This window comes from Schistocerca serialis, chromosome 1 (assembly GCF_023864345.2).
Source record: "Schistocerca serialis cubense isolate TAMUIC-IGC-003099 chromosome 1, iqSchSeri2.2, whole genome shotgun sequence".
Lineage (NCBI taxonomy): Eukaryota > Metazoa > Arthropoda > Insecta > Orthoptera > Acrididae > Schistocerca > Schistocerca serialis.
Genome location: NC_064638.1, coordinates 398,231,891 through 399,235,796, shown reverse-complemented (window position 1 = coordinate 399,235,796; position 1,003,906 = coordinate 398,231,891). Strand labels below are relative to the sequence as shown.

At 42.9% G+C, this 1,003,906-nt stretch overlaps 1 protein-coding gene and 1 non-coding gene across 4 annotated transcripts; one reads left to right on the top strand and one right to left on the bottom strand.

Annotated features, from left to right (window-relative positions):
* Positions 1 to 111,109: 111,109 nt before the first annotated feature.
* Positions 111,110 to 834,610, bottom strand: LOC126471774 (protein similar). 3 transcript variants are annotated; one of them, XM_050099889.1, is made up of 14 exons: positions 834,424 to 834,610; positions 427,016 to 427,203; positions 408,965 to 409,110; positions 406,868 to 407,050; positions 397,799 to 398,034; positions 392,696 to 392,802; positions 275,935 to 276,082; positions 126,076 to 126,430; positions 122,043 to 122,589; positions 121,661 to 121,935; positions 121,317 to 121,552; positions 120,933 to 121,129; positions 120,543 to 120,838; positions 111,110 to 112,250 (listed from the first exon to the last, which is right to left on the bottom strand). In XM_050099889.1, the coding sequence occupies exons 1-14, from the start codon at positions 834,456 to 834,458 to the stop codon at positions 111,978 to 111,980; spliced, it is 3,222 nt and encodes a 1,073-aa protein (XP_049955846.1). In that variant the 5' UTR covers positions 834,459 to 834,610; the 3' UTR covers positions 111,110 to 111,977. The 3 variants fall into 3 exon arrangements, with proteins under 3 accessions (XP_049955846.1, XP_049955844.1, XP_049955845.1); XM_050099887.1 differs by lacking the exon at positions 834,424 to 834,610 and adding an exon at positions 539,037 to 539,211; XM_050099888.1 differs by lacking the exon at positions 834,424 to 834,610 and adding an exon at positions 458,570 to 458,697.
* On the top strand, positions 302,901 to 302,974 carry Trnat-ugu (transfer RNA threonine (anticodon UGU)). The gene has a single exon. It is a non-coding gene; the product is annotated as a tRNA-Thr (tRNA).
* Positions 834,611 to 1,003,906: the final 169,296 nt, after the last annotated feature.

Here is a 1,003,906-nt window from a genome sequence, read left to right as displayed (position 1 = left end):
ATACAGGCTTCCTGCTTCGTCATAGCTGCGCAAGCATGGTGAGGCCTGTTGTCAAAAACTTTTGGTATGCTGTGTGGTTGTGGTGGTGATGTGTGGATCCATGCAATGTGCTTTGTATTTTGCTGACTAGTTATGGTAACTCCAGAATGTTTGGTGATTCAGTGGGTTCTGACAGGAGGTGTAAAGATTCACCATACAAGACTTATGCTAGTGGTGTCTGTAAGTCACCTTTGAAGGAAGTGCATACACTCAACATCAAAGAAGGAACTGTCTCTCACTATTGTTCCCTACAGCACATTAAAGCTGCCTTGAGGGTGTGATGCCACCACTCTACCAACATATTAATCTGGGGACAGTAGGTGGTGGTGTGAAAGCGTCACACTCCACAAAGTGTGCATCATCCCCTGAAAAGTAATGAGTCATCGATGGCCCTGGTCAGTGGTAATCACATCCCACCAACCACATCTAGAAATCCACAACTTTACCCATGCTAGAGCTGTTGAGTCCATGGTAATGTCTGCCAGTGGTGCTGCTCTACCCAGTGTGTAACATGATCAGCAACCAAGAGAAAATACTCTGCTGGGAAGAATACAATAAATAAATAAATAAAATTAGTTCACCTGGAAATACAATGTCAATTTTGTTCCAGTGACAGCATATGCCACATGGGTGATTATTTGTCTGCTGATGATGGTGTCAGCATCATCTACCAATAGATAGTGCACTGGCATAGTTACCAGAGCAACATCTGTGTCTACACTTTAATAGGGAATGATCACAGACAGAAGGCTCAGTGTGGTACAGATATGTTAAATAAGCAGGAAATCATGTCATGGAGAGATACTCGGGCTTCCTACAACCAACTGAGTGAGTTGAAAGGGGTCAAATTGTGGCATTCCAAGTGGCAAGATAGTCCTTTCAGAGAAATGCCAAACAAGTTGGATGTGCTATGTCAGTTGGACAACAATTCTTGTATCAGGTATAATGTGAACATTCTGACACCGGTAGCAAGGTTCTGGATGTCCATCAGCACTGTACAGCTACCACAGCACAGATAAGAGGGCTTGCGAGCCCAGATGTGTCAACATGAACTGTTGCGAACCAGTTGTTAACAGTGGGGGGCTATGGACATGCATACCTCTAGCCTGACTTTCACTCACACTGCAGCTTGTATGTTCATGGCTCGACTGATGCTATCAAAGGATCACTTGAAAGGTGGAACGGTCTTCAGCAAGGAAACCAGATTCTCCCTGCATGCAAGTGATGATATTTTTCATGTACGATGTTGACCTGGTGAGTGTTGGCTCCTACAGTGCATTCGTCCAAGACATACTGACCCCCCCCCACCCCAGACCCCGTTGTCTGGGGGTGCAATAAGCTGTAACTCTCATTCCCCTTTGGTGTTTCTGGAGGGGATGCTAAATAGCACTCAATACATGCAGAATGTTGTTAGATCCATTCTTTCCCTGTTCTTGGAACAGAAAGATTATGTGTTGTTCCAACAAGATTGTGCTCGCCCACACACTGCTCGTGAAACTCAGCATGCTCTGCAAGATATGCAGCAATGTCCCTGCCCATCACAGTCTCCTGACTTGTCTCCAACTGAGCACGTGTGGGATGTGATGGCATGAGCAGTGACCCATGCGATTTGTCAAACGACTCCTACAGACTACAAGGGAGGATCGGAAAATGTCGCACAATAACTTTTTCTTCCCTGGTATTGCAGCTTAAATGTTGAAATTTCACATCTATATATTTTGAAGTTTGCTCTACAGAAGGCATTTTGTTTTCATGTGCAACTCTAGTGAGAGAAGCCTAAACTATAGAACAAACATGGCATACATCTTACTGTCGTCAGCTTGTGAGTTGGATATTTGTGGCCCAAAGGACATAAACTAGTGAAATTCACAGGGACTTGCATGGCATGTAAGGGGACAACTGTACGGACCGTAGCAATGTCTCCAGGTCATATACATTCTTCTAAGAGGGCTCTGTGAACCTCAGCAATTTGCCATGCACTGAGCAGCCAGTAACAGCTGCAACCCCACAGAATGTCAAAGGTATTGAGGTAGCAATTTGGAATGACTGGCATGTGCAACTGCAAACCTAATCGCAGCAGTTCAATATTTCCTATGGTGTGGTGTAAGATATTGTTCATGAAATGTTGAAATTTCATAAAGTTAGTACTCGCTGGGTGCCTAAGAACCTGACAGGTAACCACAAAGGCTGGTGGATGACGAGCTTGGATCACTTAATGTGTTATACCACAGAAAGGGATAAATTTGTGAATGGAATCATCACTGGTGATGAGACGTGTGCCTACCACTACACACTCAAAACCAAGTAGGCCTCTATGGAGGGGGAACATATTGGTTCCCCAGTACGAATAAAGTTCAGAGTGACTTAGTCGGCTATGAAAGTACTCATGACGGTGTTCTGGAATATGCATGGTGTATTATTGGTGGCCTTTGCTGAACCCGGGACCATTGTGAATGCTGCAGCCTACTTTAAAACTTTCATTAAGCTGCGTCATACCTTTCGTGACAAACACAACAATGTTAATGCTGATGGTGTCAAACTTCTTCATGACGATGGGCTATACACCAACCAAAGGAATTCTGCGTACAGGGCATACTGAAACTGGTTACACGATTTGAGAAATGTACTGTGAATGTTGGTGACTATATAGAAAAGTGAGTATAAGATGTAAGTTCATTTGTGATTTTTTCTTTTGTCTTTTTACTTACTAAACATTTTGGTAATAAAATTATTCATTGTCACTTTTCAATCTTCTCTCATATTTAAACAAGTCAAGCAGGTGTGGCAAAACATATCCCAGGACATTATATGCCAACTGTATGATCGACTGGATGCCAGAGTCACTGCCTGCATTGCCACCCATGGAGGCTACACCACATATTGGAATTGGTGCTCGGCATGGGTCAACACATGATACCTCAGAACTGCTTGTGCTATTGATCTGTAAATGTAACCATTTCATGTACCCCAAATGCACTATTGTAACAGTAAAACAATGGAAAATCCAGGATAGAATGTAACAGTATTAAGAAAAGGGTAGTTGCTACTCACCATAGAGTGGAGATGTGGAGTTGCAGATAGGCACAACAAAAAGACAGTCACAAAATAAGCTTTCGGCCAATGAGGCCTGTGTCAAAAATAGACGATAGACACACACAAACACACACTCATGTAAATGCAACTCACACACACATGACCAGTCTCTGGCATCTGAAGCCAGACAATGACCAGTAGCTCATGATGGGAATGGTGACTGGTTGGGCGTAAGGAGGCTGGGGCGAGGAGGGGGAGGGATAGCAGGACTGGGGTGTGGCACAGTGGAGTGTTGCTGGGGAGTATGCAGGGACGAGGGGGGGAGAGAGTGTAAGGCAGCTGGGTGCACTCAGGAGGTTAGACAGGGAGGAGGGGGGTAGTGGAAAAGGAGAGAAGTAAAAAGACTGGGTGGATTGGTGGAATAGAGGGCTGTGTAGTGCTGGAATGGGAACAGGAGTGGGGCTACATAGATAAGGACAATGACTAACAGAGATTGAGGCCAGAATTGTTACAAGAACATGAGATATATTGCAGGGAGATTTCCCACATGCACAATTCATAAAAGCAGGCGTTGGTGGTAAGGATCCATATGGCATAGGCTGTGAAGCAGTCATTGAAATGAAGAATTCTTGTTGGATGGCATGTCAGTAACAGGGTGGTTCAGTTTTTTCTTGGCCACAGTTTGTTGGTGGCCATTCATATGGACAGACAGCTTGTTGGTTGTCATGCCCACATAGAATGCAGCACAGTGGTAGTACTTTATCTGGTTTCACAGGTAGTCCTGCCTTTGATGGGATAGGTGGTGGTGGAAGGATGTACGGGACAGGTCTTGCATCTAAGTCTATTACAGGGATGTGAACCATGAGGTAAGGGATTGAGAGCAGGGCTTTTGCAGGGATAGATGAGTATATTGCGTAGGTTTGGTGCATGGCAGAATACCACTACGGGAGGGGTGGGATGGCTAGTGGACAGAACATTTGTCATTTCAGGGCACAATGAGAGGTAGTCAGAATCCTAGTGGAGAATGTAATTCAGTGGCTCCAGTTCTGGGTTGTACTGAGTTACAAGGGGAATGCTCCTCTGTGGCTGGACAGTGGGCCTTTGAGAGGTGATGGGTGACTGGAAAGATAAGGCATGGGAGATTTGTTTTTGTGCAAGGTCGGGAGAATAATTACAGTGTGTAAAGGCCTCAGTGACACCCTTGGTGTATTTCGAGAGGGACCACTCATCACTGCAGATGCTATGGCTGTATGGAAGGGACTTCTTGGTAAAGAATGGGTGGCAGCTGTCAAAGTGGAGGTATCGCTGGTTGTTAGTAGGTCTGATATGGACTGAGGTACTGATGTATCCATCTTTGAGGTGGAGGTCAACATCTAGGAAGGTGGCTTGTTGGGTTGATTAGGACCAGGTGAAGCAAATTGGCAGAGAAAATGTTGAGATTCTGGTGGAATGTGGATAGGGTGTCCTCACCCTCGATCCAAATCGCACTGTCATCAGTGAATCTGAACCAGATGAGGGGTTCAGGATTCTGCATTTTTAGGAAGGATTCCTCTATATGGCCCATGAATAGGTTGGCATAGGATAGTGCCATGCAAGTGCCCATAGCCATACCCTGGATTTGTTTGTAGGTAATACCTTCAAAGAAGACGTAATTGTGTGTGAGGATGCAGTTGGCAATGGGTACTAGGAAGGAGGCTGTTGGTTTTGGAATCTGTCAGGCATTGGGAAAGGAAGTGTTCAATCAGTAAGGCCACTGGCATTAGGTATGTTAGTGTAAGGGGAGCAGCATAAATAGTGACTATCAGGCCATCATGTGGTAAAGGAACAGGAACTGTGGAGAGTCAATGGAGGAAATGGTTGGTATCTTTTATATAGGAGGTTAGGTTCCAGATAATAGGCTGAAGGTGTTGGTTTATGAGAGCAGATATTTTCTCAGTGGTGGCACAGTAACTGGCTAGTTGAGTTTATGAAATTAGAAAGCATATTGAAGGCAGGAGTGCAGGGAGTGGTAGGGGTGAGGAGAGAGATGGACTTCAGGAAGAGATTCTAGGATGGGCCTAAGGATTTAAGGATAGACTGGAGATCCTGCTGGACTCCTGGAATGGGGTAACTATGGCAAGGTTTGTAGGTGGATGTATCAGATGGCTGGCAGCATCCTTCTGCCAGGTAATCCTTACGGTTCAAAACAACAGCTGTGGAACCTTTGTCTGCAGGCAGGTTTATAGGGTCAGGATCAGTTTTTAGGTGGTGGACTGTAGGTCTTTCTCTGGATATAAGGTTAGTTTGCATGTTGATGGATTTGGCAAATGATGATGAGGGAAGGTTCACGGTTAAGAAATTCTGGAAAGTTCACAGCGGGTGATTTGGGGCAGTGGGGGTGGATCACGATTGGATGGAGGAGTGAACTGAGTCAGGCAGGGTTCAACATTGTTCTTTGGTTGAGACTGATTGGTAAGATTGGTGGCAAAAAGTGTTTCCACTGTAGGGATCAGGAGAGGGGGAGAAGGCCTTTAACTAGTCCTGATGGCTGAATTTGTGAAGGGGACAAAAATGAGGCCTTTGGACAGGATATTTCTGTGGGATAAGACTTTTGTACAAAAGGTTAATGATTGTGTTTCATGTCTGTTTACGTTCTGGATTCTATGTGGTGGTGGGAGGAAGCTTTGGAGGGTGGGGTAAATGTAGTAGGTCTCTGAGATAGGTTTTTTCCCAAACCCGTACAAAACAAATCTCCTGTGCCTTATCTTTCCAATTATCCACCACCTCCCAAAGTCTCACTGTCTGGCCACAGAGGAGCATTCCACTCATAACATAGTACCCAGCAGAACTGGAGCCACTCAATTACATTCTCTGCCAGGATTACGACTATCTCTCATCACGCCTTGAAATGAGAAATGCCCTGCCCACTATCCTTCCCACCCCTCCCACAGTAGTATTCCGCCATCCACCGAACCTACACAATATACACTATGTGATAAAAAGTAACCAGACATCCCCAAAAACATACGTTTTTCATTTTAGGTGCATTGTGCTGCCACCTACTGCCAGGTACGCCATTTTAGCGACCTCAGTAGTCATTAGACATTGTGTGAGAGCAGAATGGGGCACTCCGCAGAACTCACGGGCTTCGAGCGTGGCCATGTGATTTGGTGTCACTTGTGTCATATGTCTGTATGCATGATTTCCATACTCCTAAACAACCCTAGGTCCACTATTTCTGATGTGATAGTGAAGTGGAAACATGAAGGGACATCTACAGCACAAAAGCATACAGGCCGACTTCATAATGCGTAATAGGCAGACATCTATCCAGACCATCGCAGAGGAATTCCAAACTGCACCAGGATCTGCTGCAAATACTATGACAGTTAGGTGGGAGGTGAAAAAACTTAGATTTCATGGTCGAGTGGGTGCTCATAAGCCACACATCACACTGGTAAATGCCAAACAAAGTCTCTCTTGGTGTAAGGAGCGTGAACACTGGATGATTGTACAATGGAAGAACATTGTATGGAGCTACGAATTATGGTACACAATGTGACTATCTGATGGCAGGGTGTGGTTATGGCGAATGCCTGGTGAACATCATCTGCCAGCGTGTGTAGTGCCAACAGTAAAATTTGGAGGCAGTGGTGCTGTGGTGTGGTCGTGTTTTTCATGGAAGGAACTTGCACCCCTTGTTGTTTCGTGTGCCACTATCACAGCAGAGGCCTACATTGATGTTTTAAGCACCTTCTTGCTTCCCACTGTTGAACAGCAATTTGGGGATTGCGATTACATCTTTCAACACGATCAAGCACCTGTTCATAATGAACAGCCTGTGGCGGAGTGGTTACACTACAATAACATCCCTGTAATGGACTGGCATGCACAGAGTCCTGACCTGAACCCTACAGAACACCTTTGGGATGTTTTGGAACGCTGACTTTGTTTCAGGCCTCACCAACCGACATCAATACCTCTCTCAATGCAGCACTCCGTGAAGAATGGGGTGCCATACCCTAAGAAACGCCGGCCGCTGTGGCTGAGCAGTTCTAAGCGCTTCAGTCCAGAACCACGCTGCTGTGGTCGCAGGTTCGAATCCTGCCTCGGGCATGGATGTGTGTGATTACCTTAGGTTGGTTAGGTTTAAGTAGTCCTAAGTCTGGGGGACTGATGACCTCAGATGTTAAGTCCCACAGTGCATGGAGCCATTTTGAACCCCAAGAAACCTCCCAGAAGCTGATTGAAAGTAAGCGTGCAAGAGTGAAAGGTGTCATCAAGGCTAAGGGTGGGCCAACACCATATTGAATTCCAGCATTACTGATCAAGGGTGCCATGAACTTGTAAGTAATTTTCCGCCAGGTGCCCGGATGCTGTTGATCACATAGTGTACTCGTCCACCCCTGTATGACACCTGTTCCCAACCCCTTACCTCTTGGATCATATCCCTGTAATATTCCCAGATGGAAGACCTGTCCCATACATCCTTCCATCACCGTGTACTCCAGTCTAGTCACAAACATCACATATCCCATCAAAGGCAGTGCTACCTGTGAAACCCATCATGTGATCTACAAGCTTCAACCACTGTGTTGCATTCTATTTGTGCATGACAATGAATAAGCCGTCTATCTGCATGACAACTGGACCACCTTGTTGCTGAGCATGCCACCCAACACGACATTCTCCATTTCTGTGACTCTTCACAGCCTGTGCCATATGTATTCTTCCCACCATCAGCAGCTTTTCTGAATTGCACAGGTGAGAACTCTCCATGCAATATATCGTATGTTCCTGTAACCCTCCTGGCCTCAACCTTCATTACTCATTGTGCTCACCCATCTAGCCCCTTCCCAGTTTTGATTCCAGCACGACACAGCCCTCTATTCCATCAACTCACCCAGTCATTGTACTTCTGTCCTTTTCTGCTAGCCCCCCCACCAAAATCTCCCCTGCCCTCCTCCTAATGTCTTGAGTGCATCTAGCTGCCTTACACTATCTTCACCTCATCCCAGCGCACTCCCCTGCAACACTTCACCGTGCCATATGCCTATCCTGCTATCACTCCCCCTCCCCAGCCTGCCTCCTTCTCACATCCACCCAGTTGCCTCTCCCATAATGGATTACTGGTGCTGCTCATAGTCTGGCTTTAGTGAGTAGCAGCTAACCTTTTTATAATATTACTACATTCCATTCAAGATTTTCTGCTGTTTGATTTTGACTGATGACTTTTCTTCCATACTAACTCAGAGCTGTTTTCCTTTGTTGCTATTTTCTAATGCAATATTATACTCCATGTCTGTCCTTCTTTCTTGTGTTTCTCTTGTCGCCTTACAAACCACACTGCATGCTCTACTTATGAGCCACACCCTATCAGCTGTCTTGGCCATGCACAACAGACAGCTACAAGACCATGCTGCTTGTTGGTGCACCACCTTTATGTCCCACATTACTGCTGCCAATATTACTAATCCTATACCTTCAAATTGATCACTCTCCCATATTTTCGTGTGTTATTTCCCGCAGCTTTGTGGTGCCACATGATCTTGTATCTCATCCTACCAACCCATCCCCACTCCTCCTCCCTTCTATCCCAGCTCGCACATACTAATTTCACCTCATGCCATCACATCTGCTGCCCCCTTCCTTTACACTTATCCACCCTCAGACCTGCAACCCACAGTAAAATATGTTTTTTATTTATATCTTTTCTTGGACTCGTTGTGACTTTCCACCAATTTAAGCGGGTTTTTGCCTTTCAAAATCATCGTATTCCCTCAGATCTCGCAGCTTGTTTCCCCCTACTTCATCTGTTTCTTGATTTTCCCACATATTTGTGTGTAATTTTGTGAACTTTTTTGGATGTAATCCTATGTTATTTGCTAATGGTTTCACACTTTTTTTCCACCAACTCTGTCCATCTACATTAACAGCAGAAAAGCTTTCGTATCCCTTACCAGAATCCAGTCTTACATACCATTCCTGTGTTGTTGCTTGGCTCATATGATCCACCCAATTGGCCCTACCAACAAATTACTCATCTCTGCCAGCCATCCATCCTTCCACAATAACCTCTATCTGTTCAGATTCCACCAATCCTTAGCCCTTACCAACATAGTCCTGCAAAACTAAATCAATCAAGCCCAAGCCTCCTTGCAATACCTTCTCTCCATCCGTAACATTCTCCTGCTATGCAATCTAAAATTTGCTGGAACCCATAACATACATTGAAACCCTTGCCCTGCAGGAACTAGAGCAGCATGCACACCACCACCTCAAAAATCTCTCCACCTTGCTCACTTCCTACTCCTGCCTTGGAGTACCACTGTCCACCACCTCTACAACAACCTCCAAACCTCCCCCTTGTTCCCTCATAGCTGATAAACCCTGTCTCACAGACCTCCTACATTTACCCAACTCTACACATGATCTGGAACCTAAACACACCCAAAACACTGTCATGAACATTTCCTCCAAAACCCTTAGCCTTATAGAAATATCAGTCCTTTCAAAAGGACTCACCTTCTGTACCATTCCCAAATTCAATCATGAGGCTTTGTTAAAGACCTTCCCTCCCTCTTCCAGTCCCTACAGTGAAAACACTGTTTTTGCCACTAACCCTATCAATCAATCAATCTCAACCAAAGACCAATGTTGAACCCTGCCTGACTCAGTTCTCTCCTCCAACCAATCGTGATCCACCCCCACTGCTCCCCCCCCCCCCCCCCAAAAAAAAAAAAATTACTTCCTGTTAATATTCCAGAATATCTTAACCTTGAACCTTGTCTCATCATCACTCTACAAATCCCTCATCCCTCAACATGCAAACTAACCTTACATCCGCAGAAAGAACCACAGTCCACCATCTAAAATCTGATCCTGACCTTATAATGATACGTGCAGACAAAGGATCCACCACTGTAGTTTTGAACTGCAAGGATCACCTGGCAGAAGGACTCCACCAACAGTCAAAAACATCCACCTATAAACCTGGCCGCAGTTACCCCATTCCAGAAATCCTGCAGGATCTCCTGTCTCTCCTTAAATCCTTAGGACCATCCCAGAATCTCTTCCCAAAGTCCATCTCTCTCCTCATCCCTGTCACTCCCCATACTCCTACCTGCTACACGCTTCCTAAAGTCCAAAAACCCAACCGGTTACTGTGCCCCCACTGAGAGAATCTCTGCTGTTATAGTGCAACACCTTCAGCCTATTACCCAGAACCCACCCTCCTACATAAAAGATACCAACCATTTTCTCCACTGACTCTCCACAGTTCCTATTCTTTTACCACATGGTAGCCTGATCATCACTATTTATGCCACCTCCCTTTACACTAACATACCTAATGCCAGTGGCCTTACCACTATTGAACGCTTCCTTTCCCAATGCCTGACAGATTCCAAAACCAGCAGCCTCCTTCCTAGTACCCATGACCAACTACATCCTCACCCACAATTACTTCTCCTTTCAAGGCATTACCTACAAACAATTCCAGGGTATGGCTATGGGCACCTGCATGACACCATCCTACGCTGACCTATTCATGGGCCATGTAAAGGAGTCCTTCCTAAAAACCCAGAATCCTAAACCTCTCACCTGGTTCAGAGTCATTGGTGACATCCTACTCACATTCCTCCAGAATCTTCACTCCTCCCCCATTTGCTTCACCTGGTCCTACTCAACCCAACAAGCCACCTTCCTAGATGTTGACCTCCACCTCCAAGATGGATACATCAGTACCTCTGTCCAAACCTACTAACCACCAGCAATACCACCACTTTGACAGCTGGCCCCTGTTCCTTACCAAGAAGTCCTTTTCATACACCCTAGATACCCATGGCCATAGCATCTGCAGTGATGAGTAGTCCCTCTCAAAATATACTGAGGGTTCACTGAAGCCTTCAAATACTGTAATTATTCTTCCAACCTTGTACAAAAACAAATATCCTGTGCCTTATCTTTCCAGTCTCCCACCACCTCCCGTAGTACCACCATCTGGCCACAGAGGAACATTCCCCTTGTATCTCAGTATCGCACAGAACTGGAGCAACTGAATTACATTCTCCACCAGGGTTTTGATTACTTCTCATTGTGCCCTGAAATGAGATATGTCCTGCCCACTATCCTTCCCACTCCTCCCACAGTGGTATTCCACCATCCACCAAACCTACACACTATACTCATTCATCCTTACACATCCCCTGCTCCCAGCCCCCTATCCTCATGGCTCATATCTCTGTAATAGACCTAGATGCAAGACCTGTCCCATGCATCCTCCAACTGCCACCTTCTTCAGTCCAGTCACAAACATCACCTATCCCATCAAAGGCAGGGCTACCTGTGAAACCAGTCATGTGATCTAAAAGCTAAGCTGCAACCACTGTGCTACATTGTATGTGGGAATGACAACCAACAAGCTGTGTGTCCACATGAATGGCCACCAACAAACTGTGGCCAAGAAACAACTGGACCACCGTGTTGCTGAGCATACTGTCCAACACGATATACTTCATTTTAGTGATTGCTTCACAGCCTGTGCCATATGGCTCCTTCCCACGAGCACCACCTTTTCTGAATTGTGCAAGTGGGGACTCTCCCTGCATTATATCCTACATTCTCATAATCTACTTTTGACAAAGGCCTTGTTGGCCGAAATCTTATTTTGTGACAGTCTTTTTGTTGTGTCTATCTATGACTCAGCATCTCTGCTATATTGTGAGTAGCAACTATTTTTTTCATAATATTGTTGTGACAATAAATATTGTGTGAACTGGAAGCCTGGGGTGTGCTAATTTTTTTCTGGCAGTTTATTTATACGAGTTTGATTGTGGAAGGGGCTGACCAAGTCTAAGTGAAGGTGTTGCAGTCTGCCAGAAGGGATGTAGGATTGGCATGAGATCCTGTTTTGCTCTGCTGATGTACTGCATATGCTTGTATCCACTGTTCACATTTTTTTTCTTTTTTACTTATGGCCACACAAAATTGTCTTTTACCAGTTTCATTAAGGGCCATAGCCCCTGGTGAGACTTTCACTCCAAGCAGTTAAAGACTTGTTTCTGCATAGTTGATGGGACAATTGGTGGTCCCTGCCCCAGAAAATGTTGCACCAAATCTGTTTCTCCAAGATGGGGAGTGAACAATGCTTGAACTTTAGGCTGGTGTTCACATTGTGCAAAAGTTCTTGAATTTGTAGGTCTCATTCCTATGCCACTGCAAGCTTCTCAAAGTCATTGCTTAATCTATGCTTGCAGACAGTGCACTGATTCTGGACAGATAGCCAACCACCATGTTTTCACCTCCCCTGATGTGCTATACATCAGTTGTGAACTGGCTCACATAGTCAACATGTCGAAATCTTCTTGGTGAACAGTCTTTGTCTGGGTTTCCTATTGCTTCTGCTAACAGGCTGTGGTCTGTAAAATAATGAACTGGTTGCCTTCCACTTCAGGCTTAAAGTGGTGCATCACTTCATATACTGCTAACAACTCATGATTGAACACTGACCATTTGCACTGTGAGTGTATGAGCTTTTGTGAAAAAATGTGTATTGGTTGTTGCTTGCTATCCACGAATTGCTGCAGAATTGCACCAAAGGCTGTATCACTTGCATCATCTGTGATGGAGTGAAGAGTGTCCAGTATGGGTTGTGTTAATTTTGTAAGCATAACTTGATGTAACCAAATGCACATTGCATTGCTTTTGCTTGGATCCACTGTAGTAATTGTTTCCCCTGTTTGTTTCTTCCTTTGAAGGCATCAGTGAGTCATACTATAGTGCTGCTGCCTGAGATAAATGACCCCTGTAGAAGTTTGCTGTCATAGAACTCTCCTCTGTTCTTGCTAATTGGAAGGACTAGGTAGTGCTTAAGGAAGTTTGATATGTTCCTGCATGGGACAGACACTTGTCTGATTTACTAGATGGTCTACAAAAAGGTTGTTTTCAGAGCTGGCACTTCTCTTCTTTTATTACCATGCTGTGCTGTCCTAGTGTATTAAAAACTGTGTGGAGGTGTTCCTCTAGTTCATTCAGAAAAGTTGAGAAAACTAGAATGTCAACTTGGTAAGAAACAGAAAATGAAAATTGGAGTAATAACTTGTCAACTAAGTGCTGCCATGTTTGTGCAGCCTTTTATAATCTGCAAGGCATAAACAATAGTGTGTAGCATTTGAGTGGTGTGATTTCAGCCGTTTTGGCATATAGGAATTTGCAAATGTGCTTCCTTGCAGACTTGTTACCCTGAAAATGGTGACACCCACCAACACGGGGGAAAAGTCTTAGGTATTCTGGATTGGATATCTATCTGATATTGTCCACTCATTCAGAGCATGGTAATCCCCATAAAGTCTCTATGAACCATCATTTTTTGGTACTAGATGTGTGGACGAGGCCCACAAACTGTCCGATGGCTACACTATTTCTGCACATAGTAGCTTATCTGTCACAGTCTTAGCCACATGCATTCTATCTGGCACTGCAATTTAAAATGCACTGATGGTCCAGGGTAGTGTGAATACAATGCACAGTATTGCATTTGGCACCCTGATGTTGAGTACCAATTGTTTGATATGAGTGTCATATGACGGGCACTTGCACACTTTGAATGGTGCACTGACTGACCTGAACATTACATGTGAACTGTGGCTGAAGCATGTAGTGCTGTTGCTCTTTGTGTTGTAGTTTCATGAGAGGTGCTTGCTTCTTCAATGAAATTGACACATCCTCGTACAATTTCGTCAGAAGTGGTTTGCCTATGTAATTTTTGTCACAAGATCCAGCACAAGGTGCAAATAATGAAGGAAATCCACTCCTAAGATTGGTTTGCACACATGCACTTAGTCATCAGTCCGAGATCGACCATTAATTTGACTGTTCTAAACTGTTGCACCGGTGTGTCATTAGCTGTCCTATGTCGTGTGCGTGAAGATCCTGCTGTCTGTGATGATACTATGTATATTATCTCCTTTTGTGACCAAGTTCTACTATAGTACATACTCATATAAAATTAACAATCGTAGTAATTAAGTAATAGTGTAAAGTTACTTGCTCTTCTGAGTTGTAATGAACATTGAACTGTGCTGCGACAGGCACTCCATGAGACATTTGTTCTTTGCTATTTATTTCATAGTCAACTTTCAGCATATGGATGTGAGACTGGTCTTGGTTTGGGTGGAGATATATTTGACTCAGTTCTATCGGGAGAGATACTGATTTCTGTATTAAGTTGTACATTAAAGTGTAGCAAAAAAGTGCAGGAAGGTGAATAAAGAATTAAGCCAACATTGTCTATGGATTTATTTGGATGCAAGGCTTTCAAGTCCAATAAATGTCCTCATCACTCCATTGTTCCGGAGACTAAATTTCAGTTCTTTGCTTATTTATTTTACTAGTCATAAATGTTCCAGATCATTGGCAGGCATGATAGACAGCTGCAAATCCAACGGATGAGCCTGCAGTAAAAAACCAATTTTATTTCTCTATGGTACTAACAGAACGACGTCTTCCATATCTGAACACACCTTCTATCGAGTGTAGTCCTCCAGTCGTAACTAATCTGTTTTTTATTCCAGCAACATTCAGAAAATGGTCTGAAATAGGCTTATTTACAATAAAAGTAGTATAGGACATTTTAGTGTGGTGGCTGTGACAGAACTAATGAGAAATACAACTCCTGTAATTAGTACATTATATTCTTTTTAATTTTGTAATGTTTATGATAGTAGATAAAACATTGTATTTTTGTTTCACATAATGTTTCTGATGCTGACAAAGCCATAACGAGTATTGGAATGAGATCTGATTAGCATTACCCAGGTCTATGAAGTATTCCAACACTGAATAAGTGTACACACTCTTGTCTATCTATGCTTAACAGTAACAAGGCTCTTGTTGGGCTTCAAGACAGTCAATAAGTTATGCATCTTTATTCAGTAAATACACTCATGCTCATAAATTAAGGATAATTGCGGAATGTGGTGCCACACAATGTGGCATTACACAAAACTGGCACTAATAGCACAGGCACATAGAGAACACACACAACACTGATCTGTAAGTCCACGGTATTGGTGCTAAGTTGAGAAAACTGCCCCGAAGCACATGTGCTACAAAATGCCACTGTTTCCTGCGTATGTACCCTGCCATCAATATGGGATATGATCACCATGCACAAGTACACAGGCCGCACAATGGGTTGGCATACTCTGGATCAGGTGCTCGAGCAGCTGCTGGGGTATAGTCTCCCATTCATGCACCAGTGCCTGTCGGAGCTCCTGAAGTGTCGTAGGAGTTTGAAGACATGCAGTGATATGTCGACCAAAAGCATCCCAGACATGCTTGATGGGGTTTAGGTCTGGAGAACAGGCAGGCAACTCCATTTGCCTCATATCTTCTGTTTCAAGGTACTCCTCCACAATGGCAGCTCGGTGGGGCCGTGCGTTATCATCCATCAGGAGGAAGGTGGGACCCACTGCACCCCTGAAAAGGCAGACATACTAGTGCAAAATGACTTTCTGATGCACCTGGCCTGTCACAGTTCCTCTGTCAAAGACATGCAGGGATGTACATGCACCAATCATAATCCCACCCCACACCATCAAACCACGACCTCCATACAGGTCCCTTTCAAGGACATTAAGGGGTTGGTATCTGGTTCCTGGTTCACGCCAGATGAAAACCTAGTGAGAATCACTCTTCAGACTATACCTGGACTCGTCCATGAACATAACCTGGGACCACTATTCCAATGACCATATACTGTGTTCTTGACACCAGGCTTTACAGGCTCTCCTGTGACCAGGGGTCAGTGGAATGCACCTTTCAGGTCTCTGGGCGAATAAACCATGTCTGAAACTGAAAGCCTGACTGTGAATCCAGTACTTAACACAGGTGCAAGTATCAGTGCCGTGACATTATCTCTATTCCAAAGAATTAAGGAAATAGTGAATGTACCAACTCTTCCAGCAGCAAACTATCAAATAATAGGTGCTGTTGGAGGACATTTGCAATTTGTGAAATGACACATATAAGTAAAAATAATTCTGGATAATGGAACCACATTTGGTACAGTCAGTTACTCAGTTACTTCAGTAGTTACTTTCATGTTCCAAGGATCATTTAGCATGATAAATCCTCATGATGTGGAATGAGTCATTTTACATTCATATTGCAAATTAATTTGTACATCTATTTGTGCTCTAAACATCTCCATATTTTTTTCCCCCGAAATGAAAACAAGATGTACAGACTGAGTTAGCAGTTCCTACCCACCAGCTTTTACACATTACAAACATAGAAGTTCTTCTATGGAATAGAAGGAATTGTCAAGGAAAAACTTTTTCAATTTGTTTTCAAATTTTATCTTGCTGTCTGTTAGACATTTTTAACACTGGGTAAGTGGTCAAAAATTTTTGTTGCAGCTTTGTGCACCCCTTTCTGTGCTAAAGACAACCTTCATGTTGAGTAATGAATGTCATTTTTTTCTTCTAGTATTGTAATTATGTACATCATTGTTCCTTTTGAACTGTAGTGGATTATTCACAAAAAAAACTTCACGAGGTAATAAATATACTGTGAAGCAATAGTCAGAATGCCCAATTCCTTAAACAGATGTCTACAAGATGATTGTGGGGAGCATCACATATTATTCTTACAGCACATTTTTGGACAATGAAGACCTTCTTTCTTAAAGATGAGTTCCCCAGAACGTTATTCCATACGACATTACTCAATGAAAATAAGCAGAATTTGTCAACTTACTGATTTCTCTCTTCCCAAAATTTGCTGTAATTCTAAGCGAAAATGTGGCTGAACTGAGTTGCTTTAGGAGTTCCAAAATGTTTTTTTTTTCCAATTTAAATTCTCATCAATATGGACACCTAAGAATTTTGAAGTTTCCGCCCTATGTGTTATTTCATCACCATGTGTAACACTTATCACTGGTGCAGTACCCCTACAGGTGCAGAACTGAATATGATGTGTCTTTGTGAAATTCAGGGTGAGACCATTTGCAGAAAACCAGTCAATGATACTTTTGAGAACTTTGTTCACCATTTCTTCCATTTCTGTTTGTATGCTGGGAGTATAGAGTATAGATTTAAGTGTCAGGACGTCGTTTCTGAAAGTATTTGTATGGAGTGTAGCCATGTATGGAAGTGAAACATGGACGATAACTAGTTTGGACAAGAAGAGAATAGAAGCTTTCGAAATGTGGTGCTACAGAAGAATGCTGAAGATATGGTGGGTAGATCACGTAACTAATGAGGAGGTATTGAATAGGATTGGGGAGAAGAGAAGTTTGTGGCACAACTTGACTAGAAGAAGGGATCGGTTGGTAGGACATGTTTTGAGGCATCAAGGGATCACAAATTTAGCATTGGAGGGCAGCATGGAGGGTAAAAATCGTAGAGGGAGACCAAGAGATGAATACACTAAGCAGATTCAGAAGGATGTAGGTTGCAGTAGGTACTGGGAGATGAAGAAGCTTGCACAGGATAGAGTAGCATGGAGAGCTGCATCAAACCAGTCTCAGGACTGAAGACCACAACAACAACAACTGGGAGTGATTGCAATACTCGTGTCATCTGCAAAAAGAACTAATTCTGCTTCTTGTACATTAGACGGTAGATCATTTACATGTATGAGAAACAGTAGTGGACCTAAGATTGAGCCTTGGGGAACCCCACGCATGATTTCTCCCCAGTCAGAATTATGTCCCTGGATTCTGTTGTTTAAATTACTATTAAGTACAACTTTCTGCATTCTTTTGGTTAGATGTGACATGATCCATTGGTTGGCTGTGCCCATAAATGTTCAATTTATCTAGGAGTATACTATGATTCACACAATCAGATTCCGTAGGTAGGTCGCACAAAATACCCACCAGTGCCTAGTTGTGTCAAATTTAGTTCCTGATTGCATGCTAGGGCTTGATTGGCTGCAAGAGGAGGATGCAAACATCGACTTTTTTGCAGGCGAGCCTATACTTTCAAAACGATGGAGTCCTGACCACAGTAAACCTCTTAATGAAGGACTACATCGATGGGAAGTATTGCTGAGGACCAACGATTCAATTGATATGAAGAGCAATGGCAAATACAATGAAACAGCTGCCTGTCAATGCAGAGACCGCACTGATTAGTGAACCGATTTGTGTAACAATCACAGATTCCATGGCCTTGTCAGCCACAGGGCAGATCAGGGTTATGAAGAGAAGCCAGAATAATCAAAGGAGACATCTAACAATGGAAAATCCAGGATGGAATGTAACAATACCAGAGAAGGAAAGTTGCTACTCATCATATAGCAGAAATGCTGACTTGCAATGACGTACGTGTGTGTGTGTGTGTGTGTGTGTGTGTGTGTGTGTGTGTGTGTGTGTATCTACTGCTGACAAGGCCTTAATGGCAGAAAGCTATAATTGTGTTGTGCCTATCACAACTCAGCAACTCCGCTATGTGGTGAGTAGTAACTTTCCTTCTCTTGTACTGTTACATTCTAAAGGATACATCTGTCATTTAAACACCAGACCACACTGCATGTACTGCTATAGTCACTGTCCTATTCGCTGGGCATTAAAATAAGTCATGTACCATGAAATTAAGAGAATGTTTCAATAGGGAATTATAGAACCCTTGAACGTCCTTATTGTAGTCCATTACCAATGTTGCCAAAAGCAGGAGGTAGTGTCCACTTAGTCTTTGATGCCCAAGAAATTAATAAAATTTTGATACCTATGTGAACCAGACCACAAAATACTGGAGAAGTCATACGGAAGTTTTCTGATGTCAGATATCTCACCAGTGTCAATCTGAAATATTCGTACTGGCAGGTATCATTAGATGAGGAATCCAGGAAATATGCAGCATTTATATACTCTGGATGGAGTTATCATTGTATCGTCTTGCCTTTTGTGCTTAATGAAAGCTCCAGTGCATTCATATCTATTCTGAATACACTACTGGTTCCAGAGCTCAATTATTTGGTTACCTTGTTCATGGAAAATTTTTTGATAGTCTCACAAACCTGGGAAGCATACAATACAGGGTTGTATAGAGTATTGGAGGAATTTTATCAGTGTGGTGTAACAGCTAACTGAAGAAGTTGGAGCAATGGTACTCCTGAGAAACCATTTCAAATCATCTCTTTTCTCAGCAGTAATGTATAAATGATCTGATTAGTGCTGCTACACTAGTTACATGAGACGTCATTGGAATTTCTGATTGTCTGTTAAGAATTTTTCTGTTTCTGGGACCAGTACTCAATCCTAGGTACGTGTGAGGTCAGGACATTTGTGTGTGCACGTGCACATGTTAGCCCTCAGAAACATAACTACATCTTATGACCTGCTAGATAATTAGTCTAAGTAAATGTACCCTGTGTACTTCCAGCATAAATCAGTTTGTGATTGTACAATCACTAAAATCTAAAGACATCTGAACCAGTAATAAAGGTGAACCTTCCCTGACATCCATAGACACAGCTATTATGAAAACTTATGTGTGACATTTAGTGAAAAGTTAGCAATAAGAATGGATTTGAAGACTGACTAAAGTCTGTTTTCAATCTCTTGTGCATCATTGGAATTATGAAGTTATAGTTAAGTGCAATGAATTTGAAACATAAACACTGCATGAATGTCACATGATGAATGTTCCTAAGGGCTTGAACTGTCAATAGCCATTGTGGTGTGAGGAAATCATTACCCCTGGAATATGCTTATTAGTGAAAGCTCTAACACTAAATGCTCAGTGACTGCATTAGTGAGTCAACAAGTTTCATGCTTCTATTCTCGTCTCCATTGAACAGTGAATGATGAACACCATATTTTTTTCTGAATGTGAATGAATGGTTAAGCCAGACTAATCAATTTCTTCCAGCCCCATCAACAATAACAATTTTTTTTTCTCTAATCTCATTGTTCCACGTCTGTATCAATCTAAATGTCTGTTGCTGACTGGAATCCATTTGTATCAAATGAGTGTTTCTGGCAATGCGCATTGTAATCCCTCGCATCACTAGTTCCTAACCTGATTCTGTCTGCCCTGCTGTCTACTTGCCACTGTTACTCCAACTGCAACATCTGCAATCACTGCCATGTGCCGATCTACATAACGTCAAGACTGTATGAGCAACCTACGTGTATATCTATCCATGAAGCATGTGTATGTTTCAATAAGTGTTAACAGAGCATAGTTGATAATGACCAAGACAGATAATTCAATGTAATAATGCAATTTAATCTCTACAGAGCTAACTCATTAATAATGAATGAAAGGGTCAACCTTGTTTTTCTTAACACTGATGGACTTGTTGTAGATTATCTACGTATATAAATTTTAAGAACATCTTTCAGTCAAGATTTTCAACTGCAGCATTAATCTAATATTTTAAGTATATGTGCATAGTTTATGTATGATTACATCTGCATTATATTACATACCTTAAAAGAATATACAGTAACACAGTACTTACACAACAGCAACCATGATAGACCCGAGAATTATTGTTCAGTATCCTACAAACATGGCAACTGTATAATCTAGGTTACGAAATTTAATGTAACTTTTTTGTATTATTATTATTATTATTATTATTATTATTATTATTATACTAAATTAGTGAAGATTAATTACTTGAAAGTTATAGGATCAAAAGACTCCCAGATCAGACCTACATTTGAGTCAATAGTGTTGCAGACTGAATATCTAATAATGAGTATTTTTCAACCAAATATGGTTAAAGGACAACAGATAATTCAAATAATCCATGGTTAACTCTAATTGTATGTATATCAGATTGGTCTTGTTTTGGATGAAGATAAGTTTGAGTTCCATCTAGAGAGATATTGAATTTTGTACTAAGTTGTACATTAAAGCATGAAAAACAGTGGTAAGAATTCAAATGAAGAATTATGCCAATTGAAATATACCAGGGCATAAGAATTAATTAGCAAGTACTCATCTTCATTTCTCGGCAACCTCCAGTGATGCTGCAGTAGCTGTAAAAGAATTTGCAAGTTATCTGTTCCACCAGAATTTGCTCAACTTGTTGAGTTCTTGACAGTGTAGCTATAAATTTGGTGGTGCTAAGAGAAATGTCAAGAAATTCAGGTTGACACAATGTCGTTTTTCAGAGTGACTTGTTTATTGCATCATACTGTAACTATATGTATTTTTAACAATTAGTGCCTACATAATCCATTATTAAAAATGGAAAATTTATGGATTACAATCAAAATCTTCCTAGTGTACACAGATTGTCATCATTCCGTTATGCATTAATTTGTTCCTCTCACATTGTAATATGAAGTCTTACATGGCTTTTTCCTTTTTAGATTTGAAATTCGTAAAATCTATTTCATTAATAATTTTTTTTTTATAAAGTTTCTTATATCATGAAGATTATGAACTGGAAAATGTTCCAAACATTTCTGTGAGTGTATGTTCAAATAACAATTAGTAACAGTTGAACCAGTGCAGAGATATATGAGTGCTTGCTAAAGACGGAATGAAATTAGTGACAAAATATGAAACAGCATAATAAATCAAATGAAACTACCAGATAATTCAAATATGGTCACTACAAAATTTATATAAGCCTGCAAATGTGGCAGCCTGACAGTTGAGGTCATCACTTCATGTTACCCCCCCCCCCCCCAAAAAAAAAAAAAAAAAAAAAAAAAAAAAAAAAAAAAAAAAAAAAAAAAAAAAACCACCCTCCCCAGAGTATTGCAGATGAGAATCAGGTATGATACTCTGTCAGAAATAAAACTTCTGCGAGTTTCCGGAAGCCATAGTATAAAATTACCAACCAGCACAACATGTTGACTTCAGTGAACGTGAACTGTGGCAGTGAGGTGAGTGTAGTAAATCAAATATGCTTGAAGCAAAACTTGGCACAAAGATTCAAATTTAAACCGTGTCTGTTTCCACATAATTCAAAAAAGAAATAAGTGAGTCAATTACACAAAATTATAAAGGGAAAATGTATATATTCTTCTTACATGCTTCTCACTGCTTCAGAAAATTCCAGTCCATTTGTGGTAACACCTCCTACCAGTCTCTTCATATTCCTCTGGTGGTCTGACATACACTCTGTATTCAGTAATCTCTGCAAGTACATCCAATTGACTTTGTCACTATTCGTCTCAGCCACACTCACAGCATAGTATACAAAGAAGCAGAACAGCAAAGACGAATTATTACAGAGCAGGAAAGAGTTATACACAGTTGAGGCTCAAATACCCAGATATACTGCTTATATTAAAGTATCAAATTTCATTATCATTATACAAATATTGATTCATAGGCAGTAGCTTTCTAGCAAGATAAGTGTTGCTCAATTCTATCAATAAAGATGCATGACTTCATCAAATGGCATTTATGGATAACATGTACATTCTCAGATGTCACCTCCAAGAAACAATAAAAATTAAAACAGTGAGTAGATAGCAAAATAATCAGTTTGTGTTTTCATTGATATAAGTTGTTTTCAGTTTCTTTGCATGTTTGTATATTGATTGTGACATTATAATTGGTCTCTCTCTCTCTCTCTCTCTCTCTCTGCAAAATAGTCTGCAGCTCAGAAAACATCCAAATATCAAGTAACAATTTCTTTTTTCTTTTTTTTTCAGAAGAAGAAAATGCTGTGAAAGCACACACTTTTGGCAAAATATTCCTCTAATTGATATGTAATTAAATTTTCATATACTGACAAATCAATATGTACAGTGTGCATATTATGTGATTAACAGTTATTAATCCAGTCAGATGTGTCACTACAAGTGACAGCTTACATGCCAATTCTAGTCAGCTAACTCCTTTTCTAATCCATCAAAGTTGCATTACAGGAAGGCAGCACTGTCCTTTACCATAGCTTGTCCAAGGTAACCCTTCTTCTTTCAAATGGCCTTAAATGTATCACTAAATAGCATTCATTGTGTGCATATACATACACATACCCAGCGTGCACAAGTGCGACCCTCCCCCCCCCCCCCCTCCACACACACACACACACACACACACACACACACACATTTCAACACCCATCACCCATAAGTTTTGTAACCAAAAACCTGTCAAAATGCAATAAAAATGAAACTTGGGTATACAAACGCATCTCTTGATAAACAAATTAAGTCGGTTATAAGTTTACAGTGTAGAACTCTTCCATGTGAACGTGTTTGAGACACTTTATTGATAAACTCCAATGCTTCTTCCTAACAGTCTACCAGTCACTCAGCAGCTGGATGGCAAGAACAGCAGAAAGTAATATTGATCATACTTATTGTGCGTCACTAACTTCAGTTTTCGTTTACCAGTAGAATAGAAATCATGTGAAGTAGCATATAAGGCCAAGATGTGTCTATAAAGTGGTTTCAAATGCAATGTTGTTGTTGTTGTTGTTGTTGTTGTGGTCTTCAGTCCTGAGACTGGTTTGATGCAGCTCTCCATGCTACTCTATCCTGTGCAAGTTTCTTCATCTCCCAGTACCTACTGCAGCCTTCATCCTTCTGAATCTGCTTAGTGTATTCATCTCTTGGTCTCCCTCTACGATTTTTACCCTCCATGCTGCCCTCTAGTACCATATTGGTGATCCCTTGATGCCTCAGAACATGTCCTACCAACCGATCCCTTCTTCTAGTCAAGTTGTGCCACAAACTTCTCCTCTCCCCAATTCTATTCAATACCTCCTCATTAGTTATGTGATCTACCCATCTAATCTTCAGCATTCTTCTGTAGCACCACATTTTGAAAGCTTATATTATCTTCTTGTCTAAACTATTTATCGTCCGTGCTTCACTTCCATACATGGCTACACTCCATACAAATACTTTCAGAATGCAATATATGTGCATTATTTCAAAACAGTATCGCTTTCGTTTTTACTCATTACTACTGAACCAAAAAATTATCCACAGAGTGTATGTAAAGTATGTGACATAAATTTGCAGAAATATTCTCATTGTAATATAGTGCCTTGTATCAAAATAATTCTCAGACAGTAATTATTTAAATAAAGTATTTCCCTTATCTCTCACCAATCTAAAGAAATACATCTTCCAGCATCAATAATAGCTCACATGTGTTGTTTCTTTCTTAAGATTGCTAGTACAACTGACTAATTTCAAGTATAAAATTCTGTGTACATAGTCAAATATTCATTTCAAAACAATGCAGCACAGTTTAGTTTTAAACAGTTTTCATACAGTATATAGGTTACTTAGTGTGTACAATCCACTCCTTCAACAAACTCTTCCAATGCCTAGCAAAATGTCTCTCACATATGTAATATTACCTATGACATATTTTTAGTATATAGTTGTGTAGTTGGCAAATGACAAAATATAAATAAGATGAAATTAATAAGGCCTTGCTGTGTTGGTACTGTGAACACCTGAAAGCAAGGGGGAACTACAGCTGTAATTTTTCCCAAGGGCATGCAGCTTTACTGTATGGTTAAATGATGATGGCATCCTCTTGGGTAAAATATTCTGGAGGTAAAACAGTCCCCCTTTTGGATCTCCATGTTGGGACTACTTAAGAGGATGTCATTATCAGGTGAAACAAAACTGTTGTTCTACGGATTGGAGCATGGAATGCCAGATCCCTTAATCAGACAGGTAGGTTAGAAAATTTAAGAAGGGAAATGGATAGGTTAAGGTTAGATATAGTGGGAATTAGTGAAGTTCAGTGGCATGAGAAACAAGACTTCTGGTCAGGTGAATACAGGGTTATAAGTACAAAATCAAATAAGGGCAATGTAGGAGTAGGTTTAATAATGAATAAAAAGAATAGGAATGTAGATAAGCTACTATGAACAGCATAGTGAGTGCATTATTGCAGCCAAGATTGACACAAAGCCCACACCCACCGCAGTAGTACTAGTTTATATACCAACTAGCTCCGCAGACGATGAAGAGATTGAAGAAATGTATGATGCGATAAAAGAAATTATTCAAATAGTTAAGGGAGACGAAAATTTAAGAATCATGGGGGACTGGAATTCGTTAGTAGAAAAAGGAAGAGAAGGAAAAGTAGTAGATGATTATGGACTGGGGGTAAGGAATAAAAGAGGAAGCTCTCTGGTAGAATTTTGCACAGAGCATAACTGAATCATAGCTAACACTTGGTTTAAGAACCATGAAAGAAGGTTGTATACATGGAAGAGTCCTGGAGACACTAGAAGATTTCAGATATATTATATAATGGTAAGACTGAGATGTAGGAACCAGGTCTTAAATTGTAAGATGTTTCCAGAGGCAGATTCATTGGTTATGAACTGTAGATTAAATCTGAATAAACTGCAAAAAGGTAGGAATTTAAGGAGATGGGACCTGATAAATTACAGAAATTTATATGTATTTTATGTTTTTATGCCTCAACAATTTATTCCATACTTTGTAAGTGAACTGTTCCCCTTTATGTGACTATTTGGCTTTGGGTCTCCCTACATTCTGAAAATAGTCTTTACACATTTTAGAGATATTTCTTGGTTGTAACTTTTCTTAATGGGTAAAGTTTGAAGAATTTTGAGAATAGATGAACCATCACAAAAATATAGCTATAACCACCTTTAGATTTTGGTAATTCCACATAGAAATCCACTCCCACTAATTCCAATTGTGTTTTGGTATAACATTTTCCATATAACTTGCACACATTTGATTACGAACTTTTGTTCTTAGAAATCTGTCACAAGTTGCTAAAAGATTTTTAACCATTCTTGTCATGCTATAAAAACATAAATGTTCTTGAATTTTCTGTATACATTTCAGCACTCCACAATGACCACAGCTTTCATGCACATACCAAGTAAGTGTATCCATAAAAGAAAAAGAGTCCTTTTGGACACTTTAAAGTACAATCCCACTTTTTCTTTTCCCTTTGTATCAACTTTTTACTAGTTTCCAATTTGAATCATGATTTTCATTCTGCGTGATCCTTACAAATCTTAATTATCTCCTTCTCATATTTGATACCTCTATGAACATTATTTTGAAATTGTTATCACATTCACCTCCATTTTTCTCATTCTAAACCCCCCACCCCTCCGCCAGTGGTGGTATAGACAGTTCATCAGCAGTTACATTTTCTCACCTTTTACATATCTGATTGTGTAATTAGATTGTTGTGGAAAAGTGCCCATTGTGTGATCTTGATGTTGTATAGTTTGCAGTTCCATATATAGCTCAATGCTTCATAATCTGAATATACAGTGATTTCATGTCCTAATAGATAACTGCTGGATTTAAAAAATGCCCACTGAATAGCCAATAGCTCCTTTTCTGCAAATATATAATATTTTCATGTTTCTGTGAAGTTCTACTTGCAAAAGCTGTTGAACAGTGCTCCACTTTACTATCTACATATTTTTCTTAAAGTAAATGAGTTCTAGAACTACTGTCACTGTTACCACACATTACACAAAAGGATAGATAAATCAGTATAAGATTTACTGACACAAAGTTGTTTCTTTGTCTCCTCACAGGCTTGCAGACAATTTTCATCCCAAATCCAAATACCGTTTTTTTTCAGAAGACTATCCAGATATGATTCATTAAGGGCTTGTATCATTACATATTTTCTGTAGAAATTAGTTAACTGAAATAATTACTTCAACTCTTTTTTATTTCTAGGTTTAAAAAAATTTGCTATGGCCAACATTTTCTCTTCATCAGGCAAAATTCCCTCTTCTGTTACATAGTGTCCTGGAAACTCCGATTTAGTCACTTCAAACTTCACTTTTGTAATTTTAAGCTCATTCACCCTTTGTTTGATTTCTCCCCCACTTCACTTAAGATATTCAAATGTTTCATCCAACTTTTCCAAGTTACAAGTATGTTGCCTACATATACAGTTAGTTTATTTAACAGTTCCTTCCCCAACAGTAGTCCAAACCCCTAATGAATTCAGCCACAGACACATTTAATCCAAAAGGTACTAAAGAATATTGGAAACATCTCCCATCACACAAAAAAGCTGTGTATTTCTTACAATTAGGTACAAGAGAAATTTGATGAAAACTGGAAGTAAGGTAAAGACTTAGACTTGACGTACAGGATATGTTTAAAATTTACTTACAAGTTCATTTATATTCTCTGGATAGTCTGTTTCTCTCTGCAAGTATTTATTTAGCTGTCTGAAATCAAATACAATTCTCACCCATCTCTTTCTTCTGCAACAACTGATGGATTATTGTATTCATTACAGCCCTTTTCTATTATACCACCCCCCACCCCCCACTCTTCGTTTTCTATAGTTCTCTCTCAACATCCCTTCCTTTTGAAATTTGAATATAGTAACATTTTATGAAAAATGGCTCATGTGGTTTCAAGCTCAGGAATAATAAGACAGTCTTGTACAAAGACTAAACCATCAATTTCAAAGTCTAGCCTTACTTGAAACTTTATTATTTTTCTGTGCCTCCCAGTAGCTCCATTAATCTTGACACCAACAACATATAATTCAATAAAATATTTAATATACTTAATTCTGTCTCTCAGTTTCTCAGAAATTCCAGGGATTGGACTGCCAGTGTCTTCCAAATAATTACCTTCCCACTTATCAGTTTTAACAAAGATGTAAGGATATAAGGACTTACCTGTGACTCACCATCATCTCTACCTTCTTTCCCAAATAACAAATTATTTTCTACTTCTTTGCAACTAATGCCACACTCACCTTGATTATTATCAGATTCATTATGAGAAACTGGTCACAAAGCTCCTACAGGAATTTTATGTCCCTCTAAGTTATCCTCATTTCTCTCTTCCCACCAGACTGGGTGTAAAGCATTGCAAATCCCCTCTATTTTCACAACAATATTAACATTGTTATCCATATCTCTGTAGTGATCCCAAGCAACTTTTAAAATCTCATTGTCAATGCAAGTTCTTGTTTGCTATCAGTGCTCCCTGCTTTTCTGACATCCACCTGCAACATCTGGTTCTCTTGTACCATCCTATTATATGCATCACTCCCGAGTGAATCATTGTCCCTACTTACATCATCATCTCCTTTTAGAACATCATCTGTAATCTCCACATAAATCATCACATTACTGAAAGTAATCTCACTTCTCAAATTAACATCATTGCCATTACAACATAATCATAATAACATCACAATATCTCTCAGCATTACTTTTACAAATCACAGAAACACCATCAGTGTCCACAGCCTCACAAATCATAGAATCATTATCAACTTCTACAGCCTCAACACTACAAATAATACTCTCTGTTTTCTCTTTGACACAACATCACCAAACTCACTAGTTTCAACATCAGGACTAACAGATTCATTCATACTTCACATTCCTTCATTACTTATCAGATTATTTATAGCATAAAGATCAAATTTGTCATTAGCATTAACACTTTCATCCCTACATTCTTACTATATCTTGACTATACAAATTATGAAACGCTTCCGCATCCAGTCTACATTCATACGCTTCCTCAGTTTCTAAATCTCTCTTACTGTATAGATCAGTCTTCATTTCTCTCCAATATTTTCTGTCAAAATGTAGTTTTCCCATCTGACAAGCCCCCTCACAATCGAATCTGTGGCATTTTGTATTGAATTCTTTGATCCTATAGTGTTTTGCCCGATTCCAGTGATTTTTCTTGCCGCAAACTGACAGGTACCTGTTGAGGAGCCCTTCAGTTTCCTTGATGATTGGCTCTTTTGTTTTGTCTCAAGTTATGATATTCCCTACTCTTTCTCCCCATGGTCTATTCCTGCCATCTACTTCTCTGTTTTTGTTCATATTTCTGTCACTCCACTGATTATTCCTTCTATTTCCTGCCCCATGATAATCATTTCTGAAGTCATACCCATCTTTCCTCTCATGGTTATCCCAATTATTACTCCGATCCCATCCATTTATTACTCTGATTCCATCCATTTGGTTGATACCTGTTATTCCTAATAAAGTTACTGTCTTGATTTCCATTGCATTCTAAAGCTGTATTAAGTCTGTCCATGTATTTTAGGAATTCCTCTACAGATTGATCCAGTCCATACACAAGCCCTCACACCACTTTACTTGGAAGTCTCCTTCTCAAAGCATCAGTCTGAGTGCATTCATCAAATAGTTTGTTTAAATGGGTTAGTGTCCTAAGTCGTTTTTCACAAAATCTTTTATGCTTCCCGGCCCCTCTCTATAGTTTCACCTATTCAAAAATTCATTCTTTATCTTTCTTGCTCTGTTTCGGACCAAAATTCATTTAAAAAACTCCTTTCAAGTTTTGTCATACAGTATTTCAGTATTAATATTTTGGATTGCCCTTGATAGCCCTTCCCGGTCCAAAAAATTCTTGACAAATTTGATTTTTAGGTTATCAGTCATACCACTTGCAAAGTTGTACCCCATTGCTGTAAAAAATCAGTTGGATGAAATTTACTGTCGCCTGGAAACTGCTTAATTGAGATGTTACCCCACAAGCTAGTACAAATAACTGCTAAAGCTTTTAGCTACGAAATTTTCCTGCAACTCAATAAATTTCGTGTTAATATTGTTCATTTCTCTACTACATGCATCTATATTGATAGTTACAAGTTTTTCTAATTTAATGACTTTGAAGTCTAACTAACTATGATACTCTGTTATTACAATGGTCTTCTAATTTTATGAATTGAAATTCTAAGTCTAGCTTGTTGTTATTTATAGCATCTTTCAACACATCACAACTATCTACTGAGTTAATCTGAACAACTTCAAAATTGTGTTCAGTATGAGCAATCTCCACATTGATTTCTGTTTCAAGAGTACCAGTTTTGGTTTACAAAGACCCAACTTAAGCATCAACCTGCTTCCAGTCTGTTTCTACATCATTTTTAAGCTTTGTGATCTCCTCTTTGTTTTTTGTGGTTCTTGTATTACTATTTTCTAATTGTGTTTTAACACCCTTCATAGTATTGCTTGTTTCAGAAATTTGATAACCTAAGGTACTACTTATAGTATTATCAGTTTTGTCTAGTAACCTTGACAATAATTCTAAAACTCCAATGTCTGAACCTGTAACTTCAGTTTCGTCAAAACCAAGAAACATTGCATAACCACTCACATTCCTACTGCCTCATTATCAAGAATCTGATTCTATGCTATCTCACTGTTTCCTTCAGTTTCACTTTCATTATCAGTGAAGTAGTTGTTTAAACTGGCAACATTGTCTACTACCTGATCCTGATTTTCTACTGGCACAGTGTCTTGGCTACACATACTGATAAACACAATTATAAGCACTCTGAATGAACATTTCAGTCCTCGCATTAAAGTTCTAGCCTTCACATGGAATTTTTAGCACACAGAAAAAAAAGAATAAACAATCAAAGTGCTTATCTCAATTATCCTTGATGATGTAGTTCCATGCCACAATGTCATTTCCTTATTTGTGTCCACTTTTTAGTTACCTTCTCTGTAATCTCCTTTTTTGAATTAACACACATGGTCCATTTCGGAATTCCACACAAGTGCTTTCTTTTAAATTGTCCATTGTATCAGCATCCATTATTGTACAAATCAACTGGAAACTCAAAATTCTGTTAGCAAAACCTCATTAGCAGTGCAACTGTAACCCAGGGATCCTCCACCACAACTGAAATACACCAGGGCGTAACAAATAATTACCAAATACTCATCTTCATTTCTCGGCAGTCCACAATGCTGCAGTAGCTTTAAGGGGTGTTATCTGCTCCACCAAAATTTGCTACAACTTTCTGTGTTCTTGACAGTGTAGCTAAGGATTTGGTAAGGCTAAGAGAAATGTCAAGAAATTTGGGTTGACATAATGTCCTTTTTCAAAATCACATGTTTATTGCAAAGTAACAAAACTGACAGACACCCAAGGCCGATTTGCCACTCCTTATATATATTAGTAACAATTACTGCCTACATCATCCATTATTAGAAACAGAAAACTTATGGATTACAATCAAAATCTTATTAGCGTGGGATTGCTATTGACACTGATGAGCTTCCGGATAGAAGTAACCCACAGTTGCAACTAAGCACTCTTTATTCATGCACAATAACCAGAAAAATAACACAAATTGAGTGAATACAAATTCCACAACAGGATCCAAAGCTTGTGACATTCACCTCATTTGTTGGTTCATAAATAGTCCTCAGTGCTGGCGTACTGCATTGCTATCCTGGCTGAAAAATGAGGGCCAGGGGAGTGGAAGTTCAACACTGGCTACTGGAAATGACTTAGCTGACAGTTGCGCAATTGCATTTCACAGTTCTTTACTTTCACTGTTCGCAAACTCCCAATATTGCACAATCATGTAGCCAGTTCACTATTGGTAAATGTTGAGAAGCCTCATTAATAGGTTGCAGGCAACATCAGCATACTGCTACAATAGTTTACTGTTGAATGTCTATGAGCAGTAAAAACCAAACCACACAGTTCACAGTTCTTGCAGAATAATACAATATGTGTGACACTATTTTTCAAACAAATTAAACAGACATTGTCATTAATTGTTCTAACACACAGCCTATTTGTGTTACACTTATTCCACTTTTAAGTTGCTGCTTTGTTATTAATCTAACCAATTCATGTTTCACATTGGAAAATCAGCCGTGGACTGACTGACTGTCTCAGGACCAAAAATCAGTCCTTTATACACTCCTGGAAATTGAAATAAGAACACCGTGAATTCATTGTCCCAGGAAGGGGAAACTTTATTGACACATTCCTGGGGTCAGATACATCACATGATCACACTGACAGACCCACAGGCACATAGACACAGGCAACAGAGCATGCACGATGTCGGCACTAGTACAGTGTATATCCACCTTTCGCAGCAATGCAGGCTGCTACTCTCCCATAGAGACGATCGTAGAGATGCTGGATGTAGTCCTGTGGAACGGCTTGCCATGCCATTTCCACCTGGCGCCTCAGTTGGACCAGCGTTCGTGCTGGACGTGCAGACCGCGTGAGACGACGCTTCATCTAGTCCCAAACATGCTCAATGGGGGACAGATCTGGAGATCTTGCTGGCCAGGGTAGTTGACTTACACCTTCTAGAGCACGTTGGGTGGCACGGGATACATGCGGACGTGCATTGTCCTGTTGGAACAGCAAGTTCCCTTGCCGGTCTAGGAATGGTAGAACGATGGGTTCGATGACGGTTTGGATGTACCGTGCACTATTCAGTGTCCCCTCGACGATCACCAGTGGTGTACGGCCAGTGTAGGAGATCGCTCCCCACACCATGATGCCGGGTGTTGGCCCTGTGTGCCTCGGTCGTATGGAGTCCTGATTGTGGCGCTCACCTGCACGGCGCCAAACACGCATACGACCATCATTGGCACCAAGGCAGAAGCGACTCTCATCGCTGAAGACGACACGTCTCCATTCATCCCTCCATTCACGCCTGTCGCGACACCACTGGAGGCGGGCTGCACGATGTTGGGGCGTGAGCGGAAGACGGCCTAACGGTGTGCGGGACCATAGCCCAGCTTCATGGAGACGGTTGCGAATGGTCCTCGCCGATACCCCAGGAGCAACAGTGTCCCTAATTTGCTGGGAAGTGGCGGTGCGGTCCCCTACGGCACTGCGTAGGAGCCTACGGTCTTGGCGTGCATCCGTGCGTCGCTGCGGTCCGGTCCCAGGTCGACGGGCACGTGCACCTTCCGCCAACCACTGGCGACAACATCGATGTACTGTGGGGACCTCACGCCCTCACGCCCCACGTGTTGAGTAATTCAGCGGTACGTCCACCCGGCCTCCCGCGTGCCCACTATACACCCTCGCTCAAAGTCCGTCAACTGCACATACGGTTCACGTCCACGCTGTCGCCGCATGCTACCAGTGTTAAAGACTGCGATGGAGCTCCGCATGCCACGGCAAACTGGCTGACACTGACGGCGGCGGTGCACAAATGCTGCGCAGCTAGCGCCATTCGACGGCCAACACCGCGGTTCCTGGTGTGTCCGCTGTGCCGTGCGTGTGATCATTGCTTGTACAGCCCTCTCGCAGTGTCCGGAGCAAGTATGGTGGGTCTGACACACCGGTGTCAATGTGTTCTTTTTTCCATTTCCAGGAGTGTATATCCTCACACTAATAGGCACTGAAACTATACATTATTTGATGTTTAAGTTAGAGAAATTACATTTAAAACATAACTCATTCAATTAACTGAATACATCAAAAAATTCCTTCTACCGCAAAGGTTAGGCCAAATTATTTGTTTAAAAAATTAAATTAACAGATATAGTTATACAAACAATACTTTTGACAAACTTGGTGATTATTTTGGAATTAATTAAGGGCTGGATTTGCTAATATGTTCACAAATAGAGCCAAATAAATACTTTAAGAATCCTAGTAATTCCCCTTCCAAATGTTTATAATTAGAACAGAATTTATATTTATTTATAAGTTACAATAGAATCTAAGTCACGAAACAATTTCTGATTTCACTCTATAATGATCTGTAGAAAAAGGTATTTGCTAGAAATGGTCAAAATAAATTAGAAAATTAATTACATACACAAAACTAAGCATAAAATTAGATCTGGTGCTTGAGGCTGTTGCCAATGGGCATCACTGTGGGGGTCGGGATGGGGGTTTGTCGGGGACGGTCAGCTCGTCCCACGCATCCCCTGATCGGACTACGACTGTGGTTGCCCGGGATACTGCCCGCATTGAGGCTGATCCCTCACCTGTGGTAGAGTGGGAGGTCGTTTCAAGGTGTGGCAGGGGGCGAAAGACATTCCGGAGGGCTGAACGGAAAGCCTCTCCAGTTTGTCTGACGAACCGGTTTCAGGCTCTGTCTCAGGCTGATACTGATCTTCGGCCTGACATGGCTGCTTGTCCTGTTCCAGAGGTTGCCCCTCAGTCTGCAAGATCCGGGCAGTCGCAGAGGGTGGGCTTACTGGTAGTTGGGAGCTCCAACGTCAGGCGCGTAATGGGGCCCCTTAGGGAAATGGCAGCAAGAGAGGGGAAGAAAACCAATGTGCACTCCGTGTGCATACCGGGGGGAGTCATTCCAGATGTGGAAAGGGTCCTTCCGGATGCCATGAAGGGTACAGGGTGCACCCATCTGCAGGTGGTCGCTCATGTCGGCACCAATGATGTGTGTCGCTATGGATCGGAGGAAATCCTCTCTGGCTTCCGGCGGCTATCTGATTTGGTGAAGACTGCCAGTCTCGCTAGCGGGATGAAAGCAGAGCTCACCATCTGCAGCATCGTCGACAGGACTGATTGCGGACCTTTGGTACAGAGCCGAGTGGAGGGTCTGAATCAGAGGCTGAGACGGTTCTGCGACCGTGTGGGCTGCAGATTCCTCGACTTGCGTCATAGGGTGGTGGGGTTTCGGGTTCCGCTGGATAGGTCAGGAGTCCACTACACGCAACAAGCGGCTACACGGGTAGCAGGGGTTGTGTGGCGTGGGCTGGGCGGTTTTTTAGGTTAGATGGCCTTGGGCAAGTACAGAAAGGGCAACAGCCTCAACGGGTGCGGGGCAAAGTCAGGACATGCGGGGACCAAGCAGCAATCGGTATTGTAATTGTCAACTGTCGAAGCTGCGTTGGTAAAGTACCGGAACTTCAAGCGCTGATAGAAAGCACCGAAGCTGAAATCGTTATAGGTACAGAAAGCTGGCTTAAGCCAGAGATAAATTCTGCCGAAATTTTTACAAAGGTACAGACGGTGTTTAGAAAGGATAGATTGCATGCAACCGGTGGTGGAGTGTTCATCGCTGTTAGTAGTAGTTTATCCTGTAGTGAAGTAGAAGTGGATAGTTCCTGTGAATTATTATGGGTGGAGGTTACACTAAACAACCGAACTAGGTTAATAATTGGCTCCTTTTACCGACCTCCCGACTCAGCAGCATTAGTGGCAGAACAACTGAGAGAAAATTTGGAATACATTTCACATAAATTTTCTCAGCATGTTATAGTCTTAGGTGGAGATTTCAATTTACCAGATATAAACTGGGACACTCAGATGTTTAGGACGGGTGGCAGGGACAGAGCATCGAGTGACATTATACTGAGTGCACTATCCGAAAATTACCTCGAGCAATTAAACAGAGAACCGACTCGTGGAGATAACATATTGGACCTACTGATAACAAACAGACCCGAACTTTTCGACTCTGTATGTACAGAACAGGGAATCAGTGATCATAAGGCCGTTGCAGCATCCCTGAATATGGAAGTTAATAGGAATATAAAAAAAGGGAGGAACGTTTATCTGTTTAGCAAGAGTAATAGAAGGCAGATTTCAGACTACCTAACAGATCAAAACGAAAATTTCTGTTCCGACACTGACAATGTTGAGTGTTTATGGCAAAAGTTCAAGGCAATCGTAAAATGCGTTTTAGACAGGTACGTGCCGAGTAAAACTGTGAGGGACGGGAAAAACCCACCGTGGTACAACAACAAAGTTAGGAAACTACTGCGAAAGCAAAGAGAGCTCCACTCCAAGTTTAAACGCAGCCAAAACCTCTCAGACAAACAGAAGCTAAACGATGTCAAAGTTAGCGTAAGGAGGGCTATGCGTGAAGCGTTCATTGAATTCGAAAGTAAAATTCTATGTACCGACTTGACAGAAAATCCTAGGAAGTTCTGGTCTTACGTTAAATCAGTAAGTGGCTCGAAACAGCATATCCAGACACTACGGGATGATGATGGCATTGAAACAGAGGATGACACGCGTAAAGCTGAAATACTAAACACCTTTTTCCAAAGCTGTTTCACAGAGGAAGACCGCACTGCAGTTCCTTCTCTAAATCCTCGCACAAACGAAAAAATGGCTGACATCGAAATAAGTGTCCAAGGAATAGAAAAGCAACTGGAATCACTCAATAGAGGAAAGTCCACTGGACCTGACGGGATACCAATTCGATTCTACACAGAGTACGCGAAAGAACTTGCCCCCCTTCTAACAGCCGTGTACCGCAAGTTTCTAGAGGAACGGAGGGTTCCAAATGATTGGAAAAGAGCACAGATAGTCCCAGTCTTCAAGAAGGGTCGTCGAGCAGATGCGCAAAACTATAGACCAATATCTCTTACGTCGATCTCTTGTAGAATTTTAGAACATGTTTTTTGCTCGCGTATCATGTCATTTCTGGAAACCCAGAATCTACTATGTAGGAATCAACATGGATTCCGGAAACAGCGATCGTGTGAGACCCAACTCGCCTTATTTGTTCATGAGACCCAGAAAATATTAGATACAGGCTCCCAGGTAGATGCTATTTTTCTTGACTTCCGGAAGGCGTTCGATACAGTTCCGCACTGTCGCCTGATAAACAAAGTAAGAGCCTACGGAATATCAGACCAGCTGTGTGGCTGGATTGAAGAGTTTTTAGCAAACAGAACACAGCATGTTGTTATCAATGGAGAGACGTCTACAGACGTTAAAGTAACCTCTGGCGTGCCACAGGGGAGTGTTATGGGACCATTGCTTTTCACAATATATATAAATGACTTAGTAGATAGTGTCGGAAGTTCCATGCGGCTTTTCGCGGATGATGCTGTAGTATACAGAGAAGTTGCTGCATTAGAAAATTGTAGCGAAATACAGGAAGATCTGCAGCGGATAGGCACTTGGTGCAGGGAGTGGCAACTGACCCTTAACATAGACAAATGTAATGTATTGCGAATACATAGAAAGAAGGATCCTTTATTGTATGATTATATGATAGCGGAACAAACACTGGTAGCAGTTACTTCTGTAAAATATCTGGGAGTATGCGTACGGAACGATTTGAAGTGGAATGATCATATAAAACTAATTGTTGGTAAGGCGGGTACCAGGTTGAGATTCATTGGGAGAGTGCTTAGAAAATGTAGTCCATCAACAAAGGAGGTGGCTTACAAAACACTCGTTCGACCTATACTTGAGTATTGCTCATCAGTGTGGGATCCGTACCAGGTCGGGTTGACGGAGGAGATAGAGAAGATCCAAAGAAGAGCGGCGCGTTTCGTCACTGGGTTATTTGGTAACCGTGATAGCGTTACGGAGATGTTTAATAAACTCAAGTGGCAGACTCTGCAAGAGAGGCGCTCTGCATCGCGGTGTAGCTTGCTCGCCAGGTTTCGAGAGGGTGCGTTTCTGGATGAGGTATCGAATATATTGCTTCCCCCTACTTATACTTCCCGAGGAGATCACGAATGTAAAATTAGAGAGATTAGAGCGCGCACGGAGGCTTTCAGACAGTCGTTCTTCCCGCGAACCATACGCGACTGGAACAGGAAAGGGAGGTAATGACAGTGGCACGTAAAGTGCCCTCCGCCACACACTGTTGGGTGGCTTGCGGAGTATCAATGTAGATGTAGATGTAGATGTATTCCTTAAGACTGAGGGCCAACCTCTCTCTTTTATGGAAGTACAGATTATACTCCTGCATGTTAATGGTAATTAGGCAAAAATGAAAATAAAATTAATTTAAGGAGGCAGATAGCAAAACAACAGAGGAAGCAAAGAGATCCCAGATTGCTTTGCCACAAACTCTTCCCATCTGAAGATAGAACATGCTGTATTATATCGTCGTTGGCAATTGGTGGTCACCACAGAGCCCTCCCCGCCCCTCCACCCCCTCCCCCTCCCCTGGGAAGTGCAGAGCACTGGGGAGAGGACGTGAGTGTAGTTGAATAAATGGGTGTTGAGGGCCGCTCAATCACTGTTGGCTGATCGTGCAAGGTAGCGTGACCACCTGTGCCGTGTCTGGTCCAAATGGAAGGCATGGGTAGACCATTTCTCACAGAGTCAAGGAGGTCCATGCAGGGTGGACTAGAGAAGGTATAGACTGCCATCCAGTAAGGAGGACGTACAAGTCACTCTGCTCGTGTAAACTGTGCCAACACAGGAGGCAATGGTGTCGGAGGAGCAGGGACGTTTGTCTTGAGCATCCCATTTGTGCCGAGGGCCACTGTTATTCCAGCTGCATCACCTCATCTGGAGCAGGGCTGTGAACAGGGTGGTTATATGTGAAGTGTGTGTGGCCTTGGATGAAGAGCTCCTCACAGGAGGATGAAGAGTGAGCCATATTGGAGCAGTAAGGAAAGCTCATCCCATGGACACTGAGAAGTGTTGATGGAAAAGCAGATCTTGTCAGTGATAGTTGTAGGTGGCACGAAGGAAGTAGGGTGGAGGGAGGGGGAAATTGTAGCTCAGGAGAAGCCCAAGAGCACAGTGGGGAACAGCATGTGATAGCACTTGCGAGGTTCATGCACAGGCATAGGGGTAGTACGTACTGGTTCGGCCTCATCACACAGTGATAGGGAATGTGACTCAAGAGATTGTGGAGGGACAGATTCCTCAATCATCCAGTCCAGTTTAACCTGCTGAAGTGAAACTGTCTGATGCTGGCTGTTATTGAGGATGTCCATAGAATTAGCCATGTGAACCAATACCTGATGTGAACCAACGAAAGGTAGCTGCAGTGCCACTTTGACAGTGTCATTCCATAACGTAATTCATTTGCATGAGTCCAAGGCCGAGTGTAAGAAAACTGGAGAGGGGGGGGGGGGGGGGGGGGGCACAGGTATGTGGTCATGTGAAGGTATACAAATGGCAGCTCAACAAGAGCAGGGAGATCAAATAGCTTCACTGTTGCAGCACTGTCGATGAACTCAGCTGGGAGGACTAATGTCTCACCATACAGGACTGCAGCAAGTGACACCTGGAGGTCTGCTTTATAAGCTGTGTGGATTCCTAACATGACCCAGGGGAGGGCGTCGAACCATTCACCACTGTGGTACATAAGGGCCGCTTTCAGAGTCCTATGCCAACACTCAATGAGCCTTTTACTCTGAGGATAGTACGCTGTAGTGTAAAATTTATCCACACCACAGAGCAGACAGAGTTTGTTAAATAATAGTGACTCAAACTGTCTAACCTGATTGGTAGTGATGGAAGTAGGGCACTCAAATCTAGCTATCCAAGAAGATACAAATGCTCATGCTACGGACGCTGCCATACTGTGTGCAAGAAAGATCATCTCTACCCACCATGTAATATGGTAGATGATTGACAAGATATACCTGAAACTGTTAGATACAGGTAATGGTCCAATGAGATCTAGGTGCATGTGTCAGAAACAGCCTCTAGGGACATGAAATTTGTATAGCAGAGGCTGCATATGTCTGCCGACTTCACTGTGCTGACATGGCATGTTGGCGCGAGCCCACATACAACAATCCTGCTGCACGTCTGACCACAGAAAGTGTTCCGTGACAAGCCACATTTAGCCTTAGTGTCAGGGTGTTAAAGATTATGCAAAACAGTGAAAACCTGGTGACATAAAACAGCTAGAACAATAGGTCGAGTGACACCCATAGACGTATTGCACCATAATTGCCTGACCAAGCCCTGTAGGTTACAAGAAACTATCTGTAGGGAAGTGGAAGGGACCTGGTGTAGGTTAGCATTTTGATATCATTGTCCTGTAAGTAGGCCAGTTTGTCAAAGTTAATAGGAGATGAAATGGCATTGACACGTGACAGATTTTCAATTCAATTCAATTCAATTTATTAGTGTCCTTGTAGTACATCATCAAAATGACATAGGACTTGTCAATAAACATTACAATTTAAAATACATGTACATGAAAATTTATAATTGAATTTACTTGTCACTTAGACATTACAATTTTAATAGAACTATTAGAACATTAACACAAAAATATACAAGTAGGATAACAACGTACAAAAAAAAAGTTAGTGATTCTCACATCAAAGATTATTTACATTCTTTCATTAACACTGTTTCACACTTTCATAGAAACAGCAAGTATTTAAATGTGAGCAATTACACATATTTATTATGTCAGGGAAATATTAACTGCACTTTTATTGTCAACGATTCATAAACTCTTCAATACTGTAAAAACTATTGCTCAATAACATGTTTTTTAATTCTCTTTTAAATATGTGCAGTTTTGGTATTATTTTTAGTTCTTTGGGGAGAGCACTGTAGAGGATTTTGGGTTGGTATAGTACGCTTTTGTGATACATAGCTGTTTTATGAATTTCTCTGTGGAAATCATTCCTATTCCTTGTTTCGTAGTTGTGAAATTCTCTGTTTAATGTAGAAAATTCCTTGTGTTCTTTTAAGAAACATATGCTTTCATATATGTATGAAGATGGTAGTGTCATGATTTTTAATTCTTTGAAAGCATGCCTACAAGAGTCTCTATATCCTATACCTTTTATTATTCTGACTGCCTTCTTTTGTAGTCTAAATGAGTGTTTTGTTAGACTGATGTTCCCCCAAAACTGTACACTGTATCTTAATAAACTGTGCATGAATGAGAAATAAACACATAACACTGTTTTAATATTACATGAGCTTTTAAGCATTCTAAGTACATAACATCTTTGACTTAATTTTTTGTTCAATGATATTACATGCTTTTCCCATCTTAAGTGTTCATCAAACCATACTCCTAAGAATTTAGTGTATGATGCTTGTTCAATCTTACACTTACCCAGTTCTACTGTAAGGTTAGTTTTTATTTTATTTGTAATATGTTAGAAGTTGATCCACGTTGTTTTTTTGGCATTCACAATGAGTCTGTTTTCATTAAACCATGTGTGTGCTTCGTCTGTTGCTAATGTGACTTTTTCCTGTAAGTCAGCTTCACTATTTGCTTTAACAAACAAACTTGTATCATCAGCAAACAGTACTGCCTCTTCTTCAGATAGTTGACTTGGTAGGTCATTGATAAATATTAAAAACAGTAATGGCCCTAATACAGATCCCTGGGGTACTCCATACAAAACTCTCTCGAATCTTGATGAATATGTCCTATCTGCCTGGCTTATCTCCACCTTCTGATACCTGACCGACAGATATGATTCAAACCATTTGTGGGCAACTCCACGTATCCCATAGGCATATAACTTCCTAAGCAGTAACTTATGGTCGATGACATCAAAGGCCTTTGATAAGTCTAAAAACAATCCACAATTTAATTCCTTTCTGTTTATGGAATTTAGAACAAGTTGCAAAAAATTGAAGATAGCTGTTTCAGTTGATTTATTTTTACGGAAACCATTTTGCGCATTAACCAATATTCTATTCTTAATAATAAATTTGTATAGTCTCCGATACATTATCCTTTCTATTATTTTTGAGAAACCTGACAACATTGATAAAGGCCTAAAGTTTATCACCATTCTTGTAAAGTGGCTTTATAGTTGACATTTTAAGTTTTGATGGAAACACCCCTGTCTTAAAAGATTCATTTAAAATTTCAGTGAGATGCGAGGCTATGTTTCTTGCACTTTGCTTAATGACTTTGTCAGGAATCCCATCACACCCACATGACATTTTATTTTTTAACTTATTTATAGCATTTAGTACCTCTGATTCAGTTACTGGACAAAGGAACATTGTCATGTCATTCATGGGGATTTTTACCTTGCTATTGGAATTGCATTTAATTTTAATTAAATTTATGGCTATATTTGTGAAATGTTCGTTAAATATGTTGGCAATCTAAAGTGGGTCCTTAACAGTTTTACCCCCACTTTTAATGACAAAGCTGTTATCTTTTCTTTTGTGTCTACCTATATTTTTATTTATTACCTCCCAAGTTGACTTCATTTTGTTGTTACCTTTCTCAATATATGTATCATTATCAAGCTTCTTAGCTGCAATTATTACTTTCTTGTACAGGCTTCTATAACATTTCACATGTGCTTTCAGTGCGACATTCTTCCTGGCTGATTTATGTAACTTTCTCAGAGTGTCTTATGACTTTCTAATCCCCTGTGTAACCCATGTTTTGGTTTTATGTTTAGTTTTGACTCTTTTTATAGGAAAGGCTACATCGAAGCAGTATTTGTAGCTTTCAAGGAATGAGTCAAACTTTCTGTTGACATCACCACTTGATTCACTACCCCAATTGTTATTTTCCAGAATGTAATTAAAAATTCTTATCCTGTCATCATTTATAAATCTCCTTTCTCTGTAACTGTTATTGATAACAGGGTCCTTGTAATATGGGACATTTAAACTCAATTTGATACCTTTGTGATCCGAGAAACCAGTGTCAATTACTTCAGTGTTATATTCACACTTGTCCTTGTTTGTAAATAATTGATCTATTTTAGTTTCAGACATATTTCCGCATCTGGTAACTTCATTTACAGTTGCCATCATATTATGACACAAAAACAGATTGCACAGTTGCTGTTGTTTACTACAATCATTCTTAAAGTTAACATTAAAATCACCAAGAACAATTAAATTATGTTTAAGTTCATTAAGTAGTCCCTCAATGTTTTCCATAAAAATGGCAAAGTTGCCCAATGGTGATCGGTATAAACACATAATAGTAATTTTTAATTTGGTTAGCTCACATATACTGTATTCAAAATCTTTTTCTATGCATTTTAGTTTACATTTCATTTCTTTTGATTCTACCCCTGTCCTAACATAAATACATGTCCCACCCCCTTTATGGTTGATTCTACAAAATTTGCTAATCGTTTCAAAATTTGGAATAATTATGCTAGACGCTTGCATTTCTTTTACCCAGTGTTCACTTATGCATAGTATGTTAATGTCTTTTAGATAGTCAGTTAATAGAACTTCTATTTCAGCTAATTTACTTTCTAGTCCTTGCACATTTTGGTATACAAGTTTCATGTAGTGGATTTGCTGCACTATTTACCTTTGTACTTTCTTGTTGTTGACACTGTAAAGATTCTGCCTTTTCTTCTTCTTCAAATTGCAAAGATCCCATAAAAAATAGTCACTGCGCATAGCAGCTCTTCTTATCCTGAGGCTCTTCCTTTGAGATGTCTGCAGAGCAGCTGATGTGTTTCTGGATCTAAGTGAATGGTTCTTGGCTGTTGGTGTGGTTGCAGTCCTAGTTACAAGTGAGCATGAAGCATTAAGTGTGTCGAATGTGCTGACAGTTTCATCCTTGGAGGTTTCAGGTGCACATGAGTTTACACTAGGTTTGTAGGCTTTCTCATCTGAAGAAATTGTTTCCTCTTCAACTCTGCTGGTACCCCATATTCTACCACTCCTTCAGATACTGGTACCGGTATGTTAGGTATCTCTCTCATCTTAGACGTTTCCTTGCAAAATTTCCATTTGCTCAGTTACTGCTATGGTGAGGATACCAGGCAGTTCGTGTTGATCATTGAGATTATTTATTGTTTTCATAATTTGAGCACAGACATACAGTTGTCCTGCTCTATTTAGGAGATCTCCACTGTTTATGAAATGTTGTTTTCTGAAATCTAGCTGGAAAAATGTTGAATTTGGGTAGCACTTTGTTATTTTGTGAAGCAGTCTGTTAGTTTTTTTTAATTCTTCGTTAACACGAGATTTCTTAAAAAAAGTCGTATGGAATGCTGGTTACCATCACATGTACATTTTTGAGCTTTTCGAGCGTCCCTCCTAGCACTCGTCTTGCTGATAATACATCATTGCAGCGGACGTCTACTCCGCCCCCTAGGATTAGAACACAATCATTTTTCTTTATCTTGATACTCAGATTTTCGCAGTTGTTGACGATCTCTTTCAGTGGAGCATCAGGTTTTGTTACGCTAGTAACACTGCATCCTGAGTTATATAGGGTTTCTGCCAGTCTTTTTCTGAGACTGTCGGCAAGTATATGTACAGTAAAAGCATTATTTGTTGTGCTCAAGTCTTCCGAAGTTTTGCAGTGTATTGTACAATATTCTTTCTTTTCACAGTCTCTATGTATTATATTATTAACAGATTTTAACGTTTTGAGCACATTGTGAGCTGAGTTGTTAAGTTTTTGCTCGAGGTTTCTGTTAACAGTTGCTTGTATGTTAGGTGTAACGAACTTTTCGGAGGCTTGTTTACTTTCAGTTCTCACGACACTTACTGCTTCCACTCTCTCTCCGCAAGATTTTATTTCGTCACATATTTCCAGAGCATTGTATCTGTTTTGTACAGCGATCTTTTTAGTTGCTGTTAGTTCATATTTTTTAAAATTTGCACTCGTTTTTGGAAGAATAGATGTGCTGTAGATTTCGGAGTTTGTGTTAAGTGATGATACTCCATAATCAGCCATTACATTTTCTGAGCCATTGATATATTGGATGTCTGTTGTGAACTGACAGATGAGATCCATCTGCCAAAACTTGTTTGGGGGAGGGTCAATGGCAGGATTGCAAACAATATCTCTGAGGGGTTGATGATCCATGAGAACTGTTATGTTCCTTGGAGTTGGGTTGTTTTGCGGAGGAGACCAAACAGCAAAGTCATCAATCTCATTGGATTACAGAAGGATGGGGAAGGAAATCAGCTGTGCCCTTTCAGAGGAACCCTCCCAGCATTTGCCTGGAGCGATTTAGGGAAATCAAGGAAAACCTAAATCAGGATGGCCAGATGCGGGATTGAACCATCATCCTACCGAAAGCGAGTCCAGTGTGCTAACCACTGTGCCACCTTGCTCAGTTATGTTCCTTCCTTTGATGTCTGCACAGAAAAATATTTAACAACCTTGTACTTTGTGAATTTTAAAATTTTCCCGGCGAATTGACTGTTCAAACAAATTTCGGGCTTGCAGCCGATCGTCGTTCAATACTTCGCACGATATTTCAACTGGGCACCTGCCAGTCATCTTCAGGTGAGCCATCGCAGGCTGGCAAAAACATCCTCCATTCTGCAATATATAGCTTACTGTAACTATTCTGCCCATGCGTCGAAAACTTGATAGTTGAACCACACTGCCCGCCGGCAGTGCCCTCGCTGGTGGAATAGCGGAACTCAGTCGCCCTCTGCGTTGCTGTTTGCCATGGCCGTCGATGCACTCTGTCATGTTCGATTTGAGCAAATCGTGGAGATGATGGGATTCCATGCACTGTCCAGCTGGTAGCTGCTGTGACGGTTTAACAGATTTTCTGCCAGTCGTATTTCTACGGATTCTTTAATAATGGACAAAATTATTGTTTTCTCATACTCCATTGAATGTCCAGTAGAAATACAATGTTCAGCAATAGCAGACTTGTTTGGCTGCGAAAGGCGGGTGTAACGTTGATGTTTCGTGCAGCGTTCTTTCACGGTGTGTGTGGTTTGACCTATGTAAGCCATACCACATTCGCACGGTATCTCAGATCTGGGTAGCTTACCTCAAGAACTCGCCCATCTAAAGACAGTATTCGGCGAAAATGGGTATTCCATCCAGCAGATTAACAGGGCACTAACAGTTAAAACTAAGAAGCAGGAAGTGAATAAAGAGGAGAACATGCCGGAACAATCTTTAGCTTTTCTTCCTTTCGTTGGCAACACTTCGTTGACAAGAATCCTCCGAAAATTTCAGGTAAAAGTGGTTTTCCGTCCACCATCGAAGATTGCGTACCTTGTGGGATCAGTTACGGACAATCTGTTACTACGAAAGGCCAGAATTTACAAGATACTGTGTGAATGTGGTATGGCTTACATAGGTCAAACCACATGCACTGTGAAAGGACGCTGCACTGAACATCAACGTTACACCCGCCCTTTGCAGCCAAGCAAGTCCACTATTGCTGAATATTGTATTTCTACTGGACATTCAATGGAGTATGAGAAAACAATGATTTTGTCCACAGCAACGTCTTTCTGGGACTCCATTATTAAAGAATCCATAGAAATACGACTGGCGGAAAATCTGTTAAACCGTGACAGCGGCTACCAGCTGGACAGTGCATGGAATCCCATCATCTCCACGATTTGCTCAAATCAAACACGACAGAGTGTGTTGACGGCCGTGGCAAACAGCAACGCAGAGGGCAACTGAGTTCCACTATTCCACCAGCGAGGGCGCTGCCGGCGGGCAGTGCGGTTCAACTATCAAGTTTTCAACGTATGCGCAGAATAGTTACAGTACACTATATATTGCGGAATGGAGGACGTTTTCGCCAGTCTGCGGCGGCTCACCTGAAGATGACTGGCAGGTGCCCAGTTGAAATATCGTGCGAAGTATTGAAGGACGACCGGCTGCAAGCCCAAAATTTGTTTGAACAACCTTGTACATTGTGAGAAGTTCTCTATAAAAGGGGACTGCTTACATTGAGCCACAGATAGCATTTTCTGAAAAAAATGGACTGGCTGAGTTGTGTCAGCAACATGTTGTTGAAAAACCACACCTGTTGCAAAATGACTTCCGTCCAGTGTTATAGAGATTTGAGCATCTGGCAAGGGCTGGGCAAGTGTGATGTACATCCTAGAACAGTTTTGAGATCCTCAAAAGCTTTCATCATATTGTCAGACCACTATAAGTGGTGATTACCAGAAGTTTGTTTGCCAACTATTGCATATGCAAGGCACAGGCTTGGATAGCTGCTGCCATCAGGAGGCTGCTTCTGTAAGAACTGATGGTCCCCAGAAACCCACAGGGAGTGGTAGACTGTGAAAGCTGTCGATCTGATCTTCTGGGGGACATTGTAGTGCTTCGAGAATTTCCGTGTAAATTCTACAACTACTTGGCCTTCCTCCATCTCGAACCCATGATATTTTAAATAGAAGTGTGAGAGAGATGACAAATCGAACCTACTGTGTATTGCATGTTTGTGTGTGGATGTCTAAAAACAGTCATGAGCTTGTGGACGTGGCAGCTGAACGGCAGTCGACAAGTACCTGCTGTATGATCCATGGAGTTTCAGTGTATGTGTAATTCAAGTATTGATTTCTAAAACAAGACATGTTCATAAATTACAAGTGGTTCTTAAACCAACTCACTTATGGATGTTAATTTAATGCGTTTATAAAGCTCAAAATATGAGTGAAATACGAGAAGACGGAGATATTTACATGTGAAATGCATAATCCAATATATCATTAATTGGTGAAAACATAAACTTTGTATGTTTACTCCACACATTCTATCATCAAAGAGTGTTAGAACATGGTGGTCAGTGAAAAAGAACCCGAAAAAACAGGAATTAGAGATAAAACTGAGAAAAGTGGATGTTGCATGTTGCTGTAGCAACCGAGTATAACAAGACGAGAAAACAGTTATGAGAAACTTGATTTATGCCAGAAATCAAATGAAAAAGAAAATTTGTGAATGCAGCAAAGGAAAAAAAGTAAGGAAGTAATAACATTAAAAGAATGGAAAGAAGACCTTAACATATTAGACTAAGAAGAGATATGATGAGAATAATTCAACTAAGTAGATCAAGTGTGGGAAGTATACAGCTCTCACACACATCGTGGTGACGCCGATGTGGAAACCAACAACTGACACCACCCACACCAGTTGCTGTTCACCGGTGCTGATTCTACATCATCCCGACACTGATGTGGAAGCCAACAACCAACACCACTCGCAACAGTTGCTATTCACTGGTGCTGATTCTACATCGTGCTGACACCAATGCAGAAACCAACAACCGATGGCGTTGGCACCAGTTGCTGGTCACCGGTGCTGATTTCACACCCACTCACCAACACTGCCTAAAACTCTATGCCAGGTGAGTGTAAAACAATAATTGTTTGAGTATAAAGTTGAAGAAAATGTTAAGTAGACTGTATTTGTGAATTTATTACACTTAGAATTATTTTTTTAAATGCTTACTAGATCTAAAATTAGTAAAACCATGGAAAACATACAATTAGTTGGAGAAACTTCAGAACCAGCCATGGCTATGAGAATCAGTAGAGAAATACGAGACTGGACTGAGTTAGCAAATTTAATTAAAGCACAAAGTGCAGCTTCAAATGATCAAATTGCAACTTTAAGTGAAAAACTAGATGCCCAGAGGGCAGATTGAGCAACTTTAAGAAAGGAATTAAGTGAAATTTTAAATTCTAGATTAAATGATCAGAATGAAAATCAGGAAAGAAATAGGTTTGGTACATTCTAGTTTAAATGCTCAAAGTGAAGTTCTAAATGACCAGAGTGAAACCTTGAATAGTCAAGCAACAAATATAGGTTTACTGAAGACTGAATTTTACATGCTAAAAAGTAAAGTTGAAAATCTGAAATTAGATTTAAAGAAAGAATTAACAAGTTCTTTAAACCTTTGTGTAAATCAACTATTCACTGACTTTAGTCAGAAACAGAATGATCAAATCCAAGATTTAACAAAAAGGTTAGAATTTGATATTGAGGGAAAATGTAATAATGTAGAAACCAAAATCAATGAAAAATTAGGATCATTTGAAAATGTATGTAATGTTAAGTTCGATGCTGTAAAGCAGAGATTATATACTCTAAGACAGAGCCTTGATAAGCAAGAGAAGTTGATACCAATTATCCAATTGCAAATTACAGGCGTGAATACACGACTAGATACAGTGGAAGGAAATTTCAGAGAGAAACTAATGAACTCAGACATTATAAATATAAATAGTTTATAGAAACAGGTGGAGGAAATGATGGATCGAAAAGTTACCGAGAGAATAACATCTGGGAATGCATCACCTATGGTTTCTTCCAAATTTACTGACACCAGGAAGAGCATAGATGAACTCTGGAGAGACTTCAGACTTATCTAGGATAGAGTAGAATATAGAATAACTTCACCTAACATGGTATTGACTAGTGAATGGTGATTGTTTTGCAGTGGGGAGACTTTCAAACTAAATTCAACGAGAAGTAATGGTCTGTACTTGCTCAAGTGAAGTTAATATCAGATCCATGGGATCCAGGCAGAGTCATCTATCCCCCAGGGATGTTAACATTCTGAGTTGAGTAAAAATCTCTCAGTGTACATGCCGCGTCAATTCAGGATAAAACTCCAAGCTTTCGACCACTACCTCCATGGCTGTCGTCAGGGCTAAAACTGACTGTCGTGAACTAGTGAGGTTCCCACTTTTATATGCAAAGGACGTCTTCTGATTGGCTGGAATACATCAGCGATATGGCGCGTAGTGAAGTGGTGCCCTCTACTTCCATAGATGTAGTCGCTATCCCGTGTTGCTTGCAGCGCCATCCCTTGAATCAGGAGGTAAAGTGCGAGAGGTTTTTCTCTGCGATTTTTCTTTATCCAGTGCACTCTTCCAAGTGTTGCTAAGTGCATAGCCATTGTCTCTATTAAAGTTATTATCGCTAAGTCTAATTTTGACTGCTTCCGGGATCACAGAGTCCCAGTAATTCGATGCGTGGGCTATTACTCTGGTTTCTTCAAATAAAATCTTATGCTTGTTAAGCAGGCTATGTTCAGCCACCGCTGATTTTTCCAAATATCTGTATTTCAGGTGGCGTTGGTGCTCGATGCAGCGGTCGGCAACAGTTCTTACAGACTGGCCCACGTAATTCTTGCCGCATTCGCAAGGAATAGTATAAATTCCCGGCACTCTTAAGCCGAGACTATCTTTGACTGGTCTCAACATTTCCTTAATTTTCCTAGGTGGTCGGAAAACTGGTTTTATTCCTTGCCTCTTCAGGACTCTGGCTATCTTGCTCGTTGTGGCACCGCAAAAAGGAAGCCGCGCTATGTGTTGGTCTTCTTCTTGTATGTGGCCGGCATCATGTCTTACTTTCTTGGACAATACTGATTTAATATCACCAGCAGAATAACTATTCCTCTTGAAAACAGTCATCAAATGGTTAATCTCGGGACCGAGGTGGTCCTTGTCGGAAATAGTCCTGGCTCTGTGTACTAAAGTATTCAGCATAGCTCTCTTCTGAGACGGATGATGGAAGCTATGGCTATGCAGATATAAGTCTGTATGGGTTGACTTCCTGTACACAGAATGGCCCAGTCGCCCATCCGGCTTTCGCTCTACCAACACATCTAAAAAAGGTAACTTCCCTTCCTTCTCTACCTCCAATGTAAATTTTATGTTTGGATGTACACCATTCAGATGTTCGACGAAGTGCTGCAGCGTGTCGCTGTCGTGTGGCCAGATTAAAAAAGTATTGTCGACGTATCTGTAGAAGTATGATGGGCAGAGGTGAGCCCTGCTCAGGGCTCGTTCTTCAAAGTCCTCCATGAAAAAATTCGCTATTGCTGGTGACAGTGGCGAACCCATGGCTGTTCCATCCGTCATTTCATAATAATTTCCACTGTATAAAAAATAATCAGGACTACGGCGAAACAGGCCGATCAATTTGAGCGGCTTAACCGTGATCAAGGAACTACTGGGTCCAACGGCATTCACCGCACTGTTATCAACTTCTCTGACAAGGAACTTGATGAAGCTACCATCTCGGCTCTCAGTAAAGGATTGAACTTTGCCCCAGCTCCACGTAAGTTACCGGTGGTTGAGATCATTAGTGGAGTGGAACAAGCAGTTCGTCATCTTCCTCAAGAAGCAGCAGATGATGTAAGGCTTGCTACTAGCAGGATTTTAGAGACATCCAAGCCGCTTAAGTCAAACATCAGCAGAGAGGAGAGACATGGACTGAAATTGTTGCAGAAGGATGAAGATCTAGTTGTTTTACCTGCTGACAAGGGGAACTCCACAATAATCTGCAATGCTACAGATTACCACAAGAAAGTTGGATTATTACTGGAGGACAGCACATACCGAATTCTCAGACGGGATCCCACATTGGCGCTCAGCAGGAAGACAAGGGAGCTACTAAAAAACTCTGGCCTCTCCGACGAACTGGTGAAGAACTTACGGCCGAGAGCACCTAAGCCACCAAGACTGTACGGTTTGCCAAAGGTTCATAAGGAGAACGTCCCATTGAGACCGATTGTTAGCGCTATTGGCTCTCCTACGTACAAGCTTGCAAAGCACTTAACTAAATTGTTGGCGCCTATAGTTGGTCACTGCACACATCATATTAAGAATTCAAAAATGTTTGTTGATATCATAAAACAGATGAAGATAGGCCCAAGTGATATCATGGTCAGCCTCGACATGGTTTCTCTGTTCACCAAAGTACCTGTGGATGACACATTACAACTGTTGGCTGCTCATTTCTCCTCAGAAATTTTGAAGTTGTTCCGGCATACCTTGACGACCACTTAGTTTTTTATACAGTGGAAATTATTATGAAATGACGGATGGAACAGCCATGGGTTCGCCACTGTCACCAGCAATAGCGAATTTTTTCATGGAGGACTTTGAAGAACGAGCCCAGAGCAGTACTCACCTCCGCCCATCATACTTCTACAGATACGTCGACGATACTTTTTTAATCTGGCCACACGGCAGCGACACGCTGCAGCAGTTTGTCGAACATCTGAATGGTGTACATCCAAACATAAAATTTACATTGGAGGTAGAGAAGGAAGGGAAGTTACCTTTTTTAGATGTGTTGGTAGAGCGAAAGCTGGATGGACGACTGGGCCATTCTGTGTACAGGAAGTCAACCCATACAGACTTATATCTGCATAGCCATAGCTTCCATCATCCGTCTCAGAAGAGAGCTATGCTGAATACTTTAGTACATAGAGCCAGGACTATTTCCGACAAGGACCACCTCGGTCCCGAGATTAACCATTTGATGACTGTTTTCAAGAGGAATAGTTATTCTGCCGGTGAAGAAAGTAAGACACGATGCCGGCCACATACAAGAAGAGGACCAACACATAGCGTGGCTTCCTTTTTGCGGTGCTACAACGAGCAAGATAGCCAGAGTCCTGAAGAGGCAAGGAATAAAACCAGTTTTCCGACCACCTAGGAAAATTAAGGAAATGTTGAGACCAGTCAAAGATAGTCTTGGCTTAAGAGTGCCAGGAATTTATACTATTCCTTGCGAATGCGGCAAGCATTACGTGGGCCAGTCTGTAAGAACCGTTGCCGACCGCTGTATCGAGCACCAATGCCACCTGAAATACAGTATTTGGAAAAATCAGCGGTGGCTGAACATAGCCTGCTTAACAAGCATAAGATTTTATTTGAAGAAACCAGAGTAATAGCCCATGCATCGAATTACTGGGACTCTGTGAGCCCGGAAGCAGTCAAAATTAGACTTAGCGATAATAACTTTAATAGAGACAATGGCTATGCACTTAGCAACACTTGGAAGAGTGCACTGGATAAAGAAAAATCACAGAGAAAAACTTCTCGCACTTTACCTCCTGATTCAAGGGATGGCGCTGCAAGCAACGCGGAATAGCAACTACATCTATGGAAGTAGAGGCACCACTTCACTATGCGCCATATCGCTGACGTATTCCAGCCAATCAGAAGACGTCCTTTGCATATAAAAGTGGGAACCTCGCTAGTTCACGACAGTCAGTTTTAGCCCTGACGACGGCCATGGAGGTAGTGGTCGAAAGCTTGGAGTTTTATCCTGAATTGACGTCGCAAAAGACTTCGTAGCCAACATTCTGAGTTAATGCACGGAGTGACAACCGTCGGCTCCCGAGTTGTTTTCGGTGTTTCTTCCAAAATAGTTTTCCTGCACCGAGTTCCCTTCAAATCTTAAACTATTCTGTCATCTATTTCTGAATTGTTAAACTATCCTATAATCTGATTACCTAGGAAACTGGATATGGCTATAACCTAAGGACCGGATTAAGAGAATCATGGATAAAAGGTGATCTCTAGATGAAATAAACTGAATAGAATATTATATTTGTGGAAAACATGATATTATGTGACTAATTTAAATAATTATTATACTATAGTGGATACTCTTTCTATTTTGCATAGAATATTTTATAACTTTTATGAGATGTGGTGTAGCCTGGGAGGGTTTATATTAGTTTTGAAAGGGGTGGGTATTGTCGATAAAAGCATGATTTACACCAACAGATAAATCATGACTAACACAAAACGCACACCACATCATACCATTCAAACAACCCTCGCAAACAAGTGTGCCTGATTCTTCATGATTTGCCATTTCAATAGTGTTGCTAAGATTTCCTTCAGGGACCTCAAGAGTGAAGGTGGGAATGTCCATTCTGTAGGAGACAATTTAACACCAAACGTCCTCCAGCTGCTCACTCAAATACTGGTGAGGTAGGGATCCTGAGGAAGGGGTGTGGGAAGGGTTTCCTGTCTTTTGGGCTGTCTTCTTTCTCTTCTTCGATCTTAGCAACCTTATCTATTTTTTTCTTTCTTACTACTCTTTTGAGGACCTATCTATTTTTCCCTCTTCCCATATTCATCTACTTCTATTGCGCAAGTCCTTCCTAGTTTCTGTGGTTTCCAATAACCTACATCTTATAGGCCAAAGAATCAGACTACACAAAAACATGTCCGCATACACGCAAAGAAATATGAATACACAAACAATGAAATTACAGATTAAAAGCAAGTGAGAAACTCCAAGGGTTGTAGGGGAAAAAGATATGTGTACATCTGGAAAGATACACAATTGTTTTTAAAGTGATGGTTGTACATCGTTCCTTTTTTTTTTTTTTTTTTTTTTGGTCGTATCCTGTATATACATACATGTATATAGAGGTATATATAAAGAAAGAATGGCAGCAATAGAGATAGGAGCAGGAGAGCTTGTGAAATAATTATTAAACAGTGATACGCAAGGTTAGAGTTAATCATGATAATCATTTAAGAAAAGTCAGGGTAGCAAACACTCAGATGAAGTGATGAGTCATAGAGTAGTGGGATTTGATCATTATGTATAGACACAGTATCTACAATGAGTCGAATAATATCTGTAGACATAGTATCTACTAATACTATAGAAGTTAAGAAATGGAAGAGGACTCTAGAGTATTAGAGGAGGTATTAAGAAGTGAAAGTGAAGTGTAAAATATATTTTATTTTTACCAGGAAATATTTAATTATAGTGTACATAGAGATGTATACTAGGGCAATGATCCATGAGGCCTACTCATAAAGGATTTGCTAAGGATATAGGGCAGGCGTACCTACATAGAGATAGGACAACCTGTGGCCTGATGGATAGGGATTTTTTATAAAGTGGCATACTTACCAGAACGGAAGGAGAAAGTGCACTCATAGAGTCAACCCACATGTATGGTATAGGTACTGATCCTAGGGGAAAAGGACAGTATCGTGACAGAAGTCACACATTTAATAGGAATTATTCTGATAAGTTTGAATTCTATATACCACTAGCTTTATTATGTTTAGGTAAGTTTACAAGTGTCAAAAGGGAACACTTTTATTTTGCCCAGAGTTCCTCCAGACTACAGACTATGATAAATAATGATACTAATACACACTAAGGAAAAAATATTACAAATAATTAGAATAAAGAATAAAGTACTCAAGTCTCCCGAACACCCGGAATTTGCAATTGGGTAAAGAGCAGAAAAAAGAAAAAACATTGGTCCTCACGATTTTTAGATATTGAAAGAACTAACTCCAACATTGATTGAAATATTCATGTTTTGTAATTAAAGTAAAATGTAAAAAAAAGCAATAGCTAAACAAGAAGAAAAACAGTATTCACGGTTATTAAAAGAACAAGGTATACTGTTGAGAGATGAATTGTCATTCTATGTGATATAAATGGACACAATGATGGTATATATATGGTGTTTCAAAAATGACCGGTATATTTGAAACGGCAATAAAAACTAAACGAGCAGCGATAGAAATACACCGTTTGTTGCAATATGCTTGGGACAACAGTACATTTTCAGGCGGACAAACTTTCAAAATTACAGTAGTTACAATTTTCAACAACAGATGGCGCTGCAAGTGATGTGAAAGATATAGAAGACAACGCAGTCTGTGGGTGCACCATTCTGTACGTCTTTCTGCTGTAAGCGTGTGCTGTTCACAACGTGCAAGTGCGCTGTAGACAACATGGTTTATTCCTTAGAACAGAGGATTTTTCTGGTGTTGGAATTCCACCGCCTAGAACACAGTGTTGTTGCAACAAGACGAAGTTTTCAACGGAGGTTTAATGTAACCAAAGGACCGAAAAGCGATACAATAAAGGATCTGTTCGAAAAATTTCAACGGACTGGGAACGTGACGGATGAACGTGCTGGAAAGGTAGGGCAACCGCGTATGGCAACCACAGAGGGCAACGCGCAGCTAGTGCAGCAGGTGATCCAACAGCGGCCTCGGGTTTCCGTTCGCCGTGTTGCAGCTGCGGTCCAAATGATGCCAACGTCCACGTATCGTCTCATGCGCCAGAGTTTACACCTCTATCCATACAAAATTCAAACGCGGCAACCCCTCAGTGCCACTACCATTGCTGCACGAGAGACATTCGCTAACGATATAGTGCACAGGATTGATGACAGCGATATGCATGTGGGCAGCATTTGGTTTACTGACGAAGCTTATTTTTACCTGGACGGCTTCGTCAATAAACAGAACTGGTGCATATGGGGAACCAAAAAGCCCCATGTTGCAGTCCCATCGTCCCTGCATCCTCAAAAAGTACTGGTCTGGGCCGCCATTTCTTCCAGAGGAATCATTGGCCCATTTTTCAGATCCGAAACGATTACTGCATCACACTATCTGGACATTCTTCATGAATTTGTGGCGGTACAAACTGCCTTAGACGACACTGCGAACACCTCGTGGTTTATGGAAGATGGTGCCCGGCCACATCGCATGGCCGACGTCTTTAATTTCCTGAATGAACATTTCGATGATCGTATGATTGCTTTGGGCTATCCGAAACATACAGGAGGCGGCGTGGATTGGCCTCCCTATTCGCCAGACATGAACCCCTGTGACTTCTTTCTGTGGGGACACTTGAAAGACCAGGTGTACCGCCAGAATCCAGAAACAATTGAACAGCTGAAGCAGTACATCTCATCTGCATGTGAAGCCATTCCACCAGACACGTTGTCAAAGGTTTCGGGTAATTTCATTCAGAGACTATGCCATATTATTGCTACGCATGGTGGATATGTGGAAAATATCGTACTATAGAGTTTCCCAGACCGCAGCGCCATCTGTTGTTGAAAATTGTAACTACTGTAATTTCGAAAGTTTGTCTGCCTGAAAATGTACTGTTGTCCCAAGCATATTGCAACAAACGGTGTATTTCTATCGCTGCTCATTTAGTTTTTATTGCCGTTTCAAATATACCGGTCATTTTTGAAACACCCTGTAAAATATCATGTGTTTGATCTGAGAGAGGAATATGAAGTGCTTCGAGAATTTCCGTATAAATTCTAGAACTACTTGGTCATCCTCCATCTCAACGCATGATATTTTAAATAGAAGTGTGAGAGAGATGAATCCGACCAATTGCGCATTGGATGTTTGTGTGTGCGGGTCTAAAAACAGTCACGTGCAAAATGTAGATGCGGTGGCCGAATGGCAGCCGACAAGTTCCTGCTGTACGATCCATGAAGTGTCAGTGTATGTATAGAGAAGAGCCTGTGCTATTCTTTGCTTGTATATACATACAGTGACTGTGATGATTGTTAAGGACAAATGAAGAAATGAGATTAGACTCTCAAGTAATTCATGTATTGGACTTGCTAGATGCAAGATATTTGCAATTTTCTGGTGGTTATTAAACCAACCCTGTTGTAAATGTATCTTAATAGAGTCTAATGTTTGATGACTTGGTTGACATTGAGTTCGAATATTTATATGAGAAATGGTGAATTTGTTTTTTGTGGAAGTTGGAATATACCATGACTGAACTAAAAGTGTTCTTCGAGTACCAAATTATTTCAAGAGTAGAGAGAGAGTCTGATAAATTCCCTTAACCAGCATTATTCTTCAGAGAAGAAGTTTTTGGAGATTGGCGTGGCTGGCTATCAAGAGAAGAAGATCGGCTGTGCATACTAAGTAAGTCAACCTATGGAAGAGAGGTGGGAAGTTTGCAAACCAGCTCCACATCGCTTCTTGTCATCTAAAGCATTAGAACATATACCCTCACAGGAGACGGTGTACCTGAGAAAAGTAACAGAGATGTGTCGAAGTTGTGATTTATTGTATGAGGGTAAGTCAATTATTGTCCTCAAAGTAGTTATAAAATTTTATTGTAATCAAATAGGAAACCTACAAGAACATTTTTCGGCATAGTCTCTTTGCATATCAACGCACTTGGTCCATCATTGTACAGGATTCCTGATGCCCTCATAAAAGAAGCTTCTTGGCTGAGCTGTGAGCCAGGAATGCACCACTTCTTTCACTGCTTCATCCAAGGCAAATTTATGGCCCCTTAATGCCTGTTTGAGTGGACCAAACAAGTGATAGTCCGAAGGGGCAAGATCGCAACTATATGGAGGATGATCCAGTACTTCAAATTTGAGTTTCTGCAGTGTTTCAGCAGTGTGGGCAGCGGTATGCAGACGGGCATTGTCATACAACAACACAACACCTTTCGACAGCAATCCTCGGCATTTGCTTCGAATCGCAGGCTTTAACCTGGCAGTAAGCATCTCACTATAACATACATTGTTCATTGTTGTGCCCCTTTCCCTATAATGTCCCAGTACTGGACTTGGGGTGTCCCAAAACACCATAAGCATCAGTTTTCCTGCCAACGGTTGGGTCTCAAACTTTTTCTTGCATGGGAAATTTGGATGTTTCCATTCCATACTCTACCATTTACTCTCCAGCTCGTAATAGTGGATCCATGTTTTGTCACCAGTAATGATCCTGTCTAAGAAGTTGTCCCCTTCATTACCACCCATGTCCGACCATCCTGATTTAGGTTTTCTGTGATTTCCCTAAATCGCTCCAGGCAAATGCTGGGATGGTTCATTTGAAAGGGCATGGTCGACTTCCTTCCCTAATCCGATGAGACTGATGACCTCACTGTTTGGTCTCTTCCTCCAAACAACCCAACCCAACCTTCATTACCACATTGATGCAAATGTTTTTTGCAGATGTCCAAGTACATTTGTTTAAGCAAATGTGTGAGTTGTTTTGGGACCCATCTTGCACAAACTTTTTGAATTCCAAGTCTCTTGTGGATAATTTTGTAGGCAGAACCATGACTAATTTGCAGACAATGTGCCACTTTGTCAATAGTTAATCATGTGTCTAAGAGAATCATTTCATGTGAACACTCAATGGTTTCTTCATTTGTGGTGCTAAAAGGTCGTCCGTCTCCTTCATCATGCATAACACTTGTGTGGACCATTTTGGAATTTATCAATCCATTTGTAGACACTCTGTTCCCATACTATACCAAAAGTCCTCGATGAATTTCAGCCCCTGATACACCTTCCGACCACAAAAAATGGATCACTGAATGTTGCTCTTCTTTGGTGCAAATAGACAATGGAGCAGCCATGATTAACAGCTCGGCAGCAATGACAAAACTAACTTAGCAGCTTGAAAACTGCAAAGATATAGTAATAAATAAACAAAGCATGTGTCATCAACGTAAAAAGACAGTGCTACCAAAATAAACAAAAATATAACTAAATTGCAGATAATAATTGACTTACCCTCGTAATTAATTTCAACTCCATTACTTGACACCAAGTCTTGTACCATGGCCAGGTGTAGCTCACATTCCTCATCAGAGGAAGAGAAAATGAGAATCTAGGTATGCATAACAGTAAAAGCAGTTAAAGAGAAGGGAGTTGATGAAACATTGCCAAGTTTGAGGCATGTTTTCAGGGCCATAAGACATTTAACAAAATTCGCAAAGGCTGAAGAGGGTGATCAAGGCTGTTTTGGGTATGTCACTCTTTTCCATTGGTATTTGTAAATATGCCTCGTGGCAGTCCAAAGCACTGAAAATGCATGCTACATTAAATAGTTGGGCAAAGTCCTGAATATGTGGGATAGCATAATTGTCTAATACGGTACATGCATTAAGGTGATGATAGTCACTGCAGAGGCACATTGTGCCATCCTTCTTGCAGGCTAAGTGTATGGGGGAAGATCATTTATTGTCCAATGGTCGAGCAATGCCTGCCAGCAGAAGTTCATCCACTGCAGCCTTACCAAGGCTTATTTTGTGCAGAGGGAGGCAGCATGCTTTATGACACACTAGGGGCCATCTGTTGTGACAATTTTTGTGTCACCCCATTCGTAATAGAGTTCATTTGACCCAATGAACACAGCAAGGGGACATCTCGAGAAGGAGTCGATAGCATGCAGAGTCATTAACCTGATATGCAATCAGTGTGGCCAAAGGCATACATGCTGGACTTATAAGAGGTGCATCATTTCTGTTGAGATACGGTGGCATAGACAGTTGGCATATGAGGTGCTGCACAACCTCAAGTACCTGCTTAGCTGTCGCGATAGTGTGGCTAAGTTCTGCATTCTCAGCATGAAGATTATTGAACACAGAGTGCGCAGATTGGAGTTGAGTGATGAAAGTGGTGAGGCAATTCGCCAGAGAAGAGCACTCAATGAGAGCTTCTTCAGCATCATCGGAGGGCTGGGGGGGGGGGGGGGGGGGGGTAAGGAGAGCTGAGAGAGTGATCATGCAATATGTGTACCCAAAGCAGTGTGCACTAAAGCAGGCAACAGGAGGTCAGCCAACAGACGAAAATAAATCAGGAAATCAGTTCCAAGTACCACGTCTTCAACGTTGGCCATGTGGAAGGACCATATGAATGGTTCACAGGGCATGAGTTTAATAGGTAACAAGACCATGCCATTGACACACAGTGTCAATTTATTGGCTGCTCGAAGGAGAATTTTGGTTGGTGTTATATCAACTACAGTGAATGAGAGTGGAACAACACTGATGTCAGCTCCTTTTTCGAAAAGGAAATGACAAATTACTAAGCCATATCTTATGTAAGATGCAAATAAATGCATTGCTGGAGTTACAGTGTCACATTTTATATGTCTTCAAGCCCCTGCCTTATCTTTGTAATTAAGTCCAATGCTGCTGTAACCATTTAGTTTCCTTTTCTAAAAGCATGCTGTGTATTCTATAAAAGTTTGTCATCCTCAATATAACTCAACATCCGGTATTTCATTACACACTCCATAATATTAGCTAAAAGGGTGATTACTAAAACTGATATAAAACTGTATACCTCACATGGGTCACTATTAGAGTGGTACTGCCCATGCCAGCTTTTGGAATTCTGCAAATGTCAGCTCCTTTTTCGAAAAGGATATAACATACTTTATTGAGTCTGTGACCATGCTTGGCTCAATAATATGCTCTTGTCTTGGTTGCTAAATTCTTTTTATTGGAACTTCTTGTAATGTGTTTTGCTTTACAGCACCCTGTGGTACAAAAAGCTAGCTGTAGAATGGATTGAACAGAATTTTGTAAAGTAACGTTGTTTAGAGTAACTGTGGTGCAGCACAAGATGAATTACATGCCTTATGGATACATAGTGTATAGTCAAAGCTAAACATCTTATTCAACATCAGAGGTCAAACTGGCTCTTTCTGTCCAGTGTGTTATAAAGTAAACATGTTAAGCCATCAGGTAGCTGAAGTGAATGGAATATATCAAATATGATCTCTCAAAAAATTTTAATATGAAATAATTATTCTCTTCCTAAAATACCATAACTGCAGCCCAAATATATTACATTATAAAGCATATCATTACATTACAATAGATATTACTGTTTGTCAAAATGTGTAACTTGAATCACATGATGACAAATTTACAATACAATTTTTTTAAGAATAACCAACACTGCAATTTACATGCATGCAGAAGAAACATATAACTGCAATATTAATACCATTATACCTATTTTATGCGATGGATTAAATGGTGGTTTTTAAATTTTGGTTTGAAGGACAGTATTTCAATTGAGATTTTTACCTCATTGGAACTACTTCATTGCTCTTGTGTAACTTTGACATTGAGCCACCCATAAAGTGATAATGAACAATGATCTCACTGCCATTATTTTCTAATATAGCAGCAATTGCTTAAGGATTTGTTTTATTTGCATGTAATTGTAATGGTGGACGTATGTGTCATAGGGCATTTGTTGTGGACTCCCACCCTTGTAATTACACATCTCACATGGTGCATCATACATAACTGATGATGTTTTTTCATTTTAATTTTTATCAAATCTCTGAGTAGACGTATGTTTCTTCTGTATATGCAACAGTTGCAGGTTTCGTTACTTTAAAAAATTTCATTGCAAATGTAGCATAGTGTGATTCAGGTTACGTATTTTTTGTGCACAATAACGTTGACTGTAAAGTAATAATATGTTTTATAATGTAATTAATATGTTTAGGCTGCAGTTATAATATTTATGAAAGGAAATAAATGTTTCACATTAAAATTACATGGGACATCATATTTGATTCATGTCATTCACTTCAGCCACCAGGTGGGCGAACATGTTTACTTTGTAATGCACTGCACAATGAGAGCCAGTTTGGCCATTGCTGTTGAGTAAGGTGATAAGCTTTGACTACATACTATGTATCCATAAGCTGTGTAATTCAACTTAGGCATCACACAGTTACTCTAAACATTGTTATTTTATAAAAGTCTGTTCCATCCATTCTAATGTCAGTTCTTTACACCACAGATATGATGATGCTGTAAAACAAAACATGTTATAAAGAATAATAAGGAAAAGAATTTAGCAACAAGGCAAGAGTATATTATTGGGTACACATTTGTGAAGTACTTTGGCTATTGGTGTGGATGTGCAAACTCCGAGATAATTTTCTTTAGGACTGTGCAGGACACACCACTGATACTTGCACTCTCTGAAAACTTTTATGAATTCATTATTTTTACAATGTCCTTAGAGAGCACTTCCTTTCAGTTAAATGGTTAAACAGATTACATGGTTTAGGTGAGCTGCAGGATTTAAGACTGAGTCTGTAATTTTACTTACAGTATTTTTCACTATCCTAACAATGTAACTGAACACATCAGAACTACAGGAATTTAAAGTGTAGGTAGGCTTCATACTGTGCTCATATGCCAGAGTCCAATCTGCTTTACATGGTTTATGAGCATCTTTAATGAATGTATCATTGTATTTCTTTTTTTTTTATCCTCCACCCCATTTTTGTAAATTTTCTTGGCTCTTAAGTAGTTACAATAAAGCACATCTTTCTTTGGAAAATTTAATGGTGTCTTCATGCAGTCCCTGAACATTATGACAATAAATTTTAATTTATGTAGTTCAGATGTGCACCATATCTTGCTTTAATAGATTTTTCCCTGATGTGTGATTTGTCAATAGGTTTCTACTTGGGGATTATTAGGATCACGTCATCAGATTTCACACTTAAATTTCAGAACAGACAATGAAATATTACACTGTCCCCCATATCTGCAATCTTCTGCTGCCATTTTATGACAGACAGTGCTGATTTCAGATTGTTTAGCCTGTCTTATTTAATAATCCTTCTATGAATATGTAATATGAGAGCTTGTGCTTGGCTGTAGTTACACTTGCTCATCATACTGAGCTTCATTACTAAAGCACTAAAGCATTGGTTCCGCTGTGCTGATATTATAATTCCAGGTACTGAGGTTAATCATAACAGTGTCTAGATTGGCATCACCCCCTCTTGGGAGCTGATTTCTTATGAATAATCCATAGCTGTTTACTAACGCTTGAGCATGTGCACTGATTTTTGTAACAAGAACAGGAGTGGTATACTTTGTACATGCGTAAAGAATAGTTGTTCTTGTGTCACCAAACTAAACTTGTAGGAGCAAAATCACAGTTTAATCTTAGTTTAATTAAACAACTATAAAATAAACTTATATGATGTGAGCTAAATCACTGTTTAATTAAACAATATTTAAAAAAAAACTTTCATTATGTCACTCTGTTGCTGTGTACAAGTGTTACCCCACAGTAATGGCTGCCTCAAAGGATTAAATGGCACATTTGTTGCTAACTCAGCATATGGGGTATTTTCTTGCACAGATTGTAAATTTTATCTTACCTAGCTCACTGTTTATTTTATACTACTGCTGCTCACTTGGATGTATCACAACACAAGTTATCACTGTATTAGACAAAGCAATAATGAAGGAATAGGTATGGGATCACAATTGTGAAACAACAATGGAACAGTACAAGACAAGTTATTTGCGGTTGGCACACTCTATACAGAGGCACGCCCACTTGAGGGTTAAGCCCATAAAGACCCTCTTTTGTACTTTCACCACATATATGTATGTTGTAGTCACCACACAATGTAGTTTTAGACTTAAATGTAGCAGGAAACTTCTGGTAGAATTTAAATAATTTAGAAATAAAGAAGACCAATCTTCCAATAGCAGAATCATTGAGTCATTGACAGACACACACAGAAGAGAAAGAAATCTTGCTAGCTTTCAGAATAAATTCTTTGTTGGGCTAGACAAAAGATTTCTTCTGAAAGCTAGAACATTTTTCAGAATAAATTCTTTGTCTAACTCAATGAAGTATTTATTCCAAAAGCTAGCAAGTTTTCTACCCTTTTTTGTGTGTGCCTGTCTGATGCAACACTTCTTTTTTCATTGAATAACCATCTTAACTCTCAAATTATTTTAATTTTAGACTTAAGGCATGTTAGATAAGATAAACAATTGTCAAGCTGTGTGATAAAGTTTTCAAAGATATTATTTGGTGAATTGAACACACAGATAACAATGAGATTCATATTTGTTAACACTAGTACAGCCAATTCAAGGCCCCCCCTGTGGGCCTGGGGCTTAGAATAGGCCCAAGATATTCCTGCCTGTTGTAAGAGGTGACTAACAGAAGTTTCACACCTTGACCTTTATGTGATGGTCCTCTGTAGTATTTGACCTCCATTTTTCAAAATTTTCCTGAAGAGCGAACCAACTGGGAAAGAGGCCTTACATGGTGACTCGTCTCCATCGTGTATTGAGATATTTAGGCCACTTTCTGATTGTGGCATTGCAGTCCCGCTCATCCTCCATCTCTTGAGTGAGGAAACCTTCCTGGGTGCATTTTCCTCGACCCACTATGCAGTGTCTTTTTCTGCACCAACGAGGACCATGGAATTCTTTGCACCTCATATCCGGCATGGTAGCCAGTCCGTTGTGGTGGGGCCGCCATGTACCCTGTTGGTTGTAGCCCCCGAACTACACAGGGATCTCTCTGCTGATGCCTGCACCGTTAACTCCCCACGTATGCCAGGGAGTAGATGCCCGTCACGGGTATCAGGACTCCTGACAATGGCCATCCTGCCAGGTGGCCTTTGCTGCAGCTGGGTGGCACCCATGAGGAGGGCCCCTGGTCGGAGGGGATGGCATCAGGGTAGATGACATGTAATGAAACATACCATGCCATCACTTGCTGGTGATTAAACGCCAACAGTCTCTAAGGGTTCCAAGTCTCAGTACAATGCAAGGAAGTATGATCCTAAATCATTCTCCTCCATGGCCACACCATGGGAGGAATGCCAGGTTAAGGATGGCAACAAACCTTATTCGCCCTCGTATGTACGAGAGCTGATGGGTACTCCTTTGTCTCGATGAAGCCTCAGTTTTTTGTAGAGCATTTAGATGACAAGTTTGGGGAGGTGGAGGGCTTGTCCAAAATGTGGTCAGGGTCATTCTTGATAAAAATGGCATCCTCTGCCCAGTCATGGGCATTACTCGCTTGTGACAAGCTGAGGGATGTTTCTGTTACCACCACGCCTCATAAGAGCTTAAATGTGGTCCAGGGTATTATATTCCACAGGGACCTTCTTTTGCAGCCTGATGACGAGGTGTGCACCAACTTACAGCAACGAGGAGTTCATTTCGTCTGGTGTGTGTCCATCCGAGTCTGAGGGATAATCAGGTTGTCACCGATGCCTTGACTTGGCCTTCGAGGGTGACACATTACCCGAGAAAGTCAAGGTGATGGACTACCGCTATGATGTCAAACCATATAGCCCTCCCCCAATGTGGTGCTTTAAGTGCTAGAAGTTCGCCCATACGTCTTCCCACTGTACGTCCAGCATCACATGTTGAGATTGTGGATGTCTATCCCATTCCAATACTCCATGTGCTCCGCCTCCCATCTGTGTCAACTGCGGAGATCGTCATTCTCCTTGCTCACCAGACTGCAGGATTTTACAGCAAGAAAGGAAAATCATGGAATACAAGACCTTGGACCGACTGACCTACACTGAGGCCAAGAGGAAATTTAAGTGCCTACATCCTGTGGCTACAACCTCCTCTTATGCCACCAGTATGAGAAGAGTTGTAGCCCCATCAGTTCCATGAGTTCAAGTCAACTCTCAGAGCCAGAAGACTGCACGTGCCCCCTTGATGGTGGGGGACACTTCCCTCCCTGTTGCTTCCGCACCATCTACCTTGGTAGCACTGTCCCCCAACCATAGGGGACACCAGTCCCCACTTCTCAGCTGGAGAAGCATAAGTCTTCTTCAGCTCCTCTCACTAGGAAGGGGTCCCTTGGGTCATTCACTTCCCAGGTTTCTGCTAGTGGGAAAGATGACACCTGCCAGTGGCTGTAGTGGCCAAAAGCAGCTAGTCATTGGACTTCACCATCATCCACAGTCCCAGAGAATGAATCAGTGAAGCCCTCCCAGCCAGAGAAATCCAAGGCTCAGCAAGAGAAATCGAGAAAGAAGACTCCAAGATCAATGGAGCTGTGGTGACACCCTCACCACGACTGCCCACAAGCTCTGCGTCTGAGAATGAGGTGAAGATTCTGGCGTCTGCTGTGGACCTAGGTCTTGCCAGACCCTCAGACACAATGGATATAGCCTGTTCAGGAAATGAGTCAGTGGCTTCAGGGGACCCTGAGGCATAGACTACCTCACTGAGTGTTTTGTGACGGTTTTTTCCACCACCTGACTGAGCTACAGCAACTGTTACGCTTTACACCTGCTTTCTGCATTGCTGTGGCTGTCAGGATACAGACAACGCAAGAAATAACTATCTGCAATGGATATCTCCCTCCAGATGGTGCAGTACCCCTGAACGTATTGGCTTCACTGATTGATCAACTTCCTAAACCTTTCCTACTTTTGGGAGATTTTAATGCCCATAACCCCTTGTGGGGTAGCACCATGCTTACTAGCCATGGCAAAGATGTCGAAAATTTACTGTCCCAACTCGACCTCTGCCTCTTAAACAGTGGGGCCGCCAGGACTCCTTCCAACTAACCATTGGAGAGCACATGACGACCTGTGTGGTAGTGACTACTTGCCCATCTTCCTGTCACTCCCCTGCATCATACCCACAGACGCCTACCCAGATGGGCTTTAAACAAGGCAGACTGGGTAGCCTTCACCTCTGCTGTCACCCTTGAATCTCCCTCACATGGTGCCATCGATGTTGCGATTGAGCAGGATACTACAATGATAATTTCTGAGACGGAAAACACGATCCCTCGTTCTCTAGGGTGCCCCCGGCGAAAGACAATCCCTTGATGGTCACTAGATGTGACTGAGGCAATTAAAGTGCTTCGCTGAGCTCTACAGCGATATAAGCGGCACCCTTCCCTGGAGCACCTAATAGCCTTTAAGCGGCTCTATACCCATGTTCGCCTTCTTATAAAACGACGGAAACAGGAGTGTTGGCAGAGGTACGTGTCGACCATTGAATGCCGTACTTCACCTTCCCAAGTCTGGACAAAGATCAAACGTCTTTTTGGGTACCAGACTCCAACAGGTGTCCCTGACATAAACATCAATGGCATGCTCTCTACTGATGCAAATGCGATTGCTGAGCACTGCTGAGCACTATGCTCAAGCCTCTGCATGGGAGAACTACACCCAGCCTTTCGCACCCTCAAATGGCAGATGGAAAGGAAAGTCCTCTCGTTCACTACACGCCACAGTGACTCCTGTAATGCCCCATTTACAGAGAGGGAGCTCCTCAGCGCCCTTGCACATTGCCCCAACACAGCTCCTGGCTGGGATTGGATCCACAGTCAGATGGTTAACATCTCTCATCTGACTAAAAGCAATAATCCTAGTCATCTTCAACGGCATCTGGTGTGATGGCATCTTTCCATCACAATGGCAGGAGAGCACCATCATTCCAGTGCTAAAACCCGGTAAAAATCCGCTTGGTGTGGATAGCTATCAGCCTTACCAACGTTCTCTGTAAGCTGCTGGACTGTATGGTGTGTTGGCGGTTGGGTTGGGTCCTGGAGTCACGTGACCTACTGGCTCCAGGTCAGGGCAGCTTCTGCCAGGGTCGCTCCACCACTGATAATCTTGTGTCTCTTGAGTCTACCATCTGAACAGCCTTTTCCAGATGCCAGCATCTGGTTGCCGTCTTTTTTGACTTACATACAGCATACCACATGACCTGGAGACATCATATCCTTGTCACATTGTATGAGTTCGGTCTCAGGGGCCGGATCCTGATTTTTATCCATAACTTCCTGCCACTCCGTACTTTCCGTGTCCAAGTTGATGCCTCCCTTAGTTCCCCCCGCATTCAGGAGAATGGCGTTCCGCAGGGTTCCGTATTGAGTGTATCTCTATTTTTTGTGGCCATCACCGGCCTAGCAGCAGCTGTAGGGCCGTCGGTCTCCCCTTCTCTGTATGCAGATGACTTCTGCATTTTGTATTGCTCCTCCAGTACTGGTGTTGCTGAGTGGCACCTGTTCTGACTCCCTGAGCAGCTTACAAGCTATCAACCCTTGCTACCCTCACCATCCTTTGGTAGTGAACATAAGGTGCAGTCATGGGCTCTAGCCCACTGCTTCCAGTTTTCAGCTGCGAAGTCGTGTGTCATGCACTTCTGTCGGCATCTTACCATTCATCCAGAACCTGAACTTTATCTTAATGACGATCCACTCACTGTAGTGGAGACGTATCGATTCTTAGGACTGGTTTTCGATGCTCAGTTGACTTCGCTACCTCACCTTCGTCAGCTTAAGCAGGAGTACTGGTAGCACCTCAATGCTCTCCACTGCCTGGGCAACACCAACTGGGGTGCAGATAGTACTACACTGCTGCCGTTCTACAGAGCCCTTGTTCAACCCTGCCTTGACTATGGGAGCCTGGTTTACAGCTCAGCGGCGCCCTCAGTGTTGCGTTTCCTTGACCCAGTGCACCACTGTGGCGTTCACCAAGTGGCGGGAGCTTTTGGAACAAGTCCGGTGACCAGTGTCCTGGTGGAGGCCGGAGTCCTTCTATTGCAGATCTGACATGCACATTTACTCTCCAGTTATGTTGCACACATTCATAGTTCTCCTGAGCATCAGAATTACTGTCTCCTTTTCCCACCCGGTGGCAGTTCATCTCCTGCATCAGTGGCCCAGGTCAGGGCTCACATTTGCGGTTCGTGTGCGTCCATTCTCTCCAAACTTGAGTCCTTCCCTTTACCACCTCTACTTGAGGTCGATTCACGTACACCTCCAAGGTGTACACCTTGGCCAAAGTTTTGTCTGGACCTTTTATATGGCCCTAAGATTTCCGTTAACCCCGCCGCTCTCCACTGTCACTTCCTCTCTATTCTTGATGTGTTCCGGGGCTCTGAAGTTGTTTACACCGTTGGCTCGATGGCTGATGGTAATGATGGCTTCACCTATGTCCCCAGAAGCCATATTAAACAGCATTCCTTGCCCACTGGCTGCACTGTATTCACTGCAGAGCTTGTGGCCATATCTCATGCACTTCAGTACATCCGTTCCTGTTCTGGTGAGTCGTTCCTTCTCTGTTCTGACTCCCTGAGCAGCTTACAAGCTATCAACCCTTGCTACCCTCACCATCCTTTGGTAGTGAACATCCAGGAGTCCATCTCTGCCCTGGAATGGTCCAGTCATTCAGGGGTGTTTGTGTGGACCCGAAGACACATCAGAATCCCAGGCAAGAAAGTTGCTGACTGGCTGGGTAAACAGGCTACGCGAAAACCGCTCCTGGAGATGGGCATCTCTGAAACTGACCTGCGTTCTGTCTTACGCCGCTAGGTTTTTTTGGCTTTTGGAGATGGAGTGGCATAACAGTATGCACAACAAACTGTGTGTCATTAATGAGACTGCAATGTGTGGAAGTCTTCCCTGTGGGCTTCCCGCAGGTAATCAGTTGTCCCTTCTCGACTCCTCATTGGCCATATGTAGCTCACACATGATTACCTCCTGAGTCACAAGGACCCACCTCAGTGTTGCTGTGGCTCCCAAATGACAGTCATCCACCTCTTGCTGCACTGCCGAATTTTAGCCGCTCTGCAGCAGACTTTTAACTTTCCCAGCACCCTACCTTCGGTGTTGGGTGACAAGGCCTCAACAGCAGCTTTAGTTTTACGTTTTATTTGTGCGGATGGGTTTTATCATTTTATCTGAGTTTTAGTGCATGTCCTTTGTCCCTCTGTGTCCTACACCCAAGGGCTTTTAGGGTGGAGGTTTTTATGTGTTGCAGAGTGTCTGGCTGCTTCTTTTTTATTCTCATGGTCAGCCAGCCCTGATAATCTGCTTTCTTGTTTTTAATCTCCTCTCCCTGTTTCTTGCATCTCTCTGTGGTTTTCTAGTCCTGTTTTGTCCATTGTAGTGTTTGTTGTCCTGTTGTTCTTCTGGTTCTTCCTTTCTCCTGTTATTGTGCTGTACGTCTTCTTTGTTTTCTTCTTTCCCTTGGGTAATTGATTGTTCTGTTGGGAACAAGGATCTGATGTCTTCGCAGTTTGGTCCCTCCCCCCCCCCCCCCCCCCACACACACACACCTTTTAAAAGGTGTTGTAGGCATCCACAACTTACCTACATCGGAAAGAGCAAGTGATGCAAGAGAACACCTAAAAAGAAAAACAAGAGAGATATAGCATCTCTGCTGTCTTTGTTCCAGTCCTATTTGTAAAGAACATGCAGCAACAATTATTCTTAATTGTCTGTGTGTGTCACAAGATGATGGATCTGGCTTAGAGTAGTAAAACAAAACTGAAGTTAACCTTAGTGACTCATTATGATTATTTCAAAGTGCTGTTACGAGAGATGTGGATGGACCGATAAACTGTGTGCAACCACTGCATATTGAAATATTGTTAGGGTAAGCAAGATACATGTTTCACTCTATGTTTATACATATTTGTAATGTATTGAACAATGGAAAATCCAGCTTAGAATATCAACAATGTTGAGAAAAGGATAGATTGCTATTCACAGTAAAGATGACGCATTGAGTTGCAGATAGGCTCAGCAAAAAGACTGTTACACATATTAGCTTTCAGTCAAAGGCTTCTTCAGCAAAGGAAACTCATACACATTTCCACAAGAAAGCACACCACATGCACGCATGAGTGCTACCACCAGCATGTCTGACTAGTATAAGGTAGTGAAAAGACTGATCTAAATCGGATATCAGAGTAAGTTAACTAAAACCTCATAAAAGAGCTTTCAGGTTTTCACCAAGGAAGGTTTAATTTAGTCCAACATGTTGAGGATGGGTATGTGACTTTCATTGGCTTTCGTTGACCTCACAGCAGCTTATGATACAGTAACCCACAAAAAGCTGGTGTGGAAAGTCTAGTCAGGCATGAAGGATTATTATTTAACACAATGCATTCATTTTTCACCCTACCAAACAAGAAAAGTTGATGGAGGATCCAAAAAATGGTCCCTCTCATTGAAGTGTGTTGTCCTCTATGTTGTATAACATCTACAGACATGACCAATCAATTAGCTTTGGAATTTATTTATGCTGATGATAGAGTGATTGCTGCCTAAGGCAAAACTTTTGTGGAGTTGGAGATAAAGTTGACAAAAATCCTTTATGACCTGGCCAAGTACTATGATGATAACCATCAGAAGCCAAATCCTGTAAAGACATGAGTTTGTGCATTTCATCTAAGAAATAGGGAAGCTAAAGAAAAACTAAACATTACTTGGGCAGGAGGACAACTATTCCACTGTGACACTCTGAAATAGCCTGGAGTAAAGATGGACTGTTCCCTTATCTTCAAAGCCCACTGCAAAGAAATGTAGCTCAAAGTATCTGCACAGAGCACTATCATCTATAAATTTACAAAAACCATCTGGACACTCAACCTTAAGTGCTTCAAAAATCTTTCCTGGTGATATGTTTCTCCATGACAGAATATTCTGCATCAATCTGGCAAAATTCTCTACATGCCAGACAGGTGGATTCAGCTCTGAATGTGATTGGGTGCATTGTGACAGGCTGTATGTTACCAACACCACCCAGTAAATTGCACCAAATTATGGGTAAGCACTAACAAGTATTCACAGGAAAGGAGCTTCAGAAGTGGAGAAGAAGAAAGAGGAAACTGATGTTTAGAGATGAGCTTCAATGACCAAGACCCAAATGAAGAAAGAGTACAAAGTCCATTTTCTGCAACTCACTGAATGGAACTTTGGTGAGGTTATTTGTCTGAGGCACACTGAATGAATGTCAGAGGGAAACCAGCTGGAGACTCAGACCTGCCTCATGTGACATGGAAGACACTGGACAGATTAAGAACTGGGGAGTCATGATGCACTACTTCAGGAAATGGGGCATTCAGAGCGATGATAAAGTTTGTCAGTGTGATGACCTGTAGGACCAATCAAATCTACTAGTCTGCAGGAATATGCTGCATACATAAACTACTAGTGATATGCTGGATACATAAACCACTAGTGATCTTGCTGCAGCTAACAAAACAGCAATCAAAACTGCTGAATACTGGGCTGTACACACAATATGAAGTGAATTATGTTGCTGTTTCTTCCTGTCTGTACTTATGAATTTTTATTGTACATGTTAATTTCATATTTTTGTTGTTATTACTTTCTGTCTTTATTTTATTGATTTTCTGTAATTGATATTTTGTATGTGATTGATCTCAATGTGTTATTAATGCTCTACCAATGTCGTAATAACTTCATGTCTGGGACACACAAAATAAATAAATAAACTTCCGTACTATGCCATGTTTGTGGCACAAATTCTCAAAAATTTCATCCTCACATTATTAAGTCCAACATTCAATACTAGTGGACTTCTTTTGGCCTGATATGTCCTTCTTACCTGTTCTAGTCTGATTTTTATGTCTTTCTTGCTTTGTCCATCATATATTATCTTGCTTTAAAGATAGCACTTCCAACAAGTTGCTGTACAACTTTAGTACAATTTCAGTACTTTCAACATGAGACATCTCAAACTGATCAACTTATTTATATTAAAAGTGGCAGTAGACTTTTAGTTGAAGATGAATTGGTTTCTCTAAACTGAACAGTTACAGAACTTGGACAAACAAATGTAGGTATATGAACAGTATAGGAAAAGATAGATTGCTACTTACCATAAAGAAGACACATTATGTTGCACACAGGCACAATTAGAGATACTTACATAAGGCTTTCAGCCACAGCCTTCATCAGCCAAAGAGAAACACATATAACTCATACACACAAGCAAGCACATGTCACACACAGATGAGCACCACTTCCAGCATCTCGGTCCAGAATGCATCTATCACGTGGCATGCAAGCAGCAATCAAGATGAGATTGGAAAGGGAAGGAAATTGGAATGAACCAGAAATGGGTTCTAGGCACTTCAGTCTGGAACCGCGCAGCAGCTATGGTCAGAGGTTCAAATCCTGCCTCGGGCATGGATGTGTGTTATCTACTTAGGCTAGTTAGGTTTCAGTAGTTTTAAGTTCTAGGAGACTGATGATGTCAGATGATAAGTCCCATAGTGCTCAGAGCCATTTGAACCATTTTTGAACCAGAAATGGGTAAAACAGATGTTGATGCTTGTGAGAGGAGCTGGATAAGAAAAAGACACGTAAAAATACATAAAAATACGTGAAAACATGAAGAAATGCCACAGATATGCAAAAATATGCACAGATACATAAAAATATCCACAAATATGTGCATTTTGACAACTGTTATCCCTTTCATACCAAAATATCCCTCCCATACAGCCTGGCCATCCAGGGATGACATATATACAGTGACAAGAACTCCCTTGCTCAGTATGCTGAGGGTCTCACTAAGGCTTTCACAGACAGTCACTATCCCCCCAGACCTAATCCACAAACAGATCTCCTGTGCCATTTCCCTCTACTCCCCTAATCCTTCCACCACCCCCAGGAACCACCCACAAAGAAGTGTCACCCAGTACCACCCCAAACTAGAACAACTGAACCATATTCTTCATCAGGGCTTTGGTTACCTATGATCATGACCTGAAATGAGTGTCATCCTACACATGATACTTCCCACCTATCCTAAAGTTCCATAACCCATCTCACCTCCACATGTCCTAGTCCAGGGGTAGGCAACCAGAAAGCCTTCACAGTCTACTATTCCATACCAACTTATCAAAGTGATCTACTTTTAAAAATTCAATTGCTACATTTTTAATTTTTGCATACTGGTACTGTAAAACAACTATTTAAAATATAAGTTTTAAATCTTCACTATTTATTTGAAACATAATAATTTCATTTCATAATATTCTCAACTATATTCCTACATTAATAACGCAAGAATTATTTTACATTTAATGTGAAATCTGAGTAGCTGTTTTGTCAACAATGTCCTTGATATTTGGTGTATAACTTGTTACACTTAGTCGAATCCATGAGTCCAGTTGTTAATCAGTCAACCTTGTTCTGTGTTTATTTTTAATTAAGTTCATATCTGAAAACAGTTATTCACACAGGTAGGTAGAAGCAAACAAGGCCTTTATTCTAAGAGCAACAGTAACTGAGATAGGGTATTTCTCCTGAGGAATTAAATGCCAACAGGTTTTGGGTTCTGCAACACTTTTGAGAAACAAATCACTTTTAATGATATTATTTCAAGTTCAAGAGCTGCCCTAACTATGTCAAAAACTTTTGCAATGGAGGAAGATGTATTCAATAGTTCAATGTTAGCCCAAGGGAAAGATACAAACTTGGTTACCACTGAAATTTTTTTGAAGTGTGAAAACCAATCACTGGAATCATCCCTCAAATTGGAGATCATTATTGCATGACATTCACTATTGTAAGGTATTTCACTTTCTTCTATTTGTGTCTTCAGAGTTGGAAAATGTCTTAATTCACCCCTCTTAAGGACCTAGGACCTAGTCCATACCTATGCAACTCCTAATCCCAACCCCTTGCTATATATCCCTGTGGAATAATCAGATGCAAGACCTGCCCAATCCACTCATCCAACACATCCTATTCCAACCCCGTCACAGGCTTACACTACCCCATTAGAGGCCAAGCCACCTGTGAAAACAGCTATGTCATATACCAACCCTGCTGCAAAAACTGCATAGCCTTTTACGTAGGTATGACTACTAACCAGCTGTCCACTAGGATGAATGGCCACTGCCAAACTGTGGCCATAAGAAACATAGACCACTCTGTGGCACAACATGCAGCTGAACATAACATGCTTCATTTCAATGGCTGCTTCACTATCCGAGTCGTCTGGATCCTCCCATCCGCCACTAGATAACATACTGTTTCCACACTGTCCACCCAACAGTTACCCCCCCCCTCCCCCCCCCCCCCCCCCACTTGTCATATTATCTCCTCCCCATTATCATCTCCCACCCACTTTGTTTGCTGCCCTTTGCCAGTGCACTTGCCCATCTTTCCCCACTCCTCTCCATTTTCCCCCCATCTCCCTGCCTCAAACCTCATGGCAATCTGCCAGACAACGTTCATCTCTCCCCTTACCCCTACACTACTATCCCTTCCCTCTCCCCCTTCCCCCCCAACCCTCCCCTCCCCTCCTCCCCCAATTGCTACATGCATCCCATGTGATAGTTGCATTCTGGCCTGAGATGTTGGAAGTGGCAGTCAGTGTGCATAAGATGGCTTACTTTTGTGTATGAATGGTGGGTGTCCATTTTTCTAATGAAGGTTGTGGCCGAAAGCTTTACGTAAGTGTCTTTTAATTGTGCCTGTCTGCAACATAACGTGTCTTCTTTATGGCAAGTAGCAAGCTATCTTGTACTACATTGTTGATATTCCTACCTGGACTTTCCATTGTTTGAAATGTAGATATGAGGAAGGTGACTGTGAGGAAATGTTGGGTAAATGCAAAATACTTCAACTGATCACCAAAAGAAGGAAGTAGAAAATGCTCATGAACCGAGCAATATAAGTCACTCAGGAATGAAATAAATAGATTGTGCAGAGAGGCTAAGAAGAAATGGCTGCAGGAAAAATGTGGAGAAATCGAAAAAGAAATGTCATCAGAAATACTGACTGACAATGCAGAAAAATCAAAACAATTTTTGGTGAACTCAATAGCAAGGGCAGCAACATTAATAGTGCAATGGGAATTCCATTGTTAAGCACGGAAGAGAGAGTTGATGTGTGGAAAGAGGAGAAAGTTGATAAGGAAAGAGTACGCTGAATATCTCTACGAGGGGTAGCAACTTTCTGATGAAGTGATAAATGGAGAAATGGTTGTTGATTTGGAAGACATATGGGATCCATTATTACAGTCAGAGTTTGACAGAGCCCTGAGAGACTTGAAATCAAATAAGGCAGAAGCATAGATAATATTCCTCTGCAATTTCTAAAATCATTGGGGAAATGGCAACCAAATTATTATTTAAGTTGATATATAGAATCTATGAGTCTAGAGACATAAGAATATGAAAAGGATCATTCATGGAATTCTGAAAACAGCAATGGTAGGTAAGTATGAGACTTATCACACAATAAAATAAGAAATCATGCATCCAAGTTGCTTATGCCAATCATGTACAGAAGAATGGTAAGGAAATCAATGATCACTTAGAAGATGATCATTTTTGCTTTATAAAAGGAAGAGGTACAAGGGAAGCAATTCTGATACTCTGCTTGATAATGGAAGGACACAAGTAAATCAAGACATACTGATGGGATTTGTTGTCTCAGGAAAAGTGCTCATTGATATAAAGTGATGCACAGTATTTGAAATTCTTAGAAAAATAGTGTTAGGCATAAGGAAAGATGGGTAATATACAATATGCATAAGAACCAAGAAGGAACAATAAGACTGGAAGACCAAGAACAAAGTGCTCAGATTACAAAAGGCTTAAGACAATGATGCAGTCTCTCCACCCTACTGTTCAATATACACATCAAAGAAGGAATGATGGAAATAAAAAATAGGTTCAGGAATGGGATTAAAATTTGGGGTAAAAGGATATTGATGATAAGAAACAAGATTAGTGGTGAACTTAACATCTGTTAGATGAAGTGGAGGAATTCTGCTACCTTCAAGATAATATATGACAGACAAAGCAAGGAAGACATAAAAAGCAGACTAGAATAGGTAAGAAGAACATATCAGGCCAAAAGAAGTCCACTAGTATTGAATGTAGGAGTTAATAACGTGAGGGTGAAATTTTTGAGAATTTGTGCCACAAACACGGCATAGTATGGAAGTTTATTTATTTATTTTATATGTCCCAGACGTGAATTTGTTACAACATTGGTAGAGCATTAATAACATTTTGAGATTAGTCACATACAAAATATCAATTACAGAAAATTCAATAAAATAAAGACAGAAATTAATAACAACAAAAATATGAAGATTAACATGTACAATAAAAATTTATAAGCACAGACAGGAAGAAACAGCAACATAATTCACTTCATATTGTGTGGACAGCCCAGTATTCAGTAGTTGTGACTGCTGTTTTGTTAGCTGCAGCAAGATCACTAGTAGTTCATGTATCTCGCATGTCCCTGCAGACTAGCAGATTTGGTTTGTCCTACAGGTCATCACACTGACAAACTAGGAGCCCTAGTTCCTGAAGTTGTGCATCATGACACCCCAGTTCTTAATCTGTTCAGTCTCTTCCATGTCATATAACGTGTGTGAGCCTTCACCTGTTTTCCCTCTGACATGCATTCAGTGTGCCTCAGACAAATAACCTCACCAAAGTACCATTCAGTGAGTTGCAGAAAATGGACTTTGTATGAAGCTCTTTCTTCATTTGGGCCTTGGTCACTGAAGCTCATCTCTAAACATCAGTTTCCTCTTCTGAAGCTCCTTTCCTTTGAATACTTGTTAGTGCCTACCCCCTGGTGCAATTTACTGGGGGTGTTGGTAACATACAGCCTGTCACAATGCACCCAATCACATTCAGAGCTGAATACACCTGTCTGTCATGTACAGAATTTTGCCAGATTGATGCAGAATATTCTGCCATGGAGAAACATACCACCAGGGAAGATTTTTGAAGCACTTAAGGTTGAGTGTCCAGATGGTTCTTGTAAATGTATGGATGATGCTGTTCGGTGCTGATACGTTGAGTCCAAGTAACGTTTCGTTTTCGTTTAGCTTCACTATTTCTTAGATGAAATGCACAAACTTGTGTCTTTATAGTATTTGGCTTCAGATGGTTATCGTCATAGTACTTGGCCAGGTCTTCGAGGACTATTGTCAGCTTTATCTCCAACTTCGCAAAGGTTTTGCCTTGGGCAGCAATCACGGTATCATCAGCATAAACAAATGCTTTAATTACAGAGCTGGTTAGTTGGTCATTTGTGTAGATGCTATACATCATTGGGGACAACACATTTCATTGAGGGAGTCCAGTTTTTGAATCCTCCATCAACTTTTACTGTTTGGCATTGTGACAAATCATCTCACATTTTGCAAAAATCGTTGGATGCACTGTCTTAGCAATAATCCTTCATGACTCAGTCCACTTTCCTGACCATCTTTTTGTGAGTGACTGTGTCATAAGCTGCTGTGAGGTCAATGAAAGCCACATGTGTGACTTAACCACTTTCATACCCATCCTGAATGTATAGGACTGTGACTTCCTGGACTTCTGCCATAGGGTTGAGAACTGTAGGGTCACCCTAAATAGGTCAGGTGTGCACTACACATCAGAAGCTGCTACTCAAGTAGCTGACTGTGGGTGGAGTGCACACAAGAGTATTTTTTTAGATCAGGTGACTCTCCATCCAATCCAGATAATGATATTTGTAGAAAACCCAGAAGTATAAGTGTAAGATCAAAAGAAATGCCTCCCTCAGGTGAGAGTATTAAAATCCTAATCGTAAACTTGCAAAGCATTCACAACGAAGGGCCAGAGTTTGAAGCACTCATGGAAAGCAGTGAAGCTCACTTAATACTAGCTACAGAAAGCTGGCTGAAACCTGAAATTGATAGCACTGAAATTCTTGGGGAAAATTTAAGTGTAAATCGAAAGGATAGGCAAATGGGAAATGGAGGCGAAGTATTTGTCACAGTAGACAAAAAACATTAAATACCACAAGATAGACGTTGAACCTTCACGTGAGATTGTTTTGGCAAGTTTCAGTATTAGGTATGGGCATAAAATGATGATTGGATCCTTCTATCGCCCGCCAGATGCACTTCCTGATGTAACCAAAAAATTTAAAGAAAATCTCAGTTCACTTGTACATAAGTTACCCAATCATACTGTAATCGTTGGTGGATAGTTTAATCACCCAACAATTAATTGGGAAAATTACTGTTTTGTTAGCAGTGGGCGTGATGAGACATCCTGTCAAACTTTACTAAAAGCTTTCTCTGAAAACTACCTAGAAGAGTGCTAGGAACCTTACTCATGATGGAAATATATTGTATCTAATGGCAACAAATAGACCTGACCTCTTTAGGATGTCCACATTGAAACCAGTATCAGTGACCATGACACAGATGTGGCGACAATGATTACGAAAGTACAAAGGACAACTAAAACAAACAGAAAGATATATATACGTTCACAGGAGCTCAGTCCGTCAGTTCACCTGATGATGGCGACATGTATGATCGCCGAAATATTGTGCCCGTTGGACACTATAGACCGGCAGCACACCTGTGGATATTTTGACTATGTACCCAGTAGATCAGTTCATAACAGTAGGGAACCTTCATGGTATGCAGTCACTATAAAGAAACTTTTAAAGAAACAGAGCTTACTGCATAATAAGTGTAAAACAAAGGGTGGGGGTATAGACAGAGAGATGCTGAATGACACATGTTTGCCTGTCAAGAGAGCAATGCATTATGTCTTCAATGAATACTTTAGCAGACTATTGTCAAATGACATTTCACAAAATCGAAAGAAATTCTAGTCGTACATAAAGCTTGCTAGTGGCACCACAGTTAGTAAGATGGGAACTGAAATTGAGGGTAGCAAAGCAAAAGCTTATCTCATTTTCAAATGCTTCTTTACAAAGGAAAACACAGGAGATTTGTGCCAGTTTAATTGCAATACTGCTAAAAAGATGAAAGAAATATCTGTTATTATCAGTGGTGTTGAGAAACAGCTGAAATCATCAAAACTGAATAAAGCTCCAGGCTTGGATCGCTGTCAGATTCTATACTGAATTTTCGGATCCCTGTCAGATTCTATACTGAATTTGCTTCTGTTAGCCCCTTTTCTCACTATAATCTACCATAGATCCTTCAAACAAAAAACAATGCCCAGTTCTTGGAAGAAGGCACAGGCCACACCCGTCTACAGGAAGGGTAGTAGAAGTGATCCACAAAATTACCATCCAATATCCTTGACATTGATTTGTTGCAAAATTTTAGAACATATTCTGAGCTCCAACATAATAAGGTACCTTGAACAGAATGACCTGCTCAATGCCAACCAGGATTTGTTTTTGAAAGCACCGATCATGTGAAACCCAACTTGCACTTTTCTCATATGATATACTGAAAACTTTGCATCAAGGTAACCAGGTAGCTGGAGAGGTTCTTAATTTCTAAAAGCACTTGACTCAGTACCACAACTATGCTTCTTGTCAGAAGTATGATTATATGGGGTATAAAGTGAAATTTGTGACTGGATTGAGGACTCTTTTGTAGGGAGGACACAACATGTTATTTTGGATGGGCAGTCATCATCAGATGTAGAAGTAACTTCAAATGTGCCCCAGGGAAGTGTGTCAGGATCCTTACTGTTTATATTAATGGCATTTCAGACAATATTAATAGTAAAATCATGCCTTTCGCAGGTGATGCATTTATCTAAAATAAAGTACTCTCTGAGAGAAGCTGCATGAATATTCAGTCAGATCTTGATACGATTTCAACATGGTACAGAGATTGGCAACTTGCTCTAAATGTTCAGAACTATAAAATTTTGAACTCAAAAAAAAAGTAGTGTTCAATGATTCTAATATCATTGAGTCACTGTTAGAATCGGCCAACTCATACAAATATCTGAGTGTAACACTCTTTATGGATATAAAATTGAATGATCACATAGGTTCAGTCATGGGTAAAGCAATTGGCAGGCTTTGATTTATTTGCAGAGTACTGGAAAAATGCAATTAGTCTACAAAAGAGATTGCTTACAAATCACTTAGGTGACCCATCCTAGAACACTGCTCAAGCGTGTGGGACCTGTACCAAATAGTACTAACAGGGGATATTGAACGTGTACACAAAAGTGCAGCATGAATGCTCACAGGTTTGTTTAATCTGTTGCAGAGTGTCATAGAGATACTGAAGAAACTGAAATGGCAGACTCTTGCATCCCGATAAAGTCTATTAACAAAGTGCCAAGAACTGGCTTTAAATGATAAGTCCAGTGATATACTACAACCCCCTGTGTATCGCTCACACAGGGATCATGAGGATAGGGTTAAAATAATTACTGCATGCACAGAGGCATTCAATCATTCTTCCCATTCTCCATATGTGGATTGAACAGGAAGAAATACTAATAACTAGTACAATGGGACATACCCTCTGCCATGCACCTCACGGTGGCTTGCAGAGTATAAATGTAGATGTAGATGTAGATGTACACATACACTAAATTAAGGATCTGTCCACAGCAAGACATTCCTTGGTGAAAACCAAAATGCTCTTTTATGAGGCTTTTGTTAATTTACTCTGATATCTGATTTAGTATCAGTCTTTCCACTACCTTATACAAATGCCAGAGAAGAGAAACTGGTCAGACCTGCTGGTGGCAACACTCGTGTGTGTAAGGTGTGCTTCTTGTGTGAATGTGTGTGTGTGTGTGTGTGTGTGTGTGTGTGTGTGTTTTCTTTGCTGAAGAAAGCTTTGCCCAAAAGCTATTATGTGTAACAGTCTTTTTGCTGAGCCTATCTGCAACTCCTACCATTTTTGATATCCCAAGATGGATTTTCCATTGTTCAGCGCATCACAAATATGTACAAACAAAGAGTGAAGTATGTATCTTGCTTAACCTAACAATATTTCATTATGCAGTGGTTGCACACAGTTTATCATTCCATCCACATCTCTCGTAACAGCACTTTGAAATAATCATAATAAGTGAGTCACTAAGGATAACTTCAGTTTTGTTTTACTACTCTAAGCCAGATCCATCATCTTGTGACACACACAGACAATTAAGAATAATTGTTGCTGTATGTTCTTTACAAATAGGACTGGAACAAAGACAGCAGTGATGCTATATGTCTCTTGTTTTTCTTTTTAGGTGTTCTCTTGCATCACTTGCTCTTTCCGACGTAGGTAAGTTTTGGATGCCTACAACACCTTTTATTTTCTACTTCAAGTGGTGTGATATTCTTGGATTTAATATATGTTTTATCATACACTCTTTTGAAAGCATCATACTAATTTCTGTAAGGGCCTTTCTCCTTGGTATTAAATCATTTGTATTTATCTTGCATATTATTTGAGCCCTAACTACCCTAATGGTGATGTATCTGTATATGCCAACAGAAATCTTAGTGCAAAGCAAATCGATTTAAAAAACTGTTGTCAGACCTGGACCTTGGATTGGCTGCACTAGTGTTAATAAATATGAATCTCGTTGTTATCTGTGTGCGCAATTCACCAAATAGTAACTTTGAAAACTTTATCACACAGCTTGAGAATTGTTTATCTTATCTAACATGCCTTAAGTCTAAATTTAAATAATTTGGGAGTAAAGGTGATCACTCACAGAAAATGAAGTGTTGTCTCAGACAGGCACACACAAAAAAAGAAAGAAAACTTGCTAGCTTTTGGAATAAATACTTCATTGAGTTAGATAAAGAATTTATTCTGAAGAACTTACTAGCTTTCAGAAGAAATCTTTTGTTTAGCCCAACAAAGAATTTATTGTGAAAGCTAGCAAGATTTCTTTCTCTTCTATGTGTGCCTGTCAATGACTCGACCCTTCTGCTATTCGAAGAGTGGTGTCCTTTATTCCTAAATCTTTCCTACTGCATTTAAGTCTAAAACAACATTGTGTGGTGACTTCAAAGTACAAGAGAGGGTCTTTATGAGCTTAAACCTCAAGTGGGTATGCCTTTGAATAAAGTGTGCCAACAGCAAATAACTTGTCTTGTACTATTCCATTGTTGTTTCACAACTATGAGCCCATACCTGTTCCTTCATTATTGCTTTTTCTAATACAGTGGTAACTGGCATTGTGATACATCCAAGTGAACAGCAGTAGTATAAAATAAACAGCAAGCTAGGTGTGGAAAAAGTTTACGATCTGTGCAGGAAAATGCCCCATATGCTGAGCTAGCAGCACACTCCCACAATGAGGTAGTTGTCTATGAGACAATTAGTAATTGAGTAAGCATTTGGCTGGGTTCTGAAGCAAATGCGCTGTTGAATGCTTTGAGGCAGCCATTACTGTAGGGTAACACTTGTACACGGCAACAGAGTGACATAATGAAAGGTTTTTTTTTTTAGTATTGTTTAATTAAACAGTGATTTAGCTCAAATCATATAAGTTTATTTTATTGTTGTTCAATTAAACTACGATTAAACTGTGATTTTGTTCATACAATTTTAACTTGATGACATAAAAACAACTAGTCTGTACAAGTGTGCAAAGTACGCCACACATGTTCTTGTTACAAAAATCAGTGCACATGCTCAAGCGTTAATAAACATTATGAATTGTTTGTAAAAAAACCAGCTCCCAAGGGGGGGGGGGGGGGGGGGGGGAGGGTGATGTTGATACAGACACTTGGGATTATAATATCAGCACATCTGAACAAATGCTTTAGCGCTTTAGTAGTGAACCTCAATATGAAGAGCAAGTGTAAACTACAGTCAAGCCAATAGCACTCAAATTCCACATTCAGTACAAGAATTATTAAGGAAGTGAGACTAAATGATCTGAAATCAGCACTGTCTTTTGTAAAATGGCAGCAGAAAATTACACATATGGGGCCAGTATCATATGTCATTGTCTGTTCTGAAACTTAAGTATGAAGTTTGATGACATGGTCCCAATAATCGCCAAGAAGAATCCTGCTGGCAAATTACACAGCAGGCAAAAACCTATTAAAACATGATGTGGTACACATCTGAACCACATAAATTAAAATTTGCCATAATGTTGAGAGACTGTATGAAGACTCCTTTAGATCTTCCAACAAAAGATGTGTTTCTTTGTAACCACTTAAGAGCCAAGAAAATTTACAGATATGGATTGGAGGATAGAAAAAAGAAATACAATGACACATTCATGAAAGAGGCTCATAATCCACACAAAGCAGATTGGACTATGGTGGACGAGCACAGGAAGAAGCCTACCTACACTTTAAATTATGTAGTGCTGATATCTTCAGTCAGCACATTAAAATCACAGACTCAGTCTTAGGCCCTACAGCCCACCTAAACAGTGTAATCTGTTGCACTACTAAAAACTAGAAGGAAGTGCTCTCTCAGGACATTTTAAAAATAGGAAATTTGTAAAAGCTTTCAGATGGTGCAGGTATCAGTGGTATGTCCTGCACAGTCCTAAAGAAAGTTATCCTGGAGCTTGCACAACCACTAAAACCAATAGCTGTAGTAATTAACAAATGTTTACCCAATAATATGTTCTTGTCTTGGTTGCTAAAATCTTTTGCTTAATACTCTTTATAACATGTTTTGTTTTACAGCAACATCAGATATGTGGTATAAAGAACTGACATTTGAATGGATGGAATAGACTTTTATAAAATAACAATGTTTAGAGTAACTTTGTGATGCGTAAGTTGAATTACACAGCTTACAGAGAAAGTGTGGCACTGACACTCTGTGATCTTAGCAAGGTATTTGACTGCATTTCGCACAAGATACTGCACAATAAATTGAAGTGTTATGGTGTCGGAGGTGTTGTTCTGGCAACTTTTCAGTCTTATCTGGAAAACCGGGGACAAGTGGTATCAATTCATGGAGCAACATCACAAGAACAATAGCTGGAACATGGAGTACCCAAAGGGTCCGTCATAGGGCCTCTCCTGTTCCTTATTTATGTCAATGGTATGGGTTAAACTACAATATGTTACAGTTTGCTGATGACAACACCCTTTTTGCCAAAGGAATAACTGCTGCAGAATCACTCCAAGAAACAGATGTACTCTTCCAAAACATTAAAGAATGGTTCATCAAAAACGAAATGAAAATGAATGAAGAAAAAACACATCATCTGATATGCACCCTTAACAACATCAGATGTCATGATAATATGGAGGCTGTCAAACTGTTGGGCTTCATGATAGACAGGAAACTAACAATGAATGAACACACAATGTACATGTGCTCCAAGCTTTCCCATATAATATACCTTCTGAGGAGGTTAAAAGGTGTATTGAGTGGCCAATGTCTCATAACAGTATATTATGCCCTATTCCATAGCCACATCAATTATGGCCTACTGCTATGGAGACATTCTGCAGGTTGTAAGGATGTGCTAATTCTACAGAAAAAGCTCTCAGAATAATCACATCAAGCAAAAGACAGGAGCACTGCAGGCCTATATTCAAGCAGTTAGGAATTATGACAGTCTTCAGCCAGTATGTGTTTTTATATCTCATCAGCGTGAAAGAAAACCAAGGAGTCTTCAGCATGAGGCAAGATATACGCAATCACAATAACTGTGACAAGAGGAGCATCGCAATACCCAGGTGTCGTCTGACGGGAATGCAAGACAGCTTTCCAGTGGTTGCCCTAAAGATGTTCAACTCACTGCCTCAAGAAGTGCAATTCCTGCTGCTAGGAACATTCAGAAGGAGAGTAGCACAGGACCTGAAAGAACACCCACTGTACTCCATTGGTGAATTCTTTAATAGTGACCAAAGTGAATGGACAAACAAATATTGTTTCTATTAGGTATAAATGTCTTACTTTTGTGAATATTTTTTTAAATGTATATATGTAATTAATCTTGACGCAGTCTGTCCAGTCATGGCTGTAAACGACACAGATCTAGTAATAAAGTAGTAAGAATAGTAATAAAGTAATATGGATACATAGTATGCAGTCAAAGCTAATCGCCTTACTCAACAGCAATGGCCAAACTGGTTCTCATTGTGTGCCACATTACAAAGCAAACATGTTTGCCCACCTGGTGGCTGAAGTGAATGACATGAATTGAATATGATGTCCCTTGTAATTCTAATGTGAAACATTTATTTCTTTTCATAAATATTATAACTGCAGCCTAAACATATTACATTATAAAATATATTATTACTTTACAGTGATCGTTATTGTGCATCAAAAAATGTGTAATTTGAATCACATTATGCTAGATTTACAATATAATTTTTAAAGTAACCAAACCTGCAACTGTTGCATATGCTGAAAAACATATGACTGCAGTATAAATACTATAAACCATAACTAATGATGTTATACATATAAAGAAGACTGGAACTTTATTTTGAAGGCTGGGAAATATATCCTTTGTATGACATCCTAGGCACAGTATCATAAAAAAAAACAGTAATGACAGTAAACAGTATTGAAAATGATAATACACTATGGACATGGCTGTAGGTATTGTCCAAATTCTAGCTTTCTTGTGTGAACTTTATATCCAGTAAGAATAATATTCTGATGGTAAATTTATATACAATAAAAACATTATTAATATTTGATATGAAAATGTGTAATACATGTGTGCCTACTGCATGGTAGAGGGTTCAATGAACCACCTTCAGGCTGTCTCTCTACTGTTCCACTCTCAAACAGCGCGCAGGGAAAACGAGCACTTAAATTTTTCTGTGCGAGCCATGATTTATTTTATCATGATGATAATTTCTCCCTATGTAGGTGGGTACCAACAGAATTTCACAATCGGAAGAGAAAACTGGTTTTGAATTTTCATGAGAATATCCCGTCGCAACGAAAAATGCTTTTGTTTTAATGATGGCCACTCCAATTCACGTATCATGTCTGTGGCACCATCTCCCCTGTTTTGCAATAATACAAAATGAGCTGCCCTTCTTTGAACTTTTTCAGTATCATCTGTCAGTCCCACCTGATACGGATCGCACACTACACAGCAATACTCCAGGATAGGGCGGACAAGTGTAGTGTAAGCAGTCTCTTTTGTAGATCTGTTGTACCTTCTAAGTGTTCTGTCAATGAACCACAGTCTTTGGTTTGCTCTACCCACAACATTATCTGTGTGATCATTCCAATTTAGGTTATTTGTAATTGTAATTCCTAAGTATTTGGTTGAATTTACAGCCTTAAGTTTTTTGTGTGACTTATTGCATAAGCGAAATTTAGAGGATTTCTTTTAGTACTCATGTGACTAACTGTACACTTTTCTTTATTCAGGGTCAATTGCCACTTTTTGCTGTCCTAGACTTCTCCAGTCCTTTTCCTTCACCCCTATTCCATCCCCTTTAACCCTTCTACCTAAAGAAGGAGCCACTGGCTCTGAAAGCTTAGCTGATTATAACCTTCTTTTATGTGTGTGTTCTGCTGCCATTTGGTGAGTTGATTTTTTATATTCCCAATCATATTATTTTGTCAACACTTGAAATACTGTTATTTATGCCAAAGTTTCAAAACACCATTTAATCCTTCACCCAAAATGGGTATAGTGGTATTAATATTGCAGTTATGCGTTTCTTCTGCATACATGTAAACTGCAGTATTGGTTACTTTTAAAAAATTTATTGTAAATGTAGTGTCATGTGATTCAAGTTACACATTTTTGACACACAGTAACATTTACTGTAATGTAATAATATACTTCATAATTAATATATTTAGGCTGTAATTATGATATTTATGGAAGGGAATAATTATTTCATTTTAAAATTATATGAGGGATCATATTTGATTTATGCCTTTCACTTCGTGTTTACTTTATACGCCCTGCACAGCAATAGCCAGTTTGGCCTCTGAAGCTGAATAAGATTTTTATGTTTGACTAGGTTCTATGTGCCCATAAGGTACATAATTCACCTTATCCTGCACCACAGTTATCCTAAACCTTGTTATTTTACAAAATTCTGTTCCATCTATTCTTATGCTAATTCAGTGTACCACAGACCTAATGGTACTGTAAAGCAAAACAGATTATAAGAAGTTTTAATGAAAAGTATTTAGCAACCAAATTGTTGTTGTGGTCTTCAGTTGAAAGACTGGTTTGATACACCTCTCCATGTTACTATGTCCTGTACAAGCCTCTTCATCTCTGAGTAACTACTGCAATTTACATCCTTCTGAATCTGCCCACGGTATCGTCTCTATACAAATAATTTCAGGAAGGATTTCCTAGAATTTGAATTTATACTCGATGTTAACTAACTTCTCTTCTTCTGAAATTCTTTTCTTGCCACTGCCAATCTACACTTTATATCCTCCCTACTTCAGCCATCATCAGTTATTTTGCTTCCAAAATAGCAAAAGTCATCTACTACTTTAAGTGTCGTATTTCCTAATCTAATTCCCTCAGCATCACCTGACTGAATCTGATTACATTCCATTATCCTCATTTTTCCTTTGTTGATGTTTATCTTATATCCTCCTTTCAAGACACTGTCAATTCCATTAATGTGCTCCTCCAAGTTCTCTGCTGTCTCTGGCAGAGTAACAATGTTGTCGGCAAACCTCAAAGTTTTTATTTCTTCTCCATGGACTTTAATTCCTACTGCAATTTTTTCTTTTATTTACTTTACTGCTTCCTCAGTATACAGATTGAATAACATTTGGGAAAGGCCAAAACCATGTCTTACTCCCTTCTCAACCACTGCTTCCCTTTCGTGCCCCTCAACTCATATAACTGCCATATGGTTTCTGTGCAAATTATAAATAGCCTTTTACTCCCAGTATTTTACTCCTGCCACCTTCAGAATTTGAAAGAAAGTATTCCAGTCAATATTGTCAAAAGCTTCCTGTAAGTCTACAAATGCTATAAATGTAGGTTTATCTTTCCTTAACCTTTCTTCTATGAGAAGTCATAGGGTCAGTATTGCCTCCCATGTTCCTACATTTCTCCGGAATGCCTCGGTGTTCCTACATTTATCCAGAATCCAAGCTGATCTTTCCCAAAATCGGTTTTTACCAGTTTTTCCATTCTTCTGTAAAGGATTCATGTTAGTATTTTGCAACTGTGACTTATTAAACTGATAGTTTGGTAATTTTCACACCTGTCAGCATCTTCTTTCTGTGGAACTGGAATTACTAAGTTGTTCTTGATGTCTGTAGGTATTTCATTTGTCTCACACATCTTTCGCACTTGGTGGAAGAGTTTTGTCATGACTGGCTCTCCCAATGCCATTTGTAGCTCTACAGCATATTGTCTACTCCCGGGGCCTTACTTTGTCTTTCAGTGCTTTGTCAAATTCTTCACACAATATCATATCTCCCTTCTCATCTTCATCTGTGTTCTCTTCCATTTCCATAATATTGGCCTCAAGTACATCTCCCTTCTTTGCTTAGGACTAGTTTATCATCTGCACTCTTGATATTCATACAGCTGCTTCTCTTTTCACCAAAGGCCTCTTTCATTTTCCTGTAGGCAGTATCTATCTCACCCCTAGTGATATATGCTCCTACATCCTTTCATTTGTCCTCTAGCCATTTCTGCTTAGCCATTTTGCACTTCCTGTCAGTCTCATTTTTTAGACATTTGTATTCCGTTTTGCCTGCCTCATTTATTGCATTTTTATATTTTCTCCTTTCATTGATTAAATTCAGTCTCTCTTGTGTTGCCCATGGATTTATACTAACCCTCGTCTTTTTACCTGCTTGGTCCTCTGCTGCCTCTCAAAGCTACACATTCTTCTTCTACAGTATTCCTTTCCCCTGTTGCTGTCAGTCATTCCCTAATGCTTCCTCTGAAACTCTCTACAACCTCTTGTCCTTTCAGTTTATCCACGTCTCATCTCCTTAAATTCCCACCTTCTTGCAGTTTCGTCAGTTTTAATCTGCAGTTCATAACCAATAAATTGTGGTCAGAGTCCACATCTGCCCCTGGAAAAGTCTTACAATTTAAAACGTGGTTCCGAAATCTCTGTCTTACCATTATGTGAGCAATATGAAACTTTCGAGTGCCTCCAGGTCTCTTCCACGTGTACAACCTTCTTTCATGATTCTTAAACCAAGTGTTAGCTATGATTAAATTATGCTCTGTGCACTATTCTACCAGACGGCATCCTCTTTCGTTCCTTTGCCCCAGTCCATATTCACTTACTACTTTTCCCTCACTTCCTTTTCCTACTATCGAATTCCAGTCCATCATGGCTATTTAATTCTCATCTCCCTTAACTATCTGAATAATTTCTCATATCTCACCACTCATTTCCTCAATCTCCTTCTCATCTGTGGAGCTAGTTGGCATATAAGCTTGTTCTACCTTGGTGGGTGTGAGCTTCGTGTCTATCTTGGCTATCGTAGTGTGTTCACCCCGCTGTTCATAATAGCTTACCTGTGTTCCTATTTTGTTATTCATTATTAAACCTACTCTTGCATTACCCTTATTTGATTTTGTATTTATAACCCTGTATTCACCTGACCAGAAGTCCTGTTCCTCCTGCCACCAAACTTCACTAATTCCCATGATATCTAGCTTTAATCTATTCATTTCCCTTTTTAAATTTTCTAACCTATCTGCCTGATTAAGTGATCTGACATTCCACACTCCAATCCATAGACCTCCAGTTTTCATTCCCCTGATAATGACATCCTCCTGAGTCATGCGCACCCGGAGATCTGAATGGAGGACTATTTTACCACTAGAATATTTTGCCCAGGAGGATGCCTTCATCATTTAACCATATAGTAGATCTGCATGCCATTGGGAAAAATTACACCTGATATTTCCCCCTGCTTTCAGCCGTTCGCAGTACCAGCACAGCAATGCCATTTTGGTTGATGTTACAAGGCCAGATCAGTCAATAATGTAGAATGTTGCCCTGCAACTACTGAAAAGGCTGTTGCCTCTCTTTAGGAACCATATGTTTGTCTGGTCTCTCCACAGATATCCCAAAGTTGTGGTAGCACCTATGGTATGGATGGCTATCTATACTGCTGAGGCACGCAAAATTCCCTACCAAGCAAAGTCCATGGCTCATGGGGGGCAGCAACCAAGATGAGAGTATATTATTGAGCCAAACATGGTCACAGACTCAATGAAGGATGTCATATCCAAACTAATGAAATGTTTATCCTTTAGCGTCTTCAAAAACTGTCGTGGACAGTACCAGCCTAATGGTGAACCATGTGAAGTATACAATTTTATACCGGTTTTAGTAATCACAATTTTAGCTAAAGTTATGAAATCTGTAATGAAATAGCAAATGTTAAGTTATGTTGAGGATGACAAACTTTTTAAGGACACACATCCTACTTTTAGAAAAGGAAATTAAATGGTTACAGCAGCACTGGACTTAATTACAAAGATAAGGCAGAAGTTTGATGACAGAGAAAATGTGGAACTGACACTGTAGCTCCAGCATAGCATTTGACTGAGTATTACATAACATATGGCTTAGCAAGATAGTGTTATGGTATCTAAGGTGCTGTTCTGAGAAGCTCTTCAATTTTATCCTGAAAACAAAAGGCAGGTAGTGTCATTCCATGGGGCAGTCTTCCGAGAACAAGAAGTGGAGCATGCCTTATCTCAGGGATCCATCATAGGACCTCTCCTGTTCCTTATCTACGACAATGATGTGGGTTGTAGCAACCATAAGTTAAAATTTACTGATGACATCACATTTTTCCCAAAGTGAAAACTGCTGCACAAACTCTGCTAGCAGAAGATGTGCACTTTGAAAACATCATCTGATGCAGCCTCAGCAATGTCAGCTGCTAGGATAATATGGTGGCTGTCAAACTGCTGGCCTGACAGCATTACCGACTAATGAGCACACTGTGCATGTGTACCAAGCTCTCCTATGGGGTACACATACTGAGGAGGCAAGAGCTTGTGTTAACTGGCCCGTTCCTTATAACAGTGTATTGTGCACTGTGTCATAGCCACATTAATTATGACCTGCTGTTACGGGGTCACTCTACAGGTTGCAAGCAAAAGACTGAAGCACTGCAAGCCTGTATTTGCCTGGCAGAAATTATGACCATTTTCAGTCAGTGTATGTTTTTATGTCTCATTAGTGTGAAAGAAAATCAAGGGGATTTCAGCATGAAGCAAGAAATACATAATTGCGACTCAAAATGAGAGAGACAGAGAAATACCAAGCTGTTGACTGTCTGGAACACAAGACAGTTTTCCAATGGTTGCCCTAAAAATGTTCAACTGACTGCCTCCAGAAGTGAAATGTCTTTCACCATGATTATTCAGAAGGAAAATTTCACAGGACTTGGAACAGCACCTATTACACTCTGTTGGAGAATTTTTCAATAGTGATGGTCAAAATATTGTTTTTATGTGTTTTACACTGAAGAGCCAAAGAAACTGGTACACCTGCCTAATATCGTGGACTCTACTGATGTCTGAAGTGGTGCTGGAGTGTACTGACATCATGAATCCTGCAGGGCTGTCCATAAATCCGTAAGAGTACGAGGGGGTGGAGATCTCTTCTGAACAGCATGTTGCAAGGCAGCCCAGATACGCTCAATAATGTTTGTGCCTGGGGAATTTGGTGGCCAGTGGAAGTGTGCATGTGTAGAATTCTGGGTGTGTGGGGTGTCGTGTTGTCCTGATAGAATTTTCCAAGTCCATTGGAATGCACAATGGACATGAATGGATGCAGGTGATCAGGCAGGAGGATTACGCACATATCTAGACATATCAGGGGTCCCACATCATTCCAACTGCCCCACATCATTACAGAGCCTCCACAAGCTGCTACAGTCCCCTGCTGACATGCAGGGAGCATGGATTCATGAGGTTGTCTCCATACCCTTACATGTCCATCTGCTCCATACAATTTGAAACAAGGCTCGTCTGACCAGGCAACATGTTTCCATTCATCAACAGTCCAATGTCAGTGTTGACGGGTCCATAGCATATAGCATATAGCTTTGTGTCGTGCAGTCATCAAGTGTACATGAGTGGATCTGTGGCTCTGATAGCCTATATCGATGATGTTTCACTGAATGGTTCGCACACCGCACTGAAATCTTCAGCAATTTGTGGAAGAGTTGTGCTTCTGTCATGTTGAACAATTCTCTTCGGTCATCATTCGTCCCATTCTTGAAGAATTCTTTTCCAGCCACAGCGATGTTGAAGATTTGATGTTTTACCGTATTCCTGATATTGGCGGTACACTCATGAAATGATTGTACAGTAAAATCTCCACTTGATTGCTGCCTTCGAGAGGCTGTGTCCCATCGCTCATGTGCCAACTATAAAACCTCGTTCAGACTCACTTAAATCTTGATATCCTGCCATTGTAGGAGCAGTAACTGATCTAACAACTGTGCCAGACAGTTTTTGTCTCATACAGGTGTTGCCGACCACAGCACCATATTCTGCCTGTTTATATCTCTGTATTTGAATACGCATGCCTATACCAGTTTCTTTGGCGCCTCAGTGTATGTGTTCTTGTTGTTCTTTACATGTTATATGAAAAAATGTTGTAAATATCTTTCTTCAGTTATAATATGATAATTAATGTAATTTTGAGGCAGTCTATCCTGTCATGACAGGTAAATGCTGCAGGTCTAGTAATACAGGTGTTCAGCAAGCTGTAAATCATTGTAAGAGGCCAATGTTGGCTTTGAGACAGAATATTCCAATTTCAGATGATGAACAACATCTACACCTCCTTTTGTGAGATTGTAGAATGTAATCACTGCAGGCTTATTCACTTTGCCACAGTCAGTGTCTATACTGATGGTCTAGACTGAAGGACAGGGTAAGCAGCAACCTGCATCTGTTTGCTGACAATGCTATGGTGCACAGGATGGAGTCATCATTGAGTGACTGTAGGAGGATACAAGATGACTTACACAAAATTTCCAGGATAAATAATCTAGTTATGTTTGGACACAACATTAGTAGTGTACTACAGCATAACATTGCAAAGTGATATAAATGGAAGGGTCACATAAAGGAGAGAAGGTGTAGAACACCAGTACTGCCTGAGCGTTTGAGGTATATACCTGGTAGTATTACAGGAAGACATTGAATCAATTCACGCAAGTTCATAGAGATGTTTCATAAACTCAAGTAGAAATCCCTAGAGGGAACAAGTTCTTTTCAAAGAACACTATCAAGAAAATTTAGAGAACTGGAATTTGAACCTGGCTGCAGAATGATTCTATGCTGCCAACATACATTTTGCATGATGTCTATGAAGGCAAGATAAGAGAATTTAGGACTTGTATGAAGCCAGAGAGAGAATTGTTTTTACCTTCTCTGTTTGTGAGTGAAACGGGAAAGGAAATTACTGGTAGTGGTAAAAGGTAACCTCTGCCACACATTATATGGTGGCTTGCCGGTGTACAAAAATTTGGAAGAACAACGCATTATCATACCTAATACAGTGTAGGAAAACTATTGACATTCAAAATAGCGTCCACTTGTCTTGTAATGGATAAATACTGTTCCCATATGGTTTTCAAGGGAATCTCATACCATTCTTCTCATAAAATAGTGGCAAGTTCAGATAACAATGATGGAGGTGGATAGCGATCACACACCCTTCTCTCAAAATCTGACCACAAAGACTCAATATTATTTGGGTAAGGTGATTATGGTGGCCAGGGGAGATACAAGCATTCATCTTCAAGCTCACACAGCCAATCTTGAATGATGTGAGCCTTGTTGTCTTGAAGCACAGCATCATCACTGGGAAACAAACATTGTATAATGCGGTGATCAGCCAAAATGGTAAGATAATCCTTGGCAGAGTACCCATGGGCTCCACAAAATACCATGATCTAGCTGCCCAAATCATCATCCAACCCCCACCACATAAACTTGGCTAGACGTTGGAAACAGTATAAAACCAGTTGGAAACAGTATAAAAGAAGACTCATCTGACCAAATGACATTCTTTCATTGCTCCACAATCCAGGTTTTATGACGTCAGCGTCGCATTTTCCTGTTATGGACACCCTGTTAAGGACATTTGCATCACTGATAAGCAGCTTTGGAATTCCAGCTTTCCCTGCAATTCCCTGCTTGTGGAGCTCTCTGTGTGTTTTGGCACTAACAGGTTTCACAAGTGAGACATTCAGTTCTGCAGCAATTTTGGAGCTGTCATTTCTTTATTTTTTGTCACAGTCCTCTTCAATCAGTGTCACAATCACTCAACACACACTTTCATTCATTTTGCTGCTTAATAGATGATGTTTTTATGCTTTCAATATATGCGGCATAAATCTTGAATATGGTGCCCCTTGGAACACCAAACACTTTGGTTTCCTCGGTTACAGAAGCACCCACTACATGGGTGTCAATAATTTGCCCACATTCAAATTCACTTAGCTCCAACACAATTCACTCGCAACTATACAGGACACTGTCCATATTGTGACTTGGTTGATGATATTTTTACACTTTCCCTATGGGTAGCATAAATCTTCAATCTGGTGCCTGTTGAAATACCAAACACTTTGGCTCCCTTGTTTACAGAGGCACCTATCAAACAAGTGCCAACAGTTTTCCCACATTCAGATTCACTTATCTCCAACTTAATGCACTTGCAGCTACACAGAACACTGTCCTCAGCATGACTGACACTTGCAATTTACTGAGGACAGAGGTGCCATTCATGATGAAATGCAACATCTCAACCTACAGGCTTGGCTAGCATCCACAGTTATGTTCAAGCATGCATTTCTCATGGCATTTGCGTGTATTTTTCCAGCCCCTGTAGATATTATTAGTACATTCTTTTTCTGTTTCTTGTTTGGAACATATGATCAAAGGAGGCAATTGATACTTGATTTTTCTCCATGTGTGAAAATGCTGCTATTTTGTTGCCTGCCCTTTATTGACAGCAGTTCTGGTGGAACTGTTCTCTTATTCCTCTGCAGAGTAACTACTACTATGAATTGATGATAAGTGGACTGTTAGTTAGCGACTGACATAGATGTAAGTTTTCCATCATCACATTTTTGCATGTGTTGCCAAAGAGTTGAATTAGTGGTGGTACCAAATTCCCTGAATCATTGGGTACCTGATATGGACCATCAGGCTGTTTGTCTGTATAGACTTCCATTTTTAGGGAGTAAAAAGTTCTAGCATTACATCGTGCTTATACTTTTATACTGTATTTTGCTGGCTTGCTTGGAATGTTCTGCCTGAATTTACAATTCCACAGAATGCTTCCAACATATCATCTATTCTTGTCAGTGCTCTTGCACTGTCCGCCTCTGGTAGCTGAGTCCTAAGGGACTGGGTCCAATTCCCGGCTGGGTCGGAGATTTTCTCTGCTCAGGGACAGGGTGTCATGTTGTCCTAATCATCATCATTTCATCCCCATCGACACACAACTCACCGAAGTGGTGTCAAATTGGAAGACTTGCACCCGGCGAACGGTCTACCTTACGGGATGCCCTAGTCACACAACATTTCCAATGCTCTCACACTGAAACTCTTCATGCAGACATTCACAAACTGATCAAATGTTTTTATAATTGGTGCCAGGTTATCCATTTCTTTCCACTGTGCCCTTGTAGACTTGTCATCAAATTGTACAGCTTGGAGGCGAATATGGAACCTCTGTTTGCTCCTCAATGCAGTAAAAAAATCTGGTGCAGTCCCATAGTTCATCAGTGTTGAGATGCTCTGACTTTTTCACTTGTGCTAGGTATAAAACACCAAGAAAATCAAATAATTCTTCAAAATCTTTCTCTGCACAGTGTCTAGCACTCCATGAATAATCTGCTGCCATTCTGTCTACTATTAGTTCTTGGTCTGTGTACAATGTGGTCTATTACACTATCTGGAAAAAAGTTTCCAGCAATCCTTATGTGTTTGTGACAATTTTCTTTCTTCCTTACAGCTGGAAGCTGTGTCACAATACTCTGATGACCAATTTTTGATGGAGGGGTTTTATGCTAGACACATTTTGTTTTTCCATCCCTACTGCAATATATATCACAGTCTGCAAAAGTTTCAGAATCACTGTCAAACTGCTCTACTGCTATGTTGATCTCTTCATGCTCAGACCATGAGTCACTATCTTATTCTTATGTAGCTGTGTGTGTGTGTGTGTGTGTGTGTGTGTGTGAGTGCGCAGCTGCTTCTTTCAATATATAAAAACCCAATAAGAATATTTACTTTGCGTATAAAAGAGGTAATATATGCAGAACAATTCCAGGACAAAACCTAGTTGCACTTAACTAACACAAAGAAACAGACTAAAGAGGAGGCCATGCAATGTTACAGGAATGTGTAAGAAACTGTTGTGTAATAATGCTCATGTGAGGAGAAAATCTAACAATATGCGCTGCTTCAAGCAAATCAATTATAGCAGGCTTGAATTGTAATTTGACCAATAAAAGAGACAATGACTACAGGTAGATATCAACGAATACACTGTTGGATCAACACTTCAGTTTTTTAAAAATATTGTTGCGTAGACGAAGATGTAAGTAGATGAATGATGAACACTAACTTCACTTAACGAAGGTTTATTCAGCACTTGCACATACAAGAGCGCAGAGTGAACTGCCTCTGGCCAGAACACATGTGGTATATGTACAGCTACAGAACATTCCAGTACAATGATTCTTGCCATTTGTGGATACTTCTAGAATGTACTCGAACCGAAGACAAAAATTAAAATGTTTCAGTTCAGGTGCGTTTTGAACTCATGACCCTCCATGCAACAATCTAGTATCATAATCACTACACTATGGCGACTGCACTACTTGGCTTCTTCTGCGACATTGCTCCCTCCTGAAGAGAACAGCGTCTCAGTGTTATGTCCCCCTAGTCTAGGAATGAGTCATCAGTCCTGCATACTCCGACTCCCGGTGACTGATGCTCACCGTGGTGGTGATCTTCTTAGAACTTCTTTTGGCACAATGCTCTTCATCACCTTTCCACTTGTTGCCTTTGCTGGTGCTTCGAATTTACCCTGGGTTGCAGGATCCTTGTAGGGCTTCATTCAAAGGACGTGGACCATATCTCTGATCTTTCATCATCTCGTGTCGGGGTCGAAATCTTCAACTTTGTAAGTAACATCAGACAACTGTCTTACAACCTTATAATGTCCAAAGTATCACCTGAAGAGCTTCTCAGAGAGACCAACCTTCCGAACAGGAGTGAAGATCCAGACAAGGTCACCAGGCTGGTAGACAACAGGGTGGTAGCTCGCATCATACCTTCAGTGATCATTTTCTTGATCCTGCAGCGTGCGGAGTCGAGCTAACTGCTGAGCTTCCTCAGCTCTGGTTAACACCTGGCCAATGTAGTCATCATCCATGTTATCAGGATGTAACGGAAACACAGTGTCCATCATCGTTGTCACCTCACACCCGTGCACTAGGAAGAATGGCGTAGATCCTGTGGTGTCTTGTTTGGTGGTGTTGGAGGCAAATGTCACGAAAGGTAGCACCTCATCCCAGTTGCTCTGCTCAACATTGACGTACATTGATAGCATGTCGGCCACAGTCTTATTAAGGCGTTCCGTATGCCTGTTAGTTTGTGAATGGTAAGCAGTCGTCATGTGATGAGTAAGGCTGCACCAACAGTTTATCTCTGTCACAAGATTCAATTGAAAAACTTTTCCTTGATCCATAATTAACGACCTTGGGGCACCATGTTTTAATACAATGTCTTCTATGATGAATTTGGCTACCTCAAATTGGCTGTTTTCACAGCTTTTGCAATGGCAAAGCATGTCAGATAATCAGTGCAAACAATGATCTATCTACTGCCACTAGCAGACATTGGAAGTCATCCGAGGAGGCCAATCCCAACATGCTGGAAAGGCGTTTTGGTTGGTGGAATTGGTATGAGTTGGCCAGGTGGTTTCTAAGGAACTGCCTTTCTCCTCTGGCACTCTCGACAGTGTGACACATAGTGACAGACACTCCTAAATAAACCTGGCCAGAAAAATCTCTTGCGGATCCTATCATATGTCTTAATAAATCCTAAATGTCCGGCCTAAGGTGTCTCATGGAATTTCTGTAGAACATCTAAGCGCATGTGTTTAGGAATCACTGGTAGCCACCTCTTTCCAAACGGATCAAAGTTTTTCTTGCAAAGTAATCCATTAACTACATTAAATTGTCCTTTCGCATCCTCTGACCGACTTAAGGCAAGCATAATTTGAGATGTCTTGGCATCCTTCTTCTGCTCAGCAGAGAGATCCTGAAGTGCAGTGAGACAGTCACTATCTTCATCAAAGTCTTGATGGTCTTGCACAGGGTTTCTTGAGAGACAGTCGGCATCTTGGTGTTTTCTTCCACTTTTGTACACTATGGTAATGTCATATTCTTGAAGACATAGTGCCCACCTGGCGAGTCATCCTGTTGGATCCTTAAGACCTGTCAACCAATAAAGTGAATGATGCTCTGTAACAACTGTGAATGGCCTTCCATAGAGATACTGTCAAAATTTGCACATGGCCTAGATCGCAGCAAGACATTCTCTTTCTGTAGTTGAGTAGTTTCTCTCAGCTTTTGTAAGTGTCCTAGAAGTATAGGCTATAAACTTCTCTTTTCCATCCGAAATCTGCACCAGAACAGCACCGATCCCATACCCACTGGCATCTGTGTGTAGTTCTGTAGGTACTCTCTCATCTACATACCAAGTACAGGGTCACCGTCAGACCTTTTCGCAGCACATCAGAAGAATCTTGTTGAGCACCACCCCAGATGAATTTAGCATCAGCTTTTGACAACTCTTGGAGTAGCCTGGCTTTGATACAAAAGTCTTTGATAAAATGAAGGTAATAAGAACACAATCTGAGGAAGCTTCTCACATCTCTAATACTTTTAGGAATAGGAAATTCTGTTATAGCTCTCACCTTTTCTGGGTCTGGCCACATACCATTTCTTGACACAAGGTGCCCAAGCATTTTGATTTCTTTTGCTCCAAAGAGACACTTTCTTGGATTAAGTTTCAGTCCGGCTTGTTGGAGACACTTAAGAACGGCCCTCAGTCTTTTTATGTGTTCATCAAATGTCTCTGAGATCATTATAATGTCATTTAAATAACAAAGACACATCGTCCACTTCAGGTGACATAGAAGATTATCCATCATTCATTCAAAAGTTGCTGGTGCATTACACAAACCCAACGGCATTACCTTAAACTCATCCAGGCCCACAGGGGTGATAAATGCAGTTTTCTCATGATCAGCCTCATCTACTTCGATTTGCCAGAATCCTGAGTACATGTCCATGATTGAGAAAAACTTAGCCCCCTTCAGATAATCTTGTGTATCATCAATTCATGGAAGAGGGTAAACATCCTTTTTAGTTACCTTATTAAGCTTCCTGTAATCAACACGAAAGTGTCAATTGCCATCCTTCTTCCTGACGAGAACCACTGGTGATGACCATGGGCTCTGCGAAGGATGAATGATGTCATTCTTCATCATTTTCTCTACCTCGTCGCGAATTACTCGACGTTCCATTGCTGACACATGGTATGCTCTTTAGCTTATTGATTGATGGCCTCCAGTGCTAATCCGGTGCTTCACCATCGATTTGTCTAATATGCTCTTCACCTGAGGGTTGAAGCATTCAGAGAACTCTTGAAGAATGCCAAGTAGCTTCTCCTGTTGTTCCTTAGTGAGACCTGGTGATAATCGAGCTATAAGATCTTGTCTCATAGTGGTAGCACTAATTTCGCCCACAGACTCAGCATGGGAGGTTTCTATGACACTCAGCTGTTCTTCAATTAATGGCTCAGCATTTGCTATGCACATGCATCTTGGATGGTTCTCGGCGACAGTTAACTATCCACAATTCACCGAATCTGTTCTGAAATGAGACAACAGAGGCTGGGATGACCAAGTTATTCTTCAGTGGTATGCTTCTCTTACATTCCACTACAAGATCCACGGGTTGATGCATGGCATGACACATGACAGCTACCATTCTAGCGCTGACTGCAGGAATGATCACTTCATCCAGCACACATAGTCTCTACACACTCGGATGTGCATCTTCCTGTCCACAGTATCTCATCTCGTCTAGCATAATCTTTGAGTGACCACAATCTATAATTGCTTGAGAAGCTTTCAAAAAGTCCCATCCGAGAATGACGTCATGACTACACTCTTGTAAGACGATGAATTCTAAGGTCTGTGTATGGCCACTTATACCCACACGAATGACACATCTTCCTGTAGGTTTTACATATTTCCCATGAGCCACCTTCAGCAGAGATGTTTGGTTTTCTGCAACTGGTGATGGTACTTCTCCGAAATGACTGAATATGATGCTCCAGAGTCCACAAGAGCTTTGGCTGGTGAACCATCCATGAGGATATCAACTTAGTTTCCTATCATTTTTGTAGTGATCGACGACAGAGAATTTTTCTCTTCGGCAGCCTCACCTCCAAGGTAGGTCACACCCTTTAGTTTTCCAGGTTGCAGCGGCTAGGTGATCAGCTGGAGCTTCTAAACAGCGATGGAGACCGTGATCGACGTGTTGGGGAACGTCCTCTCCAACGGCTAGCTTGCGGCTAAGGTGACCTACGTCATCCTGCACCCACCTCTTCTTGTTCACCTTCGTCGTCCCGGAGTTGGTGTTGGCTAAGATCGGTCTGCTGTCTTCTGGCACAGGCATCATCAAATATCCACCGCCTTTCTCTACAATAGTGCACCACATGTCTCGGTCATCTGCAGTGGAAACATATTGGTTGGTTATCCTGGGTCCTCCAGACATCAGTCTTCCTTGGTGCCCAAACAGGGTCCTCATGGGGCATTGTAGGAACATAACTTTGCCTGGGTCTGAACTTTTTCACCGTTTTAAACGGAAATGAAGGACGAGAGATTGGGTTCAATGTCTGTTCCACTTCCTCCCTTGTGACCTCTTGAAGCGTCTCAGTTTTTTGCTTGCTGTGCAATCCAAGTGCCTCCTGAACTTCCTTTCTCACTATCTGATGAAGAATACTTGTGAAATTAGTTTATTCCTCCATCAAAGACATTGATACAATGCTTGGAAGCTGTTCAAACTTCTTGCATGTAATTCTCTTTTGATGCATTGTCTTGATATACTGGCACCATTTTATGCTGTCGATACCTCCTTCAGGAGTAGGGCTTGATACATATCCTCAGCAACACCCTTCATTAGTTGTTTCTACCATATCTTCCTCCTTCATTCTAGGATCCACTATTTTGCACAGCTCCAAGACATCTTGAATGTAGGATGCTGTCGTTTCTCCTGGGGGCTGTGCCCTGCACTTTAATTTATCTTCGGCCTTGCACTTCTGTCATCTTGTGTCGCCAAAATACTTGCACAGTTTCACCTGGAATACTTCCCAGCTTGTGAACTTCTCCTTGTTGTTCTCATACCATTGCTTGGCAGTGCCCTCCAAGTAGAAAAATATGTTAGCCAAACACACGGTGTCATCCCATTTGTTAAATTTGGCTATATGCTCATATACCTTCAGCCACTTGTTTGGATCTTGGCCATCATCACCAGAGAACCCGGAAGGATGTCTCATGTGGTGGCACACAGTTCCTGTCATCATGACGTCCTCTTCTTCTTCTGTCTCCGATAGATTGTGATCTGTTGAATATGGCTCGAACTTGGGTTTCTCGCAACGTAAACGGCGGCTCTGTCATGGCCTGATGGGAGCCACCGTGTTGTCGATAATGTGTGGTATCACAAGTTCCAATACCCAGTGCCTCCACCAGGAAAATGTCACGTAGACGAAGGTGTAACTAGATGAATGATGAACACTAACTTCACGTAACGACGGTTTATTCAGCACTTGCACATACAAGAGTGCGGAGCGAACTGCCTCTGGCCAGAACACATACGGTATATATGTACAGCTACAGAACATTCCAGTACAATGATTCTTGCCATCAGTGGATACTTCTAGAATGTACTCGAGCCAAAGATAGAAATTAAAATGTTTCAGTTCAGGTGCGTTTTGAACTCATGACCATCCATGCAACAATCTAGTATCATAACCATTACACTATGGCAACTGCGCTACTCAGCTTCTTCTGCAACAATATATTGAAATATTTCAATAAAATCATAAACATTAGATTTTTTTTTTCAAATGCAAGTGATCACAGGTTAAGGGTTCCTCTTATGATGCTTACTATGTGTTCCACCTCTCTTCCTTTGTTTGCAAACATAGTTCTATGTATTTCTGTAAGTCTATAGCCACATCTCATACTCTTTGAGATTCATTGATAGAGTCCTCAGGAATATTACTCAGCCACAAAAGACATGGTTTACAAAAACCTCATTACGAAGTGTTCATATATTTTGTCATTGCAATGGTCAATGTGTTAGTGTGTGCACTGATGCAAGAGAATTTTTTATATGGTAATTTTGATTGACTTTCACACTTTTCAGTCCAGTTCTAACTGCAGCTTTTTCTACCTAATGCAGTGGGTGATTCACATTCTGTCTCTAGTCACAGTCAATGCCAGAAGTACCCAAATTTTTCCACACGATTTTGAAATATACTTCTTCAAGGTTTTGGGACTGGAGTCAACAACACGGTTACAAGTTTCCCTTTGCACTTTTGCCATGACAAGTATGTGTTTCCCATACACTGCATGGGGAGTTGCTACACTGTAAGTTCGTAAACTCACAAGCCACTTCCTCTATGCAACATGCCAAAGTGTTGTGCAGTCACCTCAAATAAAGTGACACAGAATCCCTTCTTTTACGTATATGATCTGCCAGATGATGTAATAAAATTTGGAAATTTGGTTTTTCATAACATTTGGTCAATTAGTTAAGTTCAAATTATTAATTTTGCTACCTTAATAGGCATTTAGTTCAGTAGCAATGGTAGTGACATTTTGCAGTTAGCTATTGATTCAGATGAAAACTCTACTATTTTGGCTAAAATTTTTATCTGAGACGTTGACAAAGTTTTTTACTTATTTTTTTAAGTAAATTTTGTAGATAAAGTATAAGAACTACATAAGATCCAGAGACTTTTAAGTAAAAAGTTATAAATAGTAATTTAACTATGCTGTGTCACGGTGGAACTTTGTAAAGTAAATACACTAGTCACATGGAATTTTCTCGGAACATCCCTGGTGGGAATAGATGCATTTCAAAATTATTACAGATGCAGCTTTGTGACTAGTACGATACACTACTTCTAGTTTCATTGGGAATGTGATTGTCTGTTCATAAAAAATTACTGAAAGTTATCAGGAACTGTAATTGGATTGCTGTATGTGATTTACAAAAACCTTTTGCCTTTGTCTGGTGGTTTAAAAAATATGCGAGTCACCTAGATCTAAGATGATCGCTCTGTTGAGTGCAATGTGGAACTGATGACTCTTGAATTCAGAGTGCAGAAGCATTCTTGTTCAATGAGAATATCAAATTTCATAAGCAGGCAACCAGTCTCATATTGCCTACATGCTGTTAACAAACAACTATTTATTTGAACCAAAACAGTTACAATAATGTTCCAAATCCACAAGAAATGCTGATAGTGAAATTTCCTGCAATTCTGTAGAAATTTTCCTGACTTATTAATCCTGTCTCATGCATCAACCTTTTAATGACTTAGTATGAAATGAATTTATTTTGATCACAAAAGTTTTGCAGTTTATTCACCAACTAACACAGCTTTTCCCATTGTTGGTATCAAACAAATGTATATATGCTGCAGAGTGACTCCTTTGCACTAATCCATATGTATTATTCTTGTTTAAAATTAATGGAAATCATCTTATTGTTTAAATTCTTTTGTAGTCCATGTTTGCTTCCTAATATACAATGTGTTTCTACATTGAGCAAACACAATTCTTCTTGTTAGAGCCCAAACATGTTTCAGTGAGGTTTCTCCATCTTCAGTGGATTTATTTATTCTTTTCGTATTATATATTGGTGTTCAGCTGTCTGTCTAGTATTCGTAGTATATATATAATTACTGGAGGACAATAATTATCTATGGAAGTAGTAGAAGCTGAAGAAATGAATTAAAATATGTGCCACAGCCAGGACTTCAACCAGGTCTCCTTGCTTACTTGGCGGTATAGCTACACAGCTGCATGGACTACCCTAGTCCAGTGACCTCCCTAACAGAAACTTCATTTCACATTTTCAGATTATTTTCGCCTTCTTAGATCATCACTATTGCCGAGGCACTCCGCTATTGGAATAGCACCCCAGAATTGGACGTAATGGGTAAATCCTGCCTGTTTTTCAGGCGTACGTGATCTATAGATCTGATATAACTAAATTTTCCTGGAGATGTTCGAGTCCCATCTTTATCTTTGATAATGATAGAAGCCGAAGAAATGGATTAAAATTTGTGCCATGACCGGGACTTGAACCAGGGTCTCCTTGCTTACTAGCCGACTCTCACCTGTAGTTGTAAATTTGCATATGGAGTACTTCGGGGAAGAAGCCCTAGTGTCATCTAAATGAAAACCCATGTGTTTTTTCCTCTATGTGGATGATACATTTGTCATGTGGCCCCATGGAAGAGACAAACTCCTTCACATTTGAACTCCATACATCCCAACATCAAAGTTACTATGGAGACCAAAGCAGAAAGAAGATTACCATTCCTGGACATCAGGGTCAAGAGAAAAGCTGATGGCACCCTGAGCCATGGCGTGTAGTAAAAGAAAACGCCCTCTGACCTGTATTTGTATGCAGAGAGTTGCCACTGATCTTCGCAAAGGAATGGGGTACTAAAAGCACTAGTACACAGGGCGTGCACCGTTTCAGCTGCAGAGTGTCTGCTCCAGGAGCTAGAATGCCTCAGACCTGCATTCCAAAAAAATGGGTATCCAGAATCGCAGATTAGGTACGCTCTCTGCCCCACCACAACAGTACAACCTGTGGAGATGGAAGAATCCACAGAGGAAGAAGCAGCCTTTATATGGTACACTGGTGCACTATTACGCGAAATCGGATGCATATTAAAGAACCACTGATTAAAAACTGTCTTTTGCCTGCCCAATAAAACATGAACATTACTAAGAAGTCACAATAAAACACGAGCATTACTAAGAAGTGTCAGAGTTGATCTCAGTTTGCAGAAGGCAGCATATACCAGATTCATTTAAATGTGACACGACATATTGTGCAGACAGTGCGCTCCATCAAAGACCATTGCGAACACCAGAGGCACACTCAACTGATGTATCCCAACAAGTCGGCGGTCGTAGAGCACTGTTTGTCCAAGAATCATGCAATGGAGAATGGCTGTGTCCGGATCTTGGCATAGTCTTCCAAACACTGGGACAGCGTCATTAGAGAGGCCATAGAAATTCAACCAGGGACAACATCATTAACCAAGATTGCCGTTATAATTGTGGCAAGGCTTGGGAACTGGCAACGAGTTTAATTAAGAAGACTCTCAGCCAACAAAATGATCTAGTGACCAGGGGAGTCAGAGAAGTTACTTCAACGCCACCACAAACACCAATGCTAGGGTCTCCGCAATTGCCGACACAAGGCCGAAGACCACAGACAGAGGAGCTATTGGGGGCAGGGAATATTAGTCAGCCACGCACCCTCAAGAACTCAGTTCGTCAGTGCACCTGATGATGGTGACATGTCTAATCGCCAAAATACAGGATGTATCTAAAAGAATCATCCAATTTGGCTTGTCTATATTTCTGAAACTAATAAAAATTTAAAATGAATAATGTTTTTTTTTATGAATGGGAAACAAAGTTATTTTTTAAAATGCCTTTTCATAGGTGTTCAACATGCACCCCTTGAGATGCGCAGCATATGTCAATGGGGTATTCCAATTCTTCCCACACTGCAGCAAGCATGTCTTGAGTTACAGCTTCCATAGTTGCTGTTATGCGACGTCTCAGGTGATTCATTGTTGTTGGTAATAGAGGCACATAAACAGAATGTTTTATAAACCCTCACAAGAAATAATAACTTACAGTCAGGTCTGGAGACCTTGAAGACCAATAACGTAAGGCTGAATCATTTGGTCCAGTGCAACCAACCCATTGTTCAGTAATCCTTTGATTTAAAAATTCTCTCATTTCCAGATGCCAGTGCAGTGGCACCCCATCCTGTTGGTAAATGAAGGCATTCAAATCAGTCTCCAACAGTGGGAAAAGAAAGTTCTCAAGCATGTTCAGATATGTCCTTCCTGTAACAGTGTTCTCGGCAAAGAAAAATGGACCATACACCATTTCCCGTGAAACAGCACAAAACACATTAAAGTTTGGAGAGCCCCTCTCATGTTGTACAACTTCATGTGGTTGTTCCATACCCGATATTCTCACTTTATGATGGTTCACCTTTCCATTTAAATGGAATATTGCCTCTTCATTAAACACTAAGTGTGGAAGGAAACATTCATCATTCGGAACACCAAATGTTGTTGTTTTTCACCTTTATGAAGAGCTTGCAGTAGCTGAATTTTGCATGGCTTCATGTGTAAACATCGACAGCATGAGTCAGATGGACATCGGGGGCACGTTGAGCTGTCAAACTGCATGGTGAACAGGTTTCTGTGAAATTCTTGTGAAACTATGGCAGATGCATTTGACGTCTGTGTCAGACAATTGGGGACGGCCTGGCAATTTGCCTTTACACCAACAACCCATTTCTTGGAATTTTTCATGCCATCATCTAATTCTCTATGCTGTTGGAGGATCCACACAATACCTGGTACAAAAATCATGCTGAACAGTTATTACTGACCTGCACTGTGCAAAATGTAGAACACGAAATGCTTTCTGGTGTCCGGACACCATTTTTACTAGAACTGAAGGGAGCACAAACTGCTGCTACCTAGTGGGAACCATGTAAAACTCGAAGAGTTTGCTCTTTTCAACAGTACATTGTTCACGCACGTACTTCTAATAAGATAATAGTTAGGATTTTTTAAAAATCAGACGGTTCTTTTTGATACACCCTGTATTGTGCTCGTTGGAAGCTATGAACCAGCAGTACACACGTGGACTGTGTTGTTAGGGCAGCAGCAAACAATTTGTCACTGATTGTTTGAAGGGTGGGGGAATGGATTCCTCACAGATTGCCTGGGATTTTTTTGCTATTTTTAATTGCCAGTATCATTTTTATTTATTCTTCATTAAGGCTCTCTGTGATACAGAAAAATTTAATTCACAGTTAGAAAAATCTTTCGGCTTAATGATGCAAAAAGCCTGTAATAAACTGAAGTTGATTTTAAAATCAGTCTAAAATTGTTTCTTCTTGAGAACCATCTCTAGTCCACAGAGCAAAAATTTTCATCCATATTCATGCGCTTATGAAAATGAGTAGCATTTATCAATTACGGGGAAGTAATTTCTTTAAAAAAATCCCCCTATTTTCCACAAATAGCACTGTTAACTTCCCAAAAGCAAAAAAAAAGTAAGTTGTAAGTTTAAAGGCATATCATGGAACATTGCTGCTTCAGTTAAGGAAGACATGACACTGAATGTTGCCAACCTGAAATAATTAACAGAAACAATTGAAAATTCATACCAGGATGATCAGATGAATATTGAAACTCACTCTTCCTGACTAAGGAATCGGTGTGTAAATTGTTGCATCAGCTTACTTATATTTATTAATCCAAAATGCATAATTATCATCCAGTATATTTTCAATAACTGTAATATTTATTTTGTGTTGCTTAAGGCTTTGTGTAATGACTTCAAACTAAATCATTCTGTCTCTCTTGTTGAAATTTTTAGTAACAGGTAGGACAGAAATGTAAACTTTCCCAACAGTAAAATTGCTGAGGCCCTCAGATTTTGCATACAGCATCAGTAGGGCCTTCTTTGGGTTTCCCATCACCATTACACAAGATACTTTATGCCAGATCACATGCAATGCTCTAACCGACTTAGCTAGTCAGGCATGACTCAAAGATTTACTTCCACCAGTATCTCTCCCCTATCTTGCAAACTTCGTAGAAGTTCTACTGCATACTTTATGGAACTAGTGCTCCTAGAAGAAAGAATATTGCGGTGAAATGTCTTACACACAGTACTCTCGAAACAATAAACAATCACCAGAAGATGACAAGGAGGTGTTTTCTTAAAAGTAATACAAATTCCAGCAACGTCATCCAATGCAAAGCCCAAGAGGTTCAGAAATATTCATCCATTTCAAAAGTGAGGTTAGCGTTAAAACAAAGACATATTTTTATAGGTAGTTTAGGAGTAAAGGAAACCAATCTCTAGATAGCAGAAGCATCAGGTCACTGACAAGCACACACAAAAGAGGAAAAAAACTTGCTAGCTTCTGGAATAAATCCATTGTCGCTTCCCCCACCTCCACTCACACACACACTTGCCTCTCTACACTATGCTGGATGGACAGCCTATGGTCTATATTAACTTTGTTTTACGGGTAAAATATTATGTATATTTCCCTAAAGAAGTCCTCATTCCCACAAATTTATTATAACATGTCTACTACATGGGTAGCAAGTAAAATTTTCTACTCTGTAGTCAACATCTTGCATTATTCTTTATGAACCAGCCAACATCAAGGATAACATACATGAGGTCTGTTTAAAAAAATTCCAGAGCATTCATAACTTCATGCCATTGGTGTGCTGGAGCAAAATGTGGTTGGCGTCCCTGCAAATGCCTTTGTTTAATGCATAACTGCTGGAAGTTTCATTGTTGATATCTTTTAGTTATTGTTCAGTGCTGTATTGAGTAGAACGCTGTGTCGAATTTCGAGATGGCAGAGTTAGAGGAGCAACATGTCTGCATTACATTCTGCATGAAACGCATGAAAACTTTTACCGAGACACGCCAAATGATACAGGAAGCCTAAGGTGACGAGTGCTTAAGCTGTACTCAGTGTTATGAATGGTTCACATTGTTTAAAAATGGCTGGACAGTAATTAAAGATGACCCTTGTTCAGGATGCCATTCGCCATCGAGTTTTCTTTGACTTTGAAGGATTAGTTCATCATGAATTTTTGCCACAGGGATAAACTGTTGATCAGTGGTACTATCAGGACATGTTGCAATGCCTGTGAGAAAATGTGAGACGGAAACAGCTTCAAATGTGGTGAGACATTTCACGGCTCTTCCATCATGACAACGCACCCGCACATTCATCCCTGCTGGCAAGTGACTTTTGCACAAAAAACAAAATCACTACGCTGCCTCATAATCTGTACTCTCCAGACATGGTCCTTGCACATTTTTCTTATTCCTAAAGTTTAAAACCCCATTGAAAGGATAAAGATTTGCAACAACCAATGAGATAAAAGAAAATTTGCATATGGCGCTTCATGTGATTGAGCAAAAGGCATACCAAGACTGATTTTGGAAGAGAGTATTTCGACGGAGACCATGCACAACAAGTAAAAAGTAGGTGTAGGAAACTTTTGTGGACAAAGTTCTGGAATTTTTTGAACATACCTCGTACATCTTAAAAACACAAATAAAAGGACAGTTTCAAATAGTAATGCAAGTTTAAAGAATAAAAAACATCCCTGAAAATACATATGTTCTGAGGGATCCTTAGGAGCCTTTAGACACAAGAAGACTTTCAAACAAAAGGTTTCACAAATGTTTCAGTGCTGACCGGGATTAGGAATCAGTGTTCACTCTAACACTGATTTTAAGCTATTTTCATCAGAATTACCAATAATGGTTTGGGCTGTGTAATAATGGTAAATGAAAAAAAGAGTACACACTTATGACCCATAAACGAAGTAATGGTTGAGATAATGAAACACCTTCCAACAGACAAATTGGTCATCATCTGAGATGAAGGCAATGTATTTTTGAATAAGGATACAAATTAGGCAGTACTATACCTGACAAAAGATGCAACCATCATAATGTAGCACTCTGTCTTACTTCTTGACTAACTACAGCTGCAACTCTTAGCTGAACATCAAGGCAAGTGGCGAAGGTATCTAGTTTCTCTGAAACAATACCTCACCAAACTTGACAGCGCACAACAAAAATTAAAGACATTCATTGTGAAGTGTGAGAATACTTATGTTTCTCACTTGATTCATTGCCCTATGCATACCACTATTTCTCAAAGACAAAAATAATTAGAATTACTAAGTTTCCAAGCCCTGAGAAGAGCTCATTTATCTACATCCTGCCGGTCTCAGTTGTAGGCTTTATAGTGTCAGAGCCCTCCTGTCTAGCAGATCAGAAAGAGCACTCTAAGAACTAATGCAGACACGTGCACAACACAGAAAGTGAACACATGTTTATAAGTTGAGTTTCACACTGAGACGTAGCAAACTCAGAGCCTTTCCTTTGGTGGGCAACACTTACTAACTACACAGTTTCAACCTTGCAGTACACACCTACTGCCTTCCAAAGTTCACAGAGACTCTCCCACATACATTTGCTGATCCAGCACACTGTTTAGACAGGCAATGGCTTAACCACTACCTAAGGGTTGTTCTCAGAATGAATATTACACTCTGCAGTAGCATTTATATTGTAATGAAATTTTCTGAAAGATGAAAGGTAATTATAAGTCTGTCTCTTTTCTTCCTTTCTCCCATGTGGACATGCCCAGCATGATATGCAGAAGAACCTTTGTGGATTGTGGCATGCGTGAGAGATAAACTTGCAAATATGAGCTGTGGGGCTGATAGTGGGTCGCACTTGGTGTGCTCAGTCACGTCCTAGACTGGCATTTCGCTTTAAATCAGCCAGGAAATTTCGCAGTAGTGGAAATTCAATTGCAGAGTGAAAGACACATTCTGATAAAAGCTTCATGTGGTTTTTTTTGTGCAACCAAGAAAATGCTGAAATAATATTTCCAATAATCCAAGACACATGGCAGATTTATTCCTTTATCATTGTCAGCACGAAGTTAGTGAATGAGATGTTTATAAATAACATGTAATTGCTAGAAGAAAGAAAATCAAACTAATACCTAAGAATGCTGACAAGAAGCAAGGGACAAAACTGAAGAAACTGATGATTTTGCTTTTACTACATTACCTTCTCTTATCTCTGTTCTCTACATTCCATACAGATACTACTTCTATTTTATACAGTGCTACTCATTCACTTTCATTATGTGTAACCATCAGAGATGACGCAGCTTAATGCGTACACCTAAGCTGAATGCCTATTCTTAGTCATAACTGCATATGTGATACAAATCAATGAAAATAACGAAATGGGTGAAAACTGTTACTTAAAAAACTGGAGATACTTTATTAGTCATATAATGATTATTCATATGAACACAAGAATAAAAATGGCTTATTTACTAAAACAATTCCAAAATAAAATATATCATAAAAACGTATGAAAATTATATAATATTTCAACATTAAAATCATAATTCATCTTGTTTATTTCCCATACACAGCTTAAATGTGCATACACTGAAAGTATATTACATGAAATAATATATTCCCATCTGAAAAAAGAGTTTCTGGAGTTCTCCAAAGTTCAGAAAAATTATAACATTCAAATTTTATAAATCAAGCACTTCTCAATCTTCTGGTGGCAGATCTAAATCTTCCACAACGCAACTGCTTATAAAATTGTCTTTAAAATGTCTGTAGGTATCACCCTGTAATCTAAAATAACATACGAGCATATTTCCTTGTTCATTTCACAATATAGTGCTCTTGGACCCAGATATAAACATCAGTGGGGAAAAATGCACCACTATGATAAATCTTATAAAAAATTCAGGGTCACATCTTACAATTTTGTTGTCAAGGTAATGGCAGTAAAGTTGGTCTATTGTCCTTATCATAGCCCATAATATACCTTCCTTCACCAGCAATCTCCCACAAACACTATGGGTTCAATGGAAAATAAAAAAAAACAGCTCACTTGTCACTTATTTGTACACCCACAATTTCAACAGTTTTTAAAAGTGCTGTATATTTCATGATTTAAAGCAAATACATTTATATTTCTTTTTCAATAAAAGCTTGTCATGTCTACACAAAATACATCCATATTAATCTATGATGATATGAACACAATAGGTTTTTTTTTAATAATAAATACATTCAGGAAGTTCAGAATAAGTTTTAAAAACCTCTCAGAACATGAAGTTGGCATTTGGTGTTTAAGATTTGAAGAACAAGTTTGGATTTTGTACTTCAACAGTTCACCACTATCAAGAACTGATAAATTGTGGAATGTGCTTAATATGTAACAGTTGACTGAAAAAGATAGTCAGCATGCTACCCCATTAAAGCACTGGAAACTTCGAGAGCTGAAAGTAACTCTTGTCCTTGTAACAAACCACCACTTGAACTAACTGGAGCATTAACATCATAGTCTTGTTGACTCAAATCTGCTAAAGATGGTATAGTTGAACTCTCTGGCTCCAAAAGTGAGAAGGAATTTTTGCGGATGCTTGCTTTTCGCTCCTCTGCCACTTTAGTGCCACTGAAAGCTGGCCCAGGGTTTTGAATTTCAAATTTCTTCTGGCCTGTTTTCTTAGTCATTAACTCCTGGAAAAACAGAAATTCACACACATTAGAGTTTGTTCCAGTTGCTAGCTTAAACTGTATCAAAATGTGTACCAACTTCATAATTATTCACTCATTAGCAATAATGTATACAGGGTGTTCCAAAACAGTTATTGAAATTAATACAGGAGGTAGAGAACATCAAAACAAATATATTTCAACAAGGAACATATGGTCTCTGAAATCAACTTGGACTGTAAGGGAACATTTTGTTAGTGGTACTGACAAAAGCTGTTGTGTCGATATCGCTGACTGGTAATGTGTACTGACACTGAAATATCCAGAATTCACATGTATGGGCACAAATGAATCTACAAGGTACTCGGCGTACTGCTCATCAATAGTGATTCAGTGTTAATGCGTGTGCTGGCATTCTAGGTGACAGGTTGAGTGGATCATACTTTCTTCCATTTCACCTCAATGGATGGAGATATCACATCTTCGTGCAACTTGTACTGCCAGAACAGCTGGAGGAGACAAAGAATGTTCTTCCAACATGATGGGGTGCCAGACCATTTCAAGATTGCAGCATCTGAACTATCTTATGGAATTGATGGACTGGGCTAGGTGGCCCTGTGGCCTGGAAACCTAGCCCTCCTGGCCACAAGTGTTTGGATTTCTTCCTCTAGGAGCACATGAAACAGCTGGTGTATAAAATCATTGTAGAAACAGAAGGCCTCATCACTAAAATTGCTGTCACTGCTAGTACAATTGCAGGCTTGCCACGAATCTTTGAAAGGACGTGACACTCAACTGTCCGACAATTTACTGTGGGCATATAGGGCAACAGTTGCGCATTTAAGCAGTTCTGGTGAATGCCACTGCTGTAATTATCATGCTAACTACCTTCTCTGTAAATCATCCCTAGCATCAGAAATTGCTGTCAGGCATTGTTTTAATCTTCTCTGCCTTCTGCGTTCTGAACACCTTGTGTCAAAAACTTAAATGAGCTAAGAAAATATTACTCAGAATGCTAACATTTGGTTAAAAAGGCTGATGTATGCCAATAAGAGTCAAAGGAGTTTCAGTAAGATAAAAATTTACTTTTGATACTGATTCTTTCAGAACTATTACTTCGTCACTGCTAGTTAGAATAAAGTGAAAAGTGTCTAATTACACCAATGCAGTTACATCATCATCAAAATGACGAGCTCAAGAATGAAATACTAATTACATTATGTTACAAAGAGAAACACAAACATGACAATAAATTGCCAACAGTATAGATTTTATTCATCACTGTTTGCTTTCCACTCCAGTCAAATTCTTTTGTCTTATGTGTAATAGACTTCTGAATAACTTAGTACCACCATATTGACTTATCTTTTTCTTTCCACTCCAGTCAAATTCTTTTGTCCTATGTGTAATAGACTTCTGAATAACTTAGTACCACCATATTGACTTATCTTTTTCTTTCTTTCTTTCTTCTGAGGTTACATTAGCAATTGCATGCAATGTGTTTGTCAAGTTTTTTTTTAACTTATAGCAACAACAAATTCTTCGTATACCACTGTTCACATACAATAACAATGCTTAATAATTTTATTGTACAACATTTCAAATATAAGTTACAGTATGTTTCATCTTTTTGCAGCTTTCCTTTGGGTTTGTGTGGGGAATTGAGTCAAATATTAATCAAGTTGATCGAACAAAAAATGAGTGGAAAAATAGTTCACAAGCAACAAATAGGTTAAATTCACTAAGAAGCATAGTTTAAAACAAGATTTTATTTACTCTTTATATTAACTTAATAGAGTGATGCTGATATATAAACTGTTTTTTCAAAGTTTCATTATGTTGGTGGGGAACCATAATAGGGAGAAACTGCTTCTTAATAAATAATTACAAAAAAATCTGGCATATTTCTCAGGAATAGGGACGCATTTCACAAACTGGTTTTTGGAATCTGCATTCTTCTGTCCCTTTTGCATTGTATTTTAATGTCTTTATCGAAGAAGTGTAGTCAAAAAATTCACCAAGCATCTCTCATGTCAAATGTTTAATGTGTCCAATTTTTACTTTTGTTCTGGCCATGACTCGTCAGACAATATGTCTTCATCTTTAATAGGTGGGTCAACACCTTACTGATTTTATGTTTCCAGACATTATTACATACATTATTCTATTCTACAGTCATAGCTTCATTTTATAATTTTACACTCATGAAGCGGTTTAATTATATATATGAAAATTTAAATTACTAAATTAAGGGTACTACAAACTGTTCCTTTTTATTAGTAGGCCAACTAAGATGGCACATATATGTATGAACTCAATAGTTGCCAATCAGTCAGCTTTTGTCTGTATTATTAAGCAAAATAACATGGTCTATGGAGCCCGACAAACAGGTTTATGCTCTTCCCTGGAATGTTGACCCTAACTTAGTGTTTTGTGTTCCCAACTTTTAAACATGCGTGTTCAGTTTGCACAGTAAACCGTAGCTCATAACAATGGCACAAAAGTTGAAATATACCACTACAGCCCAGAAAGAAGGCATGATGTACCTATCCAAAAAATAACAATAATTTACCATACTGCTACTTAAGTATACAGGACTGTGACAAAATATGTAACTATTTTTATATTTATATTACCAATTTATTAGAACTTCTATATAAATTCCTGGATAAAATAACATGTAAAATTACGATAAGACACTCACTCACGTTTAGCTGACTAATGTGTGGTGCATAGAAACAGGCAACAGAAAAGATTATGTGCACTAGCTTTCAAGTGCTTGCTCTTCCTCTAACAAAAGTGTGCACGCACACACACACACACACACACACACACACACACACACACACACACGTAGCCCCAGGAGTATTTTGGTGCCTGTGTGGTTGCATGTGTGAATGTGTATGCTTTTGCTAGAGAAAGAGCAAGAGCTCTTTGCCAGTGTAAATAATCTTTTCTGTTGTGTGTTTCAATGCATTAGACGTCAGTCAGCTACAGATGAGTGAATGCCTTTCCTTAATCTTAAGTGTTATTACAACTCCTGTTATGTATTTAGTTACTATGTGACACCATGTATTGTCAATATTAATTCTGACTTGTTGTGATTTAAATCTTAGCTATCTCTATCTGTATAATTCTCTCAAACTTCCTTGCAACTGTTAAGGCACCCAAGTCATTACCTGTGACTCATGAATGAATGGCGATGAGTTCCTTAGGAAGTAACTGATAAATTTTAATGTATTTGCACAGTTTCCCACTCATGTATTAATGTGGTCAGAGGTATTCCCTATGATAAAACTGATGTTAAAAGCAGGTACAATTCCATGGAAAACATGAGAAATGTCCAAATGTTCCAGACAATGAGGAAAATCTGAAATCATGTAGTAATGCCTCCCACACACCCCTCATCATTTTGAGAATTTTGCTACTGAAACTTTAGTAAATACAATTGGAAAGCTTTGTGAGACTGCTGGCAGCCATATAATTAGTTGTATAACTTTTTTTACTTGTTGAGCACCTGTTTTTGACTTGTAAGTTGCAGAATTTATTTTATGCATTTGGTATGTTACATTATACCTAAGATATAACCCTGCATGTGCAACATCAAAATAAATGACTATATTCAAAAGTTTAGTTCTCAATGAGCATCAAGATCTTAATGCAACTTTCATACTGAGAATTTGCAAACATTGGGTTGGTGTTATAATGAAATAGAATTATTTCAAAGTAATTCATGTGGTGGATAATACAAAACATCTTGAGCAAACTGCCCCAGTTTTGATGTTTGACTATTTACAGGATCAGAACCAGATTGAGAACATTTTTTCCACACTAACAACATATCATTTGAATCCCACCCCCCACCCCCCCCCTCCCCCTCCTCTCTCTCTCTCTCTCTCTCTCTCTCTCTCTCTGCTGTGTACTTTCACCCGAATCAGGTTTCACTACTAATTATGTGTGGATACACCCAGCACTTGGGAGCCCTAAGTGGCAGTTTGTGTCACTGGGCCCTTAAACTGGTTCTGTTCAGGAGACTATATAATTTGAATATTCTAAATCATATCACCAGCGTCTCACATCATAATGCCAACCTCACATCCTTCTGACAGTTTTAGATCTGAAAATACCTTTTCCATGCTGTGCAGTTTATGTATTGGGAGGAAAAAGTGCAGAAGTGCATTGAACAGTACTAAAACTGAAAAGGTTTCTTCAGTATGCAACTGGTTCTATCATATACCTGCATTAATTCAAGAGATACAGGATGAGTAAAGATGAAAGGTACATGCTTTGAGAGGTACTGGTATTAGCGATTCCAAACAAAAAACTTCATATGGTCATATCCCTATTCCAAATGGTTTCTAGGATGAAACACATTTAATATCACATTTATAGGTTTTTTTAGAATACTTGAAAACCCCACCTTCCAGCAAAAATGGGTCACAGTATAAAATTAAACTACATTAAATTTTGTACAAAAAAGGTCCTATTTTTTCTCTAGGACTAATAGTTTGCATGAAGAGAGAGCAATAATACTGTAAATCTTGCATAATGCACATATGCTATAGCTTAGGTAGTTTTTGTAGGCCAATTTGAGGGAGTTCCCTGAATTGATAGCCCACAAGTGTTCTTTATCAAACTGTTCTTCTCAACTTCTACACTACTGTGGTACCTTGTAAATAATGACAATGTCTGAATAGTATAAAAAAATACATAATGATATACATTAAATGTGTTTTATCTTACAAACCATATGTTCATATGAAGTTTTTTTTGTTGAGAATCACTAATACTATCACCCCTCAAAGCAAATAACTTTTCATATGTGTGTACATTCTCAGTACAGTGCAGGTTCCTTGCAACACCTCGTTTGTTCATCTTCCTAATGTACTCTTACAATCCCAAATTCAGGTCTCTCTCTCTCTCTCTCTCTCTCTCTCTCTCTCCCTCTCCCTCTCCCCCCCCCCCCCCCCTCCCTTTTCCTCTTTAATGGTATCCCAAGAATCCTTCATCTACAAATCATTCTGCTAGCAAATTTCAGGTTATCATGGTTTTGGGTAACAGTTAAGTCTTCACTTTATTTGATTTTATTTACAGTAAATATAAGCTTTCTTTCAGTCAAACTCAGACAAGACTGTCTCCTTTAAATTGAAGCTGCATACCTTATTATTATCTATTACTTACCAAAATCTAATCACAACAAAGCATGAGAGGAGAAGGAAGTTTTCTCAGTTGTTCTTTACAGGTCACAAGTTTTTAGGAGCGCAGTAGAGCAAATTTTTCCTCAGTGAATGGATGCTAATTTGGATGTGTGTGCCCTTGACTCATGAGATTATATACTTCGTAAGTTACTGACATCTAACTTTACCATTGAATTCTCAAGGTGTATGCAAGGAACTGTTTTATTTTGTAGCAATATGATTGTTGCAATATATCTTTGTGACAAATTATAACTGTTGATCTGATTTGATCTGTGCCCCCCCCTCCCTCTCCTCCACTGATTTTATTTGTTATTAGAAAAGGACAGGTTGCTGCTCACCATAAAGATAACCCATGCAGACAGGCACAACGAACAGACTGTTGCACATTGTAACTTTCGACCAATGCCTTCTTCAGTAAAGAAGAATATGTAACAGTCTTTTCATTGTGCCTGTCTGCAACTCAATGGGCCATCTTTATGGTGAGCAGCAGCCTATTCTTTTCCTAATATTGTTGATATTCCAATCTTGAGTTTCCATTGTTTTATTTGCTTTCGTATACACATAGCCCCCCCCCCCTTTCCCCAACCTTTAATCAGTCACAAAATGTGAACCACAGAGAAAATCTCGTGAAGCTATGTGAAAATTTCGTGAAGCTTTGTGCAGATGTGTTGTGCAGTCTCTCTCGTATGCCCATCTATTATTTCATGTCGCACTTTCAGTTCCGAGTGCACAGTGAGCATGTAAAGCTGCCTAGAAAATAATGTCTCCCACCAAGTGTGAAGTCCTGCTGAGGGATTCTGTCTGATTTCATACAGCCCACATAATGTAACCGTCATGCTTTTCCCACTTCATGACAATTCTTGGCTGTATACTGCAGGAGCAACGTAGTCACTCCTGTAGCTTTTTCAGTGAGAAATATCTGATCCTCTTCATACATCCCTTACTTGGCTTCCTCTGATTTTCATCTCTTCACTCATGTAAGCTATGAGGACTGTATTTTGGCACAGACAATGCGCTGCAGACCAGTGTAGGGAACTGGAGGAAGTCACAAGTGGCTGCCTACTATGACAACAATATTGGACTGTTGGTGCCATGCTACAACAGATGTCCAAGTTGGAGGGGCAACTACATAGAGAGCCGCTGGAAGGAGTAGGTAAATTTTGCAAACAAAACATTTTTGATTTCCACTGTGGTTTCTATTTCGCATCCAATCAGAAATTGGAAAAAAAAAATATAGCCCTCATATCGACGGGTTTCGTTTTATAACTAGTGAAAAGAAGAAGAAGAAGAACATCACATCAAAAATCAGGAGGGCTAAATTCCAGACATTGTGAAGTTTTTGGAAATGGGTAATTTTATGTGATGATAGAATGATAGATAAAAACATGTACCTCATCCTGCAGGATAATTTTCCTTCAAATGGGAGGACAACATACGCAAAAGAAGTCTCTCAAAGAAAGGAATGGGTGATGGTGGCACAAATGGATAGCAAATCCATTAAATGAAAGGAAAAAGTCACCTTGTTGAATGCTTCTCAGAGGTTTTAATTATGATATGAGTGTTTCAAAAAGAAAACTTTCGAAAGTAAGTAACTAATGTAAGAATGTCACACTATCCCCCCCTCTGCCATGTGACTTTCTAGCCTCTTCCTGCTTTGCATTTGTTCTGCATATTACACATTTTCTATTTGAAAACAAATGTCAGAAAATACAGCGTTGCCAGTGTACTTAACATAACATATTACAAAGATATGTTCCTGTTGCAAATTGGTATGTTGTTACTTGAAAGTGACAACCTTACCATACCTAAATGAATTCACATTGATGCCGCCCCCCCCCCCCCCCCCATCTCTCTCTCCCCCACTTAAAGTTCATTTATAACAATTATTGATTCAAGTGCGAAAAAAAAAAAAACACCTAATACCAACTTTAAAATACAGAAGGAAATAGGGATGAGTGAAAGAAGGGCTAATGTAAAGCTTACAATTACTACAAATTTCTTTATTGTATCACATAATCATTCTTACACTTAGAAATCAATAAAATACGACAGGTCTGCTGGCTGACACTTGTACTGCATACTGTACCTAGGACACATCTTCTCTATAAATGAAGATGAAAATTTTAAAACATTTCTAAGAGAAAGGAACAATACTTACTGTACATTGTTAAAGGCTGCACAAAGTACAGTGTCCTATTTTGTCTATTTAGCTGTCTTGTTGCAATGTACACTTATTAAGTGTGATGTCATTGTTTAAGAGAGGACTGACTGCAATGCAGTAGCCATTTCTGATACGTTTACAGAATTTCTTTTGACACAGATACAAAAATAATGGTTTCCATCTGATGAAGCATGATATATTGTTAATGTATGTTTCTTTTGTATCTATGAGTCTATTAGCAGTAATTCAGATGTTCATGAAACAATATACTACATAGGGAATGTCTCATTACGTCAAAAATGAAGCAGCAACAACCAGCTGTAACGCAACTAGATCAAGCATGTTTTACACATCTGTCACTGCCTCGCAAATTTTACATTCAGATTATTTTCCTTTTATTTGTAATTCTGTGTGCAAGACTAGCACACCAAAGCTAATATTGTCGACTAAACTTTCCCATCAAAATTATGACTTTCCTTTCCATACTGATCTACCATGGGTTGGTAGCAACACAAAGATATGTGAGTCTCTGAAGTGTGATGAAGGTAAACAGAACAGATACGTATATACATTCCATTTCTGCTATATGGCATCTAGCCAACAAATGTTTACGTTTCACAACTGACAATTATAATCCTCATATATACATACCACTGTAAGAATGTTCTCTCCACTGTGCAAGTATGGCAATTGTCCTCATTTAGATCTCACTGGAAGAGTCTATTTACACAAATAAGAAAAGTGCCACTTCAGTTCTCCTGTGGTGAAGAGACAATGAGTGGCAGTATCATGTATAATAGGCAGTGTAGTTGATTACTGTGTGACTGTTCGTAAAAATTAACAACCACACAGTGGAAGTGAAACCCAAAGGAAAGCTCTACTTGCCTAAGAGGGCTTTGTCTGCTTGGATACCAGTCCTGCCCTAGTAGGCCCTAAGCAAATATAGCCAGCACTCACATCACACCCGCTGACCAGAAGATTCATCAGCACACTTTCACCAGGTGGTGGCGGTTTGGAACTTGTCCCCCCTCCATCAGGTATCCAGGCTCCAGGTGCCTGTCGAGGTCTTTTGCCCCCTGCCCCACCACCTGCATCTGAGCGAGCCGAGCCTGATGGTGCTACCCTCTTGCACGGAGGCCTGTCAGGGGCTCTTCTGCTGGTGGTTACTCCATTTGTTTCTTTTAAAGGGTCTGGTGGCCCATTCTGCCTCTGGCGTCGTGGACTTTTAGGCCAGTCACTGTCACTCATACACCCTGTTGGGATAGCATACAAAACAATGTAATTACTTTAAAAAGAAATCGAAAGGACTCTACATATGACTGGTGACAATAGAATACCACTGCTTACCTTTCTTACATGTTGCACTGGACAGCATATTATTTGTGTCAACCAACCCTCCACCATGATCATTGCAGCGACCTATAGTGGTTCTTGCTGATGGTGGTGGTGATGATGAAATCACAGGAGATGATGTACTATCTGAGCATAACAGTTGTGCTAGGTTTGAGCTCAGGTCTGGCTTACTGACAGGTGATAGCAATGACCTGAAAAATAAAGCTCATCATTTCTGTTGTACTCACATGCCACAATAAGGGAATCAACAAACTTAACAATTTATATGCTATACATAAAGTAAAACAACATTTTAAATTACAAAATTCCTTTAAGATGGAGGGATGTCTGAGGAGGAGAGTGGTGCAGGGGAGGGAATAAAAAATGACTTCCTCTCACCAATTGTCTTCAGATGGCGGCTTATCCTGCAGTGGGCCCCACATTAAGTCAGCTGATATGAGCAATGGGAGATCATCTCCCACACCCATTGGTATGTAAGGGGCACGCATTGTAAGATCCTCATCAGCATCAGTGCAAGGTGATCCCATGCCTACAGACATCAGCTGTGTCATATGATCGTCATCGCCGGATAGACTTGGGCTGCACAGGGATGGCATACTGCAACCACCTGGACTCTGTAATGTCAATGCAAATTATTATCATCATACTTCACGGAAGCCGAAGTATCTTAAACTTTGAAATATAATTTGAAATATGTACAGTTGCACCAGGAATATGTTTACCTTTGTAAATGATGAACTACTGAGGTCACTTGGAGATGCTGAAGGAGACAACTCTTCTCTGTATGAGAAGAATGGGTCTCCACTTGTCTTGGAGCCATTGCTTGACTGAGAGTCACTTAGAGAGTTCAAATCATCATTCAAGAGTGGACAATAGTTATCAGATAGCATAATATCATCAAACATGTCTGTGATAAAAGCATTTGTTTCAAGTGGAACACAGACATCTCCAGCTGTTGGGGCCAAGTGAGTAAGGTCTTCAGGCTCATCTTTAAGAACTGCAACAAACATTAAATTGGTTTCAAGACAAACTCTCTTGTGAGAGTCCCCAGTGTCTTACATCTATTAAAAACAAATATGTGAGAAATATAAATATTGTTCTTACTAGTCAACCCCGGCTCCTCGTCTGAAAACATAAGATATCCTTTGTTCATATCTTCAGTTCTTGGAGCAAATATCTTGGATGTTGTAGCTTGCGGTCTAGGCAAATCAGTTGCAGGTGCAGATAGCTTAGGCGGAGACTGCTGATGGATGATGTCTTTGGGAGCTGAAGCAAAGATCTTGCTGGTCACAGCCTGAGGAACATTTTTCACAGGTGTTGCCGGAGCATTAGTTATTATTATTGATGGAGCTTCTTTCACTTGAGGAGTGCTGACAAATGCTTTCTGTGTCACTGTCTGTGACGGTGTATCTCTGATATTTGAAAAGATCTTGCTTGTCACAACTTGCGGTGTCTCTCGAATTATGTTGCTAAATATCTTGCTGGTGACAACCTGTGGTGCCTCCCTTGTCACGTTTGTGAAAACTTTAGCAGTTACTGTCTGGGGCTGTTCCTTTGAACGTACTCTATCAGGTGCAACTCGCAAAGGCTCACTTGGCGGTGGGGCTGTTAACTTGCTACCCACAACCAGTGCTGATTTGTTGGCCACAATCTGAAAATAAACAAACAAATTGTTCTGAAACTACAACATTTACTTAGGTTATCTCATGAAAGAAATGAAATTAAATGAAAATGTTCACAGCAATTAGTACTATTTCATCTTCAAAATCCTCCATGTGAATGCTTTCTAGTGGGTTGCAATATATTCCTAGATTAATAATTTAAAACTTGTTTTTGTCATAATTAATTTTTGCTTGGTAAGTAGAGTCTTTCTTTAAATATTTGTTGATTCAGATTATTAATTACTGTTTAAACATTCTTTCATCAGAATAACAAATCACTGAGAACCAGCTCTGCCCTTCTTCGTGAAGCAGCATCATTGCCAACATGCCATGACAACATCCACAGGTTTTAAAGGAACCATTGTCAATTAACAGTGGATTGAAAGACAATGTCTAAAGAATACAGTCAGAACAGATATGAACTGACTGGTTACATGCATTTGTGTATTTCATAAAGTGAGCGCTTATTACTTGACAAAGAAAACTGTAGGCCCAGTCACAGCAGGAACTAACTTCATCTTTTCAGCTCTAAGTAGTGGCTGTTATTACCTCACAGTGTTAGTCAGACAATGCCCCCTTGAACTGCAAAAATGACTTGCTATCAAAGTCTTTTATTGTAATTGACAGAAATTTAATTTAATGAAAGTGTGAACAGTACTTAGTCCAATTTCTTCTTCAAAATCCTTGAAGTGGATATTTACAGTGGGCTTGAAAATACAGCAAGTTCCCAATAATCTCGATTTGAGGATTATCCTTATATGGCTTGGCTTTTTTTTGAAAAAAAATGAAGCCTGAAGTCTTCTATTATAATTGGATTAAAGTTTTCATTTACAATATAGTATTTGCATATTACTCATGTTTTATCATGTACAGTGAGTCCGCCCCGGTTCTGAGCGGTCAGCATGACGAAATGTCATGCCGAGGGGGCCGGGTTCGATTCCCAGCTGGGTCGGAGATTTTTCTCTGCTCAAGGACTGGGTGTTGTGTTGTCCTAATCATCGTCATCATCTCATCCTCATCGACATGCAAGTCACCGAAGTGGCGTCAACTCAAGAGACTTGCACCAGGTAAACGGTTACCTGACAGGAGGCGCTAGCCATACGACATTTCATTTCACTGAGTCACTGAAATGCACTGATTCGTTAATAGAGTATTCAGGATAGAATTTGTTTGACTAATATTGATGTTTTGACCCTCTGGAAAATGAAAATGCTCAGCAGGAGAAATATGAATCAAAACCAAAAACAGAAAAAAATGAATGGCTGTTTCCCGTAACTGGACTGAATCCAAATTATGTGAAATACAGTGCATTTTCAGCATAATTTCATAAATCACTAGTTAGTTTCCAGAGAGGAACTTTACTTAATCCAGTGGGTTTTCAAATGTGACATGAAACATGTTTTGCAAATAAAGCAAATAGCAATTTCCAGTAAAAACCTTTGTATTTTGGACTATCCATACTTTTAAGTTATCCATGTGGTCTTGGATTTTGCATTTAAGCGAATAACTTGCTATATTCCTAGGGGAATCATATTCAAGTGGAGAAAACAAAATTGGAATTTTGGCGGTTTGTTTTAAGGACATGCATATATGCACTCACTACAGAGAGTATAATGTGATGAGTACAGTTGAGCAATGATTGTTACTGTGCACGTAAGTCTTAAGGGATGCTATCTGAGTTTACATATTATCACTTAGAGATAGTGAGTGGAGCTGTGGATGCTGGAAAATGGAGAACCAAGTGGAGGAATCAGAACATTTCCGACATATTCCTCTGTTTGGGCTCAATATAGGGGTGACAGCAGCGGATGCAGCTAGAAACATTTGTGCCGTGTATTGGGATAATGCTGCTGAACAGAGCAGGGCAAGAAAATGATTTTCTCATTTTATGGAGGATCATTTTGACATTAGTGATTCCACATTCAAGAAGGTCTTCAGGGTTTGATAAACCTCATTTAAATGCATTAATCTACAATATTCACATCATTGTACTCAAGAGTTCGGAAATGTGGTAAACTGTGGTCATTTCAGCATCGTGCGACATTTGCATGCAATAAGGAAGCTTCATAAACTGGCTCTATGGATACTGCGTGCTCTAAGCCAAAATCACAAAAATCAGCAGGTGGCCATATGTGCATCTCTGCTTGCTCCTCATTAACTGACTTATGAACAACGCCGACCATTCCTATCCTGAATTGTTACTGGTGCACCTCGTGGAACAGCAACGGTGTGGTGTGCTACAAATTCCTACCCTGAGGTGTAACTATCATTGCTGACATTTATTGTCAACAACCGAGATGTCTCAGATACACAATCCAACAACACTGACCGGGAAGACTACATGAAGTGATGTTATTCTACATACTGTAGACCTCCGACACGCAAGTCGCCGAAGTGGCGTCAACTAAAAAGACTTGCACCACGTGACCGATCTACCTGACGGGAGGCCCTAGCCACACGACATTTCATTTCACGCTGTACACAGAGGCCTATGAGAAAGATAGGCTGTGGCACATACGTCACAGCATGTGACACTGCAGGTCTTATGAGTGCCAGCAGCCATCTCTAGTGGGGAGTAACTATTTCAGACGAGTTCGATTATCGTTGACTGTGTGAGTAAATGCCTGCAAGTTCTCGACAGCACACAACAAAATTAAGACCTTTAATAGGTTACGTTTTCAATTGCATATCGATTTCCCGTGGGCTCTACACAGAGCCCAGCATTCGCCGAGTGTGACGGACAGTCGACTAGTGCGATGTCACCAGTTTGTCGCAGGGCCCACGTATCTTGTTGCCTCCGGTGCAGACTCACAAAAACATTTTACAGGAGTCGGGTTGGGAAGCCATTCAGCACACATCTTATTCACCTGATCTCGGACCATAAGATTTTCACCTCTTGCACACTCTATCGAACAACCTTCCAGGAAATTCCTTTCCGGATGAAAATGCGCTCTGAAAAAAGACTCGACGAGTTCTTCGCCTCAAAACCACGTGATTTCTACAGTCACTGAATCGAATATATTATTGACGACTAATGTCTCCCTCTAACGTCTCTTACGTGTATCTACTGCGTTTATTACACTTATGCATCAACGTAGTATTACAAAGAAAACCTGTGAATGGTCAGCATGTAGCCATATTTATGTACAAATGTAGAATGACTCATTCCACATCGTTACAATTAATCATACAAATCGTTCACGGAACATAAAAATATCTACTTATGAGACACGAATACTAAAGTCACAGTACTTTTGAATGGGATCCATCTGTACCGGTGATGCAATGACATTCAAAATCAGCAGAACGCTTACGGGCAAACCACAGTCAATCGACTGTTGGACACGATATAAGCTGGCGACAAAAATTCTGCGTCTGAATGTTCACTCCACAGATATTCCCACTCTGTTGTGTCAAGTTCAACTGACACTGCTGACTGATTGGTAGGGGAGTGGGGGTTGGTGGCTGGCGTGTACCTGCGGGGCCTCGAGCACGGCGGGCGCGCTAGCCCGGACTGCGGCGGCGGCGGCCCTCGGCTGGTGGACGGCGGCTGCGGCGGCGGCGGTGGCCGGGGAGGCGGCGGCGGCGGCGGCTGCCGGGGGCAGGTCGGCGAGCGGCAACAGCACCGTCTGCGGCGCGTGGCGCACGGCGGGCGCGGCAGAGAACACCCTGGCCGTCACCGTGCGCGCCGACAACAGCTTGCCCGACACGGTCTGCGCGACGCAAGGCCCGCTCTTCAGCGGCACCGCCACGCCGGCCGGCGCAGCGGCAGCCGGAGGGCCCGCGCACAACTGGCAGCTCGCGTACACCTCATCCCGGTGCTCGATGCCACTGCAACACGCGACGCCCTCATCAGTACTCAGTAAGCGCACAAACACATACACACACACACACACACACAACATGTTAATTTGAAATATTTTTGGTACATTTCCTCGAATTTTCAGCCTTTTTTGCCCTCAGTCGCCTGTTAACAATTCGTTACGTTATTTGTGTCGTCATGAATGCAACGGAAAACACGCGTATTTACGCCAAAGGCGTCGGGTGTTTTCACTGTGAATAGCGTCATCATTTGCGATGATAATTTTTCGTAACAATTTCCTTGCTCTTGAAGTGTAAATGGACAGCTCTTACAACATAAGAATGGGCATTTATCAGAGAGAACGCAGAAGCCTAAAAAAGTGCCTCCTATGACGATTCTTTGCAAATAAGAAGTGCCTAGCTCATACACATATGGTGCTTTGCACAACTGATGATGTAACTAACCAAAATAATTATTTCTTGAACATTTACATAACGACTTCTTTTCTGTTCAGTTTTCACTAACAAGAGATAGTTTGGCATGGGAAAACTGTCATCTTCAAGTAGCCATAAGTGACAGATACAGCATGGAAGTCTGCCGCGGACACGCTCGCGCCAGTTAGTTTGGCAGCCTAAAATGAAAAAAATGCAAAATTTTTAAAAGGTCTGGAATTGTTAAGACATCGAGACAAAGTGTACACTGCACTGCTGAACGGCGAATATGATAGTGAAACAACTATCCTTTTTTGATGAACTGTGTACGTTTTCACTGGCATTCTATAAACCTTGTTGGAAAAAGGAGAAGGTTTTACAGTGATATGACAATTGATATTCTGAGAGAGAGAGAGAGAGAGAGAGAGAGAGAGAGAGAGAGAGAGAGAGAGAATGTGTATGAGGGCCATACTATTGTATGCTTCACCTACACTGCTACGTAAAAATTCTATATCGAGGTGGAAATTTTGCTGAACCAGCAGACTATAGTTCCGTATTTCGCACATTACCAATGTTCTTTATTGAAGAGTTTATCTGCAAAAATTATCAAGGGCTGTATCGTAGAACTCTTTTTATAACCTCTCTCGAATATCTTTATCAAGTATAGCATTTCACTGAACGACAAGTATTAGTACAAGACGAGTATCAAGTGATTAAACACACCGCCGAGTAATCGTCCCTTCGTAAACTATCAGGAAGAATTCTCTGTCTCTAAAAATTTGTCGTAGCAATATTCTTTATTTATTGGCCATACAATGATTGTATTAACGCACAAGTACCAATTGGTAACGCACAGCCGAGTCGGTGATGACCTAATGTTTCCAAAGACTGGACCACGTATTTAACTGACCCAACTCAGTGTAAAATCTAGTAAGCGAACGAGTTCGCAACCTAGTCACTCCATCGTAAAAGAAGTCTCGCTTTGTTGTCAACGAATGTAGAAAATATTGAACGCTTATTGATGTCCGCACACTGCGCAAAACGTTGATGATAAATTTCCATTGGAACTATAAATACATGAGCAAGGCACGAAATTTCAATTGCCTCCCGCGAAATCTGGTGGCCTTGGCAGCGCCGTCCTTCGACAAGAAGATAACGGCAGACCTTCCATATGATCGAAGCAGACGCAGCAACAGAGACATTCCGTAATGTCGAAAGAAAACCATGGAAAACAGAGTCCACGTCCGGTTGTACAGAAATTCAGCAGCCGATTTTTTACTTAAGTAACCAGCGTCTCTCAAACTCATCAGTAACGCCGACATGGAACAATGAAACATCACTCTCACTGTTTACATCGAAGACACAAGAAATGATTCGACGGCTTCCGTAAGACAGCGAAGCAGTTAAAACCACCAAACTCCAGTGAACGGAAAGAGAGACGCACCCTCTGCATCAGTCATGGACACCCTTTGATGAAACATCTTTTAACAACGTAAGAAGCGCCCTGTGCTTTTACAAGGCTCAGCGATATGTCGCACCGTACTCTACACGCACACGCATGACTATGATAACTTTGTTGTCCCCAGAAAGAATCCGGCAGGTTGCGGGAGATCACAAATCACGCTTTTAACGAGAAATCACAGAGCCTGGAAGGGACAACAAGCCACTTTGAGCGATGGTATATGGATGTCAAGAGTTCTTCCCGCCTTCAAATTCTGCAGCGGCCACATTCGCAAATAAAAGATAACGCTGAGCTAGTCGCATCAATTGTGCATTTCAATCGACGTTTCGTGCATTTCTCCCTCGTCTTCGTGTGCAGTAAAACTAGCCGTCAGAACCACAACTAGACCACTCTTTTATACAATGATACTTCCACTAAAGCCTTTCTCTGGCATTAGTTTCCTCTCAGAAGAGTACGCAGCATGTAACTGTAGAGTCTGCGTGTTAAAACATTCACGTATCCTGCCGATGAGGATGGATGTAACCATCGAAGCGTTGAGCAGAAAATACACAACTGACGTGGAGTGGATGGGCACTGAAATTGCTATAGACAACTTTTTTTTTCCTTTTTATATAGTTTCACGTTTCTCGCCGAAGCACTTGTATCCACAGCTGCCGATAACGCACATTCCGCACTGTATAATCCATCGCCAAGTTCAGTTCTGAGATGTTTCTGATTGAGGCATTATCCGTATAGAAACGTATTCTTGCTCTAGAAGCCTTTCGCGGATACGGGTTCGTCGTGTCCACTGATGGCGCGAGGAGCCGTAAGCTGCGCCACTCACCAGGAGTCACGGAAGAAACTACTGCTGCTTGTGCGTGGCGAAGCCTGTTGGGTGACAGCCCGGAACGTTGTGCTCGTGTGTGCACCGGCGAGCGACTGACGCGCGACACGGCGACTGCGCCTGCCCCGAGTCCCCGCCCCCTATTCCTCCCCTCCACCTGCCTCCCAGGGCGTTCACAGTGGAGCAACCAGCTGCCTCTCGCCCCTCAGCTGCTCACTGACCACCGAGTGTTGTCAACGGGACGCTCCGAAGCACTTCCTACCCAGAGCACACACACAACTGCGTCTCCCACACTCGCTTTGCACCTGCCGGGCTGCAGCGCTCACCGCTTCTTAACCAAATGCAGTCTGTGGCTGTGATATCTAGTTATTAAAACCGCATATAAAATGTCATATATACACTGACTTGACAACAGTCAAGGCATGCACATACGCAGCTGGCGGTAGCATCGCGTACACAAGACATAAAAGAGCAGTGTATCGGAGGAGCTTCATTTGTACTCAGCTGATACATGTGAAAAGCTTTGATGTGATTATGGACGCACAACGGAAATTAACAGACTTTGAACGAGGCGTGGTGTTTGGAGCTAGACGCACGGGAGATTCCATTTCGGAAATCGTTAGGGAATACAATTTTCCGAGATCCACAGTGTAAAGAGTGTGCCGAGAACACCACATTTTAGGCATACTTCACACGACGAGCAACACTGGGGCCAACGGCCTTTAATTAACGACCGAGAGCAGCGGCGTTTCTGTACAGTTGTCAGTACTAATAGACAAGCAACACTACGTGAAAATAACTGCAAAAATCAATGTAGGAGGTACGATGAACGTATCCTTCAGTACTGTACGGCGAAATTTGGCGGTAATGGGCTATGCTAGCAGACGACGTCGCCTGCAGCGCCTTACCTGGGCTCGTGACCATATCTGTTCAAGCCTAGACGACTGGAAAACCATGGCTTGGTCAGGTGAGTCCCGACTTCAGTTTGTAAGAGCTGATGGTTTGGTTCGAGTGTCGCACAGATCCCACGAAGCCACGGACCCAAGTTGCCGACAAAGCACAGTGCAAGCAGGTAGTGGCTCCATAACGGTATGGACTGTGTTTACATGCAATGGATTGGGTCCTCTGGTCCGACTGAACCAATGACTGGAAATGGTTATGTTTCGTTACTTGGAGACCATTTGCAGCCATTTATGGACTTCGTATACTCAAACAACGACGCAGTTTTTATGGATGACAATGTGCCATATCACTGGGTGAAAGTTCACGTTAGGTTTGAAGAACATTCTAGACACTTCACTGACGCAATCGAGAGGCCAATTCGTGCACAAAATCCTGTACCTGCAATACTTTCGCAATTATGGACGGCTGTGGAGACAGTACGGCACAATATTTCTGCAGGGTACTTCCAACGATTTGTTCAGTCCATGCAACGGCGAGCTACTGCATTAGGCCGGGCAAAAGGCGGTCTGGCACGATATTAAGGAGGTATCCCATGACTTTTGTCACCTCAGTGTGAACCATGTGAAGTGCAGGGGGGTGGAATGGTCCGTCTTCGTGAATTCGGATCGTCATACCGTGAAATGCAGCTGCTGAAGAACCAAGTGCTTCTGGAGTACTCTGTGCGTGATAGGTGACGTGGTCTGAAGCGAGCCCGTAAATCTGGTACAAGATAACACGACATGACGAATATCCTCAGGGAGGGGGGTAAAGGTTTTTAGGGGTAATCGTGAGTGATGAAACAACATTGGAACACCACTACAGATAAAAGGGAAGTTGGATGGTAACGCCTTGTCGACAACAACGTCACAGGTGACAGGGGACCAACTGGAGATGGGTAGCGTGCAAGAATTGAATACGACCATATTATCCAAGCATTCGCCTGACGTGGTTTCGGGAAACTAAGAAAACCTATTTAGTTACTAGACGTTTGTCCGAGCTCCTTTGCCCCTACTGCCTGCCTCCGCCCCTAAAAAATGTCAGTCGACGTTTCTTGTGCTATAGACCGCATACATTTCTTAACTCTCTTGCCAAACGAAAGCGCCTCCAACGACACACTCGCATCTAATTGTCTTTTCAAGTGAGTTTAGACCACTCTTGGACTTCAGTGACGGTTGCCTACGTTTAATTTTGTAAAATATGCCAACTGTGTTTCGGAGATTTAAGTTGCTCATATAATTACAAATTGTTTATTTATTCAACCAGACGATTATCATAGCTTTTACTCGTACAACTGCCGATTTCGACTGTAGTACACAAACATCTCAAATCCAATGATGCAGCATAAAAAGGCTTGCACCAATGGATATGAAGATGGACTGCGGATTACAGTTGAAATCAGGATGAGTACTACCTGTGCTTATAATCTGCTTAAATAAAACAAAAAAGTACGTTTGAGGCGTTAGGTTAATTTACTACACTCTAAAAGTCATACTGGAATTGTAAACTCTGCCTTTTGCTGGGCGGGGAAATTATTTAATGGTTGTCCACAAGCGTCTAGCCATAGTAGAAATAGGAACCCTGGACTACCGAAGGGACCGATAAATGTCTCTGTTGCGCGGTGCCTGATAGTACTATGTGGGAAGCCAGTCTAATAGATGAATTCTGAAAGCAACTCATTATATCGTCAGTTGGTACTTTCACTGCTATACTGGAAGCTACCGCCGCCATTACTCTCTTTGAAATCGAGAACCTGCCAATTAAATACCGGTCATTACATAAGTACTACGAAAATTAGGCCCCCCTAAGAAAGACAAATAGTGTTATATTATAGGCATCTCAGTATATCCGCCTTGCCTCGGCCGTTTAGTGATCAGACTGTGACACTAGAGATCCATGGTTCAATTCCATTGTGATATTAGAATTTTTTTCATGACGTGATGAGTGCCAAGTTGCACCCTGGTTCAAATTCCACGTTAAATTCGATAAGAGAGTTTTAAGATAGAAAGAAGGCTAGAGCACCGTTGTGGTGGCAGCAGTATTCATTTATTATGGCGCCCTTTACCTGTACATCCTTCCACTGCAAATTACTGTGAAAGCAAGGCAGTGCGTACTTCACATTCTACCACGTATTAGTATTTCTCCTCATTTCATTCTCATACAGAGCGCTGGAAGAATGACTGCTTAAATGCTCTTGTACATTCGGTAATTAGTTTAATCTTTTGTACCTTCGGTAATTAGTCTAATCTTTTCTTCCCGGTCTCTATGGGAACGATACCTAGAGGGTTGAATATCTCTAGAGTCTTCATCTGATATTTAATATTGGTTCTTGAAGCTATGTACGTAGAATTTAGCCTGATAATTGGTGTCTCTCTTCAATCGTACGCCAATTCATGTCGTGCAGTATTTTGGTGACGTTTTCGCGCAAGTCAAACGAACAGTAATTCGTGCTGTCCTCGTTTGTATAAATTCAGTATCCTCCGTTAGTAATATCCGTCATGGTTCCCAAACATTTGATCAATAGCCTAAAATGATACGCACGAGTGTTTTGTAAATAGTCATTTTGTAGACGCCCTGTTTATAATTTTTGGAGCACGCTGGTTTACGAATTTGGAATTAGTTTCCTTTTCGATTTGAGTCTTCTGTTTTTAGAAGGTTGCACTGTTTAATCTCAAACTCTCTATTCCACAGTAATTAAGTGTTAGTGGGGACGTTGTGGAGTGTTTTTCTTAAAGATTTGTTTCCGCAAATAGACGTTGGTCTTCTCATACATCGGAAAAAATATGCCGCTTCAAACATAATCAATCACGGAACCTCTACCACATCCAACAGTGCTCTCGTGGCAAGGAGAATTTTCGAGGACTCATTTTGTACGCGTAGTACGTGCTTGAAAACTTGAGAAACCCTTTCAACATCTGTCTCTTAACTACGAAATCCATTTCTGAATATTACCGACACGAAGAATTATAGTACCGTGATCAGAGTGCAAATTTATACACACACACACACACACACACACACACACACACACACACACACATACACACACCAGGGTACCCATTTTCTGCTGCAACTAGATGCCTGTGTCGTTTTACGCACGATCTTTATTTCGAGTATCGGAAGAGGCCATGGCCCCCTTTAGTAGGAGAATAGCAGAATGCTAAACATGTCAGTGCTTTTCTACGCTCCAGCGCCACAACACACCATGAGTGACGTGACCGATGCTCGAGCTGACATTCAGGTTATGCGGCAGTTCGGCTGCTGGGGGCGGGACAGCCGAGCCGCCCCTCGAGACAGCGGCATCGCGACCGTCGGCGGAAAGATTGATGCTCCGCACACAGCCGTGGGCAGCAACCGGGCTTCTACATCGCACAGCGCCGTCCGGGAAACCTGCTCCAGTCGTTCGGCTTTCGGCACTTCTACGCTTTACAGCCGCGATAAGCATGTCGATTACTCGCTTCTTTTCTGATACTCCGGCATATACTGACAGCAATGGTCTTCTTGTCGTTCGTGATGAGGAACACGTTGCCAGACAGAACCGACCCGATAAATTTTATCTAGTGAAATACGGCAATGCAACTTCGTGGAACTGATAGATGAGCTGGGAAAGGTGTAGGTCTATTCTGGTGCTGATAATGTACCTATCCTCTCCGTCAATATATGTATGGAAAAAACGAACGATCCTGCTACAAAGCCTAGGCATACTGCCTTAGGGGAACGCAGTGAGCGTTTTGTAGATTTTTTTTATTTATTTCAGGTCAGGTCACACAAATGATACCACTACCGCTTTCTACTTACTACCAAAACATCACTGGATGTTCCGAAAACGTTGCACGGTAAAAACTGAACACCTCTTTAACATGGTCCGACAGATGAAATGGAAAAAAAATTTCACATCACGCGTTGGCCGCACTGACCTTTATCGCTTTACGATTATCTGTAATTGTTACAATACAATCACTCCTATAGCTTTAGTTTACAGGGCGTCACACTTTAAGTGGACACACAAAATAATTTCCAAACGGTTCAAGCTGTAGACAGAAGGATTTCGACGAGTGATGTGTCCAAAGGGCCAAGTATTGTTTTCCTCGAGTTTAAACTTTTACTTTCTTAGCTGCGGAGAGACTGCTGTAATTATTTATAATGAAAGCAAAAGGCGAAGGATCTACCTCATTTTGAAGGGAAACAGAACTACTTAGTGATTTTGATTGCCTCTGGGAGCCTTTTAACTGAATACTGTGCCTTTTAGTCTATGAGGAGAATAGTTTCCCAAAAATATACAGCAAATGACTTACGCCCAAGGTCGAAATGTGCCGGCATAGAGCAGTTTCAGCCCTGTTATCCAATATTTACGTCGCAAGATAAGCGAAAAAGTGCTATGGCGGCAGCTTTGGTCAGCACTTGTTGTAAACCGGACTACTTCGCAAAATGTTGCACCTCAAACACTGATATACACTATACTGCTTTTCACAAGAGCTACGGAAAGTGATCAAAAGCTATCCACTGTTGCATTAAAGGCAATGTACAACTGGTGTCTTGTAACTTAATATGACTAAATGTTATGAGCATAAACCACACAAAAAAAACTCGTTACCCCCATTACGTGGTGTAAAATTGCCGGGAACATTATTTCGCAATCGCTAATAGTTTTATGTGTCCCTGGGGTGTACACAATTTCAGTACATATTCAGTAATAGCTACAAAGGCAAAATGTGATAGCCGGCCGGTGTGGCCGTGCGGTTCTAGGCACTACAGTCTGGAGCCGAGCGACCGCTACGGTCGCAGGTTCGAATCCTGCCTCGGGCATGGATATGTGTGATGTCCTTAGGTTAGTTAGGTTTAATTAGTTCTAAGTTCTAGGCGACTGATGACCTCAGAAGTTAAATCGCATAGTGCTCAGAGCCATTTCAACCATTTTTTTACAATGTGATGGTTGTCAACGCTTGGTTCCCTCGTTACACACACACACACACACCTGCACCAGCACCTGCACCTGCACTGCTTGCACGCGTCCTAACGCATTTACAACCTTCGAAGCATTTGCCTCCTGATACGTCATGAAAAAATTGTGTACGTCCTGGCCAGCAGTAATACGGAATTTCCAAGATGTCTGAGACTATATAGTTTCGTGTGTTCAGTCGTCTGGGTACTATACTACTCATAAATGGTCGCTGACCAATAAAATAGTTACCTGTCTACGTTTACGATAAAGGTGTTTTCAGAATTGCTTGTAAGTACCCCGAATTAAAACTAAATACAATTCGAGCTGCAAGAATTTCATTGTCAAACGTTAGGACAGAGGGATATCGTCTCTCTTTCGTTTCAGCATCTACTTTTTTTTTCATAAACTATCACGTTCACAATGAACACTTTGTACACATGAAAACTCTTTAGCATAGCTGAATCGCGGTCCTGGTCGTAAGGTATCATGATAATGTTTAGATCGTCTCAGAAGACATTCGAATTGTTTTTCCGGAGATCGATACCACATCTCCAGGCAGACTAAGACTACGAAATCAATATGGTCCTCGAACTAATCTTCCGATTAATAACTGCTTCGCGTTTTGGGCCCTACGCGTGAAACTGTCCAGTCAGACCTTGGTAAGTAAAATCTTTTATGTGTGACTATTTATATCAATAGCTTTTCGATACGGATCGACCTCATCTTGTTTTGAGATGCACTGCCCGCCGTAAGTGTGAATAATCTGATTGGACGTCGAAGTGGAGCCCTGCGATAGATGGCATTTGTAAAAAATACCTCGTGTGCTTTTCTTATCCTTGTGGAAATCTCTTTAAAACCGAGTCCCGCGCTCTGTTCTTCACTCTCATGTTTCTGAATCAGTGCAAGACAGAGAGACTAACGACATGTGCACTGACCCTCTTCATTCCATCCACTATAAGCACAGTAAGTGAGGTCGTACTAAACATCGCAAACTCACAATTTTTTATAACGAAATTAATTATTAGATGCCTTTCGAGTAACACGCTGCTTGGCGTACATTCGTTACGGTAGATTCGCAATGTATTCGTTTCGAAGAAAGTTTATGTGGAAATTTCCATTCTTATTGTCTTGTACCTGATTTGTGATGCTCATCGTGTACTGGAGTTTGTTTTGCGTATCGCATTCCAATACGCCGCTCTCCGATGGAAACATTTTGTCAACTGGATAACTGGCGAATTTTAACTTGATAACTGTTTGGTGTGAGCGTTATTTCTCTTGCAGGATCTGTACACTAGCTTATTCTTCCTTCTCGGCTCTACCCTGCTATGAAAGTGCAAGAGATATATAAAATAAATCACAGAAACGTCGATAGTGATGTTGCCTTCTCCATTAAATCGAGAGCATTGTTTGACATAATTGCCTTCTGTTGTGAATAATGCCATTTTTGTACCTTCTATTCAGATTTTTTTTAAATCGTGCGACTCTATGATAATCAAGCAGAAGTAAGCTGATTTGAACCCGAACGGTGGTGGAAAAAACATCTTTGCTGCTGACATTTTACGAGTGGTAAATTAGTTACTACAATTCGCTTGGTTCAAATGGCTCTGAGCACTATGGGACTTAACTTCTGAGGTGATCAGTCCCCTAGAACTTAGAACTACTTAAACCTAACTAACCTAAGGACATCACACACATCCATGCCCGAGGCAGGATTCGAACCTGCGACCGTAGCGGTCGCGCGGTTCCGGACTGTAGCAGCTAGAACCGCTCGGCCACTCTGGCCGGCTACAACTCTCTGCCATGTTACATGGGCTAAGGGCGTAATCCAGTGTTAGTGGTGATCCGTCCCTGGGATAAGGAGCTTAATATCGTCGGGCCCCACAAATCTTCTGATAGCTACGGCCAGTGTGCCGGCAACGAGGTTCGTCCTCTCCCTCGAGTTCACCTCCATCTTCTCACGTAACGAGACGCCCACCACACTACATGTGATATCTGTACTAATCACAGATATCTACAATACGGACACGCAACGAGCCATTTCGGGTCGAATGTCCTTGCTAGGGCCTTTACTAAAGCTGCCGTGGATTACAGACAAATGTTCAGCGTACAAAATTACGAACACATCCTACTTTTTGCGGAAACAATAGAAGCTTGCCCTTCCGTAGTCGATGGCTGGAGACTGGAACACGATACATCAGGCCTTTTCGCAGTTGAGAAGTGCCAGTGCCTTCCAGTGTTTCTCGAATATAATCGCAAAAATGAGCTGTATTAAATTTCGCTTCGTCATATCACAACCCACCGATATGACATACTGCCCGCTTTTAGCCGTTACGGCATCTGCAACTAAACCGTGAGGTGTTCAGAAGATTCGCTGTAACAGCACAGATAACGAAAACAGGGATAAGCGCATGAAATTTATGACTGCCAGACGTATTACATCTACACGTTTACTTAGTTCAAATGAGAGTACGACGGATTAATTTCACAGCTCGCTGAATGAGGCTGGCGTAAGGATGTTCTCGGCCGTGGCCTTTTCGTTTGAACCATCTCGTCCCTCAGATGAGACTGTCTTGCGAATTCACACCTTTCGATGACGAGAGAACGGAAAGGAAGACTAGATTATATGTGCAGTCTTTCTGTGTACGATGGCAGCTTTGTTCGCTATGTTTCAGTTTTAACTGACCAGGTACACGAAGAACGAATGGAGAATCAGGCGAGCATTTTCTCTCCAATGTGGAAAACTGGTTTAAGGGGGGTAGGACGTCAAACGGACCGACTTGGAACAGGAGAGGCATCACAGAACATTTTAATTTCTAGTGTCTATGCTTTTACAAATAAATTCATAAAACTTTTTCAGCATCAGCAGGAAGGATTCGGGATTCACACTCATTGCAGTGGAAGTTCGGAAACAAAACAAAATAATTTTTTTTTATTTGTGAAATTTCATCATTTTTTCACTTACTAATGGCTGCATTTGTTGCTATAGGTCCACTTTTCTTCACAAGTTAGAGAGATTCTTCGATGAATTTTGCACATGATACATACCATACTCATAGGTGTATGAAACTCTAGAATTTATTTAATTTATGAAAAAACGAATGAACTCTTATATTTTAAACATCATGATTAGGAAAAACACAAATTTTATAGTTAATTACCTCAATTTTTACCACAGTTTTTAATAGATTTGGAAAATTCTAGAGTTTCATACACCTTTAAGTATGGTTTGTATGCTGTGCACAATTCATCGAAGAATCTCTCTTACTTATGAAGAAAAGTGTACCTATAGCAACAAATACTGCCATTAGTAAGTGAAAAAAAATGATGAAATTTCACATGTAAAAAAAAAAATTATTTCGTTATGTTTTTGAACTTCCACTGCTATGAGTGTTAATTCTGAATCCTTCCTGGTCATGCTGACAAAGTTTTATGAATTTATTTGTAAAAGTATAGCCAGTGGAAGTTAAAATGTCCTGTGGTGCCTCTCCTGCTCCAAGTCGGCCCGTTTGACGTCCAACTCCCCTTAAGTAACTGGTCGGACTGGGCGCTGTACCAGTTCTCTACAAGTACTGATTGCACACGAGCTCACTCAATCTTCGGCACGGAATCCTCTCCCCGAAATAGGTGCTTATCTGGACACGCATATCTATCGAATGCTTAAGCTGTTCTATACTGTGGCAGAGGTACACGATACGGGATATCTATTCTGTGAAATTTGTCGAGTCAGATTCCGCCACGTTTAGGTGTCGTGTCTGCGACGCGAGCCCGTGGCCCTTGGACATAGATCCACCCGTGTTCTACCTCGCCTGCTGAGGCACCGACGACTTGGAGAGTGGTCGTTGTGGAGGCGACGGCCTGCGGCTGCGCTGGATCGGAAGTTGCGTCAGGCTGGTGCGAGTGCTGTGCGTTGCGCGCCAGATTGTCTCAATTGGGGCCTGACACGGGCATAATGCGGCTGCCTCGTTTAGTCCACTTGGCGCGCCGTCGAGCTCGCTCCACGCTTTTCGCTAAGGCCTTTGTATTTCAGATTTGTGCACCTCATCTTCGGAACATTCCTCTACTTTCGACGACGCATCCCCCCCCCCCCCCCCCCCCCCCACCGACCGCCTTTTTGGAGGAGCCTCAGTTTCTTTACAGCTTGAATTCGTTAACAATTTTTAAGGGTTGTTAAATATGACTGGCGAACTGACCTCGTGTAGTGCAAGCGGTTACGAGACTCACTACGAAGCGTTTGAGGGAGACACTTTTATGGCTCATTGTTTCATTTCCAAGAAATACGGCCTGCAGCTGTGTCCTGCGTGACGTAGCCGGTCACGTTTCTGTTTGCTCGGCTTATCGGAGCTACTGATGGCATCCACGCGGAACTCTGCTCTCGCTCTCCGTACGGGTGTGGGAAGAGAGTACGTCTTACACATTTGTTACGTTATATTAAAAGTGTTTCGAACCGCAGGGTTTGCAAGGGGTGTATCAATCCTCGTTCCTTATAAGGCTGCATACTCGGGTTTTTCTTACGTTCAGCGCACGTCATGAGTGAGCGAGTGAGCAACACATCGCGGAGGGAGGGAGGGGGGGGGAGGAGTACCAGAAATTTAGGACAGTCACTGAAGTTCTAGTACCGAAACTGTGTAATAAAAATGGTTCAAATGGCTCTGAGCACTATGGGACTTAACTTCTGAGGTCATCAGTCCCCTAGAACTTAGAACTACTTAAACCTAACTAACCTAAGGACATCACACACATTCATGCCCGAGGCAGGATTCGAACCTGCGACCGTAGCGGTTGCGCGGTTCCAGACTGTAGCGCCTAGAACCGCTCGGCCACCCCGGCCGGCAACTGTGTAATCAGTGGTGTTTTATCTTCCTGTCCAAAAGGTTTCAGAGTTATGTGTGTAATCAACTTTCGTAAACGAGTACCACCGGAACCGCGAAGAAATGCTTATTAAATTCTTCGGAAGCAACTTTGGATCAACAGAGTGGTGACCTCTAACTCAGAGATTCTTACATCCAAAATGAAGCCACTGGTTGGTTGTCTTTTCCGTTTGTTACTGGAATGAAAGTTGAATGACTCATCCCCTTTTGTCAGACCAATGGGTCAATTTCCCTTTTCCACAGAAAAGAAAATTCCGTCAGAGGTTAGGGAGCTCTAGCACAGAGTATAATGTGGCATAACATAAGAATCCTAAGTAGATTTTTCTTGCATCACCCACGGAAAGCAGTGGGGAGAGGGAAAAACTACGACGAGTCTTCAATAAGTAATGCAACACCTTTTTCTCGGCTAATTTCTGTTGATAAAATGCGGAATTCGTTATGGGACATGCTGGAACATTCCCGCTTCAGCTCCTATATTTTCGTGAGTGCGGGGCTACACACAGCCTGCAACGGAGGTGCGTTCCAAGCAGAGAGCTGTCACCGAGTTTCTTTTAACGGATAACCAGAGCATCGCAGATATTCATAGGCGCTTGCAGAACGTCTATCAGGAGACCTGGCAGTGAACAAAAGCACTGTGAGTCGTTGGGCGAGGCGTCTGTCATCATCGCAATAAAGTCGCGCAAACTTGTTCTATCCCCTGTGAGTCGGCCGGCCGCACAGACCTTCCTGCGATGTTGGAATGTGAGGACATTCTCATTCGATGTGATGCGAAAGAACTTCTCCTTCTCCATGACAACATAAGGCTTCACACAAGTCTGCCCGCCCGGGAGGAGATCTCAAAACTTCACTGGACTCTTCTTCCTCTTCCACCCTACGGCCCGGTCTCGCACCTTCCGACTTCCTTTCGTACTCTGCGAGAAGCAGTACGTGGATGATGGGGGAGGTTACTGATGCAGCAGAATGTTGGTTCCGACGTCGACCAGTAGACTGGTACGATACGAGCATACAAGTCCTTCTAGTGAGGTGGCGTAAGGCCGTCGCATTGAATGGAAAAGATGTGGAAAAATAGAGAATTTTGTAGCCAAATGAGTGGAGATATTCCATATTTTATACAGATCATCACTGGTGCACCGAAATATCTGTAACTCCTGTTGTGAGATAATGTATATAGAAGTAAGTGTTAAGCAACTCAGTATGTGAAGCATTGTGATACAGTTCAATCGAAATATAAGCATTCAAGAAAAAATCTGCACCACCTGTGGTGGTAAACTGAACATCTTCAGGCGACCGCCAAGTCTATCTATTACCCTGTCTTTCCAAAGCAGCAGAAAAGAATGTCGGATTTAGGTCCTGAGAAGAAAGCTAACCCGGTGTGTCGTTAATTCCATTCTATGGTTGCCTGCATTCTAATTTCGAGCGACTGGCAGGCGCTGCACCGCCTAATTCTGGATCCTCGTTGGCAGTGATTCTAGAAACGCTTCACCGAGCGAGGTGGCGCAGTGGTAGCACACTGGACTCGCATTCGGAAGGACGACGGTTCAATCCCGCGTCCGGCCATCCTGATTTAGGTTTTCCGTGATTTCCCTAAATCACTCCAGGAAAATGCCGGGATGGTTCCTCTGAAAGGGCACGGCCGACTTCCTTCCCCATCCTTCCCTAATCCGATGAGACCGATGACCACGCTGTCTGATCTCCTTCCACAAACCAACCAACCAACCTAGAAACGCTTCCTTTGCACACCTAATCGCTGTCATCGAAGTTCTGCGTACAGCCGGTTGGGGGAGCTACGCACAAACGTGCTTTCCTATTCTCTCTTAGCAGAGTTGTCAGACAAGTTTGTTACTGTCTATCTATATCAGATATCTTTGATGATTTCGATCAAATAATTGGAAGACAAATCTATGACTGAGGTCAGGTCTATCTTCTCTTCATTGCCAACTTGCTGGCGTACCGCGAATTAAGTTCACCGGGCGAAGCGGTGAAGATGTTGGCCTTGCAGTCCGGGAAGAGCGGGGTACAAACGTCTTATAGTCAGCCAGCTTCTCAAACTAGTTTTATGAAATGCCGGGGTTGTTCCTTCGAAAAGAACACGGCCTGTTTCCCATCTGCGCTTCTGCTCCCCGTCTCTAGTGACCTAGTCGTCGGTGCTACGGTAAACCACATTCCTTCTTCGAATTAACTTTCCGGCAACGAATAATTTAGTTGAAAATTAATGTTATAAAGCCGAAGTCTTTTCTTATACTGCAAATTACTGGTTGGTATCGAAGGGCATTCAAGTCAATAAACAAACATCTTCCGAAGAAATCCTCTATATGCGCTCAGCTAAACAGCTAGAAAAAGAAGTAACGTGAGAGTATGGACAGTCAAAGACACCTATTGTGCTCGGATCTGAAGTACCGATGAAAGTAATTCACCACACTCATTAAATGTTACAACCATACAATGTGTATAGGGCGGGAAGAATACAGATGCAAATTTTCGCACAACGATAAGAGTGTGTGATGCAGTAAAGAACAGAGTTGGCTGTACGCGAGACGGGCACTAGTGGCCCTGGGTGGCAGCTATCTACGTACGTGACGCTACGCTGGGCTACGAGGGCGGCAGCGAACTCACAAGTTGGCCGCCGCCGTGAACACCCCTTGCATTACAAGCAGTGGGGACGGAAGGAGCAGCGCAAACCGTCCACAACTAGGGGTACGAGATACGCGAGCTCAGCGTCGATTTAAGTGCCGAGTAACCGTGACTCTAAAATGTGCTTCCTGAGTGACCGTCACAGCTTTTAAGTGGACTCCGAAGATGTCGATTTTGAGCACGTGCTGGAAACGACAGACGACAGAAAATATGAGGGCGTACGAGGACCAACGTTAATTTTTAGGCGTAAACGCTCGTGTGCGTCGCAACAATTACGTGTGTGCCATGCTGAAGAAGCTTATTGTACTTCTCATGAATTCGTTGCATTCGGAATGCAGTGGCAAAGTAGGAATACATAAAGGAGTTCTGCTTACAGGGATGACTGGATGTTGTGTGACGTCCTTAGGTTGGTTAGGTTTAAGTAGTTCTAAGTTCTAGGGGACTGATGACCATAGATGTTAAGTCCCATAGCGCTCAGAGCCATTTGAACCGAATCTGTTGCTGTTAAAACGGATCAAATGGCTCTGAGCACTATGGGACTTAACATCTATGGTCATCAGTCCCCTAGAACTTAGAACTACTTAAACCTAACTAATCTAAGGACATCACACAACACCCAGTTATCACGAGGCAGAGAAAATCCCTGACCCCGACGGGAATTGAACCCAGGAACCCGGGCGTGGGAAGCGAGAACGGTACCGCACGACCACGAGCTGCGGACTAAAACGGATCAATTTGTTTTTATATCACACTATGGAAATCTGCAACTGGTGTCTGATGGTTAAGAGAGAAGAGGAGTTATGATTATTTTGATAATCTTCTCACAAGTCACAGAAGAAAAGCAAGGGGATTGGAACAATAGCAGTCGTTTCCAGTATGAATTTTTCACTCTGCAGCACAGCGTACACTGATATGAAGCTTCCTAGCACATTAAAACTGTGTACCCGGGATCTCTGCCTTTCGCCGCGCCGGGTAGCCGCGCAGTCAGTGCGCCTTGCCACGGTTCGCGCGGTTCCCGCCGTCGGAGGTTCGAGTCCTCCCTCGGGCATGGGTGTGTGTCTTGTTCTTAGCGTAAGTTAGTTTAAGTTAGATTAAGTAGTGTGTAAGCTTAGGGAAAGATGACCTCAGCAGTTTGGTCCCATAGGATCTTACCACAAATTTCGAATTTCTACCTTTCACGGGCATGTGTTCTACCGACTGAGATGTACCCAAGCACGACTTACGGCCAGTTCTCGCAACATTACTTTCGCCAGTACATTTCCCACTTCCCAAACTTCACAGATGTTCTCCTGCAAAACTCGCACGACTAGCACTCCTCGAAGAAAGTATATTTTCGAGACGTGGCTTAAACACAGACTGGAGAATGTCTCCATAACATGTTTTAATCTGCCAAGAAGTTTCAATAGCAGTCGTTATTTATGCAGGATTTTTAACGTCACGTCGAATTGAGGTGGGAATTCCAGCGCATTTGGAAAATGACGGGGAAGGAAATCGGTCATGGTCTTGATGGAGTCATCGTCTGAAGCTGATTAAGGTAACCTAGGGAAAGGGCTCTTCACATATAGGAAAACAGGTTATGAAAAATGATGCAGGGGTTAGGTAAATACAGAGATATCTCAATGTGTATATCATGGAGAATTCGATGTCACGTCCTACGCAATGTAATGCGGAATATCTGTTACACAAGGAACATGGCTTGGGCATCAAATCCTTCAAAGATACTTCGGGCTACAGGATTCTCCCACAGAAGACATTATAAAAGCATGCGACTGCTACTGGTGGCTACGCTCAACGTGGCATTTTTGACAGTGCGTAACGCAAAGATATATCCTGTAATTTGTCAAGAAAAGATCCCTAGTGCTGTGAGTGAAGGTGTGCACTGGCTAATAAAAATATTTTCATGAGGCTGTAACTATGAGTTTGCTGACTCGTGATGCTACAACCCTTAAACTTTTCTACATGGTTAGTTCACTCTTGAAGTTTCTCTTTATTTTTGTTAGATTCTGGTAGGCGGTATATTTTCCGACATCAAAACCCGCGCAAACGTAGGCTGCCACGTTGGCTGATACGATGCGTCCACAACTGACGGTCTTGCAGATATTAACTGAAAAGTTAACGAGAAACCACGGCACTACGAAAACTGTATGAAGAAAGGACGAGAATGATCTGCAGCAAGGAAGAGCTGTTTTCATGTCATATCCGACAACTCTTACTTTCGCAGCTTTAAGAACTGAGTACTCTTTTTCTTACAAAAGAATAGACCACTTGGAAACAGTCACAAGTAGAAGCGACTGTGGTTAAATGCAAATATTCTCCGAAATTAGTGCGCTGTCTGTATAACATTTATTCACACACGCTTTGAGTTCCGCCAATACCGAAAAGCTTGTTGAGCACGAGTCAATGATCGATAAATCGGTCATCACGTGTTTTATGATGTACCTATATATGGAAAAAAATGTAACAAGAATAGCAAGTTATCATAAAAATTGTCGACTACTTTCAAATTTCTCGGTGTAAACAAACGTCTAAATGAAATTTAGGGAACTTCAAATCTCATTCTCTCGACAATAATGGGTAACTCCAGAACTACCCCAGCATTAGTCTTGAGTAATTTATGATCATCAGCACTAAATAACACAAAGCAGGGACCTGAGCTTCGCTGACAGCGGTCAACATGTAAATCACTGTGCCGCCTCGTTTGATCCAGCTGTCTCGATAACTCGAATCCTTTGGCTAATTACCCGAACGGCAGTGACTGCGAAAGCCACACCTTTTAATGGCAGGTTAAGAGTTTTGTAGACATCAAGCTACGAGGGCTATCCACAAAGTACATTACGTTTTCGTTTGTGTCCGTTAGGGGCGGGGCTAGCGCGGCCATCTTGGTGTCATGGCATTCCGCCGCTCAGTCGGCATCCTGCCGTGCTAGTGAGAGGTTCGTGCTGTACTCCGTTGAGTGACTGTGACAGTTTGAAATGTCAGCGTTAATTGAAAATGCCGCGAAGTGTGAAGTGCATGCTGTAATAAGGTTTCTGACTGCAAAAAACTGTACACCGATAGAAATCTGCCGGCAGTTTTGTGAAGTGTATGGGGACAACATAATCACTGAAGGTGGAGTGCGTCAATGGGTCATAAAATTTAAAAATGGCCGAACTAACGTTCACGACGGAGAGCGAAGTGGAAGACCCAGCATAGTGACTGCCGAACTTGTTGAAAAAGTCGATGCCGCGGTCCGTGAAAACCGTAATTTCACAATAACGGAACACACTATGAGTTTTCCACAAATTTCACGAAGTTTGTTGCACGAAATCATTACCGAAAAGCTTGGTTACCACAGGTTTTGTGCAAGATGGATACCAAAAATCTTGACAGAGATTCACAAAAATCAGCGAATGGCTGCAGCGTTAACGTTTTTGGACGCTTACGAGAAAGATGGCGACTCATTAATCGAGCGCATCGATACTGGTGACGAAACATGGGTTAAGCATGTGAACTGCGAGACAAAATTGCAGTCAATGCAGTGGGGGCACACAAATTCCCCCTAAAAACCCAAGAAATGCATGCAGACAATGTCGGCAAGGAAGGTGTGGCGACTGTCTTTTGGGACAGAAAAGGTGTGATTTTTGCGGATTTCCTGGAAAGAGGCACTACAATAAACTTTCAAAGGTATTGCCAAACTCTGCACAACCTCAGAAGAGCAATACAAAACTAGCGCAGGGAAAAGTTGAGCTCAAAGATCTTGCTGATTCACGACAACGCCCAGGCCCACACGGCAAATGCCACTCGTGAAGTTCTCGAATCTTTTAAGTGGCAGTTGTTTCCTCATCCGCCGTACAGTCCCGACCTGGCACCGAGCGACTTCCACTTATTCCCAGCAATGAAGAAGTGGTTGGCTATGCAGCGTTTTGATGACGACGCACAGCTTCGAGAAGAGGTAACCACGTGGTTGAAGGCGCAGGCGGCCGAATTTTAAGACGAAGGAATTTCCAAGCTCGTCCATCGCTACGATAAGTGCCTTAATTTAAATGGCAACTATGTAGAAAAGTAGTATTTAAGTGTGGCTTTCATCTGTATATAATAAAAAAAAATTCCAATACTTTATTTATTTTTAATTCCAAAACGTAATGTACTTTGTGGATAGCCCTCGTATTAGAGACGAAGCATGGATGAAGATAACGGACTGAATGTAGACGGCGCTCGATGAAACATGCTTTTCCTCACTACCATGAAGTGATTTGCAGCAACCATGGTTAAATAACAGAAAATAGCCGATCAGCACCTACTGGGCACGAGATCTTTACAGGTGCAGGATCTGGACGTAGCAATCGAGAATAAGGAACAACCCTGCTGTATAAAGAAGCGTTTCAGCACGAATTTGAAGCAGTTAAGAGGAACGCTAATTGCTACGGCTGTAACGGCAGCGGATATCAAGACTTCATATTTCGTCAGCAGCGTCTCGCTCCTGCAACAAATAAATAAATATCTACATCATCTATGTTACGCGGCGCCGTCAGTAAACACTCACGACACGTAACTTCTAGTGTATGATCTCCTCGTTACCTTACATTCGATCTGTGTAGACGACGTTAAACTAGTGGAACCCCCTGCACAGCACAAAAGAAATGCATTCTCCCGATCTCATGGCACCGCGAGAAACTTCGAAGTGGGTCGCCGCACCAGGAAGTGAACGAAGGCTTCCCAGCGAAATTCCAATTTGTGTGCTCGGGCCACTACACCGCTGTAGCTGCGAATGAGTCAAACATGGAGTCGGCCGCCGTGTTAGTAGATTTTATTGGAGGGGGACCTCGTGTCAACACCCGGACAAGGCCTTCGCTTGCCACTGGAAATGTTCCACATCCGACGCTGGCGGCAAACGAAGGCGAGCGGCTCTGCGTTACCGAAGTGCCAAACGGCCCGTTGGCTGACGCAGCAGCCAATTAACGAAAGGCGAACGAGCACTAACGTCGGCTGCGGACTCCGGGACCCGACTGCCCCATCAGATGCGCCTCCCAGCTGCTCTGCTATTTACATCGGCCAGCATGTGAGCGTCTATTCTTACCTAACTGCCGCTGCCTTACATAAGGCCTAGTGTGGCCGGCGGCCAAACGCTGTCGGGCGTACTGTACGTACAGGAGTGGCTTTCCTCATACATCGATACTAGGGCTTCATTCCCGAAGCGGCGAGACCGTTCGCTTCGAGGTCAAATAACAGAATTCTTCAGAGGTCCATAACATCATGCAGTAACAAAGCATTTACTTGGTGATGTTTTTCACAAAAAATGTGTCTCAGTTCGGCTATTTTGATAACCCAAACGCGTAAGAAATTGCACGGTGTATGGACTGCAAGGGACGAGTAACGGCAGATGTAAACTATGATGGGGTTCCTGAGTTATGCATTTGTAGGTATGTCGATATGAGCATATTTCACATAAGGCATGGGTTCGAATGCGAATCTCATTATTCGGTGACGTCTTTCACAAAGTATGGCAGATGTAAGCTTACGAGGTGTGTAAGGAAAGTAACAACGCTCATTTTTTTATACACCAAAGTTTTTATTTATTTCAAACAACAATACTGTCCCCTTCAAAGTAGTTCACTTCGGCAGCCTACACCGGCAGAGTCGTCGTTTCCAGTCTTGGTGTTAGTGCTGAAAGGTTTCAACTGGTAGGGCCTTTAACATGTCGGTCTTATTCTTTTGAATGTCCTCCGTAGTCCGAAACTGATATACTTTTCAGACATTTTTCAATTTTAGGAAAAGATAAAAGCCACAAAAAAATGGTCCAAATGGCTCTGAGCACTGTGGGACTTAACAGCGGAAGTCATCAGTCCCCTAGAACTTAGAACTACTTAAACCTAACTAACCTAAGGACATCACACACATCCATGCCCGAGGCAGGATTCGAACCTGCGACCGTAGCAGTCGCATGGTTCCGGACTGAAGCGCCTAGAACCGCTCGGTCTCCACGGCCGGCTAAAAGCCACAAGCACTCATATCGGGTGAATAAGGGGACTGTGGAACAACAGGAATGCCTTTACAGGTTAAAAATTTCGAGATGGAAGTGGCCGGGTGGCATGGGGCGTTGTCATGATGCAGCATTCACTTCTCTGCAATGTACAATCTCACTCAATTCACCCTTTTCCTGAGTCTTTTAGTGCGTAAAACACTTGGTTGACAGTTTGTGCTGGAGGAACAAATTCTCTATGCGCGGTATCCCTACTGTCAAAAAAAGCTAATCAGCATTTTTTTCATCTTTGATTTGCTCATTCAAGCTTTTCTCGGTCGTGGAGATGTCTCAGTCTGTCACTCCACACTTTTCCGCTTTGTCTCAGGATCGTATTCAAAAATCCATGATTCATCTCCTATGATCACATGACTGAACCATTCGTGGTTATTGGCAATCCTTTCGAGAAAATCAACGGACGCGATGTTTCGATTATCCTTCTGCTCTGTTGTGAGATATTTCTGTATCATTTTGGCGCAAATCTTTTCCTTCTGCAAAACTGCGGACAACATTTGGTATACGGTGAAAATGTTTAAGTCTAACAGGTCACCCACCACCCGTAATGTTAAATGTCGGTCTGATCTCACAAGAGCACGAATGTTCGACGTTTTCGTCGGTTTTTGAAGTTGTCCGAGCGAGGTTCATCTTCAACGTGTTCTCAGTCTTCCAAAAATGATTTTCACCAGCAAAAAGCTTGTGCTCTTGATAAGGACTGTTTTTAAACTTTTCAAAGGTCACACGCGCGGGTTCTCCAAGTTTAACACAACACTCGATTGCACGCCATTGCTCTAAATTCCCTGTTCAGTTTTCTTAACGCACAACAAGGACACGACTTCACCGATGACGCTCTCAAAAATCTCGTGATGGCTGTACGGAGCTGAAAACTCGGAGTGAGCATCTGGAAGGAATGAACAGACCTGTCTACACAAGTGCAACAAGACAGCATTGCCAGATCGCTCGCAATTTTGAGGTCTAGGTTAGAAAAAGAAAAAAAAAATATTTGAAAGTAATCATCGTAATTGAGAAGAACATCGTGATTTGACGGAAAATTGAAGAATTTCACGAACAGCTACTGCTAGCTATGTAAATGAAGTCTCAAAAAGTTCATCCCTTCAAGGCGTGATTACCGGTGTGATATTTAATTCTTAAAACGACTTCCTCCAAATTAAGAACTAAATTCGGATCAGTTCGAGAATAGAAAACGTCAGGGAAGGAAATAATGTGTCTATATGATTATGCTTTTGATCAAGAGTTGACAATAAAAAAAATAGGCTAATGTTTTGTGACATGGTTTGTCTAAAAGAAAGAAATAAAACAAATTAGTGAAACATTTGTCGCGCCTTTGAATGATGCTCGAAATCATGTGCTGCAGATAAGGTGCGTCAGATGTTTCTCTAATCTGTTTCATTTCTTTCTTTTAGACAAAACATTTGACCGATTTATTTAAGAAATTTTTAAGATACGAAGTTCCACAACAGCGCACACTCAGCTGCAGAGTAAATGATTCACCCACGATACAGAGTGGGGAATTGGCGCCACTTCCAAACATTAGCATTAAGTAATGGTAGTGCTGTTAAAAACCGAAACAACAGTTTGACTGACCTCTAAATAGCCTTTCTACAATCTTGTAACATGTTTTGAGCATCCTAGATTAAACAACAAATAATAAATCTATCTGACTGGCCCAATTAATGTGATCAGAAAGGAAAACTGTCAATTTGTTCTAGCTAATGAACGCCTTAACGAGGGCAGAAGCGACATAAATAAAGAAGTTTCTCTGCGGGGCTTAAAGTGAAAAGCCGAGTACAATGAAAGGCTACAAGACGGTTCCAGAATTTCTAATGGTTTCTTTAGAAACATGCAAGAAGACGAGCTGTGGAAAAATCCTGTCATCATCAGTTTTGAAAATGATCGGGGATACATCTCTTTTTATCTTTAAAGGATATGAGTAACGTAACCTACTATTATACGTAACGAAGATGTCGATTGGAATCCAGTGATTGTTGAGATCGTCATATAGACCAGGGGTTCGCAGACATTGGTACGCGTACTACTCGTCGTACTCAAGGACATTTCAGGTGTTACGTGTAGAAGTAAATAATACACATACTGATATAAGTAAAATTATTCTCTTACGTTACTTATTTTTAAAGTAAAATGCCAGTGGGAAATCTGTTTGGTAAAAGCAGCAGCTTATAACGTTAAAGCAAATGGATTTACCGCAGAATGTTTATTTCGGACTGTACGCAGGAGACACGAAAATCGGATTCTAACCCCCACACCCTCCCTTGATTTTCGTCAGTGCCTTGGCTGGGAATGGTTAATCTTGTTTTAACCTTGGCGATATTTTGAACGTGTCTTGTCGGTGGTTATTCGAGGTTTCGTGCCCCTTTGCAATTGCTATCAACTTATGCGGTGCACCAATGTGTGGTGATGCAGTAGTCATTAGGCAGTGAACGGTTTATTGTTGTTATTGTCGCTTTGTTGGGCTTTACTTTAAATGGTATGGTATCATCATACGAAGAAAGCTTGCGTCTGGAACCGGAATGTGCGTATTACAACGAGCTAATTCTTGAACACCGTAACTGTGATGCGAAGTTAAGCTTGACTGTGTGCCTTAATGGGTGATTGTGTTTTAAGTTAACCATGAAGTGATTTTTAATCCAGGGAGCTCCCTTTACCTACAAGGAAGCAAAATCAAATTCAACACCTAACCGCAAGTGCGATGAAAGCTACATACAATTTGGCTTTGCGGCAGGGATCGTTAAAAAGTGAGCACGCTACAGTGGTAACGCTAAATTTATAAAAATGCCGAGTGTTACGGAGTGACAAAAAGTATGGGAACCCTTGCTCTACACTGAAGCGACACAATCCACGTGTTTACTCGGTACGTTTATGTATCGTTATGTTAAAAGCAGAATCAGTGCAGGAAGTATTTTCCCGCACAACTGTTTATCGCCGCTGATAATAGTTATCTGCGCTCCGAAACGAAAGACAGGCCTGACATAAGGAAGTTTTGGAGACTACATTTGTGTTAATGTATGCAGTGTCGTGCCGTGTCGTTGGTTGTACCAAGGACTGTGAGCAATGGGATGAGAATGGAGTGAACGAGAGTAAAGGTGCCTTTCTGGTTCAATCTCAGGAGTTCAAATCGAAAATCCAATAAAAAATATCTGCAATTAGTAGTCTAGAGTTTTCAGATCATCGAAAGTTTCACTAGGCGACACTGTCGGTATGATTCGCTGCAGAAACCGCCGACACTGACGCGAGTTTGATTAGGTGGCGAGTGTTCGTGACGAAGCCTACATTTCTGAAACGAGCGAAGAGAGGAGTTCGGCACTGAAAATCCGGAGGTAGTTGAGACAGCGTTATGATACCGGCCAGACAGGGCAAACAGGAGCTATGCAGGCTGAGATGACGTCTGAAACAAACCGATAATGGTGTCACGACCTGCTGGCTCTGATACGCACCGCACGCGATGAAAACAACTCGACGAGAAAACTGGCGTCCGTGTAGTAACCGTTTAGTTTACACGGTGTCTTACGAACTGGCAATAGCAAGGACTATTTGCTTTCTGCTAAATGTTCGATACAGCCCGCTGACCTTCAGCGTCTAGCTGAATTTGAGTAATTGCGTAATCCATAAATCATATTTGCAATACATGTTACGACATGGATCGTGAATCGGATATAAGGCACACATACTGCTTCAAAAATGTATTTATATTATAATATGCCAACACATTCAGAGATTATAAATGTCTGTTCTCAACAACTTCTCTACGGCATATAATTCTGGAAGCCACCATTTTAATCTCCATCTGAAAACACTTTCACTGCCAGTGTGATATTTTACTTCCATGGCTAGATTGCCAAGCGTTTTATAGCTGAGTATTTCGCTACTTCCTGCGACAAAGTTACACAAGACAGGGGAGATATTTTTTCCTCTAGTATTGTATTTGCGAATGCCACTTCTATTTTTGTCAATAAATTTCTTCAGCGAATAAATGTACAGTAAAACCGTAGTTAATACAAGTAATTTGGTATACATTCAATAGCCATTCTCGAATTAGAAATTTTCTCGAGTCAGTTCTCCAATGACGTAGGGTTCAGCACAGATTTAGAGTGAGCAAAGAAGGAAACACAAAAATAATTGAAGAAACGTGAATAGCTCAGGCACATATTCATAATTATGTTAATTCTAACATTTGTTGGTAATCAACTAACTCAACTGATAGCACTGTCCAGTGCTAAGGAAGAAAGGAAACACACAGTTTTCTCACGCGTCATGCTGATATTTGGTATCTCTTCTTCCACTGTGGTTTATTTCTTCTTCGCCTACAGAGTCAGTATTTAGCATTGCGTACTGTTAATACGTTCGTTACTTAGTTAGTTATGAATGTAATAATTACTCGAGCAACGGTAAATTTTTCTCACTCTTCCACATGGCAAACGCGGGAGTTTTTTCTGGCACAGAAACTGTATGCTTTTATTCAAACTGAATTCTATTTGGAGCCCACTAAAAGCCTTAAAACATTCTGTATAGATTGGAAACAGCACTGGTGCTATAATGCTTCCTTGAAGCAACTCAAATACTAACGTACTTTACCGTGAACACTCGTCACATAATACAGCGCTCTTTACCAGTCAATTACACGTTTGCTATGCTACTACTCGTACTGTTTGTTACGCTACTACTCGTACTACTACTACTCCGGACGTTTGTATCTTTCATACCAGGCGACAGTGTGACGCAGTGATGAATGTTTTTAGGAAAATCAGGAATACGGAATGTGTCAGATGTGTGTGAAATTCATTTCAATTCACAAGCTGTCGAACATTTCTGTACCGCTCTCACACTTACAGGGACCAACTGCACAGCCTCTCTTTAGTCTCATCTTTTACGCTATAATAATAACGGGTGGCTCAAAGTCCTGGTGCAGGTCTTTCAACTGCACACCAGTTCGGCGGTTTGTTTGTCCATAACGTGGACGTTCAGTTTACCGTCGAGTCCGAACCACTTACCGTTCCTGGCGACATTCTTTTCCTTCCTTAGGGCGCTTGTGACAACTTTTAGCCTGGATTCTATTTTCCGTCCAGCTAGATTTATGTGGTCATTCCGCTTCAGATCGCGCCAAATATACTTGACGATTGCGACGGATTCCAGTTCAAATGGCTCTGAGCACTATGGGACTCAACTGCTGTGGACATCAGTCCCTAGAACTTAGAACTACTTAAACCTAACTAACCTAAGGACATCACACACACCCATGCCCGAAGCAGGATTCGAACCTGCGACCGTAGCAGCAGCGCGGCTCAGGACTGGAGCGCCTAGAACCGCACAGCCACCGCGGCCGGCACGGATTCCAGTGACATAAGGGTGATCGTGGTGTAATTTACTTATGCCGAGTATCAGTAGCCACTTTATGTACCAAAACTCATGCTCTGGAAAGTCTTTGTAGCTTTAGCAATAATTTTCGAACAACGTGACCATTTATTCAACTGTGTCAAACTATCTGCTAACAATGGACGATTCGTTCAAAGAAGCTTCACTCCGTAGATTCGATGTAACATTTAATTTCGTAATAATATGAATTTCTTGTACAGGTTTAAAATAATAACTGTAAAATATTTTTAAATAATTGAATAAAAACGTGAGAGGTTGAAATGAAGTTCGAATTGTACAGAACAAGTTTAATAAAACACCTCAGCTAGTACCACACTACACAAACATGTTGCCCTCTGGGCCGCATACAGCAGAATGCTCCTCTTTACTGTCAAAGGTCTTTCCTGCACCCACTGCCAGACGTGACACCCGCCGTCTACAGTGACTGCATTTACTACAAGAATGCAATGTAAAATACACGTCTGACCACATTTGTAGCTACTTATTACGTTTAAGTGGAGGCTGTGACCCGTATTGCCTGGGCCATCTGTTGCTCCATCCTTCTTATAAACTAAACGATTTCTCTAATTTTTTGGGAGTAATCGCTGTGTGGAAGATTAACGCTGACTCAAAACTGACAAGGGGGTGACTATAGCCTGCACAGAATAAAATCTCGCAGGAATTTTATCAGGGCGTTGAACATTATTCGTTTTTATCAATGTTTACTTCAATGTCACCCATTTCAGTGTACGTCAGACGGTTAAACTGCCATATCCCTCTATGACCTTCCAGAACGAACGTTTTCTTTAAAACGCAGATTTGAAGATCTCGACTTTCCATTTACCTCCATATATTCACTACAGTTTTAAGAATTCAGCTTAACAGCCTACTTCGGTCACCACTGGCTTCTTGATTGTCCTGTGTCTCTACAGTTTGTTGGTCGATACCTGCAAATTTCCCAGCCTGAACCGTCCCGGCGACATATGGTTAGTACACTCAGGACGGTAACTTAATGCAGCTTCTAAACATGTGTGGTTTGTTGGCACCGATGTAAAATGGGACGTATTTCTATGGGCGCAAGAACATTTGAAAATGGCCATGAGCCGTTAGTGTCACTTGCCACGCCTGGTGTTCCCCCACCGGTGGAATGCAGAACGTAAATAAAAAGGCGTGAGGCCCTCAAATGACATTATGTATACCGTAAAATATCCCCGCAATGTGGATCAGGTCCATCAGCATGGACTGCTGCAGCACCAATTGCCAGACAAGCGTCCACTGCGGCGATGGCAAGTGTTATTTCTGCAGTTCATCAGCCTAAAGCGTCCAACGCACGCTCGATAGGATGTAAGCGCCGGGGGGACAACAGGTCTTTCCAGACGCCTATAATATTTATCGAGTATCTCCCGTACATCGAACAGCCCTAAAAGACTGGAAATGAGCGCACGGCGCTCCTGTCAACAAAAATGGTGTAATAGAATAGCTGCACATGACTACATACCACACAGCTAACATCCTTGAGCATTTTCTCAGCTCAAGCGTTATGACGTTCCCGGGGGCGGGGTGGAAGAAGAAGCGTCTCTCATAGACCAGTACGGATTCAAGATACATTCTAGAGATGGGCCGTTCGCTAACCAACAGATCCAAAGGTATGAACACCAAGATGAATGGAACGAGGGAGGAACGAATTCTAAGGACCGGTCTTTCATAGTTCACTTCGGTCGCGGATTTCTACTTATAGTTCCCGGGAACGCGTAACGGTCGGTCTCGTTCCCGCAACGGCACGTCGGCCGGTCTCGTTCCAGCCTCGGTCGTGTTTCCGTCTGCCTCGGTCTCGATCGCGGCTTTCTACTTATAGTTCCCGGGAACGGGAAAAGGTCGGTCTCGTTCCAGCCTCGGCCCCGTTCCCGTCTGTCTCGGTCTCGGTCTCGCTCGGCCGGATTCGTCCTTCTTCGCATGGCCATTCGTCGCAGTCCCACTGCCGACTGCTCATAGATCGTTCAGTATCGAGTTGTTCGTTTCGTCCGCTGCGCACGCCCATTCTAGATCAGTTTCAAACTTTTTTTTAACTCTGAACCTCTGGTCCTTTTCGTATTCTATTCAGCGTCCATGAGCGGTAATTAAAATGTATTTTATAATTACGTAAATTATATAAAAAAATTACGTGATATGTAATATATACATTTTTAAGGCAACAAAACGGCATCTCAGCTTACTATTTCGATAAATAGCAGAAGTTTCCCAAAAAAGAGCGATCACCAGTGAACTGGTTCCCAAGGATGAACGAGTTTGCCCATCTCTAATACATTTCACGTGAGAAACACAGTTTGCTTTATTCACATGTTATTTCATGCAAATGCTGCAGGTGAACACTTAAATTGCGTTTTCCTAGAGTTCTGAAAGGTGTTCCACACTGCGCCGGGGTTTGGTAATCAATAAAGAAGATAGACCGTACTGAGTATCTTCACAAATATGTGATTGGCTCAATGAATATTTTACCAACACAACCTAGTACATTATACTGGACGGCGAATGTTCTACGGAAACTAAATAACACCAGGAATGTCTCACGAAAGAGTAACAGGACCTCTGATGCTGTCAATACAGGTAAACGACCAGTCAGATAAGATCAGCAGCACTGTAAGATGGGTCCCTGATGGTGTTGTTGTCTACAGGAAAGTACCGTCGTTGAGCGATCGAAAAGGAAAGCAGAAAGACTTGGACAAAATTTCCACTTCGGTAATGCATGTCAGTCTTCTTTAAATGCGCGTAAATACGAGACAAAAGTATCTGACTACAAGATTAACGGTGAATCTCTGGAAGTGGCAACGTCAAAACTGAAGTGGGGAAAAAACAGAAATTAGAATCTACGGCAAGAGACTTAATACTATGAGATTTGCACATAAGATTATACTGTTAGCAAATGATTTTGAAGAATTGCAGACATTAGTATCGAGTCTCGCCTCAGAACATCAGGCAGCGGGACGGAACATAAACTTTTACAAGATAAAAATTATGTCTAATAAGCGGAGCTCCGTAGAAAACTTAGAACTCGAAAACACATTACTGGACACAGAGAATTGCCTACATTGACCGAATTGTAAATATGACGGGACACACATGATTTCGCAACTTCCGACTCATAAAACTAAAGTGGCAAGCGTCTGGAAGATATTCAATACCCTTAGGTTAAATATGGCAGTAACAGTAAAAAAATAGTTTTTTTTTATCAATATGTCCTTCTCGTTTGGATTTAACACCTATGAGACCTGGACACTACATGAATATACAAGACGGAAACTTAGAACCCCGTATAGAGGGATGGAAAGGTTTATGTCGGGTGTTTCTTTTTTAAAAAACGGAGGCAAAAGACACCAGATCAGTTCCCGACGTCAGGGACAACCTGGAGAGAACAACCGATATGGACTGGCAATAAGCCGGCCACTGTGCCAGAAAAAAATATCACCGATGGACAAAGTCGGTACTGGAAATGGAGTCCAAAGACAGAGACAGACTACGAGGAAGACCGCCAGACCGATGGCACAAAGACCTGCGCAGCATAGCTGGATTAAACTGGCTCAATATTGCGTCAGACAATCCTTCATGGAAGAAGTTGCAGACATACTTGAGTTCAGTACTTGAAGAGGCCACCTCATCTGATGACAAAAATGGATGATGATGATAATGATCTAGAAACACGCCACATAATTAAAAAACTGAGGGGTAGTATTAAGTAGTGAAATGAAATGGGACGAACAGGTAGTATCTGTATGTAGTACGTATGGCAAATGAAGTATATACACTGACGTGACAGAAGTCATGTGATAGCGATATGGACATATAAAGCTGGCGGTAGTGTCGCGTTCGCAAGGTATAAAAGAGCACTGTATTCGAAGAGCCGTCATTTGCACTCAGATGAATCATGTGAAGAGGTTTGTGATGTGATTAAGGCCGAACGACGGGAATTCACAGAATCTGAACGAGGCATGATAGCTGGAGCTAAACGCATGACACATTCCATTTCGGAAATCGTTAGGGCACACAATATTTCGAGAACTACAGTGTAAAGTGTGTGCCGAGAATACCAAATTTCAGGCATTACCTCTCACCCCGATATCTCAGTGGTCTTCACTTAACGACCGAGAGCATCGGCGTTTGCACAGAGTTGTCAGTGCCAACAGACAAGCAAAACTGTGAGAAATAACAGCAGAATTCAACGTGGGACGTACGATGAACGTATCCGTTAGAAAAGTCCAGAGAAAATAGGGGTTAAGCGGCTATGGAAGCAGACGACCGACTCGAGTGCCTTCGCTAACAGCACGATATCGCCCACAGTGTCTCTAGAGCCTGGGCTCGTGACCCTATCTGTCTTACTCTATACGACTGGAGAACCACGGCCTGGTCAGATGAGTCCCGACTTCAGTTGGTAAGAGCCGACGGTAGGATTTAAGGCACAGAGACCACGAAACCACGAACCCAAGTTGTCAACAACGCACTGTGCAAGCTGGTGATGGCTCCATAATGGTGTGGGCTGTGTTTACATGAGTGGACTGGGCCATCTTGTCGAGCCGAATCGAACACTGACTGGAGCTGTTTGGACACCATTTGCAGCCGTTTATGGATGTCATGTTCCCAAACAACGATGGATGACAATAAGACATGTCTTCGGGCCACAATTGTTCGTGATTGGTATGAAGAACATTCTGGACAGTTCGAGCGAGTCATTTGGTCACCTAGAACGCCCGACGTGCATCCCATCATACATTTATGAGAAGTAATCGAGAGGTGCGTTCGACCAGAAAATACTGCACCGGCAGCACTTTCGCAATTATGGACGGCCACAGTTTCAGCATGGCACAGTATTTCTGTAGAGGACTTCCAACGCCTTGAAGAGGCCATAACGACTTGTTGAGGCCATGTCACATCGAGTTGCTGCACTACGCCATGCAAAAGGAGGTCCGACACGATATTGGGAGGTATCCCAGATAGCTGGAAAGTGCAGAGTGGAGCGCAGCGCGCGGGGCAGCAGCCAGAGGAGCGGGTTCGGGCCTTGCAGAGGTGACGTGGCTGCGGCTGCGAGACTTCCCGGACCAGACCGGACCGGAGGCGGCGCGGCGGCGCGATAGCGGCCCAGCCCGCCGGCGGAACTGGGGCATTGCACCTGCCGCTGCCGCTGCCGCGCCCGTACGTGCGGCGCGACATGGCGCGGTTCGCGCACGTGAGCCGCCTCACGGCTGCGGCCGCCTGCGGGGCAAAAAACACCCAGCCCTGCTGACTCTGCTCCTCGCCGCTTTCCATTTCTAATGCGGCGCGGACGCGCATTCTCGCTGCCACTACACGATGTCTATCTTGCAAGCTACCCTACACACGCACCGACGCCTACTTAACAAAATATGTTCGTATCGGATATTCAACCTGATTTTCTGGAGGGCTGTTAACTTCGTGACATGAAAATACGGCACACTGTCCTATATGGATCATTTTCTAGAGGCACAAGTACCAACAGACAAAAAAAATGGTTCAAATGGCTCTGAGCAATATGGAACTTAACTTCTGAGGTCATCAGTCCCCTAGAACTTAGAACTACTTAAACCTAACTAACCTAAGGACATCACACACATCCATGCCCGAGGCAGGATTCGAACCTGCGACTGTAGCGGTCGCGCGGTTCCAGACTGTAGCGCCTAGAACCGCTCGGCCACTCCGGCCAGCACACAACATAGTCTTCAGTCATCAATAATATACTCTCCTTCACTATTTTCACTATATATCCTCCTTCACTATTTTCACTGTCAAAACTGGGGTAATTTTTCGATTCCGCGGCTGTAGGAATGACGTTGTTTTGAGCCAAAAAACTCGTCGAGCCATGTTCGCAGCCGGTTTACACCCGAAAAGGAAGTTCTTTTCAGGTTGTTCAATAGAGAATGCAAAGGTGAAAATCTTAGAGCGAAAAATCACTTGAAAAAGGTGGCTGCGGAATAACTGCCCAACCCAAGTCCTGTATCGTGTTTTTTGTGTCTTGCAGAATGCGGGCTGGCGCTATCGTAGAATAGCACCACTTCACGCAGTCTTCCTTACCACTGTTATAGGATTGCGTCTGCAAGACGTCTCAGTTGTTGACAATAAATGTCAGCAGTGATGTTTACAAGTCGGGGAAGCAATTCGTAGTACATCACACCGTCGCGGTTCCACCAGATGCAAAACATCTTTTGTGGATGCGCGCAGGTCCTTGTACCGGGAGGTGCTACTTTGTTTGACCTCAATCATTCCTTTCTTTTCCTTGTGTTAGCTTAAAGACACCGTGTCTCATCACCAGTAGCGATACAGGGTAGGAATGATCGGCGTTGTTCACGAGGCAAATGATGACTAGGAAGCAGAGATCCACATATGGCCGCCCAGTGATTTCTGTGATTTTGGCTTAGAGTATTTGTTACCCATACACTCGATTTTTGCACCTTCCCCATTGCATGCAAATATGGCACGATGGTGGAATGATCCCAGTTCATCACATTTTCCAGTTCCCGAGTACACTGACGTGGATTACTGTGTATTAATGCCTTTAAACAATTTTCATCGAACGTCGAAGCTCTTCCTGAACGTGGAGAGTCACTCATGTGAAAACGATCCTCCTTACACCGAGTAAACCATTTTCTTGCCGTGCCCTGTCCAATGGTATTATCCACACACACACAGCGCAAATGTTTGTGGCTGCCTCCGTTGCTGTCCCCCCTACATTGAAGTCAAACATAAATATGCCGGAAATGTTCCGATTTTTCCACTTGGCGCTCCATTTTCTAGTGTCCACAGCTGCACTCTTTATCTCCAAATGAGAAAATGACACTATGTAAGCTCAAATGGCAACAGTGAACTACAGACAAAAAATTACATTCGATAAATAAACCTATAGCAAGCTGAATACCAACATAAAAAAACACGCTACGAACTTATGTATCAACTTAATACACGCCATGCACAATGATTTTTTGGAGGGGTTGGGAGAAGGTTATGGTTTGATGTGCCAAATCTCTTCACCTCCTACGCTAGTCTCTTTGTGTCAGAGCAGCACTTACATCCAGCATCCTCAATTTCTTTGGTACATATAAGTCATAGGTTACGTTTAAGGGAAATTTTATCTCAGGAAAGGTAAAAATTTTTGTAGGCACATGATACGAGTCTCAGATACGTGAGCAGTGCGTAAGTCATACGCGAGCAGTGCGTAAGTCAGTGTACAGGGTGTTTGGCTCCTTGAGGTACAAATGAAAGGGGCGAGTAGAGGACAACGAAACAAGTAAATAATCCCAATAAACATAGCTCCCGTAACCAATCATCGCAAGTGAGGCGTAAATTACAAAGTGATAAAGTGCCCTCATTTAGTTTTATCATCATTTCGGATACCTTTGTGCTGGTAAACACTGTTTAGACAGCCACGAACATGGTGTAATCGTTTCTTCAGTTCCCTAAGAGTTTCACAATACGCTTCGGAGTTGTTCGACTGATCATGATAGAGGACTTCGAACAGAACAAGCCCATTCAGGTTCCCAAAAGATGGTAGCCATGACTTTACCTGCTGAGAGTACTGTTTTGAACTGCTTCTCCGACGTGGGTGTTGTGCGGTGTCGCTCCATGGATTGCCGTTTTACTTTCAGGTTGCAAGCTTCTAAGCTTCATCATCTGTGACAATGTTTGACAAGAAATTGTCACCATCAGCGTATAATGAGCAAGCGGTTCAACACAGATGATTTTTCTTTCCTCTTTATGCTCTTCAGTTGGGCTTCGAGGAAATCAGCGAGCACAAACTTCTGAATACGCTACCAGGTGGACAAGTGTATCAGCATTGGGTTGCTTGACTATTATACGTCGATCACGTCGAATAAAGCGTGTCCGGACGTTGCAACACTGCAGAAGTCACAAATGTGTGCAGCCGTCTGACATATGAGATTACACATATTTACTTTTCTTTGTTCTGTTGACGACAGACGCTTCGCCCAGTGACTTGCGATGCTTTAATCCACTGCCCGGTGTCTGTACATATTCTGTACACGCCTCTCAATTTCGGTGATGGTGTGGTTTTCCGCCAGAGAAAATTCACAAATGCTTGGGACGCAACTCAGCAGGAGACGCCTTTTTTAAGACCAGTTATAACACTACTAAAGCTACCATTCGCCAGGAGTTACTGGATATACATGAGATGACGCAGGAATGTTTAGGGATGTTGCAAACAAAGTTGCGAAATTTTTTAACCGAAACTGGTCGAGAAAAAATGTTACATTGCTTATTAAACGCACCTTGTTTATAGTTTTTGATAAGGAAAGTATCATTGTCATGACTTAATATCCATACATTTCTGCAACGATGGCACAAGAGACTTTCCTATCCTGACGGTAAAGTGGGGACCTCAAGTCTGGATGCTCATTGCTAAGCGTCAGAACCTCCCCCCCCCCCCCCCCCCAGGCCCTTTTCCCGCGTCTGTCGCCAGACGCAAACCCACACTAGTTACACTTACGAAAGATCATATTCGCATCACGTAAAGGAGGTGCTCCGAGTGCGTGTATACGAACTCAGCAATTCTGTATCCTGTACGAGCACATTTTATTGTGTAAGAAGCCATTCGCTCGTAGATATGCAACACGGATAAAATCTTGTAAGCATTGCATTTCTTCGGAAATTCTCCCTCACTCTTCTGAGAATACCATCTTCTACATACAACAGTTCAGCTCTCCAGGACACAAATCTAAATCAGTGAATAAGCCGGCTGGTCGCACCTTTCCAGCAGGCACACCGTAACACAAACTTATATGCAATACCTCCTCGGGCGCCAAGCCGCTAGTGACGGTTCCATAGCAGCCGCCACAAAAACTGTGAAACACTGGCGTACCGCATACAGCGCGCATTCGTATCTTGTAAGGATTGTGTCGTTACCAGTAATAGGCTTGGTTTCATATGTCACAGAAACTTGAAGAGAATAAAAAGAATTAGAATTTCTGTGTCGTCTTTCCTGCTTTCGTACCACATACAGCACAAATGATTTCAGATATGGAACATCACTATGGCTCAGAATTTTTGATGCGTTGTAGGAAAAAAAAAAGACCTCAAGAGACGGATACACGCGGTCGCGCGACCGTCACCCGTTTTACGAAATACTCCTTCTATCACGGTATGCAGCCAAGTAGCGTTGAGATAACCCCGCAGAGTTCACGCCTATACACAAGCTTGCTTACGTTACAGACATTTTATGTACGCTAAGCCTTAAGTCTTCCCTCGTGATCGTTCATGGTCACTTCTGCGCTCCATAGGCACAAGGCCACGGACAGACCCAATGAGATTGACTGCCGAAACTTACAACAACGGCTGACATGAAAAAAAACTGGTAATAGCAGCTGCATATTTATTCAGCACAAGCAGAATATTCGAAACTTCGGTAGCGCAAATGTGATGTGCATATGACACTGACAAATCTATCAATACTCCGCGAGTTGTTTTTCAAGAATATGGAGTAGACTCCTACGTCGCTGGTTGACGTGCTGCAGACTGCTAGTTCAAATATGATCACCAACAAATGTTTGTTATTTAGAATCAACTTTTCTAGTAGGTTCTAGAAATTTCTTACGTTTGTAATGTTTGGAAATGCTGGAATATTTTATGTTTGTATAAATACCAGAAGATAGTTCTGTTCCATCGCTACGTAGTAAATGTGCTAAGGGTGCAAAGTGTTGTACTTCACCGACGGAGCTGCTTTCGGATCTGGACTTGATTGGGTTACGGCGTGACAAGTGTCTCAATAAGTTCCGTATCTGTGTACTAAAACACGACGCAAAGATCATTAACGTCGTTGGACGCACAAAGACAAACTAATATAAGCTAGAAACAAAACTACATACAGCTACTAACGCTGTGTGCCTATGGCATCACGTTAGGAGAGAGACGACTACCTAGACGTCCACCTCATGAAAGATAGTAACGAAAGAAATTCAATCCATGTTTTTATCAAATGGCTCCCGAATGTGCATAAGCTAATCATGAAAATCATCTGCAGCCGATTAGAGGTATTTAACGTAAATGTCGAGTCACTTTTGCATATCTTAAAATTAAGTGGAAAAGAACCTGTAATTGATGATGAGGTTATATTATTATAAAACTGGTGTTTTGGGGGTGAGAATCTGGGACAGTCACTGCTCCATCGAACTCCTCTTCCGTTAGTAAAACACGTATGAGATCTCGCTCGGAAAGTCTACGTTAATAAATGGAAAACTACCAAAGTTAGCTACCTGCGCGTGATGAAATTCTATTCATGCCAAATATTATGGAGTACTGAAACAAAAATATCGATTGTAGGGACACTGGAAGCTGCTTGGTGGTGTGATAGCCTACTCAGTTAGGGCAAAACCTTACCGTCTGTGTGTGTAATTTTGTGCTCCTTACCACGTCAGTCATTCGCATTCATTCACACAGTCATTTCTTATTTACCATCTACATTCCATTACGAAATAATTTCTTTTAAATGTCAGACTTGCAATTATTCACCTACTCCTAATACGTACGGAATTTGATACGCAAGAAATTTAAATTTAGTATTTTCAAATAAACTATCCGACGTAGATTTAAAGTTTACCACAGCGTGAGAAATATACGTTTTTGTTCTAATGTACTACAATAAAGTTTATCGTTGAATCATTTATACCATCACTGCGGGAAAAGCGCAGTTGGATGACAAAGAACCAAAACACGCAAAGACATAATCAGACGCAAAGAACCGCGAACTCCGTTTCAAAATTTTGCAGCCGTCTAACGGAAACGCTATGTGCTACGGTGAACCATTTTAAAATACTTAAAAACAGTCGACCCATACTTCATACGGGAAACAAACAGGCTGTGAAATAAGAGTACTGCATGCGTTGCGCACGTAAGGACAAAGATTCTGGATAGCACGCAAGCCTTCGACGGTCACCGAAACACGTAAAACCGACCATACGGCAATCTCGTTTGAGTGAGGCAGGGCAGTTTGCAACAGGAAAGTGACAATGGATGGTGTGAGGCAAGACGGCTAGCCTCAGGGGCTATATTTGCCGCTGGCTGCCGTCGCCGACCCAGCATGCCTCAGCGGCCGGCGGCCGGCAGTACACACTGCTACAGCTCAAATCGCAGATGTAAACAGCAAAGAAAAAGATACCATCAGCGTCGCGAATGAAGCTTTAAGGCGGAATCGTATGGTACAGCGTGACGCCAGCCACACCGGAAAGGACAGAACCTCACAAATTCGAGGGAAATATTTTAGTTTACGACCCCAACATGGAGATAGCAGCACTTGCAAAAAAAAAAAAAGAAAAAAAAGGGGAATTTGTTTGCGCATGCGTAGTACGCCACTCATCTAAATTTCAGTCATTTTGGACGCGATGTAGTTGTTTGACATTCGTTTTGGTGAGTCGATGCGAGTGTTTTTGTGAAAACGGACAAAATCGAGTATCGAACTGTCATCAGATTTTTGTTTTTGAAAGGCAATATATCTACACAAATTAAACAGGAGTTGTATGCTGTGTACGGGGAGTCTGCACTACAATTTACCTCCGTGAACTTTTAAGCTCAAAAACGGCTCTGAGCACTATGGGACTTAACATCTGAGGTCATCAGTGCCCTAGACCTTAGAACTACTTACATCCAACTAACCTAAGGACATCACACACATCCATGCCCGAGGCAGGATTCGAACCTTCGACCGTAGCGGTCGCGCGGTTCCAGACTGTAGCGCCTAGAACCGCTCGGCTCAACTTTTAGGCAGCTGAATTTAAATGTGGACGTATAAGCTTGGGTGATGAACGTTCGCGTCGGCCAGAAACTGCAACCATTACCGACAACATTGCTCAAGTTCATCAAATTGTAATAGAGAACCATCGAATTGCGGCGAGAGAGAAAGCAGAGGCTATGAACATCTCCCTCCTTACTCACGAGGACAGGAATTTTCCCTGGAATAAAGAGGCAGCCACATTCGTAAACAACTATTTTGCAAAGAAAGACACTAACTACGAGGGTTGGAACTTAAATACAGACAACTATTTATTCACAACCGATACAAAAGAGTGACGTGTTTGCACGTGTTACTTTTCTTCAAAGTAATCACCAACGTTGTTTAGAACTCGTTCCCAGCGATCTAGAAGGCGTAGTATAGCGTTAGCAGAGCCTGTTCTGTTGATGGTGGGAATGGAGCAGTCTACTGTCTGTCGAATCTCTGGAACAGTTCTGAAGCGAATGCCACGAATTGGTTCCTTCATCTTCGGAATCAAATCAAAGTCACAAGGACTTCAGTCCGGGGAGTTCATGGATGGGACAGTACTTCCCAGTCCCATCGACCGAACAGAGCAGCCGCAGCTTGCCCTGTATGCGCATTCTTACGCCGTATCGTAACACTGGATGAGGCATGGGCCACATCTTATGAGCCAAAACTGAAACGCCAATCCAACGAAAGGCGTCATTATGGGTCGCCGCGAAAGTCGAAAGTGCGTCAGAGCCCCAGTATGGTGATGACGCCCCAGTATGGTGAAAGTTATGGTGATACTCGTGTACAACTGTGATGGTGTTATCCTAACGCATTACGTTCCTCCACGGCAGAATGTCAATACACAGTATTACTGTTCGTTTTTGGAGCATCACCTGCGGCCAGCTTTGCGAAAGAAGTGGCGACACTTTCTGCGCAACCCACCCATCATTTTGCACGATAGTGCGCGGTCGCATACAGCGCAAGCTGTGGCTGCTCTGTTCGGTCGCTGGGACTGGGAAGAACTGTACCATCCACCATACTCCCCGGACTTAAGTGATTCCGAAGATGAAGGAACCACTTCGTGGCATTCGCTTCAGAACTGTTCCAGAGATTCGACAGGCAGTATATCGCTCCATTCGCACCATCAACAAAACAGGTTCTGCTAACGGTATACTACGCCTTCCACATCGCTAGCAACAGGTTCTATACAACGCTGGTGACTACTTTGAAGGACAGTAACATGTGCAAACCTGTAACTCTTTCGTATCGGTTATGAATAAATAGTTGCCACTAGTTAAGTTCCAACCCTCGTATTACTTGGACGTGTTAAAGAGATAGGACCATCGTGGAGAAAAGTGCACAGACTTACAAGAAGACTATTTTGAGCAATAAAAAGAAATTTGAAGAAAAAGTCTTACTTCTTTGTTAAGACTGGAAGTTGTGAGACTACCCTCATACACTATCTCACCAAAAATATCCGGACATCTATTAGAGGACATTAATATGAGCTGTAGCTTTCGTGGCCAATTGTTGACAAACTGCCTGTTGGATTCTGCCTCGAGTTTTTGGACGACTTTCGTCTGATAATTTTTCCAGCCTTTCGCTAGTACGAGTGGCTGGCATTGTCAAAGCTTCACCCGCCATTTTTGGTGGTGGGGAGCCGGTCTGCGGCCACGAACTCGGCTCCGGTCCACCACCAGCAAATGAGGGCGAAGCTTTGACAATGCCAGCCACTCGTGCTGGCGAAACGTCAGAAAAAATCATGAGTCGAATGTCAGCCGAAGAACCCTAGACGGAGGCCAACAGGCAGTTTTTCAATGTGAGATTTGTTCACCCTCCAAGTCGGCGGAGGAATGGCAGCCCATTCCTGTTAAGCCGAAACAAGAGAAGGGTGGGGTCTGGTGCGAAGTCGAAGTTCTGCCTCATTCCAAAGGTGTTCCACTGGCCTCAGATCACGACTCGGAGCAGGAATGTTATTGTTCATAAACCAATGCCTGACTGATGCTACTTTATGACAAGCTGCATTGTCATACTTACAAAACCATCGTCCCGGAATTGTTCCTCCACTGCACGCAGTGAATGAGATTTGCCTGGTCTTGGTTTAGAAGTGGCTGTTCCTTCGCATTTCCACTCCACAGTCACATCACCAACAGCAGACTTGGGCAACTTTAGAACGGTTGGACTGTCCCTATGGATTTGTTGCACAGCTGACATCCAATGACTGGTTCAAGCTGAAGTCACTGAGCTCTGCTGACTGATCCGTTCTGCCGCGCTACTTCTCCACTGACAACACAGCACTCACAGCTTCTTTTTACAATAGCGGTTCCGCATCTCGTGACATCTAGAGATCAGTTCCGCATAACATGGGGTTGTCCGCATAGTTTCGATCAGATTGTAAAATAATTCTGGTCTACTCGAATGTGCGATGTGCATTGCTGCCAAAAGGAATTGACGTCTATAGGCTGAAATCAATAACGTTACCACGTCTCAGGCTATGACAGAGAGTGGCACACATGATTACCGCCGGAGCACGGGCTGCCTGAGAGAGAATACGTCACACAATCAGAATCATGCAGGGAGGAGGTGTCCCGGCCACAGCGGAGCTGACAGCTGCGTGGTCCCCAGGCGGGGGCAAGGCCAAAGCAATCAGCACGTCCCCGTCATCTGATGAACACGCTCTAACTAGCGCAGCGTACGGGGGGACACGAGGGAAGCTATCCGCTTGTTGCAGCACCGCGCGCCGAGGAAGGCATCCAAGAATTCGGGCTGCTGGCTGCTTCGCCGCTGTGCCAGCACAATCCCGTCGATCTAAAAAAGAAAATACTGTGTGTGGCAATCGCGCCATCCTCCTAATATATTTCAAGGCCGACGCGCGGCGCACACACACCCCGCTCTCGGTTGCTTCGCCCACCGTCGCCCGAATGTCCTCGGAACCACAGAGTGCTAACCTGTGCACCATTTGCTGAATTCCGCTCCGCAGCCTCGGTATGTTGTACTGCAGAAATCGTTCACACAAAAAAATCTGCTATTAAATGATACAGGCTGGGTCGTAAGTCATTTGTCACTACCAATCTTTATAAAAACTTTCTAAAGCCAAAGATAGCATTAATGTTTCTTTATATACAAACATCAGGTTTCGACAGACTTTTGGTGCCATTTTCAGGTCTTCAAACATTTCTGTTATAAAATGTGTTAATTTTGAGTTGGACCTCACGCTAAGTTGTCACGTACATAAAATGTAGCACATAGTATAAACGTTTGTCACAAATAAAACATTTAAAATCAGGAAGCATTTCGCGCACATGGCAATGCCCATATACGTAGCGCTCACAGATGATTGTCACGTCATAAAAACAAAGTATACAATAAGATAAACAGTGCCACATCTGTTAACGTTAGCTGGACATGTTCTAATCACTGATGATCCACCTTAGTCAGAGGAGGAGGAGGAGGAGGAGGAGATTACTGTTTAACGTCCCGTCGACAAAGAGGTCATTAGAGACGGAGCACAATCTCGAATTAGGGAAGGATGGGGAAGGAAATCGGCCGTGCCCTTTCTAAGGAACCATCCTGGCATTTGCCTGAAGCGATTTAGGGAAATCACGGAAAACCTAAATCAGGATGGCCGGACGCCGGATTGAGCCGTCGTCCTCCCGAATGCGAGTCCAGTGTGCTCGGTGGTATAAGGTGACTAGCGAAGTATGTCGAAACCGGTTGTTTGTAAATATTAATGCGGTCCTAGCTTCAGAAAGCTTTTGCCAAGTAAAACAGATAGCTCCTTCTAATTTCTCAGCATGAGGAAATTTAATCGTACCAATCCTTTCACTTTGTGTTGCTTAGCGTAGCAGTAGTCAGCAGTACAATGGACTAGAGCGTAGAGCCCAAGAGTCAATCGGCACCATGGGTTTGAGATTACGTGTTTCTTGTTATCCGAAAAACAAAATTAGAAAGTTAACTGCAAGAGAGCGTGTATTTATTTTGCACACATGATGGAAACGTGTCCATAATTACAATGATGTTTGTGGTTTGTTTGTGGTACGTTTCCCAAACATCTATCTCGACAAGTACTCGCAAATTAACTTTAAGATTTAGAAAGACTGGGTCGATAGTGGAGTTTCCTCGATTAGGTACGCCGAAGTCTGTTACTACAGAAGAGAATCTTAATGTTGTCACGCAGCGTTTTGAGCAATCAGCTACTAAATCTCAAAGAAAAGCATTCATGGGGTATGGAAAAGCCTACGAAGCACCCAGAAAAAAGGTGAAATTAAGACATGCAGGCCTTCTTTACTTTTAAGGTGAAAATGAAGATGATCTGGAGAGGCGTATGGTATTCTGCGAGCTGCACACAATCCGAAGAGAAGCCGATCCAAAGTTTTACAAAAGCATTCTTTGGGGCTACGAAGCGATTTTCAAGGTGAATGGCAGAGTTAACAAATTCTACGAATTATCGTGTGGCGATGGAGACGGAATTAAACTCTCCTGACATCAGCGTATAGCCAGAGATTTTCAGCGATTGCCTAATCGGGCCTTCCGCAGCCAGATAAGGAAAATTTGATACGGAGTTACTGCAAGAAACTTTCTAAATGAAAGCTTTGATCTGTGGATTGGCAGAGGGGGAAGAATTGAATAGCTTCCACGATCCTCAGATGTCACACCCATGGATTTCTCAGTCTGGTGTTTACTAAAAAATAAGATTTATTCCGTCAGGATTAGTGGTGCTGAAGGAACGAATACGATCATAATTTGAGTACCTACAGGCTACAGTCCCATAAGATTCGTGACAAAATTTGTAAATCCATGTTGAAAAGGTGCAATGTTTGCCTAGAGCAGTATGGAAACCTCGTTCACTACCTTTTGTACGTTCATTGAAACCTAAATGTATTCCTGTGCCGGTAATAAATTTTTCATTTGTTTAGAACTAATGCACCGCACGTATTTTTGAGAACTGACTGACTGCCCACCCTGCACTTTATTTTACTGTGAGTAGTTTCGACATTGCGTCATCATTTGGCAGACTTCAGCTCAAACTGGTATACGTGTCCACGATTACAATGTACCTAAAACACAGTGTTATACATACATGGTGCATCACAATTAACGGCAAAAATTGACCGTGGTAGAAGTATACGATAGCAGAAGCACAAACTTTTCAGTGAACTTCACAGACGATTCGTCTCAGAGAAATTAGCGAACGTGTGGTTACAAGCTGCCACTGACTTACGGATGAAACACGGCACTAGTTAGAATATATATATCAGAAATGTAAACTCTTCGATGAGGTTTAAATTTAACCCTTGGCCTACTACTCGCATAACAAGTAATAAAATACCACTTCAGTATATTCACTGTTTCACTTTACTGTACATTCATACATGTTAGCCGGCCGCGGTGGCCGAGCGGTTCTAGGCGCTTCAGTCCGGAACCGCGCGACTGCTACGGTCGCAGGTTCGAATCCTGCCTCGGGCATGGATGTGTGTGATGTCCTTAGGTTAGTTAGGTTTAAGTAGTTCTAAGTTCTAGGAGACTGATGATTAGATTACATTAGATTAGATTAGATTAATACTAGTTCCATGGATCATGAATACGATATTTCGTAATGATGTGGAACGAGTCGAATTTTCCAATACATGACATAATTAGGTTAATTTAACAACATACTTAAGTTAATATAACAACTTTATTTTTTTGTGTTTTTTGTTTTTCTTTATTTTTTTTATATTTTTTTTCTTTTTTTTCTTAATTTATATCTAAAAATTCCTCTATGGAGTAGAAGGAGTTGTCATTCAGAAATTCTTTTAATTTCTTCTTAAATACTTGTTGGTTATCTGTCAGACTTTTGATACTATTTGGTAAGTGACCAAAGACTTTAGTGCCAGTATAATTCACCCCTTTCTGTGCCAAAGTTAGATTTAATCTTGAATAGTGAAGATCGTCCTTTCTCCTAGTATTGTAGTTATGCACACTGCTATTACTTTTGAATTGGGTTTGGTTGTTAATAACAAATTTCATAAGAGAGTATATATACTGAGAAGCTACTGTGAATATCCCTAGATCCTTAAATAAATGTCTGCAGGATGATCTTGGGTGGACTCCAGCTATTATTCTGATTACACGCTTTTGTGCAATAAATACTTTATTCCTCAGTGATGAATTACCCCAAAATATGATGCCATATGAAAGCAATGAGTGAAAATAGGCGTAGTAAGCTAATTTACTAAGATGTTTATCACCAAAATTTGCAATGACCCTTATTGCATAAGTAGCTGAACTCAAACGTTTCAGCAGATCATCAATGTGTTTCTTCCAATTTAATCTCTCATCAATGGACATACCTAAAAATTTGGAATATTCTACCTTAGCTATATGCTTCTGATTAAGGTCTATATTTATTAATGGCGTCATACCATTCACTGTACGGAACTGTATGTACTGTGTCTTATCATAATTCAGTGAGAGTCCGTTTACAAGGAACCACTTAGTAATTTTCTGAAAGACAGTACTGACAATTTCATCAGTTAATTCTTGTTTCTCAGGTGTGATTACTATACTTGTATCATCAGCGAAGAGAACTAACTTTGCCTCTACATGAATATAGAATGGCAAGTCATTAATATATAATAAGAACAACAAAGGACCCAAGACTGACCCTTGTGGAACCCCATTCTTGATAGTTCCCCAGTTTGAGGAATGTGCTGATCTTTGCATGTTACGAGAACTACTTATTTCAACTTTCTGCACTCTTCCAGTTAGGTACGAATTAAACCATTTGTGCACTGTCCCACTCATGCCACAATACTTGAGCTTGTCTAGCAGAATTTCATGATTTACACAATCAAAAGCCTTTGAGAGATCACAAAAAATCCCAATGGGTGGTGTTCGGTTATTCAGATCATTCAAAATTTGACTGGTGAAAGCATATATGGCATATATGTTAAGTCCCATAGGGCTCGGAACCATTTGAACATACATGTTAAAGGCGGTACTCCGCGCGTCTTCATCCCATTTAGATGCAATAATGCATTTCACATCTGCAGTGATTTAGGAATTCTTCCAGACACCTTCGGATCACCTGACAGATCTCAGTTACACTACGCAACTGACTGCTCAATTATTCAACCTTACCAACGATAGTGCCGCACACTGTTGGTATTACCCCGAACAGAAATATCCAGAGATTTGAGATCAGGTGATGTTCGAGACCAAGGTACAGGCCGTGCTCGACCTGTCCATATTGGACCAAATTGGCACGTAGACGTCGTCTTACATCAGCAACAAAATGTCCCAGTGCTCCATCATGCATGTACCAGATGCCCCAACCGTAAGCCATGGACGAAATTGGAATTCAATCAGACTGAAAAGTGATCGAAAAATTTACATTTCAAACACTTTTATACTAACTAGGACTACATTCCATTCGTAAGTCCGTAGCAGTTCGTAACCACAAATTCGCAATTATCTCGCATGCGTCTCGTTCGTTTATTGGAACAATTTTGTTCATTCATGTCAGCTTCCGCTATATACACAGAGGTTAGAAAAAATATGGAAAAACCGCGAGAAATGCATGCATGAACACAAATGCAGACGCTAGCCAAGCCTGCAGGTTCCGCAGTTTTTTTTTTTTTTTAACCACGAACGACAGCTGTATAATGTCCTCAGTACAATGCAAGTGTCAGTCATGCTCAGAACAGTGTTTTGTGTAGTTTTGAGGACATTATCTCACAGGCAAGTGACTTCGAACGCGGGCAAATTGTTGGTGCTCGTATGGTGTGTGCTCCCGTAACCAAGGTGACCGAAGTGTTTGGTTTCAGGAGGCGCCGTATCGAAGGTTTGTGCCACATAAAGGGAAAGCAGAAAATTATATACGAAAAATTAGGACTCATGTGGAGGTATATAGGCAGTCGTTTTGCGCTACCCGCGAGTGGAACAGGAAAGAAAATTACTAGGAATGGTTCAGGGCACCCTCTGCCACGCACCGTACGGTGGCTTGCATAGTAGATGTAGTTCATCTGCTAAGTCAAAACGCGGACGAAAATGCTTGTTGAGTAATCGTGATTGAAGAGGACTGTGACGAAAATAAGAGGACGACAGCTACGAAAGTCACTGCAGAACTGAATTTCGCATTCGCGAACATCTTCAGCAAAAGAACACGCAAGGAACACCATAAGCAGGGAATTGCAGGGCGGGCTACGATTCCAAAACCATTCGTATCAACTATGCAAATCCCCATAACAGCAAAACGTGGTGCCGAAGCCATAAAACCCGAACCATGGACCAATGGAAGAATGTCATTTGTCCACATAAGTCTTTTTTCACGCAGTTTCCAACTTCAGGGCGAGAGTGGAACATGACGGGGTTTGGGTGATGATTTGGCCATTATATCATACCATATTTCAAATTCTAAAGGTGGCAGGGGTAAAATACAGGGAGCGAAAGGATATTTACAATTTGTACAGAAACCAGATGGCAGTTATAAAGAGTCGAGGGACATGAAAGGGAAGCAGTGGTTGGGAATGGAGTGAGACAGGGTTGTAGCCTCTCCCCGATGTTATTCAATCTGTATATTGAGCAACCAGTAAAGAAAACAAAAGAAAAATTCGGAGTAGGTATTAAAATCCATGGAGAAGAAATAAAAACTTTGAGGTTCGCCGATGACATTGTAATTCTGTCAGAGACAGCAAAGGACTTGGAAGAGCAGTTGAACGGAATGGACAGTGTCTTGAGAGGAGGATATAAGATGAACATCAACAAAAGCAAAACGAGGATAATGGAATGTAGTCGAATTAAGTCGGGTGATGCTGAGGGAATTAGATTAGGAAATGAAACACTTAAAGTAGTAAAGGAGTTTTGCTATTTGGGGAGCAAAATAACTGATGATGGTCGAAGTAGAGAGGATATAAAATGTAGACTGGCAATGGCAAGGAAAGCGTTTTCTGAAGAAGAGAAATTTGTTAACAATGAGTATAGATTTAAGTGTCAGGAAGTCGTTTCTGAAAGTATTTGTATGGAGTGAGCCATGTATGGAAGTGAAACATGGACGATAAATAGTTTGGACAGGAAGAGAATAGAAGCTTTCGAAATGTGGTGCTATAGAAGAATGCTGAAGATTAGATGGGTAGATCCTATAACTAATGAGGAGGTATTGAATAGAATTGGGGAGAAGAGGAGCTTGTGGCACAACTTGACTAGAAGAAGGGATCGGTTGGTAGGACGTGTTCTGAGACATCGAGGGATCACCAATTTAGTATTGGAGGGCAGCGTGGAGGGTAAAAATCGTAGAGGGAGACCAAGAGATGAATACACAAGGCAGATTCAGAAGGATGTAGGTTGCAGTAAGTACTGGGAGATGAAGAAGCTTGCACAGGATAGAGTAGCATGGAGAGCTGCATCAAACCAGTCTCAGGACTGAAGACCACAACAACAACAACAACAATAATTGACGTACACAGTAAACGTGGTTGTAAAGTTTTTGGTTACGTAAGAAACGTTTTTCATACAACTGTCTGCTGCAGTCACGTAAGAACCAAAGCCCTGAGTTCCTCACGTGGATCGACGCCGGTAAACCGTAAATGGAAATGGTACCACGTACAACCGCAGGAACCCCACTGCCGTGGTAACACGTGAACCTCGGATCGACTTTCGTATCAAATATGTAGAGCCAAGACCTCGTTTCTAGGGCGTAGCTGAAACACGTACTGGAGCAGTCCAAAAAACAAACAGCGTCGCTACAGAGGACACACATCACAGCGTGAAGCATTACACAAATTAGTTTCATACTCACGCTTTGTCGGGTCACCGCCGTTTAGTTAACACGTCGCAGGCTGTTCTGACATGAAACTACACGTATATGATTGGTAGTTTGCTAGCCCCATTCGAGCAAGAAATAGAAAACATCATACAACTGATAAATATTCAGCACTGTTTGCATTCGCCGGAAATTTATCTATAATAACGGTTTTCATATTATACAATTCATTTTCATTCGTACATTGAGCAACAGCTCTCCAAAAAGCAACAGTGAAAATTTTGCTTCCTTAGTCTCTTTCGGTAATTTCTCTTTCTCTCTGGCATCACCGTGTGTTTCTCGGGATCTGCAAGTGATGCGTACTCGAGCATCCTGGCTTTAACATACTTTTTTTGATTTATTTTCTGTCGCTGGACGCTATTCCTGCCGACACAAGGTAAGCCTAAAGATTAGGCAGAAAGAAAATTCGTGTACACGACTGGTCTATGAATCATGCAAAGTTTTTGGGAAGTTTCTGATTTGAAGATACGAGAATTTGTAAGTCAACTGACTAAAAAGGTGTACGTGCCCGCTTAAAAACACGTCGCGCATGCTACCGCTCTAGTTTTTCTCACCTAGTCTCATCAAAGTAATGTATGTTTTTCGGTTGCTTTGTTTTATATCCTTCGAAGCTCTAAGAGTACGTTTACAACTGCCCAAATTTCTTACTCCTACGGAACGACTCCCAACGGCATCAGAGTAACGTACCATCTTTTCGTCTTTTATTTCTATTGCTCTACAACATATTAGTTACGATATTTATACATTTCTCTAATGAACTCAATATACAAACCACACAATATCAATTTAGGTGGTTCAAACGCTTCCCAGCATTCCTTCAGAACAGTGGTTCCTTATTTTTATTGCACTTGACGAAACCTTAAATGAGTTACGACAGCAAAACTACGTTATCCAAACGACTCTGACAGCTCAGAGAAACAGACTCTTGAAAACTAGAAATCATGTTACCATCCTCTTCTGCCAGCCATAGTAATTTTGACGTTGACATAAATAATATTAGTACACACAGACAACGAAAAGGTGCACAAGTACGCATCAGCATAGCTTCTGGCCCTCGAATGAAAACCTCTTGAGTTAGTAGTATGCTCAGAAGGAAGATTGTCGCCGTTGTTTGGGAGAAACTGATGCGTACAATGGTTCCAAAACGGCGAGTATTTAGGATCGGCGACTCGTTTCTAAGGAATGCGCCCCAAATTCGTAGAAGCTATTTTGCGCAGTCTCATAGACATTTGTGCATAAGGCAAGCAATCCACGTTCGCCCTTTGTTCACGTCATATTTTCAACGAAATGCCTGATAACTCGTATGCTACAAATCGTAAACAAAGTCCTCTTTTTTTATTGTTTGGCATTCAGCCGATACACAGGTTACTGTTTAGGTTTAATTTTGACACATGTGGGAAAAATGAATGGAACAGGGAAAACTCATCGAGTTATTTGGAAAAACAGCGAAAACCTATATCAAGATATCCGAACACCAAAGGAAATTATTCTGCTGCAAATAAGTATTGCTGTGTTTACCCGAACAGCCATCTCGCCTCGTCTCAAACGTACTGTCGGTCTCAGCGTGGTCGACAGTTACATCGGGTCCCGCCGTTCCCAAGAATGACAAGCAAGTATGTAGCAACACATAATGGTGTTAACGCAGCGACACAGTTCCGCGAAGAGAAGTTCCTCGAAGACGCTGAACACGGAAATCAGCTCAGGTAGCTATTTCTGTACTGACGTAACGCTAGAGAGATAGATTAGTATCTTTTGTATTGTTTTTACACATTCCAGTGCCATAACATAGTGCTCATTACAGACTGTCGCCGACAGCGGCATATTTAACGTAGTTACTGTTGTCCTTAACAATAAGGTTGTATTACAACAATCTTCGGGGAGCAATGGCATGAAGATGACTGCACAAACGGGCAGATATGCTTTAATAAGGTTAACCTAAAAGATCCGAGCAGAGAATTCCTTCTAAAACATTATTTCTTCTTTGATCGTCAGAATTTCTACGCTAATCTTGCGTTACAGTCAAACTTCTCAGAATGTCCTGAGTGTTCCGCAATCGTGCAACCCCGCCAGGAATCCAGACAGGACCATTATCCTGACTGTCGTTTGGAATGCTATATCCAGAAACAAAGTCTCTCTTACAGTCACGAACTGCTGCGTCAGTTAAAAGAGTGCTGCCTGGATCCAGACGGAGAAAACTATTATAGTTGCTTCTGATCATATTTACGACGAAAAATTGCTTTTATCATTGGGACTGCCGATTTATTTTTATACGAAAAAGATACGCATAACCAATGCTTGCATTTAAGAGCATCAAAAGTTGTGAATATTTGGATAATTTCCTCAGTTGGTCACTTCAAATAATGCAGTTGACTGTGCTCATTTTTCGCGGTTCGTTGACGACATGCACGCGTAATTCAGTAACCTATCTCTGACAGTTCCAAACTCAAATTCAGCATCATCGAAAACTAATACTATCCTAGTCATCAGTGGTGTTCTTGAATCAGTGCGACATAACATGGGTAGCATCTGTCGAGAACCCCAGGATGTAGTATAAAGACTGTGAAATAGTATTTGGTACTGTTCGAAACGACCCTTACCTTGCGTAAAGTATTGCAAAATCATCTACGTCACTAGCCCTGCTCATAAAAAGGTTGAAAGCAACGTGAAGTAGGCCTTGTATCCTATAACGCAATCCCTGTTACGAGAAATAACGATGATTGATGATGATGGTGTTCGTGGTGGTGATGGTAACAACAACAACAACAATAATAATAATGTACTGAGAGACCTGTCCATAGGAAGTGAGCAGTGGCTGGCGTCCTCAAATCAAGTACTCCATTACTATGGCAGATCTCTGCCTATGATTTCCCAATGTAACAGAACACCACTAGTTGGACACATCGTCATTTATAAAAGCTGAGAATCTACTGGAAATACTGAACAATTGGGATTGTCGGCACAGGGCATGAACAGTTTCATACCGAAAGGTGTGGACGGCGCGAAGTGGCGCAGTGGTTAGCACATTGGACTCGCATTCGGGGTGAAGACGGATCAAAACCGCGTCCGTTCATCCTGATTTAGGTTTTCCGTGATTTCTATAAAGTGGTTCAGGCAATTGCCGGGATGGTTCCATTGAAAGGGCCGATTTCCTTCCCCATCCCTGACGTAATTCGAGCATGCGCACCGTCTAATGACATCGATGTCAATGGGACGTTAAACACGATCTTTCTTCTTTTTTTCCCGAGAGGAGTGCAATATCTTAACCAAAGGACCTTAACCAGAGGGTCCGCAGAGTTGTTGCGCTGCTGACTTTAGCACTTCTCGAACACTGTCTTCTCCGACAGTTTAGGAACCAGAATTGTCTCCTAACCACTTAATTACGCAATGTATTATTACGCAGGATGTAAGCTTTCTATTATCAAATTACAAAAATTTAATTAACTTCTGGGAATCATTAATTAATAGAACAGCTCAAATCTGTTGGTCGCATTCGCGTCCAACAATGACAAAGTGCTCTACGAATATGTGCTCGGTTGAAGTCATTATGAGTATGTATTATTACTGACTAGGAACCACCCACTTATAACAGTTCAAGTTTCACGACACTTCTAGAATTTATTATCAGTCACTATGATTTCCAGCTTTTAAACTCGCGATATCATTTCGCCTCTCTCCTCTCAGCAAACTGTTTTACATCCACCTTAATATTTTTCCGGCGACCACGGGCTAGCATCTGTACTCCGTCACCAGACTTTGATACGACTCCACACACTTAACTCACACAATGCCCACTGGCCGCACCAGCCTTGCTCCCAGTTCAAAGAGAACCAAACTCGCAAGAAACGGTACACCGTCCCTGGCTCAGGTCAGTGTTGCGCTTGCAAAGAAGAAACGAATAAAAAATTGCCCACGTATTTTTTATAAAAGCTAATGGGGCAGTTAATTGAATGAGGAAGAAAATCCCTTGGAATCATTTCAAAAAATTTCAAGTTTAAGTTTTCGATGGTCCCCCCTCCCCCTTTAGAACATTTCTCCGCTACGTTCAAGGACAGCGAACAGCGTATGTATGAACGAATGTTTTCTTCTTCTTCAGAATGTTATCTTTGACGTGTCTCTGTTTCTGATAAATGTCGAATGTGGCACGACGAGGAAAAGAATGTGAGATGACGGGCTGTATCTACTGGAGTAGCGGTGGGGGGATTTGAGCAGCAGCGACAAGCCATTTTCACAGCGCGTCGCGTGACTCTAGTGACTTATTAATAGCCGCATACGTGTTGCCGACGCCATCAGCGACCTAAGTGCAGCGCCGGAACTGCCCTCTCGGAATGCAGCTCCGCGCTCACTGATGGAAATTGATTTCGTGCAGCGGGCGACTAACAACGCAGCCAGACAAAAATGGGCCATCGGAGCTGGCGCCGTAGAAAATCGGAAATCAATCTGGCGCCTTGCGTAGGCGCTGCTCCGTGTCTTCGCGTGTAGACCGCACGCTGCCCTTAACTTGGGCAGTTGCTGACGTGGTCCCCGTTCTCCTGCGCTTGCAGCGTAACACGGCTCTCCGCATGAAGGAGAGGAACAAGGGAGGGCAAGCACGGCAGGCGCCTATCACTGTGTGCCTTCCGATAAGGCTCTGTCATCTTCGACACTCTGAAGGAAACCTCCTTGGCTGCAGGTTTTTAGTAACAACAATGTTGCCGTACGTTACCGGTCGGAAAGAATTTCCATTGCGAGATGTGCTACGTAATAGCTGCTTTTGTTTGTTGTCATTATTTACTGCCTAACTAAATTTTACGTGGCACTAACATAATGACAACGGTATAAAAACAAGTTATCGTGAAGTTATCCATGTACTCCGAGAACGTGACCAACTGTTCTGCAGCGCAACAAATCTGCGAATCCTGTGGCTAAGACACTGTGGTACGGTGGTTAAGATACTGTTTCATCATCATATCATCATAAAACCAAGCCTACTTCACTTTGCTCTCAATCTCTTAATGAGCAGGGCTAGTGACGTAGGTGATTTTGCAGTACTTTATGCAAGGTATGGGCCGTTCCGAACATTGTTAAATATTGTATTTCACTGTCTTTTCTACATCCTGAGATTCTGGACCGATTGTTGTCAAGTTTATGTCGCACTGATCCCCGCACACCAACGATGACGGCGATGGTATCAGTTTTAATTTTCCACATTCTACTGACATTGGTGGTCAGATCCTCATTCTTCAAAATTCATCCGTGGCACCCCACCATTAATGTTCCGATCACGTGGGACTGATACATCGATAAAGAGACGCCATATTTTATTTGTATGGTGTGTCCAAGAGTGCACCAAGGGTCTGAGAAGGCGGCAGACGGGAGGGGATGGGGCAGTGGCCCTTATGAAATTCCGCAGTGAATGACTAAACAGTTTTGAGATTTCACAGCAGATGATTCTGGGTACATTTACTACCAATCAGTAGCCATTTCTTCAAACTGATACTGAACTGGCCTATCTGTCAGTGAGACGGGACGGGATCCAAATTTGGTTTGTGAAGATAGTTCTGTCAGTGAGAGCAGTTCTCCCCCCCCCCCCCCCCCCCCCCGACTTCCTTTTCCCACACTATGTATGCATTTGCTAATGGACCAAAGGATGCAGTTTCAGATGCTGGAGACTCTCGATTTTCTCGAAATCTAAAGCAATTTTCCGCCGCTCTTTATTAGCCAATAAATGAAAGCCGTTTGATAAACTGTGTCACACGCTTTTCCTGTTGTTATTATTTCTGAAGAGGATGACTTTTCATCTACAGTTACTTATTTCCATGTTATTTCCTAGATTTCTAACTAGGTTTCTAACAAGCCATCTTCTCTCCAGATTGTATTCTCTCTTCCATCTATACTGTTCACGATTTCTCTACTTTTTCGGCATACGTAGCCTTCTGAATTTCTGCATGTTTTGTTCTTAATTCTCCCTCTATCTTTCCAATGATCATTTTTTTTTCAATTTTTTTAGTCCAAGGTACGATCTTGTTATGCAAGTACTCACTAAGTTTCTTGTCCTTTCCGATGACTTTTCTCACATCATCTCGTTTTATATGTACTCTTTGCCTGCACAGCAACTATCATATTTCCTTGAATCTGCATTCTAGTGGTTCCAATTTATTCAGTATATAAATCATTGTTAAGCATTCTACGCACAAAAAAGTTTTAATCTAGCCACTGTTGCGCAGCTGTAGTGTTCTAATTCTGTAGATACAGATGATGAGGGTGATGATGATGTTTGGTTTGTGCGGCGCTCAACCGCGTGGTCATTAGCGCCCGTGCTAAGTCCCAATTTTTACACAGTCAATTTTTTACACAGTCAATTTTTTACACAGTCCAGTCTAGCCACTGTCACGAATGATGATGATGAAATGATGAGGACAACACAAACACCCCGTCCCCGGGCAGAGAAAATCCCCAACCCAGCAGGGAATCGAACCCAGGACCCTATGATCGCGAGGCAGCAATACTAGCCATTAGACCACGAGCTGCGGACTTTAGATACAGAGATACATTGCTTGAGGAGCCCTTTCTCATTAGGCATAGTCATTATTTATTCTTCTGTTAAATATTTTCTAACACATTTTCCTGCACGATTTTTCAACAATTTCAGTTTTATTAATTCATCAATTTCTGACGGCACGCAATTAGGTTTTTTTTTTTTTTCAAATATTTATCATGAATTTTTTAGAGGATATGATATCAATTGTATTTCAATTGAGGCCTAATAAAGGTTGCTTCCAGCTGCCGTCTATCGTCGAAAGGGCACGTTTAAGGTGTGCAATACAGCTGAAACTCTAACATCTTTAACACACCAAATGAAAAATATTTTGGAAATATGCCCAACAGCAACACGTTATAAAAATATATTGGACTTGCAGTATTACCTTAGAATTTCTTAATCTTGCTGACATACGTAGAGGAAACAACGAACAGCAACTGTCAGATAGTTACTTCCTGGCAGCTTAAAACTGTGTGCCGGACCGAGACTCGAACTCAGGACCTTTGCACATTTGTTGTACCGTCAGTCCAGGGAATGGGCTGCGGCAGCTCTCCGGGCTGTTCTATATTGCGGAAGATTCTTCGCCTCTGCATAGCTACCGCAGCCTATAAGTAACAGTCAAATGAAAACGAGGCAGATGGAAAAAAGTGCTTTACAACGAAAATTCTGCAGCACACTCGAAACAATCTTCGTTACATGTAGGTCTGCCTAAATACAACCACGGTTCTGTAGGTTCGACATGCGCGCATTTGGAGAGATCTTGTACACCTGGATGGGTTCCGTGAGTTAAGATTGGTGCGGAACAGTGTTCGCTGAACGGCAGTTACGGACTCGGCTTGCTCTGTTCCTCCATGAGATGTGGGATGTACCGGTCTACTTCTGGTCAGCTGCAACTTAAATCGGCGACTATCCTAAGAATGTGAGAATGCTCTGTTACTCCCATCCGCATAGGGAAAGATGGGCAATCGTAATCGGATATTAATCCCTATGATCGAGGTGCTAGAAATATGTAGATCACTGTCTGGTGTAATACTTGTGAATTAACAATGAATGGACGTACTGCACAGTCTTATGTCTACATTTGCAATCTAGTATATGGTACTCGCAAAGTAGTGGAGGGATAGATTAGCGATGAAACAGAAACTGGGAAGCATGCTGCCGTGACACTGGTCGGCGTTGAAAAACTGATAAAATTGAAAAACTGATTGTACTATCAACTATGTTGCTTATTACAGTACATCGACAGTGCCTTTTACATCCCACCACATAATGACTGACTGACATCACTTGTCTGAGATGGATAAAGAGTCTTGGTGGAGGGGCAACACCTTCCGGGGATGGCTAGCACCAAGAAGGCATTTCTTCATGAAGGCATTGACCGCCTTGCTTCACAGAGTGATAAATGTATTAACAGTCAAGATGATTACTTTTGAAATAATGAACGGTTTACTTTTTTTTCATTTGACTGCCCCTTATACATCCACATGAAGCTGCTCACTGTAGTCAAGTCTCGGTCCACTTCTACAGACTTTTACCCCTCACACTTTTTTCCATTATCAAATTCTCCTTCATACATCAGGACGTATCCTATCAACTGATACTTCTTTTAGTCATGCTATGCCATAAATTAATTTCCTCCTCAATTCGATGCACTACCTCTTCCTTAATTATCCAATCTACTCATTTAATCGTCACTTTTCTCTAGCACCACATTTCAAAAGTTTTTTTTCTCTTCTGCTCTCAATTGATTACCATCCACGTTTCATTTCCGTAAAAGGTTACAATCAAGACAGCTATACCTTCAGAAAAAAATTCTCATCATTTATATTCAATGTTAATTTCTCTTTTTCAGAAACGCATTTTGGTACTGCTAATCTGCATTTTATACCTACTTCTGCCATCATCAATTATTTTTCTGCCCAAATAACAAACCTCATCTGTGCTTTAACTGTCTCATTTCTCACTGTAAATAATGAAAGGGAAAGATAGATTCCATTGAGCGTAAAAATGACACAACTTACAGACAGACACAGTTAAAAATATACACTTGCACATTATGGCTACAGCATTCTTCAGAAAATAAAGAGAAGCACACATTCATTCACACAAGCAAGCACATCTCAAGCACACATGACCGTCGTCTCAGGCAGCTGCCGGACGTGATGGTTATGTTTGCTTTTCCTTACATTGTTGATATTCCGACGCGGAATTTCCATTGTTTTATTAGTGTAAGTTAGTGTCGCGCTCTACCAAAATTACGGTTCGGTTGTTTTGGTACACTACACAAATGACGTCGTAAATGGTAGGATTATCGGTAGCACTGGTAGGGAAAGACATAAATGCATGTGTAAGAGAGAAACTGTAGCTGACGACTTCTGTTTCTTTGTTTGTTTCTCACGTAATTAGGACACACATGGTTCAGTGTTAGTCCATTGTTTATTATACACCCTTAAGAACATAAATTGCATTTTGTACGTAACAAAAATCAGTTAATCGCATAACGTTTGCACTTTTATGTAGCTACAGGAATTAATTCTGATGCAAAAAGAATTTACATGTACAAGCATGAAAAATGAATGTAATTATCGTTGTCATTTTCCAATCAACAGAAAGTTCATCAACATTATCAAAGACAAGAGTTTCCCGTTATTACTGATTAATGCCAAAGTTTCCGACGAATTACAAAAACATGTTTTATATAATTTCGAGGAAGTATAGAAATGATGTTTAATATATTTTGTTTTGCTTATCATTTTACCATTTTTGAGGGAATTGCGTTTTCTTGTGCTATATGATTTTTTTTCCCGCAACATGCCTCTGTTTCACGTTACACATCAATGTTTTTAAAATAAAGCCTGAATTAAATATTGAAAATTTCAATTTTGCTATAAATACTGTCTATTTTTAAGTAACAGACCCGAGGATAACTATGTAGAACTAAAATGTTCCGTACATTACGCGGCCCTTTATATACCTTCTCTCAGTTTCTAGACTGTTATCCATTTCCGGTTTCTAGTGGAATCTAATAAGACACTGATCGCATACGTAAACAAATCGAGCGATATGAACAACAAACCTAACGTACAGGTAACGCAGGTACGACCTTAACTGACCAAGGCTACTAGGAGAGCTACCGTAGTCTACGCTTACTTGTGATAATCTACAGTAGTCTGCAGTAACTTTACAACTCTACTGTGAATCTTTGAGCAGCGCCTGACTGAATCCGAGCAGGTTCGATTACCTCTGCTTTACTTTAGTTGATTTTCATCTTATAACTTCTTTTCAAGACACTATCAATTCTGTTCAACCTATCTTTCAGGGCCTTCGCGATTTATTACGTCATCGGCAAACCTCAGAAGTTTTATTTCTTGTCCTTGGGCTTTAAGCTTCTTTCCAGATTTCTCTCTGGTTCCCTTACTGCTTCCTGAATTTACGGACTGAACGACATCGGGGACAGACTACAAACCTAACTTCCCTGCTCAATTAACGCCCCCCTTTCAACCCTCTCAGTCTTGCAACTGCAGTCTGGTTTCTATACAAGTTGCAGTTAACGTCCCCTTCCCTTTACTTTATCCTCTTATAATGAGACAACGAACTTCAGTTGTGCTTCACATACCGCACGAAAGTGAAGCTACGTTAGCAAAACAAAATACGAAAGACATGGCAGCAAAGCGTTGATGATTACTCCGCCATTGCAGCACGTGGTTATGCAACATGCGTCATTCAGGAGGTATTGACCAGCAGCGAATGGAGAGTGTAATTCAGGGCAGCAACTGGATGGCGCCAAACACGCTGTTGCAGGCTTCCCTAACAGCACGGCATTCGATTAGCGATGAGCCCTCTCATATACACACTCAATTTGTGTAGCGGTTACGTACCACCTCTTAACACATTAGAGGTACAGTTGAGCAACACCAATTTCCTAAAACTTTCCATGTACAACGCTGAGAAGATGAGTACAATTTCTAGACGTTTTTACTAGTGTGATTCAACACTTAACGAAAGAAAGGTTAAGGTTGTAACACCCCGTCGACGGCGAGATCATGGAAACAAAGCGCAAGCTCTGACTGGGAAAGACATAGGTCGCGCCCTTTCAAAATAATTATCCATGAGTTCGCCTAACGGGGTAATGTATGTAAAATTAGTCAAAAACGTTGGAATTTTTTGCCACCAGATAGTTCTGTAACGTGTAAGAAATATTGTCTCCAATTTTCATAGTTCAATTCGTGTTACAAATGATGTAAAATCCATTTTGTTTCAACCAATGTGCAGTGCCGCGCCGCCTTTTTTATCCGCCTCTGTCCTTCTTTATGATGCTTTATTATTTCCTGCCATCAGAAAAGATATCTGTGGCGTTAAGAAGGCTGTGAGCCCATTTACGATACAATTAATTATAGAAATAAACACATGGTGGAGCTCAAAACCTGAACGAAAGCTTTAATAAACATATTTAGCAGAGACGCCAAAAGTCAACATTTTGCACATCCACTATTGTTAAAATTTCCTCATATGATGCTTGTCTGATGTTCACTGATGGTAACCCTGGAAGAATCGGGACCCTTAAGAGAACAGGAGTTGATGCAGGTTGCTTCACTGAAAACATACTGAAGAAGACTGATGATGTGCGTATTGCTAGTTCTGAAATGTCGGTGAAGAATTTTGACACAAGGGCTTGCCAGAGGAACTGGACGAGAAGAAAAGAGCTACACGAAGACCAACAAGTCCAAATGTATGGTTATGGCCAACATTGAGATACTCGTTTCTGGCATGAATGCTCATAAAATCTTTTTTTCTGGATTGCCTGAAACTTTCATTTTTCAATGTATAAGGAACATCTTCTGCTGAATACCTGCTGATAAAATGGCGAAATCTGCTATTGACTTTGAACATTCTAAAACACAGCTTCATGTGATGCAAAATTTTTCAAAGGCCATTACTCTCAAATTTATTTAAATTTTTGTGAAATAAGAATTGTGGTGTATCATACACATAAATTTAAAAAACATTATTGCGAGGATTCTAAGAATGATTTTTAAAAACTGGTGCACAGATTTATCTAATTAGTAAGAATGAACTTCGATATTTTGAAAGTGATGAGTAAAGTAACCTCTGAGACAAAGTTCCTTATGTGATAGTATGTGTTCTCCAGCAATGTCCTGATCAAATTATTTGATAAAAAATCGGAAAAACATCCAAATTATAGTCAATAATACAATGACAACATATTCAAAGTTTGGTTCAATTATCTCTCAAACAGTAAAAGTTACGTTAGCTTATGTGTATCCTGTATTTTCTCACATGTCATATCCTTAAGCGATTTTGGGAAATCACGGAAAAATCTAGATTTGAATGCCCGGACAGGGATCTGAAACGTCGTCCTTGCGAATAAGACTCCAGCGTGGTAACGCAGGACCACCTCGTGCTGTTTGTGTGGTTCAACAGGAACCTCGGTCAGTTCACACAATGATTCTCCACCATACAAAAGAATACGTCTGTAACTGTACAACGACTTCGTGCAGGCAGTTTACAGTATTTTACACGAACACCAGACACGATAAAAAAAAAAAAAAAAACAAGACTGGGAGGAAAAAGAGGCAAGCAGCAACAACGAAGAGGTTCCGTCATGCAGCGGCAGTTTGTATGTTGGCGCCATAATGGGAACTCCATTCTGGCGCCAATATCGCGATCAACCTCACTCCAGCAAACGGCTGTGCCTTCTTTGAGAATTACATCCGTCATTCACAAACATGGATTCAAGCATAGAAGTGTTACTGGTAACTCACGTGGTACAGCGTTCTCTTCTCATTATTAACTGAGACTTGTTTCTATTAGTTCTGTAGGTGCAACAAGGGAAAGAAAACGCTTGAGTGTTATATAAACCAAACGGTCATTTCGGGAGGTAGAGTCTGTTCGCGAATTACTTCGTGCGAAATATACAGTTCCTTGCTGTTGAGTGTTAACCGCACAGTTAAATATAAGTTATAGCCTTACTCGTTTCCCCTTTTTCCCTTACGTCAAGTAATATTAATTTGAACCCATAATTCTTTTCGGTTTCGGACTTCCAGACGAAAATTCCTATGAAAACACGTTCTATGTTTATGAAACCTCTGTTCTGTTTTCGGCGTGCAATTGTTTATCGCCTAAAAATTATAAACATACAACGATTTATGAAGTTTCTTAAAATTAGCTCTGTAATGAAATGTGCATGTGACTAGGGCCTTCCGTAGGGCAGACCGGTCGCCTAGTGCAAGTCTTATTAGTTGACGCAACTTCGGCAACTTGCGTGACGATGAGGATGAAATGATGATGACACCAGGATGAAATAATGATGAAGAAGACATAACACCCAGACCCCAAGCGGAGAAAATCCCCGATACGGTCGGGAATCGAACCCCAACCCCTCGCATGGCATTCTGCCTCCCACACCACTCAGCTATAATAATAAAACATGATAATAAAGCATGAACCTATTGTCCTTGAACACACTACGCATTTGTACCGTTGATTTATGCATATTAAAAGGGTTATTACACTACCGTAAAAAACTGTTAAAAATACGGAAATAATATTTTGCGTTGTCTCGTATGTGAAAGTAACTGTACGTTACATTTGAGTGAGTTTCTGCATCTACATTTTATACATTTACCACTTTTCAAGTACAACAGAGAAATCATTTGTTCTTCTAAGAAAAATTTGAAAAGATTTCTGAATTTTTATCGTAAAATTATAATCGTGCTGTTGTCACAGCTTACGATGGCTTTCTCCTCTTTCGTGAGTGTTTTTCGTGTTCATATGATGAATTAACTAGATTGTAGTGTTTTAAAAGTTTGGGTGGGAAAAATAAAAGAGAAGACAGTTCCTCGCACAACGTAGAATCTGCTTTGCCATACATTGAACGTAGATAACATCAGTTCACAGACACTATATTACCTTCAAAAGCATGTTCTTGGTTTCGGAAAATGTTATGAAGGGGACTGAAGACAGTGGCGCCAAAAATTTAGAAGTACAGAGTGACTCACTCACAATGGGGAATACACAAACTGTTTCTTCCTGTAGTATGTATCAAACAATATCGAGGTAAAGACGAGAATGACAGTAATAAGTTTCAGTAATGGGAATTAATGCGTCTTCGTTTATTTTCTGTATTATATACATCCATACACTACCTTGCATTAAGTTGAAGAATAAATAAGACTGAGTCTGTATCGCAAACGATTTGAAAAAGAGTAATAGATACATAGAATACTAACTTCAAAATACGCTTGAAGTCGCTATGTTGCATTTGATATTTAGGCTAGCAGTGGAGGCGGGTCTAACTGACTACGCGACGAAGAACACGCTGTGACGCAGAGGAAGCGGTAATATACTTTTGTGTGTAAAAAGCAGGTACATACTTTAGTAATCTGTGGAGAACACCGTGTGCAATCCGATTATGAGCTTTCGTAAGGGAAACGTGTCATACAGGAGCAAGTGCGAATCGGACAAACAGTTCTTCAAAACCAGCCAGTGCCTACAGATCTGAGACGTTCGTGACAGTAGGGTTTGTTACGTATGGGGAAGAAGGAGAGAGACGTGCTTGAGCTATTGCACAGGCATGCACCACCTGAAGACGGAGCCGACAGGAGTGAATCACGCTTCCGGTGTGGTCTGGTTCGTAGAGTTGCATCAGCCGCAAGGTGTCGCAAAAACGAGCCACCGTTGCTCTGTTAGGCACAACCTCCTTCGCAAAACGTGCAAAACCGCGATCGCATACTGACAGCGAGCGAGGTTAACAACCATTCCGAGAGTAGCTGCCTCCCGTCTTTTACTTCACGTAATACTGTAATGGCCGGCCGCTGTGACCGAGCGGTTCTAGGCGCTTCAGACTGGAACCGCGCTTTTGCTACGGTCGCAGGTTCGAATCCTGCCACGGGTATGGATGTGTGTGATGTCCTTAGGTTAGTTAGGTTTAAGTACACTCCTGGAAATAGAAAAAAGAACACATTGACACCGGTGTGTCAGACCCACCATACTTACTCCGGACACTGCGAGAGGGCTGTACAACCAATGATCACACGCACGGCACAGCGGACACACCAGGAACCGCGGTGTTGGCCGTCGAATGGCGCTAGCTGCGCAGCATTTGTGCACCGCCGCCGTCAGTGTCAGCCAGTTTGCCGTGGCATACGGAGCTCCATCGCAGTCTTTAACACTGGTAGCATGCCGCGACAGCGTGGACGTGAACCGTATGTGCAGTTGATGGACTTTGAGCGAGGGCGTATAGTGGGCATGCGGGAGGGCGGGTGGACGTACCGCCGAATTGCTCAACACGTGGGGCGTGAGGTCTCCACAGTACATCGATGTTGTCGCCAGTGGTCGGCGAAAGGTACACGTGCCCGTCGACCTGGGACCGGACCGCAGCGACGCACGGATGCACGCCTGGACCGTAGGATCCTACGCAGTGCCGTAGGGGACCGCACCGCCACTTCCCAGCAAATTAGGGACACTGTTGCTCCTGGGGTATCGGCGAGGACCATTCGCAACCGTCTCCATGAAGTTGGGCTACGGTCTCGCACACCGTTAGGCCGTCTTCCGCTCACGCCCCAACATCGTGCAGCCCGCCTCCAGTGGTGTCGCGACAGGCGTGAATGGAGGGACGAATGGAGACGTGTCGTCTTCAGCGATGAGAGTCGCTTCTGCCTTGGTGCCAATGATGGTCGTATGCGTGTTTGGCGCCGTGCTGGTGAGCGCCACAATCAGGACTGCATACGACCGAGGCACACAGGGCCAACACCCGGCATCATGGTGTGGGGAGCGATCTCCTACACTGGCTGTACACCACTGGTGATCGTCGAGGGGACACTGAATAGTGCACGGTACATCCAAACCGTCATCGAACCCATCGTTCTACCATTCCTAGACCGACAAGGGAACTTGCTGTTCCAACAGGACAATGCACGTCCGCATGTATCCCGTGCCACCCAACGTGCTCTAGAAGGTGTAAGTCAACTACCCTGGCCAGCAAGATCTCCGGATCTGTCCCCCATTGAGCATGTTTGGGACTGGATGAAGCGTCGTCTCACGTGGTCTGCACGTCCAGCACGAACGCTGGTCCAACTGAGGCGCCAGGTGGAAATGGCATGGCAAGCCGTTCCACAGGACTACATCCAGCATCTCTACGATCGTCTCCATGGGAGAACAGCAGCCTGCATTGCTGCGAAAGGTGGATATACACTGTACTAGCGCCGACATTGTGCATGCTCTGTTGCCTGTGTCTATATGCCTGTGGTTCTGTCAGTGTGATCATGTGATGTATCTGGCCCCAGGAATGTGTCAATAAAGTTTCCCCTTCCTGGGACAATGAATTCACGGTGTTCTTATTTCAATTTCCAGGAGTGTAGTTGTAAGTTCTAGGGGACTGCCGACCTCAGATGTTAAGTCCCATAGTGCTTGGAGCCAATACTGTAACACGGCAAACTTAGTTTTAGCGTTGCCATCATCTTGATGCTTTGTACCTTCATTCTGTCAATCATGGACCCGTAATCGTATGACAGCTACCAAATAATAGCAATTATCTGTTTTAAGCACTTAATGAAACCAGATTCACCAGGCAATAAAGGAAACCAAGGTAGAAATTTGAAAACAGAATTAAAGTTCACGAAGAACAAATTAAAACTTTGAGGTTTGCTGATGACCATGCAATTTTGTCTTAGACGGCAAATGGTTGGTTGGTTTGGGGAAGGAGACCAGACAGCGTGGTCATCGGTCTCAACGGATTAGGGAAGGATGGGGAAGGAAGTCGGCCGTGCCCTTTCAGAGGAACCATCCCGTCATTTGCCTGGAGCGATTTAGGGAAATCACGGAAAACCTAAATCAGGATGGCCGTACGCGGGATTGAACCGTCGTCCTCCCGAATGACGGCAAATGGCTTGGAAGTGCAGCTGAACGGAATGAATACTGACTTGAAAAGATGTTATTCGGTCATCAACGTAAGTATAACAATGTTAATGGAATGTAGACGAATTGAATCATATTATACTGAAGAAATCAGATTAGAAAACCAGGCACTCAGTTGTTGTTATTATTATTACTATTATTATTAACAATGATAACAGCCATCGCACTTCGTACGCACAATCAGCTTCAACTTACAGAACCTGGATACTATCAATTGTATAACATTTACATTCTAATACGTAACATACGCACAAGGTACATAGAATATCAGTAAGCTCCAGGAAATGGTATCCGAGATTTATGACTGTTTTAATAAATTAATACATTATATGTGAATATCTCTACAGGCTAACAATCATTTTTGTACATATCGCAACGTCGGATTTCGCTTAACGCTTTAGGAAGTCATTTGTTAGTTAGAAACGAAGAGGACAGCTCGTAATGACGCTGTTGACATCTCCGTAAGTACCGTACGCTCACGGGGATAACGTTATCAACAGTAGCACCTCTAAATGTCACGTGAACATCCGTTTAAAGCAGAGACGACACCTCGTCAGCAGACAACAAAACAGTTTGTCGTTATTACTGTTCTACAAGAAGTAGAACACTGACAGCTCTTCTAAGGAAAAGCAACTGCAAAATCCTGTAATACAGGAAAAATACCCAGTACAGCACTTTTCTTTACAGAATGTGCCAAGAGTAACTTGTGACAAACCGAACTCCCACTTGTATGTGGTCACAGGTAAGCTAGCTGCGTGTGCTACTGCCACACGGAGACGCTGGTCCAGCACAGATGCTGCCAGCTTCATTAGCTGCGTGCGCGCTTAACGACATTAGTGATGGCATGCGAGTCTTCGTTAGTGAGGCCTGTGAAAGCGAGCGTTGAGTAATCACCAATGAACAATACGCTCTCACAGTCAAAGCCGTGCAACAGATTTACACGAGAAGGAACAGGAAAGTGCGCGATTAAATCTCATGGAAATACAAAAACAGTTTCCAGGGCAGAGATCTGGAGATTTTAGCGCTGCTTACTCGACACAAACTTTCATTGAAAGCACTTCGAATATGAAACACGGCCGGAATCGACGCTGGTGCATGGCGGACTGATTTTCGCACGTTTCAGACGAGTTAATAGCAATTAGTTGCCGATACATTACTTCCGCTACGAGATGACAAAATATGCTAGCGAGTGTAATGGGAGATCAGTGCTACATCGCGACCAAGACACGAAGAATGAAGCCTTAATGTATTTTGCGCACAGTTCCATGGCCGAAATGTTGCAGCTCTCCTCTGGTCACCTCGTGAACGGAGAATGCATATTTTCTGGGATTTATTTACTTAATGGAATTCTGTGCTTTTGTTATTTGCACACGTATGATTGTTTGGAACGTACACAACATTCGGCTCCAGACTAATATGTGCACATGACTGTGTGGTATCGACGACGTGTCGCCTGTTTACATGCACACCGTACATCCTAACCATTCGCTCAAACGTGGTGTGAAATCTGTTTATTAGTAACACCAATAAACTTGAAGCGTGCGATGGTATAAAATGAATACCGGGTTTAGAGGTGTGATTATTAATATTTTTTTTCGGAAACACTGCAAATGGCTTTGACTAATTCTCTTCGTTAACCCACAACATTAAAAAAATAAAAAATAAAAATAAAGAAAATGGACATTCCTATCCTTAATGCTGCATGATCGCGTCTAAGAATGACTACAAAACATTTTACGGTCGTTTTTAAAGAGCAAAAATATTATCTGACAGACAAGCAAGAAATTAATTTGTCTTAATTACTTAACTGATGCTATCCTCCGACCATAAGTGCAACAAGTGAGTAGGCATATACAATTCGGAGCCACCTGTTTCACTTACTAACGCAATTTCAAAATAGTTGTCGTCATCTTACGTATTTTCGTTGCCTGTCGTCTGTGAGGTCACCTATTCGAATTCTGGTGGCAGAATAAATTTTTATCATCAGCTTTTGACCAAACTGGAGAGGGCAGGCGATTACGTGATGTTCCTCATCACTCAAGTTCGTGGTTTGGTGATCTTTCCATGTCATTGATGCAAAGTTTCATGGAGTGAGGCATGAGATATTGTAGTCAGTGGTCGTCCGTCGAATGGATATGTTAAGTTCGATGGCCCTCCTCTTTCACCAACAGACACATGACCTGCACACCACATACACATATGTAACAGTAACCAACGTTCCAATTACTTCCAATTACACACATAATATGTCCGTCATACAAGACATCTAAGAGGCACCCAATCAAAGGCGTGTATGCAGCAATGAACCACAAGGAGAGGTATTTCAAACTGCTGCCGTTTGGTAAGACGTTCGAACTCTAATCCGAATTCCATTTTTATTAATGAATCAGGGCTTTCGTTGCTCCTAAATTCTACTTTCCTCTTACGTGGAAGATGAACGAATTTTCAATGAAAATTAGTTACGTTTCACGAAATTTATATAGGGATGACTATTTCAGTCAGCTTAAAGTCACGACGAAATTCTGATGAAACAGTACTTTACTTTTGCAAACTATGTTTTAAATTCTTGAAAACTTGCGTTCTATGTTAGTTTTACAGAATCATAAAGCAATTTTATATAACCTATTAAGTGTTGATTTTCTTCATTTTGGTTGCCGTGCTTTCCGCAGCCACGACAAACGGTCTGAATAAGCGCATCTTACCACACTGGCCGTCATTAGAAGCACAACTTTGCTTTCATTTATTTTCATTTCGGTGCAGTTTTGGTTATGGAGCAATTTTCAAAGCTCATTAAAGTGGCCAAACTTGCGCCAGAGTTCGAGAATTCGCCAATTCACACGTATAATTGTCTATCCGCACGAACGTGCCAGTATTATCTGCTTTCACAGTCGAAGACATGGTTAGTCTATTGCGTACAGCAGTGATCCAGCGCACCACTTAGATCTGTACGGTTTTATCTCACAATCAACGGCCCATAAAACGAGATAATTACATAATACAATATCTCAAGTATATTCTAAACTAGCTTAGCGCCCGCTGTTTCGCTTGCTTAGTCTGTATGGTCTGCATAAGTACAAATTTTCATGTTTTCCACAAATTGCAACAACATCTGAACTTTTCACGCTATGGCCATAGAAATATGCGCTTCTCCGAATGTACTTCCGTCCTACAACGACTCTGGTAGTTGGAGCCAAGATTTTTTGTTAATCATAGCTTTTGCGTTCTTGTGGTAATATTTCCGAAGGAATTTTTATCCCCTAACACACAGTTCTTCATACCTAACCGAGAAGTGAAACACCAATTGTCAAAGAAGTAGCTTTAAAAATGCTTTAGTAGTTCTTTAATAATTATTTATTTCCACAAAAAAACTTTCACCCACTACTTTACCCCCTTAATAGTTGAATTTCCAAAGATGCTGAAGCTTATATTCTTTTATTTTTGACAGAGAAACCAAGGGGCAATTTTCGTAGCTCTATCTTATACACTGCCTTAATAGGAACATAGTTTCAAAAAGCCTTTCATCCCCTATTTCACCAAATTACGAGTGAATATTCGAACAATCCGTTCTTAAAGGATACGTACAGTACAAGATCATACCCTCTACAAATTTTAAGTTTCTATTCTTCGCGGTTTCGGCTGGGCGATGGCGAGTCGGTGAATCAGTCTGACCCTGTTTCACCCCCGTACGGGCTGAAGCTCCAAAAACAGTGAAATATGTAAATTTTCCTGTCTAACCGAGAAGGAAATGCCAATTTTCATAGATTTAGCTTTAAAAACGCTTCAACTGCAACTAAAATCCGCAAAACTGTTAGGTAAGAATATGACACAGAAGAAACATAAGCACCGATTCATCAATGTCATCTGTACGGGTGGAAGAAAGGATAGTCTTTAAATTTTCGTCTCTAACAATGCGGAAGAAGCTGACAGGGGTGAAAAAACCCTTTACCCTGTCGTCAATCGAGGAGGCAGCGACGCAGACAGAGCAGCGGTGGCTACTGCTGAGTGCTCCAGCCGGTGAAATCGGCCGGCTCGCCGCCCCTAGCGTCTAGTGTCCGTACCGCGGCTACTCGCTGTACAACGCCCCCCCCCCCCCCCCCTCCTTCACGAACAAATGGAGCGCTTTCACGCGGCTTTCGCCAGCGCATACCGCCGGCTGCGTGCCGATGTCCGACAAAAGGCCGCCACCTCACTTCATTTGACTTTCCCGCTGACACCGTTCATTACGCCTCCTCTTCAACAAGGCTGCCTAAATCAGTTTCCAGCAAAGGGGAGGAGCGAAAATTTTTTGTGCTCTGCGTCATCTCTGTATTATATCTATTTGCGAGTGGAACAGGAAAGGAAATGACTAGCAGTGGTACAGGGCACCCTCTCCCGTGCACAATACGATGGCTTGCGGTGGGTGTACTTGACGAAGTAAGCCTTTCACTACCACTCGGGCGTACTTAGCCCACGATAGTTTATCAGATTTTCATAAGAGGACTGCGCAAAAACTATGAGACGTGTGGAAAAATGACGCGTAAGTCGACGGAGCATCTCTCCTAGTTTCGATTCGTTATACGCACAGTGGCGTACATGGCGTAAGGGGTGGGCGTGGCACAACATGGACATACATCATTCGTTTCGTATTGTCGCATCGAATTAGTTCGCGTCTGGAAACAGAGAACCCAACGAACAGATTCAGCAAAACGCGCTGCTGTCGCACCTCCCTGGACGGTTCCTGTCAGTGAATTGCAAGCACGTACTTATTGTAGTTTGCTGCCTCACAAACAATGCCCATTATGAGCACCTTTGATGAGAATTCAAAACTTTAAGACATCTCTATTTTTCTGTATGTCTTATAATTTTTACGAAACCGTCTCCTGGAATCCAGGAGGTACTTCAGAATAACCCCGTATGTCCCAATCCTTCCCAAAAGATCAAAGGAAACGGAGGGACGTATCTTTTAAATATTGTTACTTCTGATAAATAAACATACGTTAATGTTCTTCAAGCCCGATAGAAAAATCGTAATCGATAAGCTAGGGCCGAGTTCAAACCACATGAAGACCATCCAGTTCTAGGATTCTGTTGTAAGTAGGCCGGGATGTTTCCTTCGTACAGGGCACCAGTCAGATCTGAACGAGTGCTCCGTCGCCGACGTGACGGTAAATCTCAACCTTCCTTCCTCGCTCCTCTCCTTCCTTTCGTTCTTTTGGGTGTTCGATAGGCAGATCCTGTACAGCGTAGAAAGTGCCTCTCATTATCGGGTTTTCCGACTCCGCGGCACTTGCCAGCTCCGGCGCGTTCTGACTCCTGGTAAGCGTCTCTCACGCTGGCCGGCAGCGCTACGGCACTCCGCCACGCCCGAATTATGCACGCTCTTCAGACGTCGGAAGCCCTTCCAGCCAGAGGGCTCTCAGTCGCGGCCCCTGCTGCTGTAGGAGAGGCCAGGCATCTGCAGGTAATCACAGGGAGATTGCTCTCGTCGTGAATAGCTGCCCACTGCTGTTTCCGGACTACACAGTTTGCATCACGTCACTGTATCTATTACTCACTTCGTTCATCTTCAGTGTAATGCTACCTTTTTTTTATCCTTCTGTGTTATTTTGGCTGGCGTGAAACACCCGCCCTGCTTTGTTTACTCACAGGTATACAAGGAGCTAAATCTACATTTTACCGATATGCTGTGAATCGATTAATGTATTTCACATTTTTCAACAAGCAACATACGGCCCACTATGCCGTCGCAAAAATCTCACCCTTCCCTTGTGCAATGAAAATCTTAGCTTACTAGCTGAGGTATGCTACTGATACTACTTGCAGAATATCATTTATATCTCTACCTGACAAAAAAAAGTGAAACACCCGGAAGACACGGCAGGGTGCCAGTGTAACTTAGTACACGATCACAACATCGTTGGGTATTTACATAATTAGAGTTGCAATTATTTGTAAGTGGAACGGCCACCAGAGTACATTAGTGTTTTTCTTGATTAGTGGTCGTACCTGGCCTGGTAGGTTATATAAGGGGCGTGAACAGCGTCAGATGTTGAGTGACCACTGTGAAGGACATGAAGCTACAGCGTACTCGTGTGAGACAGCATTATCAGCATCTGTGAAAGGAGCTTCACTATGGGCCTCCATTTGGTCGGGTGGTCGAATCGTGCATTATCCGGATTCGTGGGTCATTCAGATGTGACAGCGGCCCGATGTTGAACTGCATGGGAACGTTGGAGTAGGCAAATTAGACAAGGTTCCGACTGACCACATCTGACAACCAAAAGGGAGTATCGCCGTAATGAGCACCGAAGACACCGTAACCCCTCCACGAATGCGCCTGCCACACGAGAACAGGTAACTCCCTCCTTGCAACATTCTGTGTCATCTCACACCACTGGCTGGAAGCTAGTAACACTCTGACTATGGAATTACCGACCCGTGCTGCCGGATAACACTTCGACACAACGGCTGCATTTGTAGATATGTCGTGAGCGGGAAGCATAGACCGCTGATGAGATTGCGGCATCGCATTGCGTTGGCGATGAATTGTGGTTCTCCATTACCCCAGATGACCAGCATCGGCGAGTATTTTATTTATTTATTTCACTAACAGTACAGGGTAACTCACCGCCTTGAAATGTAAGGTGGGTCGGATGCTTCTGAATCCAACAGCAAACACTTCTCAGTATTACTATGTTATTAATGTACAGTTGTTAATGCTTTTTTTAAAAAATAATATAAAGAACGTAATACAAAAATTTATCTAAGGCTACAACGAATTGAGTGCTTCACGTTGGCGAGTATGGCGACGAGGAGGGGAGAGATCCCAGTCTTCCAATATTTTGGAGAGGCACACAGCGTTACTCCTTAGGTCGTGGAGTGGGGCACGGCTGGCTGTGGCTGAGGGAAATCTGACAGCACAACAGTACGCCACGAGCATCCTGAGTCCTGATGTGTTACCTCTCATGCGACAATATCGCGGTGCCATTTTTTCCTCAAGACGATGCTCGTTCACACATGGCACAAGTCTCTCCCGGGGCCTACTAGATACCTAGATCTGTCCTGGATAGAATATGTGTGCGGCCAAATGGACGTGAATTCCATCCCTGTTCCAGTATCCAGGATATTAAACGCCAGTTACAACAGTTGTCGGCCACCTTGCCTCAGCGGAGGATATAACAGCTTTATGACATTTTTCACGATCGAATCAATGCATGCATCCATGATAGAGCGATACAACTTCGTACTGAATTTTTGATCAGTTCAAAATGGTTCAAATGGCTCTGAGCACTATGGGACTTAACATCTGCGGTCATCAGAACTTAGAACTACTTAGAACTTAGAACTATTTAATCTTAACTAAGCTAAGGACATCACACACATCCATACTCGGGGCAGGATTCGAACCTGCGACCGTAGCGGTCGCGCGGTTCCAGACGGAAGCCCCTAGAGCCGCTCGGCCACACCGGCCGACTTGTGATCAGTGAAATAACATCACATGCCCTCTCAACCAATGTAGCTTCACTTCGTTTCCTCCTCCCCTTCTGGATGCCTCAACTTTTTTTGTCAGGTAATGTACTTGGCGCACAATAGGACCTTCCCTATGGACTCAGCTTGAGATCTAACCACGCACAAGGTGTAAGACAATTCACTAATTGCTACACAAGTGGTCATCGACATGACGTTAGGCAGTTTGAATGCTGGTGGTGGAAAAAATTCTTCAAAATCAGTACTTAGACGACAAGGAGATTAGTGAAGATGGCTAACAGTTTCTACCCATCAAATCGTGCACCAACCACCGGGATAGAATTTGAAACGCCAACCACCTCTATCCCTTTCCTCTTCGTCACATTAAGTGAGGGAAAGTGACACTGTTACCGTAATCCGTCTGGTACATGGACATGTTATGAGGGGTTCTGTTCATTTTGAGAGGAGAAGGCGCGTGTTTCACATTCTGCCTTGTTTTCACCCTCGAAATTTAATAAAACAAACAAGAACTCGCCACAGTTACCCGCACAACACATGTATAGTTGGAATATTCCGTTGAGGGATACTATGTCCGTTCTCCGTTACGTCTGACGAACTTCCGCGGAAATGCGTCACAGAGTCCTCTTTCTGAATATAATGACTCGGCAGGCAAGGATTCGGCAAGACTAAACGACAGCGAAGGCATAGTGCGTATCTCCGACTGGCCAGCAAATTGTCTGTACAGAAATGTGCCCTCGCTATCGAGGAGTCTGAGACAGAGGCTAAGACGATATGGAAGATATCGACATCAGATACCTCTTCGGCCAGCTTGAACTGAATTTCTCGTAAATAATTATTACACACTTCGATAGGATAGCGATAATTTCGCTGTTATGCGTAGGACACGGAATATAATGAAACTTATCTATACTTTATTCATGAGTAGTATCTTAAATAAATCAGGATTCAGATGTTCGATTAAAAAAACCAATTAACAGACACACTCTTTAGGCACTCATTACTCCATCTTAGTTTTTAAAATCTATCTATAAAAGAAATACAAAGTTAATTTTCACAAATTTTAAGTAGAATAATACAAGCGTTATATCAAGCAATGTTATCTTAAAAGCTATCTCATGTTTGAAATATTTCCCGTAGACTTCAAAGTTTCGCAACAGATTCTGCATCTCACTTCGCTATTATGTAATTTATCAAAATACTGCAAAGTTTCATTTTTGGTAGGACCCATTCTGACTGCTAATTCAGTAATTCTTGCACCTAAACTGCTTTACACAACTCAACAAAAACAAACTAGTCAGTCGAATCGTGAAAACAAGGGAATACCAAGTGAACGAACTGCGAAAGAAACGTTGCCAAGTTTGACGATGCACCGCAAAAATTTTTGTACAAACTCTCCGCCGCTAGCACACACGCCGCTCGTCGAACTGTTTTTGATGTGTTGGAACTTATTAATGCGGCTAAAAATCTGAGTTAATAAAAATAAAAATGTAATAAATTATTACAAGAATCATCCGATACGATACCTGCTTTAAAGTAATGATACGAGTAAAAGCATCAACTAAAAGTATCGAGTAAAAAAGTATCCGTATTTAGATGGAAGTACTCGACACGAAGAAGTATTAATACTGTCACAGTGTCCCTACTTATGGGACGTTGTGGCCTAAAAATAGATGAGCAAAAGGAAGCAGGGAGGGTGTACTTTTTCTACCTGGCACCAACGTGAATATGTAACTCGTTACACATTCCGAGAAAACATGTGGCATCTTACTGGCGTACTGGAAGCGGCGGATTCCACAGTAGCAAGCAGTCGGCGATGCGTAGCGTACTGCGCGCAAGGCGGTCCCGTCACGCATGGAACACGTGTCGCTGGCAGCGCGTCTGTTCCTGACGCCTCCACCAACGGCGAGTACTGCGTTTGGCAGGAAGTCGCAAACAGCCATGTCAGCATCGCCTCAAGCGCTTCCTTCTGGTTTATTTGTTTTGTATATGGATTTTCGCCACGTGTGTATCTGTCCGTGCGCGACAATGCACGGTACCAACCTGTTCCAAAAAGCCGCGCGTGAAATTCGATTTTTCCTGAGGGGGGGTCATATCTGAGGTTCTATTTGGGTAGCCCTTGGCCTAGCGACCATTTGTATACCTATCGCATGAATGGGTATATTGTAGTTTGCTACAGTGCAGGGTCAAAGTTTTAACACTACGCACTTCCTCCAGCCCAGACAAATTGGGCAAATGGGTTGGCTCCTTTGCTGTAGGTGTGGTCTAGGGTGGACCTTAGGCAGCTTTTTTTGATGGGTGTTCCTGAAAAAAAAAACTACTAAAGTATGACTTTGGTTACCAAAAGTATCTATTGTGAGGATGGCCACTTCTACAATTTATAGTCACGGCAGACTGTCAAAATTTTTACCATGTATTCTCAAGATGATGATCTCGGTGAATTCTGAAACTTTTTTCGATATCATTATTCGTAGCCGAGATGGAGAGGTTCCAAGTTATCGTGGGTATGCGCGTAATATCCGGTCTGAGGTGCAGATGTAGTTTTAACTGAATTAGTGAACACCGGCAAGTGTTCTGGGATTAACACAAGTGTTCTGAGGTCACCAAACGATGTTTTTAATCGCCATTTTCTCACCACTGAAACTTTATGACGCGCTGTTTTTGTACAATGGGCACTTCCCGCCTATGCACACTGTCTTGACCTGGAAGTTATTCGATGGTGTCATTTGGCGGCGCAACCATATTATAAAAAATTATCTTCTCATACGGAATTTCTTGTATTTGCAAATCAAACTTCGATTTTTTTGTATCCTGTAGTTATAGCCTTAAAATATTGTGCATTTTTATGTAAACTAGTGTAAAGTGAACTGGCGTTGGCTGGGAGACGATTCTGCATTAACTTTAAATTACGCGCACTTGTTTGTTGTTTATATGTGTCGAAGTGTTGTTTACTGTTTATATGTGTCAAATATATGAATGCATCGAAGCATATAAATAAACTCAAAACTTAACTAATCTACAGCATTCGTCTTATATCTGCAGGCACATCGAAAGCAGTAAATAGCTACACTGATTTAGTGGACATCTCAAAAGGCTCACAAAAGGAAACAGCAAAAGATACAGTGCCTGAAATATCATTTCTTGAAATAACTTTGTGTGGGCCAAATTCATGTAGCTTCCAACTTGAATACTCACTGCGCAGTTTATAAGCGTGAGGACAAAAGTCGAGGTGTAAAAATCCCGTAAATGATCCATCTCTGTTTGTGCGTTATGCTTAGAGAAGTAAATAAATCATTTGCAACAAGTAGAAACTCTTGAAAACGTGTTGTTTCGAGAGCCAAATGTGTATATATTTCGTGCAATATAGAACACAGACAGCAGTGGGAACAGCTTATTCCAATAAAGGTACAATCTCTCATCAGTAATCTTGACAAAGGTGAAGCAAGTGGGCGAACAACGGCAATTGATCCACAGAGAACAAAAGTCCGCGCGCGTGCCCGCTGTGCATATAAGTGACACATTCACTGCGACTGACCGGGAAAGCAGCTTCTGCCGTGATATCTTGCGTTTAATTTTTCGAAATATTTACAAATCGTGTAACTGAGGCGGGACTGGGGAATGAGCAGGCTATTCACCTAGCTGGATGCGTGAAACCACATAAAAACCACATCCCAGCTGGCCGGCACACCACCCGCGCCGTTAATCCGCTGGGCAGATTCCATCCGGATCCGGTGCACCTCCCCGTCCCGGAAACGACGCTTTAATATGCACGGCTATCCGTGACAACGGCCAGTCGAGAGTGAGACAGCAAAAAGCGTGGGATTCTTTTCATGCTTTTCTAAAAACTATTAGATTTTTTCCCTGGTAAGCCCTATAATGAGGCTCTAACCCGACGTAACCTGTACATAAGAGCTTCATTGGGGAGGGTCACAGTATTATGAGAGAGAATAATCTGCTGCGTGTCTGCGTACGCTCTTTGTTGTGTGTGGTTGTGGGTGACTGGCGCGGTACGCGAGAACAATTCTGAATTTGTGTAACTGGGCGTAGAAAGCGCTCTAAAGCAGCATGCATGACAGACGGTGACCAGAGGATTGTGGCAGGCCTCTCGACTGCAAGCTTGAAGCGAATTGTGTCGTGGTTACTGGCGCAAACATGAATGCGGCACAGACGGGGCATGGCCGAATGTTTGTGACAGCACATGTTTGCGCCACTACTGTGATCAATTGCGCTTGCGCTCAAACCAACGTGTCAAGTGACCTTAAATTGATCATTATACAATAACGATTAACTTACGAGTTTATGAACTGATGAAGATCTAATTGTGACAAATTGTATCAAATGAATTGCGATATTAAACAATGCAACGTTTATCTAGAGTTTCTCTGTGTCCCTGAACTAGTTTCAGAACGTCAGCCTAGTATCACTCCATAAAATTACCGCCTAACACTCATACAAGATCAAGTGAAACATGGTATCAATTCTAGTTAACATGTTCAATATCTGATTTTCTCCGAAGTCCGTATCTCAAAAGCCTCAGAACATTTCTCCTATCTCCCTCACAGTAAACATTTTATGAAAAAGTAATGGTGTGAAATTTACAGCTAAATTAAGTAATGAGGTTGTGTTCCACAGGGTGCATGAGAAATGAAAAATAGTAGGAATACTTAGAGAGGAGGAAGAGAAATTGGTAAAGACACTAGATGAGAAGAGACAGTACAATAAAAGATGCACTAGAAGGAAAGGTGACTGGAAAGACGATCAGAAGCCAAAGAAGATATCACCTAATTACGAACGTCAAAATGTATGCATCTTACTGAGCTACGGAAAAGATGGCGGGAAACAGGACGGACAGAAGAATGCTGAACTTCCAAATGGGCAGAGCATACCACCGCCACCAGCACATGTGATCTGTAAATAATCCAATATTTCAAATGTGAAAACGATTAAGCGGAGAGGTTATTAACTGGAACTGGGCGGGGCACGTAAAGCAATTGTGTAAAACAATGAGGGTCAAACTATGCTGTCACTGAAAACTGTTTGGATCGAATATCTAATACGTTTAAGGACAACCTGCGTATAGATCAGCCTACGATCTTGCTGGGATATTAATTTTTGAAACGTGGTTAGGTGTGGCATTGCAATGGGAGCACTGAGCCCCAATTTACGGCGGCAACTTGGCGGTGAAAGTGCTGGTACACGGCCAGACAGCTGATTTGTTGCTGCGCCCGCGAGCGGTGCGGCCGATCTCTGCCGATAAGCGATTAATTTTGAAACTGCGATCCAGTTACGGCCGATGACGGAAGCGCTCTACGGGAGTAGAAACAGCTCCACTGTGTGTTGCGAGAAACATTTTACCTTGTAGTGTCTGATTTTTATTAATTCAGCCTATGGAGAATACGTACTATGGGGCGCCTTGCTGCAGTATTCGTCCATACTTCTGTCGAGACGTAATATTAAAAGTAAAGTTGTATACCATCATTGGATGAGAGACCCCGAGGGCTAAGATCAGATATCTAACTGGAAATGTTTTCGTCTTTGTGCACAATGGCAGCTTTCCTTCGCAAAGATTGAGTGTTATGTCTAAGTATTTCTGTCAAGAGATCCTTTGCCCCATATCTACAACAGTCCCAAGGAAGCTGCAGAGCTTAACGTCCCCGTCCAACGAACGGAGCATATGCCCTTACTCCATGAGACAGTGCAGAGAGTTTGGAATTTAAATCAGGACACTGCTGCAAAGTCTGATGATCAGGGGCTTTACGCCGCCACCTCTCCTCCCGTCACCGGCCAGAAGCTGGCGGTGAAAATTTCTTCTACCAACACGGGAGTCGACTCTGTGCTTACGGGTCGAGCGCAGACGCACATCCGTGCACTAGTGGCCTCGGCTACGGTGGCGGCTAAAACTTTCAGTGTTTCGCCTTGTGGCGACTTATACTGTGTAGGTGACGGATCAGTACCATTTTTCGCTCTTTATTGATGAAGGCTACAGAGGAGAGACAGGGAACTTCGCTGATCGCACATAGCTTAACGCTACTGAGTAGTACCAAAGCATCGATGACAGTGTTACGGAGAGATAACCATCTGCCTCGCAGTGAGATACTGAAAATTGTAGCAAAATACACAAAGACCCGCAGAGGATCGATGTATGGTGCAGAGACTAGCAGCTGAAACTAAACACAACCAAATGAATGTATTGCGGATGTGTGGAAACATCTGTCACTGGTTATACTACCCGCGGCCGATCAAGGGGAATCATTGGCATGAAAAAAATATCGGGGAGTATTAGTACGGAACGATCACATGAAACTAATCGTAGGATGCACGACTGAGATTCGTTTGAAGAATCCTCAGGAAGCGTAATCCGCCCACAGAGGAAGTAGCTTACATAGGAAGTAGCTTACAAAGCACTCGTTAGACCGATACTTGAATATCTATACCCAACGTGGGACCTTTACGAGGTGGAATTGATAAATAACTAGACAAAATCCAAAGAAGAGCAGTGCAATTCGTAAAGAGTGTTTCACTAAACACGAAATCGGAGATGCTGAGCCAACTGCAGTAGCAGATGCTACAAGCCTAGCGTTGTGCATCGTAGGGTGGTTTCAAAAATGGTTCAAATGGCTCTGAGCACTATGGGACATCTGAGGTCATCAGTCCCCTAGAACTTAGAACTACTTAAACCTAACTCACCTAAGGACATCACACCCATCCATGCCCGAGGCAGGATTCGAATGCTCGACCTTAGCGGCACCGCGGTTCCAGACTGAAGCGCCTAGAACCGCTCGGGTACACCGGCCGGCAGTGTGGTTTCATTTAGAACCTCTGAGAGCATATATTCCCAGACGAGTCAACAATTATACTGCTTTCCCTTCATACATTTCGCGGAAAGACCTTGACGGTAAAATAGATCAGATTTCATACGGGAATTTATCAACAGTCGCTCTTCCCTTGAAATTATTTATTTATTTATCGTATGGTTTTAAGCACAATATTAAATAGAATACAAAATATAATACTTGTAATTTAAAAACAGGCATTTAAATTTTTAATATAGTCAATTGCGGCGTAGTTAGCATCAGGAAATCGTCGAACGTTTCACGATATGTCCTGGTTAAGACATCCACCACATCTAATTGAGAGAAATAACCCTTACACCATTCATGACAGGATCGGGAAAGGAGAGGAGAGGAGAGGAAGTTACGGTGGTAAAAGTACCCTCCGCGACACATCCTAGCCGGCTCTGTGGCCGAGCGGTTCTAGGCGCTTCAGTCCGGAACCGCGCGATTGCTACGGTCGCAGGTTCGAATCCTGCCTCGGGCATGGATGTGTGTGATGTCCTTAGGTTAGTGTTCAGAGCCATTTGAACCTTTTTTTCCTTTTCTTTTTTTGACACATCCTACAGTGGCTCGACGTAATGTGCAACGAATCAATCACACCATGGTCACCGCGGAGGACACAAATGCGGAGACCAGACAATAAATGCAGGCGCTTCCTGCAATTGTCGATAACATGATGTTCTCGTAGTAATGATCGTGTCAGATACGCGCCCAGAACAAACTCTAGCGCAAACAAAACTTCTGAGTTGAGGACGCTTTACTCAGCAGTGGTACCGTCTTCGGCAGCAGGGCAGGCACGCGGAGGCCGTGGAAGCTGACCCACGGGCGTGGCAAGGTGTGACGGCGCGGCGCGCTGGCCAAGGCGGAACGTATCCCCACACGCGCAGCGTCGCCTTACCGCTTCCGGACAACGATCCCGACACGCTCTTCGACGCCGCCCTGCCCTGTCACAGATTGTAGCCGCCTCTGAAAGAGCGCTCTACCAGAAATATCGCTGAGGCGCCCTACAGCGCGACATCCGTGCCACATACATTCCCCGTAACAGAAATCACAAGAAAATCGAAACGTGGCTGCTTCGGAAACGCTGAGCGTCGGGAAAACTTTAAATTCCTCTTTGCATGGATAACATTTATACTGCGGGATAGTTATTAGAGACGAAGCAGATATTAGTACAAAATTTATATTATTACAAATATTTTATTCATGTGTACACACGTACCTAAAACAACTACAACAATCATTTCTGTTGTACAGAACTGAAGATGCCCGAAACAAGGGGGTGAAATATGGCTCGCTGAGAAGCAAAATAAAATTATGTGGCAGAGATTACTACTCAGAATATCTACAAGTGGACAGCATTGGAATACCAACTGAGACAAACTGGACGCAAATGTGATAAATATAAATTTATGTATGCTACCTTGTCTAAAATGAAATACGTGAAACAGGGAGCCGGCCGGTGTCGCCGTGCGGTTCTAGGCGCTTCAGTCTGGAACCGCGTGACCGCTACGGTCGCAGGTTCGAATCCTGCCTCGGGCATGGATGTGTGTGATGTCCTTAGGTTAGTTAGGTTTAAGTAGTTCTAAGTTCTAGGGGACTGATGACCACAGTAGTTAAGTCCCATAGTGCTCAGAGCCATTCGAACAATTTTTTTGAAACAGGGACTGGATGTCACTGCAGGTAATTTCTTACTGGAATTAGTAATTTATTTCTTAAAAAGAAACAAAATTAGCCGTTGATGATATAATAATAATAATAATAATAATGTCGTGTGGCTAGGGCCTCCCGTCGGGAAGACCGTTCGCCTGGTGCAAGTCTTTCGATTTGACGCCACTTCGGCGACTTGCGCATTGATGGGGATGAAATGATGATGATTAGGACAACAACACAACACCCAGTCCCTGAGCGGAGAAAATCTCCGGCCCAGCCGGGAATCGAACCCGGGCCCTTAGGATTGACATTCTGTCGCGCTGACCACTCAGCTACCGGCGGGCGGACTCCGTTGATGATCACTCTTTCATATTCGCAACTTACGTCTTCTACATTTTTGTTCTTTTTTTTCCTTTTTACAGGGTGGTAGGCCTATGCTTACTTATGATAGTGTGGCAATATAATGCTTTTTAGATCCAAATCCTAATCTAATAATCCCGATTTACGTCTTCCGTGATTTCCCTAAGTAGTGAACTGCATCAACTTTTTTTCTTTTTTAGTCTACAGGTGTGATTATTTCCTTTAATCCCCATGTTTTTCCTGCTGTCCAGGCTGTAATCACCTACATAAAACGTATTAATGTCGACGAGACGTTAATACCTACATTCTTTCCAGTAGCAAGAAGCAAGAAATTAAAAAAGACCGCACATATTGTAGCCGGTTATTTTTTAATAATGCGCTCCAGACTGACAGTTTACGTCGTCACGACTAATTTTATAGCAACCTGTAATTTTTTTTATACATAGTGTACTGCTAATAAAACTGAAATTAAAAATAAATACTAAAGGAACGAAAAAATTACAGTGGATCACCTTTCTTTCATTTCTGTACCTACGTGTCTACAAAGACCGGATGTAAAGTGCATTAACAGTTAGAGAGTGATGCAACTGAATAATCTAACAATGTTACAAACATTTCCAATGATAGTGAGTTTCGTCTTTCACAAATGCTAACCTAGAATGTTTCGACTTTCACAACTGCTAACCTAGCAACTGCAGACTGCTCAAGGAACCATCGACACTATCTTGGCCACTGCTGAAAATACGAGCGCTTCACTCTGGATGGTATTAAGAATTCTGTTATTGTAAACTGACATATAATTCTTTGATTTTACGTTAAAACTACCCAAATATGCAACTTAAAAGTATAACAAACATATTAAAATGGTCACATGTCTGCCTGGTAACGTTGTTCCAGTGCGGACGGAGAAGTGACAGAAAACGTTCGTACTCCGACTAAAAGGCGCGCCGAAAACAAGAATGCATTTTTCCGTTTACGTAAGACTGTCTGTTCACTGCTCTGTAATCCTTGAAGCCTTGGCTAGCACAAAAGAAGCGCCACTAAAAATAACGCAAGCGAAAGAAGGCTGCGTTACGTCGCTTCGTCTGCATTTACAGCTCCGACAGCAGAGCTGTATGTAGATCTGCTTAACGGTCATCTGCACGAATTACTTTACTTCCAGTTGATGCACAACATAACAGTGGCACTACAGAAACCCATCACATGCATCAAAGCAATATTAGTAGATTTTCGTCACTGTGAAAATTTTAACACAATATTTAATCATAGTACGAAGAATGTTATAATTGGGATGGAGGTTAGAAAAGTGGTGGCCTGTTTTCACCGACCAAATATGTTCATAAAATCTTGAGAATGTGGTATGTCTCATTGCCAAAGTATCTGTGGACTATTCCTGAAGAAAATGTGCCGTTGATTAATATTACCGTTGTAGTGACTCGTCCACGTCGATAAGATTAGAGGCGCAACACAAGCTGCGTTAGATAAAAACGCAAAAAGAAATCGGGCGTCCTTTTACTAACAGGAATCATCCTTGCACAGCGGGATGTGTCTAGGGAAAACTACAGAAAACTGGAATCAAGATGTACAAGTTGGAGAAAGTCCTTTCCGTGAGAACACAAGTCCAACGTGTTAACCGCTACGGTACGCGTAAGTTACTCACGGAAGAAGCAACAATGCATAACATTAAAATGCTTTTATCAATTGCACATTTCAGAAGTTTATTCCCTGCATCACGACAAGATGGCAGGTGGATAACAACGCTCGCTAAAGTGAGTAGATGTTGACCGAAGAATAACTATTTCGAGGTTTTCCGACGACATAGTGGGCAAAGTGCAGCTAGATGTGAAGCTTGCAATAAACGTCCACTGATCTGTCAGTTTCGGGTATGGTCTAAGAAAGGGAGTGCAGTCCATGTGATGTATGGCAGGGTAAAAGTACGTGCACAAGAAAGAACAGTCAAACTATGTAACGGTTTTAGCATATGGATATAATTTAGACAAAAGGCTTATTACGTAGCGCAAGAGTGATCCAAATAACACGTAAAAAGTGCACATAAATGATGTGATTGCAGATGTAAACACGTATTATTCCTGTCACTCGCAAACACGAGTATGAAAACACTTTATGATCTGTTTCGTAAATATTCGACTGGCAGCTAAAATCGTCTCTAACTTTTAAAAAATCGATAAGAAATATGTAGTGGATATTGGTACTTGCCCTTCACCCAGATGGCGTTTCACCTTACGACAGCCTACGTGAACTCTCCGTTTCTCTACCTTGACGTACGACGCAAGTTCTGCTTATGGCGCTGCACAGGAACAAATAAACACACAGGCAGACTACGATCACCGTACGACGCTCGGGCCCGTTGCAGTTATTTATGACAGGAAGCATCTGTCACAGGAACTACATTATCATCAAAAACAACCTTGTAATACTGTCAAGACACATTGACGACGTTCGCTATTGCACTGACTCTCGTGAAACAACAGTAGGTCTTTCCGTTAGTTGTTACTTCTTTGTAAAAAGTTGAAGAATACCGTCCACATCCCTGTGAGGAGTTATGTTTCATGGAAAAAAGATCGCCTCAGTTGTCCGTGCCGCACTCATCGCACAACACTCTCTTCATTTCACATCAAGCAGAGGCTCTTGATTTACCTGATGAGGATTTTCAGAACCCCGACACTACTGTTTTGAGTGTTCAAAGAACCCTGCAGATGCATCCATGCTTCATCAGAAAAATGAGCGTTCCAGAATCCACCTCTCCAATATGCATGGGCTGCAATAGCCAGTGGTGTGAAGTACTGAATGCAACAACAGTTTTCTCCGATTCTTTCTGCAAGGCCGCTCCTAACTCGTCTAGTTCGACCAAACCCGATACTCTACCTGTGAAGTCCGACGAATTGGTCTGAGCGTATCCGGTGATCAAAGCGTGTCTCCCCGGTACTGGTTTCTGCGTGATAAAACTGATACGTCACATGATACATTGTCCGATAACATCTGCATCTACTTCTACAAGAACGATTGTTGGCAAATTTCCACGTGAACGCGAATCTCTCCAACGTTATGTTCACTGTATTCTCGTGAGATATACGTAGGAGACATCTTGTTGAATCTTAAACAATAAACCATACAGTGATACACTACGCCCTCTTGTAGCAATCTGCCACTGGAGTTCCACGAGCATCTCCGTGTCGCTTACGAGACTAGTAAATGAATCTGTGTCGAAACGCGCTGCTCTTGTTTGCATCGTCTCTATTTCCTCGTTTAATCCCACGAAGTACGGATCGCAGGCTGACTAGCAACACGGGAATGTCGGTCGAACGCTGGTTCTATATGCTACGTCCTCCGTGGGGGAACGACACGTCCTGAAAAGTCTTCCCATGAACGTCAGTCTGGTATTTTCCTTAGCTGCGATTATTTTTATGCGGTCGTTCCACTTTCAGTGGCTTCTCTGTGCCTACTCCCAGATGTTTAATGGATGTGACTGCAATTCTGTAATAATACAATAATGGGGCTTTCTGTTTATTTAGATGAAGTACGTTACGTTTGTTGCTGGTGGGTGTCAACGGCCAATCCTGTGAAGGTCTTCCTCCATTTTCCTACAATCTTCTAGCGTTGAGACATCTCGTTATGTAACAGCATCATCCGCTAGCAGTCTGATGTAACTCCGACGTTATGCACTACGTCATACCGTACGCTCGTATTTTGTTAATTAGGCGACAGTGTGCGAATGTATGGCTCAAATGGCTCTGAGCACCATGGGACTTAACTTCTAAGGTCATCAGTCCCCTAGAACTTAGAACTACTTCAAAAATGGTTCAAATGGCTCTGAGCACTATGGGACTTAACAGCTCAGGTCATCAGTCCCCTAGAACTTAGAACTACTTAAACGTAACTAACCTAAGGACATCACACACATCCATGCCCGAGGCAGGATTCGAACCTGCGACCGTAGCGGTCGCGCGGTTCCAGACTGAAGCACCCAGAACCGCTCGGCCACCAGCGGCCGGCAGGAACTACTCAAACCTAACTAACCCAAGAACATCACACACATCCATGCCCGAGGCAGGATTCGAAACTGCGACCGTAGCGGTCGCACGGTTCCAGACTGTAGTGCCTAGAACCACTCGGCCACCCCGGCTGGCTGTGCGAGTGTACCGAAAGCATTCTGACAGTCGAACAACACGGTATCACACTGGGCGTCTCTATCTATTGCCTTCTGCGTATCGTACACGAAAAGAGCGAGCTGTGTTTCTCATGATTGTTGTTTCCGGAATTCACGTTGATTTCTATAGCGTAGATTTAAGGTCTCCAGAAATGTCTTAATAAGCAAGAACAAAACATGTTCCAAATTTCTACAGCACACTGACGTCAGCGACTTGGCCTACAGTTCTGTGCGCGTGTTCGGTGCCCCATCTTGAAAACGGTAACAACTAGGAATGCTTCGCTTCTCCAGCTGCCGAAGGAGATACTGGTGGCTGTGCATTATTCTGAATTATCAAATATGCAATCTCAAGGATTACGTAGCAGAAGAGTATGGGGCAAACGTATGAAGTGTGTGGCTGCCTACTATCATCCTTTCCTTTCTCTTCGCATCCAGAGTGTAGCCGCACTGTCACCGTGACGCAAGTCGATCTTGAGGAGACAATGGGACAGCGCGGCTGGGCGCGGCGGAGAGAATCTACGCAGGATGAGCGCATGAGGTCGCTCGTCGATTGTCCAATTGAACGTTGTCCGCTCATCAGTCACGTGACGCCGCCACAGCCGTACAATTTCGCAGCTTCAAGAGATCTCCTGCCAGCTCATAAGAACCCGTACGTCTCTGTAGGGGTACTGCGGTCCCGCGTTTACTCGTGGGGGGCACGGATCGGAGCGCAAATACTTTCCGCAACGACGCGCAAGGCATAAATGACGAGAAATTAGCTTAGAGTACTGTTTCAGCCGACACATTTTGATTACTGAAGAACTACGCCGCGTCTTCGCAGCATGCTACCATCATCACGCTTCTGATTTCGGAAAACAAAAAAGCGTTTCACCAGCCATGGACATACGCAACTGCCTCGAAAAAGAGGAAGTAATCTTTGGTACACTGCCACACAGAGAAACTTCAGCAAACGAATAAATCATTGGGGGGCAGTGTGTATTAAACGTATCCTGCGTACAAACCATAGTGAAATACGATGCTAAGGAGAAAATTTTGCATTGTACACATAGGTAGCACTCACATCAAAGAAAATATGTTTCACGCTATGTTAGTAATTATTACACAGTAATGTAAGTCAAATGCCGACATGATCTGCACAGTAATAGACTAGCTGGTGCGAATTTTTAAAATAGAGTCTGATTCTTACCAACTTTCAACAGCTGAAATGTGTGTGTGTACTTCAAACGTGCCGTACTTTTCTTGACGATGCTCCACGAGAAAGACTGAGCGAAATCTGCACCCATAGATGAATATACCATGGAAGTGTACACCACAGAACTTTAAACTTGTACCATGAACATTACTGACGAGAAGGTATTGCAAATTTTAAATGAGGACTTAGCTATGAGAGTCTCTGTGCAAGATGGGTGCAGAATTTGTTGAATACTGATCAAAGGAAATACGAAAAGAAATTCCTCAAAGATGATTGTGTCGATTTAAATATCTAACAGTACTGATTTTCTGCCCTGATCGATCACTCTGATTGAGACGTGGGTCAACCACTTCATGCCAGAAATGAAACAGCAGTGAAAGCAGTACACGGAAGCCAGTTGCTCTACTCCAAAACGGGTGATGTTAACTTCACCTTTCGATATGACTACTGACCGGTGTGGGAAACAAATTACTGTCAAGGAACCGAACCTTGGTGGAAGCTATCTCGGGCTTCAATACGTTACAACATGGAACCAGAGAGGCATTTAGCATTTAAAGTCTTCCTGGTGTTTTGCCCGTATGGCTCTTTCGATCAAAGTCCACAGTTCATTGATACCGCCTGTCGAAGAATACTAATAGGCCAATTGTCTAGTGAGTAGTGTCGCTACAAGAGAGTTTAGCGCGAAACGATTTTTGTTTTATTTCCAAGAAAGTGTCTTCTCAACTACTGTAGTTCTTAGACTTTTCCAGCAAAGGCCGCGCAGATCGTAACCCCGGATTACACCACAGAAAAGATCCCTGAACAACCTTCGAAATTTTCAGTATTTTGGTATAAGGGACAAACAGTCTCTAATGGCTCACTACATAATTATAACACTACAGTTGTGGTTTATTACTTTTGTTACCTCTCTTATCTTTGTTTCTACGTATATATCGTGATAACATGAAAAATCCTATACACTATCAACGTAAGACGTAAAAAACAAAGTAAAGAAAAAAACACTCAGATGCAAAAGTAGCGTGATGTCGCCGTCGCTCCGGAGAAACAGTTCAGCACAGCGCCGTTGTGTTGCTCTTCCATTACATTCAGTGAACCCAACACAAATCATTCGCTCGAACTGTCCAGAATGTTCTTCCAACCAATCGCGAACAGCTGTGGCCCGGTGACAAGGCGATTGTCATCCATGAAAATTTCGTCGTTGTTTGAGATTATGAAGCCTATGAATGGCTGCAAATGGTCACCAAGCAGCTAGACACAAGCGTTTCGAGTCAATGACCCAGTCCATTCCATGTAAACACAGCCCACACTATCACGGAGCCACCACCAGCTTGCATAGAACACTACCATCAGCTCTTACCAACTAAAATTGGGACTCATCTGAAACGGCTATCGTTTTCCAGTTGTCTAGTCAAGCCGATATCGTCACAAGCACAGCAGAGGCGCAGCAGGCTATGTCGTGCTATTAGCAGAGGCACTCGCGTCTTTTGTCTGTTGCCATAGACCTTTAACGCCCAAATTTCGCCGCTCTGCCCTAACGGATACATTCGTCGTAGGTCCCACACTGACGTATGTGGTTATTTCACGGGATGTCGCTTGTCTGTTTGCACTGACAACTCCACGCAATGGCCGCTGCTCTTGGTCGTTAAATGAAGGCCGTCGGCCATTGCGACGTCCGTGGTGAGAGGTAATGCCTGAAATTTGGTATTCTCGGCACGGTCTTGACTCTGTGGATCTCGGAATATTGAATTACCTAACGAATTACGAAATGGAATGCGCCTTGCGTTTAGCTCCAACTACCATTCCGCATTCAGTCTGTTACATTCCTGATGTGCGGCCATAATCACGTCAGAAACCTTTTAGTCACCTGAGCTCCGCAAATGTACTGCCCTTTTATAGCTTGTGCACGCAATACCACCGCCATCTGTATCTGTGCATATCGCTATCCCATGACTTTTGACACCGAGCGAGGTGGCGCAGTGGTTAGCACACTGGACTCGCATTCGGGAGGACGACGGTTCAATCCCGTCTCCGACCATCCTGATTTAGGTTTTCAGGGATTTCCCTAAATCGCTTCAGGCAAATGCCGGGATGGTTCCTTTGAAAGGGCACGGCCGATTTCTTTCCCCATCCTTCCCTCACCCGAGCTTGCGCTCCGTCTCTAATGACCTCGTTGTCGACGGGACGTTAAACACTAATCTCCTCCTCCTCCATGACTTTTGACACCTCAGTGTACAGCTGACACTACCGAAAACTACGGGTCACCCACACCAAAACGCTCCTCTCTCTCAGTTCGACGTAAGTACTAGGGCACAGAACACGCGGGATAAGCGGATGTGCAGGATATGCGACCGAAACTGATTTGTGACTCAAATCACGGTTTCCAGTACTTCCCGTGATGATGAGCAGTTCTCCCGTTCATTAACAAGAGTCAACTCCGCGTCAGTCTCATACGTTTGTCCGTTCCAGTTTTATTTCGCCCATTCAGTGTAACACAATTTAGTCAATTCCCTGAGGGCACAACATATGCTTTTTGCAAAGATTTTACAGCATCGTGAATATAGCTAATTCGAGTTAAACAATAAGAAATTTATGTCAGCATTAAATGGCGCTTTGAAGCCAGAAATTGTTCGGCACCCGTACTGATGGCACAACGGATGTTGGTGTAAGCCGGATGGGGGTATAATTTACACTTCTGATTACCGAATGCAACGTCAGCGCACGGCTGTGAAACAGCAAGCAACGGGTGGAATTCAATGGAAAGAAGCAATACAATACATTTACACTAGACAGTTCTGAAGCGGGGTGATGTAAATAAATGTGGCAGACACGGTAGGTTTTTGTAAAACATATGTACGTAACGGTAAGCATCATGTTTATTAATTTGCTCTTTTAAAAGCTTTTCAGTCTACTAACTATGAGAAAACTGGTCTTATATTACCCATGGTACGTTAAGAATTCAACAAAGATACGTTTTACCTGACCCACTTGTATAATATTACCTCAATACGTTCTACTATTAAATACATGGAGGTCTTTTGCATAATTATTCGAACGGGATGTATGGTGATGGAAATTACAATTTCATGCACGAAGTTTTTGTATCGTACTGAAAAACTTACCGTATCTTCTATTCTCTTCATAAAATTAACCTTCCTGCCACATGGTGGGATATCAGGACACATGTGACAAGGCCGTTTCGTATACGACATTTAGCTAATAAAAAATAAAAATAAAAAAGTGTGTTTCCCCTTATAAATCAGATTCATTTCGTCTACATACATAACACACCCTACTGCACACTAGCGCCGTTTCCTGTGCAAACGAAGCAAATATGTCGGTTAATGCAATCTGTTGGAGGGAAACGAAATTATAGTTCACAGTATTTTACGCCTCGTTCCATCACATTCGCGGATACTTTATTTACAGGAGAGACAAAGTGTTATACTGTAAGAAAAAAATAATAAAATGGAATTGAAAACTGTTTCCAGAGGCCGGTCGGTGTGGCCGAGTGGTTCTAGGCGCTTTAGTCTGGAACCGCGCGACCGCTACGGTCGCAGGTTCGAATCCTGCCTCGGGCATGGATGTGTGTGATGTCCTTAGGTTAGTTAGGTTTAAGTAGTTCTAAGCTCTAGGGGACTGATGACCTCAGGTGTTAAGTCCCATAGTGCTCATAGCCATCTGAACCATTTGTTTCCAGAGTGAAAACAACTATTAACGGACGTTCCAAAACAAAATCAGCATAGCGACGGCAAGTGTTCGTAGTTACATATGCAAACCTTTCTTTAGGAACGACACAGTACGCATGATCAGTCCGTTCGACAAACTAGCTATGCTGACATTACGATAACAGAAAACTCTGAAAGTAGCCCTATACTTAACCAAAAACACATAAATTCCAAAACGTAAGTGGCCTTCGCAAGGTAATAATACACACGTATACCACGTACGTAATACGGTTAACGCAGACCCTATTTCATTGTATGTTAATTGCAGAACACCCAGTGAAGTCGAATATTCTCTAACAACGTCGCCAAGAGATGAAAGAACTTTGTTTTTGCGACGGAAGAGTTATCCAATGATTAGGAATTATATTGGCGAGACATTTTCATCTGTGTGAATCCTGTCCAACGATTAGCAGTCACGTACTGAAGTCCACCGAAGCTGTAGATGACGTGTTAGCACGGCGTTTTCAGAGTCAAAAGGAATACTATACTAAAATAATCGTTTACTGAAAAAATTTCTAATAGCCTGCAAAGAGCCATATTTCTGAAATACAAACAAACAATGCACTCCTTTATTACCACGTACGATGCATCATCAACCTCTGACGCCAGACGCAACAGCGAATTGCTTATCAAGCAGCCTGCCGTAACAAGTACAGATATTGCATTTAGATAATGTTATCTGCGTCTTTCGTAATGTGACTTCTTCAGCGAGATGAAAAGGAAGCGTACCATCTACACATCTACGTCCACTAACAGGGGAGATGATCAAAAGAGAAAAGCAGTCTTCTGGGGATACAAACACTACGTAAAGGCATATGGTTACACGTCAATCACTCATTATTCACTTTATTCTACAGTAACTGGGAGGCAGAGAAATCCTTTCACAATACATTAATATACATTGCTCCAATCACTCCAGGCGAACTCCCGAATGGCCAAGACAAGTTTCCTTCCACATCCTTGTCCAGTAAGAGCTATTGCTACGTCTCTAATGACAAAGATGTCGAGGAAACGTTGCATGGAAAGCTGGAAAGCCATAGATTACCACACATTTACAGAACAGACATGGATGAAACAAAACCAGCCTAAAACACTGAACTACAAGTCCACTAACTGAATCTTAATGTGTCTTTTTTCTTAGAAGATCCGAATGGTGCAGCGGCGAGACACTGGACTTGAGTTCTGGAGGGTGGCGATTCAGATCCCTGCCCGGCCACCCAGACTTACGTTCTCAGTAGTTTCTCTAAACTGCTCAAGGACATCCCGGGACTAAGCCTCTGAAATGGTACGGTTGAGTTCCCTCCATGACATGAAATTCTATTCCCTCTCTAATCTCCTCGACGAGACATTAGCCCTGAATATTTCTCCCTTCCTTGCCGCTTTCCAACGACCCCTCGGTAGAGCGGCGTCTATGTTCATGCGCCTGTCAGTTCAGGTTTCAGCACCTCCGTGAGTCAGACAAGCCTGTGACCATTCGTACTAACATTCTTTGCATAATTTTAACTTTCTCTAACACTCCTATTTGGTGTGGGTCACACATGCTTGATCTATATTTTCATTTTTTACCCATGTGTGTTTTGTAAACACTGTTCTTGGTACACTGACGACATCTTCCCGGCATCCTACGAATGAACAGAAATCTACCACCAGCTTTACCTACGACTTAACCTAAGCCTATGCCATTATTCCAGTTCATATTCTTAGACACTGCTTCAATCAGGTATTCCACTTGAAACTCATTGTAATTATACGCGCGCATCCTACTTTCCTGCACATTTCCAATACGTTTCCAATCTTTGCACCACGTTGGAATCTAATCCAGATCTGGTTAGATATTTGCGGAGCTTTCTGACCTAGTACACTACAGGTAACGGTATTATCTGCAAAAATCTGCCGTTAATATTAGTTCCTTCCTTTCTATTTTAGAAGAGTAGCATTAGAGCTATACATCGAGGTGACAGAAGTCAAGGGATGGCAATATGCACACAAGGTATGAAAGAGCAGTGCACTGGCGGAGCTGTTATTTTTACTCAGGCGATTCGCGTGAATAGGTTCCGACGTAATTACGGCCGCACGACTGCAATCTAAGCTTTGAACGTGGAATGGTACTTGGAGCTATACGCATGAGACTTCCATTTCGGAAATTCAATATTCCGAGACCCGACAAGAGCCTGCCGAGAATATCAAATTTCAGGCGTTTCCTCTCACAACCGGCAATGCTGTGGCCTTTGCGTAGAGTTGTCAGTCCAAACAGACAAGCAACACTGAGTGGAATCAACGCAGAAATCAATTTGGGACATACGGTGAACGTATTGGTAAAGACGGTGCAGCGTAATCCGGCGTTTTGGGCTATGGCAGGAAACGACAGGCGTGAGTATCTTTGATAACAGCACGACATGGCCAGCACAACGTCTATTAGGCTCGTGACCATATCGCTTCGACTGTGGGCTGGTCAGGTAAGTCCCGATTTCAGTTGGCAAAAGCTGATGGTAGGGTTCGAGTGTGGCGCAGACCCCACGAAGCCATGGACCCAGGTTGTCAACAAGGCACTGTGCAAGCTGGTGGTGGCTGCATAATGGTATGGGCTGTGTTTACAGCAATGCATTGCGTTCTCTGGTCCAACTGAACTTAACATTGACTGGAACTTTCTTAATAAAAAAAAAAAAAACCAAAAAAAAAGTTCAAATGGCTCTGAGCACTATGGGACTTAACTGCTGTGGTCATCAGTCCCCTAGAACTTAGAAGTACTTAAACATAACTAACCTAAGGACATCACATACATCCATGCCCGAGGTAGGATTCGAACCGGTGACTGTAGCGGTCACGCGGTTCCAGACTGTAGCGCCTAGAACCGCTCGGCCACTCCGGCCGACATTTACCAACAGCCGTATGTATTGTAGACATATATTTTGTGAACTTCTTATATGCATCAGTTTCCGGCATTACATTGATGCCATCTTCAGGCCCCACACGTCATAGTCATAAAATCTCTATACACGAAAGAGGCCATGTAACTGGATCCGTGAATAGAATCGCTATGCAACAGCTCTTGGTGATCAGGTGACACACCGTGTATAGCGATTTTATGACTCTGACGTGTGGGGCCTGAAGATGGCATCAATGTAATGCTGAAACTGGTTGCATATAAGAAGTTCATAAAATAAATGTCTACAACACATACGGCTGTTGGTAAATTATTGTATCAAAAAATACATGTCAGCCGTTGTCCCACAGCCCATAATGGATCAGCAAAGACTGACTGGAAGTAGTTATGTTCGGCTACCTGGAGACCATTTGCAGCCATTCCTGGACTTCATCCTCCCAAACAAGGACGGAATGTTTGTGGATGAAAATGCGTTACGTCACCGGGCCACAGTTGTTCGCGATTGGTTTGAAGAATTTTCTGTACAGTTTGAGTACTGCCCAGACCACCCTATATGAATCCCATCGAACATTTACGGGACATTACAGAGAGGTCAGTTCGTTCACAAAATCCTGCACCAGCAACACTTTAGCAATTACGAGCGGGTATTGAGGCAGCATGGCTCAATATTTCTGCAGGGGGCTTCCAAGGACTTGTTGAATCCATGCCACGTCGAGCTGCTGAAATACGATGAGCAAAATGAGGTCTGTCACGATATTAGCAGGTATCGGATGATTTTTGTCACCTGAGTGTATATAATGCTGTGAAATAGTAGAGTGCACGGCTGGGTTATTATTTACAACCCATCCTGTCAACGCCTTCAAAATTCTTACAGTCTCAGACAAGGAATTTTTCCGCCGTATTCATAAAATCTTCAATACCTAACGACTACATCACGACTGTTCTGACGTCTTCGATGCATAACAGCGCATATGCCTGTCAGCCACGAAGTATTCATTTAGAGGGAAATAATATACAAGCTAAGTCAGAATTAATAGCGAAAACTGACTCGGGTCAACAAATGGTTCAAATGGCTCCGAGCACTATGGGACTTAACTGCTGAGGTCATCAGTCCCCTAGAACTTAGAACTACTTGAACCTAACTAACCTAAGGACATCACACACATCTATGCCCGAGGCAGGATTCGAACCTGCGGCCGTAGCGGTCGCGCGGTTCGAGACTGTAGCACCTAGAACCGCTCGGCTACCCCGGCCGGCGACTCGGGTCAAATTATGCGATAAAAGAAGCAAAAACAAGTAATTGTGTATGAGTGTTTACGAGCCACCATTGACATAAGGATGAAAAATCTATCCTAATCACTATAAATATATTTGCGTTCCTATCTAAGTGGCGTTAAATTTGTCGCGTGACCCATGATGGGGATTGTGCCACAGGTATGATCGGGCACCGGTACATTTTGTTGCTGATGTAAGACGACACCTGACGGCCAATATGGTCCAACATGGATAAGCCGAGCATAGCCCGTAGCTTGGCCTCCAACATCGGCTGATCCCATATTTCTGGATTTTTTGTCTGGGATAATCTCAAAAGTGGAGTGTACTGCATTCCCGCTGAGAAGGTTGTTCAAATGTGTGTGAAATCTTATGGGACTTAACTGCTAAGCTTACACTCTAATTAACCTAAATTATCCTAAGGACAAACACACACACACATGCCCGAGGGAGGACTCGTACCTCCGCTGGGACCAGCCGCACAGTCCATGGCTGCACCGCCTGAGACCGCTCGGCTATTCCCGTGCGGTGAAGGTTGAAGAACTGTACAGTGGTGACAAGATTTACGAGGTGATTTGGGAGTGCTTGAAAGAATTCGTAACTCACTGCAGAGACGAGTGCAATAGTGCTTCCAAATGCGAGGACGAGAAGTGGAATACCTCCTTCATTAGGTGCGTGTGGAAAGTAAAGAGTAACATGTAACGTACTGAAGTGAGCAACGGGTGAAATTAGAGCACAATTACATGGGGACTTAACCGAAGTGTATATTTCAAATACATTTGTAGGAACTAGGAGAATATGTCACACTGAAGTTGGTGGTGACTAATTCACACAATTACCCCGCAAATAATTCGTTAAAGAACACGTGTTAACTGGGAAGTTCTCAAGTCTACTATCGGGTATACTTTTAATAGTGGTACTGTATATGCTGTATACTTGTTATACTGGAGTGTTCATTCGGCCGTACCGCAGACACTCGGACGGACGTTTCCCGTTCCGGCGTCCCGCCCGTGGGGCGCGCAGCTGGTGCAGTAAGTTGAGGGCACGTGCTAAGAGCTGCCGGCCCGCTAATGGCCGCTAACGCCACGCCGCGCCGCGAGCACATGCAGAGCACGCGGCCCGGCAGACGGAGTTACGTCACAGCCACAGGCGGCAAGTCAGCGGCGCCCCTTCGCTTGCATAATCCGCTCCACGCCTCTCCTCTCCTCTCAATGAAGGCCGACGCGCCATCCCTGCTGCTGCTGCCACTGCCACTCTACTAACGACGGCCCAGTGCCGCTGCGATACGTACTTCAAATTGGCGGCCGAGTTATCTTGATGTTGCCGGTAATAAGCCTATAGGACACTACACTGACGCACAGGGCAAACTTCGCACTCCCCTTCCCTCATTCCCGTCTGCTGACATCTAATTCTTTTTTCAAAGTGAATATAATTAAGTTCGAGGCACACATTTCATTAATTCTTTTCTTGTACGATACAATTTGGTCCGCCTCCGTACGTGAGTGGTCACCGTTCGTGACAGCCACGCTGAGGACTCGAGTTCGATTCACGGTACTGCCAAAGATTTTTCCTTGGTGGAAAAAATTTTTCCTTGCCACTTAGCCTCTTGGTGCCATTTGAGGAGTTACTTGATAGAATAGTAGGCGCCCGCATCTCGTGGTCGTGCGGTAGTGTTCTCGCTTCCCACGGCCGGGTTCCCGGGTTCGATTCCCGGCGGGGTCAGGGATTTTCTCTGCCTCGTGATGGCTGGGTGTTGTGTGATGTCCTTAGGTTAGTTAGGTTTAAGTAGTTCTAAGTTCTAGGGGAGTGATGACCATAGATGTTAAGTCCCATAGTGCTCAGAGCCATTTGAACCATTTTAGAATAGTAGGCTCCGCTTTCCTTTCATATAACTCCGCCCCTTTCCACTTTAGTGCGTTCCCACCCATTTCCTTCTTATTCCTCCACTTCCCCCTCTTACTTCGCCCTGCCTCTCCCCCTTTTCTTTCGCCGTTCTGGAAGTCCGCAAAACGTCCGGGAAAGCGGTGTGCTGACCACATTCCCCTCCACGCTGCATCCGCATGACGCCGCAGTGCAAAGGATGACACGGCGCCCGTCGACATTCCTTGGGCCGTGCGACCTAGGCGACGAGCTCATGATGCAATCCAAACCATGGAGCACATTTTGTGCAAGGTCGCATTGCTTGCAACAGTAACTTATTTCTTGTTCCATTTTCCACAGTGCATAATCATGACAAAAAAAAGAAGAAACAACGTAAAATGTACTTTATACACCTTCACTGGGTTGTGTCACTTATCGTAACAACAGCTACTAAATCTAGCAGCTGGAAATAGGCACCATACATCTCCGTGCCAGAAAAGGTGGGCCTTAACGGAACTATTCCTCAGCATAGCCCATTCCCAATGTTTTTCAGATTTCCTTTCATACAATTCCGCTTCTTCCGAATTTAGTGGACTTCAAAATATTTTCTTGTCATTCTTCTTCTTCCCCCTCTTACTTCGCCCTGCTGTTTCTTTTTCTTTTTTCGTCGGTCACAAAACCGCGTTCTAACACAAACGGCTCGCAGCGCACGTATCACGGCTGCCAAACCCAACTTAGGACAGTGACTGTAGGTGTATGTTCCTTTTTTGTTACTAAAGTTTTCATTTCTGCAGTTTTGAATTGGTCTAGGGAAGAACAGCCCATTCAGAACGCCCGAGAGAAATGGTGCAATGGCTAAAAGACTGTACTCACCTTCCTCTAGTTTCTCCGCGGTTTCTACGTACAAACGAAACGAATTCCGCAAAGGATTCTTCAAAATGCACATGGCTGATTCCTTGTCCATTTCTATCTTGTGCTCCGCATCTAACGACCGCGCTGCCGACGGTAAGTTAATTTCTAACTTTTCTTCTTTTCAGTGCAAAACTACAATGAGTACATCACCTGTTACATCCTAAACGGTGTAAAAACTGATGTTTTTTTTATCTACGATTGTGTGGCTCCGTGGCTCAATTAGCAAGCCCAAGTTTTCAGAATCAATTACAGTCGGCCCTTCTTTCATCCTGCTTCGGGCATGGATGTGTGTGATGTCCTTACGTTAGTTAGGTTTAAGTAGTTCTAAGTTCTAGGAGACTGATAACCTCAGATGTTAAGTCCCATAGTGTTCAGAGCCATTTAAATCATCTTCTTTCATCACCGCGAATGATTTGTTACGTAAGAAATGCTAAGCTGCACCGTGGCTCGTAGTCCACGTTAGGCTGTAGGCCCCTCTAGAACTGGCTGGGTAAGTGTGTTCAAAAGTCGGAGGAAGGCAAAGGCACGTCATCATTATTTCCCACCACGACCAAACGTGGTGAAGCACTCCTGTGTTGTGGACTGTGTTACATTTTTTTAAAAAACTTAGAAGCAGCCACTGAATTACAGAGTGTTTAAATAGTCATCAAGCGCCTACAAATACTAAGGCAATGCTTATGTTGATTTAAATAATAGAACACTGCACCAGTTAAGTTTATTACTGCACAGCACGACGCGTTTCTGATACTTATTCCCATTTTCAAGTGCAAGGATTTACGTTAGTATTGTATCTGATGCCTGTGTGTGTATTGTTCTGCTTCCTTTGCGCTGCACTCGTCTTCTCATAGTTTTAGTGCTACTGGAAAATCGGAACAACCTCGGACTGTATCCATACTCTTTAGGAAGCGATGATGTTTAGTGTCTTGGTACCATGTTTTGACTGATTGTGAACAAGCAACGTGCCATGGTTTGCGAATGTGTGACAATTTATGCGCAATGAAGGAGGCACAATACCAGCACATAAATACGCAAGAAATACTATTTTCTAACATTAGAGTCTGAAGGAATCACGTGCCTAACTTTTATGGTAGCAGTAAAACCACAAAAAGACGACCGCAGAGAAACAGAAAAACACACAAAGACATCGCATGCAATACTGATGTAAATACACTCCTGGAAATGGAAAAAAGAACACATTGACACCGGTGTGTCAGACCCACCATACTTGCTCCGGACACTGCGAGAGGGCTGTACAAGCAATGATCACACGCTCGGCACAGCGGACACACCAGGAACCGCGGTGTTGGCCGTCGAATGGCGCTAGCTGCGCAGCATTTGTGCACCGCCGCCGTCAGTGTCAGCCAGTTTGCCGTGGCATACGGAGCTCCATCGCAGTCTTTAACACTGGTAGCATGCCGCGACAGCGTGGACGTGAACCGTATGTGCAGTTGACGGACTTTGAGCGAGGGCGTATAGTGGGCATGCGGGAGGCCGGGTGGACGTACCGCCGAATTGCTCAACACGTGGGGCGTGAGGTCTCCACAGTACATCGATGTTGTCGCCAGTGGTCGGCGGAAGGTGCACGTACCCGTCGACCTGGGACCGGACCGCAGCGACGCACGGATGCACGCCAAGACCGTAGGATCCTACGCAGTGCCGTAGGGGACCGCACCGCCACTTCCCAGCAAATTAGGGACACTGTTGCTCCTGGAGTATCGGCGAGGACCATTCGCAACCGTCTCCATGAAGCTAGGCTACGGTCCGGCACACCGTTAGGCCGTCTTCCGCTCACGCCCCAACATCGTGCAGCCCGCCTCCAGTGGTATCGCGACAGGCGTGAATGGAGGGACGAATGGAGACGTGTCGTCTTCAGCGATGAGAGTCGCTTCTGCCTTGGTGCCAATGATGGTCGTATGCGTGTTTGGCGCCGTGCAGGTGAGCGCCACAATCAGGACTGCATACGACCGAGGCTCACAGGGCCAACACCCGGCATCATGGTGTGGGGAGCGATCTCCTACACTGGCCGTACACCACTGGTGATCGTCGAGGGGACACTGAATAGTGCACGGTACATCCAAACCGTCATCGAACCCATCGTTCTACCATTCCTAGACCGGCAAGGGAACTTGCTGTTCCAACAGGACAATGTACGTCCGCATGTATCCCGTGCCACCCAACGTGCTCTAGAAGGTGTAAGTCAACTACCCTGGCCAGCAAGATCTCCGGATCTGTCCCCCATTGAGCATGTTTGGGACTGGATGAAGCGTCGTCTCACGCGGTCTGCACGTCCAGCACGAACGCTGGTCCAACTGAGGCGCCAGGTGGAAATGGCATGGCAAGCCGTTCCACAGGACTACATCCAGCATCTCTACGATCGTCTCCATGGGAGAATAGCAGCCTGCATTGCTGCGAAAGGTGGATATACACTGTACTAGTGCCGACATTGTGCATGCTCTGTTGCCTGTGTCTATGTGCCTGTGGTTCTGTCAGTGTGATCATGTGATGTATCTGACCCCAGGAATGTGTCAATAAAGTTTCCCCTTCCTGGGACAATGAATTCACGGTGTTCTTATTTCAATTTCCAGGAGTGTAGATGCGCTTGAAAATAAAAACAAATTGTTAAGGGGCGCCGTGTTATGCACAAAAAAAGTAACTGGTGCAAGATTTCTTAAACATTGAAATGAAGTTAATGCTTTTATTTTGTCGTGGTGAAAGTTTCCCGCTGGGTGGATCTCTATATGACTATGTTAGTTTCCCCGATAGTTTCTTGGTTCAAAATGGTTCAAATGGCTCTGAGCACTATGCGATTTAACTTCTGAGGTCATCAGTCCCCTAGAACTTAGAACTACTTAAACCTAACTAACCTAAGGACATCACACACACTCATGCCCGAGGCAGGATTCGAACCTGTGACCCTAGCGGTCGCGCCTAGAACCGCCCTGCCAGCCCGACCGGCACCAGTGGTTAATTCAAGTACATTTTGACAAGTGTTATTTGGCAGAATATGCTCTGTGCTCCTCACGTCACGTGTTTTCCACACAACATGTTTTACGCCGCAAGAAACTGTTGTCACAGCTGCTGCCAATACATATAAAATGTCGCCGAAGAGCGACGTAAATACAGATGTAACCACGCCCTAATGGGACCTTACACGAAACTAAGGAGAGGAAATAAATGCTAGTCCTGAGAATTTGGGGTTGGTTTCGAAGTCTTTCAACGATTACTTTAGCGTGGGACTAAGATGATAGTCACCTTCAGAACCAAAGACCCGAGTAATTGCCATCCTGATTTTCTTTCGTGGTTTTCCCTGTTATTTCCTCTGTATGCCCGCATGGATGTCTACGCGAAGCCGCGAAGTATCCTCCCCGACTGAACCTCGTCAGTAATGAGCTACAACTACGTCAGCATGAGCGCACCACAAAAAACACACACATACATAATTAACGTCCTGCGAACATAAAATAACGTGCTAAGAAACGATGTTTCAGTCGCACTTGCGTCATGTTGCGTTGGACGCTTTTGCATTTAAGCGAACGAGCCATTCCTTGTGACGAAGGAAAGAAAACCTCCGGCAAGTCACAATCACTAATACGCGCGCCACTGGCTATGTGAGGGCTGTAGCATGAATACAGAGGGTCGTGCTTTTATTACTTGTGATGTGGAAGGGACGTTTCGAATAGATTTGAATGGGGTAGTTAACACTGCACTCAGCAAATGCCGCCAGTGTACAACGCGAATATTTTCTTCAATATACAGTTCATTGTATTTCCAACCGGTGGACGACTTAAGAGTAATAGTTGTAACACAATGTTCAAAATCTGTGGCAAATATATCTTCACAAGCACATACCAAATTCAGATGCTGCTATCTCAAAAAGTATCTCTGAAACGAGATTTCTGACGACAAATTCAAACTACGAGGGTTGGAACTTAAATAGTGGCAACTATTTATTCACAACCGATACAAAAGAGTTACATGTTTGCACCTGTTACTGTCCTTCAAAGTAGTCACCAGCGTTGTGTAGAACCCGTTGCCAGCGATGTGGAAGGCGTAGTATACCGTTAGCAGACCCTGTTCTGTTGATGGTGCGAATGGAGCGGTCTAAAGTTATGGTGATGCTCGTGTACGACTGTGGTGGTGTTATCCTAACGCATTACGTTCCTCCACGGCAGACCGTCAATAAACAGTATTACTGTTCGATTTTGGAGCATCACCTGCGACCAGCTTTGCGAAAGAAGCGGCGACACTTTCTGCGCAAACCACCCACCATTTTGCACGACAATGCGCGGGTGCATACAGCGCAAGCTGTGGCTGCTCTGTTCGGTCGATGGGACTGAGAAGTACTGTACCATCCACCACACTCCCCGGACTGAACTCCTTGTGACTTTGATCTGATTCCGAAGATGAAGGAACCACTTCGTGGCATTCGCTTCAGAGCTGTTCCAGAGATTCGACAGGCAGTAGACCGCTCCATTCGCACCATCAACAAAACAGGCTCTGCTAACGGTATACTACATCTTCCACATCGCTGGCAACGGGTTCTACAAAACACTGGTGACAACTTTGAAGGACAGTAACATGTGCAAACATTTAACTCTTTTGTATCGGTTGTGAATAAATAGTTGCTACTGTTTAAGTTCGTAATATAATGTTTCACAATTTCCACATTAATACGCGAGTTTGGTTCCACAGTTACTTATATCCGTACCGCTTAATTTACAGATGTAGTTACGCAATACTGGTGAAGACTGACTTGTGCTCGAGCTCGCTAAAAGTCTGAAAAGTCGGGTCTACGGAAAAACTTGGTTCCGCCATGCTCTTCAGTACTGCTGCTGCTACACCATTACATTGGCCCTCGAGTGCTAGCAACACTGAAACTACGTCCTGAAAGACTCTCGCGATATTTGCTAGATACAGACAATATCACAACAGTGTATGAATAATTGAAACAAGTTCGACGGGTATGAAAATTAAGATAGCCGTTACGCAAAAACGCGTAAATCTCTGATGTTATCGAACGATGGTGGTACGTAAAAACGAAGCAGTTGTGTTATTTGCGGAGTCATTGGTACAAAAACATGTCCCAACTGGTTCATGTCAGACAATTCATGTCAGCCGAAGTCTCTAATACCTACTAGCGTTGCAGCTCACTGGGCTTCTATACTGAGACAGGAATATTATACAAGTGGTGCACTGGTCGTAGCCGTTCGACATAGGGGGATCTTAAGATACTTTACGAGAGCCCTACTAGGTGCTACAACGACGTTCTCAAAACATTTGCGCCAGCCATTACATCAGAACGGCAGATATCGATATCAGTGCATGTTATCGGAATGTTTTAAGTGGTCTGGTATTTACAATCAAATTCATAAAATTTAATGGAATTACCGGCTATAATCATAATAAAGTCTGCTTCTTATTGTATTTGCCCTTATATTCGCCGCTACCGTGCAAACCTATGTAGATACAAAAGATTTAAAAAGGGTCAAACGAAGTGGCCGTGCGGTTAAAGGCGCTGCAGTCTGGAACCGCAAGACCGCTACGGTCGCAGGTTCGAATCCTGCCTCGGGCATGGATGTTTGTGATGTCCTTAGGTTAGTTAGGTTTAACTAGTTCTAAGTTCTAGGGGACTAATGACCTCAGAAGTTGAGTCCCATAGTGCTCAGAGCCATTTGAACCATTTTTGAAAAAGGGTCAAACATTATGTGAAATGATTTCTCTAAAACCTTTGAATGATGCTCGAAATCAGGTATAGCAAATGAGCTGCCGACTGAGAATTTACAGTTCAACGTTTAACTTAGAAACCTAGACTTTTAAAGGGTACAACAGGATACTTGCTGTGTATTTAAAGGCGCATCCAATCCTGTTTCTAACATATTTAATTTGGTCATCCTTTTTCATTTCTTTATTTTCAAGTTTTGTTCAGAAAGCGTAAGATATATTTAAATACTGATCAGTATTTTGTTATTTTCTTAATTACCCAGGTTACTTTCAAACAATTAAACCTTTTTTTCAGAAGTAGACCTCAAGCTGGTCAATCTGATGCCCAAATTGTCCAATTCCCACTCTTTAACTGGCTATGAAATCTTTAGTGAATCTAATGTTCCATCTCTAACGACTGTGTTATTAGCAGAGGCTCTGTTACGTACCATACGTTACATCAGTAAGCTTCCTTCATTCGTCTTACCACTAACTGGTCTCAGGGGGTATGTTGGCTCGAATATTTACGAAAATAATACAGCTTTCCCAGTATACGGAAACGAAAAATATGGGGAAGTTTACCGATATATAAAGCGTGTTTCACAGTTCATGTTACACACTTCTGGAGTTTGTAGAGAGGACTAAGTAGATCAAGTTTTAAATCGGTGCCGATGTTCGGAAAGGTCATCTAACGACGCTACGGACTGTCAAAGTTATAGGCGCTGCCACCCGTAAATATATGTATACACAGAGTGATTCCATCATGATGTTACAAACTTTCATGGACGATGGAGAACGACGAATGTATCAATTTGAGGTATGGGTCCCTGTACCGGAAACAAACGAAGCGAAAGTTATAAGTGAAAACCTTTCTGGTACATCTGATAATGGAATACATATACTGGTACTGTTGTTGCTAAAACTGTATGGTAGACAACTTTCAGAGGTGATTGTATGGACCAAAACAAGAAAAAAAAAGTCTAGTAATACTGGGCTGTAGAATGCATGCTATGAGCACTTCTGCCGGCCGCGGTGGTCTCGCGGTTCTAGGCGCGCAGTCCGGAACCGTGCGACTGCTACGGTCGCAGGTTCGAATCCTGCCTCGGGCATGGATGTGTGTGATGTCCTTAGGTTAGTTAGGTTTAAGTAGTTCTAAGTTCTAGGGGACTGATGACCACAGCTGTTAAGTCCCATAGTGCTAGAAAAAAGAAAGAGCTCTCCTTCAGTAGAGGAGAGGCATATTTACTGGACTTTTTTTCTTGTCTTGATTCATACTGCCACCTCTGAAAGTTGCGTACCCTACATTCTTAGCAACAACAGTACCGATGCTTGTATTCCACAGTCAGAGCCGCGCTGGGTAGCCGCTTGGTCTAGGCGCCTTGTCACGGTTCGGGTGGCTCCCCCCGTCGGAGGTTCGAATCCTCCCTTGGGCATGGGTGTGTGTGTTGTCTTATCGTAAGTTAATTTAAGTTAGATTAAGTAGTGTGTACGGCTAGGGACGGATACCCTCAGCAGTTTGGTCCCATAGAACTTACAACAAATTTCCACTATCAGAGCGGTTTTCGCCTGCGCCTGTAACTCTGAGGCTCTGTAGCGTTGTTGGATGACGTTGCCGGAGATGAGTTCCTATGTAACACTAGATCTACTAAATCCCCTCTACGACCTATAGAAGCGTGTAACATGAACTGTGAAACACCCTGTACGTACTTGTCTTACCACACACTACTCTCCGAAGTCTACAGTTTTCCTCGTACCGCTGTATGGCGAATCCAGTTATAACACTGATCATTCTTCACAATATTTTCCTGGCAGAACCGGTTTGGTACATACGAAGGCAGGAAATGATTTCAACAGTGCCTCATATTATGCCGCCTACAATGACGCAAATTCTCTGAAAAGAAACCTGCGAAATCGTGCGGGAGAGCAGCAATTCTGGAACACGCGGCGGCCGCTTCTACATCCCTGTCACGTACTACGGTCTTGGGTCAGACGGTATCCGAAACGTTCAGGAGCTGAGTCTGTTTCCAGCAGAGCAGGCTATCGCGCTGTGCAGATAACAAGCAGGTGGCACGTAGACATACTTGGCAGGTTACTGAAGAGCGGATGCCGGCTGGGTGTGCGGTGGACTGGTACGAACTTGTCACGCAAGGCCCTCGCTCAAAACAACTGTTCAATGGTAGCTCACGGCCGCGCCGCTCTTTAAAGCACTGCGTAACTACTGTGCGTGAATGCGGCCGACGTGCAAAACAGCCGACGCATATTTAACACAGAGCGCGGTATGACGCAAGCTTTGCTGCACAGCTACCGTACACAAGTTGTCTAGCGAAAAGCTTTGTACGAAACAAATTTACCACAGGGCGTCGTCTACAGATCTCAATACTAAAGAGCTAATTCATTCCCTTTTAACGCATATTTAGCATTCGGCGGCTAGCGGCGACATCAGACATAAAACACTAACGCGGATTAGGGATGGCAAAGCGTAAAGGTTATCAGAAGCTCGTTGAAGATTTCTATGACTCTATTAGTGGAGCGCCAGTCTAGTAAATGCTGAGCTCAATCCTTTGGATTTATATACGATTGACATTGGCTTCATAGGCTTTCTGCATATGAAAATCGAGAAATAAATTCGTTGCTCAGATTTTACAATTCTGCCATCATAGTCACAGCGCGAGAAGTGCTGAGGGATACAAGTATGTCTTTACATGAGACAGGAAATCTCGGTGGGGCTCAGCGCTATTCTATTACACTAAAATCCTCATAGCATAACCACTTTATCTGACATTATTTGCGCATACTAGTGCGGTCACCATGATCAGTATCTTTGGCACACTGAAATAAAAAAAAGTCAGTTTCAAAGTACTATCTTTCTAGCAATTATTCAAGTTCTGAAAAATATGTCAGTTGGCTATTCTTGGAACGAGCGATTTAGGAACTTAAGAGACAAACGGTTTTTGTCTTTTTCTACTGTCTCCCACTGCTTAAGTTACTTAAAACACTGGTGAAGGCTAACCTATACCGTGCCTAAATAAACCAGAGCGGTGATCACATCAAACTTAACGTTGAAGACAGATCTACCTTTTTTTAATGGTCGAATAACCATTCTGAGTTTCATTTGATGGACGTTTTATTCCAAGAGATACATGCTGAAGAGATCCTCCAAAATGTAGAACATGTAGAAAAAAAGAATAGATAATAAATATTTTCAAAGAAGAAATAGACTACCTTCCACAGATCTCAAGTGAAATGGTCGTCATGAATGTGAAACAAGTAAAAGAAATCTTAAAGACTTTTCATTTAAAAGGTAAAAAATATCATTTAGTAAAGAAGATTGACATTTTGGGAAGGTTGCGGGGAAAGTATTAGCCGTATCCTGCATAAGCTGTATTGTCAATTGCTTGAGATAGTTCAGAGACGCCACGACAAACTCGAATCAGAATACTGAAATTGGTAAGTGATCCGCGCTTTTCAAAACTGACAGAGCAACGTTTTACCGCTGTATCATCCCGCTCGCTCACAGGTAATCGTCCCCACTGTTTCTAGCAGTTATCACTATTACAGTTCTGGAAAATTATGTTTTATCTTATCTCAATGTGATAACAAACACTCACACCCGTGTTAGTCATATTTTTCCATTTTTCTCCAATAGTAATGCAGTTGCTAATAACTGGTTCACTAGCGGCTCGCTGAAAATCACGTAATTGAACTCATGCGTGAAACTGTGGGAAGCCATAAAACTTACAGCCAATCACAATTATAATCTACAAGCATTCTCAGGCAAATGAAAATTACGTGTTTGCTATGGACAGTAATATCAATAGTCACCACACGGAAATTCATAGTTTGATTCTGATAAAAAATTCGGGAATAGTTATTAAATCTGCAGTTCCAAAATGGTTTTCCCCACTTCATCGATCGTAAAGGACATCTGCTTAAATATCATTTCGACTATCTAATGTATGGAGTATAAGGAAATTCCCACCTTCAACAACTGACCTTCATACTATCATTGATTGTGGCCGTGTGGTCAAGAGCGAAGAGGTCCGGATAGGGGCGGGGACCGTGGACTTTCCCACGTTCCAGTCCCTACAGGAAGGCGCCAAATGAGTACCGGGGATCTCTCCCGGGCGTAAAGGGCGGCTGGGGTTATAGGCCCGCCACCTCACCCTACTGGTGCTGCGTCGAAGAAACGCTGTTCTCTAAGTACAGCCACGCCAATAGCCCAGTATTTTCCTTATTTTCACTGATTTCAAAGTTAAAGCACCTATTGAAAACTATTACGATCGCGAGTTCTTTGATATGGACTAATGAGTGCAAACTTTTGTGACGCAGCAGGTACATCGAAACAAACGAACACAAATAGGTGTCATCATAAAAGCATCGCGAGCTGTTCCATCTCGACAACATCAAAAACTTACGAAAATGGTTCAAATGCAGTCTGCGGACTTCCTTCTGTAATCCACAAAAGACAATGAGCATATTACCACTGTTTCGTCGGCATAAGGCGTAGCTCGATGGGAAACGTCGAATCTCTTAAAAGCGGGTTGAAAGAGATTTTGAAATATTTCTTAGTTGCAGGAGTAGGAAATGACCGCAAGAATCAGGGTGTGACGATATTTGACTGGCCCTTTTACGTAGTGGCCGACAAGAACTGCTACTTTCGAGTTTCTTTGGCTCAAACTTTTGACGTAGTACCCTTAATTTGTCTTCTTGGTGCAAAGTTCTCTGGACGGCAACGGTAGCCTTTCTAATTGAAGACACCGAGTAAGTACCGGCTGCCTACGATTAAAGTGCAGCTACTCACAGAGGTCCAGCGTAGCCTGTAATCAGCGTATGGCACCGAAACTTAGTAGATATTCTAACGGGTTAATGAGGAGTCGATGTACCAAAAAAATTAGTTCCAATTTTGGTCACCGGTGCGGGTCTGCAAGGAAGACATGTAGAAATGTTTCCATTTGTAAGGGGTTGGGAACGGGACGTGGTCAGAAAATACCAAACAAGTGAGAAAGGCGTAGTGTTGATTTTACTACTAATTGCCGTTTACACAATTTGTTAAATACGAGCACCGGAGACGTCGCCAGATTTGCACCTGGTTGTCAAAATTTGAACTAATTTGTTTTCCAGCGTACAGCGATTCCCTATTAAAGCATAAGCATATCTATCAAGTTTCGCTGCCATATGATAATTACATCCCAGACTGGACCTCTGTGACTAGCTGCACTTTAATTGTAACCACGTACAGGTCGCAAATACGGATCATTTAACCACCTTCCCGAAAAGCTTCAGTGGAGCCTAACAAATGGAATGTTTGTGTGCTGAGTGGCGTGTATTCAAAGTAATGGCTGATTGTCAGGAAGTATGGCTAATTGCAGTCATCTTGTCCCTGGACAACAGTAAGTGCAGACCCTGCGTACAGACGAGGTCAAATTTCATACATAATGCGTGTGAGGCAGTGTATTAAAATTATTGCAAAAAATAAACGGTATTATCATGTTAGAATTACAATTAGTGATTTCATTACTCACAGCAGAACGACGTACAATCGAGCAGCGTAATGCACATCAACAAAAGTTGAAAAACACTACATTTGCGCGGGAAAATGCCGGAACCGTTTTTTCGAGTCCAAGTTATGTTTGTTGGTGGACTTCAAACTCCTGGGAAAGTCAATTACATGTGACATGTGTAGTCAAACAGTTTCGAAACAAAGACCTATAATTAAAAAACTGGTGATACGGGTCTCTATTATCTGGGACAGTCCTCATTCACAACAATGCAAGCCTACACAATGCAGTCCACACTGCCCATACGACTGGTAACTTGGAAGTATAAACTTTAGGTCCTAATCTGCACTCAATGGGTGTCAGCTATTCTTGCATCACAAAAAACTTCATTCTCATTGTTATAAAGACGTGAAGTATCGACTACATTTGTTCTGATGTGTCTGATGTCTCAGGCGGAGCAATTTTACGCAAATGGTTTCAAAAATTCTTGGACAACAATTACGACTATGGAAAGACAGAGACCAAAAATAGTATGCGCGGATGTAACTACACAGGGTATTTCAGGAGGAACAGTAAATATTTGAGGAGGTGGTAGTATCGACTAATTCGAGTAAAACATTCCACATAACGCTAGAACAATTCTCACTGGTTGTTTTGCACCGTAAAGCCTTTAAGATACAGTTTTCAGAATATAACGTAAATAAATAAGGACATGTGTAGGTGTCAAATAAAAGGCAAATGATTAAGATCAGAGTTGATTTTTTTTAAATTCTTCCTCAGACTCCAGTTTACTTGAGAACTCTTCTGACAACACCACATGTATCTCTTCTGATACCGTCTTTTGTGAGAACAGCACTATCGTACGCCAAACGATCACTCTGTCTCAAAGGGGTAATAAGGCGACGGGATCTTGCTGGCCATGAAACGCAACACATCATCTAAACCTAATATGGTTCGGCATAAATAGTTCCGTAGTTGGCCACCATGGACCCTGGACCTCCCCTCTTTTGATTTTTGTTTTTGGGGACGGTTGCAAGCCGAAGTTTACGATAAAGATTACGCAGTGGTAGACCCTGAGATTTTTCTTAGTTTATGTCGATATATGCACATAATATGCATAAAAATTCTCGTCGGAGTCTCATTCATTAGCTAATATGTGTGCAAAGTACGTTTAAATATGATACGTTGGCATCGCCAATTCACAATCAAATTACCACATTTCAGTCTAACCTAGACCTCAGGCTTTACTGTAATCACTGTCACCACAACCTAGACTTTTCAGGGGAGGGGTGGGGGGAAGATGTTCAATGTGTGTTCGAACATTATGAATTACCTCGAAGAAAACGATTTATTGACACATAGTCAGCACCGATTCGGAAAACATCGTTCTTGTGATACACAACTAGCTCTTTATACTCATGAAGTAATGAGTGCTATCGACAGGGGATGTCAAATTGATTCCATATTTTTAGATTTCAAGAAGACTTTCGACGCCGTTCCTCACAAGCGTCTTCTAACCAAACTGCGTACCTATGGAATATCGCCTCAGTTGAGCGACTGGATTCGTAATTCCTGTCAGAAAGGTAACAGTTCGTTGTAATAGATGGAAAGTCATCGAGTAACACAGGAGTAATATCCGGCGTTCCCCAAGGAAGTGTTATAGGCCCTCTATTGTGCATGATATACATTAACGACGTAGGAGACAATCTTTGTAGCCCTCTTAGATTATTTGCAGATGATGCTGTCATTTACTGTCTTGTAAAGTCATCAGATGATCAAAACGACTTGCAAAATGATTCTGATAAGATAACTGTATGGTGAGAAAAGCGGCAGTTGACCCTGAATAAAGAAAAGTGTGCAGTTATTCACATGAGTCCTGAAAGAAATCCGCTAAATTTCGATTACACGACAAGTCACGCGAATCTGAAGGCTGTAAATTCAACTAAATATTAGGGATTACAATTACAAATAACCTAAATGGGAACGATCACATAGATAATACTGTGGGTAGAGCAAACCAAAGACTGCGATTTATTGGCAGAACACTTAGAAGGTGCAACAGGTCTACTAAAGAGACTGCTTACACCACGCTTGTCCGCCCTATTCTAGAGTATTGCTGTGCGGTGAGGGATCTGCATCAGGTGGGACTGTCGGATGACATCGAAAAAGTTCAAAGAACGGCGACTCATTTTGTACTATCGCGAAATAGAGGAGATAGTGTCATATACATGATACGTGAATTGGAGAGGCAATCATTAAAATAAAGGCGTTTTTCGTTGCGACGAGATCTTCTCATGAAATTTCAATCACCAGTTTTCTCCTCCGATTGCGAAATTATTCTGTTGGCACTCACCTACACAGGGAGAAATGATCATCACGATAAAATAAGAGAAATCGGGGCTCGTACAGAAAAATTTAAGTGCTTGTTTTTCCTGCGTGCCGTTCGAGAGTGGAACGGTAGACAGACAGCTTGAAGGTGGTTCATTGAACCCTCTGCCAGGCAGTTTATTGTGAATAGCAGAGTAATCACGTGATGTAGATGTAGAGGATGTAGATGAATATCAGACTCTAGTCAAGTCTGCAAGGAAAGAGCACAAAAGACGATGTAATCGTTACGTTTATGAGTAGTGCTGCCGTGGTAAAAGATCGACATATTGACCACATAATTCAGAAGAATTCAAGTGTGGTTTGAAGTCGGAGCTTTAATATATGAAAAATCAAGTTTCAGATTAATCGTTTGCCTTTGTTTAACAACTTTTGTGAGTATCCGTCAGGGTTACATTCTAAAAGCTGTATCTCTGTAACAGCTAAAAACTGGACGCGTGTTATATTGAATGTTTTACTAATATTAGTCTATATTACCACCTCCTAAAATATGTATTATTCTTCCTGAAGCACGTTGTGTAATCTGTATCGGTATCGTTTGTGAACTTCCCTACGCAATCGTGTTTTACTTTTCAGGCGTATCTCGCATATAACACACTCCAACCAAGGATGAATACGAGTACGTTTTAAATTCGTGTCAGCCGCATAATATTTAATCACCCATCATCACAACTCTGCCGGCCGGTGTGGCCGCGCGGTTCTAGGCGCTTCAGTCTGGAACCGCGTGGCCGCTACGGTCGCAGGTTCGAATCCTGCCTCGGGCATGGATGTGTGTGATGTCCTTAGGTTAGTTAGGTTTAAGTAGTTCTAAGTTCTAGGGGACTGATGACCACAGATGTTAAGTCCCATAGTGCTCAGAGTCATTTGAACCAACCATCACAACTCTCATCATACTCGATTCCGTCCAGCAAACCCACCTGAAAGATTAATCCCTCGACGCTCACGATTCTACAAGGGTGGGCGAGAAGTCCCCTAGTCCGTAACCCCTGTTTAGTTATCAAATGTCCGCATGCTTAGCTGGGTGGCAACGTGCTCGCCTCCCATGCAAGCGGACCCGGGTTCGATTCCCGGCTGGGTTGGAGATGTTCTCCGCTCGGGGACTGGGTGTTGTGTTGTCTTCATCATCATTTCATCCACATCACAGGCGCACCAGTCCCCCAACGTGGCGTCGACTGAAATAAGACTCGGCGGCTTAACTTCCCCGAATAGGGGCCTCCCGGCGAACCATGCCATACGCTCATTTCATTTCGGTTATCAAATGTTGTTATCCCGGTTGGTAGTTATGTTATTTGTTATCAATTGTTGGAATTGATGTTTACATGTCTGCGCAGTCGAGTTTTAATTTGTTACGGAGGAACGCTTGGTGATAAGTGCGTGGCTGCACGAACGACAACACATAAGGTAGGTAATGAGACATATAACGGAGGCATTCCAGGAAAGATTTAACAAGGCTACACCACGAAAGGCAACACTTCTGGATTGTGAAAGACATGCTTATGCTTTTGGCAGTGTTAATAGACCGCTGAGTGGAAGGAAGAAGACACGATAAGAAACGTGTCAGAGTCTCTGCTTTGATTGAACAATCTCCTATAACGTCGACACGTAAACATGCTTCGGAACTCTGCATTCGCCGGCCGGCGTGGCCGAGCAGTTCTAGGCGCTTCAGTCTGGAACCGCGCGACCGCTACGGTCGCAGGTTCGAATCCTGCCTCGGGCATGGATGTATGTGATGTCCTTAGGTTAGTTAGGTTTAAGTAGTTCTAAGTTCTAGGGAACTGATGACCTCAGATGGTAAGTCCCATAGTGCTCAGAGCCATTTTTGAACTCTGTATTCAGCGAACAACAGTGCGAGAACACATGGAAAAAGACCTTAAGGTCAGACCTATTTCGACTGAAGTTCGTAAGCGAGTTATACGATTCAGACCGGAATGGCCGCGTTTTAGCACGTCGTGTTTTGTTTATATCAATTTCAAAATTCAGTGGACCGTCCCAAGGTTATGTTTTGAGATCAATGCGCCATTTATACCAGGTCACACGCTAGAAATATTCTCTTCTGGCCCCAGAGAATCCTCATTACGCAGCCAAATTAGAAAGGAGCCTGCCTCGCGTACACTAGGGGGTACGGGGAGTTATCGCCAACCCTGTACAATCGACGTGTAAAATAACAAAGACGTTGGTATAAAAGGCGAAACGGGATCTTCAAACTACTCTGGTTTGTAGGGTATTAAACAGCGAAGGAATGGCGACCAGTGAGAATGACGTACTCCCAAAGGTCGGCTGCCGGCCGCCGCGCCTCGCCAAGTCTACAATAGAGCTAATGCGCCGGAGATTGCACAAGAGGCGTCAGCTGGTGGCGGCGAGGGAGGCACGCGTAAACACAGGCGACGCTCTATTTTTAGTCCTCAGCCGGGCCCCCGGCAGGCCGCCAACCCGGGACACCCGACCGAGGGGTGCGGGGCGCAGCCTTCCAGCTGGATCCAACATACTTTCCATCACGACGCGCCCACATCTTTACCACTAGACGGCCGCAAAATCCATTTCACGCTACCACAATACATGAAAAACAAGCACTAGTGAAAGAGCGACGAATATCAATATGGTCCTTCATCCTTGAAAACACTGATCTGTCTGCTTGGCACAGAACGAATGGCCACTGCTGTTAACGCAGCCATCGGATTAGGGAGGAGTAGGATTGAAATCGTGGTCCGACTATCCGCAGCGAGGTTTTTCACGGTTACCTAGGATCACTGTAGGCGAATACCGGAAAGACGTACTACAAAAGGCTGCAGCCGACTGTCCAAACTTACCTGCAACGAATTAATCGTCGCTGGAACGCCAAAACAATACCTTCCCTTCACTCCTTTTCATACCCTTGGAAACTGAAATGCTGCTGCATAGCAAAAATGGTTCAAATGGCTCTGAGCACTATGGAACTTAACTGCTGAGGTCATCAGTACCCTAGAACTTAGAACTACTGAAACCTAACTAACCTAAGGACATCACACACATCCATGCCCGAGGCAGGATTCGAACCTGCGACCGTAGCAGTCGCACGGTTCCAGACTGTAGCGCCTAGAACCGCTCGGCCACTTAGGCCGGCTGCTGCTGCATAGCAGTCTCGACATAATTCCGTCGTACTATTGAGACATTGGCCAAAGCGAAACGGCTCAGTTAAACAGAAAATGGATACAAAGTTATACAGAAACAGTCTAGAGCCCAAGAAAGTTTCATAGTAATTTCTAACAGCCTTGCAACTGATGTCCTACTCATGGTATCTGAAATGATCGATAGTTCACCACAATCTCAAGGAGGCCGTTGTTTTCTATAGACACTTGAAGTTAAACTTGGGGCGATCAACACATCCGACTTCCGGTGAAAAACGGAAAGCACTTGCTTTCACTTGACGCACTGTAACTAGATGATATAAATAAAGTACAAATAAATTTCACAGAATTTAACTGTAAAAGAGAGAAATTAGGGAAAATTGTGTAACTGAGGAATAATAATGGCAAAGACTAAAATCCGGCGATGCCTTCGCAGGAGAAGGCAGTGAAATGGAGGACCTTTAGTAATAAATCATTAAAAGATAAAAACCTGAGAATAAACGATGGAAATTATTTTCTTTTTCCTTAGTTAGCAGACGGCTGAAAAATTATAAATAAATAAGTACTGAGGCGACCACGTCATAAGTACAAAAGGCGAATGGCGAATACGCTGTTCTTTAATTCTGTAGGCCGCGGTGTGATGTCTGTTAAGCCTATCCTAATTCGAATTCCGAGTATTTGTTGTACAAAATCAGCGCGCCCATCCATGAAAAAAATCAGTGAATTCTGTACGTTCCCAATTAATGACTGAAAAGTAGATAGGTTTTACAGCGTCACATCGAAACTAAAGTTATTAAGGAAAATAAAGAATAGAAAGAAGGAAGCTGGGTATCCAAAACGAAATTCGAGGCAGTAAGGAGTGCGCGGGAAATCAGTCCAGACTTTTCCGAAGAAACCAGGCTGCCATTCGCCGTAACGACTGAAAACGTAATTTGGATGGCTGGACGGTGATTCGCACTCCGTCCCTTCAGAGTGTGATGTCAATTCCTTAGGCGCTGCGTTTTGAGCCGGGGATGACTAACAGTGATATAGGGTACCTTTCGCCGTGCACCGTACATTGGTTTGCGGAGTCTGTAGGCTATGTAGAAAAAATCCACCCGGAAAGTGATCTAGGAAAACCATGAAACCGTGATCGCATGAGAATTTGATGACGGCCGCTCCAGTATGCGTGTTCATATTCCTTTTATTCAGCAGCAGACTCTTACAATCTAAAGCGATAAATTATCTCAACCACAAAATACTACTAGCACATCTCATTTACTTAACGAGCTGGAGGGAGGGGAAGGAACAGATTAACATCGTGCACCGTCTGGTTTATACACTGGAGAATAGTTATTTACGTTCAGCAGAGGATAATATCACTTTTTAACAGCCCAGATCAACATTGGTCTATGCCTCGCTTATTACCCACACCCCGGTATAACAGAAACTCGTATCAAATATGCCAACGACGACTTAAAATGAAGGCCGGCCGGTGTGGCCTAGCGGTTCTAGGCGATTTGGTCTGGAACCGCGCTGCCGCTATGGTCGCAGGTTCGAATCATGCCTCGGGCATGGATGTGTGTGATGTCCTTAGGTTAGTTAGGTTTAAGTAGTTCTAAGTTCTAGGGGACACATGACCTCAGATGTTAAGTCCCATAGTGCTCAGAACCATTTGACTTAAAATGAGCACATACCCATCGACATAACGAACGACTGTCAGCTCTTGAGTTATCTATATTCCTTGCTTTTAAAGAAGAAACACTCAGTTCTGAGAAGACTTCGAGAGTTCTCCCGTTTTGTACTTGTCCCTTCAAATCATAACATTCATAAGTTCCAAAGTCATTTGCAGCGACTAAGGCTCTCTGAATAGGGTACACAAAGGGGAACCACACCGATTTAAATTTTCCGTGGTTGTCTAAATCACATCTCGCGATTGCTGTGATGATTAATTCGGGAAGTTCAAGGTATATTACGTCTGCAAGCCTTGTCTAATCTGAGACTGTGCACAATCTCTGATAAACTTGGTACTGACAGGACGTTAAATCCAATCTTCCATCTTTCTCCAATTCCGTCCATTTTCACTTTCTACATGCACAATAATAAAACACAGCGGCATTTAGTCAGTAACAGTTTCATGTCTCCTGCAGCCAAAATTTCAGACAAAAGCGTTAAAGGAGTGTTTCTCAACGACAATGAGGGAAATTGTATTTGCTTCACTGGCAAGTTGTACTGGGCTGAGATGAAAACTGGAAAGATGCAGTGCTACGTGCATGATGCACGACAAAAACTCCTCATAAAACGTTACAACTTAAAGTCGACGACCAAAGGCCAAGGGAGTTATGGAGACCAGCCGTACGCTTGCGAAACAAACTTGGCTGCCTCTTCACAGAAGCCGTGTGTGAAAGTAGTTGCGCGGCTTATTCTGTAGAAAATTGCGCGTAAGTATGTTGCGATAGTAACACTCAATACAACATTATACACAGTCATGGAGCGTTTTCAACATGTTTAGGAGAGAGCAAGAATTTAATGGTAAAATCATTAGCACTATTATGCCAGCTAAATTCGTAAAGAATAATAATTTTACTGTCATGGCTTCCGACACAAGGATATGTTGTATGCCAACCTTCAGTCCACGTTAAACTCATTGGGGGCCGAGATAAGCTGGAGAAAGATGGCGGAAGGATCCCGTCGTATCACTGCTGAAGAGAGCACACGTTGTTTGCGTGAAATGGTTGGCATGAATTACGGGAAAACTTAAGATTGCCTGTGGGTATTAAAAACCCCGTTGGAGCTGAATACAAACCTTGTGTTTTATCGCTGCCCCAGAGCGACAAGTCTAATTGCTAAACAGTGATAATTAATTGTATGGTACGATCTCATTTATGCAGTGAGAGACAATGAAAAACCCATCTCCATGGTCCGCTAACAGTATACTCCAGCGATTCTTTTGGTCTTCCCACATATCGTATGAGAGGAAATCAGATAGATTTCTCAAAGAAGTTCGTCAGTCAGTTAGCCGAGCATCACGAGAGTTAACCATCCCTCGCTCAACAGTTCAAACGGTGCTGCATGAACGACCTCACATGCACGCTTATAAAGTAAAAATTGTGCAACCACTGAAGCGAAATGACTTACAGCGTCGCCATGGATTTGCTACGCAGATGCTGGACTGGATCGGGCAAAGCCCCAACTATCTGGGTAACGCCGTCTTCTCTGACAGGGTAACCTGCCACAGGTGTGATAAGGTTAATCGGCACAACATACAAATCCGGGGTTCGAAAATCGCTCGCAGTTTTCGGGAACGCGTCCGAGACAGGAAAAAAGATGAATGTGTGGTTTGTGCTGACGAAAGACATCACAGCTGGACCATTTTTATGCTTGAGTAATTTGCTGTCCCTCGGCTTCTTCCCCTTCAGCAAATGTGCTCTTCCAGCACCAGACTGGAGTTTATATGTTAGTGGCTTCCTGGACCGAACGATTTCCACAGTGATGTATACGAAGGGACAACACGCGCAAAAGAGCTCAGGTAGAGTATCGTCAAGACATTTCACAGGTTACGAAAGAAGACTATGTAGAAATGTATTGACATTTTGTAGAAAAATTTTTTAGTTACTTTACATGATGCTGCAATACACTAGAATCTAAGTCTCATTAAAAAAATGAGTTTAAAATCAGGGTGGTTCCACGTGGATACCGAATACTTCATTTATTTACTGCATTGGGAACTAGCACCCAGCAGTACCCCGATTGCAATTTTTGTCTTATCGATTCAAAAATGGTTCAAATGGCTCTGAGCACTATGGGACTTAACATCTGTGGTCATAAGTCCCCTAGAACTTAGAACTACTTAAACCTAACTAACCTAAGGACATCACACACATCCATGCCCGAGGCAGGATTCGAACCTGCGACCGTAGCGTTCGCGCGGTTCCAGACTGAAGCGCCTAGAACCGCTCGGCCACACCGGCCGGCAACGAGAAAAAATATTTGAAACCGTTTTCGGTAAAATTCCTTTGTCGTATCAATTGCAAGCCCCAGCTTTCGGAAAAAGTGATCCGGTAAGTATGGTATGGTGCGAAATTATTGCCAACGCGCCAATGTTAACGACATTTCTTTCCCGAGTGAAATGCATACGAAGAAATGCCTGTGGCAAACCTGCCTTCACGCGATGACGTGATGTTTGGAATATCTCTGTTTTGAATGTGTCTACGACAGGTATCATCCAAGGGAATGCACCATATGTTTCTGAAGAACAAAAATATAAATAAAATATAAGAATTAATATAAGGATTGATATGAGAATGAAATATCAGAATACGAGAATTTAAAAAAGATTATAACCCCTCAACATACCATACACACATATATTATATAATACACGTGTGACACGTATTGTGAAATTCTGTTGTAACTTTACAATTAATGTATCTCCCTTGTATTCCCTAATTTGGTAAGAAACCTTACGTAGGTAGATAAACGAAAACAATAAAAATAAAGTAAGGAAAAACATTAATCGGCTTTCGAACACGGGGCGCAATCTTAAGAAGCCGTGACGCAAACTACTGCGCCACTATTTCGTCTGAGAATATCGCGTGGTAAAAGGCACATAACGTACCTCGAACTTCGAATGTCTTCCCCCTCCCCAAAGAAACGGTCGACTATCTACAGGGATAAACCGAGACATGTTTTCGCTTATTTTGACTCCTCTCTACCACTGAGTGAAGTTCCTGGGAAATCGGGTGACGGTACTTGCCACGTTCTCCTCGTCAGTTTAACGGAGATGCCGCGTCGACTCGTTGCCCGTACTATTTCCTTTGCAGAATGCCCGAAACTATGTGCGAAAATACACACCCCACCGTACTTGCGCAGACCTGTTGTGGTATCGCCAGTGGGGTGTGCTGCGCGACCGTCTCCCATCTACCACGACGTGCCTGCGGGGCGGAGGCGATTCAAATTATGTGGTGAAACACAAGCCCGAAGAGGCCGCAGGCGACGAAGCGCAGTGCCATCAGCAAACCGGGGTATCGCGTAACGACAGCGGCTCTCAGCGGAAACTTTGAGGCGACACGCCCTTGCTCAACTTCATCGCAGTGAGTGAGCGAATGACGCTCTTCAGGCACAGCTGGCGCACAGAAAAGGCCGGCGTCATTAATTAGCGACGCTCGCGCACGCCAACTCATTAACGCTCTTCTATAGGGAAACGGTGATATATTAACAGTGTCCCGCACGAATGTAACGTTCTGATGCGTTCCTGCCTCGTAACGACCGTCCATTAGCAATGAGAATACCTGGAAAAAACGGCTGCAGCAACAGTGAGGTCTTTAACGACATGCAAATTCCAGTACGTGCAGCATTTTCGCCAGTTACGCGACAGTTGCCCTGAGGGAAAAAAAACTACCTTTCAACAGGCTGCTGACATTCTTATTTAGTAGACAGTATAATAGACGTGATACATTGCTGAAAACTGCAACTGCTGCAAATGTAATCAGCACGACTAAGAAGAGAACACAGTTCCTGTCATAATCTTTAAGAGTATAAAACACTCCTGGACAACTAATTTCTGTTTAACGTCCACAGTACTACAATATTTAACGAAAGACAACATTTTATACCGTATAATAATATTTAAAATAAGATTATTCGTCGCCTGTATAAAATAATGTGACGAAAACACCTTAATTAGTAAGTGACTCCGTTTACCAAAGACTATGACAAAGAGTAAAACACATGTATCAACGACGATCTGAAACTGGAATTCAGTCCAAAATGAACATAATCTTTGCGCACCAAATGCACTGAAATTGAAGGTAGATATGAAACAAAATTAAAATGTGGAATAAAAGCCCGTGAGTGGTCACGAATCGTGAATGTATTGACAATAGACGACGAATTTCGAGCCCCCGAAGCTGTTTTCCTCTTTAGGTCATTTTTCACTGAATGAGATCTATATTCCATTATTTTACGCAAGGAGAATACTAACGACACTACCACAAATTTTTCAATGGCTAAAAATTATTTACACGTTACAATTTTCAATAACGACCAAACACCTACTTATTCAAGCCGAGGCTTGTTCGTATTCGTGTCTGTATGTGATTTCAGTGAGTGATCTAGCTCTTATAACCTAGCGATTTTGCAGACACGAAAATCCCACCAAAACAAGAAAAAAAGGCTTGCTGCAACATGTGGCAATCCTGGAACGAAAGGAGCAAGCAATTCATATACGTGGCATTTATAGAATGCCTCCCCCAACGAGTATTCTCCTCCTTATCTTTTCCCTAGCAAACCGTTATGGACATTTCCACTCATAGTTGAGAATTGTTAATATTAAACGTCACTTCCTATACCATATAACGTTAGTCATCGATAATTGAAGAGCGCTATGAGTTCTCTTTTCTTGTTGTTAATTTTTGCTGACACAGAGCGCGCACTGTCGAAGAGACACTGCCCAAAAGAATTAGGGGAACATAACTTTTAGCGACTGCCACACTCCACTGAGGAATAGGTATGTTACCAAATTATACCTTTATCTTTCACAAATTAAGTACGCAACAAAACAACATTACATTCTCCGTCGTTTAAATAAAGAGAACTGAAATGTCCAGCATGTGTCGGGAACGGAAAGGAAATAATCATTCATCCCAGGTGCATTTAATTGTACTTTTGAGGGCTTCAGTAACATTTATGTCCTCCGTGAGCGTTTAGCACTGCCTGAAACCGTGCCATTAAGACTACAGAGATCACCCTGCCCTATCCGTTCCCACTGTTCAATGAGAACCCATTAGAGTTCATGATGAGGCTGTGGTGGGACAGGACAACCACGAACACGTCTGTCAAGCATGTCCACATATGCACAATGGGGTTTAGGCTTCGCAAGATATCGCTGTTAACGCCCGCCACATAGACCCTGGCATTAGAAGGAATTTATGGGCCATCCCCACATGCAGCAGCCGCCACATGCTCCACCAAAATCTGTTCGATGTACTGCCCGGCGGTAAGGCGAGCATGGACAACGACAAGATCGGTATGGCTGTCAACACTGAAGCTTTCCTAAAACGTCACAGAACCCTGGAAGTCTGTCAACTTCCTGGACAACATTTGGCAGGTACTCTCCACATACGTATACAGCCATCACCTTACGTCAGAGGATATTTGGACTCGCCTGTGGATAACACGTTTCGCAGTCTGCAGGGAGTGTCACGAAACCTGGACACTGAAGTAATGGAATAGCCGGCAGTGAGTCCCTAACTAAACCCCATCATTCATATGGGAGACATGCTTGGAACGGCAGAACAGAAGGCGAGCTGGAAGATATGGTGTCAAGCGGGGTACTCCAACAGGGCGTCTGGATAGTAAGGTCCTTTCTCGTAACCTCTTCATTGCAATATAATCGCACACAGCGGCTCCAGTAACCCTCTAAGAGATATAGGTAATAACTTCCTTCTGAACGATCGCCTGGCACTCTAATGCACACTACCGAGCGAATTGGCGCAGTGGTTAGCACACTGGACTCGCATTCGGGAGGACGACGGTTCAATCCCGCGTCCGGCCATCCTGATTTAGGTTTTCCGCGATTTCCCTAAATCGCTCCAGGCAAATGCCGCGATGGTTCCTTTGAAAGGGCACGGCCAACTTCCTTCCCCATCCTTCCCTAATCCGATGAGACCGATGAACTCGCTGTTTGGTCTCTTCCCCCAAACAACCCAAGCCTCTAACGCATAGCACAGCTAACATATGGCGAACAATTTTAATTGTTGCCTACATTGAAAGCGAAGATCTCAATCCCTGCAATAAGACAACATGTACCGCCTATATCAAAATAGTTTTAACATATCGGACGTTAATACAATTCCCCTAATTCTTTTGAACAATGTACCGTATTATAACGAAATTAAGAACTATCTGAATCTCTTCTTCATCCACTTCGCATGACGCACAAAAAACAAAATTAAAGCGTGCCACCATCCTCGTCGAATGGTTTAATGAATTTATTCATTTCTTCGCAAATGTAGCTTATTACCTATAAGAGGTCTCAAGGACTCAAACTATGAACCGATGTACTTCGTAATTGTACAGGATGATAATTCTAGTCTGTCTGTAAACCGAAGAGTGAGCAGATCTTTTGGTGGGGGAGGTGACATCTCCCGGAATAACACTACGACTGTTGTACAGAATCAATAACAGTTTCCCGTCTAGTTGAGCAGTGTAGCGTGTCGTGATTTACATCTACGTAGGTTCTGTTCATGTGCGTTTCTTGCATCAGTTGTATTAGTTACTAATAACTGTAATCTGTCTAGTCTTAACAGGTTTACCGGAAAATTAACACTCCCCGGGTGTGTCTGCGCACTATCTGGTCACTGATGCAAAGTGGAAGGGTCAGTATAACCTAGTGAAACAGGCTACAGGTGCTCATTGACAAGCAGCTGGGTACAGTGGGGCTCATCTGTTCGCTCTTCAGCCTACTGACAGACTGTACTGTGCTCGCATGTGAAACGGCTCTCATGCGGACAGTACTATGTGCAAGATCTGCACCATCCTCGCCTTCTAACGGTTGCGTACAAAATGCCGTTGCGGTTGAGCAAAGCTTCCACACGCTTCGCCATTCTAGGAAGGGCGCGTGACGTACCTGTGGTCTCCGCACTCTAGGCGAAGCTAATTTATTAATGAACGCCTTGCCACGGCCATGATTCTCACAACTTGTTTTCCCTCCCTCTGGCTCTTTGTCTTGTCGACATAGAGCTCCACTGAAATGTATCATCTTAATTGTTGTAGTGGAGGATTACACATTCCCGAAATCAATACAAATATAAACAACTTTTCTACTGCACTATTCGATTTCGAGGAGGCTGTAGCGGTGACACCTGATACTCTGTGCTGGCACTATCCGGCTACATCTCTTTCCCCTTTTGGACGACATACTGTCATTATTTTGTGCATTCTTGCTTCCTCCATCTGTTATACTACGTACAGTCAATGCCGCCTATTTGTAGTGTCCTGGTTTAATTTTATTTTCACATTTATTTCTTCATTCATTTAATGACTTGGACTGTGATCTAAAAAAAATTATTTTTTGGCATTCCCAAGAATTATATTTCTGCTAACTCAATTTTATTCTCAACAGTTCACGTCTCGGTGCCACACAGGACTGTCTGAACTGCCAAAGTTTTATGTAATCTACGTTGCGTATCTTTCTACGCTTAATCTAACATAGTTTTGAGAATCGGCCCGGATGTAGTTTGGGACCTGTCACTTATCTCTTTCGTTGCTTATAACGCACGACCCAATACCTGAAAAGAAGATTAAAGTTGAACTTCGCATCGGCGACGAGGTCTTTAGAGACGGAAGACAAGCTCGGATTAAGGATCAATGGCGAACGAAATCGGTCGTGGTCTTTTCAAAGGAACCATCCCGGCATTGACCTGCATCGATTTAGGGAAATCACGGAAAACCTTAAGCTGTATGGCCGGGCGAGGATTTGAACTGTCTTCCTCCCGAATGCAAGTCCAGTGTGCTAGCCAATACGCCACCTCGCTCGGTCCAAATGCCTGATTTTGTGGGACTTGTTCACGAGCCTCATTATCTATCACAATATTAGACTAACTGGAAGTTTTGTTTACTGAACGTCTTTATTTTGTATTTAGACAGTAAAGGAGATGAAAATATGTACACTTCTACAGTATGCGTATTTCTACCTTACTACGTGTTACGCTAAATAGCACAACCTAGAACATTTGTTATCTATGGATCCCTGTATGCTTTGTTTAAGCTGAAAGACAGCTGGCTAACGCTGGAGAGAGGAACTAGCGCTGCCACTAAAAGAAGGCAATTCCCCCGTGGTGCGGTCTATTTTAATGCACAAGCCTGCAGCCAACGAGGAGTGCCTTAACGACTTTCGAGACCACTTGACGTGAATTTTACTGCTTCTGCAACATTCACCGTTTTCCGGCACTAGGGCGTCTACCTAACATTTCCCACTGACAAATTGTTTATTTTGTCGACAAAAACATTGTAACAAATTAAAGTGACAGTTGTTTCGTTTATAACACATTATATATGAAAAAATAATTGCATACGGAAGTCTAGAAAGAGCTTGTTGACGGCTGTAGGTTGTTTACCAGATGTAGCTTCCTGAAACATCAAAAGATTTTCGTCTTCCTTGCATCGTATCGTGGCCACATGATTCGAGCTGCTGCTTTCATGACTTGACAATTTATTTTTTTATAAATTTGTTTATCAGCTGCGTCAACTTAATGATTGTTGAGAATCAGCCTGGCACTTACATAAGTCACGATGGGTAACCGCCTAGAAACGATATTCCGTTCTAGGGAGAACACACGTCTTTTCCTGTCTCCTTCTCCTCCCAAATACACAAAATGTTTTAATGTAACAATTATAATTTTTTACATCAGGGGTCATTACGGAAATTTTGGCTTTTTTTGAAGGGGGAGGGGGAGGGAGGGGGCATTACCACGATGATCTCCTACCCCCTACCCTGGATCCGCGCCTGGGCGGATATACTAGAAAAACAATCGTTATTCCTGCGCGTGGATCACCCCCGTGTCTTTTTAAGATAGCGCGGATCCATCGAAATATTAGCATGTTAATATACGTTTTAAACGCACTAACTTCACGTGTGGACAATTACCATTTTTGAAACTGGCGTAAAACTGCCCACGATAATTCCGAAACCGGTTGGTGCTCTTAAGGCACAATATTTAATTAAAGAACATGATACGGCACAAATTACAAAGTCTACACTATCATTTAACGATAACACATAACAGCCACCTTTGATTAGAGCCGCTTCGATATCTAGTTAAGTGGCGAACTCCTTATCACCCGAAAATTCGCATGTGCCGGTTCTGCACGATACGCTTCACATAATCTTCTTTATAAAACAGACAACAACCTTTAATATCAGGAGCTGCGTCACACTATCGCAGCTCCAGAGCGAAACGAGGAGGACAGATACACAAGGCAGTACAGTCAATATGAACAACATATAGCACAGCATATAGCATGTAAAGCAAACGTCATGGGCAAAGTGGAAAAGTTCGGCTCATTGGAAGACACTTCATGAAGCTCGCGACAAGTCTCTAACTGCAATGTATCGCTCAACTCCGTTAGGGTTCCACGTGCTGGAACCACAGAGCGCTACTAGTATCGAGTCGGTCCCATAGTCAATTCCTGCAATGCCGTGTCTCACTATTGATGAAGAATGCCGTTTATACACTTGTCGAGCTACTGCAACGGATTCTGGTAGCGCTAACAGTGCGTTCTCATTTCCCGCAGGTCTTGGTTCAATGTATGTCACAGGGTTTTTCGAGTGCAGTTTTGACGTTCCATCGTACTGATAACGACAGTCGAACTGTGAGACATGTAGCAACACTGTGAAGAAAGACATCTGCCCCAGCGAACATATCCAGAGCGAGTTAGCGCTCATTACTTGAAAGGATACCATACAGGTTATGAGAGTCGTAACATAGGCGATTGATTCGACAAGATGTGAGCAATTTATTCCCCAGTTCATAATGGTGTTGCCTATCGGTTGCATGATATACACTGTCGAGCCAAAACATTTTGACCACCTGTTTAAGAACTTGTTTGTCCGTCAGGAGAATGTCTCCCACAGCATACTACCACTCCCACCAGCCTGTGACCGTGGCGCGCTACACGCTTCGATCTGTCGTTCATCAACATGACGGCGCTTGTGGAGACGATCGTCGACCTAGCGTAGAAAAAAAATGTGATTCACCCGAAGAGCCGAAACGCTTCCATTGATCGACGGTCGAATCCCGATGATCCCGTGCCCACTGCAATCGTAATTGACGATGTCGTTGAGTCATGTGATGGTCTGCTCCGGAGCTCCATGTTCAACAACGTACGACGAACTCTGTGCTCCGAAACACTTGTGCATGCACCAGCATTGTGCTTTGTCGGCAGAGATGCCACAGATCACCATCTATTCTACGTTACAGAGTAGCCAAGCCTCTGGATCCCACGTTTTGCGAAGAGTCGTGGACGTCCAACCATTTGGCGCCTAGTGGTAGTTTCACTGTCCAATCCATGTCCGAAGATGCTCAAGACAGTAACACGTGAACATTCGACCTACTTCGCCGTTTTCGAGATACTCGTTCACAGCCTCTGCGTAATAATAATCTGTCCTTTCTCAAAGTCGCTTACCTCAATGGATTTTTCCATTTGCAGCCCGCATCTTCGCTAGGGTGATCCCCCGTCTGTGCCTGTTCCTCTTGCACACTTTTGTTGCCGCGTCACGTGTCCTCAACGACACCAGGCGGCATCCAATGTCGAGATAGGCAGTGGTCATAATGTTTTGGCTCATCAATGCACACATTATATTCATTCGTTCCAAGACGCAGACAGTAAGATTTTTCCATGCAGGTAGAGTTTATCAGCCACAAGAGTCAATTACAATACTCCACTGCAAATGCAGGCGTTTCGGATAGGGTTCAACATTAGCAAAGGCTAGATCGTTTTACAAAAAGCGGCATGGTTACAAGGACATTTGCTTCACACTGGTACGCGCCTGGCAGCCTCAGGGCCCATTCTAAGTCGCTGTGAGGTAGCGCGTCAGACACTTTTAGGTGTTTACTAACCGACGGTCAGAGCCTAGGTCAATGCTATCTGGAGCTTCTAAGTTTCAACGCTGAGGCTGATTTTGTTCACACACAACACACTACCTTACTAAAATGCCCTACCACTCGATACTCCTATTCTATAACTCTAGTCATTTTAGACTGTGCAGGCGCCGACTTCGCCCTTTACGTAGTCATCTCCCGAAATTTGACGAACGTCGCTACCGATGCCAAATGGTAGAGGTGGTCGTGACACGGCTACTGAACTGTACGCATGCAAAATGACAAAAAAGTGATTTCACTGTTTAAATCTGCGAATGAAGGCTGGTGACAAAAAACTGAAGGAAGAAATAGGGAATAAGAATTCGTTCGAAAATTCCTTTTATGCGAGAATTTGGAAACTCGTAAGCACTGTACACAATGTCTAGTCAGAACAGTAGCGGGAAACTGGTCTGATGCAGTTCACCGCGTTAATCTATCGGGCGCAAGTCAGTTCGTCTGTGCATAATTACTTCAACCTATATCAATCTGAACTTGTTGACTGTTGTCAAGCATTGGTCTCCCTTTACAATTTTTATCCCCACACACTTTCACCATTACCAAATTAAAGATTATTTAATGTTTCAGGATGTCTACTATCAACTGATTCCTTCTTTTAGTCAAGTTGTGCCACTAATTTATTTTATCGCCACTCCTTTCTGTACTTCTCATTACTTATCCAAACTATCCATCGAGTCTTCAGCATTTTCCTGTACCACCACTTTTCCAAAGATTCTATTGTCATCTTGTCCCGAAAGATTCTATTGTCATCTTGTCTGAGCTGTTTACAGTTTAAGTTTCACTTCCGTACGAAGTTACATTCCAGGCATATATCTTCCATAAATGACTACCTACGATTTAAATTTTATGTTTGATGTTAACAACTTTTTCTTTTTCAGAAATGTTTTTCTTGCTGCGAACAGTTTGAATTTTATATCCTGCCTAATTTGACCAACGTCACTTATTTGGTTGCCCTAATAACGAAACACCGCAATTACTTTCAGTGTTGCATTTGCTAATCTAATTCCCTTAGCATCGCCTGATTCGATTAGACTACATTCCACTAACGTTGATTTACCTCATTTTATGAACTCTTTGGAAGACTGTCAATTCCATTCAACTGGCCTTTACTGTCCTTCAGTAAATTACACTGCCATCGGCAAACGTTAAAAGTTTTGTTTTTTCTTCCTGAATTTTAATTCCCTTTCCATATTTCTCCTTGGTTCCCTTAAAAGCCCAATGTAATGATTGAATAGCGTGCGGATTAGGCCACAAATCTATTCCACTCCATTCTCAGTTACTGCTTCCCTTTCATGTCCTTCGATTCTTAACTGCAGTCTGGTTTCTGGACAAGTTGTAGATAACCTCCTGCTCTCTGTACTTTACCGCTGCTAAAAAAGTACGTTCCAGCCAAAACAGTCAAAATCTTCATTCATGTCTACAAACGCTACAATAGTAGTTTTGTCTTTCTTCAGTCACATCTTCTAGGGTAGGTAGCACGATCAGTATTGCCCACATTTCTCCCGCACACACATTGATCTCTGAAGTCTGCTTTTGCCAGTTTCTCCATTCACCTGTAAATAATTCGTGTCATCATTTTGCAACCTTGACTTATTAAACAGTTCGGAGCAATGACAATGCACCCTGTCATAAATCAGCAACTGTCAAGCAAGGATTGTGGACAATAAAATTCCCGAAATGTACTGACCTGTTCAGAGTCCCGAGCTGAACCAAATGGAACACGATGAGCTAGAAGATCGACTTTGCTCCAGACCCCACCGTCTAACACCACTACTTTCTCTGGTTTCGGCTCTTGAGGAGGTATGGGTTACTATTCCAAAACAATCATTCAGACACCTCACCGCAAGTTTCCTCAACACAGTTCGAATCGCCATAATGGCGAATGTTGGTCACACCTATCATTAATATCCACAAGTAGGTGACTGGATACATATGATCAGGTTTCGTGTCCGCTCCCTGCCTTAATTCAGTACACCGATCACGACTGCGTGGTGGTGGTCATGAGACTCGGCTGTGGCGAGGGCGGCGCGAACTGCAGCGGCCAGAGCGGCGGGTAGTCGAAGCGGCGACCGCCCAGGAATAGAGGCGGGGCAACGGCCGCGCTCAGGCCAGCCTTGAGCGGCAGCCGGTCCGGCGCCGGGGAGCACCAGTCGATACGTCCACCTCGGCCACCGGCAAAAACACTTCGCTCTGCTCGCACACAGCTTCCCAAGATTGAATAAGAGCCTAACTTTTCCACCTCCACGGGGATTCCCCCTTCTGCTCTCAGTACTAGTCCCAGCCTCCTTTGCCAGCAATCGAAGGAAGTGCACTTAGGCCGAGCAAAATAAATCAGCGGCACTAAAGATCACAGACCGAAGAAACAGTGATGATTTCAAAAGTTCCACTAATGAGTTCTTTCCCCATTTCTCAGACCAGACAAGAACTACTGGCGACCGACTGTTGGTAATTTCAACTTATCTCCAGTAAAGTGAGCACCTCCCTAAAGTTCGTTTAGAGACCATTGAATAGGCTTTGTCCTTATGAAAGCGGTATGTCCTTGTCTTCTTCCAACCTAAGAAGCGAAGCGCCATTTAAATCGTGGGTTTACCAAAAGTTCAGCATGGAATTCGAACCAAAGTGCAACTTCATATTCACAGCGTAGAGCCAGTCCACCCCCGGTAGATCAGTGGTCAGCGCGACAGAATGTTAATCCTAAGGGCCCGGGTTCGATTCCCGGCTGGATCGGAGATTTTCTCCGCTCAGGGACTGGATGCTGTGTTGTCCCAATCATCATCATTCCATCCCCATCGACGCGCAAGTCGCCGAAGTGGCGTCAAATCGTAAGACATGCACCCGGCGAACGGCCTTCCCGACGGGAGGCCCTAGTCACACGACATTTTTGCATAGAGCCAGAGGAAGATACACAGTTAGAAAAACCCCAAAGACCAAGTGGCTATTACATTCCATTACTTTGGACTTCTAAAGGCAACGAGCAGTCTTTACTTTGTAGTGATAATGAATTTCACAGCATACATGGCCGCGAGGGGTAGCCGCGCGGTCAGGGCGCCTTGCCACGGTTCGTGCGGCTCCCCCGTCGAAGTTTCGAGTTCTTCCTCGGGGTTGGGTGTATACGCTGTCCTTAGTTTAAGTTAAATTAAGTAGTGCGTAAGCCTAGGGACCGATGACCTCAGCAATTTGGTCTCATAGGAACTTATCATCACCAAATGCATAAATGGCAGAAGGAAGTAGTACAGTTGTTTATACGTGTGGGCGTGATGCCTTACACACCTGGAACCACGAAGTGGTGCAAAGACATGTGATGCGTGACTTTGGTATTAACTGGATTATTTACACCGGCCGAGCGGTTCTAGACGCTGCAGTCCGGAACCACGCCGATGCTACGGTCGCAGGTTCGAATCCTGCCTCGGGCATGGATGTGTGTGATGTCCTTAGGTTAGATATGTTTAAGTAGTTCTAAGTATAGGGTTCAAATGGCTCTGAGCACTATGGGACTTAACATCTATGGTCATCAGTCCCCTAGAACTTAGAACTACTTGAACCTAACTAACCTAAGGACATCACACAACACCCAGCCATCACGAGGCAGAGAAAATCCCTGACCCCGCCGGGAATCGAACCCGGGAACCCGGCCGTGGGAAGCGAGAACGCTACCGCACGACCACGAGATGCAAACACCGATAAAACAGATGCAGCTAACAATATAACATTCTTACATGGCAAGTAAAATCATAAAGCAGCTCAGAAGAAACTAAAGAGATTAATCGTATGTGGCCAGTGCAAACTGAGTCCATCGGTGTCATAACTGCCTCCCTGGAATCAATAGTGCACAACCGAAGGAGAGCTCTGCCTCATATGTCAGGAAGCAGCATATACGATGAATTTATGGAGCATAGGATTGTTTGGAAATGCTAATATCTCGCTGCTAAACATGCTGGAAGCACTGTTCAGTGGGGCCCAAACCCAACATACTAACACAGAAGTCTCAATATCAAGTTGATGACAATAACTTAATGTCGAACCGCTTACGGCCTGGTGCACGCCTTTTGACTTGACACCACTTCGGTGGTTTGCATGATTGTATTTGAAGTGTTGATGTTTTGGAGTACGAGACTCTCTTGAGTATAACATCGAACTTGGGTCATTATGTTGACGAGAAAAGTATAGAACATCAAACCCGGTAACAGCACACTGACTGCTTCTCTCGTGTAGCACCCCAGGCAGACTCCAAGGAAATCTCCGTATGACTGATAAATCACCAGCTGCAAATGGGATTTGCTTTCACTTTAGGAGACACTGTAGAGAAGTATGGCGGTTGATCAAGGCTGTTGGTGCAGTCTCTGGTGCTTCTCAGCGCCTCTTCGCCCGTTGTTGGCGATATATTGGTGATTAAAATTTCATACAGCATCAGAATTTGAATCGGCTACTTCCAGACAACGCTAGCCGCTACCGTGAGGTAGTTTCCTGTATCACCGATAGGGACGAACAGAAGTTGATCGATAACGACCTTCACTGTGTCCTGTAAGAAGAGAGACATAGGTTACAGAATCATACCTCACGACGGTATTGACGTAATTGGAGGTGGAACATATGTTCAGTCAGTCGAGGCTTAAGGGTGGAATCTCTCGTGGCTTTGCTCCCGTTTCGGTATGGAGGAATGAAATTTGAATCGCAACACATCCTCTTCATCTTTATTGTGTGCTCGTTGCATTTACTTTACTAGTAAATTGCTCAAGAATTTTATACATCATTCAGCATATATATGATTCTTCTTATTCTTTAGCAATGCGTGATTACATAAACGTACACGGCGCGTTCCGAATGGCTTTCAGGGTGTATTTCAGAGCCAATAAAGAATTCTTAAGATCAAAGTGCTTTCTCTTTAAATGAAATGCAACGATCGTATGCTGCCAGCGCTTTATAATAATAATGGTAGTATTAATAATATAGCAGCTATGGAACGAAATGTCGAATACTTTTGTCACGAATTAATGACCGATTTCATTCTGAATAATACTTCTCGTGCAACACCGCATTCCTGTTGAAGGTGACAGTTCTCTCCACAAATATATACAGTAGTTCATTTATACTTCGCGAACCTCGTATCGCTACTGCAGTGTTTCTACACGGGCTTTTCACTTGAACCAAAGCTCATTTTTCAAGTGCCATCTTCACGAGAGATTCACGGCTACACATTCTGGTACTTAATTTACGAGGTGTGGTCCGCGACAGATGAAGTAACAATTTATAAGAGGGGGCGGTTGCCGCCGTCCGTGCCAAGGAACTGCCTGCTACATATGTTACCAGCAACGCACCAAGCACACACGCTCGGGTCTAGCCGGCAGCGCCGAAGGGAACGAACGAAACTCGGCAGAGTGGAGATACGACATAACACGGTACTTGAGCTTCTCTCTCTTTCCACGCAGAAGTACAAACGTGAACTGTGCCAGCTAACGGATGTATCTCAGCATTCTGTAACATATGCTTGGTAGATACTGCTGCTCGTCATTTTCATGGCAGCGTCAGACTCTCACATGGTTTATAAAAAAAATCGTGGAACAGAGAATTTGTAAAATAGTTGCTAGGTAGACGTGCATATACTGATAATATTAGTACCCATTCCCATTGCCGATAACGAGCAGATAAAATTCGGAAGTCTGCGGGATGCTTACGTGCGCTAGTATCGCTGTGGTCGAAATTCGACAAACTGTGTCGAAGTCTTAAAAATCCAACTACGCAAAACAATCTGAACAATCATACATAGATACATAATAAAGAACGTCGTCTATTTTAAAGTGATACAATACACGTAAAACTGTGACTGAAATTTTAGCCTCGAAGCTGAACAGTAAATGCTGCATTGTAGCTACGAATATTATTGAAACAATTCTTTGATTTCTCTTTTAATTGTTCACGAGTCCTTGATGCAGAGCGTTGAACAATAAATTTTGTGTTGAAGGTGGCAAATTATCTTTTCCCTTAGTACAACACAATGTGAATGCCTTTGTAATAACGTAAAGTAACGTCAGAAATCAGCAATTTAAATTCATCAGACTGCAGTTATAAATCTCAAAATTATTTGGAATTACGTTCAGTGCACATTTAAATCTATCTTTCAACACAACAATTATCATTATTAGCGTCCACGTTATTCCTACTTTTTGTCTACGCAAAAATTGTTTCTCTCTAGCTCTTTGTCTGTCAAGTACCACCCGTTAGTATTGTTCTTCGAGGAATAGCCTAAAACAAATATAGTTTCCGTATAATAAGGGAAGTCGTTGCTATTCAAAATGAAGAAATTGAAAACTAGGAACTCACTTAAAATTTTATGGTAACTATGGTAAATGAACTTAATTCCTTTTACTCTTAGACGAAAGTAAGAGAAAAAACGACGCCAATAAGCACCTTTATGTATAGTCTGTGTTGCAGCTCCCCGCTTCGTTACTACCTTTTGTTTTCCACTGCTGACACTATAAACTAGCTAGTAGTTGTTGCATTCACATAAGTGAAAAAGTACCTTCCTAATTACGTGGGTTTCACTGCCCTCCTTTCATAATTAATGTTAAAATTGGCACTTCTGTTTCCTATGTTTAAATATTAATATTAGGATGTGGATACTGATTGTTGCATGATCGTTCTGTGGTACTACGTTGTTACTTAAATTACCCTAGTCTTCTGGAGGTACTGAATAAATACATAACACAGAATCGCAAAAATACAATGCTGGATCATGTTTGACAGGACTTTTTACCTTTTAGAGGACAATCTCAAAAATCTTTCGGATAGAATGTTAAGGTGGTAGCATAAAGGCGGGCATCATTAATATACATCGCGCCTCATTGATATTTACACAGAAAAATTTTGCAGTTGTAATGCTAAATACAGTTAGATACAGGGAAGTTCAGAATCAGAAATTTGCGTTAAAATGTTGTAGGCTAACACAGTGTTTCGGAAAAATTAGGAAGGTTACAGCGATACCATGAGAATAAAAAACGTACAAGAAGCGGTTATTATATTCATAAATACACAGCACCGATCTGAGATCGACTGTCTGATTTCACAAGCCAGTGGCAATGATATAAAATTATTTAAACCTCGCAATACCAAAAGGGGGAGGGGGGGCGGTGCGAGGCGGGAAGTGCTTTATGCCCATACGCCCACCTTTTGAAAATATTGTAATCCAGTCATGTATTTCATATAATAAAATTTTTGAAAATATTTATTGTTTCTAATGACTTCCCACACCTGATTCTGTATTTCTTTAAGTTTTTGATTAAAACGTAAACCAAAAAATTAAGTTTTAGTAGTGAATGTGAGTTTTTGCAACAACTGTCTCATTAATACTTTCAGGTTCGGGACACTTCTTACGTATCTATGCATCTTTAAAATGTATGGTTTGAATAACAACAAACAGCAATTAACGAAATTTGAATTTCTTAAAAACTTTTTAAGTGTCATTAAGTACACCTCCCCTTTGGTGTACGCATTAAAGACAATTCGTTGGTATTGCTAAGATTGTGCTAAAGGATATTTTCCTGTTCTGGACCCTTCTTATATATCAGTACATATTCAAAACGTATGTCGTTAATAAAAGTTAGAAACAGTTGACGAAATTTCTTTATTCGCTTAATTTTTTTTTCTTTTTTTGATGTAGGCATTGAGTCCTCGACCTGGCAGTGCACATTATGGAACATACGATGGCATTGCTAGGATTAAATATTGCATTCATATGACGGCTAGAACCTGTTTTATAAATCCCGTATCCCACCATACCAGCACTGGTACCGCTAACATTCCACCTACAAACACAGTTCTTCGAATATGGGGAAGGGGCACCAGATCGCGACTCGAAAGAAACAAAACATTGATCCGAGGGTAACGTCTCTTAACGGTAGGTGCATTACGTGTGTAGTTGTAGATGGCAGGAAAAAGGATTATTGACGAAATCGGTTGTCGGCACACGAAATCATCTCTTAGAAGTTTTTCTCAGAATAATTTCAAGAAAACCATGAAAAATGACAACGCGGTGGTCGAAAGGGGATTTGAGCGCTGTCCCGTCCGAATACGAGTCCAACGCCTTAAACAAAGCGCTTCGCCTCGCTGTCTTTCCCAGACAGTTTTCTTACAAAGGAGTTTTCCGACCGCTAGTCTTGGGTATTTTCTCCATTTTGTTTAAGTCAAATTTTTAAAAAAATAATTTGTGCAATCACTAATTCCGCTGTGTGAGACAAAAGGCGATGAGCCGGAACATCGACTAGGAAAACGATGGGGCGCGCTGATTAAAGGAATCGAGAACATAATTACAGCAGTCCTCATTAATATACGGGAGCGGTGAAATATATCCACTGTTGGTACTATACTTGTTACGCCGTCTTTAATTTTACATATTTTCAGTTGTCATGTAATTAAGGCAGCAATGATATTTCTTAAAATGCAACATTGTTCAGTTATTAAAAACACCCCACGGTTAACAGTGTTCGAACAAGATGTACATTTACGTCTTATTTTTCATTTGTAAGTTCAGTTAGCCGTGAGATTAAACTGAGATCAAGTCTCCTGCCTCTAGTTGCAGGTGATGGAGTTTGTTCTTGATTAGGATGTTTCGTGAGCCCATGAAACGCTGATTTTGGATGTCTCTCGGAAGTTTGGTGTGACAGTGGTGATGGATTACTAACGAATACGGTTCTACAAAAAAGAAACGAATGTAAAATAAACGAAAAGTCATAACACTGTACAGCCAGAACCATCAAGAACATTGCACAGATCGACTCAAGATTCAGTCTACCACAATCTCTCTTTTATCCCTCGGATTCGATAAATTCTGCAAATTTGAGTGGGTTAAAGGTTTGGCGCATATGTACTAGGTGGATTTGGAATCGCAGTATGATCACCCATAGACATTATATTCATTAACTGCTATTGGAGTTTAATCTTCAAACCACATATTTTAGACCCTTTTAATTAACAGGCTAAGCTCTAAAAACTGGGACAACTTATCACAAACTAATAATTAATATTGAAATACATTTTTTTTAGCTTCAGACTTGAGCATGAACTACGCCAGAGCAGTTTAGTGATCTTTGAACTTTTCATATCGCATGACTATTTCGTAAATGTATTTTTCTATCTTGCAGTTGTTTGTAAACATCTTGAGCTAAAGCGATTCATAATTAGCACGAAATGCCACGCTCGTCACCCATTTTTCACACGTATAGGGTGTTTCACAATTCGTGTTACACACGTCTAGAGGTTGTAGAGGGGACTTTGTACATCATGTTTTACATAGGCATCCGTGTCCGAAAACTGTTCGCTCCTATGTTATAACGTAAACAAGCTGTACAGATTGTACTATTATTTACTATGATATCACAACAGCTGTTCGATATGACGACCAGTAAGTTTGGTGCACACAGTGGCCGGGCCAAGTAGCCGAGCGGTTCTAGGCGCTACAGTCTGGAACCGCGCGATCGCTACGGTCGCAGGTTCGAGTTCTGCCTCGGGCATGGACGTGTGTGCTGTCCGTAGGTTAGTTAGCTTTAAGTAGTTCTAAGTTCTAGGGGACTTATGACCTCAGAAGTTAAGTCCCATAGTGCTCAGAGCCATTTTTTTTGCACACATTGAACCTGCGCAATAATTTCGCATAAACTCAGTCCAACACGCATGGTTTATGGTTTATCACGTCTGCCGCAGCCATGATCGGACCACCCACATCTTCCTCCAACTGCACAGGGATCTCGTAAACAAGATTCTTCATGTGGTCCCACAAGAAAAAGTCCAAAGGGGTTCAATCTGAGGATCTTGGTGGCCAAGGATGTGGTCCACCATGACCGATCCACCTCGACGCGAACTGCGAAATGTACTTCCACGCCATCATGTTAGAACCACAATTCGTGCCGAATGTCCTTTCACATTTTCCAAAAACTTCGCCAGCACTTGTTACAGGAATATCAAGTACCTGGCACCCCTTAGGTGGAGAGGAAGGAGGTATGGCCCAATCACATGACCATCACAGCTCCCTGTCCAGACATTGATACCGAAGGTATGCTGAAATCTTCTTGCACACGTGGCTTTGGGGTTTTCTTGATCGCAAAAGTGGCTATTCAGAGAGTTCAAAACACCCCCCCTGTTGAAACACGCTTCGTCGTTGAACATAATTCGCCAACGGTGTAAAAATCAAGTACAGAAATTGACACGTGGCACAAAATCTGCCGGGAGCATGGCGTGTACCTAATGAGGGTGATACGGGTGGAGTTGCTGTTCATGCAACACACGCCAGACAGACGATTGAGACACATCCAAATCACTTGCAATAGTTCGAGTACACGTCGACTGGCTCTCTTCAACTTGCTGAAGCACTTCGTCTTCCAGTATGACAGTGCGCCGCATTCTTGGAGCACCACAGTTTGATCTATTGCTTGTGAATCTCTTACTGTCCCGCAGCCGTTGTTCTACTGCGGCAAACATGGGGTGAGATGAAGTCACACGATTTGGAAAGTACTCGTGGTACAGGCTTCTATTACGACGAGTTTCACCGTGAATTAACAACATATCGATATATTCTGCGAACGTGTACTCAGGCGTACTGTTACTGCAGTACTAGTCATTATAATGTCACCTGACGCACTACCAATAAGAATGAAAACAAGACAGATGGAAACAGACAACACGTGACATCGCATCATCGTTACAATTCATGAACGTGGGTAGCCTACCATATCAGGCTAACTACGTAAGAAACATGTAGCGCGCGACTGACTAGCTCCTCGGACATGGGTTTCTATGTAAAACTTGATCTACTAAGCCCCTATACAACCTCTAGAAGTGTGTAACATGAAACGAGAAACACCTTGTATACGGCTGTGATGTTGATGTGACACAAGCTTCCACGTAACGGCAACGTCATGTGCCCTACAAGTATCGTGCTCCAATGCAGGGGGATCGAGAATTCATTATCTCGAAGGACAAACTGGATTCCACAGACTGGTACTGGGTGTTAAGACAACGCTGGTGGTGTAGAATTATTTTTCAGTTACTAACGCGTTCCGGGAGAGAAACAAAGCTTGATTTTGACCGACATAAACTACTAAATGAGATTTGTAATAATGGTTTATTACACAGGTACTCATTCCCAAGCTACGCTAGTGATTCTGGTATTAGGTCTACCGTCTCTAATCAGTCAAGGAAATGATTGGGGAGGTGTAAATTGTACTTCATAGTCGTAGCTGCTTGGTATTCGAATTCCAGGCGGAAACATTGTGTTGCGACTGTTGTTCCCGTGTCTGATCAGACGAAACGGGCAGCGGAAGTTAACCCGTCCATCAGAGGTCTATTAAGAGGTCACCGTACAATAAAAACCAATCAACTGACACAGCACAACGTGATGACACACTGCGATCTACGCAGAGTGTATAATAAAGAACTCATCTAAATCATTTATCTTCCTCTGGCTGCATTCTTGCATTCTGTGACCGACTACTGCACAGCAACAAGATAAAAGTTAGTCCACCATAAACAAAGGCGATTTATGTACAACGTCTTCCGACTAAATTACATCCTCATTCATATATGCAATTGTCTTAAAGGTTTAAGATCTGGGAGTGAATTAGCTTTGTAGCTACTGTAAAAAGGTTACGGGCCGCGATCCTCTGTTGAATACGGCTCGATTTCTTTAATTTATTTATTTATTCCACTGTTACTAGTACGGTTCCTGTAAGCGTGTGCTACTCAACCGTAATCACCATTTCTTCTGAGAATCGCTAGAGCTCCAATTAGGTCTCTGCATTTAATTAATCTTTACAGCGCCGACTGTTCGCCTTTTCTCATTACTGCTAGTGGTAGTCACAGCGTGTAGCGGGTCGAATATTTTTGGGAGGTATCAAGGGCTGACGAAACCGCTGCCTTAGTGGTCGCGGTGGCGGTTTCTATAAAAGGGAGGTTAGATACTGTTAAGACGTTTAGAAGGTAACACTACAACGCATCACTAGGCACTGCATCGCCAATGGCTTTAGGAATCACCACTCAACAGCACAACTCCTCCATGTAGTCGAACATACGCTGAAGCGCCAAAGAAAATGGAAAGAGGCATGCGTATTCAAATACACAGATATGCAAACAGGCAGAATACGACGCTGCGGTCCGCAACGCCTATATAAGACAACTACCTGGTGCAGTTGTAAGATCGGTTACTGTTGCTTCGATGGCACGTTATCAAGATATAAGCGAATGTGAACGTGGTGTTATAGTCGGCGGACAAGCGATGTGACACAGCATTTCTGATGTAGCAATGAAGAGGGGATTTCCCCGTACGAGCATTTCACGAGTGTGCCGAGAATATCAGGAATCCGGTAAAACATCAAATCTCCGACATCGCTGCGGCCGGAAAAAAGAACGAGGCCGACGACAACTGAAGATAATCGAGAACCGTTCAATGTGACAAAAGTGCAACCCTTCCGCAAATTGCTGCGGAATTCAAGGCTGGGCAATCAACAAGTGTCAGCGTGCGAACTATTCAACGAAACAATATCGATATGGGCTTTCGGAGCCGAAGGCCCACTCGTGTACCCTTGATGACTGCACGACACAAAGCTTTACGCCTCGCCTGGGCCCGTCAACGCCAACATAGGACTGTTCACGACTGGGAACATTTTGCCTGATCGAGCGAGTCTCGTTTCTGATTGTATCAAGGGGATGGACGTGTACGGATATGGAGACAACCTCATGAATCCATGGTCTCTGCATGACAGCAGCGGACTGTTCAAGCTGGTGAAGGCTCTGCAATGCTGTGGGGCGAGTGCAGTTGGAGTGATATGGGACGCCTGATATGTCTAGGTGCGACTATGACAGTTGACAAAACGTACGTAAGTATACTGTCCGATCACCTGCATCCAATCATGTCCATTGTGCATTCCGACGGATTTGGGCAATTCCAGCAAGAAAATGCCACACCCCACACATCCAGAATTGCTACAGAGTGGTTCCACGAATACTCTTCTGAGATTAAACACTTCCGCTGGCCACCAAACTCCCCAGACATGAACATTACTGAGCATATCTGGGATGCCTTGAAACGTGCAGCTCAGAAGAGGTCTCCACCACAATTTGTAGTGTATTTACTATAATGCAACATTTAATTAGATACTAGACTTTTTCCTGTGGCTTCACCTGTGTACATGTATGTCATTTGAAATGTTCACAACCCTTGGTCCACCTCCTTCTAACCCTTCTCTGTAAATTACTTCTTCGCACCCCCATCTGTCCATCTTCCCCTTCCACTTCTCAGCCCATCTCCTCTCCCCTCTCTTTTTCTGTCCATCTCCACCTCCTCCTACTACGCCTGTCCATCTAGTCCTCCTCTCTCTCTCTCTCTGTCTATCCCCTCCTGCCCCCTGTTTTCTATCCATCTCAACTTTCCCCTGCACATGTCCACCCGAACGTCCAGCGTCGGAATGTGCCGATGCCATTCAACCAAGTCGCACAATGTAATATTTCGTCCTTGCCATAATGAACATAGCATTTGTACATAGGTATACGGGGGACGAAAACGTAAAGTATTCCTCAATGGATGAGTACAGTGGTACATGCCTGTGCTAAGAGCCTCGCGTACATCTGGTGACCTCACGACGTGGAGCACTCTCTGTGTGTACAATCGCAATGCATGCAGCATACTTGCTATGATGCACTTCAGAAGTGACACATTGTTGTCTGTGGAAAGATGGGAATGGAAGAGTGTACGCTGGGAGGAGGGGTGGGGGGCAATATATCCGCATATGGCAGGTTGCCTACGCAATTGCCCCTAAGGGGCATGTAGAGCAGGTCGATACTGTTCCCACACAACATATCTGTTGCGCAGGGCAGCCTATACGGCTCGGACTTAAATCGTCGCATATCTATATCTCCGTATATATTAGAGCTAGAGCGTTTTAAAAACCCCTATATTGGTCTTCTCAGGGCAAGAGGTTTGTGTGCCAAATTTGGTCCACTTCGGTCCAGTGTCTGGCTGGAGTTCCTGGACACACACAAACACATAAGATGTGTAACATTTCTCGTCAATCTAGCTCATTTAACTACTGTTTGTCTATAATACTTTATTTTTATTAAACAAGTAACAAAATTTTAAAAATTTACTAAATTTTCACAGAAAAAACTGCAGGAAGGTTGTTTTACGGTTGGAGGTAGCTTCAGAATTCCGTCAAGGGCGCAGGATAACCTCAGTACGGCTCTGAAGCTACTGTTGCAAACGTACAGAAGGCACTACTACTGCGGGCAGCAACCAAGGTCGTGGAACCTTGTCACAAATGCGAGGGACAAAAGGTGCGGGAAATGCGACAAAATGGCCGCGGCTTGAGAGAGCATTTTGGTGGCTATTAGCGGCGGGGCGCTGTAACGCAGATACGTTGAGTGCCCCTGGGAAAACCGGCTGCAGCGCCGCGCTGCTGTCGCTGTCGCCGTCTGCGATAGACAGGCCTCCATAGCCGAGACCACGGCAGCCTCCCTGCCGCGGTTCGCGTTACCACCAGCTCCAGTGTCGCACGCTCGCCCTCGTCATCGGCTGCGTCGCAGTTTGGGTGCACTCGGGGTTTTACTGCAACCGCGCAATGCAGGGTACTGCTCTCAGAAATGAGACTGCACCGTCAGAGTGCACGATATACAGTGTTCAAAACAAAAGTTGCATGCTGCTGAAACTGTAAAACTGAACAATCCAGAAAAATGTTATAATGTCAGCACATAGGTTTGTTTTTAATGTAATTATAGCGGAAACAGTCCATATTTCCACTGTGAGGGGGCATTATGTGCAATCTGTGGCAACAGTGTCACCTGTAACCATTACAGTACTTATGCTGTGTATCATCAAGAGAGTTGTGTTGCTTCAGGATGGTTTGGACAACAATAACGTACGATCAGAGGCTCTGTATAGTCACTGAGGTAGCGAATGACACAGGTGTACGTTACAGCGACGTCGCTGTGAGTCAGAGTAATGTCTCTAGAATCTAGAACAAGTTTCTAGCGACAGGATCAGTCACACTAGTGGCCGCGGAAAAAAAAAGAACGGGTGTGCAGGACTGATATCGGAATGTTGTTGTTGTTGTGGTCTTCAGTCCTGAGATTGGTTTGATGCAGCTCTCCATGCTACTCTATCCTGCGCAAGCTTCTTCATCTCCCAGTACCTACTGCAACCTACATCCTTCTGAATCTGCTTAGTATATTCATCTCTTGGTCTCCCATTACGATTTTTACCCTCCACGCTGCCCTCCAATAATAAATTGGTGATCCCTTGATGCCTCAGAACATGCCCTACCAACCGATCCCTTCTTCTAGTCAAGTTGTGCCACAAACTCCTCTTCTCCCCAATTCTATTCAATACCTCCTCATTAGTTATGTGATCTACCCATCTAATCTTCAGCATTTTTCTGTACCACCACATTTCGAAAGCTTCTATTCTCTTCTTGTCCAAACTATTTATCGTCCATGTTTCACTTCCATACATGGCTACACTCCATACAAATACTTTCAGAAACGACTTCCTGACACTTAAATCTATACTCGATGTTAACAAATCTCTCTTCTTCAGAAACGCTTTCCTTGCCATTGCCAGTCTACATTTTATATCCTCTCTAATTCGACCATCATCAGTTATTTTGCACCCCAAATAGCAAAACTCCTTTACTACTTTAAGTGTCTCATTTCCTAATCTAATTCCCTCAGCATCACCCGATTTAATTTGACTACATTCCATTATCCTCGTTTTGCTTTTGTTAATGTTCATCTTATATCCGCCTTTCAAGACACTGTCCATTCCGTTCAACTGCTCTTCCAAGTCCTTTGCTGTCTCTGACAGAATTACAATGTCATCGACGAACCTCAAAGTTTTTATTTCTTCTCCATGGATTTTAATTTCCTTTACTGCTTACTCAATATACAGATTGAACAACATTGGAGAGAGGCACATAACAGCAAATAGACACCACCAACACGATACGACATGTCTACAGCGATAGTTCCAAACAGCTACAGGAGTGCAGGTGTCAACACAAATGATACGAAATGGGCTCCAGGAGTAAGGATTACACGTCAGAAGACCTTGAGGCTCCTCCTCTACATCGAGCTCGCAGAGGGGCTTGCGTAAACAACACAAGTGCATTCGTCCAGTCAGCTGTAACCACGCAGCTTTTAAGTAATGGACATGTGACCATAGTGTGTCAACGTAGTTGTCTCGCAAATCGCAATGACGCAACATCTCTACATCAAGATTTCAAGGCATTCTCCGTGTTGTTTTCAAGAAGAGAAAATTGTGTGCAAAGTTTGTCGCACACACACAGGCTCCCGAACAAACAGACGCATGGAAGTCTACCGTCACTGATTGAAATAAAAAAGTGGACAATGTTTTCCCGAAAAAAATCCGACGGATGACGAGATTTGGTGTCAGCAATACGAACCTACTACAAAACGATAAATTCCAGAAGTTCATTTGAAGGGTCAACGCTTTCACGACACATCCGTAATTCAAGACAATGTGACGAGCGAAATGAACAACATCCCAAAGAAGTTATTTTTCTGACAGTTTCACGTGGTTAACATTCTGTCCATTGTACAAAAGCTCGAGGAGACTGTGTAAAACACCTTAAAGCATCAAAACCACCTACCTAATATTTCTCTATTTTTTTCTTAACCCCGTCTTTCTGGACTGACGGGGGATGGACTGGGCGTCCATCCTAATTATCGAAGTCGCATTGACATTAAGATTATTGCCGGCACCACAAGCTCGGATCGGAGAAGTTTGGAGAAGGAAATGGGTCATGTTCTTTTCAAAAGAACCACTGCAGCATTCACCTGAAGTGATCTGAGGAAACTGCGGAGTACTTGTATCTGGATGTTCGACCAGGTGTTTGAACTACCTTCCTTCCGAAAACGAGTCCAGTGTCCTTATCACTACGCCATCTCGACCAGTCTTAAATATTTTATATGTCGGGCTTAGTGCTCTAATGGTAAACCTCCAGGGACCAGTCCTACTCACGCATCTTAATTAGTCAGTCTGTTTTTCAAATGTTCAAATGTGTGTGAATTCCTAAGGGACCAAACTGCTGAACCGATGGTTCCTATACTTACACACTACTTAAACTAACTTATGTTAAGAACAACAAACACAGCCATGCCCGGGGGAGGACTCGAACTTCCGGCGGGAGGGGAAGCGCAAACCGTGACATGGGGCGGCCAGTCTGCTTTTACGCTAGCCTTCACGTATCAATGATGTGAAAATATGGAATCCCCCCCGAAAAGATAACTGGGACAGATTAGCAGCACTACACTCGTCGAAATGGCGTCCGATTGAAAGAACTTGCAAACAGACGGCTGAAAATTCCCAGGCGATCGTGTGATACGAATTCACATTTCTAATTTTGTTTTTGTGGCGTGTAGGTGCGGAATTTGTGTCACTGCAGACATACCATCGGACTTTCAAGAATATCATTCACACAATACCGGAGATATCAAACACAGATAAATGAGAGGATTATCGCACAATCACCTTAACAGCTCATGCACCCAAGTTGCTGACAAGCGTAATGTGCAGAACAACGGAAAAGAAATCAGAGGATCGGTTACGTGTTTTGCGCGTGGATTGGTAAAGGCAAAGGAGGGGAAATTTTGAAGTTGCTCTTGAAAATGGGGGGAAGACTTAAGAAAAACCGAGACATTTTCATACGATCTGTAGACCCGGGAAAAGTGTTTGGCGATGTAAAATGGTGCAAGATGTTCGAAATTCTCAGACAGGTAAGTGAAGTTATAGGGAAAGGCGTGCAACATAAAATATGAGAAGGAGCAATAAGAATGGAAAACCAAACGTGAAGCGTTCGGATTAAAAATAGCATAAGGCAAAGATATAATCTTTCTCCGACAAACTAAAATGCATCGTCAAATAATATGACTGACAAGTTTCGCTGATGGCATTGCTACCCCAGTGAAAGCGAGGAAGACTAAAAGGATCTGCTGAACACACAGAACATGAATTGAGAGTAAAAGAAAGAAACACGAAAGCGAGTAGCATAAATGCTATTAGCGACAAACTTAAGATCAAAATCTGAAATCGTGAGTGAGCGAGTTCTGCTACCTTGAAAGCAAAATAGTGCGTGACGGGCAAAGCAAAGAGAGTATAAGAAGCAAACTATTATGAAGAGGGCTTTCCTCGCCAAAAGAAATCTACAAGTATCAAAGATAGGTCTGAATTTGAGGTAGAAATTTCTGAGAAAGTGCGTCTGGCGCACAGCACTGCACGGAAGCCAATCATGCACCGTGGGAAACTGGAAAAAAAGAGAATCGAGGAGCTTGAGAAGTGGGATACTGATGACTATGTACATTGAGAAGACGAAACTTGATGTGGTATTTCAACATTTGCTAGAAGAAGGGAAAGTCTGATGGGACATTTGCTATGACGTGAGGAAATGAATCCCAGGGTACTAGTGAGTGACATAGAGAGCAAAAGCTGTAGGGAAAGGCGGAGATTGGATAATATCCAGCAGGTAGCTGGAGACGTTGGGTGTATAAGTGCAATTATGAGGTGAAGAAGTTGTCATAATTCTTTCATTACTACAACTGGAGCCGGGGATAGATACAGGGAAAAGTATCTATGATATCTGATAGCTAGTACTTCCAACTCTGTACTAATACTCTTTCATTCGATACTTTTAAGCTGATACTTTTATTCTCATCAGTGCTTAGTAAGAGGTATCGTACGGAATTATCGTAGTAATTATTTCTTTTTTTCTTTCTTATTATGTACTCAAGATTTTGACCACGTGACTCAGTTTCAACTGGACGAACAATATCACTGCGAGCGAAGAGTGATTGTACGAAAACATTTAAGATTTGCCAATCCAGGCAAGGTTTTGTTCACAACGGATTCCCTTGGAATCCAATTATTTTCACTATTTGACTTATTACTTTGTTTTCGTATTGCTGTTTAAAACAGTCTCGGTGCAAGAATTACTGAATAAGCAGACTGAATGGCGCCTACCACGAGTGAAACTTGTCAGTATTTTGATATACACGATAATAACGAAGTGAAATGCAAAACATTCCTCAAAATTTTGAAGTCTTCGTGAAATACTTCAAACACGAAACAGCATTTATGAAAACATTGCCTTATTTAACTCTTGTATTATTCTATTCAAAACTTATGAAAATCGACTGTATCTATCGCAGATACACTTAAAAAAACAGTGATTGAAAAACTGAAACCGATGGAGAGACGTCGACGAGAGTTTTCGTACTGGAAACTCTCAACTTCCAGTTTAAGATGAAACTTTGATCCCGTGTCTTAACTTCCATTGTCTTGCGTTGTTTTACGTCTGTTCCATACGTATGGCTATAGTTACTTGTAGCAGAGTGTTTGGAACCTATTGCTGCTACCTAAGTAGTAGTTTTTTTTTCTTTTTTTACTATCGCAACATGTTAGTCTCGAAGGTGGTGTGGTCATTCTAGAGTGAGGCGATACTAGATTTTGTTTTCCAAGCTTCTGATGCGTATATAGTGTGTCTCAGCAGGCGATTATTCAGGGATATGACCGGAACGATCATTCGAAGCAAAAAACTCAGTATGGACCTAGGCGCTATTCCGAACGGTTTTTCCCAGACAGAACACATTTAATGTACATTGTTATTTACTTTCTGTATAATGTGTTGCTGTTCATCCACAGGCTGTTGAACTACTCGTTCTGACGAAAAACGGGAACTTGGAAGAGTATGCCTGTAGTAAGCTATATGCTAAAAACTCTGATAAACACTCTACGATCAGGAATTCGACCTGTAGGGAAACGCCGAGGTATCCTCCGACAGAAGCAAAAGTACTACCATCGCAGAAACGGTAAACACATACCATATCGGTATATTCTTAATATGTGTAGATGTGTGATATTTTAGCCGGCACGTGTACATCACAGTTAACCGATGCTTCTCTCTGATACATTCTCAATCTCTCCAACAATTTCACTCGTAACACGCCGTGGGCAACTGTTCGTTCACTGGTTAGTTTAATGGCATATAAAGATCCCGAGCGAAGAGGTTGAAACAAACAAGATAGGTTTGGCTTCAATAAAATGTCAAAGAGGTTGGGTGGGAAAGATAGCGACCCAGTTGTCAAAAAAAACAAGTATACATTAAATGTGTTCCATCTCGGAAACCATTCGGAATAGTGCATTATGTCCATATGACATAATTAGCTTCAAATGAGTTTCCTGTCCCATCCCTGACTACTGACTATTCCTCCTGAAATACCCTGTATCTGCAGAGCTAGCTGTACGTTGTAGAACGTACTTGAAGTTTCTCGACGCCGTTCTTTCAGTCGCGGTACGTCAGCCAGTAGGTGCAGTTTTCGCGACAGACATTCCGGAGGACTACCGTATTGCATTCCCTGTGTCGTTCAGAAATACGATGCAATGTTCCTTCAGCGTGTCCCAATGAACAGGCACTGCGGCGGCTACAGTCATTAACACATGAAATGTATTCCCAGTTGCGAATATCGTCAACCATCAGCTGTATAATGGAACGACGACAGTGAAGATAGACTGGGACTCGAACCCGGGTTTCCCGTTTATCGCGAGTGGTCGCCTCAGCATTAGGATAGGCGAAGGGATATTGTATCGTACTTCTGAACAATATAGGCACTAGAATATCTTTTTTATCCACCGCCACCGGACAAGACTTTCAATTGAAATGTCTCCCCTATATGGGAATATACATAAAGGATGTACGACTGTAGGTTGTGGACTAGTGGTTGACGACATATGAAAGTATGGGTCTGGCCGTGAAGCGTTGTCTCATAGCCTAAAAGTAAGGCGACCGCTCGCGGTAACCGGGAAATCTGGGTTCGAGTGCTGGTCCGACAAGAATTTTCATTATACACTACTGGCCATTAAAATTGCTACACCACGAAGATGATGTTCTACAGACGCGAAATTTAACCGACAGGAAGAAGATGCTGTGACATGCAAAGATCAGCTTTTCAGAGCATTCACACAAGGTTGGCGCCGGTGGCGACACCTACAACGTGCTGACACGAGGAAAGTTTCCAACCGATTTCTAATACACAAACAGCAGTTGACCGGCGTTGCCTGGTGAAACGTTGTTGTGATGCATCGTGTAAGGAGGAGAAATGCGTACCATCACGTTTCCGACTTTGATAAAGGTCGGATTGTAGGCTATCGCGATTGCTGTTTGTCGTATCGCGACATTGCTGCTCGCCTTGGTCGACATCCAATGACTGTTAGCAGAATATGGAATCCGTGGGTTCAAGAGGGTAATACGGAACGGCGTGCTGGATCCCAACGGCCTCGCATCACCAGCAGTCGAGATGTGTTACGACCCGTGGCTCTACCCTTCATTCGATCCCTTCAAAACGGTACATTTCAGCAGGATAATGCACGACCGCATGTTGCAGGTACTGCACGGGCCTTTCTGGATACAGAAAATGTTCGACTGCTGCCCTGGCCAGTAGATTCTCCAGATCTCTCACCAATTCAAAACGTCTGGTCAATGGTGGCCGAGCAACTGGCTCGTCACAATACGCCAGTCACTACTCTTGATGAACTGTGGTATCGTGTTGAAGCTGCATGGGCACGTAGCTGTACCTGTACACGCCATCCAAGCTCTGTTTGACTCAATGCCCAGGCGTATCAAGGCCGTTACTACGGCCAGACGTGGCTGTTCTGGGTACTGGTTTCTCAGGATCTATGCACCCAACTTGCGTGAAAATGTAATCACTTTTCAGTTCTAGCATAATATATTTGTCCAATGAATACCCGTTTATCATCTGCATTTCTTCTTGGTGTAGCAATTTTAATGGCCAGTGGTGTAATTCCATTATATAGCTGATGGTGTCCATATTCGCAACTGCAAATACATTTCATTCAGTTCCGAAGAAGCTGAAGAGAGAGTCGCAAAGTCCTGTTCTGAATTCGTTGCCCTCTTCGGGCCGATAGAGAGTATGTTCTAATTTCTTTAAATCAAAGATGAGCACTGGTGCAGCAAGATATCGATACATTTCTTTCGGTACTATTATGAGTACGGTACTCATGAGTAAAGTATCGATATTTTTTGTTCAACGTCGCGCTCCTAGATAGAGTTGATGGGCAAGCTATGGTCTCGCAGCTGCGTTGCTCGAATGGTTAAGCTGTTGGCGAGGTCGGGATTGGATGTGAAACGGAGCCGCGTCCTTTTGTAGCCGGCGTCGCGAGTAGAGCGGGGCCTCGGCGAGTGCCAGGTGAGCCATGGTCGCTTTGATCTGCGAGGCCAGGTGCGGGATGAGTCCCGCCGGCCGGCGCGAGGTGAACGTGCGGCAGAGCAGAGGAGCGGCGCTGCCGATCCGTGTCAGGGTCGGCGCTCGCCGGCTGCGGCGTGCGTGCGTGCGCGCGGTCACGTACCTGATGACGAAGTTGAGGCACACCACGCTGAGCGGCTTCTGGCTCTTGCTGCCGTAGATGAGCGTCGCCTGCGTGAGGACCCACACGTAGCCGCCGTTCTTGGCCAGGAAGCGGTACTGGCCCGTCTCGCATTGGCCCTTGGAGAACACTGCAACAGGGAAGGGAAGAGAAGAGGGTAGGGCGTCGTCGTACATAGGCCGGCGAGGCGCGGCGCGGCCGCAGTCGCGCGGCGTGCGCTCCACGGGGCAGGTGGCAGCGGGCAGGTGACAGCGCGGCAAACCAGCCCCACCTGTGAATCAGCGTGTTGACACGCCGGCCGCCGTGCGGCTGCAGCGATACCGCCGCCAGTTCTAGTTCCGACAGTGACCTGTGAAGTGCTGTGTCCAAGTGCGCCACGTTATTTGCTTAGGCTGCCTGTCTCCGTTGTTCCTGCCGGCCAACGGTGCGCTCCAGCACGGGATCCTGAATGGTGAGATGTATCATAGAAATGTTACGGCAAGCCGGCAGGAACCTAAAATGCGTACGGATACACGTCACTCTGTCGAGACGTCGTACTGTGAGCCGATTAGACCTCGGGGTTGCAAATGGATGTAGTTAACTGTAACTGATGATGATTTCTGTGGCCCGCGGACAGATGCGTGCCTTTTTCCAACTGATGCCACTTCGACATCTTGTGCGTCCAGATTCCAGAGTAGTAGTTTCCTATAGTGTCGTGTTGTTGACAGAAGAGTGTGTCGATTGAATCTGTCTATACAAAACGTCTGTTTTGATCCGTGGCGTAACGTTATGGCGAATAACGTCATACGTATGCAACGTAATGACACTCGACAACGTTTCTATAATTTTTTTGGGTTCCAGCCTGTAGTGACACTGGTCTGTAGCGTAGTCCGAAGTATGTTAGGTTGGAAGGTGACTGTGTCGTTAGTGAGCGAAGAAACTAATATGAGATCTTTGTGAAGTCGGAAAAATCTTTAATAGTCAAGATCTCAATTTTTTATTTTATTACTAATTGCAAGTTATCTACAAGCTATCTTCAGATCTATAATATAGAAAATTGCATCTAAGAGGTGTATAGTTTTGAATCGTTTATATATAAGTTCCATCACACGATACATAACAAATTAAACTGATTTGTGTACAACTACCAAAAGGCGGATCACGTGACAACTTGTGCGAAGAGGTTCTTTTGTTGTACAAAGCTATGGAACAATGATGTATATTATCCCAAAAAATTTAAATCTTGACAATAACATTATAGTGCAGAGAAATATAGAAGCTGAGACTAAAATTCGTCACGTGTATTGGACAGTGACATGATCACATGGTTCACGCATGTGGACACGGCCATCCTATTTGCTACATTATGTTCTACAGTAGCCTTAGAAGCAGTAACTGTTACGGACTCTGCAGAACTAGATGTCTATTCCACATTAGAAACCAGTATTGTGTAACTTCCATAAGTGAACATGAACATCATGTGTCGCTCATGACACAAGCCTCGATAAACAAGGAAGTGCACGTAATGCGGCAGGCCGAAGACTAACTCATGGCGTTAGTCAAGGCTTACGGGAGGTCAGGTTCTACCAAATGGCGCTAATAACTAATTTTTCTCTTAGCAGACCTAACGAACAATTAATATAATGACAACATGAATAATTAATTACACAAAACGAAAGAGTAAAATATAATTTGTTGAGTGCCATAAACAAGGTAGCATGAAAGTGTTGAAAGCACTAGTAAACACACATTACATGTGTAAATTTAACGAAGTATAATTACACTCCAAATGAACTATAAGCAACTTCTATACGAAAGTATAAGTACTTTAGAATAAAGTAATGTTGCAAATATAACAATAGTGTTCACATATGTAAACTGATTGTCAGTAAGCATTAAATATGACTACTATTATTCTGCGTAACAGTTGTAGTCTCAACTCGCATTTCCTAGTAATGTATCTTAGCACTATAATATTACTGTCACGATTTAAATATGTTTTTAGGATAATTCACATCATTGTTCCACTGGAATGTTCAACAAAAGGTCCTGTTCACACAAACTATGACAAGTGTCCCGCCGAATGGTAGTTGCACAGTAATAAATGTATTCTGTTATAGTATATATCGTGTGATGGAACTTCCATATTAGAAATTTGAAATTCTGTACAACTTAGATGTAATTATCTATACTACAGATCTGAAGACGGCTTGTAGATAAGCCGAAATTAGTAATCGAATAAAATTATATTTGCGACCTGCTTAATAACGGTTTTTCTGAATCCATAGCTTTATGACAACACGTCGCTTATCAACAAATGTGACGTCAAATAATATGAAAGTAACATCCTGAGAATAATTATTTTTCTTATGGGGTGTATTTTACGCATATTGGATATCGTGAATAGTACATCTCCATTTTAATGAAGCCATGTGCCAAAGCACGGGTGTAATGCAGGCAGATTAAATATTCCCGAAAGACGGCAAAACACGGTACCAGCATGCAGTCCACTGCTCCGAAAGTCACGTAAACGCTCCACAGAGCCTACAGTTTCCATCCAACGGAGGCAGTGCTATCAATCGTGTCACGTGCCCTAACTCTATGAGGCGCTAAAAATAAATCAGTAAAATAATGGCGATGAAAATATCTTTCAACACCTAGATTCCAAAAGGATAACTCCGAACCAATTATATATTTTACATAAATTTAGACTGAGCATCTCACAGGCTTATTGCTAGTAGAAAACCATCGCTGCAGTACAGAAGATAGCATATTCGCAGCCAGCAATAGGGTGTATTAATTCAGAGAGACTAGTTAATAGTAACAAATTAAATACTGTACAAAACCCGGAAGTTGTGCACCGCAAGCTAACGCAATTCAATGCAATAATTTCTGAAAGGCATTCCTAAACGTAACCCATCTTCTCGATTGGTGTTAGTCTGCGCGTTGTCGTTGTTCCGGAAAGTAGCATTATAATATTCAACGTTTGTAACAGAATCAGTGTGGGCGTCTAAACCTTTCAGTCACTAACTAATCTTCCTGTTTTCTTCAGTGGCAAACAAACACTGACATGTCGTCAACGAAGATTATTAGACCACTGCGACAACGAAATTATGGTCAAAGAGTAGCATCAAGAGGTTGTAGCAAATGCATACTTATTAACGTACCTAATTTTGAAAGTAACCGTATACAATTCGTTTTTATACTATTTCTCGTTCAAGTTAGGCCTCACCTAAGAACTGTCTGCTTTCAAATCTCTCATATGTTAAAGATGGGTTTGAACGTGTGACATTCTCTTACTGAGGCTGTGGCGCACCAAGTAGTGGATGTTTTGGGCATAAAAAGCGCTGTGGGAGCAAATTGCGGAGGACCGGCGATCTGGATTTACATTAGGCATACATTTACAAACGTTCCGTTATGTGGCAGATCCTACGTCACATAACTTTAAACTGTGTACAGGAGCGACGCGTCAAACGTAGACACAATACCCGTATTTTAGAGTACAGCAAAACTGCTTTAGTTGAAAATCGCGTTGCAAACGGTTATGTAGACGAGATAACATCAAAATCTTTGAAACTCTTTATCAGAACAGCAATGAAAATTCGACTTGGTGGCAGTATAATTAATGGCAATTACAGTTTATGCTGCAGTAAATCCAGCAATCCGCCCCTCCGATTCGATCGGACCCAAGACATCACAATATATAATGCATGTATAACATGGTGCACCTTACAGTGTCCAAAGCATGGAGTAGACTGAAGACACCATAGCCTTTTTAACGTAAATTCACTCTTTTAGGATCTGTGGTACTATTTGTCTGGAAGTATTAATATCTGCGCCTGCACGTGTTTCCTCGTTGCCTGCTAATATGAAACGGCTACAGCCCCACAAAAACGATTGCTCTCGAGTGACACTGAGAACGATAGAAAAAAATCAGTACAAAAAAATTAACTACATCTTGCTGTATACCCAAAGTCTAATCGCGTACTCAGTAAGTAGGGAATATTTTCATGTGAAGCGGAGGCAGTGAAACGCTTGTGGCGAAGGGTCTCAGCACTTGCCAGCACCGACGGACTAGAAGTGAACAGTACGCATAATACAGTGTTTCTGACGAAAGTTTTAAAACAAAATGTTAACATGTCCACCACAAGTAATTCACTTACGTTCCGTAACGGTTGTCTTGTCGAAACATCACAACAGAAGTCATAAGATACAATTATTTCTCAGGAAAGCATTTTGATGATTAATAAAGTGGAAAAAGGGCACCATGCACGCTAATAAGTTTACATTTAAGATGATTCTTTAGTATGAACTACTTTTTATTAACGTATCGTTACACAAAGATTCTGACTGACATATTTTTTAAGAGTTTGGCTGTTGTCATATAACATTAAATAGTAACAACTCCTGCTCAATTAAGTCTTATTACTGTTCCAAAATACAGGATGTTTCGAAAAGAATGATCTGATTTCAAAACTCAATATTAATTGATAATAAACTACTTCAAACTTGCGATGATTTGCAAAATACAAAGTCTTAAAAGTTTTAGCTATGCTATTACAAATTCTCTGGGTTCACCAGTTACAGCATCTAGAAACTAAATTCGTCATAAACTTGACGCAATGTATCTGTTTTTACAGAAGTTGCTTCTTCTATGTCACGAGGTAACGGAGAGTTGAACAAAGTTTCTTTCACATATCCCCACAAGAAAAAATCGCTTGGGATCATGTCTGGCGATAATGGAGGCCAAGAATGCAGTGCAGTGTCTCGGGACCCCGTGCACCCTATCAAGCATTGAGCTTTCTTCAAATGCTGCAAAATTGGCTTTTTCCACAACTTCAAGAAGACTCCGATGACTTCACTTTCCAAAAGGGTGGAACTCCACCACAATGGCACAGCAACGAACATCAGTTTCTCAATGACACACTGCCTCAACACTGGATGGGGCGCACGGGACCCTGACCTGAATTCTTGGCCTCCAAGATCGCCAGACATGACCTTATACCATTTTTTTTAATGGAGATATGTGAACGAAAGTGTGTTCATCTGACATAGAAGAAGTGAGTAACAGAACAATGGCCGCCGTAACTTCTGTAAAAGCAGATACATTGTGTGAAGTTTGACAAATTTATCTATGGTCTAGATGTTGTTCGTCCTGATGCTGGAGGACACAGAACATTTTTAACAGCAGGTTAAAACTTTAAGATTTAATGAGTATTTTGCAATTTATCGCGTGTATGTAGTATGTTTTTATCAATACATATGGAGTTTTGAAATCGGGCCATTCTTTTTTAAACGCCCTGTATAGACGATGTGACTCACTATTGACATTGAGAGATGGAAGAAAATTTTCAAAACCACCTTCTCAATTTCCTTCTCACGAACGTAAGATCTGAATGATACCAAAATCTGAATGGCGACGAGTGTTTTTCTCGGATGTCTCATTAAAACACTTCACCGTACTTTGTGCACGTCAAGGAACCGTATGGACACAAACAAGTATCGACCTGTTCTCCATCTTACTGCCTACCCTCCCCCTTTATTTGCCGGACGCCTCATTCCATTGTCACAACCAGTTTGCATTTTCTGATGGGTACAGCCCACAGTGTGTGAAAGTGTTTTTTTGCACAGTTTCTGCTAAGAACAAAGAAAATTGCATACTGTTAAGAGTGGCTGCAGATTTCATCGAAGTTTAAGCTACGGACATTATGATATGCAAATTATGCAATAATGTTTAATTACACGTCCTCTACAGCTGGTAGATTTGCTTTATCTAAAGGCCTCTAAGCCTATCTGTGGTGCTACATTCCTTTAGCGCTGCAAATAGTATGTGGAACGTGATTGAAGAGCTTTATTATCTAGATAGTTCTTCGATGTGGTCTACTTGATGTACTGCTAATGAAATAGTTCAGAGCAGTTAAGCTTATCCATCACGAATATTTTAGAAACCGTGACTATTAATTGAATGTAACTAAGTTACATAAAACTGCAACCAGTCACTTTTTTGAAAAATTATGTTTTATTCCATGAACCGATTTTCGAACCTTTTCAGATTCATCTTCAGATGGTTTCTGGAGGTTACATCATTATTTTAAGCATAATGCTGGGTGCTGGCTCTGTGACAAGAAGATGGAACACGTTTTAATGTATCGCCATGACTATTGTTTATTTGTCGATATGGACGTAAATTTAGTTTTTTTACATGTATTAAAGTCGGTATAAGGGCAAATATTTTAATCAGACTGGCGATAACATGAGAGCAAAATAAAATAAATACATAAATGAATTGCTACAAGAACAAACTTAAAGTGATCTGATGACTTATTTCTATTCGTATAATAGTTTATAGCATATATTTTAAACAAGACTGGCATTAACATGAATGCCCAGGAGACATTAATACAGAGTTATCGCATTTGCAATGAGATAGAGCCGTTTGTATGACCATGACCTTTATATTTAAGTTTAAATAATAACAAACCTTCAAATGAACTGTTGGCTTATTTCTGTCCTGACGTTTATATGATCTGGAATATTAGTAAGAGTAAATTTTGTTTATTTTAGCTCAGGTCATATGTATAAAAGTTATAGTCTTTCTAATGGACTTTAGCTGTTTGTATGACTGTGTTCTTTACATTAAAAAATAAAATAACAAAAGTTCAAATGAACTGATGATTTATTTTTGTTCTTACATTATTGGTAAAGGCAGATTCTGTTTGTTCCAGCTAGAGGTAATTTGGATAAAAGTACTGATGTATTTTAACAGTAGAGGGCTTTACGATTTAGAAATATAGTAAAGGTTTTATTCTGTGATAGCATATTTACATTGAACCAGTGTAGTTAGGATGTAAGGAGAGGGATTGAGGGGGGGGGGGGGGGAGATGGGGTAGGGTTGGTTGAGTGGTTACTTGTTTTGAACTAGTAAATCTTCAAAGTTCTGATGGAAAAATTAGTTCAGTTTGGTCATTAAGTAGTCAGTTGCTGTATGTGTGTAGATAAATATTTCAGTTTCTTAAAGAAGGTCAAGTATCGTGCAAAGCTGGATTTATTCAGGTTGTTAAGACGGAGTGCATCTATGTGTTCTTTAAATCTCGTTGTGAAGCTTCTACCAGTTTGCCCAATGTAGAAGATTGGACATGAGTTGCGTGTGAGCTTGTATACATCTGAGTTTTGATACTGTTGTATAGTAGTTTTGGTGCTGTGTATGATTCTATTGATTCTATTTTGTATTTCGTTGTTGGTGAAGCAGCTTATTTTTATGTTGTATGTCTTGAAGAGGTTGGCAATTTGGTGAGATCTTCCCTAGTAAAGGCAGGCTTATAAATGTGGTCTTCTTGTTTGTGGGTGGTTGTTCAGCTGTTTGGTTGATTTAATTTTGCTGTATAGATTAGTTTATCTATTACTGCAGGGTTGTACCCATTGCTCGAGGCAACTGATTCAATAATTTCTGTTTCTTTTTCTCTTTCACTTGTGTCAATTGGGATTTTAAGCATATGATTAACCATTGTTCTGAAGAATGCTTTTTTTATGTTGATCTGGATGGCAAGAGGACTTGTGCATGGTTCTACTGGTGGTTGTTGGCTTTCTGAAAATTTGAAATTTATGCTTTCGATTTTATTTGAGATTGTTAAATCAAGACAGTTAATGCCTTCTGGTGTTTTATGTTCTACTATGAATTGAATTTTGTAGTGTAATTTATTAATTTCTTTGGCTAGATTTTCTATTGCTTCTGTTGTTCCATTGAACAGATTGAGTGCGTCACCAGCATAGCGTCTGTAGTAAAGCAGCTTAACTTTTAGCTGGGCTTGGGATCTAAAAACGTTGTTTTCAAGATTATTAATACATACGTCTGCTAGCAAGCCTGCAAGACAACAACCACTAGAGGTCGCAGGTTCGAATCTTTCCTTGGGTATGGATGTGTGTGATGTCCTTAGGTTAGTTCTAAGTTTAAGTTCTAAGTTCTATGGGACTGATGACCGCAGATGTTACGTCCCATAGCCCTCAGAGCCATTTGAACCATTTTTTTGTTGAACAGGAAGTAGCTGAGTGGTAATACAAGCTCCAGAATCTCTAGTTCACAGATTTCAGCTCTACCCACTGTTCCATGTTTGAGTAAGTTATTTCTTATTATACTTACTGTTTCTCTGACAGGTATGTTTGAATATAGGTTGACTATGTTGAGAGATGGAAATCTAGTCGTGACTGGGGTGGGGATATCTTTTATGCTACTGATGAGCTCATGACTGTTTTTGATGGAGAAGTTATTTTCGAATACATATGCCTTTCGGATAATATCATTACGTTTTCTGGTGATTTTATAGCTTGGACTATTTATGGAGTTCACAGGGGACGTATTGGACATTCTGGTTTATGGATCTTAGGCTGTGATCTCAATTTTGGTGCTGATGGGTTTATCACTACACAGTGCTTTGCTTCTGTTGGTGTCAACAAGAAGTTGCAGTTTCTAAGCAACTTTCTAATTTTATCTCGGAATTTGGGAGTAGGGTCATATGCTATTTCTTTTATGTTATTCTTTCTGAAGAATTCACAAGTTTTGTTAATCTGATTCAGCTCTGACAACGAGGGCGATCTCGGTTGAAAGTTCCTGTTTATGTCGCATAATGTCCTGTGGTCATTATTCATCTCATTGTATCTTTTGTTCTGGTGAATATTTTTCATAATGATATTTGCCTTATGGGCATAACATTTTGTTCGTCGTGTTTTAGTTTAGCTGCTGTGGATGCAATTTTTGTACTTCCTATTAGGTCTTTAACGTTGCTTTTATTTAGTGAGGGGGGTAATATTGTGCTTAAGGCCTTCAACAGCTTTAATTCATTACTATTGAAGCATATTTCTGTAGTATTTCAGAGAGTTATTGTAATCCGAACGTGTGTCTTTCTTAGGTCACGCTTACGGGCTAGACTACACAGGAAACCGTTAACAGTAAATTAGTAATAGCTGAATTAACTCTGCTGCTACGTCAAAAATGCTTAGGTGCAGTTCTGTCTGCGCATATTCTTTTCTTTCTGTAATTAACATCCTCCTTTCGCTGCCAGTGAAAGGTTGGTATTCACTTGTAAACTGCATGACGAACAACACGTATTAATCATTAACTGTGCCCTCCGACGTCTGTACTTCGCAAGTCCTCTTACGGTGTGAAGGGGAGTGCTCTTCAGCGATCTCTTATTTTCTGTTTCATTCACGAATGCTAATCTGGAAGAACCACTGTCGTTCCTCTACTATGAGCCTGAATTTCCAACATTTAACCAATATGATATTTTAGAGATACACTTGGAAGTAAGTATTTGTTGCTCGACTCCTCTTCGAGCAAACGCTTTCGAAACAATAAACTTCGTCAGGCACAATGCTTCTGTTAAAACGCCTGCCACTGAAGTTAGTGTAGCATTTCCGTAACGATATCGCGTAAACTAAATTAACGCGCTGGTCTTCTTTGGATCTTCTCCATTAATCGTACCTGCCAGCTTCCCAGCTGACGCACTATACTCGATATCGGTCGAACTGGGGTTTTGTAAGCTACCTCTTTCGTGGATTAATTACATTTCCGTAAGGTTCTTCCGATGTATCTGCTTGGCATCTGCTTTTCATATAATTAACTTTATGTTGTCGTTTCACTTCAAACCACTCCGACGGGTGCTCCTGGATATTTTGTGTGTTGCACATTATTCAAGTATTTTATATGCAAATTGTATAATTAACAATAACGGCCCCTTCCACCCTATTTACGAGCAGTAGTTTATTTGGAGGTATCAATTGCCAGTTCCTAAACGAAGCACTGATTTTCTGAAAGGCTGCATGCATTTCGCTACTATTAGTAGAATATTCTTTCGGCGCCTCGATTTCAAGACACTCGACATCAGCTTTAATAGCCGCTAAGCATTAACAAATTGTGAAATTTGTACTTGTCGCTCCGTCCTCTAGGAACCTGAACATAATGTCTATGCTTCACATGCGACGAAATAGATATCCGATGCGAACAGCAATCGTTTGGTAGTTGGCGTAGGCCCTGCATGATCCACAAACATGAGTGCAGACCGTAACAGAGAATACTACGCAGGATTATTAAAAAGCTTCCTTCCCATTACACCCCTTTCCGATTACACTCACGTATGGCAGACGAAGAGAAATAACGGACTGTACAATTCTTTAATAATCTCGTTCTACAATGGTTACTCTTAAGAATATAGTTTCGCTTGCAGTTTCCGCCGTACTGTCGAAAAAGATGCGTAGAATAACGGCTCTAGTTTCTTATGATTTCGCAAAATGTCAGTTAATGGTTATCGCGAGTGAATACTGAAGACTAATTATTCTGTCGGCAGCAAACTGAATGCCATCACAGCGCAACGCGTCTAAATCGTACATAGAAATAAGTCATCTAAGCACAGCTGGCACAAGGGAGCTGTTACGAAGCGTTTTACTTCCCCTCTTTCAACACTTTACCTATCCTCCGTGGTATTTACGCTTTGTCAAATGCTGTTTCGCCAACTGTCTTCCCCAATTGAGTTCATCTTGACATAGAAAAACACAGTAGTTCGACCACTGTAAATTGCATAGGACACTTTACGAGACATATTTAGCGCTTAAGCTACACAGCACATAACTATGAGCATACGTTAGCACGAATTACGCCTTAATTAACCTATAATGACAGTGAAAGAACACGTGATGCGTCACCGTATGTCTTGCGGAATCTTTGTGTGTACATTTTTCCAGGCGTTTGATATTCAGGTGCAAATAGTGAACAAGCCCAACACGCCTTCACGAGGATGGAAAACCACCTAAAAATGACATCCATGCTGCTTTGTTTCAGGTCACCGGTCGTTAACCGTAAAAGGATTCCCAAGGCGTTAGGCTTCCCCCATCCGCTGTTCTCCGAGCCAAGCATTAAGTGGACTAAAGAAATGTAGCGGGAGTGGCCGATAAGACAGGAGAAAAACAGTAGTTCGATCACTGTAAATTGCATCGGACATTTATGTCTAAGAGACATATTTAGCCCTTAAGCTACACGCCCTTCTGTCAGTACTATAACTGTTAAGTACAACAAGCATATCAAAGTACTAAGCGCAGTGCACGAACCAGAAAGCCGCAGCTATGTGCGCAACCGCACGAAACGTGACATGTTTAGTCAACCGCAGCGATTACAAAGGAAACCTTACAGCAATCCCGGGAAGCCGCCACGGTGATGTTTCCGACGTTTCGCAAGTCTTCCCTACACAGGGAGTGGCACCTTGAAATAATGACATGAAGTCTAACAGTATTCGCAGCATCCTCCTCAACATTTCAGTGGCTATGCTACTCGTATATGGCTGGGCTTGCATTCAAGTGGAAATGGGTTCAACTGAACGTCTGGTCATTTCTGTTTTATCTTTACATGGACTTCTTCGGATCGCCGTCTATCTTCATCTCATCCATGACTAACAGTTTCTCTAATCATCTCGATGTAAATGGAAGGATAAAATCTAGCCACATTCCATTCCTTATACTTACAGAGCAGGTAAATTCTGGAGGCTACTTAACCACAAAGTATTTCTGCATGTGCAGATTAAACTCGTCTCTGCAGACATCTAAATAAGCAGGCGGATTTTGTGTAATCATTTTGCAAGTATATTACTGACTTGCGGCAATGAAGCAGTTTCACTAGCTTAAAATGATAAGCTCTGTGTGTGTTTACCCCCCCCCCCCCTCCTCCAAATATATATATTCGCATTTCGTCCTCCTTTACTCTTCGAAGAATATTATCTTCGACTAATGCAACGTGCACCCTAAGTTTGTTCTGGGTAGCGCTCAACCAATTGTAGACGTCTTCTTATTGGGTCTTCAATCACCAGATTGGTTAGCAGTAGCTCGCCATGTTCTTCTGTCCGCGGCCTTTCTCATGAGACCGGTACTCAGCATTCTACGGTAGCACCATATCTCGAATGCAATTATTTTGTGTTTTTCTGCTTCTCAGAGGGTCCACGTTTCATTCTCGTACAGCAGCATACTCCTAACAGACGGCTCTATTAGATCTTTCCTCAGATGCTATTCTATGCAGCTCTATGTGAAAAGGTTTCTTCTCTCGTTAAAAGTAGCTGGATTCGGCTTGTAATATCATTTGATTTTTCATCTGATGAAATTTTAGGTAAGTGAAGAATTCGACAGTCACCAGTCGCTCATTTGTTAGGCAAGCACTCCGCAACAGTAAGATTTTTGTTTCAGTTTTATCAACTTTCATTTTACAGGAAGAGGAGGGGGAGTCGATGTACATCTAGGCCAGCATTGCTTCTAACTGTTCAGCACCTTTAACACTGCGTTATCACCAGCAAATCAACATATCTATTTTCTTACGATAGATTTTAACTCCTCGTTTCTCCTCCGACTTCTTCTACTGCCCTCCGAATGTACCCACTGAACAAGACATCTATCACTATGTTATGGTTACTTTCGATGTCTGGGTAGGTTCTATAGTCTGTTATTCGACTACAGAAGCTTTGTATAACAAGAATGGAGTCAATCTGGTATCTCGGCCTACAAGATTCGAAACGATGACCTGTACATCAAGGTATTTCCTTATCCATTACACCACGCAACTAGTCAATGTGATACAACTTTCTTAATGCTACTGAGCGTCACGCAAAATTTCGAAATATTTTTTCGTCCATAACTAGCAAAGGAAAGCCTACCAGGGTGAATGGCTGCATGGCGTGATAGCTGGGATCTTAACCTATATCATCGTATAGGCGATTTCAACTCACTGCTGGGAATCTCTCATTGTTAGACTCTACGTGCTGTAGATATGATAGCCGGCCGTGGTGGCCGAGCGGTTCTAGGCGCTACAGTCTGGAAACGCGCGACCGCTACAGTCGCAGGTTCGAATCCTGCCTCGGGCATGGGTGTATGTGATGTCCTTAGGTTAGTTAGGTTTAAGTAGTTCTAGGGGACTGATGACCTCAGAAGTTAAGTCCCATAGTGCTCAGAGCCATTTGAACCATTTTTTGTAGATATAATACAACAAAGGCACGACGCTAGAACAGTTCGCTCTTACACCACTGGAAACGAACCACTGTTGTTGCGTACGACACGCTGACTCGGTAGCCATCTTCCGAGAATTTGCAGAGGACTGGCCAGGAGCTGGGACGCCGAAGCTGGTGGGCAACTGCTTGGGGGAGCGGCCCAACTGGGTCCGGCGCCGGGGCCATATATTGGGCGTATCTGCAGGCAGCTGACGTTCCGGTCCCGGCTTTACGACTGGCTGGCGGGCAGCGGCGGGGGCGAACTCCCGCCTAACGCCGCCCCCGCCGCCCACGCTGCTCTGCTGTCCGCTTTACTGCTCGCCCCGAACCGTCTCGGCCCTTATCCCAATCGACGCCGGCTTCCGTCGCGCCAATAAGGCTACACCACTACGCGGAAGGAAAAGGCGGGCTCCGCATCTACATTTAAGCTGTGGGACTGGTAGTCCGCCAAATCGCCGCCAGTACCGGTTCGAAGAGGTTGAGCCCACAAGGAAGTATCGAGACAATCGTGAATAAGTAGCAAAGTGTGGATCGAAACGATCGTGAATAAGTAGCAGTACTAACTTGAAAAATACAGAATAGTTATATGTTGTTCAGCGATTCTACGACGCTATACTTTGACCATATTCCCATCTCAAAGAGGGAACCTGTTCTGAAGCTATAATACAACTGTACCACGATATCAGTCTTACAATAAATCTCAAAATTTCTGCTTCGCTTCATACGTTTGGTAATGCACCTTGAAATGATTTTTAAAAAATAACTGGATGCACGTTCACCAACGGTTTGAACTTTGGAAAGTTGTATTTTGACACTCGCAAACTCTCTCATTAAAACTTACAGGGTACTTCCCCTTCACGTAGAATCATGAAATTTGGCAAGCAGAAAGGTTTCACAGTATAAGCGCAGGCAAAGAATCAGAAAATTGTTAATTTGTATCACACAAAAAGAATACTTCTTTTGTCATTTGCCATCCGACTTCAAGTTTGAAGTTAAAATATTACCGAAAATCTTGGACTCCCTGGGACCGATATCTTGCCAGTATTAATGTCGATGACAGGAAAAAATCGTCAATATTCTCGATTTCTGGAATAGGTGAACTGTCTACGGAAACCTCAGTGCGCGAGCCCTACTCAGAACTGTTTTTTTTTTTTTTTTTAATTTTATTTCATCGCTGTGTCTAATGGTGTATTACTTTCAAACTGCGTAGTACTACATGGACTACAGCCAGATTTTCATTTTATGTATGTTGGTGTGTTAGGTGGTGCTAAATAATGTTTTTCTTTGTTTACAAAACTCAATAGCGGGATTATGTTTTCCCGATTTGGATAACTGGTGTATCATAAACTCCACACTGATGTGAAAGAAGTAAGTTTGAAAGATATTACACACAATTATCCACTCGGAGTGGGCCTCGTGTCTGAACTACAAATTTACATACGATAGTCCCTCTCTTCCTCAGGTCCTCTCAAACTGGTGTAGGTTGGTCATCGCGATTGTAGTTGTAATGGAACATTCTCAATTTTCTATGTATCCCTGGAAGTGGAAAGATGTAAACTTCGTCCTCAACGGAAGCCACAGAAATAAATGCGCGCGCGCGCGCTCACACACACACACACACACACACACACACACACACACACACACACACACACACACACACAGGCACGCGCGCGGTGGCTATGTTCAGAATCTGTTGTGTGGGTCGATCGATTTAGGAATAATTATTCACATGAACACTTTTTAATGTAAAACCTTTAAAAACTGATTAAAAAGTATAAAATTTCTCCTAGCCGCATACAAATTCCAAACCCCATACAGATACTTCTGAAAATTTGTCCTTTGAATTTTTAATAGCTGTGTCAATAATTGTAAAATTTAAAACGCGTAAAACATGAGAGGGGGGGGGGGGGGAAGAGACGGCGTGAAGTAGATAATAGTAAAGAGTGTAGAGAATAGCTGTCGTTGATCAAAATTGCACAAGAGTTCAAGAGTTCATATGATTTGCGGTGCAATCCTGCATCAATTATCTATTGTATGCGCTTCACGTTTTTCGTTCCACATTTTACAATTATTGTCACAGTAATTAAAACTTCATAAATACAAATTTTCAGGGCTATTTGTATGGGGGCTATGAGAAATTACGTCATACCTTTTACTACGTTTTAAAAACATGTTGTATTAAAAAGTGTTTAATGTAAATAATTACTTTCCGATTTTTAGTACTGGGTGCGTGAAATTTTTCAATAGATTTCAATTATTTTGATGACATTGTAAAAGACATTTGGTAAATTTAAAGTTTATTTCAGTTTCTCTTCACTTGATTCAACTAATTACTTGCTTAATTCTATGTATACCTCGCGAAAAGACCGCGAGGGTAAAACTCAAGAAAGATTAGAGTTCACTGGGACACGGAAAGGGAGAAGTGCCGGTGCTACAAAACGCCACCCACCGCCACACCAGACAAGGAAGGGAGTTAATATTACGCTGTCATCCAGCTCCTAGCTATGCTGAAAGTTTCATATCTCTAGATCGTCGTGAAGTTAGCTCACAATCAATTGCAAAATTTGTACCAGACAGACAAGAAACCGACCTAACAAAAAAAGGTGTTAAAAATCACATTGTCGAAGGAGATATGTGACTGACTGCTAATTTCTTTTATATTCTTACGACTAGAATCGCAAAAGCGTATCACAATTCAATAACCGGTTTCGACCGGCCGGTGCTCATAATCAGACTACACGCACCCGCTGCAAGCTATAATTATACTGACAGTGCAACGGGAGCGACAGTTTATCGCTTGTGGCGAGTGCTTTTAATCTGATCATCATTGGATGGTCGAAACCGGCTGTTGCATTGTGAAATGGTCTAGCGCTCGTTGTCGTAATAAAATACACGCCCTGGTCGCATATAATAAAAGGACATGAACATTGACTTTCGGGCCACTGGTGGAAGCATTTCCGAAACGGCTAAGTTTATAAAGCGTTCGCGTGCCGCCGTGGTTGAAGTATATCGTACTTGGTAAAACGGCGCTACCCGAAACCGGCGCCGGGGCGCAACTGTGGTGCACCACCGGCCATACGTGACGGAGGCGAACGGCAGTTAACGGAGACGTATACGGACAAACACACGTTCAACTACTGAGCAGCTGACCGCGCAGGTCAACGAAGCAGCTACCAACAGTGTATCCTCAACGACCGTTCAGTTGCTGCGTATCGGCCTCCATAGCAGGCGAATGGTTCATGCGCCCATGCTGTTCATCGGTGATCGAGGCTGGAATTCGCACGCCACTAACGCAACTGAACGTCCACTGAATGGCGACAGTTGGCTCTTTTAGAAAAAACACGTTTTATGCTCCGCCAGACACATGGCCGTCCGACACCAAACACCCTGCAACAATCGTCAGAAGGGTTCACGCCGGAAGAGGGAGCGTTTAGATCTGGGGAATGTTTTCGTGGCATTCCCTGAGTGATCTCGCCCTTCTGTAAGGCACAATGGATCAACACAAGTATGCCTTTATCCCATACGCAGTTTGTTTTTCCTCGCACGATGGCATCTACCAGCAGGACAATACAATGTTTCACACAACCCGCAGTGAACGTGCGTTGTTCAAAGAGCATCAGAATGAGTTTACCGTACTCTTCTGGCCACCAAACTCCGCGGATTGAAACCGGTCGACCATCTGCGGGACCGCCTCGATCGGGCTGGCCATGACGATAGAGTCGGAATGGTTCCACCTCCCTATCGGTACCTTGCAGAACATCAATGACGCCGCGCGGTTTGAGGCGCCATGTCACGGATTACGCGGCCCCTCCCGCCGGAGGTTCGAGTCCTCCCCCGGTGTGTGTGTGTGTGTGTGTGTGTGTGTGTGTGTGTGTGTGTGTGTGTGTGTGTGTGTGTGTGTGTTCAAATGGCTCTGAGCACTTTGGGACACAACATCTGAGGTCACCAGTCCCCTATAACTTAGAACTACTTAAACCTAACTAACCTAAGGACATCACACACATCCATGCTCGAGGCAGGATTCGAACCTGCGACTGTAGCAGTAGTGCGATTCTGGACAGAACCGCTCGGCCACACGGGCCGGCGGTGTGTGTGTTTTTAGCATAAGTTAGTTAAAGTAGTGTGTAAGTCTACGGACCGATGACCTCAGAACTTTTGTCCCTTAGGAATTCACATACATTTTTCAAGCTCGATGACACACTTCCTGCAAGTCTCGCAGCGGTTCGTGCTGCAAAAGGTGCTCATTCAGGCTTCTGACAGGTAATCACATTAATGTGACTGGACAGTGCATATTGATAACGCAACGGGAACGTCAGGTCATCGCTTACAGCGCATGCTTTCAAACTGATCATCACTAGCTAATCGAAACCGGGTACTACAGTGTGAAACGTTTTAGTAAGGGTTGCAAGAAAATAAAAGTAAAAAAAGAAGGTAATCCCTAGAGTTCTTACACCAGGGCGAAATGAGGCAGGGTCTCGTCCTAAACGCCTGTCAGTGCACGTAATCAATGGGCTGTAGTTTTTGTAAGCTGAACTTTTATGTAAGATCCACTGTAATAATTTTCGTAATATCTTCCCCCACCATTGGCCAGCTGTTCACATATACCCTGTATGTTACAGTAACGCCGACGATCTACATCTACATGGATACTCTGCAAATAACATTTAAGTGCCTGGCAGAGGGTTCATCGAACCACCTTCGCAATTCTCTATTATTCCAATCTCGCATAGCGCGCGGAAAGAATGAACACCTATATCTTTCCGTACGAGCTCTGATTTCCCTTGTTTTATCGTGGCGATCGTTCCTCCCTATGTAGGTCGGTGCCACCAAAATATTTTCGCATTCGGAGGAGAAATTGGTGATTGGAATTTCGTGAGAAGATTCCATCGTAACGAAAAACTCATTTCTTTTAAAGATTTCTAGCCCAAATCCTGTATTATTTCTGTGACACACTCTCCCATATTTCGCGATAATACAAAAATGTGCTGCCTTTCTTTGAACTTTTTCGATGTACTCCGTCAGTCATATCTGGTAAGGACCCTACACCGCGCTGCAGTTGTCCAACGTTATTATCTGCAAGCCATTTACTGACAAAAGCGGAAGAAAACGCACCAATCGCAAGGCGTAAGTTGACTGAAAATGACGTAACAGGAGCAGTCAACATGAGCTGACTAGCCTGTTATAGCTGGTTGCGGAAAGGTACATAACGGCCAATGTTTGAAGACCCTGGCAATAATACTGTGCTGGCCTTCCGAAAGTGCTTGGCATCACCGTTGCGGTCCAGCTGCTATAACCAATTAGCAGCTGCAATGACATCACGACAGCTCTCCATTAGCGCGCTAAAGGCGTCCAAGCGTCGTTGCTTTCAGTCGCATTCCGCGAAAACAATTTCTTCCTCTGTCTGACCGTGAGTAAGTCTTCACTTCTAACCGCTGCCAAGGGCAGGACTGCCTTAACTCTGCTGACTTTGTCTAATCCGCAAAATTAGTGCAAACACACACCGCATCGGCGACAAGCAGGAGTCACAGCAATGATGCGGCATCAGATTTAACAGTTCCTAGGAAATTTATGACTGGTTGATTTCTACGTTGTAACCGCGCTGTAAATGTTACACAGGACGCTCCGGGAGAGTTGGGGCACTGTTTGGGGGTTATACAAATACAAGCGTTCAGAGGGAGATCATTAGGATTTAGGTTCTCGTGCGTTCCTTCAATGACTAACACAAATATCGGGCTGGTTCCTCTGAAATTGACAAGATCGAGTTTCTCCTCTATTTTTCTCCGCCCGAGCTTTTGCTACAGCCTTCCTTGTAGTCGTCGTCGGGACGTTACAATGTAATCTTTTTTGCTTGGATAGAGGGAGCGTCTAACCTCGTTAATGAAAACTTGTGTGCAAAAAGTACGCCACTCAGAACTCATTAACGACGAACAATCCCCTTAAAGTCTATTTATATAAATGTGACATAACACCGTAATATAATGGACTATTTTCCTTCCATTTAGTCTGGAAAATGTCGACCCTAACACAGTCTATATTAACTACAGCTATACCTGCAAACGCATATCCCGTCAGTCCAAAACGTTTCGAAACTAGATTAATAAAAAGTACAAGGAAGGTCAAGATGGCGGCTTTAATGTCTCAGGTGTTCTACGTAGTTTGCTCCCACATAAGTACAATGGGCAGAATGTTCATCCAAGAACATGACACTGTCAGAAATGTTCTTTAGGGTGTTGTTCAACTTAAGCGGCACATTAGATTGAATGTCGGACATGTCGTCAAAGCGCTTGACCATTTGTGAATTTTTGCACTCTGTCGGTATGTGGTACAATTCTTATTCATAACACCCAGTCTCGTCATCTGTGATGATCTTATGCAAAAAAGAACATCCCACGTTTTGCCTTTCTGTCAAGTCACAGCAGACGTCCAAGTATCTTTGTTTTTGTGTAGGAGTCAGGGGGGCATGGGCCAAACTTTGCAAACACTTTCGTCTTCTCCTACACATTCTGGAGAATGTCTTGAACACTTGATTTACAGCTGTTGCTCCACTGCAATCTGTGACACACTCCAATAGCACGTCCACTACGTAATACTGCCTTCTCACAACTGTTTACAGTCGGTTTGAACAGCTGCCATAGTTAGCCACGCTGACGTCGCTTATACGCCGGGAATAAAATCAGTGGCGGAACTTTTTGGACGCATGGTGTACGCAAACCACAATACCTTATCTAAAGGTCTGGATAATGCGACCACAGTGACTTTTGACATTGTAGGCTACAGAGAACATTATACATGACCACCTGTTACTATTGTCAAGTGTGAATACTGTTCCATTCCACTGTGTTTTAACCATTTTGTGGAAATACCACATCTGTACTTAGAATTACAAATAAGACTTCAAGTTTTGGGAAATAAGACTGTAAGTACCGCGTGTGGAAACATGTTCCAAGCAAATATTTAGCTTTTGGTTAAACAATACATTAGTGAGTCTGGTGATAACTGTTTTTATACAGAATTGTTTCTGGAACGACTTGTGCTTCTGCGGTCTCTTGATTCGTTAAGCTTCTCACACTGATTGTGCGCTAACCAGTAAAACAGCATAAGTGATGTGCCACATCACCGTATTTTGAAATCATTTTATTCTGTTTTAGCCGTTCCAGTTTGGGCGCGTAACTTGTTTGTATGACCTCACACTGGTGACCAGTCGATAAAGCCGTACACAGGGTGATTCAGCTGCCCCTGCCCATGGGTTTTACGCAACCTGCAAGACCTTCAAATACCACATGCAATGCAAGACTGTCAAACAGAAAAAATTAACAGGGCATGAGCTTCAGACAATACACAGGGGCCCACAAAAATGTATCCACTGTTTAAAAGCCCATAACTTCTAAACTAATTGACGGAGTTGTCTCATTTTTTGGTGAAAGTGTAGCTTAAAGTCCAACTTAAAGATATCACTGTAGGTGTTCGAAATGGTCACCATTAACATCCACACGCAAACGATGCCGCTGAACTGCAGCACGAACTACTGACTGCAACGTGTACAGTTGGATATTTGCACATGAATGTACGATGGATTCTCGAAGTTCATCCAATGTGCATGGCTTTTGTCGATAAACGACGTCCTTTAGTGCCACCCACAGGTAAAAGTTCAGATGAGTTAGGTCTGGGGAACGTGGTGGATACTCCACAGCACCTCTACGGCCTTTCCATCTTCCTGGTATATTTTCGTCGAGATACGCCCTAACACGATTTTGGTAGTGGGCTGAGGCACCATCTTGTTGAAAGTAAACTTTTCCGTCTCCATCCAAGTCTCGGATGGTAGGTAAAATGGATGTCTGAAGCTTCTGAAGGTATACCTGACCGGTAACTGTGTCGTCAAAGAAGAATGGCCCAAGCAAGTCCGGTACGACAACCCACACCACACATTTACTCCTGGAAAATTTACGGCTTTTGTCTAAATGGGCGTTCGGATTTTCGGCGGCCCAGTAGATGCAATTGTGGCGATTTACTGTACCATTGAGTTTGAACTGTGCCTCATCAGAGCACACAATCATCTCTGCAAACTCTTCATCGTTGCGTACCATGTTAGTCAACCACTCGCAGTACTCCATTCTACGATCTGGATCGTCCTCGTTCATTGCGTGTAGCAATCGTGGGATGTAGCACTTCACTCCAGTTTCACGGGCACACTGTCTCACAGACTTCTGTGGCGAGCGAGTGAATTGTAACACACGACGGGAGTTAGCTGAACTTATTACTGTAACAGGTCGTCCAGATCGTTGTTTGTGTAAATCTTTAACACAGCCTTCGGCTTCAAATTTGTCTCGAATGTGACGAATCGTTAAACGTGTCGGTGGCTCTGTTTGATACTATTTCGCCATTGCCGTTGAACCTCATTAATGTTTTCCTACTTAAAATACCACTTCAAAACTGACTTCCGTTCATCGAATGTAAGCCTTGTGCCAGGCATGTTTACTCGAGTGACTAGGTGCAACTAAGAACAAAACACTGACACTCTGGCGACTGTCATCTGACAAAACAAAACAACGTTTGTGTGGCGATTGCCGGAACTACAAACTATTACACTACCAAAGATGACAACTCCGCCAATTAGTTTGCCAGTTATGGACTTTTAAACAGTGGATGCATTTTTTTGGACTCCTCTGTATATAAACTTGAAAACCGCGGCCTCCGGCGAAAACGTATTCCAGTAAAAAATTTAACTACATCACATTTCCTACAAAAATGTCCTGTTTATTTTTTCTTATGGAGTGAGAGAATACAAAAATCTCGCACGTGGTTTTCGAAGGCACTGCGGGTGTCAAGAAACCTGAATCACCCTGTATACTAGAGCGCCATATGTAAATCTAAGATAAAAAACATTAACATCTGTTCACCTTCACGTACTGATATCCAGATAATGTTCATGGGAAAAAACGGGCTGTCACTCTTACTACAGATTTTTTTTCCTCCCCGAACCTACGCTGATTCTTCGAGATAAGCTCCTTACGGGGGGTCACAAGCGCCAGCGCACTGCTAAACACTTGTTCCGCATGCGCCAGACGGAGTCGGCAATGTGTTTAAGCCCCGCCGGTATCGGCTAATGGTGACGGCGCTGCGGGCTGTAATTAGGCCCTACTTGCGCAACACTCGCGGTGGCAGGACTCCAGCTAGCGCTGCGATCAGCCATACTTGCACTGCACGGAAAGGAAGATTAGGCCTTTCATGTCCCGTCGATGACAAAATCATTTGAGACCAAGACTAATAAAGATAGTAAAAGGGTAGAGATGGGACCACCGAAAAAAATCATCCAGATATACGCATTAATTGATTTAGGGAAACCCTAGAAAACCTGCATCTGGATCGCCACAACGAGATGCGAACACTACTCATCTTGAATACCAGTCTAGTACGAAAACCTCTGAGTTACATAGTTCGGTAATAGTCGAATTGCAATTTTAATTATTGTTACTCCTAGGTTTCTGAGAGCGTTATTTTTGCTTCGGCTCCAGAATGTGTTTCGGCACAGATGACTTCAGCTTTCAGATACTACTGAAGCAACCATCCCAATTTAATTTTAGTATAGAGTTACAACAGACACACAACATTAGGCACATGTAGCCATACATCGTATCTTTCTGATGGCCGGAACAAATTCCATAATCCCATTTTTGTGGAATCCTGCAATGCACGATGGAAAAGGTGCAACTTTACCATTCACAGAACGTGCTGATACGGGTGACGTAGATATCAGTTAATGTGTGGGCACGAAGTTAACCAGCGTCGCTAAGAAATCTTCGAGATAGTGTACGAAAAAAAGACACTGTAAATACAGGGAGGAGACAGCATGGAACTCGTGATACATCTTATGAAATAGCACAGAGTGATTGCAACAGCCCATGTTGACATATCTTTGGTGTAAGAGTCATGAATGACTATCGTGTCTGCTTTCTAGCAAGTTTTCGCATTTTGTCATCGTACTATCGCACTCAAAACTCTAACACTTAACCCATGTAATCAGGTATACGGACCGCGTTACCAATGTTGGGCGTGGTTGCGCACGATAGTAGCTTAAGGGCACTATTAATACGCCGCTATTTTCTTTATGGTTTGATATGCAGTCGACAGCGAGATCGTTCGTGGAGATCACTTTACTTGGACAAGGATGGACAAAATTTCGGTTTTGCCGTTTATGAAGAAAGTCTCGTCCTTTACCTTCGGTGCTGCCGCAAAACAGTGACACAGCGACGGAAGGTGGAGGAAAAAAGGTGAGGCATCTCAATCTGCACCAGATTCTGACTGACGGCAAATTCAATGGTTTAATTAGCTACTTTTCGCTCCACTAAGGACATCATTGAACAGACAAGTTTAGGTGGTACCTAATATTCTCCTGTATGTTATGTTCCAATTTCAGAGCGTTTTATTCGGTTACTGCCGTTATGTCACATAAGTTCTTCAGTAACTCCAGACGTCCTATTTCGGGTATTTATACGATAAATTACTAGAGAACTACAGCGTTCGCCATTAATCCGATAAAAGTAAAAGAAGAAGATTCCTTTCTACACAACACCAAACGTTTTGGTGCTTTCACGTTACTGAGGTGTCACGTTTGGACAAATAAATGAGCCACGCGGTTAGAGGCGCCATGTCACTAATTGCGCGGCCCCTTCCGCCGAAGTTCAAGTCTTCCCTCGGGCATAGGTGTTAGTTTACGTAGTGTGTAAGTCTAAGGACCGATAACCTTAGCAGCTTGGTCCCTTAGAACTTCACACACATTTTGACAAATAAATGAAATTGTGGATTTTTATTTATTTATTTATTTATTTATTGTGATGGAGTGTTATTGCCTAGTTTCTGCCTCTGGATGCCAGTACATAATTTCCCAGAATGATGAAGAGAGCGGCAGAACTTTTTCTCTACCACACGGAACGGACAGTATCAACCCTGACTTACGCTGCCAGTCGACAGAAAACTGCGAGGAGGTCTGTAAATTAACTTTGAATACTGCGGACACCATCAACTGCATGTGATGGGAAAAAATGTCGACGAAAGACAGAGTTGCCCAGGTAAGTTAAATGAGAGGCGCTAAAAGACATGGGACGTTGTTTCCGCTAAACCTGTTGTCTTAATTCTGAGGATGCTTAATAGAAGTGAGGCTGTGCAACAGCTCTAGTATCTTTTCTACATATGGTGAAGCCGAACTGGAGCGATTAAATTTTGGAGGTTGTTCAGATATATTTTCTGAGTATTTTGTTATTAGGGACCCATGGTCTACGGTAGCTCGTTACAGACTAACTGCATTTCGTTTGATTTCTTGGCCTGTATCTATTTCTGTGTAGCAGTGAAAATATCTGGACAATAGTTGCAAAAGTCGATGGTATGTGCTGTGTATTCTGTTCGGAAACATGCTTGTTACGGTACTCGCTGGTTACACTGCTATTCACAATGCTCACTTTGCTTTTCGCCTTCAGGCATGCGTTTTGTACTGCTAGGTTCTGTGTAGGATTCAGCCTTTTTTTTATTTATTTGTTCGGCAGAGTTGACTGGACGTTGACCGTGATACACAGCAGTATGGGTGAGCTTACTTGTGAAGAACAGGCTTATGTGCGCCTCATGTATGGTTCACTGGTTGCAATGAAAGAGCACAAGAAGACGATATGCTGAGCTGTTCTCACAGCTACAGTAACAACACCACTGTACCTTAGCATCTTTCGATAGGCTCCTACGAAAATCCGGATGTTACCATGTAGAATCGTCTTGTATGTTTTTGTGATTGGCTATTACAGGCTTCCACTGTAGTGAAGGTATTATAACAGATATAAAGATAGCTGGGGAAACAAGCCAAATAAATTGTGATTACATTATTACTGCGTAACAAGCCACCGGACACCATAGGTCCCTTGTATCAAAATATTCAGAACGTATCACTGAACAACCTCCGAAATTATTAAGCTGGAGTTCAGTTTCACACTGTATTTTTCTCTCAGCGATCTTGAAAATGGCAAGATTTAGGGTGGCGCACTGAGCCTTACACAGCCATTTTCCGCCAGCCCACACACAAATGAAACAGGAGTGGTTAACATTGGTATGAAGTGCTCTTAGCCATGTATTAGAAAGCGGCCCTCTTAGATTTTCTTCATATTTACAGGTTTTAATGGCCAATGCCTGGGCATCAAGTACAATGCACTCCTCAAAGGACATGGAAAAATGTACTCTGAAGAACTCCCAGAACAGTTTAGTATAAAAAACTGGGGTAAGAATCTCGACTGCTTGGTGCTGCACAGTTAGTAGACATTTGTTGAGGGCCAACTCCTAAACATCATGAGCTGCACTTATTAATCGGATGTACAACCGATCTTCGTGTACATCGATATGTACAAGAAGACAATTGTATACATAAGAGAACAATCGTAAATCGACTTACATTACGTGCCTCTATACCAGTGACATGCGTAACAGTTGTAACTTGATATTCACGTAGAAAGCAAACAACTACATGTATACCTAGATTCCGTGGCGCGTACGTCAAAGCACGTGACACTGCAGGTCCTACGAGTGCCAGCTGCCGCCCCGTCTCCAACGGCGAGCGAGTAACTATTTCAGAAGAGTTTAAATGCATGCACTTTTTTGACAGCACATGAGGAAATTAAGACCTTTAATGAGTACCTTTTCAATTAAATATTGATTTCCCGTGTGCCCTACACGGAGCCGAACGTTCCCGAAGTGTGACGGACGAGCCTGCTAGTGTGACGTCACAAGTTCGTTGTAGGATCTGTATATTTCATTGGCCCCGCTAGAATCCAATTACAAGAAAGTCTACGTTAATATGTTAGAAAGTAAAATCCGCCCTACCTCACAGTACACACGTTGTCGTGTATGCCACTGTTGTCATTTCTTAGGCAATAACATTTCTTGGTTGACAGCAGTAACGTACATGATAACCTGTGTAGTGAGAGACAGGAAGGACTTGATATCCTAAAATATTAACATAGTACTGGTTGTATATGGGTTCCTGGTATCCAAATGGTTGTTAGCTTCTAAGATTAAGTTCAGGTTGAGAATCAAGTGGAAGTTATACCTGTCACGCATGTCATTGATAAAAAGATACACTGCTATTATATATACAATTATCATGTTACAGATAGCGATGCACTTACATACAATTCTTTGTTGTCCTCTGCGTCAGAAGCCAATGACGATGGGATATGCACCAGAATATCACTTAGGCTATTAAACATTTTAAGTGAATCTCATGCTGTATAGAAGCTGTCCTTTAACATAAAAGAGCCGTTCGTAGTTGCCTCCACAGCGTTCCAGTCTTTAACAACTGCGAGGTTGCTGGTTCGATTCTCGCAAAACGTGTCAAACGTTAACAAATATACTGAACCATCATTTATATCAATAAAAATGTTTTAATATTGTTTGTATTTATTTTTAATCTCTAGAAATAAAAAGGGTTAATTTTCTATTTGATGTGTTACGTGTTTTGTACAAAATTTTTAATTTATTACGAATACTCGCATTTTCATGCGACTAGTATTTAATGAATTATTTTTATTAACAGCTATATTTAAATACTTGTTAGTTAACATTTTCTCAATTTTCTAATAAATATATAAGTGAAACAAAACATCTTTAAAAGTTGCGCATAGTGAAAAATTGAAGGGGGGCAGTGATAAAGCGGTCTTTTGAGCGTCCGAGAGAAAGGTAAGTAAAAACAGCGGTCGGTCGGTCGGCCGGCCTCACTCACTCAGAAGCACACGGAAATATACGGCTTGCAAGGCAAGAAACGAAGTATACACTAAGATGGTATCTGTTCTTTCTGACATGTCGCCGCGAGTAATGAGTATAATGAACGGGGGCACTACGAATGTAGTGTGGGACAATACGTTGAGAATGTAGGTTTCGCGGGAGGCGTGCCGGAGATAAATCCCTGCAGTCGCGCTATCCTCTGTGTCCTCGGTGGCTCAGATGGATAGAGCGTCTGCCATGTATGCAGGAGATCCCGGGTTCGAGTCCCGGTCGGGGCAACCATTTTCATCTGTCCCCGTTGATGTATGTCAACGCCTGTAAGCAGCTAAGGGTGTTCATTTCATTTCATTGTAATTTCAAGAAACGAAGTGTTGGGGGATCAGGCTTTAAGAAAGGAACGCGCCTCATTTCCATTAGCGACCACCAGGAGCCAGGCGGCAGTGAGTCGGCAGGCGCCGCAAATACCGGCGGCCCGAGTGCGGTCTCGTGATCGCCACCAGTGCGGCCACGGCGCGGCGCGGCCCAGAATACGCAGCCCGCTATCACATGATGCTGACGCAAGGCGGCCACGCCCTCCTCTATACCTGTGTGCTCGCGGCCAGAAATCTCGCCCCCCGAGGCGCCACGCCTACTTGCCGCATCGAGGCGAGGCACAGCGAAACAGTGCTAACGTTGGTTATTTTTGTAGGCCATCCTCTTAAAGGTAACCCCGTCATCAACCGAAAGCTTGCTTGGGCACCACAGCGCTTCACTATGCATACCCCTATAGCAGGTGGGGTGCGCGGCCAGTTACGGGAAGAACCAAAAATTAACGCAGATTGCAAATCACGCAACTCGGCATTTTTCACGTTAAGAAACTTTTATTAAGGTGAAAGAAGGGGTAAATGACACATAAAAATTCTAGGGCTCACCAGGGATCGGACCCCCATGTTTTTGGATCCGTAGTGTGGCACTAGATCACTGAGCCACCCTCTTGTCCACTCAACTTACATCTTTACTTTACACTACCACTTTTAAGAATCCGGACGTAACTGAATGTTCTGAATAGGAGAAAAAATATGAAATCATCTGGTGGAAGCCCACCTCTGCCATCCAAAGGTTCCTCAATTCTTTATTGGCTTAATGTCCACTTAATTAATCAAATATAATCAACAGGTTTTTACAACACTCCTCGCAAAGGAACTTGTTTCATTTCTTGGAAGATGCCAGAGGAATGTGACGAGTCTCGATAGGCTTTTACACAAACATCGCTAACCTAGAATGAGATTTTTCACTCTGCAGCGGAGTGTGCGCTGATATGAAACTCTCCTGCGAGAGCTTCTGTGAAGTTCGGAAGGTAGGCGACGAGGTACTGGCAGAAGTAAAGCGGTGAGGATGGGTCGTGAGTCGTGCTTGGGTAGCTCAGTCGGTAGAGCACTTGCCCGTGAAAGGCAAAGGTCCCGAGTTCGAGTCTCAGTCCGGCACACAGTTTTAATCTGCCAGGAAGTTTCATCGCTAACCTACTTTTCAAACAAATTTTGTGCACTTCAAGTTGGCGCACCATCTTGATGAAAGCAGTAAACCAATGTTGAAAACTGTAAACTTCCACGGCCGGAAATGACACGATTAATAAAATGTTCCGGTCTATTATGCCGTGTTCGAATAGATTTCACATTTAAACCCAACGTTTCGTCTCCATTCGCACCCTGGCTCGCTTCTGACTACAGCACTATTCTGTTAAAACGTGTTTCTGCGCAGTGGCATGACGTCAAATGTTTTAAATATCGCAGCGCAATAGGCCGTTGTCGATTGCCGACGTCCGCTGTCGCTATCACCCCACGGTGGAAGACTAGTAGACATCCTCTTCAGGACCGGGATCCAGACCCCATTAAATGTCACGCCCTCCTCCTTTCTACTGCAGTTCCTGGGGTGTTTAAAATCTCTATGGTCTTTCGTGGTATCCGCTTGTGGCTGCCAGCACTTGAGCCGTATCAAAATGAATGTGGTGATCTCTTGGCTGCGAAGTATTTTTCACAACAGCTGATCTGTTATCTCCCTTCTTCTACACTTACTCTTGTGCTTCTAGTTGTTTTTTGACCGTTCTTTTTGCAGTAACCACTTACACCTCCCCACAACTACACGGAATCCTTCATTATTTTTTTCAGCGGTTTGGGAGCATCCTTGGACATTTTTAGATGATTTCTTATCTTCCTGATGGTTTTGCAGATTATCGCGATGTTCCGTGGATTTTTATTTTCCAAGATTTTTCCTAAGCGGTCAGTAACGCCTTTAATGAAAAGGAAAAAACTTTCGATTTCACAGATGCTTGTGCCTTGCTATGATTTTTGCACGGTCCCCTCAACACTCTTTGTAGGTCATTCGGATGCCGGTGGTGGATAGTATTTTCACTGACGGTATTTCGCTGGCGAGATATGGTGGGGTAAAGTTCCTAATCTCCAGACTTCTCGTCAATATCTTGGATTAAGTTTCAAACCTCTCCGCAGTGTGGGTCATTAAGGCAGGGTACGTGGCACTGTTGATGGTGATCTGCACGTCGGATGGGGACGTTGAGCTTGGCGGCCCCCTTGGTGCTATTCGAGAGGACTAGGCTACGTGCTGGCACCTGGTTTAAGGCTCTCCCTGCATCACCACCATCACTAAACGCAACATCACGATATATACGCATCTATTACACCCAACAAATACACATACGATACACCTCTCACATATTGGTAATGAAGGGGGTCACTGTGCTCGAGGAGTAAACCCCTTTCCGGCTACGCGGCTAAAAAACTACCCCTTGGGGCCTACCCATCAAATATGCCACATGTCCTTACATTTTATCAAGTTTAGTATCACCTCCTTTACTGCGGCTTAGTAAGTGACTACTGGAAGACGAAAGACACACAGTCCAGAGAAAATGGAATCTTTCCTTTAACTTATTCTTGTACCCTGGAAAATGTGCGCTCTCGTGAACAAACACTCTCTAAAGGTGCACCACACTTGAGGCAACCTGTAAGGATACAAGGGACACTACAGTTTGCCGCCGTCTGCGCCACTTGAATATCACCGTTCTGTCCGAACACGAGACATACGAACGAGAACTATGATTAATTCTTGCCAAATCACAATCCCATTTGTAAATTTTATGAATAGATCATGATCTTAGAGTACAAAAGGATGGTTTTCAGCAGTAGTTCCTATAATGATGCGCGAGAGAGAAAAAGAAATCAATAATCTCGTGTGCTACATTCGGGATATCTTTTTTTTTTTCTTTCGAAATAATAAATAATTCAAATTAAATTTTACACTTAAACGACTGAAAAACGGTGGCAACCAATTCTCTACAGCATGCACTTAGTAATGGAAGTTTTGCACACACACACACACACACACACACACACCAGTTTTCCTCATGTTGCGTCTGTACTGGCGTCAATAAACGTACCGTGGGAAATAAGCTGTCCGCGGATCTATCCCAACGATTTACGTTTGCTGAATGGAGGGAGACATTCAATAAGCTAGAATTTCCTCGAGTCAGAACGATGGTATTGGAACAATGCTCTGCCAGGTGCTCACGTGATGCCAGATGCGACGCGTAAGCGGACTCCGAAGTATTTCGTAACGCACGGCCACGAAACATCGCAGCCGCATCTCACAAAGCTGTCAACGAGGCATCCCTGAACTTATTTTGGCCGCTGGCAGCTACGATGTTGGTCTTGGCAGTTCATGACTGACAGAGCGCGCTCGCGGCATTACACGACTCGCATGGCAGGCACGAGGTTTTGAGAACAGCCGGAAACAAGTCACTGTTTTCCCTTACCTTAAAAGCGGCCGCGAAGCTGGTACATCACAACCACCTTGTCCTCTCTACCCTTTCCCCCCAACGGGAAGATCACGCGGCATTTTCTCATGGCGAAGAACTTCCGCGGAATAGTGCAATGTAGCAACGATCTTAATCCAAGTCTAAAACAAATTCTACTCAATTTTTTGAAAGAGTAACTCACGCACGAAGGAGGCTGCGTCAAAGACCCTTGACCATGTCATTCTTAGGTTCTCCTACTCTGTTTGCGACCACAGTGAAGCAGGACTAAAAGGAGAGGAGAGGAGAGGAGAGGAAAGGATTTAAATAAAAAAAACAAGCGCGGTTCGTCATGGGTTCCTTTTATAAGTGTGAGAGTTTTTGCCGAATACAGCGGGAGATGCTACAATGCTGGTGTCCACCAAGAAAACTATCATTCTCAAAACTTTTAGAAACACGTTTATCTCCCATAGACATACCGCGTGATTACTCCACCGTTAAGTTGGTTACGGCTAAGGCGTAGACACATGTGTTCTTTCCACGCACCTAATGCGAACGGCCCTGAAGAAGACCTCTATTTTTACACTCGACTACTAAACCACATCAGTCCAAAATGTTGCGAGACGGATTTTATTCCTGGCGTATAAGCGACATGAGCCCAGTAACCGTGTCAGCTTGAACCAACAACCTAACAGACATTTAATGTTTTCATCAGGCGAGAACCAACACCCGCTAAGCACTTTAGAAACTGCATTCTAACGATCAGCTGTTTTATTTAACCTACTTATCCTCTACCGGTTTCGGGTCATAGAACCTCATCACTGGATGCAAGGTAAAACAGAACAGTTAAAAACATATTCCATTCTCCTTTAAGCTGATACAACATCAGCCAGTGACAACCTTGTGTTGTATCAGCTTAAAAGGAAAATAGTATAAGTTTTTAACTGTTCTGCTTTACATTACATCCAGTGACGATGATCTATGATCGAAACGGGTAGATAACATATAGGTTAAATGAAACAGCTGATAGCTAGAATGCATTTTCTAAAAAAAAACTAAACAGGCGTCTCTTCCAAAAAAAAAGGCTCTGAGCACTATGGGACTTAATATCTTTGGTCATCAGTCCCCTAGAACTTAGAACTACTTAAACCTAACTAACCTAAGGACATCACACACATCCATGCCCGAGGCAGTATTCGAACCTGCGACCGTAGCAGTCGCGTCTCTTCCACCAATCAGCTACGAAGATGTAGTGTTAAGTCAACTTCATTATGTCACAAACCTCAATGTAGCAAAAAATCTCTAAATCAAGTATTAATAACATTTTTCCGAATTTTTTAAAGAAGAGAAAAGTGTGTGTGTTAAGTTTGTCCCGCACAGCTTGACTATCGAACAAAAACGACTCGTGGACGCCTGCCGCAGCTTTATTGAAAAGAAAAACATAAGACAGTTCTTCTTAAAAAATCGTCACGGGCGAAGAAAAAAAAAAGGGGGGGGGGTGGTGAAGAGACTTGCTGTTGTTAACAAGATCCTACCACGAAACGACACAGTGCACAATGGGTCCCTTACGGTACGGCAAGACCGAAGACAATGTGACGAGCGGATTCAACAATATCCCAAAAAGAGGAATTTTCTAAGAGTTTTACAGCCACCTTAACTCTTCCTTTTTTTATATTAATCCAGTTTGCAGACTTTTAGGATTGACTTACTGTGTGACGGTGAGGAAGGTTACTAACAGCCTATAGACGGTCCATTTCGCTGAAGCTTAACTAGAACCAACTAAGGCTTCCCTTGGTAAGTTGTGGGTTTCGGCTTTGGATTAAAAAAATGCGCCATTCTGCTTACTCAGATACTTTTGCTGATGTAAGTAATATATATTTTGAGACTACGCTAAATCGTACGAAGTCAGCGGAAAAAAAAAATATTAATGACAAGGTTGCATGAAAGTGAGGCCCTCGTGGTAACAGCAGAGTTTCGCGCGAGGCCTCATAATACCGCCGCTATATTTTCTCTGTCAGGCATCTGGCACCAAACTATGAACGCGAGGAGAGTGGCTCCGTTCAGGAATAGACTCTGTTGCGACAGCAGAACACAACTCCGGAACAATCAAAAGGCGCAGAGCTATGCCTAATATATTAAACCAATATGCAACTGCAGTGTAGTCTGCGCTAGGGTCCCAACACCTGTAATACTAGCAGATGCAAATGTAACTGCTGATTTCATGTTAGATTATGGGTCACCGACAACTAGTACATTTGCTTAGAGTTCTGTCTATATTACTTAATTAATCGATAGAGTTTGGACTAAAATCCTTCATAAATACGAATGTACAATGCGGATACAATGTATATCAACCGAACTCAATTAATAAGAAACGAACAATAAATACTATGGCACCTTGTGAGATGTGTCCCACTTCGCCTGTTTCTTAAATCATTAGTCATTTCAGCAACTACAGGAACTAACTTAGTATGGGTCATGTACACTCAAATACCTCTACAGGCTGAAACCTAGAACAATCTACGATCTTGTAAACAAAATCATATCTGACACGTGATCGAGCGTACCGTACACAAATACAGTGAAACAGCGTCTCCACTAACGTTTCACAGCATAAAAATTATAATTAACTAGAAATTAATTCGTTTACTCGTTTTATTCCCGTATTGGAATAATCTCAATCTCCTTTTGAAACAAAAAGTCATGACGCAAAGATCCGTGCTTTCAAAACATCACAACCTCTTTGCGCTAGAAATATCCGCAACAGACGGGTAAGATCCTTGCATGATTATACAGTATCCATTTACATCGTGCGCACTTTTAAAAAGTCTGAATAACCAACCTTTGCAGCTCGGACGGCTGCGAGATGTTCAGGAAGAACGTCAATCTAATCTACATCTACATTTATACTCCGCAAGCCACCCAACGGTGTGTGGCGGAGGGCACTTTACGTGCCACTGTCATTACCTCCCTTTCCTGTTCCAGTCGATTATTATCATTATTATTATTATTATTATTATTATTATTATTATTATTATTTAGGGCGCACAACTACAATGTTCCAGTCGCGTACGGTTCGCGCGGGAAGAACGACTGCCGGAAAGCCTCCGTGCGCGCTCTAATCTCTCTAATTTTACATTCGTGATCTCCTCGGGAGGTATAAGTAGGGGGAAGCAATATATTCGATACCTCATCCAGAAACGCACCCTCGCGAAACCTGGACAGCAAGCTACACCGCGATGCAGAGCGTCTCTCTTGCAGAGTCTGCCACTTGAGTTTGCTAAACATCTCCGTAACGCTATCACGCTTACCAAATAACCCTTTGACGAAACGCACCGCTCTTCTTTGGATCTTCTCTGTCTCCTCTGTCAAGCCGACCTGGTACGGATCCCACACTGATGAGCAATACTCAAGTATAGATCGAACGAGTGTTTTGTAAGCCACCTCCTTTGTAGATGGACTACACTTTCTGAGGACTCTTCCAATGAATCTCAACCTGGCACCCACCTTACCAACAATTAATTTTATATGATCATTCCACTTCAAATCGTTCCGTGCGCATACTCCCAGATATTTTACAGAAGTAACTGTTACCAGTGTTTGTTCCGCTATCATATAATCATACAATAAAGGATCCTTCTTTATATGTATTCGCAATACATTACATTTGCCTATGTTAAGGGTCAGTTGCCACTCCCTGCACCAATTGCCTATCCGCTGCAGATCTTCCTGCGTTTCGCTGCAATTTTCTAATGCTGCACCTTCTCTGTATACTACAGCATCATCCGCGAAAAGCCGCATGTAACTTCCGACACTATCTACTAGATCATTTATACATATTGTGAAAAGCATTGGTCCCATAACACTCCCCTGTGGCACGCCAGAGGTTACTTTAACGTCTGTAGACGTCTCTCCATTGAGAACAACATGCTGTGTTCTGTTTGCTAAAAACTCTTCAATCCAGCCACACAGCTGGTCTGATATTCCGTAGGCTCTTACTTTATCAGGCGACAGTGCAGAACTGTATCGAACGCCTTCCAGAAGTCAAGGAAAACGGCATCTACCTGGGAGCCTGTGTCTAATATTTTCTGGGTCTCATGAACAAATAAAGCGAGTTGGGTCTCACACGATCGCTGTTTCCGGAATCCATGTTGATTCCTACAGAGTAGATTCTGGGTTTCCAGAAATTACATGATACGCGAGCAAAAAACATGTTCTAAAATTCTACTACAGATCGACGTCACAGATATAAGCGTATAGTTTTGCGCATCTGCTTGATGGCCCTTCTTGAAAACTGGGACTACCTGTGCTCTTTTCCAATCATTTGGAACCTTCCGTTCCTCTTAGAGACTTGTGGTACACGGCTGTTAGAAGGGGGGCAAGTTCTTTCGCGTACTCTGTGTAGAATCGAATTGGTATCCCGTCAGGTCCAGTGGACTTTCCTCTGTTGAGTGATTTAAGTTGCTTTTCTATTCCTTGGACACTTATTTCGATGTCAGCCATTTTTTCGTTCGTGCGAGGATTTAGAGAAGGAAGTGCAGTGCGGTCTTCCTCTGTGAAACAGCTTTGGAAAAATGTGTTTAGTATTTCAGCTTTACGTGTGTCATCCTCTGTTTCAATACCATCATCATCCCGGAGTGTCTGGATATGCTGTGGAAGGAACCAACAGGGATGTGAGCCGTACCGAATCCAGTGACGTGGCCAGTTGCGCCGCTAGGTTTCTCGGTTAAGGATCCATGAAGCGAACAGCCCGATCGAGCTGGTCCCTCAGATTTTCGACCGGGTGTAAACCCGGGGATTTTGGTGGCTAGGGGACTATGGTAAACTCATCCTGGTGCTCTTCGAACCACGCACGTACTCTGCGAGCTGTGTGACATTTTGTATTGTCCTGCTGGTAGATGCCATATTACCGATGAAAAACAAACTGCGTTTAAGAGTGGACGTGGTATCCAAGGATAAATGTATACTTGTTTTGATCCATTGTGCTTCCAGAACAACGAAATCACCCAGGGAATGTGGCGAAACCATAACGTGTGGCGTCGCAACTAGTGCGCGATCGCCCATTTGACTATTAAAAGCTTTACTTCAGAATGTATGTGGGCTGCAATGTAATCCGGTAGAGTATTATACGGGCAGTAACGGACGATTTGTGTCCTGCAGACTGACGTGACGACCATCTGTTGCAGCTGCACGTGTGAAAGCAGTGGAGTAGCGCTGGAAGGCCGCTTACATTATACGAAACTAAAAATATTAATAACTAATAAAGGAATAACCTGAGGAACGTCATATTTGATGCACAACCTTCTGTTGTGAAAACAAACAATATGTCAAAGTCTGAGATCAAAAATAGTTGTGTTTTGGAAGTTAGTAAAATTCCATAAAAAACGTAATTTTCCAACAGTCAAGAATTTAAATGAATACAGTGATGTAATAGTTCACCTTCAGTGACTATGTACGATGATCTGATAACACTTTCAGTGTTCATATATAAATTTGGAAAGTTTTTAGTTTCAGAAAACCTCTGACTTGTCTATAATAATAATTTCAAGAATTCAAAGTAAATATGTGTATTGTGTGATAGGGTGCGTGTGAGTATGTGGGACGATCGGCATTATTAAAAATCATTCATGTAATTCTCTACAGGAACTGGCAAGTGTTCCAACTCACGTGGGAACGAATCCACTAGTGGTTCCCCTACTAGTGAATGTCGGATGTCCAAGTATGTATGTTTATGTATAAGACAACCAGAACATTCGCGACTACATAATAAATTTCCAGATGTAGAGTAAAGCTTATAGTTCATTTTGTTTTGTTTATTTAATTAGAGAGTTTTGTGTTACTTAATTTGATGACGTCAATGAGCCTAGAGAAGTGGTTGGTGCTTGCTAGATTTTGGCGCGAGCCGGGCCTTAGAAGTGAGTTCTCATTGGTCGTAAGTGCTGACAGCCAATGAGAAGCGAGACGGTTGGCCACCTAGCGAGGAGATATAGTTTTGAGTAGTGGGAGAGTGAGAAGAGAGTGGCAAGCTAGCTTTGAGTGGAGGCGGTTATGTTGGATGTGACTTTTCGCATTATGTGTAAGATGAAGTCTTGGGATGACTTCCGCGTTATGGTCCAGTGTTAATGGTATCTGGTAGTGACCAGAAACTGTTTATGAAAACTTTAGAGTGTTGTGATAATTCGTTCCGACGAAAATCGCGAGTGAACTTTGAATTATATAGCGTGGCGGTACCGAGTATATTCTTACTGAGTATTTTATGGCGAGCATAAACTTTTACTGAAGAGAACCACTGAATATCGTGTGCAGAAGTAATTGGCCGATCATTGACGGTGTTACAAGTAATTGGTTTCGGAATTTGGGAAGGTAAAAGTTCTGGCTGTTTTAGGTATGGTGATAACTGTGAGCAGAAACTTTAGTAATTTTCGTAAATGTGGGCTGATGATCTTGCTTAACGGCAATAAAGATCTATTAAAGGTTTAAATTTAAACTTCATCTTTAAAGTACGAGTGACATCCCCTTTCCGAATCATTTCTTTAAAGTACATAGACAATTTTCAGCAAATTTTACTTATAGCGGCCTCCGGCGTGTAGCTATGAGGTTACAGTTTCCTTAACACTGCTTATCTGTGATCTCGTAAGTAGCTGCAGTCAGGAGTTTACGTGCGAAGATCCACCACCTCTGTAAAGAGGTAGGTGAACAAAAACTATAAAAGAAATTGCATTGCAGCAGCAACGTTAATCCGTCGCAATTGGTGCATCGCAACGCACGCACGTAAAATCCATCGCACGCTCCCTCCTGCAGCCTGGACCCTTCCGACGATTGCCGCAGGGTGTAAGCTTGCAGACGTTTCACGCCCAACACGCCAATGGCCATCTGTCCAACGGAGCATAAACCGTGATTCATCTGAATAGGCCACTTGTCGCCTCTCAGTAGACGTCCAGTTGCGATATTGGCATCCAAATTGTAGCCTCCGTCGCCGATGAACAGCAGTCAGCATGGGCGCATGAACCAGCCGCCTGCTACGGAGGTCCATAAGCAGCAGCTTTCACTGAACGGTCGTTGAGGAGACACTGTTGGTAGCTCCTTCGTTCACTTGACTGGTCAGTTGCCCGACAGTTGAACGTCTATTCGCCCGTACACATCTCCGCAACCTTCGTTTACTCCTGTCACCTATGGCCCGTGGTGCACCACAGTGGCCTCGGCGCCTGTTTACGAAGTACGGTATACTTCAACCACGGCGGAACGCAAACAGCCCTTTCGAAAATGCTTCCACCCTTGGCTCTAAAGCTAATGATCATGCCCTTCTGGGCATCAGATAAATCGCCTCGTTTCCGGATTACGTAAGCCGGTCGTAGTGGCCGTGCGGTTCTGGGCGCTACAGTCTGGAACCGAGCGACCGCTACGGTCGCAGGTTCGAATCCTGCTTCGGGCATGGATGCGTGTGATGTCCTTAAGTTAGTTAGGTTTAATTAGTTCTAAGTTCTAGGCGACTGATGACCTTAGAAGTTAAGTCGCATAGTGCTTGAGCCATTTTGAACCTTGTTGAAGCACTTTGTTGTCCGTCTGTTAAGACCCGCTTTCTGAGAAACGGGTAGAGATATCAAATTGGAAGTTACATCACATACTGAGGTCTACGGTGCCTTTTTCGCAGAAAAATTAAGCTTTTAAGTCAGTGCAATCAAAAGATACAGCCATTTATGTTCAAAAAAATGGTTCAAATGTCTCTGAGCACTATGGGACTCAACATCTGAGGTCATAAGTCCCCTAGACTTAGAACTACTTAAACCTAACTAACCTAAGGAGATCACACACATCCATGCCCGAGGCAGGATTCGAACATGCGACCGTAGCGGTCGCGCGGTTCCGGACTGAAGCGCCTAGAACCGCTTGACCACCGCGGCCGGCAGCCATTTATGTCACATATTTTGATAACTGCAAAGTCGCCCATCAAAACCTATAGTGTACTTCCTATTGACATAAAATAAGTCGCGAAAGTACACAAAAAATTTAAATTTAAAACTAAAACGTTCTCGAAAGTTTTGGTATTCGTCCCAGTATAGATGAATTGTTTAGTACAGGAACCTCGGAGTGCGAGTTCTCATCGCATCCTGACAACTTTTTAGATTCTTCCAGAAACATTGTAAGACTCAACATACGCTTCAGTGTCGATTTCTTTTAATCATATTTTTAATATTCAATCAACGCTGAGAACTTTAGAGAACAACTCAGCTGAATTAACATTTAAAAATTCTACACTGTATATACGAGCACTAGAGCAGAGCTGTATCACTGGTCTACTTTCAGAAGAGTGAAATATTGCCCAATGTAAATTCTAAAATATTTGGTTTTGAGATCCAACTTTGGCTAAAATCCAGTGTTAGCAAACACAACATTGAAATAGACTTTCGTGTAAACGTACAAAACGGGCGGCCACACATCGAAAACTAGAGCGATTCTAGTCACGTAAGGAGAAACATGGTACAAGCGCACTTCTGTCTCAGCTGATTTTAGTGCCACCCCATAACTTGCTACTTCTTGGTGAAGCAACAGATTACAACCATTATAATTCAAATCAGTTTTTCTTTGTGCCTTACGTTTGACGGAGCGAAACTCGTGCCGGAACAGCATCTGGTTTAGCGGCCCAAAGAAGAATTTTCTAAAAAATTCTGTCAGCATTTGCCAACTCGAGACTTTACTTACTTTGTTAACACATGTACACACTGAAGTCTATGTAAACGGAGTGACATCTGACGAGAACCAGCCTTATGTAAGGAAGCATTCCGACATATGACAAGAATCAACAACAGAAGACCTCGCTGCGCACGTCATCCCAAAAGCCTGCCAGAACTACTTTCGCTGTTTCCTGAGGTGCCTGCTAGCGATTGTTCATACGGGTCTCCAACAGATGGTTGCATGAAGGTATATGAAAATTCACAGGTTGAAAACACTGCTTCTGTTTGAAAAGTACAACCCCCGTGTCTTACTGCAACGTCTGGTATCCCACTTTTGATGAAGAATGTAAATTTAACCGAGAAAATGCGCGTTGAAGCGAAACACCTCCTACCGCCTGAAACATGCGCCGCTACGTGAGCTGAACGTCAGTGGCTACCAAAAACCGGATTAAGCGCCTCACAAGTGAAATAGCGGCTTTTAAATTATGAATTCGATTCTTTCTTCTTTTTATTTTGCGTCACTGTACCAAGCAAATTGCACTAAAAGGTAACTCAAGTACACGAAATACAGTGAATGGTACAGGCCGTCCCAGGAGGAATGGTCAACATTCAGGGATACGACAAGAACGATCATTCTAAGCAAAAAGTCTCGTAAACATTGGCCCTAAAATGCGTGCCTTTAAGGGCTACAAGCATTTCCTCAGGTTCGACACTGTGAAACATATCTCTTCTACTGAACAAGAATGAACTTCAGGATCCATGTTTACTACACTTTTTTTCTTGTTTTGGTCCTTACTACCACCTCTCAAAATGTGGAAGGCGTGTATACTGGACATTTTTGCTTCGATTGTTCCTCTCATATCCCTGAATATTGACCAATCCCCCTGGGACACGATATAGATGTATAGTACCTTAATTGTCTGTTCTGAATTTAGTCGATTTCGAATCTAGCTAGTCTACAGGTTAACGCTATGCACATTATGCTTCGTTCCAGCCATATACGGCTGGGCGTCAATTCAACGGCGCCTTCGATGCTCAAAGGGTTGCTTATCCGATTCAGGGTGTATGTCATGTTTTCATTAATTGATGCTACGAATTTCCTACCGGATAATGGACCCAAGGAAGTAATTTCTAATAACAGTCAGCATTTGTCGAATCAGACTTTGCTTGTTCTGTTAACACCTGTTCAGAAACAGTTGTTGTTTAAATACTTTAAGAAACTGAATACAATTGTCATTCGCAGTGGGACCGATGAATTCTCTGTCCGGTCCCCTCCCTCAAATCAACCAACCAATCAATCATTCGTAGTTATTCCACCTCTGATTAGCGCTCTGATGGATTGAGAAAGGTATTAATGGAAAATCTTATTAGAATGTTTACATGTATAAGCAGCAGTCAAATGAAACACAGACTGACTAACGAGCATGGAGCGGAAGTTGGTAATGCACGTGTGTGTATAGAAGTGCCCTTTATTGGGAATCAGCAACGAACAGCGCGAACGTTCACAGCTGTGCCATTTATTAGACGTGCTCGACGTGAGATCAGCGAGTCGTGTATGCGTCCGACTTCACTATGGAAGCTAGGAAAGATGAACAGCGAGGTGTAGAGCGGTTTTTGAGTGCGGATGGGGTATCAAGAAGTGAAATTTATGCCGGATGTCTGCTGTGTGTGGCGAACACAATATGATACGTGCGCATGTTTGCGTGGAATAAACGGTTTTGATAAGATCGGGCGTCACTGAAAGACAGCAGTCGGCCCGGTGAAGCTCATCATGTCATTTCCCCTTCTGTCACTGCTGCGATGGATGCTGCCGTCAGACGTGATCGACGGCGGAAGGTGGAAGACGTTCGGCCTATGTTAGATATCAGTCATGCTACCGCTCATTCCATCATAAGAAAGCATCTGTAGTTTCGAAAAATCTATGCGCAGTGGCTTCCCCACAGCCCGAAGAACAGAATGTCGGTATATCTGCAGCACCTGGAACGGTATTATGATGAAGAATATTGTTTCTGTCCTGTATTGTCACCGAAGATTAAACGCGGCATTATGTTTTCGAGCTGGAGAGCACGCGCCAGAACTAACAGCGGAAGCACATGGATTCACTCCCTCCGAAAAAAATCTAAACCCTTGAGCGCCAGCTCAAGTCATGATGACCTTTCTTCTTAGGCCGCAACGGTTCGCTGCTCATTGACTTTCTGGAACAATTACAGCACAGCGGTAGGTGGTCACTTTGCACAGAATGAAGAGCGCCATCGAGCCGAAACGCCTAGAAATGTTGATGGATGGCATCATAATGTTGCAGGATAATAGGTTGCAGAAATTTCGCCGGGAAGCCCTTACACATCCTCACCCACAGTCCCGGTCTCTCCCCATCCGATTTCCATATTTTTGGAGCCCTGAAAAAAGATATTCGTGGCCGTCTATTTGCTTCGGACGAAGAGTTGCACACCTGGTTCCGTAGGCAACAGCGAACGTTTTTCCATGAAGGCAATGACCATCTTGCCTCAGAGTGGGATACACGTATTAACAGATATGGCGATTAGTTGAAATAATAACTTACTTAGTTTTTTCCATTTGTGTCGGTTTCATTTTACTACCCATTACAGTAATGGAACATTTAACCCGACGGTTAGCTTCAACATACAGGATGAAAAATTAATCATTGCCCAACCAAGGAACATGTCCATATCTTCCTCTGTTCTGCAAGAAGGAAAGAAGATAAAACTAAAACCAGTCGATGACTAGGTCATTGGAAAGGGAGCCTTGCTCAGTGACCCTGCTCACCCGGCCACTTACACAGATTACGATGGAGCCTGTTGCAACTTCGCATACTTCACATGCGCAAAGAACAGAAACTAAAGTCGTGATATACATGCGGATAAAATTCTCACTCCAACATAGAATCAATACATTTTCAGGAAGTGGTACCCCCACAGCTCATATATATATATATATATATATATATATATATATATATATATATATATATATATATGTCACCGCCTTGAGCTAGGTATAAATTTATTTATTTATACAACTAGTTTCGGTCGACCGACAGTCATGAAGTTCATAAACGTATTCAAAGCATCATGTTAAGCGCAATTATAATCATTAACGTCACATGATAAAACCATTAATTAGACACTGTTATCGTATAGTACTATAAATTACGTCGTCAATCTATAAATAAAATTATATTTCGCCTAACGAGATGCTGTGATGATGTCATGAACCTGACGATGGGTCAAGTCCGCCGAAACTGGTTGCGTAAATTTTATCAACAGCTCAAGGCGGTAACGTACATCTTTCAGAATACTAATACCCGAACGTGTGTTGAAACACTTACCCACTGAACGACCAAATCACAGCCACTGTTTGCTTAAAGAAGGTTTGCTGGAGTAACTCCAAACCATGCGTTATGCGTCAGTACCTGCTCAAAGAATCTACACGAGGCCTTATCAAGCCTACAGCTAATACTTTAAAGCAGACATCAATTTTAGCTTCAGCCCCCTGCACGTACGAAACAGACTGAAAACTGGCACGCCACAACATAACACATCCTATAAAACATGTCAATCAAAGATGCTACAGAAACAATTGTAAAAAAAAAATTTGGATGCCCGTCTGGTGCACTACGCAAAACCTATACCGTCCATCGTCCTTATGATGGACACCATGCGAAGTAGCAACAGAACTTGTAAACACGCTCGTCGCCAAGAGGAGTTTGTTCTGAATACTATAGTGCTTCACAAGGTATGATCTTTGGCACGCCCTCTGAGAAGCGGCGTACGATGTGTACCGAGACTTGGGCCTGGAATTCGTACAACAGTGCGACAGAGTGCTTTCCACATGTAAAGTACAAGGATTCGTCACAAAAATTTGGAAATTTATGGTAAATTCCTATGGGACCAAACTGCTGAGGTCATCGGTCCCTATGCGTACACACTACTTAAATATCTCTCTCTCTCTCTCTCTCTCTCTCACTCACACTTACACACACACACACACTTACACACACACACACACACACACACACACACACACACACACACACACACGCCCGAGGGAGGACTCGAACCTCCGACGGGGGTGAGCCGCGCGAACCGTGGGAAGGCACCTTAGACCGGGCGGCTACCCCGAGCGACGTTCGTCACACAATACATTCAAGTTAAGTACAAGGAGAAGTCAATCGCCTACCCGACCAAGGCATACGTATCAGACCCGGACCTTGAGCCTGCGGCGCTAGACAGTGGCCTTATTGTTACCCACCAGTGTGCCAACTGCTTTGTTTACGTTTCGATACGAACCTTAGTTGCAGTTTTCTAACAGAGCGTATGTAACGTCTTTTCACGCCACATAGTTGGCACGTAATCGCATTGCAGATGTTCGCTAGGTAGTGGGCACTGCGTAACTGAACTCGCACAGACCTCAGCCGATTACGAGAAGTAGCGCCGTTGGCCACCCAATGGTGCGCCCGAGAACAATGAGCCATGCATAATAAGCTGGCCGTGCGGCAGCCCGCTGACGTCACCCTCGTCAACAGGTGCAGGCGCTGGCACGGCCGCTGGGTTTTAATGCCCCGGCTATAAATAAGCAAGTTTCTCTTGGGCCTTTGCAGAGGTGCGCCGCTTTTTATAAAACGCCGCACAATCGGCGTGTGAAAGTGAGTCACCACCTTCCAGTGGACCACAAGTAACACGGCGAGGAGACAAGACGCGGCTGTACAAGGGGGCTGCAGCTGGTGACGGTCGCCCATCGATCAGCGGGGCAGGGGTGGGCGAGCGAGGAGGGCGAAGGGTTTCATCACCGCGAAGCGACGGCCGCCTGCAGCTAATGGCCAGCGCTGCGAGCCAGTCGAATTGGAGCCGCCTACGGGCTTCCTTTGTGGCTGCACAGTAACGTCCGGCCACGCCGCCACTCCTCTTATTGAATGCTACAAGTCCCACGTCAGCATGCAAGATCCCAACTGCTCCTTGCATAACACTGCCTCTGGCGTCAGAACAGTCGCTGGCTCCTACAGTGCGTTGGACAGCCTACAGGGGTTGGACAAAAAATAAGGGGACACCATGCATGATTAAACATAAATGCACGCTGTTTTATTTGATCACGATTGTGCAATGCCCTCTGTACGTTGGAAGGCAGACAGTCGTTGTCAGAACAGTGTTCTGCGTAGCTACGGGTGCATAACGTCCGAGCTAAGTGAATTCGAGCGTGGAAAAATTGTTGGTGCTCGTATTGTGTGGTTCTGTAATCAAAGTAGCCGAAGTCTTTGGTGTTTCGAGAGCCACCTATGGAAGATTTATACCGCATACAGGGATAGCACAAAAACGTCGCAATGTGGGCGAAAGTGTGTGTTACATGATCGTGACAGATGACCATTAAACAGGATTGTGACGAAAAATGCAGGACGACACCTCCAAAAGTCACTGCAGAACTGAATGTCGCACCCGCGAATACTGTCAGCACCAAAACAACACAATGGGAGCTCCAGAAGCAGGGAATCCAAAACCACACATCAAAGATGCAAGTATCCGTAACAGGGAAATATGGTTCAAATGGTTCTAAGCACTATGGGACTTAACATCTGAGGTCATCAGTCCCCTAGACTTAGAACTACTTAAACCTAAATAACCTAAGGACATCACACACATCCATGCCAGAGGCAGGATTCGAACCTGCGACCGTAGCAGCAGCGCGGTTCCGGACATAAGGGCCCAGAACCGCTCGGCCACAGCGGCCGGCGGGAAATATGGTGTTGAAGCCATAAAACCCGGGGTAATGTCGTGACGAAAGAAAATCATTTGGTCGGTCGAACTTCTGGCAGATTTTACGCCCCAAGAGTGAAACACAGCGTGGGTTCGTTGATGATTTGGGCAGGCATATCGTATTCCATGGTTACCCTGGGAGGCCGCATTACTGTCAAGGATTATGTGACCATTTTGACTACTTAGGTGCATCCCATGGCACAATGTTAGTTCCCCAATGGTGATACTGTGTCCTAGGGTGACAGAACCCCTGTTCACCCAGCTCACATCGACCAGAACTGGCTCTGAGAGTGCGAGGGAGAACTGTCACACTTCCCCTGGTCATCAGTCACAACATCTCAATATGATTCAGCCTTTGAGGGCTCCGTTGGAGAGAACAGTGCCTGACTTCTATCCACCTCCATCATCGTTATCTTAACCACCCACTGTTTTGAGGGAACAATGTCAGAAGATTCTCTCGAAAACCATCTTCTCCGAGACGACTGGATGCTGGTTTGGATGCCAATATTTTTCTTACACCTTATTAGGGATGTTAATGTGCTGCATTTTTTATGTTCTCCACTCCGTGTACGATTACTTGGCCTTCTGGCGCTAGCTAATATTGTACTTACATCATACATACACGAACCATGTTAAGAGTCTGCAGAACAGCAATATGGAACACACACACACACACACACACACACACACACACACACACACACAGAGAGAGAGAGAGAGAGAGAGAGAGAGAGAGAGAGAGAGAGAGAGGGGGGGGGGGAGTTATATAGATTAATGAATAAATAAAAAGTAACAGTGTCACGGAGTAATCATCGGAGTAGCAAAAACAAAAATATAATATAGGACTAATATAATAGGAATAAATAATTTATTTTCTGTACATTAACAGCGGAAGCTGGTATTTTTGTGAGACACTGAGCTGGAGTTAACTCCCTAGCATACGCCCTATACCTTGGCTTAAATGTGTTGAAACGTTTCCTTCCAGCCTCTACAGATCCGAGCCTTCTATTTTTGAATGATACTGACGACTTTATTGATGACTAGCATTATTGGATACATTTTTATTAAACTGTAATATGACAGGTCTAAAGGAAGGGCAAGAAAGGAGCAATGTATAACGTCTCTCAGGTGGTCTAATGTAAAGGTATTAAAACTTTACAAGTTACATGGTTTCTTGAACACAATAATGAAGTACAGATCACTTTCATCAATGTGCGTTGGGGACAAAATGGAAGGCTCGTATACATTCTGCTTCCTAATGGTGGCTTTTCGTCGTTGTAGACTTTTATTCCGTTATTAAGATTCAAGAGTGTATTATATCATTTGGATGACTGTTATGAGTGCAACGTATTGTTATTTTCACAGAAGTGTATTAAACAAAAGAAGGGAAAGAGTGGAACTCATTTCTAGCACAGCCTGGTGCTCTCGATCAGCACCACGAGGTTCACCAAGGTCGACACTCGATCCAACACACGGGTAGAGTACAATATCTTTAACACGTACTCATTCCATTTTAAGAAGTGTTTTACGTTAAATCCACGAGACAGAAGCACGTCCTGCTGATAGTTTTTACACAGCACAAACTCTCCTCCCTTTGTTGGCAACGTATCGTTGCTGAAAATCTTCCATCACTGGGATGCCCGCCCCAGTAGCTGAGTGGTCAGCGTGACGGCTTGCCGTCCTCTGGGCCCGGGTTCGATTCCCGGCTGGGTCGGAGATTTTCTCCGCTCAGGGACTGGGTGTTGTGTTGTGTTCATCATCATTTCATCCCCATCCGGCGTGCAGGTCGCCCAATGTGGCGCCGAATGTAATAAGACCTGCGATATGGCGGCCGGACCTGCCCCGCGAGGGGCCTCCCGGCCAATGACGCCAAACGCTCATCATCATCATCATCACTGGGATTTGAACCAGAGGCCTATACGTGGAGTACCACAGCACTAACGTTCCTCACCGATTGCAGGTTTCAGCGCAATACTTTATAGGACGGGAGTCGCTCGAACGGAGTTTCTCGACAACAGTTAGGTCCGCTATCTCTTGGTTCCTTGAATGCAGTACACAACGACAAAGATGCCAATCAAGTGACTAAGCTTTGTACAAACAATGCAACAGGATGATTGAAAAGGTAAGCACGTTTGCAATGGGCCAGCCCACGTCCAGTAAAACGACGATAAGAACAAGCTCTTGATCACTAGTTTCCATGTCGTGTCAAAAATTACGAAAGGATCATCCCGATTTATGACAAAAACCCAGGGTTTATCACTTTTATAGCTCATAAATTAGGTTGTTCGCTTGGCATTACCACTCATAATGAATTCCAACAATGTCAGAAAAATAAACCAAGCAGGTAGTACTGTACTGTACCTTCTGCGGGACACGAGCTGCACTCGTATTTAAAAAACGTCGTTAATTCTACGACTGGTGAATACAAGCAGTATTTTCAGTCGTCACAGGTCTAGGTGCGTGCAGTGCCTCACGACCAGATGCGTTCCGTAAGCGTTAGATATCACGCACCACAAAGGGAAGAAAAGACAATGGTTTTGTACACTGCACTCGTGAACAGAATAACAAATGTGGGCCAGGAACTTCTCGAATCGTGAAAGAGTAGCTTCTGAAGTATATATGTAGCTGCATATGATGACAGTACCGGTTCCGGGTTAAGGAAGTCTGCTTTGAGGCTTTTTTCTGGATAATGACTTGTTTCGTAAGTGAGTATTACACAGTTTTACGGTTCCGTGCCTCATTCGGTAAAAACAGAGCCCTTATGCCATCATTTTGCTGTCTGTCTGTCAAAAACCTTTTTTCTTATGAACCAGTAGACGTATCAAGTTGTAATGTGTCACATACTAAGATCTATAGGCCCTTGCCGGTGTAATAAATTCAAGCTTCTAAGGCAATGCAACCAAAATCTTCGGCCATTTAGGTCACATACTTTGGTACTCGGGAAGCCACTCCTCGGAACCTCTGGGATACTTCCCGTTGATCTACAATGACGAAATTTGGCAAGTAGTAAGGTTTCACAGTACAAGTAAAAGAAAAAATGCGAAAATTGTTAATTTTAACTATATAACCCGAAAAAAAACATTTCTTACGTCTTTTTATCCGACGTCAAACTCTAAATTTAAACAATCAATAGTTCTTGCATTCAGACTGACTCGACCGCAATAGTAAAAGTCAAACATAAGGCAAGGAATGACTTTATGGCTCACATGACGTGTTTCGAAATTTGTTCATAACTGGATACCCAGGTGCGCTTACAGCTCGTAAATAATTCCTCCTATATATCTGGTGATGGATAAAATCCGAAACGCGTCATATGAGCAATAAAGTCATTCCTTGCCTGATGTTTAAGACTTTTACCACTGCGACCTAGTCAGCCTCAACGGAGAACTACTGATTATTATAGTAATGGTCACCTGACTCCTGCATGACTTTTCCACATTCAAATTATTGAAATTAAAACATTCTCGAAAATCTTGGAATCCCCAGGGCCCAGTTCTTGCCAGTCTCGATGCCGATAACAGACAAAAATGGTCGAGATTCTCGATTCCCGGGTCTCTCTCTCTCTCTCTCTCTCTCTCTCTCTCTCTCTCTCTCTCTCTCTCTCTCTCTCTCTCTCTCACACACACACACACACATACACACACACACTAAACAGTAGCTTTGCGAAAGAAAAGGAATTTGGACGCTTCTGTCGTCCCTAACCCAGGACAAATTTATTTCTGGCAAACGAAAAGCTTTGGCGAGTTATTCAGAGCACGAAATCTAAATCAGTTTCAACATCTGAACTCATCCATTCTATGGCTTTTGTTTTTGCCAGCAGGCTCTCCAAAGCTGTAAGCTATAGTTCAGCGAACTCTTGCTAGTGGAAAGATACAAATGATGTGAATCGCAAAACTTCAAAGCAACAAATGTATGTTTTGGTTTAAAATTGTACACGAAATCTGGTTTTTTTTTTTTTTTTCATTGTCGGTTAAAATGCTGAGACTCCCGCAATCACTGTCTCACGTGTTGCTTGCTGGCATTCGTCTAGAGATTTTCAGTCGACAGTTCTTTAAGGTCCTTTCTGTCGTTTCGCCAGCACAAGTCGCTAGCCTTGTCAAAACGTTCCCCTCCTTTGCAAGTGACGAACTGAGTAAATCTCTGACAAACGTTTCCCTCCGTTGCGGGTGGTGAACTGAGAGAATCTCTGACAATTTCAGCCACTCGTGCTGGTACCGTCGACGAAAGGAAACCGACACGAGCGCCAAAAGGAGACACGTGCTTTCGGTTTCGCGCAGCCATACTGCTTTCTCCCAACAAAAATATAATCATATTTTTCTTTAAAAAATACGGAAATATAGCAATGCAACATGTTTTCTGAACTAAAAATGGCAAATCTGAGTTATAGAAGAGGTGGTTACAATTGGTCCTAATATAAAAGCTGAATCGGAAGAACACTATCGGTTTCAGCTGTCGGTGATGTCTTGCTGTTATGGTGGAGATGCAGAGAACCAAAATACGTGAAACGAGTGGCTGACCCGCCGACGACGTGTTTCGTCGGAAGTGAACAGAATGGCGTCAACCGCCTTGCGCTGTACCGTGTGACGGGAGCCTACGTGGTAACAGCACTACAGCACTGGTGCCTCGCCGTAAGTAGGATGGCTGGCAGTGGTGCCTCGAATTTAGTAGGCCCCTTGCCGCTTACGACTTAGCGAACTCACTACACACTAAAAGAGAAAAGTCTTCCGCATTCGTGCAAAACACACACACACACACACACACACACACACACACACACACGCGGCACTCCTGAATAGAGCCGATACTATTTATACACCAACTCCCTACAAACGATACAAGAAGAATATGTTACGTAAGAAGGTAAGTACTATTATTGCTGGCCGCGCGGGATTGGCTGAGCGGTCAAGGGCGCTGCAGTCATGGACTGTGCGGGTGGTCCCGGCGGAGGTTCGAGTCCTCCCTCGGGCGTGGGTGTGTTTGTCCTTAGGATAATTTAGGTTACGTTAAGCTTAGGGACTGATGACCTTAGCAGTTAAGTCTCATAAAATTTCACACACATTTGAACATTTTTATTATCGCTGATGCTAAGAAAAAAAAACTGTCACACAAACACCCAAAAGCAGTAAAAAATGGTGATGATGATGATGATGATAATAATGATAACAATAATAAATAAAAGCAATGCGAGGCCGGCGCATTTTGGAACTAGTCGTAGAGATGAGCTGCCAGGACAGCCAGCTGCAGCGAAGCATTACGACTGTGCATACGGAATAGAAGAAGGTGCGACGAATACATCAAGAGGATACCTTGATTACAAGAACGCTTCACAGTTGTTCTTGGTCGCAAGCCTTACTGTAACATACTAATAAATACGGTGCCTTCTTGACGTTCTAGTGGAGTCGACGGTAATACTGTCTAAGAGGAATCAGAGTTAGTTTCAGTGGCTGAATGACGAGATCGGTGCAACTGCCCTTCGTATATTCAAGCGTCGCAACGCTGTGTACTTATACTAAATGCATTCTTTCCCCTAAGACTGGTTCCACATTGTCTGGACGTAAATCCTGTATAGCTGATATAAAGTAGAATCAAAAATTGTATCATGTCACATTCAGTTTTGAAGATCATAATATCAGGAACCACCGAACAAGTCCCTATGGAAGGCTGAAAGATAGCTGTCGTCCACACGAACAAAATAATCGAATAATATTGTACGTCCACAGAGTAGGTTTTAAAAAAGTGAAGATATGTCCGATGACAGAAATCCTGTCGGATGGTAACTAGCTGCTTTCTGACTTAAAAGATCAAATAGATTATTCGAGTTCTTTTCTCACGACACAAAAAAATCCTCTTGTTACTAGATACAATTCTTCCAATAAACAGTAATTTCATAATTATATTCGGCATTTTCACGATATTTTTGCACCTGTCGGAACTGTTTGCCTTTTCCTCCCATAAGAATAGCTCCACATATGAAATGTTGTAGTTATTTATCTTCATTATAGATTATCTGAATAGCTCTCCCCTAACTCTGAAGAGCAACACGACACAGTGCGACAATTACCGCCACTCACGCCATAGGTAATGCGTCACAGATATGTTCTCACTAATAACTGAAACGTGCAAGAAATATACTAAAAATAAAGCTTGATTTGAATAATCTGCTGCAAATTTATTGGAGAAGTGATACATCAGAAAACGTGATACAACTAACAGTCTTTCGCGATTAATCGGTTAAGTTTCGTATGTACAAATTGTAATCTACTTCTTACACTCGTCTTTCGATTCCCTACCTTCGAGTCATTCTCAACTCACTACGAAGATGACTAAGTTCGAAATACACCATTTCAAATTGGTATGTTATGGAGAATAAGCGCTACTCTCTTACTACTTTTTCTCCACTCAGCTATTTTACTGTTTTTTTTTTATTTATTCGTCATCGTTGTAACTACGGTTTCATATTCAGCTTAAAGGAATTTAATCTGCATAATCTGTATAATAATTAACAGCTAACACCCCCCAATACCAGCAATGTGGAAGCAACAAGACTACTGTTACAATCGACGGAAAGGTAAGTGCAAATTACGTTATCCACAAATCGTTGTTTATATTGCAGCTCATTTCGTCGGGCCTTTTCTGTACGAAACACGCTTAAAGCAACAGAAGTTTCGTCTCCGCTCTTATTACAACGGGAGACACATCACAGTCAGCGTTGAAATACAAGTGAAAAACACTTTATCGGTGACTCGATAAGTATACTTGCAACGAACGTAATACATAATTTCGTATCATAATGGTGAGGTTGAAGGGAGAAAAAAATTGAGTTCAGCATGTCGTCGACCATCATGGTCATTAGTGATGGAACATCCGCACATGTAGTACAGAAGTGACGCCCCCTCTATTTAAGAAATCATCCAGACAATCTAGATGAAGATGGATGAACGACGATCTGAGATACTTTCCTCCCGAATAAGAATCCATATATATTACTCCTACCCCACAATGCTTAGTGCCACAGCGGAAGTAGGTACGAAATCACGATTTGGAACTGCAGTCCAGTGCAATACTTTACACAGAAAGAAACCCGCTATCGACCCGAAGGTTTGTCTGAGCACCACTGAGCTTTAGTAATCATGGTCCTTTTAGAGGTAGTAAAACTTTATTTTTCTCTTATCTTTGAACTGATTCTGAATCACGACGCAACTAGCCTTTTTTTCACATTAACAAGCATTGGTAGAGGTGACAGAAATGATAAGTGACAGATAAAAATCTTATCACTGATATGGGATCGAACTGCAGACCACTGGGATCGAACCTTCACACAAATGGATGATTGGTCTGGCACTTCACCACAGAGACACAAGTAAATTACGTAAAACTCTAGATTCTCTGAGGCAAGTTAGTGGGGTGCAAACCCTCACCACGCAGCAACTGGTTCCAGTGTCAATGTATGCAGTACGTGAAGCAGACTAACCAGAAGCCAGGGATACAAAAATATACAAAAGTCAACGTGACCTACGGACAGTTTATATATTTCGCCTCAGTTTCTAGCAAATTTCAGAAAAAAAGCTGAATTGCTAGAACATCAGTGTTACAATTCAAAAAAGAGAGACAAATCAGCAAGCGCGGTACACTTTATATAGCGCGTCCGTAAAAACGTGCGCTCTATTGGACAACATGGCAAAGAGTTTCTGTAGTATGGTGTTCATTGGTGTGCGTGAGCAGGGCCCGCATCTCGTGGTCGTGCGGTAGCGTTCTCGCTTCCCACGCCCGGGTTCCCGGGTTCGATTCCCGGCGGGGTCAAGGATTTTCTCTGCCTCGTGATGGCTGGGTGTTGTGTGCTGTCCTTAGGTTGGTTAGGTTTAAGTAGTTCTAAGTTCTAGGGGGACTGATGACCATAGATGTTAAGTCCCATAGTGCTCAGAGCCATTTGAACCATTTTTTGTGCGTGAGCAGATGATGTCGCAACACAACGAACTGTGTAGCAGCGACGGATCGGGCCACGTCATTCGAGATGAGGTCGGTACAGAGGAAAGTTTAGTGTGTACTGTGGCTGGCTAAATTCGAATCTGTGACCTATGTTAAATATGAATATCGTCGCGTTACGAAGAAGAGTCACCACATACGTAGAAAGAACTTTAATCAGTAGGATAAGCAGTAAAACAATACCGGCAGTTTGATGGACAAACCAGGTTCTGGCAGACCTTTGGTAAGTGACGAGTCTGTAGAATGTATACAGGCTAGCTACCTAACAAGCCTCCCAAAAAAATCAATGCTCCAGAATTAGGCCTAAAAAGGACTAGAGTTTACAAGGTTTTAAAGACACGTCTCCAGTTTTCGATTTACAAATTGCTGCTGTTGGACGCTATCGGACTGACAAACACAAATGATTCGAATCTGTTACAGATATGCGTAATGTGACCGATTGTGATGAACGAATTATTAAGAAATTGTGTTTAGCGATGAGGTCACAATCTGCGTCTGTGACCACGTTCATCGCTATAACGTCATAATATGGGCTTCTGAAAATCCTGGTGCCTACATCAAGTACGAAAGTACCACCCTCCCCCTTGATGTACGATAAAATTATACATCCATTTTTCTTTTCGGAGCTGAATTTGATTTCAAAGAACTACCTCGACATGTTGCAACAGTAGGCAGTGCCACAATTTCCAGAAGATGTCATTTTTCAACAAGACAGCGCTCCTCCACACTACTCCAACAATGTTCGCAAATTTCGGGACACAAAATTCCGCAGCGGCGGACAAGAAGGGATGGTTTTAAGCCGTGGCCAGCAGGGACCCCGGACCTAATGCCATTTGACTTTCACTTTTGGGTACAGTGAACGTATCAATGAAAATCATGAGAATCAGAGGCACTATTCACTGTGTTACAAAAGATGCCCTTCCATGTGTGTAGGAAGAACTAGAATATCGTTTACATGTGTGAACGGCGACAAATGGAAACCACGTCGAACTGCGCTGAACGCAGACTTGGTGAGTTTCTCTTTCACTTCAATCATTTCCACATTTCTATCTGATTTCGCCGCTTTTCTGTGGACAATAAAACTGCTCCATGACTTTAGGAACGCACTGCATAATTATTTTTAATTAAATAAAATAGATGGTCATCTTTGACACAACTGTAGATGTAGGTGATCTTTAGCGTCGTTTTATTTACAGTGGCACTAGGTTAACTTTCTGACACCGCAGCCTATATTTCATCCACATTGGGTGTAACGGGCAGAATGAACAGGAAGGAACAAACGCACTGGCTTGACAGGGCAGAGAGAAGAGGTCTTTTCCTGCGAACCGCTTTGTGCACAAGCCGCGCTGCCAAGCGGCTGAGAAAGCCCCCGCTTCATTAAGGCTGTGGCAAGATTCATGAGCGACAACACTCATGCTACGTGGCTGCTGATGAAAGCTGCGATTCACGTAGGCTAGGAGGGATGAATAAATTCGTTCCATCGAGCGGCCGTTCCTAGCGCTCTTCAATTTACTCTGGCGGACAGGTGTAGTTCAGCATAGGGGTCATTGACTGTTGCCACCAAAACAAAATAATAAAAAAGCGTCACGCGAAAATTTCCGCGGGGATAGAAACTGTTACGACGCCATTAACCTCACGTTTTATTGAGTGACAAATGGCTTAAGAAAGGTTGCCAGAGAAAAGGGAAAAAACAATCAGAGGATACCGCAACAGCTATTTATCTCTGTAGTCAAGCAGTTTGCTTACGTCCAGAAAAATAACTGCTCTGATGAAACTCCTCCGCCTACGTTCTCAAGACAACATTTCTAAAAATGTTACCGAGTTTCTTTATATTCCGGGAAGAATATTCTTTCATCGTGCTGTACCTTTTCGTTAAAAAAATGTTACTTACATGCCGGTCACATAATAAATGGCTTAAACGTTAGTATGGTCCGAAGAAATCAAACAACCAACTCGTCGTTGTACAAAGGGTCTATAGAAAATAGTGGCAACATGTATAGATCGGAAATACACATAGGCGTACTTAGTTTCGGAAATATGAAAGAGTGAAAAAATGAAATGTCGTGTGGCTAGGGCCTCCCGTCGGCTAGACCGTTCGCTTGATGCAAGTCTTTGGGTTGATGCCTCTTCGGCGACTTGCGTATCGATGAGGATGAGATGATGATGATTAGGACAACACAACGCCGAGTCCCTGAGCGGAGAAAATCTCCGATCCAGCCGGGAATCGAACCCGTCGCGCTGACCACTCAGCTACCGGGGCGGAGAGACTGAATTACGGCCACTGTCTCATTTGTGAGTGTGTGTGTGTGTGTGTGTGTGTGTGTGTGTGTGTGTGTGTGTGTGTGTGTGTGGAGGGGGGGGGTGCGTGTCTGTGTCTCAATTACTTCTTCAAAGTTTAAGAACTATTGTTATCCGATTACTTACAAGACATACTGCTAGGTACGCCGATGTATGTACTAAATCAACGATGACGCTCTTGCTCATCCTAATGAGTGTACATGACCGCACCTCATAGATATTTCCCTATTTGGTAGGTAGAGGACCACAATTCCGTGGCCTCCAAGCTCATCTGTTTAAACCAATTGGTCTTAGTTTTGTGAGAAAATGCCAATTCTACGGTTTACCTGTGCCAATGATGAAGGGTATCGTGTGCTAGATGTGGAGGCAGACACATGATACCAGGCATATTCGAGTCTGTTAGAAATACTGCGGCGGCGGCGAGCTTAAGGCCATATAAAGACGGAAGGATGTCACTTCGAACAATCTGTGATAATTGTTGTGAACCATTCGTAAACTACAGTAAAGAACAAATGCAATGGCCGGCCAAAGTGGCCGTGCGGTTAGAGGCGCTGCAGTCTGGAACCGCAAGACCGCTAAGGTCGCAGGTTCGAATCCTGCCTCGGGCATGGATGTTTGTGATGTCCTTAGGTTAGTTAGGTTTAACTAGTTCTAAGTTCTAGGGGACTAATGACCTCAGCAGTTGAGTCCCATAGTGCTCAGAGCCATTTGAACAAATGCAATGAAAACTATCTTCAACATATACATTACACGTGAAATGCTCGTAGCTACTATCGATACGGAAATGTCTTGTTATTTTTACGCGAGCAATCGGATCGCTAGTATTCCTCGATATTTTCGCTACAAACAGTAAACAATCGAAGCAGTCTCTTACTACCGAGCGAGATGGATCAGTAGTTAGCACACTGGACTCGCATTCGGGAGGCGAAGGTTCAAACCCGCGTCCGGCCATTCTGATACTGGTTTTCCGCGATTTCCCCATATCGCTTCAGGCAAATGCCGGGATGATTCCTATAAAATGGCACGATCGACTTCCTTTCCCATCCTTCCCTAATCCGATGGGACCGATGACCTCGCTGTTTGGCCCCCTCGCCCAAATCAGCCAACCAATCTCATTCAACATAAACAACTAGTATCAGTGTCAGGAACACGTAAACAAAACTATCTGTGTAGAGCTAATATCGGAACCCTGCAGGAAATATTAATACTAACGTCAGACTCTTCGCAAATGATACAGTTATCTATAAATAAAGTAGTGTCTGATAAAGAAGAGCACAAATATTTAATCGAATCTTGTTAAGATCTCAAAAAGTGGCGCAAAGATCGGTAACCTCCTTCAAATGTTCAGAAATGCAAAACTGTGCACATCGTACAACAAAAACACTTATTACGCAATGATCACTTCATCAAGGAGTCGCAATTACAATCGGCCAACTCAAACAAATACCTGGGTATAATAATTTGTATGGACAGGAAATGAACAGATCCCATAGGCTCATTTGCAGGTAAAGCAAGTGGCAGACTTTGAATTACTTATAGAATACTAGGGAAACGTAATCAGCCTACAAATCACATTGCTTCCTAAACTCTCTTGCGAGCCACCTAATATTCCTCAGGTGAGTGGGATTGGTACCAAACAGGACTAACAGGAGACACTGAAACTATACAAACAACCAGTTTTAAGTGGTGGATGTAGGAATGTATCACAACCCCCAACATATCGCCCCCGTGGCATCGCCAGGACAAAATTAGACAAATAACAGCGTGTACAGAGGTGTTTAAGCAATCATTCTTCCCGCACTCCTTATGTGACCGGAAAGGGAAGAAGTCCTAGTAACCAGTACATCGGGATGTACACTGTGCTATGCAATTCACAGTGATTTGCAGAGTATGAATGTAGATGCAGATTCTGTAAAGGAATTAAGATTCGCCTTATCACGCAAGGGAATAAAGCGTGTGCTGTGCGCCATGATAAAATATCCTACACATTCAGTGAGAGAGATCATTACATCACTGTGCAGATAAGATTGATATACAGAAATATCTTACGAAATAATGAGCAGCAATGAATGAAATTTAGTCCACATAATTTCTGTTACGAGAGTTCGATTATACAAAAAGTCCAATAAAACAATATAACGCACAACTGCAGCGTTCATTTACCCAAAGGTTGGTTTACACAACGGCCTTTTTCACTACGTCTTGTTCTACGGAATATCGTATTCCCATTCCATTATCTGACGTGAGCACGGGATCATCCACCCAGTTGCTATATCCAAGAACTTAATCTTCAACATCTGGATTTGTGGTCTGACAGTTGCCTGCACAACCACAAGATTACAATTGCCTAAAATAGCGGTTTAATTAGAAGTTTATCCATATTGTTAGAGAGTTGAGAACTGTTTTGTTTTATCTATGCTCTTAACTAACGCGTGGTTCAAATGCAAGTTGCACGGGTCTTAGGCACTGTGACAGTCCATGAGTAAAGGCTGCACATTTAAGTCTAAACTTGACCGCTAAAAGCCAACAGAGTCTCATGGTGCTTTGTATGGGATTTGTGTTGACTTAACAGCCGGCTCCAGTACATTTTCTCGTCGATCTACTCGTATTCCTCGTGATAGTATGATAGGAAAGATGAAATGAACGCAAGAACATAAAGAATCAACTAAGTGTATATTGTGCTAGATGCTCTTAAAGAAGACTGCGGTGAAAGACCTAAGGAACATTCTGAGACCAAAGGGATTACTTCTATGTCAGTATCTCGAACTTAGAAAAAAGTGTCCCCTCGCTGCTTAGCTCCTGAAGAGAAATAGAAATTATGGACACTGTACTCTTGATGGAACAAAGATTCGACACTGAAGATAATTATCTCAATTAATACGTGACGGGAGTGCTGATTACTGATTGTGAGCACCAAGAAATCATCACGGCAGACGTGATGAGAATTTACTACTGTGGCTTGAGGCAAAATTTGAGCAGAGAAATACACTAAACACGTCTCGATTTACTCGAAACTGGGCCACCCATTCATCACAGCGTCGGCTGACATAACATGAGACATGTTTTAGTCGAAATGCTGTGCCAATACGATTGGAAAATTTAAGCTCGCGTTCTCTATATTTCTGACAAGACTCGATCAGTCTTTTGATTATTCCCCAAGTTGAAATAATTTATGATTCAAAGTTATTTTCCTTCCTTTGAATAAAATTCTGCTGGCATTATCCGAAGCATTCGACAGCTGAAGAGAGATGGTGTGCTGAATTAAGTCACAAATTCAAGCAATACGCTACAAGTCTCCGTTGCTAGAATTTATGGGACAAATTGTAGCAATAAAGAGTAAATCTAAATTGCTAGAACTTGAATCAGAAATTTTGTAGACATTTACCGATTTTCCGTGTCAAGAAACAGAAATTGTTTTCAGTAAGGCGATAGAAGTTTTCAATGCAGGGGTCAAGTAATTCACACTGTTGATTCGAAAATTAAGTTTCACCGAACGAAGTACCTGTTACAAACCTACCGCTGACAGGTGAGCAGCAATGCACGAGGGGCAGTCAGTACGTAAAGCAACACACTTTTTCTCGGCGAATTTCGGTTGAAAAAATGCAGAATTTTTGTGGGACGTCAAGGAATATTTCCGCTTCAGCCCCTATAATTTCATGAAGTTCCGATAGGTGGCGGTGCTATACGTAGCCTTCAAAATTACGTCCGTAACGGAGGTGCGGCCCAAGTAGAGGGCTGTCAAGAAATTTCTTCTGACAGAAAGCGAGAGCATTGGAGATATTCAAAGGCGCATGCGGAATGTATACGGAGCCCTGGGAATGAACAAAAGCATGGTGAGTCGTTCGCCGAGACATCTGTCATCATCGCAACCAGGTCGCACAAACCTATCCGATATCCCGCGGGCAGGCCGGCCGCACAGAGCTACTGTGCTACCTTCAGGGGACTGAAGATACGACTTCAGCGTGTGCGTCACCACAAAAACGCAAACAAACTTCTCCTCCAAGACAATGCACGGCCTCACAAAAGTCTGCCCATCCTAGAGGAGCTCACACAACTTGATTGGACTGTTCTCCATCATCCACCCTACAGCCCGGATCTCGCACCTTCCGGCTTCCATGTTCGGCACAATGAATGATGAACTCCGCGAGAAGCAGTACGTGAGTGACGGTGAGCTTATTGATGAGCAAGACGTCGGCTTCGAAGTCCAGTGGAGTGGTATCACGCAGGCATACAGACTCTCCCAGTAAGGCGGCTTAAGGCCGCCGCATTGAAATGAGATGATGTTGAAAAATAGGGTTTTGTAGCTAGAAGAGTTGACAATAACATGGTTTAATGGAATCCTGAATAAAACCAACTAGCTATCAGAAAAAAATGTGTTGAAAGACTTATAAAAAGCTTATCGTAGATGACATCTGCACTTCGTTAACGCTCAAGTCAAGCATTGTTAAATCGTATTCACGCGCCAGAGTATGTCAATAGGGTTCCAATCTGTGCTCTAACATTAGGAAGAGAACGAACAAAATAAATAACTTGGTATTATACTCACCACAGGAAGACCCTGCTGTGTTCAACGCCAGATACACAGCGGCAAGAAACACTGGCATCCCTTTTAAGGGAAGCGGCGGCTGTGGCTGCGTGGTGCATAAGCCGGAGTGCTGGGCGGAGCGTCATCTCATTATGCAAATACAGCGGCCGCCAAGTCGCGCTCAGGAACTGGGGCAATTGCTCGCCCATCAAACACCACCCCTACCGAGACGCTCTGATTCCGCACACGTGGCACACAAGCAACAGCAACAAACTGTCTTAAGGTCACAGATGTGCAAAACACACCCACGGCATCCCAGCGTACCCATTTCAATAATATAGTCGTAGTTACTTCACGTTTGTTGCAGTGTAACAGATACTAACACGAGAAAAACAAGCCAAGAAAACGAGTATTAGTAGGAACGATGGATAAATCAACATTGCCGATAAGAAATGTAACATCTGACAAGACACGCATCATAAAGTTTGATGAAGGAAGAAGAAGAAAAATGCTTCAAATGGCTCTGAGCACTATGGGACTCAACTGCTGTAGTCATAAGTCCCCTAGAACTTAGAACTACTTAAACCTAACTAACCTAAGGACGTCACACACATCCATGCCCGAGGCAGGATTCGAACCTGCGACCGTAGCGGTCGTGCGGTTCCAGACTGAAGCGCCTTTAACCGCGCGGCCACTCCGGCCGGCGAAGAAGAAGAAGAAGAAGAAGAAGAAGAAGAAGAAGAAGATGATGATGATGATGATGATGATGAAGGGGGGGGAGGGGGGCAGGAGGAGGAGGAGGAGGGTGACTTTTCAAGTGTCTTCAACAGATAAAAAAAAAAAAAGGATTGAGCGCAAATAATAGCATGCACTTGAAATGACAATTAACACTATATCGAGGACGGGGATAAATCAGTACCTGATCCGAGTTATAACATTCGTTCTCTATTATTTATTTGCAGGCTAAGGAAGTTGTATTCGAACCACATTCAACAAAACTGAGCTAATTGTCGTTCCACTGAGAGGGAACTGGATAATAGCCATCGATTTTTTTAAAATTCACTTTTATGCAAAAATTACTGGCATTTTGGTATAGCAGCTACAGTAGACGCCCTCAACGACCTAAAATATTTATTGAGTGGGAACAAAATCTCCAGACCCATCGCCTCTCGGCTTTTATCTACGGTGCACCTTGGATGAATCAGGTACAACAAAGAATCAAGTGTGATGTGCATTCATCATGGCTGATGCACTGGCAGCGGTAGTTCGCTCGACGCTCAGTGAAATTTAAACAAACAGTGAGAGAACAACGGCAAGAATGATGTATGTAGTTTAAGTACTACCAATGACTGACTCATCATACAGTTCAGCACAGTCTTTTAGTGAATAAAATAGGAGCTTACCGACTAACGAGGCAGGTTTTTTACCGTATTCACGATTTTTTAACAGACAGAGGGGAATACTTTATTCTTAACGTGGTGAAATTGTCAGATGTAAATGTGATTTATGCAGTAACCCACAGGGACATTAGGGCGACTACTGTTGCTGCCGAACTGGGGGGGGGGGGGATGTCTTAGAGAGAGACCCTTTACCGTTTTATTCACACCTGTGTCAATAGTGCACAGTCCCCTGGTCACGCCATAGGAGGGTGTGAAACAGGAGGGCTGAAAAAGCAGAAACACCATTTGCTGCTTCGGATCATGTTGAGACTTCACCGAATGGTTTTGAACTGTCCCTTGCGGTTCCACCTTGCATACCAGACCAAAAATTGCGGTCGCACTACACTCCAAAAGGGTCAGATCACGTTCAGTGGAGTTGTAACCTTACAATACCTTAGAGACGGGTTGAATCACCCGAGGGGTGTCATCAGTCTCAAAGGATGTCGAGAAAGTCGTCGTGTTGCAAATCGCACTGGAAATTGTAGCTTTCGATTGCAAAATAAGTGAAAATGATCGCCGCAAGAGAAGAGGTCATTTTATTGACGCCCTTTATGTCACCTCTTTTTTCGCGTCGATTCTGAGCAACGTGTGTCACAAACGTTTTCCTCCGCCACAGATTTTAAAAAATCACGTTATTTCGACCCTGGGCATCGCGGTTCTGACCTCCATCGCAGAGGCATCAAGAGAAGGGGTGAAATGTGGGTAAAAGGGGGTTTGACGACCTCGATACCGAGTGACTCGCCCACGGTGGCCTCTGGAAAAATTGTGGTGACATTTGGTGGCTTTTTTTTTTTTTTTTTTTTGCAGACCATATTGCTGCCTACAAGAAGGTTGCAACGGCAGTAGAGACATGCACGAGGGCTTGCACAGGATCGCTGATTGGTGCAGGGTCTGGCAGCTGACGCTGAACGTAAATAAATGTGCCATTGTCCGTAAATAGGCGTTTCGATTACGCATTTGCTGAAAATCGATTGGAAACAGTAACTAACGTAAAATATTTACGATTAACAGTCTGGAGCGACCTAAAATTGAATAACCTCATAAAACAAACTAGGAAACGCAGTTGCCAAACAAATCCGTTAGACGAATCTTGAGAAAATGTAATTCATCCACGAAAGAAGCGGCCTAAAAACCACTTGTAGAGCAATTTCTGAGTGTTTTTCATTAGTTTATGAGCCTTACCAAGCTGAGATAAAGAAGATTCAACTAAGAGCGCATTTTTCGTCACGGGATTGTTTAGCAAGCGCAAGTGCGTCACGAAGAAGTTACAGTTGAATTTTGGAAATTTGTGGAAAGTTCCTATGGGACCAAAGTGCTGAGGTCGTCAGTCCCTAAGCTTACACACTATTGAATGTAACTTAGGCTAACTTACGAGGGAAGACTCGAACCCCTGACGAGGAATGGAGGGGGAGGGGAGGGGAGGGGAGGCGAGAGAGAGAGAGAGAGAGAGAGAGAGAGAGAGAGAGGGAGGGAGAGACCGTGCGAACCGTGGCAAGGCGCCTCAAACCACGTGGCTACAATGCTACCCCGCGCGGGAAGTTACTGTCGAAATCCGAGTGCGTACGATTGAAGATCAACTGCGTAACATACCACTTCCTCCCACGTATGTCTTCCGAAATAACCATGGCGAAAAAATCCGAGAGTTCACACACAATTTTATCCACAGAGCAAGAAGGCGGCGGCGGATGGAGGGCAGAGGGAGTTAATGATAGTGGTACTAGAGTTACCCTCCGCCACACACCGTAAGATGGTTTAGGGAGTACAGATATAGATCGAAGCCAATCACAATCCATATACAAATTATCGTCACGTTGCAATAAAACAGATGAACAATCTGCGAAAGGACCTTGGAAATGCCGCTTTCTCTGTAACTATCAAGTTCCCGTAGTCACACTATGTAGGTATTATAGACTTCGCAACCACACTTTCATCTTGACGCCAATGTACCTAAATGAAGAGACCTATGGCGCTATAGCTGTCAATACTTCACTATTTCAAATGACTATATATTTCCGTAACAGCTGCGAAATGAACAAGTGATAATTCAGTTTCGGTCGTTGGCGCCCATCTTCAAGTCTGTATGACGGATTACTGCGTGTGCAAGTCACACTCACCGCCGTGAATGGATGCTTCGACGTTGAAATATTTTAATTTCAATACAACCAGTAATGGCGACGGCTATGTCACGTTAACACTGTAACCAAGATCTGAAGACGGCTTCTAACGGCCGAATCAGGTTATCCGATTTAATCAATCAACAGTTGCTGTATCTCTTGAAGGCGCTACGTCAGCCCTTATATACATACTCTTCTAATAAATAAATTCCCACATTTGAGGAAAATCACCACAAAAGTTGTGAAATACGGGTGAAATAAATTAAGAAAATTACATAAAGTTTTCCGCCCACTGATACGGATGCAAGAATAGTATTGTAATTAAAGTACTACACGTATATTAAGTCATACAAAAATTTAAAAAGAGTTGACTAGCTTAATACGCATTTCCAATGTTTTCACAGGTCAAAATACCTTTCTCGCTCGTCACCTACCGCCATTTCAAATGGATCCTGAAGTTGGCCTCGGATGATTAGTTTACGAGAGTGGGACTTCTCCCAGGGGAAATCAACGCTGTTAGCGCCGTGAGGATTCTCGCAACTATACTAAAAGCGCAACGGATACATCTGCTGGTTGCGAAAAAAATCAGATGGCTAACATGGCAGAATAAATACAGCATACCGCGCGATATGCATCTGCATACGTGCTCCGCAAACCACTACACAGTTCGTGGCGCGCTGCAACATAATGCCCAAGAGGCTGCCATAAAGACCTTCAGCAAGTGGGCGAAACTTTTGCGTAGTGCCACATGCGCTGAATTTACGAGAACTTCTATCTGTGGTGGATATGAGAAAACGTATTTCACTAACAGTTCTATACAGAACCATGGGCCGGCCGCGGTGGCCGAGCGGTTCTAGGCGCTTCAGTCCGGAACCGCGCGACTGCTACGGTCGCAGGTTCGAATCCTGCCTCGGGCATGGAGCGTGTTATGTCCTTAGGTTAGTTAGGTTTAAGTAGTTGTAAGTTCTAGGGGACTCGTGACCTCAGCAGTTAAGTCCCATAGAGGCAGTTTGGAGTAACATGTACCAAATTTTCTATCAGAGAATATTATTGCATAATAAACTGCATAAAGAGGTGAAAATGATTACTGCAACACATCTAGCATAAAATAAACAAAAATAAAAAATAAGTAAAACATACTTTTTAAGTAAGGCACAGTACGCAAGTCTACTTCGAGGACAAACAATAGTGGTCAACAGCGAAAATGGACAGCTACAACATCCTGTCACATTACAAAACACTATCAAAGTGTAACTCTTTTACAAGAAAATCTTTTGTGAGATATATAGTGCATGATAGCAATGTCTCCTCATTCTCTGAACTCAACATCACACTCGTCGTGGAAGTTGCTGGTTTACATTTTCCGGCAGACTGAGGGGAGGATATGCATTGGTGAAATTGTATGTTTATAACGACCTGGAGTTAGTTTCCCGAACAGACCGGAGGTAGTGCAATGGGCACAGCAGCATGTTAAGAGGTCCTGGTGTCACCAACGAGTGTTTATCGCGTGTGCATTGCTGCACAGAAAAACTAAGTTTTATAAGTTATCTTGTGAAAATTGTGTATAATCAAAAGAACAATGCACAATAAGGGAGTAACAGAATGAATCAGTGCGGTTGTTAGAATTCTGAATTCATATTCGACAGAACGGAGTTTCCTGTGTCCGGCCATCCTGATTTAGGTTTGTGGTTTCCTTACATCATTTCAGGCAAATATAGGGATGGTTCCTTCCGCAAGGCCATGGTCCACCACCTGTGGTGTCCCCGCAACAGAAATATTTATACGTTCCATGTGTGTGTTATTTTCGAGCTTCTTTTCACGGCAGTATAATGACAAATCCTATATCACTATGAGATGATTCCTGGATGAATGAATGAATGTAATTTCACTTCGTATTACAGTTTACGCAAACAGACGTGAACACCTTCAACACGATGTGCCGTAGACCCCGTCCAGTCGACCGCCAGCGTCGGACATGTCGCCACCGAGCTAGGCGGAGCCCTCAACTATTAAATACTCTGGGAGGACAAATTCGAAGTTGGGAGGTGGCCCCAGTAAAAAGCAAGATAAAAGGCAAAGTTTTTCATAGTTAAACATGCGAAGTGATTGGAAAAGTCTACCAGTTCACGACACAAGGCGCTGTGCTAGGTGCTCCACTGAAACCAAAATCCACACTGAAATGAGAGGCCGAAGCAACTGCTCAACAGTTTATTTCCGTTCGGCGGATCAAGAGAGAGCTGGGAAAACTCCAAGCACGTGAATCCTCGACGTTTTCGGCACCTCCCAGGAAAAGAAGTATTACCAAGTAGAGCTTGGAAGGCTATCGTTCACCGCGTGGTGAATAATTTCTACATTACCGATAAAAGAACACGCACTTTGAGGGAAATTCGTAAAAAAATTAAAGAGTTTAACAAATTCTGAAGTCAGTAAAAATACACTTCGTAAAATTCTTCTCACTGTAGGGTATAGATGGAAAAAAGACTGCGAACAACCGAAGAGTTTTTCGGGAACAAAGTAGTATCAGAGCAAAACGAATTGCTTACTGGAAAATTATCCGAGAGTACATACGTGAGTGTCGTCCACTTGCCTATAAGGACGATACATATGTTCGCACTTGTCGCACAGCATCGTACGGATGGAGTAACAATTCAACACAGAGTATGTTGAAATTTGTTTAGAAAGGGAGCAGAATTATCAACATCCACGATGGCGGGGAGGACGGTTTTGTAACGAATGCCAACATAATGTTTAAGTCTGTCCAGAAAACAGCGGGTTGTCACGACGACAAGGACTTCTCAAATTATGTACAGTGTCTCACGGAGAGATTAATACGTTATCTAACACTGTCCTCGTTATAGATAACACCGCTTACTACAGTAATAAGCTCGGTAGTGGTCCAATATCAAATTGTACAACGGGAGAGATGATGTCCTGATTAACAGAGCAGAGAATTCCACTTCACAAGGCCATGCTGAGACTCCCCGAAGTGAACAAATCAGGCCACATCACTTATAAAATAGACAGTATTTTAACCGAACATGGTCATAATGTGTTACGGCTTCCTCCATACCACCCAGAATTAGATCCTATAGTGCTGAAACGAGGAAGAGTCAAGAATGGCGTTCCTGACATAATGTGACATTCAGAATGGATTTATACATCGACAAATTGCTTCCATAAGAAAAGAAGACTGGAAGAAATGCTGTGAGTACGTAAAGAAAATTGAAGAGCAGTATACTTCAAGTGACGGTTTACCGGACCAAGCGCTGGAGATGATCATAAATGTGGGAAGTAGTACAGACCCGAGTAGTGATACTCATAGTGATGGAAGCAATACTGATTCCGCATGTGAAGATAAGAGTGAATCAACTGGCAGTGCCAGTAGAAGTAAAATATCTGATGATAATGAAACGTTGGGTGGAGCATTTTCTAACTGTGTTTTTGTGTGGAAATAGTCACAGTGAAACATCCATAGTATTATGTCACACGATGAACTGTATTATTTATATTGTGTAATTGTATGGAATCACTCTAAAGATCCGTATACGCCTTAAGAATGAAGCTATTGATTACGACGAATTGTACGTTTCACGTGGCTACGCTTGTAAAATATATCCGCAAATATTTTGTTGTGTACGCTCGTGCTGCCTCTAACACCGCCTCCCCCCCCCTCTTCGTCCGCTACGCTGCAATACCTCTTCCCCTTGCTTGTCTTTCCCCTTCTGCGCATACGAGTCTCCTCGTCTGTTTACACGAAGTCTATGTAAGTCGCGAAATTCTAGAGGAAAAGCAACACAACATTTCTAACGACCACTCCGATTTTGCGTAAAATAATCTATAGTAGCATTTACTTAATTTCCCAGGTAGATGAGAACAAACTCGTAGGCAAGGATCAGTTCTCCGCAACTTGCCACCCGGCGAGAAAACAGTGGTGGAAACTACTGTCCCACTGTTACTTTTAGGAGCTGTTCACGTCAACTATAAAAAGTACCGAAGAGAAAGAGGGGAAGAGTCCTATGCTGGCCCCCATCCAGCTTCTACCAAGGCCGCCGCCGAGATTAACGTGCCCATTCGTCGCGCGAATCTCCATGTACAGTGCCTTCTAGCCTCACTCCACGCGGCGCGGCCTGGGATTGGATCCAGGGCGCGGAAATTCCGTGTGGACGTAAGGAACGACGAGAAGAGAGGCGACAAACATCGATGGAAGAAAGGGCAATGAACGTCCTCTATACTTTCCCATAGCCAACAGATTGAAGAGTTCTTCAAATGACGATAATTCTAGGTGTAGCTACAATTTTCGCCCTGCTGTTGTTATTGTTGATATGGGTAGACGGGGAGAGAAATAGAGGCGGAGGTGCTGGAAATTTCTAAACAGTGGAAATTAACGTACATATTTAATAAATGGACAAAGATAATTTTCTTGCATTACCCTTAAGAGCCTGATTCTCCTGTAGTGTTCGTTTTTAGCACAGAACAATTCCAGTGTGAAAGAAGACATAACAAGGCAGTATGATAAGTAGCTCGATCATCGGGGTATTTCACACCACACAGCAATAATCAACGCACTTTCATTTAAGTAAAGATATACGGTTGTCTTATCCGAGATGACTGAGTGAACCAAGACATAAAGAATGGCTCTGAGCAGTATGGGACTTAACATCGAAGGTCATCAGTCCCCTAGAACTTAGAACTACTTAAACGTAACTAACTTAAGGACATCACACACATCCATGCCAGAGGCAGGTTTCGAACCTGCGACCGTAGCGGTCGCGCGGTTCCAGACTGAAGCGCCTAGAACCGCTCGGTCACCTCGGCCGGCCAAGCCAATCCACATTCCCACCTAGCGCCACCTGTCCGCAGTCCCCATCCACGTCCTCCATGTTCGCTATTTTTAGATTTTCGCTAGAAGTCGAAAGTAAATGTGCATCCGCACTGAAGGTTGTGACATGTATGAAAGACCAGACACCACACATCCATATAACCATCACAACATCCGCACCACATAGTAGTACACTACTGGCCATTAAAATTGCTACACCAAGAAGAAAAGCAGATGATACACGGGTGTTCATTGGACAAATATATTATACTATAAATGACACAAAACTGCCAGCTTTTCTTTGAACTTTCACGCAGTGGTCCTTGCTTTATCATCTGAAGCATTATAATTTTGACACAGAAAATGTCAATCTCCAAACAGCTGCCCCCGTGTGCGAAGCATGTTATTATGGGACTTCAGGTCCGGCTATTATGCAAAGACCTAATCTTTTTAATGCCCAAACATCTTTCGGCACCATTGCATTGTCATCAGTTCGGGTCTTATTCTCCTAATAAAAGTACCCAATGATGATGGCACCGAGGTATTGACATACATTTGGGATTGAAAAAGAGTAGTTGTTCGCATAACGTGGAACTAAAGTCCCATACTTAATCTTCAAAGACGGCTGCTGTTACAATTTCAAAACTGAATGTTACTGAAACATATCACTATCGAAAATATATTTTATAAAAACCTGCTTTCAAGTTGGTAGCGACCAAAAATAATGAACCGCCTCCCAGTCAAGAAGAACCCCTCAAGACCGTCGCAGTATTATGTAAATTGAAGATGGAGAGCGAAGAAAGGAAAGGAAAGGGAAGGGATTGGAAGGTAAGAGAAGTAACTGCATCGGGACTTTATGTGAAATCAGCAGCGACCAGTGAAAATGTGTGCCGTGATCTGCTGCTTACACAGTTGCGTTAACCATTGCTCAATCCAGACACAGTGTTTATCGCAACTGCGCAGACTATCTCGGTGCGCTCCCAAGCCAACCCAAAAATGGTTCAAATGGCTCTGAGCACTATGCGATTTAACTTCTGAGGTCATCAGTCCCCTAGAACTTAGAACTACTTAAACCTAACTAACCTAAGGACATCACACACATCCATGCCCGAGGCAGGATTCGAACCTGAGACCGTAGCGGTCGCTCGATTCCAAACTGTAGCGCCTAGAACCGCACGGCCACTCCGGCCGGCCACGAAGAAATGATCATCATAACAAAATAAGGGAAATCAAAGCTCACGCGGAAAGATACGGGTGTTCGTTTTTCCGCACGCTGTTCGAAAGTGGAATAATAGAGAGTTATTGTGAAGGTGATTCGATGAACCCTCTGCCACACACTTTAGTGTGATTTTGCAGAGTAGCCATATAGAAGTATATGTAAGTATATCGAATAACTAATGAGGAGGTACAGAATCAACTTGGGAGAAGAGAAATGCACCATCCATCTTGACTGAAAGGTGGGACATGGGGACGATCGCTTGAACACAGTGAGCAGGTAAAAAGGATGTAGGCTGCAGTAGTTATGCGAAGACGAAGACCCTTGCACAAGATGGACTAGCGTGTACAGTTGCACCAAAACGGTCTTCAGACTGGCTACCCTACGGCCTCTCTCGTCCGGTATACAAATGCACCCTCGCCGGCGAAATTAAGCGCGCCGCTACGAGCGTCGCCGTCGCATTACCCGGCGCAGCTCTGTCGAACAATAAAAGGGCGGCAGAGGCTCTGTTTTATGGCGGAGCGCGGCGCGGCGGCGCAACTGCGATGGGGATGAAGGACCTCGGCGGCGGCAGTAATTCCGTGCGTGCGGGCTCAGCAGCGCCAGTAGCTTCCTTTCCCTTCCCTCGGCTCCCCAGGGGCAACGCGCGCGCCGAGGCGAGGCGACAGACGACAAAGGCGCGCGCCACCGCCACTGGCCCCATCTCGCCCCGGGCGCAGATTAGACCGTCTTTCTGGGTCGCGGCATTTGTCGGGAAGGAGCGGAGCGCAGCCGCGAGGTCGTCGGCCGCGCTGGCCACCGGCCCGGCCCGGGGACTCCGAACCCTCTCCCACCCCCCCCCCCCCTGCTCAACCCCTCCCGCTGACGCCTTGGCAGTAAAACACCGCCCGCCCCCTCCGTACCGTACCACGCCGCGCGCACCCTTTATCTCCTGCCCCGAGTCCGCGCATGCGCACCCGAAACTGGGGCACGCAGCCGCTGTGCGAGGGTGCAAGCGGCCCACGCCGATATCGGCCGGAACAACTGGGCTGGCTACGCCGACCAAATAAGCTCACGTTCGATGCCATTCCCGGAGCTCTCCCACCCTTCCCGCCTACCGCCACCACCCCCTTCAGCTGTTACTTCCCGCTGTCGCTGGCTCCTGTTTACGCGAAGAACAACTTCGGCCGATGGGTTTCGTAGCTTTGTGGTTTGCTTCCTCTGTTTGTCAACTTTCGCAATACACGTGCAATGGTAAATGCAAAAGCTAGCAGTAGCATTATTTACAATTAATCTAATGTCTGAGTAGACAGAAGTAGCTTTAATTATAAAAACAAATGACAATGTAATATTTGTAGCACACTGTGTTATGAACCCTCCTGAGAAAGACACGTGCAGTGACGAGCGTGTGGGCGGCGTCGCACGGCCCGAAGCAAAGGATGAGTCGAGAAGTACTTAAAGAATAAGAAACCAGGTGACAGATTAGGACCTTTTTATGATAAACAAACAGCTGCCCTACCCATAATTTACACGCCAATTTTACACTACTGGCCATTAAAATTGCTACACCAAGAAGAAATGCAGATGATAAATGGGTATTCATTGGACAAATATATTATACCAGAACTGACATGTGATTACATTTTCACGCAATTTGGGTGCATAGATCCTGAGAAATCAGTATCCAGAACAACCACCTCTGGCCGTAATAACGGCCTTGATGCGCCTGGGCACTGAGTCAAACAGAACTTGGATGGCGTGTACAGGTACAGCTGCCCATGCAGCTTCAACACGATACCACAGTTCATCAAGAGTAGTGACTGGCGTATTGTGACGAGCCAGTTGCTCGGCCACCATTGACCAGACGTTTTCAATCGGCGAGAGATCTGGAGAATGTGCTGGCCAGGACAGCAGTCGAACATTTTCTGTATCCAGAAAGGCCGGTACAAGGACCTGCAACATGCGGTCGTGCATTACCATGATGAAATGTAGGGTTTCGCAGGGTTCGAATGAAGGGTACAGCCACGGGTCGTAACACATGTGAAATGTAGCGTCCACTGTTCAAAGTGCCGTCAATGCGAACAAGAGGTGACCAAGACGTGTAACCAATGGCACCCCATACCATCACGCCGGGTGATACGCCATTACGGCGATGACGAATACACGCTTCCAATGTGCGGTCACCGAGATGTCGCCGAACACGGATGCGGCCATCCTGATGCTGTAAACAGAACCTAGATTCATCCGAAAAAATGACGTTTAGCCATTCGTGCACCCAGGTTCGTCGTTGAGTACACCATCGCAGGCGCTCCTGTCTGTGGTGCAGCGTCAAGGGTAACCGCAGCCATGGTCTCCGAGCTGAGAGTCCATGCTACTGCAAACGTCGTCGAACTGTTCGTGCAGATGGTTGTTGTCTTGCAAACGCCCCATCTACTGACTCAGAGATCGAGACGTGGCTGCACGATCCGTTACAGTCACGCGGATAAGATGCCTGTCATCTCGACTGCTGGTGATACGAGGCCGTTGGGATCCATCCGTATTATCCTCCTGAACCCACCGATTCCATATTCTGCTAACAGTCATTCGATCTCGACCAACGCGAGCAGCAATGTCTGGATACGATAAATCGCAATCGCGTTGGCTACAATCCGACCTTTATCAAAGTTGGAAACGTGATGGTACGCATTTCTCCTCCTTACACGAAGGATCACAACAACGTTTCACCAGGCAAAGCCGGTCAACTGCTGTTTGCGTATGAGAAATCGGTTGGAAACTTTCCTCATGTCAGCACGTTGTAGGTGTCGCCACCGGCGCCAACCTTGTGTGAATGCTCTGAAAAGCTGATCATTTGCATATCACAGCATCTTCTTTCTGTCGGTTAAATTTCGCGACTGTAGCACGTCATCTTCGTGGTGTAGCAATTTTAATGGCCAGTAGTGTAGTTCTACATATCTAAAGATTCAACCGCGATTTAAGGCATTTACAGAAACGAAAGAAAACTTGTAATAAAAATTCCGTACATGCAGAGGAACCCAAAACTGTAAACACAAATTTCGGCTTCTGTCATTTTGAGAGAAACTGATAAATTGTTCATACGGTGGTGGGCGTTAAAATGATTCAATTTCTAGTTCAAACCGGGTATCTTCTTGGTCTTGAGGCGTGCACGAACGCAGAAAGGCCCAACGTAGCAACGGGCGAGGCTGCGCCAGGTTAGGAAACCTCTGGTGTAAAAAACAAGCGGCCAATGCTATGGCCCACCAGGCAACAGCTACCCGCTTGACCACCCAGCAAGCTGGCACCGAACTACTTTTTTCAGCCGTAGGCACACTAATGTGAGATGCCGACCAGCTAACAAAACCCCTAAGCATCGCCCCCCCCCCCCCCCCCAGCCCCGGCCCTTTCTGAAACGTCTTCTTGGAAGGTCCACCAGCTGATGTCGCGCGCGCGACCGCTAATTGTCCATAGGTGCGCTCCGCCACGCGACGGTAAAGCTTAAAGGTTCGTGACTTGGGGCACAGTCTAATAATGATGCTCGGAAGTACTGTATGTCGCTATAATACGAGAGAGCAGTTGCGTCAGCTATGTCGTAAGGTTCGCCGAATTCTGCCATCCTCCTCTCATTGCCGATAACTAGATCTAGTTATTCAGTATTGTCTCTCTGAAGAGTTCTTAGTTAAACTTGTGTAACTTTTGGTGAATGCTATTTCTATATGTCATTCTGTGAATGTGTGTGTTAATGGAGGCTGCCCTCAGTTAAGAGAGCGTTGCCCTGTACTAATTTCACATCTCTTCGTGATAGTTTCTAAATCTTTTATTTGTGTTTCGATTTCTATCACCTTTCCCCAGTATCCATTCAAATTAGTGGTCCTCTGGAAGTAGGGTAGTAGTCCAGGCCTGATACCGGCAAGAATAACAACATGAGACCCGATGTTCAATCGACATTGATCTCGTCCGCTAACTGGGGCATGCTCTTTTCATTTAGTTCGCCTGGGATACGAAAACAGTGGCAGTCAGTTTAAGTCAGCTAGCGCACTTTCACGCGTGAACTGTTCGACGTATTAAATACTTCATCTACATCTACATCTACATCCATACTCCGCAAGCCACCTCACGGTGTGTGGCGGAAGGCTGTTATGTCGCGGTCCCAAGGATTCTCTACAACATCCCAAACTTTCTGTCCCATGTGTGAAGAGCATTTTCATGGGACTCAAGCTTACATGTATGGCCGATGTACAGTACATCAACAAATGCTTCTGACGCCACGTGCATCCTCACGTCTCTTGGTGCACGACTGTGCGCGGACGTAGGTTGCAAAGAAAATTCTCTTCAGCGAGAGACAATCCTCCTGAAGATGACATATAGTCAGCACGGATTCAGAAAATATCGTTCTTGTGAAACACAACTAGCTCTTTATACTCATGAAGTAATAAGTGCTATCGACAAGGGATGTCAAATTGATTCCATATTTTTAGATTTCCAGAAGACTTTCGTTCCTCACAAGCGTCTTCTAATCAAACTGCGTGCCTACGGAGTTGTGCGACTGGATTCGTGATTTCCTGTCAGAAAGGTCACAGTTCGTAGTAATAGATGGAAAGTCATCGAGTAAAACAGAAGTAATATCCGGCGTTCCCCAAGGAAGTGTTATAGGCCCTCTATTGTTTCTGATCTATATTAACGATATAGGAGACAATCTGAATAGCCGTCTTAGATTCTTTGCAGATGATGCTGTCATTTATCGTCTTATATAGTCATCAGATGATCAAAACCACTTACAAAATGATTTAGATAAGATATCTGTATGGTGCGAAAAGTGGCAATTGACCATGAATAAAGAAAAGTGCCAAGTTATTCACATGAGTACTAAAAGAAATCAGCTAAATTTCGATTACGCGATAAGTTACACAAATCTGAGCGCTATAAATTCAACTAAATACTTAGGGACTACAATTACAAATAACCTAAATTGGAACGATCACATAGATATTATTGTGGGTAGAGCAAACTAAAGACTGCGATTCACTGTGACTGCAGTGCGGTGTGGGATCCGCATCAGGTGGAACTGACGGATGACATCGAAAAAGTACAAAGAAGGGCAACTCGTTTTGTATTATCGCGAAATTGGGGAGATAGTGTCACAGACATGATACGTGAATTGGAGTGGCAATCATTAAAACAAAGGCATTTTTCGCTTCGAATGGATCTTCTCATGAAATTTCAATCGCCAGTTTTCTCCTCCGATTGTGAAAACATTCTGTTGGCACCCACCTACATAGGGAGAAATGATCAACACGATAAAAAAAAGAGAAATCAGGGCTCGAACGGAATAACTTAAGTGCTCGTTTTTCCCGCGTGCCGTTCGAGAGTGGAATGGTAGAGAGATAGCATGAAGGTGGTTCATTGAACCCTCTGCCAGGCACTTTAATGTGAATAGCAGAGTAATCACGTAGAATATAGATGAAGGAATTTGTTTTCAAGTTCGATCAATCGGGATTTTAAGAGGAAATGCATATCATTTGAAAGGAACCCTGGAAATTACAAATGGTTCAAATGGCTCTGAGCACTATGCGACTTAACTTCTGAGGTCATCAGTCGCCTAGAACTTAGAACTAATTAAACCTCACTAACCTAAGGACATTATACACATCCATGCCCGAGACAGTGGAAATTACAAGTACATAAAGAGTTGTATCAAGATCAACTAACATCAATGCCTTAACGCATACGTATACAATTACGTCGACTGTTAATCTGGATGGTAAATTAGCTAGAAAGTTATTTATTTTGCTGCAAGATGTTGGACGTGCTCTGCCCCTACGATTCTTTGTCGTCCGCGTGATCTTGCAAGGGCCGTAGGAGACATTTACGTCACAGCAAGCAAGAGTAGGAAATCGGGCTTAAGAGAACTACAACTATGATATGGCCAATAGCTGGTCAAAATGACTTGATTTTACTTGATTCCTGGTACACGCACAAAAATATTACTCCTTTAGAGCAAACTATCTCTCCTGAAAAGTCCCGGGGACCGGGTGTTTCTGTTGTCCTCCTCCTCTTCCTCCTCCTCATCATTATCATCATCATCATCTCCTGAAAAGTGTGTAACGCCGCACTTCACACCACCCGGAATCACTGGACAAATTCAGCCTCTGGATGCTTTTTCTCCGTGCCTACTAAACACATTATCGTATTATCTGCAGCTACCCCTTAAAGAATAGCCAGTTTCACGATAAGCTCCACGACAAGCTGTCTCATTTGGTTGCATGCCATCACTTTCCATCAGTTCTCCTTGCCCCTTTACACCAATATTGTACTTGTATGTTAGCCGGGGGCCTAGAAACGACGGAGAGGCTCCGTCCCCGCCGCAGCCGCACTGGTCCACAACACTACGACGACTACCGCAGTCCACTTCACCCGTCCGCCGCCCCACACCGAACCACTCTTTCAGGGTTATTATGCGGTTCGGCCACCGGTGGACCCCCCAGGAAACGTCTCACACCAGAAGAGTGTAGCCCCTATGTATGCGTGGTAGGTTAATGGTGGTGTACGCGTACGTGGAGAACTTGTTTGCGCAGCAATCGCCGACATAGTGTGGCTGAGGCGGAATAAGGGGAACCAGCCCGCATTCGCCGACGCAGATGGAAAACCGCCTAAAAACCATACACAGACTGGCCGGCTCACAGGACCTCGACCCATGTCCGCCGCGTGGATTCGTGCCGGGGACCAGGCGCTCCTTCACAATCCGGAAAGAGTTAGACCGCACGGCTAAGCGGGCGGGCCCTACACCAATATTACTCTATACGCATTCTTTAAGAGTGGATACTTAGCTGAACGTCCTGCACGGTTTGTAGCTCCCAAGCAGTTCGCCCTCGACCTCGGTGGTGCCAACCTTTGTTATCACTGTAGCGCGCCATTTTTCATTCGATATTCATGGAACAAGTTAATGTTTTGGTTTGAACGTTTCTTGTGTGTCGAAGACGTCCATTTTGTGAAACATCCCATAGAAAGTTGATCTCTGCACGTCCCGGACACTTATTTTCTGTTGGCCTCCTGATGCACATAGTGACTCTTTAGCAGCTAGTATCTTTCCTGCCATAATTGTTAAAACAAATCTTTCAAATGTGTCTTACTAAAGATTGAACTTGCCACCTCGACCTCAAAGGGTTCCTTGTTAGTACACAGAAGTACCTTTAACTGTAAAAACAAAGGATAATATAACCTTCCACCCCTGCACTGTTCGACATGTTAAATTTTTGCGGCCTGTTATTTCGCGGTCCTGAGGATTCTCTAGAACATCCCAAATTTACGTTCCGGTGCGTGAAGAGAATTTTTCGGGGAACTCTAGTTTACATTAACAAATGTTACTGACCCATCACAAATTTCCATCCAGCGTGCATCCCCACGAACACCTAACGTCTCTTACATGATGAGGGTGTGACACTGATTTTGATCAAGTTTTGCAAATACATTCTACGCTGAAACTAAAGAAATATGTTTTTCGGCTTTCTGTTAGACTTCCTTAGTTCCTGAAAAAAAAGTCAAGGTAGAACCCGGAAAATAGTATGATCAATGCTATACATCGAAAGATCGTCTAAAAACAAACGTTTTTATTTATGTAATATGGGTTCAAAAGCTAATAATGTTCGAGTTATTAACGCTTTTGTGTTTTCACGCTGTAGCTAGGGTACCCGTCATTCAAACCTCTAGCAGGCGGAAGTCGCAAGTCGAGCAGGCAGGGCGTCAAGTTACCAAACCGCTGGTCCGTGTTCGGTTCTTGGTCGTGGCTTATTTTTCATTCGATTTTTTTCGGTGGATCTGATAATACTCTGCTAATAGGAGGTGTGAATATTAATCAAGTAAGTGTATATAATGTCTGATAGTTACTTTCATTATAATACTACATGAGACTCTACGATAAGACTAACGTAGATGATGATGCCCAACGAACCTGCAGCGTGAAAGTGAAACTACCGACATTTACCTATCTTTGTCAACCGTGTGATGTTAATAGTTCAAACATTAATATTTTGGACCCCATGTCACTTTATTTTCAATATAGATTTTCCTTACAAAACTTCATGAAAATGGGTGACCCACATATCAGACCCTCCCCATGCTAGTGCACGATTGTGCATGGATGTGGGTTAAAGCGAAAATTCTCTTCCGCGAGACACAAACCGCCTAAACATGTTCGCCACAGTGTATTTTAATAAATGCAGAAAAAAAGAGATCAAAGTATTTTAGCTACAAGCCGATGAAATTAATTCTCTTCATTCTATTCAAACTGATGCAATTCATAGTGTATAAATTAATAAGCACTCTCTCGCTCTCTTTTTCTCTCTCCCCCTCCCTCCCGTAAAAAAATTATGCAGATCAGACCTAACAGTAAGCGAAAAAGTTAATAACATTGTACTTAGAACGCAAGAGAAATTCACAAATATTTACTATTGTGCTTTATTTAACTCAGTATGTGCTCCGTTTTAACTCTTTTTGTAAATACAAATCAGGCCATTTAGAACTCTTTTTTTTATGTTCCCAAATACGCTTAACCCACTTCACCTTAATAATTTGTCCCCATCATTTAAAATAAAATAAAAAAGAAACATGTATGCTACCAAATTTTACCAAGTGTCCAAATATTTGTTGCACGCAGTTATCAAGTACTGATTAATAGCTTTTTTTAGGCTAAAGACTTCTTTCTTTTTCACATGGGAAAAAATAGTACAACACCTCAAATTTCCATTACGTCCTTGAAAACAGAGTCATTCATCTCCGAAACAAGCTCCAAAGCTCCGAAATAGCTAAGTGTCCAAACACTTATTGTTTATGCAAGGTGGGCAGATCTAATAGTAGAAAAACCGTACGAAACAAGGAAACAACATTTTTAGTGAGTCCCTGTACGCAAAGGGGTGAGTATACTGCAGTACGAATATTCCTGGTAAAAATTTTAAATACAGAGGTACTGAAACACCATTATCTTTCTAATAGAAATGCGTACTTTTTTAAACGACATTCTCTAGCTCTTAAAAAGAGGAACATAAATATTATGCTCGTGTTTGCTGCAAGGATTTTCACAAACATTGGGCGGAAAATGTGTCACTAGAAGTAGACGCCCGGAATGCGAACACAAAGTGGTTTCACAACTAATGCCGCATAAACATAGGTTTACGGGGCTCAATCCTAGAGCTTTGCTGCTATATCCAGAATAGTTTTCGTCAATTTTTGAAAAAAAGTCTTGTTATAAACACGACTAAATATTTATCATTTGCATTTTATAGTACTGTAATCTTGTCTTCAAGATCTCCCCACTGTCGTTGAAAACAAATACACCGTTACAGTAATTAAAAATAACAGACTGTTGTTTTAACATATTGGCAGATTAAAAAATTACAGGCTTAAAGCAGGCATCTAAATATGTATCCCACTGTCTATCACTTGTCTAATATTTGCTTACAGATCTGTGCCAGATTTGAGATGCGGACACCCGCGCAGCCATAATTTTGCGGTATGTGTTTCCCCGCCCCACCATCCTATTTCCAACAAATAAAGATACTGGTTTCTTTTCAGAAATTAGGCACACGCACGGGTAAGTGTGGATAAATCACTGAGACTAAGATAAAAGAGAACAAGTAAATTAGTATCCTCTTCGCTCTTTGTTCCTCATAAATAGCTAAGACGGATCAATTTCGCTTGGAAGCCTATTTCATCTTGTCTTAGCTTTATTCTCCATTCTATCAGAGAAGACCCAAAGGAAAAAAAGGGATTCGCGTTTTAGAAGTTGTGTTTCCTAATGCATATCCCTTTGAGGAATTTAATGCACGAAATATACCTGAGTGTTTGCAAGAACATTTCATTAGGGCTACAACACAGCGGCGGTATACCGCAGAATTTTAATCTGCTAGTAAGTATCGCTCACTGTACCAAGGGTAATAAATCAACTCCACATTTTTTTTTTTTTAATTTGGCCGACTTCTATCTTGAAACTGTCTTAGTAGAATTCGTATGCACATGAGCAGAACCAAAGATTGGATCACTTAACAATTCGTTTCTGTACATTTGCACTTCACAATACCTATAAATTTATCTTGTATTTTTGGAAATACCATTTTGACTATCTGAATGTTTTGAAAATGGGTCCGGTCCCGAAACTAGTCATCAACTACACAAGAAAAAAAAGAGAAATTTGCAACTATGGCTCGTCTTCCGTGGTACTCACATAACAACGTTTGTAAGTACACTTGCACACATGTTACATCTGCCCATAATTTATGCAACCGTGCCTGAGTCTATTACTTCAGTTGTATACAAGCTTTCATGCCACTTGATGTTGTTTCGCACGGTTATTTCAAGACGGAAAGTCCAGAAGCTATCGATAGGGCAGTTCTTTTTGAGTTTCTAACTGCAATGGAAATGTGTGCGTAGTCTTCTTTATTGTATTCGCGCAACAGTAATAAACGTCTGAAACATTTTACACTGTTACGCGATGGTGATGTAACAAGTCACTGCGAAAAAAGCACAGCTTGTTATTACAGTGCTGTAGGGCAATAGGTAGTTAACGAAACACGGTGTGTGTGAGTGCAAGGCAGAGAGAGAGAGAGAGAGAGAGAGAGAGAGAGAGAGAGAGAGAGAGAGAGAGAGAGAGATGGGCTCAGCTAATTGCAATTTTCCACAAGGTTTGTTGGTAATCGTTTTACATTCAACGCGAGATGCAATTCAGTGGCATTAAGTGCATGTTTTTATAATCATGTACGTTGCGTCTGTGACACAGCAAAACTTTAAACAACGCTGTTCATTGGTACCTATGATGATGATGATGATGATGATGATGATGGGAGGACATGCATGTGAACTTTTTGAAACAGTGAAATAAAAGCCAAAGGCAGAGAATCGATCACATCATGCCCGAGAATCGATCATGTTACGCCCAAAAAACCGGCACACCTGGGCAAGTTCAAAATCAAAATAATGTCTAGACTTCCTGGCAGAACAAAACTACGTACCAGGTCGGGATTCAAACCTGGGACCTTTACTCTCGCGGGCAAGTGCTTAACTGACTGACAAGGAGAACACGAAAAGTGCCATAACCCAATTTCGCAGAACCTTCGCTCAGTGGAAGGGGAGTCAAAATAAGCGAACACATGTCTCAGCTTATCCGTAGATATTCGACCGTTTCTGCGAAAACGACGGTCCAAGTTTTCGAGGTAGCCCTACTGTATGTGCCCTTCATTAGGTAAATCATGCAGCCGTAGTGGTGGCGCAGGGGGGTAGCATCGTGGATTCATACTCTTGCGCCCCATGTTCGAAACCCGAGTATTACTTTTTTCTATTTATCTACTCCTGCCAGTAGAAGATTAGTACGCGAATGTTTCCCAATGAATACTGAAGTAACGTGGTCCTTATTCGTCTACTAATTGAATGTCTGGCGAATGAATTTAAACAGAAAAAAAAGTGAAAGAAAAAATTATTTGAAATTGTTTTCGGTACAATTCCTATAATGTATCTTGATTCACAATCAACTGCAAGCGACAGTTTCCCGTTAAGTGATCCGTTATGGATGGTGTGCCGCGAAATTGTTGCCAATGCGTGAAATCTTCAGCAATGTTAACGAAGAAATGTTACTGTGGCAAACCTTCGCGCGATGCTATGTCTCGAATGTTTCTACGATCGGTATCACCCACGGTAATGCACCAGATCTTCGTGGAGAGAATGAATTATAAAAAATTAGTATCAGAATTGATATAACAATGAAATATAAGAGCATGAGGATTTAAAAAGACTGTAACACCTGAAAATACAATACACAAATATTATATTATATAGTAAATGTTTGAAACTTATTGTGAAACCCAGCCGTAATTTTACGATTACTATAACGCTCTTGTATTTCTTAACTCGATAAGAAACATTCATGTAGTAACCTTCTACGTTCATGGGTAGATAAATAAACAACACAAATAAATAAAAATAAATAAAAATAATCGGTTTCGAACACGGGGCGCAACAGAGACAGGCCGCTGCGCTAGCCACTGTGCAATCACTTCGGCTGATAGCGCGCGCTAAATTACACTGAAAATTTTGACCGTCGTTTTTTCAGGAACGATCGAGTATCTACGGATAAGCCGAGACAAGTGTTCGCTGATTTGATTCTGCTTCCACTGAGCGAAGTTTCTGGGAAACTGGGTTTTGGCACTTGCCGTGTTCTCCTCTTGAGCATCCAAGTGTGACTCACGACGCCCTCACAGCTCTACCTCCGCAAGTGCCATACTTCGCTATAGAATGACAATTCATTCTCAAGATTATGTTTCCTTTCTTTTTTTGATGACAAGCGGTTTGTTTCCGAACAAACCGCCAGTCATCTGTTACGAAAACGTTAGAAAGCTAAAAAAGCGAGCTCTTTGCATGAGTACCGTGCGAGGTGGCGCAGCGGTCAGCATTCTGGGATCGCGGAATCGCATTCGCGAGGACGACGGTTCAAATCCAGATTTATATTTCCAGAGATTTCTTTAAATAACTTAAGGCAAAAGCCGGGATGGTTGCTTTGAAAGAGCACGGCAGATGTCCTTCCCCATCCTTGACACAATCCGAGTTTGTGCTGCGTCTCTATGACCTTGTGGTGGGACATTGGACGCTAATCTTCCCTCATTTCTTTGCACAAGTATCCACTTCTATTTGGGTACACATTCAGAACGCTACCTCTTGTGACGTAGCAGTTTCGGTACCGAAATTTTTCGTTACTGGGGTGCCTCATTAGGAGTCCGAAGACTTTTTTCTCCGGAACTGAGTTCGCATAACTTTGCCTTCTTATCTGAGTTGAATAGCCGCTTGGAAGATTTCCACTTCGTCACTTCTAGCCCCGTTCAAAAATCTGTGATTCCGTTTGTACACTGTCGCAACGTACTAGCGCGGAGTGAAAGCGCTAGCACCATGGTAGCGAATGTTCTAATTCTAATCCTGAGGCCACTACTTTGATCCTTCTAGACGCTGCCTTTGCTTTACTGAGAATAGGTCCGGCTGTCTTCTCAGTCCGTAGTCAGCACTGAGATAATGCTCCGTCTTTTATTATTTGGAGGCTAACGAACATTAAACGGCGGCAGAACAACATATTTCGCTTCTGTTGTGCTTAAATACTGCCTTGTGATCTGCTACGGCCGAATTTTATTTCCCCGGAAGCTAAAGCGGCGATCTGTACGCGCCTGAAACACATTTATAGCTTTGTTCTTAAAATCTGCTTTTGGAAATATCTACACACGTTTTCCCCAGTTACTGTTCTTCTTTAAACGTCTGCCAGTTTCGATTTTGCAGAATTTCTATTTACACTCCCTCGTGAGGTAAGCAAAACTGTAATCATTGGTGCTATGCTTTGTATACTCTGGATGTCCAGCGCTAGTCTAATATGAATCCCAAATCAGAGACTGCGCAAGTGTTTTGTAAAGAATCCCTTTCGTACACAAACGAATAAATCAAAGCCTCCCATTCCCTTTGCCAACAACTCAGCTGTCTGTGACCATTTCGTAACATGTACCCTTGCATAGTTACTCACATATAACTTCTTTGATATGACTGACTCAGTAATCGTACACTCTAAAAAAAGCGTTGTGCGGTGTGCGCAAGTTCTACTTCAACGTTATTTTCTTTTTTGTGTGTTAGTTGCCAATCTTACAACAGGATGATATCTTTTCAAGCTAGAAATACACTCCTGGAAATTGAAATAAGAACACCGTGAATTCATTGTCCCTGGAAGGGGAAACTTTATTGACACATTCCTGGGGTCAGATACATCACATGATCACACTGACAGAACCACAGGCACATAGACACAGGCAACAGAGCATGCACAATGTCGGCACTACTACAGTGTATATCCACCTTTCGCAGCCATGCAGGCTGCTATTCTCCCATGGAGACGATCGTAGAGATGCTGGATGTAGTCCTGTGGAACGGCTTGCCATGCCATTTCCACCTGGCGCCTCAGTTGGACCAGCGTTCGTGCTGGACGTGCAGACCGCGTGAGACGACGCTTCATCCAGTCCCAAACATGCTCAATGGGGGACAGATCCGGAGATCTTGCTGGCCAGGGTAGTTGACTTACACCTTCTAGAGCACGTTGGGTGGCACGGGATACATGCGGACGTGCATTGTCCTGTTGGAACAGCAAGTTCCCTTGCCGGTCTAGGAATGGTAGAACGATGGGTTCGATGACGGTTTGGATGTACCGTGCACTATTCAGTGTCCCCTCGACGATCACCAGTGGTGTACGGCCAGTGTAGGAGATCGCTCCCCACACCATGACGCCGGGTGTTGGCCCTGTGTGCCTCGGTCGTATGCAGTCCTGATTGTGGCGCTCACCTGCACGGCGCCAAACACGCATACGACCATCATTGGCACCAAGGCAGAAGCGACTCTCATCGCTGAAGACGACACGTCTCCATTCGTCCCTCCATTCACGCCTGTCGCGACACCACTGGAGGCGGGCTGCACGATGTTGGGGCGTGAGCGGAAGACGGCCTAACGGTGTGCGGGACCGTAGCCCAGCTTCATGGAGTCGGTTGCTAATGGTCCTCGCCGATACCCCAGGAGCAACAGTGTCCCTAATTTGCTGGGAAGTGGCGGTGCGGTCCCCTACGGCACTGCGTAGGATCCTACGGTCTTGGCGTGCATCCGTGCGTCGCTGCGGTCCGGTCCCAGGTCGACGGGCACGTGCACCTTCCGCCGACCACTGGCGACAACATCGATGTACTGTGGAGACCTCACACCCCATGTGTTGAGCAATTCGGCGGTACGTCCACCCGGCCTCCCGCATGCCCACTATACGCCCTCGCTCAAAGTCCGTCAACTGCACATACGGTTCACGTCCACGCTGTCGCGGCATGCTACCAGTGTTAAAGACTGCGATGGAGCTCCGTATGCCACGGCAAACTGGCTGACACTGACAGCGGCGGTGCACAAATGCTGCACAGCTAGCGCCATTCGACGGCCATCACCGCGATTCCTGGTGTGTCCGCTGTGCCGTGCGTGTGATCATTGCTTGTACAGCCCTCTCGCAGTGTCCGGAGCAAGTTTGGTGGGTCTGACACACCGGTGTCAATGTGTTCTTTTTTCCATTTCCAGGAGTGTAGATATCTTTACAATTTTAATCGGATAACCCAGCCTCATAACTACTGTGTCTTATTCGAAAATTTTGGCATCGCAACCAACACTATCTGTTAACTGCTTAATACAAAACAGTAAAATAGTATCGTAACTACACTTGCCTTGGGCACATCCGAGATTGCTCCTGTCTCTGTTATAAGGACCTACACTCAACGAAAACGTGCTCCATTATTTCTGAGAAGAATGTCCTCGAACCAGTCGTAAACTTTCTACGCCAAATGTTGATGCTTTTCTCTACTACTATTTTGGAAAAGTTGACACTTCTTCGCTGTCATACTCTTCTTTTGATTGCTCCTTGTCTGCAGAAAACAATGCAGGATTTGCGGGACCGTTATAATGCAGGGGACTTCAAAAATTAAGTTACACATTAGTATGGCAGGCCAAGTAGCTCTTATTGAATGCAGCACTACACTTCAAAGCGATGCGGAAACATGACATTATTTTTCAACATAACTACGAAGTCTCTGCAACAGACGATCGGGACGTTCTACCAAACGTTCAGTTTCTCGACCACAGAAATACACACTTTGTCACGGAGCCGATATAGAACCGCTGTGCGAGCGCATCAGTCCCTCGACTGCCTGGACTTTCTTGTCTCTGGTCGATGTCGACGGCCTTCCTTCCCGATCAGCATAACGTATGTTTGTCTGGTCTTAGTAAAGTTACTGGAACCATTACCTATGGCTGGACGCGACATTGCGTCAAGTCCATACAGTGATTCACATAATTATTCAGACACTCGTTATTATCTAGCCTTTACTACACACTGGCCCTACAGTTCACAGAAAATAGTTGCTAATATCCTTGTTTGGCAGAGTCAACACTACGGTAACATGTTTACGTTTAGGAAACAGGAGAGAACAAGTGATCCTGGAACCTCCGAACGCCGTTACCGTGCGTCAACACAGTTATTCGAACACACTCCTGCAGTGGTCGTGTGTAGGATCCACGGACAGTGTGAATGTAAACATTCAGCGACCTAATGTGCTGTGTACAGCTGAAGTAACAATGGGAAGCAGAGGAAGAGAGAGAACATTCGAACAGCGGAAGCTATTAATTTCTCACCAGGCTACAGGCAAAAGTTATCGTAAAATTGCTGAAATGTTAAGTATGAAGAGAAGTACAGTTTCCGACATACTCAGAAGATTCCGGGAGGAAGATAGGATTGACAAGCTACCGCATACGGGACGTCCAAGAGCGTTTTCTATTCAAGAAGAGTGTTACAGCATCAGAAAAACGAAAAAGGAGTGATACCGCCAAATACAATGGAAAGGAAGTACGTCCCGAAACAATATGGAGGGTGCTCCAAACAGGTAACTTTCACGGCCGTACTGCAAGACGGAAGCCCTTCATCAGTAAAAAAATTCAAAGAAAGAGAATACTGTTAGAGACGACACTATGTGGTGGAATGACGTTATACTGATGACAGTAAATTTAATGTATTTCAATCTGATGGGAGAATAGCAATTGATGGGGACCTACTACTGAATTTCAAGAGAAAAATCTCAAACAAGCTGTGAAGTACGGCGGTGGACATGTAATGGTGTGGGGGTGCATGTCAGCGAATGGAGTTGATGAGCTGGTTTTTATTTAGGGTAAAATAGACCAATTTGAGGACAAACTGTAAAGAAGCGCTGGAAACATGGAGACTGGGGAATATATTAAGTTTTATCAAGATAACGATCCGGAACATATGGCCAGGAATGTGAGGATGTGGTTATTGTTTCACTGTCGAAAGGTGCTTCATCCACACCCTCATCACCAGATTCAAAAGTGGTTGAGAATCTTTGGGAGAAACCTGATAAACAAACAAGGAAAAATGGAAATGAGCGTTTGGCGCCGCGCGGGATTAGGCGAGCGGTCTAGGGCGCTGCAGTCATGGACTGTGCGGCAGGTCCCAGCGAAGGTTCGAGTCCTCCCTCGGGCATGGGTGTGTGTGTGTTGTCCTTAGGATAATTTAGGTTAAGCAGTGTGTAAGCTTAGGGACTGATGACCTTAGCAGTTAAGCCCCATAAGATTTCACACACATTTGAACATTTTTGAGCGTTTGGCCTCATTGGCCGGGAGGCCCCTTGCGGGGCAGGTCCGGGCACCTTGATGCAGGTCGTATTACATTCGACGCCACATTGGGCGACCTGCGCGCCGGATAGGGATGAAATGATGAAGAAGACGACACAACACCCAGTCCCTGAGCGGAGAAAATCTCCGACTCAGCCAGGAATTGAACCGGGGCTCGCAGGACGGTAGTCCCTCACACTGACCACTTTATTTATTTTTTTTAAATCTCATTTTGTTCGCTTTTGTTCGTTGCATCTGCTGGGGCGGACGTCGTAATACATCCGTTGAAGTTCGTTGTTATCGATTAGCTCAGGTTTTTTTTAATTATTATTATTTTTATTACAGAGGGCAGCTGACCCTCCGCCGGCCCACTCAGCTATCGGGACGGACAAAAAACAAGGAAAAATCCAACACCTAGAGAACAGCTGAAAAAGAGACTGCAAGAAGAGTGGCAGAAAATATCTTCCGAGTACACCTGGAAATTAGTGGACAGCATTCCAACTCGTCTCAAAGAATTAATGAAGATCAAAGGAATGCCTACCAGATACTTAACTTTTGGACCATACGTAGAAGAAAAGGTGTCCGAATAATTTTGAGCAATTTTTGTTTGTCTTTGTGTTGTTAATTTTTATGTTTGTATTTCCAGTGTTCCTTAGAAGTATTATGGACGTTTAATTTTTACATTCCTTGCAGGAACTTATATTTACTTTAAACCAATGCTTTGTTATTACTGAAATTATTGATACGAGGGAAAATATAATACATCATGTCTGTCCGATAATTACGTCAGTCACTGTATATCTCCAGAATTCGACAGTCAATCCGTGTGCAATTTAGATGTTTTGCCGACATGAATCATATTGTGCCGTGTACTTCGACTTCGGAGTACGTTTCCAGTTGCTGCGCCATTTCACGCCCATACTGTAATGCACTTGTTACCCGTAACGCAGTAGAACTGTCTGTAAGACACTCATAAAATGTATTCTGTGTGTTGTGGAATACGCTGTTTGTCGATTTCACCTTGTGGCTGAAAACGGCGGACAACACATTCAACATTTCAGTATCATGACAATTAAAAACCGATGTCGTTTTGCTTTTTATGCGGTTTTTGGCCACAGGACAACTGAAGGCCGGCTTTTGCCACCCGATGTGGTACGACCTGGCCGTAGTGGATGGGCTTACCTACAATGCCACAACTGTTGTCTGCCGAACTTGTGCAGTCAACGGATAGCAGTCGTATTACTCTTCATCTGTTGTAGCAGATCGCATTTCCGTTAAGACGCTCACGGAGCCATCTATTGGTAAATGCTGTTCAAATTTGACGCAATTCTGAGCAATGGTTCTCTTTCTACAGCGTTTTGAAACTGGAACAGCTACGGAGATGAGATTTCAAAGTCTCAAGGAACGTAAAGAACAGACGGAATAAGAAATGCTGATATCAGATATGAATTGAACATACACAGTGTCAAATAAAGATAGAAGAAAACAAGAGAGGGTGGAGTGACCATTCTGAGGAATGGATCCTGAAATATTACTGGCAAAAATGAAGAAATACTTGTACAAACCTAAACCTGAACGAGACCCAGGAAGATCCAGAAAAAATTGGGGATCGCAACAAGCAATAAATTGCATAAAGCAGGGTCTGAAGAACAAGAAGAGTGTAACAGAAAATTAATCAGTTTTCACCACTGTTATTGAATATTTTCATTTTTTCAGATTTTAAAGACGATAGAAACTTAGGAGAAACAAGTGTTTGGCATCAACGCGGACTCTAAATCCTGTTCAGTTCTTCGCAAGTTAACGCACATGATGTGTGAAATAGGTCTTGTTAACCAGTCTTACATTTCCTCTAGTGAGCTACTGTCGGTTGCGAAATGTTACAATGTTACACAACACGAGAGAATTAGGTTGGAAGGTGGGCTACGGGAGTATAAGGGCAGGTATTAATGTCGAGTCCATTGTACTGTGGCACGGTGTCGCGGCAGCTGCGACAGGTAAGCCCAGTGGAAGCGGGCAGCCGGCGTTCTCCATCCAGCCCATTCAAAAACGTGCGCTGCCTGCACGTGCGGCCCGGAAGCTCCCGCCAATACCGGCGTTAAAGGGAAACTGTCCACGCGCTACTTCTGAAAGCAGTCGCGCGCCACTTCTCTGGGTGCCTGCGTGTCAACACAGTTGTAGGTTTCGCGTTGCTGCTTTAAAACGAGAAACAAAGGCGGGCCACTTCATCCAAATCTGCACTCAGCGAACCAGCAGAATGTAGATGGCATATAGCAAACGATACTTTTTACTGTACCGTTTAGTAGGGTTCTTCTTCGTTCAGCCTACGGATGGAGTATTTGAAGAATCATTTCTGCTTATATGGCTCTGAGTGCTGTTATCAGTCACAATTCAGCTTTTCTATTTTTACAGAAAATTTCACAACTAGGTTTTTGCGAGATGTTAAACTTTTTTTCAGGCGTCTGTGAATCGAGTTCTTAAGCGTTTGCATTACTCTTCCAAATACAAACAAGCCTCCGACCACCCGAAAAACCGTTACCTGTATACGCTGTATATGCCCAGCAATTCCTACCCTCGTCTACATCATACAAACTTGATCTGCACCTCAGTATAACCCATTAAAGTTCATTGTCGGCAATCTTTTCAGCAGGCGAGCGCAGTTTTCGAGTATTCTCCACGTAAATAGAAATCTATCAACAACTCAGCCAATGTAAAAAAAAACCGATTCACATCCTCACACATTATTACTCCCAAGTACTTGTATAACTTGACGCAATGTGATTCTTGCAGTTGTTACGGGTATAACTTCGAATTTCTCTACATTAACAGGTAGAGCTGCCAGTCTTGTTGACATTTTAATCTGATCTCACTACGCATTACTACGAAATTATTTTTATCGGATTACGCATCTCCATACATAATTGCGTTACTTGCGAATAAATTCGGATAGTAACGAATACTTTCGCTAAGGCGTTAAAAATTAACATGATCAGTAATGTCCCTATTATATATCCCTACTCTACACCCGAAAGTGTCTACGGATGACTCATGTACTTGATGCTTTCTGAGCATTAAAAAGTTTTCAACGACGCCGTAAGTCTACCCAGATATCTTGTACGAACGTTTTCTTGAGTAGGCGGTTCTGAAATATTCCACCAAAAGCTTCTCTAAAATCTAGAAACACCAAAGTCATATTCGACCTTGAGTCTCACCCCCTCCACTGTACTTTTTAAAGACAAAGATTAGTTGGCATCTTATACTGTACAATTTCATGCGTGTACTACTCGCAGCAACTGATTATTGACGGAACAGCCGATCTACGGCGATCAACAGGAGGCTAGAGGCGCATTAGAATTATGCCTCAGAAAACATGCTTTCGTCATTCTGTTTCCATTATCTCACGGGACGAAATTATACAGCTGTTGAGAAAATGCTCTGGGTTTTGTGAGAAACAGATTTCACGTCCTGGTCTGCGATTCAATCTCTTTTAGGTTTTCCGCGGCTTCATTATTCATTTCAGGTGAATGCTGGGATGATTCCTTCAAAAAGACCACGAACCATTCCCTTTTCTTCGTTATTGTCCATAGAGAGCTAGTGCTGCACCTCAAACGTCCGATCTCGACGGACCATTTCCCTCTAATCTAGGTTCCATTTCTCTCACCAACTGAGCACAAGATTACTGCCCAATTCGCGTAAATTCAATGACACAACGATTCTGCAAACTATCTGGTTTCCTGACTAACCGCAAAACCACTGCTTCTCCTGGGAGGCTGAACGAGATAATGGGAATAAGACACAATGCAAGCATCCCAAGTATACAAGTCGTGATGAAGCCATTAACGTTCTTCGCTCTCGTGCAGCTGATATTTGCGCCCTACTTACAGACGTTGGTGCACGTCTTTCACGCTCCACTGAACTGTAGCGGTCCGATTATCTTCGCTACGTCAATCCTATCCATGAGCGTAGCTACATCTTGGGGGTCCGCAGCACGTACCTAAAATTAGGCCCTATCTCCCTACTGCATACCACCCCATTCCCAACTCAACAGCCGGCCAGGGTGGCCGAGCGGTTCTAGGCGCTACAGTCTGGAACCGCGCGACCGCTACGGTAGCAGGTTCGAATCCTGCCTCGGGCATGGATGTGGGTGATGTCCTTAGGTTAGTTAGGTTTAAGTAGTTCTAAGTTCTAGGGGACTGATGACCTGAGAAGTTAAGTCCCATAGTGCTCAGAGACATTTGAAACCAACTCAACAAATCGCCCACATATTGTTCCTCACCACTGTAGCATTATGAGACCAAAAATGTTATAGATGTTCTAAACTGTTTTGAAATACAGCCCAGCTGTCCAACTAGCCTCTTAGCCTCTACAGTACCTTTAAGGAGCAGATTCAAAATTTGAGTCTATACTTTCTTGCACACCATTGTATACGCCTACCATGATGAATGCTCCTACACAGATTTGGGTAAAACATTTGCTCTCATCTAGCCCCTTCAGTCTACAGTGTCAGTTAACTGGTGTTTGAGACCGATCTTTGACTCAGTAAATGAGGAAAATGATTTTCACATCTTGCAATGGTGTACATACGTCATTTTGTATGGAGGGGGGGGGGGGGGGGCAAGACGTGGGGGCTGGAAATATTGTTAATATTTTGTAAGACAAATGGCGACTCGCAAGTAGCTATAAAAGAGTTCCAGTTCTGACCCTGCTAAAAACCTGCATAATACCAACTTTTAAATCATCTTTCTGAAAGAAAAACACCTGACTACGCTATATCTTCTTCCTTTCCATGAGAGCTAGATGGCGTGTTCCTCTCTTGTCTCCAGTGGGGTACCCTTGCCACCTTGACCTCGAGTGTTTAGCCCTAGATGCCACAACAGTTATGCCCCTGATATTACTGTCGAATAGTTTCCTGAATTGTGCAATGACTATTTACATCTTCTTACAGCAAAAACAAATCAAAATGTGATGCAGTCCTTAACACTACATGGTCCATGCTATTCCTTAGCTTTAGTCGAAAACATGGGAACTGGGGTGCAACACAAGTGCTTCTGTCCTCATTCAGCAAAATCTTAAGACATGAAATGCTGTAAGAGCATGGAGAAATAAAGCAGTCAGAAGATAAGCCATCAGCCAGTGCCTGAATTCTGCTGATACCTGGCACTCAAAGCTTGTGTGTCAAGTGGATTGCACTTTCATGCAGATGCGTAGCAGAAATTCTCACATGGAGTTCTTTCACACAGCTCTTACAATCGGTGTAATGCAAACTGTTCATCGCAGTTTGTCTGAGGTAGTTTGTGTTGGAAAAAAATGAATTTTATGAATCTTGCAGTTACAATAAAATCAAATATCACAAATTATTATCAATCTTGCAATGAATCTGTCATGCCAGCTGCTTTCTGTATTTGCACACAGTGATCCTATTCAACAAGTTTATTATATTACCACAGTGTCTTGAAACACAAGCTTTTCTTGCACATGTCTTATGAAATACTATATATTACCAAAAATTTCCAATGCATTACAGATGGATCTCAAGCATTAAGTTACATCTGTGCCTGAAAACTAATTTGTCTTCATAGGGTTCTCATTATTGGAATAGAAAGTGATTTTAATCTGCATACATATCATTAAATAAAGTAGTTATCTTTACCATCTTTGCGCTGGTGCAGTTGGTGTTGCCAGTCCCAGTACAGTATACCAACTTTTTTTTCACTTCTCATCTCCCTAGAGTTGTATCAGTGATCAATGACCCATTCATAATTAGTCACAAAATTTCATCAGTTTTCTGATGCCACCTTCTGCTTGGTTTTTACGATGTTTCAAATAGTTTTCAGTTTTTATAATTTTTTTTACTTGAAACCACATGTAGTGATGAAACAGCGTTCTTGTATTCATGAGAATAGGTCAAATTACCATCCGAAACCCAGATTTAGGTTTCTGTGATTTCTCTAAATTGGCTATCATAATGCTGGACAATTTCTTTGAAAGATCACAGCTGCTATCCTTCCCTATCCCTCCTCAGTTCAAGTTTCTGTTCTATCTCCAATCATCTCATATGAATGGGGAGATACCTACATTTTGATTCAATGGTGAGTTTGCTTGGAATTTTTCAATTATTTTTGTAATTGATGACAATAAGAAACACTAAAGCTGAGTTATGGTGAATTGATTATGTCATGGGTTTGGCATTTATGTCAATGCTACTCTATACATTATATTTTTGATTCAGATCAAGTGTGTGGTATAAGTCCTTCCAATCTGAATTTCTCAAATTCATCTCGAAGTCCTCAATTTCATCATGGCCTTGGCCATAACATTTGTTTGTCTCTAGTCCCTTTTGTTCTATAGATCTAATTAATTGATGTACAAGTCCTACTGTAGATCACTCTTAGACCTAGGCAGAGATAGTAAATGATTTGCATGTATCTACCTTTGAAGGATATCCCAAATCAACTTTAATTATTTTAACGCAGAAAAATACTTCACTTGACTGACTGGGTTTACTAATTTTCCATTTTTCTTTCCATTTTAATCCATTTTTATCTTCCTTTTAGGACCTCGGGCCAATGCCCCAGTTGCTCAAAACAAATTATATCCCTGATCCTATCCTCCCGAGAGTTGTGCACCTATAATACCCGTACCAGAGGTACCTAAAGTACGACGGTTGCTCAGAAAGTAATGCACTGCATTTTTTTCTTCAACACTTGTTTATTGAACATAATGAGAAGAATGAACATAATGAGAGAATGGTGTTTTATCTACACACCCTATTTTTCCAAGTAATCTCCATCCCATTGTATGGCCTTCTTCCAGCGCTTCACTGTATGAAACATTTCTTCATCGACCTCAAATTGTCTTACAACTGCCAAGTCATAATGCACCTGTCCTCATGTATGACAACATCAACTCGCTGCAACATGTCAGGTGTGACAGCTGTAGATGGTCTCCCCGACTGCTGCATATCGTGGAGCAATACCGAACCGCTTTCTGATGACCTCACCCTCCGTGCCCAGCGACTAACTGTACTTCTGTCAACAGCAGATGCTCTACATACTTTGCACAAGCATTTGTGAATATTCCCCACAGTTTCTTCCTCTGCAGTGAGAAATTAAATGACAGCACACTGCTTGTAACATACATCACCTACAGAAGCCATTTTGAAACTGTCCCGCATCTATGCTATTTTTCAAAAGTGACAGAAACTGGACGCACTCACTCAGGAAACTTCAAATAATACATAGCTAACAATTCGCATTCATAGCATTCTTTTTGGCTGAGAAAAAAAAAGTGGTGCATTACTTTCTGGGAAATCCTCGTACTATCCTCTCCTATTGACCCTCTCTCCTCTGTAGAAAATACAAGATCTGTGATTATTCATCGACTTGATTGTGAGTGGCATGTCAATAGAAGATCTACGCATCCTGTACATGGTGGAGAGGGGCAAGGGAGGACTCAGGGTGTTGTACCGATTCCCCTAACCAACATGTATGAGGTGTCTTTCACTGAAACAAAACCTAAGCAATGGGACTCACTTCACTTGTTTTGGATAAACAGGAGGAAGCAAATGCAAAAGGGTAGGGGTCTATAAATTGTCGACAGTTCAAACATATGGCGAATGATGGTACCCTTTATAGAAATGCCAACACAGGAGAGGACACCAGGTGCACTCGTGTATGCCTGGAGGCCTGATTCGACATGTTGAAGAGGCTATTCCGGCAGTTACTGAGGGCACAGGGTGCAACCAACTGCAGATTGTGGCACTCGTTAGAAAAAATATGCCTGTCATCTAGGCTCCGAGGTCATTCTTGGGTCATTCCAGCGACTGGCAGTGAAGGCTGAGAAGTACAGCCTTCCATGTGGAGTCTCAGGAACAAGAGACCTCAAATGTTCTGTGAAAAGCTAGGCTGTGACTTCCTGGACTTGTGTCATAGGTTTTCTTTGACCAGAGCCACTACTATTCGGTTGAGTAGCTCCTCATATGGCATCACGAGGCTGAGTGCACCCCCAAAAAATGGTAACAGTGCATGGCGGCCAAGTGCCGGCCACGTCTGACAGCGCCTAAATTCAGTGATCTGATGGGAACTGGTGTATCCGCTGCGGCAAGACCATTGCCTTTGAGAACTATAGGGTCTCCCTAAAGAGGTTGGATGTGCAGTTCCACATCAGAGGCTGCTACTCAGGTAGCTGACTGTGCGCGGGGTACACACAAGGTTTTTTTTAGATCACGCGACTCTCCATCCAGATAACAACAGCTGTAGGAAACACAGAAGTATCAGTGTAAGATGGAAAGAAATGCCTCCTTCAGGAGACAGTATTAAAATCCTAAATGTAAACTGCCAAAGGATTCACAACAAAGTGCCAGAGTTTGAAGCACTCATGAAAAGCAGTGCAGCTCACATAATACTAGGCACAGAAAGCTGGTTGAAACCTGAAATTGATAGCAGTGAGATTTTTGGGGAAAATTTAAATGTATATCAAAAGGATAGATACATGGGAAATGGAGGTGGTGCATTTGTCGCAGTAGATGAGGAACCCAAATCCACAGAGATAGAAGTTGAAGCTGCATGTGAAATTGTTTGGGTAAGACTCAGCATCAGGGGTGAGCATAAAATGATAATTGGATCCTTCTATCGGCCCCCAGACTCATCTCCTGATGTAACTGAAAACTTTAGGAAAAACCTTAGTTCACTTTTATGAAAGTTCTCCTATCATACTGCAATCAGTGAAGACTTCCGTCATCTGACAGTTAATTGGGAAAATTACAGTTCTGTTAGTGGTGGGTATGATAAGACATCCTGTGAAACTTTACTAAATGCCTCCTCCGACAACTACCTGGAACAGATAGTTAGGAACCGTACCTTCCTCTTTGAGGATTTCCGCATTGAAACTGGTATCAGTGACCACTACTTGGTTGTGGCAACAATGATTAACAAAGTAAAAAGGACAACTAAAACAAGAAAAAAAAAGATATATATGTTCAGTGAACTAGATAAAAAATCAGTAATGTCATACCTCAATGAGGAGCTTGAAACTTTCAGCTTAGGGCAGGAACATGTAGAGGAATATGGATCAAGTTTAAAAGAATAGTTGACCATGTACTGGATGCATACGTACATAGTACAACAGTTAATAAAGGAAGGGAATCTCCATGGTATACAGCCACTGTACAGAAACTTCCAAGAAACAGAAATTATTGCATAACAGATGTAAAACAAAGCATAGAGCTATAGGTACAGAAATGCTGAATGAAATGCATTTGGCTGTCAAGAGAGCAATGTGTGATGGCTTCTATGACTATCGTAGCAGAATATTATCAAGTGATCTTTCACCCAAACACAAAGAAATTCTGGTCGTATGTAAAGGCTGTTAGTGGCACCAAAGTTAGTGTCCAGATCCTCGCGAATGAGACAGAAACTGAAACTGAGGGTAGGAAAGCAAAAGCTGAAATGCTTAACTCAGTTTTCAAATATTCTTTTACAAAGGTAGACCCAGGAGAATTGTCCCAATTTAATCCTCATCCCACTGAAAAGATGAATGAAATAAGTATTAGTGCCAGTAGTGTTGAGAAACAGCTGAAATTGTTGAAATTGCACAAAGCTCCCAGGCCCAATGGAATCCCTGTCAGATTTTATACTGAATTTGTGGCTGAGTTGGCCCCTCTTCCTTCTTCTAACTGTAATCCATCGAAGATCCCTAAAACAAAAAATCATGCCCAGTTCTTTGAAAAAAGCACAGGTGACACGCATCTACAAAAAGAGTAGTAGAAGTGATCCACAGAACTACCGACCAATATCCTTGACGATTTGTTGTAGAATCTTAGACATACCTTGAACAGAACAACCTCCTCTATGCCAGCCAGTATGGATTCCAAAAACATCGATCATATGAAACCCAACTCGTACTTTTCTCACATGACATACTGAAAGCTTTGGATCAACACAACCAGGTAGATGCAGTATGTCTTGATTTCCGAAATCATTTGACTCAGTATCACATCCACACTCATTGTCAAAAGTACAATCACATGGGGTATCTTGTGAAACTTGTGACTGGATTGAGGACTTTTTGTGGGGAGGACACAGCATGTTATCTTGGATGGAGAGTCATTGTCAGATGTACAAGTGACTTGGGTGTGTGCCAGGGAAGTGTGTTGGGACCCTTGCTGTTCATAATGTGTAGTAATGACTTTGCAGACAATATGAATAGTAAGATCAGCTTCCTGCAGATGATGCAGTTATCTATAACAAAATACTACCTAAAACAGGCTGCATAAATATTCAGTCATATCTTGATAAGATTTTAAAGTGGTGCAGAGATGGCAACTTGCTCTAAATGTTCAGAAATGTAAAATTTTGCACATCACAAAATGAAAAGAACATACACTCCTGGAAATGGAAAAAAGAACACATTGACACCGGTGTGTCAGACCCACCATACTTGCTCCGGACACTGCGAGAGGGCTGTACAAGCAATGATCACACGCACGGCACAGCGGACACACCAGGAACCGCGGTGTTGGCCGTCGAATGGCGCTAGCTGCGCAGCATTTGTGCACCGCCGCCGTCAGTGTCAGCCAGTTTGCCGTGGCATACGGAGCTCCATCGCAGTCTTTAACACTGGTAGCATGCCGCGACAGCGTGGACGTGAACCGTATGTGCAGTTGACGGACTTTGAGCGAGGGCGTATAGTGGGCATGCGGGAGGCCGGGTGGACGTACCGCCGAATTGCTCAACACGTGGGGCGTGAGGTCTCCACAGTACATCGATGTTGTTGCCAGTGGTCGGCGGAAGGTGCACGTGCCCGTCGACCTGGGACCGGACCGCAGCGATGCACGGATGCACGCCAAGACCGTAGGATCCTACGCAGTGCCGTAGGGGACCCCACCACCACTTCCCAGCAAATTAGGGACACTGTTGCTCCTGGGGTATCGGCGAGGACCATTCGCAACCGTCTCCATGAAGCTGGGCTACGGTCCCGCACACCGTGAGGCCGTCTTCCGCTCACGCCCCAACATCGTGCAGCCCGCCTCCAGTGGTGTCGCGACAGGCGTGAATGGAGGGACGAATGGAGACGTGTCGTCTTCAGCGATGAGAGTCGCTTCTGCCTTGGTGCCAATGATGGTCGTATGCGTGTTTGGCGCCGTGCAGGTGAGCGCCACAATCAGGACTGCATACGACCGAGGCACACAGGGCCAACACCCGGCATCATGGTGTGGGGAGCGATCTCCTACACTGGCCGTACACCACTGGTGATCGTCGAGGGGACACTGAATAGTGCACGGTACATCCAAACCGTCATCGAACCCATCGTTCTACCATTCCTAGACCGGCAAGGAAACTTGCTGTTCCAACAGGACAATGCACGTCCGCATGTATCCCGTGCCACCCAACGTGCTCTAGAAGGTGTAAGTCAACTACCCCGGCCAGCAAGATCTCTGGATCTGCCCCCCATTGAGCATGTTTGGGACTGGATGAAGCGTCGTCTCACGCGGTCTGCACGTCCAGCACGAACGCTGGTCCAACTGAGGCGCCAGGTGGAAATGGCATGGCAAGCCGTTCCACAGGACTACATCCAGCATCTCTACGATCGTCTCCATGGGAGAATAGCAGCCTGCATTGCTGCGAAAGGTGGATATACACTGTACTAGTGCCGACATTGTGCATGCTCTGTTGCCTGTGTCTATGTGCCTGTGGTTCTGTCAGTGTGATCATGTGATGTATCTGACCCCAGGAATGTGTCAATAAAGTTTCCCCTTCCTGGGACAATGAATTCACGGTGTTCTTATTTCAATTTCCAGGAGTGTAGTATCCTATGACTATAATATCAATGAGTCACTGTTGGAATTAGCCAACTCATACGAAAACCTGGGTGTAACACTTTGCAGGGATATGAAATTGAATGATCACATAGGTTCAGTTGTGGGTAAAGCAAATGGTAGACTTCGGTTTATTGGAACTCGGTCTACAAAGGAGATTGCTTATAAATCACTCACGAATGGTTCTAGGATATTGCTCAAGTGTTTGGGACCCGTACCATGTTTAATCCATGGGAGAGTGTCACATAAATACTGAAGGAACTGAACTGGAAGACTCTTGAAGATAGATGTAAAATATCCTGAGGAAGCCTATTAACAAAGGTTCAAGAGCCAGCATTAAATGATTATTCTTGAAATATATACAACCTCCTACGTATCACTCACATAAGGATCATGAGGGTAAGATTAGAATTGTAAATAAGTGTGACTCAAAGCGCTTTCTCTATGGATAAAATAAAATGGTGTGCGTGCACCAAAAAGCGTGGGTCACACATCCCTGTACACATATGTATGCTTGAACTCAAGTAAATAAAAGAAATCACTATTCAGCTCAAGCTCAAGAGTATTTCCTATAGTTATTAGCCATATCCTTATCAGTTTCTGTTGGGAACTGAGCAGACAAATAAAGGCTTGATGATGTGCACTTTAATCTCAATTACTTCATAACTAGAGTTCACTATGTGAGATATACAATGTAGGCATCAGAATTGCTTTCAATATGTCAGAAATTTCGTGTGTTAGACCAACATAATAGCATTTCCCCCCAAACAAATCATCATCTTTGCTCCAAAGAGTCTTATGTAATGTCCCTTAGCATTTTTGCTACAGTATTGCAATGATTTAACCAAACAGGTACAATGCTGGCAAGAGGCTTCAGAATTCTTTTTGTTTCCTGTTTCCATCTGACCTAGTGAGCAATGTAAACTCTTTAGCATTTCTTAAGAACAATGCACAAGGACCATGTATGTGGTCACCTTTGTAGATGCATTACAATACAAATGCATGATGTTCTTCTCAGATATCAATTTTGCATGTTTACACCACTTAATATAGCTTCACAGTATTTGCATAGATATTAAAGTGATGTGAATCTTGGAAGTTTCCCAGTGTACAGAATACTCAATATTGCTTCTGGAATGCAGCCAGCCATAATTTTCTACCATGGATGATATTTCATCTGAGCACCTGCCAGGGATGTTTAGGCAAAGAAGACTCACCTGATGATATCCGAATGGTGCCCATGTCTATCTGAGGAAAATGCGAGTCACTTTTTGTGATGTATTGCCACACTATGTACAATTTGTTTAAGAACACTAGTAATATAATTCATAATGATGATATGGAAAAGTGCAGCGAATAACACAGCATAAGGCATATATTTCTACGGGATGAACTGTAGCAAAAATTATGATTTGCCACTGGATAAAATGCAAGAAAAGTCATTAGTTAAGTTGTGTATGACTGTCAAAAGAAATTCTTGGTATTTCATGCCAACACAAATAGCACATGACAAGTTAAACATCCTACAAAGTACCCTACTTGTACTGACACGCCTTCAAAGTTTCACTGCCAAATCCAAGATTTCATGTGCAGTAATGTGATAATAACCAAAATATAACTTAATAATTTACACATGTAAAGACAACATTTCTATTTATTGAATGGCATTTTTTTCAATAGTAGAATGAAAATAACTGAGACTCTGATATGAGCTAAAATATTATAGTAATTTGACTACTATTTAAAATCATACAGTCACACAGGTAACAACTGTTTTTTGATACTTTATGTAATTATTAACAGTTATTCAAATGGTGTCTACTTAACAGGGATGCGTTCTGCACTGAGAAAGACACAATGAATAGTTTGTGGCATCTTTATATTACTATCTATTTGTTTCACACATGTTCCACCCATTTTCTGTCCTGGCTACTGGCAATAATGGAGTATGCTTCACATGAGTTGCTCATTCTGTTTATGACTTTCTCTCAATGAACTGATACACACATAAGGTTACAACTCACAAAGGAATGAATAATAGGGTTCGATGTCTTAACAATAATGATGGTATTATAAATGGAGCTCAAATTAGGATGGTACAAGGTTAGGGAAAGAATTTGATACCACTCCACAAAAATGTGAGATTTTTGTGCCTTAACCACTGTGCCTTTACATTTGGAGCCATTCACCTTTATTTATTCACTATATATTTGCTTGTTTCATGTATGTCACACATAATGAACACTACTGACCATATATGCACTAACATCAAAATAAATACTAAATATTTACATGTAAGCCAAAGTGTTCAACACAGAATGATGTTACAGGTTGGTAAATCACAGGTACATTGTCTCTGGTTACACTTCTTATCCATTGCCAACCATGTTACCTGTACACCACTCTATCAGGATTGCACTATTATGTAATATACTATGTTGTCATAATAAAAATTGAGGAAAGGCTTCCTCACACTTATACCTGATTGATGCATTGCACACTGAAACAGTGAACTGCACACAGATTTTACTACCTCTCTCGCTAATGCTCTTTTATAGCTCTCTCTCTCTCTCTCTCTCTCTCTCTCTCTCTCTCTCTCTCTCTCTCTTTCTCTCTTGTTGATTTTCCTCATTTTTATTACAATTTGCATCCTTAAATTTTCAGTACTGTACTTACTCTCTTTGGTTGATTTTCCTCATTTTTATTACAGTTTACATACATTTTCATTACTGTAGTATGCATATTTTCAGATTCCTAAAGCAGGGTGAACAGCAGGGAAGGAGATATCAATCACTTCAATGAGGTATGGCACACTGGAATGGTTTGACTTCTGGCAAGAGTATGGGCAGATCATTAAATATATATGTATTGGCAGTAAACACACGACAACAGGAAAATTCAAGTACAAGCAAATAATGGATTGGGAGGCATCCTTCTCCTTTCATCAATCTCTTTGCAACTGTAGTAACTATGGGTGAATAGGAAGAGACATTCATGTGACCTAGAAGTTGTGTGCTTTACCTCACTGTGATCATGATGGTAAGATTTCAGCTGACCCTGTTAACATTGTGAACTATTGTGAATATGTTCAAGCACTTGGGCCTTTTTTGTGTGATAAGAAGCCTCCTCTTTCTAATGCTATGACGAGATTTTAAACCTGGACGGTCCTGCATGACTTGAAACTGATTGAACAGTTCCGAGTTCTGGATTTTGGAAGAATAGTAAAGGAATTTGGGCCAATTGTGTGGAACTGTTATGACACCATTCAGACTTATTCCTTCCATGTGTTCCAAAATAACTATGGTTTCTATGTGAAGATAAAAGTACCTAAAGGAAACAATCAGAAGGAAACAATGAAACATTCAAGAAATCTTCTTGGGATATCAGCCAAGTCACAGTATAACATTGTTGTAATGGTTTGAAGAGTTTCCTATCCATCATCTTCAGGTGGTGATATATCCCGTATAACAATGTCACAGTTCACTCTCACTCAGTAGTGTCGCAGCACATCACTGCAATGTGCATCCCATAATTTAGTGAAGCCACAATAGGCTCTTATCTAAATGACATTTGTTGTGGGGCTACAACCTTTCTACATCGTAATAATAAGATTTTTTTTACATGTTTGCTGTTAGGAAAACCTTTTTGATAAGAAATCTTACAGGATAATGTAAACCATGGAAATACTTCCAAAGTATGCTTTAGGATTGATAATACTTAAAAAAACTGTATGGGTAACCTGAGCCTACTCAGTATACAATGAACCAAACTTTTTTCTCATTTTATACTTAAAATTGTGCCAGCAATATCAGTTTTTTTATTATGGATTTAGTATTACATGAAGTAATACTTTCTGAGTATTATTTACAGCAATATTTGCTTTAGAAACCGTTTTCTCATATGTTTATGAGTTCTGTGGCCCCAACTGAATAAGTAATAATTTCCATTGGATCAAAGCCGGTTGCTCCCACTTTTTTTCCTTTCTTTTTGTCATTTTCAGTTTCATTCACATCTTACAATGCCTTGTAAATGTGAAAAATGGCAAGTAACAGCATGGTATGAGTCCAAAAAAACTATAGGTCTCTCCTACAATTGGCAGGGTCAGTCAGTTAACAGTTCAGGGGAAGGCAAGGGCACAGCACTTCCAATGATAGGAACATGTCTAGCAAAGCACTGTGGTGTTCAAACTACCTTTCAGGTTGAGGACAGCTTTAAATTTACAAATACGCTTCAGGCACATCTCACTTTTTATTTACAAAAGCACCATCAGTGAGCATATGCAGTGCACTACATTTCTAAATGGCTTTACTTGGTAATTTAACAGGTGAGGGGATAGCAGGGTAGGATTGGGGGGGGGGGGGGGGGTGCATAGTGCTGCTTGTGGGAGCATCCAGGAACAAGGTGGGGACAGGATAGGGCTCCTATGTGCAGTCAGGAGGTTTAGGAAGTGAGCGGCTGGGACAGAAATGAAGAAAAGGGCGGATGTAGAGAAGGGGAAAAGGAGTAGTGGGTGCACTGGTGGAACAGAAGACTGTGTGTGCTGGAGCAGGAACAGGGACGGGGATAGGGAAATGTACAACAGGGAGTGGTGAAGGTTGAGGCCAGGGCAGGGATTACAGGTATGTAGGATACACTGTTGGGAGAGTTCTCACCCATGCAGTTCAGAGAAGCTGATAGTAGGAAAGCACCAGATAGCACAACCTGTGAAGCTGTCAATGAAGCAAAGCACACTGTGTTGCGTAGCATGTTCAGTAACTGGGTGGTCTAGTTGCCACTTGGCCACAGTTTGTTGGTGCCAATTCAGGTGGACAGACAACTTGTTAGTCTTCATGCCCATTAGAAAGCAGCAGGAAAAGGTTTGCACCTTAGTTTGTAGATCACATCACATGACTGCTTACGCATGTAGCTTTGTCTCTGATGAGATAGGAGATGGCTGTGACAGAAATGTAGTAGATGGTGGTGGGAGGATGTATGTGACAGATCTTGCATCTAGGCCTATTGCAGGGATATGAGATGTGAGGTAAGGGATTTGGAACAGAGGTGGAATAGGGATGGACGAGGATATTGCATAGGTTTGATGAGAGGTGGAATACTGCTGTGGAAAGGTGTGGGAGGAATAATGGGTAGGACAGTCCTCTCTTCAGGGTGCAGCAAGAGGTAGTTGAAACCCAGGCAGAGAATGTCATCTTAAATTGCTCTGAGCACTATGGGACTCAACTGCTGAGGTCATTAGTCCCCTAGAACTTAGAACTAGTTAAACCTAACTAACCTAAGGACATCACAAACATCCATGCCCGAGGCAGGATTCGAACCTGCGACCGTAGCGGTCCTGCGGTTCCAGACTGCAGCGCCTTTAACTGCACGGCCACTTCGGCCGGCTAGGCAGAGAATGTGATTCAGTTGCTCCAGTCCAGGGTGGTACTGAGTCATGAGGGGTGTGCTGCTCTGTGGCCAGATGGTGGGTAAGTGGCAGGTGGTAGATGACTAGAGAGACAAGGCACAGGAGATTTTTTTTCTGTATATGTATGCATGGGTAATTTCAGTTGGTGAAAGCCACAGCGAGATCCTAGGTATATTTCGAGAGGACCTGGCTGTCATGGCTGTCAATGCAAATGCAATGACCAAAGGTGGCTAGGCTGTAAGGAAGGGACTTCTTGGTACGGAATGGGTGGCAGCTGTTGAAGTAGAGATATTGCTGGTGGTTGGTAGGTTTGCTATTGACAGAGCAAGGCAGTGGTCAACATTGAGGAAAGTGGCTTCTTGTGTTGAGGAGGACCAGGCGAAGCAAATGGTGGAGAAGTAGTTGAGGTTCTGGAGGAGTGTTGACAGGGTGTCTTCACTCATGTCCAGATCATGAACATGTTATCAATGAATCAATACCAGGTGAGGGGGTCTGGGATTCTGGATGAATTACCCATGAATAGGGTGGCATAGGATTACCCATGAATAGGGTGGCATAGGATGATACCAGGTGGGTGGCCATTAGTGTTCTCCAGATTTGTTAGTAGGTGGTGCTTTTAAAGGAGAAGTAATTGTGGGTGAGAATATAGTTGGTCTTGGTGATCAGAAAGGAGGTTGTAGGTTTGGAGCCAGGTGGGTGCTGGGAAAGTAAGTTTTCAGTAGCAGCTAGGCCATGGGCATTGGAAATGTAAGTGTCAAGATAAGTGGCATCAACACTGACAAGCAGGGTGCCTCGAGATAAAGGAACAGGAGCTGTGGAGAGTTGGTGGAAGAAATGGTTGGTGTCTTTTATATAGGACAGTAGCTTACAGGTAACAGACTGGTGTTGGTCCACAAGTGCAGAGATTCTCTCAGTGAAGACACAGTGAGACATCACAATGGGGCATCCTTGGTAGTTGAGTTTATGGACTTTAGGAAGCATGTAGAAGGTAGGAATGCAGGGAGTGGTAGGGGTGAGGGGAGAGAGAGACTAAAGACGAGGTTCTGGGATGGGCCTAAGGACCTTAGTGGGGACTGGAGACCCTGTTGGATTTCTGAGACAGGATTTATAGGTGGAAAAATCTGACATGTAATCTCTGTGGTTCAAAACCAGAGCGGAGCTTTTGTCAGCCAACAGGATTATAATGTCAGGATCAGATTTTAGGTGGTGGATTACAGTTCTTTCTGTGGTTGAGAGATTGGTTTACACCCAGCCCTTTACATAATACTGTTTTTATTCCGTCATCCCAGATTTTCCATTGTTTCATTTTGCCTAACAGCTTTTCTGTCACTGGTCAACCCAGTGCTGTTTTCCATTGTCACTATTCTCTAACAGATTACTCAGTGTCTGTCTTTTTTCGTCTATTGTTTCCTGTATTTTATCTTTCACCTTCAAATTCACACACACACACACTGACTTATGAGCCACATTGCACACTGTAACAATTATCTCATCTGCACACAAAAGATGGCTATATGACCATGTGGATTTCTGGTGCAGCATCTCATGTTCCACATTCTTTTTGTTGGTGTAATTCATCTCAGACCTCCAAACACATCAACCTTTCTCCCTCGTTTCCCATATTTTTGTGTATATTGTCCATACCTTCCTGTGCCACATGAACTTGTTGAACTTCGACCTTACTGAACCCTCTCCCCCATCTCTCTTCCCTTATTGCAGCACCCACATACTAACCTCAGCAAACCCATTTAAACCTGCTGTGCCCTCTCTTCATACATATCCATTCACTCCTTCACCCAACTGTGATCCATCCCTACAGCCCCCTAATCACTCCATATTAACATTCCAGATTTTCTTCACTTTAAACTTTGCCTCACTATCACTGCCCAAATCCTTCAACATGGAAACTAACCTTAATCTTTAGGAAGAACAGTAATCCCTCACCTAAAAACTGATGCCAACCTTATAATATTACCTTCCAATGTTTTCAACCACAAGGATTATCAGGTGGAGGGACTCTGCCAGTTGTCTGATTCATCCACCTACAAATCCATCCACAGTGACTCCATTCCAGCAATCCAACAGGATCTCCACTCCATCCTCAAATCCTTGGGACCATGCCAGAACCTCTCCTTCCGTCTACCTCTCTCCTCACTCCTACCAATCCCTGCATTCCTACATTCTACATGCTTCCTAAAGTCCACAAGCCCAACCACCTAGAGTGCCCCATATGGCCACTTATTGTGCCCCCACCAGGAGAATCTCTGTTTTCAAGTACCAACACCTTCAGCCTATTACCAATAACCTACCCTTCTACATAAAAAGACGCCAACCATTTCCTCCACCAATTCTCCACAGTTCCTGTTCCTTTACCACAAGGCGCTGTCTTTGTCAATGTTGATGCCACCTCCCTCTACATAACATCCCCAATGCCCATGGCCATGCTGCTACTAAACACTACCTTTCTTAACATCTGACAACCTTCTTCCACCATGACCAACTGTAAACTCACCCACAATTACTTTTGCTTGGAAGACATCACCTACAAACAAATCCATGGTACAGCAAGTGGCACCGACATGGAACCATCCCGTGCCAACATATACAGGGGCCATCTCGGAGAATCCTACCTAACCATCCAGAGTCCTACACACCTCACCTGGTTCAGATTCACTGATGACATGTTCACGATTTAGACCCAGGGCGAGGAAATCTTGTTCACATTCTTCCAGAATCTCAACAACTTCTCCCCCATTTGCCCCTCCTTGTCCTCATTAACCCAACAAGCCACCTTCCTTGATGTTGACCTTCACCTCAAGGATGGCTACATCAGTACCTCTGCCCATGTAAGCTTACCAACCACCAGAAATACATCCACTTTGAAGGCTGCCACCCATCCATACCAAGAAGTCCCTTCCCAACAGCCTAGCCACCCAATATCACTGCATCTGCAGTTCTAAGCAGGCCCTCTCCAGATATACAAAGGTCTCACTGTGGCCTTCACAGACTGGAATTACTTACCTGTTCTTGTACAGAAACATTTCCAGCACCTTGTCTCTCCAGTCACATACCATCTATCAAATACCCAGTGTCTGACCACAAACAAGCACTCCTCTCGTGACTCAGCACCACCCAGGACAGCTCAACTGAATCACATTCTCTTCCCAAGTTTCGACTACCTCTCACTGTGCCCAGGAAATATGAAATATCCTACTCACTATTTTTTGCATTGCCCCCCCCCCCTTACCCCCCCCCCCCCCACTCCCAATCCACTGACTGATATTCTGCTGCTCAGCAAACCTAAGCAATAGTCTTGTCCCATCCCAGTCCATCCCAAACTCCACTCCTGCCTCCAACCCCTCAACCCCTTACTTCAATAGCTCATATCCCAGCAATAGACCTAGATGCAAGACCTGTCCCACCACGGACCTCCTCCAGTCCCAGTCACTTGCAACTCCTATCCACAGGGCTACCTGTGAAAGCAGTCAGGTGATCAACAAACTAAGCTGCAAATACCGCTGCTTTCTACATGGGCATGATGGCTAACCAGCTGTCTGTCCACATGAATGGCCAGCAATAAACTGTGGCCAAGAGACAGCTGGATCAATCAGTTACTGAACATACTGCCCAATATAATGTGCTTCACTTCAACTGGCTGCTTCATAGCTTGCACCATCCTACAAACACCTGTTTTTCTGAACTGCACAGGTGGGAACTCTCTCTGCAATACATCTTATGTTCCCTGACCTCAACATTTATTAGTGCCTTGCCTCCACTTACATACCTCCTTCCCTGCTCCCACTCCAGGACAACACAGCCTCCTTTTCCATCAATGGACTCATTCCTTTTCCGCTTCTCCACATCTCCCCTTTTCTGCACCCCTTGCCATCCTCCTCCCACCTCCCCTGCAACTAGCAGACCTACCTTGCCCCCCCCCCCCCTCCGCCCCCCCACATCCCTGGACACTGCAACAAGCAGCACTACATGTTCCCCAACCCCACCCTGCTATCACCTCCCCGTTCTTTGCCCCATTCCTCCTACTTACCCTCACCACCAGATTGTTACAGCTTAATCTGGCAACAGCAGCCAGAGACAGTTGCCCGATTATGTGAGTTGTGCTTATGTGAATGTGTGTATGTTTCCTTTTCTACTTTAGAAGAAGGCCTTTTGGCTGAAAGCTAAAATGTGTAGCAGTCTTTCTGTTGTGCCTGTCAGGAACCCCAGCGTCTCCTCTTATGGCGAGCAGCAACCTATCTTTTTCATAATGCAGATTACAAGAGACTCATTGTCAGACATGCAATAAAATTAACTCTGTCCACTAGCAGTAACAATGATTCTTAATTTGTAAACATGGATCATATTTCAGTGCGTACGGTAAATTATTGTGCCCACATTACTGAAGGCTCTTCTTAATGATGGGAGCTACAAAAGACAATGTGTGATTGTGAGAGTGAGTGAAGGATGGAGTAGAATACGTTTTGCGAGCCAATGATAAAGATAAGAGGAAAGCTGCTACACATACATGAATGTACAGAATTCAAAACACGCATGGCCGTATAAAGTGAGTGTATCCACTGATCACACTACATATCAGTGGGTGGATTAAATGGGTACAAATGTGGCATCACACCAAGCAACAATGAAGCCTACCCCCTCCATATTATCGCCACCAGTTAAAGAATTATTCCACCCCAAAAATGAAATTCTGGGTCTAAGGCTATGCTGACACTATCATCACAAAATTCAATAAGCTGCCTCATCGTGTGACATACTGATAATAAGTTTACAGCTCTAACTCATCACTCTAGCACATAGTTTCTGAATGAGATCACAAACTTAATATAACATGCTCAGAGGGGTGTTGTAATTGTAGAAATTTGGCTCCATGAAAATAGCACTGTATATTTATGTGATCATGCATGTGACTTCACAACTGTGTACGGAAGTGTTGATTGCAACTACAAAAATTAAATGTAACCTGCAGCTAACTTTGAAAAACAAACTATCTGTGTTATTATCTTTCCCAAGCAACCAGTACTATTTTCTCCCTTCTTCTTATTGCAAGGATTTTGCTATTATCAAAATCCTTCACACTGCATTTAAGTATACAGTAAACACTTTTCTTACTTGAACATCTATCAAATGAATAAAACTACTATAGAAATACCTACAAAGGGTACACCAATAACAAAAAAACTATGATTTAATTCAACAAATATATTATTGTTTTCTCAGACTATTAGCTTCCTTTGCACAATTTCTTTTAAGACCACAACCAACAATGTAAAGAAACTGTAGCATAAGTTGCCTTAGCATTCAAAGCTACCAGCAATGAGAAGAATATCATGAATATTCAACCTGAAAAACTAATAAATGCACATCACAGAGAAACAGATGTTCTTTAAATTTGTCTAGATATTTATTTAAGAGCTGAACCACAGCAGTTTCAAGACACAAAAGCTAAGGCATGTATGACAGGTTATGCTCCACAAGAGTTTTCTTTGTTCTCAACAAAAATTTTTTGAATAAAGTACAGCTGTTTTTGCTTTAATACAGCTTCTATCTCAATATGTACCTTGATCTGTTGTGCTACTGTTGGCATTATTCATTTAGAAAACAGATTTAGAAACTGTATCACTGTCTCTTCAAGGTCATTAGAGAACAAGGGATAATTTTGTTAGTAAAAGAATAAAGTTGCAAATAATTTACGAAACAATTGTGTGTTAAAACTGATTTAATATCCATGAGCATGGCTCCCCACATAAGAAAACATGATACAAATATCATGCCTTCTAAGATGCATTCAACACAAACTTTGGTACTCGTAAGTGATTACAGGACTCTTAAGAGCGAGGAACAATAAACACGGCAGTATGTTACCCTTATATTCCATGCTATGAAAATGCATGAGCATTGGATTCCATGTTAAAGTGTAGATGTCAGCTACGTTATTTTTTTTATTTTTTTCTATTCTGCTTTGACATGTGGAAAAATGAAAACTTAAATGACCTAAATTTTGTGAAAAACCTACTGTCATTTCAAGATGTTTTTTAATGTATTGTTTGATGATGCCTTTTAAACTAACTTCTTATTCTTTCAAGCATACCTTCCCATCACTCAGTTGATTAATCTACAGAGATGCATAAGCAGTGTTTTTTTCCAAATGCTATTCTGTTTTAATCAGTACACATGCGACAGGAAGCATTTTCCAAAACTCTGCACATAAAAACAGTATTATTTTGGGGCTTACACGTAGAGTTCTGTTGTTTTCGTATGAGGACCTGAAATTGAAAACATTTGAAGTGCATTTTTTAAAACTGTTTTCAGTGCTATTGTGTTCTCAGTACTCTGCTGCTTGTCTCCAGACTTCCTCCAAGTGTAAAATAATGGAGAAAATGTTTCAAACATTTATTACTATGAGGTGCAAGGTCTTTGTGACAAGAAATGCTTCGCTCAGGAGACTCAAATGCCATTTCAACACATACAAATGATTTATATGATTTTGAAGATGCTGCTGAGGCATTTTTGTCAATGTAGGCATGCTAGATCTCCAAATGCAGTATGGTCTAAGTGTCTCATACTCAAATAGCTATTCAAAATTCTTACTTTGGAACAGAAGAATGGAAAAATGATGATGTATTCAAAAAAAGGAGAGACAATGGTAGATGTATGCCATGGCGTACTTCATCTGAAAGACCAGCCACTTTTATCAGTTGTAAAACAGAACGACCTATTAACGACGTTATTTCTTCATAAACAGCACAGAGAGAGTTTTACAGTAAACTTTGCAGCATCTGAGTCCAAGAACGGGGTTGAATAAGAAACAAAAGTCAATAGTGGCTTTTTCATGAAACTAATTTTTTATTCTCTTGTAAAATAAATGAGAACTGGTTTTTGTTGACTACTTTAAATATTTCTGCTGTATTTCTGTACTTTTATTATCACAAATAAAATGTGTTGCCTCTGTATTAATGGCACCTGGAACAAAAACTTTTTTTATTGGTAATTAGAACCAGTCAGCTTCCTGGTATGGTACTTAGAAAATAGATAATTTAATAAGAAAGTTCCGATCTGTCACATTATTTTTGTGGTGATAAAGTGGGTAGCGTTATTCTGCAGTATCAGAATCCTTCTCAACATTTCTGGATACAAATAATGTTATGTACAAGAAGATAAACACTGTTTTTTTTTAATTCTCCTGACAAATATGAGGTACGGCACTTAGACCGTACTTCACTTCCTCTCTTTATATTTGGTGTACTCAACAACTGGAAGCATTCCAATTTAGTGGGTTTCATGCATAATACCCATCTATGCAACTGGAACCAAATAACTTAAAACTGAAAAAAAAGAAAAGTTCTCCAATATTGTCATTTAAACAACATCAATTCAGTGTATTTCTTTACTAATATGAATGCTAATGAATTTTTGTCATTTACACATCAGTTCTTTTGATTCTGGTTCAGAACACATTGTCTTCTAGACTCCCCACAACCAATAGCACAAACGTGACACTGATAATTTAGTGTTCACACGCTAAGATATCCCAATGTTATTTTTTGTATCCAAGGACTCTAAATGCAGTTCTTATATGTGAGGAACTTCTTAAATACATGCATGTACCATAATTTAATCAACAGCTGGTCATGACACAAATTTTCTTGGCAGATGATGCTACGGAACCTAATGGCACAGATTTTTGGGCTCATGTCACTTTCAGACAACCTTGGAAAACAAAAATAAAAAAAAGGCTTGGAATTCACTGCATCTTTAGTATATCAACATGCACAATACTTATTTCTTTTCTTAGTTCTCCATCTTTAAAAAGCTTTCATTCATATTAGTTTCATTCATTAAGTGCATTACTTTTGCAGTTCATCTTATTTTCTGAACTGTCCTTCACTCACCAGTTCCTTTACGTAAATTCTCTGCTAATTATCCCATTTTCTCTCTTTTTCATCTTCTTTCCTTGCTTCATCTGACTTCATTTCTCTCTATAGTGATCACCATTTGATCACCCAAAATTTGTTACACTCAGCATAAAGAGTCCTACGCTGATGCTATGTTCAGTAGCACTAACATTATATCAGCCCCTGACAAAGAGTTTCTCCAATGGGCACTGCAGTTTCAAGATCCCACACTGGAAGAAATATTTTCTATTGCTCAGTCATTTGAGTTGGAATCCTGGGTGGACATGGCCACAATAAATAGTGACAACAGCAGGCGTTCGGGGTCCGGCATATCCTTTGAGGTGAAAATCACAGTGGTGCAGCCACACCACACAAAAACATCCACAGCAGCCTGCTTACAACAAGCCCTTTTCTTCTTGCCCCACTTGTTTTGTTCTACAGGATCAGCCTGATTGCTCCAAGCATTGGTCTTCCTTGCATAATTGTCAAGAAGCTACACAATGCAAGGTGTGTAATGTTTGGCCTGCTCACACTGCACCCTCAGGTCCTCAGCTGAAGGACAGCAATGTTGTAAGACCTGTATTTGATGCCCTTGCAGCAGTATTCAATAAGTTATTCACGAATGTGCGTATCATCAGGAAGCCCCTTCAGTTGCAAGTCGATACTAAATCGATACTGGTACCACAGAATTTCTCATGAATTCTCACAGTTTCTCATTAATTCTCACACATATCAGCATCTCAGTGCCCGTCATTCTCACCCACTACATGTCATCTTTTACGCTACAACAGGCAACAGATCCCCATATTTGACCAATTTACAGAAGACACAGTGTACAAGTCTGTGGTTTCTCCATCAACCTTCCTTGTGGTGAACAGCACTTCTACAGAAAACTTGTTTGGCTTGAATGGTTTTCACAGCCTTTGGGTTTACAGTCTCCAAGTCGGTTCCCCTGGTTTCTGACTAAATGTCATACCAGGAATTTGATGTTTGGAAGGGATTTCCAGACATTTTGTTGCTGGTCTCAGCACGACTAATGATTTTACCACTCATTTCACCCTTAAATCAACAGCACAGCCTCATTTTTTTTTTCAAGCACAGTCTGAACCATCAGCACTTCATGACCTATTTAAGCAGGAACTCAACAAGTTATGGCTTTGGGTGAGATTGAACGTACTCTGCCAAGCCAATGGGCTACGCCGCTACTGATCATTAAGTAACTATATGGTAAGCTTCGTATTTGCAGCGATTTTGAAGTGACAATCAACACACAGGCACTGACTGACACTTACTGCTTATCCAACATCCAGGTGACTGGCAGAGGGTCAGCATTTTTCAAATGTGGATCTTTCAGATATATTGCTAGTAGTCAACATCCCCTACAGACTGTATAAATACAAATAGTTGTTTTTTGGCATCACAAAGCTCTTGCACTTTTTCAGCATTTCCTGGAGCAACTCACACAACACATTACTTGTTGTATCAACTCTCTGGACAATACTGTGATCACTGGTCCCTCCATGGAGGAACATCCATGGAACTTCCAGCTTCTTTTTCTGACTCTACAGGATGTGGATCTCTAGCGCAATCTGGATAAATCACAATTCTTTCAGACCCGTAATGAACAGCTTGGACAGTTCATTTCCCTTTGGGGAATTCAGCAAACAGACAGTCTCATTGCAATCACTGATGCTCTTTCACAGCCCACAACCCTGAAGGAATTCCAGGCTTTTCTGGGCAAAATTGCTAATTATCATAAATTCAGCCAAAAGCTATCACCACTGCATAGCCTCTAAATCAGTTTGAAAAAGGGTGCACCTTTTGTCTTGTAGGCTATGTGTGACAAAGCTTTCATGATGCTGAAAGACTGTCTTCGTTCAGCCCCCCTTTTAGCCAGGTAAACAGCTCACCTTGTCTACTGATTGATCCCAATTGACCATTCAGAGCAACCGGTAACATTTGCCTCAAAGATGTTAAACATAGCACAAAAGAATTATTCAAAAACTGATAAGGAGCCCTCTTCATTATTTATGGAATGAAGAAATTTCATGGGTTTTTAATTTTATTTATTTATTTTTTAATATGGTGCAAACTTTCCACTCATCACAGACCACAAGAAGCTCATCACCTCCCTTAGTACTTCTGCACTTCTGCTGGACAAGATGGCCCACAGACTGCAATGGTGGGCCCTGATCCTCAGCACTTACAATTATCAGATTCACTTCTCCCCCACAGCTCAGCACTCTTAACCCAGATGCCTTATTGTGTCTTCATATGGGTCCTGACCCTTGCTTCAACCAGGAAGAACTCTTTTATTTTTATCTCAATGACGAAGCTCAGCAGACAGTGGATTGCATCCCTGTTATGATCTCACATATAGCTGATGCCATCAGTGCAGATCCTGTTCTATGCCAAGTGTGAGAGTATATCTTGTGGGAGTGACCAGAATGGCCTCCAGCCTGCGTGTCACATCCCGTTCATAATTATTTTGTGCTGCACTACAGATTGATTCCCATCAACGGCATGATATTATTGAAGACAGAGGATGCTGTACCACAGGTGGTCATTCCCACATCCCATTGGCATGATGCACTTCGGTTCTTGCATCACAGCCAGTGGGGAGTATCACATTGGAATATGCTTGCTCCCACTACAACTACTGACTTGGTGTTGACCAACTATTGGAACACTTAATTGTTGCATGTCCCAAGTATGTGGTTACCAGGCTGCTCTGCAACAATGTTATTCGCTATGACCAGCACCCACAAACACAGCCATGGAATGCATCCGCCTGTATTTCACAGGCCCCTTCTTGCACACATTTTGACTGATTGTCACTGATGCATACTCCTGCTTCCCATACATCCTCAAGTCTGCTCCATGATGGTGGAGCCTACTATACATGCCCTCACCTGGATTTTTTTCACTGAAGGTGCTCCCCACACTCTCACAATAGATAACAGGCTACAGTTCATCTCTCCTCAGACCTTCAAAGAATTTTGCACGCAGCATGGCATCCAATACATAAAGGTGCCCACATTTCACCCACAGTCCAATGGTGAGAAAGAAGGTCTCATACAAAACTCTGAAACACAGATGACGTAGTACATCAGGGATGCTCCAGCAGAAGAAATGCTCAAGTGTTTTCTTCATTCTTACAGATCCGCACCTGCTGGCAGAGTTGCTGCAAGGGCACACACCTTGCTACACCTCCTGCTGTGGCTGTCACCACATTACATGCCCAGGACCCCTGTCTGGGTTCATGTGTTCCTTCAGTCTTCACAAACAGTGGATTCCAGCAGTCATCCACAAGCAGTGGAGGTGGTGCGACTTCACACTGTACACAGGCGGCAGGCTGATGCACTGATGGCCTGCCATCCCAACTCGCTACACCTGTGGGTGGGGGAGGAACTCCCATTGTCCCCCTTGTGCACCTCCCATGCCACTCCATGTGTCAGATCCTGGTTTTATGTACTTTCCTCTGCCTCTCAGGGCACCTCCTCCCTCTTTACCCTGGCCTCCTGTGCTGTGCTCCTCTTTGCCCCCCCCCCCTCCCTCCCCCAGCATCCTCATCTGCTGTTTGTTTCATCCCTCTGCATAATTGTCAGGGATGGTGGCAGAAGAATCTTTCCTCAGGTGCAGCACTTTCTCACTCACTACCCCCCCCCCAGGCCCCAAGCCAGATGCTCCCACGACTTCCACTAGTGTCCACTGTCTGCTACCGACACACTGCCCCAGTGTTCATCCATGGTGGAGTCATGGAGTCTTCATGAACAGGGCCACTTCCAGCCCTACTCTCCTGATATCACCAACAGAGAGCTTCTGTCTGTTTGCTTGTCTTGCCACAGCTCACAGTATGGAGGAGGGATGCCTGGTTCATGCCATCTCATTGTGTTGCCTTATCAGTACCTCTGCTGCAGCTGCCATAACCTTCCACTACACGCCAATGCTAGCTGTCACTATTCAATTCACCCACACCGGCACCAGGTGGTGCAGTACCAGCCAGAAGGAGGTGGCATTACCAAACATCAGAAGACAGCTTCACATTGCGATCTGCGTTTGCCACTGATGATTAATGCCACTAAGGTTATCAAACAAACAACCAACATATAACCCCAGAGTGGAGAGCTCTCTCTCTCTCTCTCTCTCTCTCTCTCTCTCTCTCTCTCTCTCTCTCTCTCCTCTCTCATTCCCTATCGTACATTCATCGTATTTACTTGGACTCCACTCTCGGGACCTAATAGTAAATTGTAGTGTGCAAACTGCCTTGATTGTACTTTGGAACTTGTATGGAACTTCAGTTTTGTGTTCTCGTTAAACCCCGTTAAAACTTTGTGTATGTTCTTACCTGTGTGTGGGGTTAGAACAAATGATTCTATGGAAACTGACCACTAGTAATACAAAGGAAACAGTTTATGGGAAACAGCGAAAAATTTTAATAATGGTGGTCAGAAAGTGATTTCAAGCTTTAGCTCCATGATTATGAATTGATTTTCTTCAGGGTGGACACCACAGCCTCACTAAATCATGAGAAAATGGATCATTCCACCAGATTGTATTTTAAAATTGTACTTTATTCAGCACTACTAGTTTCAGGCATGGCCAATTTCCAGTGCATCTGTAATACCTGTGGATACACCATCTTCATTTTTTGGATGACAAGGTGAGGACAATGTACCCACAACTGTTAACTGATACATTTGAAAATGGGTCTTATCCAAAATTGATTATGATGAATAAAGTACAATTTTGAAATACTGCCCAGTAGAATGATGTCTTTCCTCACACAAAGAATCTAGTTAATTAATCAAACCCCACTCATTGCTGGTAGCAGTTAGAGTGAAACCTGCACGTGAGTCAACATACATCAAATTAAGATATAATTTAAGATCAGAAATGTGTATTCTTACAAGTAAATTACTATAAGAATGAAACCCCAAGTCCCTGAAGTTTCATGCTTATAAACAAAGTAAACAGAACTTAAAATATTTTTATTTCTGTGTTGCTACAAGTTACTCCCACTCCCTCATTCCTTAAGTATAACATTAGCAAATATACTATCAAGAAAGATTTTGCCACTTACAGCTTTTAAATCCTTTTTCTATTGCATCCCTGTCCATAGCATGATGATATTCATAAACTGACTTCCCAATTAAATCATCTGGGTGGAATCCCAAGAACTGTCCGATGCTGAAACACAATGTTTTTATCAATCACACAATGGACAATATGATTAAAAGGACAGATTCTACTCACCATATAGCGGAGATGCACACACACACACACACACACACACACACACACACACACACACACACACTGGCTGCTGGTCTGGCAGTCTGGCCCCAGCAGCCAGATACAGTGGTCATGTGTGTATGAGCTGCATTTTTGAGAATGTGCCTGTATATGTTGTCCGTTTCAGAAAAAGGCCCTCTGGCCACAAGCTTATGAGTTTAGTAGTCTTTTTGTCGTCCGTGTCCATGACTCAACACCTCCGCTATATAGTAAGTAGCAGGTTTTTATTAATGTTTTGTATTACATAGCCTTCCTTCTAATAATACAAATTTGTTGGCAGAGGGGTCAAACAAGAATTAGATAGGAACCTGCCCATGGCCTTATTCAAGGAATTATTTTACTTGTGCCTCAAATTATTTAAGGTAAGCATAAAAAAATAGTTACCAGTTGCCAGAATGGGGTTTGCATTCCAGTCTTTCTAAACCTGAGTCCAGAGTGTCAGCACTGTGTCAACTCACTCAGCATGAAATTGAATGAAACTACAGCTTCCCAACAAATACAGCTACTAATAACTGTAAAGCATCACAATTCATTTAAAACTCACTCCGCATGAAATTGAATGAAACTATAGCTTCCCAACAAATACAGCTACTAATAACTGTAAAGCATCACAATTCATTTAAAATCTAGTGAGATACAGAGAGTGAATTGCACTTGACACTCCACAAATTAAGAAACAACTGGAAAGAAAATTACATGAAGAAACAAAAGTTGTCAAATACACGATTTACTTATAACAGAAAGAACAATGCAATTGTGTGATGTAATGATCAAATATCAGATAAAACTTATTGCTTTTGACAACAATATATTACATTCCTCAGCTCTTCTCAAGCATAGAGGAACTGTGTAGTTCGTTGCATAAGCACAACATGCTCACTGCAGAAATCTATATCTATACTGTCGTCTTATGAACTGTGGCAAAAGGTGTGTCTTGCAAACTGCAGTTTATTCATCTCATGATGTACGTTTACATAAATTAGCAGGTCATCCTTCATAAATTCTGCCACTGAGTAATAGCAACTCTCCTTCTGGCACCAAATGCACTCAGAGAAAGGAGTGTTTCTATTTCTGTGCACACACTTTTATTTCACTAATTTTACTGGTGAGCTGATTATATGAGATGCATGAAGGATGAAGTACAATGTTTTGTCAGATCATAGCGAAAGGAGGAATCTCAAAATTTTGAAAGTAAGGCTCTATTCTTGCAAGCAATGTATCTCACTGGAATTTATTAAGTGTTTTTTGTATCACTTATACCGCTGAAGCAAATCATTGCTGAACTGTGCAACTCTTCTTCAGCTACATCTCATACATTAATTCAATCTGGTAAGGGCCCAGATTAACAAATAATAATTTAGTATTGGTAGAGTGAGGGGTTTGTTAGCAGACACTTTCGAGTATCACTTACACCTCTTCAACATCGTTCTAATAAACCTCCACCTGGTATCTGCCCTCCCTAACACTTACATTTATCTGATCATCCCACCTTAGATTGCTTTGGACAAAGAAGGAGTATTAGGGTTTAATGTCCCATCAACATTAAGATCAATAAAGATGGAGAGAAAGCTCAGAGACAAGAATGAAATTTTCTTTCTTTCTTATGTCATATGTATAGTGTACCAAAATCTTTTTCCCCTCTTTCCTTTTGCATTTTCAGGTGAAGAAAGGAATGTGTTGAGGATGGGGAAGGAAATTACCCGTGATCTACAACAGGAACCATCCCCGCATTGCCTGGAGCGATTTAGGGAAATCATGGAAAACCTTAACCTGGATGGCTGGATGCTGATTTGAACTGTCACCCTACCAAATACGAGTCTAGTGTGGCTCTGGACAACATTGCTAAATACTTCAGAGTTATGAATGAGATCAAGAGTCTGACAATCATACAGGCATACATCTTCCAGTTACTGAATATAGTCTTCTTAAGTGCTCAATGATCACTGGAGCTCATCTGTATAATCGCATTACATTACTGTTGAAAATGGGTTGGACATCAAGTCTAACACTTAGTTCTGGAAGTGCATGCAAACTGTACTCGCAGATTCAGGTCAGCAGCCAGAGGCAGACACCAATGTTTCCCAAACAAACATTGCATTACCTAGTAGCCATGTCAACTATTTTAGTTCCAGTCACACAACACACGAATTAATGAGTGTCAAAAATGAAAAATGGAGATCATATGGAAGCTTAAGTAGGGAGCGATAGCACTGTCTGAAGAACTACACAACAATCATTATGAACACACTCCTTGTTTGTTATTTTATATCAACACCCAATGTTTTCTGTTTCTCTTTTTCTACTGAGACACTATTGGCCTGTTCTATATAGCTGGTACAAGTACACACAAACCTATCATAACAACAACTGTGGTTACAGTGACTTAAAATGAAGGTAAAACATCCACAGTTGCAGAGCAGGCAAAACTATTCTGCAAAGATTAAAGACATCCAAACAGGATTAGGTAAATATGATGGACATATCAGACACCAGAGTTTGACCCTTCAACTGAACTAAATATAGACTGACACACTGTCTCTAATGCCATAACAGTGAATAACATATCAGACAAACACAATCCAAAAGCAATATCAACTGAGCTCCAGTGATCATTGAGCACTTAAGAAGACTATATTCAGTAACTAGCTATCAACTTCAATAATCAATAGAGAGACATTTCATGGCATCAGGGTCAGTTTATGACACCATGACTGTTCAGGACAAGATCTAGACATTTGTTAACATAACCAAGCAGCTCTTTGTAAAAATACACATTAATGAAATCTTGGACAAAGGTATGACATAAAAAGCAATGGCATTAGACTAATAAAAGTGACGAGAGTTGAGAATTCATAGCAATCATGGTTTCATAGAATGGTTGCTTAGCATCACATATCAGGCAGTGTACAGCCATAAAGAAATGTGGGAGTGGTGCCTTTCTTCACAAAACGTGCTTCCCCCTCTTGCTGCTCAGCTGGGCAATGTCGCAGTAGGAACCAATAAACAATTTGTTTCTTTATTTATCAGGTTTGTGGGACCATGTGAGCCAAAGTTACTTGGTCATTGAACAAGTTAGTATACAGTCTACAGAATGCTGATTAGAAATTTAAAAAAAAATCAAGAATTATTAAAAATAAAAAAGTGAGAGTTTATAAACATAAATAGAATATTACAGAGAAAATTCCTCAATTGCTTTGAGGAACCCCTACACAGAACATAACGAGTGTACCCTCTTTTTTTTTTTAAGTTTTGCTGAAAGCCTATTGAAAAAGAAACCAACTGAATTCTGCACATCTTTCCTTTATTGAGTTTTAGTATTTACCTGTTGGGAACCTCCAGGTACTAGTTTGGAGAACTGTGCATATCAATATGACATTTAACATCTTACTATGCAAAAGTATGGTAACAACTTCTCTATACAATTGGCCTGCCTAGAATCATGACATAAGGCAGAACAGTGTATTATGGTATGTTTTGACTGTTACAGAAAGGCTCAAGAACTTCCAACAGGTTTTTTGATGATCCATCACTGATGTGGACATGAGACATAAAGCTGTAGAAATAAAGAACACCAAAAGTCATACTTTTTTATAAGATATATTAGTTATGCAACCAGTTTTGACAATGCACTAGTGTCATCTTCAGGCCCCTATACAAAGTGAATGGTGATATTCGATGCTCGGTGCATTAGGACATGTACCATGTGTGGTCTCATGGATCTATATTTATATTTGGCAGCGGTTTTCAGATGGCTAGGTTGCACACATCATGTAAGCAGAAATCCATGAGACCAGTGTAAACGTATTACTTGTCACAATGCACCAAGGGTTGGATATCACAATGCAGTTTTCATAGGGGCCTGAAGATGACCCTAATGTAGTGTCAAAACTGGCTGCATAATGAATATATTTTATAAAAAAATATCGCTTTTGGTATTCCTTATTTCTGCAACATCCAATGGGGGACATCACTTGAAAGCACAGTGTACTAAAGAGAACCTTACTTCCAAATTCAGGAAATTCTTAGCTTCCAATATTAGTCACGAAAATATGTTATTTCATCCAACACACATCTCAACCATGACAGTATATTTAGATAAATTTGAGCCTACAAAAGATGAATACTGACACTTGTTATCCCTGTGCATCATCTGCAAATGAAATAATCTCCACTTGAAGCAGACAAAAACTGTGATCTTAAAATTAAAAATGGTTCAGTTAACATCTGCTAATGTGTATCCCTTCTTCAATGCAGGCTACTTTAAGAAGAAGAAAATCTGTATTGGATTCACTATTGTTAGCACATTTTCAATGTAAAATGGTAATAGTAACAAACAAAATGTGCCTAAAACTTAAGGTCTTGTTACAGTTAGTGTCTTTTGTACAGATATGACCCAGGCATCTGATCAGTTACAAAATGTTCATTTCTTTAACATCTTACATTTTCTAAATTTTTACATCACTACGAAGATATTCTATGAACACCCATTATTGATATTCAAAATATTTAAAAGAAATATTGATACATGGGCAAAAGTATGATACCATAATCTGTTAACAATTTCCACATGAATTATTCTTTGATATAATACATAAATTGCAAAAATATGAAGTCAAGATAACTGGAGTGCTTTCTTCAGAGTAGTTTAATTTCATTGATGCCTTATGCAATAAAAATATCTGTAAGTGTTAATAGCACAAAACATACAATCATAATTATTTTACGAGCATTTGTCACAAATGCAAAAACTGTAACTAAGGGGGTAAATACAATAGCACTATGTGCATTAGTTGCCAATAAACACTGACTAGCAGCAGCAAAGAAACTCTGTGGGTTAATAAATTATTCAACACTATTGCTGCATTACACTATATGAAAAAGCTGTACTCACTTTTCATCAGCGTAAGTAAACTTCATGTCCAAACTGTGCTTGCTCAAGAAGGTTTGCTTGTCGAGTGGAATTTCAATGTTTGAAGGATGTGGAATTGGTTCACCAATGGCCACAAGACAGTGCTGCTGATCAACTGTGGAACAATCACTGTCACTACTGCACTCACCACTGCTCTCCGACTTGATCTTCTTTTTACCAGAAGTACCAGGAAGCACATGGCCAGTGCAATGAATAACCTGAAAATGAAAAAAAAAAACTGCATCTTTGGTGACCATTGCATCTGTTTAGTATTATATAAGAACACACCAACAGCTTTTAAATAGACTGCAATCTCTGTTTATTGCTGCTGCACTAAAATTCATTTAAATTGTATCAATGTAAAGCTGTCTCCAACCCAACTGTTTATTTGAACATCACAGTTCTATAGTACACGTAACTTTGATGGAGATGGTATGCCTTCCATAGATCTTTGAAATGACTTACCCAGCCAGTTGTAAAGGAACTTACAGTTCAACAGACACACTGAATTTCAGAGAAACTTAGCATTTCCATGGGTACATGAACTGAGGTGATTCTACATGGGAATTTGTGTACCAAATTATTTGTCCCAAAAGTTGACAAGAGATACCACACCGCTGACATAAAAAATCACCACCACCCATTTGATCCATTTTTCAACATAAAACTGGTCAACCACCCAAATGGAGTAAGTTTTGTTCACTGAGAAGTGGAATAAGGGGGGAGAGTAAGCCTGATACGAAAGGCAATAGCCTAGGAAATAGTTGAAAGTTTTGCATACTCAGAGCAAATTAGAAACTGAATGGTAAATCATGCACTTTTGAAGTACAGTGTCCTCTCTGGAGCAGAAATACACACCAAAAATAAGAAAATAGGATTTGTGTTTACTGTCTGCCCAACAGTTCCAGCTTGTACCACAGTTCTTTCAGGCTCGTAACTTTCTTGATTGCATCATATATGCATTTGTTTGGCACAGATATTTCCAACTGCCAATAAAGAACTCCCATGGAACCTGAAGGGTGTGTAGAGGGAACAAAATAATGCAGTATATATTTTTTGGTTGATGGCCAATTTCACTTTGAAGGGCTAAAATACACCCCAATAGATAATTTGGCATACTAGATTTGGAAGGAATATCATTGAAACAATGACATATAACAAATGTTCCCTATTTAAAAGTTGATACATAATTAACATTCTTGAAAACTGTATAATCAAATTTTACAATAATTTACAATTTTGCAAAACACTCCATCACCGTTAATTAATTATGGAAAATGAAAACTTTTGTTACAACATCACTCAATGTGCAATAAAGTTAGTTTCTGAAATATCATTGCTGGAAAATAAGTTGTACACAATATGCTGTCAGAGTACTTTCATCATACCTAATTAAAATCTCTAAACATTCATTATTAGCCTACTTGTTTATTTTACTGATGATTTGTTTTATATTTTAAATTGTTATTTTACATTTCACACTTTTTTTCTTCTTTCACATTGGCAACCCTACAAATCTAACAATAATACACATTTTTCTCTCTCGATGGGAAAGAAAACATCTTTCGAATATCGTTCGACCTGACCATATATTTTGTTTACCAGATTTAGATGGTGTCGCAACGACATTCTTTTAAAACTATTATTGCAACGATTTCGTGTCATAACAATGAGTTATTTATTATTTTCAATTAACAAAATACACACATGTGAAATGGTAAACTAAAAAAAATTGCATGTGATACATAAAACAATAGTTTAAAACATAAAACAAATATCAATAAAATAAATAATTACACTAATAATGAATGTTCAGATATTTTAATTAGGTATGTTGAAAATACTCTGACAGCACAGCACGTACAGCTTATTTTACAAAAATGGTATTTCAGAAACCGGTTTTACACAGTGGTGACAAAACTCACGGGATACCTCCCAATATCATGTCATACTTCCTTTTGCCTGGAGTAGTGCAGCAACTCAATGTGGCATGGACTCAAATAGACGTTGGAAGTCCCTTGCTGAAATATTGGGCCATGTCCTATAGCCATCCATAATTGCGAATGTGTTGTTGGTGCAGGATTTTGTGCGTGAACTTATCTCTCAATTATGTTCCATAAATGTTCAATACAATTCATGTCAGGTTATCTGGGGGCCAAATCATTCACTCAAACTGTCGAGAATATTCTTCAAACCATTCTCAAACAACTGTGGCCCGGTGACATGGCGTACTGTCATCCATATAAATTCCATCATTGTTTGGCTGCAAATGGTCTCCAAGAAGCCATACATAATCATTTCTAGTCAATGATCGGTTCATTTGGACTGGAGGACTCAGTCCATTCCATGTAAACATGGCCCACATTGTCATGGAGCCGCCACCAGCTTCCATGCCTTGCTGACGACTTGGGTCCATGGCTTGTGGGATCTGCACCACACTCTAATACTACTGCCAGCTCTTACCAACTAAATTGGGACTCATCTCACCAGGTCACGGTTTTCCAGTCACCTAGGGTCCAACTGATATGGTCATGAGCCCATGAGAGGCACTACAAGCGATGTCACGCTCTTAGCAAAGGCATTTGCATTGATCATCTGCTGCCATAGCCCATCAACACCAAACTACCCTGCACTGTCCTAATATATAAATTCATTGTACGTTCCACATGGATTTTTGGGGTTATTTCACACAGTGTTGCTTTGTCTGTTAGCACTGACAACTCTACTCAAATGCCGCTGCTCTCGGTCATTAAGTGAAGGCCACTGCATTTTCTGTGGCGAGTGGTAATGCTTGAAACTTTGTATTTGTAGCACACTTCTGACACTGTGAATCCTGGACTACTGAATTCCCTAACAATTTCCAAAACGGAATGTCCCATGCACCTAACACCAACTACCCTTCCGTGCTCAAAGTCTGTTAATTCCTGTTGTGTGGCCATAACCACATCGTCAACCTTTTGATATGAATCACCTGAGTACAAACAACAATTCTGCTAATGCACTCCCTTTTATACCTAATGTATACTACACCACCACTTTCTGTATACACGCATATCGCTATACTATGGCACTCATCAACTCAGTGCATTACAAATGGATGTATGTAGCTTGGAAGATTCTTTAATTTATGTTACAATAAAGTTTTCATACTTCAGAATTAATTAATGGCAGTGGAATATTTTGCAAAATTTCAAATTATTATGAAATTTGATTACACAGTTTTCAGGAATGTTAGTTACATGTCAACTTTTATACGAGAAACATTTTTTATACACCACCGTTTTGAAGACATTCCCTCCAAATCTAATATTCCAAATTACCTTTTGGGGTTTGTTTTAACTCTTAAAAGTGAAATTAGGCACAAACAGAAAAATACAAATTGCATTATTCTGCCTCCTCTACACACCCTCCAAATTTCATCAAGATTGCTCATTGACACTTGGGAATGTTCCTGTGTCAGCAATTTTCTGATCTCTATATGTGAGAAATGTCTTTTCCAGCCCCATTCTAATGGAAAAGAGTTTAGTTACCACAGATGATTTCCATTGCAAATGTCATCAATTACCAATCAACTTGTCATAATCCATTCAACAAATTGTTTTCATTTATACACAGCTACCGATTCAGTTCCATGGCAACTGGTGCTGTCATTATGTCACTGAGATGAAAGGAATTTGAGTATGCTGATTTTCTATTTGAATTGCGGCCCATCAATGTTCTAAACTACTGTGCATTTTCTGGAACAGTTGAAAAAGACTTGGAAGTCTAAATGAGCAAGACATCAGCCTGCTTCATCCTGACCCTGCATAATAATATGTGACGGAATAGTACCATATTCACTTGAAAGTAATTTTTGTCTTGTCTAGCCTTACAAATAAGTGTCTTACTCTCTTACATCAGATTGGTGACAGGATTATGAAAATGTACTTTAATTCGTGGTACATTATAATCCACAATTGTTAACTTTGAACCATCACTGGGGCATAGACAGAGAGAAATTAGAAAGAGACGAAATGCGAAACTACACATACAATTGATTACATTCAAATTCGGAGCATTTCAACAACTGTATCTACACAGGGACTGAATTCTTTTTTTTAATTAACATCTCAAACAACTAGTGCCAATAACATTTTCTAGAAGGATGCAGAGGCTCCTCTTGTAGTAACAGGTAGCATTACTGGAATATAAAAATATAAAAGAGCAAAACTTAATAAAATAAGAGTCTCATCAACTGAGTGCTAATGATAAATGGGTGATTGCTTTACTAGTCAACAGCAGAATATTAAGCAGTTGTGGAACATAGCTTTGCAGGCTGTGTAAATGTCAGTGACTGTTAAAGGAAGTAGTTTATGGTGGTGTGAAATGACTACTTGTATCATATTGAGTGGTAATGGCCTCTAAGGAGAGGAAACTTCAACTTCAATGACCATGCGAGAACTTGACATCTAGCCCTAGCCTGTCATATAGATGCAATTAACTGCTGTCAATATATTTCTTCAGCCTCAACAAGTTGCATGAAATGCATGCTGTTCTAACAATAATTCACCAAAGCTTATTTTTATATATTTTATTTGCACTACTGGTTTTGAGTAATGGTTCATTCTATTATAAGTGTCACAAACACACCATGTTTTGTTGTAATTATAATTTTTTACTCACATTGTAAGACCTTAAGAGGTTATTTTTTAATTAGATCTACTTTTGTTTTGTTACATTTATATATTTGATGCATCCGTTTATATTGTATATTAAATTTACAATTGTATTTTGTTCTGAATTGTCTACTACTGATAAGAATTTTGTCAAATTTCTCATTTTTGCTTAATACTTATGAGTTCTGTTTGATCATTTAAAATGTTGTTTCAATTTGTTGTCAAGTGTATGTAGATTTCTGTTTCCTCTAAGATGTTCATGTACTTTCCTTTTTTGGCTCTATGAAAAATTGAAATATTAGTGCTTTATTTAGTGTACAGTGTCCATTATCTCAAAGAAGCTTACTTTCCATGCAAGTAAAGTTGAAACTTGGTGCAGTGGCTGATGGGAGCAACTGTAAAGGCATTTCCCAATTATGGCCATTCTCATCAGCCACTCCACAAAGTGTCAACTTGGTTTGCATGGGCAGTACTAAATGTAGATAGGTAGTTTGTTGCTTTGATTTATATGTTTGTTGTATCTTACAGTAAATTTTCATTATATTGTCCACTGTAGAACTTGTCACACTTAATTTTGTGCATTCCTGACGAGCCACATTTCTGACTTCTGTCTGTTCTGTGTATTATGTTATTTCCTATCATTCTCTTTGCAGAATTTTAACATTAATACTGCAAAATGTGTTACTTATTTTGTGACAAATATTGCCTATACATGGTAACATAATGAATTTTTGCTTCTTCTTTTTTCTTGCCTACCTTCACTAACATTATTTCACTTTTTTTTTTTTTTTTGATTTAGCCTTGATTTTGTTTTTGTGTATTTCATTTACCATATTTTATGTCTGTAATAAGTGACTTTATCAGCCCTTCGGATTTGCTCCCTGAAAAGTTTATTTTCTAAGTGATCTTCCTTCAAGGCAGCTTCCTGGAGTCACCACATCATTCTGCTTGCCTCTCTTTCCTCGGAGAGTGGAATATTTGTGTGATAGCACTATGTCTAGGACATTGTTCAGTTCATGTATTCATGGTTGGCTAACCTTGTTTCATTTTATTTCTTATGTTGTTTATGGTTTCAATAAGTAGTAAATTGAGTCTTTATTCTGTTCTGATCCATGGTACTTTTAACTATGTATTTCTTGGTGTATTTATAGTAATAGCTAAGCAGTTTATTGGTTATTTCTAATAAGTAAGCATGCTGGACTATTTCTATAATTTACAGCAGCAATAGCAATTCCGTATTTGCTTATTTTGGTTTGTGTTCCCAGTTTAGGTGCTTGCTGAGCATTACTATACAATTATTCATTCCCTTATTAGAAAGTGAAAATCACTTTTCTTAACTGCTTATTTAGTAAGTGTCTGAATTTTGTTTGTTGTTCACTTTTCTATTCTCACAATGTTATTCCCTCTGAAAAATTCTTTTGTTTTGTAATACAGTCATCTTCATGCATAACTACAATTGTACCACCTTTGACTGCTTTTATCTCTCTAGCATCAGATGATCACATTTTATTGTTGATGCTTTTAAATTAATGATTTCATAAATATTATTTCTACAATTTTCATACTCCTGTAGTGGGTCTGTTAAAAACTGTTGGTAATGTCGCCATATCATATGCTGCTTTACTATAGGCAATTACAGATTTAATATTAGCATCATTAAATGCTGGGTCGTATTGCAGCTTCATCCTTTATGCAATAACTCCATTTCTTTAGGGTAAAATTTTATAACAGTAAGACTGCTTAGTCTAGAATGAAATTTTCACTCTTCGAGAGAGAGTTGCTGATATGAAACTTCCTGGCAAATTGAAACTGTGTGCCAGACCAAGACTCGAACTCGGAACATGCTATGTCTCCGCAATAAGTGCTGCAGAGATTGGCAACTTGCTTTAAATGTTCAGAAATGTAAAATTTGCACTTCACAAAACAAAAAAATGTAGTAACCTAGTGAGTACAATATCAATGAGTCAGGAATTGACCAACTCGTACAAATACCATACATACATTAATCCTTGTTCCATAGATCATGAATGTCACATTTCAAATGATGTGGAACATGTCACTTTAACGTAAGTTAACAGTTTATAGGGACACGAAATGGAATGATCACATAGGTTCAGTCATGGATAAAGCAGGTGGTAGACTTTGGTTTATTGGTAGAATAATGGGGAACTGCAATCAATCTACAAAAGAGATTGCTTACAAATCACTCATTCTAGAATATTGGTCAAGTGTGTGGGGCCTGTATCACATAGGACTACAGAGGATATTGAGCTCATACAGAGAAGGGCAGCACAAATGGACACAGGTTGACATAATCTGTGGGAGAGTGTCGCAGAGATAATGAAGGAACTGAACTGGAAGCCTTTTGAAGAAAGGTGTATACTATCCCAAGAAAGTCTGTTAATCAAGCTTCAAGAACTAGCTTTAAATGATTAGTCTAGGAATATACTGCAACTTCCTACATATTGCTCACATAGCGATCATTAGGATAAGATTAGAATAGTTACTGCACACACAGAGGCATTCAAACAATCATTCTTCCCATGCTCCATATGTGAATGGAGCAGGAAGAAACCCTAATAACAGGTACAATAGGACATACCCTCACCCGTGCACCTCACAGTGGTTTCCAGAGTTTAGATGTAATGAGTGACAGGATATAACAAAAAAAGGAGAACAAACTGTGGGAGTTTAAAAATAAAAAAAGAGCCCTGTTCATTCACAAAACTGGGCTTCACAAATGACGATTGTTGTCTTCATTGCAAGAATGCTGTCAAATGTATGATATTGGAAGACTAAAAGATATTCACAGAGGAGAAGTAAATTGAATAGTGTCTGGACAGGGTTCTGCCAACTCATGAAAAAATCTGCCTGCACTTGAAGGTAGAAATGTGATCTCTAAGCTATCAAACTGCTAGTGCTGACTTGAAATTGGCAGAGCAATATGACTGCCCCAATAGGCCTTCAGGCCATTCACTTAAATGAAGAAAAGAATGGAACAACTGCAGTTTCACACAAGAATGAATGCAGTTCTACACAAGAGGCAAATTCTCAGACATGTGTATATTACAGATACTTGGAGCCAGGATCCAGATCTCTCTTCCCCCCCCCCCCCCCCCCTCCCCCTAAACAGTATCAAGATGTGTCACTACTTGCCACATATAAGGAACTTTATTATTATTATTATTCTACATAACTGACTTCTGAGGAAACAGCTTTGCTGTATGGAGAAGATTCTCTGACAAACTGTCACATTCATTCATAGACTGCAAATAATTTCAGTGGCATAAGTTCACTTTCAGATACGCTCTATACTCAAGTTGGCCTTCTTCATCAGTCACTGAAGAGAACATTGCTTCACTATGGAAATTCTGGCTGCAAAGTGTGATGTCTAGTCTAGTTTCTATCAAAATAATTATATTATTCTAGTGGAATAGTGTAAACTAACTGGAGGCTTTAAAAGAAATGAAGTTATGAATGGTGGGCTCCATATGGTTCCCAAGTCGTGCAGCGACTATAAACCATAAAATTACCAAATATGCAGCAACCAGTGGCAAAATCATGTTTTATTTATTCACTTTTGCAAATCGATTTCAACTGATTAACAGCCATCATCGGTGCTTTCAACCAATATAAACTAATCAGGGCACATATTGGTTGAAAGCACTGCTGATGGCTGTTAATCAGTTTGAATCGATTTGCAAAAGTGAATAAATAAAACATGATTTTGCGACTGGTTGCTGCATATTTGGTAATTTTAAGAAATGAAGTTATTTTCTACATTTTCTTTTTTACATTTGCAACAAGATTACTGGAGGTGGGACACATTTTTGTTTTGAAGAAAGCTTAGAGATGATTTAGTTATGCTTTGCTTAACTTAGCATACAAAGTTTTAACTGTAATTATTGTGGAAATAATGAGGAACTTATTTCAAGTTGACCTCCTCCTGAACTGAACATGAATATTTGGTGCTAATTTTCAGCAACTGATAGGTACTCTTCTTCACTGTCTCTTCCTACAATACTAATCTGTTTCTTGCAAATGTGTTACTTATTTACTACCACTTCTCCTGTGTCAGCACTTCTGATCTGAGTTGGTTCCCACTCTTCTCACCTCTTTGCAGGTGTTCTGCCGCTTATTACTTGTTCTTGGTAAGACTAATACTTAAGGGTAGTGGTCATGTGACTCTTGGGGTGGTGGTGGTGGTGGTGGTGGTGGTGGTGGTGGTGGTGGTGCTGTCAGCATTAGAGAAAAGAGTACTCAACTGTATTACCTTAACATTACACACTTTTTCTGTAATTCTTCTGCATACTACCATCAACTTTAGCTGCACAGTAATAAGAAAACAGTGAAAAACAATTACGTGGGTATAATGCGTGTTTTATATTCAACTCACCTTATAAGTAGCTGACTTTATATTTACATTTCTGCCTTTGCTAGTCAAAGTGCATTTCATCCTAATGAAGAAAGAACGTGGAATAGAAGGCACAGCTGGAGTCTTGATGGAGAGAATCTCTTTAATTTCCTCATGGTCACAGGGATGGCTGAATTCATATATACTGTGGCCCATAAGATCAATCTGGAAGCAAATGTTGTAAATGTTACCACAATGGATACTATAAATAATAAATTTGTACATTATCACCTTCTAACAACACACTAGTACCAAGAAAATAACATCCATTGTAGCAGAGATGTTGAGCTGCAGAAACGCACAACAAAATGACTGTCTAACAGGTTAAGTTTATCACCAAAAAGGCCTTCATTGAAATCAGACTACACACACACACACACACACACACACACACACACACACACACACACGCACGCACGGGAGGGGGGGGGGGGGGGGGGGGGAAGGGAAGAAAAAAGAAGGTCAGCATCACCCCTATATGATGAGTAGCAATCTATCCTTTTCATACTATTGTCATTATTCCATCCTGTATTTCCCGTTGTTTGATTATTTTGCTTTCCCGGAAATAACAAACTTGTCACAAATATGGCTTCCTACCTGGAAAAGAATACATTATTAGGGCAAGAAACGCCTAGCAGCTTTGCGCGCGCGCGCGCGCGCGCGCGCGCGTGCGTGTGTGTGTGTGTGTGTGTGTGTGTGTGTGTGTGTGTGTGTGTGTGTGTGTGTGAAGGGTAATACATATACGTAAATGAATATTAGCTCTAGTATCAAGTCTATAGTCCTCATGGCTGCTGGACTGACTGCTGAAAGCCCCGATGGCATTTAACCCTCAAACATGGGGAAAGGGTGGGGTGGAAGGACTGGTCAAGTACTTCCAGGGATGGTGATGAGTGTAAGGAAGGGGTGGATTTGACAAGTATGTATAACTCGGGCATGCATGACAAAATATAAACCAAACATAGCACATAAATGGCTTACTGTCTAGAAAAGAAAATACTATGTGGAAAAACGCTGCTACCATCCCCATTTCTGGGTGGTGGTGGTGGTTCGGAACTGTTGGTATAGGCATAAATCTGAAATGCTTGAAACAATTTCAACCAAACTTGGTATATGTGAGTGAGTGAGAGAGTGGAGCAAGAATAACAAGAGTTCATTTGTGAGTCCTTTACCACCCAAGATGTAAATACGGACATGTGAGCGGCTTTTTTTTTTTTTTTTTTTTAAAGTAATATATGAGAATGGTTAAAGCTTCAGCAGAGAAAAAAATGTTAAATGACATGAGTTGAGTAGATCAATCTTTCATCAAGGAAAACACAGATACAGATAAAAGATGGGCTTTATCTATAATCTTCACTTCCCCCCCCCCCCCCCCCCTCACACAATGGTTCCAAGTGGCATGCACCCTATCTAAGGCCTCCTCCAACTATATCCTCTTTCCTTTCCAGAATACGAGATCTTTGTTTCTAGACAGCAGGAGTATTATCAATACAGAATTACATTTCCTGAAACAAAGGATTGCTCACCTCATCTGTCAATTAAAATTTCTGAATGGAACTAAGCAGTTCATACTTTATGATAAATAATATTTCCATATTCCATTTCAGAAGTCACATATTTCCATATATTAGTTTTGAAAAAAATATTATTCTACAGTGTTTTAATTACACCCAGTTAAACCTATATCATTGTGAATAACCATAGCATATGTATTAATAGAGAGCAAAATAAAACGAACAGCATTTTCCAGTAAGTTTCTGGTATTATTTCACTAAGTTACCATTTGGATTGCAATGAGAAACATTTTTCCATCAGCAAACTGATATATGCAATTACATGCTTTGATATTGATCTTTTTCTGGAGACATTAAAAACATTTTGCTTTTAGCTCTATAATGATTGCATGTTCACAAACATGTAATCAATAGTATACAAAACAGCAGCAATATCAGATAAAATCATACGTTACAAACTACCCTCTTTCATGTACTTTATATTGATTGGTACTCAACGGTACAAGTACACATCATAGGTCAGAATATGGTCATTACCTTGTAACATTTGACATATAGCACAACATACCTGAGGAATACCAAGGTACTCATTAATGTTATCTGACAGGAAAATCATGTCTCCATCTGCAGACAGGACCAACAGAAAGCCTTCCAGTGCCTTTAAGAATAGGGGATCACTGATAGCATCAGCCTTACAGTCAGTCGGTTCCGGAGCTAAAAAGACAAAAATTAAAATAAAATGTCTGTTCAAGTATAAAATACAAACAAATACATTAATATTAACAGGCAAAGCGGCAACATCTACCACATCTGTCAATACCTGATACCTTCAGGAAACATTCAAAAGCAAATGTGAAATTTTTGCACTCCTTATCAAAAGTTTATCTACAATAAAAGCTGAAAGGAAGAGAGGACATAAAAGGTTAGCAGAAGTAGCAAAGTGAGGCTTAAATCAGTTGGAATCAACAGACAACGGGCATGCCTAAACAGAGCCAGCAAACAAGATAAATGCTTATGAGGATTATCTATTAACTAACATAGGAGGCAAGACCAACCTATTTATACATAAAAAATTTTAATTGTTTGACTATGGTGACTCAGTTTACATGTAATTAAATTTTTATCACATTACTTCATTTGCTCGATACTGCAAGGCTTAAGTCAGCTTGAACGGTAATGACTTCCAGTTTTTGTAAGATTTTTTTCTTTTACTTTTTTTAATGGTCATAATAATAATAATAATAATAATAATAATGGAACGTGTCTAGCTTGAAGCAACTCTGAAAATATCCTAATATCTTGTAAAAGAGCATGCCAACAAATTTACTAAACTTAACAATCAAGTAAAATAATAATTATATGCCGAGTTTTATATGTAATTTCATCTCACACTCTCATCATGTCATAAAATGACAAATTTCAGAGCCCTGTCCTCAGAGACCAAAGTTCTCTGGTCCCACTGTGTAAGAATCAACTTCAAAATGGTTTACTTTACTTTCGTGGTTGCTGTCTCAAGTTCTGTGACAATTTGAAATTGTTTCATTTCATTTCAGTTAGAGATGTCTTCTCGATGTGGTACGTTAACTTTTACAGTGGACGAGTGAGCTAAGTCATCATTTTTGAAGGGTCCAACATGGCTACTCACATTACTGTACGTACACCTGTTGTGTCAAGTGGCTTGGCGGCTGTATCAAACTCCTTACACACATTTCTTGAGTTAGAGCATGAGAGTGCACAAGTTAGTCCCTGCACTGCAAATTTCAATATGTAGCAGATACACAAGACATTATTCATATTTAAAGCCCCCGGTGGTACATTTCCTCAGAGTTCCCCCGGAAGACCCATAACTAACTAAACTGCATGACTGAAGTTATTAGAAGATATCCACATTATTATATAATGACAAGACATTTCTACCAAAAATCTCAAAAAGTTATTGACAAATTTATTCCAAATTTGTACACAATGCCCTAATAAACGTTCAGAGAGGGATAGGCTATACACATTCTTTAAAATAAGTTAAATGTGAGTGTGAGGAAGAAAATGCTATGATGTGCAAACCTGTAGTTTAGTTTTCTTTCTCACAGTCAGTTTTAACTATGATAGCAGGGTATTTAAACCATTAGACAAACTGCGTGTGTCTGACACATACTGAGCACACTCTTCCTCCCCCTCTATATGTGTACCTCTTCCTCCCTCTGACCACCCACCTCATCCTTCTCTCTCTATCTATCTCTTCCTCCCCCCCCCCCTCTCTCTTCATCTCCTCCTCTCCCCATCTTCATCCATTTCTTCCACCCCCACTAACTCTGATCATTCCTTCCTCCTCCTTCCTCTGACCATATCCTCCTCCCCCTCTCTCTTTCCATTTCTGCCTCCCCTCTTCCTTATTCACCTGCCCATTATCCGTCTGCACCTTCCACCAGCCTCACGCTTCTCCCCCCCCCCCCTCCTCCACTCTGTCCGTTCCCCCCCCCCCCCCCATCCTCACTATGTTCATCCCCTACCCTACCAATCACAACCTATCCCCAGCAATGCTCATTGGCATGTGTACCCTACATTACACGTCAATAAAGCAGGCTGATAATTCCCACAACATGTCATGCAGGACAGACTACGCATTAGAGCTTGAAAATCATTTATTTGCCCCTGTTGTACAGGCTACCACGCCAAGCAGGTAGATATTACTCCAACACAACATGCCTGCCAAGCATGGCAGCCTACATGTAGTGCCCATAAAACCATGTGTTGCCCCTGCCGTGTAGGTTGCCCAACAAAGAAGCTTGATTTGGCAGGCTGATACTTTTCTCACACAATATACCTGTCATGAGGGGCAGCCTACACGCCAGGTGCTGAAAAAAAAGAAGCAGCTTTTTTGCCTCCATCTCCACTCCTATTGCAGATAGGAAGTTTATAAACCTCACTGTGTTGACACTTGTGAGGCTGGCTGTTTCAATGTCAGTATGGTTGAAACTGATCCAGGGCTTTGGAAGGAGATCCCAGACATACACATATACAGACTCTCTGCATGCACACACCCTGAATCCCCCAGGACAAAAGCATTTACAAAAGACTCGTTTAAGTCCATCACACATTTTCAATGGAAACTCATACAGACAAAGAATTAGCAAATGGTAAGCACTGACAGAGACTGAAGTCAGCACCAGAAAAGAGCCAAAGTGACTTAAATTTTTAAAAAAGGAACACTGGAGGAAAAAATTAAGAGAGCAACCTGGGAACTCCAAATATTTAAACAGAACAATATTCACTGCTTAGCAATCAGTCAATATACTGGTATATAATAGTCGCTACACCCAGTGGTTGCTAATGTAACAGCAACGCTGCAAGATCTTATTTATATTTGCAAACTCATGTGCTTGCTCTCCTTTCTGCATTGGTAGAGTTCACTTGGGACAGATAAGACTTAAGTGATGATTTTATGGTTATGATTGAGCAGTGGCAGAGACTTGCACATCACATCTCCATGCATACAGAGACTGCGAACATAGAGATGACATCATAGGAACTATTGGAGAGTTTAAAGTGGGTATACAGAGCTCATTTCCAACATCTGGTCCACAGCAAACCTTATTTCTTAAAGTCATTCTTAACACTTTCAACATCTTCCACTCCAATTTGTCTTCTTCCTGTATTCTGTATAACCACAGCAAACATGTTCATTTCTTCCCAAATACTATGCAATGAATGCTGGGTTCATTTCCATAGCTGCCTTTGCAATATGGTCTATAACTGAGTTTCTCTCTTGTGGGGGTCCGACAGCTGATGCTGCATTTCGCATCTCTGTCACCATTCTTCTTCATAATCTATTTATCTTCTCCCCATCCCTTCTTGGATCCCCTTAACCACAATTAATGTCATCGTCCTCCTCCTCCTCTGATTATCCTAGCTATCTTTCTTCTATTATATCTGCAATACTATAATAAGTCTGCATCCTTTCTCTTATTTATTCATTTCTTAGAAGGTGAAATTGGGGAATTCTATATGCTCTTCTCAAGTGCTCCATTTCTAAAGCTCTAGGTCTCTTTTCTAGTGTCTTCTGCTATTTTGCAGAGACAAATCAGATGAACTTTGCCTCCACCTCCCCACACCTACCAATTTAAATTGTCAAGTGCAGACATGTAAGCTTGACAAAGAGTACAACCTTGAGACTTTAGCAAGTAGCATGTGTGTTCCATTACATTACTACAATTTGTTATACTTAAACTAGTAGAACTATCCATAAATAGCTCAATCTTTCATTCCTTTACCATCTTTTTTTGCCTTTATACTCATCTTGTAAATTATGGGACAGTAAAACAAAAAGCAGAATTTCCTGCATTCTGAAATAACAAAACAAGATAATCGGAATGCTGTCAAAACAGGATAGAAAAGAAATATCGAAGCAACACAGCTGAGGAAGCAATGAAACACTGCTGACACTGCTTCTGTGCAAACTGCTGAAAGCCCTGCCATCCAATAACGAGCATAACTTCTTTTAGAGCTGTGCTGATGACAACAAGGACCACTATAACACTTCCAAAACCCCATTTTACTTGTCCAACAAAAAGGACTTACAAGTTCGCTGTTGCCAACTACATCAGTTTCCAAGTACAATTATGTAAACAACTGCCAAACAAACTACAGTTGGAGCATGTTTTTAACATATGATGAAGAACAAGGCATTTATTTCCAGTTATTACGCTCAGTTTGAGGGAAAGAAAGGCACTGGACTTTATTTAAGGAACAGCTGTAGCAAATAAAGAAAAGGCTAAATCAGTCAGCTGCAAATATGAGATTAGGAGCGCAAGTATTGTAAGCACCCCTATATTGGCTTCAAACAACATGACAATATATTCTTAGATTTTTTTCAGCACCTCAAAAGTTTATTCCGCACCATACTGTCAATACGCAGAATTCTAAACTGTAGAAGTAGTGAAAACTTGTTTAATGCAACAGCATACTAGCCATTTAAATGTGAAGAGTATTAAACATAATAGTATCATTCATTTCCTAACTCATTCACAATGTTACACACTGTCTTTCTCAAAGACATAGTAGCTGCTAACAGCACTGCCCTTGCAATATTAAAAATGAAAGCATTTAAGAGGTTCATTCCTGAAACAAATCCACAGTTATGCATGAAAAGGTAACTGGATGTCATAAACAGTTGATCTTTCAGCCATTTTGCAAAGTTGGAACAGGAAACCCGTTCATATCATGGTGGACGAGACAAACGGCAATATAGGATGGAACTGAAATACATATGGGATACAAAAGATTTTGTTTGAGGAGCTGAGAAAGTGCTGGGTGGATGAGACAGAGCTGCAGTTGATAAGCTGTAGACAATGGGAGGAGTAAGTGCAGAAAGAAGTGTACATAGGGTAAGTGAGACATGTAGGCAAAAGGGAAGGGAACGAGAAGAACACGGACTAGAGAATAACTAGGGCAAAATTAAGAAAATAAAAAGAAATGGCCAAAGAAATTCAGAGGAAGAGAATTCAAAGGAAGAGAAGGGGGGAAACTGGAAACAGTAAAACATGGGATAACAAGCAGGAGACAAAGCACAAATAGGTGTGTTGGAGATGCTATATGGAGTGAGCGGACAACAAGAGGATAGACTGAACATTCGAAGACCAACTAGATGAAAGGGGTAATGCACAAGTTGTGGAACAACTTCTTAGCAATGGAGTTCTAAGATGCAAGTAATCTGAGAAGAATCAAGATACCTGAATCAAGTGGTCTTATAATCATTCTGTAATGAAGCACATCAGATCAATGCTGCAACTAGTCTCTCGGCTTCTGTTAACACTTAGTGATGATTTTCAGGTGACGTATGACCAGTTTAATATTTTTAACCCTGCTGATCTGTTCGAATTTATTTCAGCAGTATACTGGCTGGGGAAATATGAGATCTGTCATAATTGGGCACAAAGTGGAAAATAAATTCCTGACAATTCATTTATGAAAATGCAATTATTAATCTCTGTATACAGCTGGACACAAGTTTAAATAATAATAATAATAATAATAATAATAATAATAATAACGACAACATAGCACGAATTGACGACTCTCGCTTGACCAACAAAATCTTCCCCATCATCAACGGAACCCGACAATCCAAAATATGTTGGCTGGTAGAGACAAAAAGTGACCTCACACAAATCGGTTTTGATCTCTGGCAACTACACGGATTATACACAGGGAGAAAAACATTACACATATTTCATACCGAAGAATCCAACAGGAAGAAATTTGAAACTTTAAAAACGCATGCTCGCAAGACAGGCCTGGATAGAAAGGATGAGGAAGTTTTGGGAACATAAGAAAGCCAAGAAAGCCAGTGCTAAGTAATGGCTCCACGTGATCCTTAGCGAGCGAAACGACATGTATATATCCATCACTTCAGCGTAACTTCCGATAATTTATACTTTCGATACAACTGCATAAAGAACACTTGTTGACATGTATGAGCGATGTAATGGTACAGAAATGGGTGAGGGTTTTTAAAGATGACAGAAAAATGTGCATTATGAGGAACGAACTGGAATGAAGAGAGAGAAAATAGACGCTTTACGATGAGTTTTTTCCAGTATAAAAAGTGGGCTTTATGCAATTGTTACAGAATGTTTAAATTATCGAAAGTTATGCTCAGGCGGTAGATTTCTATGAGGATGGTATTCAACGTTGGTTGTACAATACGGTAAGTACTTTAATATTCGTGGGAATTAGGTAGAAAATTTAAAGTAGAGGATATCATGCAAAAATAAAATTAAGTAAGTAATAAAATTAAGTAAGTCTACTTGTTTTAATTTTATTTCAAAATGGTTCTTACTTAAAAACACGTCTCGTAATATACGTTACACTTCTGTTCGTATCTTAATGTGGGACACTGAAAAAAGATTCAGTTACAAAGATACAGTATACAAAATTCCAGCACAATATTACTATTCATTGGTTACCGTCTGCACCCAAGTAGATGACGTGGGCTTTTCAATGGTGTGTTATATTTTGAAGAAAACCCTTTTCCATAATAAGCCGCGTAGTTACGAAACATTAAACTAATTGCAAAGACAACGTTTCGGGCGAATTTGTAGTGGTTCCTTCACGACGACAAAATTTATTTAGTTCAGTCGCCCTGAAAAACGCTGCAAAAGTCAATCGAAACGTTAGCTTTGTAATATTTCATTTTTCGTAATGAGATGGCCTTTAATATCCAAAATGATTTTATTCAAGCTGGTACTGGCCGTGGAGCCCTACTCTCTTCTGCCTGTTATAGTTTCCACACAAGCTCGTCTAAAGTTTTTTTTTTTTCTGTGGCACACTGTTAAGACACCAAAAGTATATTCAAGTTTTAGGATATTCTTGAAAATCCTCGTCATTCATCCGCTCACGGAAAGTGTGTTGTTTTTTTGGTGATTTTAAAACGTCTTCTAACAATACTCTCCTTCTTCACGTCCGTTTGTTTACGTACCTACTGGGATCTACTGAAGTTCTCAAAACATGACCGCGGGTGCAGAAATGTCTAATAAGTTTTAGAAAATGATTACTGACTACTGATATGTCTTTCTTTCGCAGGAGTACATACTTTTTTAGCATATTGTGTCAAAAGCTCTTTAGTTCTGATGTACCCATGATCATTTCCTGTTTTTGTCATCTCTCTTGCTGACTGGCCGTGGTGTTGCATTATACTCATGACATTTTTTATTTTCTCTTGTAATATAATCGATAACAGCAGTGTCATTCGCGAAGTAAGATGACAAACATAGAACTTCCGTGTTGGTTGGTTGCTTGCTGTGGTGGGAGTTCTGGACTATTTTACCGTGTAGATCTTATTAGCGTAACTTCCTTGTTGTAGCAGCTGCTATTCCAAATCATAAAGGTAACGACGTCACATATCACATTCTGATCTTTTAGTTCACTGGTGAGTTCAAGCAGAAATCTCGTACGTTTATTTCTTTCTGGTGTTGCTCCTGGTCCTTTGCCTGCATTAATTTGCGGAATCAGAACATCTAAAGCTTGATTGTCGCAAAGCGTCCTTCATTTTATCATACAGTTTGATGTCAGTATGTTGCTTTGCTTCTCTACATGATTTACTATCGAATCACAGCATGTGATATTTTACTATGTTCATGGTGAGAGTGACGCCCGAAATATATTACGGTCCGTTATCTTACGCCACAAAAGATTTTTTTGCACACCGTGCTATTCCAGGTGGGTAGCAGAAGTAGACGTAGCTGCCACTCCATGGCATGATTTCTTGAAGAAATTGCTTATGTGTTGCTGGCAAAACGATGAGAGAGATCACAATTCTCATTTTTCAAAATTATTACTCACTTGATCCTCACATTCTGAAACCGAACCTTCCGTATCAGAAGCATTCATATAACTTCCATCTCAGCGTCGGTAAGTGTTTCTCATGGTGAAGAACTTACTAAGTTACCACACTACAATAGTCGAGTAATTCACAGAACTTGTTGAGAATGGATGCATTATTATATAAAACTAAGTCCTTGAGAACATATAAACAATTACCTGCTGGGCGAAACTATTTTAATAATCGGAAATTTTATTAGGCCACGAAAAGTTCTCGAAATTATATACGAAGTCAGTGATTTCCACAAATATATCTCCTTTTATAAAAACATTGTGATACAACATTACCGAGAAAAGTGAGTAAGGACACTGGTGTGCAAAACTTCAGTACGAAAGTAACTTTCACATGATGTGTCACTGCCAAATAACGTGGCTGGACCATGTTTGACAATGTTCCTGGATTCATTACTTCTTTCCACCCTCTTCTTATGAGGGTACGTCCAGCATTGTCGATCACGATCATTTTGGTGGCCCAGGTGTTGTGCTGTAGTGAGGCATAATGTTCCATGGGCGTAGTGACCTCCAAATATTTGATGAACACGGTACAATGCCTCAGGGCAGCGTAATAGGTCCGCTGCTTTTCACGATTTACGTAAACGATCTGGTTGATGGTATTGACAGCGGCATTAGACTGTTTGCCGATGATGCTGTAGTCTAAAAGAAAGTAGTATCACACGAAAGTTGTGAACAAATCAATGAGAATTTGCAGAAAATAAATGAGTGGTGTAATGACTGGCAGTTATCTCTCAATATTAGTAAGTGTAACCTACTGCGTATAACAAGGCGAAAATCCCCATTTATGTATGAGTACAAAATAAATGCCCAGTCTTGGGAAGTGGTAACATCCGTCAAATATCTGGGTGTGACTATTCGAAATTACCTCAAATGGAATGATCAGAGCCGGCCGCTGTGACCGAGCGGTTCTAGGTACTTCAGTCCGGAACAGCGCTGCTGCTACGGTCGCAGGTTCGAATCCTGCCTCGGGCATGGAGCGTGTGATGTCCTTAGGTTAGTTAGGTTTAAGTAGTTATAAGTTCTAGGCGACTGATGACCTCAGATGTTAAGTCCCATAGTGCTCAGAGCCATTTGAATGATCAGATTACACATGTAACGGGCAAGGCGAACTCTAGATTGCGGTTTTTTGGTAGAATACTGAAGCGATGCAGTCCTTCAACAAAGGAAATTGCTTACAATACGTTAGTTCGTCCAGTCTTAGAGCACTGTTCGTCTATATGGGGTCCTTACCAGTTGGGTCTCATGCAAGAGATTGAGAAGGTCCAAAGAAGAGCGGCAAGATTCGCCACTGGTACATTTAGCCACCGCGAGAGCGTTACAAATCTCACAGATAGTTTGAAGTGGGACACACTTGCAGAAAGACGACGCGGTAAATGAAAGGGGCTGCTCTATTAAAGTCCGAAATCCGATTTTCGCCGAGAATGTAGAGCATATATTATTACCACCAACTTTCAAATCGCGCAATGATCACCATTCAAAGGTAAGGAAACTAGAGTTCGTACTGAGGCGTTCAGACAGTCGTCGTTCCCTCGCGCAATCCGCGAGTGGAACGGCGGGGGGGAGGGGCGATGCGTCTTTTCGGTAGTGCATTCGGCCCTGTCTTCATTTTGATCGGTAACAACGCGCGGCCGCATCGAATTGTGCCCGTCCTTCCCCCGACGTAAATCCCACTGAATACGCGTGGGACGCGTTGTAGCACGTCCACGTACACAAACGACCACCCAGTAGTCGCAACCGCGCTGGCAAAGAAATGGGACGCCCAGCCACAAGAACCAACCTTGAGGCCACCATGGTAGCACACTGCAGGACATGCACTGCCGTCCGTGGTGATCGCAGTATTGAGAACCATGTCTCGCTGTTTATAATATCCAGGGGACCATAATAAATCATGGTTACTTCAGTGGTATTATTCTGTTTCAATAAAAGCGTCACTGCTTATTTCTTCACTTACCTTCTGTACTGTACTGTATCAGTTCTCTATATGTACGGTCCAAGTCGTTACTTGCCAGTGACACATCATGCGAAAGTTACTTTCGTGCTTCAACCAGTGTAGGTTACGCGCGTTGAATCGGTTTGCAGACAAGACCGTCGAGAGGTGTAGCAGGGCAGATGACCGTCGTCTAGTGGTGATAGCTAGTAAACACCTGACGCTGCAGCTGAGATGAGAAGGCCCTTCGTCGTGGGACCTTGTCTGGTCTTGCGCTCCCTACTGGTGGACAGGTATGAGTTTGCGCACCAGACTGATTTTGCTATCAGGAATAATTTTATCGACTAGTGTGGTCCGTTGCTACTCTATTGCTACATGGACAACTGGAAACGCCTCTCCATACAGTAAATGTCATGTAATATATGTTAATTACAACTTGAAATTAAGAACAGGAGAATAAATATTCATCTCACGGCAAATGCCAATTACAGTCAAGTAAATTCGACTGTTAATTATTATGTCTGTGTTTGAACAGGTGGTCAGTCATTGCATAGACATCAGACAAGCCATATATGTATATATCATTTCCGTCAGTGTAATATTTGTCACAATCTCTTCACTACAATATTTTATATATAAACCCTAGTGTAGAGGTAGAGATTGTGATGATTGGGTTGGGTTGTTTGGGGGAGGAGACCAGACAGCGAGGTCATCGGTCTCATCGGATTAGGGAAGGACGGGGAAGGAAGTCGGCCGTGCCCTTTCAAAGGAACCATCCCGGCATTTGCCTGTAGTTATGTAGGGAAATCACTGAAAATCTAAATCAGGATGGCCGGACGCGGGATTGAACCGTCGTTCTCCCGAATGCGAGTCCGGTGTGCTAGCCACTGCGCCACCTCGCTCGGTAGATTGTGATGGATATTACACTGACAGAAAACGGTAGATTGTGATGGATATTACAATGACAGAAAAGAAAGTCTTACACCACAAATATCTCGACCAGGGGTATCAAACAGTTACTCCAATATTTCCATGCGTGCGGGATACGCTGAATAAAATTGCATCCTTATACCGATCCCGTACAGAAAAAAAAACTATTGCTAAAGATGAAGAATGGTGTGCGGGAACTTTTCACGTGGAAATTGCAACACAGTACGGTCACAGTACGTGCACGCGACTTATCGTCATTTTTCGGACTTTAACGAAGGTCGAATCATTAGCATTAAAGACAGGGCAGCATCATAGGCAAAGGTTCTTCGCGAAGGAAAAAATTACGAGGAAATCGTAGGACGTTCGCCTGGCTGCGATGGCAGATGGATGACAACAGTTGATATCTGGGCAGAGCTTAGTGGCAGTATCGCCATGAATCGTCGGGAATGGATTACTAGAAGCTGGTTTGAGATCTTCCGTTTCCACGTGTGTTTACCGCTGACATCATACCGCAGACAACAGAGGACAGCGCGGTGCAGAGCCACAGTCATCCGGGACATTGAGTGGCGCACTATTTCTGGCTCTGCAGCAATCGTATTCAGGTACAAGAAGCTCTGCCTAGAACAATTGAGAAGGCAACAGTGGCAAGATGACGTAAAGTGGTGTGAGGTACCGACGACAGAGGATTTGTTCGGTACGGGTATTCTGAGAAAGACCGTCTAAACTGTGGTCCTGCTCTGCGATTGGCTGCTGCATTCGGAAGCTGCGCGCCAAAATTATAATCTTCTGTTATTAATACTGGACAAATTAAACAGCGTATTTACTTGCATTTCAAATTAAAGAATTTCTCAATAGCGTGCTACCATTCTATTACTTCACAAGTATTAATAACCAGCAGAACAATGAACAACAGTTACACAAAAAGGCAGTCGAAGCACTTCAGTGATCTTCGGATCACGCCTAAATTGGGTGGCGGGCGAAGTGGTTCCCTGTAAGATCATAGCTGGTTCGGCTGAATCGGAGGTCAGACATTTTGTCTGCCGCGGTTGGTGTCAGTTAAGACTTTAGTTGCAATTTCTGGTTATTTGGATATGTAGTTGAGAACTGTGTGATAGTAATTACGGAAATACGCAGTTCATTATCTTATCGAAGAATGGAAATTATTTGTGACTCTAAAGTGGAATGTAATTGTACAGTTTCTCGTGTTCTGCCAATAATAAGCGACTGGCATCCCGCATAAACAAACTAATTGGAAATTTAATTATTTCTTAAATATAAGTTCCTCGATAAGAGGAACATCCTCAAGGTAATGGATTCATGATATACGTGCTGTTTTCTGCGCTGGGGACAACAACTACAGGAGACTGCAAGGTTGGTGAATATTAATTAGAATTTATGCATTCCACTCAATCCGGGGGAAAGAAATAGGCACCTCGCGTGTACTGCAGTATTAGTACAAATGAGATCAGTCACACGTCATCTGTGGTACCACAGACGATGATGCTGATGATGATGATTTGGTTTGTGGGGCGCTAACTGCGCGGTCATAAACGACTGTAAAAATTCCCAATCTTTGCACAGTCGAGTCTAACCACTTTCACGAATGGTGGTGAAATTATGATGACAACACAAACACCCAGTCCCTGGGCAGAGAAAATCCCCAGGCCAGACGGGAATCGAATACGGGACCTGAACACAGAGGAGCTATGAAGGAGAGATGTTTTTGAGGAAAGGGGTTTATCATAAGCGCATGTACATCCCTTCTCTCTCTCTCTCTCTCTCTCTCTCTCTCTCTCTCTCTCTCTCCTAATTCTCTTACTCAACGTGCTGTAGTGGCATCCCGAGTTGTTCAGCGACGAGTCTCGCTTTTGTTTGTGGTGGTCAGACCGATGGCAACGTGTCCGTATACGACCTGGTGAAACATCAGAGGAAGCAGCGATGCTCGGGACCCATATCGCTCCAGTTCTTGGAATCAGTGTGTGCAGAGCTATTGGATAATGATACCAGAACTGATATGGTAAATGTTGACAGGAAGACGGACTCCCACCATATGTATGAATGGTAAATTCTGTAGTTATACCCTTCATGGCCAGGGTACCAAATGGCATATTCCAGCAAGATAATGCAAGACCCACACTGCAGACGCCTTGAGAAATGCACAGATTCTTAAATGACCTGTCTCGTCTACTGAACTGTCACCTGCAGAGCATCTCTGGGACGCGATGGGAAGATTTATACTTTCATCCTAGCCTCTATCCAGGAATCTTAGTGAAACGACGCAACCTGTGTTTCGGGCATGGCAGGAAATTCCTCGAATGATATTCGGAGTCTGTTTACTTCTATACCATAACCAAGAGTGAATCTTGCAACAGTGGGGGTCACGCCTCATACTGATGTTGCTGATAGACATAAGTTCCGAATGCGATGGAAGTTTAATTGGTTCATATGGCTCGGAGCACTATGGGACTTAACTTCTGTGGTCATCAGTCCCCTAGAACTTAGAACTACTTAAACCTAACTAACCTAAGGACATCACACACATCCATGCCCGAGGCAGGATTCGAACCTGCGACCGTAGCAGTCGCGCGGTTCCGGACTGAGCGCCTTAACCGCGAGACCACCGCGGCCGGCGAAGTTTAATTATTTCATACCCCTAACGTAATGAACATCTCCAGGAAGTCGGTACTTTATATATGTCATGATATAATACTTTCCATCTGCGTTAAGTGTACATGCGATTGTGTATAACATTGTTTAAAATAATAGGCCAATGCAAAGAAATGACGTTTAACTGTATTTAAGGTTGTAGGAAATTACGTTCTTGGCGTACCAGACACACACCCAGGAACACTGAAGATAGCACACCAAGAGGGAAGAAAGTTACAAGTATTTCAGGAAAGTACAATGAGTACCAATATGCAAATGATGCTAGTTTGGTGCCAATGTGCATGCCCATTGAACTTGCAGTGGCGCTGCAATCGGGCAGGGGATCCTACTTAACCCTTTCGTGCTTGATATGTCCCACTAAAGTAATAGGCAGTCTTGTGCATTTGGACGTCTATATCTCATACCTGTCTAGTGCTAGCATCTAGCGAGATGCTTTCGGAACTTGGAGAAAAATACTACGGACCACGGAGGGATATGTAGAAGGCTGTGAGCGATCAAATGAGGAGCCGTGTGTTTGTAAGTGGCACAGTGCGTTTGTTTCACTATCATCTCCTTTTTAAGAATGTCTGAAGCAACTAACTGTGTTTTCTTATATATCACATTACTACACACCTCAGCAACGCCGCTGGTTTGTACTTCATTTTTATCTAGTGAGACGTATGTGCCCCAGAGAACTTCACACAATGTAAAAAACATTCGTGTATGATATGTCAAAAGTTATCTTAAAATGTGATGTTGAAAACGTGTGTGAATTGTTTGTGAATGTTTTTCATCGTGAGGACAATAAATGTGTTTTGGTAATAATTTGTTATATTTTTTCCAAAATTGCCTGCCTGTTAAAAAAATTAAAACATAAAAAAATTATGTCTGAAAATTCTAGGCTCACAGGCAAATATGCGTCTAGTTAGATTCGTGGAACACATGTGTCCCACTTCACAAAGTTTCAAAATCTGTCAGCTTAAAATTGTTTTGATAGTGAAAGTGTGTTGTTTACCACAAAGGAAGGCAGTGTTTGACCTTTTATTTTTAACAATATATTCAGAATGAATTTTAACCCTGTAACGGCTAAACGGCGTGCATTGGACGGGTCACAAACATGAGTGAAGCCAGTTTGAGAGGGTCCTAATTATCGGCATGAAAACCGCAGGCTGGTCGACACGCCGTGTGGCTCGCCAGGTCGATCGTTCGGACTGTTCAGTCACACAAAGCTGACAGCAGTGGACACGAGGTGGTAGCCAAGTGTGACGTACAGGGGCTGGATTGACCAGGAAGACGCTGAGGCGAGAGGATCGAAGGATCGCGCAGCAAGTGATCAGCGATCCTACTGTGATTCGCTCCACAATTCAGGCAGTTGTACGGATGCCAGTTGTTCCACAAACCACTTCCAGACGCCCGGCGGGTGTGCATTTGCAATCCAGGCGCCCTTGCCGGCTACTGCCGTCACACCCAGACATCGGCGACTCCTTCCGCAGTGGTGCCACGCCAGATCGACGTGGACTGCCACACAATGGGAAACGTGGTATTAGGGATGAAACCTGATTCGTTTTGGGGATGGATGGTAACCGCTTACGGGTGTGGAGGCAGCCTGTTGAACGGTACAGTTTAACCCACGCTGTCGCGCGCCACAGCCCCCGCACAGCCGGTGCAATGGTCTGGTGGACCATAACTTACGATCGCCGGTTCCCTTTCATTGTGGTTCGTGGAATCTTAACGGGCCAGCGTTATGTTGATGACATTCTTCTACCCCACGTGGGACCTTCTCTACATAGTATACGAGGAGTACTTTTCCAGCAAGATAATGGTCGTCCGCAAGACTTCCTATGTCATGTTTCGATTCTTTCATGACTGACCTGCTCCCTGAACTTGTCCCCTTGGAGCATGTGTGGGTCCAGCTCAAACACCACTCTGTACATGATTTGGAGGTGTCTGTTCAAGATTTGTGGGCCAGTCTGCTTCAGGACAACATCAGACGTCTGATCAACTCGATGCCGGACCAGGTCCATCGCTTTATTGATGTTGAACTTCATTTGTCTACTTGTACTCACTGTATTTGTTTACTTGTCTTCGTTTTGGGATCAAGCGAATCTCTCGCGTGTATCAGTATGTCTAACAAATTTCATTTCGGTCCGATGCTCCCCTGTTGGTGCGCTATTTTCAATGTTCCTGAGTGTATGTTTCTTTTAGAACCAATCACTATCGCCGGCGCTTCAGTCCGGAACCGCGCGACTGTTACGGTCGCAAGTTCGAATCCTGCCTCGGGCATGGATGTGTGTGATGTCCTTAGGTTAGTTAGGTTTAAGTAGTTCTACGTTCTAGGGGACTGATGACCTCAGATGTTAAGTCCCATAGTGCTCAGAGCCATTTGAACCAATCTCTATCATCATCCATGTTGCAAATACATCGCACTGGGGGCCAGTGTGCTATGTTCTATGAATCTAATTAAAGGCACATTGTGTGCTGAGTTTGATTCAGTGAATCTTGTGTAAAGACGGTTTCCTAGTGCAACTGCCATACAATAATCTTTCGCGTGAACGATTAGTGGGTAGTGTAAGGCCCGTCTTAACGAAATATGCAGGCCATTCATGAAATCTGTTTTAGACGGCATACAATGACTGGCAAAAAAAAAAGAATGTTGTAACTTGGGCCTCACAAAAAGTGGTATCTACGATAACACTGAAACAACTAGCACACCGAGAGTAGACAGAAGGAAATTTGCAGTGATGCCATTCATGAGGTTAAATAAGCTGTTGTGGAAACTGTGAAGGCGGTGAAAAGTGACTTGGGTGTTGCAGGTTGGATACCGAGTTGGGTGCCCTCCACTTACGCCAAATCGTAGGCAATGAGGAAAGGCTGATAAATGTGTTTCAAGCTAAATGTTGGTATGGTGTTCTCAGATAATCCAATGTTTGAAAAAGAAAACATGGTCTGATACACATAGGTCAGAACAAGTACAAATAATTATTTAATTAGCAAACAATGGAACTTTTGATTTTTTAGCAGTGCCACTATTTTTTTGGCGCTACTGAATAAAATACCTACGGTACTACGGCTGTTGAAGAAGGGCATGGGAGCTGGCGAGCGCAGAATCGACCAAAACGTTAACGTCAGACGCAGCAACGCCACTGGCGGGTTTCCACATTGCCGGCGGGGCCAGGAGTCAGCAACGCAATAACGACGACACAGCAGAAGGCGGTATCGACAGGCTGGTTACTACACACCCAAGTTAAGAACTTGTTTTGGAGTAACTGGTTGAAAGCGGAGCTTCAGCAAAACAAGCAGACACTGACACATCTAAAGCCAAAGGTATCAAAGTCTGGCAGCACCGTCTACGAGGGGACATCTAAGCTGGTCCACAGGGCGAAAAGGCTATCGTCAGGAGAGCCCCATGGAAGTGTGATAGGAACCGCTTTTATTCTGTATAAACATAAATGACCTGACGAACAGCAGCAATTTACAGCTGTTTGCTGTTGACGCTGCGATGTACGGGAAGGCGTCGCCGCTGAGTAATTGCAGGAAAATACAATATGCATTATACAAAATTTCTAGTTGGTATGATAAACGGCAGCTTGCTCTAAAGGTAGAAAAATGTAAATTAATGTGGATGGGTAGGAACTCGCAAGGCACTATTGCGCAAAGTTAGAGAACCAGCATTTCAGGCTGACTGCAGGACAATTCTACTGTCGCCAACGTACTTTTCGCGTAACGATCATGAAGATAAGATGCGAGAAATTAGAGCTCGTACGGAGGCTTTTAGACAGTCATCCCCCCCCCCCCCCCTTTGTGAATGTCACGCGAGAGGAAATGACTAGTAGTGTGGTACAAGGTACCATGCATAGTACGATGGTCTGAGGAGTACTTATGTAGATGTAGAGGGTTCTGCAAGCAGCCACCACGAGACTTGGCTTCCACCAACTGCGAGCCTACCGTTAGCTGTAAGTTAGTGCCTTCGATACGGCGGGCCACCTCGGAGCTCACTTCACATGCAACCAGCCTTCTGCCCCGGAAGGCAGTCGCTCGAGACAAGGGCAGTGCAGCCGCACAACATCTATGCCTGGGCAGGCATACTGATGATGTACACCTCGGCTCGCAAGGGTGTATGCAACTGCTGAGGGATGTCACCCTCACCATGAATGAGGGCGGGTGTCCGCGCCCTGCCTCGGGCTACAGAGCCGTGCCTGGGAGGTACACCTTCTGCCGCGGACTCCGCACGTCAGCATTCCTACCCACCCGCTGGACGCCTGCTTGCTTCAGCGCCTCCACACTCGCTGTCTTCAGCGCACATCCAGGAGGTGCTGCCACCGCAGAGTGTCGCTATGAGTCTTGTAGTTAGTTCTCCAATAAAATGTATGACAGTAATGACGTTTCCTTGAGAACCATCGGTCAACACATCGCCTCAACTTAACCCTGGCACTGTAGAGGTCATCCACTCAATGCCTCAACAGATTATTAAGCTTTGGGTGATGATTGTAAAGATATTCACTAGAACCACAAAAGTTACTGACACATCCGCTCAAAGTACACTCTGAAGGCAGAAATAAGTTCGTGAGGCGGCCACCTTTTAGATGTGGTTGGATCTACTGCCGTATTTTGTGAATAGTTGGCTAACGTTTTATTTTCTAGATTTCTTTTTTTTTTTAAAAAAAAGGCAACTAAATTAAGACATACATATAATTTTTTTCGTTGAAACTCATAAAGAATACATACCAAGGCTGAGCAGGTCCCTAATCTTCAGATACGAAATAGCGAGCCTCATAATAGAGGCTTTGTCAAGTTGCGAAATAGCTGCCTGTGGCAAAGGTAATGCTTGTGCTAAGTTGGTGAAGATTTCAGTCTCACGGCTGCGTCGGCATCGCGCAGCATCTCTGGATTTCTCCTTTCGTTTTTCCGAATTCCTGAAACAGAGAAAAAATTATTAAGTATTGCTTGCATTTCAACAAAAAGAAGCAAAATACCTTCTTTCGCACTATTATTTAACTTTATCGTAATCGAAAATATGTATCAAAAGTTAATGCAAAAAATAGAAACCACACATTTCAGATACGGAGCTAAATCACAAAGGACCATTGTTGTTGTGGTCTTCAGTCCAGAGACTGGTTTGATGCAGCTCTCCATGCTACCCTATCCTGTGCAAGCTTCTTCATCTCCCAGTACCTACTGCAACCTACATCCTTCCTTCAGAATCTGTTTAGTGTATTCATCTCTTGGTCTCCCTCTGCGATTTTTACCCTCCACGCTGCTCTCCAATACTAAATTGGTGACCCCTTGATGTCTCAGAATATGCCCGACCAACCGATCCCTTCTTCTGTACACTTGTTCATAAACGTGAAATATGTTTTTATTGTAATTAAGATCACAGTGCATCACAGACGGCAGAATATGCACGGCTGTCAATATCAATATCATCATCAATCAGCGTGGTTTTGTGAAACGCTGTGGCACCACCGATGTCGTTCATACCTGCTTTCTCATTAAGAAACTCTGTTAGAAAGATCTAATCATCATCACTTTACCTTCCTGGGCCCGGAACATGCTTTTGAGTGAGTGCCACGTTATCTAAGTGAGCATGAAAAAAATGGAAACGAAGGTATGGCATTGTTGGTCGGGAGGCCCCAACCGGGGAAGTTCGGCCGCCAAGTGAAAGTTTTATTTCACTCGACGCCACAGTGGGTGACTTGCGCGCCGGCGATATGATGATGAGGACAACACAACACCCAGTCCCCCAAAAGAGAAAGTCTCCAACGCGGCCGGGAATCGAATCCGGGACCGCTTGCATGGGGAGCGTGCACGTTACCACCCAGCTAAGCAGGCAGACGGTGAGCATGAAGACCCGAAGAACTAACTGAATGAGACTGGCTGCTCTAAAACAATCCTGAAAGTCAACTACTATCTGCTTCAAGAGCATTAGGTAACTCTGCTTGTTTCTGTGGGTGCTCATTAGGGACCAACTCTTCACTCCTTTCTGTTCATCATAATAATGGACACGGTGACCAGAGACCTTAAGATATTACCACCTTGGACACTGTAGTATGTTGATTTTCCACGGGATGCTGCAGACAAAAATAACTTTCAACTACAATCAAATTGAAAAGCAACATACCAGGCGCCAGGTCGTGCCAGGTGAAGGCATAGAGAAAAAAGGGCGGACTCTGCTATATTGCGTGACAAATGTTCACGAGGAAGGAAGACAAAGAAGGTTAGAGCTACCGCCTATTCTACATGCGCAAATGACAATCATGCAAACTGAAGTAGCGTGCAGTAACCTATTGTATACATGTAGTATAACCACAGCGTCCAAGACAATGGGTCACAAACTTCTACATCTTTTCTGCTTCTTCACTACAGCAGCACCGCCAAGCGGCTGTCATGTGCAAGCATCCTGCGAAACGACTGTGTACTGACAATGGAAACTCCCCATCGCAACACCCCCCCCCCCCCCCCAAACCTCTGTCGTACCAATTTTTTATTATGTTGTTCGTTGTATTCAAATTTGTAGCCATGTCATGATGTAACGCCCGTCTGCAACTGCGAGGTGTAACGAAGGGGTCTATAATGACAGTTGATTCTGCACGACTACTCTGTTAGCAGCCGAAAGGAGGTTACTTTGGAATGGGAAGTGCAACCGTTTAATGACAAAAATAAACGCAACAATTTCACAATCACACAGTTTCTCTGTGCTCTGTCAAAACATATGATTTTAACGTTTCTGAAGTTGCGTTCCGTTTTGGAAGTTTTGACTCTTCAGTTCCTATGTTGTAGCATATTTCACACCCGTTTATTTGTCGTTTTTATTCCTGTGAGACGTCTGTGTGGTATGATCTCACTATTCATACTGTTTACTTGTGACGGTAACGTATTCTTACATGACACATATTGTATAACCAGTGTATAAGATACTTCCTGGCAGATTAAAACTGTGTGCCCGACCGAGACTCGAACTCGGGACCTTTGCCTTTCGCGGGCAAGTGCTCTACCATCTGAGCTACCGAAGCACGACTCACGCCCGGTACTCACAGCTTTACTTCTGCCAGTATCTCGTCTCCTACCTTCCAAACTTTACAGAAGCTCTCCTGCGAACCTTGCAGAACTAGCACTCCTGAAAGAAAGGATATAGCGGAGACATGGCTTAGCCACAGCCTGGGGGATGTTTCCAGAATGAGATTTTCACTCTGCAGCGGAGTGTGCGCTGGTATGAAACTTCCTGGCAGATTAAAACTGTGTGCCCGACCGAGACTCCAACTCGGGACCTTTGCCTTTCGCGGGCAAGTGCTCTACCATCTGAGCTACCGAAGCACGACTCACGCCCGGTACTCACAGCTTTACTTCTGCCAGTATCTCGTCTCCTACCTTCCAAACTTTACAGAAGCTCTCCTGCGAACCTTGCAGAACTAGCACTCCTGAAAGAAAGGATATAGCGGAGACGTGGCTTAGCCACAGCCTGGGGGATGTTTCCAGAATGAGATTTTCACTCTGCAGCGGAGTGTGCGATGTGAGTACCGGGCGTGAGTCGTGCTTCGGTAGCTCAGATGGTGGAGCACTTGCCCGCGAAAGGCAAAGGTCCCGAGTTCGAGTCTCGGTCGGGCACACAGTTTTAATCTGCCAGGAAGTTTCATATCAGCGCACACTCCGCTGCAGAGTGAAAATCTCATTCCAGTGTATAGGATGACAACTGCCAAGTCTACAGAAAGAGAACGGACATTTCAATGACCGGGCGGAAAATTCATAATGTTGCGGGGAAAAAAATGAGAATAAGTGGCACAAAGAAGTTTTGAACATGGCTAGTCAGCTTAAAATTTCAACAACGTGACCACTCAACCACGACGCAGAGGTTGCTTACTTTCGCTCAATATTGCACTTGTTAAGTTTAGGGCGTTAACTCTTTCTTTCTTTTTCTTCGCAGTTCAGTACACCTTCTTCCTGTTCAGCTTTTGACGGACTATCCCCTGAGTCATCTTACCACTGAACTTCAGGGGCGTGCGATGGGGAGTTGCCCTTGTGAGTACATGGAGTGAAGAAGCACATTTAAAAAGCAAACAGAGATGCATTTCAGAGTTTATTGCGCAGCTATAAATTGTAGTGGCTTCAGTTGTGTCTGGCATACGTTAAGGATTCTCATTGTTTATCAAACACAGAAAAATGGCACAATACAATTAACTGATGATACGACAGTGACAATCGAAAGACAACAGTAACTGTGTTTTGTATTAAATGTAATTGAACTTGAGTTATCTATAGATTAAGAGACGCGCCTAAATAAGAAGACAGCGTCACGGGTGAACGTGATGGAGACTAAATTTTACAGCTAGAAAAATGAGTGCAAGATATACGAGCAGACACATTTTGCTATCTGGGAAACAGAATAAATAAGTCCCATAGTGCTCAGAGCCAAACAGAATAAACATGTTAGGTACACGCAAGGCACAGAAGCAAGCAAGGCCAAAAGGCCGTTTAGAAGAATAAGTAGCGGCTAATGTCCAAGCACGTAACAATCGTGCACAGTTTCGAATATACCAAAATGAGTCTGAAATTCGCAAAGAAACTCGTGAAACCGACTACAATCAGTGGAAAGCACCAGAAAGTACATGCAAAACACGCGGATATACTCTTAATCGGCTCGTTTTGAATTTACAAACGTGAGGTTGCCATGTTTAGTGACTGGAAAATATTGAAGTAACAGCATTAAAAGCAGTAAGTTCTCAGCTTATATCATGCTGTTCTTTTTTGTTCACAGACTGTTTACGCAGTTCAGTGGCATCCTTTCACATTTGTGAGTATGAGCGAACGCCAGCAGTTCATTTAGCTGTTTTAGTAGTGCAATTTATTTTTATGTATGCGTTTGCGTATTTTCGATCGGTTGTGTTGAGTAAGTTCACTTCCTGAGTTGGCTGTTACGTTACCTGTGGTTCAGACAATAAATGATTTAAGATGGACAGGGACTGCGCCTGTTGTGTACGGATGCAGCGAAAATTGACCGCTGTCTGTAAGCAACTGGAAGCTATGCTGGCCACGGTAGACTATCTTCATGCTGAAACTTCTACTGTCCTACCTTCCAAACTTCACAGAAGCTCTCCTGCGAACCTTGCGGAACTAGCACTCCTGGAAGAAAGGATATTGCGGAGACATGGCTTAGCCACAGCCTGGGGGATGTTTCCAGAATGAGATTTTCACTCTGCAGCGGAGTGAAAGCAGGAGAGCTTCTGTAAAGTTTGGGAGGTAGGCGACGAGATACTGGCAGAAGTAAAGCTATAAGGACGGGGCGTGAGTCGTGCTCGGGTAGCTCAGTTGGTAGAGCACTTGCCCACGAAAGGCAAAGGTCCCGAGTTGGAGTCTCGGTCTGGCACACAGTTTTAATCTGCCAAGAAGTTTCATACCAGCGCACACTCCGCTGCAGAGTCAAAATCTCATTCTGGAAACTATCTTCATGCTGTTGCCCTGATGAACGTGGTGTTGGGGAATCTCAGACGAATGCTTCGGCATATCTGGAACCTACGGTGTCGCCTGGGATCCCTGATGCCGCTGAGTCGTCCGATTCGCACGTCTCTGCCGGTCAACGATTACCTGATGGTGTTTGGCGAACAGGGGCAAGATTGCGAATCTCTGCACGGATGGCGAAAAAGGATACAGTCAGCACGGCTGTTCCCTTACGTCTTAGAAACAGGTCTGAGGTATGGCCCGCTACTGAAAGTACAAGTGAACCAGCACGGGATAGCTGGCCTGCTGGGTCTGTGGCCGATCTTCCTGAGAAGTCTGGACAAGTGCAGAGTGTCATTGGGAGCTCCAATGTTAGAAATGTGCGGCAGGTCTGCGGCAAGTCGGGAAAGAAGGCCACTGTCCACTCTGTTTGCCTCCAGTTGGGTCTCGTCCGAGATGTAGAGCAGCGGTTGAGCGCACTGTGTGCACCCGGCTGCAAAGCGTGGCTCATGTAGTCACGAATGACGCCTGCCGCTTGGATACAGAGGCCATCCTCGGTTCCTGTAGGAGGCTGACTGACTTGGAAAGACAGTTAGCCTCACCCGCGGGGTTGAAGAGGAGCTGTCGGTTTTCAACATCGTTCCCAGAACCGATCGTGGACCCCTCGTTTGGTGCAGAGTGAAAGGTTTAAACCAGATGTTCCAACAAGTCTGCGGCACGAAAAGATGCAAATTTCTCGACCTCCGCTATCTGGTAGAGAACTGTAGGGTTCCTCTTAATATGGCAGGCGTGCATATTTTTTCCTTTTGTTTTTTTAACCTGTAGGAGCGTTTGTGGAAAGGTGCCGAAACTAATCTCATTTGTAAACGTTAACAATGCCCACATATTACTAGGGTCAGATAGCTGGTTGAAACCACATGTCAGTAGCTATGTAATTCTACATTGTGACTGGAAAGCATATCGCAAAGATAAAAAATACGATAATGTGAGATTCGTACACATTACGAATGTGAAATAATTTCTGTTAAAGGTCGATCAAACATGGTCACTGGATGCTTTCACAGGCTCCCTGTCTCAGCAGCAATAGTGGCGAAACTGTTGAGAGGAAACTTTGAGATTATTTCGCGTAAATTTCCTTGTCATGTTATAGGTGGAGATATTAACCTACCAACTATGGACTAGACTCAAGTGATTAGGACGGAGAGTAGGGACAGAGAATGATGTGAAATTGTTATAAGTCTTTATCCTGAAATTATCTGGAGCACCTATCAGAAAATCGACTTGTGGAGATAAAATTTTAGACCTGCTGGTAGCAAACAGAGCCGAACTTATGGGCTCAGCGTAGAACATGGTATCAGCTATCATAAGGACGTTACGGCATCACCAGGCTAAACAGAAAGGTACTAAGATCTTCCTGCTTAGCAAGAGCGACAAGAAACAGATATCAGATCACCTGAGCGTTTAGTACGAAAATTTCATCTCCAGCACTAACAACGTCAAGTATCAACGGTCAAAGTTCAAGATCACTGTCCTATACGCAAAGTTGGTGGTTCAACACCCATGTTAGAAAACTGCTATGAATGCGAAGACAGCTTCACTGCGAAGTAAACGCAGCCAAAGCCTCACAGACAATCAAAAACTAAATCAAGCCGAAACTTGTGTGAAGCGTTCAACGAATTCGAAAGTAAAGTTCCGTCTACCCATTTGACAGAAAATCCTAAGGAGCTTTGATCTTATGCCAAATCAGTAAATGGATCGAAGCCATCTGTGCACACACTCTGTGGCCATAATGGCACTGAAACGGAGGACGACACAGACAAAGTCGAAATACTAAAAGTATTTTTCAAAACTGTTTCACAGGGGAAGAGAACACTACAGCGCCTACTTTAAAACGTTGCTCGAACGACAAAATGGCTGATACCGAAATAAGTGACCAAGGGATACAATAGCAATTAAAATCGCTCAACATAATGAAAGCCACTGAACCTCACGGGATACCAACAGTATTCCACATAGAGTACATAAAAGAACTTGCAACTCTTTTAGCAACAGTGTACCCTAGATCTTTGGAGGAGCAAAGTGTTCCGGACGATTGGAAAAAAAGCGCAGGTCAGTCCCGTTTCCAAGAAGGGACGTCGAAAATACACACAAAACTATAGACCTATATTCCTGGCGGTCACTTGTAGAATTTTGAAACATTTCTGGAGGCCGAAAATCTGTTTCGTAGAAACCAACTTGGATTCCGAAAACCATGATCACGTGAAACCAACTCTCTCTGTTCGTCCACGAGACCCAGAAAGCAGAAGACACAGCGCCTAGTTAGATATCGTGTTCCTTGACTTTCGGAAAGCACTCAATATAGTTCCGCACTGCAGCCTAATGATCAAAATAGGAGCGCACGGAATATCAGGTGCTTCCTGCGACTGGAAGCACCTGATGAAGAAGCCGAGGTACGACGTCGAAATATTGTGTTAGAAAAACGCAGCCCACCGGCAGTATACCAGATTCAACGAGATGTTAGAACACATCATGTCATTCTGAACGGATAGATGTTTCAGACACAAAAGTAACTTCTGGCGTGCCCCAGAGGATTGTTAAAGGACCATTACTTTTCACAGCGTACACTCTAAAGAAACAACGCGCCACGAAGGAATTACTCGCATGCGAAGGAAATCGGTATGTGTGGTGTACATGTACAGACAAAAAAAATTATTACAATTTCAGAAAAATTGGAAGCTTTATCAAACAGAAAGAGCTTCACAAATTGAGCGAGTCAGTAACGCTGCAGTCCATGTCTTACTATTATGCACTGATTGATAAAGGGTTGTTAGATGTCCTCCAGGGATATCGTGCTAAATTCTGTCCAACTGACCCCTTAGACAGTCAAAATCCCGAGGTGGTTGGAGGGTCCTGCCTACAATACTCCGAATGTTTTCACCTGTACAAAGATCCGGCGACCCTACTGGCCAAGGTGGTGTTTGTCAAGCATGAAGGTAAGTAATAGAAACTCCCGCCGTGTGAGGGCGTGTATCATCTTGCTGAAATGTAGGCCCAGGATGGCTTACCATGAAAGGCAACAAAACGGGGCGTAGAACACCGTCGATGTACTGCTATGCTGTAAGTGTGCCATGGATGAGAAGCAAAGGGGTCCTGCTATGATATGAAACGGCACTACAGACCTTCACTCTTGTACGACGAGCCGTATGATGGGCGACAGTCAGGCTGGTATTCCAACGCTGTCTGGAGCGTCTCCAGGCACATCCTCGCTGGTACTGGGGCCCAGTTCGAAGCAGAACTCATCACTGAAGACAATTGTACTCTAGTCAACGTGATTACAGGCCGAACGTGCCCGACATCACAGCAAATGGGCGTGATGGTGCACAGAAGTCAATGGCACCGTGAGCTCAGTCCCCTTTCTGTAAGCCGCGTATTAATGACCCTTGTGGTCACTGAAGCACCAACTGCACATTGGATCGATGATAAAGATGTGTGCGGGGCTCTGGTTGCTTCTCTGATGACTCCTAGTTCCTCACATTCTCTCATCCCTCTAGGTCGATCGCTTCCTTCTGGGCGCTCTGTACGGCCATGGCTTGTCCATTCCTGCTAATATCGTCGAATAGTGGTATCGCTCCCATTCAACTGTCGAGTACTCCAACCGGTTTCTTTGAGTCCAAGTACATGTCCCCTCTCAAATGCCGACATCTGCGTGGTTTTTTCCCCGCTCAGAGTGTGTATAAATGATGTAGTAGATGACGTCGGAAGTTTCATGGGACTTCTTGCGGATGATTCCGTTGCACACACAGAAGGTGCGACGTTACAAAATTGCAGCGAAATGCAGGAGGACCTGTAGAGGATCGATTCCTAGTGCAGTGAGTGGCAATTGACCTTCAACATAAACAAATGTAAAGTACTGCGAATGAATAAGACAGAAAGACTCTTTATTGTATGATTACACGATTGCGGAGCCATCACTGGAAGCAATTACTTTCATAAAATATATAGGACTATGCATACACAGCTATTTGAAGTGGGTTGAGGACATAAAATTGATTGCAGGTAAGGCAGATGCCAGAATGAGATTCATTGGAAAAATCATCAGCAAATGTAATCCATCAACAAAGGAAGTAGCTCACAAAAAAATGTGTGAAATCTTATGGGACTTAACTGCAAAGGTCATCAGTCCCTAAGCTTACACACTACTTAACCTAAATAATCCTAAGGACAAACGCACACACCCATGCCTGAGGGAGGACTCGAACCTCCGCCAGCTGACAAAACACACGTTCGACCAATACATGACTATTGCTCGTCATTATGGGACCCGTACAAGATAGGAATGGTAGGGGAAATAGAGAAGATCCAAAGAAGAGCAGCGCGTTTCGTTACAGGTTCACTTAGTAACCAAAGCGTCACAGAGATGATTAAGGAACTCCAGTGTCAGGCGCTGCAAGTGAGACGTTCTGCGTCACGGTGTGGTGCACCGTCAAAGTTCCGACAGCGCAGTTCCTTGAAGGGCCAACATATGTAATGCTGTCTCCTACACACATCTCGCAAACAGAACATGAAGATAAAATTAGAGAGATCAGAACCTACACGGAGGCTTACCAGCAACCGTTCTCCCTGCGAATTATTCGCGACAAGAACAGGAGGGGGGGGGGAGCGGGGGTTTGTACACAGAGTACCGTCCGCCGCAATGTGGCTTGCGGAGTATAGCTGTAAATATACATTCTTCTGCATCTACACGCTTGGGCTTGGAGCACTAGCATCGCTTCAGCTGTCAAAGGATTGCTGATTTTTGCGCCATACATTTTGGCGACGAGATGTTTTCGAAGACGATGGTATAACTTATTACACATATATCAAGTACAGTGACCGGGTAACTAATCAAGTGGCGCTGAATTGAATTTGGGAGGAGAGAGCTTTGTTAATGGAGGCAGTGTGGGGGCTAAAAGTTTTAGACGAAGATCAATGCTTGAATACAAAAAGCACGTTCAAAAAACTGTAGGTTGCAGTAGTTATGCTGGATGGCGAGACTTGCAAGGCGTAGGCTAGCTTGCAGAGCTCCATCAAATCAATCTTTGGACTTAAGTACCTGCTCTGACTACAGACCTCGCAGCGGCCACTCTGCTTGGCGATCGTTGGCTCTTTGAAGCCACTCTGCTTCGCGATCGGATGGTGATAAAACTCAGTTACATGAATAAAGTCAACGAACCTTGTGTATTAGTCCCCCTGTCACACTCACTAAATAATTTGCGATTACTTCCTGTGTCTGGAGTACTTTTTCCTCTCCTACATCTGTGTGCGTTTCCTATTTTTTTAACGATGAAATTGCCTTCCAAGTCGTAAAACATCGAAGTTAAATGTACATCTTTTCTTTCTGTATTGTTGTCAGTTCTGTTGTAATTCCTCCTGTTACTACAATGCGCAAGTAAATTGTTCTTCTATATCAGACATAAATTATTTTTCGCTGTGAGTTGTCAGTCCAATCATAGGCTAAATTAGGTAGTGCAAACAAAAAAATAGACGTATGTAAACCTTCACTTAAATTTTAAAAAAATGCTTGAAATATATGAAGTTCGATATCAAAGTTTTTGGGCAATAGTCATTGTTTTTCTATGTAAGACTAATTGAATATCTACCCATGAATAGTTGTGCGTCAAATACTGAGACCATATGCCGCTACGCCTTCTATCGCGCCAAAGAAAGGGCGTGGTTCGCGAATATTGCTGATAGTGGTTGAATAAACGTTGACACTGTAGATATCGGAATACTGAATTTCCTGACGATTCCCGAAATGGAATGTCCCAACCGTCTAGCTCCAACTACCACTCCACGTTCAAAGTCTGTTAATTCCTATCGTGCGGCCATAATCAAATCACGTCGGAAACCTTTTCACATGGATCATCTGAGTAGACACTTGTATACATGGCGGGTAGACACTTGTATAGATGGCGGGAAGTGCAAAAACTACAAGACATGAGCGTTCCTTGGAAACCGTCCAGAAACATCAACAACAAAAAGAAGGGGATAAACATCATTTGTCTACTTCCGTGAAGCTTAGTTAGCGTTTTACACCCGGCTACCGAAAGAAAGAGAAGGTAGGAGGGCGAGCGGAGATGTAGCGATGGACATGGTGTCACACAGCTGTATCGTTAACTCTACCAAAATCTGGAGCATAGCTCCTCGAACACCAGCGACGCACAGATAAGGGCTGTGGCGACTGTGACGTTATTGGAGCCGTCGTTCCTGGAAGGCGCGCCCTGCAGAGCCTTATTCCGCAAACAAGCCACAGCGTCCACACCTGCCCTGAGCATCGTCCGCCACCGGAAGCCGCTTCTGCAAAATCAGCAAACACCGCCGTCACACGGCGGACACGCCGGCGTTTGCGAGCTCTCACACGCTGCGCCAACGAGACTAAACAGCTTAAGAGAATGAGAAATATGCCGATTAATTACCGAACTGCCTCAGCATGATAATGTAACCGTGAGCCGGAAAGTAGTCAGGCTAAACTCACTTCCCCCTTGCTGCGAGAGCGTACACGAAAGTAGTCTGAAAGTTTAATGTTATCCTTGTTCTATAGCCAATGAGTGTAGCTCTGATGTCTTCTGAATTGAAATTACACCAGCTTTACTTTTTTCTTATACAGAGAAATACTGCCACGAGAGCGACGGGGTCGGTGGGTGTGTGTGTGTGTGTGTGTGTGTGTGTGTGTGTGTGTGTGTGTGTGTGTGCGCGCGCGCGTGCGTATGAGAGAGAGAGAGAGAGAGAGAGAGAGAGAGAGAGAGAGAGGGGGGGAGGGAGAGGCAGAGAGAGGGCGCCAGGGGTGCGGAGAGACAGAGGGGGCGGCGGATTTAGATACTAAATATTACGTTATTTGTTGAGAAAATTGTATTACAATTGCGAACAGATTCAGTGACAACAGAAGAAAACGCCAATAGAGGACATGAGCACAGGAGACTTTTCTTTAACTAATAAATGTCTGCATTTAAAAAATGGTACACTAACAGCGAGGCACGCCCATTGACATGATAATAATTAAGCTTACATTCTAATTCTCTCATAAACATAACTGTCGAGACTGCTTAATAACGACTCTCCTTGAACGGACGAACGCAGATAGTACATATAAAACTGATATTCACGAGCAGTTAAGACGAAATGCAACGTTACAATGAGTAGAAAAATCAGGGAAAACTAGAAAATCGGAACAATCTCATTCAGAACGAAAACGGCCAACTACTTCACGGTGGAACCCCACAAACATTTTGTAGACTGTTACCGCCGCAAAGCGTTGCAGTCGTACAACCTCTTTATGTTCTCACTGGGCCGATACGATATGCGATACGGTACGAGATGTGAGTCGCGATACTACGCAGAAGCAAACCACATTGGTAGAGGGCAAAGAAACGTAGTTGAAGCGACTTGCAACCTCAAAAAATGTTCGAAATTACTGAATGATAAGTCCACGTAGTAGAATCGCTTTAATTCCCTAAGATAGAGTGCAAGCACAAGTTTCTTAGCGAAGACCAAAAAGGCGGATCCGTTGCATTCATGGCACAGGCATGGGACTACAGCGATGCTCCTCGCACCTGCATCGTACGATACACGCGGAAGGAAATTTTAATTCAAATGATATGCCTAAAAAAATGGAGGCACTGAGAACCATAAGGGTCCAAAGTACAGAATCAAAGTTCTGAGAAACATATATGTTTGTGAAAATCAAATTTATTGACAAATCATCAGTCACATTCGTCTGAACTGTTTTGAACCACGTCTCAACATCCTATACTTTCCACAAAAAAACAAAATAATGTACCCATTTTATGTTATGAAATATTAACTAATATTCAAGATTACATTTATTACTTTTAATTCACAAAGATTCGATGTATAGGCTAGAGAAAAAAGCGTCTTTTGACAGTTGTAAAGCTTTTAATTATTGTGAAGATATAGTCACATCATACAAAACAGATACTAAATTCAGACAAACGCAATTGTGACCTATTGCAACACTTCATGGTCCTCGTTATCGTCATTTTCATTTAGCACATTTGTGGGCTTGAGGTTTAGATGAAACAGCCGGTACACCTGGAATTATGAAGTATTAGTACTGCGTACATGATGTATACATTAAATTATGTTGTCAACTATAGAGGCTGCCAGCGACGCGAAGCTGTCGGCGCCCGCTGTGTCTTGTTGCTTTTTGTATCGCTCCTGTAGGGCCACGTGCGTCCCACGGTTAACCGTCGCGTCGCGCGACCTTTACTACAAAGTGTCTTATCGCATAGCGTATAGTCTCAGTGAGAAATCGCTCCTTATAGTATTCGAGATCAACGGGCATAGACTTGCAACCTGAAAAAATGTTCGAAATTACTGAATGATAAGTCGACGTAGTAGAATCGCTTTAATTCCTTAAGATACAGAGCAAGCATAAGTTTCTTAGCGAAGTCCAAAAAGGCGGATCCGTTGCAAAATGGTTCAAATGGCTCTGAGCACTATGGGACTTAACATCGGTGGTCATCAGTCCCCTAGAACTTAGAACTACTTAAACCTAACCAACCTAAGGACATCACACACATCCATGCCCGAGGCAGGATTCGAACCTGCGACCGTAGCAAATAAACTATCCCATTAAGCCATACAGAATAATAATAATGATTATTATTATTATTATTATTATTATTATTATTATTATTATATTATTTTTGCAAATGACGTCGCTATGTTGGATTTCGTATTTTAGCACTACTAGGACACTTCCCAACTGCCTAGGACTGCGTGATATATGGGTAGATAATTTGCACTGATGCCAGTAAAGTTGCGTTTCCGTGTTAACTGATTCTTACTTCGCTTCTTGGTAGAATAATTTCATGGTAACAAACGAAAAGCACAATATTGTGTATGTTCTACATTATTAACTGCAGAACATGCACAATACTGGGCTTTTCATTGTTAAGTGGCTTCTTGTAGTTGTTAGATGAATAATAAATATATCAAATGCATGGCCTGAAGGTGGCATTATTTTGACTAATTTCATGCAACGCGGTTCAACAGTTGTAGCTTCGTCCCAGAAACGGTAGCCTCCATTTTTCACTTTGTGCAAGGAATCTGCTGTGACCTCGACAACGATTTGACGTTAAAACTCCAGCCTTCCGTCTTTAAACCGTCATCTGTATAATGAAACTCATTTGCGTAACGTGTGACATTTTATAAGAGTAGCACATACATTACGCTACAGTTAAACTTCATAAATAAGTAGGTTTTTTTCACTTAAACAGAGATGTACTCAGTTTCAACTCTATTACAGTTTTCTCCAATACTTAGAATGTAAGTAAAACGTATAAATGAAAACAAATGTACGCAGTGCTCGATAAATGATCTTCGATAAAAACGGGTCACGGCGGTAGAATGCAGAGGGTAATGAAATAAACACCACTAGTAATTAAAAATCTAAATATGATTTTCCGTGGATTTTTAAGTATCTCAAAACAACAAAAAGATATCGATTACACCTTTTTTATCTGGAACAACTTGTAGGAATTGTTTTCTGGGCAATGCTCATACACTTCTCTCAGTCACTTACAGCAATACAGGCAGCAGCACTAAATTCTTAGTGGGACGACAAATAAATCGTTTGTGATCTGAAGAAATTGTTTCGACATTCGGCTGTCTATTAAAAACACAAAACCAGAATGATTAAACCTGTACTTAACAGTGTCATTTCTTGAATGCGAATCAAATCACCCTGCGCCATTTTATTCTGGCATAAAATGTTAAGTTCAGTTTATCTTAGATGGCCCACGCATTTTCCCGACAGCGCTCCTATAATAGCGGTAAATCAGAGGTCAAGTTCAGGTATATACCGCGATATTATCGGTGGACCTTATGGCGGTAGTTTAACATATCCCAGCCCTGGCGTACGAGCCACGTGTCCTGGCATCTGTAAGGCCAGCAGTACCTGTAGTTCGGATCGTTGCCGTTTATTTCACTTCACGAACAGGTTCTTCGACAGGCAGTGAGATAATCGGTGCATTTCGACCGCATCACTAATGATGATATACAACAAAATTACGTTTTTACGTCTGCCTGGGTCTTAACTTTATGAGATTTTATACGAAACTACTACTAGTACTACTAATACTCGTAATAATTACTACTACTACTACAACTACTACTACTACTACTATTATTAATAATAATAATAAATCCTGTGGAGGCCCGGGAAAAGAATAGGCCTCCGGTATGTTCTGCCAGTCGTAAAAGGCGACGAAAAGAACAAACCACTAATAGGGCTAACCCTCCTTTTAGTGTGATTTAGTGCAATTAGATGAAAAGAAGCAGAAATTACAAGCATTGGCCAAACGACTTAGAAGATACAAAAAAAGTGAAAATAGAAGGAAACAAAACCAAACATTCAACACAAACCAAAAGAAATGTTACCAGACAATAGATAACACACACATTAAAATAGACAATCCACCAAACATAACAGACATGGAACACTTCTGGAGCAACATATGGTCAAACCCAGCACAACATAACAGACATGCACGGTGGATACAAGCAGAAACACACTCATACAAGATGATACCACAAATGCCTGAAGTGATAATTTTGCAACATGAAGACACCCGAGCAATTAATTCTACACACAATTGGAAAGCCCCTGGAAATGATGAAATAGCAAATTTATGGCTAAAGAAGTTTACCTCAACACATTCACATCTAACTAAATTATTTAACAGTTACATTGCAGACCCATACACATTCCCTGATACACTTACACATGGAATAACCTATCTGAAACCTAAAGATCAAGCAGACACAGCAAACCCAGCTAAATATCGCCCCATAACATGCCTACCAACAATCTACAAAATATTAACTTCAGTCATTACACAGAAATTAATGACACATACAACACAGAACAAAATTATAAATGAAGAACAAAAAGGCCGCTGCAAAGGAGCACGAGGATGTAAAGAGCAACTGATAATAGATACAGAGGTAACATATCAAGCTAAAACTAAACAAAGGTCGCTACACTACGCATACATTGATTACCAAAAAGCTTTTGATAGTGTACCCCACTCATGGTTACTACAGATATTGGAAACATACAAAGTAGATCCTAAATTGATACAGTTCCTAAACATAGTAATGAAAAACTGGAAAACCACACTTAATATCCAAACAAATTCAGATAATATCACATCACAGCCAATACAGATTAAGCGTGGAATATACCAAGGAGACTCATTAAGTCCTTTCTGGTTTGTCTTGCTCTGAATCAACTATCCAACATGCTAAATAATACAAATTATGGATATAATATTACTGGAACATACCCACAAAAAATCACGCATTTGCTATACATGGATGATCTAGAACTACTGGCAGCAACCAATCAACAACTCAACCAATTACTAAGGATAACAGAAGTATTCAGCAATGATATAAATATGGCTTTTGGAACAGACAAATGTAAGAAAAATAGCATAGTCAAGGGAAAACACACTAAACAAGAAGATTACATATTGGATAACCACAGCGACTCCATAGAAGCGATGGAGAAAACAGATGCCTATAAATATCTAGGATACAGACAAAAAATAGGAATAGATAATACAAATATTAAAGAAGAACTTAAAAAATGTAGACAAAGACTAACAAAAATACTGAAAACAGAATTGACAGCAAGAAACAAGACAAAAGCTATAAATACTTATGCTATTCCAATATTGACCTACTCATTTGGAGTAGTGAAATGGAGTAACACATACCTAGAAGCACTCAATACACTTACATTCAGCAACAGAAAGATTCACAGTAGGCAGAAAGGAAAGAGTAAGGGGATTCATCGACATAAAAAACATACATTATGGACAGGTAGACAATTTGAGAAAATTCTTTCTAGAACGAGCAGAAACTAGCAAAATACACAAAGCAATCACTCATATAAATACATCGGCTACACCACTGCAATTTCATAACCACTTCTACAACCCTTTAGATCACATAACATCAACAGATACGAAGAAAGTAAATTGGAAAAAGAAAACACTACATGGCAAGCACCCGTATCATCTAACACAGCCACACATCGATCAAGACGCATCCAACACATGGCTAAGAAAAGGCAATATATACAGTGAGAAGGAAGGATTCATGACTGCAATACAGGATCAAACAATAAACACCAGATATTACAGCAAGCATATTATTAAAGATCCCAATACCACAACAGATAAATGCAGACTTTGCAAACAACAAATAGAAACAGTAGATCACATCACAAGTGGATGTACAATACTAGCAAATACAAAATACCCATAGAAGACATGACAATGTAGCAAAAATAATACATCAACAACTTGCCATAAAACATAAACTAATAAAACAACACGTTCCCACATACAAGTATGCACCACAAAATGTACTGGAGAATGATGAATACAAATTATACTGGAACAGAACCATTATAACAGATAAAACAACACCACATAACAAACCTGACATCATACTCACCAATAAAAAGAAGAAATTAACACAACTAACCGAAATATCCATACCAAATACAATAAATATACAGAAGAAAACAGAAGAAAAAATTGAAAAATACATCCAACTGGCTGAGGAAGTCAAGGACATGTGGCATCAGGATAAAGTTGACATTATACCGATTATACTATCAACTACAGGAATCATACCACACAATATCCACCAGTACATCAACGCAATACAGCTACATCCAAACGTATATATACAACTACAGAAATCCGTAATTATTGATACGTGTTCAATAACCCGAAAGTTCCTAAATACAATGTAACATATACCGTACAGTTAAAAGGAAGTCACGCTTGATCAAGGTCCGCGTCACTTTCCATTTTTAACCAGACTTAACGTCTGAGAAAGTAAAGAAATAATAATAATAATAATAATAACAAATCTTGCGTTTTTTCCAAGCTGATGATTTTTTTTTTCAAATCAACAGCTTTTATCTTGCACGTTTTCCTTCCACGGATTTCGTATTCATTGGCTGTTCAAAAATGGCTCTGAGCACTACGGGACTGTAACGGTCGCGCGGTTCCAGACTGTAGCACCTATAACCGCTAGACCACTCCTCATTGGCTGTTCCTTGTAATGCATCATGTATTTGACTTTCTGTTCTCACTCAAGTGCTGTTATTGTTTGCGCATAATTATTTGCCAAGCCTCATTCACCTTCTTTTATACTACCACTTTTTTATTTCCAACTCTCACATTACATCTCTTTTTCCAACTCGCACTTTAGAGTTCCTTCTATACTTGCATACCAAAAGCTTCTAAACGCTGCTAAAGTCTTTGTGGTATTCACTCTTCAGCATCCCGTCCAAGCGACTTTCTTCACCAACTTTCTCATCATGACGTATTTCAAGGTCGACAGAAAATTTTCTGATTGTTATACATGCCCTGCTGTTCTTCTATAAAGCTTCATATACTATGCTCAGTAATGTAAACGGCCTGCCTGCTTTACCATTTCTCCTCTTATTACGGTTTTATTTTGAGGCTGCAAGTAACTCTTTTTTTTTAACGTTATTTCTCTTTATAGGACATTGTTTACAGCTATTCCTTCACACCTACAGAATATTTATAGCTGTTTCAGTTTTTTATATTGTATCATTAACGTGAACCATGGGACCTTGTCGCTGGTGGGGGAGGCTTGCGTACCTCAGCGATACAAACAGCCGTACCGCGGGTCCCTAGGTACAACCACAACGGAGGGGTATCTGTTGAGAGGAGAGACAAACATGTGGTTCCTGAAGAGAGGCAGCAACCTTTTCAGTAATCGCAGGGGCAACAATCTGGATGACTGACTGAACTAGCCTTGTCACATCAACCAAAACGGCCTCGCTGTGCTGGTACTGCGAAAGGCTAAGAGCATGAGGAAACTACAGCCGTAATTTTTCCCGAATGTATGCAGCTCTGTTGTATGGTTAAATGATGATGGCAGCCTCTGGGGTAAAATCTTCCGGAGGTAAAGTAGTCCCCCATTCAGATCTACTCAGGAGGACGTCGACATCAGGAGAAACAAAACTGGCGTTCTATCGGATCCGAACGCGAAATGTCAGATCCCTTAATCCGGCAGGTAGGTTAGAAAATTTAAGAAGGGAAATGGATAGATTATAGTTGGATATAGTGGGAATTAGTGAAGTTCGGTGGCAGGAGGAACAAGACCTCTGGTCAGGTGAATACAGGGTTATAAATACAAAATCAAATAGGGGTAATGCAGGAGTAGGTTTAGTAATGAATAAAAAAAATAGGAAAGCGGGCAAGCTACTACAAATAGCATAGTGAACGCATTATCGACGCCAAGATAGACAATAAATGAAATTATTCAGATAGTTACGGGAGACGAAAATTTAATAGTCATAGGGGACTGGAATTCGACAGTAGGGAAAGGAAGAGATGGAAAAGTAGTAGGTGAATATGGACTGGGAGTAAGAAATGAAAGAGGAAGCCGCCTGGTAGAATTTTGCACAGGTCATAACTTAACCATAGCTAACGCTTGGTTTAAGAACCATGAAAGAAGGTTGTGTACGTGGAAGAGACATGGAGACATCGCAAGATTTCAGATTGATTATATAAAAGTAAGACAAAGATTTAGAAACCAGGTTTTAAATTGTAAGACATTTCCAAGGGCAGATGTGGACTCTGACCACAATTTACTGACTATGAGCTGTAGATTAAAACTGAAGAAGCTGCAAAAAGGTAAGATCTTAAGGAGAAGTGATCTGGATAAACAGAATGAACCAGAGGTTGTAGACAGTTTCAAAGGGAGCATTGGGGATCTATTGACAAAAACAAGGGAAAGGAATACCGTAGAACAAGAATGGATAGCTTCGAGAGATGAAATAGTGAAGGCAGCTTAGGACCAAGTACGTTAAAAACACGAAGGCTAGTTGAAATCCTTGGGTAACACAAGAAATACTTAACTGATGAAAGGAGAAAATATAAAAATGCAGTAAATGAAGCAGGCGAAAGGGAATACAAACGTCTCACAAATGAGATCGACAGGAAATTGAAAATGGCTAAGCAGGAATAGCCAGGGGTCGAATGTAAGGATGTGGAAGCATATATCACTCGGGGTAAGATAGATACTGACTACAGGAAAGTAAGAGAGACTTCCGAAGAAAAGAAAACCATCTGTACGAATATCAAGAGCTCAAATGGAAAACCAGCTCTAAGCAAATAAGGGAAAGCAGACAGGCGTAAGGAGTATACATAGAGTCTATACAAGGGAGACGCACTTCAGGCCAACATCGTGGAAATGGAAGAGGTCGTAGAAAAAGATGAGATATGGAAATATGTGGTAGGTTCCTATGGGACCAAACAACCGATGTCATCGGTCCCTAGGCTTACACATTACTTAATCTAACTTAACCGAACTTACACTAAGGACAACACACACACCCATGCCCAAGGGAGGACTCGAACCTCCGACGGGGGAGCCGCGTGAACCGCGGCAAGGCGCCATTGACCTCGTGGCTATCCAGCGCGGCGAAGATGAGATGGAAGATATGTTACTGCCTGAAGAATTTGATAAATCACTGAATGATGTAAGTCGAAACAAGGCCCCGGGAGTAGACAACATTCCATTAGAGCTATTGGTTGGTTGGTTGGTTTGGGGAAGGAGACCAGACAGCGTGGTCATCGGTCTCACCGGATTAGGGAAGGATGGGGAAGGAAGTCGGCCGTGCCCTTTCAGAGGAACCATCCCGGCATTTGCCTGGAGTGATTTAGGGAAATCACGGAAAACCTAAATCAGGATGGCCGGACGCGGGATTGAACCGTCGTCCTTCCGAATGCGACTCCAGTGTCCAACCACTGCGCCACCTCGCTCGGTAGAGCTACTGACAATCTTGGGAGAGTCAGCCATGACAAAACTCCTGTATCTGGTGAGTAAGATGTATGAGATAGGCGAAATACCCCCAGACTTCAAGAAGAATATAATAATTCCAATTTAAAAAAAAAGCAGGTGCTGACAGGTGTGAAAATTACCGAACTATCAATCTAACAAGTTACAGCTGAAAAACACTAACACGAATTCTTTACGGACGAATGGAAAAACTGGCAAAAGTCGACTTCGGGGAAGATCAGTTTCAGTTCCATAGAAATGTAGGAACACGCGAGGCAATACTGACCCTCCTTCTCTTGGAAGACAGGTTAAGATAAATAGACTTAGAGAAAGCTTTTGACAAAGTTAATTGGAATACTCTCTTTGAAACTCTAAAGGTGGCAGGTAAAATACAGGGAGCGAAAGGCTATTTACAATTTGTACAGAAGCCAAATTGCAGTTATAAGAGTCGAGGGGCACAAAAGGAAAGCAGGGGTTAAGAAGGGAGTGAGACAAAGTTGTAGCCTGTCCCCGATGTTATTCAGTCTGTATATTGAGCATGCAGTAAAGAAAATAAAAGAAAAATGTGGAGCAGGAATTAAAATCCACGGAGAAGAAATAAAAACTTTGAGGTTTGCCGACAACATTTAATTCTGTCAGAGACAGATAGGAATTGGAAGAGCGGTTGATCGGAATTGACAGTGTCTTGAAAGGAGGATATGAGATGAACATCAACAAAAGCAAAACGAGGATAATGGAATGTAGTCGAATTAAATCGGGTGATGCTGAGGGAATTAGATTAGGAAACGAGACGCATAAAGCAGTTAATGGAATTTGCTATTTGGGAAGCAAAATAACTGATGATGGTCGAAGTAGCGAGGATATAAAATGTAGACTGACAATGGCAAGAAAAGCATTTCTGAAGAAGAGATATTTGTTAACACTGTGTATAGATTTAAGAGTCAGGAAGTCCTTTCTGAAAGTATTTGTATCGAGTGTAACCACGAATGGAAGTGAAACATGGACAATAAACAGTTTAGACAAGAAGAAAATAGAAGCTTTTGAAATGTGGCGCTACAGAAGAATACTGAAGATTAGATGAGTAGACCGCGTAACTAATGAGGACACACTGAACAGAATTGAGAACAAGAGGAATTTGTGGCACAACTTGACTAGAAGAAAGGATCGGTTCGTAGGACACACTCTGAGACATCAAGGGATCACCAATTTAGTACTGGAGGGAAGCGTGGAATGTAAAAATCGTAGAGGGAGACCAAGAGATGAATATAGTAAGCAGATTCAGAAAGATGTAGGTTGCAGTAGTTAGTCGAAGATGAAGAAGCCTGCACAGGCTAGAGCAGCATGGAGAGCTGCATCAAACCAGTCTTTGGACTGAAGACCACGACAACAACATCATTAACAAATAGTTTACACTTGATTTTTCACCTGGCTGCTCTTTTTACCTGAAGGCATTTCTTTAGCTGTATGTTGAACTAGCTCCTCTTCAATGCGTGCTATTATTTGTTTCCAAGCTTTTACTTTTGTTTTTGCATCATACACAGAATGGCTAATGCTCTTCTTTCTTATCCAATGCATGTCTATATTGTACAGAGTCATCATTGGATTCCTGAACTACATTCCATCAAATACTAGACTCGCATTCGGGAGGATGGTGGTTCGAAAGCCCGTCCGACCATACACATTTAGTTTTCCGAGGTTCACCCCAAATTCAGTTAAGGCAAATGGTGGGATGCTTTCCTTGAATATGACACAGTTAATTCCCTATCCTCAATCCTAGTTTGTTTCCGTCTCTAATTAGGTCATGGTCAACGGGACATAATATGTCGTCAAAATATGATTATTCTGAATTGACGTTAGCCGTACACTGTTAAGTGCTCAACTTAAGTGACATAGTATTACTTGTCTAAAACGGAAATGTTTGTGGAAACGATAGCTCATGCTCGACAAAGCAGATGACAGATCACTCTATTACGTCCCGGAAACACGGTTCCTCCACTAGCATAATCGTTCCATCTGTAGCTTGGATGAAAAATTACTGTGACGACTATAAGCTGAGAATGGATACTTCTGCATTACGCAACTTCCATCCGCCCGTGGCAATGGTGTATTACCACGTTGTCTTCGGAAACTTACCGTTCAATTATAGCGAGTGTTATCTCGTACCAAGTGACAGATAAATACTTTTTTCAAATAATTTAATCCGCTGCGTTAAAGCTAAATATTCAGTAAACAACATTGGGTCGTTCCGCGAACAGCGCTGCTGGAATTAAGCAAACGATCGATAAGACGGGGAAAACGGCACAATGACGTTGTGACATCTGCCTTTAGTGACCAGGAGGTACTTGTATCAGCTTGTATCAAGTTACCTTTTTAAAGAGAAACGCAGGATGCTAATTATACGTACTTCTTTATTTCGATGCACAACTTTAAATTCTACAAGCGGAACACAGTCATTCAGTTATACACGCTGGCAGGACGATCAAAAACGACCGAAGAACAGATCCTTTACAGAAGTGGATGACGGAAAAATAGTACAATATTTTCAAAGCAACGAAAAATGTGCGTAGCCAGTCTTAAGCACTTACATTTGTTAATCAGTGCACATTTCGGAGACTTAGTTCCATACTTAGGTGACTATGTCGAAGATTATCACCTGAAGACGTAACGGATGGAAGGATCCGAAACGAGTTGCAACCAATAAACATAGATTTAGATAGTAGTTCACGGAGTGTTTTGTTGTTTCAACAGTTTACCATACAGTCATCGACTCACACTTCGCAATTTATTAATCAGTTATATTTTCAGTCACAATCACAAATACTAGTGTGATATAGTCCCACGTAGAGAAAGTTCATCAGTATATCACACTAAAATATTGAAGGAACAACGATCGAACAGACAATCACGGCAAAAATGAGAGCATATCATCTATGTAGGACTGCGAGTAACTCTATATTTATCTGCTGTCGCTTTTGATCCGTCTGGGCACGTCTTCTTCTATTCTATTTGTGTTTGAGATCGCAACATTTGTTCGTCATGCAAAGTTTTAGTTAACAACTGCTTCCAACTGACAGTAGCAGGTATGGTCGATATACAGCCATAATTTGACGGTGAATCTGTGTGTAACTTACACATTTTGCCGACATGAGTCGCGCTGTCTCGTGTGCTTTAACTTCAGAGTGCGTCTCTTCTGAAAACGTGGTCGTAATGCGCAATGGTTTCAACGTGGGACAATACGTTTAACCAACGTTCTGAAGTCCCTACGAAGAAACGATAATCTTCTCTCTGTAGGACTGGCTATCTGAATATTCCTTAAACGCTGAAAGTGATAATAGCTGTGCAAGTTGTTTGTGGCCGTGACTGAAAATACAACTGTTTTACATTAACTAACAATCGCAGATAATCTATCACTCGGAGAATTTTCAGAAATATGGTTGCGTGCAAAGTAAATTATTGTTTCTTAGAAATGAATCTCACACAAACTGATTTGTTTAGGTACGTAATGAAAAATCACTTGCTAAGAGTCCTTCGTATTACCTGGCCATAATCGACAAAAAGTAGTTATCACCGTTAAAGATGATCTGTGGTAAAAAGAACGTGAAGGAATGGAGATTGCGTTAACGCTTAAGCCGTCCTCACACAACAAGTGGCAGCTAATGCTGACGTGGACGCGGGCGAGGCATTCGATCTCATGTGAGAGAGCGCAGTCGGCGCAAGGAACGAGCTGTTTGGCGCGATTTCCACTCTCAGCGCTCTCCAGCGGCGGTTGCCTGCTTTATCTGGCTCGCAAACCACGCAGTTTGTTTACGAAAATGGACGCTCACAAAATATCTGTGTTAACTATTGTCAGCGATTGTCGAAGAAGGGCGGAGAAAATTGCGAAGAAGATTTTGGACTCGTCGATGGCTTGAACAGCGAACTGCTTGTAGAGGAAAACTACGTAACACTGTAACATGATCTGAGATATATACTAGCAGAAGTTATTCGTTAACTGAATTGAATTTTCATCTCACTTCCGGTTTTAAATCGAATATCGTTAAGGTCAGTTTGGGCAATATTCTTGATGTAGCATTGGCTACCACCACTCTGGAATAATGTACTTCATCGTATAACACTAAAAACATCAACTACAGACTGGCTTCCACCTACCGATATGTAGTTTCCTTTTTTTCTTTTCTTTTCGTAGCGTTTTAGAGAGATCCGCAAATTTCTGATGCTCTGAAATACTTTACATTAATGCCACGTATTCTACGAGAAAGAAAATCCGCCAAATACGATGTTTAACGCCATAAAATATGGCGGCTCCTATGTTCCGATTGTGACGAAGTCGATGTCGAACTTCATTGGCCACGTTCCTCTTCACGAGGCATAAATCTGACGTGCCAGATCCTTTATTTCACGCTCCGCGGTGTAGTGGAACGTGAAATTCCATGCTGTGACGTCAGCAGCTCCTCGTAAACGTGCGTTTTCACGTCCCGTGAGAGGATGGCTTTTGTGAAGGATGTTTCACCGCCACGCCTGGCCAGGCAACGGCGTGGGACGTGAGGCAGTGCTGTGGCCGCCGTCGACTTCGTGGCAGCTAGCTTGTCAAAAGACCACAGAGCTGCTGACACTGCGAGCGAGTGGAAATGTCACACAGGGCTGGAGCAGCGACATCACTGAGTTACTGAGAAACGATGATTTCGAGCTATTGCCGGTCTCAGCATTACAAAATAAAAGCATTCACGAGAGCGGCAGAGCTTTCTTGAGATAACAGTTTTACCACAGAGCGTGAAAAACGTTCGCTTCTGGTTTTTACGTGCTACGAAATAACTTTCGAACTCAACTCTGAACTTGACTTTCCTTGCTCGTACCACGCCTATAGACCGCGAGCCATAGAGTGAATTCTTTGTCAGAGAAAACTTTAATCAGACGGATCCTGTCTTTTTCCGTGCTGATTATAAGTGTGATCGACTCCTTGCCTCATATTTAATTGACTTAGTTGAACAATGGATTGATTGAAGGATACACAGAATCCAATGCCCGTTGAATAGTATAAACGACACGATATTGGGAGGTATCCCGTGACTTTTGTTACCGCAGTGAATCTACCACGTGAAACACGTAGAGTCGTGCTTGAACAGTAAGCAAGCCCGCCCGGTTAGCCGTGCGGTCTAACGCACGGCTTTCCAGATTGGGAAGGAGCGCATGGCCCCGGCACGAATCCGCCCGGCGGACTTGCGTCAAGGTCCGGTGAGCCGGAGAGTGTGGGTCGTTTATAGGCGGTTTTCCATCTGCCTCGGCGAATGCGGGCTGGTTCCCCTTATTCTGCCTCAGCTACAATATGTCGGCTATTGCTGCGCAAACAAGTTCACGTACGCGTACACCACCGTTACTCTACCACGTAAACATAGTGGTTACACTCGTCTGGTGTGAGACGTTCCCTGGGAGGGAGGGAGGGGGGGGGGTACCAGGGGGCCAAACCGCACAATAACCCTGAAAGAGAGGTTCGGTGTGGGGCGGCGAAGGGGTGAAGTGGAATGCGATAGTCGTCATGGGGTTGTAGACCTCTGCGGCTGCGGCGGGACGGAGTCTCTCCGTCGTTTCTAGGCCCCCCGGTTAACATACAATACAATACAGTTAGCAAGTACCACGGAAATTGCAGCAACGAACGTACGAACGATTGGTAAGCTTTAAGAAACGTGGCACAAGCAGACAATCAGCACATTTTCAGTTGCGCAGTCTGAAGCACATAAATTTCGCGCATGACTCAGCATCCCAAAATCATTGTGTAGCCGAAGAAATAACTTGGCCTTAATAAAATTCTCGCCTTTTTCCCTTGCCATACCAGTTCAGGACAAAGAAACGGCGCCAACACCATCAATGTCTTCACAGCAATGATAGTGTCATAAACACAAGCTAATCACTTACATAGAAGCTAGTCACAACGAACAACAAATTCTTACGCATATGGAGATTTTGAAGGAGCACTTGAGTAATTATTGGAGATTTTGAAGGAGCACTTGAGTAATTATTTTTCGAATATAGTTTTTTCACATATTATTGTAATGGACTACACGAAAACCATATTTTTAATTGTTATTCATATATATATGTACGTAATCGCCTAGTATCGAGATGTCAAACCTGAAAGTAATAGCGTGAATAAATAACCATCATACGGTGACTGGTGCAGACGATCAAATTCTGTAGTACAATCACGGTTAAAAAGATGTCAACACTACACCACAGATTAGTGTAGCTTCTCGCATCATCAATGTAGTAAACAAATTATCAATTCTAAGAAAGTCATCATTTGAAACAAATCGCTAAACTGATTTCTCTAGTCTTTCTTTTGAATTAACAATCTTCACTACGGTACATAACGATATGCTAATGAGAATCCAAGACTCAGATTTGATGAAATGAACACGGGACCCAGTTCGAAAACGTGACAGAAGGAAATAAACCGACGTTTAGCGTTTAAAATATCTGTCAACTTTAAGGTCATCAGAGACGGAGGGCAGCCCAACCATGCTTGTATTTTCGGACAATGATGTGGAATTGTTTCCTTTGTCGAGAACTGCCATTCATTATTCTTATTCAACCAGTCTCCCGCGCAGTTATGTGCCAGTAGTAGAAATACCGTCCAAATTAATTATTGGATAATATTGACTACCGATTGCGTAACAAACGTTTTTATGCAAACAAACACTAAAATTCGTTAGTGAAAATAAGCAATACTCAGCATCTATTTATCATTTTCTATACTATAGCTGACAGAAAACCGCAATCACAGATAACATACTTCATCTTGTTTTTATTAAAGAGAAGGTAGCAATAAAGCACTGTCTGTCAATTTAAAAAGTACCTAGAAGCGTAGCAACAGTCAACCCTCAGTAAGCAACAGCTCTATGAAAATAAATATTGGGTGGTGAATATTCGTGACTTGTTCGTAACGAGAGCGGGTTGTCTTTACTGGCGTAAATTATATCTCTAGTAAGTCAAAGTTATTAGAACAAAAACAGCATATTATCAAACACCAATTTTTACTTGAGTTTCACATGCTATGAGCTTCGCTTATACACACACCAAGAAAAGTTTTGCATCAACTCGGTTCCGAGAGTTCTGGAACCAGTACTGAAAACTGGAATAGAGATCAACATAACCATCATTTCCGCCCCTTTTATTGCTCATGAAAACCGTACATTGCATGTAGTACCACCATACAGCGAGACCTTTAGAGATGGTGGTCCACATTGCTGTACACACCAGTACCTCTAATACCCAGTAGCACGTCCTCTTGCATAAATGCATGGCTGTATTAGTCGAGACATACTATCCACAAGTTCATCAAGGCAATGCTGGCCCACATTGTCCCACTCCTTAACGGCGATTCGGCGTAGATCCCTCACAGTGGTTGGTGAGTTACATCGTCCATAAACAGTCCTTTTCAGCCTATCCCAGGCATGTTCGATAGGGTTATGTCTGAAGAACATGCTGGCCACTCCAGTCGAGCGATGTCGTTATCCTGAAGGAATTTATTCACAAGATGTGCACGATGTGGGCGCAAATTGTCGTCCATGAAGACGAATGCCTCGCCAATATGCTGCCGATATGGTTGCACTATCGGTCGGAGGATGGCATTCACGTATCGGACAGCCGTTACGGCGCCTTCGATTACCACCAGCGGGCGTACGTCGGCCCCACATAATGCCACCCCAAAACAGCAGGGAGGCTCCACCTTGCTGCACTCGCTGGACAGCGTGTCTAAGGCGTTCAGCCTGACAGCGTTGCCTCCAAACACGTCTCCGATGATTGTCTGGTTGAAAGCATATGCAACACTCATCGGTGAAGAGAACGTGATGCCAATCCTAAGCGGTACATTCGGCATGTTGTTGGACCACTTCTGTACCGCGCTGCATGGTGTCGTGGTTGCAAAAATGGACCTCGCCATGGATGTCGGGAGTGAAGTTGCGCATCATCAGACCACTGCGCACAGTTTGAGTCGTAACACGACGTCCTGTGGCTGCACGAAAAGCGTTATTCAACATGGTGGCGTTGCTGTCAAGGTTCCTCTGAGCCATAATTCGTAAGTAGCGGTCATCCAATGCAGTAGTAGCCCTTGTTCGGCCTGAGCGAGCCATGTAATCGACAGTTCCTGTCTCTCTGTATCTCCTTCATGTCCGAACAGCATCGCTTTGGTTCGCTCCGAGATGCCTGGACACTTTCCTCGCCGGCCTAAGTGGCCGTGCGGTTCTAGGCGCTGCAGTCTGGAACCGCGAGACCACTACGGTCGCAGGTTCGAATCCTGCCTCGGGCATGGATGTGTGTGATGTCCATAGGTTAGTTAGGTTTAACTAGTTCTAAGTTCTAGGGGACTAATGACCTCAGAAGTTGAGTCCCATAGTGCTCAGAGCCATTTGGACCATTTTGGACCACTTCCCTCGTTGAGAACCCTTCCTGGCACAAAGTAACCATGCGGACGCGATCGAACCGCGGTATTGACCGTCTAGGCATGGTTGAGCTACAGACTACACGAGCCGTGTACCTCCTTCCTGGTGGAAAGACTTGAACTGGTCAGCTGTCGGACCCCCTCCGTCTAATAGGCGCTGCTTACGCATGGTTGTTTACGTTTTTTGGGCGGGTTTAGTGACATCTCTGAACAGTCAAAAGGACTGTGTCTGTGATACAATATCCACAGTCAACGTCTATCTTCTATCTTCAGGAGTTCTGGGAACCAGGGTGATGAAAAAGGTTTTTTGATGTGTGTAGAAGATAACCACAGCTCCCGTTAATATAAAAAAAACTGTTGAGGTTCGTCATAGCGGAGCAAACTATGGTTCCTTCTCCTCTGGCATTCTTTAATCGTGTGAGACGTTACTCAGGCATTTATTATTTCTAAACCTGATATTAAGTAAACAGGAATAAATAAAATATCGACTAAATCAAAATTCGGTACAAATAAACAGTACATACTTTTGTTAGGAGAGTTTTTCAGCGGCTGCACAGAAGAACTTCACCAAGACCGGTGAAATCACAACACATTTGAAAGTTGAAGTCACAATAAGAATGCGAGATCGGGTAATGTTACCTCAACACTGGGTCTTGACTTTCACGTGACTTCACCCGAAAAATTTGTAAGTTTCTGCATACTTAAAATGCTATATAACTAAAAAATATGGCTCAGAGAAATACAAAAGTTAAAGTCTCCATAAGAAGAGGATAAGAATACACTTGGACTGCAATATGCACAAAAGAATGAAGCCGTATTATATTTAAAGTGGGGAAAAAGGAGTGCAAGTTAAACCGGAACTTATATGAACTGATATTGCAATCAAAGATTGGTACAAATATAACAAAAAGGAAATTTAAGTATTAATAAAGCAATATAATCATACATTAGCTGCAAAAACTAAAGTGCTATTTTATTTTGAGATTCAATCCAAGGCTTCTCTGCCATGATGTGGATTACACCTATGACATAATCTTACGCATATGAAAACTGCCTAGTCATCCACTGTTTCGAATTTAACGCAACCTCCGCATCTTCAGCTAATTAACGTAATGTTATTTGAGGAAGGTCTCATTAGCAAAAAATGTATTTAACTCTGCAGGTCTTCTGATCTTAGTTTTACTACCAGATATATTTTGCATACAGCTGTTTCTCTGCAGACAGATTAAATAAAACTTAAATGTGTAAGTATCATGTAAATGTGCGGAAAATGAGTCACACATGTACACAGTCATTACGAGAAATCAAATTAAATTACATCTGTCATAGTGCAAACATGTAAAACAAGCACTGCTAAGAACGAGTACTAACTTTGACATTCCTTTGGCAATACTAGCTACGACTTCATAAACGTCAGCTTTTATGTTTCTTTGATTATTTTCCAATGGTAGCATAATGTCATCAATACAAGTTTGTCAATCATCTGGGAATAGTCTGTCTTCTTGCAGCAACTAACACGTACCATTCTATACATTGTCTCTCTTTGGCCGTCTGTAGGTGGCAGCTAGATCACTACGCAAAACACGATTACGTTTACGTTTACATCTACCGTTTCATATGTCTTTAACCTTGATTTCTATCTGTTAAATGTGCTATATATTAAGAACATTTCTGCCAAGTGTTATGAGTACGTTTAGAAGACAAGACAACTGTTTATAATTACACTGTCGACGTGATTATTACAGAGCAAAGTATAACATAATTGGAGGAGGGGGGGGGGGGGGGGTAGCATGATCGCTTATACAGTAACGGGCAGCGCCACGTTTTCTAACAGGAAACTTCGTCTTAACCTGCGCCTGTGTGACATGGATGCCTAACTGAAACGCCTAACGTTCAAAGCAGCCGTCTCAATGCTGCAGAAAAAAACCTATAATATGCAGATGTTCAATTCAGTGTCCAGCCCACTCAGAGCATAGTCTCCACGTGTCCACCACTGTATGTTTTTTTACTTCACTTATTGGGTCTAATGTCTATGACGAAATACGTAAGTTAATGGCAGCGCTATCAACGAAGATAGCGGAAACAGTTGACGTCCGTCACTGCAATGATCTTGGTGTCAAAAAATGCAAGTGAACAAATATGTGAACACAAACATAACAACAACAACATATGAAGAACGCAGTGCTCGATATCAAACCTGTGACCATGTGTGGTACCTCTCACAAAACGCAATACACATCACTAGATACATTTCTTCCTTGTCTTGCGAGTCCAGATATCAGTGACCACAAGGAAACGGCACTCGCAGCTTTAATTTTTTTCCACAAATAAATCTAATCTTTCTGAAGGTCAGAAACTGTAGAGCAAATGAACTAAAATTTCGATCTGCGTAATAGAATTACTACTACAAATACGAAGATTATTGCTTCAGATGCTAGTGGCACTAGGGATTTATACGAAATCACTGGGACAAAATTAATCGGGTGTAGTTCGACACACCATACTGACACACTCACCTAATCCTGTCTTCTTCCCGCAGTCGCACTCGACACATGTTTATTCCAACCGTCCGGAGCAAGCACGATTCACTTCAATACGTTTAACTGCCCGATTTAATTACAGAAACGAGCCCGTACGCTGCTATCTTTTCCCTGATACTGAAGCACTTTCCGGTCGGATTCTCTCTGCAGGCGCTATCTGCTCATGACGTAGGCAGTACTTATCGCTCAGTGGCTAGAAATGATTATACCAGTGAAGTGCACAGGAGGTGTATCTCTGCGCTTTCTTACACTTTGTAGGATATATATAGGTAGATCATGTCTTTCCGTTTGTTATTCCGTATCCTCACTGGGCTTTGGCAGTCAATGAATCCCGCATTTTTTGGAAGTAGCTGCTCTAAAGAGTAAATTTCTTACACTGATGATTCCTTGACATCCAGGACACCTTCATCGCCTCCCCTTCAACGAAGGGGCCGTGGATGCAATATTTTTAATTGCACATTTGTCAACGAAAATCGGATCACCGAGACAGGGCCACAGCTTTGGTTGATGTTCTGTACCTTCTACTCGTATATTTCGTTCTTCAATGGCAGGTGGAATTTTACTTCCAGCCACTGTTCTTTAAGAAACCTTAATCAAAGAAATAAAGAAGGTGAAAAATAAAGTACTCGCGCTATTCAAATTGAAATTAACATCAAATAACTTCCTGTAATGCAGGCCCACAGCCACTAAAAGTTCTTTAAATGAGGTCATTTTACACTTTCAGCTGCAACTATTTTTACTGTACTGTTGCAATTTCGGCGTATGTGCAGTGTCAAGCAGACGGATTCGATGTCATATTACGGTATAGAAACAGGTTAAAAATAACAACGTCCTTATCGGATGTCACCTTTGATGGTAACAGAGTCAATGGCTATCATAACATGAGTTATAAGATATGTGCATTTGTGATAGTTACATGCAGGTTGAAGTCAGCTAACAACATAAATATATGTATCATGTTAATCATGACACTGATGACAGCCGTTGCCATCAAGTGTGACACAGCCCTACATGAGCAATGTTATTTGTAGCCAGTTTCTATGCTGTAATACGACATCGAATCCTTCTACTCGGCCGAAACTGAAGGAGCACAATAAAAACAGTAATAGCCAAAAGCAGAAAATGACATTTAAAGTACATCAACTTTGGCGTAAAGTATAAACTATGTTTGTAATGAACTAGAGCTTCTTTAACATCTAGGGATGACGAGCCACTCATGGCAGAGCGCTCGGCATATGATCAGTTTTGTGGCAAAGGAGGCGGGTTATGATTGCATGAGACTATCATAATCTTGTGTGGACCTTTTAGGTAGTGGATAAAGGAGTCTTATCTAATGAGTGGATAAGAGCGGAGGGGACTATAGCTGGTTAGAAGGCTTACATTTCTGCACGAATTTCTGAATCTGGAAGTAGAGAGTCCGTTACATCGGTGCAGGGTGCGCTTGTACACGAAATTCCCTACATGTGACGATGGTACTGTGTCTCTGCATAGTTTGCTAGTGAATGTCAAAGTCTCGGCAAGTAACATAAAACTGTGAACATAATAAACTTACTACTTGAGGACTTGTATTCGTAAGTGTAGGGACCTCGTGGTCACCCATACTGGGACTCAATCTCACATTTCCCATAAGGGCAGAGGGAGGAGGGGAGGGGGAGGGAGGGAGAGAAGGGGGGGGGGGGGGAATTTGTGTCAGCAATGGTCGGAGTGCAGTGTTCACTTTGAGATAAGAGTAGAGGCATCACCAACAATTCACTCGGCAGAGATTTGGTGCTCGAGTTGTTCACCTAAGGTGCTCTCTCAACCGTTGCAGTCGGGTTGTTTCTGAGAAGCGCATGGCATGACTGCCGGCCGAGATAAGAGTAGGCACGGCATCCGCGTGGCTTGCAAACCGTTGCGACTCAGCTGCTCAGAGTCCACCTCTACTACCTGAGTCAAAAACATCTGCTCCTCTCACAAGGCAACTGCAGTGGGGCTGAAAGCCGCTCACAACACGCCCGTCTTCAATGTAATGAACGTCATCACGCATGGTGATCGAATGCAAGGTTAACAGAGAGCAAAATGGAACGTTCAGATTACTCCCGAGCACATTCTCCCATGTCTAAAAGAAAAATAACCACATTGGACACATTACAGAATGCTATTCCGTCACTATTTGCTATTTAATTAAGAACGAAGCTGTTCGTCAGCAAGCTACCATTACCAGGTGCCTTATTGCTGCCTTTCTTTTTCTTCTTCTTCTTCTCCCGTTACGGTCTCGATAGGACCATGCGTAGCCCCCTCATGAAGTGCATTTTCTTCTCGACCCAGAACCTCTTCATCCTTTCTCTTCTGTTCTGTTCTCCAGCTCTTTTTCAGAGATTTTCAGTATCCACTTCTCTCGTCAGCTACACTGCCGACTCTCTTCCCTTTCCTGTACCCTTCGCTGTCGTTGATCTGTGGCATATTGGTCGGTGTGCACTTGCTTCTCCAAGTTTCTTTCCCTTCTACCATGATCGCTGTGCAGACCAATCCTAGGCTAACAAACCACTTGGTTCCCGTCTTTCCTCTAGTCCTCTTCGTTGTTTCCCATACTCTTTTCGCCACTCGGTCTTTATTAATCCTGATCCCAGGCCCCGCAAATCTTACTTTTTAAGCCTGATTTTCTGATATTGTCCTCAAGCTCCTGTAGTTTCCCTAGGTCTTTGCGTTCACTTTTCACCACCTCTTCTAGGACCTAGTATTTTCATTAATATTTTTCACCTTTCTGTAGTTGTTCTGGATCGTATTTTCCTAGTTCTTTCGTCTTAGTCGCTTAAGTATCACATAGCTCGACGCTGAGTTGTAGTGTGCCGGTGGATATATTCTTTTTACTGCGTATGTCTCTGGTCATACAGAAGGCTGCATTCATCTTCATCCGCTTTACTATTCCCTCATTGCTCCTGTTTCTTCTTATACATATTGTTGCCTAACCGTAGTACTCCACATTTGCTTAAAAAGTAACTACACACTCTAACTTCGTTAAGGTTAAGGAGTAATTACTAGGAAGCGAATGTGGTGTACTATCATGTGATAAGAATAAGGCATCAGATGATTGCTGCATGCTGGCACTACGTTTCATGTTACTTTAATGAAATAAATAATGACTGAAGGAGCAAACTCTGCATAATACTCGTACATCGACAATAGAATCATTCAAGGGCCAAAGAAAATTTTAAAAACTTTTTTCCTAAATTCCTTCAGCGAATTGGGAAAGGTACTCACACGATGATCAAATAAGATGCTATGTTGCGCAGTATGAGAAAAAAATTATATTTGTCACGAAAACATTTTTTCACTGTTGCTGTCCCTTCATATGCCGGCTGTCTGTGTTTTAAAAGTATGAAGGTATTGAAGCCCGTTGAATTATTTGCTCTTGAATTTATATTTACTCGCAATGATATTCCTTATCTCATATTACCGTTTCTGGTGTGCTCAGCCTTTCCCAGAGGATACTTTGTAAAGGTTCAGTTACAGTAATACCGTCCGCAAATAATTGTGATTCAGAAGGAGTGAATATGTCATAGAACTATTTGACACACAGTTTAGCTTTCCGAATCGATATGTCACCATTACTACTATAGGATTATTAAAAATTATTGTCAACTACGTTGGGAAGGATACTAAAAACGCTCGTTGTTGCATAAAAGCAACCGAAAAAAGGGAAAAAAACGTTATGGGGCCATATTAACACAGTGAATCGCCCTGAAGAGGGGTCATTGTAAGTTATTTGCTGCCCTGTATGGGCTGTAAATGGCACATGAAATAAAAGTAGACGGTCAGCTTCTACTCAAACTTTGAAATATAATCGTCACTCTCGACAGTCAAAATTGGTCAACTTCAAAAAAGCGAATCATGTAAATCGTATAAAAGATTGCGTGTAGCAATAGCGTTCATTTGACAAGCCTCAGAACAATAATTGAAAATACAGCAGTATTGGTACAACAAATTACCCTTCGCCCTCACCCCGCGAGAGAGAGGGAGGGAGGGAGGGAGGGAGGGAGGGAGGGGGAGAGAGAGGGGGGGGAGGAAGGGGGGAGCGGGTTGGAGGCAGGTCTTTTGCTGACTAGCTTAGGTCTCAAATTTACGTAGCGTCTCATGTACAAAAGCAGTCTCTATTAGCAGAAATATTTCCATGATGTCCGCCCGCAGCTCTGTCTTCCATATGTAGGACTGTAACGAAGTCTACTCTCATGTCCTCTACACAGAGCGCCTGGCGATAGACTACGCGTTCCTAGTATCTACTTTCACTCCTGCCTCGCAAATAAAGCAGTGAGATTTCACAGTTTCTACAGCAATGCCCCGCAGTGTGCGACACATTACTTTAATACTCGTTATTGGAGATACGTTACGTTAATTTACGTGACTGACTTGACAGCAGAGAAAACAAGTCCATGATCAACATAGGGAAGGACGAATTCATTACCAATATTAAATATGTCCTAGAATGATGAGAATCAAAGCATATCATGAGAGCCAAAATCGTAAAGTAGCTTGGAGGATGGTTCTCAGGTGATCTCAGTGAAACGATAGCTTTCAAACGAAATAAGATCAAATTATGAAGGGCATACAGAGCGCATATTACTGACTAAGAAGATCGCATAAGAATCCTCGAATTACAAGAAAGACAGTGCGACAAAGGATTCTGCCAGATGGTAGACAATGGTACAGACCTAATGTCGAACTCTACCACCGCCATGAAAATCTGATCCTTGTCGTCAGAACAAGACGACATGCTTTCTATGGCCACCTGTAGGGAATGGACCCCCACGCGCTATCTTACAAGATTTTCAAAGCAGTCAACTAGGGTAAAACCACTGGGTTCCTGAGGTTCAAGCAAATAGAGAAAAACCTTCCAGAACATCAATTACTGACAGCGATGACTATCACAGTTTAGCTATTGAAACCATACCCTTCCTAATATCCATTATAAAAGTTAATCACAAAGAGACCTCGAAAAGGTCCGAGGAAAGTTCAGCAAGAAAGGACTACTGGGCTAGCAGAAAAGCCCACGGTACTAACAAGGGAACAGCCAATACACTTCAACAAGAACACCAAAAGGGGCAGACGACTACAGCAAAAAAGCACGCACCAAGGCCCACAGCCGGCCCAAACGAGCTCAAAAAATAATGGACTATTTTTAGATACGAAACGATACAATCAAGAGGACGTAATCCTGCATTTTTCAGGTCCATACCCTGACTGAAGAACATAGTATCTCGCCTGTATGTATCTCTACCATGCAGTGCTACATCATCACAGAAAAGATAAAATGCGGCGCAGTAATAGATAGATCACTATCTAAGCGTACAGCTTTTATGCTTTTTCAGTTATCCCCCAAAGAGTATGCAAAGCTGCAATTCCTGGTAATTCCTTCGATCACTATAAAAAACCTCCTTCTACTTAGTTTGGGTGCCAGTTTCTTACAGCACGGAATAATAACAAGCCCATCAAAAATTCACTCCATTGCGACCCCATAACTGAAAACGTTTATGATTTGTACCCAAGAAGGAAGTGCGGAACACCAGACGGACAGCACAAAAATTAGAGGGACAGGGTAGTCGCTCAGCTGGGAAAGGATAGAGGGCGGAAGCTGGCGTGGCCTGGATTACGAAGCCTCAAGGAATTCGCTTGGAAAATCTTAGACAAGCCACGGTAGACATGAATCGGAGTGGGAAAACAAAGATTTGAGCCACGTTCCTTTGGAGTGCGAGGCTAGAGTGTTAACCAATGCGTCATCTCGATCGTTCTAGCACTGCAACCGGACGTAAAAGTTTCTTTTCCGTTTCATTTGAGTTCCCCATCATTTGAGCACGGAAAGACTGGTGAGCCAGTGCTGTGTAGAGAGAGTCCAGTGAGCGCTTGAAGGAAACCAGGTTGATAACATATATCGAAGAGGCTACTGTTGACGTCAACAGGCAGAGTTTGTAACGGCCAGCAATCGGTCGGTTTGTGTGCGGAGAGGCTTCCTGCCTGTTCAAACAGGCGGCCGGTTCTGAAACTGTCCATCCCGGACCATGGGCGCCCCCAGTGCCCACCACGCCACAGGCCACGCCAGACAGCGGCGCGGACGTCACAGACGCCTCCACATGGCTCGGCGTTGGCCGCTTGCAATTCCGCCTTCGTCTACGCCGAGGCCGCAACACACGTGCGCTGCTACGTTGATCGTAGCCTGAAATCCATTGACGTCAAATGCCTTTCTTGTTGACTACCACACTAGCTTCACGTAGTTTCTCAGCCCCGAACACAACACGGGTGGCTCTCCCTGCAAAAGACTCGCCAAAGGTGACCTTATCAACGCAGTTCAGAGTATGGTTACAGTGCTTAGCAAAAAGTTATACTAATTATCTCAGTCACTGCACGAATATCATTCTGACGATGCTAGTAATGTTGCTAGAGAACATATGCTTTTACGGATTTCTAAAAATAATTTATTTATTCATTGTAAAGGAAGACAATAGCTGTACACTAAATTTAAAAAAGTGGAAGGATACAAAACGGAGACTTGGGCCACTGGTTTATAAGGAACTAATGCGGCCAGTCGAGTGCCTAGGGGTGACGTCCTTACTGTCTCGGAGCATTCAAGAATATTATGTAAATTGAAAGTGGACGGGGAGAGAGGACAGGAAAGGGAAAGAACTGATGATATCAGCTGCATCGGGACTTTATGCAGAATCAGCGGTGACGAATCAAAATGTTTGTCAGACCAGGACTACAAACCGGGATCTCCTGCTTACTACCTAGTTGTGTTAACCAATGCGCCACCCGGACACAGTGATTATCGCAAAAACGCGGATTGTCTCGGCACGCTCCCCAGCCGACTCATATTCCCACCTTGCGCCACCACTTACCCGCTGTCCCTGTCCGTGTCCTTTTTGCTTGCTAACTTTACGTTCCCACTCGAGACCGAAGGTAAATGTGAATCTGCACTGATGGTTGTGGGTTCTTAGACCATCGAGGTAAATCAGCGCCAAAGAAAGTGGTATAGGCATGCGTATTCAAATCCAGAGATATGTAAACAGGCAGAATACGGCGCTGCGGTCGACAACCCCTATATAAGATAACAAGTGTCTGGCGCAGTAGTTTGGCCGCTTACTGCTGCTACCATTGCAGGCTATCAAGATTTCAGTGAGTTTGAATGTGCTGTTATAATCGACGCACTAGCGATGGACACAGCATCTCCGAGATAGCGATGAAGTGGGGATTTCCCCGTACGACCATTTCCCAAGTGTACCGTGAATATCAGGAATCAGGTGAAACACCAAATCTCCGACATCGCTGCGGCCCGAAAGAGATCCTACAAGAACGAGACCAACGACGACTAAAGAGAACCGTTCAGTGTGACATAAGTGCAACTCTTCCGCAAATTGCTGCAAGTTTCAATGCTAGGCCATCAACTAGTGTCAGCGTGCGAACCATTCAACGGAACGGCTTTCGGAGCCGAAAGCCTACTCGTGTACCCTTGATGACTGCACGACACAAAGCTTTAACTTCGCCTGGGCCCGTCAATACCGACATTGGACTGCTGATGACTGGAAACGTGTTGCCTGGTAGGGCAAGTCTCGTCCCAAATTGTATCGAGCGGATGGACGTGTACGGGTAAGGAGAGAACACCATGAGCCCATGGACCCTGCATGTCAGCAGGGGACTGTTCAAGCTGGTGGATTCTCTGTAATGGTGTACGGCGTGTGCAATTGGAGTGATATGGGACCCCTGATGCGTTTAGATACGACTCTGACAGGTGACACGCACGTAACCATCCGTCTGATTACCCGCATCCATTCATGTCCATTGTGCGTTACGACGGACTTGGGCTATTCCAGCAGGGCAATGTGACATTCCACACGTTCAGAATTGCTACATAGTGGCTCCAGGAACTCTCTTCTGAATTTAAACACTTCTGCTGGCCATCAAACTCCCCAGACATGAACATTATTGAGCATATCTGGGGTGCCTTGCAACGTGCTGCTCAGAGGAGATCTCCTCCCCCTCGTACTCTTACTATTTTATGGACAGCCCTGCAGGATTCATGGTGTCAGTTCCCTACAGCACACTTCTGAGTCGAAGTCCATGCTACGTCGTGGTGCTGCACTTCTGCACGACATTAGGCAGGCGTATCAGTTTCTTTGGCTCTTCAGTATACGAATGCTTGGTGTCCGTTGTTTTGGACGGATTTTCATGAATATATCTTCAGTGTGGATGCCCCCTAGACCCAGAACAGACACCAAGTATTCATATAATAGCATTCAAGCACATTTCCGCTGAGTGCATTGTGTAAGTAGGCTATTTAGGTTTTCTTATTGGTAACGCCACGTAGCGCTCCGTATGAAAATCACTGGCTGTGCTGTGTGCAGTCTGTGGCTAGTTTGCATTGTTGTCTGCCATTGTAGTGTTGGGCAGCTGGATGTGAACAGCGCGTAGCGTTGCGCAGTTGGAGGTGAGCCGCCAGCAGTGGTGGATGTGGGGAGAGAAATGGCGGAGTTTTGAAATTTGTAAGACTGAATGTCATGAACTGCTACGTATATTATGATTTTTCAACACTGTTAAGGTAAATACATTGTTTGTTCTCTATTAAAATCTTTCATTTGCTAACTATGCCTATCAGTAGTTAGTGCCTTCCGTAGTTTGAATCTTTTATTTAGCTGGCAGTAGTGGCGCTCGCTGTATTGCAGTAGTTCGAGTAAAGAAGATTTTGTGAGGTAAGTGATTTGTGAAAGGTATTGGTTAATGTTACTCATGGCCACTCTTTTGTAGGGATTATTGAAAGTCGGATTGCGTTGCGCTAAAAATATTGTGTGTCAGTTTAAGGACAGTCATGTACAATTTTTCAAAGGGGCGTTTCATATGTCGACCCTTAGCCGAGGATACCTCACTGGAATCTTCTGATTTTTTCTTGTAGTTTGTGTAATTAGTGTAGCTTTTGTTTATTGCTAGCTCGTAATTGTAGAGAGAATCTCCTTTGTAGTTGTAGTTTTTCATTGTTGTACAGTAAAACAGTTGTGGCATGCATGTAGATTTGCACCAAGTATTTCGCAGCTGCACTAACAATTAACGAGATATTATTTTCAGTGCTATATTAATGTGTTTTCTTATTTTGCTCTTCAAATTGTGCTTTTTCTGTGTTGTCGTGTGAAATATTGTGACAATAATGGCTTGTGAAAAACGTAATACTAGGCTCCAAAGTAAACTGAGAAATAATAGTGATGACGAGCGTAGTTTATCAGCACCACTGTGTAATGAATTAACAGACATTCAAAGTAGTAATTTGGTAATTGTGCATAGGGAAATGGAGCGGGCGACAAATAATGGCGTAGACAGTGAAACAATTAGTGAACAGGGAAGCATTATCGATGGATCGGTCGGCAACAGCTTGCCTCAGGAATCCGAAATGACAGGACACAATCTCGCAAATACTGTAGATTCAGGTTTTGGGTCCTCACCGTTTTCTCAAATAAGTCAAGACACATTTTCTGCTTGTCAAAATATGAATGTTGCCGGTGCAAATTCACTGCCGAAAAGCACTGAGGAACATGTTTCAGACACCAGTGCATTGTTATTACAATTAATACAACAAATGGGACAAACACAGCAAAAGCTTCAAAAGTTAGACACAATGGAACAAAATCTTCAAAAGTTAGACACAATGGAACAAAATCTTCAAAAGTTAGACACAATGGAACAACACCAGAGACAAACACAGCAACAGTTAGACGCAATGGAACAAAATCTTCACACCACGCTTGAACAAACACGTGAAGATTTAACTAATGAGTTACATAAAATCGAATCGAAATGTCAAAAAGTCTGTACTGACGTAAAAACACAAATTTGTGAGCATTTCCAACCTATTTTTTCGCGTCATGAAAATGCATTACAGAATCACGAAGCAGCCATAAAAGAACTGCAAACTATTGTTCATGAAAATCATGAGACCTTGCAAGCTAAAATTGACTCAGTTGCATCTACCGATTCGGTTACACAACTTGCAAAAACTCAGGAAAACTTAAAGGACACAGTAGATACTCTGAAAACTGGTTCAGAAAGACACATGGAGGAAATTAGTTCATTATAGAGAAAGTAGTTGAACTTTCGGATCAGCTAAATAATTTATCTACGAAGGTAGATGATAATCTGAATGACACAAAACCGGTAGTCTTTAATGATACAGAAGAGTGCGAACAAATTAGTAAATTCAAACAAAATCAGAATCAAATTAATACGCAACACCAAAGAGAAATCCGGGAAGTACAAGATCAGCTGACTCAGGTAATACGAGAATTGCGTATTTCAGACGCCACTCGCGCTCCAATACGGGAAGAGGGACATAGAAATATGGAACAGCCACAAAATAATAACTCAGGGCACTTCGGAAATTATGAAAGAAATTGGCAAGGTACACCGAATTTTGAGATGGAACCGCCGAAACTACGTAACAATGACCGACATGCGACTCGCCGACATGATGATTTTGACTATAAGCTGTTCATTAGTACAGGTAAATTCAAAACATTTAAGAATTCTGGCAACGACATTCATCAACAAGCATGTCTCCATCAATTCTCTCATTGTTTTCCTCCCAACTGGTCATTAGAGCACAGATTAGAATTTATGTGTGGCTACTTACAGAATGAACCAGCTGTAAGATTGCGATCGGTCATTCACGATTGTCACAGTGAAGGGGAATTTTACCATGCCTTCCTCTCAGCATATTGGTCTCAAGCTACACAAGACCGAGTAAAACATAGCACTTTGAACAATCTGAATTTTCCAGTCTTGTCAAATATTTTGAAGACATGTTGCATAAGAATCAATATCTTTCAAACCCATACAGCCCTTCAGAACTCATCCGCATTTGCTATATGAAATTGCCTGAACATTTAAGAAATATTATTTTGGCAGGACGTTGCAAAGACGACATTGAAGCTTTTCAGGGACTCTTACAAGAATTAGAAATTGACACAGACAGTCGCGGGATGCGAAAACAGGAAAACAATCACTACAGGTCACATCCGTCACAATTCCGTGACGACAGAAGCAATAACTGGACACAACAAGTCTATTCTTACAACGCAAATCGTGACCAAAACAGACACCATTGATATGACAACCACTGGCAGAGTAATAATAGTTACAGAGAAAGATCGCATTTCCGTAGTAATGAATATGACAGAGATTACCATAGAAACAGACAATATGGCAACAAAAACAATTATTATCAAGGGAGACAGAATAACTTCAGACGCAACAGTTCAGCGCGCAGTTACGATTCCGGGAGAAATTCTCCACCACATGACCGACAAACAAGAAACTACACTCCTGGAAATTGAAATAAGAACACCGTGAATTCATTGTCCCAGGAAGGGGAAACTTTATTGACACATTTCTGGGGTCAGATACATCACATGATCACACTGACAGACCCATAGGTACATAGACACAGGCAACTGAGCATGCACAATGTCGGCACTAGTACAGTGTATATCCACCTTTCGCAGCAATGCAAGCTGCTATTCTCCCATGGAGACGATCGTAGAGATGCTGGATGTAGTCCTGTGGAACGGCTTGCCATGCCATTTCCACCTGGCGCCTCAGTTGGACCAGCATTCGTGCTGGACGTGCAGACCGCGTGAGACGACGCTTCATCCAGTCCCAAACATGCTCAATGGGGGACAGATCCGGAGATCTTGCTGGCCAGGGTAGTTGACTTACACCTTCTAGAGCACGTTGGGTGGCACGGGATACATGCGGACGTGCATTGTCCTGTTGGAACAGCAAGTTCCCTTGCCGGTCTAGGAATGGTAGAACGATGGGTTCGATGACGGTTTGGATGTACCGTGCACTATTCAGTGTCCCCTCGACGATCACCAGTGGTGTACGGCCAGTGTAGGAGATCGCTCCCCACACCATGATGCCGGGTGTTGGCCCTGTGTGCCTCGGTCGTATGCAGTCCTGATTGTGGCGCTCACCTGCACGGCGCCAAACACGCATACGACCATCATTGGCACCAAGGCAGAAGCGACTCTCATCGCTGAAGACGACACGTCTCCATTCGTCCCTCCATTTACGCCTGTCGCGACACCACTGGAGGCGGGCTGCACGATGTTGGGGCGTGAGCGGAAGACGGCCTAACGGTGTGCGGGACCGTAGCTCAGCTTCATGGAGACGGTTGCGAATGGTCCTCGCCGATACCCCAGGAGCAACAGTGTCCCCAATTTACTGGGAAGCGGCGGTGCGGTCCCCTACGGCACTGCGTAGGATCCTACGGTCTTGGCGTGCATCCGTGCGTCGCTGCGGTCCGGTCCCAGGTCGACGGGCACGTGCACCTTCCGCCGACCACTGGCGACAACATCGATGTACTGTGGAGACCTCACGCCCCACGTGTTGAGCAATTCGGCGGTACGTCCACCCGGCCTCCCGCATGCCCACTATACGCCCTCGCTCAAAGTCCGTCAACTGCACATACGGTTCACGTCCACGCTGTCGCGGCATGCTACCAGTGTTAAAGACTGCGATGGAGCTCCGTATGCCACGGCAAACTGGCTGACACTGACGGCGGCGGTGCACAAATGCTGCGCAGCTAGCGCCATTCGACGGCCAACACCGCGGTTCCTGGTGTGTCCGCTGTGCCGTGCGTGTGATCATTGCTTGTACAGCCCTCTCGCAGTGTCCGGAGCAAGTATGGTGGGTCTGACACACCGGTGTCAATGTGTTCTTTTTTCCATTTCCAGGAGTGTATGTAAACTACCGACAAAACGACAGACCTGAATTCCATCAGAACTGGCGAGCTTCAAACAGGGCAGGGCCTTCTCGTCAAGGTGAATTTGTAGAAGTTAGGTCTCCTAATCCCAATAACGACGCGCGCCAACAAAGAGGCAGACAATGACTCGCACCGCAGGCAGCCACGTGCGCCCGCTGGCTCAGAGAAAAATAACATAGACGCTAACCTTGAGAAAAATTCCAGTATTCTTTACCGACGTATACCGCATGATAATTGCATTCAAGTTGAAAATCAAGTACTATGAAGAGTAAAGGATTGCACCACATTTCACATGTAAAACCGTTTACTGAGAGATAATCTGCTTTTTAACATAGTCTTTGCTATAAAATTTTTCACTTCACGTTACTAGTATGCTTTGTCACACATACAAACTGTTAACATGCAACAATGATTTAAAGTTAACTATCCAGTCAAGAAACTGGGCAACTTATTTAGACGAGAATTACAAATGCATTGTTATAGTGAACAGACGACACAGTGTTGTTATTTGTGCATTCTTGCTTGTTAGTTGCACCATCACGTAACGACTATAAGGCTCACATACTTAGAACATATACCGGCACTGCTAATGAGATTTTCATGCAACATTTTGGTTTACTTGAAAAGACATTCTTTATTTGAAGTACTTTCTGTGGGATTAAAGATGACTTAGCACTAGGTTTCTTTGACAGCTACACAATTATATCACGACGCTACTAATGTGTGACACAATTTACATTGTTGCTTTTGTGCTGTATCTGCTTTATATCTGCACCGTTTTTCTGAATTCTTCTGGAAAGTAAAACATGTTTCATAGTAACTTTGTGGTATAGCTACAATAAGACAGCCTTTTTTTTTTTGTAGCACAACAATACGTTACAGTGTAGTACTTTCTTGATCGCGGTACTGTACGTAATAACTACGATATCTATACGCAAAGCATTTCACTTTTGTTTATCATGAGGTAAGTACATTGGCTTCTGCAGAACTTAGCTTTCGGAGGACAATAACTACGACACTTCCACAGAGATTATCTTACAGCAAGACGCACATTTAGCGCTAAGGACACGTATTTGAGTGATTAATTTTGCACTTAAATAATTTATTTTTAAAGATATTTGAAGTACAATGATACAAAGGTTTTCCGTGATACATTTCATTCCATTGCTGTAATCTGTAACACCTGAGGGTATAATTACATTAATCCTCAGGGGGGTACACGTTTACTTTGTGTGCCATGTGTTTGGCAAGCACAAGGAGCCGTAGCTAATATGGTATTTGGTTATACAACTTTACACATCGGTACCATATTTCTCTAACACACAAATTACACAGCTATCTGATCATTTAACTGAGAGATAAACATTGTTTTTACTACATCAGTGACATGTTTACGCAATTACACAGTTGGGTAACTTCACACTTATGAAATTGTATTTTGTCTGTACTTTGTGAACTGTTCATATTTTTTTGGAACCATTGTGATACTATGAGAGCTTTGAATGATGTATTTGGTAAGGGAGCATGATTTTTAAAGTACGTTTGAGGTAGATGACACTATTGAAATGAGCAGAGAATTTTTTTTAGGTTTTGATATTATTGCAGAAAGCTACGACGTTTTAGAGATTTGACTGAGGTGTTATGATGTTTTTTTTTTACGACGACGATGTGTATTATGCTGCTGAGGTATGTTTATGATCAATAAGCTGATGCTGTATGAGGAATTTGATTATGCTATATATTTATTATGATGAAATATTGAAGTGTCGACGAATATGTATATGTGTAATAAGGTAAGGAATAATGGGTAGTGTTTAGGGATTCTGACTCGTGAAAAAGGATGTTGGAAACCGAGAATCGTACTTTAAGAGTTGTGAAATGTGTGTATATACGTGAATTTATCACAATGCCGACGAAAACTTTTTGAACACTGTTAAATTCATAGGATTTTGTTTCTACACATTTGCAACGCAAATTCTCGACCTGTGAAATTTTTTATATGAAACTGTCACTGTAGTGCAAACTGGTGTCGTAAATAGTTCGGTAAGGAAGTTAAGTGACCACCTGTGCGTAATGCGTCGTGGGCACCCAGCTGCGCGAGTCGCCTGGAAAAAAGCATTAGTGTGTACCTTTCAGAGGCACAGGTGGAGAAAAAAAAAAAAGGCCATATCCTTGCTATTAAAATTCCTTTGTAGAAAGCATCGCAAATACGACACACTCAAACTTGAAAACATATGATTACACTGTGGAGCTCTTAATTTATGATATTCACTGAAATGCTTAATGAAATGATGAGAAACATTTTACATTTATTGTCTTTCTAGTTGAGAGATTCTTTTGCCTTTGGAGACGCCATTTGCCTAGTGAATGACGTTTCATGCATTGCTCTATATAGGCTATATATATTTGCTCATTTTGTTTAATATCTAGTTTCTAGTTGCACATCAGCAGTGGTTATTATAAAATTTAATAGATGTACTAATATCACTATTTTCTGTCTACAGACCCAGGAAAGAATACATTTATGATGTACTTTCTTAGAAATGAGGGAGCACAAAAAGACATTTCCCTTCACAGGAACTGCATACGTAATTTTCTTTTCAACTACTTGGTAATTTTTTTGGTAAAATAAGTTATCGTGATGCATCACTCTAGTGTTAACATGTGACACAGGTATTAAACATAGCCATTTTTAGTGTAATATTTTTCCTGCTTGAGCTTTGTCATGTTTAGGTATAAGTTATTTCATTTGCTGCTGCTGTTTGCCAGGCATAGTGTTACTGAATTTGACTTTGTATTACTCTGTTAAGCCAGTTTTACTACTGATTTATTTGTATTGTTTGTTGCACATTGCCTTATATTAGTTGTACTATTGCAATTGCTCTGCTAATTTCTTTTAGTGCTGCTTGCTTCGCCAATTTGATTTTTTTTTGTCATTGCTGTTTGTATTAATTGTTTTATGCTGCTGCATTGCCTCGTCCCTTAGTTTAGCATCTGAGCTCAGTAGATTTAAGTTAGCTTAAGAGGGGGTAGACTATGTAAGAGAATGAGTTGCGATGAATTGGAAGAAATGCATTGAGAAGTTTTACGAAAAAAGTACAGAAAGCAGGTATAGATAGCACTTTTTGAAATAATGAAGAACGAAGGGAGATCTCCAAGAAGTAAAGAAAGTTTTGTTTGCAAGATACTGCAGTAAAACAAACCCTGTCCTTTCCCTTTCTGTTATTCTGCTATGTGTTTGTGTACTCTTGTATATTTGTGTTCTTCCTTCCTGTCTTTATGTGTTTATCCGATGAGAGTTACATTGTAGAATTTTTCTGATAAGATGTTTAGACATTATTTATTCTGTTTTGTTGCTCATATGTGAAGGTGATGTTTCAAAAGTTATTCTGATCTTTATGTATATACTTATGTCATAATTCCTGTAACACTGATGTATCTGTTTATTTCTGTTCTTTTGTAAAGCCTGTTTTACTACAAATGTTATCTGTATTATTATGTTTTTAATGATGTATTTTGTACCTTTGTATTTTTATGTTATAAAATTGAAATTGACACCAGTTCATCAAATTATTAACTTGTAAGTTCCATTTCACTGCACACGTTTCTGTTGGTCATAGTATATGGACAATATGTGAGAAGTATGGACTGTTAGTGTTTGCACGTGTGTTAATAATTCAGCAAGGGACTGGATAACAGCGTTGCTGGTTCTAAGGACAATTCCAAAAACTTCGTGAGTGCACAAGTGGTGGTTATGGACTTGCTATATTATCCGCAAGACTCTTCAATGGTGATTGCGCACCTGCACAGTCACAACAGATGGCTGCTGGCCATCTCTACAAGGACTACAGTGGGTCTGCATCTTTGATGACCCACCAATACCATTATTTCTACAAGGACTGCAGTGGGTCTGCACCTCTGGTGGCCCACCAATACCGTAATCTCTAACAAGACTACAGTGATCTGTTCTGTGACGACCTACCTACCAATATTCTTCAAAACTTCGGCTGACTCTGCTGTGGGTTTGCTCTGTTGTGACCCGTTACCTGTCAGCATGTCAAGAGTCAGCATTGTCTTTCTGTTGGAAGGACAACACTACTTCTTCAAGACTGCATGGAAATCCACTACTTCGGTGTGCATTTTCTTTTACTGCTCAAACTTTGAGAAAAACACTGCAATTTTACTGTGATGAATGATCAGGACTGTCTTTATGGACTGTGAGAAAATTTTAGCTTTTGACCAACATTGTATTAATAAGTGTGTGCATTTGATATCTTTCTTACTGTAATTATGAAAAATTTTTTCAAATCTGTATTGGCCAGTGCCCAAAACAATTTGTAAAATTTTTTGTGGGGAGCATGGGGGCTATGTAAGTAGGCTGTTTAGGTTTTCTTATTGGTAACGCCACGTAGCGCTCCGTATGAAAATCACTGGCTGTGCTGTGTGCAATCTGTGGCTAGTTTGCATTGTTGTCTGCCATTGTAGCGTTGGGCAGCTGGATGTGAACAGCGCGTAGCGTTGCGCAGTTGGAGGTGAGCCGCCGGCAGTGGTGGATGTGGGGAGAGAAATGGCGGAGTTTTGAAATTTGTAAGACTGGATGTCATGAACTGCTATGTATATTATGATTTTTCAACACTGTTAAGGTAAATACATTGTTTGTTCTCTATTAAATCTATCATTTGCTAACTATGCGTATCAGTAGTTAGTGCCTTCCGTAGTTTGAATCTTTTATTTAGCTGGCAGTAGTGGCGCTCGCTGTATTGCAGTAGTTCGAGTAACGAAGATTTTGTGAGGTAAGTGATTTGTGAAAGGTATAGGTTAATGTTACTCAGGGCCTCTCTTTCGTAGGGATTATTGAAAGTCAGATTGCGTTGCGCTAAAAATATTGTGTGTCAGTTTAAGGACAGTCATGTATAAGTTTTCAAAGGGGACGTTTCAATTGTTCAGGAGGTGTCAACTCGGATAAGTCCCAAACTGTAGTTTACGACACTGCATGACACGTCCTTCGGCAGATGAAGTTGGTGAATGAGGTATCATAGTAGTTAGATCACTAGACTAGGATTCGGGAGGACGGCGGTTCAAATCCACGCCCATCCATCAAGATTTACGTTTCCCGTGGGGTCCACAAACAGCAAATTTCGATATAATTCCTTAGAAAAGTATTCTGCCGATAGTAGTCCTTATAATTCCCCTATCCCAGCTTTTGCTACGTCTCAAATGGTGCCGTCGTTGATGTGGCGTTCATTCCTCGTCTTCCTTCCTTCCACATATTCTCCTTCAATTCGAATCCATCTAGTTTAACTGAGGGGTCTACGATGTCTTGAAGTTAAGACTGGCTTTCATACCATGACGCGCGAAGTGTAGACAACTTTTAGTAAGGTGCATCTTGAGAAACGGAGAGCTAACGCAGGAGTATGTCTACACACGCACACACACGGCCGCCAAACTTGGTCACAGATCTCTCACGGTCATTTGAAGCGAGAGCACAAGGCAAGTGCAACCAACGGCACTTCTCAGGGCCAAGCAATGGAAAGATTCTAATTCAGAGACCACACCATTTATATCAACTTGTAGGATCTATCAAACGATAATTATCATCATCATCATCATTTCCGAATGTTCTGCTGCACTGAAGAAAACTTCATGTTCCTGCAGATGACAGACAAAAGCATCGAAACACTGACAAAGAATGTGGAATATTAACATAGATGCACACATGAATGTATATGTTTTATTAAGTAGTATAGTATTTATGTGTGCTGTCTGTTCTTTGGGACATGACTCGTAGTGACTGCCATTACAAAATTGTTGTTGTTGGTGATGACGGTGAAATAACTACTTCACTGCTTTCGTAGAGGACTGAACAACATCTACTACTTGTACAGTGTGTACAACAATGTAGTGAAACTAGATTTTATGGTGTAGCAATCCAACGGTAGTTTTTTTTTCAACCCTAACCACTTAACCAATGCTTCTTTCTCAATAGTTTCTCTTTAAGACAGACTTCAGCATAGTTAGTTTTCTGTAATTCATGACGGTAAAATAAGCCAGTTATATTATGGGACTAGTTGTCTTCTATGATCTCAGATCTGTTTTATGGACTTTAACTACCTTAAATATTTCAATTTGAAGTGTACCTCTTATCAAATAATGCACTGTGGTTACCGATTCTTACAAAATCTCACTCCTTGTCTGGTACCATCGCAGCCGACCTTGGCTGTTACCGATCCGCCACACTCTGAACACATCAGACTTAACCAGTGCGTGATGGATGTACTACAAACAAAGCCGATAGACCACTATCACAATGAATGATAACCCATAGTCTCAAAAACAGTTACACTACCACTACATAAGCACATACTTGGAAACTTAAGTTACGAAATTCAAGCTAAACGCCACAGAGGAAGACACAAAATTGATACCGAGTAGTAATGTCTTTAAAAAATTCTTTAAATGACACTGATACTAACAGCCACGATGTCTCAATGAGGGAAAAAAATCAATATATCCAAGGAAGTGACTATGCGCTTAACATTTTTTTATTTCAAAGTTAATACTAGTGCATACAATACAAAAATAAATTTTGTTAGTGGTAAAGCAAAAACCCAGGCAACATAGCACGTCAGGAACAAGAGCCTTTGCAATGATCGATCATTGTCAATAGCACTATCATCATCAGAGAAATTGAATAATAAACTAGCTATATCAGTCTGTGTGTGTCTTACAGTGAATTTAACTTTGTTATCTTTCGATGTCTATCCAATGAACAACACTAGCTTCGGAAAAATGTTGAAACAAGCATGTAAAACGAAGAACAACTTGTAAACAAATAGATGTGAAGGAAGGCCATGGAAAAAATTCTACGGAGCGCTGCTTACTGGCATTTTCGGCAATGTGTTGGAATTTATTGTTGCGTTAATTTATGTCACTGTCTGCTGCTAATACGTGGCTCTGATCAATTTATTTCATTGTTATATGGGTAACAACAGCGGGAGAAATTACTCCGGTACTCATGACAAATAGTATAGGGAATGAGCAGACAAAATGAGCATCCAGTGCGATGTGACGTGGTACAAGCAGCGCACGTTCAAACTATTTGTATGTCACAGTCGGTGAGATGGCTTCGAATAACGGCCGCCTTTCAAACAGACCACTCTATCCTTGTATGGAAACTAAAGAAACCTAAATATTTGTAACGAATGTCGCCTGCCTCTTACTTTAGAGTTATTCGCAGATTGCACGTAGTTATGTGCAGGTAGGGGTACTAACAGAGCTCTCCATCACTTGCTATAAATTCTCAAACTGAATTTGATGTTCCTATGAATGAGTATATCTTAACTAATGGGCGTCAAATCGATCAACTACATTCTAAAATGGTGGAAACGATGCCTATATCCTAAAGGTCTCACACCACAAAATCCATCAAAGTACTTGCTCAACGAAATTAAGGGGCTCTAAGAGGGATGAGGATAGTGCAGACTGTGAAAATAATAAACAATAAGTTTGAAAACCGAGTTTTATGAACACACAAGAACTGAAACTATAGCCATGACGTTGTGAGATACAGAAGTCAGAAAAACTAGAATAACTACATAATATCAGTTTAGGAGTCAATGATAGAAAAATCATAAAACAATACAGGTAGAAGACTGACCAAATGGAAACTAACCAACGACCTAGACTTTTGAGTCTCATAAAATGTATAGCCCGTCGGACCACGATAAAGTAAGATCTATGGATTGGAAGTTCGTACCACAGAATTACTTTGACATTCTATTAACAGTGTTTGATACAGACTAAATTTCCTGATAAGCAGCAACAAAGTGGGGTGGTTTGTGGGGTGGTAGCGCAGCAACAAAGTGGGGTGGTAGTCTACAGGCTTTGCAGTTCGAGCTCCATTACTTCACGAAAATTCGCGCACAGGAATTACAAATTGCAAGGGAAACCACCAGACTAGAGGTTTTGGTTTTCAAATGGGACGCTACGAGAAAATACGACAGCTACGTGTAGCACAACATACTTTGAAGAAATCCATTAATATACTTCATTTAACACAGCAATGGCCGATTCGTTCTCACATCCTTCAGCACTACACCATGCCACATTGCCAAGTAGTCGATCAGACGTTAAAATGTAAATCATCTTCTAACTAGGGGCCAGCAAGACCTAAAAATGTAAATCATCTTCTAACTAGGGGCCAGCAAGACCTAATATCGGTTGAAAGATGGCAGAAGTTAAAGTTACCGATGAAACATTCCCCTAGGCGACGGTTGGGTAACCAGCCCGCGATTGTTTCAGTCCGGCCCACCGGGCCACGTAATTAATTCATTAAGAAACAAAATTCACGAAGCACAGATAAATTAAACATCTGAATATAGGGTAAACATAAAGTAAATTCACTCTCTAAAACGCGTGTTTCCAGGCATCATCTGTTGGCGTGACGTGTCGGGAAAGGGGTGCCATTCATATCGGTGAGTGATCCAATCAACAGACACTATAGTTCTGGTTTTATTCGCTAGAAGCCGCTGGTGTCGCGACATGTGACGAGCCGGCCCGCGAGCTTAATTAAGTACGTGAAACAGGTCCGCACGCCACCAAAGATTGCCCATCCCCTGCGGCCTAGGCATTAGATCTGTCATCACTCCTATTCAACGTTTAAAATAATGAAATACATTGAGTAGCAAATGCTACCTTAGAGAAATTAGCAAAGCACATCGTATTTGTATTCCAGTGACAGCACTACACTTAAAGGCTAATAAATTAAGTTGACAACTAGTCAGTTTAGTCAAACAAAATAGTGAAAGTATTCACGCGTATATTCCAGCAAAGGGAGAGACCCGACAAAACGTATCCAAGGAGGAGAAGAACAGAAATATTCAGAAGTAATCATACAGTGTAAATTGTTGATATTTTACAGCATAGATGTTTAGCATTGTGAATTCGATGGTCGGTGGCCGTTGAATGGCGAGGAAACTCTTGAGCATAAACAGTTCTGACCTTCATGCAGCCAAGAACTCTTTCGTCGAAATGTTCCTGGAACGTTTTTGTATTGCTGACGGGTTAGAAAGTGGAGCGTATTATGTTTGAGATTCCATCAGACTGATACTTTTAGCAGAACGACGAAATATACTATACACATACAATGAGTAAAATTTTATTATTTACTATCATTCCTCGTATTGCAATTTTAATAGCCAGCAGTGTATTAGAATCGTTTTAGGTAGGACGGTGTTTCGAATTAGTAAATAGTTATTTTTATGTATATTTCGTAGCATCACTGTCCAAATGAATTGCAACAGTGTAGAAGATGTCGATGGGATGTTAAATCCGATCAATTAACACACAGAACAGTATGCTACATTACATCCACGCGTCACGGGGTGTGATAATATGCATACATTCACGTCCAGTCGAATTCATTCGTCCGGGCCATTTCTATTTGCCCCACCCTGTACATCTTTTTTTTTAAATTTTCTTTATTATTCGATGCGTCAGGTTCACATGTGCCAAGAGGTAGTAAACATTACAACCTGTGTTGTAGAAAGTACCAATTGAAAAATACTAATTTTAACACATTCACCTTTAAGTACTATCGTATGCGTCAGTTTACACCTGTTGTACACTTCACAATAACTGTTTGAATATCCCATCACCCACTTCAATTCATTTGTTCATTCTTGGGAGAACAGATGATAATTGTCTGAGTGCCTCTGCACGTTCCCTAATGTGGATGGCAGCGTCCACGATGCTCCCAAGCGGTTGATCTAGCATATTCACGTTTCGTTTGTACACTTAAGACTTCATCCGATCCCATAAACAAAAACCAATTGCGTTGTTGGCCAGTTAAGTGTACAACTATGAGCAATCCAGTGAATTGGTTAAGACACATACGTGCGTGCCACTAGCTTAAAAATAGATGTACCAGGTGATCAAAAAGTCAGTATAAATTTGAAAACATAATCAACCACGGAATAATGTAGATAGAGAGGTAAAAATTGACACACATGCTTGGAATGACGTGAGGTTTTATTAGAACAAAAAAAAAAAAAAAAAAAGTACTGCGAGACGCGTGAAAGATCCCTTGCGCGCGTCGTTTGGTGATGATCGTGTGCTCAGCCGCCACTTTCGTCATGCTTGGCCTCCCAGGTCCCCAGACCTCAGTCCGTGCGATTATTGGCTTTGGGGTTACCTGAAGTCGCAAGTGTATCGTGCTCGACCGACATCTCTAGGGATGCTGAAAAACAACATCCGACGCCAATGCCTCACAATAGCTCCGGACATGCTTTACAGTGCTGTTCACAACATTATTCCTCGACTACAGCTATTGTTGAGGAATGGTGGTGGACATATTGAGCATTTCCTGTAAAGAACATCATCTTTGCTTTCTCTTACTTTGTTATGCTAATTATTGCTATTCTGATCAGATGAAGCGCCATCTGCCGTACATTTCTTGAACGTTTGTATTTTTTTGGTTCTAATAAAACCACATGTCATTCCAAGCATGTGTGTCAATTTGTATCTCTCTATCTATATTATTCCGTGATTTATTCAGTTTTCAAATTTATACTGACTTTTTGATCACCCGGTACATTAAATGCGTTCTATCCAGGAAACGATTCGTAATACGGCATATGCGCGTATGAACTTTTTACCTCAAATTCCGTCTTGGGGCACCCTGTATGTATTGTGTAAGCAATGGTCGCACAACACTCCCTCGGGGCACACCCAGTGTTACTTCTACGTTTTAGGACTTCCCTCGTTCAGAATGACACGCCGCGTTCAGTTTGCTAGACTGCTCTTGGATGGAACCAGACTTGTGTGCCGGCACTGAGAGACGAGGCGCAGGGCGCAGGCGCCGCGGCGCGTCCTTCGCCACCTGCAGCTCCTTTGGCAGGCAGCGGACGGCGGCTCGGTTTAGGGAAGGCCCAGCCGGGCATCCGCTGTTCAAGGAAACTGCCGGCGTCAGCGCGGTGCCGCGCCATCAGCTCGCGTCTCACGCACTGCCCTGTCGTCCGGCCGCAGTCACCGGCATCCCTAAGTCCGCTTGGCTAACCACGCCTACATCTGCATCCAGCCTGTCTGCAATTCAAGCACGCCAGCTGCATCTATTATCCCATCCGGCTGCTTGGAAGCACCAGAGACCGCAAACGCCCGTGCTTCTTTGCAGATCTATTACCAGCACGCTTGTCGTGTCTGTTACGCCACGTAAATGGCGGTTTGTCCCGTCACTTTTGTCTCATTTTATCTAAGACTGTATACCACTAGACTGTCATCTCGAATTCACTCTATAAGATCAAACCCTGCTAGCGTGAAATACTATAAACTACGATCCGTGCGCCCTACGAAAAGCAATTGAACGTGGGGCAGATCTTTTGAAATATACCACATGGTAGAGAGAGGATTAGCATCAGAACATTAAATGAGATGAGTATCATTTGTAAAATAATAATAGCAATATTTCATATACCTTTTCTTTCTAGTCTTCTACAGGACACACACAACAACGCTTGAATATACGGCGCCCGATCATTAAATAACATTTTTAATCTTTTACAACAGCACATCTTCTAATTTAATAAGTTTTAATGCATTTTAAATAAATCGTCTTGATTTTGCATTTCAACACAATGGCGACTATATACCGCTTTTACGTACGCTTCTTTCTAAAGACGGAGTCGATACTCATCCTCTTCCACTACGGTAGATAAATTTTAAAAAGGGGGCAGAGGTGTACATTTGATCCTAATCTGTTATTTTACGTAAGACCAGCTCTTGCTTATTCATTGAATTTTTATTAATATTTTATTAAAAACATACGGATTAATTTCCGCACACGGTGGAAGGCTGGAAAAGTACGAAATACACTCCTGGAAATTGAAATAAGAACACCGTGAATTCATTGTCCCAGGAAGGGGAAACTTTATTGACACATTCCTGGGGTCAGATACATCACATGATCACACTGACAGAACCACAGGCACATAGACACAGGCAACAGAGCATGCACAATGTCGGCACTAGTACAGTGTATATCCACCTTTCGCAGCAATGCAGGCTGCTATTCTCCCATGGAGACGATCGTAGTGATGCTGGATGTAGTCCTGTGGAACGGCTTGCCATGCCATTTCCACCTGGCGCCTCAGTTGGACCAGCGTTCGTGCTGGACGTGCAGACCGCGTGAGACGACGCTTCATCCAGTCCCAAACATGCTCAATGGGGGACAGATCCGGAGATCTTGCTGGCCAGGGTAGTTGACTTACACCTTCTAGAGCACGTTGGGTGGCACGGGATACATGCGGACGTGCATTGTCCTGTTGGAACAGCAAGTTCCCTTGCCGGTCTAGGAATGGTAGAACGATGGGTTCAATGACGGTTTGGATGTACCGTGCACTATTCAGTGTCCCCTCGACGATCACCAGTGGTGTACGGCCAGTGTAGGAGATCGCTCCCCACACCATGATGCCGGGTGTTGGCCCTGTGTGCCTCGGTCGTATGCAGTCCTGATTGTGGCGCTCACCTGCACGGCGCCAAACACGCATACGACCATCATTGGCACCAAGGCAGAAGCGACTCTCATCGCTGAAGACGACACGTCTCCATTCGTCCCTCCATTTACGCCTGTCGCGACACCACTGGAGGCGGGCTGCACGATGTTGGGGCGTGAGCGGAAGACGGCCTAACGGTGTGCGGGACCGTAGCCCAGCTTCATGGAGACGAGGTCGGTTGCGAATGGACCTCGCCGATACCCCAGGAGCAACAGTGTCCCTAATTTGCTGGGAAGTGGCGGTGCGGTCCCCTACGGCACTGCGTAGGATCCTACGGTCTTGGCGTGCATCCGTGCGTCGCTGCGGTCCGGTCCCAGGTCGACGGGCACGTGCACCTTCCGCCGACCACTGGCGACAACATCGATGTACTGTGGAGACCTCACGCCCCACGTGTTGAGCAATTCGGCGGTACGTCCACCCGGCCTCCCGCATGCCCACTATACGCCCTCGCTCAAAGTCCGTCAACTGCACATACGGTTCACGTCCACGCTGTCGCGGCATGCTACCAGTGTTAAAGACTGCGATGGAGCTCCGTATGCCACGGCAAACTGGCTGACACTGACGGCGGCGGTGCACAAATGCTGCGCAGCTAGCGCCATTCGACGGCCAACACCGCGGTTCCTGGTGTGTCCGCTGTGCCGTGCGTGTGATCATTGCTTGTACAGACCTCTCGCAGTGTTCGGAGCAAGTATGGTGGGTCTGACACACCGGTGTCAATGTGTTCTTTTTTCCATTTCCAGGAGTGTATTTCCGATATTGCTGTACCTGTGTTGTTCAGAAACACAATGCAATGTTCCTTCTAACATGCATGCGTGTCCGAAGGAACAGGCACTGTGGCGACTATAGCCGTTGCGAAATACAGGAAACGTATTCGCAGTTGCGAATATGGACAACCATCAGTTTTATAGTGGAATGACGACAGTGAAAATTTGTGCCGGACAGGGACTCAGTGCCTTACCATTAGGCTATCCGGGCACGACTCATGACCAGACCCAAAATTCCATCCTCGTCAACCATGTGTCTACAAGCTGCACTCGTAATTTCATTACGTATATTCCTCTACAAGGAAGACATTTTAGCTGGCCGTGTGACCGAGCGGTTCTAGGCGCTTCAGTTTGGAACCGTGCGACTGTTGTGGTCGCAGGTTCGAATACTGCCTCGGGCATGGATGTGTGTGATGTCCTTAGATTAGTTAGGTTTAAGTACTTCTAAGTTCTATGGGACATGACCTCAGATGTTAAGTCCCATAGTACTCAGAGCCATTTGAAACATTTGAAGACATTTTAACTTAAAGTCGCTTTCCCGGTGTCGGCAGGTAAATGCGATATTGGTGTGCCTGTGTTATTCTGATTACGATGCGAAGTTCCCTTGGACACGCACCGTAAATGTGCAGACAAAAAAGATCACAATTTCTGAAAAAACTGGATGACTTATTCAAAAGAAAGAGCTTCAGAAATCGAACAAGTCAATAATGCGTTGGTCCACCTCTGGCCCTTATGCAAGCACTTATTCGGCTTGCCATTGATTGACAGAGTTGTTAGATATCCCCCTGAAGGATTTCGTGTCGAATTATGTTCAACTGATATGTGAGATCGTCAAAATCAAGAGCTGGTTGGAGGTCCCTGCCCATAATGCCCCAAATTTTCTCAACTGGGGAGAGATCCGACGACTTTGCTGGCCAAGGTAGGGTTTAGCAAACACGAAGACAAGCAGTAGAAACTCTCGCCGTGTGCGGGCGGGCATTATCTCGCTGCAATGTGAGCTCAGGATGGCTTGCCATGAAGGGCAACAAAACGGGGCGTAGAATATCGTCGACTTACAGATGTGCTGTAAGGGTGCCGCAGATGACAACCAAAAGGGTCCTACTATGAAATGAACAGGCATCCCAGACCATCACTTCTGCTTTTCAGATTGTTTGGCGAGCGACAGCCAGGTTGGTATACCGCCGCTGTCCAGGACGTCTCCAGACACGTCTCAGTTGGTCATCCGGGCTCATTCCGAAGCGGGACTCATCACTGAAGATATCTACTCCAGTGAATGTAACTAGGCCGAATTGTGCCCGACACCACTGCAAATGAGCTTGTTGGTGTTTAAGTCGCCAATGGATGTCTGTGAGACGCCTATTAATGTTCCTTGTGGTCAATGAAGCACCAGTTTTCAAATGGCTCTGAGCACTATGGGACTTAACTTCTGAGGTCACCAGTCCCCTAGAACTTAGAACTACTTCAACCTAACTAACCTAATGACATCACACACATCCATGTCCGAGGCAGGATCCGAACCTGCGACCGTAGCGGTCACGCGGTTCCAGATTGTATCGCCTTGAACCGCTCGGCCACCCCGGTCGGAGAGATGATAATGATGAGTCCGGGGGGCTCTGAGAGCCTCTCTGACGATTTCTCGGTCCTTACATTCTGTCGTCTTTCTAGATCGACCGCTTCCTTCTAGACGCTGTGCTCGGCCATTGTTCATCCATTCCTGCTGACATCATCGAATGGTGACATCGCTCCTATTCAAGCGTCGGGCGATTCGCCGGTTACTCCGCTGTCCATCGTAGTACACGGAATGAAATTCGCAAAGACTTCATGCCAACATGTTCCCTGTTTACTAATCTTGCCAGCAGCGCGTGGAATTGCGCTGCAGCGTCTTACATTCAATCATTGGCCGCCAAAGTTTACAATTTTACATTTTTCGTCGATAGTTATATGAATATCCGTTTGTGATCAATTTGCATAACTCCTTTTTTGTCTTAGAGAATACATATACTGCGTTATGAAGAGTACAAGAAAAGCACCCACTGATGATGGCACAAAGATGCGGCTGCTGATTGAGCTTCGAAACCAAATGAAGTTTACAACAGTTGGTACGAAAGTATGAGGTAGATCCAAAATTACGTGGCAAAACAACATCCTGGATGTCACAGTTAGGATTCAAGGACAACTAATGCGCTCGACAAAAGGAAATGGAAGACGCTCTTAGGGGAGTCGTTTGGCCCATAAGATTATTGTCGCAATTAAAGGAATGTAATGAGCTTCCACGCTCACACTTTAGGGATGGTATCTTCCCAGTGGAATAACGTTGGTCAAAGTGCATTAACCTAAAATGGGATTGTGTCGAAAAGGTTGCGCTTTCTCAGCGTCGATGTACACTTTTCACCCTGACCCGTAAAGTATTCTCCCCATTGAGGAGGTACGTGTACGCGCACTGGAGAGCTGCACTTTATTTTCGTAAGCTCATAACGGGCAAACACGGGAGAACGACAGCGGCGTACCGCTAGCTGTGATGCAAGTGCAATAACGGCACAGCAGACAACTGCAGCGATTCCGTGGGCCGCCCTACAGCGTCGCATTTCCCGGAACTCCGAGCGGTGCTTCACCTTTCCCAGCCTCAAATCTCGCTCACTCTCTATTTGAGGGACATTACAGTTATCTCAACTCATCAGCTCAACGGCAACCACTGTCCTCCCCACTCCACCTCTAAAATACCGGATCTAATAAAGTCTTTAGCTACGTAAACTCCACACCAGGAGATAGTAGATCTAGGGTTGGCTCTCTCTGTTTACGCTCCGTTAACAGAAAGCGTCTCAATACCAACACGTTTTGTCGTTCAAACCAAGTTAACTCCCCTAACCCTTTCCGAATGTGGGTTTTCTATTTTATTTCTATTAAAGAACAATAAATTTGCTCTTTACTACATGTACACATGGAAATTTCAGTTTTTACGAAACGCAGTCACAACAGAAAAAAGATTTTATATCTTAGCAAGTACATAATTTTGTCTGTTATTAGATTCCTGAATATTTCGTTAAAACTGAGATTTCCATATGTACAGATAGTAAAGAGCCCTGTTGTTTAATAGAAGTAAAATAATAAAACCACTGATGATGGTGTTGACTTCAGCGACACATGTCTGGGTCAAAAGAAGAAAAATTGTGCTTGCTCAAGGCGGGACCAATCGAGAAACACTTTCACCTGTAAGCAAACACGGACGTAAGAATGGGCTTCAATCTCAAGATCAATAACTCAGTCGTTAACCTCTACGAAGAGAACACTACAGACTGGCCCTCTTCCATTTTCTTTTTATAGAATTTCAAGGTCAGTGCCCGGTCATCAATTTCTTGAAGCAGTGATGCACTTCTCACAACCACACCAAAAAACCGACTTTGTATGTTACAAGCGGTTTTACGCAAAAAAATTTCAAACTTTTTAACACAGCCATTCGTAGCTGAGTGCCTAGCGTTCTAGGTTTGTAATCTCAAAGTTCAAAAATGGTTCAAATGGCTCTGAGCACTATGGGACTTAACATCTGAGGTCATCAGTCCCCTGGAACTTAGAACTACTTAAACCTAACTAACCTAAGGACATCCCACACATCCGCGCCCGAGGCAGGATTGGAACCTAAGACCGTAACAGTCGCGCGGTTCCGGACTGAAGCGCCTAGAACCGCTCGGCCACCGCGACCGGCAATCTCGAAGTTGCTCGTTCGATTCTTCCTAGATTCAGCTTCTTTTACTTTTAACCATAATTTTTTGTAACTAACGATTATTAAAACTACATTTTTTGTAAAATAAAAATGTTGACGATTAGTAATTAGACTTTAATAAAAATAAAATTCGCATTTTTAATTTCTAATCGTATGAAAATGAACATACTCATAAAAAAATTAAGTTTGGTACAAAAATGAGAAATATCCCATTCTTAAATGAAATAATTATATACATCAAAATATGTTGACATCGGTCCTGTTGTGGATCGATTACGCCTGATCAACCCTGCAGTGACCTAAGGCGAGCGTTACCTGTATACCAGCGCCATAAACAAGACCTTCAAATGTCACTCTGAGACACAATCACCACTGTCGAAATTGCACTCCATGTCTAGCTGTCTCACGGTGTCAGATGATTCTATTCTACAAACACATCTCAAATGGCGTTTTTTCCGGCAATACGTTGACTTTTGCACCGACAGACAGACTACACTCCGCTCACAACGGAATTAAGCAATGACGACTGAGGCATCTAATAATGGGTCTTCAATTCTTTTCGATATTTTCTAATCATGTGTCTACTTGAAGCAAGGAGAATTACTTTATGGGCCGTTTTGTGTCTCTAGAGGCAGTTAGAATGATCATGTCGAAAAATATTTCTTTTAGTCGTTAGTCATGTTACTGTTTTGATGTTGCCTTCTACTTTTTCCTATCATCTCTCTTTTATTTGCCCCTTTTTATTTGTGAAGCACGCTATGCTTTCCTTTCAACAGATGTTTAAAGTCTTCCTTACAAATAACCAGAAAGGGTAAGTTGCGTGCATAATTTAGAACTGGTATCAGTTGCTCTTTTACTTTTGATGCTCTAAAGTTTCTTTCACTTCCTTTAGGCCTTTTCGACGTTCCACTTGGAACAACGTTAGTGATAAGCTACAGTTGTGCTTGCACATTGCAGGCAACAAATTCTGATAACTTAATTACAGGACAGAGTGAACTCAAAACTAGCAGCAACGTCATTTGTTTTCTTGCTTGTCAAAAATATTTTGTTTTTTCTTTAGATTTTGTCGCGATTTCCGAGGGTGTGGTTTGACACGAACCCAACAGCGCAGCTTAAATTGCTGCAAGTGAAACAAAAAAGAGTGATATAGTTAAATCAAAAATACAAAGACGATCACAGTCTGAGTGTCTCCTCATACACGCCTAAATTAAGTTGCTGGTTAAACTCAATTTAACAGGTGGCAGAGAGGGGGGAATGAGTGAAATCCTGTTTCTTCAATTAAAACCAAACTCTAAATGCCTTAATGCACATTAATTTATAACGTTTCCAGTAACATGATGTGCACAATTTTCATCGCTGTATGAAGATCATCATACTGCGCATGATACGGTGCATTCAGTCATAAAGGGCAATAGCAGTATTAAAGAGTCTCCATTCTGCCTAACGATCAGCCACCCAAATGGTGGCTGACTGTCCCCAATAAAATATTGGACAGTGGATTAACTATCACATAATTAAAGATCACTTCGCTGACGAAGCTTGCTTTTATCTTAACTATTTAACAGCATCATGTCTATCTTCCTTCTGGCGTAGAAAACGGGTATACATTTACAAAATTATAGCTTTCTGGCAAGTACCTGTGAAATTCTGCCCATATATGAGACTGAATTATTTTTAATTCTACTATGGCGTCCATGAATCACCACCAGGATCCCTGCTATCACACTTATCATCTACTAATTCTGCTGATAGCGACCGCTACGGTCGCAGGTTCGAATCCTGCCTCGGGCATGGATGTGTGTGATGTCCTTAGGTTAGTTAGGTTTAAATAGTTCTAAGTTCTAGGCGACTGATGACCTCAGAAGTTAAGTCGCATAGTGCTCAGAGCCATTTGAACCATTTGATTCTGCTGAAGACTACATGAAACACAATATAAATTATTAAAGAAACATTTACTTCCCTGGCAATGAATGAACGGATAACGAGCCGGAATCAAATCTGTGGTATAATTGGCTTCATCACACCACCAAGCGGCAGGTACATAAACGTTTCTGGCACTAAAGCAATGTTATAGCTAAAGTATTCAAATACCACAAGCACTATCTTATTACACGAATGAAGCGTAACGCTGAGGGGTGCCGTGCAACACGCGAAAATTTAGAAAATATTCATATTCAGAGTACATGCTCGGAACATTAAAAGAGCTGTCAGAGTCACAAAGTAAAGATAGACAAAAAGAGGAATTTCCTGTTGGAAGTCCTAGGTTCAATTTAGTTGCTGTACTCCTAAAGCATCTTTTTACATTACTGCCTGGCCACGCACGTCTTAAATTAAGATTAAAAAGAAAGATGTACGACAACTGCTGAGAGTTAACAAAAAATAGTTGACTGACTGCACGTCTGCAAGCGTTGAAAGTGTTTTGCACTTAGCATGTAAATTTCAGAACAGGTTTGTTTGTGTGTGTGTGTGTGTGTGTGTGTGTGTGTGTGTGTGTGTGTGTGTGTGTGTGTGTGTGTGTGTTTAGAGAGAGAGGGGGGAGAACGGAAATATTTTAGTTAGTTTTATTCATCTGGGTGTTGTGGTCATACAATGCGATAGTTCATCAAGATGACTTGTTACCATCGTCAGAAGACCTTTACGACTTCCTAAGGACAACAAGAAGTCAATGAGGCGAAATATCGCGCCCCCTTGACGTCACCAGACTCTGTCCAAGAAAACAGTTCAGGATCGTCATACGTTGGGAAAGCCTGAGGTCACACTGAACTTAAGAATAGTAATATATCCTCGTAAATGTGTGGCTCATGACCTGGTACAAGCCTCTCTACTTGACGACACTTCGGTTGCTTGCGATCCAATGTTCTTGCCTATTTATTCTAGCATCTTTTCAGTTGACCTCGCAGGGCCTGAGTAACCCCGTAAATGGTGGATAATGAGACCTGATTGCACTACGGGGTCTATACTTAAAACTGCGGAAAGAAATCTTGCAGCACGCAACCTGACGCCATTGTAGCGGCAACAGCGTAAGGTGGCTGGTAGAGCGCAGATGTCGACGTGAGACAGCGTAGATCTTTAGAAAGGGTTTGTTCAAGCTTCCGGATAAACTGTAACTATAAGAAAGTACAGTCTGGCAATGTGTATTCACGAAGTATTAATAGGCTATACCTCCTAAGACACTCTCTCTCTCTCTCTCTCTCTCTCTCTCTCTCTCTCTCTCTCTCTCTCTCTCTCCCTGCCTGTAAGGAAAAATAAACTTAACTAAATAAAATAGATCTTGCGCAAAAAAGAAATGCAAGAATTATGGACGTATCCTTTACTCATAATGTGCCACAAAATTACGCTAACAGTTTTTTCTCCTACTCACTCCTAGTTGGCCGGCCGCGGTGACCGAGTGGTTCTAGGCGCTTCAGTCCGGAACCGCGCGACGGCTACGGTCGCAGGTTCGAATCCTGCCTCTGACATGGACGTGTGTGATGTCCTTAGGTTAGTTAGGTTTAAGTAGTTCTAAGTTCCAGGGGACTGATGACCTCAGATGTTAAGTCCCATAGTGCTCAGAGCCATTTTTTGAATCACTCCTAGTTGCACTTTAAACGAAATTTATGAAAACTTTCTTGTGAATCGCTCCAAGTTTTGCAAACAAATCTGAAAGTGCGAACAGGAATGCGGAGTACCAGACTCGGACGAGGCGCTTGGTGTGACAAATTGTGGCGTACTTTCTACGAGTGACCCCGGAACATAATGCACCTCGGCATCTACTTCTTCCAGATGAAGTGTATTTCCTGCGCACCAAACCCAACGCAGTCACGTGGGTCCGTGGTCACACGGTGAACCTAAAGATGTATTGAACATAGAGCATTAAAATCGTTTGGGCACAGGGATGGAGAGCATCTCATAGCCAACATCATTTTTCACTATTGCGTACGTGCGCAAATTCCTAAATCAATTCTGGCAGTAGTTGCGACTGCAACTGCAAACAAAACTTTGTATTTCGCTATCGTAACGTCAACAGCTGTTCTCATCGTCAGATTGAAATATTTCCCTATGTCACAACGCCAACTAAAGTTATTGTTTCTCTCTCTCTCTCTCTCTCTCTCTCTCTCTCTCACACACACACACACACACACACACACACACACACACACACACACACACACACTACTACATCGATCAAGCAACATGAGCCGCCGGTCGTAACTCGGCAGCACAGCGCTTGTGTAACAGCCTTGTCGGCCGCCGGTCAGCTGGCGAGCCGCAGGCTTAACAAGTTGCATCACGAGTCTTCCTGTCTAGTAGCTGTTGACGCAAAGCTTGTCTGTGAGACCCCTCTAAGCTCTACGTGGAATATCTGATTACCCTCAACATCTATGGACGCTAACCAATCTGGATAGAATTGCTGAAACGTTTTTGTAACATGACAACGTAGGAAGAAGTTCCCAATGAAACTGAGAGTTTTCCCGATTACCAGTTTCGCTGCGGTGCTCTTTCCGAAAAGTTAAGATTTCATTTTTCTTCAACAGGCGGAATTCGACTTACGATCCAAGAGCCACGGCTATGCCCAAGAATCAACGTGGGATTTACTGCGCGAGGTAGCTCGTAATAATGAGTCATACCACACCAACTGAAAATAACTCCACTACATAAACACGAACTCAGCGAAGTTACTTCGTCTACACATATAAGACGAGTGGAGAGCAAATGCGTTTGCCAGCCGCTGAGGCCGAGCGGTTCTAGGCCCTTCAGGCTCAAAATGGTTCAAATAGCTCTGAGCACTATGCGACTTAACTGGTGAGGTCATCAGTCGTCTAGAGATTAGAACTAATTAAACCTAACTAACCTAAGGACATCACGCACATCCATGCCCGAGGCAGGATTCGAACCTGCGAGCGTAGCGGTCGCTCGGTTCCAGACTGCAGCGCCTAGAACCGCACGGCCGGCAGGGCGCTTCAGTCCGGAACCACGCGGTTGCTACGGTCGCAGGTTCGAATCCTGCCTTGGGCATGGATGTGTGTGATGTCCTTAGGTTAGTTCGGTTTAAGTAGTTCTAAGTCTAGGGGACTTATGACCTCAGATGTTAAATCCCATAGTGCTTAGAGCCATTTGAACGAAGTAAATACGTTCATTCTGTGAACTGAAAGGCGAACGGCGCTCATAGCGAGGAATTTACCTTTCCTGGAGGAACACCGCGTATGCCGTACACGATGACTATGAATCAGTTTCCCTCTAGCAGCGTAGAACAGTGTGCAGAGATATCCGTGGATTCTGTCAGCATGCGTTTCTTGCGTTACTGTTACTAGCAACTGATATATGTATTCCACGTAGTGTTAACAAAATTTTGTGAAAAATGACACCCCCTGGAAATGTCTATGCAGTGCGTCGCCAGTGACTCATGAAGCCGAGCTTTCCTAGGAGCAGGAACTTTTGGGCCGGTTAGTATGTAATATGCCCAGCGTAGTGCTTCGTCCCCCCCAAAAGCGACAAAATAATTATAGTGCAACAGTTGCTGCTAGTCACGTAAAGTTCGTGTACAAAATGGTTATAAAGTGCGCTAAAAAGCTACAAGTGTGTTTCACTGCCGAGGAAGAAAACCACTTATTTGACGTAGGGTAAAAAACATACTGCTATCTCTTTTTCTGGGCCTCGCGTAAATCTGGAGCAAATAATCCTCTTCTTCATTGGCCGTTATACGATTAGCTACCAGGGACCCAGGAGTATTCTTTTCTCCCCCCCCCCCCACCTCTCCCCACGCTATCCATAAATATTGTACAGTAGGTCAGCACTTTGGCTAAAGTAACAACACTTCGAGTACTCTTCTCAGACATCAGGTGTGGACTGAAGTACTTTAATAACAGTAAACTACTTTAACAACAGTTCAAATGGTTCAAATGGCTCTGAGCACTATGGGACTTAACATCTGTGGTCATCAGTCCCCTAGAACTTGGAAGTACTTAAACCTAACTAACCTAAGGACATCACACACATCCATGCCCTAGGCAGGATTCGAACCTGCGACCGTAGCGGTCGCGCGGTTCCAGACTGAAGCGCCTAGAACCGGTCGGCTACTCCGGCCTGCCAGAAGCCTTTAAGAGTGCGTCCCTGTGTACGCGTCAGACTACAAATCCAAAGATCCGTAAGTTCGATGCTCGGTCGGTTCTAAGATTTTTCTGTCATTTAGCTCATCTATCACCCTCGCAATGATTTTTAAAGTGAAAAATGCCGAGTCTCGGCGTGGTTCTGAAGTTACGTTGAACTGTAGGGCCTCTGCAAATACCTCGGAAAGAGAGTTCAAAGGTAGGACGAAGGCAACGGCGTAATACCTACAATAAGGCCACGAGCAGTAAAGCACTGCAATGTTAAAACGGACCTTCAAGTCGATGACAGTTCTGCTAGAGGCATCTAGAAGAAAAGCAATGATTTAACCGACGCAGATGTGCCAGTTTTAGTGATTAACTGTAGAATAAACATCAAGGCAATTGCGAGATAACAAGAACGTACATAAATGTAATGTACTGTGCGCCAACGGATGCGCTCTCAGAGATCAGTCAGAGGAATAAGTTAAAACCTTCAAGCATGTCCGTATGTGTAGAGCAGTTTAAAGCGATCTAAGGCGTAAGACGTCAGACAAAGACTTATTGAAAGACCCTCGATAAAGTGCAATTCGTCCATGCAGTCAGTCGCTTGGTTCAAATGGCTCTGAGCAACTATGGGACTCGACTGCTTAGGTCATTAGTCCCCTAGAACTTAGAACTAGTTAAACCTAACTAACCTAAGGACATCACAAACATCCATGCCCGAGGCAGGATTCGAACCTGCGACCGTAGCGGTCTTGCGGCAGTCGCTTGAAACGCTTATTCGTTAAGTATTTTTTGTCGATCTGGCACTAGTATCAACCTGAAGGAGTAGAGGGAATTCAGAGGAAAACCGTGCGACTGGTTATAGATTGTTTGGTCAACGCGAGAGCGCCACATAAATTCTGAAAAGTTCTGATGGGATACGCTCCAAGTATTCGAAACAAAACTTGTACACATCGGAGAGCCTTACTCGCAATATTTCAAGAACTCACCTTTCAGTATGAGTCAAGGAGCACGATTCTGGTAATCCATGAACCAGTTGACCGCACCGCACATCACATCGTATGATCGCTTACGGAGCACAAGTACATTTTGCACAAGGAATATTTCACTCTGTAGTGGAATGTGTATTGTTTTGAAACTTTTTGACAAATTAAACCTGATATAAATAAAATTTTCCCCGCGATTAGAACGTTAAAAGAAAATTCAGACTTGCAGCTGGTCGTCGTCTACCACGCTCCACGTGATTACTACTGGGCATCTATCCGTCTGCTCAGGTAAGACACGGAAGAGTGATTAAGATTTCCAGCGTTCCACAAGATCGTGCTGACAGACTAACCACACTAGACCGGGATTGGAAGCCAGAACCTCGTGTCTCAAGGTTCCGAATTCAATCCTCGATCCAACGTACGATTTTAATCTGCAAGAAAGTTTCAGAATCGGTTATTATTTTGTGTGTATATCTGAAGGATGATATTTTTTTTCTTAGCTTTATCAGACCGTCTCGTATATAACAACATTCAGGACATTTTAGAAGAATTTCGTGTGCAGTATACATCAAAGATCAGCCACTGACGGGGCACGTCAAATAATCTGTGACGAGAGTTGTCGCGAGTAATGCACTTCCTCTCTGGAAAGCTCCCCGCGTAACAATGAATCCGGCTTTGCCGCACGACAGCTCATCGACATCGAGGTCATAAGAGGCAAACCGCGGTCATTAAGCAAGCAGCGGCCGGACAGTGGAGGAGCGATAAGGCAGATAACTCGCTGACCTCCGGCCTATATTGTGTGTAGGAGAGCAGTATAGGCCCCGGGCGCGCGGAATGCGTGCTGGCGCCGTGTTATGCCCCTGCCCTCCCCACCCCTCCCTTCCTCCTGTTCTCTCGCTCGTTAGCGTGATGGCCCGTCGTATCGCTGCACAGCCGCCGGAAAACATGTTTAACGCCGACGGGCGGGCTCAGCTACGCGAAAACAGTGCCGTCTAATTCCATGCCACAGACCGATCCCCTCATACTACCATCACACTGCACTGCCGCTGTGGACCACCTGCGGGGAATGGACAAAATAATATGAACACAGGCCTAAAATTAGGCACAACCATTCAGAGCTACTGCAGTGCTTTGAATTCTGTTTGGGATCGTGGCATAAAGCCTGGAAAATGGCAATGGAATTTTATATGATACTTTCCAAACAAACTGCTTTCTCCATCTCCACAACAGGCAACGAGTCCTTAATTACTTGCCAATATAAACCAAAGCTGTTCCGCAAGATGAGCATTCACATTCAACGATAGCGGACGAAACGTAAAAGGCATTTTTCGAGTCTCATGCTCAACAAATCAATCTCTGGCACTCCCAGCTGTGTGCGTAAGGCATTATCATTTTGAAAACTCCTGTCTCCATTCAGGAACTAAGCTTGTACCAACAGACGAATGTCCAAAATGGCTTCGCAAACGTTACTGTTACCTACATTTAGAGTGACCAGAAGACACTGACGTACAAATTTGCAGTCAGGGTGCGTCGGATAACCACGAGAGTGCTCTTGGTGTCATACGAAATCTCGCCCCAGACCATACCTCCTGCCGGCCGGGGTGGCCGAGCGGTTCTAGGTGCTTCAGTCCGGAACCGCGCGACCGCTACGGTCGCAGGTTCGAATCCTGCCTCGGGCATGGATGTGTGTGATGTCCTTAGGTTAGTAAGGTTTAAGTAGTTCAAGTTCTAGGGGACTGATGACCTGAGATGTTAAGTCCCATAGTGCTCAGAGCCATTTGAACCATACCTCCACGTGCAGGTCCAGCGAGTCTAGCACGCAGATAGGTTGTTAGCAGACCTTCAACTGGCCTTCTTCCAACCAAACACACGCCCATCACTGGGACTAAGGCAGAACCAACTTTCATAAAAAAAAACACAACAGGCCTCTACCCTGTTCCCCAATGAGGTCTTGCTTGACACCACTAAATTGCCGTTGCAGATTCAGTACGATGCGACAGAGCCATACGCCATGTGACCTTCCGGAGCCCAGTCTTCTTATGATCGAACCACCGCTGCCAGCAATCATGTATAGTGGCTACACTCCTGTGAAATCTTTCTGCAACACAGCAGGAGGAACATCCAGCTTCTTGTAACCCTACTACACGACCTCGTTCAAACTCGGTGAGGTGTTGATAATGGCGTCTTTGTCGCCTTAAAGGCATTCGTGACTAACATCAACTCATCACGTTCAATCTCAAGGGTAACTAACACTCACGACAGTTACACCGTGTACTCAAAGCAAATCTGATTTGCGTCTTCACATTGGCGCTACTACCACAAATCTTACGCGACTGGTGCCAAATGTGAACAGACATCATCTTTCAGATGTAGGAACATGCCTACCAACTTTCGTTTATGTTGCACAACTTTTTCGTGGTGTTGCGCTTTTTTTCCGTCAGTGTATTACTGGATCCCTGTAAGTGGGTAGATAGCGTAACTAATGAGGAGGTACTGAATAGAACTGGCGAGGAAAGAAATCTGTTGCACAATTTGACCATAAGAAGGGATCGCTTAATAGGACACGTTCTGAGACATTACAGAATCGCCAATTTCGTACTGGAGGGACGTGTGGAGGGTAAAAATTGTAGAGGGATACCAAGGGATGACTACAGTAAGCAGGTTCAAAAGGGGATAGGTTACAGTGGTTATTCGGAGATGAAGGGGCTTGCACAGGACACAGTATCGTGGAGAGCTGCCTGATAACCAAGTCATCGGACTGAAGTTCGTAACAACCCTGACGCTGAAAACAGGTGTGCGTAATAGCATACTGTTAACTGCGTGACACGATCAAGACGGAAGGATATCAAATATTTTTTGGTAGAAATATTTGATGTTAAAAAAGAATGGCTCTGAGCACTATGGGACTTAACATCTGAGGTCATCAGTCCCCTAGAACTTACAACTACTTAAACCTAACTAACCTAAGGACATCACACACATCCATGCCCGAGGCAGGATCCGAACCTGCGACCGTAGCAGTCGCGCGGTTCCGGACTGAAGCGCCGAGAACCGCTCGGCCACCGCGGCCGGTATTTGATGTTAACTTTTATTGGTTGTCATCGGGGCGAAAGTTGATTCACCTGATGACATTACACGTTTCCATAAGCCAGCTTCAATCTTTTGGACCTCCTGTACCAATAAAAATTCTCTTTGTATTCAGCTAGTTTACAGTTGGTATGGAAATAGCAGTCCTGCTCCTGCCGCGAATGATTTGTCAATGAAGTTCTAATCACAAATATGCCATTTTCCTTTTATTCTCAAGTGGCATATTAAGTTCACCATTCACAATAGTACTCGGGGTCTTCTTATTAGTGGTACCAACACTGTCCTGCCATATGTCTACATTTGTAGATAGTTCTTCCGTGTGACAATATTTACCTATTTATGCGGTGTGCTGCCATGACAAGAGACCCAGCGGCTGTACAAACCCTCTAAGTAGATTTGCGGATTCACTAACTGATAAATGTGTAATGTTCGCCACGGTGTTACATCAACCCGGCATCGCAATGATCTCACACTTACTAGCAGTTCAAAACTTTAGAGAGGTGCTATGGCGTAGCAGGTAAATAGGAAAACAAGTATCCCAAGTGAGGTTTTAAAACAAGTATCCCAAGTGAGGTTTTTCTATCAGCGTGCATTATGTTATCTGTCCAACATCCTATACCTTCTTGTCGCAGGATACATTATCGTTTCTAAAGCTGGAATCATTCACAATCTGAGCCTCAGCGCGCTATGGCACAGAGTTAGGTATTGGAAAATGCACATTTTCACGATAATCTGTATTTCATTCTCATTTTCGTAGCACACTTAAGCACCAATATGAGGTACAGTAATTTGCAGGAAATGAGATTTAAAGTATGTGGAAAGAACCGTGACAGTTGCTACATATGTCGTGCAGCGCCTTACCCACTACGCCATTGCAGACCGAGAAAAACTAATAGAGGATTTTTGTTCACACAATGTAACTTGCTAATGTTCGATGTGAAAGTGGCAACACACTGTTGAAGTCAGTTGTTTCAGGGCTTCATGTACTTATTATGATAGTCATTACGTTTAGTAGTTTCGTGTGCCCATCTACATCTTGCTATACTTTCCTAATCTTCTGAATTCAGTATAGCTACTGCACCCAACGCCTTTGATAATCGGTTTTGCGTATCTTCGTTGCATGCTCCAAATGATAAAGGAAAGACTGACAGGAGGCTCGCTAGGCGATGTTGTTGGGACGTGCTGCCCCTGACGAGGAAACAGGAGGAATCTGTCTCCTCATTAGCAGCTACGGCTAACGTCCCCAGTGATTTGTCTAGACGAGGCCTCAGGAGAGACGAGACACCAGAGTCGGCCATCGTGCGAACACGGCTACGTGTCTTGACGATCACGGTTTAGGACCACACAGTCGGCTCCTCATGGGTTGCTCGCAAATCAAGTAGAAAAATGAATACAGTCTCTTTTCACTGTATAGCCTTATTAGCACAGCAGATACTAAAATTCGACTAACGTGATCGGCATGTGCTATGGCTAGTAACATTAACATGAACGGCTAGACAAATCAACATCGTTTGCGTCGTATACATCATTGTTATTGACGAAAATTAATATTCAGTATTAACAGGGTCCCTCGACGAACCATGGCCCTTGCCGAGGTGGGATAGCTTGCGTCCCTATGATACAGCCAGCCGTACCGTAGGTGCAAGCACATCGGAAGGGTATCTGTGGATGGGCCAGACCAACTTACGTTTCCTAAACAGAGCAGAGCCTTTTCAGTGGTTGGAGGGGTAACTGTTAGGATGACTGATCTGGTCTTGTATTATTAGCCAACATGACTTTGTTACTTTGCTACTGCTAATGGCTGAAACAAAAGCCGTCAGATCTATCGAGAACATGCTGTTCAACACTATGGACTAATAATGATGGCATCCGCCTAGGTAAAATATTCCTCAGGTAAAATCGTTTCCCATTCGGATTTCGGGGAGGGTACTGCTCGGGAGAATTTGTTGTTATGAGAAACAAAATTTGCGTTCTACTGCTTGCAATGTGGAATGTCAGATCGCTTAATCGGGTCGATAGATTAAGAGAATTTAAAAACAGAAATCGGTAGGTTGAAGTTAAGATATAGTGGGGAAATAGAGATGTACGATGGCGGCAAGAACAAGAAATTTGGAAAAGAAATTAAAGTTCAGGGACAAGAAATAAAATTCTGTGTTTTGCCGCTGCCACATTAATTCTCTCAGAGACGGCAAATGGTTTGGAAGAGCATTTGAATGGACTGGACAGCTTTTTTTTTGTTTAAAAAAAGAGATTATAAGAGGAATATAAAAAAATTAAACAAGGACGACGTAGTATAACGAGTTAAATCGGGTGATGCTGACATAATTAGATTAGAGAACGAGACAGTAAATATAACAAACTATGGGCAAATCCGCACGGGTAATAGCAAGAAAATAGTTCCTGGAAAAGAGAAATTCGTTAATATCAAATATAAGTTTATGTCTAAGGAAGTCATTTCCGAAGGCATTTGTTGTACGGAAACGAAACGTGGACGATCAACAATTCAACAAAAAGAGAATTGAAGCTTTTGAAATGTGGTGCTAGAGAGGAATGCTGCAAATTAGATGGCTACAACTATTAACTAGTTAGGAGATACTGAATGGAGTTGGGGAAAAAAGAAATTTGTGGTATAACTTGATTAAAAGAAGGAATTGGGTCATATGACACATCCCAGGGCATCAAGGAATCGTCAATTTGCTAATGGAGCTAAGTATGGGGGGTGAAACAGTACAAAGAGATCAAGGCTTGAATACAATAAGAAGGTCCAATGGAAGTAGGTTGTGATAGTTATGCAGAGATGAAGCGGCTTTCACGCGATAGACTATCGTGGGGAGTTGTATCAACCCAGTCTTCGGACTTCATATAAAAAGCATATTTTTAAGGAAATTTACCTTGTCCTAATGGGAGATTTTGTCAATATGCAGAAACTGACGAGTGAGAGAATCTGAAAAATAGTAGGTCGCTCGGCTTTCCCTTTGGTACACAACAATGAATCCACGCTGTTGAATGTTGATTCTATTGGCATATACTTTTTATAAGGTGGTTAATGTTGTATTTCGTTTCTTTCTACGTAATTTTTCGGTCTAAACATAACTACATCGCAGGACATTATCATAAATTTCGTTTACATACTTTGACTGTCCCTGTAAATAATCTCTTCCAAAGTTTACTCCGCAGGCAAAGTAACTATTCCACAGACAATTATTTCCACAAGCTTCGTCCCTACAACTAACTCTCAATGATCGCTTCTGACTGTAAAAACGACACATGCATAAAATCTACTATTGCAAATTTTGGCCACGTTGCCATTCTGAAGCTGAGTACTGAGAAAACCGCACTTCAGTAACACGTCGAAACTTCAAATCTATCTGGCATGTAAATGTGTAATAATCATATCCGTAGGGCTAAGTATTTAATGTTACTTCTGAGGTCATCTTTTGCATAAACAACAATCAACCCCCATATATATTTACTGGATTAATGGCAACTGAGGCTGCTGCCATTAACAGACTGAGCTTGTCTAGTGGTTTAAGGTTTTTTATGCGAGAGACGATCATAGTGATAAAATCAAATACTCAACCTATGGACGTGATGACGACATACATATCCAGCATAAGCAAATCTACATCCACGTCACATATATCACATTTGTAGTGACTTCCCTGTTTTCTCTTCCGTAAAGCATCTTACTATAAAAAAAATTTTTCTCATCTTCATGTCAACATTTCTTCCTTGCCGCGCCTATTTTCTATAGTTTAGGTTCCTAGCTAGGAGAATGTTTTGACGTCTTCTTTGTCTGCAGCTGTATTCCACAAGCCATCTTCCGGCGATCATTGAAACGTACGAGGGGCGTTTGAAAGTCCGTGCAAAGTCCGAGAGATGGCACCACCACTGCGTGCCGAGGTCATGTATAGTTAGTAGCATCTTTGGAAAGAACGCACACCAAGTTTCACCCATATTGGTCTATTTCTTTGTGTTTGGCATTCGTGTGAATCAAGGAAGTCGAGTGATTGTCAAAAAATGGACGAAAAAGAATTTCGTGTGGTGATTAAACATTACTTTATTAAAGGCAAAACGCCTCAGAAGACTAAAGAGAAGCTTGATAAACATTACGGTGACTCTGCACCTTCAATTAGAACAGTTTATAAGTGGTTTCAAAATTTTCGGAGTGGTCATATGGGCACAAGTCATGCTGAACGTTCTGGACGCCCTGTGGAGGTTACGACTCCAGAAATCATTGATAAAAGCCATGATATGGTGATGGATGACAGAAGAGGCAAGGTGCGTGAGATTGCTAGTGCTGTAGGCATCTCGAATGAACGGGTATAAAATATTTTGCATAAACATTTGGACATGAAAACGCTATCTGAAAGATGGGTTCCGCGACTGCTCACGCTTGACCAAAAACGGAATCGTGTGAAGTGTTGCAAGGATGGTTTGCAGCTGTTGAGGAAGGATCTGCAAGACTTTTTAGCTTCGTTTCGCCACTTACATTACTATATTCCTGAGACCAAACAACAATCTAAATAATGGGTTACCAAGGGAGAATCTGCACCAAAAAAGGCGAAGACCATTCCTTCGGCCGGAAAGGTTATGGCGACTGTCTTTTGGGATTCACAAGGGATAATCCTCATCGACGATCTGGAAAAGTCGTAAACTATTACAGGTGCATATTATTCATCGTTATTGGACCGTTTGAAAACCGAGCTGCAAGAAAAACGCCGGCGCTTGGACAGCAAAAAAGTCCTTTTCCATCATGACAATGCACCAGCACACACCTCAGGAGTTGTGGTCGTAAAATTAATGGCAATAGGATTCCAACTCGTTTCACATCCCCCCTATTCTCCTGACTTGGCTCCCTCGGACTATGTGTGTTCCCCAATTTGAAGAAGTGGCTGGTGGGACGAAGATTTTATTCAAATGAGGAGGTGATTGCAGCAACCAATAGCTATTATTCAGACTTTGACAATTCCTATTACTCAGAAGGGATCAACAAATTAGATCAGCGTTGGACGAAGTGTATAAGTCTAAAAGGAGACTATGTCGAAAAATAAGGTTTACCCCAAACACGTAAGTAGTCTTTATTTTTCACGGACTTTTCAAACGCCCCTCGTACAACGAGTACCACAGTGATTTCGCACCCCCACTTCTATTTGACCATTTGCAGTAATGGTCTAAGAGACGAAACGACTACTACAGAGTCTTGATAGTGTCTTGCGACCTTTTTAACATGAACGTTTCTTTCTATATATATCCCACGTAAATTGAAGTATTTCGACTTGCCGAAGTCGAAAATTTTAAGGTAGTATAGCAGAAGACAAGTAGTTGCAGTCTAATGATCATAAACACTCAAGAGAAAGTGATTCGAAAATGGAACCTTGCCCTTCACGGGGAATGCTGTCGGCTGGGTTATGTTCGCCTTCGAAGCTTTACTTATGTCAGTACAGCTCTCCCACTTTCCAAACTTCACAGACGCTCTCCAGCATACCTAGCGGGACTAGCACTCTTACCCTGCAGTTAAACTATTTCTCCGCTATGCCTTTTCCTCCAGGACTTCGCGTGCCGCTCATCCTATAAGCCGATCAGGCCACAGCAGAGAAAATAACCGATAATATTATATGCTGTACAGCACAGAATTCGTCTCTCTTTATGATATGTGGCATTTGAACTAAAAGCCAATACAAAACTTATAGAAAAATAATTGAAATACGAACCAGATAATTACGCGAAGCATATGAAAACTGAAGTGGATTCGAAAATAATTAAAGCTCTCAGATCAAACAGTCATTATCTGAAAAACCTTACTTCGAACTCTTACTCTGTGTCAGAAAAGATAACACAAAACACTCTGCATTAAATGTATATGTGTACAGGGTGTCTCAGGAGGAATGGTCAATAATAAGGGGTATGACAGGACCATCATTCGATGTAAAATAAATAAATAATCTAGTAAACATGAGCTCTAAAATTCACTTTTTTATCTCCGATACAGTCAAACAAATCTCTTCTATTGCAAGCTATTTGTTTCCATGTTTGGAAGGAGGTAGTGTGGACCAAAAAAGGGAAAAATGTCTGGTAAATTTGGGCTCTAAAATGCATACCTTAACAGCTACGATCTCTCGTTTAGTGGAAGATATGTATCTCATAGTAGCGAAGATGAGGAAGTGACCATAGCTCTTGAGGTATGTATTTTACAGTCCATGTTTATACTTTTTTTTTGCTTCGAATTATCGTTCGTGTCATATCCCTGACTACTGACCAATCCTCCTGGGACACCCTGCAGACAGCATCCAGACCTAACGATTACAGTGATTAATATTAGAAAACTAATACTGCGAATATCGCAAATGTTTACTCTGAACCAACAAACTGTATTCACTTTACCGATCGACCGCCGTGTCATCAACGGCCAATGGCGTCCTTGGATGCAGTAAGGTGCGGGGTGGGTCAGCACAACGCTCTCCCGGCCGTTATCAATTTTCGTGACCTGGAACTGCTATTACACCGTCAAGAAATAATAATGTCATTCTGACGTAAAGGTACTGACTTTCGTAAAGGATGACGCATGAAGCTCACGAAAAAATTGGGACGAACTGCTCCGCTATTATTTGCAGCTCTGCTGCCCACGAAGCTACACTACTGGCCATTAAAATTGCTACACCACGAAGATGACGTGCTACAGACGCGAAATTTAACCGATAGGAAGAAGATGCTGTGAAATGCAAATGATTAGCTTTTCAGAGAATTCACACAAGGTTGGCGCCGGTGGCGAAACGTACAACGTGCTGAAATGAGCAAAGTTTCCAACCAATTTCTCATACACAAACAGCAGTTGACCGGCGTTGCCTGGTGAAACGTTGTTGTGATGCCTGGTGTAAGGAGGAGAAATGCGTACCATCACGTTTCCGACTTTGATAAAAGTCGAATTGTAGCCTGTCGCCATTGCTGTTTATCGTATCATCGCGACATTGCCGCTCGCGTTGGTCGAGATCCAATGGCTGTTAGCAGAATATGGAATCGGTGGGTTCAGGAGGGTTATACGGAACGGCGTGCTGGATCCCAACGGCCTCGTATCACTAGCAGTCGAGATGACAGGCATCTTATCCGCATGGCTGTAACGGATCGTGCAGCCACGTCTCGATCCCCGAGTCAACAGATGGGGACGTTTACAAGACAACAACCATCTGCACGAACAGTCCGACGACGTTTGCAGCAGCATGGACTATCAGCTCGGATATCATGACTGCGGTTACCCTTGACGCTGAATCACAGACAGGAGCGCCTGCGATGGTGTACTCAACGACGAACCTGGGTGCACAAATGGCAAAACGTCATTTTTTCGGATGAATCCAGGTTCTGTTTACAGGATCATGATTGTCGCAACCGTGTTTGGCGACACAGCGGTGAACGCACATTGGAAGCGTGTATTCGTCATCGCCATACTGGCGTATCACCCGGCGTGATGGTATGGGGTGTTATTGGTTACACGTCTCTGTCACCTCTTGTTCGCATTGACGGCACATTGAACAGTGGACGTTACATTTCAGATGTGTTAGACCCGTGGCTCTACTCTTCATTCGATCCCTGCGAAACCGTACATTTCAGCAGGATAATGCACGACCGCATGTTGCAGATCCTGTACGGGCCTCTCTGGATACCGAAATGTTCGAATGCTGCCCTGGCCAGCACATTCTCCAGATCTCTCACCAACTGAAAACGTCTGGTCAATGGTGGCCGAGCAACTGGCTCGTCACAATACGCCAGTCACTACTCTTGATGAACTGTGGTATCGTGTTGAAGCTGCATGGGCAGCTGTACCTGTACACGCCATCCAAGCTCTGTCTGACTCAATGCCCAGGCGTATCAAGGCCGTTATTACGGCCAGAGGTGGTTGTTCTGGGTACTGATTTCTCAGGATCTATGCACCCAAACTGCGTGAAAATGTAATCACATGTCAGTTCTAGTATAATATATCTGTCCAATGAATAACCGTTCATCATCTGCATTTCTTCTTGGTGCAGCAATTTTAATGGCCAGTAGCGTAAAACAAGGAATGCATCTAAAGACTAAAACGTAAATACCAGTGTGAATGCTTCCGCCTTGAGCAACGTGGACAGCAGTCAGAACACGTGTATGCGTCGTCGATACATGTCGAGGCTACAGCGTTCTATACAAGTCGCGCATTTCAAGGGAATCTCCGATTTCTGCATCAATAGTTCTGTTTTGTCACATAGTACAGTCATGTACAAGCTGAGTGCGTCGACAGTTAAAACGACTCAGCTTTTTGCTGTCCTCAGTGAATTAGACATGCAAGAATGAGTTTCGCAAGGGCGACTACGTAGCGTCCTCCATCTGAACGAAATACGCGGCGTAGTTCAGTACAAGCGCCGTAGCTGGCCGTAAATTCCGAACTGTTTCTCCATGGCAAAACATAAATAATTCAAAAGCCGAATCCATAAATCGCTTAAGACGTCACGTGTTCTGCTTACAAACACACGAAATTACTTCAGTCCGCAGCTGTGGAGAGGGCGCACATATCCTCTTGGTCTCACGAGAGCGCTGTTGTTCCGATTTCTTCATACTAGAACATCGCAAGAAAGCTTCCCGCGACTGTATCATCTTGTTTTAAGTATATTTAACGTTGTTGATGTGTCGATCCCAACTGATATTAATGTTATATTAATATTTTTAGGTTAGGTAGGGCAGTCTGCAAGTGAATAACAGCAATATTTGTTTTACCAGAAGCGTTTCGCAACAATTTATTACATCACCACCAATGGCCTAAAATACACATACATTTTCGTTTGTATGCAGCGCTTTCAACTTACATATTTTGCTACTGTATTTGAAAGTTACAAGCAATTCTGACCTACGCACCCTTTGTTCATATTTGTTTTAGTACTTACTGTGTGTGTGTGTGTGTGTGTGTGTGTGTGTGTGTGTGTGTGTGTGTGAGTGAGAGAGAGAGAGAGAGAGAGAGAGAGAGAGAGAGAGAGAGAGAGGGCTCTTTGGTCACGTTTAGCAGTGAATTCTATAAATGAACACGAACAGAACAGTCTCGATTGCAAAGAGATTTATTTTGTGGTAATCTTTTCGGAAAGTTTTTGACCATCTTCAGACGGCGGCGAATGAACCCGGTTTTATAATTCAACGAACATCAACTGCTTAACAGTGAGTAGTTGTTTATACGTGCCTGGTCATATATCAGCTGCTTTGTTTCCACTATGGCTTTTTGAATGTGACCATTTCCTTATACTGGAATGAGATATTTATCATGATTAATTATTCTCCCAATGCTAATGTCTTGCTCTATATTTGTGAGATGATGGCTAAATTGCTTTTAATGTCCTGAAAACATGGAGCTATTAGTGTCATACTCCCAATATCTCGTATGTTCTTTATATCTCGTACTAGAATTCCTACTTGTTACTGGCTCAAATGGCCAAATGGCTCTGAGCACTATGCGACTTATCCTACTTGTTATTCCAGCATACACTGCATTGTAGCTTTATAATTTGATTGGGTATATGCCTCGATTCCTGGAATTTCTCCCTCTTGGGCATGTTTACATATTTTTTGAAGTCTTGTTTTTACTTTATAAAAGTGGAACAAATTTTATGTTGCTGTGTAGTTCATCTAGTTATGTTCCACGATTATTTTGCTGCCTACACACACAATCTTCTTAGAAAGCTTCTATAAATGACTTTTTTGCAATTGTTACATCGATTTTATTAGTTGCAAACTATTTCCCATCTACAAATTGTTTGATTAGACAAACGGGCAAACCTAAGGTAACCATGTAGGATGGACGATAGAGCATTTCACTAGTTAAGGGAATTTTGGACAGCCAAATTAAAATTAAAATATTTTGAGCTTATTATAAACTTTTCATTGCTTTCTCAGCGAGCTACAGCTAAACTAACCCGTTTTGTATTATTTATTTTTCAGGTCATTCAAGACGCATCGTGGAACGACAGATGCTACCATGGCTCCGGATGCTTTGTTTTCTAGAAAAGCCTCAGCCGCTTTCAATGTTCTCTTCTTCCTGGCGTCTAATCTTGAAAACGAAAATGCGTTGCACAAAGGCGTAATTACTTACTTTAAAACACATTGCTTGTCACAGACTTCGATGACGGAGGTTTTTGACAATCTGGCGCTTTTACATAGACTTTTACTACTTTCAGTTTTGTGGTATCGATAGCAACGATGCCACGGCATAGTTTCAAAGGTTGGCACTACCACCAGACACCGCCGACAGCGCCCTCTAGCTGGTGCTGTGCAGCTCTACGAGCGTAGATATAGATTCTGCCCATTTCATCAAGTGCAGACAACTAGGACACTTCGCTTCTGCTTTGCTCTACATACGACGGGTCTAAGACTACGCATCTGTACAAAAGTGATGTATTCTTTCTTGCACCAGTAAACCACCTTTACTCATTGCAGTACCGACGAAATTTTCCCGCTCCTGCTCCTACCCACGCGCCGCCTTCCAGGCGGGATACAAAAAGTTTAGCACAGTTTATCTAGTTTTTGTTGACCATATATACATGCTTCGTTTAGCTTTTAGTTCATAGATTAATCTTAGTGAAAGAAATCACTAGCTTTATTTTATCAGCTTCATCAGTATGAGAAGTCCTCGAAATCTGTAAAGTGAAATTTAAATATCGAAGCTGCGTTTTACTTTGTGACGGATGAACGAACATTCCCCGAAATTTCAACTATCGATTCTTAAAGTTTCATGTGTCAATGACAGTCCCAATGTACTCGGTATACCAGTGTAGTCTCAGCAAAAGGGTTCCAACACATTTTTTTTTTCTTCTCGAGTTACTTCCAGAAGTTTTGGAAATGATGAACGCCATGGCAAAGTTAGTATTTTAATCAAAAAAATGGTTCAAATGGCTCTGAGCACTATGGGACTTAACAGCTGTGGTCATCAGTCCCCTAGAACTTAGAACTACTTAAACCTAACTAACCTAAGGACATCACACACATCCATGCCCGAGGCAGGATTCGAACCTGCGACCGTAGCAGTCGCACGGTTCCGGACTGTGCGCCTAGAACCACGAGACCACCGCGGCCGGCAGTATTTTAATCTAGTACCCACGTGACTACAAGGCCATCGTTAAGATATATGCCGTTTTTTCAGTAAATAATGTATGCGCTTAGAAATGATTTCCATTGGTGATCGACCTATGTTTATGGAAAAAGCTGCTTTTAACTGCTATGCAAGGATACTATTCATTAAACGCTTGCATTCATTTACTACAGACAGGTAACTCAAAAGACAAAATATTCTCATCGTTGTGAAAAAGCGAAGCAAGCCTACAAACGTACTCAAAATTCACTGGAGATACTTCAGCGAGCAGGCCCGCCTCGCTTTTCTTAACTGCCATTACATAGGAGTCTATCAGATTACAGAACACTTTCCAAATGTTTCAGTTTATCATAAAATGAAACTGAGGGTCACAAAACAAAACGAATCTGACAACCGCTGTTGAAGTAACCACTGCTTTGAAAGTGCGAATTTGCAACTTGGCTGTTAGCTACCAAAACTTACGTATGTCAGCTAGAGCTAAGACTATAAACGACAAGGGAAGAAAGTGCAATGTAGGAAAACAAGGTGTAAATGATTTGCGAAAAGCTCTGTAACCTTAGATGTTACTATTAGCAGAAATAAATAAATTTCAAAACTAACAAAAAAACTGTGCAAGGGAATGACGACAATGAGAATTTGTGCCGGACCGGGACTCGAAGCCAGATTTCCCGCTTAACGCGAGCTGTCGCCTCATTCACTTTGGCTATCCGTGCACGACTCATGGCGAGGCCCAAACTTACATATGTCGTCGCTCCTGCGTTACAACCTGTACTCGTCCACACAACACGTAATTCCCGTACAGGGGCGGACATTTTAATTGAAAGTTGCCAGTATCGTCGGATAAATACGATATTGCAGTACCTGTTGCTAAGAAGACTGATGCAATGTTCATTCTAACAAACTGTTTGCCATGCTTTACTATCATTTGATGTTTTTATGCAAACATCATGAACCCTCGAACAGGAAAAATCTGTTATTACATACCTTCGGTTACAGATAAACAACGTTATTTGCAAGTGAACGGAAGTAATAACTGTATTTTAGGGCTGGTAGTTGATTTTAAAATGTCTATCTCGTCTTATTGTCACGGCCACTCCTCAACATGGACTCCACTGACAAAATACCCTTCACGTCCGGCTTCACGAGATATTTTTTTTCTGGGATGGGCAAGGTTCACAATGATTTTGTCGACACGAGCAGACTGAAAGATCACGAAATTTTCCTTTCTACTGTCTAATTCCCAAACGTTCGTATTAACGAAATTACAAATATGTTCAAATGTGTGTGAAATCTTATGGGACTTAACTGCTAAGGTCATCAGTACCTCAGCTTACGCACTACTTAACCTAAATTATCCTAAGGACAAACACACACACACATGTCCGAGGGAGGACTCGAACCTCCGACGGGACCAGCCGCACAGTCCATAACTGCAGCGCCTCAGACCGCTCGGCTAATCGCGCGCGGCTAACGAAATTGCAAACGAAGGTTTGTGTAAACTGCTTTCTTGACGGGTAGCATGAAACTGCCAAATTCGCAAAACAAACCTTGTTAATACTGTTGAAACATTCGTACAGTCATAGCAGAATGTATTTTACTAGTAGCAGGTAAGCATAATATTATTTTAACTTGTTTCCTGGAAAATATATCTTTTCTATCCGATTTAAATGTTATGTGCGCATCCACTCCTGATTTCGCAGAAATCAGATGGATTAATCGGTCTCCGCAAGGAAAGTTGTTGCATGTGACTACTGAGTGGCTAAATTCAAAACTGACCATAATTCTGTTGAAGATGATCCACGTGAATGACGTCTTAAAAGCAAATACAGATGAAAATATAGGCAACGTGGTGATGATCCGTCGATGAACGTGACAGAAATATTTGGTAGTGTCGTTATGCCACAAGATAGAATAAGTTTTATCACACTAGGAAACGCATCTTTTTTGCCCGTATTTCACCAGTTTACACGACCTAGGTTTCAGTCTAAAAGCCATTCTCCACATTCAGTGGACAGTAGTTCCTCCTAGGCCTTACTGAATATTTCAACGTGCTTTCAAATCCACGCTAGACTGATCAGCTAAAACATTATAACCACTACTCACCACGAGACTGAATAAATAGAGTAGACAATTCTAGTGACAATGCGAGCAGCAAATGAGGAAATTCACTGTCATAAGCGGTTTTCACAAAGTGCGTATCAGTCTGGTCCGTCGCCTGGGAATGAGTATCTTTGAAACCCATGGAAAAGATGTGTACAGACGTGACAGAAAAACAATTCGTGCTCAGTCACATATCGCTACAATGGCTATGTTCGGTTTTATGACATCATTCACGATAACGGAGAAAGCGATATACACTGCCTTTTATAAACAATTCCATTCGATCGCTTACCCAGCGCGTCAGAGACTATTTTTTTTATTTGATCTTTCGCCATGGTTGAGACACTCGTAGATGCGGATAGCAGATAACGGCCTGACGGGGCAGAGACGGACTTTGAAATGGCAATGTCTTTTTTCTTTTTAACCAGAAAGCTTAACTGGACGCACACTCATGGAGTTTGAGCAAATACTCAAAAATGGGTCGCACAAAAGATGCGCGATTTTCTTCACAGATGAGGTACACTTAAACTAGAGTTCTACCAATAACCTAATGTCAATCATTCGCCATCCGTACAACAAACCTTAGGTACTCCTTCCGTTTCAAGTCACTTTTCAACGTTATGCCTAGATATTTAAACTACGTCACTGTGCCAAATAGCACACCACTAATACTCTATTCGAATATTACAGCATGGTTTTTCCCACTCACGTGCATTAACTTGCATGTTTCCACATTTAGAGTTAGCTGCCCTTCACCGCAACAAACAGAAATTCCGTCTAAGTCATGCTGCATCCTGCTACAGTTACTCAACGACACCTTCCCATACACTACAGCGTCATTGGCAAACAGTCGCGGACTGCCGCTTACCGTAACCGTCAGACCGTTTTCCTGTCAACTTCCCTCGGGCACTCCTGACGATATCTCTGTTTCCGCTGAACACTCGCCGTTCAGAACAATGTACTGTGTTCTATTACTTAAAAAGTCTTTGAGTCACTCACATACCTGAGAAAATACTTCGTATCAAACGCTTTTCCGGAAACCAAGGAATAACGGAATATGCTTGTTTCCCTTCATTAATGGTTTCCAGGATATAGTGCGAGAAAAGCGCAAGGTGAGTTCTGCACGAGCGATGCTTTCTACATATGTGCTGATACCTGAACAATATTCAGGTTTTCCGTGCTTTCCTAAATCGCATAAGGCAAATGCCGCGATGATTCCTTTGAAAGGCCACCGTCTGTTTCCTTTCGCAAACTAAACTTCTGTTCCATCTCTTATGATCTAATCTTCCTTCAATGCTGGACACCAGCAACAACGACCTGCAGGCAGTCGTAGCACACAAAACCATCTCCTAGCTATGAAGTACAGATTTATTTTCTTGTCACAGGGCACAGAGATTAGTTTGGGCGCTAGAAGAATGGGGAAAGGTACCTAGACTGGTGACTTACTGTATTCGTTGACACACGATGTCGAGGCACGAGAACACCATGGGCTGCAGGCATCTCTATAGCCAACACAGCATACTTAGTTCAGGCAGGCGGAGGAGGTATTATTGTGCGCGGGACGTTAACATTAGGATTGGGACCAGGATCGGGGTAGGAGTGGGACTACGGGATGTCCTTGAAAGGTGTGTAATCACCTCTCGCTGTCGAACTACTTATCAGCGTATCATGCCATCTTGGGCATTCGTCTGCTCGCTTACAGTTGCCGCAAGAGATTTGCACCTTGCTTTAGACAATCTATGACCTCATCGCCCCTAAAGTACGAGGGTAGGTCAATTATTATCCCCAATTTAGTAATATTTTTGATTATTTTGGTGGTACTGTCGTTTCACGTTGATGACGCACACTTAGTTTATTTGTCGTTATACCTTCGCAATTTTCAAACTGCTAGGTTAGTGTCGTTATCGCTGCCATGTTGTTAATCATGGCTGCACCGCTGTCTATTTGCACCAAAGACGAGCAATGTCCAGTGATCCGTTTTTTGTGGTCGGAAAGCGTATCGGGGGCCGAAATTCATCGAAGACTTTCAGTACAGTACGGGAACAGTGTTTTGCCACAACGGAGTGTCTACGAATGGATTGAAAAATTCCGAAATGGTCGCACAAGTGTTACGCACGATGAAGGAGCCGGACGACCGCTTACCGCCACAAATGAAGAAACCATTTAGCGTTCACCTGAAATGATTCTCTTAGACAGACGATTAACAATTGACAAAGTCTGCAAATTAGTCACGGTTCTGCCTCCGAAATCATCCACAACATGCTTGGGTTTCATAAAGTTTGTGCAAGATGGGTCCCAAAACAACTCATAAAGTTGCATAAACAAACGCGCTTGGACATCTGCAAAAAAAAAAAACATTTGGATTGCTGTGGTAACGAAGGGGACAACTTCTTAGACAGGATCATTACTGATGACGAAACATAGATCCATCATTACGAGCCGGAGAGTAAACGGCAGAGTATGGAATGGAAACATCCAAATTCGCTGTGCAAGAAAAAGTTCAAGACCCAAGCGTCCGCAGGAAAACTGATGCTTACGGATTTTTGGGACGCACAACGTCCAATACTGGAACACTGTGGGGAAAGGGGCACAACAATAAACAGTGTACGTTACAGTGAGATGCTTATTGTCAGGCTAAAGCCTGCAATTCGAAGCAAACGCCGAGGATTGCTGTCAAAAGGTGGTGTGTTGTTGCACGACAATGCCCGTCCGAATACTGCTGCCCACACTGCTGAAACGATCCAGAAACTCAAATTTGAAGTACTGCGTCATCCTCCATATAGTCCCGATCTTGCCCCTTCTGACTATCACTTGTTTGGTGCACTCAAACAGGCATTAAGGGGCCATCGATTTGCCTCGGACGAAGCAGTGAAAGAAGCGGTGCATTCCTGGCTCGCAGCTCAACCGAGAACCTTATTTTATAAGGACATCAGGAAGCTTGTACAACAATGGTCCAAGTGCGTTGAAACGCAAGGAGACTATATCGAAAAATGATGTTCTTGTAAATTTCCTATTTGATTACAATAAAATTTTATAACTACTTTGCGGATAATAATTGACTTACCCTCGTATCAGAACTGTATCTGGAACACTGCAGGAATACGAGAGCGCTCACTTGGCCCGTCAGGGTCACCAGACTCCAGTCCTTATGAGTCCATCTGTGGTACCATCGAGCGAGTCCTGAATAGCTTGGGTCGAGCTTCGACCAGCTCTGGATTAGTAAGGTTCCACAGCGCCTCCCTCAGTGTATGGAGGAGTCCGTGCCCACTACACGCGGTCGCCGTAAGTATTGCGGCAAGGATATTGCATAATATTCTTCAGATTTGTTTATCCTTTTTCCTCTGATGCAGTTGGTTATCTTGTGCCGAACCACCAATGTTTTGTACGAAAAAAATTCATTGAATTTTCAATGTTCAGTACAATATAGAATTAACGTAGAGTGAGCATATCTGTTCTGCAATTTCCTTCATTCCGTAAGGAAGCAAATTTACGTCGTTTCACTATTGTTATTAGAGAAATTACGTCGTACAGCATTGACTGTGCCGCAGCCTTGAAGGTTTGATACAGCCTTTTAGTTGGAAGGTTTGATACAGCCTTTTAGTTGGAAGGATTTCCTTCATCACACACAATGCCAGCTCTCCTTACCACAAGCGCCAGTGTCGCGTCTTAAGTGAAACTTTTTAGAACAGCTGAGTGGTAAGTGCATTAGAGGGCAGTGTCATGTTTATGTTGATCTTGACGATAAGTAAAGAGGATTAAGAATGCCGGAGCATAGCGTACAGAGCAGTCATGATCTCTCCTGCGACTGTCACCAGCACTGGCAGCATTCCGTTCCCTTTTCTTTCGAGAAATCTCTTAAGATTGCCGTCAAACGACTTAATCAAGATACAGTCATTCGTAACTGACTCCGGGACAGAAAGTAGAAATAAGTTCCGCGTGCAGAAAAACTGAAGGAAAGAAGGAAGAGGAACCAAAATGACGAGGTTTCGAAATATTAATTTCCGAGAGGACCGTGTCGGTTACTTGGGCTGTAATTATGCCAGCGATTGTCGTAAATGTGCATGACGCAGGTGTATAAAATTCAGTGTCATAGGGCGACCGCAACATCCGCCTTGTTACGGAAGACGCAAAAAAGTCTCTCATAAGACCGTCGTTCAGAAAACCCCCATACATTCTTTCACCTTTTCTGTGCCCCAAAATGCCAAAAGAGACGAAATAACCGGATATTATTCGGAATCACCTTAAAGAAGGGGCAGAAATGTCTGTCATCTACATTTGAACCTCTACCACAATAATCCGTCTACGCAATAGCAAGCATCCGGAATATTTCCTTAGCGTGTCGTCTACTGTGTTCCTCGTACACAGAACAATTCAACATCATTCTTGGTCATGTATAAATGATTTATTACGTGGATGAGAACTGTTTCTTTTGTTTTTAATTTCTGGATTTCTACAGGTAGGTAAGACTTGTTTAGGATTTCACGTACAGAGGGAACGTCTTCTCATTGACATGCGTTAATGAAACCTCCCAAATTTTGAAGTCGTGAAAGCAAACGCGGTGTACCTTTGGTTATACTGTTCTCCCCCCACGGATAAATCAAACGTTACCTGAAAGACCAAAAGGCGCAATAAATGTGACACTAAACCAATTTTCAGGAGAAGTTACAAGGGACACAGTCAAAGTTGTTACCAGTGACTACTGTTGAAGGCTGTATTGCCATGTAACATTACTACTGGAAAAGTTTAAAGAAACTGTGTTACGAAAAAGATGGAAATTCACGTGACAGATTTCAATGGGTGGTTTTTACGACTTTCGTCCGGGCATAACTCAGCAAAACATTTAGAATCGTTTCTTTCAACTTCTGGTAATATACAAATTTCAGAAACGAATGTTTCTTTGTTTATACCGGACATGTCATGACCACTGCTTTAGAGAGGATCGAGGAACAGCTGATACTGAATGGTATACAATAATCCATTGACTCAGAAGAAACTGCCAAAAACGACGCGCCATTCTTCATCACAATGCCACGTGTCACACATGCTAAATAATAGATTATTTGACAAAGAAAAGCACAGTTTTTTTCATCAAACAAAAATTGCGTGTGCTGAGATTTTCATTGCCTGGAAGAGTTGTTGATTCCTCCAAACACTATTTTTTAGTAACAATATAAGAGAGCGAAAAACGTTTCCAGAAACAGTTCGAATGCATGGAAAAATACTTAAAATTTTAAAGGCTGATATTGTGAGGAAAATAATACGATTTGTACCAAAAAATGTTTTTCATTCATTGTAGCTGTTAAAGCATAAAAGGCCGCCATGGTACATCAACAAAATGTTAACCACATCCATGTGGAGCGGCAAGCAACTAGCATCTACTGTAGGCTAACGAGGTGCTCTGCGCTTTTAGAAACAATCAAGTGGAGTATCTCTTGACAACTAAAGCAGGTATCAATCGTGTGGTGCAGATGCCCAGGAGATAACAGGCCTAACTAACACCTAAGCTCATGACAGGCTTCGACCCATTTTTAGGTTACTGGGAAACTGCCGTTTAAAAAACTTCGTTTCCAGACACTTGCTTGAACTATTCCAATATATTGCTCAAGGATATCCATGTTGGTCGCAATTATAAAATTACGCATATAGCGTATGGGAAGTAGGGTCGCGCTCTTGGTTACGTGTTTAATAGAATGACAAGTAACTGAAATGCAGAAAATTGTCACCTGGTACACATGTGAAGAAACACGTATTACATCTTACGGCAATCTTGGATAACTTCTAGAATTACCTCTCAGGGCGGAAGGAAAGTACATTTTTCAGTCCCCTTTGATACTGCGAGGATAAAATTAGACCAATGACACTTGCAGAGGCGTATCAGCAATCGTGCTTCGAACGCTCGGTCCATGGTTGGAACGCCGTTATATGACACAATAAAAACTATGTTGTGTCACGCATACTGCAAAGTAAGAAAGGAAGACTGGGGGTTTGAAGCCCCGTCGAAGACGATGTCATTAGAGGCAGAGTACTGACTCGGATTGGGGAAGTATAGCAAAGACAACAGGTCGTGTCCTCTTCAAACGAACCACCCGGCATTTGTCTTCCGCATTTAAGGGAGCCATGGAAAAATGTAAATATGGATGGCCGGACGGAGATCTGAGCCGCCATGCTCCCGAGTGCATATTACAACTTTGTGGAGTACAGATGTAGCAGAGTTACTCGTTCTGTTCCTTCCACAGTTAAAACATTTCCCCGTGTCGTTCATGCTTTGCTATGCAAACAACGCCCACGGTTTTTACATTACAGAGTAGCGAAGAACAATTCCTGCAAACTGCACGGGTTACTGAAACAGATTTTCACTTATCAAATTGGATACATTTCCACAAATCGTTGATAACAGTACTCCCGCATGGTACTTTAGAAATTGAGTTGGTACGATTGTTACAGTCCTGCGTCTTAAGAATAAGAGGTTACCTTGTTTAATCGTGATGTTTTGACTGTTTCTGGCGCAAAAACGCACGACGAGTACACATTTTCAGTCTGAATGTTTGTTAATCCATACATATTATGAAAGAAAGAGGGGCGGGGGGGGGGGGGGGGGGGAGAGAGAGAGAGCGTGTGTGTGTGTGTGTGTGTCTCCACATCTTCTCCTAAAAATCACTGGAACAGTTCCAACCAAACTTGGTACACATATCCCTTACTATTAGGCAACAACCGCTGTGGGGGTGAGAACCATCTACCTAAGATAGTTCCGAATATGACGTCATAAACAATGAGATGCGTGAAAAACTGCCGCACTGTATATGACGTTTCAACTTATAACTTCTTTTCTACTAACTCTATTAGCAATAGATTTTGCAGACTGTATGCACGTACACCGGTTTATGAACCTTCACGAATACATCATTGTAGGACACGTAGTTGAAGAAATATGACGCCATAAGCACTGAGATGCGTGAAATAACGCCCCATAATGTGTGAGGTTTTAACAAATTCATTCTTCACTACTATAACATTGCTGCAGTCGAGTCAACTTAAGGAAATCCCTGACACCTGGTAGCGCTTTTGGAGCTTTCAAGTACGAAGCGCAAACGGCTGTGTGCGAAAACGATAGCCGTCAACAGTGAGCTAGGAAGAAGCACTGTCATAAAGATGTTTACGATTTCGCGGCGAAGCAGTCGCAGCCAGCGTACAGAAAATGTCCAGGATCGTGTTACTTTTTTGGATACTGTACTCACACATTTGTACATTATTTATATTTCTTTGTACGATTGTTTCGTAATTTCATAGGTGCTTTCACGAATATATGTAAATGAATTTTTTTTCGGTACCTCAAACACATTTCATTTTTTGTTTTCATTTCTAATAGAAAATCGGCAAAATGAATTCCCATGCAATGCCACATTTGTCAAGTAATTTAAGGTGTAAATTAACTGCGAACGCCTTTAGATGATATTCAACACAAGTAAATTGGACAGTGTCATTGCCGGCCGAAGTGGCCGTGCGGTTAAAGGCGCTGCAGTCTGGAACCGCAAGACCGCTACGGTCGCAGGTTCGAATCCTGCCTCGGGCATGGATGTTTGTGATGTCCTTAGGTTAGTTAGGTTTAACTAGTTCTAAGTTCTAGGGGACTAATGACCTCAGCAGTTGAGTCCCATAGTGCTCAGAGCCATTTGAACCATTTTTTTTTTTTGACAGTGTCATTGTATTAATATTTCTTGCTTACGACTATATGAAATTCCAGTTGTAAATACATTTTCTACCTGAACATGACATTACAGTCACGACGAGGTCGAGCAAGTTGTTAAAACACAATCAGTAAGTAGCGAAATTGCATTATGCAAGCACATGCCTGTTGTAATAAATTCATTTGATCAGGTACATCCGAAAACGATGTTGGAAGACTCGACATTGATTATGTTGGAGAAAACTGGAGATATTTTCATTGCAGTCTGAGGCAAATTCTCAATTTATCATAACGACTACGTTTCAACGATGGAAAGTTTTAAATACCTCGCAGTTTCATGAAAAGTTTACACAACGGGAGTGTTTCTACGCGCACTGAGCTGGCCGCGAGCGCCGTGGGCCGGGCGACGGGCGACCCGGTACAATCCGGCGGTCACGGCCCGGCTGAGTGGACGTAATAGGCGGCGCAAACAGCTGCCCGCTCTCCCGTCTCTTCGATTAACCATACCGGCCGCCGCGCTGTGCTCTATCTGCTGTCTGCGGGCGCACAAACCAGTACACACCGACATCTTAGCCACTTCCATCTCTCCACTCTTCTCACTCTGTTTTTAAATGTGTTCCCGACTTATACACTGTTCAGGCAGAACATTACGACCACCGACCTATTACCGATATAAACCCGTCCAGGTGATAGCAACATCACTTGGCGATGAATGATTATCAGTCAGACACATGCACGGTGCATGTAGCATCACTGAGCGCGCTGTTCATGTGCAGCATGGGGAAGGCGAGCGATCTATCTGAGTTTGAGCAGCGGCAACCTGTGATGGCACGAGCATTTCGGAAACTGCGCCACTTGTATGGTGTTCGAGTAGTACTGTGGTGAGTGTCTTCAACACGTGACAAAACCAACCACATCCAGACGTCGTGGGGTTGGACGGCCACCCTTCGTTACAGACGTCGAACGTCGTAAGCTGGGCAGACTGGTGAAACAGGGCAGGTGGTGAGTGGCCGAGCGGTTCTAGGCGCTTCAGTCCGGAACCACGCTGCTGCTACAGTCGCAGGTTCGAATCCTGCCTCAGGCATGGATGTGTGTGATGTCCTTAGGTTAGTCAGGTTTAAGTAGTTCTAAGTCTAGGGGACTGATGACCTCAGATGTTAAGTCCCATAGTGCTTAGAGCCATATGAACAGATGGCGAACTGGGCGGAACTAAAATCAGACTTTAATGCTGGGCAGAGTACAAGTGTGCTTGAACACACAGTGCGCGAACACTCCAAACGATGGACCTTCGGAGCCGACAATCCATGCATGTGCCAATGTTAACACCGTGACATCGGCAACTACGACTAATATGGGCACGTAACTATCAGCATTGGACGTTGGCGCAGTGCCAGAGCGTTGCGTGGTCTGATGAATCCCGATACCTTCTTCAACATGCCGATGGGGAGGCGCGAATCCGTCGTCTTTCGGTAGAACAGCTCCTTGAAACCTGTACTGAGAGACGGAGACAATGTGGCGGCAGTTCCATTATGATCGGGGGAACATTCACGTGGGCATCCATGGGTCCAGTGTAGCTCGTGCAAGGCCCCATGACGGCCAAAGAATATCAAGAATTTTCAAATGTGTGTGAATTCAAAAATGGTTCAAATGGCTCTGAGCACTATGGGACTCAACTGCCGTGGTCATTAGTCCCCTAGAACTTAGAACTAGTTAAACCTAACTAACCTAAGGACAGCACAAACATCCATGCCCGAGGCAGGATTCGAACCTGCGACCGTAGCGGTCTTGCGGTTCCAGACTGCAGCGCCTTTAACCGCACGGCCACTCCGGCCGGCTGTGTGAATTCCTAAGGCACCAAACTGCTTATGTCATCGGTCCCTAGACTTACACACTACTTTAACTTATGTTAAGAACAGCACACACGCCCATGCCCGAGGGACGACTCGCACCTCCGGCGGGAGGGGCAGCGCAATCTGTGACATGGCGCCTTAAACAGCGTCGCGACTCCGCGCGGCGAGCAAATGTAAAACATGTTATTTGGTCTCAAGTGTGCCAAAATGCAGTGCCACGCCTCTTCACACAGCATTCTTCCATCACACGTCACTGTATTTCGCTCTGTGGAACTCTAACATGTATATTTTGTAATGGAAGCCATCAAACTTATATTCAGGACAATGGAAATTAAAATGTCCTGTTGTGCCTCTCCTGCTCCCAGTCGGCCGGTTTGACATCCTACTCCCCTTTAAAAAAGCTTATAATTAATACTGGGTGGGATTTTTTTGACCGGGAGGATAAGAACACTTCAGAAAATTTGCACTCTTTATTGGCTATTAGCTAATAACTTTCTCTTCTGTGCGACATAAAAGCAGTAAAGACAAGAGACAAGCAAGACAACACCCATTTCTTAAATCCTTGGATCCGAGTTTTTTTTTCTCTAATCTTGCTACAGCTTTACTTGGCGTGCTTTTCTTTCCGCGAAAGAATCTAGTACCTCATCAAAGTTCGTCAAACGTTTTGCTACATGAAAAATCAAAATGTCGTTTTCTAATGCTGAAAAAGCTGTCAAAACGAGTAGTACTCAAGGCTGGTGTCATTTCTCGCTCTGATTACGTATATTTTCTCACTGTCCGCTAGATAAAACGATAGTCCTTTCTAATATAGCAGCAATTGTAATACACTTCAAATAAGTGAGACTGTTTTGGCACAAATTGTCATTTTTATCTACCTCGTTTACATAAATAACACCACAGAATATCATTCACGAAGTAATAGCGTCAAATGCCTATTATGCTTACTAAAAGTATAAGCAAAATGTTTTATCTTAGAAAATAGTTTCAAATGTCATTCATATGCTCCAGTTTCTCAAGCGTGAGATCGAAAAGTAGTAGTAGTAGTATTAAATTTTTATATAAATTTGGAATCGTCATAGTCCCCCATATAGTGTGTGTGATGTCCTCGTTTCTTCTCCTTCCTTGTTCGACGACCAGTCCCGTTATCACTAATTCTGTTACTATTCCTGCCATTGTCAAAACTTTCTCTCTGGTTAACTTCGCTACCCCAGCCAGAATCACCAGTTTAATTATCTCGCGTTTATTCCCCGGTTAGGCGTTATTATGTGTTCGCACAACGCATTCTCCGCGCTGCTCCTAGAACAGAACTTAAGCGGCTGCTAACCTAACAACTGGCCCTTAGTAGTGTAGTGGTGGTGGTGGTTGTTGGGATGTTTAAGGGGGACTAAACAGCGAAGGTCATCAGTCCCCCATTCCAAAAACAGGCGAGCCGAAAATTTGCGGAGCATGTAAAAACCAAAGGGGGGAGGAGACTCCCCCCCAGGCACTAAAAGAACACAAATGCAGCAACAAACACTACAGACAAGAAGAGTACAGATGAACACCAGACAGAATCAAACAGAAGAAAAGAAGATGGCCGGAGACTGGTTGAATGACCATGAGAACAAAAAAAAGGGAAAGAGTCAACCATCCGACAACACACCAAAACAGCAACAAATATTGAGAGACGCGAGGACAAAAGACACAGAAAGGGAAAGGTGCAGGACCTCCCTAAATGGAACCATAAAAAGAACTGCCACGAATAAAATTTAAAACGTCATCAGCCATGGAGGTATCGTCGCATAAAACCAAAGGCAAAGTGCCCGGAAGATTAAAAGACTGCCGGAGGGTGCGCAGTCGGGGACACTCCAACAAAATGTGGGCGACCGTCAGCCGGGACCCACACCGACACAGGGGGGGATCCTCCTGACGCAAAAGATGGCCGTGCGTCAGGTAGGTATGGCCGATGCGGAGCCGACACAGGATGACAGAGTCCCTGCGAGAAGCCCGTAGGGAGGGGCGCCACACATCGGTCGTCTCCTTGACAGCCCGCAGTTTATTCGGGGATGTCATGCCACGCCACTCAGCAGTCCACATCCCAAGCACCTTACGGCGCAACACCAACTGCTGATCGCGAGCTGTGAGGCCGATCTCCAAAGCTGGGGCGTCGATCGCCCCTTTGGCCAGCCTGTCAACACGTTCGTTCCCCGGGATGCCAACGTGACCTGGTGTCCAAACAAAGACCACCGAACGACCAGAACGGGTAATGGCGGAAACAGACTCCTGAATAGAGGACACCAGAGGAGAAGAGGTATAGCAACGGTTGATGGCCTGGAGGCCGCTCAGGGAGTCACTGCAGATGACGATGGACGTACCTGAGCAGGAACGCATATGCTCAAGAGCGCGCAATATGGCCACCAGCTCTGCAGTAAAAATACTGCAGCCAGCCGGCAAGGAGCGCTGTTCAACATCGGCAGAGTGAGCAAAAGCGTAGGCAGTGCGACCATCAACCAGGGAACCATCAGTGTAGACAGTCTCACAGCCCGAAAATGAGGCGAGGAGCGCAAGAAAACGGCGACGGAGGGCCACAGGCGGAACCGAGTCCTTGGGTCCCTGTGCCAAGTCCAGACGGACGGACGGCCGGGGCAAACACCAGGGAGGCGTAGGTGCACGGACCCGGAAGGGAGGCAGAAGAGGGAATGACCCCAGTTCCAACAGCAGGAACTGGACGCGGACAGATAGGGAAAGCCCAGACCTAGGTCGCCTTCCGGGCAGATGGAGGACCATGGTAGGGAAAAGCAGGCGACGATTGGGATGGCCCGGCGAGCAATGCACGTGGACAGCATAGTCGGCGAGCAGTCGATGGCGGCGAATCCGCAGCGGGGGAACCCCGGCCTCCACCAGTAGACTATCCACAGGGCTCGTACGAAAAGCGCCAGTTGCAAACCGAACCTCACAGTGGTGTATGGGGTCTAACAACGTCAACACGGAGGGTAATGCAGACCCATAGGCCAGGCTCCCATAATCAAGCCTGGACTGCACAAGGGCCCTGTACAACCGCAACTGCGTGCAGCGATCCGCACCCCAAGATGTGTGGCTCAGGCAGCGGAGGGCGTTGAGGTGCCGCCAGCACTTTTGCTTCAGCTGAGTAATATGAGGAACCCATGTGAGCCAGGCATCAAAGACGAGTCCTAAGAAGCGGCATGTGTCCACCACTTCAAACAGGTGGCCGTCGAGGTACAGTTCAGGATGAGGGTGGACTGTCCGACGCCTGCAGAAGTGCATAACTCGAGTCTTGGCTGCAGAGAACTGAAAACCATGAGTCAGAGCCCATGATGCTGCCTTGCAAACAGCTACTTGCAGCCTGCGTTCGGCGACTCCCGTAGTCGTGGAGCTAAAGGAGATGCATAAGTCGTCGGCATACAAAGAAGGAGACACCGACGACCCCACGGCTGCAGCCAGACTATTAATGGCCACTAGAAATAAGGAGACACTCAACACCGAGCCCTGCGGGACCCCATTTTACTGTGTATAAGAGGAACTAGAGGTGGCACCGACTTGCACCCAGAAAGAGCAGCGCAATAAAAAGGTTTGAAGAAAAGCCGGGAGCCAACCACGAAGACCCCACTCATGCAACGTAGCAAGGATGTGATGCCTCCATGTGGCGTCATACGCCTTCCGCAGGTCAAAAAAGACAGCAACGAGATGCTGACGTCGGGCAAAGGCCGGATAGCAGATTCCAGCCGCACCAAATTGTCCGCTGCAGACCGGCCCCGACGGAAGCCACCCTGGGATGGAGCGAGGAGACCACGCGACTCAAGGACCCAACACAAACGCCGCCCCACCATACGTTCGAGTTATTTGCACAAAACGTTGGTGAGGGTAATGGGACGATAGCTGTCCACCGCCAGTGGGTCCGCACCGGGCTTCAAGATGGGGACAATAACACCCTCTCGCCATTGCGACGGGAACACGCCCTCGCTCCAAATGCGGTTAAAGATGGTGAGGATGTGTCTCTGGCAGTCCCTGGAGAGATGCTTCAGCATCTGTACGTGGATGCAGTCTGGTCCTGGTGCCGTACCAGGGCAATCGGCGGGGGCAGCGAGGAATTCCCTCTAGCTGAAAGGAGCATTGTATTTTTCAGAACGACGCGTGTGGAATGATAACGGCGTCTGCTCGGCTCGCTCCTTTAGAGAGCGAAAGGCGGGGGGATAAGTTGCAGTCGCAGAACTCTTAGCAAAGTGCGCAGCAAGGCGTTCAGCAATGGCGGCAGCGTCCGTGCAGACAGCGCCGTCCAAGGAGATCCCAGGGACACCCATAGGGGTCTGGTATCCATAAATCCGCCGGATCCGGGGCCACACGAGCGAGGGGGAGACACGGGAGCCCAAGGATGAGACATACCTCTCCCAGCACTCCTGCTTACGTCGTGCAATAAGACGACGGGCCAAGGCACGGAGCCTCTTAAAGGCGATGAGGGTCTCTAGAGACGGGTGCCACCTATGACGCTGGAGGGCCCGCCTACGGTCGCAAATAGCCTCAGCAATCTCCGGCGACCACCAGGGTACAGCCTTCCTCCGAGGGAGTCCAGAAGAGCGGGGGATGGCAGCCTCTGCCGCCGAAATGATTGACGTGGTTAAGACACGGACTCCGCCATTGCCGGTCCCAAGCCCGGATGAGAAAGGAGGAGGGTTAGAGGATGGGCCAACCCCCCATCCTCTGTAAAAAAAGATTCTGGTTAAAGAAAAAGACAAAAGGAAAAACTGGACGGATCAAAATGGTGACGAAACTGGATGCGTAAATGGTTTTTCTGGATTTAGAATTGGAACATGGAATGTAAGGTCAATCATGACGGGGGGAATGAAACAACTTGGAGGAGAACTGAGTAAATATCAATGCATAGTGGCAGCAATTCAAGAAACAAGACTTCCTCAGGGTGTTATGAAGATTGGAGATACTCACACGCTCTTTAACAGCAATGAGCTAAGCCCAGCCTGGACTTCTGGAGTTGGTTTTGCTGTACACAATAAAATGATATCGGCTGTCAACAAATGGTCTCCTGTAAACGACCGAATCTGTTGGATGATTTTACACGCTAAACCATATAAGATCTGCCTAGTCAACTGTCATGCCCCATCAGAGGATGCCGATGAAGAAACAAAGAATAACTTCTATCTAGAACTAGAGAATGTAGTAGACAAACTCCCAAGACACTCAATTCAGTTGATAATGGGAGACTTCAATGCCCAAGTGGGAAGAGAAGTGCAGTATCGTCCAACGATAGGGCCTGATAGTATCCATGAAACAAGCAACGAGAATGGTATCAAATTAATTAACCTTGCCGATACAAGGAGAATGATCGTTAGAAGCACATACTTCCCCCGCAAAGCAGTGCATAAAGTAACCTGGATATCCCCAGATGGAAGTACGATGAACCAGATCGATCACGTTCTTGTTGACCGAAGACATCATTGTAGTGTCGAGCATGTAAGATCCTTTCGCGGGGCAGATATGAATTCAGACCATTTCTTAGTGGTAGTCAAACTACGTCTGAAACTTTCAACCATGTGGAGAAGAAATTCTGAAATGATGGTCCGCTTCGACAAGAATAAGTTGAAAGATGTAGAAGTGAGACAGCGCTATCAAGAAAAAATTGCAGAACATCTCACAATAACAGAGAACCCTACCAGTGTGGAGAACGCATGGATGCTGCTGAGGAATGCAGTGTTAGAAAGTGCAAATGAAGAACTAGTTTGCGATGCAAAACGAAGAAGTAAACCTTGGTTCGATGAACAATGTCGAGAATCTGTTGAGATTAGATCAGCGAAGAGGATAAAATGGCTACAGCAACTCTCGGAAGAAGCAAGGGTAGCTTACTACGAAGCGAGGCGTAACACGGACCAACTCATGAGAAAGAAGAAACGGGACCACCACAAAAGTCTGTTGATTGCAGTCGAAGAAGCAAAGTCGTCACGCTCGTTTTTCCAGGCCTCAAGATTCGCCAGAGGCGCATACAGACAACGTACATTGGTCCTAACGAATGAGACGGGTGAAGTTGTACCGCCAGAAGAGCAAGCAACCCTATTTAAAAAACATTTTGAAAACCTATTGAATCCCGACAACCCACCAGTAGGGACAACACAGACGGATGCCCGTTTTGACAGAGTTGAAGTCCCTGAACCATCTGAGGAAGAAATCAGTGTTGCCCTAAAAGCACTCAAGAACAACAAGGCTCCAGGAGGTAGTGGTATCACAGCTGAGATGCTTCGCTTGGGAGGGGAAACACTGGTGGGTGCTTTGAAACGATTAATTTCTACCATCTGGGAAGCAGAAGTTATTCCTGAGGAATGGAAGGGAGCAATCATATGTCCCATATTCAAGAAGGGAGATGCTACTCATGTATCCAACTACCGAGGGATTTCGTTACTTGAAATTGGCTACAAAGTTTTTACAACACTGCTACTAAACCGCATGAAACCACTGGTTGAAGGAATTGTAGGGACCTATCAATGTGGGTTCGTTGCTGGACGATCGACAATTGATCACATATTTACTCTGAGGCAGTTGATAGAAAAATTCTACGAATTCAATAAGGATCTACACCTCATCTTCATCGATTTTCGACAAGCTTATGACAGCATTGACCGCGCCACGTTATGGGAAACGTTAGAGGAACTTGGCATCCCATCAAAATACATCCGCTTAATTGCTGCTTGCTACTCTCAGTCTACGGCCCAAGTGCGGTTTGGTAATCAACTATCACCATCATTCAGTATACAAAATGGATTGAGACAAGGAGATCCATTGGCGCCAATATTATTCAATTTGGCCCTGGAAAAAGTAAGCCGTGACACTTGTCGAACCAGAGAGATGGAGATGGTGGGAGCAGACACAATCTTGGCATTTGCTGATGATGTTGTGATCCTTGGCGACACTCTAGAGCAAGTACGCAGGGATACTTCCCGATTCCTCCACAATGCAGAGAAAATTGGGCTGGTGGTGAACGAGGAAAAAACTAAATATCTTGTTGTATCACGCCGCCGAGATCTCCCTCCTTCCATTGATGTCGACAGGCATACTTTCGAACGAGTTGAAGAGTTCAAGTACCTGGGCTCCATACTAACAAATAGAAGTGAAGTAACGAAAGAAGTACAGCAACGTATAACAAATGCTAATCGCATGTTCTTTAGCCTGAACAATCTTTTCAGATCTCGGCTGATATCGCAGAAGAACAAGATCCACCTATACACGACACTGGTGAGACCAGTACTTTTATACGGCTGTGAAACTTGGGCAACATCAGCAACAGCAGAAGAAGCAATATGTGCATTTGAAAGGAAGGTACTTCGGAAGATATATGGACCCATCTACAATGCCATGGAAGGTAAATGGGAACGAAGAAAAAAAGAAGATTTATACCAGCGGTATGGAAAGCCACACATTGGACGAATATTGGCGCAGAAGAGACTCCAATGGTTTGGCCACATCCTACGGGCAGACGGATCCCTTCCAAACAGAGTCCTCCACTCTCAACCCACAGGAAAACGCCCTAGAGGACGCCCAAGAACTCGATGGAAGGATAGGATAACAACGATCCTGAAAGAAGTGGAACCAGCAGCCGTGGAGGAGGACGCCAACGACCGGATGAGATGGACTGCCATCTGCAACAGCTCCCTCCTCTCGTGTAATTGACAGACACTGCGTGTGTGTTTTTTTTTTTTTTTTTTTTTTTTTTTTTTTGTTTCTGTAATGTATCCTTGCCTTTTAAACCTTTGATTGAATGCCCTGTTTATTTTTTCGTTTTTTCTTTAAGCTGTAATGTACATATGTAACTTTTACTACTGTATAGAGTACTTTTGTAAGTCTTTTTGTCTTTACTTTTCCTTTTGTTCTTCTTGCTGTAGGCCTTAAAGGCCCGATAAGGCAATAAATGATGATGATGATAAGACACGGACCACCTCGTCAATGTCACCCTGTGGGGGAGACTCGATGGTTGCAGCGGAAGTAAAAGCCGGCCAGTCAGCCCTGTGGAGAGCCCAGCGGGGCAGGCGCCCAGAAGAATGACACTGGGGCAGTGACAAATAGATGGGAAAATGGTCACTACCATACAGGTCAGGATGCACTCTCCAGTGGAGGGATGGGACAAGTCCGGGGCTGCAAAGAGAGAGATCGATGGCCGAGAACGAGCCATGGGCCACACTGAAATGCGTAGGAGCACCGGTGTTCAAGAGGCTAAGGTCGAGCTGAGCCAACAAATGCTCCACGGCACGACCACGGTCATCGGAGACAGTCCCACCCCATAGAGGGTTGTGGGCATTGAAATCGCCCAGTAACAAGAAAGGTGGCGGCAATTGGGCCAGCAGCGCAGCCTCTAAAGCCGTTTGTAGAGGGACAGACTCGCTGTGAAGAGAGTTAAGGACATAGATGCAGACGCCACCAGACACCCTTGCATAAGCTGCTCGGTTCTTATAACAACCCCGATAGCCACGGAGGGCAGGGGTTCGCATTGCTGGAAACCAAGTTTCCTGCAGAGCAATGCAGAGAAAAGGATGAAGGCTGATAAGTTGCTGGAGCTCAGCTAGATGGTGGAAGAAACTGCCGCAGTTCCACTGGAGGATGTTATTGGCCATGTCTGAGAGAGGCGTGACGGGACTTGGAAGGTAGATTACGCCGCTGGGTCACCTGCTGCCTCCATTTGAGCACCGGTGCTAGCGCTATCCATGGCGTCTGAGGGACCGGCGAGATCGAGGTCCTCAGCGGACGCCAGAATCTCCGCCTCGTCCTCAGATGCAGAGCCACTTGCGGGTGTCTGCTGTCCTGCTGGTCGGAAATTGCGAAGGGAGGTCCCCAAGGGACCCCTTCCTTGCGAGAGGAGCCGAAGAAGTCTTACGCTTCTCCGGCCGGGAAGGGGGAACTGATGTCCCCGAGTGTTGGGGGGGGGGGGGGGTGTTGCTCCTGAAGTAGATGGAGCAGGAGCAACAGGTTGTGAAGGGCCCCCCACAAGCAAGGGGGCTGGTGGATTCTGACCGATCTTAGAGCCGATTCGGGACGATGGGAGAACCGTCGTGGCAGCAGCGGCGTAAGTTGACGTCATTGCCACAGGATGGAGCCGCTCATATTTCCGCCTAGCCTCGGGGTATGACAGGCGGTCCAGGGTCTTATATTCCATTATCTTCCTTTCTTTCTGGAATATCCTACAGTCCGGCGAGAAGGGGGAATGCTGTTCTCCGCAGTTAACACAGATAGGAGGCGGGGCACACGGAGTATTGGGATGCGAAGGACGTCCACAATCCCGACACGTGATGCTGGAAGCACAGCGAGATGACATGTGCCCGAACTTCCAGCATTTAAAACACCGCATCGGAGGAGGGATATATGGCTTGACATCACAATGGTAAACCATCACCTTAACCTTTTCGGGTAAGACGTCACCCTCAAAGGCCAAGATGGACGCGTCGGACGAAGTGAACACCTCGTCGTTCTAGGTTGGCGCGTAGTTCATCGTCGGACTGCAGAAGAAGATCCCTGTGGAATATAATACCCTGGACCATGTTGAGACTCTTATGGGGCGTGATGCTAACTGAAACATCCCCCAACTTGTCACAAGCGAGCAAACTCCGTTACTGGGCAGAGGAAGCTGTTTTGATGAGAACTGACCCAGAGCGCATTTTGGACAAGCCCTTCACCTTCCCGAACTTGTCCTCTAAATGCTCCACAAAAAACTGAGGCTTGGTTGGCATAAAAGATTCACCATCAACCCGTGTACAGACAAGGTACTGGGGTGAATAATCTCCACTGCTGTCTTTAGCCATGCGTTCCTCCCATGGAGTGGCTAGGCAGGGAAATGATCTTTGATTGTATTGCTTGCCGTTGAGGTTAGACCTCGATCGCTTAGAGACTGCTGGTGGAGGCCCACCAGCGAGAGATGATGTACCACGCTTCATTGCGGGTCATCCGCCCTGATGCCACCCACTCCGACCAGGGGCTCTCCCCACGGGCGCCACCCAGCCGCAGCAAACACCACCTGGCAGGATGGCCTTTGCCGGGAGTCCCGATGCCCCAGAGGGATAGGCATCTACTCCTCGGCATACGTGGGGAGGTAGCAGCTCAGGCATCAACAGTGCGAGTGCGATCCCTGTGTAGTCAGGGGGCTACCACCAAGAGGGTACATGACGACCCCACCACAACGGACTGGCTACCGTGCTGGATGTCGGGTGTCAAATATCCATATGTGTCATGAGTGCGAAGATGGAAGTGCACAATAGAGGGCATGTATGCCACCCGGAACACACTGCAGCTGACGTGGCCGGATGCTCGGTGTAAGGCCAACTCCATGACAAAATCGGTTGTGCCAGATCTGAGGGCAAGATGGATATAGAATGCACCACATAAGGCGTCCTTTCCCAAATGGTACGCACTTGAAATCTAGTGGTCAAACCCCTTAGGGGACCATCACATTAAGGCCGAAAAGTTTGAGACTCCTTTTAGTCGCCTCTTACGACAGGCAGGAATACTGCGGGCCATTCTTACCCCCGGACCCGCAGGGGGGCTTAGTAGTGTAGCGACCTGGTAAAAATGTCCTGTCAAAATTTCATTTTCTTGGATAAACCGAGAAGATAATGTGCAATCTTTCTTACCTATTACTCCTATTAGTCGTTTATTTCTACTCTGATTGTCTGAAATTACGAATTTCGCTAGTAATTATGGCAACGCTTATCATTCACATACCCAACCAACCACAAATAAACAGCGATTGACATTCTTCTGTTCGTGTTTATTCGGCGCAGCTCGTATAGTCCCATCCCCTTGTGTCTGTGGGAAAGTTTTTTATTTCTGGATGCGACCTAGATTTTCCTGGCAGAAACATTGCGTACACTATGCACGCATTCAAAAATCGACTTAAGACTCGTTCAGATTTCTACTTAGAATGTGTTCGAAAATGTTCAAAAACCAACAGATATGCGTTACAAAATCATATGAACAATCGACAGGCCAACGTGCGCTGGATGATAGGTGCTTCGTGAAGAAAGGCTTTTTTTTCTTCGAGAATATGAATTTTGCGCCCCCTGAAACTACCGCCCGCTCAGATACCTCGGTTTGCCGCCCCCCCCCCTTTCCCCCCAGATGTGGGCCTGCATACCGGCTGTTAGGTAGGTGGTCATAATATTTTGGCATGTGTCGTTAAATGGAGATGTTGCAGTGTGGTTCAAATGGCTCTGAGTACTATGCGACTTAACTTCTGAGGTCATCAGTCCCCTAGAACTTAGAACTACTTAAACCTAACTAACCTAAGGACGTCACACACATCCATGCCCGAGGCAGGATTCGAGCCTGCGACCGTAGCGGTCGCGCAGTTTCAGACTGTAACGCCTAGAACCGCTCGGCCACTCCGGCCGGCTGTTGCAGTGTGAAATGGTGCTCGATGCTGCTTATGTGTTGTCCCACATCCGATTATAATGTAACACTACACCTGAAGAGGTCTTTTTGTTACTGAAACTGTAATGAATTGATTAATACAGCTGTGTGCAACCATGATTTTTCAGCAGCTCAAGTTCTTTGTAGGAAGAGGATCAGAAATAAAGTTACAGGTAGGTGATGAGAGACGCAGCATGAAACATCTCGCATGTTTTCTGCCTTCCAAAGAGGGTACAAATGTATCGTAAATTTTTAATAAAATATTAATAATATATTGAGTAGCCTCGATCTGAGATTATACAAGGTAACGAATAACGATCTTCCTATGTTCTTATGTTTACTCTTCCGTAGGGCAGGACGTTGTGTATTCATTTTTAGAGTGTTCGATTCGGCAATTTGAGAAAAACGCACGCATACTGTCTATAGCTACCATCGTATTGAGCTGCAAAACTAAGCTGATCTATCTGAAATGTATTAACCTTCGTAATAGCAAGGACGGAGCGAGGGAGAGTCATTTCTGGCTGTCTCTGAAAATATTGTAATCTAGTTAGTTATTTTAGATTTCAAAGTTTGAAAAAGATACTTACTGTTTTAATGAATTATTCTACTACATTCCATATATGTTTTAAAGTTTTCAGTTAAACGTAACCGAAAAATTTAAGTATCAGTAGTAGATGTTAGTTTCCCAATGAATGTCGTATTCAAAATTTCCATATTCAGGGCCTTGCTTACACATCAATATCTCTTTCAAAAGTATAATGAGATAAAAATCAACAACGATGAACGAAATTTCCATTTTTATTTATTTATTTATTTATTTTTTGGCTTAAAGCCAGCAGCACACGTTATTGAAATTCGCGACGGTACCGCTAAGGGTGTGCTAACAGATACTTTAGATTCCTTGACCAAACTTACACACCAGTGCCTCTATAAAAAGTATGTTGTTAATATAAAAAAACAACAATTAACGGTTTTTTATTTTTTAGGGTGCACACATAGTACTCTCCCTGCTGATAATGCACGTTATCGAAAATGCCGTAGTATTGCTAGGGTTCAAACTGATTAAATTAATTAGGAGAAGATCTGTAATTGTAAAAGATTAGACCTCATACCCAAATGATGTCCAGTTTTGGGGAAAAATGTTATTAGTTTTCAAATGATACTAATCCCGTTGTTGCCACATAATTTTTATGTTTATAAGATATGCCTTTCCTAGGATGTACGGATCGTAAATTATTATATTTCACGCTAGTAAGAGTGGCTCTCGGATAACCAAGAGCGTTACCGCACCGCTTTCGGAATACAGGGAGGTAAGCCTGCACCATATTGAATCAGCCTCGCCGATTAGAGACGAGGACTGCTGAGCCAGCCATCACGATGAGGTTTTTAGGCTGTTTCCCACACCAACTGGGTAAATACCAGTCTGGCGCCCACATCATACCTCAGATACAAGAAAACATTTAAAACTCTTCTTCACACATTTGATTTACTCTAGAAGCAAACACATTGCGTACTCGAATTCTGTCCCGGAGGGAGTAGCGATGCAGGAAGAGTATCTGGTCAGCATTTCTTTTCCTAACACATGTACAATAACGCCGACTTGTACAGAAACGGGACACGACAAAGAAGAAGGAAGAAGAATAAGAAGAAGGCTCTTATAAGAATGTGCTTCAGATTAGGTAAGCACCGAGAAAGAAATTCACTGTGAAATTTCTGAGGGAACCACCTCAGCATTCTGTCGACCTGATTCCGAAAAACAAAAAGAAAAAAGAAAAAAAACAAAAATGAAGCCTTCGGTTGAACGTGTCTTCGATGACATGGTCATTTGAGACGGAGCACAAGCTTGGAATAGGGAAGGATATGAAAGGAAATCAGCAGTCTTCTTTTCAAAGGGAGTCATTCAGGTATCTGCCATAAATGGTGTACGGAAACCGCGAAAAACTGAACTGCGATGACCGGATGGGGATTTGAAGCGCCGGTCCTCCTGCGTATGACTCCGCTGTCTTACCACTCCGCTCTGTAAGAAATCAAAGAAAACCTGAGTCAAGATGGCCAGGCGAGGATTTGATCCTACGCCTTTCGTGTTCTACTCCAATATTCAACCAACATATTCCTTCTCTTGTTGAAATATAAACGAGTGGAGTTTGCGCCGGAACGGTAACTGTGGTGTCCGTGGGGTTATGTGCTGGTACCAAAGACCTTCAACGTTGTACGTTAATATTCCATCTGTCGAGGGCCAAAGAAGAAATAGGCCATACATATGTCACGCCAGCAATCCGATATTTGCCCAGGACAGCAAGGTGGCAGAAACATCGAAAAAAGCCGTATATATTTTATATACTGTGAGACGACGGTGGTCACGCTTATGATCAGGAAGAGGAAGTAACACAATTAAACATTGCTCGTACGCTGAACAGACAACGACGTAATAAGAGCAACAATTATGTAATAAATAACGGGACAGCAGAAATAGTTCATCGAAATATTTACTGATATGACTTATCACGCTTTCCCGACGGATCTGTTGTAAATACGCTTCTCGGGTTTGTCGCCGGATCGTATTGTGTAACTCGCACAATTATGCGAATTAGGCCGTGGTCCAAGGCATATTTCTCTGCCTAACGTTTCGTCTTCCAATGCTGGAGACTTCATCAGAGGCTGTGACAACTCACAAAGCAGTTACAATCTCATACAAGCTCAGCAATCCCAACTGTTTATACGTATCCGGGCAACGGGCGTTGGCAACGGTCGGTTCGTGACGTCATCAGACCGCTGCCTAACATCGCTGAGTCGCACCGACATGTGTTCTGATCCTTTATTTAGTACTAAAGCCCACAACTTGTCTAATTTCAGCCCTTCTTTTCTGTTAAGGCCGTTGTTATATTTCTCAATTTCTATTGTCTTCCTGTACATGCTAGCATACCAATGATTCGATCTCGATAAAGCCATGGTAGCAGAGAAATGAATTTGGTGGTTCCCTCGTCCAAACACATGTTCCGTTGCTGACAATTTATCCGTGTTGCCAACACGGCAATCTTGTGTTCCTTAAAGCGGATGTTAATGCTTCTTTTCCTAGTTCCCATGTACACTTGACAGCGTGTGCGAGGGATTTTATGTTTCCTTTGCAGTGTTCAAATATTCGCACATCTACCTTGTTGATGTAAACACTATTTCAATACCGTGTATTCTGAGTACTCTGATATGGCCAAGTGTCACCTATTTTACGAACGGTAGGAAAACTTTCCCTTTAGTTCGTTCTATTTTATTAGAAATTCTGGGTCTTATAGGCTGTAGTGCCCTATTTCCCTTTCTGCCAGAACAGCTGTTTCCTCTGAAGGCAGTTCTTAATGATCGAGCTGGTCCTCCAAGTACTGTGGCTGACAAATTTTTGTAGCCCGGTCCACCAACGTTTCGATAATTCTTCTTTTCCGTTTGGGACAATTCTTGAAATTACTGCGAAGGCATCTAACCGTGTCAGTGTACTCTCTGCAGACCTTGTGCTCTGAAGTTCCGTCGGTATTCTACGTATGTGTACATCAGTAAATGCAATTTGGCATCCTTTCTCTTTTTTCATAGTGAAAATCAGTCAGAAAATTTAGAAATTGTACTTCTTCGAAATATACCAGTCTGCTCAGAAGCAGCGCTGTATGAATATTTCACCTGATAGATAAGCTACACAGGACTTTTGCAGGAATGCACCAGAAAAATAGAAAAGGAGGAAGTCTATAGTTTAAAATTCAGTAAACGTGGAGAACTTTCGAAACGTAGCGCTAGCTCAGTTGCAAAAGGATAGCTGACGAAGTCGATCGCACTCTTATTCAAGGAGCCATAGCGGCATTTGTCTTTTGTAATTCTGTGGAAAACACCGAAAATCTAAGTTAGGGAAGTCGCAAGGAATTTGAATCCTGCACGTCTCTAATATACTACAGCGTCTTAAACACTAACATACTTCGCAAGGATGTGGTTGAACACGAAGGCTATACTAAATTCTATGAAATAAAAAAAAAATATGAAACAGAAAATTGTTACAAGGACAAGATAAGAAAAACAGCGTAGCGGCGTGAGTAGCACAAACACCTCTGACTGTATAGTACGTCTGATACACTGAGAAACCGCCAGTGACCACCGTTAACACCAAACGGTGGAAGTAACACAAATTGGAAGATGTTTGTATGCGGAGCAGACAGCGACGTACAAAGTCCCACAACTGTTTGGTAAACGGCGAGACCGCAGACGAAATTCTTGGAACCTTGTCACTTCGTCGCAACGTCTTTATTCTTGAGCATGGAAAATGGACCACATTATCAACGGGTGTGTCATAAATTTCTTCAACCGGATCCGGTAGTCGCCTGACGTCAGACGTCCTCAGGCAATTCGTAGTAGCCGCATGGGCAGCACTTATTACGTCTCAGCAGTGCAACTTCGGTCGGGGCTAGCGTATTCTAGCCATCAGCATTGTTTCGACCATTGCCATCCTCTGATTTCGCTCTGAGCAGACATCAAGATAACGTCACTACTAATACTGAGACGTATGACTTTCAACGACGTAGGAATGCAGAATAATCACTCATTTTTCTTTCCAAGTGAACGCTGTACGGGAAGACAAAACACAACCATAACAGCGCCTGAAGCTTTTTGGAGCTATCGGAAATGGAGGAGCAAGGTTAGCATACAGTGGGAGACAGCGTGTAAAACCCTGGACGGAACACAGAAAATGAGTCGGCCGCGTCTCAGCATTGACCTACACCACCTCCTTATCTCCACCTGCCATCGTCCCCCTCTCCTCCCATCCTTCGGTCTTCGCCTTATAAAGGAGCCAGTCCGGTAGAAGTTTTGAGAAACTTTTTTTCTCGCTGTCTGGAATGCTGCCGGTGAGTTCGCTGCTCCGCTCTATAGTCGAGTAGGGTTCTATCAATGTGCTTCTCATTTCTTGGAAGGAAGTGTACACAATACTTAAGAACATGCATTCTTAAAATTTCTTCATGAAATGATTGGATGACTGGTTACGGAAGGGTGGGTGTTACAGGTAGTATCAGTGACCATGGAAGTTATAATTCTGTTCATGGTGCCTCTTACGATGAAGTGTAAATCATTGCTACATTACAGATCTGTTACTAGTAAGACAATCAAAACGGAACCTGGAGAGAGTGACGAGATATTCTGTCACAATAACGCATTGCTTGGAAATGACACTCGTGCAGCTTACGCCGGCAATCATTCAGATGTTCAAGATGATAGCATTCTGCAAATATAAATATCCATTTTCCATATAAGTCTGGGAGAAGTTATTTATAAAAACGATATTAAATTACTTCAATCCACGCTTCCGACAGAAATAATCAACTGAAAGCAGTATACGCAGTTTCAAGGCTCTTAAAGGTTAGGATTACATTTTGATGCTTTGCAGCCCCCTTTTCACTTTAATATTTTAGCTTTCAGCGGGTAGTGAAATTCTAAAAAGCACACAGTAAGTTACGTAATCTATCTGTATAAGACGTACAAGTCGAACTCTACCGTGTTATAAATTACCATGGCCAGATACATGTGGCTAAATTTTGAGATTAACTCAGCAGTCGTCCATTTGGTTGGAAAACTTTTATAAGCGATACTTTTGTTCAGTGACAAAGATCTCCGGAAGAAAATGAAAACAAATTCCAACTTCACTGTAAACTCCCGTCCGCTGGTGCATGGCAACTCATCGCGGAATGCAACTGGTTACTTAGCAACCTTCAATCGGTTTTTCAGCTGAACACCTCAGTCATCATCAAGGTCAGTCGGAAAATGCATGATACCTGCTCGTATCGCTCCGGTCTCAGGTTCGAATCCTGCCTCGGGCATGGATGTGTGTGATGTCCTTAGGTTAGTTAGGTTTAAGTAGTTCTAAGTTCTAGGGGACTGATGACCTCAGATGTTAAGTCCCATAGTGCTCAGAACGATTTGAACCATTTGAAACACATACACATCACACACGCTGTAAGAGGTTGGAGAAAATAAACGAAAACCAGCTCCTCTAAGAAGGCAGTAAGCGATTCCCACTCATCTCCAAAGCTCCAGAGCATATGGTGCAGCCGTTTTACAAGAAACACGTAAGCTCTGAACGTGAGCGATGAAATTGTAATCACAAAAACCCCTCTACTAGAAGACCCAGTAGTCTAGAGGTCGAACACGCGATCTAAGGAAGCATTCACAACGAAGCACGTAGCTGTAGCGTTTCATATCAAAAGTGTCACTGGACGCAACTCACTGGAGCAACGGACTCATTTGTCGTATCAACAGAAGCACGCAGTCCACCGGTCCGCATAGCGCTCTAAGAATCCTACTGGCACCCCAACAGGTTTAGCCTCGTCGTCGACCGGAAGCTGCGACTACTGGCGCCGTACCTGAAAGAGACGTCCTCCGGAGTGTCGGCTAGTGGTGGTGTCGTCGGCGTGGGAAGGGGCGCGGGAACAGGCAGCGGCAGCGGCACGGCGGCGCAGGCGCAGCCGGCGAGCCGCCACGTTTCGGCGTGTTGTCGCATCCACATGTCACACGGCACACGAGAGACAGAGTGAGTGGCGCACCTGCCGCGAGCGGACCTCGAGAGCGACTGGCGGCGGGCAGCGGGCACGGCCGGCGGGCAGCGCCGCCGCCGCCTCCGCCAGCGCCGCCGCGGCCCTCCCCGCCCGCGCTGCGCGCCCTGCGCTAATGGTCGCCCTCATCTCCGCTCGCCTCACGGATCGGCCGTGCCAAACCCAAACAACACACTTAGCCACAAAGAGACACCTACCTGCACGTCAAATCTAGCGACTCATTACTGTGGGGCACGATTCCCACTGATGCGACAGGACACGCAGATCAGGCTACGCGAAGGTTGTTCCTGCGGCACTTCTATTCCCGCAAGAGCCAAACAACAAGACACAGCAGGCGGCAATTGCCTTGCATGTGGCGCGCCGCTGCCAAGCTCGTTGCGGACAACTTCCAAATGTCATGTATTTAATCGGGAATGGAAAGAGGTACGGCTCTCCTTCAGGGTTAAAAACAATTTCGGTATGTTAAAATGGCTCTGAGCACTATGGGACTTAACACCTGAAGTCATCAGTCCCCTAGAACTTAGAACTACTTAAACCTAACTAACCTAAGGACATCACGTACATCCATGCCCGAGGCAGGTTTCGAACCTGCGACCGTAGCGGTCGCGCGGTTCCAGACTGTAGCGCCTAGAACCACTCAGCCACTCCGGCCGGCTAACGCGAATATTTTGCGGATGTACTACGTTACTAAATGGGGTGCACTCAGCCTCGTGACGCCAATTGAGGAGCTACTCGACCGAATAGTAGCGGCTTCGGTCAAGCATACCATCATAACGACCGGGAGAGCGGTGTGCTGACCCCACGCCCCTCCTATCCGCATCCTCCACTGAGGATGACACGGCGGTCGGATGGTACCGGTAGGCTATTCGTGTCCTGAAGACTGAGAGACTGAGTACTGCGTTACTAAATACGCAGCCTCAAGACAACTGCTGGCGTATAATAAATCGTCTAATAATAATGTACACCCTCATCCTTTTAAGATTAATCATCCATACATTTTCCTGCAATACAATATTTAACTTTCACGTAAAAACTCCTCTGAAATTCATATATAGCTTCTTCATACACAGCAATAACACGAAGATGTAACAGCAAAGATGCTACAATTTTACACCATCACTTTCTTCCCACTGTTGTTGCGGTCTTCAGTCCTGAGACTGGTTTGATGCAGCTCTCCATGCTATTCTATCCTGTGCAAGCTGCTTCATCTCGCAGTACCTATCGCAACCTACATCCTTCTGAATCTGCTTAGTGTATTCATCTCTTTGTCTCCCTCTACGATTTTTACCCTCCACGCTGCCCTCCAATACTAAATTGGTGATCCCTTGATGCCTCAGAATATGTGTTACCAACCGATCCCTTCTTCTCGTCAAGTTGTGCCACAGATTTCTCTTCTCTCCAATTATATTCAATACCTCCTCATTAATTATGTGATCTATCCATCTAATCTTCAGCACTCTTCTATAGCACCACATTTCGAAAGCTTCTATTCTCTTCTTGTCCAAACTGTTTATCGTCCACGTTTCACTTCCATACATGGCTACACTCCATACAAATACTTTCAGAAACGACTTCCTGACACTTAAATCAATACTCGATGTTAGCAAATTTCTCTTCTTCAGAAACGCTTTCCTTGCCATTGCCAGTCTAAATTTTATATCCTCTCCACTTCGACCATCATCAGTTATTGTATGACCTAAAACGCACCAAACGTAAAGTGGCCATACACTACGTTTTTTTTTTTTTTTACCGCGCATTTCTCAAATATGCGCTGTGTTTTACTTAATTTCGAAGTATCGTATGCATTTCCTTCATGAAAAATCTCGGCAGCACACTGAAGGGGCAATGAAGACGGTCCTATGGCGATTTCGGTGGGAAGTGTTCGATCGCTCACCATACGGCCTTGGCTTGGCTCCCCCTGATTTTTATTCTCTCTGCTCAAATGAACCGCTGGCTATGAAGACAACATCTTAGCACAGACAGCGAGTTGCGGTCCAGAGTATTAAAATGTCGGAAAGCACAGGTGACTGCCTTCTATAACGAGGGTGTCCGCCCCCATAGCTGAGTGGTCAGCGTGACGGATTGCCGTCCTACGGGCCCGGGTTCGATTCCCGGCTGGGTCGGGGATTTTTTCCGCTCTGGGACTGGGTGCTGTGCTGTCTTCATCATCATTTCATCACCATCCGGCGTGCAGGCCGCCCAATGCGGCGCGGAATGTAATAAGACCTGCACCAAGGCGGACCTGCCCCGGAATGGGCTTACTGGCCAATGACGCCAAACGCTCATTTCCATTTCCATAACGAGGGCACTGCGAAGTTGGTACAACTCTACGGCAGATGTCTATGTAAAGAAGTGGCTGAACCGTTTAGCTGTTGCAAATAAAACAGTTTTGATTTTCACTGTGGTTCTCATTTCGCGACCGATCGTTCCTAACTTTCCGAATAGCCCTCGAAGTTGCGCGGAGCAATTAGCACTCCGTGTCGCGCTGAGCATACGAATGAGATTCATATCGGTGTTGTGTACCTGTCGTCCCAGTGTGCACCACCTAATAGGCCTCAACTACGTTTCTACGCGCTCCATCAATGCGGGATGCTGTTGCGAATTATCATGAGTCCCATCGTATATCGTATCGCCTCAGTGAGAACCGTGCTCAAGTAATTCCAGAATGACTTGGACGTGTGTCGTGCTTGGATATCTTAGTCGGTAGAGCACTTCCCCACTAAAGGCAAAGGGCCCACGCTCTTGGCTTGTTCCGTTATATCAAATGTTACAATATTTTTTTCGTTACATAATTCTAATCTGCTGTGACATCTACACAACCTAAGTCACGTGATGTGCACGAGTGTGAACACGAGAGAGTCAGGCTGTCCAGGTTCGCTAATTCCTCACCACAATATCTCTACCGCGCATCCATATTAATCACCTACGCATATCCTAATTCAATTCAAACTTACTTGAATCTCCACTCTTCGTACTTCGTACTCTTAAGCACTTCATACTACAGCAAATCTAATTCGTAATTCGCAATAATTTAGACTCGTTGTTTTTCCATTTTATTTTTTTGTAACCGCGAAATGAAACGCCACCTTACTGCACCGGGCATCATTCGCACCAAGCTCGTTAATTGTAAGATGTTGAAATACCCTTTCAACCGTATGAAATCATCTTTTATGCGACAAAGAAACCTGTTTGGTCTTGATGGTATCCTGCGAAGAAGACGAAGTCAATGATATGTAGGGATTGCAGAAAGTGAGTTATGCTTGATGTTCCACGCTAAGACCATTGCACAACAAATGTGTCTCTTGTCAGAAGAGAGTGCGTGTTGCGGGTTTTCTGCAGACATATTTCTGTCGCGGTACGGATAACAGATGAAGTACGTCGGACAGTACAAGTCTTGCGGGAAAAACGTCTAATTTGCACGGATACTCACGGTTATATTCCTCCGGTATATGCAAAAAATGTCATGTCGCATATAGCCCAGGGAAATGGTGCCAACAATCTGATCAAAGCCGCACAGATATGGGTGACACTGATCAGGAAGGAAGATTGTACGCCATACAATTTCCATTTTTTCGGCGAACTTAAAGAAATATGTGGGGGGAAAGAGATTTTCCAAAGATGACGTCCACACAGCGGTAGTAGAATCCACACAGCGGTAGTCGAATGGCTCCGTGGCCAAGGGGCGGATCTCTGTCGTCGAGGAACTGAACGATTGGTTGGTTCCAACCGTAGTTTGCACAGACTTCGTCACTACGTTGAAAAATAGCGTTATATATCTATGTCACTTTGAAGCGTAGTGGAGAATTCAATAAAAATTACATGGCCTGCCATAGTAATGTGTAACATTTTCAAGTCTACTGGTATCCGCGTACGTACAGATGTTTAAGCTATCAAACGCGAAGGAAAATTTCGGTGCACTTATCAACTTTATTGGTATTACCAAAAGCACTACCCAATACTAAGAGATGTGAAACCAAGGCATAAAAGAACAGCGAACAAAAGAGTCACAACCAAAAGTTCCTCTTATGCCTTCATCAACATATACTGAGGATGAAAACATTGCCATGGCATCAACATCAGGTAGTAGTGCATCTTTGGCTGGTGTGGACCATGTCACTCTAAAGATCATGACGACAGCAGGAAATACGTGGTAAAGCATGTACCGTTCTACAGTAAATGCATCTTAGCCCACATCTCGTGGTCTTGCGGTAGCGTTCTCGCTTCACACGCCCGGGTTTCCGGGTTCGATTCCCGGCGGGGTCAAGGATTTTCTCTGCCTCGTGATGGCTGGGTGTTGTGTGATGTCCTTAGGTTAGTTAGGTTTAAGTAGTTCTAAGTTCTAGGGGACTGATGACCATAGATGTTAAGTCCCATAGTGCTCAGAGCCATTTGAACCAAATGCATCTTACAAATTTCCAGTACAGTGGGGGCTATAATTTTGAATATATACAGAAATATACGAGGAGCGTTCAATAAGCAATGCAACCCTTTTTTTCTGAAAGCAGGTTTGTTTTCTTCAGGATTCCAATACACCATATTATTCCCCACTCTTCTGGCTACAAAGCTCTATTTTTTCAACATAATCTCCATTCTATGCGACGGCTGTACGTCAACTTACTGGGAGGGCCTGTACACCCGCATTGTACCACTCTACTGGTCAATATCATAAGCTCACCATCATCCAGGTAGTGCTTCCTGCGGACTGAATCCTTCATTGGACCAAACAGATGGAAATCGAAAGATGCGAGATCCGGGCAGTTGGGTGGATGAGGAAGGAAAGTTGGATGAATTTTTACGAACTCCTCTCGGGTCCACGGAATCGTGTGAGGCCTTGCGTTTACATGGAGAAGTTGGTTTGCATTTTTGTGGCGATGCACACACAGCAGGAGTGACTGGCATGTGCGGCTGGCCGGCACGCGGTAGATCGTCGTACAGGTCTGTGTGACCTTATTGCGATGATGACATACGCCTCGCCCAATGACTCACTGTGCTTTTATTCACTGCCAGGTGTCCACAGACATTCTGTAAGCGCCTATGGATATCTGCGATACTCTGAGTTTCTGCCAAAAGAAACTCAATGACAGCTCTCTGCTTGGAACGCACCTCCATTACAGACGTCATTTTGAAGGCCGCCACCTCTCAGAACTTGAAGAAACTATAATGGCTCAAGCGGGAACATTCCACTATGTCCCCAAACAAAATTCGCATTTTTTCAACAGAAACTGGGCGAGAAAAAAATGGTGTTACATTACTTACTGATTGCCCCTCATATACAGGGTGTTACAAAAAGGTACGGCCAAACTTTCAGGAAACATTCCTCACACACAAATAAAGAAAATATGTTATGTGTACATGTGTCCGGAAACGCTTAATTACATTGTTAGAGCTCATTTTAGTTTCGTCAGTATGTACTGTACTTCCTCGATTCACCGCCAGTTGGCCCAACTGAAGGAAAGTAATGTTGACTTCGGTGCTTGTGTTGACATGCGACTCATTGCTCTACAGTACTAGCGTCAAGCATATCAGTACGTAGCATCAACAGGTTAGTGTTCATCACGAACGTGGTTTTGCAGTCAGTGGAATGTTTACAAATGTGGAGTTAGCAGATGCCCACTCGATGTATGGATTAGCACGGGCAATAGCCGTGGCGCGGTACGTTTGTATCGAGACAGATTTCCAGAACGAAGGTGTCCCGACAGGAAGACATTCGAAGCAATTGATCGGCGTCTTAGGGAGCACGGAACATTCCAGCCTATGACTCGCGACTGGGGAAGACCTAGAACGACGAGGATACCTGCAATGGATGCGGCAATTATTCGTGCAGTTGACGACAACCCTAATGTCAGCGTCAGACAAGTTGCTGCTGCACAAGGTAACGTTGACCACGTCACTGTATGGAGAGTGCTACGGGAGAACCAGTTGTTTCCGTACCATGTACTGCGTGTGCAGGCACTATCAGCAGCTGATTGGCCTCCACGGGTACACTTCTGCGAATGGTTCATCCAACAATGTGCTAATCCTCATTTCAGTACAAATGTTCTCTTTACGGATGAGGCTTCATTCCAACGTGACCAAATTGTAAATTTTCACAATCAACATGTGTGTGCTGACGAGAATCCGCACGCAATTGCGCAATCATGTCATCAACACAGATTTTCTGTGAACGTTTGGGCAGGCATTTTTGGTGATGTCTTGATTGGGCCCCATGTTTTTCCACCTACGCTCAATGGAGCACGTTATCATGATTTCATACGGGATACTCTACCTGTGCTGCTAGAACATGTGCCTTTGCAAGTACGACACAACATGTGGTTCATGCACAAGGAGCTCCTGCACATTTCAGTCGAAGTGTTCGTACGCTTCTCAACAACAGATTCGGTGACCGATGGATGGTAGAGGCGGACCAATTCCATGGCCTCCACGCTCTCGTGACCTCAACCCTCTTGACTTTCATTTATGGGGGTATTTGAAAGCTCTTGCCTACGCAACCCCGGTGCCAAATGTAGAGACTCTTCGTGCTTCTATTGTGGACGGCTGTGATACAATACGCCATTTTCCAGGGCTGCATCAGCGCATCAGGGATTCCATGCGACGGAGGGTGGATGCATTTATCCTCGCTAACGGAGGACATTTTGAACATTTCCTGTAACAAAGTGTTTGAAGTCACGCTGGTACGTTCTGTTGCTGTGTGTTTCCATTCCATGATTTATGTGATTTGAAGAGACGTAATAAAATGAGCTCTAACATGGAAAGTAAGCGTTTCCGGACACATGTCCACATAACATATTTTCTTTCTTTGTGTGTGAAGAATGTTTCCTGAAAGTTTGGCAGTACCTTTTTGTAACACCCTGCATATGACGTAGTATATATACCTGCTTCTTTATTGTAACCTTAGAATACGCATTGTAATTTTAATTTCTTTAATCCTATTGTTAATTGTTTAGATATCTTTACATTAATTGCTTTTAAATTATACTGCACAGTCGTTATCAGGTGAAAGAAAACTGGCGTTCTGTGGATCGGAACGTGGATGTCAGATCCCTTAAGCGGGCAGGTAGGTTAGAAAACTTAAAAAGGGAAATGGATAGGTTAAAGTAAGATATAGTGGGAATTAGTGAAATTCGGTGGCAGGAGGAACAAGACTTTTGGTCAGGTGAATACAAGGTTATAAATACAAAATCAAATAGGGGTAATGCAGGAGTATGTTTAATAATGAATAAAAAAATAGGAGTGCGGGTAAGCTACTACGAACAGCGTAGTGAACGCATTGTTGTGGCCAAGATAGACACGAAGCCCACGCCTACTACAGTAGTACAAGTTTATATGCCAACTAGCTCTGCAGATGATGAAGAAATTGATGAAATGTATGATGAGATAAAAGAAATTATTCAGGTAGTGAAGGGAGACGAAAATTTAATAGTCATGGGTGACTGGAATTCGAGAGTAGGGAAAGGGAGAGAAGGAAACATAGTAGGAGAATATGGATTGGGGGAAAGAAATGAAAGAGAAAGCCGTCTGGTATAATTTTGCACAGAGCATAACTTAATCATAGCTAACACTTGGTTCAAGAATCATAAAAGAAGGTTTTACACATGGAAGAATCCTGGAAATACTAGAAGGTATCTGATAGATTATATAATGGTAAGACAGAAATTTAGGAACCAGGCATTAAATTGTAAGACATTTCCAGAGACAGATGTGGACTCTACCACAATCTATTGGTTATCAGCTGTAGATTAAAACTTAAGAAACTGCAAAAAGGTGGGAATTTAAGGAGATGGGATCTGGACAAACTCATTAAACCAGAGGTTGTATAGAGTTTCAGGGAGAGCATAAGGGAACAATTGTCAGAAATGGGGGGAAGAAATACAGTAGAAGCAGCATGGGTAGCTCTGAGGGATGAACTAGTGAAGGCAGCAGAGGATCAAGTAGGTAAAAAGACGAGGGCTAGTAGAAATCCTTGGGTAACAGAAGAAATATTGAATTTAATTGATGAAAGGAGAAAATATAAAAATGCGGTAAATGAAGCAGGCAAAAAGGAATACAAACGTCTCAAAAATGAGATCGATAGGAACTGCAAAATGGCTAAGCAGGCATGGCTAGAGGGCAAATGTAAGGATGTAGAGGCTTATCTCACTAGGGGTAAGATAGATACTGCCTCCAGGAAAATTAAAGAGACCTTTGGAGAAAAGAGAACCACTCATATGAATATCAAGAGCTCAGATGGAAATCCAGTTCTAAGCGAAGAAGGGAAAGCAGAAAGGTGGAAGGAGTATATAGAGGGTCTATACAAGGGCGACGTACTTGAGGACAATATTCTGGAAATGGAAGAGAATGTAGATGAAGACGAAATGGGAGATACAATACTGCGTGAAGAGTTTGACAGAGCACTGAAAGACCTGAGTCGAAACAAGGCCCCGGGAGTAGACAACATTCCATTAGAACTACTGACGGCCTTGGGAGAGCCAGTCCTGACACAACTCTACCATCTGGTTAGCAAGATGTATGAGACAGGCGAAATACCCTCAGACTTCAAGAAGAATATAATTATTCCAATACCAAAGAAAGCAGGTGTTGACAGATGTGGAAATTACCGAACAATCAGTTTAATAAGCTACAGCTGCAAAATACTAACGCCAATTCTTTACAGACGAATGGAAAAACTAGTAGAAGCCAACCTTGGGGAAGATCAGTTTGGATTCCGTAGAAATATTGTAACACGTGAAGCAATACTGACCTTACGACTTATCTTAGAAGAAAGATTAAGGAAAGGCAAACCTACGTTTCTAGCATTTGTAGACTTAGAGAAAGCTTTTGACAATGTTGACTGGAATACTCTCTTTCAAATTCTAAAGGTGGCAGGGGTAAAATACAGGGAGCGAAAGGCTATTTACAATTTGCACAGAAGCCAGATGGCAGTTATAAAGAGTCGAGGGACATGAAAGGGAAGCAGCCGTTGGGAAGGGAGTGAGACAGGGTTGTAGCCTCTCCCCGATGTTATTCAATCTGTATATTGAGCAAGCAGTAAAGGAAACAAAAGAAAAATTCGGAGTAGGTATTAAAATCCATGGAGAAGAAATAAAAACTTTGAGGTTCGCCGATGACATTGTAATTCTGTTAGAGACAGCAAAGGACTTGGAAGAGCGGTTGAACGGAATGGATAGCGTCTTGAAAGGAGAATATGAGATGAACATCAACAAAAGCAAAACGAGGATAATGGAATGTAGTCGAATTAAGTCGGGTGATGCTGAGGGAATAAGATTAGGAAATTAGACACATAAAGTAGTAAAGGAGTTTTGCTATTTGGGGAGCAAAATAACTGATGATGGTCGAAGTAGAGAGGATAGAAAATGTAGACTGGCAATGGCAAGAAAAGCGTTTCTGAAGAAGAGAAATTTGTTAACAGGAAGTCGTTTTTGAAAGTTGGCTGGCTCTGAGCACTATGGGACTAACATCTGTGGTCATCAGTCCCCTAGAACTTAGAACTAATTAAACCTAACTAACCTAAGGACATCACACACATCCATGCCCGAGGCAGGATTCGAACCTGCGACCGTAGCGGCCACGCGGTTCCAGACTGAAGCGCCTTTAACCGCACGGCCACACCGGCCGGCCTTCTGAAAGTATTTGTATGGAGAGTAGCCATGTATGGAAGTGAAACATGGACGATAAATAGTTTGGACAAGAAGAGAATAGAAGCTTTCGAAATGTGGTGCTACAGAAGAATGCTGAAGATTAGAGGTTGCGCAGTCTCTCTGACATACACTTTTTGTTTCACCTTAAATACAAACAAATCATACATGTAAACCAGGAAGATGCATGTGCCGTACATGTTCAACGTGAACGGCGGTTACAATTATGGGTGAAAGCAGGTCGACGAGTTACAGTGGAACCATTCACCGTCCAAATAAACATAGAGCAAACACGTCCGTGTCCGTCACAGCAGTTGTGGGAATTCTTACTGCGCATCGTGATTCCAGGGTAGACGGATTGTGTCTGCGCCTGTTACAACAACGGAGCATGAAAAAAATTGCTGCTGAATGGCGTAAGCGACGAGAAATGTTTTCTGATTGGTAAAGGACGAATGGCGGAGAGCAGTATGGACGACGACTCAGAAACTCTGATCATTGCCAATACAACGTAAAACCCTCGAGGCGGTGTTACAGCCAGAAAAATATTTTTGTATCTCATTACAGGACTACTAAAACATATCAAAACCACCCCTAGGCGCTTCGGTTAGCAACCGAACATTGGAGGTAACAGTGACCAGCGCGCAGTGATTGTCTTCTGGAATGAGGGCTAATGCTCTTTGTAGCACTTGTAGAAGAGCACGCTCAAGACATCCACCGCCTTCAAGTTCTCGGGGTCTTAACCATATCACAAATTCTGCGGTTCTTAACCAGATTAAACACCTTGAACTGTGAATTATCCGCTGGGGAACTTTCGACGACTGAGGAAAAAACTGCAGATAGAATGCCTCCACATACACGTTGAAACCTATCAGCACCTGACTCAGTACCTTCAAATTGCTCTACAAACGGCAGACGTAATACCGTGATTAGACGGCGTATTTATTGCGTTCGTTTCAAACCGACTACACTATGTTTTGAAACAATAGTTCAAATGGCTCGGAGCACTATGGGACTTAACAAAAATGGCTCTGAGCACTATGGGACTCAACTGCTGAGGTCATTAGTCCCCTAGAACTTAGAACTACTTAAACCTAACTAACCTAAGGACATCACAAACATCCATGCCCGAGGCAGGATTCGAACCTGCAACCGTAGCGGTCTTGCGGTTCCAGACTGCAGCGCCTTTAACCGCACGGCCACTTCGGCCGGCGGGGACTTAACATCTGAGGTCATCAGTCCCCTAGAATTGAGAACTATTTAGACGTAACTAACCTAAGGACATCACACACAGCCATGCCCGAGGCAGGATTCGAACCTGCGACCGTAGCGGTCGCGCGGTTCCGGACTGTAGCGCCTAGAACCGCTCGGCCACTCCGGCGGACCGAACAGTAGTTGAATTCTACTCCTTGCTTTCACCGATTATTCCAAAAGAGCATAATTCACAGTTCACCTCAAAACCTCGACGTACAAGTAATTACAATCCAATTCCCAAATTTTCAAAAGAACGTCTTTCGTACCATTCCGGACTATCGTTACTGAGAGAATACGGATGATATAGTATAGCTCATACTCGAGCACGAAAGTAGGTCTATTTTATGTGACAAGTTCTAAGAAATTAGTCTGACTGGACCCAATGCGTTGTCGTAGACGGTGAGCGCCCGTATCGGAGCCAATGGTGCTGTCAGGAGTATCTCAAGAAAAGTTACACGATCCTCATTGTTCTCAGTATATTTATTGGGTTGGTGCGTAAGTTTGTAGCGTTTTCCCATAAGTTTAATAAAAACAACAGGTACACGTAACAGTGATCTTGGTTGTTAATAATATATTTCCTTCACTGTTTACAATACACTCAGGCTCATAAATTAAGGATAATGCTGATTTATGGCGAAACAACGTTCTGGTGGGCGGTTTGCGGGTTTAAATCACATTGGGGTATGACCATGCGGTGCATTTGACCTGCGGTCGTCGCACGGTGGCGCTGGCAACAGTCCACATACGCAGAGGTGTGTTGGTGCATGTCAGAGTACGGTGCAGCGAATAAGTGTGCAGGCGTTTTCAGACACAGCAGGTCGTAGCACAGGCACTCCGTATGCCACAAAGTGCAACGATTCCAGCAGACAGGAAACGTGTCCAGACGCTACAGTACGGGACGTCCACAGTGTACAACACCACAAGAAGACCGATATCTCACCATCCAGTACCCGCAGACGGCCACGGAGTACTGCAGGTAGCCTTGCTCGGGACCTTACCGCAGGCACTGGAACAGTTGTCTCCAAACACACAGTCTACAGACGACTGCAGACTGAAGAGACATGGTTTATTCGCTCGGAGACCTGCAAGGTGCATTCCGCTGACCTCTGGTCACAGGAGAGCCCGTAAAGCCTGGTGTCAAGAACACAGTACATGGTCATTGGAACAGTGGTCCCAGGTTATGTTCACGGACGAGTCCAGGTATAGTCTGAACAGTGATTCTCGCCGGGTTTTCATCTGGCGTGAACCAGGAACCAGACACCAACCCGTTAATGCCCTTGAAAGGGACCTGTATGGAGGTCATGGTTCGATGGTGTGGGGTGGGATTATGATTGGTGCACGTACACCCCTGCATGTCTTTGACAGAGGAACTGTAACAGGTCAGGTGTATCGGGATGTCATTTTGCACCAGTATGTCCGCCTTTTCGGGGGTGCACTGGGTCCCACCTTCCTCCAGATGGATGATAACGCACAGCCCCACCGAGCTGCCATCGTGGAGGAGTACTTTGAAACAGAAGATATCAGGCGAATGGAGTGGCCTACCTGTTCTCCAGACCGAAACTCCATAGAGCATGTCTGGGATGCTCTCGGTCGACGTATCGCTGCACGTCTTCAAACCCCTAGGACACTTCAGGAGCTCCGACAGGCACTGGTACAAGAATGAGAGGCTATACCCCAGCAGCTGCTCAACCACCTGATCCAGAATATGCCAACCCGTTGTGCGGCCTGTGGACGTGTGCATGGTGATCATATCACATATTGATGTCGGGGTGCATGCGCAGGAAACAGTGCCGTTTTGTAGCACAAGTGTTTCGGGACGGTTTCCTCAACTTATCACCAATACCGCGGACTTGCAGATCTGTGTCGTTTGTGTTCCCCATGTGCCTACGCTATTAGCACCAGTTTTGTGTAGGCGCCACGTTGTGTGGCACCACATTCTGCAATTATCCTTAATTTATGCGCATGAGTTAGTCTGCCAAAGCTGGGGTAACTTTGCAATTTCATGACTGTAGAAATCACATCGTTATGAGAAGAACAACTCGTCGAGACAAGTTAGAAACGCATTTTCATCCGGAAACGAAGTTCCTTGAAAGTAGTTCGACAGAGAGCGGAAAAGGTGAAAATCGGAGCGCAGAATCAGGTGAATAATGTGGGTGCGGAATGACTTCCCAACCCAACTACCGTATTGTGTTTTTTGTCAGTCTATCAGAATGCGGGTGAGTGTTATCGTGGAGTAACACCACCTCAGGAAGTCTTCGTAGCCGTTGTTCTTTGACTGCGTCTGCACGACGTCTCAGTTGAGACAGTAAATGTCAGAAGTGATGGTTACACCTCGGGGAAGCAACTCGTAGTATACCATACCGTCGCTGTTCCATCAGATCCAAAACATTATATTTTGTGGATGCTCGCAGGTCGTTGTGTGGGGAGTTGCTGCGTTGTTTAGGTTCAACCATTCCTTTCTTTTCCTTATGTTAGCATAAACACACAATTTCTCGTCACCAGTAAAGATGCAGTGTAGAAATGCTCGGTCTTGTTCACGAGCCAACTGATGACGAGCAAGCGGTGACCACCTGCTGATATTTGTGATTTTGGCTTAAGTATGTGGTACCCATACACCGATTTTTTAAAAACTTCCTCATTGCTTGCAAATGTCGCACGATGGTGGAATTATCACAGTTCTTCACACTGCCAGTTATCGAGTATGCTGACGTGGATCATTGTGGATTAATGGGCTTAAACGATCTTCATCAAACCCCAAAGGTCTTCCGGCGCCTGGAGAGTCACTGATGTCAAAGCGATCCTCCCTAAAACCATAAAATCATTGTCTTGCGTAGCTCTGCCCACTTGCATTATCCCCGTACACGGCGCAAATGTTTCTGCCGCCTCCGTTGCTGTCATCCCTCTACTCAGCGCAAACAGAAGACTACGTGGGAAATAGTTCGATTTCTCGAATTGGCACATCATTTTCTAGCGTCCGCAGTTCCACTCACTCTCTCCGAGTGACAATATGACAATATGTGAACCCAAATAGCAACAGTGAGCTACAAATAAAAAAAGACAATCGATAAATAAAACCACAGAACCGGAATATCAACACATGAAAAACAGAAGATCTAGGAACTTACGCATCAAACTAATATAAACTGGTTGTGAGAATCTAAAAACCACAGGAAAGGGTGTGCAATTTGATGACATGCCAAGCATGACCCCAGAAACCTGCTAGTAGATGCGGCGTACGGTGCTTTTGTAGACACGATATCTGACCAGTATGTTACAAACAGTTGTGTAGTGCACATCACAACATGTCGCAAGTTAACAGACTTTCAACGTGAAATGACAGTCGGTGCAAGACGCGTGGATTATAATACATCGCCGGCCGGTGTGGCCGTGCGGTTCTAGGCGCTACAGTCTAGAGCCGCGCGACCGCTACGGTCGCAGGTTCGAATCCTGCCTCGGGCATGGATGTGTGTGATGTCCTTAGGTTAGTTACGTTTAAGTAGTTTCACTCACTCTCTCCGAGTGACAATATGGCAATATGTGAACCCAAATAGCAACAGTGAACTACAAATAAAAAAAGACAATCGATAAATAAAACCACAGAACCGGAATATCAACACATGAAAAACATAAGATCTAGGAACTTACGCACCACTGCTCAAAGGCCAACTCACAAGAAACCCTACTGTAAGAATAAATGGTCTACCAGTCCTTAGGCGCCGTGAAGCCCGGTACCTTGGTGTCATCGTCGACGAGAGGTGGAACTATGCATCGCACATAGACACAGCAACACAAAGATCTCTCACAGTATTACACAACCTAATAGGAATAGGACATAAAAGATTCCACCTCCCACCTGATCTTATTAAATTATACCATAATAGCATCCTCACATCCATAGTAGGTTACGGGTCAGCGGTCTGGGCACACAGGCTCACGAGGGTCATGCCTGCCGTGGCCGTAAGAAGAGTGCAGCGAAACATGCTCCTACGTTCAGTGGGCGCATACAGAACAACTCCAGGAGGGGCACTTTCAGTACTGATGGGGCTATGTCCACTGGACATAAAAATCAGGGAACAGGCCGCCTGGTATTGGATAAAGAAAAATCGAAGGGAAAAAATAGAAGAAATTATGGGGATATATGTAGGGGACAAACAAAGTATCAAAAGAAGAGGCATGGAATTATGGCAAAATCTCTGGGACAGCGACGAAACTGGCCGAAGAACACACGAACTGCTACCCAACATAAAGGAACGGCTAGAACTCACCTACATCAAACCAACAAGGGGATTGCTGCACTTTCTTACTGGGCACGGACCCTACCCGACATATCTTTGTCGGTTCGGGAAAAGGGCAACACCAGCGTGTGACTGTGGAGCAGTTCTGGGCACTCCAGACCATGTGGTGTACGAGTGTCCCCTCTTCGACGATGATGCACAACAACTTAGGGAACAATTGCCGAACAATGACACGTACCACTTGCTCAGGCACGAAAATACATTTAACGTCCTGAACCACTTAACAAACAAAATCTCGAGCAAAGTCCTCAGAGAATATCTTGGTAACAATAGATAAATAAACACACACCGGAATTGTCGCGTACGCCCCCCTGTTCCGCCGGGACGTGGACTTGGCCAGCCGCCTCACGGCTGGAATCCGCCAGGTTTTCGGAATAGGTTGGGGGGTAGTACATCTAAATCGGACTTGACTATGCACCGATCATGACATTAGACATAAGATTAGTTATAAGATCAAACTAGGGTAATAGAAATAGTATAGAACTGCAGCGAATACGTCACCGGCCAGCCCAGTGCCAGGGGCACTCCCACTGGGATTAGCTCAGTGGGAACGGCCAACAAGTAGGTTTGTATCTATTCTGGCACACTTGTTACGCTGCAGGTAGAGTAGTCATAATAACAACAACTATTAGCAAGTAGTATCATAACAAATTAAGCAAAACAATCTAAAATCTAGGAATATTAGACTAACAGTAACATAGAATAAATAGTGAGTAGGTAGATTAACCCCATAGTGGTGATGGAGTGTAGTAAAATAAAATAAACCTGTAGTGTTAAATATCATAGCTGCAGATAGAACTTAGAAATAGTAAAATATAGGACCTACTAATGTATTAGGTAGTAGGTTACATTGTAACATGATAATGATGAAATAAAGATTTTTTTTTTTTTTTTTTTTTTTTTAAAAAGTTCTAGGGGACTGATGACCACAGATGTTAAGTCCCATAGTGCTCAGAGTCATTTGAACCATTTTTATAATACATCAGAGATTACGCGAGAATTCGATTTCCTGAGGTCAGTGGTGTCTCGGGTGGACTTTCAGTATCGCAGTAACACTGTTTCCAAGTGCATAAACCATGGCACAGTGAATCAGAAATGGTGCGAGTCTAATTTTTCGGGTTGCATACTTTACAAACCAAAGCCCCGCTACTGCGTCAGTGTTACACAGCGTTTTTTCCTTTCCGCTGCTGTTCCGTGAGTGTGACGAGTCTGACAAGGAACCATCACGAACTCAACCTCTTATTTTAAGCAGAAAAAAGTGCTCTTGCAAAATATCAGCCCCAGCAACCGATATCGCGTGAAAATCGGGGCCATGATTCTGAAACTATGAAGTTATGAGCATTTGAATGTACAGCACTCAAATTTCACACGCACCGGTTGTTTGTCACTCGCTCCGGCGCATTGCAGCCACCGAATGCCGAAGCGCGAAGTGCTGTACAGCGGTGTGACTACCGGAGCCTTGGTATTCGCGAGATTTATGACGGCGAGGGGGAGGTGGACACCTTCGCCAAAGGTATTACCAGATCTTGTTCGAGAACACGTTATTCTACGCGAAAAAGAGGGAGTACAGTTCATAATATGTCAACCGCAAAAACATATAGGTTGAATATACTCGTACCGACATTCTACAGCTAGACTGGGTGGTCGGAAAAGTCTGAAACGCTTGTAGCGATTTTGCAGGCAGGTTGTACTGAGACATGTATGCTCAGAAAACAAATTCGTTACGTCGCGCCGTTTCCGAGTTACTTACAAGGGAACCTCCCCATCGCACACCTCTCATATTTAGTTATAAGTTGGCACAGTAGATAGGCCTTGAAAAACTGAACACGGATCAATCGACAAAACAGGAAGAAGTTGTGTGGAACTATGAAATAAATAAGCAAAATATACAAACTGGGTAGTCCATGCGCAAGATAGGCAACATCAAGCATAGTGTGAACTCAGGAGCGCCGTGGTCCCGTGGTTAGCGTGAGCAGCTGCAGAACGAGAGGTCCTTGGTTCAAGCCTTCCCTCAAGTGAAAAGTTTACTTTCTTTATTTTCGCAAAGTTATGATCTGTCCGTTCGTTCATTGACGTCTCTGTTCACTGTGATAAGTTTAGTGTCCGTGTTTTGCGACCGCACCGCAAAACCGTGCGATTAGCAGACGAAAGGACGTGCCTCTCCAATGGGAACCGAAAACATTTTATCGGAGGATCAACCGATTCCTCCACAGGAAATCACGTCTGATATATTCTATACGATACTGGTGTCGGCATGTGCGTCACATGGCAGGAATATGTTGTCGACCCACCTAACTTGTACACTTGGCGAATGGGTGAAAAGATTCTTCTACCTTGCCCGATTTAGGTTTTCTTGTGCATGTCATAATCACTCCCAAAAAAGTGATGAAAATATAATAGTTTGTCACATAAACTGCAACAAATAAATGCAACAGTTTCACAGTCGCACAGTTTTCCCTGTGCTCTGTCAAAACATATGTTTTTAACGTTTTCAAATTTTTCCGTGTGTAGACTGTCAAATCCTGCATATGTCCAAGAAAATCTGAACATGTCCTGGAATTTTGGAGAGCGAAGTTGATTATGTGTCAGTACCTGAACTTTGATAATCGTCTCAAAATAAAAAAATTAACTTTTCACTCGAGGGAAGACTTGAACCAAGGACCTTTCGTTCCGCAGCTGCTCACGCTAACCACGGGACCATAGCGCTACTGAGCCCACAGTAACCTTGATGTTGCATATCTTGGGCATGGACTACTCAGTTTGTATATTTTGCTTATTTTTTTCATAGTTCCACACAACTTCTTCCTGTTTTCTCGATTGATCTGTGTTCAGTTTTTCAAGGCCTATCCACTGTGCCAACTTATAACTAAATCTGAGGGGGGTGCGATGGGGAGGTTCCCTTGTTAGCACCGCAGTCAGCCAATCGGTACGTCGCGCGTTCACATTCAAGCGGCCTGCCATGGGCGGCATTGCCCAAGTAGTGCTCTGTTTGGTTAGCTGAAACTTCAATTTGCGCGCGCGATGACCTGATTGGCTAATTTCAATACTAAGTAACTCGGAAACGGCGCAACGTATGATATTCTTTGTTTCTTAATATTTATGTCTGAGTACAACACGCCCGCAACAGCCCTACGAGCTTTTCGGACATTTTCTTACCACTCTGTATATACGCCTCAAAAGCAAAATGAGTAAACCTAAGTAAATGACGAATTATCATCAAATGAAGTTAATTATTTTGAGTTTACAATTTAATCGAGCAAATAACGTTGAAGAATAGTTCAGCCTCTGATACGTATTTCACTTTAATATTGTCTGTTTTAAAATACGAAGAACGTAACTCGCAACAGTTAGGTTAATAATGAAATAGCGCTCCGCTACGCCTTTAATAACAAAATCACTAGTTTCACTCATTTACAATGTACTTGTAAACCGCAACACAAAAACATTTAGAGCGAAGGTATATTTGCCACTTTGACATATTGAAGAAAGCATATCACCAACGTCGCAGCACTTTTTCATAAACCTCTTAGTCACACCACTGTACAATAAGTCGCGTTCGGACATCAAGCGGCTGCAATGGGGTGGAGCGAGTGACAAACAGCGTGCGAAATTTAAAACCTGTACATTCGGAACGTCACAAGTGCGTACTTTTCAGAATTATGGTCCAAATTTTCGTGCGGGATCGATCGCTGGCACTGAAATCTTGCAAGTGCGCTTTTTCACCTTACAATATGAGGTCAAGTTGGTGATATTTCCTTTAATCATGACTTAGTAAGGACGTTGATGTAAAGTAACAGTGACAAGACGAAACGGCCGATAGTCCGGATTACATAGCTTTTAACGAAGCTGTGTTTTGTGAGACAGTGGCGGGTGTAAGGAGAAAATTAAACGATGCAGTCTATACAACAATGTGTTCCAATTAGGGGATTGACGTCTGGAATAAATTCCAAGCTATAGGCCTCGCTTCAGACTAAGAACGTAACATATTTCGTTCGGCGCGAACAAAGCGATTGTATTCTTTTTTATTCCACCTCCAACATGGGAAACGTATGTGCTGCGTCAAACGGAAACAGGAAAAAGAGCAACGACACTGCTACGTCCGAGGCCAAAAAGCACGCTATTTTCGTATTCATTTGATCATTAAAACTTCCATTTATGGGCTACCAAGTGAGCTATGTAGCTTACCGTTCACTTCCGTAATTTTTCTTGGACTAATGTAAATACTTAGAATTCCGATCCGGACCCAGAGGAACTTCCCTCCAGACCCCAACGTGCAATATCACTAATTTCACTGGTTCCTGCTCGTAAGGAAGAACGTTCTGCCACACCATCACAGACATTCACACACCTCAATAAAAGTGCGACAAACGGAACTGCAAGGCGTCATGAAGACGAAGGGTGGACACAACCCATATTAATTTCCAGTAATCGCTGCCAGGGTACTTTTGTAACTGTAACGCGAGTTGTTAACATACGCCGTGGCATTTCACAAGCTCCAATCAAGAATGAATTAATAGGCACTTTTTCCATTGGTCCTGCGGGCACAGTGCTGTAGGCAATCTTGCCAAGCTATCTGATGTTGGTATCACTATAAAAATGGAAGATATAATCTAGAGTCGATCTAGTTAGTGATCTGTACAGAATCCTTCAAGCACACTGATACTATACTGATGGTCATTAAAAGTGGAAGGAGAGCGTGTAACGAAATAATTACAGTATAGTGGGAAGAAATATAATTAAATTTGTAGGAGATTTTAAGGTATACAGAGTGAGAAATTTAGTACGTAGAGCTGACGCCACTGGCAGTGACAAAGTTTCTAACACGGCTGATGATCGACTGAAACTGAGATGAGCTCATATGACAGATACTGTTTTGAATAGTAGCGCTGCTAACAGGATGACTCTGCGGTCATTGTAGCCTAGTTTACACCATATTTTAAATTTGTGCGAGGAAGCTGATTCAGTGTGTATTTTTTGATGATGCCACAATCGTTTCAATATGTTAGGACATGTTGTATAACAGATCTGAAGATAAACTGCCTGTTGGCTTCTGTCTCGGGTTCTTCGGCCAATGTTTGTTTGATAATTTTTCTGATGTTTCGCCAGCACGAGTGGCTGGCACAGTCAAAGCTCCACCCCCCCATTGCTGGTGGTGGACAATGGAGGGTAAAGCATTGACAATGCCAGCCAGTTGTGCTGGCGAAACGTCACAAAATTATCAAACAGATGTCGGCCGAAGAATTCGAAACAGAAGACAACAGACAATAAGTCAACAAGTGGCCACGGAAGCCTTAACAACTTAGATCTGAAGACGGTCATTGCTAACGAAAACCGGTAATCTAAGGACCTAAAACTTTTACGGTCATTGACGGAAATAAATAAAATGTAGTCATTCCGTCATGCTTCAAGAATATGTCAGAGTTCATCAACTGTAGTGGCCGGTGAAGCGTATCGTGTCCAGTCCCTCGGCAATCCACAACTAGATGTTTTCAATGAGTGAGGGTTCTAAAGGCCAGGCCAGGATAACAGTCGAATTCTCTCTGTATCGAGGTAGGTTAGGACAACACGAGCAAGATGCGGTCTTGTGGTGTTTTTTTGTGCGATCAAGTCACAGAGATCTCGAAGATAGGGCACGGTCACCAATATTAAGACATCAGAAATGTAACGCCTGCTGATCAAATTACAGTCTGTGGAAACATCATCAGAGGTGGCCGTGTTACGCATTTAATGGTACCCCTCACCATAATATCAGGTGAGGGGACCGCACGATGAAGACGAACGCAAGCCGGCAATATTCGTTCTCTGAGTCTCCGCGCACTGACAGGTCCATCGTGATGCAGTACACAGCAAACGACTAGGCCCCCCCTCCACTCTCTCTCTCTCTCTCTCTCTCTCTCTCTCTCTCTCTCTCTCTCTCTCTCTCCCTCTCTCTCTTTCTTTCTGCTGCCGCAGCACGGGAAGTCGCAGAAATGGTAGCCGCGCAGTCCTTGGCGCTCCAGACGTCGCACTTTCAGTGGCGATGAGCATGGCCCGCCTGAAAGCATCGAAACCATTTCGTTCGGCCATGCGAGCTGCAATATCGCGGACCAGTAAACACCTGTCTGATAGGCTACAGTTCTGTCACTGCCTAATTCCGACACGTGTTGGTAGACGTTTCTCCTTCTTATACGAAGAATAACACGATTTTCTCCCAAGTAACTAACATGTTTGCCGGCCGGAGTGGCCGAGCGGTTCTAGGCGCTACAGTCTGGAAACCATTTGAACCAGCCAACTAACATGTTTCCATTCTGACTACATTTAGGGGAAGTTACTATCGATGGGGAGCTCAATTTCTCTGCGGATATTGACAATAGGCACATTCTAGAGGTCATTAAGTGTGTCCCGTGTTGCAAAATATTCGTTATCTTAGCGGTGAATTGTTCCACGAACACACAAAGTAACAGTGAAAAAAGATATGACTTTTCACTATGTTCTCGTAACTGACGAATGTTAATGGCTGATTAGGGGGAGGGGACCAAACGGCGATATTATCGGTCCCAACGTACTAGGGAAGGATGAGCAGGAAGTCGCAATGCTCTTTCAAAAGAACCGCCCCGGCATTTGCCTGAAGCAATTTAGGGAAATCACGGAAAACCTAAATCAAGGTGGCCGGACGCGGGTTTGAACGATCGTCCTCCCGAATACGAGTCCAGTCTGCTAACCACTGCACCACCTCGCTCGGTATTAATACTAATGGTTGATACGTCGTAGTGATTAAATTTCTACAGCTATCATTGGAAAGTATGACAATTAACGCCATATGTTTTCCAATAGTCTGTAACTATTTTGATAATCAGTGAAACGCTTTTTTTTCTTTAATCTACGAAAGCAACGTTTCTATCTTTAGCCTCCTTGGTTTCGAATACATGCTACTTGGTTTGAGAAGCAAAAAAAAAATCCTAAAAAATACGAAATGTATTGACATTTATGTGTGTTTAGTAGTTCAGTATTTACCAGCTTTTATGCTATAGCCCATTCACGGAAACCGTCTGACACAATGAAAGGAAGCAGTCCCCTTGACTGGGCCGAAACACATGCTTTTATTTTTGAAATATTTCATTACACAGAACATTCGTATTTATGACTTCTATGTCTACTACAGTGATATGCATGAGATAATGTCCAAGTTACACTGGAAATAAATTATCTGTTACAATATTCGAGGATTTTATTACACACTTTCTTTAGGTGACGGATAGTAACAGTCTTCTATTTGTAAGTGGGAAGAAAGGAGAATTTATTTTCCATTTTTTCTGATATGAATTGGAGACCTCGGCTATAAGCAATGGTAAGGGACTGTCTAGGAGAAACAAGTCACTGGATGTAGAGTATGGTACGTGAAGTGGTTTATTCATGTTATTTGGTAGTTCTACGATAACCCGAGAAGTGATAGCTGTAATTTCAAGTTCTCACAAATGGAAACTTCGTCAGGATGTGTGCATGTAAACAGTGGTAAGCGCCAAAAACAAAGCTACCGGCAGTAATTAACGTGTGCATTTCTCCTGCCAGGAAAATGCTATCCAGGTATGATTTGTACTAATTCGAGGATGATGTGGTTCAAATGGCTCTGAGCACTATGCGACTTAACTACTGAGGTCATCAGTCCCCTAGAACTGAGAACTAATTAAACCTAACTAACCTAAGGACATCACACACATCCATGCCCGAGGCAGGATTCGAACCTGCGACCGTAGCGGTCGCTCGGCTCCAGACTGTAGCGCCTAGAACCGCACGGCCACTCCGTCCGGCAAGGATGATGTGGATAACTACTATCAGATAGACATCCTGAATATGTCCTTGAACGCAAATTCGCTTCAAACATTATCGCTTAACAGGTAAACGGAAAGTAAACAACGTTAAGCCGTGTTCTATACCATAGTTTACGTGAATTTTCGTGACACTCTGATAATAGAAATGCCAAGGCACAGACTTAACATTGTTTACGTGCTGTAGTAGAGCGAAAATAAAATTAATGTTGTATTGTGCCGAATCATTGATTAATTTCTGAGGTTGTTACTCTTTATTAATGCAAAAATCAGCAATGGAAGCCTTAGTATCATAAACTGAAACAATTCGGAACTCTCCACAGTAATGTTTCACTAACTCATCCAGCAAGTAAACAGTGGTACGTCAATGCTAATCCATGTTAAGCGAACTCAGTTTGCAAGTAAACAATGTTAAGTACGTCACAGACGCATTTTTAAGAATAAAATTTAGGATAGCATTTACATTTTTTAAAATATTTCGTCAATCTAGAAATATTTGAGGGCGACTTATCTGAATAAATTATAGTGGATAAACTTGAAATGTCTAATTTCGAGATTTGCTTTCAACTTCACTGTGCAGTGTCTCAAAAAAACCAACTTGCTTCTTACCATTGCTTACAGCCGAAGTGTTTAGTTTAGAGAGGGCGCATTATAATCCCAACATTCGCCTTACAGGTAAGGAAAACCTCTGTTAAAGGTTACTTGGGATTATTTTGAACACGATGCATTTGACTGTTACTTTCCTAGTTTGTCAAAAAATGGCTCTGAGCACTATGGGACTTAACATCTATGGTCATCAGTCCCCTAGAACTTAGAACTACTTAAACCTAACTAACCTAAGGACAGCACACAACACCCAGCCATCACGAGGCAGAGAAAATCTCTGCCCCGCCGGGAATCGAACCCGGGGACCCGGGCGTGGGAAGCGAGAACGCTACCGCACGACCACGAGATGCGGGCCCTAGTTTGTCTTTCTTGGTTTTCTTATAAGAGGTGGCTATAGTTGATGGTTCATACAGTTTTCTGGTCTACTTCACTCTTTTCGGCGGGTAACTTTTAATGAAATCTTGGAAAATTGAAAAATAATGATTTTCTCCTTAATCAGTACCGTCGTCACCATATTGGTACTTATCTGTCTATAATGTTATTATGTAGAATGAAGTGACGAATGAAAATTTGTACCAAGGTCGGGATTCGAACATGGGTCTCCTGCTCACTTGGATATGTGCTAACTACTACGCCACCCTGGCACACCTGTACGGAGTGTCTACCACGTCTCCCTCTTTAATACAAATTCCCATTTACATCCTAGCTCACTTGATATTGCTTAGGCTCTCCATCTGTATTGGAATAGCATCTAAGCATCGAACGAAAAGAGGGATCCTCCCTGAAACCCAGACATAGATGCTTTATGATCAAATAAAACTATGTCGTTCCAGAGACCTCTTCAAGACTCAAACACCTATGATGTTTATATGTACACTACTGATCATTAATACTGCTACACCAAGAAGAAATGCAGATGATAAACGGGCATTCATTGGACAAATATATTATACTAGAACTGACATGTGATTACATTTTCACGCAATTTGGGTGCATAGATCCTGAGAAATCAGACCCAGAACAACCACCTCTGGCCGTAATAACGGCCTTGATACGCCTGGGCATTGAGTCAAACAGAGCTTGGATGGCGTGCGCAGGTACAGCTGCCCACGCAGCTTCAACACGATACCACAGTTCATCAAGAGTAGTGACTGGCGTATTGTGATGAGCCAGTTGCTCGGCTACCATTGACCAGACGTTTTCAATTGGTGAGAGATCTGGAGAATGTGCTGGCCAGGGCAGCAGTCGAACATTTTTGTATCCAGAACGGCCCGTACAGGACCTGCAACATGCGGTCGTGCATTATCCTGCTGAAATGTAGGGTTTCGCAGCAATCGAATGAAGGGTAGAGTCACGGGTCGTAACGCATCTGAAATGTAACGTCCACTGTTCAAAGTGCCGTCAATGTGAACAAGAGGTGACCGAGACGTGTAACCAATGGCACCCCATACCATCACGCCGGGTCATACGCCAGTATGGCGACGACGAATACACGCTTCCAATGTGCGTTCACCGCAATGTCGCCAAACACGGATGCGACCATTGTGGTGTCACCGCCAGACATCACACTTGCTAGGTGGTAGCCTTTAAATCGGCCGCGGTCCGTTAGTATACGTCGGACCCGCGTGTCGCCACTATCAGTGATGGCAGACCGAGCGCCGCCACACGGCAGATCTAGACAGACTCCCTAGCACTCGCCCAATTGACAGCTGACTTTGCTAGCGATGGTTCACTGCCTACTTACGTTCTCATTTGCCGAGACGATAGTTTAGCAGCTACATCATTTGCTACGACCTAGCAAGGCGCCATTATCAGTTACTATTGATATTGTGAATCATGTACAGTCAAAACCGACGTCCATCATTAATGGATTAAAGTTAAGTATTCCACCAGCTACGTCCGTTTTTCTAAATTCTAATATCCTTGTCCTGTTCCTGACCTCACGCTAGCCTGCGTGAGCTGAAACGCGTGCCTTTCGGCCTCCTCTAGCAACACGGTGTTGGCTCTCCTGCCAACCACAACAACCATCATGATGCTGTAAACAGAACCTGGATTCATCCGAAAAAATGACGTTTCGCCATTCGTGCACCCAGGTTCGTCGTTGAGTACACCATCGCACGTGCTCCTGTCTGTGAAGCAGCATCAAGGGTAACCGCAGCCATGATATCCGAGCTGATAGTCCGTGCTGCTGCTGCAAACGACGTCGAACTGTTCGTGCAGATGGTCGTTGTCTTGAAAACGTCCCCATCTGTTGACTCAGGGATCCAGACATGGCTGCACGATCTGTTACAGCCATGCGGATCAGATGCCTGTCATCTCGACTGCTAGTGATACGAGGCCGTTGGGATCCAGCACGACGTTCCGTATTACCCTTTTGATCCCACCGATTCCATATTCTGCTAACAGTCATTGGATCTCGACCTACGCGAGCAGCAATGTCGCGATACGATAAACCGCAATCGCTATAGGCTACAATCCGATCTTTATCAAAGTCGGAAACGTGATGGTAAGCATTTCTGCTCCTTACACCAGGCATCACAACAACGTTTCACCAGGCAACGCCGGTCAACTGCTGTTTGTGAATGAGAAATCGGTTGGAAACTTTCCTCATGTCAGTACGTTGTACGTGTCGCCACCGGCGGCAACCTTGTGTGAATGTTCTGAAAAGCTGATCATTTGCATATCACAGCATCTTCTTCCTGTCGGTTAAATTTCGCATCTGTAGCACGTCATCTTCGTGGTGTAGCAATTTTAATGGCCAGTAGTGTATATCTTCAGTTTGGGTTTCAGGTAGATCAGCCATTTCTTTCGAAGCTGAGGTGCTTAATGCAATACAGCTGCACGGCTTCCGCAATTCTGTTTGAGTTAGGGGAATACCAAGTGTGCTATGGCGTGAATAGGAATTTGGATTGAGGAGGGAGGCGAGGAAGAGCAGTCCGTGCAGTTGTGCAAAGCCACTGTGGGAGGGTGCCATAGGAGTCAGAACATGTGCCTAGTAAACAGGAGACCCGCATTCGAATCCCGGCCATGGTACAAATTTTCATTCGTTGCTTCAGTCCGCATACAACCATCATAGATGCTTGAGACTTGAAAACGTCTCTGGCACCACATAGTTTCATTTTATTAGTCTGTTCAGTCTCACATTATTATCCAATTTGATGGGCAAGGATTTTAAAGGTTTTAATTGACTATTTCATATGTGGCGTTGTTTTGCGTGTGTATGCTGTATCTTGCAGCTGTTCTTAAGATTTTTTCCTTCGGTGTTCAATATCTTTTTGTTTGGTTTGGATTTGCCATCCATACAGGCGCTGCACATTCGAGAATTGGTCTAATGGAAGTCTTGTGCATGTGAACTACGCTTCGTTTGAAGCGTTGTGTAACGTGTCCTGTACTGAGTGTTTAAAAATTCCAAGTCATAATGCCGCCTTGGTGATGCTGCGAGACTCGGTGCGAGATACTCCCTTGTGTACAGAATGTAGATGGTGTTGCTCCTTCCTATTTCGGGCGGTTGCGTGAAATGCTGATCATTTGCATATGCGAGGATGTAGCGCACTTCACGCTAATCTGACGTTTGTTGCACGCCGAATAGAAATTTTAATGGCCTGCTGTGTATGGGTATGTGGGTGGGCCACGCGGCCGTGCCTTAGCGCGGGCACGGACCTGGGCCAACCCACTGAGAGCTGCAGCGGCAATGGCCGGGGGAACAGCAGCTGAGGCGAAGCGAGGCGGGCGCGTTCCTGCGGTGGCGGTGGCGCTTTCTCCGCGCCGAAAGCCTGTTTGTAGTCCGGGGCAGCCGCCAGCCGCTGGTTTACGTAAAACGGCGCGCAGCGACCGCGCTACGGATCCGCTATCTTGTTTACATGGAAATTAACCACACCGACAAATTAGTGACCGACATACCGAGGCAGACACACGAAGACAACAAGGCCACGTAAGCGGCGGCCTTTCAGTCCACGTGTGTGTTTACCGCGATCCGAAATCTCTTGAGAGTTAGGTGAACGAACAATGTAAGCCAAACTTTCAAGGTCAAAATTATACAGTCGGTGCCTGAACGAACGTACAGAGAAAAGTTTCAGAGAAAGCGCTAAAACTTCTTTGTTACACAACTAGTCTGAGTCTGAAAAAAACATTTTTGACTGTTTACACAGAGCAACGTGCCACCTACATGTAAACGGCAGCGAATTCACATGATGTGCTTCCATTCGCGACGGTTTCTAGCGTATCAGTTTTTCGGAGATACTCTGAATTACAAGAATTGCGTTTTATTATCATCAGATGACGCCGGTGTTTCTTCTCCTCGCATGAACAAGAAACGTGAACAAAGCTTGGGTATCTTTCTTTTATAAAGTAAATAATAACAGAGAGAAAGAAAAATAATTGTGTTCTTTTTTCTTAGCGTACTTAAGACAGGTTCACCTGCGGAGCTCAGTGATCAGTGTGCCGGGCAGCTATGCGAAGGATCTGGGTTCGGCTACTGGCAGGGATTTTTCGTTGGTAGGACGATTCGAACGCGATGTACTCATTCTCGTGATACCAATGGCCAGAGAACGGTGTGCAGATTCCACGTCCCCCCTCCCCCCTTCCCATCACCATACCCCATCCAATGGGGGCACTGACAGACGATGACACGGCGGTCGGTCGGTTTCGATTGGATCATCAGAGCCAGAATGCGGACTTTTGCTTTTGCTTTGTGTTTAACACTGCCGAGATGGAGGAGAAAAACGAATAATGCGTCATCTGGCAGCAATTGACTGATTTATAAGGGGCGGTCAAAAAGTTTCCGTTCGAAGGCCGTACGATCCGAAGTCGGTGTGCCAGTCACGAAAAATCGCTGTGAGCACTGAAGTAATCATCCAAACCGACGAACCAGGTTCAAAATATCTGTTCGCTAAAATATCGTGCCCACGTGCATGAGAAATCAGTAACTGTCCGCTGCAAATCCTCGTTCGGTAGAACTCATTGACCTCTCAAGGCCTTTTTCAAGGGACTCAAAGCATGGGGAGAGATCAAGACTATAGGGCGGGTGGTCGATTGTCTCCCACTTGAGTTTGTGCAGCTTCTGCGTTACTACATTGCGATATGGGGACCTGCGTAATAACGAAGCAGCAACTTAGCACACCATTCGGCAACGGTGGTTTTCGACAGACATGCTACCCCATACAAATCCTTCATTCACCAATGGATGTCTACCGCTCTTTGTTCTTCGGCAGACAAGAAAAAAATAACAGCCGGTTGGCCCTGTTTGGACGCATTAGGTAACAACGTCGCCGTAGTCCACGTTTCCGCATTTACGACACGCAGATCGCGAAGACTTGCATGCAGCCTAATCCCTTGCCTACGTGTCGGTGGTTATATACCCGCATCGGAGTCCGCTACGTTGCACGTGCGCTGCAGCAACGCTTCATGTGGAAATTTTTTTATCATTCCTTGTACTTAGCAACAGAGTAACGAGAGCGCTATCAAATCGCGTTAGGTGGAAGTACTTACGGCCAGAGGTAAAAAATAATTTTAGCACATGTTTCGAAATCCCTGCAGTGAGTATCAACATCCAAAAAATTAATGTCTTATCTACAAAAGGAAGCCGCGTGGTTTGAGGCACCATTTCACAGATTGCGCGGCCTCTCGCGCCGGAGCTTCGAGTCCTCCCTCGGGCATGGGTGTGGTGTTCTTAGCATACGTTAGTTTAAGTAGTGTGTAAGTCTAGGGACCTCAGCAGTTTGGTCCCTTAGGAATTCACACACATTTGAAAATTTATAAAAGGAACATCTATGACGAAACGCACTTAGGAACGATTACCATCTAATACATCATTTTGACTGTCTGAGCTAACGAGGACTTTTTATTGTTCAAGATTAATTTTAATTGAGAGTAGCTTCTACGTAATGTTAAAAAGTATAAACATATATTTAACGAAACATGCTATGGTAATAACTTAGTTACTATTATGCTGGAAACTATGATTACTACAACGTTTGTGCGTTTTTTTGGTAACATAATGCTTGTAATGTAAACTATGTGATCAAAACTATCCGGACTTCTGGCTGAAAATGACTTACAAATTCGTGGTGCCCTCCAGCAGTAATGCTGGAATTCGATATGGTGTTGGCCCACCCTTAGCCTTGATGACAGCTTCCACTCTCGCAGGCACACGTTCAATCAGGTGCTGGAACGTTTCTTGGGGAATGTCAGCCCGTTCTTCACGGAGTGCTGCACTGAGGAGAGATATCGATGTCGGTCGGTGACGCCTGGCACGAAAGCGGCGTTCCAAAACATCCCAAAGGCATTCTACAGGATTCAGGTCAGGACTCTGTACAGGCCAGTCCATTACAGGGATGTTATTGTCGTGTAGCCACTCCGCCACAGACAGTGCATTATGAACAGCTGCTCGATCGTGTCGGATTCTTCAACAGCGGGAAGCAAGAAGATGCTTAAAACATCAATGTAGGCCTGTGCTGTGATAGTCCCATGAAAAAGAACAAAAGGTGCAAGTCGCTTCCATGAAAAACTCGACCACACCATAACACCACCGCCTCCGAATTCTACTGTTGGCAGTACACACGCTGGCAGATGACGTTCACCGGGCATTCGCCATACCTACACCCTGCCATCGGATCGCCACATTGTGAACCGTGATTCGTCACTCCACACAACGTTTTTCCACTGTTCAATCGTCCAATGTTTATGCTCCTTACACCACGCGAGGCGTCGTTTGCCATTTGCCGGCGTGATGTGTGGCTTACGAGCAGCCGCTCGACCATGAAATCCAAGTTTTCTCACCTCCCGCTCAACTGACATAGTACTTGCAGTGGATCACGATGCACTTTGGAATTCCTGTGCGATGGTCGGGATAGATGTCGACCTATTACACACTATGACCCTCCTCAACTGTCGGCGGTCTCTGTCAGTCAAGACGAGGTCGGCCTGTACGCTTTTGTGCTGTACGTGTCCCTTCACGTTCCCATTTCGCTATCACATAGGAAACAGTGGACCTAGGGATGTTTAAGAGTGCGGAAATCTCGCGTACAAACGTATGACACAAGTGACACCCAATCACATGACCGCGTTCGAGGTCCGTGAGTTCTGCGGAGCACCCCATTCTGCTGTCTCACGATGTCTAATGACTACTGAGGTCGCTGTCCGTTTCCTCTGCTATGCAATCAGAAAAATCATTACTTTTTATGATACGTTGGAAATCGTAGAATTTTGCTTGATGAGATTTTTTTCTTTCATGGCTGACGTGAAGCTGCCGATCAGTGTCAAACATGAATTAAAAATCCACACACAATTCTTTCTGGTGGAAGTGTGGATACGTGTTCGATCTGTACGCTCGTCGGAACTTCACACTGCGCTAGAGTGATTTTGACACAAGGTTTAGCACAATTTTTTCTCCGTTGTTGAGAAATGGAAGTACACGTTAATATATCGCAGCGCCCCATTGCACCACAATGCACGAGACACTAATTTTCTCTCACAGGTAGCAGGGTAGCTTTTTCCGGCGAAGCTCGAGAAGAGAGAGAGAAATGATGATGGAAAGAACAGAAATAAGCATCTAGGAATATGTCTTGTGGACATGGTAGATGAAATACGAAATTTCATTACAGAGTTACGGAGGACATTACACCAATGCTGAGCATCACCACATCTACCCTTGATATCTACGAGACGAGAGACCACAAGATTCTTAAGGTATGCCACGGGCAGCTGTAGCAACACGCTGCTGACCAGATGTGCGATAGCGTTCCTGAGTGTTCGTCAAACCTAGTATGTTTGCGTTTAGCCCTGTGAACATGACTGTTAGTATCTTGCATGATGGGTGAAGACATGGAAGAATGGGGAACACGTGGTCCCCAAAATACTGAAATAAACACCGTGGTTCATATTCAAGGTAAACGTGAATAAGTATGTGGCTATTATGGTACTGTCATCCGACCGCCTCCGGCCTGAACTATACCCTGCTAGTACTCCGAGTTAAACGCCTCAATGCGCCGCATGTGTACACGATACCTTGTAACTTTTAAAAAGAGACAAAATCGCTACTCGTTGGACTACAATACACGTCTCCAGTCAGCTACTGTCAAGTTCCTGCGATGTTTGGCCAATTGAAGAGGTGCAACTTCGAGTGACTCTGCGAGCAATAGCCTTTTGCGCGGTACTCGGATTCCTAATTACCGCTGTTTGTAATTCCCATCGCTACATTCACTCGAACACTGGTTGAGATGGCCCATCATACCATGACAGCAGGAGTTAGACCAGCAAACCCTGACAGCAGCAATTCGCCCCTGGCCCCTGTCGGTTAGGGTCATTTTTACAACTACTGTTATTGCGCGGTGTTATACAATGAGGTGACAAAAGTCGCCGGATGCCTCATAACATCGCGTCGGAACTCCTTTTAACCGGCGTAGTTCAACAGCTCGAAGTGGTACTTACTCAACAAATCGTTGGAAGTCCCCTGCAGAAATACTGAGTCACGCTGCCTCTATAGCCGTCCATAATGGCGAAAGTATTGCCGGTGCAGGATTTTGTGCACCAACTGACCTCTCGATTATGCCTCATAAATGGTCGATGGGATTCATGTCGGGCGACATGCGTGGCCAAATTATTAGCTCGAATTGTCCAGAACGTTCTTCAAACCAATCTCAAACAATTGTGCCTCCATGCCGGGCTACAAATGGTCTCAAAGTAGCCGAACATAACCATTTCCACTCAATGATCAGTTCAATTGGACCAGAGGACTCAGTCCATTCTAAGTAAACACAGCTCACACCATTATGCAGCCACCACCAGCTTCCCCAGTGTCTTGTTGATAACCTGGGTCTATGGTTTAGTGGGGGTCGTCAGAGTCTACCATCAGTTTTCATCAACTGAAAGGGACTCGTCTGACCAAGCCATCGTTTTCCAGTCGTCCAGTGACCAACCGATACGGCCACGAGCCCAGGCCAGGCGCTGCAGGCTATGTCGTGCTGTTAACGAAGGCACTCGCGTCGGTCGTCTGCTGCCATGGCTCATTAACGCCAAATTCTGCAGCACTCTCCTAACGGATACGTTCGTGGTACGTACTACATTGATTTCTGCGGTAATTTCGCGCGGTGTTGCTTGTCTGTCAGCACTGCCAGCTGTACAGAAATGCCGCTGATCTCGGACTTTAGGTGAAGACAGTCGCCACTGCGTTGCCCGTGGTGAAAGGTAATGCCGGAAAATTTGTATTCCCGGCATACTCTTAGCACTTTGGATCTCGGAATAGTGGATACCCCACCGATTTCGGAAATGGAATGTCCTACGCGTCTGGCCGTCGTGCGCCCATAATCATGTTGGAAACCTTTTCACACGAATCACCTGAACACAAATGACAGCTCTGCAGTGCACTGCTGTTCTATAACTTATGTACGCGATACCACCACCAACTGCATGTGCGCATATCGCTATCCCATGACTTTTGTCAACGCAGTGCGTGGCTCCGAATGGTTGACCGTTCCATCTACACACGTTGGGGAGATCGTACTGATACACCAACGAATCATACAACTTCAATCATGATGTAATAGTGGGCATATTCAAATTCAGCAGCTCCTTTTCTGCTATTCCACCAAGTCTTCACGTCGCTGATATCACAAAATCTTCACTGTCATTATATACATCAGCGGTGAAGGGTCACATGGTCGCATGGTGCCAATTCTATACCATGTGCAGTGCTCCAAAGCCACCAGCACGCTCATGTAATGGGGCGACTATTATTTACTACGGTGAGCTCGTGTGTGTGTGTGTGTGTGTGTGTGTGTGTGTGTGTGTGTGTGTGTGTGAGAGAGAGAGAGAGAGAGAGAGAGAGAGAGAGAGAGAGAGAGAGAGAGAGAGAGAGAGAGCACTACTGTGCTGTCTCCATCGCGCGTGAGGAGGCACTAGCTTCTTTAAATGAAGACAGAAAACAGGAAAGGCAGGAGTGTGGTACAAAGTTCTCTCCGCCATGTATTGAAAAACAGCATGAGCACAGACGCTGAAAGCTCTAATGCCCTGGGGTAAATGCCGTCGTGCAGACACGCACACCTCTCTCAGTGGCGGAACAGTCCGTGGAGAACAAGTCGTTCACTTCTTGGAAGTGGAGACGAGGCCGCTTCCAGATAATCGTTCACTCGTTTAAGCGGTACACGAAGGACGGACGGACGGCCGGCCGGCCGGACGGCTGGCGCCGGCGTAAACATCGTAGCGGTGCCAATGCTGACGCAGAAGCGACGCCTTGTTTTCGGGGACAGTAGCGGCCTCGTCGGGAAGCAGGGTGCTTCCCGCGTCCGACGACCACGTCTCCACGCCAGTGCTACGCGGCGCACTCAGCTGTGTTGACACAAGCACCCATTTGTAATATGGAGCCCCGCTGGCGCCACATAGTTTCATGATATCGCGCAATCACTCTTTAGAAGTGGCACGTATTTCCGTGGAGCGCGTATCTCATCTGCTCCGTGGCTTGTCATTTACACTGTACGAAATGCACGAGACAAAGTGAGTTTTAATATGGCCCGTCACGCAGCGATGATCGAAAGCGTAAAAGCCAAATGTTCATGGATACAGTGAAGGACCAGTCCCGAAGGTCATCTTCATTGAGGCGGGAAGAGATGAAAACAAAGAAACGACGAAAACTATACGGAGCGCCCAAAGTCTCTGCTCTACGACAGCATAATTAAAGGAGCCTTTAGAAATATTGAGTTAAGACGCAGGTTTCGATCCAACATGGGGTTCTTACGGACTCCCCCCGCTTCGATTTTCTTCATACTTCAAACTGGAAGCCCGAACATCAATTTCCTCAAGTAGTTCGGTAAAATTCTAAAAAAATTACTTTTGTTGGCTAGAATATTTCCGAACGCCGTTATGTACAATACGTTATTATTTTCTGACTATAGTCGCTAGCAGCTGAGAGCGTTGTTTAAGAGATTTGTAACCATGTCGCTAGTTCGAATATCACTAGCACCAACTAATTCTGTTTTCATTTAAAATTTCATATTCGTTAACAAATGGAAAGTTTAACTGAGAAATACTGAATTATTTTTAATATTCTTTTAAAAAATTGCTAATCTCTTGAAAAATGCGATTGTTCGTAAAGAATTAAAATTTGGTACAAACAAGGTCTTTCGTACCCTATATCAACCTTTATTTTCATACGACCAGTAGTTAAAAATAAAAAGACGTTTTTATTCAAATTATGATTCAATATTTGTTAATAAATGTTACCATTTGATAACATAACAAATAACGAATATAGAATTTAAACTGAAGAATATACGTTGTTACTAAAGAGATTTGAACCAGCGACTTTACGATTGCCGGACTTGCACACTACGCACTCAGTTACCGACAATCGGTTTAATAAGCACTAAATGTGTCTTAATTAGTAGCGCTCGAAAATATTCTTATCTTCAAAAGCGGATTTTTTGAGATTTGCGTCGTACCGCTGCTTTAGGAAATTGAAGTACGGACACTGACCATCACAACATACCAGTATCAAGGTAACGGAAACCAGCCATTCCGTAAGGCGCCCTTGTAAGTAGAGCTACTGGTGCGTCACTCGCTGGTCTCTTCCATTACGGCCGAGAAACACGGAGCAGGTACTCGACGATGCTTCGGGAGTGCAGCCAGTCGTCATTTACCACCACGCACGATGTTTCATCAGGGCATCTGCCACATATCCTCAGGTGAGACGTCGAAGACTGGCCAATGTTCAGCGGTCCACCTCAGATGTCTCCCAGGTGTCCAGACGAAACGTCTTGAGCTGTAGTGACTATGACTGGCTGCGCTCTCGAAACAGGCAGTATTTAGTATACAGGGAAAATTTCAAGAGTAAAGCGAGGCACCGAAGAGATGTTCGTTGGACGAAATAACGCTACGGGCATAAGAAAATAAAGCCGACTCCGACCGGGGTCGCGACATCAACAAATCACACTCAGGACCAGCTGCGCTGCAACACATGTCCTGTAATTCATCGAGTTTAACCCATCTTACACATTCTTCTTCTTATTTTTTAGTGCGTCCGTCTTATGTCAAGTGTCTGCTGGAGGCTCTCCATCGCTTCCTGTTCTGAGCACCTTCCTTCATCTGTTTGTAATGTCATTCCACTCACTCCTTCCTCTTTTCCCTGTGTAACTCTATGTTGCAGACAATTCCTGCGCAATATATGTCCCAGCCAAGATTTTTCCTCTTTCTGATTACTTCCAATAATCTTCTAGTTCCCTGTTTTCCTCATTCTTAAGCCTGTAAGTCCACTTCACCTTAATCATTCTTTACCTTAGCCACTTTTCAAAACTTTCTAAATATCTTCCTTTTTTTCTTTTGATAGTCCACGATTCACTGCTGTATAACACTACGCACCAGACACAACATCGAGCAAAATTTTTTCGTAATATCCAATGAAACTCTTCTAGAAATTAGTAACTGCTTCATCTTTCGATATACTCTCTTTCCAACAGATATCCTTACTACTTCTGTACAGCTTCCGTCCCACGTCATTAAATTTCCCACATATACATGGTGTTACAAAAAGGTACGGCCAAACTTTCAGGAAACATTCCTCACACACAAAGAAAGAAAATATGTTATGTGGACATGTGTCCGGAAATGCTTACTTTCCATGTTAGAGCTCATTTTATTACTTCTCTTTAAATCACATTAATCATGGGATGGAAACACACAGCAACAGAACGTACCAGCGTGACTTCAAACACTTTGTTACAGGAAATGTTCAAAATGTCCTCCGTTAGCGAGGATGCATGCATCCACCCTCCGGAGCATGGAATCCCTGATGCGCTGATGCAGCCCTGGAGAATGGCGTATTGTATCACAGCCATCCACAATACGAGCACGAAGAGTCTCCGCGGTTGCGTAGACAAGAGCTTTCAAATGCCCCCATAAATGAAAGTCAAGAGGGTTGAGGTCAGGAGAGCGTGGAGGCTATGGAATTGGTCCGCCTCTACCAATCCATCGGTCACCGAATCTGTTGTTGAGAAGCGTACGAGCACTTCGACTGAAATGTGCAGGAGCTCCATCGTGCATGAACCACATGTTGTGTCGCACTTGCAAAGGCACATGTTCTAGCAGCACAGGAAGAGTATCCCGTATGAAATCATCATAACGTGCTTCATTGAGCATAGGTGGAAGAACATACTGACGAAACTAAAATGAGCTCTAACATGGAAATTAAGCGTTTCCGGACACATATCCACATAACATCTTTTCTTTATTTGTGTGTGAGGAATGTTTCCTGAAAGTGTGGCCGTACCTTTTTGTAACACCCTGTATAAAGGCTTTTAAATGTTCTTTTTTCCGTCTCCGCTACTGGGTGAAAATTTTACTCTGGATTTACGAATATGTTAACTGGAGCTCTTTTGCACATTAACAGATACAAAATCTTAAATTAAACCACGTAAAACTGTTTCCGCAGCGGGAATCGAACCCGGATCCTTCCTTTTCGCAAGCAGTGCAAAGACTGCTACTGATTGAAAAATTATTCCGGAAACAATCCCCTAGGCTGCAGCTAAGCCATTTCTCCGCGATGCTCTTGCCTACATGAGTGCTAGTCCCGCTAGGTTAGCAGGAGAGCGTCTTTCAAACTTACAAAGCAGGGGAGGGGTACTGCCAGAAGCGAAGCTGTGAGAGCGCGGACACGGTCCACGTTCGAATCCCAGTGCGGCACTCAGTTTTAATCTGACACGAGGTCCAAAACAGCATACTCTCCGCTACAAATATTCGTTCTGGATACACTAGGTCCTTAATATTTTTGGCTGGGACATATCGTCACAATCTTCCGATCCCGATCTCTCGTTGTAAAGCAAATGCCAAAACTGACAATCTCCTCCCAATCATTCCTAATTGGGGACATCTTTGTCCCACACTCACCTTGCTGGAGTTTGGCTTAACGAATTCCTCAACGGACCACCCATCCCACTTGGTTGATTTGGGTCAAGGGTAACGAGCACACATAAGATCACTGCCCGAAGGACCTAAAATGGTGACTCACTGAAATAGACGATTAGATCGGTTGTTGAAATATCATGTACAACATACTGTTGCTAAACGGGACTAGAAGCCAGAAAACATGGCTTGCCCAAACCCGCACATGTGCACGAAATATTGTTACGCAAACATGTCCCACTCGGCCGCTTCAAACGCGGCCTCCTCTTATAACAGGAAAATGACTTACCGCCAACGAGAAAAGCTAGGCTGGAAACTTGCACTTCTCAGTGTACTTGAAATGCTCTTACCTGTAACACAAAAGACGAACAAGAATTAAAATTCCGAGATTACACTAGCTCACAGCATTGTAAATCTCACGTACCTGAGCCGTACGAACATAGTTTAACTGCTTCCTTTGTTTTAATGTCGAAACAAACTGTAATGACACTGTGATCATATACAATGCTCCATTTTGGTTCATTCCAAATTTCAACAAAATGTCCCTCTTACTAGTTTATTTTGTTTATGAGAAAACTTACCATACATCGAAGTTATCGTAAAGAAATAAAATAGCACGAACAATAAAGAAATACATGAAAAACATCACTCAAACTAGTGACCTATACCCGGGCCGCTGAAACATTGCACTTGACGTTTGGGTATTAAGTTGGCAGCGTAACAGTGTAACAAGTGAAGAACGAGAGGCGCTAGGCGTTCAGCGTGGGGCGCCAGCCAATCACAGCGCAGTGAGCACTGCTGTCACTCACGTGCCGCGTTGCCGGTTTTGTTTAGTGAATGTGTTAACAACGTGAATTGTATGTTGCTTACCGCGTGTTTTCGTTGTACTGTGTTCTATATCGTTGTGACTTTTGTTACGTTGTGAGTTTAGATACTTGGAAAATGCCACCGAAAAGACTTCGTTCATCTAGTGACAATCGTTTGCGTCGAGGAGTGCTGCTAAACAGCCAGGCACTAGAGTTAACTACGCAGAACGAGCAGGAGAAAAACTACATAAGCATTCATGGACAGCCATCAATTCCTGCCGATAAAGTGCTGGAACGTACGTCGAAAACTCTTGGAATTAGTGCAAGAACCGTAGTAAGGGAATATTACTACAAAACTTGGAAGATACTGAAGTGGGCCGTAATGATTCCGAGCTGTCTGGATCAAATAATACATTTTAACGACCCCGGGAAAGAAGAAAAAGCAGCCTACTCGTATCACAGATTTAGATTCTTTCCAGACTGATGCAATTCGCAGGCATGTTTATGCTTACTACAGCAGAAAAGAGTATCCAACTGTAGCTAAGTTAAAAGAAAATGAACTCTTCAGGGGTGGTAAAACATCACTAAAAATTGTGCTAAAAATATGGGTTTCCGTTACAAAACGCTAGACGGACGCAAAGTACTGTTAGAAAGGGTACATATTGTTACCTCTCGAAGCATTTTCTGGCACAAAATTGTGGACAGAGACATTCATTCCATAATTTGGCTAGACGAAACGTGGGTTAATGCCGGGGAAGTTGTCAGTAAATGCTGGACTGATAACACACCCAGCAGTAGCGGCCATCAGCCTCCAGTGGTTTTGTCCCAGACGCACTTTTAGTTTTTAGATAAAAAAAGACTGGTGATTATCATGAAGATATGGATCACACATGATTTGTTGAGTGGTTCAGGAACCTTTTAAAACAATTTCTTGTCCCTACAACAATTGCAATGGACAATGCTCCATATCATTCGGTGATACTGAACAAAGCTCCAACCACAAATGATCGGAAAGAAGTTATGGTGCAGTGGTTACAGGCACGCTATATTGCAGCGGATATGAGTATGACAAAGGTTCTATTATATTCTCTTGTTAAAGAAAATAAGCCTACGACACGTACATATATGTTGTTGTTGTGGTCTTCAGTCCTGAGACTGGTTTGATGTAGCTCTCCATGCTACTCTGTCCTGTGCAAGCTTCTTCATCTCCCAGTACCTTCTGCAGCCTACATACGAAATTGCCACGGAGCGGGGTCATAGTGTAATAAGGCTGCCACCATATCACTGCCATTTCAACCCTATTGAGTTAATATGGAGTGATGAAAAATATACGTAAGGAACAACAGCAAGTCCTTTACAATAACAGAGCTGGAAAAGCTGTTGCGTGAAGCTCTTGTGACTCTGGATGCAGCCTCATGGAGGAAAAAAGTTGAGCACGTCGAGAAGTTTATACGAGTAGCACAGACAATAGAAGGCATTATCAGTGGCCACGAACAGTTAATGATTTGTCTTGCTGATGACGACGATGAAGACTGTTCTGGCCATGAATCAGACAACAGTGGAATTGCGCCATTATTGCTGTAAATTGGTGTGTGAATAATTACTAATATTGGTTAGTTATTGCAATCTCGGTTATTATTTATTTTGTAAACTATGTACAGTATTGATTTTAAAGTACCAGTCATCAGATGCTCGTTTTCTGTATTTCTTTGCTCCGTTATCGCAAGGGTGTGCATTGTTATGCTTTTAGGTGCATTATTATGCGGTTGTTTACTTCCTGTCATTGTAGTATAAGTAAAAACGAGTTTTTATATACTCTAATTGCTCAATCGCTTGTATTTACGAGACGGGACGGAAAACTGTATCGTCTGCTGTGTGTACAGAGGCTGCTGTTGCAACATCGCTATGACAGTATAGCCAACCTAACTTGACAAAAGCGAACTGTCAAGTGCAATGTTTCGCCGGCACGGGTATAGTTAACTTGATGGTCATCAAGATAAGAGGAAACGTGCAACATGTCAAATGAATCTTCTGAGTTTATTGCATGGAAATGTGATAAATACTGAACGTATGAATTTCAAGCCTTCGCCTAAAGAAGTACTTGGCGGCGCTAGAAAATTCCGAACACTCCTCTCCCTGTAACATTAAAGGAGAATTGTAATAGGTCGACGACGAAGAAGAAGAAGAAATTCCTGGCCAAAATGACAGTCACACGCGAGAGGTCCGACAACTTCTGCATTCATCAATATATCTGCATTGCACGCATACGCCTCCGTAGCTGAGCGATCTGCGAATTTGGCTGCACTCGGAGGAACCGGGTCCGATTCCCGGTGTTATCAGACATGTTCTTCTTGGGGGTGGGAGGGGGCGGTTGGAGGAGAGTACTTTAAAAAAAGCTGCAGTATGACTACTAGGGACTGCCATCCGATTACTGCTATCTACACGGACCTCTCAGTCAGCACACGGCCCCCACCGCGCAGCAAGGGAGTGCTTAATGCAGCTCAGGTCGCGGACACCATTTCCATGCAGCACCACGTGGAGGTGGGCTGCGTAGAGTTCTTTTGTCTGCTATTTAGTATTTTCTTTTATTTACCTGCAGCAATTATACTTCTTTCCGAAGAAAAATGCATGAAACTGGAAGTAGGAAATAAATGTATGTTGGACTTGAAGAAGAGAAAAAAAGTGTGTAGGTTTAGCGTGGATTCTAGAACAAACAGCTATCCACGGACTATCTAATAACTACTGATATTATTTACATAGATATATGATGAAATACAAAAAAAAAAGTTCAAATGGCTCGGAGCAGTATGGGACTTAACGTCTGTGATCATCAGTCCCCTAGAACTTAGAACTACTTAAACCTAACTAACCTAAGGACGTCACACACATCCATGCCCGAGGCAGGATTCGAACCTGCGACCGTAGCAGTCGCGTTGTTCCGGAACAGAGCGCCTAGAGCCACCGCGGCCGGCGAAATACAAATTGTGATGTAACTAACGTACATAGTAATTATTGTGTAATTTTTGTGTGTTTATGTTGTGTCAGTGTTGTCACAGTCATTTGTTTCGTCAGTGCTGGAGCCACACACGAATCATTATGTCGTCCTTGACGAGTCTATTTATATGGGGGTTCAAAAAGTCTCTCAGCAGTGCCGTATGATTGTTCGCGTGCCTGGGTTACTTCGCTTCAAGTGGACTCTCGGTCAGCGTCAGCAGCATTGTTGGTGTGTATCGTTACATGTCGACGTGAACGTTAAAGTTTAGTTCCTTTGTTCGTTTGTTACATTTTTGTCACTGTTAAAATGCTAACCATCGAAGAACGTGTGTTTTAAGTCCAACAAGTGTTCAAAGCAGTTTCAGTTCGTTAAACATTTAATTCAGTTTTCCCGGAGACAACACACCCGCATCGCGATACCGTGCGAGATTTGACTAACAATTTTCGAAGTACGGGTTCAGTGACAGATGCACCGAGAAGTGGTCGTCCTAGCGTATTGTCTGAGGATAAACCACTAGATATTTCCGATAGAATGTCCATGAGTCCGAACAAGTCAGTAAGAAAACTCGCCCAAGAAATCGATGTTAGTGTCGGAACGGCCCACACAGCTGTAAGGAAAAAATTATAACTTTTCCCATACAAAGTTACAGTCGTGCAAGAACTGAAAAATACTGACATGGCAAGAAACTGCATTATTGTCAATGGTTCAAAAATTTCGTTCAACAAAATGGAAGGGATATTCTTAATGAAGAGTTTTTCACTGATGAGGCCTGGTTTCATTTATCCGGGTACATGAACTCGCAAAATTCTCGTATGTGGAGTACTGCAAATCCATTGAGTATTCAAGAAGAACCACTTCATTCTGTGAAAATAGGAGTTTGGATTGCAATTTCTAGACGTCGGATTGTGGGTCCCATGTTTTTCAACGAAACAATTAGCGCACAACGATACAATAGTGATATTCTGTACCCATCCATAGGAGAACTTGTGTTAAGTGAAATACTGAACCGGTTTTTTCAACAAGATGGTGCAATCGCGCATACAGCTCGCGTTACAATGTCACTGCATGCTGATGTTTTCTGTGATCGCATAATTTCACAGGGTCTTTGGCCTCCACGATCGCCTAACCTAACACCACTTGACTTTTTCTTCTGGGGTGCAGCGAAAGCAACTGTCTATAAAAACCGTCCAAAATCCCTCGATGAATTGAAAACTGCAATATCCACTTTCACTGCTTGTTACATAAGAAGTGTTACACCTTGTGTTTGGAAACATGATAAGACGAATTGAATTGTGTATTCAACAACAGGGGGCACAGTTTCAAAATTTAATGTGAAAATTTGTAAGTAAAGATGAATAGTCAATAAATTAATAACTTGTAGTTCACTGAATTTCATTTCGGTATATTCACTGCGGCATACGGCACGCGCGACTAACAATCATACGGCACTGCGGAGAGATTTTTTGAACACCCCGTACAACAAACAGAATTAGTTGTTTTTGTAGATGACACTAGTACTGCCACCAACCCAAACTTAAGTTCAGCAACAGACAATGATAAACGATGTTTTACAAGTGTATGTCATCATTTGCTTTTCAGGTGTTATTGGTGATTTTGTTCAATTGTGTCCATGTGTCAAGGTTCTTCAGTGCATCATATAGTGTACCTCCTGTTATGTGTTCTATGCTCTTGCGTAAATGTCTGCGTGTTATGCAGTCTAAAAGGAAGTGTTCTGGGAAACAAATTCCCCTGCACGTGTACTGACTGCTTTCCGAAAGCGACACGCGCTGCAAGTGCGTGAGTTAAGGGCCGCGTCTAGTCACAAGCTGAACCACGCCTCGGCTGTGATTGACATGGGGCATCCATAACAGCTCCCGGATATTGAAGAAAATGAACAAACTTGACGGCTCTTATCATCGAACAGGGTGCCCTCTTCGTCGTGTGGTCCGTCTCAATATTGTGTAAAAATCAACACCTATTCTTTCAGGCACTGTTTATAACATATATGTTTTACATGTTTTTTGTTGATATCAGGTAATGCAGCACACTTTCTAAACAAATTAGAAGTATTTTGAATATTTTTGAACCTGCTTAGGGTTGATTAAAAATTACAAAAAAACTGATGCAACTTTTTTCCAAAATGCTTCCTCAAATTGAGGGCCCATTTAATCCAATGTTATACATTTGAAGGAGACCAAATTTTTAACCGATAAGCATGACATGATGGCTGAGGTACGACACCTATTTAATTCCATATATTGTGTATATCACAGGGATAAAAAATATAACATCTTACATTTTAATTTTAAAATTTTTTTTCCTAATAAAAGTGTTGTTTTTCCTACAATTTAGTTGGTTCTGCAATAAAGCTTACGTCTACTACATAAATATGGACTCCTGCAAGCTACAGAAAAAAATGAGAGAAATGCTTTAGTAACTTTAGGAAACATTTGTATCTGAATTTTGAAAAATATAACTTGCGGGAAATTGCGAATGAAGATTTGAGTCCAATTAAACTGTGTCTCAGAACATTCCTCAAGCATAGTCTTCATCCTGCAACACTTCTTCATCTTCAAGCTTCCTCTTGGCATTTCTTTTAGCACTTCTTGCTTCTTTGGTAACTTGAAGAGCGAATCTTTCAGCTTCATGCACCCGTTGTTTGTCACACGCAAGCAACTGATCTCCCATATTAGAGCCACATTTTATGCCTAAATTTCTCAGGACTTCCAGACTTCCTATCACTCCATCATTGAAACATATCGCTGCACCTAGTATACCAACTTTTAATGTATTTAGTCCTACAAAAATATTCTTGGGTAATCTGTCCCGTATGCAATGGTTGAAACTTTCATTTGTATTCTGAGTGCCCCCATGAGGACATTTACTATGCAAAACAGGGTCACTCAGGTCTCTAAAAATTGGTTTTATTTCATTCATAACAGGCTCAGGAAGAGAATGCTTATGATGGTATATTTGACCACTTTCTTTTGCTTTTTGGTAACCACACCAAGAATCTGCTCCTTTAGGGCAAAGTCCGTGAACTGGGTGGTCATCTGTGGACAACTTATGAAAGTAGGTGGCCCATACAGCTTTTCTCATTGCTATAACATCATTCAGAGGTGCAGTTCGTCTAATGGCCAGTCCATAATAACTCTGAAGAAGGTCTATTTCAGTTTCTGTCAATCTGCCTTGGCCAGACAGAGATTTTCCATCAGATAGCAACTTTCCTTTCATTTTTCTTCATAGCTTCCTCAATCTAGCACCCATCCTCTTTTGCACATGTTCACAACACTCCAGTTTTGTTACCAAGGTATCACATAAACACTGAACTCATTAATTTTATTGAAAGCGTTAGAGTCCCCATCGTCTAGGTACTTCGTATATCTAACGTTATACGGGCAGCGACCTCTGAAATATTTGTAGAGCTCCATCACACTCCATACCTCCACTGTAACCATCATAGTTCTTAGAACACTGATGTTCAATATGTCATTCAGTGTTACCATCGCAGGTGTGGCAGTACTTAGATAAGCACTCAACAGCAACTTTTCCATTCTCCAGAGAAGTAGCACTTACAACTCCATTCAAGGAAAGCTGTCCTTGATGTTGTCATGTCCCATCAAGTGCAACAGCAATGTCCCTGGTTCCACTAATATTTACAGTTTCTTTTCCTGAACGTTTCAAGATGCTTTAGACACAACCTAAAATTATATTTATGTACTTGCTGAACCTACTGGGAGGACGAGGGATGTCCATCAAACCACAGAACGTTTGAGCAGCCTTTTCTTCTTTTCCTATTGCACGCCTTGCATACACTAACTTCAAATTCATATCATACGAATTATGCAAAATGTTCGAAGCCATTTTCGAGGTGGATTTATTGCAGGATCTTTACAGAACAACTAGTTTTGACGCTTAACCCTTCCTGCTAATTTGTTGTTCAGTTATTTCCAGACAGCCTACACCACCACTTCTTTATCAAAGAAAATAAGGTGTCCACATCAACGACAACAAATCCACTACAAACAGCGTCATTGTTAACACAAAAATTTAAATCACCAGGAGGCGTGCCATTTGGGAGTTTCTTCCCTGAAAAACTGACACATAGGTTACTTTCAACAGTGTGGCTTTCTTTGTTTGTGAACTGGTTACTACGGAATTTCCTTTTATTGAATTTCTTGATGCGTCTCATAGTTCGTATTTATTGCACACTAAAGGATATGTACTGCCACAAATATATGTAGCACTTGGGCACAAACATTCAGTAACACGTAAACAAACTGCTTCAGCGAAGCAAAAGTAAATACTAGCAAAGATAATCACTTACAGACACTAGAAACCTGCACTGTTACCAACATATACAATGTATCATACGTATAATCGCTGGAAACAGAAAGTTCACAGTTCTTTTCGAAATAATACTGGGTTCTGTAACAGAAATAAAGGGGGCGTGGAGGCATACATGACCGTAACTTTAAAATTTGGTGTATATATAGGTCATTTTCATCTGAAACCCTATAATGTATATATCAATGTGATCAGGAAAAACTATATAATTTAATAAAGTCATAAAAATTTCGATTTTTCCATCATTTATAAGTACCCTGTATCCTTAAGGAAATTAGAAGAAGCGATGTGAAGGTCAGAAACCTGACAACACCGACGAGAGTCATGTCTGACCCCTAGGTAGTGCTTCGTCTTGAGCTCTTAAATTTATCCGTGAGCTGCAAGACTGTAGTGTGTGTTTTTCGAAGAACTGGCTGCAAGTGAAGTAACGTGCTTCCTTCAACGCAAATAGTCTTCCAAATGATACAAACGGTCTAACGTCAGCTGCATTTCAATCCTAGTATTAAATATTAGATATTCAAAACACCCAAAAACTAAATATTGTTAAAATTCCATCGCAATACCCGCCGTTCTCCACAGAAACGTAACATGGGCCAGAACAGTCAAGGACAGAGGGAAAGGCTAGATCACATGAATGAATGAGCCAGGTTCAATCTCCAAAGAGCATAGTATTCTGGCGACACTTGAGAAATACAGGACAAAGTGGGTAAGCCACATACTAAGAACAGATGACAGCAGCGTCTCAAAAGTAGCTTTTGCTATAAATCAGCAGGGAAAAGAAGCGTCTGACGACCAACTATGGAATGGGTGCAACAACAAGTTCCTCAACTCCCCTTAGTGCGTAAAGCTAGGAGGAGGCGGATTGGGGGGGGGGGGGGGGGTAGGCAGGGCACACAGCAAGGAGTTTTAATTTGGCATCCCCCCCCCCCCATATTTTCATTACCGTATCAATAAAGCCGGCCGAGCAAACTGGTAAACAGATTAATTGTGGTCTCCCATGCTCACATCGTTGATTGAGTCTTCAGATCCAATTCTTTACAGTTTCTGTCGTCGCAAACATTCGAAGTAACACTGAAGTCATCCGTGTTCTATTACTTCTCTTGCCACTTCAGATAAATACCAGAAAGAATCCCATTAAGCACACTACTGCTTCTTTGATCGGTCGTTCCCCTAATAGCCTTTCTCGATGAGATACGAAACTCTAACAACAAATAGTAAACGAAATATTCAGCACTGCATCTTCCGGCTTGTTATGAACCAATATTGTGCTGCAAACATGAGTTACAACATGTAATTTTTGTCCGAAGCCAGTGATAAGTTAATAAAACAAATTTAAAAACTATAGGTCAAGATTAGTGATGTACTTTAAACAGAGATAAAAATGAGTAAAAACAATGCCATCTGAGTTAAGCAGATGTCAAAGAAGTCGAATTTTGCTTCTGGACGTCCAGTGTTCTCCGAGGTGTGTGTGAAAAAAATGTGAATTATTTTGGAACGATTACATTTAAATCTATTCAAAGCCATATCACATCCTTTATAAAAAATGAAACTTGCTTCCAACACAATTTGGGAAACAGTTCGAATGTGGTCCTCATCCAGGAACGAATCAATATATGTGACCAAATGCTTTAAAAATGCGAAAATCCATAGATAAGCACAATTAGCGCAGTTGTAGAGAACAGCGGTCTCCGTTGGTCTGAACCCCTGAAGTATCTTCCACCTGCCCTGCTCGATTCACTGATATGAATAAATAAAAAGAAAGGCTACATACTTGTTTCGAGACCGCCACTTTAATTTCTCACTAATCACTATAGTGGATTACCGTAATACACTGGAAGAAGGCCTATAAGCACAGCATCGGGTCCTGTAAAAGTACTGAACATATAATTGAGATTTCGAAACACAGGCGCGCCTACTTTAGGTGTTTAACTGGTTCAGAATCGTTGGTTTCTGATTTAAAATTTAAAGAGATGCGCTCTTGGGAGTCCCAGCAGCTGTCTAGAAAAGGCGAAGAAATACATGGTATACGTATACCTGAGAATAGGAGCACAGTCAGGAGAGTCTTTAACCTTCCCCTAGACCAGCCCACGGGCCTGAGCGCATGATTCTGCTCCTGTACGTCGTGTGCACCAAAGAACCGGTTTTCGGATTGCTATTCCGCCATTCCGAGATGCAAGCACGCACGTAAACAGCCACTGGCCTGTGAACGCCACGTGCCTTACATAAGTAATTCCAAGGAAACGATCACATCGGCATTTTACCTAACGCTTCAGCCGTGAACTATTAAGACCCTAGCGTCATCGAGCTCTATCAACTTCAACGAGCTTACCATTATCGGAAAGTACAGGACCGGCGTTAAAAATTTGGCAAAACATTCAATTCGTGCTACTCCTGCACAGAAACCTGTACATTTATGAACCATCAGTTGCATAAGACTGTTTTCCTTTGGGCTGAGTTCAAGAAAAGCTAAAGCCAATTGATTATTAACGTCTCGTTCAAACTGCGCATGGAAAATGTACGGTTATTTCGGGACGTTGATCCTAAAATAAAGCTGATAGATTGGTTACTGTAAAGGCATACACCGCAAACGAGAGCATACGAGGATGGTAATGTTCCTAAGTTTGTCGGTTCTAAGTTTCATGACGCTCTATGTTGTTCAAGTATTTCCTGGCAATAGTGTTGTTATTATTCTGGAATTACATATTACGAGTATCAGTACTCTGGACAACACAGCAGATGTCTCGACCACGATCCATTTCGGGTGAGGGGTTGCCTTCGGTTATCAGTGACACTAAAAGAGACCAAGACAAACACTGTTCTTAAAATCATTCAGTTGCCGAGGTAAATGTAAAACGCCAAACAACATACTTCTCGTATTCCGGAAAAAATAATCGTTGGTGTCTAATGAGGAAAATGCAGAGGCCAAAGCAGAATCGACATGCCATCATTCCCGGTTCGGCGAATCCATCGTCCTGAGATAACGGTTCTCCTACGTCCAGGTCCGTTCTCGTTTGGTGGACCTGCTCCAGGTTCCACAATAGCATGTGGTTTCCTGTGCACCAGATCTAAGCATTATGGCAAACCACGTGTCCAATCACGTAGATCATTGACTCGTCACTAAACACCAAGCTGTTACAAAATCTGTCCTTTTTTAGAAGATATTGCATTTCAGTGCAGGAGATGGTGCTTTTCAGCTTGTCTTTTGGTCTCAAGTTCAAAACGCGATATAGTTGTAAAGATTACATGACAAGCGATTCTGTAACACAAACTGTATGGCGTAACTTACAACCAGACTGCATTGTCAGCTTCATTGTCGATTTCTTTACAACCCATATGCCTTCCACTGATTCCGTCTCTGCTGGTGACTCGAGACTTGTCACGGGGCTGAAACATCCGGTGTGTGAGAACTGTTGCAATCAGACAATGATTGCAACTAAAAATGTGTTCCATAGCGTCTCTGCACCGTATAAGTAACTTCGCGGAGAAGAAACTTATGAAGACGGTAATTCGAAGCTATCCCGCCAGGATCGCATACGTTATTTCAGCGAAGAATAAATCGGCATTTACACCATACGTTTTAAACAAACCGGTTCACTGCTTCGCGGCCGTTACTCCGTCTCATTGTAAATATCATTTCATTTATAATTATTCTACACTGTCAGCCAAATACAGTGTTGTTCTGCAGCTACTGACAGGAAGATATGTACAGTGTTTCTGAAAAAAGAATGAAAAATTTTACTGTAACAATAAAATTTTAGTCAACCGATGCAGGAATTTCTGTATTTTTTAATTAATAGATATAGAAATTCCAGTATTTTTATATCACCAAGAGATTATTTTGGCAACAGTCGCATTGCATTCCGGCTGGAAGTTTGTTAGCTAAATGTCACCATGGAATCTTTGCAACAAATGGTCTGGAGTGTGGTGTGTCTTGTGAAACTTACGTGTGTGGCTGCAGTTCATATTATGTGTGTTTAATTGTATGGTACACTGAGGTGACAAAAGACATGGGATGCTTCCTAATACTGTGTCGGGTCTCCTTTTGCTCAGCATAGTGCAGCAATTCGACGTGACATGGACTCAACAAGCCGTTGGAATTCCCCCGCAGAAATAATGGGGCCTTGTTGGCTCGGCAGCAGTCCATAATTGCGTAAGTGTTGCTGGTGCAGGATTTTGTACACGAACTCACCTCTCGATTATGTCCCACATATGTTCGATGGGATTCATGACGGGCGCTCGAACTGTACAGAATGTTGTTCAAACCAATCGCTAGCAATTGTGGCCCGGTGACACGGCAAACTGTCAACCATTTAAATTCCACCATTGTTTGGCTGTAAATGGTCTCCAGCTAGCCGAACTTATCCATTTTCAGTCAGTCATCGGTTCAGTTGGACGACTTCATTTCATGTAAACACAGCCCACACTATTATGGAACCACCATCAGCTTGCACAGTACCTTGCTTACAATTTGGGTCCATAACTTTGTGGAGACTGCGTTACACTCGAACCCTACCATCAGTTCCTATCAGCTGAAATCGGGACTCATCTGACCAGGCCAAGGTTTTCCTGTCGTCTAGGATTCAACCACTACGGTTATGAGTCCTGGAGAGGCGCTGCAGGTTATGTCGTGCTGTCAGAAAAGGCACTGACGTCAGTCGTCGCTGCCATAGATCACTAACGCCAAATTTAGCCGAACTGTCCTAACGGACACGTTCGTCGTAAGTCCCACATTGATTTCTGCGGCTACTTCACGCAGAGTTGTTTGCTAGCATTGACAACCCTACCCAAGCGCTGCTGCTATCGGCCGTTAAGTGAAAGCCGTCGGCCACTGCGTTGTCCGTGGTGAGAGGTAATGCCTGATTTGGCATTCCCGGCACACTCATGACACTTCCCCAACGATTCCCGAAACGGAATGTCCCATGCGTCTAGCTCCAACTACCATTTCGCTTTCAAAGCCTGTTGATTCCCGTCGTTCCGCCATAATCACGTCGGAAACCTTTTCTGATGAATCACCCAAGTACAAATGACAGCCCCTTTATACGTCGTGTACGCGATAATACCGTCATCTGTGTATGTGCGTATCGCTACCCCACGACTTTTGTTACCTCAGCGTATAGACTCCAGCTTTGTTTTCCGAAGCCGGGCGGAGTGGCCGATCCGGCCCGGAGGATTTATTTTGTATGTTTTGTGTTCATTTCTTTTTTAGTACTGACGCTTTTCTAGAAGTTTGCTTCCTTCTCCCTATGAAAAAATTCAAGAAAAGATGCAATTTTGTCGAAAACTGTCATTGTAATATTGTGGCTGTATGAAAATACAGGTTAGTTCTCACAAAATAAAAACGGTAACCTGTCAAAAAATAAATAAATAAATCGGTTCTAGGCGCTATAGTCTGGAATCGCGCGACCGCTACGGTCGCAGGTTCGAATCCTGCATCGGGCATGGATGTGTGTGATGTCCTTAGGTTAGTTAGGTTTAAGTAGTTCTAAGTTCTAGGAGACTGATGACCTTAGAAGTTAAGTCCCATAGTGCTCAGAACCATTTGAACCATTTTTTTTTTTTGTTTTCCGAAATTAACAGTGCATCGTCTTATGTTAAATGGATCACACTGACACATTGCGCTCTATCTTTGTTTTATCTGACTGCAGAAAATCAAATCCTCCCACTAATAGCTTCTCGAATCCACAACTCTGATAGATCTGTTTATACAGATCATGTTTTGTTTTATTCGGTATTATAGGTCCACAGCAGCGTTTGGCATGATGTTGAGAATTGAAAATTTATTACTGCAGCACGGCACAACCGAGCAGAAAATTGTGGTAAGTAGCTGCAGGAAACTTAACAGTGCTGCAAGAAGAGGATGGTGGACGGACAAGGTAAACCGGCCAGCGACATGTTAAATAAAGCTTTTCTACGTTCCAGGATACGGAAAGGTGTTGATGTGACCGCTATCTAGATGATTCAGCGAACGAGGATAAAACAGAACAACGTTTAGACGCGCGTTCTGCTAACGTCTGCAGAAAAATAAGCGTTCTCTTTCCGTATAGTAGTAGCCAGTACCATATGAAATGACATGAACCTTTTTCGAGAGCTCCTTATACTGGTCCCATAACCATTCAAATTTATTGCGAAACAAATAAAACAAAAACGAGTGAGAATTACTATGGAATATAATGATTTTATGTAATCGAAATTTGAAATCTGGTTCCTGTAAATTGCATCTGACCGTGACACTATCTCTTTTGCATCAATGTATTTCTCAAGAAAAAAATTCAAAACTGTTGTACTGTGTTCTTGAGCGTCTAAAATTTCCGGTAAAATCAACGTACAGTGTGACTATCAATAAAGCATAAGGCCAAACACTTCAATGTTGTGGAGTAAGCTTAAAAGAATCATGTTTCTTGCACAGACAACTAACTGTAGCAAGTTCGTCTTTGCACTCGAAAGCAAAACAGCAAAACGCAGTTCATAAGAATGTATTCTAAGTTTGATGCTACAAAAATGAGATGATTAACTGCACACTTTTCCCAGTTCAGAAAAAAATGAAAATGACCACGAGAAGCAGGTCCTTTTCAGCTATTACTACCATTCAATGCTACTGCCAATACAATTGTTCGCTAAATAAGTTAGGTACCCAGAGCGAACAAGTCACTACCGGCTGACTTCTACTGATAACTCCGCACCCAGCAACCCACCTCAAAACAACTAGAGTGGTGAAAATGAACGTGCAATGATTGTGGGTGAAAAAATGCAGAGCTTTCAAACATAATGGTGACAAACTGGAAAAAGCGAACTCCTATATAATTTCAATATAGATCATGCACTGACTGACAGCAATTGCTGATACTTTCGACATGCGGCGAAAATAAAACTGTCTAGCTTCCTTAGAAAGTACGACCGCTGACTTTCGGCGGACTTCGAAAAGTCGTTGCAATTCGCCAAGAGGTATCTACGCGCCGATTCTGTGACTGAATTTCAACAAATTGAGAAATGTTCTGTTCTTTTTAAACATGGCCACGCCACCTTTCTGAAAGCGAAAGACAAACTAGATCAATTTGATAAAATAAGTAAGACTTAAATAATTCAGCCCGTCCCTAGGATCAACTGAGTATCTCCTGGAAGTGCAATACGCTTGTTTTTACGATCAGAACAGACTATTTCAAAAGACATACCTAACTTTCTTTAAAGTCAGTAACGCCATTAAGCTGTTGTTTATTTACAGTGTTACATTTACACTTACACATTCATGATTTCGGCTTCAGAGTGCCATTGTCAAGTGTTGTAAGTGTTATAATTTGCCTAAGATGCCATACAGTCGTATTAAAATACATCATTAGACACATTGTCTAAGAGTCGATATTTCTGGCCTACTGCTTTGATTCATTACTGAGTACACCATCTGACTGAATGACAATAATGAAAAAAAGCAATAGGCTCTGCCACAAATATCGACTATTAGACAACGTGTCTAATAGTGTATTTTAATACGACATATACCATCTTAGGCAATTTATAACACTTAAAACACTTGATAATGGCACTTTGAAGCTGAAATCATAAGTGTATAAGTGTATTTGTAACACTGTAATAAACAATAGTCTAATGGCGGTACTGACTTCAAAGAAATATGACTGTGGCCCCGCATTATGAAAAAATTATTACATACCTAACTGTTCACTATGGTACAACAAACTAACAGTTGTCTACTTACGTGTACCTCAACTAAGTGAAAACTCTACCAAAAAAGAGGAAACTGCAACAGGAGCGAAAGGTGAGCATACGTCACATTGTAACCGTATCAGATGCAGACATTCACTAATGCCACTATAATACCAGACAGGTCAAAATCTTAATCTCCCACGGCGTTATCTGAGCTAAATCTGCAGGAAAGGTTGGATTTTCAATAGTATAACGCCTTGCTTTCTGTATATTCGTCGTCTTCCAAACCAATTTTGACAATGAAAAGGTGCTAAGATGTAGCAGGATCTCAACTGAAATAAGTTCTAAAAATTGTGACTGCGTTCATACCAGATGCTAACCGATAAACTATACACTGCTAAAAGAAGAGCTGTCGTCGTTTGCACAAATCATGAAATCTTGGCAGTTGGACAATTCACGGGGAATTGGGCTTGAGTATGCTGACAGCTGTCAGTAGCTCCTGCGAGATCACTATTGGCTATTATGTCTCCAAATTTTGATTGCAACTGTAAGTGAAGCCCTATTATGAACTTGTGCAACAGATTTAATTGCGCTATGAAATTTATTTACATGAATAAAATCCTCAAACGATAGACAAAGCCAGCAACAAAGTTACCGAAAACCAGAAACATTCAAGTTATAGACTCTGTAGGATTCAAAAGGTGTTTTGGTGATAGAATACAGCAAGACTGAATAGAGACGCCTGTTATTCGAATCTAAAGATGCAGTAAAACTGGATTCCCGTAGAAAGCTACAGTACAAAAAAGTTGCCGTTATGTTACAGGACAATGTGTAAGCAGGATTGGTTGGCCTTGCGCGTACTGCCACCTTTTTTCGTGTATCTTATCACATCAAACTATTTCCTTATTCGAACCATAAACGACATCTTTACGTCTTTTTGTAGTGCTGCAGGAGTGACAACAGAAGTGATGCACATTTCCTTTGAATTGTTTAGACAATTTCTTACGATTTTTACAAAGTATGGTCTCTTAAGTAGGAAACATGTCCACTTTATGACTTACTTTGGTCTTGGTGTGGCAGATTATTCACCTGGAATAGCACAGATGCTGGAGGTTTTCATAATAGCGAGTCCATTTCCGATGGAACATTTATTCGATTTTGAAACGAACCAGGAAAGAAGCGGCTGTGGCCTTGGGGAAGACAATACTTTGACATTTGGGTGGAATGATTTAATGAGCCACGGAAAATCTCGATTCTCTGGAATACTAATTCAGTGTTTTTGATCTTCACTAATCACTTACTTCGAACTTACCCGAGTGGATACTGTAATACCCTCTAGCTCCCTGTACGGCAAGCCTACGACTAACTGCACATCTCAGTTACGAAACCTATTAATACTCTCTCCTGACAGGAAGAACCATTTCTATCTTTAATACGTAATTTCTCTCTATCAGTATTCCAAAGTGAGGATTAATATACAAATGAGTATGGTTTACTATAAGGATTCAGTGATATATTCCGCCTTACGCAACATAATGTGCGTGTGCTTTATTTTTCCAAAATATGCTTCAGCACTTGTGCTATCATCAGTGGGATATTTTTATTTTGCTGTCTGGAAATTTTTGTAGCACAGTTACATTTGAATTTCTGTCTAAAGTTGTTAATGTACATATGAAAGAATGGTGACTACGTATCAGTTTTGCACTGGTTTACAAACGTAATTAACTGCACATGTCGGCTAACTGGTATACAAAATATTTCACGTTTTTTTTTGCTACATCAGAAAAACGTCATATTTCTTCTATCTGTTAGCTGACATTCGCAATTAACTACATATGCAGATCAATGCCAAATTGAGACCTTGTTATCACTACTTCATATGCACATAAATACGACGACGTGCTGAAAAGTAATGCCTCCGAATTTTTTATGTGAAAATTTTTTAAGCTTTTTAAATGAAACAACCCTTATTAACATTCTACATATTTATTCTTCACGTCTACATATTTGCAACCCTCTGCTGCTAGGGCGCTCATAACTGTAGCGTGTAACATGGCGGTGTGTAATGCAATTATGTCGGTGCGTGAGAAGCAGCGTACTGTAATCGCGTTCCGAATTCGAAGAGTTCGTCCACACGTGGAGCGCCCACTCCTTCAGCAGGACAATGCCAGGCCACACACGGGTGCTGCGACAACTGCAATAATCCGACGCCATGGGTTCACGGTCATCGATTATGCTCCTTAAGGTCCCGACGTGGCACCATTCGATTTTCATCTGTTTCCAAAACTTATAGGATAAGGTAGAATATCTCAATAATTTTCTCAGCAAGACCGGAAAGAAAGAAGAGCGTCAACATCTAAACAATGATTACAAAGTATTTCGTTTACGCAAATATTTTGCCGATGTACTACGTTACTAAATGGGGTGCACTCAGCCTCGTGACGCCAACTGAGGAGCTACTCGACCGAATAGTAGCGGCTTCGGTCAAGCATACCATCATAACGACCGGGAGAGCGGTGTGCTGACCCCACGCCCCTCCTATCCGCACCCTCCACTGAGGATGACACGGCGGTCGGATGGTACCGGTAGGCCATTCGTGTCCTGAAGACTGAGAGACTGAGTACTACGTTACTAAATACGCAGCCTCAAGACAACTGCTGGCGTATAATAAATCGTCTAATAATAATGTGCACCCTCATCCTTTTAAGATGATATGCGACTCGTCAGTTAATCATCCATACTTTTTCCTGCAATACAATATTTAACTTTCACGTAAAAACTCCTCTGAAATTCATATATAGCTTCTTCATACACAGCAATAACACAAAGATGTAACAGCAAAGATGCTACAATTTTACACCATCACTTTCTTCCCACTGTTGTTGTGGTCTTCAGTCCTGAGACTGGTTTGATGCAGCTCTCCATGCTATTCTATCCTGTGCAAGCTGCTTCATCTCCCAGTATCTACTGCAACCCACATCCTTCTGAATCTGGTTCAATGGTTCTGAGCACTATGGGACTTAACATCTGAGGTTATTAGTCCCCTAGAACTTAGAACTACTTAAACCTAACTAACCTAAGGTCATCACACACATCCATGCCCGAGGCAGGATTCGATCCTGCGACCGTAGCGGTCGCGCGGTTCCAGACTGAAGCGCCTAGAACCGCTCGGCCACACCAGCCGGCCTTCTGAATCTGTTTAGTGTATTCATTTCTTGGTCTCCCTCTACGATATTTACCCTCCACGCTGCCCTCCGATACAAAATTGGTGATCCCTTGATGCCTCCACTGGACTCGCATTCGGGAGGACGACGGTTCAATCCCGTCTCCAGCCATCCTGATTTAGCTTTTTCCGTGATTTCCCTAAATCGTTTCAGGCAAATGCCGGGATGGTTCCTTTGAAAGGGCACGGCCGATTTCCTTCCCAATCCTTCCCAAACCCGAGCTTGCGCTCCGTCTCTAATGACCTCGTTGTCGACGGGACGTTAAACACTAACCACCACCACCACATTGATGCCTCAGAATATGCCCTACCAGCCGAGCCCCTTCTTCTAGTCAATTTATGCCACAAATTTCTCTTCTATCCAATTCTATTAAATACCTCCTCATTAGTTGTGAGATCTACCCGTCTAATCTTCAGCATTCTTCTGTAGCACCACATTCCGAAAGCTTCTATTCTCTTCTTGTCCAAACTATTTATCGTCCATGTTTCACTTCCATACATGGATACACTCCATACAAATACTTTCAGAAACGACTTCCTGTTAACAAATTTCTCTTCTTCAGAAACGCTTTTCTTGCCATTGCCAGTCTACATTTTATATCCTCTCTACTTCGACCATCATCAGTTGTTTTGCTTCCCAAATAGCAAAACTGCTTTACTACTTTAAGTGTCTCATTTCCTAATCTAATTCCAGCAGCATCACCCGATTTAATTCGACTACATTCCATTATCCTCGTTTTGCTTTTGTTGATGTTCATCTTATATCGTCCTTTCAAGACACTGTCCATTCCGTTCAACTGCTCTTCCAGGTCCTTTCCTATCTCTGACAGAATTACAATATCGTCGGCGAACCTCAAAGTTTTTATTTCTTCTCCATGGATTTTAATTCCTACTCCGAATTTTTCTTTTGTTTCCTTTACTGCTCGCTCAATATACAGATTGAATAACATCGGGGATAGGCTACAACCCTGTCTCACTCTCTTCCCAACCACTGCTTCCCTTTCATGTCTCCCTAAGAATATCGTATAAAAAATACGTAATTATTTCTCTCCCTTTTCTCCAGGTTTCTTTATAAAGTTTTATGGTCTTTTTGTGTCTCTTTAAAAAAGAAATTTCTGTTACTTATTGATTAATGATTAAGATCCCTCCTTTTTTATTTATATATATATATTTATAGTAAATCGTCCCAAGACAAAACTATTATCAAATAGATTGAACACTACTTAAAACTGAATCTTGATAAGATATTATTTCTAGAAAAATACTAACCAGTCTTTTACCGTTTAGAAATAACTTAACGAACTTTGTGAGCCATAAAGTCATTACATTTCCCGAACCCGAGTTCCATTGCACAACCTATCATACTATAACCTGGCCTACCCTAAAAAATAATAGATTGCCACCGCCACGTCTTTAACCCTGTCCGTTATGAAAATGTTAGAAAATCTCAAACTCTTCAGCCGTTGGCTCCGTTCTATACTTCGCCATCAAGTAGCTAAAAACGCTATTCCCTGATAGTTGATGGTTCCTTAAATTCACAGACAGGATCTCATATTTGGCTGTACGATCTCACATAATAGAATCCTCGGAATCGGACTCCTTAGGTGTACGTAGTTTCTATTAGGGTTCGATTTCTAGATTCAATTACGATCGTTTTAGGACTAAATGATTAACTTCACTGTTGACAGTCCCATACTATATCGCTGTGGAACAATTTCCCATCGACAAAAGAAAGTCGCATTTATACCTGTAACGACAGTGTAGCTGAATTTCCGTGCGGCCAGCTCTGCCACTTCAGTAAGGATTTTCCGCTCATCGGTTTCTGCATTCGAACCGCTTTCTTCTCCTCTTAACACATCTACAATGCATTTTATTTGCAGGATTTACATGTGAAGCAAGAACAATAGATAAACATATAATCTTACTGGCAAAAAATATTAATCCGTTGCTAAGGGTCTATAATTGTGATCGTGCGACTATTTCTTTCGTGGCAACGCTTAAGGACGTGAAATGGAATCGAGGAGCTGATGAAGTCACACCGTGAAATTCGAGGCCCACTCAGGCCTCGGTGAAATTTCACGTTCCACCATACTGCGAAGCGTGAAAGGAAGAATCCGCCATGTCAGAGTTTTGCTTCCTGAAGAGCAACGTGGCCAATAAGGTGCAGCATCGGTTTTGCGTCACAAGCAGAACTTACGAGACGCCATATTGTATTAATTCATAATTATGGAGTACGAATTTAAGCTGTTTCCCATTACCACCACAATGAGGAGCTCTCGAAAACAAGTCGTTCTTGTTACGATTTGTTACAATAAAATGAAAGGAAATTACACATTGGTAGAGAAAAAGCTTCTCATATTTGACGCTTTTGTATTATAACTAGCATACTTAATAAGTATGCCGTTTCATTGCTAATACGCATTGCTCATTTGTCAAAAGCGCGTAGTTTTTGGTACAATTTGCGTAGTTAAATATCAAATAATGACATTTGTATACCCGTCCTTAAGACGTTAGCAAAAAATATATACCATCTACTAATCCCGTCCATGTTCAAAACGTAGCGCTAGTGATAGCGTCTGGGAACGGAAAGGTAACAGGTTCGCGTTTGGATATAAGTAAATTGGGAGAACAACAGAAATTAATGTATACAAACCCCCAGCTATCTCTTGGCCTCCTTCGGTCATTCCGGTATCACAATACCCCGCCATATACCTCGGAAATTTTAACAGCCACCAGACTTAATGGAAGTATAAGGAAAGTAGTGAAAATGGTGAAGCCGTTGTAAATGGGGCAGAAGACAATAGTTTATATCTGGCATTTGATGCAAAGGATGAAGGGACATTCGCATCAGCAGCTTGAAAACAGGAGTATAATTCTGATCTACGCTTTGTGACAACTAATCGAAATTAATTACCTCTCCAAAGTTCGTGGTTCGTATTATAAGACTTCGCACACAGTCAACACTCTCCAACCTTGATTAAAATAGGGACAAATACCCCACTCGTTTCATCCTTTCCACGACCTAGATGGAACTTCAGAAAAGCAAACTCGGATGTATTTGCTAAAAATCAGGACATATGTCGTGTTTGGATTCCCCCAAAAGCAAAAAACCGTGAGAGACATGTTGGAGCTATGATAAGTGCAGCAAAGAAGGCAATCCCGAGGGGCTACCGGAAGCAATACAATGCAGGTTGGAATGAAACTACTGATAAACAACATGATGAATTTTTAAAAAGCGGGGACCCGGAAATAGCGGATAGCCTACTTCATAACCACAACACAGCCAGACGTGTTAGGTGCATAGAGACTGTTGAGTTACTCTCAGTTTCCAAACATCAAGTACAAAGCATGGTCATTACTACGGAAGTTGGATGGAAAAAAATTGAAGTAAGGAACAAAATTCGTATACTAGCTAATAGGATTGCATCACATTTACTGTCCACATCATCAAGAGCACCAAGGAATAAAACTCATGCAAAGTACATCAGACGCAAAATTACATCACTCAAAAAGAACATTAATGAACAATCTGACTTCAAGAACTTTCTTTATTCTTGAAATTCTGTTGCTCTTAAAACTCCAAAACTTGGAAAGTCACCGGAAAATGACGGCAATCACTCAGAATTTCTTCTGCATAGTGGGAACTACGCAAAAAGATGGCTGGCGGATTTCTTCGCTGACAGTAGGATATCTGGTTCAGTCCCACAAAAAAATGTAGCAATCAAAAATCGTAGCAATACTCAAACACGGCAAGGCACCAGACCATCCACTACTGAGCACTATTTATAAGTTCCTTGAAATAATTATATGCAGCCGGATTAATCTAGTAATCTTTGACAACCTTCCTACTGAGCAAGTTGGATGGAGCTGTGCTGATCAAATATTATCTTTAAAAACATCTGCTGAAGCAGGATACCAAACGAAGCAGAAAACATCAGTTACTTTCGTTGATCTAAGTGTAGCATATGGACTGCTTTATAAATTATTTCAGGTTGTCCCATGCAAACGGACGAAATCAATTGACAATATGTTAGCTGGAAGGAAATTTACTGTAACGACAGAAAAAGACACTAGCTGCCCAAAAGTTTTGAATAATGGCTTACCACAGGGATCCGCCCTGACTCCTTTCTTGTTCAATTTACTTATATCTGATATCCCTCCAACACAGTCCAGAAGGGCTGGCTTTGCAGACGACTGGCAACAGTTACAACTGGAGAAATCCTGACTTCTGATCTAGACATCTTAAGCCATTATTTCCGCGAATGGATGTTACAACCAAACTCAAATAAAACAGAAGTTTCATGTTTTCATCTGTCCAATAGATTGGCACACAGAGCCCTCGATGTCTGTTTTGAAGGAGACAAACTTCACCATAGTATGCATCCAAAATACCTTGGGATCATGTTAGATAGGACATTTTCTTTTAAGGAGCACTTGACAAGCACATCTGCTAAGTTCAAAACCACAAACAACATTCCCCGTAAACTCTGCGGCTCTCGTTGGGGATCGTCAGCACATACTCTCTGGGTATCAGCAACGGTTTTTTTGGATACTCAACAGCAAAGTATTGCGCGCGTTTGGCTTAATAGGCCACATTTCATCTCTGGATATCAGAGGGAAGAGCGTGCTACTGCGTGGATACTAGAAGATTGCTAATAACACCGACCGTCCAATAATGGTTGACGCATTCCCTGCGGAGCGAAAAAGACTAAGATCAAGACATCCCACTCTCATTACAACTAGGACTCTCACGGAAACTGAATTCAATACCATCGATGAAAGGAAAAGCTGCAGGTAATAAAACTTTTCACCACAATGCCCTAAGCTGCCTTGTATCCAGAAGAAATGCCCTGCATTCGACCAGCTTCGGGCAATTTGGACTACCTTGAACCGTTGACGATGTGCAGACACTCTCCACAAGTGGGGCAAATATTCATCACCATCGTGTCACTGTGGTGCGGAACAACAGAGTTGCTCATTTTGTATCGACATGTTTCGCATGTGCCTACAAGGGTCCTTTCGAAGATTTCCTCACATAACGACTGATGTTACAAAACACATAAATGTCCTCGATATGCATATACGGGTATAGTCATTTACGGTGTTTTATGCTGGAAAGCTGTGCTTAAACGTTGACTTGCAATAGTTTTGTAATCTTTGTATATGTATTGCCACCGCCGGCCGGTGTGACCGACCGGCTCTAGGCGCTTCAGTTTGGAACCGCGCGACCGCTACGGTCGCAGGTTCGAATCCTGCCTCGGGCATGGATGTGTGTGATGTCCTTAGGTTAGTTAAGTTTAAGTAGTTCTAAGTTCTAAGGGACTGAAGACCTCAGATGTTAAGTGCCATAGTACTCAGAGCCATTTGAGCCATTTTGTATTGCCACCCGATTTTAAAAAAAAACCAGCAATATCATTTCTTTCAATACTGCGTGTTCTAAAAAATTCTTTACTTCCCCACTGAGTTACCACAAGTATGACCTGCAATAGTCGATGTTATTTACTATAAATAATGCATTTGCTGCAGTTCTTGTTGCATAGCCAACGACTGAAATGTTTCCCCAATGGCCAGAAATCTAAACGTGACTGCCAATCTATGTTGAGAAGTAAACACCAGTTACGACACTGGAAGTATCTGCTACTATTAAACTTTGTGTTTAACGATTTTATGGACTGCTCCGTTTTTATATCTTGACGGTAAATATACTTTTCGATAGTGGTGATCAGCTTCGGAAAAAAAAAAAAAAAAAAATCTCCCATTCCACTCGAATGAAATTATGGGATGAATCGCCGCGATCTTGAAACCTATGTGATAGGGTACTTTACTTCAGAGCTATGGTAGTCAACAGAACATTGAGCATAAGGATATTATTTATGAGGGAACTGAAATTAGACGCTATATTTTAACTATATTCAATTTAAAACCGGAAATGAAATAGATATTCAACTGAACCAATGAGAAACCTCTAATGGTACGTCTATCAGTTTTTGGTCAGCATGCCTAGAGTCCCTCTACCAGCCATTCGCTGTTCGAGTCATCGTCGAGTTCGGACTCTTCCTCGCGATTTCTCCCGCGCTTCTTCTACGTTCGCTACAAAGTTAACATAATCATTTTATGCGAGCCCTTTCTCGTAAACAAGCTGTGTGATTAGCACGCCAGATGCAGCTAATTGCCGCTGGAGTCTGCTGCAGTCGTAAATCACAATGAGGAGCACGTTCCGGGAAATGCAGCTGACCGTTTCAAAACCGTGCAGCAACCACGACGGCGACGTTTGGCGCGCTTCGCGATGAGCAACACGTCTCGTGTGAAGACCGCTAGTTGGCCAGTCACAATACGACCTCTGTTCATTTACTCTGTTCTCTTTCTATTGTTACGTTAACAAGAGGTACAAATGCAGTCTAACCAAGCAACATGACAAATTTTCCTGCGTTTAAAACTATGGTCTTCCATGCCAATAGAATTATAACAACCCTAGTAACTTGAACCTTCATTTCTTTACCTATAAATTGCGTCTGAAAAGTGCGGTGGATGATCTTAGAAAATAAAGGAAACAAGAGTTACAAACAAAATAGCTTTCCTAGCCTTCAAAGTAATCACCATTAGCTACTACACAATTACTACAACGATTGCAAAGCTTTTGGAAACTGTCAGAAAACGCTTCTTGCGGAATCACTCGAAGCACCGTGGTCAGGCTTTGTTGAATATCCGCAACTACTGCGTGCTCAACTCTCTCGCTCAATGCAAGGTGTCTGTTCTTCAAGATTCTCCTTATTCTCCAGATTTTCGCTCCGGCAGATTTCTTTTTGTGATCCCGTCTTAAATTAGCCCTGAAAACCTTACGCTTCGCAGATACTGCGCGTGTTTCCTTTACTTTTAGAGACCATTTACCGCACTTTTCAGACGCACCTTGTACATTTCAGTGGCTTATTGTCCTGAAGTTGATGACAAACGTCAATACTACTATTGTGAGGTGAACAACAGCTGTACAATTTTTCTGTTTATTCTCTACACAGAGATCTTCTGTTCCTTTACATGGTTTCTTAGTATGGGTTCACGCTTTTCTACAGTATCGACATTATTTTGTTCATCAATGTTCACACACTACTATGTCGGATTATAGATCTTATTGTTACATCCGAGTACGTTTAACCAGTCGGGCAAAGGGGTCTTGGTGGGCACAGTGGCTGTTTGGGTCCTGAGGCTATAAGATGCTGGCATGGTGCGGGAAATGCTTTAACTTATTACTGCTGGAGGGCCAGTCACATCATAAGTCTAAACTGTTTGTTGTGCCGCTCCTCAGTGTTATATCAATTTTTGTGGTTTTTAGTTATCCTGATGTAAGGTAAATTGTCAGTTTATGGAAAGGGAATGTGAATTACGTATTTTTAGTGAAATTGTAAAGGAAGTGGCATACACTGTCTCCATAGTCCTATTTAATTACTGCAAGTCAAGTCATTCCACTACAGGGTATACAGCTTTTGTGTAAAGGCGTCAGAGTGGGCAAAATGGCCATCTTGGCGGTAGCTTCTGGCCAATTTGTGCAGGGGAAAATGTAAAAGCAGCGGCCGAGATGAACGCTCCACAGCGATACTTGCAGCAGGTCCTTGTAACAGTGACCCCGAAATGGCAATTTGAGAAAGTGAGGAAAAGAAAAATAAAACGAATGAAAAGCGAAAAACAAACGAAAAGAAGAAAGGCGATAAACAGAAGAATGCTAGGACCAGGAAACCTAGAAGAACTCTTTTGATCACAACGATGCATACAGGGGGTGCATGTAGAGCGAAGAAAAATTTTCAAATTCAGGGAGAGAAGCACGGTGCAGTGGATTACGTGCCAATTAATTGTGCTCCTTCTGGACTCACGAACACTGAGCAGGAGTCGAGACACACAGTTTGACTTTTACTTGTGAAAAGTGTAGACAATTTAATTCGAATCATGTTTCACGACAAAAGAATTTAGCTCATAGTTAAAATAGGTCTTTTTCTCTTTTTTTGGTTCAAAACTAAGTACTTCCTTCGCCCACTAATGTAGTGCAAAGTGGCCATTTAGCCACTTTGTGAAAATTGACGTATTTAATGTATTTAATTGGGTCCTAAGGTAATTAAACTACTCGATATTACTTTAATAGTTGCAGATTGTAATCACTCATTTCTATGCTTTTCTGTGTATTGCCACACATCTTAAAAAACAGGAATGCCATAGGCCTGGCCACTATCCGGCTCTCCCCTTCTTGATGGCTATACATTTGTTGGGGTTGTTGGCCATAGCGGTCCCACATCTGACTACTAAACAACCGTCTAACATTGGAGTCTACTTTTCTTTTAAATGTTGTTTACATAATATATGTTAAGAAGTTTCGTTAATTTAATGATACAGTGAGAACGCTTGACATCCTATTAGTGATGTGTGAACTTGGCCGACAACTGTGGAAGTTAATCATTCGTACACTAACTACGCATGCTGCCTTAGGGAAACAGTGATATACTTGTAATTTAACATTATATTTTTATTTTATATTATATTATACATAAAAATTAATAATACGACTCACTCTCCTCATTCACTAAAATACGATATATCTGCGTATTTTTTATTTTTTATTATTTAAACGGTCGAGAGACATGTTTATTTTACAAATAGCTGAATTGGTAAAAATATTATAATGATTAGTATACTTCCTTATAAGATGAACTTGTTGAACGCTAACTAGCGTCACCTACAAATCGTATTCAAAAGCTGCTCTCAACACGTCATGGTTTAAGCCCAAACAAGTGTTCGAGACATCCTATCCGAGCGCAAGACAAATGAGCTAAAATGTAATAAGCTTGATAAGTTGTAACGAATATGGCAAGCAATTTTTCATCAATTCACACCAGACCACTATTTTTAATTACGTTATATATGACGAATTTCAGTTTACCCTAAGAACGAGAAAGAGATCTGTAAATTAAATCTGTTTTAGTGGTATGGATAGCCCATAGATAACCTGCTAAGCGTATCGATATTTAACAATAAGCACGTTTGGCTGGACGCCACAAGAACCTGAAGAAGATCCTACAAGAGTGGTCGATACGTTGTTCACGTAGAAGAAACATGACTCGGCCTAACAACCTAGAAGATTTTAAATGACAACGGCCACGAAATGCTGCAGACTTACCTGGAACAAAACATATTCAGGTTTCTAGTACTACTCTGCAAGTACAGTAGATTTTCGATTACACATTTGAGTGTTCTAACGCCCTTGAAGCGGTCCTTTGAAAATGTTTCCATCTTTGCGGAGCCGTAGTGTGTATCATGTTTACGCTTGCACGTGACTGTAAAACGGCTGCGTCCACTCCAAACAGAGCACAATGCCACAGATAACATCTGTTGACAGCATTCCGACGTGTAACAATTTTCGTTCACAGCGCTGTTACAGATACTTGTGCTCCCGAAACAATAATGAAGACAGACGCTCCCATTAGAAATTTCATTCATTGTAGCATTTGCGTCGTCAAGAGCTGTTAGTGTGGCTAATTCACTTCACTGCTATGGAGTTAAGTTGCTATAACCTTAGAATAGGTGTCGATCAGAGTGTTACTCGGAATTACAACCAGTGGAATTTTTAATAATTAATATCTGAATCTTAAACTACAGACAACCGTAAATAATTCTATCTGTCATATGTGTGTGTTTGTGCTGCAGTCACCTGAGTTGAATAGTAACTAAATAACTTTAAGATCTAAATATAAATATAGTGATAAATATATACAACTTCACTACCTTATTAGCACGTTTTTGCTTCAGTTAGAACCCCAATGCTAAATAATTGACGACATCAAATGTTCAAATGTGTGTGAATTTCTAAGGGACCAAACTGCTGAAGTCATCGGTCCCTAGACTTATACACTACTTAACCTAATTTACGCCAAGAACAACACACATACAACCATGTCCGAGGGAGGACTCTAATCTCCGGCGGGAGGGGCCGCTCAATCCGTGACATGGCGCCTCAAGCCGCGCAGCCACTCCGCGCGACTTTGACGACATTAGTTGAGTTTACCTGTTCTTTATTAAAAGAACACACTGTGTAGTCAAATGGGGAGACATAAAAATCAATCAATCAGTTACCTAGACTGAAGTTGGCGGAGAAACCATATAAGGGTGGGACAGGTTCCCTGCACCAAAACAACAAAAAATGTCCGGTTAACGTGGGATCTAAAACGCACATCCAAAGAGCTAAGTACGCTTGTTGATCTTCAGCACTGCGAAACGCATCTGTTCAATAGCGATCTCTTCGATTTCCGTATTTTGTGAGGAGGTGGTATGGACTAAAACAACAACAACAAAAAAAGAGTCGGTAAACATGGCCTCTAAAATGCCTACATTAAGAGATATGAGCACTTGTTCATCTTCGCTGCTGTGAAACACGTCTCTTGTATTGTACACGTGCTGACAGATCTCTTAAGATATGCATTTTAGAGCCAAAGTTAAAGGATTTTTTTTCTTGTTTTTGTCCAAAAAAAGGGAAAGAAAACAGCTTGCTGTAGAAGAGATGTGTTTTCAGTATCGAAGATGAACAAGTGCTCATACCTCTTAATATATTCATTATAGAGCACATGTTTACTAGACCTTTTTTTTCTTGTTTTGATATAAGAAATCTTTCCTCAAAGTCTGTAAAGGGAATTTAGTTACACCCTTTGTAACCGTCCTCATGGCTTTTCATTGCTCCTGTTTACGCCATAAACAGACAAATAAAAGGGGCGATTTTGCGATGATAGAGATTGGACGTAAGATGACGAGTTCGGTGAGCTTATTTGGACATCGTCCAAGGGCTGTTGCCAAGAGAAGTTACGAGGCATACAACAACAAGCTCAGTGTATTTTGTTCTCACGATGGTGCGATGTCTATGCTGTCCAAAACACATGAGTTCTGACTTCAATTTAATTTAGAAAGGTGTTGTTCGGTGGCTCAGAGTGTAAGTGAAGTGTACAAACCCAAAAGTCCGGGGTTAAATCCCGTGTCCGCTCTAAGATATTTTTGCGTCAGTAATCTCGTCTTTCACATCGAGCAATGACTTGCAAATGTGAAAAATGCCGAGTTCCACAGTGGTTGGGAATCCACGTTAAATTGTGGGTCCCTCTGTAACTTGCTAAGTAAGGCAGTTTAAAGAGAAAAGGTAATTTCAGGAAAACGTTTGACACACTGCCACAACGCCGACTTATCAAAGATTCCGTATGGGAATAGGTTCTAACATATGTGAGTGGGTCGAACACTTTGTGAGGAACAGAACTCAATACGCTGTCCAGGACGGCAAGCGTTCATCGGAGACAAAAAGGCATCGTCAAGAGTGTCCCAGGGAAGTATGATAGGACGACTCTTGTTGTCTATATACATAAATGGCTCTAAGCACTATGGGACTCAACATCTGAGGTCATCAGTCCCCTAGACTTAGAACTACTTAAACCTAACTAACCTAAGGACATCACACACATCCAAGCCCGGGGCAGTAATCGAACCTGAGACCGTAGCAGCAGCGCGGTCCGGACTGAAGCGCCTAGAACCGCTCGGCCGTCGCGGCCGGCTATTTACATAAATGATCTGACGGATAGGGTGAGCAACAACCTGCAATTATTTGTTGATGACGACGTACTGTACGGGGAATACCGTTGTTGAGTGGCTGTGGAAACATACAAGATGACTTTGACATAATTTCTATTTCATGTGATGAACGGCAGCTTGTTCTAAATGCGCAAAAATGTAAATGTAAATGTAATTAAATGAGTAGGAAGCGCTACGGTCGCAGGTTCGAATCCTGCCTCGGGCATGGATGTGTGTGATGTCCTTAGGTTAGTTAGGTTTAAGTAGTTTTAGGTTCTAAGGGACTGATGACCTCAGAAGTTAAGTCCCATAGTGCTCAGAGCCATTTGAACCATCTGAGTAGGAAGTCAATTTTGCAAAGTTCGAATACAGTATTAGTCGTATGCTATTGTGACACTGTCACGTCCACTAAATACCTAGGCATAATGATGCAAAGAGATATGTAACGAGTACATAAGATCGATTGTAGAGAAGGTGTTGGGCGATTACGGTTATTGAGAGAATAGAGATGTGTAGGACATCTGTAAAGGAGACTGTGTATGGAACACTTTCACTCTTTGAGTGTTTGGGAGCCCCACCAGGTCGGATCATACGAACGTATCGAAGCAACTCACACGCGTGCTGTTAGATTTGTTATCGTTAGGTTGGATCAATACCTGAGTATTACAGAAATGCTACGAGAACTCAAATAGGACTCTGTAGAGGGTAGAAGAAGCGGTTTTCGCGAAACAGTATTGAGAAAGTTAAGACAACCGAAATTTGCGACACAACTGTATAACGATTCCACTGCCACCAACATACAACTTGCGTAAGGACCGTGAAGACAAGGTAAAAGAAATTAGAACTCGAACGGAAGCCTATAGACGGTGGTTCTTCCCTCGCTCCATTTGCAAGTGGTCAGACAAGGGAATGATTCGTAGCGGTACAAGGTACTCTCCGCCATGCATCGTATGGTCTGCAGCGTACATATGTAGATAACGATCTAGATAGTTCGCAGTTGCATAGTAAATCACTGTAGTGTTCAGACCAACCACCTGGTTACGGACGGTTTTATTTAATGTTCGGAGAACCTATGTTACGGTACTAAAGCATTTGCTACCATTTAATATTTTGGCGATTAGTAATGTTTTGTCACATTAGGTCTGTGCTGGCGTAAGCTGTCGCCAGCACGCCGGTCAGCAAAGATGAAGCGCAAAGATCGATAGTACACGATGGATCCAGTGCGCCTATCATGAGAGAGGCCAGAGATGTACCGTCGCCAACGCCCTCTCAACAGCATGTATTCAGGCCGCCGCCGCTGACCGGGTGGCCGCACTGATTCACTCTTCCAGTTTGGCGTCTGTCATTTCTTCGCAGAGCAGGCTCAGTTCACGTCATAGGCTACGACAGTGCAGAGCGGCAGGGTTAGCGACTATAGCGGCACTAGCAGTGAGACTGAAGTTTGTAACAGCAAGATTACCGATATTGTCTGCAAGAGGACTATTAGTGATGAACTTGTACCACAACATGGACTCTATTCCAGTTAAGTACCAGCTTCATGTAAATAAAGAAACGTATTAATCCACGTGTGCAGTTTTTTTTGTATAAAGAAGATACTGGCCACCCGTAACAACATCCTCTCCCTTGCTTCCTTACTGTACAAGAATTGGAAATTTGTGGTAAGGTCTTATGGGACCAAACTGCTGAGGTCATAGGTCTCTAAGCTTACGCACTACTTAATCTAACTTAAACTACCTTACGCTAAGGACGACACACACACACACACACACACACACACACACACACACACACACACACACACACACACATGCCCGAGGGTGGATTCGAACCTCCCATGGGAGAGCCGCGCGGACCGTGACAAGACGCCTCAGACCACACCGGGTCGTTACAAGACTCTACACTGGTGAGGAGGGTTCTACAGGGCCCACCAAGTTCAGATAAAAACTTGTCTGGTCATAGTGTCCAACCCTCGCCACCCGGGCTCCAGCTCCTTGCCTATGTCACACTTGCAACACGCGAGTTCACTCTGTAGAAGCTTGTCTCTCCGGCAACCATTGACGGTGCTGCAGTTTTCACAAACACTTGAACTTAGCGCTCTCTAAAGACTACGCCAATTCATCGTCCGGCCGCCCGCTCTTAAATCGACGGGACGAGCGCTGAAAAACTGGTTACCGGTGGGTGTGGGCACCACAAAGCGGCAGCTGTATGTCTTCCTGTCATCTCTATCTCTGCTGACAAGCTCCAGATGCTGGCCTACTTAGAAGGAGAGAAAAAAGCAAACGGTCTGGCACTCTTGGGTTTTATGTTGCAGAACACTGCCCATCTGTTTCGCCTCAGCGCAGAGGAGGGGTCGCCGTTCAGCTAGGATGTCGCTCCCGACTAAAGGTGCTGCGAGGTTCAAGCGTCAATATTACCAAAAGTGAGTTGCCACCTTTGTTAAATTGGGACACAAAGCGTAATTTCTGGAGGTTATCGACGCTGTTACACGTAAACGGGATTTCAATACTTGGTCCTAATTCACTTCATTTGCAAGATGGCCATGAGTTTAACTCACGATACGTGCGAGATGTAAGTAAATGTAACCTTTGTATTAACGCAACAGCTGCAGCACAACTTAGCGAACTAAACAGAACAAAAGTGAATTGTTAAAACTGGAATGGATTAAGAATTACTTTAAGGGTCCATTCATCCGATATAGAAACGAAAATGAAGAGTCGTTTACTATCACGGTCACATACACATACGCTTAACTATTATCACAAAATACCTGAATAAACATCAGTATATAAATTAAAATCAATTATCTCGTGCTTCAGATCACACAAACGCTTTCATCACCAGTTTCAACTCTTAGTCAGTCACCATGAGAGGATGTAATTACTGTTGTAGGTCACATAGACGGAAGTGAGCTACATTTGAGTAAAATTACTCTCGTCTACAGACGCGAACAAATTTTTCGTTTACAACACTGTCTCTGTGTTCTCTTGAAGCAGCGTGCTTGTATATTCTTTGAAATAATTGTAATTTTGGTTCTTTGCAGGTGGCACTAGCGAAACCATTGCTCGGAAAATTAAAATATACGGCATCATTTATGCTTGCTGCTTGGCTCAGTGTAAATTATTTTCTCTAATATTTTTATTGAACCCTATACGATCTTCTTACACAATGACTTTAATGCCCGGTCCCGCCTCCCCCCCTCCACACACACACAAAATCCAAGTCTTGGTTCTTATTTTATTCGCCTTATCACGTAAAGACATTATAAAGCAGAAAAGAAGGAAAAAGAGAGAAATGGCAAATGTGCTACCCCTGCTTTGTGGTCGGAAAAGGGTTCTACAACTTATGTACACTGTCATTAAATATTACACTACGAACATGCGACCATAACGGAAGTATAAATTCTTATAGTAGGACAGGGTTTCCCAAGCTGTGTTCCGCAAAACACTGGTGTTCCGCGGAAAATAAGTAAGTGCTCCGCGAAAAACTATCAATAACATTATGTTTTTTTGAACATTTTGACTGTACTAATTATTTTTTCATTCTTTATGATTTCTGTGTTATTAGTTATAATTTACAACTGAAGTCATCACTGAATGAAATAGGTCTTCCCATTTTTAAAATTTCATTAACCTTCAAAATAAACAAGGTGTTCCATCAAAGTACGAGGATTCTCGAACTGTTCCGTCAAAGGGAAAGTTTGGAAACCCGTGTACTAGGAAACAACATCCCGGCGCGCTTCTTTGTCTACAAAGTCAGCATAATGTATAACTATCGCCAGAAAAATGCGCGTGAGCATAAGAGCAGTTACGTAAATGAAGTTTTAACACGTTTCCTCTTTACTTGTTAACCAACACCTACACAGACCAAATACAAAGTTTTAAAGGTTTTCGAAATATTAGAACTCCTCTTACAGTGGTGCTGTTGATGAACAGAGCCCAAAGTGTTTATGAGAAGATGGGCCTTAGCGTCTTACGGACGTTAAATCTGTGATTTTGAAAAGTCTAAAAATGTGTATAAATTAAAAATAAAACCAGCAGAAATTATGTTGTGGATGACAGGGGAGGTGAGTAAATCATAAAAGGAAAGGGGGGGGGGGGGCGGGGAAGTGAGACCAAGAGAGAGATTCTCATTATTGGTTAAAAACAACGCTTATCTTCAAAATTACCATAGGATTTAAGTTTAAAGCAGCAAAAGGAAGACTCACAACAGACAGGGAACTACATAAATAAGTAACTACAGTGGGAATTGTTCCCCAAATTCACGGTTAGAATCAGCTGCTTGCTCGATAGCTGTGTTCTGCTTTCCTGTCAGTTTTACAGCTCGACCAAACTTCTCACGATTTAAGAGAACAGTAGTTGAAATATATGAGCCACGAATTCTTTTGGCCTGCCTTGCCATCGCGCAATTGTTCCCGAGGCTATTCATGTGGCCGTCTGAATCTCTTTACTGATACATATGACATACATTTACTGTAAAGCTACGTTGAATAAGATAGAAAAATCAGTGTATAACAAAACTACGCAGGTTTCTCTGAAATCTCATATCGCATTGCGAAGGTTGTGATTCAAAGCAAAGACTGGTCACTGCGTTTCAAACAAAGCAATGAAATTATTTTTAAAATTTTTTTTTTTACCAAGTGAATCTCACAAAAATTTCAAGTGCAGATAAACTGTACTGGCGTCTTTTGCCCACTGACAGAAATAAACAAGAACTAGGGCACTTGAAGACTGCATCACATGCAAGAGGCAACATGTGTGACCTGCTGCATTGTTTAACACGCTGGGTTCCTAGTATACCAGGCACCGTGCAGACGGGGAGCCTGCGAATGAGAACAGACGGATCTGTACACGCAATAGACTGGTTATTTTGCGGGTCTTGAACGCTGTCGAGGTAGTAGATGGAAACAACACGTAAATGTTACTGGTAACATTACAGTTTCCGTAAAATGTACCAAAATATGCCGCGCTCTATACTATAACATTAAAAAGGGGATTATGTATTACTTAACATTATTAGATGTCCAATGGTACGTTACGTACCAAATGTACTGTTTTGTACCCTACTAAAATCGTAAATTTTACGAGGGTTCAGTAATCTAGGGTTAAGAAGAAATATAGAAAAGTTACAGAGGTAACTCATTAACAGTAGAGTCTATCCTGCCCATTTCACCTCAACTGGTCACGCACATTCCAGATTAATCCTATCCCGTCCTTGCTGATCTATTTCAGTATTACACAAGTCATTTGTTAGTCACATTGTTAGAACTTAAAAGCGTGCATATCGTGTTTTATTCTGCTGTGAGGACGAGAGAAGCAGCTAGTAATACACCTAACAGTTGAAAAATGTTGCTAAGATCTGTATTAAAGATAGTATAAGTGGAATGGGTTCACTATTTCTGGAAGTATAATTTGGAAACAGTGCCACAGTGAAAAGTAGTCTTTCTCACTGATCAGACTGGCGTTGTGCATTTCCATCATGTGAACAGTCTTAAATAACAGGAACAAAGCAGAGTTAAAGGATTTCGAAAAATAGTTGTGTTAAAACTATTAGACAGAAAGTTAAGAATAAGAAGTATGGACATACAAGTCGAGGGCAAACAATATCTACGAACAAAACACTCGTTTAATCACAGAAGCAACGGGCTTTACTTTATCTGATAGTCCGTGATTATAAGTGGGAAATTAAATTAGAACACACACACACACACACACACACACACACACACACACAGAGAGAGAGAGAGAGAGAGAGAGAGAGAGAGAGAGAGAGAGAGAGAGAGAGAGAGAGGAGAAATGGAAGTCTTAACAGCGCGGAGAAAGCAACACCTGACCACGCGAGAGCATAGCTCTAAAATCTCCACTACAAGTTACAACCGACTTCTAACGGGAGAGAGAGAACGATATAATAAGAATGTGCGACAAATGAGCATGATCACAACAACCGTGCTTGTAAAAAACGCATTTTACTTTATTTGACGCGGAAAAGCACTGTCTTGGCCAATGCTGCGCTGAGGAAGAATGCCGGAAGAACGGCTGTCGCTTCAAGTCCGAGAACAGAAGTAGACGCTGAGCTGAGTGTGTCTTATCAGCTGGACACGGATCTCAAAAAAGAAAAAGGTGGCTGATCTATTTATGGCCTCTTGTAAAAGCAGTACAAAAAAGGCACAAGTTATAGAGTGAATCACATATTCCGTTCAGTGTGCCGCTGCCGAAGATACCTTACTGGGGATGACAAAAACGAACAGCTGCTTCAGTAGCTTCTTGGCTTTAGCATAGAGCGACGGGTAAACGCAGGAGAAGAAAAGAGATGATGTACCATGTTTCGAAGGACGCACAGAATCAACTCCTTAACAACCTGCTGCGTTGGGTACACAAGCCGTAGTCGGTTTTTGGCCTCTCCAATCAGCCTCCTCCATCTTCCTCGGTCCGTGTACTCTTCTCCCGCTAGTCTAATCTTACCTACATCCTCTCTGATCCCGTCAATCCACCCCAGCCGTGGTCTTCCCCTCTGACGTCTTCTTCCACCATCTGCCTCGTGATCTGGCCTTCTCGCAGCATTACGTGCCCGTAGCACCTCAGTCTCCTCTCTCTAATCACAGCCACTATGTCCACCGACCTGTACAACTCCTGCCATTCGCGGCTTTTCCTTTTTCTCCAGTCGTCTCCATCCTTCGTTGGCCCAAAAATCTGTCTCAGAACTGCATTCTCAAATGTCACGCTTTTTCTTTCTATCTTTTGTATCACAGTTCAGGTTTTATTACTGTCTTGCAGATCCTAATCTTTGTGGATCTCGATAGAGGGCGGGACTTCAGCAGTTTTCCGAATGCAGACCTTGACCTGTTTCCTACTTGGACTCTTACCATTATTTCTTGTGATCCATCTCATTCCCTTCACTGAATACTTCCACGAGATATTTGAACTCTTTTACCCCTCACACCCAAAGATTTTACCATCTACATCTAAAATTCTTTCACCGATCTCTCTACTCGCAACAAGGTATATGGTCTTATCCATATTCATGCCTGCTCTCATAGCCCCTTGCCATCTGCACCAGGTCTTGCTCATTCTGGGCTGTTAAAACTACATCATCCGCTTAAGCTCCTTCCAGAACCAGATTAAGCAGAAGAAGGGAGAGTCAAATCTACCTGTCGCACTCCACTCTTCAGCTTGCATTCCTCTGACATCTTTCCATTCACTTTCACCATATATGTTGTCTCCTGTATACACGTTTATGTTATTTTTATTAGTTTTCTGGGAACCTGCGGCCTTTACAGTATTCAAAATATTGCTTGCCTGTTCACACTGCCGGGCAGTGTGGCTGAGCGGTTCTAGGCGCTACAGTCTGGAACCGCGCGACCGCTACGCTCGCAGGTTCGAATCCTGCCCGGGCATGGACGTGTGTGATCTCCTTAGGTTAGTTAGATTTAAGTAGTTCTAAGTTCTAGGGGTCTGATGACCTCAGATGTTAGGTCCCATAGTGCTCGGAGCCATTTTTTTTTTGTTCGCATTATCATACGCTTTTTGGAAGTCTAGTGAACATCTCTGCGAAATTTCTAACTCTTTGACAGTATTTGCCTTATTGTATGTAGTTGGTCTACGATTGATTTTCCCTTTCTAAACCCCATTCAAATATCTCCTCAACGTATGATGTTCGTCGCTTCAGCAATAACATGCTCAGGGTCTTATAAATTGTGCGTAGTAAGGTAATTCGTCTATAGCTGCTGAATGTCACTGGGTCTCCTCCTTCAGTATTGCGCAAATATCAGACTGCTTCTATTCTGCAGGAATCCTTTCTCTCCCCCAAATTTTACTAATTAGGTGGTATACTCTCTCTTGTAGGGTATTCTCTTCCTCCTATCAACATCTCTGTAGGTATGCCATCTATTCATGATGCCTTTCCTCTCTTCAGCATTTTTATGGCTTCTCCTGCGTCTGCCATGCACGGGAATTCATTCTCCACTTTAGGCATTATTACTCTATTTTCTCCGTGCAATTCTTCTTCTTCTGCTGCTGCTGCTGTCGCAACACTGTTAATGGCGTCGGCCACATTCTGAAGATTTTTGAAACAATTTCTCCATTCCTCCACAACTTTCATTTCAGCTGTTATGCATGGCCTTTCATTGCGTCAATTCTCGCATATTCGTTCTTGAAGAACCTGGTTCCTGTAAAGGTCTCTCGTACTGCCTATTGTTCGATCCTTTTCCGCCGGCTTAAGTGGCCGAGAGGCTTTAGACGCTTCAGTCTGGAACCGCGCGGCTGCTACGGTCACAGGTTCGAATCCTGCCTCGGGCATGGATGTGTGTGATGTCCTTAGGTTAGTTAGGTTTAAGTAGTTCTAAGTTCTAGGGGCTGATGACCTCAGCTGTTAAGTCCCATAGTGCTCAGAGCCATTTGAACCGTTTGATCCTTTAGCGCCAGTGATATCGTGCTGTTTAGATACTCTCGTTTTTCTGTTCTGCTTAACAAAGCGCAAATAATATTTAGCATCACTTAGTCAGTGTTTCAGGAATCATGTATTTTAGCTGGTGATCTCTCATTTCAAAATGGAGACTTGCCACTCTTGTGAGATGTACCATACGCTTCACCACACATCTATCATCGCAGAGTTCCTCGTGTGTAGTATACTTTCATAGATTTACTTCTGTTTTTATAGTTCCTTTTGCGAGGCAACAAGCATTAAGCTTACATACATATCAGCAAGGCATTCAAAGAAGTAGCATTCCCATAATACACTTCCTTCGCGCGACAGTTAACAATAATGTGTACCGAGCAGTGTTCTAATTATGTATAATGACGCAAGCTTTCTTTCAAACATGTCGAAAAAATTTGAACATAATAAACTGAGACACCATTATCGACCAATAAGTTATTTTTTTTTTTAATTTACGCTTTCTAATTATAAATACCCGCACACCGTTATGTAATACGGAACCGATCATTAGATGTAACGGAAGGCGGACCTACCAGTGTAAAAGGAAGCTGGAGGAGCACTGTGTCGTCAGTAGAGAAACAGTAACAAATGGCTCTGAGCACTATGGGACTTAACATCTGAGGTCATCAGTCCCCTAGACTTAGAACTAGTTAAACCTAACCAACCTAAGGACATCACACACATCCATGCCCGAGGCAGGATTCGAACCTGCGACTGTAGCGGTCGCGCGGTTCCAGACTGAAGCGCCTAGAACCGCTCGGCTACAACTGCCGGCAGAAACAGTAACAGAAGAATGGTCTGGTTACATGAGATCCGCGACTTCAACGCTGACTAGTCTTTGGGTGTAACTTGAGTAACAAATCAATCGGGGACATTTCAATCCTTCTACAGTCGCCCATAGTCAACTGTTGATGTGATTGTGAAGTGGAAATGAAAAGAAACAACTTCATCTAAAATGAGACCAGACAGACCTTCTGTACTGACGCACAAAGACCATCGAGCGTTAAGAAGGGCGGCTGTAAAAAAAAAAAGAAGTAATACTGCCGTGGCCAGCACGCATTTCTGCCGCTGGGCGCGTACAGGGATACTCATTGCAAGTTCAGTGCCGCTTGTATCGTCGACCTCGCTTATTCTGTCCATCTGCAGTGGTTCTTTTTGCTAGCGTTGTTCTGTTCTTGTTTCGGTTTTATGATGGCAAGTTTAAATGAACAACGTGCAGCCGTGAAATTTTGTTTTCTACTCCGCAAAAATGCTGCTGAAACTGTTTCGATGATGAACACAACCTATCAAGATGACGCCATGCGAAAAACTCGAGTGTGCGGGTCGTTTGCTCGATTTGAAAACGGCGACCTGTGTCCACGGATGACAAACCTCGTTCTGGATGTCCATTAACTGCCCGAATCGATGAAAATACTGAAATACTGAAAATTCAAGAGGCTGTGCTTGTGCTCACAGTCTGTTTTAAGCAGTTTTAAGAACATTGCGCAACAGCGTTCGTAAAAAAAAAGGCTCGATTTGTGGCAGAAGACCTGTTCTTCCACCACGAAAACGCACCTGCACACACAAATGGCATGGTTCCGCTACCCCACGCACCTTATTCGTCCGATCTTCCACCGTGCCACTTTTTCTTATTTCCGCGCATGAAAAAGGAGATGAAAGGACACCGATTTGACAACATTGAAGAAGTTAAGAAAAATAAACGAGGGAGGAGCTGTCAGCCATTTCTAAAGATGATTGCAAAACATGTTTCGAACAGTGGAAGCGACGGTGAGCCAAATGTATTAGTTGTAATGGAGAGTATTTTGAAGGGGATAAGGGTGTTTTGTAAATATTTTAAAAACATGTAACTTTTAAAAAATAATTCTTTTTTTTTTTTGGGGGGGGGGGGGTACCCCCTCACACAAGTCGCTAAGGAATGAAATAATAAGGAAGTGCAGGGAAGCTAAGACGAAATGGTTGCATGAAAAATGCGAAGAAATCGATAGAGAAATGATCGACGGAAGGGCTGACTCAGCATCCAGGAAAGTCGAAACAGCCTTTGGCGAAATTAACAGCAAGGATGGTAACATTAAAAGTGCAACGGGAATTCCACTGTCAATTGCAGAGGAGAGAGCAGATAGGTGGAAAGAGAGCATTGAAGGCCTTATGAGGGGGGAGATTTGTCTGATGTGGTAGAAGGAGAAACAGGAGTCCATTTAGAAGATATACTAGATCTAGTATTAGAATCAGAATTTAAAAGAGCTTTGGAGGACTTAAGATAAAATAAGGCAGAAGGGATAGATAACATTCCGTCATAATTTCTAAAATCAATAGGGGAAATGGCAACAAAACGACTATTCGCGTTAGTGTGCAGAATATATGAGTCTAGCGATATACCATCTGACTTTCGGAAGAATAGCATCCACACAATTCCGAAGACTGCAAGAGCCAACAAGTGCGAGAATTATCGTACCATCAGCTCATGCAAGTTGCTATCAAGAATAACACACAGAAGAATGGAAAAGAAAATTTAGGATGTGTTAGATGACGAACAGTTTGGCTTTAGGAAAGGTAAATGCACCAGAGAGGCCGTTCTGACGTTGCTGTTGATAATGGAAGCAAGACTCAAGGAAAATCAAGACACTTTCGTAGGATTTGTCGACACAGAAAAAGCATTCGACAATGTAAAACGGTGCAAGATGTTCGAAATTCTGAGAAAAATAAAGGTAAGCTATAGGGAGAGACAGGTAATATACAATACGTACAAGAGCCAAGAGGGAATAATAAGAGTGGCCGATCAACAACGAAGTGCTCGAATTAAAAAGGGTGTAAGACAGTTATGTAGTCTTTCGCCCCTACTGCTCAATCTGTACATCGAAGAAGCAGTGATGGGAATAAAAGAAAGATTCAGAAGTGGAATAAAAATTCAACGTGAAAGGATATCAATGATACGATTCGCTGGTGACATTGCTAGCGTCCGTGAAAGTGAAGAACTACATGATCTACTGAATGGAATGAACAATCTAATGAGTATAGACTAGGGATCGAGAGTAAATCGAAGAAAGACGAAAGTAATGAGAAGTAGCAGAAATGAGAACAACGAGAAACTTAACATCAGGATTGACGGTCACGAAGTAGATAAAGTAAAGGAATCCTGCTACCTAGGCAGCAAGATAACCAATGACGGACGGATCAAGTAGGACATCAAAAGCAGAGTAGTACAGGCAAAAAACGCATCACTGATCAAGAGAAGTCTACTACCATCAGACATTGATCTTAATTTGACGAAGAAATTTCTGAGAATGTACGTTTGGAGCACAGTATTGTATGGTAATGAAACATGGACTGGGAAAATCGGAACAGTAGTGAATCGAAGCATCTAAGATGTGCTGCCACAGACAAATGTTCAAAATTAGGTGGACTGATAAAGTAAGGAATGAGGAAGTTCTGCTCAGAATCGGAGAGGAACATCTGGAAAACACTGACAAGGAGAAGGGACAGGATGATAGGACACCTGTTAAGACATCAGGAAATGACTTCCATGGTACTAGAGGGAGCTGCAGAGAGAAAAACCTGTATAGAAAGACAGAGATTGGAATACATCCAGCAAATAATTGAGGATGTAGGTTGCAAGTGTTATTCTGAGATGAAAACTTTGGCACAGGACAGGAATTCGTGGCGGGCCGCATCAAACCAGTCACAAGACAGACGACTCAAACGCGCGCGCACGCACACGCACACCCACCCACACACACAGAGAGAGAGGGAGAGGGGGGGAGGGAGAGGGAGAGGAGGGAGGGAGGGAGGGAGGGGGAGGGGGAGGGGGGGAGAGAGAGAGAGAGAGAGAGAGAGAGAGAGAGAGAGAGAGGGGGGGGGGGGTTATGGAATCATTTTGTGACCAATTTTTTTATGCCTTCGTGGTATGTTGTTTTTTGTGTCTTCGTCTTCGAGTGTATTCACGGAGGTGACAGCGACATCTCGTGACCTTGCAGCAACGAAAACCGCCCTTGTTTTATTGACTGCCACCCCTCCTGCATGTCATATTCGTAGCGCTCTCTCTTCTCTGCTTCTACTTCGTGATAATATATATGAGCTGCCCTTCTTTGTATGTCTGCTTTCCTGAATCGGAAGGAAACTTCAAATAGTGGCTGTAACTGTCTGCGGGACAACCGCATCGCATTTACTGCATCGTCCCTGACCCATCTCAAAAAGGGGTCGGGCGGCTACCGCAGCGTACGTCGCGCGTGTTCGCAGAAGACACGGACGCAGCCGCTTCCGGTCACGGCGGCCGCGACTCTTCTCCGTGACGTCAATGGACGGCACGTGTCACCGCCGACGTGCACAATCCGCGCCGTCGCCGAAGAGGTCGGCTACCATAATGCAGCACTGCAGCGCGGTAAACAAGACAGAATGTCAACTGTGTATTAGCTCTGCTTTCACATTCTGCTGAAGCGAATCGGCGGACCTTTATTTGCAAATTACCTCCAGCTAAGTCGCGAAACCTCAACCGTCAGTTACTATACAGCAGTGTTTTCGAACCTTTCTGAATATGCGACTCCTTTCAAGGAAAAATATTCTGGCGACCCCTGAATCATAATAAAAGTACGTCAACGATTTCAAAGGCAACGTATTTAATTTACTTTCTATTGACACTACACTGATCGAGAAATCAACTGCAATGTGAAAAAAGGTCGCAGTGCTCTGCGGGCAGTTATATAATTATATTCTTTGCCGCGGTAGAGGCGTGGGTGTGAGAAGGGATCAGAGGAGGCATAGTCACGCGTTTTCGGTCACTACAATCAGTTGTCCGAATACGCCATCAAGTACGGATGTGATTATTGTCTTCGCGATTCGCTCTGAGCGAGTATAAAATGGACAAGTTTCTTTGCTTTCTCCTGCGACCGCGACCCCCAGAACAAGGCTTTGCGAACCCTCAGCGGATCGTGACCCACTGCTATACGGGGCAGAGAGAGAAACTCGTTAATATCAGAGTGGGGTACGCGAGGCCGAATCGGGAAAATTTTTCCAGATAACCACAAATCGAAAATGTGTTTGATGGCTAAACGTCAAGTCAATATCTACTAATCAATGGTGGCTGATATTCGTTTTCCGAAATAAATAAAATACGACCTTCTTTCTACGTTAGAACTGTGTCACGCGATACTCCAGATTTATAAGGTTGGAAAGTATAGAGACTTCCTCCCTTTGTAAGGGTATGTCACGATATTTAGATCGTTAGATAGTCGGGGTCGAGCCATTCAATTTGACGTTTTCCTTCGTTTCTCACTTCACGCGAGATTTGGACAGTTACCAGACAGATAATGTATATTTCTTCCCCTACTGTGGTGCATTGTGAGCTCCGGTCACGCCATTACGGACCAGAATGGCGATGTGACGTTAGATTCGACCATTCGTTCCCTGGAGTGACTTAGAATTCCGATGAAAAATATTTATTTTAAGTGGAGGTTCATCCATACAACAGGAAAGCTTGGTACAACACATGGGCAGAGGTAACTGCAAAGTTTCTGAAGTCGAAATGTAAAAATGTACTTTAGATATTCGTTAAACATATGAGAAAGCAGAATGAAATTTTCACTCTACAGCGGAGTGTGCGCTGAAATGAAACTTCCTGGCATTTTAAAACTGTGTGCCGGATCGAGACTCGAACTCGGGACCTTTGCCTTTCGCAGGCTAGTGCTCTACCAACTGAGCTACCCAAGCACGACTCACGACCCGTCCTCACTTGCCCGCGAAAGACAAAGGTCCCGAGTTCGAGTCTCGGTCCGGCACACAGTTTTAAAATGCCAGGAAGTTTCATATCAGCGCACACTCCGCTGTAGAGTGAAAATTTCATTCTAGAAGCATCCCCGAGGCTGTGGCTAAGCCATGTCTCCGCAATATCCTTTCTTCCAGAAGTGCTAGTTATGAAAGTTTAGCAGGAGAGCTTCTGTGAAGTTTGGAAGGTAGGAGGCGAGGTACTGGCGGAATTAAAGCTGTGAGGACGGGGCGTGAGTCGTGCACGGGTAGCTCAGTTGGTAGAGCACTTGCCCCCGAAAGACAAAGGTCCCGAGTTCGAGTCTCGGTCCGGCACACAGTTTTAATCTGCCAGGAAGTTTCATATGAGAAAGTGCCGAAGAAACTTTCGTTTACAAGCAAACCTCTGGCTTCCGATGTTTCGCTTCGCACATGAAAATTTATGCTGCATTAAACGCACCCCACCTGTAAAACGTATAATGAATCCGACTTTGGCAAAACCGAACACGATTGTAGTACAGTGCACTAAAAAAAAAAAAACACTTACGAACAACATCTTCCATACAGCACATAGCGCTTCCGCTCGCCGTAGACCTTCTACAATAATCACGCGCATAAATAGACGACTAAAGTGATTAGCATACTCTCATTAGGACGCAGCTTTATGTTTGAACATTTGAAGTTGCACGCCCGCAACAGTTGAGTGCACGAGTGCAGCAGCGTACTGTATCCGGGTCTACAGCTTCTTCACCGATCATGTTGTAGCAGTCCGGGCCAGAGATAGGGTGGGCGTCATCATAACCGACAAAATTTCGGGCGTTGTTCAGGAATATTTTAAGATTATTTTGGTATGAGAAACCCGTGGTCTCCGCTGGTTCGTACAAGAGTAATTGCGTATCGCATGGTTGCTTGCTCTCGTTTATCTTTGTATCTGTATTCCACTGAAAATATCTGCACAATAGAGCATATGTCGACCGTGTGTGCTGTCTCTTGTTTCGAAACAACCTGTTCCATTCACTCACGTTACGTACTGTTAATAACAGTAATGTTCGTTTTATTCTTCGCTCTCAAGCTTGCATTCGCTACTGGTTGTTCCGCCTGAGATCACTTTCATTTTGTGTTCACACACCAGTATGGATAGGTTGCCTCAGCAACAGTTAGCCGATATGCAGCTCGTGTATGGCTTCACTAAATACAATGGAAGAGCGGCACGACGATAGAACGGCGAGCTGTTTCCGCGGAGGTGGCAATCACTTTCGCATCTGAGAGTTGTTGCACTGCGCTGTATTTTGTGCAGTACAGTTTGGTGAGTGCATATTACAGGCTTTTTCACTGTTGTGAAAGTATTTTCACGGTAACAAAGGTAATTTCTGTAACAAACCGAATAAAACGTATAAATAGATGTCTTGCGAAACACATCTCGCTATGTTCGCCCATGAAATCCAGAGCGCAACAAAGGCACCCAGCTCGCCGCCGTGTTTCTTCAGTTCCGGGAGGCATTCGATAAAGTTCAGCACTGTCATTAGTGAACAAAATACGAGCTTACCGAGTATCAGACCGGATTTGTGACTCGATTCGCCGCGGGGAGCGGCCGCGCGGTTTGAGGCGCCATGTCACGGATTGCGCGGCCCCTCTGGCCAGTGGTTCGAGTCCTCCTTCGGGCATGGGTGTTGTGTTGTTCTTAGCATACGTTAGTTTACGTTAGTCTACGTAGTGTGTAAGTCTACGGACTGATGACCTCAGCAGTTTGGTCCCTTAGGAATTCACACACATTCGAACATCTGACTCGATTCAATACTTTCTACGAGACAGAACTAAATATATTATTCTTAACGGCAGTAAATCGACAGATATTACTGTAAGTTTTGGAATACACCAAGGGAGTGTTATTGGGATATTACTGTTAATAACACAAATGAATTACCTGTTCAAAAAATGGTTCAAATGGCTCTGAGCACTATGGGACTTTCCATCTGTGGTCATCAGTCCCCTAGAACTTAGAACTACTTAAACCTAACTAATCTAAGGACATCACGCACATCCATGCCCGAGGCAGGATTCGAACCTGCGACCGTAGCAGTCGCGCGGTTCCAGACTGAGCGCCTAGAACCGCTAGACCACCGCGACCGGCGATTACCTGTAGATAACGTAGGAAAGAGATTATTCTTGGAGACAAGGCTGTTGTCTATATGGAGACTACAACGCCAGAAGACGGTTGCGAAATGCAGGAACACCTACGGAGGACTGATGATTGCCGCAGAGACTGGCAATTGATCCTGACCGTAAATAAATGTAACACGCTGGCCGCAAATTTGCGAGGATATTCATTACTGCTCGATTACGCATTTGGTGAAAATTCACTGGAAACAATAACAACCGTAAAATATCTATGTTCAGAGCGACCTAAAGTGGGAAGACAACATAAAGCAAATTATTGGAAAAGCAGATGCCAGGCTGAGATTCACTGGAAATATCTTAAGGAAATGTACTTAATCCACGAAAGCACTTGTTTGACTGATCCTTGAGTACTGTTCACCAGTCTGGAACTCACGTCAAGCAAGATTAACAGTAGAGACAGAGAAGATAACAAAGAGCGGCATCTTTCGTCACGGGATCATGAACCAAGCTCCAGAGCGTCAGACATATGCCCAACAAACCACAGTGGCAGTCGCTACACAAGAGGCATTGTCTATAGCAAAGAGGTTTACTGTTGAAATTGTTTCCTGTTGAAATACCGAGAACGTACGCTCGACAAAGAATCGGGCAACATATTACTTTCTCCCTCGTATGTGACGCGAAATGACCATTACCAGAAATTACGAGAAATCAGAGCTCATACTCAAGTTTACGGACATCTACATCTACAGGACTATTCTGTAATTCAGGGCCTTGCAGAGTGCTCATCGAACCACTAATTTCTCTACCGTTCGACTCTTGAACAGCGCCCGGGGAAAACGAACACTTAAATCTCTCCGTGCGAGCTCTAATTTCTCTTTCTTTTTGCGATGATCGTTTCTGTCTATATGGGTGGGCGTCAACAAAATATTTCTGCATTCTGAAGAGAAATTTTGGATCTGAAAGTTCGTGAAAGGAATGCCGCTTCGAAAAACGCCTGTTTTTTAATAATCGCCTCCCCAACTCGCGTGTCATATCCGTGGCACTCGCCCCTATTTATCAACAGTAGAAAAAAAAGCTGCCCTTCTTTGAACTTTTTCGATGTACCCCGTCAACCCTAGAGGTAAGAATCCCATACTGCACAGCAGTACTCAAGCAGAAGATGCCCAAAGGTGGTGGACGGTCTCTCTTTAGTGGATTTGTTGCATTTTCTACGTGTCCTACCACTGAAACACCGTCTTGGATCACCACCCCACTGCAGTATCTATGTGATGGTTCCAATTTCCAATTGTTAAATGAAGCACAGAAGGGGGGGAGGGGGGGGGGGGGGGTAGAAATGACAGCGGTACTGCAATCTCTAACACACACACCGTAGGGTGGCTTGCGGAGTATACACGTACAAGTAAATCAGAATTACACTATTATTCTGTAATGAGCTACTGGAGACCACGGGTCCCTTATACCAAAATACTCAAAAATGTCCCTCAAGAATTTCTGAAATTATGTCGGGGGATTTAGGGATCATCCCGTACGTATGTCTTGTGAGTGGACGATATTAAAGCATCATATCCTCGTTAGTATGTAAAAAGTATTATTTTTATGCTATGCTAATAGTACATTATTTCATCTCGGCCGGCCGCGGTGGTCTAGCGGTTCAGGCGCTCAGTCCGGAACCGCGCGACTGCTACGGTCGCAGGTTCGAATCCTGCCTCGTGCATGGATGTGTGTGATGTCCTTAGGTTAGTTAGGTTTAAGTAGTTCTACGTTCTAGGGGACTGATGACCACAGATGTTAAGTCCCATAGTGCTCAGAACCATTTGAACCATTTCATCTCGTCATCACCGACCCGCAGGTCGCCGAAGTGGCGTCAAACAGAAAGACTTGCACCAGGAAGCACAACCATCCCAGACGGTATCTACTGGCCAATAATGCTGCACACAATAAAGTCATTTCATTACAAAAGCGCCGGATTTATTTTAGAAAAGCGCTCTCTACTGAGATCTGGTGCGTTGGAAGTGATTAGTTACAGGAGAAACATATACGCACATACGCAATACCGTTGGGTCAACAACAGGTTTGCTAGTATGTCTAAAGGTAGCAGCCCCCTCAATCTATCTACACTCTGGAAATTGAAGTAAGAACACCGTGAATTCATTGTCCCAGGAAGGGGAAACTTTATTGACACATTCCTGGGGTCAGATACATCACATGATCACACTGACAGAACCACAGCCACATAGACACAGGCAACAGAGCATGCACAATGTCGGCACTATTACAGTGTATATCCACCTTTCGCAGCAATGCAGGCTGCTATTCTCCCATGGAGACGATCGTAGAGATGCTGGATGTAGTCCTGTGGAACGGCTTGCCATGCCATTTCCACCTGGCGCCTCAGTTGGACCAGCGTTCGTGCTGGACGTGCAGACCGCGTGAGACGACGCTTCATCCAGTCCCAAACATGCTCAATGGGGGACAGATCCGGAGATCTTGCTGGCCAGGGTAGTTGACTTACACCTTCTAGAGCACGTTGGGTGGCACGGGATACATGCGGACGTGCATTGTCCTGTTGGAACAGCAAGTTCCCTTGCCGGTCTAGGAATGGTAGAACGATGGGTTCGATGACGGTTTGGATGTACCGTGCACTATTCAGTGTCCCCTCGACGATCACCAGTGGTGTACGGCCAGTGTAGGAGATCGCTCCCCACACCATGATGCCGGGTGTTGGCCCTGTGTGCCTCGGTCGTATGCAGTCCTGATTGTGGCGCTCACCTGCACGCACCAAACACGCATACGACCATCATTGGCACCAAGGCAGAAGCGACTCTCATCGCTGAAGACGACACGTCTGCATTCGTCCCTCCATTCACGCCTGTCGCGACACGACTGGAGGCGGGCTACACGATGTTGGGGCGTGAGCGGAAGACGGCCTAACGGTGTGCGGGACCGTAGCCCAGCTTCATGGAGACGGTTGCGAATGGTCCTCGCCGATACCCCAGGAGCAACAGTGTCCCTAATTTGCTGGGAAGTGGCGGTGCGGTCCCCTACGGCACTGCGTAGGATCCTACGGTCTTGGCGTGCATCCGTGCGTCGCTGCGGTCCGGTCCCAGGTCGACGGGCACGTGCACCTTCCGCCGACCACTGGCGACAACATCGATGTACTGTGGAGACCTCACGCCCCACGTGTTGAGCAATTCGGCGGTACGTCCACCCGGCCTCCCGCATGCCCACTATACGCCCTCGCTCGAAGTCCGTCAACTGCACATACGGTTCACGTCCACGCTGTCGCGGCATGCTACCAGTGTTAAAGACTGCGATGGAGCTCCGTATGCCACGGCAAACTGGCTGACACTGACGGCGGCGGTGCACAAATGCTGCGCAGCTAGCGCCATTCGACGGCCAACACCGCGGTTCCTGGTGTGTCCGCTGTGCCGTGCGTGTGATCATTGCTTGTACAGCCCTCTCGCAGTGTCCGGAGCAAGTATGGTGGGTCTGACACACCGGTGTCAATGTGTTCTTTTTTCCATTTCCAGGAGTGTACAAGTCGGTGACCTATTGCGGAGGAAATGATAAGTTACTCTTCACAATCAAGCAAATAAAATCCGTACACGAAGTATTTTCGTAACAATATATTCAACCGTGTCGTGGCCGAATTCAAGAAAGTACGATATCGGCAAACACAAAATATGGAACATCACGCAGTAAATGCGGAGCATTCTGGACCCCAGAAATGGTCTGCCAATAGTCCGCCCTGATCGCTAGCAAATCAGTCTATGCAGAGTAATTAGAAACAGTCGGAAAAGCTTGTAAGGGCGTCGCAGGGTAGGTTGTACTAAGAAATAACTGTTAAGAAAAAAGTTCGATATGTTGTGCCTTTTCCATGTTAATTACCATTGAAGTTAGCCAATCACGCTATTGTGCACGGAAATTCAAGCGGCCCGCCAAATACAGTAAGTGTCAGTTGTTGCATGACACTGCTCAGCCTTTGGCTCGGGTTCGATCCTTACTACCGTCCCATGTATTGCTCTCTTATTCATCTTTAGGAATCCAACACGTGTGGCGGCAGCTTGAATTTGCACGCCCAACGGCTTGACTGCCCAACTTCACAGTTAATTAAACTCGGAAACGGCGCACCGTATCGAATTTGTTTCTTTAATATTATTTTTCAGGTCAGTCGATCCTGCACCGCCCTTACAAGTTTTTCCGACTGGTTCTGACAATTCTGTGTAGATGTACGTAAGGCATAAATGTGTACCTTTGATGAAGCAAAAAAATGGTTCAAATGGCTCTGAGTACTATGGGACTTAACATCTGAGGTCATCAGTCCCCTAGAACTTAGAACTACTTAAACCTAACGAACCTAAGGACATCACACACATCCATGCCCAAGGCAGGATTCGAACCTGCGACCGTAGCGGTCGCGCGGTTCCAGGCTGAAGCGCCTAGAACCGCACGGCCACACCGGCCGGCTTACTATTGATGAAGCACTTTCAAAATATAAGCAACTGTGTTAGCGACTAATGGAATGTTGTTTAGTAAGCCCCCGCCTGTGTAATGAAGTAAGGTGCTCTACGGGACGGGCGTGGCGAGCGGATGTATAGTGAATCAGGGCAGAGGTGAGAGACTTTGATAAGAATGGCTTCTACGTACGGTGCTCTGCAGCTTTGAAGAAACTATAAATATGGCGAACAGCTAATTATTAATATGACACATTTACAATGACTTTGGCAAATTGCAGACGAGTGAGATTCTCAGGCCCTTTCTAAATTGTGGAGGCCCATGCTCTTTATTTGCAGTTCGCCACGGCGAGGTTGAGGCGTATGGTCCACCTGCCTAAAAACTGTCTCCTATAAAACCACAGAGAAAAGGAAACCGTAAACTCAGTGTGTATTACTGAGGGCGCTTACAAAGTTGGAGCACTCAGTAACACATCCCATAATGCCTATTGAGACGTCTGTGTTGTAGCCGCAGCAGACTTTACGGCAGCGGACGCTGACGTAACACAGATTGCTCCAGTTATGTAAGAAGAGCGCCATTCACCCGTTCCATTACACAACATAAGACGCCTGGCAAACGCTATTATCAAACTGCAAACTCTGGAGCAAAGGCCTTTGCAAGCCGCCAGTGACACGCAGTTTTCCTGGGTCTGCGGAGCGGAACTTAACGAAGCTCCAGCCGGCTTGAGGACTCACGTTGAACTATTTTAAAGTCACATACATGTCCGCTTCTTAAATTAAGGAATCTTCGCTATCCACAACAAAACAGCGCGTTATCGCGGCACTGTCCAGAATAAAATCTGAAGGGGCAACACGGAAGCATATACGACGGCCACTCAAAAAGTAATGCCAGCTATTCTTTTTTTTTTTTTCGAGAATTTCAAACGCAACTACATAGCTTCAAAACTACAACACTGACGCTTAATTTATAAATTTTAAATATAATCTCCATCCATTTCCAAAGTTTTGATCAATCTTAACAAGAGCGGGTGTTGCAGCGTGATAAAACACAAGGTCCTTCTTCCGAAGCCACTGAAGCACGGACGTTTCCGCGGTCTCCTGACTCCACAGTGTACTACTTTTAGCAGCCCGAAAAGATGACAGTCTGATGTTGCCACGTCAGGGACGTATGTGGGATGAGGCAAGGCTTCCCAACCAATTTTCACAATGTCTTCAGTGGTGTGACGAATGATGTGTAGACTTGCAAATCTATGAGTGTCCCAGTTGTTGAATAATCGTCATCACACTGCCTTTACTGAGGAGGTAAAGCGACACAAATCATCTGCAGTCACTCGGTGATCATCACGAATGATGTCAGCGACTCGCTGATATTGTGTGGCGTCACTGTAGTCCAGCACGCCGCTCCCAGCTTCGCCAGCCAACGGTGTTTGCCCTTCAGCTTCGTTACCGCGACGAACCCATCGTCTAACATTACCTGATACCCACTGTTGCATCAGCGCACACATTTTTCAGTCTCTCATCAACGCGAATGGGCGCTTCACCTTCTGCATTCAAGAACGCTGTCTAATACGAACTACGATGTTGGCCATTTCACATGCGACTGCAGTACTTGAATCTAACAATGTAGAAAGTTAATACTGCGGTGGATTGGACCTGAAGCATTGTGAATAGCGCCATATTCAACTTTCTTCACCTAACAAACTGTATTTAAGGAGATAAAAACAGAAGGCTTACTACGTAAGTCTTTTTTGCGTTCCTGACAGAGTGGTGTCACAGTTTTGCAAGCAGTATTCAAGTCGCTGGGCAGCAGGACGGTGAGGTGAATGTAAGGGGATAGCTGGAAAATTAGAGGCTGACTAAAGTCATCACGACACGGGTCGAGAGTTGGACTTCACACGTAGCATCGTATCCTGGTTGTGGAGATAATGTCAGTATGGGGGAAATAACAGCCGTACGGCAAATAGCGTTATCAAGCCGTAAGTGACAGGCGAAGTCCAATCAAATCAGCATCTGCCAGTTGTTCTGCATTATTCCGGTCACAAAAGACAACGTAGGCGAATCCAAGTTTATCCTGACGCTATCCCTCTGCTAACCACCACGGAGACTTTTGGCTGCTCAGTTACCTGCCTGGCCCAGTGCGCCCCTCCTTAGCTAACCTGGTCGCGCAAGACTCCTCTTAAACGACCATAACGATGGCGATCTCAATGCGGACACCACATCAGCACAGGATGCTGTGAAACAGTACTCCCAACCTCAGATTATCCACCACACCCGGCCTCCAGGTAGCTGGATCTCAATGCGGACACCACATCAGCACAGGATGCTGTGAAACAGTACTCCCAACCTCAGATTATCCACCACACCCGGCCTCCAGGTAGCTGGATTACAGGAGCACGCCACCACTGACCACTCCCAGCCTGGTGTGTGATTCCCTCAGTTTTTCCATCTGGTGCCTTGGGACACGGTACAATCCTGCCAAAACTATGGAAAAGGACCGCTATAGTTGCGTCAGTGGAGACGTCCGTGTGGCATTATATTACGAACACATGTGCAGAGGAGCGTATTACCTTGGTCTGCAGTTGCATACACCACCACTTCTGCGGTATATGTCTCTCAGACCTAGTAATCAGAAAGAAGAAGGATAGGACTGCTCACGAATTATAGCCACAGAAAGTAGTGACAAGAACAACAGCACGACGCGCCAGTTAGTTCCTTCCCATTGTGAAGGTAAGACTTCAGATGAAGCATATGAGGGATATGACGGATTTTCTTACCAGATATGAACATTACACTACACATTTGAAAAGAACAGGGCGTTGACGGAACGGTAACTGTGACTACAGAGAAATTGGAACGCTGTACCATATGATGCGGTAGAACACCCAGAAAAAATTTTATCATCTTGAAACGCACAGCGGAAGCCTACGTAGTTATTTCGGTGTTCCATACTGTTCGGCGCTGTATTCATTTGACAGAAGTCACTGAATACGAAAGAACTGAAGTCGGGGATGGGACGGAATGTATCTTTCGTGGCGAATCTACGTAGCGCAAGGGAAACAAAACAGCCGAAAACATAGCCAAGAGAGAAATGAAAGCTTATCTTCGAAAACAAGAAAGGAGTAACAACGATACACGATAAAGAATTAAATATACAGAGTGTATCTCCTAAGATACGTGAGGCGAATTTTCTCTGGTATTTCGCCATATATCTGCAACTGCGTTTTTACAATGTGTAGTTGGAGTCAGTGTAAAGCGTCGGTTTGTTCCCGTTACAAATAAAACTATATTTAAAGCGAAATTTTACGTGCCCGTTCGATAGGATGGTCCTAAATAAGTGTACCGCGATATTTGTTTTATCGCTCTGTATTAACGGGAACAGTAAAACACGAAGACTAACTGGTACTCCAGTAGCAATAGAGCTTCGCTTCTGCATGGCGGCAGCAGTCAGCGCGGGACACGGCGATGTTGTCGCTGGTGGAGTACTAGTTATGATTTGCGTTTTAATGTCCGTATTGATACAAAACGATAAAACAAATATCGCAGTAGACTGCGAACCTAGCAGTACTAGCATTCCTGGAAGAAAGGATATTGCGGAGACATGGCTTAGCCACAGCCTGGGGGATGTGTCCAGAGTGAGATTTTCACTCTGCAGCGGAGTGTCCGCTGTTATGAAATGGTAGAGCACTTGCCCGCGAAAGGCAAAGGTCCCGAGTTCGAGTCTCGGTCCGGCACACAGTTTTAATCTGCCAGGAAAGTTTCATAACAGCGCACACTCCGCTGTAGAGTGAAAATCTCATTCTGGAAACATCCCCCAAGCTTTCGCTAAGCCATGTCTCCGCAATATCCTTTCTTCCAGGAATGCTAGTTCTGCTAGGTACTGGCGGAAGTAAAGCTGTGAGGACGGGGCATGAATCGTGCTTGGGTAGCTCAGAGGATGCCGGCACGATAGTTCAGCGTGTTCGGTCAGAGGGCCGATTGCCCTCTGTAATAAAAAAAGCTGAGTAAAGGAGTCAACGATCAATTTCAACGGATGTCATGTGCCGCCCGCACAGACCAAAACGAAACGAACAAAAAAGATGGTAGACCACTTGCCCGCGAAAGGCAAAGGTCCCGAGTTCGAGTCTCAGTCCAGCATACAGTTTTAATCTGCCAGGAAAGTTTCATAACAGCGCACACTCCGCTGCAGAGTGAAAATCTCATTCTGGATCGCAGAAGACTAATTTCGAACCACCCCAACGAATGAGCACGTAAAATTTCGCTTTAAAAAACGACTTTAAAGCAAACAGACGCTGTCCGTCGACACTGGGTGTGGCGTGAAAGACATAATGACCAGTATCTGTTTGCCCTGGTTCCTGCTACACATTGCAGAAACGAAATTACAAATATCTGCCGTAACACCAGAGTAAAATGGACCTAACTATTCTTAGAAATCACTCCTTGTATAAATATATATAAGTGAAGACGGTGACGTGCACATATGTTGGGCCACCTGTTGCTGAATGGTAAGCGTTAGGAACTGCCAGGAGTTACTACAATTTCTGCGGCGCCCGGTGCTGTCGTCTGCTCCATGTTGCACTATGGTGATCACACGATACAAGAAGACTGGCCATTCGATGTTGCTGCGGTGTATATCGTTACTAGAGCCATGGAGGCAACTTCAGAGCAGGGGAACAGAGTGGTACATTCAGAACATACTGCAGAACAGTAGAAAAAGTTTTAAAGTATTTCGGAAGTTACCGGACTTAAACTATTTAGACTTCCGGACTACAGAAAATCTGCGGTAGTGCGGTAGTGCCGGAGGCCGTAAGCCTGACAATATCTGCTTTTAAATAAAGTGCATTTTAGAAAGAACAGGCATCTTAATTAGTAATTAGCAAGTAGTTATTACGTTGATAATTAAGTCAGTAAGTAGTGTTATCTTCGTAATTAATGAATCAGTAGCAAATTGTTCTCTCTTTGAAAATAGTTACCAAATGAAATTATAGAGGAATATTTATTAGAAGCAATAAGAAGTTAGTTTGCTTTAATTTCTATGTACCAGACCAATATATAAATAACGATGTTAGAAGTATGCACTCCAAGGGTCAAGTCTGTAGCGACGACATCCCGCAACCTTGTATTCTGCTATTATGTGGAACATACAGACCTGGGTTTCATCCGATGGCCGACAGGTTGCATGAACATGAGGACATTGGCCGTCTACAAATGTTGGTTCATTCCCCCGAATTACGTGAGACTGAGCACGAAGGAGATAGCCGGCCGAGGTGGCCGAGCGGTTCTAGGCGCCTCCAGTCCGGAACCGCGAGACCGCTACGGTCGCAGTTTCGAATCCTGCCTCGGGCATGGATGTGTGTGATGTCCTTAGGTTAGACAGGTTTAAGTAGTTCTAAGTTCTAGAGGACTGATGACCTCAGAAGTTAAGTCGCATAGTGCTCAGAGCCAATTGAACGAAGGAGATCGTAGCCCTAACACCGCTATCATGGATCATTGCCGCTCTCGAGGGGGCGCTTCTTCAACAATGGTAAGCGTTACTGCATACCATGCCGCAGAGCGTGTGCCACACAGTAAGGGGAGCCGTTATTCATCCTGTACCGCCATATGACAGCAGCATCGCACTCGAACTGAAGTTCTGCATGCCACCGGCAGAGAGACACCACAAATGGTAATGTGTGCCAATCCCACTCACAGCCCGTTTTCTAGAACATCATCTATCAAAGTCACTGAGTCAAATGTTACAATATTGCCGTTACACATTTTGGTACACTTATTATACATGTTTCATGCTGCTTCTTGGATGATCTCGAACATCCATTCCGTTACGGACAGCAGTGCACATGGTCATCACAGATGGAGCAACAACGCAGTTTGTGTCCAAGAAAGGGGTAGGAATAAAACTGTTGACGCTTACGTGGCCACTTCTTTGCTTACTGCGTTGGGTTTTGTGTCGCGGTCTTCCGATGACGGCTGTTTCACGACTTTTATGACGCTTCGTCAGCACGAGTGGCTGGCATCGTCAAAGGTTCCCCTCCGCCACTAGCAATACACCTCACCTAACCGTGAGGGACTTCCTTTTAAACAGGAACAGACCACTGTCCCCCAATCATGCTACTCTTCATTCAAGTCAACTTCTTTCTCCCTGTATCAAAATAAAATACTATTTCAGTGTTTCCGAAGCAATACCGCGCGGAACTGAAATAGTTACGTAACACGCAAGTCAGCGAACTACTGTTTGCAACGTTAAGATTGCTTGACTCGCTCCATACAATGCTGAACGTAATGTTTTGGAGATTGCAGTTATAGTAACGAAGTAAGCTAAGTTTCTTGGTTATTTATTACAAATAATTTGTATGCTAGGTGAAATATTCTATGATCGTTACTTAGCTGGAGAAGGAAAACAGCTATCTAACAGTCTTTGAAGAGTTTCTTTAGCCTAGACTATCTTACTTCCATTGTGGTGCCATTCATGCACTAATATTTGTGAAGAGAGGCACACAATTTTCAATTATGTCTCTTTCACTTAATTACAAGGATTGTTCATCGAGTTGCCCTTGACTGAAGTTATTACCATATTCGAACTGTCGTAAGCAACAACAAAAAGTCTGAAGCGGAAATATTAGTATCTAACGGTCTTAGTAACGAAAAGGTCATAAGCTACATAAGGAAAGAAGCATGAAGAACCCGAATTGTTCCTCTACCATAAATACTCTGCGCTACCTAGGGCAACATAACAGACAAAAAAAAAAAAAAAAAAAAAAAAAAAAAAAAAAACCGACGGAAAGATGGAAAAGTTACAGTTCAACGCCGCGTCTAGACAAAGGGCTGAGGTCTTGCTCTTACGGAACTGTCTCAGCATTCGCCAGACCCCGTTCAGGGCTTTCAGCTCTGCTTCTCCCACGCACGGGTCCACAGACCTAAACGCTGCTATACCCCAGCACACTGCTGACAGGATGACGCAAGCAAGTAAACAGTGGCAGCAACCCTAGGCTTTCCCAGTATGCCGACGCGGAATGAGTTTCAGATTATCCTGTCTCGGCAACACGACGCGAATGCAGCATACGAAGTCAGCAAGACAAAGACGTCAATTACCAAGAAAGCTCTGCTTATCAAACCAAAGTAGGTACCGTGCTACGAACAGTTTTACGCCTACAAAACAATGAACAGTTACCTTATGCATAAATGTTCGGAGGAGGATATATGAAAATCAGCAATTTTTCAGGTGTGCTTCATATGTTGAGGGTGTAAATATTTATTAGGAAAATAACCTGAAATTTACAAGGTACTCCCCAAAGCACTGCAGGTTAAGCTGGTAAAGCAATCAGATCGGCAAATTTTTGAATATTAGGCCTCAGTATAGGGAAGTCATGCGTAGAACAGATCCGGAGTCTAAAAAAGCGTATTGGAAAGTTACATTTTTGAACACTTGGTGGTCGTCTTCTTCGACTTCACGAAGTCCATGATTCGATCGACCTGGAAGGGGTGTTTGACATCTTAATAGCGTTTAGAGTGGATCCAGAAACAGTAAAACTTATCAATGAAGCAAGCTCCAACAAGGAATCATTCGAAATTAAGATTCATGGGAGAAATCGCCGAAGAGTTTTTAATTAAAACTGGAATCCGACAGGGGGATGGACTTTCTCCAGTTATCTTTAGCTGCGTGATAGCGAAGGTCAGAGAACCGGAAAAGGAAAAAGCCGGGAAAGAGCTAGTGAACGAAGTTCACATTAGAGGTTCAAAGAACGCTGTTAAGTTAACTGCCTTGCAATCGCCAATGACCTGGCGATCCTGTCAAGAAACATAGAAACAGCTGTGGAACTGATAAACACGCTGTAGGAACAAGTAGATAAATGTTCTTTCGAGGAAACAAAGCACGTAACCAACATCCGAACAACGCCTTATCACATAACAACAGAGTACCGTAAAATACAGCAGTGAAAAAGGAATGAACGACAGCTGGGGAGTGGAAGGTGGCCGCTGATTTTTGTAGAACGCATGTTATACATACTGGACAATCTTAATAAACTTAAGGCACTATAACATAGTGGTCAAAAATGAACGCCTATACGGAAGTGAATACCTCAGAATGACAGGAAAGGCTGAACTGTCAGAAACCGAAACGTTCGAGCGCAAGATCCTTCGGAAAATAGCGGCTCCTAAACGGACAGTATAGACTGCGAGGAAGAGAAGTGTCCTTAGGTTAGTTAGGTATAAGTAGTTCTAAGTCTAGAGGACTGATGACCTCAGATTTTAAGTATCATAGTGCTTAGAGCCATTCGAACCATTTGAAAATGTAAAAAAGATCGTTTATGATGTTGGGTTAGTAGTTACGAGCTGACGCAGAGATAGAAATGGCAACAATACATCGATACGTACGAAATATTAAATCAATAATCAAACATAGACCCAAAACAGTCTATATCGATATACTTCACAACTAAATCACGCTTTCATAATTTTATTTTCTATATTTTTACTGGACACAGTCATCAACTAGTCTCAACCCCTCAGAACGAAACATATATTTACAGTATTCCATTGATATGACACCTCAGCTCTTCTAGATGGTAAGTACCTAACTATTTTTAATGAAATCATTTTCACTTCTGGGTGATCTAGATATATGACAAATATTCGTGTCTCTTGTGTGTCTTACTGAACTGAACAACTCGCTTGACTCTCAATCTATCTTAAACGACTCAGTGAGCCCCCTGTATATCTGAACTCATTGAGTCGCTTCCTCAATTTGAAGTCAGTCATGCATCTCTATCAGTTCATTTCGGCTATTCAGTCAAATTCATGTGTTTTGAGGTATGTAAATTGTTGACTTGCAGTTGAAGAAGTAAATATTGCATCGTTCTGTGATTTTTTTGAAAGCTTGGTCAAAGTTATAAACTAACTTAGTGGGGCATGGCTCCTAAAAGCGACATGTGAAGGCAGTTTAGAATAAACGCTGTGGAACTGGTGATACGTGTAACATCTGAGACAAAAATTTGAAAATTTATGGGCATACTTCAAACTCGAAGTCATACCCACAGCTTTACAAAATAAAAGACAAAATGGTTAATGTAAGGCATAAATAATAAGTCAGATTGTGTGCAATGGGTATCTACACACTAGCGACTGACTGCATACCCTCACAAGCTACTGATTCAGCACACACCTATCCTGCCGTTACTATCATGAGGTTCAAAAGATAATTTCTTCTCGTTTGCCATCATTTCTTCGGAGTACATCGACTGGTCATCCACGAAGCGAAAGTAAGTTTAGTCAAAAACGGTGCTGCCCTCAATTTTACGACACAGAAAAATAAGCTTTCACTTCAAACAAAAAATTTTTTGTTACCCTATTTTTGATCTGACAGTTCTTTATTATTTTCTAAACTGAACACTTTTGAAGAGCATTCCTTTAAGTCAACATCGAACCAATTTAATAAGCATAACCTTCAATAAAATATTAGTATTGCTGACTTCAGTTACTATTTTCATCTTATAGGAACTGTTAGGTCTCTGGTATCACTATTAATAAAGTTTTGGTTAAATAAACAGCTCTATACTTTCATTAACTTAGAAATAAAGAAAACGTTAATAGTTTTTAATAAAAATCAAACAAATGTCTCGACAAAAATTGTTTGTAAACAACAGACCTATCATAAAACAAATTTAAATAATAGGAGTTTTTTGTCGCCGATTTAAGTTTTGTCAAATAAGAATCTCTTTTCTGGTAACTCAAAAATTCTAATATATCGAAATTATCTATTTTAGCCAACGATTTAGCATCGAAGTAGCAATGGGAATACACTGATGTTTCGGTTCTTCAGCTAATTTTACCATCTAACGTGCAGTTTAATACAGAACTGGAGGAGAAGAAGAGCGACATTAAACCAGATGAATCATATTATATAAAAAGAAGCTGTGACATGAGTTTTACAAGCTCCATGCACTACGTCCAGAATTTGTTTCTTTAGTTTCAGCTGATTATCATAAAAACTGTTGTCAGACTATTCATTTCGACGTTTCGATCCATTATGACGATCTGTCAGAAAAAATTCAATGTACGTATGGCGTAGTTTGTTGGGGATTCCCTCCTTGGTAGTTCGGCCGCCTGGTGCAAGTCCTTATTTGGCGCCACTTCTGCAACTTGCGCGTTCGCAAATGTAGAAAATCCTTGAACCGGCCGCCGGGAATCGGATCCGAGACCGTGTGATCGAGAGTAAACAACGCTAATCACGAGAACACGAACTGCTGACTGTTTGGAAAGGAGATTCCAAATAAAATTTCTGGGTAGTCTCTCACATCTAAATAATGCATTAAGAAATAATGAAAAGATACTCCGGGCGGGGACTACTCAAGAGGACGTCGTTATCAGGAGAAAGAAAACTGGCGTTCTACGGATCGGAGCGTGGAATGTCAGATCCCTTAATCGGGCAGGTAGGCTAGAAAATTTAAAAAGGGAAATGGATAGGTTAAAGTTAGATATAGTGGGAATTAGTGAAGTTCGGTGGCAGGAGGAACAAGACTTTTGGTCAGGTGACTATAGGGTTATAAATACAAAATCAAATAGGGGTAATGCAGGAGTAGGTTTAATAATGAATAAAAAAATAGGAGTGCGGGTTAGCTACTACAAACAGCATAGTGAACGCATTATTGTGGCGAAGATAGACACAAAGCCCATGCCTACTACAGTAGTACAAGTTTATATGCCAACTAGCTCTGCAGATGATGAAGAAATAGATGAAATGTATGACGAGATAAAAGAAATTATTCAGGTAGTGATGGGAGACGAAAATTTAATAGTCATGGGTGACTGGAATTCGTCAGTAGGAAAAGGGAGAGAAGGAAACATAGTAGGAGAATATGGATTGGGGGGAAGAAATGAAAGAGGAAGCCGCCTTGTAGAATTTTGCACAGAGCATGACTTAATCATAGCTAACACTTGGTTCAAGAATCATGATAGAAGGTTGTACACATGGAAGAATCCTGGAAATACTAAAAGGTATCAAATAGATTATATAATGGTAAGACAGAGATTTAGGAACCAGGTTTTAAATTGTAAGACATTTCCAGGGGCAGATGTGGATTCTGACCACAATCTATTGGTTATGAACTGCAGATTAAAACTGAAGGAACTGCAAAAAGGTGGGAATTTAAGGCGTTGGGACCTGGATAAACTGAAAGAACCAGAGGTTGCAGAGAGTTTCAGGGAGAGCATAAGGGAACAATTGACAGGAATGGGGGAAAGTAATACAGTAGAAGAAGCATGGGTAGCTCTGAGGGATGAAGTAGTGAAGGCAGCAGACGATCAAGTAGGTAAAAAGACGAGGGCTAATAGAAATCCTTGGGTAACAGAAGAAATATTGAATTTAATTGATGAAAGGAGAAAATATAAAAATGCAGTAAATGAAGCAGGCAAAAAGGAATACAAACGTCTCAAAAATGAGATCGACAGGAAGCGCAAAATGGCTAAGCAGGGATGGCCAGACGACAAATGTAAGGATGTAGAGGCTTGTCTCACTAGAGGTAAGATAGATACTGCCTACAGGAAAATTAAAGAGACCTTTGGAGAGAAGAGAACCACTTGTATGAATATCAAGAACTCAGATGGAAACCCAGTTCTAAGCAAAGAAGGGAAGGCAGAAAGGTGGAAGGAGTATATAGAGGGTTTATATAAGGGCGATGTGCTTGAGGACAACATTATGGAAATGGAAGAGGATGTAGATGAAGATGAAATGGGAGATAAGATACTGCGTGAAGAGTTTGACAGAGCACTGAAAGACCTGAGTCGAAACAAGGCCCCGGGAGTAGACAACATTCCATTAGAACTACTGACGGCCTTGGGAGAGCCAGTCATGACAAAACTCTACCATCTGGTGAGCAAGATGTATGAGACAGGCGAAATTCCCTCAGACTTCAAGAAGAATATAATAATTCCAATCCCAAAGAAAGCAGGTGTTAACAGATGTGAAAATTACCGAACTATCAGTTTAATAAGTCACAGCTGCAAAATACTAACGCAAATTGTTTACAGACGAATGGAAATACTGGTAGAAGCGGACCTCGGGGAAGATCAATTTGGATTCCGTAGAAATGTTGGAACACGTGAGGCAATACTAACCTTACGACTTATCTTAGAAGAAAGATTAAGAAAAGGCAAACCTACGTTTCTAGCATTTGTAGACTTAGAGAAAGCTTTTGACAATGTTAACTGGAATACTCTCTTTCAAATCCTGAAGGTGGTAGGGGTAAAATACAGGGAGCGAAAGGCTATTTACAATTTGTACAGAAACCAGATGGCAGTTATAAGAGTCGAGGGGCATGAAAGGGAAGCAGTGGTTGGGAAGGGAGTGAGACAGGGTTGTAGCCTATCCCCGATGATATTCAATCTGTATATTGAGCAAGCAGTGAAGGAAACAAAAGAAAAATTCGGAGTAGGAATTAAAATCCATGGAGAAGAAATAAAAACTTTGAGGTTCACCGATGACATTGTAATTCTGTCAGAGACAGCAAAGGACTTGGAAGAGCAGTTGAACGGAATGGACAGTGTCTTAAAAGGAGGATATAAGATGAACATCAACAAAAGCAAAACGAGGATAATGGAATGTAGACAAGTTAAATCGGGGGATGCTGAGGGAATTAGATTAAGAAATGAGACACTTAAAGTAGTAAAGGAGTTTTGCTATTTAGGGAGTAAAATAACTGATGATGGTCGAAGTAGAGAGGATATAAAATGTAGACTGGCAATGGCAAGGAAATCATTTCTGAAGAAGAGAAATTTGTTAACACCGAGTATAGATTTAAGTGTCAGGAAGTCGTTTCTGAAAGTATTTGTATGGAGTGTAGCCATGTATGGAAGTGAAACATGGACGATAAATAGTTTGGACAAGAAGAGAATAGAAGCTTTCGAAATGTGGTGGTACAGAAGAATGCTGAAGATTAGATGAGTAGATCACATAACTAATGAGGAGGTGTTGAATAGGATTGGGGAGAAGAGAAGTTTGTGGCACAACTTGACTAGAAGAAGGGATCGGTTGGTAGGACATGTTTTGAGGCATCAAGGGATCACAAATTTAGCATTGGAGGGCAGCGTGGAGGGTAAAAATCGTAGAGTGAGTCCAAGAGATGAATACACTAAGCAGATTCAGAAGGATGTAGGTTGCAGTAGGTACTGGGAGATGAAGAAGCTTGCACAGGATAGAGTAGCATGGAGAGCTGCATCAAACCAGTCTCAGGACTGAGGACCACAACAACAACAACAACAACAACAACTAATTCCATACCTGATCAAAAAAGACGTCAAAAGTTAAAAACAAAATTAGCTTGGCATCATCGAACAGGTATTATAATACAGTGCAAACCAGGCTAGAGCGCCGGAAGAATCATAATGTGAAGGCGTTGCTGTTACTATAAAACTGAGATGCGATTTCGGTTCAAAAAACACGTTTGCGACACAAACTTGTAGGGTGTCGTTACTGCAAACATATCTAACAATATGTACAGTACGTACAATTTGGTAAAAATGTATAATAAAGTAAAAAACTGCTCTGTAACTCAAATAAGTTGTTACATTACTAAAATATTTTAAAAAGCGTACATGAAATTAAGTTTTTGATTGTTAAAAAGGAAATGGGTGGCGAGTGACATTATGTGATGTCGAAAAACTATGGTGTTAACTCTAGATAGCAGTAAAATATACCCATGTATGAAGTATCAGGAGCGCCAACGGCCTTGCCTCGTTGAATACACCGGTTCCCGTCATACTACGGAAGTTAAGCAACGTCGGGTGCGCCCGGTACTTGGATGGGCAACCGCCCTCTTACACCATGCGCTGTTGCCAGTTTTCTCTTCCCCTTTACGGGAAAGGGGAAAAGAATTGGTGACATAATGTTCCTGATCACGAGACTTTGCACCAGCGTCATGGGTTAAATTCCAAACAACGCAGTGTCTCATGGAGTGAGCGCGTTTGACACTGTTGATGGTTCTCTCATCTTCGTACAACGCGAACACGACACCGCACTACACACACATCCTTACAGTCGTCCATAGGTATCAGACACACTTAACAAACGACTCTCACACGGTTCGAATCCTGCCTCGGGCATGGATGTGTGTGATGTCCTTAGGTTAGTTAGGTTTAAGTAGTTCTAAGTTCTAGGGGACTTATGACCACAGCAGTTGAGTCCCATAGTGCTCAGAGCCATTTGAACCATTTGAACTGTCACACATCGCGAAGGAAAGGTACCACTGTGCGTAAACGATAGTAAAAACCTTTCCAATTAGGTACCTGAACCTGCACCACAGGGTCTCCAAGCCAACCATGCCACACGACTTTAAGGAGCTAACAGAATTACATAAATACGATAAAATATAAGGTGCAGTCAAATGACAGCCGAACACCCGCCACAATGAGACCATGGAATGGCTCCATTCACACGCAATCACCATACGCGTTAAGACATTTATCCAAATGGGAGCTGAGACGAATCAATACCTGTTTCGTAGAAGGCGGCCAGCCGCTTACGGATCCGCAGCCGCACGCACTCTTGCACTTCCTCGTCCGACTGAAACGTCCATGCTTGTCTTTTTTCATGTCGCCAAAGATGTGAAAAATCACACGGTCAAAGGTCCGGGCTGTACGGAGGATGTTGCAGTGTTTCCCAACCAAATGGCTTAAGCGTAGCCTTCGTCCGATGGCAATGTGGGGGCGGGCGTTATCATGCAGTAGTATGGTTCCGTCCGTCCGACAGCATTCCGACAGCCCGAGGGCAGAGTCAAAACGCCCAGGAATGCTATCGGCCGGAATCACCTTGTGCGATAACGCGAATCGGACGAAAGCTTCGCTTCAGCAATTTGGTAGGAAGCACTACAACGTTCTCCGTACAGCCCGCGCCTTTCACTGTGTGATTGTCACATCTTTGGCGACCTGAAGAAAAATATCCCTCAACATTGGTTCCAGACGGACGAGCAAGTGCAAGAGTGCGTGCGGTTGTGTATCCGTACGCAGCCGACAGCGTTCTACGAAGCGTGAATCGATCGTCTCATCTGCCAGGGCGATATACACTATGTGATCAAAAGTATCCGGACACCCCCAAAAACATACACTTTCATATTAGGTGCAGTGTACTGCCACCTACTGCCAGGTACTCCATATCAGCGATCTCAACACAGGAATTTCAAACTGCAACAAGATCCACTGGAAATAAGACAGTTGGGTGGGAGGTGAGAAAGCTTGCATTTCGTAATCGAGTGGCTGCTCAGAAGCCACATATCATGCCGGTAAATGCCAAACGACGTCTCGTTTGATGTAAGTAGCGTAAACATTGGACGACTGAACAGTGGAAAAATGTTGTGTGGAGTGACGAATCACGGTACACAATGTGGCGATCCGATGGCAGTGTATGGGTATGGCGAATGCCCGGTGAACGTCATGTGCCAGCGTGTGTAGTGCCAACAATAAAATTCAGAGGCGGTGTGGTCGTGTTTTTCATGGAGGGGGCTTGCACCCCTTGTTGTTTTGCGTAACACCATCACAGCAAAGGCCTACACTGATGTTTTGAGCACCTTCTTGATTCCCACTGATGAATAGCAATTCGGGAATGGCGATTACACTTTTCAACACGATCGAGCACCTGTTCATAATGTACGGCCTGTGGCGGAGTGCTTACACGACAATAGTATCCCTTTAATGGGCTGGCCTGCACAGAGCCCTGACCTGAATCCTATAGAACACTTTGGGATGCTTTGGAACGCCGCCTTCGTGCCAGGCGTCACCGACCGATATCGATACCCCTCCTAAGTGCAGCACTCCGTGAAGAATGGGCTGCCATTCCCCAAGATATCTTCCAGCACCTGACTGAACGTGTGACTGCGAGAGTGGAAGCTGTCATGAAGGCCAAGGGAGGTCCAACACGATATTGAATTCCAGCATTACCGATGGAGGGCGCCACGAACTTGTTAGTCATTTTCAGCCAGGTGTCCGCATACTTTTGGCCATGTCTTAATGCGTGTAGTGATTACTTTTGAATGGCACCATTTTATGGTCCCTTGCGGTGCGTGTTCGGTTTTCATTTGACTACCTCTCAAAAATAATAATAAGAAGTAAGGCAAGAAAATTTACTCCAGTCTTAAGTGATGAAATTGGTACATTCTCATTATTTCATTATTTATTGTTTACAAGATGCAGAGAGTCCAGCAGTAACGTGTCATTTCCCTTTTCCTGGCAGCTCTGGAGACGGTCATTATGGAACAAAATCAGTGGTCTGACGACAAGTTGTTTGTGTCAATCGACTGGAATTAAACGAACTAATTCCTTACGAGTGCCTGAAGACTGTAGACAGCGCTGTGTTTGCAGCTGCATTCCAATATGAATGCAAGGCAGAGCAGCAAGTGCGGCCTGCCAACGGCAGTTCCTTACTGTGCTGAAGACTTCTTCAGGCGAAGAAGAGACCTGTGGTGGGGCGCAGGGTCAGTGGGGTAAGAGCGAAGTGCACTAAACAGCTGCAGGAGCTAGCAGCAGAGACGCGCTGCCGCGAAGGCAGCCTAAAGAGAATATTGTAACCAACGATAAAGGCAGAAAGAGAATTACTGAAGGGAACACAAGAAAGCACAAGAGAATGTAGGGCGAACCCACTAAAGAGACAAGCGAAGAATGTGAGCGGGAAGGGATACGAGGAACAGGGAGACAAGCGCTTAAGACGAGGAAAAGGGGCGGGGCGATGGGAAGAGCGGAATGAAATGCGGAAGAGGCAGTAAGCGGCAGCAGCGGGCGAGCGAAGTGGGGAGCGGGCAGAGTGATAAGTGGGTGACCTCCCGGCCGAGGCAGGGCCGCGCGGGTGAACAGCCTGGCGCAGACTCCGGCGAGGCGGTCCAGCCGGCAGACTACGTGCCGCTGAGCGCGCACCGGGACACGCGTTCGCAGAAGCCGCGCCGGCGCGGATACCGCCAATTGCGGGGTGGCTGCGCAAAAAGCCAACCGGGCGGCGGGCACTGGCCTGGGGCACGGCCAACAGACGCGGCCGGTACCGGTCTCTGCGCTCAACCTCAATGTCGCGGTTCGAGCCCCCCATACTTACTGCTACCGGCCCCTCACAGTTGTGAATAAAATATTTCTGTCCTTCTGTTAGAATCAAGAGATGAAACAACATTGTTCTTTCTCCTCCTCCTCCTTCTACTACTACTACTCCTCCTCCTCCTACTACTACTCCTTCCTTTGATTTCTCCCATTTCTTTTGTGGCGTTGCCATTGCAATATGGATTGAGGCAATATTAGAGGTAGATGCCAGCCGGATGCTCTTCCTGAGGTCACCACCCCTCCCCTAACGGAATCTGTGTACCCCACCTGGCTGCGTCTGGAGTAAATCTCATGCTTAAGTAAATGGCTCTGAGCACTATGAGACTTAACTTCTGAGGTCATCAGTCCCCTAGAATTTAGAACTACTCAAACCTAACTAACCTAAGGACATCACACACATCCATACCCGAGGCAGGATACGAACCTGCAACCATAGCGGTCGCGTGGTTCCAGACTGTAGCGCCTAGAACCGCTCGGCCACCCAGGCCGGCCTCATGTTTAAGTGTGAGAACGTTTTCGTAATGTCTGGCTAGCGTTTACCTAAGACGGAACGTGGATATCAGCCCAGTATTCACCCAGTTAGATGCGGAAAACCTCCTAAAAACCACATCCATGCCCGCCGAGTCTTTCTTCGTTATTCCACAAGGGAGATTCGATCTGGCCAGGCTCGATCCCACATTCGGGAAGCTGCGCTTTAACGCGCTCAGGTATCTGGTCGGGTCAAAGTATACTGCTTTATATCCACTCGCTAATGTGACCGATCGACACGTCACAGATTTAGTGCTGTGTTTCTCGAACTGGGTGGCATAGCATCCTTGGAGGAGGAGTTCCACTTTTCGGTGAGGGAGAGGGGCAGTGGAAGCATGCATTCTATATTAGCTACGATGACTTATTTTAGATGCTAACAGACAGCCGCCCGCGGTGGCCGAGCTGTTCTAGGCACTTCAGTCCCGAACCGCGCGACTGCTACGGACGCAGGTTCGAATCCTGCCTCGGGCATGGATGTGTGCGATGTCCTTAGGTTAGTTAGGTTTAATTAGTTCTACGTTCTAGGGGACTGATGACGTTAGATGTTAAGTCCCATAGTGCTGGGAGCCATTTGAACCATTGTTTCCTAACACACAAAAACATGACAGTTTACTCTAATACCATTGATTAAAATTATATTATCAATTAGCCTCAAAATCGTAATACGAGTACAATAACTTGAAAGACACACATAAATACGAAAATCCTTTTGAATAGAATTTTGTATGAAATATTTCCAGTAGCCGCTGCAATGTGAGCAGATGGAAGAAGTTACTGCACCAGATTCAGGCAAAAGACTCCCACCAGGAGCTTCCGAAAACTGACTCGTCACCACCACTGATTTAGCAACAGCAAAGTGTCAGTACTGACAATTTCGACACCGTGTATGTTGCGGCAGTTCATTAAAACTATTAAAACACATTTTTAACAATAAGTAACTTATTTTATCTTTATATAAAATTATTATGTATAACATCTTTCGTACTTTCCCCGCTCTGAGTATGGCAATATTCTGTACATACGAGCGTTTGTACGGACGGTACTCTTTTAAGTACATTTAAACTAGGAAGACTCGAGAATGTGACAGTGGATTAGAACGGGAGGGAGGTGGGAGGCAGCCGTTGAACACTACTCCAACCCAGCAAGGGGGTTAAGAAGTATTTTCCATTCAGTTAACAATTTAACAAAGCACAAACTTTTACAATCACAAATAATAAGGAATTTTGAATACCGCCTCAACTGGTGATCCTGGAGAGTCTGTGTCTCACTACATAATATCTAACACAAATACAATGCACCACAACGTGTCCCAATGGTCTTTCTTAATGCCAGTTCATGTAAAATTTGATGTGTCTTCTCAAACCTCTTTCGAAGGATGCCTCTGTGCTTTCTAAAAACTTCCTCCTGAAGTTTAATTAATTTTCAAAGACAATGGTGTCGACATGAGAATGAACTAAAAACTAGCTTTCTTCGCTGAGTGTGAGGAACTGTTAACAATCATGCCAGTACACTCGAAGTGTGTTAGATAATAAGCGACACTCGTAAGCAATATAATATCGTAAACAGCTCGATGGTGCCTTTCCAATTTGACAAAACTTTGATATTTTGTGCATTTAAGTCGCTGCTTATTTATTCGACAAGCTTCTCATTTGGCCTCACGAAGCAAAGAAGACTCCATCTCCACGGAAACCGAGCGTGAAATATTGCATAACCGTCTATCATTTCAGGCGGGTTTCATTACAAATGACACGAAATTGTGCTCTATTCACATCACATAATTCCCAGATCATTTAAATGATTGTTGTTGACTTTACAACGGGGTCGGTTTTCTGAAGATGAAAAGCATTTGTGAAACTGTCGGAAGCGCACATCATCGTCCTCCCAATAACCCAAGTGAATCACTAGAGTTACTCAGAGTTGTATGTCATTAGTTGTAGTTAACATCAACAGTAAAAATAGTAATACACAAACGAATAGACAAACGATTTTAAATTCTCTATACCTGAAAACATAAGTTAGCAATACCTGTGACATATTAGGCGTCTTTAAAGTATAGAGCAGGAATTAAGTAAAATCCTGTCCTCTTTACGTTAGCGTCTATTACTGAGCTATTATTCCTACTAACTTAACTCGCCTAATACCTAGGTATCGAAAAGTGACACATAAATCCAAAAACTTCATAACTATTCTCATAAATCTGAATCACGCAGGCTTGAAATCGAATCCAGATTATCCTCGGCAATGCCACGCTTTTCCCACTATTTACGAGTTCAACAGTTCAGAAAGCTAGCCACAAACATCTGGCACGGTACGACTTTCTGTCTTCGGAGCTGCAAGCAATGCAGATTGGAAAGAAGCCAACGCCGATTCAGAAACTACTGTTCTTGTGAAACACAACTAGCTCTTCATTCTCAAGAAGTAATGAATGCTATCGACAGGGGAATTCAAACTGATTCCATATTTTTAGGTTTCCAGAAGGCTTTTGATACCGCTCCTCACAAGCGGCTTCCAACCAACTGCGTGACTGGATTCGTGATTTCCTGTCAGAAAGGTCACAGTTCTTAGCCGCGCGGTCTGGGCGCATTGTTACGGTCTGTGCGGCTCCTCCCCCCCCCCCCCCCCTCGGAGGATCGAGTCCTCCCTGGGACATGGGTGTGTGTGTTGTCCATAGCGTAAGTAGGTTTAAGTTAGATTAAGTAGTGTGTAGGCTTAGGAACCGATGACCTCAGGAGTTTGGTCCTATAAGACCTCACCACAAATTCAATTCACAGTTCATATTAATTGACGGAAAACCATCGAGTAAAACAGAAGAAACATTGGCGTTCCCCAAGGAAGTGTTACAGACCCTCTGCTGTCCCTGATATACACAAACGATTTAAGAGGCCATCTGAGCAGCCCTCTTAGATTGTTTGCAGATGATGGTTTTATTTACCGTCTTGTAAAGTCATGAGATGATCAAAGCAAATAAAAAAATGATTTAGACAAGGTTATATGCGTTGTGCAAAAGTGGCATTTGACTCCAAATAATGGAAATTGTGAAGTCATCCACATGAGTACTAAAAGGAGTCCGGTACATTTCGGTTACACGATGAACCACACAAATCTTAAGTCTGTGAATTCAACTAAATATTTAGGGATTACAATTACGAATAACTTACATTGGAACAACCACATAGATCATGTTGCGCGGAAAGCAAACCAAAGACTGCGATTACACTTGTTCGCCCTCTTCTGGAATACTGCTCTGCGGTGTAAGATCCCCTTCAGACAGGATAGACGACGGACATCGGAAAAGTTCAAAGAAGGGCAGTTCGTTTTGTATTATCGCCAAATAGGGGAGAGAATGCCACGTACATGATACGTGAATGGGGGGTGGCAATCATTAAAACAAATGCATTTTTCGTTGCAGCGAAATCTTTCGACGAAATTTCAACCAACAACTTTCTCCTCAGAGTGTGAAAATATTTTGTAGGCGCCCACCTACATTGGAAGAAATGATCTTCATAATAAAAAAAAAGAGAAATGAGAACTCGCACGGAAAGATGTAAGTGTTTGCTTCTACCGCGCGCTATTCGAGAGTGGAACGGCAGAGAAGTAGCTTGAAGCTGCCAGGCTCTTAATTGCGAATCGCAGAGTAATAATGTAGATGTAGAAGAATTATGTAATTTGTATCTCTGTCATTATGGCAAAACCATGAAACTGTCGTTATGTTTGATGAACTCTCAGGAAGTGCAGTAGCGCGAAGAGTTGCTCACTTCGTATCATCTCGAGGGACGCTGGGCAGCTGCAGGTGGCCTGATCTTACGCGTCTGGACCCACATCGTCGAGTCCCCTCCATTTGGCCCGCTGCACCAACCGCAGGCCAGCTGTAGTGAGAACGGACGGAGGGGAAGCGGGAACGCAAGGGGAAACGGCAGTGCCTGGTCTCGAGACCTGGCAGAGCCGGCTTTTCAAGACGGCACGATGATCGCAACAGGCGATATGCGCACCGTGCTGTACATCGTGCTGCGGCTCGAACCCCAACAGGGCAACGACCTTTCTGCACCAGACATGCGGCTCGGCATGGTGATCCGCGGGAAGGGAAAGCCAGGTTTTGCTGGTACAACACCCAACGAATATCCCGATTTCTGGCTCGAATTAATATTACTATAACCGTAACACGGACTAATGGCTCTTCTTACACCTCATGTTTCCTTTTCCACGAAGCAGTTCTATTGGAGTAACACGATGACTGAAGCTATAATGACCAGTCATTATCATCTGACCGCACGTCTTTCTTGAAACAGCCTCTGACTGAATGGTCGAAGAACCGTATCTTCAAAATGGTTCAAATGGCTCTAACCACTACGGGACTTAACATCTGAGGTCATCAGTTCCCTAGACTTAGAACTACTTAAACCTAAGGACATCACACACATCCATGCCCGATGTAGGATTCGAACCTGCGACGGTAGCAGCAGCGCGATTCCGGACTGAAGCGCCTAGAACCGCTCGGCCACACCGGCCGGCTACCGTATCTTCACTCGTCAATCTACTCTCGAGAATATGAAATCGCTGAATAATTAAAATCGAGCCTAATTTCAAAATTTTTCAACCTGCAAATGATCTTATTGTTCGGTAGACAGTTTACGTCAAGTCAGTTATTCGAACTTCTCAGAATTTCATGCCTTCTAGAATGTACGTTACAGTCGTTGTGGGTTCTGTAAAATACATGTTAATAGCACATCTGTACTGCGAAAGAGAAAAAGGCATATTTTATGTGATAAATCCGATTATTGTGGGTGCAAAACAACTGTTCTTGTAACATGACAAAAAAAAAGGGATAGGCTCTGCTCGGCCCGCAAACTCAACCGCTTCGGAACCTTAGAAACAGTGCGCAACGTAAATTTCAACGTCCAGAGGGGTGGCAGAGCTTCAATCATTAGCATGCATTCCCGGGAGAAAAGGCGTATTAAACTACTTTTCTGGCTCTCCCTAACATTACAATATCTATTTTACTTTTCATCATATGGCGATTACCGCAACAATTAGAAATGAGATGTAATATACAGGCACGAAATAAAGTTCTGTAATTTTTATACCACTGTGTGCAATACGATATCAAAGACATATACGAACAGCCGCGATTATATGCATCTGAGGTGGTGGCTGCATGTGCGCGTCAGGAACAAGACATGAGTTGAATTTTCTGTTTTTGAGAGCAGTTGCCTTACCTTTAAGTTATTCAAGCCTGAATCCTAACATGACCCATACTTTTTCACTGTCAGTCCACGTTTCCGCAAGTAAGTCGGTCAACTTACGACGAGGCACTTCGCTCACATTACCCAGCCAGGGGATGTTTATTAATATGCAGTTGACCCATTTCACGTTAGACATCAGCCAGTATGCAGGAACATTACATCTGCATCTATATTCAGCAAGCCGCATTACGTGTGTGGCGTAGGATACTTCGGATAGCGCTATCCTTTTTTCCCCTTTCCTGTCCCATTCTCGAATGGTTTGCGGGAAAAATAACTGGCCCAGTATCTTTACGAGCTAGGACTTTTCTACAACTTCCTGGCAGAATAAGACTGTGTTCCGGACCGGGACTTTGCCTTTCGCGGGCAAGTGCTCCATCGGTCGAGTATCCAAGAACCACTCACTACTCGCCCTCACAGCTTTACTTCTGCCAGTAGCTCATCTGCTATCTTCCAGGTTTCACACAAGTTCTTCTGCATATCTTGCGGGACTAGCATTCGTGGAAGAAAGCAGTTCCAATTTTGCGCACGCTCCGCTACAGAGTGGAAATTCCTTCTGGAAAAAATCTTCCAGGCTGTGGCTAAGCCGTGTCTCTACAGCATCCGTTCTTTCAGGAGTACTAATCCTGCAAGACAGAAGATGAGGTACTGGCGGATCGAAAGCGGTGAGGCCCGATAATGAGTTGTACCTGGATACTCAGTCGCTGGAGCACTTGCTCGCAAAAGGCAAAGGTCCCAGACTCGAGTCCCAGTTCGGCACAAAATTACAATCTGCCAGGAAGTTTCAAATACGCGCGTACTCCGCTGAAGAGTGCAAGTCCATGCTGGAGAGCCTTTTCTGATTTTTCCCCATCAAGGTCATTTCGCGAAATATATGTGAAGAGTGCAAGTTCATGCTGGAGAGCCTTTTCTGATTTTTCCCCATCAAGGTCATTTCGCGAAATATATGTGGAGGAAGAATGTTTCCTCAGTTTCTTTTACAGTCATCTTTTCCTTGGTGCATAACGCCACTTTATTTAGCCTCTGCCGCTGCCGTTCCTTTCTACACTGTATTTTATGGTCTATTTCTCTGAATCAACAGCACATATGTGAGATCACTTTCCCTCATTTGTGCAACACATCCACGCACTTCCAACTATTATTCTGCTGAGCTGAGAGCTCGCCGTTCGCTTAAAGTCAAAGGCCTGAGCGTCACAGTAACACGCGGATTTTGCTTACTGACAGTGAACGAGAGGGTGAGAAATCCACCAATCCCTCCTGGCATCCTCGTATTTATTAACAAACGGGAATTCTGCGCGCTCATTACTTCCGACATTGCACCGAAAGATATCCTCAAGCATTGCGTATATGTCTGCGTCAACTGCTATACAAATAACGGAAAGGAGCTCTTTTCGAAGGAAGGAAGGAAAAAGATTAGGGTTTAACCTACCGTACACGATGAGGTCATTCGAGGAAGTAGAAGCTCCGACTGAAGGAAGGAAGGGGGAAGGAAACCGGCCTTGTCCTTTCCTAAGAAACTAACCCAGAATTTCCGTTAAGCGATTTTAGAGCGCCACAAAAACCTAAATATGGATTACCAAATGACGATATGAACCGAATATGAGTCCAGTGCCTTACACTTTATCACTTCGCTCTGTGAATTCTTGTCGCACCATTGCATTATTTTTCTGGGGTAACTAAGAGCCACTTTATGGGAGCATCGGGAATGCATTCATGTCAACAAAAGAAATGAGCAGAAACTTCTGTACGTGGGTGCTATTATTGTTCGCCGACGCCTAAATGCTCCATTCCTCATCATCATAATCTGCAAAAAAGCGAGCCATTTCTTAATTTCATCGACATGCAAGTAAAGCGTTCTGTTTCGAGTACTTCCTAGTTGCACAACACTACTGGGACCATGTGGAATGGTCCAATGAAGAAGTTTTTCTTTCGGACAAGGTCGGCAGGCTATTTCCTATGGGGACTCGATACAATCACTACTCTTGAACTCACTTTATTCTCATTTCACAAAGTGGGAAGATAACTTTGGCTGTTTGCGACGGGTGAGTGTAGGTGAAGTAGTAGACTTGGTGAGAGCGTTGCATAGAATGGACGTGGAGGAAATACACTAACGTTTCAGAAAAGTCTGTCTTGCCAACCACTCGATTTCTTTCTCCAGTAGAAGAGATCCTTTAACTCGCTTAGAGCTTGACAGCAACGTGCACGCACAATAAACATCAAAAACGCCCAGAAGCTTGCGCGTTGGGATGACCATCAAAGTCTCTTTCAGAATCATATCTTCGTCATGTGTGGAGAGCATTGCGTGACTTTAGCTTATTTGGAGATCTTTGGCCCCAACAGATCTCAAAGACACAAAGAAGTGTTGGAGAACCATTTTGTTAACATAGTGTGTTTCCGGGACAATTCAGTGATAATCACATCCCTTGACCCACAACAGCTCTAGTCAATGAAAATTTATGGTCCCCCTATAAAGATGAAAAATGATGCAATTGAATTTTATTTTCTCATTTTTATTATTTTTTCATCAATTTCGTAATGGTGTGTCAATACGTCCCACAAAAAGCTATTTTTCTCTTTCATAGAATGCAGTCTTTCATGGTCGGCATTTGCTGAGACTGTGTAAGTCTGGAACTGCTATCTGAGTGTTTATAGGCTCTGATGATGTATCCAGCATTACGAGACGAAACGTTAGGCGCAGAAATAGGTGTTGGCCCATGGCGTAGTGCCCACAAAACGATATCACCGACGATGTATTTTTCTTTTTTTACCATCGTATTTCGATACATCTTTCAACACTAAAGAAAACATTGACCACTGGACGCTCTTTTTACGTTAGAACTACACATTTCATCTCGCTGTAACACAGACACTGGTTATAAAGTATTTTGTTTCAACCCTCATATATAAAACAATTCAATTACTGGAAAAACATCCAGCAACCAGTCCCTTACTATTATTTTTTGTAACACCTGTATCAGTTTCGAATGCTTTTAAGTACAGGCCCCTCCCCCCCCCCCCCTCCTCCGTCCCCTCTCTCCTGCCTTCAGGTGACATTAACGTTTTTAAAAATTGTTTACACATTACAAACAAGAAGCTTGATCTAACAAACATGTTATTATGTGTTTATTTTCAACAGTCATGTTCAAATGGTTCAAATGGCTCTAAGCACTTTGGGACTTAACATCTGAGGTCATCAGTCCCCTAGAACTTAAAACTACTTAAACCTAACTAACCTAAGGACATCACACACATCCATGCCCGAAGCAGGATTCGAACCTGCGACCGTAGCGGTAGCGCGGTTCCAGACTGAAGCGCCTAGAACCGCTCGGCCCCACCAGTCATGTCATTTTCCGATTAAACGGCTATGAATGTAAAAGAATCATATAATTAACTCTGAGCATGTTGTTTACTATAAATTATCTGTAAGGGCAATTTGGAAAGCGAGAAATTCTATTAATTATTTACTTGTCTTTACGCTACCAAAGAAGTTCAGCGTTGTGGACTACGAAAGCTGCGAGCTAAGTATGGGTTTCTTGGCGCTGGACAATATTTCGCTCTTAGCAACAGATGCACTTGGGAATTCCTGTTCCCACAGATATGGATTTTTTTAACAATTCTGCGTATGTAAGGCTTTGCTCCATTATCATATGTCATAGAAACAGGCGTTCACTCGAGAGAAAACAAGCAAACAAACTTAGTAACGTAATAAAATATTGTGATATGTTCGCTTTTTAACTAAAAGATTATCACTATTGTTTTTCTACGAACGAGGACTATGAAAACAATTATGTTCGCAGGTTTGTTGAAAATTTCACAAAATTACTCAGTTTTTTTATTTAGTTTTAGTGCAGTGATTTGCAATAGTAGTTTGCCCTATTATATGTGATATACAAGGCCATCCCTTTCCGTAATGCAGGAGGAAGACTTGGGTGCGGGTTGTTTATTTCATCTCGTCATCCTGATATTAGGGCTGCACAGTGTGCGCTCTATGACTGGCGGCAGGAAGGGCATCCGGCCACCCCTTAAAATTCACCATGCCAAATCCGTACTTAACCCTGCCGACCCTACGCACAATGAGGGGTAAAGGCAGTAGCGAAAGAAAGAAAGAAAGAGTGCGCTCTATGACTAAAGCATCGTAAAGACTCTCTTGAATGAGACTGTAAATTGAGAAAAGACTAGAACTTTATATGGGAATAAATAACATTTGGAGAAGGCACTGGAGCTTTCAACTTTGTATGAAGTTTAAACTACCTCTCGGCCTAAAGGGAAACAAGATTAATTTTTGTACAATTCCGACTAGCACGTACGGCTCTTCGATCTGGGCTTAAAGGGGAAAACAAAGTATGAGGTGGGCAGTAGAACGGTGCAAGCTAAATGTAAGTAGTGACAATAGTAATACATCTGGAGGATATAAAACAATGTAAAGGTCTGAAATGGCCCAACCTAAAATACTGTAACGCTTAGGAAGACGAGACAACATGAGAACAGACAGCAGTTGGAGCATACTTACAACCGACAAGGCGCCTTTATAAGGAAACAGCAGAAGACAAGAAAGAAGACAGAGAACAGAGCCAGGAACTTATGGACGACTTCATGGTCAACGACGATGTCAGTGATCAATGGAAGACACTCAGAGAGGTATTAGCCTAGCCACATGACACAAAGAGCCAATAAAAACAACCATTACAAGAGATTTGTTGATTATGTATATAAGTACAGTACATTGAAGGAGGGTCTACAGCAAGAGATATTTATTTACACGAAAGAGTTGTGGTTTTTTTGTTGGGGCTGATGATGGTGGTGGTGGTGGTGGTGGTGGTGATAGTGAGAGAGGGAGTGGTGACACACTGTGCCGACACATAACCTACCATTCCTTTTACTAATTCCAAGGGGACTTATCACATTGTCACATGTCCTCAGTTTAGGAGAGACAGCTGAGAGGTTTGGAAATTAATCGAGGACATTGGTGCAGTCCGGTGACTGTGAACTTTACGCCACCACGTCTCGCACCCTTGGCGGCCAAACACTGGTAATGAAATCTTCTTAGAACAAGTTGTTCGCGAGTAGAGTTCATTTGCGAGTTCTTTCTGGGAGGAGGGTATCAAAAATCTGCGGTGCGCTGACGAAACTCGAAGCTCTCGCTCAGAGCGCGTGTACAGTGATCGCCTAGGGGCGAGTAAAGGGCAAGTGGGCTGTGACGTATGCGCAGGAAGCAGTCTGGCCCTGAGGCACAAGGCTGCCGCCACTTCCTGGCTGCTGCGCTGCGCAGTCCGCGCAGGATGGCGACCATCACTCAAGGCACCGCCAGTTAGCCCAATGGAGCGCTCCGTCTTCCTAAGTGCGCAGTTCAATAGCCACGCTACTAACTGTAACACCTGGTCTGCCATCACGTTACAGAGTTCCATTTTCTTCGCGCACCTACTAATGAGATTCATATAGAAGCACCGTAAAAACAGTCCCAATTTAGAACGTGAAGTATGACAACTCCCAAAATAAAGACTGCAAGAGTAAATTGTGAAAACTCTGTAACTGCCAGTGTCCTTAGGCCAGGTCTTTATCTATATAAAGGGTGACAATTATTGAACTACATGGGGAAAATACTTAAATTAGTTACAAACTACACTGTGCACACACTTTATTCAACATGTAAACGTCGCTACAGATATTCGGCTTTAGGTTATGACACATGTTCGATATGCCTGCCATCATTGGCGATGATGTGGCGCAAACGAATAGCGAAATTGTGCGTGACCCGCCGAAATGTCGGAACATGGATGCTGTCGATGACCCCCCTTAATAGTTGTTTTCAGCTCAGCGATGGTTTTAGGGTTATCGTTGTACATCTTATCGTTAAAAAAGCCCCACAAAAACAGTCGCATGTGTTCAGATCCGGAAAATATGGCGGCCAATCGAGGCCCATGCCAGTAGCCTCTGGATACCCCAGGATGCGGTCCTCAAAGTGCTCCTCCAGGACATGAAACACTCTCCTGCTTCAATGGGGTCGAGCTCCGTCTTGCATGAACCACATCCTGTCGAAATCGGGGTCACTTTGGATAATAAGGATGAAACCATCTTCCAAAACCTTCACGTATCGTTTGGTAGCCGCCGTGCCATCAAGGAATATCGCACAGATTATTCCGTGACTGGACATTGCACGCCACACAGTCACCCATTGAGGGTGAAGAGACTTCTCGGTTGCGAAATAGGGATTCTCAGTCCGCCCAATGCGCACAATTTGCTTATTGACGAACCCATCCAAATGAAAGTGGGCTTCATCGCTAAACCGAACCATAATGCGCATACTAATTCCCATCATGACCCGCAGCCTAAGCCACTATATATTGCATGTCGTAGGGTGTATCGGACCAATATTATACATTTTCTTTCCTATTCCATTCGCATACTGCGCGATCGAAAAAATGTTCGTCTAAATGCCTTTGTATGTGTCCCAATCTGTCTTATCATTTGCTCATGAAGCCTGCGCAAGATGTACGTTGGTGGCAACATTCTCCGACTTCCCCAAACACTCTTCCAACAAGCCTAAGCTTTTCATTCGTCTTCCCTAATACACATTTTACGTGATCATCCCACTTCATACCGGTTATTAGCATTAGCCCTAAATACATTCTAAGACAAAAGACAACGACGCACCACTAAACAACTATCCGAATGACGCCGCAGACAATCACTTCTTGTTGTCAGGCCGTGCGACTGGCGACAGTCAGGATGATCATCCTGACTGTCACCGCCCATACGGCCCGGCAACAACGAGTGATGGTCTGGCATACCACTTTGGTTCAAATGGGTCTGAGCACTATGGGATTCAACTTCTGAGGTCATTAGTCCCCTAGAACTTACAACTAGTTAAACCTTACTAACTTAAGGACATCACACACATCCATTCCCGAGGCAGGATTCGAACCTGTGACCGTAGCGGTCTCGCGGTTCCAGACTGCAGCGCCTAGAACCGCACGGCCGGACCCCTTTGATTAGATCCGCTGCACCCTTACAGCACAGCGCTACGTCGACGATATTCTACGCCCCGTTTTGTTGCCCTTCAGGACCATCCATCTTCCTCTTACACTTCAGCACAATAATGCCAGCACGCACCATACTTTGGCCAGCAATGTCGCCGGATCTCTCCCCAATGAAGAACGTTTGGAGCATTATGGGAAGGGACTTCCAATCAGCTCGGTATTTTGACGATCTAAGGCGCCAGTTGGACAGATTTGGCACGATATTCCTCAGGAGGACATCTAACAACACTACGAACCACGAGCCAAGTCGAATAAATGGTTGCATAAGGACCATAGGCCGACCAACGCGTTATTGACGTTCTCAACTTGTGAAGCTCTTTCCTTTGAATAAATCATCCACTATTTCTGAAATTGTAATCATTTGTATGTCTGTACATGTACATGACATCTAATGATTTCCATCCCATTCGGCTAATTCTTTCGTGCTGCGTCTCTCCCCCCCCCCCCCCTCCCCTAGAGTATAATAATACACTGTGACGTACTGTCCTAAAGATGTTCACCACTAATCTCGTAAACAGATACTGTCAGCTTCTTTCTCTTTGTTACAGGTATTATCTTACACTTATCTATATTTAAAGAGAGACGCCACTCATTGCGATCATCCGCGACGATTCTGTCGTGTACGCAACTAAATCGTCAGCGAACAACCTTATGGTGCTGCTGATCCGAACACAAGATAGCATGACAGTTACTGACGAGACATGAGCCCTATATAACAGCAACTCCTACATTTTGAAAGAAACCGTGTGAATGTCAACAGAAATCTCAGAAGTCTAAAATCAGGATGATTTGATGAGAATTTAAACTCTGCTTCTCCCGAACACGGGTGCAGCACCAAGAAGCTGAACACCTCAATACTATGCTGACGGTAAAATTTTGATGTGACCCACTCTGGAGCACTCTGCTCCAGTGTTTATAATCCTATCAACCCTACGCAGGAGATCAAAGCAATTCGGATACCGTCAGCTGGATTTTCGACCTATCGGTTTAGTTAGCACGACAGCCCGACGTAGATGTATTGCAAACAGGACGCAGTACACCCGCTAAAGGCTGTCAAAAGAATTTCTAGAGAGCGTATTACAGAAAGTCTCAGCCACTATAATTTGCCTCCGACATGCATGCATGGAATTGCCGACCGTACTGATAAGTGTGTAGCTAGGGACATGTACTGGCAGGGTTTCAACAGAACTAGGTTTCACTATCTAGTTAAACATCTGAAAATGGATGTTTGCTGTTACAATCCCATTAAGAAATTCCTCTACAGTTATTTTTTTCTTAACCCATTTATCAATGGGTGTTCACGTATTTTCAATACTTTTGTATGTAGCACACACACCAGGTACTACAAGAACACTTTTTTCTGTTCTTCTCGAATACGCCAACTAAGGACTACGTGCCGTTTTGAATTCTTTATCCTGTTCTTTTCTTGCAGTACTCTTCATCTGTTCACTATGTTGTTTCTTTCTGCCTTCTAACCGCTTCAGACCAGTTTCTGTCACTCTCCTGCTTTGGAATCTTTCCATACTCAGTTCTTTGTCCTTAAGCACTTCTCTCTCATTCGTTTCTTCAGTCTTTATATTATTTTTTTCTAATTCCTTTTTTTACTTCATGGATCCAACTTCTTGTTGACTTTTATTCCTACAAATATCACCGAGCGAAATGGCGCAGTGGTTAGCGCACTGGACTCACATTCGGGAGGACGACGGTTCAATCCCGCGTCCGGCCATACCGATTTAGGTTTTCCGTGATTTCCCTAAATCGATTCAGGCAAATGGCGGGATGGTTCCTTTGAAAGGGCATGATTTCCTTCCCCATCCTTCCCTAATCCGATGAGACCGATGACCTCGCTGTTTGGTCTCCTCCCCCAAAACATCCCATAAATCAGTAACTCTTCACATAACAACATTTTCCCGCAAATATCTGGAGACATTTTTGGTTAATCTACCGTCTCGCAATCGGTATATATGTTCAAGAAATACCAGTCTTCTTTTTCTCGTTACTTCTGATATGTTTTCTACGATACTATGATTGATAGACATTCAGCGATCACAGGCCCTGCAGACCACGCGCTGTTTCCACAAACTGCCTCCATTCCTTCCTGTTTTGTGACCGGTTCCTCCAGGTGTCTTCAGTTCCCAGGGCTGCTAGATCCTTCGCCAGGTCGTCCATTCAGCGCTGCCTTGGTCGTCCAATGGGGCGTTTGGTGTTTGGTTTCGCCGCTAGAGACATCTTCGCCTGTCTTCCATCTGGCATACGGGCTACATGGCCCACCCGCTGTATTGTTTTGCTCTTTATCTTCCGCAGGATAGCTGGTTGTCGCACCAGAAGGTAGATTTCCTCATTTATCCTTCTCCTCCGCTCTCCGTTATCTAAAACTGGTTCCCATATCTTCCTCATTACTCTTCTTTAAAATACTAATAGCGTTTCCCTTTCTCGCTTAGTCCATGTTTCTGAACCGTACATTACTGATAGGTATATCACTGTGTTGTAGATTTTCGTCTTAGTGTTCACTGAGATCGATTTAGAACCAAGCGTCTCTCTGAGGGAATGCATGCATTTCATTCCCATTGCTATTCTTCCCTTGATGTCCATTTTCATGTTGTTGTCCGTGGTAAACCAAGATCCCAAGTATTTGAACTGGTGTACCCTCTTGAACCTCTTGCCATCTATCTCAAGAAATTCTTCCTGCTCTTGTCTTCTTCCTAATTGCATGAACACTGTTTTGTCTCGATTCACTTTGAGCCCTACCTTCTGTGCATAATTGTCCATTTTCTGGTACATTTCTTTCAATTCATGCTGTGATTCACTTAGTAGTACTATGTCATTTGCGAGACAGTTGAAGTTACCGTCCATCTCTACTCTAGCCCACTCTTGTTGCCTACACTCTTTTATTCCTTTCTCTAAGATGACATTGAACAGAACACATGAGAGAACATCCCCTTGACTGAGACCTGTCTCAATCTCGAATGTTTCTGATGTGGCTCCTTGGAAACGTACTGCTGCCTTTGACCCATCCATACAAGCTTGCACCGTTCTCACTAGCTTCTCAGGGATTCTGAAGTCACACATTGCATTGTATAGGCTATTCCTGTGGATGCTGTCATAAGCACGTTGAAAATCGACGAACAGGCTGTAGATATCTATCATATTCCCAGTGTTTTTCTAACAATTGTCTTAGTGTGAAAATGTGATGTACTGTAGATCGGTTTGGTCGAAAGCCAGCTTGGTACTCCTATATGTTGTTCTCTATGAACGGTTGCTATTTTCTGAGGATAATGATGGACAGCACCTTATATGTTACATTAAACAAGCTGATTCCTCTGTAGTTACCTCTTTCCATTTTGCTTCCCTTCTCGTATATTGGGCATATTATAGCCAATTTCCATTCTTCTGGCAGTGTCGCCTTCTCCCATATCAACTGGATCAGTGGATACTATAAATTTCATAATTACTTCGTAATTTCCAAACGAACATAGTTTTTCGTGAGCCTGATATTTTCCTAATGAATTAATTTTTCGATGGTGCTTCTGGAGCGTAAGGATTGGCCGATGTCTCACCGTTTCCAGTGGACACCAGTGTGTCGTAACTTTTGCACTCTTCAAGGAGGCTCCTTCCATGTCCCATTCTGCAACTGTGAGACTGGGCAGACCGCAGCTCACTTTCAGGGTGCCAATTACGAAGGGCATTCGAAAAGCCATGCAACACTTTTTTCTCGGGAGATTTCGGTTGAAAATGCAGATTTAGCTGTGGGACATTGTGTAATATTCCCCTTCAGCGCCTATAGTTAAACGAAATTCCGATGGATAGTGGCGCTATATCTAGCCTTCAAAATGGAGGCTGCTACAGAGTCGCGTTCCAAGCAGAGAGCTGCTACTGCGTTTCTTTTGGCGGTAAACGATGAGCCGTAGGGGAAACCGTCTGTCATCATCGCAACAAGGTCGCACAAACCTGTCCCATCTCTCGCGTGCCGTTTGGCCGCACACAGCTGTGACTCCTGCAATGTTACAAGGTGCGATCACTCTCATTCGAGGTGATCGACTGATCATTCGAGGTGATCGACTGATCACAACGAAACACCTCACTGCTCAATTGGACGTCTCTGTTGGTAGTGCTGACACCCTCATCCACTAGATGGGGTACCCAAAGGTGTGTGCACGTTGTGTATCTCGTCGCCTAACAGAAGACCAAAAGGAGCAACGAAGGACAATCTGTGCGGAATTCTTGCGCGTTACGAAGCCGACTTTGACAATTTTTTGTCGAAAATCGTCACAGGCGATGAAACCTGGGTTCATCACTTCGAATCGGAAACAAAACGGCAATCCATGTGAAGTGGCGCCACACCATCTCTCCTCGGAAGAAAAATATAAAAGCCGCACCCTCAGCTACCAAAGTCATGTCAACAGTCTTCTGGGACCCTGAAAGGGTTCTTCTGTTTGATGTCCTCCCTCATGGTGCAACGATCAACTCTGAAGTGTGCTGAGGTAACCTCACGAACCTGAAGAAACGATTTCAGCGTGTTGGTCCCCACAAAAATGCAAACGAACTCACGTCGACCAGTAGCGTGGCACGATGCGGGTCCTCCCAGTAAGGTGGCGTGAGGCCGTCTCATTGAACGCTGAATAAAACCAACCTGCTATCAGAAAATAATATGTTACATTACTTATTGAATCGTAAATAAAGCGTCGTCCGCTCAGGAAAGAACAAAAGAGTAAGAATTACGCCGGTACGGAATTGTCGCTAGAGAAATATTAATGCAGTGTGAGATACAAGACTCAATTTACCCAGTGACAGTACAGGCGAAGGTGCAAATGGTGCAAATGGCTCTGAGCACTATGGGACTCAACTGCTGTGGTCATAAGTCCCCTAGAACTTAGAACTACTTAAACCTAACTAACCTAAGGACATCACACACATCCATGCCCGAGGCAGGATTCGAACCTGCGACCGTAGAAGTCGTGCGGTTCCAGACTGTAGCGCCTTTAACCGCTCGGCCACTGCGGCCGGCTACAGGCGAAGGATAAAATCGCCTACGTATGAGTAATTACGCCAACGGCCTTGCCGCAGTCGTAACACCGGTTCCAGTCGGATCACCGAAGTTAAGCGCTATCGGACTTGGAGCACTTGAATGGGTCATCGTTTGGCTCTGCCGAGTACTGTTGGTAAGCGGGGGCACTCCGCCCTTGTGAGGCCAACTGAAGAGCTACTTGACTGAGTAGAAGCGACACCGGTCACGAAAATTGGTAACGTTCCGGGAGAGCGGTGTGCTGACCACATGCCCCTCCATATCTGCATCCGATGAGGCCTAAGGGCTGATGATGACACGGTGGCCGGTCGATACCTTTGGGCGGTGTTTGTTTGTTTTGTGAGTAATGTAAGCATGTCAAGGGGGACCGGAGGGGCAGCCGCCTAGTTCCCATCCTACAACTGAGGCTACGACTCCGGATCTGGTGACGAAGTCCGGTTCCGCTCTCTCCACGCTCGTGTGGACGCCACAGAGATAAAGGCGCCCACAAACGGCCAAGCACTTGCACTGGAGGACGGCGCCATCAAGCACATTAGACAGCGGTTCTGCTGTCAACTTCCATTGTCATTCCGTGGCGTTGGTCTTACGATGAGAACACGGGGGGTGCCACAGCCCGAGTTCCCAGAAACTTCGCTCGGCGGAAGAGTAGACAAGATAACCGAACATGTGTCTCGGCTTATCCGTTGACAGGCCGTTTCTGAGAAAAAGACGGCCAAAGTTTACTATGTAATTTAGCTGCCCTTCAGCGCGCGATACTGTCAGCTGAAATGGTGGCACAGTGGTTAGCGTTGCGGCTTCCCACTTGCGCGCCCCGTGTTCGAAACCCCATAATTGTTTTTATTTATTTTATTTTTTCAATTATCTACCCATGATCGTAGGTTACTACAACGATGTTTGTTATCAAGTTATCACTGGGTTTCACAGTAGTAAGTGTCATACAGTATTATAAAATGTGTGTGTAAAGTATTTTCAGTGGTTACAATCTTTTAAAATTCTCGTGTTCTTATACTTCATTCTTGTATCAATTCGTATATTAATTCTTATGTTTTATTCTTATGTTTATACTTCAGAAAGATTTGGTGCGTTCCCTTGGAGGATACCGATTTTAGAAACATTCGAAGGAAAGAAATACCGAACATCACGAGCATCACGCGAAGGCAGGCTTTACACAGTAACATTTCTTCGTGTGACTCTCACTCGCGAAAGAAACATCGTTAACATTGCTGAAGAGTTCACGGGTTGGCAATAATTTCGCGGCAAACTACGCATAACGAGTCACATTACCGAAAAGTGGCACCTGCTACTAACTATGGATCGAGATACACCACAGGAATTTCACCAAAAACAATTTCATATAATTTTCTCATTCATTTCTTATTTATTTTTTTAATTCATCATGGCAGACAGACGATTAGTAGACCAATAAGGTCAACGTTATTTCAATATACACTGGGAAGCAGTCGTGTAGTACTCTTCTAGGGACATCAGTAGATAACTGAAAAACAAAAATTAAAATAATAATAGTGTTTCCAACATGGGGCGGAAAAAACTGAAGCCGCGACGCTAGCCACTGTGCCAGTCTTTCTGTTGAATTTTTTACTCGCTAAAGGGCACATAAAGTACTTCGAAAACTCTGACGGTCGTTTTCTCAGAAACGGTCAAGAATCTACGGGTAAGCCGAGGCCCTTGTTCGCTTATTTTGTCCCCCTCTTCCATTGAGCGAAGTTTCTGGAAAACTGGATTATGGCACTTGCTGTGTTCTCATGAGATTCTCTTCTTACTTGCCGCATGAACAACAGTATTGGTTCACAAGTTTTTCGGTTTGCATCCTAGTTGTCATTAGCGCTTTACAAAATATTTCGTCAGTTTCCATACTTGACTTCGTCGCATGTCGAGCGCAGGTTTCTTTGCTTGCTACTTTAAGTCCAACCAAAATGTGAACGTGCAGCTCTAGCCACTGTTTCCCAGCGCCGTTAAACATTTAAACAAATAATAGAAACTCAGTTATTTGTTTTCCGGCGTGACTGAAGCCACCTGGGTGGCGTAACTCACGCTTTAGCTTAACCCGTAACTGGTATGTTGAATTTCTGTTTCAGTACTGGTATGATGGGGTCACCAACACCCCAGTTTTATTATTTCAAAATCAGGGGAATGAAAATAAAATAAATCGTTATGCTCAATTTAATCTTAATAGTTTCTTTATTACAATTTCAGTACGTAGTTACTAATATCCGAAGGTGAACATGCTTAAAAAATCAAATGGAACTATGTGGATTCAGGGACCTTTTCAAGCCTCAAACATCTATGACGTGTACAGTACATGCAGACTGAAGCGATGAATTAAAATTTGTACTAAGTCCGAGACTCGAACCTGCACAATGGCAATAACTACGCCACGATGGCACAGTGGCTTTGCACACCTACATGGACTACACTGGCACGCCTTTCTCTAAATCCAAATTCCCAATCACGCCTCAGCCCACTTGGTAATTATGATAAACTCGAACAGACAGGGCAGTCCTTTTAGTTGTACAAGGGTAGTGTGTCAGTGTGGCGTAGTGGTTAGCACATCTGCCTAGTCAGCAGGAGATCCCGGTTTAAAGCCCGTCCACTGCACATATTTTCATTTGTTTCTTCAGGCTGCATATTGAATCAAAGATGTTTGAGATTTCGAAAGGGTTTTGGAACTATATTGTTTCCTCTGATAAAATCACTTATGTCTGGGTTTCAGGCAGAAACCCCCGTTCCTGCTGAGGTGGTATTCTGATATAGTTACTCAAAGCCTCTGCAATGCTGCTCTTGGGTATACCAAGTGGGCTGAGGCGTGAACGGGAATTTGGACTGAGGAGGAAGGCTTGCTGGGGTTGTCCTTGCAGTTGTGCAAAGCCAGTATGCCAGGGTGGCGTAGTGGTTAGTACTTCTTCCTAGTGACTGGGAGCCTCGCTTTCGAATCCCATCCTCCGCACAAATTTTCATTCGGCCCTTCAGTCTGTATTATTGTTGTTGTTGTTGTTGTTGTTGTTGTGGTCTTCAGTCCAGAGACTGGTTTGATGCAGCTCTCCATGCTACTCTATCCTGTGCAAACTTTATCTCCTAGTATCTACAGCAACCTACATCCTTCTGAATCTGCTTAGTGTATTCATCTCTTGGTCTCCCTCTACGATTTTTACCCTCCACGATGCCCTCCAATACTAAATTGGTGATTCCTTGAGGCCTCAATCTGTACATAAATACTTAAACAGCTTAATTAGGACTATACTTCTCAACAGAAAAATGTCATACTGCTATGGTGGAGCTGGTTCCCAAAAATAAAGACTGTTCTACGGTAACAAATTTACCTACTGTAAGCAAATCACTCTGTTCAACAGCTAAGAACCTAGCGTATGAAACGTATCAAGATCCGCAGCGCAGTAAGTTTCACAAATATTCGAACTAAGCAAAAATAAAATTCTGTGGCTTCCACATAATCCTACTACTCAGTTTACTGACAATACGTAGGGAAAACAACTTCATTTCTCTCTCTCTCTCTCTCTCTCTCTCTCTCTCTCTCTCTCTCTCTCTACAGTCCCATCGCTTATTGAAAAAGGAAGATCGCCGGCCGGAGTGGCCGAGCGGTTCTAGGCGCTACAGTCTGGAGCCGCGCGACCGCTACGGTCGCAGGTTCGAATCCTGTCTCGGGCGTGGGTGTGCGTGATGTCCTTAGGTTAGTTAGGTTTAAGTAGTTCTAAGTCCTGGGGGACTGATTACCTCAGCAGTTAAGTCCCATAGTGCTCAGAGCCATTTTTGAAAAAGGAAGATCGGTTTAATTGTCTTTTGTTTCAGTGACACATATGTTGATGATGAAATAATTCATATATTTTAATATGTATTTAATAATGAAACGAAATTTAGCTTGAGTATGACAAAAAGTGTCGTAATTTGTACTGTTACTTTCTTCGCCAATATTTGCCCCGTAAACACGGAATTACAGCAATTTAGAAGGAACCAACTGTAAGGAAAGGAACTGATATGTCTCTAATGTAAACTGCACAGTTATTTATGCATATACAAGTCTGATTAGTCATAAAAAAGTCTGTATCTTGAAATAAGAGTATCTACAGGTATGAGAAAAATATACAAGCAATCTCCTTTTGGGGGAGCAATAAAAGTGGTATTACTGAGTGAGTGCTGTCAGCATCTGTAATAAGATAGCACTCGGTTTGTATGTTGTGGGAGCGTGGAAAACCAGAAGACATTCGTCAGAAGATGAAGAAGTATTAAAGCACCTATGTATTGAATCAGAAAAGGTATAAGCGGCACTGGGAGTTTAAAGGGTGGGATGAGAGGGAAGGAGGAGGTTGTCAACACTGACAGATTTTTTGAGTTTTGGCACTCCGCTTGTTGCGATTACGCCATACAACATCTACAAATGGAGCGATACTAGGAAATTGGCGATGAACACCAAACGAAATTTGTGAAGAATTGAACACTAATCAATGCTTCTTCGTGGGTTCCAACACTAATTGCCCTGATGTGAAAGAGCTTCGTCTTACTTTTTATGGATCTCCGCTATAAATTTATTAGAATGAGGAAGATGTTTTCTCAAAGCATATTATTACTTTTCATGAATGCTGGGAATAATAATTTCAACCAGAACTAAGCAATGAGTGGCAACATTAATTTTCACTGGAACCAAGGAAATTTCTTAGCACTCTTTCTGCACAAAGAAAGAAAGAAAGAGCGACTCATCTACGGCCGCATATATAAGATGTCCCAGTAGAATACAAATTCTACTATATCATGTACATTCTCACGAAGTATAGCTGCAAAGCGCCTCTATCTTTCAAGAAGGCAACTTGGTGGCAAGCAGTTTCACGTGAAACAGGCGGTACTCGAGAGGTTGTGCAGTCAGACTAATTCATTATTCGTTCTACGTGAAATTGAGGCATTAGTAAAACTTAGGCACACTTACGTGCGCCGACTGCAATGCAAACTATGTTGAATAGCGAATTTTTTTCTGCCTCTTGTGAATATTACATGTATACACGACATCGAATTTTTTCTGCCTCTTGTATTACATGTATGCACAACATACCAGTTATTATCAGACGCTGCTTGCACGTTCATCTTCCCCAAATGCAGGTAGGTAGGTCTGTGTGGTTTAGAGCAAGCTCGGTACCAATGTAGGCTGCCTCCCCTCAGATTCCACACATGGGCGGTGCTCGGACGAAACTATCGCCTGTGGGTTTCCTCATGCAACCTAATTTGAGGCTCTCTGCGCGATAAGTATGTGGGACGTCGGGACATTTTCTTTGACTCGTCCCAGTGTGTATGCTAACGGCATATTAGTAGGAACTGGTCTCACGAGGCAAGACACCTTTCTTGTGTCTCGCACTGGAAGTTATTGAATTGTCCAAGAGGTTCTCGTGCAAACTGAATTATTTCTTCAGTCATTTAGAAGTGGTTTGGATACCTGGGCAGATGAGTTGGTTTTACAAATAATCTCATCTGTACATAAGTGGCAACCCTTAAAAAATTTTCAAATGAATCGAATTATAATACAAACCTCCGTCGTAAACATAAAATTGAGATGGGCGTTATACCTTATATCGCTGAGTGTCTAGTGCAAGAATACATTAAGACTATGTGGGTGTTACTCTAATCGTTATCGTCATTATAGTCAGCTCCATAGCTAAGGTCCCTATCTAATGTCTGCTAGTACAGTACTCGAAGCGTGCGAAGTCGGTACATATCCTTGCTGGGGAACGCAGCTATCTTCTTTGGAACTGGCCCAAAGGGAGAAGACACTGCTTTGTACTTGTCCTTCACTTTTCATTATTTCCCATATTTCCTTAGTATCTTAGAGGGAAGGAGATGGTAAGCTGTTAATGGTGATTCATCTGGTAAGCGTAAAAGCTGTGTCCGGCGAAATTTTTGGACCTTCCCTTTGGATGTAGAACATGCATCGGTACAACCTTTCACCGCCTCCCCTCCTCCTGTTCCACAGTCCGTAATACAATCGCAGGATAACACTGCCCATATAGCAATTTGGATTCCTGGGATACCTCGGTGCTTATTAAAGAGTATGCAGCGACTCTTGATCTGTGTTACGCTCCATCGCTGGTTAAGGGGGAACATCATTGCTACATCTTCAGATTTTTCTATGATAAAATAGCATCCGAGCTCAAGAAAAACTGTTGAGACGGTTACCGATATTATCATTTACCGCGTCATTTACGCACAAAGATGATAACTGTCCTGTAACACTTGTCGGAGGCACTGTGACTCACGTCTACAGACTCAGGTCAACAGATAACCACCACCACCACCACCACCACCACCACATCTTGCCCCCCACCACCGAGTCTTCCCCCCACGAATCGTAGACCACATCCATTTCGCTGGTAAAAATTTACTCACTACATTAAATCAGGCCATATATTACGAAATACTACAAAATAAATATGTAATGGTTACTCTAACATAAAGTGTGGCTCGATGGGTTTATTGGCAAAGTGCCACATAATTGGTAAAAGGTTAGATCTCTGGTCGATCATAGGATTTTCACCTGTCATTTTTTTTAATGTGAAAAATTTGGAGTTGCATAACGGTTAGAAATCCAAGCCAGTTCGAAGCTCGGAGGAAAGCAAGGGCATATCACCTCTAATACGATTATGCCCAGTAAACCACTGTGGTGTTCATACCAGCTTCCGGGTTGATGAAGCTTTACCTTTTACTGCAAAATACGTTTATGTATGCAAGATACTTTCATACATGCATACCATGGGGTATAGAAAGGCAGGTGAACGCAGGCGAAGATCAGATGGGGGATATGGCACTGCAAGAAGAATTTGACAGAGTTCTGAAAGGTATAACTCAAAACAAGGTCCCGGGAGAAGACGACTGTCGTCAGAACTACTGACAGCCGTGGGAGAGCCAGCCATGACAAAACTCTCCCATCTGGTGTGCAATATATATGAGACAGCCGAAATACCCTCACACTTCACTTCAAGAAGAATATAATAATACTAACACGAATTCTTTACAGAGGAATGAAAAAAGGGAAGCAGTGGTTGGGAAGGGAATGAAAGTTGGGATGGGTTGTTTTGAGGGAGGAGACCAGACAGCGAGATTGTCGGTCTCACAGCGTTAGAGAAGGACGGGGAAGGAAGTCGGCCGTGCCCTTTCAGAGGAACCATCCCGGCATTTGCCTGGAGCGATTTAGGGAAATCACGAAAAACCTAAATCAGGATGGCCGGACGCGGGATTGACCCGTCGTCCTCCCGAATGCGAGTCCAGTGTGCTAACCACTGCGACACCTCCCTCGGTGATAAGACAGTGAGACAGCGTTGTAGCCTATCCCCGATGTTACTCACTCTGTGTAGTAAAAGAAACAAAAGAAAAATTTAGAGTAGGAATTAAAGATCAGGGAAAAGAAATAAAAACGTTGAGGTTTACCGATGACATTGTAATTATGTCAAATACTGCACAGGACTTGGAAGAGCAGTTGAACGGAATGGACAGTGTCTTGAAAGAAGGATCTAAGATGAACATCAACAAAAGCAAATCGAGGGTAATGGAATATGGTCGAATTAAGTCGGGTGATGCTGAGGGAATTAAATTAGGAAATGAGACACTTAAAGTAGTAAATGAGTTTTTCTATTTGGGGAGCAAAATAGCTGATGATGGTCGAAGTAGAGAGGATATAAAATGTACACTGGCAATGGCAAGGAAAGCGTTTCAGAAGAAGAGAAATTTGTTAACATCGAGTATAGATTTATGTGTCAGGAAGTCGTTTCTGAAAGTAGTTGTATGGAGTGTAGCCATGTATGGAAGTGAAACATGGACGATAAATAGTTTGGACAAGAAGAGAATAGAAGCTTTCGAAATGTGGTGCGACAAAAGAATGCTGAAGATTAGATGGGTAGATTACGTAACTAATGAGGAGGTACTGAATAGAAGTAGAGAGACAAGGAATGTGTGGCGCAAATTGACCAAAAGAAGGGATTGGTTGATAGGATACATTCTGTGGCATCAAGGGATCACCAATTTAGTACTGGAAAGAAATGTGTGCGGGGGGGGGGGGGGGGGGGGGCAAAATTATACAGGGGGACCAAGAGATGAAGCAGTAAGCAGATTCAGAACGATGTAGGTTGCAGTAGTTATTCGGAGACAAAGAGGTTCGCACAGGATAGAGTAGCAGCAAACCAGTCTTCTGACTGAAGACAACAACAAACACAACAACAACAACAGCAACAACAACAACAACAACGACGACGACGACGACGACCACGACCATGACAACAACAACCATTGGAAGACAGGTGTATGTTAGCAATATTCTAGGAGGTTCAACAAAATAAATTATGACTCATTGACAAACGCCTAGAAACTAAAGGCGATATCAGAAATATTAAAAAGACAGGACGCTAAAGTGAGAGGGGAAACACTGATTTGTTGTTGTTGTGGTCTTCAGTCCTGAGACTGGTTTGATGCAGCTCTCCATGCTACTCTATCCTGTGCAAGCTTCTTCATCTCCCAGTACCTACTGCAACCTACATCCTTCTGAATCTGGTCTTCCTCTACGATTTTTACCCTCCACGCTGCCCTCCAATACTAAATTGGTGATCCCTTGATGCCTCAGAACATGTCCTACCAACCGATCCCTTCTTCTGGTCAAGCTGTGCCACAAACTTCTCTTCTCCCCAATCCTATTCAATACTTCCACATTAGTTATGTGATCTACCCATGTAATCTTCAGCATTCTTCTGTAGCACCACATTTCGAAAGGTCCTATTCTCTTCTTGTCCAAACTATTTATCGTCCATGTTTCACTTGCAATACTTTCAGAAATGACTTCCTGACACTTAAATCTCTACTCGATGTTAACAAATTTCTCTTCTTCAAAAACGCTTTCCTTCCCATTGCCAGTCTACATTTTATATCCTCTCTACATCGACCATCATCAGTTATTTTGCTCCCCAAATAGCAAAACTCCTTTACTACTTTAAGTGTCTAATTTCCTAATCTAATTCCCTCAGCATCACCCGACTTAATTCGACTACATTCCATTATCCTCGTTTTGCTTTTGTTGATGTTCATCTTATATTCTCCTTTCAAGACGCTGTCCATTCCATTCAACTGCTCTTCCAAGTCCTTTGCTGTCTCTGACAGAATTACAATGTCATCGGCGAACTTCAAAGTTTTTATTTCTTCTCCCTGGATTTTAATACCTACTCCGAATTTTTCTTTTGTTTCCTTTACTGCTTGCTCAATATACAGATTGAATAACATCGGGAACAGGCTACAACCCTGTCTCACTCCTTTCCCAACCACTGCTTCCCTTTCATGCCCCTCGACTCTTATAACTGCCATCTGGTTTCTGTACAAATTGTAAATAGCCTTTCGCTCCCTGTATTTTACCTCTGCCACCTTCAGAATCTGAAAGAGAGTATTCCAGTCAACACTGTCAAAAGCTTTGTCAAAGTCTACAAATACTAGAAACGTAGGTTTGCCTTTCCTTAATCTTTCTTCTAAGATAAGTCGTAAGGTCAGTATTGTCTCACGTGTTCCAGTATTTCTACGGAATCCAAACTGATCTTCCCCGAGGTCGGCTTCTACTAGTTTTTCCATTCGTCTGTAAAGAATTCGTGTTAGTATTTTGCAGCTGTGGCTTATTAAACTGACTGTTCGGTAATTTTCACATCTGTCAACACCTGCTTTCTTTGGGATTGGAATAATTAATTCTTCTTGAAGTCTGAGGGTATTTCGCCTGTTTCATACATCTTGCTCACCAGATGGTAGAGATTTACTGATTTACAGCAACGAAAACTTAGAAGTACAGTGACTCCAATGCTGTATAAATGAAAAGCAAACTAACCTGAAATTTAGTCATGCGCCAACAATAATATCTCGAACTGGGGCCATTAATGGGTCGTAGAAAGGTGGAAATTCCTTCTTTCTACCGCATGCTTAATTTGTTAAGTGGACTGATTTATGTGTCGTCGTTCGAGTCCACGGCGTCAACCGAAATTGCTGTGAGCAGGTTGTTAAGACCGTAGCCCAACTAAGAGGAGATGTGGTACAAGTAGAGACTGAGAGTGCCCTTATAGAAAGCTTTCCAACGTGCCGTCTAATGGTACAGATAAAAGGAGTTGCATAAAGAAGTAAAGACTGAGAGCGCTCTGTACTTATCAGCTGTAACAGCCGGCTTTTACACCTAACGCGTGTGTTTGATTGTTACAATGAAACGTGGTGCCTATGCTGGATATCTTTTACGATGGAATAGTAATGCATGAAGTAAAAGACCATCTCGTATAAAGCAAAAATTCATGTCATTTCATAAACCGTTCAGAAAATTTTCGGCAATGCATAGTGTCCGCAGTGAAGGATACTCTTTCCGCTCGTAACAGACTTCTCTACCGTTGCTACTGTTAATTGTTGATGGTACGATGAACTATTTTTAACAGCGTTCTGCCGTCCCTGTGGAAAAAAATTCAATGAAGTAACGCAGGGTATTTTTCGCAAAAATACTATGACGGACGGGGTTCCACGTCCTGTCGATATGGCAGAATTTATAGACACAGCACTGGATCATCTGGGCTAGGAAGAGGAAGGATATCACCCTCACTTTAGTGGAAAGAATCCTCCTAAAATTTGCTTGGAGTGATTTATTAAAACACTGATGAAGTGTAACCACAATGGCTGGTAGGAAATTTCAGCTCCGCAGTGTCTTAACCATCGTTTTCGCAAAAGCAAGTGAGAAATGTTCGAAAAACGAGGATTGCATGGCCCACCAAGCAACGTCTGCATAACATCTACAATGAAGAAATTTGCTGTGCCAACAAACGTGTCATTAGTATACCACTCCTTTTACGGACAGTCGAAACATAGATATTTGTATTAAAAACGGATGGTTCAGAATTGTTTGGATACAAATTACAAGTATTTAACTACAACTCAAGCCTAAGCCTTTTGTTTAGCGTGGATATCTGAAAACCATGCTTAGTTATCTTGACGAATTGACAGTTTCGTTAAAATCAGCGTTGTCTCCGTTGTGTGTGACATGCTCTGTAGCTCCTCTCTAAAGAGAAACGTGTATCTGATGCATCAATAAACAAAATGTTTCCCCAGAATATGGCCTCTCCGGAAGACAGTAGCTTGCCTGTATGAAAATAATCCGATTGGACACACACACACACACACACACACACACACACAAAGTATACAGGGTGAGTCACCAACTATTGCCAACAAGAATAACTCCGAAAGTATGATAGGAGCTGAAAAGTTTGTGGGACAAAAGTTGCATGGGACAACGGGGGACATAATATGACGTCGGTTTTCTGTTGCTAGGTGGGGTCGCTTCAGAGATTTGAAGGTCAATTTTGTTTTCTTAAATGGGATGCTATAGTTTGGTACTTATTTTGTGATAGCGGCTATCGAGACGAATCCAATGATGAGTAACAGTAAGGTCTTTGAAGGTCATCGAAGGTCGCAAAGGTGGCATGAACGTCCATTTACAGGAGTAGTTCGTAGTGATGACCATTGGTGTCAATGCAGTGCTGCTATCTTCTTATCATGGATTGAGTGGTATTCCTTATCACATCGACACTTATCGAAGAACATGCTCTGACAATTCTCTCTCGCATATCTTCACCCCACAAGGAAAATCCACAGGCGTCAAGTCTGGCAAACGAACCATCCACGACACATCTCCTCCGCGTCCAATACAACGATTAGGGTATTGTCTCTGCAACTCATTTCTAGCCATCAGCGAAAAATGTGCAGGACACCCATCGTCTTGATACCACATTGTGTTCCTTGTTCCTAAACGTATTTTTTTCCAATGACAGCCCTAATTTTTCCTGCAAGAATGTGGTGTATTTCCCACCATTAAGATTTCCTTCGATGGAACAGGAGCCTATAATTCTGTCCTCTAGAATCCTACACCATACATTCACCGACCACGGTCTTTGGTATACAACTTGCCGCAACCAACAGAGATTTTCAGTTGCTCAATAATGTATGTTAGGAAAACTAGCATTTCCATGGTTCGTGAATGTAGCCTCGTCAGCAAATAAAATCAAATTAATAAATGTGTCATCCATCTGAATCTGAAGTTCAGCCCATCGGCAGAATTCAATGCGTCGCGTACAATCCGTACCAGTTAAGTCTTGGTGGATACTGATATGGTAAGGATGATGTTAATGGCAATGCAGAACACAAAGAAGGCTACTCTCGTTCATGCCAGATTTCCCTGCGATTTGACGCGAACATACGGATCTCGAACCACAGTGGTAAGAGTGCAAATTTCCGTTTCCTCGTTAGTAACTTTCCTTTGCCGGATTTGTTTCCGATGCGTCAAAGATCCAATTGTTCTCAATTTATCATACACATATTTAAATGTAAGACGTGTAGGGTAAGTACGTTGAGGAAATGGTTCAAATGGCTCTGAGCACTATGGGACTTAACTTCGAAGGTCATCAGTCCCCTAGAACTTAGAACTACTTAAACCTAACTAACCTAAGGACATCACACACATCCATGCCCGAGGCAGGATTCGAACCTGCGACCGTAGCAGTCGCGCGGTTCCAGACTGTAGCGCCTTTAACCGCATGACCACCCCGGCCGGCCGTTGAGGAAATCTTTCAGTGTATATGTCTCTAGTTGTCAATGAATTATCGACTTGTTCTTCGAAGGAATACATCATTCACATTAGCTTGATACGACGATACTAGTCTCACCGTTCCTATTAGTGCTGTATTGCGAAACCGTCGAATGGTGTTTACATGTCAATGGCACGTTAGATGGATACGCCGCATTCGGCGAATATTTACTATTTGCACGATGTACGAGGGAGAATTGTCAGAGTATGTGCTTCGATAAGTGCCGAAGTGATAAGGAATACCACTCAGTCCACGATAAGAAGATTGCAGCACTGCACTGATACCAATGGTCATCACTTCGAACACCTGTCAATGGGCGTTCATGCCATCTTTTTTAACGTCGTGAACTTCAAAGACCTTGGATTCGTCTCGATAGCCGCTACCAGAAAATAAGTACCAAACTATAGCATCCCATTTAAAAAACAAAGTTAACCTTCATATCTCTGACGCAACCCCACTTAGCAACAAAAAATCAACGCGTTATTGTTGCCACCGTTGTCCCATGCAACATTTGTCCCAAAAGCTTTTCAGCTACTATCATACTTTCGGAGTTATTCTAGATGGCTATAGTTAGTAACTCACCATGTATACATTACACATGGAACATGCAATGGCACTGTAAACATTACTGAGTCTCTATGAGTAGAGTAGCTACAACAGCCATTGTATTATTTCCGGATTAAAATCCGGATGTAGTCCTGTAGTCATGGTGATACTGACACGGTAATTAGGCGTCGTTTAAACTCCTTTTGTGGTCGAAAGCTATGCCAGCGACAATAAATATGGCGTTCTAATGATTAATGACACAAATTACCTAATTTATATAAACTACGCCACGCAACAAAATTTAGACACACTGGCAAACGCTAATATCGACTTCCCCTCAGACAGGACGACACAGCAGCAATCAGGTCGTTCTCAGTTTCCTAAAATACGGAGTTTCTCTTTAGTGGTACAGATAACATATTAAAAATAGCACACAACTGTATCCTGGCTTTAGTATATTTCAGGAGACACAGCAGCCTCAGGCATATCTACATTGCTATCCAAAGCAAGATTTACGACTGTTGGGCATATGCTGCGCGCTTGAGCGAACTCACATGTACACTGCTTTTAACATGCAGCAGCGGTCTTCAGAAGCCGTGAAATGATTACGAAGTACAAGGTCTCCGGGCAGTTCTGTCTTACCTGGAACAAAATAATGAAATGTTACAAAAGTGGCAGAATACATAATCGGAAACACAAATGGTTCATCAAATGGCTCTGAGTACTATGGGACTTAACATCTGAGGTCATCAGTCCCCTAGAATTAGAACTACTTAAACCTAACTAACCTAAGGATATCACACACATCCATGCCCGAGGCAGGATTCGAACCTGCGACCGTAGCGGTCGCGCGGTTCCAAACAAACGCCTAGTGCCAGAACATTATGATCACCGGCCTACTAACGATATAAACCCATCAAGGCGATAGCAGTGTCAACCGGCGAGGAATGGTTGCTAGTACGCACGGCGCATGTAGTAAAAATGAGCGTGCTGTGCGATGGGGGCGCGCGATCTATGTGAGTTTGGCCGAGGGCAGACTGTGATAGCCCGGAGGCTCGGCACGAGCATTTCGGAAACTGTACCACTTGTCGGGTGTTCGAGGAAGTCTGCGGTGTCTTCAACACATGGCGAATCCAAGGGGAAAACACGCCCAGACGTCGTGGCGTCGGACGTCGTAGGCTGGGCAGAGTGATAAAACAGGACAAGCGGCGAACTGTGACATCAAACTTTAATGCTCGGCAGAGTGAAAGTGTGTCTGAACACACAAAGCACCGTACACTACTAACGATGGGCCTTCGCAGCCGACGACCAATGCATGCGCCAATGTGAACACCATAACACAGGCACGTGATCATTGGTATTGGGCGTTGGCGCATTGGCAGAGCGTTGCATGGTCTGATGAATCCCGATACCTTCTTCACCATGTGGAAGGACGCGTATACGTCATCCTCCAGAGGAACAGCTCCTTGACACCCGTACTGCGGGACGGAGACAAGCTGGCGGCGGCTCCGTTATGCTCTGGGGAATATTCACGTGGGCATCCATCAGTCCAGTGGAGCTCGTGTAAGGAAGGCACCATGACGGCCAAAGAGCTTCCTACACTGGTTGCAGAATACATACACCCCTTCATGACGATCATATTTCCCGACGGCAGGGCATTTTTCAACAAGATAATGCGCCATGTCACAAGGCCAGGAGCGTGGTGGAGTGGTTGGAGGGATACAGTGGCGAGTTCCAGCTGATGTGCTGGGTCCCCAACTCGCCAGATCTGATCCCGATCGAACACATGTGGATGTGATTTGAACGTGACGTCAGAGGTCATCGCCCCTCTCCCCGGAATTTACGGGAATTAGGTGTCTTTTGTACGCAGATGTGGTGCCAACTCCCTCCAGCGACCTATTAAGGCCTCATTGCTTCCATGCCAAAGGTGGACATACCAGCTATTAGGTAGGTGGTCATAATGTTCTGGCTGATCAGAATACGTAACACGCAAAACACACATCTTTCATACGCTATATTAACTGGGAGCTTTAACCATATTCCTAGCAAATACTCTCACAGTTGTACTATTGCACTCCATGTGCGATGAATTTCGGAACTTGGCTACGATATTGATTTTTCAGTTGACCATTAGCACATACTTCAGCATCCAGTGACCCGCCTACGCGCTCAAATAAATATTGATTGTAACTGCCCAACGCAAGAGTTACTTACTCAGGCACTTCGAAAGGCCAAATACTATGAGTTGTGGGTATATCCACTTACTTGAAATCAGTGATGTACTTCTCAAAAGCTGAAAAGAGTTGTTGCGTTTGAGAACTGGAGCAAAAAACTAACTGAGCACAGTACCTATAGCCAACGAAATTCAACAAGCACCTTAGGACACTAACTGTAGCTCGAACCGTTTTAAGTTACAATCCGTACAAAGAATTAGTTTTGTACACCTCCCCCACCCCCACCCCCACCCCGGTTCAATTCCATTAAGGGTATTTTCATAGGAAAAAGTTTCCACGAATGTCTATATAAGACAGCAACACTGTTGACCTTTCTTCGTAATACTACCACGTCACATTTCAGCTTTTATCCGTCGGTACAGCCTCCTTGACTGGACAGTTAAAACAAAAAATAACGGCGAAGCAGAGGTCTGTTAAGGCAATAAACACAGCAAAAAAGTATATAAATGAACACGCAGCAATGCCAACAGGCATTGTCAGTAGAAATTCGTGCGCCTATAGAAAGATCGATGAGCGAAACATACAACTACTGCCACCGTCATACCGTAGCAAAAGATCTTGCCCACAACCCCAGAAAGTTCTGGTACTACGTAAAATTGCTAAGCGGATCGAAGGCTTCGATTCACTCACTCGTAGACCAGTCCGGTATGCAAACAGAAGATAGCAAAAGGAAAACTGAAATTTTAAATTTTGCGCTGAGAATAGAAATCATTCACGCAGGAAGCTCGTGTGACATACTATCATTTGATTGCCGCACAACCTCCATTATTGAGGACCTAGAAATAGGCGTCCTTGGCGCTGAAAAACAGCTGAAAGATTTGAAAACCAATAGGAGGAATCCCAATTCGATTTTACAAAGAATACTCTACGGCACTGGCCCCTTACCTAGCTTGCACTTATCGTGAATCTCTCGCCCAGTACAAAGTCCCATGCGACTGGAAAAAAGCGCAGGTGATTCCAGTATATAAGTAGGGTAAAAGAACAAACCCGCAAAATTACAGACCAATATCTGTAACTTCTGTCTGCTGCGGAACCCTTGACCATATTCTCAGTTCACATACAATAAATTTCCTAGAGACAGAAAAGCTTCAGTCCACAAATCAGCACGGGTTCAGAAAGCGTCGCTCGTGCGAAACTCAACTTGCACTTTTCTCGCACGATATCCTGCGAACCATGGATGAAGGGCAGCATTTAGATTCCATACTCCTATATTTCCACAATGTGACACTGCAGACTGTTAACGAGGATCAGAGCACACGGAACAGATTCTCAGATATTTGAGTGGCTCGAAGATTTCTTAAGCAATAGAACACAGTAAGTTTTCCTCCACTGCGAGTGTTCATCAGAGACAAGGGTATCGTCAGGAGTGGCCTAGGATGTGTGACAGCATCGCCCTTCTCCTCTGTATGCATAAACAATCTGATGGAGAGCCTGAGCAGCAATCTGCGACTGACTGTTTGCTGACGACGCTGCAGTCCACGGGAAAGTGTCGCCGTGGAGTGTCCGTCGGAAGTTACTGGGTGGCTTATAACAGTTTGCTCTAAATATGGAAAAATGTAAATGAACGAAGATTAAGAGGAATATTCGAATACAGTGGAAGTAGTATTCTGCTTGACACTGTCAAGTCGACACCTTGAGTACTGCTGGAGTGTCTGGGATCCCTACCATGACGGATTAAGGAAAGACATCGAAGCAATTCGAAGCGTGCTGCTAGATTTGTCATCGGTAGGTTAAATCAAGAAACGAGTATCACGGAAATGATAGCCGGCCGCGGTGGTCTAGCGGTTCTAGGCGCTCAGTCCGGAACCGCGCGACTGCTACGGTCGCAAGTTCGAATCCTGCCTCGGGCATGGATGTGTGTGATGTCCTTAGGTTAGTTAGGTTTAAGTAGTTCTAAGTTCTAGGGGACTGATGACCACAGATGTTAAGTCCCATAGTGCTCAGAGCCATTTTTGAACGGAAATGATACAAGAACTTGAATGGGAATCCCTAGACCGAAGAAGACGTGATTTCCTTGAAACACTATTGAAGAAGTTTAGAGAGGCTGCATTTGCGATGGACTGCAAGACGATCCTACTGCCAGAAATACGTATCTCGCTTAAGAACCGCGAAGAGAAGATAAAACACCACTCGTACGAAAGCATATAGACAGTAGTTTTCCCTCACTCCATTTGCAAGTGGGGCAGGAAACGAAATGACTAGCAGCAGTATAAGGTACCCTCCGCCACGCACCGTACGAACACTTGTGGAGTACTTATGTAGATGTAGACCTACAGAAGTGCAAAACCGACAATAGCGTTTTAGTAAGTATTGGTGTTATCCTCAAATATGTTCTTTTGAATCCATAACTAACGTAATATTGTAACTATCGCACAGATACACAAATCAAATGCAACAGAACTATCATGCAACTGTGCATGTCTCATAATAGCTTAGCTTCACGAACATACCGTTCCCCAGGTACTCCGCTAAGTTAAGCTGATGGCGTCAGACGCGCTGCCGAACTACAGAGCGATTAAATTAACGAGCTTAAAATGTGCTTTTCTGGGAGCCTCAGCCTCCCGCATTACACAGGCGCCACCGCTGCCTGGCACGCACGTCGGAGTCTCGGTGCCTGTTCAGGCGAAGAGACGAGAGCAAACTAACACTGCAGAGTATCTCCAAACCTGCCGCCGTTCGCAAAAGAGTCAAGCTTCCTCGCGAACCTTGTCTCTTACTAACAGTTTCACCGCAAACAACATTTACGATATTCCCGCACCATGCCGTTAATAGCACTGTAAAGAGAAACGCACGTACGTACACAGCACAAGCAAAAGATAAGAGATAGTGTTCAACGTTTAGAGCGCTAAACTGTGCGGTCATCGGAGCCATTGCATGAAATAGAGACAAGGTTGATTAAACTCTATTAAAACGAAAATAATTTCTAAAACCACCCTGTGTAAACAAACACAGCACAATAAACGAGAATATAAAGTAGAATACCGACATATAGAGAGTCATAAAGACACACTAGAATAACAGCATATAAAATTAAATTATACACGGTGCGGCGCGAGAAATTACTTATTTTAAAAAAATCATACAACAGGGCGTATTGAGATATCAATTCTCTTTTCTTTAAACAGAGGTACATTTAAAATTTCATTTCATTAGGTTTTGAAAATGATACTTTGAAGGCGGCCTCCGTTCTGCTCAATGCATTTGGAGAGTCGCAATCGTAAAATTTAGGTACACTTTGCACAGCATCTCTCTATGTTGGCAACAGCGGTGCCGATGTTGTTCCACAGTTCACCCAGAGACAGTGGACAACTGGTATATACCAAAGATTTAAAACAGCCCCATCAGAAAAATTCGCAGGGGCCTAAATCTCGCCAGAGTGATGGCCACTGAAGATCGCCTCCTCAAAGGGATGAGACAGTCGGGGAAGTGTTCGCGCACGAGTGTCATTGACATTCGTGCCGTGTGAGCCGTGGCGCCGTCTTGTTGGAACCAGACATCCCGCACGTCTATTTCTTCATGCTGCTCGGGAAGAGAAAACTACTCAAACATCTGGACATAACGCTCAGCAGTGACCGCAACTGCTCTATCGTTCTCTTCGAAAAACCATGGGCCACGGGCCAATAACGCTGATTTCGGATAATGCACACCAAACCGTCACGCGTTCTGTATGTAGCGGCTGCTCACGAAGGCCTCGAGGGTTCATATCACTCCATTACCGCATATTTTGTTTATTCACACATACAGCCAAACGAAAATGTGCCTCGTCGCTGGAAAACGTCTTGAAGCAGGTTTTCGACAATGCTTCCCAAACCTTTTTTCGTGAAACAAAATCGCATGGATGAAGTGTATGAACTACCGCCAGTTTGCACTGACGAGATTTCCAGTCCTCATTAGTTCTTAATGAGGACTGGAAATTTCGTCAGTGCAAACTGATCGCACAGTGCGAGAAGTTCTTCCTCGCACTATGCGATCAGAGGTTCAAGAGCTGCTGCATGTTCGTGCGCAGGTCGCTTGGAGGAATTCAAAATCGACAGCCTTACTTTCTCGACATTTTCTGGTATCCTGAAATTCTAGTTTGTTTTGCAAGTATCCATAAACGTGTCCATCCACCTAACAATCGATACGACCTGCAAGCGCGGTATTAAACTGTTCCCTCAATGCATTCTAGGTAGCGATGACCGAACGGCCATCGCAAAAGTAAGTCGCCAAGGCGATCGAGCACTATCATCTCGTTCATTGTTGTTGTTCACTACAGGTTCTTATAAAAACACACACACACACACAAGCGCACACACACACACACACACACACACACACACACACACACACACACACACACACACACACAGGACACGAAGACTTCGCACCGCACCCTGGAAAACAGCCACTCTTGAACACACTAAAATTTCACACCTAATATTTTGGGAAGGAGTCCTGACCCCACACAAAATTTTAAAATATCTACCACATTCGTCTCATTGTCATTTAAAACTAAGGCCATACCCTGTGAGAGATTCATCTTTGCCCTCAGGTAGTCAAATAAAACGCAATTAAAATATGCTGCATCGGCATCCGTGACCCGCATCTTCGACAAAGGTGGGCAAGTTCATTTCCCTAATCTCTGTGTGCCCTGGAAACCAGCAAGAAATGATTCCCTCCTTCTATCTTTGCAATATATTGCACCGTCCTACCCACTGGGTCCACTAACAGCAAGAACGGCGCTTTGGGACTTAGAAATAGCATCAAATAAAAAAAAAAAATGATGTCGATAGCCGAAGTTGCTAACTCATGTCTGTGCCGTGGCACTTGGCTCACATGGAGTCAGATTCTGGTCCCGGGTTCCCGAGTTCGATTCCCGGCGGGGTCAGGGATTTTCTCTGCCTCGTGATGACTGGGTGTTGTGTGATGTCCTTAGGTTAGTTAGGTTTAAGTAGTACTAAGTTCTAGGGGACTGATGACCATAGATGTTAAGTCCCATAGTGCTCAGAGCCATTTGAACCATTTGAACCAGATTCTGGTACCGGAAAATTTGACCAGCGATGTGAGAAGAAACGGCGGCGTTTTATTCCGGATCACAACATTTTACCCCAAAGGTTCGTTCAAATGGCTCTGAGCACTATGGGACTCAACTGCTGAGGTCATTAGTCCCCTAGAACTTAGAACTAGTTAAACCTAACTAACCTAAGGACATCACAAACATCCATGCCCGAGGCAGGATTCGAACCTGCGACCGTAGCGGTCTTGCGGTTCCAGACTGCAGCGCCTTTAACCGCACGGCCACTTCGGCCGGCCCAAAGGTTCGGATCGAATTCCAAAACCTCTCCACAGTCTCTCACGCAGTTAGGGCACGTTACGTAGCTCGTAGCGATATGTCTGTCGGATGAGAACGTTAAGCTTGGCGACCCCCTTGGTGCTATCCGCGAGAAGCAGATTACGTGCCAGTACTGACCTTCAACCTCTCTCTTTTCTTATCTTAAAAAAAAGTTAACTCGGCACTGTATCATAGACTACTCATCACATTCACGTAGATAAGACACTTCGATTTACGATTCTTGACAAGCACCCGCCCAAATGACGTCGGTTACACAGGCACACGAGAAGAAAAATAGACGCTCGCTGTATTTGCCCATGGCCTGCGGAAACATCCGGACAGTGTGACCGTAGATCATTCAGCAATTACTGATGCCCTGCTTGCTTGGAATGTCCTCTGTATGCAAGTACCGCCATGTAGACAGTTATGATGGTTGCTCTTAACGCAACAACAGAGACGCTGCACAGTTTCCATGATCGGTCATTGCGATCCCATGCCGAACGGCAGGAAGCAGTCTTGCTTTCGTCTTTGGTGTAATCACCAACGTATCCACGTCTGGGGGCAACGTGACAGCCCCAGCATGAACGGCATCAGGCTGCATGTCACAGATCTATATGGCACGGGGTTATGACATAGTCGTAGAGTGTGAGGTTGCGCAATTTCTGATCAATCTTTTTACCCTGAACGTTTCTCTCTCTTATAGTAGTAAGAACGTGGAACGCAAATGTTCTCCTCATCTTCATAGGGACTATTAAACGTTGCTGCTCATGAAGTCCATGGCGCAGTGGTATTTCTTAAAAAAAAAAAAAAAAAAGAAAAAAAAAACCTTTGCTATCGAACTAACATCTTCTGACCACTTCGGAAGATAGGAGGATACGAACCGAAGATCAAGAAATCTAAATCCGAAACATCTACTGAAGCTGTAGTTTAAATATTCCTCCCAGGTAAAGGTCAGAAGACTGCTACGGGTTTAAGAAATACAGATACAAATTGTGAGTTGTGTATCTATCCCGCGAGCCGAGGCTGGCGGTCTTAACTCGTTCAGCTAGGTGTGTAAAGGATAACGAGGATGGCCTCTGAACTATGGCAGGAAATACAGTTACGTTTCACGGCGCTAGGAGCCACGATGTGCAGTCAGCTGTGCCAGTTGTCAGAGATCATTCAGTGGTAAAACGTAACTGGACAGATAAGAGTATTCGTACAACAGTCTGCGCCACACTACATCCGCGACCATGGCCAACAGAGTATCTCTGGTCTCAGCTAAAGCGTGGGGCCAATGCAGCGGAACGTTGCCACAGGGGTTCCCAGAGAAAGGCAGAGCTTTCTCCTTCGTACAGCAGCCGTCTCAAGAGGAGAAGCAAATACAGGTTTCGGAGTGGCCCGAACTTTCGTCTCACGGTGGCATACCATACCTCTGAAGTTGTCGAAAGCACCATCTGCATCCAAAAGACGTTGGTGATACCACTGACACATACATAATACACAATTAAAAAAAAAGTTTTCCATCACCCCGGTTCCCAGAACTCCTGAAGATATACGTTGACTGTGGATATTGTATCACAGACACAGTCCCTTTGACTTTTCAGAGATGTCACTAAACCCGCCCAAAGATTTAAACAACCATGCATGAGCAATGCCTATAAGACGGAGGGGTTCCGACAGCCGATCAGTTTCAGTCATTTCACCAGGAAGGAGGTACACGGCTCGTGTTGTCTGTATTCAACCATGCCTAGACGGTCAATACCGCGGTTCCATCGCGTCCGAAATGTTACTTTGTGTCAAGAAGGGCTCCCAACAAGGGAAGGGTCCAGGCGTCTCGGAGTGAACCAAAGCGATGTTGTTCGGACGTGGAGGAGAATGAAGGAGACAGGAACTGTCGATGACATGCCTCGCTCAGGCCGTCCAAGGCCTAATGTTGCACTGAATGACCACTATCTACGGGTTATGGCTCAGAGTAACCCTGCAGCAACGCCATGATGTTGAATAATGCTTTTCGTGGAGCCACAGGACGTCGTGTTACGACTCAAACTGAGCACAATAGGATGGGCAACTTCACTCCCGACGTCCATGGCGGCGTCCATCTTTGCAACCACGACATCATGCAGCGCGGTACAGATGGGCCCAACAACATGCCGAATGGACCGCCCAGGATTGGCATCACGTTCTCTTCACCGATGAGTGTCGCATATGCCTTCAACCAGACAAACGTCGGAGACATGTTTGGAGGTAAACCGGTCAGGCTGAACGCCTTAGACACACTATTCACCGCAAGGTGGTTCTCTGCTGTTTTGAGGTGGCATTATGTGGGGCCGACGTACGCCGCTGGTGGTCATGGAAGACGCCGTAACGGCTGTACGATACGTGAATGCCATCCTCCGACCGGTAGTGCAACCATATTGGCAGAATATTGGCGAGGCATTCGTCTTCACGGACCACAATTCGCGCCCCCATCGTGCACATCTTGTAAATGACTTCGCTCGACTAGAGTGGCCAGCATGTTCTTCAGACATGCACCCTATCGAACATGCCTGGGATAGATGGTAAAGCGCTGTTTACGAACGACGTGACCCACCAACCACTATGAGGGACCTACGTCGAATCGCTGTTGAGGAGTGAGATAATCTAGAGAAACAGTGCCTTGATGAACTTGTGGATAGTACGCCACGACGACTACAGTCATGCATCAATGGAAGAAGAAGTGCTACTGGGTATTTAGAGGTACCGGTGTGTACAGCAATCTGCATCACCACCCCTGAAGGTCTCGCTGTATGGTGGTACAACATGCAATGTGTGGTTTTCATGAGCAATAAAAAGGGCGGAAATGAGGTTTATGTTGATCTCTATTCCAATTTTCTGTAGAGGTTCCGGAACTCTCGGAACCGAGGCGATGCAAAAAAATTTTTGATGTGTGTATGGGAAGTGTAATCATATAATATAATTTACCATTAGAACAGTATCTGAAATAAGTGACATTTCAACACGAAAAGTAGTATACTTCGCATATTTTCATACGCTTATGTCATACGGTATTATTTTTTGGGGTAATTCTTCTGATTCAAAAAGGGTATTTTTGGCTCAAAAACGGGCTGTTCGAGCTATGTATGGTGTAAGTTCGAAAACCTCTTGTCGACCCCTATTCAATAGTCTGGGAATTTTGACATTGCCCTCACAGTATGTATTTTCTTTAATGTCGTTTGTTGTTAGCAATATTAGCTTATTCCCAAGAGTTAGCAGCTTTCACTCAGTTAATACTAGGCAGAAATCAAATCTGCATGTGGAATGCACTTCCTTGACTCTTGTGCAGAAAGGAGTGCAGTATTCTGCTGCATCCATTTTCAATAAGCTACCACAAGAACTCAAAAATCTTAGCAGTAGCCCAAACACTTTTAAGTCTAAACTGAAGAGTTTCCTCATGGCTCACTCCTTCTATTCTGTCGAGGAGCTCCTGGAAGAGATAAAAAATTAAGCAAATTCCAGTGTTCATTCTTGATTTTCTTTATTTAAACTAACGACTTGTTTCATTTTATGTGTTTCTACAATCGTGTTATAATTTCATGTATTGACTCGTTCCATGACCATGGAGACTTCTCCTAAATGTGGTCCCACGGAACAATAAATAAATAAATAAAAAAAAAAAATAAATAACATACACCGGGTGATCCAGAACTCCACCCAAAAACTGTCAGCGGTTGTTTTGGTTTCAGAGACCCACATCTCTGGTGGTTCCTTACAGAGTTATTGCATTTCGTTTGGTTTGTTGCGCCGACTCGCTTTGCATCTGTATTGCACAACAGTGCAAGTGCCGACGGCATGTGCTGTGTCTGTGTTTCCACTCGTTTACAGTACATGCTGTGTAAACAACGATGCCGTGTTTAACCCGCAAGCCTCGAGTTTGCATTCAGTACTGTTCGGTTATGTCAAGGATTTTGTTTTCCGGCACTATTGGTTGTGCATTAACAGTGACACACACCTGTACTATGGATAGGTTCACTGAACAAGAGTTGGCCGATATGCAGCTCGTTATGGGTTCGCTGAATTCAGTGGATGCGCTGCACAATGAATCAATGCTGACTGTTCCCGCACTGACGGCAACCACAAACAGTACTTTGCAGCTGAGGGTTTTTGCATTACTCTGTGTTGTATGTTGTACGTTTTGTTACTGCATATTACAGGTTTCTTCACTGTTGTAAAGACATTTCCATAGAAACCAGGATGAATGCTGTAACAAACCGAATAAATCATAATTACATTACTACCCTGTAAAGAGCCGTCGGAGACTGTGGATCTAGAAGGTATGTCCGAACAACGTCTGAAAGTTTGTCACTGGAGCTCTCGTTCACCCTGTGTAATTATACAGGGTATACCAGGAGGAACAGTCAGCATTCAGGGACAGGAAAGTTAACTCGAAGCAAAAAGTCTTGTAAACAGGGGCTCTAAAACGAATACCGAAAGAGCTACGAACACTTGTTCAGCAGAAGAGATGTGTTTCACAGTAGCGAAGATGAACAAGTGCTCAGAGCACTTAATGTACGTACTTTACAGCCCATGTTTACTGGACTTTTTTTTCTTCTTTTGGTCCATACGACCACCTCTCTACATATGGTAAGCAAGGAGGTTGCAGAAGAAGAGACTTGTTTCGTAGTATCGAAGATGTAGTAGTGCTCATAGTTGTTAATGTACGCGTTTTAGTGCCGACGTTTACTAGACTTTTCTGACTCGAATGACCGTTCTTGTATACTATCATTCCTCCTGTAATACCTTGTATAACTACTTTCACATAACTGACACAGTGCACAAACGAAACATACAAAGTATTAAAGCATGTGCCCTGATGCGCGAAATACAAGATCAATAGAACTGGGTTGATGAAAGACTGATGGTGTCATATAGATGGTTGGTTCAAATGGCTCTGAGCACTATGGGACTTAACTTTTAAGGTCATCAGTCCCCTAGAACTTAGAACTACTTAAACCTAACTAACCTAAGGACATCACACACATCCATGCCCGAGGCAGATTTCGAACCTGCGACTGTAGCGCCTTTAACCGCTTAGCCACCCCGGCCGGCTCATATAGATGAAAGGGTGTATTTCTGCACAGAACACGTAACTGCGACTACGATCCACATCCGTATCGATATATGTAGCAATACTCTGCAGATCACTTTACGTGACTCTTATCGTCTCTGATTTTTCCAATGTCATCATTTCGCTAGATGTATGTGCGAGGAAACAATATGTCTGACTCTTGTTGGAACGTACGCTCTCGGAAATTTAACAGTGATGTACAACGTTTCGTTGCTTCTGCCACTGGGCTTTGGTGAACATCTCCGTATCGCTCTCGTGCTTTTTAAACGATGCGACTAAAAGCCGCCACTCTTCATTGTATCTCCTCTATCTTCTGTATTAATCCAACCTGATAAGGGTCTCAGACTGAAAAACAATGCCCGATAATCGGTTGAACAATTATTTTGTAAGTCACTGATTCCGTGAACGAGTTAAACTTCCCCAGGAGTCTTCTAAACATTCGCAGACTGTCATCGACTTTCTATAAACTATTTTTATGCCATCATTCCATTTTAGGTAACTCTAGACGTCTGCTCCTAAACATTTCCCTGTTGGTACTGTTCCCGATTACATGGACTGGTTATCCACCGCATCATATATATGCGAAGGTCTGTGAATGAAATAGTGGCAACATAGTCCAAACACTCGCCCAGATTGCGCATGCGCAAGTAGGATATGGGAACGGTAAGGTGGCGCTGTGGATCACGTTTAGAGTGCATCTGAGGGCCATCCAGTTGGAAGTGTTGTTGCTGTGTGGCGTTGAAGCTTTAATTATTAGAGGCGTTCAAAAAGAAACGAGCCGGAGGCATAATTACAGAAATCAGTAACTGTATATTAGAAGTATTGACCTTGGCTGTTGAGACACTTGTCCCACTGTGACACAAGGCGGTGAATGGCTGTCTCACAACAATTCCGGGGCTGCAATGTGAACCATTTCCGTACGTACAGCTGGACGAACATACTTCAACATCTGCCAATTTCGTTCCGTTAAGAACCACATGCTGTGTTCTAGCACGCTAGAATTCACAGGCCGAACCCACACTCGGCAACCTCGTATTCTGTCCAGTTAAGGAGAGTGCGGAACAGTGTCGAATGCCTTCCGGAAGTGAAGGAGCACGGTATCAATTCGAGCTCCGTTATCTACGGCACTCCGGGTATTACGGACGAACGGAGCGAGCCGAGTTTCATATGATCTCTGTTCACGAAACACATCCTGACTGCTATACAGGGCACTTCGCTCTGCAAATACGCCAACGTAAAACGTGTTCCATATTTGTACAACAGACTGATGTCACCGATATGGGCCTGTAATTGTGTGCATCTAACCGACAACACTCCTTGAAAAAGGAAATGATCAGCGCTCTTTACAAACCGCTTGATCAATCCAAAGTATGGTGCCGATAAGTGAGGTTTTAATTCACCAATGTACATCCCGATATATGTTTCCGGTTGTTTCTCTAAATTAGTTGAAATTAATTCTACAGTGCTTCCTTCGACAAGGTTACAGTCAGTTTCCTTACCTGTTCTTGCTTCAATTAAACAGTGGTTCGTCGTTAATGGGGAAATGATAATTCCAGCCTTTACTCCCACTCAGCGTGCGATCTCATATAAAAATATTCTCACATAGGAATATAATTTACAAAGAAAATAGGCAAGGCTGTTGCTTTCCGGGAAGGTTAACGGGACATATTTACAAGCCTTGGACACGGAAATATTAGGCTGGTGCATAAGTTGGTAGCGTTTTTGTTTTGCATGTTGGTATTCCTGTTGTTAAAGGTTATTTATAAACTGTCGTTTTTTAGTTGTAGTTCACGGTTGCTGTCTGAGTTAACATATTGTCATTTGGAGATAATTAGTGGAGCTGTGGACGATAGAAAATGAAGTGCCAAGTGGAGAAACTGGAGAGTTTTCGACAGACTCTTCTGTTTGAGTTCACTGGACGGGTCACACCAGAGGCGGCGGCCACAAACATTCACCCCGTTTATGGGAATATGCCGTTGGATAGAGCACGGCAAGAAAATGGCTTGCTCGTTTTAAGGAGGAGCGTTTTGACATTAGTGACTCTCCGCGCTCAGGAAGACCTTCGGGGTTACACGGAGATCTTTTAAAGGCATCACTCCACTGTGATGCACGTCAGTGTACTCGAAAACTGGCAAATGTGATGAACTGTAACCATTCCACCATCGTGCGACATTCACACGCAATGGGGAAGGTTCAAAAATTGGGTGTATTGGTACCGATGCTATAAGCGAAAATCACAAAAATCAGCGGGTGCCCATGTGCGCATTTCTGCTAGCTCTTCATCAATCGGGTCGTGAACAACACCGATCAGTCCTATCCTGTATCGTTATTCGTGACGAGAAATGCTGTCTTTATGCTAAAATAACGAAAAAAAGGAGTGGTTGAGCCCAAACAAAGCAGCAACTTCCCGTACAAAGACCTGTGCGTCTCCACAAAAGATAATGTTATGCATCTGGTGGAAAAGCGCCCGTGTGGTGTACTGCGAATTGCTTCCCCGAGATGTAACCATTACTATTGACATTTATTACCAACGAATGAGATGCGCTACGGTCGCAGGTTCGAATCCTGCCTCGGGCATGGATGTGTGTGATGTCCTTAGGTTAGTTAGGTTTAAGTAGTTCTAAGTTCTAGGGGACTGATGACCTCAGATGTTAAGTTCCATAGTGCTCAGAGCCATTTGAACCATTGTATTGCAGACTCAATATAAGAACAACCACTAGGAAGACTGCGCGAAGTGATGCCATTCCTTGATAACGCTCGCCCACATTCTGCTAGACCGACCAAAAACAGTAAACAGAAATTGGGTTGGGAAGTCATTCCGCACCAACCTCATTCACCTGATCTTGCGCCCTCAGATTTTCGCCTTCTCCTTTCGCTATTAGACAATTTACAAAGAACTTCATTATCGGATAAAAATGCGCCCCGAAAATGGCTGAACAAGTTTTTCGCCTCAAAACCAAATGATTTCTACAGTCGCAGAATGGAAAAGTTATCCCAGCGTTGGCAGACTGTTGTAAATAGTGAAAGAGAATATATTATTGATGAATAAAGGTTCTGTTACGTGTATCTGTTGTGTTTATAAAACTTATACAAGAACGCTAAGTACTTATGCAAAACCCTATAGTAACAGCAATTGCTGCTACTCATTAAATAATAACGCAACGGATTACGATCGTTGAATAAAGAATGTCTATTTCAGAGCATAGTGAATTGGCAGAGTGTCGATTTTCGTACATGCAATGACGATCCCCGTCAATTATGGCTTAAGTCAGTTGGAGTGGGATTGCCACAATTATGTTCAGCCCAACAGTTCAAGTTTCCTCCGACATTTATGATGTTAGAATTTTTAAACCGTAAGTAGGGAAAAATAGAATTTAGCTAATCATAGATGGACTCGACAACTGGTGAACAAGTATGAGCTCTTTGTCTGATACGCCTCAGCTGCGGATTTGAAACGGTCACGGCATTATCGTTAGTTCTGGAGAAAAAGCTAAAAGGCCATGACCCGAGTTACAGCTTCGCCTGTCGAAACGAGACACGATTTATCTTGTCTCAGTACTACCTGTGCTTGCAAAGGGGAAAAAATGCATTGTTCCCGTGGCAAGGTCTCGTTGAATGGCCTTGCTTTTTGCCTTTCTCCGGCCTTATTGTGCGATGTGACATACTTATAACATCGCACTGTTGGTGCCGTAATTCATACATGCTCAGTGTTCAAAATGGTTCAAATGGCTCTGAGCACTATGGGACTTAACATCTGAGGTCATCAGTCCCCTAGAACTTAGAACTACTTAAACCTAACTAACCTAAGGACACCACACACACCCATGCCCGAGGCAGGATTCGAACCTGCGACCGTAGCGGTAGCGCGGTTCCAGACTGTAGCGCCTAGAACCGCTCGGCCACCCCGGCCAGCTGGATGACGTGTCGTCATCAAAAATGGTAACGTTGGAAATGCTGCAGAAAAGTGTATATAACTGATCTTATACTCATTGTACACGAATGACTCATCCCACAGTGCGAATAGCATATTCAGATTGTTGGAGAAGCGGTTGGGTACCTATAAATATTCGCATCAAGAACTGTAGACACATTCTGAAAGAGTTACAGAAAATATCAACCTGGTGTGATAAACGACATTTTAAGTGTATATGAAGAAAGGATAACGCTTATGATTAGGGAACAAATCTGGTAGCTTTTCAAGTCAGCGTCAGTGGCAAACTTCTGTGCTCAGTTACACAGATAAAAATCTAGGTAAAATGCATCACTGGTGGGAACCTGGTGCAAATGGTGACTCCATATTCTGGCGCAGAATTAGGCCTACAAATATCTAAGGGCTACTGAAAATAATTTATAAGTCGAAACCAGTTTAGCGGTTAAATAATTTAGTAGAGCAATTGACGGCAAAACGTTTTTCTTTTAAAAAGGAAAAAAAGTAATATATTCGCTGCTGCTCTCAACCAATAACATGGCAAATACGAACAATATTAAGTCGGAGGAAAACATAAGAAGCCTGTTACAGAGAAGTATAATGAGTCATTTAGATATCGCGGAGTAATTCTGGGGAAAAGATAATTCTGATGGAAGGAAATCGCAAACGCTTCTGCGAGCTAGTCTCGATTTCTGCTACTGTTTGGAATCGTTACTACGTCGGGTAAAACGAGAGACCCAAGGAATTCAGAGACTTGCTGCTATATTTGTAACCGGACGATTCATAGGAAGATTTTGGTTTGATGTCCCGACGACGTTATTAGAGCCGAAGCATAAGCTCGTACAGGGTAATGATCGAGAATGAAATCGTCTCCAGAATGAGATTTTCACTCTGCAGCGGAGTGTGCGCTGATATGAAACTTCCTGGCAGATTAAAACTGTGTGCCGGACCGAGACTCGAACTCGGGACCTTTGCCTTTCGCGGGTAAGTGCTCTACCAACTGAGCTACCCAAGCACGACTCACGCCCCGTCCTCACAGCTTTGCTTCTGTCAGTACCTCGTCTCCTACCTTCCAAACTTTACAGAAGCTCTCCTGCGAAACTTGCAGAACTAGCACTCCTGAAAGAAAGGTTCGCAGGAGAGCTTCTGTAAAGTTTGGAAGGTGGGAGACGAGGTACTGGCAGAAGCAAAGCTGTGAGGACGGGGCGTGAGTCGAGCTTCGGTAGCTCAGTTGGTAGAGCACTTGCCCGCGAAATGCAAAGGTCCCGAGTTCGAGTCTCAGTCCGGCACACAGTTTTAACCTGCCAGGAAGTTTCAATGAAATCGTCTATTTCCTTTACAAAGAAATCATCCCAAATCCGCCTTAACAGATTTAGGGAAACCACGGAAATCTTATGCAGGATACCTGGACGGATATTTGGACACTAGTTCTCCCGATTCGTTCACTTAAAGATCCTTCATGAGAACCATTACAAGAAAGACTGTCTTTGTAGAATTAAAGAAGATATCTCCGTAAAACTATTTTTATTGCCTCCGCACCGTATCTCGGGGAAGCTCCTAAACGATGTTGAGTAGCGCATGAAGACACAAAGAAAGTAATTTTACCCACGTTCCATTTGCTAGTGGACAGGACAAGGAGGGAAAATTAGGAGCGAAGTATCCTGTATCACGAATTATACAGTTTATAACGGGATATTCATGCAGATTCGTAACACTGGAAATACACTGCATGACAAACTAAAGCACCCAGAGGACGTGGTCGGATTTCAATATAACATCGTAAACGTACACACCATCGTAAATAATGTAAATGGTCAGAATTGCAATTCTCTGTGACAGGTAGAACGGCCACTAGGGTACATTAGTGCAGTTTTTGTGTAGACCTGTTACTGTTTCTGGTTACATAAGTGTCAGATGTTGCGTGATCACTGTGAAGGGCACGGAAATGCCGCGTACTCGTACGAGACAGCTTTGTCGGCACCTTGCGTAGTTCGAAAGAGGCCTCATTTTGGGTCTCCATTTGGTCGGCTGGTCGAATCGTGTAATATCCAGATGGTCGAATCGTGTAGTATCCAGACTTGTGGGTCATTAGGATGTGACAGTGACCCGATGTTGGACTGCATGGCAACGTGAGGGGAGACATACTCATCGTCAAGGTTCGGGTAGACACCGAACACGTCTGATCACTACAAAGGAGGATCGATATCTCGTGAACGAAGCACACTATCATTCCTTTACATCTGAGCCTGTCATCCTAGACCAAGTAATGCACTCCCTGCAAGGGTGTGTGTCGTCGCAAACAACTCGTCGGAAACTAGCTGCATCCGAATTGGGAATTGCCGTCTCATGCGTAGGTTGCAGTAAAAAACACAACAGAAAGGGCTGCGTTTGTAGTTATTCCGTGACAGTGAAGTACAGCAGTCCATGCTGATGAATGGTGTCGCATTGTGTCCGGGGATGAATGCGCCTCTGCACTATCCCAGATGATCATCGTCGAGGGAATATGGCAACAGTTTGAGGAGAGATGCCATTCTTGCAAAGTATTGCAGAGGCACAGCGGTGTTACTTTTGGGCCACGGCGTGGGAAGCCATCGCATATGACTTCAGGTCACGGATGGTATTGATCCAGCAAACTCCGACGGCGTAATGGTACGTCTCGGACGTCTTGCACCCTCATATGCTACCTCTCATGCATGGTGCCTTGTTTCAACAGGACAATGCTCGTCCACACACGACACATGCCTCTATGACCTTTCTGCATGACGTTGAGGTACTCTCGTGGCCAGCAAGAGCCCCAGACGTGTCCTCGATAGAACAAGTGAGGGATAAAGTTGGATGTCAACTGCGTGTTGGTATCGAGGTTATCGAGAACCAGTTGCAACACTTTTAGACCAGTTTGCCTCAAGAGAGGATAAAAAAATGGTTCAAATGGCTCTGAGCACTATGGGACTTAACAACTTAACATCTATGGTCATCAGTCCCCTAGAACTTAGAACTACTTAAACCTAACTAACCTAAGGACATCACACAACACCCAGTCATCCAAGAGAGGATACAACGGCTTTATGACATTGTTGCCAACTGAATTAGTCAATGAATCCAGGCGAGAGTGGATGCAAAGTGACACTCATTAAGTGCACTACTTCTGCCAAGTTCTTTGTAACTGGGTCTCGATTTTGTATTCATTGAAATATTATCATACACTCTCTCAACCTGTGAAGTATCATATCGTTTCCTCCTCCCCTTGTCAGCGTTTTTTTTTTTTTCTTCAGGCAGCGTGTTTATAATGGTAAGCGTATCCCAGGGCTTCTCTTCTCCATGAAACACAAGCATAATATATTTTTAGGACGAGAACTGGACCAACTATATAATCTATAAAATCAAGTTCCTTAAAGGCTAACAACTTTTCCTCCTGGTAACACTGTGTTCTCTCCCCACTACTGACCATCTACATCCAAATTTGTGAGGATGTCGACTTTCAAAAGTGAGCAATAATGATGACAATAATAAATAAGCACTGCTCACCCACATAGCTCTTCAACAAAATAGGCATTTTAACCAATCCTTCACAATATCTATAGTCGGTCTTAAAATTCGTGTCAAGTAATCCACAATTTTAAGACAGTAACAGGATCTCTAGTTCTAATTAAAATTAAGAACAGATTTTTCACCTGTTTCGAGCAACACAAACGTCTGCACAATGAACGGGATTCAGATTTTTTCGTGATTTTTGTAGGAGATGGCCACTTTAAAGCCATTTCCCATCGCAGCGAAGTGCAGTGTGCTGTGGTGGCTGCCTGCAGGCAGTACTAGTCGCGACAACGCGCAACTCTGGACCTTAAAACGTGAAATGCCAACTAATTTAAATTAAACTATAATCAACAAGCGACTTTGTCGCGACCATCGGCCCCTTTCTTTGGACGCTAGCTACGGCATACTTACCAGCATTGAGAAGACATTGCCAATAATCACATGGAAAATATGCAGGGGTGTCTGCTGGCCTTCTGCGGAATTTTTTTTGAATTACGAGCCCGATTTAGGCCTTTAATAGGCGAACAGTGCATCTTGTTACGTCATCTGGTCAGAGGAACCGGAACAGTTTATAGGCGAATTCCTTGACCTTGTGATGTCACTTGGTTCGAAAGCAGTTTCACTCCTATCTTCAAGCTGACACTCGCAGAACGAAAAGTTTTCGTCGTCACTCAGCAGAACCTATCGAAGGAAGCCGTGGTGATGAAATAACACGCAGACAGGTTCACTATGTACTCAGGAGGAAAATCATTACAATCTGTAAATCATTTTCACAGCATATGACTAACGAAATGTAAACAGCAGTTTTTCCGGTTTTTTAAAAACAACAAATTGTAAAAGGTCTATTTCCGTATTTTTTAGCAACTTTCCTTACCCTCGCAATTAAGATTATAATCGGTAACAATTATGGACAATCCAAAATAGTTGGCAGTTCTGCTACAGCACAGCAAGAGCGGGCAGACGTTTAAAAACGCCGCAGAGTCAACAGACAGGCCGCCGCGCGCCGCTTAAGCCATCTCCCGTTCGGTAAACAACTCCCGCCACGCCTGGCTACTAAGCCTTATGAAAATATTTGACGACTGCCACTGTTTGTCTAACGCTGACAATGTAACGTTATAGATTCTGAATTTCATTCATCTGTATTGGCATTACAGTTTCCTCTAAGGCCTCGATGCTTTCCTACCCGCGTGCGGTACATGGGCACAGAGTCATTCTTAGTCCCATCCTGTAAGTGATGACACTTTCTGCAGGACATGACCATCATGTTGCAGGACAATGCTCAAGCACGTAGAGTGCAAGTTGTTACTTATTTGTTTGTCTGATGGGGCTGCTAAGTGCTATACCTCCAACTGCACTCCCTTGACTTAAGCCCTCGTAGGTTCAACTCGATTTCTAAACTGAAGGAAATACTTCACGACATTCGCTTCAGAACTACTACAAATTCGTCGGGCAATAGGCCGCGCCGCTCGAGCTGTCAACACGACTGGCACTGCTAAGAGTATCCTACGACTTCCACATCGCTTGTAAAGACAAGTTGACAGCGTAAATAAATAAATTAAAAAATCTTAGAGCGATGTCAGCTCTACAGGCGCAAAATATTTGCGTAAATGTATTTTCTGAGTTCATTTAATTAGGAGCTACATAATTTAATGTGGGGGTGTCGGCTGGTAACGTCGCAAGTGCCCTAATTGAAGCCGAGTAAGTGAGGACGTCAAATAAGCTCACCGAACAAAAACTCTGTCGCCCCTAGAGAAATTATTACCGTGTAATTCCGCCCCAGGACTTCATAAACGGTTGAATTCGGTTACGAAGTGAGTCCACAAGGTTGTGCACGAACGTTGGATCCAGGTTAAGCCACTCGCTGAGGATTTGATCTTGTAATTCCGTCAAATTGTGGGGATGCTGATTTAGGCGTTTTACCCGCTGTTCCCACATACCCCACAGATTTTCTACACGGTTCAAGTCGGTTGATTTTGCAGGTCAATCGAAATGTAACAGGGTGGGGGAGCGTTCAGGAAACCAGTCCCATTTTCTTACAGCTCGATGAACTTTGCTGTTGTCTTTGTGTTTGCGTGAGCAATGGGCTCTTGCGATGTGACCGACTTCAAACGTTCATTGCATGAAATTCACGCCGCGATGTTCTCTACCACTGAGTTGAACCTTCATTCACTGCCTGGAGTAATTCCTGTTGGGTCTGAAGTGATTTTGATTCACAAGCCGGGAAACGCGTCTACGATACCTATCAGTCCTGACCTTTCTCCGACCACAATTCTGACGTCGTGTTTCGTGACAATGTGTGTTACACCACTGCTTGTAGACTCATTGAACAGTCTGTCACGGAACATCAGCATATCCAGCAACTTCACACACCGTATGGCCGTGGGAAAGGCGAAACACGATTGCCCCTTTTCGGAACTCTGCTACATCCTTACATTTACCAATGTTTACATGGAATGTCCCTTCGAAAAATAAATGCGTCACTGACCGCCACTGCTTTACGCTCACGAGATACAGTGCGTGACTCGATCACTGCGCCTTCTCTAACAGCTGAAACATTAATTTGTACGAGCGCAATGGAGTGAAAAATTTTTGTCCAGTGAGCTTACTTGATTAATGCCTCTACGACTACTTACAAGGGAAACTACCCCCCCCCCCCCTCCTCCCACCTCTCTAATTTAGTGACAAGTTGATCCATTGGATAGCCCATCAAAAACTGAACACTGATCAAGCATGAAAACAGGAAGAAGTGTACTGAACCGTGGAAAAAGGAAGTAAAACAGAAACAGTGTACTATGTAAATTTGATATGTACAATATCGAGCCACGTCGATGGACGTCGTGTCGTGGTTCCGTGGTCACGTTGTTGGACTGAGAAGTATTCAAATTTGTGTATGTGTCGTGGCGTAATGTCAGCTTGCAACTGCGACGTGTCACGAAGGGACTTCCAGACGTACATATCTCCTATTTGTTCTACACAGGTACCATATGCTATGACTCTCGCATTTCGTTTTGCACGTTTTGACTCTTGAATTCCTTCATTGTAACGTATTTCACACCCATTTACTTGTTGTTCTCATTTTTGTGAGATGTCTATGCGGCATCTTGCCAGCTCTCATTATTCATCACATTTACTGCCACATAGACCTCTCATAGAAATGAAAACAACAAATAAAGGGGGGTGAACTATGCTACAACGAAGGAATTCAAGAGTCAAAACGTCCAAAACGAAAAGCGCGAGGCATAGCATATGGTTACCTGTGTAGAACAAATAGGAGGTAAGCCCGTCTGAAAATAGCTAAGTCACACGTCGCAGTTGCAAACTGACATTACGCCACGACGCATACACACTTTTGAATACAGCGAACAGACACGTCAACGACAGGACGGCAAGTTCTTAATTTTGGGGGGAAAAAAATAGGACCCAGTGAGATCTCCCCTTCGCAGTCCAACACCGTGACCACTGAACCACGACACGATGTCCATCAACGTTGCTCGGTATTGTACATATCAAATTTACACAGTACTCTGTTTCTGTTTTCCTTATTTTTCCCACGGTTCAGTATACCTTCTTCCTGTTTTCATGCTTGATCTGTGTTCAGTTTCTGACGGCCTATCAAATGGGCCAACTAACACTAAATCTGAGAGGGGTGAGATGGTGAGTTTCCCTTGTTAGTAGCTCTGTCAGCAAATCCTATTGTCATTCCACGTCGAGGCCCCTGGTCAGCGCACATAGTTTCAATGTTAGTATAATACAACGATTAGCAAAATCTCAACGTTTTGGTCAATTTGTAGTTAAGATGTGGCACTGATTCAAACTTGCAGGTATGACGTCAAGATTCGGCACTGCGTTCCCGTCTACAAGGAATGATGTAGAATTATCACAGAAACTGAAATAACGTGCTAACCGTGGCAATGACGAAAAATTATAGGATAATTATATATTCTGTCTTGGCGAAAACGGCTCTTTGATATTCTTCGAATTGAGGTCGTAGATAAGGTCATGCATATTCTCTTACGTCGCCGCATATACTCCGCTTCTACAACTGTACGCTGTGCCACCTTATTGTACCGCATAACTATTGCTTACTGTTTAGCAAAGAAGGTATCTTCGTCAGGGTCCTATGTTCTTATTTAATTCGGTGACGAAGCGTGCTCAACTTCGTCGTATACACGTGCAGAACTCCTAACGCATTTCCTCCTTGCATGAAGGTGGGTATGTGAAAAAGTACTCCAATTCCGAAGGATTAATTCTGCGGTGACTTTACACGTGGAGATTGCTCTGAGGTATCACGAACCAAATTCATCATGAATCATGGAAGCTCATTTCACAATCTTCTCAATCTGTCTTCTGACAGGTACACAGTACTACATTTTCATAAAGCAATCAGTCTCGATCACAAAATATCTTATTCGTGGTAACCGATTTCAATCTTTGAAGATCATCAGACCATTAAGACTCCCCGTTAGCGATCTGCGGAGACGGCAAGCGAAACCAATCATATGCCAGCAGGCTCATTCGTCGACTGGTACTTAATGGCCTGATGATGATTGGCAGAATCTCATGTTTATTATGAATTACATATTTTGTGGTCGATCAAGACTAACTGAGGCGCTGGGAACCATAAGGGTCATCTACTCTGAGATTATCCCATATGCCCATGTTCCTGATATCTTTTGAGCTTAGGTAAACCAAATGCATGTAACTGTCTAGCCCCACACTGTATACTCATGTATGGACATTCACGAAAAGCTTCCTCGCCGATTTCTCGGATATTCATTTCCATATGGGCAGAAAGCATAATTTTGTTAGTCTGCGCTGCTCAATTGTTATCAAGGGTTGACAATATAATTTAGTGTCCACATCATGTACGTAGTAGTTATACTTTACAATCAGAGTTGTATTGGCCGTCTTATCCGAAACCCAAGCCACAGAATGTGTTTTATGGAAACGATGAAAACGATGAAAACGACGACCACGAAGCGTTTGAATAGGTCATATTTGGGTGTGCCGTGCATTTAACATCTGTTCTGTTCTAGATTAACATTAATTACAAACCTTACATCTGTCAAAAGGCGCTACTGTCATTAGTCGATATGTGGAAATAATGTGAATTTTTTCATACGAACTATAGTATGCTCATACTTCTTTAAAAAACAATTCAGAATTATGAGAGTGGTGATTTGTTATAAATTTGATTTTGATAATCGTCTATTTTTCTCGAAACTTTTTTGTGCTTTGGATGATCAATTAATTCGTTGAAATTGTATTTAGACAGGTGTTTACCAACTGTGTTATCACAAATCATTAACACAGTTTTACAATTAAACATCGTGATGAAAGCTGCCAAAACGTTTAACAAACATTACAGTCAGTATCTTACTACTCTTACACTAAGCAGTAGCCCAGGGTAGCGCAATGATTTCGTTCTTACGATTTAATGTACTGGCCGTTTACTTTGTACTGTGCAGTGGCCCACTGCAGCATTACATCATACAGATTTTACTTTGTTTCTTAAGAAAAAGATGTTGCGCTGAATTCCTTCAGGTATCTTCGGTCGACTGCAAGAGAAACGGTCGTGCTAACTATTGCCATACTAAAATTTTGCTCTGAGTTCAAAACGTTCATATTAGGACAATCTAGCAAAAGACTATATTAGCTCAAGTTTTCCTTTGTCCTGTCGCTTTCAAAACAGCATTGATTTTATGAAACTACACAGTACAACAAATAAATGTCTCTTTTCGCCACTTGGCCTCTAGTTTTATGCTTTCTGCTGATAGTTTATTTGTCACTCTACACACCTTTTCTCTGCGCACGCGTGAACATAATTTCGTAATTTTATCGCAGGATGGAGGACAAACGAATGCGGATAGATTTTAAATTCCTGGTGGATGAATGTAGCAGTGGGAGTACAAATGCGAAACCACACGCCCACCCTTCTCCCCAAACAATTCATTGGTTTATGTGGTTTCAAGGGTCATCTGTAAGGAATACAAGGCCGCACGCTCCAATGGCTTTAATTGTGCGTGTTGGTCAACAAATGTGACGAAGGTCTAGTAAAGTAAACGGAAAAAGGGCGAGATTATAAGTGTAAACAGCTATTAGGTAAATATGGTATATAGTTTATAGCTTCTTTTGTAAATATAGATTCATGACCCTAAAGACAAGATACGGGATCTTAGGGCCAGTAGTCTTCACGTATTCCCTTCGTGAATGGAACACGATAGGAATAGACCAACAACGGTGAACGAACGCTGCTCCACGTCTTGCACAGCTTTTTGCATAGATACGCATACAGTACGCAAGTCTGTGTAGGTATAGAAAGGATGTATGCGACTACAAAATCTGTCGATTCTATTCTCTTATCACTCAATATCTTCTCGAAGGTGAACTTGTAGAGTTTCTTTTAGTTTTTATTTCTCTGCCTGCGTGAATGACGTAGACGCACGGAATGCAGAACGCAAAAACAAGAGGGCTTAATATTTAAAGAAAGATGAAATTAACAGGATTATCGACACAATGTTTTCATTGCTGAGTACATCGTCAAGGTATTTCTCTAGCAGCTAAACGTTCCTGATCAAAAACAAGAAGGCGTTGTAGATGAACAGCAGATGACACAGCAAACACGAAGATAAAAATTGCCCAACACTCTGCTGGTTACTAAATCATTGTCTACAGCAGCGTCTCACACAGCACGGTTCGTTGATTAGCGCGAGCGACCTAATTCGGCGACAAATCGTTACAGAGAATCGACGCCCGAGGTTTACGAAAGACCGCCAAAACTAGACGTCCGACGGGCGGAAGTTTGTCTGATACAATCTCACATTGGTCAAAGCACTCATGACCATCTCAATACGATAAAAAAAAACTTATTACCGGCGTTGTATGTTGATCGTTCGCGTAAAGGACCGACACACTACTGTGAACATAATATTCTGATGCTTCTTTAACCATATACAAAGGAAAGGATGGAGACGTGTCCCTCAAATCTGTAGTGGGAAAATTACAGGTGTCCCTCATTCAAAGCGGCGGTTGTAAGAGGGTTATGCGCCCTACCCTGTCCTTGGCATCGTCCTATTGAGTCTTTAGTTTTCAGCGCAGTATTTAATGACATCGACCTGTCGACTACACGTTCATCTCAGCTTCATCAGACTCATATATCAGGTGGGGAGGGCGGGGGGAAGAGTTTTAAAATTTACAGACGTAGTTTTAAAACATCGGGAAGTGTTAAATTAGACGTGTCTTATGAATTCAAATACATATGATTTGCTCCGAGCATTTTTTTTAAACATAAAGGCTCGATTTCCTTGATTTTTTTATGGCGTAATTGTAGATAGACACTGATGCTTTTACTGATTGTACCATTGCAAGTGGTGATGGTGCAGAATGTTTGGTAACTTTTAGGGGGTAGGGATGAATTAGTACGGTGAGTGCAGTAAATACGAGAAGTGGGCTATAATCAAAGGTGATGGGTGGTGTGGGATTTATGTGGGAGATTGTTTTGAATAGGATAGATGTTGGATGATTGAGAGGCGGGCACTGAATCAATGTTTTGAAATACTGAGGAGTGGAGTGGGGACAAGAGGAGCTCAAACATGTACAGGAAAAAGCGGATTCTGTTGAATCTGGAGGGATGGGGAGAACTCAGGGGTGATTTCACTGTCGGGTGGGGACGTTCATTAAAATTTTATCGGAATAGGATGTAAAGCGCGTGCAGATGTAAGGCTGCCGGAGCATGAGAATTGGAAAAGTTTTATTACTGCCGTCATGTCCAACCCCGTGACCAAGGACTAACGTTCGGAGGAGCGTGTCTCAGTCCACCGCCCGGCCAGCCTGATTTAGTTTCTCCTTAAATTGCTTATGGCCAATCCCGGGATTGCTCCTTTGAAATGGACACGGCCACTTTCCTTCTCCAGCCCTGGCCATTCCGAGTATGCGCTCGTCTCTAATGATGAGGCCATCGACGGGATGTTAAACACATATTTTTCCTCCTTTTCCTATCAGCGCATTTACAGCTCGGCCATGCGTTCCTGGCGCCGCGGGCAACACTGTGCCGGGATGTGCTACGTATGATAGCGCTAAAGGAGAATGGAGCAGTCAGCAGTATGCTTCTAAGATGAAAAGGGCAGCAATTGTACAGAGACACTCAAACACACTGTACTGATCGCACGAAAATAGAATAATAGAAAATATGCCGTTGTTCCCAGGCACACTCCTCGACTTGTCCAGTTATACATGAGCGCAGCAAGAGGCTATTTTACGGGTCCATTCACAGTCCGAGAGGACCGTTACAAAAGAAACGACGCTCGTTGAGCGGCACATAACTGTGCGTTATTTCCAGCACTGGGGGGTGGGGGGCGGGGGGGGGGGGGGGGGACGATGCTATACTATGTGCCTGCTCCGGTTAGCATGGCGTGAAACTGTCGTCAACTATATCACTCAAGAAACAATGATTCTCTTACTAGCTGAAATCGGGGATTTAAGCGACGTACGTCAAACTGAACCCGAAGTCAAGAAAGTTTACAGTCAAATGATGCAGTTTCGGAGGCTATCATAGCGGGAAAAAAAGTTCGATTTTAGAAGAAGAATGAGGGTGCACATACAATACTTTCAACTAGCTAGATACGTAAAAAAATTCAGTGCAATATCCACTGTTGTAATACTTATTTACGTACATCCATCCCAAATCATTTCCTTTGCTTCCGACGTATGCCATAATATTTACATAATATGTCCACATTTTTAATTTTTATTTATATACATCTGCCCCTTATCATTTACTTTGGTTCCAATGTATACCTTAATATTTACATAATATCACTGCAGTACCATTTTATAGCAAACTGGCTGCTTTATTTGTTTATATTAATTTTATCCCGTTCGCTTTTGATACAAACAGCAAGTAACGGAACAACAGTAATTTGTAAATTCCTACTGTCACATCTAGGCATATATCGAAATATGTCTGAGAGTGGAAGTCTTTGGCATTGATATGGTTGTGATATCGCCATCTTTGTGCACATACTTCAATGTTAAAATTTCCTTTACTTTACGTCTGTGGTCACAAATTTTTTCTCATCAGACTACTGGTTTCGGTCTATAATGACCATCTTCAGATCTGTTCCATAAAAACATGTCCTAATGTACTGCAGCCATAGTAGCATCGTCGAATGTTAAACACAAAATTAGCACCAGCATCGTCAAATATATATAAATAACAACATATGCAATAGTCATCTTGTCAGCAGCACTACTGTTCAAACCAACATCAGTGTTGCTAACAAGTTGACTATTGCATATGTTGTTATTTATATATATTTGACGATGCTGGTGCTTATTTTGTGTTTAACATTCGACGATGCCACTATGGCTGTAGTACATTAGGACATGTTATTATAGAACAGATCTGAAGATGGTCATTACAGACCGAAACCGGCAGTCTGATGACAAAAAATTTGTGACCACAGACGTAAAGTAAAGGAAATTTGATTCTATATTCTGGTCAGTGTTTTATTCGCGACCATGTCGCAGCTTGTGATACTTAAATGTGATGAAACTTTTTTGTGTGCGAGTGATGCTTTAGATTGTGTGTATAAATATACATAAAGAAAGTGCTTCATACATCTTCGCTGCTGCCTGATCACAGCTGTCAGCTCTGGAGCGTAATGGCGCAGAGTTTTGCAACGGAAGTAACCAAAACATCTTCATTTTAACAATTAGTTTACATCAATTAGTAATCGTTGTGAAGCACAATGACAGTTAATAAGCCAACGTGTCACGTCTGGTTATTGTTGTAGGAATTTCATCCTTTGGGAAAACAAAAAGGGACAGCGAAAGTAAAATTTATCTTAACGTGAACTCGCCATCTGAAGATGAAACTGTCAGTTCGAAACCGGTGACGGAGCTATTTATATAAATAAACAGCACTGTAAAAAGTGGCTTGTTGCTGTTATTTTCTCTGTAAAAGTCAACCTATATTTTGTATACAGCCACGGGTTCAGAATGTCAGTTTTCGACAAAATAGCGCCGCGCGGGATTAGCCGAGCGGTCTAGGGCGCTGCAGTCATGGACTATGCGGCTGGTCCCGGCGGAGGTTCGAGTCCTCCCTCGGGCATGGGTGTGTGTGTTTGTACTTAGGATAATTTAGGTTAAATAATGTGTAAGCTTAGGGACTGATGACCTTAGCAGTTAAGTCCCGTAAGATTTCACACACATTTGAACATTTTTGACAAAATAGCATTAGGCGTTTATACGTTCCTCGCACCCGTCACTTTGACAGTCTGAAAAGCAGCACAACGCTGTCCAGCGCCATCTGTTGGCCGGTTTTTGCACTCGTTTTTGGTTTCTCTAAAACCCCGTGTCATCTGAGGCATGTGTGTCAAGTTTTAGCTCTCTACACACGTCATCCCGTGAATTAGTGTTACAGACTTTTGGGTCGGCTTGTACGCCAACTTCCGTTTCCACGCAGCAGTTAGGATAATATCCATAAAAAGACATTTTGGTAGCAAGCTCTGCCAGAGAATTACTGGATTAAGCTACGGCCGACCGAGTGCAAGAGCAGAGCCGAGCCGAGCTGCAGTCGGTGGTGCTTATCGCTCTACTGCACGGTCGTGGCCCCGAAAAAGCGAAAGCGGCTTTCGCGCGGCAGTCAAGGCGACGGGCAGCGTTGCGAAACGGCGCTGGTAGACTGGCGCGGCGGACCCGCCGAGAATCTTCCGACAGGCGTGCCGCCGCGCCGCGTCAGCAGCACAAACACACCGATTTGGGTCACGCTAGCGCCGCCGAGCTCAACTGCCGTCTCGCGTGCATCATGACGGCTGCCCTACTGGCGGACTGCAGCTTAAAAGGCGTCCACTTGCAGCGGCTCCGGTCAACCAGTCTGCTTGCTACGGGGCACTCGTCAAGGCGCACCCGCAGTGACTAGTCGCGCTATAGGACTTATGAAATTCATCCTCACTTACAATTCTAAAATGGGTACATGCTTATAAGCCACCGGTAGTTTGAAAGTTATTCGCCAGTGGTCGAATACTCAGTATAATAAATGTGAAAATGAAAACTGATACGCTACAGGAAAAGCTTAATCAAGCCCATTTCCGTTAATTGTTTGCAACAACGTACGGTGTGGCCACAAAGTCAGCTGAACTAAATGCGTTTACCAGCGTAAGATGGTATGATATTTACGGGTTGAATCCCCATTCCGACCACTGATACGGCAGCAGTGTTGCTCACGCGAACCGCAACGTGACTGTCGCGTAACTGCCACGCGACTGACCGAGGAGGAGAATAAAGTGTGTGACCTTCACCAGTTCATTGTTCGCCTTTCCGTGTTTGCGGACGAGCAATGGCAGATATCAGAGACTTCACCTACTGACAGGCGTGTGGGTCCACGAACGCAAGTACAACAACAAAAATATGACTCAGATGTTGGATGGGTTTAGTGAATGGTTGGGTATGGAGTCACGAAGTCTTCAGAGGGAGGAAAGCATTTCACCTGAGAAGTGTTTCGGATGCCTTCCATTCTGGTCATCCAGCAACCCAAAGAGAAATACGTGCTGAAGTTAGCGTGCAATTGCCATCAGTGAAGTAACGGACGATGACTTAAATCGCCAGACGCGTATCAATCTGTGCAGTGATAACAGGTGCACATACGGGCATTGTGCACAAATCACTGTGTTACTAAAGTTACAATTAAATAATTGGTCACCCTGTACGGTATTGGAGGATAGAAAGAAAACACTGTTTCGACCCCTCGCCAACATTATCCAGATCACAAGAAATTCTATACAAGCAGAAAAAAATAGTAATGAACCAGAAAAGCAGTGTGAATATTTCAAAGGCCAGGAAAACAGTCCTGTGTTTAACAACGAGTCATTGTAGCCTTCACTGGCAAACTGCAACGAACTACCTGAATAGGTCTACTTCCATCAGTCTGCGTCGGACGAGGTTTGCTTCTTGCACACAAGCAGAGTGTTTACATTTCTACCTTCTTTAAAGGTACGCTAAAAATGCAAAGAGCTTATGTGCAGCCGTTTGCGTGACTTAACTAAATTAGGGTGAGCAAAAGACCAGGACAAACTCTTACCAGCAAGCTGCTCCAAAAGAAAGCTGCTTCAAGAATTATCTTGAAGAAAACGGTCTACTGACACACAGGCAGTACGCATTGAGACAATATCGTTCTCGTGAAACACAGTTAGTTCTTTATTCGCTGTCGACAGGGGATCTCAAATTGATTCCACATTTCCAGGTCTGCAGGAGGCTTTTGACACTGCTGCTCACTGGAGACTTCTAATCAAATAGCGTGCCTGTGGAATGTCGCTTGAGCTGTGCGACTGGGTTCCTGATTTCCTGTTAGAAAAGTCACAATACGTAGTAATCGACGTAAAATCATCGCGTAAAACAAAACTGATCTTCAACTCTTCCCCAGGGAAGAGTTGTAGTCTTTCTGCTGCTCCTAATCTGTAGCCGGCCGGAGTGGCCGTGCGATTCTAGGCGCTACAGTCTGGAACCGAGCGACCGCTACGGTCGCGGGTTCGAATCCTGCCTCGGGCATGGGTGTGTGTGATGTCCTTAGGTTAGTTAGGTTTAAGTAGTTCTAAGTTCTAGGGGACTGATGACCTCAGAAGTTAAGTCGCATAGTGCTCAGAGCCATTTGAACCATTTTTGAACCTAATCTATACAAACGAATTAGGAGATAATCTGGGCAGCCCTCTTAAGATTGTTAGAAGACTATGATGTAATTTACCGTATAAAGAAGTCATCAGAAGATCAAAACAAAGTACAAAATTATTTAGACAATACAGCTATATGATGCGAAAAGTGGCAACTGATTCTACATGATGAAAAGTGTGAACCCTCACCGTCATAAGTACTAAAAGATATATTTTAAATCTCGGTTAAACGATAAATCACACAAATCTAAAGGCTGTGTATTCAACTAAGTAATTAGCTATTACAATTACGAATGTCTTAAACCGAAATGATCACGTAGATAACGTGGGGAAAGCGAACCAAAGACTGCGATTTACTGGTGCAACACTTAGAAATGCAACAGGCCTAGTTAAGTGTCTGCCTACACTACGCTGGTCCGTCCTCTTCTAGAGTATTTTGTGCTGTGTGCGATTCGTATCAGGTAGTATTGGCGGAGAACATCGAAAAAGTTCAAACAAGGGCAGCTCGTTTTATATTATCGCGAAATAGGGGAGAGAATCCCTCAGATATGATACACGATTTGGGGGTGGTAATTATTAAAATAAAGCATATTTTCGTTGCGGCGAGATCTTTTCACCAACTCTCATCCCTGAGTGAGAAAATATTTTGTTGCAGCCAACCTACTTAGGAAGAAATGACCATCATAATAAGATAAGAGGTATCAGAGCTCGCACAGAAAGATTTAAGCGTTAATTTTTCCTAAGCGCTATTACAGGATGAATGGTACAGAAGTCGCTTGAAGGTGGTTCGAGGGACCATCGCCGGCCAAGGTGGCCGAGCGGTTCTAGGCGCTCAGTCTGGAGCCGCGCGGCCGCTACGGTCGCAGGTTCGAATCCTGTCTCGGTCTTGGATGTGTGTGATGTCCTTAGGTTATTTAGGTTTAAGTAGTTCTAAGTTCTAGGGGACTGATGACCCCAGAAAGTAAGTCCCATAGAGTTCAGAGCCATCTGCCTGGGACTTAACTGTGAACTCCAAAGTAACCATGTAGGTGTAGATGTATAAGAATAGGTCTTAACATCCCGTCGACGACGATTTCATTACGGAGGGAGAATGAGCTCGGATTTGAGAAGGATGAGGAGTGAAATCGGCCGCGCCCCTTCAAAGGAACCATTCGGAGTTCACGTTATGCGACTTCCGGAAACACGTGAAACCTAAGCCGTCGTCCTCCCGAACACAAACCTAGCGCCTCACCTCGCTCTGCATGTTTTATATACTCCTTTACTAAAAATCACGGGCAGAGGAAGAACCACGTCTGAAAGCTGGTGTGTTATCACCCGTTTCGTGTTAAAGTCTGCTGCTTCTTAACAGCTACGTAACTGTCAAGTATACGCAAATATCACGAAGTCCGGTTCTTCATTTATGTCCCACCCGCCTCCAGTTAATAAAAGCGCGCTGTACTCGCACATAACGGCTGTAATTTGCAATGGCCTCTCATACACTTAGACCGTTTAGCGGTGGAATGACTAATGCAATTCATCTGGGCCGTAGCGCCGCCCGTGGCGCCACCGCTTGTCGGATCCTACAGCATGGTAGTCCGCTAGAGCACGTGCACACACTCCTTACAGGTAACCACTACCGCTCTGAGGCAGCATTCATTCAGGTCATACTAAGGCGGATAAACGTTTGCAAAAGCGTGACATTTCCTAAGCTAAAAAGCCACAATGGTGTCTAAACTACCAAGACTTTACATCTAGTTACCTAGTATTACAAGTGTCAATCCCAATACCATTTCCTATTCTCGCGCGACAGAGCTTGGCGTGTGGGCCTTGAATTTTCTAAGTCTAGCCCCTACGAGAGCAAGGTGTTAAATTCTAACGTGGTAGTGAAATACTGCGTTTCTAACGTCTAAAGTTCACTTGTTGTTTTCTTCTTTTTACGTAGTACAGTGGAACCTCATTTATCCGGGGTAGGTTAGACCGTACATCATTCGGATTATAGAACATTCGGAAAATCTGGAAAAAAATAGAATTACATGGGTTTAATGCTAGAAGTACACACGATGACTTTATGGTTCAAATGGCTCTGAGCACTGTGGGACTTTACTTCTGAGGTCATCAGTCCCCTAGAACTTAGAACTATTTAAACCTAACTAACCTAAGGACATCACACACATCCATGCCCGAGGCAGGATTCGAACCTGCGACCGTAGCGGTCACGCGGTTCCAGACAGTAGCGCCTAGAACCGCTCGGCCACCCCGGCCGGCGATGAATTTATTTTTACGTAAACATAGTAATGATACATTACACAGAAATTTTGATGAGATGCTGGAACAACACACAGTGAGTTTATGCACTAAAATAATCAGTAAGTTTCTTGTGAGTTGTGTTCGTATGTCGGTTATGTGCAAGATGATAATACAGGCGTTACACCAGCATTATACGGGGGGGCGTTTGAAAAGTCCGTGCAAAAATAAAAACTTGTTACATGTTTGGAGTAAACCTTTTTTATTTTTCGACATAGTCTCATTTTAGACTTATACACTTCGTCCAACGCTGTTCTAATTTGTTGATCCCTTCCGAATAATAGGAATTGTCCAAGTCTGCAAAATTGTTATTAGTTGCTGCAATCACCTCTTCGTTTGAATAAAATCTCTTCAAATTGGGGAACACATAAGGTCCGAAGGAGCCAAGTCTGGAGAATAGGGGGGATGTGAAACGAGTTGGAATCCTATTTCCATTAATTTTGCGATCACAACTGCTGAGGTGTGAGCTGGTGCATTGTCGTGATGGAATGGACTCTTTTGCGGTCCAATCGCGGGAGTTTTTCTTGCAGCTCGGTTTTCAAACGGTCCAATAACGATGAATAATATGCACCTGTAATTGTTTTACCCTTTTCCAGATAGTCAATGAGGATTACCACTTCCGAATGCCAAAAGACATAACCCTTCTGGACGAAGGAATGGTCTTCGCCATTTTTGGTGCAGATTCTCCCTTGGTAACCCAGTGTTTAGATTGTTGTTTGGTCTCAGGAGTATTGTAATGTATCTAAGTTTCATCCACAGTGACGAAACGACGCTTAAAATCCTGTGGATTCTTCCTGAACAGCCGCAAACCATCCTTGCAACACTTCACACGATTCCGTTTTTGGTCAAGCGTGAACAATCGCGGAACCCATCTTGAGAGTAGCTTTCTCATGTCAAAATGTTAATGCAAAATATTATGTACCCGTTCTTTCGAGATGCCCACAACTCTAGCAATCTCATGCACCTGAACTCTTCTGTCATCCATCACCATACCATGGATTTTATCAATGATTTCTGGAGTCGTAACCTCCATAGGGCGTGTAGAACGTTCAGCATCACTTGTGCGCATATGGCCATTCCGAAACTGTTCTAATTGGGGGTGCAGAGTCACCGTAATGTTTATCAAGCTTCTGTTTAGTCTCCTGAGGCATTTTGCCTTTCATAAAGTAATGTTTAATCACCACACGAAATTCTTTTTCGTCCATTTTTCGACAATCACTCGACTTCCTTGATTCACACGAATGCCAAACACAAAGAAATAGACCAATATGGCTGAAACTTGGTGTGCGTTCTTTCCAAAGATGCTACTAACTATTTATGACCTCGATACGCGCCGGTGGTTCCATCTCTTGGACTTTGCACGGACTTTTCAAACGCCCCTCGTATAAACATATATATTAAAAATTTCCATCCAGCTGCGTTTTGTGTCATGAAGTCTCCATAATGATCGGCTACTTCGACAAAATGTCCATTACACTGTCGTCATTGTCTGCAGATGAACAAACGGCGACAATTTCATCAGTCACGTTGAATCAAAAGTCTGCAGTTTTCTTCCTGTTATTCTTCCAAACTTTTTGCGCGTGGACATTACCACATTCCTTCTTTTTGATGTTACTTTTACACTTGCAACAAACAGGGTCATGCAATACAGTACAACCAAAGTATTGCGGTCATCTTAATTTAAATTTATTGATTGTCGCTGCTTTTACTTCCAAATTATGAATTACTGTACAGTTACTACACTGGCGAAAAAACGACAAGCGCGAGAACGACTTGCACTCTGAGAGTTCTATAGGTTTTGACGAGTTAGTTTACGAGTGTGACATAAAAGGCCATATCTTTTGACTGCACTGTCTTACAATTTTTGCACCGCCATGGGACCGTACACTTTAGCAGTAACTGACATAAATTTCAACTTGGGACCTCTACTCGTTCCTGAGAAAAATGTGTCTTAACAAATAGACAGTAAAGTGATCCTACATGGATTCTGTTTAGCCAACTGAGATACGAAACCCCAAAAACCATCAGATGAACCAGTGATACTTATTAATGAGCATCGCATAAACGAGGTTTCACTGTACTCTTATTAAGCCAGTGCAGTTTGCTTTAAGTTTTAGCGTTGAATAAAATCCAGCCGGCCGTGTGGCCGAGCGGTCCTAGGCGCTGTAGTCTGAAACCGCGCGACCGCTACGGTCGCAGGTTCGAATCCTGCCTCGGGCATGGAAGTGTGTGATGTCCTTAGGTTAGTTAGGTTTAAGTAGTTCTAAGTACTAGGGGACTGATGACCTCAGAAGTTAAGTCCCACAGTGCTTAGAGCCATTTGAACCATTTCTGAACTAAACTCCAGTCCTGAAGTGCGATTCTGGAAGGTCCGCATATACAATCTATGGCTGCCATAACCTTTTCATTGGACTCAAAAGAAGTGCTTTGCTACCATACATTTCGTTCGATGTGAAAACAGTTGTACGTCAGAGGCTGACGAATCTGGTAGTGTTCTAATAATTACTACTTCACTTATTATCGTTTTTTTTTCATTACCAAAAGCACTTTAAGCGGACAGATGAATGTTCCTAATTTAAATACATTTTCTTCTCATTTGAAACCCAGGCCTGTACTACTTTATTTTTCCCTCAAACAGTAGTATTATTGTTTCACCCTTTGTCAGGTAACCAGGGTACCTTTCGCAACCTGTAAACTTTTCGACTGATGCAATCGCCTTTGCCCTGTGTGGTGCAAGGCCACCGGCTTCCACCCACTGTTTTGACAGTTTCGTTTTTCTCGTGTCGAGACGGAGTCAAGTTTACACATAGCAACAAATTGGCGCACATAATCAGATACTTTTTGGAACGGTCCAGGCAATGATGAGTAATGCGTTTTCGCTGTTGCTTTTAAGCAGAATTCAACAAATGTGGCACCCACCAGGAACAAATATCATAGTTTGTTCTTCACACAAAATATGGTATTCTTTATTCTGCTTTGCTTATAGTGTCATTATTTAGCACACCTTCAACCGTCAATTGCCCAATAGGAGCGCATACAGCCAACATTCCAAAGACAATAAGCCGAATGCCGTCGCTGAAGGAGGTCGGGACTAGTTTCGGCAGAGTTTACAGTGAGAACTGTTTTGTGTGATTGTCGTTTTTGCAAGGCTGATTTCCGTGAACAGCGTGCGGCGGTGAAATTCTGCCTGGCGGTGAAATTCTGCCTTTCTGCTCAGTAAAAGTGGAACAGAAACCCTTGAAATGTTAAAAACGGCGTATAAGGGATTACTAAGGTGTTTGGGCGGTTTTTCTTTTTCGAAAATGGTGAAATGCCAACCGATGACGAACTTCGATCTGGTCGTCGTTCCACGGCCCGGGCACATTAAAATCTTGAAAACATTTGTGCAATGATCAATGAAGATCGATGACGGACCGCTGATGAAATTCTGGAACTGTCGGCAGTGACCTGGAGTTCAGTGCAGCGAATTGTGTCAGAAGATTTGGAAATGAAAAGGGTGACTGCCGAATTCTTGCCACGGCTGCTGAATTCCGGATAAAAGCAACATCGCGTGGAAGCACGTTGGTCTTTGAAAGAAGAGTCCCGAAATGATCTGAACTTTTTTCAAAAATTATCACAAGTGACGAACCATGGTGCTGTGCTTGCATCCTGAGTCAAAGCAACAATCAGGCCAGTGGAAGACTTCAAGTTCGCTTTCCCTGAAGAAAGTTCATCGGGTGAAATCAGATATTAAGACATTGCTGATTTAATGAGTATGGCATTCATAATGGCTAGTTACTAGCCGAAATATGGATTTGCTATAATACACCCAGAACGGAAATGGCGACTGATTGCTACTCTTTACCACTTTTAAAGTCCTATCACAGTCGTGGAACGCGCCCCACTTTCCCAATGGAAGGTAATTTAATGCTGCTTTGTTTTTTCTATGTGGTTCAAATCAAATGGCTCTGAGCACTATGGGACTCAACTGCTGAGGTCATTAGTCCCCTAGAACTTAGAACTAGTTAAACCTAACTAACCTAAGGACATCACAAACATCCATGCCCGAGGCAGGATTCGAACCTGCGACCGTAGCGGTCTTGCGGTTCCAGACTGCAGCGCCTTTAACCGCACGGCCACTTCGGCCGGCGCTTTCTATGTGAGAAGAGCCGTCTACTCAGAGTTTGTTCGGCAGAGCCAGACAGTTGAGCAGGCGTTCTACTTGGAAATTTTGAAAAGATTGTGCAACAGAATGCGGTGGAAGCGGTCTGATTTGTGGTACCCGAGTGACTGGTTTTTCCATCGTGACAATGCCCCTGCTGACATAGTTCTGTCTGTACGACAATTCTTGACCAAAATTTGTATGATCCCTGTTCCTCACCCCTCGTAATGGCCCGACCTTGCCCCGTGCAATTATTTTTTGTTTCCTAGAATGAAATAAGACATGAAAGGGAAGCGTTTTGGTGATGATGATGTTGAGTTGAAGAATGAAACGACCGTGGCGCTGTCAAGAATCACAAAAGATGAATTTAAGCAATGTTCTGAAAAATGGAATAAAAGATTAGAAAAGTGTATTGATGAAAGTGACGAGTAGTTTGAAGGCGATTGTGCTTAAAATGTGAATAAATAGGTTTTAAAAAATAGTTCAGTTCCTTTTGGGTACCCGCTCGTAAACAGCTAATATCAGAGATATTAGTCTAGCTTGTTTCATTTTAACACGAATTCGGTCTGACGTAATAATCCTTTTTCACATCTGAGCTTTACGGACTTCGCGTGACGACGACAAAGCTTTATAACGGCTCATACTCGTATTAAGCCCTTATCTGAGCTATGGTCCTTTTTGTCCTCATAATCGTTTAACGACAGAACCGGTTCGGTGTCAGATCTTAACTACCTAAATAAAAATGTAGAACCAAACTCATAAATTATGAAACACTGTAGAAACATCTAGGATGCGTTACGTCGTAAAACGCCAAATGAGTATTAACAGATGCGGCAGTAAAACGCCTCCCTCACTGGAAACATGCCCATACCATAGCTCTTGTTACCTCCGTGTACCACCGCAATGGGTGTTTGTCAGATACAGAGGGTAGTAAACTCAACACAGCGGAAGGTGTCGATCTAATAGGGCGCAGGTAACACAAGTTTTTCCTCACTATAATACCTCCAGTAGATAAACGATAAATTCTTCCAACCTCGAGCTGGGCGAAATAGATTTTGAATTTCGGCACTACTGTATGATGTCGAACGGTATGCGAAAAAAATAGTGTTCTACTCTCTCCGACAGTCTGTTGGCAGAAAATATGAATGTGACACACACTAACTTCAAGAAAAGTCCATGTTTCTTTAGAAAAAAGTAGAGTAAAACCTAAATCAGGTAAAAATGTTTCTGCAGATAACTACAATTTATGCTATGGTTTGGCAATCTACCTGAAAGATATCGATCACCTAATGAATTTAATTCTATAAAACATTACGATATGTAATATTTCTTTCTTTATACACACAATATTCATCCCATCAATTTCACAATTCGTTTAGTAAATCTAAAGAGAGCATACTGGCTCAGTAATCGCACTGTCAGTACAGTTGCATCATATTAGATAATAGTTATCTCACGCGCCATAAGTTATTACGAAACGAATACTCTCGACACAAGACTAGAAGGCTGGATCGCAACTCATACTTCTCTCTCTCTCTCTCTCTCTCTCTCTCTCTCTCTCTCTGTGTGTGTGTGTGTGTGTGTGTGTGTGTGTGTGTGTAAGTACGCGTCGGAAACAAAGCCACGAAATTTCCTACTTTCATGTAAGCATCGTCTCTGGATATTTACATGAAAATTATATACAGGTCAATAAACGGCCTTTGCGCACCTGTCTTCTGCCTACCATTTCATAGTATATAACGCTTCTGTTATAACATTTTTTCCACCAGTTTTACAAGACTTGTCTGTTTGGAAGAGCAATGTGAAAAACCTTTCACCTATGTAATCATAAGGGTCCAAGATCAGTATTCGCCGCGGCGTACGTTTGGAACACGGCATTGTATGGTAGTGAAACATTGACTGTGGGAAAACCGGAAAAGAAGAGAATCGAAGCATTTGAAATGTGGTGCTATGGAAGAATACTGAAAATCAGATGCATTTATAAGGTACGGAATGAGGAGATCCTCCGGAGAATTGCCGAGGAAAGGAACACATGGAAGAAAGGACAGAATGATAAGACATCAGTTAAGACATCACGGAGTAACTTCCACGGTTCTACAGGGAGCTGTAGAGCGTGAAAACTGTAGAGGACGACAGAGACTGTAATACATCCAGCAAATAATTGAGGACGCAGCATATAAAGCGCTACTCTGAGATGAAGGGGTTGGCACAGGAGAGGAATTTGGCGGGCCGCATCAAACCCATCAGAAGACTGTGGGTGGTCGTACTTTTCGCAATTACTCTGCCTTCAGAACTGGATCAGAATTATGGAAAAAAAATCAACCGCATAGCACTTTAATACTGACTGGGCTTTATTGAAAGAGGGATGGAATTTAAGATATTAGAGCAGCGTCGATGATAAGATCATTACTGAGGGAAGAAAAATGGTTTTGACATAGATAAGAAAGCAAACTCTGTATTCTTTTCAAAAGGAACCATCACGGCATTTCCTTAAGGGGCTTACGGAAATCACGGAAAACTTAAATCCTTGTAGCCTCGTAGTCGATCGGATATCTAAAGTCCAATATTTCCCAATGCAAGTACATTGGTTGAGTGAAAAATCTTCTCCCCCCCCCCCCCCCCCCAAAAGAAAAGAAAACTGACTACTGATATTTACGTACCTCAGAATATATTTTGGCGGGTTTGCAACACCAAGAAACGGCAAGCTTCATTTGTAAGTTAAAGAAATTTAAGGAGGCTGCAAACGAAAATGACTTTCCCATGCCGCTTTCTGATCAAGAACTGAATCATTGAATGAATAAATCATTAACAAAAAACATGAAAATTATAGTGCCTACAAAATATTTATCTCAATGGACAATTAATAATTGATGCTGCTTTATGGCAGGGTGATGTTGCTACAAGCAAACACTGTCTCCGAACTGTTGCACTACTATACGCTATGCACTAAAATGTGTTCACATCCTTAAGCATTTAGCGTTTTCTGAGTTGCAGTAAGGAGATCACACCCTAATCACGATAAACACACCCCTACGTTAACACCACGTCCTCCGTACTGCACACGGTGGCAGGTAACGCTCTATAGGCATCTCACAGCTTATAACGTGATTCACGACTCCAAATCATTCGCTTCCATTCATCCACTGTCCAGTGATATCACTTAGCACTGTCTATACAAATATTTGGCTAATGAGGAGCTGCTCGACCACTGCACCACATTCTATTTAAAATCCCTATACACACTCACTGTGATAGCTGGACGGTTAGTGGCACTGTGGAACTCACATGTGATTCCTGCCGTTGATTTCATGCGATTGTTTACAACGACCCTCCGCAATGTTCGGCGATCCCTACCGACAGTGCATTAGGTCTGCCTAGTCTTGGTTTACCTGTGGTTGTTCCTCCGCATTTTTCCTTTCCGTCACATTAAGTCCGTCTCGGACAGTTTTCGAAGGGTTGAAATCTCATAGATTAATTTGTTACTCAGTCGACATCCAATGATTGGTCCGGGTTCGATTTCACTTACCTCTGCTCACTGACCAATTCGCCTGTTAGTGCTCCTCCACTCACTAGACCAGAGGTTGTCAAACATGCGGCCCGAATCAATTATTCTTGCGACCCACGGTTCTCAGCCGCATTTTATAATATGTATCTAACATAACAGCTGAATCCAATAAAAGTCAAGATCTTCTGAAGAGCGTAGTTTTCCTGCTCAGAAACAAACAAATAAACTTACAGAGACAGTAACATTTTATAATGTGCTGAATTTTTAGTGACGTTGGTGAATTTGGCCGTGAGCTAAGTAAAGTTGGCCGCTTACCTCAGGGGTGGACGGGTAACTGGGTGTTTAGTATATACCGTTTAGTGATAAAGTTCCATCAATATATACTAAATGGCGTCATGTAGAGCCAATTTTCTTGCGCAACAGTTGGCGAATCTGGTTCTACTTATAATTATACACAAAAAATTGTGTTAAAAACATGTTGTGCAAAATCTACCGATATCATGCAATTGCAACGCTATCGAAGTTTTCAGCTACATCATGTATGTTACTCGATTAATTCTCAAGATACACGACTGATTAGTTTTTTGTCCACATATATGTACCCGCCAGAATATTATTATTTCTGAGGTTATGTAAATGATTTCTCTGTTTCGTACTTTGACCACTGGTCATATTTCCCCAGAATTACAGGTACATAATGTATTAAATAGTGTTCATGCCGATGACAGTGAGGAACTAATGAATGCACACATTAACCATCGATATATGGACGAAAGCTCATCTGTAACTGTTAATGTGCCTGCGAGTGAGAAAAACAAACTTCAGACATATATTGCTCGAACAGCACGTTGTTGTGGTTCAGGTTGTAATTCAGGTACAATATATATCGTCAAATATCTCCGGAAACAAGGAATGAAGTTTGTTTGGCCACAAGTAGCAGATATCAAATGGTTCAAATGGCTCTGAGCACTATGGGGCTTAACATCTACGGTCATCAGTCCCCTAGAACTTAGAACTAGTTAAACCTAACTAACCTAAGGACATCACACAACACCCAGTCATCACGAGGCAGAGATAGCAGATATCGTCTCGATAAATGAAGAAAAGGTAACGTTAATTCTTACTGAAATGGGTGTTTTCAAACGAGGATTTCGGTTTAAGATTGATGAGACTGAAGGTATTATGTTCAGTTGAATTTCGAGCTATGTGTATGGTACTCCATCTTACTGCCTTTCATTACATTTACAATTTTGATGATGGATCACACTGTTTTACTTATGTACAGTACTACTTTTTTTTTCTTTTATGAGGCTTAATATTAATTGCCACTGGCAAAAACGGTATTTCTGGCCAGGAGAAGTCTACTAGTATCAAACATACGTCTTAACTGGATGAAGAAATTTGTGACAATGTATGTTTGGAGCACAGCATTGTATGGTAGAGAAACATGAACTGTGGCAAAACCGGAACAGAAGAGAATCGAAACATCTGAGATGTGGTGCTACGGAAGAATGTTGAAAATTGGTGCACTGATAAGGTAAGGCATGAGGTGGTTTTCCGCAGAATCGGCGAGGAAAGGAATATATGGAAAGCACTGACAAGCAGGGACAGGATGGTAGCACATCTGTTCAGACATCAGGGAATAACTTTCATGGTACTAGGGGGAGCTGCAGACGGCAAAAACTGCAGAGGAAGACAGAGATTGGAATACATCCAGCAAATAATTGAGGACGTAGGTTGCAAGTACTGCGCTGAGATGAAGAGATTGGCACAGGAGAGGAGTTCGTGGTGGGCCAAATCAAACCAGTCAGAAGACTGATAGGAAACAAAGCTTAATAAAACACTTTAAAAAACTTTATATCAATGTATTTATTTCTGGGTGGTCAAAGTTACATTGTGTCTTTGAAATATTGACCATAAATGGAGTAGTACTTGACAGTTGCGGTGGAAATATAGGCCGGTCAATGGATCGCCAAATCCATGCTAACTTTGACAACGTATATTTTTTTTTACATTACTTCCTCCGCATTTTAGAAACTGTATTGTAATATTTGGCATGTAATCCTTTCATACAAGCCCCCATGTTCACCAACGTAGGGGTCACAGAAGCTAAAAAACAGACTTGATAATCACATCTGAAACTGAAAATCGGTCAAAGGTTATCCGGTTTTACGCTTTCTATTTACGGTCTCTGCCTGTATCTGACTAGCTGCTTGTTAGTAGTGCCGTAGTAAGAGGGAAAAGAGGAGTGGCTGGCTTGAAGGGACAGCAGCGGCTTCCGCTTTGGTAACCGCGGTGATTCATGGCGAGCATCGGCAATGCGGGCGGCGGGAAGCGGGCAGTACGGAGGACGTGAGGCGGCCACTGATCATTACGCCTTATCTGCCAGACGGCGAAGCCACGCTTCCAGTCGCCAACGGCCGGGTTTCCCCGGTGATCACCAATTACAGACGGCTGGTCGTCAGCTCTGGAAGAAATGACATTGGCTGCTGCAGAGTCTCACAAGAGAAGCTGACGGACCGGTCCTCTTCTACACTTTAGAGTATATACGAGGTGCGGCTAGGAAAAAACCGGACTGATGCTGGAAAAAACATTTATTTACAATTATTTACAATTTCATGTTATCTCCTTCAATGTACTCTCCTCCTCGGTCTCTACACCGCTCCATACGAATTTTCCACTGTTCATAGCAATGCTGCAGATCATTTTCGGTAAGTCCATACATTACTTCCGTCGCTTTTTCTTTTACTGCTTCAACAGTCTCAAATCTAGTTCCTTTCAAAGCTGACTTGACTTTAGGGAAAAGAAAAAAGTCACAGGGGGCCAAATCAGGTGAGTAGGGTGGATGATCTAAGATGGGAATGTTGTGTTTTGCCAAAAACGTCTTCACTGACAACGCACTGTGAGCTGGGGCATTGTCTTGGTGAAGGATCCATGACTTTTTTCTCCACAAATCGTTCCGTTTTCTCCGTACTCGCTCACGTAGGGTAGCCAGGACGCTAATGTAGTAATGGTGATTCACTGTTTGTCCCTCTGGTACCCAATCAATGTGCACAATCCCTTTGATGTCAAAAAAAAACAATCATCATTGCCTTGAATTTCGATTTTGACAATCGTGCTTTTTTTTGTCGTGGAGAACCAAGAGTTTCCCAATGCATCGATTGGCGTTTAGTTTCGGGATCGTAAGCAAAAAACCAAGATTCATCGCAAGTAATAACATTTTGTAAGAAGGTGGGATCACTTTCAATGTTTTCCAGGATGTCAGAACAAATCACTCTTCGGCGTTCCTTATGTTCAATTGTGAGACACTTTGGAACCATTTTTGAACACACTTTGTTCATGTTGAAACTTTCATGAAGAATCTGCCTAACACTTTCCTTGTAAACTCCTGTTAACTCAGACACTGCTCTGATTGTTAAACGGCGATCTTGTCGAACAAGTTTACCGATTTTTTCAATGTTTGCATCAGTTTTTGCTGACAATGGTCTGCCAGTGCGAGTGTCATCACTGGTGTCTTCGCGGCCATCTTTAAATCGTTTAAACCACTCAAACACTTGTGTACGCGATAAACAATCATCGCCGTACACTTGTTGTAACATTACAAACGTTTCACTTGCAGATTTTCCTAGTTTGAAACAAAATTTGATGTTAACACGCTGTTCTTTCTGTACACTCAACATTTTCCGACGCACAGACAAAATGCCAACTACTTAAAACAGACGCCACGGGCAGACTGAGTGCAGGAGGCAGATGAAACTCGAGCAGTAGGCGGAGCGAGAGTCACGTGACAGGCCACGCGACTTTCAGCCTTATTGCATTCGTTTTATTGTTTCACCAGTACTAGTCCGGTTTTTTTCTAGCCACACCTCGTATGCAGTGCCCAGACTAATTCGCAAAAAACACTTGCAAAAATCGATTATTAAAATTTCCGAGTGGTGTCGAGAGTAAAAATTTTTTCAACACAGCCGTCCGTACTGTAGCGTATTATTCTAATCCTATAATCACGAGGTTGCTCGTTAGTTTCTCTCTAAAGCCAACATTTTTTCTTTTAATTACTAATCGCATGTAAATGCGAGTATTCATATCAAATTTGGGAACCAAAAATACCAAATATTTCCCTAACAAATGACAAAATTATATATTTCATAGACAGTGTAACATTTGTATTTATTCGTAATCTCTAGAAAGAAAAAATATTTTTTTTCTATTTGATCATTCGCATTCTTGTACTAAATTTCAATTTACTATGAATACTCGCATTTCCATGCTATTTGTAAATAAAAAATGCCAGTTTGACAAAAAATATGATTCCATATTTGTTAATTAACATGTCAATTTGATAATAAATATAAAATGCATATAAAAACACAGTTGCATCTGGCGAGAATCGAACCAGCAACCTCGTGATAACCAGAGGCGCTATGCACACAGCTCTTTTTTCACTTTTTTGTACGTCGCTACTTACTAAATCAATTCAATCTTTGTTTACAAGGAATGACATTGAAAACTAAAAATACACTCCTGGAAATGGGAAAAAGAACACATTGACACCGGTGTGTCAGACCCACCATACTTGCTCCGGACACTGCGAGAGGGCTGTACAAGCAATGATCACACGCACGGCACAGCGGACACACCAGGAACCGCGGTGTTGGCCGTCGAATGGCGCTAGCTGCGCAGCATTTGTGCACCGCCGCCGTCAGTGTCAGACAGTTTGCCGTGGCATACGGAGCTCCATCGCAGTCTTTAACACTGGTAGCATACCCCGACAGCGTGGACGTGAACCGTATGTGCAGTTGACGGACTTTGAGCGAGGGCGTATAGTGGGCATGCGGGAGGCCGGGTGGACGTACCGCCGAATTGCTCAACACGTGGGGCGTGAGGTCTCCACAGTACATCGATGTTGTCGCCAGTGGTCGGTGGAAGGTGCACGTGCCCGTCGACCTGGGACCGGACCGCAGCGACGCACGGATGCACGCCAAGACAGTAGGATCCTACGCAGTGCCGTAGGGGACCGCACCGCCACTTCCCAGCAAATTAGGGACACTGTTGCTCCTGGGGTATCGGCGGGGACCATTCGTAACCGTCTCCATGAAGCTGGGCTACGGTCCCGCACACCGTTAGGCAGTCTTCCGCTCACGCCCCAACATCGTGCAGCCCGCCTCCAGTGGTGTCGCGACAGGCGTGAATGGAGGGACGAATGGAGACGTGTCGTCTTCAGCGATGAGAGTCGCTTCTGCCTTGGTGCCAATGATGGTCGTATGCGTGTTTGGCGCCGTGCAGGTGAGCGCCACAATCAGGACTGCATACGACCGAGGCACACAGGGCCAACACCCGGCATCATGGTGTGGGGAGCGATCTCCTACACTGGCCGTACACCACTGGTGATCGTCGAGGGGACACTGAATAGTGCACGGTACATCAAAACCATCATCGAACCCATCGTTCTACCATTCCTAGACCGGCAAGGGAACTTGCTGTTCCAACAGGACAATGCACGTCCGCATGTATCCCGTGCCACCCAACGTGCTCTAGAAGGTGTAAGTCAACTACCATGGCCAGCAAGATCTCCGGATCTGTCCCCCATTGAGCATGTTTGGGACTGGATGAAGCGTCGTCTCACGCGGTCTGCACGTCCAGCACGAACGCTGGTCCAACTGAGGCGCCAGGTGGAAATGGCATGGCAAGCCGTTCTACAGGACTACATCCTGCATCTCTACGATCGTCTCCATGGGAGAATAGCAGCCTGCATTGCTGCGAAAGGTGGATATACACTGTACTAGTGCCGACATTGTGCATGCTCTGTTGCCTGTGTCTATGTGCCTGTGGTTCTATCAGTGTGATCATGTGATGTATCTGACCCCAGGAATGTGTCAATAAAGTTTCCCCTTCCTGGGACAATGAATTCACGGTGTTCTTATTTCAATTTCCAGGAGTGTAATACGGTCAACTGTTAGGTTCGAAAATTGTTTTACTTAACAGCGCTCGGAAACCTTCAAGTTTTTTCGAGTGTGTTTGAGAAGTGTACTGCTTTAGCAAACTGATGTCCCGGTTCTGGAACTTCAGTTACCGGAAAGTACAAAGGGAATCCTTTGACAGCCAGTCCCTTTGGGCCACTTTGTTTACGCATTCAGAATGCTCTTCCTCTGTTCATTCGTTCTCTATCAGATTTCTTACGTAGCTCATTACAAAAGGAAGGACGATTACAGTCTGAGGTCCCGTCGACGATGATATCATTAGAGACACGAAGTATCAATTCGAATATGAATGGGCGGTGTCTACATTTGCCAGTTTACAATGTTGTTGTAAAGTCTGAAGAATATCCAATTAAAAATTACAATGTTGCCAGAGTTTTCTATACCAGACCGCATCTGAAGGATGATGATAAAACGTTCTAACATTCGCAGTATCTCCGAAAATAAGTAGTTAGTTGGAATAATTTATGAGCCGTAGAAGCAATACAACATCCTGGTCAGTTATGTCTCGTTACAAACAAGGATAACACAGATGCTTAACGCGTTAATAGAGTCTTTCGAGGCTGAAATCATACGCAACGCGCTTACAGTTGCTCCTAATCACACCAAGAGTTCAACGTTCAGAGAAGGCTGAGCGTGATCATATAACAACAGGTGTAGTTAACATGTTTTACCTACCGCCCACCTTTGTGTACATACATACATCACTAGCAAAATTTTCTAATCGCCCACCGGTTCAACAGTAATGGTGGTTTATAAAGTATTGTAACGTAAATTATAAAATTTGTAAAGCAGGGTTACAGCAAGTTAAAGCATATAATAATAATTAATTGACAAATCTTCCTTAAAATTGTATAAAAATCTAATGAAAATGCATGTCTGTTATTTTAAGAGACTAGTTTTATTGGTGTGACAAGCTCTTGATTATAGGGTCTTAACTTTTACATATGGACATACAGACCACTGGCGACACATATCACTTCTAACGAAGACGGTTTAATTGCGTCGAAACCATGGTAAAGGTTATTTGAAAACCACCATTTATTGAAAATGGTTGGCTGTCTATTACGCATGCTATTTTAAACCCCCAGCAGCCTACCGCTCACCATGAAAGCTGGAACGTCCACTAGTGGGTGATAGGGGTCAGGTTGATAAGGACTGTACAAAATGTAATCTCCTACTTTTTCGTACCAGAATAACCGTGCATTGTAACCCGCCAGGTTAGCCGAGTGCGCTAACGCGCTGCTTCCTGGACTCGGGTAGGCGCGCCGGCCCCGGATCGAATCCGCCCGGCGGATTAACGACGAGGGACGGTGTGCCGGCCAGCCTGGATGTGGTTTTTAGGCGGTTTTCCACATCCCCCTAGGTGAATACCGGGCTGGTCCCCAAGTCCATCCTCAGTTACACAGCTCGCAGACATCTGAACACTTTCGCACTATTCCATGGATTACACTAGTCGCAGACAGTTGGGGTACACGGGGTGGCGGCAGGAAGGGCATCCGGCCACCCCTTCAACTAACATTGCCACATCCGATTAACCATGCCGACCCTGCGTATCCGCGGGAAAAACAGCACCAGCAAAATAAAGAAAGAAAGAATAACCGTGCATTACACCGACGGATGTTGAACCTTACTGTTTGTGACATGTAGAAGAATACACGATTGGAGGCTGAAAAATGTCGTAGCAACTAGTGACCACTATTTGATGAGTCATTGTGATAAGGACAGAAAATCATTCTATGAAGGCGTACTTTAATACGCCAGTTCTGCAGGTACATCCACATTAAATTACCGATAACGCTGACAACCAACAATTAATGTTAACAACTCTGATTACAGGAGGATAATCCCATATATCATAACTGTTCTCGTGTGCACGCCTCTAATGTCTGTCACAGATTTAAAAAACTGAATCTCGACATGCCTTAATGACACCATCTCTAATTACAGGGTGACAGTTACTAAACAATATGAAATAAAACCGTCGTAACTTCTGAACGGTTTGCGTTAGGACGTTTAAACTGCGCGGTTGGTCGCGGGGCATGATGGGAGTTATAATGCGCATTGTTGTTTGTTTGAGCGACGAGAACCACTTTCATATGAACAGATTCGTCAATAAGCAAAGCTGGTGCATTTGGGGGACTGAGAATCCGCATTTCGCGACCTAGAAGTCTCTTAACGGGTGGCTGTGTGTTGTGCAATCTCCAGTCAGGATGATACGCGAAGATTATGGAAGACGATTTCATCCCCATTATCCACAAAGACCCTGATTTCGACAAGATGTGGTTCATGCAAGGCGGAGCTCGACCCCATCGAAGCAGGAGAGTGTTTGAGTCCTGGAGGAGCACTTTGGGGATCGCGTTCTGACTCTGGGGCCCCGGAGACCACTGGCATGAGCCTAGATTGGCCGCCATATTCTCCAGATCTGAAAACATGCGACTCCTTTTTGTGGGGCTATATTAAAGACAAGGTTTACAGCAATAACCACAAAACTATTGGTGAGCTGAAAACAGACATTCAGGAGGTCATCGACAGCATCTATGTTCCGACACTTCAGCGGGTCATGTAGAATTTCGCTATTCGTCTGCGCCACATCATCGCCAATGAGGGCAGGCATATAGAACGTGTCATAACGTAGTTCCGAATATCTGTAGCCACTTTTACATGTTCAATAAAGTGCATTTGTAGCTAATTTACGTTTTTTTCATGCAGTTCAATAATCATGACCCTGTACATCTAAGTAAGCAAGGCAATTTTATGGTGAGACCCAACAAAATGTGTTACAACGCAATTTCTGTATCGCCAGTTGAAGAAATTAAAGATACTTGGACGTATTCTGCCGAAATGTTCCTTGGCAGGGCTATAAGAATTCCAACTTGAACGCACGTGTAGCAGGACATCAATCATCAAAGCACGCATTGTAATAACACGAAGAAACTATGTGAGAAACGAAATCAGTGAATGTTCCGACTTAAATGGGAGAAGTGTGTGGCTTGACAGTGCTGCGGGTAATGTGCAGAACTCCAAATCCAGAGGTCTGGGATCAGATCCCTGGCAGCTTCTACATTTTTTTCTGGCAGTACTTGCGACTTGCACCTCTGACAAAGATTTGTTTACGTAAGGAAATAGCGTTCATAATGGTATGAATTCCTCATAAAATTGCAGACTCACTTATAACTGGGCGTTGTCCAAATAAACTTTCAGACTGGTGACTGCTTCAGTTTTAAGTATGCGTCCACCAATTGCGACTTATTCAGTAACTGGGGAACTGTTTACCTTTGGAACGCTTGATGAAATATCAGAGGAGACCACAAGACAATGGAATTATAAAAATGCTTCAAATGATACGCACGGGTTTATCTGCAAGCCAGATGTTCCTGATAAAGGTCGTCAAATTACCTCTGCAGTTACAAACTAGTAAAAGAGTGCGACGATTCTTCAACATAGTCAAGTTTAACGATACCCCTCTAGCTTACTATCAATAGGCAAAAAAGAATTTAACGTATAAGCTGCAACCTCAATGCAGTCTTAGTGACCTCTTGTCCCTCAAAACATGGTTGCAGAGGATAGCGTTTAGATGAGACATTAATGTACACCGTGCGATTTCATTTTACTTTGTAATTTAAAGATATTCAGTTCACCCCTGTCATTCCTAATTGTGCCTAACGTTTAGATTAATTGTACATGGTGCGGTTTCATTTTTCTGTCTAATTAATACATGTTAATCTACTAAATCATTTTACTGACTGGGTCACATATAAACAACAAGGTAGTAGAACTGATGCTGCAGGCATGAGATATCTCAGAGCAGTAAAAGGATGGAGTAGTTGAGACTGAATTATTACACCAGGAATGAAAGGGACATCTATCAGTTAGGAAATAAAATTCATGAAAACATAGGAAATTGTACTGAGCACATTATCAGGATGAGTAACCAAAGATTACCTCTCAAAACCACAAGATACAAAGTTAAAGGGTAAAGAAGTCAAGGAAGACTGACTTAAAGAAGGCTATCACAACAGGCAAATATCCAACATTTGAACTGTACAAGAACAATACGCAGTAGTTCCGTAGCATGACGGTGTGCAGGGGCAGATAGCAATTTCGTAAAAGTTCAGGATGCCTTATGTGCCAATTGATTACGGCTTCTAATAATGCTTGACAAATGCAATAACAATCTCGCCTTTACATTACGAAAGTTCAAAATAATTCTTTACACAGCGATGAAATGATTCCACTACCGACTAATAGTTGACTGGTTAGGTTAGTACACAGTTTCAGCAATCGTTTACCATCAGCTACACACTACCATTTTCGTGAAGCAGCAGACATTGTACTCTTTCTAATCTACTTGGAAAACATATGCAATAATAAATTGCGTAAAAATTAACGCGTTACGAGGCTTCCTCGAGTATCCACATAAATGCCCATTTCGCTTTCACGAAGAAATTTCCCAGGAGACACAAATTTATTCATTCATGGCCTCTGGCACTACACGAAAGTAAATTTTTCCGAGCACAGGCCATCGTTGAGCTTGATGTGTTACTCCCACAGCGAAACAAAAATTTCGCTGCATTGCGAGGCAGGGAGAAGAAGTAGACCTAAACTGAATACGCGAGCTGAGTTAACGACTGCTGTCTTTGTACCCTGACCAGTCTGTGTGGCGTTTCAGTGAAATCGCTTATAATAGCTTTTTAGGCGAATACTGGAGTGATTCCATACTTGAATGAGGTGCGCAAAACTGTTAACATAAGAAAAGACAGGGTTTGAATACTCACGACTCGTTCACACTAATGGTACCAGAGCAACTGATCGCCAGATGCGGGACCTGTCACAGCTGCATAACGCCACAAAAAAAAGCAAAACCCTGCTATAATGTCCTACTCTGGGTGTGAAAACACGTTCTCCCTGGAATGAGCGCATATTGCGCTGATGGATACCTCTCTCCGTCCTCTGAAAGTGTTCTCGGTAACTTTATTACAATCGACGGAAAACTTTTGCTGTTTGTGGCACTTTCCAGTCAGGAAAGGACACATTTTGATCGTCTGTGATGATGATATGCATATATACCAGTTCGCACTAGTATTTATCTTAGTGAAGGTTTTGAAATGAACTGTTCATCTTTCTTCTCACAAAGAAAACTACTACTCAGTCTTGATCAATGCCGGCTGCTGTGGCCCAGCGGTTCTAAGCGCCTCAGTCCGGAACCGCGCTGCTGCTGCGGTCGCAGGTTCGAATCCTACCTCGGGCGTGGGTGTGTGTGATGTCCTTAGGTTAGTTAGGTTTAAGTAGTTCTAAGTCTAGGGGGCTGATGATCTCAGTCCCATAGTGCTTAGAACCACTTGAGCCATCTTGATCAATATAATGTATATCTCAGGTGTGTTGGCTTAATACATACACCTATATGACAAAAAAATAACCGGTCACCTACTAAAGGGCATTACTATGGGATGTGCCTATCATCCGCCTTTATGATGCCTTGAACTCTGTTGACGAAACTTTCAATGATGTGCTTGAATGTCTGTGGAGGCCTGAAAGCCCATTCTTCCTCAAGATCCGAAACCGGGGATGGTAAAGATGTTGGGCGCTGGGATCTAGAGTGAAGTCGACGTTCTCACTCATCCCGACGGCGCTGCATTGGGTTGAGGTCGCGAATCTGGGCAAGCCAGTCCATTTCAGGAATATTATTGTCCACGAACCATTGCTTCCCAGATGTTGCTTTATGACAGGATGCATTGTCATGCTGATACAGTCAATCACTGTCTCCGGATTGTTCGTCTACTGTACGCAGTATATACTGCTGTAAATGTGTTCGTATCCATCAGCGTTTTGGGTTCTCTTAAGCGCAATAATAAGAACACACTCTACCACGAAAAACACACCACCTCCGTAGTTCACATGATGACCGGTAACGTTCTCCACGCGTGCCACAGGACACATGTCTCCAAATCACTCGTTTCCAGCGATCCACAGTCCAGCTGCGGCGATCTTCACACCACGTTAAGCGTCGCTTAGCGCTGATTACAGAAATATGTGGCTTCTGAGGAATCGCTCAACCAATGTACCCCAGTCCTTGAAACTCCCTATGCAGAGCCAATGTGCTAGCTAGACTGCTCGTAGTACTTTGCAACTCACGACTGATTCCTTCCGCAGATTTTACGCAGCATTTTACATCCATGCTCCGCAAGGTTCGGCGATCCCTGCCCGTGAGTACATGAGGTCTGCCTGATTTGTGGTTGTTCATTCGCCTTTCCGCTTCGCAATCAAACCAGCAACAGTCCACTTGGGCAACATTAGAAGGGTTGAAATGACACTGATGGATTTGTTTCTCAGGTGACATTCAACGATTAGTCGACATTCGAAGAAACTGAGCTCTCCTGACCGATTCATTGTGCTCTTATTGTTTCTCGACCGACAACACTACACACCGACACTGGCAGATGCGACTGTTTCAGAACATATGTCAGGATACACAATGTGTGTCAGGTGGAAAGGTACATGCTTTTACAGGTGATAATATTGGTGATTCTGAACAAAACATTTCAAAAGAACATATGCTCTTTTCCTAACGGTATCAGACGTACAGCAGTATGAAAATCACGGGCGTACGGCGCATTGTCCTTCACCAGCACTGACATGCGAATACAACAGAAGCGACATTAGGATATATAGTGTTGTCTTTACTGACGATTTCAGAATGGACGCAAAGGACGAATTTCTCGCTCGTACTTGGAACGTACGAGTGAGCTCAGGTCAGCAACACAACAGCTGTCTATACAAGCTGCAAAATGCATTGCAACTGACGGCGGACTTTTTTAATATCTTCTGTTTGGACATGTACACAATTAAATAAAACACTTGATCACAATGTTTCATTTATTATCACCAGCATATGTCCTGTTTCCCATTGTATTCATTACATTTCGCGGAAACTGTTAAAAGCATAGGACTGTTTTGTTCAGAATAACTATCACCATCAAAGCATGTGCCTTTTTTTCTGACTCAGCCTGTACAGTTACAGGCACTGTAAATTTATCGACGGTCAACTTATCTTGTCTTTGGTTCAATCCTGATGTTGCAGCTGACATTTCTGGCACCTGTCACAGCTGGTGTTGTGCTAACTAATTACTGACTGCTTGAGAGAGGCTGAGGCACTGAAACCCACTTTTTCCATATACACTACCGGCCACCAAGAAGAAATGAAGATGATAAACGGGTATTCATTGGACAAATATATTATACTAGAATTGACATGTGATTACATTTTCGCGCAATTTGGGTGCATAGATCCTGAGAAATCAGAACCCAGAACAACCACCTCTGGCCGTAATAACGGCCTTGATACGCCTGGCCATTTAGTCAAACAGAGCTTGGATGGCGTGTACAAGTACAGCTGCCCGTGCAGCTTCAACACGATACCACAGTTCATCAAGAGTAGTGACTGGCGTATTGTGACGAGTCAGTTGCTCGGCCACCATTGACCAGACGTTTTCAATTGGTGGGAGATCTGGAGAATGTGCTGGCCAGGGCAGCAGTCGAACATTTTCTGTATCCAGAAAGGCCCGTACCGGACCTGCAACATGCGGTCGTGCGGTATCCTGCTGAAATGTAGGGTTTCGCAGGGATCGAATGAAGGATAGAGCAACGGGTCTGACACATCTGAATTGTAACGTCCACTGTTCAAAGTGCCGTCAATGCGAAAAAGAGGTGACCGAGACGTGTAACCAATGGCACCCCGTACCATCACGCCGGGTTATACGCCAGTATGGCGATGACGAATACACGCTTCCAATGTGCGTTCACCGCGATGTCGCCAAACACGGATGCGACCATCACGATGCTGTAAACAGAACCTGGATTCATCCGAAAAAATGACGTTTTCGTAACATATAAGCTTTTACGGCCGGCGTCTTCATTAATTAAAACTTCCGGCCTGAATTGCCGTGGTCCATATATAAAACTGCTTCTCCTTCCTGACGACTCACCTCAGATGTTGCCCGCAGTAGGAAACGAAAACGTCAGGAAGGAGAAGCAGTTTTATATATGGAACACGACAATTCAGACTGGAAGTTTTAATTAATGAAATGACGTTTTGCCATTCGTGCACACAGGTTCGTCGTCGAGTACACCATCGCAGGCGCTCCTCTCTGTGATGCAGCGTCAAGGGTAACCGCAGCCATGGTCTCCGAGCTCATAGCCCATGCTGCTGAAAACGTCGTCGAACTGTTCGTGCAGATGGTTGTTGTCTTGCAGACGTCCCCATCTGTTGACTCAGGGATAGAGACGTGGCTGCACGATCCATTACAGCCATGCGGATATGTTGCCTGTCATTTCGACTGATAGTGATACGAGGCCGTTGGGATCCAGCACGGCGTTCCGTATTACCCTGCTGAACCCACCGATTCCATATTCTGCTAACAGTCACTGGATCTCGACCAACGCGAGCAGCAATGTAGCGATACCATAAACCGCAATCGTGATAGGCTACAATCCGACCTTTATCAAAGTCGGAAACACGATGGTACGCATTTCTGCTCCTTACACCAGGCATCACAACAATGTTTCACCAGGCAACGCCGGTCAACTGCTGTTTGTGTATGAGAAATGGGTTGGAAACTTTCCTCATGTTAGCACGTTGTAGGTGTCGTCACCGGCGCCAACCTTGTGTGAATGCTCTGAAAAGCTAATCATTTGCATATCACAGCATCTTATTCCTGTCGGTTAAATTTCTCGTCTGTAGCACGTCATCTTCGTGGTGTAGCAATTTTAATGGCCAGTAGTGTATATGTTTCATATCACTGGACTTCTACTTATTCAACTCGGTAGCAACAGTTTCCAGGTACCTATACTCCAGATGAGGAATGTGTTCCATAAAATAACACTTATGTAAAAGTATGTCATAAATGACTAAAGATGCTGCCCGTAAAAGACTCGCCCTCGGACCCGTCTGTTATTTTCTAAAATGGAAGCCGGACTAGTATTCGGTGTGTGCTGCTGAGTCAGTTACTTTTTCATGGTGTAGATGCAGTATCCTTGAACGAATGTCGAACAATCCATCGAGCCCCACCTTACCGATTGCAGCGTAGGACGGCCTGGCCAGATAAATGGAGCAGAGGACTGCTGCTGACGTCACGGCGAAGGTCAACAGCCTGAACCCGCGAGCTGGCCTACCACGCGCCGCTGCCGTCTCTCAGCCGGACTATTTGAACTCAGGCTGTCGCTAGTGTTCGCTCACGCACTGTTTTCAGCAATTTTCGTCGGTTGTGTGATCATACAAAATGCTAAGAATTTGTCGAGAGATACCTGTTGAATAATGGAGCGTCAATGAATCATTGGAAAACAGTGATTGCCATTTTTTAAAAAAATAATCAATGTGGAAGATCGTAAATGGATGAATCTTTAATACTGCGTCACGCAAAAGCATGCCTTGAGTTCCTTCCTATAAATGCGCGTTGCGTGTGGTATGATACGCCCTGTTTCTTCCTGTCCGCTTGCTCCATTGTAACTGTTCCGGCCTGCCGCGTGTCACAGTGTGACACAAGGGAACTAACACGGCTATCGAACATAGATAATTCGTATTCTTTCACTGCGTGAAATGTCGTAATTACAGAGCTAGTGCTAATTTGCTCAATGTAATCAAAAAAATGTGTGTGAATTCCTAAGCGACCAAACTGCTTAGGTCATCGGTCCCTAGACTTACACACTCCTTAAACCAACAAAACACACACACACACACACACACACACACATATATATATATATATATATATATATATATATATATATATATATACCTTCGCCATGACGTCAGCAGCAGTCCTCTGCTCCATTTATCTGGCCAGGCCGTCCTACGCTGCAATCGGTCAGGTGGGGCTCGATGGGTTGTTCAACGAGGGAGGACTCGAACCTCCGGCGGGAGGGGCTCAATGCATTCGGGGGATATTATAAGGTTATTTGAGGAGGTGGGATAGCACAGAATAAAAAGGCTAATAATCAGAAGAAAGATTAAGTGTAATCCTCAATGAAGCGCATGAAGTTTACGGTGCAGCTTATTCAAAAATATGGTAAGCGAGTGAATGAATCAGCTGCCCATGGTGTTACCAGAGAATGGAAGAGTGGCGAGGAAAACGTCATATGTGAGAAAGCGAACAGAGACAAAAAGACTCCAGTTCGCATGCAGCCACGTTAAAACAGGGCGACAGTGGTGGGATGGGTTTACATTTACTGGTGAGAGCAACAAACGGAAGATCTATGGCGTGGTGAAAGCCAAATAACGGCGAGCAGGCTAAACATTTGCAACCTACTGAGAAACACGGCGGGCGAGTTTATTGGCACGGAGGCTGCATTTCGTCATCTGATATGGCAGATATTATTTTCGCAAACAGAAGTTAAACAAGCAAAACACGGGTGCAGAAAGGTTGGAAATTAGATCTACATTCGAATTTTTGCAAGATAAAAAAAGAATGGTTTCTTCAAAACTGTCCCAAAGTTATTCATACACCACTTTAGAGAATTTGCTGAAAGAGTTCCAAGATCAGGAGTACTATAATCAACTCGGAAGATCTGCAGCGGCGAAGGAAGAATAGGAACTATTGGGTCTGAGTAAATAGGAAAAATCGTTGGTAACACACAGGAATATCTGAAAGTGGCGCAAAAAAACAAACAAACACCGTCCGAACCGGCCTTGAAGACCTAATGGTACCGACCAGCCGCCGTGTCATTCTCAGATCTTAGGCGTCACCGGATGCAGACACGAACGGGCATGTGGTCAGCACACCGCTCTCCCGGCCGTTGTCAGTTTTCGTCACCGGTGCTGCTACTCTCAATAAAGTAGTTTCTCAGTTGGCTTCACAAGGGCTGAGTGTACACCGCTTGCCAACAGAAGTTATGAACGGTTTGAATATTAATCGCAACTTCTGCAGTTCTAAGACACACAGGGGGCGCAGAAGGAGTTACATGGCGCCCGTTAGCGATGTCGTCGGATTAAACTACTGACACATACCAGATCTATGACCAAAGACTCTCTCTCTCTATCTCTGTCTCTCTCTCTGTCTCTCACACACACACACACACACACACACACACACACACACACACACACACACACACACACACAGAGAGAGAGAGAGAGAGAGAGAGAGAGAGAGAGAGAGAGAGAGAGAGAGAGAATTGCCCTGACACTAGAAAATCTAAGTCTGTTTCATGATTAGGAGCAAAAAAAAATGTTAAAATCAGTTGTACACCTCTTACCATAAGGTGTTCTAGATGTATAAAGCACGAGACTTCATCATGTGATGCATTTGCGAACTGTACGCTTTTATTGAGATGAAGATCCCTTTCTCCCTTATATCCTCTGTCCCAGTCACTCGGATGGATGTTACCTTATCCTCCTCTTTTTTTTTTATTCAAATGAGATCAGTGAATTTACAGCACTTGTTTCAATCACTAACTATTCCAGCCAAACTCATTAATGTTCAGATATTTGTTTGAGACCTTTCTGTTTAGTTTCTAATAGCCGTCATTCTGCGTGAATCGACACAAATTTCTACGAAGTCAATAGGTCAGCGTGCATTTAATGTACTTTAAGAAGAAAAAACAAATACGGCCGAAGCGAAATAGAAAGGTAAACCGAACATATGACTAATACTTAACGTTTATTTGGCATTCAGTACTGCCCAGTGAGAAGTCTTTAATCAAATTTCATTCTTTCTTACATCGCATTAATTACCTTTTAAGAACAGAATTTATGCGAACATGACAGAAGAAACTCGTGATGATACTTTGTATGAATCACACACAGAGCCAGCGAATACGAAATCTTAGTGGAGGTAATATCTGTTGCTAGTCTAAGTGAAGTCGAAAGGTGGCAGTTTGGTTGCGAGTTGGCGAAGCTGTATGGTACGCTTCAGTTAGTTCTCTGAATTCACGGCCTATACCTGGCGCTGTCGTACGAAGATTCCCGCATCAAACCCGGCGGTGATGTGTGCGTTCTCGGAAATTTCGCCCTACAAACGACGACACAGACTATCGCTCATCTGGTACGGTCAACGTAAGAAGCAGCTACGAAAGGAAAAGAAAATTCTGGGATTAACGTCCATCGACGACGACACTAGAGATTGAGCGTAATCGCCTATAATGAGAAGTATGAGGAAGGAACTCGGAAATGTCCTGCTCAAAGGAAGCATTCCGGCATTTGCCTTAAAACTTAAATCTGAACGGCCAGTCGAGAACTTGAACCATTGTTCTCTCGGATGCAAATCCAGTGTCTCAGCGCTGCGCCTTCTCAATCGGTCATGCAGCTACACTTCAGGCTACAGCATATGATGTCCTGAATTCGGCTAGTCCGGAAATTAACTAGTTAGCAGAAGTGGAACTGCTGACCAGCACGGTAGAAAGTAAGCAGCCCTGAATCGGAGCATATATTTAGCTTGTGGCAAAGTGATGTAACAGTTGTACGGAATGCATTTTTAAAGAAACGTATAACAGACGATAATCACTTGATCCCATACAGACAGCGAACTTAACACGTTGTAGAGCTGAAATCCTTGCAGCCTCCGATGTCTTCAGGATCGCAAAGGATGTTCAAACAACAGGAAAATTATGTTTGGTGAGTAATATGTTGGCCAGCAATAGATTCTACAAGTTATCAAATCAAAGAGGTTGGTCATCTGGTGTTAAATCCACTGCACACTAGACAAAGAAATATCGAGACAAAAAAACTTGATAAGCGATGTCAATGTTTTTGCTTTTTCATTAAAAAAATCACATAATTACTTATTATGTACAGCTATTCCGCGTCGATGTAAATGAGGCTTTGTATTTAGGAACGGAAAGCGAGTAAGTGTGCGGCGCAGAAGAGACCAGAAAACAACGGAACTTTCCGTCGCTACGCGACCCGAGGACTAGAAAAAACGAGCGCGAAGCCGACAGCATACGACTTAGTCGAAAACTAAAACTTCCCATTTCATCTGTATTTGACGCCTTGTCAAGAACGAGCAGTTTCGCACAATTTACTGGAAACAGATCACTTTATATGGAGTTCGCTGAATACGAAAAACAGAAGTATTCTTGGGAAAATCTAGCGATAAACTAAGATAAATAATATTGATTATTACAGGCTGCCAATAACTAGGTGAAAGATATGAATACTATGAAAAGATTTGGAGAAACAAAGACCACTTTCATTGCTCGTGCGATGTGACACACATGACATATTTTGTAAATAAAGTGTCAAAGGCAAGTGCAACTAATTTAGAACTTGGTGGAAACAGCCGACCGGATTGCTTATTCTGTCGCATTCGTGGTGACTTATTCGCTTAATGCAGACCAGGATTTAAGGCGAGAACTATCACTACCTATACCAAAGACGACTCATTTAATCCTGAGCTAATGGAGACCAACAATGCTGGCGCCTCTTAGAGCCGATATGTGCAAATACGTTTATGTGTAATACGATAAACAACAGTAGCATCCGAGTTAGAAACTGCTGACACACAGCAACGATGTAAGGATGTATGAAACATATTATCGAACCTCATACACGCAGTCCGCTTATTCCAGGTTCTATATTTAGTTCTCCTGCTACCAGTATGACTTGGTATTGTAAATCACTGACCATTACCACCACCACCACTCTTTTGACATCTACTGCTGGTTGAAGGCTTCCTCCACACTTCTCCATGCATTGCAGTCTTCATCCATACGTTGAACTATTATATAGGACTGCTACAGAGTCTCCGTTTTGTGACTGTGGGGCTTCGAAACAGACAATCAAGTAAATTAGAGATGAATACCCGTTGCGTTCCTACCAGGGGAGTTGGAGCGACCTCATGAAAGCTGATGATACGGCTCTTATATGGATTAGGAACCTTGATATTGACATTTAGTTAGTTTTATATGTAATTTTGTACTTTCCTATTCCTGTTATAGATACTACTACTCATGTTATATACCTGAATTTTGAACTGCATGTGAGCCATACGAATAAATAAATAAATAAAAACTACTGTACAGCATAGGAATAATGTTTGTGCTCCTTTTATTTTGGTCGCGTACAATTACTCTGCGTATCTTCTTTTCCCTAACCCTTTTTCAGGATTTGGGAAATTTTACTTCAGCGTACAATTCCTTTGCGTATAGCTGAAAAAAATACGGATTCGTTTTAGTAAATACTGAAACATTTTTGTTTAGACAACGGCCATTAGCAAACAGGATAACTTAGTATACGTCTTACTGGTCAGAGTGTTTCCGTACGCCTTCCAATATTTCAGGATATGAAGTCACTCAACGTACTGGAGTAGAAAAGTCGTTTAATGTGTCCGGTTTTCAACGGCCATGAAGAAATAAAATTTTCCTTGAAAAACATTAATTGAGTCTCTGGAAGAAGACGCACTCAGTTTGAATGAAACACATTACATTCAAATTCTGTGTTGCACAATGCCTGACCTGGCATGCCACCTTAACGTAAGACTTAAAAGCACAATTAATAAACCAAATGGAGTTCAAAAATATTTCAACGCACATATTACCGACACTCTCGAGCTTCATTTCAATCGACTTTGGTATGATAGCTAATTTATCAACGTAACATCTATCTTACTAATTCATCAACTTAAGAGATATCTTACTGAACTCTCGTTCGACCGATTCTTGAATATTTATCATCAGTGAAAGAGAAGATCCAAAGGTCAGCGCGTTTCGTCATATGTTCGTTTCCCAAAGCACAAGGGCGTCACGGAGATGCTCAGCCAACTTCACTGGCATCAGCAATAAGAGATGCATTGTGTTTGTTACGGAGCTTTACTACCAAAATTTAGAGATTACATGTTTCTAGAGGAATGCAGAACATATGCCTCCCACATATATCTCGTGAACTAACCATGATGCTAATATCATGGAAATTTGAGCTCACGCGGAGTAATACCGGAAGTCGCTCTATTGCGCACCACTCACAAATGGAACAGGAAACGGGAGAAATGATTGCTGTACCTGCAGAATCCTCCGTTACTCACCGTGAGCTGTAATTAAACATATAGTGCATTCATTCCTAATCGCAGAAGATCAAGTTTTAGTGGATTTACTCAAGTAATTAATAACTTTCGTGCGGCTTCAGCACTCCGCAGCAAACATATTACTGCTGGGTGTGGAAATGAAACCTGTGAAACAATTACTGTTCCGTGTGAAACACACAAGAAGAAGAGCGCATTAAAACGTTTATGAAGCGAAAATACTTGGCCTAATATAGTATCACCAGTAACTGAGCCGTGGTAAAAATTTCTGTTTTGAAGAGCTCGCCAATGAGTCAGTCTCACGTCCCCAGCTTGCTAGTCTGTCTCTCGTCCGCATTTGTTAGGCAGTTAGTGTCTGTCTGTCGTTTGGAGTGCTAGTATGTCTGTCGTTCGGATCAACCTTTAAAGCCGGCAAAATGAGAGTCTTTCCACTCCGCCAGTAAGAGAACTCAGCGAGTGGTCGCCCGGTCGGGGCTTTGTTCCTGCATCTGAATCTGCGCGTTAGGCCGCCATTCTGCTCGAGTTTGCTAAAGCAATGGTCATTGGCGGTTGGATCGATCGATTGGTTGGTCGCGCACTGAGACACAAGATGACTTGTCCGTCTTGAGCGTCGGCGCATGTGAGGTCGCCACGTGAGTCCAATGGGCCGCGCCGTATAGCGAGGGGTAGTGACTTCGCGGTCGACACGAGAGAAACATGAGTCAACCAACGACATCAGTCTGGCCGGTGCGAGCTGCGACGCCGTGAGACGGGAGATCGGCGCGCCTTCCTACGTCCGTTGAAGCGGCTGGCAGCGGACGGTTCGGGAGAGCGATTTGGGAGTGCTGCGCCAGGTCTTCTCGAGAAATTGCAGTTTATTAGAAGTTAAGTGATTGGTGATATCTTGTTTGATTTACTCTTGTTAAATTCTACTTGTTTTCTTGGTGAGGTCACCAGCCGTTTTGCTTTGGGGTCGTCCCACCATTCTTCTTCGTTTGCCCACCCGCGGGAAGGTGGTTGTTTATAAATTGGGTGGTCCGTTTTTCCCTTGTGGAGTAGGGGCGGGGTGTTCGGTAATCTCCCTATCAATCTACGATACGTTAGTAGCTGCCTCTGTCATGTTTGTCGGATTAGGTGAGTTAACGAATTTATTGCTTGGAGTGCAACGGCCTAATACCTGAAATATGTTTTGATCTTTGGAAACTTTGATATTTTTGCCTATGATCTTGAGAGGCGGTATCTGTGTACTGTAGAGCATCTTAACTATTGTTTGGCCAACCTTGTAGAATTTTATATAAGACTGCATTTCATGGGATTTTATTTAAATGATCGTTTTAGTATAGTTGCCACCCTTTCACCGTAAGACTTTTCTTAGAAGTTAAAATCAAGTTGCACCTTCGGTAGCAAGGTTAATATTTTAATTGTTAGTGTTTTGTACTATTTCCATCCCTCCTACGGGGGTGCACAGTTTGTGTACTTGTGTAAATCGTTAAAACTCTTAAAGTTATCTGGTATGTTGCAGATTTGCACCAGTGTAGTCTTTCAGAGGCTGTTGTGAGCGGTCGTAACTACGGCAGTGTCATAAGGGAGCGGCAAGGTTCTCTTCCCGAAAGCTCATACAGTCAAAACTTGTTTCTTTCTGCCTCTGAATAAATTGTAACTTTTGATATTTAGAGGGTGCTTTCTGATTATAATTTTAAATCTGTTTCTTTAAAAAAGCTTTAGGCACTATTAATGTGAATAAAATTCCCATTTGTTAAAAGGTATTTGGTTATGATATCATCAGTTACTCCCTGGCAACTACTTCCATGTTTACATAGTGTGATTAAATATATTAATGTTCTTGATGAATCGCTAGTAAATAAAATAAATTCTTAAGAATATTCTTTGAAAATAAATCACGGTTCAGTAACGAAAACTGGTTACAGGAAATAGACATGAAGCATTATGGAAAGCCGGTGCGAAATGAGTTCCGGTACTCTGTTCAGTATTGCGTCACATTACATAGTGTATCTGCAAATTATATTACTATCAACGCTTGTGTACTTGGCATTGAAAGGTGAAATGTGATTCAGCATGCTATCAGACAATGTCAGGTAGGAGGAGGGATGTCTTATCTTTTGTGCCTATCGCTAATGCGAGACAAGGAAAAACAATACTGAATCATCAAATGCAGCGTTTTTTAACCCACCGACTGCAAGAATCAGAAATCAATTGCTGGCAGGCAAAAATTAGCTGCAGACACTAATAAAAAAAAGGCAATACCAATAGAAAAAAAAGTGAAGCATTACGTCTCTCCAGTCGCATAAAGGAGGTGGACAAAAATATGGAAACATCAAAAAACACGAAACATTGCCTCATGCCTGATACGATGTAGGAAAGCTTTTGGCATTCAAAACAGCTTACTGTCATCCCGGAATGAATAAATACACACCTTTTATTATTTTCTAGAGAAACTTACATCATTCTCGTGAGAAATAGTGGCAAGTACAGATAACGACGAAGGGGGTGAATAGCAATCGCGCAACCTTCTCTCCAAAATAGACCACAAGGGCTCGACACTACTGAGATCTGATGACAGTGATGGAGAGGGGCAGTGCGACAACTCGCCCTCGTGTTCTTGACCATCGAACTGTGTGAATAGAGTCCCTGTCGTCTTGAAACACAGCATCACCATCGGAAAACAAACACTGTGCCACGGGGATAGGCCTCATCACCCAAAATGGCCGCATAATCCTTGGTGGTAATGCTTCGTTGCCGAGTAACCATGGGGCCCATGGAATACAACGAAATGGCTGCCAAATTACCACCGAAGCCCTGCCGCGCTTCGTTTTTGGCAGCGATCAGTTAGCGTCGCAGGCTTTGAACGGCGTACACCGGGCGTAAACTCGGGCAGACGTTGGAAACTTTCTTCCATCACTCCACAGTCCCGGATCTGAGCACCATGGGACTTAACATCTGAGGTCATCAGTCCCATAGAACTGAGAACTACTTAAACCTAACTAACCTAAGGACATCACACACATCCATGCCCGAGGCAGGATTCGAACCTGCGACCGTAGCGGTCAGGCGGTTCCAGATTGAAGTGCCTAGAACCGCTAGGCCACACCGGCCGGCACACAGTACAGGTTTTATGGCTTCTGCACCACGTTTTCGTATCACGGGCATTTGAATCGCTCATACGTGGTTTTGGAATTCCAGCTCAACCTGCAATTCACTGCTTATTCAGAACCATTCGTGTTGTTTTTGTGCTGGCTGGGTTCGCGAGTGCGACTTTCAGTTCTGGAGTTACTATTGCAGCTGTCGCCCTCTTACTTTTCGTCACAATCCTCCTCAAATGACCGTTTGTCACGATCCCTCAGCGCACAATTTCGATCGCGTTATGACTTAGCGGATGATGTTTGTCCGCTTTCCCTTTACGTGGTATAAATTTTCGATGCGTTGCCTCTTGAAACACTACACACTTCTGCTCCCTTGGTTACGTAAGCACAGACCATACGAACGCCAACAATTTGCGGACGTTCGAAGTCACTTAGGTTGGGCATCATGCACTCACAATGACGCAGAATACGCTTTCTGACCATGACTGACACTTGCAACGTACTGAGGACATTGCACAGGTGTCGTTCGCGGTCTCAAACATGCATTTCTCGCGATGTTTCCATATTTTTCTCCAATCTCTGTATATGCCCTGTCTGCAAGTCCCACTCTTTCAGATGTTTGACAGCGCTACTGAACAAAATTACAAGATACGCGAATGTTTCCTTCAGGAAAACTAGTTATGATACTTACGACTGATTATTATGTGCCATTTCAGCTGATGCCCAACACTACGGGCGATAAATGATTTTACAACCGACGTGCTTCAACTAAGAAAGCATAGTGAAAAATGACGTGTCCGGCGTTATAACGCCGCAGCAGGTGGGGGATGAAGCGAAGAGCGAGTTCAACACTAGCGAGACGGTATCCGTATCGTTCCGGTCACAAGCTGTGACATTAAAGCCATTTTCGAAGCGCGGGTGGTTGTGCATTTATGCCTGGGATTCAGTATGCGGGAAATGTTATTAATTCTATTGCACCAGTTCTCTGAAGAAGGATGAACAAGTTCAAACACGTGACCGGCCATCCAGATTTATGTCTTCGTGGTTTACTTGTATCGCTTTGGGAATTGGCAGAATAGCTCCTCTGAAATGGCTCCATCTTCATACAAACTGAGCTCCTGCTGGGGCTCTAAACGACCCCGCCGTTAGCGCAGTGTTGAAAGCTATCACAGTTCTTTTTCCTCCAAAACGCTGACGGCAAAATGATGCCTACCCTCAACGTCAGGCACACAAGTCGCTTGGTCGAGTTTTCGTAGCTCTACACTGATGGCCAATTAATCAAAATCTTCTTTCAAAAAGATAACAACAATGACCTCTAGACAATGAGATAAGTATCAACTAGTGTGAATTTCTGATACCATACGATTTGTCCGAATCTTTCATGTTGATGTCTGGGATGAAAAACCACACCCCTGAAATGCTCCCGAGAACGAAATCTAATCCTGGTGAAAGCGCTGCTCTGTTAGACGTCCACATGCCTCGCGACAGTTATTATTAGAAAACTGAGAGCAAAGAGATTGTAGAGATGGTCACGCTGGACATAAGAAAAGATAAAGTAAGCAGTAAGGAGCTTCGTGGCCGGTAAACAGCGCTATTATCTAAAGAGATACCACCACATGCTTCACAGCAATCACATTACGCATCCCAATTCCTCCGTGTTTTGTACTGTTTCATCTGCTACGTACCTCAAACAACGTCATGTTTTTACTGCTGTACAGTCAACGCGAAAGGATCATTTAAATTGTGCCCCAGCTCAGTTCCCCTCCCCTACCCCACCTCAGTCTAAAAAAAAAGGGGGGAAGGGATATGGAGAGAGAGACGTGATTGTGAATGATCCAACGAACAGTAACGTAAGGTACATTAAATTCTTTGACATAAAATAAGCATCTGAAGCGTTAAGAGCGGGGAGTACTGCGAATATTATCTATCCGTTTGTCAAAGAAATCTGTTCAATGGAGACACATCGGAAATCGCCTGAAACGGTTTTACCAAAAGCTATTCAGCGGCTTATTCACTGCACTGCCCCATTCGGTAAACTGAAATACAGAATCAGACGAGAAGAAAGGAAAGGAAGGCAATAGTGCCTAGTATTGCAACTACGAGTGCTAAGAAGAATCAAGTCACTAAATTATGGTGAAAAGTTCAGTTTAACGACAGGTGCAACGACAGATATCACATAATTTCATAACAAAAATAAACAAATGAAAAATGTAAAGAACGCAAAGAGATGTGAGCGATAGACTTGGCGTACTTCGTCACACTCGCCATCTAGTGGGATTTGGTGTTGGAGGAGGAGGTGTGCGGGCTGTTATCAGCAGGTCCCGTGTCGTAGAGGGAATTAAAAAAAATGGTTCAAATGGCTCTGAGCACTATGGGACTTAACATCTGAGGTCATCAGTCCCCTAGAACTTAGAACTACTTAAACCTAACTAACCTAAGGACATCACACACATCCATGCCCAAGGCAGGATTCGAACCTGCGACCGTAGCGGCCACGCGGTTCCAGGCTGAAGCGCCTAGAACCGCACGGCCACACCGGCCGGCAGAGGGAATTAAAATCAGTACTTATGAATGGTGGTAAATAGTTCAAGAGGACAAGACAAAGAAAGACTCGAAAGAGGACGTGGATCATGACGCATTTACACAAGGAAAGAACAGTCCAGATTGCGATATAGGCAGTTTCTTCATCGTGTAAGAAACGTACAAGGACGCAGACACAGAAGAAAGAGTGTCGTAGAACAAAGCATCATAATCGCACAAGTAGAATACGTAAATATTATTGGCTGATACAAACAGTACACCATTTCTTATCGTTATTAATAACATAAGGAGCAATTCCGTAATAAAGCTTACTGTGAAACTGAATTACAGACTTTTTCAATAGTTATCTAGAAAAAGAGTGATTTCATTGGATATGTTCTGCAGAAGGCTTTAATACACATCAGACAACGTGTGACACTAAGCGGAAAGGAGAAAAGAACACTGTGATACGTTCATAAACGACGAATAAACACGAAGTGTCAGACAACGCTGTGGCAACACTACTACGTAACGTTTAAAACAGGCAGATGGACTTGATGTGAATGGAAGTTGCTGGACTCCGTCCTCAGTTCTGCCGTTCTCAAAGAAACCTGACAAGGCCGCACACAGCTACCCATTCGGACATCAGCACACACTCCACGCGTCGCACATAACCCTCTGCACGTGAGCCGATTTGCAGAGAGTTTCGCTTTCTGGTCCTCCAGGAGGCTGTGATAACGGAGAGAGAAGTGACATCGCGCCTGTGTTGCCCTCGTCAACAAACAAACAAACAAACACACACACACACACACACACACACACACACACACACAGAGAGAGAGAGAGAGAGAGAGAGAGAGAGAGAGAGAGAGAGAGAGAGAGAGAGAGATAGATAGATACTGCATGACTGAATAGTAAAAGGTCACATTTCTTTCGTGAGGACAAGAAACTCGCAACGAAATTCATCGATATATTAAACGTGTCATATCCACCACAGAATTGCAATTTCGATGCTGTGTAGAAAATAGGTCAAAGTAACTTCCATTTAAAACACGTCGCCCTAGAATTACTCGTGAAGACCCAATACAATGAACAGTATTCGAGATTTGCACTGACTTGTGTGTGGCTCTAACCCGCTGAATGGCATAACTGTTAACGGATGGCGACATAGGGAATGAGTCTGGTGGCAGAATATATATGACTCACATCCGCAACAGTTTTCCTTAATCACTTCTGACAAATGCCGTAATGATAGAGCTGGTTCCGTTCAATTAAAAAATGTTACAATCTCTATTCAGTCCTTAAGAATTCGACAGTTCCTGGTATTTTATGTATTTACCTTTACATTTAACTCAGGGGCACTTTTGCAGATGGTACATACGTAGCTACTTCCAGTATTCACGTTCACATAAAAACGAAAAAAAAGGTGTGCTTAACTATGACATTTTACAGTAAATGTTTGGAGAAAAGTGTTACTTTTTTTCCAACACAGCGATAACAACGCATCCGTTCGTGTACAATCAATGGCTGTATGTTCGAACGAATGTATGAGACCGCAGTAAATATACAGCATGTCTCTCATACAATTTACAGTTCTTCGTTGTGTCACCTCTTTCTATGTTATGGCTACATATTTGTATTATAACTAGTAAGCTCCAAGAGTCTTTTTTGCAGACGTTGCTGTTGCCTGTAGGAAAGTTACAACTTTAACGAAATGCAGAAAGTACAGCGAAATGACAGTGACTGGTGCAGGGACTAGCAGACCATTCTGAACGTAGCACGTTGCGGGTAAGCGAGCCAAGAGATTAGCTACTGTTTGATTACGCATTTAGTGAAAATTCAATGAAAATAGTAACAACAGTAAAATGCCTATTCTCCGTTCATCATATGAATAAACCTGTGTAAGCAATCATAAACGCGGTGATTGATCAGGAGCCGTAGCAGGCGTCACTGGTGTTGTAACGCACTTGGAAGTAGGTCCTATTTATGTATTACACATCTTATTACTAAGTTATGTTAAATGATTTTAAGATATTCTACTGTATTAACAGCCATCAACATTTTTCTTAATCACTCTTTAGCTATGTAATTTTCCTTTCAAAACCCCGTACAGTCACAGTCTCCATACTGTTGCACTACGATTCTCGCGCTGTTAATACGCGGTATCAAAATGACTATGGTTGCTTCGTACTACGTTGTGGAACACGGTTAAAAAGAGCCGAGAAATAGGTTGTTCTTAATTTTTTTCATAAATTTACAAAAAAAAATCGGCTTTGAAGTTTTCCGAAGGACTGTATTTCATACAGCTGAGGCACAAATATACGCGGGATGTATAGCGGAATCGGTAACGTAGTAAGGTTGATAATCTGGCGCAGTTCATGGATCGCTTGTTCACGTCTCACCTTCGCCATCTTTTTTCCGTTCAATGTCATAACTGTAAAATTCATCATCATTTTTATTGAATAATGCACGTCTTCTTGTTTCTGTTTACATATTGCACACGAAATTCCTCTTTTCATTTCAAATATAAGTTCTTAATTCTCGATATTTTATGAAAATTTTTTAATACATGTTGCATAAATTGTAGTCTCGCACGAACCAGAGTGATCAGTGTCGTAGAAACATCAATCATTTTCGCAGCATCGATCACACCATACAAACGCTGCATTTTTACATTTGCCACTGTACCATTACAATATGAATCCAACAGAATTGATCTAGAGCCAAATTACGGGGATTTGTCGTAAGAAATTACAAGACTGTTAAGCTGCCAGACGTACTGAAACTAATGCACGCAGCTTTTTCGCATGCCCCTGCCGAACGCAGGCGCATTATTGAACAGCACGTCATAGAAAACGAGGAGAAACTGCGGCCCCTGGTGGGTTCGTGGATTTTGTTGGTGATCGATTCGTTATCAAGGTAGCAGATGACAGTTCCAGAACTGATATGTATTTCTCGGATTCGAATAAGGAAGGAGTTAAGACATTGCCAGACGACTGACAGTAATTAATACCTTCAGTAACTCCAATATTCAATAATACGGTGAGATCCCTGCAGAATGCCTTTGCATCACACATAGCTCGCTCAGAAAAATTACTGTGTGTTTAAGTTAGGAATTTTTATCAAATGGCTCTGAGCACTATGGGACTCAACTGCTGTGGTCATAAGTCCCCCAGAACTTAGAACTACTTAAACCTAACTAACCTAAGGACATCACACACATCCATGCCCGAGGCAGGATTCGAACCTGCGACCGTAGCGGTCGTGCGGTTCCAGACTGTAGCGCCTTTAACCGCTCGGCCACTCCGGCCGGCTAATTTTTATCACTCTCACCTGTGATGAGAACACTATTTTAGGTCAGTCTGGTCGTCTAAGAAGCGCGCAGTATTGCTGGAGTATTGCGGAATATTAATTCATTCTCTTTAACAATCAATTGCAATTCGAAGCTATATTGTTTCTCTGCTCGTCTCTGTTACGTCTGAACTACAACTGCTCATATCATTGCAGGTTGGTTGGACCAGTTGATTGGCCAATGCTGTCCAAGTTAAATATGCCGGGAAAGCTGTTGTCCGGCATTATCGCTCAATCTATGTGCGTGTAACAGCACGGAGCGCATTCTTATGACCGCACTCGACTGTACTGGACACAGCTTGGCTTCCGCTTTACGTGAAACGAAATCTAATGAGATTGAAGCAAACGTGGCGTAATGTTTACATCAGGTTTATTCTTGTGATGAACACAGTGTAGTAGTAAACACCTCATGCGACCTAACGCCGCATGATCACACAAAATTAACTGCAGGAAAAGCACAAACCAGGCTGAGAACTCTTTCAAAACTTCAAAAAATCGATTTTTTCCTTAAAATGTTCTTTGGGATGTCTACTTTATTGGTTCATCCCAATTTTCCTAGAAACTACATATTCGTCTTCCAAGGCGACTTGCGAAAAAGGCCCGCAGGACCGCCAAGGCCACCAAAAAGATTGAGGAGGAGCTCCTTTTGGAGCTGGAAGGATTGCTGTATGATCCACGGATCGCTGACCAGACGTACGCTTAACTAAACAAAATGTAATCCAAAACTTAAAACGCTTTTTTGTCGACGACGTTTTTTTCAAGTTGGCGAAAAACAAACTTCAGAACAGTACATACGATTTTAATCAGCGTACGTAGCCGTTTTGCGGTATCTTCAAGAGCCTATTATTGTTGCACGCTTTTGTCTTTGTTTTGCGGGCGAACAAAACGACATTTATTTCAACACCACGTCACCATTTTGTTAGAACTTAATATTTTTCAATTATCCTATGTGTGTTAATAGAGAATCTATTGAAAATGACTTATACAAAATTATTTTGACACATGTCCAATAGAAGCGCTTCGGGAATTCGCCAATTATCAGTGTCTATACTGCAAGGCGCCCTTCCACCTGGTGCAACAACTACACGGAGTGTTCGGTGAGGACACAAAAGTGATTCTATATAGACGAAAATGTAAAGAATAAAACTGCGTCAAAAGTTTTAGCATTACTTTTTAAATTACTTTTAAAAAATCACGCAAATCACCTATTCTCAAGAAATGTAACTCGTCTACGAAAGTAGTGGCTTACAAAACACTCGTTCGCCAAGTTCTTCGGTATTATTCATCAGTCTGAGACTCTTACCAGGTAGGATTAACAAAAGAGATAGAGAAGACTGCCAGTTGCTTCACGAGATGCGTTATGCATAACGGAGAGCGTTGTTGATGAAATTCCGATAGCGTACGTTCGAAGAAGAGTCAAGCAACAATTATTTCCTCCCACATACCTCCAGCGAAACGACCATGACCAGAAAATGAGAGAAACCTGATTTATAGGCAGTCTTTCTTATCAAGCACCATTCGCGAATGGGACAAGGATGGGGAATTTGATGGTGGAACCAAGGGTATCTTCCGCCACACACCGTAACGTTGCTTGCGAAGTATACATGTTGATGCAGATATAAAACACGTTGACCATTTCTCATGCGCCGCGCGGGGTAGCCGAGCGGTCTGTTTTATTTCTTATTTATTCATTTATTGCAAAGCGACACCATACAAAATTATAGAGAGCAAAGGGCTAGTTTGCATCTTCCGGATCGACTGAAGGCACTGCCCATTGGGCTACGTTTTCAGAATAGAACGGGAGTAAGAAATTTCCTATGAAATAGATCTCCAGCTGCAAGTCAGCTCTCTTCAACGACTTCTCAACAGCCAGTAGCATCAATACATCCACAGTTAGTTGCTGTGTAGGCACTTCTAGAATCCCACGCCATCACGCCCTGTGCTGAGAACATCTAGTGCTACATTGTTCCGGATGTGACTCCTGTTACTGTAACCAGACTTCCAACTAATCCATTACCGGCCCCCCCACTGCAACTGTACTTCATTCATATTTGAGGTTCTTTTCTTACATTTCATCACCGAGACAGGTTCTGTTTTATTCTACTGTTATATTTATTCCTTCATTCAGCTTGTACTGGTAGGCAATATCGTCTCCGTAACTGAGTGGTCATGCTGTATACTACTACATGTATGATCCAGGTGCGATTCCCAGTACAACCAAGGAATTTTCCATTACGAGTGCGTGGGGACAATTGAGGAGCTACTTGAAAAAGTGAAAGAATACACTATGACAACAGCGGGAAATTAAACTCTTACTTATTTTTCCTTTCGGAGGCTCTATAACCATGAATACATCAGGAAATACAGAATCTGTAAACTATGAATGTGATCTGAATAGCTATGTTCTGGTTAAAAAAAAGTCATTTGGCAATTATACAAGAAGATGACCTTTCGGGAGAAGATCTTGCCACAGTATTTATCATGCCACTCGTGGTATGTACGATAACAATATTTATTTTGTAAAAAATGCAAGACATTATTGACCAGAGCATTGGGATGAATAGCTAGGTGCTTTATAGTTCTACTGGAGGAAGTATATGTTAGTCTTCCCCAGTCCGAGAACGGACTAACCAAACCATAACAGTTTAAAGATGAATCGCAACAACTGTGCAAGTCGCCATTTTGATGAATGTGAAAGTCATGATAAGTGTCAAAAATAAATGTTAGTGTCGACCGGGAACTGAACCACAAACATTTTGCGTCTCTTCTCTGAGATCTAATCAGCAATCAAGGTACTCATTTACTCGACGCCGTTTCTTAAAGAATTACACAAGTGTGCAAAACTTATGGAATAAAGTAACTTTCGCATGTTGTGTTAACTGCGACAGTAACAAACGTCAGTCAAACGTGGACCACATATAGAAAAAAATGGTACAGTATAGGACAGAAAGTAACTGAAAAACATACGCAGTGAGACGAATGTAAATGGTACTTTTATCAAAAAATACACTGAAGTAACCGCGATTCAAAATGGTCCCCTGCACATCACAAAAGACGGGGCGTATTACTTGTGATCACTCTGGATGGCAATGCATTCTATGCAACGTGCTACCACGTAGGTTGGTACGCAGTTCTTGTGGTAGGGCGTTCCATTCCTTCACCAGCACGTTTGAACTGATGATCACAGTGACTACTGTCTTTGAATAAAAGCGTCATTTCTATTCCTCTCATTGCGTATTTCTTACAGTTGTCTTCTGCACTACATTGCTGCAGTGTTTTTCTATGTATGATCCAAGTTTCATTGATGTATGTTACTTGCCTATGATACATTATGTACAAACCACTTTCATCCTTTAGTTTTGCACACCAGAATATACATACTGAGATGACAAAACGTCATGGGCTACCTCCTAACATCGTGTCGCAGCAGCTCTACGTGGTGTAGACTCAACAAGTTGCGGAAAACGCTGCAGAAAAATTGAGCCACGCTGTCTCTACAGCCGACCATAACTGCGAAAGTGTTGCCGGTGCAGGATGTTGTGCGCGAACTGACATCCCGATTATGTCCCATAAACGTGCGATGGGATAAATATCGGGCGATCTGGGTAGCCACATCATTCCCTCAAACTGTCCATAACGTTCTTCAAACCAACCACGAACAACTGTTGCCGGCCGTTGTGGCCGAGCGGTTCTAGGCGCTTCAGTCTGGAACACCGCTACGGTCGCACGTTCGAATCCTGTCTCAGGCATGGATGTGTGTGATGTCCTTAGGTTAGTTAGGTTTAAGTAGTTCTAAGTTCTAGGGGACTGATGACCTCAGATGTTAAGTCCCATAGTGCTCAGAGCCATTTGAACCATTTTGAAGAATTGTTACCCGGTGACATGACATTGCTGTTTGGGAACAGGGAAGTCCATGAAAGGCTGCAAATGGTCTCCAGGTAGCCGAAAATAAACATTTCAATCAATGATCGGTTCAGTTGAAATACAGGATCTAGTCCACTGCATGTAAATACAGCCCAAACCATTATGCAGCCACCACCAGCTTGCACACTGCGTTGTTGACAACATGGGACCATTGCTTCGTGGAATCTGTGCCACAAGCGAACCCTACCATCCGCTCTTACCAAATGATATCGGGACTCATCTGACCAGACCACGGTTTTCCAGTCGTCTACGACTCGATCGTAATGGGCACGAGCCCAAGAGAGGCGCTGCAGACGATTTCGCCCTGTTAGCAAAGTTACTCGCGTCGGTCGTTGGTACCATGGCCCATTAATGCCAAATTTCGCCGCATGGTCCTAACGGATACGTTCGTCGTCCGTCCCACATTGATTCAAGTCACTTTTCTCACTGATGAAAGACTTGGTAGAGAACTTGATTGCAGAAGTTTGTATTTTGCATGTTCAGAAAACGCCCCACCTCGAAAATCAGCTGATCATCATTCTGGAAATACCTGCCAAGCGATGGTCATAAAAAAAAAGGAAGAAGTCACCCAGGATGTAACGTCAGGAGTAGTAAGTGGGTGGAAGAAAATCTGTCAGCCAAAAAAGCAGCATGGGTGACCGTGTCCTGTGCAGAATGTGAGGAGGGGGGAGGGGGAGCGGCTTGTCTGCGGAGCAAAAGCATCCCCTCGGACAGCTTGCCACAACAATTACTCTTTGAGAATAAGAGCCCCTCGCCAGGCCGTGAAGGCCCAAGGGATGTCTACTGGTCGCCGAGCAGCGTCATGCGGATGACGCTGCGGTGTGGAGGGACATGTGTCAGCACGCCGCTCTCCCGGTCGTTATGCAGACTTTCCAGACCGTGGAGTCGTTACTGGCCGATCAAGGAGCTCCTCTGTTGGCGTCAAGAAGCTGAGTGTGCCACACACCAGTCCTCCCGCCAAGAAAAAATCCTAAGCAATACTGGAAATCGAACACGGATGCTCCGCATGGCAGTCTTCTATGCTGACCACTCGGGCCGACAATTCGTCTTCAAGCCTCCCGTAATCTAGCCAGGTCATTCCAGTAGAATGTGCATGTGACAGCTGGCCATTTACGACTATAATCTCTTAGTACTACATCTTAACAGTCCGTAAAAAGGCTCATTATAATCTTGCACGATAATAGTTGGGTCTTCGATTTTGTCGGTTATGGAGAATCGACTTGTTGGCACCGCTTGCTTTGTTCCTTTGTATTGCGGTCATAGTGACACAGCCAGCAATCGTCCATGACGGTAGGCGATTACAGAAGTCATCATCAGAATTAACCCGACACAGATGCGACCTATCCACTGTTACCTCGTTTCGGCGGAATTTTTGGGTGGGTGTCGGCAGTGACGTAACGCAGCGGACAGTCACCTTTGCCGTATCTGAGTTTCATTTTTTTCTGCAATCGCCAATCGCACCATGACCATCTCTTGCGTCATGGCTCTTCAAAGACAGATGGTCTGCCAGACTTTTCTTTGTCATTCAGACTTGTTTTGCCAACTTAAAGCGTCTGCGCCATGTAATATCAAGGTACATTGTTACCGTAGGGTTCCATCCACTCAGCGTGGATTCTTTCGGCGTTGTTCTCTATCAAATGCAAAAAGCGGATTACTGTACGATACTGCACTTTATTAACGAACTGCGAGACTTTTTTTTTACTACTCGAGGGGCGTGCTACGGTCCTGTGACACAGGCACTTCAGGGTGTACCGGGACTGTAGACACGTACCTGCGAACAAAGATTAATTACCAAGATTTCAATCAAAAATTTGTGGCTATCCCCCGTAATTAAGCATGTAGACCATCCAGTCAATCGGAGAACACCGCTGGTACCTAGAAACGTCACTGTTTCCAGTCGGGAACAATGTTGTCTCACGACTTCCAGCAGACACCCACGCAGCATTCACTGTTGCCATTTTACACAAGGTGTTCACCGGCTCTCATTTTCCCAAAGCACCGCAGCCACTGGCAATGCAACCACGTCCCCAGGACGGGAGGATCGGAGCGCAGCGGCAGCTTGCAACTGAATGTAGTGTCACCCTGTGTTCGTTCCACGACGTAGTCCTGAAAGGGAACGAACGGTACGACGGCCGCTTAATCCCTTAATGTATTCCGGCGGAGATCCGACGGAGCATTCTGCTTTTGTATCCACGCAGGTATCTTTTCAAAGACGTGACGGTGCCTCCGAAAGGGGCTTAATCTTCTCACTGTCGACAAGAAATATGTAACTGAAAAGACCCGAATATCATTTCCACTTATTTGCTTCCAAGTATGAGTTCCGAGACAATTCCAAACGAATGCTAGCTCAACTAGCGGGCACCTGACGGGCATGCTACTGCGAGCAGTTGTGTAAATTCTATGAGGCGCGTAACACGGTACTTATTTAGTTAAAATGGGAATCGCCGCGGAAGTAATTCCGGATATATCTATATAACCGATTAGTTTATTTACATTCATACCCTACAAACCAACGTGAAGTGCACAGCAGAGGGAATTTCCCATTGTACCACGTATTATGTTTTTTCTCGTTCCAGTCGCGTGAAGAATGACTGCTCGAATGGCTAAGAGCCCTCTATAATTCGCCTAACTTGTCTTTTCGGCCACTGCAGCTGCGATGCACAGGTCTGTAGTACATTCCGAGATTCCTCAATTAAAACTAGTTGTCGAAACTTTGTAAGCGGGTTTTCGCGGGATAGGTGACTTCTATCTTCGTAGTGTCGTACACTTCTAATTTTTCAGGATTTCTGTGACGCTCTCCCGTCAGTCAGACAAACTGTGACGATTCGAACCACCAGTACAGTATTTGTATTCGTCCTATATACACTGTTAGTCGTATTTGATTGTGCAAATCCAATTTCAGCATGGGGCAAGCAGATTCCTGACAGGTGGCAGCACTGTCGCCAGCTTTCGAGCGCCATGAGTAAATGGTTGCCGTCAGTACTGCCTGAAAGCCACAGCACTCGCTTAGAACCGTGAAAACACAGAGGCGTTTCTCAAGAAACGTACACAAAAACGCTCGAAGCAGACAAGCAAAGCCGACTTTTACCGTATCTGATCTGCTCCCACCGCACGACCTATAGCGTTAGTCGCACCAGTATTTTGTAAGGAACCTCCTCCGTGGACTAACTGAATTTCCCCAGGGCCGTATCAACGGCCCGAAGAAGTATGACATCTGCTATTCCTACAACAGCCTACGCGATACATCAACGTCATACAACCCTCCCCCCCCCCCTCTCCCCAAAAAATTAATTTACAGCTATTATTTGTATGATTTCAACTGTGACACACCGCCATTGTACTTACAAGATGTTTTTATGCTGTATTAAGTGTCCAATTTCGCTATAATGTAAGCGTTCTACTAACCAATGCTTCATCCCATTGCGCAATGCCGTAAAAATAATGGTTCAAATGGCTCTAAGCACCATGAGACTTATCATCTGAAGTCATCAGTCCTCTAGACTTAGAACTACTTAAACCTAACTAACCTAAGGACATCGCACACATCCATGCCCGAGACAGGATTCGAGCCCGCGAGCGTAGCAGCAGCGCGGTTCCGGAATGACGCGCCTAGAACCGCTCGGCCACAGCGGCCGGCTAAAAATAATGAACGACAGCAACTAACACAATATGTCCTCCGTAAAGGGCTACTTAGTTATCGATCTGAATTTTGTAAACATAGTTGCTCGAGGAGGTACTGTAGAAGCGTCTAAGTTTGGATTTGGACAAGTCTTGCGACAAGTCTTTATATGACTCTGAGCACCATGGGACTTAACTTCTGTGGTCATCAGTCCCCTAGAACTTAGAACTACATAAACCTAACTAACCTAAGGACATCACACACATCCATGCCCGAAGCAGGATTCGAACCTGCGACCGTAGCGGTCACGCGGTTCCAGACTGAAGCGCCTTTAACCGCACGGCCACACCAGCCGGCACAAGTCTTTATAGAAGTATTTGCTGTCGAGATTATTTGCTCAAGATATCTGTACTGTGTAACGTAAGATAGACGACGGGACGAATGCATATTGCACAATAACAGGGGAATGGCCAGACCTGTCATATGGGAACCAGCGACCTTTTTCTTTTTTTCCGCCTATAATAGCCAAGCCATATTCAGGTGCACGCACATACTATGAGATACCGAAAACAATCGCGAAAACCGGTATTTTCTGGTTTGGCGTCTGCTACTAAGAGTGGATACCCATGGATATCGCTAGCTGTCATTTGGCGCGTGCTGTATGAAGGGGGGGAACTGCGGCCCTCCACCCCAGCGATCCTTGAAGAGGATTAGCAACACAAAACAAAAGCTAATATTCGTTTTCTTCTAGGAATGTCTTTTCGGTATACTTCTGGAAGACACGTTGTAGCCATATTTTGAAATTCAAAAAAAGTTATGTACCATCAGTCTCGCGATATCCTGTGAATGTTTTACTGTTTGCTATGGAAATATGCAATAGATGTCAACTGAAGTCCTCAACAGAAAATACACCAAGTTTATATCAAGTGCAATATGGTGATAAAACGTCTAGAATAGGCGAACAGAAATAGTGTAGACAAATGGTAAGGAACGATTGAAGCACTCAGTGTTACGGGCTGCAAATGCACTGGCGGTGAAAAAACTAAAACTAGTTATACTGATGAAGAAATACACGAGCTTGCTAACACACGCTTGTTTGGTGACGCTCGATTCGAAGGTAAGCCGGTTCGAATCCTGGCATTGGACGAAATTTCACTGTCAGTTCTGGGTTGGCAAGGGGAGGGGGCGTCGTGACGTAAAGTTCCTGATGAGCGGTTCAAATGGTTCAAATGGCTCTGAGCACTATGGGACTCAACTGCTGTGGTCATAAGTCCCCTAGAACTTAGAACTACTTAAACCTAACTAACCCAAGGACATCACACACATCCATGCCCGAGGCAGGATTCGAACCTGCGACCGTAGCGGTCGTGCGGTTCCAGACTGTAGCGCCTTTAACCGCTCGGCCACTCCGGCCGGCTGATGAGCGGTCTTTGCGCTGATGTCCTGGATTAAATTTCAAAAATCTCGCAATGACTCTTGAAGAGAGGCCACTGACACTGTCGATGGTGATCCGTCCGTTGGATGGGGACGTTTAGCTCAGCGGCCCGCTTAGTGCTATTGGAGAGTAGCAGGCTGTGAGCCGTCACGTGTTTCGCCTTCTCCCTTCTCTATCTTTATCACGCAACACGAACATAACACCACACAATATACGCATCCATTACACTCCTACACTCCACAATGGAAGATGTATCTTTCACAAATCTCCAAGGAAAGGGAGTCGCTGTATGCGACGGAAGGAAACACTTTCCGATTAGGCGGCTGAATCCACCCCTCGGTGTCTTCCAGCCAACAATGTCATACGACTTCGCTTTCTTAACAAGAGGTTCCGACATTGTGGCAACAAATGAGCTGAAAGTGTTGGGTTAGTGTAAATTAATCCATTACTCTGCAGCTTCTTTCTAGTGAAACTGTCGCTATGTGATGTTGATGAAAGTGTTCCTCTATTGCCAACGGAACAAACAGGGCAATTAAAAATATTCCACTAGCTGGAAAGGTCATGAGAAGTGTTTATCTAACCCCTAAAGACTGGCCCGTTGAACGAGCATCGGAACAGTGCATGAAAATCAATTACTGGTGCCATATTTTTTTCAATAATCAATCGGCCCTCAATCGTGATGGCCGAAAACTGTCGATAGATCCTATGCTGCAGGCACGCCCTTCAACCTAGCCGAACATCTCTGCTTGCCTGTTCGTAGTAAGTCGACTGGCGTCTGGTGTCCCAGCAAGAAGGAGAATACCTTCTAAGCAGAGCGGATGACATGGAGATGGCTGCATAAACACCGTATCCTCGTGAAATATGGCTGATTAGCCGTACAAAGCGTCCTGTTCTAGGTCCTTAGTTTTCATCTCGGCGGATTCCTGTCTGTTACAAGTAGCGCTAAATTTGGAAAGTGGTCGGGAGGCGGGAGATAGCACATTCTCCTTATAAGAGACGATGAGAGAAGTGGAGAAATGGAAAGGTCAATGGCGAAGGATGACCAGATTGGTATGTCTGTCTCGCACATTGTAAACAGTTGTCTTCCGATAAAATGATCTCAAAAACTCTTCAACACCGCAGCATAATTTATGATCTTAAAAGAGTTAATTGGTAGGCTAGTTGTTGAGTTACATCTCATTGGAAGGAGTAATGTGTCGTGAAATATATGTATCTAAAAGTATTTTCTGGCAATGCATACACAATTAAAGCAGTTTCCCACATCTCTTGCTAATGACGGGAATAAGGAGTACAATGAGGATTGACCACCGTCGCCCTTTTATGGGCAACTACAGGCATTTTTGCTACCTACAGACTTGCTTTCTGGTTTTGGCTAGTGATTAAGACACTATGGTCTACTAAACAGACAAACAACTAGAGAACGTTTTTACAATGCTTAGTAATAAAATATAGATAGCAAATCATAATACGAAGGATGAGAAAAGTCACTCAAATCATCACATTCCAGTACTTTTCTTTTCGGTTCTAAGTTTCGTAACGCAAGACACCTTCAGTGTATATTTATTGGTTACAAATGAATGAAAATAGGGAAAGCACGCCAGTACCATACGAAGATAGAATCAACGTTTCTTCCATTCAACCCGGTCCCGTAAGTCACCTACCATCAATAGCAGGGATCGGCGAAAGAATGTACTAACCCTCAATTTAGTAAGGATTAATCTCATCAATTTATCCGTCGTGTTTTCGAATGCGCCATATGCTGGTAACACGTAGTGCTACAAAATATTTCTACTCTATAAATTGCTCGGTGTTATTATGTCCTTGTGTTTGAATTTAGCCAACCATAAAATACGCAGAAATGAAAAATAGCCTCTTGCGAGTAATCACTTTCTTCCGCCGACCCCTTCTATTACTCCCCCCCGCCCATCATTTGGAATGCTCTCTCTCTCTCTCTCTCTCTCTCTCTCTCTCTCTCTCTCTCTCTCTCTCTCTCTCTCTCTCACACACACACACACACACACACACACACATACACACGCGCGCGCGCGCATACTCTCTCTCCTGGAAGTTTTGGAACACCTCAATAATTTTCACACTCTCTCCGAGTCCGTCATCAAGCTTCGCCGGATTTTATCATCCGGAATCTACACGATTGAGACAATTCTCCACATCCATGTTAGCATCGTCATCTCTACATTTATGGTAGTCTACTGCACTAGCAAAGGGTAGCTGCCACGTCTCCGTTCAGAAAGTAATTCTGGTCTTACAACAGTCTTGCAAGCCCTTCCTTTTGACGATTATGTTTCTGTCACAGAGAACTCCACACTGGTTGCTCTTCCTTCTTTATCTGGACTTAGGGCCCGCAGGAGTATTGATAATAACTCAAATAATGCAGCAGTAATGCAGGCAAAGTTTTTCCAACGAAATAGATTAAGGCTCAAATTCATTCTGAACTGCCTACGCAAATAGTGAGCAAATGGGCAGCAATCACACCTTACTGCAGGACTGCACGCGGGTAAGAATTTCTTCTGCAATAATGACATGTACTATGAATTGGAATACGAATTCTTTTCATGATCTTCTGCACTATTTTTCAAGGGTAATTTTACTGGCGGGTCCGTATCCGATAAGGTATTTGTTTTGGAAACAAACGATCCCCGGCTACACTTATTTCAGTTCATTTATTTATCTTTCGTATTTGCTACTAATTTCGGGGTCTTAGCCACATTTTCAAGCAATCATTCCTGCTATCAGCCATGCCGTCAGGCTGTGATCCGACATTATAGCACAAACGAAAAAATGGCTGACATCGAAATAAGTGTCCAAGGAATAGAAAAGCAACTGGAATCACTCAACAGAGGAAAGTCCGCTGGACCTGACGGGATACCAATTCGATTCTACACAGAGTACGCGAAAAAACTTGCCCCCCTTCTAACAGCCGTGTACCGCAAGTCTCTAGAGGAACGGAAGGTTCCAAATAATTGGAAAAGAGCACAGGTAGTCCCAGTCTTCAAGAAGGGTCGTCGAGCAGATGCGCAAAACTATAGACCAATATCTCTGACGTCGATCTGTTGTAGAATTTTAGAACATGTTTTTTGCTCGAGTATCATGTCGTTTTTGGAAACCCAGAATCTACTATGTAGGAATCAACATGGATTCCGGAAACAGCGATCGTGTGAGACCCAACTCGCTTTATTTGTTCATGAGACCCAGAAAATATTAGATACAGGCTCCCAGGTAGATGCTATCTTGACTTCCGGAAGGCGTTCGATACAGTTCCGCACTGTCGCCTGATAAACAAAGTAAGAGCCTACGGAATATCAGACCAGCTGTGTGGCTGGATTGAAGAGTTTTTAGCAAACAGAACACAGCATGTTGTTGTCAATGGAGAGACGTCTACAGACGTTAAAGTAACCTCTGGCGTCCCACAGGGGAGTGTTATGGGACCATTGCCTTTCACAATATATATAAATGACCTAGTAGATAGTGTTGGAAGTCCCATGCGGCTTTTCGCGGATGATGCTGTAGTATACAGAGAAGTTGCAGCATTAGAAAATTATAGCGAAATGCAGGAAGATCTGCAGCGGATAGGCACTTGGTGCAGGGAGTGGCAACTGACCCTTAACATAGACAAATGTAATGTATTGCGAATACATAGAAAGAAGGATCCTTTATTGTATGAGTATATGATAGCGGAACAAACACTGGTAGCAGTAACTTCTGTAAAATATCTGGGAGTATGCGTGCGGAACGATTTGAAGTGGAATGATCATATAAAATTAATTGTTGGTAAGGCGGGTGTACCAGGTTGAGATTCATTGTGAGAGTCCTTAGAAAATGTAGTCCATCAGCAAAGGAGGTGGCTTACAAAACACTCGTTCGACCTATACTTGAGTATTGCTCATCAGTGTGGGATCCGTACCAGATCGGGTTGACGGAGGAGATAGAGAAGATCCAAAGAAGAGCGGCGCGTTTCGTCACAGGGTTATTTGGTAACCGTGATAGCGTTACGGAGATGTTTAAAAAACTCAATTGGCAGACTCTGCAAGAGAGGCGCTCTGCATCGCGGTGTAGCTTGCTCGCCAGGTTTCGAGAGGGTGCGTTTCTGTATGAGGTATCGAATATATTGCTTCCCCCTACTTATACCTCCCGAGGAGATCACGAATGTAAAATTAGAGAGATTAGAGCGCGCACGGAGGCTTTCAGACAGTCGTTCTTCCCGAAAACCATACGCGACTGGAACAGGAAAGTGAGGTAATGACAGTGGCACGTAAAGTGCCCACCGCCACACACCGTTGGATGGCTTGCGGAGAATAAATGTAGATGTAGATGTCAGAGCCAAACTTAACTTGCGTAGGAATGTGATATACAACAGCCAGAGAGTACACACATTGACAGCATGTACACTCTCTGGTCACTGTACATCACATTCCTACACAAGTTTAGTTTGACTCTGACCAGCTGAGGTGTCGGATCACAACCTAACGATATGGCTGACAGAAGGAATGATTACTTGAAAATGTGGCTACGACCCCGAAATTAGTAGCAAATACGAAAGATGAATAAATGAAACAGAAACCGCGGATCGGTTGTTTTCAAAACAGATGGGAAGAAGAAGTTATTATCTTTGTCTACAAAGAACCCTAAAGACGCATCTTATACTCTTCCGTGAAGCAGAGACATTACTGGTCAACCAGTTTAATATTGGTACGACACTCTCTAACTCACAATTGTGAGTCTAAGTAGACTAGGTTCCTTTTATGGAAAAGAGAATAGTAATAGGAATGAATATATAGGAATGAAGTTATGTAAAAACTATAACGGATTGCAAAAACACTCATACAGCTTCTTCGCCTAAGGGAGTTACCATTTCGCCATACTTACCCTAAAATCATGGTTTGGCCGTCAGGAAAAAGTAACTTTGGAGGTTATTTTTATGAGCTTGTATGCACAGAAGCACAGAATTAGTTTTTGGGGAAGGTCCTGAACTGTAATTAATATTTCTAGAGGACGTAAAGTCTATGGGAAATACAATGTCTCGCGTGGCTACGGTATGAGACAGACAGTGGAGTGACGGTCGCTGGCAGGGAGCGGAAAAAATTGGAAATTTGTGGTAAGGTCTTATGGGACTAAACTGCTGAGGTCATCGGTCCCTAAGCTTACACTCCACTTAATCTAACTTAAACTGACTTACGCTAAGGACGACACACACACACACATGCCCGAGGGAGGACTCGAACCTCCGACGGGGGAGCCGCACGGACCGTGACAAGATGCCTCAGACCGCACGGTGGGGCACGGAGGGGGGGGGGGGGGGCGGCGAAGGAGGGCGGGGGGGGGGGGGCGAAGGAGGGGGGGGGGTAGCGGTGTAGTAGCGTATAGACGACTGTCTGGTAGGGACCACTGCACGAGGACACTGAGCAATGCGACGTCATCCAGCTTACTTCCTGCTTCCTGTCGCATCAATTCCTTGCACCAGCACCACTCTGTGTATGAGCGAGCTAGGTGACGCAATCCTTACGATGCTGCACCCGTATGCGGAGGGAAGCAGTGTTCAACTCTTCCCCCTCTTGTTTCCGTAGCCAAGGCTATGGCCCATATATTTGTCCAACATAGCTAGTGTTCTGTCTCAAAATAATTCTGTTTTCAGCAGGCAGAAATAGCATCATCATCATCACAGGAGCCCAGCACAAAGCACGACGGTATTAGTTGCCACTCTATACATAATGCGAGATTTCTGGTTCGCATAGCCGGTAATTTGGGCAGGGGACGTTACATTTCTGACATGTTGACGCCGGTGGCTGTTCTCTATCTCCGAAGTCTGCGTGACAAGATGACGCAGAACTTTTAAGTTGCCTGCCCAGCCTTTCCTATCTCAATCCAGAAAGTGTTTCACTGTTGCCCTGACGGCACATTCTCCAGATCTATCACCCAGTGAATACATCCGGTCCAGGGTTGCCGAGAGACTGTACGCTACCATTAGCCAGCCATTACGATTGATGAACTCTGCCACAGGATTGAAGTAGCACGGAATGACGACTCTTATCTGTCGCTCAATCTCAGTGCGACAAATTCCCAGTCAAGTTGAAGCCACTGTTGCTGCCGAGGTAGCAGCTTCCTGTACTAAATTTCGTACCGTATGTACGCCCAAAATTTTAATCATGTATTCTCGTTAGGTATGCGCACAATAAGTAAAATTTTGTTACGTGCTATACACCGTTGCGTTGCAATGTTATTGACCGCAATGCATAATCTCCGATATGCTCCGTTTTGCACCAATCATCATCCTACATTCAAAGCAGGCCGACTTGCGGCTTGCTGATAAGTTCGTTCCACACCTGTTCGTTAATAGGCTGATCATGTATCGTGTCTACACTCATGCCACATGTTGCATCTAGCCGCAACATTCCGGAATCACACAAAGCGCATCCACAAGTAGAACAAGCATTTTCTTGACTTTCGGCCAGTAAATTTATCTTGTTCGTGTTCTCGACAGTGAACTTTACGCTCCCGTGCACACAGCCCATAGCCAATAAGTCGCCGCTCCTCTGCCCTGACACGGGGCGGGGCACGCCGCGCAAGCATCGCCCAGCTGACGGTGCATGCGACAGTGAGAAAGGGAGCTCGCATTGCGACGTCTAAGCACTTGGGCACGCGAAGAATGGGCGCAAGGACTGTAAAAATGTCCACGAAGCAGATGGTCCGAGGTGCATCAACAAACGCAAGCGTGGTTGAGCCAGTGGTAGAACGGACCCACGTGCGCTACTCTTGACATTCGACGCAAGGATAGGTCGACGGGCTTGTAAGGCGATAGCCGCCTCGCGGTCACTCAGTACTGACAAGCCGCAAGACACGGGTGTCGCTAGTGTACCTCCGGAAACAACCTTCCTGGTTCCGCATCCATTATTAAAACGTATGGACATCTACATCTAGATGATTACTCTGCAATTCACAATAAAGTGCCTGGCAGAGGGCTCAGTGAACCACCTTCAAGCTATCTGTCTACCGTTCCACTCTCGAACAGCACGCGGGAAAAACGAGCACTTGAATTTTTCTGTGGGAGCCCTGATTTCTCTTATTTTATCGAGATGATCGTTTCTCCCTATGTAGGTGGGTGCCAACAGAATGTTTTCGCAATCGGAGGAGAAAACTGGTGATTAAAATTTCATGAGAAGATCCAGAACGAAAAACGTCTTTGTTTTAATGAATGCCACTCCAATTCACGTATCACGTCTGTGACACTACCTCTCCTATTTCGCGATAATACAAAGCGAGCTGCCCTTCTTTGTACTTTTTCTACGTCATCCGTCAGTCCCACCTGATGCGGATCCCACATTGCATACTAATACTCCAGAATAGGGCGGACAAGCGTGGTGTATGCAGTCTCTTTAGTAGACCTGTTGCACCTTTTAAGTGTTCTGCCAATGAATCGTAGTCTTTGGTTTGCTCTACCCACAACATTATCTATGTGATCGTTCCAATTTTAGTTATCTGTAATTGTAGTCCCTAAGTATTTAGCTGAATTTACTGCCTTCAGATTTGTGTGCCTTATCGTGTAATCGAAATTTAGCGGATTTCTTTTAGTACTCATGTGAATAGCTTCACACTTTTCTTTATTCAGGGTCAATAGCCACTATTCGCACCATACAGATATTTTATCTAAATGATTTTGCAATTCGTTTTGGTCACCTAAAGACTTTACGAGACGGTAAATGACAGCATCATCTGCAAATAATCTAAGACGGCTACTCAGATTGTCTCCGATGTCATTAATATAGATCAGGAACAATAGAGGGCTTATAACACTTCCTTGGGGAACGCCGGATATTACTTCTGTTTTACTCGGTGACTTTCCGTCTGTTACCACGAACTGTGACCTTTCTGACAGGGAATCACGAATCCAGTCCCACAACTGAAGCGATATTCCATAGGCACGCAGTTTGGTTAGAAGACGTTTATGAGGAACGGTGTCGAAAGCCTTCTGTAAATCGAAAAATATGGAATCAATTTGACATCCCCTGTCGACAGCTGAACTCAAGTTCGCATTCAGCGCAGTGTGTATATCTAAAACATTCAAGTGTTGTAACCTTGTGTGAAACACATTGTAGTATGGACTGCCACAGAGAGTTAGTCTATAGTGACCACATGTCAACACACGCTTCGATGAGATGTAACGTATTTGATGGAGCAAAAAGTTCAGGACGGTGATGATGAATCGTTAAATTGATGTGTAAGTGCAAATGTGTGTGCTGATAGTATTACTCCTATACGTTTGAATTCAATACAAACAGAATTTATAGACGGCACACCTAAATCTATCAGTGATCCAATAGGTTCATCACATGTTTTAGAGAGATAATGCAGTATGGTATAGTAGTAGGTTTCAATGTTTTTCAGGCATACTTTTGTAATTGATTAAACACATCAGTGGAGTGCATGTGCACATAAAAAATAATTATTTAGACCATACTGTATGATGAATGGGGACAGATCTAGAAACTAATAAGAAAAGAGACAGACATGTTTAAAAACATATATTTTTAGTTTATAATGTACAAAAAGTATTCAACACTATACCTACAGGTTGATTATGGCTAAAGTTTAACTTCCAAAGCGCTGTAGAAATAACACCACTGGCCAGAATGACGTCAAATTGCAACGGGATATTATCCGAGAAGGGGGAAAACGTATGGCAGAATAAAAAAAAATAAGAGTGAAAATTGATCAGTAGATGGCGCTGTATGTGTCAGAATACGTAAATGAAAACACCTGTCTTGCGCACGATCCATTGAAGTTGGTATAAACACGCCGGGTACACAGCTTTTCCTTCTTTCGCGTCTGCGACGTTCGCCATGACTGCCTCAATGCAGGATCGCGCTCTGCTCGTAAAACTGTATTACAAGAATAATGACTGTGCACACGTCGCTCTGCAGAAGATCCGGACACTAAAGGGTTTTAGAAAAGCCGTTGGCACAGAATTGTCGAATATGGGCAACGGAAAATCTACACGCAAATCAACCAGTACCACTTCATCCTGAAAAGGTCACTGTGTGGTGCGGGTTAAGGCATAATTTATCATAGGGCCACATTTTTTGGAAGAAACAGGTGCTTCCGGTCCTGTTACCTGTACCGTCACTGGTAAGCACTATAAGTGTCTTTGGCGCAACCACGTCATTCCAGCTCTCCGACAGCGTGAATGTGTGGATGGGATCATTTTTAAGCAAGATGGCGCACTCTGCACATTGCAAATACAGTTAAGCAGCTGCCGAAACGCCATTTCAGAAATGCTAAAATTATGAGCCACCATTTCCTTAAAACCTGGCCGTCTTGATCACCTGACCTTAATCCGTCTGAGTTCTGGCTGTGGGGCTATCTGAAAGGTGTTGTGTTTAGTGTTCCGATTGCAAAGCTGTATTGAAGGCACGCATTGTGCAACACATTCTGGACGTGACGCCGGAAACACTTGGATCAGTTGTGGAACATGTTGTTTCTCGATTTCAACTTGTTGCAGAAAATGGTGGACAGCATTTTGAACATGTCACACAGAAATTAATAATTCGATTCGATTTTGATTGATGCTTTTATGTGGTTTTTGGCCTCAGGACAATTAAAAACCGATTTTTCCCATCCGACGGGGTATGACCTTGCCTTGGTGGATGGGCTTCCTTAGCTAACAGTATTACACCTGTACACTCATGCACACTGAATAGCACAGTTTAACGTCAGACGTAAACCTTAGGCATTGTTGTATGATTCATTTGTCATTTGTAGTCGAGCACTATTAAATTACGATGCTTACAGCGGTATCTGTTGCTGCATATTGTAACTTTTTTTCTGCCATACGTTTTCTCCCTTCTCAGATAATATACCGTTGCAATTTGACGTCATTCTGACCAGTGGTGTTATCTCTACAGCGGTTTGAAAGTTTAGCTTAAATTATAATCACCCTGTACATAGCTTTTAGCTCTTCTTTAATGAGAAGATATTTGACTAATATGTTCGTATCAGCCACTGCTCATACAAAATTTATTTATTCTCTATAATGATTTAAACTTTTCACTTATTGTCAAGAGCCATACGAAACTACATGAACAACATCCGACAACTGACTGGCTGATTACTATACTAATCAAAGCTATTAACAGCCACCTCAAGATTGCATACAATTATGCTTATTTGTAAAACAAAAGTAACGAGTCTGTCCCAACAGATACTCCTATAACAAAGCACGTGGAGACGCTAGTTTGTTATGAAGCAACATACAATCTTTAAGTGCAACTGTGTCGTGATTACCGGAATGACTACTAGACAGTCTATGTTAAGGTACGTTTACACTGGGATACATGTATCGCGAAATGTATGAGCGACATGTCAATTTGACATGTCGCGATACATCACCTCATACAAAAATTCACGGAACTTGTATGCGGACCCTCGAGCTCATACACGTCGCGTATACATTTTGTATATCGCTTTTTGGCCATATACGCGACATGTATGAGCGACATTTGAAGAACTCGCGCATGCGCAGTACTATCATTTCCTGTCGCCTTGTCGACTGCCGCTTATTTCGACGATTAGCGTATGCGTAGTACCAGGCTCTTTGGCGGCTGTTTGAGTTTTGAAGGTGCCGACTGTCGTTTCGACGTTAATGTATCTGCATAGAATATCAAAAAGTGCCATATGCAACATTATTCTTCGTGTTTGAGAGGCCATTGTGCAAGTTTTATCCCAATAAGTGAAGGTAAAAGTTTTATATATATCAGAGTATGTAATACATTATATAATTTTTTCATGCATCTGGCACGTATATCAATGTTTTGCTGTTATTCCGGCGGCCTCGCGTGATAATGTTGACAACGGATGCCGACAATCGTGTGTGAGACGTTGGCATTAGCTATCGCGCGACAATGCAAATGTTTTGTCATGAAATCTTCGTTTTACGAGGAATCCCCAGTGGCTAAAAAACGGATTGTTACTGCCAACTGATCCTCTGGTGGAATCGCTTCCCGAAAGTTTGTGTTGGTTTTGGACACAAGAGAAGCCAAAAGTGATAACAAACCGCGGAAATCCTCCATACTCATCCTAACATAATTTCTAAAATATGCGCCATCCTCTAGCGTTAATTCGCGAGAAACACTCTGTGCCACCATCTACGCTTCCTCCGCCTTTTCTTCTTATCATCTTCCAAAAGAGCAAGTGTATCAGCACATAAAAATGTGAAAACTTCCAAATCGTCGTCGGAAGCTATCGCACAGTGATAAATATCAACCAGTGTAAACGCACGCTCATACATGTATGAGGTTGATACTTGTCAACTCATACAAGTCGCGATACATGTCGCAAAGTCGCATATACATGTATCTCATACATGTGCCGATACAAATCGCAGTGTAAACGCACCTTAACACATAGATCTCATTTCAAACGGGCGGGCAAGTCTTATTAATGAAATGCAAACTAATCGCACTTTTCCACTCAAAGTACAATGAACGAGGTACCATACCCTAAACAGTTTGTCCAGTGATTGGAACAACAGAATGAATACAATCGATTCAATCGGTCGCAGAGTTACTTACGATTAGGCTGTTATTCACTTCTTTCTTTCGAGCGAAACCAGTTTGCGGAGGCAATAAAACAAAAATGATAAGATTCCGTGCTAGTTCCGTATATGAGCGAATTATTCATTCTTTTTTTTAAAACTGAAACCACTCTGTAGTTTTACTGTCGATTGTAAAAAGTATTCGTTCTTTCAACTGAAATCACCCTTTATTGTTTTAGCTGACTGAGCTATTCATTCATTCTTGCGAGTCACATCAGTCGGCAATACTTTGACTAATTGAATGAAAGCAGTGCTATACAACTGGGATCGCTTACACACAATCTCAGACGATACCCGTGCCCCCAGGGGTACGTGATCACATCCATGGAGTGTAGGCCAAAGTTAAAATAAGCATTACACATGTTTCTTTAATTATTTATTTAATAGACAAATTCTTCTTTTCATCATTTATAACTGATTGCTCTAGAACGAGGTGTAAAAGATGCGATTAACGCGTAACTAATCAAGCTGATGTATCGTTGCGGTACAAAATAGAGACTTAAAAGTATCCTTACGGGTATAAGAAGCAAAGAGAAACAGGGTCAAATTTTAGCGACAGTTTCCACTCCGTTAACTGGAGAGGTGTGATCATCTCCATAAACTAAAAACCGTTTATAGTTAAATACTTACTCTGACATTTCCTTACGTGGAAGGTAAATACAGTGCGCACTAAATTGCGCCAGCCGGTGTGGCCGAACGGTTCTAGGCGCTTCAGTCTGGAACCGCGCGACCGCTTCGGTCGCAGGTTCGAATCCTGTCTCGGGGATGGATGTGTGTGATGTCCTTAGCTTAGTTAGGTTTAAGTAGTTCTAAGTTCTAGGGGACTAATGACCTCAGATGTTAAGTCCCATAGCGCTCAGAGCCACTTGAACCATTTTGAACCACTAAATTGCGCCACCGCCTACATATGTACAAATCGCACTAACGCGCACAAACTTATTTACATTTCATAGCCTGTGAAAAGTAGCATTTCACAGGTATGATACAGTACCACTCATATTCACACAAGCTTACCTCAATTTCACGCATCCCTAGCCAACAATTTAAAGTGCAAACATATTGCAACCACATAAAATATTTCGAGTGGGCACCTGTCAGTCACCCTCAGATGAGCCATCGAAGACAAATGAAGAACACGCCGACGGTCGCGACACGGTGAGAACAGCAGAGTTCCGCAGTTCTACCACTGATGACGCTGCCGTCGTGCAATGTGGCCAGTCCGTTATCATAATGTTGGTGCATGCACGAAATGCTCCCAGGGCGCTGTGTACTGCGGAACGGTCATCAGCTTTTCGTTCACGTTTATGAACAGTGCACTTACGGGAGTGAACTTCGGATCTGGGTCAAAATTCCGAAACAGAGTGGTGTAGGAATGGGAGACATCATATGACTGCACATCCTCAGGATAAATTCAATGCGATATAAAGTGAACAGTATCTGCAAGGATGATTCGTATTCTCAAACTACATCAGTTACAGAAATTCGAAAAAAATTAACGCAACATGAGAAAGATTTTTCGGGAAAAAAATTTTTCAACATGTGCCAGTATATGCTTAAAAAGCAATAGATTAAGTTCCAAGCAATTACAAAATATTGTATCCTATATGCTTTTTGCTAATGTTATCTCGGCATACATCGAAAGAAAATTATTCCGTGATAAGGTCAAACCAGTGGGAATACAGAGACAGAGCTTCAATACACCGAAATTAAAAATTAACGTTCATTTATTTAAACAAACATTTACAATGTAGCATCAGTTACTGATCTACTAAAACCTACTATTTAGCGCCAGTACTACGAATAATTCATATTCAAGTAAATAAATACATAAATTATGACACTATTTCATGTTTAGAAATATAGCTTATTTTACTTCTCCTTGAAGGAAGACACAGTATTTGCGTCTAAAAAGTTAACAAGCATAGTCACGGTTCGTGTATAACCGAAAAGGCTGAACATGTATGTAAGTGAAATCACTCAAACCCGGAGGTGTGGTCATAGATACCAGTCTCTTTCATTAGACTGAAATAACCTTTTGAACCAAAAAACATCAACTGGCAAATCGGTTGTAAAATTAGTTGGTTGTCTTACTAAACTTACCCCCGTGTTATTCAACGTGCACGATGAGCATGCAGTAAAGGAGACAAGTAACAAATTTGAAAAAAGACAGTTGACGTTCAGGGAGATAATACAAAACTTCAAGGTTTGGCGATGATATTACAACTGTGTCGGAGACTGCATCTATTTAGAAAAGCTGCTGAAGGGAACGGGTACTGTCTTGAAAAGAGATTTATTTATTAGAACCAGAAACAAATACAACACATGGTAATTACCATTAAAAACAAACGGAAGAAAATTATTTAGCTACACTACTGTTGCCCAAAATCTTGCAACATTAATTGTGCTCGATTCAATTGCTTCTAGAGTACTGATATTCAAAAAGTAAAACAAATGTAGCAAAGTATGGTGGAATTAAATCAGGTGATGCTATACGCGTTAGATGAGGATATGACACGCTATACGCATAGTAGATGTGTTTTTTCTCGTTCGACAGTAAACTAACTGACAACGCAGAACTGCAGATGATAAAAATTGCCGATCAGGAATAACAAGGAAATCTTTTCGGAAAAGATAAAGATAGTAATGTCCAATACAAGCGGAAGTCTTTTCTGAAAGAATTTGTTTGGTGTGTAGCTTTAAATGGGCAGAAAACATGGACGACAAACAGTACAGACATGAAATGAAATGACCGTACAGCATTACTGCCCGGGACACTCATTTGAGACTGTTCGTCCCCGAGTGTACGGCGTCTACAACACGGCTGGGAATAGAATCTAGGACCTCATTCAGCTACGGAGACCGAGGAGAGTCCCTGAATTGAATTGGAGAGAAAGGAAATTTTAGGCACATTTAGTCTGAAAGAAGAATCAGTTGATAGGACACTCGCTGAAGCAGGATTGGGTAGTTAATTCGGCAATGGATGGATATTGGAGGGGGAAGGCGGATTTTGGAGTGAGATTAAGGACTGAATGTGCCAAGCACATTCAAGGGTTGTAGCACCGTCGTGTTGACGCCAGAGAGAGACAGTTATGGCGGACACAGCAATTAAATACTGTGCAGAATTTTCACAGTACACCTCGGTCACTATCACCTGGCCAGCATGTGTTTTTGTTCTGCTGTTGTTATTACGCGGACGATATATCGTGGCAGTGGCTGCGACCGTAAACAAACGACAACTTAAAAGACTGTCGCAGGGATTGCGGGAGAATAAGCCCCGTCTCCTTCTCGAAGGGCTGCCATCCTACGTCCGCGTTCTGAGCTTCCAAGAAAGCAGAGCTGACTTAATAGTCTTAGGGATCGCTGATTCCTTTTATTATAGTAAAAGTCGCATTCGGATCACTTTGTCCACCAGGCTTAGTATCTTCACACATTTCAAAATAAGAAAAAAAAGAAAAAAAAACAACAAGCAAACCATAACAGAGTACACGAAGCATTTTATGGTGGCTACACCGCAATCGTTTGCTGCAGTTGGCAGTTGTAGTTCAAGCCTGACCTCTAGTGGTATGTTACGCAACCATAGTTCTAAATATGCCCCACCTAAAACTGCTACAATATGGTCTTCAGTCCGAAGACTGCTTTGTTACAGCTCTTCACGCTAGCCTATCCTGCGCAGCCTCTTAATCTTCGCACAGCTACCGCAACCTACACCAATTTGAAACTGCTTACTGTAGCGAAGCCTCGGTCACCATCTACAATTTTTAACCTCCCCCCCTTGTCCCCCGCTTTCCTTCATTACGAAATGGACAATTCCTTGATGCCTCAGGGTGAGTCCTATCAACCTATCCCTTCTTCTAGTCAAGTTGTGCCATAGATTTCGTTGGTTGGTTGGTTGGTTTGTTTGGGGGAAGGGTCCAAGTAGCGTGGTCATCTGTCTATCGGATTAGGGAAAAATATGTGTGTGTGTGTGTGTGTGTGTGTGTGTGTGTGTGTGTGTGTGTGTGTGTGTGTGAAATTGCGTGAAATCTTATGGGACTGAACTGCTAAGGTCATCAGTCCCTAAGCTTACACACTACTTAACCTAAATTATCCTAAGCACAAACACACACACCCATGCCCGAGGGAGGACTCGAACCTCCGCTGGGACCAGCCGTACAATCCATGACTGCAGCGCCCCAGACCGCTCGGCTAATCCCGCGCGGCTTCAAAGTATCCATCACGGCCTTTGCCTGACGCGATTTAGAGAAACCACGGAAACTTAAATCAGGGTAGCCGGACGCGGTTTTGCATAAAGATTTCGTATTTCTCCAATTCGCCTTCGCAGTATAATGTGTATGAAGCCACGTTATATATATATATATATATATATATATATATATATATATATATATATATATATATATATATATATATATAGAGAGAGAGAGAGAGAGAGAGAGAGAGAGAGAGGAAACACCTAGCCACTTCGTACTGATGCTTCTTTATTCTACAAAAATCTAATTTAGTTTGCCTTTTTCTGAAACTCTGTCGCCTTGATGACTTTTAATAACTGATCTCGTCTGGAATCTATTAAAACAAAATCGTATCTCAGCGATTCTGGCTTACCCTGATGTTTAGTTTTGTGCTACAACAGCCTTGGAGTTTTGCGACGTACGTAATTCCTTGTGTGCTTAATAGTTGTATAACAGACATTTATTCAGGTCTTCTGTGGGTTACTCACTGTAGTCACATCACATCTTCTTCTTTGGGTAAATACTTCAATCCCACTGACCTCAGCATCGTGTACCATCTTCCATAAATGACACGTCATCGACTTAGCCAACTTTAACATTTTGCTTGCACGTTCAGTCATTTTTATCTGCACTGTCACTCCTTTGTCCTCTTTCAAAAATGGTTCAAATGGCTCTGAGCACTATGGGACTTAACATCTGAGGCCATCAGTCCCCTAGAACTTAGAACTACTTAAACCTATCTAACCTAAGGACATCACACACATCCATGCCCGAGGCAGGATTCGAACCTGCGACCGAAACGGTCGCGCGATTACAGACTGAAGCGCCTACAACCTATAACTGCCCACGTCGTGTTGTGCCGTCTCCACTGTAGCTTGAATGGATTTTTAAGTTTGTTTTATATGCCCGACTTCTAATTTCACCACACAAGTCCCCCGGGGATGAGCAGTTATTGCCCGATGACGACACGCAATACAGTTTGTTAAAGCGGAGGTCGCCGTTATTAATTATGTTTTTAGATTTAATTTTATTACTCGTGCAGAGACTCAATGTTCCTTTGTTTAACAGCGTGTCGTCTAAGTAAGTATGAAATGCTAATGTCTTTGCAATACATAATGTCGACTATTGAGTTAAAGTTCGTACCTATTTTGCCATTTTAGAGAAGAGAAACGTTAAGCGCTTCTGCTTCTATAGTCTCAGTATCTAATGTTCACTAATTTCAATTTACTTCCTATCTCAGTTCAGTATTTAACACAAATTATACATCAATGCCATTTCAGATATATTACGTCGGTAACTAACTAACGGAATAACACGTAACTGTCATTTAACATCACTTTTATTAATAATCCTTTTTCTTATGACGTAAATGTTAATGAATGATCATATCTAGGAGGAAAGAGGGATTTATCCTAATCATGAGATAATAGCTTTTAATGAGCCCGCAATCGTTAATTAAATAAAAAAATCACGTTCAAGGATGATATGCGAAAAACTTTCGTTACGTCCGTTTTCACGTATCTGTCAAAACTAATCCTGTCGCCCACTATTCAAATTAACACTGACGTTAACCCCTTTTGTCGGAACGTTGAATCGTAACTATTATGTGAAAGTTTATTATAGTTCCCGAATTAATTCCTTTCAGATACGCGCACGCAGAACGGAACACAAACGACTTGTTTTAACAACCGAACAACGTAATGACGTTACATTACGACAATGTCCGCCCAATGAACATCTCTTTGACTTTATCTTTTCTACTCTGCTTAATTAAATTATTCCTAATTACAATTTATTCAGCTATTAACGAAAACATCTAACAAAAAATAAAATCGCAACGTAAAAGATCCGTTATAAACTGCTCGACCACACCGGCGGGCTCCTTCTCTTTCCCAGTAAACTTCATGTCACAGTAACCAAGCTTTCACGTGCCTCGGTTGCAAAGCGGAGTAACTACACGTTCTACTTTGGACTATTGAATGGCTGTACCTAGTCACGTGACCACTTTAATATCCATTACGGCCAGTTTACGGTTCGCTGTACCGGCTAAAACAAATGTTCCAGTTGCTAATGACGACATACTAAATAAAGATCTATCACAACTGTACGATTCGAGGAGCAGCGCACGGGAGGTCATGTGCTTTCCCAGCCCGGTCGCTGCCCGCGTCTGTCTCGTACCGGCGCGGCGTCTGGTTGCGTCAGCCTCAGCGCACGCACAGCCGCTCTGTTGTGCCCACGCCGGTAGTTAGCGTGCTTCCGACGGGCGGCTAGGTGGCCGCGGTTGCGCAGGAAATGCGATGTCAGTGGAGTGGGCGCTGGGTGGCGGGTGTCTGGTTTCGCGGCGGTGCGGTGATAAGGTCGCGCGCGCGTGCCTGCGACTCGGCTCTGTATTTTTAGCCGGGCTCTTTCCGAGAGCAGCAGGTGGCTGGGACCGGCGCACCGCTAGCGTGACGCCACTGCCGGCCACCGCGACCACGACTGCTGTCCTCCGCACAATACGGGGAACTGCTCACAATTACTGTGCAACACGCTACACCCCAGTGGCGGGCGTTCGTTGTATGTTGGGCAGACGCCACTCACAGACGAGAATGTAACAGCAAAACTGCGAAGGTCATTCCTATCGAAGAAGGATCGTCTAACAGATATGCACGAGACTTAGGCCTCTAAAATGGAAGACAGCAAGCGTATTTAACACCGACAGATAGAAGGGCCCCATCGCAATATCACGAAGCAAGGAGTTAAATTTAAGTTGTCCATTACATCTACATGATTACCCTGCAATCCACAATTAAGTGCCTCTCAGAGGGTTCATCGAACCACCTTTAAGCTACATCTCAACCGTTCCACTCTCGAAAGGCTGGCAAGAAAAACGAGCACTTGAAATGTTTCTATAGGATCTCCAATTTCTCTTAGTTTATCATCAGGATATTATCTCCCTACATAATAGTCGCCAACAGAACATTTTCGTAGTTGGATGAGAAAGTCGATAATTAAAATTTCACGAGAAGAGCCTGCAGCAACGAAAAATGCCTTTGTTTTAATGATTCGCACCCCAAATCACGTGCCATGTCCGTGACACTCTCTCCGCTATTTCGCGATAGTACAAAACTAGCTGCCCTTCTCTGAACTTTCTTCGATGTCCTCCGTCAACGCCATCTGATGCGGATTCCACACTGCACAATCCTTCTTCTTTACGATTAAAATTGTATTGATTTCAATTGAAATCCACAAACATCAATACAATTTTAATCGTAAAGAAGAAGGATTAAAATTGGATAAGATATGGCGGTCGACGTTGCATCAATCACGTGACAATCAATTGCCTGCAATCGAGAGAACAGACGATAGCCAGAGATAGCTGCACATCGACGCCATGTGACGTGTGGTGGCGCCCCCTACGATCTCTATATAAGCGGCGGCCCCAGCTCCTAGCAGCCAGTCGTCGACTCACCTCGGAAGATGTTCTCCGCAGTTGAGAACGAAACGTCAGGGAGAAGAAGTTCTACAGATCGACCACGGCAACTTAGCCCGGAAGAGTTTACTGATAATTATCTACTGAGTCATAACGAGGACGAAATTGTGTGTCGAATGGTCGTGACAGACGGCAACTGAAGAGGATTGTGACAGAAAATAAGGGGTCGACAGCTCCAAAAGTCACTGTAGAACTGCATGTCGCTCCCGCGAACCCTGTCAGCAGGAAACCAACACGAAAGGAGTTCCAGAAGCAGGAAATTGCAGGGCGAGTAGGAATCCCAAAACCGCTCATGTGATGAAAATGCCCATAGCAGCAAAACGTGTTGTCGAAGCCATAAAACCTCAACTGTGGAGCAAAGGAAGAGATTCATTTGATCGGATGAGTCTTGTTTCACATTGTGTCCAACTTCCGGTCGAGTTTATGTCCCAAGAACGAAACATGTCCTGTGTTCGGAGGTGATGATTTGGGCAGCCGTATATATACTGGGTAGTCACAAACAGTCTGGAAAGCTTGGAACGATACTGCAGGGTACGTCGTGCTGAGCAATAATTGTTAAGGAAAAAATTCAGTAAGTTGCGCCTTTTCCGAGTTGATTAGCACTGAAGTTAACCAGTCAGGCCGTTCGGCGCGCAAATTCAAGCGGCCCGCCAGATACAATTAGTGTTAGCTGTTCTTATAGCGTTGATAATACGCACAAGACTGCTCCGCCTTTGTCTCGGGTTCGATTCTTACTACGGTCCCATGCCCAGTTTCTGTATCCCTCTATTTTTTTGGTTTTAGAAAACCAACGAAGAGCACATTGGCGACACCGACTCTGGATGACCGCTTGAATTTACAGGCGCAACGGCCTGATTGGCTAATTTCAATGCTACATTAACTAGAAAACATCACAATGTACCGATGTTTTTTTCTGAACGATTATTTCTCCGCAGAACCTACCCTGCATATTACACAGCGGTATTCCACGGACCCTACGGGTACTCTTGCTGCCAGGGATTATCATTTTGACTGATCAGGCCTATCCCATGGTACAATGGTGTTCCCCAATTGTGATGCTAGGTTCCAAGATGACAGGGCCACTGTTCACACAACTCCCATCGTCCAGGACTGTTTTGTGACCACGAGATGAATTGTCTCGTCTTACTTGGTAATCACAATAACCAGATCTCGTTATTACTTTTGTAGTCTTCTCTGGAGAGAAGTGGGTGGTACCGTTGTCCACCTCCGTCATCGTTACCGAACTTATCACTATTTTGCACGAAGAATTGTATACGATTTCTTAAAATCGTACAGGACCAGCATTTATCCATTCTGAGACGACTGGAAATTTTGCGAAAGGGTTTCCGTACACTGTGTAAGGCATGGTAATATGTTACGTTTTTTGCGTTTCCATATTTTTATAAATCCCTTGAATAACGCAGTAATTGTATTGTTGTCCGCATCCTCGATGTAATACAGCTGTTACGAGAACAAAACAAACTCACTGTCTTCATATGTATCAAAGAACACAACACAATACCGCATAACGACGGAGCTGACGTCGTAGCAAAGGAAGCACGGAGTTCATGAACAGCGGAGCACGATAAAATACCACTTAGCGACTTCGTCCACAGCACCAGAACACAAATAAAAGAGCAATTTCACAAAGAGTTAACGCTCTCATGAGCAACTATCATTGGAGAAATGTCAAAATTTTACTATCGCTTATAGCGATACCTTCGTATGAAAAGTGTAAGAACAATAAAAATTTCATGAGCAGCGTGACACCTCTGTCGAATCAATATGGTTTACTTGGAATCATATTATTCGCGAATGTGAAAATCTTATTAAAGAGAAATAACCTCTTAATATATGCTTCTTTGTATGAATTTATAACAGAGGTTGTATGAATTTATAACAGAGGAACACATTGCGCTGGAGGTCAGTATTTTGATTCGTCAACTTGGAAAAGGAAATAACTTGTCTTACCTTGTACCCCTCCCACGAACCATGGACGTTGCAGTTGGTGGGAATGCTGGCGTGCCTCGGCGATACAGACAGCCGTACACTAGGTGCAACCACAAAAGAGAGGTACCTGTTGAGGTGCCAGACAAACGTGTGGTTCCTGAAGAGGGGCAGCAGCTTTTTCAGTAGTTGCGGGGGCAACAGTCTGGATGGCTGACTGATCTGGCTTTGTAACATCAACCAAAACAACATTGTTATGTTGGTACTGCGAGTGGCTAAAAGCAAGAGGAAACTACAGCCGTAATTTTTCCCAAGGGCGTGCAGCTTTTTTCTGTAAAATTAAATGACCATGCCGTCCTCTTGGGTAAAATAACCCGGAGGTAAAATAGTCTCCCAATCGGATCTCCGGCAGGGAACTACTCATGAGGAAGTCATTATCAACAGAAAGAAAACTGGCATACTACGGATCGGAGCAAGGAATGTCAGATCCCTTAATCTGGCAGGTACTTTACAAAATTTTAAACGAGAAATGGATAGGTTAATGTTAGATATAGTGGGAATTAGTGAAGTTCGGTGGCCGGAGGATAGGACTTCTGGCCAGGTAAATACAGGGTTATTAACATAAAACCAAATAGGGGTCATGCAAGAGTAGGTTTAATAATGAATAAAAAAAGAGGAACGCGGATAAGCTACTGCGAACAGCATAGTGAATGCATTATTATAGCCAAGATAGACATGAAGCCTACGCCTACATCAGCTCCGCAGACGATGAAGAGACTGAAGAAATGTATGATGCGAGAAAAGAAATTATTCAGATAGTTAAGGGAGACGACTGGAATTCGATAATAGGAAGAGAAGGAAAAGTAGTAGGTGAATATGGACGGGGGGGGGGGGGTTAAGGAATGAAGGAGGACGCCGCCAAGTAGAATTTTGCACAGAGCGTAACTTAATCACTTGGTTTAAGAATCACGAAAGAAGGTTGTATATGTGGAAGAGACCTGGAGACACCCGAAGGTTGCAGATTGATTATATAATGGTAAGTCAATGAGATTTAGGAACGACGTTTTAAAACGTAAGGCATTTCCACGGGCAGGTGTGGACTGACACAATTTATTGGTTACGAACTGTAGATTAAAACTGAAGAAACTGCAAAATTGTAGGAATTTTAGGAGATGGGACCTGGATAAACAGAAACAACCAGAAGCTGTAGAGAGTTTTAGCGGATGCATTATGGAATGATTGAAAAGAACAGGGGAAGGAATACAGTAGAAGATGAACGGGCAGCTTCGAGAGATGAAATAGTGCAAGGCAGCAGCGGATCAAGTAGGTAAAAAGACGAGGGCTACGAGAAATCCTTGGGTAACACAAGATATATTGAATTTAACTGATGAAAGGAGAAAATATAAAAATGCAGTAAATGAAGCAGGCGAAAAATGAGATCGATGGGATGTACAAAATGGCTAAGCGGGAATGGCAAGAGGATAAATGGAAGGATGTAAACTAGGTGCAAGATAGACGCCGCCTGCAGAAAATTAAAGGGACCTTTGGGGAAAAGAGAACCGCCAGTATGAATACAAGAGCTCAGATGGTAAACCAGCTCTAAGCAAATAAGGGAAAGCAGACAGGTGGAAGAAGTATACAGAGGGTCTATACAAGGGAGATACACTTCACGACAATATCGTGGAAATGGGAGAGGTGGTAGAGGAAGATGAGATTTCGAAATTTGTGGTAAGTACCTATGGGACCAAACAATTGAGGTCATCGCTCCCTAGGCCTACACATTACTCAATCTAACTGAAACTAACTTACGCTAAGGACAACACACACACACACACACACCCATGCCCGAGGGAGGACTCGAACCTCTGACGCGGGGGAGCCGCGTGAACCGTGGCAAGGTGCCCTGGACCGCGTGGCTACCTCGCGCAGCGAAGATGATATGGACGTGAAGAATTTGACGAGTCGAAACAAGTCCCCACGAGTCGACAACATTCCATTAGAGCTACTGATACCCTTGGGAGAGTCAGCCATGACAAAGCTCTTGCAACTGTTGAGCAAGATATGTGAGACAGGCGAAATACCCTGACTTCAAGAAGAATATAATAATACAAATTCCAAAGAAAGCAAGTGCTGACAGGTGTGAATATTACCGAACTATCAGTCTAACAAGTTACAGTTGAAAAATACTAACACGAAACCTTTAGAGACGAATGGAAAAACTAGCAGAGGTCGACCACGGGGAAAATCTGTTTGGATTCCACAGAAATGTAGGAACACGAGAGGCAATACTGACCCTACGACTTCTTTTGGAAGATAGGTTAGCCGGCCGCGGTGGTCTAGCGGTTCTAGGCGCGCAGTCCGGAACCGCGCGACTGCTACGGTCGCAGGTTCGAATCCTGCCTCGGGCATGGATGTGTGTGCTGTCCTTAGGTTAGTTAGGTTTAAGTAGTTCTAAGTTCTAGGGGACTGATGACCACAGATGTTAAGTCCCATAGTGCTCAGAACCATTTGAAGATAGGTTAAGGAAAGATAAACCTACGTTTATAGCATTTGTAGACTTAGAGAAAGCTTTTGACAGTGTTGACTGGAATACTCTCTTTCAAATTCTGAAGATGGCAGGGGTAAAATACAGGGAACGAAAGGCTATTTACAATATGAACAGAAGCCAGATGGAAGTTATAAGAGTCGAGGGGCACGAAAGGGAGCATTGGATGGGAACGGAGTGAGACAGGGGTGTAGCCTAATCCCCGACGTTATTCAATCTGTATACTGAGCAAGCAGTAAAGGAAACAAAAGAAAAATTTGGAGCAGAAATTAAAGTCCAGGAAGAAGAAATAAAAATCTTGAGGTTTGCCAAAGACATTGAAATTCTATTAGAGACAGCAAAGAAGTTGGAGGAGCAGTTGAATGGAATGGACAGTATTTTGAAAGGAGGATACAAGATGAACATCAACAAAAGCAAAACGAGGATAATGGAATGTAGTGGAATTAAGTCAGGTGATGCTGAGGAAATCTGATTACAAAATAAGAGACTTATACCAGTTTGCTGTTTGGGCAACAAAATAAATGATGATGGCAGAAGTAGAGAGGATATAAAATGTAGACTGGCGATGGCAAGGAAAGCGTTTCTGAAGAAGAGAAATTTGTTCACATCGAGTGTAGATTTAAGTATAAGGAGGTCTTTGCTGAAAGTATTTGTATGGAGTGTAGCCGTGTATGGAAGTGAAACATGGACGATAAACAGTGTAGACGAAAATAGAACAGAAGCTTTTGAATGTGGTGCTACAGAAGAATGCTGAAGATTAGATGGGTAGATCACGTAACTAATGAGAAGGTACAGAATAGAATTGGGGAGAAGAGGAATTTGTGGCACAACTTGACTAGAAGAAGGGATCGGTTGGTAGGGCATGTTCTGAAGCATCAAGGGATCACCAATTTAGTATTGGAGGGAAGTGTGGACGGTAAAAATCGTAGAGGCGACCAAGAGATGGATACTCTCAGCAGATACAGAAGGATGTACGTTACAGTAGTTACTCGGAGATGATGAGGCTTGCACAGGACAGAGTAGCAAGAAGAGCTGCATCAAAGCAGTCTTTGGATCGAAGACCACAACAACAAAAACAAACCTGTACTAAACAATTTGTAGTACCAATAAACATTTATAGTGTTACATATTCCCGACATATTAGCAGTTGAAATAGCGATCACTACAATCAGAAAAAAGAAATATTAGGTGATGCTATGGGAGAGCCGTTGTACATCATGATGTGGGTTACTATTGAACTTCCGAGAACGTGAAGTTCCTTGGAGAGTCAACCGACGTATTGGTTCCTCTAACAAATATGTCGTGATCATAGAATGAAGGGAAAATTACATCCGCCGAACAACGTAAATGGCTTGCGTGGAGTTGAGATGTAGATGCAGAATTAGCGGGAAAAGTCAAGGTTATTTTAATCGTGAGTAACGTAGTCACACTGTCGCAAACGCTTCTGTTGAGTGTTCTTCGCACTCGGAAGAGCGTGTCGGAAAACATGGATGAAGGCGTGTGAGTAATCGGAACCTCTCGCAGGCAACGGCTTGGCCCACCACTGCCTTCCTCCAACTTCTGCTCACTTTCTGCGAACGGGACACTTCCCCTTCCTTAACACTCGTTCGGCGACATCAGTCTTTTTTGTTTGTGTTTTCTTTCTCTTTATTGTATTTCCAATTCCCCACCTGGGGCGGGCTGGCAGCAACACAGTCGCTGCTATTCAGCCGAAAGACTTTACAAGTAGACATCAAAACAATATAAGGAAGAAAACATGGCGGAACACAGAAACAAAAAAGGCGGAACAGAAGAGAAGAAAGCATACAAAAAGCGGCGACTGTAAAACGGAGATAAAAATCTAAAAAAGTATTGTACACAGAAAAACACACATTTTAAGGATGAAAAGGCACCAGTCAAAGTACGACCGGAGCATAACAAGTCGCAGAACGATTAAAACAGCCACGTGACTGACGGGCACCGGTCCCCGTTTCAGCGCAGTGTGAGTAGGCGGACGAAGCGAATAGCACGTCCTCAACCCCCTACTCGTTTGAATACTACAAGGGAGAATCTTTGCCATTCTACTGACTGCGATGATAAATGAAAAGTTTAAGTAAAGTAAGGCTGTCCTCATCCCAAAGGTGGTTTCAACAGTGCTTTACAAGATGTCGTCCTCGTCCTATTGGAGTTGGTATCCCCTTGCTTTCTTCCGACATTCGAAATCACTTACCCAGCCACTTATAAGAGGACCTACAATTTAAAATAGACCCCGAATCACAGTACAACTCGGCATTTTTTGGATGTCTGGATTTGTAGTGCAATTTTTTTTATTTTTTTTCTTTCTTTTTCCTATAGGCTTTTCGCTGGATTGGCTTTTAACCACAAGTGAACGCGCTGCACGTGAAAGGTATAGGCTTAAGTAAACTGCTATGTCACACCAATAAATTAATTTTATACCGGCATCATTCACAAGAGGTCTTTACAGACCGGCCAGCTTCCTTTTCTACATACTGACAGGATCTGAAAGCCAGTGCCCAGATATCAGTTTGTTCAAGCTGTACGGCACAATTCTAAAGAAAGACAAGCCTCTCGAAAAAAAATCGTCTTTGGAACTCAGAATCTACTGCTAGTCGTTATAAAGCATCTGTAACATATTAACACAGTTGACGATTACTGAGTGCGTAGCATAATTGTCTTATAATTGTAAATCTGTTGGTTCGAATCTCATTGGTAGCGACATTTCTACATCTACATCTACATCTATACTCCGCGAGCCACCTTACGGTGTGTGGCGGAGTGTACTTATTGTACCACTATCTGATCCCCCATTCCCTGTTCCATTCACGAATTGTGCGTGGGAAGAACGACTGCTTGTAAGTCTCCGTATTTGCTCTAATTTCTCGGATCTTTTCGTTGTGATCATTACGCGAGATATATGTGGGCGGTAGTAATATGTTGCCCATCTCTTCCCGGAATGTGCTCTCTCGTAATTTCGATAATAAACCTCTCCGTATTGCGTAACGCCTTTCTTGAAGTGTCCGCCACTGGAGCTTGTTCAGCATCTCCGTAACGCTCTCGCGCTGACTAAATGTCCCCATGACGAATCGCGCTGCTTTTCGCTGGATCATGTCTATCTCTTCTATTAATCCAACCTGGTAAGGGTCCCATACTGATGAGCAATACTCAAGAATCGGACGAACAAGCGTTTTGTAAGCTACTTCTTTCGTCGATGAGTCACATTTTCTTAGAATTCTTCCTATGAATCTCAACCTGGCGCCTGCTTTTCCCACTATTTGTTTTATGTGATCATTCCACTTCAGATCGCTCCGGATAGTAACTCCTAAGTATTTTACGGTCGTTACCGCTTCCAATGATTTACCACCTATGGCATAATCGTACTGGAATGGATTTCTGCCCCTATGTATGCGCATTATATTACATTTATCTACGTTTCGGGAAACCTGCCAGCTGTCGCACCATGCATTAATCCTCTGCAGGTCCTCCTGGAGTACGTACGAGTCTTCTGATGTTGCTACTTTCTTGTAGACAACCGTGTCATCTGCAAATAGCCTCACGGAGCTACCGATGTTGTCAACTAAGTCATTTATGTATATTGTAAACAATAAAGGTCCTATCACGCTTCCCTGCGGTACTCCCGAAATTACCTCTACATCTGCAGATTTTGAACCGTTAAGAATGACATGTTGTGTTCTTTCTTCTAGGAAATCCTGAATCCAATCACAAACCTGGTCCGATATTCCGTAAGCTCGTATTTTTTTCACTAAACGTAAGTGCGGAACCGTATCAAATGCCTTCCTGAAGTCCAGGAATACGGCATCAATCTGCTCGCCAGTGTCTACGGCACTGTGAATTTCTTGGGCAAATAGGGCGAGCTGAGTTTCACATGATCTCTGTTTGCGGAATCCATGTTGGTTATGATGAAGGAGATTTGTATTATCTAAGAACGTCATAATACGAGAACACAAAACATGTTCCATTATTCTACAACAGATTGACGTAAGCGAAATAGGCCTATAATTATTCGCATCTGATTTATGACCCTTCTTGAAAATGGGAACGACCTGCGCTTTCTTCCAGTCGCTAGGTACTTTACGTTCTTCCAGCGATCTACGATAAATTGCTGATAGAAAGGGGGCAAGTTCTTTAGCATAATCACTGTAGAATCTTAAGGGTATCTCGTCTGGTCCGAATGCTTTTCCGCTACTAAGTGATAGCAGTTGTTTTTCAATTCCGATATCGTTTATTTCAATATTTTCCATTTTGGCGTCCGTGCGACGGCTGAAGTCAGGGACCGTGTTACGATTTTCCGCAGTGAAACAGTTTCGGAACACTGAATTCAGTATTTCTGCCTTTATTTAAATTCCATTTTTACCAATAAATAGAAATGGTAATTAACAAATACTAAATCATAATTTTAATAAAATACATTATTTAATTACTATGCATGAAAATAAATTAAAATTTGATAGACGAAATGCCTTACTATTATTTACACCAATCATACAGTTCAATCCCTTAATATAAAAAAGTTATTTTATTTTCTACTTGATGTTTCACATTTTTGCACCAAATTTTTATTTAGAGTGAGTACTCGCATTTTCATTCGATTAATAATTACAATAGGAATGTGTTACTTTTGTTAATAATTATGATTAACTATTTGTTAATTATCATTTTAATATGTCAATAAACATGGATTTTTAATAAAAGTAAAAAAAATGTTACTACCAACGAAATTCGAAGCAACGACTTTGCGATTACCAGAGCGTCTCGTTCTGCTATCGGAAACTGATGTCAAGCCACCGAGCTTCAAATGCTATAATTGTGGAGAAAAGCAAATACGGTGAGTCCGTAAGCTCCCTCTCAGTAACCAAAGGGTAGGGATCGACAAATGCGTTACTTACGAACGCAAGACCATAATTCTTATTAAAAAAACTAGTCTGTAATTAAATTCAATTTCCGTGTTTTTTCTTCTTACTTGAAGTTGTTTCTTCTATATTATTACCTGTTTGTAATTAAGTTCACTGTAATCAAATTTTTTATTAAGAACGTTTAACACCCTTCATCGTTATTTCCACATTTCTCTGTATTCCTTTGGTTTCCATATTATGAACTGGTCACTGAAATAGTCCAGTGTCACTGGAATAGTTTATTTCGTCGTCACTGTGCGATATATCACTCGAAACGAGTGAGAAATTTCGCTTGTACGTGGAACTCAGTCTACCCACGAAGCATGTAGTTTACAAAACCCGTGTTCTACTAATAATTATATATTTCTCTTTAGTCTCGGACCCGTACCAGAAAGGACTGAGAGAGGAAATAGAGAAGGTCGAAAGAAAAGCAGCGTGTTTCGTCGCATGTTCATTTAGTACGAAAGCGTCACCGAAATGCTCATCCAGCTCCAGTGGCAAAAGTTACAAAAGATGCGTTAAGCATCACAATCTTGTTTACAGTTAATATTCCGTGAGCGTACATTCATAGAACAAACAATATATTGCTTTCTCCAGCACACACGGTGTTACAAAAAGGTACTGCCAAACTTTCAGGAAACATTCCTCACACACAAAGAAAGAAAATATGTTATGTGGACATGTGTCCGGAAACGCTTACTTTCCATGTTAGAGCTCATTTTATTACTTCTCTTCAAATCACATTAATCATGGAATGGAAACACACAGCAACAGAACGTACCAGCGTGACTTCAAACACTTTGTTACAGGAAATGTTCAAAATGTCCTCCGTTAGCGAGGATACATGCATCCACCCTCCGTAGCATGGAATCCCTGATGCGCTGATGCAGCCCTGGAGCATGGCGTATTGTATCACAGCCGCCCACAATACGAGCACGAAGAGTCTCTACATTTGGTACCGGGGTTGCGTAGACGAGCTTTCAAATGCCCCCATAAATGAAAGTCAAGAGGGTTGAGGTCAGGAGAGCGTGGAGGCCATGGAATTGGTCCGCCTCTACCAATCCATCGGTCACCGAATCTGTTGTTGAGAAGCGTACGAACACTTCGACTGAAATGTGCAGGAGCTCCATCGTGCATGAACCACATGTTGTGTCGTACTTGTAAAGGCACATGTTCTAGCAGCACAGGTAGAGTATCCCGTATTAAATCATGATAACGTGCTCCATTGAGCGTAGGTGGAAGAACATGGGGCCCAATCAAGACATCACCAACAATGCCTGCCCAAACGTTCACAGAAAATCTGTGTTGATGACGAGATTGCACAATTGCGTGCGGATTCTCGTCAGCCCACACATGTTGATTGTGAAAATTTACTATTTGATCACGTTGGAATGAAGTCTCATCTGTAAAGAGAACATTTGCACTGAAATGAGGATTGACACATTGTTGGATGAACCATTCACATAAGTGTACCCCGGAGGCCAATCAGCTGCTGATAGTGCCTGCACACGTTGTACATGGTAGGGAAACAAGTGGTTCTCCCGTAGCACTCTCCATACAGTGACGTGGTCAACGTTACCTTGTACAGCAGCAACTTCTCTGACTCTGACATTAGGGTTATCGTCAACTGCACGAAGAATTGCCTCGTCCATTGCAGGTGTCCTCGTCGTTCTAGATCTCCCCAGTCGCGAGTCATAGGCTGGAATGTTCCGTGCTCCTAAGACGCCGATCAATTGCTTCGAACGTCTTCCTGACGGGACACCTTCGTTCTGGAAATCTGTCTCGATACAAACGTACCGCGCCACGGCTATTGCCCCGTGCTAATCCATACATCAAATGGGCATCTGCCAACTCCGCATTTGTAAACATTGCACTGACAGCAAAACCACGTTCGTGATGAACACTAACCTGTTGATGCTACGTACTGATGTGCTTGATGCTAGTACTGTATAGCAATGAGTCGCATGTCAACAGAAGCACCGAAGTCAACATTACCTTCCTTCAATTGGGCCAACTGGCGGTGAATCGAGGAAGTACAGTACATACTGACGAAACTAAAATGCGCTCTAACATGGAAACTAAGCGTTTCCGGACACATGTCCACACAACATCTTTTCTTTATTTGTGTGTGAGGAATGTTTCCTGAAAGTCTGGCCGTACCTTTTTGTAACACCCTGCATATCTCGCGAAAAGCCATGCAGGTAAAACTAGGGTGAGTCGAGTTCAGACGGAAGCTTACCAGCAATCGATCTTCCCGCAGGGCATTCGCGACTGATACAGCAAAGGGACAAATGGCAGTGGTGCGCAAAGTTACTTCTGCCACACACTATAGGGTGACGTGCGGCGTTTGGATGTAGATGAACGGTAGCGTGCTTGGTCCCTATGTAGACGAAGTGTTGTTGTCATCGCAGAGGCAGAGAGAGCTGTAGAGGTCTGGTGTACCCAGGTTTGCTAGGCAAGGGAAACGCCGACACTTCCTGCTGCCTCACACGCAGCCCAGTACTGGCCTCACTTAGCACACTGCCCGTAACGAGGTCAGTGGGCATTTTCAAGTACTAACACGTTTCACACACAGTGGCCGGGTGGATGCGTATGAAGAGACGATTCCCTTAATGACGTAAACAGTTTAAGAGACGCATGTAGGACAGAGCATGAATTGCATGAACGTCACAATTGATTCTGAACATTGCTGACAGGCTACGAAAGCTCCGATCCTCTGCAGGTAAAATGAAAACTGTGGAAAATGGGAAAAATTGACACTTCATTTACATAACTGGCAGCAGCTGTTCGTTAATATTTCCATATTTCCTCAAATCACAAACTTAAGTTTTACTTAACTACGCTACTTTCGCGCAATTTAATCTAATTTAGCAAAACTGCACTTCTAGCTAGTCAATTTGAAAACTTGTTTCTCCATTTCCGACTCTTCGTTTGGCTATTCATTTCCCACTCTTTGCTTGATTATGAATGTTTGGGCAAATATCCATTGTGTAATTTTCCAACAAATTACTAACTCAGTTTTTCTTAATTAACCTGACCATTTTGAAACGATTAAATTTTTTTTTCCAAAACTAGACTTCACGCTGGTAAATTTGATAGCCCGCGTTTGTCATTTCCCACTCACCGTTTGTCTACGAATTCTGTAATTTCTAGTGAGTATTGTTTTCGCCCCGCTCAAACATTTGACCGGAAAAGAGCACTTTGTTATCAGTAAGCTAATATGTCGGCGGACGAGAAGAGGTGATAAACTTTCCGATGAAAATGCGTGAAGGAGTATCAGCTGAAGATAATACGTACTAAATATTGTACAAGCGAAAGTTCAAGAGCGTAGATACTTCCTGTCGCTTAGAGAGATATCGTCAGTACATCTGCCGCGTGTCTGAAGTTATCCGAGAGTATGCTATGTACTGCCGCTCAATACTACTGCTGCCGGGAAATCGTGCATGCGACTAGCATAAATGCTTCGAATCCTAGCGTCAAAAGCTCCGAGGGTGACGCTGACAGATGAACTAGACCAAATCATATTAATCATCTTGGAATAGAAAATACTGGGGAGAGGCATTAGCGAACGAGAAGAATTCGGATTTGGAGGAAGAGTGGGGAGCGAAATTGAGCGTCTCCTTTTAAAAGCGTTCATCCTGGCATTCGCCTTTAGAGATTTGGAGAACCTACCGTTCTAGTCGCAGCGACACATCACTCGATAGCCTGGAATAGTTGGATTAACTGAAGAGTTCGATATCGCTACGCCAATTAAATTGAACTGTCATCTTCCAACCTATCCTAGACTTCAGGCTCCGATACATATCCGTGAATCAACAAATCTAGGTTTCCGTATTCACATTCGTTGGCCACGCCAAGTCATTTCTAAATTGTCACCTTTCCAGAATTAAATGTATAATGTCCACAGCGCACCATCGCCACTTCCAACGTACAAAAAGGCAAACATGTTCTAAGTATCTTTTTTTATTTATTGGATTACCAGTTTCGAACCATCAAATCCATGACCGAGACCGGTCATGTCTTTCTACTCGCAAGAACTTCAACCTTCCAGCCTAACCTAGACCTCAGCCTACGTTACAGATCAGTCTGTCATCATACCGTATACTATAAACACTAATACAGACGAAAAGGAAACATTATGAGGGTTCAGTCTTGTTTCTGTTAGTGAACGTATGATATCACCGCCTCAACCCGGGGCCCTCGAGAAATACAGCTCCGCAACCAACTTCTGACGTCACACTAGTTGCCTTGCCCGTCATACAGCGCGAAACTCAGCCCCGTCTGGGGCCCTCGAAAAAATCGATATGTCAATGAAAAGGTACCCACCAAACGTCTTAGCTTACTCATACGTAATAAAGAGCTTGCATGTATTTTAATGTGTAGGTAGGACCAATTAAACTCGTATTAAATAGTAACTCGCTTCCTGCCAGAGACAGTCGGTGGAATTCGTAAGGCCCATAGTGGCACATGCTGTGACAAACGCCACAGAGCCGGCATCTTGTTGGTCCCTCCACCTCATTATGTTATGGGAAGAAAGCAACCAGTCGCAGCAGGTTCAGTTGACCCGACTTGTGGACACGTGTTCCAACAACAAGGAGATGGCAGAACTCACTAGAGTATTTCGTTGTTGCTCGTTTGACGGCAGAGCTTGCAGAAGCCACGACGATCAGTAATCAGAAGATAAGAGTCGCCCGCACAACACCTGGGATTCATGGAACTGCCAAAGGCAATACATGCATTGCACATAATTCCGACAGCCTCTCATATGTTCTTTGACACGCGAGGGTTTTCTAGCGACAACTAGTCCCCGAGCAAAGAAAATCTCCGAACCGGTCGAGAAATTAAACCGGGTGTGTAAGGGCTTCCCAGAGAAACTTCTGCAGCATAGTTGAAACAACTTGCCAACAAAATACCCGCCAACATGTTGCCAAAGTTGTTTCGACTACAGTGCTAAAGTTTCACTGGGAAGCACTTACACATGCTCCATACAGTCCTGCACTCTCCTCATGAGATTTCCATGTTTTCTGAGCCCTGACGAAAGACATTCGTGGCCATTGATTTGCTTTGGACGAAGAGGTGCACGGCTGTGTACAATCATGGTTCTGTAGGCAACTATAAACATTTTCCCATGAAGGCACTGAGTGTCCTGTCTCACAGTGACGTACATGTGTTAACAGTCATAGTGATTACTTTTGAAATAATAAACAGTTTACTTCGTTTTTTTCCGTGTGTCTCTTTTTCATTTGACTGCCTCTATAGATACTGGGGCCACACTGATTTTGTTACGGCGTAAAGTCAAGCGCCGGCACGCCAGTCGGGAACGACAGAGAAGGGAAGACTGTGAGAAGCGATCTGCCAGCGCACACTAACCGACCTCCTTCCAGGACGACAACGCTACAGCAGCGGCCCCTAGGTGAAGAGGACGTAAGGACGCTACGTCGGAGCCCAGTTCGATAGCAGCTTCAATGTTAGGCACTTGGATAGCAATGTCACAATAGCCACTTGGATAGCAGCTTTAACGTTAGCCACTTCAATAGCAGCTTTAACGTCAGCAGTTCAGGACAGATTTCGTCAGTTAGAGATCAGCAGCCACTGCAAAAACTGATCATTTCGTACGTCGCCCTTTGCTTGCGAGACATCTATGTAATTGCTAAACTTAAGTATTTCAATTTTCATTTTTCATTAATACGAGTTTTTTGTTTGTCTAGGAACCGAGTAGGCAGGATTCCTAGACAAAACAGATTTCACCATGTACCAATCGCAGTTGCAGAATAGGATTTTCGCACAGTCAGCACGTGTCTTAACGAACAATTAAGTGCTATGCGGTCACAAGAAACAATGTATGTGTGGTATCGTAAAGGAGATACACCATTCGTTTTTCTCTGTGTGAATTGATCTGCTTCTTCACCTACGTGATTACTCCGCTACTCACAATAAAGTGCCTGGCAGAGGGTTCAATGAACCACCTTCAAGCTGTCTCTCTACCGTTCCACTCTCGAACGGCACGCGGGAAAAACGAGCACTTGAATTTTTCTGTGCGAGCCCTGACTTCTCTTATTTTGTCGTGATGATCCTTTCTCCCTATGTAGGTGGGTGCCAACAGAATGTTTTCGCAATTGGAGGAGAAAACTGGTGACGAGAAGATCCCGTCGCAACGAAAAACGCCTTTGTTTTAATGATTGCCACTCCAATTCACGTATCATGTCTGTGGCACTATCTCCCCTATTTCGCGATACTACAAAACGAACCGTTCTTCTTTGTACTTTTTCGATGTCATCCGTCAGTCCCACCTGACGCGAATCCCAAACCGCACAGCAGTACTTCAGGATATGGCGGACAAGCGTAGTGTAAGCAGTCTCTTTAGTAGACTTGTTGCACCTTCTAAGTGTTCTGCCAACGATCTTAGTCTTTGGTTTCCTCTACCCATAACATTATCTATGTGATCGTTCCAATTTAGGTTATTTGTAATTGTAATCCCTAAGTATTTAGTTGAATTTACAGCCTTCAGATTTGTGCGACTTATCGCGTAACCGAAATTTCGTGGATTTCTTTTAGTACTCACGTGAATAACTTCACACTTTTTATTCAGGGTCAATTGCCACTTTTCGCATCACACAGGTATCTTATCTAAATCATTTTGCAGTTCGTTTTCCATTTGATGACTTTACAAGACGGTAAATGACAGCATCATCTGCATTGATCTTAACTTCATAGCGTTCATCATGCCGATATGACTTCACAATGGAACCAACAGATCAAAACTACGTTACGGTTCATCTCCGTCTTCCGTAGGGATCCCGTTTTACGTTTTTCATGCGGCGGAATGGATTACGTGAAGGCACCGGACCACCACGCAACACCTGGACGATTCATGACGGCGTTTGCTCTGTCTGCCTCGTTTTCAGGACAAAGCTGTCTGAGGAGACGTTCCTGACACAACGTAGTACAAGCACAAACGCTAGCGCTCCTGTCGTGAACGGCAGAAAATCGCATCTACATTACAAAATTCCCTTGTTTATATCCCACCACAAATACGTATTTTACATTTACGTGTAGGCATAATGCAGTAACTCCTGGAAGGATGACAGGAACAATGAAACATTACACTATCCGTGTGGAAAGACTCAGTGGTTCTTTACCGACACCAACATTCAAAGACTCAAAAGGAAACAACCATGATGGCTGTAGGTGCAGCAAGCTGGAATACATGGCCCGTAATGGTTCAGTGTCGCAATAGTAATCCGCGTTCAGGTACATGCCCGAGAGTCCACACTACTCAGTATCACGAGGGCTGACTACGGTAGCACCTTTTTGAAGTGGTAAGAAAATACTGGTCTCAGGCTTTTGAGACGCATCACTCAGACAATAATGGGGTTCAACTACGTCTACATATATACAGTGCAAGCGGTGTTTGGCGAAGAGTACTTTGTATATCGCTGTCATTCCCATTTTCCTGTTCGAGTCGCGAATAATTCGTGAGAAGAAGGATTGCTGGAAAGCCACCGTGTGCGCTCGAATCTCTCTAATTTTACCTCCACAATCTTTTCGTGAGATATACGTAGGAGAAAGGATTATATTGGTTGACTCTCTAGGAACAATACGCTCAAGACGATACTCACCGTGATGTACACCACCTCTCTTTCACTGGAATGGGGTGCATCTCATTGTCAGTGACGATTTTCCACTTAGTAAATGAACCTGTAATGAAACTCGATGTTCTTCTTTAGTTCTTCTCTATTACTTCTATCAATCCTATCTGGGACGGATCCCAGACTTATGAGCAATATTCAAGCATTGGTCGTACGAGGCTATTGCAAAGTACCTCCGTTATAGGTAGACTACACTTCCTGAGCATTCTTACAATGACTCTCAACCTGCCATCTACCTTCCCTGCGATCTGTTTTATGTGGTCGTTCCACTTTAAATCGCTCAGCACTAACACTCCTAGCTATGTAATAGATGTGGCCGCTTACAGTTATTGCTCTGCAATCGTGTAATCATACAGTAATTGGTCTTTCTGGCTATTTACGCACAGTACATTACATTTGTTTATGTTCAGGATCAGCTGCCAATTCCTACACCAAGCGCCGATCCACCATAGGTCTTCCTGCATTTCGCTACAATTTCATATCGCCTGTACACAACAGCATCATCCGAGTGGAACTTCACAGATCTTGCCACTTTATCCACCAGGTCATTTATATATATTGTGAACAGTAAAGGTCCTGCTACACTCTGTCGGGATACACCTGAAATTACTTTTACGCCTGAAGAATTCTCTCCGCTGAGAATGTCCTGTTTGTTAAAAACTCTTCAATCTAATCATACAACTGTCCTCGTATTTTTTGACGAGGTGGCAGTGCGGGACTGTATCGAACGCCTTCCGTAAGTCAAATAACACGCTCTCAACCTGGTCGCCGGTATCTGCTGTTTTCTGGGCCTCGTGGAAAAGCAGAGTGGACTGAGTTACAAACTTCAAATGAAACTAAATCAGAATTTCTACTGTGAGAGCAGTGAGCTACCAAGCGAGGAGCCGAAGTACATTCTGGAGGATGGTGGTTCAAAATCTTTTTGTACGGCGAAATACGTCCCTCATCTCTTTGTCTTTTTGACGAATTTTAAGCAGTTTTTCTTGAGAAAGGTATGGTGTTGGGTGCCAATGTGTGTCAAGGAGGACATTTTCATGTAAAAGGTTTATAATCCAATATTTTGTGTGATATGGTGTGTTCTTCAAACCAAATTAATAAGTGGTAGAAATATTCACGAGAAAAGCTTCGCAACTAATCATTTTACAGCTGATGCATAACCAAATTTACGATTGTAGATGTCTTCTCTTCAAAGAAGAATCATCATTCTAGATATACTGTGCCGATGATAAACACAAAGACAAGTAATAAATAATTCTACAAGTTTTAAGGGTTATCATGCCACAAAACAATAATTCGGCATTCTTTTGTATGTTCTCAAGGTACTGAGAATTGATTACGGAGAAAGCACCGATGTTCGCTATCGAGATTTCCTGAACAGTTTTAAACACTGCTTTTAACCTATTGCAAAAGAGGTGGTTAGAGACTGTAACCCAAAAATGCTCGTTTAATGGGTTATACCACACAGCTGAAAATGGCTCAACAACGGAAACTTTGCAGAAGTTAAAGAGACAGAATAAAAGGAAATTCTATGCCCAATTACGATAGCCAGTGTGCCAGGTCTTGTCATTAAAAGAAAACAGTTAGCAGTGATGAACTGAAGACTTAGATTTGTTGGAAGGGTTCGGGGAAAATGCAATTCGTCTGGAAATACGAACGCTAGTGCGTCCAACTCTCAATATTTGGAGTCCTTATCAGACAGACATCGAAGGAATTCAGAGACGCGCTGCTAGGATCGTAATAGATACGTGTAGCCCATTGGGAAGTGCATCAGAAACGCTAGGCGAACTTAAACGGGTATTCTTAGAAGGAAGACAATGTAGTTTTCGCGAAAACATAATGTAACTCTTACAGAACCTGCACTTGAAGAAGACTGTGCAAAGTTTATGCTGCCAACATCTTATATCTAGCACAGGGATAAAGAGAATAATAAAATATAGCTCAGCACGCGTACAGAGGAACATACTCAAGTCGTTTTCCCCTCCCCTCAATAAGCGAATGGAATAAAACAGAAAACCAATATATAGGTAAAGCATCCGCAGAAATAAAAACCACATACGGATAGAGTAAAAAATCCTTGGAAAATCGATAATTATGTTCCAGCTCCCTGGATTTACGCATGGAGGGACAGTGTGTAAAGAGACTAGCATAAAGAACTCGGGAGAAAGCAAACACGGGGCACAGAAACAGCTAAATTCACAGCTGCGTACACCACGTAAGTGTTGACAGCAAGTGGGACGTTTCTACGGTCAGGTATCAGTTTCAACCAAACGTCGCAGGCAGACTCCGCTGCTCCGCGTGACGACGGTTAATGAGCTCGTTATCAACCAGCCACTTGCCGACGTGGCGGACAGATTTTCATCACCAACCAGCTCCTAACCTGCACTCATGTCAACAAGGTCGGACAGTGCGCAAAACCGATCGTCTTGAAATACAGAGTGAGTCACGAGGAAAGGCACATGCTTTGAGACACGATAGTATTAGCGATTCTGAACAAAAAACTTCATATGGACATAAGCCCTATTGCGAATGGGTTCCGAGATAGAACACGTTTAATATTACTTTTGTACGCTTTTCTTTAATAACTCGAAAACCGCACACTCCAATGAAAACATGTTTCAGTACACCCTTAAACTAAATTAAATTTGCTACAAAAAAGGTCCTTTTTTATCTTTTGTCTAGGACCAACAATTTGCGCGGAGAGATCGCGAGAATATTGAAAACCTCGCGCGACGCGCATGCGCTGTAGCTTAGGGACTTTTTGTAGGCCAGTTTGAGGTAGTTTTCCGACTTGATGGACCACAAGCGTCCCCTATCAAAATGTTCGTCTCAACTTCCCCTATATTACTGTGGTACGTTGTAAAAATGACAATGAATAATACAGAAAATAAATAGAAATGTACATTAAAAGTGTTCTGTCTAGGAAACTATTCGGAATAGGGCATATGTCCACATCAAGTTTTTTGTTCAGAATCAGTAATGCTATCACCCGTCAAAACACGTACCTTTCCTCTTGACTCACCCTGTATATAGCATTTCTCTGTGATGCACAAAAATAATCCAATAATTTTCGAAAAAAATGTACTTGGAAACGTTAGTATAGCATTGACAGAAAAATGTATAATATTGGTTACTGTACAAAAAAATGTATACCAGACGAGTGCTTCCAGCTTTTGGTACAGAATCACCTAGTGAAGCAACGAGGTTAGAAACGTGAAGCGCACAGCTCAAAATTAAAACGAGGTACGTGGCGCGGTTGATCAGCGGTTAATTGCCGGCTACCGATCCAAAGGCTTGGGGTTCTGTCTTCGGGCAATCCTAGTGTTTTTATCTGCCAATGCTTTTTTTCACCTCTGGCGATTTTTGTTAACGCGAAAAACACAGAACAGGATCTTGGCCCCGAGTCCATTTTAACTTTAGGTCTCCCTATAATCAGATGGATAAGTCAATCCAAATTTCCGAAGACGGCAAGGACTTACCACTTCCAACAAGAACATGCATCGTAAGGCACTGGTTATTGAAATGAGTCTTAGAGCTGAAGTAGTATGCTTTACCTTTCTATGAACTATCTGGAGACATCAGTTACATAAAGTAAATTAATAGAATATTTATATGTTTCATTTCTCTTTTAAGCATTTACGAATGAGAGGCTGGCATCATATTATGTATCTTTACTAATGAGTGGTAGGCATAATACTGCGCACCTGCTTCTTCTCAGGATCAACATAACTCTTGTAACCGGTTTGATGCCATCCTCCTCCTCTTCCTGTAGAGTGCTAATCTTTTCATCTCTGCATATGAGTTGTGATCATAAAGTAACAGAATTTTTTTTTAATTTTGCGGGCTTTTTACATCCCATTTTCAAAATTTGTTTTATCTTTTTGGTAGGTACAGATGTTCCTGATATACGTTTGCATTTTCAGCTGTTTTGAATATTTAGTTTATTGTTGACAGTCGAAAAGGTTATACGTGTTTTCGAGAGCTAAGCGAATTTTTACTTACGAAAAATATGGATCAATGAGATTGCATTAAATTCTGCTTGAAAAATGGCATAAAGTACAGCAGCACTCGAAATGCTGATTGTAGCTTTTGGCGAATCTAGTATGAGTATATAAGTAAGACAAGAGCTCACGAATGGTATAAACGTTTCAAAGAGGGTCGAGAAGACGTTGAAGACGGCGACCGCCCCGGACGCACCAGCACATCAATTACCGACAACGATGTGGAATAACTAAAGAAATTGTTCTCGAAAATCGCCAATCACAATCTGAGAATGCTGATGATGTCGGCATATTCTTTAGCTTATGCCAAACTATTTTTGGGATGTTTTGGGCATGAAACGTGTAGCAACAAAGTTTGTGCCGAGCTGAGAGGACTATGAAAGGATACGGTTTTGCTACCACTGATGAGATAAAAACAGAATCGCTGAAGTAGCTGAACACCATAATGAAAAGTGAGTACCAGAAGGGCTTCCAAGATTGGAAAGAACTCTGACAAATGTGTATCGTATATGGGGGTATTCCTTTGAAGGGGACAGAGTTGATGTTGATGAAAAAGAAAAATTCCAGTTACTTTTTTATTACACCTCGTACGTGTATTTACCCCTCGCAACTTTCTGATTCACACATTCTTATTTCCATTCTACTGCTCCTTCCAGCGTCAAAAAATTTCTCTGGGATGTCTCAGAATATGTCTGGCAAACTAACTCGTTTCCTTTTCTTTAAGAGCTCTCGACAGACTTGCTGCTCACCCAAGTGGCACTTGTCTCCTCTTTATTTCGTTTTCTCACAGGTTATATTTCACATCAATATAATGCTATCCGCCAATTATGCAGTTTCAGAAGTTTTCAATTCAATGTCAACATTTGATACCAGTAGAACACTCTGGCTGCAGAAAGTTCTTTCTGTGCTAATTTGCTCGTAGTGCCTCTCTAGCGTCGTATTTTCTACGTAGCTAAACGCTCTAATACCTACCTCCCAAGGCTGATATTCAGCAAATTTCTCCGTACTTTTCTATCACTCATCGTCTTTGTCTTAGCATCGTCTTTTCTTAACTCAAATTCTGTGCTACGAAGCCTGACAATTCGATTCTACTGATGTGTTGAAGCACAGATGTCTCACTTTCGGGCAAACGGGCTTTGTCGTCTTCCAATCGTAACAATTAATTCCGTTTAACCTGTGCTTTTGCCCGTTCTGAAAACAGGAGTAAAACAACTGCGGAGATGCGCTTCGATATTACCTTAAATCTATTTTAACACGAACTTTTCTTCTACTGTTGTCTCTGAACAATTTCGCAGTTTTTCTCTACAAGTGGCACAACTTAATATAATTACAGTGTTTGTAGGAGAAGTTGATGACAGCTCCAAAACCACTCATAGCCAAGCACTGGTTTCTGTGTCTGGTGCTACCCTTGGTTCCCCCATTGTGCGCTACGGGAGCTGTGTGGTGATAGCTGTTACTGTGGAGATACGACTGTCTGAAAGTGCTCATCAGATCGTGGTGGTTACCGTGACTCCTCTGTCTCTGTGGTATCAATGTATTGTTCAATGGAAAAAAATTCGAGACTGTTCTATAACGTTCTTGAGGTTACAGTATCACTGTCTGATGAGAACGAATATTTTCAAATGTTATAATATTGTTGAACGTTCTCGAACACAGTCTGGATATGGCATATGCTACCGCGCTGAACCGCACTCCGACAAAACCGTCCTAACCGACGAATTTTGCAATGCATTGAAGAGAGAGGAACAACTCATTGAAAAAGTGTATCCACGTAAATAATCTACCTAAGAACAGTAGTGTAAGCAAACAATTTTAGAAATAAGTAACTGGAGACGTGCGACTAGGGCTCGCACCACTGAGGGTTCAGTAGAAATTTAACTATGTGTACAGACAGTTCATCCATTCCTGGAATCGAGGGTCTCGACGATATTTGCCTTTTATCGGCATTGTTACTGGAAAGATATCGGTTCTAGGGATTCCAAGACTTTCGAGAATGTTTTAATTTCAAGCCTGAAGTCGGATAACAAATCACAGGAGGAGAATTTTTTCGTGTGACAGTTCTAAATTAACAGTTTTCTCATTTCTTTCCTTTACTTGTACTGTGAAACATTTCTTCCTGCCAAATTTTATGATTCTACGCCCTGGAGAAGTGCCCCACAGGTTTTAATGAGTAAGTTTGCGAGTATGAATATATGTGACATATTGTTGTTGTTGTTGCTTGTTGTGGTCTTCACTCCGAAGACTGTTTTTATGCAGCTCTCCATTCTACTCTATCCTGTGCAAGCTTATTCAGCTCCGAGTAACAACTGCAACCTACATCCTTCTGAATCTGCTGACTGTATTCATCTCTCGGTCTCCTCCTACGATTTTTACCCCCACACTTCCCTCAATACTAAACTGGTGATTGCCGGCCGCTGTGACCGAGCGGTTCTAGGCGCTTCAGTCCCGAACTGCGCTGCTGCTACAGTCGCAGGTTCGAATCCTGCCTCGGGCATGGATGTGTGTGATGTCCTTAGGTTAGTTAGGTTTAAGTAGTTCTAAGTCCAGGGGACGGATGACCTCAGATGTTAAGTCCCACAGTGCTTAGAGCCATTTTTTTAACTGTGATCCCTTGATGCCTCAGAATGTGTCCTAACAACCTATCCCTTCCTTTGGTCAAGCTGTACCACAAATTTTTCTTGTCTCCAATTCTATTCAGTAACTCGTCATTAGTTGCGTGATATACCCATCTAATCTTCAGCATTCTTTTGTGGCACCACATTTCAAAAGCTTCTATTTTCTTCTTTCCTACACTGTTTATTGCCCATGTTTCACTTCCACACATGTACACTTCAGAAAAATCCTTCCAGAAACGACTTCCTGACACTTAAATCTATATTAGATGTTAACACATTTCTCTTCTTCAGAAACGCTTTTATATCCTTACTACTTCGGCCATCATCAGTTATTTTGCTGCCCAAGTATCAACACTCATATACTACATTAAGTGTCTCATTTCCTACTCTAATTCAATCAGCATCACCCGTCTTAAATCGACTACATTCCATTATCCTCGTTTTGATTTTGTTGATGTTCATCATCTTACATCCTCCTTTCAAACAATGTCCATTCCGTTCAACTGCTTTTCCACGTCCTTTGCTGTCTCTGACAAATATCCATTCTATCTGCAAACCTCAAAGTTTTTATTTCTTCACCCTGGACTTTAATTCCTATTCTAAATTGTTTCCTTTACTGCTTGCGCAGTGCACACTGGCGACAGGCTACAAGCCTGCTTCATTCCCTTCTAAGCCACTGCCTCCCTTTCATGTCCCTCGACCCTTATAACTGCCATCTTGTTTCTGTACAAATTGTAAATAGCCTTTCGGTCACTGTATTTTACCCCTGCTACCTTCAGAATTTCAAAGACAGTATTCCAATCGATACTGTCAAAAGCTTTATCTGATTCTACAAATGCTGTAAATGTAGGTTTGCCTTTCCTTAACCTATCTTCCAAGATAACCTGACGGTCAATATAGCCGTCCATGTTCCTACATTTCTGCGAAATCGAAACTTATCTTTCCCGAGGACGGCTTCTATCAGTTTTTCCATTCTTCTGTAAGGAATTCCTGTTTCTGTTTTGCAACGATGACTTATTAAACTGATATTTCGGTACTATTCAGACTTCTCAGCACCTGCTTTCTTTGGAATTAGAATTATTATATGCTTCTTGATGTATGAGAGTATTTCGCGTAGTCTCATATATCTTGCTCATCAGATGGAAGAGTTTTGTCATGGCTGGCTCTCCCCAGACTATCAGTGGCTCCAACGGAACGTTGTCTATTGCCGAGGCCTTGTTTTGGCTTACGTCTTTCAGTAATCTGCCATACTGTGTTCTTTCAGTATCATATCTCCTATCTCAGTTTCATGTACGTCCTCTTCGATTTTTATAATATTGCCCTCAAACACATACCCCTTGTCTAGACCCTCTACAAACGCTTTCCCCCTTCCAGTTTTCCCTTCTTTGCTTAGGACTGGTTTTCCATCTCAGCCCTTGATATTCATACAGTTGGTTCTGTTTTCTCCAAAGGTCTCTCTAATTCTTCTGTAGGCGGTATTATCTTCCCCCTAGAGATATACCGAGCGAGGTGGCGCAGTGGTTAGCACACTGGAGTCACATTCGGGAGGACAACTGTTCAATCCCACGTCCGGCCATCCTGATTTAGGTTTTCCGTGATTTCCCTAAATCGCTTCAGCCAAATGCCGGGATGGTTCCTTTCAAAGGGCACGACTGACTTCCTTCCCTAATCCGATGAGACCGATGACCTCGCAGTTTGGTCTCCTCCCCCAATTCAACCTCAACAGTTGAGATATACGCTCAATGTTCCCAGTACAGTCCCTGCAAAAAATCTGTTACACAACATTATAAAAGTGCAAATATTAACCGGAAAAGAAAAATGTAAGGAAATATAGAAACCACGAATTTCATCCATTTCAACTAATTTATCATTCAGTTTTAAAAGACTACAATTTTCTATAAGATTAGGCTACATCATGACCATCAACAAAGCACATGGGTGAACATTCCAATGTTGTTTAGTGACTATAAAACGACCAAGCGAAGCGGGTCCTTTTCGGCTAGTTAAATGTAATACTATAATTAGTTAAATTAAGCAGTATTTCAGTTTCAGAAAATAAGTAATTCACTGAAGCCTAGATCCCTAATACAAATATAAAATTACGTAAATAAGAGGAAATAACAGCGTAACGTAGCTTCCAGATGGTGGGGAAAAATAAACGGCAGCAAAAAAATAAGTCTGTCGAACAGCATTTGAAATGCGCAGCGCGTACTGACAAGAGCCGGAGATCAACTACGGTGCTCAGACTGGGGCGCACAGCGCATCGATCGTCAGTGATCGGGCATTTGTAAGTAAAGAGGCGGAGTAGGGAAATCACTCGTCAGTGATCGGGCATTTGTAAGTAAAGAAGCGGAGTAGGTAAATCACACTATAGGTTTCTCTGATTCATAAGGAACAATGCGGATAGTTCTACCAATGAGACTGCTTACACCACGCTTGTCCGCCCTATCCTGGAGTACTGCTGTGCGGTGTGGGATCCGCATCAGGTGGAACTGACGGATGACATCGAGAAAGTACAAAGAAGGGCAGCTCGTTTTGTATGATCGTGAAATAGGGGAGATAGTATCACAGACATGATACGTGAATTGGAGTGGCAATCATTAAAACAAAAGTGTTTTTGTTGCGACGGGATCTTCTCATGAAATTTCAATAACCAATTTTCTCCTCCGATTGCGAAAACATTCTGTTGTCACACACCTACATAGGGAGAAATGATCATCACGATAAAATAAGAGAAATCAGGGCTCGCACAGAAAAATTTAAGTGCTCGTTTTTCACGCGTGCCGTTCGAGAGTGGAACGGTAGATAGACAGCTAGAAGGTGGTTCGGTGAACCCTCTGCCAGGCACTTTATTGTGAATAGCAGAGTAATGATGTAGATGTAAATATATGCTCCTACCTAAAACTTTTGGTAGGAGATGGCAACTAACACAATCTGCAACATTTCACGTATTCGCTCTCGTAATTTAGGACAGGTCTACTGCTACGCCACAGACTGCGCCGTCCTGTGATTAATGACCGAGCTTGCAATCCACCAAAATGAGGGACACAGGGAGGGGAACACGACAAGCGGGCGGGTCCTCTCGTTGGAGAGTTATCCAACACATCAACCGCCGCCACCCAGCGAGAAAATGGAGGAGGCAAATTACGAAGAGGGAAAAAGCGTAACACGTGCATTTAACCTTCGTCGCCAGTAATTAGTGTGCAACGCGAGAAAGCTCGAGAGCACATTCCAGAGAGTCTTTTATCTACACGTGTTACTGAAACTATGTATTTTCATTTGGAGCAGTGGAAGCTAAATTTATACAGCAGTCGAGGATATAACGAAGCGCAACCGAGCTACGGCATTCCTGCACTTAACGTTGCCTGCCGTTTTTCTGAGGCTCCGTGAGCGCGGACATATGCACTCAGACGTCGACTTCGTTTAAGAACTGAGGCAAACGGCCCACGGTCCCTCGGACACTTCGTGTCCTTTGCGCTACCACTACGCTATTCTCCCAGGCGTAATGAAACAGTTTCTTTTTCCCGCCAAGCCCTAAACGTAAGACACATCGCGTAGAAATTGTAATTTCCCAGCTGTTGAAGTAAAAGATGATGCCTTCATCAAAGAGCGAAGTGATTACTACAGAATGAACTTTCACTCTGCAGATGAGTGTGCGCTAATTTGAAACTTCTTGGGCGACTGAAACCTGTTACCAGTGCGGGACTTGAACCAGGGGACTTTGCCTTTCACGGACAAACGCTCTGCTGACTCAGCTAACCAAGCACAACTCTCGGCTACTTCGTTCCACGAGTGCTAGTCCCACAAGGTACGCAGGATGATCTCTGTGAAGTTTTTAAGGTAGGAGACGAGCTACTGGCAGAATTAAAGCTGTGAGGGCTGATCGTTGCCATTCTTGGATAGCTCAGTCGTTCAAGTCCCGGTCTGGCACACGGTTTCAAGCTGCCACGAGGCTTTAAAATAAAGTTAGTAGTACTATAAAAACGCACCGTTTCCCATGCTCGTTTAAGCAAATGCTGGGTTGGTTTCCATTTCCGCCCCAGGAGATTTGATACATAAACAGATAACACACACTACAGTTTACACGATTTACAGGTAGATGACGCACACTGATTCCCTCCCTTAGATTACCTGCTGACTAGCAAGAAGATAGGCTCTCGGTCACGAAGGTAAAATAAAATTTATTGGCCAAAACAAGACAACAGTGGACCCCGTACAATGGGATAAACGCTAGGGGAGGGAGGGAGAAAGGGGCGGTCGGAGAGGGAGGGGGGGAGAGAGAGAGAGAGAGAGAGAGAGAGAGAGAGAGAGAGAGAGAGAATACACAGTGTTTTGCTACTTGGGCAGAAAAATTAAATGATAACGCCAGAAGTAAAGAGCATATAAAATGTGAACTGGAAAAAGAACGAAAAGCTTCTGTGAGGAAGAAAAATATGTAATTATCTAATGTAAGTTTAAGAATTAGGAAGTCTTTCCCGACACTTAAGATTGGTTCAATTGGCTCTAAGCACTATCGGACTTCACATCAGAGGTCATCAGTCCCCTAGACTTAAAACTACTTAAACCTAACTAACCTAAGGACATCACACACATTCACGCCCGAGGCAGGATTCGAACCTGCGACCGTAGCAGCAGCGCGGTTCCGGACTGAAGCGCCTAGAACCGCTCCTTCACAACGGCCGGCTGACACTTAGGACAACTGAAAATTCCATAAATTAATCGCTTTTTGAGAAGAAAATACCAACTTTGGAGCGCTTCATCTAAGCGGCCAGCGGAATGTGTTTCACCAAAACGTCGTCGGACTGTTCGTGCAGATGCTTGTTGTCTTGCAAACGTCCCCATCTGTTGACGCAGGGATCGAGACGTCGCTGCAAGATCCGTTACAGCCATGCGGATAAGATGCCTGTCATCTCGACTGCTAGTGATACGAGGCCGTTGGGATCCAGCACGGCATTTCGTATTACCCTCCTGAACCCATCGATTCCATATTCTGCTAACAGTCATTGGATCTCGACCAACGCGAGCAGTAATGTCGCTACACGATAAACCACAATCGCCACAGGCTAATCATTTGCATATCACAGCAGCTTCCTCCTGTCGGTTAAATTTCGCGTCTGTAGTACGTCATCTTCGTGGTGTAGCAATTTTAATGGCCAGTAGTGTATAAGTACGTAAAAGTGAAAAAAGGTGAAATTTTCCGAAAAATATGATGTACAAACTACTTCTGCCGCAAGTTCCAAGTAAATGTGTTCTAAATAAAAAGTAATTATATCATATAAATTTTTTACACTAAATCTCATGTGTGTCCCGATGTGGTCCAAGCTATATACGGCAACCCTAACTGTTACCGCACCGATAGTAGGAAAATTAAGATGTTACGCCTCGTTGTGAGTGAGACCGTTAGATATGAAGCACAAACTCTGAGGAGGATGGTTTAGGAACCACCCAGAGATTTGGCATAAGTGATTTGGGAAAATCACATAAAAGCTGCATCAAAATATTTGGAGGAGATTTGAACTTCAGTCTTCCCAAATACATTATACCGTTCAGGCTAGTCCACATTTTTCATGGTTCTTCTCTGACACAGACACACTGGCGACTGTCTTGTCCGCACTCCGGTGGCGGCGAGTAGTTCGACGGCTTTTGGGTGCTGCGGGGCTCTGTAGCGCAATCTGTTGATTTCCACACCTTCTGGCCCTTTGTAAATTGGCAGAGGAGCACCACTTTAACATCTCAGAGTATAGTCTGAACGTGGTCCCGCCGTATTTGGGATGGGAGAATATGATTATGGGTAACGACCCCAATGGGTTGGTGCAAGCCGTAACAGCAAAACGCGTTGTGAGATGTTGCGGCCATTTTCTAACGCATTCAGAAACTGATGTTAGACCTGAGCACCGTATTCACTAATTTTACACTGTCTCATGCGTTCCGGTCTTACGCCACTCTCAAAGACTCAAAATATTTATAACATTCTTAGGTAAAACGAAACTGAATCTGTCACACATGGATTCAAAGTATCTGGTCTACATTATTTAATGACATCTGAGAGCAAACTCAGATAATGTAGACCACATCTGATTGAGTTTCGTTTTATCTAAGAATGTGTTATTGAGCCTGTCAGAATGACGTAGGCCGAAACGCGTTAGGCAGTATAAAACTAATAAATACAGTGGTCACGACTAATTTCAGTTTTTGGGTTCAGGCCTTCAGGGCACGGTTTAATCCCGCATCGTTGTTCCTCATGTGAGCCCTGCTCAGCCACAGTGGTGTACTTTTCGGAGAAGGGCACATCAGACAACGAAGACAGTCCACAACGAATTCACACTCTGCAGCGGAGTGTGAGCTGATTGGAAACTTTCTGGTACATTAACAAACGGTGTGCCATATCGAGTTTCGATACCAAAATCTCTGTCTTTGCTTTTTCATGGGCAATCTCTACCAACTGAGCTATCAAGATACCACAGACCCTCACAGCTTTACTTGCGTCATTACGTATGTCAGTACTTTCCAAAACTTCACAAAAGTTCTTCTGCATACCTTACGGGACTAGCAGTGCTCGAAGGCGAGATATTGCGGAGAAAAGGCTTAGCCACAACATTGGGGATCCGAAACGGAAAACAGGAGATAGGTACCGGGGGAAACAAAGCAGCGAGTGATGGTGGTGAGTCGTGTCTGGATAGCTGAGACGGTAGAGAATTTGTCCGCGAAAGACTAAGGCAAAGGTTGGAGGTTCGTGTCCCAGTCCAGGACACAGTTTTATACTCTGATTAAAATTGTTTGTGACTGACACATTGCAGTGGCTGGGGCCACAGTTGCCAGCGCGCAGCGAGCCACGCTTCGCAAAGCGCTACACGTACTCACAAAACATGCTACATAGCGAAGACGTGGCACTCCAGAAACAACTACACTATTCGCCATTAAAGTTGCTACACCACGAAGATGACGTAGCCGGCCGGTGTGATCGAGCGGTTCTAGGCGCTTCAGTCTGGAATCGCGCGACCGCTACGGTCGCAGGTTCGAATCCTGCCTCAGGCATGGATGTGTGTGGTGTCCTTAGGTTAGTTAGGTTTAAGTAGTTCTAAGTTCTAGGCGACTGATGACCTCAGATGTTAAGTCCCACAGTGCTCACAGAAATTTGAACGATTTTTTTTTTAAGATGACGTGCTACAGACGCGAAATTTAACCGACAGGAAGAAGATGCTCTGATATGCAAATGATTAGGTTGTCAGAGCATTCACACATGGTTGACGCCGGTGGCGACACCTACAACGAGCTGACATGAGGAAAGTTCCCAACCGATTTCTCATACACAAACAGCAGTTGACCGGCGTTGCCTGGCGAAACGTTGTTGTGATGCCTCGTGTAAGGAGGAGAAATGCGTACCATCACGTTTCCGACTTTGATAAAGGTCGGATTGTAGCCCACTGCGATTGCGGTTTATCGTATCGCGACATTGCTGCTCGCGTTGGTCGAGATCCAATGACAGTTAGCTGAATATGGAATCGGTGGGTTCAGGAGGGTAATACGGAACGCCGTGCTGGATCCAAACGGCCTCGTGTTACTAGCAGTCGAGATGACAGGCATTTTATCCGCATGGCTGTAACGGATCGTGCAGCCACGTCTCGATTCCTGAGTCAACAGATGGGGACGTTGGCAAGACAACAACCATCTGCACAAAGAGTTCGACGACGTTTGCGGCAGCATGGACTATCAGCTCGGAGACCGTGGCTGCGGTTACCCTTGACGCTGAATCACAGACAGGAGCGCCTGCGATGGTGTTCTCGACGATGAACCTGGGTGTACGAATGACAAAACGTCATTTTTTCGGATGAATCCAGGTTCTGTTTACAGCAACATGATGGTCGCATTCGTGTTTGACGACATCGCGGTGAACGCACATTGGAAGCGTGTATTCGTCATCGCCAGACTGGCGTATCACCCGGCGTGATGGTATGGGGTGCCATTGGTTACAAGTCTCGGTCACCTCTTGTTCGCACTGACGTCACTTTGAACAGTGGACGTTACATTGCAGATGTGTTACGACCCGTGGCCCTACCCTTCATTCGATCCTTGTGAAACCCTACATTTCAGCACGATAAAGTACGATCGCATGTTGCAGGTCGTGTACGGGCCTGTCTGGATACAGAAAATGTTCGATTGCTGCCCTGGCCAGCACATTCCCCAGATCTCTCACCAACTGAAAACGTCTGGTCAATGGACGCCGAGTAACTGGGTCGACACAATACGCCAGGCACTACTCTTGATGAACTGTGGTATCGTGCTGAAGCTGCATGGGCAGCTGTACCTGTACATGCCATTCAAGCTCTGTTTGACTCAATGCCCAGGCGTATCAAGACCGTTATTACGGCCAGAGGTGGTTGTTCTGGGTACTGATTTCTCAGAATCTATGCACCCAAATTGCGTGAAAATGTAATCACATGTCAGTTCTAGTATAATATATTTGTCCACTGAATACCCGTTTATCATCTGCATTTCTTCTTGATGTAGCAATTTTAATGGGCAGTAGTGTACAATTGGATGGCGGCTGGCTCCTACCAGTCGACTCGATGAAATGTGAATCACAAGTAATTTTAATCGGTATACAATCTGCAACAAAACTTCAATAAACACAGTACAAAAGGGGCGGAATTGAAACGCTAAATGACTCGAAAATTATTTTATTACAAAAAGAGTGTTTTATGACGTACTCTGTTTTCCGCTAGAGGGATTGAAATATTATCCATAGCCCTTCAGCCCTATTTCGATACGCAGCCCGCTGGATTTTGACAGCAGTGACGAAAGACTTTCTTTGCTTTCGGAAGCTGAGCACGGCGGCTGGCGCGTGGCTAACGACCGTCGCGTCAGTGGCGTGTATCTGTATCGCCAGACGGCGCCACCCCTCGCCGGTCGACACAGATTAGGCAGGAGTCGAGGTCGTTCCTTCACCAGCGCTTCGCCCCGCTTCGGCCAGCCGGCACCGAGTGCACTACAGCCATACCGTTAACCATCAGCACCACACAACATATACGAGTGTCTGTGTCCCGCTCACTGTTTCACACGAAGTCTGCGTTTGATAGAAATAGTCATCGCTGACTCTCCATACAAAAACATATTACATTTCAGTAATAAGTGGGTCCATCATTAGCCCCCTAAAATAACGGCGTCAGACTAACCTAAATTTGTTACTGGAGTCTCCCAAGGTTCAACCGTATGTACATTATTGCTTCCACGCTTTTTTAGGATCTACTGTTTACATGTCTTTGAGCGTGATAAAGATGATGGCGTTTAATGACAATCACGAGGTACGTTTTAGATAACAAGGATGGGGAACAGAACTGGAGGTGGACTCTTTAAACGAAACCTCCGCCATTCGCTCAAAAATGGTTCAAATGGCTCTGAGCTCTATGGGACTTAACATCTATGGTCATCAGTCCCCTAGAACTTAGAACTACTTAAACCTAACTAACCTAAGGACAGCACGCAACACCCAGCCATCACGAGGCAGAGAAAATCCCTGACCCCGCCGGGAATCGAACCCGGGAACCCGGGCGTGGGAAGCGAGAACGCTACCGCACGACCACGAGATGCGGGCCCGCCATTCGCCTCCAGCAATTTAGTTACACCTTAAAATACTTAAATCTCTATGGATAGAATTGAATTTGATCTCTTCTCCTCTGATCACCTCGAACGATTGGTGGGTGATTCATATACATACGTTCAGCGTTATCTGACACTGCTTTGCAGAAATTGACTGTCACTACGATTACAGAACTATTAGTGAAATCAATCGCTGACTAAGAAGGCCTGTGCACCGCTGAAATTAAAGAACGACTCAGCCAGTGCATTACTCTTACCGCTGACACTGGTAATCTCTCTCAATCAGAATACAATGCTTCTGTCAAACACTAACCATGTGAACAGCCTTTGCTAGCAAGCAGATGCCACCTGATTGCGAAATCATAGCCAAAAGCATATGAATCGCTAACTGCACAAAGGAAACGTGTCATAATTTTCAAAACTAGTTTCATCGCATGATTTACTGCAGACTACGATAAAGCGCGCCTCGTAACAGGTATAAATCACCACTTACTGCAGAAAGGGAACATGACCAGGACGTGTTTCCTTTCTGCTGTAAATAATAAAAGGACTTTGCGATTATCAGAAGAAAACTGAGAAAACAGGAACGATATTACACTGTTAGTGAGGTGATACACCTCATATTGCATTCTTCTAAGAAGAAAGACAAACTTAGTGCTGTTCTCATGAAAACAGAAAGAATTTACGTATTACAAAACTCGATGACCAAAATTCTACAAAAAAGCTTGCCTTACTTATGATTCTTACGGCAGAGGTGTTCTACACGAAGAAAAGATTTTTTTTTTACCCAATCGAAGCACCACGAATTTAGTATCGCCAGAAACACATCACAGCTAGCTCAAAATAAGATGAACGTCAATGGCCTGCGAACTGGTAGCTTTTATTTAAGGACTACTCAGATGACTCTAGAACTTCCCAAGGAACTTGCATACTAAGTCAAACTACCCATAAAAATCTTAAAAATGGATGATATTAAAAAAGGTTTAATTTACATTCTGGAAGAAAGGATGCAATTTTGGAACGAAATTGTGATCAACCCAAAAAAGATGAACTGAAGACAATGTTTAAATACTCGAACTTATTTTGATGTAATAGTGTTTAAAACGTATTTGGCTTGAGGAAAATATGTAAAATAAATTTGTATCATAAAATATAAGGCTCAATCTTTTTAAACCTACTGGTAAACAAAACTGGATAAAATTACTTAATCCAAAGCATGTTACAGCCACGTATTTTTGGACAAAATATAGAATAATTTGGCTTTATGGTTTTTGTATAAAGCAATTTTTTATCTCTACTGTAGAATTCGTGAAAGTGGAGTTGTTCCCATTTCTGCCGTTTTTCTTAACACAGCATGTGTCGTCGCTTGAATCAATGTTTGACCAATGGATAAATAAGACAACGTATAGACTATGTGTTGAAACATGACTCTTGGAACATGAGTATTAATAAGGTCCTTAAAATAGTGATCCCATAAATCATCTAACGTCTGTTACGTTACGTATTTCCAACAGAACAGCTTCGTAATTACGTAACATCGATAGTTGAATATTTCAAACGATACTAGGGTAACAAGAACATCTAAAATATTTACATTTTGCTTTTCAACTGGTATTAGCTACACCTACGGGAAATAGCTATTGTGCCAACAGTAAGAAATTAATTCAAATTCAATGGCTGTAGGATCGCCTGAGCAAACATACGCCTGTACCCAACGTGGAAGAGGAAAGGTAGTTTCTTCAGAGACCTTCCGGTGATACGACAGGCCGAAAACATCCGGAGGCGCTGTGTCAGCTACGGCAACCACGGACAACGCTGCAAAGGAACTTTACTGCCCAAGTACGTCCCCAAAAGAACTACTTTACTATATGGAAACGTGAAAACTTCGTGATGAATGTTAGGAAGTTAACCGCCAAATATGTTCTCCGAAGATGAGAAATGACTGGTACACGAGACCACACACGCAAATTTTCACAGACGAATACAAAATTTTGTTAAATCACTTGAATGCTGACAGGCATGGTAATTGTTTTCGTTTCCAGCATCAAACTGCAGCGAAATACAGTTGGATTTTTGCCAGTCATCTAAATGGTCAGTGTCAGCGATTCACGACAGAAGACGATAACGATCATGTGGAGTATGCGCCAAAGATGCGCTTCGGCAGACCAGTGCTGTCGTCGCATGGCAACGGAAGATAACGCAATGAAAGCTCACGAGATTGTTACTGAGGCGATGGCACACAAAAATGCTGCTTTAAACTGGCCGACATACCAACCTACACAGTTGCAGCTACAGTGATCATGGAAAAATGTATACAGATGTTGTTTTTTTCTTTTTTAACTTGAGGCAACTAAATATTTCGAAAACGACGCGCCGTACAAAAAAAAAGTTACAGGCGAAAAGTTAATATTAGCAAAGGGGACATCTGTCTGCTACGAATGGGCCACCTCCCAACCACCCCTCCAGCGTGTATTTTGAAACGGGAAGCTCACCCCTCATTTTTAATGTATATTCCTATTCTACACCAAAAAGTAAGTAATGTTTGCTCAAACTATTGTTTTCCATTCGTGGCAGATGGCGCTGTAATCGATAAATATCAAGGGTGCCTGTTTTTGCAATTGCGAACCGACGCATCTAATTCTACGTTTCATTTAAAGTCTAAATATAAACCTCTGCACTCTAACGGTTCGAAATTTACCGTAGTGTTGCAAATTTGATTGTACAGCGCAATATGATTAGTCGTTTCAATGTCTAGTTAGAAGTTTAGCGTGATCCAGGAACAACGGCTTGCATGCAACAGTTTTTTGTTCCCATGTGGATGCTTGATATCGGCGAGCTCCACTGCCTCTTACGATCGACGTGCTTGATTTTGGTGAGTCCCCTTGCGTGACACCACAACTGTAGTTGACAATAAATGCTCAAACTGACGACCTTCCATTTTCTAGCAAGTCTGGTGGAATGAACGTGCCAGCATTTCTAATAGGTTCCATCACGTTCTTTCGGGTAGTAGGTAATTCTACATACACTTACTCCTTCGGATAACCCCACAACAAAAAAATCGGACAACGTTAAGGTCGGGTGATCTGGCAGGCCACGTTACCCGACCATCTCTTCCGATCCGCGACCACTGAAATCGCAATTCAGTGCTTCTATGGCTCTTGCGCAATAATGTGCCAGACGCAAACGTTTACATTTACATCGCAAATGAACTGGAGAATCAAATGTGCGTAGGTTCTAAAGTTACAAAAACGGGAACACTTGACAGTTGTCAATTTCAGCGCCATTTACCAAGTCTGGACAACAATGGTTTACGTGAACCGTACGCATTTTTAGGCGTAGAATCCGAATAGTCAATAAAACAGAGGGTTCACATTTGGAAATAGAAAGATGACCACGACCAAGCAGGACGTGTGGTTAGGTGACTAGTTGTAGCACAGACGTAAGTCCCCTTTACTAACATACACTTTTCACTTAGAACACTTTTTTCGTACGATGCGTCGTTTTCGAGACATTTACTTGTCTCTAGTTGAAACAAACACACTGTATACTTGAATTCGAATTGTCGAATCTTAGCAACAGTATTGCGTATAACGACGTCATGGGCACTGGAGGTTAAACTCTGGTAAGTAAAGGAAAGATAAATCCTGGTACGTTTTGTAATCCGTACATCGGAACTGAGAGAGTAACACATGAAAGTCACGTGGTAACCCGACTACAATACGTTGCTCATTCATTACTGCTTGTGAAAGAGCTCCTTGCACGCCCGCATTCCAGTCGGATTGCGACACAAAAGTTGCTCGCTTCAGCTTATGCACCTATCCGTTTTGCTCCTCTTATGAACGACAACCAGCGAAAAAATCATAAGGAATTCAATAACGTAAAAATGAACAGAGCGATCTGGGCAATAATGAAAGATGGAGAACTGGCAGTAGCTCAGGGAGCTCGAGATAACAATTTCACAATCAGATTTGGATATACAAAGATCCAGCCAACTGAATGCTGCAAATGTTGCTTCTGCAAAATCTTCCCAGGTATCCAAGAATTTTATTTTTGGGCAGTCGTGCAAAATGTGGTTCAGTGTTCGTTCCGATATTCCGCAGTCGCATTGGTCATCACTGGTCATTGCTCACTTGTGTTGCGTTGCTTGGGTCACAACGTGGCCAGTTCTGACACGGCTGTGATCTCCATGCGTCTCTTTGTTGGTTCGCTCCTGGGAGTTGGAAGGTCGGATCTGTTTTACGTAACCTCTCATGACCATTCTATGTATGCTGTATGTTAACGGGGGACCTAAAAACAACAGAGAGGCTCCGTCCCCGCCGCAGCCGCAGTAGTACACAACCCCACGACGACTACCGCAGTCCACTTCACCCCACCGCCGCCCCACACCGAACCCAGAGTTATTGTGCGGTTCGGCCCCCGGTGGACCCCCCCCCCTGCCAGGGAACGTCTCATCACACCAGACGAGTGTAACCCCTATGTTCGCGTGGTACAGTAATGGTGGTGTACGCGTACGTGGAGAACTTGTTTGCGCAGCAATCGCCGACATAGTGAACTGAGGCGGAATAAGGAGAACCAGCCCGCATCCACCGAGGCAGATGGAAAACCGCCTAAAAACCATCCACAGAATGGCTGGTTCACCGGACCTCGACACAAATGCGCCGGTCGGATTCGTGCCGGGGACCAGGCGCTCCTTTCCGCCCGGAATCTCATGACCATGATAGGAAGCCCACTGATCTATCCAATTTTTTCTTAGCTCACAGCTTTCTATGCCGAGTTGGCCATTGTTTACCCAGATTTATTTATTTACAATATTGGTAATACAACGTGTATGTATTGTGTGGAGGGGGCGGACGTGCAGTATAATGTTTGTGTTGTTTGATGATGATGATGATTATGATGATGACAGACGGAAGAGGATGAAACCCGGAGCCGACACGTAGCATACTCCTAGCTAATACCACTAAGGGAACCGCCAAGCTTAACGTCCCCATCCGACGAACAGATCACCATCAACAATGTTAAATGCCTCATTTAATGAGGCTACAGAGAGGTTTCGTATTTAAACCAGGACATTGGCGCAAAGTACGGTGGTCAGGAGCTTCACGGCACCATCTCTCCTCACCTTGGCAGCCAAATAGTGCCAGCGAAAATTTTTTTCACCACGAGGATTTGAACGGTCTTCCTCCGGGGTCGTGTTTACTCAGATTGGTTCTCCAGATTTTAGACGGATGTGAGTTAATTGAGCAGCTGAGAGGTCTCTGGATTTTAAAAGTTTCGTCAATTCCAGTGTTATTGCTCATTGTCGTCGCCGGAGATTTACTGAGGCGAATACTGACAGCCATGGTATTGGTGTGGATTTAGGAGCTCCATAGAACTCAAATTCCCCTCCAGTCAATAAAATTTCGGTCTGCCGCTGTTCCTCGTCATCAGATTAGGCGAGTGCTAGACGGTTTCCTAAATGAGCTCACAGCCGCTTTCCTTCCTCTTCCAAGCAACTCCGTAGTCTTAATGACTTCGGCGTCCACGGGACTTCGAATTCTAGCCTCCTTTCCTTTTTCCTGTGACATAGCACTGAGAATGAGACAATATGTACGTTCTCATACTTACATTGTCAAACATTAAAGGGAACTAAAGAGAAACTCTGAAAGGAGATAGAAGTTGAGGGAGAAGAAATAAAAACTTCGTGGCTTCCCAATCGCATTGTAGTTCTGTCAGAGACGGGAAAGGATTTGGAAGATATGTTGAACGGAATCCATAGCGTCTTGAAAAAGAAGTTACGAATATCAATAAAAAGTAAAACAAGGCTAATGAAATGTAGCTATGCTTAGGGAATTCGATTAGGAAATGAAGCTCTGAAAGTAGTTTTATTAGTTTTGCTATTTCGGCAGTAAAATAACTGACAACGGTCAAATTCAGAATGGCAATGGCAAGGAAAGCGTTTCTGAAAAGGGAGTAATTTTTTAATATTGAACAAAAGTTGAAGAGTACTGAAGTCATATCTCAAGGTATTTGTATAGAGCATAGGCTTACATAGAAGTGAACTGTGGAGCAGCAGAAGAATGCTGAAGATTAGCTGGATACATCAGGTAGCTAAAGAAAAAGTACTGAATCGAATCGGGAAGAAAAGAAATTTGTCGAACAACTTGTCCAAACGACGAAACTGGTTGATATGACCCTTTCTACAAGGAATAGTTCATTTGGTAATGGATGAGGAGGGGGCATGGGGTAAAAATAGTAGATAGAGACTAGACTGTAATAAGTAGCTTCAAGTTGATACAGGTTACAGCATTAAATGGATGTGAAGAGACTTGCACAGGATGAACTAGCGAGGAGAGCAGCAGCAAACCAGTCTTCGCACTGACGGCAACGACGGCGGCAGCAGTGGCAGAGCAGTGCTCAGAACGGTAGTATGAGTTTTTGGAGAGACTTTTTATGTTAGTATCACTCAATTGTCTGATGAGTGCACCATACGGGTAGATTTGTTGTTCTACAGCTACATTAAGCCATCGTCAGGTCTTTGTCGGATGGTACTACTAACTGCTTCCACCTTCCGTTTTCTATTACCGAATGGCGGTTGGGACAAATGATCAACGGTAAGCCTATGAATTAGCCTTAATTTTTCGAATCTTTCCGTTGCGGCCATTTCGAGAGATGTATCTGGCAGGAAGTAATATGTTGTCCGACTCTTCCCGGACAGTACTCTCTCGAAATATCAATAGTAAACCTCTCCGTGATGCACACCGTCTCTCTCGTAGCGTCTGGCTAAGGAGTTTGTTGAGCAACTCTGTAAAGCACTCGCGCCAACTGTAACGATCCGGTGAGGAAAGGCGCCGCTCTTTGTTGGATCTTCGCTCTCTCTCTCTCTCTCTCTCTCTCTCTCTCTCTCTCTCTCTCTCTCTCTCCGTCTGTCTGTCTCTCTCTCTATCACCGATTCAAATGTTCAAATGCGTGTGAATTCCTAACGGACGAAACTGCTAATGTCATCGGTCTCTAGTCTTACACACTACTTAACCTAACTTACGCTAAGGACAACACACACACCCATGCGCAAGGGTGGACTCGAACCTAACCTCTGGCGGGAGGGGCGGCGCAATCCGTGACATGGCGCCTCAAACCGAGCGGACACTCCGTGCGGCTAGCATCGATTATTTCTAAAGTCCCAGATTGATGAAATGTACTTGAATCGGTCGAACAAGAGCCTTGTAAGCCACTTACTTTTTGGACGAGTTACAATTCCTTAACATTCTTCCTATGAATCTGTCTGGCATCCTACTTTTTGTTTTATGTGGTCATTCCACTTAAGGTCGCTCTGGATAGGTACTCGTAAATTTTTTATGGCAGACATTGTTTCTAGCGGTTTCTGATCAATATTGCTTTTGTACAGTAGTGGGTTTCTTTTCCTATGTATGCGCAATATGTTACATTTATTCACGTTCGGTGTCAACTGCCAGTCCCAGCATTATTCATCAATCTCTGCAGGTCATTCTGCAAATCGATAACTTTCTGCCGTTGCTACTTTCCTATAGACAACCGCATCATGTGCGAACAGTCTTAAAGAGTTTCCCACGCGTTCTACAATATCATTTATATACATTGTAAATAGTAAGGATCCCACCACACTTTCTTGGGGTGCACCAGAAATCAGTTTTAAATCTTTCAATTTTATTCCGTTAAGAGCGATGTGTTGAATTCTGTTTCAAAGAAGTCAGCTTAAAAGCAATGTTCCGGTGATAGGTACATCTCGCCAAGTGCTGCAGCCGAGACGTCTACTAGTTTGCACCCTTACCTCCTGATAAGATTCTGGTGTATTACAGACCTCATTCGTTTTCAACACGAAGCGCGTGTTGTATAACCTGAAATACTGCGTGAGGGGTCTTGCGAAATGTACCTGATAACAGACCAAAATTACGAGATATTGTGTGATGACAAGGTAGTTATCCAGCTATTATTTTCTTTTAAAAAGTTTACAAGTAAAAATCGACAGAGGTTGGAGCACTTTATAAACACGCTAGCATGCGTCCCTTCTAGGTAATCATGATATTGAGCTTCTTGTGACGTTTGTAGCTTTTTCTATACCAATCTGAAGAACTGACTGATGTGGGCAAAAAGGGAAAAAATACAGAAAATAGCAACATGTTAAAGTTTCAGTGAAGACGTACGTAAAATGCATAATATTTTAAAACAAAAGTGAGGAAGAGACAGAAAAGGTGACAAAAGGTGGTACAGTAGATGAAGAGATGGTCAAAATGAACACTTGGGAAATTTTTAAGTCCGTTTTATAGCGCAGGAGGCATAGTATAGTACAGTGATGATTTCTTCTGTAAATATGTTGTGTATGCACTCAGTCATTTTAAACGACATTTTGAACATGTGCACCTAAATATATGTTTCTCTCTTTGATTTCAAGAGTGTCTCTCTCCCCCTTGGTTACTGATACGCTGCTGAATTTTGTAGCCTACTGGGGACAGTGAGTGATGCATACCGAATGTCTTTCAGAGATATGAGATTTGCAAATGACGAAATGAAAGGCATAATAGCGATAACGCGGTGTTGCGCAGCGGTGTAAGACTGCTGGATAGTAAGAGGAAGAGAACATTGGAAGAATGGAAGGCACTGGAACATCTTCGTTACGTTGGGTACCACAGCCACAAATCTGTTGAATGACAGCGAAATTTTCCGCCTAGGCTGCAATATTTACTAACACATCTGCTTAGTTGCTCTTAGTAACTATTTTTCGGTTATGTTACGTTCGCGCTATTGTGTTTCTGTTTCGTGTCCGTAAGGTAGTGCGCTTTTTATACCGGCAAGCACACGAAAATAGCAATGCAGCGTAATCCCGAACTCCACCGACAAAATTTACGGGGCTATTCAGGAATATTTTCTGAGTATTTTGCTATACACTGAGGCGACAAGAGTTAAGTGATAGCGATATGTGAAAAGGTTTCCAACGTGATTATAGCCGAACGACGGAAATTAACAGACTACGAACGCAAAATGCTAGTTGGAGCTAGAAGCATGGGACATTGCATATCGAAAATCGTTAGGGAATTCAATATTCCGAGATCCACGATGTCAAGAGTGTGCCGAGAACACCAAATTTTGGGTATTACCTCTCACCACTGACAACGCAGTGGCCGACAGACTCCCCGTAACGACTGAGAGCAGCGCGTTTGCAATCGTTGTCAGTGCTAACAGACAAGCAACACTGGGTGAAATGATCGCAGAAATCAGTATGTGACGTACGACGAACGTATCCGTTAGGGCAGTGCGGCGAAATCTGGCGTTAAGGTGCTATGGCAACAAAAGACCAACCGAGTGCCTATGCACGACATCGCCTGCAGCGCCTCTCCTGGCTCTGAGCACTATCGGACTTCACATCTATGGTCATCAGTCCCCTAGAACTTAGAACTACTTAAACCTGACTAACCTAAGGACATCACACAACACCCAGTCATCACGAGGCAGAGAAAATCCCTGACCCCGCCGGGAATCGAACCCGGGAACCCGGGCGCGGGAAGCGAGAACGCTACCGCATGACCACGAGCTGCCTCTCCTGGGCTCATGACCATATCGGTTGGGGCCTGGACGATTGGAAAGTCGTGGCCTGACCAGATGAGTCCCGATTTCAATGGTAAGAGCTGATAGTAGGGTCCGAGTGTGGCACAGAACCCACGCAACCACGGGCCTAGGTTGACAACAAGGCACTGTGGTGGCTCCATAATGGTGCGGGCTGTGTTTATATATAATGGACTGGATCCCTTAGTATTTGATTGGAAATGGTGATGTTCGGCTACTTGGAGACCATTTGCAGCCATTCAAGGACTTCATGTTCTCAAACAAAGACGCAATGCGCCATGTCACCGGACCACAATTGTTTGCGATTGGTTGAAGAACGTTCTGGACAGTTCGAACGAATGTTTTGGCCACCCAGATCGCCCTAGATTAATCCCATTAACATTTATGGGATGTAATCAAGAGGCCAGTTTGTGCATAAACTCATGCACCAGCAACGTCATCATGCGATGGATAAGGGGTTGGGGGTTGATTTGGGGAGGAGATCAAACTGCGAGGTCATCCGTCTCATCGGATTAGGGAAGGATGGGGAAGGAAGTCGGCCGTGCCCATTCAAAGGAACCATCCTGCCATTTGCCTGAAGCGATTTAGGGAAATCACGGAACGCCTAAATCAGGATGGCCGTACGCGGGATTGAACCGTCGTCCTCCCGAATGCGAGTCCAGTGTGCTAACCGCTGTGCCACCTCGCTCGGTACCAGCAACACTTTTGCAATTATGGGCGGCTATAGCGGAGCATAGCTCAATATTTTAGCAGGGGACTTCCAACGACTTGTTGAGTCCACGTCACGTCGAGCTACGTTGGGCAAGAGGAGGTCCGATACGACGTTAGGAGGTATCCGACGACTTTTGTCATCTCAATTACAGAGTGGATGCATTACGTTTCATTTATTACCCCCATTTATATTTGTCTCTGCACTGCACTGAAAATATCTGCACAATAATGCAGGCGTCGGCAGTAAGTGCCGTGCGTCGTATTTGGAAACACGGTACTTGCTACTGACAGTAGCAATGATCACTTTACTCCTTGCCCTTAAGTCTGAATTCACTTCTGTTTCGTGTTTTTTTCCCAAGGATTTTGGTTGTTCTTTAACTGTTGCTGGTGGTGGCCAATTTGGCCAATATCTGTAAGCGAACAGTACTATATTTGTTATGTCGTGAAACAATGAACTGAATATACTGCGACGAAAGTTATATGTTTCGTCTGTCGGCTCTTTCATCAATCTGCGTGTAGCGTTGTACGTTTTAGTGATTGTTACAGGCTTTTCACCGCTGAAAATATTTTACATGGAACAAAGATAATTGGGTAACAAACTGAACGAATCATAACTGTACTGTCAACTCCCTAACGACCCACCGGAGACCTCTGGTCCCTTAAATAAAATTCTCAGAAAATCTCTTTGAACAAACTTCGAAAAATATTAAAAGTGCCCTCTTCATTAACGCTGAAGAGCATGTTAAGCACTCTGAAATAGCATACCACGCACGTATAATGGAGATAGGAGGAAGAATATTCTTGCCAGGTAGCATTAACACAGGTGATAGGGATTATCCAAAGAAGAGCAGTGCGTTTCGTCACGGGTTCTTAAAAGTTAGGGAGTGAGCGTCACGGGCAGCCTCATCCGAATCAAGCGGCAGACCCTACAAGAGAGACGTTGCGCATCATAAGGAGATTTAAAATCAGGGAAATTCCAGCTCATACAGAGTATTACCGACAGCCGATCATCTCGACAGTAGGAAAGGGAAGGAAATTATAGTGGCATGAAAAATGCCTCCACCACACAACGCGCAGTTCTTTAGTGCAGATGTACCTGTAGGGTGAAACCCGTTGTCAGCACATTAACCTCTAGATTCACGTAATTTTCCAAGAGGCCACTCGCTTCCACAACGTGATGTTACGTGAAACAGCAAGATAGCCTCTAGAGAGATTTTCATACCAAAAGGCAACTTGGGTGGAGTACTAGGCAAACAGTGAACGCTGTAAAGAGGTGGTGACTGAAATCGACAGCAAGATAGCAGAGAAGATAGACTTGGAGCACATACGCGAAAGAAACATACCTTATTTACAAACTGAACTGCATGGCAGGCTACTACAACGGAATAAGGTATCCCTCAGGCTTCCAAGACATAGGATAAAATCTAATCGAACTGCTTCAAAATCGCGAATCAGCGACAGCAGTCTTAGCGTGTCCCCTGTCGTTTTAAAAATACCTACACATGCGCGAAGACAAAATGAAAAGTGGGGGTTTGTCATAGTAGTCCCGCCCCAAACAACACTTTAGTTGTTAATTACTTGATTACTTATCCAGTGGACACCTTCCCTACAGATCATGCGATATGTCAACAGGCTCCACGGCATGCTGTTTCCTCAAACTGCCTACATTCAAAGTCTCCGTGTCTTTTTTTTTTTTTTTTTTTTTTTTTTTTTTTTTTTTTTTTTACGTCGTCTTCTCCTCTGTCTGTCGACCTACCCCTTGGTGCCTTTTTGTTGCAATGTGGCAATGATACCTTGCTTAGGAAGTCAATTCTGTGGCATACGAATTACGTGACCTACCCATCGGAGTCGTCTGTTCTTTTGATATTGTAAAATGGTGGGTTGGTTCATGATCTCATAAATTTCAGTGTCCTTTTTTGTTCTTCAAATTTCTACGTCTCTCACCGGGTGTCCGTTTCAAATGCCAGAAGCTTTGCTCCTTTTAAGTTAGTGTCTAGCCTTCTGAACCTCAGGAGGACAGGTAGAATGGCATTGTGGGTCTCCATTTTCGTAGAATGTTACTTGGCTTTAGACTTGGACGCTTCTCCGAGGAAATGTAGACATCTGGAGCCAGCAGAAATTCTTTCATTTACGTCAAGGAGTATTTTGTTATAACAACTGCACAAATTTCCCTGGTACTTAAAACGTTTATATTTTCACACACAAATTTTACATCTTCAGTAAGTAAAGTATCATGAATATCAAACCGTCCTGAAAATGACGCAGAATCCTAGAAATTATAAGCTACGTTTGGGATACTTTCCAGCTGATAGAGCGATGATCTGCTCAGCTGGATGGGCTTACGACCTGACCGATAGCCTTCCAGCCACGTAAATGCGCACATTCACAGGATGACCGTGGCTGATTCCTCATGTAGAACGGCCATACTACGTACAGAAGGTAAGGGAAGACAGAAGGGACAGGCTCACCACAAACATAAAAATAACAGAAACTTTCCAATTGTTGAAAAGGATCCTCAACAAAACTTAGTACGAGGTATACAAAATATGTAACGACAAAACGTTTATTAGTTTACATGGTACAACACAGAACGACATAAAACAAGGTTGAAGATGACTTCGTGCATTGATTCAGAAAACAGCGAAACATAAGCAGCACTGATTCAGAAAACAGCATTCTTATGAAACACAAGTGGCTCTTTATTCACACGGAACCATGAGCGATATCGTCAGGGATCGAAGTTGATTCCATATTTCCGGAAGGATTTTCTAGCCGTTCTTCACAAGCGGTTTTTAATCAAATCGAATGCCTGTGGAGTATCGTCACAGCAGTGCGACTCATTCGTGATTTTCTCTTAGAAAGGTCACAGTTCGTACTAATTGACGAGAATTAGTCTACAGAAATCCCAAGCGAGCGATATACGTCCTCTGCTGTTCTTATTCTATATAAACGATTTTAGAGACAACTAAACAGCCCTCTTAGATGCTTTGCACATGACGCTGTGGTTTACCGTATAGTTAACTCACTCAGCAGAATATAAAACGAATTACAAAATGATTTAGCAAGATATCTTCACATTGAGAAAAGTGACAGTTGGCCCTCAACAATAAAAAGTGTGAGGTCCTCCACACCAGCAGAAAAGATAATAAATACATAAATCCTTTAACTTTGGTTACGATAATTCACACAAATTTAAAGCTTATCGATTTAACAGGATAACTTCGGATTGCAATTACGACCAACTTAAATTGAAACCACCATACAAAAAATGTTTTGGGATATGTGAACGGAACACAGTGTTTTATTGGCAGAACACAATATGCTACAAACCTACTAAAGAGGCAACCTACATTACGCGTGTCCGAACTCTTCTGCAGTCTTACTGCGCAGTGTGGGATTCTTACCACATGAATTCACGGATAACACTGAGAACGTTCAAAGAAAGGCACCTTGTGCTGCATTATCGCAAAATAGGGGAGAAAGTGTTGCTTATCTGATAAACGCGTTACTGTGGCAATAATTTAAACAAACGCGTTTTTCGTTGCTGCGAGATCTTTTCCGGAAACATCAGTCAACAACTTTCTTCTCTGAATGCCACAATATTTCGTTGGCCCACACCCATTTAGAAGGAAATAACCATTGTGATAAAAAATGAGAAATCCGAGCTTCAGGTGTAAAATTTTTCAATTGGTGTTCGAGAGTGAAACGGCCGTGAAATACTCTGAAAGTTTTCGAATTAACTGCCAAACATGCAAGTGTGGATAGCAGAGGAATCATGTGGATGTAGTAGATGAAGAGGAGGAATTTGGCTGACGAGATCACTGGTGAATACCCATTTTAACGTTAAGATTCATCTGCACCACTGATTTTAGTTGAATCTGAGAAAATCTCCAACAGGGACTGAATATGCTTACGAAAATTGCGCAAGTGTACAATTTGAATTTTTCTACGATTAAAAACACAATTATGGATTTCAAAATACGCAACCCAGTCAAAGTTACGATTTCACCAACAGTAATTTGTATTTTCACCTGATGATCGTAATGGCCAGTCAAGCGTAACCTAAAATGATCGTATATAAACATAACTCATTTACTGAAAAATAAACATAACGTGTTGCCATAACTCTAGCACGGAAACCATTGCGGGAACTAAGTCACTGATGCCGTAACACGTTATACTCTGCAACCAACGTTCTTAAATCTCATTGCCGAACTGAAACGATTCCTCCAACAGTAGAGGCACCTTCCGTGTAAGAAAGCAGAATCATCGAGACTCCGACTTTTACTGGTAACGGCAAGTACCGCGCCGGGGCGCCACTGCTTTTCCCTTCAGTGATAAGCTAACTGTTCGTCACACCTCATCTTATCGCGTTCCATTACTGAAGCCTCATTTATTTGGAAAAGATTTCCATCGAACGACTCGGATCTGACGCGTTGGCAGTTTACGGTAAATGTACTTCAAAACACCCAGCAGCTGTAACAGAGTAATTTTCCAAATGTCTTTGACGGAGTTTTTCGCGATTCCTGCTGGAGGCTATTGTTGTTCTCCAAATTTAATTATCATTCTTTTCTTCTATCTACTACACGTCATCTTTCTTTTTTAAAGTGATTCATACATTTTGTTTTTTGTATTCTCTAAAAATCATCAAAAAGGGTGGAGGAGCGGACAGGGGTTCAGGATACTCTCTTGTCCTCGGGGTAGGAAACTGCCCCTAAAGGCGGAAGAATCAGCAATGCTCAACGACATGAGTATACAGAAGGCAATGGAAACCACTGCATTAAAGAGACATAACGCGTATCCACAGGACATGCGGCCTGTAACAGAATAACTGTCACGATGATCTCTCCATTGGCAAAAGATTTCGGAATAGTCACCCCCATTCGGATCACTGGGAGGGGACTGCCAAGGGGGAGGTGACCATGAGAAAAAGACTGAATAACCAAAGGTACGATAACGTTTTAAGAGTCGGAGCGTGGAATGTCAGAAGCTTGAACGTGGTACGGAAGCTAGAAAATCTGAAATGGAAATGCAAAGGGTCAATCTAGATATAGTGGGGGTCAGTGAAGTGAAATTGAAAGAAGACAAGGATTCCTGTCCGACGGGTATAGGATGACAGCAGCGGAAAATGGTATAATGGGAATAGGATTCGTTATGAATAGGAAGATAGGGCAAAGAGTGTGTTACTATGAACAGTTCATTGATAAGGTTGTTCTTATCAGAACCGACAGCAAACCAACACCGACAACGATACTTCAGATATACATGCCGACGTCGCAGGCGGATGATGAAGAGACAGAGAAAGTATATGAGGATATTGAAAGAGTAACATAGTACGTAAAGGGAGATGAAAATCTAGTAGTCGTGGGAGACTGGAATGCAGTTGTAGGCGAAGGGGTAGAAAAAAAGGTTGCAGGAGAAAATAGGCTTGGGACAAAGAATGAGAGGGGAGAAATACTAACTGAGTTCTGTAATAAATATCAGCTAGTAATAGCGAATACACACAAGACGAGGTGGTATACTTGAAAAAGGCCGGGTGATATGGGAAGATTTAATCAAATTACATCATAGTCAAACAAGATATTTCGAAATCAGATACTGGATTGTAACGCGTACCCAGGAGCAGAAACAGACTAAGGTCACAATTTAGTAGTGATGAAGAGTAGGCTGAAGTTTTGGAGATTAATTAGGAAGAATCAATATGCAAAGAAGTGGGATACGGAAGTACTAAGGAATGACGAGATAGCTTGAAGTTCTCTAAAGATATAGATTAGCATACGGAATAGTTCAATAGGCAGTACAGTTGAAGAGGAGTGGACATCTCTAAAAAGGGCCATCACAGAAGTTGGGAAGGAAAACATAGGTACAAAAAAGGTAACTGCGAAGAAACCATGGGTAACAGAACAAATACTTTGATTGATCGATGAAAGAAGGATGTAAAAAAATGTTCAAGGAAATTCAGAAATACAAGTAACTGAGGAACGAAATAAGTAGGCAGTGCAGTGCTGGAAAGCTAAGGCGAAATGCCTGCATGAAAAGTGTAAAGAAACCGAAAAAGAAATGATTGTTGGAAGGACTGACTCAGCATACAGGAAAGTCAAAACAACCTTCAGTAAAATTAAAAGCAAGGGTGGTAACATTAAGAGTGCAACGGGAATTCCACTGTTCAATTCAGAGAGCGGATATGTTGAAAAAGGTTGAAGGCCTCTATGAAGGGGGAAGATGTGTGTGATGTGACAGAAGAAGAAACAGAAGTCGATTTAGAAGAGATGGGGTATCCAGTATTAGAAACAGAATTTAAAAGAGCTTTGCAGAATTTATGACCAAATAAGGCAGAAGCGATAGATAACATTCCATCACAATTTCTAATAATCGTGGGGGGAAGTGGCGAAAAACGACTATTCACGTTGGTGTGTAGAATGTGTGAGCCTAGTCATGTACCACCTGACTTGCGGAAAAATATCATCCACACAATTCCAAAGACTGCGAACGCTGACAAGTACGAGAAATATAGCACAATCAGATTAGCCCATGTCCAACTTGCTGACAAGAATAAAATACAGAAGAATGAAAAAGAAAATTGAGGATGTGTTAGACGACTATCAGTTTGTCTTTAGGAAAGGTAAAGGCATCAGAGGCAGTTCTGATGTTGCGGTTGACAATGAAAACAAGTCTAAAGAAAAACCAAGACACGTTCACAGGATTTTGTCGACCTGGAAAAAAACGTTCGGCAATGTAAAATGGTGCAAGATGTTCGAAATTCTGAGAAAAATAGGGGTGAGCTATAGGGAGACAGGGGTAATATACAATATGTACAAGAGCCAAGAGGGAATAATAAGAGTAGACAGCTGGCCGGAGTGGCCGTGCGGTTCTAGGTGCTACAGTCTGGAGCCGAGCGACCGCTACGGTCGCAGGTTCGAATCCTGCCTCGGGCATGGATGTGTGTGATGTCCTTAGGTTAGTTAGGTTTAATTAGTTCTAAGTTCTAGGCGACTGATGACCTCAGAAGTTAAGTCGCATGTGCTCAGAGCCATTTGAAACAAGAGTAGACAACCAAGAAAGATGTGCTCGGATTAAAAAGATTGTAGGGCAGGGATGTAATCTTTCCCCCTTCTGTTCAATCTGTACATCGAACAAGCAATGATGGAAATAAATGAAAGGTTCAGGGGAGCTATTAAAATTCAAGGTGTTAGTATATCAATGATACGATTCACTGATGACATTGCTATCCTGAATGAAAGTGAAGAAGTATTACATCCTCTGCTCAGTGGAATGAACAGTAAAATGAGTACAGAATACGGATTGAGAGTATAAAAAGATCTTGTTAATCAATGTAACGAAAATGAAACACGTGTGGGCATGACAGAAGTCAGCCGTATTGGCGTACCAATTATATTTTCAATGGTGGTGCAAGCAAATCTATCCCTTGAACTCGTCTAATATGAATTTGACATAAATCCTTCATCAAAATCTTTAAGCAAACATCTATGTCGACAATGTGGGAACGTGTGCTACTCAGTCAGTTTTTTGTTGTTCTACAAAGTGAAACAATTTATTAATATTAAAAGTGGTAAATATGGGCCCACTTTTATAGGTCCATGTTTCAGAAATAATTTCGTTCCACAAATGAAGCAGGTGAAAGGGGATACAAAATCTATAAAGAGAGATTGGAGGAGTTGCTAGACGCCCATTGTAAGGCTTTAGAAACATTTTTGTCCGGGGGAAAAATAGATACCACCCACAGGAAAATTAGCGAGACTTTTGGAGAAAAGGGAAGAACTGTATGAATATCAAGAGTTCATATGGAAAACAAGTACTACGCAAATAAGGGAAAGCTGAAAGGTGGACGGAATATATAGGTCTATACAAGGTAGTCGAACTTGACGGCAATATTATAGAAATGGAAGCGGACGCAGATGAAGATGGTATATGATTCTGCGAGGAGAATTTGATAGACCACTGGAAGACCTACGTCGAAACACGGCCCTTGGAGTAGACGACATCCCGTCAGAACTACTGACAGCCCTGGGAGAGCCGTCATTAAAAGCAATAAAAGAACCCCAGACCCGGCATCTTAGCGTCTGCCTCCCAACAAAAACATTTTTTTGGTATGTGAGTCCGTACGAGTTTTTGAAAGACTTATTTAGATCCTGCGTCTGCCCATACAGACTCTTCAAGAAGTGAGAATGTGCCAATTCTCTGTAAATTGGATTTGTAATTTCCATGACTGCAGCTGAAGCGGAATGTTTCTGGCTCTATGAACTGTCTGAATGTTGGGCGTTGCGTTACTTACCATCAATTTTGTACGGGAGGCAAAGTTAATGTATTGGTTTGCCATTTGTTGACAGTTTGAGGAACAATGTAACCCACAATGCCTGCCGCATTCTGAACAAATAATCAGTGTCAGTCCTAATGCTCGTCCCACAGTACTGTTGCAATTCATCAATAATTCTGTCTGCCCGCCTACCGCTTTTACAATCAGAAGGTTTGTTGTTTCTCAAACTTGTTAGTTTCAACTTCCTTACCCAGTTGAGATCCTCTCCCGGACGTGAGCCACACATACCTGCTTTTTGATAATCTTATCACCACAAGGCCGAGCTGCTACTACACTGTTGTATACCTTTGATTCCCCACCACAAAAGAACATAGAATAACAAACACTCGCATCATTCAAGGACCGACTGAAAATTTCAATAGCTGCACCACTTGTTCTTTCATAGTTCCTATCAAAGGTACGTTCTGTTTACTTCACTGATTTACAGTTATAACAATATTTTCTCAGAATCTGAAATTCGATTATCTTTCCGGTGTCGACACTGGTCGCTGTAGCTGTAGGATTCTTAGATCTTCTAGATAGTACATGAGCTTACATTATGAACAGCTACCATATTGTTATCGACAGAGCCACCAATAAATCAACATAATTTCGCCTTTGTAATACTGTAACCCACAGCACTCTATGTAAATAGTTACCGACTTTATCTTACCTTGAAATAATGCATGTAAGGTTTTTAATTAGATGACATTTAAAAAAACTTCCCATTCGAGCTCATAAATGATTTGTATACCATTTTATTGAGAAAATTGCAAATTTTATTGGTGGATTATAACCCGAAAAAAATCCAAACTCTCCTTAAACGCTAAGGAGAGGGCAGATACGTAGAACGAGAACATGAGCGCCTCTGCGAAAGGAAGCATATGTTTGATTTTTGTTAACAGCACGAGCAAACTGTACGTCAAAAAATCCAATGTCAAAAATACAAAATTTATAAATATGTTCAGTCAATCAGAGATAGACAAGCCAAGGAATGTATTGCACATGACTAAACGTTATTTATAAATATATTTTTGACTTAGTGGTTTTTATGTATGTATTTATGTAAACTATTATTATTATTATTATTATTATTATTATTATTATTTGGGGGCCATTAGTCTTCTGACCGGATTGAGCTGTTCGCTGAGACTTCATCTCTTGTGCCAATCTCTCTATCTCACAAAAGCATTTACAACCGACGTCCTCTGTTATTTGATTGATGTAGTCCAATCTTTATTAGCATAAACCTCTGTTATGGCCCCGTTAATCCCAAATAGGAACATCAAGTCCCATCCAGTCAAACCATTATCTACTCCATACGTTCGAAATGTACTGTGTGTCTGTTGTAACACATTGCAATTTGCAGTTGCGTTAGGCAACCTTCATCAAACAATCCTTTACTCCTCCTGCGGTCTCTCTGCCACCATCCAATTAAGGTATACTTGAAGATACTTCAAGTGATGGTTAAGAAGGGCCACTGCATAAAGATTCTTAATTATCGGTGATACGTTTTTCTTTTCAAACGGCGATTTCTGGATTGCTACGCAGCATGTGCTGATTGGTTTTAGGTGTCCATAGCTGATGAGTTTGGATTTCTCTTCGCGAGTATTACCTGCATTCACAAACACATGTTGCACAGGAAATTTGCAATATCCTTGTTCTACAGCCGTCACAAACAACCTCGGCGGCAACACACATCACATATGGGGCAGTCAACGAGACTGACGAAAAAGTAAGTACACTGTATATTATTTCAAAAGAATACGCCATAACTGTTAATAATTTAACCCACTGTGAGATGCCTTCATGGAAAAATGTCTGCGCTTGATTGTGGAACCGTGATTGTACCAAAGCGTACACCGAAGCAAACTGACGGCCACTAATGTCTTTTGAAGAGTTCCAAAGGTATGGAAATCGGGACTGTTTTGAGAATGTGCAAGGGTTTCCCAGCAATACAGCACCGGCGCAGAAAAAAACACTTGGCTACATGTGGGCCCATGGGATAAATGTACTCGTTTTCATTTGACTACCCCGTATACTTTCATTGTTTGCACTATATTCTGTCCCCATCCAGCCTACAAATTTTGCTTCGCAAATAAATTCCTTCCAGATTATTCTGTTTCACCGTATGTAATGTGGCTACACATAGGTCGGTGGATAAGCTTTACCGTTCCCTTGGCTTTTAGTGAGAAGATGCTCGAGTAAATAGAACATGTCACGTAATGGTCAAATAATTGTTTACTTCAGTACTAGACCCAAATACCATCCATATTACTTTAAAAATACTCATCATAATAGAGCTGAAATACATTTTCTTCTTGGACCCAATATTTGCAACTTTTTAATCTTTTGTTTCACATTTTTAATGCCGTTTTCCCAAAACGACAAAACACGCGACGTAGAGAATTTATATTACTAAAATAAATACGAACAGGTTAGAGTAGACACATGATGAGAGTCAATATCCATTGACGTAACGTATAAAAGGACTGCAGTGTTATCAAAAGCAAAGGAAGAAAAGTGTTTGACTTGACATCATTCTGGAACGGAACACGTGGTCGGACTGGACGAGAAACGCAAAAGGTCGCGTCCGGTCCAAAGGATCCATTCCAGAGGAATGAGAAACGTCGCGTCCATTTGAAAGGAACCATCCCAGCAGTCACTTTAATCGATAAAGAAAACCGACATCAGAATGGACGAATGTGTGTCCAGTATGCTACCTGCTAAACCACTAGAAATAAAATAAAAAAACGATATAAAAGTAATAATTTCAAAGAGTGTTTGGATCATTTTGGATGGTTTTCATACAATATGTTGAAAATCTCACTTCATTAAAAACTCTATGCTGCCCTAGGCATTGTGACAAACTCATTGAATACGATTGCGAGTTCTTGGCGTGAGATGCTTTTTTTAAACTGTGATAGTAAAAAATATAACACAAAAATGATTAATTTTGTTTAGAAAGTAATGTGTTTTCAAGTTAACTGAATTTCAACAAAAACAATTTATATCTACAACAATAACTTTGTACACTATCACATATGTTAGATTTATGCTTTAGCACCTGTTCTGCGTAGAACCGTAGATGAACAGGGCCGACAAAAGCAAATCAATACAATCACCAACAAAAACATTTCATAAATTTCTGCGTCTACTATGTCCCTTTGCATGCCATATTCCAGTTCACATGTAATAACGTAGCCTAAAATAGCTAAATGACTGACAATGTTTTCGCACAAGAAATTAAGAAAGGTTGGCGAGAAAGATACATCGCATCCATGCTCTGGATAATTTACACTAAATAAAGAACTATTTAAGGCTGCACGTGAAAACTATGCCGCACCATTGCGAATCATCCACATCCCACCTAACTCCAGCTGAAGAATTGACAAATCCGAAATGTGATAGTACTTGTTACTATTCCTTCAAACTGTTCAAACCGAAACTAATGTTGCAAGCTCAGGACAGTGCTATAACGCTTTATCGGCAGACAAAATGATCACGTCTATGAGTGAGATTACCTGCGCAAAAAAGGTAGAAAATACCCCTGAGCGTTTGAAAGGCTTAGAAAACACATTTGTTTTTTAATATAATTTTTAGAAACAGAATTCCACACAGTAACACGTAAATAAACAGTTTCGCGAATAACAAACGATAAGAAGTAGATAACTAGAGATGTGATCATGAAGATATTTATCTTATCTGTCACGAATGTCATTGGATAGCCTTATCATTCCCAACTATAGACTCTGGGTGCATAAGTAGTAGCTTCTACTCATCAAGTAGAAGAACTGGCGTCTGCCCTGTTAAATTGGCTCCACAAAAAAGTATATTTCTACTGAAGCTAGTCATTTGGCGCCGCCGGGAAGTAGCTTGAGGTACGTTGTTTACTTTTCTAATCCAAATTATAAAAACGCTTTTATGAAAACGAGCTAGAAGTTCCATGGTTCACGATAACATGAAAAGTGAACCATCCTTACTTGCATGATCTATCACAAATGTAAGCCAGTAAAGAAGCAACACATTTTTACAAATCACTTATTTGTAGACTACTGGCTTGAGAAAGATTTTCTGAGGTTCATTTTTCAGTAAACTGTTAACATAGCTATTTTAAACTTTACATATATTGACGAAAATCTCTATGAGGTCTTAATAAACTGTTGTCTGTACGTTACTGGTTTCTCGTTCCTTCAATTGCTCCATGAGATCCTTTGCCTCTAGAAACTGAGCCCGTGGTATATATTACAAGCAAGGCAGCGAAAAATAAATTGTAGTGTTATTAACCCTATCACTACCTTAAATGAATTTTAACTCAAGATAAAAAAAATTGTGAAACGGCAGGTAGATCTTTAACTAAACACGGCATAATTTTGCGAGTTCATACCTCAACATTTTCTCTCAGAAGTGAACCTCATAAACACCCACTTAAAACAGCAACATTAATTAAGACAAAAAATCGAACGTATAGAATGCTGTTGGGCAGTAAAACTGAGAACACGCTTTTACAGTCTGCAAGCGCAAATTTACAGCACTCACTAAACAATGCATACATAACAAATTGGGAACCGATCAGCTGGTGAATTGTCCGCCACTACCATAGATACCGCACGTGATTGCGTACGAAGGTAAATATAATTACATGGAAAGCTTCACGAGATGGTAACATCCGATTACAATTTTCTTAATGATTAGTATTAGTGCTACCGATTAAGTGACCTTCTTGACCTTGTCAACTAGTAGCCTAATGAACAGCAGTGAATTTATGATTTCATGTGCAAGAAAACAATAACAAATTCTATAACGTAGTTCAGATTAAGCGACACAAAGGTTGCCTGCAAACACGTGTAGTTTGTTCTGTGCGCGCAACAAAAATTTAACTTCGCCAGGTGGTGACAACAAAGCATTGACAAAAACACATGCAGTAAGCACACGATAACGATGTTTATAAAAAAGTATAATTGTAAGACACAGTCTAAGAGCCCAATATTATTCTGCATCTGCCTGACTGTTTAGCCGCAGTCATATGGGCTGTTCTGAACACTGTCATCGGAAAAACGTTCTCTCACATATACAAGAATTAACTAAAACATCATTATTTATGCTCAGTAGTTTACAAGGACACTTAATCCATCCAAAAAACACGTCTCTAAGGAGCTACAAATATGATGCACTCACTATAATAGACAAATTTCAGCGAGGGAATAAGATATAGCAATTCAAAATAAAACAGGCGACCTCCAAGAATCTCTAATTAGGATGTAAAAGCTGTAGTCCAACAGGATTTGCTTCAGAAGTTACAGAGTTCACATATGTTTACTGTTAGTAAAGTTGCTTTCTCATAAGGTTATGGTAAGTTATGTATACAACTCTCTCTTATCATGACAGAACCTATGCACACAATTACATCAGCTTATTAAATTCTTGTAGGCTTGATCTTTTACGGAAACGTAGAAACCACGGAACCGGCTGCAATGTTGCGGAAATTCACGAATTGACCTACTTTAATACACGAGCAGCCATAAACAACTTGAACTTACCTCCGCTTTTCCTTGGTAGATTTCTTTTTCTCCATGACGAAGCAGTTGTACCTTTGTCGTTAAGCACACAAAATTCTTCGGAAAGTTCTTAAATATGCTCTTTATTAAAACAATTCTCACAAAAAAATCACAATATACGAAAGTACGGCACACAAACACAACGCACACCAGCTGACGTCAAACTGGAAATACCGTGCTGCCCTCTGTTATTAAGCTTGTCAAGCGACGTGCCGTCCACAGCCTTCTAAAACATGAGAACCGCTACGCTTTCAATCTTTCTACAACACACGATTTTCCGGCATGTGACAATCAGCTGAGACTCAGAAAATTTAATAGGAACGAATATGCATTAGGACGTAGCAATTCTGCTTCCAGAGGGGCCTAAATCTATGTGTTATCACCTTAACAAAGGCAACTTTTCCACGTGAGCGACGACACAGCTACATCATATTTGTGCATTTTTTTAAAAGACATATTTTTACATGAATATTTTTTTCTGTGTCCTGGATATGCTTGAAAAGATGAGACACACTCTTGCAGGTGCTTCAGCGACGATTGTTAGAAAAGTTGTACATGTATAAAGTTAATAAACTTGCTAAGTACATTCGCTACCATTTTTAAGTGCTGTTAATCGATTATGGCACAAATATAATGAACTGTTAAATGGAAGATATTGACTAGCAAACAGACAAAACAGTCAGGTTGTGGTAATTGAATGTAATAGTTCTTATCAGGATGAATACCAACAAATTCGTGCGCCTAACAATATGTTAACGCAGCAACAATGCGATGTGGTATAAAATTTTACGGTGCAAACTTCTTTCGCGATACGTGAAAAATATATCTTTGTATGGTGATCTTTTTATTTTAACAAAGAATTAATTTACTGATTTTAATACCTTTTCCTCAGAGTAAAAGAAACGTACCAGAGAACATTCAAGAGATAGTCCGTCCCACAGATCATATATAGTACACGCAGGAGATAAACGCAGGACTGATTCATTGGGAAGGTGCGAACCAGCGCAGGAATATGTATGCCAACCTTCGCTACAGAAAGTCGGCCGTTTTTGGGGTAAGCAGAAGGCGAATTCTTTCATTTCGAACCAATTAAGGAAAGTGCCTCGTTATATTCTTGTAGCGTTTATCCTTTTTCGGTTGATGAATAAGCAATGGTCTGAATTGGTAATCGATGAAAGGCATAACAACTAGTGCATTGATGGTGCAGTTGCTTCTAAGGTTAAAAAAATTCTCCAGTAATGCTCATAGTTCTTGTCCACTTCTTCCAACTACTGCCTTATTAAATAGCAAGACAGTCTAAAGTCGTTGTCACGGTATTACAAATTTGTTTAGTATTAACCAAACATTAAAATATTGTCCGTCTCGATAGCTAAGTGGTAAGTGAGGCGGAATGCTGTGCAAAGGGGCTCGGGTTCGATTCCCGGACCATCATCTCGCGCCGCTCGCCGAAGTGGCGTCAACTAAAAAGATTTCCACCAGGCGACCGGTCTACCCGACGGGAGGACCTAGCCACACGACATTTCATTTCATTTTCACTAAAATATTGTATCATCCTGGAATTAAAATGAAAAGGGGGCGGGGTGTATTGGGACTCAAACCTGGATCTTTGCCTTTCGCTAGAAGTGCTCTTGAACAAATTTCTTTTATATACTGTGAGTTTATTATCATCTGAATGAAGAATTAAATACATCAGCTTTACAATGTAGGATTATTCCCTTCAGTCATTCTTGTTTAGATGAGCTGAACGTGGTTGTGGATGTCTTGGTTCAAAAGACTTTTCTGGAGCTCTCGCACCAACTTTCACTAACGATCCACTTCCAGACAGCAGAAAGACTAGCTTCCATAATTTATTGCACACTTTTTTTCACTAGCTGCTTATTTTTTTATGACCCACCGTCTAATTTCTTATGGTGGGTCGTATGTTGCCACTTGGCCGCTGTGACTGGGTCCGGGGTCCGGCTCCCATCCCCACTCACACCGTTGCCCGTGTCCCGCCACGTGGAGGCGGGCTCTATTTGTTTACATCCATTTGATATCTTTTTTGTGGAGCATTAGAAAAACTTATAACTAATACAAAATCAAGTGAGATATTAATAAACAAAACGGAATTAAATATTTAAACAGAAGGAAGGAAGAGAGTTGAATAGAGAGGAGATAGGTATAATATTGGCCGTCACCTGGTTGTGGGCGGCGGCCCGGGTCTTGGAATGACCCTCAAGACGCTGGCCATCGCTCACAATGCCTTTAACATCTACCATCCTAAAAACTTAACTTAATTAGAAGAGATTAGGATACATTAAAGCTAGAAACTAAGACTAAGACCTCCATGTCCAGCCTGCTAAACTATTTACGATATACAATAGAGAGGTAACTGATTTTGTGCTTGGCTCAAAGTTGCTAATGAAAGGGTTCTTGTGGTAATAGTAATAAAGGTAATAACGCTAACGGTTTGTGTTGAGCGTACAAGGCTCCTAGTAGAGTACATCAGGCGCAAGCACCTCCCGGCCCCGCCGACAGCACGACCTGAACGGTGGTTTTCCGCGATCTACCATAGGTATCCGTCGGGTTGGGCTCAGAAGAGAGGAACCACAATTAAGATCTTTCCATCCAGGCCGTGCGCCGCCTCTTACCAGGAGGCGTAGGTCCCTTGAAGAGGTGCCTGACTTTAAGCTTCAGATCAGAAGTTATTAATGTAGTGGAGGTTGAGGTATAGGCTGTGTAGGTTAGTTGTACAAACAATTCATGCAGAGCCAATGAGACTTATAATTATACGTGGTGTGGCAGTTAGCACCTTCCGGCCCCGCCATCAACACAGCCTGAACAGTAGTTTTCCCCGATCTACCATAGGTAACCGTCGGGTTGGGCTCAAAAGAGAGGGACCACAATTAAGATTGCACAAGAGAATGTGGCAGAGCGTGGTTTAACCACACCTTACGAGTTGTATTCCAGAATGATTCTTTCGCCATGATGGTGGATGGGCTCCGCAACCGATTAAAATCGTGTATTCGATCATGTGAGCTCCGACAAGACACCAGTAATCTTTAATTTTATACTGTCTTCGCAAAGTTTTTTTTAAGGTCTGTCTAGCGAGCTGTGTCGAGTGCTGTGTGTGAATGTCCAGATATTTGTGTTGATGATAACCATATTTAGGGCTCTCGACAACGTGGTTTTGAGTGAACGTCGGCGTTTCTCAGTGACTGACATACGCTTAAGGTAAGAAACAGTAAAACCTCGGGCTCTGTGTCATCATGTTCTGATATCGGTCATAGTCGCTAGTTCTGCTAGGAACAGTGTTACCATATTCGCAGTATGTAGATAAATATTTTTCTTTGACAAGTTCCACATTATAACAGATATACGCCGTAGGAAAAACGCAATAGCTGGTTTAATTTCTACTTTTTCTCCTTTCGTTTGCCCTTTTCTCCTTTCCTCCCTTACTATCTTATCTATTTTTATTTGTTTCTAATTGCTACTTTACTGCTAGCCTACAGGAACTACCCTACATATACGAGTACATATTAGGTTTACAAATTTGATTCTGCAGTTTTTTTCCTTTAAGTTCGGGACCTCATTGTGGAAAACTTACACAACATTTACAGTTCAAAGCATTGGCCGTTGCTGACCTCTAAGTCTTTCGAGCAGCATACAAATCCCGCGGCAGAAGAACTGTGAATTTTTTTGAGATCAATGAATCGATCCAATTTTGTACTTGTTCACATGATTGGAAGTACTGGTCAGTCAGGTTGTGTGCTATTATCGAAAAAGTTGCTAGTCGGAGAAAATATAGCTTGGAGAATACAGGCGGGGTCTAGGATTTCCCATTTCAACGTTTCCAAGTATACTATGACAGGTGGTCGAGCACAGTCATGTTGCGAAATCGCCTTTTCATATGCATCGCTGTATTGTGGGCGTTTGTTTTCAGTGCTCGGCTCAAACCCATCAACTGCTTTCGACAACGATCTCCTGTGATTGTTTCCTTCCGTTTCAGCTTCGGAAACCTCTTTTTCACCGCCATGCCGGCCATCAACGTTCTTGAAGCACTGGAACCATTTTCTTTGCACGTTCTTTCACTAACAGGTGCCTCACCACAAAGATCTTACTCAGCATTTTATGAGCCTCAGCCGCAGATTCCTTCATGTTGAAGTAAAACACTAAAACTTCCCGCAAATAACGAGAACTGGACTTGTAAGTTTGACAAATTCAATCGAAAATAACTTTAATATTTTGATAGCATTATGCTCACAAATAAAGCTTGTTGTACGACACTTACGACGTACCATCTGCACCATCACTTTCCGCAACTGTAATCTATTGCGAAACGACGGAAGCAAAGTTGTAGGACTAATAAAATTAGACAGCGCAACAGCAGTCCCAGACTGTTCGCTGAAAACTCCGATGTTTACTGGAATAAACTCACCAGACACAAAACTAGTCACCCCTAGAGAAATAATTGCAAGTATCATTTAATACAGTGTAATTCCGTCCTTGGATCTGATAAACGCGTGAATTCGGTTAAGAAGTGAGTCCACAAGGTTGGCAGATACGCTGCATCCAGGTTAAGCCACTCGCTAAGGATTTCGTCACGCATTTCCACCAAATTGCGGAGACGGAGATGTCGCTGTTTTACCTACTGTTCCAACAGTTCCCACAGATTTTCTGTGGGGTTCAAGATGATTTTACAAGCCAATCGAGAAGTGTGTAGAAAACCAGTCACATATTCTTCCAGCCCGGCGAACTTTGCTGTTGTCTTTATGTGCCTGCGTGAGCAATGGTTTCTCGTGAAGTGACCGACTCCAGATGTTCATTGCTTGCAGTTTCCGTCGCAATGTTCTCTCGCTAGCAGATTGGGATGGACCTTCATTCACCATCTACAGCAATACCTGTTAGATGTGGAAACGATTTTGATTCACAAGCTGGGCAACGCGTCTCCGACCACTTTCAGTTATGATCTTATTCCGGCCGCAATTCTGACGTCGTGTGTCGTGGCCATATGTGTTACATCACTGCTTGTAGACACGTTGAAAAGTCCTCCGCGAAACACCAACAAATCCAGCAACTTCACATCCGTGTGGCAATGGCACAGTGCCTTTTTGCCACGCTGTCACTTCCTTACATTCGTGCACGTTTACGTAGAATATTCGCTTGAAAACAAAGATGTCTCACTGCCCGCTGCTGCCTTCTGCTCACGTAGAGGCAGTGCGCGCAGTTCAGCACGTGACTCGATCGCTGCGCCATCTGTAAGGGCTTAACGATTCATCTGCTCGTGCGCATCGGGATGGTTAATTTTTTGCTGGGTAAGCTCAAGTCGCCACTAGATGACTGTAAAAATATTTAGAGCTATTTGAACGGTATTTGTAATTTGTTGACTATATATGTGGATAAATGTAAGAGAATACACAAGAAAAAGAAAATTAAAAAATGGCCAAATGCAAGTAGCACTCGCAAACTTAATTGTCTATATGCAAAGTATATAGTTCATCCATCCCGGAAATCGAGAATCACAACGATCTTTGCCTGTTAATCGATGTCGATACTGGCAAGATACTGATCCGGAGAATTCCAAGGCCGTATCAAAATCTCTACAGAAATCGCTGAGACTAGCCTGGACATACAAAAAGGAGCGGTATATACATACAGAAGATTTAGTAAAACATTTTTTATTTGTTGTTCTTGTTGTGGTCTTCAGTCTTGAGACTGGTTTGGTGCAGCCCTCCATGCTACCCTATCCTGAGCAAGCTTCTTCATCTCCCAGTACTTACTGCAACCTACATCCTTCTGAATCTGTTTAGTGTATTCATCTCTTGGTCTCCCTCTACGATTTTTACCCTCCACGCTGCCCTCCAATGCTATATTTGTGATCCCTTGATGCCTCAGACCATGTCCTACCAACCGGTCCGTTCTTCTCGTCAAGTTGTGCCACAAACTGCTCTTCTCCCCAATTCTATTCAGTACCTCCTCATTAGTTGTGTGATCTAACCATCTAATCTTCAGCATTCTTCCGTAGCATCACATTTCGAAAGCTTCGATTCTCTTCCTGTCCAAATTATTTATCGTCCATGTTTCACTTCCATACCATCATCAGTTATTTTGCTTCCCAAATAGCGAAACTCCTTTACTACTGTAAGTGTCTCATTTCCTCTCAATTCCCTCAGCATCAACCGACTTAATTCGATTTTTTATTTACTTACTAGAAAGTGACTAAAACTTACATTTTACACGTGCGTGGAGTGATTATCGTTTACCATGCTTTTGACGGATGATGAATATGAATGCTCAAAAGGCAAAATATATTTTTATGTATTATGATTTTTTACTTTATCTGTACCGCGAAACCCAGCTTCTTGCCGAATTTCATGGTTATAGATCAACGGAAAGTACCCTGTAGGTTTTCATGAGTGAGTCTGCGAGTATCATATATGTGACAGAATGACCGAATCTTTTGATTGCGTTGTCTTGCAAGCATGCAGTTTTTTTGCATCGCCAAGAGACCATAGGCTTCAATATGTGACACAAATTTGAATTTGACACGCCAACCTGTTCCAGCGAAAGGGAGGTCTTAAAAGATGGACAGACAAAAAAAAAAAAGACAAAAATGTTTGTTCGTTTGATATAACTAATTTTCGGATTTTTCCTTTTCTTGTACTGTGAAACTTCACCGAATTTCACGATTCCAAGTCAACGGGAAGTACCCTTTAGGTTTTGATGACTGAGTTTGCTAGTATTAAAATATGTAACATAAATGGCCGTATCTTTTGACTGCATTTGCTTAGAAGTTTATCATCTTTACATCGCCAAGGGACCGTGGAGCTTAGTAAGTGACATACATTTTTATGAGAAAAAGAGTTGTTAAGAGTCGTGCAGACAAACGGACAACAAAGCGGTCCTTATAAGGGTTCTGTTTTTACAGACTGAGGTACAAACCCCTAAAAATTCGATCAAAGGATTGAGGTATAAAATTCTACAGGCGATATTACCACACGATGGGAACAGAACGTACATCTGAAATCAGTAATAGTAAGTAGGAGACTTACATCGTTGAGAGGATTCTGAGAAAGTACAGTACAGTTTTTGGGCAGAATTTCCCACTTAGATAAATGTCAGCTCTCTTTGAATGTGGATATTGTTGTGGTCTTGAGTCCTAACGCTGGTATACTGCAGCTGTCCACCTTGTATAGTCTAACCAGTGCGAGCCTCTTTACCTCCGAATAACTAATGCAACCTACAGCCATTCAAACCTGCTTATTGTACTCATATTTTGGTCTCCCTTTACCAGTGCCTTAAAATGAAAAATGAAGGAACATTAGAGGTTAACGTCCCCTCCTAGCTCGATTGTATTTAAGTGTGTCCTATCAACCGATCCCTCCATTTAGTCAAGTTGTGCCATAAATTTCTTTTTCTCCATTTCGATTCAGCGCTTCTTCCATAGTTACTCGATTTACTCATCTAGTCTTCAGCATTCTTCTATAGCATCACATTTCAAAAGCTTTTGTTCTCTTATTCTAGTCTGACTAGAAGAAGGAATAGGTTGATAGGAGCATTATGAGACAGCAAGGTATCAGCTATTTAGTACTGGAGGGTAGTGTGGGAAGTAAAAATCGTAGAGGGAGACCAAGAGATGAACGCAGTAACCAGATTCAGAAGGATGTAGGTTGCAGTATTTATTCAGAGATGAAGAGGGTTGCACAGAATAGAGCAGCTTGGAGAGCTGCATCAAACCAGTCTCCGGACTGAACACCACAACAACAATAATTGTTCTCTTCTTGTCTGAACCGCTAATCGCACAGGTTTCACTGCTATAGAAGGCTACGCTCCAAACAAATACCGTCTGAAAGGATTAATTTAGTATAAGATGCTAACAAATCCCATCTTTTAGAAATATTTCTCTTGCTATGGCCTCCTTCGGCCACCATCAGTTATTTTACTGCCCAAATAGCCAAGCTGAGATGCTACCTCTAGTGTCTCTAATTTCTAGTCTTTTGCTCCCACTTCGCCTGATTTAATTCGGCTACATTCGATTACCCTTGTCTGATATTTGTTTATGTTCATCTTATACCTCCTTTTCGAGAATCTATCCATTCCGTCCAACTGCTCTTCCATGTCCTTTGCCATCTTTGAGAGAATTACAGAATCATCGACAATCCTCAAAGATTTTATTTCTTCTCCCTGAACTTTACTCCATTTTCCAAATTTCGCCTCAGTTTCCTTCACTGCTTGATCATGGTTCAGGTTGATTAACATCGGGGAGAAGCTACAACGAACTTTTCTCATCCCCTTCTCAATTAGTGCTTCCGTATCGTGTCTTTCGATTGTTATAACCGTAGTCTGGTTTCTCAAAAAATCGTAACCTTTCTTTTTATGTATTGTATTCTGCTACTTAAAAAATTTAAAAGGGTATAGTCCAGTCAACATTTCAAAAACTTTCACCAAATCTACAAAAGCTGTAAACATAGATTTGCCTTTCCTTAACCTATCTTCTAAGATAAGTCGTAGAATCAGTGTTGCCTCGCGTGATTTTATATTTTTCCGGAACCCAAACTGATCTTCTCCAAGGACAGCTTCTACCAGTTTTTCCAGCCTGCTGTAAATAATTCGTGTCAGCATTTTGCAAGCACGACTTATTAAACCGATAGTCTGTTAATATTCACATTTATCAGCACCTGCTTTCGTTGAGATTGAAATTACTGCCTACATTTTTGTCAAGTCTGCGAGGATCATTCAATCTCATCACCATCTGCAGAGTTGCCATATAAACTTGTACTTCTGAGGTGTGTGCGTGTGTGTGTGTCCATCTAGGGTATGATAATGTGTTCACTCTGCTGACTGCAGTAGCTTACTGACATTCTTATTTTCTTATTCTTTGTTAGACCAGCTTTTGCAGTATCCTCTTGAGTTTTGAATTTACTCACCTCATCATAATTACTGTTCTTCCTCCCATGGAATTTCACTAACTCACGTTGCATCTAACTTTAGCCTGTCCATTTCCCTTTTCTAATTTTCTAATCCAAGTTTCCAAAAGGGATCTAACATTGCACGCTTCAACCCGTAAAATGCCAGTTTTATATTTCCAGATGACGACATCCCCCCTGAGTAGCCGCTGCAAACTAACCCAAATGAGTTCTATTCTACCCAACAGGATGCCATCATAATTTGACCATACAGTAGAGCAGCATGCCTACTGCTGTAGTTTCCCCTTGCTCTCAGCCGTTCGCTGTACCAGCACAGCTAGGCCATATTGCTTATTGTTACATCAGAGCAGTCAATCATTCAGACTGCTGCCGCCGCAACTACTGACTGAAAAGTCCGCTGCATCTTTCACACTAAGTCGATAAGTGTCCTAGTTGTCCTTTTCAGAAGCTGAGTATCAATGTTGACCGTGCTACTCGCTAGAATCCAGTCGACGTCCTGACTGTGAGACAGCTACGGCCACGTGCCGTTCTTTATTGAACTCCCTTGCAGAACTGTCGTTACTGCTAGGTACGAGATTAATGATAGCCTGCCTTCGTAAAATATGTTGTTAACGCGGACTTCTAAGTTACTGCTCGGCTTGGAGTTTTCCGTTTCGAATCTTGGTAGTCCAGGAAGTTTTTGTTGCCAGTATATGGCCAGCAAGGCGATATAAGATGGACATACGCAATTCGTAACTTTGCTCCAATTAGCTGGTTTAAATTCGGATCCTCTCTGCAGTGTTTCATGACGCGAAGAAATTTGAGTCTGCCGATGGTAATCCGGCCATCGGATGAGGACTCAGTGCGTTTTTAGGGGGCTAGTTTCTGATCTTGCACCGACTTTTATCCTCTCCTTCATTAACGTAATAAAAACTACTTCCTTCTCAATCCAGTCATAAATTTCATGACTATTTTGGCGAATTCTGAGATTTTTTTCCACTTTGCGTATTCAAATGTTTATTGTAACGCAGGCTTATACTGTCGTTTTTTTACAACCGGTTGGGTGGAGCTGTGACTGCATATCGAGTGTGGTGTTTAAATAGAAGTTTCCGATTGTCTACATATCTTCTGGTTATTTAATAAGCTTATTCGAGCAATTCCATCGCAAGTGTTGCGGAACTCTCGATTTTCGTCTCTTGTAGATATCCTCTAACCGGTCCAGACATGTGATCATGGCTGAGAGTTATATTTAGCTTGGACGGGTCATGCAGCGAACCCTTCCAGAACAAGTTATCAGTATTCAGTCGTAAAAGAACCGAATATGGCCGTCATTTTCACGAAACACAATGACCTGTCCCGAGAATATGGCCCATTTTCTTTTCGGACGGCGGGTTGGGAAATAATTGTCACAGAGTTTGTCCTCCTCCACAAAAATTTAAATATGTAACACTCTCTTCGACACAGTAGCAAACCTGAGCGTATAACACATTCTACTGCTCGGTAACTAAGTGTCATATATCTGAAAGTCATTGTGTACATTTAGTTAGCCTTAGAAAGCTAAGTAGCTAAGTGCTGTCACTGAACTGGTTTACAGAAATACAGTAACGCCGCCATTGTGACTAATTGTAGAAGTGAATCACTCCCAATACTCTTCGTCCCTTACGACATCCAAGTTGATAGGAAGTTCTGTTCTAACATACTTCCTTTCCTAATGTAAAGTGCTCAAGAGGTGTTGCACACACTTCGAAAACGACATATTGTAACCGAATCATTCTTAACCATCGGCTACTGTTAAAATAAGCTGTGACGGTTTCATGTCATTTCTGGGATTCCTCATTTTATTGTTTTTAGAACAGTGGAGGTACACTACATATCATTTATGCGGCTGTGAAATCCAGCTATCAGTATCTCTCTCTTACTAACTGTTGGAGTTTGAAACTTTATTATTTCTTTTTTTTTTTTTTTTTTTTTTTTAAACTCATGCTCAGAAGTGTCAAGTTGCTATCTGAGAAATGGGTAAACTTTTGATACCGAAATATGTAAATCTCAGTGCAGGGCAACAGAACTCTGTGAAAATTTATTTTTGAACGGAAATATGTGAAACTCACGCTACGCAACGCAAAATCCATACTAGCAGGGGGGTACACCAAACAATCTGTTTTCAACTAAATTTTCATATGCATCTGACTGCAAGACGAAACGACACAGATTAAAATGTTGACCCTGAATATTGCTAAACTTTATCTTTCGTCTTGCAAATAATCACTGTACCACATTGTAATCACACATCAAATAAAAATTACAATTAACGCATCTGAGTTTCTGATAAAACTACTTGAAAATGTACAAGACAGCACTCTACTGAAATCTTCCGCTGGTATTAAGCCTCTGAACGGATATAATATTTTTACAAATATATCCTGACAATCACTAAGCCTTACAGTAGACATAAACTTTGATGGTAATTAAATTCATTGGCCTACCTGTGCGCACGGAACACTCACCTGCTCTGCAACTTGTTGCTATTAGGCATAATGATGTGACTATCAAAAATCAAATTTCGCTTGCCGTATTTTTTGTGTGCAACGCAAGACGGTTATCTCACCAATTTTCATTAAATGCTTCTCAATACACAACTCGCTATGTGCAATGCGAGTGTGCAAACAGAACCATGAAAGTAAAAAAATGAAAATGGGGAACTAATCTTAACGACTGATAAACGAGAACACAGACTCCAAATTTAACTAAACCCCATTAAGCCATGACAAGATTGTACCTCATCATAGAGTTTTCTCACCTAAACAAGTTAGCAAAAATATTTCTTAATTACTCTCATGTGTGCAGTTGCCTTTCTTGACACTTGTTTCCGCTATAAGGTAATAGCGCATACTGCATTATTAAATTTCTACAGCAACTTCGACCATACGCGGTTTTCCAACAATACTTAGTGTCTTTGTTCTTGTTTATCAGTCGCGAGTTGAGTACTGAAAAGCATTTTATGAAAAGCTTCACAGTTAAAAACCTGATTACCTTCAATGTTGCCTTTTATCGGTCTCCCCTTAATATAATCTCATTTGGTCTATATGTTTCCTCGAAACATATTACAAAATCATTTTTTAAATAATGCTGCTTCCACTACAGGGCAGGTCAGTTCTCATCCTTTTCAAACAAAGTACATCGCCAGAATGTCCAACACACACTGACCCTGATACCCCTCCTCTGACTACCATGTCTGGTATCAAACACAGTCTTACAAAAAATATGATTATATCGATACTAGAGAGGTCGAGTACATTTATTAAATTCGCAACTTTATTCATATTTATTATATTTTACAATTAAAATCACCATGGCAAATAGGACAGCTCCCTTTCATCACCTCGCCCCTATTAAAGAAGAATTTTGCAGAGCTGTTTCTGCTGATGCAATAACAGGAGACACTCAAAACATTCTCCAAAAGAAACAATCACAAAAGCATGGTACAAAATGTGTAGTTACAAATACCTGGGCTGGGTGACAATGAATACAAAATATCAGCTAACAGGTACAAAGAGTTACAAATATGGTAAATAAGTTGAAATACAAGTAACAGTACATAAGTGTAAATGAGGACATGGCATTACAAGATGCTTACTGTGGTAAATCATTATTCTAATTCAGTCAAATACAATGGCTTAAATACATACAGTTTTACAATAAGGGACAAGCATTATAAAGCCCTTACAGTTAGAGGTTTCTTTTAAACATTTGTACACCTAAGGACAAGTAAGAGTTCCTGTCAATTCAAATGGTGTAAGAAAGATACACACATTTCATGCAACGTGGTACAAAATTTTACGATACAGTTACAGTTTTTTTGTTCAAACGTTTAAGTAAATGTTATGGAGATAAGTAAATATTCTTGTTAGCTCAAATAAAGCAAGGAAGATACACGTACGAGGGCTGAAACTTTAATAGGTGCAACTATTTATTTACCGCTCGTACAAAATAGATACGTATTTCAAAGTTTTACTGAACTTCACAGTAGTCACCAGCATTGTGTATAACCCGTTACCAGCGATGTGAAAGTCGTAGGATACTCTTGGCAGTGCCAGTTGTGTTGACAGTTCGAGCGGCGCGGTCTTTTGTCCGACGAATTTATAGCAGTTCTGAAGCGAATGCCGTGAAGTGTTTCCTTCAGTTTAGAAATAGAGTTGAAACCTAAGCTGGTCGTAGGTTGTGTTCCAAAATGAGCAGCATAGAGACAGAAGTGATGACACTTTCTGCAGGACCTGGCCATCATTTTGCAGGACAATGCTCAAGCACGTACAGTGCAAGCTGTTACTGATTTGTTTGAATGATGGGGCTGCTAAGTGCTATACCACCTACTACACTTACCTGACTTAAGCCCTCGTAAGTCAACTCAATTTCTAAACCGAAGGAAACACTTCATAGCATTAGCTTCAGAACTGCTATAAATTTGTCGGGCAATAGACCGCGCCGCTCGAACTGCCAACACAACTGGCACTGCCAAGAGTATCCTACGACTCTCACATCGCTGGCAACGGGTTATACACAATGCTGGTGACTACTGTGAAGTTCAGTAAAACTTTGGAACACGTATCTATTTTGTACGAGTTGTAAATAAATAGTTGCCACTATTAAAGTTTACAGTATGGTACAAAAATGCTTACAATTATCTGTTCAAAATTATTAGAAAACCTGTGAGGACAACGTCGTGCGATGGGAGGAAAAAATATAGCAACAGGATGTCACAAGCATCATTGATTTGTCACACACATGTTTATCACAGTTACACAAACATGGTAGCATGAACACATTACTGGAACAGATTCAGGGAGCATAGTAGCTTGCCTTCAGTTTCTCCACAGACAACGCACAGAGTCCAGAATATGTTTTTCACGCGGACTCGGGGAGGAGGAAATACCTTGTTACAACCTTCGTTGACAACCCAGAATTTGAAGAGAAATTGCTGTAGTATTGCCATAATGAGCAATGTTCCCATTCGTCCATCTTTCATAAGCAGTGGCATGATGAAACACTCAGCTTAGTGCCTCGGCAATTATATGAAGCCATCCACGGTTATTATTTCCATTACGCTTTGTGTGTGCATGTTAACTATGATTGTCTCCCTTGTGTGTCCGGGATACATGAAACAAATCAAGGAAAAAATTAGATAACTAGGTACATGCATTTTAGTGCCGAAATGAATTATCCTAAAACCATGGTAATTCCTGTATATGTGCCTTATTCAAAAATTCTTATCTGATATAAATCCAATAGAAATGGTTATATTATAACGTGGGCATCACATAAATTGCATTTTAGGCTTTTCAGTACAGTTCTGGTGTCATTTCAACCAATTGCGTAAACAAGTGAGCAGTTCATCATCAATTTGATATCAGATCTCAACCTTGAATACGTATCTCCATTTTAAAGTACCTCACGTAAATGAAAAGACTTGGATCCAGTTTCTTAAATTATATACATTTATCTACTTTGACAGAATGGTAACTCCCACATATCTCATATATAGCAACATCAGGAATAAGTATGGTGATCACCAAAATAGCTAATTATTGTGTACACACTCGTAGAATAGAAAACCTTATTAGAGTAGAATAAATGCAGTCATGTGACGGTCAACATCTTGTACTATTAGAGCAAAAATTTCAGGTGTAACATTTTAGCTTCAAATTCACTGGTATCATTACGACTACAAAACCGTTGTCATTCCTGGTGATAAAAGAGTAACATATTAATTATATTTTCACTAACAAGCTGCCAGCTCCTGAAAATTCAAAGATCAGGTGTTGACCACAGAATAGCTCTATCATCTGTTGAGTTAATCCTACATACAGATTGGTTCTTTTTCCAACGATTATAGAGTGTGCCTATGAAGTTAATATTAAACCGCATAAAACTTCATTTCTGAGACAAAAATCTCCCTTGATTCCTCACTGGCTGGCTGAAGTCATAATCTATAAAAACATCCACATACATCACCACTACCGAAATAACATCATCTATTCCTCGTTGTCTTCTTGAAATATTTATTAAAAAAAAAAAAACATATCTTCACCTAATACATATTATTCCTTCATTTTTGCTCAGCATTATTACCATTTACATTGTTGCACAATATCAACATCTTATTTCATCACACAAATACAACTACATCATAAGCACATCATTTCTTACCTTTTAATCTCAGTATTTTTTTACATAAATGTCATACTACACCCTGTCTATTCACTCTTTACGCTGTGTCCAGTTGTGTGCAGTATACATATTCATTTGAAGCTGAAAGGTCATTGCTCAGTATTAAGTGTAGTCAACAGCTGAGGATTGTTAGCTTCATGTAACTATTTCCAGACATCTCAAAATGGCACAATACAGTAGACTTCCAAAACATCATTCAAAAACCACCACAAATTCATAGTAAATTACATTTATCTCCAGTTACGAAAATAATTTCTTGCAGCGGAAGGTCAACCAGTCTCAAAACTTAGTTCACTATACTTACGCTAGGATAGTAGGAGAACAGTAGAAGAAGTCGAGTGCACCGTGGATTAAAAGGAATAATAATACCCAGCTTGAGGAGGCATCAGTCGCCAGCTGATGTACCCCTCACAGAGAGATGGGTACTCTACCTGCTTTACTCATTTTTCAATAACATGACGTGGACTGTTGTAAAGAACTCATGGCAGGTTCTGTGACAGCTTGAGCTAACAGGACTGGATCTTAGTCTTTACTCTTTGCCTGTATACCAGTGGAATAGCATAACGTGGAACGAAAAGCTTCGTATGTTCCTTGACTATATATTCATACAGAATATTTCGTATGGTACCAGGTTTGTTGACAAAGACTTCAGAATGTGATTGTAAGATATTGAATAATTCTTGCCTATCTACTTCAGAAGCATCCTCTGCACTATCTACTTTATCACATACAATTTCAGATATCGAAAGACTTTCAGTTCCTGAGAACAACTCGTACTTGCTTTATGATCAATAACTTCAGTTGAAGGTTGTGATTTAAACGAAGATAAATATTTCAAACGCTGATTTCTTCTTTCAGTTTTGTGATCTAATCCTCTAATTGCAAGTACATTAACTTCCTATCGACTAGAGCTTTCGCCTGAGCAACATTCGAATTCAGAACGACCGTGTATTCAGTCAATAAATCGACAACGAATGTCATTTGTGTAGTGGCACAATTAAGAAGTTAGCAGAGAAGTGATGGCTTTGGCAGCTGAAACCCAAACATGTTTGCTTTCCGACCTGCACAGTTTTACCAGTAATAACTCCCTCAATTTTGGTTCGTTGCAATGAAAATGGACAAACAGTTGACCTCTGATAATCTAAACAGGACTACCCGAGTCTAATACCACTGATAAAGAAACCTGTCCAACATAAACTGACACTATAGGATGGGTTAAGAGCCGCGCGGAGTGACCGCGGGGTTAGAGGCGCCATGTCGCTAATTGCGCGGCCTCTCCCGCCGGAAGATAGAGTCCTCCCTCGGGCATGGATGTGAGTGTTGTTCTGGCCATAAGTTAGTTTAAGTAGTGTGTAAGTCTAGTGACCGATGACCTGACCAGTTTGGTCCCTTAGGAATTCACACACATTTGAACATTTCATGGGTTAAGATGTTCGGATTGTGTATCTTCTCTTCCAACAAGATGTCTCTAATATCAGCAAACTGGACAAAATTTATTCGTCTCTCTGAATCGATATCACAATTTTTTTCCTAAGAAAGTGTCACAAAAATCCAAAATTATTTGCTATGCCGTGTACTGTTAGCAGATGTAGATGTATGTTATGTCCGCACTATAACACAACAAATATTCCGTGATAACCAAATTTATTTGACCTTCTGTCAGTCGAAACAAAACTTAAATTCGACTACACAACACTTCGCTGGCTGTAGCGCCAAGGAGAAATCAGAGTCACTAGTAGAGAATACGAGTCCAAACCACTGCCAACCAGTCGATACCGACGCGTCGCAAGTTTCCAGCCAGGGACGCCACAGTACGGTTCGGTCGTCGCGAATCCAGCAGCCGGGTAGTAACACAGTCATCGGCGAAGATTGAACTGGTTAAACGGGCTCAGGGAGCTCGCTTAAATCCGCAGGTCCGGCCAATCAGAGTGTTCAGAGTGTTGGTAGATGGCGCCCTTATACGGTTGCTCACTGTGGTGGCAAGGGCAGCGCCGCCAGGGTAATCCGTATCGATAGTGGTGTGTACGCTGCCGCTAACCCCGCGACGACGCGTTCACTGGCGCCAGTTGTTGACATCGTGTGCGGCGCCAGCGGTACTCGCTGTGTGCCGCGCGTGTTGTAGCACGCCGCGCCGAGTTGACGGCTGCTGTGCGGCGGCCGATACGACAATGTACATCTGTTTCACATTCACTATCCTTATCTGACCAAGACTTGTAATTAGTTACCCAGTCAAAAATATTGATTTCCCTTAAGTTTAATGCCTGGTGCTCAACAGTCTCTATATTAACGGGATTATGATCGGTTTCTCATAACATCTGTTCCTCATTTTGATTACTAATAGGCTCACACTATTCATTTTGTTCACTAATGGGTTCACAAAGTATGATTTTCATGGTATGACTGGAGAAATTTTCTGTATTGACAAACGAGTCGTTTGCCGCATGGGCCATCAGTCGTCTCTGTGATGGCCTGTCGTCTAACATTATCACGAGAATTAGGTGGTCTAATTTCAAGTACTTCAGCACGTTGTTCAGCACTAAAATTTCTACGATCCTCCTCTCCTGATTATTTCTTTCGTAATAGCTGTTGTTGCACCTGTGGTCTAGGGTTAGCGTCTTTAATTAGTAATCAAATCGCCGGCCGGAGTGGCCGAGCGGTTCTAGGGACTTCAGACTGGAACCGCGCGACCGCTACGGTCGCAGGTTAGAGTCCTGCCTCGGGCATGGATGTGTGTGATGTCCTTAGGTTAGTTAGGTTTAAGTGGTTCTAAGTTCTAGGGGACTGATGACCACAGACGTTAAGTCCCATAGTGCTCAGAGCCATTTGAACCATAGTAATCGAATCGTCCTCGCTCCCGGGTTCGCACACCGTCACCGCTTAAGTTTTGAATAAAAGACTTCCGGCATTAGAAGCCTTTGCCAACGGTCTTGTCAAAGAGGGCGGAGGAGTCGACAGAGGTTTAGGGCACGATTGTCCTTGGGCTGAGAAACTGCCCCTAAAGGCGGAAGAATCAGCAATGATAAGCGGCATAAGGACGCAGAATGCAATAAAACCACTGCATTAAAGAAATATAAAATGTATCCACAGGACACGTGGCCTGTAAAACTGTCATGATGATCTCTCCGTTTGCAAAAGATTCAGGGATAGTCCTCCATTCGGATAGAAAATCTGAAAAGGGAAATGCAAAGGCTCAGTCTAGAATAGTGGGGGTCAGTGAAATGAAATGGAAAGAAGACAGGGATTCTGGTCAAATGAGTGGAGGGTAATATCAACAGCAACAGAAAATGGCATAACGGGTGTAGGATTCGTTATGAATAGCAAGGTGGGACAGAGAATGAGGTAGTGTGAACAGTTCAGTGAATGGGTTATCAGAATCGACAGTAAATCGACACAGACAACGATAGTTCAGCTGAAGATGAAGAGATAGAGAAAATATTTGAGGATATTGAACTCGGTACGTAAAGGGAGATGAAAATCTAATAGCCATAGGTGACTCAAATGCGGTTGTAGGGAAGGAGTAAAAGAAAGGGTTACGGGAGACTATGAGCTTGGTACTAGGAATGAAAGAGGATAAAGACTAATTGATTGTGCAATAAATTTCACCTAGTAACACCTCTATACAAGAATCACAAGAGGAGGAGATATACCTGAGAAAGGCCGGGAGATACGCAAAGATTTCTGTTAGATTACACCATGGCCAGGCAGAGATTCCGCAATCAGATACTGGATTATAAGGATTACTCAAGAGGAGATATAGACTCAGATCACAATTTAATAGTGACGAAGAGAAGACATGTTTAAGAGACTAAGGAAGAATCAATGCGCAAATAAGTGAGGTAGGGAAGTTCTAAGGAATGAAGAGGTACGCTTGAAGTTCTCTAATTGTCTGAAGTGATAGAAAGAGAAACAGGAACCTATATGTAAGAGATACGGAATCCGGTATTAGAAGCAAAATTTAAAAGAACTTTGGAAGCCCCAAGGTAAAATAAGGCAGAAGGGATAAATAACATTCTATCAGAATTTCTAAAATAATTGGGGAAGTGGCAACATAACGACTATTCACGTTGGTGTGTAGAATGTATGAGGCTGGCGACATACCATCTGACTTCTCGGAAAAATATCATCCACACAATTCCGAAGAATGCAAGAGCTGACATGTGCGAAAATTGTTCCACAGTCAGCTTAACAGCTCATGCATCCAAATTGCTGGCAAGAATAATATACAGAAGAATGGAAAATTGAGGATGTGGTAGATACCGATCAGTTTGGCTTTAGGAAAGGTAAAGGGATCAGAGGGGCAGTTCTGACGTTGCGGTTGATAATGGAAACAAGACTAAAGAAAAATCGACACGTTAGTAGGATTTGTCGACCTGAAAAAAGTTCGACAATGCCAAATGGTGCAAGATGTTCGAAATACTGAGGAAAATAGGACTAAGCTATAGGGAGAGACAGGTAAATACAATATGTACAAGAGCCAAGAGGGAATAATAAGAGTGGACGATCAAGAAAGAAGTGCTCGGATTAAAGAGGTTGTAAGACAGGGATCTAGCCTTTCGCCTCCGCTGTTCAATCTATATATCGAATAGGAGTGATGGAAATAAAAGAAAGGTTCAAGAGTGGAATTAAAATTTAAGGTGAAGGGATATCAATGATAACATTCGTTGATGACATTTCTACCCTCAGTGAAAGTGAAGACGTACGAGATCTGCTGAATGGAGTGCACAGTCTATTGATTATAGAATATGGATCGCAAGTAAATCGGAGAAGGACGAAAGTAATGAGAAGTAGCACAAATGAGAACAGCGAGAACTTTAGCATCGGGGTTGATGGCCACGGAGTAGATGAAGTTAAGAAATTCTGCTAAAAAGGTACAAAATAACCGTTGACGGACGGAGCAAGGAGGGCGTCAAAAGCAAACTGTCACTGGCAAAAAGGCATTCCTAGCCGGGAGAATTCTACTGGTATGAAACACAGGCCAGAATATGAGGAGGAAATTTTTGAGAAAGTACGTCTGGAGCACAGCATTGTATGTTAGTGAAACATTGACTGTGGGAAAACAGAAATAGAGAATCTAAGCATTTGACATGTGGTGCTACAGACGAATTTTGAAAATTATGTGGACTGGTAAGGTAATGAGTAAGGAGATTCTGCGCAGAATCGGAGAGGAAATGAATATAAGGAAAACACTGAGAAGAAGAATGGACAGGATTGTCTTTCATGCCAGTTACTGTTAATTCTTTCATTATACCGATGTCTGTTGAAATCACAATTATTGGCGTAACTTCTTTGATTCCTAAAACCAAGACCTCTGTTTCTGGCTCAAATTGCCGCGATTGTAAGACTGATCTCTCGTATGCTAATTGTTTGAATAATTATATTCACGACTATTAGAGAATTGATTATTCTGTTCACAATCGTTGTTCCAATTTGCATAACACCCATCATGTGATCTGTTTCTCCGTAATTGGAAATTTTGACTGTTACCTTCTCCGTGTTTATTTCGCGAGCAAAATTCCTTACTGTCAACTTCGAGTTCTTGCAATAAAGTTTGAAAACCCTCAATGTCATCTACACAGCGTTCTGCCAAAATAATGTGTCGCAAGCTTATCGGTAATTTAGTCAAACAAATTCTTATTTATTCAGAAGGACTGTACGGATTCGATAAGAAGTGATTTTTGTGTATCGTATGCTGAAAATAGTCTGCCGGGCTGGAAAAATCTGATTGCTCAAAACTTTTTAACATAGTAATACTATATTTCACTCTGTCTTCTGTTGCTTCCGACCAGTATGAAGACAAGAATGCATGATAAAATTTACATTCCATACGGCATTCGTGCGAATTGTCCTCTTTCTTGTACCTGATGCAGATTCTAAATAGTCATTCATATTATATTCCAATTTGTAACCAATTGGCCGTGAAGCTGGAAGACAACATTGGAATTGTTGTGTCCACTCTCTGAGGTTCATATCACTGGGAGAATTTCGGAAAACCTTAAACTTCCGAACAAGAGGAAATGTTTGGAATGAAATGTATCGTTCTGTGGGAGGACAAATTATTTTTCGCTCTTTGTGAGGCATCTGCGCCCACAATCAGGAAGTTCTTCAGGAGTATTAAAAGCCAAAGTACGGCTGTCGCCATTATCATGCCCGTGACTGGTTTAACGTTCAGTGCCCGGTAATCCGTCATCCAGTTTCCTTACGTCGGACTTGTGCCGTTGAGATGTCCCTGTTTAAAACGTTGAAGAAGATTTGTTCCGACTCTGCAAAGGGAACAGGCTCTGTAACATCAGAATTTTTGTCTGCGTTGCTACTCAGTTGGGCTACGGTTACAGGAAGTTCGTCTACTTGTTTGGTAACTTGACTTAACTGTTTTAGGATAACTGTTTCTTTAGCCTTAAATGATGCGCATTGCCCTTGAAGAACCTGTTTCACAGTTTCAAACAGACTATCTTGCTGTTTTAACTGTAAGATTTCGGCTGTTTCAGTGTGTTCAACTCTCGACTTCAGATTATTCATTTCCGGACTGAACTCTTCACCTACATCTTGCCTAATCTTTTTCATCTCTTCCTTGAAGCACTTAATATTTCCCGTAACAGTTTCTTTAATCTCTTCTTAAAGATTTTCATTGTCTTCCTTAACACTCTGACAATAGTATCTGCAACAGGTCGTTGTCCTTATCTTTGGCATTACTACCGGAAGGACTAGAGAGTGGCTCAGTTTGATTGACAGCTGTGGGATTAAAACCAAAATCTCGAACCACAGGAGCTGACTGTTCTAGCAAATTACATCTTGCAGACTCGATGTCTAAAGCAGGATCCCCAGTTCACTTTCATGTTCCATATTTGATACCGAAAAATTATCCCGATCAATCCTGTCAGGCATCTCTGTTAAACCGGTATTGTGAGAGGACCCCTGTTCAGTTGTTTCTTCTCTCTCTACAGATATACCAAAAGTTGCATCAGCCGAAGTTCTAGAATTTGACCGAGCTCTGGCAGCTTTTGACATTTTAATACAACTGTAGTAAAGCAGCAAACAAAAAAGAAATCTCGTACACACACACACACACACACACACACACACACACACACACACACACACACACACACACAAGATTTACATTACACAGATAACGATTAAAATCACTTCCTATAATCATTAATGAAAACAGAGAAATGTTTAAATTACCACTGACAGAAATCACTGAATAAATGCAAATGCAAGCTTCTGATAATATCACTGTGCAATGAAATACCTACACTTCAGTAAAGGACACAGAGTAGCATATATCACTGTCTGTCTAATCATATGAAACTTCAGGATTCAGTAAAAAAATACTTGCAACTGGGAATGTATCATTAGCAACAGCAAAGATCAGTAGCAAAAACACTTATTCTAAGCACAATATAACATTACAAATGCATAAAAATGAAAGAATCTCACTTACACTAGACTCAGTAAAATACTTGTCACAATTGCAGGAAATACACAAAACTCTCTTCCTACCGAAACGAACCTCAACTGTCCAGAAAATTTATCTATAGTGTTTCCCGGTAATAAATATGCAAAACTGTATTCTTGTCATGGCATACAGTATACAATTACTTAAACTGTTGCGTCATATTGGAAGTAATTGCTAGATCAATGCATGTATATGCTGTTGCAGAATAAATCTTTATCTGACTGCAAAAAATCAGCAGACTACGATACGCATCCTGACAGAAAAGGTCGACAGGTAACAGTTCCTTTTTTTTTCCCAAGTCGTGCTCAGAAGTGTCAAGCCGGTATCTGAGAAATATGTAAAACTTATTTTGGTATAGAAATATGTAAATCTCAGTGCAGGGCAACGCAACTAAGTGAAAACTTATTTTTTAACGGAAACATGTAGAGCTCACGCTATACGATACGAAATCCAGACTCGCTGGTACATCAAACTATTTGTCTACGAGAAAGCAATCAGTTTTCAGTGAAATTTACGTATACCGTCTGACTGCGAAACGAAAGACTCAGACTAAGATGTTGGCCCGAATATTGCTAATCTTCATCTTTAGTCTTGCAAACAACGACTGTATGAGAATTGTTACAGTAATTACACAGCAAATAAACATTACAATTAACGCATCTGACTTACTGATGAAACTGCTTGAAATGTTACAAGATAGCACTTTATATAATCTTCCATTGTTATTAAGCCTCTGAATTGATATATATTTTTCACAAATACACTCTGACTGTCACTGTGCCTTACAGCGGACATGAACTTTGATGGTAATTAAATTTATTGGCCTACCTGTGCGCACGGAACGCTCGTTTGCTCTGCAACTTGTTGCTATTAGGAATAATGATGTGTCTGTCAAAAATGAAATTTCATTTGCCATACTTGTAATGTGCAATGGAAGATGGTATCTAACCATTTTCATAAAATGCTTCTCAGTATACAACTCGCGATGTGCAATACGAATGTGCAAACAGTCATGAAAGTAAAAATGAAAATGTGGAGCTAATCTTAACGACAGGTAAACGAGAACACAGACTCCAAGTTTAACCATGCTTCATTAAACCATGACAACTATACACATTTTCATAAAGTTCTCAGATCTAGACAAGTTAGAAAAAATATTTCTTAATAACTCTCATGTGTGCAGTTGCCTTCCTTGACACTTGTTTCAACTATGAGACAATAACACATGCTGTATTACATAATTTCTACAGCAACTTCAACCATACGCAGTGTTCTGACAGTAAGAAGTTACACAGTTACAAATATAAAAAAACTGGATTTCCTTCAAAATTATCCTTATAAAATTCTTCCAATAATTTAATCTCATTTGCTCAATGTATTTCCTCAAAACATATTATTATAAAATCATTTTTTAAATAATGCTACCTCCACTACACGGCAAGTCAGCTTCCATCATTTTCAAACGAAGTACATTGCGAGACTGACCAATACATACTGACCCTGCTACTTTCTGACTTACTCTGACCACATTTCGGACCTCAAACACAGTCTTACAAAGAATATGATTATATCGATACTGCAGAAGTTGAATACATTTACCAAATTCGCAACTTCGTCTAAATTTATGGCCAAAACTTAATTAAAATCGTCGTGGCAGATAGGACATCCGCATTCTAAATTGATCTGATTATGTTGATATTCACACTTCAAGGACTGAAAGAGTTGTACGTGTTTATATTAACATCGCCCATGATAACTTTTCGGCACTTTTATCTGGCGTGATTGAATGGCAAATAGAAGAAACAGGATTCGATAGAAACCTGGAGATCTACATATAAGTGTAATTATTTCAATTCTTACCTGTTGCACAGAAGCAAGTTCGAATATAAACTATGATCAATTTTGTACTTCCTCTTGAAAAACTGCCGCTGTGCTCTATTCCAACCATCCCAACCTCTCAGGAATAAAGTAAATTGGGAAATGACGTGTTGAAACTACAAGTGTTTAAATGCAACTTCGACATTTTTCACTCGTACTAAGTGCTCAGAAAACAGAATATACGTATGTTAAGGTAAAATTATCACTTGTCAGGCACTTGAAGTCCTCACGTATACGGTCTCGCTGTTAAGACACGGAAATATTATTCTAGAAGTCTCTTTTTTTTAAATCAGTGATTCATTCCCATCGGGAGTAGTCTTAGTGTCATAAAGGTTTTCACACTTTTGTCTCTTAGCCTGTTGTTTTGATTTTTTGCTCTTTCTTTTGTTTGTTTGATCAAGTCGCACGCATAAAGTTTAAGATGTAGGTATTAAATATTTTTCAGTGCACCAGTAATAATTTGTGGAAGTGTAACTCTCTGGAAAAAGAAACTGTGGAAATCAGAAGCAATTGTGCTTCTAATAACACTGGTAAAAATCTCTAATGTACTATTCATAAGTGATATCATAGTGAACGTATTCCTAACAGATAGCCAACTTGTAGAATTACGTTACCCCATTTTAGCGCGGAACCTCGCACTCAACAGTAATAACTAGACTTTTTGTTGAAATTGCTCACTGCAGTTTTGTGAAGTTTAATGAGTCGCGAACGTACCCCTAAATATCCGCATTTTCCCATGTATGACATGATAAAATCACCGGTGGGGACTGCGAAAGATTACGTCGAATTAAAGTAAGCGTTTGGATGTCTCTATGTAATACACCATGGTAGGGAGCAATATCTCATCGTCACTGAAAACCCTACAAATGTAATTATGAGAACTAATACATTTGCTCAGCAAAACAAAATTTTCTTAAAAATCAGACTCCTTGCAGTTTAATTTTGAGGAAAGTAATAAATTTCGTAAGACAAGGGCAGTTTTCCCGCCCTATATAATGATGTCGTAAGAGTGGCAATGAACTTCTACCATCTTACTTCCTCGTAAGGATGGTGTGAGTGCACATTCAGTAATGTAAATATATACAAGGTTATTCATAAATCCCTCCAGGGTTTCAGAAGACAACTGTGTGGAAACTACAAGACGTGCAGAAAAATGACTCATGTGGGTCGATAGAGCATCTCTGCTTGTTTTTAACTCAAATTACAGGCGCTCAATACGGGCAACGTTTTTGACGCGACAGACATCGATATTACAGATTAACTCTTGCCATATTCTAATTTATTTAGCGTTTGGCATAAAGGATTATATTTTACAAGTAAATGTAATAAAGTTGATACAAAATAAAATGATGTGAATCAGTACGCGCAGATACATCTACGTATGTATAGATTATAATGAAAGTCGGAGAACGGGTAGAAGCTGAAAGAAATTGGGATATCCATTTTCCATAATACACTCCTGGAAATGGAAAAAAGAACACATTGACACCGGTGTGTCAGACCCACCATACTTGCTCCGGACACTGCGAGAGGGCTGTACAAGCAATGATCACATGCACGGCACAGCGGACACACCAGGAACCGCGGTGTTGGCCGTCGAATGGCGCTAGCTGCGCAGCATTTGTGCACCGCCGCCGTCAGTGTCAGCCAGTTTGCCGTGGCATACGGAGCTCCATCGCAGTCTTTAACACTGGTAGCATGCCGCGACAGCGTGGACGTGAACCGTATGTGCAGTTGACGGACTTTGAGCGAGGGCGTATAGTGGGCATGCGGGAGGCCGGGTGGACGTACCGCCGAATTGCTCAACACGTGGGGCGTGAGGTCTCCACAGTACATCGATGTTGTCGCCAGTGGTCGGCGGAAGGTGCACGTGCCCGTCGACCTGGGACCGGACCGCAGCGACGCACGGATGCACGCCAAGACCGTAGGATCCTACGCAGTGCCGTAGGGGACCGCACCGCCACTTCCCAGCAAATTAAGGACACTGTTGCTCCTGGGGTATCGGCGAGGACCATTCGCAACCGTCTCCATGAAGCTGGGCTACGGTCCCGCACACCGTTAGGCCGTCTTCCGCTCACGCCCCAACATCGTGCAGCCCGCCTCCAGTGGTGTCGCGGCAGGCGTGAATGGAGGGACGAATGGAGACGTGTCGTCTTCAGCGATGAGAGTCGCTTCTGCCTTGGTGCCAATGATGGTCGTATGCGTGTTTGGCGCCGTGCAGGTGAGCGCCACAATCAGGACTGCATACGACCGAGGCACACAGGGCCAACACCCGGCATCATGGTGTGGGGAGCGATCTCCTACACTGGCCGTACACCACTGGTGATCGTCGAGGGGACACTGAATAGTGCACGGTACATCCAAACCGTCATCGAACCCATCGTTCTACCATTCCCAGACCGGCAAGGGAACGTGGTGTTCCAACAGGACAATGCACGTCCGCATGTATCCCGTGTCACCCAACGTGCTCTAGAGGGTGTAAGTCAACTACCCCGGCCAGCAAGATCTCCGGATCTGTCCCCCATTGAGCATGTTTGGGACTGGATGAAGCGTCGTCTCACGCGGTCTGCACGTCCAGCACGAACGCTGGTCCAACTGAGGCGCCAGGTGGAAATGGCATGGCAAGCCGTTCCACAGGGCTACATCCAGCATCTCTACGATCGTCTCCATGGGAGAATAGCAGCCTGCATTGCTGCGAAAGGTGGATATACACTGTACTAGTGCCGACATTGTGCATGCTCTGTTGCCTGTGTCTATGTGCCTGTGGTTCTGTCAGTGTGATCATGTGATGCATCTGACCCCAGGAATGTGTCAATAAAGTTTCCCCTTCCTGGGACAACGAATTCACGGTGTTCTTATTTCAATTTCCAGGAGTGTAGTTGGATATCGAACTACTCCAGCCAGTTCACTGCTGCAGCTGTTGCGTCTACGATGTTTTTCCGGGTATCCACGAATTTTCTTTTTGGGCAGTCGAGCAAATGTGCGTCAGTGTTTGTTCCGATGTTCCACAGTCGTGTTGGTCATGACGTGACGAGCCCTGATGCGGTTGAGGGAGCTGCGTATTTTTCTTGATTGATTCGCTCGCGGCGGTTGGATAGTCGGACCTGTTTTACCTAACTTCTTATGAACATGGAAGGACGTCCACTGATTTCTCCATTCATCTCTTAGATTATAGCTTTCTGGGGCGAGTAAACCATTGGTTGCCCAGATTGGTTCTCTATATTTTAGTCAGGTGCGTATTAAGTTGTATCCGACTCTCGACAGATCCCTGACATTCAGTACACACGTACAACAAACAGGACGGAAACTAAAAGCAAGAAATAACATATTAAGGAAACTGACTGGTGCTAGCTGTGGACCTAAAGCAAACATCTTGATAACTGCAGCACAAACGCTTGTGTATCCTGTTGCCGAGGACTGTTCTGTTTAGAGTGGAAGTAGCTATGTCAACAAAATTAGATATCCACATAAACGACGCAATGACGATCGTGACAAGAACTCTTAAATCCACACCAATACTATGGCTGTCAGTACTCGCCAATATTCCCCCTCCAAATCTCCCACGACACTGCCACTTAATTTGAAAGAGTTGCAACAAAGCAGAAGCGGTGCAATCACTGATACTGACCATGACATGTCGGGGCATGCACGGCAAGTGTCTGTGAAATTCACGTTTTCTGCATCATATACAATGCTCATATTAAGCGCCTGTAATGTGAGTTAAAAATTTGGCGAGATGCTCTATCTACTCATTTGTGTCTATTTCCTATATGCCTTGCAAATTTTTCGCTGTCTTCTTCTGAAACCTTAATAGTAAATCCTGTACTATGCAACAAAAAAGTAGATATTTGGAAACAGAGAAGTATTTTTAGTTTGGTGAAACAATAATCCTAGAAGTTAGATAAATATATTTTAAGGAGCGTTACATTGCGGGTCCGCCAAAAAACTTTTCCAGGGAAATGTGCGGAGCAGTACGTCATGTAATTTGTTGCGCACGCATTACACACCACCAAGAGCGCGTCGATTCAGACCGCGGCCGCTACAGGAATTTCGTGCAACGCCACGGAAGCTCCAAAGAGCGAAGGAAAGGAACGTTATCACAGGTTCTCTAAATGTACCCAGCTGAGTTACGCGGGAACTACGTAGCCTCATTACCGAGGATTCTCATTCTCGTTCTCCGTGAATTTCCATCACGCATCGGTATGTGGTTCAAATGGTTCAAATGGCTCTGAGCACTATGGGACTCAACCGCTGAGGTCATTAGTCCCCTAGAACTTAGAACTAGTTAAACCTAACTAACCTAAGGACCAGTTCTAAGCAAAGAAGGGAAAGCAGAAAGGTGGAAGGAGTATATAGAGGGTCTATACAAGGGCGATGTACTTGAGGACAATATTATGGAAATGGAAGAGGATGTAGATGAAGATGAAATGGGAGATATGATACTGCGTGAAGAGTTTGACAGAGCACTGAAAGACCTGAGTCGAAACAAAGCCCCCGGAGTAGACAATATTCCATTGGAACTACTGACGGCTGTGGGAGAGCCAGTCCTGACAAAACTCTACCACCTGGTGAGCAAGATGTATGAGACAGGCGAAATACCCTCAGACTTCAAGAAGAATATAATAATTCCAATCCCAAAGAAAGCAGGTGTTGACAGATGTGAAAATTACCGAACTATCAGCTTAATAAGTCACAGCTGCAAAATACTAACACGAATTCTTTACAGACGAATGGAAAAACTAGTAGAAGCCAACATCGGGGAAGATCAGTTTGGATTCCGTAGAAACACTGGAACACGTGAGGCAATACTGACCTTACGACTTATCTTAGAAGAAAGATTAAGGAAAGGCAAACCTACGTTTCTAGCATTTGTAGACTTAGAGAAAGCTTTTGACAATGTTGACTGGAATACTCTCTTTCAAATTCTAAAGGTGGCAGGGGTAAAATACAGGGAGCGAAAGGCTATTTACAATTTGTACAGAAACCAGATGGCAGTTATAAGAGTCGAGGGACATGAAAGGGAAGCAGTGGTTGGGAAGGGAGTAAGACAGGGTTGTAGCCTCTCCCCGATGTTGTTCAATCTGTATATTGAGCAAGCAGTAAAGGAAACAAAAGAAAAATTCGGAGTAGGTATTAAAATTCATGGAGAAGAAATAAAAACTTTGAGGTTCGCCGATGACATTGTAATTCTGTCAGAGACAGCAAAGGACTTGGAAGAGCAGTTGAATGGAATGGACAGTGTCTTGAAAGGAGGGTATAAGATGAAGATCAACAAAAGCAAAACAAGGATAATGGAATGTAGTCTAATTAAGTCGGGTGATGCTGAGGGAATTAGATTAGGAAATGAGGCACTTAAAGTAGTAAAGGAGTTTTGCTATTTGGGGAGCAAAATAACTGATGATGGTCGAAGTAGAGAGGATATAAAATGTAGGCTGGCAATAGCAAGGAAAGCGTTTCTGAAGAAGAGAAATTTGTTAACATCCAGTATTGATTTAAGTGTCAGGAAGTCATTTCTGAAAGTGTTCGTATGGAGTGTAGCCATGTATGGAAGTGAAACATGGACGATAAATAGTTTGGACAAGAAGAGAATAGAAGCTTTCGAAATGTGGTGCTACAGAAGAATGCTGAAGATTAGATGGGTAGATCACATAACTAATGAGGAAGTATTGAATAGGATTGGGGAGAAGAGAAGTTTGTGGCACAACTTGACCAGAAGAAGGGATCGGTTGGTAGGACATGTTGTGAGGCATCAAGGGATCACCAAATTAGTATTGGAGGGCAGCGTGGAGGGTAAAAATCGTAGAGGGAGACCAAGAGATGAATACACTAAGCAGATTCAGAAGGATGTAGGTTGCAGTAGGTACTGGGAGATGAAAAAGCTTGCACAGGATAGAGTAGCATGGAGAGCTGCATCAAACCAGTCTCAGGACTGAAGACCACAACAACAACAACAACAACCTAAGGACATCACACACATCCATGCCCGAGGCAGGATTCGAACCTGCGACCGTAGCGGTCTCGCGGTTCCAGACTGCAGCGCCAGAACTGCGCGGCCACTTCGGCCGGCTGCATCGGTATGTGCTCTACCGCCTTGTTATGATCCTAGTAGCGGATTTTACTTTGTTCGGTGCCTATCGCCATACCAACTGCGTAAAGACTTGAAACACTGGAACATTATACTAGTATTGTTCGCACTAGCGTCTTATGTGCAATTTCTCTTTACAGATGCAGTGAATTTTCCCAGAAACTTTCCAATAAACCCGCGTCTTTTTGGAAAGAACGACGTTTCAGCCGAATTGTGGATGCACAATGATCGCCTGTTTTGAAACTAATTTATTGTCTAACTCAATCACAACAGTTTCAAAATGAAATTACCAATTTTGTCCGTCATCATCCATCCTCAGATGATATAACAGATATCATGGCTCTCTCCCACCAATGCGGAAACCCATTGCCAGTATCTCACTCTCACATTAAACCGCGAGATCTGTCTTATGATCTGAGGATGGCTAGTGATGGCCGAAAACGGTAATTTCAGTTTGAAATTGTTGTGACTGTGCAGAACAACAATTTACTTTCAAATCTAAGCCCACTTTCGTATTCTCTAATACTGATTTTATGTGATCATCCCATTTCGTATCATTTCTTACAAGTGACATGAATAAACTTGGACACTCAGATCCGCAGGAAAATGTGATTAGAATGTAAATCGCTCATTCTAAAAGTAGTGGTATGACCCATTCGCATGTAGAATGGCGCGTTTTGCGACGAGACACATTCGAATGACCACCTATTGAAGGTCTAAGAGAGGAACTTTGGGAACGCGACGAAGCAAAATATCTTTATGAAGAGTCCAAAAACACACATACGAGAGGGGACCCAAAACTAATGACATTGCTTTAGGAAAAATCGTGTAACTGACGGAATATTTTCTAATCTTCAATATCTTCAAAATATTGTCCATCGGACATAATACACTTGTTCCAAATTTTTTTTTCCATTCGGGGAAACAGTTGTGAAACTCGTCTGAAATTATGCTGTTTAGTGCCTTGAGTGAGTTTGTTTCACTTCTACTTCTTGACCACATTTGCTATTCAGGTTCGTTTCCATTCTTCAGAGTAAATAAAAGTCACAGGGGCCAGACACGATGCGTAGGGTGGATTAGAAACCATTGTTATTTGGTTTTCGACAAAAAAAAACTGCCTGACACTCAATGCTGTGTGCTAAGGGGCATTCCTGTGGTGCAAAAGCCAATCTTCTGATTATCACAATGCGGGTCGTTATTTTGTCACTATACGTGCTTGTTAGTTAACTGTGGTATCCTGGGGAGTGAGTTCATGGTGTACGATTCCCTCGGTGTCGGTTTTGTCTGTGATTGCCTTCACATGCGGTCTCACCTGCCTTACTTTCTTTGGTTTCCCAGTGGCTGGATTGTTGTTTGGTTTCTGGGTCGTATGCATAATACTGCGATTCGTTGCCAGTGATGACTTTTACTGGACTTCAGGACATTCCAATTATTTCCACCATCTCATCGATTGTTTTACGACGATCAAACAAGGATTTTTTCTATGTTTTCGTCCGTTCTGAAAATCGAGGGACGTCCCCATTTTCATTTGTCATGGATTGCCATTTGACCACCTTTAAAACGAGAAACCCACTCATAAACCGTTGCCTGGCTCCAAAGTCCCTCGCCACATATCGTCCGAACAACTGCGACAGTTTCTGCTGCTGATTTCCTAACAGGAAACAGAACCTGATTTCAGCATGTTGGTATTTAATGTCTAGGAATGAAAAATCACCGAACCCGTGGAACAAGCGCTTGTAGAAACAGTCTCACAGACTACAGTAATATTTCCATCAATGCCGCTGGGGCAACTGATGCAAAATGGTGTCTAGTGAAGGGACCTAGCGGAAGAATTCGTAACTAGTGTTCTACCAACTGCCAGAGAAAAGTTCTCGTTGCTTTTGGATCGCACCTAGTAATAGATTGTCGTGACTTTTTTCTATGTATTTCTCTCTGCTTGAAATAATTACGCTACCTGAAGGAAAAAACTTTTCCTAGTTATCTGATATTAAAGAACAATTGCGTCTTCAGTGTGCAGGCGTGGGATATCAATGGCATGCTGACTGCAAAGAGGAACGGAAAACTGTACATGAGCCGTGGCGCGGCTTGCGCCAGTGTTCTCGCACTTAGAATGGCATTGCCGCCATCTATTACAAGGTCACCATCTTTGCCTTCCGCGATTCAGGCAGGTGGTCGGGTGGTTAACGGGGGAGAGAAAGGAGACAGCGGAGTGGAGATTCCCAGGGTCGGAGGTGGCTTGACGTTTACCATGAGGCCTGTGGTACGACGCCTGTATGCTATGGATAGGGTCAGCGAGAGATCCCGGTAGTGACTTGATGGGACCTCGGGTTTGGTATCGCGGTGGTGCACTGTTGTGTTTTGGGGCTTTTCTGCTGCGAGGGCATGTATAGGTTCTTGTTACTGGCCATTGAAATTGAGATGTGTCTATGGCGTGACGGAGGAAATGTGTGATGCTCGCTGCTGTTGCACGTGAAAACGCTTCGTCTGCCTTGTGTCTGTGCAGGAAATTATGTGAAGTAAATAGCTGAGACCACGGCGACGTCTTGCTCTCACGCGTTGTTGAATATATTTCGGAATTACTGAATGGTGAAGATGTCCCACGTGTAAAGCAAATGAAGCCATTTGCGCCGTATTAAGGTACCGTTTTATTCTGCTTAAATCTGTGTCAGTTATATGTGCATTTATAAACCCTTCTTTAATTGCAGAAGTTATCGAAGTGTGTAAACAGAGAGCTATGTGGAAAGGGATGTAAAGTGGAAACCCTTCCAATAAGTGAATACACTCGAACTTTGTATAACTAAAGGTGCCCCTCGATACCAGCACCTACCTTGGATAATAAGTGTTATTCGGAGGTTGCCATGGTACTGTAAGTAATTATTATACACGAAATTGTTTATTCTGATTATACTAAATTGGAGATGTAAGGTCGGTTGTGTGTCGTTGTAAATTACTATTGTCTCCTCTGTGTGGCATCCTAGCATTGTCAGTGGCTTCTATTATTATTCCTGTCATATTTCGAGTTTTGCATTCGCGGGTTTGCTTAAGCTGACACTGTTGAGTTGTAAGACCTATAAAAAGGCAAGTCAAACTGCGTATTCTATGAGCTCAAGACGATATCCTATTACTTGGTACCTTAGTTTGTTATAGGTTAGAAGTATTTTACGTGTTATTAATATTCTGCTGTTTGCTACCTCTAAAGAGGAGCTAGTTCTGTGAAGTAGTCGTTTATATTTTGTTAGTGTGTTACGCGTTGTGCCTTTTCATGTTAATTGTTTTTAAGAAGCTACAAATGATTGTGTATGTTGCAGGTAGCTGAAACTGTTGTGTTCACTGGGGTGCGTGCTGACGGGGTTGATAGTGGTCCTTTTTACTACAGCACATCTGGCTATTCTCCTTCAGTACATTTGTCTCGCTTGTATTGTTACTACGTTTGTCGAGTGGAATTAGGGCTTACTGTAATCGCCTTATATGTTGAAGTTAAATATCTCAGGGCGCGAACCTTCGTGGATATAGTCGTATTCTCATCTGTAAAGACTGATAGTGTTATTCATTTGTTCTCGTCACATTTATGATTATCTTGTTATATTTAATGTCAGTAAAATGTAAGTGTTAGCGAGGTCCGCATTGGGACGTTGTATTCTCCTCTTGCGGAAACAAATTTAAGTGATTTTATTCCTTTTTTAAGTAGCCTTTAGATGCGTACATTTTGCCTCCATGTGTGGTGTTTTTATGGCTTCCATGTTAATTAAAATTACAATAAAGGTAAATTTGGCAACGGAGGGTTTCGTGTATTTATTAGTTGCTAACTTAAGTGCAGGAACCCTACCAGTACACATATGTTTAAAGACACTTTTTCACTGCTATATCCTCCTGCTAGTGTGTGTTAGGGTGAGTGCTTGAATCGGCCGCGAAGTGTCAGTACAGACCGGCCGCTTGAGGCGGCTTGTGGGAGGCGTGGGGCGCGGCGCGGTCTCCGTTCCGCCGTCTGCCGTCGACTCGCGCATATGCACGGAGCAGCGCTGACGGACTCTCTCATGTTCTTCCAGCTCTGCCGCTGACATCAGTTGTTCTGTGTCTTGTTACGTGCAGATTCCCGACAGGCTTATTCCCGTTATTGTTCAGAGGTTTATGAATAAACCCATATTTGGATTGGTTACTATATTCACATTCAACATCAATTCTGTATTAAAGGTGCCCAGTATGAAACGCCCACACTAATTCCATTTTCAAACCTGGATATTGGGTTGTCAATGTCATAAAATGCCTTTTGCCAAGCATTTTGTAACATTGGCTTTAGCCATGTGTGCATAATGTTTGTTCCACTTTACTTTAAGGGGAGCCGGAGGTGGTCAAATCCAAAAAATTACGATTTTTTTTTTTGCTACCGAAACTTAATTGGAACATTCCTCTTTAATGTAAACTTTGAATTATTGTTCTACTCGCCCTAGAAGTGGAGGTAATACCATTTTCCCCCACGCCTGCAGAGGAAATGGGCGGCCGCTGAATGCATCTAACACCCTCTCGTGACTTCCTGGCGAACTGCTTGGGATTTTATCGGCCTGTTACGCATACAGCGAGTGTGAAAGGGTTGGCTACGTTGTTTTCTGTGACAAATGAAGCGCCAAGAGCGCGGAACATCGTCTCTTTGCTGTTTACCGTTTCGAATTAGTTCAGTGTTGCGCCTGTTGTTGGTAGTATTATACTTCTTGTGTAAAGCGTTGTTCTGGTTACGGTGCCACGTTTTAGTAACCGTGTATATAAGAAGAGGGAGAACGTAGGGAAAAGAAAATTAACACTAATACCAAGTTGCGATACTACAATTATTGAAACAGTGCGTTCTTCTGCTAAGCAACACATGGCCAGCCATAGCCCTGTGACATCTTCTAGCAAATACTACCTTGGGGATGGTGACTCCAAAGGTTTCGAGACTATAGAGGAACTGAAACCATATGGAAATGAATTTGTAGTTGAAAAGTTGGAATGCATTGGGCATGTGCAAAAGCGTATGGGTGCACGGCTTCGAAGGCTCAAAGAAACTTTGGGTTCAAGTAAGCTCAGTGATGGAAAGACAATAGGAGGGAGAGGCAGGCTTACTGATGAGGTGATTGAACGTCTACAGAGATACTATGGGTATGCTATAAGGCAAAATACTAGTAATGTTAGTGACATGCGAAAAGCAGTGTGGGCATTGTTCCTTCATACTGCCTCTTCCAATTTTTCATGATTTAGCACAGCCAGAATTGTTACACAAATGTCTACACGGAAAGACGCAGAATCCTAATGAGAGTGTAAACAATTTGATTTGGAAAGTGATTCCTAAAAGGGTGTTTGTAAGCATAAAAACATTGCACTTTGGCATTTATGAGGCAATAGCAACCTACAACCAAGGGAACAGTGTGAAGTTCTGAAGGCATTAGGATTTACAGCTGGGGTGAACACTGTACGAGCACTAAGAAATATTGACAGAGAAAGTATAAGAGGAGCAGAAAGAAGAGAGCATATGAAGTATGATGGAACAACAGGCCAGAAAAGAAGACAGAAGAGGAAGCTTTTGGAGGATGAAGAAGAAGACCCTGATAATCCATCCTATAGCGCAGGAATGTATTGAGAAACTTTGATAGCCATTTTCCGTAAATTAGAATTTTTCGAATATAAGGAACATTTTCTCAAAATCCACTCAAGCTAGAGAGATGAAATTTTTATACAGCACTCCTAGTGGTCAAACTTACATTGTAACACAGCCATTTCATTTCAGTTTAATTATAAAGCAATTATTTGTAAAAAAATTGGGTCATTAATAAAAAAAAATAATTGGAAGGAAACTAGAAAAGATACTCCAAAATCTCTCTGTCATAACTGCAATACTAAACCACTCTATACGTAAAAAAATTCAAATTTTTCTATTTGGTAGTTTATTCATAAATGTTCCTCAAACTTAGTGATTTTAACATGGGCAGCATAGGCACCTCCGGCTCCCCTTAATCGCTTCATACAAATTCCACATGAACACTCTCAATACTGAATTTCTGTATAACACCTTCAGGTCAGTAGAAAAAGTTTGTTGTTCAGACAGCGCAGAGGGAACTTTAATAAGTCACTACACTGAAATGTGTGTTTTTTTGGTCCTGTTATATCGATATTTTGTTTCTTCTCGTTACCAAAGTCCCTCTCTTACAAGGCGCACGGCAATCGGAGTTTTGTATTTTTTTAAAACTTTTATGGTACGAGAACTTCAGAACTAAAACATCAGCCTTACTAAGGAGAATCGACTTCCAAGTTTTCTGAGCATCTATAATAACCTGAACTAAGTTCTGTTTTTCGGTGGACCATGTGAGCGGCCTGTCTTGTGGGTAGATTGGGTACGACTCCCAGGTGCCATAAATCTTTAAACGAAGGTGCACGTTCTATCAGCATTTCCGTGAAGACCAGAACATATAAAACTAAAAAAAAATATTTGTAATATTTTAAAATCCAAACAATCTTTTACACAAACTCGATAATTAAGAATTCGTTTCGCCAATGAAAGCTGTGTTTTTATGTGTGATATGTAATTACAGCTAAAAAGACCTACATATTGATAAAAATTACAATTTGATGTCTGTTGATTGGCATATGTTCGATGAATGTTATATTTAAATGACTTAGGTATTCGAACTGAACAGAAAAAGAACGAAAAAAAAATTACCAAAACGAGACCAGCAACTGCCAGTCTCGAGCACAACCGATTTTTTCCCATCTTTATGCCACTTTATGTATTTTACGCTTCACAGAAATGCTCGTAGAAACGTCGTTTAACAATTTGCGTCTGCTTGGAATCGAACACTACCCACCCACGTGGCAGGCGAGCGCTCTAAGACAGAGCCTGTCGAAAAAATATCGACATTAATTTAGAATATTAAACACGTTCGCAAAACTTCAAAATCGATTTTCTCGAAAATTATTGAGAGCTGCACCGAATGGCTAATAATTGAGTTCTGAGCTTCTCGTACCATAAATATGAAAATTAACATAAATCCGATTGCCACGTGTTCTCCTTGTTAGACCATTAATAGGTGATCATTTAATTGTCTCTCGTGATAAGACGCGCAGCATGGCATGCGAATCGTTCATTCCACTTTTTTGGGATAAGCGATTTATTTTCTAAGCACATTTTCGTGCGGTTCTGCGTGTTCGAGGTCACGCACTTCCCTTGTCAGTATTAGATGAGGTGACGAGCTCGAGTAGTTCACCATTAACCTCGTAACCAGATATTATCAGGTTGTTTCTCATTTTTATGTTTCCGTACCTCAGTCGGTGAAAACTGAACATTATAGGATAGATTTGTTGTCCGTTTGTCAGTCTGTCTGTTCTCTTCCCGACTGCGCAAAACCCTATTTCTCAGGAATGGCTAGATCTATCAAGTTCAACTTTGTCACATGCAGACGTCTATGGTCCCTTGATAGCGTAAAAATTGTAATCTCCTAAGTCAAAGCAATCAAAAGGTACAGTCATTTATGTCATATATTTTGACTATCGAAAACTGACTCATAAAAACCTATAGGGTGCTTCCCGTTGACGTAAAATCATGAAGTTTGGCAGGATGCAAAGTTTCACAGTAGGGGAAAAATGCAAAAATTCTTAATTTAGGCGTTTTATCCGTTTTTCAGCCCGTCTTTTAAGATCCCCTTTTCTCTGGAATAGTTTGGCGTATCAAGTTCAAATATATGTCACGTACTAAAGTCTATGGTACCTTGGCGGTGTATAAAATTTAAGCTTCTAACAAGGGACCCTCCCCATCGCACCCCCCTCAGATTTAGTTATAAGTTGGCACAGTGGATAGGCCTTGAAAAACTGAACACAGATCAATCGAGAAAACAAGAAGAAGTCGTGTGGAACTGTGAAAAAATTAAGGAAAATATAGATACTGAGTAGTCCATGTGCAAGATAAGCAACATCAAGGACAATGTGAGCGTAAGAGTGCCGTGGTCCCGTGGTTAGCGTGAGCCGCTGTGGTGCTAGAGGTCCTTGGTTCAAGTCTTCCCTCGAGTGAACATTTTACCTTCTTTATTTTCGCAAAGTTATGATCTGTCCGTTCGTTCATTGACGTCTCTGTTCACTGTAATAAGTTTAGCGCCTGTGTTTCGCTACCGCACCCCAAAACCGTGCGATTGTTATTGAAGTCGCGAGCTATATTTGCTGGATTCATATTGCCCACAGAATACATCTCACGAATTTAATGCACTCTCGTTCAAAGTAGTGAACAGTCAACTGCCAGCCAGGGAGCCTCGTTAACAGGAATACTCTCTCTTCTGTGCGCTGTAGTCGACTGACGTGTGTTTCGATGTTTGTTTAGGTTTGGTGTCCCCATACTACGGCGTAGTTACCTCGCATCGGACGGACGGACAGATAATAATTGTCTGAAAATAAAAAATTAAACTTGTCAGTCAATGGACGACTTGAACCAAGGACCTCTCGTTCCGCAGCCGCTCACGCTAACCACGAGACCACGGCGCTCTAGAGCTCACGTTCTCCTTGATGTTGCCTATGTTGCGCATTGACTACTCAGTTTGTATATTTTGCTTATTTTTTTTATAGTTCCACACAACTTCTTCCTGTTTTCTCGATTGATCTGGATTTAGTTTTTCAAGGCCTATCCACTGTGCCAATTTATAACTAAATCTGAGGGGGGTGCGATGGGGAGGTTCCCTTGTATGTAAATGCAGTCAAGAAATTCGGTCATTTATGCCACATATTTGCATACTCGCAAAATCACTCATCAAAACCTGCAGGGTATTTCCCAGTGATCTAAAGTCATGAAATTTTGCAATAATGAAGGTTCCGTAGCAGAGGTAAAGTAAGAAAAACGAACTTGTTAAATTGTATCATATAAAAATATCTTTTGCCATTTGAAGATACATTACATTCATCATCCGTCAAAAGCGTAATAGACGAGATTATTGCATGCAAACATGAAATGAAAGTTGTAGTTATGTTTGAGTAAGCATATCAAAAATATTTCGTTATGTCTTCTCTCCCTACATTTATAAACTGAAGTGCACTGCTCGCTTCTTTTGGTAGGCTATATCCGGGCTGGTCTGAGGAAGTACTTTAGAGATTTTGATGCGGTCTTCGAATTTCTGGGAGTAATATCTTTCCTGTACCGATATCTACAGACATTAAAAGCAGTTTTGCATCACGCAGGTTCCCAGAACTCTTGAAGATAGAGGTTGGCTGTGGACATTGTATCACAGGCACAGTCCCTTTGACCTGTCAGAGATGTCACTATCCCCGCCCAAAGATGTAAACAACCATGCATGAGCAGCGCCTAGTAGACGGAGAGGGTCCGACAGCCGATCAGACCCAGTCATTCCACCAGGAAGGAGGTACACGGCTCGTGTTGTCTGTAGTTCAACCGTGCCTAGACGGTCAATACCGCGGTTCGATTGCGTCCGGCGTCTCTGAGTGAACCAAAGCGATGTTGTTCGGACTTTGAGGATACAGAGAGAGACAGGAACTGTCGATGACATGCCTCGCTCAGGCCGCCCAAGGGCTACTTCTGCAGTGCATGACCGCTACCTACGGATCATGGCTCAGAGGAACCCTGACAGCAACGCCCCATGTTGAATAACGCTTTTCGTGCCGCCACTGGACGTCGTGTTACGACTCAAACTGTGCACAATAGACTGCATGATGCGCAACTTCACCCCCGACGTCCATGGCGAGGTCCATCTTTGCAACCACGACACCATGCAGCACGCTACAGATGGATCCAGCAACATGCTAAATGGACCGCTCAGGATTGGCATCAGTTCTCTTCACCGATGAGTGTCACATATGCCTTCAACCAGACAATCTCCGGAGACGTGTTTGCAGGCAACCTGGTCAGGCTGAACGCCTTAGACACACTGTCCAGCGAGAGCAGCAAGGTGGAGGTTCGCTGCTGTTTTGGGGTGGCATTATGTGGGGTCGACGTACGGCGTTGGTGGTCATGGAAGGCGCTGTAACGGCTGTACGATACCTGAATGCCATCCTCTAACTGATAGCGCAACCATGTTGGCAGCATATTGGCGAGGCATTCGTCTTCATGGACGACAATTCGCGCCCCCATCGTGCAAGTCTTGTGAATAACTTGCTTCAGGATTACGACATTGCTCGACTAGAGTGGCCAGCATGTTGTCCAGACATGAGCCCTATCGAACATGCCTGGGATAGATTGAAAAGGGCTGTTTATGGACGACGTGACCCACCAACAACGCTGAGGGATCTACGCCGAATGGCCGTTGAGGAATGGGACAATCTGGACCAACAGTGCCGTGAAGAACTTGTGGATAGTATGTCACGACGAATGTAGGCATGCATCAAACCAAGAGGAAGTGCTACTGGGTATTACAGGTACCAGTGTGTACAACAGTCTCGACAACCACCTCTGAAGGTCTCGCTGTATGGTGGTACAACATGCAATGTGTGATTTTCATGAGCAATAAAAAGGGCGGAAGTGATGTTTATTTTGATCTGTATTGCAATATTTTGTACAGGTTCCGGAACTCTCGGAACCGAGGTGATGCGAAACATTTTTTGATGTTTGTGTATCAGGCAAAAATCGTTGAGAGTCTCGAGTAGTAGGAGGAGTAAACTGCACTCGTGCTCATGCTCATAAAATAATTGCAGAATGTGGTGCCACACAACGTGGCACTACACAAAACTGGCGAAAAGTAGCATAGGCACATAGGGAACACACACGAAACAGATCTGTCAGTCCACGGTATTGGTGATAAGTTGAGAAAACCGTCCCGAAACACATGTGCTATAAAACGCCACTGTTTCCTCCGCATGTACTCCGACATCAGTATGAGATATGATCACCATGAACATGTACACAGGCCGCACAACCGGTTGGCATACTCTGAATCAGGTGGTCGAGTAGCTGCTGGGGTATAGCCTCCCATTCTTGCACCAGTGCCCGTCGGAGCTCCTGAAGTGTCATAGGGGTTTGAAGACGTGCAGCGATACACCGACCGAGAGCATCCTAGACGTGCTCGATGGGGTTTAGGTCTGGAGAACAGGCAGGCTACACCATTCGCCTGATACCTTCTGTTTCCGGGTTATCCTCCACGATGGCAGCTCGGTGGGGCCGTGCGTTATTATCCACCAGGAGGAAGTCGGGACCCACTGAACCCCTCAAAAGGCGGACATACTGGTGCAAAATGACGTCCAGATACTCCTGACCTGTTACAGTTCCTCTGTCAAAGACATGCAGGTGTGTACGTGCACCATTCATAATCCCACCCCACACCATCAAACCACGACCTCCGTACATGTCCCTTTCAAGGACATTAAGGGGTTAGTATCTGGTTCCTGGTTCACGCCAGATGAAAACCCGGCGAGAATCACTGTTCAGACTATACCTGGACTCTTCCGTGAACATAACCTGGGACCACTGTTCCAATGACCATGTACTGTGTTTTTGACACCAACTTTACAGGCTCTCCTGTGACCAGGGGTTAGTGGAATGCACCTTGCAGGTCTCCAGGCGAATAAACCACATCTGTTCAGTCGTCTGTAGACTGTGTGTCTGGAGACAAATGTTCCATTGGCTGCAGTAAGGTCTCCAGCAAGGCTACCTGCAGTACTCTGTGGCCGTCTGCGGGCACTGATGGTGAGATATTGGTCTTCTTGTGGTGTTGTAGAGTGTTGACGTCCCGTACTGTAGCGCCTGGACACGTTTCCTGTCTGCTGGAATCGTTGCGATAATCTTGAGATCACACTTTGTGGCACACGGTGGGCCCATGCTATGACCTGCTGTGTTTGACCAGCCTCTAGTCGACCTATTATTCTACCCCTCATAACGTCATCAGTATGTGTTGGTTGGGCCGTTTACAACATACAGTCACCATCAGCTCGTCTGAAAACGTCTGCACACTTACTCGCTGCACCATTCACTGACGTGCACCAACACACCTCTGCGTATGTGGACTGCTGCCAGCGGCACCGTGCGACGACCGCAGGTCAAATGCACTACATGGTCATACCCCGAGGTGATTTAAAACCGCAACCCACCCACCAGAGCGTTATTTCACGAAGTATCAGCATTATCCTTAATTTATGAGCATGAGTGTGTATGTAGTCAAATTAAGTTCGTACGGAACCCTCCTACTCGTACTTGGCCATTTTTATAGACATTATCCACATTGAAAGAGAGTTGCTGTTGATCGAGTGGAATTTTTGTCCAAGTCGTTCGGCATTTCCTTACGACGGTCCGTGGGCGGGCTGTGAGCGGTGGTGTGCGCTGTGCAGGGGGACGACAGCTCTGAGTCGGTGTCGCTGGGCTCCGTGGTGTCGCTGGCGCTGCCGCCGCTGCCCGCGTGGGGGCTGCCGCGGCCCAGGGCCCCCACCACAGACTCCCGGCGGCAGCTCGTCGAGTTCCTCGCCTGCCTCGCCGCCACCACCGTGCTGGTCAGCTACACACCGCATTTCTCTACTCTTCTGCTTCTATAACGAAACAAAGTAGTCGATATTCAGGGTGTTACAAAAAGGTACGGCCAAACTTCCAGGAAACACAAAGAAAGAAAATATGTTATGTGGACATGTGTCCGGAAACGCTTACTTTCCATGTTAGAGCTCATTTTATTACTTCTCTTCAAATCACATTAATCATGGAATGGAAACACACAGCAACAGAACGTACCAGTGTGACTTCAAACACTTTGTTACAGGAAATGTTCAAAATGTCCTCCGTTAGCGAGGATACGTGCATCCACCCTCCGTCGCGTGGAATCCCTGATGCGCTGATGCAGCCCTGGAGAATGGCGTATTGTATCACAGCTGTCCACAATACGAGCACGAAGAGTCTCTACATTTGGTACCGGGGTTGCGTAGACAAGAGCTTTCAAATGCCCCCATAAATGAAAGTCAAGAGGGTTGAAGTCAGGAGAGCGTGGAGGCCATGGAATTGGTCCGCCTCTACCAATCCATCGGTCACCGAATCTGTTGTTGAGAAGCGTACGAATACTTCGACTGAAATGTGCAGGAGCTCCATCGTGCATGAACCACATGTTGTGTCGTACTTGTAAAGGCACATGTTCTAGCAGCACAGGTAGAGTATCAGTATGAAATCATGATAACGTGCTCCATTGAGCGTAGGTGGAAGAACATGGGGCCCAATCAAGACATCACCAACAATGCCTGCCCAAACGTTCGCAGAAAATCTGTGTTGATGACGTGATTGCACAATTGCGTGCGGATTCTCGTCAGCCCACACATGTTGATTGTGAAAATTTACAAGTTGATCACGTTGGAATGAAGCTTCATCCGTAAAGAGAACACTTGCACTGAAATGAGGATTGACACATTGTTGGATGAACCATTCGCAGAAGTGTACCCGTGGAGGCCAAGCAGCTGCTCCTGCACACGCTGTACATGGTACGGAAACAACTGGTTCTCCCGTAGCACTCTCCATACAGTGACGTGGTCAACGTTACGCTGTACAGCAGCAACTTCTCTGACGCTGACATTAGGGTTATCGTCAACTGCACGAAGAATTGCCTCGTCCATTGCCGGTGTCCTCGTCGTTCTAGGTCTTCCCCAGTCGCGAGTCATAGGCTAGAATGTTCCGTGCTCCCTAAGACGCCGATCAATTGCTTCGAACGTCTTCCTGTCGGGACACCTTCGTTCTGGAAATCTGTCTCGATACAAACGTACCGCGCCACGGCTATTGCCCCGTGCTAATCCATACATCAAATGGGCATCTGCCAACTCCGCTTTTGTAAACGTTGCACTGACTGCAAAACCACGTTCGTGATGAACACTAACCTGTTGATGCTACGTACTGATGTGCTTGACGCAAGTACTGTAGAGCAATGAGTCGCATGTCAACACAAGCACCGAAGTCAACATTACCTTCCATCAATTGGGCCAACTGGCGGTGAATCGAGGAAGTACAGTACATACTGACGAAACTAAAATGAGCTCTAACATGGAAATTAAGCGTTTCCGGACACATGTCCAAATAACATCTTTTCTTTATTTGTGTGTGAGGAATGTTTCCTGAAAGTTTGGCCGTACCTTTTTGTAATACCCTGTAGAAGCTGCCTACAGTAATGTTTTCGGACGTGCAGATATGCTTTTAATAGTCTCCAAAACAAAACTCTCTCTCGAAACCGGGCAGAAAATCCAAGGAGATTTTAGTCGTATGTCAAGTATATCAGCGGCAAGACACTATCAATACCCACACTGCGCGATAGCGATGATACCTCTACCCATGACAGTGCCACTAAAGTGGAGTTACCAAATACGCTTTTCCGGAATTCCTTCAGCAAAGGAGACGAAGTAAATAATCCAAAAGGCGAATCAAGAACTGCTACCAACGTGAGTAACGTAAGTAACTTAAAAATACACTGTGCAACAGAATTAGAGAATCACTTCTTCCAAACCCCATAATTCCCTTTCACTCCGACGGTTAAGTTTGTAATTTGGCTGAAAGGTGCGTACGACCTGTGTCTGTAATTGTGCGCCGGCCGCGGTGGCCGAGCGGTTCTAGGCGCTTCAGTCCGGATCCGCGCGACTGGTACAGTGGCAGGTTCGAAACCTGCCTCGGCCATGGATGTGTATGATGCCCTTAGGTTAATTATGTTTAAGTAGTTCTAAGTTCTAGGGGATTGATGACCTCAGATGTTAAGTCCCATAATGCTCAGAGCCATTTGAACCATTTTTTGTAATTGTGCAAAAGCGTGGCGCCGTGCGACGTCACCCTCGGGCTCGACGACGCTTCAGGTACGAGGGTTGGAACTTAAATAGTGGCAACTGTTTATTCACAACCCATACAAAAGGGTTACATGTTTGCACCTGTTACAGTCCTTCAAAGTAGTCACCAGCGTTGTGTAGAACCCGTTGCCAGCGATGTGGAATGCGTAGATACCGTTATCAGAGCCTGTTCTGTTGATGGTGCGAATGGGGCGGTCTACTGCCTGTCGAATCTTTGGAACAGTTCTGAAGCGAATGCCACGAAGTGGTTCCTTCATCTTCGGAATCAAATCAAAGTCATAAGGAGTTAAGTCCGGGGAGTATGGTGGATGGTACAGTACTTCCCAGTCCCATCGACCGAACAGAGCAGCCGCAGCTTGCGCTGTATGCGCCCCCGCATTGTCGTGCAAAATGATGAGTGGGTTGCGCAGAAAGTGTCGCCGCTTCTTTCGCAAAGCTGGTCGCAGGTGATGGTCCAAAAACGAACAGTAATACTGCGCACTGACGGTTTGCGTCAAAGAACGTAACGCGTTAGGATAACACCACCACAGTCGTACACGAGAATCACCATAACTTTAGACCACTCCATTCGCACCATCAACAGAACAGGCTCTGCTAATGGTATACTACGCCTTCTACATCTACGGGTTCTACACAACGCTGGTGACTACTTTGAAGGACAGTAACAGGTGTAGACATGTAACTCTTTTGTATCGGTTGTGAATAAATAGTTGCCACTATTTAAGTTCCAACCCTCGTATTAAGCTGGCGACACACCCGAAAAAAAGGCCAGAACCCAGAACTTCATGTGACGTGTAAGGTGGGTTAATGAAGTCATATTGGCACAAAATTTCACCACAATTCTGCCCAATGCCCCATGGACGTGTCACACGATCAGAAAGTCGTCACACACCCTCTTACCGACAATTTACCCCTTGACATCTTCAACTTTCGTGGTCCTGTCCTCCTCAGTTGCGCGTAATACTACGGTATGTTGATGATTTTCACTTATGGACCGTCTGACAGCAACTGAATAAAACACAATTTTAGTGCCATACGCGTTTCGCCTTTATTTTCTGCAAGGCATCATCAGTGGCCTGTAATATGTACATATGTTAGCTATTTTATTTACATTTTTGTCACTGTGCCTATAGGTTATAAACAGTTCTGGTGGTTGGTATTTCCTATTAAGTAGTAATGTTTTGAACTGTACTTACAGGTTGCGTAGACAGTTTCTTACATATTACGCTCCTGTTGCATTTTTGGTCTTGTTCTTCTTCCTATGAGCGCCAATTTGCTGTTTTTTCCGCATTCCACAGCACTATGCACTGAACGCTTCTTTTAATGCAATGTTTTGGTTTCTGTTGCCGACTGTCAAATGTTTTTGCCAAAGATCGAATATTACTGCCAAACTTATGAGTGTAACTATCGAAGTATCTGTGGTCTGTTCGTGTGTGTGTGTGTGTGTGTGTGTGTTTGGTGTCATTAATTTAATTTAATTTTATTGTATTTAATTATTTATTTTTGTTTATGTCCTGTGTATGTGTGTGTGTGTGTTTTGGTGTGATTTTTTTTTTTTTGTGCTGTGTATGTGTGTCTGTCTGTATTTTGGTGTTATGCATTTTTTTTTTTTTTGGAGGGGGGCTGTGTATGTGTGTGTGTGTGTGTGTGTGTTTTTTATGTTATCATTTCCTTTATTAAGTGTAGTAAGGAGCCTGTGCTGATGTGTGTCTGTTCATTTATCACATGTTTGTTTTCTGCTATGGCTTTCTGGATGTGGAAGTTTTCTTGCATTTGTGTAAGATGTTTGTCATGGTTGCTTATTCTCATTATTTTCATTTCTTGTTCCATGTTTGTAGGATGATGGTTGTAGTGTTTTAAATGCTCTGCAAATGTGGAATGGTTTGTTTCATACTTCCAACATCTGATATGTTCTTTGTATCTTGTTTCAAAATTCCTGCATGTCATGCCTATGTATACTGCATCACAACTTTGACATTCAAGTTTATATATTCCTGATTGTTGGAATTTGTCCCTCTTGGTAGCTGGCTGGCTTAGGTGTGATTGAAGGGTTTGCCCAGGCTTATATGCTATTTTGAAGCCCTGTCTCTTTAGGATGTTTGCAACTCTGTGTGTTAGTTTATGTGTGTAGGTCATGGTGTACCATCTGGTTCTTTTCTGTGTGGTGTTGTCATTGTGTGTGTTTGTTGAGTGTGTTTGTAAGTTTTCAGCTTGTGAGTTCTTTTCATTGTGGAAATGTTGTGTTTGTTTTTTATTTGTGTTTTTATTTTTTGATTGAGCCTGTGTACCACATGTGTGTCATACCCGTTGTTCCTAGCTATTTGTATGATCGTGTTCATTTCTTGTTCATAGTTTCTCTTACTGAGTGGGATTCTGTTTAATCTATGTAACATGTGTCTTAGTGCTGCAAATTTCTGGCTTTGGGGGTGGTTGGATGTGGAATGTATTATTGTGTCCGTGGCTGTTGGTTTTCTAAAGATGTTAAATGTATGTTTTCCATTTTCTTTTTTAATTGTAATGTCAAGAAAATTTATTTGATTTTCTTTTTCTTTTTCAAGTGTGAATTTTATGTTCTTATGAGCTTTGTTTATTTCTGAATGGAGTTCATCTATTTTTTCACTTGGCTCGTCTACCAAACAAATAATGTCATCCACGTATCTGTACCAATATATGATTTTGAAACTTTCATTTGTGGGTATCTTATCAAATATCTGATTTTCGAGGTGACTGATGAAAATGTTTGCTAGTGTTCCTGATATTGGGGATCCCATGGGCAGTCCATCAGTTTGTAGATAATATTCTTCCTCAAACTGAAAGTAGTTTTGTTCAGTTGTCAGTCTGAGCATATCTGTTATTTCTTTTATTGCGTCTGTGGTGAGGTTGCTGTGGGATGAGAGATTTTGTTCTATGATTTCTATTATTTCTGTGATAGGGATGGAGGTATACATATTTTTTATATCGAATGAAATCAGTGATGCTGTGTGTGGTACCTGTATGTTCTGTATATTTTCTATTAGGTTTCCTGTGTTTATCACTGTTCTGTTGTTTTCTGCTTTATAGTGTTTTGTAACTAACTTTTGGAGGTGTTTGGCTATGCGGTATGTTGGGGCTTTCTTGAAGTTGATAACAGGTCTCATTGGCATTCCGTCTTTATGTACTTTCGGTTGACTGCGGAGTGTTGGTGCTTGTGGGTTTTTCTGTGTTAAGTAGTATTTCTGTTTGTCCGTGAGTGTGTGTTCAATGTTTTTCAGTGTTCGTTTCACATTTGCCTGGAATCGTGTAGTTGGATCTGACTTCAGTTTTTGTATTGCGTTGGTGTTTATGTATTCCTTTGTTTTTGTGATGTATTGCTCTTTGTCCATGAATACTGTTACATTTCCCTTGTCTGCTCTTGTTATTAATACGTTGTTGTTTGTTAACTTTTGTTTTAACCTTTTCATAGTAGCTGCTTCTGTTTGCTTGTTCTTATTGTGTGTCTGCTGTGTTTGTTTTATTATGCCTTTTATTTCTTCTTTTACTAGTTCTCTTGTCAGTCCTATGTTTATTTCACAATTACTTTGTTGTTCTTCACGTGTAAGGATGTGTTCGGTTTCTACTGTGAGATTTTCTATGTATTGATTGTTCACCTTGCTATTGGTGCAGTGTTTCAAACCTTTTTCCAAGAGCATTTTTTCGTTTTCGTGTAGTTCTGTCTCTGTTAGGTTAACTAAGCGTGGATGGAATGAGTGTTGGTGTTCATGTGGTTTCACATTAAAAATGTAAATGTATTTTTGCGTCTTTTTTACTGTTAGTTTCATTATCTTGTGTTTATGTTTGTTTTGTAAATGTTTCATTGCTATGTATGTGTTGTGCTCAGTTTTTTCTGCTAGTGCCATGAAAACTGCGGCGTCTCCTACGTTTTTTGCCAATTCTAGATGAGTCTCATAGAGCATCATGTTTAGGTGCTGTTTTTTCGAATAGAGCATCTTAATTTCATGTAGTAACCAATATCGTTCTGCAAATGATTTCGACTTTTGTGCCACTGTAGAACTGTTTTTAACCTTTACATTAATGTAGCTTGGAATTAAATCGTTCTTTTTGCATGTTCTGTTGAATTTTATATGCTGTATCGTCTTATGGAGTCTCAGATGTATTTTCTTGAACCTGTTGTACACGTTGACAGGGAATGCTTGACATAGCTGTATTGACATCTTCAACTTTCGTGGTCCTGTCCTCCTCAGTTGCGCGTAATACTACGGTATGTTGATGATTTTCACTTATGGACCGTCTGACAGCAACTGAATAAAACACAATTTTAGTGCCATACGCGTTTCGCCTTTATTTTCTGCAAGGCATCATCAGTGGCCTGTAATATGTACATATGTTAGCTATTTTATTTACATTTTTGTCACTGTGCCTATAGGTTATAAACAGTTCTGGTGGTTGGTATTTCCTATTAAGTAGTAATGTTTTGAACTGTACTTACAGGTTGCGTAGACAGTTTCTTACATATTACGCTCCTGTTGCATTTTTGGTCTTGTTCTTCTTCCTATGAGCGCCAATTTGCTATTTTTCCGCATTCTACAGCACTATGCACTGAACGCTTCTTTTAATGCAATGTTTTGGTTTCTGTTGCCGACTGTCAAATGTTTTTGCCAAAGATCGAATATTACTGCCAAACTTATGAGTGTAACTATCGAAGTATCTGTGGTCTGTTCGTGTATGTGTGTGTGGAATGCGGAAAAAACAGCAAATTGGCGCTCATAGGAAGAAGAACAAGACCAAAAATGCAACAGGAGCGTAATATGTAAGAAACTGTCTACGCAACCTGTAAGTACAGTTCAAAACATTACTACTTAATAGGAAATACCAACCACCAGAACTGTTTATAACCTATAGGCACAGTGACAAAAATGTAAATAAAATAGCTAACATATGTACTTATTACAGGCCACTGATGATGCCTTGCAGAAAATAAAGGCGAAACGCGTATGGCACTAAAATTGTGTTTTATTCAGTTGCTGTCAGACGGTCCATAAGTGAAAATCATCAACATACCGTAGTAATTTACCCCTTCTTCTGACACCTCTGTGATGAAAGTCAGATCCGCCACGCCCAGCGTTGAAATCAAGAAGGTTTCTTATAAGTGGTGGAAGCAAACATTCTAGACACACCGTTGCACAGTACTGGCACGAAAAGGCCGCAGGGGTGGCATAAAGAGCATCGATGAAACCACGCCTTTCCCTGGGGCGTTGATTTCCAAACATTTCGCGCTCGAAAACGACATTTCGCGTTGAAAACGGCATTTCGCAGTGGGATGACCAAGAGGAAGACATTCTTTACAATCTTCAACATTGCTGACACCCTCGTTTCAACCTTTTTCTGAGGACATTGTGGGTCTGTATCCGCATCGAACGTGATCGCACCCATTTAGGGAGCACAACTGCAATTTTTGCTCTCGTGTACAGGTTCAGAACCGTTCGACGAAATTTGAACGTCTTCCGAAGCAGCAAAGGTGTTCCTGAGTTCTGCCCTCCTGTGGCGTAGTCATGAGGAGATGCGACATTGGCAAAGGGCCAAACATCCCTGTAACAGTTCAGCAAGACCCTCAGTGGCACTCGTCCACCTTTATTGAGAATTTCAAAATGTCCCTGTAGAGACAGAGTCCGTGACGATGTCATAGGCGCTTGCACCCCACAACCACTTCAACTCACTCGAGTCCGGGTGGCCTACTATCCGGCGGAAGAGCAGAAATATAGTGACGAAAGAACAACAACGTAGCATGCCTGCAGGTGCCTTGGATTCTCGTCACTGGTTCCGCCTGTACAGTTACATTTTTAAGGTGCTCAATAATCGTGGGTGGGTGGCACTGAGGGTTTTGCCGAACTAGAGGAAGGGGTGGAGTGTGGGCAGGGTCTTAGAAGGACCTTGACCTAGCAGATAGTGTCGGAAGTTCCATGCGGCTTTTCGCGGATGATGCTGTAGTATACAGAGAAGTTGCAGCATTAGAAAATTGCAGCGAAATGCAGGAAGATCTGCAGCGGATAGGCACTTCGTGCAGGGAGTGGCAAATGACCCTTAACATAGACAAATGTAATGTATTGCGAATACATAGAAAGAAGGATCCTTTATTGTATGATTATAAGATAAGAGGAACAAACACCGGTAGCAGTTACTTGTGTAAAATATCCGCGAGTATGCGTGCGGAACGATTTGAAGTGGAATGATCATATAAAATTAATAGTTGGTAATTTGGGTACCAGGTTGAGATTCATTGGGAGAGTCCTTAGAAAATGTAGTCCATCAACAAAAGAGGTGGCTTACAAAACACTCGTTCGACCTATACTTGAGTATTGCCCATCAGTGTGGGATCCGTAGCAGGTCGGCTTGACGGAGGAGATAGAGAAGATCCAAAGAAGAGCGGCGCGTTTCGTCACAGGGTTATTTGGTAAGCGTGATAGCGTTACGGAGATGTTTAACAAACTCAAGTCGCAGACTCTGCAAGAGAGGCGCTCTGCATCGCGGTGTAGCTTGCTGTCCAGGTTTCGAGAGGGTGCGTTACTGGATGAGGTATCGAATATATTGCTTCCCTCACTTATACCTCCCGAGGAGATCACGAATGTAAAATTAGGGAGATTCGAGCGCACACGGAGGCTTTCTGGCAGTCGTTCTTCCCGCGAACCATACGCGACTGGAACAGGAAAGGGGGGTAATGGCAGTGGCACGTAAAGTGCCCTCCGCCACACACCGTTGGGTGGCTTCCTGAGTATAAATGTAGATGTAGATGTAGAAGCTTTGCCGTTTTAATCACGCATCTGCCAACGTCGAACCCCTCCCTTCTTCACATGATCACACCACACGAGGACGGGAAATAGGATGGACGAAAAAGAATAAGCATCCTTTTCTGCTTCAGATCACATTCAGATTTCGTCAAATGGTGTTTAACGGTCGCTAGTGGTTCCAACCTGCACACGAGAGCTCGTGCTGCGCTCGAAAGGGACCAGATCATGTTTAATGGGATGCTGCACCATAATGTTGTTAGAGAAGGGTTGAAAGGTCCGAAGGCGTCAGCAGTGTCAAAGGTTGTCAAGAACGTCTTTCATTTGTTCATCACACCGTGAGCTGTCGTTTTCCATCGCAAAATAATTGGCAATCAATGACCCAGGAAAGGGGACGGTTTCATTTAGATCCTTCATGTTACCGCCTGAGGCCTTTCCGTGCCGATTCTGAGTGGCGAAGTGTCTGGAAACGTTTTCCTCGGCCACACATAAGAAAACCTGGTGACTGCAACACTGTGCATCGCAGTTCCGACGTTGACCGTGGCATTGGACAGAATTGTGCTGATATTTGGTGCCAATGTGACGTCATTGACACAGTTTCACGTCACACGAACTTATGGGCTGTGGCCTTTTTTCGCACCTGTTGATACCTTACTGTTTGAAGGGTAGTCGACCCAGAAGGCGACGTTGCAGGGCGCCACACTTTTACACCTTTGAGCCAAATATCAAACTTAAGCTCACAATTGCGTCTCGAAAAAGTGATCCTTTATTTCTGTTGCACTGTGTAGATATCCTCGAGGTAGCGAAGCATCTCAAATACTTAATAAAGGCAAGTCTTTCGGTTCAGACCGCATATCAGTTAGGTTCCTATCAGATTGATGCATAGTTCCATATTTAGCAATCATCTATAACCACTCACTCGACGAAAGATCCTTACTTAAAGTCTGGAAAGCTGCACAGATCACACAAATACTCAAAAAAGGAAGTAGGAGTAATCCGATGAATTACAGGCCCATAGCACTGGCGTCCATTTGCAGTACGATTTTGAAACATACACTGAGTTCCAACATTATGAATTACCTCGCATAAAACAATTTATTGACACCTAGGCAGCACGGATTCAGAAAATAAAGTTCTTGTGGGACACAATCAGCTCTTTCTTCTCATGAAATAATGAGTGCTATCGACAGGGGATCTCAAACTAATTCCATACTTTGGATTTCCAGAAAGTCTTAGACACCGTTCCTCGCAAGATGTTTCTAAACAAATTGCGTGCATGTGGAGTACCGCTTCAGTTCTGCAACTGGATTCGTGATTTCCTATCAGAAAGGTCACAGTTCGCAGTAACTGACGGAAAATGTAAAATTAAAAACACTTTCATGAACGAAGGGTCGCGTTGTTGAAACTAGAAGTCTACGAATACCAGTTACGCAATACTGGCCCCTATTTCGACTGCACATGGGGCTGGATTCCTCTTACACGTTGGTCAGGGGTTCTGTAGACGGCGTAGTGGAAACCTGAAACTGGTCGCAAAATTACATTCCAAATACTACAGTCTCGTAAAGTCATCAGAAGACAAAACCAATTGCAAAATGCTTAGACATGATATCATCTATATGGTGCGAAACGTGGCAGTTCACTCGAAATAAGAAAGTGTGAGGTCATCCACATGAGTACCAAATGGAATCCGTTTAATTTTGGTTACACGATAAATCTCACAAATCTAAAGGCTCTCAATTCAACTAAATATCTAGGAATTACATTTACGCACAACTTAAATTGGTACGATCACATAGATAATGTTGTGAGGAAAGCTAGCCAAAGACTGCGTTTTATCGGCAGAACATTTAGAACAGGTATGCCAAAGAGATTCCCTGCCTACGCTTGTCCGTCCTCCGCGAGAGTATTGCTTTGCGGAATAGGATCCCTACCAGAAAGGACTGACGGACGATATCGATAAAGTTCAAATAAGAGCAGCTCGTTTTGTGCTATCGCAAAATAAGAGTGATTCAATTACCAACTTTCTCTGCAGAATGTAAAAGTATTTTATTTGCGCCAACTTACATATGAAGAAATGATCATTGTAAAAAAATAAGAGAAATGCGAGCTTCAAGGGTCAATTATTCCCACGCGCTGTTCGAGAATGGGACGGCAGAGAAACTGTGAAAGTGGTTCGATGAACCCTCTGCCAGGCACTTAAATTTGGATTGCAGAGCAGTCGTGTACTTTTAGACGAAAGCACGCGATAGGAATGCGGCTTTGTGTCAGGTTTGTATTGTGACCCGGGATCTACAATGTTCGCAAATTATCGATGGCTGATAATAATCGACCCAAAAGCGCAAAAATCAACATAAATACAGAGTGAGCAACACAGTGAGCAACATAATACAGAACCCTTAACGTAACCGGTGCAGAATCGGTAGCTTTTTGTAGAATGAAATTTTGGGCATTGATAACCTCGCCGTTGAGAATAAACTTCCACGAATGATACTTAACTTAAATGTTGCATTTGTTACCATTATTGTTACAAAAGATGTTCAAAATGATCACCCTGGGCTTCGGAACACTTATGTTCGACTGTTATATTGAGAGATGTCAGACGTAAGACGTTGTTCTCGTAGAATTTTCACTTTCAGGTCATCGATATTGTGGGGATTAGATGCTCTCTGCTTTCAGCAGCTCCACGAGAACGCCATTCAGTGAAATGTTTCTCCATATTATTAGAATAACTTGTATTGTTTTTCATTATCAGTAAATTGCGCATACAATTAGTCAAAAACTGTTAGGTAAATTTGCTTATTGACCGTCTTGTCAAAAATATTGAACGGAAATAGTAAAAAATATTGAACGTAAATGGCACACCAAACACCAGTTTTTTTCATCTTGAAGTGGACGCTCGAATATCTCGTAAGGATTCTTCATTATCTGATACCTGCTGTTCTGCGAACGAATATGGCCGAATAAATGCAACCATGCCCCCGCTGACTTGAAATACGATGTCGGGTATATCGGTCCACCATCAATGTTTTCGAAAAGTCAACTATAGCAATCAACCGTTTCGATTTGTGTGTCTCCTTCAGCTATTGTACCGTTGTAACGAGGTATGGTTTCGGTTGTAATTCATGACAAATTTACAATAACATGCGTATTTAACACCAGATTGTTGGAATAACTTGCGTACTGATTTATTTAGACTGGCATTAATTCCCCTTAAAATAGCGGAAATGAGCTGTGTAGTTGTAATGGAAGGTTGCCTATTTCATTTTGCACCTGAAACCATACCCGTTGTTCGCTTTTTTTTCCCATAAACCTTGTGAGCGACTTTTCACTGGAATACAAGCATTTGGAAATTTTTCTACGAAAGCTTAGAGTATTTCTTCTGAAAACGAATATAGGGATCAGCATATAGCTACTCCCTCCTGGATTGAATAGAACGGCAGCAACAATCATTAGTGACATATACATCCGTTGCTAGTCGGACTAGTGTGAGAATTTTTCATAAATAGTGTTGGGTAGCGATTTCATTACGCGTTCGGTTTCATGTTGTTTATTTTCTACATTTAATATCTCATTTATTAACCAATAAATACAGCAACAGTCAACATTAAATCTCCACCAATTTTTGCATGACTATGAAAACAACGTACTCGATAGAAGTTTTACGTTCGGTTGTTGTCAGAGAGTGTACCCTACTTCTTAAAAGTTTTTTTAGAACTTCAAATATATATAAGGTGCGATTAAAACTTTCTGTGCAAAGGTCGTACAGTGGAGAATCCATATGCCTCTCAGACCGTGAGCTTTGAGCATTCCATCGATGCACCATGTTGAAGATGCACTTTTGGTAAAACACCGTGTCATGCCGTATGAAAAATTCCATAACTGGCCGCTACACATCCTCGTCTGACAGGAACCTTCGACGCTTGAAGGCCTTTCTTTAATGAACCGAAGGCGTGACAATTGCCTAGGGAGAGATCAGATCTATAGGGCTGGTGCTCGAGTGTCTCCCTCTTGAGTTGGCCTAACTTCTGTGTTACGACATTTGCGATTGCGTCTTGTGTCGAATCGCTGCCAGCACGAAACTTGGCGCACCATTCCACAAATGGTAGTTGTCGACAGATATGCTGCCCCATACGCTGAGAGGTGGCATGAGCCCCCTCTCATATTTCTATCTTACGATTTTCCTCTCTAATTGCATGCAGTGAAAAGTTGCTATTCCTTCACATGCGGACTTCCCACGCAGCGTCTCTCGTCACCCAGGTGGTCCGGTGACAGGCGGGCACTACTGATCTTGAAAGGGTAAGCGGACAGGAGTGAGGGAGTCGAGTGAATGCTTTCCAGACGCCGACATTGTAGAATGGCGGCGGAGACACGCTCGCAGGGGCCTGAAGTAGCAGCTGGGCTAGAGGTTCCGTTACTTCGCAGAAACTTAGCGAAAACACTTTCTGGCGGGCTACCAGCGAGGCGTGGGAATGACTTGTGTACCCAGGCAGTTGTGGCGGGCAAATTCCCGCGCTTTCTGCAAAATCATAAATGTGATTGGCTTGTTCAGGGCATAGCTCCGTGACGTCGCAAAATCGGCACAGAAATTGGCGCCAAGAATCTCCATTGGTGGAATGGTAGTGCTGCGGCAATAGAGTGGAATTTTCCGCCGGTTTTCGAGTTGCTCATTGGAACGGTTAACCACGGCCACTGTCATGGGGGCGGGAATGTTCTGTGTTCGGTTTGTACGGGTGCTCTTGTGGGGAGTCGGCTCTCACCTTTCGGTCGGAGTAGGTTACAGGACAGCTCTCGCTGCTCTGGTCAGCCTGCCTTCCGTTGGCTGTCTAATATACTTTTATTTAATTGTAACTGTTTGACGAAGTAGCTGAAGTTTCGACTTCAACGCAACTTTCCGAGTACAGTTGGCAATTGAGCGTTCTGCGTACAAGAGGCCTATGTTGTCTGTCTTGAGCAGTTTTGGCTAAAGTTGACTGTATCGGAGTTACTGGGTGACTTCGCTTGTTAAAATCAATCACTGTACCGTCAGTGATTGTGTGGCGAGCCTTCTTCGTCTGCCTCAGAGGCGCGTTTGTATTGCTAGAAAGTCTTTAGTCTGGAACAATCAGGCCAGGATAATTTGTTTCGGGCTATACTCGCGACATTATCATCACCACGACGGGACGTCGAAGCAACCAGCCATCGCCTCCTGTATGCCAGATCGTGTCTGTGCAGTTAGGGAGACAGCTTGGTAATGTACGTCCGCAGCACCAGCAAAGCAGGCAATTTTGCTAGGTGATAATCCGAGCTCAGCAGAGAGCGCCTGTTTGTCTTTTCTAACTTTGATCTGTCTTGGGTGTTCATTGTCTGAGTTCTCACTAATGTAGCAGCAATTAATGCTGGGTTGGCTGTGTGTCTCTCTCAAGACTTGAGTTGCAAGGAATTGGCTCCACATACCACTTCGTCATAAATGTCACAATCTAGTTTAGGGACAACTTCACCTTCACAGCATTTATCTGAGTATCCAATTTGAACCAATTTGATGTATTGTAAATGTTTCATGTGTTTTTGTTTATTATTTTGAGTTATAATAAATCATATTGTTATTTTGGACAGAACTTCCATTCTGTTAATCGGTAGAGCAACCCTATCATTTCTCACTACGTTAATTAAACTTTCCTTTATTTAACTTATTTATCAAATGAAATTATTGCAGGTGCCAAACTCTTTTCTACTCCACTTGCAGGGTCGATTACAGTCAGTTCGCGTTTCTTTTTAATCCATGTTCAGCAGCAAAAGTCGGAATTAGAATTGGGGGGGGGGGGGGGGGGGGCTTAGAGCATCATTTCATATGTAGATTCTAGAAAAATTTAGTGTTAAATACACTGCTAGCCCCGGCACCTCGCAACACATTCTCCAATCTCCGATGGATGTCTACCAGTATTTGTCATCCGTTAGCCAAGAAAAGAAAAAACACCACGTTGGTCCTGTTTGGGACGCATTTGGTGATAAAGTCGCCTTAGGTCACGTTTACGCACCTACGGCACGCTCGTCAGAAAGGCACGGATGCCACACTAATCCATTGCCTACGTGTCCGCCTTTATACCCCCATATCGGAGTCGCGCTACGTTGCATATACAGGGTGGATCTTTGATAGTGACCGGGCCCAATATCTCACGAAATAAGCATCAAACGAAAAAACTACAAAGAACGAAATTCGTCTAGCTTGAAGGGGGCAACCAGATGGCGCTATGGTTGGCCTGCTAGATGGCGCTGCAATAGGTCAAACGGATATCAACTGCGTTTTTTTTTAATGGGAACCCCCATTTATTATAACATATTCGTGTAGTACGTAAAGAAATATGAATGTTTTAGTTTGACCACTTTTTTCACGTTGTGGTAGATGGCACTGTAATACTCACTAACGTGTAAGTACGTGGTATCACGTAACATTCCGCCAGTGCCGACGGTATTTGCTTCGTGATACATTACCCGTGTTAAAATGAACGGTTTACCAATTGCGGAAATGGTCAATATCGTGTTGATGTAAGGCTATTGTGATCAAAATGCCCAATGGGCGTGTGCTATGTATGCTGCTCGGTATCCTGGACGACATCACCCAAGTGTCCGGACCGTTCGCCGGATAGTTAAGTTATTTAAGGAAACAGGAAGTGTTCAGCCACATGTGAAATGTCAACGACGACCTGCAACAAACGATGATGCCCAAGTAGGTGTTTTAGCTGCTGTCGCGGCTAAGCCGCACATCAGTAGCAGACAAACTGCGTGAGAATCGGGAATCTCAAAAACGCCGGTGTTGAGAATGCTGCCGGCCGCTGTGACCCAGCGGTTCTAGACGCTTCAGTCCGGAACCGCGCTGCTGCTACGGTCGCAGGTTTGAATCCTGCCTCGGGCATGGATGTGTGTGATGTCCTTAGGTTAGTTAGGTTTGAGTAGTTCTAAGTCTAGGGGACTGATGACCTCAGATGTTAAGTCCCTTAATACTTAGAGCCATTTGAACGATTTTTGAGAATGCTACATCAACATCGATTGCACCTATACCATATCTCTATGCATCAGGAATTGCATGGCGACGACTTTGAACGTCGTGTGCAGTTCTTCCACTGGGCACAAGAGAAATTACGGGACGATGACAGATTTTTTGCAGGCGTTCTGTTTAGCGACGAAGCGCCATTCACCAACAGCGGTAACGTAAACCGGCATAATATGCACAATTGGGCAACGGAAAATCCACGATGGCTGCGACAAGTGGAACATCAGCGACCTTGGCGGGTTAATCTATGGTGCCGCATTATGGGAGGAAGGGTAATTGGCCCCCATTTTATCGATGACAATCTAAATGGTGTAATGTATGCTGATTTCTTACGTAATGTTCTAGCGATGTTACAACAAGACGTTTCACTGCATAATAGAATGGCGATGTACTTCTAACATGATGGATGTCCGGCAAATAGGTCGCGTGCGGTTGAAGCGGTATTGAATAGCATATTTCATGACAGGTGGATTGGTCGTCGAAGCACCATACCATGGCCCGCACGTTCACCGGATCTGACGTCCCAAGATTTCTTTCTGTGGGGAAAGTTGAAGGATATTTGCTATCGTGATCCACCGACAACGCCTGACAACATGCGTCAGCGCAATGTCAATGCATGTGCGAACATTACAGAAGGCGAACTATTTGCTGTTGAGAGGAATGTCGTTACACGTATTGCCAAATGCATTGAGGTTGACGGACATCATTTTGAGCATTTATTGCATTAACGTGGTATTTACAGGTAATCACGCTATAACAGCATGCGTTCTCAGAAATGATAAGTTCACAAAGTAAATGTATCACATTGGAACAACCGAAATAGAATGTTCAAACGTACCTACGTTCTGTATTTTGATTTAAAAAACCCACCTGATGCCAACAGTTCGTCTAAAGTTGGTAGCCATATGTTTGTGACTATTACAGTGCTATCCATCACAAAGCGAAAAAAGTGGTCCAACTAAAACATTTGTATTTCTTTACTTACTACACAAATATGTAATAAAAATGGGGATTTCCTATTTAAACAAACGCAGTTGATATCCGTTTGCCTTATGGCGGCGCCATCTAGCGGGCCAACCACAGCGCCATCTGGTTTCCCCGTTCAAGTTAGACAAGTTTCGTTCTTTGTAGTTTTTTCGTTTGACGCTTATTTCGTGAGATATTTGGCCCGGTCACGATCAGTGGATCACCTTATATACTGCAGCAACATTCTCAAACTGAAACTTTTTGATCTTCCTTTATACGTGCATTTTTTTGTTACTTTGGTTAGGTAGTGCCGATGTTGTGATTCCATATTTGTAATGCTCTTGGTTGAAGAGCTAGAAGGTGATCTTTCAGGTAATAACTGAACTGTGATGGTAGATACATTTCTATTGCAGTTTGAAAATTATTCTTCTCTTATGACATTTTATAATTTCCACTCATAAATCGAATTGTATTTCTCTGTTCGCGTATAATGTATCGACGTGTTGCTCATCTTCAGTGACTGTCGTTTCGACAGCAGCAAGCAGATCCTTGATGGTTTTGATTGGCTTCCAATATGCTAAAGCATTTTGAAAGTGTGTGTCTTGAATCTAGACTCGAACTACATGTTCAATTGGTACTAAGCGGTATTTGTTTCAGTTATGTTGGTACTCTTCAGATTCCTTCCAGTAGTTTGTACTGGTCGCATGCCAGATATTCTGAGCTACAACGTAATAGTTATTGGGATTACTGTACTACGCAAAGTTGACTTCTAAAGGCCGCTGAATGCCATAGACGTCAACTAAACAATAATTTATACAGCTATTGGCCTGGGTGGTGCAATATGAAGGCAATTAAGGATAGTGTTAATCACTGAATGCAGTTGCAACAATCTTTCAGTTGTAAAGAACGTTGAATTCCATATAGTTGGTAATTCTTGAATTAATTTGAGGTCTGATTCCTTCCTTAGCTCTTTTTTTTTTGCTGTTTTGTTTAATCCACATTACAATCATGTCCACAGCAGTAGTCAAATCAGGCAGTTTTTCAGGCTTTCAGTTGTCTCTGTGCTACCAAATTGTACTTGTGTTCATGAAGTCACGCTATCATTTCCAAAAATCATAACTTGGGAACTACTAGAGATAGAGACTCGTTGTTTGATATAAAACGTTTAGCAGCTCCCAAAGATTTTTTTTACTTTGTTCTTTGTTGCAGATTTGACTTGGAGTGCATCACAATGGCGACAGACCAGGAGAAAGTGTAATGACGCAATTGCGTGAGTCATCTGGTATGCAGAATTCAGTGTGATAACGGTATTGCGGAGTTATCGGCGCCGGAATGGGAAGCAAAAATAAGCATAACGAGGTGGTTAAAAAACTTTAAAGAGAGAGGCAGTGTCAAAGGCCTTGCTGACGAAGTGGACGTTCCTCTGTGTCTCAGGCAAGTGTTGACAGAGTGCAAGCCGCATTTCAACGCAGCCGCCGAAGTCAAGTCGTGGCATTTCGCACGAATACCAGGAAGCAAGATCAGCTGTCCACAAAGTGTTATATAAGCGGTAACGGGTTTTGCGCACAAGTGCAAGTGGTCCAAGCATTGCAGCCAAACGATCGTCCTCTGCATGTTTCAGGCTGGCCTCCATGGATGCTGACAACGACTACCTAAAGAAGGCCCGCATCTCGTGGTCGTGCGGTAGCGTTCTCGCTTTCCACGCCCGGGTTCCCGGGTTCGATTCCCGGCGGGGTCAGGGATTTTCTCTGCCTCGTGATGGCTGGGTGTTGTGTGATGTCCTTAGGTTAGTTAGGTTTAAGTAGTTCTAAGTTCTAGGGGACTGATGACCATCGATGTTAAGTCCCATACTGCTCAGAGCCATTTGAACCATTTGAACCTAAAGAAGTGGCTGTTTGCAGAAGAAACAACGGTGCACATTTCTGGACTTGTGTTAACACGAAGCTTCATGTCCGACGTGACCAAATGTACGATAGGATGATAGGCTCATTTTTATTCACAGGGAAATCCCTTACGGTGAATGTTTACGTGGAAAAGCTCAAACAGTTCCTGACATCATAGATCGAAGAGTTACAGCCACGCATGATGTTCCAACATGATGATGCACCCTCACGTTGCAGTTTGAAGGTGCAGCGTCTGCTGAACGCCACACATTTCCTGAGGGGGGGGGGGGGGGTGTTGTGATGGTTCCATCACATGGCACCCACGCTCATCCAATGTCACTTCTTTTTGTGGGTGTACGTGAAGGCCAGTCAATGACATTGCTAACCTTTTCGCGCGATTCAATGAAGCAATCAGAACTGTTGTTGATGCTGCCATGCTGACCTGCATATGGACAGGACTGGTATATCGCCTTTAGCTTCTAGGAACTATGAGCAGGTTACATACTGAAATTGTGGCAAATCATAGAAAGTTTTGAGAGCTGCTAAACGCTTTACAACAAACCACAATGCACTAATAGTTTGCAAGGTATGATTTATTGAAATGATAACGATGTTTTACAGACACCATGTATATGATTTGTCCTTCCAAATGCTATTTCTGCTTCTTTAACCACTGCACTGATGTTACAAGTTCGAAATAGATTCGCTTAAATCACGAAAAACTGATTGACAGTGGTAAAAAGTAGCCTGTTTTTAGCCAACGTCGTAGGTCTGTATTTTGTGATTAACATCGATGACACAATGTTTCAGATTTCAGAATCGATATTGAAACATCGGTGTCTGAACTACTTATAACGATATTTTTTAAATACTGATGATCCTCGAACATCCCCAATTGTGAAATATTCTAGAAAAAATAGTACGCGCCATTCTAAAAGCATTATAATTAATGCAGTTACGTCAGTATTCTGACTATGAATGACTTGCAGACGTGCGAGCAATGGCGTACGCAAGGGGAGATGTGGTGTCAAGGGGTTGGGGTGACAATAAAGGGCACTTCCCTGTCCCCACTGAGGAATTTGGAACACAGACTTTTTAAACATTACAAAATTCTCATACGCTTCTAGAAATGATTATCTGTGATTCCAATAAACCACCGTCTTAGGCAATTGTACCATAACGTGGACTACCATACGATTGTTTGATTTTCATACTGTTCGCGGTAAATGACGGCGAGTTTTTCGGCGCAGCTGCGTTTTTGCGCTGACCGAAACACAAGGCAGATGCGAGTCTGAATAGTGCTGCAGCAGAATCGGCAGTCTTATTTCTGTCGATTCTCCGTACACGCTGTTGTTGGGTACGTACCTGGCACGTGGATGCTATTCAGTTTTACACGGCAGATCGTTGGAATCACCACTAAAGAACGGGGTCGCGTTATGCAGTACGTGTGCTTTTTCAGTCTCAGTAAGGCTTGGGTGCAAAAGCGTTAGTCGTCTGAAAGGTAAGACATCTTTCCAAGAGAGTTATCGGTAGTTTCACATGCTTTATGTAATCATTTATGCAGCCCATTGAGTATCAGGACGTGCCCCGTGGGAAAGTCTCATCGTGCCCTCTCACCTGATAGTAAAAAGAACTCCATTTTTTCAAAAATGGCTCTGAGCACTATGGGACTTAACATCTATGGTCATCAGTCCCCTAGAACTTAGAACTACTTAAACCTAACTAACCTAAGGACAGCACACAACAACCAGCCATCACGAGGCAGAGAAAATCCCTGACCCCGCCGGGAATCGAACCCGGGAACCCGGGCGTGGGAAGCGAGAACGCTACCGCACGACCACGAGATGCGGGCTCCATTTTTTCGTTAACCTTTTTTAAAGACTTGTAAGTTGGTTTTTAAACAATGATTTTGACAAACGGAGCTCTGTTTTATTATACAGTATGTCATTTTAATATAACGACAGTACATACTCACTCTATGAAGCCTCTTGGAGAGGTTACTGATGAGAGTAGGTGCATCGAATGAAATCGAATTCTTGTGATCGCTATTCATCCCATTCCCATCGCTGTCAGCTTCAGACAACAGACAACACTTGTTATGAAGGACAAAGAGGTCAGTAAGCAAGATGATTTCAAAATCAATTACACATAACATTTCATCGATTTTGAACTCAGCATATCAGTTCTGATTTCATAAGTGTAGATGAACTAAACAGTGTTGTCTGCTAGTTTACGTTAGCAACGGTCAGAAATCAGCTACTACTGGCAGATGTCATTTAATTTTATCGATTTAAGAAGTAGTACCATCAGCCACCTCGTCGAGAACCTTGGAGCCCCCATACAATAAGCGCACAGCGAACACTTCGCACCTTAGAAATGCATACAGAATGTAGACCCTACATTATATTCCATAGTACGGTACAGGAATGTACAGTATGGGGAGTTTGACTCCCACAACAGCAGTGTAGTAGTTCCCCTTCGTGATAAATTTGTCAAGTGTACGTTCAAGAAGGCAAGATTGTAAATCAGGATGACACAAAAGAGTGGCTTAATGCGAGTATACAGCAGAGAATTCGAAAACATGGAGGGGAAAATGACTTACGAAGGAACGAAATCTGCGCTCTGAATCTAGTGTCTTATTTTACCGTTTATTCCTACTTTCTGTCAAAAAAGACAGTATTCTTCGCACCATAAATTGAAACGTCTAATAATTAAACTCGTCTTTCGTGCTTTCACAACTAAAAAAAAAAGTCTAATAATGTTCGAGGCTCCTTGTAGCAATCCTCGACTTGGGGGTAACCATCAATTCCCTGAGGAAACTTGTCTATCTATCCTATAAAGTTTAGTTCTTGTGGTATGACATGTAGCCAAACTCTTCGACGTAGTTATATAAATTTAACAGCTTCAGAGTCTTCCAGACCACCGCTCTTCGGGCAAATTTGGAAATTTCGGCGGACGTAAATATATTAAATGGCCTCACGTCTTCAGTGTACTGATCTTCCGAAAAATCGTCATTTTTGTGTACCCACATGTCATCAGTAGCTGCTGTTTCAATAACCACTGAAAGGCATTTTTTTCTCTCCATGATGCACGTTTCCTTTTATTAATTTAAAACGTCTCGCTCCAATGATAACGTCTTCTCCTCCGCTTCTTGCTTACAGTGTGAATGCGTCGTCTGCGTGCACATATCGCTAGAATATTCCTATTTGTCACTCCTATTGTACATAAAAAAACAAAAGAAACTATGATACTACATGCGGCTACAAACAAAACGCGAGCATACTGTCAATGAAGTATACTGGAAACTTAATGCAGGACTACTATCAATTATCCACTCATTTTCAAAGCTCCATATTTTCGGAAGTATTTCATGTACAAGCATGACTGATGCGTGAGTAGAGCCTTAAACTTACGGAGTTGACATTTTGTCCACCGGCTGGCGTTACGAGTGCAGTGCCTTGACAAAATGGTGACAGAACAAGAAAAGAACATTTCTCCACCTAGCTCACATGCAGCGACGAAGCAACCTTTCTTTTGTCTTGAGAAGTTAATCACCAAAATGTGACAGTGTGGGTCACTGAAACTCATCACGAAACTGTAACGCATGAATGAGATTCGATTTTCTATACAGAGCCACAGTCGATGTTGTTTGAGCCCTTTTTCTTGTGTGAGAAGACTTGACAGGCACCTCTTAACTTGATATGTTGCAGTTGTGGTTGTTTCCACAGCTGATTGCTGAGCCCAAGAATTCTGTCTTCCACAAAGACGGGGCACACTCTCATTGGAGTATCGGGTCAAATGGCTGTGAGCACTATGGGACTTAACATCTCAGGTCATCAGTCCTCTAGAACTTAGAACTACTTAAACCTAACTAAAATAAGGACATCACACACATCCATGCCCGAGGCAGGATTCGAACCTGCGACTGTAGCGGTCGCGCGGTTCCAGACTGAAGCGCCTAGAACCGCTCGGCCACGCCGGCCGGCGGAGTATCTGTGTTCGTCGGTAACTAAATGACGAACTTACGCATCCCTCGATTGGAGAACATGATATGACTCAGTTACCCTAACCTCCGCGTCGCCTGCCTTAATACCTTGTGATATTTTCCTCTGGGCGTGCATTAAGGACCGTGTTCATCGTACCCCTACTGCCAAGAACACGAGAACAGCTCATAGAAGCATCAATGCCTCTGAGATGACCACTGACCTGATATTGCTACATAAAGCATGGAACGAACTTGACTACCACTTTGAAGTGTCTCGTGTGACCCGGGCACGGGGCAACGACGACGACTCATAGCACGTTTGTAGATCGCAAAATGCAAACTTGATGAGTTTGCGGTTCTACTCATGCATGAATCATATTTGTTCATGTAATACTTCGGAAAGTAACGAAAAAGTATGCTCTTTCACCCAACTTGAGCTATCTTCAAACTAAAGACATGGTGTAGAGTTAGATGATCCAGCGCTCTTATACCACGAAATGAACAGGAAATCCGGGAAACGGTAATCAAACTGTTTAGCTTTCTGAATTTTGCGACAGAGGTCTGCGCTATAAAAGATTGCCCCAAGCCTTACGAAATCAGGTTAGTCCACAGTCTCTCAGGTTGGAACAAACCGACCTGCTTTCTTTCGACTCAATTCGGCATTCACTTATGAATACGTGGTAAGCGCGTATGCTTATGCTGCAAGGGGAGCCAGCTACAGGTAACAGTGTCACGGAGGGTTACGTGCTAGCATCGACAACACAGCGCTGTCCTCGACCACATGTTGACGCGAGTCACACGGTTGCCACAGGAATTTCGAAAGAAATGCATCGCCTGTACAAGTGAAAGGGATCTTTCCCTATTTCCGGGAGTTGTAGGGCTCTACAGACGCAGAAAATATTCCCTTATACTGTGCTTGGGGATGACTTCATTCGCCTTAGTTTGTACGATTTTGGATTTTTCGGACAATTTACCTAAGGAAACCAATATAACAGAATAAGGAATATAATTCAAGCGTGACAAATAAGAAGCTTGACACAAAAGGTACATTCGTAGGGTCGCAAATTTTTAGAAAGACGGAAAGCTGATACTACAGAAAAAATAAGCGTGAGGAAATAAAATAAATATATTTTAATGCCTATTCAGCACCAGGTGATAGGCGGCGATTCTGGTTTTGTTTCTAGTATACCAAACATGTACGTGTAAATTTCAGAGTAATTATGGGCATGCATGCAGCATGAATTAACGTAGATTCTGCAATCTTAGTCTATAGCTGAATAGACGACTACTTATTCTGTGCCGCTGTTATAAACGTTCCTATGTTTTTAGTCTTTGTGGTATAGATACATTGCAACCGCCCATCCGCAACATGTGAAAAACCTAATCCAATTTTATACGTTGTACAATATGAGTCAGGAGGAAAGATACATGCTTTGAGGGGTGATAGTATTAGTGATTCTGAAAAAAAAGCCATTTGAATATATGTCCTGTTCTTAACAGTTACCGAGGAAACTAAGGAAAACAGTGGGAAGCAGGACAAATGTAAGTTTTGTTTAACTGTATACATTTCTTCACGAAAGATGTCCAAGGATCCCCCATTAACCACAATGCATTTTGCAGCTGTTGAAGGCAGGTGCTGTGTTGCTGATCTGTTCTCATTCGTACGGTCGTTTACTTGAGTACACGCGTGTAAAATACGAGATAGAAGTTCCTTGTTTGTGGCTGCTCTAGGCTTTTGGACTTCGGTCTTAAGCCAGTCCCACAAACGGTAATCTAATGTAGCAAGACTCTAAAAAAGTATCCACTTTTTTTCAAAAATCTAAAACTACGGAACACATCAAACAAAATTGTTGAAACGCACCAAAAATCGATTAAAAAAAGGCAGTATAGTTATGTAATTCCTTTGTTTCTTCAACCTATATACAGCAATTTACGTCACACTGAACGATTTCTAGAGTTCACGATATGAAGAGATTGAAATCACAACTTTCAAGAACAATACTCGTTTCAGAAGCAAAATTCAAAATTTTAAAAAGCTCATAAATTCTCACAAAATGCCGGCAGATGTATTCACACTGTAGGAGCTACAGAGAGTGCTTGTGAAGTAGGAAAAGCGACTAAACGCCCGTGAGTTTTAAACAGCTGTATGGCGGACACGGCTAAGAAAAGGGGCTATGTCCGTTTGAAGGTTTTTGTTCAGAATCACCAATACTATCACAAATCTCAAAGTATCTACCTTTCCTCCAGCGTTATAGGAACTAAAGAGGAATAGGTGAGGAAGAGATGGAAGATATGGGATTGCGAGAAGAATTTGACAGGACACTGCATGTAAGTAGGAACAAGGCTTCTGGGGTAGATGACATTCCGTCAGAACTACTAATAGTCTTGGGAGAGCTAGCCATGGTAAAACTCTTCCATCTGGTGTGCAAAATGTATGACACAGGCGAAATACCCTCAGACTTCACGAATAATGTAATAATTGCAATTCCAAAGACAGTGGTCCAGACAGCTATGAAAATTACCGAACTATCAGTTTCATAAGTCATGGTTCCAAAATACTAACACGAAATCATTATGGAAGAATGAAAAAAGTGGTGGAGACCGACCTCGGAAGAGATCAGTTTGGATTTCGGAACACGCCAGGCAGTACTGATCCTACACTTACCTTACAAGCTCGATTAAGGAGAGGCAAACCTACATTTATAGCATTTGTAGACTTAGAAAAAGCTTTTGAGAATGTTGACTGGAATACTTTCTTTGAAACTGTGAAGGTAACAGGGTTAAAATTGAGGAAGCGAAAGGCTATTTACAACCTGCACAGAAACCAGGTGGCAGTTGAGTCGACTGGCACGAAAGGAAAGCGTTGGTTGAGAAGAGAGTGAGGGTTGTAGCCTATCCCCGATGTTATTCAATCTGTACTTTGAGCAAGCAGTAAAGGAAACCAAAGAAAAATTTGAAGTTGGAATTAAAGTTCAAGGAGAAGAAATAAAAACTTTGAGATTTACCGATGACATTGTAATTATGTCGAAGACAACAAAGAACTTGGAAGAGCAGTTGAATAGAATGGACAGTGTCTTTAAAGGAGGATATAAGCTGGGCATCAACAAATACAAGGCAAGGATAATAGAATGTAGTCGAATTAAACCAGGCGATGCCGAAGGAATTAGATTAGGAATTAAGACACTTAAAGCAGTAAATGAGATTTGCTGTTTGGGCAGCAAAATAACTGATGGTGGCCGAAGTAGGGAGACATAAAATGTAGGATGGCGATGGAAAGAAACGCGTTTCTGAAGAAGAGAAATTTGTTAACATCGAGTATAGATTACAGTCTTTTCTGGAAGTATTCGTCCAGAGTGTAGCCATGTATGGAAGTGAAACGTAGCTGATAAACAGTTTCGACAAGAAGAGAATAGAAGCCTTCGAATTGTGTTACTACAGAAGAATGCTGAAGATTAGATGAGTAGATCATGTAACTGATGAAGAGGCACTAAGTAGAACTGATGAGAGAAGAAATTTGAAATTTGTGGCACTACCTGACTAGAAGATAGGATCCCTTGATATGACACATTCTGAGACATCAAGGGCTCACGAATTCAGTATTGGAGGGAAGAGTGTGTGAGTGTGTGTGTGTGTGTGTGTGTGTGCGTGTGTGTGTGGGCGCGCGCGCGTGTGGGAGGGGCGGGGGGGAGGGGGAGAATTAGATATCGTAGAGGGAAACCATGAGATGAATACAGTAAGATTATTCAGAAGGATGTAGACTGTACCAGTTATTTGGAGATGATGAGGCTTGCACAGGATAGTCGCATCAAACCAGCCTTCAGACTGAATACCACAACAACAACAACAACGACTACAACAACAAACAGTGCTACGCATTTGAGATATCTAGGTCAAATCCTCAATCCTACTGGAGGAGAAAAGTTCTCACAGAAGACGACTACAAAAAATGAACAGAGTTTACGACAGAACACAATACATACATAATAAGAAGCGCATCTCCATTAAAACAAAGATGAGACCCTACAACACAGTAATCAAGGCTGAAATACTGTACGCAGATGTGGTATTTACACTCCATACGAAAAGCGACGTGGAAAGCATACTGTATGAAGAACGGATAACATTGTAGGAAAACCACAGAGAAATTGTTAAACCTAGCAGAAGGCGTCAGAAAAAGAAGTTTATAGTTCCATGAGCACATCAACAAGACTAACAAACAGAATTCTAACGTACATACAAGAGGTGAAGTCAAACTTGACCTATATAAAGCACAAATCGATCCAGTAAAAGACCAAGACAGAAACACATACGGAGATAAGATACACCAGTAGAGTGTCAGGTCAGAGAGTGAAGTTCGAAAGTAACCTAGAAAAAATGAGAGAATCATGGAAGATCAGGTAGAATGTTTGACGTGATCCTACAGGGTGTCGATGCAAATAATAATAGCAGAACGCTTAAGTAACAGCACATGTAAATAAGCTGTTGAATTTAAAAGGAATAGTAAATTATAAATGAGAAGAAAAAATAAGATCAATAATAAACTTACTTAACTATGTGACTGATTTGACACAATCTTATTTATTGTAACAACTTAAACTGATATGACACTTTAAATCTTCTTTTTGAATGAACACACCGCCGTTTGTATTGTTGTACGATTAATTGCGACCCAGGTTTCGGCCTTTTATGCCACTGTCAAGTGATTGCGTTTATGTCATTGACATATATTGCGGGAGATCACGCTTAAAATTGGCCATAAATTAAGAAACATATCCGCTCCCTATGAACTGCTACATGTAAAGATCATCATCTTGTAAAAATATCAGTAAAGAATAGTGGGGGCACGTCATATTTAATAAAAACAGGTTTACTTTGATGTATAAAAGATGAACACATGTCCTTGAGTCGTAATGATAGTGAAATCAAAACTCAGTCACTTGAAAATGGCTTGAAAGGTCGAAACCTGGGTCGTAATTAAATAAACAGCAATAGTCAAATGGTGGTGTGATCCTTTAAAAATTATTGTATGGCTGTTGCTCAGCAACATCAAAAACTGTTTACACTTTAAATCGCTCAGTGACATTTCATGAGAAGAAATCTCATCTATGGAAAGTGACTTTTCTCTGCGAATTATGAACTGATTGCGGGGACAAAGCTGTCTGAGGGTATCTTTTCTTCCCACTAATTCATAAAAGCTCGAGTGTTCTATTCGAACAACAACCGCCAACACATTTCGTTTACCTGTAAGGCTACGGTCGACTTCAGAAACTTGTAAAGTATCACCAATCTGTGGAGGAAATTTTCTTTTTGAGGTTCTTAACATTTTCTTTGCTTGCACTGCAGTTTTTTTATTTTTTATTTTTTTTATTGAAATAAACTCACTCTGTTCAGTTAGGGCCTGATGTGAGGACTTGGTAGGTTTCTGTTCTTCTTCAGTACTTTCCTACGGAATATGATTTTGGTATGGCCACTGCTGAAATTTTCTTAAAAAGCATTAATAATTTCTGCGAGCTGTTCTTCGATTTCAATATCTGCTATCTGTTCGCCGAGCAAAGATGAAGGTGCGGTGCCTTTTTTTTTATTTCACACCAAACATGGCTTCATAAGGATTTTGGAGTATTGCTCCGTGGTATGAAGTGTTCTTAGCAAATAGAGCAAAGCGCAATTCTTCTGACCATCAATCTGTATTTTTTCGTTCATCCATGTAGTTTGTATAGGCTTATTCTGTATATGTTGATTGGCCCTTTCAACTGAGCTTTCTGTTTGACTATGAAGGCTTTCTGTGAACTATCTTCACATCTTCCCATATATTGCACAGCTCGGATACGATTTGATTACAAAATTCCCTACCACTATCTGCTAACAATTGTAACACCCCACCCATCACTTATCTGGTTTTGGCGTGTGTTCACCCCAGCTAATTGACTAACAGATCAACAGAGAGTGCAAAACTGCCACAATATCGGATAACGCAAAGAAAGTAATAAGGCCCTGTGACTCCTGATTGAACTGCGGTGGCAGTGTTGACATTAATTGATTCAGAATTGATCACTTTTAATTAAAAAGGGGTGCACATTGATGTTATATGCAGCTATTGAACACCAGATGCAAATGTTGAACATAAAATTAATTAAGAAAGTGACTTGGGATTTCAACTACTTGATTGAAAACAGATGCAGTCTATTATCACAAATTTATTTTAACTCCCTGCCTTCAATCATCACATTACATGACTCTCCTACCAGGCAGTGGTAACAAATTGCGTTTGCTTGGAGTAAAGCTCGATAACTCAAAAGTAATTCCTATCGACTGACCCAGGCGTAATGCGAAGTGCAAGAAGAATTCTACAGTACACGGCCCATGAAACTCTCGTGGAAACTTTGCCGATGTGATCCAACAAATTAATCAGTGGCCGGAGCGGGCGCAATATCACCGAGTGCAGCGTGGCGGAGCGTCGTCGTTGTGTGGACGTCGGCCGACCTCGTGGTGCTGCAAGGGTGCGCTCGTCTATTCACTCCTAGCTATCTTGCTCAGTACGTAGCTGGACCAAAACTTTCTATCTCCAAGCTCAATCATTCCATTTGATAAGTCCTAAACTGCAGAGGTGCTCACTCTTTCTCGGGCAAGCTGAGTAAAGAACGCCACGTCCGCACTCTAGGCAAGCTGGGAACGGAAGACCTCTACTGAGACTTCTGCCAGTCTGCTCTTCGCCTCGGTTTCCCCTCCAGCAAAATCACTTACGCCAATTGCAGCACAAGTCGCGTTTATTATGCATCGCTTCCCAGTGCCGAACAATGCCTGCTCTGGGAAGTGAACAAATTCCCACAAAATTTCCCTTCCTCTCAACTTCTTCTATTTAGCCCCCCCCCCCCCGGCCACCCATCTAGGTTAGCGTCTGCACAAACACCAAGTTTTCCAGAATTCTGACTCCCAGGAGAGTACTTCAAATTCCTTGGTCCTACGTTCCCATCGGAGGCCGTCGTATTTCACGATGTCGCTCTTCACCTGATTTACTTCAGGCTCTGCAGACCATGAATTCACCGTGAAGTTGCTATAGTCACGAACACGCATATTTTGACCTCTGTTGACTGCTCCACCGTAGCTTTGCGCGGCTTTCTCGCATGTTTCACAGAAAACGGGACGATGGACATTTATCAACAGGCGTAAAGTTCTCCGTCTGTTTCCTGGTACAGCAGCATGGAGTCGGGGTCAACCACCCACTCACTGTCACTCATCTTAAGGCGGCTGGAGGCCGCGCACCGTTATCACTTTCTCAGAGCTTGAGCCGCCCTAAGGTGCCTATTGTCGCTTCCCTTAGCTGCTCCCCCAGCCGGCCACGCTCAACTCTAAATGCTTTCCTGGGGTAAACTAGCGTCCAGTAAATCGACTCGTTTCCACAAAGTTTTCATGTAGTGTGACTTACTTTAAAACCATCACCTGACATTAATTATTCCACTACGTCCATACTATACCCTCTACAAGATGCATTGTGCCTTGTCAGTCATTTTGTTCAGCCCTATTGCTCGCTCAACGTGAGTTAGGTGATCTTTAATGACTTCATGTAAGGGGCATAGTTCTTGCCATCTTACACAATATAGCTGAGGCACCAAATGTTAAAAATACTGGAAGATGGTGATACACTACTTCTGCAACTGTCTTAGTTTTCAGAGGTTGCAGCTGGATAAACATCGTTAAACGATCTCGATACACCGTTATGAACTTACATTCGCCATCCCTATATGACTGGAGATCTATGAGATCGTTCTGACATCGATTTTAACCTCCAACTGACCACTGGTTTCAAACACTACCGTTTTCAGGTGCACAAATTTAACTACAACATTACAGCTTCATCTGTAATGCCTTTGTACACTGTGTTATCAAAAGTATCCGGACACCCCCCTAAACATACGTTTTTCATATTAGGTGCATTGTGCTGCCACTTACTGCCACGTACTCCATATCAGCAACTTCAGTAGTCATTAGACATCGTGAGAGAGTAGAATGGGGGGCTCCGTGGAACTCACGACCTTCGAACATGGTCAGGTGATTGGGTGCCACTTGTGTCATACGTGTCTATGCGAGATTTCCACACTCCTAAACATCCCTAGGTCCACTGTTCCCGACGTGATAGTGAAGTGGAAACGTGAAGAGATACAGCACAAAAGCGTACAGGCCGACCTCGTCTGTTGACTGACAGAGACCGCCGACAGTTGAAGAGTGTCGTAATGTGTAATAGGCAGACGTCTATCCAGACCACACAGGAATTTCAAACTGCATCAGGATCCACTGCAAGTACTATGACAGTTAGGCGTGAGGTGAGAAAACTTGGTTTTCATGGTCGTGCGGCTGCTCATAAGCCACACATCACGCTGTAAATAGCAAAGGACGCCTCGCTTGGTGTAAGGAGCGTAAAAACTGAACTATTGAACAGTGGAAAAACATTGTGTGGAGTGACGAACCGCGGTACACAATTGGCGATTCTGTGACAGGCTGTGGGTATGGCGAATGCCCAGTGTACGTTATCTGCCAGCGTGTGTAGTGCCAACAGTAAAGTTCGAAAGCGGTGGTTTTATGGTGTGGTCGTGTTTTTATGGGGGGGGGGGGGGGGGCTCGCTTACCTTAGGGTAGAGGCGCAACTAGCGCGGCCACTGCAGGGTTGGATGATGTGAGAAGGGAAATGTTTTATTGTTTGTCTTCCACTACTCACAAATCACGGGCGTGAGCTATGGTATATATGTCAAACGGAAATAACATGGATTCGTGACGCGAATTATAGAGACAGTTATCACCAGATGCAGTGTAATTATTTCTAGCAACGTATATGAAATTAGGTGACAATTGTAGTAATACGATGCAATGAGTAGAAGAAAAATGACATTTATAATATAGTGATCGTGTCTCACATTGCATAATGCATTTCAGTATTTAATATAGTTGCAGTTACTAATCAGTTACTCATCCGCACAAACAGTCAATACAACAGTGTCAGGAAATTTCAACGTCACAGCTTTGGGGTCGCTGGGAGTGCAGCAAGCTGAAACTGAGAACAGTTCACACAATGTGTTCTGAATGATACCCACTATTAACGATCAGTACTGCGGCCGGCGGCGAACTTATCGCTCCCTTGCTATAGCTGTTCTATTGGGGCCTCATAACAAGCAATTTACGTAGATAACCAATTAATATTAAGATCGGTACATGTACGGCCGGAGATGCTGCCACACAATGCCAGTATTTGCTCCTGAGCAAAAATGTTTGACTATCACTATATTATACCCTGAAGTGACAAAAGTTATGAGATAACTCCTTATATCTTGTCGCATCTCCTTTTGACCAGAGTAGTGCAGTAACTCGTAGTGGCACAGACTCAGCAAATCGTTGGAAGACCCTTGCAGAAATATTGAGCCATGCTGCCGCAGCAGCCGTCCACAACTGCGAAAGTGTTGCCGATGCAAAATTTTGTGCACGAACTGACCTCTCAATTACGTCCCATAAACGCTCGATGGGATTCATGTCGGGCGATCTGGCTGGCCAAATCAATCGCTCCAATTGTCCAGGATGTTGTTCAAATCAATCGTGAATAATTGTGGCCCGGCGACAAGGCGCATTGTCATCCACAAAAATGAAGTCCATGAATGGCTGCAAAGGGACTCCAAGTAGCCGAACATAGCCATTTCCAGTCAATGATCGTTTCATTTGGACCAGAGGATCCGGTTCATTAAATGTAAATGCAGCCCGCACCTTTATGGAACCACCACCAGATTTCACAGTGCATTGTAGGCAACTTGGATCCATGGCTTCGTGGGGTCTGCTCCACACTCGAACTCTACCATCAGTTCTTTCCAACTGACCAGGCCACGGTTTTCCAGTCGTCTGGGGCTAACAGATATGGTCCCGAGCCCAGGAGAGGCGCTGCAGGCAATGTCGTGCTATTAGAAAAGGCACTCACGTCGTTCGACTGATGCCATACTCCATTAACGCCAAATTTCGCCACGCTGTCCTATCGGATACGGTCGTCGTACGTCCCACATTGATTTCTGCCGTTATTTGCTTGTCTGTTAGCACTCTACACAAACGCCGCTGTTCTCGGTCGTTAAATAAGGCCATAGGCGACTGCGTTGTCCGTGGTGAGAGGCAACGCCTGAAATGCTGTATTCTCGGCACACTCCTGCCACTGTCGATCTTGGAATATTGAATTTCCTATCGATTTCTGAAACTGAATGTTCCATGGGTTTAGTTCCAACTACAATTCCCCGTTCAAAGTATGTTAATTTCCGTCGTGCGGCCACAATCACGCCGGAAACCTTTTCACATGAATCGCCTGAGTACAAATCACTGCCCTTTTATACCTTGTGTACGCGATACTACCGCCGTCCGCATATGTGCATATCGCTGCCCCATTACTTCTGTCACCTCAGTGACTGATTATATACAGGGTGTCCCATTTATCCTGACTACCCTAAATAACTGTTTATTCAGAGCAAATTACAAAATGTTTCATGCAATGTGTCAGGGGGACATCAATCAGTATGACTGCCTTCGTAGTAGCTTTGTTTTTTACAAAGATATGAATAGCGGTATGACTTTTTTAAATGGCACCCAGTATTTTCAATTCGGTAGTTCATTTCCTCTCCTAAAGACCTATTCAATAATGTATCACAGTGTACCATTCACTGAAACACAATGTTATTAATTACATAACACAACATTGACTTTGAGCATGGGATCACAAATTCGTCCACTTGCTGGAGTTGACAGAAAACAAATGAAAACCAAGTAAAAACATAACACAAAATTGACTTTGACTTTCCTGTACCATTGCCCAGTATTAGAACATTCAAAGGTGCTCAATGTGGCCACCCTGGACACCGATACACTGGTGCATTCGTTGAATGAAAGAATTAATTACTGCTACCAGTGTTGCCTGCTGAAGAGAATTACAAGCAAGCATGATACTTTCCTGCTTGTCCTCTGGAGTTCATGAAATATCGCGATAGACAACGTCCCCAAAGAAAGAAGTCCAGAGGATTTAAATCAGGAGACCTAGCAGACCAAGTAACTGTTCCTCCTCGACCAATCCATCTGGCAGGATACCTTCGGTTCAGAACTTGACGTGTACGCAAGGCATTATGTGCTGGACATCCAACGTGTTAATACCACGTAAGCATTCTGGTTCTTAGCGGCGCTTCATCCAGTAGAGGAGAAAGAATTCGTCTGAGGAAGTTGGCATATGCTGTGCTGTTTAGACTACCATTGATGGAATAAGGGCCAATAATTATAGTAGCAAGCATCCCACACCAGACGTTAACCCTCCATTGACGCCGAAGTTCCACCTGTCTAAGCCGTCGTGGGTTGTCGCTGGACCAATATGCATGTTTCTTGTATTTACCTGTCCTTTGTTTGAGATTGAACGTTCATCGGTAAATAGAACATTGGAGAAGAAGTTCGGGTTGGCGAGGATTTGCTGCTGTGCCCACTGACAGAACTGTACACGATTCTGGAAATAATTCCCATGCAATTCTTGATGTAGGTGTACATGGTAAGGATGGAACCGGTGACGTGTAAGAATACGATGTACACTGCTTTTAGGAATGCCAATCTCGTGTTCAAGCTGTGGTGTGCTCACATGTGGATTCAAAGCAACGGAAGCAAGAACAGTAACTTCGGCAGCTTCGTCTGTGCGAATGCTACGAGGATTGCGTTGTCGTGGTTTGAAACTTCCCGTTTCTTGAAGCGTTGCAACAAGACGCGGAAACATCTGTCGGGAAGGTGGGTTCTAGTCAGAATATCGCTCTCTGTACAGTTCCGCTGCCTGCGAAGCATTTCGCCTGCCTTCAACTACATAAACAATAAAAGAAACTTTAGGTCGATGCAGTTTGTACGAAGGACAGCCTTTACTTATGCCTACTCTACACAACAGTATTTAAAAGGACTAAACTACTGTACCAAATGTCCCGTACATAAGAAAACAATACTGCAATTACTGTTCTGCTAACTTACACTCCCCACAGATGAGTAGCACTTCTATCTTCTCTTCCTTGGTGTACATTCTACTCACACAACTCTTCAATTGACGATGGTTGACGGAATGAAGGGTGTGCATTCTGCTGATGTTTACATTTGCCCTCTATCAACGTCAGCACGTGGATGTGTTCCATTTCCCCGAGTACCTGCACTAAGCGCTGGGAGCGTCAACGTCAGTGTTGTGTTTCAGTGAATGGTGCACTGGGATACATGTTTTGAATAGGTCTTTAGGAGAGGAAATGAATTACCAAATAAAACATACAGGGTGCTATTTAAAAAAGTCATGCCGCTATTCATATCTTTGTAAAAAACAAAGCTACAACGAAGGCACTCATGCTGATTGGTGTCCCCCTGACGGCTAAAGAACATTTGCTTGAAACATTTTGTAGTTTTCATCCGAACAAACAGTTATTTAGGGTGGTCAAGATAAATGGGACACCCTGCATATAGATGCAGCAAATCAAGGAGTTTTTATGTTACAGTGATCTCTTGCAACATGGTTACCAGGCCGGAGGAGAAGGCATTTCACGTGTTGGAGTTTTGCAAGAGCGAGTCCGCAACCACAGTCCATCAGAAATTCAAGATCATATTTATCAAAACTCCGCCTACCAGACAATCCATTTGCGAGTGGGCGCAGAAGTTTAACGAAAACGCAAAATGAATGGTCGGACATCAACATCTGAGGAACAGGTTGAACGGATCGGGGAAACATTTCTCGTAAGTCCACAAAAATCCACGTCTGTGCAAGTCGTGAACTAGAAATTCCACAATGTTCTGCTTGGAGAGGGTAAGAAAACGCCTGAATACGAAATCATATCGGATTCAGTTGCTCCAAGCCATAACAAATGGCGACTAAAGTTTGCGGAAACAGTTTTACTTTGATATGGAGCACTTGATGGAAGATGACGATTTCACCCGCAGAGTGGTATTCATCAATGGGGCTGCGTTTCACCTGATTGGTGCAGTTAACTGGCACCGCGCGCGAATGTGGGGACCAGAGACTCCCCACATTGTTATTGTTGTCGACCGTGTCTGTAGATGCTCAAAGGTTGTCAAGGCAAAATGTGTATGGATACTTCTTCTTTGCACAGGCAACTATCAGTGGACATTCCTACTTGGGAATGCTTTATCTGTTGCACACGCCTCAATTGTAAGAGGCAGTGATCATTTTTCAACAGGTTTGTGCTCTACTACACTTCCACAACAATGGTCGTGAGTTCTTGGATACTGAGCTACCACAACGGATCTGTCGTGCATAAGCTTGCAATCTGCTGTTGCTGGCAAGGCCTCCACGTCCACCGGACCTGACACAATGTGATTTTTATGTGTAAAGTTACATCTAAGACACTGTTTTCACACCTGAACTTCCCCATAGAGTCGGTAACGTTTGAGGACGTGTCGGGACAGCTGTTACTGACGCCGAGCCGGCCGAAGTGGCCGTGCGGTTAAAGGCGCTGCAGTCTGGAACCGCAAGCCCGCTACGGTCGCAGGTTCGAATCCTGCCTCGGGCATGGATGTTTGTGATGTCCTTAGGTTAGTTAGGTTTAACTAGTTCTAAGTTCTAGGGGACTAATGACCTCAGCAGTTGAGTCCCATAGTGCTCAGAGCCATTTGAACCATTTTTGACCTGACGCCGATACGGACACAGTGGGTTGAATGTGGGCCACATTGGACTACATACTGGACGCGTGCAATGTGACTGACGGTTCAGACACTGAATATTGGTAAACATAACACATGAAACTTCCTGACTTGCTATTTCCATACATACTATCATATAATACCTTGCCTCAGTACAAGTATGTTTTACAGTTACTTGAAAGTATATACAGGGTGGTCCATTGATAGTGACTGGGCCAAATATCTCACGAAATAAGCATCAAACGAAAAAACTGCAAAGAACGAAACTCGCCTAGCTTGAAGGGGGAAACCAGATGGCGATATGGTTGGCCCGCTATATGGCGCTGCCGTAGGTCAAACGGATATCAACTGCGTTTTTTTTAATAGGAACCCCCATTTTTTATTACATATTCGTGTAGTACGTAAAGAAATATGAATGTTGGACCACTTTTTTCGCTTTGTGATAGATGGCGCTGTAATAGTCACAAACGTATGCGTACGTGGTATCACGTAACATTCCGTCAGTGCGGACGGTATTTGCTTCGTGATACATTACCCGTGATAAAATGAACCGGTTACCAATTCCGGAAAAGGTCGATATCGTGTTGATGTATGGCTATTGTGGTCAAAATACCCAACGGGCGTGTGCTAAGTATGCTGCTCGGTATCCTGGACGACATCATCCAAGTGTTCGGACCGTTGGCCGGATAGTTACGTTATTTGAGGAAACAGGAAGTGTTCAGCCACCTGTGAAACGTCAACCACGACCTGCAACAAATGATGATGCCCAAGTAGGTGCTTTAGCTGCTGTCGCGGCTAATCCGCTCATCAGTAGCAGACAAATTGCGCGAGAATCGGGAATCTCAAAAACGTCGGTCTTGAGAACGCTACAGCAACATCGATTGCACCCCTACCATATTTCTATGCACCAGGAATTGCGTGGTGACAACTTTGAACGTCGTGTACAGTTCTGCCACTGGGCACGAGAGAAATTACGGGACGATGACAAATTTTTTGCACGCGTTCTATTTAGCGACGAAGCGTCATTCACCAACAGCGGTAACGTAAACCGGCATAATATGCACTATTGGGCAACGGAAAATCCACGACGGCTGCGACAAGGGGAATCCCAGCGACCTTGGGGGATAATGTGTGGTGCGGCATTATCTGAGGAAAGATAGTTGGCCCCCATTTTATCAAAAAATGGTTCAAATGGCTCTGACCACTATGGGACTTAACTTCTAAGGTCATCAGTCCCCTAGAACTTAGAACTACTTAAACCTAACTAACATAAGGACATCACACACATCCATGCCCGAGGCAGGATTCGAACCTGCGACCGTAGCGGTCGCGCGGTTCCAGACTGTGGCGCCTAGAACCGCTCGGCCACCCCGGCCGGCCCCATTTTATCGATGGCAATCTAAATGGTGCAATGTATGCTGGTTTCCTACGTAATGTTCTACTGATGTTACTACAAGATGTTTCACTGCATGATAGAATGGCGATGTACTTCCGACATGAGGGATGTCCGGCACATAGCTCGCGTGCGGTTGAAGCGGTATTGAACAGCATATTTCATGACAGGTGGATTGGTCGTCGAAGCACCATACCATGGCCCGCACGTTCACCGGATCTGACGTCCCCGGATTTCTTTCTGTGGGGAAAGCTAAAGGATATTTGCTATCGTGATCCACCGACAACGCATGACAACATGCGTCAGCGCATTGTCAATGCATGTGCGAACATTACGGAAGGCGAACTACTCGCTGTTGAGAGGAATGTCGTTATACGTATTGCCAAATGCATTGAGGTTGACGGACATCATTTTGAGCATTTATTGCATTAATGTGGTATTTACAGGTAATCACGCTGTAACAGCATGCGTTCTCAGAAATGATAAGTTGACAAAGGTATCCCATTGAAACACCTAAATAAAATGTTCAAACGTACCACCGTCCAGTATTTTAATTTAAAAAACCTATCTGTTACCAACTGTTCGTCTAAAATTGTGAGCCATTTGTTTGTGACTATTACAGCGCCATCTATCACAAAGCGAAAAAAGTGGTCCAACTAAAACATTCATATTTCTTTACGTACTACACGAACATGTAATAAAAAATGGGGGTTCCTATTTAAGAAAACGCATTTGATATCCGATTGGTCTACGGCAGCGCCATCTAGCGGGCCAACCATAGCGCCATCTGGTTTCCACCTTCAAGCTAGGCAAGTTTCGTTCTTTGTAGTTTTTTCGTTTGACGCTTATTTCGTGAGATATTTGGCCCGGTCACGATCAATGGACCACCCTGTACATCGTTTTGAATAATCCTTTATTTTAGCAAGCGAGTTTGCAAGGTAGGCACAATGCAGTGCCCAATCAATTCGTCAGTAAGCAGTCTAGTCATTGTTTATTCATACGAAATCGAAGCGGTCTGAAATATGTGGCAGGTTCTGTTACACAATAAATGCATCAGAGCCAAAAGAACAAATAATTGAAAGCCTATTGTCTGTATTTAAAATGTGTATTATGTTACTATTTAAGGTAACAATGATAATGGAGGTTACTCGAGGCGAAAAATGAGAAAACAATAGATGCTTGATCGACACAATTACTGTGGGGGTACACAGCCTACAGCAAATATAGCAAGAACTAACGCTTCTGAAAGTGGGATGAAGTAATAGTGTTAATAACACTGCAGTTCCATCATTTCGTCTAGACAGCATGACGCCAACCACCAACCGCAACGTATAAATTGTAGTGTTTCCTCACAGAAAAGGGGGATTTTGTGGGTGCTGGTCACCTTCCGTAGTATGTCTCTAGCATCTTGTGCAACAGAAACGTGATGCGGTTACTTCCCTGTTACTTTAATTTGCAATTCCGTACGTCGGGAAACACAGACTAAATTTAGCGCTTGAAGCAGAATCTGGCAATACCACAACTGTCTCCAAAACACCGTTAATATAAATTCGATGTTCTCACAAATGACATTATTATATGTAATGAAATGTCGTGCGGTTTCAATGGTATGTGTCTAAGTTTCAGACAAAAACTCAAGATTTTCGATATCGTATACCCAGGAAGTCCAAGGAGTTTTCTTTTTTTTTTTTCAGTGTATAAAAGAGTGTTCACCGCTGTTTGCGCTCTAAGATTGCGAAAAATGACAAATAGTCCAGCGGTTCTGGTTACATGCAAACTGTACGTTCTCTCCGCAACAGACTGAGCGTATAAGTTCACAGATTGAAGTAACGGGAGGGCAGCTTAGTAAAACATTGCGGTATTCAAATCAGTTTTCGCGTTGATGAAGCTTTATTTTGTGAAAATATCATATTAATGAAGTGCAGTGGACCACTGTGGTATTAAGAAGATTATAAGAAGTCTGGTTACTTTGCCAAGGATCTGCAAGTACTGACATTCGTGAGACTTAGATCTTAATGCTAATGGACATAGTTAAAAATAGAATGGTGAGGTAAGTCTAACACGAAATGAAACTATTGGCTTAACTCTTTTCTTTCCAGTATGTTGAACGGTTTGAGAGGGTTACTTAAAATTTTTGGGGTTAGAAGTCGGATCGCCTACTAATCTCGAGGATTTGCCATACTTATTTATTGTGTTTAACCATGACGCCATCCAATTACAACACCATGGCCATTGTGATGTAATTTCCATTTTTTTTCGACGAGAAAACAGAAGGTTCTCCATTCGCGAATAGGACCACCAGAAGAATGGATGCGCTAGAGTACCACTGCTTATCCTACCACAAGGGATGTATGCCAACTGATGTGTTTTTACTGGCATAAATGGAATCAATGAAGATGAAATTCATTAAATACAATGTCACGAAGTGCAACCTCCAGTTCTGGTTGTAGTGTCTGGAAGTAATAGATGGGAACTCCAATATTGCACACTTGACCTGGGGGAAGGCCTCATTCCTGTAATTTTTTGAAGAGGCACAGCGGTATCACTCCTGGTGTGACGGCGCAGAGAGTCGTCGTGCATGACTTCAGGTCACGGCCGGACCGTCGGAGCAACGGTACGCCACAGACATTCTGCATTCTCGCGTGTTACCTCTCATGCTACAAACTCGAGGTGCCATTTTTCAACAGGACAATGCTCACCCTTCTCTACGAATGGTCTGCGTGATGTTGAGGTACTCCTGTGGCCAACAAGATCCCCAGATGTGTCCCCGATAACACATACAGTGTATGCGACCAGTGCGAACGTCAACTCCGTTCCAGTGTCAGTACCCATGACCTCAAGGACCAGTTACAACATTTGTGGGCCAGCTTGCCTCAAGAGAGGATCCAACGGCTTTATGTAGCCGTCACCAAGTGGATCAGCGCATGCATCCAGGCCAGGGGGGGGAGGAGAGGGGCGCAACGCTTATACTGATAAGTGGGCTCGTACTGCCAAGTACTTTGTAAATCTTACTCGATTTTATAGTCACTGAAATAACATCACTTCCCTCTCAATCCGTGAAGTTTCATTTCGTTTCATCCCCCCTCCCCCCCCCCCCCCCCCCAACCCCCATGGGTACTTCACATTTTTGTCCGACAGTCTGTAAATAAAAACTCTTGCATGCGACAGGATTTTTATTCATAAACGAAAACTAAAAAATAGTGTTTTCCTTCAAATATGCCATTTTTCCCTATTCTTCGGCATTTCGAAGTTAATGTGAAACATTTCTAAGAACATAACGAAGAGGCACTTGACGGCCCCAGGTATTTTGATCCGTTTATAGCACAACGTATTCGAACAACATTCCAAAACAAATCAGCAAACATTTCGTAACTAGTCCCCCTCCAGCGAGCCAATGCTTTGTTATAAATGTTGGGTGACTTGCGACTAGATTTGAGCATAGTTCAAGAATAATGGCACACATGTTTGACCTGATACTGTTCTGACTCATATTTTATCTGCCACATTTAATTTAACTGTCGCACTCGTCAAAAAGCTAAACATAGATTTATACACACAGTAATCCGTACCCATTGTAAGTAGGCTGTTTAGGTTTTTATATTGGTAACGCCACGTAGCGCTCTGTATGAAAATCACTGACTGTGCTGTGTGCAGTCTGTGGCTAGTTTGCATTGTTGTCTGCCATTGTAGTGTTGGGCAGCTGGATGTTAACAGCGCGTAGCGTGGCACAGTTGGAGGTGAGCCGCCAGCAGTGGTGGATGTGGGAAGAGAAATGGCGGAGTTTTGAAATATGTAAGACTGGATTTCATGAACTGCTATATATATTATGACTTTTGAACACTAGTAAGGTAAATACATTGTTCGTTCTCTATCAAAATCTTTCATTTGCTAACTATGCCTATCAGTAGTTAGTGCCTTTAGTAGTTTCAATCTATTATTTAGCTGGCAGTAGTGGCGCTCGCTGTGTTGCAGTAGTTAGAGTAACGAAGATTTTTGTGAGGTAAGTGATTTGTGAAAGGTAGGTTAGTCAGGGCCATTCTTTTGTAGGGATTATTGAAAGTCAGATTGCGTTGCACTAAAAATATTGTGTGTCAGTTTAAGCACAGTCATGTATAATTGTTCAAAGGGGACGTTTCACCATGTTCTGCAAACCACTCTCATATGTCAAATAAAGTCTGCGTTTCTAATAAAAGGACACTCGAAGACTGACGCACCAACGGATTTCACAAGTTCTCTTCTACAATTGTAATTCGAAGACATTCGGTCATCTGTTGAGTCTATCAGGAACAATAGAATTACGGTTTATCAGCCATTAATAGGATGAATTTTGATAGAGTTTACAGAAAAATAAATGCTGAAGTATTAGGATCCGTTATAAAATTACCGTTCTGAGAGAACAATCGTTGTAAAATATTGAACTTTGAAGTATCTTCTCATTGACTGTCCTTTGGGGGTGAATCCACCTTAAGATTGTCTTATTGATCACAGTTAGCAATCAAATCAAGACACAAGCATCTCCTGTAGTGAGCGATTGGTTTCCATGTCCTGGTGCTGGTTTTGCATAATTTTAGACACAATATGACTGGGTTTAGTGTTTTGTATCGAGGAAAGCTGTTGACTATATTGACATCAAAAATACACGAAATTCGACACATTTTTGTATTCTCTGAGAAGTAATTATTGATACATAGCACAAAGCATAAACTCAACATTACTTAACTGTTGTGCGTATATAAACTTTTTTCCTGGATAACACATACTTCCTTAAAACAACTACTTTAACGAAAATCTTTTAAACGAAGTTTTCAGGGACCAATGTACTGTAATATGCAATTACTCTTCCCAGACTCCGCTTGTGGCTAGAATAGAAAGAACTCTTAAGATAGCGTCAGTGAACAATATCCACTACAATGGACTGTGTAGTAAGAGGAGAGGTATACGGGGTGTTTCAGCAGGAATAGTAAACATTGTAGGAGTTGGTAGAATAGACAAATTCCGAATAAAATATTCCATACAACACGAGTGCCATTATAATAGTTACAGAGATACACCTGCTTACAGAGATATTTTCATTTGACTTGTTGGTACTCCAGTTGCTGTGGGTTTCTTTATCGACTGTCTTCTTTGTTTTGACGTTCAAGTCGTGAAGTTGTACTTCACTTCACAAAATTGAATTTCTCTACTGTTACTGTGATTTGTTAGCCAATTCTGCTGTGTCATTCAAGTATGTCACATGTATTTACAAATTCTGAGTACGACAATATGGTATTTGTGTGTTGTGTTTGTGATGGAAACGCTGCTGCTGTATATAGAGGATTTGGTTGATGATTTCCTAACTGAAGAGTACCACATTCCAGCGAGTTCACTCATGCTTTCAACAAACTGCATGAAACTGGTGCAGTTGCCAGCAATCTTATTTCAAATGAATGGTAAAATGAACAAAGTGTAGATAAAGTAGATGACATTTTTCAGTTACTAGAACAAGTACAAGCACAATTTCTACACTTATTGATGTTTCGCATGCAAGAATATGGTAGAATTACATACGCACTGCCCCTACCCTTATCATTTACAGCTGATGGAATTCTGTCATTGGTTAATTGCAGATGTCATTATAGTACTTGAGGTCTGGCAAAGGTATAGCATCTCACTGCGCTCATTCATCTCAGCGGTAATTAGTTGGTAGGTTAAAATAATGATGGAGGGAAGAAATCAGTTGGAAACATTTATAGATGGATTTATTAAAGTTGGATTGGTGAAAAATGCATCATGATCCGAAATAGGAATCATGAGGTATCCGAACTGTAACTGAGCTTAATGATCCGAATTTACGGTAACTGCTGGCGGTCGCGAATAGCCTTTGTTGCACAGGAAAGGGGTGGCGCTCGCAAAAAAAGTGAGACAGCATGGTGGGAATTCAACTGCGGAATTTGTAAGTCAAGAAGGCCGGCGTAACTGGCTTGAACTTCTCAACTATAGCCTGGTGGAACAGTTCAAGGGAACGCAGAAGGGGAAAGGAAAATTAGTCTCTCACAAAATTATGGACTGTCAGAGTTACGATACAGGTGAAATTATGTCTTGTATTATTTTGAAATTGTGTCCACTGGAGCCCTCAATTTAAGACATTATAGTGTGACATCCATTAATACTCCTACAATGGATGGTCTGACATCATTGCAGTCCAGGAAGGTTATTATTGTGCAGAGAGAGTGTTCTCATGTTGCAATAGATCGGACGTGTGGCGAATGTCAGTTCCAACTCTATGGCATTATAAGCTTAGTTTTTGCTCATGTTGAGAACAACGTCTAATCTAGTATAATCGCCCAGGCATTTGACTGGTGCTGGTAAAATATTTTTTGATTTGTAACGATGTATCTATCATGTGGTTGTAATGCATGGTAAATAATCGGCAAAACTTGTGCTGTATTGCTAAAAGCACATTACTGAGCGATAGGTGCCCTTTCAATACGTAAAGAGCTAATTTTAGTTAAGACGAGACACGAGAAGAAAACTTTTAATTTAAATGCCAGCGATTTGAGACAGCAAAAAAGTAAAGTACAATAAGTCCAAAGCTTTTTTAACCGTGTTGAAAATTTGTCTACTCCGATTTTAAACACTGACAAAGAACAGCTTTAAAACAGGGGCTTACAATATAATATAAGAAAGAAACAAGACATAGCTACAATTGAAAATGCGGTAGCTGAGATTAAAATGGCAGGTGAGATAGGAAAACTAAGCAGAAGCGAACAGCTTATTATTGCAGCCAAAAGTGGAAAGTTCTTAAAATGATCCCAAAATCTTTCACGAAGTGAAAACATCGAGGATAAAGTTATTACAAAGCTCAATAATAACCCTAAAGATCAGAAAGTTTTCGTCACCAGAGCAGATAAAGGCAACACAACCGTTTTAATTTATGACACTGATTGCATAAAAAAAAGACAGAGGATTTCTTTAATAAAAATAACACTGTAGAAGTTAGAAATGAACCGACAAAGAGGTTTCAGAAAGAATTAAACAAAAGGATAGATAATGTGAATTTCTTGTTTTCAGATAAAGAAAAACGGTACCTAAATGAACGCACGTACACCAAACCTAAAAGCGCAAATAAAGCTTCATGAACATGAAAAACCCATTAGGCCAGTGATTAATAATATAGATTGTCCTACATATAAGATTAATAGGGAACTCAACCAAATTTTGAAAGCTAATTTTGTTTACGAAGAATCGTACAATGTTAAAAGCAGTGCAGCCTTTGCGCATTAAGTAAAAGATATCAAGATACTGGAGGATGCCACATTCGCAACAATGGATATCGAGAACTTATATACAAATATTGATTGATTGATTGATTTTTATTGCCCAAAAACAAAATATTTACAGGGATGTAAAGCTTATACAAGCAATGTCAATAAATGTTCAAACAACAATGACAATAAATACGCAAATAATTAATCTATGATAGAAATTATGCTCACAGAAATCTCCCATTGTACAAAAACAATTTTGAATTAATAAAGTTCTTACAAATATCTTAAATTTTTTCAGCTCCAGACTCTTAACTGACTCTGGTAGTTTTTAAATAGCTGTACAGATGTGAGTTTGAGCTGTTTAGAGTTTTGGTATATGAGCAGTAGTCTTTTCTTACATTATTACAGTGTCGTGTGTTATAATTATGTACATCAGAATTCAGATCAAAACTAGACAAGTTCTTTTTAATGTCCAAGAGACATTGAAATATGTATATACATGGCAGGGTCATAATACTAAGTTTAATAAATAATTCTCTACAGTGAGTTCTAGGTGGTACTTTACATATCAGTCTGACCGCTTTGTTCTGGGCTGTAAATAAGCATTTTGAGTAGCAATTATTTCCCCATAAGGTTGTCCCATATGTCAAATGAGAGTGAATATAACTATAATAGACAGAAAGCAAAATTTTCTCATCTACTGTTGCTTGTAATTTTTTGAGCATAAATATTCCTTTAGAAATTTTTGGTGTTAAATAATTCACATGTGCCTGCCAGGCTAAATTATTTTGCAAAACAGTGCTAAGAAACTTTACAGGAATTGTCTCTAAGGTGATTCTATTGTTATAAGAAATGTTTGATTCCTGTGTTTTATTTATGTTCATAGACAGGCTATTGGCATTGCACCAGTCAGAAAGTATATTCCCATCGATGAAGCCTTAGAGATAATAAAAACTAATCTATTACGTAATGGACGTCTAGGCCAAGCTGAAGCTGTAGAACTGATTGAAATATTGCAGTTTGTTCTGTCGTGTAACTACTTGATATTTAACAATAAATGTTACAGACAAGGTGATGGAATCGCTATGGGAAACTGCTTAACAGGAACAATAGCAGACATTTTTATTAACCATCTAGAAAAGACTTTCTTCGACACGAATCCAGAGATTCTGACGAATATAGTATATTACAGAAGATATGTCGATGACTCAATTATTCTTTATAGACGTAGTAAAACGCAAATAGAAGATGTGGCACAGAAGTTACGCAGTATACATGCCAAGATAAAATTCACGACAGAAATTGAAGTAGCCAAAAAGATAAATTTCCTAGATCTGACGATTCGTAACAAAAATGGTAGATATGCGCTCCAAATATTTAGGAAACCAACATGTACGGACGTGATTATCAATGCCCACTCCAATCACCCACTACGTCAGAAACATGCATATTTTTATTCAGTATTGCACAGAATAGTAAGACTTCCGTTATGTCAAAATGAAGTGAAATAAGAACTCGACATATTAAGACAGGTCGCCCTAGCCAATGATTATGACCCAGATATAGTTAACTCCACACATAGGAAAATTAAAAAGAAGATAAAAAGGAGCGAGAAACGGCAGGTAAAACCGACATCCGAAAAGGATAAGTACGCCACTATGAAATAAATAGGCAAAACATCAGATAAAATCGAATATATCTTCCGAAGAAACGGGGTTAAAATTGCATTTAGGACTTCTGATAGTTTAAAAAGACTAGTGCGTCATAGCTTGCACGGAAAAGTAATATACAGGGCGTTACAAGAAGGTACGGCCAAACTTTCAGGAAACATTCCTCACACACAAAGAAAGAAAATATATTATGTGGGCATGTGTCCGGAAACGCTTACTTTCCATGTTAGAGCTCATTTTATTACTTCTCTTCAAATCACATTAATCATGGAATGGAAACACACAGCAACAGAACGTGCCAACGTGACTTCAAACACTTTGTTGCAGGAAATGTTCAAAATGTTCTCCGTTAGCGAGGATACATGCATCCACCCTCCGTCGCATGGAATCCCTGATGCGCTGATGCAGCCCTGGAGAATGGCGTATTGTATCACAGCCGTCCACAATACGAGCACGAAGAGTCTCTACATTTGGTACCGGGGTTGCGTAGACAAGAGCTTTGAAATGCCCCCATAAATGAAAGTCAAGGGGGTTGTGGTCAGGAGAGCGTGGAGGCCATGGAATTGGTCCGCCTCTACCAATCCATCGGTCACCGAATCTGTTGTTGAGAAGCGTACGAACACTTCGACTGAAATGTGCAGGAGCTCCATCGTGCATGAACCACATGCTGTGTCGTACTTGTAAAGGCACATGTTCTAGCAGCACAGGTAGAGTATCCCGTATGAAATCATGATGACGTGCTCCATTGAGCGTAGGTGGAAGAAACTAAAATGAGCTCTAACATGGAAATTAAGCGTTTCCGGACACATGCCCACATAACATATTTTGTTTATTTGTGTGTGAGAAATGTTTCCTGAAAGTTTGGCCGTACCTTTTTGTAACACCCAGCTTAATTTCCGCCAACATAGCGACTGGTATTTTTTCTGCTCAGCTAAAACCAACTTAAACTTTGTTTCGGAATTTTGTAATTCTGAGGAGTAGGGAAGCTGTGATGATACGTCTCATCAGTGCGCCCAATGCCAATTATTACTGCCCTCTAGATTAACTGTGTTGTAAGAGGAAAAAAACAAAAAAAAAGGCATGGGCGTAGCGCATACGCTTCTTAATGCAGCAGAGGAGAAAAATATGCGTGTGTAATAGAATATTCTAAATCTGAGCAGCAAAGTTGTCACTCCAAATATATTATAACGCACAAGTTTTTGTATAAGTTGTAGTACAGAACGGGTCAAGGATTGAGACAACAGATTGAGACAACTGTGATGTAACATGGAATTACGATTTTGATGGCATTCGAGAGCGGTTGATGGAAAAAAAAGGTCGATATCAAGAAGCGTCAAATCTACCCACGAAGTGTATGCTGTGAAAGATGGAAAAAAGTTAGCACAGTTTCCATCCTATTACTCAGTATTTACATGGCAGTATAAATGAAGCTACCATTTGCTAGTAGTCTTGGCTTCCGTAATTAGCATATTTCCTGTTCTTTTAGGGAAGAATATTACCATAAACTTCAGTAGATGCCATTTAATAAATATCATAATTTCAAGTGCTTTCAAATAGCGTTAAAACGGACTTCTTACGAATGCATAGTTGTTATGTGTAACGTGGCATAAAATGTAAGGTGAATCACGATGTTGCACGACACGACAATAAACATGACATGAGCTAAAGTGACACGTGTCACGGCGTTACGTACAGTGTAATGCGACAAGAGCATGACGCAACACTCGACTTTGCACGACCGTTGCAATACTACACAATGTGCGGTACACCACATGACATGCACTGTACCATGTGATATGTATTATGACAATAGCGTGACAATAGCTCAGGTGGGACGTACCGTCTGGGATATGCCGCACCACATGATACGCGATGAACTGCATGGAACATTACGTAACGGATTTAGTGATGAGCCATAAGATTTGCCATTGACATTGTAAAGCTGTCAAAAACGACAAAGGAATTGCGAGATCAGTTGGACGGAATGGACAGTATCTTGAGAAGAGGTAAGATGAGTATCGGCCGAAGTAATGCAAGGGGAAGGAATGTATGGGAACGAAATCAGGCGATGCTAAGGGTAATAGACGGAGAAATGAGACACTGAAATTAGAAGATGCTTTTCACTGTTTGAGCAACGAATTAACTGATGATGGTCGACATTCAGACTGGTAATAGCAAAAAAATCGATTCTAAAAGGGAAGAAAACAGAAATTCGTTAAATTAAATAAAAAAATTACATGTTAGGAAGTCTTTTCTGAACGAGGATTGCAGTGGAACGACACACAGTTCAGACAAGAAGAGAACGGGAACTTCTGAATTGTGATGCTAGAGGAGATGGATAAATCACGTTATCAGCAAGGTAGTACTGAACAGAATTGCGGAGAAAAGAAATGGGGGTGGGGGTAAATATTGCAGAGGGAGACCAAGAGATGAATACAGTAAGAAGGTTCAAAAGGATGTATGGTGTAGTAGTTATTTGGCGAAGAAGAGGCTTGAACAGACAGGATAGGGTAGCATGGAGAGCTGCATCGCACCAGTCTTCGGACTGAAGACTACAACAACAACAACAACACTATTTCTCTCATCCACTGTCGAGGAATAAGGTTGAAAACGTGTTTTTTTCGCGTCTTATAGAATAATACAGTGCCTTGATAATTAACTGGCAATTTGTGTGACATTCGCCATAACTATTCTGATGATGTCTGGAGTGCAGCCGTGTATGGAAGTGAAACGTGGGTGATAAACAGTTCAGACGAGAAGACAACGGTATTTTTCTGAAATGTTGCGCTACAGAAGTATGCTGAAGATGGGTACATACGATAACTAATGAGGAGGCACCAAAATGAATTGTGAAAAACTAAATTTGTGGTACAACTTGAGTAAAAGAAGGGATCGATTGATATGACACATTCTGAGACGTCAAGGAATCGTCAGTTTGGCGATAGACGGAAATGTGGCGGGACGAGTGGGAGGGGGGTATAAAACTTGAGAGAGCAACCAATGCTTAGCTATAGTACGGAGGTTCAACTGGGTTAATGTGACAGGAATTGCTAAGAGGTACGATCAAGATTGAGTAGCATGGAGAGTTTCATCAATCCTTTCTTCGGGATGACCACCCACAACAACAGATACACTATTGGCCATTAAAATTGCTACACCACGAAGACGACGTGCTACAGACGCGAAATTTAACCGACAGGAAGAAGATGCTGTGATATGCAAATGATTAGCTTTTCAGAGCATTCACACAAGGTTGGCGCCGGTGGCGACACCTACAACGTGCTGACATCAGGAAAGCTTCCAACCGATTTCTCATACACAAACAGCAGCTGACCGGCGTTGCCTGGTGAAATGTTGTTGTGATGCCTCGTGTAAGGAGGAGAAATGTGTACCATCACGTTTCCGACTTTGATAAAGGTCGGATTGTAGCCTATCACGATTGCGGTTTATCGTATCGCGACATTGCTGCTCGCGTTGGTCGAGATCCAATGCCTGCTAGCAGAATATGGAATCGGTGGGTTCAGGAGGGTAATACGGAACGCCGTGCTGGTTCCCAACGGCCTCGTATCACTAGCAGTCGAGATGACAGGCATCTTATCCGCATGGCTGTAACGGATCGTGCAGCCACGTCTCGATCCCTGAGTCAACAGATGGGGACGTTTGCAAGACAACAACCATCTGCACGAACAGTTCGACGACGTTTGCAGCAGCATGGACTATCAGCTCGGAGACCGTGGCTGATGTTACCTTTGACGCTGCATCACAGACAGGAGCGCCTGGGATGGTGTACTCAACGACAAACCTGGGTGCACGAATGGCAAAACGTCATTTTTTTCGGATGAATCCAGGTTCTGTTTACAGCATCATGGTGGTCGCATTCGTATTTGGCGACATCACGGTGAACGCACATTGGAAGCGTGTATTCGTCATCGCCATACTGGCGTATCACCCGGCGTGATGGTACGGGGTGCCATTGGTTACACGTCTCGGTCACCTCTTGTTCGCATTGACGGCACTTTGAACAGTGGACGTTACATTTCAGATGTGTTACGACCCGTCGCTCTACCCTTCATTCGATCCCTGCGAAACCCTACATGTCAGCAGGATAATGCACGACCGCATGTCGCAGGTCCTGTACGGGCCTTTCTGGATACAGAAATGGTTCGACTGATGCCCTGGTCAGCACATTCTCCAGATCCCTCAGCAACTGAAAACGTCTGGTGAATGGCGGCCGAGCAACTGGCTCGTCACAATACGCCAGTCACTACTCTTGATGAACTGTGGTATCGTGTTGAAGCTGCATGGGCACGTAGCTGTACCTGTACACGCCATCCAAGCTCTGTTTGACTCAATGCCCAGGTGTATCAAGGCCGTTATTACGGCCAGAGATGGTTGTTCTGGCTACTGATTTCTCAGGATCTACGCACCCGAATTGCGTGAAAATGTAATCACATGTCAGTTCTAGTATAATATATTTGTCCAGTGAATACCCGTTTATCATCTGCATTACTTCTACTGCATGGCTAGTAGTCTACTTCCGCTGGCCACCAGATTCCCCAGACTTGAACATTATTGAGCGTATCTGGGATGCCTTTCAACGTGCTGTTCAGAAGAGATCTCGTACCTCGTACTCTTACGGATTTATGGACAGCCGTGCAGGATTGATGGTGTCAGCTCCTTGCTGTACTATTTCTGACATTAGTTAAATTCATGCCACCTCTTGTTGCGGCACTTCTGCGTGCTCGCGGGGGCCCTACCCGATATTAGACAGGTGTACCGGTTTCTTTGGCTCGTCAGTATATAAGCACAGTGATAATTTTAACAGAAACTCAAATGGCTCTGCAGCGTCGATAGATAAGTTTTTATCCTTGAAAGTCGATAATCGATAGTTTATGTTTTATCTCTGACAAAGATTATGTGTGCTGACCGCGTGTAAACTCGAACACCAGTATCTACATCTGTCTCCGATTTGTCATGCGGCAAGACTCAAATTGGTGTATTGAGTACGTGTAGACCTGTGCTTGACTTTTTGTTGTTGCCCGCCGCTAGTCTTGTGTTACGGGGCAGGTGATGCCGGCAGGCAGTGGGCGTGCTGAGCGCGGCGACGGGCTGCTGGCTGCTGCCGGCCAAGCTGTCGCTGTGCCGCGTGGTGGGCGCGTGGCGGCTGCCGCTGTGCGCCGGCCTCATGCTGCTGGCCGGCGCGCTCGCCGTCTGCCTCGCCGCGCTCGCCTGCCTCTCCCAGCACGGACAGGGCTACTGGATGTTCGTGAGTCCAACAGCTCCACCTTACTGTACAACGGGCCGTCAAAAGGATTCCGCTCGAAGGCCGAGCTGTCCAGAATCGGTATGCCAGGGAGGTGAAACAGCCGTAAGCAATGAGGCAATCGTCCCACCGACGCACAACCTTGAAAATAACCGTTTGGTAAAACACTGTGTCCTACTGCTCGAAGAAGTCCGTAAGTGCACACCCTCGTCCGACAGGTATAGTCGACACTTCGAGGCCGTTTTAAGGGGCTGAAGGCGTTACAATCGCATGGGGAGAGATTAGGGCGACAGGGTGGGTCCTCTAGTTTCAGCCACTTGAGCTGGGGTAACTTCTGCGCTACACTTGTGTTATAATACAGGAGCACACCCCTTGGCGCGCCATTCCACAACTGTGGTTCGCGACATACGTGCTGCCATTCCGATGGATGTCTACCGGTTTCGACCTTCGGCAGCCAAGAGATACTTAACGCACACACGTCGGAAGGGCTCGAATCGCACACTGATCCTTTACCTACATACCGCTGCTTATACACCCGCATCGGTATCGCGCTTCGTGGCATATAGGCTGCAGCAACACCATCAAACAGAAGCTTCCTACATCTACATCTACATTTATACTCCGCAAGCCACCCAACGGTGTGTGGCGGAGGGCACGTTACGTGCCACTGCATTACCTCCATTTCCTGTTCCAGTCGCGTATGGTTCGCGGGAAGAACGACTGCCGGAAAGCCTCCGTGCGCGCTCGAATCACTCTAATTTTACATTCGTGATCTCCTCGGGAGGTATAAGTTGGGGGAAGCAATATATTCGATACCTCATCCAGAAACGCCCCTCTCGAAACCTGGACAGCAAGCTACACCGCGATGCAGAGCGTCTCTCTTGCAAAGTCTGCCACTTGAGTTTGCTAAACATCTCCGTAACGCTATCACGCTTACCAAATAACCCTGTGACGAAACGCGCCGACCGCCCCACTCTCTGACGGCGCTAGGCTGCTTCAATAGTCGAAGTGCTCCATGTCCTGAATGCAGTTGACTGCCACAGTGGTCCATTTCCCATGTGACTGAGATGTGGTAGCCGTCTGTCACAGTTTAGCACATACAGTAGTAGTGGGGTAGGGGTGTTTTCTTACAGTCAGTATTGCTGCCACATTTCCGATGATTTCATGCAATAACGTCATGTTGTCATGTTTCTCCCCCCCCCCCCCCCCCCAACGCTCCCCGACCCCTCTAACATCACAGCTGACATAGGACAACCACCCTTCGTATAAAATGGCTGGAAATGCAAAAATGGAAGGAAACTGAAAATAGCCCAATCGTGGTATTGGTTGTCCTCCAGTCCTGAACGTCACAGACCACTTGTACCAAGTATAAAATAATAGCAATTCCAAAAATCCAATTTGCGCAATTGTTGTATTGGTGGGATATTCAAAAAGGTCCAAGATAGTGGAACTAGAACACTTATGCTACGTATAGAATCGATTATGGCTGACATGAGCCTACTCGTGCAGCCTGAATGCTTGCCAGGACACTTGTGCAAAGTTAATAATCCAGCATCAATGACCTGAGGATACTGAACCAGCCCACACATTTGCCAGGTCGCTTGTCCTATGTATAGAATCCAAGATGGGGTATCTGAGAATGTGCTATTGCAGTCTGCATTGTTGTTAGGTCACTTGCACTAACCATGGAATCCAAGACGGCGGACCTGGGATACTGGTTCAGCCTGTATAGTTGCCAGGTCACTTTTTCTAAGTCTAGAGTCCTGTCTTAAGTATAAAATGACATGAAATTCAAAACTTGTATTTTCCTAAATGCAGCGCGGGATTATCCGAGCGGTCTAGGCGCTGCAGTCATGGACTGTGCGGTTGGTCCCGGCGGAGGTTCGAGTCCTCCCTCGGGCATGGGTGTGTGTGTTTGGCTTTACGATAATTTAGGTTAAGTAGTGTGTAAGCTTAGGGACTGATAACCTTAGTAGTTAAGTCCCATAAGATTTCACACACTTTTTTTCCCTAAATTTCAATCCATTTGTGCTATTGTCATATTAAAAGATTTCAACCACCCCAGTTAGCAGACTGCTTGTGCTGTTTAAATAAGGCCACCCTAATTTTAAATGCTTGGAGCTGACTTGCCCTAAGTTTAGAACTGAGTAACTCATTTTCTCTGTCTTAACATTTATAGTGTACATGTGCTAAGTTGAAATGTTATGAAGTTTGAAAATGCAAGAAGCACTATTCTGCTTTAGCCCAGTGTCGATCATATTGAAAAATGGCATGGAATTCAAAATTGTCTTAGCTTTAAAATGCTATCTGTTCTGCAATAGGCCACCGTTATGTCGTGGAAGGTACTTCAAAAGTCCCAGTTGCACACTCATCTTCTGGTGAGAGCTTCTACTATGGCTCTGGAGCGAGAAATTTCTGGCGCTATATTTTTTAAATTCACCACAAAAAAATGATGTGTGGGAGGGGGGGCACATCACTAGCTATCTGCCCAATCTGTAAAAACACATAAACCTTTATGTATCTGGCATGTATCCTTTATATTCAAGTAGCAAGTCGAATTACGTCCAACAAAAACGCTCCAAATACATGTGACGAAAAGAACATGTTATGAGAGTAATGGTATGCAGCCTAATTGTGAGCAGTAATTCGAGAAGAATACTTATCAGCACTGGTAGACGAAAGCTGAACACTGTAGCCGGAGGACTAACACACACACGAGAAGTATTCGGACGGTTGAGTATGCGTCATCTCGCAATAGCCGACCTACAGACTGTGCAGAACCATTAGGCAGCTGGTTACAGCATGCACCTGAGCATGCCATCCTATACGTGGAAATCTGTATACCCCTGAAATGCTCGGACGCACTACTCCTTTTTGTACTTTAGCTCAGCTAGCTGTACTGCAATGAACACACACTTTTTTGATTCATGCCACCATTATTCTTTAACCGACATTGATTTTTGCTCTAGATTGGCTTTGCTACGACAGAAATTTATCAGTAGTCGACCTCAGGAGAGTTCTAAGTATATTCGTGTACCTGTGGAAGGTCTTCGCGCTAATCGATCAGCATGGAGTGGGGGTTCCAACCGTTGGCAATGTGTGTTTTTGGTGAAACGGTGCTCCGGCTCAGATAAGAATGTCCTGGAGAAAGGCACTGAAGTGTGTGATTTAGTGAAAGGGTTCCGGAAAGCCCCGTGCATCTGTAAAAAAAAAAAATGCATATAAGACGCCAGTACCACCAACTCTAAGAGTACCTGTCCACTAGTTTGGTGTCGTTACCAAGTACACTGATCGAAAGTATCCGGACACCCTGAAAAACATACTTTTTCATATTAGTTGCATTGTGCTGCCACCTACTGCCAGATACTCCGTATCAGCGACCTCAGTGGTCATTAGACATCGTGAGAGTGCAGAATGGGGCGCTCCGCAGAACTCACGGACTTCGAAGGTGGTCAGGTGGTTGGGTGTCACTTGTGTCATTTCCACACTCCTAAACATCCCTAGGTACACTGTTTCCGATGTGATAGTGAAGTGGAAACATGAAGGGGCACGTACAGTTGAAAAGCGTACAGACCGACTTCGTCTGTTGACTGATCGAGACAGCCAACAGTTGAAGAGGGTCTTAATGCGTAATAGGCAGACATCTATCCAAATCATCACACTGGAATTCCAAACTGCAATAGGATCCACTGCAAGTACTATGACAGTTAGGTGGGAGATGAGAGAACTTGGATTTCATGGTCGAGCGGCTGCTCGTAAGCCACACATCACGCCGATAAATGCCAAACGACGCCTCCCTTGGTGTAACGAGCATAAAGATTGGACGATTGAACAGTGGAAATACGTTGTGTGGAGTGACGAATCACGGTACACAAGAGGGGAACCGATGGCAGGGTGTGGGGGTGGCGAATTCACGGTGAACGTTATCTATCAGTGTGTGTAGTGCTAACAGTAAAATTCGGAGGCGATGGTGTTATGGTGGTGTCGTGTTTTACATGGAGGGGGCTTGCACCACTTGTTGTTTTGCGAGGCACTATCACAGCATAGGTCTACATTGATGTTGTAAGCAACTCCTCGCTTCCCACTGTTAAGCAATTCAGAGATGACGACTGCATCTTTCAGCACGATCGAGCACCTGTTCATAATGCACGACCTGTGGTAGAGTGGTTACACGACAATGACATCCCTGTAATGGGCTGGCCTGCACCGAGTCCTGACCTGAATCCTATAGAACACCTTTGGGATATTTTGGAAAGCTGACTTCGTGCCAGGCGTCACCGACCGACGTCGATACCTCTCCTCAGTGCAGGACTCCGTGAAGAATGGGCTGCGCCACAGGCTGCACATAATGAATGGGTGTTCGATCGTGTTGAAAGATGCAGTCGCCATGCCCTAATTGCTCTTCAACAGTGGGAAGCAAGAAGGTGCTTGAAACTTCAATGCCGGCGGGTGTGGCCGAGCGGTTCTAGGCGCTACAGTCAGGAGCCGTGCGACCGCTACGGTCGCAGGTTCGAATCCTGCCTCGGGTGTGGATGTGTGTGATGTCCTTAGGTTAGTTAGGTTTAAGTAGTTCTAAGTTCTAGGGGACTGATGACCTCAGCAGTTAAGTCCCATAGTGCTCAGAACCATTTGAACCATTTGAAACTTCAATGTAGGCCTGTCCTGTGATAGTGCCACGCAAAACAAGGGGTGCAAGACCCATCCATGAAAAACACGACCACACCATAACATCACCGACTCCGAATTTTACTGTTGCCACTACACACGCTGGCAGATGACGTTCACCGAGCATTCGCCATACCCTCACCCTGCCATCGGATCGCTACATTGTGTACCGTGATTCTTCACTCCACACAACGTTTTTCCGCTGTTCAATCGTCCAATGTTTACGCTCCTTACACCAAACGAGGCGTTGTTTGGCATTTACCAGAGTGATGTGTGGGTTTTGTGCAGCCGCTCGACCATGAAATCCAAGTTTTCTCACCTCCGTCTAACTCTCATAGTACATGAAGTGGATCCTGATGCAGTTTGGAATTCCTGTGTGATTACATATTACGACCCTCTTCAACTGTCGGCGATCTCTGTCAGTCAACAGACGAGATCGGCCTGTACTATTTTGTGTTGTACGTGTCCCTTAACGTTTCCTCTTCACTATCACATCGGAAACAGTGGACCTAGGGATGTTTAGGAGTGTGGAAATTTCGCGTACAGACGTATGACACAAGTGACACACAATCACCTGACTGCATTCGAAGTCCGTGAGTTCAGCGGAGCGCGCCATTCTGCTCTCTCACGATGTCTGATGACTATTGAGGTCACGGATATGTAGTACCTGGCAGTAAGTGGTACCACAATGCACCTAATATGAAAAACGTATGTTTTGGGGGGTATCCGGATACTTTTTATCACATAGTGTATATCGGAGATTTGGATGATGGCTGCAGTGACGAAGGGTCAGTAAGAGCTGCAAATACGAAATTTTCGGGGGGTAGGGAATGTTCTCGCTAGTATTACGGCGACCCCTCGGAACTAAGATCGTGGCGGCGGAATTCAAGCAGTGGCGGATACAGAAAAACCTCAAGGAGGAGGAGCTAAACATGTCTTAAGCTACCTTCATTTTTTCCGTTATAAAAAATAATCAAGTCACATGCAAAGTTTAAGAAACTTTTATTTAAACTGATTATCCAGATATGCAATATAAAGCCAACTTATGACATAAAAAAAATTACAATTGTGGTTCTCTTCCTTAAGCAATGAATTCTATACGCCTATTCTTTCCGGCAAGTTGGTTCTTTACGATGGTCAATAGGACAATCAGTATCAGGGTGAGTATACAAAAGTGCTTAACCATTAAGTCGATCCTCCTTCACTGTCGACCTCCGCAATGTTGAAAAACTTCTTTCTACTGTAGCAATAGTTGCTTGTTGAAGAATCTTTCCCATTAGTCTCTTTTTAATAATGAAGAGTGATTCTTCTTCAAAGAAACGAACGAATAGCGTGCGGGCTGACTGGCGGGGGCGGCGCGGGAGGCAATGGTGGCAGCCTCGCAAGGGGAGGTGGGGAGCCCCCTCATGTATCCGCCACTGCATACAAATAATCCTGCACTGTCGCGCACGGAATCTCTCGTAAGTTAAATGCGTTCGTAGGTGACACGATACAATAATGATGTCTGAGATGTTACCAAAATTAACTTCATGGTTTCCTTAACAAGTTCCTCACTGGAAGTTTCTATAACGTTCAATAGAACACAAATTTATCAGCCACAGTTTTCGCTGCACAGGCGGAGCAGTTTCAGGCCTCTCACAGTATTTTACTTTTTACCTCCGCATACTTTAACCTATTCATGACAATATATGTATCACATGCATCTATAAACTTTGAGAGTGTTCATACATTATTTTCAGTTCAAGTATGTGAATGGTTCTGGTTTTTACACTGGTTAAAGGAAAAACATTTTTCTTCAAATCTGTAATGTTAGTTTTTATTTCTTTCGTAGCGGCTAGCAAGAAGTTTCTTTTTAAACGTACTTCCTTAGGTATATTCTAGGCTGAAAATGGAGATGTGTAACACTTTTTTCAGAATTTTTACTAATATTTGAAATCATCACTAACTCTTGTGGACAGTGAGCTGACCTCGAGGTGCCTATTTTCGTGACGGTCGCTATAGTTCACATTCGAAGTCACTAAGCCGTCCTGACCCCTTGCGCCATTACTGCTTCTCTAGTCTCAACACAATACTCCCTGCCTCCTTTTATACTGACGAGCCAAAGAAACCGGTACACCTGTCTAATATCGGGTAGGGCCCCCGCGAGCACGCAGAAGTGCCGCAACAAGAGGTGGCACGAATTTAACTAATGTCAGAAATAGTACAGCAAGGAGCTGACACCATGAATCCTGCACGGCTGTCCATAAATCCGTAAGAGTACGAGGTACGAGATCTCTTCTGAACAGCACGTTGAAAGGCATCCCAGATACGCTCAATAATGTTCAAGTCTGGGGAATCTGGTGGCCAGCGGAAGTAGACTACTGGCCATTAAAATTGCTACACCAAGAAGGAATGCAGATGATAAACGGGTATTCACTGGACAAATATATTATACTAGAACTGACATGTGATTACATTTTCACGCAATTCGGGTGCGTAGATCCTGAGAAATCAGTAGCCAGAACAACCATCTCTGGCCGTAATAACGGCCTTGATACGCCTGGGCATTGAGTCAAACAGAGCTTGGATGGCGTGTACAGGTACAGCTGCCCATGCAGCTTCAACACGATACCACAGTTCATCAAGAGTAGTGACTGGCGTATTGTAACGAGCCAGTTGCTCGGCCGCCATTCACCAGACGTTTTCAGTTGCTGAGAGATCTGGAGAATGTGCTGACCAGGGCATCAGTCGAACCATTTCTGTATCCAGAAAGGCCCGTACAGGACCTGCGACATGCGGTCGTGCATTATCCTGCTGAAATGTAGGGTTTCGCAGGGATCGAATGAAGGGTAGAGCGACGGGTCGTAACACATCTGAAATGTAACGTCCACTGTTCAAAGTGCCGTCAATGCGAACAAGAGGTGACCGAGACGTGTAACCAATGGCACCCCATACCATCACGCCGGGTGATACGCCAGTATGGCGATGACGAATACACGCTTCCAATGTGCGTTCACCGTGATGTCGCCAAATACGAATGCGACCACCATGATGCTGTAAACAGAACCTGGATTCATGCGAAAAAAATGAAGTTTTGCCATTCGTGCACCTAGGTTTGTCGTTGAGTACACCATCGCAGGCGCTCCTGTCTGTGATGCAGCGTCAAAGGTAACATCAGCCACGGTCTCCGAGCTGATGGTCCATGCTGCTGCAAACGTCGTCGAACTGTTCGTGCAGATGGTTGTTGTTTTGCATACGTCCCCATCTGCTGAATCGGGGATCGAGACGTGGCTGCACGATCCGTTACAGCCATGCGGATAAGATGCCTGTCGTCTCGACTGCTAGTGATACGAGGCCGTTGGGATCCAGCACGGCGTTCCGTATTACCCTCCTGAACCCACCGATTCCATATTCTGCTAGCAGTCATTGGATCTGGACCAACGCGAGCAGCAATGTCTGGATACGATAAACCACAATCATGATAGGCTACAATCCGACCGTTATCAAAGTCGGAAACGTGATGGTACGCATTTCTCCTCCTTACACGAGGCATCACAACAACGTTTCACCAGACAACGCCGGTCAACTGCTGTTTGTGTATGAGAAATCGGTTGGAAACTTTCCTCGTGTCAGCACGTTGTAGGTGTCGCCACCTGCGCCAACCTTGTGTGAATGCACTGAAAAGCTAATCATTTGCATATCACAGCATCTTCTTCCTGTCGGTTAAATTTCGCGTCTGTAGCACGTCATCTTCGTGGTGGGGCAATTTTAATGGCCAGTAGTGTATTAGACTCGGCTCTCTGTATTACATAAAACTGAACCCGAATAACACAAAAAGCGTCGACAACGGCCAACTGCGCTCGCTTATTCAAAACATGTGACGTCACGCCACAGCGTGGGGACACAGGTAAACGGAATTTTGCGAGCCAGAGTGTGAATTGGCCACTCAGAGAAGCTATGATAGCTCTTGAAAATGTCCTCCGCAGATGCCGACGAAACATTATGTTTAAATGTAAAATCTATTCGACCACGGCATAACAGCGCGGAACATTTTATTAATTGCAGAGTGGGGAATCCCTATTGGAAGCGCCAGCAAAATATGCTTCTTTTATAAGGAGTGGGAATGGTATCTGTCTGTGGGCCACACATTTACACCGCTCTCCGAAACCGTCACAGTCCACACGTCGTGCTCTCCTCTCTCGCGGCTGCTACCTGGCTTCGTCACTCACCACTACCTCATCCCTTTTCAGTTAGCCAACCCTTGCAGGTAACGGTTCCTTCCCAAGGCCAGCGGCGTTTAGCGATCGTAAACAGGTGCCGGAACTCCGGCTCCTTCCAGAGTGCTGAAGGCTTTCAGCTGCAGGATGGTTCCTGCCCGTGGTTTCTGCATCTCTGCTGCCGGCTTGTTCGGTTGTTCTAGCGTGGTAGTCACGTGATAGCGACAAGCCCGAAAACCGCTGTTTGTCTGACCTTAATACGTATGCAGAATGAGATTTTCACTTTGGAGCGGAGCACTTGCCCGCGAAAGGCAAAAGTCCCTAGTTCGAGTCTCGGTCGGGCACACAGTTTTAATCTGCCAGGAAGTTTAATACTTATGGTTTCTATAAATTGTTTTAATTTCATTCATCATAAACGATGTTTTTGCAAATCCAGCGACTGTATCAGTAAAGACTGAAATAATGATGTACATCTACGTCTACATCTACATCCATACTCCGCAAGCCACCTGACGGTGTGTGGCGAAGGGTACCTTGAGTACCTCAATCGGTTCTCCCTTCTATTCCAGTCTCGTATTGTTCATGGAAAGAAAGATTGTCGGTATGCCTCTGTGTGGGCTCTAATCTCTCTGATTTTATCCTCATGGTCTCTTCGCGAGATATACGTAGGAGGGAGCAATATACAGCTTGACTCCTCGGTGAAGGTATGTTCTCGAAACTTCAACAAAAGCCCGTACCGAGCTACTGAGCGTCTCTCCTGCAGAGTCTTCCACTGGAGTTTATCTATCATCTCCGTAACGCTTTCGCGATTACTAAATGATCCTGTAACGAAGCGCGCTGCTCTCCGTTGGATCTTCTCTATCTCTTCTATCAACCCTATCTGGTACGGATCCCACACCAGTGAGCAGTATTCAAGCAGTGGGCGAGCAAGTGCGCTGTAACCTACTTCCTTTGTTTTCGGATTGTGTTTCTTAGCACTCTTCCATTGAATCTCAGTCTGGCATCTGCTTTACCGACGATTAATTTTATATGGTCATTCCATTTTAAATCACTCCTAATGCCTACTCCCAGATAATTTATGGAATTAACTGCTTCCAGTTGCTGTTGTGCTATATTGTAGCTAAATGATAAAGGATCTTTCTTTCTATGTATTCGCAGCACGTTACACTTGTCTACATTGAGATTCAATTGCCATTCCCTGTACCATGCGTCAATTCGTTACAGATCCTCCTGCTTTTCAATACAATTTTCCACTGTTACAACCTCTCGATACACTACAGCATCATCCGCAAAAAGCCTCAGTGAACTTCCGATGTTATCCATAAGGTCATTTATATATATTGTGAATAGCAATGGTCCCACGACACTCCCCTGCGGCACACCTGAAATCACTCTTACTTCGGAAGACTTGTCTCCGTTGAGAATGACATGCTGCGTTCTGTTATCCAGGAAATTTTCAATCCAATCACACAATTGGTCTGATAGTCCATATGTTCTTACTTTGTTCATTAAACGACTGTGGGAACTGTATCACATGCCTTGCGGAAGTCAAGAAACACGGCATCTACCTGGGAACCCGTGTCTATGGCCCTCTGAGTCTCGTGGACGAATAGCGCGAGCTGGGTTTCACACGATTGTCTTTTTCGAAACCCATGCTGATTCCTACAGAGTACATTTCTCCATAAAAGTCATTATAATCGAACATAATACGTGTTCCAAAATTCTACAATTGATCGACGTTAGAGATATAGGTCTATAGTTGTGCACATCTGTTCAAATGGCTCTGAGCACTACGGGACTCAACTGCTGAGGTCATTATTCCCCTAGAACTTAGAACTAGTTAAACCTAACTAACCTAAGGACATCACAAACACCCATGCCCGAGGCAGGATTCGAACCTGCGACCGTAGCGGTCTCGCGGTTCCAGACTGCAGCGCCAGAACCGCGCGGCCACTTCGGCCGGCCACATCTGTTCGACGTCCCTTCTTGAAAGCGGGGATGACCTGTGCCCTTTTCCAATCTTTTGGAACGCTACGCTCTTCTGGAGACCTACGGTACACCGCTGCAAGAAGGGGGGCAAGTTCCTTCGCGTACTCTGTGTAAAATCGAACTGGTATCCCATCAGGTCCAGCGGCCTTTCCCCTTTTGAGCGATTTTAAATGTTTTTCTATCTCTGCACTATTTTCAATTTTTCAAGCATGTCACGACGTATTTGAAGAATTTATTGATAGTTTCGAGTGCTGTGAGTGTTTTCGTAAGTATCAGACATGATGCCTGTGTCTGTGTTGTCTCTTTCTTTTCCTCTTCCTTTTCTAATTCTCAAGGTATTATGATGGCTCCGTTCGTAGTGAAATTTTGTGTGTTTGTAAGGAGAAAATTGCAGGAGAAAGAGACGCAGAAAAACACATACACCGACATCTTTCATATACACTATCTGATCAAAAGCATCCAGACACCTATTAGTGGCCACTATTACGGCGTGTATCCGCTCTTTGCGTTTATGACGACTTGAACTCTACTGGGATCACTTAAAATTAGGTATCTCAATGTATGTGAAGACAGCCCATTTTTTGTCAAGAGCCGAGACCAGAGAAGATGAGTGTGCGGAGCGAAATCGGCTGTCTAATTCAGCCTTACGGTGTTCCATTGTGTTCAGGTCGGGACCCTGGGCAGGCCAGACCATTTCAGAAATGTTATTGTCCACAAAGCATTGCCCCACATATGACAGATTACATTGTGGAGCCGATACCAACAGTCATAGTCGCCGAACTGTTCCTCTACTGTACACAGTACAGAATGCTGCACAACGTGTTCGTATCCTTCCGCATTTAGCATTTTCTTAAGAGCAAAAAGGAGACCAACCCTAACCATGAAAAATATCTCACATCGTGCTTCACTGTGGGCACATCACATGATGGCACATAACGTTTTTCAAGCACTCATCACACTCAAATCCTTCCATCGGATTGTTACAGGATGCAGCGTCATTCATCACTCCAAATCACCTACTTCCAGTAGCATTGCTCTTTATACCATCTCAAGGGTCACTTACCACTGACTACAGAAATGTGCGGCTTAGGACGAGCTGCTCGTCCTTCGTGCCGCATCCTTTTTAACTTCCTGTGCTCAGACATTGCGGCAGTTGGACTGCTGGTGACACTTCTACATCTACATATACACTCCGCTAGCCACCAAGCGGTATGTGGCGGAGGACGCAATTCGCGCCAAAGTCGTCCCCCCCCCCCACCCCACCCCCCTCTGTTCCACTCGCGGATCGAGCGAGGGAAAAACGATTGTCTGAACGCCTCAGTACGAGCTCTAATTTCCCCTATCTTTGAATGGTGATTGTTGCGCGATTTGAAAGTTCGTTGTAATAATATATGCTCTACATCCTCGACGAAGATCGGATTTCGTAATTCAGTGAGCAGCCCCTTCCGTTTAGAGCGTCGTCCATCTGCAAGTGTGTTCCACTTCAAACTTTCTATGAGATTTGTAACGCTCTCGCGCTGGCTAAATCTACTAGTCACGAATCTTGCCGCTCTTCTTTGGACCTTCTCAATCTTGAATCAGACCCAACTGGTAAGGGTCCCATACAGACGAACAGTACTTTAATGCTGGACGAACTAACGTATTGTAAGCAATTTTCTTTATGGAAGGACTGCATCGCTTCAGGATTCTACCAATAAATCGCAATCTAGAGTTCGCCTTGCCCATTACTTGTGTAGTCTGATCATTCCATTTGAGATCATTTCGAATAGTCACACTCAGGTACTTGACGGATGTTACCGCTTCCAAAGACTGGGCATTTATTTTGTACTCATACATTAATGGGGATTTTCGCCTTGATATACGCAGTAGGTTACACTTACTAATATTGAGAGATAACGGCCAGTCACTACACCACGCATTTATTTTCTGCAAATCCTCATTGATTTGTTCACAACTTTCGTGTGATACTACTTTCCGGTAGACTACAGCATCATCAGCAAACAGTCCAATGCCGCTGTCAATGCCATCAACCAGATCGTAAAAAGCAGAGGACCTATTACACTACCCTGGGGCACACCTGAAGTTACGCTTGTTTCTGTTGAAGTCACTCCGTTCAGGACGACATACTGCTCTCTGCCAGTTAGAAAACTATCTATCCAACCGCATATGTCATCGAATAGGACAGTGAGGGCAGTGCGGGACTGAGTCGAACGTCTTTCGAAAGTCAAGAAATATGGCATCAACCTAGGAGCCGGTATCAAGAGCCTGTTGTATATCATGCACAAAGAGGGCCAGCTGTGTCTCACATGACCGCTGTTTCCTAAAACCGTGATGGTTTCTGCAGATGAACTTCTCGGAGTTTAGAAAGGTCATTATGTCTGAACAGAAAATATGTTCCATGATTCTACAACAAATCGATGTCAGTGAAATTGGCCGGTAATTATGTGCATCCGATTTTCTACTCTTTTTATAGATTGCTATGACCTGGGCCTTCTTCCAGTTCCGTGGAACTTTCCGCTATTCCAATGATCTCTGACAGGTGATGGATAATAAAGGTGATATATTTGTAGCATAGTCATCATAAAATCTTACGGGGATACAGTCTGGGCCAGATGCCTTCCTGGCGTCTAAGGATCTTAATTGTTTTGCAATCCCAGATACACTAAACACTATGTCAGCCATCCTTGCGTTTTTTCGATAATTGAAAGAGAGAACTCACGAGCGATTCCTCAAGCTGATTTCATGCGACTTTTTACAACTTACATCCGCAGTGGTCCACGGTTCCTGTTCGTTAATTCGTGAGGTTTGCATGGTCGTGGTTTCGCTGTGGTCGTCCCTTCCCGCATCCACTTCACAGTTACATCACCAACAGTCGACTTGGGTAGCTGTAGAAGGTTTGAAGCGTCTCTGATGGATCTGTTACTCGCAAGTGAAACTCCGCGCCGGCCGCAGTGGCCGAGCGGTTCTAGGCGCTTCAGTCTGGAACCGCGCGATCCCTACGGTCGCAGGTTCGAATCCTGCCTCGGGCATGGATGTGTGTGATGTCCTTAGGTTAGTTAGGTTTAAGTAGTTCTAAGTTCTAGGGGACTGATGACATCAGATACTAAGTCCCATAGTGCTCAGAGCCATTTGAACCATTCATTTTGAAACTCCGCATCGCATCCCCCTCAGATTTAGCGGTAAGAGGGCCCAGTGGGACAGCCTGTCAAAGACAGAACACAGATGAAGCATGAAACCAAGAAGAAGGTGTACTGAACTGTGAAAAACAAAGCAAAATAGAAACAGTGAACGGTCAAAGGACAACTAGTGCAACATAGAGCTGGCAGCAATAGTTATGTCGTCGTGGTTAAATACGTTCGAGAGCGTTTACTGATGTCCCGACAGTTGACATCGAAGGACGTGTACCATCTGCTTCTTCGGCAGATCACCCGAAACAGGGTGGAACGGAAACATCCAGCCGTTAATTGGCGCGTGGTGTGGCGCACGATACACCACCCCCGCCTACCTGCAACAGTTAGGTCAACATGGTACATTGCAGTGAACCGGATATACCCAACGAATGACAAAAAGTACTCAATACATTTGGAAGATTCGCCAAGGTGTCAGCAATGCGACATGCTGGATACGGATGACCACCGGCTGGTCTGCGGCGAGGCACTGGCTGTCTGGATTCTAGCAAGGAAGATAATATCGTTCATGCGGCGCACTACATATACAGCAATATCTTCCGACATCGTATTTTTTTCCAGAGGTAACGTATTTTCCACGTCATCAGACGAACGCAGTGGCGTGGATCACAGGTATGACGGTCCAATTACATATATACAGACATATATCTGTACGTACTGGATTACTGGCAATTATTGCAAGATGGACACACAAAACTGTTACGGCTACGAAAGTACAACGACTGGTATGCAAATTTCCTAGTAACGGTTTTTGCGGACCCGACATATACTTGGGGTGTGCCGGGTGCGCAAAGATGAGCGGCGGCGCTGTCGTTGTGGATCCGAACAAGTAAAGTGATCAGCTAAGGACAACTATGCGAGTATGCGACACAGGAAGAACTAACGCTTGCACAGCTAGCAATGGAATGTTCCTTTTAATTTTGTTTCAATATCTATAAATACATTTTAAGGGTGCCGGAGGTGGTCCCACTTTGACTTTGTTGTTATTTCATGCCCAATGTAAGACGGCAGCGAGGTTCCTTCCAAAACAGTTATAATGTAGAAGGACGTACTATGGTTTTGTGAACAATAAAGGCTACTGTTTCTCCTACCTTCCTTAAAAAAATAAATAAAATAAAAAAAAGAGGTCATCCCTACCAAGTACACGAACCGAATTCAAATATCACTCTGCATTTTTTTTTTCGCTGTTCTCTATATTTAAATTTGTGTCTGTGTAGTGGTGTAACGTCCGTTTGCAACAGCGAGGTATAAGGAAGGGACCTATAATGACAGTAAGATCTGCACTACTAGCAGCCGAAAGGAAGTGGCTTTCGAGTGGAAACCGCAAACGTTTGTTGACAATGCGGCAAGTCCTCAACCGGAAAACACGTCTGGTATGTCATACATGGCATTAGTGACAGTACGTGTGTCGTATGATAGGAATCTCTTATCGACGCACTTAATTTGTACCCCTGGCAAGTGAGTGAGATATGCCTTCTTGCCCGATTTAAGAGTTAGTATGAACGTGAATGTGATCATTCCGAAGGAAATGATGAAGGCACAATAGTTTGTCACATGAGCAACAATTTCACAATCACACAGTTTGTCTGTGCTCTATCAAAACATATGTTTTTAGCGTTTCTGAAGTTGCGTTCCATTTTGGAACATACTTCACACAATGTATTTTTACCACATGACTCATATTGTGTAACCAACGTATCGTAAAGACAAGTGCCAAGACTACATAAAGAGAATAAACATCTCAATTACCGGACGGACAGTTCATAACGTTGTGGAAAAAAAAGAAACAATAAGAGGCAAGACGGATTTTGAACACGGTTCGTCCACTTCAGAGTCCAACACCGTAACCACTTTTTTTTTAAATCTCATTTTCTTCGTTATTGTTCGTTACATTTGTTCGGGGCGCACGTTCTATGACACTCGCTGAAGTTCATCGTTGATCCATTCACGCATTTTTCTTTTTATTACAGAGGGCAGGTAACCCTCTGTCCGAACACGCTGAGCTACGGTGCCGGCAAAACCAGGAGGCGGTGGCTGTTCAGTTTCGCTCCATATTGCACTTGTTGAGCCTGGACCATTCACTGTTTCTATATTGAACATTTTTCCCTCAGTTCAGTTCACCTTCTGCCTGTTTTCATGATTGATCTGTGTTCAGTTTCTGACGGGCTATCCATTGGACCGTCTTACCTATGCCTACTTCGGTGGCCTTGGAATCGCATGGAACCCCTGATGTCGCTGCGTCTTCCTGCAGTGAGCATCTTACCGGTCAGCCATCACTCCAGGGTGAATGGCGGACAGTGGTGGGCTCGCGCGTGCCTGGCCGAAAGGCGAAGGTGGGATCTGGCCGCGTGGCAGCTGCCTTACCCCTTTCCAACAGGTACGGGGTGCTTCCTAGTGGTGATGACATCGTTTCCGAGCCACCACAGGATGCCTCGCCTGTTGGGCCAGTGGCCGATTCTCCGGCAAGGTCCCGACAGTCACAGAGGGCGGGCCTATTAGTTATAGGGAGCTCCAACGTTAGGCGGGTTATGGAGCCCCTTAGGAAAATAGCGGGAAGGTCGGGGAAGAATGCCAGTGTGCACTCGGTGTGCTTGCCGGGGGGTCTCGTCCGTAATGTGGAGGAGGCCCTTCCGGCAGCTATTGAATGCACTGGGTGTGACCGGCTGCAGATAGTAGCACATGTCGGAACGAATGACGCCTGCCGCTTGGGTTCTGAGGCCATCCTTGGTTCCTTCCGGCGGCTGGCTGATTTGGTGAAGACAACCAGCATCGCACGCGGAGTGCAAGCTGAGCTTAATATCTGCAGCATAGTGCCCAGAGTCGATCGCGGTCCTCTGGTTTGGAGCCGTGTGGAGGGTCTAAACCAGAGGCTCAGACGACTCTGCGACTATAATGGTTGCAAATTCATCGACCTCCGTTATTGGGTGGAGAACTGTAGGGCCCCCCTAGACAGGTCAGGCGTGCACTACACACCGGAAGCAGCTACTAGGGTAGCAGAGTACGTGTGGCGTGCACACGGGGGTTTTTTAGGTTAGAGGGACCCCCCCTTGGGCGAAACGATAAAATACCTGACGGCTTACCAGAGAGGACATTATCATCGTTGATAAAGAACGTCCGTCCTCAGAGACCAAAAACAGGAAAAGTCAACGTAATATTGGTAAACTGCAGGAGTATCCAGGGCAAGGTTCCTGAATTAGTATCTCTTATTGAAGGAAATAGTGCGCATATAGTATTAGGAACGGAAAGTTGGTTAAAACCGGAAGTGAACAGTAACGAAATCCTAGACACAGAATGGAATATATACCGCAAGGATAGGATAAACGCCAATGGTGGAGGAGTATTTATAGCAGTAAAGAATTCAATAATATCCAGTGAAGTTATTAGCGAATGCGAATGTGAAATAATCTGGGTTAAGTTAAGTATCAAAGGTGGGTCAGATATGATAGTCGGATGCTTCTATAGACCACCTGCATCAGCAACCGTAGTAGTTGAGCGCCTCAGAGAGAACCTGCAGAACGTCGTGAAGAAGTTTCGTGATCATACTATTGTAATAGGGGGAGACTTCAATCTACCAGGTATAGAATGGGATAGTCACACAATCAGAACTGGAGCCAGGGACAGAGACTCTTGTGACATTATCCTGACTGCCTTGTCCGAGAATTACTTCGAGCAGATAGTTAGAGAACCAACTCGTGAAGCTAACGTTTTAGACCTCATAGCAACAAATAGACCGGAACTTTTCGACTCCGTGAATGTAGAAGAGGGTATCAGTGATCATAAGTCAGTGGTTGCATCAATGACTACAAGTGTAATAAGAAATGCCAAGAAAGGAAGGAAAATATATTTGCTTAACAAGAGTGATAGGGCACAAATCGCAGAATATCTGAGTGACCACCATCAAACGTTCATTTCTGAGGAAGAGGATGTGGAACAAAAATGGAAAAAATTCAGGAACATCGTCCAGTACGCCTTAGATAAGTTCGTACCGACTAAGGTCCAAAGCGAGGGGAAAGATCCACCGTGGTATAACAATCATGTACGAAAGGTACTACGGAAACAAAGAAAGCTTCATCATAGGTTTAAGAGTAGTCGAATCATAGCTGATAAGGAAAAGCTGAACGAAGCGAAAAAGAGCGTAAAGAGAGCAATGAGAGAAGCATTCAACGAATTCGAACATAAAACATTGGCAAACAATCTAAACAAGAACCCTAAAAAGTTTTGGTCATATGTAAAATCGGTAAGCGGATCTAAATCCCCTATTCAGTCACTCGTTGACCACGATGGCACCGAAACAGAGGACGACCGAAGAAAGGCAGAAATACTGAATTCAGTGTTCCGAAACTGTTTCACTGCGGAAAATCGTAACACGGTCCCTGACTTCAGCCGTCGTACGGACCCCAAAATGGAAAATATTGAAATAAACGATATCGGAATTGAAAAACAACTGCTATCACTTAGTAGCGGAAAAGCATCCGGACCAGACGAGATACCCTTAAGATTCTACAGTGATTATGCTAAAGAACTTGCCCCCTTTCTATCAGCAATTTATCGTAGATCGCTGGAAGAACGTAAAGTACCTAGCGACTGGAAGAAAGCGCAGGTCGTTCCCATTTTCAAGAAGGGTCATAAATCAGATGCGAATAATTATAGGACTATTTCGCTTACGTCAATCTGTTGTAGAATAATGGAACATGTTTTGTGTTCTCGTATTATGACGTTCTTAGATAATACAAATCTCCTTCATCATAACCAACATGGATTCCGCAAACAGAGATCATGTGAAACTCAGCTCGCCCTATTTGCCCAAGAAATTCACAGTGCCGTAGACACTGGCGAGCAGATTGATGCCGTATTCCTGGACTTCAGTAAGACATTTGATACGGTTCCGCACTTACGTTTAGTGAAAAAAATACGAGCTTACGGAATATCGGACCAGGTTTGTGATTGGATTCAGGATTTCCTAGAAGAAAGAACACAACATGTCATTCTTAACGGTTCAAAATCTGCAGATGTAGAGGTAATTTCGGGAGTACCGCAGGGAAGCGTGATAGGACCTTTATTGTTTACAATATACATAAATGACTTAGTTGACAACATCGGTAGCTCCGTGAGGCTATTTGCAGATGACACGGTTGTCTACAAGAAAGTAGCAACATCAGAAGACTCGTACGTACTCCAGGAGGACCTGCAGAGGATTAATGCATGGTGCGACAGCTGGCAGCTTTCCCTAAACGTAGATAAATGTAATACAATGCGCATACATAGGGGCAGAAATCCATTCCAGTACGATTATGCCATAGGTGGTAAATCATTGGAAGCGGTAACGACCGTAAAATACTTAGGAGTTACTATCCGGAGCGATCTGAAGTGGAATGATCACATAAAACAAATAGTGGGAAAAGCAGGCGCCAGGTTGAGATTCATAGGAAGAATTCTAAGAAAATGTGACTCATCGACGAAAGAAGTAGCTTACAAAACGCTTGTTCGTCCGATTCTTGAGTATTGCTCATCAGTATGGGACCCTTACCAGGTTGGATTAATAGAAGAGATAGACATGATCCAGCGAAAAGCAGCGCGATTCGTCATGGGGACATTTAGTCAGCGCGAGAGCGTTACGGAGATGCTGAACAAGCTCCAGTGGCGGACACTTCAAGAAAGGCGTTACGCAATACGGAGAGGTTTATTATCGAAATTACGAGAGAGCACATTCCGGGAAGAGATGGGCAACATATTACTACCGCCCACATATATCTCGCGTAATGATCACAACGAAAAGATCCGGGAAATTAGAGCAAATACGGAGACTTACAAGCAGTCGTTCTTCCCACGCACAATTCGTGAATGGAACAGGGAAGGGGGGATCAGATAGTGGTACAATAAGTACCCTCCGCCACACACCGTAAGGTGGCTCGCGGAGTATAGATGTAGATGTAGATGTAGAAATCTGAGGGGGATGCGATAGGGAGTTTCCCTCGTCAGGTGGTATCCAGTGACTAGTCCGCGTTCCAAGTCACTGAACTCTCCTGAGCGAGCCATTCCGCTCTTACCGCCTCTCTACTGACAATATTCCACGCCTCCATTTATATTGATTCGTCCGCCTCTCGAGACACTTACTGATCAATTCCGCATTACACGCGAGTGTCCGCATACTTTCAGTGAAATAGTGTATAAACTCGCCCCCCCCACTCGAAAATGGGATCAAATTTCTAAAATGGATCGTGTTAAGCTTGAAAAAAAGAAGCGTTTGCTGCATTATTTTAATATTTCAAACATCAAAAACCGTCTACTATTTACTAATTTATAGCTTTATATATATAAATTACATTTTCAAATGGAAAAGTCCTGATGATGGTAAGCGAAGCATCTAGAAATATTTTTCAATTGTGACTGACAACGCAAAATACCACCATCCTTAATGAAAAGACAGTAAAAATAGAAACTATCCAAGAAGAAGCAGTGAACCGTGCTGCAGCTACGGTCGCAGGTTCGAATCCTGCCTCGGGCATGGTTGTGTGTGACGTCCTTAGGTTTAAGTAGGTCTAAGTCTAGGGGACTGAGGACCTCAGATGTTAAGTCCCACAGTGCTCAGAGCCATTTGAGCCAACAGTCCTACTGTACATCGATGCCGCGGCAGGAACAGGAAGATAAACGCAGACCGACGTTGTCAATCAGTTAGCAGGGATATATAGGGTGCCCCACTCAAACCTCCCTGATATCAAGGATCCAGGAGAGAAAAGCCACAGTAAATAACGGCAATGAAAAATGTACCACATTGTAGAGCATCTCAAAGAATTTATATTCCCGCGTCAGAAGTGCTAAGTATCGTCGCCAGAGTGCAGCATGGTCGCATGAAGTGAAAATGGCGATTCTGCAGCAGTGCACACAAGCAGTAGTGTGGTTTTCAGAAACAAAATCGCCGATTACTGTGCAAAGAAATTATCCTCGTGTGTATGAATGTGATCCACCTGATGTGAAAGCAATTAAGGAATAGTATAGGAAGTTCCTGGCAACAGGAAGTGTTCTGAAACATTCTGGCAGTGCACATTACGAAGTTCCAGAAGAGACAGTGGAGGACATCAGACAAACGTTTCTCAGAAGCCCACATAAGTCCATTCGTCAAGCATCTAGGCAACTTGATGTACCTTGAGCAGCATTGCATCGTGTAGTTAGTCAGCGTCTTCGTATGTGTGCTTACAAAGTGCAAATTCTGCAACATCTGACGACAAACGACAAACCACACTGACAACAATTTGCTGCGGATATGCTGCAACGTATTGATATGGATGCCAGCTTCCTGGAAAGATGTTTATTCTCAGATGAGGCAACCTCTCATCTATCAGGAAGGGTTAATAGGCATAATGTTCGGATTTGGGCTTCGCAAAATCCGCTTGTTGTCATTGAACATGTTCGAGATAGCCCTAAACTAAACGTCTGGTGTGGGCTAATGTACGACAGGATTCTTAGACTGTTCTTCTTTACGGAACAAACAGTGAATGGGTCACTGTATCTGGACATGTTAGAGCAGTTTGTGTACCCTCGGATACAAGATGTGCAACCCAACGTCATTTTTCAACAAGATGGAGCTCCGCCGCTTTGGTCAACGGCTGTTTGCAAGTTCCTGGAGAGGAAATTTCCCAGTCGTTGGATCGAACGCGGAGGATCCATTGCCTGGTCACCACGTTCACCCGACATTACGCCACTTGATTTCTTCATGTGGGGATACATGAAGGACCGCGTGTATGTGACCAAAGCGGATGATATTCCTACATTGCGACATTGTATCACTAATGCACTTGCAGCAATAACAGAGGAAATGTTACAAAGAACTTGGCAAGAAATTGAATGTAGGCTTGATATTTTTCGTGCTACAAATGGTTCACATGTAGAGGTGTATTGATGATAAATAAATAAATTCTTTGAGATGCTCTACAATATGGTGCATTTTTCATTGTCGTATCTACTGAGGTTTTTTTTCCTGGGTCTTTTAAATCACGGAGGTTTAAGTGGGACATCCTGTATTTATATTGTAAATTCCCTTGCTGTATTGGAAAGGTATGCTATGATCCAACCAGAAGAAACAGCGCCAAAGTAATTAAGTAACTGAGCGGAATGTTCTCACCACGGAAACTGAATGTTGGACAATTTCTTATCAATCATGGTTCCTCTGGTCCAAAAAGCAAATCTCTTCTCGAAAGGTGTCCCCGTTCCCCAACCGTCAAAGGGCATTTCACTAAAAGCATTTATATTTTTACATACATCAGTTTCCAAGCTTCTTAGAGAATTTAGGAAAATGAATTAGCGTGAGTATTGCTGTGTCCGTCAGCATAATGAGATGGGTGAACACTCAATATCATGTCAAACTCTATAGAAGGATCAATACAAAACGTCTTTATTTACAATACATACAGGAATGAATACCTAACTTTTTATCCTGGAGTCTGTGCTGCCTCCTCTCTCTCTCTGTCTCTCTCTGTTCCACAAGCCCTGATTTTCAATATTCACTGCCAGTCGGCGTAGCAATATTGTCGAACTAAGTTTGTCAAGTCTCGATAGCTTCGTGCTACGTTCGTAAGTTCTCACTGCATTGTCATCCGTACACTCAGTGTGATCTCAGAGTAGTCTAATCACAATCTGAAAATAAAACTTTCTGGCAGATTAAAAGTGTGTGCCAGACCGAGACTCGAACTCGGGACCTTTGCCTTTTGCGGGCAAGTGCTCTACCATCTGAGCTACCCAAGCACGACTCACGCCCTGTCCTCACAGCTTCAATTCCGCCTGTACCTCGTCTCCTACCTTCCAAACTTCACAGAAGCTCTCCTGCACACCTTGTAGAAATAGCACTCCTGGAAGAAAGGATATTGCGGAGACATGGCTTAGCCACAGCCTGGGGGATGTTTCCAGATTGAGATTTTCCTGGCCAGGAAGTTTCATGTCAACGCACACTCCGCTGCAGAGTGAAAATCTCATTCTGGAAACATCCCCCAGGCTGTGGCTAAGCTATGTCTCCGCAATATCCTTTCTTCCAGGAGTGCTAGTTCTGCAAGGTATTCTGGAGAGCTTCTGGGAAGTTTGGAAGGTTGGAGACGAGGTACTGGCGGAGTTGAAGCTGTGAGGACAGGACGTGAGTCGTGCTTGGGTAGCTCATATGGTAGAGCTCTTGCCCACGAAAGGCAAAGGCCCGAGTTTGAGTCTTGGTTTGGCACACAGTTTTAATCTGCGAGGAAGTTTCATAGCAGCGCACGCTCTGGTGTAGAGTGAAAATCTCACTCTGGAATCTGAAAATAATCTGAAGATAATCTGAGAACAATCTTAGATCAATCTGTGTTTGAGCTCTGAGTGCAGCGAAGGGATGCGGATTCGGCGTCCTCTGGTGGTGTGAGCGCCACCTGGCTATGATTGGCGAGCCCTCTATGGCAGCGACGCGGGACGGCGGCCAACGTAAATGTTTCTTCTACAGAGATGAGAGCGACACGCTGAATGATGTCAACAAGACACCGTCTATATCGAAAGTTCAGTGTGGAAATGGCAATGAATTCTAGAAAACTGCGCGGGTATGCTGAAGAGGACGCCTACGAATTTTTAAATTCAGTTCTCAATGTCGGTTGACAAATTACTTGTCGTCCATATCACTCGGTCGACTTTTCCTGCATTGCTGATGCAAGCTGCAGTCCTCTGTCGCTAGTGGGCTCCGAAATTGTAACGTGTGACATGGCGCTGTATAACGTAAATACACAGAAGCGCCAAAGAAGCTGGTATGGGTTTGCGTATTCAAACACAGAGACATGTAAACAGGCGGAATACGGCGCTGTGGTCAGCAATGCCCACGCATTTGAAAAGTGTCTGGCGCAGTTGTTAGGTCGATTACTCCTGCTACAACTGCTGGAAATCAAGATTTAAATGAGTTTGAACGTGCTGTTATAATCAGCACAGGAGCGATTGGGCACAGTATTTCCGAGGTAGGGATGAAGTAGGGATTTTACCTTACGACCACTTTGCGAGTCGGACTGTGAACATCAGGAATCCGATAAAATATCAAATCTCCAACATCGCCGCAGCCAGAAAAAGAACCTGCAAGAACGGGACCAACAGCGAGTAAAGAGAATCATTCAACGTGATAAAAGTACAACCCTTCCGCAAATTGCTGCAGATTTCAGTGCTGGGCCATCAACAAGTGTCAGCATGCAAACCACTCAACGAAATATCACCGATTTGGGCTTTCGGAGCCGAAGGCCCTATTGTGTACCCCTGATGACTGCACGACACAAAGCTTTATGCCTCACCTGGGCCCGTCATCACCGACATTGGACCATTCATAATTGGAAACATGTTGCCTGGTCGGACGGGCCTCGTTTAAAATGGTATCGTGAGGATGGGTGTGTATGATTATGGAGACAACATCATGAATCCATGGACCCTCCATGTCAGCAGGGGACTGTTCAAACTGGTGGAGGCTGTGTATTGGTGTGGGGCATTTGCAATTGGGGTGATATGGGACCCCTGAACATCTAGATATGATTCTGACAGCTGACACGTACAAAGCATCCTGTCTGATCACTTGCATCCATTCATGTCCATTGTGGATTCCGACAGACTCGGGCAATTCCAGCAGGACAATGGGACACCCACATGTCCAGAATTGCAACAGAGTCGCTCCAGGAACACTCATATGAGTGTTAATACTTCTCTGGCCGCCAAACTCTCCAGACATGAACATTATCGAGCATATCTGGGATGCCTTGCAATGTGCTGTTCAGAAGAGATCCCCACCCCCTCGTACTCTTGCAGATTTATGGACAGCCCTGCAGGAATTGTGGTGTCAGTTCTGTAGCTGTGACTGCCAAATGTAGATGTTGGTGTGCGGTGAAGGAATGTTGGACGTGGATGGAAACTGTCAGCATGCACCGTATTAAAACTCTGCCATGATCTTCAAGTATATTATTATTCCCAACTACAGTGCCACGTTCCCCTATGTCTGGGTCACAGGGTCCTGTGATGCTGAGAACGCCACTTCGCTGTCTGCAAAAGAGCTTGGCGTGGAAGGGCTACCTCAGTGACCCGTGCAACGTACTGTGGTATGCCGGCCGTGTACAGCCATGGTGTTTTGACGACGTCAGGGTGCGCCAGCAGCCAACTAAGCGGCCTTCATCCCTGTTGTCTCAGCGCTGCTCGCTGGGAGCCGCAGGGTGGCCCGCTGCGTGCTTCTTCGCCATCGTGGTTAAGATTGCGGCGACAACAAGCGCCTGCGATCAGACAGCCAAATCTGCGGCCCTCGCCTCTGTATGCCTCTGGCATGTGTTGGGCTACTGCCCATGGTAGCGAGTCATGACATGGCCTGCCGCTTGCTGGCTACGGACCCCATGTAGCCCTCAGAGGGTCGAACCAGCATCCCGCCATGGACTGGAATGCTGGCGCCCCATCTGCTGCTGTGTGTAATCGGTGGTGTGACACGCCCCGCCGTCAAGGAGAGCTGCCACACTTGAATCCCCCTCCTTAGAAAACCAGCACCTATTTATACGTGGGTGTGCGCCTCTAATTTGCTAACGTGCTGCTCCGAGTCATGTACTCATAACACCTAGGTTGGGCCAGTGGGCCCCTTCTGCCCATAACTTACGCCATACAAACCGCTGCGTTTTCTCTTTTCAGCGGTTCTACGGCCCTGTGGCCTCCACTCTACTTTGCAACTGCTGGTAAGCATAACTTACTGTCAACAGGTCCTTGCCTGGCTGTAACTTGTGCACTCAGAAATACTGCACTGAATCTAACTTTTCCCCATCTTAAATACTGGTGCCACTACAGTTCCCTCCAGCAATACTTCAGATATTAGTCGAGTCCATGGCATGTTGTCTTGCAGGACTTCTGCATGCTCCCGGGGGCCCTGTACGATGTTAGGCAGGTGTGCCAGTTTCTTTGGCTCTTCAGTGTATATCAGTGCGGGAGAAAGTTGAAAGCAAGAATTCTAAGAGTTCGTTAACACGTGGTGCATGCTCTGCTTCAGAGTGACAAAGCCACAACACACAGCGCTGCGACTTCTGCAACAATCCGACACCTTAAGTTCACTGTCATCGACCATTCTGCTGACTTCGCCCCATATGATTTTCATCCGTGTTCAAAACCTAAATAACACCATTGAGAACTTCACTTTGGTAGTGATGAAGCGGTGTAACCAGAGATGAGGTTGTGACTCTCTCAACAAAGTCAAACATTCTACAGCGACGATATCAACAAAGTGGTCTCTCGTTACGAGCAATGTGTCCGTATCAGGGTGGCTATCTTGAGAAGTAAGTATGGAGACATGAAAAATCACGATGTTGAATTTTAATAAAGTTTGTATTATTTATAAAGTTTTAGAAGTTTTCACATAAAAAACTCGGAGGCATTAGTTTTCAGCACGCCCTCGTATAAGCTACGTTTACCACAAGAAACTTTCAGTTGCTCGCTTGAGGTCTTGCCTGCATGGATGGGCTAGCGATCTGACTGCCTACAGAAAACATTGCAGCTAGGAAAAGGCGCAAACTCACAGGCTGGCTAGAGTCTATCTGCTGCCAACAACAAACCCTACACGGTTCGTGGGACCACAGGTAGAACTGAGAACCACAGAAATGGAAAGACCCTCCACTAAATTAACAAATAAAAGAAATACTAACTTTTCAATACTAAATTATTTTTACACGCTCGCATAGTCATAGTGACCGCGCAGTTCGATATTATATCGTGCAAATTATTATACTTGTTATGGTGTCGCCGATAATCGACTGCGGCAAATCGACAGTCGACCATCACAATTGACACTCCACGCCCAAGCAGCATCACCAGGCGCCAGTCAGGAAGGAGCAGTTACGAGGTGCCGCTATTGCGTAACGCTCTCCAAATATCGCTGCATAGGACAAGAGCCGCCAGTTCTGTTCGGTCTACGAGCTGTGTCTACAGTTTCGTCGCGAGTGCAGTCACGCGTCGAAGTTCTGCTTCCGCTTTCAGAGGACAGTGTAGTCGTATCGTCGCCGAATCGAGCCTGCTTCATTCTTGAATGTACAGTTTGTTGAGTGCCATCAACGGCCGCGTTTTCGTCGTAGATACTGTAAACATTCAGAGTGCATTATCTACAGACTTTTACTTTAACCGATCTCCGCGTCTACGACTGTCTCTTGACTATTTAAACAGCAAGTCACTTAACTGCACAATTAATTCCATGAGCTTTCACACAGCCGCAGCAGTGGAGAACTAAAGACAAGATTATTTTTTGTATTTACAAAGTGTAATGTTATTCGACTGTTCATTTAACTGAGCGTTACAGCCGGCCGGTGTGGCCGAGCGGTTCTAGGCGCTTGAGTCTGGAACCGCGCGACCGCTACGGTCGCAGGTTCGAATCCTGCCTCGGGCATGGATGTGTGTGATGTCCGTAGGTTAGTTAGGTTTAAGTAGTTCTATGTTCTAGGGGACTGATGACCTCAGATGTTAAGTCCCATAGTGCTCAGAGCCATTTGAACCATTTTGAGTGTTACAATTGTTCACTTGTATGTGTGTTCGAAGCAGAACACAAGACTTGTAATTTGTGCCCGCATCTCGTGGTCGTGCGGTAGCGTTCTCGCTTCCCACGCCCGGGTTCCCGGGTTCGATTCCCGGCGGTGTCAGGGATTTTCTCTGCCTCGTGATGGCTGGGTGTTGTGTGCTGTCCTTAGGTTAGTTAGGTTTAATTAGTTCTAAGTTCTAGGCGACTGATGACCTAAGCAGTTGAGTCGCATAGTGCTCAGAGCCATTTGAACCATTTGTAATTTGTGCTGAAGCGATGCAATAAGCAATAAATTAGCAGGTTATTATTAATGTATTAAAACATTGTGTAGATATTATTAAATTGTTTGTAACTATGGTGCGTTAAAAGTGGGAATGCAAGCAAAGTATACTAGGGGGAAATGGGGTGGGAAGAGAAAAAGGAAACAAACTGGGGATCTTCCCCTCCCTCTCACTGCCCCCCCCCCTTCTGAGAACCCAACCCAGGATCCGCGCCTGCTTGCTGGACTCCTCTACCGGTGGTTACGCCAGGGACATTATTTTCATCAGCAACGCTAATAACTTGAGAGAACTGAGTGTAACACTGAAGAGATTGTAGTCCGATTGCAGTACTTATCTACGCTCACGGAAAAAAAATCGCAACACCAAGAGGGAGTTCTGTGAGATAAACGAAAGTTGATAGGCGTGTTGCTGCGTCTGGACGACGATGTCTGTTCAAATTTCGTGCCAGTCGCATAAGAGCGGGGCTAGTGTCGCAATTATGAGGCTGCAAATCAGATTTCCTTTAAATACACGGTGTAACGGTCGTAAACGCTACTTACCTTCGATATTAGACGTGGTGAGTTGATGTTAGTCAAAAATGCCTTTAAGACGACGAAGAGGCCATTATCAACAGCTCACTGAGTTTGAACGAGGTCTCGTAATAGGCCTGTGAGAACTGGATGTTCGTTCTGCGATATTACAGAAAGACTTGACAGGAATGCAGTCACTGTGCATGATTACTGGCAGCGGTGGTCGCGGGAATGTAAGGTCGCAAGAAGACCGGGCTGCCAACGTCCACGTGGCATTAGCGAGAGGGAAGACCATCATATTCGGCGCCTGGCTGTGGCGCATCGTTCTGCATCTGCAGCAGCAATTTAAGCAGCAGTTGGCGCCACAGTGACACAATGAACTGCTACAAATCAGAGCTAGACGGCCTGTATCGTGTATTCCACTGACCCCAAAACACCTCCATCTGCGACTTCAGCGGTGTCAGGCAAGAGCTCGTTGGAGGACAGGGTGGAATATGTTGTGTTTTCTGATTAAATCTGGTTCTGCATCGGTACCAATGATGACAGCGGTTGAGGGCCTTCAACCAGCCTATCTGCGGCCTGCACACACTGGACCTAAACCTAGAATTATGGTCTGGGGTGCGATTTCGTATAACAGCAGGAGCACTCTGTTGGCTATGCCACGCAACCTGGCTGCAAAACTGTACGTCACTCTGCTGATTCGACCTGTTGTGGTGCCATTCCTCAACAGCATTCCAGGTAGTGTTTTCGAACCGGATAACGCTCGCCCACATACTGTTGTTGTACATAAGCTCTACAGATTATCGACATGTTGTCTTGGCCTCCTCTGTCACCAGATCTGTGTCCAATCGAGCACATATGGGGCATCATCGGATGAAAACTCCATGCCATCCACAAATAGCATTAACTGTTTCTGGATTGACCGACCAGGTGCAACAGCCAATGAACTCCATGTCACCTGTACAGCACAATGCATGAGTGTTTGCATGCTTGTATTCAACATTCTGACAGTTACACCGGTTATTAATGTACCAGAATTTCACATTTGCAATGGCTTATATCGCTCCTACATTAACCTGTCATCTTGCAACGTTAATTACTTAAATATGTTACCTCGAAAAATGTATTTCCGAAATTTCGTTATCCTACATTAATTATTTTTTGGTGCTGCGATTTATTTCCGTCAATGTGTATCGCTTATTGCATTAAAATTACTAAGTTCTGTAATCCAGTATTTACACTACTGGCCATTAAAATTGCTACACCACGAAGATGACGCGCTACAGACGCGAAATTTAACCGACAGGAAGAAGATGCTGTGATATGCAAATGATTAGCATTTCAGAGCATTCACACAAGGTTGGCGCCGGTGGCGACACCTACAACGTGCTGTTTCCAACCGATTTCTCATACACAAACAGCAGTTGACCGGCATTGCCTGGTGAAACGTTATTGCTATGCCTCGTGTAAGGAGGAGAAATGCGTACCATCACGTTTCCGACTTTGATAAAGGTCGGATTGTAGCATATAGCGATTGCGGTTTATCGTATCCAGACATTGCTGCTCGCGTTGGTCGAGATACAATGACCGTTTGAAGAAAATGGAATCGGTGGGTTCAGGAGGGTAATATGGAACGCCGTGCTGGATCCCAACGGCCTCGTATCACTAGCAGTCGACATGACAGGCATCTTATCCGCATGACTGTAACGGATCGTGCAGCCACGTCTCGATCCCTGAGTCAACAGATGGGGACGTTTGCAAGACAACAACCATCTGCACGAACAGTTCCACGACGTTTGCAGCGGCATGGACTATCAGCTCGGAGACCATGGCTGCGGTTACCCTTGACGCTGCATCACAGACAGGAGCACCTGCGATGGTGTAAACGACGAACCTGGGTGCACTAATGGCAAAACGTCATTTTTTCGGATGAATCCAGGTTCTGTTTACAGCATCATGATGGTCGCATCCGTGTTTGGCGACATCGCCGTGAACGCACATTGGAAGCGTGTATTCGTCATCGCCATACTGGCGTATCACTCGGCGTGATGGTATGGGGTGCCTTTGGTTACACGTCTCGATCACCTCTTGTTCGCATTGACGGCACTTTGAACAGTGGACGTTACATTTCAGATGTGTTACAACCCGTGGCGCTGCCCTTCATTCTACCCTACATTTCAACGGGATAATGCACGATCGCATATTGTAGGTCCTGTACGGGCGATTCTGGATACAGAAAATGTTCTACTGCTGCCCTGGCGAGCACATTCTCCAGATCTCTCACCAATTGAAACCGTCTGGTGAATGGTGGCCGAGCAACTGGCTCGTCACAATACGCCAGTCACTACTCTTGATGAACTGTGGTATCGTGTTGAAGCTGCATGGGCAGCTGTACCTGTACACGCCATCCAAGCTCTGTTTGACTCAGTGCCCAGGCGTATCAAGGCCGTTATTACGTCCAGAGGTGGTTGTTCTGGATATTGATTTCTCAGGATCTATGCACCCAAACTGCGTGAAAATGTAAACACATGTTAGTTCTAGTATAATATATTTGTCCAATGAATACCCGTTTATCATCAGTATTTCGTCTTGGTGTAGCAATTTTAATGGCCAGTAGTGTAATTCGTGGATATACTGCACTTACAAAATAAGACCAATATTCAAAAAAATACCGCAATGGGTCACTGGTTGACTGCCAAGAATCCTGATGATGACTGGTGGTGGTAACTGCAAGATGGTTAAGGGGAGTTGTCATGTGCCGAAATTTTTCATTTGTAGTACAAACAAAATTTGCACACAGAATCAGTGGATTGGAAACATATTCCTGAAACAGCCGGTGTCATGTATTTTCTGCTTAGTTTCGTACATGTGAATTGTCGCGGTGTCACAGCAGTGTGACAGCGACCTTACGACTGACAGTATCGGAGTGGGCGGCCGTGTTGCAATGGCCAGCCTTGAGGAGAACGCAGCCTGGCGGTCGCCTGAAACGTGAACCGCCAACCGGGAACTTGCGAGGCGGCGAAGGGCGCTGGCTTTACGGACACGGCATGCCCTGGTCGCCCCTTCACCTGTCCGCAGACCAGACGCCGTGAGCTCAGATGATTCAGCGAGTAACGCGGGGCTATAAAGCGAACACTTGCCTACTTTTACTATATTTATAGCTCCAAACCAATTTCCATATTCCCAGACCTCCTACTTTCAACTGACGAAGGCGCAAAATTTCAGACAGTGCGAAACTCTTAACGGATAGCCACATAGAGCGCTGAGATTTTCTTTAACAGAGGCACTGGTGTGTAAAGACACTCACGAGGGTATAAATTAGATATTGACCTTACGCACATGATACGACAGGAATTCCCCGCCATGGACAGAAACAAAATTACGAAACAAAAAATGGCTCTGAGCACTATGGGACTTAACATCTATGGTCATCAGTCCCCTAGAACTTAGAACTACTTAAACCTAACTAACCTAAGGACAGCACACAACACCCAGCCATCATGAGGCAGAGAAAATCCCTGACCCCGCCGGGAATCGAACCCGGGAACCCGGGCAAAATTACGAAACACTCGGAGCAGCATTCCTGTAGCTTAATTCTTACAAGCACAATCCCGAATACATTGCTGCAACGCAGTGACGCATGAGTCCCTAGCAATCCAGAAGAACAAATTAATTTTTCGCTTGTTAGAAGAGTTACAGCTTCACTATTCAGTAGGTCAAATACGAACAAAATACGAGCTTACCGTGTATCGATCCAGTTTTCTGACTGTATTCAGGAGTGCTTTGCAAATACACGTTGCCCTTAACTCATCAAAATCGAGAGGTGGAAAGGTAATTTTAGGAGTACACCGAGGAAATGTGACTGGATCGTTACAGTTTACAGTTCATACAAAAGATTTAATGGATATCGTTGGAAGCTCCTTGAGGATGTTCGCAAATGAAGCGACTCTCTATAAAAAGGTTGCAATGCAAGAAGACTAGTGAGACGAAAAAGCCCTCCAGACGATTAATGATTGGTGCACGCTTTTACATTTGATCCTGAACGTAAATAAATCTAATGTAGTGCTCACAAATAGGCGAAGCAATCCGCTACTGTGCGATTACACTATTGGCGACAAATCACTAGACACTAACTACCGGAAAATACCTAGGAATAACCACCTGGAGCCACCTAAAGTGGAATGACCACATAAAACGAATTGTAGGAAACTCATACGCCAGGCTGAAATTCATTGGAAGGATCTTAAGGAAATGTAATTCATTCACGAAAAAACTGGCTTACAAAACACTTTTTCAAGCGATTCTTGAGCGTTGCCAGTCAGTGTGCGACTCTTACCGTGTCGGATTAATAGAAGAGATACGCAAGATTCTACGAAGCATCCCCGGATCTACGATATTTCCGAACCGGGGCGAAAACTTGATAGTGGCGCCTCTCTCCCCTTCGAGCGTTAAAAAAAGGACAGCAAACAATTAAAAAAGAAAATCGATTTTTAAAAAATATTTTCATTTTGTAGCGCATATCTGTCTCAAGAGTTTGATATATAAAACACGTACGTACGAGACGAGGAAATGGAAGACATGTTAGCTGATCTTAAATGTGTCACAGTGCATTGCCATACCTCTTCACACAGCATTCTTCTATCGACATCACTGTATTTCGCTCCATGAAATTCAAACGCGTATATGTTGCAATGGAAGCCATCAAATCTATATTCAAGATAGTGGAAATTAAAATGTCCTGCTCTCAGACGACCGGTTTGACATCCTACCCTCCCTCAAAAAAATCACAATTAAAATGGGTGGGATTATTTGTTATTGGGAGAAAAAGAACTCTTCAAAAAATTTGTACTCTTTATTGCCTATTAGCTAATAGCTCTCTTTTTTGTGTGACATAAAATTAAATGTGGGAAACACAAAATCAGTAAAGACAAGAGACGAGCAAGACACTACACATTTCTTCAATCTTTAGGTCCCAGTACTTTTTCCTTTCTAACCTTGCTACAGCTTTACAAAGTGTGCTTTCCTTTCTGAGACAGAATCTACTACCTCTTCAAAAGTTTTGCTACATGGATAATCCAAATGTCATTGTATAATACTGGAAAAGCTATTGATACGAATAGTACCCAAGACTGTGTGGTTTTTCGATCTCATTACGTCTATTTTGTCACTGTCTGGTAAATAAAACGAAATAGGCCTTTCTAATATTACAGCAATTTTAACACACGCCAAATAAGCGAGACTGTTTTGGCACAAACGATCATTCTTCTCTACCTCATTTACATAAATAATGCGACAGCATATAATACAGGAAGTACCAATATCAAATGACTATTAGGCCTCTTACAAGCAAAAAGTTTTATGTTAACAAATAGTTTCACATTCATTCATATGCTCCAGTTTCTAAAGCACGAGATCAAATAATAGTAGTAGTAAGAAATTTTTATATAAATATGAATCGTCATATTCATCCATATAATTTGTGTGATGTCCCCGTTTCTTTTCCTTCCTCGTTCTAACAATCAATCTTGTTATAACTAATTCTGTAACTATTCCTGCCATTGTCAAAACTTATTCTCCGGTTAACTTCGCTAACCCTGTCAGAATCACCTGTTCAGTTATCCCGCGTTTATTCTCCGGTTAGGCGATATTACACTACTGGCCATTAAAATTGCTACACCAAGAAGAAATGCAGATGATAAACGGGTATTCATTAGACAAATATATTATGCTAGAACTGACATGTGATTACATTTTCACGCAGTATGGGTGCATAGATCCTGAGAAATCAGTACCCAGAACAACCAGCTCTAGCCATAATAACGTCCTTGATACGCCTGGGCATTGAGTCAAACAGAGCTTGGATGGCGTGTACACGTACAGCTGCCCGTGCAGCTTCAACATCATACCACAGTTCATCAAGAGTGGTGACTGGCGTACTGTGACGAGCCAGCTGCTCGGCCACCATTGACCAGACGTTTTCAATTGGTGAGAGATCTGGAGAATGTGCTCGCCAGGGCAGCAGTCGAACATTTTCTGTATCCAGAAAGGCCCGTACAGGACCTGCAACATGCGGTCGTGCATTATCCTGCTGAAATGTAGGGTTTCGCAGGGATCGAATGAAGGGTAGAGCCACGGGTTGTAACACATCTGAAATGTAACGTCCACTGTTCTAAGTGCCGTCAATACGAACAAGAGCTGACCGAGACGTGTTACCAATGGCACCCCATACCATCAAGCTGGGTGATATGCCAGTATGGCGATGACGAATACACGCTTCCAATGTGCGTTCACCGCGATGTCGCCAAACACGGATGCGACCATTATGATGCTGTAAACAGAACCTGAATTCATCCGAAAAAATGAAATTTTGCCATTCGTGCATCCAGGTTCGTTGTTCCGCTCCTGTCTGTTATACATCGTCAAGGGTAACCGCAGCCATGGTCTCCGAGCTGATAGTCCATGCTGCTGCAAACGTCGTCGAACTGTTCGTGCAGATGGTTGTTGTCTTGCAAACGTCCCCATCTGTTGACTCAGGGATCGAGACTTGGCTGCACGGTCCGTTAGAGCCATGCGGATAAGATGCCTGTCATCTCGACTGCTAGTGATACGTGGCCGTTGGGATCCAGCACGGCGTTCCGTATTACCCTTCTGAACCGACCGATTCCATATCCTGCTAACAGTCATCGGATCTCGACCAACGCGAGCAGCAACGTCGCGATACGATAAACCGCAATCGCGATAGGCTACAATCCGACCTTTATCAAAGTCGGAAACGTGATGGTACGCATTTCTCCGCCTTATACGAGGCACCACAACTACGTTTTACGAGGCAACACCGGTCAACTGCTGTTTGTGTATGAGAAATCGGTTGGAAACTTTCCTCATGTCAGCACGTTGTAGGTGTCGCCACCGCCGCCAGCCTTGTTTAAATGCTCTGAAAAGCTAATCATTTGCATATCACACAGCATCTTCTTCATGTCAGTTAAATTTCGCGTCTGTAGCACGTCATCTTCGTGGTGTAGCAATTTTAATGGCCAGTAGTGTACGTGTTCGTACAACGCGTTTTCCGCGATATTCCGAGAATAGAACTAAGTGGCTGCTAACCGAGGACTGTGCAATTGGCCCTTAGTAGTGTAGCGATTTGGCAAAAATTTTCGGTCAAAAATTCATTTGAAATGGCTCTGAGCACTATGGGACTTAACTGCTATGGTCAGCAGTCCCTTAGACCTTAGAACTACTTAAACCTAACTAACCTAAGGACATCACACACATCCATGCCCGAAGCAGGATTCGAACCTGCGACCGAAGCGGTCGCGCGGCTCCAGACTGAAGCGCCTAGAACCGCTCGGCCCCACCGGCCGGCTAAAATTTCATTTTCTTGGATACACCGAGAATACGTAATCTTTCTTACCTGTTATTTCTGTTAGTCATTTATTTCCACTCTGGTAGTCTGAATCTATAGATTTCGTTAATAATTATAACAACGCTCATCATTCGCACATCCAGTCAACCCCACGAACAAACAGTGACAAGCACTCGCTCGTTCTGGTTTATTTGGTTCAGCTCGGACAGCCCCGCCCCCTTTTGTCTGCGGGAGAGTTTTATATTTCTAGATGCGACTGGGATTCCTCTGACAGAGACATCACGAACACTACGCACACATTCAAAAATTAGCTGAATACTGCCTGGATTTGTGAAACAAGGTTTCTTTTCTTCAAGAATGTGAGTTTGACGTCCCCTGAAATTGCCGCCCGAGGCAGACAGCGCGGTTTGCCCCCCCCCCCCCCCCTCTAGGTCTGGGCCTGCTGCGAAGGGCGGCGCGTTTCGTCAGGGGATCGTTTATTCGGCACGAGAGAATTACGCAGATGCCCGACAACTCCAGTGGCATACACTACAACAGACGCGTTTTGAATAACGGAGAGATTTCCTGCTGAAATTTCAAGTGCTTAGGTTCCGCGAAGAGTTGGCCTACGCATTAACTCCTTCCACATACGTCTCGCGAAATGATCACGACGAAAAGAGCCGAGGAATCGGATTTAATACACAGGTTTACCGGCATTATTCTTCGCAGGCGCCATTCGTTAATGAAACAGGGAAGGAAGGATCATTTACAGGCCCCGCAAGTACCCTTCGCCACACACCGTCTGATGGTTTGCGGAGTACTAATGTAGATGTAGAAATTTACGGTGGCACGTGAGAATCCGACTAGAATTTCCAACGAGCATGGTAGAATGCACACTTGGTCCTACGTTTCTTTTTTTTGTGTCACTTAACTTCTTTTGTGCATGACAGTATTTTGTATATGTAAAAAATGCCGAGTAGAATGGGGGCTCGGCCCTCACAGAAACAGCCGCGTAGGCCAGTTCAAAGGTCGAAGGAAGGCAAGTGCCGACCACATCCAACGGAAGGGTGTATAGTGAAATGAAATGAAATGAGCGTATGGCATTGTTGGCCGGGAGGCCCCATCCGGGGAAGCTCGGCCGCCAAGTGCGAGTCTTATTTCAGTCGACGCCAAACTAGGCGACTTGCTTGCCAGTGATGAGGATGATATGATGCTGAGGGCAACACAACACCCAATCCTCGATCGAAGAAAATCTCCAACCCGACCGGAAATCGAACCAAGGCCTGCTTGCATGGGAGGCAAGCACAGTACCACCCAGCTAAGCAGGCGAACAGCGTGTGTAGTAAAGGAATTCTGTGTTGTACCTACTTCTATACCTACTTTCGGGCTGAGGATAGATTTATTTTTAATCTAAAGATCTAGGATCTAAAGTAAGCTATGTTTTCTGATATCTAAGTAGAATTACACCTCTGTCAAATATTTATGATAGTGAAAAGTAATAGTTTTTCAGTCATAGACTTTTGGGAGGTATAGCGGGTTACGATTCCCCAGTGAATTCCTTTTCCTTTAGACTGGTCACTTGGACACAAGTCGGCTTTTTTCTCTTCTACATCTGCGTCTGTACTCCGCAAGCTAGCTTATGGTGGGTGGTGGAGAGTGCTTTGTGTACCATGACACTTCCAACCTCTTCTGTTCAAGTCACGGGAGGAACGATTGTTGGTGAGCCTCCACCTGAGCTCAAATATCTCTAATTTTACCATCATATTCTTTCCGAGGGTTATACATAGGAGGAACCAATATATTGGTTGACTCCTCTAGGAATGTACGCTCCAGCAATTTTACTAGTAAACCGTGCCGTTGTATCCAACGGCTCTCTTGAAGCTTATTCGAGTGGGGTTGGATGAGTATCTGTGTGACGTTTTCTCGATGACTAAAATTGCATGTGACGAAATGAGCTGTTTTTTCTTTGGATCTTCTCTGTTTTCTCTATGACTCCTACCTGATACAGCTCCCACGCTTATAGGTAGTATTCAAGTATTGGTCGAACGAAGGCTTTGTATCCCACATCCTAAACGTCAATGGGGCCTTTTTACCTTATTATTCGTTCAGCAGGTTGCTGAAGGTAGTAGATACCGGGCAGAATATTATAAAGAAGACTTCTGGTTCATTTGAGGGCAGAGCACATGACTGTATGTGTTATCATCTTGTCAAGAATTTATTTGCAAGCCAGATTGTGACTAAAATAATGGCTCGCCCACTGTGAGACGCTGGGATGTCTTGGGAAGTACGAGGGTTATTCCAAGAGTAAGGTCCGGTTATAAAAAAAAAATCAAAACTAAAATGTTTTTTCAAAACAATTGTTTTATTTACATTCCTTACATCTTTATCTATTTTTCTACATAACTTCCATACTTATTTAAACATTTGTCACATCGTTCAACAAGCTTTTGAATGCCCATGTTATAGAAATCGGCAGCCTGTGACGATAACCAGTCCTTAACTGCTTCTTTCACTTCATCATCTGTGTCGAAGCGCTTGCCGCCGAGAAACTCCTTTAAGTAACGGAACAGGTGGAAATCACTTGGCGCCAGGTCCGGACTGTAAGGAGGATGGTCCATCTGTTCCCATCCAAATTTCTTGATCAGAGCTTGCGTTTCATTTGCAGTGTGGGGTCTGGCATTGTCATGCAACAACAAGATTCCAGACGACAAAAGACCACGTCGCTTATTCTGGATTGCACGTCGAAGTTTAGTCAGGGTAGCGTAGTAGGCGGCTTTATTAATCGTTGTTCCTCTCTCCATAAAGTCGACTAACAATACTCCACGTCTATCCCAGAACACAGTCGCCATAACCTTACGTGTTGAGATTGTCTGCTTTGCCTTGACCTTGACTGGCGATGACGTGTGACGCCATTGCATTGACTGACGTTTAGACTCTGGAGTGATGTGAGAAACCCATGTCTCATCCCCTGTGACAACATTGTCTAAAAGACTGTCACCTTCCTTATGATATCGCTCCAAAAAATCAAGAGCAAAAGCCATTCTTTTCATTCGTTGGGGCTCAGTAAGCAGCCTGGGAACCCAACGGGCACACAATTTGTGAAACTTCAAATGTTCAGACACAATTCTGTACAAAGTTGTTCTACTCACATTCGGAAAATGCATGTCTACGTCTGTAATAGTGAATCGGCGACCTTCACGAATTTTTTTGTCAACCGCATTGACCAAATCGTCTGAAATCACTGATGGTCGGCCACACCGTGGTTCATCGTGCACATTATCCCGTCCTTCATTAAAAGCTCGCACCCACTTGCGCACTTTACTGTCGCTCATTATGTTAGGACCGTACACTTCAGTAATCTGCCGATGGATTTCCGCCGCTGAATTGTTTCTTGCAGACAAAAACCGTATCACTGCCCTTACTTCACAATCGGCGGGCTGATCAATTGTCTTAAACATTGTAAAGTGACACTGTGAACTACACTCAGCAACAGTAACAAAGCGAATGGCGGCGTTTGACGCGCAAGGCTTGCCAGGAGTCGGCGCGCATGCGTGTTTTGTCATTGGCGCCAAATTTCAATAGTTACGGCGAATCGGACCTTACTTTTGGAATAACCCTCGTAGTTAGTAGGGCCGACTTATTCCGGCGAAAGTTGGAGAATGAGAGTCCAGAAAAAAAACTGGGGTTTACTGGTGGGCTAGTGGAGTCGGAGAGCGTTTTTCCGTATTGGATTGGAACGTTTAGTGCAGTTTTGATGCTGATTTGGTTTGAGATTCAGACTGGAAGAGGAAGTTTAGGGTTTAACGCCCCGTCGATGACGACATCAGCACAGACGAACCCAAGATCGCATTGGGGAAGGAAATCTGTCGTGCCCTTAGCAAACAACCATCTCGGTATTTTCCGTAAGTGGTTTAGGGAAAATACGGAAAGCTCTAGGCCTAATGTGGACTTCAGTCGTAGTCCGTCTCTTACCACTTCCTGCGCGACATCGGTCGGTGACTCTGATCAGGCTCGCGCAGAGGAATTACCGACGATAGCGAAAACGCACCGTCATGCAGAAGGTGGAGCAGTGTTACTTCGTGTTTCAACAAACTAGGAAAAGAAAGTTTTAAATTTTTTTAGCTGAGATTTGTTATATAGAAGCAACGAATACAAGAAAAAAATGAAGAAAGTAAACGCTCAATTATTTTATGGAGGTTGTTTCACTTCGGAATACAATTTTAAAATGTTTCACAAAATTGACCTTTCTTACCATAGTAAGCAAAGAATACAAGAAGAAATCGGCAAAAAGCAAACAATCAATGGACTTACCGAGAAATGTTTCATAAATGTTTGAAATTATGTGTAAAGTTTGTTGGAAGTCGCTAAGTGCCCTCGTTCTCAAATATTGGATGAATAAGGTATGGGTAATTTGCACGCTGTGAGTTCGCTCCCTCAAGACATGCGCAGTTTCTAACTTTAATAGTTGTCTCACTGTACTAAACCTTTAACGTACGATCACACCTCTTAACATGTAGATTACGACAGCGTTTTAAACTTTTAAATTCGATCAATAATCATAAGAAATATTCAAAATCAAGTTTTTGTTTTCCCCTGAAGCCAACAGTTACGCAATCTGCAACTGGGTGCCTGGTGACTGTACCCTGGGTTTGCCGTTTAGTGATACAGATGTGTGTGTTAAAACGCACCCTAAGTTTCCATCTTCATTCATGTACGAGATACAGTCTTGTGAGTTGTGATGAATCTTTTTAAAACGTCCTGTAAGTGCTTCACGAACGTCTGAACAGGGGTGGTACTGGGTTGAAGACCACTTAGGTCACAGAAATTGTATGTCATTCTTAACGAGAAGATATCGTTAGAAGCCGAAATATCGCCTGATACGTCAAAGAAACGTGACAATGCCGATACGATGTCAATAAACGAAGTAAATGATAATGCTGCCAGTTTTTGAGATAGTTGGTAGTTGTTCACGAGCACAAGAAGGTCACTGCTTTACAACATTATTGCCAACCCTTATCAAGTATGGGTAACGGTAAACATAAAGAAGATTTAAAGAAGAGCTGCGCCTATCGCCACACGACCTTTTAGAGCGCCAGACAAATGTTCAGCAACCTCTGCAATGTAATTATAAACACCAAGAAACGTTAAAAAATCGGTATAGAGAAACCCCCAAGTTATTTTTACTATGTTCATAGATGTTCCATATGTCCACCCTTCGTCACACTGCACACCTGTAATCGGTTGTCGAATTCTGAGCGTACCTAACCCAGCATATCAAGAGTTATACAGTAGCTGCGGTCTGGTGACGCAAGTCTTCGAGGATCTATGATAAGGTGGAACATAAGCAGTATCCTTGATGTAACTCAACACACACACACATGCGCGCGCGTGCGCGCCCGGAGTAGGCGTCAAGTCTGGCGACGATTTAGGCACTCGAGTAGCGCCAGGTCAGTGGCAGCAACACAGTACATCCAGCGACATGGCAGCACCTCATCAGGTAATCTCGTTTGCAAGTGTTAGGAAGATGAAATCACTGCTATTAATTTCGTGTTGTCCGCCACAGTAGCCGAGTGGTGAGCATGACGGAATGTGATGCCAAGGGGCCCAGGTTCGATTCCCGCTGGGTCGGAGATTTACTCCCCTCAGGGATTGGGTGTTGTATTGTCCTAATCCTCATCATCTCATCCTCATCGACATGTAAATCGCCGAAGTGGCGTCAACAAAAGACTTGCACCAGGTGAACGGTCTACCCAACGGGAGGCCCTAGCCACACATTTCATTTCATTTCAGTTTCAAGTTGTGGCATGAGCTATAATTACAGAGTGTCGACACAGGTGATAAACATTGTCAGTTCTCTCAGCGAAGATGGGTCTGTGTGGACAAACGCAGCCAAGCAGTGGTGTGGAGTGTCTGTGCTTTGGACTGGCGGTTCTTGCTGAGTAATGCTACGTGCTGCCAGTGGGCACTGATTTATATCAATGGGCCAAGTTGAAAGTCTGTGCCAGACTGGGATTCGACCCGGATCTCCTGCTTACTAGCGAGATGTGCTGACCACTGGCCATCTGGACACAGTGGCCACCATAACTGCACGGATTACCATAGCATGTCTCCGATCAGACCCAAATTCTCAACTTGCACTACACACTACAGATATTGTGTCACTGCTCGTTAGTCTCATTACTCGCAGTATGTCGTCGATTCCCGTAATAGGAAATTTGTGGTAAGGTCTTATGGGGCCAAACTGCTTACGTACTACTTAATCTAACTTAAGCTAACTTACGCTAAAACAACACACACACCCATGACCGAGGGAGGACTCGAACCTCCGACGAAGGGAGCCGAACGGACCGTGACAAGGCGCCCATAGACCGCACGGCTAGCCCGCGCGGCGATTCCCATAAGTCTTCGAGCTTGGTGTACATCTGCACTGAACGAATTATTGGCTGTCATCATCTTAATTATGTATGTCATGTCTCTTATTTTGGAAGTGTCAGAAACAACAGACACCATGTGCAACCACTATAAATCAAGACACAAAAGGATTAAAGACATTACCTGAAGTGGGCACTGATTTTTATCAACGGGGCAAGTTGAAAATTTGTGCTGTATCAGGATTCGAACCCAGGTCTGCTACTTACTAGGGAAATGCGCCAATCACTACGCCATCCGGACGCAGTGGTCACCACAACTGCACAGATTACCACAGCACACCTCCTGTCAGACCCAAATTCTCAACTTATACCACTCGCTACTGATGTAGTGCCCCTGCTCATCTGCCTCGTTACTCGCGGCATCTCGTCGATTCCCGTAAGAGTTTTTTTGTTTTTTTTTTTGTTTCTTTGGGTTACAAGAACCATACAGCCAACATCCCTTATATAGCCTGTTGTACATCTGCACTGGAGGGATCATTGGCTGTCGCTGCCTTAATTATACATGTGATTCTATTTTTATACTGGAAAGTCCGTGTTAGCGTATTATTGCTACATTTCTTTGCACTGTACGAAGGAAACTACCTACAGATCCATGGGCTGTCTTGGACACGGCACAGGACTGTTGCAAGCTGACGGTGTCTGGTAAAATCTGCCACGGAAAGCTCTTTGCACGTTCTCTATTGACTGACAACGGACAAAATCTAGCGCAGAAAATGCTGGCTCTGCCTGATTCGACGCCATTTTCCGTAATCACAGTACGTCGCGCCCCAGTCGGTGATTTTCTGTACATGGTCCCAAACGAAAATACAGAGTACCTACAGTAGTGGCTGAAATAACGTTAGCAAAGTGGAAGCATATAAGCCATGTAGAAGTCGAGAAGAGCAAACGTAAGTCATGAACAGATTTATTTGGCAAAAAATCTGTGTTCGTGTATAAAATAAGTTATATGACTTATACTGTATTGTGATCTCTAAGGACTTCGTGGGTAATGAATTTGCGATGCGACCAGTGGTATAATGGCAATGGTTACTGTGACATCACTTCATTTGTCTGATATTCTTGTAATTAAAAATGTCTATTTCATTTACAGTTCGAAATGTGGCCAACTGGTTAGAGTGTTCAATATGGCTCTGAGCACTATGGGACTTAACATCTGAGGTCATCAGTCCCCTAGAACTTAGAACTACTTAAACCTAACTAACCTAAGTACATCACACACACCCATGCCCGAGGCAGGATTCGAACCTGCGACCGCAGCGGTCGCGCGGTTCGAGACTGAAGCGCCTAGAACCGTTCGGCCACACTGGCCAGCGGTTGGAGTGTGATTGTACCCTACCTCAGAGCCTTGATTGCCGTAATGGACAGATCTGTAGCGCACCCCCAGGTCTTTGCTCGTGCCCTGTGCAAGAGTCTTGTAGTTATAAGTAACTTCGAAGTAAATTCAGAAAAATATATTACATAGACTATGATGCTGTACTCGCCATGTGAATAATGTAGTCTTGTGATGACATCGCTGATCCAATTAACCACGCAGTGTCGCAAGTTGCACTTTATCTGTCCTACATCTACATCTGCATTTACAGGGTGTTTCAAAAATTACCGGTATATTTGAAATGGCAATAAAAACTAAACTAGCAGCGATAGAAATACACCGTTTGTTGCAATATGCTTGGGACAACAGTACATTTTCAGGCGGACAAACTTCCGAAATTACAGTAGTTACAATTTTCAACAACAGATGGCGCTGCAAGTGATGTGGAAGATATAGAAGACAACGCAGTCTGTGGGTGCGCCATTCTGTACGTCGTCTTTTTGCTGTAAGCGTGTGCTGTTCACAACGTGCAAGTGTGCTGTAGACAACATGGTTTATTCCTTAGAACAGAGGATTTTTCTGGTGTTGGAATTCCACCGCCTAGAACACAGTGTTGCAACAAGACGAAGTTTTCAACGGAGGTTTAATGTAACCAAAGGACCGAAAAGCGATACAATAAAGGATCTGTTTGAAAAATTTCAACAGACTGGGAACGTGACGGACGAACGTGCTGGAAAGGTAGGGCGACCGCGTACGGCAACCACAGAGGGCAACGCGCAGCTAGTGCAGCAGGTGATCCAACAGCGGCCTCGGGTTTCCGTTTGCCGTGTTGCAGCTGCGGTCCAAATGACGCCAACGTCCACGTATCGTCTCATGCGCCAGAGTTTACACCTCTATCCATACAAAATTCAAACGCGGCAACCCCTCAGCGCCGCTACCATTGCTGCACGAGAGACATTCGCTAACGATATAGTGCACGGGATTGATGACGGCGAAATGCATGTGGGCAGCATTTGGTTTACTGGACGGCTTCGTCAATAAACAGAACTGGCGCATATGGGGAACCGAAAAGCCCCATGTTGCAGTCCCATCGTCCCTGCATCCTCAAAAAGTACTGGTCTGGGCCGCCATTTCTTCCAAAGGAATCATTGGCCCATTTTTCAGATCCGAAAGATTACTGCATCACGCTATCTGGACATTCTTCGTGAATTTGTGGCGGTACAAACTGCCTTAGACGACACTGCGAACACCTCGTGGTTTATGCAAGATGGTGCCCGGCCACATCGCACGGCCGACTTCTTTAATTTCCTGAATGAATATTTCGATGATTGTGTGATTGCTTTGGGCTATCCGAAACATACAGGAGGCGGCGTGGATTGGCCTCCCTATTCGCCAGACATGAACCCCTGTGACTTCTTTCTCTGGGGACACTTGAAAGACCAGGTGTACCGCCAGAATCCAGAAACAATTGAACAGCTGAAGCAGTACATCTCATCTGCATGTGAAGCCATTCCGCCAGACACGTTGTCAAAGGTTTCGGGTAATTTCATTCAGAGACTACGCCATATTATTGCTACGCATGGTGGATATGTGGAAAATATCGTACTATAGAATTTCCCAGACCGCAGCGCCATCTGTTGTTGAAAATTGTAACTACTGTAATTTCGAAAGTTTGTCTGCCTGAAAATGTACTGTTGTCCCAAGCATATTGCAACAAACGGTGTATTTCTATCGCTGCTCGTTTAGTTTCTATTGCCGTTTCAAATATACCGGTTATTTTTGAAACACCCTGTATATTCCCCACGCCAACTTATGGTGTGTGGCGAAGGGTACTTTTTGCACCACTGTCACTTCTCACTCTTTCCTGCTCCAGTCGCGAATGGCACATGGGAAGAATGATTACTGGTAATCCTCTCTCTTGTTGTGAGATATATGTAGGAGGAAACAATACGTTGCTTGAATCTTCTAAGAAGGTACGTTCTCGGAATTTTAAAAGTAAACCACCCCGTTATTAGTTTTTGAAAGGAAAATATTAAGGAAAAATTTTGGACGCAAGAGAGACCCACAAACACAGGAGTGGAGAATACTTAAAAACCAGGAACTGAAGTAGCTATAACAACAGGCTGATATTAGTCAAAGGACGAAGAGGAGGAGACTGATGTGGGCCGGGATGGAGGAGGAAAGACTACCTAAAGTAGCATTCTCTGGAGCGATAGAGGGCAGAAGTAAGCGAGGAAGGCCACGAACCAGATGGAAGGATGAATCGACGAGGACGCGGTGCCAGTGGGCCTGAGTAAAGGAGAATGGACTGCAAAAGCCAAGAACAGAGAGCCCTGGAAGAGGCATGTAGAGAACGGGTATGGTCTCCAGGGTCCAACCAACAGTTAAGAAGAAAGAAGAAGAAGAAGAAGAAACCACACCATGATGCAGAGCGCCTCTCTTGCAGCGTCTGCCACTAGAGTTGGCCGAGCAATTACTGTCACGAAACGCGTTGTTCTTTCGATGTTCTTTATTTTCTCTTTCTAGCCCAGACTGACGAGCAATATTCAAGTATTGGTCGGAGCACCGTTCAGTAAGCTAACTCCTTCGTGGATGGACTACACTTCCTGACGATTCTTCCAACGAATTTCAGTCTGGCACCCGCTTTACCTGCGATTAACATTGTCTGACCACTCCACTTTAAACCGCTCCATAGGCATACTTCTAGATATTTAGTGGATGTGACTACTTGCAGTGACTGTTCTACAATCTTGTAATCATACAACAATGGGTTTGTCTGCCTATTTATGGTCAGTGCGTAACATTTGTTCATGTTGAGATACAACTGGCAATACCTGTACCAGGCGTTAATCCTCTGTAGGTCTTCCTGCATTTCGCTACAGTTTTCTAGCGTTACAACTTCTCTTGTATACAAGGAATTTCCAACGCTGTCCTCCGCGGCATTTATTTAGGCTGTTCGGAAATTCCCGATATAAACTTTTAGGACTTGTAGAGGGGAGTGAGTAGATAATATTTTGATTTGGTACCCATTTCCGGAAATGTACCGTTTCCGTGCTACAGCCATTTGAAAACATGTTAGTAACACGCCTGCCGACGATGAAGGTACCCTTTCTCTATGCCGATGCGTAATTCTGACGAAAAGAGTATGCGATGGAGTGGGGCGCTATGGATGACGATCTTGACAAAGGTGACGAGCAGCTCTTCCATTTCCGTGAGCTTCGCCATACAGAAGAACCGTGTCGGTGCAAACTTTTACTCAACCATGTTCCTCTAACGCTCACAGACTCATGAATGAGGCTTGAACCGAAAAGACGTCAAATGACTTCAGGCGATCCGACATAGCTACAACCCCACTCCCGTCCCACCATGATTACTCTGTTGCATACCTATTTAGCAAACATGTTTTCAAACGGCTTCTAGGCATGGGTTCCTATTCAAAATATTATATGCTCACTCCCCCCTACAAATTCTACAAGACTATAACGGGAATTTCAGAACACCCTGTATACTTTGTAATTGTCATATAACACTTCACCGCGGCAGGCCTACCCTGATATACTCTTTTACGCTTGCGATTTCTCTACCTTAAGAATGACAAAATGTGTACTTGCTTGGAACTCTTCAAATCAATGTCTCATAACGGCTCAACACAAGAGCCTATCTTGTAACCCCTCCCGTTCAGCTCTAGAGCATTTCTGTGTAGCCCTAGCGCTGACTAATTAAACTTGATACGCAGTGTGCACCTCTTATATTAATCTTTTCTATCTCCTTCCTTCGCTAATAGTTGGTAAGGGATCCAAACAGTGGAATAACACTCAAGAATAAGTCGAGCGGCAGGTCTGGAAGCAACGTCTTTTCGTGTGTGACTAAAATTTCTGCAGGACTATTTCGATAGATCTCAGTCGGACACCGTTAATCACGCTCGACAGACTTTCATAGGTACATAACTGTTGTGACCGAATCTAGAGACTCATCGCCGGTGGTGTAGTCAAACATAGAGGGTATTTTCGTCTGTTTACTCACATTACATTAAGTTTGCGTATGTTGAGCATTATCTGCCAGTCTTTGCAATTATGGCTCATCAAAGTCAGCTATTCAGTATTTCGTAACAATTTTTTGTCAGTGTGACCACCCTATATAATAACGCATCTTATTCAAACGACCTCAAAAAACCAAAAATGTTACCCTGTACGTCGCTTGTATACAGGGTGTAAATTTTAAGTTGACAAACCAGAATAACTCGAAAAATAAGCTTCACACGAGAGAATGTGTAGAATCCAAAGTTGATTATTTTCGAGGGAGACATCTGGTGGTGCTAAAATTTGCAAGCCACCCCAACACCGTGGGGGTGGGACGGGAGGCAACTTTAAAATTTCAAATGGGAACCCCCTTTTTTATTGCAGAATCAGATTCTACATAAAAAACTACGTACATTTTGTCTTAAACATTTGTTTTGATTCTTGGTAGTTGGCGCTGTAATTCAAGAAAATCCATGTTCTCATTTTTGCATGGAAAATGGTTACGGATAAATAAAAAATACGTACTTCGTAAATTTTGATTCGCTACAACTAAAACTCTCCTTCTCACCCATAGGGTGGGGTTTTAGAGAGAGGAATTACAGTTCAACAAATGTTGACAAACAAAACTTATCAGAATCTGCAGAAACAATTACTATGTGGGTCTACATTTCTAAAACTCTAATTCCTCTCTCTCAAACTCCACCCTATGGGGTGAGAGGGAGAGTTTTAGTTTTAGCGAATCAAAATTTACGAAGTAAATAAGTATTTTTTTATTTATCCGTAACCATTTTCCACGCAAAAATGAGAACATGGATTTTCTTGAATTACAGCGCCAACTACCAAGAATCAAAACAAATGTTCAAGACAAAACGAACGTAGTTTTTAATGTAGAAGCTGATTCTGCAATAAAAAATTGGGGTTCCCATTTGAAATTTTAAAGTTGCCTCCCGCGCCACCCCCAGGGGGCTGGGATGGTGGGCTAACTTTAGCACCAGCAGATGTCCCCCTCGAAAATAATCAACTTCGGATTCTACACATTTTTTCGTGTGAAGCTTATTTTTCGAGTTATTCTGGTTTGTCAACTTCACTTCCCTGAGATACATGAGACGTTCCTTTCGCTGCTGACGATGTCTGCCCATGAAGAACGACGCAGTGGGGTTCTGTTACCTAGGAACTCTGTAGTTCATTGGCAGACCTGTTCCGCTGTTCTATAACCTCGTGTTTTGTTTACTAGAAGGTGGAACGAAACTGAATAGGAGGCTTTCAAGAATTCAAGAAACATTTAAATGATAGTCATGAATTGTTGTAAATTCAGCAGCAGTGAAAAGTGTTATCTAAGCCACAACAACATAATAACATCCATAGTTCCTTACTGAGCAGAAGAAAACGACAGCAAACGCTGTTAAAAATAAGCAACGCAATCTATAAATAACAAACCACAACAAACAGCTTCCCAAACCAAGGCCACGTGAAATTTTACCGGTGTCCGCAGTAATTTTAAATATAAAAACAACAACAAAAACACATCTAGCAAGCAAATAGAGGCCAAGTACCGCTAACGGAAAGTCAAATAGAACAATGACAGGCGTCAAAGAGGCATATGCCACTATTATACAGGAATATATAGTTTAAAAGTTATATTTTAAAATAAAAATTAAATCCAGACATTGCCCTAATATCCCTGTGATGCAGATGACACGTTGTATTAATTTAGACGGGTCACTGATTTCTGTTGGCAGCTACAAGGTAGACATAATATAAAAAAGGTGAAGTAGATAATTATAAATATAAACCACGACAAAATCTGATCTCAGTATATTTCTAACCTACATAAAATTTCTATATACATGTATTTCAGAATCAATAAAAGGAAAAAAAGTCGCAGAGGCTGCCACAACTGGTGAGATATGTTTGAGGATTAAACAAACAAAAATTGTTTTCTTACAAGAAGGCCACAGTATTATTATTTTCTGCAAGCACGGGAACAGTGCTTCAAATTGCATTATGAACTTTGCATCAACCTGGGTTACGCTATCCACAATCTTCTGGATCTCATTAACGAACGAATAATCTGAGTTGCAAAAGTTCGGTGTTTGTGGAATTCGTATTGTCCCTAAGCGGACTTTTTCTGAATAGTCATTCGCGAGCACAAAATGTTTTTGATGATTTTTCAGCAAATTGAAGTCAGAGAGATAGGTCTGCAGTTTTGCCCAAGTCTTCTTACAGATCGGAAAGACGTTCGCATTTTTCCGGTCACGTAGCATGTTAGCGATCTAAGGCACACTGTTGCTAGAAGTGTGGCGATTTCTTCCGCATATTCGATAACGGGCATTCAATCAGGTAACAAGCCCTTTCTCTGGCGTGCTTCTTTACTAGTTTTTCACTTCAGAGCTCTCTGATTTCTGTATCTATCAAACTTGTGAGTTTTTTTAAACCTTTGTATTGTTCATACACAGAGTGTTCAAAATAAGTCTCTTAACAAGTACTTTTGTTATTTCTTGACAACAGAATCTTACCAGCGAAGAGTTCATAGAAATTGGGGCATATACCCACGGGTGCCCTCAGACATTTAGACAAGAGAAGGCGAGATTCCTAAAGTTCTATTTTTGATATAACTGATTAGTGGAGTTTGAGAACGTGTTGAGCCCCCAGAAATAAATTTGACAGACAGTACACAAAGCTTATTGTACCTTAAACGTCTGATAGTAACCCAGCCAATATTTTTTTGGAAGTACATTACTGGTATACCTTAGAAGCAAGGATATTTCATTAATGTAAACAAGGAAAATATTTTTAATCTTAAGAGCAATATTGACGTAGGAAACCGTCGAAAACAACAAATCAGATTGGTCGATAGAACCAACTGTTACCAGCCTAAAATGGTTCAAATGGCTCTGAGCATTATGGGACTTAACATCTGAGGTCATCAGTCCCCTAGACTTAGTAACCTAAGGACATCCATCACACACATCCATGCCTGAGGCAGGATTCGAACCTGCGACAGTAGCAGCAGCGCGGTTCTGGACTGAAGCGCTTAAAACCGCTCGGCCACAGCGGCCGGCCTTTACCAGCCTAAGACTCAATGAAAAAGGTTTGCGTTTCCCTGGTTTGGCACGTTATTGTGTAGACGTGGAAACTGGATTACAGATCTCGTAACTGTATGACTGGATGTCGTGCACGACTTCACCCCATATAGTTCAAAACCATAAAGTTTAATAAGACTGAAACAAATTTCCGATTTTGATATTTCAACACTTTTCCCCCTCGACGAGCGCAGAAGGTATAGGTTGATACACCTACAGTATAGCATTACCGTATTGTTTATACTCTCATACAAGCTACTTGTCGTGTAAAACTGAGTCTCAGCATGCCTTGATGGGTCAAATGAAAACTTACTGTCGAAATTTAAATGTGCACAAGAGAAGGAACTATTCTTGTGAGAATTTTGGACCGGTGTCGGGCATGTATAACGCGGCCTCGTTTATACTACGTCATGGGGAGTGTTTCTTCCTGTAGCTCATTACGGCGTGCGCAAGAAAGACAGACAAAGACTGGGCAATTGTTTGAGCACTATTCTGTGAAGATTCACATCTCCCAAGATTGCAAAACAACGCCGAAACCGCCGCGCCGACAAGGAAACGGTAAAATTCCCTTGAGCAACATGACAATCAAACGATATAGTGTTTAATATAGTATTTACTAAAGACAGCCGGCCGGAGTGGCCGAGTGGTTCTAGGCGCTACAGTCTGGAACCGCGCGATCGCTACGGTCACAAGTTCGAATCCTGCCTCGAGCCTGGATGTGTGTGATATCCTTAGGTTAGTTAGGTTTAAGTAGTTCTAAGTTCTAGGGGACTGATGACCTCAGCAGTTAAGTCCCACAGTGCTCAGAGCCATTTGGACAATTTTTTACTAAAGACACTGCGTTACTCCTGGTTGCGGTGCAGTAGAATAAGAAAGAATCATTTCTAGAAATACGTTAGGAATTTTGATATTAACTAAACGTCTACCTCAGTTTCCAGAAAGGTGCAAAAGCCCCCAGTTGTCTCCCCTCGCGGGCGCCTACGCAGACGCCACTAAGGGTGATTTTTCTATAAAGAGCAGTTCTCATGTTCATAAACTACGGAACCTTTTTCATATCAGATCAATAGATATTTTCCGGGTCAGACAAATACTTGAAAAATGTTATACGTCTGCTCGATTTTATGTCTTATATGTATTTCATTGGTTATTTTCTGGACGTTGATGTTCGATTTTTTCTAAAACCTCACTATGTCACTCGCGTCGTCACTGCTATTGATATATTGATACAGCTTTTGTTTCTTCTGAGGAACGTTGATGAAGTGGGAATCCCTAAGCGAATTTGATCCATGATTGCTCTTAATGACCCAAGTGGACAGTGCTAGTCGTTAGTCGATAACTGATGGAAATACTGAGGGGAACGGACTGTCAGACAAAGACTCATACTTATCACACACGCACACACACACACACACACACACACACACACACATATACCAGACAAAAAATTAGTCAGGAGACTTCCCACTAATACCGTATGACATCGCATCTAGCCCAGCCTTTATGACGGCCCCATGCGGCGAGGAAGAATGCGCACTGGTTTTTGCAGGTATGACGTATTCAGCTGAAGTTCCCGTAGCGCCGCCAAACTGCGGCGATGTTGATTGCTACGCCTCACCCGCTGTTCCGGACAACCCCAGACATTTTCTGTGACTTCCTATTAACCCTCACGGATTCAGAGTCAATACTATTTGTAAATGACACCGATCTTTCGATCGAAAGGAGGGACAAAGAAATGTGTCCGCAAAAGATATCACGAAAGAAGTGTCTGGGTGGAGGCTAATGCTAAATATCCAGTAAACGGTACCCATGAATTTGCATTTGGATGGATAACCTGAACACAAGTGCTGTTACCGAAACTGAATTTCTTGAGATTCGTATTCAAGAAAATCTTAAGTGGAGTTCTCATATCATATCCCCAAATTTAAAACTGGAAAAAATGGGTTATGTACTAAGAATTCTCGTCAACAACATTAGTACAAGAACAATTACGGCAGTATACTTTGCTGGAAAGTATTCATTACTGAGGTACAGTGTCATAGACTGAGGAAATGTACACCAGACGCAAACGCTTTAAAAAAAAAAAAATTATAAAACATAATGAAACAAGTAAATAGCGGGAACACAATTAAAAAATACTCAAAATCTTACCCTTCCCTGCATTTATGTGTTGGGGTAGTTATGCATGTCAAAAGTGAGTGCCGGAGAAAGAAAATAGTTTTATTCAAAACGAAAATCTTCATAATTATAATAGCATGTGAAACAATGACGTACATGTAATCACCTGCCATGAGAAAGAAAACTGTACAAGAGATTACCTAGAAATTAAAACGCCTTTCTGAACTACATATCTTTTAAAAACTGTGACATCTATGTACTGCGAAACTATTACAGAACTGCAGAGTAACTCATTCTTTTAATTCTGCATATAAGTTGTTTGCGTACAGTATATGAAACCAGTTTATTACTGAAAGTTGCAACTGTTCATTATCTGGTATCCAGTTGACTGCAAAAATTTAAATGAAGTACGCTTGTAAGTTTTAAAACCGACATACAAAAAGATTTTGTCTAACATCTTGACTACGTTATACAAGGTGGCCAGAAGCATTCTGAAAAGCTTGTAAGGGAGTTGCAGGATAGTTTGTCCTGAGAAATAATGGTTAAGAAAAAATTTGATTGTTGTGCCGTTTCCGAGTTAATTAGCAATGAAGTTAGCCATTCAGGTCTTTGCGCGCTCAAATTCAAACGGCCCCCCAGATATGGCGTTGCCAAATGTGTTCTTCGTTTGGTTTCCTAAAACCGAAGAGGAGAGCAATACAAAATTTGAACGTGGGACGGTAGTAAAGATCGAACCCGAATCAAAGGCTGAGCTGTCTCGTGCGCTATAATGTACCCTGTGAGAATGACAATAATTTCATCTGACGGGTCGCTTGAATGTGTTGCGCACAACGGCCTGTCAGCTAACATCAATCCTAATTAGCACTGAAACGGCGCAACAAATGGTTCAAATGGCTCTGAGCACTATGGGACTGAACATCTGAGGTCATCAGTCCCCTAGACTTAGAACTACTTAAACCTAACTAACGTAAGGACATCAGACACATCCATGCCCGAGGCAGGATGCGAAACTGCGACCGTAGCAGCAGCGCGGTTCCGGACTGAAGCGCCTAGAACCGCTTGGTCACAGCGGCCGACAACGGAGCAACGTTTCGAATTTTTTTTCTCAACAATTATTTCTCAATACAACCGACCCTGCAACATTCTTAAGAGCTTTTCAGACTGTTTCCGACCACACTATATACACTGTACTGTAAAAAGGTTTATGTGGGCAAATAAATGAATAAGTAAATGGGAGGTTAAGTAAGACCGGGGTATTTAGTGAGACAGCGGAAGTGCGTTACGGTGCCTGAGTGTTTGTCAAACCAAAATTGTGTGCGTGCTATGTCGTCAGCACAGCTGTTGTCATTTCGGAAGACGGGAGTCTCCACAGAACAGTCATCATAAAGATGTAAACGAAAAGGCATCACTTAGTCACCAAGAATGTTGAAACATACTTACTGGTTAACGTCTACGGTAACATCAATGAGTAGCCCCCATTCATGGTTCGAAAAATCTCCCAAACCATTACAGGACCACTTCCGGCCTCAATGACACCCTCTATACGCTGCAGGTTAAACGCTTCACTCTGATGTCGGACCAACTGACGCCTAGCATCATTTGTACAGCCACATCAGACCACACTCACACATCTCTAGTCAGCTACTGTCGAGTTTCGCGAATAGTTTGGCCCAATGAAGACGTGCAATTTTTTTCTGATTCTGTGAGCAACGGCTTTTTGCGGCTGACCCGGCTCCAAATGCCCACCACATGCAGTTCACTTCGCAGCATTTGCTTGAAATCTGGCTGAGGTGGACCTTCAGTCAAAGTGAGCAACAATTCCTGTCGGATTTGAAAGCGATTATCATTGACAAGGCGTGACACTCGTCCTTATCGTTACGACCTCTTTACGACCACTGTTCTTACGTCGTGTTACAAGACCGACTCTTTGAAGACACGTTGGACGGTCAACGTTGATACCCCAACAAATCGGGTAACTTCATTCACGGTGTGGTCGTGGGCATGGCAACTCCTTTCTGCTATTGTTTCTCCTCAACGTCGAACCACCTTATTGTGCTGATTTCTGTACACACGGCAGGCACACAGCCACGTCTTCACTTTCGTGGCTTACGTGGCGGTGGGTGGTCACATGACCCCTGCTACAAGTTCTACAACATCTTATGTATTCCAAAGCGACTAGAGTCTTCTTTCAAAGGGGTGACTAATGTTTTGTGCGGTGAACTTAGTATCCCTGTACGTATGTGGAGAGGAAGCCTATAGATCTAGTACTGACAGACCGGAAGCTTGTATTCGGCGGCACACTGCTGTGCGCCATGTAAAAAGGAACGTTAGAAGCAAAAGCTGTGCCGAAGTCAAGGTACCAGTTCCATTAAGGAAACGGTGGATGCAAACTAGTTGCTTACTGTAGCACTCAACGCTCTTGCGTTCGTTGTCAGTTACTAAAGAACTTCTTCAGTACAAATAAAAGAATAGAGGTCCGCTCGTTTATACATCGCTGCGGTTGCAAATATTCGAGCAAAGAAATTCTACAAATGTGCATTCTGACGTTCATTGACGTGATTGGCAGAGATTGACAAAGCAGTCGGGTCACAAGCCAGAACGGGGAATTGTCGTTGCCTTTCTAATTACAACACTAACACATTTATGAAACTGTTTGTGTTAGCGATCCTGGTAGGCAGACAGTTTTTCTGCGTCATTATACAAGTTGGCACTTCTGCTGTGATTGTTATTTCTCCGTATAAATTACTACATGTAGTTTTTCATCGATTCTGTGATGGTGTTAGGAGTTTGTAGCCAAGGATCCAACCGATCAGAGGTTGGTGCCAACACATAGAGATCAAAAGCTATGTTTCTAAAGCCTAGTAACCCTTACTCATGAGGGTATTTTTAAGCCGTCGTTGCAACTACAAAATGCGTGATTTTTTTCACCAGACGCCTTTCGCTTTATTGAGGTAAAGCGTCATCAGTGGTGTTGATTTTTCGGCTGCTTTTTCGCTTACATCGGGAAATGCCGTCTGCTAGCACATCGTTGTTTTTCTGTGCTAGCAAACGGCATTTCCCGATGCAAGCGAGAAAGCAGCCGAAAAATTACATCGTTGTTTTTCTGTGGTAGCAGATGGAATTTGCCGATGCAAGCGAGAAAGCATCCGAAAAATCACCACCACTGATGATGCTTTACCTCAATAAAGCGAAACGCGTCTGATGAAAAAATCACGCATTTTTGTAGTTGCAACGACGGATCAAACATACCCTCATAAATTATAAAGCAACTACGGACACTATGGCCACAGAAATGAAGAATTCTAGTAACCCTTAGTTGCTGGTCTTACACAACGGGCAGCAGCGGCATTACTAGGCTGGAGCAACTGGGCAAAGCCCCAGGAATTCCAACGATAAGAGACCCCCTGTGACAAACCGAAACCTGGATGGCCAGAAGGGTATCTGAATAGAAGTCTAGAGTGTTCCCAGTGCATCTATTTTCTAAAAAGGCACACGTCGTGTAGAAACGCAGGAGGCCATCTAGGTTTAGGTTCCCGGCTGTTTCCCTAAACGCTTAAGATAAATGCTTGGACGGTTTCTTTGAATAGGACAATGGCGATTTCCCTCCCCAATCAGAGCTGTGCACCGTATCTAACGACCTCGTCTACCTCCGTTAAACGCACTCTTTCTTCCTCTACTAGAAACTTTTTCATAGGAATGAACGAGTGGAATCTGTCCGTTTCTATGTTTCAAGGAAAACAAAACTGGCTCACGTTTGTAATTCTCGCGCTGATACTGACGTTCGCTACGTAGTTTTCACAATATTGAGTGTTTTGTAAGTAAGCTGTTTAGGTTTTTATGTTGGTAACGCCGCCTAGCGCCCTATATGAAAATCACTGACTGTGCTGTGTCAGTCTGTGGCTGGTTGGCATTGTTGGAGTATTTGCTATTGTAGTGATGGGCAGTTGGATGTGAACAGCGCGTAGCGTTGCGCAGTTGGAGGTGAAAAAAGTATTTCTGGCTGGTTGCGTAATACTCAACAATCCTTAATATAACAACAGCCAAGTAGTTCAATAAGACCCAACACGTATAAAATAAATATTATGTCCCTATGTAAAATTCAGATGTGAAAATTACCGAACTATCAGTTTAATAAGTCACAGCTGCAAAGTACTAACGCGAATTCTTTACAGACGAATGGAAAAACTGGTAGAAGCGGACCTAGGGGAAGATCAGTTTGGATTCCGTAGAAATGTTGGAACACGTGAGGCAATACTAACCTTACGACTTATCTTAGAAGAAAAATTAATAAAAGGCAAACCTACGTTTCTAGCATTTGTAGACTTAGAGAAAGCTTTTGACGACGTTAACTAGAATACTCTCTTTCAAATTCTGAAGGTGGCAGGGGTAAAATACTGGGAGCGAAAGGCTATTTACAATTTGTACAGAAACCAGATGGCAGTTATAAGAGTCGAGGGGCATGAAAGGGAAGCAGTGGTTGGGAAAGGAGTGAGACAGGGTTGTAGCCTCTCCCCGATGTTATTCAATCTGTATATTGAGCAAGCAGTAAAGGAACCAAAAGAAAAATTCGGAGTAGGTATTAAAATTCATGGAGAAGAAGTAAAAACTTTGAGGTTCGCCGATGAGATTGTAATTCTGTCAGAGACAGCAAAGGACTTGGAAGAGCAGTTGAACGGAATGGACAGTGTCTTGAAAGGAGGTTATAAGATGAACATCAACAAAAGCAAAACGAGGATAATGGAATGTAGTCAAATTAAATCGGGTGATGCTGAGGGGATTAGATTAGGAAATGAGACACTTAAAGTAGTAAAGGAGTTTTGCTATTTAGGGAGTAAAATAACTGATGATGGTCGAAGTAGAGAGGATATAAAATGTAGACTGGCAATGGCAAGGAAATCGTTTCTGAAGAAGAGAAATTTGTTAACATCGAGTATAGATTTAAGTGTCAGGAAGTCGTTTCTGAAAGTATTTGTATGGAGTGTAGCCATGTATGGAAGTGAAACATGGACGATAACCTGTTTGGACAAGAAGAGAATAGAAGCTTTCGAAATGTGGTGCTACAGAAGAATGCTGAAGATTAGGTGGGTAGATCACGTAACTAATGAGGAGGTATTGAATAGGATTGGGGAGTAGAGAAGTTTGTGGCACAACTTGACTAGAAGAAGGGATCGGTTGGTAGGACATGTTTTGAGGCATCAAGGGATCACAAATTTAGCATTGGAGGGCAGCGTGGAGGGTAAAAATCGTAGAGGGAGACCAAGAGATCAATACACTAAGCAGATTCAGAAGGATGTAGGTTGCAGTAGGTACTGGGAGATGAAGAAGCTTGCACAGGATAGAGTAGCATGGAGAGCTGCATCAAACCAGTCTCAGGACTGAAGACCACAACAACAACATGTAAAATTAGTAGCATTTGCAACCTCTAGTTGGGTGTAGTATTGACAGAGTAACATCGTGAGTGAGGTCCAGTAGAAAGCGGCCTGTGGCGCGGCCTTTCGGTGATTTGCAGCGTATAGAGGCAGGCGTGTCCCAGCAAGCGGAGCGCGAGCGCGCACCTCAGCCTGCATAACGCATACCTGCTTTTCCGTCCCCCGTCACAAAGAGACGTTTCTCCCGGGCAGGGGAGACGTGCTGGTAGCAGGAGTGGGCAAAACAGTGCGCCATCGAGGTCTATACAGGGTACAGGTGGATTCCTACAAAGAAGGAAACAGCAGTATAGGCATGCGCATTCAAATACATCTACATCTACATGGATACTCTGCAAATCACATCTAAGTGCCTGGCAGAGGGTTCGTCGAACCACCTTCACAATTCTCTATTATTCCAATCTCATATAGCGCGCGGAAAGAACGAACACGTATATCTTTCCGTACGAGCTCTGATTTCCCTTATTTTATCTTGGTGATCGTTTCTCCCTATGTGGGTCGGTGTCAACAAAATATTTTCGCATTCGGAGGAGAAAGTTGGTGATTGGAATTTCGTGAGAAGATTCCGTCACAAGGAAAAACGCCTTTCTTTTAACGATGTCCAGCCCAAATCCTGTATCATTTCAGTAACACTCTCTCCCCTATTTCGCGATAATACAAAACGTGCTGCCTTTCTTTGAGCTTTTTCGATGTACTACGTCAGACCTATCTGGTAAGGATGCCACACCTCGCAGCAGTATTCTAAAAGACGACGGACAAGCGCAGTGTAGGCAGTCTCCTTAGTAGGTCTGTTACATTTTCTAAGTGTCCTGCCAATAAAACTCAGACTTTGGTTAACCTTCCCCTCAACATTTTGTGTGTTCCTTCCAATTTAACTTGTTCGTAAGTGTAATAGCTAGGTATTTACTTGAATTTACGGCCTTTATTTTTGGCTGATTTATCGTGTAACCGAAGTTTAACGGATTCCTTTTAACACTCATGTGGATGACCTCACACTTTTCGTTATTTTGGGTCAACTGCCAATTTTCGCACCATTCAGATATCTTTGCTAAATCGTTCTGCAATTTGTTTTGGTCTTCTGATGACTTTTTTAGTCGATAGACGACAACGTCATCTGCAAACAACCTAAAACGGCTGCTCAGATTGTCTGCCAAATCGGTTATATAGATAAGGAACAGCAAAGGGCCTATAACACTACCTTGGGGAACGCCAGAAATCACTTCTGTTTTACTCGATGACTTTCCGTCAATTACTACGAACTGTGACCTCTCTGATAGGAAATCATGAATCCGGTCACATGACTGAGACGATATTCTGTAAGCACGCAATTTCACTACGAGCCGCTTGTGTAGTAAAGTGTCAAAAGCCTTCTGGAAATCCATAAATACGGAATCGATTTGAAATCCCCCGTCAATAGCACCCAACACTTCCTGCGAATAAAGAGCTAGTTGTGTTTCACAAGAACGATGTTTTCTAAACCCATGTTGACTGTGCGTCAATAGACCGTTTCTTCGAGGTACATCATAATGTTCGAACACAATATATCTTCCAGAATCCTGCTGTATATCGACGTTAACGATATGGGCCTGTAATTTAGTGAATTATTACTACTATCTTTCTTGAATATTGGTGTGACCTGTGCAACTTTCCAGTCTTTGGGTACGGATCTTTCGCCAAGCGAACGGTTGCATATGATTGTTAAGTATGGAGCTAATGCATCAGGATAGTCCGAAAGGAACCTAATTGGTACACAGTCTAGACCAGAAGACTTGCTTTTATTAAGTGATTTAAGTTGCCTCACTACTCCGAGGATATTTACTTTACGTTACTCATGTTGGCAGCTGTTCTTGATTCAATTCTGGAATATTTACTTCTTCTTCTTTTGTGAAGTCATTTCGTAAGGCTGTGTTTATTAACTCTGCTTTGCCAGCACTGTCTTCGATAGTATCTCCATTGCTAACGCGCAGAGAAGGCATTGATTGTTTCTTGCCGCTAACATACTTCACATACGACCAGAATCTCATTGCATTTTCTGTCAGGTTTCGAGACAAAGTTTCGTTGTGGAAACTGTTATAAGCATCTCGCATTGAAGTCCGCGCTAAATTTCGAGCTTCTGTAAAAGATCGCCAGTCCTGGGGATTTTGCGTCTGTTTAAATTTGGCAAGTTTGTTTCATTTTTTCTTCCAGAGTGTCATGACCTGTTTTGGGTACCAAGGAGGATCAGCTCCGTCGTTTGTTAATTTATTTGGCATAAATCTCTCAATTGCTGCCGATACAGTTTCGCTGAATTCAAGCCGCATCTGTTCTACACTTATATCATTAATTTGGAACGAGTGGAGATTGTCTCTCAGGAAGGCGTCAAGTGAATTTTTTTTTTGCTTTTCTGAATAGGAATATTTTTCGTTTGTTTTTGGAGGATTTGGGGGTTACAATATTCAGTCTCCATACGACAACCATGTGTTCACTAATCCCAATATCGGTTTTGATGCTCGTTATTAACTCAGATTTATTTGTTGTTAAGAGGTCAAGTGTGTTTTCACAACCGTTTACTATTCGCGTGGGTTCATGAACCAACTGCTCGAAATAATTGTCAGAGAATGCGTTTAGCACAATTTCGGATGATGTTTTACGCGTACCTCCGGAATTAAACATGTATTTTCGCCAACATATCGAGGGTAAATTAAAGTCACCACCAAGTATAGTCGTATGAGTTGGGTACGTGGTTGAAATCAAGTTCAAGCTTTCTTTGAACCTTTCAGCAACTGTTGCATGGGGGCTTAATTAAATAAAATGCAAATAATTTTAATTTTAGTAGCTGTCTGTCCGGTTACGCAGTCTCGTAACCGGTTGGCCCTGACTAGTATTAGTACGCAATCTAACTGCATAGAATAACCACAAAGAATGAAAGGAAACTTCCGTTAACACAATTAATTAATTAAGTCCCCAGCAACTACGAAAGCTACAAACAACAAAGCACAAGTGTAACTGTTCTGTGTGTGGAAGTGTGATTCAACATACACATCTGGCACGGTTTTTCCTCAATAAGACAAGATACACTCCTGGAAATTGAAATAAGAACACCGTGAACTCATTGTCCCAGGAAGGGGAAACTTTATTGACACATTCCTGGGGTCAGATACATCACATGATCACACTGACAGAACCACAGGCACATAGACACAGGCAACAGAGCATGCACAATGTCGGCACTAGTACAGTGTATATCCACCTTTCGCAGCAATGCAGGCTGCTATTCTCCCATGGAGACGATCGTAGAGATGCTGGATGTAGTCCTGTGGAACGGCTTGCCATGCCATTTCCACCTGGCGCCTCAGTTGGACCAGCGTTCGTGCTGGACGTGCAGACCGCGTGAGACGACGCTTCATCAAGTCCCAAACATGCTCAATGGGGGACAGATCCGGAGATCTTGCTGGCCAGGGTAGTTGACTTACACCTTCTAGAGTACGTTGGGTGGCACGGGATACATGCGGACGTGCATTGTCCTGTCGGAACAGCAAGTTCCCTTGCCGGTCTAGGAATGGTAGAACGATGGGTTCGATGACGGTTTGGATGTACCGTGCACTATTCAGTGTCCCCTCGACGATCACCAGTGGTGTACGGCCTGTGTAGGAGATCGCTCCCCACACCATGATGCCGGGTGTTGGCCCTGTGTGCCTCGGTCGTATGCAGTCCTGATTGTGGCGCTCACCTGCACGGCGCCAAACACGCATACGACCATCATTGGCACCAAGGCAGAAGCGACTCTCATCGCTGAAGACGACACGTCTCCATTCGTCCCTCCATTCACGCCTGTCGCGACACCACTGGAGGCGGGCTGCACGATGTTGGGGTGTGAGCGGAAGACGGCCTAACGGTGTGCGGGACCGTAGCCCAGCTTCATGGAGACGGTTGCGAATGGTCCTCGCCGATACCCCAGGAGCAACAGTGTCCCTAATTTGCTGGGAAGTGGCGGTGCGGTCCCCTACGGCACTGCGTAGGATCCTACGGGCTTGGCGTGCATCCGTGCGTCGCTGCGGTCCGGTCCCAGGTCGACGGGCACGTGCACCTTCCGCCGACCACTGGCGACAACATCGATGTACTGTGGAGACCTCACGCCCCACGTGTTGAGCAATTCGGCGGTACGTCCACCCGGCCTCCCGCATGCCCACTATACGCCCTCGCTCAAAGTCCGTCAATTGCACATACGGTTCACGTCCACGCTGTCACGGCATGCTACCAGTGTTAAAAGACTGCGATGGAGCTCCGTATGCCACGGCAAACTGGCTGACACTGACGGCGGCGGTGCACAAATGCTGCGCAGCTAGCGCCATTCGACGGCCAACACCGCGGTTCCTGGTGTGTCCGCTGTGCCGTGCGTGTGATCATTGCTTGTACAGCCCTCTCGCAGTGTCCGGAGCAAGTATGGTGGGTCTGACACACCGGTGTCAATGTGTTCTTTTTTCCATTTCCAGGAGTGTATTTTAAACACCATTTACACTGAAGTAATTAAAAAAAATTGAAATACTATAATTGCACATAGAAACCAGAATTACAGTCTAATACATGAACACAAGCCAGATGCTTTGTTGGTTGAACCTGTGACCAAGAGGCATTGTTAGTTAGGAAATTTGAAATAAAAATTTTTTGTTATCTTCATATATATTGACGAAAAATAGACTCTGATCATTACAACATCCCCATTCGAACAACATCTGATGTCTAACCCATCAGAACAACTGCATACGACATGGCCTCAACTAGTACACCTATCGACATCCTCTCAACAAGCACTGCGCACGGCAACCTCTGAACTACTACTGCCGGTGGAGGCGGCTGAATAATACTCTGTGGGGCAATCTCTGGCGCTGTGACTCAGTGTAGCCACCTTTCACTGTATCATCTGAATTTATTATTTTATTCCGGTTGCCAACAATGACTTCTGCCCATACTAACTCACAGGAACTATCTACTTCAATTTTGCGACAAGATAAGCTACTTCTAACAGCAACAAACACGCCACCGCCAACCGTGTTTAGCCTATCCTTTCGGAACACCGTTAGGTTCTTCGCAAAAATTTCAGGTGAGCTTTAGCCAGCTTTCAGTGCCTGTAACGATTTGAGCATCAGTGCTTTCTATTAGCGCTAGGAGCTCTGGTACTTTCCCAACACAGCTACGACAATTTAGAACTGTTATACCAAGGGCTTAACGTGCCTCGGCTACCTTAAACTTTAATAAAAACAACAATAAAGTATATATAATATTTTAGTATAATTATTATTATTATTAGTCGTAAAGCTCCCAACATGGAAGACGCTAAGTAAAGATGGTTCACTTCTGGGGCTTCTTATTCTTCTTGTTTGCCCACCAGGTCTTCATTCTTTGCGAAAATTCAGCTTTTCTTTCTTCGCTCCATTTTGTTCCAGTTCTCGGCGCTTTTGTCTCTGGTTTGACCTCCCATTTGTCAACTTTAAGTTTGAAATTGTTTCTTTTGTTCATGTCTTCAGTAGTAATGTTGGCTAATTCCAGATCTTTCTTTACATTTTTGATCCATTCTCCTCCATTAACAAGGGATGCTACGTATCTTACTATTTTTTTTGTAAGTCTGTGATCGGGAAGTCTCATTATGTGGCCATAGAATTTTAGACGCCTCTTCCTCATGTCTATCTCTATGTTAGAATATTCTTCAATTTTAGAATTTTTCTGTAATCTATACCCCTCTTTGGTCCATCTTGGTCCCAGAATTTTCCTAATGATTTTCCTTTCCTCTTTCTTCAGGTTTTCCATATCTGTTTTCCTTTTAAGTGTCAAGGTTTCGCTGGCATATAGCATTATTGGTTTAATTACCGACTTATAATGTTTAATTTTTGTATTTATAGATAGACTTTTTTATTGTAAATGTTTTGGACCAGCCCTAGACCCCTACGAGCTTTTAATATTCTTTCTTGTTGTGAGTATTTTTCAGAAATTATCTCTCCTAAATATTTAAAGTATGGTACCCTCTTAATTTCTCCATATTTGGTTTGTAACTTAGAAATTTCTAGATTTGTTGTTGTAAACACCGTTTTCTCAAAAGATATTTGTAGGCCAACTTTTCCTGCACACTCTTTTAAGGTTTCTATCTGTTTGACTGCCATTTCACTAGAATCTGCCATTATTGCAAGATCGTCTGCGTAGGCTAAGTAGGGGATTTGTAGGTCATCTTTTTTGGTTCCCAGTGATATTGGTTTCCAGTACTTTTCTTTTTTGAGTTCTTTTTCCCATTCTGCCATGACTCTATCCAGAACTAAGTTAAATAACAGAGGTGATAATCCATCACCTTGTCTAACCCCAGTTTTTATCTCAAATGATTTTGAAAGTTTCCCATGAATTTCACTTTGCATTTTGTATTTGTTAATGTCTGCTCTATGATGTTCCGTGTCTTCTTATCCAGTCCTTGTTCTTCAAGAATTTTAAATAGTGTGGGTCTGTGAATTGAATCATATGCCTTTTTAAAGTCGACAAAGACATATACTGTAGGCTTCCTTCGCATTTGTCTCATCCTTGTAATCAATTTCAAGTTTAAAATTTGTTCTGGACATGATCTGTTTGGTCTGAAACCAGCTTGGAAATCTGAGATTTTGGGTTCTAGCAGTTTTTGTGTTCTTTCAAAAAGACAAGCTGATAATATCTTGTAAGTGACGGCAAGTAAGGAGATTCCTCTATAGTTGTTCACATCCGATTTATCCCCTTTTTTATGTAACGGATGTATTAGGGCACATTTCCAATCTTCTGGTATTTCTTCAGTAACCCATATGTTTTGAATAATTTTAACTAGCTCATTTCTTGAGTTAGACCCTAGACTTTTGAGAAATTCGGCTACAATTCCATCTTCTCCTGATGCTTTGTTATTTTTGAGTTTGTTTATGTGTTTGATAATTTCTTCTTCAGTTGGCGGTACAGAGTCTTGCTGTTGCGGGGCTTTAGCGCTGGATATTGGAAGAGCTTCTGTTGGTTCTGGACAGTTTAGTAGCGTTTCAAAATATTTGGCTAATTCTTCACAGTTTTCTTCGTCGCTTAGTGCCAGATTCCCATCTGATTTCCGAAAACAGACATTTTGAGGGATATACCCTTTAATTTGGTTTGCAAAAGTTTTGTAGAATCCATGCATATTATAATTTTTAAAATCTGCTTCTATTGATTCCAGTTGCTGAGTTACATACTTTCTCTTCTCTTGTCTAATAAGTTTATTTGAAAGTTTCCGTGTTTCTAAAAAGTTTTGAAGAGTTTTCTCATTTTTATTTGAACTGTACTTCGCAAAGGCTTCTGTACGAACTTGAATTGCCTTTTCGCATTCCATATTCCACCATGGATGTTTGTGCTTCTTCTTCAGTGGTATTTGCTCCTTCGCTATTTTTGTGATTTTTTTTCCTTGAATGTTTCCCAGTTGTTTGCGGGAGAATATTCCCATTTTTTAATTGTTTCTGATTCTGTTAGTTTTTGTAGGTCAAATTTTGGGATTGCTGGTGGAATTCTTGGTGTTTTCCTTCTTGGGGTGAATTGGACCCGAACTCTTGTGAGATAATGATCTGAGTCAATATTTGCACCTCTCCTAACCTGGATATCTCTGATCTCTTTTTGGAAGTTATATGAGATGGCCACATGGTCAATTTGAAATTCTCCCAATTGGCTTATAGGGGATCTCCAGGTCTTCTGTTTTCTTGGTTTCTTATTGAACGACGTTGAGCTGATTTTCATGTTGAATTGTTGACAAAGTTGGATTAGTCGCATGCCATTTTTGTTGGTCAATTTGTGTGCTGGGTATAGCCCAACCGTCTTCCTGTATTTCTTTTCTCTGCCAATCTGTGCATTGAAATCTCCAAGAAGTATTTTGACATCATTCCTCGGTATCTTTGACATTTCAAGTTCTAATCGTTCCCAAAATTTATCCACATTGTCTAGGTCCTTTCTATTGTCAACGTTGCAGGGTGCGTGAACATTAATTAGGGTGTAATATTTATTCTTGTGTTTCAACCTAAGAAACATTAGTCTATTGCTAATAGTTTTTACAGATTTTACAAATTTAACTGAGGATTTTTCGACCATAAAGGCCATACCAAGCATGTTTGCCCCTTTACCAATTTTTCTGTCCGTTCCACTTTTGAAAATTCTGAAGCCATTGTAGTCAGTGATTTGATTATCAGGAAATCTGGTCTCTTGTACTGCTAGGATTTGGATTTTCAGCTTCTTTAATTCTTCTGTTAATGTGTATAATTTTCCGGTTTGTGTTAGTGTCCGTATGTTTACTGTTCCAATGTAATCTTCATTTTTGGGAAGTTTTCCAGAGTGCTCCGATCCACTCACAAGTCGTGTAGGTCCGGTCTCCCCAGAATCCGATAGACCGGTTGCCACCTTTCTGCTAGGTGGGTGGATTTCACCACCTGGGGTACTTTTGTTATTACATACACGAACCATGATTTTACTTGTAATTGTATTTTGGTCTGACATGTGCCAGTTGGTAGGATCAAGTTTGTGGAGCCTTGAAACACAAATCAGCCGTCATTAACATGTGCAACAGACGCTGTCGGGAAACCGCCACTGACATGTGGAACCGTCGTGCCCTAGTTTGCTAGTTTTGGTCCACCCCGGGTATTTTATTTCCCCGGTACCCACCATATCTGGTGAGCATTCCCCTATCCGCCACCTGGGGAGGCGCCTGGTAGGAGACTAGCAACTCCCCCAGTTGCTATTATTTAGTATAATAATAATAATATTTAGTTTAGATCAGCTCTTAGTATATCATTTTAACGTAATATCCAAGAAATTGCAGTTCAGAGAAAGCTTTGACAACGTGATAATTTACGCAGTACAATGTGTCCCAGGAGCAATGGTCAACGTTCAGGTATGTGACAGGAACAATCATTCAGAACAAAAAATTTTTAGTAAACACGGCTTTTAAAATGCATACATTCAGAGTACTTAGCACTTCTCCATCTTCGATACTGTGAAGCAAATCTCTTCTACTGTAAGCTCGTTGCTTTCTATATTTTGGAAGGAGGTAGTATGGACGAAAACAAGAAAAAAATCATCTAATAAATATGGGCTCTAAAATGCATACCTCAAGTGCTAAGAGCAGCTGTTCAGAAGAAGAGACGTGTTTCACAGTAGCAAAGAGGGAGTTCATGACACCCATGACAACCCTCCCCACTCCCCCTCCCTCTCCGCCACACACCACCCGCGATTCCCTTGGATCCACGCCTGTCTGAACGGGGAGGACGCTGCCAACCAGTAACACGCCTAACACGCCTCACTATTGTTGCGAACCATAAATTTTCTGCGTCTGTGAGCGACACAAGCTTGGAAGTAGGCTAGGCTGCGATAAATGTTTGCTGTGGTGCTCTTCCACAACAAACTTAGCGTAGTCGAGAACTGCCGTCTTGTGAGATGAAAGGCTCACATACTGCAGTGTCATATACTGATTGAGGTGACACGGTCTCAAGACACTGGAGTCGTATTCTGGAGGACGACGGTTCAAATCACTGTTCAGTCACCCAGCTTTAGGTTTTTCCTGATTTCCTCAAAAAGCCTGAAGCAAATGCCTGGATGGTTCCTTTGCATGGGAATGACCGATTTTCTTCCTAAATTTGAACTTGTGATCTGTCTTTAATGACTTCCTCGTCGGCAGGTCAGTAAACTCTGCTGTTCTTTCTTCCCTTCCTTTGCAATGGCATAATGACAAACATAAGCATCAGAGATGTCATTTACGTATGCCTGCGACGCCACAGTCTTTCGTGGAGCGACGTACAGCTTCAAACAGATATACATACTGCATTCTTTGCACGCATTATTTTCATGTGTGTTTGATGGATGACAATGAGTTGTCGCTTTTCACCTAATCAAAATGCGCCTGTTGACGTTCGCAAGTGGAACCGGGATTTATGCGGGTGTGTACGCAGCAGTCCTGCCTACTCCTTCCTACTATAGCGTGGCCCGTCGCCTTGAGTGCAAACCACCTTTATAATCCTCAATATTACCTTTTGCGTGGTGGTAGGATAGGCAGGTGGGAGATGAGGTCGTGGTTCTCTTGCTTTGGAATGTATAACACCAAATATCATGTTACACGAATGTTGTAACATTTGACCGAACACTGTGGCTGCCGAACCTGTGGTTAGAAATTGTTGCCAGAGACTGACCAAAAACGGACGGATATCTAACCACTTTGCTAACTCTGTCTGAGTGAAAGCCGCCTCCTGTTTGTAAAAATTCTGCTTCATAGTGTGTGTCTCGCTACCATTCCAATAAGATGGTTTTGGAGCCGTTGTCTCCATCATTTTCGAACAGCGCAAGTAATGTCTATATGATACGTGTGTCCTGACAGAGCAAAGTGCTAATTAATGTTTCCATAATCTTCATAGCAAATCAAAGCCCCTTCTGGTTTACAAAGCTGAACTCAGTCAGGTGCGGATCTAGGGATCGATTCTGAATGGATGTGTGTGTGTGTGTGTGTGTGTGTGTGTGTGTGTGTGTGTGTGTGTGGGGCGGGGCGGGAGGGGGGGGGTGCTAGTTTGTTACTGTCTCCCCCTTCCCCCACAAATGTTACTTGTGGTCACCCGCATTTCTAATGTGCCACAGATGCCTACGGTTTTGATAAAAATGACAATAAAGTAGATAAAACGTTTCAATATAATAATGATAATGATGTGTTTTTGCATCAGTACTTAGTACGTTGCTTTAGCAAAACATCAAGAAATTGCAATTCAAAAAAATACAGAATTCTAAAAGCATTCGTCCGAAAATTTGAGGAGAATGTGTGCCATAGAGTTGGTTTAAAAATTATAATAGGAATTAAAGGCCTTATCCTCCACCCTTAAAATTTATAACAGCAGATAGAAATAATCAGATAATCAATTTGCATCATGTATCCTTGCCGTGTATGTTGAATCTGTGGTTGGAAATTGTTGGTACAGTCTACAGGCATTGCTATGAACTTTGAATCATTTGTCACCCTCTGTCTGGATTTGAGATGACTCTAATCTGTCAAAGGTTAATCATTGTAGTTCGTCTTATACGTAATGTCCGGATGCAAAGAAACCAAATTTCTTGCCTAAGATACCTTTTCTTACTCACAGTAGTTACTTTCTTACATTACAGATGCCGCTTGTGTTATTACATTCGTCACTACCATGCCACTCTCTCCATGTTTTCTCGGCTTACTGCTTCTGAAAGATTTTTACCCTTCTTGATTTACGCAAACCAATAAGCGACTAAGGAAATCTGCCGTTGTAGGGTAATTTTTCTTCGTTGAGTCATGCTACAAGAAAACGTTGCCTGAGCGACATACTTCTGAGACGAGGCCTTGAAAGAATCGACGCTGATGTGTCGTACAGAGGACTTAATGAATTGGGAGAGCGCGTTCGTAGCATCGCAGCAACGCTGGGAGTCCGGCGAGCCGGAGGGAGGCCTGGCAGTGGAATGCCGCGCTTATCGCGGTCCGGCATGCGCCACGCCTGCCACTTGCCCGGCTCGGCGACGATACATCCACTGTGGACTCACCGCCATCACACCCTTTGATTACTACAGTTAACAGAAAAATGTACAACGAGACACACAGTGTGTCAAAGTCTTGCCGCTTGCAGCGGAATCACTTTATGATAGCATTTCGTGCTCTTTCGAATCCCATGGAAGGCCGTTGTGACCGAGCGGTTCTAGGCGCTTCAGTCCGGAACCGCGGTGCTGCTACAGTCGCAGATTCGAATCCTGCCTCGGGCATGTGTGTGTGTGTGTGATGTCCTTAGGTTAGTCAGGTTTAAGTAGTTCTACGTCTAGGGGATGTTAAGTCCCATAGTGCTTAGAGTCACTTGTACCATTTTCGAATCCCATCTTAATAGAAGTCTTATAATTTCCTCGGAAAGTACTGAAAGAAGTCGCTGAAAGCGGCGGTTGCTGAACAAAGGATGGGGCAAAATTCCGTAGTCACACCTGACACTGTTACCCTAGTCAGCTAATTTTTGCACAGTGCTAGGAGGGAGTGTCACGAACAACATACTAAAAATCCTGACAGTGGCATGAGACCGTGGCGTGGGGATGGGCATAAAAATCACTTTTCATGTTTTTCTCGAATAACTCGAAACCCACTAAAACTATAGCTTCTAGCGAAAATGCTTCCCAGTACAAAATTAAACTACATTGAATTTGCTACAAAAAAAGGAACTATTCATTTTTTCTCTAAGCCTAATAATTTTCGCGTTGCAAGAAATAAAAAAAAACTCGCGGATTATTAACACTATGCCGTCCGGCGACACCACAGTGGTGTCGTGCGCGAAATAGCGGTCAACGGCCGGCGATACCACAGCATAGTATCGCTCAGTGGCCGGCGACATCACATTAGTATCTTTTGCATTCTGTTGGAGTTTTGTTTAGATAACAATAAGTTACACACGTGAACAAGTGTTTTGTTTTTACGAGTACTTGTGCCCTTTCATCATGGCGGATGAAAGAGACTATAGGATTATTTACGACGAATGAGCGGACGTCTTGTCTGACGTTCCGGACGACTTGGCCGATTGGGAAGAAGACATTGGATATAGAAAAAAATGAAAGAGAAGCAGAATCGTAGGAAGATAGTGAAATACGTCCAAGAAGAATTCGGCGATAGCTACGGTTGCCAACTGATTCGGTTGAATCAGACGAAGAAGGCAGACCACAGTGGTCAGACTTTGATTTACTGAGGACCAATAATAAATTTGAAGGATCCCCGGGTCCAAACATATTTCCCAAAGATATCTTAGAATTATATATTGGGAACGATCTATTGAAACATATTAGCAACGAAACCAACAAGAACTACAATTAAAATTGCAATAGAAGGAAACTGGATTTAAAAAATGCGAAATTTGTCGACGTTACGGGACTCGAACTTAGAAAATGGTTTGGGCTTGCTATCCTTATGGAAACTGTAAAAAAAAGCAAAGATTAATTATTATTGGTCAACGAATCTGTTGATAGACACACCGATATTTCTCAAAACGATGTCCCGCAACCGATTCAGACAAATACTATAATTTTTACATTTTTCCGACAGCAACAATAAATCGGATAATACCGACCGGCTTGTCAAAGTGCAATTCGTAATTAATTATTTTTCCAAAAAGTTTAAAGAAACGTTTAATCTAAGTCAAAACATCTCAGCTGATGGACGAATGATACCGTGGCGTCGACGGTTAAATTTTAAAGTTTACAATCCATCGAAAATTACGAAATACGGCATACTCATTCGGATGCTTTGTGCCTCGAGTACGGGATACATTTCTTCGTTAAAAATATATTCAGGCGCTGGACATCCTTTAGCAAAAACAGTGATGGAACTATTGACATCTGATGGAAATGGCATCACCTCTGCACAGATAATTACTGTAACAGGGCAGAACTTGCGCAGAAGTTACTTGAAAAGAAAATTCGAGATTGTGGAACGGTATGGCAAAATAGAGGATTTCCGGAAAATTAAAGCGCGCAAAAGTCAATGTGTTTGAAGCTTGTCATCAACGGAAAGGTGACAAGAGGCCGGCGACAAGCCAAGCTATCCGCTGCCGGCGCCAAGCGAATAAATTTGTACGAGACGTGCGGACGGCAAAGTGTTAAAAATGTTGTTCTCGGGGTACAAAATTAAAGTTTATTCTATATGCAGAGGGTTAAAAACAAATATTAAATGTGTATACCATGTCTAAGTGCAGTAAAGCTGTGTGAAGGGTTGAATTGTGTTCCGGGCGTGTAAGAGGGTGGAAGGGGGAGATGTGCAGGATAAAAGCGCGGGGGGAGGTAGGTAACCGGAGGCTGTGTTCCTGCCTTTTATACGTCTGCAGACTGAAACTCAAATAGGTGATTCCACACTCTATGGCCCCCAACACGTCACAAGAAGCAACTACAGGGTGGTTCACAAAGCTATACAGGCCCTCCACCGCGACTTATGAAACACAGGCGATGCAGTGTGCAGACTTATCCGGGGAGTGTCTATTTTGCACTAAATACTTTGACACTGCAGGGAATGTGGATATGAGTTACTAATAACACTAGCACAGGTAATGCATGTGGACGGAATCTACGTAAAGCTCTACACACCGTTCTACGCTGCTAGAGGAGAATTTGGTTCTTAGTCATCCTGTAAAGAAGCCGCATTGTTCTTCCAGGAAAGGCAGCTTTTCAGTTTACAGATAGACTATAATTCCCCAGCATTTCCTTCCCAGTTCTGTGAATAGACACAATAACTTCACTGAGCTCGTGTTTGTATAGACGTTCCTATGTCTGTAAGCATTACCTACGTTAGTGTTATTAGTAATTCATACTGTATTCCATGTAGTGTCAACGCATTTTGTGCAAAATAAACATTCCCCTAGTATGTCTGCGCACTGCATCGCCTGTGATTCATAAGGCACACCGTGGAAGGCCCATATAACTTTGTGAAACACATTGTAGTTGCTTCTTGTGACGTAGAGGAGTAGATAGAGTGGTGAATCACCTACTCGCTCTTCAGTTTGCAGACTTATGAAGAAGGAAAGTGCATGAACACGATTCGGCGACCTACATTCCCTTGCGCTTCTACTCCACACACATCCCTCCACCCCGTTACACAACCGGAACACAAGTTATCCCTTAATACGGCTCTGCTGCGCTTAGAGGGGCTGCAAACATTTAATATTTGTTTTTAACCCACTTTATTTAGAGACAAATATTAATTTTATGCCGTTAGAACAATAGTTTTAATAAACTGCGATTTTTCCATCACCTGCAACACAAAAGCTGTTAGTCCTAGAGAACAAAATGCATAGGACATTTTTTGTGTGAAATTTAATGTAGTTTAATTTTGTACTCGGAAATATTTTCGCTAGAAGCCAAAGTTTTCGATTTTTTCGAGAAAAATATAAAAACTGATCTTTAAACCCACCCCCACCCAACCCAACCGGCCAGGATTTTTAGTAAGTTTTTCAGGACACTCCATGCTAGTACTGTTAAAAAAATTTGCAGCTAAGCAATTTTCCCCCTAATCGACCGTTTTTGGTCTTTGTAGACTGGGCTATGTATGAACATACAGGGTGAGCGAAAACTTGTATCAGAAACTTTAGGGATTTATTCTCATCATCAAAACATTACAAAAAATCCATATGAACATGGGTCTGAAAAACCTTCGCTAGGGGCGTATCAAAGGAATTCACTGTAGCGACGCCTGGTTTTGTAATTTGTCTCATATGCACATTTTTTTTACTCACCTTCTTGTTTGCAGTTGGTCTTGGCATTTGTTCTTACATCGCAACACATCACGGCGATGTAGTCCGTGTCTGGCTGGCTCTGAGCACTATGGGACTTAACATCTATGGTCATCAGTCCCCTAGAACTTAGAACTACTTAAACCTAACTAACCTAAGGACAGCACACAACACCCAGCCATCACGAGGCAGAGAAAATCCCTGATCCCTCCGGGAATCGAACCCGGGCGTGTGAAGAGTCCGTGTCTGAAATTACGTATATGCACTACGTGTACTGCCTAGCAGATGGGAATGCCACACACAACGTCTCGAGCATTGCCCTAGAAGGCAGTTACCTTCTGCAAGAAAGCTTGTACGACTCCACCAACGCGGGAGAGAGACGGGCACATTCGAGAAAAGAGTTGCGGTGGGTAACCAAGCGATGACCGAAAGCATAAGCTTGAAGAACGGGTTCATCGTGCTGTGGACGAAAGTCCTTCAACTAGTACTAGGAGAATCACGAGAGAGGAAGTGGTTAAGGGCATGACGATCTGGAAAATCCTGCGTGAAAATCTTCTGTGCACCTATCACCTTTAACGGGTGCGAGGACTAAATCAGCCAATTTTCAGTCAAGAATAATTTTACGTCAGCGCATGTTATAGCACTGCGCTGTGTTTCTGTACCTCTTAGCATGTAAATTTTTCAGTCATTAGGCTGGCTTTTGACGTGATGGGATTTTCAGCTATCATAACAGTCACGTCTGAGCTTACGAAAACCCTAACGAAGTGCGGCAGGACAGTTTTCAGCCCCAACGTGTGGGGTGGAATCATTCATGATCATCTCATTGGCCCTTCTTCTTCCCACAACGTCTATTAGACAATCGTATCTACAATTTCTCAGACGCGAGTTGCTTCACTTACTTGATGATGTACATCTAGACGTCATCCAATAAATGTGGTTTATGCACGATGGTGCTCTACCACATTTTACATGCATAATTTGCCAGTATCCCGACAATCAGTTTCCGAACAGATGGATTGGTCGAGAGGAATTCATCGCATG

Coding starts and splice junctions, on each gene's coding strand:
- LOC126471774 (XM_050099887.1), bottom strand. CDS start 539,179: ATGTGGATGCGACAACACGCCGAAACGTGGCGGCTCGCCGGCTGCGCC. Junction 407,051..408,964: donor AGTACCTTGGTATTCCTCAG/GTATGTTGTGCT, acceptor ATTTGCTTCCAG/ATTGATCTTATGGGCCACAG. Junction 392,803..397,798: donor TTTACTTACGCTGATGAAAA/GTGAGTACAGCT, acceptor ATTGTGTTTCAG/CATCGGACAGTTCTTGGGAT.